The sequence below is a fragment of the Bos mutus genome, chromosome 4 (assembly GCF_027580195.1).
Source record: "Bos mutus isolate GX-2022 chromosome 4, NWIPB_WYAK_1.1, whole genome shotgun sequence".
In the NCBI taxonomy this organism is placed as follows: Eukaryota; Metazoa; Chordata; class Mammalia; order Artiodactyla; family Bovidae; genus Bos; species Bos mutus.
The window spans coordinates 53,927,071-55,056,982 of NC_091620.1; the positions used below are offsets into that span (position 1 = coordinate 53,927,071).

General features: G+C 41.0%; 4 protein-coding genes and 1 pseudogene across 11 annotated transcripts; 2 read left to right on the plus strand and 3 right to left on the minus strand.

Annotated features, from left to right (window-relative positions):
• Nucleotides 1–64,938: 64,938 nt before the first annotated feature.
• Nucleotides 64,939–65,952, minus strand: NEUROD6 (neuronal differentiation 6). Its single transcript, XM_005889129.2, has one exon. It carries the CDS (start codon nt 65,950–65,952, stop codon nt 64,939–64,941), a length of 1,014 nt encoding a protein of 337 aa, XP_005889191.1.
• A 144,016-nt stretch (nt 65,953–209,968) lies between these two features.
• On the plus strand, nt 209,969–346,622 carry ITPRID1 (ITPR interacting domain containing 1). 2 transcript variants are annotated; one of them, XM_070369501.1, is made up of 15 exons: nt 209,969–210,110; nt 229,010–229,055; nt 242,418–242,578; nt 243,854–243,902; nt 244,225–244,268; nt 258,754–258,805; nt 261,453–261,539; nt 263,524–263,726; nt 267,515–268,089; nt 273,351–273,408; nt 324,378–324,460; nt 325,056–326,351; nt 331,154–331,281; nt 332,268–332,379; nt 332,850–346,622. In XM_070369501.1, exons 3-15 carry the CDS (start codon nt 242,419–242,421, stop codon nt 333,147–333,149), a joined length of 3,147 nt encoding a protein of 1,048 aa, XP_070225602.1. In that variant the 5' UTR covers nt 209,969–210,110; nt 229,010–229,055; nt 242,418; the 3' UTR covers nt 333,150–346,622. The 2 variants fall into 2 exon arrangements, with proteins under 2 accessions (XP_070225602.1, XP_005889194.2); XM_005889132.2 differs by having other exon boundaries at nt 332,847–346,621.
• Nucleotides 346,623–376,324: 29,702 nt separating this feature from the next.
• Nucleotides 376,325–388,953, plus strand: PPP1R17 (protein phosphatase 1 regulatory subunit 17). Of its 2 annotated transcripts, XM_005889127.3 has the most exons (4): nt 376,325–376,406; nt 380,072–380,224; nt 381,527–381,679; nt 388,874–388,953. In XM_005889127.3, the coding sequence occupies exons 1-4, from the start codon at nt 376,325–376,327 to the stop codon at nt 388,951–388,953; spliced, it is 468 nt and encodes a 155-aa protein (XP_005889189.2). The 2 variants fall into 2 exon arrangements, with proteins under 2 accessions (XP_005889189.2, XP_005889190.1); XM_005889128.1 differs by lacking the exon at nt 380,072–380,224.
• Nucleotides 388,954–431,973: 43,020 nt separating this feature from the next.
• PDE1C (phosphodiesterase 1C) lies at nt 431,974–971,655 on the minus strand. Of its 6 annotated transcripts, none has more exons than XM_005889124.3 (19): nt 971,050–971,655; nt 887,617–887,667; nt 849,692–849,863; nt 562,702–562,815; nt 560,681–560,863; nt 559,627–559,693; nt 553,812–553,928; nt 550,321–550,461; nt 539,993–540,093; nt 536,993–537,121; nt 526,886–526,987; nt 526,228–526,348; nt 516,430–516,511; nt 514,310–514,430; nt 511,368–511,543; nt 501,531–501,761; nt 495,254–495,331; nt 454,246–454,314; nt 431,974–434,596 (listed from the first exon to the last, which is right to left on the minus strand). In XM_005889124.3, the coding sequence occupies exons 1-19, from the start codon at nt 971,132–971,134 to the stop codon at nt 434,427–434,429; spliced, it is 2,310 nt and encodes a 769-aa protein (XP_005889186.2). In that variant the 5' UTR covers nt 971,135–971,655; the 3' UTR covers nt 431,974–434,426. The 6 variants fall into 6 exon arrangements, with proteins under 6 accessions (XP_005889186.2, XP_070225603.1, XP_070225606.1 ...); XM_070369502.1 differs by lacking the exon at nt 431,974–434,596 and adding an exon at nt 444,276–446,356; XM_070369505.1 differs by lacking the exons at nt 431,974–434,596; nt 849,692–849,863; nt 887,617–887,667; nt 971,050–971,655 and adding exons at nt 444,276–446,356; nt 746,316–746,342; nt 766,343–766,445; nt 767,052–767,428.
• Nucleotides 971,656–1,005,487: 33,832 nt separating this feature from the next.
• On the minus strand, nt 1,005,488–1,063,189 carry LOC102268023 (sodium/potassium-transporting ATPase subunit beta-3 pseudogene; annotated as a pseudogene).
• Between the last annotated feature and the right edge of the window lie 66,723 nt (nt 1,063,190–1,129,912).

Genomic DNA, 1,129,912 nt, shown 5'->3' on the forward strand with positions numbered 1-1,129,912 from the left:
CTCAGTCATGTCCGACTCTTTGCGACCCCATGGACTGTAGCCTACCAGGCTCCTCTGTCCATGGGATTTTCCAGGCAAGAATACTGGAGTGGGTTGCCATTTCCTTCTCCAGGGGATCTTCCCAACCCAAGGATTGAACCCGAGTCTCCTGCATTGCAGGCAGATGCTTTACCCTCTGAGCCACCAGGGAAAGATCCCATGTATATACTGCTACATTCAATGCCCCTAACCCTGCAGCAGGCCACCACCAACCCATGCCTCCAGTGGGGACTTCTGGACACTCACAGGCAAGTCTGGGTCAGTCTCTTGTGGCGTCACTGCTCCTTTCTCCTGGGTCCTGGTGCACAAGGTTCTGTTTGTACCCTCTAAGAGTCTATTTCCCAGTCCTGTGTAAGTTCTGGCAGCTCTGTGGTGGGGTTAATGGCAACCTCCTTCAAGAGGGCTTATGCCATACCCAAGTTTGCTGCACTCAGAGCCCCTGCCCTGTGGCAGTCCACTGCTGACCCGTACCTCACAGGAGACCTCAAACACAGTTCTGTCTCAGTCTCTGTGGGGTCCCGGGGTCCTGGTGTGCACAAGGTTTGTCTGAGCCCTCTGAGCATCTCTGGCAGGAATGGGGTTTGATTCTAAATGTGAATTTGCCCCTCTTACCATCTTGCTGGGGATTCTCCTTTGCACTTGGACGTGGGGTATCTCCTCACAGCCACTCTAGTGCCTACCATCTTACTGGGGTTTCTCTGATCTTGGACGTGGGGGATCTCCTCTCAGTCACTGGCCGCTCCAGCACCACAATTGTGATTGCTGGGAGAAATAGCAATAACCTCAGATATGCAGATGACATCACCCTTAGGGCACAAACTAAAGAAGAGCTAAAAAGCCTCTTGAAGAAAGTGAAAGAAGAGAGTGGAAAAGTTGGCTTAAAGCTCAACATCCAGAAAACTAAGATCATGGCATCCAGTCCCATCACTTCATGGCAAATAGATGGGGAAACAGTGGAAACAATGACCAACTTTATTTTCTTGGGCTCCAAAATCACTGCAGATGGTGACTACAGCCATGAAATTAAAAGACTCTTACTCCTTGGAAGAAAAGTTATGACCAACCTAGACAGCATATTAAAAAGCACAGACATTACTTTGCCAACAAAGTTCCATCTAGTCAAAGCTATGGTTTTTCCAGTAGTCATGTATGGATGCGAGAGTTGAACCATAAGGAAAGCTGAGCACTGAAGAACTGATGCTTTTGAACTGTGGTGTTGGAGAAGACTCTTGAGAGTCCCTTGGACTGCAAGGAGATCCAATCAGTCCATTCTAAAGGAAATCAGTCCTGAATATTCATTGGAAGGACTAATGTTGAAGGTGAAACTCCAATACTTTGGCCACCTCATGCTAAGAGCTGACTCATTGGAAAAGCCCCTGATGCTGGGAAAGATTGAGGGCAGGAGGAGAAGGGGATGACAGAGGATGAGATGGTTGGATGAAATCACCAGCTCAATGGACATGAGTTTGTGTAAACTTTGGGAGCTGGTGACAGACAGGGAGGCCTGGTATGCTGCAGTCCATAAGGTTGCAAAAAGTCGGACATGACTGAGTGACTGAACTGAACTGACTTGTCATATCAAAAGATGTTGGAGACTCTGTACTAGTCAGCATAGGCTAGGGTAAGTGATAACAAACAACTTTAAAATGTTAACAGCTTACAGCCACCAATTTTATTTCTGGATCAAGTCCTCCAGAAAGATCATCCTGAATCCATGAAGGCCTCTGATCATCACAATCACCCGGGCTGACAGGCTGATAGCGCAGCCATCATCTCTGATTACAGAAGCAGAGGGAAGAGTAGAGCTGTGCAGGGTGTCCCACTGGCCATTAAAGCCTGGTTCAGAAGTGACAATCATTATTTCCTTTCATTCACTAGAACTAGTCATATGCCACCACAAGATTTGCAAACCTAGTATGGGCTGAGAAGGAGAGAACTGGAAATATTGGTAAATGGCACTAATGATTGCCACAGATGTTCCTGTACAATAAGGTTGTCAATTTTTAGTATTTGTTGTTTGTGAAAATACATAATGATAAAAAGTTGCTATGCATTTGAGTAACACTTTAAAATTAATTTGTATTACATTAATCTTATTAATATCTAAGGAAATGTAGTAAGACCGAGACACTTTTATCTAAGAGTTAGGCTAGGAACAAATAGCATTAATACCAAGATTATTTCTAGGGAGAGAATTCTCTTTGGGAAAAGAGCCTGATATATATGTGGGGGCAATGGTGGGAATGTGGAGGTCAGGAGAATAGGTTGGCGTGAGAAGTTTGGAGTTCTGGGAGGCAATACAAGAGGATGAAAAGAAGGAGGGATGTAGGAAAGAAGGCAGAGGTGGAGGGGTAGGCTAGCAAATGGGGAAATGGATTTGTTCCCTGGAGCGACTCTTTCCCTTGGACCTTCACCCACTCATCCACAAATTTCAATAGTTTAATAAACTCAGAAATGCATTCTGTGAGGGAATTTTGGTTGCGAACGTTGAAGAAAGAAGTTTCATGCTGGATTGAAGCCTTAAACATCTTAGACAGTTAGGATGCAGAAGAGGACTAGAGAATGCAACCTGCTCAGAAGTTTGTAGAAGTCTTAGAGAGAGCTCTAGGTGGCCTGGCCAATTTTACTTCTTGAAGTTTCCTGGCTGACATTTTTGTTAGCTAATACTATTAAAGTTAATTGATACTATTTTTAAATGCACTAATCCACTTGCACCTTGATTTATTCATTTAATAATATGTGTTGCGTACAAACAAGATAATGAATAACATCATAAACAAGGTTCCTGTTACCCATAGAGATTACTGTCATTCAGGAGTGGCAGAAATTAAACAAATATGTATGGAAATAAACCTATTTATTCAGTCTAAGACAATGGTTATAGATACATGGAATCCATATGGATTATAGGGTCTGTGAGTTGAGAGCAATAGTACTAGGAGTTCAGGCTATTCTTTAACATGGAAAGAACTAAGTATAATTACAGCAAATTTAAATACTCCTCTTCTCTGAAAGTGTGCAGAGATTTCTTAATTTTTAATGCCATAAGTGATCCATGCTAGAAAGTTAGCAGAGATATTAGAGAGAATTTACATTGAGGAACTACAGAAAATATCTTAATTAGAATCAGAAGGAAGGGGAGACTCGAAAAATCATAAAATTGATTAGAGAGTTAATTAGATGAATATCTACCATTAAAAGTATCATAACCCAGATAGCATAGACTTTGAAGAACATATTGCTTCACAATCATATATCTATTCTAGGTCAAATGAAAGAACAAAAGCTTCCTAAGTAATTTTCAGAAACTAACACAATATTGATATTGAAACCTGATAAGATAAACTGAACAGGAAAACTAAAGAATGAGTGCACTTCAATGTCAATGAAATCAATTATAAGAGACTTCCCAAATGGCTCAGTGATAAAGAATTCACTTGCCAATGCAGGAGATACAGTTAGATCTCTGGGTCGGGAAGATCACTTGGAAGGGGAAATGGCAACCCATTCCAGTATTCTTGCTTGGGAAATCTCATGGACAGAAGAGCCTGACAGGCTACAGTCTATGGGGTCTCAAAGAGTCGGACACAACTGAGCACACACGCACACAAGCATCTATACACTTGTTCTTAGCCAAAAGGTCAAGAAGTGATCACGCAAGCAATTATAAATAAAATATTTCCAAACTAAGTAGAGCAATCCATCAGAGTAATAATAGAGTATGCTGCTGCTGCTGCTGCTGCTAAGTCGCTTCAGTCGTGTCTGACTCTGTGCGACCCCACAGACGGCAACCCACCAGGCTCCCCCATCCCTGGGATTCTCCAGGCAAGAACACTGGAGTGGGTTGCCATTTCCTTCTCCAATGTATGAAAGTGAAAAGTGAAAGTGAAGTCACTCAGTCGTGTCCAACCCTCAGCGACCCCATGGACTGTGGCCCACCAGGCTCCTCCGTCCATGGGATTTTCCAGGCAAGAGTACTGGATAGTAAGGCTTTATTCCAGAAAGAATAGCTTAGGTTAGAATATTTATTAATTCCCTTAATCAACAGATCAGAACATAAAAAAAAATCATCACCATAGATGCTTTATGTCAGCATTTAAAAATATTCAGCGTCACTGATCAAAAAATTCTTAGGAAAATTAGAAATAGTGGCAAGCTTCTTTTACCTCATTAAGAATATTTAAAATCAACAATAAGACAAAAATTCTTATTTCTAGGTTGGGGCAAGTGTAACTGCAGTTTTTGCATTGTGAAATTTGCCATTTGATATTGGAGTACATTCTTAATAAATATGACTGTTATACATAATTTTAATGTGCATTTCTTGTTTTATATATATATTTGCTAATGATTTATTACTTGCTATTTAATTTATATTTATTTTAGACTCTAGAAATGATGTTAGACAAAAAGCAAATTCAAGCAATCTTTTTGTTTGAGTTCAAAATGGGTTGTAAAGCAGCAGAGACAACTTGCAACATCAGCAACGCATTTGGCCCAGGAACTGCTAACAAACATACAGGGCAGTGGTGGTTCAAGAAGTTTTACAAAGGAGATGAGAGCCTCGAAGAGGAGTTCAGTGGCTGGGCATAGGAAGTCAACAAGGACTAATTGAGAGCAGTCATCGAAGCTGATCTTCTTACAGTTACATGAGAAGCTGCTAAAGAACTCAATGTTGACCCGTCTATGATCGTTCAGCATTTGAAGCAAATTGGAAAGGTGAAAAAGCTTGATAAGTGGGTGCCTCATGAGCTAGCCAAAAAAAAAAAAAATTGTTGTTTTGAAGTGTCATCTTATTCTACACAACAAGAATGAGCCATTTCTTCATTGGATTATGACATGCAATGAAAAGTAGATTTTATATGACAACTTGCAATGACCAACTCAGTGGCTGGACTGAGAAGCTCCAAAGCCAAACTTGCCCCCCAAAAGGTCATGGTCACTGTTTAGGGGTCCACTACAGCTCTCTGAATCTTGGAGAAACCATTACATCTGAGAAGTATGCTCAGCAAATCAGTGAGATGCACCGAAAACCGTAATGTCTGCACCCAGCACTGGTCAACAGAAAGGGCCCAGTTCTTTCCCAGAACAATGCCCAACCACACTTTGCACAACCAAAGCTTTGAAAGTTGAAGGAGCTGGGCTACAAAGTTCTGCCTCATCCATCCATTCACCTGACCTATTGCCAACCTACTACAATTTCTTCAAGCATCTCAACAACTTTTTGCAGGGAAAATGCTTCCACAACCAGCAGGATTCAGAAAATGTTTTCTAAGAGTTCACTGAATCCCGAAGCACAGATCGTTATGCTACAGGAATAAACCAACTTATTTCTCATTGGCAAAAATGTGTTGATTGTAATAGTTCCTATTTTTACTAATAAAGATGTGTTTGAGCCTGTTATAACAACTTAAAATTCACAGTCTGAAACCACAATTACTTTTGCATCAACCTAACTATAGAATCCCAGGGACGGGGGAGCCTGGTGGGCTGCCGTCTCTGGATCGCACAGAGTCGGACACGACTGAAGTGACTTAGCAGCAGCAGCAACTATTATCTAACACTTTAGGGCAAGTGTAATCAATCAGTAGATATGAAATAGAAATAAGATTATTATAAGGGAGGATATAGAATACTCCTTATTTGTAGATAATGTGAACTTCTACCATGAGAATTAATGAGATCATTCTGAACCAACATATTTAAATAATACAACAAGTGAAGAAAATATCATACTAACTTTTCTCTGAACCATCAATTTTCAGTAGAATATACATGGGGAAAATGGCCATGTTTAAAATAGTGGACTTGCAAATTACCTAGGAAAAACACGAAGAAAATATTTAAGACTTTTGTGGGGAAAATTATCTGAATTGAGTCTACTTCTCTGAGGTATAAGAAGGATTTCTTGAAACAGTCAGGGAAACCTGAATGTTAAAGACAGAAAAATCTCTCAAAACAAAGTGTGAGTTTACTGCAACATCAAATGAAACTTGCTATGAAATTTAGGGGAGTGGTATCTGGGTAGAACCAATAAAATTATTTTTAAGAAAGCGTAGAGGAATTAATAAGTGCTAGCTGTCAATAGCATTTCTGGGTTAAGCATTTTTATATATTACTTGATCCTCACAAAATTTTAAGTCTAAACTTAGGCTCATAGAGGTTAAATAATTTTCAAAGGGTTACACAGCTGAGTGGAATTGGGACTCCAACACAGTTCTGATGGCCTTATTCCAGAAGCTGAGATTTTTAATACCCATGTTATATATTGTAAGAGCAACAGCCATTTAAGTTTTTTGTGTTATGAATCATGTCTAGCCTATTTGAGGAAGAAGCAGTTTCTACTAAATAGTGTTACTCACATTCCATTTACAGATTATTCAAAAAGGGATATTCAAAGTCTTTCTTTACCTACACTTAAAATAGCAGTCTTATGGAAAGCTGTTCATGATATATGTTTAAATGAAAAAAAAAAACCCCTCAAACCCCAAAACACATTGCAGTGAAGAATGATCCACTTTAGCACAAAATATCCTTTTATATATACATATATATATATATATATATATAGAGAGAGAGAGAGAGAGAGAGAGAGAGAGAGAGAAAGAGAGATCAAACCAGTCAATATTAAGGGAAATGAACCCTGAATAATCACTGGAAGGACTGATGCTGAAACTCCAGTATTTTGGTCATCTGATGCAAATAGCAAGTTCATTGGAAAAGTCCCTGAAGCTGCAAAAGATTGAGGACAGAAGGAGAAGAGGGCATCAGAGAATGAGATGGCTGGATGGCATCACCGAAGTAACAGACATGAACTCGGGCAAACTGGGAAGTGGTGAGCGACAGGGAGGCTGGGACTGCTGCAGTCCATGGGGTTGCAAAGGTCGGACATGACTGGGCCACTGAACAACAACAACAACCAAATGTATATATTCCTTTTATATAAATGACACGATATTATTATCCTAAAACATTAACAAAGACTAACTCAGAATAAGTTTTCTTCTTTTTGTCTGTATTTTTTATAGTCAGTTCTTTAAAAAGTTGTAACATTTCCCAAAACAAAACAAATAAACACCCACCACCCACAAACCCCAGCTTTTTTAAATGGAAGAATTCAGGGAACTAAATTCATTCACTAATCCAGATTCACAATGATCAATAGTCAGCATTTTTTACCTTCAGTCTAAAAATAGTAGTATTAATAGAGTTATTCTGGGGGTTTTATTTGTGAAAACTGTCAAGTCCAATTAGCTTGATCTTTACCCATTACCTAAGTGTAAGGTGAAAATAAATAACAATTTTAGTATGGTAATCAGGTGAAATTATACTGTGTGTTTATTTTATAAATGGGTCTCATCATTTTCCAAGGCAGTTATCACAAATCCTGGGTTTTGTGCTAACATCAGAATGTGGTCCTGTGATCCCTGGTTTCCGAGCCCCTCCCTTTTCCCCTTTGCAGTGCCTGCTGGCTGCTGCACCCAGGGACATTGGATCGCTCCACTAATAAGCAGCATCCCTCTCACAGTCATGTTCTGCTTGGTTGTCTGCGGATGTCCAATGACTCTTGTTCTCACCCTGCCATTCTACATGTTAACATGTATCTTAGCAAGACCTTAAATACTGACTTTCTAGCAGCCGCATTTCAGCTTGCACTCAGTGCTTCCTTTTTGTTTGTTAGATATAAAACCGAGCAAATGGGACTGAGGGACTCTGGCACAGCTCCAAATCAGAGTGAAACGCATCCCGAATTGGCCCTTTGCCCAAAGGTATAATTTTCAGCTGTGAGTTGCCGTTAATTTTGAAAATCATTTTTGTAGCTTCAGATTTTTCAGAGGAGTAGAAGCATTGTGTCTGCTCTCCAGGCAACCAACACTCAAAAACCAAACCAAAATCACAGTGTTTTGCCTTCTCTGCATCAGATAAGAAAGACTTCTTTAGCTGAAGGATTCAACAGCATTCAAGAGTAAATTACATAAGTATCTTGTGCTTGCCAGCCATACACACCTCAGTAATGTGCACATTTCTTTAGGTTATTTCATCTTTAAACAGATCATTCTTTTAAGTTTGATACCTGAGGTATTTTAAAACTGTATTTCTTGCCTTTATACACAGTAAAATTACTTAACATCAGTTTCAGTTATGTTAGTGTAAATAACAAATTATTCTGTGATTAAGGATAATAATTGACAATGCATGTATATAATAAACATGAATGCCAGTGTGTATAAAATAGCTACAATATGCTAATACTATAGAGCATAGGGACTTGCCAAACAGCAAGTTGATATTTATTTCTTTTGTTCTATGGATAATATCTTCTAACATGTCTTAAACTCCATCAGGCATGAATTTGTTGTCCTACTCAATGGAGATCTTTCTTTCTTTGAAAAGATCATGACTGTAAGAACTTGAAGAATTTTTGTAGCTGCCATTTTGCTTTTTGTATCTGTTAGAAGTAAGATGTGTTATTTTTCTATTTTAACAAGTGCAGCTTACAAAGTGCAGGTTTAAAAAAAATCTATTGAATGACATCACCTGATCTTCTGTATCTTTTACCTCCCAAATTGAAAACTAAATGCACAAAAAATAAAAAGAATTGTATGCTATTCCTTATCATTAGTTCTGTGACAAATATAAACCACCGTCTTTGGAATCAGACACGCCTGATTTTCTAATACTCCAGTAAAAGAATTAAACCTGTGCAGAAGATATCAGTCACTGCCAACAATCTGACTCTTATTCTCTTTTTGAAACAAGTTTCAATTTCCTTAACTAAAACCATAAGGAATTATGCCTTTTTTTAAGACTGTTGTGAGGAATCAGGAGATAATATGTGAATAGATTTAGCACAGGGCCTGACAAAATTTAAGAGTTTTATTACTCTGTGTGTGTGTGTAGATGTGTTGTTTTAGATTATGAAATGACTTTAAGTGTATTATATAAAATAAAAAATAAAAGTAGAAAAAAAGATCAACATTACTACACCATCCAGTTTTTTGCTGGCCTTTTTCCTACCATTGTTTTTGTAGCTGAAGTAATACTCACTATAAAATTTTAGATTCTGCCTTAATTCAATGTACTTTATAACACCAACATTTTCTCATGTTATTACAAGCTCCTCATAAACATCAGTTTTAGTGTCTGCATAGTATTCCATCATGTTGGTTGTTAACATTTTCCTATCACCAGATAGGTTATTTCCGATGCCTTGTATTGTGAATAGTGCCATGATAAACACCTTTGCTTCTAACTTTTGTATTTCAGATTATTCCTTCAGTATAGATTGTATTTATCTGTACTTTGATCCATGTTTCTACCTTTTCTGTCTTCATGTGATTAGTTTTTCTATGATTCCATTTTGTCTCTTTTATTAGCTCAGTAAGGCTTCCCTGGTGTCTCAGTGATAAAGAATCTGCCTGTCAATGCAGGGGACACCAGAGATGTAGGTTGGATCCCTGGGTTGAGAAGATTCCCTGGAGAAGAAAATGGCAACCCACTCCAGTAATCTTGCCTGGGAAATCCCATGGACAGCAGAGCCTGGAGGGCTACAGTCTATGGGGTCGTGAAGGAGTCAGACAGACTTAGCAACTAAACAACAAAAAATAGTACTCTGAATTGGCCTGCAGTAAAACTCTGCAAAGGATTGGATGGTATAAACCCAACCCACCACTGCTACTCCTACTGCTACTTCTCTTCCTCCTTCTTCTTTTTAAATATCCATTTTTAATTGAAAAGTGTTCCATGTGTGTTCAGTAAAAAGCATTTAATCAACATGAAAAGTTCAAAGACACACCTCAAAACCCACTACCCAGAAATCACGTGTTAATATTTGAACGTCACTCAGAATTTCTCTAAGGACACACAGAATAATGAGTAGAAATAATTTTATAGCATTTTTGTTATCTAGCCATGTAAGTATTGTATATTATATAAGTATATCATTATATGACAATATAAATGTTGTAATATAAATATTATCAGATTTTTAAAAAGTGTAAACAATTAATTTCAGCAATTTGAAATTAAACTGGTGTGTGCTCTGAAAAACTCTGACATATGTTCCTAGGTCCTTCTCATATGCGCTTTCCATCTCAGCCTAGGGAGTATGGACATAATTGTGGATGCCCTGTTTCATGCTGCTCTGAATTCTTGGATATACATAAATAGTTCCTTATTATTATAGATAATCTGAGTATATTTTCCATAACCTAAGAGCATGGGAAATGAACCTAACTTACTATACCTATTTGTCTTTGTTAAACCCTATCTAGCCACTTTTGTGTAGTTTTCTTAAACAAGAAGTAGTCATTCATGATTTATCAGTTCAGTTCAGTTCAGTTGAGTCGCTCAGTCGTGTCCGACTCTTTGCGACCCCATGAATCGCAGCACGCCAGGCCACCCTGTCCGTCACCAACTCCTGGAGTTCACTCAAACTCACGTCCATCAAGTTGGTGATGCCATCCAGCCATCTCATCCTCTGTTGTCCCCTTCTCCTCCTGCCCCCAATCCCTCCCAGCATCAGGGTCTTTTCCAATGAATCAACTCTTTGCATGAGGTGGCCAAAGTACTGGAGTTTCAGCTTTAGCATCACTCCTTCCAAATAACACCCAGGGCTGATCTCCTTTAGAATGGACTGGTTGGATCTCCTTGCAGTCCAGGGGACTCTCAAGAGTCTTCTCCAACACCACAGTTCAAAAGCAGCAATTCTTCGGCGCTCAACTTTCTTCACAGTCCAACTCTCACATCCATACTTGACCACTGGAAAAACCATAGCCTTGACTAGACGGACCTTTGTAGGCAATGTAATTAATGTCTCTGCTTTTCAATATGCTATCTAGGTTGGTTATAACTTTTCTCCAAGGAGTAAGTGTCTTTTAATTTCATGGCTGCAATCACCATCTGTAGTGATTTTGGAGCCCCCCAAAATAAAGTCTGACACTGTTTCCACTGTTTCCCCATCTATTTCCCATGAAGTGATGGCACCAGATGCCATGATCTTCGTCTTCTGAATATTGAGCTTTAAGCCAACTTTTTCACTCTCTTGGAAAGGCAATGGCACCCCACTCCAGTACTCTTGCCTGGAAAATCCAATGGACAGAGGAGTCTGGTAGGGGGCAGTCCATGGGGTCGCAAAGAGTCGGACACGACTGAGCGACTTCACTTTTCACTCTCCTCTTTCACTTTCATCAAGAGGATTTTTAGTTCCTCTTCACTTTCTGCCATAAGGGTGGTGTCATCTGCATATCTGAGGTTATTGATATTTCTCTTGGCAATCTTGATTCCAGCTTATGCTTCTTCCAGCCCAGCATTTCTCATGATGTACTCTACATAGAAGTTAAATAAGCAGGGTGACAATATACAGCCTAGACGTTCTCCTTTTCCTATTTGGAACCAGTCTGTTGTTCCATGTCCAGTTCTAACTGTTGCTTCCTGACCTGCATATAGGTTTCTCAAGAGGCAGGTCAGGTGGTCTGGTATTCCCATCTCTTGAAGAATTTTCCACAGTTTATTGTGATCCACACAGTCAAAGGCTTTGGCATAGTCAATAAAGCAGAAATAGATACTTTTCTGGAACTCTCTTGCTTTTTCCATGATCCAGCGGATGCTGGCAATTTGATCTCTGGTTCCTCTGCCTTTTCTACAACCAGCTTTAACATCTGGAAGTTCATGGTTCACGTATTGCTGAAGCCTGGCTTGGAGAATTTTGAGCATTACTTTACTAGCGTTTGAGCTTTCACTTTCCACTTTCATGCATTGGAGAAGGAAATGGCAACCCACTCCAGTGTTCTTGACTGGAGAATCCCATGGACGCAGAAGCCTGGTAGGCTGCAGTCCATGGGGTCCCACAGAGTCGGACACAACTGAAGCGACTTAGCAACAGCAGCAGGAGAAGGCAATGGCACCCCACTCCAGTACTCTTGCCTGGAAAATCCATGGACAGAGAAGCCTGGTAGGCGGCAGTCCATGGGGTCGCTAAGAGTCGGACACGACGGAGCAACTTCACTTTCACTTTTTACTTTCATGCATTGGAGAAGGAAAGGGCAACCCATTCCAGTATTCTTGCCTGGAGAATCCCAGGGACAGAGGAGCCTAATAGGCTGTCGTCTATGGGGTCGCACAGAGTCGGACACGACTGAAGTGACTTAGCAGCAGCAGCAGCAGAGATGAGTGCAATTGTGCGGTAGTTTAGCATTCTTTGGCATTGCCTTTCACATATACTGAATTTATATTTATTACAAGGTGTTTAAGAAAACTTCTTAAAAATTGTGAAGATAGTTTTATCTGGAACTAAAAGTGATAGTTATAGTAAAGGGGAAATGATAAAAATATTCCCCATTAGATTAAGAAACAATAATATTATCTATTGTCATCATTATTTTTTAAACATTCTGAAGGTTCAAGCAAATGTCACAATACAAAAAATAAAGTAAGCAGTAAAAATATTGGAATATAAAAGAAATTATTAAAAATATTAGTAGTTGATATGATTATATAGCTACAAATATAAGAATATCAGTTATGAAATTATTAACAAAGCTAAAAGATTTATTAAATTAGCAAAGTACACAAACACATACAAAATCAAAGCTTTCCCATTTCCTAGCTATAACCAGCAAAGATTGAAATGAAAGAATAAGATTTTATTCATAATGAGTGTAGAAAATATAAACTACTTGGGAATATATTTAATAAGAAAAAATCTACATAAATAGAAATATAGTAGAGTCATATCATATGCCTGTTAATCATACATGAATTTTAAATTGAACTTATTCCATGCTACACATACTTCATTTTTTTAAGTTATGTCTGTTTCATGCAAGTTCTATACTGGGTGTTCAACTCTTAAGAAACAGCAATCTGTTTCAATATTGGAGGAAAAGCTGACTATGTTGAATTTATTGTAAGATGTTGCATCTATATACTGGTTTTCAGGGATCAATTTAAAGGCTTTTCAAGGATAATTTTGGACTATAATCAGTTGTCACCTTGAGTGCTGGTTTTGGAAACCAACCCTTGTGTACGAGGAGTCGCCACTGTGGTATGCACGTTTTCTGAAGGAGGTAAAGTAAGACCAGAATAAATGGAGTTTGAGGTTAGAATAGTATTAAACATTTGGTTATCTAATATCAAAATAAAATGTGCAGAAAAATCAAAAGAATCAGCAAACTGTCAAACTATGCTCCCTCCCCCAACTCATTCCTGGAGGTCAAATGCTTAGAACTGCTAGACATCTGCCTTTGTTTGATGCTTTTCTTCCTGGCTTAGTTAGAGAATCTCCATTACTAAGGAAACATGGCTGCCTGCAGACTTTCAAACCATTACATACCTCCATAAATAAAACTTCAGGTAGTAAACGTGAAGCATGCTCAATTTCCTTGAACTAGTTATGTCTATGAGAATAGTAGAAGCTAGGTCTGGGTTCCATAATGGCTGCTAATGTGTGGATGTGTTAATGTATGAGTTATGAGATCACAAAAGTGTAAAGGCTCACACAATTGGAAAACTCCTAGGATGAAGTGTTGAAGAAAGTCAAAGTTCTCCTGAGACACAGCTCCACTGCACTGTTCTGCCCCCCTTTGTGGGATATTCATGTATTATACTGGGAGAGGGGTGCTACCTGATTCCCTCTGTCTTACTGACTCATTGGAAAAGACCCTGATGCTGGGAAAGACTGAAGGCAGGAGAAGGGACAATAGAGGATGAGATGGTTGAATGGCATTACCAACTTGATGGACATGAGTTTGAACAAGCTCCAGGAGCTGGTGACGGACAGGAAAGCCTGGCATGCTGCAGTCAATGGGGTTGCAAAGAGTCGGACATGGCTGAATGACTGAACTGAACTGAACCTCTCCCATGAGTATAACCAAAGCCCCTGAAATTTATCAATCAGCTGAATTAGCCTGGGGAGGGTACCATAGCAGGCAAAAATGCAGTGACTATGACCCGAAACAATGTAATTCAAATGCTGATCTTTCCCAGATGAATACTGACGTATAATGCAATTACAATCAGAGTCCCAACTGCATTTTCTATTTCCTTGTTTCTGGACCTGGACAAGCTGGTTCAAAATATATGACAATTGTCAAGAGAATTTTAAAGAACTAGTGGGAAGCATTTACTCTATCAGCCATAAATAGACACTAAAAATACTGCAATAAAAATCCTGTGGTTCTGAAATAGAAATAGTTAATAAGTTGTAAAAACATAATGGTAAAGACCTAATTGCAATCATTCAACAACAAATAATTTATTGTACATGTACTAAGTGCCAGAGGCTATGGCTGTGAACAATATACAGACACTTGCCCCCATTATAAACTGAATATTCCCAAAGTCTGAGAAATGTCAGGGAGAATAAAAGGTGCTATGAAACATAGAACTGAGTGATGGATCCTAGTTGGGATCCAAGGGAAACTTTCCTGAAACTGAAATTCTGCTGAGTCTTGAAGTCATTAAAATTAGCTAGGTTAGCAGGGCTGTGGCAGGAGGATATGGCTTGGAGGAAAGTATCCCATGTGGGAGCAGTCTGGCATGTCTCAACATAGGGAAAGCTTGTGACTGGCATGGAAGAGGGTATCAAAAATGAGTTTAAGAGCAGATCATGCATAAGACTTCCCTGGCTGTCCAAGGGTTAAGACTTCACCTTCCAATCCAGGGAGTACAGATTCTATCCCTGGTTAGGGAATTAGATCTCACAAGCTTTGCGGCCAAAAAACCAAACCATAAGATAGAAGCAATATTGCAATAAAAACTTTTAAAAAATGGTCCACATTAAAAACAAACACTCAAACAAAGAATCTAAAAAACAGATCATACAGAGCCAGGGAGAGGTTGAAAAAACTTCTAATTTTACCTTAAGAACAATGGAAAATCCTTGAAGGTTTTATATAAATTTCTTTGTCTTTCAACTCAAGCTGCTATATATATTTCAATGCAATATTGATTGGTAAATAATATCTGTGTATCTCTGATACAGAATAATACTTAAATATAAATATCAATATCAGTAAATATTGCTTATCAAGTAGAAATGAACTAGTATCTTTATTATCAATGAAAAACATCCGTTTTCTTTGATTTTTTTTTCTTTTTTTGAGCTAGCTCTTGGGCTATAGTTTGCTGATTTGATTTTAGTTTTGTAGCAAATGTATTGGTATTTAGCTTCATCTTTGAGCAACCAGAATTTATAAGTGTTTATAACATGCCTTCAAAAATAAAAGAACACGACTATGCTTTTATTTACCTTCTAATTGCATTCTCCCAATTATTTTAATAACCTAGAGTTCTAGTTTCAGTTTATTTTGACATGGTATCTTTGACATTAAGTTTCTTTTCTATATTTTTAAATAATTTTTTGTTGTGGACCAGTTTTTAAAACTCTTTATTGAGTTTACTACAATAATAGTTATTGCTACTGTTTATGTTTTGGCTTTTTTGGCCACAAGGCATATATATGGGATCTTAGCTCCCTGACCAAGGTCTTAACCACTGAACCAGCAGGGAAATCCCTAAGGTTCTTTTCTAAATAACAGCATTAAACTTCACAATTCCATTAACTGCAATTGTTTAGGCTTAGGAGAAGGCAATGGCACCCCACTCCAGCATTCTTGCCTGGAAAATCCCATGGACGGAGGAGCCTGGTGGGCCGCAGTCCATGGGGTTGCTAAGAGTCCGACATGACTGAGCGACTTCATTTTCACTTTTCACTTTCATGCACTGGAGAAGGAAATGGCAACCCACTCCAGTATTCTTGCCTGGAGAGTCCCAGGGATGGGGAAGCCTGGTGGGCTGCGGTCTATGGGGTCACACAGAGTCGGACACGACTGAAGCGACTTAGCAGCAGCAGCAGCAGTATTAAATAGTTTAGTAGTTACAATGCCCGTCTTTGTATCTTTCTTTTTCCCTCTCTTGAGCTCTGCAGTCATTTTTGTTGTTGCTGTTGTCGGAGTGATTGAATATATTATTTTCCTTAAAACTTGATGTTTTTTCCAGAAAATGAACATAGGTGGTACATATTCAATCTTTAAATGTCCACAAATGTCATACTTTTCCTCTTGTTTGAACAACACCCTGTCTGAGTACAGAATTCTAGCAGAAAACTCCTGTTTCCCTATAACTCTGTGAACATTTCTTCATCATCTAGTATTTAGTCCAGTGCTCTTCTGGTTCACTTGTCATTTATCTTTGGTATTTGGAAATGTCATTATGATATGACTAATGTGTGGTTTCAATATTCCTGTCCAGGACCTTTTAGATCTGGTGACTCAAGTCTTTTTCCATCTTTCTATTTTTGAATTTGTTTCCCCTCTGTGTACTCAAATTCAGCTTTCTAGAACTCCACTTACAAGGATTGTATAGGATCCAGTGTGTAGTTAAAGGCTTTGGAGATGCCACTCCTGTGGGTCTTCCATGGCCATGTCTGTGTTTTCTGGCCTGGATCTGCCCTGGTTATCCAAGGTTGGTCACTTGACCCCAGCTGGACCAATCAACATCTTTCTCTAGGACTTTTCTTTTCAACTGGAATGAAGGGGAGTATGTTAGTTCTCCTGAGTAGTAAGAGAAGCAAACTGTACAGTTTTTGGCTTGTAACTGAACTACTTTCTGCCATGAGGAACATCCCTATTTGCAGTGAGAAAGAGTGAAGTTCCAAGAAAAGAGGAAAACAGATGGTGGTATTTGGAAACCTGGTTCCTGATGTTTCACTTTTAAGAAGGGTGTCATTGATTTTAAATGACCAAACTGGAACCAAGTAGAGGGACCAAGAGAAAGGAGGCAAGGAAACAAGTTGAGAGGATATATTAATAGTTCCCATGAGAGGTGATTATAACCTTTTTTTGAGTCTTTATTTATAGGGATGAATTGAAAAATGTAACTGGGAGTTATAGTTCATAGACCTGTTCACAGGTTAGATGTGAGAGTGAAAAGAAAGGTGGGGAGCTAGAATGTGCTAAGCTTTCTTGTTGTGTGCTTGACAGATACAGGGATGAAGTAGACACACACGCAACAACCAGATATAAAAAAGTACATACTGTATGATTCAGGTTACATAAGCACAGTGCTAAGCAATACTAATCTATGGTGTCTGAAACCAATTTGGTAGATTGAGGGTAGCAAGATGGGCCATGAAGTGGCTTTGGAGGCCACTGGTGATGTTCTGTTTCTTAACCTAGATGCTGGTTAAACACGAGTGTTTATTTTATGAAAAACAGTATTGAACGGTATGATAAGGACATGTTTCTGTATGAACTTATTACTGCAGCAAAAATGTTAAAAGTAAGGGTAAGGGAGATTGGGGGTGAAGAGGATGATTACTATTTGAAATATTCTGAATGTGAGATATCTGTGGGACAGTGGTTCTCAAAGTGTGGTTCCCAGGGCAATGGCAGCCTCACGTAGGAACTTGCTAGGAAAGCAAATCCTTGGGCTTAATATCAGTTGTATTAGGAGTCAAATCTGCTGGTGGCAGTGTGAGAAATCTGTGTTTGAACAAGCTTCCGGGTGATTCTAACATACACTAACACTTGAGAAAGGATACTCTAGGATATCCAGATGGATCTGTTAGGCACATAGTTAATTAAGTATGAGTCTGAAGTTAAGTAGAAAATGGTTTGGGCTAGTGGTATAGTTTTGCCATTGCATCATTTTTTGATTTTATATTGGAGTATAATTGATTAAAAATGTTGTGTTAGTTTCAAGTGTACAGCAGAGTGATGCAGTTATACATATATATATATATATATCTTTTAAGCGATCCTTAAAGTCATGAGAATAGATGAATTTCCTCAAGGACAATACATACATTAAAAAAAGAGAGAGAGAGAAAGAATCATAGGGAACTGAGGAATTTTAGGGGTAAATAGGAAAATAAGATACTGCTTGAAATGACAGCATATACATGCAAATAGTATTCAGCTTTAAAAGACAATGGAAATAAACATTCACATGGAAAGATTTTTGTGATGTATTTTAAGTGAAAGAAAATTGACAATAAAAGGGCTCAAAACTTACATCCCATTGGCATACATTGATTATCTTTGGAGTGTGCAATTAAAACTCTTTTTATTTTCTTCATTTTGCCTATCCTTTCTAATTTTTCCTAATGTGATGATGTCTTGCCTTTTGTAAATAAGGAAAAACAGACAATAAAATTGTTTTCAAAAGAGAAAAGATATCTTGTACACATGGAACTAGATAAAACAGACATGAAGAAAATGCAATTTTAAGACTTGAGAAGTCTATATGAAGATGAAAATCACAATTGCAAAACTGTAATACAGGCAGAGAATTGGGTGCTTCAGAAAATTGAATTACATAGATGAGTTCAGTAAATTCTTTTGGAATGCAGAAGAAAAGAATATGGAGGAGAATGTAATGGGAATAGAGTTAAGATATATAAAGTATGGACCCAAGAGAGAGCTATGCCCCTGCGTCCATTTCCGTTTCTTCCAACAGTTTTCTACACAGTAGCTTGCTGCTAAGTCGATTCAGTCGTGTCCGACTCTGTGCGACCCCAGAGACGGCAGCCCACCAGGCTCCCCTGTCCCTGGGATTCTCCAGGCAAGAACACTGGAGTGGGTTGCCATTTCCTTCTCCAATGCATGAAAGTGAAAAGTGAAAGTGAAGTCACTCAGTCGTGTCTGACCCTCAGCAACCCCATGTTCTCCATCTCCTTGTACTGCTACTGCTGCTGCTGCTGCTGCTAAGTCCCTTCAGTCGTGTCCGACACAGTAGCTTAGAATGATCTATTTATAGTATAAATCAGACTGAAATCCCCTCAGAGTCTTTCCATTGCATTTCAAATGAAATACAAGATTTTCCACTGGCTACAGAACTGTCCCGGAGAAGGCAATGGCACCCCACTCCAGTACTCTTGCCTGGAAAATCCCATGGATGGAGGAGCCTGGTAGGCTACAGTCCATGGGGTCGCTAAGAGTCGGACACGACTGAGTGACTTCGCTTTCACTTTTCACTTTCATGCATTGGAGGAGGAAATGGCAACCCACTCCAGTATTCTTGCCTGGAGAATCCCAGGGATGGGGGAGCCTGGTGGGCTGCTGTCTATGGGGTCGCACAGAGTCGGACACGACTGAAGCGACTTAGCAGCAGCAGCACAGAACTGTCCACTCTCCTCTTTAGCCATCTTCTATCTTCATGCTCCCAACACTCCAGCTACACTGACCATCTTTCTGTTCTATTGAGACCAAGTTCTTTCTCATCTCAGGGCCTTTGGGAATGCTGCTGCCCTCACTAGAAATATTCTCATTTTCATTCATTCTTCAGGTCATAGCTTAAATTAAATTTCCTAAGTGGGCTTCCTATGCTCTACTTTTCCATGAAAGTGTTAGTCACTTTGTCATGTCTAACTCTTTGCAACCTCATAGACTGTAGCCTGCTAGTCAACTCCATTCATTAAATTCTCCAGGCACTAATACTGGAGTGGGTAGCCATTCCATTCTCCAGGGCATCTTCCTAAACCAGGGATTGAACCCAAGTCTCCTACATTGCAGGCAGATTCTTTACCATCTGAGCCACCAGGGAAGCCCCATCTGTCATAGTACATAGTTATATTATTTCTACATCTTCCAGTATAGGATAAACTTAGTGAGAGCAGGATCCACGTCTAATTTATTCACCTTTGTTAGGCTGCTCATAACAGGGTCTCTAACACACAGTAGGTGCTCAATAAATATTTGTTAATAAAGGTCCATATAGCTTTGAGCTATGGTTTTTCCGGTAGTCATGTATAGATGTGAGAGTTAAGTATGAGTCTGAAGTTAAGTAGAAAATGAGCACCAATGAATTGATGTTTTTGAACTGTGGTACTGGAGAAGACTCTTGAGAGGCCCTTGGACAGCAAGATCAAACCAATCAATCCTAAAGGAAATCAACTCTGAATATTCATTGGAAGGACTGATGCTGAAGCTGAAGGTCGAATCCTTTGGCCACATGATGTGAAGAGCTGACTCATTGGAAAAGACTGATGCTGTGAAAGATTGAGAGCAAGAGAAGAGGGTACAGAGAATGAGATGGCTGGATGGCATCACAGACTCAATGGACATGAGTTTGAGAAAACTCAGGAAGATAGTGAAGGACAGGGAAGCTTGGGATGCTGCAGTCCATGGGGGCCTCAAAGTGTTTAACATGACTGACTGAACAAAGCATCAACAAACTGATGGTTGCATATGTTCTGCTATTGGTGTGCTTTCAGGCTGTTTAAAAGAGAAGTTTGAAAACGCATTCCCTCGCATCCATGTTTATGCTGTCATCTTACACAGACATTGCAAGTTGTGAGTATTTAACTGCAGTTCCATCTATAATATAAACTGATTTCTAGAAGTAAGCTAACTAAATCTTAGAAGCTATGTTGTCCATTTGGAGTTTCCATGTGAGGTGTCCAGATGGCCTGGAAGAATGAAAATGGCTTCAAAATCTGCCTAGTATAATCTCAGTGAGTAGTTTATGCATCAATAGACTCTAGTTCAATAAATGGTAGGGGCAATCTTTTGATTATGTTGTTTTCATTCTGTCATCTAAAGTAGTATTGCACAAATTGTAGGTGTCTTATACACGCTATGATTTAATTGTAAGTCAATAACTGTGTTTTCTTGTACAATGATAGCTTAGTATTTCTTAATATAGTGGTCATTTCCTATTGCCAAATGGAACTCCCTTTCCTACCAAACTGATTAACTCCCAAAATAGGAAGATCTAACTCCTTGTTGTAAACAGTAATTGAAATCATGATGCTTCCAAATATTTCTAGCAATGTTATGTGTTTAGTTTCTTTTCTTCTCATAAAATTTGTGTTAATTATCTATTGCTGTATACCAAATTACCCCCAAGTTTAACAGCTTAAAATAACAAATTTGTACCATATCATAGTTTCTATAGGTCAGGAAGCCAGAGCAGCTCAGCTAGTCCTCTGGATCAGAGTCTCTCACAAGGCTGTGGTCATCTCAAAACCTGATTTAGGGAAGATTCCTATTCTGGGTTTACTCGTGGCTATTGGCAGATCTCAGATTCTCCGAGGGCTGTTGGCTGAAGACATTATTCCTTGCCACTGGGCCTCTCCATAGAGCGGCTGACAACCTGGCAGCTGGCTGTTCCCAGAGGGAGAGCAACGGGAGAAAAGAGAGAGAAACAAGTGATAGTGAGTCAAAAGTCTCTATGTTCTCTAACCTCAGAAGTGATCTGCCATCACTTCTGCCCTATTCTGTTCATTAGAAGTAAGTCACTAGGTCCAGCCTACACCCAAGGGGAAAGGAACACACAGGTGCAGGTACCAGGAGGCAGGGACATTTGGAGCTTTCTCAGGAGTTGCCTAGAACAGCATTTTCTCTTATTACTTAATACCTGAAATTGTGTCTTATTTTCTTACGGAAAATTGTAAGAGTATAGCATAACGTGTCTTATTTTCTTATGGGAAATTGAAAGATATAATAAACAATCATATATCCAGAACCTAACTTTAACAATTATTAACATTTTGTCATACTCGCTTCATTAATTTTCTTGTTTCTAATTAAGTACTTTTTGTTAGTTATGGTCATCATGACATTTCACCTAGAAAAACTTCAATAGTCATCAATGAAAAAGGGGTCCATGTTCCTATGTAATTTTTGACAAAATCATCAATAGTTCTCTACTGTAATACTCAGCCCATTTTCAAATTTCCCAAAATGTCTTTTATAGCTGTTTTGTCTAAATTAAGTTTCTGTGACCCTCACTTGTCTTTGAACTGAGAAGATCTTTGGCCTATAGCTCTGTATTAACTTGTTTTCCTATGCAAAATTATTGTTATACATCTGTGTCTCAACAAGAAACACAATTTGAAAGAATTCAAGTAGAACATAATTCAAGGATTCCTAGGTATGCCATTTATAGATTTTAATCAAACTCCTCTGAATTACACACATACTATGAGATGTAGATATTTCTGACCCCAATCACTTTCAGGGTAGCAGGAGAGTGCTTTTTTATTTCCCAAATTACATGCTGTTACTTTAGTTATTTCTGTGTTTTAGTCACATGAATTATTATTACTTAAAAAGTGTTAGACATATGAAATTATTACCAAATTCACACTAATATATTAAAGTTGAAAAATATATGATCATCTCAATAAAAAGAGGAAAAAAATGTGAAAAATGAAAGTTGCTCAGTTGTGTCTGACTCTTTGCAATGCCATGGACTGTAGCCCACCAGGCTCCTCTGTCTATGGGATTTCCCAGGCAATAATACCAGAGTGGGTTGCCATTTCCCTTCTCCAGGGGATCTTTCTGATCCAGGGACTGAACCTGGGTCTTCTGCATTGCAGACAGATTCTTTACCACCTGAGCCACCAGGGAAGCCCCAAAAGCAATGGCATTAATAAACTCAATACCATTTTATTATTAAAAACCCAGGTAGGCAGGAAAATCTTTAGAAACCTATGAAGAATATCTACCCCAAATCTGAGCCAACATTGTTCTTTATAGGAAAACTTTACAAGAGTTCCCTCAACAGCAGGAAAAGACAAGACTGTCCATTCTAGTGGTTTTTTTTTTTTTTTCAGCTTGTTTTGGAAATTCTAGTTGGTGGACTAGAATCCACAGGGAATAAAAATTAAGTCATAAAAATTAGAAAAGAAGAAACAGAACTATCACTGTTTGTGGACAGTAGGACTGTTTCTAGAAAACACAAAATAATCTACAAATTATTAGAAATTATAAGAAAATCTATTAAAGTGTTTGTATTTAAGATCAATACATGAAAATAATAAATGCCAGCCACAGTTTAAAAATGCAAATAAAAATAAATAAATATTATCTTTTTACCTCAGTTTAGGCAAAACATCTTTTTGACTTTTTTAGATGAAGCATAAAAATAGTGTCAATATTAAAATGTAAAATTAATTCATAAACACTATTAGGAAAGTGAAAGGCAAGTCACAAATTCAAACATGCTGCTGCTGCTGCTAAGTCACTTCAGTCCTGACTCTGTGCAACCCCAAAGACGGCAGACCACCAGGCTCCTCTGTCCCTGGGATTCTCCAGGCAAGAACACTGGAGTGGGTTGCCATTTCCTTCTCCAATGCATGCATGCATGCTAAGTTGCTTCAGTCATGTCCAACTCTGTGCAACCCTATGGACAGTAGCCCACCAGGCTCCTCTGTCCACAGGATTCTCCAGGCAAGAATACTGGAGTGGGTTGCCATTTCCTTCTCCAAGTCAAAGATATATAACATTTAATTAGTAATGTTATATATGTGCATATATTTCTATAAATCATTGAGAAAAATGAAACAAAAGACATAAAAACATGTGTTTTAATTTTATCTTTGACAAAGATTTTAGAAATTAATAGATAATATTCCTGTTGCTTCAAACCTTACTTTGACCCATATTATTTCTCAATTTATTAGAAAACACATGAAACTTTGTAACACATCTTGAATCTCTAGATGGTTTGGAAGTAACTTTTTTTAACTGTGGTAAAATATACATGCCACAACATTTACCATTTTCAGTTCAGTTCAGTTCAGTCTCTGAGTCGTGTCCGACTCTTTGCCACCCCATGAATTGCAGCACTCCAGGCCTCCCTGTCCATCACCAACTCTCAGAATTCACCCAGCCTCACGTCCATCGAGTCAGTGATGCCATCCAGCCATCTCATCCTCTGTCGTCCCCTTCTCCTCCTGCCCCCAATCCCTCCCAGCATCAGAGTCTTTTCCAATGAGTCAACTCTTCTCATGAGGTGGCCAAAGTACTGGAGTTTCAGCTTTAGCATCATTCCTTCCAAAGAAATCCCAGGGCTGATCTCCTTCAGAATGGACTGGTAGGATCTCCTTGCAGTCCAAGGGACTCTCAAGAGTCTTCTCCAACACCACAGTTCAAAAGCATCAATTCTTCCGTGCTCAGCCTTCTTCACAGTCCAACTCTCACATCCATACATGACCACAGGAAAAACCATAGCCTTGACTAGACGAACCTTTGTTGGCAAAGTAATGTCTCTGCTTTTGAATATGCTATCTAGGTTGGTCATAACTTTCCTTCCAAGGAGTAAGCGTCTTTTAATTTCATGGCTGCAGTCACCATCTGCAGTGATTTTGGAGCCCCCCAAAATAAAGTCTGACACTGTTTTCACTGTTTCCCGATCTATTTCCCATGAAGTGATGGTACCAGATGCCATGATCTTCATTTTCTGAATGTTGAGCTTTAAGCCAACTTTTTCACTCTCCACTTTCACTTTCATCAAGACGCTTTTTAGTTCCTCTTCACTTTCTGCCATAAGGGTTGTGTCATCTGCATATCTGAGGTTATTGAGATTTCTCCCAGCAATCTTGATTCCAGCTTGTGTTTTTCCAGCCCAGCATTTCTCATGATGTACTCTGCATAGAAGTTAAATAAGCAGGGTGACAATATACAGCTTTGATGTACTCCTTTTCCTGTTTGGAACCAGTCTGTTGTTCCATGTCCAGTTCTAACTGTTGCTTCCTGACCTGCATACAAATTTCTCAAGAGACAGATCAAGTGGTCTGGTATTCCCATCTCTTTCAGAATTTTCCACAGTTTGTTGTGATCCACACAGTCAAGGCTTTGGCATAGTCAATAAAGCAGAAATAGATGTTTTTCTGGAACTCTCTTGTTTTTTTCCATGATCCAGCGGATGTTGGCAATTTGATCTCCGGTTCCTCTGCTTTTCCTAAAACCAGCTTGAACATCAGGAAATTCACGGTTCACGTATTGCTGAAGCCTGGCTTGGAGAATTTTGAGCATTACTTTACTAGTGTGTGAGATGAGTGCAATTGTGCGGTAGTTTGAGCACTCTTTGGCATTGCCTTTCTTTGGGATTGGAATGAAAACTGACCTTTTCCAGTCCTGTGGCCACTGCTGAGTTTTCCAAATTTGCTGGCATATTGAGTGAAGCACTTTCACAGCATCATCTTTCAGGATTTGGAATAGCTCCACTGGAATTCCGTCACCTCCACTAGCTTTGTTCGTAGTGATGCTTTCTAAGGCCCACTTGACTTCACATTCCAGGATGTCTGGCTCTAGGTCAGTGATCACACCATCGTGATTATCTGGGTTGTGAAGATTTTTTTGTACAGTTCTTCTGTGTATTCTTTCCATCTCTTCTTAATATCTTCTGCTTCTGTTAGGTCCACACCATTTCTGTCCTTTATCGAGCCCTTCTTTGCATGAAATGTTCCTTTGGTATCTCTGATTTTCTTGAAGAGATCCCTAGTCTTTCCCATTCTGTTGTTTTCCTCCATTTCTTTGCATTGATCGCTGAAGGCTTTCTTATCTCTTCTTGCTATTCTTTGGAACTCTGCATTCAGATGTTTATATCTTTCCTTTTCTCCTTTGCTTTTCACTTCTCTTCTTTTCACAGCTATTTGTAAGGCCTCCCCAGACAGCCATTTTGCTTTTTTGCATTTCTTTTCCATGGGGATGGTCTTGATCCCTGTCTCCTGTACAATGTCACGAACCTCATTCCATAGTTCATCAGGCACTCTATCTATCAGATCTAGTCCCTTAAATCTATTTCTCACTTCCACTGTATAATCATAAGGGATTTGATTTAGGTCATACCTGAATTGTCTAGTGGTTTTCCCTACTTTCTTCAATTTCAGTCTGAATTTGGCAATAAGGAGTTCATGGTCTGAGCCACAGTCAGCTCCTGGTCTTGTTTTTGCTGACTGTATAGAGCTTCTCCATCTTTGGCTGAAAAGAATGTAATCAGTCTGATTCAGTGTTGACCATCTGGTGATGTCCATGTGTAGAGTCTTCTCTTGTGTTGTTGGAAGAGGGTGTTTGTTATGACCATTGCATTTTCTTGGCGTTATGACTAGTGCATTTTCTTGGCAAAACTCTATTAGTCTTTGCCCTGCTTCATTCCATATTCCAAGGCCAAATTTGCCTGTTACTCCAGGTGTTTCTTGACTTCCTACTTTTGCATTCCAGTCCCCTATAATGAAAAGGACATCTTTTTTGGGTGTTAGTTCTAAAAGGTCTTGTAGGTCTTCATAGAACCATTCAACTTCAGCTTCTTCAGCATTACTGGTTGGGGCATAGACTTGGATTACTGTGATATTGAATGGTTTGCCTTGAAAACGAACAGAGATCATTCTGTCATTTTTGAGATTGCATCCAAGTACTGCAGTTCAGACTCCTTTGTTGACCATGATTGCTACTCCCTTTCTTCTAAGGGATTCCTGCCCACAGTAGTAAAGTGTATTAATTCAGTGCCACTGAGAACTATAGCCATTATCTCTATTTCTAAAACTTTTTCATCATGCCAAACAGTAACTCTGTGTCCATTAAGCAGTAATTTCCCATTCTCCCTCTCTTCCTGCCCTTGACAACCCCTACTCCACTTTCTATCTTTATGAATTTGTCTATTCCAGATACCTCATATTAGTGGAATCATATATTTGTCCTTTTGTGCCATGTTGTAGCATATATCAGAATTTCACTCCTTTTTATGGCTGAGTAATATTCCATTGTAGGTATATACCACACTGCATTTATTTATTCATCTGTTGGTGGACATTCAGGTTGTTTCCACTTTTTGACTATTTCAAATAATGCTGCTATGAGATCTGGTGTACAAGCACCTAAGCCCCTGCTTGCAATTCTTTTGGGTATATACCTAGGAATGGAATTGGTGGGTCTTAAGATAATTTTATATTTAACTACTTGAGGATCCACCAAACTGTTTTCCACAGAGCCTACACGTTCCCACCAGCAATGCATTACAGTTCTAGTTGGGAGTATCTTTATGTGTTACCCTATCTTATTTTTAAACACACAAACAAAAAAAAAATGCAAAGATTAATTTTCACCTAGAGGTGAAAAGCAATAGTTAAATAGCAAAGCTATGAGACATTAAAACCTGAAATTTGTGAATTTCCTCTTGTTTGGCGGACTTTTCAGGAATCCGCAAGTGTTGTTGGCACAAGCTTCTTTGTCAGTAGGTAATGTGAAAATTGAATTTGTTGTTGGTGATAAAGTTCACGTCTGCTTTCTTTGGGGGGACATTGATTTGGGAATATAGTTTACTGTAACCTGGTAATTTCAGTAATGCAAATGCAACAAAATGTTACTTAAAAACAAAACATAAATTCAATCGGGGGTGGCAAGGCAATTAAGGGGAGCTCTCTCCATTCGGTTGTCCTTCTGGGGCATTATGGCAGCTGCAGCCAATATTGAACAGGGAGCTGCAGCTGTTTACAGATGCATTAGGAAGGAGAGATTTTGGAACTCGGTTGCAGAATTTCTCCTGTGCAAAAGAAAGGCCAAAATTGTAGGAGAGGGAGGATATCTAGGGATATAAGTAAATTTAATTTTCAGCAAGAGCTCGGGGTGCTAACCCTGAGTCTTATAGTTGTAATGAATCAAAACTTCGGTTTTGAGTGATCACAAGAAAGTTTACTAGGTTCAAAACAATCCAATCATGCATTTATCCCCCAGTGTATCCATTACTCTTACACAGTCCCAGAAAAGCATACCAAAGTATCTTTCATTTAGAATATTAATATGGTTCCTTTATGCTAAACAACTCTTAGCCTTCCAGTCTTGCATAAGTTGCAAGGCTATCCATTTATACCACAATAAATTCAGTGATTATAGACAGGTACTAAAGCATCATCTTCTGATATTTGATTATCATTAACATAGTAATCTTTTGATAATACAAAGATTTTTGTTGAAAACAGTGTAACTTCAGAATGGAATCATGGGAGCATTTGTAAACCCATGGCTCTTGGTTGTGACTTGTGACTGGGTGCTTAACAGGTGGTCTGCCACTTGGCCTTGTGACTCTGGTGACATCATCTCTTTGCCGAGATGCTGAAGCTGACTGAACACACACCCAGAACAGGAGCTACTTCTGTAATTTAGCAAATTATATTTATCATCTCATCTGGCTATATCCAGTTGCCCAGGAATATGACTTTTGGTCATTATTCTTCACCATATATGTGGTTGTCATGTAAAAAAGCCAAACAAAACAGTCACAAAATCAATTTGTTTCCAGGGAAGAAAGGGGGCTTAAAGGCATGGAGAAGGACCCTAATCCCTTTGGGAAAAAAGCAGAAAGGTCAATTTGGTTTATTAAAGAGCTGATCTTTTTAGGTTCAGGATATAATACACTTCCTTTAATGCCATCTAATAGGAAATCAGAAACAGTCCAAAAGCATACTATTCCCTGAGGAAGAGTCAACACAAAATTAGTACCATCAGGCCAACTCCAGCGCCTTCTGCAGCCTTAAGCACAGAATCCTGCAATGCAAATGTCATTTTAACTCCTTGAAATCAAATTTAAGGCCTGGTGTATAGAGGTGTTCTGGTAGGCGCATATATATAATAAAGTAAGGGCACGTAAAGTGTACTTTAGAAGGGTCTGGCAGATTTTTGATAAAGCTTAAAAAACACAGATACATGTATTTTTCCTATAAACAACACACTAATGAACATACCCTAATTGGTATTTACTATTGCCCAGCACTCATAAAGGTAGGTTACCTGAGAAGATTCCTCAAAGGATAAAGAGTTGGGGTTCCAAATTAGGGTCCCAGGACCAACGTGAGCCAAAAGGGGGCTTACCTAAGGTAGGACACCTGGTCAGAAGTGTGGTTCATGAGGGCAGGCACTCATCAGGGAAGTCTGTGGTTAGAATCAAACCTCAAGGGCACAGAAAGAAAGGGCAATGATTCGAATTGGATGATAAAGTGTTGGTGAAGAGTAACAGTGCTTGTGGCCTCTGTGGCTGGTGCCTGCTGTTCAGTAAGAAAGGTACAATGGCTTCAAGGCTCCATGAGTGTGTGCCAATGGGGGTGGGTACAGATACGTGCAACATGAAGTTCTTCTATTCCGAGAACTCCAGTGTAGCTGGGCTGACTTGATCCCCTGTGAAGCAACCAGCTGCTGCTAAGTCGCTTCAGTCGTGTCCGACTCTGTGCGACCCCATAGATGGCAGCCCACCAGGCTCCCCCATCCCTGGGATTCTCTAGGCAAGAACACTGGAGTGGGTTGCCATTTCCTTCTCCAACCAGAGAATGGTTCAAAATAGCAAATGATGAAGGACTAAGTATCAGGTTGCTGACTGTGTGATATTCAGAGGGGACAGTCAGGGGAAGCTTCACAGAGAAGGGAGCTCAAGCAGGTTTCAATAAGCTTAGGGGAAGGGAGACAGATTGGGGGCATCCCATGCAAAGTGATGGCATGTGCAAAGGTCCTGAGGTTGAAGGAACATGGCAGCTGCATGGATCATGGGCAATTAGCCCATAACAAACATAGCCCTGCACAGACCACAGGAATCTGGCCCCAGTGGAGCAAATGGTACACTGTGAGAACCAAGGGTAACTCCGTCTGAGTGGAGAAGCTTGAGGACCAGTGAAGGTTAGGATGAGGTAGGAAACAGAGAGCCCTGAAAGCAGCATGAAAAGAATGGAAATAGGAAAAGAGGGAGAAGAAAGAGACAGAGCCCGAGGAAACCACATGGCAGCCAGCTGATGAAGTGATTGAGCCACAGTGCCCAGTTTAGAACCTAGAAATGGGACAAGGGAGGAACATGCTACATGTTGGGACATTTTATAAGGAAAATCAACAGGTTTTGTATTTTGTACATAAAGTTTGTACAAAAACTTTGTACATAAAGTTTAAAGAAGAGAAGAATTGAGGAAAAGTCCAGAATTTCAAGTCTGAGTGAAAGGAAGGTTGGAGAAAGGAAACTTTCCATGTGAATTTGGTTTTTAGAAAACTGACAATCCATGTAATATTGGGCATATTGATGTTAAAGTAACATCTGAACATCTGAGTAGAAGTCCAGTAAGCAGCTAGAGCGATGGGAATAAAGCTAAGATAAAACGTAGGACAGGAAATACAATTTGATCATATGCAAAGTAATTCTCAGTGAGTTGTATGTTCATATATTACGATCCTAAGAGGAACTATTTTCTGTATTCCACATGGAGTATGAATTTATGTCCTGGAATTAACTGAGTACAGTTTTCCCTTTATTAGCAGAAGCAGTAAAATAAAGCAGTCTTCTTGGTACCAGAAGGGAGAGCAGACAAGTCTGCATACAATCTAGAAATCTAATATTTCAAACTTAGGTCAGCAGTTTAAGTGTTCAGATGCTTTAACCATTGTTTGAAGGTAAAATGAAACCCATCAGAATGGTCATCATTTTAAAGCTTCTACTGGAAAACTCAACATAACAAGCCGGAAGTAATTTTTTCCCACTGAAGCCCAGCATCTTGGTCTGAGTATCACTTCCTTACAGAATAGAACTACTTTCATGGAAACAGGTTGCTTTGTTTCCTTAGTGTGATGTTCTCTTCAGAGAAATCTGCTGTTTAGTGTATACAGGTTGATTTGGTAGAATGATATTTGTGTGCAGTGTTATGTAAATAGAGTTATAGCCCGTCTTTCTGATAGTAAAATAGGCTATAGTTAGGATGCATGTGTATGTAATGATGGTGTGTGTGTGGGTGTGGGTGTGCATATATGTGTGTGTGTATGGGCACATGTGCATACTGAGAGCAGGGGGTATAGAGATGTGTAAGCAAGTCTGTGTTAAAGTTCTGGATGTAAAGAAAGTCGCCAATTCACAAAGGACTTTGATTACCTCTATCCATTATACACACACAGTGAGTGAGCGTGCTACTCACCATCTGTCATCTATTTCATTTGCATCACCAGCACCTGGCCTGTTTATCTGCTACATTCGTTTCTTTGCTGAATTCTTACACTGCTTTAATAAAATACAAAAATGTTATTGTTAAAAACCAATTAATTTACAATCCTCTACAGAGATAGTATTACTTATAATTCAATTTGGCTTCTAATGATCTGCTTTCTTGCAAAATGACTTAATTCTTGTGTCAAAGATTAGTTATTAGATATTACCCTGCCGTACAAGTCATGTACTGCTGAGGTAGGCAAAGCAGCTTGGAATGTCCCTGGCCATTAATCAGAAATCTGAAACATGTTCTTGTTTAACTCCTTCAAGAACCTGGCTGTAAGCATCATGCCTTTAACTATTCCCCTGACCAAATGCTGAGACAGTGTGCTTCCTACATTAGGTTAGGTCTGGTACATGGAGATCTGGAATTTCCAGGGAAAGGGTTTGGTCATTAAGAACTTGAATAAACATGCATAACTTAAAATTCTCTCCAGTTTCATGTATCCACATACATTTTTTATTTGTCCATTTCTTACCGTTTCCTTTTCTCTCCAGCCATGTTATGAGTGAGATATGAAAAGATTTCCTCCTCTCCTAAACCCAGACTTTGAAGTGACTGTGGTTAGATCTCTCACACAATGATGATGCTGGGTGTCATTTTCCTTATTATTACAGTGTTAGCCACACTCATCATGCAGGCCAACCTGCTCACACAGTGGCAGTCTGGCAGCTCTCAGCCACCTTGTCCACACATTTCAAGAATGGAATCACTAAGCATATGGCTATCGCCAGCACATTCTAGAAACATCAGCTTGGCCCAGGAGTATCTGAGAGAAAATTTATTCTTGCAGATTTAAAATCCTTACATGCCTTCAAAAAATTTTTTTTGGTATAACATTCTCAAGCTGCCCATACCTTTACTTTTTTAATCTAGAACTTGGTGTAGAAACTATTTCCTCTCGATTTAATTTCGATTGTATTAATAACACATGGCAAGTGATATATCATATTTTGTATTTTATTTTCCATAGGTACAGAATTTTACATTTAAATTTATGGCTATATAGGACTTCCCTGGCGGTCCATTGGTCAAGATTTCACATTCCAGTGCAGGGGGTGCAGGTTCGATCCCTGGTCAGGGAGCTAGGATCCCACATGCCTTGCAGCCAAAAAAAAGAAGCAAAACATAAAACAGAAGCAATACTGTAACAAATTCAATACAGACTTTAAAAATGGTCCACATCAAAAAAAATCTTTAAAGAAACTATTAAAAAATTAAAAAAATAAGATTATGGCTATAAAAGCTAGTCTGTCCTGAGAAAAATAATGAATTGCTATGCAAAAATGAAACCACAAAAATAGTCATTGGAGATTAGTAATAACTGAATAAGGATACTTCTCAAATCTTGAAATAACTCGATTTGCTGAAGCTGAAGAGAATTCAGTAGTACAGACTGAAAGGAGATATCATTTTGATGTGAAAAGGGGGAAAAATCTTTTTTTGCTATGTCAATTAGCTAAAAAGCCAGCATTCTACATTTACAAAAATCTATTTTTTCAGTGATGCATTTGTTCTGCTGATACATTTTTAGCTCCACGAGACACACTTGCCTCTAGCTCTGGAACACGTGCACACATGAAAACTACAGGGGGCTTCAGAGGTAGTGACAGTTTAGTGTGACTTCTTCTCTGGATGGAACCACATTCAAAGCATGAGGTGCTCATTATTTCACAAAAGCAGAGAAACCAGCTTTGCGATCCAGACAGACAAAACTTGAACAGCTGTCTTACAAGACGCATCTTCTTTTTTGTACATTTATAATATCAAGGGAACTATGCCTAGCTCCACACACTTCGTCTTATATAACAGGCTTTCTATAAAACGATCAGACTCATTGGTAAATTCCAGAAGATCATCTGATTTCAGTTGTATAGCTCATCCTGAACACTACTCTCTGGATACTCAGTCCATTTAGGTGTTATTTTAACAAGCTAGTCCTGTTTATTTATACACATGTTTTACACTCTTCTGCTATTAAAACTAAACGTGAAAGATGGTATTTAATATGAGTTTGTCCTCAAACCTGGAAGAAGTAAAAATTGGATTTGAAGGGGGCAAAGGGAGAAAACTACAGGAATAAAAATGGACAAATGGTCCTCAAATCTGTTCCCTGGAGACTTTGGCTCAGACTGATATGCTTTAAAAACTTCTTTAGGAATAACAAACACTTCAAGTCCCTGAACCGTTGCTTTATGTGCAAAGTAGGGATGGGAACCAAATGCCAAAATATGTCCCCCCGAAGGAAAATTCCCAAATAACCGTACCCTTCAAAGTTTATTCTTCAGATTCAGACAATACATCATCAGCCTCAGAAACAGGAGCTGAGCCAAGCAAGCTGCAATCTAATATGGAAATATGTCCTGGCCATGGTACTGTGTCATTCTTCTGAATGGGATCACCTGCACCCATCTCTCCTAGGAGAAAATTTCAAACAGAGTTAGCTCCTTAAACCTTCTAATTAAAATGAGAAATCCCCAGGCTTCCATGACTCAGCCTCAGAAAAAGATTATTAGGAATTTAATAGGGAAAATATAGCAGCTCAGACCATCTGTGACCCAATGCTCTGTGAGAATTTAAAGAAAACTGGAGGGAGGCCGCGCACACTCCAATGCACGCTCGAGGAGTACTTTGTAGGAGCTGCAATAAATCAACATAGTTAGAGTACAGCCTTTTTCAGATTTAATTACTGTTACATAATTATTAGCAAAGCATTCTCCTCTGAAACTGTAAAACTCATTACATCAAAAATCCCCAAGCTCCTGATGGAATTTATGAACTAGTTACTTTCTTTCTAGCTCTGGGAAAATAGTGGAAGAGAGTCCAGATTTGTCTCCAGCTTTTTAGAGGCAGAGGAAGATTTTTTCCCTGTTTTGTGTCATTTTAATAGGTTTCTGAATTAATTTTCTATGAATCGTTCTTAGACATCTATCGTATGTTCTTACCTAAATACCTGTTTAAATGAGCTTCATTCAATGGGAAAGGGTACTGAGGAAGAAAATTTCATAGTATATGGACAAGGAGCTGACCGATTTTCAAAAGAGTGAAAGAGAAATACTTTTTAAGTATCTGATTTTTTTTCTTTTGATGATTCATGAAGAGTCAGAAAAATCACAACAAGTCATGAGACTTGTGTTGGAAAGTCCAGTGTCAACATGAAAATGATCTATAGGCAATGGTTCACTGGCTTTGGCTGGGCTTCTCTTCCCAATACCACGTATAGGGGGCATTACACCGAGAGATTGAAATCGGCAGTGGTGGGGTATTCACAATACAAAACCGGCAAATGATACCATCTAGGCATATTCCCTGCAGAGTCTGCTGTTAAACACTTACTAGTACAGTACTGTTACTGTGTTCACCAATGACACAAGTGTAAATGCCATCTCTGTTGTCTACACTACTCTATCTGGGATAAATTTCTCTCACTGAACACTGTTTTGATCAGTCAACAAAAATAGGTTTATTTAAAGTCTGACTTGGGTAGGATGTTTGAGAAGCAGGAATACTGTAAATGGGATTCCTTTGAAAGACAGGTAAATACCCTGACCTGTGGCTAATTAGCTTCTTATTCTAAAGCATTACTGAGCTTAAGATGGGGACATTCCTTCCAATGTGGGTCAGGCAGCCTCCCTGGATTCTTAGCTCCTTACCTGCAGAGAACTGCAGCTGCTAGAAAACACTTTGCTCTTACTCCTACACTCAGAACATCCAGCCAGATGTTTTCTGTTGTATTTGTAGGCTCTCCTGGGATTAGCTCTCATCAGAGTGAGAGGAAGATAAAGGCAGCTGAGGCTTAACCAGTCAGCTGCCTTGGACCTGCTCCCTCTGTTGCCACATTTCTGCTTCTGACTCTTTGCCAGCCCTGGGACAACCTTTGTTTCTCCCTGGCGACTTCCTAAGCCCTACTTCCAGCAGGATCTCCCTCCATTCCTGCTTCTCATAACTGACTTGTGGCCAATACCAAATGACTCCCTGCCCCGAACATGTCCTGTGCTCTTCCCCGCTATTTCTTTCCTAACGGAAGAGATGGTGACTGACACCGCTTAGACATTGTTTTGTTTTGATGTTCAGTGTGTACGTTGTACACTTCAGATCATCTATTGATTTTTTTTCCCTAGCAATCTGCTTTAACTGATAAGAGTTCTCACTGCTTACTTTTTTTTATAGTAGCCTGCTATGTCTTTTTAAATGTATAAAAATGATAGCTTTACAAATCTTTTGGAGAGTAACGTACTACCAATTTTCTTCTGTTTTCAGCATTTCTTCTATGATCTCTGGATACAGTTCTTCTGTTTGCTAAATATTGTGTCTCTTTCAGGCTGGAGATTTTCTTGGATGTTTGGTGATTCTTTGTGGTCTGCTCATATTATAGATGAGGATCTAATGTAAATGATGTTATTAGAAAGAGTTATTTCCTCCACTCGGTGGAAACTTCCTATCTCCCCCTGAATTTGTGTTCTGATTTGGAAAGCTTTGCTTCTGCTGGCTGGATGGAAGAAGAGGATGTGGCAGGGCTGGTCAAGCTTTTTTTTCAGGTCTATAGGTGATTTTTCTTGTAGGTTATGAAGACCATTTTCTTAGTGACCATATGCTTATTAAAATGTTCCATGCTTCTAGAGCCCCATACCAATCGCTAGGTGTCTCTAGTCAGAATTCTGAAGCGAGAGAAGACTCCAGAATTTAATCCATAGCCAAATGCCATATCCAGAAGCACTAAAGGATAGAACTGCCCTAACACTTTTATCGTCACTTAATTCACTAACTAGCCAGTCTCTCTTGCCTTCCTTTTAGCCTCTGCTACTTCTGGGTTTGGAATTACTAGAGTTTCTGTTGGGAAACCCACCTGGACACAGACAATTCTCTTTTATTTGAAATGGTTGTAGGTTTTTCAATTCTATTTTCCCTTTAGAGACAATTTTCTCTGTTCTGATCTGTTGGTACTATACCGCCTAGCTTTTGAGTGCCCTGTGTACTTCATTCTTGAACTTATTCCTACAGTTCAGTGGAATTTGGGGAAAGAGTGGTCAAGCGAACTTGAAATCAGCCTTCTTGAACTAGAAGTCTCCCTCAGATCTTTTTTAAAGTGCTTATTTCTGGCTCAGTTTTAACTATACCTGTAACTTCACAAAACAGAATTTAACTGTAGCGCTGTCTGCACTTGTGACTGGTGGCTTGCACACATGTGTTTAATGAAATAACATTAATCACATAAAATACTAGGGGTCTGTATTTTAATTAGGATACACAACTATGGACCTGCCCATCTGTTCCACATTTCCTGACTCATCATTGAGGAAAATGCTGCTTTTCAATCCAAGCCTATCATGAGGTACAAGGCATATTAAGAACTACCCAATTCTTATCTCTTCTTTGTGTCTGAATATGGTTTAAATTACATCTATTAATTTCTTTTGTATTTTAGTAGGAAAATGTTATTAAAAAACCCACGAAAGCTTATGGTGCTAATAGTCTTTTTAAGAAATTTTTGTGCAATGAACATCACATGTTATTCTCTAGACAGTCATTGAGTCTATAGTTGAAAAATACTGAGCCTTTTGCTTAATGCCAGCATTTATTGTTTCTTTTTCTAAAACATCATTATTGTTGTGGGCCCAAAGCTAATTTTTCAAGGAAAGGAATGTGTTTTAAAGATAAAGAGGAGAAATGCTAATATTTTCCTACTATAAGTTGCTAATTTGCAGTAGAGTTGCATTACAGTAGAAAATTCTTAAATATATATTTGTGAATATCAGTTACAGTACCTGGAATTTTATATTATCATCACATGGTGAATCTGTTTTATTGCCATGACAATTAACCACTTAAGATTTATTCTGTCTTTGTAATTCTTTTCTATATTTTTTCAGATGTATGAAGTTGCTTGGTGTAAATCTAGAATTCAAACATATGATGGAGAGAATAAATGCTGTGCTTTAAATTGGTCAGCATAGCAATGCGGAGAAATCCTAGAGGGTTACAGATGATATCAATCACTTGCTACACTCATGACTAATTTAATCTCCTCCTTACCATGTTCTCCCATCAGCCTAACACCACATGACCTGTCAAAGTCTCTGCCACAGTGTGACTGGGCCAGAGATGAAACAATTTGTTCAGCCAAACCTATTTGGCTAATATCTGATTTGGTTTTTACAATAACTCATCCTGCCTTGTTTGAAATGAATTTTATCACGGACTATAAGAAAGTGTTTGATTAACAAGATACAGGTGACATGAATTCAGCACTTATTCTGGGTCAGAATACAGCATTTTACAAGTATCACCTCATTTAATACTCACATCAATACCATTAGGCAGGTTCTATTGTTGGGTTAAATGTCCAAGCAAGAAAACTGAGGGTCAGAGAGTGTAAGTCATCTGCCCAAGTCACACATATGATATACAAGGGAAACAGGATTTGCATTTACATGGGGCGAATCTACAGGCCATGTTCTTATAACCTCTTGCTTTCTAAAAAAAAGTTAGTTAATATACAGTCCTACAATTATAAACAAAAACTATCTATATGTAAAAATAATAAATGGCCCTAAAAAGTAAATGGATTGTATCTGATTAACTGAAGGATTTGTATACTTAAGGGCTTCCCTGGTGGCTCAGTAGTAAAGGACCTGCTTGCCAGTGCAGGAGATGCAGTTTCGATCCGTGGGTTGGAAAGATTCCCCGGAGAAGGAAATGGCAACCCACTCCAGTACTCTTGCCTGAGAAATTCCATGGACAGAGGAGCCTGGTGGGCTATAATCCTTGGGGTCGCAAAAAGTCAGACACTACAGTGACTGAGTATGCACACATGCAAGTATTGTTGTTCAGTCGCTCAGTGGTGTCTGACTCTTTGCAACCCCATGGACTGCAGTACCCCAGGCTTCCCTGTCCATCACTAACTCCCGGAGCTTCCTCAAATTCATGTCCATCAAGTCAGTGATGCCATCCAACCATCTCATCCTCTGTCGTCCCCCTCTCCTCCTGCCTTCTATCTTTCCCAGCATCAGGGTCTTTTCCAATGAGTTGGCTGTTTGCATCAGGTAGCCAAAGTATTGGAGCTTCAGCTTCACCATCAGTCATTTCAATGAATATTCAGGATTGATTTCCTTTAGGATGGACCGGTTTGATCTGCTTGCGGTCCAAGGGACTCTCAAGAGTCTTCTCCAACACCACAGTTCAAAAGCATCAATTCTTCAATGCTCAACCTTCTTTATGGTACAACTCTCACAACCATACATGATACTGGAAAAACCATAGCTTAGACTAGATGGACCTTTGTTGGCAAAGTAATGTCTCTGCTTTTTAATATGCTGTCTAGGTTTGTCATAGCTTTTCTTCCAAGGAGCAAGCATCTTTTAATTTCATGGCTGCAGTCACCATCTGCAGTGATTTTGGAGCCCAAGAAAATAAAGTCTTTCACTGTTTCCATTGTTTCCCCATCAATTTGCCGGGAAGTGATGCAACTGGATGCCATGATCTTAGTTTTTTGAATGTTGAGTTTTTAAGCCATTTTTTTCACTCTCCTCTGTCACCTTCATCAAGAGCCTCTTTAGTTTCTCTTCACTTTCTGCCATAAGGGTGGTGTCATCTGCATATCTGAGATTATTGATATCTCTCCTGGCAATCTTCATTCCAGTTTATGCTTCATTCAGCCTGGCATTTCGCATGATGTACTTTGCATATAAGTTATATAAGCAGGGTGAGAATATATAGTCTTAACATAATCCTTTCCCAATTTGAAACCAGTCCATTTTTCCATATCTGGTTCTAACTGTTGCTTCTTGACCTGCATACAGGTTTCTTAGGAAGCAGGTAAAGGTGGTCTGGGATTCCCATCTCTTGGAGAATTTTCCACAGCTTGTTGTGATCCACAGAGTCAAAGGCTTTGGTGTAGTCAATGAAGCAGAAGTAAATGTTTTTCTGTAATTCTTTTGCTTTTTCTATGGTTCAGTGGATGTTGGCAGTTTGATCTCTGGCTCCTCTGCCTTTTAAAAACCCAGCTTAAACATTTGGAAGTTCTTGGTTCACATACTGTTAAAGCCTAACTTGAAGAATTCTGAGCACTACTTTGCTAGTGCATGAAATGAGTGCAATTGTATGGTAGTTTGAACATTCTTTGGCATTGGAAATGGCAACCCACTCCAGTATTCTTGCCTGGAAAATCCCATGGATGTAGGAGCCTGGTTGGCTACTGTCCATGGGGTCGTAAAGAGTTGGACATGACTGAGTGACTTCACTTCACTTTCTTTGGGATTGGAATGAAAACTGACCTTTTCCAGTCCTGTGGCCACTGCTGAGTTTTCCAAATTTGCTGGCATATTGAGTGCAGCACTTTAATGGCATTGTCTTTTAGGATTTGAAATAGCTCAACTGGAATTCCATCACCTCCACTAGCTTTGTTCATAGTGATGCTTCCTAAGGCCCACTCAACTTTGGACTCCAGGATGTCTGGATCTAGGTGAGTGATCATACCATTGTGGTTATCTGGGTCATTAAGATCTCTTTTGTAGAGTTCTGTGTATTCTTGCCACCTCTTTTTATATCTGCTGCTTCTGTTAGGTCCCTACCATTTCTGTCCTTTATTGTGCCCATTTTTGCATGGAATGTTCCCTTGGTATCTCTGATTTTCTTGAAGAGATCTCTAGTCTTTCCCATTCTATTTTTTTTCCCTATTTATTTGCACTGATGACTTAGGAAAGCTTTCTATCTCTCCTTGCTATTCTTTGGAACACACAAGTATACCTGGATATTTTATTGAACTGATTCAGCTCATGTATGGACTTGAAAGAAAACAAAGCACATTTCTATTAAATTATCTGTTAGCCAAATATTTTCTTAGTTTATACTGACTTTCCCCTTCTATTAGTCAGAATTATTTTGACTTTTACTCAATGTTCATACCTTCTAATCTGATTTAAAGAATATCTTCTCTATCCCTTTAAATTCTCTGCTTGTCACTGACTTTCTGGATTTAATCCTACCTGCAAGGCTGAAGACTGCCCACCTTTGCTGATTTGTTCTATCCCTGAACCCAGAGGCAGGCCTAAGTTTGTAGAACCTGGAGTTTATATGATGGGGGTGAGGGTGGGGAAGAGGATTTTTAACATAAAGACTGCAAAATAAAAAATACAAAATTAGGGCCAAAATAAGTGTTTACTTATTGTGGAGAAAAGAAATCACAGCACATTACATATTTTTTTTTAAAAGCTGGAAAATACTACAAACATTAAAAAATCCAAAAAATATGCACACATACAATATTTTTAATAGTTAACTGGAATTCATGCTAAGTTGCTTCATAATGTCTGACTCTGCGACCCTATGAACTGTAACTTGCCAGGCTCCTCTGTCCATGGGTTCTCCAGGTAAGAATACTGGAGTGGGTTGCCATGCTGTCTTCCATGGGATCTTCCCGACCCAGGGATTGAACCTGCATCTTTTATGTCTCCTCCATTGGCAGGTGGGTTCCTTATCGCCAGCGTCACCTGGGAAGGTTGACAACGTAAAACTCCTTTTCCCCCTACAATTTTTTTTGCTCCATATTCACTGACCAATCCTTCATATAACAACAATTTAGTAATACAATTTTTAATAGAGTAGAAAGCTAAGCCAGTTTTTCCTCTACCATAATTGATCACAATATCACTTTTGTTTAATGGTCCATTGTTTTTATCCAAATTGTATGTGTGTGTGCTTACAAATAAATTCAGTTATTAGCAAGAAAGATACATTTCACATATATTTAAATCAGGATTTTGTAACTTCACACTTATTTTATTCAACATTTCAAAATAGCTTTACAAATGGCAGTAAAAATGATCTTCTTTTTAGCTCTATCTATATTATTGCATCAAAAATGGGGTTCATTTATACTTGAATATGCTGCCTTATCGGAGAAGGCAATGGCACCCCACTCCAGCACTCTTGCCTGGAAAATCCCATGGACGGAGGAGCCTGGTAGGCTGTAGTCCATGGGGTCGCTAAGAGTCGGACACGACTGAGTGACTTCACTTTCACTTTTCACTTTCATGCATTGGAGAAGGAAATGGCAACCCACTACAGTGTTCTTGCCTGGAGAATCCCAGGGACGGGGGAGCCTGGTGGGCTTCCGTCTATGGGGTCGCACAGAGTTGGACACGACTGTAGTGACTTAGCAGCAGCAGCATGCTGCCTTATCAGAAGCCTTCTTGATAGAAGAGAGCTCCATTTGGCCAGATCTGGATGAGGCTGAAAGATCCACTTACGATTATACAGATCTGATAATTGGAAGGATTTCCCACTACCAGCTTCCAGCTTCTTGTTTTCCCCCATTAGCACAATGCCCGGTGCTATGGGACACGCTCTATTGTGACACAAGCTTCCCTGGTGGCTCAGTGGTCAAGAACCTACCTGCAATGCAGGAGATGGGTTCGACTTCTGGGTCGGGAAGATCCCCTGCAAGAAGGCATAACAACCCACTTCAGTAGTCTTGCCTTCCATAGTATTGCTCAAAAAGTCCTGATAAAATCTAAGCTTCATGGTTTTAGTAAAGTAATGGTAAAATCTTGCTTTAAGGATGAGACAAGTACTACTTGTATATTTCTAACTGTGTACCATAATATTATTTGTGCTTTATGATTTTAAGAATATTTTGTGACTTTTAAGAATATAGTTCTATTGACTATGCCAAAGCCTTTAACTGTGTGGATCACAATAAACTGTGGAAAATTCTGAAAGAGATGGGAATACCAGACCACCTCACCTGCCTCTTGATAAACCTATATGCAGGTCAGGAAGCAACAGTTAGAACTGGAAATGGAACAACAGACTGGTTCCAAATAGGAAAAGGAGTACGTCAAGGCTGTATATTGTCACCCTGCTTATTTAACTTCTATGCAGAGTACATCATGAGAAACACTGGGCTGGAAGAAGCACAAGCTGGAATCAAGATTGTGGGGAGAAATATCAATAACCTCAGATATGCAGAGGATACCACCCTTATGTCAGAAAGTGAAGAGGAACCAAAAAGCTTCTTGATGAAAGTGAAAGAGGAGAGTGAAACAGTTGGCTTAAAGCATCTGGTCCTATCACTTCATGGGAAATAGATGGAGAAACAGTGGAAACAGTGTCAGACTTTATTTTTTGGGGACTCCAAAATCACTGCAGATGGTGATTGCAGCCATGAAATTAAAAGACACTTACTCCTTGGAAGGAAAGTTATGACCAACCTAGATAGCATATCAAGAAACAGAGACATTATTTTGCCAACAAAGGTCTATCTAGTCAAGGCTATGGTTTTTCCAGTGGTCATGTATGGATGTGAGAGTTGGATTGTGAAGAAAGCTGAGCGCCGAAGAATTGCTGCTTTTGAACTGTGGTGTTGGATAAGACTCTTGAGAGTCCCTTGGACTGCAAGGAGATCCAACCAGTCCATTCTAAAGGAGAGTTCAGTCCTGGGTGTTCTTTGGAAGGACTGATGCTTAAGCTGAAACTCCAGTGTTTTGGCCACCTCATGCGAAGAGTTGACTCATTGGAAAAGACTCTGATGCTGGGAGAGATTGGGGGCAGGACGAGAAGGGGACAACAGAGGATGAGATGGCTGGATGGCATCACCGACTCCATGGACGTGCGTCTGAGTGAACTCCAGGAGTTGGTGATGGACAGGGAGGCCTGGTGTGCTGCAATTCATGGGGTCGCAAAGAGTTGGACACAACTGAGCAACTGAACTGAAGTGAGGCATTAGACATGTACTAGAAATGATTTAAAATATTTAAGAGGATGTGCATAAGCTGTATGCAAATACTACACCATTTTATCTAAGTGTGTTGAGCATCCATGGATTTTAGTATCTGCAGGGATCTTAGAACCAATCACTTGTATATACTGAGGGATGACTGTATACCTATGTAAAGGCATAAGCTCACAGCACTCATTACAGCACTCGTTACAGTGTCTGGCGTACAGCAGGTACTCAATAAATGTTTAACTGGATCCATTTATGTTGTATGCAGAAAGTACCCATGTGTTTACCAAATGCTAATCCTGCCCTAGAAGATTAGAATGATTAAGTTGTGTTTAGTATCAGTTGGAAATGCTAATCTCCTGGTTTCTGAATATCAAGCATCCGGGTCACCATGTGGACCCAGACATAGAGACAGTCAAAAACGGCACCCCACCATGTGAATAGAAGACAATATTTTTTTGTGTATTGTTTTCTCCAGGAGACCTCAGAAGAAGAAAAACATCTTTTTAATATCTTTTTATATGTTTAGAAAAAGCAGGCAGTGCCCCTTTAAGAAATTACTTATGTCAGAAGGTTGGTCAGAGGTCAGGCTATAAAACTACAAGATGAGTGTGAAGTATTCCAGAGTGAGCTTTCCCGGTTGGTTGTTAACGGAAGGAAAGACTCAGCTTCAAAGGGTGGAAAGCTAGGCAGGAAAATAATGAGGTGGAGGAAAATTACTCCCTTCTGATTGGAAAAGCATCATTAGCAGGGAGTCACACTGAGGAGCCTAGTGGGGCTCTGATCGCTCCCTTCCAGTTTCTCCTGAGCAATGTGGGGCAGAACACCACGTGGACCTGAGAGCTGAACAAAATGCCAAGCCCACTGCCTCTTTTCGCAGAGAGATAGGGGCCCTGTGTTTTGATAGAGAGCACTGAAGAGCAAATACTAGAAAGAGACGATCAAAGGTGCAGGTTCCATCATCTGCAGGGAATGCTGGCCTGATTGTCCTGAAGCCTGGATGTTCAGGACAGCCTATTAGAATTTAAAACTGTGGAGCCTCAACTCCTTCTGTCCAAGTCTGGACACAGAAGGAGACAGAATCGGGGTTTAGATTAAGAGGGGACCAACGGCAGGTTCTTGATAACAGTTGACAAGTAGGGAAAAGCTATCCAATGGTTTACATGATTATATTCCTAATATAATTGTCCTAATTCTATCATTCTCTAAGTGTTATATAACACAAATAACAGTGCTTAGAATTTTAAATAACTGTATGATAGAAATTCACCGTCCGGCTTAATGTTACTGTTTCTCTTTTCCCAAAGACAATGATTTTTTTCATCTAAGAATGAATTCTTTTTGCTAATATTGCAGATTCTAGCTGTGTGAGTACCTGACCACACCAGCCCAGGGTGGCCTTACTCAGTGAGGTATATGGTTTGCTCCATCTCTCGGGAGTGGCATGAGGACTGTATTGCTTATTAGTCTCAACCATGGTGACAAGGCAGCCGTCAGATGAGCAGCAGAGTATGCTTCTGCCTGCCCGAGCCCCGAGACTGTGTTCTAGTTTGTCAGGTCATCTTTTCCAGGAGCTGTGGCAGTATTTGTTGCATTTTTCCTGTCCCACAGGCCGGGGTGAGAGAGGTTGGGACCTGGGACCCTTGGCTGAAGTGCTCGCACCTAGACAAATGTCTCCTCAAGCAACAAAATACGAAGAAACCATGCATGCATACGCACACAGTCACCTCAGTGGTGTTCGACTCTTTGGGACCCAATGGGCTGTAGCTTACCAGGCTTGCTGTTGATGGGATTCTCCAGACAAGAATACTGGAGTGGGTTGCCATGTCTTCCTCCAGGGGATCTTCCTGACCCAGGGATCAACCCCACATCTCCTATGTCTCCTGCATTGTAAGCGGATTCTTTACTATTGTGGAAGGACCAGGGCACTGGTTTTTACTTTCGTGTGTATTTTACTTATTTATTATTCTAATTGGAGCATAATTACAGTATTGTGATAGTTTTCTGCCGTAGATCAACGTGAACCAGGCATGGGTATACACGTGTCCCCTCGCTCCTGAAGCCCCCTGCCTTCTCTCTCCCCACCGATCCCTCTAGTTGTTCTTGAGCACCAGCTTTTGGTTCCCTGTGTCATTCATCAAACTCCCACTGGCTACCTATTTTGCATATGGTAACGTATATGTCTCTAGGCTGCTTTCTCAAATCATTCAACCCTCTCCTTCCCCTACTGTGTCCAAAAGTCTGTTCTTTGTGTCTGTATCTCCTTTGCTGCCCTGCATGTAGGGTCATTGGTACCATTTTTCTAGATTCCTTATGTATGCATTAATATACAATATTTGTCTTTCTCTTTCTGATTTACTTCACTCTGTATAATAGGCTCTAAATTCATCCACCTCATTAGAACTGACTCAAATGCATTCCTTTTTATAGCTGAGAAGGAAATGGCAACCCACTCTGGTATTCTTGCTGGCAGAATTCCTTGGGTAGAGGAGCCTGACAGGCTACAGTTCATGGGATTGCAGAGTCTGACATGATTGAGTGACTAACACACACATTCCACTGTGTATATGTACCACAACTTCCTTACACATTCATCTGTCGATGGACATCTAGGTTGCTCCATGTCCTAGCTATTGTAAATGGTGCTGCAATGAACACTGGGGTACATGTGTCTTTGGAACTGGGTTTTGAAAGACTTGAGTCTAAGTTAAACTCTGTCAGTGCTAACTGAGTTTTGGTGCATCACCTAACTTCTCTGCTTTTCCATATCCAAGACTAGCAATTACATCTATTTCCTGCAGTGTCAGAAAGTTCATTGTGATAATCCACGTAAAATAATACTCAAAGGTATTGTTCAGATGAAAGACATCACTATTAGAACAAGCTTTGAAATAAGCTCTTGGGTAGAGTTTAGTTCCTGTTTCCCTAGCTGTTAACAGTTATCAATGTTGTGTTTGTAGTTTTCTGCCCTGATCTTTATAGAATATTTCTTTTCTAGTTTCTCTACTTTTTCCTAGTTTAGGATCAAACCCCAGAAGTCTTCTACAGAGACGTGCACCTTTACATTGGTTTGAGAATAGAAACCCTTTAGAAACCCTTTGGGGTCGTTACCTCACATAACCTTGGTCCCCTTTCTGGTGAGACAATATGAATGAGAGCCAAAGTGTATTGCCTTTTTGCATTCTCAGCTCCCGTCTTCCGCCACCTCCATCACCCACCCCTCCTGTAAATAACAGAAGCAAAAAGGTGCAATTGCCAAATATAAAGTTAAGAAATCTTTGTCACTATTTTTTTTTTTTCTGAATCATAGGTTTCCCTCATTTAAACTTTTAAAAGTGGCAGTAGAACAAATTTGGCAAGTCTTAGAGAGTGAAATGGAGTGACTAAAGCAGAGACTTCACCATGATGGATGAAGGGATCCATTCCAGGATAAATTCTGGGAGAAAAGCGATTGATTTGTCTGGTCTGTTCAACCAGCCTTCATGCTGGGAATGATGAAGGAAGAAAAACAGTTACCTACACAAAGTACTCCGAGGGGGTCTGTGGAGACCCAAGTTCCCAAGATAACGAAACACTAAAGGAAAATACAGATGAAAGACATATTCCCTACTCTTTAGGCTGTTTGCTCTCTTTTAGGCTTGAGACATGCAGTACAATTACGATGTTTATTTCTCACTGAGGATGATGCAAGTTGTATATCTCATTCATTAGTGAACTTGAACTCCTTTTAATAGAGGCATGAACTCTAGTTATGAAACCCAGATGACATATCATTCTGGTAGAATCATGAAGAAGAAGGTTTAAACTCTGAATTCTTTTATGTCAACTTTCTTTAATAAATCAAATAGGTGTGTGTGTGTGTGTGTGTGTGTGTGTGTTTTCTCCTCCTTGTCCTTCATCCTCTGAGGAAAAACAGCAAAAAGAAGAAGAAAGCTGAGAAACAAGAAAAGCAGGTGAGCCTTGTTTAGCATTGGAGATTGTATGCTTTTGGTTTTTCTCCATCACTAAATCTCTTAGTAATAATAAGCCTACATATTTTAAAATATATTTGTCTAATATGATACAGATAAGAAATAAATCAAACCTTTAATTCTACAGTTTGAAAGTCAAAGCTTCATTGCTTAGTTCAAATGCCCCCTGATTAGACATGCTGGGCTCTTCTGTAAATGATTCAATAGAGTGACCAGAAACCTAAGATTGAAGCCATATGGAAACTTACTGTGCATATTAAACTGCGCATAGCAATGTTAACAGCATCTTGATTTGTGGCTGCAAGTAATAAATGAATTATATTAATTTTGTAGCTGCAAGCTAATTTCTCCAGAATTACTTTTTAATAACCAAGCATCATGTTCACTGGTAAGATTTAAATACATTTAGGAACAAATTTGTAGACTTTTAAGTAATGTTAGATTATCATTTTGAAAGCTTAAGAGTTCATTTACTATTTCCCTTAATACCAAATTTTTAGAGAGAAAACAATTTTGCTCAAGTTGGATAACTGGGTTGATAAGGAATCGCTGTGTTACTGGTCAGTACCAGTTAGTCTCCTGGTCCGGCCAGGTGGGAACTAAGTTGTTGCAAGTGTTTCGTCCCCTGTTTATAGGTGACTTGTCTTTATCATATTGCTCACCATTTTCCTCTCCTCTGCTGGATTGATGCTAATCATACTTTCATGTCAGTGCACAGCTTTGACAGTCATGGTTCGTTGTCTTATCCAAGGCTGTTCGGTTTGGTGTGGAGAGCTTGGGGTCTGGAGGCAGACCCCCTTGGATCCAATTCACCCCATCACTCCTCAACTGTGGGAACCTGGTTAGTTTTTGTATTTCAGTTTCCTGAGGGATCTGATAACAGTATATGCCCCCCAGGTTGTTGGGAGGATTAAATGAGAAAACACAAGACAAGTGCCCAGATGAGACCTGCCTCAAAGAAGCGTCATTAATTGAGCTACTGTAATTCTCTGGGGGAGAATGAGGTTCATGTGGAGACTGTGAGGCTACCTGTCAGAGAGACCTGGGTTGAATTCCAGGTCCATTATTTATCGCTTGGACAAGTTGCTTCATTGCTCTGAACCTTAATTTTTGGCTGAAAAAATGAGATTGGCTGAAAAAATGAGATTTTCATAATAAACTAATCTCCTTGCATTGTTGGGAGGAATATATAAAATGAACTGTAAAGAAGTATCACATAGTGCTGGTCCTGTAGTAGTTTCAATAAACATTCATTAATATTCATTTCCCTTCTCTTCTGTGGGAAGTAGCGTCATCTCTATTATTTGGGCTAGATGGTGGGGTCACAGCTAAGTCAGATGGCCTAATTCCTCATTGTGTTACTAGGCTCCATAGCAAAGGGAACTTCTGACAATAGGCAATAGTGGTAAGAAAAATCTATATTCACAAATAATACAAAAAATGTTTATATACGACTTTAAAAATGTTTTGTTTTGGCTACAGATTTTTCTTCCTAATTATATTTGGTAGCAGATGATATTACAGTTATCTGGCTTTCCCAGCATAACACAGACTGGCAATGAAAGGAGGAGATAGAAAAGAGAAATACTAGCTAGTACTTAAAAAAAAAAGTACTATGGGTAATCTGCCTGTGAGTAATTGAAATTGTATCATCTAAATGTTCAGCTACTTCACAAATAATAATACTATTATTTATTGAGCACTCACTATGTGTCAGTCAGGCTGAGTAATTTACATACAATATCTAATTGCTGCTGCTGCTGCTAAGTCGCTTCAGTCGTGTCTGACTCTGTGCGACCCCATGGACTGCAGCCCACCAGGCTCCCCATCCCTGGGATTCTCCAGGCAAGAACACTGGAGTGGGTTGCCATTTCCTTCTCCAATGCATGAAAGTGAAAAGTGAAAGTGAAGTTGCTCAGTCGTGCCCTACTCTTCGCGACCCCATGGTCTGCAGCCTACCAGGCTCCTCCGTCCATGGGATTTTCCAGGCAAGAGTACTGGAGTGGGTTGCCATTGCCTTCTCCACAATATCTAATTAAATTTTCCCCTAAGTGCTACCAAACAATTGTTATGGTTCTCACAATTGCAAATAAAAATAAGATAATTGCAAATAAGGATTAGAGAGGTTTTAAAAAAAATACTCCTGTCACTTCCTAAACTGATTGTCCAGCTTAAGTGATAGAATGGTGTAAGTGGTCAGTTTCAGCCTCTCCTTGTTACCATCAGATTTCATGACACAGAACTTTACAATAAAGAACTTATAAAAAATTAGGAACCATGTTTTAATTTTCCCGTAAGGTCCTTATTAATCCTATCCAGAAATCAGAGGCCTGTTTTGGTACAGTTATGCTACGGGTCCTACAGCAGTTTTGAGAGGAATCTGGGATAATAACGCCAAAGGCAAACAGAGAACTTGTCCTGTGGCATGCTTAGCACTGGAGGGGGCTGTGCTTAAAGAAACATCATCAATGCTCTAGTCTTACTCCTGTTTTCTTTTCAGAACCCACACTCTGGGTTTAGGTCTATTCATACCCCTAAGTCTAGAGCTGCAGCTCAGATACTTCTCCTGAGCTCCAGGCTTTTTTTTTTTCCTGCCACGCTGTATGGCATGTGGGATCTTGGTTGCCTGACCAGGGATCGAACCCACATCCCCTGCATTGTAAGTGAGGAGTCTTAGCTACTGGACCACCGGGAAAGTTTCCTGAACTCCAGACTTAAAGAGCTGCCATCGAACCGTCTAAACATAACTGAACCGTGACTGTCCACAAGGCATTTAGTCTCAACAAGTTAAAAACTGAGAGCTTTCTTATCCCAACCTGCCTGATCCAAGTCACAGATGTGTAACCATTTTTTCTCAGTTTCCGGGTCCAGGAAATATGTACTATGATTTCTCTCTATTCATCTCCCTTTAGGTCTCTTCCTTCCTTTCTATCCCATCGTTGTCTTTTATTAGAACTATTTTCTGGTTGGTTTCTGAGTTCCGGTTGTGCCTCTCACTTTGTAACCACAGCAATAAAATGTAAATTTGCTGATGTACGCCTCTGTGTAAGATCCTTCAGCAGACTTCCCCTGCAGACCTGCAAGGCTTTCCATGGTGCGGCCTTGGCTAATCTAGGCTCACCTCAAATCGATGCTATTCCAGACACCCTCTTCAAGCTGACTTGCAACCTGAAAGAGATTTGCACTTCCCCTCTCCAGGTGAACATTTCCACCTGATACTCCTGTCTGTTAGAGTCTTGCGGCAGTGGCCGGGGCGGGGGGAGGGGGGTTCCCAATAAGTAACATCCACTTCCCCTTCAAATCCAACTGCTTAATAAGATAAGAAATAAGGCAGATGGAAGCCAAAGATCAATTCTATAATTGAGAAAGTTAAGGTCAGAAAATGTTGCTCAGAGTGTGAGCTAAATGAGCTTGCTAACTCAACCCTAGAAAGGGACAGGCTGTTCCTAATAATCACAGAAGACCTTGGGCCACTGCAGGCGGCCCTGACAGTTCCTTAACTGGAAACTCTTGGGAACACACGAGAGCAGGCTGCCTGGAAAGAAGGAGGAGCTAAGCCAAGAACATCCAACGTTCTTTTCCAATATCTTCCAATCAGATTAAGACCGTTCTTTTCCGGAGAGAGGGTTTAGGAGGTTAACGATAGGCCAAGGATGTCATACCTCCTTCTGGATGGAAATGTAACAAGAGAAGAAGCATTACTACCTAACACCTTCTCACATCGGTCCACCTATGAAATAAATGTCTCTAACTCACCACAGCCCAGCTCAAGTGTCTCCTCTGGAAAACTCATCCTGCTCCCTGCATAGCTCTGCCACAGAGGCAGACTGGATTATGCCTCCGTTTGTGTCCACTCTACTAAAGCTTTTCATTTACTAATTTACACTCATCTAAATGTCTGTCTTCGACTTGGACTCCTTGATCTGTTCTTGGAGAGTGGTGGAGTCTTTTTCATTTCTATGTTTTCCACATCTAATACAGTATCTGAAAACTAGCAGTTGAGTAACAGATATTGTTGAGTGAACAGGTGTCCTTTTGGCCTTGATTAGTCGGGATCCAAGAGAGCAAGGACACAGCTAGCCTGCTCACCGCATGCTCACCCTTTTCGTGGCCCCTCTTAGTAGCACGTGGTGCAAGGTGGCACAGCCTCTTACCTGGGTGAAGGACACACAGGCATCCTCACCACACCGGAAACTCCATGAGATCAGGGAGCTGGTCTCGTCGTGTCCCTGTATCCTCACTGCCCAGAGCAACGAAGAGCTCATCAGAGCAGGGACACAGTCAGTAATTGTTGAAGAAACAACTCCTCTCATTGAATCCTTCATTTTTCTCCCCCTTTTGGTACAGAGAAAGGTGAAGGCCAACACCCACTATATTGTTTTTTTTTTCTTTTTTAAAGTAGCTGGCCTAGTACCTAGTAAATTCCATGATCCTCATGGAATTACTATATCCTAGTAAACAGTGCTGATATAAAAATCCCCTTTAATAAGTAAATCCCACTTATACTTTTGAAATATTGTACTTTTCTAAGCATTCACTGAATGCTTATGAGTCTTTCAGTTATCAAACTGCAACTGTGACTCAGTTTCCTTTTATATTCAGAATGTTTCCAACCATGCAAAGTAGTTTAGTTGGCAAAATGGGGGACTGTGTTATGATGGTGTTATAATTACTAAATCGTCATCTAATGCTGGAAGCATCATCAGTTAGAGTAGAATCTTAACAATGTTGTAAATGACACACCCTTGAAAGGTTCCAATATTAGAAGTAATTTTTCACAGACATTCCCTTAAGAAGCCAACAGCATTGATTTGTTGAATTAAAGAAAACCACTATAATATTGTAAAGTAATTAGCCTCCAATTAAATAAACAAATTAATTTTTTTAAAAAGAAAATGAAACCTCCAAGAATTCATAAATATGTCTTTTTAAAAGGCTATTACACAAGTGTTGCTCTAGTGTTTTGTAAGGAAGCTTGGCAGTACTTCTATTCCTCTCTCCATTGGCATTGAGTCACATACTAATTGAAATCTATGTCTACAGAGTCCTGAATATACAGCAGGGAAGGTGAGATTCTGGTACAGTTTCCTTTTTTTAACTACAATTCCAGTTTTCTGCTGGTGCTGGTCAGTCTACATTCCCGTCTAGATCCTATTTGATGTGACATGGGACCCCCTTGTGTGGTTACTCAGTAGGAATTTGCAATCTCCAGATGCAGTAAATAATAAAATTTTAAAAGTTGGTTGGGGAGATAGCTCTTTTATTTTCCAAGTCCACGAGACAGTCTTGGAGAATATGCACAAAGACCAGTTTATCCATTATGTGGATGTGTGCTAAGCTGCTCAGTCACATCCAACTTTTTGCAACCCTATGGACTGTAGCCCCCCAGGCTCCTCTGTCCGTGGGATTCTCCTAGCAAGAATACCAGAGTGGGTTGCCATTTCCTCCTGCAGGGGATCTTCCCAAATTGGGGATCGAACCCCCATCTCCTGCATTGCATGTGGATTCTTTACCCCCTGAGCCACCAGGAAAGCCCTATCCATTGGGATAAGCCCACAGTCTTTTAAGATACTGCCATGAGGAAATCTGTATTTAATGCAAGTCTGTATTTATACACAAAAGAGGAGGGACAGTCTCAGGTCAGGATCCATGTGGATGTCCTCTGTTATCTCGGGTTATGTCTTAATATAAACACACAAAATACTCCTTCATGACTAATTTTACTTCCATTATATTTGAGAAGAAATAAATACAGAACGTTCAGCAAGGGGGATTTAAGAGTGCATGTATTTCAGAAGTGTACTAGGAAGAATGCCAAAATAGTTGGGTACCATTGCTAATGACTTATCTCAGGTCTTCTACGTGTTTATCCAACTTTTTGCCTAGAGTGCTGACTGCTCGAAAGTTGGAAAGAAAAACGACCTTTGTGTCTCAGCAGATCACACAGCTGTGATATTCCTGACCAACACTGCTGTACAAAGGCTGAGACTCATGTTGGAACTGCACTTGCTTTCTTCTTTAACACAAACACTAATGTTCAGTTGCTCTTTGTGACCCCACGGACTACAGCACTCCAGGCTTCCCCGTCCTCCACTATCTCCCAGAGTTTGCTCAAGTTCATGTCCATTGCGTTGGTGCTACTACTTACCCACTTCATCCTCAGCCACTCTCTTCTCCTTTTGTCCCCAGTCTTTCTCAGCATCAGGGTCTTTTCCAAGGAGTCGGCACTGCACATCAGGTGGCCAAAGTATTGGAGCTTCAGCATCAGTCCTGCCAATCAATATTCAGGGTTGATATCCTTTAGGATTGACTGGTTTGATCTCCTTGCTGTCCAGGGGACTCTCAAGAGTCTTCTCCAGCACCACAGTTCAAAAGCATCAATTCTTCCAATTCATCAATCAATTGCCAAACACTAATGGGCACCCAGTATTCTTCCTCTTCTTAGTTCTTTTCTATAGTCTGTTTCCAACTATCTTTCTGAGAGTTGAAAAGACATTTCAGCTTTTCTTTCACTCATCTTTACCTGACATTCGATGTCATAAAATACATTGTACTCTATGTGTGAGAGTGTGTGTGTATATGAAACAAAGTTTCAGATGAACTAGTACTTACTTTTACTATATGCAAGGGACTCCATTTTTTATTTTATTAACAATATATTGATTAAGTTCACTATACTAAATTTGTATCACAATGTGCAACCTCAGTCAAACTTGTACTTAGAAAAATATTCATACTGTTCAGATTTAGCAGGAGTTAATACGTTTTGGAAAGGTCAGTTTTCATTCCAATCCCAAAGAAAGGCAATGCCAAAGAATGCTCAAACTACCGCACAATTGCACTCATCTTACACGCTAGTAAAGTAATGCTCAAAATTCTCCAAGCCAGGCTTCGGCAATACGTGAACCGTGAACTTCCAGATGTTCAAGCTGGTTGAAGAAAAGGCAGAGGAACCAGAGATCAAATTGCCAACATCTGCTGGATCATGGAAAAAGCAAGAGAGTTCCAGAAAAACATCTATTTCTGCTTTATTGACTATGCCAAAGCCTTTGTCTGTGTAGATCACAATAAACTGTGGAAAATTCTCAAAGAGATGGGAATACCAGACCACCTAACCGGCCTCTTGAGAAACCTATATGCAGGTCAAGAAGCAACAGTTAGAACTGGACATGGAACAACAGACTGGTTCCAAATAGGAAAAGGAGTACATCAAGGCTGTATATTGTCACCCTGCTTATTTAACATCTATGCAGAGTACATCATGAGAAACACTGGGCTGGAAGAAGCACAAGCTGGAATCAAGATTGCTGGGAGAAATCTCAATAACCTCAGATATGCAGATGACACAATCCTTATGGCAGAAAGTGAAGAGGAACTAAAAAGCCTCTTGATGAAAGTGAAAGAGGAGAGTGAGAAAGTTGGCTTAAAACTCAACATTCAGAGAATGAAGATCATGGCATCCGGTCCCATCACTTCATGGCAAATAGATGGGGAAACAGTGGAAACAGTGTCAGACTTTATTTTTCTGGGCTCCAAAATCACTGCGGATGGTGACTGCAGCCATGAAATTAAAAGATACTTACTCTTGGAAGGAAAGTTATGACCAACCTAGATAGCATATTCAAAAGCAGAGACATTACTTTGCCAACAAAGGTCCGTCTAGTCAAGGCTATGGTTTTTCCAGTGGTCGTGTATGGATGTGAGAGTTGGACTGTGAAGAAAACTGAGCGCCGAAGAATTGATGCTTTTGAACTGTAGTGTTGGAGAAGACTCTTGAGAGTCCCTTGGACTGCAAGGAGATCCAACCAGTCCATTCTAAAGGATATCAGTCCTGGGTGTTCATTGGAAGGACTGATTCTGCAGCTGAAACTCCAATACTTTGGCCACCTCATGCGAAGAGCTGACTCATTGGAAAAGACTCTGATGCTGGGAGGGATTGGGGGCAGGAGGAGAAGGGGATGACAGAGAATGAGATGGCTGGATGGCATCACCTTTTCGATGGACACGAGTTTGAATGAACTCCTGGAGTTGGTGATGGACAGGAAGGCCTGGCGTGCTGTGATTCATGGGGTTGCAAAGAGTCAGACACGACTGAGTGACTGAACTGAACTGAATGTTTTGGGGGGCTTCCATGGTGGCTTACACAGTAAAGAATATGCCTGCAATGCGGGAGACCCGGGTTTGATCCTGGGGTCAGGGAGATCCCCTGGAGAAGGAAATGGGAAACCACTCCAGAATTCTTGCCTGGAGAAACCCATGGACAGAAAAGCCTGGTGGGCTATAGTCCATGGGGTCACAAAGAGTCACAAACATACCATACCAATGTCTCTGGTATTGACATTCCAGGGACGTATGTGGACCAGGTGATGAAGTAGCAAAGGATTTAGTAAGCAGAGGTGGAACCTGAGAACTGACGTTCCAAAAAATGATCTCTGGGTGATTTTGATGCTTAGCAAAACTTGAGAATCCTGACCTCCAAATCTAGGACTTGATTGGATTCTTGTAGGCAATTCTGATGAGTCCTTTAAACTTTTTCTTTTTTGGTTCCTGCTTTATACTCCAATGTAAATTCTCTGAACTTATTTGAGTCTTCCTCCCCTTCCTGATATTAAAAAGATTCTTCAACCTCTCTTCTTCAGAGTTCTCATTGCAGTACTACCTTTTTCAAACTTTGGAGAGAAACAAGGTATAAAAATATGCTTATACCATACTTGTAATAGAAATAATAGCAGTTTCATCAGCTGCTTGCTTAATTTGAATCAGGAAGTGGGCTAAGCACTTTTCATAAAGATTGCATTTTATCTTCAAAACCCTATGACATATGTGTTATTCTCACTTTAAAGGTGAAAAATCTGAATCTTACATGGTTGCTCAGTGTCAGTTGTTGGATATGAAGGTTTTGTGCTGTTTTGCCTTTGAACTGAGGTTACTCTGAAATAAAACAAGAGCTTATAGCACTAATTACAATCAATGAATCAAGAACTTAATGACTGCATGCCCCATAGAGGCACAAGGAGGATTAAAACATTGCCCCTGCTCACATAGAGTGTACAATCTAGTCAAATCTCTAACTTAAATAGCAAGGCACGTTTACATGTGTATGTATGGCTGAATCCCTTTGCTGTTCACATAAGACTATCACAACATTGTTAACCAGTTATATCCCAATACAAAATAAAAAGTTAAAAAATAGCAATGTATGACCTAAATGAGATTTTGATTATAACACGATGTCTAGACAGTGAACATTTAGTTGACAACTATGTGATCCAAACAATAGAGCTGTGACTTCAGAGCAGCATGACGTCACTGCACACTAGAGAGAACTGGGAAGCTTCATGTAGGTGGCCTTGAAGGACACGTGAGTTTGAAATGATAAAGAATAGAAATGAGAGCGTCTCAACAGCTGGAGGATCAACATACAGTAAACATGTTCAACCAGGGATGTACACCTGTAGGGACTTCCCAGGTTGTCCTAGTGGTAAAGAACCTGCCTGCCAATGCAGGAGGTGGGTTCGATCACTGGGTCGGGAAGATCCCCTGGAGGAGGGCATGGCACCCCACTCCACTCTTCTTGCCTGAGAATCCCATTGACAGAGGAGCCTGGCAGCTACAGTCCATGATGTCACAAAGAGTCGGATACAACTGGGGCAACTTAGCATGCAAGCATGTGTGTCTGTAGAGTTCAGTTCAGTTCAGTTCAGTCGCTCATTCGTGTCCAACTCTTTGTGACCCCATGAATCGCAGCACGCCAGGCCTCCCTGTCCATCACCAACTCCCGGAGTTCACTCAGACTCATGTCCATTGAGTCAGTGATGCCATCCAGCCATCTCATCCTCTGTTGTGCCCTTCTCCTCCTGCTCCCAATCTCTCCCAGCATCAGGGTCTTTTCCAGTGAGTCAACTCTTTGCATGAGGTGGCCAAAGTATTAGAGTTTCAGCTTCAGCATCATTCCTTCCAGTGAACACCCAGGACTGATCTCCTTTAGGATGGACTGGTTGGATCACCTTGCAGTCCAAGGCACTCTCAAGAGTCTTCTCCAACACCACAGTTCAAAAGCATCAATTCTTCAGCGCTCAGCTTTCTTCACAGTGCAACTCTTTCATCCATACATGACCACTGGAAAAACCATAGCCTTGACTAGACGGACCTTTGTTTGCAAAGTAATATCTGTGCTTTTGAATATGCTATCTAGGTTGGTCATAACTTTCCTTCCAAGGAGTAAGCGTCTTTTAATTTCATGGCTGGAATCACCATCTGCAGTGATTTCTGAGCTCCCCCCAAAAAAGTCTGACACTGTTTCCACTGTTTCCCCATCTATCTGCCATAAAGTAATGGAACCAGATGTAGAGTAGAGGTTGTCTAATCTTGCTCCTCAAAGATATCTCAGGAGCTAGGGCAGAGATGGGGAGTGTCTTGGTTCTTGACTCTCCACACCTATCTTTACCAAGGTCAGAAACATTTTCATGTGTATACTAGCTCCTAAGAAATCATCTGAAAATAAAGGGTACTGATGCTTAAAAAAAAAAAGTGGGTGAAAACCATTTATATAATGAAACAGGATATCAGGTTGGAAAAGAGGACATGAAACCTTAGGTGCTCAACTAAGGGGCAAAAATCTGAGAACTGGCTTTGTCCACTTATGTCTATGGTCTCTGAGCCCATGGATGAGTGATATGACTTGGCTGATTCTGTTTCCAATAAAATAAGAATCATAAGGATTATTATCTCATGATAAAATTCCCAGGATTAAATAAGATGAATACATGAAACGCTCTTTATAAATTCTAACTCCTATATGAGGTCAGCAGTTGATTTAACTTTCAATATGGAGAATTTAGACAAATTAAAAATTTTTATCATTCATCAGATAGAAAATGAGAACTATGAAAGATGTTACTCTAAGGGATTTGAGTGTTAGAGTAGTTTGGGAAGATTAAGCTGACCTTGGGAAACTGGCTGGAAGGAGGAAGGGTGGAGTAGGGGTGTTTAGCTTGGTGGTGGTTATTTAGTCGCTAAGTCATGTTCAACTCTTGTGACCCCATGGACTGTAGCCCGCCAAGTTCCTCTGTCCATGGGAATTTCCCAGCAGGAAAACTGGAGTGAGTTGCCATTTCCTTCTCCAGGGGATCTTTTTGGACCCAAGGATCAAATCCAGGTCTCTCGAATTGCATGCATATTCTTTACAGACTGAGCCACCAGGAAGTAATTAGTTTGGAGATTGGTAAATTAGTCTAGATGTGAAGGGATAAGGGGAGTCAACAGAACCTGAAGACTAACTTCAAAGGGCAATGGCCAGAAAAAGAAGGAAATATAAGAAATATTTAATTTTTTTTTTTTTTTACAAAATGTTTTTCACATTTGTGCTCATTTAAACAAAGAAGGCTCAGAGACTTTATTCACAGGAAACTTCAGTAATGTTCTGAATAAGGCTGGTAGGAGCGGGTAGTGTTTTGGAGGGGGAGTGTTTAGGCGTAGTGTTTCATTATAGACTGTTTTAGAAGACAATGGGATATTCAAGTGAAGATATTTGGTGGGCTTAAGTGCAGATCTCGTAGTTTTCATATAGATGGGACAGGAGGAGAAGTGGGGTCTGCAAGGCAAGGAAGAGGTGCAAAGGGCCGAGGAAAGGTAAGGGGAGGATGGGCTTGTGAAGCACACAGAAGGATAGTTAATAAAGTGAGAGGAAACCCACAATAGCTTGGGAGGGCGGGAGCAGCCAGAGAGACAGCAATGAGAATAAGGATTGGATGAAAAGCATTGAATATCAGTAAACCGTTTTTTCGTTATGAACCTTATTTTATCAGAAACTAAGAATCTGCAATATCATGCGTGTTGCTTGCCCAGGGGTGCAAAGCTAATGGAAGTAACTGAGAAAGTTGGGCCCTCAGCCTTAACACCCTTGGGTGATCCTCTGTATTCCCCACCTGGCCCCCAGGGCCTTGTATAATGAGAGCTCTAGTCAACTTTTCCAATTTGATGATATCTGAATTCTTTTTGTCAGTGGTTTTTATACACTCCCCACCCTGCCCCCCTTCCTTTTTCTTATTTATTTATTTACCCATCTGTCTAAACCCTCTCTGGTCCAGGATGTCCACCTCCTTCCTTGGCCCGCAGTGCCCAACCAGCACGTGGAGCCACATCCTTTTGTCCCAGCCCTTCACCTCCCAGAGGCGCCACAGGGGCACGGCGCTTGCCCCAGGGCTGGTTCACTGGCTGCTAAGCCCGCGGCAGCTTCTTGTTGGCTGGGGCACAGTTCTTTCTTTGAAACATTAATATGCTTTGTTAAAAGGATTTTTTAGGGGTAAATACTAAAATACATGGAGCCTCAGGTGGTAGAGATGAAAGAAGGGCTACAGCAGATTAAAGAGAGAAGGTGCTAGAGAAGGTGAGACATTCTGGAGACAAATACTTATTGAAGAACTTTGGCTAGGAAGGAAAGAGGGGAAAAGTCTAGGTGGGGGCTTTACAAAGATGAAGGGTCTTTTGTTGCTGCTTTGGTTTGATTTCTCTTGGAAAGAAAGCCTTATATACACAGTGCTTCCCACGTGGCTCAGTGGTAAAGAGCCATTGGTCTGCCAATGTAGGAGAGGCAAGAGATGCAGGTTCAATCCTTGGGTCAGGAAGATCCCACGGAGGAGGGCATGGCAACCCACTCCTCTATTCTTGCCTATACAATTACACAGATAGAGGAGGCTGGTGGGCTATAGTCTGTGGGGTCACAGAGTCAAACATGATTGAGCACACCTCATATACATAGCTGGGTTTCTGCCTAGGTTAGAGCATCATGTTAATATACTTTAGTATAAGAGTACAGGGCATAGACCCTCCCCTTCCTATGCTCCTGGTATACAGCTACTCACAGGAAGAACTTGAACCTTGTCCTATTTGGGGTTTCCACTGAAGCCTGATTAATAAATAGGGTTCCTGTTGGAAAGGGACGGAGAAGGCAATGGCACCCCATTCCAGTACTCTTGCCTGGAAAATCCCATGGATGGAGGAGCCTGGCGGGCTGCAGTCCATGGGGTCACTAAGAGTCGGACACGACTGAGCGACTTCACTTTCACTTTTCACTTGCATGCATTGGAGAAGGAAATGGCAACCCACTCCAGTGTTCTTGCCTGGAGAATCCCAGGGACGGGAGAGCCTGGTGGGCTGCCGTCTATGGGGTCGCGCAGAGTCGGACACGACTGAAGCGACTTAGCAGCAGCAGCAGTTGGAAAGGGAGGATACCCCACACATATGGAATGGCTCAGATGCATTGAAGACAACTCAGTATCAGTGCCAAGGGGAGACAAGCTTTGAAAAAACAAGAGGCCATGTTTGAATCTACCCAGACCCATCTCCCTGTGTGCCTGAGTGCCTTGGGACCAAGAGAGCTGGGTCATTAAAGCAAGAGACCCTTATCAGGAACTCAAGAGCTTTGCCCTCTCTTCAAAATATGAACATATTTTTTTGGTATAAGCCAGAGACCCACATAGAGGTGAGAGAGAAGGAAAGCAGTTTTAAGGGAGATCACAAACACTCAGAAGACATTTGATGGGGGTCAAAGGTGTGTCGGTGACACCAGGTGGGCTACACAGTATAACTTCGGCCACATAATGCTTCATTGGAGGTGGCACTGGCACAGGCAACCTGTGCATGGGGGCATGCCTGAGAAAAGGCATCGGTAGCGCCAGGAATGGTAGATGAAATCCTCTCCTTTCATGCTTTCAAAATCCAGACAGCAAGAGACTGGAGGTCTTGCATTTCACAAGGAGAGAGGAGGAGGACTGGACTTAAGAACAAATCTGCTTAGAATCTATAAGCTGGGGAAGCCAAAGAAACTATTTGGTAGCATGAATGTATGTAGTCAAAGAGGAAAGAGATAGTAGAAACAGAAAAAAAAAATACTTAGGAAAAGTATAAGATCTGAGAGAGGAGAAGAAGGAACTGGTGAACAGCAGAGGTAAAGACGTTGGTCTTGGAAAGAGGCAAGCAAACCATACAGCCGGAAAGGGATGGGGCTCACTGTACTAAGCCTCTTATCTGGCAGGCTAAACTCTTGTGAGTAAGGCAGGTAATGCCATGGGTGGCATGCAAGTATTATGTTGGAGGCCAGGAGCAGTGCAGTGTGGGGATATAAAGGTCAGTGTGATTCAAGACAGTCCCTCAAGGGATACTAATGAAGGATGGATGTACTGCATCAGTGGTCCAGTGGAGGTTTGATATGCAGTGTATCTCATTAACACACAGATGGAAGACATGTCCTGAAATGTTTCCCTTCCAAACCATCATGAGGATTTTTGAAACAGCTGAAAATTATAATGAATACCTATGATGTGCAAGGCAAACTGCTGAGGAGGTCCTCAAAGTGTAAAAGGTGAGGTTCAAACCTTGAGGCTTCAGAATTTAGAGGAGACGCATGGCAGAGATTGATAGATACTAGACGCCTAACCAATATCCATTTTCTCCTTTTTGTTTGTCTTATTCACAGGACCTGAATTCATTCCAGGTGGCACTATGTTCTGATGAAAAGAATGTATTTTGCAGTTTCTCTTGAATCTCGAAGTGGTCAGTGAAATATAAGTAGAGTCATTGGGGGCCTGCTTTCACAAATATTCTCTAAAGTGATCTGATCAGGTAGGCGGCATATCCTTTTGCCACCCTCTTTTCTGCTTCTTAATTGGAATGAGGATGCAATGACTAAACTCCAGCAGCCATCTTGGGCCATGAGGTGAACTTGAGAATGAAAGCCCCATACTAAGTTTAGTGGAGTAGAAAGGGAGATGGAGCCTAAGCTTCTGGTGCCTTTGAACAGCCATACAGGTCCTATGTTACCTACTGCTTCTCTTATATGAGTGAGAAACGCATCTTTACTTTGTTGCTGCTGCTGCTGCTACTAAGTTGCTTCAGTCGTGTCCAACTCTGTGCGACCCCATAGATGGCAGCCCACCAGACTCCCCCACCCTTGGGATTCTCTAGGCAAGAATACTGGAGTGGGTTGCCATTTCCTTCTCCAATGCATGAAAGTGAAAAGTCAAAGTGAAGTCGCTCAGTTGTGTTGGATCTTAGCGACCCCATGGATTGCAGCCTACCAGGCTCCTCCGTCCATGGGATTTTTCAGGCAAGAGTACTTTGTTAAGACCACTTATATAGATGTATGTATATATATAATATATATATATATATAATCCTGTTGAAGGAGAAAAGACAAACTTTTGAGAAGTTAAATATGGGAGTCACATAATACTCAAAAGAAGAGATGCTTAATCAATTTGAAAGACAGTAAAGACCTCTCATCCTGGGAGGTAAGGAAAGTATGAGGTCAGGAATTGGGCAAGGAGCTAAGGTATTCTGACCTTAAACCTCCTGGGCGCTGTGTACTATCTCACTGCGGTTGCAATAACAGGTGAGCAGTGAAGTAGCATTTTGACCCAAATCTGTTTCCAAGCCTTCCTGATCCTAAACTGCAGTCTCTGTTCTATGCTATTTCCTCTTCCATTGGAGTGATACCATAAAAGTATCACTTAAACGGATTCTGCAGGGCTTTGAATCTGTGATTTGGTGTATGAATGAACAAATCAAATGATTTCTTGGGGTTGCAGTCAACAGGGAACAGAGACAGCCCTATTAAGGAAGAGAACTGATACTCTGCCCTTGGTGAGTGTAAAGGGGGCAACTGGGTGATTCCAGGAGTCATCTGAAATCTGAAGGATGATTAAGTCACAGGAATCAGTCCCACACACCCTGCTCACACACAGCACAGTATCCTGGATTCCACCAGTCCACTGAAGGAGAGAGCACACATCAGATTTGTGCATCCCAATTACGGAAGAAATTTCATTATCTCTGGGGTCTTTGCCTACAGTCCCACTCTTGCTTGAATTTCATGCGAAGAAAGCTCTCAGATGAGACGCTTTTTCTGAATGTTTGCTTCTTCCCCAGACATTCAGCCAGCTGCTTTTCTTCGTAGCTTTCCCACATTGCCAGAAGGGAGACAAGAGAACGCATCTCCTGTTGCAGCCTCTACTTCCAACATGAGTTTGTGACCGTGGAAACACTATACAGCTTTCAAAGGTTTTCTGGACCAACCAGACACTGAGAAGGCGCAGGGCGGGTCACCTTGGAGAGAGCAAGGGTAGGGGGAGAGACCGCACCTATTCCGCTAAAGGCTAAACAGAACTGCCTGTTTTAAAAATTAAACACAACAGATTCTTCTAGTTTCAGATGCTTCCTCACTTTCGTGCTCTTTGCTCAGACACGGTGAGCAATGATCAGAGTCAGCGTCTGGGGGACCTTAACGAGGCCAGGCAGCCCAGGACACAGTCCCAGGGAAGGGCAGGTGTGCGAGGATGCGAGGAAGCAACGGCCAGTCACTCCTGCGTCCGCGACACACAGGGGACAGGCGGCTGGCTCTCTACCTAAGGCAAACTTCTCTCTGTCCCTAAGGGGGCACTCGGCTTCCCCTTTCCCGACTCCTTTGCCCCTGCCTTCGAGGGGTTTGAAGGGGCAAGTGCTTTCATCACCCGTCCAGTCCCGCGCCAGCGACTACTGGCACCCTTGCCCGTGGGAGCGCAGCGGCCATACGCGCCGCGGGACGGGGAGTTTAAGGCAGGGGAGCTTGGAGACCAGGGAAGCTGCGTCTCTCGAACTTGGCTCAAGAAACCCCGCCAGCCGTGGAGCGGCAGGACGAAGCAGGTCTTTAGCCGAACTTGGGCAAACTGGAGCGGTCGCCGCCGCGCGTGCCCCGCTGCACAGGTGAAGTGGGGAACCCTTTTCCCACCTTTCGGGGCCTCATCGCCAAGAGGTCGCCTCCTCCCGGTTCGGGGCAGGGTCTGGCGGGCCCGCCCCCGACGATGGTGAAGTCTCTTCCGCGGCCACACGGTACGAGAGCCGCGGCCCCAGGCCCGAGGGCGCCCACTGCGGGCCGCACCCGGGCAGTGCAGCCCGTGTCCCTGCGCGCCGGTGACCGCAGGTGAAGGAAAGCCGCCTTCACTCCTCGCCGCGCCTCCCGCGAGGCGCCGTCGGGCCTTCAGGGCACAAAAGAGGGCAGCGTGGGCGCAGCCGTGGGCCGCGGACCCCTGCCCCGGCCCAACCAGCCCCGCGCGGTCCTGCCACCCCGGGACCCATTTCTAGTGGCCTCACCAGCCTTCGCAGCTGTCCCCATCTTGCTCTCGGGAGGCAACCTGAGTACAGGAGCATCTGGAGTGAGGTCACTGCCACCTTGGTTTTTATTTTGGAAGGGGCTTAGTTGTGCTTAAGAGGGCGAGCTGCTTTGCGTTTTTCCAGTAGGGTTTAAACTTACACTCACACAGAATTTAGCCTCTAATCGGCCAGACTTATTTAAAAGGCACAGAGGAAAACCTTCCAGTTTTAACATCCACTCTGGTGTTTGCTGGAAATTTGCCACCAAATTTCGGCTCGAGCTGAAGGTTACCAGGATTTATCATTGTTTCCCCAGGATGTTTAACCCTCATGGGCACCTCTTCTTTCATTTAAGTTACTTAAAAAACAATCATGTAAGCACTTTGGCCATTTTGTTTAAGAAATTTGTTTTATCTCGTCTGATTTTGAAATCCAGAAATATTTCTGAAATGGGGAGGAGGGAAGGTTGGAGACAGAAAGCAGCTGTGTACCAGGAAATAATAAGTATCATGCAAAAATATCACAGTTAATAGATGTCCTTTAGGAGTGGAAATATCTATTTAATTGCTTTAAAAATGTGGGTGGAAAAACACAATTATACATTGTGATAACAAACCTGTACAGATAATTTCTGAACAATACAAAACAAGTGCTGAAAATTTTTTGTTTAGGATTGAAATAATTGTTCCAAATTATGACACCACCTACCCAAATATCACGTTGCCCCATCTGCAAATCCTTGAAGAGGAATAGTTACCAATCCAATGCATTTAGACTCGTTCTTAATAAAAAGAAAATTGCATAGCTTTTTATACTGTTGTACATCCTCAAATGCATCTTCCAATATCATTGTCAGCTTAGTGTTATTCTCGATTTTTTAAATGTTTGATTTTTCAGAGATACATAATATATAAATTCCTAATAATTATAAACACATTTTATTCATTTGATTTTAATAACATGCATTTTCATAATTACTTACTGTACAACTGAAATAGACATTGAATTATGCTGTGTGCATGTCTTTATTCAACAGTATATTCTTAGACACCTTGCTCAAACAAATTAAATGAATTTAAAAGAAAATAAAACATGAAAAATAAATCCTTCCAGTAGAAACAAAATCACAGTGCTTTACAGAACAAAAGGAAAGGAAAAGAAGTTCTCATAGGAAAAGAGATTTATTATTACATAGAAAATTCTCACAATAGTTGAAACACACTCCAGAAACTAGTAAACACCTTAGATAGAGTTGTGCCAATTATTCAGCCCACAAGCATCTGCTTTGTCTTAATTAGACGGGGGAGGTGAATGACCACTGTTTATTTTCATTTTCCTCATTAATTATGAAAAACTGCATTTAATTCATCTTGCATGGTGAGAGATTGGCTGCGCAGATGTAAGTCGTAAGGGAAGTGGCTGTCGGTGGGCAACCTGAACATGGCACCCTGCCCAAGGGGACCCCTGGGTGGCACTGCACAGTAATGCATGCCATAATTGTAATTTTTGCCATAGTCCAAGGTTTCTTCTTGCTTCAGGGAAAATATCCCATTATAGTTAATTGGGGGAGGACTTAAGGGACCTTCAAACTGAGGGCTGGCACACTCAGGGGAAGTGCTTTCATAGAAGGATTCATACGCACTGCAATAATTGTAGGGTTTCATGGACTTGGAATTATCAAGAGTTCCATGCCCTGGGGGAGTGGTGAGCTCAGGGCTGTGGTAGGGTGGGTAGAAGGTAGAGTAGGGTGACCTTGTGTGGTGTGCAGCCTCCCCGCCCTGACCCACCAGGAAACTCCTGGCATTGAGCTGCAAGCAGCCTGCCACCAAGTTTGTAGTTGGCTGGGAAAGACCTTTGCATAAGTTTTGGACGAACGTGAGCAGATCAGGTCTCTTGCCGATTCTCAGAATTTCAGAAAGTGCCCAGATGTAGTTTTTGGCCAGTCGTAAAGTTTCTATTTTGGACAGTTTTTGGGTTTTAGAATAGCAGGGAACCACTTTTCTCAAATTGTCCAGGGCGTCATTGAGGCCATGCATCCTGTTCCTCTCCCGCGCGTTAGCTTCCTGTCTCCTGAACTTGACCCTCTCCAGTCGGAGCTTGGTCGTCTTTTTTTTCCTAAGACCCCTCCTTCTGGGCAACCCGTTTTCATCTTCCTCTTCCCTGTCTTCCTCCTCTTCTTCTTTCTCAGTCTCTTCTCCAGGGGCCCTTTTGATGCTCTTTCCTCGAAGGACAATCTGTTTGGAAAAGCTTTCTGGTTTCTTAATTTGCTTCTGGTCCTCGCATTCTCTAGAAAACTTTCTGCACATCTGGGATTCTGGCATTACAACAGACTCATCAAACGGTAGTGTTAACATGGTTCTCTAACCTTAAATTACCTGAAAAAATGCCAGCACAATATTTAAAGTGTTTTCATTTTTAAAGTTTATACACGTAAAACATATTCAATGACTTAATCATAAGAATACGAAAACATAAGAAAAAACTGATTCCAGGACTATTTTTTTATATTAAATAAAAATTTTGAGTTTGTGCAGCCTACCAGTTATAAAAAAATTGACACATGCAATAGGATTATTGTATACAGGCAAACTATCAAAAGAAAATAAAACATAAAGTATTTATTGTAATACCACCACTACCTCCGTTTCTCTTTGATTTTAAACTGATTTTTAATACACAAAAAGGACTGTGGAATTCAATCAAATGCAAAACATGATATAGCAATGCAGAATTTCATTAATTCCAATTCCCCTGAGTGCAAAATGAGAAGAGTCACCAGTTTTTAAAAGAAAAAATGCTGCTTCTCCATTAGCTGACAAATTTGTGGAGATTTTTTTTTAGGAAGAAAATAAGCCTTAACTTTATTTACTGTATTATACAGCAGTGAATTTAGGTAGTAGCTGTAGAAATACACAAATTTAAAGAGAAGATTAATCAGAGCCAATTTAGAAAACTGCTTTCTTTCTGATCAGTACAGAAATATGTAAAAGAGCACTATTTTCCAAACCTTTACCAAAAAAAAAAAAAAAAAAAGGGGAGAGGATTAGGCTAATTTGGGATAAACTCTATAAATAAATTTTCAAAATCACTGGCATTATTTTAAGTCAAAGAAAATAGTGAGACTCCTTTTCTATTTAAAATTTTTCTCAATGTAATTGTTTACTGCTATTCAAATCATCCTGACAAAAAACACTCTCATAGTGTTTTTGTTCTACGAACCACAGAAGTCTCCCTCTAGCTAATATCTGACAGGAACGGTCCAAGGATTCTGACTGCAATTGTGCACGTGTATTCAGAATCCTGAATGAAAGGGAAAAATAATTTGTGTTTCAAATGCAATTTGGCTTTTGTTTGGTGAAGCAGCAAGTATTTTCATCCAAAGTCTTCAAACAAATAGGCATGATAAAACAGAGACTTTTTAATTTAACAATCTCTAGCTCCCTCAACACACACACACACACACACACACACAAACTCTTAGTAATGTCCACATACTTGCAGTTACATAATAGCAGTGAAAGTATGTGATAATTACATCATAAGAATGAAATATGATAAGAAGTTATAGATGACAAAGAGCATATAAATACTATAAGACAGTGACACTGTATCTTTAAATACTTGCATGCAAAGCCAGCATCAATTGAAGTATATCTTTATTTATATTACCTTAGGTTTTAATTTCATTCAATAATCAGTTTTCATTTTGGATCTTCCAAATCTTTTCAGGCTGAGTGTCGCATCGTCTCCTGGAGTCTCTAGATCTGTGTGTATCTGCACTATCTCATTGATCTCTAAAAAGTGACATTGATGCCAACTGCCAGAGCTGGTACCCATGCCATCTGCTAGTGACGTCACAGGGCAGAGAGAACCATGTGATCCTCTCTCTTGGGACCTTCATTCTGCACTGATCATCTGGCATCCCTGTAAGTGGGTACCAGCATTCATGCATCAACACAGAAGGTTAGACTGATAGGAAAAAAATCTGCACCAGCCTTTCACATACAGTAGGTGCGTTTCTCCTCGAGCTGCTTCGGCTTCACCGGCAATCTGTAGAAATAGCTGTGTTAGTGTTCAGTTTCACCCTGCCAACGGTACAACTATTAGGGAGTCGTTAATATTCCATTCATTTACAAGATGGGCTTTTGTGTGAGCGAGAGAGGTTTTTTTGTTGTTGTTGTTGTTGTTATTGTTGATGTTTTGTAAAGATCACCATCCCGTTTGTGCACCTGGGTACCCAGGGGAAAAAAAGGCAGTGAAAAGGAGCTGAAATCAGGAAAATGGTCTTGAGATGCTTAACCAAACTAAGATTTGTGTAAGCGAACGGGGATCAACAAAGGTCTTCTGATTTCCTTGTTTTGTTTCATGGCATGAAACTTATGGGTGTGTGTCTGTGTGTTCTCTTATTAACATGTAAGACTTCTGTGCTTCTTAAGAATTTGGAATAAAAGAACAGTTTCTCCATCTGGGGTCTGTGAAAGACATGCTCAGATGCTCCCCTTTCTACACTTGCTGGTATCTTTCAACAACTTTTCAGAGAGATTCTTTGTGTATCTGTATAAAATGCACAGACAACTGCAAGCCCACTGTGAAAAGATTTCAAACTATATTCTCATGCCCTCTTCCCAAAGTCACAACTTTACTCTCTTGTCCCTGTCTTTACAGCCTTCACTGACCTGTTCCTCATTTCATTTCATAAACAATAAACATAAAAATGATCACTTAGGTTTTTATCTTTCTCTCCCTGACATTCTGATGAGTATTTTAATCAAAGGTTAGCTTTCCTATTTTTAGAGCTTTCAGATTTTTTTCCCTTTCTCCTAAAAATCATCCCTTCACATTTTTTCCCCTGTAGATCAAAATCAATTTAAATATCTTCTCATCTTTATACCAGTGTCCAGTTATTTTTCTCTGTCAGATTTATTTCATATTTATCTTTTTCCTCCCACTTTTCCCTTTTGGTTTCTTAACAAAAGCAGGGCAGAAACAGTTAAGCAAGGCTGGCAAAGCCTTGTGGATAAAATGAACTGTGAAGCCAGAGGCAATCCTCACCTTCTTCTTTTCTCTACTCCCCTGCCACCATCACCTTCAACCCCTGAAATAAGAGGACATTTTATTTCAGGATTGCCTGTCACTAAAGTTAAAAGTGCATTTAAAAAAAAAATAAAAGTTTAAAAATAGACAAATACAACCTTTGTTGTTTGACAACTGAGTAATCTCTTTCTATAAAGTGAGACAGTATGCTTTTGGTATTAAAGTAATCCCTGGCAGAGTCGTAACTGTTGAATCTGTGTTAGCATTCCCCTTATAAATCCCAGTTTTGAAAGGTTTAAAATTCTGCTGCTTTAGTGCATTTTAGTTCCAAATTGGCATCGGGGGCCTCAAGCTAAATGCAGCTTTTCTCCTGTCATACCCCACTCATTTCCGTCTCCTCTCAAAGTTACCTGACTTTTCTTGGACTGTTTTAGAAAAATTTGGAAGAAGTTGACAAAAAGAAGAATCATGCTAAGTAAAGGAGGGTTATTTTTTTCTCTCAATGGTTTGGTTTAAAAATGCAAATTTAAAATAAAAATAAGGCTATACACACGTAACTTAAAATAGGTGGGTAGGTTGGCCTAGCCCATGTTTTCTTTTTTTTTTTTTTAAATAATCCGATATGCCAAAGGCATTTCAAAATGTCTTGTTTAAGGGGATAGCCCTGGTAATGGGTGCCTTGAGTCTATTTCCTATAGCTTGTGGTTCAGAAACTACATATACTTTTTATATCAGCACAGAGAGTTTCTATAGGAAGACCAGGTGCAGGTTTTGTTTGTTCTCAAATCTAGTTTACTTTTCAAATGTGAAGGAGCGTAAGTGTCGGAATCAGAAGCCACAGAGCAGCCAGCCTTGTCATGAATGTTGCATGTTGCACTGTGTTCTGAAGTTGCAAAGTCTCCAGAAGCCGCACTGTATTACAGGCATCACAGGCGTGAAAACCAAAATCCAAGGGCAGATAATATGACGTGTTGGTAGAAAATTATCACCGGTGTAGCTCATCCCAGGGATAGATTTTATATTTTATCTTTGCGATGTGCAGACAAATGAGAAACAGCTTTTCCATGAAAACATTTGGGGCTGTTCTATTTCTGCCTTTGAACATGAAATAAAATCCTTTGGTGGTGGTAGTGATGTGCTGGGGTGGGGGAATAGAATCTGTGTTGAGGTTTTCTGAATATTAATCTATTGTTTGATAGTCTTAGTTTTTTTTCCCCAAAAAAGAGGAAACAAAAAGTTGTTATGTCAAGATTTAGCAAGGATTCAGTATGTTTGTACAATAATCTTTCAAATGAAATTTCATTATGCATTTTCTACTATAGTTAAGATATGCAAATGTCTGTGCTGTTAATATGCATTCATAACATACACCATAACGGCTGTTCTACTCTCTGCTAAGAAAGCATGTTAACACTAATACTCTAAACAGAAATACATTCTGAGTTATAGACACATACTCAGAGTGTGGGGCATGTATCATCCCCATTTCTATAACCTATTTTCTCATTTTACGGCAATCGCTGCACACCAAAGTTTACACCTATAACTCAATTTGTTATTAATTGAACTGATATGATCTTTGCTTCTGGGGCCGTGACATTTTATAATAGATTTTTTAAAGTGCCCAATGTCTGTCTGTCTGCCTCTGTCTTGCTTTCAGTGGGTGAATGTTCATATTTCACTTATAAAAATGACCCAGGGGAAATTTAGATAAAATTTGACTCAGTTGCAAGGCAACAGAGACTGAAGGTCTAAATTAAGTCTCAAGTGTTATTATTTTTAGGTCATTCAGTTGGTACCTGTGTCTTAGCAAATGGGAATTCTGTTGACTTTCCTTTTCACAATCCCCTCATTACTTAAGAGATCAGTTTGGAACATGACAAGCATTTTCCTTAGCTCTCCAAGGGTATAAGGCAGTAGAATGGAGACCTGCTCAGGATTAGGCAACAAAACCTCAGGACTGGAGTTTTTTTCCTCACAAGTAGGGTACTTCCTGAGATAGATATTGGACAATTTTCTCTATTGCCTTCTCTTTCTGTCTTTTCTTTTTTTTTTTAAGCGCTTCAGGGCAGCCTGGAAGCCTGTGAGCCTGCCAGTGTTAATCCCTAGAGTTTTAACTCTGTGATCCCCATTGCCTTGAAAGAGTTTTATGGCTGTGGCAGAGCATCCCCCACTTTGGAAAACAGCCCTTGGGATTTAAATAAAGGTATTTAAATTATAAGACAAAAACACAAAACAGTCTTATTTCCCTTGAAGCTTTAGAGGGCTTAAAATATAACTTAAATGAAGATGTCTTAATAGTTTGTCTACATGTATATACGCGAGGATGACTTAGAATACAGATACTCTGGAAATAAAGCAACATTTGGATTGTTTTTTAGATTTCTTTCAGAGTGAAGACTAGATTGAATGGTACAGTTATTATGCAATAAAATACATTGTTGTTTATGCCACTCACAAAGCACTACAATATACAGTCTTTGATTTTAGCCTTTGCGCAGAACAACGCTGCAGTCCTTTCTAGAAATACATTTCTTATTTTTCTTCCATGAAGCATACTCTTTATTTTGATCACAAAATTGCATTTATTAAATTCTTTTAATAATTTGTTATCAAATAAGGTCACCTAAATCTGCCAAGGAAAACTTCTACCAGCATGAGAAAACCAGTGTCACTAGACTGAGTTATTAAATTTCCAGCCATTACTAAAGAAATGATGTTTTATTAACTTCTGTGATCTTATTGTAAGAAAATGTCATTTTCTTTAGTTTTTATAATATTAAGAATGATTTATGGCCCCCAATTACTATTTTTTATGTTACTGAATTCAAAATTTTTGCCATATCCCACTAATATGTATTGTAATCATTACTTACAAACATAGAACACAGAAGTGCAATGTGTCTTCTTCCTGTTGTATGAATCTATTTTGTAAGATTGCAGTGGGTACTTTATAAAGAGATTTTTATTTTTTGCAAAAGTATAAGCAAACTGCATCTTGAAAATCAAGTTTTATGTTAGTTGCTTATATGATGATATGTAGGCTCTCTTCACACAGGGGATTCCTGGATGGGTTTCAAGAGGTTCTCGAGCCTCCTAAGATTGTGTACAAATTTGGAATATACATACATATGTACATTTTTCTAAAGAAAGGCTCTCTCTCAGATTTTAAAAAGTTGAGAATCACAACTAGAATTTTGTGGGCCTACTAACCTTGCTTTAAGCCTGATCCTGCTGTTTAATAGCTATATGTCACTCACTCATTCATTTATTCATCCATTCAACAAAGGTTAACTGAATATTTATTCCAGAGTAATTCTTGACTCCTCTTTTTCACACTCTAGAAACCAAAGGTCTGCAAATTTTCTCAGTACTGTCTTAAAATTATATCCAGAATCTAACCACTTTCTGGCGATCCCACTACTACTTCCAAACTGCCTTCATCTCTCCCTTGGCCTAAACGACACCTGTGCTCTCACTCTTGACACCTTATATTCTATACACAGTCGTCAATCCAGCATCTTGAGGCATCTGGTTAAAATATGAATTCGATTGTATTTGTCTGTGCTCAGAAATTTTCATGGCTTCCCCTCTCCCCCACTTGAAGCCAAATCTTTAGAGGGGCCCAGAGGCTTCCTCTGGCCTTTGCAGTCTCACCTTCTACCACTCTCACCTTCATTCATCCAGCTCCAGCTGCACTGGCCCTCGGCTCTTTCTCACACTCTCCGGCATGTTCCTACCTCAAGAACATTGCCCTTACTCCTACCTGAATCTCCTTCCATGGTTTATTCTCACATTCTTCCAGTCTCTGCCCAAATGCTCCTGTCAGAGAGGTCCCCTTTGACCACCCTGGTGTATACTGTACCCTTACCCCCATCCATCCCTCTCTATCTACCTCCCACCAGTTTTGCTTTTCTCAATAGGGATTATCACTTGCTAACATAATACATTGACTTATTTATTGTGTGTATTAATCTACAGTTCTAGCACCTGCTCATGAAAGGCCTTAAGTACATACTTGAATGAAGATAGTTGTTCCAGGCACTGAGTTAGTGGTGGCTATTCAGTGGAGTGTAGAATAGCCAAGGCAAAGTTGTTGAAGAGGTTACAGTCTAAACAGGGGACAGACAATAAACAGGTAAATACAGAATTGTGAAATTTACATGTTAGTGGCTACAGTGAATCATGGGAAGATCTACTGGATGACATGGGAACCTTTTTCTGATTCATCTTTTATGCTGAGCCATAAAGGAAGAGCAGCAGAGATAAGAGCACATGTGAAAGGTCTCGTGTTCTCTGAGGACCAGAAGGGTCAGAGCCCAGTCGTAGTGAGGATCAGCTCGTATGAGACTGGATAGTGGTGAAGTAGATGTTTTTCTAGAAAAAAATCTACTTCTGCTTTATTGATTATGATAAAGGCTTTGACTGTGTAGATCACAACAAACTGTGGAAAATTCTTCAAGAGATGGGAATACCAGTCCACCTTACCTGCCTCCTGAGAAATCTGTATGCAGGTCAGGAAGCAACAGTTAGAACCAGAAGTGGAACAACAGACTGGTTCCAAATTGGGAAAGGAGTACGTCAAGGCTGTATATTGTCACCCTGCTTATTTAACTTATATGCAAAGTACATCATGCAAAATGCTGGGCTGGATGAAGCACAAGCTGGAATCAAGATCGCCGGGAGAAATATGAATAACCTCAGATATGCAGATGACACCACCCTTATGGCAGAAAGTGAAAAGGAACTGAAGAGCCTCTTGATGAAGGTGAAAGAGGAGAGTGAAAAAACTGGCTTAAAACTAAGAGTTCAGAAAACTAAGATCATGGCATTTGGTCCCATCACTTCATGGCAAATAGATAGGGAAACAGTGGAAATAGTGAGAGACTTTATTTTTGGAGCTCAAAATCACTGCAGATGGTGACTGTAGCCATAAAATTAAAAGATGCTTACTCCTTGGAAGAAAAGCTATGACCAACCTGGACAGCATATTAAAAAGCAGAGAGATTACTTTACCAACAAAGGTCTGTCTAGTCACAGCTTTGGTTTTTCCAGTAGTCATGTGTGGATGTGAGAGTCGGACTCTAAAGAAAGCTGTGCACCAAAGATTGATGCTTTTAAACTGTGGTGTTGGAGAAGACTCTTGAGAGTCCCTTGAACTGCAAGGAGATCAAGCAAGTCTATCCTAAAGGAAATCAGTCCTGAATATTCATTGGAAGGACTGATGCTAAAGCTGAAACTCTAATACTTTGGCCACCTGATGTAAAGAATTGACTCATTGGAAAAGACCCTGATGCTCGGAAAGATTGAAGGCATGAGGAGACAGGGATGACAAAGGATGAGATGGTTGGATGGCATCACTGACTCAATGGACATGAGTTTGAGCAAGCTCCAGGAGTTGGTGATGGACAGGGAAGCCTGGCGTGCTGCAGTCCATGGGGTTGCAAAGAATAGGACACGACTGACTGACTGAATTGAACTGATTGGTGAAGAATTTGAAATTTCTTTCAAAGGAGGACATTGGAGTGTTTACAGCAATTTAAGATTTGAAAAGATCATTCTGGCTGCTATGGGGAGAGGAGTTGAAGAGAGAAAAAGCAGAAAGAGGGAGAGGATTTACAAAGGCTATGAAAGTGGACAGAACAAAAGGGTGGTCTAGATTAGAGAGGTGATAATGGAAATGGAGGTGGCTTAGACAGTAAAAAATCTGCCTATAATGCAGAAGACCCAGGTTCTGTCTCTAGGTTGGGAAGATCCCCTGGAGAGGGCGATGGGTACCCACTCCAGTGTTCTTACCTGGAGAATTCCATGGACAGAGCCTGGAGGGCTACAGTCCATGGGGTCAAAAAGAGCTGGACATGACTGAGTGACACACACACAGACACACACACACACACGCACACACAATGGAAATGGAGAGAAGAAGTTTGGAACTATAATTTGGAGATACAATCAACAGAACTTACTGATGGATGGGCATAGATAGATGTGGGGAAATTTCTCAACCTCTGGTCCTGGTGATAATGAACAGAAATCTTTCATACACAATCTGCCAAGAACCAGCCTAAATGCTTCATTTAAAGTTAACATTTGAACAATTTAGGGGTGGGAGGTAGAGGTGCTAATCTTCCTCACAGTCAAAAACGCATGTATAACTTATATTTGGCCCTCCACACACACAATTCCTTCATATCCATGGTTCTGCTTCCTTGGATTCAGTCAACAGTGGATTGTGTAGTACTAAAGTCTTTGCTATTGAAAAAACTTATAAGTGTACCCATACAATTCCAACTGTGTTGTTCAAGAGTCAACTGTCTCATGGAATCTTTGCAATAAGGTAGATATGACTATCTCCATCATAGACTCTATGGAACTGTGGTTCAAAGAACTCATTTTTTTAGGTGCTCAGTTTTTAGGTGAGAGAATCATGATTAGGACCTAAGTTGGTCTGAAACCAAATCTTGATTTCTTAACAACTCAGACTTTACTGCTTAGAGAATTAAGTGATCAAATAACAAATTATCTAGCACTGTTTCTAGTACAAAATAAATCCTGACTAAATAATGAATATTAGAAGAAGTAGAAAAACTTAGCAGTGAATCCATCCATGAATGAAGAATTATCCAATTAATATATCAGGTGACTTAAGCTTTTTTATTCTAGATATTTGGTTTTTGGACCCATGTATATAGACAGGTAGGTCAGTAGACTGCCGTGTATGACATAATCCTCTAACAATGATTGTCATCATCATGACAGTGAGCTTCTGTTAGTCTAGAAGAATCGAAGATTGAATTGTTTATTCTTTCATTATTTTTCATTCCTTCAACAAAACACTTACTTTCCTGTGTTACCACTCTAGATGTTATGAGGAAAAGTAAAGATAAATAACAGAGAGCCCCACCTCTCAAGGAAGTTAGAGTTGAACTAGCACATACAACATGTCCATGGTATTCCAATGAAAAGTCGTGTGAGCCTACTATGAGAAGAGTTCGTTGGTAGGGAGTGAAGAAAGGATCTGAGTAGAGTTTGCGAGTATGTGGAGAGTTATTGTTTTCACTGGAAGTATAATAGAGATGGAAAAGCATACATGAGAATAAGTACACAGCTCAATTAATGTTGACAAACTGAACACCCCTGTGTAATAAGATCTTGATCAAGAAATAGAACATTACCAGAAGCCTCCTTCCTACCCTTTCCAGCTACTGGCCACTTTTCCCTGAGAGAGAGAACTCTCCTGAATTCTAACACCATTGCTTGGTTTTGCTCAGTTTTGTACATTATATAAATGGTATCATTCATGATATACTTTTGAGGGGTCTGATTTCTTTATCTTAGCATTTTTGTTTGTGCAGTTTATCCATGTTGTTGTGCATAACTGTAGAATATTCACTCTCATTGCTGTATGCTGCTGCTGCTAAGTCACTTCAGTCATGTCCGACTCTGTGCGACCCCACAGACGGCAGCCCACCAGGCTCCCCTGTCCCTGGGACTCTCCAGGCAAGAACACTGTGTAGTACTCAGTTATATGACTGTAGCATAATTTGTTTCTCCACTCTGTTGTTGACAGGAGTTGGGATAATTTCCAGTTTGGGGCTATTATAAGTAGTGTTACTCTAGTACAAATAATTTATTAAACATATATATATATATATATATATAGTAGGTGTAGTCCATTCCTAGATATAAGATCAACAGAAATGCATATGCATACATGTATTCTGCATGTGTAATTTTAAGAGAAGTTTGGAATAGGACATTTAGAAAGAGTCAATCTTTACTGCTTGCCTGCATGATAGTCACACACTTTCTAAGATCATTAGGGCTTTCCTGGCAGCTCGAAGTTTTTCAGTCTGTTACCAATCTACAAGTATTTATTGAATGATACCTTCAAAACAAGCCTTTGTGATGCTGGAGAAAGACAGTTGAAGACACAATCCCTTCCCTCAATGACTCAAGTCAAGAGTCCTGTTGAGGAATAGAAATTAACAAACTTAAAGCAGTGAGATACACAAGGGGCAGACTATGGGATAGCTGCTGCTGCTGCTAAGTCGCTTCAGTCGTGTCCGACTCTGCGGCCCCATAGACGGCAGCCCACCAGGCTCCCCCGTCCCTGGGAGTCTCCAGGCAAGGATACATCGTATAGAGTATCAAACAAATGAATATCTGCTTTGTTTATGTAATATCCTTTAGGAACATAGTGCAAATTTATAATTTTGCAAAATGTTTACCAAGAATATTTCAGAATAGCCGCACTTAAAGAGTACTTTAGTTGATTTTAAGTTTTAAAACATGATGGCTAAATTATTTACTGAAGTTTGATTATGTTATATTAATACTTTGTTAGTCACCCAGTCGTGTCTGACCCTTTGTAAACCCATGGACTATATCCCGCCTGGCTCCTCTGTCCATGGAATTCTGCCAGTAAGAATACTCAGATGGGTAGCCATTCCCTTCTCCAGGGGATCTTCCTGACCCAGGGATTGAACCCATGGCAGTAAAGAATCTGCCTGCAACGCATGAGACCTGAGTTCGAACCCTGGGTTGGGAAGATCCCCTGGAGAAGGGAATCACTACCTACTCTAGTATTCTTGCCTGGAGAATTCCGTGGACAGAGGAGCCTGGAGGGTTACAGTTGTTCATGGCATGGCAAAGAGTCAGACACAATTGAGCAACTAGCACTTTATACATAAGCAGATCAGTATGTGGTATCTGGAACCAGAACCCCTGGTTCTGCCTCTTTCTTGCTAGTTGACTCTGAGTAAGGTCCTATGCTTTAGCTTGTTGCATCAAATAGGGAGGGATAAATATATTTTTGTCTTATAGGTTGTTGGATGTACATGGCTATTATATTAGCTAGGCCTTGCATTATTATTTGATGGATTATTTTAAAATAAAAATGGAGGGGAGGTTAAAAATAAGGCATTCTTTGAGAAGGAAAGGCTCATGTCTCTGGCACTGTCCTCTGGTTAGCCTAGTATTTGGGGTATAGAAGGAGAGCACGTATTATGTTGTCAATGAAACCAATTATTTTGAAAATATTATATCCTTCTATTTACAAATTTTGCTCCTTGGACCAGGAAATACAGTGGAATGTTAAAGTTAAAATAACATCTGAGGGAAGCTTGAGCCAGGCTACAGATATTTAAGGAACTTGCACTCTCCTGTGAACACTCCACTTCTTTCTTGTAGAAACAGGGCTTTGCCCTTTGTCTCCACCTACTTTTGAATTTCTTAGTGGCTTTGATGGAAGGAACACACTGCACACCAGAAGATAAACAGACGGAAAGCATTTTTAGTCCTAGAATTTACATGCTTGCATTAGATGCAAGCCCATTAGATGACTCTGAAACTAAAGCATTAGGTTGAAAGGCTAACTTTGTTCATGACGTGGATTCAAACTCACACAGGCACGATCCGGTCACTCCCCAGGGACCACTCTCATGTGTCCTGAGATCCGCCATGTGCAGGTAGATCTTATAACTCCTAGATCACACTAAAAAAAATTACCATTTACTACCTATAGCAATAAAATAAGCAGCAAACTAATTCTGCACAAAATGAAAAAGCCCAAATCATTATTTGTCGTTTTGTATTTTAGACTTCTGGTTGGTTTGCTCTGTTTGGCTGGCAGATCTCATCTAATTACAATATATTTTTCATTTGTGTTTTAAAATAGCAATCCAAACCCACTGTTATTATAACATATGTGGTAAGTTGTTGTTCCTGGGGTGGTAATAAATTCGTGGCGATCCATTCACATCCTCATGGGTTGGAATTAATCTTTCTCCTCTGATTTCCCACTACACTTTGTGCTTCTATTATTGTGCTTAGCATAATTTACTTTGTAGTGGAGCTATTTGGGAATGCATCTGTCTCCCCAGCTAGATCATGAGGACAAAAATTATCTTGAATTTTTGTCTGTCTCACTATGTTCTGTAGTCTCTATGTCACACAGCCCACTGATTTGTACTTTGTATGGACACAGTCAATATTGATAGTGGAATCAAGTCGATCACTTGCACACTTGGCTGCAGAACACCGGAGAGCAATGAGGCCCATCTGTCAATCAAAGCTATGATCTTTGCTTCATTAACACCAGGGCTAAGCAACGAGGTAATATGTTAGTGACAAAGAGTTTCATGCCCCACATACCACACGTTAGATGGTAAATTATATAATTCCTTAAGCAGCAGATATCTTTTGCTAAGCAAGAGGCTCTGAGGTGGCAATACCGATCCATGATTTTATTTGGTCTGTGTAAAGACTTGGACCCAAGTATCTCCTTCCTGGCTTTTTTTTTAATCCCCAAAGGCTGCTCCAGTACTAATTATTTTTTTCAAAAGCTAGAGTAACTGTTTCACTAAGCTGTTTGCTGTTCATTTTGGCCATCAGTACTGGTACAAGATCCAGTCTAAGACTGTGGCACATGGCTTTGATTTCTTTAATTGGCCAGTGTTATTTTCTGCAGGAACTATATCATTAGTCTTTTGACTCAAAGATTAAGCATTCATTCTCCAGGCTGGATTTTCTACCATTCACAGGAGATAAGTTTGGCTTTTTAGTGGCAATGATAACTTTCTGTATGCTAGCTCTACTTTTCTTCTGTTACATTTTTGGGAGATGTTGACATAAAAAAGAATGGAAGGGACTGTCCTCCGTCATGCTCCATCTGGCCCTGCTGGTTACTTGGCTGCTGAGGCAGCGCATACATTTGGTGGACTGATAAGGAATGGGAAATCCACGATATTAATAATGATCCTCTTCTCTGAAGCAGAAATCCTTCCAGTTTAGCATGTCTCTTACAAACAATCCATGTCGGGAGGGGGCTGAGAGAGACTCAGTGGAGAAAATGAAATAGAAATGACTACATTATGCATTTGGAATTAAAAACCAAACAGAACACTTGAAGATGGCACGTTCTTAACAGCTATAATTATTGAATGTCTAGTGATAAACCAATAGAACATGGTGCCCATTCTAAAGAGGCTCTTGATATTTAGGGGCACTTAGACTCATGTAGACATATTCCTATAAAGTAGCTGGGTAAGAATCATTTATAAAACTCCATAGAAGTCTGTCTCTTTTAGGTTGGAAGAGACCCTAGACGTTTTGGTAGTGATAGCAGTAAAAACAGAATAGCCCATTGGAAATTTGGATGAAATTAACATGCTTCCCTGGAAGAATTATGATTTTTCTACAATAGGAAAGAGCAGATTGAAAAAGAAATTCTGAAATGTAGCTCAGAAGGTCTTTGAGTACTTGATTTTTAACTATTCCTCAGGAGACTGAAAAACTCATTTTTACTTCCCATGGGAATTCTGCTGCTACTGCTGCTGCTAAGTCACTTCAGTCATGTCCAACTCTGTGTGACCCCATAGACAGCAGCCCACCAGGCTCCCCCGTCTCTGGGATTCTCCAGGCAAGAACACTGGAGTGGGTTGCCATTTCCTTCTCCAGTGCATGAAAGTGAAAAGTCAAAGTGAAGTCGCTCAGTCAAATCCGACTCGTAGCGACCCCATGGACTGCAGCCTACCAGGCTCCTCTGTCCATGGGATTTTCCAGGCAGGAGTATTAGAGTGGGGTGCCATTGCCTTCTCCCATGGGAATTCTAGTCATAACTAAATAGAAAGTGAGAATTATATGGATGAAGTGGTGTGGTCTTTAATTCAGAAATTCTGGGCAGCATGGAATTATGACTTTTGTGGGCCCTAGGCACCTTGCTTTTTTAGGCCCTGTCCACCAATAAAAAAATAATGCAAATTATCAAAATTATATTTGGTGACTGTGTTGCTATATAAGAAGTATAATCCAAGGTAGTTTATATTATTATTATATAATAATATGTTATTTATATGCTTATATATGGAATAGGCTTCCCTGATAGCTCAGCTGGTAAAGAATCCCCCTGCAATACAGAAGACCCTGGTTCTATTCTTGGGTCAGGAAGTTCCCCCGGAGAAGGGATAGGCTACTCACTCCAGTATTTTTGGGCTTCCCTGGTGGCTCAGATGGTAAAGAATCTGCCTGCAGTGTGGGAGATCTGGGTTCGATCCCTGGGTTGGGAAGATCTCCTGGAGGAGGGCATGGCAACCCACTCCAATATTCTTGCCTGGAGAATCCCCATGGACAGAGGAGCCTGACAGGCTACAGTCCATGGGGTCTTAAAGAGTCAGGCATGACTGAGTGACTAAGCATAGAATAGCACAACACATACAGAAAAAAAAGATATATATATATATATGTTTATAATTTTTATTCTTGTGTACTGTGCCTAATGGATGAATCTACCTACCACCTGTCATTGGAGGTAGAGCCTGGCCAATAGTACTTTTAGACCTCCACGTGGTTGAGAATCTCTGTGCTTTGGGAGTTACCCCCTAACCTACAAGGACCTTGGAATACCTTTTAGAAGTGTCTGCCTCTTTTATTTCCTTCATCTTCCAGTTTTCATAAGCCACCCACTCTCCATATGAAATACACCTGGTTGGGGGACATGGCAGAATGGGTATACTACTAAGATTGCCAGATTTAGCAAATAAAAATGCAGGATGCCTAGTTGAATTGGAATTTCAGACAAATTTATGTGTGGGAAAAACTTATACTAAAAAGTATTTATTGTCTCTCTGAAATTCAAATTTAACTAGGTATCCTGTGTTTTACCTGGCAACTCTCTATACTTCTTTTATTCTTGGAACCCAAGTTGCTTTTTCCTTATAGGCTACACTTTCTGATTAATATGCTATGCAGTTTTACAGTGTTTCCCAATGAATACTCTGTAGACTGTTAATGGGACTCACAAAGAAAAGAACTGCATGGTCTAAGGTATTTTTTTTTTCTTGAATTCTTCCATATAACAAAGCTCATTATAACTTTCCAAGAGCAGGAGGTAGAAACATGTCCCAAATTTGTTAAACTACCGTGAGTGACTTCCTTTCTCTTGGAGTATCTTGCAAGGCTGAAACTTCTGATGGAATACATACAGTATCCTGCCAAGGGCCAATGTGCTTTTATTTATGATGAGTCCAATGGATATTTTGAACCTGCCTCACTGATCTACTTTTCTTTCTCTTTTTTCTCTTATTGGCTTTTGTGATGACTAGTACGTTGCAGGGTGAAATCCAGCTTTCTCTTTTATCTCAAGTGTTTTATAGTCTCCCTTTGTGACTGGGGTAAGGTTTAGGTACAGCTGGATTTCACAGTGTAGGGTCTGTGGAATCAAGGATTTTACCTTTAAAAAAAAATGTTTTATTTTATTGAATATAGTTGATTTACAATGTTGTGTTACTTTCTGCTATACAGTGGGGTGATTCAGTTATACATATATACATTCTTTTTCATATTCTTTTCCATTGTGGTCTATTATGGAAAACTGAATATACAGTAGGACCTTGTTGTTTGTCCATTTTATAATAGTTTTTATCTGCTAATCTCAAACTCCCAATCCATCCCTCCTCTCCTCGTCCTTGGCAACCACAAGTCTGTTCCCTATGTCTGTGGGTCTGTTTCTGTTTTTTCTGTTTTGTAGATGTGTTCATCTGTGTCATATTTTAGATTTCACATACAAGTGATGTCATATGGTGTTTCTTTTTCTGACAATTTAGTATGATGATATTTAGGTTCATCTGTGTTGCTGCTAATGGCATTATTTCATTCTTTTTTATGGCTGAGTAGTATGCCATTGTATATATGTAGCATGTCTTCTTTATTGTGGATTTTATCTTATTATTGAGTAAAGGGCACCTGAGGCAGGTGTACAGGGCCAGCTACATAATTAGTGGGGCTGAGAATAAACTGAGGATGCAGGGACCCTAGTTCAGAGATTATTAAGACTTTCAAGATGGCAACATGTAGATCACTAACCAACTATCAAATCCTTCTATGTACAGTGTCCTTCTGAGTGAGTGCCCACACAGGTGGCACACTCACGAAGTCAGCCTTGCAGGAGCACCATCCTCAGTGCCAAGACACTGAGAGTCTTTACCCAGGGAACTCCAGAAAGAGTTTTCAAAGCTTAATAATCAAAACTATCTTCATAGTTACTAAGACATCATAAGCAGGTGCAATATAACTAGATTAGGCCCCAGAAGATTTAGAATTTTGATATTTTATTCTTTGTGGATTTTTGCATTGATTTTTAATTTTAAAAACATTGTATTAAAATGTTATTTATATTGATTTTGATGCTGTCTTAGTCTGCTCAGGCTGCTATCACAAAGAAACCTAGACTGGGTAGCTTAAACAACAGAAATTTACTTCTCATAGTTCTGGAAGCTGTAAGTCCAAGATCAATGTGCCAATTTGGTTTCTAGTGAAGGAGGACTCTCTTCCCAGTCTGCAGATGGCCACCTCTCACTGTGTCCTCACACGACCTTTCTTTGGAGCACAAACTGGAGGAGCGAAGGAGACACAGAGAGAGAGAGCTCTTCTTCATCTCATAATGCCACTAATACTATCATGAGGGACACAACCTCATGACCTAATCTCACTCTATTTACATCCCAAAGGCCCTGTCTCCAAAAACCATCACACTGAGAGTCAGGGCTTCAGTTACAAATTTTTTGGAGTGTAGATATTTATTTAGTTTATAATAGAAATGTGTGAAAGTGTTAGTTGTTCAGTTGTGTCCATCTCTTTGCAACCCCATGGATTGTAGCCCACCAGGCTCCTCTGTCCATGAAATTCTCCAGGCAAGAATTTTGGAGTGGGTAGCCATTCCCTTCGCCAGGGGATCTTCCTGACCCAATGCTTGAACCTGGGTCTCCTGCATTGCAGGTGGAATCTACCATCTGAGCCACCAAGGAAGCCCCCACTTTATAATAGGCACCCTCCTAAATTTTGTTCTGGGGTGAATGCTTATTCACATGCCCCTAACCCTAGCCTAGCAAATGGTGACGAAAAATTATGATCTATTTTGTTTACTTTAAAACATAGTTTAAAAAGGGAAACATTTTCTTCCTTTATTTCTGTTTTACAAGTCAAACACAGAGCTACATATATCTTACATAGATCCATACACACACCCCAATGAATAAATATGATTTCATGGAAATAGTTGGCACAAAAATCTAGAATCATCCTTATAAGAATGCTTGAAATGGAAATGAAAAATATTAGACTAAACTATTTGTGATTAGAATTATACTTATTTCATATGAGTTTTTTTTTTTAAGAACAGCAAATCCTAAAAAATAATTGTGGGCAAACATATTTTATCTGCTAATTTATCTGCTATATTGTTTTATTTTCTCCATATGAAAGCAGTTACTTGGTTAATCATAACATCTGAATAATGCAAAAGAGGCTGTTCTTATTTAACAAATCACAGCTTTAGTTATTTTCTTAAGTTTCTGGACCACTGTTGATTTATTTATTTATTCTTTTTTTTTTTTTTTGAATTTTTGCTTACTTGTAGTGGCCATCTGTTTCCGAGTGCCAAGAGTCATCTCTGTATATTTTGGCAAAATGCTCTTCTTTTCTTTGGCAGACGAGCCCTGTTCAGTCCACATGCTTTCAGTGGTCCTAAATTCACCTCCGGAGATAGGTTAGATCCAGGGCCCAATTCTGGCCAGTCAACAAATTCTGTTCCCTGAATCAAGTACATGCTTGGGGATCGGTATTTGCCCCAAGTGAAAGTCAGCTCCAGGCTTCTGATAAAACTATTGGAAAAAGACACTTTTTTTTTTTTTTTTAAACCACTGAAGCCGCAGAGCTGGACGAATGTCAGTCTGGAGCTGCTAGTGCCATCCTGACCACTCCTGAGGGGAAACTGATAAAAGAAGAGGCACACAAGAGAGAGGCCAAGACATGGTGAGGATCCCTAATGGCATTTTTTGAACCCCTGGATCAAGCCATATCTGAAGCCAGCTACCTCAGACTTTTAGTGTGGTAACAATAAATTTAAAAAGTCTGGGATGGACTGGGAGTTTGGGGTTGGTAGACGCAAACTATTATACTTAGAATGGATAAATAACAAGCTTCTAATGTGTAGCACAGGGAACTATATTCAATATCCTATAATAAACTATAAAGGAAAAGAATATATATATGTATATATATGTGCATGTATGTGTATGTATCACTGAGTCACTTTTGCTTTAAAGCAGAGATCGACACATTGAAAATCAACTCTACTTTAATAAAAAACGTAAAAAGAAATCTGGTTTAAGTTTCTGTCATTTACCACCAATAATACTGAAATTTTAGTGCACAAAAATTTCAGAATTGGAGATGTGATGATTATATTGCAAAAGTGGCCTTTTAGAAATACCAGAGTCAGTCTGAAGGCTCATTAATTGATATCTTCCTCAGACTGTGTTAGATGCATGGACTGCTATGTTTTCACAAAGAATTGTAAGTACCTGCTTACCTGTCTGTCTCTTCTTTTGGACTGTGTGAGTTCCTTTGTGGTATTTGTTTGTTTGCTTGCTTTTTGGCTGCATGGCATGTGGGATCTTAGTTTCCTGATCAGAACTGAACCGTATCCCCTGCAGTGGAAGCGTGAAATCTTAACCATTGGACCACCATGAAAGTCTGTGATAGCCCCTCCGGAAACTGTTTTTGGGCTCAAGGGCTTTCATTTGAGGCTTACTGCTAGGCTCTATTGGGTGCTTTATTCCATTATCCAACTGTCACTACAATCCTATACTAAAGTATCTGTGCCTTTTCAAAAAATTGTATTCTTGTGCCTGGCTTATAGTGCTGTGTGTCAGGGGTCAACTACGTAACTTGGAGTTTTCTGAACTTAATTCTCTTTAGAATGCAGATTAAAATTCAAAACAACCGAATCATTTCTTTAGAATGGAGGTGAATAAACTTTTCTCTCAAAGGCCAGATGGTAAAAATTTATAAAGGCTTTGCGGGTTATGGGGTCTCTTTTACTGTTGTAATATGAAAGCAGCCTTATACAATATATAAACAAATGAGCATGACTGTGTTCCAACAAAGTTCTATTTACAGAATTTGAATTTCATACAGTTTTCACATTATAAAATATTAATTTTTCTCTTCATATTTTTCAACTATTGAAAAAGGCAAAACCATTCTTAACTCTTGGCCTGTACAAAAACAGGTGGTGGACTGAATTTTGCCTATAGGCAGAAATTTGCATGGTTTAAAACTTAGACCAACACTTTCTAATAGAAACATAATGTGAGCCACACATGTCACTTAAAATTTTCTGGTACCCATAGATTAAAAAAGGCATTAAGAAACAAGTGAAACTGATTTTAACAAGCTATTTGAATTCTTCCAATATAACCAAACTATTACCATTTCAATTTGTATTATTCAATATATAAATTCATTAATGAGGGGCTTTGCATTCTTTATTTTTGTGTTGTTCGATATTTGATGTATATTTTACATTATAGCACTTTCCCATTAGTATGCTAAGTTTTTACCAGGAATACTTGATCTGTATTTAGATTTCATAAAATTTACAGCTAAAAAGTACTTTTACATACGCAAGTTGTTAGAAAACATTCTTAAAAGTTTTCTCATATTTGAAAACTTTAAAATTTAAGTTAATTAACTTTAAATTAAAATTTAAACATGTGCAATCTAGTTTCCCAATTACTCCAGTCATGTTTTAAGGATTCTGTAGATATTATATTGAACAGCACAGACTAAGTACAACAAGAGTTTTGTTTTTTTTTTTTGATGAGAGTATTTTCACTGGCATGGTTTAGAATTGCTAGTAAAATGGAGATTATATAAAGCAGATTGAATATGTCAGTGTTTTAAACCTTTAAAAATTATCTACCAGGACTTCCCTGGTGGTTCAGTGGTTGAGACTTTGCCTTCCAATGCAGGTGGCATGGGTTCGATCCCTGGTCAGGGAGCTAAGATCCCACATGCCTCTCAGCCAAAAAAACAAAACATAAAACAGAAGCAACATTATAACAAATTCAATAAAGACTTTAAAAATTGTCTACACAAAAAATAAAAAATAATTCTCTGCAGACAATGTATCCCCTCTCGCCTATACTCAGGCTTGGAATGTAGTGACCAAGTAAGAGAAAAATATGAGAGATTGCCAAAGAGGTATCTAGCTGTGGATCATGTATGGCCTGGCAAGCCTTGGTGAGGATTTTAGACTTTCTCTTAAGTGTGACAGGCAGTCACTGGAGGGCCTTGAGCTGCTGTCGGAGAACAACATTTGTAAGAGAGCAGAAGCATGGTGGTGAAAGTGTTAGTCACTCCGTGGTGTCCAACTCTTTGTGATCCCATATACTGTAGCTCACCTATAGAGAATTCTATCCATGGAATTCTCCAGGAAAGAATACTGGAGTGGGTTGCCATTCCCTTCTCCAGGGGATCTTCCGAACCCAGGGATTGAGCCTGGATCTCCCGCATTGTAACAGCAGATTCTTAACCATTTGAGCCACCAGGGAAGCCCTTGGCAACCCACTCCAGTATTCTTGCCTGGAGAATGCCATGGACAGAGGAGCTTGGCAGGCTATAGTCCACAAGGCCATGAAAAGTAAGACACACTGAAGCGACTTAGCATGCATGCATGTATGGTGGAGGAGGTCTTGAGGCAAAAGCGGTGTGGGGTGAGAGACATGGTGGATGCGGAGCTGTGATGGTGGGAAAGGGAGTGGGGTACCTGAGATTCTAAATTGAAGGAGGCAGTCACCCTTCAGGTCATGTGAGCACTGGGGTCCAATCCTAGGGGTGGGCATCCCCTTACATTTTGGCCCTATGATGGCTTGGATATAGGAAGTGAGGGAGGTCACCAGATTTTGAATCTATTTTAAAGGAAGGGATCACAGAATCTACTGCAAATTGGATATGAAATGTGAGAACAATAGGGGACTGGAGATGACACCACATTTTTGATTTTCAGTGTAAGTCTGGCCAGCCCCCAGGGTAGCTTGCACTGCTCTTCCTGCTCCATTGTCAAGTTTACCAGAGCACAGACTTTTGAAAACAGGAATTTCAACTAAACACATTTTGAAATTACATAGCCTCAATCTCCTTCATTGTAACAAAGATCACACTGTACATAAAGCTGGACGGTTTATGGTTCCACTTCATCATGAACCAACACAGAGCTGGCTTGTCCTTAATACCACTTATAAAAAGTCTCAGGGTACCATGGCTGCATGAACCTGTTTTCACCCCATTGAATACAAGGCTGCTCTGACCCATCACCCCGTCAAATGGCGCCTCAGCCCATCCCCCCTGCTCTAGGTCTGTAATGGAAATGCACACTTGTTCTTATCCCCCTTGCCCCCACCACCATCTCCACCCCTCTTAGATTCCATTTTACAACACACAAAGCAAGATAGCCTTTGTTAAAAAGTTTAATGTGCTTAATTAGTTGAATTGGTTGGGCTAATTAGAATACCAATTAGAACTGGCAGGGCTATCGTTAATTTGAAAGTGCTGTGGTCTAGTGTTAATCGCTATTAAACCTTATAGTTTGTGAAAGATAGAGGATGAATTCACAAAATACTATTTGAAATGTTAGAGGTCGGTGGTCAGAAGGAGCCTGCCAGTCAGTGAGGATTCCAGGGAGGCAAAACCCACAGAGAAGTGCAGTTGCTGAAGACTTGGGCCCTGCATGGGGCATAAGTGCTTCCCTTTTCAGAAAAAATGTTAAAAGCCTGCAGTGTGTTTTACTAAAATAGCCAAAGCGTTTAATTCACCTAATGGACTAGTGATCTGGAATGATTCTTTTAAAAAATCAGTTTAAGTTAGCAAGGCACACAAAAAAGTTTCTGCTCTTAGCAGAGCTGTGTGTCCCTTTTGGGTTGTAACTTTCTAAATATAAAGATCAGCCCTCACCATGAAACCTCTTTTGTTTCTGATCACTGTCTGAATAGGAAATTAAATCACAAAAACAAAAAATCAAAGCCTTAGTACAAAAGAAAAGCCATGTTTGGACTGTAGTCTTGCATGAGTCTGTATTTTCATGTCTCATTTGGAGATGGCTAAATGGATAAGCAAATCTTAATTTATGTCTTCCGACAAGTTTAAAAATCACTCCTCGTTTTCTCAACAAGCAAATATGGAATGGACAATTATAGCTATTCCTGCCGTACATTTTCTGAGATACAACTTGATTTTCCCTCTATTCCAGTGATAAAGACAGAAGGTATTGCCATCCATTATCGTTGCTGGTATCCTCTCAATATATCTGTGATACATTTCCAGAAAATAAACCATGCAGTTTATAGAAACAAATAGAAAGATATATTTCATCATATGTATTATGGCACTGTTAGGAAACAAGGAATCTTTTTAAATGGTGAATTGCTCTACAAAGGATATAAAAACATTCAACTCAATAGCTACCTCAAATCTTGGAGGTATATGGAGAATAAATTTAAAGCACACAGACCAACAAATACATGAGTGACTGAGTGCCTACCAGTTTAGTATTTGTGTATAAAAATTTGTAGGTGAAGAAAAAGTTTATAACCAAGAATTTGCTCTCAGTGTGTCTTAGGATCTCTGGTGACATCTGTATAGATACTATAAAGTACCATCTAGTTAAGTTCCAGGGGAGCTTATGAAGACCCATTTCACCTTGGTCAAATGCCCTTGTATTACAGCCATTGTGCTCGATGCTTGCCCTAGGAACAGGAGAGTATTGTTGAAAAAGACCTGGGTAGGGTATACCAGGAAAGACTGTATAACTGACAGCAAAACGCACAAACAACAGCAACAAAAACTGATAATGGATCAAAGCAGACTTGTTGCCTTTCACCATGGATTCACACCACATTAAGTCTGCCTCACCAGGAACTGAGTGACTTCACTTTCACTCTTCACTTTCATGCATTGGAGAAGGAAATGGCAACCCACTCCAGTGTTCTTGCCTGGAGAATCCCAGGGATGGGGGAGGCTGGTGGGCTGCCGTCTATGGGGTCGCACAGAGTCGGACACGACTGAAGCGACTCAGCAGCAGCAGCAGTAGCAGTCACCACTAATATTTTTTACGTTTTTTTAACTTCTTTATTGAATTTGCTACAATATTGCTTCTGTTCCATGTTTTGGCTTTGGTGCCACGAGGCATGTGAGATCCTAACTCCCCAAAACAGGGACCCAGCTTGCACTCTCTGCACTGGAAGGTGAGGTCTTAACCACTGGACAGCCAGGGAAGTCCCTGCATTTGTTTTTAATCCAACTCACCAGCTCCAATTCTTTAGGACTACTAGTCATATGTTAGCTTTAGGTTATGGTTGAAAATAACATTCAAGCTACTTGTTTAGTCTTGTTTTGAATATCTATGTGAAAAATAAGTGAGTCTGGGGAGGTAAAATGCCAAAGAGTTAAGTACCAGAGGTTTTTGTTTAAGCACTGAGAAAGGGAGAAACCAAGGCAAGGGAAGTGCAAGTAAAAGTTTGAACTGGGGACTGTACCGATCCACGGCTCATTTTTGTTTTCTTTTGTCTTATTTGACTACATTTCAAGATACTTATTTCTTTGCATATGTTTTGGAGCGGCTTTTTAACCTTGTAGGCAAATCTCTTGATGAATGTTTTCTATAAAGTAAAAGCAAAAGTCATTTACTCATGTCTGACTCTTTGTGACCCCATGGACTGTAGCCTGCCAGACTCCTCTGTCATGGAATTTTCTAGGCCAGAGTACTGGAGTGGGTAGACATTCCCTTCCCCAGGGGATCTTCCCAACCCAGGAATGGAACCTAGGTCTCCTGCATTTCAGCTGGACTCTTTATCATCTGAGCCACCAGGGAAGCCCATCAAACCATAAATGGCTTCCTTAATTCATCCGTGCAGTGATTTAACAAGCATTTATTTTTTACTGTATATCAGGTAGTGTGCCAGGCTGTAAGATACAAATATAAGATAGCTATGTCTAAAAAAGGGATTGGTCTAAGAAGTGAGGTGAAGATATAAGAGAGAGAATACTGCCTGTCAAGCACTGTGTTGGGGCAAGGGCCAAGTGTGTTGGAGGACAAAAGATAAGTTTGCCTGTGGGCAGTTGGGGAGGTGAAGTCTGAGGGAGTTTTGAAGGGCAAGTAGGGCCACTGTGGGATGGCTGTCCCCTGGAATGTGCCAGGCAGAGGCCCTGGCTTAGGGTTTGTGGTCAGGGAGGCATCTGATGTTATTTGAACATGGAAAATATAATGCAAAAAAAAAGATGAGTAAAAGTACAACTCTAATGTAATGTGCGTGTATATTTCCTCTCTAGAATCTCTCTAGTTCACAAGGACAAGAGTTGACCCTCAACATTACTAATTGTGTTGTTTAGAAAGTTATCTAATAAATTAACAAAGCTCAGGGGTAATTTTCCTCTACCAAAAAATGGGTAGAATTGAGCTAAAGTGACATATTTTCAGAAATTTCTTTTGAAAGTAAAAGTCACTCAGTCGTGTCCAGCTCTTTGTGACCCCATGGACTATATGGTCCATGGAATTCTCCAGGCCAGAATACTGGAGTGGGTAGCCTCTCCCTTCTCCAGGGGATCTTCCCAACCCAGGGATCAAACCCAGGTCTCTCGCACATTGTGGGCAGATTCTTTACCAGCTGAGCCACAAGCGAAGCCCAAGAATACTGGAGTGGGTAGCCTTTCCCTTCTCCAGGGGATCTTCCTAACCCAGGGATCACACCAGGGTCTTCTGCATTGCAGATGGATTCTTTACCAACTGAGCTATCAGGGAAATTTCTTTTAGCTTCTGTAAAAGGTAGACGACACCAAGGAAAGTATATACAATTCATTTCAGTGTTAGAATGTATGTTAAGAAAACAAATGAAATAATTTTTATCCCCCTTTTGGTTTGACTTGAGGCTAAATGTACCACTTATTACTAAAGGAACTTCCTAGCTGGGTCAGTGGTAAAGAACCCGCCTGTCAATGAAAGCTACACAGGTTCTATCCCTGGGTCAGGAAGATCCCCTGGAGGAGGAAATGGCAACCCACTTCAGTGTTCTTGCCCAGAAAATCCCATGGACAGAGGAGCCTGGCAGGCTGCAGTCCATGGGGTCACAAGAGAGTCGAACATGACTTAGCGACTGAAAACAACAACAGAATCCTAAAGAAGGCATTCTCACCAAGTCAGGCTCTCCCCAATCGCGATGTGCATCCTTACCCTGAAAATAGGTTTAGTGAAGTCAGATCAATGAAGATGCTGTTTATCATTCGTCCTGATTCCCCAACTTTCCTGGACACTTTTTAGCAGATCCCTCATTTTACTATGGGTGCTTAATGTCTATTATTTGAAGAATGTGCGTCTGCATGTCTGTGAGCATGTTTATAGTTTATTTGCCCCATGTCATCTTGCAGAAATGGATTCACTCAGTCAACTAGCTAGGAGAGCTTTGAGCTCAGCTATCAGCTGGAGGAACAAAGAAACTGCAATCAGAGCCCCCTGAAGGGAAGGTAGTGTAGCCTGCAGTCCCCTGAGGGGCTTCATCAGCACTAGAGAACTGTTTTGACAGAACCACTGAATTGGGTGCAGGAGTCAGATTCCTGGGACATCAAACCAGGACAGATTTCCCGTTCACCCACAAACAACATAGACCCCTCTGCCTTTGGGGAATAGGAGGAGCCCGGTCTGAGGGGCGTGCTGACTTCCAGGGTTGGTTGGAATAACTTGCTGTAGGCAAAAGGGCAAGGAACATTGAGTAGCAGAAATGGAAGCAAATAATTTACTGTTTTTTTTTAAATTGTGAACCCTGATGTCTGGCCCCAGATATTTGAGCATATTCTCCATTCTTCTAACAAAAGAAACACACATGCTTATTCCACCCTTTTCCGCCTCATCTGGCAGCCGCTTTCTGGTCCAGCAGACACTAACATCTAATGAGTCAAACTTCTCATTTTCAGACTAATCAGTCGGCTGCACTAATTGCAAATGCAAATATGCAAATTTATATTAATTAATTACTCTGCTAATTAGTTCTGCGGTCTTTTTTGGGTAATAAATCATTGTGCAGTGGAAGGGAAACAAGTCCTGTCCCATTTCGCTCCACATAAAAATTTAATGTACTCATGGCAAAATATATATAAAAAAAAGACACCATGAGTTGATCACTGTGCTTCCAGTGATGAGTCCCCTCCAGAAAAGGTGCAATTGTGAGAGGGCTTTCACATCTTCAGCAAATGCCATCACTAAGGTGCCTGTTAGCAATTTAATTATCACATTATGAGCTTCAGAAAAAGCCAGTTCGCTGTGCTGCAGGCTGTGACATGGAGCTCGGCAGTTCACCCACTTTGCAGCAAAACACTTATAAATAAAATGAGAAAATAGAGATGGAATCACATTTCTTTGCTGAGAAACTATAGCTTGGAATCCAACATTTTCAGCGTTTGTGTTTTTATTGTCGTTGGTTTAAGCCAAAGTTACCACCTTGTTTTCCATGCCCTTGAATGAAAAGTTTTCTTTCAGGTGTAGAGACTCAGTGAAGGACTGTGTGGTGGGGAATGGGGTTCAGGACAAGCTCCTGGAAAGGAAACCATCTTTCACAGTACTTAGGAGGTATATTGTGTCCACTCAGACTTAATTATTTAGTAAATCTTGCTGGTGACCTACAATGTTTCCAACTATACATCTTAGGGGATAGTGTGATATGTAAGTGACATATGAGAAACAGTCTTTCCCAAATAGCCTGTGAATTCTTTGAGGATAAGAAGCTGTGTCGGATTTATCTCCCTGTTCTTTGCTCAGATAGAACATTCAGTAAGTATTTGCTGAATGACTGAATGAATGAATGGCTGCAGCCTTCAAGAACCTCAAGTCTATTGAAGGTGATAATAACTGTTATTCATGTGCAGCCTTGCCTTTGTTGTTAGGTAAGTGCCAAGCGAAACTCACTGATTAGGAAATGAGAGGAGCAGCCATGGAGGTTGAGATTTAAATCCTCATATATTAAATGTCCCTTTATTTCCTTCTTCTCAACCAGAAATTTCTATTTTGATTCCCCATGCTCTTTCTTCTCTATTGTGCCTTCTCCACATGGGATTGCTCTATTTTATTTGAACAATAAAAAGGGAATTCCTGTCATTACAGCTGGGCAATTGGCATTGGAAGCCTGGCTCACCCATTACTGGTTTTGTAATCTTGGGCAAGCCATTTAACCTCATGGAGTCAGTTTCTTTACCTTTGAAAATGAAAGTGGTGGGTTCCTCATCCGCTTTATAGTCAGGAGGCTCAGCACCCAGTCCTCACCCCCTCAGTTGTTCTCTATGTGACTTTACTTTTTATTATCTGTAAAAATTATTTACTTTTAATATTTTTGAAAAAATTTAAGATGTAGGACACACATATGTGATACAGAATTCAAAAAGTGTAGTCTTTTTCCTTGACCCGTAGCCTCTCTGTCCCTTCCCCAGGGGCAACAACTAATTCCTGTGTGTCCTTCCAGATGTCATCACCTGTGTGTATTTCCCCACACACAAGTGAATGAATGATAACATACCATGATCAGCGTCTGCATCTTACTCATAACCTATAAGCTGGATGCTTTCCGTTGTATAAGAGTATGGAAATTTACTTGTATTAGCCACCAATTGATGCACATTTCAGTTTCCAATTTTCGACTACTATAGATAAGGCTGCAATTAATATTCTTGTACATACAACACATTGGCCATATGGAGGTACATCTGCAGGGTGATACTTCAAAATAGAACTGCTGGATCAAAGGATACATGCTTCTCAAAATCTCAGTTCCTCAGTTTTCTTATCGACAAAGTGGAGAAGACTGTGCTCCTTTTCTCAGACACAGTTGTGAGAAAGAACTGAGATACTTAACGGAAAGACCTTAGTATTGTTATTTGTTATTCTTATTCTCAACATCAACATTATTAGTTTTGCTTTCACCACCTCATGGCTTTATTTTGAGGGCAAAGGAGACCATAGCTGTGAAAGTATTGTGTGTATATAGAGCTATGCCAATGTTAGTCCTATGTTGTCATCAATAGGAACCTGTTTTGCTTTTCCTACCGTGTTTTTGCAGGTTTTTGTGCCATGGTGGCCTCTTGTACTAAGGCTTCACATTGCTTCAGTTCATAGAAATATTTTGTGAGTGCTTTTGAAGGTTTTTCTAAAGCCTCAGATATTTCTGTACATGTAACATGCTTAACAAAAATAAGACTAATACTAACTTCATTCCCCGAAATTAGTCACATGCCTTAGGTGCAGAACAAGAAAAAGTTGAAAACACGAGTGATGGGAAATGAGAATGCAAACCAAGGAATTAAATGAGGGAGACAGGAAGTGAAGAAAAGAACCAGGAATGGAGAAAAGGGAATAGGAAGGAACCTGGGTAGATATCAGTTGGATTGCAGGGCACCAAAGGGGAAGGTGTAACCAAAGTCCAGGACCCAGAGATTTGCCAGCAGAGGAGATGGTTGAATGGATGATCTGAGCATTTGATTAGCCTAGAGCACGCACAAAATCCTCACTGCCCTTCTGGATCATACTGCCATTGTTTGCCGAGCAGTGCGCCTCCTTCCTGCCTCTTCTTTCCACTCCATCCACGAGTTGATTCCAGGGCTTCTACTTTATCCCTTCCTCTTCTGTCCTTGAACTTTCACCACTGTGTTCAATCTCTTCCCAAAGTTTCACTGTCCACTAGTAGGTGACTGTCTAGCTGGCACCTTAGTGCCGTGTTTTAAGTCACCAACAGAGCACTGAAAAGTCATCCTTAAATGATTTGTTCATTTCCAGTACAACTTACCTGCAATCAATCTCATCCTCTCTCTGAAATGCCTTTTTCTTCTTATTATATTTCCATGGATGTTAATCCACTGTAAATAACTTATGTCTTCGCATATGCCCCGTCAGCAAGGACAGCATTGTGCAGTAGTCTGTACATAACAACTGCTTATCCATTGACGATGGGTGAATCCCAAGTGTTTCCCATGCTTGTGACAGCCGCTATCTTCCCCAGCGCAGCTCACTTCTCTTATTTTCTGTTTTGAAATGAACACAATTTGGAGATTACTTTCTCAAAGATGAGACAGTCTTTTGAATGTTTCATGGCGTGTGCTGGATGATTAACAATTCTTCAGCAGAAGCCTTCAATCTGCTGGTCTCAGAACAGCCTTGGGAAAGGCCAGTTGAGCCACTTACCAAGTGTGTTTACATGGATGGGAGAATTCAAACCCTTCCATTCTGCAGGGCATATAGCTGTGCTCTACAGGGCCCACAGGGGAGAGCTGGGCTAATTATTTATTTTATGTGAGAGCTTGAGTGCACTATCTTAGAACATAATTAGACTGATAAAAATGAATTGTGATGCAGATTTTAAGAATATGAAAGGATATGGCTCAAGTCTGGAGAACTGAACCTTCGAAATCCCATCTGAAAAAAATATTATTAATAAATGCTCTATGAAGGTGAAATGGAGAAAAGCATAAATATGTTTCTTCAGGTAATTAAATTAAAAACCCTATGCCCCATACTAGATGTATTTTGTATTTGTCGGGCTTTTTAGAAAAAAGAAAATTTTTTCAATAGATTGTTTTTCTCTAACCCCTGTTTTACATAAGAAATTATTCAGTTTTGTTTTTTGTTTTCGGTCTCACATTATTTTTTAACAATCAGCTGTAGTTAAAGAATGATACTAATAAAGTGGGATTGAATATTTCATGTCCCCAGATGATCAAATGACTTATTGTTAGAAACTTTGTCCTCTGTATGCCTGCACTGTAGCTGGCTCCTCTGAAAATACATGCCACTGGATATGAGAAGACATACATTAGGTTTCCAGGAAAAGGAATTTAAAATCTTTATTTCTTTAAAACTATTATTTTATATTCATAGTTTGTTGACCCCATGGACGGCAGCACGCCAGGCCTCCCTGTCCATCACCAACTCCTGGAGTTCACTCAAACTCATGTCCATTGAGTCGGTGATGCCATCCAACCACCCCCTCCTCTGTTGTCCCCTTCTCCTCCTATATTCAATCTTTCCCAGTATCAGGGTCTTTTCTAATGAATTTAGCATGAAGAAAAAAAAAATCACCCTTAATCTTACAATCCAAAGATGATCACTGTAAATATTTAGAGTATAACCCTTCCTGACTTTTATGTATAGCTACATCTAGAACTGTTAGTGTCTATATACATTCATACTTCTCCACAGATACATCTCTGACATTACTGGGGTTTGCACTGATGCTGCAACTGGACCATTTGCTTAAGGCTCATTCTGATCGGTTAGAATCAGTACTCTCAGATCAGATCAGTCACTCAGTCGTGTCCGACTCTTTGTGACCCCATGAATCGCAGCACGCCAGGCCTCCCTGTCCATCACGAATTCCCGGAGTTCACTCAGACTCACGTCCATCAAGTCAGTGATGCCATCCAGCCATCTCATCCTCTGTCGTCCCCTTCTCCTCCTGCCCCCAATCCCTCCCAGCATCAGAGTCTTTTCCAATGAGTCAACTCTTCGCATGAGGTGGCCAAAGTACTGGAGTTTCAGCTTTAGCATCATTCCTTCCAAAGAAATCCCAGGGCTGATCTCCTTCAGAATGGACTGGTTGGATCTCCTTGCAGTCCAAGGGACTCTCAAGAATCTTCTCCAATACCACAGTTCAAAAGCATCAATTCTTTGGCGCTCAGCCTTCTTCACAGTCCAACTCTCACATCCATACATGACCACTGGAAAAACCATAGCCTTGACTAGACGGACCTTTGTTGGCAAAGTAATGTCTCTGCTTTTGAATATGCTATCTAGGTTGGTCATAACTTTCCTTCCAAGGAGTAAGCGTCTTTTAATTTCATGGCTGCAGTCACCATCTGTAGTGATTTTGGAGCCCCCAAAAATAAAGTCTCTCACTGTTTCCACTGTTTCCCCATCTATTTCCCATGAAGTGGTGAGACCGGATGCCATGATCTTAGTTTTCTGAATGTTGAGCTTTAAGCCAACTTTTTCACTCTCCACTTTGACTTTCATCAAGAGGCTTTTGAGGTCCTCTTCACTTTCTGCCATAAGGGTGGTGTCATCTGCATATCTGAGGTTATTGATATTTATTGATAAATACTTTGAGTGTCGCCTGGTATCTGTCTAACAAAAGTGGAGTCCACCTCTCCATGCTAGGGCATGTGTGTGTATTTGCCACTTATTAGTGTCAGTTTTTCAAAACATACAGTATTATTTTTATGACTTCAGAGCACTTAGTTGTGGGCATGGCTATGCCATGATTTATTGCAACTAGTCCCATGTTATGGGATATTTTGGATTGTTTTCAATTCAATCTTTTTATATTTATATGCCATACTATTTTGTGTCAATCCTCCCTTTCCCTTTGTTATCTTTGCTGCTTACACTTCTTTCCAGTAGTGGTTTGGGATTTCTACACTTCTTATTCTCAGATAGTCATTATCTTTTTATTGAAAAGATTTGAATCAATCTTTATTGGCATTGAGGTTTCAGTTTCTGCCAATTTCCCCAGCTCCACTTTCCTGTGAGAGCAGATATCAATATTTCTGCTTTTATTGTCTCCTCCCATCTTCCTATTCTCAGTTGACTTTAAATAATTTGGGGCTTTTAAATTCATTTTTCAAAATACAATTTGTATCTCTTCTTTCAAGAATTATTTTTGACATTTGCATTGTTTATAATCATATTAGCAATTGTTCAGCTGTTAACTTTACTGCCTTAATTGCTCACTGCCATTTCTTTTAAACAACATTTTACGTGTACTTAAATTCATTATTTTGTTACCTCTCTCGGTGAACTGAAATACTTTTTTGAGGACATTTTCCAGAAAAAGCATTGGGTGATAAACATATTTTGCCCTTGCTAATCAGGAGAAAAAGTCTTTTTCTTGTCTCCAAATATAAATGGCATGCAATTTATTTCTGTTATTCTTAAAATTTCTTTACACATTCCCCTCAATTATTTTCTGGCTTTGATTTCTAATCTGGTTTATTACCTTTTATACACACACACACACATATATATATACACACACATATATAAATGTATATAAAATGCAGATATATGGTTTTCTTTGTCTTTCAAATGGAAAACGATCACTAGAGTTTGTGAGTTTGTGTATGTGTATTTACCTTCCTTCACTACCTTGTGTACTGTACCAGTGAACTCCAGTTTCAGCTAGCTTTTTTTTTTTTCACAGGAATCTTTCTATTGTTATGTCAGTCTTAAATAATTAAGTCTCCTGCATGTTTCTATTTTCTGTATTCTCCCATCATACTCATACTACAGCTTGTGGCTCAGTCATCTATGTTACTTATCTTTCCACTTATTGCTTGTTCTATTTATCGTCTTGCACTGAGTTCTCTGAGTGAAGCTCTAGTGTTGTAACTCACAGATTCTGTTTTCTGCACTCTCTATTCTGCTCTTCACCACTTCACTTGTACTTTACATTTGAAAATCCTGTTTTTTATCTGAAATATGGAAGCAAATTTTTATTTCTTTGCTAAGATGCACCTCTGAAAGATACTGAATTTGCAACAGTATATATTGTCATGTATGCTTAATACACAGCTTCAAATATAGAGATTTTTTAAGTTTCTTGTCATGAACGTATAGCATTTGGGGGATTTGACTCTGCTGCTTCTATTGGTCTGGCGAATCTTTGCATACGTCTGGTGAATCTTCACCTTTGGGAGTAGGAGCAGAGATAGATGTTTGTTTAAGTATTATGACGGTTTCTTTGGTGATTTTATAGATCCCTGTTCACATGTATTTTAGTTTCAGACAAAAAAAAAAAAAAAAAGCTTATATTTTCTGCAGTTTTATTTTAACAGATAAAGGTTCCAGATGCTTAAGAAGAAAGAAGAAAGAGTAGGAAATACAGCCAGAAGCAATTCTGCATTTTGGAGCCCACGACTTTCTTCCCTTGTCCGTTAATACCTGGACTGCCATGTGTTGTCCAGGCTGCAGAATTACATCCATGTTGGTCCCATTCAGACTTTCTGAAGCCACTGGGAGGGGCTATCTTTTCACCCTTTGGAGGCTGCTGTGTCATTCACTCTCCTAGAGATCCTGGTTACTCCATATTGGAGGCAGAAGACAGATTCCTAAGCCATCATGGTTTCATATGTGTCATTTACTGCTACTCCAGATTGGCTTAGCCCTCCAACTAGTCAAGCATAAGCTAAGACAGAGGCATGTGGCCTGTAAGCTGTCCTGCTTCGTGACATCATTCATAAAACTGAGATTTGTTCCCATAGCTTACCCTTTATCCCAGCCCTGTTCTTGTCAATCTGGGGGTGTTTGTGAGGATCTGCTGATAATTCACCTTCTTCATAGGAAAGTGCATCATTTTACAGCCAGAAATTGCAGCCTGGTATCTCAGGCTGTATCTCATTTCTCAGTCTGGACCTCATTGGCATTATGTCTGGCATGTATTCTGTGACATTCTTGGCCTGCAGCTGACAGATCTTCACCTATTTTTATTTTCAGGGTATTTGCATAGTTGGAGTAGTTTTCAAAATTATTGAACCACTATAAGGACATTGAGAACTATGACAGATTCCACCCAGCAACCTTGTTGGTCTTCGGGACACAGGACTATCTGAATGAGCAATTCATCAATCACTGTGATCTACCATCTCTAAGATGTGACCCCCAAATTCAGGCTTTGAATTTTTTCCTTGATATTTGGCTTCATAAAACTATAGCTGCCACCTATGGATCCTGAAGATCAAAAAACATTTTCCCCAAAGTCTGAAGATCTTTCAGGCAAAGGTACATTTTAATGTAGTTGGATTGATCCTGACCCTTGGGACTCTCTCTGGAGTGTTTGTAGAAGACCTGAAATAACAGTTTGCTTACAATTTCCTTTCAAGTTGCTTTCCTCTCACTTTCACCTCCCTTCTTAAGGCACAAGCTGAGCTTCACAGTTCATAATATTTAGAATATTTTTATTTAAAGTTTAGAATATTTATTTAAAGGCAGTTGTGCTTCCTGCTTTTTCTGGAGAGATGGGATCAATATGTTACTGGATTCCCAAATTTTATTCACATTATGGTGGTAGCCCAGTCTGCAGGGAGCCAGTCTAATAAGGGGCATTGTCCCCCTGTTGTTTAAAAACGGTTTCCTCCACAAACCTTTTAACTTGCAAGTTTGCAACCATTAATTCTTAAGGGTTTTGACAAATCTCCCCAGTTAAATATTAAATAATAAATATGGTCCTGTTGGTAACAGGGCTTTGTGAAGTCTGTTTGAAGTGTCCTTTAAAATATTAAATTCAAATAAATGATTGAATCAGAACAAAGGATATATCTTAAGACAAATTCAGCCAAGTCTCTTTAACCTTTGAGTGTTCAACATAGATTAGAAAGCTAGGGCAGCACATGCTTTCATAGCAAATTGAAATGGGATTTTTGAAGCAGGTCTTGCAAATACAGGTAACCCATACCTAGGTTTGATCTGCCTTTGCCATTTTGGGGGAGAGATTTTGCTGCCTATTGTTTGATAAGAATGTGAGTTTTTTCTTTTTCTTTAAACACTTACATTCAAAGAAGAAAATCCTTGAAAACACTAGCTTTGGGGGCTATGTTTATTCCTTGTCAATGTCTTCCATATGAAATCTGTTCTGCTTATAATATCTACCACAGTTGGAGCCCTGAAAAAAAATCTGTTTCGTATCTGCCCTTTGCACTTAGCTTATTTTGTTTTACACTTCCCCCCGCGTTATCTGCCTGTAATCAGTCTTGCTTACATGCATGCAGTCCTCAGGGAAGAAGACTTAGGAAGATTGCTCTGCATTTAGGGGGATCCTGGATGCCTGACACTTCTGCTGTACCTTATGTATGTAAGGAGTAGGTAAAGGAGAAGGGTGTGGCTTCACCAACTGGGATAAAAAGATAAGTAAAGCCAAATTCCATCTCCTTCTTATTCCCCTATCCTGTCCCAGGCTGGTTTGGCACCCAGCGTCTCTATTCTCAGGTTTGTGCTCTGCCACAGGGTCTCTGTCTGCTCTATCTGCTTCCTCATCACTGAGCAACCTCCCATAGCTCCTGATTGAATCTGCCCAGAACAGTGACTGCATATACCCAAGTTTCCAAGTGACACAGTTGGCACAGGGCACACCCAATAAGGAAACCATGTTAAAATAGGATGTAGAACAGTCTGCTTGGCTTCATGGGGGCTGAAGGGTGTGTCCTTGTCAGACAGACACCCACCAAACATCTCTGGAATGAACACTTGTAGGCTGCAAGGGCTTTAGGAAGGAGCAGGAATAAAACTCCTGCTTCTCAAATTGCTACAGTGTAGGAGGCCTGTGGGCATCTGTGCCCAGCCTGGTGAGAAGATGCTCCAACACAAGGAAGTCTGATAATCTGCTCCCGTTTTGATGTAGACTTTGCCCCCTGCTCTCCTACCCTTATTGATGCTTCATCTAGGGACAGGGGTTTCCCTTACTTCAGAAATTGATGACTAAAGTAATTAGCCAATACAGGAAAGATTGGAAATTATCCACATCAATAAAGGGAGGGTTAAGATCCAGAGAGAAATCTCCTTTGGAAACCTGGGATAAGATGCTCATCTTTCCTCTACAGGAAAGAGAAGTGTCATCTTTGGGGCAGCTCCGTGGTGTGGAACCACCTTTGATGGTTTGAAGCCAGTGTGTAACCTGCTAAGCTGAATTTCTCCCAAGAATCCCCATGCAGACTCAGACCTCACACCTCTTTTCTGAATGGTGTCAGGTTATTCAAAGGCCCAGATTTCGGTGGCTGTATGTCCATCTTGTTCACGCCACTAGGGGTCCTCCTTGGTTTGCTCTGGACAGAGCCAAAGCCAGTTTTTAATATAGAAACCACCAGCAGGAAACTTTGATTTGAATTGTCTGCTGGTTTTAGGCTGTGTGGTTTCAGGCGAGATACTCAGCGCCCCTGAACCTCTGATTTCTCATTTTTAAAATGGGATGGTCGAGAGATTTCATTTTTTGAGGACCTACTATGTGCCAGATACTGCTTTTGTTTTAGTTGGAATTACTCCAAAAACTAAGTCCAAGATAAGCACTTGGATATAGCCGCTTATCTGGGAAGCATGGATCACTGGAAGCAGGAGTGAGGGTCAGAGGGTGTATGACAAGGAAAAGCCAATACACGGGTATGTTATGGAGGGGTTGCTGAGGACCTCAAGGTCCTGATTCCAATGGGACCTTGTCAGAAGGGTTCAGAGTATGCTCCCAGACGTGTCTAGAAATGTCTGGAAAGGTTGCCTCATTTCCCCACTGGCTCCCATCCCATGTGGGTTGAGGATTGTCTCTGAGGGTGATATGCTCTCCCACAGAGCAGAGAAGGCTCTGAGACAGAAGGTGGAGACACATGGTGCCACTTAACAGTGGTGAGTCTGAAGTCAGGCGAGCTGCCTCTAAATCAGACAGAAGCCAAAAGATGTCGTACAGGAACCTGGCCTATAGTGTTCAGTGACATACATATGTGTGGCTAGCCAATCCATTTGGCACTTGCAAGGGTCTAATAGTGCTCTATTATATATATGTATATACATACACATACATATATATTATACATATATCATTATTATAGTATAAATTTTCATTATTATGATTGTGCCTGATGCAGGGGAGGATTTAACAAACAGAGCTCAGCTGCTTGTTGGAACAAGGAGACTACGTCCTATAAGAAAGCACAGTCCCCTCCCCTGGGGACCACTGTGCTTTAGGGGAGGAGGGAGTGTTAGAAAGAAAGGGACTGCCCACCAATTAATCTTTTGGGAGCCATTCAGCTATTCCTATAGCTGCTAAGACCATCCTCAGTGGGAGCTTGTTAAATGAATGAATGTAACCATGGGATTTCTCTTTGCTGACCTGAGTAGTTGCAGGATCCTGGGTATTTTTGAGATAATCAGTTGAAACACCAGTTGGCTCAAAAGTTTTACCATCGTGTAAAATATCCATGGAATGTGCCTGGCGCTGCATTTGTGTACATGTGGATATTAGAGATTTTTAGTGTAATTATTACTACATTCCACAAAATGATACATTTTCAAATCTATATAAATAAATCTGTTAAATATAATCTGTGTTAAACAAATATTCATTGGAAGGACTCATGCTGAAGCTGAAACTCCAATACTTTGGCCACCTGATGCAAGAACTGACTCTTGGAAAAAGACTCTGATGCTAGAAAAGGTTGAAGGCAGGAGGAGAAAGGGGGTGACAGAGGATTGGATGGTTGGATGACATCACCGACTCGATAGACATGAGCAAGCTCCTGTAGTTGGTCTTGGACAGGGAAGCCTGGCGCGCTGTAGTCCTTGGGGTCGCAAAGTGTTGGACACGACTGAGTGACTGAACTTAAATAAATAGTAATTTGATAACACACCTGTCAAAAAATTTTTTTTCAGTTTTTTATCTAGGGGAATATGTTATGGGTCCATCAGCAGAGCAAAGTTTTAAGTTGGTGGCTGGCATAGCTTCATTGTAGTGAATAATGACCAATGTGTTTATTCATTAGGGCATGACTATACCTAGACTAGGAGAAGGCAATGGGACCCCACTCCAGTACTCTTACCTGGAAAATTCAATGGACAGAGGAGCCTGGTAGGCTGCAGTCCAAGGGGTCATGAAGAGTCGGACCTGACTGAGCGACTTCACTTTCACTTTTCACTTTCATGCACTGGAGAAGGAAATGGCAACCCACTCCAGTGTTCTTGTCTGGAGAATCCCAGGGACAGGGGAGCCTGGTGGGCTTCCATCTATGGGGTCGCACAGAGTCGGACACGACTGAAGCGACTTAGCAGCAGCAGCAGCATACCTAGACTGCGCACATTTATACTTCTACTTGTTTTATTTAGTCACTAAGTCATGCCCGACTGTTTTTTGACCCTATGGACTGTAGTCCTCCAAGCTCCTCTGTCCATGGGATTTCCCAGGCAAGAACACTGGAATGGGTTGCCATTTCCTTCTCCAGGGGACCTTCCCAACCCAGAGATCAAAGCTGCGTCTCCCGCATGGGCAGGTGAATTCTTTACCACTGAGCCACCAGGGAAGCCATATTTCTACTTAGGATTAGCTGTACTCCAATTTATCTGTGATGAACTGCTTGAAATTTTTAGTGTAATTTCCCAGGGAGTTTACCAAAGTCTGATCATTTGCCATCTCTTGTTTAGCTTACTTCTTTCGGAGCTTGCAAACAGCAAAAGATATTTTTAGTGAAAGTCTTGACAGCCTGTAAGCCAAAATGTCCTCAGAGCCTCTACCTCGGTTCAAGCCACTCTCAGCTGTCAAATTATCATAACCTTTGCTGTACCAGTGTCTGTCTCTCAGCTTCCGGTCCTGTTTCTGTTTCAATCCAAATCCCTCCTGCCCCCAAAGGGATCCTTACAAATGGCAGATCTTGTCGTATATGTCATTCCTTTGTTTGAAATCTTTCAGTAGCTCCTTATTTTTCAGAACAAGGTGAAAACTTTGACCCTCCATGAGAGTGCTTCCCCTCCTTTTCAGTCCACTCCAGTCCCTGCACGTTTCTGTAATTGCAGACTACAGCAGCTGAGACACCGCACTCCAGGTCTGTGTCTTAGCTGGAAATGTTCCCTCTGCCCTGACCTGCCTCAGCACCTCTGCCTGGTCCCCCCTCCATATTCATCTCTGCTCAGTGGTTTTGAATGTGCTCGCCTGAACCACAAATGAAATAAAAGAAGCCTACTTCTTTCTAAAAAGGTGATTTGGTCAAGCTCTACCGGGGCACAGAGAGGTGGGAGAAAGTTCTAGGCACAGGAGGATAAAGAAGTGATATAATTCCCAACTCTTCCTAAAGTGTGTTCACTATGTGTTTATATATTTATTTTTTAAACTGACTTCTAGGAGCACCAGACCTGTGCAAACATTTAAACATATAAAAATTTGAAAGTTTAAGCAAATGCTATGGATGTGATTCTTGGGTTTTCACCATTTTAAATTATCTGATACCCTTTGTTATAGAGAATGAAATTTGATTGGCTATCTATAATGGATGTGTTTGTGCTCTAGTAAACTAACTGACACAGGTGTTGAATCCTTGCTATTCAATACAATAAGACTTGACAGGTTTTGGGTTGTTGTGTTTTCATTTTCATTCGTTTCTATGGAAGCAACCTAGATGTCAATCAGCAGATGAATGGATAAGAAAGCTATGGTACATATACACAATGGAGTATTACTCAGCCATTAAAAAGAAAACATTTGAATCAGTTCTAATGAGGTGGATGAAACTGGAGCCTATTATACAGAGTGAAGTAAGCCAGAAGGAAAAACACCAATACAATATAATAATGCATATATATGGAATTTAGAAAGATGGTAACAATAACCCTGTGTACGAGACAGCAAAAGAGACACTGATGTATAGAACAGTCTTATGGACTCTATGGGAGAGGGAGAGGGTGGGAAGATTTGGGAGAATGGCATTGAAACATGTAAAATATCATGTATGAAACGAGATGCCAGTCCAGGTTGGATGCACGATACTGGATGCTTGGGGCTAGTGCACTGGGACGACCCAGAGGGATGGTATGGGGAGGGAGGAGGGAGGAGGGTTCAGGATGGGGAACACATGTATACCTGTGGCGGATTCATTTTGATATTTGGCAAAACTAATACAATTATGTAAAGTTTAAAAATAAAATAAAATTTAAAAAAAGACCTAATGAAAAAAAAAAAGAAAAGAAAAAAAAAAAGACTTGACATATTTTTTTCAGGGTACGGCGGAAAATGCACCTGATTTTGGTTGAATGAGGTATCCTAAAGCTAAGCTCTTATAATTTCATAGGTTTAGTCCAGCCCCCTGCGAGAGGGCAGACAGACCCCTTTCTGTAGCTGGGCAGCCAGGCACGGCTCCCCAAGATTAAAAAAAAATAATAATAATTTCATAGGTTTAAAAAATCAACAAGTCTACAATTTGCCATCCAAAAAGTGCCTTTTCTCACCAAAGAAGTGAAATTATCCTAGTTCATCCAAAGGTTAAAAAGGACTATGGTTATTAAAATAACTTGCTTACTATATTTGCCTTATATGAGAAATTGAAGACTTTTTAAGACCCCCCCTTTTTAAAAAAATGTATAATTTATGCTACCAGTTGCAGATTTAATTTACATTGTGGTGGCTTAAAACAGAAAATCTTGTATTAAGGTTTATTGTTAGTAAGTTGCTTTCCAGAGAGGTAGCCAACCCATGTGGAAGTAGCCTTTATTTAGCGATCATGTTTAAACAGTCTCCTCTTCATCAGTATAATAATAATATCAAATATGTATTGACTCATTCATTCACAAATTCATTTAATCATATTTCAAAATGTTTACTGAACAGTTATTATTTTTTTACGCCAGGCATGCTGTGATAATGAACTTCTCAGAGGCCATATGATGAGTTGATTATCTACCCTCCATGAGAAGTGCTTTGTTCAGACTATCCTAATGCTCGAGATACCAGGCAGAAGTAATTTTTATAGATGACATTTGGAATAGAATGACTGAGAAGGGCCAGTTCTAAAGTGAAGCATTCACCTCAGTTTTAAGAGGTGCATCATCATCAGTGATGAACAAAATCTGCACCCCCCTCCCATTTTTTTAAAATTTATTTTTGTCTGTGCTTTGTCTTTGTTGCTGAGCACAGGCTACCCTCTAGTTGCGGCTTTCAGGCTCTAGAATATGGGCTCCATGTTGTGGCACACAAGCTTTGTTGCCCTGTGGCATGAATCTTCCCTTGACCAGGTGGAACCCATGTCCCCTGAATCAGCAGGTGGATTCTTAACCACAGGTGGTGGGGTGGGGATGTTTACTCGTTCAGTCATGCCCGACTCTTTGTAACCCTCATGGACTGTAGCTGCCCAGGCTTCTCCATCCATGGAATTCTTCAAGCAAGAATACTGGAGTGGGTCACCATTTCCTTCTCCATTTTACTGCTAGACCACCAGTGAGTCCTCAAATTTTTATTTCTTAAGTTTTACACCAAAATATTTATCTTAATTGTTGTTTTTTGGTTACTGAGTCATGTCTGACTCTGTGACCTCATGGACTGTAGCCTGGCAGGCTCCTCTGTCTATGGGATTTCCCAGGCAAGAATACTGGAGTGGGTTGCCATTTCCTTCTCCAGGGGATCTTCCTGACCCAGGGGTTGCACCCACATCTCCCACATTGGCAGGCGGATTCTTTACCAGTGACCCACCAGGGAAGCCCTTATCTTGATTACTTAAGAGTTTAGTTGGTGTTGTTGGTTTGTGTGTTTGGTGCTGCCTTAAGCTTTACACCCACATCTAATGCCTTATGGGACTTCCCAGGCGGCTTTCCAGATGGAAAAAAGATAAAAACATGATAAGTAACACAGAGGTCTCTGTCTTATTTGTCCCCAGACTTTCCTGCCTATGTATTTTACACCCACATCTGTTGCCTCATGAGGCTTCCCAGGTGACTCAGTGTTTGGAGACTTTGCTCTTCCTCTTTATCCTAAATCCGATCCTTGGAAAGAATATATATTAGGCAACTCCTTAGGAGTATAAATGAAAATCACCCTTCTATCTTGTCACTGACACGTTAAGTCTAGGATCCGAGGCCAGGTCGATCCCAAGTGGTAGAAATGGTAGAATCAGAACTTTTGAGGTAGTAGCTCTCACATTCATATTTTCCATATAAAGTATAAAGAACTTTTTCTTCCATGAGGAGACAAGGACATAGCTTTGTATTTCCTTCAAAATACAGCTAATTTTAATGGACAAGAACAAAGAAATTTAGAGCTAATGGTGAACATCTGTCTATGATTAACCCCACTTGCACTTAGAGATTAGACAATTGCACTATTTTCAAATTATAATGTTATCTTCAAGTGAAACTAGCCATTCTGGGATCTTGGTCTCAAAAAAAAAAAAAAAGAAAAATAAAATGCTAGTAGTCAGTTTTAAATTGCCAGGGTTTTGAAAGATATTTCTTTATAACTATAATGTTTATATTTTTTAATATTTGGGTTTGTGATATTTGTCCCCTTAAAGGAATTAAATAAAATAGTTCATTTTGTTCCCCATTTTCTAACTAAGAGAATATTTAAGACAATCCAAGTGTACATGATTTAATGAGTCTAAATACATAGTATTTTATAGACAATAAAATGACCTGTTTTTCAATAATAGAAACTCTATATCCTGCAGCCCTTAACATACAACATTGGTAAACTCAGAAAACTTTAACACAGAAATCCAAGCTCAGCCCTTACCTCAAGATTGAAACCCATTTAAATTCCAAGAATAAGTAGCTGACAGAGATAATTTTCACAGATTAACATTTTTCACCTGGGTTTTATATTTCTGGAAGAAATATACACTGCATTGGTTATGCATTGATCAAACTTTTATTGTGCCAGCTGTACTTCATAGACCTGAAAAAGTGATTCAAGCAAAACAAAAGAGAACATAAAAGCACAACTATAATGGTTTTAAATCCCAAAGAGGCAATTACAAGTTTGATTCCAGTGATGCAGCTGGACTCCATTGGAAAATGAAACACCTTATCCATATTAAGTAGTTATGAAGGCTAGGGCTCGGGATGTAAATAATAAATTTGCACTGCAGTCGTATTTGTAAAGTACATCCCTTTTAATAAGTGGAAAGAATATGGTAATAAATTTCACACTAATTCATGTGCAAAAGAGAATTTTACAGAGTTCAAATGTGTTAAGGCAGGTAAAAAAACTGAGGTACGAAATAACTAATTATTGGGATAAAAGAAATGAAAAAAGATTATAATCATGTGCACAGGATTGGATTGTAACTCTTTAACCACTTGGAGCTGGGTTCAGCCTAATGCAGCTTTTTGTATGCATGATGTTTCTCTGCCTCTTTTCAAAAGAAAAATGAAAGTAAATGGGGCATTCTGCTGCTTCCCAAATTAATTCATAAAAACCTAGGACAAGATACTTCTAGAACTAATTATTGCATAGCTTAGAATATCTTTCTCTTCCTCAATTTTTAGATATCAGGATAAGAAGAGTGAAGTATTTATACAGAATTCCATTCAGCATTAAGCAAGCTGGCTGGGGCTCATCCAAGCTCCCCTCTGAGTGCTCCAAAAATGTTCATTAATTCTTTAATCTGCCAAACATTAATGTCTATTACAAATCAGGTGCTAGGGATGTAAAGATCAGAAGGCACTGCACCAAATCTCAATGTCCCACAGGTTAGTGGAAGAAATAGATGGGCAAATGGATATTCCCAGAATAAACTATTGCTAAAGTAGGAAAATTCATTGTTGGGTTGCAGAGTGAAAGACTACTTACCTCTTTGTCTTAGGGAAAGAATTTCAGGCAAAGGTTCAATAGAAGAGTGAAATTTGAGTGGTTTAAAACCAAGGTTTAAAAAGTCTTTGCTCCAAATCTTTCAAATTACTGAGGGTTACCCAGCCTTACCCCATTTTTCCTCAATGGGCCATTCACAAAATTCGATCCCCATTCTTACCAAGGAGAGTCTGATGATTAACCATAGAGTAAAAGATAAAATTGGATTCTTTCCTCATATTAAGCATAAAGATGGATTTAAAGATTAAATGCAAGAAGCCAAATGTTAAACATTTAGAAGAAAATATAGGATGATGTTTTAGGAAGTTGGAGTAGGGAAAAAAAATCTTAATCAATCCTCCCCAAAAAATGCAAGACCAGATGGAAAAGAGAGATAATTTTAACAACATTAAAATTGAAATTTTCTTTTCATCAAAAGGCAAAAAAAAAAAAAAAAAATTCTAAGAAGACAACCCACAGACTAGAGAGAGATTTCTAACTTGTATAACCAAGATAGCATTAGCATTCTGAATGTATTACATCTACAAAACAATAAGGAGAAAATTAAAAAGTAGAAAAATGAGTAAAGAAATGAAAGAATAGAGAAACACAGGAAAAGATGCTCAAATTCTTCTGTGATCGCGACAAATGTAAACAAAAACTTACATTTTATACATGTCAAACTGACAAAAGTTAAAAAAAAAACTGATGGTACAAACTATTGGCAAGGAAATGGGGTTAGAGATACTCTCGTATGCTGCTGGTGGGATTGTCAACTGGTATAACTACTTTTTAAAAAACAAAACAGCAAAATCTAGTAAGGATGAAGATGTACATACTTTAGAGACCAGCAATTTACTTCTCAGTGAACATTGCAGAGAAACTTCATATAAACACACACACACACATACAGCGTATGTCTGAGAGGGACACATTTTGTCTACAAAGGAGCCGAAATGTCCATTAAAAGGAGACTTGATAAATAAAATGTGGCATGCTTATATAATGAAATACTACATGGCAGTGAAAATTAATTAACATGCAAGATATTGAAAGAAAAAGGGAAGTAGTAAAAATGAAAAGAGAAGTGAACCGTGAATATAAAAGAGAAGCTAAACTGGGACAACCCTTGGTTTTCATGATAGAAGATCTTAAGGTGGGGAATGGAGTTTGAATGTCTACCTAGGACAGGAGATGGGCTACATACAGCACCTGCAGGACAGGAAAGAAAGACCAGAGCTCTACATATGAAGTTTCTAGCATCAAAATCTTCATCATCTGGAAAGTCTCCATACACTAGTCTGGTGAAGGGGCAAAAAAGTTTGCTTTGGGAGAGAAGGAAGATATCCATAAAGATTTGAGATCCTATGCCTGCACCACAGCAGTGAAGAGTCCCAAGTGTACCAAAAGCATGGTGAGGAAACTCCACATGGAGTAATCAACATAAGAGCTATCCTCAAGAACTATGAGTTAACAGAATTTAACCAGCCTTCACAATAATGAAACTCAGCTTCAAATCAGCTAAATACTGATATTTAGAAGCAAAATAAATTATATCTGGAAGAAAATAACATCACTCTGAGCCTTGGTTTTTTTTTTTTTTATGCACAATGTCCAGCATTTAATAAAAATTATCAAGCTTATTAGAAAACAAGAATAAAGAATGAAAAACTAAGAGAAAAAAAGAAACAAGCTTATAAGTAATCCTGATATTGGAGTAATTATGTGCAGACTTTTAAGTAAGTAATAAATTCAAGAAAATATATAGATGAAGAATTTCACCAAGCAATTGTGTGCACACATGCACACACACAATCATACGGGAATTCTACAGTTTAACAACAGTAACTTAAATTATGAAATAGATAAGCTCAATAGATTAGATACAGCTAAAGAAAAGATTAATGAACTGAAAATTAGGTCAACAGAAAATATCCACCCTAAAACACAGGGAGAAAAATAGATGAAAATCACTGGGAAAAAAGCCCCAACAACATTAAAAAAAAAATAGGAGGCAAAATGGGTGCTTGAGGTGAGACACTGTCAGACTGTTTGGGAATTGCTTATCCAAGCTGCCCATTAAGTCAGAGATGGGCCTGGAGCATGTGGCACAAGATACACAAAGCCTATACTATAAAATACAATGGTACTATTATACTCCAATTAAAATATTATGAGAATTATCCAAGTAGATTGAAAAGCAACAACCATATGCTACTTACAAGAGAAACAACTTTAAAATAGTGATGCTGAAAGTAGAAATAAATGGATGAAAAAAGATATATTCTAGTGCAAACTTTCATAAAAAAATAAAAGGAGCAACCCATTTAGAAAGATGAGGTAATTCTGTATTTTTATAGATTCAAAGCAAAAGTGATAGAAATAAAGTTAATCAGGGAAGAATGAAGTTAAGCTAGTAATTGAATAATCTCAACATATTCATGTAGAGAGTATTCACTGTGATGAATTAGAGGCAAATGTCCCTGAGGTGTGAATCTAGCAGTGCCACATGGCTCCCACCTTGCCTGTAACAGTACCTGGAATTCTGCACGTTGAGATATGTTTCTTAAAGACATTTTAGTCTTGGTGCTGTGTGGATAGCTAGAAACAGAACCTCCTGAGTGAGACTATCATGGGGGTAGGGCTGGGAAGGAAAGAGAACCCAGGGAAGGGGTCACGATAGATTGATTTTATTATTTCTTTATGTTTGCCCTGCTGTTTTGGAGAAGGCAATGGCACCCCACTCCAGTACTCTTGCCTGGAAAATCCCATGGATGGAGGAGCCTGGTAGGCTGCAGTCCATGGGGTCGTGAAGAGTCGGACACAACTAAACGACTTCACTTTCACTTTTCCCTTTCATGCATTGGAGAAGGAAATGGCAACCCACTGCAGTGTTCTTGCCTGGAGAATCCCAGGGACGGGGGAGCCTGGTGGGAGGCCGTCTATGGGGTCTCACAGAATCGGACACGACTGAAGCGACTTAGCAGCAGCAGCAGCCCTGCTGTTTAAACCTAGAATCTGCGTAGCCAGCTATTTTTCCCTCTACATCTATGACAAACATTTGTACATGCTTTGTCATTTTTAGTTTCTTACAAACTCAGATACAGTCCTGCACTTACCTGTTTGCTTCCGAACATCCAGTGGAATGACTGTTCACTACTGTCTTACTTAGAATCATTTGGGTCTTAGAATTAAAATGTACAATGTTTCCTCTTCATAAGGCAGCATCAAACAATGACACCTAATTTCCTATGGCTGTGTCCTTTGCTGCTAATTGTCTTGTAAAGCTGAAATAAACATTTCTGATAGGATTGTACACCATTACTGTGTTAAAGTACATACAGCAAGTATGCATGCATTGTGTTAATGCAGATCTTTGGGATTTTTTCAAACTTGAAAAATGCCAGTTACCTTTAAAAAGTTTTTCTTAGCCTGAAGCCTTTTTACCTGTCCCATATAACATGATGGAGACTGATCTATAAAAATCAAAAGTTATTAATAGATGCCATAAGCTTGAGGCAGAATAAATTATGTTATCATGTCCTTTTCCTTGGATATTCAGTTGAAAGGAACATCGTGGCTTTAAACATAGGCAAGAGGGAGTCTTGCATCTTGAATCCAGTGCATGGGGACCCTGTCAGAGTGGCATTACCCATGGGAAGAATTTTGTCTACCTGTGAGGGGCTTTGTTCTTGGAGTGCAGAACACTAGAGCATAAATCTTGACTTTGTAATATACCTGCTGACAGTTGTTAGGCAAGGCATCTGATTTTCTGAGGCTATTTTATTCATGCATAATATGGAGGATGATTTCCATCCCAAACAATTGTTGACTGGCTAAGAAAACTCATGTAAAACCCAGTACAAGCAGAGAAGTTGAAATCCAGAAGTCATTACCATTCAGAGACTTACCAGGAGGGTCTGTGCAGAGGCCTCCCAGGAGGAATTTACACCAAGACGGCAGAGATGTTAAGGGTAGTTTCGAGATTATTGTCCAAGGGGTGATTCTGGCTAAGTGTAGCATCCATCACATGGGCTGTACTGTAGTGGATGAGCCCAAGCCTCATGACTTCTGCCTAAATCTCAAGAGGAGCAGTGCAATAAGAACAAGTCAAAAGTGGAACCGAGGGCATTAGGATGCTGCAAGAAGTCAGCACTGTGTTGCAGCCTGTGTGTCATATGTGGTACAAGCAGTTTCAGGCCGCTGTTCACACGTGGGCTGAGTGACGGCACAGATCACGGGCGTGATCACAAGCTGGGGGAGGCTTGGGGATGCCTCAATTAAGGAGCTTTGAACCCGGTCACAGCAGACATCCCACTGCTGCTTGAGCAGGATAGAAACAAGTTTGACTCATGCATTGACTCACCAGAAGGACCCATCCTCGGAACCAGTATGGAGGTATATGAGGCAGTGCTCAAGTTTCCACTAAGAAATAGGGAAGGGTGGAGCCAAAGAAAAATGTGCTCTTTCCAGGCTGGGCTGGCTGTGCCGCCCAGGTTATCTTCCCATCCTGGGTGATACCCCATGGAGCTCTGCATTCCAGATATCAAGTTCTAGTTCCTCTCTGGTTGCTTGCCATCATTTTTTTTTTTCCTTTTCTGTGTTTGTCTATGTATCATTTACATCATTCTTAGGATATGATTAACCACACATCATTTCTTTGGACATATTATTAGTTGGATTTTGCCCAACCTTTGTAGTATTAATATATAGAATGTGGAATATGGCTTTTATACGTTCACACCTTTTTCTCTCCTATTCCTCAGACTTGTTCCTTTAACCCCTCTCTCTGGGTATTTTTGGCTCTCTCTTAATACTTTCATTTTCCTATAGCTTTTAGCACCCACTCTTTGTGAATGCATGTTTTAACATCTATTATTTGCTCTTATAAAGATGCTTTTGCAGATCTAACAGCATCCACACAAGCAGACTTCTGTCCTCTGCTGAGGAAGATTTGAAAATTATTCTCTTATATATATTTTACATTATGTTTACCAAAGTGCTTTTTAAAGATTTTCGCTTTTAATGAGATTTTTGTTAGTTAAAATGTTGAACATATTTTAAAAATTTATTTCATTTTAACTGAAGGATAATTGCTTTCAGGAACATATTTAAAAAAAAAAAACCAATCCTTGGCATTTTTAATACTAAATGATTTTGTTGGAGAACCAAAGGAATGAAATGCACCCATCAAACTGAGATGGCATTTTAAGACCAAAAATAAGGCAGGAAGCTCCATATAATCAATGGATCAGTTTATTATACAGTAACTTACTCCCCGGGAGAGAGCTGAATCTGGTGGACAACAATCCAGAAGCTGAATTCTGCAATACCAAGGGGCCATTAGGACACATTTATATTTAACCTAGGGCATGGAAATAGGAACTTGGAAATGAGATATTCTTTCTAACTCAGGATTTATGGAGTGGATAACTAGTTTTGTGGCTAGTGGCAATATGTCAGGGAAGATTTTCATCATTGTTTTGGGACCAACAGAGTGTAGGGGATGCCTGATCCTAATGATCATTAAACAACATCTATTAACTACAAAGCCCTTGACTATACAGTGTACAGTATAGTGACCCTGGGTAGGGTCCACAGAAGGACAGGAGAAAGTTTAAGGGCCCAATATGGTGTTAGTTGGGCTTCCCTGGTGTCTCAGCAGTAAAGAATCTGCCTGCAATGTAGAAGATACAGGAGACGTGGATTTGATCGCTGGGTTGGGAAGATCCCCTGGAGAAGGGCATGGCTCCCTACTCCAGTATTCTTGCCTGGAGAAGCCCACGGACAGAGGAGCCTAGTGGGCTTCAGTCCATAGGTTTGCAAAGAGTCGGACTTGACTGAAGCGACTGAGCACACATGGCCTGCCTCTTTGCAGTCCCTTGGACTATAGCCTGCCAGGTTCCTCCATCCATGGGGTTTTCCAGGCAAGAATTGGAATGGTTTGCCATTTCCCTCTCAAGAGGATCTTCCCAACCCAGGGATCAAACCTGGTTCTCCCACATGGCAGGCAGACCCTTTACTTTTTGAACCATCAGGGAAGCCCAACAGATGACTTCAACAGTGTCTTTACCAGGAAAGTGAAATTTGGTGTATCTGTAATAACAATCAAAAGGAACATATTTAGAAAACTGGAAACTCTTGTTTTCAAATCCAGAATGAGATTGGGCATACATTATATTTCAAAATTAGTAGCTTTTTATTTATTAAAAATTTATAAAATAACATGAATAAAGAATGAGAGAAAGGTAGCAAGAAGAAGGAAGAAAGGGAGGGAAGGAGGTTGGGACGGACTATCGTGTATAAGTAAACACTTTTATTTGAAATCACATCACTTTCATAATCTTTCTCAAAGGAATTTACAAGCACAAGTTGCAACATGGAAACATTCTAAAAGTCATGTAAACAGCTCCATGACTATGCCTTACGAATTCAGTAGCCATTCTTTTTGAATAGTTATTATGTGTCATGCGGGGATGCTTAGTTGCTCAGTCATATCCAAGTCTTTGCGACCGCATGGACTGTAGTCTGCCACGCTCCTCTGTCCATGGGATTCTCCAGGCAAGAATACTGGAGTGGGTGGCCATTCCCTTCTCTAGGAGTTATCATGTGCCAGGGCACTGTATTTGGCTCTAGAAAGTGAAACATTTGACTTCCATTTCTGTATTTTCAAATGTAACTCTAAAACAACATTTACATTGGGCAGTCCTATAAGAAAGAAATGTCTTTTCAAACAAGATAACAGATGCTTCTGCCTCAAGGATTTGTGCTGAGTTATTTTTCTAAATGAGGGAAGGTTTTGTGATTCTTTACTCTATCTTGTGGCATTGTGGCCAAAGGAAATGGTTTGGGCAAGAGAGTTTTGTTGCAGAGCAGAGGTGTGGTTGTTGGCCATGAAACACAATGAAACAACAAAACAGAGTAGAACAATACAAAACAATCGTTTGAGCTCATAACTTCATTCATTGTCTTATGTCTAGGTGAGTGACTCCACCATTGTGGTTATCTGGGTCATTAGGAACTTCTTTGTATAGTTCTTCTGTGTATTCTTGCCACCTCTTCTTAACCTCTTCGGTTTCTTTTAAGTTCTTACTGCTTCTGTCTTTTATCATGCTCATCCTTGCATGAAATGTTCTCTTGATATCTCCGATTTTGTTGAAGAGATCTTGTCTTTCCAATTCTATCATTGTCCTCTATTTCTTCGTATTGTTCATTTAAGAAGGCCTTCTTATCTCTCCTTGCTATTTTGTGGAACTCTGCATTCAGTTCGGTGTGGGTATATCTTTCCCGTTCTCCCTTGCCTTTCGCTTCTCCTCTTTCCTCAGCTATTTGTAAACCCTCCTCAGATAATCACTTTGCCTGCTTGCATTTCTTTTTCTTGAGGATGGTTTTGTTCACTGCCTCCTGTGCAATGTTATGAACCTCTGTCCATAGTTCTTCAGGCACTGTGCCTATCAGATCTAATCCCTTGAATTCACTCATCTTCTCCACTGTATAATCATAGGGATTTGATTTAGGTCATACCTGAATGGCCTAGTGATTTTCCCTACTTTCTTCAATTTAAGCCTGAATCTGGCAATAAGCAGCTCATGATCTGAGACTCAGTCAGCTCCAGGTCTTGTTTTTACTGACTGTATAAATTTTTCCATCTTTGGCTCCAAGGAACTTAATCAATCTGATTTTGTTATTGACCATCGGGTGATGTCCCTGTGTAGAGTTATCTCTTGGGTTGTTGGAAAAGGGTGTTTGCTATGACCAATGTGTTCTCTTGACAAACCTCTCTCAGCCTTTGCCCTGCTTCATTTTGTACTGCAAAGCCAAATTTGCCCATTTTTCCAGGTATCTTTTGATTTCCTACTTTTGCATTCCAATCCCCTCTGATAAAAATAACATCTTTTGGGGGTGTTAACTCTAGAAGCTGTTGTAGCTCTTCATAGAACTGATCTACTTCAGCTTCTTTGGCATCAGTGGCAAGGGCATAGACTTGGATTACTGTGGTGTTGAATGGTTTGCCTTGGAAATGAACCGAGATCATTCTGTCATTTTTGAGATTGCACCCAGAGGGCTACTCCATTTCTTCTAATGGATTCTTGCCCATAGTAGTAGATACAATGGTCATCTGAATTAAATTTGCCATTCCCATCTATTTTACTTCACTGATTCCTAAGATGTCACTGTTCAGTCTTGCCATCTCCTGCTTGACCATGTCCAATTTACCTTGATTCTTGGACCTAACATTACAGGTTCCTATGCAATATTGTTCTTTATAGCATCAGACTTTACTTTCATCACCAGACACATCCACAAAAGCATCATCTCTGCTTCAGCCCAGCTACTTCTTTCTTTCTGGAGCATTTCATAATTGCCCTCTGCTCTTCCCCGGGGCAGGGGGCGGTGGCTCATCTTCAAGCGTCGTATCTTTTTGCCTTTTCACACTGCCCATGGGGTTCTCCAGGAAAGAATATTACGATTTCCTACTCCAGTGGACCACAGTTTGTCAGAACGCTTCACTATGACCTATCCGTCTTAGGTGGTCCTGCATGCCATGGCTCGTAGCTTCATTGAGTTATGCAGACCCCTTCTCCATGACAAGGAGTGATCCAAGAAGGGGTGAAATTAGATAGTACACACAAAAATAGCAGCCCACATTTGTGGACTAGACACTACTCTAAGCACTTTACATATTATCTTATCAATACCAATCACAGGAGGTAAGTGCTATTTTTGTCCCTTAGCAGATGAGGAAATGGAGGCACAGGTAGGCTAGTAAGTATCAGAGCTGAAATTTGTTTCCCAAGTCTGCATTCTTAAACACTCTTTTTATTTGGAGCATCAACTTGAACACAATAAACTCCTACTTAAAGTGAACTAGAAATATTATTATTATTCCTTAGGTTTCTTTCATTCTAAAGTTTTATGTCTTCTCAAGGTGTCTTTCGAAATTCTTACAAAACCAGAATGAGTGACGTCAAAAGTCAGTTTGTGCTTGCAGTGCATTTAGGAGTACATCGAAACACAAATCAGGACTTCCCTGGTGGTTCGGTGGCTAAGACTCCATGCCCCCAGTGCCGGGGCCTGGGTTTGATCCCTGGTCAGGGAACTAGATTCCACATGCAAGAGTTCATATGCCACAGCTAAAATCTCCCACATGCTGCAAATAAGACCTGGCACAGACAAAATAAATAAACATTAAAAATAAAAAATAGGTCATATACATAAGTATAAAGTTCACCCATAATAAAATTATTGTGAAATTACTACCTCCTGATTATGATATAGTGATTGAATGGTACTGATGAGGGAAACATTTTTTTTTTCCTTCCTCTTGAAAGTTAAAGATATTTATTTACTTATTTGTTTGTTCATTTATAATCAGAATGGGCATTTTTGTTCAGATTTCTGATATTTAATTGAGGAGTCAGAAGAGTATTACCATTAATGTAGTAATCAAAATCTTTAAAAACAAATTTCCCATTGTCAGACAACCAAATTAACTGGCATAAATGTTTGACAAATTGTAAAACAGTTGATTAAATCAGTTGCCAAATAGAACTCCATTCAGATAATAACTTAATGTTCAACACATTTTAGCACAGATTACATGAAAAGTCTTTATTTAGAAAAAGCTGAGGTCAAGATTGTTGTCCTACTTTTATTTTCTCAAAGACAATGTGATAATAATAATTTGACTATCTTTGGTATGAATAATTTCTGGGTTCAGTTCCCTAGAAACTGTGTTTATTTCTGCCAGCAAAGGATATAATTCCATAGTGGAAAAGGAAAATAGGTTACAGATTTTTTTTTAAAGATGCCTTATGTTGCAGGTGATGACGACAAAAGCCAACTGATATTTACAAGGCTATACAGCAAATACAGGGTCAGAATCCAGGACTCCTGCCTTGCTGGCTCTTGTTCTTCCTATAACAATAAATTGCCTCATTGTTTTTTGAAGATAATTAAGGAATTAAATCCATAATTCCTTGGACATATACTACAGTAGAGACACTCTATGGCCAGATAGGTGCTAGAGGTGCTTCATTCCCAAAGTAGGGGCAAGCCTGGAAAAAGCAAAGTGTTGGACTCCTCCTTCTGCCTGTTATCAGTGGTCTGGCCCTGGTGCTATGGGGTGCCTCACCTCTCAGGCTCAGTCACCACCTTCCCCTGCTATATGAACTGCCACAATGGCAATCTTCTCTTAAAGCGGTCCTGATTCAATTCATGCTAAGTAGCAGCATTGAAAATGAAAGTACCATTTTTTCCCCTCTTTTCCAAGAACTGTTATTTTGTGCTTGCTAAAGCTTTTAGAAAATGTTGAATATTAATATGAAGATGAACATTTTGGTCTTCTTGATTTCAAGGCACTAATGAAGTATGTGCTGTCTCCCCCTAGGCCTTTACTAATAATCCAAAATGGGACTCAATCACAGAACTTTTTCTGCAGAATTTGGACTCTGTTGATACCCTACATTTGTATACCCCATGGCTATTCCCATAAGCTGTGGTCAACTGGTAGGAATGAGCAGAGAGAAGATCATTTGCCATTCACACTCTCGAATTTTTCTGTGTATGGAAGGTGTTCTCCACTATCCCATATTTATTTATGAATTTATTTGATTTTTTTAAACCAAGATTGAATATTTTCATCATTTCCAAGATGATTATATGCTTTTCCTTTTTTGTCTATTATTACAATGAATTACATTAATTTCAAAATGTTAAATTGTTCCTAAGTTTCTGGCTGAACTATTTCTTGGCTGTGGTATATATACTTATATATTTTTTTTTAACATTTTATTTAGTTTTTTTGGTAACTACATTAGCAAGTGATATTTACCTTCAATTTTGTGGCACCCTATTTTAAAACTATCCTTTAAGTATCAGCGTTTTGCTAACTTACATCATTTGAGAAATTTCCATCTCTTGCTATGCTCTGGAATTGTATAAAATTTATCTGATTTTTTTTTTAACAGGGCCTGCATTTCTGCCTATAAAACCATCTGGGCTAAGTAAGTTTTGAAATATATTTTCAATTTTGTTCATAGTTATTAATATATTGAAATTTTCTTCCTCTTCAGTTAGATTTTGGTAATTCATACTTTCTTAGAAAATAATTCATTTTATCTGTATTTTCAAATTAAGTTTCCAAGAGTTACAGCTAGTATTCACTTATATTTGTCACATTCTCATTTATATTCTATAATTCTAAATGTCACATATTTGTTTTTTTCTTTCTTATCATTACCCCCTTTAGAATTGCCTATTTCACTGGTCTTTTCAAAGAATCAATTGTTTTGTTCATTTATTAATTCTATGAAACTTATTTTTTATGTTATTCAAGTACAGATTTTAAAAAGCTATTATGTTTCTATAAAATATTTCTCTATTGATTTCAATTTTTCCCATATTTCAATATACTTTTATTTCTTACTTTTATTTATTGTATCACTATGTAACATTTATGTTTTATCAGTATAATAAATGAAGTGAAGTCGCTTGGTCGTGTCCGACTCTGCGATCCCATGGACTGTAATCTACCAGGCTTCTCTGTCCATGGGATTTTCCAGGCAAGAGTACTGGAGTGGGTTGCCATTTCCTTCTGCAGGGGATCTTCCTGACCCAGGGATCAAACCCAGGTCTCCTGCATTGCAGGCAGACGCTTTACCCTCTGAGCCATCAGGGAAGCCCAAGACCCTCTTTATTCAGACCTTTTCCCTTTATCTGTGTTGTCTTATATTAACATAGGAATATGTTCTTTTGTGTTAATACTATTGCTTGTTCTCACACAATGTATTACTTTAAGACTTTTTCTGTCTAGCGCTGTAACCATGAGTAACATGAGTAGCCTGAGTAATATGCTAACAATGGGTAGCATTACGAAAGCTATCTGGATGAACACAATGCAGCTCTAACACAGCTGGGATTCTGTTAGTAAACTAGAGAGGGAAAGTTGATATTGGATAGGTAGTTACAGTCTTTCCACATTCTTATTTTAGGGTCTCTTCCTAGGTTAGTTGAAATATATCACCAAATAAGATTTTTTAAATAATACATTTTTTTATTTGAAAGTATATTTCCACGCTTTTATTTGTGAAAACTCAGGTTTGCCTTGGATCATAAACTTTCCCACTAAAAATCCTGTATTTATTTATTAAAGCTTTATTGAGATACATTTTACATACCATAAATCCACCCATTTAAAGTGAATAGTATAGTGATTTTTAGCTTATTGGTGGATTTATGCACCCATCACTACAATCTATTTTAGAACATGGTCATGAACCTAACTAAGAAAACTCCATTCACACTAGCAGTCACACCTCATTCCCCTCTCTTCCTGGCCCCAGGTAACCACAAATCTATCTACCTCAATGGATTTTCCTATTCTAGACATTTCCTATAAATGGAATCTTACAATACATGGGCTTGTGTCACTGATTTTTTTCACCTAGTGAAATGCTTTCAAGCTTTGTCCATGTTGCAGCTTGTATAAGTACTTGATTCCATTTGTTGCTGAATAATATTCCCTTTTTTGGATATACCACATTTTGTTTATTCCATACAATTACCATACTGTTGATGGATATTTGAATTGTGTCCACTTTGGGGCTATTATGAATTATGCTGCTATGAACCTTAATGTCTAAGTTTTGTTTGAATGTATGTTTTCATTTCTGTTGAGTGTAAAACCAGGAGTAGAATTATTGGCTATTAGGGTAACTCTATGTGTAACTTTTTGAGAAACTGTCAAACTTTAGACAGAGTGCCTGCGCCATTTCACATGCCCACCAGCAGAATATGAGAGTTTCAATTCCTTCACATCCTTGTCAATACTTTATATTGCCTGATTTTTTAAAAATCATAGCAATTAAACAGGTATGAGGAATATCGTTGCAGTTTTATGTTATATTTCCTTAATGACTGATAGTGTTGAGTATCTTTTTAAGTGTTTATTTGGCATTTGTATCTCTTCTTTGGAGAAATGTCTATTTAGAGACTTTGCCCACATTTAATTGATTGTTAAGTTGTATGCGTGGGGCTTCCCTGGTGGCTCAGATGGTAAAGCGTCTGCCTGCAGTGCGGGAGACCCGGGTTCGATCCCTGGATTGGGAAGATCCCCTGGAGAAGGAAATGGCAACCCACTCCAGTACTCTTGCCTAGAAAATTCCATGGACGGAGGAGCCTGGTAGGCTACAGTCCATGGGGTCACAAAGAGTCGGACACGACTGAACGACTTCACTTTGAGTTGTATGAGAGGTATATATGTATATTGGATACAAATCTCTTGTTAGATACATAATTTGTGGGTATTTTATCCTATTCTATTGTCTTTTCAATTTCTTGATGGTGTCATTTGACGCACAAAAATTTATAATTTTGATGAAGTTTATATTGTCTTTTTGTTCTGTCACTTAAGCATTTGGTATTGTAACAAGAAAACTGTTGTCTAGCCCAAGGCAACAAAGATTTGATTCTGTTTTACTTTTGTAGTTTTAGCCCTTACATTGAGGTCTATAATCCATTTTGAGTTAATCTTTGTGTATGGTATTAGGGAGGGGTCCAAATTCATTCTTTTGCATGGGGATAGTCCATTGTCTTAGCACCATTTGTTGAAAAAACTATTTTTTTCCCAATTGCATTATCTTGGCACATTTGTTGAAGATCAGTTGACCATAAGAGGGTTCATTTCTGAATTCTGTATTTCATCATTATGGAATATGTCTATTTGTCTATTGTTGCTGTGGCTGCTGCTGCTGCTGAGTCGCTTCAGTCGTGTCCGACTCTGTGCAACCCCAGAGACGGCAGCCCACCAGGCTCTCCCGTCCCTGGGATTCTCTAGGCAAGAACACTGGAGTGGGTTGCCATTTCCTTCTCCAGTGCATGAAAGTGAAAAGTGAAAGTGAAGTCGCTCAGTAGTGTCCGACTCTTAGCAACCCCATGGATTGCAGCCCACCAGGCTCCTCCATCCATGGGATTTTCCAGGCAAGAGTACTGGAGTGGGGTGCCATCGCCTTCTCCGTGTCTATTGTTACCATTATCATATTATCTCAATTTCTAGAGTTTTATAATAGATTTTGAAATCAGTAAATATGAGTCCTTCAACTTTCTCTTTTTCAAAATTGCTATTCTTAGATTTGTTCTTGCTGAAGTCTCTAACTTAAGTGCTTTATTTTGAGGGATGTTTCGTAGAAGGCAATGCACCACCCTCAGCTCTTTCTCTGCCTTGCAGTTTTCTGGGATTTTCAGCACCCATGGATATGGGGAGATTGAGACAGGGAAGGGATCAGGAAGCCATCTTTCAGCTGTCTTCTGGAGTACTTCAAGAAGTACAGTAGATGAATGGATGTTTCATCCTTCCACAGATGTAGGTCCCACATTTCCAAGTCAGGAAACAGATTGATGGGGAGATACTTTTTTTTTTTTATCATGATATCATAAAATCTCATTTACTAAAGTTGAGTAGGTTCCTCTCATTATTCCATCTGTATCACTGAGGCTGATGTTTAGCCAGCACCCTCCACTATGACCATTAAAGTTGTTTGTGGCCAGCATCTGTGATGTATGGATGGGAAATACTTTTTAATAAGACCCTGCTTATCACTATGTCAATTCCACTGGATACCAAGATGTGATTCCTTTTTAGGTTAAGCTTTGCTGGTGTCATGACTTTTCACTAAAGTTGGACTTGGAGTTGTAAGCCAGGTGCCACTTTGCTTTCCAAGTCTCCATGGGGTGGGATATGAAATTCATGGCATAGCTGCAGTTTTTCACTGAAACTGAGTAACTTCATTTAATAATCATTTTGATTTTCCTTCTGTGTAACTTTTCCCTGAGAGGAGGTTAGGCTCTTTGGGACATGAATTCATTGTTTCAAATCATTAAGGTTCCAGTTAGTGCTCTGCAACTATAATTAATTAAACTATACTCAACTTTCCTAAAAATTAAATTTCCTGTATCCCAAGTGAATGTAAAGTTCACACTAAATAGAACAAGACAAAAATACACCAAAACTTGGGTCTTTCTAAAGTCTCACTTCACTTTTTTTTTTTTGCCTATCAATCTGTCTTGATGGAGGTAGCTTGTGAGTGGGGATATGATGAAGCTGACATTTCATTTCCGCTTTTGTATCTTACAGATTTCTTCTATTTTTGCTAATCTAAATGTCTTATCTGGTAATAATATCTGAGAAGAGGGTGACAGACAGTAAAAAGGAATAAGTATTCTTTATTTTAATTAAAATGCTAACATAAGGCATGATCATTGAGTGATTGCATTACAAAGCAGCTACTTGTTCTGCCATAGTTAAGTGTGATTTGATGTGTCCATTATGAGTCTCTATTCTCAGGGGTTTATATCTTGGCCAAAATAGTCCCTCCAGGCTGCAACTTGGCAGACATCTTAGCCTAATTATAGTCATTTTCCTTCTTGGATTAAGAAAATGGAATTATTACAGTGCCTTAAGCCTACCCACCAGTGTTTTCAAAGGTCTGTATTTATATTCATGTAAATTGTGGGCTCTTGATCATTTCAAATAAAAAGGCAACTTATCAAGAACCAAAGGACTTCTATAGTACCTGTGAGCAACTTGATTCAGGCATTTCATGGAGAGGGACTCATCCTTGCTCAAGCAGTTGCAGCAAAGAGTCAGGTCATCACTGCATTAACAGTGAGGTATGTGTGGATGTCAAGGAGGCCAGGGCTGTGGGTTTTGCTGCCTTCACCAAACAGGTGGGGTGCATCTCTTGTTCCCAAGTCATGGGGCTTCAGCCACCGTCACATTCCTCCCTCAACTTTCAGCTGTTCCCCTAGAATTGTCCTACCACACATCTGAGCTCTGTTTTCCTCACTCATCTTTACCCATCAACAGGGTGGACAAAATCCAAGGGGTTTAGAGGCAATTAGAGCATCTCTAGTGTAATAGAAGAATTCCTCAGTCAGTGATCTTCTCTGAAGTGTCTCTTGTATTGTTCTCTTGGAGACCTTGTGGTGAGGTTAGTGGCTTTACCAGGCTGCAAAGAACCAGGAACTGACTTGTTTGCTTCCCCAAAATACAAGTGTATTACTTTTGCGGGAATCATTTGAAACATAGACTACTGTGAATAGTACTAAAATTTTCATCGTATCTTAGGTGCAATAAGTGAGGTTTGACTTAAAATTCTCCATCTTACCTTTTATATCCCCTGTTTGACATTCTTATAACTTGAGGCATGTCATATCCTCTTTCCAGTGTAAATATTGTAGGTGGTAGATAGAATGGTTTTGCAACACTTAGATAGCTTCCCTGACGAAAAGCATGATCTGTAATTTGCAAACTTTTGCAAAAAAAACCAATGAGGTGTCTGCAGTTTACAGCTTGGAATTCCCTGGGTTCTTGCTTGTAAATCTATCTAGATATATGCCATGAATATGTAATATGCAAACCCATGCTGAATGTAGCACTGCACAATATAAATAGGCTACACAGGCTTTTTGAAAAAGCAACAGGAGTTGGTAAAAAAAAAATTTCTACACTATGCAGACCATTAAAGAGACTGTGGAATCAAAATGTTAAAGATGCTGGAAAGAAAATTTTGCTGAGTCAGTTCCTTCTAAGAGGCTGGCGTGAATGAGTCACGTTGTGTGGAGGGAGAAGACACTCAGGCATACCCAGAGCTGTCAAGGATTTCGTTTACCTTAGGAGGTCTGGTATTTGTGTGAGTGTCATGAGCAAATAAAACATGTCAATGGTACATAAAAATGAAGCCTACAGCAATTAAAAACTAAAAACGTTTTGAATAGTAGAACTGAATACATTTTAATTGAACATAATTCTATGGAAGACTATTAAATTACCACCTTGGAACAGAAGCACAAACAATGTGATAATGAGCTATGGAACCAAAATTTAGAATAGATAAACTGAAAAAATTACAGGTACCCTAGTGTAGGAAACGCACAGTGCTGATGATATGAAAATATGAATTATTTATATCTTCTTTAAATGTAGAATGTAAATTTGCTTGGAATTAATTTCTGTTGGGAAATCACTGCACAGTAAACATAGCTGTCTCTTAGGTTAATATTTTTTTCCTCCAAAATATTATTATTGTATTATTATTGTGGTTATAATAATAATTGTTGTTATATGAGGAAGAAATAAGATGAAAAAATACTCCAGATTGAAAACTGCCAGATTATACTTACACTGGGAAACCACATCTTTTATTTGTAGGCAACATGTAATGTTACAAAGTAATGTTTTCCATATTTTTCAACAAAGGATAGCCAAACTGGTGTTATGGGCTTAATTGTGCAATCAAAATTCTGTGCCAAAGCCCTAACCTGAAGCATGAGTGTATTTAGAGAATGGGTCCTTGGGAAGTAAGTAAAGTTAAATGAGGACATGAGATGCAGGCTTCATCGAATAGGACTTGTGTCCTTACAAGAAGAAGAAGAGGCATATTACTTTCTCTGTATCTGTGAGTATAGAGGAAAGGCCATGTAAAGACACAGCAAGAAGGTGGCCAGTTGCAAACCAGGAAGAATGCGTTTGCCAGCAGTGGAACTGGCCTGCACCTGGATCTTACACTTCTAGCCTTCGGAAATCTGAGAAATAAATTTCTATTGTTTAAGCTGCCCAGTCTATGGTGCTATTTTATGCAACCTGGACAGACTATGACTGAATAGAGTTTACTTTTGAATTTAAATTTAAAGACATTTTTATATTTATTCATGTTCTGTCTCAGTGGTAAAGAATCTGACTGCCAATGCAGGAGACATAAGAGACAAGGGTTAGATCCCTGGGTCAGGAAGATTCCCTGGAGGAGGAAATGGCAACCCACTCCAGTATTCTTGCCTGGAAAATCCCATGGACAGAGAAGCCTGGCAGGCTACAATCCATGGCATCACAAAGGTGGGACACGACTGACCACGTGCATGCTTGTGCATGCACGTGCGCGTGTGTGCACACACACACACCTGCTAAAGACCATAAAGACTTTTGTGCTTTCAACCCTCTGAACTGTGTGCACGTGAATATCTGTGTGTACTTTTCCTTGATTACCTCTGTTTATTGATTCATTGAATGCATATTTTTGTCTCTTCAGAACTGGAAAAAAAGATCTGTCTGAGGCTTGAGGGTTTGAGAAGGTCCACATTTAGCCAGCACCTACCAATAAAAATATATCTTTTTAAAATATATAATAATAGATAAAAATATATCTTAAAATTTTTTCTAGTAGCCATTTTAAAATAAGGAAAAGATGGAATTGATTTTGATAATATATTCTTTTTTAATGCAAGGTAGTCAATATAATTTCAACATGAAGTCAATATAAACATTGTTGAGATATTTTACATTCTTTTATCCTGTTAAACTTTCAAACTCTGGTTTGAAAATTTTACATTTTCAGCACATCTTAATTCAGGTTAACCACATTTTGGCTACTAATAACCACATCTTAGCTAGCGGCTAGCATATTGGACAGTGCAAGTTTAGACTGGTTTAAATTATTTTCTTATGCAAAAGCAACATGGGATAAGTCTACCATATCTATAAGAGAATATTTGAGAGATCAGCCAACAAATTCTTAAATCTTCTTAAATAGATACTCTCAAACTATCTAATGTAATCTATGACTAAAAGGGAAAAGAAAATAATAGTATTTATCTCATAGAGTTACTGTGAGGATTTCATAAATTAATACATATGCAGTATTTAGAATAAAGTTTTTCATCTCGTAAGCACTCCGTAAGTGTTTGCTCTTTTTATTATAGATAGTTCCTGGGAATCAGGTACCACATTTCATACTTCTATTACTCTCTTGGCACTCAGCCCTGTACCAAATGCATCATAATCGTTTTAATAAATTGTTAATTAACTGATTCCCGGCTTCTTAATAGACTCTGATACCTGATGGTTATGGTAGTTCTGAGTGATGTGGGCAAATCTTGCAGCGCTGTGTGGAGTGAAGCACACCAGTGCACCAGGCACCCTGGGTCCAACTGCTGAGTCTATCAGTTTTTAGCTATAATACCCTGGGCAAGTTATCAGTACAACTCCCCGAGTGAAGTTTTCTCATTTGTGTAATGGGCATATTTTAGCACAATGTCTGGCACCTGGTAAGAACTTCATAAATGTTAGCTATTATTATTCTCCTGTCATATCTTCCTGAGGTCATGGGGTCTGTGTCTGTGGATATGGAATTAGGACAGAAGGTTGGTTCACAGAAATTCTGGCTTCTGGGATGGGGAAGGGAAGGCATAGACATGAGACCCCTCCCCGGTTTGTGGCTTTGAGTCCCGGATCTCTGTCTTAACTAACATCTGCCTCCTTGCCTACCCTTCCCAGAGAGCCTTCAAGTAACACTGTAGAGTTCAGACCTGTTTTTGCATGTTGCAGCCAAGGATGGACACGACTGAGCGACTTCACTTTCACTTTTCACTTTCATGCATTGGAGTAGGAAATGGCAACCCATTCCAGTGTTCTTGCCTGGAGTATCCCAGGGACGGAGGAACCTAGTAGGCTGGCATCTATGGGGTCACACAAAGTTAGACATGACTGACGCGACTTAGTAGCAACAGCAGCAACAGCAGCCAAGGATGGTCATAGAATCCCTCAGTGTCCAAGCTAAACAGCATCTTAGCTGCTGCACACCCCACCCCATTTCACAGGTGAGGAGACTGAATCCAGAAAATGACAGCAATCAGTTTGGTCAAATCACACAGGTAATTCCTAGTAGAACTAGGACCAAGACCCAGATCTTCCAGCTCTCTATACACTGATCTTTGCTAAACCTTGGCATTTCTGAATTGGGGTCAGAAGGCCTTTGTAAACTTTACCAAAGTAGCCATACCACACAACATATGTAAATCACATGTGGGGAGAAGTAGAAAACAGGAGGGGAAGGATCAGAAGGAATGAATTTGATTAATTAATATAAATATGTAGTAATGCTTTTTCTTATACTTCCATTCAAGGCACTGAGAGCCAAACACTCCCTCAGTATACAGGAGAATATGCGGGGGGTTTATCAGTAGCGAGGGGTTCACTGTCACTAAGAGCTGTATGGTGTCTGACCAGGCAGCCTCTCTGAACCTCCCCAGTGTCCAACTCCTCCCATCTCCTCTCAGCTTTACCTGGACCTTCTTCCACAAGGACCTCTTCTTTCCTCCATGCTCAACTTCTCAACATTCTTCCAACTCAACAACCTCTTATCCATGCCATGTCTTTGCACCTAACTTTCCCTCTGCTTGGAACAGCCTTACCACTCCCCTCTCCTGCCACCCAACTGCTCTCTTCACCTTCTCTTGGTAGAACATGAACTCGGATGCCAGCTCCTCCCTGAATTCTGAATGCTCTGAGCTCCTCCAGCATCTCGTTTTGACTTGTCATGTTATCATAAGATGTGTGTTATGTCTCTCTTCTCTGCCAACAGTGGGCTCCTTCTGGCCAGGGACTTGTCTTACTTCCATATCCCCATCTCCTAACACATGGCCTGGCACATAATAAATGCTTATGCAGACTGGTTTGATAAACGAGTTAACAACCTTGCCCACATCTGACCGCCATTCCTACCGTTATAGCTCCAGAGCATTTTCCCTTCTGTGTTTAGAGTCTGGAGCTCAATTAGGTTTTCAAATGTAAATTCCATCTTTTAATTATGAACTGTAGAAAAATATATGTGTGAATGTCAGTGTATTTTTAACCTTGGATGCCTGCATTCTTTCTACCTTTGCCTGTTTTGGAAATCATTGCCTTCCTTGTGATCACACCTCTCTCCCAGTAAATGGACATGAAAGTGAAGACGTGAATATTTTTATCTGACATTATTTTGGAGCATTGCTTTCCTGTTTGCTGCTGTTTCCTTTTCATGGACCATTAGCAGCTCCAAAGGCAATATCCTTTCACTGTCACACTATGCCATGGGGGGCCATTTCAACAACTTCAGACTAGGGCATTAAGTGCAATTCTGGATGAGAGTCAGCACATAACCAAATAAAAATAATAAAGGGAAGGCTTGTAGGAGCCATTTGGAACGCTGTCCCGTGCTGAATTCATTTGCAGCCTTGCAGAAACCTACCCATCACCAGTGATCAGCACCGAGCCCGATCGTACCTTATTTAATTGTAAAGTATTTCATATCCTCAGAAACAGCCCTGCTAATTTGCTTTTCCTTTTTTGGAGATTGTCTTAGTGGAATGCTGAGATTCTAATCAGTGGGAGAAGAAGAAAACACAGGTTTTGATTTCAGCAAGCAAAAAAAAAAAGCACTTCTTAGTAGCTTTTCTTTCCCCCTTAAAGTGAGCATTTAGGAGGCATCTTTGGAAATTTGTCTGAAATAGGTGCTTAATGCAGGAGAGAAGGAGGCAGAAAAGTGAAGTGAATTAACCTCAAGTGCCTAATCCAGCACAAGCCACTGCCACCTCCAGTCTCCACATGTTTCAGAAAGGAACTGGGGAAAACCAAGCATGGGAAGTCATCTCCCAGTCAGTAACTCTGATGTTCAACCAACTGAGAATCCATTGAGTCAAGGGAAAATCTTAAGACTTGTATGGTCAGGGAAGACTAGCCTCACTTTCCTGACATCACCTCCACTGGGGAAGGTAGGTTGATATTGATTCCCAGATATTCATCACTAAAAATTCTGACTTAGTCAACCTGGGGTAAGCAATGTGAATCCATACTATCAGGCAAGTTAGAAAACTCTGCCTTTATTTATTTATTTATCTATCCATTCTCTAAATTTTAAATTCCAATTGACAACCAAATTTGCACAAGGTAACTATGGGGATAGAGCAGAAATAAGCATGGAATCTGCCCTCCAGGAGTTTAGAGTCTAGAAGAGCTTGTGGTACTTCCAGAAAGCTGGCAATTCCTCCTTTTGTGTTCTGCTTTTCTACAATTTGGTCCTGCAGGTGAATCAGCACTAGTGGTCAATTCAATTATCATCTAGTCAAGAAACTCTCATGCAGTGTTTGTGCAAGATACTACACCATTCCTGGGGCCTGAAATGGTCATATCTCAGAGCCAGCCCTTCAGTTCAGCCTTCCTGAGGACAGAGATGTCCCATGAGTCTGCAGAAAAAGATAACACAGTTATGAAAATCACAGCTGGACTTCCCTGGTGGTCCAGTGGTTAAGAATCCGCCTGCTAATGCAGGGGACACCGGTTGGATCCCTGGGCCAGGAAGATCACATACGCCGTGGGGGATCTAAGCCCATGCGCTCAAACTACTGAGCTTGTGCACACTAGAGCTGGTGCTCGGCAATAAGAGAAGCCACATCAAAGAGAGGCCCATGAATTGCAACTAGAGTAGTCCACACTCACTGTAACTAGAGAAAGCCTGCGTGCAGCAATGAAGACTTAGCGCAGCCAAAAATTAATTAAATCATAGCTGACATTTATTATGTGCTTATTATTAGCTGAGCTTGGTAACTTTCCTCTAGGGTCCTTTCGTTAAGCACTTTGTTTACTTTGTTCATTGTTATATCCCCAGCTTTCAGGACAGGTCCTGGCACCTGATAACTGTTCAATAAATAGCTTCCCTAATGGCTCAGATGGTAAAGAATCTGCCTGCAATGCAGAAGATCTGGGTTCAATTCCTGGGTCAGGAAGATTCCCTGGAGAAGGGAATGGAAACCTATTCCAGTATTCTTGACTGAAGAATTCCATGGACAGAGGAGCCTAGGGGGCTATAGTCTAAGGGGTTGCAAAGAGTTGGACATGACTGAGTGACTAATACACATTATTCTGCATTCCCTGGTGGCTCAGATGATAAAGCGTCTGTCTACAATGTAGGAGACCCTGGGTTCGATCCCTGGGTCGGGAAGATTCCCTGGAGAAGGAAATGGCAACCCACTGTAGTACTCTTTCCTAGAAAATCCCATGGTCTGAGGAGCCTGGTCCATGGGGTTGCAAAAAGTTGGATACACATTATTAGTTTATCTAATTTTTAAGACAGATATCTGAGCTACATATCAAATACTCTAGATACTCTAAAAATCTGGGAGGGAGTCCACAGAATCAGTATTTTTATCAAGCTCTTTGTGAGATTCTTAGATTGGGGAAGTAGAAATTCAGGACCAATGGATATTTCAATCCCCCAGGTGGCATGGTAGTTCAATGTTTTTTCACTTCTATTTGAAGACAAGGATTCATCTCTTATGGTGCCCCCTATCATAATCCATACCAAAGTCTAATTACTTCAATTATTGAAAAGTTTTTCCTCATGACTAACTGAATGTTATCTTTGTTTCACTTTTACCCACTGTCCATATTTCCTCTCTAGGAAAAGGACTATGCCCACAACATTCAGCTGTCGATCATGGGGCATAATAAAGATTTAAGGTCATACTATGATTGAGAGACAAGGGCAGTGTTGAATCCATGGCCTGATCCCATATGAGAGGCTTAGGAAACGACACTGTGCTCTGTGCTTAGGTAGAACATGGACACAAGTCCCATAAACTTAGATTTGAAACTTGACTCTTTAACATACTAGTCCAACCAATGACCTTACTTAGATTCTCTGAACTTCAGTTATACCATGGGTGACATGGGAATAACAAAATATCATATCATTGTGAGAATAAAATATGATAGCTAACAATGACAAAGATAATTCCTACATATAACAAAATAATACAAATATAAAAATTGTGCTTCATCTCTTGGATGTGCCTATTATGTGCTAGACAGTTTTCCTCTAAGCTCCTATGAACCGTTTTGTTTTGTTCATTCCTGTATCCCCTGTACCTAGGACAGTGTTGGACACATAGTAACTACTTGATAAATATTTGTCAAATAAATGAACCCATTATTACAGGTTCAATCTTACCTAACCTTCAAAGCAGCTCTCTGAGCTAAATGTTATCAGTAACCCTATTATGTGCTTTCCTGGTGGCTCCGTAGTAAAGAATCCACCTCCAATGCAGAAGATACAAGAGACGTAGGTTTGATCTCTGGGTCAGGAAGATCCCCTGGAGAAGGAAATGGCAACCCACTCCAGTATTCTTGCCTGGAGAATCCTATGGACAGAAGAGCCTAGCGGGCTATATAGTCCACGGGGTTGGAAACAACTTAGTGGCTGAGCACACATGCAACCACCATATTTTACACATGAGAAAACTGAAACTTCATAAGATTAAGTTACTTGCTCAACCAGGAGGTGAAGGAATAGTGGTCCAACCCTAGACATGTTCCTTGTGCCACCTACCAACTAGCTGTTTCAAGTTTTTGCCATTTATTGATTGTTAATAAATATAGCTCTAGATCTGTATCCTTATGTGTCACGATATTTGCTGGAAAGAGACTGTGTTCACCTGGCTGTGATATGTGATCTCAGTCCTGTCATGACTCCATCCTGTGGATGAATGTGCATGGGAGGCTAGGAGCACTGGCTCAGGGTAGCATTCCTTTTGTCCTGCAGCTGGTGGCCTCGCTGCCTGCTTTGTGAAAGACCATGCTTTACCCAGAGTCTTTGGTTGTCTTTTCCTCCCACTGAATAGTCACTGGGAAAAGCGAGAACTCTAAAACTGCTGGACTGAAAATGAAATATGCAATGGCTTCGGGCTACATTTTCCCTTTGCTGGGAAGCACCACCATGATAATTGTTTCTACAAAAGGAAACTACAACTCTGGCAAAAAAAAAAAAAAATTCAAACCCTCTGTTTGCTTGAACCCATCATAAACCATTGCTGGTAATTATAGAAGCTGATTGTGAGACAGTTTAGTTTAACTTAATTGGCAATTTTTTTCAAGCTGCAACACAATAAAAATAGTGAAGAACAAGTCAGGTTCTAGAGATGGAACATTTAGCTTTGGTGAAATGTCAAAGATCTGCACAGGCTGCCAAAGGTGTGGGAATATAACTCTCTGCTGTCAGCTATGTTATTTAAATCTTTGTTCCTCGGGTTTTACATTCCATTTGCTGAGTGCAGAGACTAATGTGGGCTTTTATCCTGTTGTGGCTAAACAGGTCTTTGAATGGCTATGGGAAGAATTGTGCCCTGTAAACCAATTTAGAAACTTGAGACTCCTGTGTCTGGAAGAGATGGCTTATGCAAGACCAACTAGGAATGTCCCATTAAAATTTAAGTAGAGTGGCCTTTTTTGAGGGTTCATTTTGCTTGATTAAAAGAATGGTTAAATCTTTACCTCTTTTTCCATCACTAAGGATAGTCTCATCTTTGTCTCCCTTCCCTTGGTCTTCTCCTCCAGCATTATGTTCATCATATCATCTCATTTTGTTGTCATCACCATCGTCATCATCATCAGGTTGTCTTAATATAATAGTGATAACAGCTACCCACTAGCTATGATCACTTCCACAGGCCGAACGCAAGGCCAAGTCCTTTCTGTAGATCATCTTGTTTAGTCTTCACAACAACAATTTAAAAAGCCATCCATTAGAATGTGATAGAGCTTAGACTCACACTCACGCCTGTCTGGTACTAGGGTATGTGCTTTTTATCCACAATGTTATTCTGTTGATTTTAGAATTTTGTGTAAATCTAGGCTCCCATCTCTGGAAGCTCAGCCCAGTTCTATAGAAAAGGCAGGAAATAGAGCAAAACCCCAGGGCCACCATTCAGGGATGCTTGAAATTGGTTTTATTACCAATAGAGCTGCTGCACTTGTATGTCAGCAAATTTGGAAAACTCAGCAATGGCCTCAGGACTGGAAAAAGTCAGGTTTTTTTTTTTCTTTTTTCAAATCCCAAAGAAGGAAAGTGCCAAAGAGTATACAAACTATCATACAATTGTGCTCATTTCACATACAGATAAGATTCTGCTCAAAATCCTTCAAGTCAGGCTTCAGCAGGACCTGAACCAAGAACTTGCAGATATACAAGCTGGATATAGAAAAGGCAGAGGAATCAGAGATCAAATTGTCAACATTCACTGGATCATTGAGAAATCAAGGGAATTCCAGTAAAACACCTACTTTTGCTTCATTGAAAGGCTATGTGAAAGCCTTTGACTATGTGGATCACAACAAACCGTGAATAATTCTTAAAGAGATGGGAATAATAAACTGCCTTTCCTGTATCCTGAGAAACCTATATGTGGCTTAAGAAGCAACAGTTTGAGTCTTATATGGAACAACTGACTGACAAAATTGGAAAAGGAATATGACAAGGCTGTATGTTGTCACCCTATTTATTTAACTTCTGTGCAGAGTACATCATGCGAAATGCCAGTCTGGATGAATCACAAACTGGACTCAAGATTTCCAGGAGAAATAATAACTTCAGATATGCAAATGATACCATGCTAATGGCAGAAAGTGAAGAGGAGCTAAAGAGCCTTTTGATGAAGGTGAAAGAAGAGAATGAAAAAGCTGTCTTAAAACCCAACATTCAAAAAACTAAGATCATGGCATCTGGTTCCATCACTTCCTAGCAAATAGAAGGGGAAAAAGTGGAAACAGTGATAGACTTTATTTTCTTGGGCTCAAATATCACTGTGAACAGTGACTGCAATGAAATTAAGAGACATTTGCTCCTTGGAAGGAAAGCTATGACAAACCTAGACAATGTATTAAAAAGCAGAGACATCACTTTGCTGACTAAGTTCCATATAGTCAAAGTTATGTTTTTTCTAGCAGTCATGTACAGATGTGAGAACGGGTCCATAAAGAAGGCTGAGCACCGAAGAATTGATGCTTTTGAACTGTGGTGCTGGAGAAGACTCTTGAGAGTCCCTTGGACTGCAAGGAGATCAATGCAATCAATCCTAAAGGAAATCAATCCTGAATAGTCATTGGAAGGACTGATGCTAAAGCTGAAGTCCAATATTTTGGCCACCTGATGCAAAGAGCTGGCTCATTAGAAAAGACCCCGATGCTGGGAAATATTGAGGGCAGGAGAAGAAGGGGGCAACAGATGAGATGGTTGGATGGTATCATCAACTCAATGGACTTGAGTCTGAGCAAACTGGGAGATAGTGAAGGACAGGGAAGCCTGGCATGCTGCAGTCCATGGGGTTGCAAAGAGTTGGATAGGACTTAATGACTGAATGGCAAAAAACAACAGAACTGGATCTATCATGTCCGAGATGAACCCTGGGGTTCTGTGTCCCTTCCAGGTGGCAGTCTTCCCTGAGAAATAACCCTACCCCAACAGCTCCTCCTCCAGGGTTTGGGGAGTTCATTTCTTTCCCTGACCCAGCCTGTAAAGTCCCCACTAGGCTTGGAGCTCTTCTCTGAACGTCACCTTCTATCTGTGGCTAAAGAAACTCCTCTCTGCTCTTATCAGTCCCCTTCCTCTAGGGACTGAATGACCGATCCTTGACCATGGAGTGCACAGTGAGGCTAGGTCCTAAGATGCTTTTGTAACTTTCTTTTAAGTGAAAATCTTAGTGATGGTGATGATTGTGGTGATTTACTTAGTGCTATTTGCCGGTACTATTCTAAGTGCTTTTATGTGTACTAACGGTCCTCACAGTACCCTAGGAGGTAAGTTTATTGTTTTCCCCATTTTCCAGATGAAGAAATAAGGTAGAGAACAGTTTATGGCTTACCTAAGCCAGAAGGACACCAAAAGTCTATAAGCTTAGTTGCGCTGCTATGCTGTGATGTCAAAATAGTGTTATAAATGATTTAAGGAGCCAAACTTTTAAATTGCTTCAGAGAAACACAGCAGCTTCCAGGTAAATTGATTTATGAAAAAATACTTTGGCTTCCAACATTTTAACCTATAGATTAAAAACAAAAAAAAAATTACTTATACAGCTAAAGTCTAGTTTGATTCCATTCTCCTTCTTACTCTTCATAGATTCATTGGTAGTGTGTATCTTCTCATTCATGTTTACATGTTTACCACGTGGTGTGTGAGCCCATGGGCTTCCCAGGTGAAGTGAAAGTCACTCACATGTCCGACTCTTTGCGACCCCACGGACTATACAGTCCATGGAATTCTCCAGGCCAGAACACTGGAGTGGGTAGCTTTTCCCTTCTCCAGGGGATCGTCCCAATCCAGGGATCGAAGCCAGGTCTCCCGCATTGCAGGTGGATTCTTTACCAGCTGAACCACAACGGAAGCCCAAGAACACTGGAGTGGGTAGCCTATCCCTTCTCCAGCGGTTCTTCCTGACCTAGGAATCGAACTGGGGTCTCCTGCATTGCAGGTGAATTCTTTACCAACTGAGATATCAGGGAAGCCTCATGTTTATCACATTTAAAAGAATTCAGTGCTTTTTTGACTTAGAAAATGTCACTTTAAATGCAGATACAGGCTTAGATTCATTATTTTAAAAATAAATCTATCCCCATTCCATTAGACTATTATGTATGAATAAAATTTCTTTTCTGTGTAAGAGTAAGTAGAGTCTCATTTCTTATATCCTCAGAATTGAAATTACAAGTAAATTTGGATGTGCAGTTGTAGAGCGATGAGAGATTACCTGTTCTAGAAAGCCTGGGTTCTGAGCTATAACAGGGATTAATCCTGAGTAATACCCTTTGATTTCATGACTCCCTAACCTTGTTTTTACCCATCTTCTGAAAATGTGTTGAATAGTGTATTTACTATTTAAGTTAATAGTGCTGAAAGTCAGTGTCTTACATACAGGGGTTTCAAATTCAAATGGACACTGAGGTAATTAAAAAACAAGTGAAGTGGAATTGCATTTTCTTTAAAACACCTTGGGGTAGCTTTTAGTTTTACAAAGAAAGATAATTTTTCATTAAATATGTAGCCCATTGTTTATCATTTTTGATGAAGATCCTCTTCTTTTAGCAGAGAAATAGTATAATGATAAATGGCATATATTGTGTGGCCGTAGGTCGTGGAGACAGGAGGAAATGGTGAGGACGATGGTGGGGTTCAATTTTCACAATGTGAGAATCGAACCCAAGGTTCCCAGGTCTTGTGAATTTGCAAGAGAAACCATGAGCCTGTTTTCTTATGTTGAAATATCCTACATTTTATTTATTTAAACAATTTTTTAAATTAATTTTTATTGGAGTGCAGTTACTTTACAATATTGTGTTAGTCTCTACTGTACAATAAAGTGAATCAGCTATACATACATAACCCCTCCCTTTTGGCTTTGCTTCCTATTTAGGTCACCACAGAGCACTGAGTAGAGTTCCCTGTGCTCTGCAGTTGGTTCCCATGAGTTATCTGTTTTGTGCATGGTCTCAATAGTGTGTGTGTGTCAATCCCCGTCTCCCAATTCATCCCACCACTTTCCCCCTTAGTGTTCTTACATTTGTTCTCTACATCGTGTCTCTATTTTTGCCTTGCAAATAAGGTCATCTATATCATTTTTCTAGATTCTACTATATGCATTAAGATATGATACTTGTTTTTCTGACTTACTTCACTCTGTATGACAGTCTCCACGTCCATCCGCATCTCTGCCAGGGACCCGGTTTTGTTTCTTTTTGTGGCTGAGTAATAGCCCACTGTAAATATGTACCACATCTTGTTTATCCATTCCTCTGTTGGTGGATGGGAAGTCCTACCTTTTAAAATAGATCTTTTAAGAAGTAGTTTACAGAACAAATGAGACATGAATGCCAACCAGATCCAGGAGGATCACAAACAGTTTGCAATTGCTGCTTAGAAAAAAAATAACCCGGAAAGTTAAGGGAAAGCAGTTTCAGTGAGATGTCTGATATGAAGACTAGCTCTTTCCTGGATTGAATTGTTATCCCTAAAGGTAATGTGAGCTGCTCAGTGAGTGTGTAGACAGTAGGGTATCAGAAATCTATTTGATTGAATGAGACATGATAAAAAATACATAACATTTTTGTGATGGAATGTTGAGAGTTGAAGGCCTGTGCTTGGAACAAGTGGGGAAGAAAGCAGCCTGGAAGCCACCATACCAGGTGGCAAAGGGCACCTTGGTTCCATCACTGAGGACTGAGTGGGGCTCCCAGATAAAACATCAGGGCACAAGATGGGATGATACAGTCTAGCTGAAGCGTACTAAGTCTCTGTGAGGCAGAGACCAGTCAAGACAAACTCCTTTTAAAGGTGACTTTTCTAAAATCAGCAAGTGTTACACAAGGCATTTTTGTTTAGGATAGTTCATATAAAAGGTTGGCTTTAAAAAAATCAGTGTTTCAAGGCTTTTTTGCCTTGCGCCATCTCCCTAGCAATTGCTATTCTCACCTTCCCTGTCAGTGATGCATCCCACTTTTCCATTCTTCCTAAAGAAGTATATGAGAAGACTCCTTAAACTCATGATGGCCTCACCATTCTGGGTCCTGGCCCACAAAGCTCATTTTGGCCAATCACCTGTGTGTGCTTGTAGACGGAAAAGGAGCGAACAGCCTGCACTCACAGTTAGTCAGTTCATAGTACCACATGAATTTGTTTGAGTTTTTCTTTTAGCAAGGACTTTCCCCATGTGAGAAAAAGAAATTTGTATTCACACTGCTTTGTCGAGTTTTCAAATGTGTTTTAGGGGGATACAATTCAAACACTAAAATAATCCATTTCATGCATATTAATTGATTTTTACATGAAAACAATTCCCATTTGCATGAGAGCTTTGGCAAGTTTTGAGTCTGGGGAAGATATTATAAACAGTAGTGGGGAAAAATAAAACCAAACATTGCACTATGTTGGCAAGAGCTTAGGGAAACAAGTGCGCTTATACTAGTCTTCTTGGTGTCAGTGGCAGTAAGTCCATGGATCCTCCTGGCTCCTGGCTGGCTCCTATCACTCTCTATCCAGAGCCTCAAGTTTGTGGTTCCTTGGATTTGAATCCTGAGCATTTTCTGCTCTCCAGTGACTCTTTCTTTAAATGAATTAATTCTATCCTGTGGATTTAAAAAACTTTGTGTTGCTGTCTCTCAAATTTGCTTCTTCAGGCCAGATCACTCCCTTGATTTCCACCTCATTAACATTCCCCTTTGATGTCCCAGGGACACAGAGCACTCATCTCCAAATGATTTAGATAAAAAAACATTTATTGGCTCACATAGCACATTGAAACAAAAGTAGGTGGCCACAGTCGGATTAATCCAGAAGCTGTGGATTTTGTCTGCACCTCTCTTGTCTCTCCTCTCCCTCACCAGGCTAGTTTTGTCTTTCAGCTGGCAGTGAGCTGGCTTCTGCAGTTTTAGACCTTGGGTCCTCACTTTGCAATGTCCAAAAGAAGAGTGAAGGATGCTTCCTGGATCCACTCATAAGAATGAGAAAGCTTCTCTCTCGAAAATCCCCAGAAGGGCCTTTTTTGAGTTTTCTTGTTTCAAACTGGAATATGCCCATTCCTATACCTGTCCTTCCAGGACAGTTCCTATGGAGAGATTGGTTTAGCCAACAGGGTTCACAAAGGGCCTGATTTGTGAATCCTTGAAGTTTCTAGGGATTTCATACAGAGGACAAGCCCAGAGAGTGAATCTTACGGGCACCCATTTGCAGGTATAAATAGGTAGGACATTCAGATGCTGTCTGTTAGTTATATTGCTTGTTAAGTGGAGTGTGTGCAGATATGTCTGCTGTATTGATAATTACTGTGAGTCTGGAGACCTTGCCATTTTTGTTCATTACTATACCCCCATTTCTTAGCCCAGTGGTTCTCCAATTTAGCAGACATCAGAATGACCAAGATGATTTATTGAAACAAAGATTGCTGAGCCACTTCCAGAGTCTTTGATTCAGTAGGCCATACATGAACCTGAGAATTTGTAGTTCTAACAAGTTTCCAGATGATCCTTCTTAAATTAGCCAAGGTCCAAAGGACCCAGTATATGTGAAGAAAGGAATTTATGCAATCAGTTAGTCGACAAATACTTAGAGGGTGTGCTGGGGTCAAGTGCAGCACCCAAGTCAGATACCATCCTGGCCCTCAGGAAGGAACATTCAAGTGAGGGAGAAAAAAGTAGAGAACAATCAGTGTATTCGAAGTGGGAAAGTAAAAAAAGAGGAAGAGAGACTACACAGGTGTGAACAGGGATCTTAAAACCACAAGGATGTGAGGCACCCAGGAAAGAGCAAAAGCTGGGAGCCCTGGTACCTCTGGGCCTGACAGGGCAGGGAAGGGAGCTGTCACAGAAACAGAGGCCACTCTAGACCTGGGAGAAGGGCAGCCTGACAGGAACTGTAGTCTCAGGTACAGGACCCCAGAGATGGCTACACTGAAGCCCTGCAGGAATGGGTGATGGGGCAGAGAGTCTCCCCCTTTTTCCTCCCTATCCTTCAGTCTCCTCAGTAATTCCCATGTAAGATTTCCAGATAAAATATAGGACACCCAGCTAAATTTGAATTACAGATAAAAAATGAATTTCTTTTTAGTATAAGTGCAATGGTAGGAGGTGTTTCTATTATTATTCTTTGTTATCTGAAATTCTAATTGGGTGTGCTGTGTTGTTATTGTTGTTATTAAATCCGGCTACCCTATCTCCATGGGAAAACTTAACTAGAAGTCAGAAAGCAGGGGTAGTGAGGGTTTTCAGTCCATTAAATTTTCAGGGCATGGAGCCAGGACTTGACAGGGGATCTGGAGTTAAAGGAGAGATTCTGAAAAATCGGAAGATGATCACATGTTTGCCTGATCTTGCAGAGAGAGAACTGATGATGTAGGAGAGATGGAACACATCTGTGAGAAGGCTTAGAGAGGATCATGGACTTGTTATCCATAGTGACTAAACTAAAGGCAGTATATGTGGGCACAGAATCTTAACAATGGCTAACAAGCTCTGCAGGATTGCCCCCATCCCTCCTATCATTTTCTCTTCATCTTATACTACTTTCCCCCTACCAATCCTGCTCCAAAACTATTGGCCTCCTTACCATTTTTTAATATAGTTTGATAAGAGGAATGTTAAAAGAAAATTACTCTGGATGCTCACTTGGAGTTACCTGGACAACAAATTAATTGGAGCTCTCCTGGACTTCCCTGATGGCTCAGCAGTTAAAGAATTGGCCTGCAATAGAGGAGATGCAGGAGACATGGGTTCAGTCCCTGGCTGGAGAAGATCCCCTGGAGAAGGAAATGGCAACCAACCCAGTATCCTTGCCTGAAAAATCCCATGGACAGAGGAGCCTGGCGGGCTACAGTCCAACAGGTTACAAAGAGTCAGACACAACTGAGCACGGAAGTTCCTGGGCAGGAGAATCTGTCCCAACACTTGCTTCACATGGAATAAGGGCTCCCTTCCTCTGGCAGGAGGGGGTAAAATTTCTCCTGGAATCCAAGATGCCCAGATATTTTCAACAAACACTGGGCACTTCAAATTCCAGCTGTCTCACTCCAAGTGCTATTTCTTGTCCCACTGAGAAGGTCAGTCTCAAAGGTTGGAGAAATGGGATCAGAGGGAATCATATGAGGATAGGTTTTGGAGAATGGGTTGATAGGGTTTACTGATGGATTAGATTTGGTAGTTCAAGGAGAGAGGAGCCCAGGGTAACACTCACTGTGAATGGTGGGGATGGACTTTCCAGTTACTGGGCTGGGAAAGGCTTCTGGAAAAGCAGGTTGGGATGGGTTAGGAGGAAAATCAAGAGTTTGGGCTTGTGTTTGAATATCTGTTATACATCTAAGTGCAATTGTCATGTGAGCACTTAAATATACTAGGTTCAATTTTTAGGGAAAGGTCATGGTGGAGATATAAATTTGGGTGTTTTATATTGTTTTCAAAACCAAGGGACTGTTTTAATTCATATAGGGAAATACATATTAGTAGTGAAAAGAAGGGAGAGTCAGAGAGAGGTCCTATGACTCTCCAGCATTTGGAGGTCAATCAGAAGAGAAAAAGAAACAAATGGATTGAGAAGGAATAGTCAATGAAGAAGGAAAATACAAACAGAAGCATGTAAAATCTTGACTATATAGAGAAAAAAGTGAGAATGCAGAGTTATTATTAATTTCAGAGGGAAAATGGCAATATGTGCATCTTAAAGATAATCACACTTTTTATTAAGTAATTCAACTTATAAAAATAGTCTATAAAATTCTAAAAACCATGAAACAAGATTTATGCACTAGAGATTTTCAGTGAAGCATTATTTTATAATAGCCAAAAATTATGTAGAACATAAATGTCCAAAAATAAGACATTAGTTAAACAGATTGTGATAGAGCCATACAATTGAAACTTATGCATCCATTAAATTATGTTTACGAAGAGATTTTAATGAGCTGAAAAAATGCTTGTAAGATTATATAATGTTGAGTGAAAAAATAGCATACAAAATTTTATGTATAAAATCATCTCTATTATTTAATCATACACGTTGCTGTTCATTCACTAAGTCGTGTTCAACTCTTGTGACCCCATGGACTGCACCCCCAGCTTCCCTGTCCTTCACTATCTCCTGGAATTTGCTCACACTCATGTCCATTGAGTCAATGATGCCATCCAACCATCTTATCTCCTGTTGCCCCCTTCTCCTCCTGCCCTTAATCTTTCCTAGCATAAGGGTCTTTTCCAATGAGTCAGCCTTTTGCATCAAGTGGCCAAAGTATTGGAGTTTCACCTTCAGCATCAGTCCTTTTAATGAATATTTAGGACTGATTTCCTTTAGGATTCAGTGATTTGATCTCCTTGCTGTCCAAGGGATGTGCAAGAGTCTCCTCCAGTACCATAGCTCAAAAGCATCAGTTCTTCAGCACTCAGCCTTCTTTATGGTCCAACTCTCAAATCCATACATGACTACTGGAAAAACCATAACTTTGATTATGTGCACCTTTGTCGGCAAACCGATGTCTCTGCTTTTTAATAGCTGTCTAGGTTTGTCATAGCTTTTCTTCCAAGGGGCAAGCATCTTTTAATTTCATGGCTGCAGTCACCATCTGCAGTGATTTTGGAGCCCGACAAAGTAAAATCTGTCACTGTTTCCACTTTTCCCCATCTATTTGCCATGAAGTAACCTTTCATAGCTGAGAAGGCAATGGCACCCCACTCCAGTACTCTTGCCTGGAAAATCCCATGGATGGAGGAGCCTGGTAGGCTGCAGTCCATGGGGTCGCTAAGAGTCAGACATGACTGAGCGACTTCACTTTCACTTTTCACTTTCATGCATTAGAGAAGGAAATGGCAACCCACTCCAGTATTCTTGCCTGGAGAATTCCAGGGACGAGGGGGCCTGATGGGCTGCCGTCTATGGGATCACACAGAGTTGGACACAACTGAAGTGACTTAGCAGCAGCAGCAGCAGCAACCTTTCATAGAAGACTCTTGAGAGTTCCTTGGACTGCAAGGAGATCCAACCAGTCCATTCTAAAGATCAGTCTTGGGTGTTCATTGGAAGGACTGATGCTAAAGCTGAAACTCCAATACTTTGGCCACCTCATGCGAAGAGTTGACTCATTGGGAAAGACCCTGATGCTGGGAGGGATTGGGGGCAGGAGGAGAAGGGGACGACAGAGGATGAGATGGCTGGATGGCATCACCAACTTGATGGACATGAGTCTGAGTAAACTCCAGGAGTTGGTGATGGACAGGGAGGCCTGGCGTGGTGCGATTCATGGGATCACAAAGAGTCAGACACAACTGAGCAACTGGACTGACTGAACTGAACCATTCATACTCATTGAAAAGTGCTGGAAAGAAATATGTTAACATGTTAATATAACCCGTAGATTATAGTATTATGAATAGTTCTTATATTTTTCTTGGTTTTTAAAATTTTCCCCTTATCATTATGTATTTCCTCTATAAGCAGAAAACACTGGAAAAAAATATTTTTTCAATTGAGTTGAAATCTCTCACTCTTATGAAATCAACTAGTTCTTATTGTTCCAGGTGAGCAAATCTAACTTCTTTTATCTGTGACAGCCTTCAGATATTTGAAGAGAGCTGCCAGCTAAGAGTTTTAGCTTTACCTGTTATTCCACATCCTTCCTCCTTTCAGATTCCCAAGGAAAAAAATCATCTGTATGTCTTTCATAGTTCTTAATAGAGAGGCTTCTGCACTATGCATCATTTGTTCTGTGATTAGCCTTTCTAAACTTCAGTTTTCTCACATGCAAAATGGGAATAAATTGTTGGGAGGGCTACACTTAGCGGAATACTGTACGTAAGTGACTTTTATAATCTAAATACCATAAATATTTGAAAGAGTAGATGCTCATGAGAGGATTACCAGTGAGAATGGAAAAAAAGAGGGAAAAGAGGTGACCTGAACATCCCCAGCTCTGTCTCTAATTACACCAATAATCCTGCTGCTGCTGCTGCTGCTGCTAAGTCGCTTCAGTCATGTCTAACTCTGTGCAACCCAATAGACGGCAGCCTACCAGGCTCCGCCGTCCCTGGGATTCTCCAGGCAAGAACACTGGAGCGGATTGCCATTTCCTTCTCCAATGCATGAAAGTGAAAAGCGAAAGTGAAGTCGCTTCAGTCGTGTCCGACTCTTAGCGACCCCATGGACTGCAGCCTACCAGGCTCCTCCTGGTCAGCCACAAAGACTCTCCTTCATCAAAGGAATTATAACAGCTTCCTGTACTGTCTACCAGAGTAGTTAGGAAGAAGTGAGGTGAAAAATATAAACACCATTGACATGTGAAAAAGCACAGTGTATGTTCAGAAATGTATTATTTCTACACTGGGATATTCTTCCTCACCCCGCACCCCCCATGCCCTCACGTGATGGCACCCACTGGGGACTTGTGATGCTCTCATGGGTTGATATCACATCAAAGCAGACTTGATCCTTCTCCAATGAGCCCTAACTCCCTAATCCAGTCTCCAAATCAACAGATTACCAACATCAAGATCTTAGTGTGTGTTAGTCACTCAGTCATGTTTGACTCTTTGCAACCTCATGGACCCACCAGGCTCCTCTGTCCATGGAATTCTCCAGGCAAGAATGTTGGAGTGGGTAGCCATTTCCTTCTCCAGGGGATCTTCCTGACCCAGGGATCAAACCTAGGTCTCCAACATTGCAGGCAGAATCTTTACCGTCTGAGCCAGCAGGGAAGCCCTAAGATCTTAGTCATGAGGCTAATTCTTGTCCTCTCTCAACCCATCCAATTCCTAGGTGCTCTTTAAGATTCTGATTAGCTTCCAACTCATCCTTGAAGCTAGGCAGACATGAGTTCATATAATTACTTTCACATTTACTTGCCAAATGACTCTAAACATATTACTAAATTTTCTGAGACTTAATTTCTTCAGATACAAAGTAAGCCTAAAAATTGACACTTGCTATGGTTCTGTGGATTAAGTGATTAACACATTAGAAGTTCCTAACATAGAATTTGTTACACAGGAGGAAATTAATAAATCTTAGTTTTCTTCTTTCTTCTTCCTCTCTTTTCCTTCTTCTTCCTATTTTCCACAGGAATCTCTCTATTTCTGAGAATTACTCTTGCTATTATCTTCTGCCTGAAATGCTTTCCCCTAATTCTCTGAAAGCTCAAGTTCTATTCATTCTAAATGATACTCAGGCCATGAAATTTCACTTGAAACACCTCCCTGAAGTGTTTCTTCTTCTATTGCACACTTAGAGAACTTATTTATTCCTCCCTTTTGGAACTCATTAATTTCTAATTTACCATTTGGATTTATTATTTCTTTTTACTGCCTAAAATTAAATTTCTTGAGAGCAGAAGTGATCTATAGTACAGTGAATCTGTAAGGGCTTGTAATCTACTGCTGTGTCTTCACTTTAAGTATGAAGAAACTGAGGCTCGGTGATGTGAACTAGTACTCCAGTGTCTTATGTTGTAGTTGGAGGCAGAGCCAGGACTGGGGTTGGATTTTCTGATTACACTTACTATTGGTTCATACTGCTGGAACTGAATGAATTGCCGCGTGCTTTTTTCCCTCGAACTCGTCCCAGGGCTCTCCTTATAACAGAAACCATTAGGGCAGCGATCTGGGACTTGAACTAAGAGCGCCAAGAGTGTTGAGTACGTATTGGTGCTGGGTTGTGAAGTCTTCCTTAGGTCGTTTCGTTACTGTAGATCACTAAACTATTGGTCGTATCCTACCCCTACCCTCTCCTTTGTCAGTTTCTTACTTTCACCTTAAGTTATGATTCAGCCATTCGGGCAAGAAGGTATAATTGTCCTATAATCTATCCAAGAGATAAAAATTGTCCCCCATTCCCACTTCAAGACTTAAGGACAAAACAGTTATCCAATTTGGTGAAGTGAATGGTAAGCTGACTACTTTTGGTGGGAAGCTAGGTTTTTGATCAAATGTCTTTTCCTGAGTTTTCTATTAAATATTTTCCTCTTGGTTCTATTTTCCGCTTGAGCTGGGTGTTCCATTTTCCTCAACTGATGACTTGCAGTGTTTTCTCTATTTCCATAAAAGGGATTTTCCCCAAATCTGAAGCCAAAAATCTCTTCTGCGTAATGTTGGTCTACCAGACATCTTATTGATTGTTTGCAGGTTAGGGCCCAAGTACCATTGCAGTTTTATTTTCAATCTGAGTTTTCTGTCTTCCTTAGAAGGGTTCTCTAATTAATTGGCATGTAAATGAGGCATCAGAGCTATGGGTTCATCAAGGACTTCACATAGTTCTCAAAGACTTTCTCATCTCATTTTTGAGGCAATTTGCATACTTTCACTCATAGTTCTCCCTACATTTTTCTTTGAAGAAAGCTCTTATGCCCGTGGGTGCTCTGTGTATACAACTCCCTTGACCTAACACTTGTGCTTTACTTTCCCCTGAGCAATGACATTGCCTTAGGCAAAAATGACACATTTCCATCACTGATGAGCCTCCTAAAAGACTCAGAGTGTCTTGGGTACTGGCTTAAATTTATCTAGATCTGGGTTTGTACATCCTGCTATCTTTATAGATTCCATGCACAAATTAAAGGAAAAATGCATTCCTCCATGTGAAAAGAAATAGTAACCCTTCATAAATAAAGTTTCTTTCTTTTTGCTTTGCTAATTAAGTTTAGATGAGTTTGGTAAATGATGGGTATTTTTTTCTTCTTCGCCCTTACTACTCAAATGGCCTGAAACAATGATGTCTTCATGAAAGGTAAGTTGCTCTGCCTCTTGATCTGCATTCTGAAATCATTCCATTGTTTCAGAAGAAGGGAAATGCTAGCCTGTTTCTGAAACTGAGTTTGGTACTTACTGATCATCACATCTCATAAAGCAAAAAGCAGGTCTCTTTGAATGCTAAAATGTCCATCATGTCCTTCATCCATTTTTTATTAAAAAAGAAAATATACATTCAATGACATTACATGTCAGACATTCTGCTGGATTCTAATAAAAGACAGTCTGCCTCTAAGAGCCTGGTGGCTTAGCATCAGCACTCTGGTATATAGAAGAGGATGAAGTAAGCCAAGAATTAGGAGAGTGGATTATGGTTCTGGGTTAGTCATTTGTGACCTTGGACATGTCACAAGTGAGGAAATGGGGTTCAAATTGTAATTCCCTGTTTCATCAATTTAAGATGCCATTGGACGTAAGATGAACCTTGTATTATGTACCACTAAGATAAAATAAAAACTGCTTAACAAACTCTGATAAAATACTCTTATCCAACTGGAATTTTTATTTGATATACTAAAGTAGCTCATATATTTTTCTCTATTTGGTATGCTGCTGCTGCTGCTAAATCGCTTCAGTCGTGTCCGACTCTGTGCGACCCCAAAGACGGCAGCCCACGAGGCTCCCCCGTCCCTGGGATTCTCCAGGCAAGAACACTGGAGTGGGTTGCCATTTCCTTCTCCAATGCATGAAAGTGAAAAGTGAAAGTGAAGTCGCTTAGTCATGTCCGACTCTTCTCGACCCCATGGACTATAGCCCACCAGGCCCTCCGTCCATGGGATTTTCCAGGCAAGAGTACCGGAGTCGGGTGCCATTGCCTTCTCTTTATTTAGGTATACTATGCAGAAAAATTCAAGCAAAATAAAACTTGAGAGTTGGAGTCTTCCGAGTCAGTTTTCACTCAGTGTTGTTGGTGTTCATGCTTTTCCATCAGCATCATTTTCTGTACCATCAAGAACACTGGTGACGTGCATTTCTTTGAAAGAGCATGCCACTTTTGGTTGCTGTCTTTGTCTTCATAATTTACTGATATCCATTCTGCAAGTTTTGACATTGAAAGTTTTTTGGCCTTACCAGAATGTGTCAGCTGGTGGTTTTCAGGCAACTACTAGAACTTGCAGTCTTCCATCAAATGGCTTTGTTCTCTACCCTTTCAAGTCAGGCCGCCCCCCCGCCCCCCACCCCGGGGTCTTCCTGTCTGGTGTCATTCAAGCCAGTAGAACAAGACTTAATTCAGTCCAAAAGCAAAGGAAAGCTTGTTCTTTTATTTTTAAAATTTAATTCTTTTTGACTGTGCTGGGTCTTCATTGCTGCATGCACTTTTCTCTAGTTTCAGGGAGCGGGGGCTACACTCTAGTTGTAGGGCGCAGACTTCTCGTTGCTGTGGCCTCTCTTGCTGCAGAGCACAGGCTGTTAGAACCATCAGGCTTCAATAATCGCAGCTCCCAGGCTGTAGAGCACAGGCTCATTAGTTGTGGCCCACAGGCTTAGTTCCCCTGCACAGCATGTGGGGTCCTCCCAGACCAGGGATCGAATCCATGTTTCCTGCATTGGCAGATGTGTTCTTTACCACTGAGCCACCAGGGAAGCCTGGAAAGCTATTCTGTGATCAGAGAATGGAGAGGTATATGCTCAGGCTCTAGAGCACAAGCTCTTCCACTCTCCCAACACCTATGGGAGGGGAGCATTAAGGGTCTTTGTCAGCAGAGGAGAGGGTGGAGGTCTCACAGTGGGGAAGCGGGGCGGGGCAAGGTTCAGCTGTGTTGCTCAGGCTCAGATTGCAGTGCCAGGAGTATCTTTGCACATGGCCTGCCACCACCATCTTGAGTTGAATGTCCTGCTCAGTGCTTCTGCACAGGGTCCCGGAGCTGAAGTGTCAGTGCAACGGTTTTACGCTGGAACTCTAATCTGACATTGCAAGGCCTCTGCACGTGGCACCCTATGAGCAAGTGGAACTACACCAAGCACAAAGGAAAGGAGAAAAATTGTCCGACTTTATTATCCAGATTCTAGTTTTATTTCTTGGGAATTATTATGAGCTTTGCCGGTCACACCAGGCTTCCCTGGTAGCTCAGACAGTAAAGAATCTGCCTGCAGTGTTGGAGACCCAGGTTTGATCCCTGGGTCAGGAAGATCCCCTGGATAAGGGAATGACTACCCACCCCAGTACTCTTGCCTGGAGAATCCCATGGACAGAGGAGCCTGGCGGGCTATAGTCCATGGGGTCACAAAGAGTCAGATACAACTAAGTGACTAACATTTGTCAGTCACAAATCCTTCTCTCATGTCCTGCTCCTCATTCAAGAGAGGCGCTGAGGGGTGATGGTCCATCTGTAATTACTTCCTGCTGAGTTTGGGCATCATCATAACCTCAGCCAGCAAGGAGCAGAGCTTCTTCTCAGCTGCCTTTAAATGTATATGGTTCAGGCCTCAGCCCTAATTGTTTGCATCCCTGAGTAACCACAATCAGCCTAACCTTTAGGAGACAAAGGATGCCAGACAGTTTAAGGTACATAGCCCAAACATTAGCAAGAGAACAATGGTCACGTGTCAAATTTTCCTAACAATGAAGGTATCTAGGTCTTTTGTCTATAGGCAAAAGCGTGCCCTTATGTCAAGGTTCAGTACCAACACGGTGGCCTGAATATTCCTGGTCATACATTGGCTTTTCAGAAGAGAAGCTTCAGGTCAGATAGATGTTCACATGAGTAGTCAAGGAGGGTGTTGCCCCAGGTTGTCTCTCCAGAGTTTGAGGCTTGGGGCCCTTATTGCTAGAGTGTGTCGTATCCATGGAGTGATTCCCTGCAACTTCAGGACAGGATGGATGGTTACGATCACCAAGTGGGGTCCATTCCACTTCAAAAAGAGTGATCTTCCAGGCTGCTGGTTTTCCAGGTTTTTAGGTTCACCCAGTCTCTTGGTTGGAAGTGGCCAAGGGCCAGGTGGGTGAGTGTGGGCAGCAGCTGGTTACCATATTCCATGAGAGCATTCATGGTTTCTCCTATCTGAAGGGCATACTCAAGTTGTTCTATTCCAAGGGAGATAAAGTGTGTCTTCTCTCAGACTTGGAGAATGGGTCTATCATACCTGAGTTCAAATGCACATAACTTTACCTTATCCCCTGAGGCCAATCATATAGGAAGCAGGGCAATCAGAAGCAACTCAACCCAATGTTCTTCAGTTTCCTGACACAGCTTGACTAAGGCCCGTTTCCAGGTCTGATGGGATCTCTCTACTTTTCCCCAAAAGCTTTGGGAAAAGCTTTGTTTTGGTACAAGGCACGAAAGAGCCAGAGCAGTATCATGGCTAATTCCCTTCCCCAGTCTACTCTGCAGAGTTGGTACCAATCTTTGAACTCTCAAATAAGACATTACTAAAGTAGTGGCTTTCAAACTTCCAAACATTTTTTAGTTATTCATGGTAAGAAATATGTTTTGCATTAGTTTTAACTGAATATTTCATAAAACTCTACTCACCCTTCCTGTTGATCTCATTATATTTTATTCTTTTCTACCATATTTCATTAGAAAAAAGCAGTGTGATCTACTAACATGATTTCATTATCCACAATGAGTCATGACTCACAGTGGGAAATTCACTAGTGTAGTCTGCTTTCACTCAGAGGAAAGGGAGTGGGTGATATTAGGAACAAAGTTGAAAAAGGGTATCTCTGGTCTTCAGTTAGGTCGGGATTACCTATCCTCAGTGTAAACACTTGGCTGACCTGTAGACAAGAGCCCATAGATAGTAGAGTGATGCTACTCTCCTCTCTCTTAAGGACATGGAAGATTCATTCTGTGGGGAAAAAGAAATGAGGAAAAGGAACAGCAGCAACAGCCACAATTTGCACACAGATTACATCATTGATTTGGTATAAAAACAAACTATTTGTTTGCACAACAATCATGACAAAGTATTTTTACAACAGAACAAAAAATTAAAGTAAAAATATTTACCACATTTTCTTTCACATGGGCTTTATATGAAGAAGATTTTGAGAGGATTTAAGAAAGGACCAGATTGCTTTCCTTAACAAAAAAGATGGTCACTGTCTAAGTCCATTTGGGCTGCTATAACGAAATACCACAGCCTGAGTGGCTTATAAACAATGGAAATTTGTTTCTGACAGTTTTGGAAGCTAGAAGTCCAAGACCAAGGTGCCAGTGTGGTTGGGTGAGGGTCTCTACAAGGTTGCAGACTTCCTGTTGTGTACTCACCACTGAAAGGAATGAGGGAGTTCTGTGGGGTCTCTTTTATAAGGTTACTAATCCCATTCATGAGGACTCCATGCTTACGACCTAGTATCCTCCCAAAGCGCCCCCCCCCCAACACCATTATATTAGGCAGTAGGATTCCAATATGTGTATTATGGGGGATGCAAACATTCAGACCACAGCAGACAGAGAATAAAATAAACAGAAAAGAGACCATAGGACCGATGAGAGAAAGGAGAGGAGAAAGAGTTGAGAGTGGAAGTTTAAGAAAGAAAGCAGGCTGGGAAACTTGCCATGCAGTTAAGAAGGTTTTTTCATAAAATTTGGATGTATCAAATATAAGCCCTCCCTTCACTTACTACCCAATTCTAAGAACACCTTTAGAAGGATCTGTTTAGTCACTAAGTCGTGTCTGACTCTTGTGACCCCATGGACTGTAGCCTGCCAGGCTCCTCTGTCCATGGGATTTTCCAGGCAAGAATACTGGAGTGGATTGCCATTTCCTTCTCGAGGGGATCTTCCTGACCCAGGAATAGAAACCGGGTCTCCTGCATTGCAGGCAGATTCTTTCCCGACTAAGCTATGAGGCAAGCCCTTAAAAAAGGGTTATATTACCCTTTAAAGCTTTTGTAGACATCGTGTGTTTGTGTGTGTGTGTGTGTGTGTGTGTGTGTGTGTCAGAGTATGTGTATTTTGTGTGTGATGAGATGAGCCTGAAGGCCACAGGGGGCCAGTTTAATTTGGATTGCAGCAGTAAACTGAAACAACAGTGAAAACTGATAAGTTGAATCTTTACTGACGGAGCAGTTGAGGAAGAATGAGTGTTATTTGCACTCGTAAATATTTGCTTGCAAGACAGTAGATGTTTCCGTATGAACATTTTCTCAGCAAGATCCCAGTGGTCCTTGTATGTTTAAAATTTTCCCATGGCTTTGGAACTTTCTGAAGTCAGTTGGCTTCTGAGATCTATCAGTGGTCTACAGAGTCTGATCCCACCTGGTTCAAAGTCTTAAAGAGAAACATGATTTTTTTCATTTTCATGAAACGGAAAGAAACCTGTAGAATATTTCCACATAGGAGGATACTTCCCACTCTATAAAAGTAAGTTCTCACAGGACCTCAATAGACTAGGAAAACCTAGCATTAGAAGGGAGGCTGAAGCATCATTTCAATGACTTGTGGGGGAAAATTCCACAACACACCATGAAGCTGAGCCAACCTACGTTTCCTAACATAGAAAACCTGGGTATACTCAGATGTTAAGATTGTTGAGAACTTTCACATCATTGAAGTTAAAGTTATCAAAAGAAAAATATTTACTGAACTTCCCTTGAACTTGAGGGTTTGATAAAACCTGTAACCCCTGCATTCTAAGGAGCCCCTTAACTTTCCTTGGCAGAAAAACTATACCAAATGAAGTGGCATAATAACAGTGTGATTATAGTGTTATTATAACAGTGTAATAACAGTGTGTCTCTTGATGAAAGTAAGAGGAGAGTGAAAAAGTTGGCTTAAAGCTCAACATTCAGAAAATGAAGATCATGGCATACGGTCCCATCACTTCATGGGAAATCGATGGGGAAACAGTGGAAACAGTGTCAGACTTTATTTTGGGGGGCTCCAAAATCACTGCAGATGGTGACTGCAGCCATGAAATTAAAAGACGCTTACTCCTTGGAAGGAAAGTTATGACCAACCTAGATAGCATATTAAAAAGCAGAGACATTACTTTGCAAACAAAGGTCTGTCAAGGCCATGGTTTTTCCAGTGGTCATGTATGGATGTGAGAGTTGGACTGTGAAGAAAGCCAAGCGCCGAAGAATTGATGCTTTTGAACTGTGGTGTTGGAGAAGACTCTTGAGAGTCCCTTGGACTGCAAGGAGATCCAACCAGTCCATTCTGAAGGAGATCAGTCCTGGGTGTTCTTTGGAGGGAATGATGCTAAAGCTGAAACTCCAGTACTTTGGCCACCTAATGCGAAGAGTTGACTCATTGGAAAAGACTCTGATGCTGGGAGGGATTGGGGGCAGGAGGAGAAGGGGACGACAGAAGATGAAATGGCTGGATGGCATCACTGACTCGATGGACGTGAGTCTGAGTGAACTCCGGGAGTTGGTGATGGACAGGGAGGCCTGGCATGCTGCGATTCATGGGGTCGCAAAGAGTCAGACGTGACTGAGTGACTGAACTGAACTGAACTGAACAGTGTTCCTAGAGCAGTCTCCTTAGAAGTAAGGTTTTATGAGTCATGAAGAACTAAGAAGATGACCCACCTCCACCTCCCCAGAGACAACAGATGAATTTCCACTATGCTCTTGGACATTCCAGTGCTCTTCTATCTCTAAAACCACTCTGCCACTACTTTCAAGAGTTCAGGTCTCCTCTGTGTCCTGTTTCTAGTCTCGGTTTCATCTTTGCAAAACGAAGGACTCAGCCAGCTCCAGTTGTTTTCCCCTTGGTTTTCACGTCCCCACCCCTGCCATGCTCCTGTGGCATGCGGGGATCAGCTCCCACTTGTCCCCACTGGCAGCTCTTTCCAGCTCTGCATTTGGTAACATTAGATTGGTAGCTTGGAATCAGTCATAGCAGGAGCATTTACATCATAGAAATTGGCAAATACAATATGAGAGTGCTTTTATTCCTGGAAAGCCAATTGTTAAATATTTATCAGTACACCACTACATGTCTCTCGAACTCAGTTCTAACGTACAGCCTGATGGATACAGCTATTTGAATTTATCACGGTCATCTCAAACTCTGCTGGCCAAAACTAAAACATGAGTCTCAGATGTCTTGCCCCTCTCTTTCTCTGTCCCTTGTCTCTTTTGAGAAAGGAGCTACATATTTTTCAGTCAGCTATGTATAAAATCTTGGTATTGTCTTTGTTTTATCTCTCTACACACACTGAGGGTACGCAGTCTTAATGGTTGTTCCTTTGAAGTTGCTCGTAAAACCACCATTTCCCCCGATTTCCTTTGCCAAACTTCGTCATGTCATACCTGAATTTATGCAAGAAACTCCCAGCTTTCTTTTTTTACTTCTGTCTCTCCCAAGCTTGTAAACAGCAAAAAAAAAAAAAAAAAAAAAAGAATCTTAAATCCTATCTTCACCCCCAACAAAAATTTCATGGCTCTAAATTTCTGATCATATTTCATGTCTAACACCCTCTGCCTGGTTTATAAAACTCCTGTCAGTCTGGCACTATGTCAGCCTCTCACTTTTTTTTTCCTACTCTATCCTATCCCTCTGTCACAATGACTCTTCCTGTCATGTCACATAAGCCTCATTTCCCAAGCTGTTCTCTCAAGGACTCAGGACACCCTTGCCTGCAGCTGTAGGAGAGAAGTCAAGGCTGTAACAGCTGCTGGTGCAGCAGCAGATGAACCTCCCTGACTTCACCTTACATTGGACTGCTCTGAGTCTGCTCATGTTCCACTCCCATGGGCTTCTCTCTTTCTCCATCCAGCTTAACTCCACAGGCTGTCATTGCCTTGTTATTCTGACTTCTTTGGGAATGTTAACGTGATTCTGAACTGTTTTCAGTGATTCTATTGGCCCTGCTGAGAAGAGAACCCTAGAAGATGCGGGCTAGGCTCTGCATATGCTCTGTTCATATTCTAACAATCCCACAGCTGAGAGTCCTGGGCCCTAAACCATGTGCATGGAGAGAACAGGCAAGATTATTTACTCCTATTGCCCTCTCTCTTCATTCATTTATTTGATAAAGTTTAATGAGCATATATGTGTCAGGCACCACGATGGGTAAGAGAGATGCAAAGCTGAAAAGGTATAATCACAGTTGTCCAGGACAGGAGTTGGCAAATTATGACCTATGGAGCAAGTCCAGCTCACTGTCTGCTTCTGTACAACCTGTGAGCTAAGGATTGTTTTCATGTATTTAAAGAGTTGGAAAAAACAAAAGAAGAAAATATAAAATTTAGATTTCAGTGTTGATAAGTAAAGTTTTATTGGAACACAGCCATTCCCATTTTTAAGGTACTGTCTATGGCTGCTTTTCCACTACAACAGGAGAGCTGAGTGGTTATGGCAGAGACTAATGGCCCACAAAGCTTAAAATATTTACTATCTTGCCCTTTAAAGAAAAAGTTTGCTAACTTCTGTTCCAAGATTTCAACAGTGAGTGAGATACATATGCAGACAGTTAATTACAATATACTTAGGTGACTAATTTTGTGGCAGTAAAGATAAGAGGCATTAGTTGGAGGGGATAAAGCTCTTCCTAGAAAATGTGTCTAAAAGGTATGAAATAATATGTTAGGTAAAGAGGTGTTCAACATCCAGTAAATATGGGGAATGAAATGATTATATGTGTTTAAAAAATCTAACTTCAGAGTAAGAGATGGATAATGGGGGTGTGAGAGTGAAATCTTTAGAAAGAAGATGAATGATGCATTACAGGGATGCCTTATGGGAATGAAACAATTCTTCTCAATTAATGTAGAAGTTGGTTTAACCTTTCCAACATCCTAAACCACAGGTCATGTCAGAAAATAAGAACATTCTTCTTAGTTCACATTAGCCTTCCATTTCCAAAAGTTTATCAGATTAAAATAAAAGGGCATTAATTCATTTTAGATAAGTTATCAAAACTAGTAGATGTGCTCATTTCTCAGAATTCTAACCTATCACCATCCTTCATGCTCTTAATTTCTGACCTTACTTCCTATTTCAGAGAAAGTAGAAACAATCAAAATAGAATCTTCACCTTTCTCACTCCTACTCACCTATCTCCATTAGTGCCTGTATTATCTACCTCTCCTGATGCTTCTGCTCATGCTTTCAACTCAAGCTAACTACTCTGTAGCCTTGATTCCTTCCCTCTATTCCCTGCTCCAGTAGTCATCCCACTACCCTCTGTAATATCTTTATCATCACCTCCCACTCGCTCCTGGATCATCCTCATTGGCATATAAATGTGCCTTGAGTTCTACCACATCCAAAAGAATTCTCTCTTGAACTCACATCCCTTCTGAGCTACCCTATGGGCATTGAGCTGCTAACTTTTTCAACAAAACATCTTAAAAGAGTTGTCTCTACTCAATCCAATTTCTCACCTCTTGTTTTTTTTTTTTTTTTCCTCTTGAATTTATATAAATCAGACTTCTGCCAACACCACTCCACCAAACTGCTCATGTCAACCTCACCAGTAACTTCCTCATTGCTAAATCCAATGGTCTGTTCTCCATTCTTACTGTACTTGTTCTAGTAATAGCTTTTGACACAACTACTCTCTCTTCCTGGAGATACTTTCTTCACTTTACCTCTAGGACACACTACTCTCTTGCCTTTCCTCCCACCTCACTGGCCAATTCTAATTTCCTTGCTGGTTCTTTCACATCTCTTCATTCTTTTAATAATGTAACACTTAATTCTGGAAATTCTTTCTTTTCTGTCTACACTCTGGCTCTTACTGATGTATTCTGGCACGGTGGCTATAAATACCAATCATATGTTTATGAATCTCAAATTTACATATCAACTGTAGATCCTTTCTCTTTTAGACTTTATAAAACCAATTTTCTATTTAACTTCTCTACTTAGATGTCTAAGACACAACTCAAACAATGTGTCCAAAACCAAACCTTTAACCCCAAACCCCTAAGCTGCAACTGGCTCTCCTGAGAGCTTTACACATCCTAGTAAGCTATGACTCCCTCCTTCCATTTACTCAAGACATGAACCTTGGCATCTGAAACTGTCTCCTTTAATATTCTATATTCCTCATCCAACAAGCCTGTAACCCAACACTGGAAAAATACTTCTGGAGGACATGAAATATATTTAACAAAATAGATTTATACCAAGTTCATGAATGGTAGGACTCAATATCCACTTTTAAACAATTATCCTAGGGAAAATTTCAGTGTGTCTATGAGAAGATACATGTAAGAATGTCCATTGAAGCATTGACTATAACAGTAAAAAATCTAAGAAATACCCAAATGATCGACAGAACAAACAAATTATGATTTAACTATGCAATGAAATCATTGTATATCTATATGGGTAACTTTCAAAACCATATTGAAGTAGCAGAATTACATCTTTTTGTAAATTTAAGCATATTTATATACATACATATAAATATCATATATATTTGATACTTATATATGTATATATATATTTATGTATATATGTATGTGTACATGCTAAGTCACTTCAGTCATGTCCAACTCCGTGATCCTGTGGACTGAATCCTGCCAAGCTCCTCTGTCCATGGGATTCTCCAGGCAAGAATACTGGAGTGGGTTGCCATTTCCTTCTCCAGTATATATGTATACACACATATATATATCATATGTGAATGATAAATACCAAATTCAAGATAGTGGCTGTTTTTGAGAAGGAAGGAAAATAGATTTGAGGATGAGTATCCAAGAGATTTCACCTGTACCGAAATATTTTCTCTCTTTTAAATAAGAGTTATGAGGCAAGCATGGCAATTATTACAACAATTATTAAAACTAATTCTATGTTCACAAATTCACATTATTTCTAATTTTTAATATATTTGAAATATTTTTAAGTAAAAAAAAGCGATTTAGCTCTTTACTTGAAGTTGTTCATAGTCAACAGTTTAGAGGTGGAGGGTGACATACCTGCAACGAATTTGTATTTGGAAACTTCTGGATGGCTTGAGCAGAGAATCTGTCAATGTAGCTTTAAAATGCAGATATTTATCATAAAGTCACACAAAGGAAACATTTATTGGAATCAAAGTGCAGAAAATCAAAGTACAGCCAGAACTCCTGGAAACTGGAACTGCGACCTGGAAAGTGGACAGGAGCCTGGGCTACTTTCTATAGAGGCAGCAGGATTGCACTTGTGTGCACTCTCTGATTTTCTCTGGGTGTGTGCTTTAGTCTCTGCTCTCTACTTCCTCTTGATTCCTGTGATTCATCTGTAAGACGCAACACGAAATTGCCCTTCTATCACTGCTAGTCTCATTTGTAATTCTGTTCAGATTTTAAAAGAGCATAAAAATTCATACAGGCAATTTCAAAACAGGCAACACAGGTCTTCCATCCTTGGCTGACATCATCGACTCAATGGACATGAGTCTGAACAAACTCCAGGAGATAGTGAAGGACAGGGAAGCCTGGTGTGCTGCAGTCCATGGGGTCGCAAAGAGTCAGACGCGACTGAACAACAGCAAGTCCGGTAGAAGTCACTTCCCACGCTTAATCTCTTGTTCAATCTTAGTGTCTATTCCAATGTAAACAGCAGCCCAGGACTGTTTTCTTGAGTAAAGGATTTGGGAAGTATTACTTAGTACTCTTAACACTACTACTACCACCACCACTAATCCCATTTGCTTCATAGAGCAACCCTACAAGATAATACTGTCATTCCCATTTTACAGATGAGGAAGAAGCTAAGTAATTTACTCAAGGTCATACTGTACATGGTAAAGCTAGGATTCAAAGGCAGTCTGAGCATAGCTGGCAAAAGTGAGTGACATTTCTTGTTCTTTATTTCAGCCAGAGCAAAGCTCTGGGTGTTTCAACCACGTATTCCAACTCCCAGGGTGGGAATGGGGGCTCCCCATCAGTCCAGAGTTGTTGGGGTGGGAAGTTGTGTGGGGGAGTTGTTCAGTGGGGGTGGGGGTGGGAGGTAGTTGTCAATACCAATAGTTAAAATATTGAATATACATACATGCTATTTAATCCCTTCACTTTATTTGATCTTTTTAACTTGATGTCATGTACATCTTCTGCAATTACATCTCTAATAATAAAACTTTCGAAATATTTTTTCTAATTTTTCTTTAAATAGTACTGCCTACACAGAGCAGGAAAAAGATTCAAGTGAATAAAAAAGACATAGATTTCTCCTGACTTCTATCCTTAGTCCCCTAGTTTACTTCCTATTAGGCAACCTCTTTGCCATTTGCTTATATATCCTTCTAGAGAACAAAGAAACTATTGTAAATTGGTTGTGCACGCCCCAGCCATTATGTCTTTTATCTTCGTCCCATGGGGGTGGGGTGCTTAAGGCATTAGAATCTGCCAGGGTATGGAATAAAGATGCTTTCTGAACTCACACCTTACTCTTGCTCCCGCTGTTCTGTCCTCTCTCTGATTTTCCACAATCGTGGGTTCCTCCATGAACGACCAGAGTAAATGTGCCCTGCTCTGGGACCACCTCCCTTCCCACCTGCCTCCTGCTCTGACGCTCCGGGAAGAACCCATTGTCTCCTTGGAGAGCAGTCTGAGAGCACTGCACACACCAGTACTCTAGCCTGTTTCCAACAGAGTCATTGTTGGAATGCTTGCCCTCCTCCGTCCCTGCTCCCTGTAAATCCCTTGATGGCAGAAACCCTTCATTACAACTCTCTGTGACTTTACATAGAAGAGTGCTTATCACATAGTAGGGGCTCTGAACATTTTTGATAAATAAAAGAAGACACAGGCAAGACCTTCCCACTGGTGAGTTGAATCTAATTGAGATGTGATTGAATCCCAGGAGCAAATCCTGGTTGGGCTCCTTCTCAAAAAACTGAATTCCTCACTGCCGCTCTCCAGAGGGGTCTGCTCATCGGGGCTCAGTGTGTGGTCTAGAGTCATGTGCACTGACATATTGCAACGCCGTATTTTAATGATGCCTTAGGTAGGAGGCAGCGCTGTCACATACGAAATGGCTAGAGAAAGAGACGGCTCTTCCTATTCCCATTTTGAAAGTTATCAGATATGTTGGAGGAAGATGCAAATATCAAATTCCTTTCAGACACACAGACATGGGCAGAGACACATACGCACACGGAAACGCTCTGTCTTAGCTAAATATAACCCTTTGTAGCGACAGTATCTCAATAATTTTCAAGTGAAAAGATAAGGAAGGGGAGCCAAGTCTTTCATAATGAATGCAAGCCTATAGCTTTTAAGCAGGGCTAACATATGGGCCACTGATGTGAATGTGAATGCAAATTAGATATTTTTGATTGCTTGAAATAAAGTCAGCAGAATCAAAGCCTCACACAGCAAATGGTGCAGCTTTAACTGCGTCGGTGCCAGGTTGAACACAAGAGCTCTTAACACATCCTCACGAAAAAAAGGTTTTCAGACTGACATTTTGGATTGAGGCCTATCTAGGTAGGACAAAGATAGGGCCTGCCCCTTCCCTTTATTGCCATTCTGGTTCTTTTATAACAGAGTCTTTCATTTTTATTGCATATAAATAAAGATCATTTACTTTGACCTCTGACCTTTACAATTTATTATTAGTCATCCAAAATCTTGAGATAGTAAGGAGCCTTTTTTTTTTTTTTTTTTTTTTGGCCACACTATGCAGTATGTAGGATCTTAAGTTACCCAGCCAGGCATTGAACCCACACCCCCTGCAGTGGAAGCATGGAGTCTTAACCACTGAACCGCCAGGGAGGTCCCAGAGATCATTTTCACTTTGGACAGATAAAGTCACAGTCACCATGGAAGGCCCTGTACTGGAGATCCAGAAGAAGAACATAGTCACTCAGCTCAAGGAGACTGCTGAATTTTGGAGACGTGAGATCCAAAACCTCCCTCTGGAGCAGTATGTGATGTTTGCTTTGTGAAGGTGAGCTAGAATGCTATAGGAGCACAGGTGTGGGACATCTCCTCTGGTTGTGTGTGTGTGTGTGTGTGTGTGTGTGTATGAGAGAGAGAGAGAGAGAGAGAGAGAGTGGTTCATGGAAGACTTGCTGGAGGAGTGATCCATGATCTAAGCCTTAAAGGGTAGAGTAACCAGGCAGTCAGAGGAAAAGGGACAAGCCTACGCAGAGGTACAGGGGTGAGAGGGAGGTTAATGCAGTGAGGCGCAGAGCTCTTTAGGGGCAGAGCAGGAGAGGGCAGTGGGTGAGCACACAGGGTAAGCAGAGACACCCCTGCTCCCAGTCTGATACCCAGACACCTGATGTGGTTCCGAGAGCTGAAAGTACAAGAACAAAGCCAAGAGAAAGCCTTTATAATGAGAGGCTTTGCCCCCTCAAAAGAATGAAGTGCCTGCCAACTAGGCTGGACCATTCAGAGGATTCTTGCCCAGACTCAGGCAAGTTAAACATGAGAATCAGAGCTTACCAGTGGCCCCTGGACCCCTGTCCTTTATTCTCAGGCTTGAATCCCAGCCTCCATAGCTTACCATTTGTAGGGACTTCCACTATCAAATCAGCTCAATATTTCTGTCCTTTCTAATAATACAGAATTTTCCCCACCATTTCCCTACTCTTAAGCACACAGTTCCTCAACCTCACTGCTGTTGACATTTTGGACTGATACTTCTTTGCTGTGGAGGCCTCTCCTCCATGTTGTAGAATGCTTATCAGCATCACTGACCTTGACAGACTAGAAGCCAGTGGCACCCTCCACATACACCAGGTGTCAAAAATCTATTTAGATATTGTCAGATGTCCCCTTGGAGTTTGGGGTGGGGGCAAAACCATTCCTATTGGAGAACGCTTGTGGGAGAAAATATAAAATATGTTTTATATACAAAATGTGTCAGTTCCTGACACACAGCTGCTAAAACCTTATAATTTCCCAAGTGATAAGAACATGAGGAGTCTTCTAATATCTCTTGTTCTAATGTTTGCCTTTGACCTCAGCCCTGACGTGAACTCTTAAAAACATTTGTGAATTCCTAAATGATAAAAGTGCTAGGGGTGTCTTTTGTTCTACTGAGGCTCTGGATGGGCTCCTGGATGGGGACTGGTCACCAGGAAGACCAAGCCATGGTTAGATTAGAATTTTCATGCCCACTCCTCAACCTCCAGAGAGGTACGAGGGGTCGGAATTGGAATTAGTCATTTATCATGCCTGATAAGGCATAGAAATCCTCAAATAAAGGAATTCTGAGAATTTCCAGGTGGGTTGAACACATCCACATCAGTGGGTCATACAACCCAAACTCAACAGGACAGAGCTCCTGTGCTTGGGACCCTCCCAGACCTCACATCATATCTTTAATAAACTCGTAAAAGTAAGTACTTCCCTGAATTCCATGAGCCACTCTAGTTAACTGAACTTGAGGAGGCAGTTGATAGAAGCTCTGATGTATAGCCAGTCAATCAAAGGTTTAGATGATAACCTGAGCTGTGGCTGGCATCTGAAGTGAGGTGGGGTAAGGCAGTCTTGTGGGGCTGTTACCCACAAGGTACTGAGCCCTTACCTCTAAGATCTGATACTAGTTGCCTGTATGAAGTGCTAAGTCACTTTAGTCATGTCCAATACTCTGCAACCCTATGGACTGTGGCCCACCAGGCTCCTCTGTCCGTGGGGATTCTCCAGACAAGAATACTGGAGTCAGTTGCCATTTCCTTCTCCAGGGGATCTTCCCAACCTACAGATTGAACCCAGGTCTCTCGCATTGCAGGTGGATTTTTTACCAGCTGAGCCACCAGTCAAGGCCAGGGTAATTATGATGATCTGCTCTAGACCTTCTCTACCAGGCCTATCTTAGTTCATGAACTGCGAATAAGCACAACAAAGTATCCATAAATCAGCCTTTCACTATCATTGATGTCACCATCATCATTACCATTAATATTGTTAATTTTATTATAATGATCAGTTTTTTCATAATATCCCTTTCTTGCTTCAAGGCAATTATTATTAATGTAAGTTTGGTGAGGTCTTTGCCTTGAGATGGTAGGAGAAGTTGTAGCTTTCTATCTCATTAACCTGAATATTCTAAGTCCATGTTCCCTCAAGTGACGGTGGCAATGACATGACATTGTTGCTGCTATTTCTCTGTCGACTTATTGTATCACATGCTGTAGGTATGTTGAAAGCCCAGGCTCCTCACCCATGGATCACTCCATGACCTTTCAGTCCAGTTCAGTCACTCAGTCATGTCTGACTCTGCGACCCCACAACTGCAGCACGCCAGGCCTCCCCATCCATCACCAACTCTGAGTTTACCCAAATTCGTGTCCACTGAGTTGGTGATGCTATCCCACCGTCTCATCCTCTGTCATCCCCTTCTCCTCTCCTCTTCAATCTTCCCTAGCATCAGGGTCTTTTCCAATGAGTCAATTCTTCGCATCAGTTGGCCAAAGTATTGGAGTTTCAGTTTCAACATCAGTCCTTCCAATGAATATTCAGGACTGATTTCCTTTAGGATGGACTGGTTGGATCTCCTTGCAGTCCAAGGGCTCTCAAAAGTCTCTCCCACACCACAGTTCAAAAGCATCAATTCTTCGGTGCTCATCTTTCTTTATAGTCCAACTCTCACATCCATACATGACCACTGGAAAAACCACAGCCTTGACTAGACAGACATTTGTTGACAAAGTAATGTCTCTGCTTTTTAATATGCTGTCTAGGTTGGTCATAACTTTCCAAAGAGTAAGCATCTTTTAATTTCATGGCTGTAGTCACCATCTGCAGTGATTTTGGAGCCCCCAAAAATAAAGTCTGTCACTGTTTCCACTGTTTCCCCAACTATTTGCCATGAAGTGATAGGACCAGATGCCATGATCTTAGTTTTCTGAATGCTGAGCTTTAAGCCAACTTTTTCACTCTCCTCTTTCACTTTCATCAAGAGGCTCTTTAGTTCTTCTTCTCATTCTGCCATAAGGGTGGTGTCATCTGCATATCTGAGGTTATTGATATTTCTCCCAGCAATCTTGATTCCAGCTTGCACTTCATCCAGCCCAGCGTTTTTCATGAGGTACTCTGCATATAAGTTATGACCTTTGGTGAACATCATTTCATCCTGTTCCTTGTGCTCACTGAGCACCATTTGTTGTCCTTGATTGTACTTGTGTGCCCTGTTCCTTCCCCAGTTTTTTTTTTCCTTGTGGGAAAAGAATCCATTTGGAGGGAAGAGTGACCTCCTATTTGGAATCTGAGTTAGAAAATGATTCCCTGTTGTTTTGCACGATGGAAATTTCAAGTAACATCTCCTTGGAAACAGTGGCAACTGACAGCCCAGTTAATCACTTATTGCTAAGTATCAAGTAATGAAATTATTTTGGTTTATTTTTTCTTGATTTTGAACTCAGTATCGTGTTCTAAAGAGTTGAAGAAACTTTCTAGAAATCTGACATCTGAAAAAGCAGATGATATCCTAATTTTCTACAAGGTTGCTCTTTGAATTGTAGAACATTCTAAACAATAGGATGAAAAGTGCCTAAGTTAAGGGTTTATTATAGGTACTAAGTGACAGTAAGTATCATGTTATCTCCAGTGGAACTGATATGGGAGGTTCAAAATGATGTGTTAGAAGAGCGCTCAACTAAGACTTAGAAAACAGATTTTGTATACAGGTGTTTCTGTTTATTCATTGAGTCATTTTAACCCCTCTTCTCCTCTCATTCATGTTGACTTGAACCTCGACTATTCAAGTGAGATTATTTATATAAAAATTCCTGAAATTTATAGGGTATGATCCATATACAGTATAGAATATTATTGTATGTAGTTATCCAAAAGGAAGGCAGCACACGTGTAGTTCTCAACTTACTTTCTTAGCTTCCTAGATAATATAGAAAATTAGAAGTTAACTTTAACTCATGTGGACAGGTAGGTGAAGTAGAAAACAAGCTCATGGGGAAATGGAAAGGAATCATCCTCGAGCAGATGAATAATGATAGAGGAAGGCAGTTGGCAGTGTGCTGTGTTATGTTCCCAGGCCTTACTGATTCTGGCATAATCACCTTGAAGATTTCCAAAAATTTTAGAGCAAACACCTAAATATATGACAAAAATGCAAAGGTATTTGAGGAATGTGACAGTATAACTTCAAAGTTAACTTAGCAAATTTTTAAAAAGTGGAGTCTATTCATTTATAATTAACATGCTAAAGTTTTAAAATACCCTCAGAAATATAAAACTTATAGGTGAGGAAACCAACCCAGAATTTGCTCAAGGATTTGAAGTGAAGTTGCTGAGATACTCTTTAATGCTGGGGTTTTGGGTCATTTTGAATTGCTAAGTGATAGAACGAATGCCAAGTGACATATGGAATAAACTAGTCCAATCAGTTCATGACCAACATGGTAAATTTGACTTTCAAGATGATAACCAACTTCTCCAAGGTCACACCCTTAAATCTTTGCAGTCCTATCTGGTCAACATTAGCTATACACTGATATTGGAAACTTGAAATGTGACTAGAGAAACTTAAAAAAAAATGAGTATTAAATTTTATTTTATTTGAGTTTCCCCTCACTTCTTGGCAAATAGATAGGGAAACAATGGTACCAGTGACAGACTTGATTTTCCTGGGCTCCAAAATCACTGCAAATGGTGACTGCAGCCGTGAAATTAAAAGATGCTTGCTCCTTCAAAGAAAAGCTATGACCAAACTAGACAACATATTAAAAAGCAGAGATGTTACTTTGCCGACAAAGGTCTGTCTAGTCAAAGCTATGGTTTTCCCAGTAGTGCTGTGTGGATGTGAGAGTTGGACCATAAAGAAAGCTGAGTGCTGAAGAATTGATGCTTTTGAACTGTGGTGTTGGAGAAGACTCTTGAGAGTCCCTTGGACTGTGAGGAGATCAGTTAATCCTAAAGGAGATCAACCCTGAATAATCATTGGAAGGACTGATGCTGAAGCTGAAGCTCCAATACTTTGGTCACCTGATATGAAGAGCCTACTCATTTAGAAAAGATCCTGATGCTGCGTAAGATTGAAGTCAGGAGGAGAAGGGGATGACAGAGGATGAGATGGTTGGATGGCATCACCATCTCAATGGACATGAGTCTGAGCAAACTCCAGTAGATGGTAAAGGACAGGGAAGCCTGGCATGCTGCAGTCCATGGAGTTCTGAAGAGTCAGACACAACTGAGCAACCGAACAACAACAATATTTGGTTCAGTTATTGGAAAATTTTAATTTAATTTAATTAGCATACTGACAGAATGCTCAAAAGAGTGCTGCAGGGTGAAATGAACTTTACTTACTTACTTTAAATGAGTAACTTTAGACAATATCTCAAAGCTGTATGAAGAAATGGATATAGCAATAAAAGTAAAACATGGGCAAATTATAGAATCTAGTATTATTTTAACAATGGTTTGTAACTCCACTTATTGTTTCTTATGTGATATAAGAGATCAGTGCATTTAAAATAATTATTAGTTTATGTTTTAGGACACACAATCTATAAAGTTGTAATTTTGGATCAAAAAAGACCGGGATGGGTCTGTAAAGAAGCAGCGTTTTATATGTTATTGGAGTTAAGTTCACATAAATTCAAATTAGAGAGTTATAACTTTAGAATATTAACTGTAGTATTCATGGTAACAACAAAGAAAATAGATATAAAATATACAAAAAAGGAGATGAAAAATAAATGTTTACTTTACTCCAGAAAGTCAACCATACACAAAAAAGATGATATGCAGGAATTGAGGGACAGAAAAGCTATGAGGCATTTAGAAAACAAACAGCAAAGTGACAGAAATCTCGAAGAAAAGCTATTTCATTACATTTATTTCAAATGTAAATGGATTAAACTGTCTAATCAAAAAATAATAATCCAACTAAATTCTATCTAGAAGAGTACAAGAAACAAAAATAGATTGAATCTGAGCACATGGAAAAAAATTTCTAAGCAAATAGTAATCAAAAGAGCAATGTGACTATACTGATGTCAGATAAAGTAGACGTTAAATAAAAAGGTTACAAGAGACAAAGAAGACATTGTGTATTAATAAAAGGGTCACACCTCCCAGAATATTGGAAATAAAAGCAAAAATAAACAAATGGGACCTAATTAACCTTAAAAGCTTCTGCACATCAAAGGAAACTATCAGCAAGGTGAAAAGACAGCCTTCAGAATGGGAGAAAATAATAGCAAATGAAACAACTGACAAACAACTAATCTCAAAAATATACAAGCAACTCCTACAGCTCAACTCCAGAAAAATAAATGACCCAATCAAAAAATGGACCAAAGAACTAAATAGACATTTCTCCAAAGAAGACATACAGATGGCTAACAAACACATGAAAAGATGCTCAACATCACTCATTATCAGAGAAATGCAAATCAAGACCACTGTGAGGTACCATTTCACACCAGTCAGAATGGCTGTGATCCAAAAGTCTACAAATAATAAATGTTGGAGAGGGTGTGGAGAAAAGGGAACCCTCTTACACTGTTGGTGGGAATGCAAACTAGTACAGCCACTATGGAGAACAGTGTGGAGATTCCTTAAAAAACTGAAAATAGAACTGCCTTATGATCCAGCAATCCCACTGCTGGGCATACACACTGAGGAAACCAGAAGGGAAAGAGACACGTGTACCCCAATGTTCATCACAGCACTGTTTATAATAGCTAGGACATGGAAGCAACCTAGATGCCCATCAGCAGATGAATGGATAAGAAAGCTATGGTACATATACACAATGGAGTATTACTCAGCCATTAAAAAGAATTCATTTGAATCAGTTCTAATGAGATGGATGAAACTGGAGCCTATTATACAGAGTGAAGTAAGCCAGAAGGAAAAACACCAATACAGTATACTAACGATATATATGGAATTTAGAAAGATGATAACAATAACCCTGTGTACGAGACAGCAAAAGAGACACTGATGTATGGAACAGTCTTATGGACTCTGTGGGAGAGGGAGAGGTGGGAAGATTTGGGAGAATGGCATTGAAACATGTAAAATATCATGTATGAAACGAGATGCCAGTCCAGGTTCGATGCGATACTGGATGCCTGGGGCTGGTGCACTGGGACGACCCAGAGGGATGGTATGGGGGAGGGAGGAGGAGGAGGGTTCAGGATGGGGAGCACATGTATACCTGTGATGGATTCATTTTGATATTTGGCAAAACTAATACAATTATGTAAAGTTTAAAAATAAAATAAAATTAAAAAAAATAAATAAATAAAAGGGTCAATAGAGTTAGAAGATATACCAGTTCTAACCATTTGTGTACCTAATAAAAGACCATCAAAATACATGAAGCAAAAATTTACAGAATTAAAGGGAAAAATACAGGCCTACAGTAATAGTTGTAAATTTCGATATTCATTCTCAATAATGCTAGAATAACCAGATAGAAGATAAGTAAGGAAATGGTGGATATATACAACATAATAAACCGACTAGATCTACTAACAGATACATATGGAACATTCTGCCCAGTGCCATAATACACTCAATTCTTCTTGGTCTTCGTCTGGTTCATGCCTTGGCTTTTGATGCTAAATGTTATCATGTGGGGTTCTTGCAACCTAACTTCATGGCCACATAGAGTTTTAACTCTGACCATGTAAGTCTATTCTCCCTCTCATTCCTGCTGGGATGGGACAGATTCCAGTATTTTGTCTATGGATATTGTTGGGTCACCTGCCTTGGGGCAAAGCATGAAGTTGCAGTCATTTTCTCACTCCCCTTGCTTGAGAAATTCAGTGTGATAGGGAGAAAAGACAGCCAGCATCATCGTCCAAAAGAGAGATGAGCTTAGCAGAACTGACACTGAGTTCACGTTAGCCACTGCATGCAGTGTCACCACCACTGTGCCCAGATTTCTCCTCTTGCACTAATTCTGAAGTAGTTTTGGTTAATTTTAGGCTCCCAAGCCAAAGAGGTAAGAGTGGAGAGGATGAGCAGTTTTGTTATGAGACTGCTCTGTTAGAACGAGGCAAATTCAACAGCCCCTCTGTGATGGTATTCTATCTATAGCTTGATTCTCTGCCTCCCAGAGATGTAGGTTGGTAAGCTAATTCCTCACTGAATTCTGCCAGACTAGCAGCAGGACAGATTATCAAAGTCTTCAGAGTGTCCCTTTAGCAGTCCTGTTGGCCCATCTTGTTCACTGGTGGTGTGAGCAAAGCGGGCTGTGTGCGTGCTCCGTTGCTTCAGTTGTGCTTGATTCTTGGCAACCCAGTGGACTGTAGTCTGCCCTGCTCCTCCTGCCATGTGGTTCTCCAGGCAAGAATACTGGAGGGGTTTGCCATGCCCTCCTCCACGGGATCTTCCCGACCCTAGTGTCAAATGCACATTTCCTGCATTCAGGTAGATTCTTTACCCACTGAGCTACCTGGGAAGCCCCAAAGAGGGCTACTTTTCCATTAATCAGTAAGAACTACAAACTGTAATTATATATCCTTTGTCCCAGATATTCCTGTTTCAGAATTTGTACTTTAGAAAATTATTGGACAAGAGTATGAAAGGGCAACTGGGTAACTATAAGGATGCTGATGGCAGATTTGGTCATAAAAGTAAAGGGTCATAAAAGAGAGGGAGGAAGGGAAGGATGGAAGAAGGAAAGAGACAGAGAGAAAAAAAAACTTTAATGTCTCATAGTACAGAATTGGTTAAATAAACCATGATCCATCTAGAAATAAAATACTCTAATACTGGGAAACTTTTAAAAAACATTAAATGTAGTTACTAGCCTGGAAAATGTTCTCCTTATATTATTAAGTTAGAAAAAGCAGGTTACCAAACATTTTCCTTTTAAGGATATGCACTAAATGTTAACAGTGGTTATTTGTGGGTAGTGTAATTTCAGGTGACTTTTAAAATTTATTTTTGTTTATATGCTTTTTTTGAAGTCATCTACAAAAACATGCATTACTTCTGTAGTTAAAAATTACAGTGAAGGATAAAAGTAACTAGTCGAGTAACTGAAGCCCCCAGCCATTCTGAGCTCCTTGCCTTTTGTGAGAAGTAGCAAGCACCACTGGGACCTAGACACATCTTCCTATCTTTGAAACAGTGGTCTCTCCTGGAGTCAGTATGAGCAGAGAACTCTGGATGAGACCCTCATACTTGCCAGACATCACCTCATGTAAACCTTGGCTTTGGCGATCCTGAAACCACAGCCAGAAGCCCCACTTGGGGGCCAGCTCCATGCCCCAGAGGTGAGCCACCTTCCATTTCACTGAAGCTTCAGAGGACAATTAAGGAAATTCAATGGTTCCTCAGCTCTTCAGACCTGTTTCTGATCTCAGGAAGAGAGGCTGCAATTACCTCTCAGTCCACTAATGTCCAGTCCCCAGGCACCCTGACAAACGATGCCTCGCAGGGGCAGCTGGGGGCACTTTCAGATGCCTCATCCCAAATGGGATCAGGATCTTTGTGGGTGGTGCCTAGGAATCTATGTTTTAAACAAGCCACTCAAATGCCGCTTTGCACACTGAAAGCTGGAAGGCAGTTGCCCACAAGCCCACCCTTTTTGTTCCCTTAGAAACTCATGCCAATAGAGCTCATTTCTCCTTTCTCTCTATGCAAGGTGGTGGAGTGCGTGGGGATTCAGAGAAGTTGAATCTCACAACAACTTTCTGAATTTCTTCATTCATTGTCTGACACTGGTGGTAAATGAAAAAGTCAGGGCTACCACTCTCAGGATGATGCAAACAGAGGGGATGCTGGCATCTAAGTAGGTAGTTATTGAGCATGTGATGGGAGAGTGGTTAGAGGTCAGAAGCACAGAAAACAAGATGTGACAAGGTGTAGAATATTCAGAACTGGTAGAAAATCTGTGCTTAGAGCAGCAGAGGCAGGGAAACAAGAGGCTGTAGAGTTAGTCAATGAGAGATACATTGAGCCCGTTGAACAGCTGAGACAACAGAGGAATTTGGGGCAAAAGTTATTTGCTTTGGTAACATAGGCAATTTGGGTTAAACATAACTCTTTTCTTCTCAGGTTAAAATACTGGCTGGGGTTCCTACCACCTTTTTAGATTGCTTTGTGTAGTCCTATAACTCCAGAAAAAAGAGAAATTGTACCACATTAGATCCTAATTATTTTAATATCATGGATCCCTTTGAGAATCTAATGGTATATACATATATGTGTCCACACACACACTCTTGAAAAATTGCAAGTGGTTTATTGACCCCTTTCTGAAGCACTTCTGCAATTTATGAGATAAAAACTCCTAACCTCCAGTAAAAGACAGAAAGAGGCAGGAAGGGTTAGAGAGCACCGAGCTGAAATCTAAGAAAACATTGTCAAGAACGTTTTCCTCATCACCGGGAGAAAATGCCTTGCTGAAGGGCAGGAGGAAAACAGCAAGATGAGTAGGCTGTGTGACGCGCTGCCAGCAAAACATCCCAAGTGATGACAGCTGACGTGCTCACAGTATTTTAGGATCTCTCCACCACTCGCACATTTGTTCCTTAGATACACTGACAAAGGCCCATAGTACAGATGATTGACTCTCTTCCCATTGAGGCTTTGCTACTGAGGCATAACAGTATCAAAGTCATGGTCCTGGGAAACACAAGCTATTGGTGCAATGAACACTACACTGTGTATATTAATAAAATTCTTCAGTGCCTTTCCCACAGGATTTGGGAACCTTCTTCTTTGCCTCTTGGTAGCACAGCTTCCTCTGCAGTGTCTCTCTCCTAGACATTGCCTCGATGCCACCAACAGTGTTTGCCCAGCCAGGCCTCTGCTGTTAGGGCCTTGATCTGTTAAATATGATAAACTTACTCTCAATAAGATGGCTGTTCATAGTGTCATGAGTGGCGCTGTTGAAATGACAGCTAAATTGAAGCTTCATTTTCAAGGCCTCAACTAGGAATGCAACAATACAAACGATGAAGATAATTTGGCTCCATGGCCCTAAGATCACTGAGCTTATCTCGGATACTGCCATTCTTGACATATAATCTGAAGTCAAGTTAAAAAGTGCTTCAGTTCAGTTCAGTCGCTCAGTCGTGTCCGACTCTGCAACCCCATAGACTGCAGCACGCCAGGCCTCCCTGTCCATCACCAACTCCCGAAGCCTACTTAAACTCATGTCTGTTGAGTTGGTGATGCCATCCAACCATTTCATCCTCTGTTGTCCGCTTCTCCTCCCGTCTTCAATCTTTCCCAGCATCAGGGTATTTTCCAATGAGTCAGTTCTTCGTATCAGATGGCTAAATTATTGGAGTTTCAGCTTCAACATCAGTCCTTCCAATGAATATTCAGGACTGATTTCCTTTAGGATGGATTGGTTGGATCTCCTTGCAATCCCAGGGACTCTTACAAGTCTTCTCCAAAACCACAGTTCAAAAGCATCAATTCTTCAGCACTCAACTTTCTTTGTGACAGAAAAGCTCTCACATCCATACATGACTACTGGAAAAACTAAAGCTTTGACTAGATAGACTTTTGTTGGCAAACTAACGTCTCTGCTTTTTAATATGTTGTCTAGCTTGGTCATAGCTTTACTTCCAAGAAGCAAGTGTCTTTTAATTTCATGGCTGTAGTCACCATCTGCAGTGATTTTGGACCCCCCAAAATAAAGTCTGTCAGTGTTTCCACTGTTTCCCCATCTATTTGCCATGAAATAATAGCACTAACTGCCATGATCTTAGTTTTCTGAAAGTTGAGTTTTAAACCAACTTTTTCACTCTCCTCTTTCACTTTCATCAAGAGGCTCTTTAGTCCTTCTTCACTTTCTGCCATAAGTGTGGTGTCATCTGCATACCTGAGTTTATTGATATTTCTCCTGGCAATCTTGATTCCAGCTTGTGCTTCATCAGTCTGGCATTTCACATGAGGTACTCTGCATATAAGTTAAATAAGCAGGGTGACAATATACAGCCTTGACATACTCATTCCCAATTTGGAACCAGTTGGTTGTTCCATATCCAGTTCTAACTGATGCTTCTTGACCTGCATACAGATTTCTCAGGAGACATGTCAGGTGGTCTGGTATCCCCAACTCTTAAAGAATTTTCCACAGTTTGTTGTGATCCACACAATCAAAGGCTTTGGCATAGTCAATAAACCAGAAGCACATACTTTTCTGGAACTCTATCACTTTTTTGATGATGCAACAGATGTTGGCAATTTGATCTCTGGTTCCTCTGCCTTTTCTAAATCCAGCTTGAACATCTGGAAGTTCACAGTTCATGTACTGTTGAAGCCTGGCTTGGAGAATTTTGAGTATTACTTTGCTAGCATGTAAGATGAGGGCAATTGTGCAGTAGTTTGAGCATTCTTTGGCATTGCCTTTCTTTGGGATTGAAATGAAAACTGACCATTACCAGTCCTGTGGCCACTGCCGAGTTTTCCAAATTTGCTGGCATATTGAGTGTAGCACTTTTACAACATCATCTTTAAGGATTTGAATTAACTCAACTGGAATTCCGTCACCTCCACTAGCTTTGTTCATGGTGATGCTTCCTAAGGACCACTTGACTTTGCATTCCAGGATGTCTGGCTCTAGGTGAGTAATCACCATTGTGGTTATCTGGGCCATGAAGATCTTTTCTATATTGTTCTGTATATTCTTGCCACCTCTTCTTAATATCTTCTGCTTCTGTTAGGTCCATATCATTTCTGTCCTTTATTGTGCCCATCTTTGCATGAAATGTTCCCTTGGTGTCTCTAATTTTTTTGAAGAGATCTCTAGTCTTTCCCATTCTATTGTTTTCCTCTATTTCTTTGCAATGATCACTGAGAAAGGCTTTCTTAGCTCTCCTTGCTATTCTTTGGAACTCTGCATTCAAATGGAAATATCTTTCCTTTTCTCCTTTGCCTTTTACTTCTCTTCTTTTCTCAGCTGTTTGTAAGGCCTCATCAGACAACCATTTTGCCTTTTTGCATTTGTTTTTCTTAGAGATGGTCTTGATCACTGCCTCCTGTACAATGTCACAAACCTCTGTCCATAGTTTTTCAGGCACTCTGTCTATCAGATCTAATCCCTTGAATCTATTTGTCACTTCCACTGTATAATCCTAAGGGATTTGATTTAGATCATACCTGAATGGTCTAGTGGTTTTCCCTACTTCCTTCAATTTAAGCCTGAATTTGGCAATAAGGAGTTCATGATCTGAGCCACAGTCAGCTCCAAGTCTTGTTCTTGCTGACTCTATAGAGCTTCTCCATCTTTGGCTGCAAAGAATGTAATCAGTCTGATTTCTGTATTGACCATCTGGTGATGTCCATGTGTAGAGTCTTCTCTTGTGTTGTTGAAAGAGGTTGTTTGCTATGACCAGTGACAAAGTGCTTAGACCATCTCTAAGAATATTTGCTCTGTGGAACTTGTCCTTTTAAAATGTTCCACAAATGGGACCTCAGTTGGCAAGTTTCCTCATCTCGGTGATAGGAGTCCTGGAAGAGACCTTTAGAGAATCTATTTATAACCTTCTGTTTCATATCTTACAAGGTATAGATTATTATTATTTCTGCTTAACAGATGAAGCAAGAGAGTCATCTATAGTGGAAAGAGTAGAGTTTGGTACCATAGAGTTCTGGATTCAGTGGATCTGAACCTCAACATCCTTAACTATAAAATGGGGATAAAATCTATGATATCCTACATTATTATAAAAATTAATCAGCTACTTTATTGAGAGTACCTAGAATTGATGCTTTTGAACTGTGGTGTTGGAGAAGACTCTTGAGAGTCCCTTGGACTGCAAGGAGATACAACCAGTCCATTCTAAAGGAGATCAGTCCTGGGTGTTCTTTGGAAGGACTGATGCTAAAGCTGAAACTCCAATACGAAGAGTTGACTCCTCATGTGAAGAGTTGACTCATTGGAGAAGACTCTGATGCTGGGAGGGATTGGGGGCAGGAGGAGAAGGGGGCGACAGAGGATGAGATGATTGGATGGCATCACCGACTCAATGGACATGAGTTTGGGTGAACTCCGGGAGTTGGTGATGGACAGGGAGGCCTGGCATGCTGCAATTCATGGGGTCGCAAAGAGTCGGACATGACTGAGCAACTGAACTGAACTGAACTGAACATCAAGTGAGGTAGACAGTAGGTGCTCAAAAAACTGTTTCTTCTTTTAACCAATTGGACCAAAGTCACTCTTGTGGAAAATGGCAGAGCCAGGTGTTCTGATGGCAAATCCAGTTATCAGTCCATGCATGCTTTCTTGCCCTGACTACTTCTGTCTCTCAAAGCCAGTGTGGAAAGAGCTTCACATTCCCATCTGGAGACTTGGAGATTCACCTTCATGACAAAGATTTCTGCAGAATTAATTCACAGCATTGCTAAGGTGGGGTGGCGGAGGATGTGAGTGATTTTTTTTTATAGTGTTACAATAATTTATCATCTTCTCTCCAGCAGCCGTACTCTGGCTGGCAGCTCTAAAAACCCTACAGTCCACGAGAGAGCAGTGAACAGAAATATTTTCAAGAGCAGATGGGACGTACCTTCAAAACGCAGGATTGTCCCACTGAAACTGGGACATCTGGCAACCCTAAAAAAGCCCAAACTAGATGAAATAAAAATTATGAGATGGAGAAGCAGAAAAATATGTCTTTGCATTGATTAGCAGGGAATGTAATTAATCTCCTTCAACTCCCTTTTCAGTCCTGTGGTGTAAAACAAGAAGAAATCGCAGTCTTACTGTGTTCCCCTGTGACAATTCTTGCGTGATAATTTCAAAGTAGTATGAGTTTTAAAACTTCATAGTAATGCCTCCCCTTCTATTGTTCAGAACTGTTCGGGGGGTGATAAAATTCATGCCCAATCTTCCTCAATACAATACTTTTCTTATTAGCCTGGCCAACGTGGGGTGAGGGGGAGGGTGGAGAATGTTTGGCTGACTAGTATCAGGCCAACTTTTAGTTTATTAGGAAATTACACAAACAAATCTTTCTCTGTTAGGAGGCTTTATTCTGGGTTTTTCTCTTTGTGGGATACAGAGGCAAGAAGGGCAGAGCTGGCCAGCCCCATGGAAAGCGGGAAGATTTTCAGCTGTCCTTCTCCACTGTACTTCCCTCCTCCTTATTAGTTTTGGCTTTTTAGCATCTACGTTATTTTGGCCACATACTTCTTACCAAACCTGTTTTCCATTTAAACTCAGCACCATTGGGCTGGACACCAGTGTTACTGTGTGACTGTGCACCTTTGTCTCCTTTTCCTGCCCTGGTTTGTTGGTGTTCAGTCGTGTCTGACTTTGCGATCCCATGAACTGCAGCATGCCAGGCTTCCCTGTCCTTCACTATCTCCCGGAGCTTGCTCAAACTCTCGTCCGTTGACTCGGTGAAGCCATCCAGCCGTCTCATCCTCTGTCGACCCCTTCTCCTCCTGCCCTCAGTCTTTCCCAGCATCAGGCTTGGGTCCGGCCCAATGCCTGAAACACTATAGGTACTGAAAAGTAAAATCATAGCCCTTGGTCTCTTTTAAACATTCTTATCATCCTCACCACCTTTTGTCTTGTGATTTAATTTATCCAGTCAGTTATCCAGTCATATCTAAATTTTGCAGAATGCCCTGTGAAAGTCAGTAAAGCTTAGTGGTAAAGACTGAGGACTCTGGTCCCAAGGTAAAACTCAGTTTTGCCACATGCTTACTGTATGATATTTGCCTAGTCAGTTAATATATTTGCCTCAGTCTCTTCATCTATAAATGGAACTAATGATAGCATTTATCTCACAGGTTATTTGAAGGTTATTTGAATATGCATACATGTGTGTGCACACGTTCACATGCACAAATTTACTCCTGGTAACACAGTAAGCACTGTGTAATGACAGGCGTTATCAGTATTTATTGCTATTTTATTAATTCAATGTCTGGAGAAGGAAATGGCAATCCACTCCAGTATTCTCGCCTGGAGAATCCAATGGACAGAGAAGCCTGGCAGGCTACAGTCTGTGGGGTCACAAAGAGTGGACCCAACTGAGCAGCTAACACTTATTAATATAACTATTATAATATTATTATGTATCAATATCTAGGCACTAGGGATACAAAGAGCTCTTTAAGGAGTTCACAGTCTAGTGGGGAAATAGGCATGTAAAGATAATACATAAAGATAAGTCTTTCTAAGTGTTTTGAGAGCCCAGCTTTCTCTAGCCAGGAGAAGCTGAAAAGGCATTTTACATGTATGCTTCATGCTGCTCGGTCTTGATAGAGGGTTGGGGTTCTGCAGGTTGATGAGAGGGAAGGGCATTTGAGGAAGGGTTTGCAGATTTAAACAGTCTCAAAATGGCAAGTTACGTTTGGAAACTGGGGAGGTGTAGTGTACCCAGAGTGCAGGCCACTTCCAGGGAAGGAGTGTAGGGGAGGGTGGGGAAGGGGGAAAGAAAGAGCTGAGTCACACTTGGAAGTTCAGTCCTTTTCTTACAAGCTTTTGGAAATTGGAGAGTAATCCACTTAACTGTCTACTCTAGGAAGATCACAGTGGTGCAAGGTGCAGAGAATTCCAGAGCGAGGGGTAATTACGGGGGAGAGTCAGTCAATAGTCTATTGTGAGTGTGAACTCAGATCTTTGCGAGGAATCTAAGACAGAGAGGGTGTGGGGAGAGAGATTAAGAGGCCAGAAATGCAAGACTTGACAGGGCATGGGGACAGATTTGTTGTAGGAAGAAAGGGTGAGGGAAAGATTGAGGATGATTGATCCTTGGTTCTTAGCCTGAGCGTCAGGATCAATGGTGACTATAGGAGTGAAGACTGAAAATAGAGGAGGAGGGATTTGCAGTGCCTCTGGCGTAAGTGTAGAGACAACAGGGAAGGAACTGAAGGGACAAGTCTGGGGCTCTGAAGAGAGACCTAAACTGGGGTAAAGGTCTAGGGGATTCCTCAAGCCTGTAGATAGTGCTTGAATCTGTAAGAGTAGCTGAGAATACCCAGGGGAGGGTGTCTGCCATAGTTGGATGAGAGTCAGAGATCTCCTGCAGGGATTCAAACCTGAGTAATTATGGTAAAGTTGGGAGGTATCAGTGACAAGGAGTATTTTACTTGTTTGCTCTCTGCCTTGTCCACAAGAATGTCAGTTTCTTGAGAATAACGTCTTTGTGTTCTGCAACAAAGGCATGGCATACGTGCCACTAGAATTGTGTGGTGTAAATATAAACTGGGGTGTTTGGGGGGAATATTACCAGCAAAAAGGGGATGAGTGTACATGATCCTCCATGGTTTTATTATTCCAGAGAAGGTACCCAGGTAAGGAACACCGTTAAAATAGCTCTGGTAGAGAGAAAGCTTCTTCTGCCCTGACGTTATACATATTTAATGGTGGAGAGAGGGCGACCAGATGACAACAGAAAACTGCTGTTAAAGTGTCCTCATTAGAAAAGTGGAACCTCAGAGCCCTGTGACTGTTGGCTTTGGTCCCTGTCCCAGTGAATTAACCCTCCTTGCTGGACCATTGAAGGAGCAGAGGGGAGCCTCTAGGGCCAAGCTATCTTCTCTCCTCTCTCGGGCATCCCAACATCTACAGCAGTGCTGAGCACCTAGGAAGTGGTCAGAAACAGTCACTAAATAAATGATGCACTCCATGAGTTTGAGCAAACTCCTGTAGATAGGGAAGGCAGGGAAGCCTGGTGTGTTGCAGTCCGTGGGCAAAGAGTCAGACATGACTTAAAGCAACTGAACGGCAACAAAAGTGTCTAACAGTGCTAGGTACACAGCAGGTGCTCAAGGAATGAGCTTTCTTCTATCCTCCAGGTGTTTACAGGTGCATGTGTGCATGCTCAGTCACTCGGTGGACTCTTTGCAACCTCATGGACTGTAGCCTGCTAGGCTCTTCTGTCCATGGGATTTTCCAGGCAAGAATACTGGAGTGGTTGCCATTTCCTCCCCCAGGAGATGTTCCCCAACCAGAGATTGAACCTGTGTCTTCTGCATCTCCTGCATTGCAGGCAGATGCTTACAGGACTGTGCTGATTTCTAACTTACTTCTGCATGCCCTCTTCTCTGTTCATACATTCTTTGTGGGGCTTGCTTCTCCTTAGAAGCCCTAAATATCCTGGGGGTATTTCCTTTTTTTTTCTTCTGTCTCATTTACTGGACCTGTACTCCCATTGTTTGATCACTTTCATTTTTACTGGATGTAACACTTAAAAAAATCTATTAATAATAAGATAGGGACAGTGGCTGCTATTTTTCTGTAAGGAAACTGAGGTTCTCAGGTTAATGCCTTGCCCAAGGTTAGAGAGATGGCGAGTTGTAATGTGGAAATGTCCAAAGTTTTTGCCCAAAGCTCTGCAGTTGCCTTGTAAAAGAAGTATGTGATACTCCTCGCAGCTGTCCTTCAGCAGATCTTTGGGAGAAGATGATGAAATGATCATCACATTGCCCCTCCAGAAAAGACAACCAATATAAGCTACCTAGAATGGATGATGGAAATGAGTGGAAAGAGTTCTCTTAGTCAAGAGAGCTGGGTCTCAGGGTCAGCTCTAATGCTTGGCATATGTGTGAGCTTAGGCAAATCTCTGCACCCCTCTGGGCCTCAGTTTTAACTTCTGCAAAATGGGAGTAATAATTCCTGCCATTTATACTTTATAGAATTGTTGACAGAATCAACAATTTCATAATGAATATGCAAAGCAAATGCAAATGCAAACATAGAGTCATAATGTGAGTGAAAAAGCGTAGAGGATTTTAAAGTCGTCCACAGTATCAGGGGGTCTCTCTTTTTCATTATAAAAATGGCCAGTAATGAAGAGTGCTCTTTAGGGTCCCTAAAGATTGAATCACAGTATCAATTATATATTAATTTAGATGCTAAATTATTTTCTTCTAAAAAGCATTGTGCATGTTTGAACTGTGCTTTATAAACTTTCTTTTAATCAGCCAGACTAAATTTCTTATAGTTCATTCTGGCAGAAATAATTCATTGTCACTGCCATCACTTCAATAAACAGTGTTCTAAGGGCTTAAAACACCCCCAAGGATAGAACTGATATTTGCCAAGGGATCTTTTGGTCCATGAATCTCACCACTTTGCTCCTCATGTAGTTATATGAATGAGGAGAAGGCCCTGGATCTTGGATCTGGGACATCTGAACTGACTCCTGCCAAGTGGCAGGGACAATTTTAGTGCTGCTAAGAATCTGACTGCTGTTTCCGCCTACTCCCGCCTTCCTCCTTCCTCCTGTCCTTGAGACGCAGATGCTGCCTGCCTTCTGCTCTCTCCTTTACCAGTTTCTTGTATTTCCATTTCTCCTTGCACCCGTTTTCCTCTCTCCAGATTCTCACTTATCACTGTGTTTCCCTCCCCATCCCCCATGTGCATGCGTGCTAAGTCGCTTCAGTCATATCCAACTCTTTGTGACCCCAGGGACTGTAGCCCCCCAGGCTCCTCTCTCCATGGGATTCTCCAGGCAAGAATACTGGAGTGAGTTGCGATGCCCTCCTCCAGGGGATCTTCCCAACCCAGGGATCGAACCCATGTCTCTTATGTCTCCTGCAATAGTAGGCAGGTTCTTTACCACTAGTGCCACCTGGGAAGCCCCCCTGCCATCCCCCATGCACAGTTCTATATTGCTTGGTTTTTCCAACAAGTCTTTATTATGTCTTTCCTTATTCCAGTGAGCATGTTCGGACACAGCCTGGAGGTGACAGGGGTGATTTTGTTCTTCCCTTGAAGCCTCAAAATGCCAATGATGACATTCTCTCCATATGTGACCAGCATCCTTACTTTCTTTTTCTTATTTTCCCTGGATTGCTGTACTCTTCCATTAACTGGACTCCTGTCTCCAGTTCTGTCCATTCCTGTCTACCAAATCACCCCACTGCATTCAGAGTGAACCTTCCAAATATTAAATCTGACCGTGTCACTTCTAGAATCCCCTCTAACTCCAGATAAAACCTACATACCAAGGTCATGTATCATTTATCAACTTCATTCAAGGTCATGTATCCCCTGTCTCCTCCTTACTGCTGGGAACTTACTCATTTCCAGTTACATAAGTGGCACATACTTAATGTTAATCTCTGTTGGCATTGTTAGTGAGTGAATGAATGAGTGGATGAATGAATGGTAGATGCTCAGCATAGGAAGTAGTATAGTGCAGTAGAAAGGCTAGACCTGTGTTCAGGTCTCAGTCATTTGTTCACATAGATTAATCGCTATGAATTAATCTATGATAGTAAATAATAGCAAACATTATGCCTTCCTCAGGGCCTTGGCTAGGGGGACGTGAATAAGGAATTCCCTTTGGATGCCAAATTTAAGGGGACATCAAAAAATTCAAGAATCAAGAAAATATTATTTTAATATAATATTTTTAAAAATCAAAATTAATGCAAGAAATCCATGATGAATGCGATTTCAGAGTTTAATAAAACGGTATCTACTCTGCACTTACATTACTCACCTCACTCTCTTCATCTTGCCCTTCTTACAGGGTTACCATGAGGACTCAGTGCAGGGTGTTAACAGCCACCTGTCTAGTGGCTGGTCTTTCAGTCTGACTTCAGTTTTCTCTAAAACTGAAGTGATGCCCTGAGTGTGGTTCGCAGGCCAGTGTTAATCAATAAACTGTTGTTAGTCTATAAGGAGATAAGTGCAGAATTGAAAGTGTTTGTTTACTTGGATAGTAATTGGACAAAGTGATTTTATGTTCAATCCACTTACAAATTTGGGCATTTATTTCACATATCTTCTGGGTTTTTAATTTTCTTTTTTAGCAATTCATTTTTATTGTAGTTAACAAAAGTTTTGGTGAACAATGGTTTGGAAATAATTTTACACCACCGTTAATTTAAGAAACACTGACCTTAAGTCTGAGGCAGCTCAAAACGTCTGTGTTTTTCTAGAATTGGCTTATTTGCTCCTAACAAGATACACCGCACCGTGGATGGATGTGGTCTAGGAGATGCTAACTCCAGGGGCCCCAGTTATCAGTGTAGTCTGTGCAAATGGCGCCCCCTGCTGTTCTGAGTGTTGCAGCTCTGTGTGGGTCCCACTCCTGGTGCCAGAATCACTCCTTTCAAATTGTATTTCATTTCCCCTTCTTATTCCTTGCTTACTGCTTACTGCTGCATTCATCTGGGCAGTGTATCCATCTACCTATTCATTCATTCAATAAATACTTATGAGCTCTTACTATGAATGTGAAAATGTTAGTCACTCAGCTGTGTCCAACTCTTTGTGACCCTATGGATTATAGCCTGCCAGGCTCCTCTGTTCATGGGAATCTCCAGACAAGAATGCTGGAGTGGGGTGGGTCACATTTACAGATACTGAGAATATGGTGATGAAAGAATCAGTTGTGTTACCTACTTTAGCTTATTGTCTAGAACACAGACCAGATGAACAATTACACAAATAAATATATCAGTTACAAGCTGGTGATGTATCACAGAAACTAAACCAAGTGCTCTGATGAATTAAAGAGCAAGGCTTACTTAAACAGGGTGTTGAGCGAAGCCCTTTCTGAGGATGGGAACTTGAATTATGACAAGGTCTTAACCATGCAAATGGCAAGGAAGAAACATTTATAGGAAGGAGGAATGCAATGCATTAAATACAGAGGAGGGAAAAAGCCCACTGTGCTCCAGGACCTGAAAGAAGAGCAGTGTGATTAGAGAAAGGGACATGAGGTGAGGCTGGGAGGTGGCATGCCACATCACGTAGCATCTGCTGGCCATGTGAGCGGTTCACTCTCCACTCTAAGTGCAATGGAAGTCTGTCCCCAGGTTTACAACTTGTGCCCCATGTTTGAATTGTGTATTACTTGGAGTATTAAGTGTGATTAACACAAATTGATTCAATCTGGTTTGTTTTTTGTTGTTTAGTCACTCACTCATGTCTGACTCTTTGTGACCCCATGGACTATAGCCTACCAGGCTCCTCTGTCATTGGGATTTCCCAGGCAGAAATACTGGAGTGGGTTGCCATTTCCTATCCAGGGGATCTTCCTGATCCAGGAATTGAACCCACGTTGCCTGCACTGCAGGCAGATTCTTTTACTGTTGAGCCATTGGGGAACCCTTGACAAGCCTCCATTAGCTTCTGTAGGAAACATTCTTTTTCATTGGTGCAGGGCACTTCCACCACCACCCTCTGTGACTGCTCTTTCCTATACTGTTGCTTATTCTTGTACAGATTCTGACCTTGGGGAAGCAGGCATAATCTGCTTGGACTCAGGGACTGGTCAAGGGAAGAATGTGTGGTGAAAGCCAAACTCATCAGGTTACCTTTCTGAGGTTTATTCTATATAGAAAGTGAAGCCGTTCAGTCGTGTCCAACTCTTTGTGACCCCATGGACTGTAGCCTACCAGGCTTCTCAGTCCGTGGGATTTTCCAGGCAAGAATACTGGAGTGGGTTGCCATTTCCTTCTCCAGGGGATCTTCCCGACCCAGGGATCGAACCTGGGTCTCTCGCATTGTAGGCAGACACTTTACCGTCTGAGCTACCAGGGAAGCCACCTGGCTATATAGAACCACCAGGAAATAGTGTGTGTCTCTTTTGTTGAACTCCAACTGCCTGTGTCTACATTCTTCACCTCAAGGTGGAAACTTGTGTGCATTGAAGTGAATGGGGTCAAAAGAGGAAGAGTGGTGAACTTCCCTGGTGGTCCAGTGGTTAAGACCTCACACTTCCAGTGCAATAGGTGTGAGTTCCATCCTTGGTTGGAGAACGGAAATCCCATGATGCAGTCAAAAACGAAAACAAACAGGCAGACTGATACAAAGGATAGATGAACAGAAAATTGAAACAGTATCTGCCACAGGTCCCAGTCTCTGACCTTTTATGCTGCCCTGGTTCCTTCAATACCCTGCTGCTGCTAAGTCGCTTCAGTCGTGTCCGACTCTGTGCGACCCCATAGACGGAAGCCCACCAGGCTTCCCTGTCCCTGGGATTCTCCAGGCAAGAACACTGGAGTGGGTTGCCATTTCCTTCTCCAATGCATGAAAGTGAAAAGTGAAAGTGAAGTCGCTCAGTCGTGTCCGACTCCTAGCAACCCCATGGACTGCAGCCTCCAGGCTTCTCCATGCATGGGATTTTCCAGGCAAGAGTAGTGGAGTGGGGTGCCATTGCCTTCTCCATACCCTAGAAACCTTCTAATAAACCCTTTCTACTTATTGTTTTGCCTAAGCTTGTTTAAATACAGTTTCTATGACCTTTAACTAAAAAGACATTACAACTGCAGCCTCCCCGACTCTTCACAACCTCCAGGGTGCATCCGTTGCCACACTCCCACCTTGCCTAGGACTTCATCTCCCTTCACGTAGTTTAAATACAGTGAGGGAAAGTCCATGTTTCCCAAGGTGGGTTTGTCAGAAACTTCCTATCATTGGAAAACTGAATTTGACCATTTCTCAGTTTTTGGAGGTGTCATTTATCATAGAAGCAGTTAGAGAATAGCAAGATCGCAAGTGAATATTCTCCATAGCTTCTCTGAGTCTCTAGTTTGGACATACACAAAATGTATCCTCTTGGATATGCATGCATGCACACACAGATGCACACACAGACACAAAGCCGTACATGCTGGAGTGCATTCTTATGGATGTTCAGGGTATTTTCAGTTGTTGCTTTTATGATCAAATAAAAGGAATATCATTTTCCTCAACATTCTATAAATGAAAGGCCTTTTCTTGGGCTCTGGGTCAGTTTTGAGTTCTTCAGAACCATCTGGAGCACGATTTTCTCTCTTCTTAACAATTTCTTTGTGCTGTTTTTCTTTAAGCTCAACTGTAGTAAGGGGAAAAAAAAACCTCTAAAACCAAGCCAAAAATCGGTGTGAATCCTGACAGCAGGCTCCAAAATGCCAAGTGGGAGAGAAAGAAATGGAAACACTGACTTTTTCCAAAGCCATATAACAATTCATCCTTCAGCAGATATCCATGTGGTCCTAATGTGTCTAAGCTTTCAGAGGCTGGCCTGGGCCAGCAGGCGCAGTTTGTCTTGGTGGCTGCTTGTTGTCACATGCCCATCGATCCATCTCTTTGTCCCACACTGAATCTGGTGACCTTTAGGATATGCTGCAAATCCAGATGTTCAATCTGGCTTAGAAACCCCCAGAGGACTAACTACTGGTATGTCACAGAGGTGCAGGTAGATATTTTAAACTGCAGAGGATAAGTTAACAAGGAAGGTGGGCATGTAGAAGTCTTGCAATGAATAATCTACTGCTGGAAATTGGATTTTTCTGTGGCTTGCTCCACTTTGAAGAATAAATTCTGCTGTTAATCTTAGATTCATACTATATTGCTTACACAGGTGGTGTCATGACTATGAATGTACCCATTTTGAGAAAATTCTCAACTCCAAGACACATTAAGTGTACACTTGTTCTTTGAATTTAAAAATAACTCTATTAATATATTTTTCTGTTGAATGATTCAGATAAACATCCACCTCTCTCACTTCCTTTAAGATAGATTATTTGTGACTACTTATACACATTTAGGGAAAAGTTTTATTTTGAATAACATGGAAGATATATGCTCTCTGAAACAAAAGTATTAACTTTAAGGTTTAATCACATGGCGTTCCCCTTAATAAGATTTGATGATTATCTTCACCATTTTATGTCTTGGGAGAGTTTGCACTTCATGGGACTCTATGGCTGAATTAAAGATTCTAGTTGGCTATTTGTTGAATGTGATGGATTTTGTGAAAGGCTATTGAAACTGGTCCCTGGGAAATATCCTTGAATTCTCTTTTCCATCTGCGTGCTAGGTGACAATGATGGGATTGGAGAACCCTAGACTTGGAGCCAGAAACCTCATTTCAGATTAGCCTCTGATGATGACCATTCACATTGCCCTTTGGCAAGTCATTTACTTCTTGGAGCTTCCCATTCTTGATTTGTAAAATGGGAGTAATACCTTCCCAGACTCTCTATGTTGTCATGGGATTTAGATGAAATTATGGCATCTGGTCCCATCACTTCATGGGAAATAGATGGAGAAACAGTGGAAACAGTGTCAGACTTTATTTTGGGGGGCTCCAAAATCACTGCAGGTGGTGACTGCAGCCATGAAATTAAAAGACGCTTACTCCTTGGAAGGAAAGTTATGACCAACCTAGATAGCATATTCAAAAGCAGAGACGTTACTTTGCAAACAAAGGTCCATCTAGTCAAGGCTATGGTTTTTCCTGTGGTCATGTATGGATGTGAGAGTTGGACTGTGAAGAAAGCTGAGCGCCGAAGAATTGATGCTTTTGAACTGTGGTATTGGAGAAGACTCTTGAGAGTCCCTTGGACTGCAAGGAGATCCAACCAGTCCATTCTGAAGGAGATCAGTCCTGGGTGTTCTTTGGAAGGAATGATGCTAAAGCTGAAACTCCAGTACTTTGGCCACCTCATGCAAAGAATTGACTTGTTGGAAAAGACCCTGATACTGGGAGGGATTGGGGGCAGGAGGAGAAGGGGATGACGGAGGATGAGATGGCTGGATGGCATACTGACGCGATGGACATGAGTTTGAGTGAACTCCGGGAGTTGGTGATGGACAGGGAGGCCTGGCATGGTGCGATTCATGGGGTCACAAAAAGTCGGACATGACTGAGCGACTGAACTGAACTGAACTGAACTAATACATGTGAGAACACTTCCTGATCTATAAAAACATCACACAAGCGTTAATTATTATATCGACTTTGTCCATAAAATAATGATGTTCCCTCTGCTTGGAGTGCTCTGCCCCTGCATCTTCACAAGATGTATTGTATCAGATTCCAGCCAAAAGCAGAATTCATCCCAAATGTTTTGGCTGAGAGACTATTCTGTGGGTTGGATTGAGGGGACAGATAGGAAAGGTGGGAAACTTAGACAGTATCCTTAGACTGTAAACAGTAAACAGTTTACAGCAAACAGACTGTAAACAATACCCTCAGACAGCAAACTTGGACTGAGGATTCAGAGGAACTGGGGCTGGGGTGGAAGGACCTGTGTTACTGGAGCCCACCTGGAATTTGAACCAGGGAGGGGCTACTCCATAAGAGCTGCCTTCTGAAGGACCAGTCTCCACCTGTCTGATAAGGCTCAGGCTGTAAGCAAGGCAAGATTTATTTACTCGGTCTCCTTCTGCCCTCCAGTGTCTCATTGGCTAAATCCCCCTGGAAATGAGCTGAGAAGGGAGTCAGAATGGAGAAAAGCAGAAAATGGATGGGGACAAATGGAGAATCCCCAGTTCACGTGGCTTCTTGTTGTACCATTTCCATCCCCTCAGAATGGTTTTCCGTACCATCTAGTCTAAAGCACCTTTCACCAGTCCTTTTCAACTCCATCACCTTGCATTTTCTTTTTAGCACTTACCACCACCAAGAATCATCTCACCACTTATTTGCTTGCTTATTTATTTATTATTGTTTCTCTCCCCTTTTGGAAGGTCCTTCCCATGAAGTGAGAGTCCTTGTTGGTTTTGTTCACTGCTCTACCTCTAGAGCCTGGAGCATAATAAATCTTTGTTTAACCTGTTGAATGAATATGATGGTAGAGTAATTGAGGAAGAGGTAATATGATTAAAGACGCCATCAAAAGAATACCCGGGCTGTAACTCTATCGGCAGAAATATCTTTACTCCTGACCTCTGGCTGAATTTCTAGTCAAACATCCTCACTCCTGCCAGAGGCTGGGGAACGTTAATGAGTGACATTACCTCAAAGACTCTTTGTTCCCTCATTGCTCTTTACACATTGCAACAGAAATAGCTTTTACAGGACAAAGCGGCAGGAAGAACCAAGGCCACTCATTTTCTACTCACATCTGGAAATGGTGACTGTATCATTTCCTCTGCACGTTCCTTATCATTTCAGCAAAAGGGGAGTTCACATTAATGCACAGAAACCCCTGCCAGAGCCCTGGATGCTTCATGGCAATGAGAACAATGCTAGAAACCCCTCACCCTTATATAAACTGCTTTGGAGACTAAGAAGTACTTTAATAGTCATCATCTTTTAATCCTGACACTAATGCCTAAGAGAGGTGCTACCTTCTTGTTTCTTAAATAAGAAAGTTGAAGCTCAAAGAGTTTAGCTGAGTTGAGGCCAAATGGAGCTTGGTCTCAAACTCAGTCCCTTTGGGAACTGTTTCCCCTGTCAATATCACTGAAAAGGAAAAAGATGTCTACATGCAAAACCTGTCGCTGACCAGGGAAATCCATGAGTGACAAATCTGCAATAGTCTTTAGGAACTGGTATGGGTTCATTCATCACAGGATTTCTATTTCCCCCTTAGTGAGCACACTGGAAAGTGAAGGCAAGGGAGAGGATCCTATGCTAAAGATCTTGGATTATTCTTTCTTTTGTATTTGGAAGGGACAGACTCAAGTCCTGGATTACTCAAGTAATTGATTAGGGAACTCGAACAAGTAACAAAGCAAGTAACGTGGATTCTGGACTCAGACTTCAGTGCAATACCTTGCTTTGGAACACATTTGTCTTTTGATTTTAGGTTAAGTCACTTCACTCTGAGTCACAGTTTTCTATTCTCCTAAATGATGGCTTATTTAACATGTCTTCTAGAGTCATTTGAGAATTAACTTGCCCCAAACAACACTGTTAGCAAAGGGTGAAACCAGAATTTGAGCCCAGTCACTGATGCTAGAGTTTTCTCTGTGAGATAATAACACTGAAAATGAGACTGGAAATTCTTCAGTCCTCCTAAATCTCATTTGCCCACTGAGCCGACCACCACTCATTGCTAGAAAAAATGAGTGACGGAGGCAAAAGGCCTTGATGTAGTGAGCTTTTGACCTCTCATAGGTGCTGAGTCTGAGTAGAGAAAGCAGAAGATAGATGCTGAAACAGAGCATCGACCCACATTTGTCTTGATACAAAATTTATCTTGTGTAATCCAGGACTTGAGTGTGTCCCTTCCAAATAAAAAATAAAGAACAATCCAAGATCTTTAGCATAGGATCCTCTCCCTTACCTTCACTTTCCAGTGTGCTCACTAAGAGGGAAATAGAAATCCTGTGGCTTCTTTCGATATAGGCCATGGGGATCCAGATGAAGCCAAGAATGAACAGCTGTCCTTCTGCTCAACAGCAATAAACAGCCACCCACTTTCCCAAGGGAAGTGGCCCTCACCGCTGATGTGAGCATAAACTGCCCAGTCTACCAGGGCTGCATCCCATATGCCAAGAGGGAGTGCTTGCTGCTCAGGAGGGCAAGTGGACTTCACAGTTAATCAAGCAGCCTAGGGGACATTGTAGTTAATCATGTCAGATATTGTGGCATCAGCTCTCTTTGAAACAGAAGGAGGGCAGGGGTCACTAGCAGCACCAGGCAAGAGGAATGGCAGGTAGTGGAATGTTTCAGCTATGAGTTACTGTTTCAAAAAGAAAGGGGGAAAATGCTGGCTGTGATTTTAATGTGGGTCAAGGTTAATGGAAATAGTCATGGAAGTTATTCTTGTGAAGTAAAATCAGCAGAATTGGAGACCTGGATTCACTCTGAGAGAGGGGATCTACTGCCAGAGACACTGAAATTGAAATCGGCTGCCTTGGAAAATAGAGAGCTCCCACTTCCGTTCACATGCCCAGCAGAATCCAGGTGACCATTAGGTGAAGATTTGGAGTGGTTTTAACCACTGAATGGAAAGGAGTGTATTAAAGTGGCTTGGCTGATTTAATGTTATTTAAACTGTGTATGGGCTTCCCAGGTCATGCTAGTGGGAAAGAGCCCACTTGCCAATGCTGCTAGACATAAAAGACATGGGTTTGACCCCTGGGTCAGGAAGATCCTCTGGAGGAGGGCATGGCAACCCACTCCAGTATTCTTGCCTAGAGAATCTCAAGGACAGAGAAGCCTGGTGGGCTATGCTCCATAGGGTTGCACAGAGACAGACATGACTGAAGCGACTTAGCATGCATGCACACAAATTGTGCATGGCTTCTCAGTGAACATGCCCATATAATGATAGCAAGAATTGTATCCCCAGTGCCTTGTGCAGAGAAATTGCTCAAGTAATGAGTGCATAATAATAATTATTATTATATATATTCATACTTTTTCAATCAAGTGCCTGCAATGTACTAGGTGTTATGCTAAGAGATTCACACGTCATTCAGTTCTGTCCCAACCAGTGAGCTGTAGATCAAAAGATTCAAAACCTGTCCCCTTAATGTTGATGCTTGCACACAGTATCTCTCAGTAACTGTTCTCTTTAGGGGCCTAGTTGGTTAGTAATGTTAATCCAACAAGCTGACTCACACAGTATTACTAAGTCCTATTGTTGTCTTCCTAAGGGCCTCTATGGGCTTCCCAGGTGGCACTAGTGGTAAAGAACGTGCCTGCCAATGCAGGAGACACTGGTTCAATCCCTAGGAAGATCCCCTGGAGGAGGGCATGGCCACCCACTGCAGTATTCTTGCCTGGAGAATCCAATGGACAGAGAAGCCTGGTGGGCTACAGTCCATAAGGTTGCAAAGAGTTGGACATGACTGAGCGACTTAGCATGCATGCACAAACAAGAGCAGTGTCTTCAATGTTTTAACACAAATGTTCATATATGAAGTGTTTGAGCACCTTGGAAACCTCATAGAGGTTTGAGGGAGCATGAGAGGGTTGCTAGCTACTCACATGGCTAGCTGATTGTTGGAGATCTGTCCATTTTGAGTAGGGTCTAACTTTGGCCACCTCATGTGAAGAGTTGACTCATTGGAAAAGACTCTGATGCTGGGAGGGATTGGGGGCAGGAGGAAAAGGGGACGACAGAGGATGAGATGGCTGGATGGCATCACTGACTTGATGGACATGAGTCTGAGTGAACTCCGGGAGTTGGTGATGGACAGGGAGGCCTGGCGTGCTGCGATTCATGGGGTCACAAAGAGTCAGACACGACTGAGCGATTGAACTGAACTGAACTGAACCAGGTTCATTGTGTGTGTGTTAGTCACTCAGTCATGTCTGACTCTTTGCAATCCCATGGACTGTAACCCGCCAGGCTCCTCTGTCCATGGAATTCTCCAGGCAAGAATACTGGAGTGGGTAGCCATTCCCTTCTCCAGGAGATCTTCCTGACCCAGGTATCAAACCCGGATCTCCTGGGTTGCAGGCAGATTCTTTACCACATGAGCCACCAGGTTCATTATCATACTTGAAAATGTTTTATAAGCAGTGGATCTTCAGGAAAAAGGATACAGGCACGCTGCTAGGCATTTGAGTAGAATTATTATTTAATACTCTAATGCCATCAAACACATATTATTATTTAAATTCCTGTGGAAAATGAAACCAAAGCTCAGAATGATTAGCCAACTTAACAGAGGCCACATAGCAAGTAGTAGAATCTGGTTTTAAATACAAGTCTTTATATTTCCAGAGCCCCCAAAACTGAAAGGTTTGGGACTAAGTAATTTAGTCCATTACTTCTAAAACTTGCTCTGGATAAAAAATCTGATTCCCATGAGATATTCATGAGGGTATCATGAGATATTCAATAAGGTGGGAAATACTGCTTATTTCACCCTGAATTTGGAGATTCTTGGTGCGCACTAGTTCAGTAGAGATCCTGAGAATTGTTACTATAAGGACTCTGTGCTGAATCTATGTTTCTCGAAGGTATTTGACCACCAAGTCTCTTCCCACCACCATTAGTCATTGTTGTTGCTATTCAGGAGATTGTTCTTTGTTTCCATGTAATATATGTTAACATACCATGGACCTTGGATTGTTAGCTCGTAAAACCACGGTTTATTCTGCTTTGATAAGAAATCAAAGTCAAAGCAATTATTAATACCCAGTGTGTATGTATGTGTGCGTGCATGCATATAAGAACCTGAGAGAGAGAGAGCAAGTACGAGAGCCTGAGCCCTATCACCATGTCTAATTGGGAAGAAGGGAGTAGGTAAATACAGATAAATTCTGATACTTTGGTTCGGTTCAGTTCAGTTTAGTTCAGTCACTCAGTCGTGTCCAACTCTTTGCAACCCTGTGAATCACAGCACACCAGGCCTCCCTGTCCATCACCAACTCCCAGAGTTCACTCAAAAGATACTTCACTTGCTTTTTATTGCAAGTAGGCTCAATCATTGCCCCAACTTTCCTTCTTCACCATTATCATATTAATATTGCAGATGGGAATTTGATGGAAAATAATTTGGGGATTAGCATGTTTTCCTGGGAGTGGCAGGAATTAGAAGGTGTTGGGGGGTGGAGGGGCTTCCCAGGTGGCGCTAGTGGTAAAGAACCCACCTGCAATGCAGGGGACATAAGAGATACGGGTTTGATCCCTGAGTTGAGAAGATCCCCTGGAGGAAGGCATGGCAACCCACTCCAATATTCTTGCCTGCAAAATCCCATGGACAGAGCCTGGCGGGCTACAGTCCATGGGGATGCAAAGAGCAGGACAAGAGTGAAGCAATTTAGCATGCATGCACACATGCTGGGTGGAGTAGGAAAGCAAGGTAAAGGTGAGTTCACTTCCTGGTGTGGACAGATGATGCTATAGTCTTGGATATAAAAGAATGTACCAGCTTCTCTTAGGAAAGCTGGCAAGTAGAATGCTTATATAAGTAGCTGGAATCACCAAGGCCGGGCAAGAACCACAATTCCCCTCCTAGTGGGCCATGACCATCTGTGCCATCTAGAATGCCCTCCCATTTTAGATTGAGAAGTGAAGTCAACAAATGGAATCTGAACAAAAAAAGGGAGGAGCTATCCCTTCACCTTGTCTGAAAATAAATATGAGAATTACTAGATCTCACCTTTCTATAAGGATGGACAATAATAGTAAAACAGAATGGTGACTATGAGAGAAAATAACCTCCGAACAGGGCACTTGGAACATCACTGGAGAAAACAAGAAAAGGATTTCTACAAATCATCCACTCATGATCCCAAATATGTTTGGCACAGAACAAAAAGACATGGTTTCTTGTGAAACATGAACAGACACAGTCATAAAGAGAGAGCAGATTGAGATTAAAAGGTAGGTGTGTGGAATTAAAATGGACTTAAGTGAGATAATAAAGATTTCAAGGAATCTTAAAATATAATAGCAGCATTAAAGTTTGCATTGAAAGAAAGTAGAACTGATATGTGAAAAAATTATCAGTGATGTGAATGACACATTTGTAATTTTTTTCAAGAATACAGAGGCAATATGCAAAAAAGAGAATAATGTTGAAAGAAATGATTATAAACCCTAAGGACAAATATGGATGGCCAATTCGCAAATAAGTATTATTTCTGAATGAAAGCTTAGAAAAAGTAGAAAAGACATAAAATGATAATAATAGAACATTTTCAAAGAAATAATACATATATCTAGACATTTGGATAAAAACAAATGACTAGGATAAAGATAAAAATCAATTATGATCCAAATAAGAAAAACAGATTTCCTGCAAAGAAACAAACATTAGTTTAGCTCAGTTTCTCATTTATAACCTAAAATGTCAGTACACAATAAAGCTTTGTTTTTTTCTCTCTCAATGAACAGTGTTTAGACCCAAGAATTTCAGACTCGGACAACTGTGAGAAGGCAAATAGCAGCATATTTTCTGATAAATGGAAACTCATACAAGATACCAATGACATACCTACTTTACCTGATAAAATGATTTATAGATCCATCCCAATTAGCCAGGAAGTAAAGCAAACTTCAGAGCTCAAGAAAAAAGTCACAATATAAAAGGAGTGACTGAATACTTCCTGGCTTAGTTACACTGTTCTTTGTCAGAACAAATGCATAAATACTATACATATTATACACATTTATTTTTTTTATCAGTCATTCATTTTTATTTTACAAATAATGTCTTTTTTAAAATAATATCATTAAAAAAATAAATACTGAGTTAGTTTTAACCCCCTTGCTTCTCCTCCTCCTTAGAGGTAATTCTTTGGGAAACACACAAGTCTCCCTGACATCAGCAGATGGGTGTTTGAACCCATGTCTTTTCTTGAGTTCCCATTGGTCTCTGCTGAGATGCAGATTGTTTTAAGGGAGCTCCTGCTATGTCCAGGCTCCCTAGTGTGCCTCTAGTCCCATGATCCACGAACTCAGGAGTCTAGATTCATTCTTTCCAGTTTCTTGAACCCTAGTTCCTCTGCAAGTCTGCATTTATTTTATTTTATTTTATTTTTTTGAGGGCTTTTTTAAAATTTTATTTTATTTTTAAGCTTTACAATATTGTATTGGTTTTGCCAAATATCAAAATGAATCTGCCACGGGTATACGTGTGTTTCCCATCCTGAACCCTCCTCCCTCCTCCCTCCCCATACCATCCCTCTGGGTTGTCCCTGTGCACCAGCCCCAAGCATCCAGTATCGTGCATCAAACCTGGACTGGTGACTCATTTCATATATGATGTTATACATATTTCAATGCCATTCTCCCAAATCATCCCACCCTCTCCCTCTCCCACAGAGTCCAAAAGACTGTTCTATACATCAGTGTCTCTTTTGCTGTCTCGTATACAGGGTTATTGTTACCATCTTTCTAAATTCCATATATATGTGTTAGTATACTGTATTGGTGTTTTTCTTTCTGGCTTACTTTTCACTCTGTATAATAGGCTCCAGTTTCATCCACCTCATTAGAACTGATTCAAATGTATTCTTTTTAATGACTGAGTAATACTCCATTGTGTATATGTACCACAGCTTTCTTATCCATTCATCTGCTGATGGACATCTAGGTTGCTTCCATGTCCTGGCTATTATAAACAGTGCTGCGATGAACATTGGGGTACACATGTCTCTTTCAATTCTGGTTTCCTCAGTGTGTATGCCCAGCACTGGGATTGCTATCAATTTTGTACCTATATTTTTTTTTATAATTTTTTATATTTTTTCTCTCTCTTTCTTTCTCTTCTTCTTTTATATAACATTGTATATATACACATTTAAATGAGATACTATAGAAGCTCAATCGATCTTAAAAGACTTAAAGTACCACTGAAGTTTACATTGGAAAAAAGTAGAACTGACATATAAAAAAAATTATCTACTGTAGATATACAATTTAATATTTTATATATACATAAAATAAGCAAGGTTATAGATGATGTGAATAATATCATTAATAAGATGACTTTATATGTATATATATAGTCTCACATTTACATTCATACAAAACTGAGAATCTAAAATTTCAGTGCCCATAAAACATGTATGCAAATCAATATATATGAGCTAATTCATATGAACAGTATCAAAAATTCCAAACAAGCAATAGTACAGACCTCAAAGTCTTGATCTCTGGCCTAATGCAATAATACTAGAATTTAATAACAAAATATGGATTTATGAAAGCATCAGCAAATTAACAACATTTCCAAATAAACCAGGTTGAATTTTTGGATTTTGGCTTCCATCTAAAGTGCTAAATTTGGAAAACTCAGCAGTGGCCACAGAACTGGAAAAGGTCAGTTTTCATTCCAATCCCAAAGAAGGGCAATGCCAAAGAATGCTCAAACTACTTCACAATTGCACTATCTCACACACGAGCAAAGTAATGCTGAAAACTCTCCAAGCCAGGCTTCAACAGTACATGAACTGTGAACTTCCAGATGTTCAAGCTGGATTTAGAAAAGGCAGAGGAACCAGAGATCAAATTGCCAACATCCGCTGGATCATTGAAAAAGTGAGAGAGTTCCAGAAAAACATCTACTTCTGCTTAATTGACTATGCCAAAGCCTTTGATTGTGTGGATCACAACAAACTGTGGAAAATTCTTCAAGAGATGGGAATACCAGACCGCCTTACAAGCTTCCTGAGAAATCTGTATGCAGATCAAGAAGCAACAGTCAGAAATGGACATGGAACAACAGACTGGTTCCAAATTGGGAATGAGTATGTCAAGGCTGTATCTTGTCACCCTGCTTATTTAACTTATATGCAGAGTACATCATGTGAAATGCCGGGCTGGATAAAGCACAAGCTGGAATCAAAATTGCTGGGAGAAATATCAATAACGTTGGATATGCAGATGACACCACACTTATGGCAGAAAGCGAAGAACTAAAGAGCCTCTTGATGAAAGTGAAAGAGGAGAGTGACAAAGATGGCTTAAAACTTAACATTCAGAAAACTAAGGTCATGGCAGCTAGTCCCATTACTTCATGGCAAATCAATGGGGAAACTGTGAGAAACTTTATTTTAGGGGCTCCAAAATCACTGCAGATGGTGACTGCAGCCATGTAATTAAAAGATGCTTGCTCCTTGGAAGAAAAGCTATGACCAACCGAGACAGCATATTAAAAAGCAGACGCATTACTTTGCCAACAGAGATCTGTCTAGTCAAAGCTATGGTTTTTCCAGTAGTCATGTATGGATGTAAGATCTGGACTATAAAGAGAGCTGAGCGCTGAAGAATTGATGCTTTTGAACTGTGGTTTTGGAGGAGACTCTTCAGAGTCCCTTGGACTGCAAGATCAAACCAGTCAATCCTAAAGGAAATAAGTCCTTAATATTTATTGGAAGGACTGATGTTGAAGCTGAAACTCCAATAATTTGGCCACCTGATGTGAAGAACTGACTCATTGGAAAAGACCTGATGGTGGGAAAGACTGAAGGCAGGAGAAGGGGCCGACAGAGGATGAGATGGTTGGATGGCATCACCAACTCAATGGATATGAGTTTGAGCAAGCTCCCGGAGTTGGTGATGGACAGGGAAGCCTGTTGTGCTGCAGTCCATGGGATCACAAAGAGTTGGACATGGCTAAGTAACTCAACTGAACTGAACTGAAAGTGCTAAATGTTGGAAATCTTTGGAAGATGTATGTTGTTGCTTGTTTCAGTCTCAGATTTGGATAGATGTTAAATAAGATGTCACATTACCAGCTTAAGGAAAGGTCAGTTATTTAAAGCAGATTGGACTTTTTTATTAATCGCTTTTATTACCAAATGGTACCTCACCCTTCAGATCAAATTGCTTTTGTAGGAAATGTAAACTATTTTACAAAGTGGAGGGGAAATTTGACTCCAAACAAGCCTAAGCTGTCCTATAAAGGCTGAGATAAGCAGAAAATATTCACTAAGTTGGGTATGTGCTCAGTCACCTGCCCCCACCTCTTATGAACATTTCTTTCCTGCCCTTTGAGGGCAAGCCTTCAATAATAAGAGAAATACATACCATCAAGCTCTTTTGTTCCCCTTCCTTGGCCTGCCTTTAGCAAGCTTATCTGAATTATTTATTTTTTGCTTAAGTTGAAAAACCAGTCCCATGATGACTGTAGAATCTTCCCAGAAGTTCAGGCCTTGATTCCTGGCTCTTCTCCAAGCCCTGCACAGTGGAGATGCCTGCCATGCGGGTCACTGACGGTACCACTGAGGACCCTTTGGCTGTGCTCAGACCCAGTGGGTTGGGTTGATTTTGCTTTCTTTCATAGCTCAGATGTTCATCAGCTTTGTGCTGTGGTCTTAGTGTGTTGCTCCATAGCTCAGAAGCCTAAAGGGAAAAATTCCACAGAGTTTTTCAAAACAGAAAGATGTATTTGACTTTTTTTTTTTTTATAGCTTTTAAAAAAAATTTTATTCAATTGTAGGCTAATTACTTTATTTTGCCATACATTGACATGAATCAGCCATGGGTGTACATGTGTTGTTTCCCATCCTGAAGCCCCCTCCCACCTCCCTCCCCATCCCATCCCTCTGGGTCATCCCAGTGCACCAGACCTGAGCACCCTGTCTCATGCATTGAACCTGGACTGGCGGTCTGCTTCACATATGATAATATACATGTTTCAATGCTATTTTCTTAGATCATCCCACCCTCGCCTTCTCCCACAGAGTCCAAAAGACTGTTCTATACATCTGTATCTCGTTTGCTGTCTTGCATATAGGGTCATTGTTACCATCTAAGAAAGATATATTTGACTCTTAAGCTGCTCTTGAGCACGATGCTACATCCCTACTCTAGAAAGTTTTAGAGATTTGGCTTTGTTGAACCATAGTGCTCAGTGATTCATATAGTAAATTGGGTTTGAATTATAGTGTGGGTCTTATTTCTGGTCCCCTATGCTGGGACTTGGTTAGGTAGGTGCTGGGCCTCCTAAAACAGGAAGTGGAAAACACAATTTTTGCCCATGACTGGCTCTAATTGCTCATATTTTGAACTTATCTTTTAACAGAGACTAAGGAAGATAGCAAACATCTAGTAAATGTTTACTGAATATGTTGGATCCCAAGAACAAGGTGTATCATGACAATGCTTACTAGATTTTTCTAGAACTTTCTTTGTTTTAAATATGCTGTATCATTATGCATAGAGGTATAATTTTGTTTTGATTATTGATTGAAGAGATATGGCTCCTTTGATCTGGGCTTCAGATAGTTAAAGGAAGATAAGCTGTGGACCTGTGTGAAGCAACACATTTTAAACACTTAGCATATCAAGGAAAGTCTTTCAGCTCTGGAGTGATAAAGATCCAGGTTTGCACTCCACCTTCACCATGCACAACTTGTTTGGTCATGGGAAACACTGATATAAAACTAGGTGATGTATTGTGGTAGGGAGAGTTGATGTTCCCACGGCCACAGTCATAGGAAAAATATGGAGGGTGGAGAGGGAGAGTACTATGAGGTCAGAGCTCCTGGGACTGAAGGTGAGAAACCTTCACTTCCTAATACCGCACACATTCATAGTGCCTCCAACTCTGTGCCTCCAGCTCTATTTCCATGAAAAGGGTCAGGTTGCCAACACCTGTGTTCCTAAAACAACCAGAAGGGAGAAGAAAATCCAGAAATCCCTCTATACCTTTTAGCAAGGAGGTTTACTGCCACTCCTGCTCTGTCAACAGACCCAGGAGGATATTTGCAGAGTAGTTTGCATTTCTTAAGTTGTAAAGAAATATTTCCCTCAGCACCACTGTTCTGTGCAAAGGTTGTGAATTCATTCCAGTTTGGTAGGAGCAGGAAAGAAGAGAAAGAAAACCTGTTGCATATGGGAAAACCTTTCACAAGTAAAATTCTATGATAATGAAAGCCTTAGAACAGCCTCTTTATTTAATTGGGTTAACATTTTTCCTTTCTCTGGTAGAAGCACAAGACATTCTATCACAGGCAGAGCTTCTCCGTATCTCACTGTGATAGAATAACAGCTTCATAGCTGAATTCCACCTGTACCATTCTCTCACCACAACGTTTGGCCAGTGGCCTAAAATACTTGGCTGCAGAAGTGGGAAATGAGACTGTGAGTAACTGGTGTGATTAACTCACCTCTAAACTCAGGGTAAATGAAAATCCCTTTGGTGAGAGTAAGGGGTAGAGGTTGTAATAGTTACAGCACTTGTTTTCAGCCCTGAAGAAAAAATTAGCAAATTGACTTGAGTCCAGTGACCAGGGATTCATCAGTAATTGAAAAATAAAGGACCAGATCCACTTACATGCAGTCAGATCATGTTCAGAATTTAGAGATACCCTAAGCTGGTCAGATGGCAAAGAATCTGCCTGCAATGCAGGAGACCTGGGTTCAATCCCTGAGTCGGGAAGATCCCCTGGAGAAGGGAATGGCTACCCACTCTAGTATTCTTGCATGGTGAATCCCATGGACAGAGGAGCCTGGCCAGTTACAGTCCATGCAGTGGCAAAGAGTTGGATACAGTTAAGAGATTAACACATGCTGGGAACTACAGGAGTCTGATATGGCTGGAGAGTGAAGTGGCTTCTCTGTTCGAATGACTTACTTATATCTATACGCCTTATAAGCTGGTCTGTAGCACACATAGGTCTTTTTTCCACAGTAAACTCCACAGACAAGTGCTAAGCTATCAATACAACACATTTGGACTATTTTAAAGCAAATGAATATTTATTAACTATTTTGTATCTCAAAGCCATTCTAGAGTCAAGTAGGTATAGTATTAATATCCACAGGTATGAATGTAGCTTCAGAGGCTCTTCTGTCTGATGGGGATTCCCTTATTCTCTCCTACTATTTAAACTCCTAAGGACATAAGGAAGGATATATACTTCAGCTCTTTCCTACAGGTTCATATCACCAACTGAGATGCCCACTACTTCCAAGGGAATGTGGACTCAGAAGGAAAAAACAGAAAGATAGCTAAAGAGCAAACCACATTGAAAGGGAGAGAACAACTTGAAGAGCCTATACTGGATAAAGGAATATTAATCAGCCAGAGAAAATCTTTAAATGACTTCATATATGGCAAGGCACCACCTTCATCAAATTATTAAAGTTAACACTACCAGTAGTGGGACTAATTGACTTCATATGACTTGATTTAATGCACTGAGTAGAACATAGAATCACTTTAGTGTTATTTTTGCAAAATGCATAGCCTGAATCTAATCATGGGGAAACATTAGACAAACCAAGATTGAGGAATATTCTGCAAGATAATGCTTCAAAATGTTGCTGACATTATATTCAAAATATTTAGGAGTGTTCCAGAATAAAAGAGAATAAAAAAACAATATAACTGAATGCAGCTCATGATCCATCTTTTGTTAGCTCTGTCTTTCGTTATAGAAGACACTATGGGGAACAAAATGGGTGAGTTCTGAATAAGGTCTATAAATTCAATAATAATATTTTATCAATGTTAATTTCCTGATTTTGAACACTGGCATATTAGTATCTAGGAGCTTCCTAGACACTAGTGGCACAGTGGTAAAGAGCCCACCTGCCAATGCAGGATATGTGAGAGATGCAGGTTCAATCCCTGGGTAGGAAAGATGCTCTGGAGTAGGAAATGGAAACCTGCTCCAGTATTCTTGTCTGGAAAACCCCATGGACAGAGGAGCCTAGCAAGCTATAATCCATGGGTTTGCAAGGAGTTGACTGAGTGACTGAGCACACACACACACATAGTAGTATTTAGTAGACTGCTCTTGCTTTTAGACATTAAGCACTGAAATCTTCAGGGATAAAGAGGTATCATTTCTATAATTTACTCTTAGATGATTCAGACCTATATATCTGTATCTGCATAAAGATTATCTATACCTGTAGATAGATAGAAATACACACACACACACATACATACAGGGGCTTCCCAAGTAGCTCAGCTGGTAAAGAATCCACCTGCAATGCAAGAGACCCCGGTTTGATTCCTGGGTTGGGAAGATCCCCTAGAGAAGGGATAAGCTACCCACTCCAGTATTCTTGCCTGGAGAATCTCCATGGACAGAGGAGCCTGGCGAGCTACAGTCCATGAGGTTGCCAAGAGTTGGACACAACTGAGTGACGAACCACAGCACAGCATACACACACACACACACACACACACACACACACACACACACACATAGGGAGAGAGACAGAAGGAGAACACAGCAAGTATGGTAAAATGTTAAGAATAAGGAATTGAAGAGTGAGTGACATGTATACATCATTTGTACTATTTTTGTAAGTTTTCTCTAAGAATGGAATTATATCAAAATTAAAAGTTTAAAAATATGACTCCCACACAAATTTCCTGTCCCTTTCCTTGCTTATATTTCTCTTTTAAACTTATTATCATCTGACATTTGTTTGATCATTTGCTTGTCTATCTCCCTCCACTGTAATATAAATTCAATGAGACATGTTTTATCTGAGCTGTATTACCAGCATGGAGAATAATACCTGACATATAATAAGTGTCAATGCAACAAATAAATGGATAATAACTACTCAATAAGTATTCTCAAGAGACGATATTTACTTTCAGCCTTTTTGTGTAATAGCTACAACCTGGAACAAGAATTCATAAAGAACTTTTGAAAGTACAAATGTTAAATATATTGCAGTTGCATTATAGTGATATCTAAGAACCTGAAAGAAAAAAAGAAAGTCCTGAAAGCCTCTGAGCAGAAAAAGATCACCTACAGAAGAATGATAATCAGAGAGACATCAGATTTCTCAATAGCAATCCTGGATGCAAGTATATAATGGGATGCAATTTCAGAAGATTGAAGGGAAAAAATATTGAATCTAGAATTTTAAATCCAGCTAAATTTTCACTTAAATTTGAATATTAAAAAAGATAGTCTCGGAAATATAAGGAATATCAGAACTAATAGCTATACAGAGAAACCATAAAAGAGAAATTTACATTATTTATAATAGTATAAAGAGAAATCATAAAAATTGAAGTACTAGCCATGAATCAATTTCAAACCATCAACCAACATCACACAAACTAAAAAGAAATCTGCAATGACTTAAAAGAAATCTTATGATTTTAAATATATAATCAATAAATAAGATAAAACAAAATTTCTAATATAGAAGGTGGATATAAAATAAAGAAGTTAGCACTTAAAAATGAGGAAGGAGGAAATAATAAAGATTTGAGCAGAAATAAATGGAATAGAGAACGAAAGAGCAATACAGAAGATAATAAAATCAAAACTTGTATCTTTGCAAAGATTTATAAACTTAAGCCATGACTAATCAAGAAAATTTAAAATGTTTATCTATAAAATATTTTGGAAAGTTAAGATATAACTATGGACAAAATAGAAAGCTTGTAAAGTTTAAAATAATATCATGAACAACTATAGGCAACAATTTGAAAAACTTGAGCCAAATGTATGAATTTCTATAAATATACTAAATATCAAAATTGGCACAAGAAGAAATAGAAAACACGAATAAATCATATCATCAAAATAACAATCTAAGGTCTTCTGCCTACTTTCACCAACAGAAAGCCCCAGGCCCAGGTGGCTCTAAATGAGTTCTATTCATTTAAAAAAAAAAATTTTTTTTTAATTTTCTTGAGACTAGTATATTTGTAATTTTAAATCTAGATAGAATAAGAAATGGAAATTGTACAGACATTTCACTTAAAAACATAGATTAAAGAAGTCAAATTAGATATTAGCTGATGCTTCTCAGGTGACTTAGTGGTAAAGAATTCTCCTGCCAATGGAGGAGGCGTGGGTTTGACCCCTGGGTGGGGAGGATCCCCGGAAGAAGGAAATGGCAACCCACTGTAGTAGTCTTGCCTGGAAAATTCTATGGACAAAGGAGCTTGGTGGGCTATGATCCATGGGATTGCAAAAATGTCTGAAAAAACTTAGTGACTAAAAACAACAATGGAATACTTAGTGTCTTTAAAAGATGACACATTACTTCAATGAGGATTTATCTCAGGAAAGTGGTACATAAAAGGAACACTTAAAAATGAGTAGAAAACTAAGACTAGAAGATAGTCTCCTTACCTTGATAAAGTGTGCATATTAAAGATATCCAGAAAACATCACTTGAATCAGAAACATATAAATTTGATCCTTTTAATGAAGGGAATAAGACAAGGGTATGCCCTCTATCACTACTTCTGTATTGTTTAAAATACCGCTAGATGTTCTATCCAATATAATAATAAAAAAAGTACAAGATGGAGAAGAAAGAAAAGGTATGAAGATAGAAATTAAGGGGGCAACATAGGTATTGCTGTGAATTATATGATCATCTGCATAGAAGGCTTAACAGAATTTTCAAAATACGGTAACAAATAAGAGAGTTCAGCAAAATTGTCAAACACAAACTTATCATTCTTCTATATTTGTATTAGTCAGAGTTTTTCAGAGAACTAGAGCCCACAGGGTGTGTATATGTGACTGTGTCTGTAGATATCTCTCAACAGATAGATATATGCAAAGACATATACATGATACAGAGACAGATATAGACATACACACATACAGAGATAAAGACAGAGACAGAGAAGGATTTGATATACTAAATAAATGGCACCACAAACAGGGGTAAGGAGCAGTGAGTTGACTGAGGATTGTTTAGTGGATAGTATTCCAAAAACTGGCTCATAATACACATAAAATAAGTTTAGGTCCACACTTTATATCATATCTAAAGTGAACTCCAAAGATATAAATGACCTATATATAAAAGGTAAAGCTATAGAATGAATGGGAGAAAACATGCTAATTTTAAAAATCATTAGGTTGGAAGTACTTCTTAAATAAGGACCCCAAATCACAAACCATAAGGCAGATGTTGGATTTGACAACATCAAAATTAAAGACCTCTGTTTAGTGAACTGCTCTATAGATTATGTTAACATATGGGTGGCAGATTAGGGGGAACATATTGCAACTTCAAAAACCAACAAGGGATTAATCTAGAAAATACAAGGGACTCTAATGAATCAACCAGAAAAAAAAAGTGAACACGATAGAAAATAGGCAAAGGTTATGACTATACAATGCTATTAGTGAAAGTGTGGTAAGAGAAGCAAAAATTTAAAAATTCAGACACACTGCTTTATACTCATCTTGGTGAAAATCAGGTAACATCCAGAGTTAGCAAGCGCTTGGGTAATGAGATCTCTCCTGAACCACTGGTGGAAATGCAGACAATAATGCACCCTTCTCGAGAGCAATGTGTCAGAACTAGGTAATATTAGGAATGCATAAACTCACTATGGTAGGCAAAGGCCTGACTGATCTGTGGAAATGAATACGTACTGCAATGCCATAAGGAAAAAGCAAACAGAAAAGCAACTAGATTATTCAGTTCTGCTGTGGCATAAAATTCCCTTTGTCACTCTAAGGTGGGCCATTGATGTTACTGTTTCCCACCAACCCTACATTCCCACCCAAAACATTGAAGAAGGTAGCCCAAGATTTTGCTCTGGCGTGACCTTCACTTTTTGAAGCTAACTAAGATCTCTAAACTCTGGAGGTGTCCCCTTGAATTAAAAAGAGACCCCTGGGAGCTATGGTCATTGAAAACACCATAAATTCTTGATCTTAAATATATCATTTACACAAAAGCAAAGTAAAATATAAGCTTAGCCATGTCTGAATCGTCATTCTCACCAATCCTGACTCTGGACCAACCTTGGTGACTTTGACTAGATGACCTGATCTTAAAATCTCACTACTAGGTATGTAGTCCTGATAAACTCATATACAGCATTATGCAATACTAGTCATGAAAGTGGAGAAGAAAATGGCAACCCACTCCAGTATTCTTGCCTGGAGAATCCCAGGGACAGAGGAGCCTGGTGGGCTGCCGTCTATGGGGTCGCACAGAGTCAGACACGACTGAAGCGACTTAGCAGCAGCAGCAGCAGCAGTCGTGAAAGACATGAACAAGAATGCACATTATTTAAATGTAGGTGATTGGGTAGCACTAGAGCTCAGTTGAGGTTTTATCAATGGTAGAATGAATAAGCAAAATAAATTGAGTTGAGTCTTGTATGATGAATAAGAACTATATAGGCAAAGAAGTAGGGGAAATTTATGACAAAAGAGGAAGCAGGATCTGCACAGGCATGATGTACGGAAAAATCTTTTGAGCACTTCAAACAAGGTGGCTGAGAAAATTCAGAAAAGAAATGTTCAAGCATAAACAGGTAGTGTTGGTGGAGACAGAGAAGAAAGGAAAAATCTGAGAGCAAATTAGGAAGAATTGAAAAGGCTTGATTGTGCTGAGAATGAAGATGATATATGCCTGCTGCTGCTGCTGCTAAGTTGCTTCAGTCGTGTCCGACTCTGTGCGACCCCATAGACGGCAGCCTGCTAGGCTGCCCCGTCCCTGGGATTCTCCAGGCAAGAACACTGGAGTGGGTTGCCATTTCCTTCTCCAATGCATGAAAGTGAAAATCGAGAGGGAAGTCGCTCAGTCATGTCCGACTCTTCACGACCCCATGGACTGCAGCCTACCAGGCTCCTCTGTCCATGGGATTTTCCAGGCAAGAGTACTGGAGTTGGGTGCCATTGCCTTCTCCAGATATATGCCTATACACCTTAAATAACTCCCATGTTTCTGACTTGGACTCTGAGTAAATGGTTATATCATTTATTGAGATCAGAAATACAGAGGATTATTTTCTGGGGTTGGAGAAGGCAGTGGCACCCCACTCCAGAACTCTTGCCTGGAAAAATCCCATGGATGAAGGAGCCTGGAAGGCTGCAGTCCATGGGGTTGCTGAGGGTCGGACACGACTGAGCGACTTCACTTTCACTTTTCACTTTTATGCATTGGAGAAGGAAATGGCAACCCACTCCTGTGTTCTTGCCTGGAGAATCCCAGGGACAGGGGAGCCTGGCAGGCTGCCATCTGTGGGATCACACGGAGTCGGACACAACTGAAGTGACTTAGCAGCAGCAGCATTTTCTGGGGTTAACAAGTGCAAGGCTATGAACAAAGTTAAGTTATTGGCTCAATTGTACAGCATTTTCAAGTCTACTGGATAAGAAAGTCACATAGACAAGTGATATTATAATCATGTACACAAGATGCATTAAAGGCATTCAAAAGAGATATGAAATTCTAAGATGCTAGAGGGAGAGGGAGTCCAAGTAGAGGCAGGAGACAGAACCTAGGAAAGCCAGGTGAGTACAAGAGAGGTCAAAGCCAAGGTGGAAGGAAACAGCCAGTTTTATGAAGTGATGTACCGGTCAGGACATTGGAGGTGGCTAAGGGAACATGGACATTGTGCCATCCAAAATCACTTGAGAACTCTGGAAAATTTTCAGGAGTTCCTGGAGACCATCCAAGTACACATTACTAACTGTGGACAGCTCCCTTCAAAGGAAATGTCCTCAAGCAGTGATACTGCAAAAGGGTACTCAGACTTGGAGATAGAAGCCAGCATTGTGGTTCGGGTCATGTGACGTTGGACAAAGCAAGTCACCTTTCTGAGTGTTAGCTTCTTATATATTAAACGTCAGTCAGTCAGTTCAGTTCAGTTGCTCAGTCGTATCCGACTCTTTGCAACCCCATGGACTGCAGCACGCAAGGCCTCCCTGTCCAACACCAACTCCCAGAGTTTACTCAAACTCGTGTCCATTGAGTCGGTGATACCATCCAACCATCTCATCCTCTGTCGTCCCCTTCTCTTCCCGCCTTCAATCTTTCCCAGCATCGGGGTCTTTTTCAATGAGTCAGTTCTTTGCATCAGGTGGCCAAAGTATTGGCATTTCAGCTTCAGCATCAGTCCTTCCAATGAATATTAAGGACTGATTTCCTTTAGGATGGACTGGTTGGATATCCTTGCAGTCCAAGGGACTAAACGTAGAAGGAGAAAACAAACAAACAAACAAACAATAAAAAAACAACAAGTTTCCTGCCCTGGGTAAGGGCAAGTCTACAGAAACAAAGTAAAATTAATGTATGTGAAAGCACTTAATGAATCTGTAAGGCTAATACTAATGGAGCATATTATAATCACTAATGTGAATTCACCAAGGAAGAAATGTTGTCAACAGAATGTGCTTGCTAGTTTACGGATTTGCCAGTCTGTGGGAACAGGGAAATGTCAAGGACTGAGGTCTGACCTAGGGATAAAATTACCAATTCATTCCACCTTCCTTTCAGGGTTCTTATGACAATTAACTTGCCAAGTTTCAACCGCAAGACCATATGTTTGTTAGATCAGGTGGGGAAATGTGGTTTATCCTGATTGTTTGTATTAACATTATTAGTGCAATGCTTCATTTATTATGCTGATCCAAATTCAATCTGTCAGGAGTTTTCTCAGGACACAAAAGTATAAAAATACGTAAGTGCAAGTGATTTTTAGGCTAGGAAAACTGAACACCTCTTCCCCAGCAGATCTTGTGGGCAATCAACTTGGACCTTACACAGAGTTGTACTCATGCTGATCATAGTCCCAATCCTTTCTAAAGCCTTGAAGATCCTTCCAAAGTGTCAGAGGAAAATTCCCATGTGCTAATGACAGCTTTAATATTTAACAAATTTTAATAATTCTAATTATTTGGAAGTTGGTATTTCAGTGTTCTAATTCAAGCTAAGTCATTTAACCAACCAAACCACTCATTTTGTGAGAATACAGAGTAACTAAATATATGTTGAACTCTTCCCTTCAATGTTTCCCTCTCACAATTACAAATGATAAGCTGAGTTCAGACACTAAAGTGTAGAATCGTTATAAGTAGCCAGATTCACAATTATTGTTTTCTAAGTCATAAGTCAGCCCACCAGGTGAGAATTCCTTTTTCTTCAGCCTTATCTTGCCCCTTTGCTATCCCACACTCTGCCTTTCAGCCATACAGACAACTTGCAGTTCCCCAAATGTATCACCCAGTTCAATAATTGTGTGCCTTTGTTTATGCATTCTCTAAGCCTAGCTCAATCTTTATTCATCAGGAAAGCTCTTAATCATGCTTCAAAACTCATGGCAGGCATTATGTCCCTGGTGAAGGGAAGCCTTCTCAAGTTCCCATTAGATGGTACATCCCCTCTACCTCTCTGCCCTCAGTATTCCTCCATGGGAACCACTGACTGTGGCCCTCCAAAGGCAGCAAGCTCCATTGGAGAGGGAAGAGTGATTTATCTTCACATTTCCTTTTCCCAGCCCATGGTCTGGCACAAAGTAGATCTCCAAAAATCTTGTGGGGCCAAGGAATGCAGGAAGTCTCCTCTAGTCTGGTTCATTTGTCTGAAGGAGTTTCACTGTCTAAGTTCCCTGTTTCAAATTCTTCCTGATATAAAAGATCAGGAAAACAAGTCCCCCCCGCCCCCCCCGCCTTAGGACAAATGGGCATGGATTATGAAAATGTTATGCAAGATTAAGCAAATGCTACTGACTTTCCTGCAGGAACTGTCCACCTATACAACTTTCAGATAGTTCGGCAGTTGAGCTTTTGTTACTAGTGGATGGTGCTGGTGGACAGGACTGTGACAATTGGTTTCTTTAGGGAATAAACTTTTCTTGTTCCCTCAGCTCTACTCCAGCTGAAGGAGGTAAGACTGTTTGTCAGAATCTTTCCTTTGTGCCATAGCAACCTGAATGCTCTCCCTGATCTCTGAGAGAAGAGACACAGGAAATCAGCTTGCTTTCTCTCTCTTCCTATCTGTAATAATCTTTTCACTGAAACTAAGCTAACAGGCTTGAGTTGAATGAAGGTGAAATTGAGGGGACTGCAGCTGTTAGAAACAAAATGACGTTAAATGTCATTGGTGATGAGGAGATTGAAAAGTTCACCAAGGAACAGACAGAAAAAGGAGAATTAATTCTCCATGAAAAAAGTGAAAGGTGAAAGTTGCTCAGTCGTGTCTGACTCCTTGTATGTATGTATAGTCCATGGAATTCTCCAGGCCAGAATACTGGAGTGGGTAGCCTTTCCCTTCCCTAGGGAATCTTCCCAACCCAGGGATCGAACCCAGGACTCCCACATTGCAGGCAGATTCTTTACCAGCTGAGCCACCAGGTAAGCCCAAGAATACTGGAGTGGGTAGCCTATCCCTTCTCCAGTGGATCGTCCTGACCCAGGAATCAAACCGGGGTCTCCTGAATTGCAGGCGGATTCTTTACCAAGCCATGGATGGAAGCAAATCAAAATGAGAATCTGGAGTTGCAGCTGAGAATGACAAAAAAAAATGTGGTCATGAGCAGTAGCTAATTCCAGGAAAGGAGAGAGGTGTGTGTGTGTGTGTGTTTGGGGGCGGGGGGTAGAGGGGTGGGTTGTTGGGGAGAAAGAGTGAGAGAGAGAAAGAGAGAGAAACTCCAGGAGGTAAAAACTGCTTATAAGTACGATGCTCCATTTCTGATTTCCAGATGGTGATATTTTTGTGTAAGGATGTCATTCAGAAGAATATTCAGAATGCTATAATCAGAATGATATTTTAGTACCTCAACTTTAAGTTGCTAATTAATGAGACATACTAAATACTAATGAAATTATTTTAATAAGACAATAGAACATATTTACATGTATATATATATTTATATATCAGCATATAAATACAATTACTTTACATATATATACCCCCCCACACACACACACACACACACACATACACATGTATGTGTGCCTTCTGTTTGCCCTCCTTTCCGATTGTTGGATAGAGGTGTCCACTCTGTTGGATAATGAGAGAAAAGCATATACATGGTAGACAGAAACACAGTCCTCATCCCAAAGTTGTCAATGTATTACCTTACGGATCAAAAGAGACTTTGTAGATATGAATAAATTAAGGATCTAGAGGTGGGGAGATTATCTGGGTGGGCCCAACCGGACTGTAAACTCCCTTATCCGAGAGAGGGCAGAGTGTCAGAGTCAGGATAGGAGAGGTGATGACATGAATAGAATGTCAGTATCAGGGAGAGATTGGAAGATGCTGTGCTGAAGCTGGAGAAAGGAGCCAGGACTGGAAGAATGTGGGTAACCTCTACAAACTGGAAAAGGCAGGAAATGGATTCTTCTCATGAGCCCTCAGAAAGGAACACAAACTTGCTAACCCTTTAATTTAGCCCAGCGAGGCCCATTTTGGATTTCTGACCTGTAGAATTTTAAGACATTATAATTTGCGCTGTCTTAAGCTACTAAACTTGTAGTACTTTGTTGCAGCTCGATAGAAAACTCAAACAAATGATAATAGGCTCTTGTAGATGAACTTGATGTTTCAAGGGATCTGTGTCAGTGGGAAATAGGAGTAGGAAAACTGGAGAATGATGCTGATTTAAGAGATGGCAGAACTACTGATGTTGGAAGGGTCTCAGGGTTTGACTTCAAAATGTGCAAGTGACTTGTCCTTTTTCATCATTCTTCCTTAATCTCAGGTCCAAGGAAACAACAATGTAATCAGAATGACACACATATAGCAATATCCTTGCTTTATCACATAGAGTATTTTCTGCATATTGCAGAAAGTTTTTCAAGAATAATTTCAGTAGGGCCTTAATGAAATAATTATCCTCATATTAAATCCTTCCATAGTTTAACCACTCTAATTTGTTCAAACCTTTGTAAATTTTCAAGGACAAATTTAACTACAAATAATAAATTATTTAAAACCTACAGTGAAAAGGCTTTCTGAACCAATTCCCACTGAGCAGACATTTCCTGAATCTCAATCTTCTATCATCTTCCAGAAGATGCAAAAGAAGAAGTTGGGCAAGTAACATAATTTCCCTGGAGTTCTTATTTTGTGAAATTATGCCTAATTCATTGAGATGGGTAGAGAATGTTGAATCTTAGATCTGGAAGGAACCCCAGAGATGGAAGTAGCCCAGATTCCTCATTGTACATATGAGAAAACTGAATCAGTTACTTCAGTTACTTGCCCAAGATTTCCCATTGCATTGTCCTCTGCCTATGCCCCTAAATGAACAACATTCCAGGCTTTGTACTGGACAGTAGCAATACAGAAGTGACAAATTTTGTTTGTCCTTAAGAATTGTATAATCTAGGAAGGAAGACAGACAAATAAATACATAATATTTTGTAAACAGAATGATAGAAATAAGCATCAAGAATTGGTTAGATCGAAGGAAGGGCACATAGACCAGATAGGCATCACTCATCATGGATATTCATTGATTTTAAAATAAAGGCTTTTATTGGCTTGTTTTTATTTTACAAAAGCAATTGGTCCTTGGTCGGTTTTTTTTAAAATACTATCAATAAAATGAAGAAAGTAAAAATTGTCCATAATCATATCATCCAGAGAGAACTACTTTTTTTTTTAATTGGAGAATAATTGCTTTAAAATGCTATAGAGGTCTCTGCTGTACCTCAACACGAATCAGTCATAATTATATATATATGTATCCCCTCCCTCGGAGAAGGCAATGGCACCCCACTCCAGTACTCTTGCCTGGAAAATCCCATGGATGGAGGAGCCTGGTGGGCTGCAGTCCATGGGGTCGCTAAGAGTCGGACACGACTGAGCGATTTCACTTTCACTTTCACTTTCACTTTCCTGCATTGGAGGAGGAAATGGCAACCCACTCCAGTGTTCTTGCCTGGAGAATCCCAGGGATGGGGGAGCCTGGTGGGCTGCTGTCTATGAAGTTGCACAGAGTCGGACACGACTGAAGCGACTTAGCAGCAGCAGCATCCCCTCCCTCTTGAGCCTCCCTTTCCCTGCCATGCCACCTCTCTGTGTTGTCACAGAGTACCAAGCTGGGCATCCTGTGTTATACAGCAGCTTCCCGCTAGCAGAGATAACTACTCTTAGCATTGTCTTATCAGATCAGATCAGATCAGATCAGACGCTGTTAGATCTACATAGATATATCCACACAACCATGCAATATGTACATATTTCTAGTTTGTCTCTCTCAACATATGTATAATTTTAATAGATATATATGCATCCTTCTGCTATTTGTCACTTATTTCAAAATCACTGAACATGAGGGTTAAAATAAATATACTGAGTACCATCTTGTCCAACTGCAAATAAATAATTTTTATAAATTTTTAAATAATTTAAGATATACAGAAAAATGCAAAGATTACTATTACTAAAGAATTCACCATATCCTCTTTGCTCTATTATTAACATCTTACATTAATAAGGTAATTTATTACAATTAATAAATCAATATAGATTCATCATTATTAATTACAGTCCCTACCTTTGTTTCCTTATTTTACCTAATATTCTCTGTGCCATTATCCCATCCAAGATACCACATTACATTTAGTTTTCATATCTTCTGTGTCTCCTCTTCACTGTTAGGATTTCTGACTTTCTTGTTTTTGATGACGTTGACATTTTTGAAGAATATTTATCAAATATTTTGTAGAATGTCAACTCTGTTGAAATTTGTCTCGTGTTTTTCTTATAATCAGGCTGGAGTTATGGGTGTGAGGGAGGAAGGTCACAGAGTTAAAGTAGCATTCTCATCACATTGCATCAAGGGCACAAACAGTTAATATTAACATGCTACTGCTATGTCACTTCAGTCGTGTCCGACTCTGTGCGACCCCATAGACAGCAGCCCACCAGGCTTCGCCGTCCCTGGGGTTCTCCAGGCAGGAACACTGGAGTGGGTCGCCATTTCCTTCTCCAATGCGTGAAAGTGAAGTCGCTCAATCGTGTCCGACTCTTAGCGACCCCATGGACTACAGCCTACCAGGCTCCTCCATCCATGGGATTTGCCAGGCAAGAGTCCTGGAGTGGGGTGCCATTGCCTTCTCTGAATATCGACATGACATGACTGCTTATGTCCTTTTGATGACATGACTTGATCACCTGGTTCACGTATTGTTTTTCAGGTTTCTTTTCTGTAAAGTTACTCCCTCTCACCTTACTATACTTTATTATTTGGAAGAAAGTCACTATGTTAATCCCATATCCAAGGAGTAAAAGTTAGATGGTGCAGTAGCCAAATAAATTATTTGGAGTTCTGCATGGGAGATTTGTCTATTCTCCCAGAATTATTTATTTAAGTAATCACTCTTCTGTATCAGTATGGATTCATGGACATTTATTTTAAATTTGGGATTATTATTCAATACTGTTTTATTTATTGTGTGCTCTTATTGATGAATACGAGCTTTTCCAGCTGGCTTTTGTTATCTCTTTGACATATTACAGCATTGTGTGTGTGTTTAGCACTCCCTTACTTTAAGATGTTAAAAGTTTATCATTTATAGTCCAGCCATCTCTCAAGCTGCATTGGTTTCTTTCACAGAAGAATATTAGAAACCAAGTTCTGGGTAATGTGCATATGCAAGTTTATTACTATTGGGTGTTTTGTTTCTAGACCCTCTCATCTGACAGAGGAAATATATATGTGTATGCTAACTCATCCGTATAAACATAGCTATAAATATTTCCATATGTAACCATCTGTATGTATGTTAAGCTAATTGTGAGTTAATACTGATGTCCTCAACTCTAATCCATTACCACCTGGATTCTTCTAGCCTCTTCCCCTTGTTTATTTGTAAATTTCCCCTCCAACTGTGAGAAACCTGGCTCCCACATTGTTTGTTTCTTTTCCCTTTTATTTTCACTTAGCCAAGCTAAAGAGTCATCCCTTTTATTGATCTTTTCAAATAACCAGTTTTTTGGTTTCATGGATTTTTCTCTATTGTTTTCTTATTTTTAAGTTTTATTGATTTATTGCTTTTATTTTTATTATTGTATTTCCTTCTGCTTCCTTTAAGCTTATATTGCATAGGTTATAGGCTTTAGATCTTCATTATTTTCTAAAATATGCATTTAATACTATAAATTTCCTTTTAAGCACTGGTTTTGATACATCTTACAAATTTTTATAATTGTGATAGGTTTTATTTTCATTTAGTTCAAAATATTTTTAAACTTAAGATTTCTCATTTAACTCGTGTTATTTAGTCTGCAAATATTTTGAGATTTGATAGTTATATTTTCTGTTACTGATGTCTAGTTTGATTCTACTGCAACATGAAAACATAGCTTTGTGATTTCTAGTTTTATAAATTTATTAATGTACATTTTATGGCCCAGAATGCAATCAACTTTGTTGAATGTTCTTTGTGAGCTTGAGAAGAATGTTTATTCTCCTATAGTTGAATGAAATTTTTATGCATTAAGTTGGCTAATAGTTGGTTAATAGTATAAGTATCTTCACTGATTCTCTACCTGTTTTGTGTATCAGGTACTGAAAGAGGGGTGGTTAAGTCTCCAGTTACAATAGTGGGAATGCCTGTTTCTCCTTTCAGTTATATTAGTGTTCATTTCAAGTGTGTCTATACTCTTGTGTTAAGTGTATACATTGCCCAGTCCACGAACATACTCCTCACTGCTTAACAGGCCAATAAATAAGAGATAAGTTGTTGGGGCAAAAGAATAATGATTTTATTCGAGAAAGCAGCAGGCAGAGAAGGTGGTAGACTATTGAACCATCCCACCTGGGTTAGAAGTCCAGCTTCTTTTATACTAAAGGTGTGGCTGGTTATCTCAGACCTCTTGGTGCTGGCCAGACTCTGGAGGAGATGTGATAACTGTTCTTGCAGTTGTCGACATACATCTGATCATAACATCCCTGTAAAGCTTCAAAAAAATGAATGTTATTTTCCGTTCTGCAACTTATCATCTTTATATATATATGTGAAAAGAGTTATACAATGTGGTAGACCTGGGTTCGATCCCTGGATTGGGAAGATCCCCTGGAGGAGGGCATGGCAACCCACTCCACTGTTCTTGCCTGCGGAATCCCCATGGACAGAGGAACCTAGCAGGCTACAGTCCATAGGGTCGCAAAAAGTCAGACACGACTGAGCAACTAAGCACATACATGCCTTTAAATGTCAAGCCTGGAAGACAGAGCTTTGAGAAAGTGTTGCTATAGGCAACACTAGTTTACTGTTTGATGAAAGAAAGGTGCAGAGCCAGTATGACTAAGCACAGGCAACAGAGCACAAAGGATAGAACTAAAGGAATAGATCCAATATGGAGTCAGATTTGTCTTCTGTTACACATACACATTTAGAATTGTTGTGTCTTCTGGAGAATTTGGCTTCCCCAGTGGCTCAATGGTAAAGCATCCACCTGCAATGCAAGAGATGCAGGTTCAATCCCTGGGTCGGGAAGATCCCTTGGAGGAAGAAATGGCAACCCACTCCAGTATTATTGCCTGGAAAATCCCATGGACAGAGGAGTCCAGTGGGCTACAGTCTGTGGGGGTCACAAAGAGTCGGACACAACTGAGAACGCACACGACCAACAACAACCAACTGGAGAATTTGTACCTTTATCGTCACATAATGCCAAATTTAATCCCTGCTAATCTTCCTTTTCTAAAGTCAGCTTTGTTTGTAATGAATGTAACTAATCCAGTTTTCTTTTGATTATTATGGTGTATCTTTCTCCATCCCTTTTACTTTTAATCTATTTGAGTGTTTGTATTTAAAAAGGATTTTTAATAAACATCAAATTTGGAGTTTTTTTAACCTTTTTTTTAACCCACTCTGACAATCTCTGTCTTTTAATTACTGTATTTCAAGCAATCACATTTAAAGTGATTATTGATATAGTTGGAATAATGTCTCCATGTTATGCCTACTGTGTTTGCAATCATTTTCTATTGTATTTGTGATTTGTTTCTTTTTCCTCCTCTGTTTTTTTTTTTTGTTTGTTTTGGTTTTACTGTCAACTTCTATGACTCTATTCTCTTTTCTCTCTTAGCATGCCCTGAATACTTATTTGAAAACGTACTGCGTGGTTTCCGTAGAGTTTCTACTACTCATTTTTAACTAATCTAAATTAAATGTATTCTTCATTTTTGTTATAACATTTTTTATTTCTAGACTTTCCTTTATATTTTTCTTAGTTTCCCTTTCTCTGCTTATATTAACCATCTTTTCTTGCATGGTGTATACTTTTTCCATTAAACCTTTAACATACTAATCTTAGTTAAGTTACATTTCTCATCTGATAATGCTAACATCTGTGTCATAGTTGAGTTTGGATCTGATCATTGTTTTACCTCTTTATACAGTGTTTTTTCTTGCTTTTAAATTTTTGTTGTTGAAAGTCTCACATGTTGAATCAGGTAATAAGAACTGTAGCAAATGGCCTTTATTATAAGAATTTATGCTAATCTGACCAGAGATTGGTCTATATTAAATGTCAGCCATGGCTATGGATGCCAGAGGCTTTCAAATTCCTCTAGTGTCCTGGTTTTTATCTCCCATCTTAACTTTGGTTTTCCCCAAGTACTCCTCAGAAAGAGAGAGAAAGAGAAGAGAAGGAAAAAGAGATTATAGATCTTTCAGCTGTAATCCAGTACTATTATATCAGAACTCTGCTGGTGTGTGAGTAGAATGTGGGAAAGGGAATGCATTCTGCAATCTTTTGATTAGATCTCAGTGTTTTAGTGGGCCTCTAAAACACTGAGGCTGAGACTCAGTGGTTGGGGTTGAGACTTTCACAAATGTTTCTCCAGTTATATAGCTTCTTCCCTCCTGCCCTATTGTCATACCTGGAAGAAGCATTCCCGATGTATTTCCTTGAAGTACTGACCCCAATGGACCATGCTTTTTCTTAAATGAGACAAGAAATCTAAAGTGGTCTGTAATAGGAGGAATGTTCTTCCACAACTGGGGTAAGGTTCTTGCAAAACATTTTCTCTTGGAAAACAGACCTTTGTTATGGAGAAGGATCTGGTCATATTAATATTTCACAATGATTACTCTTGCCCTATGTCTCCTAGAGCCATGAGAGTCTCTTTCTTACATCTTCATTGTGAGGACCTATTGGGTTTCCTGAAAGTAAAGCTCACAAAAATGGGAGAGATTCTCTGGACTTCATTCTTGAAAGATCTTAGATGCTGCCCAAGTGTGCTATATTCACTCTGTTCATGGTGTGGAATAGTAGAGCTTTTTACTTACTAACTCTATGTGGTTTTCTGATGTAAATGGTAGCTGTAATTGCGTTGATTCTTCTTGAATCACTGAGGATCCATTTGGATTAAAACGGCTTGGAGCCATTAGCATAGGCAATACTGAGTAGTTTCTCGGTTAGCAGATCCATGAAAGGGAAATGACAATGGACAGTCTAGGAAGTACACGTTGGTAATATAGTACCTATTCAGTAATGCCAAAATTGTTAAGTACCCACGACAGTGTATAGAGAAGATGATATTAGGTATTTTGTTTCCTAATCAAGGAGCTTCCCATGTGGTGCTAATAGTAAAGAGCCCATCTGCCAATGCAAGAGACATAAGAGATGCAGGTTTGATCCCTGGGTCGGGAAGATCCCCTGGAGGAGGGGAAGGCAGCCCACTCCAGTATTCTTGCCTGGAGAATTCCACACACAGAGAAGCCTGGCAGGCCCCAGTACATAAGATCGCCTAGAGGTGGACACGACTGAAGCAACTTCACATGAACACACTTCCAATCAAAAGTGTGGTAGATAAAGGGGAAAAGTCAGTGCCCACTTCCTCTACTACTGTCAAGGAATCTTGTTCAGTTTATCAGACATTTACTGAGTAGTTATTTCCTATGAACAAAGTAACTGGGAATACTTTCCAGCTGCCTGGACTGTTCTAGATAACGTACCCTGAATATCATTCATTTGCATTCTGAGAACATTTTGTACCTCAATTACAGCAATGAGCAGTTCACAATATATGCTACAGTTTTGAGTCATGGCTAGTGGTCCCATTTCAGGATTAAAGATTAGAGAACTGCCTCCTTTTTGTTACTTTTCTATATGGTCAGATTTAACATAATCATTGTTAAAAAGCAATTTCAGTTCCTTATTGACTTTTAGCTACTCTGTAGAGTGTGTAATCTAAGACATAAGAATGTATATTTTCCCCCATGGGGATCAGTAAAGAGAGGTAGTAAAGAAAGTTTTTTGTTGCCAGTAATAATGCAGCCCATAAACTTTTAAAATATATCTTGAATTGCTCTGCTTCTAAAAAACTTTATTCACCTAGCCTCTGTTATCTTGGTTATTTTACATGGTATTATAATTTTTGTTTATGACTCTATTTCCATCCTAAAAAAGAGTCCCTTAATTCAAGGAGAATATCTCATTTTTGTATCTATAGTACCTAGAAGAATGCCAGCCCAGAAATCCTGTGCAATAAATACTCATTGAGATGAAATTAAAATGAGTAAGATTCTAGTTCAATTTGAAATTCAGCCTCGATTTCATGATTGAGCTCTAGACCTATGTATCCAAATTGCCTGCACAGTTATTACTATTAGAATCATCATTATAAATACAGGCTCAATGCATCTAATGACAATGTATTCAGTTTATAGGCCATTTTTAAGGCATTATTGCTGTGAACCCTACAACATTTCTGTAAGGGGAGCATCTGTAAAATAAGTATCTACTTTTTACTGATGAGAATATTCAGATTCAGAAATTAAGACCTGCCCAATGTCTCATAGGTAGTAAATACAGGAGCCAGAGCTGAGCTAAGCACCTGTGACTCCTAAGCACCTGTGTCCTAAGCAATTTATGTCTTTATGTCTTTCCTTTGTCCTACAGAGTTTTTTCAGTCTAATGCTCTTGAAATTTGGGACTGAACAGTTCTTTGTAATGGAGGGAGTGCTCTGTGTATTACAACATGCACAACACTATCCTTGGCCTCTGCCCATGAAACAGTATCCTTCATCCCACTGTGACAACCACAGATGTCTTCAGACATTGTCAAAGGTCCCCTCAGGGGCAAAATCAGTTCCATTTGAGAATCAGAGGTCTAATAGCAGGCACATGATGGTAGGTGTTCCGTGACAAGCACAAGCAAAACAAAAATAATATAGGGGAGTCCCATTCCAGGCAGAGGCAGCATTTGATTTGGATCTTTACTGTAGAAAGACTGAATTGAGTAGGGTTTGTTGTGATAAGAATGAATACCAATATTTGTGCACATGCTTGATGCAACAAATCTAACTCAAAGGGTTAAATTACAGTATAAGCATAATTAGAGATCTCAATACGTAAAATGCCATCTTAATGTCCATCTACTGGAAATTAAGAGTTATTTGGAACATGGAGCTATTTGGGGTCAGTTAATCTCATGATATGCATTTAGCATCTCAATTTATCATATTATCTACTAAAGATTATAGGAAAGAATTACCTCTCATTTATTTTTGTAGCTTATTAACCTATAAATCATCCTAATCATCATTTAATTGAAGGGTACATGGAGCTTGTATTTTCTAGTACGTTTCTGGCTCATTGGGAATATTCCAAAAATATTGAGCCTGAGTGTCTTTGCATCAATGTAAAAGGAAGGAAAGCCTACCTTTAGCTCTCATTTGTGTTTAGCTAGGGCTCTTGGACCTGCTGAGAAACTCTCGCAACACACATGATAACCAGTTCTCTGACTTAGCTTGCTGGACACAGAATAACTGGGCTAAATCTACTTCCCCTTTATTTAAAATAATTGGAAAACCAAGAAAGATTCTGACAACTCTGAAAAATAATATGCTCTCTTTTTCTGAACTAACCATTTGGAAAGTATATAAGAGCAACTTTTATTTGAGTTCTTAGAATGTTATATATAATTGTTAATCATATGGATTTGGAAGTCAGATAGGTCTAACTTTGCCTGACTCCTGGGTCTATCCATTACGACTTATGTGACTGGGGACAAGTTGTTTAATATCTGTGAACCTCAGTTTACTCATCTATGAAGTAGAAATAATAATAACTTACACCAAGTAAGAAAATGTACAACCTTTAGTGTGGGATTTGGCACAAGTCAATAATAAAGGAGAGCTATCATTATCATCATCTTATTTTTGTCAACATGGTTATGTACAGAATTCCTATATGGGAAGGACTCAGCTGAAATGAGAGTGGGTATATCTTTGAACTTGTGCTGACATAATCCTTTTTACAGGATCAGAAACACTCAATTAGTCTTAGTAAAGAATGTGGGTCTGATGAAATTCTAGGGAGGCTGAAGCTCTATCTCCCTATCAGGCTGTGTCTCTGAGGTTTTTAATGATCAGAGACATTATCACTTATCACTAACATGTTCTCTGTAAGAGACATTTTCACAGGATATAAGTGGAAAAAGTAAAAGTGGGAACATTCCCAAAGAGCTGGAAACATACTAGAAAACACAAGCTCTGCATACAGTTCAACAATCAATATATCTTTTAATGTTTAGTAATAGAGGGTGAGTATTTGTGAGTAGAAGAGCAATGTCAAGAAGCACCAATTAGGAAAAAAGATGCACTAACCAGAAACAATGATTCTGAAATGCTGCCCTTTGGGACTCACTACATCACAGTTGCTTTGGAGAACTTAAAAAGGCAGATTTTCTCATCCCATCCCAGACCTACTGACTAAAATCTCTGGCACTAGAGACTTCCATGCACATTCAGGTTTGAGAACCCTTGAATCAAAAGTCTCAAATCTCTGTCATGTCTCCCTTTAATATTCAATAGTTCAAACCCATTAGACGTTTCAGCAATACAACTGACTCTAATCTAGACTTATCAAGCCACCTGATGATTATAATTGGGCTTCTCATGTAGATCGAAGGTTTCAGTTCTCCAGAGCTTACACTTCTGGTGTTGACACTCTTGATTCTTCCCTTCAACTTGCTCTGCTTCTCGGTTTGGACCTCCTCTCACTCTGCACTCCTTCCTGTAGTGAACTCACCTGTCACTTTGGCTTCAATTAGAAGCTATTTTGTGACTGAAGACGCATGTGAACCCAGACTTCATTACTGAACACTAGACTCATGTAGTTCAAACTGCATACTGATACTTTTCTTTGGTGTTTCCACAGGAACCCCAAACTACATTTGCAAAACAAAACACACTAGATCCACTTATAAACGTATACCTCCTTCTGTAATCCCTGGTCACTACATGAAATGATACTGACCAGTTGACCAAGTTGGAAATCTGAGAAAAATCTTTGACCACTGTCTTTCCTCACTTTGTAGATCAGTTAATAAGACCTGCTGATTTTTTTTTTCTCCCACGTGGTTCTAAAGTAACTCATGTCTTTATCTCTAACTCTGGGCCACAGCTGTGGTCATTAATATTCTCACCTGGTCCCCAGCCTCATGTCTTCAGTCATGTTCCTTCCACTCATTCCATTCTCCATATTAAAACAGGAGGAACTTTTTATAATATAAATCTGATCGTGTCACTTCTCCACTACTCTCAGAATTAAGTGCAAACCTCTTCAGTTCAGTCACTCAGTCGTGTCCGATTCTTTGTGACCCCATGAATCGCAGCACGCCAAGCCTCCCTGTCCATCACCAACTCCCGGAGTTCACTCAGACTCACATCCATCGAGTCATTGATGCCATCCAGCCATCTCATCCTCTGTCATCCCCTTTTCCTCCTGACCCCAATCCCTCCCAGCATCAGAGTCTTTTCCAATGAGTCAACTCTTCACATTAGGTGGCCAAAGTACTGGAGTTTCAGCTTTAGCATCAGTCCTTCCAATGAACACCCAGGACTGATCTCCTTTAGGATGGACTGGTTGGATCTCCTTGCAGTTCAAGGGACTCTCAAGAGACTTCTCCAACACCACAGTTCAAAAGCATCAATTCTTCGGCACTCAGCTTTCTTCACAGTCCAACTCTCACATCCATACGTGACCACAGGAAAAACCATAGCCTTGACTAGACAGACCTTTGTAGGCAAAGTAATGTCTCTGCTTTTCAGTATGCTATCTAGGTTGGTCATAACTTTTCTTCCAAGGAGTAAGCGTCTTTTAATTTCATGGCTGCAATCACCATCTGCAGTGATTTTGGAGCCCCAAAAAATAAAGTCTGACACTGTTTCCACTGTTTCCCCATCTATTTCCCATGAACTGATGGGACCAGATGCCATGATCTTCAAGAGTGCAAAATCCTTGATGATTTGGTTACTCCTTTCCTCATCCATATCACTTGACATTGACTCTATATGTTATTCAGTTGTTGTTGTTGTTCAGTCACTAAGTTATGTCCAATTCTTTATGACCCCATGGACTGCAGTAGCCATACTTGCTGCTGCTGCTGCTAAGTCGCTTCAGTCATGTCCAACTCTGTGCAACCCCACAGATGGCAGCCCACCAGGCTCCGCCATCCCTGGAATTCTCCAGGCAAGAACACTTAGACTTTTGCAATTCTTCAATGATACTATTTTCTCTCTTGCCCCCAGACCGTTGCATATGCTGTTCCCTTTCCCTGGATCACCCTCTATCTCCCCTCCCAATGCAGAGTATAGGGGCTTGCATTTATTTTCTGACACCCTTAAGAGGACTACTCCAGACAAATGGGACTATAAATAAACTCATTTAGTTGGAAAGACATTAAACCTGTATCTCTTCTTTTAGCCTATTTTCCCAGGATGACATATCAATGGTAGAAGAATTTAAGTAAGAAATTCCTGACACATTCATTCTAGTGTCTAATATACCAAAAAATCATTTTGTGATATTGTCAAATGACGTGGTTTTCTGGGTCTCACTTCCCCTATCCCTGCCATTGTGTTACAGGATTTCCAAAGAGATCAAAATTATGAGAATGATATATTTATTGAAAATACACAAAATTCATGACATTAACTTTGTCAATCTCATTTTTTACCCTACCCTCATCTCCCTACTAATTGGAACATCCCCTTTAGCTTATTTCCTTTCTGCTTCACCTCTTTTACTGACTTGTATTCTCCCCTAGAATCAAGCTTAGACCCTATATTTTCCAGGATGGTTTTTTCCAAACCATCAATGATGAGCTGAGGGTTCTAACTATGAAATCCCATAGAGCCCTATACTTTTACCCCTCTAAACTTAGTAACTCAATTGTCATTTTGATTTACTTTATTGCCTACTTCCTTAGACAGTGAGCTAATTCAGCTTTAACTATTTCTTTATTACTAAGGAAGATATTATTCTGCATGCTGGGAAACAGAACTGGAAGGAAAGTGTTCATTTGGAAAGCTGTTCTTAGAGTAGCAGTGCACTGGCTATCAATTTCCCACTGTTTCACATATTTTAATATAGTCTATGATATCTTCTCTTGTGTTGTTGGAAGAGGGTGTTTGCTATGACCAGTACATTCTCTTGGCAAAACTCTATTAGCCTTTGCCCTGCTTCATTCTGTACTCCAAGGCCATATTTGCCTGTTACTCCAGTTGTTTCTTGACTTCCTACTTTTGCATTCCAGTCCCCTATAATGAAAAGGACATCTTTTGGGGATGTTAGTTCTAAAAGGTCTTGTAGGTCTTCATAGAACCATTCAACTTCAGCTTTTTCAGCATTCCTGGTTGGGGCATAGGCTTGAATTACCATGATATTGAATGGTTTGCCTTGGAAACGAACAGAGATCATTCTGTCGTTTTTGAGATTGCATCCAAGTACTACATTTCAGACTCTTTTGTTGACCATGATGGCTACTCCATTTCTTCTAAGGGATTCCTGCCCACAGTAGTAGATACAATGGTCATCTGAGTTAAACTGACCCATTCCAGTCCATTTTAGTTTGCTGATTCCTAGAATGTCAACGTTCACTCTTGCTATCTCCTGTTTGACCACTTACAAATTGCAAAGAAATAGAGGAAAACAACAAAATGGAAAGACTAGAGATCTCTTCAGGAAATTAGAGATACCAAAGGAACATTTTATGCAAAGATGGGCTTGATAAGGACAGAAATGGTATGGACCTAAAAGAAGCAAAGGATATTAAGAAGAGTTGGCAAGAATACACAGGAGAACTGTACAAAAAAGAGCTTCACGACCAAGATAATCATGATGGTGTGATCACTCACCTAGAGCCAGACATCCTGGAATGTGAAGTCAAGTGGGCCTTAGAAAGTATCACTATGAACAAAGCTAGTGGAGGTGATGGAATTCCAGTTGAGCTATTCCAAATCCTGAAAGCTGATGCTGTGAAAGTGCTACACTCAATATGCCAGCAAATTTGGAAAACTCAGCAGTGGCCACAGGACTGGAAAAGGTCAGCTTTCATTCCAATCCCAAAGAAAAGCAATGCCAAAGAGTGCTCAAACTACCGCACAATTGCACTCATCTCACACGCTAGTAAAGTAATGCTCAAAATTCTCCAAGCTGGGCTTCAGCAATATGTGAACCGTGAACTTCCAGATGTTCAGGCTGGTTTTAGAAAAGGCAGAGGAACCAGAGATCAAATTGCCAACATTCGCTGGATCATTGAAAAAGCAAGAGAGTTCCAGAAAAACATCTATTTCTGCTTTATTGACTATGCCAAAGCCTTTGACTGTGTGGATCACAATAAACTGTGGAAAATTCTGAAAGAGATGGGAATACCAGACCACCTGACCTGCCTCTTGAGAAACCTGTATGCAGGTCAGGAAGCAACAGTTAGAACTGGACATGAAACAATAGACTGGTTCCAAATAGGAAAAGGAGTACGTCAAGGCTGTATATTGTCACCCTGCTTATTTAACTTATATGCAGAGTACATCATGAGAAATGCTGGCCTGGAAGAAGCACAAGCTGGAATCAAGATTGCCAGGAGAAATATCAGTCACCTCAGATATGCAGATGACACCACCCTTATGGCAGAAAGTGAAGAGGAACTCAAAAGCCTCTTGATGAAAGTGAAAGAGGAGAGTGAAAAAGTTGGCTTAAAGCTCAACAATCAGAAAACTAAGATCATGGCATCTGGTCCCATTACTTCATGGGAAATAGATGAGGAAACAGTGGAAACAGAGTCAGACTTTATTTTTTTGGGCTCCAAAATCACTGCAGATGGTGATTGCAGCCATGAAATTAAAAGATGCTTACTCCTTGGAAGGAAAGTTACGACCAACCTAGATAGCATATTCAAAAGCAGAGACATTACTTTGCCAACAAAGGTCGGTCTAGTCAAGGCTATGGTTTTTCCAGTGGTCATGTATGGGTGTGAGAGTTGGACTGTGAAGAAAGCTGAGCACCGAAGAATTGATGCTTTTGAACTGTGGTGTTGGAGAAGACTTGAGAGTCCCTTGGACTGCAAGGAGATCCAACCAGTCCATCCTAAAGGAGATCAGTCCTGGGTGTTCATTGGAAGGACTGATGCTAAAGCTGAAACTCCAATACTTTGGCCACTTCATGTGAAGAGTTGACTCATTGGAAAAGACCCTGATGCTGGGAGGGATTAGGGGTAGGAGGAGAAGGGGACAACAGAGGATGAGATGGCTGGATGGCATCACCAACTCGATGGACATGAGTTTGAGTGAACTCCGGGAGTTGGTGATGGACAGGGAGCCCTGGCGTGCTACGATCATGGGGTCACAAAGAGTCGGACACGACTGAGCAACTGAACTGAACTGAACTGAAATGATGATATCTTATTTAAATATCAATAACCTCCGATATGCAGATGACACCACCCTTATGACAGAAAGAGAAGAGGAACTAAAGAGCCTCTTGATGAAAGTGAAAGAGGAGAGTGAAAAAGCTGGCTTAAAACTCAACATTCAAAAAATTAAGATCATGGCATCCAGTCCCATCACTTCATGACAAATAGATGGGGAAATATTGGAAACAGTGACATACTTCATTTTCTTGGGTTCCAAAATTCATGCAGAAGACGCTTTAAAAAATTCAGTGATGCACACATAATTTTTCTGAATTAACTGTGCCTCTGAAAAGGAATTGATTTTCCCAGGACCATTTTAGTAGCAGCTTGGTTAAGATCCAGTCCTAGCCTCCTAATTTATAATGCAGATTTCAACGCATTGTGTACGGCAACCTCCCAATAAGTTATCTACATAAACAATATATATATAGCTAATGGCTAACTAAAATATGAGTAATTGATGGTTTCTTGGGATGCAATTACATGTCTACTTTTATTTAAAAATCATTTATATTAAAATGAGAACTTAAAATATGGACTTCATTTTCCAAGTGTAGTTCTGGATATGATAGTTCAGTTACAGTATGCCTTGCGAGTTAGCCTTTGTCAAAGACTAAGTTTCTGGTCTTCTTAGGGTTAAATGGGTTGTGGATGCCCACAGGAGGAAAAGGAGGCTGTGGTGGTATCTCAGGTCTCTAGAGACTCCTGGGCTTATGAGAGTAAAGATCTCAGATGCTGGTGGTGGAGAGGTGAGAGAACCTGAAGAGACAAGGGTTTCTCCTAGGGTAGGTTTCAGACCAGTTTATAGGGCTGTTCAGATTCTACTCATTGACACTAGGAGCTCTGCAGAGGAGCCTCACTAGCTGTCATAGAGAGAGAGGGAAGACTCGATGAGGCCCTGTCACCTTACTCCCCTTGAAGGTAACCTCAGCACTTTCCTTTAACATATTGGGGCTCCTGTTTGTTTGAAATTAAATGTAATTATAAATGCACATGGTCTTTTCCATCACTTAAAACTCTGCTAATGCAGCTTTTCAAAATGAAGAAAATTTGCTGGCAGGCATGACTCAAGGATAGAATCATTTTTAGGGAATGCTTTTAGCATTATGTCCTTCATAAGAATGCATGCTGAATGTGACTGTGAAATTTAAGTTTTTAAAATGAGGCTAGTAATGTGCTTATTTACCTTTCAATAATGAAATTGTCTGATCTTTCAACTAAAGTACTTCATAGATACTGAAATACCATGGAGGATAAGACTGTTAGCCCTTAGAATTTGGTCCTCTTCCTTATGGGTTTGGGAGTATGTGTATATATTTATGTTCTGTTTACTCTGAAAATTTCCAGTAGAAGTTCTTGAGAATTGAACCTCTCCACCCAGAATATCAAGTTCCCCTGTCCTCATTTCCAATGATGGTTTGCAATGCAAATCATCAGGTTGTTAACACTCAGTACCATAACCATGGTAACCAAATGAAGACAAGTTTGCTTTACTTCCTCAGTGAAGTGCTTTCCAGTCCTATATTCAGACTTGATGTCACTGCCAGCAGGTCAGAGGGTATTAAAGGGACAGCAAGAGGATTCATAGAAATAAAAACGCAGCAGGAACCATTGTATCTATTCCCCACACACTCTTTTGAGTCCAGGACATCTTACTAATAACTTCTTCTTTTCCTCACTAGTACTTTTTTGCTGCTTTCTTTCCTTAGAGGGGAGACTAAAGAGAATCACTATATATCTTTATCCCTACCTTGATCATGGATCTTGGCAACTAGACTGTCCTGGCTTTCTATGACTACTTTTAAATAGGCACAAATATAAACCTAGCTCACAGTCCTGTGGTCACAAAGACTATTTAGTGTTAGAAGCTGTGATGCTCAAGGAGCCAGGAAAGCATCCAAAACCTCTCCAAACACTTTTTGAGAATGACTACAGCAAGTTAACTCCAAGGGCCACTTCTCTGCTGAGACTCCTTTCTTCTGGTATAGTAACTTTCATAATTTATTTGTTTCCAGCCTGTGGGGGAGGGGATATTAGTTCTCTGTTCTCATTTTCTCTCAGTAGGAATTAAAGGGCAGCTGTGGCATGTTCTGAAACTTTTTTTTTTTTTTACCTGCAGCTGTGTGACTGGGTAATTCCTGGGAAGAAAGACTATTAGCAATAAGGTAAGCAATCTAATTGCCATGGTTTCTGGCCTGGATGATTTCTGCATCCCTGTGACTTCCTGGGTGACTGCCATTAACACACAAAGGTCTAAAACACAGGGGATGGGAATGCTCTAGGCTCAAAATTGTTACCTTATTCTCCTGTATCATGAATATTGTTTCAAGCAATGTTCATAAGATGAGATACAGAAATTCTATTTCCTTCCTTTGGTATCTGTTGTCTGCATCTTGGATCTCTTGATTCTTTTTTTCCTTACTATCTGAAGGAAATTTAATACATTAGGATAAAGCCAAAAGCCTTTGGCTTTTATCTAATCCGTGAATTTAGTGAATATGAAAACTGAGCCTAATGTGCTCTGGCCATGTGACCTTTTTTGGTATGGGTGGAAACTGCTGTAGAAGTGAAAACTTCTTTTGCAAGAGTAGAGAAAGTTGATTCAGGGATAGGCTTGCCAGACACCCTGTAACGCTTGAATTTTAAATAAATAGCAATTTGTTTTGGTGTGAATATGTCCTAAATAATGCAGGATCCATTCTTATGCTAAACGTTATTTATTTTTAATCTGAAATTTAAATGTAACAAAACACCTTATATAATTAGTTGCTAAGCCAGACTATTTGATTTAGGGATGAAAACTGAAGACTTAAAAGGACAAGAAAAAAGTATTCATTTTTCTTACCACAAACCTTTTGCTCTAAAGTTTCGTTGAAAGATCACCTAATTATCATTTTCTTGCTATATATACTATATTAGGAAATGATTTACTATTGGGATTCAAACCTTAATAGGAAGAAGGAATAGTCAAAAATAATCATAATGAGGCAGGTATTCTCACTATAATGAATTCTATCTGAGAATCTAATTTGGTAATTCATTCTCCTTTTAGTTTTCATTTTTCTTGAATATTAGTAAGATTTATGACCTTTATGGAGAAGGCAATGGCACCCCACTCCAGTACTCTTGCCTAGAAAATCCCATGAATGGAGGAACCTGGTAGGCTGCAGTCCATGGGGTTGCTAAGAGTCGGACACGACTGAGCGACTTCACTTTCACTTTTCACTTTCATGCATTGGACAAGGAAATGGCAACCCACTCCAGTGTTCTTGCCTGGAGAATCCCAGGGACGGCAGAGCCTGGTGGGCTGCCATCTATGGGGTCGCACAGAGTCGGACACGACTGAAGTGACTTAGCAGCAGCAGCAGCAACAGCATGACTTTTATGTTTTTAGTCATTCATAGATTTTCTGTTTCTGAACTGCCTGATTATTATACTGCTTCTATTTCCATGTATATATGTTTTGATTTCTAATTGCATGCCATACGTTAATGTTATGAAAACTTTTAATGTCACATATACTGCAAGTATTTTTACATTTTGTAAACATTTTGACATGTCTACTATGTTTGATAGAGTAAACTTTAGATTTTTATCTGGTCAAATCCATCATGATTTCCCTTCATTGCCTTTGGTGTCATTTCTCTCTAGACTTTTACCACCGTAAGATTAGGAGAATGTTCACCAATAATTTATTCTAGGACTCTTTTTATTTCAGTTTTCAAATTAAATCCTTAATGCTATTGAAATTTATTTTGATGACTTGTTTAGGACTGTATTTTTCTTTTATTCATTGCTTTTTAGTTAATATTTAATTTAGAAACAATTGTATATTGACATACAATTGTAGAAAATAATACAAAGCCTTCCTGCCTTAATGCAGAATCTTTTTAACAATGAATACATAACTTATTTCTGCATGTACACATTTTATCCAGGAAGATTTTGTCTTCCAAACATAGTCAATGGGTACAAAGTTGTAATATCATGATCATTTCTTAAGTCCATTTATAATGAATAGGATCTACTCCCTTTGCTACATTCCCTGAGATTCTATGGTTATGATCACGGTGGAAAAGCAAGAATGACGATGATCTCTCTGATATCAGAAGAGTAAAGAATACTGCTAGAATTTGCCTCAGTAAATAGTCTGGAAGGAAAGGGAATTTAGACATAGGAGCTGGGTTAAATCTTGATGTCTTCATTACCAGCTCATTTATGTAATTAAGATCTTTACCATCATGATAGTTTTCTAATGAAATATGAAATATGCAGTATGATGCAACTTTTATTGTATAACAATGTATTTTTAAATTTGAGATGTATGCACCTGAGGATCTTATAGCAAACTGTGGGACTTGTCATTTTGCAAAGGTATTAAGAAAGGCAGGGCTTCCCTGGTGGCTCAGTGGTTAAGTATCCACGGCCAATGCAGGAGACATGGGTTTAATCCCTGGTCCAGGAAGATCCCACATACCACGGAGCAACTAAGCCCATGTGCCACAACTATTGCACCTGTGTCAATAGCCCACAACTACAGAGCTCATGCTCCACAACTGCTGAAGCCCACATGCCCAAGAGCCCAAACTCTACAACAAGAAAAGCTACCACAATAAGTCTGTGCACAGCAACTGGAGAGTAGCCTCCACTCACCACAGCTAGAGAAAAGCCCATGCAGCATTGAAGACAAATCACAGCCAGGAATAGATAAAATTATACACATATAAAAAAGGTAGATGGAAGGAAAGTGTGATAGAGCCCAACTAAAACTACTCTTCAGAGAAATAAACATCTGCATTGGTCAGAGATCTCCAGAGAAATGAAATAGAAGATAGAGAGACAGAGAGATAGACAGACAGACAGATACAGACATAGATACATGTAGAGACAGAAATATCTATATCTGCATCTATCTATCTATCTACCAAGACATTTGTTATAAGGAATTGGCTCACACAATAACGGAACCCAAGAAGTTCCATGATCTGTTGTCTGCCAGTTGGAGATCCAGGAAAACTGGTGGTGAGGTTCCAACCAGAGTCAGAAGCTTGTGCTGTAAGAGTGCCAATGGTGTCGATCCCAGCTCCAGAGCAGGAGTAGACTCGTGTCCCAACTCAATCAGTCGGGCAGAGAGAAGGAATTTTTCCTTTACCTTTTCTATTCAGGCCCTCCGCAGATTGACTGATACTCATCCACAGTGGGGAGAACAATCTGCATTTCTCAGTCTACTGAGTCCAACGCTAATAGTCTCTTTTGGAAACACCCTCACGGACACACCTAAAATAATAATTAGCTGGATATTTGGGTATCTTGTGGCCCAGTGAAGACAACACATAAAATTAATCATCACAGCAACAGATAAGACAACACAAGATTTCAGTAAGTTAACATTGAAGAACATCTGTTTAATTGTTGCAAAGGCACAAGGTAATTGCCCTTTGGTAAAATTTATGCTATTATTGTTTACATGTATTTTAAACCACTTGTCTGGAATGCTTGCCTACCCATTATCCCATCTTCAAGAGCCAGAATTCATATTTTCGCTTCAAAGAAGCCTTTTCTTATGCCCCTAAATGAACATCTTCCTCTTTTAATTTTTGTGAACAGCTGTATTGTACTTCTTTTAAAATGCATTTTCTGCTTCATGATATTTAGTTAATAAATACTATTTCTTATACTATAAGCTCCTCAAAATTTCTTTGTACACAGTGGGTAGTATAATATTAAATTGAATTAGTGGATGTCATCATTGAATTTAACTTACAGTTCATTTATATCGTGTGCTTCCATGAGCGACTACTAGTGTATATACCTTGCCTGAAATGATGGAGACTATAGAGATGAAGAAGGCAGTGGAGACCGAGAAGGCAGTGGCACCCACTCCAGTACTCTTCCCTAAAAATCCCATGGATGGAGGAGCCAGGTAGGCTGCAGTCAATGGGGTCGTGAAGAGTCAGACACGACTGAGCGACTTCACTCTCACTTTTCACTTTCATGCATTGGAGAAGGAAATGGCAACCCACTCCAGTGTTCTTGCCTGGAGAATCATAGGGATAGGGGAACCTGGTGGGCTGCCGTCTATGGGGTCGCACAGAGTCGGACATGACTGAAGTGACTTAGCAACAAAGATGAGCAAGTCACAATTCCCATGATTTTGAGCAAAGACAGAGCCCAGGGTCAGAAATATTAATTCGTTCAATAAGTGGTTATTGCTTATCACCTATTATGCATGCTCTAGACTAAGTATCATGGATACGAAAATGAGTACGTCATGGTCTTTGTTTCCCAGAAGTCCATTTATCTGAGTGGGAAAGGCAGAAATGTACATAAACTGCTTAAAAGGAGTATGAAGAGTGCTAAAGTTGGTGTGAGCTTCAGAAGCAGGCTGGATTGGGAGTGGAGAGCGATATGAGAAAAAGCTCTACACAATAAGTTCTGCTTGAGCTCAGTGAGATGGTATCCATTAAAGAGAAGGGGCAGAAATGTAGAAGGATTTGCACCCAGAGGGACCGGAGACAAGGACACATTTGAGAACAGCAAGTAATTCTGTGCAACCAGAATATAACGCACATGAAGGAACCTAGATTGCAATGTTGTTGGGATGGAAGACCCAAGGTAGAGCACAGATGCCCTACATCCTTTCATTCTCCTTCCCTAGGATGAAGCAAAGAAAATGTTGAGAAGACAAGAATAGAAATGATGACAAAAGAGGGAATCACTGAGAAATAAAGAGCTCTTTGAAGTTGAAAGGGGATTGGCACAGACAGAGCTAGCTGTAGGTGAATGATTTGATCCAACTTTACCAGCCTCAAAGTCATTTCAGGTTTCTGGGAAGCTGTGTATATGATTCTTGAAACAATAATCTTTTAATTATTTTCCCCAACAAAAGAGGAAAACTCCAAGTCCAAGAGAACTGACTTTGGGTTCCAACTTGGGCACAACTGCCTTGTCTTTAAATCCAGCTTGCTCCTAAATGGCAGGAGTGAACACCCTTCACATATTTCATGGTGGGAGGAAACCACCCACAGAACAAGTCATCCACAGACTGCTTGTTCCTCCCAACAGAGTGTTGACAGAACACTCTATTCCCCAGGCTCTGCCTCTACTTCACTGAATCATTTGAAATCTTTACAAGTGTTTGTGGGACTTTAATACTTGGATAGGGAGGAAGAGCAGAAGGGCATTCCTGGCTTGGGTTTGTTGTTTGAGTTTTTGAGTGGTCTTCCAAACTTATGAGTAATAGGAACAATGTTTTATTCTTCTCACTTTTATAGTTTTGATGAATATAGCTTTAAAATATTTTTAAAATGTGAGCTCCACTGGTCAAATATCAGTCTATGCGGAGGCTAGAAACTGAGTAATCAACTTAGGAAATTATCTCATCTCATCCAATTCTCTCATATTATGCAAGAACAAACTAGTTTCCAAGAAAACTTGAAACTACATGTCCAATATCATACACAAATTAACTATCTGTGGATTAATTATAATTTTTATTTTCCTGGTGATGAATTAATATCTTTCATCTGCTTGTTAGCTGTTGGAACGCTCATAAGAGAACATTAAAAAAGGTATCTACTCATAGTTTTGGCCAAAATGGCAGAAAGGGGCATCAAATGATGACAGAAAATTCTGCTTCAAAATGGTTGTTATATGTTTGTATGTGTGTATGTGTGTGTATGTTGAAGTAGGAAATGGCAACTCACTCCAGTATTCTTGCCTGGAAAACCCCTGGACGGAGGAGCCTGGTGGGCTACCGTCCATAGGGTCACAAAAGAGTCAGACACGACTATCATGCATGCACATGTACATATGTGTGTGCATGAATATACATATTAAACTTTATCGCTTTTAAAATTCAGATCCATAATGCACTATTGTCTGATTATGTATGCCTATTTCTGGTAAGTTGTTTAACTGTTAAACCATTCTTAATGCTTTCATAACCAGATTTTCTTTGATATTGTCAGTGCCTTGTTGGCAGTCATTCATTCAACAAACATACATTGCGTATCTTTTTCACATAATTTTGATTTGAGAGATAAGATCTCTGTCCTGAAGAAAAACTCAGGGTGGTTAAACTGATGTGTAAGCAGACTTATAAAACAATGTAAAAGCTTTAACAGTATTTACACTATGGAATTAACAAGTAGCTATCAAGGCTACACTCATATAGGGAGAGCATATAGATGGAGAGGATAAGAGGTAGCTGAGGACTGAGGTAAATCCCACTCAAAATGTAGAGGCTGGAAAGGAGAAAACCAGCAAAAGAGTTTGAAAAAAGCTTTGAGTAAGATAGGTAATCCGGGAAATTGTGGTTCAAAAAAACAAAAGAAAAGATTGCTTCCATTAAGAGGAAGTGAAGTGAAGTCAGTCAGTAGTGTCCAACTCTTTGTGACCCTATGGACTGTAGCCTACCAGGCTCCTCAGTCCATGGGATTTTCCAGGTAAGAGTACTGGCGTGGGTTGCCATTTCCTTCTCCAGGGGATCTTCCCGACCCAGGGATTGAATCTGGGTCTCCCGCATTATAGGCAGATGCTTTACCATCTGAGCTACCAGGGAAGCCCAATTAAGCCCAATTAAGAGGAAGGGGTCCACCCCACTCCAATACTCTTGCCTGGAAAATCCCATGGATGGAGGAGCCTGGTAGGCTGCAGTCCATGGGGTCGCAAAGAGTCGGACACGACTGAGTGACTTCACTTTGACTTTTCAGTTTCATGCATTGGAGAAGGAAATGGCAACCCACTCCAGTATTCTTGCCTGGAGAGTTCCAGGGATGGGGGAGCCTGGTGGGCTTCCGTCTACGGGGTCGCACAGAGTCGGACACGACTGAAGCGACTTAGCAGCATCAGCAGCAGCAAGAAGAAGGGGTCAACTATAACAAGTGCTGCTGAAAATTCCAAAAGGATAAGAACCGATAGTTGACCATTATTAAGCTGATTTGAGTGCATTATAAAGAGAATGGGAGGTGTGGATGGGGATCATTCCCTATGCTCCAAGCAAAACTACAAGTTTTGTTTCACATCAGGTTGATAGCAGTGAAAGTGGTTGGTCTGATATATAAGGACTCCTTTGCCTGTCTGTCTGCTCTCTTAATTTTAGTGGCTTGATGTGAGATGTGAAAGGAACAGAGAAATTAAGGAAGACTCACAAGTTCCTGGCCTGAGCAACTACTTGAATAGTGGTACCATTTACTGAGATGAACACTGTAATAGAGGCAGATATGTGGGAGGGTCATGTAGAAGTCAAAGAAAGAATGAAGAATTCAGTGTGGTACATAATAAGTTAAAGATGCCTATAAGTTTGAGTGGCGATTTGTGTGGTGATGTCAAGTAACTGGGATACCCTATTCTGCATCTCAAGAATCTTATTCCGAACCTATGGACCTGAAATCTGCACTGGGGACTCAATACCAGTTTTCCCTGGTAGCTCAGTGGTAAAGAATATGCCTGCCAATGCAGAAGACTCAGTTTTGATCCCTGAGTCAGGAAGATCTCATGAAGTTAAAAAATGACAACACACTCCAGTATGCTTGCCTGGCAAGTTACCTACCAAGGGGTCACAGAAGAGTGAGAGGACCTAGCGACTAAACAACAACAACAGTGATCAGAACACCAGGGATCTGAAAAGAGAGAAGGATCTCTCCAGCACAAAAGACAACATAATTCAGAATGAGAATTCACTTTGGGTAAGTCAGAATAGGCAAGACCTAGGTTCCAAGTGGTCCTGGGGACACTGGGTTAACCTAGGGGAGTCAGCAGAGGCCAATGCCATAACTTCTACCCTGTCAGTCCACTGGACTATTTGAGCCTGCCACTTAATCTGTGGGGCTTCCTGGGTGGCTCGGCAGTAAAGAATCTGCCTGCAATGCAAAATGCACAGATTCCATCCCTGGATAGGGAACACCCCCTGGAGGAGGAAATGGCAACCTACTCCAGTATTCTTGCCGGGGAAATCCCATGGACAGAGGAGCCTGGCAGATTACAGTCCATAGCGTCTCAAAGCGCTGGACACGACTGAAGCAAATAAGCGCATCATGCTTTATCTGTGTCCTTTTCCAAGAGACTGCCCTGGGGGGTCAAGCCAGTGGATGAAGCCAAAGCAAGGTCATTCAAGCATCAGAGAATACATTTCCAGAAGCAGATTTGTTTACTAACTGGGAAGGCATCCACTAAAACAGAGGGAACAAAAGAATTTTTCTTTACAAACCAGTCCCTGACCTCTGCTTTTAGCAAGAGTTCCCACTTTCCTTGGCAAGCTTTTTCCTATTCTAAGGCCAAGTACAATTGAGCTGGCAGGGAGCATATCCTCACTGGCTGTGCAAGGCTGGTGTCTGAGGTCACACATGTCATCGTCGAAAGGAAACTGGGGGACGTATGTATAAAGCAGCAGCTTGATCTAAAGTTTTGATGATTTTTACAGTATCAGGTTTGAAAAAGTAGTCAATAGGTGAAAATTCCACTTTATAGGACAGAAGCAGCAATTTGAGGTCAGATCTGCTTACCACCTCCTGGTCCCACTACAAAGCAAAATCTTTTTGCTATACAGAAACTGACTTTCCGCTAGGTTAATTAAGGAGCAAGACTACTTGGGGAATCTTACTCTTTTGTCATATATTATTCTTTTCTTCAAATCCTGATCCTTTACTGAGTCTGATATTTCATGAATGTTGTTGAGCATGATTTTGGGGGTTTCCTCCTTGTGAGATTTTGCAGTGTCAAAGTTGATGCTTTTTTTTATAATTCACACATACAAAATGCAATTGCCAGAGAGAACTTTTTTACTCAAAAGTTAAATAACTACCATTAAATGTAGTTTCTAAATTTTATTTTGTCATATTATGGGTTCTAGTGTATGAAATAATTCTATAGTTTAGAAATATAATCACCTCTGTATTCTGTCTTATGTTATCACTGAAATTTTTATAAACCTTTATTTGCTCCCAGAAGACATTTCTAAAATTAACTTTCCAAAATTAGCTGGCTAAAGGCCCACCATTAATATAGATATTAACTGTCCACCCTCTGCTTTTATTTTTAATTAATTGAGATTTCTTTTTTTTTAATTGAGATTTCTTAATAATTGCTTTTTAAACATAAAGTTAGCAGTCATCCCAAATAATAATTTGCTGTAATTTATTATTGCAACAATAATTGTATATTTATACAAGTGAGCAACAGAATTTTAGTATATAAAGCATGTAAGAAAACTCTTATTTCCAATTGCTTATAGAATGCTCACCTGTAATTAAATAAAAATATTCAAATGTTTATAATAATCTGAACAACTTGACTTGTTAAAACACTGATTAGGAACGATTGTCTCCGTGTCATATTATCAGTGATTGTGCAGAAGTTTAGGAGTTTAAGACATGATGCTTGAAGTAGGTATTTGACTATTCAGTCATTTCTTTAAACCTGAAGAATAAACTAACACAATTGCAGATAGATGCTTGGAAAGAATTTAGTCAAGTTTAATGGTTTTGTACTCTAGTTTTGTTACTTTAACTTTTTTAATGTTTTGTTTTGTATTAGGGTATAGCCAATTAGTAATGTTGTGATAATTTCAGGTGAACAGCGCAGGGGTTCAGCCATACATATACGTGTATCCATTCTCCCCTAAACTCCCTCCTTTCAGGCTGCCACATAACGTTGAGCAGAGGTCCATATGCTATACAGTAGATCTCTGTTGGTTATCCATTTTAAATATAGCAGTGTGTACATGTCCATCCCAAACTCCCTAACTATCCCTTTCCCCATCCTTCCTCATCCCCAGCAACCATAAGTTCATCCTCTAAGTCTATGAATCTTTTTCTGTTTTGTAAGGAATATAATATGTTTCATTTATTTTTTGATTCCACATATAAAGAATGTCATGCTATGTTTCTCCTTCTCTATCTGACTGTCTTCACTCAGTATGACACAGAGTGAAAGTCCATTCATGTTGCTGCTAATGACATTGTTTCATTCTTTTTAAGGGCTGAGTAATAGTCCATTGTATACACATACCATATCTTCTTTATCCATTCCTCTGTCAATGGACATTTTGGCTGCTTTTATGCCTTGGCTATTGTAAACAGTGCTGCAATGAACATTAGGGTGCAAATTTACTTTTGGATCATGTTTTTTTACAGACATATGCCCAGGAGTGGGATTACAGGGTCATATCGTAGCTTTATTTTTAGTTTATTAAGGAACTTCCATACTGTTCTTCATAGTGGCTGTACCAATTTACATTCCCATCAAAAAGTGTAAAAGGATTCCCTTCTCTTCACACCCTCTCTAGCATTTATTGTTTGTGGAATTTTTTTTATGATAGCCATTCTGGCTGGTGTGAGGCTATATCTCATTGTAGTTTTGATTTGCATTTCTCTAATAATTGACAATGCCAAACGTCTTTTCATGTGCCCATTCACCATCTGTATGTCTTATTTGGAGAAATGTCTATTTAGATGTTCTGCCCACTTTTTTGAGTGGGTTGTTTGTTTTGATGCTGTTACAAACAGCGTCATGAGCTGTTTGTAAATTTTGGAGACTAATCCCTTATCAGTCAGGGCTTCCCAGGCAGCGTTAGTGGTAAAGAACCTGCCTGCAAATGCAGGAGACATAAGCAACACGGGTCCTATCCCTGGGCGGGCAAGATCCCCTGGAGAAGGCAATGGCAACCCATTCCAGTATTCTTGCCTGGAGAATCCCATGGACAGGAGCCTGGCAGGCTACAGTCCATAGAGTCACAAAGAGTCGGACACGACTGAAGCGACTTAGCAGAGCACAGCGCAACACCCTTATTGGTCACATCATTTGCGAGTATTTTCTCCAAACCTGTGGGCTGTGTTTTTGTTTCGTTTATCGTTTCCTTTGCTGTGCAAAAGCTTTTGAGTTTAAGTAGGTCCTATTTGTTTATTTTTGTTTTTATTTCCATTATTCTGGGACACAGATTGAAAAAGATACTGCTGTGATTTATGTCAGAAAGTGTTCTACCTATGTTTTTATCCAAGAGTTCTATAGTCTCCAGTCTCACATTTAGGGCTTTACTCCATTTTGAGCTTATTTTTGTGTATGGAGTTAAAGAATGATCTAATTGCATGTTTTTTACATGTAGCTGTGCAGTTTTCCCAGCACCATTTGTGGAAGAGACCGTCTTTCCAACAGTGTGTAGTCTTGCCTGCTTTGTCATATATTAATTGACCAGAGGTGCATGGGCTTATTTCTGGGTGTTCTATCTTGTTCCCTTAATCTATGTTTCTATTTTTGTGCCAGAACTATACTGTTTTGATGACAGTAAGTTTATAGAAAAGTCTGAAGTCAGGGAGCCTGATTCCTCCAGTTCTGTTTTTCTTTCTTGAGATTGTGTTGGCTATTCAGGGTCTTTTGTGTCTCTCTACAAATTTTGAGATTTTTTTTTTTTTTTGGTTCTAGTTCTGTGAAAAATGCCATTGGTAATTTGATAGGGATTGCATTGAATCTGTAGATTGCCTTGGGTAGGATAGTCATTTTGACAATATTGATTCTTCTAATCCACAAACATGGTATATCTTTCCATCTGTTTATGTCTTCATTGATTTCTTTCATCAGCGTCTTATAGTTCTCAGAGTACAAGTCTTTTGCCACCTTAGGTAGGTTTATTCTTAGGTATTTTATTCTTTTTGAGGTAATGGTAAATGGGATTATTCTTGAATTTCACTTTCTGATCTTTTGTTGTTAGGATATAGAAATACAACAGGTTTCTGTGTATTAATTTTATAACTTGCAACTTTACCAAATTCATTGATGAGTTCTAGCAGTTTTCTGGTAGCATTTTTAGGATCTTCCATATGTGATATCTTATAATCTACAAACAGTGACAGTTTAACTTCTTCTTTTCCAATTTGGATTCCTTTTACTTCTTTTTCTTCTCTGATTGCTGCACTTGCTATTTTAATTTTGTACATATTTATTTAGCACCTACTATCTGCTGATAATTCAAATACTGACAACCAGCTAGTAAAAGAGGCCCTTATTCTCAATGTGCTAATAGTCTGGGGATTTTAAACAATTTACACAACTGCCCTAGGCTTCTGTCTCCTTTCTTACGATAGGAGATATTAATAAAGGTCACAATGATGTTAATAAAAGCCAAATGAAATGATGGGGGCAGACTATGTTTCTTATATCATGTGCATAATATATTTATTAATATCCCAATTGTCTCAACCATCCTTTAGGGCAGATAAGCATGAATCTGCATGCTCAGTTGTGTCTGACTCTTTGCAGCCCTATGGACTGTAGCCCACCAGGCTCCTCTGTCCATGGGATTCTGTATAGAACAGTCTTTTGGACTCTGTGGGAGAGGGAGAGGGTGGGATGATTTGGGAGAATGGCATTGAAACGTGTATAATATCATATATGAAATGAATTGCCAGTCCAGGTTCGATGCAGGATACTGGTTGCTTGGGGCTGGTGCACTGAGACAACCCAGAAGGATGATGGTACAGGGAGGGAGGAGGGAGGGGGTTCAGGATGGGGAACACATGTATACCTGTGGCAGATTCATGTTGATGTATGGCAAAACCAATACAATATTGTAAAGTAATTAACCTCCAATTAAAATAAATAAATTTATACTTAAAAAACAAAACAAAAGAATAATGGAGTGGGTTGCCATGCCCTCCTCCAGAGGATCTTCATGACCTAGGGATTGAACCTGTGTCTCCTGCATTGTAGGCAGATTCTTAACCACTTCAGCCATCAGGGAAGCCTCATACACAGTTTAATAGGTATGGGAGCATGTTTGGAGTACAGAACCTGGGTTTGAATCCTGTTTGTTGTGTGACTTTGGGTATGCAATTTAACCCCACTGCTCTTAAATTTACTACAAAATTGTGACAATTAGATTACTTCTTTCATTGACAATTAAATTAAATAACAGATTATAGAATTCAGCATAGAATCTAGCACATAATAAATATTCTGCTGAGGTTAAAGGTTATTAAAATTCAGTACAATTTACCCCCAATTAAAAATAAGGGAATGCAGAGAAATTATACAATTTGTACAAGGCCACACAATAAGTTGCAGAGATGAGATTCAGCCAGGTTGATCTATTGCCAACACCCTCCTCATTTTTTACATTTTGGGTCTCTAAACATATCATTATAGATGTAACTATTGGGCAGATTTGTAGGATACTTATTATGTTAATCAATGCTTTTAAATTTTCTCCTTGATTGGGGGCACTCTCCAGTCCAGTTTCTTTGCTTCTCATCCACTTTCAAGACCACTAGATTGAATCTTCCAGAGTGTGGATGTGGCCGGATAAAGGGTGAGGCCGTTACTCTCTGGCCTCCAGCTGTGTCTCCATTGAAAAAGAAACAGTTCTTGCACTGAGGCAGGGAACTTGCTTGGATATGAGCCAGGCTCCCAGAAATTGTGAAGCTGGATCCATTCATTGGATTGTGAGCCCTCTGGTCCTCTCCGTCTTACTGAACCAAGCCTGGAAGCTGAACTCATTGTGTCTCATTTGTTTGTGTGTGTGTGTTTTTAATTAGCATGAATTACTCTCTTATGATGGAGGAGAAGTCACAACGAGGCCAGGAAAAGAGCAGAAGAGACATCCTGAAGTCCACCAAGCGGGCATGGGCTCCCCTGGATGAGCAGCTGCCCCCTGGCTCTGAGGAGGAAGGCCACAGTCTCACCAACCCCCTGCTGGGTGAGAACAGGCCATCAGGGTTATTTGAAACCAACCTATTATGAGTGGTGAGGGATGTGGAGCTTTGGGCTGGGGGCAAATGATTTTGGAACAAGGACTTGACTGTTAAGATGCCAGTGTTGCTGGTATGATAACCAAAAACTTATGAAATAGGCACATCTGACTTCACCTACAGACACTTAAAATACAAACCTTCTTAATAGAAACAGACCAACTAAAGAATGAACTCGGCTCCCTTTCCACTCCAATGTCCCCTCATTCTAAGTCCCCTAGGACCCCAAAACTGTGGAGCTCATGCCAGAGATATGAGACTTCTTGCAGGACATCAAACATCTTATTGAAAGGCTCTTATTTGCAGAGCCTTGCACAGGGTGTTGCTACTAATTTTAATCATTTAAAGAGTAGTAAATAAGGAAACTTTTGTCCTTTCACTATGATTTCTTATTTGCTTGTTCATGATGTTACTGTTTGATGGCTTTTCTTCCTTGCCACCACCAATTTATTCTATCCCTTCACAGTAACTCAGTTGAAGACTAAGCATCTCCCATGTCACCTTGGCCTTTTTGGTTCACCAGACACCTTGTGAGGGAGTAATTCATGTATCTTACTGCTTCTTAGGATAAAGTCAGAGAAAATAAGCCCAGAGTAACCTGTAACCAACTGGAAAGGAAACAAATGTTTACAGGAAAAACTGCCTTTATAGCCTTTCCTTTTTGCCTCTTGACTCGTTGGTTGAGCCAGTGACAAAGATCCACCTTAAAAGATTGATGCTTTTATAACACAGGGTGCCTTTGGCAATTCTGGGACTGAAGTGCAATTTGCCCCTGGAATGAATGCAAATTTACTTTCTAACCTGGCAGAGAACTCCTTGCAAATAAACATCACTGGCTAGCTGCCTTAGGTAAATGTGATTCAGTAAGGAGAGGCTCCACGTGATTCATATTCAACAAGAGAAAGGCAAAAATCTTCCATGCTTTTTCAGCCTTTGTATCACACCAGGTAATTTAAAAATTATTCTAACATCTCTTGCTCTTTTATTCCTTTTCACGTTTTCTTTCTCTTTAAGTTATAGTCTTTTGGCAAGTTTATACTTTATTCTCAGGAAAAGCCAATTATGGAAAACAGGAAGTTTTGCCTTGGGGGAAAAATGACTCTGCTTATAGAAACATGTAATTAAATACTAGGAAATGGACCTATTGGGTAGTGGCTAACTAATGGGCTGATATCTCTTCACCTGGTTATGTTTTGACTGACTGGTCTGTTTCTCATTTGTAGAAGATTCCAAACAAGAAATTATTCAGCAGTGGCTGGACTCTGGATTCTTGTAAGTGTTTCTTTATGCCCTTGCACATCCTTCTTGCAAAGATCCATGAAAACATGTGGGTAACCCTCCTGGGACAAGGTGTGACATGTAGGAATTTTCATTTTAACTGGGTGTTTGAAGGACTAATCTTTTATTGCAAATGTTATATATCCACTTAAAAGTACAAAATAGAATAATACTATTTCAGTTCCTAGCTGTTCACTGATTTCCTAAAGTCCTCTTGTCATAAAGCTTAGCTCTTCATTTACTCTGGTCTGTTTAATTAAAAATTAATTTAGCATAATTTTGTTGTTTGACTCACAATACTTTTGTTTCTTTATAGTGTCTCTGTTAATGAAAACTTTCAGCCAGTCGTCGACCACATTGGTAAGACAAGAGAACCCAAAAGCAGTTATGCTTTGTGGACCTGAGTAGGAGATGTATTAAAATGTTTGTTTGACTAAATCTTTTTAAAATGAGAATTATCAGAGATTCCTAGAAATGAAACAGATCTCAGAAACCATTCAGCTCAATCATTTTGTGTAATATGTAAGACAAGTTCAGAAAGGATAGGTGTTATCAAGCAGCAGATCAGGGACTGGGAACCAGAACTCTTGCCCATATCGTTAGCTCAGACTCTTAACAGAAAACTAGCTGGGTCTGTAAAGATATTTTGCAAGGATGTGATTATGGAAATGAAACTGTTTAATATTTCCTTACACTGTATTGTATTTTTATTTCTAAATCTAGTTTCTACCCTTCAGTCTTAAAATTATATCTTCTCTTTCTAATGATGCATTTGTTCTCAAAAAGAATGAATGACTGAATTCTATAGCAAACAGAGTATATATCAAGTATGTATTTCCGAGGCAGAAAGTGTGGCACACTTGTTACATTGAGATTTGATAGAACATTATAAGAAGACAAAGAAATTTATCTACAGGTCTCACAGTTTCCATCTTCACTAAATCAAATATAATATTTCCTAGAATGTAAGACTCCTCAATTGTAAAATGCACCCACATTTTAAGTACCACTCAGATAAGAAAACAAAACAACCATCCATGTCGATTATAACTAGGCATTATAATAGGCCACACTGACTACCGACACATCCTGATTTCATAGTTGTTAAAATGTGAAAAAAAGTGTGTTTTAAAATTGATGAAATGCCCTAAATAACATATGTAAAAATGACATAAAACAAGAATTTAATGACTAGAGGGAAAATTATTATTCTAATTGTTACTTACTTGGCTGGTTTTAGTTATTTCACTTTCTTCACTGCCATTTAAATTAAGATTGACCATTTGCTACAAGACAGTTTAAATTTAAGAATTTTTACTTTAAAATCTAGGTATATCATTAAAATTTCCTCCTTCACCAAGCTTATTTTTTTTAAATATGAAAGTTTCATGATGCCAAAATCTCTAAAGATGCTTGCCAATAAGTTGAATTTAAGAACCTTTGTTATTGATAGTTCATTCTCAAGAAAAGACAAGAAGTTAAGAAATATAGCCAGCATTTCAGATCCGTCTGATATTTCATCTTTCCCAGTTTATAGTGAGAGGTCTGGCAACCAGTTCTGGGGTTGTCAGTAAATGTATTAGAAACTTCATTTCCCAGGAATTAAGACAAATCATGGACCTTCCTCCTCTGAATCAAGTCAATTAAATAAAGGCATGAGGTGAAGATCTGGAGGAAGGAAGGGGTAACAAAATGACTCTGAGATCAGACACACACAGTTTCTATTTCGCAGGGTCTTTATCTTTAGTAAGGTTTTTAATAATAATGGAATAGCTTCTTACAAGTTTAATTGAGCCTTCACTTTTACAAGGCCCTTCCTCATCTATCATATTTTAAGCTCAATAGCCTAGCAAGGCTGGTGTTCATCTATGTTTCACAGGTGAAGAATCTGAGTGGTCAAGTGCCACAATTTTTAGTCACAGCTGGTTAGAGGTGGGCAGAGGAGCCTGCAGGCAGGCATCCTCTCAGCCCCTCTGGGTGCTGGTTTTACCACAATGAGCTCAAGGCATCCCAAGTCCAGGGAAGCCAAACCCTGCACTAGGAAGTGGAAACTACAACAGTAGTAGCAGAAACTGGAGACCTGAAGGTCATGAGGAGTGTTTCAGAGAGAAAACTATGGTGAAACCAAAAGGAACTGAAGTAGAGAAAGGAAAGGAGTCTCTGCTGGAGGGAATATCGTGAAAAAACTCCCACAATCCCACTATGATATAGAGTGGTGTGTTCATTCTTAGGGCAGCCATAAATAATCACCACAGACTTGGTGGCTATGACAAGGCTGTATATTGTCACCCTGCTTATTTAACTTTTATGCAGAGTACATCATGAGAAATGCTGGGCTGGAAGAAACACAAGCTGGAATCAAGATTGCTGGGAGAAATATCAATAACCTCAGATATGCAGATGACACCACCCTTAAGGCAGAAAGTGAAGAGGAACTAAAGAGCCTCTTGATAAAAGTGAAAGAGGAGAGTGAAAAAGTTGGCTTAAAGCTCAACATTCAGAAAACTAAGATCATGGCATCTGGTCCCATCACTTCATGGGAAATAGATGGGGAAACAGTGGAAGCAGTGTCAGACTTTATTTTTTGGGGCTCCCAAATCACTGCAGATGGTGACTGCAGCCATGAAATTAAAAGACATTTACTCCTTGGAAGGAAAGTTATGACCAACCTAAATAGCATATTCAAAAGCAGAGACATTACTTTGCCAACAAAGGTCCATCTAGTCAAGGCTATGGTTTTTCCAGTGGTCATGTATGGATGTGAGAGTTGCACTGTGAAGAAAGCTGAGCGCCGAAGAATTGACGCTTTTTGAACTGTGGTGTTGGAGAAGACTCTTGAGAGTCCCTTGGACTGCAAGGAGATCCAACCAGTCCATTCTAAAGATCAGTCCTAGGTGTTGATTGGAAGGACTGATGCTGAAGCTGAAACTCCAGTACTTTGGCCACCTCATGTGAAGAGTTGACTCATTGGAAAAGACCCTGATGCTGGGAGGGATTGGGGGGCAGGAGGGGAAGGGGACGACAGAGGATGAGATGGCTGGATGGCATCACCAACTCGATGGACATGAATTTGGATAAATTCTGGAAGTTGGTGATGGACAGGGAGGCCTGGCATGCTGCAATTCATGGGGTCACAAACAGTTGGACACAACTGAGCAAGTGACTGAACTGCACTGGTGCTTAAAAACAGAAATTCATTCTCTCACAGTTGTGAAGGCTGAAGGTCTGAACCAAGTGTCAGCAAGGTTATTCTCTCTCTGAAGGCTCTGTGGAAGAGGCCTGCCTGGTCTCTTTCTCATGGCTCCCATCAACCCTGGCATCCCTTTCATCCTTGCATCCTCCGCCTCTGTCTTCACATGGCTGACTTTCCCCACTGAGTCTTCTTCTCTTCTCTTAAGGACACCAGTCATTGGATTTAGGGTTTAAGTCTCACCTTTACCCAGTATGACCTCATCTTTACTAGTTATATCTGCAGAGACCCTGTTTCCAGATAAAGGATATATTTTGAAGTGAAATTTCAAATTCTGAAGTGACATTTCAAATACTGAAGTGAAATTTGGGTGGATACTATTCAACCAACTACAAGTAGAAATCATTCTGCTGTTTGCTTCTCTCAGTGATAATTCTGAGGCTTTCTTCATTAAAGTAGCAACAACATCCAAGTGCCTACTCATCTTTCACGTGACCCTGTACCTCTCATGGAAAGCATTCTAGTGGGCCTCAGATAAAATGAAGAGGTGGAATAAGGTTTCAGTGGCTCTGTTGCTGATTTCCTCCTCTGTTTTGAGATGGCCAAGGTCAGGTCTTGGCTTCTTATGGTGATTCTTTGGCTTTCATGATGCTCTGTGTCTCCCTAAATTCTAATTTTTGTTCAGCTGGAATCTGGTTGGCCCATCTTTTTCACCACCGTTATGCTAGGTAAGGCCCCTTAACCCTTGGCAGTTCAGTGTCTTCAGTAAAACTCAGAGGAGAAAGAAATTAATACGTGTCAAGGGCACACAGGCTAGGTACCCTATATGCATATTATCTCATTTACCAGAACCATCTTCTGAGGCAGATATCATCATTATTAACTTTTGCAAAGAGGTAAATAAAGCTCAGGAAGGTTAAGTAACTTGCTCAAAGTAACCAGTCAGGAGGAAAGTGAGTTGAGATTTGAACATTGGTCTGTCTGACTCTGCAGCCACGTGGCCTCTCTAGACTACAGTATGAATTACTGTCCATGTTATGCATGGATGCCCCTGGGAGCATCCTGGGAGGAAAGCTCTGCATCAGCATCCCTGCTGGAAAAGTCAAAGCATTAGCAGAGTGGGTCAGCTTCCTGGCAACCACTTCCCCTCCCAGCTCTTCTGACTCTTGTACCAGCTTTCAGGGCCACAGCTCAGTTCTCTTGAACTTAAAATTTCTAAAGTGAGACAATGCTAATTTTTAAATGTCAATCAAGTATCTGTAGAAATACAAAATGGCCACATCCGGATCTTAAAATTAAAAACAAAAAAGATGCATCAGAGAATTTTCTGGCAAGTCATAAGTCATTCTACCTTAACTCTAGAAATTTTAAATTTTAAGAAACTAAGCTCTTAGAAAATTGACATGACTAAGAAATGAATGCTTAATAGTTGGAAAATTCTGTTTTTTTTCCTGAGGCTCACTAGGTTTCTGATCTCTATAGATATCAGTCTCAAAAGTTATAATAATTCTGAGTATTATGAGTAATAATTATCATATATCGAGTGCTTATTGCATATTTGAAAACTATTATGATGTACTCCTCAAACAAGGTGATTGATTAATTTCATTAAATACTGAAGAAACAGAGACTCAGTGTTGAGAGATTTTCCCAAAACCACATAAAGCCAAAGAGGTGGAAACGTGATTTGAACTCAAGTCTGTTTGATTTCAAAGTTTATTCTTTTCTTACCAGAAACCAGTATACCACATACCGGTGTAAATCTGTGGCTGTTAATTTTCTCCCTAGACTTTCCTTATTTCTGTGAGCCAAGTTTGGATAGCAAAAAGGGACACTTCCTAAATTTAGAATTTTTTTATACTGATAAAACCTTATTTCATTTATACTTGAGGTGCATAAATATTTTTAAATTGTTAACTAAAAAACATATAGAGGAAGATATAAAAAGATATTCTGAAATTAATCTATAAATAACTCCTATAACTCAAATTTGCCTCAGGTTTCTCCAGCCTGTGGGTAAACATTACATTACAATGAAATTAGTCCACCAATTCTGAGAGATTATTGCCTCTATCTTGGTGTCACAGGGTCTATTGTAAAGTATCCCCTGTAAATATTAGTATTTCTGGGAGCCAACAGAAGATGCCTCACATTCTTTTATGAAAGAATTGACTTCCACTGTCACTGGTTCTACTCTAACAGAGTTTCCTGGGTGTCAACATATGGACAGTTCATGTCTCATCACTTCCTGAGTGTCCATTCTTCTTGTGTTCCTCTGGTGCTCCAATTCTTACAGAATTTATGGAGACACTCTTTTCTATTATACTGCATGTGTGGATCTAGGTAGCATCACTAATGTTCTGGGTCACGCAAAACTCATGATGGGAATCAACTTTCAGCTTCTTCCTGCAACCCATATCTCTCTTTGAGTCTTAGACTTAGTCTGGAGACTAGAGAACAAATATGCTATCAACTCCATCTCCACACCCATAAGTACACAAAACTTCTGACAGATTCCGTTTTATTCCATTCTCCAGTTATTTAACAAATATGCATAGACTGCCTCGTACAAACTGGATACTCCATTAATATTGGAGATACTGAAGAAAAAAGATGCAGTGGAGATAGACACAATAAAAAAAAATAAATATATAATATGCCAGGAGTATAGACAGTGAGGTTAAATGTCTCAGATAAAGTGCCTTTGAGCAGCTACCTGAATTTGCTTATTTGTAGGATGAACTGTTCCAGGCACATGAGACAGAATGTGCAAAGGCCCTGGGATGTGGATGTGCTCTCTGCATTTTAAGAATAGCAAGGAGGCCTAAATAGTTGCAGCTAAGTGAGCAAGGAATACAGCAAAGAGATATGAGTTAAAGAACTATTCAGAGGTCACATAATTTAGGGCTATATCCCGGTAAAAATCTTTCTTTTACTCAAAGGGAAAATGTTTTATACAAAAACATTTGTATAATGTTTTATACAAAGTAGTGGCATAGCCTTGGTTCTTTTTAACAGGACAGCTGTAGTGGCTACTTGGAAAATAAATTCTGTTGGAGAAAAGGTGGAACCAGGGAGCCCCCTTAGGAGGCTAAGGAAATAACTTATGGAAAAGAAGATGAGGGCATAGACCAGGGCAATAGCAAATGCTGCAGAGAGTAGTGTTAGATTCTGGATATATTTGGAATATAGGTAGGGGAGGATATGCTTGTGGATATAGAATATAAAAGAGAGAAAGAAAAGCCAAGGATAATCGCAGTGAATTTTGCCCAAGCATTTGGGCAGGGTGCATGATCATTTATTGGAATGGGAAGAACATAGAAGAATCAGGCTTGAGATAAAAGATGCAATTTTAGGCATGCTATGATTCAAATACCTAATAGAAACCTAAAGAGATACTAATAAATAGGGATTAGTTAGTGTTAGTCGCTCAGTCGTGTCCAACTCTGCGACCCCATGGACTGCAGCCCACCAGGCTCCTCTGTCCATGAGATTTTCCAGGCAAGGATACTGGAATGGGTTGAGATTTCCTTCTCCAGGGGATCTTCCCAACCCAGGGATTGAACCCAGGTCTCCTGCACTGCAGGCAGATCCTTTACCAACTGAGCTACAAGGGAAGCCCCAAATAGGGATATATTAGTACAAATTGAAAATACCAATCTCGAGTTCAGGGAGAAAGTCCAAGAATTAATAGATAACTGTTTGGGTCTAGATGGCATATAGATGATGATAACCCAGAAGTTCAAATAAGGTCACCAGGCAAGTGCATAGAGACAGAGAAGAAGCCTGAGAGATACAGAAAAACCAGCAAGGGAGGAAGAGGAGGAGAAGGTCATGAAGTAAAATGAGGAAAAGGAGAAAAGTGTCTGGAAGATGAGTAAAGTTAAGGTGTCAAGGAGGGGATGATCAACACTGTCAACTGTCATTAACGGGTTATATATGATGAGAAATGAGAATTGTTTGACAATTAGGTCACTGATGACCTTGAAAAGAGCTATTTCAGAGGAATAGTTGGAGAGAAAGGCCAGTTATATGACCTTCAAGTGAGAAATCGGAGTAGAGGAAGTGGAGACAGAAAAGTATTTGGAGGAGTGATGAGGCAAAAGGGAGCAGTGACTAAAAAGATAGCTGGAGGAGAGGTAGAGACAAAAGATGTTCTTTTTCTGGGGATGAGAGCTATTACACCAGGTGTATTGGCTGATGGGAATGATCCGGTGACCAAGAGGTCCTGAGGTGCTTGTGACACTTTCCCTGGCTTCCCAGAGCCATCAGCAGAGCCTGGATCTCCCTCTAGGGCCTTGTCTCTTGAGGCTTTGAGAGAGATTTTGAAGTCTCTTTCAAGTCTCTTCAAAGTCTCAAGAGACTTTGAAGTTTCTTTCATTGAAACATTGCTTACCCAGGTTCACTTACTGATAGAAATCATTTGGGATGCTCCTTTTATGAAAATTACCTTTAGGCCCTTGCTCCTTCTTTCCATATGAATATCAAGAGTTACCAAAAGTTGGACATCTGCCCATACTACTTATATCCCAAGTCTTCGCAAGGCATGGTTTTGTACTTTCTGCCCTGTCTTCTGACAAACATTAGGGCATATTAGCGGAGTGGTCCCACAGTCTCCTTTTTACGTATCTTCAGGGAACCTCTGATCAGGACACATGGATAACTTACAGGAAAGAGCCCCATGGGCATCCTTCAGTTTCCTTCTCTTTTTCCTTTCTAAGAACCACCATCAATGGGTGCAGACTAACTCCTCTTGGTCACCAACTTCACGGGCAAACAAGTCAGATTCTTGGCTTGGGCTCCATAAGGATCCATAGACCTTCCTTTAACCACAGACACAGTAGGACATTCAGAGCCTCTTTGGGGTCACTGGTAGTGCTACAGGGATCATGGTCATGGATGTTAAGGGTCCTCTTCTTAGGCTGCTGACTCACCCTTATTCCCAGATTCCACTGTAAAACTGTATAAGAAAGCTTGGAAGGAGGAGCTGATGTGTGGCAAACCCAGGGCCACACAGAGTACAAATCTGACATCAGCTCTGTCTGCCTGTGGAGCACACCATCCTGATGCTACCTGGGCAGACATGTACACCAAAAGCATGAGCTGACATGCAGTTTTATATATCATATTCTTATTTAATAACACATCCACACATAACTGAGAGTGAAAAAAGTAGAGCCAACTTCAACAGCACGAGACAGGTTCTGTCAACGTTCTGCTCTGTGCCATAGATTACATGATAGGTGCTTAATTCATTTGCCATTTTTACTATTTAGACATTTCTTCACTGTTTTTCAGAGAGGTCCCTGAAGAGTAAACCTATCCCTTTCCAGAGGAATTTTTTTAATAATAAGAACTTGCTAAATCAAGTTCTAAATTTGTGACCCATATTATAGGAATAGGTTAAAGTAAATCCAGTGTAACATAATAGATGTTCCCTTTGAAAACATTGTTAGAAAATGTGTTAGAGATGAACATATTGAAAAATAATGCTTTTCAAATGAAAGCATTCTAAGCAGAGAATTGTGCAAGGTGAAGGATGCAAAGATGTAGAATATATGACTCCTGCTCTCAAGTATGTTACTCTGACTTTTCAGGGCCATTACAGTATGAATATAACCTATACCAATTTTCTACAAGACTGTCTAGTCTTATCTCCTCTCATTACATCCCTAGTCCATTCTCTTTCTTCATCCAGTTTTTCCTGTCTTAAAGTCTTTCTTGTTCTGTTTACCTCTCCTTCTTCTTTTGAGATGTTACCCAAGTGCCATGTCCTCTGTAAGGCCCTTCCTGACATCTGCCCTAAGAGACTCAAATTGCCTTCTGAACACCAGTCACATCCATCATAGTTTCTATGCTTATGACACTTGGTCTGTACTGCCTCAAATTAGTAAGATATGATCCATCTTATTAACAAAATTGTAAAGATCACTGAGGCAAGAATCATCTCTAACACAGCTGATTTCCCTAAACCTAGTCAACATAAAGATATCTTAGTAAAAACTGGTCCATAATAAAGATGATTTATTCAGATTGGGAAATCTCCAAAGAAAAGGTGAGACTTGAGCTAGTCAATCAAAGAGGAGTATAGTTTTGAAAAAATAAAGAGACAAAGCATGATAATGTCATTTCCTGGAACCAATAGGAGCTTGAACAAAGGCATAGAAGCAGAAGTAAACTGAATTTGTGCAGGAAAGCATGCAGAAGATGGTACAACTAGAGAGAAGGTCTCATGCTAGGAGCAAAGGGAGATATTTTTCTGTCAAATAAGGTGTGATCAGTTTATAAATGCCTTAAAATCCAGAAAGAGAGTATCACCTTTTCATAGCACAGACATGGCAAAGAAATATCATCTCAGGCTCCAGGGAAAGGATGGGTGGTGCACAGCCGGGGTCTGTGTTGAGTAGAATTGTGAAGCCATATCTTTGTTCACCTGAATAGAGGGTCATGAATAATAACTAATAACCCCACTGGTGTTGCACTGGGGAGCTGAAGCAGGTGTCTCACATTTGCCATCTTTATTGTCATGAGTTAGGAATGGTTTCTGAGAAGAGAAAGGACAGGTTCCAGTGTTCATCCTGGCAATGGGAAGAGGGCACATGCTTTGGGAAGAAGCTGATCTCAGGCTTGGGCTGGGTGTCAGCAGAGGAATAGAGAGGAAGAATCCACAGCACCTGTAAAATAAACAACTATCTGGTTGAACAGAAGCAAAGCATCACAATTAGCTTTAAAGTTCTGAGCATGAGGGTCAGGGAGAATGCCAGAGTCTCTTCTTTGTAAGAATATAGCTTAATAAATTGCCAGCCGAGGCAAACAAACCCTTTTAACTGCCTCTACTATCTTGGTCATGCAGGAGTTAAATATACAGAAAGCCGCAGAATGCTATTATTTTAGAGCCCTGTGAAAATGTAATTTGATTAGTCTATTGGACGATATTCCAAAGAACCAAATGTCTTCCATGAATCAGTTAGAGATGCTTAGGAAAACCAAAATAAAAAATGCTTTCCAAGCCAATAAAGGTGCTAATTAGTGCCTTCTGCATATCTCACTACATCTTCTCCAGTAATACATTTTGCAGGGTTAAGTGCAGTGTCTGCTGCTTCAGATGGCAGAAGTCCACCTAACAGTAGGGAGGATGGCTGGAGACTCAAGTATCTGAAAGGGAATCAGAACTGGCATTTTAACCCATGCAATGAGACGTATTCAGTAGAGCAGGGAAATTTTTTTCTCACTTTAATTTTCCTTCAGATCAGCCCTTAGGAATCTCAAAAATAGGAGGACCTTAATTTTTTCTTTGTTGCCTCCATGCCTTTAGAGAGTAAAATTTGGTTTTAAAAATCTAACAAGAGTACTATCTTGGAAGGATAAAGAAATGGAGAAAATACAGAACCAAACACCCAGAGAAGAAGCCAGTGTGGAACTGAGGAGGCCTAGCAGTAAAAAGGGCTTCCCAGGTGGCACTAGTAGTAAAGAACCCGCCTACCAACGCAGGAGACAAGAGACGGACGTTCAAGCCCTGGTTCAGGAAGGTCCTCTGGAGGAGGGCATGGCAACCCACTCCAGTATTCTTGCCCCCAGTATTCATGGAGAATCCCATGGACAGTGAAGCCTGGTGGGCTACAATCCATAAGGTTGCAAAGTGCTGGGCACAACTGAAGGGACTTGGCATTTCCTCTGCAGGAGGAAATGGCAACCCACTCCAGTATTCTTCCCTAGAGAATCCCTTGGACAGAGGGGCCTGGCGGGCTGCAGTCCATGGGGTCACAAGAGTCAGACAGAACTCAGCAATTAAACCAGCACCAGCAGCAGGCTTATGTGGTGAACACAGGCCCATCTGTAATAGCCCCACTTCTTCTACCTGCAGAAGCTTGGGGAACAGTTTGTTTGTAACAGGAGCAGTTTGTTTGTCCCATGATGACATTCCCTGGGTGTCAAATTCGTGCTCTGATTAGAGGTCCCAGACTCCAATGCTTCCAGAAGCCAGTCAGGTGAGTGCTAATGAACCAGGCAGACTAGGAGAGACTGCAGAGAACTGCAGAGCGTGTCGCCTAACAGAGGCTGCCCTGAAGAGAACTGCGCTGGATCTTCTGGGTCTTAATGAAAATCCCAATGCTCCTGAGAACTAGACTACCAGCTTCTGGCTAATTATTGAAAACAGGCAAAATTGCAAGGGGCTGACCCTAACAAGCCTGTCTTCAGGTTCCAGGAAATTTACTTTATACATCAACGAAGTGGAAAACAAAAACAAAACTAAAACCAAAAAGCCGTCAGGCAGGCATAGAATAATAGTCTCACGCTGTCCTGTGCAAGTTTCACCTGTGTGGGTCCAAGCACTGGGAAGGCCAGCTGCTGCTTCCACAGTCACCACAGGAGGTAAACGCGTAACAACACTGAAAATGCCCCTTGGTCTCCTAGGACACCGGGAGCCCTGATGCAACATGGAAATGAAACCAGTGAAGCTGCTTAATTTCTGATCATTGTATTGTAATTTTAAAAATCAGGCTTATCTAGTGAGTTTAAATCTGAGCTTGGTAGCAGAGAAGTCTACGCATCTGAATATATTGGATAGAGATTGACATTTGTGTCATTTTAAACAAGATCAAGACGAAAGAGGATGATGAGTCTAACAAAAGCTGTAAAAGCTGTATCTGAACATTAGTGAGAGTGGGGTTCGGGTAAGGAGAGTCAAACATCTCGCCCAGCCCCTAATCATCAGCAATGTCTGGGCCTTAAAGGGAGCCATAAAGTGGAAGGAGAGAAAGCCTTTCCTCTGCTGATGCTATAACTGTGTAAGGCTTTCATTTGTGTGTCATCAAACCATAAGACTCCCCCACTGTGAACTAGCAGGTCCACTTGGCACATTCCCTAGAAAATATGTTATCTTTAGGGGCTCCTTTTCCCCTGTGGGGCTGCCCTGGGTTTCCTGGCAACCAGGTCAGTCCTGAAGCTGGACAGCAAGAGCTGCGGTGTGTGATCCATGGAACATGACCACTAAATCTGTGTGGACACTAGAATCCCATGAGGAAGCCCTGGGTGTAGGGACGTGGTAGTTTCTGGATGACTTAGATTTTCTATGGGGCTACGGCTTTTGAAAACCCAACAAGGCTGTGCTAATTCTTTTCATCAATATCTGAAACGGGTCATTTCCTCTCTGACAGTTTGAGCAATTTTCCGTGACCACAATGTCAGCCCCCTGGTCTGGATGTACACGCTCATTCACAAGTTCCAGGAAATCCAGCTCAATAGCCAACAACCAGAAAAGACTGATGTAGTGGCAAGAGTGGTGACACTGGCAGAATATGAAGCCAGATATTCTAGAACTCTAGAATATTGTATGTGAGAAATGCTGCTCAGAAACTCCAAAATTCTCTGGATAAGCACAAATGGAGGCTGACTTTGTAAGATACATGCAAAGCAATAGATGAAAGGGGGGAGAGAAATAGAAAAAAAATAACTGCTTAAAATGATAAATATTTATTTTAACCTTTCATTTTGGACAACCTATTATTGAATTCATCAAGTCATTACAACATGACTGCCAAAAATTGTACCGTGCTTGCGTCTATAACATGATTAATAAAGCAGCAAATAGGCTTTCTTTCCATGTGACAACTTCAATCAATTGGCATTGGTTTTATGATTTGAGCAGCTCTGAGGCTGAATTCAGCGAGCAAGAGTCCAGCATGGATTAGTACTGCCTTCCAGGTGGCTCTATCAGGACTTCCCTGATAGCTCTGTTGGTAAAGAATCCACCTGCAAGGAAGATCCACTGGAGAAGGGATAGGCTACCCACTCCAGTATTCTTGGGCTTCCCCTGTGGCTCAGCTGGTAAAGAATCCGCCTGCAATGTGGGAGACCTGGGTTCAATCCCTGGGTTGGGAAGATCCCCTGGAGAAGGGAAAGGCTACCCACTCCAGTATTCTTGCCTACAGAATCCCATGGACAGAGGAGCCTGGGGGGCTACATTCCACAGGGTCACAAAGATTCAGACAGAACTGAAGTGACTTAGCACGCACACAACACCGAAATGAGAGATTTGAACAGATGATGTTTTTCAAACTGTGGATCTTGGAGGTGACTCACAGGGTAAAAGAAGAGCTAAGTGGTATTCCACTTTGTCCAGAACAACACTCCTTTTACATAATTTAATTACTGGAAATTTGTAAAAGAATTCCTTTGCTAAAACTCATATTTTTAAAACTATAGATATAACAGGCAAAAAAGACTGGAATTTGGACTCTATGTTCATTTCTAATTTGGTTCATAAGTTTGAGTCAGATAAGAAATGTCACGTATTTATTATAATAATGGTCATTCACCTTGAAAGCGCAGATGTCTGCTACAGGGTTATCTCACAAAACAGGTTCTGAGTACTGCATCAGCCCCTGAATAGGCCTCTCTGGCATCTGACATGTAACTCTTCTATTCTGTCCTCAGCACCACTAACCAGGCAAATGGACTTTCAGCATCATCTTTCTCACATGTACTTGTTTGCTGAAAAACTTTTTGTGGTTTCCCATGTCCTGACACATACATGTAAACTCTTCTTTCTGACTTTCAGGTCAGCTACAAGACAGTCTGTTGACAGTGCAGTGTCTTGAAACAATAGCAACAAACAAAAATAAATGGTTGCTCCTACTGACCATGGGAAATTCACTTACTCTGAGCCTCAGTTTGCTTCTCTGTTAAGTGGGGATGAATGATACTTATTTCATGGATAAATTTTGTGCATGTAACATGCTTAGTACATTGCTTCACACAAAGATAATGTTAAATAAATAGTAACTTATTATTGTTATAATGAGCTTCCCAGGTGGCTCAGTGGTAAAGAATCCACCTGCCAATGCAAGAGATGCAGGAGACAAGGGTTCTATTCTTTGGAGTAGGAAATGGCAACCCACTGCAGTATTCTTGCCTCAAAATTCCATGGACAGAGAAGCCTGGTAGGCTGCAGTCCTTGGGGTCACAAAAAAGAGTCAGACACGACTAAGCATGCACCCACTTGTTATCGCTATAATACATAATAAAGGTAATGATAAATTCCTGGATCTGCTATTTTTGACTGTGTGATCATGGGCTCATTACTCAACTTTCCGTGAGTCTCAATTTCCTTATCTGAAAGATAAGAATAGATGCTAAATCATAAGACTGTTGTAAGGATTAGGTGGTACAGATTACTGGAAGATACTCCAGGTATGCTGGGTCCTTCATGTATCGTCTGTCCTTACTCCTCAATCTTATGTACCAGGAGAGAATATCCCAAAATGTCCTGTGATCTAATCAGCTTAGCCCTATCACTATGTTTGACATTGCTATAGACCCTCTTCTTTCATGACAATACCTCTTCCGTTTATCAAATTATTTCCATTCTTAAAAATCCAAGACAGGTACTTCTTCCTCCATGAAACCTTTGCTGACTACTTCATTCACCACTGACTTCCCTCTTCACTGAGCAACTACCCCATTTCCTCAAGGACTTATCACACAATTTAGCCATTAATTACATTCTGTCTTGTTCGGTACAGACGCCTTGTATCTCATGTTGATAACAATCTTGGATATGGAAATCAATCCCATGTTGGTTCATTTGAGGGTGAGAAAAGTATTCCATGAGAAAACAAGGAAATTAAGCTCATCTCCTCTTTTTTGTTGCAGTTCCTTTTCCTGAAAAAGGAATGGTTCAAATGACTGTGAAAGACTACATGAGGTAGGTGGCAGGATGGCTGTTTCACTCCAGGGTTGTACTGACACATCTTTCATAAGCGACATGGAAGTGAGGAGGTCTCTTAGTAATGCCATGGGTCTTGGCATCTTGGCACTGGTTCAGCCAGAGTGCCTAGACTATTTTCACCAGCCTTGAGAAAAATAGAGGTTCTTTAATTGTCCTAAAGGAGTGAGCAAAATAAATCAGTAAATGCTGACTTAGGGGGGAATTTAATGAAAATATATTCCTAAATGGTATTCTACTAAAATTCAGCTATTCATGAGAACCTATTCATAAAATAGTTACATTCATATTTTCATATTGCCAATGTGATTGATTATCATGCTATTGCTGCTGCTGCTAAGTCGCTTCAGTCATGTCCGACTCTGTGCGACCCCATAGACGGCAGCCCACCAGGCTCCCCCATCCCTGGGATTCTCCAGGCAAGAACACTGGAGTGGGTTGCCATTTCTTTTAACTAGACAGTATTACATATAATTTCCAGTGCTAGGTAGAAAGCACTGGAAATTTGAGTTTCCTAATATGAGGATAGACTAGGTCTCAAAATGGTCCCAACAGCAGCAGCAATATCACCTGTGAACTTAATAGAATACCAAGTCACTTCAGCACACTGCATCAGAAAATCTGGACCTAAGGGTCAGAAATCAATGTTTTTGTAAGCCTTTCAAATATTCTGAAGCACACTGTTTAAGAACCACTGGAGTGGACCATGTGCATTGGAGGACTGGGAACTCTGCCTCCTCCATTCTAGTCACTCTTGCATTTTCCAGATCATTCAAACTAGTAGAAAACCAAATATTCAATACTGTATTCTTCCAACTTGTATCAATTCACACCTAAAGTGCTACTTGGGCATAATTTTTCCCTCTTAGAAGATTGTATGTTTTTGCTACTCACAGAACCATATAGAAATAGGGACCACAGAAATTCTTCAGGCAACTCCTTTTGTGGAAGAGGAAAATGAGAGTCAAGGCCAAGGACTCACCCATGCTCTTCCAGCTTCCTTAGAACTGTGACTATATGTGGCTTCCCCTGGATCCAAGTCCAGGCCAATGACTGGGTAGCTCTGCTGAACATTACAAAATAAGGTATGAATCTCAAACACAGAGTGAAACAAAAATTGTGGCAGGGCTAGGACACACTGAGAGGAGGCAGGAAGTGAAAGGTATCTTCTGTCTGTCTTCCAAGAAAAGTGAAAGTGTTAGTCGCTCAGTCGTGTCCATCTCTTTATACCCCATGGACTGCAGCTCACCAGGCTCCTCTGTCCATGGGATTCTCCAGGCAAGAATACTGGAGTAAGAAGCCATTCTCTTCTCCAGGGGATCTTCCCCATCCAAGGATCAAACCCACATCTCCTGCATTGCAGGCGGATTATATACTGTCTGAGCCCATGCATTGGAGAAGGAAACGGCAACCCACTTCAGTGTTCTTGCCTGGAGAATCCCAGGTACAGAGGAGCCTGGTGGGCTGGCGTCTATGGGGTCGCACAGAGTCGGACATGACTGAAGTGACTTAGTAGCAGCAGCAGAGCCACCAGGGAAGCCCCTCCAAGGCTCCCAGAAAGCTCAATCATCTATTAAAACAGAATCTTTATTTTTCAGAAATGTGCACTTTCTCAGCCTTAGGCAGAGAAGCAATTGAACAAAGATAGGTAGTGCCCAGCTATTCTTACCAAACATGGACAGGACTAAGGCAAATTCAGGAGCCCATGTAAGATAATTTGGTCGCCTTGGGATAATTGATATCAACATTGTATTCTTCAATAAATTATAATTTTTTGCCAACTTCTATTATATTTGATGAAACTAGATGAGTTATAGTATATCTAAGCTATATAAAAGTGAACTGTAACAGTTCTATTCTGTTTGGAAACACTTTCAAGTGACTTGTACTGCCTATTAGGATAGAGAGACACACATTTTCGCTTTTACTATAGTAAAGGGGACCCCAGGTGGCTCAATGGTAAAGAATCCACCTGCCAATGAAGGAGACACAGGTTCAATCCCTGGGTCAGGAAGATCCCTTGGAGGAGGAAATGGCAACCTACTCCAGTATTCTTGCCTGGAGAATCCCATGGACAGGGTACAGTCTATGGGGTCTCAAAAGAGTCGGAAACAACTAAGCAAACTGAGCACACACACAGAATAAAGGAGTTCGCTAGAGTTGCACATGGATGACAGCACCTGGGGAATGTTAACTATGCAATATGAAATCCTCCACCATTAAGGGAAGATGCTTCAGTGACCTCTGAAAGAGATGCTTACCGTACCTCTTTCATCCCATAATCTTAACTTCTTCCTGAAAGTTAGTGCCTTGCAAAGCTGTTTTCCTGAAAGGTTCCCCAGTGATTTGCCATCTGTCAAAAGTGAGACATTCTGTCACCTTTGTAATGAGCACTAGCGGGCACCTAACACCTAAATTCTCACACCTTCTGTAACACAACGCTCTTAAAGAGGGGAGCAATTCCTCCGCTGCCTGCAGTCTCTTCTTCGAAGATGTGGCCATTATGAGATGATGAGAAATGAAGAGGAAATGCAAGTGTTTGCTCTGGAAGGGAAAGAGTCACAGTGACCTCCCAGGGGACTCTCTAAATCAACACACTCATCAGTGGTATTTCCCCCAACTGCAGATCTCTGCATCAGTTTTCAGAAACTCCCACTCTCTCCAGAGGGACCAGTTTCAACTCTTGCCATTCTGCTGCCAGTATACCACAAAGGTATGTGATTTCCAGGCACTTTTTACCCAGAGAAATCGTTTTGTGCAACAGTGGGTTTCATGAAATTACAAACAGGCACTTGAGAAATACTTGTTGAATGAATCGGTGAGAGAATGAATATAGGATTTCCAAACTCCGACCTGCAAGAACCATGTGAAAGTCAGTGAAGTTGCACTAAATATCTATCATTGGGGAAATGGCCAGATGAACTATTGGCTCACCCATTTTATGGAATTCCACATAGTGATAAAAGAAATAGACAGAGACAATTTTACTAACTTATAATGATCTTTAAGTAATATTTTAAGAGGAAAAAAATCAAGATGCAGAAAGATACATAGCATAAGTTACTGTTTATAAAGCCAACAAATGAAAACTATAAAGCATATATGTAACTATATAAAAAAAAATGCCTAGGAGGATACACAAAAATTCAGTAGGAAGGGAGTCAGGATTGGAAGGGGTAATAACCAAGGGGAGAGAGACCCTTATGTAAGATATTATAATTCATAACAAGGTGAATGTATTTTATGTTTTTCTTACATGGGTAAATATAGATAAAAAGTTAATGATGTAGAAAATATTTTTTAATGACAAATCAATCAATACTTATATTCTTGGCCATGAGAATGTGAGCCACTAGAAAACAAGATTATGTTATTTTTGTTCTTTTTTGTCCCCTGGGTGCCTAGCTGAGACGCATGACAGACATTCAATGAATATTTGTATAAATGAGTAAGATAAAAATTTGTAGATGAAGTCAATAAATAAAAAATTAAATCTTTCATTCAAACTTTAGATTTTTTTGTAGGAGTTTTTTCTCCCTCAAATTTTTTTCTATAATATCAAATGATTGGCACCCCCAGTTCACCAGTTCTTTCCAATAATTAAAAGATCCAGCCTGAGCCATGTAAGCCCCACAGTAGTAGTTCTTGGCTTGTCTTTTCTTCCTTGGTAGAATCAGGAGGCAAAGCACAAGATCTCTATGTCACATAAGAAAGTGTGAACTTGATGTTGGAACGTGATGCTGGGTGGCCTGCCAACTGAGACTAGAGGTGGCTATTGTTGAATGTGTGGATGGCTAAATAAATGAATTGTAGTTAATCCAATTTAAATGCTGGCATCATGAAAGTAAAATTATCCAAGCTATCTCAGATAAGCTCCCTAGACTTGCATGTAAAGGTAAACAGAAGCTTTTAAAGATGAACCTAAGAAAACCTGATGAAAAGTTCTGGTTCCCACGGAGTCCATGAGTTTTAAAGAGTCACTAGCATAGTCACTAAAAAGTTCAGTGATTAGAAAGTGAGGTGGTATATATAAATATAATTTCCAGATAACTGAAGGGCATCATTTTAAGTGCCAACACTGAATAGAACAACTTGAAAAAAATACTTCTTTTCAGCCAAGTCCAAAAAAATACAGAACATATTTTAACCCCACCTAGGGACTTAAACTCATTGTTTGTGATCAGACTTGCAGTGTCCATTTAGTGATATCCTCAACAAATTTGTGTGACTAGGGATGCCCCTGACTGATACTCTTTTTAATTATTTTAATATTTAATAATTTAAATATTCTTTTAAAATATCTCTCTTTTAAAATATTCTACTGTTTTCAGGATTTTTTTTCCTTCTGTTTCATATTGACATCATCTACCATTTTTTGTGGGTATCACTCCACTGCTTCTGGTTTTTGTCCCACAATCTCCTTGCTCCATCTAATTGAACATTTCCATGTTGTGAAATGGAAACCTGTTAAGTAAATTCATTGTAAAGTACAGACAAGCAGTCCCTGAGTGCGGGTAACGGACTATCCTTTGAGGAAGTATATACGAGCTCTAGTAAATACACCATCTGTTTTTGTCTATTCAGATTCCTCCTTTACTAAATATCTGGAAGATTGAGTGGGTGAAGTGACTAGGGAAAAAATGACTTTTGGTTAAATGAACTGTTACTGGATAAAGATATTCATATTTTCACTGCAGCATTCCGGAATGGCTGGAATTTTGGGAAAAAGATCCAGTGGAGATTCTCTTGGATCTGGGGTTTGGTGCTGATGAACCAGACATCTGCACTCGAATCCCAGCCAGATTCCTGGGTTGTGGCTCAGCAGCCAGAGGAATCAACATCCGTGTTTTTCTTGAAGCTCAAAAGCAGCGAATGGACACTGAGAACCCTAACTTGTACAGTAAGTGAGGACCACTTGGCATCAGAATCTCAGCAGTGGCTATGAGAAGTCAGATGAACCACAGTACTAGGAGGGATGGGCCAGGAGATCTATGCAGTAGCAATCAACTCCCAGAGCTCAGTGGCTTCAGACAGAAACAGGCTTATGTCTTGATAACTCTCTGTGTTCACTGTGGATTGGTATATACATGAGGGGGAAGATGGGCTTCCCTGATGGCTAAGATGGTAAAGAATCTGCCTGCAATGCAGGAGCCTCAGTTTCAGTCCCTGGGTCAGGAAGATCCCTGGAAAAGGAAATGGCTACCCACTCCAGTATTCTTGCCTGGAGAATCCCATGGACAGATGAGCCTGGCTGGCTACATCCATGAGGAGGAAGAGAGATCTGTTCCATGATGTTTTCCTTATCCATGGACTTGACTCCACTGTGTGGAACATACTGGCTGGCAGTAACAGGGAAAAGGTAGAAATAGAGAACCACTTGTTGTTGTTCAGTTGGTAAGTTGCATCCAACTCTTTGTGACCCTATGGACTGCAGCACACCAGGCACTAGGCCTTAAAGCCTCCTGCTCAGAACTTATACATATCAAGTGTGTTCAGATTTATTGTCCAAAATAAATCATGTGGCCACACTTAACTCCAAAAGGGTGACGATGTGCAATCCTACTACATGCAGAGAAGATAATACTATACTGGTAAATAGCACTAATACATACTGTAGCCACATACCCAGAGGTCAGAGAACCCAGAATTTGGCAAACTTATCATGGGTCACTAAGTGAAACCTTAATTTTCTCATTTATGAGGCTTGGAACACTCTTATCCACCATAAGCTGTGATTGGTAATTATGCATATGTCATATCTCAGATTTGTGGATTAACTAGACTTCCTTGGTGACTCAGATGGTAAAGAATCTGCCTGCAATTCAGGAGACCCGGGTTCAATCCCGTTGCTGAGAAGATCCCCTGGAGAAGGGGATGGCTACCCACTCCAGTATTCTTGCCTAGAGAATTCCATGGACAGAGGAGCCTGGAAGGCTACAGTCTATGGAATCTCAAAGAGTAGGACATGACTGAGTGATTAATGCATACTTAAATCTTATAGTTATCATGCATGCTACAATTTTTTTCCAGCTGGTGGTCAGTGAAATATTACTGTCTAGGACACAACTGAGCTTATTCTTGGGGTATGTGTACTGTACTCAAACAATTCGGGAGAAAGATGGCTTGCAGTTAAACAAGTTTATTTACTGCAAGATTTGTTTAATATGCTGAGTTGTACTCTCAGTTCCCTGGAGGGAGTGCAGTGCAGTGTTTTCAAAATCATTTCCATATAGAACCTCTCTTAGAGGAGCCTTGAAGAATATCTCCTCCATGGAATAGTTCACAGAATTCTGGACTGGGAACCTGCCAAATTTCTATTAACGAAATAAACTCTTCTAAATAAATTCACTGAAAGAAAAGTCAAGAGAAATGAAGTGTTTCTCTCAAATAGACATCTGGAACAGACGTTTTGCTTAGGTTTTTCATCTCAGTTTCTGTCTCCTCTGTTTTCACATGGGTGAAATGGGTGTCCAAAATCTCAGCAATAACATTTTTTAAAAAGAGTACGCAAAACTGCAGGTGTTGCAAACTAATGGTTCTTTACCTTTAGAAGAAATTAATATCATCCTTTGTTGTCTCCTTCTCCAAGCTGCACAGAGATGCAAAATTCTTGATCTATTCTTGATTTGGGGAGAATAGCAACACTTACCGATATTTGAGGACTGTTTGAGCTGATCTGTGAAGTAAACATTTCACAGATGAAATTGACACATGGATCATAGGGAAACGAGAAGTCAGCCCCCGATCCTGTAACTGCTGGCCCCCTCTTATTTCCACCGCTTAGCCCTGTGCTAACAGTGCATGGTCACTATTCTCACTCAACACTTACTAATACACTTTCAACTCAAGAAAGCTGAGAAGGTCAAACGCAAAATAAGCAATAATAAAATTAGTTGGTTGTCCCAAAGACAGAATGGAAAAGTATGTCTCATTCAAAGTCAGTACAAAAAGTTCAAACTTGAAGGGGTGAGAACTGGTTCATTGTTCAGTGTTCCCCAAAGCAAAACAAACAAACAAACAAAAATCCTCATCCGACACTTCACGCTGTTATGTTCTCTGAATTACCTGAACCCATTAAAATTGACAGGCTTTGTCTAAGTATTAAAATCTTCTATAGAATGGATGCTAACACAATCATAAAAATGGAATGATGATTCAATCATGTTCTTAAGCTTACAACTAAATTTAAGTGGGAAGTATAACCAGAATGTTTCTGAAAACATCTGGAACCCAAGAGTTTCTCTAGGCCTCAACAGAATATCATCGTCCTCCATAAGAAGCCCATCACATTGAACTAGAGGGATGAATAGTCAGTATCTCCATTTTCAAGTGAAGGACACAAATAGGCACAATGATTGCCTAATGGAGACGTCTGTACCATTGCTATGATGGTGCAAACAGAATACGGAACAGTTTCTACACCAATGGGGCCCTTGATCACTGCTGATCTATGCAACCCTGCATGTACCATTGGTGTTGAGAGAAGGTTCTGTAATTTAAAAGAGTGTTCCATTTCCATTACTGTGGTTTTATTATCTGGAGATACAAAAATATTTTTTACAATGTTTTTTCTAAATAGTCCCCAGATAGCCCTTGTTGCATTAGATCTCTCTCATACTAATCAAGCCAGTTCTTGCATATCGCCTGGATGAGTGAGGACAGATCATCCAGGAAGACTTAGAAGTTGAGGAGCTGGCTTGCTTGGAAAGGTAAATGGATTTTCACCTTAACGACTATCTTCTGTTAGAAGACTAAGGACAATATACTCCCTTTCTGAGCTGAGCACATTTGTAATTTTAGCTGATATCTATTTAGCATTGTGCTTTTCCCAACAGATGTGAGAGATACATAAGACTGGTACTGTTACTTCATTCTCCAGATAAGAAACTGGCCATTTACTATGTGCCAGGCACAGGGCTAAACACCATGAATCTATTAATTCATTTACTTTGTGGTCATACTTCCAGATATTGGCTGATCTGGAATTTGGATCCAGGCCTTCTGACTCCGTATGTCATGACGCCTCCACACTCTCAAGTGAAGGGTGTAGAATTCAGTGGTCCCCAGTCTTTTTGACACCAGGAACCAGTTTTGTGGAAGACAGTTTTTCCGCATACCAAGGCAGGGGAGGGGGATGGTTTCAGGATGATTCAAGCACATTATACTTATTGTGCACTTTATTTCTATTATTAATACATTAGCTCCACCTCAGATCATCAGACATTAGATCCCAGAAGTTGGGGACCCCCGATGTAGCTGGAGATGATGGAGGTAATAATGGTGATGATAGGGACTGTCTCAAGCTATGGAAGAATCTTCAAGCTTACTTCATATGAAGGAAATGAGTTTACTCTGCCATTTACTTAAACACATGAGATTAATCTCAAGATTCATCCTTGTCTGTAGTTTTTATAGTTTAACACATAGGAAGTATTTGAATCTATATAGTTATGTATATTCTACTAAATATAAAAAGTATTCGCTTTCCCTATAACACAGTGATACTTTGTTATATAGGGGAATCTTGTCCACAGTAACCAGTGATATATATATTAAGGGAAAACTTGAGTTTCAGAAATGTAAACTCCTTCCCATCTTGAAAATCAAGTGTGTTCAATCTCTTCAGTTTTTACTACATTAATGCAGTTTCACTGAAACTAAATATTGTGTGTTTCTTGAATTATTCAGGTCGTTTCCGACAGCTAGAAATACTGGATCACGTGGCCAGCACTTTCTCGTCTTTGCTGAACGATGTTAACATCCTGCAGAACAAAGCTGAAGAGGAAGATGAAGGGAAAAGTGTGCAAAGAACCTCAGTGAGTCAAGCCAAAGAACATCGAAGAAGAATAGGTGAACTTTTTAGGAAAGGCTCAAAGCAGACCATTAGAAAGGATTATAATCTGGGAGCATCAGAGTCACTGAAGACAACAGACAAATTTTCTATCACCTCTACAGACACAAGGGAGCATGGAGCACAGGTATCAGCTGTGACAAAGAAATATGTCCAAAGTCATTGGTCTCCTTCGGCAGAGCATTGGTCTCCTCAAGCCTGTGACAGCTTGACACCTCATCATCCTCCCCAAGCTCTTCTGAGCAAACAGGGGCCTCAGTCATCCATGCTGACCAAGCAGGCTCCTCCTTCCTGTGTGGCTGAGGGGTCAGTCAAGGACAGAACTCGAAAGGAGAATTCAATTCAGACTAATAAATTCAAGAGCTTGTCCCGTCTTTCAGGCAAAGCACCGGACTCCTTCGAAATGGAAGAGGTCAGTGTGTTCACGTCTAAGTGAGGGAACTTTCACCACGGCATCTTTCGCCTTCCAGCCCTCATGTAACCCTTTCATCTTTCAGCCCTCAGCAATACATGCTATCATTCCAAACTTCTATTTGGTCTAAGGTCCTTCTTGTTGCTTCAGTCAGAACTCAACCAGCATGAAACCAGCCTTTGCTTTCTCTTATTTCTTTTCCTTTTCTTGCTCACAGTTGAATTCACTGGTTATTTTTGACTTTACTTTTCCTCAGTGTCTTATTATGTGTCTCAGTATGTTTTTGTCTGCTCTCTAACTTTCCATGTTTCACCTTCTTTGAAGGTCAGTTCAAGTACTTCCCACTCAGTGAAGCTTGCCCACCAATCCTCCTCTGTGTTCTATAGCCTTGGCAGGGAGAGCCTGTTACACTAAATTTTCTGTGTGTGTGTGTGTGTGTGTGTGTGTGTGTGTGTGTGTGTGTGTGTGTGTGCATGTGTGTGGGTATTGATGACATCTCCCCTGTTGGACTAAAATCTCCTTCAGGACCAGGTTTTATTCTCAAGAGAATATGTCTTAAAAATACTTCCTCTGCAATGCCTACTGCAGAGCCTTGGACAAAAGAAGTAGGGACTTGGGTTTAATAGTATTTTGTTTGCTTGCTTTGGGATTTAATACTGACATAGCTTGACCCCCATTTCACACATGCCCTTTGCCTCTTCATCCCATATTCATTCACGCATGTGAATTTTCATCATTTAGATGGCCTACCCAACTGTACTTCTAAGTCTTTTTACAAATAGATACACATTTTCACTCACTTCTCTGATCTTTAATAATTACAAAGATAGTAGAGAAGAGCAAGTCTTTCCCCCCTTTCCATGTAAATTGTTTGGAAGTAGGGTAGAATATTTATATGCCAGTCCTAAGGTCAAGCCAGCTTTCTTCAAGCCCTCTGAGTGTGAGACACTCTAAATGTAAACCCATTACGCATGACGCTCCGGGGCACAGACTCTGCCCTCAAGGCAGCCACAGTGCCCCCAGGGATGGACACAGAAACCAACAACACGGTAGGGGTGAAGACAGCTCTGTCACCAAAGCTACAAGTTTGAACCAGCCATGGGGCAGAGACAACCAAGGAAACTGTAGGATGTTGAAACTTGACAATAACTTTAAAAGAAGACTGAGTTAGGTGAATGAATATGCCTATTGGTAGGTCTCTCCATCCCACAAAGAGATAGAAATTGCCTCAGTTTATAACTGTTAATGATGCTAGTATCTATCTATATTTTTGTATGCATACATCTTATGTCAAAAATTATTTTAAGAACCTTACAATATTAATCTCATTTTAAAACAGTAGCAGAGAGACTTCCCTGGTGACCCAGTGGTTAAGACATCACCTTCCAATGCGGGAAATATGGGTTTGATCCCTGGTTGGGGAGCTAAGATCCCATATGCCTCATGGCCAAAAACCAACACATAAAACAGAAGTAATATGATAACAAATTCAATAAAGATTTTTAAAATGGCCTGTATCAAAACATCTTAAAAAAAACACATAGCATAAAAATGAATACAAATTATAAACGGAGGAAAAAACAGAGCTTTGGTCAAATACCCTAATTTGAGTATAAACTGAGATGGCTCTAAAAAAGAGTATATTGTTTTATTCCATCTTGCAAAACTTATTTAACTACCAAGCTAATAGTTAAATTACTATAAAGAAAATCAAGACAGTCTGCAAGTCGTTAGTCTGCTGCCTATTTCGTAGGATCTAAACGGGAAATTTCGCCAAACTCTAGCCTCTTGACAAGCCCCATTAGACTCTACTGTCCCCCTCCTAAGTTTCTTCTGCTTCAGACTAGGTTGACTTAGAAAGAAACAAAATTCACTGTATGTCATCTAGTGTGAGAGTACAGGCAGAAATGAATACCATCATAGTCAATGTAAAGAATTAAGAAAAGAATGTTAGTCCCTGCAGGACATACTTTCAAATATTCATTTATGACAATTATGACAATTACTCAAGGAAAAGATATATATATAGATACAGATATAGATATAAGTATATATAGGTATGGGAAGGGAGAACACACTAGGGCACTAACAAAAGCCTAAATTAAAAAAAAAGCTCACACATATTTTTTGGTACATAGTGAGAACTTGGCAAACATTTGTAGAAGAGTAAAATTAATATTAGAAGTATTTGGTAATATTAATTTAGTCTATGAGTGGCTTCTGTATAAAGACAGAATGTCCTGTTGAACTTTGAAGCCAACTTTGTTTTTTAAATTTCTTTAATATTTACCCAGATTTGTGTAAAAGGGTGTATGTATATGTAAAGCAGAGAGATCCTTCAAAATGATATTAAAAAACTCACTATTTGAATTTTGTTTTCTTAAAAAATATATTTAAAATACTACATCTTCATCACACAGGCTGGGAAAAAAATATTTGTTTCACTCAATACCAATATATCATTAAATGAGGCTTGGGTAGATTGTAGCTTAAACAGGAGCTAATGCCAGATTTAATAGTAATTTTTAATGGCAAATTTTAAAAATCTAATTATGAAAAATGTGTGCAAAATTGGCAGATTTTCATGGCATTTAAAACATGAGCCAATGTACTTAAATATCTACCTATCAGAATTTCAACTCTGATTAGCCAAATTGCCTCCAGATCAATCTTTGATGTTTTCATTAAAGTACTACTAGAGACTGAATATGGCAATATTTGGCCAATTCTCAAAATTATGATTCCAACAAAGTTGTACGTAGATAATTTTAATGCAAAAATCAACATATTTTTGTGTTTAGTTTTACCTAAACTAAGTTTGTTCCTTTCTTTTTTAATTCCCAAATATATGAAGAGAATTTAATACTTATGAAACTTCTATAATTGTAGACTCTCTTAGGGTGCTTCTTTGTATCTGCAATATAACGTCTTTAACCTTCCCTCTTGCTTATATACAAGGATCCTTCTCTCTGGAACTCATGTGAGAATGTTACCCATATTATTAAATAATGCCAGTCAACATCTTATTTGGATGGGAAATGTTCCCAAAGTAATCATCATTTCTTGTTTTATTTTTTAAATTTATTAGTAAGTTTGGCCCAGGTGGAATGACCCAGGAATATACCTGGTTTCCACTTGAAGTTATTGGGACTTTTTTTGTTATTGTTCTTTTATTTAATAGATGAATAGATACTTTACTTTGCACTAAGTGGATTTTTCTCCAGGGTAATGCTCACAGCAAAACATTTTCTTATACTGAAAAATGTACATGGTATACACTGGTTTGAATTACAAAACCAATTAAAATAGTGTTAAGAACTATATCTACTCAATTACAAGTGTAAAGTAACTTCTCTGAAAAAAAGATATGAAAGATTAAAACATAAGGAATAAATATTTCTTCTTACATTGCTGAGCCATTTTCTCATGTCCTGTTTATTCATGGGTTAAAGGTAATTTTTGGCCATGTGTACCCCAATGTTTAAAATGTTCATATCATTTGATTCAGCCCTCGATATTCATAAATCAATCCCATATAAATAATATGAAATGTAGAAATAGATTTCAGAGAAGGTGATGGCACCCCACTCCAGTACTCTTGCCTGGAAAATTCCATGAATGGAGGAGCCGGGTGGGCTGCAGTCCATGGGGTTGCTAAGGGTCGGACACGACTGAGCAACTTCACTTTCACTTTTCACTTTCATGCATTGGAGAAGGAAATGGAATTCCTTCTCCAGTGTTCTTGCCTGGAGAATCCCAGGGATGGCAGAGCCTGGTGGGCTGCCATCTATGGGGTCGCACAGAGTCAGACACGACTGAAGTGACTTAGCAGCAGAAATAGATTTTAACTGCTAAGTCATGTTGAACTGTTTTTCGACCCCATGGATTGTCCCCTGCCAGTCTCCTCTGTCCATGGAATTTTCCAGGCAAGAATACTGGAGTGTGTTGCTATTTCCTTCTCCAAGGGATCTTCCAGACCCAGGGATTGAACCCATGGCTTTTTTGTCTGTGCATTAGCAGGTAGATTAGATTTAGGTACAAGGATACTTATCTCAGCAGCATTTCTGTTTTCAAAATCCAGAAAACATTCCCTCATTAAGAGAAACATTAAGTAAATCAATGTACCTCAAAATATAGCCTATTGTGTACTCATTAAAGGTGGTATTTTCAAAGAAATTTTACAATATGAGGGGAAAAGGTCCTTCCAAATTTTGAATGAAAAAATTTGAGTACATTACTCTATCCAGAACAAATGTATTAAAAGAAAGCCTGCAAAGACACACTCCAAAATAGTAACACTAACCATTTTTTTTACCTTCTTTGACTTTTTATATTTATCAAGTTTCAGTAGTGAGCTGTTATTATTTTTAAAGAAATAATTATGATTTAGTTTTAGCAATGATTTATTCTCATTAAAGAGTAGTATTCATTAATTTCTAAAAAGAATTTTTAAAATAAATTCAACCCTGTTAATTTGGAAATCAGATTTTCTTTTAGCTTTCTAAGATTTACATAGCAACTGAGTTATGAATTTCCTAAATTGCTCTCCACAAATTTACCAAGTTGTAAATAAATCCCTTAGAGAGCTAAAATTAAATATGGGAAATAACTTGCTTTCTCCAAATATAGTTAATGCTCTTTAGGAGCAAAAAAAAAGCTTCCTAGGTTAATAGTAATAATATTATGTAAGTTTAGTTCAAATGTCACATCTCCAGGCAGGGTCTCTATTCCTCCCACCCAGACATAATCTTTCCCTCCCCCTCCCCCTTCTTTTTTCTTTTGAATAAAGCTTTAAATTTTTATTGACATAAGAGACTTGATTGAATGGAGTAATGGATTCTGTAGCTGTCAATATGAAAACATTGTAAACATGCAAGTGCTCTCCAAATTGATTTGAACATTTATCCTAATCCCCATTATTTATTTCTTTTATAACCTTTGGCCAAGCATGAAGGACCTTATTTTCCTGGCCAGGGATGGAACCCACACCTCCTGCAGTGGAAGTGCTGCATCTTAACCGCTGGACCACCTAGGAGGCCCCTCTTTCCCTCATCTTATCTCCCTTAGTTCTTTGAATCTTTGATATGAGTGCCTTGTACATGTCACTTGCCTGCAGCAGCCTGTTAGCTTTTTGAAGTTAGATATTATGTTTAATCCTCTTAGTAGGAGCCAGTCGATATTTATTATATGTTGATTAAACAAATTAAGTGAATTTATTATGAAAGCATTTCTAATAAGATTGATATATTTTGGTGTCTCAGGTCCAGAGCTTTGAAGAAGAGACCAGCAATCCTGTCGACATGACTTCAGAAACTGTAGGTAAGACTTCATCAAGGTGTACAATTTCATCTTTCAGAAAGAAAATGTAATGAACTAGTACTCAACTTTCTTAATATGTAGAGCTTATATAGGAGCTTATTTAGGAGATGCGATACCTACTATTACTACTACTTGTACCTACTACTATTAAACGCCTACTAGCAATGCATATGTACATGTAAATTTCAAAATAATTACTACAGAAATGTTCAATATTCCTGGGGCTGATATAGTTTGTGTCCTATCTAACAAAAACACTATATGACCTGAATAGGCTAGTGGAATGGATTTCACACAGAACTGGGACTGAGTGAATACGTTCTTACTCCTACTGACAGTTGCTTGCTGTTGCACAAGTCATACCAATTTCACTTCAGTTCATTTCAGTTGCTCAGTCGTATCTGACTCTTTGCAACCCCGTGAATCGCAGCACGCCAGTCCTCCCTGTCCATCGCCAACTCCCAGAGTTCACCCAAACTCACGTCCATTGAGTCAGTGATGTCATCCAGCCATCTCATCCTCTGTCGTCTCCTTCTCCTCTTGCCCCCAATCCCTCCCAGCATCAGGGTCTTTTCCAATGAGTCAACTCTTAGTGGACCTTAGTTTTTCCATCTGTGATAAAGAAAGAAGTGTAGATAATTTTTAAGTTCTCTGCTGGCACTTATAATCTAAATTAAGTGATTCTATAAATGTCATATTAAACTCTCAATGGAAACAAGTTGCCTAGATGTAACTTTCCAAGTCATCTCTTGGATTGATGTTATATCATCCCAGACAACAGAGAAGGAAGTCTTTCTCTACTGCTGGGTCTTATGCTGCCATTCAGCCATCACTATGATTCAGCATTTCCATGATCCTATAACAGAACTAAAAGTAGACAGGGTTTAGTGAAGCAAAATAAAGCAGATGAAGCTCGTGTGTTTCCTGGAAGAAAATATGCAAATTTTAAATTTAATTTAGTGTGGTGTCAAACACATCTTTTTCATTACAAAGTGTATGTATGGGCCTCATTTTGCTAAATGCTGTTTAGAAATTATGCATTAGTAATTATAGGGTCCTGCTGATTACATAAATTGTTATCCTGCTCTTCGAAGTAATTACCACCTAACCTACATTGAGGTTTATAAGACAGAAATAAGCATCTGTTTTCCATCTAATTGAATGATTCTCAGTGAAGCTGGAGGTCCCCTTGCTGATAAGAACTGCCTTCCTTGACATTCAATTAAGAGGTCTGCTGATATCATGTAAGTCACCTCAGTCATTCTGAAAAATGATTCAGAAAGTTACGCAAAAGTGCTAATCTACATTTAATCTCAGATTCAGAGAGCAAATTATGATGGGTGAAGGTTAACCTAATGGAGAAAATATGAATTCTAGTAAAGCAAATGTGATTTTATTACTTTCAAAACCAGTGTTGTTAACCCAAGAAAAATAGGACTGAGAAGAAATAAGTAAAACTAGCTTGATTAATGGGGAAAGAGGAAACTATTACTTTGATATATATATATATATATGAATGGATTATATGTACATAAATTGCATATGCGCATATTATATATATATTTGCACATATGAAATAATGAACATCGACACAAAGTTCAAAAGATGACTTTACACAAAAGATGAAGGCACATGGACTGTTTGACCAACAGGATGTGGAAGAAGTGGTGCTGTGCCTCTTCCAAGCATATCCTTTAATCCATCCGACTGACTCCTGGCTCTTGAGATACCTGCTCTTGGAACATTTCTTCTGAGAACCTGATCCTCATACTGTGTGAAAAGTGCAACACATGGGTGTGCCACATGTGTGACCACTTTGAATGAGTATCCCTGTGAATACACCATCCTTGTTACCCAGTCCAGTCAGACTTTCAAATGACTCCAGCCCAGATGCTATCTGACTGGAGCTGCCTGAGACAATCCAAGCAACAAATGCATAGCTGAGCTGAATCAGCCCATTGAACCGTGAAAGTAATAATAAATTTTAGTTTTAAGCCACATGTGTGAAAGTGAAAGTGTTTGTCCCTCAGTTGTGACCAACTCTTTGTGACCCCTTGGATTGTAGCTCACCAGGCTCCTCTGTCCATGGAATTCCCCAGGCAAGAATTCCCCAGGAAAGGTTGCCATTTCCTTCTCCAGGGGGTCTTCCTGACCCAGGGACTGAACCTGGGGGTCCCGCATTGCAGGCAGATTCTTTACTGTCTGAGCCAACAGGGAAGCAACAATAAGTTATAGTTTTAAGCCACACTGCTGCTGCTGCTGCTGTCGCTTCAGTCGTGTCCGACTCTGTGTGACCCCAGAGACAGCAGCCCCCCAGGCTTCCTCGTCCCTGGGATTCTCCAGGCAAGAACACTGGAGTGGGTTGCCATTTCCTTCACCAATGAATGAAAGTGAAAAGTGAAAGTGAAGTCAGTCAGTCATTCCAGACTCTTAGTGACCCCATGGACTGCAGGCTACCAGGCTCCTCTGTCCATGGATTTTCCAGGCAAGATTAAGCCACACAGATACACACAAATAGACAAAGGCGTGTAACGAACTCTTCAAATACCTTTAACACTTAGTTTTAAGATATTTTATACTTCATCTACTCATGTACAATGCTCTGAACACTAGCATAAAAAGTGTATTTAACATTTCCCTAAAAAAGTGAGCAAAATTTCTTCTGATGAAAGGTTAGGACCCAAGCCTGCAAATGCACCATCCTCCCTTTATCATTGAAAAATTATCACTGGAATGACAAAGAATATAAATATAAGAAGGAAACAAATAACTGTGTGATTAGAAAATTGAGAACAAAATCAATCATTCATATTCTAGAATCCTTGAAGAGTTTGTTTGAGATATATTGTGAGTGAAGTTGCAGACGAATCTATAATAGGAGCTCACCTAGATTTTAAAGAGTTAAGTGTACATGTTATGGTCATAATTTTCAAAAGAATCTAAGTTAACTCTCAAATTAGGCAAAGTATACCTTTCATGTCACTTTTTAATGTCAGCAAACACAAAAATTACCACAATATCTAGTAGTTCACAATTACAGGCTATTTCAAGAAACACCCACAAATGAAAGAATGACTACAAAGAATCATTAAGGATCCTCAGAGATGAATATCCTCAGTGAGATGCATGAAGACACTGCTTCTATGTACGCGAACAACCTCTAGTAAGTAACCATTCCTTTCAGGTAAAATACACAGTGTCTGATTCTGTTTTTAATAATGACTAAGAGATCAAATTGCCAACATCCGCTGGATCATGGAAAAAGCAAGAGAGTTCCAGAAAAACATCTATTTCTGCTTTATGGACTATGCCAAAGCCTTTGACTGTGTGGATCACAATAAACTGTGGAAAATTCTGAAAGAGATGGGAATACCAGACCTCCTGACCTGCCTCTTGAGAAACCTATATGCAGGTCAGGAAGCAACAATTAGAACTGGACATGGAACAACAGACTGGTTCCAAATAGGAAAAGGAGTACGTCAAGGCTGTATATTGTCACCTTGCTTATTTAACTTCTATTCAGAGTACATCATGAGAAACACTGGGCTGGAGGAAGCACAAGCTGGAATCAAGATTGCCCAGAGAAATATCAATAACCTCAAATATGCAGATGACACCACCCTTATGGCAGAAAGTGAAGAGGAACTCAAAAGCCTCTTGATGAAAGTGAAAGAGGAGAGTGAAAAAGTTGGCTTAAAGCTCAACATTCAGAAAAGTAAGATCATGGCATCTGGTCCCATCACTTCATGGGAAATAGATGGGGAAACAGTGGAAACAGTGTAGACTTTTTTTTTCTTGGGCTCCAAAATCATTGCAGATGGTGATTGCAGCCATGAAATTAAAAGACATTTACTCCTTGAAAGGAAAGTTATGACCAACCTAGATAGCATATTCAAAAACAGAGATATTACTTTGCCAACAAAGGTCTATCTAGTCAAGGCTATGGTTTTTCCTGTGGTCATGTATGGATGTGAGAGTTGGACTGTGAAGAAAGCTGAGTGCTGAAGAATTGGTGCTTTTGAACTGTGGTGTTGGAGAAGACTCTTGAGGAGTCCCTTGGACTTCAAGGAGATCCAACCAGTCCATCCTGAGGGAGATCAGTCCTGGGTGTTCACTGGAAGGACTGATGCTGAAGCTGAAACTCCAGTACTTTGGCCACCTGACGTGAAGAGTTGACTCATTGGAAAAGATCCTGATGCTGGGAGGGATTGGGGGCAGGAGGAGAAGGGGACGACAGAGGATGAGATGGCTGGATGGCATCACCGACTTGATGGACATGAGTTTCAGTGAACTCCGGGAGTTGGTGATGGACAGGGAGGCCTGGCGTGCTGTGATTCATGGGGTCGCAAAGAGTCGGACACGACTGAATGACTGAACTGAATGAACTGAAGTAACCCCCAATGGCCAACCCTCCCACAGATAACTCTGAATTCTCAACAAAGCAACCTAAAGTCACTAGAGAGTGACCAAAAGCAGGCAGACTGTGCAGAAAGCTTCAACACTTGGGATAAAAGAATGCCACTGAGTGAATGTCCTGTTTTGTTTTAGGTCACTTAGTATAAAGCAAGAGCTAATTTACACCACTCTAAAAATTTTTATAGAAATTATCAGTCTTACTAGCTAGAAAAATCAGAAGACAGAGTTTAGGGCAATAACAAAAGCTGGAAAGTGAGGGGAGAAATCCCAGAAAAGAGAGAGTCTAGAGGACAATCTTCAGAGTCCAAGTATGAAATCTACTCACATTGCTAGTCAAACTAAACATGCGTGAGGAAGCCTTTAAGAACCTCAGCTAAAGCTAAAAGAGTGAAATGACATTTCCAATTGGACTTTGATTCTAGCCAGTTTTCCTGACTGCTAAAACATCATATCATTTACAATGTCTGGGTACAGTAAAAAAATTACTGGAAAATAGAAGAAAAAAATAAGAAAATATGACTTAGGCTGAAGAAATAGGCAATTAATGGAGATAAACTGTGAGAAAACCAAGATGTTGGAATCAGCAGAAGAAGTATCTTAAAGAGCTTATTCTAATCATGCTGAAGGATGGAAAGAAAAAATATGCTCACAATTAATGAAATGAGAAAATCTAAAAAGCAAAATACAAATTATAATAAAAATGAAATGGAAATCCTGTAAGTGAAAATCTATATTTTCTGAAACACAAAACTTACTGCATGGGCTTAACAGCTGATGAGCTTTATTTTAAATGAGAAAATAAAGACTTGGGAACTTGATTCCAATAGAAAGTATCCAATAAACTGAAGAACAGGAGAAAAAAGACATTAAAAATCACATGAAAAAAATTATCTGAGTCTTAGGAGCCTGTGGGACAACATCAAAAGTTCAAATATACATGAAATTGCAGTCAGAGAAGGAGAGAATGGAGAGAACTGGGCAGGAATAAAATCTAAAGAAGTAATTATGGAAAATTTCCCAAATTCATTCAAAGATTCACATTTACAGACTCAAGAAACTCAGCAATTCCCATGTATGAAAAGTACACAGAAAACTATACTTAGTGTCAAAATTATAATGAGAAAATATTCAAACAGGGACATAAAAATTACATGGTGTATATAGGGAATAAAATTTGAGTGAATGAAAACTTTTCATTAGAAATGATGGAGACCAGCAGGCAGTAACTGTCAACCAGATTCTGTATGCAGCAAAAATGTCCTTCAGGAAGGAAAATAAAGATAAAAGAAATTTTAGAAAAAAGAAAGCTAACATTATCAGCATAACTGTACTGTAAACAATGCTAAAGGAAGCGCTTCAGACTAATGATAGACAGTGAACTGTGATGTTTATACCAAACACCAACATAATACCTATGACAATTTTAGCTTGGAGTATGGGGAGGCTGGTAAATGGATCAATACAGCTCAGAGTTTTTACATCTTATGTGAAATAGTAAGGTATTAAATTTAAGTACACTGTGAGGCTATAAAACAACCATTTAAAATATAGTTAAAGCAAAATGCTAATAGAAAAATTAAAATATAATTCAAAAAATACAATGAAGACAGTAGGTGACAGATTGAATACTAGAAAAAAATAGCTGAATAAAAAGTAGAAGACATGTGTGAGAAATTGTTTAAGAATAAAGTGGAAAAATGGAATGGATATAATAAACAAAATGTCAAGGAAGACAGATCCAAGGAGTGTATTATATAGACGTAACAGGTGGTTAGAACTGGACTCGCCCCATCTTAGTTTTTACTGAGGTCCTAAAAAAGATAGCTATTAGATACAAAGTCAGTATGTGACAAATTTGTACCTGCAACTTTTCTAAGGAAATTGTAGGGCCCAGTTACACAGCTCGTGAACCCATCGTGTATTTTAAGAGGAGCCAAGTCACAGAGAGAAGACTGCTGAAGATATTTCACTGGGGAGCAGTAAGGCCCTGCTCTGTGTCCCTCCATCATTTGGAGGAGGACTGGAGATGCTACTCTGAGTACCAAGCAGCAAGAGACCCCTGAAGGAGACCACTCACAGAGCACTTCCATTAAATTTAAGGTAGACAGTCACAGTGTGATGGGTACTGTCCTGGGTATTTCACGTGTATTACATCTTTTAATTCTCAAAATAACCACTGAGTTGGGCATTATTACTACTTCTAATTATTAGACGAAGAAACTGTAAGACAGAAATGTTAAGTATCTTTCCATAGCCCCATAGTAAAAAGGGGTTCCAGGTTTCAAATTCAGGTCAGCTAGTACCAGAATCTGTACTCTTAAATACTGTACCATACAACTTTGAAATGACCCCTCTGCGGTTGGAGGACACATGGTTGGTGCATGAGAGTAATAACAACAGGCTATAAAATGGATTGTGACTCGAGGCTGAAAGCTGCTCAAGAACCAGTCAAGAAGACAAGAGAAGAGTTGACCAGAATATTTCCTCAGTTTCAACATGAACAATTTTTCATTAAAATCAAGATATATTTTATAATTGATGGCAGGTCATAATTTAATTGGCAGATGGCTCTTTTTCTTTTTGAGGAGTATACAAATAATAGAAGTCTTAAAATTAATACCGTTTGGTGGCAATGGGTATAGAGAAAAGTAAGTGCCACCGGACCACACTACAGACTGCAGTGAATCATGTCTACACAGCCATAACAGTGTAAACGCTGTGGATTCGTTTTCAGCTTTGAGAATCAACAAATAGGCAAACACGAAGGCTTAATTCTGGCACTGTTGGAAATATCAAACTGAACATTTTGAAGGTAGAATTATATCTGTTGGGAAGTGGTCAATGAAAAGTCTGAAGACAAGGTGGAGGAAAGAATACGGACTTTCCTCCAAAAAGAAAACAGATGGCACCTAACCTAGGTGACTGAGAAGTGGTTTCTATAAACATATGAGCAAGCTTAAAACCAACAATGAATGGTGCCAAATTCTAGGTTTAGAAATTTTAGGGAGAAATTACCACTATCAGGACTACAAGGGCAGGGGAAGGAGTAGTGACTAAAACCTAGGACGAAGAGTTACACAGAAAGCTGTGGCTTTTTTTAGAGGGAGGTAACCAAACTATGGGTGACCCAGGAGGGAGGCAGGAGGAAAAATAAACACTCCAAACTCCTTCCCTTGCCGTTCTCCCATCTCCAGGGCCAAACTCAAGATGATACCAGATATCAAGGAAGCTCGTTGATTCAGTCCATATGGGACCCATAGAGTAGGGTGGAAAAGAAAAGATACTAGATCTGGGGAAGCAAATAGAAAACATTAAGCACAGTGCACCAATGTCTTTACCTTAAATAGAAATCTGGCAAGATACTGAATAAAGCTGATAGACTGAGCAAGGAAAGTTTAGATAGCTGATAGGCAGATAGATACATACATACATATGTAAGGACAAAGGGAGTGGAGTAGCAGTGTAAATTAGCTAAACTTTATTGTTTATAGTGGAATCAGAAGGACTTGGATTCATATTCTACCTATTTCCCTGCTTAAAATGGCTAACCTAAAGCAAGTCAGTCAAACTCCATGCTTCAATTTCCTTAAAAGCAAACTAATAGCAATATAATTTATAGAGGTGTCATGAAGATCAAATGAGTTAATCCATGTGAGGGAATTAGAATATGTGAAGCACTCAACAATAAGTTATTGAAAATGAGTCAAAAATAGAGATGAAGTATATTATTTAGAAAGAAACTGTATAACAAGACGAATCACACATAGAAAGTGTTAAAAGCAATTAAACTTTGGGGAATTTCATTACATGGTTCTTGGTACCATCTGATTTTTTTTAATGTGTAAGTCATGTATGTGCGCTTAGTTGATCAGCTGTGTCTGACTCTTTGTGACCCCATGGATTGCAGCCCGCTAGGTTCCTCTGGTCCATGGCGATTCTCCAGGCAAGAATACTGAATGAGTTGCCATGCCTTCCTCCAGGGGATCTTCCCAACACAGGGGTCAAACACAGGTCTCCCACATTGCAGGCAGACTCTTTACCATCTGAGCCACCAGGGAAGCCCAAGAATACTGGAATGGGTAGCCTATCCCTTCTCCAGGGGATCTTTCCAACCTAGGAATCAAACTGGCGTCTCCTGCATTACAGGTGCATTCTTTATCAGTTGAACTACCAGGGAAGCCAATGTGTAAGTCATTCTTTGATTTAAATAAGCCAAGTACACAAATGAAATGAGAACACCTAAATATCACAGTGCAATGTGTGAAGTACAAAGATAAGCTGGGGAAGGGTTTATCCACAGATTCTCAGACAGAAAAATACAGATTGCTTACAAAGTAAAAAATTTCTGTGACATTAGCACACTAAATGATAGATAGTAATAAACTACTGTACATTTAATTTAGAAGCTGAACAATGTGAACCTATTTTTTATACCCATTTATATGTTTTCTATACGCAAGGGCAACATAAAGTCATTTTCAAAGGAGGGCTTCCCTTCTAGGACAATGTTCTAACTGATTAAGATGTTACTCAAAACAATATACTCTAGAATAATTCACATAGAGTATGGAAAAAATGAACTCAAAACCAACTAAACATACCAAGTTAATTATTGTTAAATTTTTGGAAAGACAAAAATTACTAAGTAACTTGGGATAAAAATAAAATCTACAATAATGTTTAGCTTAAATCCTATTTTGATTACAACAAACTACTGGGAAAGGTTGAAAATAGGATAAAAAAGAAATAAAGACAAATGCTATCAAGGTTATAATATTAAAATCTAATAAAGTATACTTAAAGGTAAGAAAGAATTAAAAAGAGGACTTTAAAAACTAACCAAAATTATAAACCTCATTTAAGATTTAACAGTAATGAATCATTACATATCAAATAATTAACATATAATATATAAAGACTGATTTTATGAATTTGTGAGAAGTCCCTACAAATCAATTAGAACAATAAAATCATAGATTAATAAGGGAAGGAAATAAATAGGACATTAAGGGCAGAAATATACAAGCTCCATTAAAATGGTAAAACATGATCAATGTCTTTTATAACTAAAGAAATACAAATTTAATCAATAATGATAACATATGTTTTTTACCTGTCATATTAGCAAATCTTAATATTTGAAGATTTGTTGGGTTTCTCAGGTAGCTCATTTGTAAAGAATCTGCCTGCCAACGCAGGAGATGCGAGTACTATCCCTGAGCCAAGAAAATCCCCTGGAGAAGGAAATGGCGATCCACTCCAGTATTCTTGCCTGGAGAATCCCATAGACACGGGCTACAGTGCATGGAGTTGCAAAAGAGTTGGATATGACTTAGCAACTAAACAAAACAACAACAAATATTTACCAATGCCTAATGATAGTAAAAATTTAAAACAAACACTCAATGTTGGTTGAAAGTTAAATTGTCATTACTTAGAGTATAATCTGTTCATGTTGCAGTTTTAAATGTATGTAACTTTCGGTGATGGACAGGGAGGCCTGGCATGCTGCAATTCATGGGGTCGCAAAGAGTCGGACACGACTGAGCGACTGAACTGAACTGAACTTTCATGTGACTATTATAGTTCTGAAGCTTGACCTACCAATAGACTCAAATATACACACAAGGATTTTTACTATAAAACTGTTTATAAGAACAAACAACTAGAGGCAGCCTAAGTGCGGGAAATACGTTTGCGTTAAATAATTATCGTACATCCTTATGTTAAAATCTGTTCAGATAGTGTTTTATTTAATGAGGCATGTGTTTATGTGTTGATACAGAGAAGTCTCTGAGATATACAGTTGTTAAAGGAGGGGGGAAGATATGTGCAAAGAGTCTGTATAAATACTTCTTTGGATTAAGACAATGTCTATTTCTATTGAGGGAGCAGAGCATGTGCGGGATGCTTCTGGAAGAATGTGTGAGGGACTACTAATGGCCTTACCAGAAGGAAAACTAACATGTTTTACATTAACTGGCATCTTTTATTATGTTACCATGTGCATATGTTATTTTCATAACACTACTTAGCAAAAGAACTCTGCCACACTATAGGAAATTGACACAATAAAAATGGGAGATTTTGTTTTAACAAAAATTATATATATTAAGGTGTACAGCATGATAATTTGATGCACATGTACATGTGAAATAATTCCTATAGTCAAGCTAATTAACATATCATCTCTTCATGTAATTAACTTTGTGTGGATGTGTGTGTACTAAATGAACCTGAAATCTCTTTTAGCAAATTTCTGATATTCAATATAGTATTATTGATGATAGTCATCAGGCTGTACCTTAGATCTCTAGACTTACTCCTCCAGCACAATTGCAGTTTTGTACATTTTGAGCAACATCTCCACTCAAATTGAGAGATTTTAATATTCTCATCTTTTAAGATCAAGCATGAAACAAAATATGATGAAAATATATTAACATAATTTTATAATAAGCACTTAATAGCAAAATATTTAATTAAATATTCTTTGCCAATGTTCTTGGAATATTTATTAAGCTATCTGACAAATAGTTATATATTTGTTAGATATCTACAGGGGCTTCTCTTGTAGCTCAGTCGGTAAAGAGCCTGCCTGAAATGCAAGAGACCTGGGTTTGATTCCTGGGTCGGGAAGGTCCTCTGGAGAAAGAAGTGGCAACCCACTTCAGCATTCTTGCCTGGAGAATCCCATGAACAGAGGAGCCTGGCACACTACAGTCCATGGAGTCGAGGGGTCGGACACAGCCTAGTGACTAAACCACCACCAGCATCTATAAATCATATGCCAAGATTATTTCATTGATATCGTATATACACACATACTCACAAATAATGTATAGACCACTGCCATAGATATAAGTGCAGTAATGTTTGATTCAATAATAAAAGTATAAGTGACACTTTTCTCCTCCAAACAAACAAAATTCCAGATCCAAGACTTGGGGACTGAGTCCTCCATCTTAAAGAAAAGTACAGAAAATGAAAAGTTAAAACTATAAATTCACATCATTTGAATAATAATGGAGAACATTTCATATAAAATTGGAGAATTGGAACAAAAGCACTGATCTGAAGCTAATTCATAGTACTAATTGCTTTCACAATCAAACAAGAAAAAGCTAAAAGTAAGCATTTGTCTCAAGATATAATCATACAAACAATAAGGTAAACATAATTAGAGATTAATGGACAGGTAGAAATAAGTAATGTGAGAAGCAGAGAACAAATGATTTGACAAGTGAAATCCAAGCACTAGTTTTATTTTTTTTGGAGGGGGGAAGAAAAAAGCAACACCGTCAAAAAAAAAAAAAAAAGAGAATAATGCATACAAACAAAATTAAATAATCAAAGTAAAATTAGAGGAAAGACACATGATCACTGATAAATAAACTGTGTAATATGCAAACCCTTTTCTAAATTATGAAGATACACAAGTACTACTAGTGAGACTAAAACCACAGATAATTAACAAGGATGATATTTTAAGAAAAAATATATTTATATCATTAAATTTTATACTAGTATTATTTACCAATATTTATGAATACGTATATATATATATATATATGCTATGCTAAGTCACTTCAGTCGTGTCCGACTCTGTGTAACCCCATAGATGGCAGCCCACCAGGCTCCCCCGTCCCTGGGATTCTCCAGGCAAGAACACTGGAGTGGGTCGCCACTTCCTTCTCCAATGCATGAAAGTGAAAAGTGAAAGTGAAGTCGCTCAGTCGTGTCCTACTCTTCGAGACCCCATGGACTGCAGCCCACCAGGCTCCTCCGTCCATGGGATTTTCCAGGCAAGAGTACTGGAGTGGGGTGCCATTGCCTTCTCCGATATATATCTGTATATATATATATAAGATCCCCTGGAGAAGGGAATGGCTACCCACTCTAGTATTCTTGCCTGGAAAATTTCATGGACAAAGGAGCCTGGTGGCCTATAGCCCATGGGGACGCAAAGAGATGGACATGACAGAGCAATTAACACTTTCACTTTTCATATATAAAATTAACAAAATAACCTAGCTACATAAATAATACATAGAGAGAAACAAAAAAATTAAGTTTATCAAAAAGTATCTCTGAGAATGCCCATGAACTGCAATGCTATAAAAAAATTATGTGACCAGACTCAATTTTCTGCAATTCAGATAATGCAAACATTTATAAATCTTTCCAGTTCCTTACAGATATTTTAAAAACCTGATATCAAAATATGACTAAAATAATTCACAAAATTGATAAATTTCACCTGTGAATATATATGCAAAATATTTTAATAACATAGTGATGACTTAAGTTCAATAAAATATAAAAGAATACCAATCCTTGAACAATTCTCTTTCATTCTGAGATTTCTGTAGTGTTTCAGCAGTTGAAAAACTAATATAGCTTATCATTGACTGCTATAATAAATTATGAAAATAAATGTTAGAACTTGATGAAAAAAATGTGTTATGTTCATAAAATATTTCACTCTATCAACATAAATTTCAGATAGATAAAATTTAAGATAGACAGTTAAATGTAAAAAAAGAAAAGCAAATTATAAAAGTCCAGTGGTTAGGGCTCTGAGCTTCCATTGCAAGAGACACAGCTCTGACCTCTGGTTGGAGAACTAAGATCCCATATGCCTCATAACACTGCCAATAAATAAATAAATACATTTTGAAAAAATAAAAGGGTTACAAATAAATGTAGATGAATATTTATATCATTTGAAATAGAGAATGATTTTAAAAGCTTTACTTAATGGGATACTGGGATTAACATATGTACACTGTGTTCAATTGCTCCAGTCATGTCCGACTCTTTGTGACCCCATGGACTGCAGCTTGTCAGGCCCCTCTGTCCATCGGATTTTCCAGGCAAGAATATTGGAGTAGGTTGCCATGCCCTCCTTCAGGGGATTTTCCCGACCCAGGAATAGAATTTGCATCTCCTGCATTGCAGAAGGGTTCTTTACCACTGAGTCACGGGGGAAGCCCATATATACACCACTCTGTTTAAAACAGATAACTAGTGAGAACCTATTGTTTAACACAGGGAACTCTGCTTAATGTGTGCTGACCTAAATGGAAAGGAAATCTAAAAAAGGGTGGATATATGTATACATATAACTAATTCATTTTTTTGTACAGCAGAAACTAACAGTGTAAAGCAACTATACGCCAATAAAAATTTTAAATTAATTAATTAGAAAAATTTTTAAGTTTTACTTAAAATACAAGAACAATTAAATTAATAATTTTTTCTACCCAAAATGAAAACCTATATGTGAAAAAAACATAATAAAGAATAAAAAGGTAAATGACAAGCTGGGAGTATATTTTCATCATAAAGAAAAAAGATTGTGATTTTTTACTATATAAGTATTATACATATCAAACATCCAACAAGAATAATAATATCTTTCCATAAATTTAAAGATGGACCGTCGTCAGTAATGTCACTTAGAGCATATTCCATTAACAGTTTCAAAAAAATTAATAATCTCAAAATATACAGGGAAGAAAATAACAAAATATAAAAGTAATTAATTATTAAATGTCAGAGCAAAGAAATAAAAACTCTTTGCAAGGGAAGGGAAGTTTCTTAACCTAACGTTATCTGTGAAATCTTGGTAGCAAATATCAATCCTAACAAAGAAACCTTAGAAGAATTTCACTAAACCAGGAACAAAATCTGTTAACATTGCTTTTATTCAACATTGAACTAAAAGTCAAAGCAGAATGACAACACTATGAAGTAAGTAGTGTATAAACTTAAAAACTCTTCACATTTGCAGGCAAGATGACTGTCTATATAGAAATCTCAAGGGACTACATAGATGTATTTAGAATAATAAGATTTATCAAGCTTATTGAATTCTAGAGCAAAATGCAAAAATCAGTATTATTTCCATGCATCAGCAATAACCAAAGGAGATCATTAAAGAAAACAAAAAGAATTTCTTTCATAATTTTGACAAAAACAATAAACCTATAAAAGTGCCTTGGAATATATCTAAATGAAGACTCAGAATATTTATTAACAATTATACTTTATTACCATATTTCACAATAAAGACATAAATAAAAACAGAGTTATGTTCATGAATGGGAAAATTCAATGTCATAAATTAACTCTTTACCAATTAATCTAGAAATGCAACACAGCTTCAATAAAATTTCTGAGAGGGTTTTTGTAGGTAGGACTTACAAAATTGTTCTAAAGTTCATATGTACTAGTAAAGGGCAAAGAAAAGCTAAGATAATTATGAGGATCATGGAGGATGAAATTGCCCTCCTAGAAATCAAGAGATTTATTACATAGGGCTTCCCTGATAGCTCAGTTGGTAAAGAATCTGCCTGCAATGCAGGAGACCCCGGTTCAATTCCTGGGTCAGGAAATCCCCTGGAGAAGGAATAGGCTACCCACTCCAGTATTCTTGGGCTTCCCTTGTGGCTCAGCTGGTGAAGAATCCGCCCACAATGAGGGAGATCTGCGTTCGATCCCTGGGTTGGGAAGATTCCTTGGCTAAGGGAAAGGCTACCCACTCCAATATTCTGGCCTGGAGAATTCCATGGACTGTATAGTCCATGGGGTCGCAAAGGGTCCGAATCGACTGAGCGACTTTCACTTTCACAATTGTAATTGTCTCTGTGCCATTGCTAAAATAGAATGAATGACCAACAAAACAGATCAGAAACAGATCCGACCCCTATATACATGGAAATAATAAGTCAGAGAGAGCATTTCAAAATCAGTGGAGAAAGGATGAACTGAATTGACCATTCATATGGAAAAGATAGAAAATTAAACCCTTGGCTTGCCTTGGCTTGCCTCATACACAAAAATAAATCCGAAGTAGAACAAAGGTCTAAATGTGAAAGACAAAGCTTTGGTACTTACAGAAGAACTTACAGAAGAAAATACAGAGGGTTACATTTATGACCTCACAATAAGAAACAATTTCCTAAACAGGACACTCAAAAAGTATATACTATAGCACCCTATAAATAGAAATATTGATAACTGCTTCCTTATAATTACTAATATTGGTTCACCAAAGATAGCATAACCAAAGTTCAAAGACCAGTCATGAAGTAGAAGATATTTGCAATTTATATACAACAAAATATTCATTCCCAGATTTAATAATGTCTAAAAGTCAATAAGAAAAAGGCAAATGACTAAACAAAAATGGACAAAGCATATAAATATATATTCACAGAAAAGTTGGCCAATAAAGAAGAAAATATGCTTCATCCCACTATAATCAGGAGTAGATAAATTTTTAGATCCAAAATATTGGTAAATTTTTTAGATTTTGATACTACCAAATGTTGGTAAGCCTGTAGAGAAAGGGGAGGACATACTGCCAGTGAGATTATGAATTGGTACAACCATTTTGCAAAGCAGTTTTCAAAGCAGTTTAGCAAAATCTAGTAAGGTTTAAGATACAGAGTCTCTGATTCATCCATTTCATTTTTAGTAGATGCCCTAGAGTGATCTTCATATATATGCAGAAGAATGAAGGTATAAGAATATTTTTTTTGCAACACAAATAATGAGAAACTGAAAACAACATAAGGGCAATCAAATCAATAACAAGAATGTTAAAGGTAATATAGTCATATAGTACAATAATACACAGCAGTGATAATAAACTAGTTATCCACATGGGATAATATCCCAACTATAAGGTGGATGCAAACAAATCCCAATTGGGTGTATAAATACATAAACAATACAGTGGCCTTAGTAACATTTGTTATGTATTAGTGCATTTAAAGTAAAAGCATACAATTACACAAGGAAAAATATAAACACTGAACTGAGGATTTTGGTTAACTCACAAGCAAGGAAGGACTGAGGACATGGAATCAGGACAAGATAAACCCAGGGCTTCCACTTTATCAGCGGTGTTTCCTTTAAAAGAAAAATCTGGAGTATGAATAACTATGGCAAAATGTTTCACTTTAATAGAGCTGATGGATGGTTACAAGGAATAGACATTTGCTGTGTTATTTTTTTAACCCCTCATGTTTGAAATATTTCCCAATGTGAGAAAATTTAACAAAAACCAAAGATGGGATTTCCTTGGTGGCACAATGGACAAGAATCTGCCTGCCAATCAGGGGACACAGGTTCAGGCCCTGGGCTGGGAAGATTCCACATACCACGGAGCAACTAAGCCCATGCACTACAAGTACTGAGCCTGAGTGCTGCAACTACTGAAGCCCAAGAGCCTAGAGCCTGTGCTCTGCAAAAGAGAAGCCACCACCATGAGAAGTCCACACATCGCCATGAAGAGTAGCCAGTTTGCCGCAACTACAGAAAGCCCAAGCAGAGCAGCAAAGACTCAGCGCAGCCAAAAAAAAAAAAATTAATTAATTAATTTTTAAAAAACCTAAAGGTGTCATTAGGAATTTTATTAGACAATATAATGTAAATAAAGCCATTTTCAACCTCAGTAGTAATTTAAGAAATATAAATTTAAATTACACTAAAATAGACATGTATGGATGTGAAAGTTGGACAATAAAGAAAGCTGAGTGCCGAAGAATGGTGCTTTTGAACTGTGGTGTTGGAGAAGACTCTTGAGAGTCCCTTGGACTGCAAGGAGATCCAACCAGTCCATCCTAAAGGAGATCAGTCCTGGGTGTTCTCTGGAAGGAATGATGCTGAAGCTGAAACTCCAATACTTTGGCCACCTGACGCGAAGAGTTGACTCTTTGGAAAAGACCCTGATGCTGGGAGGGACTGGGGACAGGAGGAGAAGGGGATGACAGAGGATGAGATGGCTGGATGGCATCACCGACTAGATGGACATGAGTTTGAGTGAACTCCGGGAGATGGTGATGGACAGTGAGGCCTGGCATGCTGTGATTCAGGGGTCGCGAAGGGTCAGACACGACTGAGAGACTGAACTGAATTGAAAATAGACAAATGAGTTACTAAATTGATGGAGGTATAAGAAATCATGATGATCTATTATTGGCAAGAATACTCATTGTTTTCTGAAGTCAATAAAACAATACATATCAGAAATATTGCAAATGGTTTACCTTCTAAGCTGTGTGTACCCTCTAGACTGCCATCCTAAAACAAGAGATGTGAAAAATTAGAACTAGCCTAGATATCCATCATAGAAGATAGTTTAAATAAATAATTCTGGGTGTCATGCAGTGATAAATTAGAATACAACTGGTATTTTATACCACAGTGGTTACAGACTTAGAGTTAGGAGACAAAAACAAATGTGTTAGTCACTCAGTTGTATCCATTTCTTGGTGACCCCATGGACTGTAGCCTGCCAGGCTCCTCTGTCCATGGCATTCATCAGAGAAGAATATGGAGTGGGTAGCCATTCCCTTCTCCAGGGGATCTTCCCAACCCAGGTCTCGCATATTGTAGGCAGATTGCATGTTCCTACAGGAAAGTGAAAGAGGAGAATGAAAAAGCTGGCTTAAAACTCAACATTCAGAAAACTAAGATCATGGTATCCAGTCCCATCATTTCATGCTAAATAGATGGAGAAACAATAGAAAGATTTTATTTTTGGGGGCTCCAAAATCACTGCAGATGGTGACTGCAGCCATGAAATTAAAAGACGCTTGCTCCTTGGAAGAAAAGCTATGACCAACCTAGACAGCATATTAAAAAGCAGAGACATTACTTTGCTGACAAAGATCCATTTAGTCAAAGCTAAGGTTTTTCCAGTAGTCATGTACGGATGTGAGATTTGGACCATAAAGAAAGCTGAGCACTGAAAAATCAATGCTTTTGAACTGTGGTGTTGGAGAAGACTCTTGAGAGAGTCCCTTGGACTGCAATGAGATCCAACCAGTCCATCCTAAAGGAAATCAGTCCTGAATATTCACTGAATGGACTGATGCTGAAGTCCAATACTTTGGCCACCTGATGCGAAGAACCAACTGATTGGAAAAGACCCTGATGCTGGGAAAGATCGAAGGTGGGAGGAGAAGGGGATGACAGAGGATGAGATGGTTAGATGGCATCACTGACTCAATGGACATGAGTTTGAGTAGGCTCCAGGAGTTGGTGATGGACAGGGAAGCCTGGCATGCTGCAGTCCATGGGGTCACAAGAGTCGGACATGACTGAGTGACTGCATTGAACTGAACTGAACAAGAAAGTATCTCAATTTGCTTATATAAAATTATGTGTTTAATCCATAAAATATACATAAAAATTACATATGAGATAAACTGCAGGTGATAGTTTGGTGACTATCTCATGGTGATGAGTTTCAGGTAATTTTTTTTTCTGTACCATTTTTACCTTTGATATCATACAAATTTAAATGCTTTAAGCAAGTTTCTAACCCTTAGCCCTCTGACAACAACAGCAACAAAAAATAAATCTATTGATCCATCAAGATACAGAGAGAGGGAGACATCACAGTATCAACAGTGGCAATCTCTAGATGATAGAATTACATATGGCTTTTCCTTATTTTGCTTATCCATATTTTCTAATTTGACTATGCAGAATGATTATTCAACAAACATAACCCCAAATGTTAATGTTTACAACTTAAATATATTTGGGGACTTAGTGAAAACTAAATTATTAATGTTTTGCTAGGAGAATTTTTGCTCCAAAGCAGATTTGGAAAAGGTAACTTTCATATCCTATATCCTGATTGGTCTTCTTTCTCATCAGTTACCACCAAACTAGAATCTGTCTATTCTCTCTCAGGTTTTCCCTTCCCTCTGGTCACCTCTTTTCCTTTTCTCTTTCTCTCCCTCTTCCCTTCCCCTTTTTCTCTCTCTTCCTCTTCCTGTGTTATTTCTAAGAGGCTAAAATTCTAATTTAGAAATCAGCAAAAATGGCTCATTTCCTTCATTAGGCAAAAATTCCACAGTCCCTGCTATCTTCCTCTTTTGTTTTTTCCTCTACCTATAACCACTTCCCTTTGTTGTTATTGCCCTTGATGAATGACACCTCCACCCTGAAGAATGGGGACGAAACTGTAACCACTTGCCCTCTTGTGCTAAACTGTGTTCTTCTTAGGACTAGGAATTTTGTCCTATTTACCTAGTATTCCCAAGCCTAGCACAGTGCCTGACCTACTGGGGAATCCCATACATACATGTTGCCTCCCCACAATGCCTCCCTCCTCTTTACCATCCAGGCTTCTCTTCTTTGAGCCAAAAGAGTTCCCAATTCTAATTCACGGAGACTTGATATTGCAGCAGTGCAATATGGGCAGAGTATAATGACTTATAAGGTAATACATCATAATGTAATACATCTTAAAATGTAATACATGGTATTTTTAATGATTTCACTTGCATGGATTTCAATATTTTATATGAATATATCCAATTTGTACATTCTTTTTAAATGTATGAATTGCTCTTTCAATCTTTTCATGTTGCATTTAGTACTAAGTAATGTAGACAATTTACTTTGCTTTTGTACACATTGCAGCAACATGTCTCAGAAAGCTGGTTTACCTGAATATATGTGGAATCAGTTGCCGAAATTTATATTCCAGTCAATTGCAATTACTATTAAGAAGCAGTTAATTACTTGTTAATTAACAATTACATCAACACACAGATTTGCGTATCCCAGTCAGTTTGAATTACATTCAGATTAGATCAGATCAGTCGCTCAGTCTTGTCCGACTCTTTGCGACCCCATGAATTGCAGCACACCAGGCCTCCCTGTTCATCACCAACTCCCGGAGTTCACTCAGACTCACATCCATCGAGTCAGTGATGCCATCCAGCCATCTCATCCTCTGTCGTCCCCTTCTCCTCTTGCCCCCAATCCCTCCCAGCATCAGAGTCTCTTCCAGTGAGTCAACTCATACTTTGGCATGAGGTGGCCAAAGTACTGGAGTTTCAGCTTTAGCATCATTCCTTCCAAAGAAATCCCAGGGCTGATCTCCTTCAGAATGGACTGGTTGGATCTCCTTGCAGTCCAAAGGACTCTCAAGAGTCTTCTCCAACACCACAGTTCAAAAGCATCAATTCTTCAGCACTCAGCCTTCTTCACAGTCCAACTCTCACATCCATACATGACCACAGGAAAAACCATAGCCTTGACTAGATGGACCTTTGTTGGCAAAGTAATGTCTCTGCTTTTGAATATGCTATCTAGACTGGTCATAACTTTCCTTTCAAGGAATAAGCGTCTTTTAATTTCATGGCTGCAGTCACCATCTGTAGTGATTTTGGAGCCCAGAAAAATAAAGTCTGACACTGTTTCCACTGTTTCCCCATCTATTTCCCATGAAGTGGTGGGACCAGATGCCAAGATCTTCATTTTCTGAATGTTGAGCTTTAAGCCAACTTTTTCACTCTCCTCTTTCATTTTCATTAAGAGGCTCTTTAGTTCTTCACTTTCTGCCATAAGGGTGGTGTCATCTGAATGTCTGAGGTTATTGATATTTCTCCAAGAAATCTTGATTCCAGCTTGTGCTTCCTCCAGCCCAGCGTTTTCTCATGATGTACTCTGCATATAAGTTAAATAAGCAGGGTGACAATATACAGCCTTGACAAACTCCTTTTTCTATTTGGAACCAGTCTGTTGTTCCATGTCCAGTTCTCATTGTTGCTTCCTGACTTGCATACAAATTTCTCAAGAGGCAGATCAGGTGGTCTGGTATTCCTATCTCTTTCAGAATTTTCCACAGTTTATTGTGATCCACACAGTCAAAGGCTTTGGCATAGTCAATAATGCAGAAATAGATGCTTTTCTGGAACTCTCTTGCTTTTTCCGTGATCCAGAGGATGTTGGCAATTTGATCTCTGGTTCCTCTGCCTTTTCTAAAACCAGCTTGAACATCAGGGAGTTCACGGTTCACATATTGCTGAAGCCTGGCTTGAAGAATTTTGAGCATTACTTTACTAGTGTGTGAGATGAGCGCAATTGTGTGTGTGAATTACATTACTTAATGCAATTATCACATTATTCTTTCCTCTTAAAAAATCATTTTATTTACTTACTTATTTATATTTGGCTGTACTGGTCTTTGTTGCTGTGTGAACTTTTCTCTAGTTGCGGTGTGTGGGCTTCTTGTTGCAGTGGCTTCTCTTGTTGCAGAGTATGGACTCTAGGGCACATGGGCTTCAGCATTTGCAGCTCCCAATTCTAGAGCACATGCTCAACAATTGTGTCACGTGAACTTAGTTGCCCCAAGGCACGTGGGATCTTCCTGGCCCAGAGATCAAACCCGCGTCTCCTGCATTGGCAGGTGGATTCTTTACCACTGAGCCACCAGAGAAGCCCCTATTCTTTCCTCTTTAGAGATAAGATGTCAAGAAATTAAGTAAGTTGACTAAGCTTACACAGTTGGGAAGGACCAAAAGTCAAGGCAAGATCTTTTTAATTCAAATCTACTCCTCCTTCCATACTAAATTCATTCAACAAATATTCAGTGAATACTTATCCATACAAGAACCTGCTCTAGGTGCTGGGGATACAAATGGAACCCAAAGAAAACTTAGTCTCATAGAGCTTTCAAGATTTAGGAAACCAATTAATTATTAAAATACAATTGTGACAAGTGTCAAAAGCAAAAAAACAAAAAAATGAATCGAAAGCTACTCACGTCCCAGCAACAGCCAAGCACAGATCAGAGTGTGTTGATAAAGCATCATTTTAACTTCTTGGCAACATTTCAGTGCTAACTCTGTGTCAGGCACACTTCTGGGGACTTTCCATCAATTAATTCATGGACTCCTCCCTTGGAGGTGGATTCTATCATTATCATTCCCATTACACAGATGAGTTAACTGATATAGAGAGACTGTGTGGCTGCCCACGACCACACATCTCAGAGCCCCTGACTGTTTCTTGTTTCTCGTTGCCTTCTAAATTGCCTTTGACAGAATCCCTGTGATGATAAGCTTAAGAGCTTATCATGCCTTAAATCCTAGTTCAGAAAGTCTACTCAAACAGCGTTGCTCAAGATAAAACTTAGATCATGACACTTGGAAGATACTGATTTCTATGATAACCTCCTATATGAGAACCAACTTTGGCATCCATAGTTTCATACCTGGATTATTATCACTGGCTTCCCTAATGCTGTGATTTGCTAACTTGAAGATAAAAATAGACCCTGTTGGCCCTGAGAAGAGGAGCTGGAGTGCCCACCTCTTTTGTTGTTTGCTTGGCTAGGTGGTGTTATTTTTTATTTTTATTTTTTTTTTGAGGGCGGGGGGAGATCAGTGCACAGGGAAGAGGATATCCAGAATGAAGGGATCAGATTGCTGGCGACTGCCTGTTCACAAGACAGATTAGGATCAGGACACTGGTGCAGCACGAGTCTCCGTGGCTCTGTCCCTTGGCTCAGTCGCCTGGCCTCAATTTGAGTCCAATTGCTTAATTTTCTGCACACCCCATGAAAGCCAATTCCCATGCTGCTCTGTGTCTTCTTTATATTTCTCCATAATGCCGTCTCTGGCTGTTTAACTGCGGCAGGCTTTATGATAAGGGTTACCGTTTGGTTTTTTCTTCTTTGGCAGTAGGCAAAGACTTAATTTTAAGAGGCATACTCAAACTCAAACAGCCCTAAACGACTTACACAGAAAGCAGGGTGTTTTCTAGGCTTGTTTTTGAAATATTACTATTTTTATTAGGCAATTTTATCATTGTTATAAATAAGTAATTGTACTGGGGAGAAGGGATAATCCTTATTTAATTAAATTCATCTATACTCCCAGGTTGGCAGCAACAAGACATATGTGAGACTAATACCCACAGCCTGCCTCTTTGCATGTGCAATTAAAAATTCACTCTACAGTAACACTGCCAGTTTCGTGTTGCTTTTGGCATTTACAAATTCTTTTATTTTGTGACTTTTTTTTTTACCATACACATATGCTGGAGCAGATGTTGCTTATTTGTTGTTTATTCAAATCTGTAGGCTCTGGCAGCTAACTCCATTGTTCTGTAATGAAGCTTTATTCACTGTCCTGTATTAGGACCCAGCGCCTGCAACAAGAGGCTGCGTTCGCTCCCAGTAGGACACCACAGTTATTGCCCTTGTAGTTGGCTGTTTATAGTCGAAAGCTTGCAATGGGGAGAAAAATCAACAACAACAAAGGGCTGGGTGGTTACATTCGGGGTGAATGGAAAGGAACGGAACAGGCGGGAAGGTCACCCTGCATTACTCTGCTCTGTAGTTCTGCCTGGTGGCCTCGGCCTGGCATACAGGCTCAGCTGTTGTGGGGATTTGGGGTCTGAGCCTGGGAAACATTCCCTCCCTGCTCTTTCTCTTCTTTTTCTTTCTTTTCGTCTCTCTAGCTGTTTAGTTCGTTCACAAGCAGGGTGTCTAGTGCATCTTCCCACCCGCTACTCCACCCCCCCTTCTTCCCAGTGCATACACAGATTCATTAACAGCCACACTTAGTCCAGCACAAAACTCTTTCTTCCATATATCACACCCTCGTCACATCTTTCCTCATCCACATACTGTTTCTGGCTGCCTGTGTCTTGGGGTAGCCACACTTCATAAAGTCGAGAATGTCAGGTCCACATTGACCAAAATAAAGACCTGCTGATCCCTAGAGCTCCAATGCCAATTTGGAGACGTTCGCCTTCTGGAAAACCCCTGTCTTGGCCAGGAGGCAATCAATCAGAGATGTAACCACCTCCATCTGGCACATTATGACATGGAACCTTACTATTAACACATTTGTGATTCATCTTGTCCCAACGAGTGGTGCCAGGGATCAAACCACATCCTCCCTCCCCGTGGCAGCTGGGAGCACTCTAGCTTCCCAGCATGCAGAGTTAACACATTGGCTCCTGTGATATCGCAAGTAACAATTCTTTTAATTATCACACCTTCCCTCCCCCTCCCCACCTACTCCACAGACATTTTGGCACCATGGGGATATTTTGCAGCCGGCAATCAGTACTTTTCTTAATTGACTGAGTATGTTCCGATAGCATGGAAGCTGTTATTATCCACTATCATACGAAAGGGGCAGTTGCTTGATGCTAAGTTCTGTAGCTATAACCCTACATTTGTTTGGGAGCTTTTACTTCCATAAGGATGCTCTAGTGTTCATTCATGCTTCTGTAAGGATGCTCTAGTGTTCGTTAAAAAAAAATTCATTTCTCCTAATTGTCCATACATTCATATGTCCTTAGGATTGAATTCAAGGTCTTTCCCATTCTGGCCTCAGTCCATCTTGACAGTCTCAACTCCTTTCCCACAGCCCAGATTGCATATATTGGGGTTTCTCTGCATCCCCTAGCATTCCCCACTTTTACATCTTTGTAGCTGCATTGCTTGCTTTTCACAGAATTCACTTCCAATTTTCTTTTCTACCTGCAAAAGTCATCCACACTTCAAGGTCTTAGTTCTATTATTGCCTCTTCTATCATCTCTTCTAAGAACCGTATTCCCTGGAGTACTCCTTCTTTAGTGCTCCCATAAATTTTGATATGCCTTTACCATAGGCCTGAACATAGTTTGCCTTGAATTGTAATTAGTTGGTGCAAAACGTATGTCCCTAACTAAACTTCTATTTATTTTAAGCATTCTTTGCCTACATCTCTGTAGCCATGTCTTGACTAGGGCTTGATATCACATCTGTGGAGTGGTTAGCATTGGAAATAAGATTAAGGAATGAGGATAAACCTGTATTGAGTATTCTATGTGCTGAACATCACACACAGCACTTCACATTCTTAACTCACCCTTAAAACTACTATCAGAATAAGTGGATTTTACTCCCATTTTACAGATGAGGGAACTGAGGCTTAGAGAAGATAAGTAATTGGATCAAGATAACCTAACTATTGAATGGCTGAACTAGGATTCACAGATCTATCTGATTCAAAAACTTTTATTCCTGCCAAAACATTCCTCTATTTCCCTAGCAAAATCTTTAATGTTATGTTAGAATAAAGATACAACCATAATATTAAAATGTAGATAGAATTAGATTTATAATTCATGAAAGCACCCTCTCCTTCTAAGGAAATATTAAAATCAAAGTATATTAATATGATTGACATGATCCACACCAAAATAGAGCAGGGGCAAACCAAAGTTTATGAATTAAGCAGAGGTTGAGTTTATTTAAATCCAGGCTTAATAATAATAATAATTAGTAGTAGTATCATTATATAAAACATCACAGAACTATGCTAGATGAAAATAAACAAGAGTATGCTCTTTGATACCCCTTTTAAAACTTAATTTTTTGTTTAGCAAAACAAATGATACATTTTGGGGTGTTTTCAGAGGATAGCGTGTCTCATATGTGAAACCAGCAATCATTTATTTTAGCCTGCTGCTGCTGCTGCTAAGTCGCTTTAGTCGTGTCCGACTCTGTGCGATCCCATAGATGGCAGCCCACCAGGCTCCCCCGTTCCTGGGATTCTCCAGGCAAGAACACTGGAGTGGGTTGTCATTTCCTTCTCCAATGCATGAAAGTGAAAAGTCAAAGTGAAGTCTCTCAGTCATGTCCGACTCTTAGTGACCCCATGGACTGCAGCCTACCAGGCTCTTCCGTCCATGGGATTTTCCAGGCAAGAGTACTGGAGTGGGGTGCCATTGCATGAGGTTGTTTTGAAAGAGAATTATAAAATTGATCTTTCACAGGCCTTTTTTTTTGAGCCTGGAGAGGTGATTATGGAAGGAATGGAGGGTGTAGCTAAGAGTAAATAAGGGAACAGAAAGAGGATACATTTCAGATTTTTTAAAAATCACATGATTTATGCCCTATTCTTGGGCTTCCTGGGTGACTCAGTGAGTAAAGAATCCACCTACAATGCAAGAGACATAAGAGACGTGGGTTTGATTCTCTGGGTCAGGAAGATCTCCTGGAGGAGGAAATGGCCACCAACTCCAGTATTCTTTCCTGGAGAATCCCATGGACACAGGAGCCTGACAGGCTACAGTCTATAGGGTAGCAAAGAGATGGACACAACTGAAGCAACTGAGTACACGTGTATCCATGCCCTATTTGCCCCAGCTCAACCTCACCACTTTCCCCCACTCCTTTCAAGGTCCCTTTAATTACTGACCAAGTGCTAGTATAAAACCATACAAGGTGAATATTGCATTAAGAAACTAGGCCATTAATAAGGGAGTTTGTGTTTTGCCAGAAGTCCAAGGTGAAATGAAATCAATGTGAAGATCAAAGGGTTGGAGGAGTGCATGGGGAAAAGCTTAGCTTCCCACCTTCTTTTCAGGAATCTTTTGGGAGGAAGATCCCAGTTCCTGTCTTGTGTAGCAAACATTTGCCTGTATGATAAGCACAAGGCTCCAGAAAAGTTTGAGGAAATGAAAAGGAAACTGGTGCTAGAAGAGGCTTTGAATATTAGGGTTTTTCCTCTCATATCTGATCTTTTTTTTAATTACTTTTTTTATTGAAGGATAATTGCTTTACAGAATTTTGCTGTTTTCTGTCAAACTTCAACATGAATCAGCCATGCTGCTGCTACTGCTGCTAAGTTCCTTCAGTCGTGTCCGACTCTGTGCAACCCCATAGATGCCCTCCTACCAGGCTCCCATAGATGGCAGCCCACCAGGCTCCCCCGTTCCTGGGATTCTCCAGGGACAAGAACACTGGAGTGGGTTGCCATTTCCTTCTCCAATGCATGAAAGTGAAAAGTCAAAGTGAAGTTGCTCAGTCGTGTCCGACTCTTAGTGACCCCATGGACTGCAGCCTACCAGGCTCCTCCATCCATGGGATTTTCTAAGGCAAGAGTACTGGAGTGGGGTGCCATTGCCTTCTAGGTATACATATATCCCCTCCCTTTTGAAACTCCCTCCCATTTCCCTCCCCATCCCACTCTAGGTTGATACAGAGCTCCTGTTTGAGTTTCCTGAGCCATACAGCAAATTCCCATCGGCTATCTATTTATTTTGAGTGTTCACCCCACTTTGGAAAGAGAGTTGGCATTTTCCCCTCTTAGTCTTCCCTGGGAAAGTTGAAGCCAGAGGTGAGACTGGTTCTTCTCCCTGGGAAGAGAGGTTAGAGCGTGGCTCCAAGCCAGAGCAGCTGAGAATTTGATTGGTTTCTTCTGCTGCCAACTCTAGTCTGCTCTGATGCCCACACAGACTTCAGCGATGATATCTGACATGGTCTATTTCCTTCAGCATGTGCAATTTGCCCACCTGCATGGCAATCACACAAGTTTAACCTTGGTTATGGTCTGATGCATTAACCGATAAGATTTAGTTAAAGTTTATTTTTAAAAAGATAACATGTTACAAATTTATAAATATTCTACTTTCATTAAATGACTTTCTTTTAAAAATGTACAGAGTCTACAAATTCAGAGCTCTGTTTCAATAACTACTGTTCCTATTGTATTAATAGATAATATTATTAGTGTAAATTCTTGCCTCCTGAACAACATGACTATTTCAAAAACCAATGTTTGCTCTTTGCTAGCTGCAAAGTGACGAAATTATGATTCCTAGCTGTCCAAAAGCCCTAGCATGCGTACCCTGGTAATCTAGTGGGGGACCTGACACTTATTTGAAACTCAGAAAGTATTTATTTAATGGGTAAGTGAGACAACAAAGATTTCTCAAGAGGGCTGTATGTCTGCCTATGAAAAAAAGAAAAAACTAAGCCCCTTTGTAAATGTCTTCATAGTGCAATGACATGACAAATAGAGTAAACAGAGAAACTCATGATGGCCAAGCTCTAAAGGCTTAAATAAAACCAAGCCCACTTAAATAAAATTTTGCAAAGATAAGGCAGTGCAGTACCATGGATTTCTGTTGACCTGACTTGATAATGATAAAAAGCTTTGAATATAGAAGAATAAAAAAATGGTTGCCCATCAGACTATTATTTTCAAATATTAATATCAAATAACATATCAGCTGGGGATTTAATCTGAAAAATTATAAATTTACATGGAGATAGCAAATGAAAGAATGAACCAAAATATTTTTGGCAAAGTATATCTTTTTCTGTTTATTTTCCTTTGTATGTATTACAACTCTTCCTACACTTTCCAATACCTTAATATATTTTTTCACAAAATAAAATTTTACATCAGATAAACTAACAAATCTAATAAGTTCAGTTTACTCTTGGCAGCTACCTGATGGTAATTTCTATCCTTGGTTTCCTCTGGATAGAATGATTTCTAAGCTTGCTATCAAACTGTCATCCTTGGGGATTTTCCTTGCCCTTTTTTTTTTCCCCTACATCTTTGATTATCCTTTTCCTAGAGCTCATTTCTTTCTTTGGGTACCCCCTTTTCTCAGAGAACCTCCTCTAGTGATTTCATTAGATAAAAAAATGTTTAATCAGGAAACAAAGCTCTATTCTCAGTGTGTCTTTCTAATCAACTAGACGGTGCCCCCTAAAATCTGATGCACAGTGATCACTTTAGGATGTCTTAGTGTCACCAACTCTTCATGTTTTTTCACTTCAGCTTGAAGGGCCTCCACTAGTTTTTCTCATAGGGCAGGTATGCTAGTGATGTTGTTGTTCAGTCGCTCAATTGTGTCTGACTCTGCAACTCCATGGACTGCAGCACGCCAGGCTTCCCTGCCCTTCACCATCTCCCGAGTTTGCTCAAACTCATGTCCATTGAGTCAGTGATGCCATCCAACCATCTCATCCTCTGTCGTTCCCTTCACTTCCTGCCTTCAATCTTTCCCAGCATCAGGATCTTTTCCAATGAGTCAACTCTTCACATCAGGGGTCCAAAGTATTGGTTTCATCTTCAGCATCAATGAATATTCGGGATTGATTTCCTTTAGGGTTGACTGATTTGATCTTCTTGCAGTCTAAGCGACTCTCAGGAGTCTTCTCTAGCACCACAATTCAAAAGCATCAGTTCTTTAGCATGCAGCCTTCTTTATGGTCAAGCTCTCAAATCCACACATGACTGCTGGAAAAACCATAGCTTTGACTATGCAGACCTTCGTTGGCAAAGTAATGTCTCTGGTTTTTAATATGCTGTTTAGGTTTGTCATAAGCTTTCCTTCCACGGAGCAACCGTCTTTTAATTTCATTGTTGCAGTGACTGTCCACAGTGATTTTGGAGTCCAAGAAAAATAAAATCTGTCACTGCTTCTACTTTTTCCTCTTCTATTTGCCACTAAGTGATGGGATCAGATACTGTGATCTTAGTTTTTTTTAATATTGAGTTTTAAGCCATATGTACAGTCTTCCAGATCCATAGGAATATATTGGAGGTTTTCAACATCTTCTATGGATATTAGTCAGCTTCATGTTTGCCCCAAGTGGAATCACCATCTCAGGTAACTGCAATGTTAAACAATTCTCGTTGGTTGTTTTTGACAAACACCCTGATAATGTGACTTTTCCTCACTTAAGGATGTGTGAGTAAGATCAAATAAAAACAACTTTACTGAATGGGGCTCTCCCAGAGAGCTGCCAGCCAGGTCAACTAATGACAATTCTCTAGGAATGGGGCTTTTCTGGGAACTTCACACTTTTTATGCTTCCTCTAGTAACTACTAAGGCTTCTGGTTTTCACAGCTATTGTTGCTGGTTTTCAAGGCTAATACAGAACTGGGGGAAAATGATGAGATTAGGGTAAGTTAAAATGCCATAAAATTCACTATTCTTATTTATATCCAGGTTTTTTTTCCCTTGAATAAATGCTTCTTAAGCTGTTACAAAATTTCTAGAGTTCGGAAAAAGTTAATTTTGAAAAATTTTGCCAGTGTTCTTGTGCTTTTATATAGAAATGGGGTTTGAGAGGCTATTTTTCCATCACTCCAGAAGTACTTCTCTTTATGTCTTTGTGATAAAACAAGTTTATTTACTATAGTTTTAGCAAGATATTTGTAAAGAAAAAAAATTTTATGTATTCGTTCTACCATTTTAGTCCAGGGTCTACATTTGTTGAATTATTCTGTAACAGTGGATTGAAACATTTCTACTAGTAGAATATCAGGTAGTAAGATACACCAGAAGGAAAGATATTCTTGGTTAAGGCCATCCTTCTTTTAAATCCCCATATGATCAGCAGTCTGTTTTGTTTCAGTCTAAAGCCAGATTCAGTGGTTATGTTTATATTTATGTTGTATATGCAACAGCATTCTGGACTTTCCTGAATTTGAGACAGCTTCTCAACAATGCAGATATCATTTTGAACTCTTTATTGCTTTTAGTGCAGTATAATGACATTAAGTTACATTTGAGTTATTCTTGCCATTGATAAGAGCTTCAGATTTGTCTAGTCCATAAGTTTTTCCTTACTGTTACCAGTACAATAGCTTAAGCAGTCAGGCTTATACACATTTTTTCAGATGCTAAATTATTGTGGATTTAAGTGACTTGCTACAAACCAACCAACTAGTATGCACCAAGGTTAGAAGTTGAATTCAGGTCATCTATATTAAGATTTAGAGACCTCTTCACTATACCATCCAATGTCCTTGACTCCAGGTATCATGGCCTTTCAGATTGTTATTTAGTCCAAACCATCCAGTGCTTAAAATACCTATGTAATCTCCAATATTTTCTTAAGCACCTAAAGTAAGGAGGATGGAGAAGTCATTTCATCAATATTTCCAATAAAATTATGCTTTATAAAGGAAGATTAGAGCTAGTGATCTTTGTTTTTCATGGAGAGCAGGGTGTGGAAGAAAAGAGAGATTCAACTTTAGCTCATTTTTTTTTTTTAAAAACCTGCATGCAGGTTTGCAGATTTATACTTTTTCTAGTAATTTAACAAATATTTATTCAACACCTATTATGTGTCCAGAGCTTTAAATAATACAAAGTCTCCACAAAAGGAAGAAATGACATACAATTAATAGGTGTATACATCTTATCTTATAAATAGAACAATTTTCTGTTTTGTCCAATACTGTATGCCCAGATCCTTAGGACATACCCAGATCCTGATATATAATGTGTTCAATAAACATTTATATAATTAATTAACCAATAAGCTAATCTTAAAGGTTATAAAAAATAAAATGGAGTAATAGAGTATAGGGTGTTCTGGCACATTACATTAGGTGGTTAGGAAAGATTCTCTGAAGACAGGGGATTGGACATGCTTGTCATCTGATTTTAGAACAATCATTGCTCATTTTTTTAAAAAACCTACTTCAGAAACAAACACTGAGAAAACTCTTGACTCAGAAATTCCATTTATCCCTTCTCCTGCATTGCAGGTGGATTCTTTATCTCTGAACCACCGGGGAAGCCCCCTTCAGATCACAAGGAACCCTGGAATGCCATTTCTTATCCCCCAGAGTAGAATGCCAGGACCTCACTTCAGGTCCACTGCTAATGTTTTGTATCACCATCAGCCAAGGGATTAAACAGATATTTCTTTTTAAATATAAGCTGTAGGCTTGAGAGTGCTCCTTAGTTTAAGTTAATTTTTATTGATTTCCTTAAGAAGCATTAGAGTGACTTCCAGAAAGTATATATTGTTTGGCAAAACTCTAGAAATTACCATAATCCAGAATTTAGTTCTTAGAAAATAAAGTGATACAGATTCATATGTTGCCAATATGTTCTCCTTTCTTCTTTGGACATGGGTGTAAGACTGATTGGTGAAATACCAAAGATTTAATACGTGTGCTTTCACGGGAAAAGCATGAACATGAGATCAGGTCACACTGTTTGTGTAATCTATGGAAAGTTATTTATGGTCCACAAACCCCAGTGTTTCCATTTTATGATGGGCTGATGAGATCTAACCACGCTGGGCAGTTGTAAGGGTCAGAAACAATATGTACAGGACATCACGAACAGTAGTGGCACACAATAAATAGCGGCTATTAGTACTGTTATTACTATGGATTCATCTTGAAAGTCATTTGTAAATCCTCTTCTGTCATTTCTATGGACAAAGATATGTAGACATGCTAAGTGACTATCAAGAGACAGTCTTTAGTTAGTACTCTCTTAAGCAAAATGAGACATTAACTGATTAAAACAAATGGAAGTCTTCCCTTTGATTTTTATAAGCAAAGTATGTGTAATTACATAGACTTTCATTTTCAGATATGATCCAGATTATTACTCGTAATATACTAAGTTACTAATTAAGGAATAATACAAGCCGTGCATTAGAGTTTACTGAGAATTCTAATTCAGTTTTCTATAAAGGGGCCTAGCTGCTACACAGTGCTTTGACAGTATTACAAGATACCTACTGTACATACAAACATGGAAATTATTATAATTCTTACAATTTTCACAAATTATGGTTTGTTATCAATGTATGTTGGTTGAGACGGTAAAGAATCTGCTTGCAAAGCAATAGATATGTAGTTCAGTCCCTGGGTCAGAAAGATCCCTGGAGAAGGGCATAGCAACCCACTTCAGCATTATTGCCTGAAAATTCAAGGATAGAGGAGCCTGATGGGCTAGTATATGGAGTTGCAAAGAGTAGAACACAACTGAGCGACTAACACTATCAATATATTGTTAATAGTAACAGTATCTTGAACTGATCAGGATTTTCAGTTGTGACTCTTTCTTGATTTTGTAAAGTAAATTATTGTCAATTTACTTTTTTTGTTTATACTATTTATGATTAGCCCTTAATATCCTGCTGCTGCTGCTGCTAAGTTGCTTCAGTCGTGTCTGACTCTGTGCGAACCCAGAGACGGCAGCCCACCAGGCTCCCCCATCCCTGAGATTCTCCAGGCAAGAACACTGGAGTGGGTTGCCATTTCCTTCTCCAATGCATGAAAGTGAAAAGTGAAAGTGAAGTCGCCGAGTCGTGTCCGACTCTTCGCGACCCCATGGACTTCAGCCTACCATGGTCCTCCGTCCATGGTATTTTCCAGGCAAGAGTACTGGAGTGGGGTGCCATTGCCTTCTCTAGCTTAATATCCTCGGAAAATCCCATGGATGGAGGAGCCTGGTAGGCTGCAGTCCATGGGGTCGCTAAGATTCAGGCACGACTGAGGGACTTCACTTTCACTTTTCACTTTCATGCATTGGAGAAGGAAATGGCAACCCACTCCAGTGTTCTTGCCTGGAGAATCCCAGGGACGGGGGAGCCTGGTGGGCTGCCGTCTATGAGGTCGCACAGAATCGGACACGACTGAAGCGACTTAGCAGCAGCAGCAGCAGCTTAATATCCTAGTGATGAATACTTATAAATTTGGCCTATTGCCTTCAATAATTAGATTTTTAACATTAGGTGCTAACATTTGTTCATGAATCATTCCTACCATTTATCTTAGATTAGGTTCCCCAGGAAGAATCTTTGTAAAAGATTTGTCTTAGACTGATTTATTAGGAAGTATTCCCTGAAAAAACAGTAGAGGGGTGTGAAGTAGGACTGGCAACAGAATAAGGTAATTCACTTTTTAACACACTCTTCCACACACTGATAAAGATCTAATTTTTTTCATCATCTCTGATTCCACAGGCACTATCTGTTATTTTAGCTTTGAAAAGAGCTATGACCTTAAATCACAGAGTAGATTCCCTAGATATCTGGGAGAGTAGTTTTCATGTTTTTCTTTTTCTTTTTTTTTCTGGTTTCCTCTGTGCCCAAAGCAAGAAACAGCATGAGAATCAGTACAAGTGAATGAGACAAAACCCACAAGTCCAAAAAGGTTTCTCAAATGCGTATGTTGGCAGTGTAAAAACATTAGCTTGTCTTTTAAACAACTGTCAGAATCCCAAACCTTTCCTGCCTATTTTTTGCCTTTCCAAATCTGAGTACTTCATTAATAAAAAAGAATGATTTTAATCTTGGTAGTTTGCATATACGGTGTGTCTGTCCTGGTCACATTCCAATCTAGATAATTGTATCTTCTCTTCCTCAAACCCCCTGTTGCTTATATTCCAAGTGGCATTCTTCTTTCCTTTTTAACCAAGGGCTTCCAGGCATCACCCTGAGATGGTAAACAGCTGGAGGGAGCTACCCCAGAGATAGCTGCACATCAGCGGCAGTTGTGCTCATCCCAGTATAATTTATCTATCAACTTGTTCAATTTTTAAATTCCTTGGCATGCTTCAGGGAGAAAAGCCTAGAGAAGGGAAAGTCCTATTGTTATTCCTATAACCTCAGTAGATTTGGAGCACTGTTCTAATTAAAATGGAGACAACACCAGCAATTAAAAAGTGATAGGCCTGTGCAGAGAGGATGATTAATATGGAGTTTTTCAATATCAAGTATTTCTTTGATAACCTATAATGAAATTAGCCTCAAGTTTTAGATGTCAAGGTATCATACCTCAGTGCAACATTAAGCATTTCTAAGTTACACAAGAGGGGTGTTGAGATATATATAACCAAATACCTTTAGTAATTTACTTAAAATCTATATCAGCATAAAATCAAAAGTATCTTGACTTTTGTGAATAACACTGCACTGTAGGTGGAAAGAACAGAGTTCAGACCAATTATTTCAGAGGAAACATATCCTGATTGGTCTCCTCCATTAACAGTCACTCTTTAGACAAGTCCCTTACCTTTCACATCATTCAATGTGCCATTTCTAAAGAAAAAATATCACTATATTCTCTTGTAATTTTCTGGTTTATGTTTTTGCCTCATTCCTGCTCTCACAGTACTTTAGGGACAGTGCTTTACCTAAAATAAATTCAATAAATTTGACTGACAAAGTGAACATTAAGTATCTGAATTTCAGATGAGAATATTTGACTTCAGAAGAAAGGCACTTAAACATACTTCTAACATAAGTCATGACTTCCCTTTCACTTTTCACTTTCATGCATTGGAGAAGGAAATGGCGACCCACTCCAGTGTTCTTGCCTGGAGAATCCCAGGAAAGGGGGAGCCTGGTGGGCTGCCGTCTATGGGGTCGCACAGAGTCGGACACGACTGAAGCGACTTAGCAGCAGCAGCAGCAGCTTAATATCCTAGTGATGAATACTTATAAATTTGGCCTATTGCCTTCAATAATTAGATTTTTAACATTAGGTGCTAACATTTGTTCATGAATCATTCCTACCATTTATCTTAGATTAGGTTCCCCAGGAAGAATCTTTGTAAAAGATTTGTCTTAGACTGATTTATTAGGAAGTATTCCCTGAAAAAACAGTAGAGGGGGTGTGAAGTAGGACTGGCAACAGAATAAGGTAATTCACTTTTTAACACACTCTTCCACACACTGATAAAGATCTAATTTTTTTCATCATCTCTGATTCCACAGGCACTATCTGTTATTTTAGCTTTGAAAAGAGCTATGACCTTAAATCACAGAGTAGATTCCCTAGATATCTGGGAGAGTAGTTTTCATGTTTTTCTTTTTTTTTTTTTCTGGTTTCCTCTGTGCCCAAAGCAAGAAACAGCATGAGAATCAGTACAAGTGAATGAGACAAAACCCACAAGTCCAAAAAGGTTTCTCAAATGTGTATGTTGGCAGTGTAAAAACATTAGCTTGTCTTTTAAACAACTGTCAGAATCCCAAACCTTTCCTGCCTATTTTTTGCCTTTCCAAATCTGAGTACTTCATTAATAAAAAAGAATGATTTTAATCTTGGTAGTTTGCATATACGGTGTGTCTGTCCTGGTCACATTCCAATCTAGATAATTGTATCTTCTCTTCCTCAAACCCCCTGTTGCTTATATTCCAAGTGGCATTCTTCTTTCCTTTTTAACCAAGGGCTTCCAGGCATCACCCTGAGATGGTAAACAGCTGGAGGGAGCTACTCCAGAGATAGCTGCACATCAGCGGCAGTTGTGCTCATCCCAGTATAATTTATCTATCAACTTGTTCAATTTTTAAATTCCTTGGCATGCTTCAGGGAGAAAAGCCTAGAGAAGGGAAAGTCCTATTGTTATTCCTATAACCTCAGTAGATTTGGAGCACTGTTCTAATTAAAATGGAGACAACACCAGCAATTAAAAAGTGATAGGCCTGTGCAGAGAGGATGATTAATATGGAGTTTTTCAATATCAAGTATTTCTTTGATAACCTATAATGAAATTAGCCTCAAGTTTTAGATGTCAAGGTATCATACCTCAGTGCAACATTAAGCATTTCTAAGTTACACAAGAGGGGTGTTGAGATATATATAACCAAATACCTTTAGTAATTTACTTAAAATCTATATCAGCATAAAATCAAAAGTATCTTGACTTTTGTGAATAACACTGCACTGTAGGTGGAAAGAACAGAGTTCAGACCAATTATTTCAGAGGAAACATATCCTGATTGGTCTCCTCCATTAACAGTCACTCTTTAGACAAGTCCCTTACCTTTCACATCATTCAATGTGCCATTTCTAAAGAAAAAATATCACTATATTCTCTTGTAATTTTCTGGTTTATGTTTTTGCCTCATTCCTGCTCTCACAGTACTTTAGGGACAGTGCTTTACCTAAAATAAATTCAATAAATTTGACTGACAAAGTGAACATTAAGTATCTGAATTTCAGATGAGAATATTTGACTTCAGAAGAAAGGCACTTAAACATACTTCTAACATAAGTCATGACTTCCCTTTCACTTTTCACTTTCATGCATTGGAGAAGGAAATGGCGACCCACTCCAGTGTTCTTGCCTGGAGAATCCCAGGGACGGCGGAGCCTGGTGGGCTGCCGTCTATGGGGTCGCACAGAGTCGGACACGACTGAAGTGCCTTAGCAGCAGCAGCAGCAACACAAGTCACTTCAGGAAAAGAAAATAAATTCCCTCTTTTATTTGTATGATAACAAGGGAAGGGCTTCCCAGGTATCTCAGTGGTAAAGAATCCACCTGCTAATGCAGGAGACACTAGAAACTTGGGTTCAATCTCTGGATCAGGAAGATCCCCTGGAGGAGGAAATGGCAACCCACTCCAGCATTCTTGCCTGGAAAACCCCTCGGACAGAGGAGCCTAGCAACCCATGGGGTCACAAAGAGTTAGATACAGCTTAGCAACTGAGCACATACATGTGCAAGGGAAATGACAGGGGAAAGCAGTTTCAGATCATTATTCATTGATACTAGAGAAATTGTACATGCTCTTCAGACATTCCCTGGGATACTAAGGAAGGCTAGAGAAGACAGAAGCCAACTGGTTCACAAATGCTTAGGATTCACATGCCTTTTTGGTACTCATTAGTGTTATGAGAGCAAAGACTTTGATGTCTGAATCCAGATCAAAGGTATAACCATGTCTCCAAACTTAAGAACTTTTCAGTTTTGTGTGTATCTCTCCAGTCACCACCTAGTTTGCCCCTCTTCCCAATATAACCAAATCCCATAACAAATAATTAGGGTTGTCTATAGGAAAATGGAAAGAGGGCAAGTTTACATTATTCTTTGGGAGATTCCGCTCATGTCCTTTGCTTTTAATAAACAACACTGCTAAAGGCATGTGGGTTTTGCTAACTCTTGGTACACAAGTTTCACAAATGTTTATTTGTTGATCCATAGCCTAATTTCAAGACAAAATGCCTCTGCAGAGTCCTTCCTTTTCCTTGGAGAAGGTAGAGATGATGTCAGAAAAGGCTTTGAGCCAAGAAAATAAAAGGCAGTCAAAAACGCCAAGGCAGATTTCAGGAACTTCCCTTCCTTAATTTGCTTACAATGTAGAACTCCATAATTAAAGTTGAATATAAAGACTTGCCAGCAATTATTTCTAATCTGTGAATGAGGAAACCAAGACTCATAAAAGTCAAGTAACTTGGTCAAGTTCACCCAGCTGGCAAGTGTTGGCTAACCCTAACCCAGATCTCTGTGACTCCAAATGGAGTGCCCTGACCAAATTCTGTGTGGCAAATAACTTATTGGATGTAACTTTATTGCAAAATGAGTTTTGCTGATGCAGATTGAATTTTATTAGAAGCCAAAGCAGATAAAATGTTTTATCACATGTGTCATGATGGAGGGTTTGATGCAAAGCATTTCAATATTCATGCTGTTAGACCTGATTACTCACTATCTTGTAGTATGTCTGAGAGAGGAAATCCTCTCTGCTCTTCTCCCTGTTCACTTCCATCTTCTTATAATTTCTAAAATATATACCCTCATTATCTTTAATATGGATATATTATTAACCATAAATATCTTTAAAAATAGATTTAGTCCTCCTCCTCTTCTTTGTCTATAAATACATGCAGGTTATCTTCTTCACGTCTAGGTAGGCTTTAGTGGAACATATTGAGCCAATATGCACACTCAGATATTTAGGGGTGGGCATAGGTTTCTAGTTAGTTCAGGCAATCAAATTGTTGTCACTATAAAATGGAAGGCTTACTGACTACATTTCTAGCCCACCCCTCATACTTTACATATACGGCGAGAAAGGCCCACAAGGTTAGTGACTCATTTCGAAGCCAGTGATGATTAGTGACAAATCCAGACCCAAGACTCTTCTAAATCAATTCTGAGTATTTTATGATTAACCATGTGCAACATGTTCCCCAATTATTCTTTTTTTAAATGATATCTGTAAAGGTAAATTTAAGCAGGTAATAGAATTTGATGGTAGGAAAAATGTCTGATTCTTTTCAATCCCCAGAATTTACCTTATGTGCCCAGTACAGAGCAAACATTCATGTTGCCGGGAAAACCAATGATCAAGTAGTTTTTTAAACAAAGCAACCTCTTCTTCAAACAGTTAAAAATTTGAGTAAGCTTTCCTTAGAATTTTTTTTTAATATTTTCTTTATAAAGTTATTTTTATAAATGCTTAATTGAAAATAAAATGGTTTCACCTTAAATTCAAACATGATATATATTTCAGATTAAGCTACACTGGATGTATTAAGAAGGTTCTTTAATTACATATACTTGGTGATGATAAAAAAATCTTGAGTAAACTTTGTTAAGACTTCTTTATGGCAAAATTTGTAATTTTTCCAATGTTAAAAGGAACCCAAGTTTATTCTAAAATCAAAGAACAAACAGAAGTTCAAGTGGGTTGCAAACTTGGCAAAAACATGTACTACCAAGAAAAAAAGAATTCAGCCTCAAAATCTGTTACTGCTGTATGTATCTTCTGGTTTTTCTTTTGTAAAAACAAAGGCCAGGAAAAAAAGAATCATAACATCACACAAAGCAATGGAAGTTACTTTGTGTAACAAAAGACATTAAAATTGCTTGCTTGAAATTAAGCCAGTTGTATAATTCCTTTCAAAAAGTCGATTTGAAATAGGCCATCTTGTGACCAGGCTTCCCAGATGGTGCAGTGGTAAAGAATCTGCCAGCCAATACAGGGTTCGATCCCTAGGTGGGGAAGATCCCACGGAGGAGGAAATGGTAACCCACTCCAGTATTCTTGCCTAGAATATCCAGTGACAGGCGAGCCTGGCATGGGGTTGCATGGAGTTGCAAAGAGCTGGACACTGAGCGTGCACACACACAGCTTATGACCACAATCATGCCTTAGGTTTGGGTGTTGTAACCTTATTCTGAGCAATATGATTAACAATATTCCAATTACAGTCACTAATCTGGTGCTACTAGGTAGAAATAAGATTTTCTAATATACTTGTGTTTGCATTTTACTATTTATAGATCCGTGATTATCTTTCTCCTTTGTTATCATGTCTTCCTTTGCTATCATGAATATCACAAAGATACCTATGACAGCTTCATTTGATTTTTTCCTCCCTGTAATAGGTATTCAGAATTTCTCTTCTGAATAGTTTTTAGATTTGAATCCAAATAGTTTACTCGTGTCGGTGAAATCATGCTTTAAGGGAAAAGACAGTGTTACTGAAACCCCAGATAAAGGGACTTAGTTTCAAAAGTGTCCAAAGGCTCTTGTGAGAAGGACATTTTTACTTTGTAAGGGCTACTGACATCATCAGAGTTCATTCTCAGAACATGAGACTGTGAACTTCTGCAGAGGAGAGATACAATGTTATTTACATGGTATCCCCTAAATCTAGAACACTGCCTACCTCACATTAAGCACTCAATAGATATTTCTGGAATGAATGAATAAATACATCAAGCTATTTTTTTTTCCTAGACAGTGGCTAGTCATCAGCTTTAAGATTACTTTATTTCATTGCTTAGGAGGCGTGCCTTGTGAATTATGTGTTCCTAAAACATATGTTGAAAAAGATGTTCTAGTGTATTTTTTTTCTAGTGTATTTTTATTGTTATTAAATTAAAAAGCACTTTAGTAATTTTTCTTTACCATCTATTTTACCCATAATCTGTGCCTTGTCCACTAAACAAGTTCCTCACAGGCTGGACTGTGTCTTTCAACTCTCTTCATTCCACCAGTGCCTGGCACAGAGTAGCAAATTAGTAATATAGTTGTTAAATAAATGAATGGGAATATATAAAATAATTTTATCAGACTTTAAAATGACTTAGAAGTAATAAAAAATAATATTGATAGGGCAAAAATAAGAAGGTAATATGAAATACATTCTTTAGACAAACATCAAAATGAACAGGACAGAGAGGTGAAAGAGATTAAATATGACAGATAGGGAGGTTAGTGCCCAGTCCTCTGTCGATCTTTTCTCCAAACTAGGGTGGGTTCAGGTCCCTAAAAACCCTAATCCCCTTTCTATTAAAAGGAAACTGATTAGGATTAAAATAAAAAGATACAATGCTACGTGTTTTATACTAGATTTGCAAAATATTTTTAATTGTCTGGTTGATTGTACAGGATGTTACACTCGGACAAAAAGGCAATAGCATATTCAAAAGAGTTTAACTGAAGACATCTTTGAAAAAAAACTATTTGCTGAGGTGAGCTGAATTCAGGGCACCTATAAGATATGGGGAAGCACCCCTAGGCTAGCAAGAGCAGAAAGCCATGACCACTCCTAGGTCTGAAAATACAGTGGGAAAGAATCATGTTGCTGGAGCCTGGTAAAAGTCGAAGCCTTGGAAGAAAAACATCTTACCTGGAGATTTCATCATAAAGCAGTGCAGCTATTTTCAAATGGGTCCCTGAAGGAGGTTGTGGTAGATAGGTACTCAATATTCTTTCTCCTGCTCTTCAGTCTCTACTGGTGCCTCCCACTCAACGAGCACAAGTGAAAACCTGGAGTGCGTGCATGGGTGCTCAGTCACTTCAGTGATGTCCAACTCTTTGCAACCCCATGAACTGTAGCCCACCAGGCTCCTCTGTCCATAGGATTCTCCAGGCAAGAATACTGGAGTGGGTTACCATGCCCTTCTCCAGGGAATCTTTCCTAACCCAGGGATCAAACCTGCAACTCCTGCATTGCAGTAGGATACTTTACCCACTGAATCACCTGGGAAGCCCCAACCTGGAGTTTAGAAAGGGCAAAATAACTGGAATAGTGACAATAAAAGCCAGGGAGGGCAAGTAGAGGGTGGCCAACACACAACTGGCTTCCCTGAGAGTTTCCCCCTTGTCTCCAGCACAGCCACAGGTCCTCCATCTGTCCCCTAGAATGCAGTTAGACAAAAATCATAACTCTGATTCTTGATGAAAATTTTAGTTCTCCAGCTTGGTAAACCCAAACTTTTTTTCCGTTCTCATCCTGGATTATTACTTTTTCAAAAATTATATTTTTAACAAATAGTTTTTCCTTATAAGTGTAAGAAAATTAGACCTAATTTGGATTGTTGTTCAGTTGCTAAATTGTGTCCAACTCTTTGCGACCCCATGGACCCTAGTCCACCAGGCTTCTCTGTCCATGGAATTCTCCAGGCAAAAATACTGGAGTGGGTAGCCATTCTCTTCTCCAGCAGATCTTTCCAGCCCGGGGATCAAACCTGTGTCTCCTGCATTTACCATCTGAGCTAGGGAAGCCCAAAACACACTATATGCCTTTGAATTATGGGAATGGATTGCTGTTTCCTTCTCCAGGGGATCTTCCCTACCCAGGAATCGAACCCAGGTCCCCACCCCTACATTGCAGGCAGATTCTTTACCATCTGAGCCACCAGAGAAACCTTTATGAATTACAAGAAGGCAAAAACAAATCTAAGAAATTATAGTCCAACTGGCAAAAGAATAATCATTGAAAATTAATCATACTAATGATACTAACAAATATTGAGTGCCAGGCACTAGGCTAAGTATTTTACATTATCTCCTTAAATCCCCATTTATGTTTCTGAGAAAGCTATATATGATGCAGGTCAAAAGCAGGTCAGCTTAAATGTGAAATTATGTTCTTTATTAATACAACAATAGAATAGCAAATAGATTGTAACTTATGTTCCAATTCTCATTGATTAGTATTAGCCTTTAATAATGTTGAACTGATAAATATTCTGAGGCTGAATCCAAGCTCATCAGAAAAGAATAGCATGGAATATTAGTGATGCTTACTTTCTAAATAAAAGAGAGAAAGATTTGTATCAAGTACACCATGTGTGTATTACATCAATCACAATTATAAAATTAGATAACATAAAATTATAAACAATAAGACCAAGTGAATATTTTATGAAGTAGCTATAGATATAATAAATGAATCCAAGAAAGAAAAGATTCAAAGGTCATTAAAAAATTAACCACATTTAAAATAAAGAATCACAGAAAAGTTTAAAGAAAAATGAATCAGCAAAAATAGGCCAAAAAGTACACTAATGCAAACCAAAAGAAAATGGAAATTCCAACATTATTATTATTAGAGTAGAATTCAAGTAGAAAAAAGTATATACTAAAACTAATGAAATAAGGCCAAAGCTATGATGAGAGGCAGAAACTTAATCTTTCTTTAGAGACTACAGAATGAAAATAAATTATTTATTTGACTGATGACATTAGAAAATAAGTAAGAAAAAGAAAGTATTTCCATTAATTCAAGAAGTAGGAATTTTAAAATGTCAGTAACTATTGTAGACATTAAAAGGTGTCAAAGAATTTCATCTTTTAAGATGCTCCATGATTAGTGGTTTTATGGCTGAGCACTTTTAAAAGTTTAAGGAAGTGATACCACTTAAACTTTCTAAGCTGATTAGAAAGCATAGAAAGAAAAAGAAAAAAGAGAAACCTATCTGGTTATTCTTTATACGAGTGGCACAATTATGATACCAAAATCTGAAAAAGAAATTCATGTGCTTACAAACACACACATGAACAAACAAACTCACACACACAAATTATAAAGAATTTTTGATAAAGAAAAATTCACAGTACATTATGTGAAAAGAAGCAAAATATATACTGTCTATGTTATGATTATTACTTTATAAAACATATATATACATTTGAATTGTGGTGTTGGAGAAGACTCTTGAGAGTCCCTTGAACCTCAAGGAGATCCAACTAGTCCATCCTAAAGGAAATCAGTCCTGACTATTCATTGGAAGGACTGATGCTGAAGCTGAAACTCCAATACTTTGGCAACCTGATGTGAAGAACTAACTCATTGGAAAAGATCCTGATGCTGTGAAAGATCGAAGGCAGGAGGAGAGGGGGGATGACAGAGGATGAGATGGTTGGATGGCATCACCAAATCAATGGACATGAGTTCGAGCAAGTTCCAAGAGTTGGTGATGGACAGCGAAGCCTGCCATGCTACATTCCATGGGATCGCAAAGAGTCAGACACGACTGAGTGACTGAACTGAACTGATACATGTGCACAAACAAAATGTAATGGATTGAAATAGATACATATTACTTCCCTGAATGGTTAGATTAAATGTAATTTTTATTTTCTTTTGTATGCTTTTTCATTTTTCAAATTTTTTTACTATTATGTATTACTTTTATAATGTTTCTATAATGGTATTAAGCCAAAAGATTATAGAGAAACAGCTCTGTTTATTGACAGCTCTTTTAATGATAAAGGAAGGTTATTCTGACTAAAGAACAAAGGAGAAATTGCTCAACATGGAGCAACAAACAAAAAAACAGAAAAAAAAAAAAAAGGAGGAAGAGAGGGAGAGGGAGTGGAGAAGGGGGAAAGGCAAAAGGAAAAGGAAGGATTCCCAGGTAGTAAGAAAGAGATTAAAACAAAAATGTCAGCAGGGCGCTAATGGAAGTTACCAAATCCTTAGGTACTGGGGTGGCCAAAGTGTGGGTTTTTCCCTAACGCTTTATGGAAAACCCCTAACAAATGTTTTGGCCAACCCAATATAAATCTTCATACGATAAAACTCCTCTGCCTCCAGCCTTCTGGCATCAGATCAGATCAGATCAGTCACTCAGTCGTGTCCGACTCTTTGCGACCCCATGAATCACAGCACGCCAGGCCTCCCTGTCCATCACCAACTCCCGGAGTTCACTCAGACTCATGTCCACTGAGTCAGTGATGCCATCCAGCCATCTCATCCTCTGTCATCCCATTCTCCTCTTGTCCCCAATCCCTCCCAGCATCAGAGTCTTTTCCAATGAGTCAGCTCTTTGCATGAGGTGGCCAAAGACTGGAGTTTCAGCTTTAGCATCATTCCTTCCAAAGAAATCCCAGGGTTGATCTCCTTTGGAATGGACTGGTTGGATCTCCTTGCAGTCCAAGGGACTCTCAAGAGTCTTATCCAATACCGCAGTTCAAAAGCATCAATTCTTCAGCGCTCAGCCTTCTTCACAGTCCAACTCTCACATCCATACATGACCACAGGAAAAACCATAGCCTTGACTAGATGAACCTTTGTTGGCAAAGTAATGTCTCTGCTTTTGAATATGCTATCTAGGTTGGTCATAACTTTCTTTCCAAGAAGTAAGAGTCTTTTAATTTCATGGCTGCAATCACCATCTGCAGTGATTTTGGAGCCCAGAAATAAAGTCTGACACTGTTTCCACTGTTTCCCCATCTATTTCCCATAAAGTGATGGGACCGAATGCCATGATCTTCGTTTTCTGAATGTTGAGCTTCAAGCCAACTTTTTCACTCTCCACTTTCACTTTCATCAAGAGGCTTTTGAGTTCCTCTTCACTTTCTGCCATAAGGGTGGTGTCATCTGCATATCTGAGGTTATTGATATTTCTCCTGGCAATCTTGATTCCAGCTTGCGTTTCTTCCAGTCCAGCGTTTCTCATGATGTACTCTGCATAAAAGTTAAATAAACAGGGTGACAATATACAGCCTTGACATACTCCCTTTCCTATTTGGAACCAGTCTGTTGTTCCATGTCCAGTTCTAACTGTTGCTTCCTGACCTGTATACAAATTTCTAAAGAGGCAGATCAGGTGGTCTGGTATTCCCATCTCTTTCAGACTTTTCCACAGTTTATTGTGATCCACACAGTCAAAGGCTTTGGCATAGTCAATAAAGCAGAAATAGATGTTTTTCTGGAACTCTCTTGCTTTTTCCATGATCCAGCGGATGTTGGCAATTTGATCTCTGGTTCCTCTGCCTTTTCTAAAACCAGCTTGAACATCAGGAAGTTCACGGTTCACATATTGCTGAAGCCTGGCTTGGAGAATTTTGGCATTACTTTACTTCCTTTAATTTTTAATTAATTAATAATTAATAATAAATTAATTAATTAACTTTTAATTAATTTAATTTATTTAATTTACATTACTTTACTTCCTTCTGGCATAGAAGGAAGAATTAAATCACCTCAAGTATATCTGCCACAATCACAAATATTCTCAGCCTTTGTTCATTCTATACTCTAGTCAAGATAAATATAAGCTCTGTGAAAGTGTTAGTCACTCAGTCATGTCCAACTGTTTGTGACCCCATGTACTGTAAGCCCACCAGGCTCCTCTATCAATGGGATTTTCCTGTCAAGAATACTGGAGTGGGTTGCCATTTCCTTCTCCAGGGGATCTTCCCAATCCAGGGATTGAACCTGGGTCTCTTGTATTACCATCTGAGCTGTACTTTTGTTGGTGTGTCTTTGGAGTTTCTAGAGCAGTGTAGGATCCTGCAAGATCCAGTGAACATTCGTTAAATAGAAGAATGGAGCCTGCAAGTGAGCATCCTCAGGCTCTGTCTCATGGCCTGTTCTCATCAGAATGTTAACACAGACTTGGCCTACAGCAGGAGTGTGTTTCAAACCCATAGATATCACAGAGCTTTCAGAATGCAGGTCAAAATCATCCTTGACAGGATGGGACCGTGGTCCCAGATTAGCTAGGTCAAATTTTGTAAGAATACAAGGGACTAATCTCAGTACAACTCAACGTTGCAAACTCAGCCTCTGACTAGACTAACCTTAGGCTGTGTGTGTAGAAATGAAATATTGAGAGGAGGGAAAGACAGTCTTGCTCAGCTCTGTACTGGTCAGACCATGTCTCAATCACTGAGTCTAGTTCTGGGTGCCCAGTTTTATAGCAAATATTTTTAAGTAAGTGCTTATTAAGAAGTACAAAACACAAATGGCCTGGAGACTCTGCCCTCTGAGGGCTGATTTAAGGGGGTCTGAGGAGATTAATAGGTGATGGACAGGGAGGCCTGGAGTGCTGCAGTTCATGGGGTCGCAAAGAGTCAGACACAACTGAGCAACTGAACTGAGCTGAGGAGATTAAAGGTGAGGAGAAAAGCCTGTACATGAGAGCTGCCTTGAGGAAAATGGGTCAAACACTTTCAGTATAACTCCATGGAGTGAACTATGACCAACAAATGGAAAGTGCTAAAGTAGATTTGGCTCAATATAAAGAGGTATTTTCTATAAGGTATGATACACTCTGACTATACAGGAGTAGGTCTCTGTCACCACAAGTGGGCGAGCACCAGCTAGATGACCATCTATAAGAAATATTCTGGAAGGGACTCTTGCACTGAATGGTAGGTGGCACCAAGAAGGCTTCCAACCTGGGGGACCAACTGGCCCATAGAGAGGTTTTGTTTGTTCTACAAGTGAATTTTTATAAATGCCTTTGGGTGACAAACACTCTGGAGCCCAAACCATCCATCCACACTGCTCGCTATTGTCTTGAATCTTGCTGCTTCACATACTTTTGTGAACTGCTCAGCTTCCACGGGCATTTGAGTTTGCATAATCTGAAAGGCACAGTCCAGTTTGAAGATAATTTGCCTCTGAGATGTGACTTCACAATGGAGCTGTCACGGAATTTTCTACCATTGTACAATGGAAGAGAAAAGACTTGACAAAGAGATAGGTAAAGTAGAATAGATCCGTGAAGGTGGGAACCCCAAGCAGCCTAAGGTTGAACCATTTCTTTTGCTCTACACAACAAAGTGTACATCACACCTCGAAAGCGAACGTGAAACTGAAAGTCACTCAGTCGTGTCCAGCTCTTTGTGACCCCATGGACTGAATTCTCCAGGCCAGAATACTGGAGTGCGTAGCCTTTCCCTTCTCCAGGGGATCATACCAACCCAGGGATCAAACCCAGGTCTTCCGCACTGCAGGCAGATTCTTTACTACTGAGCCACCTTAAAGACTCCTTAACACTTCTTAACACTCCTTAAACACTCCTTTCTCTCCCATCCCTTATTTATGTTTCAATTCCATAGGCTTCTTTCTTCCTGAGCCTCTAGGATTCAGAGTTTTTATCAGTAATTCAGCTCAGAAAAGCAGCCCCTTCTTGTTGACTTGAACTTCCCCGTGGCACTAGTGGTAAAGAACTCCTCTACCAGGGCAAGAGACATAAGAGACACAGGTTCCCTCCTTGGATCTGGACCATCTCCTGGAAGAAGGCATGGCAACCCACTCCAGTACTCTTGCCTGGAGAATCCCATGGACAGAGGAGCCTAGAGGGCTACAGTCCATAGTGTTGCAAAGAGTTGGATGCGACTTAGCAAGCACTCGTGTTGACTTATCTGCTTAAGCCATTCAGACACTCTTGTCAAACCCTGACTCTTCTGTGCTGTGGTTGATGTAATGCTGCCACCTGGTGATTATTTGGACAAAGTGCCTGAGGCATCAGTCTCTCAGGCAGAAATGTTTCACACTCCTGAGTTGGTGAAGCAATCTTGCCTGGGCAGATTCTAGCTAATTGGAAGGGTAAAATCTTAACTCTGCGAGGACAGTTCTGTGCTGAAAAAGATAATTTCTAATAAATATTAATAATGGAGCTTATTAATGATATTTAATGAAGACATTAGTAATGATTTAGCCAACTCATTGAAAAAGACCCTGATGCTGGGAAAGATTGAAGGCAAAAGGAGAAGGGGGCAACAGAGGATGAAATCATTAGATAGCATCACTGACTCAGTGAGCAAACTCCAGGAGATAGTGGAGGACAGGGAAGCCTGGTGTGCTGCAGTCCATGGGGTCAAAGAGTCGGACACAATTTAATGACTGAACAACAGGAATGATTGAGTTGTGATAGAGAATATAATATCAAGATATGTCCTGCAGTAAAACTGTGCATATAATTGCATCATCTTTTCCATGTCCATAAATTCTTCATGTGTATATTACTGGAGAGTATCCTCTTTGCAACCCCAAAAGCAACATTATCAACAAATTTACTTTTTTCCCCATGAGGAAACAGAGAGAGTAAGTGACATACCCAAGACCACACTGCTAGTAAGTAAGAGAGTCAGAATCTTAACCCAGTAGATCTGGATCCAGGTTTTCTAGAGGACTCAGTTATGGAGGCAAATTAGATCTTTGTACATTGTAAAGAATTCAAGCCCCTCCCCACCCCCACCCCCAGCACTATGGGACTGGCAGAGTGGGAGAATCAGCAGTCTAAGGGCATGACAAACCCACTATGGGGTTGGTGGTGGTTTGAAACAGGATCCGCCCAGTAGGAGAGGATTTGAATAACAATAAGGGGGAAAGGAGGTAGGGGTAAGGGATAAGGAATAAGTAAGTCAAGGTCCCAGTCTAGTGGAGTAAGGAAGAGCTATGACTCCCTGGGCTTATTAAGTGCACAGGGAAAATCCTATTGGAGATGATGAGGCTTCTAAAGTTCCACCTGTCTTGGCCTCAGTAGTTTCAGGAACTGGGTTGATGGCCTGCGGGTGCAGGCACTAATTCCATTACTCTTGCCAGACAGTAATGGAATATATTGTCTTCTAAGTCATGCCCTCCCTCATATTACATACTAGGTGTAAGGGTGGGGGGAGTGCTAAATGATATACATTTGTCTTTGTCTGTTTGCTTAATCATCCATTATAGCCATCCTGGACTAGGCAATTTCTCATTCTTTGTATCATGTAATTCCTACCACTCTAAGAGAATATTCAGAATTCACAAACCCAGTTTTGAGATGTTTATCATCAAGTTGCCAAAAAAGGGTGGGTTATAGGCAGGTAGATTTTTAGTTTCCTGAAGAAACTAAACTGTTAGTAAATTGAACCACATTTTCTTGGTGACTTGCTCAAAATGATTCAGATGCATGTATTTGACCTCTAAAATACAAGATAAATAAAGTTCTACTCTAGATAGAGGGGGCTTTCCTGGTGGCTCAGAGAGTAAAAAATCTGCCTGCAATACAAGAGACACAGGTTTGATCCCTGAGTCGGGAAGATCCCCTAGAGAAGGGAATGTCAGCCCCCTCCAGTATTCTTACCCGGAGAATTCCATGGACAGGGGAGCCTGGTGTGCTACGATCCAAGGGGTCACAGAGAGTTGGATGTGACTGAGCAACTAATACACACATTGGAGAGAATTATGCCCAATTCCACCATCAAAGAGAAGTTCTAATTCACTTAAATCAGTTTCAGGGGTTATTTTTGCTTATTATAGGTGTTTGTGATTTACACAAGTACAGTTAACTAAACCTAACAGTTATATAAATATATCCCTTTTAAAGGAAATTACTCTCTACTTTTTAGGGACCTTTCATGTTTGCGGGCTTTTATTTTCATTTTGACCAGATTGTCTTGAACCTACAAGCATGTAGATGGATGGGCTCTAACCTATAATTCTGTTCTAGTGCTCTAATATATCATTTCACCCAAGAGTTATGAGAAAGGGAAAGAATGGCAACAATTTTATATGGAGCTTATATTCTAGAATAGCTATTGCTTAGGCATTATCTTGGAGAAGGCAATGGCACCCCACTCCAGTACTCTTGCCTGGAAAATCCCATGGATGGAAGAGCCTGGAAGGCTGCAGTCCATGGGGTCGCTGAGAGTCAGACATGACTGAGCGACTTCACTTTCACTTTTCACTTTCATGCATTGGAGAAGGAAATGGCAACCCACTCCAGTGTTCTTGCCTGGAGAATCCCAGGGACGGGGGAGCCTGGTGGTCTGGAGTCTATGTGGTGGCACAGAGTCAGACACGACTGAAGTGACTTAGCAGGCATTATCTGGAAAGTTTAAAGAATAGTGATGTACCAGGAGTCCTTCACAGGCTGTGGCACAAATCTTGAGCCAAAACAAACATATAGCAAAAGTGAAAAATTGCAGACTCTGTTTTGGCCATTCTTCAGCAAGTTTCAACTATCCTGTTGAATATCTTTGGGTCTCCCAATGTTTATATAGCATGGTGGAAGGGAGATGTAACATTCAGTCCTTTGCAATATATATACACAAATATACAAATTTGGGTGTTTTTTTTCTTGTCAGTGGGGCATTTAAGGCTGCATTTCCTTCTGGGTTTTCTTCCCCTTAGTAAAGATGCATCTCACAATCAGATTGCTATTTAGTTTTAAGAGATGTTAGTTCCTCTTCCTTTGTTTCATGCTTTACTCCTTGTAACAGGAAACCAGTGACCCAGTTTTACATGGACCCTCTGATAATTGAGGGGAAAATTCTTGAAATTCCCTCGTTCCTTTATACTTCACACAGTGGACATCTCTTGAGGCTCTATGGTGTGTCAGGCACAGAGAGGATTTGACCTCAGTCTGGGTGCCTGTCTGTCTCACCTTACTCACCGGAGGTCTCTTTATTCCTTTCTGCAGGAGCCATGGTGAACAGAGCAAACAGCTGCCAATCTGACAGCAGCGGGTTCCTGGAGGAGCCACTGGAGCCACCACCCCTGCAGGTAGAGGGCCCCTTGAGAGTTGAAATAGGAACAGAAGGACTGATAAGATTAAAGTGTGTTACCACAGTTGAAAAGAGCAACCAATGCTTAGAAGACATGTGACAGGCACCCAAGGGACAGGGGAGAGTGGAGTCACGGTGGGCAAGTGCAGAAAGCTCAGTGCTCCTTTCCTTTTTATTTTCTTTCGATTTTTCTGAAGAAAGTAACTGAGCCTCATTGAAAGGTCCCAGGTAAAGGGCTTCCCAGGTGGCCCAGCAGTCAACCTGCCAATGCAGGAGACACAAGTTTGATCCCTGGGTTGGGAAGATCCCCTGGAGAAGGGAATGGCAACCCACTCCAGTATTCTTGCCTAGAGAATCCCATGGATGGAGGGGCTTGGTGGGCTACAGTCCTTGGGATCGCAAAGATTCAGACACGACTGAGCAATTAAACAGCAACAAAGTAGTAAACTCACATAAACCTGATTTTGTAATCCTTGTCTCATGATTCTTAAGTCAATGATAATGGGGAAAAAATGTAAAATGAACTATTTCTTAAACCTAGTGCCTCTCCCTCATTTCTGACCCATTTGCCTTTATTCCCATTTCTCCCACAGATACACCCCTTGTCAAGCAGCCCAAGTCCTGCCGAGAATGGATATGAAACGCCAAGGGCTCAGAGCCATAGCTTAGAGTCTTGTCAGCAAGAGTCAGATGAGTCTGATTCCAAGAGTATAGTGAGCACATCTTTTTCAAGTCAAGACTGGAGTGTCTTGGAAGAGAAAGCCTCAGCCTCTATGGTGGAAAAAGAGTCTCAGTCAGAGGGCATGGGGTCGACCCCAGAGCTGTGGACCCAAGATCTGGCCCTTGATAAGAGCATCCCTGGGGTAGAACTCCCAAGGAGAGGTGGCCAGCTACGGCAACACCCACCCGTGCCCCAAATTGAATACGAGGCCACTACAGGCACAGTTACCTTCAAATACAGTAGCTCTATGGGTGTTACAATGACACACATCACAGATGCAAAGGATGGGCTTCTGTGGCCTGAGCAAGCTGGGGAAGTATATGTGCACAACCACCCCTGTGAGTCTGTGAGATCACCCGGAACTGATCCTGCTCCAGACAAGTCCCCTCATGATGACTCAGAGGCCCCAAGAGGAACAGAAGGCAGTAAACTCTGTCCTTCCATCAACAATGCCTTACTGATGCAAAACAGTATCTTGCAGCATGTCCCCAAGCCCAGGGAAGCCACATCCAATACAAGGGACCTTGTTCAAACTTCTGGAATGTCCATTCTCCATCTAGATAAGGTGGCTGGAGATAGTCCCCAAGGGAGAGCAGTGTGTAGAGCTTTGGGTCAAATATCACCTAGGGAAGAATCTGAGATGGGAGACCTTCCTCCAGATACTAACTTACATGCTGCTAGCTCCATGTCTGTGACAAGCCAGCTGTCCTCCAAACTGGCATCACCTGCTCAGAATGCTGTGGTCTTGGGAACAGATTCTAAAGGAGTGATTTTAGAATGCACTGTGTGTGACCCTATTACTGCAGCAGAACCAGGACTGGGGTCAGAAGCAAGACAGTTCAATGATGTTTCTGTTCAGACTGACACATGGGAGGCTCCACCCTGGCACTGCTGTTCAGCTCCAGGTAAAAAGGCCCCACCCCTCACCAAATCTGTCTCTTTAGACACAGGTTTCCCTAGGAACTACCCAGGGGCCACCTGCCAAGCTGTGCCCACCCACTGCTGTATCTGCTGTCATCACCACCGCCACTGCACCGCGGAGAGGCAAAGCCCCAACTCTGTGTCTCCAACTTGTTGGCATTGCTTATGCTTACATAATCATCTGGAAGCCCAGCTCATGAAGCCTTTGAAAGTCCTTCAGGACACCACAGTGAGGGAGCTGTATTCTGTAAGTATTTGCCTCCACAAAGTGGGGCAGCAGACGCAGCAACAATACATACCTCAGGGAGGATACTCAGCCTCCCTTTCTGAATGTGAGCTCTCAGGATATACCTTTCCATTGCAAATCATGAGCAGTAGCTGTAGAGTGCTTTATCGTTTATAATATACTCTCGCAAATGTCTTTTTTTTTAAAGGTAGCCATTGACTTAGTTCTTAAATGCTCTGATTTAACACCTATAGAAATTTATTTGATATTGTCTTAAGCAGCAGGCACTGTCAATAATTTTTATTTATTTACTTATTTTTATTTATTTATGTTTGGCCATGTGGCTTGTGGGATTTTAGTTCTTGATCAGGGATAGAACCTCAGTCCCTTGCAGTGGAAGCATGGAGCTCTAACCATTGCACAACCAGGGAATTCCCATAGATTTCTTCTTATTTGATATTTCCAATCACCTCATGAAGGAAGGAAAGCAAATTTTATTATTAACCCCCATTTTACACTGGGATATAAAACAGTACATTCACAGGTAAGGTTCTAAGCATTCGTGCATCTGAATCTCCTCTTCAGTTCAGTTTAACTGAACATTCTCATATTCACTTACCTGTATAATTGTGAGGAAGACGTGTCATCTCTCTGAGCTTAGTCCCCTTCTTATAAAATAGGGAGATTACTTATGTCACTGACACAGGATTGTTTTAGGATTAAATGAGAGAAAGCTTGTAAGGCACGCAGCACAGTCAGACACTCAGTGCCTGGCACATAAAAAGCCCTAAAAAATGCTAGTTGTGTGTGGTTGTCAAGTTTTGTTATTTTTTATTGTTCAGGTCTTGAATTATAGAGCTTCTCATGTCAAATAGAGGAACTTTTGGTCTACTTTTGCTAAGTTTGTTTAAAAGTGGACATGAAGATTACTGAGACCTGAAGGAGCCTCAGCCCTGTTCAGTCCCTGATAAATCAACAGGCATTTAGCAAGTCCTTCCAATGACTTCAGCAGTTCTCAAGGTCAGAAATAATCTGGGCTGTCAAGGTTAGCCACTGATTTAAAAAAGTATGAGTACGACACATGAAACTTTTTTCCCACAGGTGGGAAAAAAGACAGCACATGTAATGTAGGACTACAGCTGTTCAGAGGAGAATGGAAGGCAACTACAGTTTACTGAGTTCCTGCTATTTGGTGCCTTCTATGTTACCTTCCCATTCTTTTAATTCCACAAATAGTTACTGAGTGCTATGCTAAGCATTTTATTTATGCCACGTCAAATAACCCTCATTTTCATCCATACCATAAATTTTTATTGATTCCCTAGTATGTGTCAAGTCTTCCCTCTGTTACAGATGAGAAAGTAAGAACTGAGAGAGTTTAAGTAATTTTTCAACTTCCCCCAACTACTGAGTACTAAGTCCAGATTCAAATTCAGACTTAGCTGACACCAAATTCTTGGATAATATATTCCAAAGATGTGTCCAACTTCAAGATATGTCCATCTGTGTAAGTGAAATAGTAGCATAAGAAAGTGATTGTTTGAAAGATACAGCAAATTACATGGTCCTTCAACACAGAAAAATCTGTATAAATGTAATATAAACATAGAAAGTGATTATATAAAAGATAAAATAACTTACTACATTTTTTTCGGATTGTAAAACTCTCAGGTATTTGTAATATTTTAAAATGAGTCATTAGCGAGGGCTGAACTAGTAAAAGAAGGTGTGAAGGTCAGTTCTGGGTATAATATTATTCTAAAGCTCAGTGGGAGCAAAGAACTAAGGCTAGTGTATAGCTGGGGTCCTTTGGAGTAAAAAGACCAAGGTTCAAATTCTGAAGAAGAGTAGGAGTCATTGTCATTGTCATCATCAATGTTAATGAGAGACTGTAAATGCTGTACAGCAGTGGTTTTCAATTGGAAATAATTTGCCTCCAGCCCTGGTGCCATTTGGCAATAATTGGAGACATATTTGGTAGTCATAACTAGGGTAGGTGCTACTTGAATTTTGTGGGTGGAGGTCAGGGATGATGCTAAACATCCTGCAATACATAAGTCAGCGCCTTAAAACAGAGACCCATCTGACCTAAAATGTCAACAATGTCAAAGTTTAAAAACTTAGCTCTAAAGGAATAAACTGGACCATATAGTTCATGTAGGAAAATGTTAGAGATGAAAGATGGCTGGAGAAGGTGATATTTTAAGAGGCTATAAGGGAAAAATATTAAATCCTACAGTTAGATACTCCAGTTTCCATGGTAAAAACCAGATTGTTGATCTAACATATATTGAAAAAATATTTTTTCTAATTTACATTTTAAGATGTTTTATAGGAATATATAAATTAAATCATATTTGGCTTTATATTTTGTTTCCAATAATAAAGCATGAAAATCAAATCTGTGTTTAAGACTTCAGAACAAAGGCACAGATAGAACGTGCTTTTGTGGGTTACCTATCATTAAATCTTATAAAGATGTGAATTAGTCACAATAATCTGTTAATTCAATAAATTTTTTTCAGACAAGAAAATTAGACATATACAGAATAAGAACTGTGGATATTAGAAGATTCATCTACAATGTTTATGATTTAGATTTAAAGAAAAAAGTCATATGAATTTTTAAAAGTATTATGAGCCAATTTTTAAAAGTAATATGAGCCATTGGAAGGACTGATGCTGAAGCTGAAGCTGAAGCTCCAATACTTTGGCCACCTAATGCAAAGAGCCTCACTGGCAAAGACCCTGTTGCTGGGAAAAATTGAGAGCAAGGGGCGAAGGGAGCAGCATAGGATGAGATAGTTGGATGGTATCACCGATTCAATGGACGTGAGTTTGAGCAAATTCCAGGAGATGGTAAAGGACAGAGACTCCTGGCATGCTGCCGTCCATGGGGTTGAAAAGAGCTGGACATGACTGAGCAACTGAACAATGAGCCAATCAAACGTTAAGGGTCAATATTGTTGCTCTTACTGTTGAAGTTAAAGTTTGTTTTAAGGCCCAGCCTGGGTCAGAGATTGGGGCTTCCCTGGTGGCTCAGATGGTAAAGAATCTGCCTATAATTCAGAAAACTCAGGTTTGATACCTGGATCAGGAAGATTTCCTGGAGAAGGGAATGCAACCCACTCTGGTATTCTTGCCACTCTAATATTCTTGCCTAAAGAATTCCACGGCCATGGGGTTGCAAAGAGTCAGACGTAACTAACACTTTCACTTTTGGGGGAATCAGAGAGTAGATACTGCATTGTATTTGAATTAAAACCTAGTCTTTATGTTGGAAAAAAAGAGTTCAAAACAGTCTCCTTTTTTTTTCCCTTCTTGCCTAAAGAAAAGTGAAAGTGTTAGTTGTTCTGTTCTGACTCTCTGTCCTTCGAATTACCCAGGTAAGAATACTGGAGTGGGTAGCCATTCTCTTCTCCAGGGGATCTTCCCTACCCAGAGATCAAACCCAGGGCTCCCATATGACTGGCAAATTCTTTACCATCTGAGCCACCTAAGGGTTCCTTTTTGTCTGAAACTATTTTTTTGTCTGTTGTAGAGTGGAAATGCAGTTTCAGTGTTCCCAAATGACCAGGAGATGGCAGCATTTCAGAATCTTCCACATCATTCCCTTCACAGGGAGCACTTAACACCATCAATTATTCCTAAACCTCAGCCCCCATGCCTTCCAATCACAAAGGTGATTGGATATCTAGGTGAAGCATAAAATTCTTTTATAATGTTCAGCCTACTTGAGCACCATAGTTACATTGCCCTGGCCTCACTGTTTCTAGAACTCAGTCACCTTGTAAGAATTCACTGCCTGATCGGATCACTCCTAGGGGACAAATAACTTCATGCGACCAGCTACACTGTAGCTGACAAATCGACTGGGCTTGGTGGCTGCAAGAGGACATTCATATAGGGAAACCAAGGCAACAGCCTTGTCATATAGAGTGTAAGGTTTAAACAGTGATTCACATCAGGAACGATGAGGGGCAAAATTGGAAGGACATACAGTTCAATTCTAGATTCCAGTCCATGGAGGATGGGATGCCTAGTCTATGCCTGCCTCACTGTGAATGAGCTTGTGAACTGGTGGGGCTGATTCTGCAGATTTCAACCACCAGACACCGTGGTTAAGCAGCTGTCATTTAGTCGCTAAGTTGTGTCCAGATTTTTTGCAACCTCACGGACTGTAGCCCTTCAGGTTCCTCTACCTGGATTTCCCAGGCATAAATACTAGAGTGGGTTGCCATTTCCTTCTCCAGGAGATACTCCCAACCCAGGAATCAAACCCTCATATCCTGCATTGACAAGAGGATTCTTTACCCATGAGCCACTAGGAAAGCCCGTAGTTAAGCAGAGCTAAGACTAGTAAAAAATATTCTAAGCAGACTCTCTAATCAAGCACATATCATCCAGTAGATGTGTTCAATATCACTGAGATTCAGAGTGAGGCAGGACTCGGCACCAAAGTAAAACAAGATTATACAAGACTCAGCTTTTCTAAACACAAGCCTGCATTATGGGGCCCTACCTCTCTGATCCTGTCTACATCCTTACACCCTATATTACCTAGGTTTCCAGACTGACTTCTTGTCCCTGGAACATAATGTCTCCAAGGGCCATCCAATAGTCACTGCTCTCTTGTCCCAGCCACATATGTCTCTGACTGAAAAAGCCGAAGTCTAGGCTTTTCCTGTTCTCTCTCCAGCACATTAGCAGCAGGGCTGCATTGCACACAAGAAAGCCCAGGTGGGAAGGCAGGTGCCACTGCAGTGAACTCTTGCAGTGACTCAGAAAGCCCTTGCTTCCCAGCTCTTTCTAATTGTTCGCAGTGCACAGTCCATGAGATGGAAACAATGAAGACTGTGTGCCAGAGTTTCCGGGAGCATTTAGAAGAAATTGAGCAGCACCTCAGAGGACAACAGGCACTCCTTTCCAGGGACATGACAGAGGAGGAAAGGTAATTATCTAAGAGAGCCATAAAAGTAAGTACCAGCCCACATACCTGGAGCAAGGAAAGGTAATCAGGGCAGGACAGATGTGCAGCAGGGAGCAGGGCTAATGAGAAACTGGCCAATTTTTCCTTGCTTTCCTGTTCCAGGTCTTACTTTCTCAGTGGGAGTCTGTGAGAGCCATTTACTGGATAGCAACACTTACTTTTCAAGGCCAGGGCTCCTTGAGGTCAGAAAATAGGCAGCCACTGGGAAGAGGGGCTAGCCAGCAGGGTATCTTTAACCATCATGAATGGAGCTCTCACAAAAGCAATATTGGCGGTTTTTAGAGTTTTGAAAATCTGCACTATTTTCACATAGATGAAAAGTATATGTCCCAAAAGTAGATTAGGCATTGCCTGGGGCTGGGGATAGGAATAGGGATTAACTTATAGCGGGGCATGAGGCTTCTTACTGGTGAAATGTAAGTGTTCCAAAATTGAATGATGGTGATAGTTACACACTTGGCAGATTTACTAGAAATCATTGAATTATTTTCTTAAAATAGGTAAACTTTATGGTACATAGACCAGGAGTCACTAGCAGTAAAGAACCCACCTGCCAATGCAAGAGACATAAGAGATGCAGAATCGGTCCCTGGTCTGGAAGATCCCCTGGAGGAGGGCATGGCAACCCACTCTAGTATTTTTGCCTGGAAAATCCATGGACAAAGGAGCCTGGAGGGCTACAGTACATAGGGTCACAAAGAGTCAGACACAACTGAAGCAACTTAGCACACACATATATGGTACATTAATGATTCTGCAAAGAGTTGTTTAAAAAAGAAAGAAAATTTGCCCTAACAATAAACCCATGCCTGCAATTGAGACGAATAAAGATGGTGACTCTCTTTTAAGATGTGTCAAAGGTGTGACCTACATTTTGAGAGGGACCATGGAAAACTATACGTGGAGGTGATTGTGAAATATGGTTATTTTCTACTATTTACCCACAGGGAGGAGGCTGAGCAATTGCAGACATTACGGCAAGCCCTGCGGCAGGAGGTGGAAGAGCTGGAGTTTCAACTGGGAGACCGGGCTCAGCAAATCCGAGAAGGGATGCTACTGGTACAGGCCATGGGGTGTGGGGTTTACTAGATCCCACCCACTGTAGCAGGGGTAAATTAGATGATAAACCTGATTGTACAGCCATTCCAGATTCTAAGATTAGATGCCAACACCTTGATTTTAAGTACAAAGAAATTGAAGCCCAGAGAAGCACGTTGCCTTGCTCAGGGCCACACAGCTGGCTGGTGGTGATTCCGGACCAGAACTCAGGTCAGCTAACCTCCATGCCAATCTTTTCCTCTGCCCTGTAAGCAATATATAAGTATCAGTGGCCCATTTCCCAAATGAGAATAGGAAACCGCTTTTGACCTCATGTGGGCTAAGTCATTGCCGAAATCTGTTGCCATCACGCCGAACCCACCCTAGAGAATTCACCAAACGTCAACGCGTTTCCCACCAGCCTGAGTTAGCTACTTCATGTAAATATGGGAAGTGGTCCACACATTTTGTTCTTGTTTTCTTTTTAGCAGCTTGAGCTTCTCACAGGGGAACCACCTGAAAACGACACAAATCTACATCAATATAACTGGACAGGAGAAAAGAGTGGCCGGACTCCAGGTGCTAAGATCCACTCTGCCATGCATCCTGGGGCTGCCCTTCCTCCTGGTGATGGCCAGCAGCCTCCCTGCTCAGGGACCCATTTAACTGCCTTTACTCCACCCATCTTGGGAAGCAGTACTGGGATGTCTCCTCCATCGTGGGCAGAATTAGATCCAGGCCCTCCATCAAATTGTCCTGTTGGAGAAGAGGATACAGATGTCTTCCTTTAGGTCAGAGCAGGTTTGATGACCTTCCTACAAAATGTAAAAGCACATGCTAGCCAGAGCAAGCATATCTAAATTTTCCCTAAGGAGAAATACCTATCAACCCTTCATCGGCTGCTGTTTTTTGAATATTCTACTCTATGGTTAAACCTGGGAGGAATATGTTAATATTCATTTGATATAGGATAAGTGAGCACCTACTGTGTGCCTGGCATAGAGTGCAGTAGCCAAGATATATAGATATAGATATACCTCAAGGGGCATGTGGTGTCCTGTCTTTGCCCTGCTGAGTATGCTGGGGAAGACAGAATGTAAACATATACATAGGTATGAATTTGAAACTGTGAACGTGCTTTGAAGGAAATATAGTAACAGGGTTTCATGAAAGAGAGTGTACCAGGGAGTCTGAGTTAACCTCCGCATATCAGGAGGGTTTGCTTGAACGAGTGAGAATGGAAAGAGGAAAGAAGATCCAGGTCTCAGAGGTACCAGCCTGTCCTAAAGCCTTGAGTCAGTCAGCAAGCCAGACTTACTGAGGAGGCTCCCACCAGGTGTCAGGACCCCCTCTTGTGCTGGAGACAGAGCTGTGAACAAGAAACAATTTCTACTCACAAAGAATTGGAAGAGAAGTGAGAAGCAGCAACCACACCAACAAACAAGTAAATAAGATAGTGTCAGGTCTGCGCCATGGTGAAGACTCTGTGGCGAAATTGTAGAAGATGATGTGAGATGAGTAATGTGCCTTGTACACCAGAGCAGTCGGCCTGGATCAGGGGAAACTGTATGGGCGAGACCTGAATGTGAAATCCTGGGGAAAGAACGTTTAAAGCAGAAGGAATGGAAAGTTTAAAGGCTCCGTGACACAAACTGCCTTCATTGTGGAGTGAAGGAGTGACAGGGGAGTGGAGGGAGGGGAAGTCTGAGAGGTGGCCTTCAGGATGACTGTAGGCTGGCGTCTGAGAGCCCGAGTTTTTTCCAAGTGTGATGGAAGGCCACGGTGGGTTTTAAGAAGGGTTGTCATATGATCTGACTTACATTTGCCGTTCACCCTAACAGCCTTGTGGAGAAGGCACCATTGGAGACTCACCACTGGGCAGAGTTCCCAGTTAGAATTGAGCTCCCAGTTAGAAGGCAGCTGGTGTCACCCTCAAAGGGGAGAAGCAAAGCTGTCACGTGTCTTCCATCCAGCTGGGGAGGCTGGTGAGCCCCCCACCCCCGCCACCCCAGGGAAATGCAGGGAGCTGTGTAGAGCAATTGAGTACACTGGCCGTCTCTAATGCGGCCGGACATTGCAAGGAGGGAAATGCATGAAGAATGGAATCGCCAGAAAAAAACTTCATGGAAAAGTAGCCCCTTGAGGGAAGTTCATAATTTATATAAGATGGGCGAGTGCAAGGACACTAGGAAGTTATTTCACTGGAAACTATTTATTACTAGAACCTAACTCATAGTCCATTTCCATTCTTCATCCCCCTTGTGTTTTGAAAACCCTTTGGCTTTAGTGAAGCCCTTCTCCCCTTCTGGCCACCCTGCAGTTTCCTCTGTTGACTATACTTCCTCAGAGTGTGGACATCCCCCTTGCATCCTCAGTTGTCTTCTTTGTCTCCCTCCATATTTCGTCTTTCTCAATATACACACTCACTCTAGAGACCCAGGCCCCAGCTCTCTCCAGAATTCCTCTCCAGCATTGTCTACTCTCCACAAGATTGTTTCATCTGGGAGAACTGTCTCCGTGTCTTACTCAGTATCAATCTTTTTATTTCTGTGTGATACACAGCATCCCATGCCAAGAGCTTATATGACAATCTCTTATTCTCAAAAGCAGCCCACAGCAAAACTGCTCATTAGACATAGAAAAATACTTTTTCTGAGAATCTATATTGAAGCTAAAAAAGTTCTATTTGGGAGTTTGGAGTATTGACAAAGCTCAGACGTGTTTTTTGACCTGAGTTGCTTCCACATGAAACAGGTGGAAATGATATTTGATGGTTGTGAGTTTATACAATCAAATTGCATAAAAGGGACCAACCCTGTAAGTTGCCATATAAAAATAGAAGTCTTTTACCTGTAACAAGACAGACTTCCCCTCTTTGGAGCCTCTCAGTGCTAAGGGAAGCATTCCCCATGTGAATGAGGAGGAGGCTAAGATACGGTGAGAATGATCTATACACGTACACACCGAGTCCTGCACTGTATTACTAATCAGAAACACCTGCACACTGGGATTAAGGGTTCAAGCTCTAAATTTAAATCGAGAAGCTTAAATCCAGTTCCACTATCAATGTTGGATAAATTGCTTACCCCCAGTGCCTTCATCTGTACATTATTAGAGTTAATGCACATTTAGTCCTTTAGAGCAAGCCTGCAATGTTGTTCCCATATGAGTCCATGCAGAGTACAGCTCAGTATGATTACTATGCTGATGAGGAGGAGAACAAGAGTAGAAGAGATTTTTGAATATCTACTTACGTGCACGGTACCGGGCCAAGCACTTTATATGCATTACCACCTATCTTATCACCTAGAGGCAAGAATTACTACACACACACATACATGTGCACACACATACTCAAAAAAAAAACCATGAATTGTCTAAGTTCTGACAACTGTAAGGAATTGAGTTGACTCTCTGATTCCCTGTTTTGCCAGTGGTTCACCATTATGGCTCTACCAAGCCATAGGGCTTGTGTGGAGCCTACAGGTGTGTCCACATCAACCAAGTAGCCCTGCTTCTGTCTGTGATATTTATTTAGCTTTAGCAGAGATTTTCCTTTAAAAAAACAATCTCATTCTGTATAAAAGTTTGAAAACACGGCACTATGTTAATGGCATATGACTCTTGTAGTCAAACATAGGTTCTGAGTTGCTTTCTTACAAAGTGATGACTTCCTCCACAAAGACTCCTTGGGAACCTACCATCCTAGCAACTCTTAGCTTACTATGACTTGTCCCATTGCCAAGAATAATGCCAAGAGTTCCTTTGTAGTCCCTGGATGATTTTCTGGGAAATATCATTGTTCTGTCTTCAAGTTCCAAGATCCTTCATTCTCTTTTTTAATGAAGTTAAACCTATCCATGTTAACTTTATTCAGGGAAATCCAGGCCACATATTTGAAATCAGAAATCATTGCAGTAAATATTTGTGCAAAGTTAAAACATAGAAAATCTTTTAATTATAAAACACAACTCAGGGTTGGAATGATTCCATTTCAATGAAAAAGAAGAAAAAAATAAAAAAACCACACTGCCTGCTCATTTTCAAATTTAGAAATTGGCAAGGGAACAATTTAACTTCTTTTATATGGAAGGACAGGGGTCCTTTCCTGTATTAATTTTCTTCCATCTAGATTCCATTTCAATATTCGAAGCCAAAGATTTGAATAGAGAAAACTGAGTTAGAAACAATAATTGGAAAACCAGATCACGTATTTTTCTTTGTTTTGTTCTGCATGAGTGAAGACCCAGGTTTTCCAATGAAGACAAAAAATAAAACATTGAAGGTTGCTCTGAACCTCAGCACATTCATATGCTATGTAGATTTGTATAAGGAAATCTTCCTTTCAGTCCACAGAAAAGCATGCTTACAAAATTCCATTAGATTTTGCTTAACAGATATTCTTTTATATGTGCATTTTTGTCTGCAGGGCCAGGAGTTACCTTATCTTCAAAAATAATTTTCCTAAAATGGAAAAAATAAAATCAGAAGACTTCCTAATGACTTGAAAACCTAGTCTACCTATTTGTTTGTTGAGAAATGATTTCTGATGTATAATACAGATCATAAAATAGGACATTTGTACAGAGATTAAAGGGTAAAAGTTTTCTGTGTGGGAGGAGAGAAGTTTGAAATGTTTTGTTGTAAATTGATGTGTTGCATATCTAATTTCAGATTTGAATGCAAACAGCAAAAAACAGTCACAATTTGCAAAGATCATAGGTTATTTGAAATGATGTCAAATTGTCTTTCTTGCAAATGAGAGAAGGTGAACAGAAGCCAAAATATTGGTGGCATCTTTCTCTAACCCAAAACTCAGGCTCTACTAGTCTAATTTTCCAACGTTAATAAACCAATAGTTTAGTATGAGATGCTCCCTTTCTAAGTCAACAGAATTTTGTAAAGAAAGAAACTTGCACATCAAGAATGATTTCTAATCATTAGAATCAATTTGAAGACTTTTCCCTTTTGAGTACTTTAAGAGCTCAGTGCTGTCCTGTGCTGGTAACCCTCTAGCCCTCAAGCCAGTCCTTCTCTATTCATTCACCAGGAGAATGAAAGAAAAGAAATACTTCCTAAATGCACCCACAGTTTCTTCATTATCATTCCCATTACCATTCAATAATTGCTTATTTGCTAATGACAATGTACCAGAGCCACAGGACATCTCTATTTTTCTTTTTTAAAGCAAATATTTCAGGGTATTTAAAATTATATAATTTCTAACAATAAATATAATAGGCATAATAAGTCTTTACTCATAGAAAAAAAGTTAAATGTTTCTACTTTGGACGGTCTATATTCTTCTATGGAGACCGGGTGGGCATTTGTCAAATATATTTCTCTGTTGCATTTTTTATAAATAAAATAAAATTTACTTTTTTGTATTATCTATTGACACAGTTTTTTGAACTGTTGAAAACTGTTAAATCTCATGAACTTCCCTTTGCTTTAATGAGTACATAACCATGATGCATTACAGAGGAAAGTTCCCTGCCCTGTTCAACTCTCATTCTTGCCCAGTTTTTCATTTATCTATTCTTTACAGTCTCAGCCTCTGGCAATCCCTTTACCGCTTCTTCCATCCATAGTGGAGGCTCCAAGTGGTAGAGTAGGATATTTGTCTGACACTTGGTCACTTTATGTGTATGCTCTTATATTTTCTTAACTCTTTACTATCTGTTTAATCTGAATGACTGTAGAGTGATGCATCATACATTTGCCTTCTGAAAACTCTTAATTAAAATAAGCATGCTCTTTGAAATTTAGAAAGGTAATGGTTTTCCTTTCTTGTGGTTGAGTGGTCTGCTTTCTGAAAAAACTGTAGCTTTCAAGAATATTTTATGCATCCTTTTGTAAAACATTCAAGTCATTTAAAATTACAGCAAGAACTTCTAACCCAATCTTACTCACTCTTGTATCTTTCACACCTGATAACAGTATCTTGCTCATAGTCACTTCTTTATAAATTCTTATTGAAATAAATTAAGGAGAACTGGTTTGCTTTGTAAACAAGGTTTAGGGGTTTCTCTTCATTTATGCTCAAGGTGAGACTTACTTATACATGTATTTATATAAAGTCATAGGCCACTGCAGGAATTCCCTGGTGGCTCAAAGGATAAAGCATCTGCCTGCCATGCGGGAGACCAGGGTTCGATCCCTGGGTTGGGAAGATCCCCTGGAGAAGGAAATGGCAACCCATTCCAGTATTCTTGCCTGGAGAATCCCATGGACAGAGGAGCCTGGCCGGCTACAGTCCACCGGGTTGCAAAGAGTCGGAACATGACTGAGCGAGTTCACTTCACTTATAGGCCACTACATCATGTAACACTCTCTTTATAAGGACACACATTATAGACTGAATTGCGTCCCCTAGAATTCATTATCTTAGAGCCCTAACCCCCAAAGTGACTGTATTTGGAGATGGAGGTGTTAAGGAGGTAATTAAGGTTAAATGTAGTGGTCCCATAAGGGTGGGACCCAATCCGTGTGCTCATGGAAAAGGCCATGCATGTGAAAACGCAGAGAAAAAGGAAGCCACTTACAAGTCAGGAAGAGAGTCCTCACCAGAAACCAACACTGGGAGCTTGGACTTCTAGTCTTCAGAACTCAGAAAAAAATAAATGAAATGCCTGTTGTTTAAGCCACCCAGTATTTTGTTATGGCAGCCCAAGCAGACTAGTACAGATTTTGGTGCCAGGAAGTGGGGTGCTGCTATAACAAATAAAATGTGGGAGTGACATTGGAACTGGGTGGTGAGTAGAGGCTGGAAGAGTTTTGAAGTACACGTTTTCTTCAAAGCAAGCTTTCTCGTTTTTGCAATATGGATAGACTGAGACTTTCCCGAATCTTTACGTCTGATTCCTTTTTGCTTAACAGTCCTGTCAATTTATCTCCTTCCTCTTGTGTTTTATTACAAGCAGTAAGGAGAAAGCAGGATGTACCTTCAACACTTGGCTTAGAAACCTCAGCTAAATATCCAATTTCATTGCTCAGATGCTCTACTTTGCACTAAACACAAGAACTCAATTTAGCCAAGTTCTTTGCCATTTTATAACGAGGGTCAAATTTTCTCCAGTTTCCAATAGCATACTCCTCATTCCTGTCTGAGGCCTGAGACCCCACCAGAATTGTTTTAATGTTCATACTTCTACCAGCAGTCTGCTCATGATGATGATATATATATATATGTATATATATGTATATGTGTGCTCAGTCATTTCAGTCGTGTCCGACTCTCTGTGACCCCGTGGACCATGGCCCTCCAGGCTCCTCTGTCCATGAGATTCTTCAGGCAAGAATACTGAAGTGGGTTGCCATTTCCTTCTCCAGTGATAAAGTATGAAGTGAGTGAAGTGAAGTCACTCAGCCGTGTCTGACTCTGCGACCCCATAGACTGCAGCTCACCAGGCTCCCCTGTCCGTGGGATTTTCCAGGCAAGAGCACTGGAGTGGGTTGCCATTGCCTTCTTCAGATATGTGTGTGTGTGTGTGTGTATTCTCTAAGACAACAGAAGCTTTCTCTCCAGCTCTCCTCTTTTCTTCCCAAGCCCTCACCAGAATTGACTTTAACATGTTTCTACCAATGGTCCCTTCAAGGAAATAGAACCTTTTTCTAACATGCTCCTAAAAAGAACTATGCTGCTCAAAGTCATGTTCCCTTTCTCAGGGCAACCTGCATCTAATGACTGGTTGATATGAAGGAATGTAAGCCAAGACCCCTCACCTCAACTTAGGACAACTCTCAAGAATCATTCTGGCTTCCAAGCTCACCTTGGAGTTGCTTGAGACTTTTGTTGTAACTATAGCCAAAATCCTTCCTTTGTCCAATCCTGCTTTCTTATCTCACAGATGTTAATTACAAGAGTGTCTAAGTCCCTTCAGTTGTGTCCAACTCTTTGCAACTCTATGGACCATAGCCTGCTGGCTTCTCTGTCCATGGGATTCTCCAGGCAAAAATACTGGAGTGGGTTGCCCTGCCCTCCTCCAGAGATCTTCCCAACCTGGGGATCAAACCTGCGTCTCTTACATCTCCTGCATTGGCAGGCGGGTTGTTTACCACTAGTGCTACCAGGAAACCCAATTACAAGAGTACTCTTAATAAATTCTAAATCTCCATTTCAGAGACTGCTTCCTTGGAAACCTAATCTATGAAGCCATTTTAGTTTGAGTTTTCTCAGAATTAGGTCCTGAAACAAGGATACAAATTCAAATAGTTTGCTTGAGAAGTCATCCCTAAAAACATTACTAAGGCAAGTGGGGAAGTAGGAGAGGCAGTGAATGAAAATCAATAATGTATGCATTGTCAAGCAAGTTCACAAAGAGTGGGCAAACAGAACTTAATTTCACTAGTGAAATCTGGGACCTCAGTGCTTCAGAGTTATCCTGTTCAAGGGATATGGAAGCTGGGGTATTTATTCCTCAACTCTCATCAGTCATTGGTTGAAAACTGCCCCTCGAGCATTAATTCCCCAGTATTATCAGATAGCTCTATGTAGAGGAAGAATTAGATCCATCAATCAATGTTCTGTGTGAACTGGAAGTTGGAAATTTGATCAGAGTAAAAAATAAGTGTTTAGAGGTATATATACTCTATAACTAAAAAATTAAAAGTTACCCAAATATACCAACAAACCATTGCACACTGTATTCATGTTTTTACCTGTTGTAGTCGACTGCACAGATTTCTCTACCCTTTGGGATATACCTTTGAATATTCAAGTCAAACATAACCTCCTCTCAACAGTATGCCTGGTTCTTTCTTTTTACTTGAATAGAGATGATTACCTCCTCCTTTGTGTCACAGAGTCCCTTCTATGGACTTCATCCTTAATTCCAATGTTAACGTGACATTTAATTGCTCACATTTCCACTTTACCTTGGACTTCAGAGTAAGTTTCTTGATGGGAGAGCTGAGTCTTGATCTTCCTGAAATCACTTGTACTGAGCACTGTATCTTAAACATAGTAGGAATGTTTGGTGAAAAAAAAAATTTGAAATACCAGACTAGTCTCAGAACTAAATTCCTGAGTGCTGTTTCCACTGGTCATGAAAATATGCTTTGACAGTATTTTTCTTTCAACATTTAAAAAAATGTCATTCCACTGGTGTTCTGTTGCTGTTATTGTTTTTGTTTTTTGCCTGCATGGTTTCTGATGAGAAAATCTGCCATCATTTGAGTCACTGCTTCTTTTTTTAATGTATTGTTTTTCTATGGCCTTTTCAAGATTTCTTGCTTTGTTTTGGTTTTACCCTTTGATTATGATGAGTAAGAGCATGTTTTCTTTGAGTTTATTCTATTTGAAGTTTGCTGAATTTCGTATATCTGCAAATAAATGTCCTTTACCAAATTTGGAAAATTTTCAGCCATTATTTCTTCAAATATGTTTCTGCACAAATTTTTTCTCCTCTTCTTCCAGGACTATAATCATAATGTATAAGAACTTATGATATTGTCCCACAGGTCTTTGAGAGTCTGTTCATTTTTTATCAAACTTTTTTTTCTTCTGTGTTTTCCAGATTGGATAATTTTTATTGACTGACCTTCAAGCTTATTGGCCCTTTTTTTTTCTCACCTCCATTCTGGTTTTGAGGTCTCTAGTGGACATTCTAGTTCTGTTATTGTATCTATCAATTCAAAAGTTTCCACTTGGTTCTTTGGCACATCTTCTATTTCTCTGCTGAAAATATCTATCTTTTCATTCATTTTGAGAATGTTCACCCTTAATGCATGAATAATCATTATGAGATGTGGTTTTAAATATTGGACAATTCCTACATCTAGGTCATTTTAGAGTTTGCATTTGTTGATTACTTCTTCCCTTGCAGGTTATTTACATCTTCCTGGTTCTTTGTATGTTGAGTGACTTTGGATTGTATCCTGGATAATTTATTATGTTTTGAGACTGACTGTGGGATCTGTTGAAATTTTCTGAGGAGTGTTAATTTCTTTGTTTTGTGTTTTCTTTAGTAGGCTGTTAACCTAGTTAGGCTCAGACTACAATCCTGACCTACCCTCGGGTTGTGGCTCTATTGTCAATTTAGTTTTCGTAGTTGTTCTGTACTATCTGGCCTACCTGTACATGCATCACCCAGGATTCAGTCCAGGACTGGATGGTGGTCTACACTGTAGTTCAGTCTCAAAGTCTTTTCTATGTTGCTTATGATCAAGTTCTACATGTGCATGACTCATGATGAGCCCAATACTTTATACTCAGATTTAAAGGATTCCTTTCTCCAGTTACCTCCTCTTTGTAAATCCCCCCACATTCTCTGACTCCTATTGACTCCTTTGCATGGCTCTGCCTAGAAAACCATGGTTTTAGCATTCCTGTACTGTAATGAACTTACTGAAACTGGATTTGTGCGTGTGCTCAGTTGCTAAGTCATATCCAACTCTTTGTGACCCCATGGACTATATCCCGCCAGTCTCTGTCCACGGGATTTCCCAGGCAGGCATACTGAGTGGGCTGACATTTCCTCCTCCAAGGAATCTTCCCAACCCAGGGCTGGAATGAGCATCTCCTACATTACCACTGAGCCACCTGGAAAGCCTGAAACTGAGTCTACCTCAGGGCAAAGTAACAAGAGAAAGGAGCTTGCAGAACCCCTGCTGCTGTAGCTGCTACCCATGATGCCGCTTCCACCGCTGCTGCAATTTCCACTGTCATAGGAATGCCACTTTATTACTGAAGTGGAGCTAAGAGAAGTAAAAGATCTTTCTTCCCCAGGGTCCCCATTCCCAGCCCTCTGTCCCATGAAAGAGGACTTTTCGTGCAGCTTTTTCTGTTAACACTCATAGAGTCTCAAGATTCAGGGGGTCCTAGAATCTATGCCTGGAAATACGGGAGGAGAGAAGAAGCAGGAAGTCATCTTCTTAACTGTTACTCTTTGAGGCTTTTGTTCTCCTCCTTAGTTAACTTGTCATTATATACTTTTCAGAGTCCTCAGATAGTTGATTTGTGTATTCTGTCCAGGATTTTAGTTGTAATCAGTGGGAGAGGGTACATGCATTTACCCCCATGTTATCCAGAACTGAAATTTTTCAACCTAATTGTTTTTTATATTATTATAGTAAAAAATGCTAACATTTGCTTACCATGTGCAAAATAGTGTGCTAAGCTTTTTATGTACATGATTTACATATGGAAAAACAACAAACATTTATGATAAACATCACTATCCCCATTTTGAAGATGAGGAAATAGAGACTTAACAGGGGTTAAGTGAATCCCTCAGTGTCACACAAGTGGAAAATCCGGTATGATCCTTGACTGGTCTGACTGCAGAGTCACTCTGAATCATTCTGCGACATAGTCATGAGTGGGGACAGAGCCGCAGATGCTCTGATTACACGTGAGGGCCAGGAAGCGGTCTTCTCTGAGACCTATGTTTTCCTAGCTTTCAGCATTGATTAGGTCAAGTTGAAAGATGTACTTATACACAAGGCAGGTTGAGATTTAATATTGCTTTGTGTTGGTTATTGGGCAGGTGTTTGTTTAAAGGAAGTGGAAACAGGTGTGTGGGCCCTGATTCAATTACATGATGGAGAGGAACACGCTGATCCATGGCCCTTTTCAAGGAGAGATGCTGATTGTGCTAATTAATCATTTGTCTGTCAGAACAAAATAGAACATAATAGAAAATGATGTTCCAGCTACCATAGGTATGGAATACAGACTCATGTGTCTGTCTCTCCAGCAACCAGATGCAACTGTTTACGATGACAGCAATTAAGATGCAGTACCTGAGTCCTCCTGTATTACCATGTCTGAGATGATGTGAAGGAAAGGTGTTTAATAAACTCTTGCCAATAACATAGAACATCATCCAACAGGAATTGTCTCTCAAAGGAGATTTTCTCTTCAAAGAGATTAATTGAGTCCTTTTAGATCATAATGACATCCAAAGGATATAGTTGAATGGGATGTTTTTCCATTCTGTGTCTTGAAACACTCAATTTACCTTACCTAACCAAGACTTATATGCTCATAATGGAGCATAATAATATTTAATTCTCTTCTTGAAATTATCCACTTACCATCCAATAGCCAGAGTAGTCTTTTAAAAACATAAATCAGATGGATTGCTTCGTTGTGTAATAATTTCCAATGGCTTTTCATATATTTTTAGTTATATCCCTAACTTCTTACCAAGATCTACAAAACTCTACACAACCCAGCCCTACATACCTCTATGACCTCATTTCATACTACTCTCTGCCTCTATCACTGTGATCCAACTTCATGAATCTTTTTGCTAATTCCTGAACACGCCAAGGTCATTCTCATTTCAAGGATATTTCCCTTGCTGTTCCCTCTTTGCATTTGCTAGTCCACTTTCCCTAGATGTTCATATGGCTGGCACCCTCTCCTTTAAATCTCTGTTCAAATGCAAGCTCTTCAGAAAGTCTTCTCATGACAACTCTATCCAAAACAGCTTCTTCCTATACTCATCTCTGTATATTCTCTATCCACTTACCTTTATTTTCTTCTTGGCTTTTGTTATCTGGATTTTTATTACTTTATTTGTTTATTTATTTAGTGGCTATTTCTCTTATTAGAATGTAGCTTTGTGAGGAAGAGACTTGTCTGGCATCTTTCCATGTCCTATCTCCAGGCCTAAAACACTTCCTGGCAAGTTATCAGTTCATAAAATAATTTTATGAGTGAATAGACAAGAGAATTAATTAGATAATTAGCTAAATCAATATACCAACACTAATAAACTTTAGATAAACAAAGATGAGATGTAATCTAATCCATCAAGAAATTTTTGATTTGGGGAGGAAAACACAGACAGCTAATAACCTGCCTATGTTATTTATTTATCTATTTTTCAAAAATTCCCTATGAACATCAGAGTTTCTGGGCCTGGGATCATCATTTGTACCAGACAGTAGGGAAACTGAGGAAAAAATATCAGGACAACATAGCAAGTCTTTAATAAAATAAATGCAACACTGTTAATGTAACAGTGTTCTTCCTCTTATTTCAGGGCTATATCTCCTTTTAAATTAGAGGAATTGCCTCTTGGTATGGACAATCACAAACCTAACTCCAAATCATATCATCCACCTCAAAGATTCTCCTCCACTCCAGGCCCCTGCTTGCTTCACCAGCACATGGAATTATTACCTTATTGTAAAGCTACTTCCTCCCAAGCACCTGCTTTGAATCAGAATTTAGTATGGACAGTTTTCCTTTACTTTTGAACCCCATGCCTATATGAGATCTTCAGATTAGGGTAAATCATCTAGGTCAGTGATTCTCATATCTGAAGTCCTATTAAAATAATCTAGAATGTTAAAAAAGTTGCCATTGCCTACAGAAAGGGCTAAGTTGGGACTATTGGGGTGAGGAAAATGTCCTACATCTCATAGTGATGAACTATGACCAAATGTATTTGTGAAAATTCATAGATTTGCACACCATACAAGGGTGACTTTACTGTACATAAATTATATCTTAACAAGCTTCCACTAAAAAGCAATCAGTGTCCTTCAAAAGGGCTTCCCAGGAGGCGCTAGTGGTAAAGAACCCACCTGCAGTGCAGGAGACATAATGAGATGCGGGTTCAATCCTTGAATCTGAAAGATCCCCTGGAGGAGGGCCTGGCACCCCACTCCAGCATTCTTGCCTGAAGAATCCCATGGACAGAGGAGAATGGCGGGCTTCAGTCCATAGGGTCACAAAGAGTTGGAGCACACATGCATGCAGTGTCTTTCCAAAGAACCAAATCAGGTCTGTATACCAAACTTGATTTTCTCCTAGTGCAATCAAATATATCCATACAAACTAGTCTTAAGTTTGTGTGAATTATGTAATTTTTCAAATGATTATAGAAAAAAGACATAATCCATTCAAATATATAATGAAAATTTGTTGAACTCATTAAAGAGGGAACTAGTAAGATAACAGAGTTTATATAAACAATAACATGAGAAATGTTTTGTTTATGTAATGAGTGTATGACAAATGCTTGATAAAAATTTCTACTGTAAATAAATACCTTCAGTTCAGTTGCTCAGTCGTGTCTGACTCTTTGCGACCCCATGAATTGCAGCACACCAGGCCTCCCTGTCCATCACCAACTCCCAGAGTTCACTCAAACTCACGTCCATCGAGTCTGTGATGCCATCCAGCCATCTCATCCTCTGTCGTCCCCTTTTCCTCCTGCCCCCAATCCCTCCCAGCATCAGAGTCTTTTCCAATGAGTCAACTCTTCACATGAGGTGGCCAAAGTTCTGGAGTTTCAGCTTTAGCATCATTCCTTCCAAAGAACACCCAGGACTGATCTTCTTTAGAATGGACTGGTTGGATCTCCTTGCAGTCCAAGGGACTCTCAAGAGTCTTCTCCAACACCACAGTTCAAAAGCATCAATTCTTCGGTGCTCAGCTTTCTTCAAATGTCTTACAGTGCAATAAATCCTGTTTTGAGGGGTGGTTTTCTATATTGGATAAATATTATTTGCAATTGTTATTGAATATAACATCATTTGTATTTTATCATATTTTGACAAACACATCTAACTGTAGGGAGTTCTTGAATCCCAGTGGCCCTAATTAAAGTCCAACAAGTGTTCTTCTGCTCAATATTCAGATGATCTTCATATGGGTTGAGTGAGCAGCACCCTAGCATGACAAAGAAGGTCCTAAAAACTACAAACAAGGCTCACCCTATCCAACTGTTTTGAGCTTCCCAGGTAACACAGTGGTAAAGAATCCACCTGCCAATACAGGAGACTCAAGAGGTAAGGGTTCGATCCCTGGGTCAGGAAGATCCCCTGGAGTAGGAAATGGCAACCCAGTCCAGTATTCTTGCCTGGAAAATGCCAGGGTCAGAGAAGCCAGGCAGGATACAATCTATAGGGTCTCAAAAGAGTCAGACGTGACTGATCCCACATGCACTTATCCAAGGGTTTATTTTTTTCCCCTAAACTTTAGGTTTTTGTCCCTAGATACAGTAGTGGAGGTGGTAGGCAAGGATTCTCATCTGAACCTGTTCTAATTTGCCTGAATCCTCCACAGGGGTAAGTTATTTGTCAGATTTTTCACTTCACCTGCTCACTCACTGTGGGACAGCTGATTTGTTTACATCAAATGAAAGGGCTTCTTGAGTGGGAGTGTGTGCCATTTAGAATAGACAGTGAACAGGTAAACAAATAAGCAGAAACAATGAAATTTCAAATAATAAGTATCACCATGTAATCAATAAAACAAACAATATGAAAATGAAGTACCGATACATGGTGTAACAAGGATAAACCTCAAAAAAAAAAAAAAAAGGATAAACCTCAAAAACATCACACTAAGTGTCAGTCACTCAGTCGTGTTCGACTCTTTGTGACCTCATGGACTATAGCCCACCACGCTCCTCTGTCCATGGAATTCTCCAGGCAAGAACATTGGAGTGGGTTGCTATTTCCTTCTCCAGGGGATCTTTCTGACCCAGGGATCGAACCCGGGTCTCCCTCATTTCAGGCAGACTCTTTATCAACTGAGCCACCAGGGAAGACCCTAAGTGAAAGAAGCCAGACACAAAAGACTATATATTTTATTCTGTATTTTATTCTCGTGCATATAAATTGTCCAGAATTATTGAATCTATAGACACAGAATGTAGATTAGTGGTTGTCTAGAGCTGGAGAGGGAGAAGGCAATGGCAGCCCACTCCAGTACTCTTGCCTGGAAAATGCCATGGACGGAGGAGCCTGGTAGGCTGCAGTCCATGGGGTTGCTAAGAGTTGGACACGACTGAGCGACTTCACTTTCACTTTTCACTTTCATGCACTGGAGAAGGAAATGGCAACCCACTCCAGTGTTCTTGCCTGGAGAATCCCAGGGACGGGGGAGCCTGGTGGGTGGCTGTCTATGGGGTTGCACAGAGTTGGACACGACTGAAGCGACTTAGCAGAAGCAGCAGCAGCAGCAGAGCTGGAGAAAGAGATGTGGAAATGAAAGTGGCTGCTAATGAGTATAAGATTTCTTTTGGGGGTGATGAAAATATTCTGAAATTAGATTATGTATGCATGCATGCTCAGTCACTCAGTTGTGTCCACTCTTTGTGTGCCCATGGACTGTAGCCCGCCAGGCGCCTCTGTCCACTTTCCAGGCAAGAATACTGGAGTGGGTTGCCATTTCCTACTCCAGGGGATCTTCCCCACCCGGGGATTGCAACCTACATCTGCTGCATTGCAGGGGGATTCTTTACCCCTGTGCCACCTGGAAAGCCCCCAGATTATGGTGCACAATTCTATAACTATATTAAATGCCATTAAATTTTTCACTTTAAATGTACATAAATTATATCTCAATGAAGTGTTTAAAAATAACAATGCAAAATCAATAAAAACAAAGCAATCATAAAACACTCGAGGCAGTGTTTCCAAGGAGGCAACAGCAAGAACACTACCTAAGCTGGGGATGAATTTGCCCTATATAAGGAACAGAGTAAGGCTGGAGCAGTCAAAGAGGGAGAAGTAAGTAGGGAACAGGTCAGAAGGGTCTCAAGCCATGGTAGGATCTTTTTGAGATTAATTTCGAGTGAATGGGAAGCCATCGAAGGATTTGAAATAGGATAGTGACCAAATGTAATACACACTAAGAAGATTAGTCTGACTATCTTGTGGGTTATTGACTCATGGGGAGTGAAAGGAAGCAGACAGAGCTGCCAGGACCTATTATAGTAGTTTGGGCAATACTCAGACAAGTCATAGATTCCTTCCCTTTCCTTCCTTTCAGTTCCCTTCCCTTCCTTTCTTTTCTCTGCTCTTTATCATAAACAAACAGCAAGGTGACTTTATATTTAGCAGAACAATTCTCATGAGTTGTCCTAGAAAAGACTACTTAGCCAGAATATTTGACCCACTGTTAACCTTTAGTACTTCAAAAAATTATACATCACTCCACAAGAGAACAATCTATTTATAATGAAAAGTGTAAACTCTTATATAATTAATCCTCATAAAGAAGGTATTATCCCAATTTAGTATCAAAACCTACCTTTCACTCCAAATAGCACTGTCAAAGTAAAACATAGGTCACTTAATTTGTCCATGACAACTCTTTCCACACCAGTTTTCTAGCTCACAGCAGCTAAATGATTTTCCTGCATCACAAACAAACTGCAGCCTTCAGTGCTATATTTGGCAAAGGAACAATAAGGCATCTGTAGAAAACTGTTTGCGTTTGACTCCTCTTCTTGCCTAAGGGGTTATTTCCGTGGAGCAAGCTCAAGTGGGTGGCAAAGAATAGGCAGGCTTTGTGAGACCATTACTCACATAATGAGATCTGAGGTCTGCTATTCAACACAATTTTCAATGGGCACTTTCCCCAGGGCTAAATTGCAGCCTACAGATGTTTTGATTAGCAAATATAATTTAAAAATAAAAGCATACAAAATGCCTCCAGCCCCCATCCTTTCAAATTCGTTCATTTTTCTCCTAGAAGAGGTTTGCTCAGCAGAGTACTGTGCTCAATCTTGGATTGTGTCACTCTCCTCTGGGACTCCTCCAGCCCTCCTCCCATCTCGTGACAGGTCCCAAGGTATCTCTTCACTTGACCCAGTTATTTCTATGTCAGGAGCCAATCCACCTTGAAAGTATGAGTGATCTAATACCTTGTGTTTCAGCCAGCTCCAAGCATTCATATACCACATGCCCACTTCTCCATAAAACTGAGCTACACCCATGCACTGGTGATCTTATCAGTCATTTCAGAGCTTGTTTATCAATTCTAAACCTGCCCCTGCTTCGGTGCAGTTTTCTTCCAGCTTTTCTTCTTTGTGATACTGCGCATCCTCCTGTGAAATTTGTTTTGCTCCTAATCTCTCTAACTGGCAACTCTTGTCTCATAATAGCATAGATTCTAGGAAAGTCAAATTATGCCTTAAAGTAGATAACTTAAGATAAAAGCAGATAACTTAAGAACTTCAGATTCAAGCCCTGCCTACAGCTGCTATGGGATTATCCAACCACCTGTGTTACAAAGTCTCATTGTCCCTCACTGGTCACTTATTGCCCTGTCCCGTGGTGATAGCCTCACGTGTCTTCTGGGTCTCTAATAGTCAGCTAACTGCTGTGCATTCCCCACTCCACACCTCTACCCTCATCTCCAGACTGGGGCACACTGGAATGTCTGACTCTCCTCAACATCATACTCAGGCTGTGGGGAACCCTGGAACCCTATCTCAGACCCTTTCTCCACCAAGATCCACCATGCCAGCACTTCTGATGTGCCCACACCATATAGCCACATGGCCGACACAGAGGTGCTCAACCAGAAGATCACATAGGAAGCATGGTATAAATCCCCTGAGCTCTGGGATTCCCATAGGTCTGTCAGGGAATCCCAGAGATCTCACAGGGCTCTAGTAGCACAGCAGGAACAGGACACAAAACCCACTGAATCTGAAATTATTTTTCCCCTTTTATCTCTTTCCTAGCTTCTCCTACTCCTGACTCTGCAAAGGCTTTTGTGCTTGTGTGGCGAGAATGTTCCTTTTGTCATAACTTACAGTATTTCATGGTCCAAAGATTTGTTCTTGATTTGTGGAGGAAAAAAAAAAAAACAGTTTTGGAATTTTCTAGAAAATTATCTTTTTTCTTTCCTAAAGCCCTGTTTTTATGATTTTTATCTTGATAGCGATGTTACAGTGCTCAAAGCTGAGCTATGACTTCTACATTCTAAACACTATCAGTTCTGCCCTCTCCTGGGTCAAGAATCCTCAAAGTCAGGACCAGGTGTTTATGTCAAAAAAAAAAAAAAAATGTGTGGCAAGAGGGCAGGAGGTAAACTTTACCAAGAATATATTAAATGAGCTTTCAAAAAATTACACAATTGTAGACATGAACATCATTTCATGACTGCATCAGTCATTATAATTGTTTTCCGATACTGGTAATTTCCCATGTTGATACATAGATAGCTTCTCCTGTTTCCTTCTTATTAACAATGAAAAGATATCTTTGAACACAGGCCAGACAGTTTTGATAGATTAAATTAATAAAAGTGGGATACCCAGACCAAAATGTGAACATTTTTAAAGCTTTAGATACATATTACCAAACTATCCCCATTTCAAAATAAACTCACCAGCGATGACCTTTATTACATACTCTTCATAAATCGTTATCATTCAACTCCACCAATCTGTTAAATGAATTTGGTTTGCATTATCTGAATATTAGTGAGATCAAACATATTTACATTCATTTCTGACTCATTTCTTCCTTTATTCTCTTTTTTTTCTTTTTTCATTTCAATTGCTTATTCATATTCTTAGCACATGTTTCGGAATGTGGAAATAAGTGAAGATCACTCAGATGAGAACAAGCAGAGACTATTCATTTCAGAGCTTCCTCTAATGATGGAGTCGGCCAGCAGCACTGTGTTTGGCAGTGGCTCTAGGGCAAGCAGGGGAGTGGGAAAGCTTTGTAGTGAAGTGAGTGGAGGCCTTCGAGAACACTGTGATTGAAAGTTGTTGGCATGGGGAAGCTGGAAATGAGCTAACTAGAAAGGAACTAGTTTGGATGATCGGTTGGGGAGCATAGTTAATTTTTCTGGTTGGTTCTAAGTTGGAACTGGGGTAAAAATTAAGGAAGATGGCAGTAATTATCAACTTAGGGCCATCTGGGGCTGATTGTTGCAGGAACTGTGAGTCAGAATTCCTTTTATTTTTACATATGTTGTTGGTTTGTATATTCAGTCTTTGGGGAGGGGGAAAATATCTCTTTCTCTTTAATATGTAAGAGTTCTTTATAGGATAAGGAGATTCAATCTTTGACATAAATGTTGCACATCAATCATGAGTTTTGAATTTGTTTAAATGAGTTTATATTATATCAATTTTTAAATTTTATATAAACTAATACTTTTCATAACCTCTGCTTCAGTTAGCTAGGAAGATTCTTCACATTCAGATATTATACAATATTCACTGACATGTTCTTTTAATATTTATACTATCTTTTTAAACTTTTAATGTATTTGGAATTTATATTGGTATAAGGTGGGTGGTAGAAAAATAGTTTTTCTCCAAATTAATATGTAGTTGCCTCAATGTCACTTATTAATAAATTCATTTGGTGCCCATCAATAGATTCCCACCAATAGTTTTGGTTTTGATTAAATTATAGTATCAGCCTATGAATTTTTAATTAAATTCTAAGCTTATGAAGTGCCTCACAGAGCTTTAAAGGGTAAGAGTCTAATATGGGGGAAGGGCAGGGAATAAATACCACTGTGGGCAATTTAAAAGAAAATCCAGAACTAATTGTTGTAGGAGTGTGCATCTCATTCACAAAAGCTGTGTTCACATTTTTTTCCCTTTAAACATAAAATGAAATGTACCAATCTTAAATATATCATTCAACAGCTTTTGACAAATGGGTACACCCGTGCAACTCAAGATACTATCAAAATAACGAACATCACATCACTTCAGAAGTTCCCTCATGTTCTTCCCCAGTCAGCCCTGCCCCACCCTACAGAGGCCAGCACTGCTCTGATTTTTTCCCATCATTCATCTGTTTTTCCTGTTATCCTCTACAACATACTTTGAAATACATCAAAAATTAAAAGACAGAGGAATGAGTAGATGGATAGCTATACAATAAGCAAATATAGTAAAGTGTTAATGATTAAAACTGAGTTATAGTTATACATTTATTCCCTGTAAAATACTTGCAACATTTTATGGTTGGACATTTACATAATAAAATGTTAGGGGAAGAAAAGCAAAAACTCAAGGTCTGAAACACTTCTGCAGAAGATCAAGACCAAGGAATACTGATAAATATCCAGAAAAATATAAAAAACTAATCAACAAAAGAATAGAGAACCCCAAACAAGCTCGTAAGTAGCAGAAACTTTACGCATGGAAACAGCATCTTGGATTGGTGGAGGAAGAGCAAACTTTTCAAGAAATAGTACTTGGACAATCAGTTATCCATGTGGAAAAATAAAACAAGATTCGTTCCTGACAGCATAATACCAAATGGATGAAGGACTTAAATGGGAAGGCAAAGCTGTAATAGTTTTAGAGGAGGTGTGAGATGCAGTTGACTGATGCTCAGAAACCATTCCTACTTTCTTCTGATGTATATCCCTGCACTGCAGAAATCTTTAAAAAAAAAAAAAAAAGACATTTCTTAAACTCCCAGTAGCTAAGACCCAGGATACAAATTAGGTCTCATCAAATAGGTGTGCTCACACGAGATTTAGAAGGTGGCAATGAGGCCAAGGCCACCCACCTGCTGCTTTAGGCTGTTTTCTGCTCAAGCAAGACCATGGCAAAGGGAGCAGGCCTCCTGCCCACCTAGTGGAGGGCCAGTTGCAATGGCAGTGGTAGCCAGGCTCTGTCCCAACCTTCAGTCACCAGTTTCAGAGCTGTTGAGATGTGGTTGATTTGGTGGCCATGACAGCTATGTGATTATGACTTCCTCCTACATCATGGATTTCATTTTGATCCTGGATCTAGATTTTATTAGAACTCCCTCTTTTGAACACTTCTCTGTTAAAATACTTGTATTATTGTTGCCTGTATTAAATACCCTATTGCCTTTTTTTTGTGGGAAAGTATTTCTTAAAGATGTACTAAACAAGCCATAAATCAAAGTATTGGGTTGGCCGAAAAGTTCATTTGGATTTTTCCATAAGATGCTATGGAAAGACCTGAACAAACTTTTTGACCAATCCAATAATTCATGTTTAATTTCTGTTCAACAAAAGTCACCGTAAGTAGAGGAAAATATTCACAACAGAGCTGATAGTTTTTGCTACACATATTCTTGGTACAGATTATAATCAAAAATAGATGTTTTAAACTAATATGAATCAATAATAGAAAGGAGGATGGTTAAAAATGCAGAAACAAGAGGAAAGTCTAATTAATATCATGTACAGATTTGAGAGTTGGACCATAAAGAAGGCTGAGCACCCAAGAATTGATGCTTTCAAATTGTGGTGCTGAAGAAGACTCTTGAGATTCCCTTGGACAGCAAGGAGATCAAACCAGTCAATCCTAAAGGAAATCAACTCCGAATATTCACTGGAAGGACTGATGCTGAAGCTGAAGCTCCAATACTTTGGCCATTTGATGTGAAGAGTCAACTCATTGGAAAAGATGCTGGGAAAGATTGAGGGTAGGAGGAAAAGGGGGCGACAGAGGATGAGATGGCTGGATGACATCACCAACTCAATGGAGATGAGTCTGAGCAAACTCTGGGAGATAGTGAAGGACAGGGAAGCCTGGCAGACTGCAGTTCATAGGGTTGCAAATAGCCAGACACAACTTAGTGACTGAACAACAACAACAAAACACTTAAACTATATTTAACCTCCCTGGAAATCAACAAAATCCAAATTAAAACCACAAGATAAAATCTCATCAGATTGGTAAACATTTAAAAAGTGAATAATACAAAATTATATTGTTTAGTCAGTAACTCGTGTCCAGCTCTTTGCAACCCCATAGACTGCAGCACGCCATGCTCCCTGTCCTCCACTATCTCCTCTAGTTTGCTCAGATTCATGTCCACTGAGTTGGATTCTATCTAACCATCACATCCTCTACTGCCCCCTTCTCCTTTTGCCTTCAATCTTTCCTAGCAAGGGTCTTTTCCAATGAGTCAGCTCTTCATGTCAAGTAGCCAAAGTATTGAAGCTTTAGCTTCAACATATTAGGATATGGAAAAAAACAGAATTCTAGAACGCCCCTAATAAGAATATATTTTGCTGCAGCCACTTTGGAAAAGAGTCTGGATTACCTACAATAATTTATCATGGGCACACTGTTGTCCCAGCATCCCATCCAGTTATCACATTCTCTAGTTCTCAATTGCAAAGTGGTTTTTTGTGTCACCCTAGTTTTGCATAGCTTCCCAGGTGGCACAGTGATAAAGAACATGCCTGCCAATGCAGCAGATACAAGAGACGTGGGTTTGATCCTTGGGTCAGGAAGATCTCCTAGAGTAGGAAATGGCAACCCACTTCACTCTTCTTGCCTGGAGAATTCCATGGACAGAGGAGCCTGATGGGCTACAGTCCATGGGGTCACAAAGAGTCAGACACGACTTAGTGACTAAACAACAACAACAAATTTTGCACAACTCTATATATAAATTTGGACACAAATTAAAATGAATAATTTCGTAGAAAAATGCAGACGCAAAATTAATCACAGCAGAGACAGAAAATCTAAACAGGACAACTACTGTAGAAGATAAAGAGAAAATAGTTTTACGGATTCCCAACAAAATAAGCACCAGGACCAGGAAGTTTCAGGGAAATTCTACCAAACTTTTTACAGATAAAATAATACTAGTATAACTTAAACTACTCCAGAGCACAGTAAAAAGAAAGAAAAAACCTTCCAAATTCAGTTTGTAAAAAGAGTAGGGTGTGTGCATGCTGAGTCATATCTGATTCTTGATCCCATGAACTGTAGCCTGCCAGGCTCTTCTGTCCATGGGATTTTCCCATCAAGCATACTGGAGTGGGTTGCCATTATTTCCTTTAGGGGATCTTCCTGACCCAGGGATCGAACCCATGTTTCTTGAGCTTCCTGCATTGGTAGACAGATTCTTTACCACTGAGCTATCTGGGAAGTGTACACTGACACCAAAATTTGAAAAAGATTAACACCAAAAAGAAAACTAGAAAACTATACAACCATTCTCACTTATGATACTAATGGTACTATACAACCATTCTCACTTTTGAACATCAGTGCAAAAATCTTAACCTATTAGCAAATAGAATTTGATGGCACAATGAAAAATCAAATATAGTGAGTGCCCCTAGGAATATAACACTTGTTAATTATTAGAAAGGCTTTAAAATTAATCCAGCATACTAATAAAAATAAAGAAAAAGAGTATATTTTTACCTCTGAAAGAGATATTTGATAAAATTTAGAACCCATCATATTAAAAATACTCAATAATAAAAGAATTAATGATAATAATAAAAGAATTATTAATAATAAAAGAATTAATAAAAAAAAAATAAGTTCTAATGATAAAAATTAATTAATAATAAAAGAATTAATAAAAGAATTAATTAATAAAAGAATTAATTAATAATGTAACCCAAGTTAGTATAGTATAGTACCGTGTGCGTGTGTGTGTGCGCGCTCAGTTGTGTCTGACTCTTTGCAACCTCATGGACTGTAGCCCATCGATCGCCTCTTTCTGTGGAATTGTCCAGGCAAGAATACTGGAATGGGTTGCCATTTAGTACTCCAGGGGATTTTCCCGACCTAGGAATTGAACTCCATGTCCCTTTCATCTCTTGTGTTGACAGGCAGATTCTTTACCACTGTGCCACCTGGAAAGCCAGATACATATTTGGAAAACTTCCAGACTTTTCTTCTAGTCAGGAACAAGAATGCCCACTATCTCCTCAACTATTAAGAATTGTTATCATGCTGTATCATCCAGTACTATTCATAAAGAGAAAACAGACATATAAACTGAGAAGAAAGAAGTAGAACTATCTCTACTTACAGATGAAATAATCATATATCTGAGAAATTCAAAGAATCATGGGAAAACTGCTGAAAACCACAAGAATTTGATAAAATAGCAGCTTTTAAAATCAATATGTAAAAATTATAGCTCTCATATTTATAAACAAAAACTAGCTAGAAACATAGTCGGAAAATTCCCCATTTACAATGGCAAAAAAAGATAAAGTCACAAACCTAGGCACAAACTTAATAAGGAATATTCAAAAGCTACATGAGAAAAACTATAAAACAGTCCTGAAGGACAAAAAATAAGTAAATTTGAGACAAAGATAGCCAGAAGATCCCCGAAAAACAAAAGCAATGAGAGAAGGGAATAGTCCTATTATATATAATAAATCCTCCATAGTTAAATCAGTGTGATACTCGCACTTCAATAGCTGGAACAGACCAATGGAACAGAACAGAAATTGCAGAAATAGACCCAAATGCAAATAGAAATTTAGAATATGATAAAAGTGACATCTTAAGGGTGAAGAGAGGGAGTGAACTTTTAAATAGGTGAGATAACTAGATAGTCATGTAGAAAAGATGAAATTGAATCCATTTCTTTCATGATATACCCATTTCTAAGTGAACTGTATGTTTAAATGTTAGAAAATGAAACCACAAAAATACCAGAAAACATGGACAAATTCCTCTGTAATGTAGAAGTAGAAAAATCTTTTCTATGATATAAATTCCAGATGCAACTGGGGAAAATGATATATTTAATTATATAATTTTTTAAGATTTCTGCACGTCAAAATGAGAAGGAACTGTCTACATAAATAGCAAGCTTCAGGAAAGTGTGTGCAACTTCTATCGTAGACAAAGGCATAACACTAACATAGAAGAGCTACTGAGAAAAGGGTCAGAAGTATGAATGGATTATTCACAGAAAAGAAACGCAGTTGGCTCTTTACTGTATGAAAGAATGTTCAACCTCACCCAAATGAGAGAAATCAGAAGTATATTGAGATATCATTTTGGAAAAACCTATATGTTTGACAACTATTCTGTTATTGGCTATGAGGAAACATTCTCTCAAAACTAACAGTGTGAACAGTGGACAATGGCATATATTTTCACTCTTTAACTATGCCACTTCTAGGAATCTGTTCCCAAATAAGATGTAGAATACTTACATCAATTTCAGAAAGTTCCCTTGTGCCTATTTTAGTTAACTATCTATGCAAGCAGCTACTCTTCTTATTTCTTTCACCATAAATTGCATTTTTCTATTCTTGAATTTCATATAATCATGCAATAAGTATCTGGATTTTTTCATTTAACAAAATGTTTTGAGATTCATTTACACTGTTGTTGTAATAGTTGTGTACTCCTTTTCATTGTAGTATAGCATTCCACTATGTAGGATGCTACAAATTTTTTTCATCATTTTCCTATTGATGGACATTAGAGCTGTTACTGGTTTGAAATTTTTTTCTGTTAGAAAATTCTTGTTTCAGTTTTGGTTTTTAAGTAAATATTTAGAAATGGGATTGTACAAAGGATAGATAGTCATGGAGCCTTACCTCTTACTGGTTGTTCTCATATATGATTTTCAAAGCTCTACTGACCCTCCAAATACACATTTTTGTCTAAGTTGATCCATGAGGTTTTTATTTGACAAAATTAAACTTGATTTTATCATTTATGGGGATTGGAGAATAAAAATTAAAGCAAAGGACAAGGGAAGAGGATGAGTATTTATTAGGGAACTGCTATGAGCCAAGGCACTGTATCAGATACTTTTATGTAGTCATCTCTCTTAGTACTTATTCCAACTGTATAATATGGGTATTACTATCCCTGTTTATAGGTGGGAAAATGAGGTCTCAAGATTAAACTGCCTGTGGTCACCCAGAGTGTCACCAGACATGATACAGATTTAGCCGCAGTTCTGTATGATTTGAAACCATGAGCTTTCTTTTGCAGTATATTATATGCTTGGGACAAGAATATGTGGGGAACACGGAGGAAATCATTTAGACAGTAGTGTTAACCTAGTGGGAAAGGTGAGATAGGATCAGATCAAGTCAGCCTTGATCCGAGATGAAGATGTTCACAATTGACCTTAAAGGCAATTGGTATCATTTCAACTTCCTGGATAGTGATGAGAATGTAAGAAAAAGTCCTTTGGAAGCACTGGCAGAGACAAGGGGCTGGTTGACTTAGCCTCCCCATAGTGTGTATAACCAATCCAAACCCAAATGAACATGCAATCTAGTAATAACCATGCCTTGCTTTGCAAGTGCAACTTTGAGGCAGAGCCTCTAACCTCCCCTTCCAACCACAGTGCACCCTGGGGCTGCTCCTCTATCAGCATGCTAGAGCTGCCAGGCCAGGGTGTCCTGGACAGACAGGAAGCAGGGCCAGACTTCTGCATAGATAGAGGCCCTTGCCAGAGACTGAGGCGCTGACCTTCTCACTGGCAAAAGGCAAGAGAGTTCCCCACTGGGCTTTATGTGTGTGGTAATATGAGGTGTGTAATTTCCTTGAAATCAAGTGCAGAAGTTATAGCCGCTTTTTTCAATACATGCTGGGTTTAAAATTTGCTTTCACATATTCCTAAATGGTGTGTCATTTTTCATGACACTGAAACTAAAGAGGCCAAGTCCTAAAACTTTAAAAGATTTTTTCCATATCCTGAAACCTTAGTCAACACTTTCGTATGCTCACAGAAAGTTAATGAACTTACTTATTAATATTTTTGTAGCATGATTCAAATGTGATAACCCCTCATTTAACTACTTCTTTCTGAGCAACAAAAGCTTTAAACCACATGGCACATACCTTAAAATTCCATGTGCCCTTTGGGAAAATATACGTGCTTGCTCCCTCTGTGTTTAGAAGCCCCCATAAACAATGCAGCGTGTTGCACTGCTATTACCATCTGGTAGCTGACATCAATTCCCTCGCTGGTTTCCTCAAACCAGGCAGCCTCATATGAATGCTTGCAGTAACGTTTGAAAGGTTTTGGTGATGCAGTGGGAATTAGGCTCAGTTCCCTCATTGTGTTGCCTCTAGTGGAAATTTCTCAGAATCTGAACAAGTCTCAGATTTGGAAAACACTAATAGCTTAGCTAGAAGGAAGCAAGCATGGAAAAGGACTATGAATTCATTCTCCACAGGCATGTTCATACCGGAGAGGTAACCAGTGACCAGAGAGCATTTGGGTGCCCTTCATGACCCAGATAATCACTATGGTGTGATCACTCACCTAGAGCCAGACATCCTGGAATGTGAAGACAAGTGGGCCTTAGAAAGCATTAGTACGAACAAAGCTAGTGGAGGTGATGGAATTCCAGTTGAGCTATTGCAAATCCTGAAAGATGATGCTGTGAAAGTGCTGCACTCAATATGCCAGCAAATTTGGAAAACTCAGCAGTGGCCACAGCACTGGAAAAGGTCAGTTTTCATTCCAATCCCAAAGAAAGGCAATGCCAAAGAATGCTCAAACTACCACACAATTGCACTCATCTCACACACTAGTAAAGTAATGCTCAAAATTCTCCAAGCCAGGCTTCAGCAATATGTGAACCGTGAACTTCCAATCTTCAAGCTGGTTTTAGGAAAGGGAGAGGAACCAGAGATCAAATCACCAACATCTGCTGGATCATGGAAAAAGCAAGAGAGTTCCAGAAAAACATCTATTTCTGCTTTATTGACTATGCCAAAGCCTTTCACTCTGTGGATCACAATAAAGTGTGGAAAATTCTGAAAGAGATGGGAATACCAGACCACCTGACCTGCCTCTTGAGAAACCTATATGCAGGTCAGGAAGCAACAGTTAGAACTGGACATGGAACAACAGACTGGTTCCAAATAGGAAAAGGAGTATGTCAAGGCTGTATACTGTCACTCTGCTTATTTAACTTCTATGCAGAGTACATCATGAGAAACGCTGGGCTGGAAGAAGCACAAGCTGGAATCAAGATTGCCAGGAGAAATATCAATCACCTCAGATATGCAGATGACACCACCCTTATGGCAGAAAGTGAAGAGGAACTCAAAAGCCTCTTGATGAAAGTAAAAAGGAGAGTGAAAAAGTTGATTTAAAGCTCAACATTCAGAAAACAAAGATCATGGCATCTGGTCCCTCACCTCATGGGAAATAGATGGGGAAACAGTGGAAACACTGTCAGACTTTATTTTTGGAGGGCTCAAAAATCACTGTAGATGGTGATTGCAGCCATGAAATTAAAAGACACTTACTCCTTGGAAGGAAAGTTATGACCAACCTAAATAGCATATTGAAAAGCAGAGACATTACTTTGCCAACAAAGGTCTGTCTAGTCAAGGCTATGGTTTTTCCAGTGGTCATGTATGGATGTGAGAGTTGGACTGTGAAGAAAGCTGAGCAATGAAGAATTGATGCTTTTGAACTGTGGTGTTGGAGAAGACTCTTGAGAGTCCCTTGGACTGCAAGGAGATTCAACCAGTCCCTTCTAAAGGAGATCAGTCCTGGGTGTTCTTTGGAAGGACTGATGCTAAAGCTGAAACTCCAATACTTTGGCCACCTCATGCGAAGAGTTGACTCATTGGAAAAGACCCTGATGCTGGGAGGGATTGGGGGCAGGAGGAAAAGGGGACAACAGAGGATGAGATGGCTGGATGGCATCACCAACTCGATGGACGTGAGTCTGAGTGAACTCTGGACGTTGGTGATGGACAGGGAGGCCTGGTGTGCTGTGATTCATGGGGTCACAAAGAGTCGGACACGACTGAGCGACTGAACTGAAGTGCCTGAATGACTTAGAGTTGCCTTAGCATATTTTCAGCATGTATCTCATCTTTAGTACAGTGACTTAATCGAGCATCAGAGAAGCCATGATAGAATTAATATTTGAACAAAGCTTTGGATTAGTAACCGAAGAAAAGCCGCATGGCTCTCTTGCTATTCTACTGAGTGGTGATCACCGTTTTAATGTCCAACTTTGAGAGCATGTTACTCAAAAAGAATAAAACACTTGGTTTTTACGAGGAAGCAAAGTATGGGTTGTATCTGTTTGCTTCATTGCTGCAAGAGAATGAAGCATGGGAAGACCACCAATGCAGAGACAACTGGGGACAGTGTCACATGCATTACAGGCAAGATAGAGAAAAGAACTTTGACTGGGGAAGAGAGATGTGGGTTTAAGCCACTCCCTTGCTCCTTAGCAGCTATTCAGCATTGACAAGTGACCTAGATCTCTGATAATCAAGTTTCAAATCTGTAACATAAAATAACACATACCTAGTGGGTTGTGATGAGAATTCATTGGAATATAGTTAGATTGAAATGAGAACTTAATAAAAGGCTGTAGGGCAGGGTGATGATGTCTGTTTGGATCAGAAGAGTGCTCAAGAACAATTAGTGTGATTGTGATTCTCTGGGTTAAAATGGCACTTAAGGTCACTGGGACTGTGCCCTCTTTGGTCAAAATGATGCTCAGAACCTCATGGTTCTGGATCTCAACTGGATAAGACAAACCAGTATAGGCCAGGGCCTGGAGTCTAGAGAGAAAGGCACATAAGTGGGGCAAAACTTGGAACAGAATCAGCTGCAGGAATGAGAGAAAATCAATGTAGAGATGACAGTGAGATAAAAGATGGGGTGTGCATGGAAAACATGGGTATATCACAGATCAAATACCCAGTCAGGTCTTGGAAAGCTGCAGTGTCAGGTCCTGACAGATGATGGGCCCATCCTATGAGATATTTAAGCAGGTCAGCTGACATCAGAGAGTAGGGACACCACTGTCATCTAAAGGCAGTCACCCACATTCCTGGGGAGATGTCATCACTGAGGCCAAAACATCACAATAATTCAAAGTTTCATTTAAAATTTGACAGTCCTTAAAATGATGTTACACTGTCCCTCCTAAAAGAATGTCATTTTTTGTTCTTTTTCAAAAGGGTAGGTAAATAGTTGCTGTAGTCTTACAACCTCCAAAATTCAACTGTTCTTGGCTATCTGCCTGAACCATATTTCATGCAAAGGACTTTGAAATTATAGTGACACTGTATTTTATTCACTATTGTATCTGTTGTACCTAACATTGTGTCAGAAGGAAGGTTCAAAGGAAATTGGAAAACACCTAGAATTAAATGAAAATGAAAATACAACACATCAAACTCTGTAGCATGCTGTTAAAGTAATTCTGAGAGGGGAATTTATATCATTAATACATTTAAAATGAAGAGAGAAATGAAGAAAATCAATAACCTATTTTCCTATTCCAAGAAACCAATAAAAGAAAGACAAAATAAATCCAAATCAGGTAGAAAAAAAGAAAATAATACAGATAAAAGTAGAAGTCAATGAAATTGAAATAACAGAACAACAGAAAAAAAAAAGTCAATGAAACAAATAGCTGACAAAATAGAGAGAAGATCACCAAATCACCAATATCAAGCATGAAACAAGGAATATTACTATGTATCCTACACCCACTTAAAAGATAACAAATAATAACTTCATGCTCAGAATTCAGTAATTTAGAAGAAATGAACCACCAATGCTTCAAAACCAACTATCAAAATTTAACCCACAGAAAACAAGTCATCTGTATAAACCTAGAACCTGTAAATAAATTGCAACTGTAATTTGAAAGCTCTCAAAGGAAATGTCTAGTCCTAGATGGTTTCAATGGAAAATCTTTAAATAAGACTCATGAAATTTAAAATTTTGCTCTGTGAAACTCATGTGAAGAAGATAAAAAGATAAACTACATACTACAAGAATATCTTTTCAAACCACATGTCCAACAAAAGATTAATATCTGGAATATATAAATAATTCTCTAAACAGTAAACATTGGACAATTAGACAATGAGCAAACGGCACATGTAGACACTTCACTGAAGAGGATAAACAGCAAACTAAATACATGAAAAAATGTTCAACATCATTAGCCATAGTTCAGTTCAGTTCAGTTCAATCATTCAGTCGTGTCTGACTCTTTGTGACCCCACGAATCGTAGCACGCCAGGCCTCCCTGTCCATCACCAACTCCCGGAGTTTACTCAAACTCACATCCATCGAGTCGGTGATGCCATCCAGCCATCTCATCCTCTGTCGTCCCTTTCTCCTCCTGCCCCCAATCCCTCCCAGCATCAGGGTCTTTTCCAATGAGTCAACTCTTCGCATGAGGTGGCCAAAGTACTGGAGTTTCAGCTTCAGCATCAGTCCTTTCGATGAACACCCAGGTCTGGTCTCCTTTAGGATGGACTGATTGGATCTCCTTGCAGTCCAAGGGACTCTCAAGAGTCTTCTCCAATACCACAATTCAAAAGCATCAATTCTTCAGCGCTCAGCCTTCTTCACAGTCCAACTCTCACATCCATACATGACCACTGGAAAAACTATAGCCTTGACTGGACGGACCTTTGTTGGCAAAATAATGTCTCTGCTTTTGAATATGCTATCTAAGTTGGTCATAACTTTCCTTCCAAGGAGTAAGCATCTTTTAATTTCATGGCTGCAATCACCATCTGCAGTGATTTTGGAGCCCAAAAAAATAAAGTCTGACACTGTTTCCACTGTTTCCCCATCTACTTCCCATGAGGTGATGGGACCGGATGCCATGATCTTCGTTTTCTGAATGTTGAGCTTTAAGCCAACTTTTTCACTCTCCTCTTTCACTTTCATCAAGAGGCTTTTTAGTTCCTCTTCACTTTCTGCCATAAGGGTGGTGTCATCTGCATATCTGAGGTTATTGATATTTCTCCCGGCAATCTTGACTCCAGCTTGTGCTTCTTCCAGCCCAGCGTTTCTCATGATGTAGTCTGCATAGAAGTTAAATAAGCAGGGTAACAATATACAGCCTTGATGTATTCCTTTTCCTATTTGGAACCAGTCTGTTCCATGTCCAGTTCTAACTGTTGCTTCCTGACCTGCATAGAGGTCTCTCAAGAGACAGGTCAGGTGGTCTGGTATTCCCATCTCTTTCAGAATTTTCCACAGTTTATTGTGATCCACAGAGTGAAAGGCTTTGGCATAGTCAATAAAGCAGAAATAGATGTTTTTCTGGAACTCTCTTACTTTTTCGATGATCCAGCAAATGTTGGCAATTTGATCTCTGGTTCCTCTGCCTTTTCTAAAACCAGCTTGAACATCTGGAAGTGCATAGTTCGTGTATTGCTGAAGCCTGGCTTGGAGAATTTTGAGCATTTACTAGCGTGTGAGATGAGTGCAATTGTGCAGTAGTTTGAGCATTCTTTGGCATTGCCTTCCTTTGGGATTGGAGTGAAAACTGACCTTTTCCAGTCCTGTGGCCACTGCTGAGTTTTCCAAATTTGCTGGCATATTGAGTGCAGCACTTTCACAGCATCATCTTTCAGGATTGAAATAGCTCAACTGGAATTCCATCATCTCCACTAGCTTTGTTTGTAGTGATGCTTCCTAAGGTCCACTTGACTTCGCATTCCAGGATGTCTGGCTCTAGGTGAGTGATCACACCATCATGATTATTTGGGTCGTGAAGATCTTTTTTGTACAGTTCTTCTGTGTATTCTTGCCACTTCTTTGTTATATGTCTGCTTCTGTTAGGTCCATACCATTTCTGTCCTTTATCACGCCCATCTTTGCATGAAATGTTCCCTTGGTATCTCAAATTTTCTTGAAGAGATCTCTAGTCTTTCCCTTCTGTTGTTTTCCTCTATTTCTTTGCACTGATCGCTGAGGAAGGCTTTCTTATCTCTCCTTGCTATTCTTTGGAATTCTGCGTTCAAATGGGAATATCTTTCCTTTTCTCCTTTGCTTTTCGCTTCTCTTCTTTTCACAGCTATTTGTAAGGCCTCCTCAGACAGCCAATATCATTGCACACCTATTATAATGGCTAAAATAAAAACTAGTGTCAACGTCAATTGCTGGTAAAGATGCAGAGAAACCAGATTGCTCAGACATTGCTAGTGGGAATATAAACAGATATAACCACTCTAGAAAATGGCTTGGTGACTTTTTAGAAAATTAAACAATGCATTACCTTGTTCCCATGTGTTCACTGAATTGTGTTCTCATCATACCGAAATCTGTTTTGAGAGGTGATTGGAATAAAAAGTGTTGCACATTTTAAAAAAAATCAGATATTCAATTGCTATACAGAACAATGGTTGCACCCTTTTGCCTTAATCCCAGAGAAATGAAAACTTAGGCTCACACAAAAGCCTGTACATAAATGTACACAGCAGTTTTATTTGTAATAAATGGTAACTGAATTCAGCCCAAATAGCCTTCAACAGGTGAATGGTTAAACAAGCTGGGGTATATGCATACAATAGAATACTCAGCAATAAAAAAATAACATGAACTACTGATAACATGAATAATCTCCAGAGAATTATGCCAAGAGGAAAAAAACTAGTACCAAAGGTTATATACTATATGATTCCATTTATATAACATTCGGGAAATGACAAAATCACAGAAATGGAGAACAGATTAGTGGCTACCAGAGGGCCAGAGATAATATAGTGATGGAACAGAGACCACAGGAGTGGGAAGTAGGGAGAAGGGTGTGGTTATAGAAGAGCGAGAGGGATCTTCCTGGCAGTGGATATATTCAGTACCTCAACTGTGGTTGTAGATACACAAACCTACACAGGTGATAAAATTGTATAAAACTTAATACATACACACAGCTGGAGAAATTGGAATAAGGTAGGTGAATTGTATGGGTATCAATATCTGATTGTGATATTGTGATATAGTCTTACAAAATGTCACCCCTGGGAGAAACTGAGCACAATATAGAAAGGATCTATCTTTCTGTAGCATTTCTTATAATTTCATGTGAAGCTATAATTATCTCAAGTGGATAAATAATATTACCTCTAATTTCAATAAGTACTTACTAAGTATTTGGCAATTTCTAGAAAGTTAAATACAGTTTATATTTTTATTTCAGATGAGAATAAATGATATCAGCATTTTCTTATAGATTATCTCAAATCATCCTCCATTATAAAGAGTTAAAGTTGTATTCAAAGCTTCCCACAGACACTATTTACCAGAAGATATTGATCTAAAACCGTAATTCTCCTCTCTGAGGATTAAAGAGATAACCAAAGTGATCCAGCCAGATCTCTGGGATTAAACACCAGCCTACAAATGTTCAGTGCTCTCTCTCTTTCCCTCTCTTTCTCTTAATTGAAAAGCTGGAGCCCCAACACCCATCAACACGAGCTGCCTTAGATTGCTTTTGGAAGGCAAATATTTCAAGTGCACATTTTATTGGCTATTGACTGAAATAAACTGTCTGAAAATGTCCATCACTGTGACCACTCTTATTCATAAAGATTGAACATTTGTGATTAAAATAAAAATACGTTCATTTAAAGCTATTTACCATTAAGCATTCATCAGAAATGAAGCCAGAAGCCAATTGAGCCGCACATCAGAGGGCTCCTGGATCCACAAATCATGTCACAGATACAATGGCTCCTTGCACTTAAACTGGGAACACTGTAGGCCAAGGGTCCATGACTTCAACACTGCACATATGCGGCTGTTATTTCAAACTCTCCGAGGTCTAGATTTACATTACCATCTGCCATCTCAGTTGCTGTTTACATCTGCCTTAAGGGGGGGTTGGGCATAATCATTTAAAGTATGCATAGAAAGCCCTGGGAAAAAAAATCATCACCACCAACAACCTGAACTTGGGAGAAATAGATGTCTATCCAAAGGGAAATAAAGAATTCATACTCTCTTCTCTCTTTGAAAATATTCCCTTTGAACTTGGGAAATTAAGGGACAAAAGACTGTTTTAAAATTCCTAACATTGTTCAGCTTCACTGAAGACCCCCAGAAATCATCTCAACTTATGCTTTATAGCTAATCTAATGATATATATACGATGGTAAAAATTAAAACTTTTGCTCTACAATAGACTCTGCTAAAAATTGAGAAGACAAGCTATAGATGGAGAAAACATTTGCAAAAATATATTTCTGATACAGAAGGATTAGTATTTAAAACGTATAAAGAATTTTCAAAGCTCAACAGTTAAAAAAAAAATCAAACAACCTAATTAGAAATTGGGTGAAAGACATGAAGACAAATTTCACCAAAGAAACATTAAGATAGCAAACAAGCATATGAAAAGAGGATCAACAGCATTACTCATTAGGGGAATGCAAATAAAATGATGATGAGATAATGTTACACACCTATAAGAATTACTTTTAAAAAAATCAAACACCAAATGCTGACAAGCATGTAGAGGTACTGGATCATTCATAAATGACTGGTGGAAACATGAAATGCTGCAGCCACTCTGGAAAACAGTTTGTCCATTTCTCACAAAATGAAACATGCAATTGCCATATGAGCTAGGAATTGTACTCTTGGGCTTTGTTTCAGATAAATGAACACTTACCAAAGCCTGTACATCTATGTTCATAATAGATTTATTTTTAATAGTCCAGCATTCCCCTGGAGAAGGGAATGGCAACCCACTCCATTATTCTTGCCTGGAGAATTCCTGGGACAGAGGAGCCTGGTGAGCTACAGTCCATGGGGTTACCAAGAGTCAGACACAACTAAGCAACTAACACACACACACAAACACCAGGTAGAATCCTGATATTCTACAACAGGTGAATATGGAATACTACTCAATGATAAAAAGGAATAAATAACTGATGCATGAAATAACTTAGATGAATCCCTAGGAACAATGCTAAGTTAAAAATAAATAAATAAAAAACTCAAAAATTTGCATACAGTATGGTTCTAGCTGCAAAACATTTTTGAAATGACAAAATAATAGAAAGTAGGCTAATGGTTGCCAGGGATAAGGAGTAGGTTAAGGGCAGGAAGAGTGAGGAAGAGAAGGGGAGGGATGGCTAACATGAAGCAGCCTTGGGATGATGAAATTGTTCTGTATCTCAGCTGTACCCATAATAGTACACCAGTTGAGGCATTGTACTATAGTTTTGCAAGATAGTAACACTGAAGGAAATTGATAAAAGGTCACAGATATTTCTGTATTATTTCTTATGACTGCATGTGAACTTACAATTAACTCCAAAAAAGAGTTTAGTTTTAAATAAGAATTGAAAAGATAGGAAGAAAGTATAATTTTTCCACTTAGGTTTGCAGATGAAGATACTGCTAACCCACTGGCCAACAAGGCTGTTGGTAAGAGGATAAAGCAGGCAGTTCAGAACCAAGAACTGCTTTTAGAGACTTTCCCCAGCATCCAGGGGATCTCCTTTCCTAGTCAGGAGCATTACTCTTCGGCAGCCTTCTTCTCTCTCCTAGCTTCCAGTAAGGGCCAAGACAAGCTGGATCAAACAGGGAAGCCTACTGTCTACTGATTCATTACCATGCATGTGAAGAAATTCTCACTCTAGGAGCCAACCTCAGAATGAATTTACTATGGTTCTCGCTCTGTGACTGGGATGCTGGCAAATATCAGAGACATTGACTAGCTCAATACTGGTAGCTAACAGGTAGATGAAGCCAACAAGGGGCTTCTCAGGACCCCGTGCCACATGCATCCTCAGGAAGGAAAGAAAACAACGTGCATGGAAAGCAATCAGACCTCTTCTGTGAGAACCCATTTTTTGGGCCACTTTGGTGGATAGCCTCCTGAGTGCCCTCAGGGATCTCAAGCCCTTCCAGGCTGTGCTGACCCCTATGTGACCTCCCAGACTAAACCCCTGATCCTTCTGTTCCTCCGACCAGCACAGGACCTTCCTAGAGTGAGCTAATGGAAAACATGGACTCTTCCTTTCCATCTGACAGTGCGTCACCCCCCAACACACACTGGCTTAAATGCCCTTTGACCCTAAGCCTTCCCTGGAGTGAGTGTGGATTCCTAACACTAGAACATATGGTTTAGTTCCTTTGAAGGAGCAGATTTGCCCTGCCCTCCACACCCCACCTGTACAGTGAGGGCTGCATTCTTTGTTATGTTCTGTTTCTTTCTAAAACACTCTCATTGGTGAACAGGACTGCAAACTGGTTTACAGCATGGACTCTAGCAGTCAATGCCTAGTTCAAACCCTAGCCTCACCCTGTACTAGCAGTGAGAACATGGGCCCTGGGTTTTGCATCAGTAGGATGGGCATGATGACAGCAACTCAGCATGACAGCAGCAACTTATCTTGCAAGGTTGTTATGAGAGTTAGAGTTGATATGCCTGGAGTGCCTGGCAGTGGGAAGCCTTATGCAAAGCAACTGCTACTATTCTTCTTAAGATGCAACAGTAGGTAGTGAGAGTACTCTGAATTTAAATTCAAATGGATTCCAGGGTGCATGGATTTGGGGGCAAGTCACTTAAACTCTCTGTGGCTAAACGTCCATATTTGTAAAGTCAGGTCAAAACATTCTTATGCATAGGGTTGTTATTGTTGTTGTTGCCTCAGGGGTAAAGAACCTGCCTGCCAATGCAAAAGACATGGGTTCAATCCCTGGGTCAGGAAGATCCCCTGAAGGAGGAAATGGCAACCCACTCTAGTATTCTTGCCTGGATAATCCCATAGACAAAGGAACCTTGCAGGCTACAGTCCATGGGGTCACAAAGAGTTGGACATGACTGAGCATGCACATGCAGGGTTGTTATTGGGATTAAAGGACCTAGCTGGTTTGTCTGGACTTCTTGCACACCAGGTACTCAAAGCACTATTCTGTGCATTGTTTTTGTAATGGACAATTATTACAATTGGGAGCAGTGGCTGTGAGATGAGTCCTCTTTCCCTCTCCATCCCCCTTACCCTGGCGCCTGAGAAACAGAGCATCCCCATGGCAACAGCAGCAGCTGGTCCCTTGATAAGAGGAGCTGGAGACGGGCAGCAGCAGCCACTGCCACTGAGGAGCCGGCCCAGCTTCAGAGAGGAAGCGCTTCCTTCCCATCCCTTGCCTTCTCATCTCAGCACCTGGACTGCCTGGTAAGTGCTTCAGGTCTTTACTCTGAGAACATTTACGGCGAGAAAAGCAAGTTTCCCGTAAGTTACTGTTTTGTGGTTGCTAAGACAAAGAAGGCTGCAGCTGGTGGTACAGGGGGTGTGAGGGATAAGGGTACTTTCTGGAGCAAAACTAAGCCGGGGCTAGATGGGGACCTGGGAAAGTTACCACTTTCAAATCATTTTTCCAAGAGAAGTGGAGTCCTGAGTTCTGTAAAAACAAGAGCCCTCACAAATTAAATTGCGAAGTTTCACAATGAACACAAGTATATCTGTGTATTCACACAACAGTGTGGAGGGGCTTATCTTCCAAAGCTGAGAGTGTCCTAATCAAAAAACCTTTCTATGCCCTACTTTGAGTAACAGTCATTCCTCGAGGAATACTGCAAATTTAGGTCTTCTAAAAGAACAAATTTGATTTTAAAATGTGGTATTTTTGACCTGAATTCAGCCCTCAGGTTAAAAATAGGTTTGACAAAAGATATGAATTTTTATATAACCAGAGGGTACGTTAATCAGATATCACATTGGGCTGTGGACATAACCTTCTAACTTTTCATTCCGTCAAGTAAATCCAAGCCTGACTAATATAGGGAAATTCTTTAGAATATCACATGACTTAGCTAAGTGTCACCTTGCTCCTCAGAATCAGTGTTAGCATGTTCCCAAGGCCTGGAAAAGGGTGTGTTGCAGTTCGTTTTTATCTTTGTCTCTCTTTTTTTTTTGTTTTGCTTTGAAAAATAAAAGTGCATTTTTTAATTAATTAATTTGTATTGGAGTATTGTTGGTTTACAATGTCATGTTAGTTTCTATTGTATAGAGAAATGAGTCAGCAATACATATACATATATCCCCTCCCTTTTTGGACTTCCTTCCCATTCAGGTCGCCACAGTGCATTAAGTAGAGTTTCCTGTGGTGTACAGTATGTTCTACTTTGAATTGTTCTTATCTCATCATAGCTTCAGAAAAGGCCAGAAATGGGACAAGGAAATTATTCCAGTGGTTCGATGTACATTGTAATTACAAGAAGCAGACTAAAAGGGCAAAGAAAACAACTCACATTCTTGAAATGGTAGCATATACTGGGAGCTTGACATACATTGTATTATTACTTTCAATAGCCCTGGAGAAGAGCCACTACCCTGCCCATTTCACAGATGTGGAAACTAAGTTTCCAAGAGGACTTATAACTTTCCCAAGTTCACCCAGCTAGAGAGTGAGACCAAGCATTTGTTTCTACCTCATATTACCTGACAGCACCGAATGCTTATAGTCAGTGAGGGATTTTCTGTCTATGAATTAAACCACATATTCTAACACCCACCTGAGAATCCACTCATTGTTAAGGTCAAAATGCCCAGAGCCTTTTCTGACCTCATACTCAACCGATCTGTTTAGCCACAGAAATAGCATGACTGTCCTCCTGAAATAGGAATCAGCTCTGAGCTAGTGGGCTCCCCAGGTGGCTCAGAAGTAATGAATTCACCTGCCAATGCAGGAGATGCAGGTGTGGGTTTGATCCCTGGGTAGGGAAGATCCCTTGGAAAAGGAAATGGCAACCCACTCCAGCATTCTTGCATGGAGAATCCCATGGACAGAGGAATCTGGCAGACTACAGCCCATGAGGTCACAAGAGTCAGACACAACTGAGCGACTGTTCACACACACCTGAGCTTGTGGAGTTAGGGTCCCTCCAGGCATCCTCGGCTTCTGCAGGCTGCTCTGGCAGCCTGTCCTGCAACCATGCACTTCCTTCCCTGCAACTCAGTTCCCTAGACCTTTCTGTTTCTGTTCTCAAAAGAGAAAGACATCATTGTCATTAATAACCCCTAGGTATTGACATCAGTTAATGTAGCTCCTCTCAATTGCATTTGTATTTACAAGTGTGTCTCTGAGAAGAGCAATGTGAGAATTAGCAAGAGGAATTACAACAGTTTAGTGGTCAGGGTCCTGAAAACCTCCTTAAACCCCTGAAATACCATCACCTGGTCTTTTGCACATGTGTCACCAATCCAACCACATTCTCTCAAACAGCAAGGAAAAAAGTCAGACAGACCCATGCTTTCTTCTCTAATGGGAAAATCCAAAAACCAAAATTTTTTTGTTGTTAAAGTCAACATAAATTCATTCTGTAGCAAAATCTGACATAAAAGATACATGATTTTATGGTTTAGCGTGAATGCTCGCATTTTTGCTGCAGAAGTAGTGCCTGTGATTGTGGCACTTCCTGTGACCCCTCTGGACAGGCTACATAATCATAGTTTCCTGATTTCCACCACACAGGTAGCCCCAGGCTTTTCAGAAGAAGGTGGGAGGGCCGATATTGACAATCACAGTGGCAGTTAGAGTTGTCACTGTGTGAGTATTAAAATTCAGAGACCACACTGAACCAAAAAGTGGAAAAGAATGCTAAAGAATTGCAAATCTTTGACTAGAAAACAGTTTATAAAATGCCCTTAAGGCATCTCTTCAGTCCCTAGCCCACCAGGTGCTTAGGTATGAAAGAAAGAGCTGATGCTTCAGAAAGTTCCCAAGTAACAGGGAGCTGCTGAGGGAGCTGCTGAAAACTTCCCTGGACAGCATGACAAAGGCAACATCCATTTGTCGTGCTTGGTGTGGGGACTGAATTCAAGAGAGGAATGCATGGGCACAGTTAGGAATAGGAAGTAGAAATGTTCCATTTCTTAGTTTGAGAATGAGGCCAGCTCCTGATTTACAGCAGCTCAATTATCTGGAGCACCCCTTCTCACTGAGGGTAGAAAAGCAGAGGGAATAAAGATATGGAGAACATCTTCTATTATGTGCTAAACAGGCACATAAAATGACAATCCTGTCAGGCGATGCTTAACTCCAAATCTCTCTCTCTTCTGTGCATTTGTTCCTTTCTTTGTGTGAAGGTTTTCTGCCAAGAAGATTGTAGTGACATCATCCATAATAAAAGTAGCTTCTAATTCCATGGGCAAAACACATCCCTGCCCAGCACGGGGTAGTTTTGTGATGTAAAATCCCAAATGTGAAAAATCATCTCTCAGACCCCTGCAAACAGAGGCTTACCATCATTCTTTCACTCACACTGATTTAAAATAGTGATGTTTTCCCCCATAGATACTAGGTGCTGTCTTGAGGAGCAATCATGTGTCAGTTTTATGACTAATCACCAGGGAGCCTTGCCTTGTCCAGGGACTTCTGAACTTCACACAGTTCACCCGCCTAGGGCAGCCTCCTCTTTCTCAAGTCCTGTACTGTGAGAGCCAGTTTTCTCAGATGAGGGCTGGCCATCCCATGGTTCAACATCCAGATGAAAATGAGTCAATGATTTTTCGAATTTTCTCAGTTCCTCAGCTGGTCTTCCTTAGCTAGATATCTAGGAAGGTATAGACAATGTTATGTTACAGTGACTGCCATCAATTCAATGCCTACAGCACAGAGCTACTGTTTAATTGTCACAGTAACTCTACAGGATCATTACTATTAAGTCTATTCTACAGATAAGAAAACTGAGGCTAAGAATGGGAGACAGAGAGGAACATACGTCCCCAGGTACCAGTCTGTGGGTGTCCCAGTAGGATGCTGACTTTGGCAAATTCTACCACCGAAGCTGCAGCCTGTAGGGAGAAAGGACAGAAATGATTGTATTGCACTTGGGCTTCATCTATCCTCATGACATCATCATGATTTAGTCACTTCATCAAAGTCGTATAGCTTTTAGTTAAAAGACTGAGATTTAACCTAGATCTATTTGGCTTGAAAGCTCAGATTCAAATTAAATAACCAGTTATTGAGCACATAGGAGCAGCCATATGATCCAAGTGAAAAGACCAGCTTACCATAGATTGGAGAAGAGCAGGTACTCCCGCCAGAGAGGACCTAGAGTAGAAAGTAGGAGGTCTGGGTTCAAGTGATGATTCTGACTCTAAGTATGTAATTAATTGTAAGTCATTTTAAGCTCTTTGAGTCTCCATTTATTTTTCTAGAAAATGAATATTTTAACTAGATCCTGCATGGGGTGACCTTCAGCCCAAAGTCTATGAAAGAGCCCATGAATTTCTGCCCAAAGAGATGAAAGATTGAGTAGGTGCACAGTCCATATCTGATGACTTTGCCTCCAGACCTCAGCCCTAAGTCCCCTTATCCCGAATGACGGTCCCATAGCTTTCTTCTTCATGAAAGCAGGTAGGAACCGGCCTCCCAAGTTAGCAGTGTACTTCCTTATGGTTCCAGGGAATTGGCAGTCTCCATACAAACACTAAAAACAATGGCCCGAATTGATTTCTGCTGAAGTCACTCAGAGCAGTCAGTCTTCTCAGAATGACACTAAAAGCTGGCTCAAGTAATCTGTTAATGGCTCCATCTGCTCCGCAATGATCTCAGCTTGTAGGGGGAGAAGCCCTCTAGCCTTCCCAGAGAACATTGGCTTATTCCTCAGAAGACAACTGAGTTGAACTAATTCTATGAGCTTGAAATGTTAACACAGTTGGTGTGTGTATTCTTCTGCATACCGGTGATCCAAGAATCTCAAGAAAAGAGGACAAACTGGGTCATTTAAATAGTATTTCTCTCCAACCATTATTGCTATGGTAGAACATGAGTAATAAATTATCCAAAAGAAATAGAAGATAGGCAGACTCTAATGAAGATTTCCTATAAATCTCATCTAATGCATTCCTCATTCAGACCTGACATATGTCCATTCGGAATTTCTACTCCTAGTAGACAATGGCTACAACTAATAGCTCTGAAAAGTTCAATGGATTTGCGGTTTAGGAAAGATGGGCAATGGCAGGGGGGCGGGGGAAGAGGAAACAGATTTGCTCTAATGTCAGAAATCTCTAGGGAGAAAATAATAAAGATCTATTTCGAGACCTGGATATTTTCCTACAAGAATTGTAATATGAATAGGGAAGAAGTCTCAGTACTTCATAGTTACAAGCATGTAATGGTAGAAAATCAGAAACCTTGTTCAATGTGGATTCAAAGGAACCACTATTTCAAGTGTCTTGGGGTCACTAGTGGAAGTTTGCAGAAAGAGAGATATATCCAAGCGTGGATATTTAATAAATGTGTGACTGAATAAATTAATTAAATTTTCTGATCCTCAGTTTTCTTACCTGTGAAGTAGGCATAATCCTACTTTGCAGAACTCAACCAAAAAAAAAAAAATAATAATTCAGGCAAGATTTAATTAAGATTTCCTGTAACTCCCAGATAACTCATTTCTAATTCAGATTTTATAAGGGTTCATTCTAAAACTCACACAGTACTTCTGAAAGATGGCAAATATTGAACATTTGATACATGACAATTACTGACAAATCCATGTGTGTGTGTGTGTGTGTGTGTGATTCATTTATTTTGGCTTAAATATTAAGTTTAGAACTTCTAGTAGCTAAGAAGAAAAAGCAGACTTAAAAATAGGATTGAATTGAGAGCATAGCAGTAAATGTTCAGTAAATATACTTATTTAATAAGTGAGTGAATAAGCAGAAGACATACTAATGGTCTTGTTTCTATACTTCTGTGGTGCTGGAGAAGAAATCCACACACCTGCTCTCCTTTGATGATGTCTACTGAGCAAATGCAGCCTCTGGAGCTCTCAGAAGACAGACTGGACAAGCTAGACCCTCGCTGCAGCCACTTAGGTAAATGATACAGTGTGAATGTCTGTGGTGAAAATCAGAAAGGGGGCGTCTCTGCCATTCAGTTTGCAAGCAAGTCAGAGGGAGGTTCCCTGAAACCCGATAGTTTGAGATTTCTGGTGACAGCCAACACCAGATGGACAGGCAAATAGCCCATGGGTCTGTGGGGTCTGTCATGTAAATATTAGCTGAAGCACTGGAGAGAAGTTCATTAGAATTTAAAAGAGAGAAGAGGCATTGTCCTCTTTTTCGGGTCTGTCAGAGTCCCAGGCAGAGCACTTTTGAGGCCATAAATGGAGAGTGGCAGTCTAGCTTGTTTCCAGTATTTCCCGACACACTTACACCCCATGTGCAGTGCCAATAAAATATTTCAAATATCTCTCTTTGCCTATCAAGACAGAATTTTAAATAGCCTTTTTCTGCTTTATTGTCAATCTGTTTCCTTTCCAGAACTGCATAACCTTTGTAATGAAAATACCAGAAACGTTTCTGCCTCTACCCATTTCTAAAAATGAGACACTCAGACTTTTGATGGATGGGTCTTTTGCATATTCATAGCCTTTGTTTATGCCTCGCCTGGTTATGACTCCGCGCCCCCCACCACCTCTCCCTTCTCCCCATTTACTATCAAGATATGTTGTACTCAGGATTTCTCCAAAAATCTGGGAAATGCATTTGAAGTAAAAGTTAAAATTGAAGGAAATGTCTTGCTCTCTGTATGGTGCCATGAGTGGCACCCTGGGGTTGAATGGTGACCCGTGACTGGTCCATAGCCAACCTGTACCTCCAGAGACCCCACAGCTGGGCAGTACCCATTCTGAGCTTTCATTCATTCAGCAAAGGTCTATAGTATGTATAATGTGGGGGGAGATTAACTGTGCTCTGTGGTAATAAAGTTTTGAAATTACATTTTCAGCCAGGCATTGAAATACATAGTCCCTAGAACCTGGTTTTAACCCTGTTGCCATAACCTACCAACAGTGGAATCTTTAGCCTTTTAGCTGGCCTTCTAAACCTGTTTCCTCATTACAAATTATGGCTAAAAATACCTTTCCTTGTGGGCATGATATAAGAACTAAATGAGATAACGTATTTAGAATGGTGAGAGTATTTAACAGCTAGTAAGACAGAGGCATTGACCAATACTAGAAGGTATTGGTCTATTACACACATGAAAATGAGGTGAAATCACCAAGTTGATAAGTAGCACTCGGTAAAGTCCCCCTTTCATCTCCTTTCCTGTGTGCACAGAAACTTAAAATCATACAGGCCAATGCCTTACACACAGTACAATTTAAGTAAGTGTTTATTAAACTGAAATGATTGGATGAAATTATTAAAATCTCCTAGGTAGAAGGAAATATTTATTACTATTGGCTGAAGAATGATGCTATTTCATTTTTGGTTATGCATTATGATCTTTTGATGATGCAGGCATAATGATGTATGGTTACTAAATATGTCTGGTGATACGTTCCTCACACATATTTGTGTATGCTCAGTCACTCCGTTGTGTCCGACTCTTTGCGACCCTATGGATGGACTGCAGCCCTCCAGGCTCCTCTGTCCATGGGATTTCCCAGGCAAGAATACTGGAGTGGGTTGCCATTTCCTCCTCCAGGGGATCTTCCCAACACAGGGATCAAACCCTTGTTGCCTGAGGTATCTGCATTGCACACGGATTCTTTACTGCTGAGCCACCTTGGGTTTTCTAAAACAAAGAGTCATCCAGATATAATGTCCAATAGACCATAAGTAACTTGGAAACAAAGTATGTTTTACTTCTAGTTTTAGTCCTAGCTCAATGTCTGGCATATATAGTAGGAGCTTTATCAACATTCGTTGAATAAATAAATGAATGAATAACACAGGCTATGTCTAGACCCATAAAACTAAAGTGAAAATGTTTGGCACATTTAATCCTCCACGTTTTAAAGAAGCTCACCTGAATGTTTTCATTAAAAAAAGAAAGATAAAGCAAGAAAAGACAGATAAGAGGAAGGGAGGGAGGGAAGAGGGGTTGAAAAGATCCAATTACTCCCTAAATTTCCCCAACTTCATTCATAATTATGGATCTAGCCAGGCAATATCCAGGTGATAGTGAGTTTCCAGAGAAAACAGATAGTTTCATTGTTTTTCAGCTTCTTAGAATCCTAAAAGAAGAGCTCTTTATACAAAATATATTTGAGTTCATTCATTCAAGCATACATTCAACAAATATCTATTCATTGTTATTAAGGAGATAAAACACAAGACACCTGTCATCAAAGAGGGCAGGGAAAACATATGCATAAATAATAACTAGATTATCCTTTAAAGGTGTTACATGAGTAAAAATGCTGTGGATATTTATAAAATGAGAAAGAACATGCAGGACTAGAATTAGTGAGGTAAGATAAAGATGGGGTGGGGTGAGAGGGTTGGGCTTTCCTCTGAGCCTTTGGGAAAGTATTGGGGGTTAGCAATGGCCAGAGTGAGCATTTTTTAAGTATTTGAAATATATCAAAAGTATCAAATGATTTACCATCATCAACAAATTTAATTCTCTCTGTCTTTGTCTCTCTCACACACACATGCGCACACATTGATTTAATATTATCCCCATCTTATAAGTTGAGAGAATATTAAAGTTCCTAAGTATTAAGACTCCCCCCCCACAAAAAAAGAAATTCTTGCCAAGTTCTCAGAACTAACAAGAAACAGAGTCAAAATTTTAACTCATATCAGTCTAACTCCACCTAATCATTGTTTCAACATGCATTTATTGGTGGGAAACACAACTAAGAATAAAATTATCGAAAGGACGTTTAACCTTTAATCTCCAAGAAGGTTCTATCCAGCTCAGGAGATAGATCATTAGGGAATGAAGTGCTAAAACAATGACAGAGGAGCTCAAAGCACAGCCACAGAAACCAAAGCACAGAGGAGTAAGACAGAGCAGAGAAAACACCTTAATGGGCAACAGGGTATCAGATGGAATTAACTGTATACAACGACATCTGATGGACCTGATGCCGAATCCAGACTTCAGAGGCTCTGGTGAGGTAACGCAGGGGAGTGGGGACTGTAAGGTGATGAATAAGAAGATAAGAAGGCCCGGGTTGGGATAAGTAAATAGGAGGATTGTAAAGCCAGAGGGCAGTGTAAAGACCAGTGCTGAAGTGCAAGCCTTAATCACTGGTGTGACTTGACCAGCCATAGAAATGAAAGCTGTGAGGAATAGATAGAACCTTGCTGTAAGACCAAAGAGAGAATAAGGCTCCCTACGGGCCCTTGGGCCTTCCAAAGAGAGTAAGGCTTGAGTAAAGAAAATCCAGGAGGAACATTCTGGCACAGAGAATCTGTTCCCCAATCTGAAATGTAACTTAAACCCACTCTGTGGCTTGCTTAAGTGTATTTTAAAGTTCCTCTTTGCCTTGATTATCCTTCCCATTTGAGTTCCCTTCATTTGGAGTTTTACAAAATTCTACTTTTCCCTTTTATTGCATATATCTGTGCATGCAAAGTCCTCCATAGAAGAGGCCACAATCAATAAATGCTTTTCTTTCTCAGATCAAAAGATTCCTCCCTCCCATCAGATTTAACTGTAAACCAACCAGTCTGTGACTGAACCTTTGCTCATGTCATATTCTTTTTTTTTTTTTTTTTTTGTATCTTGTCAAAATCAGATGATCTTTCAGACCAGTTTATTAAGGATTGTGATCTCAAAAAGAAGCCTATAAAGGGGAAAAATGTACAAGTCACCCTGAATGTTGAGTCAGACCAGAAAAAACCAAGGAGAAAAGACACACCAGCCCTGCATGTTCCGCCTTTCATACCAGGTAATGGACAATGAGGTCAGTTTGCATGTCTGTAAAAGGGAGCTACTGGCTTCTAGACCACATGGATCTTACATTTTTTTCCCCTTAAATAGTTCGATATTTTTCAATCATTGGTACAGTCTCTGTATTTATCTTAGTTACTCTAAGGAGGGTCACTATAACACGTAAATTCTAAAATATGAGTGGATAACAGAATACAAATTTACTTTTCTCTCATCAATGGAAGTTGGGGGAAGTGGAGAGGCAGGCTTTGCTCCAAACAGTCATTCAGGAACTCAAGACAATGGACACCATCAGCACTTGGCTTCTAAAGTCACCATAAGGGGCATCCAGCAGACCCAGGGCAGACAGAATGGAGGGTTGGCAGGCGCACACACTTCCTTCAGTCACTTCCTCACCTGACTGCAAGGGAGGCTGAGAAATGCAGCCCAGGTCTGAGGCAGGAGCAGAGCAAAACAGTCTTGGGAACAGTTAATGAGTCTCTGTAACAACCATGCATGTGACTTGTGACACTCTCTTGTTTCCAAAAGTTTTGTCTTATTTCCTCTACCCCTTCCTTTCAGGCCATTTATTTAATGTCCTCTCTATTCACAACCTACTCTTAGGGAGACAAAAGAAATAGAACTTTTCCTTTCTGGAAAGAAACTTTCCATTTTATAAAACGGAGATAAGAGAAACACATAAGCAGCTGAAATATGCAGTAAGAGATAACATCATAAAGGAGGCCTCAGATAAGGACCCTGGGAGCTCAGTTTGGGCTATGAACTGTAGACTGGTTTTCTAGAGGAGGCTGTTTTTAGAGAGTTTGTGCATAATGGAGAGAACGTTCATGTGTAGAAGAGGGGAGAGGAAGCAGGTGGTGGAAGCAGAGAACTAGTTAAGCCAGTGAGAACTAGTTAAGCTACATAGTAGCACATAGCTTATGGAACAGCAAATGCCCCATCGCTCTAGCAAGGGTAGGCTTCAGCAGCAGACAAAACTCAGCTCAATTCCTCCAGCACATCTTTGCCTCACTTTCTTCAGCAAAGTAACAGTGGTAGTATTAAAAAACCTCATGGTTTTGTGAGGCTAAAATGAAATCAGTCATGTAAAAACCCTTTGTATAAAGCATGTTATCTAGTGTAGCCTCTATAGATATGAATTCTTATGATAAAGAACCTGCTTTTATTAAGATATTTGAAAAGTTGATTATTAGATGTTTGCACATCACCAGATGCATGTGCAAATATGGACACACTGTCCTTGTGTTCTGAGACATATGTGTTTCACCCTGTTTCTCCCTCTGTTCTCCTAACTATGCAGACGTCCTTTCAGAACATTTAATTACAAGATACGATGTCCAAGACATACAACCAAAGGGCAAAATGAGTCCAGTTCTTCATAACACTGACCTGGAACAGAAAAAGCCAAGGAGAAAAGACACACCTGCCCTGCATGTGTCCCCCTTTGCAGCAGGTAAAAGCGCTGGTGCAGGGCATTTGCAAGGGATGATGGGAACAGGTCAAGAGCCTTACCATCTGGAGTGCCACAGGATCAGCCTCTGTCCTGGCCCGGCAGTCTGTGTCTCCCAGGAACATTCACGGGAGGAGTATTTACTGCTGCCTCTCAGGTTTGCCTTCCTTGGCAGTTTCCCTGGGGCTGGCTTGGAGCTGGGTGAGGATCAGAGCATAACTCATGCTTCAGCAGAACTGGTTAGATCCACTGAGTCAATAAAATAGAAATGTCAGTGGGTCCTTGAAAAGAATTTAAATACCCTCCTCCCCAGTCACCCAGGGATCTTGCATCCTATGACTGATGGTTGATTCTCCCAAAACACCTGGATATATTGACCAAATCCTCAAAAGAAGAGAGAGAGAGGGAGAGGGAGGGGGAGAGAGAGAGCTGCAAAAATAATGATAGCTCTGTCTATGTGAGTCAAATCAAACCAAAAAATCTTGCTGAACTATGGGCACAGTCCCACACTATAGGGCAGCCAGTGTGTGAGATATAGTTTTGTCCCTGAGAATTTTAGGTACAAGTTGGGAAATTGGGGAATGAGACGAGTAAGTCATGGTCACAGTATAAGATGGGAGTGTGTGTGTTTGTTTTATACAGATAGTCTGGGGTGGGAGAATGGCAGAGGAGAAAATGCACTAATGTTTATTGAAAGCCTACTAAATGTTAGGCACTGGATTTGGCATGTCTCACGGATTTTCAAAAAATCAACTGAATAACACAATGAAATAGATATCATCTCACTTTACAGATATAGAAATTGAGAGAGGATTTAAGTAACTTAGCTACTCTAAAATCTTTTGTTGATGAAATTGATGGATAGATAGCTGATTGGCTAATTGATGATGGGATGATTAGAAGGACTGATGAATGGATCAAAGTATGCTCATGATCAAACACTGTTATGTGACAGAGCTGGGGCTCCAATCCAGGTTTGTCTCATCTGTGAGCAGTTTTTCATCGTATCATGCTATGGTTTGGACCTATAGCATTACAGCAATCCAGAAGGGACACTTTTGGGAGACGATGAGATTTAGTCATTATTATAAGACTGTGTTTTCCCATGATTTCATCTAATAACAAAATTGAAAGATGGCTCAGAAGACATCATAAAAAGGCAATCAGGGAAGAAGACTGATTTCTGAGAAAAGCCAGGCAAAGAGGCATGAAGCATGAGGAGGCACTTGTCTGGAGAAATGGACCAAGGACCCATCCATAGGCTGTGAATCTGCCTTAGCCATGCTTCTCATAGTTTTCATGCATCCCTACCTGCCCCTTGATCCTCAAATCCATCGCATGTTTTCTCCACGCTCTGCCTTTGTCCACATATAGTCACCTTTTACGACAGCCAGCTCTAGGTCTCTACCAACAGACACCTCCAAGTCCAGAATGAATCTTTTTAATTCTAAACCTTTTTTTTTTTTTAATTCGAGCTGGATGTGCAAATACCAAGACTTTGCCTTCTCTTTTAGTATTGTCCTTATCGTTCTTGTTGCTGTTACTGTAGCTGTTATTTAACTGACTTACATCTAAGACTTTTTGATGAAGTCATTAGAAATGGCCTGGGATTGCCTTATGTTGCTGGTATTGACCTTGATAACTGGTCCAGTCCCTCCTATGTAGCCCCCACTCCGTAAGTATCTGTTGATTTGGTATTCTATTTGGCAATCATGATTCAGCATTTAAAGTTCTCCATTAGGAGACTGTTTTCTGCTCATTCTTTATTGAAGTTAAATTTTATTGAAGTTTTATTGAAGTCCTTTATTTTATTGAAGTCCTTCTAGGGGAAGACTTGGAAGAGGAACAAAACTGTTTATGGGCAGAGAATTACTTTAGTACACAGCATTGAACATGGGTTTTGGAGTCAGAAAGGTGTAGGCTTGATCTCTGGTTCTGCTTCATTCTAGCTTAATGACTTTGGGCAACTAACATAAACTAGAAGAGCCTCCTTTATTTTATCCATCTCTCAAAGAAAAACCATAAAACGCATCTCCCAACATTGTTAAAAAACTTAAATAAAGTGTATAAAGCACCTAGCACACTTCCTGGCTTATTGAAAGTCTTCAGTAAACAATAGTTTGCCTCCGTCCTCTTTTCAACATTATATTCTTTCAGATGTTAAACCATCTCTAAAGGTGAGAATTTTTCTAGCCACAGTGTTTTACCTCTCCGTGGAAAGCTGCTGATTCAAGGAACTTCCTAAAATGTTGAGCTCTATTTCTCCGGCAGTGGAGGCTCCCTACATCCCAAAATCAATATTCTAAGAGAACAAGCTTCCTGGACAAATAAAAAATGTTTATCAAACTGTGCAGAGTACACAAGAGTGTTGGGGGAGGGGTTGCTGTATATTCATAGACTATACACATTATTGAATTCCTTGAATCAGCAAATCTCTGTCTTGCAAGTATTTGCAATTATCATGTTCTATGATTCCAGCTTTTATTAGCATATTAGCTAAAGTACTTTATTTTTGAAGAGCCTTTTAGTATCTAAAGATTTGGCAGTAATCAAAATGTTAGTTAAGCTGATAAGGATAGAGCCTTCAGCAGATGTTTAGAGAGACTCACATTGGTTTTAATAAGGATGTTGAGAGGAATTTGCAGAAAAATGCTCTCCAGAGACATCTCCTCTCATTAGCCCTTGGCAAGGGAAGGCTGGACAAGGATTCACTCTCTCCTTTAAATTTCCAGCTAACTACCTTCATTCCTGGAGGTTAACGAGCTTTTGTGACAGATTCCAACCACCAGACAACTCCTCTGAGCAGTAAGGAGCCATCTTGGGCTTCCTCTCCAGCCCAAGCTTTGCTCTCAGTGTGACCCGAGGTTGCCAGGGCCAAAGAGCTGAGGGGCAGGGAGCATTGGGTTGGGATTGGTTAGATCTGAGTAGCCAAGATCCACTTAAGAATCTTTAGTTGAGATCTGTGGCAAAAGAAACCCTAGAAAGTAATGAATAATTTGGCTGAAAGTCTTAAAGAGAAGCCTCCTAGGTAATTGACCCATGAACTGTGAACACTTGGAGATCAAAGCTCAATATTGTGCTTGTAGAAAGGAGACAGGTGTGTCCTTTGAAACTGATGTCTCTTCTGTCCTGCCGAGAATAGAGCACTCTCTCTGGTGTGGTTGACCAGGAACAGTGGTATATTAGGTCTGACTGCCTTAGATCCACACACATCTGTGATGCAGGTGACCACCTTTGGATGGTGCTCTGGCTGGGATCATAACTGAAGACAGGTTGCTGCAGAGCTAACTGACACTTTAGAGGTCTTGGACTGACAGCTTCAGCCTTAAAAGCACATCACGTTCTGAGAAGTAGCCAAGTTCCCTAAACTTGCCTACAGAAAGAGTGGAAGGGAAAGAGTTAACATTTTCTAAATCCCTACTATATTCCAAGTCTTGTGCTGGATATTAGAATATCCTCTGAGACTCTCATAATTTGGTGGGCATACAGATGTCTTGTCCAGTAATTCCTACAATGTGAAAAATATTTTAACAGAGGTTCATGTAAGGTGTGAAAGTGAAAGTATTAGTCACTCAGTCATGTCTGACTCTTTGTGACCCCATGGACTGTGGCCCACCAGCCTCCTCTGTCCATGGAATTCTCCAGGCAAGGATACTGGAGTGGGTTGCCATTTCCTACTCTGGGGGATATTCCCGACCCAGGGAACGAGCCCAGGTTTCATGCACTGCAGGCAGATTCTTTACCATCTGATCCACCAAGGAAGTCTTCATGGTAAGGTGTGGTTGAAGCCAAAAAGAATGTTTGACTAGATCTTTACTGATGGGATCACCTCCTGTGGTAGGTACAAAGTATGTTTCCTCCAGTTTTACAGATGAATAAACTGAAATTCACACAGGTTGAGTTACCTGCTCCAAACTGAATGAATGGCCACTGAAAGCAAAGTTTTCCAGCTCTAAAGCACATTGCATTGATAACACACCTTAGCTTCTACAGGAAAATGTGAGGATCATGATCAAGTTAAGCCAGTTAAACCAGACTAGTGTTTATCAAAAGTCATTCATCTTTAAATAATCAAAGGTAATAAAATGAAGCATCAAGAGTAAGAACATAGAGATGACATATAAATGCTACTGATTTAAGCCTCATCCTAAGCAACAAGATCCATGAAATCAAGACTGTGACAAGTTACCACATTTTTTTTTCATTCTAAGACATTAAAGTGAATGCTTAACTACACTAATATAAATGTTAGTTCACTTTCCATTTGAAATCATCTCCTGTGTCCCTGTGGAAAGCCTAGCCTACTTTGGGAAGGGCTGACCTCTTCCTTTCCCTGAAATCTCAGTACTTTTTCCCCCTGTCCAGATGCTTGTATAACTTGGTGTCAAGGATACTAAAAATAACCAGAAAGTTGAATTTAGAACATGTAGAGGAACCAGAGGTCAAAATGCCAACATCCAGTGGATCATCAAAAAATCAAGAGAGTTCCAGAAAAAACATCTATTTCTGCTTTATTGGCTATGCCAAACCCTTTGACTGTGTGGATCACAACAATCTGTGAAAAATTCTTAAAGAGATGGGAATACCAGACCACCTGACCTGCTTCCTGAGAAATTTGCATGCAAGTCAAGAAGCAATAGTTAGAACTGGACATGGAACAACAGACTGGTTCCAAATAGGGAAAGGAGTATGTCAAGGCTTATATTGTCACTATGCTTATTTAACTTATATGCAGAGTACATCATGAGAAACGCTGGACTGGATGAAGCAGAGCTAGAGTCAGGATTGGTGGGAGAAATATCAATAACCTCAGGTATGCAGATGACACCACCTTTACGGCAGAAAGCGAAGAACTAAAGAGCCTCTTGATGAAAGTGAAAGAGGAGAATGCAAAAGTTGACTTAAAGCTCAACAGAAAACAAAAATCATGGCCTCTGGTCTCATCACTTCATGGGAAATAGATGGGGAAACAAAGGAAATAGTGAGAGACTTTTATTTTGGGGGCTCCAAAATCACTGCAGATGGTGACTGCAGCCATGAAATTAAAAGACACTTACTCCTTGGAAGGAAAGTTATGACCAACCTAAATAGCATATTGAAAAGCAGAGACATTACTTTGCCAACAAAGGTCTGTCTAGTCAAGGCTATGGTTTTTCCAGTGGTCATGTATGGATGTGAGAGTTGGACTGTGAAGAAAGCTGAGCAATGAAGAATTGATGCTTTTGAACTGTGGTGTTGGAGAAGACTCTTGAGAGTCCCTTGGACTGCAAGGAGATTCAACCAGTCCCTTCTAAAGGAGATCAGTCCTGGGTGTTCTTTGGAAGGACTGATGCTAAAGCTGAAACTCCAATACTTTGGCCACCTGATGCAAAGAGCTGACTCATTTGAAAAGACCCTGATGCTGGGAAAGATTGAAGGCAGGAGAAGGGGACGACAGAGGATGAGATCGTTGGATGGCATCACCAACTCAATGGACATGAGTTTGAGCATGCTCTGGGAGTTGGTGATGGACAGGGAAGCCTGGAGTGCTACAGTTCATGAGGTCGCAAAGAGTCAGACATGACTGAGTGACTGAACTGTCTGTCCACTTTGAATCTACCAAAAATTGGATTAATGTGAAGAAATATCAAGGCAAGAAGGATGGGATACTTGGGAACTCAGCATGGCTAACTCTATGTTCTCTTACCAAGACAGCATACATTCCAAATAAAAATTCAAACTTCTGTGTGGCTGATATAAGAGAAAATATCTCCCACTGTGTTTCATAAGTGATTTATACAAAAGCCTTAGTTTCAACCAGACTCCTGAAATTGTTTTTCTCCTGCAATAAATATCAGCTAATTGGTAAAGAACCCATATAAACAAACTAGCGACTGAATCAAATGAATAGTCATTAAGATCAAAGCACAGTTTTCATTAATTTGCCACTGTTGAATGGAGTCCAGTGTTGTAAAAAGGCCTCTTGTGGTGCACAGCTTTCCTCCCTTAAGTTTAGATCTTTATGTAATGCTTCATGAACGGAAAGGTCTCTAATTATGGAAAGGGGTGGGAGATTGTGCAAGGCAGTGGTGGGAAAACAAAGCTGATAGATGGAGTGAGATGATAGAAAGCATGGAGGACTGGTCTTGGATCACAGCTCCCTTTCCTTTTATTAAAATGATCCCATTTCATAACTCACAGGATGAGCAGAACCACCCAGACCTTGAATGGCCTTTTCTGGGTTGACCAGTCCAGAAAATGGTTCTCAGGCTTCTAAATTCCACAGATCAGTAAACTTTTAAAGCAAGATATTGTGGAGTCTAAAAGAGGGATCACAACTTTGAGCTTTGCCTAGTGAGGATGCTGAAAATACAGCCATCAAATATCCCTAAAACTTCATAAAAGAAAGAATATTTTGATCCCTTAAAGAAGAGAAAGAATTGTTTTAAAATAAGGACAATTTTTTAAACTAGAGCCATAGAGCTGTATGAAAAAATTCACTGCATTTTTCTTATTTTCTCATTTTGCTCTAAACCACATGAACTTTATCAATCTACTAGCACTGACATTCGGAAATGGCATGTTCAGAGTCTCAGTTCAGTATTTTCCCCAGATGTTAGTAAAATATGTGTAGTTTGACTTCGTGAGGTTTACCAGTTCTTTTCTAAGGGAAAATAAACTAGCAAATTGTGCAAGCAAAGGAAACACTAAGTTGCTCACAGGTACAGCACTGGGCTAAGCATTATTTCATACTTCTTATCTAATTGTCACCATAACCCTTAATATAAGTATTAATGCCCTCATTTTATATACAAGAAAATTTCAGTCTGAAAGTGTAACCTGGCCCAGTACAGATTAAGTGAGTGGTAGAATGAGAAATCCAAAGCGGTTAGACTCCCAAATTTGTACGTTTTCCATCCTAACTGCTGCAAGCATAATTGCAGAATGTAGAGAAGGGGGTGAAGGTTGCCTGTGGCTCCCAGGCTGAGCATCTCTTCTAACCAGAGCAGTATTCTCATTGAGCCACAGCTCCTCTGGGAAAGCCAAATAAGGCCACTCAGCGCTCTCTCTCTCTCTCTCTGTTGGCATCTTTAGCAGCTAGCTTTGCAGCCACTAAAACTTTTCGGGGTTGCCATGCTCCTGTGGACTGTCTGTGCTGTAAAGTCATCTACTATTTTAATTAGAGGCACTTAATTGCAGATGTTCTTTGTTTTTCAGGTGTGACACTGCTCAGGGACGAGAGACCCAAAGTGATCGTGGAAGATGATGAAAAAGATGGTGACAAGATAGCTATTTAAAGATATTTCCCCTGAGACCACTTGTAAATAGGTTAGATTGGTTTCCTATGGCAATCTAGCAAAAAATAGGCTTGTGTCTGCTCTCATTTTGTCATAGTCCACCTTTAACATCCAGGCACCTTTTCCCCAGGAGGCACACTATATCAGATCGCTAGTCACCTCTTTGTCTCTTCTTTCTTAGATCTAGTTTCAATCCCACTGCTTGAATTTTCATTTTTCTGATGAAAAGTGGAAAGAAAGCAGACCATCTTAAACTCGGTAGATAATAGGGAAAGCTTTAGTGCTCAGCCCCTGCATCAGTTCATGGAGCAAAGAACATGGATAACAGGGGAACTGTATATTTTTTGGTTTGTGCTGCCGCATGGACTTGACTTCACATCATTCAGCACCAGTTCAAGTGGGGGTTCCCTCGTGCCAATTAGGGAAGAGAATGTTTGGGTTCTAACCCACTGATTGCTTTGGAGAACATAGTCTTTTATCTCTTTTATCCTCTCTCAAGAGTCCAAGTGTCTCTGCTTACATACCTAACTAAGAGCCTTGTAACTGATACCCCTTAGGGTGTAAGTAGTATGTGAGCTGGGAGAGTCAACCTAGGCAACCATGCCTTGGCTGAAAACACCACGCATAGAGAGTGTTCATCTATCTGGAGAGCTTAGCAATATACCCTAGTTATTTTTTAAAACTTAACCATGTTGACCTGAAATTTTGTGTGTTGTGTCACAAATGAACCTTTACTAACGATAGGTAGAATACCAATATTCACGATGAATTTACTTTTTAAAAAGTTAAATAAGATCAATGGGAGGCCATTCCTGTACTTCTGGCAGTCTCACTTGTTTAGACCCCAGTGAGCTTTCATGGGTGAGAGGGGAAGGTGTAGTGCTGGCTAGTAAGCAGGAGTCTATGCATAACCCTGGTGGCAGCCTGCAGTCTGTGGATGCGGTGGAAAGGCTTTCTGCCCAAGGGCCTCATCCTCTGGGTGATGGACATGAGGAAAGATGAAAGGTATTATTCAAAGGTATTAGGGTGGATATTCAAAGAGATGCTGGCTGAAAGCAATCATTTGGAAGCTTTGTTTACACTCTGACTCTGCTGCTGCTGCTAAGTCGCTTCAGTCGTGTCCGACTCTGTGCGACCCCATAGACGGCAGCCCACCAGGCTCCCCTGTCCCTGGGATTCTCCAGGCAAGAACACTGGAGTGGGTTGCCATTTCCTTCTCCAATGCATGAAAGTGAAAAGTGAAAGTGAAGTCGCTCAGTTGTGTCCTACTCTTCGCGACCCCATGGACTGCAGCCTACCAGGCTCCTCCGTCCATGGGATTTTCCAGGCAAGAGTACTGGAGTGGGGTGCCATTGCCTTCTCCAACACTGACTCTATCAGTTTGTTAATCCTTTTGTCTTTCTGTCCTTCTCACAAACATGGAAAAGATGCAGGACCCTGCTAGTAATAAAGATGCTTCTGGTAACAGGATGCATCTCTGTGCACATTTTTCCTAAAATATCCTATTTTTTTCACAGGAAGAAGAGGTTGCAAGAGAGACTTGAGAATTGTCATGTTTGTTTTTAACTCACAGAGGTTTTAAAATGTTTCAACCAACCATTAATATTTAATAATCCAATCAGGAGAATTTACATAAAATCCTAGATTTCCAGATTCTCTTGAAAAAACACCTCAAGATCTGGCCACCTGAGCCTGATTTAGAAGCACAGTGACTGTCAGTGGGTGCTAAGCACCAGTCCTTTTAGGAGAAAATACATTCTCCAGCTCACCATCTGCCCCACCACATGTATTTCTCCCTCTGACTTCACCCTCCAGCCTTCACATTTGAGTCTGGAACCCCTGGTGATGATCCCTACTTTGAGTCCCTAAGGATCTCTCCCTCTTTGATCCCAGTAGTCACTCCACTTTCACAGCTTTGGGAGGAGGGGAATAAAATTGCGGCCAGGATGCCAGTTGAAGCATAAGTGGTGAAACAAGCCACCATAACATCTTTCAAAAGCAACATGCAATTACAGGTATTAGATAAATAGGATTATATCAGCACCAAGGGATTCTTAGTAAGAAAACACAGATGAACTATCATCCTGTCAGCTTCTCTGTACATGCCTGGCATACCTGAAGCCATGCCCACAGGGTGTGCTCAATAAACTCGCAGGTGCTCAGAAAAGCCCTCCTCGTTTCTGACTTCCTGGAATGCTGTGGAAAGTAGACTGGCAATTGTAGAGACAAAGGACTTGAGTTCTTGCCCTGAATGTGCAACATTGAGCAAGACCTTAGAATTCTCTGAGTCTGTCTCTTTATCTTGAAAATGAAGGCAATAATCCCCACTATACCTTCACAGTCTGAGAATTACATAAGGTATTAATAACAACTCTATTCATCTGTAACAGGATAGTTTTAAGATGTATTCAGAATATGGACTGTACCTTTTCTGTTGCCAAATCCCCATTGCCTGGTATTTAAGTCAGTAGCAATTATGTGGACTTTATCACAGCCTCTGAAGAAGTACTTCAAGAGGGAGATCCGGTCCCCTTAACTGAAAGACTAGTCCTCCTCTTTCCAGGAAGATGGTCTTTGTAACACTCCCAGCCTCAAAGAAGCACTCACAGAAATGGTGAGGGACAATGCTAGTCAGAACATCTCAGCAACTCCGGATGTCACTGGGCAATTTGGACTGAAGCCAAGTCTCCCTCACTTCCCTTGATGCACGTGGCCCTTTTCTGAGCAGGTAAATTAGAAGTTTAATGATTACAGTTACATTCGGATTAAAGTTGTTTTCAACACATTTTGAATAACTTCCCTCCAGCTAAATAATTGTCATATTAAGAAAATAGGAGCATTACACGGTAGCCTATTCAGAAAGAAGGCCCAAATTCAAGGCAATCCCAACAGAATTGGTAAATCAGTTGGCCTTTTGTTCACTCTGAAGGCATCTATCCCAAGCCCAGGCTGCCTGAGAGGAGGAGGGACTAGACAGGAAACTCTCAGCTGTCTTTCACAAAACCCACACAGCACTGGTGTCTTCATTTATCCAGATCTTCTTTAAAAGCTGCTTTCTGAGTTCACACAGTTCAGTTCAGTCGCTCAGTCGTGTCCGACTGTTTGCCACCCCGTGGATTGCAGCATGCCAGGCATCCCTGTCCATCACCAACTCCCGAGCTTGCTCAAACTCATGTCCATTGAATCTGTGATGAGTTCACATAGCCAGCTTCTAATGCCTAATTATCACCTGGAAAGGCAGAGGCGGCTGCTGACAAGATGTGGATAGGACCACAAAGGGCTCAAGCAGAGTTTCCTTTTAAACACCGTTAAATGAATTTTCCCTCCCTAGCCTGTGTTGTCCATACTGTTTTCTTAAAACAAGGATACACTGAGATGGCATGTGGCCGTGAGAGTAGGTTGATGGAGCAATTACTTTCCCTAGCTACAGGATGAATGTGTAGACTCTCTGTAATCTAGTGTGAATGAAGCTCCCTTAAAACTTGTAGTTTCTAAGTGTGAGTTACTCAGAAAACTCCCCAAGGCAGTGAATGAATGCACAGGAAACAGATGGACTAAAAATCTCCTCCTCCTGAACACAGGATTGCCTTTGTTTTTTCTTTGGTTTGTCAAATAAATTGCTTTATTCTGAAGAGTCAACCAGGAGTGTAGCTGCCACAGCAAAACATGACATTGGACTTGAAGAGGAATGGAGCGGTGGAAAAATTGCCTGCTTCCCAAGGAAGCAGGGGGAAGGGGCTGGGCATCCACGCCCAGACTTGAGCGTCTCCTTCTGGACAGGGGCGAGAAGACCTCCTGACTTGTGTCTAGGATGGTTTGAAAGTATCATCTCTATAGCAGTTCAGAACATGGTAAGGACCATAATCCCTGACCCAAAAACTCAAGGCAGGAGACTCTCCACAGATATCTGTATTCATAGGGGAAATAATGTAGTATTTGAAATGAGTTATGCCATTGAGAAATCCAAGATACCAACTTGCCTTTCTCAATAAGAGAAGGATAGGTTATTTCCTAACTTGCAGTAGCATGTCCTTCCTCCAAGATAAGATTCCTCATCTTTCAGGAGACTTGTTGAGAAGCAGCAGAAAATGGAAGATAATTGGGCTCAACCAAACCAACATCACTCTTCCAATCTGGTGCCAAATGTGAGCTTTGAGAGTTGAATGAAAAACAGTGAACCACAAATTTTCATGTCCTTGCAATTAAGTGTTAGAACTTCAGAAAAACATGCAAAATGTATTATTTAGTCACTACTTAAATAATGTCCTTAATGAAAAGAAGAGTGTGCTCTGTGCCCTCGTATGTGTTCATTTTCCTCTATCATCCCATTTGATCCTCAAAAGCAATTATAAGAAAACTAAACAACCAAGGAAATTGACATAGAGGAGGAGCCAGGATGGGAATTCAGGCCTCTGTACTCATGTGTGCTGTGGTCCTGGCAGTTGGGTATGGAAGAATGACTGCTGTGTGCAACCTTCTGCAGCTCCTAGCTGCCAGGCACCCAGGGTAGCTCCTACGGGCTTGTCATGGGTCCTGGGATCACCTTAGAAGGAAGTGTCTGAAATGCTCTCTGGTGTAAGTAGAGTCAAGATTGTGCCCCTCCTGAGGTTCTATAACCAGAGTTTTTATACCAAACTGATCCTCAATTATCAGCTTGGGGCTGCTGAACAGCACTAATGATGTACACAAAGTCAGATTAGAAGACAGTAGTTGGAAAGGTGTGTGAAATCGGGGGATAAGGTGGGGAGGATGTGGAGTGGGGGAGAGGCTGAGCCCAGTGGTAGATGTAGGTTCTGGAATCTTAAATATCTGAGTCCTCTTTTCTGTGATTTCTCTAACATCTTACCAGAAAGGCTTCCTTATGGCAGCCTGGCATTGCCTTCCCCCTGAACATTCTGAGGCTCCCAGCTACCTTCAGCAATCAAGAGGATACATGCTAGTGAGAGTCCTGAAATTTAAAACTGATTGCTGGAATTAAAAGATGAACATTAATAACACAAGAATACCTATTTCAGGAAGTTCAAAAAGGAAGACTTCCCACAGTTCTTCTCATGCTGACGAGGTTGTCCTTCACTGCTGAGTGACTGGCACAACTCTTCCTCCCCTGGTCAGCACTATTATAATCTCTTGATGCCAGGGTCTCACATGTGCCAGGAAACACAGATCTTTCCTTGATCCGTTTCCTCCATCCTCTCCCCAGTCACATGTTGCTCTCCCTCCCTATCCTACAGACAGTAGTTGGAAGAAGAATGAATCTCACATTCATTGAAACAAACCATCACACATAGGAAGGGCTTGAGGCATACCAACCAACACCCATTGCTCTAAGGCATCTGCTCAGAAAGAAAACAAGTACCATGGCCTATCCTGCTCTCCCTAAGCCCCTTAATCCCATAGAAAAGTGGCATGCTTCCCAACTGACAAAGAATTAATCTCAAAAATATACAAGCAACTCCTGCAGCTCAGTTACAGAAAAATAAGCGACTCAATAAAAAAATGGGCCAAAGAACTAAACAGACATTTCTCCAAAGAAGACATACAGATGGTTAACAAACACATGAAAAGATGCTCAACATCACTCATTATCAGAGAAATGCAAATAAAAACCACAATGAGGTACCATCTCACGCCAGTCAGAATGGCTGCTATCAAAAAGTCTACAAGCAATAAGTGCTGGAGATGGTGTGGAGAAAAGGGAACCCTCTTACACTGTTGGTGGGAATGCAAACTAGTTCAGCTACTATGGAGAACAGTGCAGAGATTCCTTAAAAAACTGGAAATAGGACTGCCATATGACCCAGCAATCCCACTGCTGGGCATAAACACCAAGGAAACCAGAATTGAAAAAGACACATGTACCCCAATGTTCATCCCAGAACTGTTTACAATACCCAGGACAAGGAAGCAACCTAGCCCAGGACAAGGAAGCAACCTAGATGTTCATCAGCAGACGAATGGATAAGAAAGCTGTGGTACATATACACAATGGAATATTACTCAGCCATCAAAAAGAATGCATTTGAATCAGTTCTAATGAGGTGGATGAAACTGGAGCCTATTATACAGAGTGAAGTAAGTCAGAAAGAAAAACACCAATACAGTGTACTAACGCGTATATGTGGAATTTAGAAAGATGGTAACGATGACCCTATATGTGAGACAGCAAAAGAGACACAGATGTATAGAACAGACGTTTGGACTCTGTGGGAGAAGGTGAAGGTGGGATGATTTGAGAGAATAGCATTGAAATATGTATATTATCATATGTGAAATAGATCGCCAGTCCAGGTTTGACGCATGAGACAGGGTGCTCAGGGCTGGTGCACTGGGATGACCCTGAGGGATGGGATGGGGAGGGAGATGGGAGGGGGTTCAGGGTGGGGAACACATGTACACCCATGGCTGATTCATGTCAATGTATGGCAAAAAAACACCAGAATATTGTAAAGTAATTAGCCTCCAATTAAAATAAATAAATAAAAATAAATAAAAATTTTTTAAAAGAAAAGTGTCATGCTTCCATTATCCAGTGTTTGGGGATGATTTTTTTTTTCTTTTTAAAATTTTATATATTTAGTTTCTTGGTTGTGCTGGATCTTTGTTGCTTTGCGTGGGCTTTCTCCAGTTGAAGCAAGTGGGGGCTACTCTTGGTTGTGGGGTGTGGGCTTCTCATTGCTGTGGCTTCTCTGGTTGCAGGAACAAGACTTTAGAGTAAAGGCTTCAGTAGTTGCAGCACATGGGCTCAGTAGTTGTGGCCATGGGCTTAGTTGCTCCACACCATGTGGAATCTTCCCAGACCCGGGATCGAACCTGTGTAACCTGCATTGCAAGGCAGATTTTTATCCATTGTACCAACTGGGGGGATGCTTTTGTTGAAGGGAAATCATATGGAGAAGGCCAGTACATAGAACAGGTAGAACGTGACGCACTAAGTGGGTAGCGTGTTAGCGGGAAGCCCTATGTTTCTCCCCTCCTTCCTTTCTCTTCCCTATCACTTCCCTTGGTGGTCTTTAAGGAACTCATAGGACTTTGCCAAGCAGGGTCAGAAGCCCTGTAATTAGATAATTAGGGAGGCCAAGCATTCCTTCAGCTGCCTCCAATGTGAAAGCCCTCCATTCACACTCAGCCCCAGGCCTCCCACTTGGAGTGGGATGAGGGTTTTCATTGTGCTGGTAATGTATGGGTTTTAATATACAAGTTTGCAAGCTCCGTCTTTGATATACCCCATGCATTTCTGAATAGGAACAACGTCCCTGGCGACTCCTCAGTCTGAGCAGCGGCCAAATCTGCAGTCGCTCTCCTATAGAGCAAAGCAAAAAGCCAGCAATAAAAAAACTAAATAGCAAATCAACAGGGTGTAGTTCTTGAACAAATGCACATTCATAATTTGTAACTGTGTAGTTATAAATCCCCTCCTAGAGCTTTGCTCTAACGACCCAAAGCAGAAAGGAAGTTTTAATTTTTTTCCCCTCCATTTGGGTATTTGGTGACAGAGCAACGTTCATTTGCCAACAGTACAAATATTTATCCTTTTTACTACTTTAAACCACTGTTTCAGATGTAGTGGAATTACAGAGAATCAATGCTTAACTTTACCAAACCCTGCCTCTCCAGAAAAAAAAAAAAAAAAATTCTATCAGGCACAGGTACTAATTTTAGAGAGAAAAGAGTAGTCTTGGTCTATCCCAAGAGGTTAAAAGAATCCAACAAGAATGCTTGTATGTGCATATGAGTGTATGCATATAAATCTCAACCCAAAATATTTAACCAAAAAGTCAAGTACACAGTAGCTTGTCAAGAGGCAGACCATTCTGGGGTCCTTTTCATTACAATCTCAATCCTGACTGAAAGAAGCAGGAGAAGCCAACAGAAAGAGAATTCTAGAGCAAAGATCCTGTTTCTCATCTACAGATGATAGGATGTCAATAGGGGTCTTTTACCATGATACTCAAATTAGGAAATAATACTCAACTATTTGAAATGGGACTGAACAATAGAACTCCCTGCGATGATGGAATGTTCGTGGTCTGTGCTGTCCAATATGGAAGGCGTGTGTGTGTGTTAAGTCATTTCAGTCATGTCCGGCTCTTTGTGACCCCATGAACTACAGCCCTCCAGGCTCCTCTGTCCATAGGGATTCTCTAGGCAAGAATACTGGAGTGGGTGGGTTGCCATGTCCTCCTCCAGGGGATCTTCCTGACCCAGGATTGGAACTCAGGTCTCTTATGTCTCCTGCACTGGCAGATGGGTTCTTTACCACTAGTACCACCTGGGAAGCCCCTTGTGCCAACTGAGCGCTTGAAATGTGTCTAGTGAAACTGTGGAATACAATGATTAATTTTATTTAATTTTGATGTATTTAAATAGTCACATATGGGTAGTGGCCACAGTATTGGGCAATGCAGGTTTGGAAGTTAAGATATTAGGAGGCTGTGGTTGGAAGTAGAATCAACCATGCAAGCAGTCAGATGGAGGACATGGGGTGAAGACTTTTAAGTTGGAATATATCTTAGCATCCACATGTTGCAAAGAGTTTAGGAACTTCAGGTTAAATGCTAGAGGTTGAATAACCACAGAATGAGATTTCATAGATTTCCAGCAAAGTTTGGGCAAGCTCTAGTTAGGAAACATCATCCCTTATGTGAACACCTGCTGAGATGCTAGACCACACACTATGATAACTGCTTGCTCCTGCTTCATACTAATATCTTCTTCCTTTATGAGCTTATTTTTAAAATCTTCTACCTAGTCCAGTAGATATGCTTCATCTCTGTGAGTTTACCAGCCTGATGCCTGTTTGCTTACCTTCCTCTGGTATCTTCTTCTTTTACTGTGTGCGAACTCATATTTCCTGCGATATAACTGCTTCCTTAGCTACAAACTTGTACCTGAGGAACAAGTTAAACGTAAGCCTAATTTGGTCCCCTCCTGATGATTTGGGCAATTGGAAGGACCTGCCTGGGGAGGTGGGGGTCCTCTGTTCTTGACTTCTGTGAGTTAGCCCACCCCAAGGGACTCTGGGCCTCAAGGAAATCCCCTTATGCAGGAGCTGTGTGCCCCACCCACATGTAATGAGCCACTCTGGAGACCAGTGGGCACACCTGGGAAAGGTCCAGGGAGCGGGAGCAGCAGGTCCATCTATACCTGTTGTTTCCTGTACCTTGTCTTGGCCAGGCTTGATCACGGAGCTCTGTGATCAAGAGAGCTCTACATCAGAGCTCTGGATCAAGAGAGCTCCACATCAAAATCCACATCAGATTTTTGGTTGCCACAAAATGGTCACAGAGTAAGAATTTATACAGGATAATGGGGTGGGAGGGCAGGAGAAAAAAAGATGCAACATAGAGGCTTTTCTCTAGCTTATTCTCATCCATCCACAGCATCCTGGTCTCTCTAGCTGCTCCCATCCGTTCCCAACCTCCAAATACAGAGACACAGATCTACACACCAACCCGGTACCTATCATCAGTCTCTCGCAGGGGTTCTCACCATGTTTGCATTGCTTTCTCAGGTTCTTCTACCTTTTTATTCATTCTGTGGCCTCTTTAGCATCAGGTTTAGAGGAAGAAGCCAGTGTCCCTACTGAATCACCATTTTACTGCTTTTTACTTTTCCAAGCCTAACTGGTTTAGTGAACCACCTGAACCCAAGGGCTACAGAGAGAAATGACTACTTATAATTTCTCCTGCTCTGCCATCTGATGCGCTCTACCTTATCTATGTCCCACTTCTCTGTGTCAAAAGGGACTGGATTGCTTCCATTTCCTGGCATGATAATATACTATAGTTATGCAAAATGTTACCTGTTGGGGGAAACGGGGTAAAGAGTATGTGAAATCTCTCCCATATCACTTCTTACAACTTCACATGAATTCACAGTGATCTTAAAATGAAAGTTTAATATAAAGGACTGAAGATCATCAGGGTCAATATTTTCCCTTTATCTGTTTTTACTGAGTGTATAATGTACACTTCCTATTGCAGGTCAAAATTTTTCTTATAGAAGCAACCTCTGATTTATGGGAGAGAGAAAAAGAGAAATCCTGAAAAGTGAGGGGAAAAACAAATTATGTTTATTCCCACTTCATTAATTTGATGATAGAACCCACGTGGTGAATATTTCACATGGCTTTCACAAAGTTAAAAATAAGACTCCTTGTATTATATTTTATATTATGCTTTTAGAATTAGCAATTGAGAAACAAACAGAAAGCAGCTCCTGATATTGATGCTGAGATGCCCGGCGTTACCTGTGGGTGTGCCCCTTCACCATGATGAGTGATAAGCCTGACTTGTCCAGCTACAAGTGAGTTTCTGTTGGTCTTTTGCTGAAAGGCACTGATAAGCTCTATTATGAGCATTCAGTTATTCTATCACACATGCCTTTCACTTCTCCTTTTAAATAGCTGCACATATTCCATTCAATGAAAGCATCGTGATTCACTTGACCCTAATAATGGACCTTAGCTATTTTTCAGTTTCTCCATAATGATGTGCACTTTGTTACAAAAATATTTCTGATCATTTCCTCAGGTAAGAGGCATAGAAGTAGAATTTCTGAGACAAATAGCGTGCATGTTTTTAAGGTCCTTGATGCATTTTATCTCTTCATTTTATGGAGAAGGAAACTGAGGGACAGAGACAGAAAGTGACTTGTCCAAATGCAAACAGATTCAAGACCTATGTTTCTTGTAAGTGAAGGCTGTAAAAAAATTTTTTTTGAGATTACAACTACAGATGTGTATATAACCAATTGCTTCCTGCGTGGTGAAGTGGTAAAGAAGCCCCTGGCCAATGCAGGAGGCTCAAGAGACATGGGTTCAATCCCTGGATTGGGAAGATCCCCTAGAGAAGGAAATGACAACCCACTCCAGTATTCTTGCCTGGAAAATTCCATGGATAGAAGAGCCTGGTAGGCTGTAGTCCATGGGGTCACAAAGAGTCAGACACAACTGAGCACAACTTAGCACACACACTGAGCCATGCAATCAATCCATTTAACATTTCAGGTCCTGGCATTTTGCCTGGCTCATAACCACTGAAATTGTAGAGACCATCACAGGGGTTAAGTCCTCAGTCGGGCTGATGTTCTCTGGAATGGTCTTGTACTCAGTCTCTCAGGCCATGATGGACAAGAATTTTTGGCACTAATCCTACAGCCAGTGGCCCAGGAGAGCCTGGAGCTGCCACCTGTCCTCTGGGAAAGGAAATAAGCCAGCACTTCTCTGTTGGGTGAATATCTCCTAAGGCATGTGGGGCCACCAACCTCTTTCTCCCATTTGTTAATAAGGGTCATCCTAGGCCAACCAAATAGAGAGATGTGGCATTGCTTTTATCTGGTTCTGTTTTTTAACAGTGTTATTTGGCAGTTATTTCACAATCCATGTCAATTTTCTGTTCTGGTGCTTGGTAATTTATATTAATTCAGGTGCATGTGGACCATCAATTGTTTTCTGAGCTCTGGAGTTTCAGAGATAGAATCAGACACAGTCTCAGGCTTCCCTGAGCTTACACTATCTGGGAGGGAACCACCCCCAAGTACCACACATAATACTGTATGATAATACTGCATAATACTGACCTACTAAGTTCAGTGCTAAATAAATGTCAGTCCCAGAGCCCAGAAGACTTGGGGGGAGGGGGTGCTAAGTGCTGCCAGGAGCATCTTAGATTTCACAGAGAAGGTAAAATTTGGAAAATAGAGAGTATTTCAATCTAACATTTGAAATACTAGGTGTCAGTATTGATTTATTTAATTAATTTATTTGGCTGTGCCAGGTCTTAGCTGCGACGTTGTGAAATCTTCAGTGTTCACTGTAGCACATGAACTCTTAGTTGCAGTATGGGATATCTAGCTCCCTGGCCAGAGATCAAACCCGGGCCCCCTGCATTGGGAGTGTGGAGTTACCTTGAGTTCAGTGGATTTTATTTGTTCATTTAATACTTAGGTGTCCAGATCTAAGGACACCTAAATGAAAACAGAGGATGGACCTAAAAGACTATTCCATCTCCTATGGGGATAAATCTTTCCCATCTAGAGCCTGTGGTTTGTGCTTGTGATCAGGTGGACTTAGCTCAGTGTCAGGCACCACATCACTGCCTTGACATTTGACCTAAGACTTGAGTCTTTACTTCCTTGGCGTCTTGCTTCTTCACTAGGAAAAAAACCCGATAAATACAGACTTTGTTAGGCTTTGGTGAGGATTAAATGTAAAAAACATATGTGGAGACTTCCCTGGTGGTCCAATGGCTGACTGTGATGGCTAAAACTCCACACTCCCAATGCAGAGGGTCCAGGTTTGATCTCTGATCAGGGAACTAGATATCCCATGCGGTAACTAAGTTCATGTGCTACAACAAATTGCAGTTTCCACAATGCTGCAACTAAGACCTGGCACAGCCAAATAAGTAAATAAATAAAAACATATGTGAAGGAAAGACAAAAGTGAATTTTCTGTCTTCATTGCACTGTACAAGTAAGTTTCCAGGGGGCCTTTCTTAGAAATATGACACAGTGACAGGTCTTGTCTGGGGTTACCTTGGATTCAGTGGATTCTATTTGTTCAGTCTCAAAAGATTTGCTCTGGCAGGAATGACAAACTTCATAAAAACTCAACTCCTGATATAGCACAAGGCTGCCCAGAGTAGGCACTTGTTGAGGACCCAACCAGTGAGAGAAAGGGGTATAAGTTTTGTAGTTTTGAAGATTTTCCCTGTTGCAGGATACTTTTTAAACTGAACAATAGTAGTAAATTTAATCTCATAGATGCTGGCAGATTTTGAATCTAAAGCACTCAGTAGGTGACATCCCTCTTTCCGTTGGAGGAGAACTGCTCACAGCAAGAGTGTTGACAGGGCTACCACCCAGATGATTCCCACCCAGATTGTTGACAGGAGGCCAGGTCCATGTTATGCTCAGTCCAGTGAGGAAAAAAGGATCTGGAAAGTGAAGGTTGCTTGGGCTTGGATGTCAGGAGATCATCTCCATGTAATCCAGGATCCACCAGTTTCTGAGTTGTGTTTGACTCTTTGCGATCCCATGGACTATAGCCTGCCAGGCTCCTCTGTCCATGGGATTCTTCAGGCAAGAATACCAGAGTGGGTTGCCATTACCTGATCCAAAGGATCTTCCCAGCCCAGGGATCGAACCTGTGTCTCCCAAGGCTCCTGTGTTGCAGGTGGATTACCACTGAGCCACGGGGCTTCCCTGATGATACACGAGACCTGTTTCTCTGATTGTGTCACCTTTGGGAAACAACGTATTTTAAACTGTCCTCAGGACTTTCTAAATAGAGAGCATCCAAACATAATTTGAGAGTACAAATGCACATCTGGGGAGGGTGTGTGGTACAATGAGGAGCTTTGGAACCAGACTTGTGGGGTATCACTAACCACTCAGTCATTTACTAGCTTTGCCTATGTGGCAAGTTTCTCTAACTCTCTTAGCTTCAGTGTCTTTATCTGTAAAAACAGCTGGGCTATACCATCTTTCCAGGTTGATGTGACAAATAGTTCAGATAATGGATTTAAAGCCTCTGGTTTCCCTAGACATTTACCCAATCTTAGTTCACCTCTTTCCCATCACTTTCCTCTTGGTGTCCGAGACCTTGTTTACATCAGTTAGGTGGTTCACCAACAGATACTGTGCTGCACAAACTCACATGTGTGTGTGCACAAGTGCACATTCAACACACACACACATACACACACACATCATTCTTTCAGCTCAAGCAAAACAATTCAGGATCACTGCTCTCCAATCCCAGCTCTGTTCCCTTCACTCTACTTCCTTTTCAGCCCCTTCACCAGCCAAAGAAACCCCACAAAGGATGGACAGAAAAAGAAAATGACACTGCAGAGGGAGGGAGGAAGCAACATTAATAAAGGAGACCCCCAAATCTCCTGGCAGGTCAGAAAATCTAACTAGACCAGAAAATGGAAGATTAGGGAGAATAAGATGAGAAAACAATATGGAGGCAGACCATGGAGGGCTTTGCAGACCATGTACAGGACGTGGACCTTCATCCCCTCGACCGTCAGCCGTGGAATGGCACTACAGAACAAGATGACACCGTGTGGTTTGTGTTTCACTGCATGCTGGGGGTGGACAGGACATCAGTGCCTAAGGGAGGCAGTTAAGGACATCAGGAACCACAGCTCGCAAGCTAAGCTCACTGGAACCTGTAGGACCTTAAGGATGGAAAGGGAGCCTGAGGACCAATGGGTGGGTTCCTTTAGCTCTTCTCAGAAGTACCATCTAGTCACTGGCTAGAAATCACCTCCTAGGGGCTTCCCTGGTGGCTCAGTGGTAAAGAATCCGCCTGCCAATACAGGAGACATGGGTTTGATTCCTGGGCTAGGAGGATCCCATGTGCCGTAGAGCAAATAATTCTGTGTGCCACACCTACTGAGCTTGTGCTCTAGAGCCTGGGAACCACAACTACTGAGCCATGTGCCACAGCTACTGAAGCCCGTGCACCCTAGAGCCTGTGTTCCACAGCGAGAGAAGCTACTACATTGAGAAAACCTCACACCACAAGTACAGTAGCCCCTGCTCACCACAATTAGAGAAAAGTCCTTGCAGCCACAAAGACCCGCACAGCCAAAAATAAGTAAATACATATTTTGTAATGAAGAAATCACCTCCTAGTACAACCAAGCACAACATTTTGGGGGAGATGGGGAGAGGGAATTACATTTTTCAATAAGCAGCCAAAATATTTCCAGGGGTTCCTTTTTCACAATACTCCAGGCATTGGTCAACCTTCCAACAAGTTAGCCTCTTCCCACTAAGCTGATCTAACCCATGTTATGGCTGAGGGGGGAGAGGAGGTGGGGTGGGGAGTAGAAGGGCATTACTTTCCCTGAGTGACCATTTTGCATTGTTTATTTCACCAGAGCTCCAACCCTCCTCTGGATCAGATAAAGCAGTGTTATCCAGAAAGGACTCGCCCCACTGGAGGAGGAAATGTTGATGAAAAAGGTGCATCCACCCAAAGATTGATTGCCTTGCAGTGAACACACCAGTGCAGATGTTTCCACACCTACCCAGATGTTCCCATTCAGTGTGTGGGGCCAGGAAACAGGGACAGGGGGTGCTGGAGGAGAAACACTGGTATTTTGTTTTCCTAAGACAGCTGCCTGGGAAAGCTCCTCCATCCTGAGTCTTTTCTCCCACTTGATTTTATTCATCTCCTGGTGGTACCAGTTGAATTACAATAAGCAGCCACTTTTAGGCTGTTATGGATGGCCTTAGTTATTTTTAGACACCAGTTCTGATGCTTGACTTATGTGTCAACTTGGATAGGCTAACATGTTCAGTTTTTTGGTCAAACATCAGTCTAGATACACTAGGGGGTAAGTTTTAGATGCCACTCACATTTAAATGTGCAGACTTTGAGTAAAGCATGTGGGTGGGCCTCGTCTAATCAGTGGATGGAGCTGAAAACAAAGACAGAGGCTTCCCAAAGAAGAAATGTGGCTTCAAGACTGCAAAACAGAAACCCTGTCTGAATTCACAGGCTTCCAACCTGCCCTGCAGATTTCAAATTTGCAAAACCCCACAGTTGCATTCCTCAAAACCTCTCTCTCTGTGTCTCTGTGTTATTGGTTCCATTTCTCTGAATAATTCTGATGAATGCACCCATACACACAGAGTTTTTCATTTCCACAGAATGTTTCTGGTCTATTTTAGATTTAATAATCAATACAGCTAAAATCAGAGCCACCCTGGTGGCTGAAACAGTCAAGAGAAGGGTGGGAAGGGAAATAGCAATGGAGAAGGACTAGATCCCAATTCTAGGACAAGTGCTTACTACCTGTGTGGATTTGGGCAATGGTGGCTTGCAGTGCAGGAGACCTGAGTTTGAGCCCTGGGTCCAGAAGATGCCCTGGAGAAGGGAATGGCACTCCAATCCAGTATTCCTGCCCAGAGAATTACATGGACAGAGGGTGGGCTACAATTCACAGGGTTGTAAACAGTCAGGCACAACTGAGTGCCTAGCACAACCACCACAGCTAAAATCAATAATGAAGAACGATAAACCTAAGGGGCACCTTGAGGATTCACTGGCAGATGTTCTTGAATCTGATTCCCAAAAGAGAGTTAGTAGGGCCCTGAGGTCTCATTAATTAGGGGACAGGAGGACAACTGACTTATGTGGATGGACAAAGGGATTCATCTTGATACTGAGGTGAGATTGGAAGATGGTTCAATTGTTTAAGGAAGAGTATCAGGTTCTGAGCTTGGAATTTTCATTTTTAAGGGAAAGCCATTCCACACTTTGATTTGTTCCAAGGAAAGGATAAGAATGACATTCTGCTGATGTCCATTTTCTTCTGTTCCTTAAATTAAGGTGAAAGATTCTATCTCAAAGGATACATAAATATGAAATAAATTGACTTATGATGCCTAATTTGTTACCTCTCACATGGATAGAGACTGAGGGTCCCCTTGAGTTCTCCTAATGACTGCTCTCCAATTACCTGGATCACATCTGAACCCCGTAATTAAAGTAGTGACGCTGGGCAGGGAGCTCTACTCCTGGTTATGGTTTTGGGAAGCTGCTGGCATTTACTGGACAGAGTGGACAGCGGTAGTCACTCTTCTGTGGAGGGGGCAGTGAGAGGACTGTGGTGGGATGACGAGGATGCCTAACTCACAAAACACACTCACACATGGCACCTGTTAAAATATTCACAATTACTCCATAGGCAGAGAGTAGCTGTCGTGATTCCCATTAAACAGATACAGAGATTGAGGTACAGGAATCAAGTGACTTGCCCAAACCCACTGGAATCTAGTCCTTCTCCATTGCTATTTCCCTTCCCACCCTTCTGGAATCCCATGGTACATATGTCTCTCCTTTTAAAATTACTGATGGGGACTTCCCTGGTGGTCCAGTGGTTAAGAATTCTCCTTCCAATGCAGGGGACGTGGGTTCGATCTCTGGTTGGAAAACTAAGATCTCACATGCTGCAGGGCAACTAAGTTTGCACCACAACTAGAAGCCCACACCCCACAACTACTGAGCCCGCGAGCTCCAGGGCCCATGCTCCGCGACTAGAGAAAGACGGAGCGCCACAGCGAAGACCCAGTGCTGAGCCCGCGAGCTCCAGGGCCCATGTTCCGCGACTAGAGAAAGACGGAGCACCACAACGAAGACCCAGTGCAGCCAAAAATACAAAAAAATAAAATAACTGACGAAACACTGGCCACTAAAATGCTTTTACCAAACTTGAAAATTTTTTGGATATAAAAGAATTAATAAAATCTCCATCCACCCCACCCCACCCCCAAGCCCCTGGGAATTGATCGAGACTTTCAAAAGGCATTTACTGTAAAAGTCTTTATTGAACAACAACATATGAGGAAGGTGATATGGGGTTTGATGCTGAATAAGACTCAGCCCCTGCCTTCTAAGAGCTGAATCTTACAGGAGAGCTGAGACATGTGTACAGATCATAAGAACCACAGATATTCTATCTGAAATGTTAGAGGTCACTTCATGTGGTCCCCTCTCTAGTGAGAAAAAGGCCTCAAGACCTTGGCAACCTTTTACAGTGATTTAGTGAAAGAGTCTCTAAGCTCCTATCACAGACTAGCAATGTTAGATTGCTGCTGTTCTCTAACACAGGCAGGTTGCCCAAAAGCCACAGTTCCCAAACTGTGGAGTGCCTTGGGATAGATTTCAAAGGAAATCCAGCAATGCTTGATATCTGTCAGTCTCTGTGCAAAATATGAATTCCAGTAGTTCACAATTTCAACAGTGCACTGAATTTCTTTTGATGATGTCATATCTTTTGGAAGCTGGGTGTTGCTATCCTAAGAAGCCAGCATCATAAAAGATCAATATGAAATAGGAAAGGAGGGTCGTGGCGTCCACAATGATCTCAGGGTTTGAGAAGTTGTGCAGGGCAGGGGCATAAATCCCACTTATAAGTAATGGTGCTTATTTAAGAATAAAACAAAAATATTATAGTTTTCTTCAATTATTATATACATAATTGCTTAATGGCTACCCAGCTGCTAGAACATAATATTTAGTAAGGTGCTTTGATCTAACAAAAAATGGAATAAGAATTTCTTTTGACCTAAGTTTCTGAGAAAAAGCTGCTGAGACAGTGAGAAAGTTTGGGAAATTGTGCAGATTAAAGTCTTTCTAGTCAAAGTGATACCAGCACCTTCCATATCCCCTGGGAGCTTATTAGAAATGCATACTTGATTCGCTTTTGAAAAGCACTGTATTTAAGCATCATAAGGGCAGTACCGTATAAGCAAACAGCCCAGGTCTGCTCTCCTCTCATCAGGCCACACAGTATCCATCGACGCAGTCAGAACTCAGATCCTGCGGCTTTCTAGTCATGGATCTTGGGTAACATTGTGAACTTTGAGCCATGATTTCCTTACTTGCCAAGTGAGAGTGATGGCTGATCCTGACTCTCTGAGGTGAAAAATAAAGGTTAAATGAGACAATGCTTACAATAGAGAATGCCTGGCCCGGAGGAGAACAATAAACTGTCCTTTCTTTCTTCTTCCAGGGTCTGTGGCTCTAGGGCAGACGATTGTCTTCTTTTTCTGCACCTTTGAAAGGTCACAACTGTGGAAGGGAGAAGTGGAATTTCATAGTAGGTCATTGGATTGATGACCACACCTGCCATAATAGCCAAGTAAGTGAAAAACACACACTCTCTTTCCAGGTCTCCAGCCCAGAAGGCTACCTGAAAATACGGGTAGTTTTGCCTTAGGGATTTCACTGTGTCCTACAGAGGGTATACACTGCAGACAGGCCCATGGGCAGAGAACTTGTGGTGGGGTTTTTGTGTATGTGGTAAATTACACATAACAGAGCAATTACCGTCTAAACCACGTTTAACTGTACAGTTCATAGTATTAAATATATTCATATTGTGCAAACATCTATCCCTGGATCTCTTTTCATCTTGTAAAATTGAAACTTTGTAACTAAAAGCTAACTTCCCCTTCCCCTCAGTTCAGTTAATTCACTCAGTCGTGTCGGACTCTTTGCGACCCCATGAATCGCAGCACACCAGGCCTCCCTGTCCATCACCAACTCCCGGAGTTCACTCAGACTCACGTCCATCGAGTCAGTGATGCCATCCAGCCATCTCATCCTCTGTTGTCCCCTTCTCCTCCTGCCCCCAATCCCTCCCAGCATCAGAGTCTTTTCCAATGAGTCAACTCTTCGCATGAGGTGGCCAAAGTACTGGAGTTTCAGCTTTAGCATCATTCCCTCCAAAGAAATCCCAGGGCTGATCTCCTTCAGAATGGACTGGTTGGATCTCCTTGCAGTCCAAGGGACTCTCAAGAGTCTTCTCCAACATCACAGTTCAAAAGTATCAATTCTTCAGTGCTCAGCCTTCTTCACAGTCCAACTCTCACATCCATACATGACCACAGGAAAAACCATAGCCTTGACCAGACAGACCTTTGTTGGCAAAGTAATGTCTCTGCTTTTTAATATGCTATCTAGCTTGGTCATAACTTTCCTTCCAAGGAGTAAGGATTTTAATTTCATGGCTGCAGTCACCATCTGCAGTGATTTTGGAGCCCCCCAAAATAAAGTCTGACACTGTTTCCACTGTTTCCCCATCTATTTCCCATGAAATGATGGGACCGGATGCCAAGATCTTCATTTTCTGAATGTTGAGCTTTAAGCCAACTTTTTCACTCTCCTCTTTCACTTTCATCAAGAGGCTTTTTAGTTCCTCTTCACTTTCTGCCATAAGGGTGGTATCATCTGCATATCTGAGGTTATTGATATTTCTCCTGGCAATCTTGATTCCAGCTTGTGTTGCTTCCAGTCCAGCGTTCCCCTACTCTCTGGCAACTACTGCCTTCTATTTTCTGTCTCAGTGAATTCCAGGACTCCAAGTATTTCATAAAAGTGGAATCACACAGCAGTTGTATTTTTGTGAGTGGCTTATTTCACTCAGCATAGTGCCTTCAAGCTTCATCCATGCTGCATCATATATCAGAATGCTCATCCTTTATTTCAGGCTGAATTATACACATAAACTTTATTTTGGGGGGCTCCAAAATCACTGCAGATGGTGACTGCAGCCATGAAATTAAAATCCTTACTCCTTGGAAGGAAAGTTATGACCAAGCTAGATAGCATATTAAAAAGCAGAGACATTACTTTGCCAACAAAGGTCTGTCTAGTCAAGGCTATGGTTTTTCCAGTGGTCATGTATGGATGTGAGAGTTGGACTGTGAAGAAAGCTGAGTGCCGAAGAATTGATGCTTTTGAACTGTGGTGTTGGAGAAGACTCTTGAGAGTCCCTTGAACTGCAAGGAGATCCAACCAGTCCATCCTAAAGGAGATCAGTCCTGGGTGTTCATCGAAAGGACTGATGCTGAAGCTGAAACTCCAATACCCTGGCCACCTCATGTGAAGAGTTGACTCATTGGAAAAGACCCTGATGCTGGGAGGGATTGGGGGCAGGAGGAGAAGGGGACAACAGAGGATGAGATGGTTGAATGGCATCACCGACTCGATGGACATGAGTTTGGGTAGACTCCGGGAATTGGTGATGGACAGGGAGGCCTGGCGTTTTGCGATTCATGGGGTCGCAAAGAGTCAGACATGACTGAACGAGTGAACTGAACTGAACTGATACTCATATACTACATTTTGTTTATCCATTCACCCATCTATAGGCACTTGGGTTGTTTCCACATTTTAGCTATTTGATTAGTGGTACTATGAGCATGGTGTACAAACACGTCTTCAAGACCCTACTTTTAATTCTTTTAGGTATATATCCAGAAGTGGAATTGCTGGACAGTACGGCAATTCTATTTTTAATATTTTGAGGAACAACCTTGCTGTTGGCTACCACGTTACATTCCTATCAACAGCACAAAAGATGTGGGGTTTGTTTTTTAAACTCTTTAAGTTCTTTTCCGAGAGCAGCACAAATGAATGACCCAGTCTGATAGCTGAGGATGACCCCTAAGACTGGGAGTTCCCCAAGCTGGGACAGCCTGCCTGACTCCTACTGGCTGGCTCCACTGTACACCTAGGGTGGTGCCTGGAAAGGTTAATTTGTCAACTTAAACAAATTGTCTCCAGCCAGCCGGAGAAGGCAATGGCAACCCACTCCAGTACGCTTGCCTGGAAAATCCCACGGACGGAGGAGCCTCGTGGGCTGCCGTCTATGGGGTCACTAGGAGTCGGACACAACAGAGCGACTTCACTTTCACTTTTCACTTTCATGCATTGGAGAAGGAAATGGCAACCCACTCCAGTGTTCTTGCCTGGAGAATCCCAGGGACGGGGGAGCCTCGTGGGCTGCCGTCTATGGGGTCGCACAGAGTCGGACACGACTGAAGCGACATAGCAGCAGCAGCAGCAACAGCCTCCCACCACCTCTAGCCAGAGGGTAGCTTTTCTTCCTACACAGCACCGCCACCTGCTGGAAGAACTCTCACATTGCAGTTTCTGGGCCTTTGATACTCAGCAAACGTTGATTTTGCAATACCGTATTCGGATTTTTGTGATCCTTTAGACAAGACTGAGATTTATTTTCTGCTTTGTCAAGTTTTCTTCTGGGAGATAAAAATGCAATAGAATTAAGATTTTGATTGCACAAAAAATGTGTACAAGAGAAAAAGAACCAGGATAACAATGCAAATGATGAGAATGGTGTGAAAGGACACAGGAGGCCAAGACCAAAGCAGGTCAGCCTCCACGCGTTTTAGAGGTGGTCATTTAATGCAGCTGACATTCTCATCACTAACTATTTGTTCATTATAACAACCCCTCTAACTGTAGACATCGCTGCAGGGAAAAATTAAATGAACCCCACCACCATTAACCTAGTTTGATCTCTTTGTCTTCATGTACAATAAAAACCATTCCTGTTGAAACCTAGAAGTTAGAATTAAGCTTTCCAGTAGCTCAAACTGATCTCCCCTAAATAGTAGCCTAAATTCATTTTCTCACAAATAAAATGTCACCCCTTCTCCAAAGATATGAGAATGTACCACAGGAAGTCTAAAGTCTAAACCTGTATCTCTTTCTTCTGACACAACTATTCTGAAATACTGATTTTGGTCATTATTAATAAGAAGAGCAATGAACAGTTGACTTAAGCCTTGCCTGAATCAAACAACTGTAATGTTGGTTAAATAAGACAATTAAAAGCCTGAAAAACATAGTAGATGCTCCACAGAAATTTGTTTGCTTTCTCAGTGGGCTGGGATTTCTCTCTGCATCCCCATCTCTACCCCATGGCCTCCCTGCCACCACCACGAAAGCCAAGGCCACACTAGATGCCGCAGGTGATGAGGTGGGTCCTAGGGAGTTATCAGTTCACAATTTCTTCCAGCAACTCAGCCAAGCGGGTCAGGAGGAGGAATTGTGTAAGCTGAGAAGGAGTAAGGAAAAGCAAGGATAAACGTAATCCCATTTCAAATAGATTTTGCCTGAAAAGAAACAGGGCCGGGAGAGGAGGCGTTTCTGAAAGGCCACTCTAAGGAGGCTTCCCTGGTGGCTCAGACAGTAAAGAATCTGCCTGCAATGCCAGAGACCCAGGTTCAATCTCTGGGTCAGGAAAATCCCCTGGAGAAGGGAATGGCTACCCACTCCAGTATTCTTGCCTGGAGAATTCCATGGCCAGAGGAGCCTTGCGGTCTACAGCCCATGGGTCACAAAGAATCAGACATGACTGAGCGACTGACACACACACTCTAAGGGGAGTAATTCCCACGGCACCAAGCACTTCAGAAGAGGCCCTTACAGGGCCAGGAAGACATCAAATCCACCGGTCCCTGGGGAGAGGGTGAAGCCAGGGCTTTGGGCTCAGACAGGCCGGGGTTCAGCTGTCGTCAATCCTGTGGCCTCATGCAGGGCACTGGATCCTCTGAGCCTTTGTTTTCTCCTGTGTAGAACAGGGATGGTCATTCCTACTCATGACAAGGTGAGGATATAATGAACTAACATGTGAAAGCCTGTCCCATAGAGACTTTCTTACAGGAAGAGTTCAAAATGTGTTTGTCCCCTTTGGAAAACACCAGGTGTCTCCCCAAACCCTGGTCTCACTCCCGAGCCCCCAAAACATAAATGCATATTTCACCTCACTGCTAACCTCTATGGATGCCCCATCTGCCAGCCTGCCATCCTCAAATCCTTGGCCTCCAAACTCAGTGGCAACTTTCTGCTCATACTGTACAATAATCTATTGACATCTCTTAGGATTCTTTTTCAAAGATTTCCTGTCCACTGATTCCATTGACTAGCAGTCAACAGTAATATACACACACTCACACACACATACACGCACACACACACACAGCAGTTTTTCAGAGGAAATGGTTTCTTGAAGAACTAAATCACTTGTTCAAGGTTATAAAGCTGACAAATTGAGCAGCGGTGAAGACATTCTGATACTGGTGGTGTGCTAGGGAGCCCAGGGCACGTGCAGGAGTCCTGCTGAGCACACCCACAGCACAGGGTGGTTCTTGAGCCCTCTGACCACCCTGTCTCATGTTCTTCTCAAAGAACAGCATTGCTGGTGCTCTCAGATTGTGACCTTGACTTACAGTGACTGCAAGTCTTCACTCAGGTGAGAGTTCAGCCAGCTCAGCCTGACCAGAGGCTGCCCCTAGCTACTGATCCCTGTCCCACCTCACCCCCAGCCTTGGCTCCCCAGCCAACCCAGACCAAGCACAGGGACCAGGGCGTGCAAAGCCTGTGAACCCCCGGACTCTTGGTGTTTTCAGCTGCAGGAGTTTAGGGAGCGTGTATGGGAAGCAAGAAGGCAGAGACCACAGAGGGCACCCGAGCTAGCCTCAGCACTCACTCTGTGTTCTGAAAGCAGTGGGCCCTCACTAGAGGTTCTAAGCAGGGGAAGTGACTGCATTGACTTTGTAAAGAAAAATATCACTCTGTAGTTCTAGCAGCTGTGACTTTGAATTCACCTGTCAGTCTGCCCTTTTATTCCCTAATCCAGGAGACTGTTTTTAGGCGCTTGACAAGTTTGTGATGAACTACAAGTGGTATCCATCTTAGAAAATAGAACTCAATTTCTGATTTGATCTAAAAATAAAAAATTTTCTTCTTTGTTACATGCTGTGGGTTCTCCACCTGGATTGACAGTGCTAAGCTTACCTATAAGTAAAACAAAAGAGTTAGCTGAAATTATGGAATTTTTGAAAAGGGAACAAATGTTAGAGATTTTTCTAAGTTAATGTTTCTCTGTATTAGTATTAAGAACGTCTCACCTCCTAATTTAAATGAGGTATCTCTATGTAAGTGTTAAAGGCAACTATTCTGTGGTGCTCTCAATTATTATTTACTTTAGGTTATGATCATATGGCACGCCACTCCAGTACTCTAGCCTGGAAAATCCCATGGGCAGAGGAGCCTGCTGGGCTACAGTCCATGGGGTCGTGGAGGGTTGGACACAACTGAGCGACTTCACTTTCACTTTTCACTTTCATGCATTGGAGAAGGAAATGGCAACCCACTCCAGTATTCTTGCCTGGAGAATCCCAGGGATGGGGGAGCCTGGTGGGCTGCCATCTACGGGGTCGCACAGAGTCAGACACCACTGAAGTGACTTAGTAGTAGTAGTAGTATGATCATATGAATGGAATTTTGTCTTAAGAAACTTGGAGAGATCAGACATTAGTAACAGTGTACTGGTTTATGAGGTATGAATCGTCTCTATTATTTAGTGATCAATGCTATGAAAGTTGCCTGTTTTAAGTTTGAAGATGAATGGGATCCTTTGCCCAAATCCTCTGAAATGTCAGCTCCCATTCTATGATGATCTGGAGTTTAGAGTTTAGATGTTGGATCAATAGAGAGAATCATGATATTAAACAGGCAGACAAATTCTCAATGAGGCTTGCTGCTGCTGCTGCTCTGCTAAGTCGCTTCAGTCATGTCTGACTCTGTGCGACCCCACAGACAGCAGCCCACCAGGCTCCCTCATCCCTGGGATTCTCCAGGGAAGAACACTGGAGTGGGTTGCCATTTCCTTCTCCAATGCATGAAAGTAAAGTCGCTCAGTCATGTCCGACTCTCAGCAACCCCATGGACTGCAGCCCACCAGGCTCCTCTGTCCATGGGATTTCCCAGGCAAGAGTACTGGAGTGGGTTACCATTGCCTTCTCTGCAATGAGGCTTGACCAGGCAATAAATCATTGTGCAGAAAACTCTCTTTTTGAAAGGACTATTTCATTCACAGTGATTAGGTGAAGACTAATCATCCAATAAGATTTTAACACTTTGTCTTGAGTGTGTTTAGGACATCTTAGTGTTAGGGAAATATATGTATATGTGTGGGCTTACCTGATGGCTCAGGGGGTAAAGAATCCGCCCTCATACAGGAGATGTGGGTTTTGATCCCTGGGTTGGGAAGATCTCCTGGAGGAGGGCATGGAAATCCACTCCAGTATTCTTGCCTGGAGAATCCCATGGACAGAGGAGCCTGGTGGGCTATGGTCCATAGAGACATAAAGAGTCAGACACAACTGAAGTGACTTTTAGCACACACGCATTCATGCATTCATATGTGTGTGTTTTTTCCTCCACATGTGATGATCTTGACCACTGGTCTGTTGTATTATAAGATGTTGTAATATATTAAAGTATTTTTTTACACTAATAAGACAGTCCTCAAAATAAAGTCTGACACTGCTTCCACTGTTTCCCCATCTATTTCCCATGAAGTGATGGGACCGGATGCCATGATCTTTGTTTTCTAAATGTTGAACTTTAAGCCAACTTTTTCACTCTCCACTTTCACTTTCATCAAGAGGCTTTTTAGTTCCTCTTCACTTTCTGCCATAAGGGTGGTGTCACCTCCATATCTGAGGTTATTGATATTTCTCCTGGCAATCTTGATTCCAGCTTGTGCTTCTTCCAGCCCAGCATTTCTCATGATGTACTCTGCATATAAGTTAAAAAAACCAGGGTGATATATACAGCCTTGACGTACTCCTTTTCCTATTTGGAACCAGCCTATTGTTCCATGTCCAGTTCTAACTGTTGCTTCCTGACCTGCATACAGATTTCTCAAGAGGCAGGTGGTCTGGTATTCCTATCTCTTTCAGAATTTTCCACAGTTTATTGTGATCCACATAGTCAAAGGCTTTGGCATAGTCAATAAAGCAGAAATAGATGTTTTTCTGGAACTCTCTTGCTTTTTCCATGATCCAGTGGATGTTGGCACTTTGATCTCTGGTTCCTCTGCCTTTTCTAAAACCAGCTTGAACATCTGGAAGTTCACGGTTCACGTACTGCTGAAGCCTGGCTTGGAGAATTTTGAGCATTACTTTACTAGCATGTGAGATGAGTACAATTGTGCGGTAGTTTGAGCGTTCTTTGGCATTGCCTTTCTTTGGGATTGGAATGAAAACTGACCTTTTCCAGTCCTGTGGCCACTGCTGAGTTTTCCAAATTTGCTGGCACATTGAGTGCAGCACTTTCACAGCATCATCTTTCAGGATTTGGAATAGCTCAACTGGAATTCCATCACCTCCACTAGCTTTGTTCGTAGTGATGCTTTCTAAGGCCCACTTGACTTCACATTCCAGGATGTCTGGCTCTAGGTCAGTGACCATACCATCGTGATTAAAATCACTGCAGATGGTGACTGCAGCCATGAAATTAAAAGACGCTTACTCCTTGGAAGGAAAGTTATGACCAACCTAGACAGCATATTCAAAAGCAGAGACATTACTTTGCCAACAAAGGTCCATCTAGTCAAGGGTATGATTTTTCCTGTGGTCATGTATGGATATGAGAGTTGAACTGTGAAGAAGGCTGAGTGCTGAAGAATTGATGCTTTTGAACTCTGGTGTTGGAGAAGACTCTTGAGAGTCCCTTGGACTGCAAGGAGATCCAACCAGTCCATTCTAAAGGAGATCAGCCCTGGGATTTCTTTGGAGGGAATGATGCTGAAGCTGAAACTCCAGTACTTTGGCCACCTCATGCAAAGAGTTGACTCATTGGAAAACACTCTGATGCTGGGAGGGATTGGGGGCAGGAGGAGAAGGGGATGACAGAGGATGAGATGGCTGGATGGCATCACCGACTCGATGGACGTGAGTCTGAGTGAACTCCAGGAGTTGGTGATGGACAGGGAGGCCTGGCGTGCTGCGATTCATGGGGTTGCTAAGAGTTGGACATGACTGAGCGACTGAACTGAACTGAACTGAAGACAGTCTCACCTTCATATGAGTAAGTTAGACGTTTGGAAAACATTGAAAAAATTAACAGGAAAAATTCATTATAATTTCAACTATATTAAAGGTATTTTTATTATCTACACTAGCATCCACAAAGATTCAGGAGGAATATAAATATCTATATCTATATGTAAATATAGGTGTGTGTATCATAGGCTTTCTTTTGGTAAAGTCTTTCTTTGTAAATAAAACATTATCCAGTCCATGATGGGGAATAAAATAAAATATTACTACCACAAAAATAATTCTTGAAATATTTTTAAAATAAGCAGATTCAGCCATCTAAAGACCAACTGGCTTGTCCTTCTCCTCTACCCCAAAATATGAATACAAAACCTGAAGTACAAGGACAGTGATAACACATATAAGTCATTTTATCACCAACCAGAGTCTGTAAGGGCATCCCTGGTGGTTCAGATGGCAAAGAATCCACCTGCAGTGAGGGAGAACTGGGTTTGATCCCTGGGTTGGGAAGATCCCCTGGAGAAGGAAATGACTATTCACTCCAGTGTTCTGGCCTGGAGAATTCCATGTACTGAATAGTTCATGGGCTAGCAAAGAGTCGGACACAACTGAGCAACTTTAATTTTCAGAGTCTGTAAAATATAAGTAAAGGTTGTATAGTTTGGATCACACAGTTTGCAGAAACTGGAAAGAAAAGTTGCTCATCAGGGTGTGCTAACTTCTAAAGTAAATAGCCCCAAATCTCAGTGGGTTGTTACACTTAAGGATTGATTCGCATGTTGCCACTGTGAAAGTGGGTTGGTAGCCTGGAGAAGGCTTGGTGGGGAGAGGGGATGCTTTTTTATACAGCTTCCACCTCATGGTTCCACCAACCCATAGAGCTTCAGTTCCCTCCTCTGCACCCATTGTATTTAGGGGATGACAAAAATTGTTGAGAATTGAAGAGGAGATTTGACCGCCAGAGCTGCAGGCCACATACATCACCTTCCCCACATTGCTTTGGTCAGAAATCAGTCACCTAATTACAGAGGGCTCTGAGAAAGGAAGTCTAAGCATGTGGCCAGCAGGAAAGGAAACCAATTGGTAAACAGTCAATATCAGCATCCCCTACCAAAACAGGTAAAACCCTAGGATTAAAGCATCGTCATCCAAAAGGAACCAAGCAGGCGCCAGCCCTGGAGTCTCAAAGAGCAGTCCTCAAATGTGATGCGCCAGCCGAGTATCACAAGGACTTTCCAAGGGCATGTGGACATAGAGCACTTTAAGTGACTCGATTTCCAGACTTTTAACTTGATTGTCTCTCCTAAAAGTGAGCTGTCTGAGACTGGATCTGCATGTTCACATGGGTTTCATTTCCACATACCCTGCAAAAGGAAGCATGTCACAGGCAGACCACAAAGCGGCAGTCAGCCAACCAAAGCATTCTGTCTTTTGCTGTGTTACCTGGCTGCCCTGCATGTAAAAAAGCTAGGTAATTGAATGTTAAATTTTACAGCTTCTCTAAAAGAAGTGAAAAGGAAAGGGCTTAGAAATGGACGTTACGTGAGCATATGAGCATACTAGGGATAATAAATAGAAATTAATGGTACTGTAATTAAATGGTAATTGATGTAATCAAACAGTACTGTAAATAGATTATTTCCATATTTTAAATGTCATAGGAATTGTCTTTTTTTATGCTTTAAGGTTAACAATCTTTTAATGTATTAACATTTTTACTTACAAACATATAATTTGCTTAGATAGGGAGAAACAGGTACTGAGGACATGACAAAATACTAGAGACAGGCAAGCAATTAGAAAAAAAGATCAACTCTAGGGGAAAAAATAGGAACTGCCTTCATACTAGTGTCTACATAAACTTGGGAAGGAGAGAGAAAGATCACACGGGATCACAACTAATGTAGACAATAAACATGGGTCACTCTGTCTCAATGGCAGGAACTTCTCCCGAGACCAGATCTCGCGTCCTGGCCTGGCCGGTTTCATGAGTGATGATCTGAAACACAGCCACTGGTCTCTTCTTCTCCTTACATCTCAGACTCTGAAGTTAACTGAAGGAATTAAAAGAACAGAGCTAAGAAACAAGCAGACTGGCATGTGTGCAACGTCAATAGTTTTATTTTTTTTTCATATTTTTATTTATTTTATTTTTTAACTTTACAATATTGTATTGGTTTTTCCATATATCAAAATGAGTCCGCCACATGTATACATGTGTCTTAAAGCACATGTGAAAGTAAAGTGCTTACTACAAGTTCCTTCCATTCACCTTACTTTTTGATTTAGGATTACCTAAGCAAAGTGACTCATTGGAAAAGACTGATGCTGGGAGGGATTGGGGGCAGGAGGAGAAGGGGACGACAGAGGATGAGATGGCTGGATGGCATCATTGACTTGATGGACATGAGTCTGGGTGAACTCCGGGAATTGGTGATGGACAGGGAGGCCTGGCGTGCTGCGATTCATGGGGTCGCAAAGAGTCGGACACGACTGAGCGACTGAACTGAACTGAAGCAAAGTGACCAAAAGGTTGGCACCTATGAGAATTGGAGCCAGGAAAATATCTTTTGCGTATTGTGTTTTATTTAGAGTTCTGTCTTTTTCATGTTTACCAGGATTTCTGCAGTTTGTCTCCCAATATGTCCCCCAATTCTATTTCAGTTTCTCCATAGATTTTTTTTCAGTTTGTTTGTGGATTATTATTATTTTTTAAACAGTAGGACTCCTCAAGAACCTCAGTCCTATGCTCTGGCAGGGTAAACCTATTCAGAAATGAAAGTGGAAGTTGCTCAGTTGTTTCCGACTCTTTGCCATCCCATGGAATCCTCTAGGCCAGAAAAATGGAAAACTGGAATTCTCCGGGCCAGAATATAGGAGTGGGTAGCCTTTCCCTTCTCCCAGGGATCTTCCTAACCCAGGTATCGAACCCAGGTCTCCCATATTGCAGGGGGATTCTTTACCGACTGAGCCACCAGGGAAGCCAAAGAATACTGAAGTGAGTAACCTATCCTTTCTCCAGTGGATCTTCCCAAGCCAGGAATTGAACTGGAGTCTCCTGCATTGCAGGTGGATTCTTAACCATCTGAGCCACCAGGGACAATCCATTCAGAATGAAGCAGCGCTATTAGGAGAAAGAGAGTGGTTTTCTCCACAAACACCTTCCCTTTTATTTCAAATTTTCTTTTATTGTGGTAAAAGTCACATAATACACATCAACTTAAAAATATTCACAACCTGAAAGTTGAGAATTGTGTTTTATTTGGTGGAAATTTTTAGGACTTCAAGCCTGGAAGACAACATCTCAAGTAACCCTGAGAGAACTGCTCTGAAGAGGTAAGGGGAGGGGCCAGGTTATATAGAAGTTCTGCAAGAAGGGCAGGTAGCCTGAACATCAAAAAATCATTGTTAATTAAAGAAAACCAGATATCCCAAGTGAAGATATCCCAGCTTCCTTCCCAAGTGAAGGAAGTTAGCACTTCTCTATGTATGGGAAGGTGCAAGGGTCTGGGCTCACTGAAATCATTCCTGTGATATACAGATCAGCTCTCTGGCCAGTATCCTGTGTTTTCACATCCTGAGCTTCCTTTTCTCAGGGTCCAGCATAGGAGGTGAGTGTAGTCTGATGGCTGCTAGATAACAGGTATTCTTCTCCCTCCTGAGTCCCCGTAAGGCTCACCAGAGGACTGCAATTGCTGTTGACTGTGCCATCCTTATTCACTGATGTGGCAGGAAATATTCCATTTCTTTTACAAAATATGCTATTTTAAGCACTGGACAGTTCAGTGGCACTAAGTACACTCACACTGTTGGGCAACTCTCAAATCTCTCGAATTTTTAAACTTCCTAAACTGAACTCTGTCCCTGTTAAACACTAACTCCCCATTCTGCTTACTGAATTCTCCTGGGTCTTTAATGGTGATAATTTTTAGCTGGATGAATCTTAGAATTTAAAAATTGTTATTGCTTGGGGACCCCATGGATGGTAGCCCTCCAGGCTCCTTTGTCCATGGAATTTCTCAGACAAGAATACTAGAGTGGGTTGCCATCCCTTCTCCAGGGGATCTTCTGGAGCCAGAGATTAAACTTGCATCTTCTTGGCAGGTGGATTCTTCCCCACTGAGCCACCAGGGAAGCCAGGATTTAAAAGAGAACTTGGCAAATAGCTTATGCCTCTAAGAGACACCAGGGGTCAGTGCAGCACAGGAAGTGAGTGGGTCTAGTTAGATTGGATCCACAAATTTATTCCATCAAATTGAATAAAGTGTGCCTAAATCCTTGTGCTACAAATTCATCATGGTTTCAACCTTATTTCTGGAAATGAGCCACTCATGGTGCCCTCTGGGTGGCACACAAATCATTTGACTTCTTAATATTCAAGTTCTTTTCAGATAGGAGATTGTTTACTAAAAACACAGCTGTGTTGTCTGATGCAACCTCACCCAAGGCATTTTTAGCCTATTTTAGGAAATGATGGCATCACCAGCTTGATGAATATGAGTTTGAGCAAGCTCCGGGAGTTGGAGAAGGACAGGGAAGCCTGGTGAGCTGCTGTCCATGGGATTGCAAAGAGTTGGACACAACTGAGTGACTGAACTGAACTGAATTGAATTGAGGAAATGATGAGATCACACCCTCATATTTGTTTTCCCAATCTGGATCAAATGGGACCTCCTTGTTTGGGGGGCAGGATGACTTAGGCAACTGTCCACTTAAAAATTATTCACAACCTAAAAGTTCATAGCTATATATTATTTGGCAGGAATTTTTAGGACTTCAAGCCCTCAGCAGCATCTCAAAAAACCCTGAGAGATCTGCTCCAAAGAGGTGAAATAAGGGAGCCAGAATATACAGAAGTTTTGCAAAAAAAAAAAAAAGGGCAGGTAATCTGAACATCAAAATACTATTGTTAATTAAAGGAAAAACACATACTCAAGGAATTTAGTGCTTTTCTATGTATGGAAAGATGCAAGAGTCTGGGCTCACTGAAATCATTCCTTTGATATACACCTCTGGAGGAGAGCATGGCAACCCACTCCAGTATTCTTACCTGGAAAATCCCCATGGACAGAGGAGCCTGGTGGGCAACAGTCCATAGGGTCACAAAGGGTTGGAAGCAACACACCACAATATGCACCTCAGCTATCTGGGAATGATTTCCTATGTTTTCATGTCCGGAGTTCCTCAGGACTCACTGTAGGGAGTGGCTGCAGTGTGATGGCTGCTAAATGGCAGGTATTCTTTCCTTCCTGAGTTCCCTCAGAGATCACTAGCTCACCATCCATGGTGGCTGCAATCCTTGATGACTGTGATATCCTTTGTTTACTAATATGGTAGGAAATATTTGAGGTCTCAAAGAGGTAGACATGACTGAGCATCTGAGCACAATGGTAGACAAAATTCAATTTCTCACTACCTACTTTTAAGGGCGAGGTTGTAAAGGCTAGAGCTATATTCTTTTCTTCTCTAGGAATTTTAAATCCAAAGATAAAATAGAGACCATATGAATAGTAAAGTAGATTTTTTTTTAAAGGAAAAGTCTTGTTGTTTAGTCACTAAGTCCTGTCCTGTAGCCCGTCAGGCTCCTCCGTCCATGGGATTTTCCAGGCAAGAATACTGGAATGGGTTGCTAGTCCCTTCTGCAGGAGATCTTCCCAACCCAGGGTTCGAACCCAGATCTCCTGCATTGTGGGCATATTCTTTACCACTGAGCCACCAGGGAAGCCCCCTTAGTTCAGTTCACTTTAGTCGCTCAGTCATATCCAACTCTTTGCAACCCCATGGACTGCAGCATGCCAGGCCTCCCTGTCCATCACCGATTCCCAGAGCCTACTCAAACTCATGTCTATCACATCGGTGATGCCATCTCATCCTCTGTCAGCCCTTTATCCTCCCACCCCCAATCCCTCCCAGCATCAGAGTCTTTTCCAATGAATCACTTCTTCGCATCAGGTGGCCAAAATACTGGAGTTTCAGCTTCAGCATCAGTCCTTCCAAAGAACACTCAGGACTGATTTCCTTTAGGATGGACTGGTTGGATTTTCTTGCAGTCCAAGGGACTCTCAAGAGTCTTCTCCAACACCACAGTTCAAAAGCATCAGTTCTTTGGCACTCAGCTTTCTTTATAGTCCAACTCTCACATCCATACATGACTATTGGAAAAACCATAGCCTTGACTACATGGAACTTTGTTGGCAAAGTAATGTCTCTGTTTTTTAATATGCTGTCTAGGTTGGTCATAACTTTTTGTTCAAGGAGTAAGCGTCTTTTAATTTAATGGCTGCAGTCACCATCTGCAGTGATTTTGGAGCCTCCCAAAATAAAGTCTGTCACTGTTTCCACTGTTTCCCCATTTATGTGCCATGAAGTGATGGGACCAGATGCCATGATCTTAGTTTTCTGAATGTTGAGCTTTAAGTCAACTTTTTCACTATCCTCTTTCAATTTCATCAAAAGGCTCTTTAGTTCTTCTTCACTTTCTGCCATAAGGGTGGTGTCATCTCCATATCTGAGGTTACTGATATTTCTCCCAGCAATCTTGATGCCAACTTGTGCTTCATCCAGCCCAGCATTTCTCATAATGTACTCTCCATAGAAGTTAAATAAGCAGGGTGACAATATACAGCCTTGACGTACTCCTTTCCCAATTTGGAACCAGTCTGTTGTTCCATGTCCAGTTCTAACTGTTGCTTCCTGACCTACATACAGATTTCTCAAGAGGCAGGTCAGGTAGTCTGGTATTCCCAACTCTTTCAGAATTTTCCACAGTTTATTGTGATCCACACAGTCAACAAACGGCTTTAGCATAGTCAATAAAGCAGAAGTAGATGTTTTTCTGGAACTCTCTTGCTTTTTAGATGATCCAGTGGATGTTGGTAATTTGATCTCTGGTTCCTCTCTCTGCTTTTTCTAAAAGTTCAGTTCAGTAGCTCCGTCATGTCTGACTCTTTGTGACCCCATGTACTGCAGCACCCCAGGCCTCCCTCTAAAGTTTGGCCCCAGGTAAATAGCAGGAAAAGAACACAGACCCACCCTTCAACAGAAAATTGGATTAAAGATTTACTGGACCATGCAGAAGCCAGCTGGCTGCGGTGAACTGCGCAGAAGCGTGACCTAGAGGAGCTACACCACTTCCGAGGTCAGGGGCAGCAGCTGGGAGGAGCTACCCCACATCCAAGGAGGGTGGCTGCGTGGGCATAGGAGGGCTGAGAGGAGCTACTCCACGTTCAAGGTCAGGAGGGGCGGCCGTGAAGAGATACCCCTCGTCCAGGAAAGGAGCAGTGGCTGTGCTTTGCTGGAGCAGTTGTCAAGAGATATCCCACGTCCAAGGTAAGAGAAACCCAAGTAAGATGGTAGGTGTTGCGAGAGGGCATCAGAGGGCAGACACACTGAAACCATAATCACGAAAACTAGTCAATCTAATCACAGGGACCACAGCCTTGTCTAACTCAGTGAAACTAACCCATGCCCTGTGGGGCCACCCAAGATGGACAGGTCATGGTGGACAGGTCTGACAGAATGTGGTCCACTGGAGAAGGGAATGGCAAACCACTGAGTATTCTTGCCTTGAGAACCCCATGAACAGTATGGAAAGGTAAAATGATAGGACACTGAAAGAGGAATTCCCCAGGTCGGTAGGTGCCCAATATGCTACTGGAGATCAGTGGAGAAATAACTCCAGAAAGAATGAAGGGATGGAGCCAAAACAAAAACAATACCCAGTTGTGGATTTGACTGGTGATAGAAGGAAAATCCGATGCTGTAAAGAGCAATATTGCATAGGAACCTGGAATGTTGGGTCCGTGAATCAAGGCAAATTGAAAGTAGTCAAACTGGAGATGGCAAGAGTGAATATCGACATTCTAGAAATCAGCAAACTAAAATGGACTGAAATGGGTGAATTTAACTCAGATGACCATTATATCTACTACTGTGGGGAGGAATCCCTTAGAAGAAATGGAGTAGCCATTATGTCAACAAAAGAGTCTGAAATGCAGTACTTGGCTGCAATCTCAAAAATGACAGAATGGTCTCTGTTCTTTTCCAAGGCAAACCATTCCATAGCACAGTAATCCAAGTCTATGCTCCAACCAGTAACGCTGAAGAAGCTGAAGTTGAATGGTTCTATGAAGACCTACAAGACCTTTTAGAACTAACACCCAAAAAAGATGTCCTTTTCATTACAGGGGACTGGAATGCAAAAGTAGGAAGTCAAGAAACACCTGGGGTAACAGGCAAAATTGGGCTTGGAATATGGAATGAAGCAGGGCAAAGGCTAATAGAGTTTTGCCAAGAGAACGCACTGGTCATAGCAAACACCCTCTTCCAACAACAGAAGAGAAGACTCTACACATGGACATCACCAGATGGTCAACACCAAAATCAGATTGATTCTATTCTTTGCAGCCAAAGATGGAGAAGCTCTATACAGTCAGCAAAAACAAGACTGGGAGCTGACTGTGGCTCAGATCATGAACTCCTTGTTGCCAAATTCAGACTGAAATTGAAGAAAGTAGGGAAAACCACTAGACCATTCAGGTATGACCTAAATCAAATCCCTTATGATTATACAGTGGAAGTGAGAAATAGATTTAAGGGACTAGATCCGATAGAGTGCCTGATGAATTATGGACAGAGCTTCGTGACGTTGTACAGGAGACAGGGGTCAAGACAACCCCCATGGAAAAGAAATGCAAAAAAGGAAAATGACTGTCTGGGGAGGCCTTACAAATAGCTGTGAAAAGAAGAGAAGTGAAAAGCAAAGAAAGAAAAGAAAGATACAAACATCTGAATGCAGAGATCCAAAGAATAGAAAGGAGAGATAAGAAAGCCTTTCTCAGGGATCAATGCAAAGAAATAGAGGAAAACAACAGAATGGGAAAGACTAGAAATCTCTTCAAGAAAATTAGAGATACCAAGGGAATATTTCATGCAAAGATGGGCTCGATAAAGGACAGAAATGGTATGGATCTAACAGAAGCAGAAGATATTAAGAAGAGGTGGCAAGAATACACAGAAGAACTGTATAAAAAAGATCTTCATGACCAAGATAATCACAATGATGTAATCACTCACCTAGAGCCAGACATCCTGGAATGTGAAGTCAAGTGGGCCTTAGAAAGCATCACTACGAACAAAGCTAGTGGAGATGATGGAATTCCAGTTGAGCTATTTCAAATTCTGAAAGATGATGCTGTGAAAGTGTTGCACTCAATATGCCAGCAAATTTGGAAAACTCAGCAGTGGCCACAGGACTGGAAAAGGTCAGTTTTCATTCCAATCCCAAAGAAGGGCAATGCCAAAGAATGCTCAAACTACCTCACAATTGTACTCATCTCACACGCTAGTAAAGTAATGCTCAAAATTCTCCAAGCCAGGCTTCAGCAATACATGAACTGTGAACTTCCAGATGTTCAAGCTGGTTTTAGAAAAGGCAGAGGAACCAGAGATCAAATTGCCAACATCTGCTGGATCATGGAAAAAGCAAGAGAGTTCCAGAAAAACATTTATTTCTGCTTTATTGACTATGCCAAAGCCTTTGACTATGTGGATCACAATAAACTGTGGAAAATTCTGAAAGAGATGGGAATACCAGACCACCTGACCTGTCTCTTGAGAAACCTATATGCAGGTCAGGAAGCAACAGTTAGAACTGGACATGGAACAACAGACTGGTTCCAAATAGGAAAAGGAGTACATCAAGGCTGTATATTGTCACCCTGTTTATTTAACTTATACACAGAGTACATCATGAGAAACACTGGGCTGAAAGAAGCACGAGCTGGAATCAAGATTGCCAGGAGAAATATCAATAACCTCAGATATGGAGGTGACACCACCCTTATGGCAGAAAGTGAAGAGGAACTAAAAAGCCTCTTGATGAAAGTGAAAGAGGAGAGTGAAAAAGTTTGCTTAAAGCTCAACATTTAGAAATCTAAGATCATGGCATCTGGTCCCATCACTTTATGGGAAATAGATGGGGAAACAGTGCAAACAGTGTCAGACTTTATTTTGGGGGGCTACAAAATCACTGCAATCACTGTGATTGCAGCCATGAAATAAAAGATACTTACTCCTTGGAAGGAAAATTATGACCAACCTAGATAGCATATTAAAAAGCAGAGACACTATTTTGCCAACAAAGGTCTGTCTAGTCAAAGGCTATGGTTTTTCCTGTGGTCATGTATGGATGTGAGAGTTGGACTGTGAAGAAAGCTGAGTGCTGAAGAATTGATGCTTTTGAACTGTGGTGTTGGAGAAGACTCTTGAGAGTCCCTTGAACTGCAAGGAGATCCAACCCGTCCATTCTAAAGGAGACCAGTCCTGGGTGTTCATTGGAAGGACTGATGCTAAAGCTGAAATTCCAGTACTTTGGCCACCTCATGCGAAGAGTTGACTCACTGGAAAAGACTCTGATGCTGGGAGGGATTGGGGGCAGGAGGAGAAGGGGATGACAGAGGATGAGATGGCTGGATGGCATCACTGACTTGATTGACATGAGTTTGAGTGAACTCTGGGAGTTGGTGATGGACAGGGAGGCCTGGCGTGCTGCGTTCATGGGGTGGCAAAGAGTCGGACACGACTAAGTGACTGAACTGAACTGAACTGAAAATTTCATTGCCCTGATGATTAGAGCAAGACCCAGTTTCCCCCTCAGTCAGTCTCTCCCATCAGGAAGCTTCCATAAGCCTCTTATCCTTCTCCATCAGAGGGCAGACAGACTGAAAACCACAATCATGGAAAACTAACCAGTGTAATCACAAGGACCACAGCCTTGTGTAACTCAATGGAATTATGAGCCATGCCCTGTAGCGCCACCCAAGACAGATGGGTCATGTTGGAGAGTTCTGACAAAATGTGGTCCACTGGAGAAGGGAATGGCAAACCACTCCAGTATTCTTGCCTTGAGAACCCCATGAACAGTATGGAAAGGCAGAAAGATAGGACACTGAAAGATGAATTTCCCAGGTCGGTAGGTGCCCAATATGCTACTGGAGATCAGTGGAGAAATAACTCCAGAAAGAATGAAGAGACGGAGCCAAAGCAAAAACAACACCCGGTTGTGGATTTGACTGGTGACAGAAGGAAAATCCGATGCTGTAAAGAGCAATATTGCATAGGAACCTGGAATGTTAGGTCCATGAATCAAGGCAAATTGGAAGTAGTCAAACTGGAAATGGCAAGAGTGAACGTTGACATTTTAGGAATCAGTGAACTAAAGTGGACTGGAATGGTTGAATTTAACTCCGATGACCATTATATCTACTACTGTGGGGAAGAATCCCTTAGAAGAAATGGAGTAGCCATCATAATCAACAAAAGAGTCCGAAATGCAGTTCTTGACTGCAATCTCAAAAACAACAGAATAATCTCTGTTCATTTCCAAGGCAAACCATTCAATATCATGGTAATTCAAGTCTGTGTCCCGACCAGTAACGCTGAATAAGCTGAAGTTGAACGGTTCAAAGAAGACCTGCAAGACCTTCTAGAACTAACACCCCAAAAAGATGTCCTTTTCATTATAGGGGACTAGAATGCAAAAGTAGGAAATCAAGAAACACCTGGACTAACAGGCAAATTTGGCCTTGGAAGCCCCCTAATGACACATTAATCTTAAAATATATATATTCATTTTTCTTAATCAGCTGAGATTTTGACACATAAAGAGATGTCGAATCAGCAGAGCCTTAGGGTGAAGGAAAAACTTGATCTTCATCTGGGGATGATGCATTGATTTTAACAGTTGACTAGAACTGGTTCCAATGGACTAGAACCAGTTACATGGAGCTTTGAGCTGGGAAGGATTTTGAGACCATGTCTGGACTTGATTAGAAAAGTTACACTAATTGCTTAGTGATGTCTGCCATAAGTGAAGAGACAAGGCCTCGCAATGTACGTGTTACCTGTTTATACATTTTCTATCTCCATCCTGCTCTGGTTTGATACCATCTCCAGTCATTACGTTTTTGAATATCTGTTTTATATTAAACATTATGTTGGTTGCTTTAGAGTACACAAATATGAAAAAAAAATGAGATGGTTCCTGCTCTCCCAGAGATGATAATACAGGAAGGAAGAATTAAAATCTATGTAACTTGAAGCAGAATCACTAAAGTTTCGCTAAGAAGTAAAAATAGAGCATTCTGAGGGTTAACCAGGGTAAAGATAGCTTTAGTCAAAGAGATCAGAGCATATGTCCCAGAGGTGAAATTTTCTTCTGGGTCATGAAGAATAACTAAGATTTCCACAGGGAGACTAGATGTAGAAGGAATTCCACGAAAACAGAGTGATGCAAATACAAATGAGAATGGGCCTTGTTCAGTCAGGAAGCTGCTCCGGGGGAAGATGGGAGGAACAAAATAGTTCTGAAGGCAATAGCTGTCACTTCCTGAGGAACTTGCTTGTCTGGAAAAGACACCTTTAATATATTCCCCACACATTTATTCATTAAACAGAATCACCTGATGTTATCTGCAAGCCCTTATGGCTTAGAATCCTTGAATTCAAACACTTTTAGCATTTATTTGACCTGTTTGGGCTGAGTCTGGTTGAAGAGCAGGCAAGGAACTCTGCAAACTTTGTGCAAAAATGTAACCTACGTCTCAATGTATTGATCAGCAATAAGGACAATCAGTCTTCCCACACAGGTTTCTTAGAAGAGTTAAACATATGGTGGTTATTACAGTGCTTGGGACCAAGTGGGTTCTGAAAAAGTATTAATTGATGAGTGAGAGCTATGGTCCTAGAGAAGGAAATGGCAGCCCATTCCAGTGTTCTTGCCTGGAGAATACCATGAACAGAGCCTGGTGGGCTACAGTCCACGGCGTCACGGAGTTGGACATGACTGAACACGAGCACAAGAGTCATGGAACCAGAGCAGTGACTTAGTATCCTTTTGCCCTTGTGTCTTAAAGTTTAGAATCCTCTTCTACCAGGTGAACCATAAGAGATGCAGCTAAAAGAGCAACAATCATAGATGGATTGCTTCCATGATGGCTGCTTGCCAGGCAAGGTGCTTCTATAATAAGCACAGGTCTGCTGACCCTCTCACCCAGGTGCTCAAAACAAAACACTCCATGGAACATCCACAGAGAGTCCAAGTTGAATATTGAAATTATACAAATGAATATAGTAGGCCACAGTTATTGTCACTTATTTCCAAAAAGCAGAGTTTCATGTTTTTTGAATAAAACAAAAGTATAATGATTGCTCACAAATCTCCTAAATTAGTCTTAAAAACAGATCTTACCATCAGCAAAGGCATACTTTGCAGTATCTATGATACTGCAGGTTCTTCTCTTGCCTCACCTGGCTTTGCTGAGGGCACCCCAGGGCTATGCCTGAGACCAAGCCTGGAGCCAAGTCATTCATCCCCAACTCCTATCCCAAAGGCATTTTCACTTTTAACCTAATTTAACAGATTCTCAATAAATCAAGATGTTGGCCCAATAGGATTTTTTTTTAAACTGGAAGTGGATACAGAGAATATAATTGACCAACTGAAGTTGGCTGCCAGTGGGAAAACAAATTCAAATCTTGCCAACGAATAAGTGAACTTCCGTATGTTTTAGGAATGAATTTGGAGAGAAATCCTAGATTTATGAAGTGGTGGTCATCAACCATCTCCATGCTTTTCCTCTGTCCTATGGGGCCTTGGGGGATTGGGAGATTAGGGGATTAATAATTGTAACAATGAGAATGTTAGATGCTGGCCCTATTTCAAAAGCTCCGTGGATGTGCAGGGGCAAGGTGTAACCAGCCTGTGCTAGGAAGAGGTACTGGAAGGTAGAAAGAGAAGAAAATTAGTATTCTCTGAGCACCTGTTAGTCACTGCAGTCACTCCCCTAGCCATATGAGGTTGGTATTATAGCCAGATTGGGCGGAAAAAAACAAAAACAGAACTCCTGGGGCTCGGGGGGAAGGGGGGCAGGGCTTAGAAAATTGAGACACATATTTATTGTTCTTTTCTTACACAGACTGGTCCTGCCTAAGAATTGGATTGTTGTTGTTGTTAACATTATTTGTATTTAATCTGAACATATTTCAAAATTTAAATGGGGGTGTGTGTGAGATCTCACATCTTTACCCACAGTAATTGGTCTAAAGGAAAGGACTTGAGTCTGAAATGAACCAATCCTAATTCTTTCCTAGGATTTTGTTTTGTTTTTTACATAGCATTTCCTTTTTTTCTTAAATTTATTTTTAATTGGAGGATAGGATTGGGTTTTATTAAAGAGAAAAGAATGTCATTTCAAAGCTTTGGTCAGTCAATTTGTGTTTTCAGGAGCACATGTCCTTTGTTTGGCAGAGTGGGTTCATAAGCTTTAAAAATGTCTAGGACTTGTGTGGTGTAGGAAATAAGAGGGATAGCTCTGTATATTCACAGGAGTTTGAAGTTCAAGAGGGGATTACAGTCTTGGCGGCTTCCCAGCTGGTGCTAGTGGTAAAGAACCCATCTGCCAATGCAGGAGAGACACGGGTTTGATCCCTGGGTCCACTGGAAGATCCCCTGGAGTAGGAAAAGGCAACCCACTCCAGTGTTCTTGCTTGGAGAATTCCATGGACAGAGGAGCCTGGTGGGCTACAGTCCCTGGGGTCACAGAGAGTTGGACATGACTGAAGTGACAGCACACAAGGTCTCGGTAGAAGGAAAACCTGGGAAGACAGAGGTGAGTCCCTAAGGAGCACATGGCCAGTGAGGAACCCTCCACAAAGGGAGACCAGCTTTGGTGTTGGTGTTACATTTTCAATTAGTTGCTTCTTCTGTGTCATCATCTTCAACCTCCCAGTAAAGTCTGCTCTATACAGCGGACTTTTGTGGGTAGAACTTGGGAAGAATAAAGACAGTGAATGAGGGAAGTGAAGTGGGGTGAGTAGGAACAGAATGAAGAGCAGTGAGAGCAGGAAGTAAAATGCAGGGAGATTGGTCAGGGCTTCAGAGGAGGTGGGGTATGGGAGTAGAGGTGACCGTAACAGAGAAAAGACAGAGGCCCTTGAACTCCAAGGTGCAGGAACACACAGGAGGGCAGTACCAAGGGCGGGGATGTTGGGTTTCCAACTGAATGTGGAAACATGTACCAAAGAATCAAGAGCACTGTGAGGCAGAAGCTGATGCCTATGGGAATACCTTGGTGGGTAACACATAGTTAAATGATTAACTTCACTGAAATGGAAGAATGTTAGCAACCTATTTGGTCATAGAACTGAAAGGGACATTAATCTTAAACTCAAAAACTTTACTTCTTTTACTGCATTCCACTCTTTCTCCTAGAAGTAATAGCTCATATTTATTGAGTCCTTACTATACCCTCAGCCTTATGTTATGCTGAGGCAGATACTATCATTCTTGCTTTATAGCTAAGGAAACTTAAGTTCAGCAAGAATATAAACATGGTAAAGATTACAGAGCAAACAAAAGACAGGACTGAGATTTAATTACAGATTTTTTTTAACCCCAAAGTCTCAGTTCTTAATGACAAGCCATAGAGTTTAGTCTGATGATATAAATTGAGTTGCTAGATAACACAGATGGTTACCTATGGACTAGCTGCTATTATTACTCATATTCTCAGTGATTTATTGGCTTTCTAGTGTAGGGAGAAGGAGGGTTCTTTTTTTTTTCAAACTATCACCTATACCATCAGGAAGAAAGATGAAAGGGTAAGTTAGACTATTCATTTTGACAAGATATTCAGGACTGAATAGTGCCATGCATAAGGGAAATCTAGCTCTTTTCAAATGAATCCCAAAATCTGCAGAAGAAAAAGATGACTCACAAGAAAGTTCTTTAAAAGTATCTTTTTATTTGCTAAAAGAATATAATCTGGCATATCTATACAATCCATCATGCAAAAAATATGGTAGGCATTTCATAAGCAATGCAGAATTTCAATATCTGTACATTTGCTCAAATAAAAGATAAACAAAGGCTCAAAAGTGACAGCTTGGGATTAAAGAATACAGAAGGAGCCAACTTTCTTCCCCAGGATCATGACTTCCAATGCCAAGAAGCACACAGTTTCAGTACTGCCACTGAAGGTACTGACAGACAGGTGAGGACCATCACGTGTGGGCTGATCCACTGGAGGCCACCACCTCATGGTCAGTTTCACTGTGTGTCTGAATGGCTCTGGGCAGCAAGCACTAATGTATCTGTATACAAACAAGTGGGCTTCCCAGGTGGCTCAGCGGTAAAGAATCTGCCTGCCAATGCAGAAGATGCTGGTTCCATCCCTGGGTTGGGAAGATCCCCTGGAGAAGGAAATGGCAACCCACTCCAGTATTCTTGCCTAGAGAATCCCACAGACAGAGGAGCCTGATAGGCTACAGTCCATGGGGTCACAAAAGAGTCAGACATGACTTAGCAACTAAACAACAATACAGGTAGGAATTATCTATTGAGTTAACCTAATTCAGGTGGATGAGACTCTACCAGCCTCAGGAAGTGTCCTTTTGCTCAGGCACCAAGCAAGGAGCTAAGAATTACAATTGCTTCCTTAAGGGAGTTACAGTGATTTTCCTTTCTGTATACTCATTAAATTTCCCCAAAATACTATCACAAAGCACACTGTAAATACATTGCTCAATAGCATGATGGGCACTAAACTCTGGTGCTAACTCAACCTGCAAAGCTGTGGTTTATTGGAAATAAACGTGGAGAAAGAGAGGAGAAGACGACAAGCCCTTTACAATCAGATCCCAAAGGCTGTGGCTCAGGGCACAGACCTCCCTTTGAGAGGCATCCCAGAGAGTTTTCCTGGCTGTGAGATGCTCATAGCAACCTCCGCTGTGCAATTATGACTCTCCAGGCTCAGCAATAGCGATCTGAACCCAGAAATCCCTAATCTTCATCCCAAAAGGAAGGAGTGGGAGTTGTGAAGCCCACTTTCTAAGTAAGCAAACAGAGGCTTTTCAAGGTTATGCCATATAGACAGGGCCTGCAACTAGCCATATTCAGGACAGGCTTGGAGGTCAGACCTGCCCGACAACAAACCTGAAGTTTTCCACTGCACCAGACTATTTCCAAAGGGATCAAAAGCTATTTCTGACCTTGAAACCCTCCTTACCATTTCTGTGAATTTAGTCCCAAAGTAAAAACTCTAGGGAAACTTACGGAAGGGCTAAAAAATGCCACCATGAAGAAAGGTAAGTTACAGACTTCTATGCTGCCCACAGCTATGAGATCAATTGGGCTCCCAAAGAGACTTAGATATGTGGTCTATTGGGAAGATGACCAGAAATTTTACTTAAAGATACCTCTAACCTTATGGAGAAAAACCAGGAAATAAGGAATTCAAATTAGGTTCAGCATTTTATATTCTCCTGAAGGAGGACCACGAGACTAAACGGCCATCTCCTGGGTGAATGTTACGGCAGGAGACTCTGAGGCACGGCATCCCACTGACTCCTGGCATTGTCTACTGTGAGTGAAGACGAAGGACTGGAGGAAAGCACAGCCAAAATGCATCTCCTCCCAACTCTCTAGTCCCGACAGTGAGGCAATCGTGCATAAGGCTTACAATGAGAAACAAAATAAATCCTTGGGAATTCCCTGGCAGGCCAGTGGTTAGGACTCCACACTTCCACTACCAAGGATCTGGGTTCAATCCCCAGTCAGGGAACTAAGACCCTACAACCCGTGCAGCAAAAAAGGAAAGAATGAAGACAAGGGTCTTTATTTTTCACTTGGACCTGCTTTGTGAAGCCTAAGTTCAGAAGTACCTATGAATACAACTCATCAGTCCTCCTTTCCCTTTAAGATTGCTTCATTCAGAAGTACAACTTTTGGTTGGAACGCATTTACTTTGAAAATTCTGCTTTTTGATGAATTTTAAATATTTGTATTGAAAATCAGAAATGATGTTTTAAACAGTGCATTTCTTAAAAACAATAATTATTATTAAACCGATGTTTTCATTGAGGCAAGTTAATTTCCAGGGATGAAAAAAAGTGTCAGTGGAAGGAATTTCATTTTTTCTGAACAGGTTGTATCCTTTTAACTTTGGTCCAATTTAGACTTTGAAAGATCTATACCGATAAAAGCCACAGGAGACAACTCTTACTGGTTTGCTGCTAGAGGCTGCCCAAATCCTGTGACTGATGGATCTATAACAGAATAGCAAAGGGGAAATTCACATACAGTCTTCACCATGCCTTGGTGGAGTCAACAATGATAGTGCCAGCCTCAAAGGCCTCCAAAGTTCCTGAAGGCATAATTGGCTGTGGCTGGTGAGTGGGCAGAGGCAGCTGAGCAGGCCTCTCCTTCACTCCCTCTTCCCCTTGACCTATTTTCTGTTCCAGTTATGTGAGATGTTCTGAATCTTCTTCATTTTGATCCTCTGATCCAGCATCTTGTACCTTGCAGGATGCTCATCAGGTTTCTTCGGGACCGAAGGTGCATAGGAGCTAGAGGCATAAGCGGGGCGTTTAAAGTGACGCAGAGGAGGCTTGATGACTGGAGCCATGCAAAGGAAGACAGACAGCGGTTAGCCTCGCCAATGACACAGTGTGCCTGAATCCTGTGGGCAACTTCCTGGCCCCTAAACGCGTTTGTTTTCTTTAAAAGCAGGAAACAAACACGGTTGAACTCTCACTAGAAACCTTATTGCAAATACACGAATAAGCACATTCTTACCTTGGCCATTCAATTAAAATAAATAAAGACAATTTCCTAGAGATAGACAGTGATGACGCTAGAATACAAAGATTCTGTGACAATGAATGGATGAATTTAAGGAAGAGAGAGCAGTGGTGTCACTTTGGGAAAGAGTACAGTAAACACAGGTGAGCACGGCCGTGTTGTTAATCAGCACTTACCACTGTATGTAAGCGTCTATGGTTGCAAAGCAGCATGCAATCCTGGAGTGCTAATAAGAAGCACATCACCACTGAGAAAATATTCACAAAGTCCCTATATAAAGGTCTAGTAACCAAAATATAGAAAGAACTTCTTTTTAATTTATTTTTATTTTTTATTTTTAATTATTATTATTTTTTTTTTTACTTTCTTAAACTCAACAAAAGGAAACAAAAAACCCAGTTTAAAAATAAGGGCCTCCCTGGTGGCTCAGTGGTAAAGAATATGCCTGCTTATGCAGGAGACTTGGGCTCGATCACTGATCCAGGAAGATGCCTCATGTCGCAGAACAACAAAGCCCGTACTCCACAACTATTGAGCCCGAGCTCTAGAACCTGGGAGCCGCAACTACTGAAGTCCAAGTGCCCTGGAGTCCATGCTCCACAGCAAAAGAAGCGACCGCAACGCGAAGCTCACGCACCACAAGAGAGCAGCCCCTGCCTTCCACAGCTAGAGAAAAGCCCACACAGTGACAAAAACTGGCACAGCCAAAGATAACACGTATTTTTAACAGTAAATAAATATAAGCAAAAATCTGAACAGACTCCTTGCCAAAGAAGATATACACACAGCCAAAAAGCACAGACAAAGATGCTCAACAATTTTTGCCATTCAGGAATTGCAAATTAAAATAACAATGATATATATACACTACATATCTATTAGGATGTAGTACTGTTGAATGAAAAAAAGCATAGATACATCTAATCTCACAAAAACATATAAATGTGTGCATAGGAAAATCTGGGAGAATGTACATATAAACCATAACAGTGATTATCTCTGAGTAGTACAAACATGGAAATTTTATTTCTTTTTGGTTGTATACATTTTCTATTTTTTCTATGATGATCAAGTTTCAGTGTTCACATTACTAAACTTTTTTTAAAAGAAACATACTACTTTTAAACGGAAACATACTATTAAAAATCTCTTCAATAGAATCAAGTATCAGAGCTATTGAATAAAATCATACACAACAGAAAGTCGGGAAAACTGAGTTTACTCTGAGCTTTAGACCTAGACCTTTCAGAGTACTCATCGCTGAGTATACTTTTCATAGCCTAGAGATTAGTATTCATTCATCAACTTCTTAGAGCACTTTCTGTGTGTCTTGAACAAAAGAGGCAGAAACCTCTGCCCTCGTTGGGCTTTCATTCCAGTGACCCCCTCTGGAACCTGTGACTTGTTTACAGAAGGAAGTGTTCAGTCATAATAAGTGATGATATTACTACAAGCTGCATACTACCCACACCAACTTTGCCTTTAGAATTTAGACTAACACATACTTAAGATCTTCAGCAAATGGGCCTGTAGTGCCATAATAATGTATATACAGAATAGATTATTTTAAAAAGATCTCTGAAAGTTTCATTCTGTTTCTTGGGGTAAACAAGAGATCGCAGCATAAAACCCTCTATGAACAAATATAAAAAGAGTCCTGTTACCCTGGAGAATGGAAAAGAAACAGGTGAGGGCCTTGAATTAAAAGCTGATTGTCCCACACGTCTGGGCTAGCTGATTTACTGCTCTTTAAGTCACAACCCCTCTCCATATTCATTCTATTTTCACTACTCAGCATGAACCCAGCCAAAGTATTATTGGATTTCCCACTTCTCAGCATGAAGAAACATTTACCGTTTGCTAGAATTCTGATTGTCAGAACAGAAACTCTCCTTGCCACTGGAGCTGCTGCAAATAGTCAAACCCGCTGATAGAGATCGGCTCCCCACAGAGACTGTGGAAATACTCATGCCTGCTGTCACCCCCACTCAAAATGTGGGAAAAAAGAAGAATTCATAAGTGCTGTTTGTACACACTGATTGCCTTCCCCCTCTACAGGGGAATGTGATTTGATGACAGGGCAAAACAGCAGCGCCTGGGATGAGCACACCATTTTGATTCTAATGAAGGCCTTTCTTCTGGGGTGATGCTGTGGCCACTTAAGGACTCGTCATCTTTTGGCTATTCCTGAGCTATTTCTGGAAGTGGGGGTTGGTCCTTTCCCTTTCAATGACTGGATGCCTCCCACAGTTGAACCCAAGCAGTAGTGTTACAATCTTCCTCCACTCACCCACCCCAAAACTCTCCCCACTCAGGCAGAGAACCAAATTGGGAACAGAACCCCCTTCCCTTCATGTGCTTGATTATCAGCAATTTGGACCTTTTCCCTCTTGGGGACACAAAGTCTGCTGTTGTCTCCTAGAGCAATTTTCTTGGAGAAAATTACCTCATTAGCTAATGCAGATTTGACAAAGGCAAATATCTGCAGTGAACTTGGGAAAGTCATTCTCTATATTACTGAATACTTTCAAGTGTGCTTGGGAAAAGAAAGGTTCCAGACAAAAACTGATACATCATCCTTTATTTGACAATTACACACAATGTTTGTTTTTCATAGAAGTGATGCTCTTTTAGGAGTTTTAGTCCTCATTTGTTTAAATCTTATTTTTTCATAAACGCAAAGGTGTTTTCATTCTCATTCATTCTTTTTCATTCCTCCCAAAGTGTCTATGACTTTCACCCTTTCCCCTCCCAGCATCAACCTTTTATTCTCTCTGTCTCTAAGACCATTTTGCTCAGTAGCTACCTCCCCCCACTGCCCCCCTTAGGAAACTAACGCAGAGAATTCTTCAGAGAATAGATAGAGATTTATTCATATATTGAATTAATATAGCTGTTGGTTGGATTCAGATGTTGAAATATGAACGAAGTTTTTTGAATTGCTTGTCTGTACTGATTCTCCAAGTACCCTTCAATCAAGTTGTAAATGTGGTCAGCGTTGCTGGGGGAGCAAGGGGTTCCTCAGTCAAAGGAACTGGGTTAAACTAGTATGTTCATGGCAGGACTTCTCCGAGACCTAACTGAAGGTGACGTGGGTTGTGAATCCCTAAGAACACCCAATGGCATGTGGTTTTCTCGATTTCATTAGGCTAAGGAGCCCCCTTTATCAGGAGCATGCCACTCTTTCACAAAGACTGGGTTGTTAATTCATCATTCCTGTTGCTATCATTTCATGTATTCTATTAATTCAGTATGCCCTGTTGTCTGCACAGAGAGCAGGCAGAAAGAATGGTGGCTAGTACTCATCTAATCTAGGTGCAGCCTAATTTCTGTGGTTAAATCAAAATCTGTATTAGAGCTCAACTCTGTGTTTTTGGTCCCGTACAACTGCAGTGTCATCTTTTGGAACCACTGCATTGGTAGCAGCAGCAACTTTGAGAATTTCTGAAACTTTGCTGCAGAGCACTGCCTCCAAAGACAGCAACTTGGTTCATTTTTAGCTTCTGAAAAATTCTAATATTGGTATCTTTTAAAAAAAAGAAAACAGAAGTGTTGAGCATGTGTTTTCTTCTCTTTCAAAGATAATGCCATTACATGATCTTAAAAAAACCTGGACACATTTTGTAATTTCATTTATACACACCACATACACTAAAACTAACAAAGTACAAAATAATCTTTTATTGCCTCTTAAATGCTATTTTACATGGAGAACAAAATCCCATTGCCACACATTCCTTTTCTGAAATCCATGTCTATTGGTATCTATCTGAAATTTGATGCAAAGTCCTTATAAAAATGCACAAAAATCATCCATGAGTTTTGAATTGCCAGGGATTGACATGTTAAAATTCATTCTATGGAGGATGGAATGATGTAAGAACTGAGTCTGTGATTTTTATTTCAGGATCTCTGATGATAAAATTATATATCTGACATACATCATATACTAGGCATGATGCAAAGAATTTAATATGAACCAGCCTTTAATCTTCACTACAGTCCAGAGGGAGGCACTATTATCACCTCCTTTTTGAGTGAGGAAACTGAGGTGTAAAGAGCTTAAGAAAAAGTTTACACACGCATGTTAGAAGTCTTGATTCTGGGTTCACAGCCAAGTGGTCTGAACTCAGACCTCCAATATTTAAAATAACCTGAGACCTAAATTCAGGGTGAGTTTTAGTGACTACCGTAATAAATTAAAACATATCCGAGTATGTATCTGTGATACATAGGATTCCTGAGCACCCTTATTAGTAACCATAATCATATTTCCCCCAAAGCAAAAGCAAATCACACCCCATTAATACAATTTGTGTGGTAACGGCTCAGGAAGGAATTGCATAAAGATCATGGCTAAAAATCTCTTAAATAATAGTTGCTTTTGTCTCTTCCCTCAGCTATGCAGGGTTGGGAGGCTAACAGCTATTCCAGAAGTCTGAGCATGGGAGACAAGCTTTCAAGTTAGGGGAGCCCCACAGTCTTGAATGAAAATTTTAACTTGGTGGTTCTCACCCCTCAACTGCATACGACAACCACCTGGGGAGCTTTTAAAAATCTTGAGTATATATGGAAGCAACCTAAATGTACCTCAACAGAGGAATGGATAAAGAATATGTGGTACATATATACAATGGAATATTACTTAGCCATAAAAAGAAATGAAACTGGGTCATTTGTGGAGACGTGGATGGACCTAGAGAGTGGCATGCAGAGTAGAGTAAGTCAGAAAGAGAAAAACAAACATCACATATTAACACATATATGTGGAATCTAGAAAAATGGTATAGATAACCTTATTTGCAAAACAGAAACAGAGATACAGATGTAGAGATAAATGTATGTGTATCAAAGGGAAAGAAGGGAAGGGAGGAATTGGGAGATTGGGATTGATACATATATACAATTGATTTGTTGTTGTTTAGTCACTCAGTTGTGTCTGACTCTTTTGCAACCCCCATGGACTATAGGCCACCAGGGCCCTCTTTCCATGATAAGAATACTGGAGTGGGTTGCCATTTCTTCCTCCAAGGAGGCTACCTGACCCAAGGATTGAATCCATGTCTCCTGCATAGACTGGCAGATTCTTTACTGCTGAGCCAACAGGGAGACCAAGGTCCATCTAGTCAAAGCTATGGTTTTTCCAGTAGTCATATATGGATGTGAGAGTTGGACTATAAAGAAAGCTGAGTGCCAAAGAACTGATGTTTTTGAACTGCGGTGCTGGAGAAGACTCTTGAGAGTCCCTTAGACTGCAAGGAAATCAAATCAGTTAATCCTAAAGGAAATCAGTCTTGAGTGTTCCTTGAAAGGACTGATGCTGAAGCTGAAACTCCAGTACTTTGGCCACGTGATGCGAAGAACTAACTCATTGGAAAAGACCCCTATGCTGGGAAAGATTGAAGGCGGGAGGAAAAGGGGCCAACAGAGGATGAGATGGTTGGATGGCATCACCAACCTGATGGATATGAGTTTGAGCAAGTTCCAGGAGTTGGTGATAGACAAGGAAGCCTGGTGTGCTGCAGTCCACGGGGTCGTAAAGAGTCAGACATGACTGAGCGACTGAACTGAACTGAATGAGAACATACTGTATAGCACCGGGCACTCTACTTAACACACTGTGGTGACCTGAATGGGAAGGAAATCCAAAAGGGAGGGGATACATGTATGGGTATGGCTGATTCATTTTGCTGTACAGTAGACTAGTGCAACATTGTAAAGAAACTATACTCTGATAAAAATTAATTTGAAAAAGTCCTGGGTACCCCAGACCCACAAAAGCAGAATCTACTGGGGCTGGGTGTTAGGCTGAGGCCTCAGGAGTTAGCTCTTCAGAAAATTTCATGGTGCAGGAGTTTGCAAACTGTTTTAGTCTCACCAATCTTCCCCTCCCGCATCTTCACAAAGCAAACAACACCAACAATATTTTGGACATTGCAAGTGTTCTGTAAACCGTAAACAGCTGGCTAGGGCTCTTGCTATAGTCTGATCACAACAAACTGCCTGTTTGGGAAGGAATCCTTTTTGCAGCATTTAAAGCTACTTGTGTGAAATTACACAAATTTTATTAGAGCACAAGACTTATGATACATTCTGAAGAAAACAATGGTACAACAGAAATGGCAGCAATCAATGATGAAACAGATACACATGCATACTTTCCTGGTTCTTTTGACTCAAGTTTCTTCACAATAACTTTGCACAAATATTGTATTAGTGGTTTATCTCCAGGATATATGTTCTTAGATACCTAAAGAGTGAGCAGTAATTGTCACAACTGCCATAAAATTTGCATTTCTAAGTATAAAGTATTTGGTGAACACTGAGATACAGGGGATACCTAAAAGCCTTGCCATGTATTCTACACTGGTAAGGTTCTCTCTAGTATGGATGATCTGATGGATTGTGAGATGTGATCCCAATTGTGATCAAAATTGTGCTTTTTTTTTTTTCTCTCCTACTGGCATAGGTTTTTCTTCCTGTTGGCTCTATCATGAAGAAAAAGCTCTGAGAAATGAAAAAATAAAAAGGTTCTTTTTGTTGGGAAAAACAACTTTGATGTTATCACTTGAGAACTGTGAGGAAGTCCACATGTAGAAGAGCCAACATTCAGAGTCAGCAATCTTTTCTAAACACATTGAAAACTTGGAAAAGCAAAGAGTAAGACCAAAGAGTATGTTCCTGGGGTCTGACTAAGGGATGAGAGTAACAGTGGGAGATTTGATGTAGAGAGACCTGGTTTTAAAGCCTCCTTTATCTCCCCCAGCTATTTGATTTGGGGCAAACACTTCCCCTCTGGAAGCCTCCCTTTTTCCCTATGAATAACAACATTATACACTGAACAGGGCTCCTTGGAAGGACTCAGCAAGATGTGGCATGTGAAGGATTATCACAGTGTCTGGCACAAAAGAAGGCCTTCAGTGAAGGGCAACTTTTATCATTATTATTATTATCATAGTGACAGTGACTGAATCTGAGGGAACTGCTGGTGGGTAAGGGGAGACTAAACCCAGAGCGAACGGAGCTCCTAAAGGACTCTGGGCCGGGCACTGCCATCCGTGATCTCAGGCTGGTGGAAAGGGGCTGCTCACTCCTCCTGTCCTTCCCAGAGAATCAGCCTGATATCAGTCCTGGCTCCAGATTTGTCTTCCCTCTGGACTCTTTCTAGCTTCCTTTCAGGACATCTTGTCAGAGCATCTACATTCCAAACCTGACTCATGCCAGATTCTGATCGAGGCAACCACACTGGCTTGCCTGGTATGAATTAACTGCATTCTGAAGATGAGCTCGTGGGAACACATACAATTAGCCAAAAGCCTCCTCTCACTGCTAACATCAGCTCCATGGAGCGCAGAATCAAGATGGGTTCATCCCAATTCCAGAGGCAGAAACACATCTTTTAAAACTAGTGGTGTGGCTGAATTGGTTTCCATAGCTGGTCTTTTCCTTAAAGGGAAGGTGGAAGATGTTCATTTGTTTCACCAGAGCAGGAGATTTGGTCCTCGTTCAATACTTAGGCTTCCCAGCAGACAGTTTTGAAAATGAACGTTCACTTTTTGTGAAGCTGGGGCTTTGCTGTTTAAGGAGCCCGGTAGCATGGCCTGTCTTCTGCACCTTTCAGTGTCCTTACATCCCTTCTCGCATTTGTGGTCACCCTCCCCCATCCTTGGAAGGAGGGTCAGATTCCGTTCTGTCTCTGCCCCCATATGACTGGGATGTATAATTTCAGTTTTCCATTATAAAAATACAGAGACAGTAACCCTCACTGCAGAGGCCAGGGTGAGAATGACAAGAAACCAACACGTGAGAGACAGCCAACACAGCACAGACGCAGAGTAGGTGCTCACCCAGCATCAGCTTCCATCCTTTTCCTCAGAGGAAGATCCTACGTTTCAGGAATTATCTGGAAGGTTTGCACTTGTCAGGAAAACTCAGTAACAGCATACTCCCCTGGTTAGAGTAATTCCTTTGTCTCCTCAAGACATGAAAGCAGTAATATGAAGGCCAGGCTCATGGATGTCCTTTCTTTTTGTAGAAATACACTCTTAGAACATGAACCCAACCGGAAAATTACTCTTAAACCATGCACATTAGATGTAGTGTTGTCTAAGGTGAGGGTCTATTCCTAAACTCTTCAAAGTGTAGTTTATATTAAAATTAGAATAATTAAACCCTACATCTATGTCAGAAAAGACTCTGGCTCTCCAAGGACTTTTCCTCAAGAAAATGAGAATACTAACTACTATTTCTATATCTGAAACTCACAAAGCCAGGAGCACAGGAGATAGGAAGCCTGCTGTCGGAGAAGCTAGTCAGAAAAAGCCCAGTTGACACTGCCTGAACCAAACAACCGAACCTGCATTTTTAGATCCCCTGAGAAACACGTGAAATACACAGAGGAAAGATAAACCATCTAGTTGTGTTGCCCTTCATCCAACCTGAAGCTGTTTGCTTCCTCCCACAGTTCTCAACCCTGGATGCCCATCAGATCACCTGGAGAGCTTCAGATTAACCGATTCCTAAGCCCAGCCGCCAAGAGTCTCAGAAGTAATCTGCTGTGCTAAGGTGAAGCCCATGCATCAGTATGTTTGTGATACCCAGTGATTCTAACTCATAGCCAGATTGAGAAACACTTGTCTCAGGGACTTTTATTTTGAGAATAAGTCAGCTTGTACCTAAGTTTTGAGGGCTGCTTGGGGTGGCTAACGGGGGCTTCCCTGATAGCTCAATTGGTAAAGAATCCGCCTGCAATATGGGAGACCTGGGTTAGATTCCTGGGTTGGGAAGATCCCCTGGAGAAGGGAAAGGCTACCCACTCCAGGAATTCTGGCCTGGAGAATTCCATGGACTGTATAGTTCATGGGGTCGCAAAGAGTCGGACACAACTGAGTGACTTTCCCTTTGGCAGTTAACGGGGTCTGGTCATCACATATAAGAGTGGCCAACCCTTGCCCATATGCAGGTCACAAGAATCGAACCCATGAAGATCTACTTTGGGGAGAGGTAATGCAGTATTTGTGAGAGAGGCATGGATTTGGGGTGTCACAGAACTGGGCTAAGCTATTACCAGCTGTGAGATCCTAAGGAGATAATCTGTTTTGGGATTCAGGATTTTTGTTTTCTAGAAAATGGGGGAAATGGTAACTTCTTGGCATGGTTGCAGGGAGACTTTAAAGCAGCTATAACTTAGATAATGTATGTAGGGTACCTTGCAACCTCACAGAGTGCCAGTATGTCCTAGGTGCTTGGTATGTGGCTACCATTATTACATAGCACAGGAGATGAAAGGTCACCATTGGGAGCCTTTAAGTGGTGGCTTCCCCGGTGGATTTCTTATTACAGTATAGAAAAGTCATGTAATTCCCTGCACAAATGGATTTTACTACTTGAAAAACCTCAGCACACAATGAAGAGATTAACTTAATAAATTTATTTGTGAACATTTGGCAGAGAATACACCACTGTGATTCACAAAAGGCTAATTATCCAAAATGGGCATTTGTGGAAAAAAAAATATATATATATATATATATTTTTTTTTTTTCCCATTCAGCTACCTGAGGGAAACACTTTGCTGAAACCTAGTGCCATTTTAAGCAAAGCAGAAACATCCAGCCCATGTTCTAAACTATTTATACGATGTACAAATAAAGAGGTTCATTCAATTGTTTTGGGCAATGCCCAACCATAAGTGTAGAATCCTGGAGCTCCCAGATTCGAAGTGTGGCCTAGATACTCAACCAGGATGGAAGAAGCTTCAGTCTGGAACACTAATCTTGGAATTAGGAAAATGACAGCAAATGACTCTTGAGTCTTAAGACTCTGCATTTATTTTGCTAAGCCATGATAATTCTGAGTCACGTTCACTGGAAGTCATTCTTGGACCACTGTCTCCCTGGTCTTTGGGATTCCTCTTCCTTATGCTTCATTCCATAGATCACTGATCCTCGCTTAAATTTCATGAAGATGAGATAGGGTGTTATACACATTTGCATCCCCAGAACATAACCCCAGTACTGCTAACAGTTGGTGCTGAAAAATATTTAATGATTGAAGAAACTATTTGGCATCACACTCACTAACCTTCATAAAGCTCCCATTTACTACAGAAGTGGTGAATCACTTAAAACACACACCCACTGGCAAAGCTGAGTAAAATCTAGACAGCCTAATATTTATCCTTTGCATCAGCAATGCCTTGATACCTAGATTTGCTGCCCACGTTTGCTCAAAGAAGAATGTCAGCAAGTTCCTTTCCTTTGAAAGTTCAAGTTTGGATCTGAGCGCTTTTGCTTTACACCAATGCTACAATCTCAGTGCATTTCTACAGGTCTTCCCATAGTCTGGAGAGCCCGAGGCACAATTTTCAAGCCCCTCTGACAGCTAGGTGAAAGAGGGGAAGCAATCAGGAAAGGCTGGAAAATAAGATCTTTCCTTATTCCAACAATTGCTAGCTATTAAATGCCCTGCAACTTCATGATTTAATGATTAATGGTTTAATTTAATAAAAATAATATTTAAATTAATAAAAAAGAATAAGAAAGTCCTCCTTCAAGGAGATGATCATTTTTAATTGAGTTCTTTGTTTTCATTTTATTTGCCCTGGAGAGCACGAAGCACTTGAGGCATGCTCTTTCAAAGGAAAGAAATATTTAGGAAGTTAAATATTTCTAAGTTTTTTGCTTGATTTTTTTTTTTTTCATTAGCTTGTGTATTTTTCTACGTGTGCATCTGAAGATGGGGAGTATAAGGCTAAATCTCTGTCCTTTGCTCACACCAACAATGACCTCTGTCAGAAGAAGCCTGACATTTCTTTAGGGTTCTAGAGCTCTGAAATGCTAAATCACCACATAACAAATATGCTTTGCTCTACTCCATAGTAAGAATGGCAACTGGTTTCCCTTAAATGGAGCTCAAGGTAAAAGGCAATTGCAAAGAGACCACTTGGGGGAATCTTCACTTAAAGTTAAGACAATGCAGAGGGATTTCATAGACAGAGCACTCGGTGGGCTACTGTCCATGGGGCTGCAAAGATTCAGACATGACTGAGTGACTAACATTTTCATTTTTCAGGGCCCCTTCACACCCCAAAATTGTGCTTGAAATGGGTACATACATAACTGATCTAATCCCAGGCAGAATATAGGTATGAAAGAAAGACCATTCCAATGTGGACTGACATCAGCTTTTACCCCTGAAAGTGAAACTCTGCTAACTTTGGGCAAGCTGTTTATCTGAGTATGCCTCAGTTTACTAATTTGTGAAATGGACATAATAGTATCTTCCTTAGAGGTTGTTGTGAGGATTAAATGGGATAATATGTGTGAGGAACCTACCACTGTCCCTGATATTTGATAGATGTGCAATACGTATCAAAGTATTTATTGTTAAAAACCTGTATTAAGTAAGATAAGAAATTACCATTTTTGAAGTTCATCACTCAATAACTTACAATACACATAATAGTTTGTTTTTTTAAAAAACCACATAAGCTTCCTAAAATGTCTTCAGACCTCAAGGCTGGTCAGTTCTCTTCTGAAGAATCCTCTGGCTGGACATTTTATCCGTAGTCCCCTAGAACAGGACACATAACAATGTCATTGCAAGCCAGTTGGCATCTCAACACACAAACTCTTTCTACATCAGGCAACAGAGATTAGAAGCAGAGCCGCATCTATTGTCAACACTACCGTGCAAGCCAGCAGCTGCATACACAGGAGCAATCGGCTATCTGCATCCCTGGATGATTATGGTACTGTACCTGTCCATCTAAGGATCACTTCAGGAAAGTGATGTGACCGAGGCTCCCGGGGGCATCTGCTTAGAAGCCAATGACTAGACTCCATCCTTAGCAGTCATGACTGGAAGTGAAGCTCTGGGCCACTCCTCCAGTGAGAGCCAACATTTGCTCAGCTCTCCATCACTTATGGCCCACCCATGGGGCTTGACGGGGTTCATAAACCTCATGGGGTACAGTTGAAGTTGGCACTAGAAAAACTTGGCTACAGGTGCTATTCCTTTACCAAAGAAGAGTCATTTTGCTATAGATGTGCAAGGAATCCAGGTGATGTCCCCAGAGCAGTTTCCTGGTGCTGGCATTTCAGGAGGAAGCTTTCTTAATTTCAGCAACCACACAAGCAGTTCTTTAATGAAGTGGCACCTGGTGGCTTCAGGATTGAAGCACGTGACCGACAAAACTGTCTTGGAAGACAGTCACAGATTTTTCACTTAAGAAATTCTTTAATATACACTATTTGAGCATATAGAAAAGTAGGATTAATAATAAAATGAACACTTATGTACTCTCTAAATACAGTTTAATAAAATCTTAACATCTTGCATGCTGCTGCTAAGTCGTTTCAGTCGTGTCCAACTCTATGCGACCCCATAGACGGCAGCCCACCAGGCTCCCCTGTCCCTGGGATTCTCCAGGCAAGAATACTGGAGTGGGTTGCCATTTCCTTCTCCAATGCATGAAAGTGAAAAGTGAAAGTGAAGTCGCTCAGTCATGCCCGACTCTTAGCGACCCCATGGACTGCAGCCTACCAAGCTCCTCCGCCCATGGGATTTTCCAGGTGAGAGTACTGGAGTGGGGTGCCATTGCCTTCTCCGAACATCTTGAATATTTGTTCAAATATTTGTTTAAAGAGATTAAATAAAAAGGTGGAGTTAAATAACTAATATACCCTTCCATGGGGGCTTCCTTGGTGGCTCAGATGGTAAGGAGTCCACCTACAATGCAGAAGATCCGGGTTCGATCCCTGGGTCAGGAAGATCCCCTGGAGAAGGGAATGGTAACCTATTCCTGTATTCTTGCCTGGATAATTCAATGGACAGAGGAGCCTGGCAGGCTACAGTCCTTTGGGACAGGATTGAGCAACTAACACTTTCACATACCCTTCCATGATGTTTCTCTCCCGTTTCTCAGAAAACTTATCCAGAATTTGATTTTTATTATTCCAGTGCCTATAGTCATTTAGTGATTGCATTTATATGCATCCACAAAATATCTAATTTTTTTGCTAGTTTTAAAAGATAATGTAAATTGTATTAGATGGTATAAATCTTATTGGAACTTCTTTTTCTTGCCCATCATTATGTTGAGCCTTGTCTGTCATAGCAAAAAATGGAAAACCACCATCAAAAGAAAAATGGTTAAATATTCTGTGGCATATTTGTAAAACAGAATGTTGCACAGATGTTAAAATGGACGTTTTTCAAAGAACTAGCCTTACATTTCGCATGGAATTTCTTTTGCCACACATCAGCAAACTTTCTTGGAGTTTTTCTTTAAAATATGCCTCTTAAAGCAGGATAGGGCTTGATTTTGTTTTCTGTATTTTAGTATCAGAGTTTAAGCCATTTGAAATTATTATTAGTGATATTTTAAATTAATTTTTACTGGAGTATAGTTGTTTTACAATGTTGTGTTAGTTTCTGCTGTGCAGAAAAATGAATCTGTCATATATATACGCATATCCACTCCTTTTTGGATTTCCTATCCATTTAGGTCACCACAGAGAATTGAGTAGAGTTCCCTGTGCTATACAGCAGGTTCTCACTAGTTATGGATTTTATACATGGTAGTGTATATATGTCCCAATCTCCTAATTCATCCCACCCCTCCTCCCCCCTTGGTATCCATACATTTTTTTCTCTACTTCTGCTTTGCAAATAAGTTCACTCATATTGTTTTTCTAGATTTTACATATAAGTGATATTAAACGGTATCTGTTTTTCTCTTTCTGATTTACTTCACTCCGTACTACAATCTCTAGGTCCATCCATGTCTCTGCAAATGGCACAGTTTCATTCCTTTTTGTAACTAATATTCCAATATATATATGTACCACATCTTCTTTATCCATTCCTCTGTTAATGGACAATTACTGATATTTTTGGACTTGATTCCACTATCTAATTTTGTTTTGGTTTTGGACTTGATTCTACTATCTAGTTTTAAAATCATTCTTTATTCCTTGCTTCTTTTATTTTCTCTTCTGCCTTCTATTGGAGAAGGCAATGGCACCCCACTCCAGCACTCTTGCCTGGAGAATCCCATGGACGGAGGAGCCTGGTGGGCTACAGTCCATGGGGTCGTATTAAGTAGATACATTTTCTATGTTCCCTTTCTTTGGTGTTTATTTGCTGATTTAGATGCTGTAAGTTATACTTCTATTATTTTATTGATGATCCTTTGTGGATCATCAAAAAAGTTATACAATTACATGCTCTGTCCAAGGACAGATTAGATCTTAGCATTCTGTAACTCCCTCTTAAGTAACTCCTCTATCTTCTACCACTTCTGTTCCCTATTTTAACACCAAAAATGGACATTATGTTTATGGTGACTAGTTACATATACAACTTGCTTTATTTACTTGTATGTTCACCATTAATTCCTGTCTCTTACACTTTGCTTTTGGATTTACTTTTCTTCTTGAAGAATATCTCTTAATACTTCTTTAATGAGGTCTGTGAGTGGTAAATTATGCCATTGTATACCTAAAATGTTTTTACATTGCCTTCATTCATAACTAATAATTTAGTTATTATATAATGCTTGATTTCCCCTAAGCATATGAAAGATATATCTTCATTGTCTTCTGGCATCTACTGTTGCTGTCAGCTGGTTGCAATTTTATTATAGGTAACCTGCTTACAGCTCCCCTGAACATAACCAGCTTCTCACAGCATTTAAGATTTTCTCACACTTGACATAATTTGGAACAATCTCACACAATGCATTTAGGTATGGATTTGGTTTTACCTATGTATGGCAAGTGAGGTGCATTTCTTGTCTAAGAATTTGAGCCTTTAGAGCTGTTTACCCATATTCGATGCTCTTTCATTTTTAAAACTGAGATAAAATTCACATACCATATAATTCATCATTTTAAGTATACAGTTCAGTGCTTTTTATTATGTTCACAAGGTTTTGCAATCATCACCAATACTTAATTATAAAACATTTTGCTGCTGCTGCTGCTAAGTCGCTTCAGTCATGTTCGACTCTGTGCAACCCCATAGACAGCAGCCTACCAGGCTCCTCCGTCCCTGGGATTCTCCAGGCAAGAACACTGGAGTGGGTTTTTTATTCACCAATTAAAAAATCCCATGCCCATGAGAATTCACTCTCCATTATTCTCTCTGCCAGCCTCTAGCAACCACTGGACTTCCCTGGTAGCTCAGACGGTAAAGAATCAGCCTGCAAAGAGGGAGACCTGAGTTCAGTCCCTGGGTTGGGAAGATCCCCTGGAGAAGGGAACAGCTACCCACTCCAGTATTCTTGCCTGGAGAGTTCCATAGACAGAGGAGCCTGGTGGGCTACAGTCCATACGGTTGCAAAGAGTTGGACATGACTGAGCGACTAACACACACACAGCAACCACTAGTCTATGTTCTGTCTCTATCGATTTGTCTATTCTTCCCATGTCACATAAATGGAATCTTACAGTATGTGGCCATTTGTGTCTTCTTTGTATTTCAAAAAAATGGAATCGTACCTTTCACTTAGCAAGTTGTTTTCAAGGTTCATCCAAGATGTAAAATGTATCAACACTTTCTTCCTTTAGCATGTCAAATAATAATTTATTGTATGGATATACCACATTTTGTTAACATATTCATCAGTCAGTGGACATTTAAGTTGTCTCCACTCTTTGGCTATTATGAGTAACATTACTATGAATATTTGTGGACAAGTTTCTGTATGAACATATGTTTTCAGTTCTCTTAGGAACATACTTAGGAGAGAAACTGTTGGGTCTTATGGTTACTCTAAGACTAACATTTTAAGGAATTGTCACCCTAGTTCCCCAAATAGTTGAGTTGCACCATTTTGCATTCCTGGCAGCAATGTATGATGGTACTTTCTCCACGTCATTGTCAACAAGTGTTATTATCCAACTTTTAAACTCTTGCCCTTCTAGGGCAGGTGAAGTGGTATCTCATTGTGGTTTTGATTTGCATTTCTGTAGTGACTGATGATGTTGAGTATCTTTTCACATTCCATTTGTATATCTTGTTTGGAGAAATGTTTCTTCAACTCTTTTGCCCAGTTTTAATTATCCTGTTTATCTTTTTACTGTTGCATTGTAAGAATTCTTTACATATTCTGGATACTAAATCCTTATCAGATATATGGTTTACAAATATTTTCTTTCATTCAGTATATTTTCTTGATAATGTAATGTTTTTAATTTTTTTTCATCTTTTTTTTTCTAATTTTATTTTATTTTTAAACTTTACATAATTGTATTAGTTTTGCCAAATATCAAAATGAATCCACCACAGGTATACATGTGTTCCCCATCCCGAACCCTCCTCCCTCCTCCCTCCCCATACCATCCCTCTGGGCCGTCCCAGTGCACCAGCCCCAAGCATCCAGCATCGTGCATCGAACCTGGACTGGCAACTCGTTTCCTACATGATATTTTACATGTTTCATTGCCATTCTCCCAAATCTTCCCACCCTCTCCCTCTCCCACAGAGTCCATAAGACTGTTCTATACATCAGTGTCTCTTTTGCTGTCTCGTACACCGGGTTATTGTTACCATCTTTCTAAATTCCATATATATGCATTAGTATACTGTATTTATGTTTTTCCTTCTGGCTTACTTCACTCTGTATAATAGGCTCCAGTTTCATCCACTTCATTAGAACTGATTCAAATGTATTCTTTTTAATGGCTGAGTAATACTCCATTGTGTATATGTACCACAGCTTTCTTATCCATTCATCTGCTGATGGACATCTAGGTTGCTTCCATGTCTTGGCTATTATAAACAGTGCTGCGATGAACATTGGGGTACACGTGTCTCTTTCCCTTCTGGTTTCCTCAGTGTGTATGCCCAGCAGTGGGGTTGCTGGATCATAAGGCAGTTCTATATTATCAATTATTCTTTGATTGCTTACATTTTAAGAATCGTATCTAAGAAACCATTGCCTAACTCAAGTTTATAAAGATGTCTTCTTCTAAGAGTTTTATGGTTCAAGCTCTTTTTTAAAATTATGATTCCATCTCTACAATGTGTTTAGCATAAAGTCCTCAGGACTATGTTCCAACATTAATTCTCTTTCCAACTGTATTTTACCTTCAGTTTATTCTATTAACTGTGTTTATTTTTAAAAATGTGAATGCCTTCACGTTTATTTGCTTCTTTAAATCTCATATTTTAGATTGCTTCTTTTGCATATCTCTGTTCTTATTTGGTTTCAACACAATTTTACTTTATTGTTTTTAAAGATTTTTATTCCTCCACTTGGCTCTTTGAGTATCCTAAAACATGATATTTTAAGTTGCTTGACAGCCTGTACCAAGAGCTTGTAAAGATATATTTGCATTGTGGGAGGTAACACATGACATTGGTGAGACTGGAAGGAGAAACAGTGGGCTGATCATTGTTAAAAGTGAGGTAGAGGGTATCTGCTAAAGAAACCATGAACTCTGAGCCCAACACCCAAACTGGGACCACTTTAGATTGCCAAACTAAAGCCAAAGACAAGGTGCCTGAGCCTCTGACTCAGAGGTCTCAGAAACCCAGCAGGCCAGCAATAGGTCCCCATTCAACAGATGGGAACCAGGTCAGCTCTGCCTGTTTTCACAGGGGTCCAGGATGACATTAGAGATCCCACCTGATCCAGGAATATTACGATTTTACAAAGAAGAACAAACACCATCACCACACACTGAAGTTGTTGGGGTTAGAGCTGTTTGCCTCCTAATTACTATAATTCTAACAGCACAATAACCACAAAATAGGGACATGATGAAATGGACTTCCAGAGACTACAGAGCAGGGTCTATTCAATACTAATACTCAATACTAAAAAGCAGTCAGTATAGTCGTATAGCTGTACGTTAGTTTAGTTTATATCAATCCAAACACCAAGATGAGCCTTCTTTAGGGGACGGTTGCTTTCTATCTATTCATAAATTAAACTGGATAATGCTCACTCATACAACAGTGCACCCAGCCTCCTAAGCATTAATGAGCACACAATATATGCTTGTCGTCTGAGTGGGCACTGGGACATAAAGGAATAAGGCTGTCCTCACCCTTGAAAAAGCCACCGATTAATGGTTAAAGGACTAATAAGCAAATCATTATAAATCAGCACTAAGTCTACCTAGATGATTTGGAGAGACTGCAAAAAGAAATTAGCCAGGGAAGAAAAGCCTAAAGAGTGTTACAGGCAGAGTGACAAAGGCAAGAAAGTTCAAGGGCTACTCAGTGGACACTGAGTTTCAGTTGTTGGACGGGGTTGTGGACATGGCAGAGGTTGAAAAAGCAAACAGATATAGATTATACTTAATCTAAGCTGCCACCGATTGTAAAGTGAACTATTATTTCATGTACAACCAAGAAAAAGTGCTGCTAATTCAATTGTAACATGCCAAAGATTGCAAAAGATTCCTATTTCCGAGGAGCTAAAATGCAAGGTACTTTCCTTCTATGAATGGATGAAGTACAGCAATTCCCCAAAGAAGCAACATAAAAGATACATTAATATTAGAAAACAGTTTTTTAAAAGATGAAATAATGCAAACACAATATGGATATAATTTTTCTTATCAAATTAATGAAGTACTAATGTTAGTATTAGCAAGAGCACATTGAAAGGTCAAATACTGCTAAAAGTACAAAATAATACTACCTTTCTGGAAGTCATATTGACAATAATGGGTCAAGAACCTAAATACATACATACTCTTTGAGTCAGTAATTCTACATACAGGAATCTGCCCTAAATCCATACTTGCCGATTCAGAAGAAGATTTATATATCAGAATGTAAAGTTATTAATGATAAAAAAGCAAGTTATATAAATGCCAGATTATTGATGAATACAGTTGGTCCTTTTATCTACAGATGTGCAACCTGCAGATACAGAGGGTTAACTGTAGGTGACTTGAGCATCCATGGATCCTGACATCTGAGTGGGGTCCTGGACCCAATTACCCATGGATACAGTATACAAATAAATTATAGTATCATCATATGAAATGTTAGTCAACCACTTAAATATTTTAAAAATATTTAATAACCTGGGAGAAAGCTTATGATATAATGGTGAACTTTAAAAGGGAGGAAATAAAGCTGAGATTTGAACCCAGGTCTGTCTCTCTCACCAAAGGTTCACACTCCTCCCCTAGCACCATCTGCCTCTCAAAGAAACACTTGTACAGCATGTCCAGATGAACATTAAGGAAGATCACAATTCTGCTCTTTCCATCTGTGAGCAGGAGATTGTAGACCAACTATGAATATGATGTCCATTTTTGGAAGGGCATTACAATGAGGATGACAGAGACAAAGACCTCTGCTAACACAGGGTCAACTGGATACACAAGGGGCCAGATTGTCCCCTTATCAACTGCTAAACTCAACTCATGAAGAAACAGTTCTTTCTGCTGTCTGTGATTACCTAAGATTATGACACAATGCCGTTTACCCACCTGGCAAGGTAAGGCGACTCGTGGAGCTAGTGCTTGGGGCAGGTGAGCCCTGAGAATGCTTCTTTGTGCCTATAAAGAGGAAAAAGAGGATAAGAAAGAATAGGATTGTGGACAGACTTTTCAGACCAGTAAACGCTCATCTGTAACTTTATCAAATGATCTAAAAGTTTGGGTCTGAAAACAACATTTAGAAGAAGGTTGAGTGAGGTTATGGGAACAGGGCATATTCCATGATCCAGAAAAACCAGGAGCACAGCGTTTATCTTTGTGCTTCTGATGGATCTCATTCTCCAGATTGGTCTGTTAAGGACCAACACACCTCTGAGCAGGCATGCACTTTAGGATTATCAGGAGAGCATTCTAAACGTGCAGCTGCCTGAGCGCCACCCCCAGAGATTCTGTGTTCACTGTACTGAGCCGGAGCTCCAGCATCCAGATTTTTAAAGCCTAGCCCAGGTGATGCTAATGTGCATCCAGAGTGGAGAACTGTTGCTACGAAAAGGAAAGTTTTGGATTTAGAAGTAAGGAGTCAGGGGTTTGTCTCTGCTTTGTCCCTCTAGCCTTTACTCCCTATTGGATCTCCAGCAACAGACTTGACTTCTCTGAAGCCTCTTAAGAGCTGTGAAGATGAAGGCTTCATTTGCAAAATGAGGGAAATAACAACTAATCAAAGTGTCCTGGTGAGAAACAAAGGCTAGAGGTGTGTGTGAGTGCTCAGGAATTATGGGAGACCACGCAAATTGAGGTTAGTGGGATCTATGGGTCCCCACAGCTGGTGACAATGTCCCCATTGTGAAAGGGATTAACAGAGGTTCATGTTAACAGCTCAGTGGGCCTTAAGGGAATCAAAAGACAGAGCCCTGGGTGGGGAGCAGGAAGGAGAGAGCAAAACAAATAGAAGGATGAATTATTCTTCAAAAGAATATTTGCATGTGTGTGTGCATTTTTGTGTGTGTATATATATATATAAAACTATATATACACGTACATACACATATATATTATTTTATACATAAAGATACGCACACAAAACTCACATACACATTTATACCTAAATACATACATATTTTATCCATAAATGCAAATATTATTTGATTTTTCATTCCTTTACTTGGCCTTCCAGAAGGGGGCAAAGATGCCTGGAGGCCAGAATCCAGCATCATGGCATATACCTGGAGTCTGAGCTGGCAGAAATGCAGACAGAATTCTTAGGCAGAGGAGAGTCATGATTCAATGTCAAGGTATTTCTTTAACAAGTTTCCTGAACCTATGCAAACTTTCCATAAAGTCTACTTTCCATGCACAGGCCTGGTGTGAGTGGAGGTTGTGTTAGTTTGAGTGAATACAGTCATGGGTAAAGATAACTAGAGAACATACTGACTAATCTTGAAATCAGGGGAAGCAGGAACTTGGGGACAGGGTGAGGAGTAAGATTTCACTACCCTAGGATGCCTGGTAAGATGTGAAGATGTACATGAGGGATGGTGTTTGAGATTGTTTCATTTTAGTCTTAAAGAACAGGGTACTACCCTTGACATTCTGTGTTACAGTTAATTATTATGATTATGATCAGCAGCAGTAGTAGTGTTAACAGTGTTAGTAGTGATAATAGTAAAAATAGAAAACACAACGTTAATCCAAACACTTCAGACCCACAAAAGCTGTTAATTTGCATGAGGTGAGAGACGTGACATCCGGCAGAACTTTAGGTCTTCATTTTTCAGGTTTCATAGATGCCCTGATGTCAGAGTTGGGTGATTTTTTATAAATACGGCTGCTAGGGTCCTTCCTTTCTTGAACTCATTGAAAGGAAACCTCAAGAGAATGGAGCCACTTGTTTGCAGGCCAACAGGTTCTCTAGGTGAGTCTAATGATCATCCATCAAATGGGGTGCTCAAACACGTGAGGTAAATAGATTTACCCAAAGTGGTATGTGGGGTCCAGGGTAGGGCAGCCTCACTGCACAACTCCAGGCAGCACCGCTCACACTGTAGCCTGTGTGACGAATAGTGGAACAGCCCTGATCAAGGGCGCTACCGGGATGCAGATCCACAGCCATTCCTGACCCACCAGGAACAACCTGTGTCCCACTGGACCCGCCTCCACTGTGGGGAAGCCAATGACTCAAAGTGTTGAGACCTCTACTCACGGGATGCTTTACTTGTCTCACTATCCCTGTCAGATAGGGTTTCTCAACAGATGCACAGGGATATTTAGTTATGTCACTCTTCATCGTGAAGGCTGTCCTGTGCAGAGCAGTATGTTTAGGAGAATCCCCAGCTTCTATCGCTGAGTGTGAGCAGCACCTCCCCGTTGTAATAATCAAAAACATCCTCCAGAACCTGACAAATGTCCTCTAGGAACAAAACTGCCCTCAGTGAAGAACCACTGCTTTAGGAGGGGAGGCAGGGTTTAGGGTTTTTTACTCAGAGCTGTGATTCACAATTTGGCCACTTGGTCATTAATAGCGGTCACTGACACATATCAGGCAGCCACCATGTGCCAGGCACCGTATTAGTTATGGACAAGTAAATGTACATTAGTTGTAGTTGTCTTTCCTGACACTAATTCTCTGATGATAAAATGATTCCTCATTTATGGAGTTTTGGAAACAAAGCCTGTGCAAGTAATTTGCACAAAGTTACTGAATGTTGAGGGACAAAATTTAAGCCAAGATCCTTCAGAGTTGAAACGGAGAAAACTTCTCTCCATGTCTCTTGCTATTTCTTAAAAAATCCATTACCCAGGTTTCCTTCAAGTGCTGAATTCCTAAATTTGCCTACATGTGGAGAAGGCAATGGCACCCCACTCCAGTACTCTTGCCTGGAAAATCCCATGGATGGAGGAGCCTGGTGGGCTGCAGTCCATGGGGTCGCTAGGAGTTGGACACTACTGAGCGACTTCACTTTCACTTTTCACTTTCATGCATTGGAGAAGGAAATGGCAACCCACTCCAGTGTTCTTGCCTGGAGAATCCCAGGGACGGGGGAGCCTGGTGGCTGCCATCTATGGGGTCGCACAGAGTCGGACACGACTGAAGTGACTTAGCAGTAGCAAGAACAACCTGGGATCATTATTTTAACAAAAAAGAGAAACAAAACCAGGCTCCCTGGCCTGGCTGAACACTACTGGGTCAGCATTTCTCGGGGGAGCCTGAATGTATCACAAGTGTTCCAGTGATTGTCTGCCCTCCGATAGATGAGGATGAGAGGCTTGTGGAAGCTTGCTGATGGGAAGGACTGGCTGTGGGGAAAACCAGGCCTTGTTCTGGTGGGCATGGCCTGCTCAGTAAATCTTTAATCCAATTTTCTGCTGGTGGGCGGGGCTGTATTTCCACCCTGTAGTTTAGCCTGTGACCATTATATCTACTACTGTGGGCAGGAATCCCTTAGAAGAAGTGGAGTAGCCATCATGTCAACAAAAGAGTCTGAAATGCGGTACTTGGATGCAATCTTAAAAACAACAGAATGATCTCTGTTCATTTCCAAGGCAAACCATTCCAAAGCACAGTAATCCAAACCTATGCCCCAACCAGTAACGCTGAAGAAGCTCAAGTTGAACGGTTCTATGAAGATCTACAAGACCCTTTAGAATTAACACCGAAAAAAGATGTTCTATTCATTATAGGGGACTGGAATGCAAAAGTGGGAAGTCAAGAAACACCTGGGGTAACAGGCAAATTTGGCCTTGGAATATGGAATGAAGCAGGGCAAAGGCTAATAGCGTTTTGCCAAGAGAATGCACTGGTCATAGCAAACACCCTCTTCCAACAACACAAGAGAAGACTCTACACATGGACATCACCAGATGGTCAACACCGAAATCAGATTGATTCTATTCTTTGCAGCCAAAGATGGAGAAGCTCTATACAGTCCGCAAAAACAAGACCGGGAGCTGACTATGGCTCAGATCATGAACTCCTTATTGCCAATTCAGACTTAAATTGAAGAAAGCAGGGAAAAACACTAGACCATTCAGGTATGACCTAACAAATCCCTTATGATTATACAGTGGAAGTGAGAAATAGATTTAAGGGACTACATCTGATAAATAGAGTGCTTGATGAACTATGGATAGAGGTTCATGACATTGTACAGGAGACAGGGGTCAAGACCATCCCCATGAAAAAGAAATGCCAAAAAGTAAAATGGCTGTCTGGGGAGGCCTTACAAATAGTTGTGAAAAGAAGAGAAGCGAAAAGCAAAGGAGAAAAGGAAAGATATAAGCATCTGAATGCAGAGTTCCAAAGAATAGCAAGGAGAGATAAGAAAGCCTTCCTCAGCGATCAATGCAAAGAAATAGAGGAAAACAACAGAAGGGGAAAGACTAGAGATCTATTCAAGAAAATTAGAGATACCAAGGGAAATTTTCATGCAAAGGTGGGCTCAATAAAGGACAGAAATGGTATGGACCTAACAGAAGCAGAAGATATTAAGAAGAGGTGGCAAGAATACACAGAACAACTGTACAAAAAAGATCTTCACAACCAAGATAATCACGATGGTGTGATCACTCACCTAGAGTCAGACATCCTGGGATGTGAAGTCAAGTGGGCCTTAGAAAGCATCACTACGAACAAAGCTAGTGGAGGTGATGGAATTCCTGTTGAGCTATTTCAAATCCTAAAAGATGATGCTGTGAAAGTGTTGCACTCAATATGCCAGCAAATTTGGAAAACTCAGCAGTGGCCACAGGACTGGAAAGGTCAGTTTTCATTCCAATCCCAAAGAAAGGCAATGCCAAAAATGCTCAAACTATCACAATTGCACTCATCTCACACACTACTAAAGTAATGCTCAAAATTCTCCAAGCCAGGCTTCAGCAATACGTGAACTGTGAACTTTCAGATGTTCAAGCTGGTTTTAGAAAAGGCAGAGGAACCAGAGATCAAATTGCCAACATCTGCTGGATCATTGAAAAAGCAAGAGAGTTCCAGAAAAATTATCTATTTCTGCTTTATTGACTATGCCAAAACCTTTGACTGTGTGGATCACCATAAACTGTGGAAAATTCTTCAAGAGATGGGAATACCAGACCACCTGAACTGCCTCTTGAGAAACCTATATGCAGGTCAGGAAGCAACAGTTAGAACTGGACATGGAACAACAGACTGGTTCCAAATAGGAAAAGGAGTATGTCAAGGCTGTATATTGTCACCCTGCTTATTTAACTTCTATGCAGAGTACATCATGAGAAATGCTGGGCTGGAAGAAGCACAAGGGAGAAATATCAATAACCTCAGATATGCAGATGACACCACCTTTATGGCAGAAAGTGAAGAGGAACTAAAAAGCCTCTTGATGAAAGTGAAAGGAGAGTGAAAAAGTTGGCTTAAAGCTCAACATTCAGAAAACTAAGATCATGGCATCTGGCCCCATCACTTCATGGGAAATAGATGGGGAGAGTGGAAACAGTGGCTGACTTTATTTTTTTGGACTCCAAAATCACTGCAGATGGTGACTGCAGCCATGAAATTAAAAGACGCTTCCTCCTTGGAAGGAAAGTTATGACCAACCTAGATAGCATATTCAAAAGCAGAGACATTACTTTGCCAACAAAGGTTTGTCTAGTCAAGGCTATGGTTTTTCCTGTGGTCATGTATGGATGTGAGAGTTGGACTGTGAAGAAACCTGAGTGCCAGAGAATTGACTTTTGAACTGTGGTTTTGGATAAAGCTCTTGAAAGTCCCTTTTACTGCAAGAAGATCCAACCTGTCCATTCTAAAGGAGATCTGTCCTGGGTGTTCATTGGAAGGACTGATGCTAAAGCTGAAACTCCAATACTTTGGCCACCTCATGCGAAGAGTTGACTCATTGGAAAAGACTCTGATGCTGGGAGGGATTGGGGCAGGAGGAGAAGGGGACAACAGAGGATGAGATGTCTGGATGGCATCACCGACTTGATGGACATGAGTTTGAGTGAACTCCAGGAGTTGGTGATGGAGAGGGAGGCCTGGCGTGCTGCTATTCATAGGGTCACAAAGAGTCAGACACGACTAAGCGACTGAACTGAATTGAGGGATAATGGTAGTAATGGTGACCTCCTTTAAAAGGACTTATGCAAAAACACCAGGCCTCCCAGTCCTCCCAGGACTGTGGTAGTCAATGCCCCTGACCCCACAGCAGGCCACTATTGATCCAATATCGATCCACACCTCCACCAGAGACTCCCATGCGTACACAGGCAAGTCTGCCTCAGTCTCTTGTGGGGTCGCTGCTCCTTTCTCCTGGGTCCTGGTGCACACAAGGTTTTCTTTGTGCCCTTCAAGAGTCTCTGCTTCCCCAGGCCTGTGGAAATTCTGTAATCAAATCCTGCTGACCTTCAAAGTCAGATTCCCTAGGGATATTCAGTCCCTTGCTGGATCCCCAGGTTGGGAAGTCTGCTGTGGAGCCTAGAACTTTCACAGCAGCGTGAGAACTTCTTTGGTATAACTGTTCTCCAGTTTGTCAGTCGCCTGCCTGATGACTATAGTGGGGCTAATGACGACCTCCTTCAAGAGGACTTAAGCCACACCCTGCACCTCCCTGGACTGTTGTCGATAGAGCCTCTGTCCATGCAGGAGGCCGATGCTGACTCATGCCTCTGCAGGAGACCCTCAGACGCCCAAAGGCAGGTCTGGCTCAGTCTCTTTTGGGGGTCACTGCTCTCTTCCCTCAGTCCTGATGCACACAAGGTTTTCTTTGTGCCCTCCAAGTGTCACAATATGAAAAGGCAAAAGAACCCGGGATCATTATTTTAACAAAAAGGAGGAAAAAAAACAGATTCCCTGGCCTGGGCAAGCACTACTGAGTCAGCATTTCTGGAGGAGCCTGAATGTGTCACAAGTGTTTCAGCTGATTCTGATGTTTCAGGGAGGCTTGGGAAACCTTGTGTGACAGAAATTCCCTTCTTTTCTTCTAACTGCTGGAAAACATGGCACTGATTTCCACAGATATGCTCATGAGGCTGACTGGTCAAATGTGCTGTGACCTAAATGAGCACTTAAGAGCCAGCAAAGCACCGAATGATGACAAGCTTTCAATGGTGTTAATTATAGCCACATTGCTATTGCCGGGTTATTTCATAGAAGTGCTTGGCATAATTAAAAAATCACCTATTAGGGTACTCCCAAAGTCTGAAGCTTGATGGCTTTTTCTTGGGGCAGTTTTTCATTCTCTTGATGTCTCCTTTGCAGACAGTGAATGAAACAGGAAACCCTGGGGGCCATGGTCAGTGGAAAAGCAGAGCTCCGAGCCCTCTGGCTATTTTCTGTGCATGCCTCATGAAATGCCCAATATATCAGGAAAGGGGAGAAACCATGCACACCTCTCCTAATCATGAATCGTAAACAGGTGGCAGGCAGAGACGTGTAAAATAAACCTGTTGGTGATTTCTCCGGACCATCAGGTGGCCGCATGGACCACTGGGGGTGGTTAGGCTCTGAGTCAGTCTCCCATAGGCTCCCTGTTAATTCAGATTGTGTCCCTGAAATTATTTTCCACCCAGAAGCCCCCAAATTACGTATCACTTTACTCCAAGTTCCATTTGTGGGAATAATATTCACTTACTAAATAATTACTCACTTATGTTTCACTTACTAAAACCCTCCACCCCTTCCTTGCTCCCATTCCCAGGGAAAACATCAGAAACTGAGCTGGGAGACCCACCCACTTCTGGATCAGCTTCCAAACTGTCCACCAACCTTCCAAGCTGGCAGATGCATAGACGTCGCTCTGGGATTTATCGTAGACATCTACCTGGGATGCTGCTCCACAAGTGACTCAGAATTCACTCTGTGGGTGCTTTTCAAACCTGGCTCCAGATTAGGATGGCCTGGGAGTTTTACAGAAAATATGCTGATCCCTGGGCCCTCCTGCTAGGAATGATATTTCAATGATCTCTGGTGGGGCGCTGGGGAGTCTGTTCCACAGCCTTGAGTGAGAAGCAGCACCCCCAGTGAACACCTATGAAGACATTTCTTTCAGCCGTTGGGGGAGGCACTTTCTACTAAGCAATGGGTGTGCTTTGTCTTAATGGATGATATGAATCTTCTAAATGGTTTCTTTTCATTTTCATTTCGGTTTCCAGGAAACTCAGATCCAATTTACGACCTAATGCTGGGAACTGGGGAGGCCCGTTTAGCCTGCATGACTGTCTACTAATGTTCTTTCCCTGGCTAGCTCTCTCTACACAAGCTCGACTTCCTGCCTCTGGTTTTATTCTGCATTCTTCATTTAAAAAAAATGGTTAAATTTATGTGATTTTAGAATTCCGAAATATTTTATAAATGAGGTAAGGAACATAAAAACACAAGTAACTACATCAGTTCTGACAATGTGCTAAATTCCATTTTCCTCATCTATAAAAATTTAAAAACACTGATTTGGGACATAACTGTGAGGACCAAGTGAAAGTACTCAGCAAACTGTGACATGCAATGGAGTGTTTGTCATTAGTTTATATTCAAAAGAAAATGTGCGTGTGTGTGTGTGTGCAGGCAAGTAACGCAGCTAATATGTCCTCTGAGCAAGAGAAGCACTTTAAGGTCATACATTACACTGTCCTTTAGCAAAAGCATGTGAATGTTCAAGAAGTAAACAGCCCAATCAGTCAGCTCGGGGCAGAAATGTCATCACTGCAGCCTGTGTGACTGGAAGTATCTTTTGACAAACAAATAGCTTTCAGATATTTCAAATTAATGTCCTTGGTTGGTTTAGCTAAAGGGCAATGAATCCAATTCATCAGGAGTCTGGAGAAAAGGACAGTGATGGAAGTGACAGCTGAGGCTGCCTGTCTAGGGGCAAAGATACACACCTAAGACTCAGGATGTGAGGTTAGCACTCAATCCAATGATTGGCAGCCTGACCTCAAATAATTTCCCTTCTGCAAAGTAGGATTAGCACAACCAGGTCCAAGCCTGCTGGGAAAGGGTGATTTAAGAGCCCCTGGGACCCAGCATCATCGTTTGTCATATAACAAAGCCACTACAACACAAGGGGTCCCAAGATGAGGTGGATGTTGGGGGATTAAAGTAGGAAAAGTGTCTGTCAGCCCACTCTCTTTCTTTTAGCATATCACAGTGTCTGACTTAGGATACACTCAACCTCTGACAGCCATTGCTGAGAACATCCACCAACATTCTCTCCATGTTCCATTTGGGGTGGGAGGTGGCAGAGATCAACAAGCCAGAATGAATGGTCATCTTCTCTGCAGCCTTGACAAAATGGCCTCAAAAGAAGTCCACGTTCTGCTTAGGCCTGTGGAATCTCTGAAAGTTTGGAGGGCTCCAAACTCACCTCCTGTACTTTCCTAAGAGTTGTTTTCCAATAGTGGATAATTTAGAGCAGCATAGTCGGAATGTCTGATAACACTTCTCCTCCACAATACAACCAGCATGAATACCATGTTTGCTTTTGGGGGACTTGATCTCTGTTCATCACAAAGAACAATGATCAAAAACACAAGAGCTATTCAGCTATCGAATATTATATGCTATTTTGATATAGCTGTTTTAATATTTAACTATGACTTGGGATTGGGCATATGAATAAGCAGTCTGAAATAAAGGTCCATGACCTTTGACCCAGTATTCTAAGAATTTTTTCAATGGAGGTATTCGGAAATGTGACAAAGCCCTAGGTACAAAGAGCCCTGTTGCTGTTATTTACAACTGCAGAAAATAAAAGCATGTAACTTAACTGTCCAACAGCAGAGAGGTAGTTAAGTACACTATGCTACAGCCACAAAATGAAAACTTTCATCACAACTGAAATTACATTAATAAAGAATTTTTTAAAAAGGGGATAATGCTTACAATCCAATGTTAAGGGAATAAATCAATAAAAAATTAAATAAAATACACTGTATGGCCTCAACTGTGTAAACACATATAGCAAAAGACCATGAAGAAATAGAGTAAAGAACTGACAATAATTGTTGCATGGGGTATTACAGTGATTTTATTATACTTCTCTATATTTTTCAACATAAATTTTTTTTTTTGCTTTCAGAAAAAAGAAATAAAAAAGAAATGTGTTTTAATGCATGACAAACACATCTACTTAGGAGGAACACCACAGCCTCTTTAGTCAGAGTAACAACCCAGTGGAGCTACTGCACAGGAACAACATACAGAGGTGGCCCAGACAAGGGTGTAGTGATTGTCTACTACGACCATCACCACTAAGGGGTGCCTCTTAGGGGCTGGTTTGAAGGAGACAGGCTGGACACCATTCATGTATACATGCTCACAAACAGGAGTAATGACTATTCACTAGTCAGACTCCTTATGTTTGTTGCTGGAGAGCAAGAAAATATTGTCAGGTAGCCTTTTAAAGAGAAGGAGAAGGAAAAAAAAATGTTTATAGAGTTCGAAAACTAGCATTGTAGGAGTGTAAAACCATATCATGGTACCCAGAAGAAAATCAAACATATGAAAGCCAGTCTAATTCCTGGAACACTGACATTTCTTATGCCTCCAAGGAGCTTCTGATAGTCCATCCACTCATTTCTCAAAAAGATTATATGAGACGTGATACACCGTGTATATCTTCAGTGTGCAGGCAAAAGCACTTGGGACCTGGGTACTGCGTGGCATTTGGAGGAATACAAAAGAGACAGATGGCTGAGTGAGTCTGGACAGTCCCATATCTGGGACAGAACATGGACAGCAATGAAAAATATTAAAATGAACATACACAGCCTTTGCATTTTTCAAATTCCAATAGAGAGGTTAACTCATTATTTTTATTTGGTAATCAGAACATACAAGTACTTATTCAATACTAGATACTGGGGGAAAATTATACATCGAGGGACTGTCAGCCTTCATCTGTGCAGTAAAGATTTACAATAAACACATAATTTATTGAGAGCAGTTTAGCATATTCTTTTACATGAATCCTTGTGATTTATTTTTGCATTTAGAGATGTAATGCTATGGCGTTTCAATAGTTTCTTTTAGTACAAACGAGCATCATGAGGAACAAAACACTCTTCTTTAGAATGAATGGTCATTCTCTTGCAAATTTCAACCTGCATTTTATCTGCTAGAAACATATTTCACATCACAGAAGTACACTCTATCGCTGTCATAAAACACGAAGTCCATTTCATCATCCTTACTTTTGGAAGGACTTTCTCAGAACATATCCAGAAATGCCTTCCTTATTCCTACAAGGAACTACTTATTCAGCATGATTTGGATTGGGTTCAAGATTTTTATTCTGCTTGCCTCCTTCTTTTGAGTCTTATTAAACATTCCTGATTTTAATCCAGACAACTCCCCCAATATCCAGCCAAACAGTAGCAAAATCTAAGACTGAGGAGATGAGCTGAGTTATCCATTCATACATGGTCAGTGCCCTAATGAAAAAAAGGCCTATAGACCCATGGTGAGGACATAACTTCCTAAGGAGAAAAACTCTGCACAAAAATTGTGCCCTAGACTGAGGGGAGATAGGAAAAGTTGTCTTGTTTAGTCACTCAGTCGTGTCTGACTCTTTCACAACCCCATGGACTGTAGCCTGCCAGGCTCCTCTGTCCATGGGATTCTTCAGGCAAGATTACTGGAGTGGATTGCTATTCCCTTCTCCAGGGGCATCTTCCTGACCCAGAGGTGGAACTTGCATTTCCTGCATTGTATGATTCTTTATCGCTGAGCCACTTTATATTAGCTCAAAGTGAGTCACCTTGGTTTGGGTAATTGATCTCTGATGAGGATTTCCTTTTTCATGCTTCCTTTCCCTAAACTATTCCTTCTTCCCCATCTGCCCCAACCTCATCCTTGGCCCACAACATGTCCTCATGTGGATTACAGTGGAACAAGATAATCTTGTTTTTTCCTTATTTTGTGTTTCCATGTGCTAAAAAGATGCTGCAAGCAGAATGGCTTGCCTGGGCAGAGGCAAAAGAAGGAATTTGCAAAAGGTAGAAAAATGAGAGAAGAAAATAAGAGAAAGGTGAAAGAAAGGGTATGAAAAAGATACAGGGAGGAATCTGGCTGTACGGTGGGCACCAGAGTTGATAAAAACCTAACTGAGCTCTACAAATGAAAACAGCAATTATTTTTAAAAAATTTTTACAGCATATAAAATTGTATAAAAATATCAAAGCAAGAAAAAAAGGAAAATGTGTACAGTTCTATCTCTAGAATCAGTTACTGAACAATACCTATGATTGTAGATTTTTTTTTTACCATAAATCTGTGTATATTGGTATATGACTATATTCTGTACCATCACACATATACCCATTCAAAGACAAGGACAGTAGCATACAAATACCTACTCCAAGATAGATCACCACAGAGAAGCAAAAACTATACAAGAATATGCCTCCAGGGCAATCTATTTAAAAGTTATTCCATAGCCATTGGGTTTCTGTTAGTTCAGAAGCCAGCTCCCATGAAGATACACAGGTGTGGTTCAGGAAACATGACTGAAGCTGACCAGAGCTGACGGCCTCCAAGATGCCACTGATGGGCCTACCACAGCCAGCATTTCATTCCGAGACTGTGAGATCTCCGCAACAGAGACCCTGAGTGAGGGGAAGGGCCCACACACCACCCCCTGCTTCTCCTGGTTCACTGGATATCTACCTAGGCTGGGTTCCAGTTAAGTCAGCCACTGTCTTCCGCTTGAGAACAGAAGCCAGAATAAATGTCAATTCATTTCAAATATGTCTGCCAATATTTTAAAGAAAAAAATGGATGAGGTGGAGGAGCATTAATTAAAATAATCAGGAATTAATAATGTTTAAATTGACATTCATGAATCTTTCAGTCCGGGTTTCCCACTGCACCCAGACTGAAATTGTTCAATGTGAAAACAAGCTATTATTTTTTTTTTTTTTGATGAAACAATTTTAGGTAGGTTTCCTAGAGGAGCACTGAGGCTTTTGCAGATGTCCAATAAAAACATGCAGAAGAATTCTCACTTTTCTAAACCTCCCTGAACCCCAATTCACTTATTAGATAAACCCTGTCTAAGGTTCTATAGGCTTGGTTACCAATTCTAATTCTACTGTCATCTCTGTGCCCACTAGCACTCTTGATGAGAGGAAAACCTTAACAACTGAAATCTGGTCTTGGTGGGTAGTATGTCTTTTGGTTCTCAAAGGGATATTTTATACAAATACAGTGCTGTTCATTACATTTTTTCATTAAGTTCATTTTCTTAAATGATAACGAGGCCTTTAATCGTGGATCACTGTCAATGAATTAAAAATATTGCTTTCCACTTATTCATACAGAGAATCCAATATAATATCATTATTGCAACATTATTTAACATCCAATTTTGCTGTGGCTCAGTACTACGGCGACCATAATATTGGCTGAGCACTGATTCCCCACACTGCACATATACAACCTTCTACTCACTTCAAGAAAGCCTATTTTGTATTTCAAATGTTACAACTTGGATTATAAATAAACCCACTGGTAATGGTGTCATCATCCCTTTTAGAAGAGCATTTTCATATAATCCTGTTTTGGCTTGCTTTTAGGTTTTTCATTTGTTTGCTTTTCTTAAACCCAAAGACCATAAAGAAGTTTTAGTTTTTTTTTTTCCCATGAACTTGGCTCTGATAATTTTCCCTGTACTACTTTCAGTTTCCAGTCCCTTATAAGAAGTTGTGTCACTAGGGTATGTCAGCACACACTTAGAAGATAAGCCTTTAGCAATGCGCCTGACATCTAGAAAACGCTGAGTGAATTTTCAGGCAAATGTGAACTTTGTTTGCACTCACAGGTGGCTAGTGGAATTCAGCTGGACAGTTCGGCATGTGTTTCCTGAAGGCTGCCCGTGTGCCAGGCACTGCGCTGGGCCAGTGCTGCAACTCCTGTCGGGATGTGTGGGGATCATGGAATCAGAATGAAGTTTACTCCCTGAAACCCCCATTATTGGGAAAATAATACTACATACATAGGTTTTAATCTCAGAATCTTCTCTCCTTATGAGAGAAGATTTGGGGCCTTTTTTTCTTTTCTTTTCCTCTTTACTCCATGGGGAATATTATGAAATTATTTCTATCATGAAAGTCTCTGCTCAGAAGTTAAGAATAGAAAAAAATATATTACATATTCTTCCTATTTACCTATCTAAAGAAAAGTGATCCATGACAGAAGTGATATTAAAAAACCAGTATGCTTACTCCTAAAATATGGATTGGTCTCCATAGTTTTATCTGCTCTCTGTCTCACATTCTGTGATAATATTGCTCTCTACTTTTTATTTTTCATACTTATTAGAGGCATCATTTCAGGTGGAGAATATAACGTAATGGTTTTAACTCTGAAAATGGAATGAACGGGTGCACTGCATTGTTTTTTGGCTCTGAGATGTCTAGATATCATTTTATTGTTTAAGCATATCAAGTCCTTAATGTGAACCTGTCCAAAGTCTTGAACAGTTTTTCAAAGCTCCAGGAATGAAATGGACAAAGGAAGAAAATCCACTTGAATTTAATGGGTTAGAAATGAATCTCTTGCCTGCTGCCATAAGCAACTAGGGCTTTAGAAAGGTTGGTGTGAATAAAAGCTGCAACAAAGTCCTGCCTATGGATGGGTCATTATGGCACCAAAACGTACCACATCAACAAAATGTGGCTGTAAAGCTATTTGGTGACATGGGGACCCAAACTCCAGGGGCTAACTCAGGGGCTACATGTCACTTTCCACCCAGGAACACATAGAGCTGGTGGTTTGTCACTGGTTGGAATGTCCCTAGTACTCTCCCCACATACCAATTAATTCTGAACTCAGGTGTGTAAGTCTTTGCTTTTTATGTGACAACAGAGTAAGGTGTCATAATCCATGCAATGGAAAAATGTGCATCCCACATTGCTGCTCAACTTGGAGGGAGCTGTCTGTGTCAAAAGAAGGGAAAAGACCACAGAGAGTGAGCTAGAACTCTGGAAATACTGGTGTTCCAGGCAATACTGTTGGCTTACCAGCTCCAGTATCAATTTATAGCACAGTAATACATTTTTAAATTATAAAAACAGATAATTTTGCTTTTTTACTCAATGTCCCTTCAAAACACTGTTTAAGGATTTAAAAACAAGAGTTACATGGAGCTAATCTTTTATCACACTGAGAGTTCCAAGCAGAGTGATATCTTGAATAAAATTCTCTTCCCACTTTTTTCCAGCTAAATTAATGACTTAAAGCAAATGAAAAACATTTCTGTCTTTATTGGTGCTAGAGAAAATGGCTATATTCCTATTTTATTTTCAAATATTGTTTAGTCTTGTGTGTTAGAGTATAAAAGGAAAGCTGTAGGCATTGTATTTCGACTGGCTGCAAAGCTGTATGTAGAAAAATACAGAATTGAAATGAGGTCAGAGGTTCAAGTTCCAAGGTCAAGAACTGACACGCACTGGTTGTATTTCATGCCTAAGACCATCTCAAACAGCACAGTTTGCAAATCAGTGTCCCGTGCACTGAATGGAGTTCATAGGCGTGTTTTCTTTGGCTAGCACAGTGTTTATACATTTCCGAATTAATTGCCAATATTAAAAAATTTTGGAGAGGGTTTATAGAAAATCTTAGATATCTTGGCCCCTTATTCCTACTTAATCTCTCAGCTGCCAGCCACTGCCCCGGGGGGGCAGCGCACACCCTCCCCATTCCTCACAGCCCCCACTGCCTCTCTGATACCCAGGCCCCTGACTGACTGCCATTTGTCACAATCACTCTGATATTATGGCTTGTTTCACTCATTTACCTGACTTGCCAGGCTTCTGATTTGAATGTGTGATCACTTGACTTACTGTGGTCACTGTTAGGAAAAGAGGAGGAGCAGCAGAAAAACCTGTGTTCTTACCAAGCAAAATGTAAATCTGACCTGAGAACTCTGCTCGAATACCAGTATACCACCGTACTCTGTACCACAGGGTTCTCCAAACCTTTCTGTTGGGGAATGTTTCAGTGAGACAAAAGGCCTTGTAGACTATATATGCAGTCTCCTTCTTTCTGTCTGAATACCAGCATTTTGCCTTCATATTGAGAGGATTTTTTTGAGTGTCTTTGTGCTTTTTTAATGTGGAAATTAAATTTGCAAAGAGGAATACACTTAAGCCTATCATCTAGTTCTCTCTGTTCCTCTCTCTGATCCTCCTCCATCACGAGCATATTCATGGATTTCTCCTTGCTGCTGCTTCTGCTAAGTGGCTTCAGTCGTGTCCGACTCTGTGCGACCCCATAGACGGCAGCCACCAGGCTCCCCCGTCCCTGGGATTCTCCAGGCAAGAACACTGGAGTGGGTTGCCATTTCCTTAGGAAGGCCTCAAAGATTCCTTTGTGAACTACAACCACACTGTAAGGATCAGTTTCATCCAAATCACACCATTTAAATCCACAGAATTACTTGATTTGCACTCCACTGGATCTCATGTGTGACTTGGTTTCAGGGGCTGTATCTTTATTCTCTTTCAGGGCTACATCTAGTATTCTTATTTTTGATTTGTGCTATTAATCATCTCCTACCTTGTGTTTCTAAAGGCTCACTAGAATGAAAAAAAAAAATTACTGAACATATCTCCCTGATACTAATTCCCTTAGTGCTTCCCTGAATAGAAAGAAGAGTGAAGAAGTCAAACCACAGATATTCAAAAGAAGAGAACCAGCCAGGGGTAAAAATTTCAGTAACCACATAGTTATGATACCCAGTGAAAACACTGGCTTTACTACCTGAACAATATGGCCATGAGCTGAAACATTCAGGCTTATATTAACGAATACACATGTAAATTAAGCATCAAATAAAGAAAATCTCCTTTTTTATAAAACAAAAAGAATTTCAAATTACACAAATGGAAAGAAAAGCATGAGAACAATTTCTAAGTCTGAAAGGAAACTGGAGAAAAAAGGGTGCTTCTGACTCAGAAAGTGAGCAACCAGAGACTGAAATTATAGTTTTATCTGTGATGAAGGCCAGCTTGGCTGCATCCACCATCAGTAACCAGTGCAAAAATAACAATATATCAAGAAATACAGTTGCAATTCCTGTGTGGTGGCTTTCTCAGGCCTCTCCCAGCATTTCCAGGATGTCCACTCCCACCAGGCCAGACAGGTGCCTTGAAAGCCAGGGCATTAGCAAAGAATTCTGAGGAAATCCCTTCATGTTTCTGTTTGTACAAAAATCAGAATTGTGTTGGTTGCTTGGGCTGTGCAGGGGAAGGGGTGTTCCCCCAGAGTTCTAAGACCTCAAACCGGCTCCCAGGAAGTCATCTCCTAGAAGGAGATGGCATGAGAGAAGGCCAAGTGCAGGGGGACTTGTTTCTGAAAGTTGTACAACTTCCCCATATATGGGTCTTTGTGGAAGGAGAAGAGAATGAAGAAGCTCAGCTAAAATGATGCAAGACACTGGCAGCCTCTCTTATTGTCTATGAGGTGTGTTTTACTCTTCTGAATCTGAAAAAAAGAAAAAGAAAAAGAAAAGTGTCAATGCTGCCTTTCCCCCCCTGCTCCACCCTTCAGGTCTGAGAAGAAAATCTGAGGGACAAAAAAGGGGGGATCAATTACACATTTCAATACTCGTCATAGACATGTCCTTTGCAACACAACTGTTCTATTCATAAAGGAGAAATCTTAGTGGAGAATTTTAAACACTGGTTACTTTGAAAGCCTTTAATAATACTTGTCTTGAACTAGAGCATCAAATATTTGGTTCATGCAATATGGATATTAAGACACCTTATTTTGCAAGCAGAATGACAATGACTGCCAGATCTGGTTAATTTGCCTCCGGGGTGGGCAGTATTGAAAGAAATCAGGTTCACCTAATCCCAATCATTTCCATAAAGCTATGTTCCTCTATCAGGATCCATAGCTATCTGCAGGAAGATGTTTCACACCTGACTAGAGACTCCCTGAAGGCAGGGAAAATATCTTTTTTATCTTTATAACTCTTCTTATATGTAGTGCAATGCCTGACACAGCGTATGCTTAACAAATGCTTCCCTAAAAGATTCAAAGCAAGATGAGTTCCAACTGAAATTATTGAGCAAATGGATAAATCACCTGAATTCTCTACTGGGCCGAGAGTGAGGTGGTGGAAGAAGACAAAGATTTTAACAGGACTCATTAATGGAAATAAACAATATTGGGTTTTTTTTCACCTGGTCTACTCTGTAACATGCAACCCTCAGTGGACTTGGACAAGATTTCTATAAAGCAAGCAAACAAATATTATTATGGTTGCTTCCCCTAAGTGTTGTGTGCTCTGTAACTCAGCATGCCTCACGGTGAGAGAGGGCTCCTTCCTGTGCAAGGTTCCAGAGGGATAGGAGACTTTAAGAGGATAACATCATTATCTCCAGAAATGTTAGGAGTCATTAAAGGACAAGAAAATTTCCCTTTTAACTTTAAAGACAAAGATGCTCTCCTAAACAAGACTGAGTTGAAATTAGGTACAAACTAGTCTGGAGAGAGGAGAGCGCTTTCTGATCTATTGTAATTATGGTCAATTCTCAGATTTTTCAGGGGCCATTGATCCAGGCCTCCTGTGGTCCTCTTTCTTCATTCTGGTCCTGTGTGTGTTTACTCTCCATTAGCACCTTCACCCACTTGGGAGAAATAACAGAGAAGAGAAAAACTTCTGGCCAACCACTTCACTCCGATTCTTGCAGGACCAGAGAGAGAAGTTGCCAAATGCCTTATGGGAACTTGCCAGTGACAGAAAGAGGAGAAACAAAAGCGGAAATCAAGGATTAGAAATTTTCCAATGTTTCTGATCATTTCTATGAAGTTTGGGCCAAGGGGGAACCGCAAGACAGGACTGACTCCTTAATGCTTGGCCTTGTCATTATCAGTCTGGGGTCATACATAAGGAGACTCCTTTTATTTTTAGATGGTTATTATAGTTCCAATCACCTCAAGAGATGGGCCCAGACCCTCACATATAAAGCTCAATTTTGTTATGACAGTACAAGGTTAGGTTTAACATTTTACTAAATGATTGATTGGTTGGAAAGAAGCTAGAGATAGCTGATATGGATCAGTGTTACACCCAGTAACCTCCAGTTAGCCAAAAAACGAAAATGATGCACTTTCTGTGTCATGCAGTCTGGGTTTGTAGAGGCCCGCTGTCCTGAGTGCTGCATCTCAGAGATGGAAGAGGTCCATCCAGGGTGTCAGTAGAACCCAAAAGCCCTTGAGAGGAGATCTTCCTCCCTTGGTAATCACTGCTTCCAAATGATATGCAGAGTGGCTGGCTATGAATCTCTGCCTCCCCCTCCTCAGCCTTCTGGCCAGGGATTAGGAAAGGAGTTGGTCAAGGAGTAGCAAAAAGGGGTAAATAAAGGTGGCTTGTATGTTTAAGCTGTGCCTTATTCACTGTCACTAAATACAACCAACAGTAAAAGAGGAAGAGGCAGATAACTCTGCGGCTGGGCCTGTGACCTGAGTGACTGTCCCCAGACTTTCCAAATGCATGTTCTCTCTAAATAAGAATCTCTTAGGGCACTCAGCCTCCAGTGTCTATCTATAGGAAGATGTTCCATCCCAGACTGTAGACTCCTTGAGGGCAAGGAAAATACCTTATTTATCTTTATAACTACTCTTTAAAAAAAAGTTTTATTGGAGTATAGTTGATTTATAATTCTGTATTACTTTCAGTTGCACAGAACAGTGAGTTATATATATACCTATAGTCACTATTTTTTCTTAGATTTTTTCCCCCTATAGGTCATTATAGAGTTTTGAGTAGAGTTCCCGTGCTATAGAGTATAACTCCTCTTGAATGTAGTACAATGCCTGACACACAGCATATACTCAGCAAATTACTGTTGTTTCATCAAAAGGCAGAGAATTAAGTATAAGGTGGATGGGACAGACAAAGGTGTAATGATGAGTAGGAAATCTCTCAAATAAAAAGGAAATCATAAATACACTGATTTTATAATATATTCAATAGCAAATTATGATATGTCAAAAATGTGTACTCCCTATGAAGAAATAGCCCATTGTGCATGACACTCTGTGAGACTAAGCTCCCAGAGAAATAGCACCTGCTTTCCAAGCGGCTTTGACATGGCTCGTAAATCTCCTCACTCTACTCTTTCTCTCCTGAGCTTCAAATGTCACAGACTTGCTTTGTTGTGTTTCACTTTTGTGTATTTGTTTTCAATGTAAACTAAAACTGCATAAGCACTTAAAACTAAAACTGGGTAAAACTACAAAGTTAATAAAAATGAGGACCTAAAACCAGAGTGTGAGAAATCACTCTGTATTGATCTGATTTACATGACTATTTTTGTTATAGCTGCTTTGAATTCCATTGATTGTAAATTGAAGTTGGCTTTTTGGAGGCCACAAAAAGTAGTTAAACTCACTCATCTTTTTAAGAGTGATTGATGAGCTGAAATGGAAAATATCTTCACTCAATTTGGGAAAATTCAAGAAAATATCTAAGTAAGTGCCACCTCCTTAACTGCCCCTAGACGAAACTTCTCACATTTCATAGTGATGCAGCCATGCGGATTCTGAAGCCTGAAGTGTGTGGTTGTATGAATTCACAGAAAGGTATTTACTCCGAGGGAATGAACAGTAGAGAATGTTTCCGCAACTTCATTTAAAGAAATAGAAGATGGAGATTTACAACAATGTGGCCCTATTCCTCCCTTCCCAGGCTGCTCCAGAGATAAGTAGAGATGCTACAGAAAATCATTTGGTTTAAAGATAGCTGTTTTAAGAGGCTTAAAGTTCAGATTTGATTTGACTCCAGATATGTGTTTAGCAGTCATACTGTTTATTCCTAGATCACAAGCTGAATATCTACAAGGCAGGCCTCATGGAATCTGGCACTGGGTTTTAAAAACATCTGTAAATACTTTTATTTTTCATTTTTCTTGGGCTTGATTTTTTTATTGCCTGATTCAACTATCACCCAAGCTCAAAAGCAAGCTGACTTGGCTGAGCACAGAACTGGAAATAAACCAGATTTTCAAGTCCCAGGATCCTTCTAGAGCTGCCTCTCCATGGAGTCAACTTTCTACAAAAATAACAAAGTGATACTGTAAGCAATAGAAAGATCTTTAAAAGGCTAAATAGAAAAAAAAAAAAAAACAACCTGCAGAAGAATAAATGTAGTAAAACTAAACCCAATTTGGGAGAATGGCATTGAAACATGTATAATATCATGTATGAAACAAGTTGCCAGTCCAGGTTCGATGCACGATACTGGATGCTTGGGGCTGGTGCACTGGGACGACCCAGAGGGATGGTATGGGGAGGGAGGAGGGAGGAGGGTTCAGGATGGGGAACACATGTATACCTGTGGCAGATTCATTTCAATATTTGGCAAAACTAATACAATATTGTAAAGTTTAAAAATAAAATAAAATTTTAAAAAAAATAAATAAAAAACAAAAACAACAAAAAAATAAAATATCTAGTAGAATTTCTGTGGTGCTTATAAGCAGGTCCTGGTCTGGTTTTGTTTCTTAATAATGAGGAAATACTAAAAACAAACTAACAATGCTTAGAGATAGGCATTGTTTTCAATCTTCTAGGTCGTAAGTGCAAGACAGCTATTTTATTGTTCCTTTCTTTCTTTTTCTTTTTTTTTTTTTGGCTGCAGCATGTGGGATCCTAGTTCCCTGACCAGGGATCAAACCCAAGCCCCCTGCATTGGACATGCAAAGTCTCAACCACTGGACTTCCAGGAAAGTCCCAAGACAGCTATTTTAAATGGTTACCACCAAAACCCCAAAGTATACATGCATGCTTTCTCCTTGCCCCAAATGATAGAGGATATTATTATTCTAAATAATTCTAATGAATTATTCTAAATTAATTTTACTGCATATAATACCAAGGCTATAGCTCTCCTAAGACGGGTAGATGAATGGATGAATGGATGGATGATGGATGGAGAGAATAAACAGATGATAAAGTAAATTTGTAGGAATATAATTTCCTGAAACCTTACCTATGGTATCATTTCCTCATTTCCTAACATTTACCCATTTGATTCAAATATACAGAGTAAGTACAAAGGGCAGTTCTTAGGTTCAACACTTGTGACTTTTCTTTGCCTTTTCTTTTGATCCTTGGCATCTGTGCTATCACTGAGAATAATGATCCTGTTAACTTTTATCCTTTTACCTTGCTGTTTTCTTTCTTCCTTTATATAGCATGGTTCTTCTTTCCAAACTTAAACTATGTGAATAACTGTCTCTTGTTCTTCTGTCCCGTATTGTCTAAGGTATTTTACTGCCATTCTTCTCTGTATTAAGAACCTAGTACTTCAACACTGCTGCTGCTGCTAAGTCACTTCAGTCATGTCCGACTCTGTGTGACCCCACAGACGGCAGCCCACCAGGCTCCCCCATCCCTGGGATTCTCCAGGCAAGAACACTGGAGTGGGCTGCCATTTCCTTCTCCAATGCATGAAAGTGAAAAGTGAAAGTGAAGTCACTCAGTCATGTCCGACTCTTAGTGACCACATGGACTGCAGCCTACCAGGCTCCTCTGTCCATGGGATTTTCCAGGCAAGAATACTGGAGTGGGTTGCCATTGCCTTCTCCAACTTCAACACTAAAGGAAACCAAATACTCAGCTCACCAAGTGCTCCCGGACCTGACCCCGATTAAGAGGTAAGTAAAAGTCAGGCATCAACAGCTCATTTCACTCCTCTGGTCAGGGAAGGGCAGAGTTATCTGCACCCAAGTTTTGTTTCTGATCAGCTTTTGAATCTTCTATTTTTGAAGCCAACAAGAAACCAGAGAATAAGGAAGTCCTTCAGAGAAAGTTAAATGAAGCTGAGATTTTAGGCCTAAAGTATTCTGACTACTTTTCATGTTTTTCCCTATTTTATTAGTTCAGGAAAAAGAAAGATTCAAAATGAATGAAAGGAAAAAAAAAAAACAAACATTTATTCTCATGTTTTCACTGTGGCTCGAGGCTATAGAATAAAAATAGCATATATTGTAGATAACTAATACTTGTGAAATACAGTTATCATCACTTGGAGATCAGGCTGCCCTTTGGTGTAAAACACTAAGAATAAACACAAAAGAGAAAGCTTTGATACTCGCTTGACGTTGCATTTTTAACAGCTCTTCTAGCTTGTGGGTGTCTAGAAAAAAAAACGGCATTAACAATGGAGACAGCTAGTTCCTGGCTTTGGCACATATTTCAAAAGCAGCTGTTTATTTTTTTTTTTGATTTATAATATTAATAGAGTTTCTTTTGACAAATGCATTGTTGCTTGTGTTTCTCCAATCACTTGCAAAGAATCTGACAGAATACAATTTTTCTAGGGGGAAAACAGATAAATATTTATTTCATGAATACTAAAAAGTTATTTTTAATCCTGAACATCAATAAAAGAAAAAAAAAGACAAATCACATTTCCCCAGTAGTTCCAAAATTGTAATCTCTGTCAAACCAGGTTCCTTGAAAAATTCAATGGTACATTAAGAGTGTAACGAAATGTCTAGAAGATAGAGTGAAACAATGAAAGCTTATATACCAATAATTGCTAGGGAAAAGTTGTTTAAAAAGATTAATTTCATCATTAACAGAGAGCACATAATATACTTTTATGTGACATTTCTACTATGTAGTTATTTGGTAAGAGACTGGAATCTAAATGGCTATCTGAAAAACAAGAATGGACTTGAGAAGTTTTCTTTACTATAACACAATTTAATTATTGTAAATGTGCCAATTAACACTGTATTATACATATATACATACACACACATATATTCACATACTATATACATATACACAATCCACATATATGTATATTGTATATACGTGTGTATATATATATATATATATACACACACACAAATTCAGTTGCTGTTTGATACTACAAATGTGAATTTCAACAACATAAAACTTACAGGAGTAAATAATAGTTTAATATCACTTGTTCCTTTATGATCCATCATGAGGATATCTATTATAAATCCTCCTTAAAAAGCACATTCACTGAACCTAAAACTATATTAAAAACACATTGGTTTGAAATGGATGCTTATAACCAAAAGAGCTAACTGTTCTGATTCACTGTGACTCATCTATGCTAGAGCCATGCGGATGTCACAGTTGTTATACTCCCATGCTTTCAAGTGTATCATCCTCAGTAAAAAGGAACAAAGAGATTTTTTTAAAATTTTCACCCCATTTGACCATTTGCAACTCACATACAATGGATTGGTTAATAGTTTTCCCCAAAATCCATCCAAAAAAATTATACTGGGTTTTGACATCACTTCACTCACAAAACTCTTATTCTTGGGTCAACCTATAGCAAGGTTTCTAAAATTAATTAGAAAATGGCACTGAAGTTTATCAATGAAAAATTGTAAGTAACAAAACCTTTCAGGATCTAATTAGGGTATCTTATCTAGATGCATAAAAATAATAAGCATCTAAAAATAATGTTGAAATTCTTTCATTTATGAACTTTTTGTTGTTTTCCTTTGACAGGGACATTGCAGTAGAGGGTTAAGACATTTGGGTTGTCACACAACTTGAGAAAATAATGTATAAAATGTTTTGAAAAAGCACTTATTTCATGTCTCTTTTTTGCTAAACCATAGCATTTACTTACTGTTGATGCTCCATATCTTGATACATACAAATATATTAAGTAAATGGGTCACAAGAGTTTTCATGGACAAATGGCTAAGGGAAATGGGATATTAATCAGAACATGTGTTGTTATGATGATTTATCTTAGTTGGGACCAAGGGCACTCCAGATGTTTGGTCCTATAAACTGATGGAAAATAAGGATCCTAGATTCTCATGTGGAAGGAAATTCCTTCATTAAAGAAACAGAGGAAAGGACAAGATGGCAGAGGGGTATGTGGACATAGAGTACATCTCTCTCCATGGATACATCAGGAATATACCTTCAGACACAGAAGTGCATGCAGAACACCAGCTGAGAGTGGATAGGAGTAACTGACCAGTGGAAAAGAATACATAGACCCACGCAAAACTCAAGATCAAGCCCTGAGTCTTTGGAGTGGGAGCACTGACTCCAAGATTCTAAACTACCAGAGAACTAACCCTAGGGAGTATCAAATAGTGAGAACTCACACAAAGGAAGCCACTTGAATACAAGACCTGGCATCACTCAACCACAAGTAGCACCCTGTGCAGGATGCCTCATCTAAATAACAAACAAAACAAAAATACAAACCCAATCATCAGCAGACAAGATTACCACCTCACTGAGCCTTGCCCATCAGAGGAAAAACAAACAAACAAAAACTCACAAATCTCACCCTACAGCTTACACAAACCACTTACACCAACCTTAGGAGGGAAGAAACCAAAAGGAAGAAAGAATTCAACCTTGAAGCCGGGGAAAAGGAGACCTCAAACACAGTAAGTTAAGAAAAAATAATGAAAATGCAGAGAAATACTATACAAATGAAGGAACAAATTAGAAACTCAGAAGTCCAAATAAATGAAGAGAAAGTAGGCAAACTACCTGAAAAAGAATTCAGAATAATGATAGTAAAGATCATCAAAAACCTTGAAAACAAAGTGGTGAAAATGCAAGAATCAATTAACAAAGACCTAGAAGAATTAAGAATAAACACACAGAGACAAACAACATGATTATTGAAATTAAAAATACTCTAGAAGGAATCAATAGCAGAATATCTGAAGCAGAAGAATGAGTCAGTGAGCTGGAAGATAAAGTAGTGGAAATAACTTCTGAAGAGCAGAATAAAGTAAAAAGAATGAAAAGAACTGAGAATACTCTCAGAGACCTCTTGGGACAATGTCAAACACACCAACATTCGAATTATAGGGGTCCCAGAAAAAAAGAGAAAAAGAAAGGGTATGAGAAAATTTTTGAAGAGATTATAGTCGAAAATTTCCCCAACATAGAAAAGGAAATAATCAAGTCCAAGAGGCACAAAGAGTCCCATAAAGGCTAAACCCAAGGAGAAACATGCCAAGACACATACTAATCAAACTAACAAAGACTAAACACAAAGAATATTAAAAGCAGCAAGGGAGAAGAAACAAGCAACATACCAGGGACCCCATACACTTAACAGCTGATCTTTCAGCAGAAACTCTGCAGGCCAGAAGGGAATGGCAGGATATATTTAAAGTATTGAAAGGGAAAAATCTACAACCAAGATTACTGTACCCAGCGAGGATCTCATTCAAAATTGATGGAGAAATAAAAAGCTTTTCAGACAAGCAAAAGTTAAGAGAATTCAGTACCACCAAACCAGCTTTACAACAAATGTTAAAGGGACTTATATAGTCAAGAAATACAAGAGAAGGAAAAAAGATCTACAAAATCAACCCCCAAACAATTAAGAAAATGGCAATAGGAACATATATATCAATGATTACTTTAAATGTAAATGGATTAAATGCTCCAACCAAAACAGACAGACTGGCTGAATGAATACAAAAACAACACCCACATATATGCTGTCTATAAGAAACCCACTTCAGACCTAAAAACACATATAGACTGAAAGTAAGAGGATGGAAAAATATATTCCATGCAATTGGGAAGCTGGAGTAGCAATCCTCATATTAGACAAAATAGACCTTAAAATAAAGATTACAAGAGATAAGGAAGGACACTACATAATGCTCAAGGGATCAATCCAAGAGGAAGACACAACAATTGTAAATATCTATGCACCCAACACAGGAGCACCTCAGTACATGACAAACACTAACAGACACAAAAGGAGAAAGTGACAGTAACACAATAATAGTAGGAAACTTTAACCCCTCACTCACACCAATGGAAAAATCAAAAAACACAAAATTAATAAGGAAACACAAGTCTTAAATGATACATTAGATGAGATGGATTTCAATGATATCTTCAGGACATTCCATCCAAATGCAGAAGAATACACTTTATTCTCAAGTGAACATGGAACATTCTCCAGGATAGATCACATCTTGGGTCACAAATCAAACCTCAGTAAATTTAAGAAAACTGAAATCATATCAAGCATCTTCTCCAACCAGAACACTGTGAGAGTAGATATCAATCATAAGAAAAACACTGTAAGAAACACAAACACATGGAGACTACACAACACGTTTCTAAATAACCAACAGGTTACTGAAGAAATTAAAAGGGAAATCAAAATTTCTAGAAACAAATGAAAACATGACAACTCAAAACCTGTAGGATGCAGCAAAAGCGGTTCTAAGAAGGAAGTTTATAGCAATAGAATCCTACCTCAAGAAATAAGAAAAACATTGAACAGACAACCTAATTTTATAGCTAAAACAAGTGGAGAAAGAACAACAACAACAAAAGTTAGTAGAAGGAAGAAATCATAAAGATCGGAGCAGAAATAATTGAAAAAGAAATGAAAGAAACAATAACAAAGATTAATAAAACTAAAAGCTGGTTCTTTGAGAAGATAAACAAAGTTGACAGATCTTTAGCCAGCCTCATCAAGGAAAAAAGAGAGAGGAATCAAATCAACAAAATTATAAATGAAAAAGGAGAGGTTACAACAGACAATGCAGAAATACAAAGGATTATAAGAGACTATTAGCTTTAGTCGTGTCCGACTCTGTGCGACCCCAGAGACGGCAGCCCACCAGGCTCCCCCATCCCTGGGATTCTCCAGGCAAGAACACTGGAGTGGGCTGCCATTTCCTTCTTCCAGTGCATGAAAGTGAAAAGTGAAAGTGAATTTTCTCAGTCGTGTCTGACTCCCACCAGGCTCCTCCATCCATGGGATTTTCCAGGCAAGAGTGTTGGAGTGGGGTGCCATTGCCTTCTCCCATTATGAACAACTATACGGCAATAAAATAGATAACCTGGAAGAAATGGACAGATTCTTAGAAAAGTTCAATCTTCTAAGACTAAACCAGGTAGAAATATAAATTATTAACAACCCAGTTACAAGCACTGAAATTTAAGCTGTGATAAAAAATCTCCCAAAAAACAAAAGCCCAGGACCTTCACAGGATGGCTCCACAGGAGAATTCTATCAAAATTTAGAGAACAGCTAATGCCTATCCTAAAACACTTTCAAAAAATTTCAGAGAAAGGAACACTTCCAAACTCATTCTATGAGGCCACCATCACCCTGATACCAAAAGCAGACAAAAACAACACAAAAAAAGAAAACTACAGGCCAATATCACTGAAGAACATAGATGCAAAAATCTTCAACAAAATTTTAGCAAACAGAATTCAGCAACACATCAAAAAGCTCATACACCATGATCAAGTTGGGTTTATTCCAGGAATGCAAGGATTCTTCAGTGTATGCAATCAATGTGATACACCATATTAACAAATTGAAAGATAAAAACCATATGATAATCTCAATAGATGTAGAAAAAGCTTTTGACAAAGTTCAGCACCCATTTATGATTAAAACTCTTCAAAAAATGGGCACAGAAGAAACCTACCTCAACATAGTAAAGGTGAAGTCACTCAGTTGTGTTCGACTTAATGTGACCCCATGGAATGTAGCCTACCAGGCTTCTCCCTCCATGGCATTCTCCAGGCAAGAGTACTGGAGTGGGTTGCCATTTCCTTCTCCAGGGTATCTTCCCGACCCAGGGATCGAACCCAGGTCTCCCACATTCCATGCTTTAATCTCTGAGCCACCAGGGAAGCCCTCATATATGATAAGTCTACAGCAAACATTATTCTCAATCGTGAAAAACTGAAAGCATTCCCCCTAAGATCAGGAACAAGACAAGAGTGTCCACTTTCACCACTATTATGCAACATAGTTTTGGAAGTCCTAGCTATAGTAATCAGAGAAGAAACAGAAATAAAAGGAATCCAGGTTGGAAAAGAAGAAATAAAGCTTTCACTGTTTGCAGATGACATGATACTGCACATAGAAAACCTTAAAGATAGTATCAGAAAATTACTAGAGCTAATCAGTGAATTTAGCAAAGTAGCAGGATACAAAATAATACACAGAAATCACTTGCATTTCTATATACTAACAGAAAAATCAGAAAGAGAAATTAAAGAATCAATCCCATTCACCACTGCAAAAAAAAAGAATTTAATATATAGGAATAAACTTACCTAAAGAGACAAAAGAACTGTATGCAGAAAATTATAAGACACTGATGAAAGAAATCAAAGATGACATAAACAGATGGAGAGATATTCCATGTTCCTGGGTAGGAAGAATCAATATTGTGAAAATGACTATACTACCAAATGCAATCTATAGATTCAATGTGATCCCTATCAAATTACCAATGGCATTTTTCACAGAACTAGAATAAAAAAATTCACAATTCATACGGAAACACGAAAGACCCCAAATAGCCAAAGCAGTCTTGAGAAAGAAGAACGGAGCTAGAGGAATCAACCTTCCTGACTTCAGATTATACGACAATGCTATAGTCAAGATAGTATGGTACTGGCACAAAAACAGAAATATAGATCAATGGAAAAAGATACAAATCCCAGAAATAAACCCATGCACCCCATGGGTACCTTATTTTTGACAAAGAAAGCAAGAATATACAATGGGGCAAAGACAGCCTCTTCAAAAAATGGTGCTGTGAAAACTTGGACAGCTACATGTAAAAGAATGAAACTAGAACACTTACTAATACCATACACAAAGATAAACTCAAATTGGATTAAAGACTTAAATATAAGACCAGAAACTATAACACTCTTAGAGGAACACATAGGCAGAACACTTGACAACATAAATCAAAGCAAGATCCTCTATGACCCACCTCCTAGAGTAATGGAAATAAAAACAAAAGTAAACAAGGGGGACCTGATTAAACTTAAAAGCTTTTGCACAGCAAAGGAAACTATAAGCAAGGTGAAAAGACAGCTCTCAGAATGGGAGAAAATAATAGCAAATGCAACAACTGACAAAGGATTAATTTCCAAAATATACAAGCAGCTCATACAACTCAATGCCATAAAAACAAACAACCTAATCAAAAAGTGGGGAAAAGACCTAAATAGACATTTCTCCAAAGAAGACATACAGATGGCTAACAAACACTTGAAAAGATGCTCAACATTGCTCATTATTAGAGAAATGCAAATCAAAACTACAATGAGATATCACCTCACACTGGTCAGAATAGCCATCATCAAAAAGTCTACAAACAATAAATGCTGGAGAGGGTGTGGAGAAAAGGGAATGCTCTTGCACGGTTGGTGGGGAATGTAAATTGATACAGCCACTATGGAAGACGGTATGGAGATTCCTTAAGAAACAAGAATACAACCACCATATGACCCAGCAATCTCATTCCTAGGCATATACCCTGAGGAAATCAAATTGAAAGACACATGTATCCCATTGTTCATAGCAGCACTAGTTACAATAGCTAGAACATGGAAGCAACCTAGCTGTCCATGGACAGATGAATGGATAAAGAAGGTGTGGTACACATACACAATGGAATATTACTCAGCTATAAAAAGGAATGCATATGGGTCAGTTCTGATGAGGTGGATGAACCTAGAACTTACTATAGAGAGTAAAATGAGTCAGAAAGAGAAAGATAGATATCGTATTCTAAGGCACATATACGGAATCATAGAAAAATGGTACTGAAGAATGTATTTACAGGGTAGCAACGGAGAAACAGACATAGGGAATAGACTTATGTACATGGGGAGAAGGGTTATGGAAAGAGTAAAGGCAATGCCGAAGAATGCTCAAACTACCACACAATTGCACTCATCTCATACACTACTAAAGTAATGCTCTAATTCTCCAAGCCAGGCTCCAGCAATACCTGAACCGTGAACTTCCAGACATTCAAGCTCGTTTTAGAAAAGGCAGAGGAACCAGAGATCAAACTGCCAACATCCGCTGGATCATTGAAAAAGCAAGAGAGTTCCAGAAAAACATCTATTTCTGCTTTATTGACTATGCCAAAGCCTTTGACTGTGTGGATCAGAATACACTGTGGAAAATTCTGAAAGAGATGGGAATACCAGACCACCTGACCTGCCTCTTGCAAAACCTATATGCAGATCAGGAAGCAAGAGTTAGAACTGGACATGGAACAACAGACTGGTTCCAAATAGGAAAAGGAGTACATCAAGGCTGTATATTGTCACCCTGCTTATTTAACTTCTATGCAGAGTACATCACGAGAAATGCTGGGCTGGAAGAAGCACGAGGGAGAAATATCAATAACCTCAGATATGCAGATGACACCACCCTTATGGCAGAAAGTGAAGAGGAACTCAAAAAGCCTTTTGATGAAAGTGAAAGTGGAGAGTGAAAAAGTTGGCTTAAAGCTCAACATTCAGAAAACTAAGATCATGGCATTTGGTCCCATCACTTCATGGGAAATAGATGGGGAAAGAGTGGAAACAGTGTCAGACTTTATTTTGGGGGGGCTCCAGAATCACTACAATCACTGTGATCACAGCCATGAAAGTAAAAACGCTTACTCCTTGGAAGGAAAGTTATGACTAACCTAGACAGCATATTAAAAAGCAGAGACATTACTTTGCCAACAAAGGTCCATCTAGTCAAGGCTATGGTTTTTCCAGTGGTCATGTATGGATGTGAGAGTTGGACTGTGAAGAAAGCTGAGTGCTGAAGAATTGATGCTTTTGAACTGTGGTGTTGGAGAAGATTCTTGAGAGTCCCTTGCACTTCAAGGAGATCCAACCAGTCCATCCTAAAGGAGATCAGTCCTGGGTGTTCATTGGAAGGACTGATGCTGAAGCTGAAACTTCAATACTTTGGCCACCTCATGTGAAGAGTTGACTCATTGGAAAAGACCCTGATGCTGGGAGGGATTGGGGGCAGGAGGAGAAGGGGATGACAGAGGATGAGATGGCTGGATGGCATCACTGACTCGATGGACATGAATTTGAGTAAACTCCGGGAGTTGGTGATGGACAGGGAGGCCTGGCGTGCTGCAGTTCATGGGGTCGCAAAGAGTCAGACACGACTGAGTGACTGAACTAAACTGAACTGAGAAGAAAGAAGTAAAAAAACCCAAAGGATCGGATTAACTACTGGTAGAAACTACCTCACAGCAGTAGTGTTGACTGTAGCAGCATGATCAATGGTGAAGTGTATTGTAAATCATTCATTGTTAAAACCAGTTTAGCACTAGAGTCTCACAGGTTTAATTTTTAAAGTAAATTAGAAAGGATTCAAAGTTATTGTTATAGCACCATCTTGCATATGAGAGAAAAGGACAGGGTACCAGCTAGTGTTCCCAGAACTGTTCATCATCTTTGGCCTATTTTATCCACCAAGGTTCATGACATGGGCATACTCTGGGGAGTATGCAGAGTTTATGATAATATATTAGGCTTATATGATAGGAAAAGAAAATAAGAAAAACAAGTCTGAGGATCTCTGCCTTAAAAACAAAGAAGTTTGATCAAGATCAAGGTCCAGGCAAGCAAAGACAGAAAATTAAGAGTGTGAATCTATCCCAAATATCAACATATCTGATACTGAATGTGAGATCCAAAAGGAGACTAGATGTAAAATACGTGCCATGGAGGCCTCCTCTTGCACTGTTAGGATCTAGGGTACACAAGATCATCTCTATTCACTTTTCTTGGCACACCCATCCCAAAGATAAAGACAAAGTTTCAAGACATTCTACTTGCAAGCTACAATGCATCAGCTAACTTCCCCTATCCCCTACATTCTCAGCTTACCAGGCAACTTTCTGGTATGAATTGACCTCCTGAGTAGCCATTCCTTCAGGAGAAAGAAACCACTGACTGGCCAGTAGATGTGAGCATTCCAGTGTACATGAAGGATATATTTTATAGGAAAATGATAATCAAAACAACACCTTAGGCACAAGTATTCATTTCAGTGTCAACAAGTCTTCTATAGCAGAATCCACCTTTCATTTACTGTCAATATGGAATTTATTTGTCTGACAATGTCAAAAATAAGATATCCATATACATGTGGATTTGGAACTTCTAGTCTCTTCCACTGACCCTTTTATCTATCTGGATGCCAATACTATACTGCCTTGATTATTATAGATTTATAAGTCTTGAAAGCAGGCTTACCTGTTCAGTCTTCCAACTTTTTTCTTCTTTTCCCAAGCTGTTTTGCCTATTCTGAGTACTTTGCATTTAAATATAAATTTTAAAACGAGCTCGTCAATTTCTACCCCAAAAGCCTGCCAGGATTTTAATGGATGGTATGGAATCAATAGATCAATTTAGAAAGAACTTAAATTTCAACTATCTCTGGAAAATACTCAGAAACTAAATAATATACTACTAAATAGCCCTTAGACCAATGTAGAAGTAAAAATTAGAAAATATTTTGAATGAAATGTGAATAAAAATGCAACATATCAAAGTTTGTGGCATTTTACTAAATAAAACAATATTTAGAGGGAATATACAGCATTATGCTTAGTGTTAATCTATAGTCTTTCTATTTGTTTCCTATTTGTCTTATCTATTCTTTGTTATCATTTTTTTTTACCTTCTTTTGGATTAGTTATTCTTACGATTTCATTTTATCTCTTTTGGTTTATTAGTTATATGTCATTATTTTGTTATTTTGGTAATTGTTTTAGAGTTTATGGTAAATGCTCTTAATTTATCTCAATCTACTTTCAAATGATATTGTATCACTTCATGTATAATATCAGAACTTTATAATAGCATATACACTTCTCCTCTCCAGATTTTTATGCTATTTTTGTCATATATTTATTTTATATATACTATAACCCAAAATATATTTTGTTCCAATAGTCAATTATTTAGTCAAGATATTTAAATGATAAGAAAAAATATTGCATATTTATCCATTTAGTTACCATTTTTAGTGCTCCTCAATACTTCAATCCATCAGGCATTAGCCATCCTTCTGCCATTCTTTAACATTTCTTATAGTGTAGGTCTACCAGAAATGAATTCTTTCAGTTTTTGTATCTGAAAGATATTTTTGCTGGGTATAGAATTTTTGATCAAAATTTTTCTCTTAGCCCTTTAAGGATGTTACTCTACTGTCTTCTCATTTGCATTGTTTCTGATGAGATACCTACTGTTATCCTTATCTTTGTTCATCTCTATATATGTATCTTCTTTTCTCCAGCTGTTTCAAAATTTTTTCTATTCATTACTGATTTGGAATAATTTGATTATGATAAGCTTTTGGTATAATTTTCTTCATATTCCTTGTGCTTGTGTTTTATTGTGATTCTTAAGCCAATGGACTTACAGTTTTCATCATTCAGCAAAATTTTAGCCATGACTTTCTCAAATATTCTTTCCTCCTTTCTCTCTTCTTTACTTTAGGACTCCAATTATACAAACATTAGGCTGCTTGAAGGTGCCTTACAAGTCACTGAGGCTCTTTACAATTTCTATGCTTGTTTTCTGTGTTTCATTTCAGATAATTTCTATTGCTAGTTCTCACTACTCTTCTACAATGTCTATTCACACCTTGTGTATTTTTTATTAATCTAATCCAATGTTATTTAGTTAATACCATCCAGTACACTTTTCATATCAGACCTTGTAGTTCTCACCTCTAGACATTTGATTTTATTTTTTTTATATCTTTCATGTCTCCACTCATCTTTCAAACATATGGGCAACAGTTGTAAGAACTACTTTAAAGTTCTCGTCTGCTAATTCTAACATCTGTTTCAGTTCTGGGTTGGTTTCAATTGGTTGTTATTTTCTTCTTTTTATGGATAGTATTTTCTTCCTTCTTTGCATGTCCAGTAATTTTTGATTGGATGTTAGACATTGTGAATTTTAGCTTGTTTGATACTATATATTTTCATACACCCACACATACACACATACTCACAAAACCCTCATTCTGGGATGCAGCTATTTGGAAACACTTTGATTCTCTTATATCTCTATTTTAAGAGATGTATGGCAGAAAAACCAACACAATATTGTAAAGCAATTACCCTTCAATTATAAATAATTTTTTAAAAATATATAAAAATTTTTTAAAAAAGATTTGTTAGGTGAGACTAAAGCAACATTTAGCCTACAAGCAATTATTCCCCTGAGAAATGCTGGGCTGGAGGAACCACAAGCTAGAATCAAGATTGCAGGGATAAATATCAATAACCTCAGATATGCAGATGATACCACCTTTACGGCAGAAAGGGAAGAGGAACTTAAATAGCCTCTTGATGAAAGAGGAGAGTGAAAAAGTTGGCTTAAAGCTCAACATTCAGAAAATTAAGATCATGACATCTGGTCCCATCACTTCATGGGAAATAGATGGGGAAACAGTGGAAACAGTGGCTGACTTTATTTTTCTGGGCTCCAAAATCACTGCAGATGGTGACTGCAGTCATGAAATTAAAAGACGCTTACTCCTTGGAAGGAAAGTTATAACCAACCTGCTGCTGCTGCTGCTGCTAAGTCGCTTCAGTTGTGTCCGACTCTGTGCGACCCCATAGACAGCAGCCCACTAGGCTCCTCTGTCCCTGGGATTATCCAGGCAAGAATACTGGAGTGGGTTGCCATTTCCTTCTCCAATGCATGAAAGTGAAAAGTGAAAGTGAAGTCGCTTAGTCATGCCTGACTCTTAGCGACCCCATGGACTGCAGCCTACCAGGCTCCTCCGTCCATGAGATTTTCAAGGCAAGAGTACTGGAGTGGGTTGCCACTGCCTTCGATAACCAACCCAGACAGCATATTAAAAAGCAGAGACATTACTTTGCCAGCAAAGGTCCATCTAGTCAAGGCTATGGTTTTTCCAGTGATCATGTATGGATGTGAGAGTTGGACTGTGAAAAAAGCTGAGCACCAAAGAATTGATGCTTTTGAACTGTGGTGTTGGAGAAGACTCTTGAGAGTCCCTTGGACTGCAAGGAGATCCAACCAGTCTATCCTAAAGGAGATGAGTCCTGGGTATTCATTGGAAGGACTGATACTGAAACTCCAATACTTTGGCCACTTGATGCGAAGAGCTGACTCATTTGAGACCCTGATGCTGGGAAAGATTGAAGGCAGGAGGAGAAGGGGATGACAGAGGATAAGATGGTTGGATGGCATCACCGACTCAGTGGACATGGTTTGGGTGGACTCCGGGAGTTGGTGCTAGACAGGGAGGCTTGGCGTGCTGCGGTTCACGGGGTCACAAAGAGTCGGACACGACTGAGCGACTGAAATGAACTGAATTATTCCCCAGCTAAGGCAAGACATTTATGAGTATTATAACTAATTCTCTAAATTATGAAGGATTCTAATCTGGCTAGAGAGAATAGGCACTTTTACTGCTCTTTGTGAAGTGTAAAGATCAGGACTGTTTCCTCTAGACCTGTTGAATGGTTCATTTCTGGTCTCAGGTAGTTTCCTCATTGAATGGGCCCATCAGTACTCTGATGAATGCTCTTTAGATTTCTAGAGTTCTATTTCTATACAGCTCTATTCTCTCTGATACTTTATCCTGTTAATCATAGCCACTTTAGCCTCCCTGCATCCTCAGTCAACTCCTCAGCTCAAGGAGTCCCTCAGGTCTGCCTGGAAACCCACTAATTGCAGTAAGCTGAGGCAATTGTAGGGCTCACTTCATTTGCTTCTTGTCTCTTAGACAGACTGTTTTCATTTCATGATGTCCAATATTTCTTAATGTCTTCATCTCCTGAAAACCATTCTTCCACATACATTGTCTTTATTAAAAAATGTTTCAAGTGGAAGGGTAAATCTAATTCTTGGTCATCCTCTTTGGAGAAGCAGATGTCAACTCTTCACAACTATCCAAAATTTAATGAACCAACATCTTTAAGCATTCTACTTCTCAGAACATTCAATAAAGGAAAAATTGGTGCTGTACTGCCCTACTGGGACTTAATAAATAACCCTGCAGGGCCTAATTATAGTCAATCATTTGAGAGACACAAACAGTGGCTGTCTCTTATATCTCTGTTAATGCAGTGGAGTAAAGTTAAGGGCAACTTCATATTTCTGGGCAACTATAAAAATTACAGCTATGCTGTTTCAAACATGACTAAAAACACATCGAAAATAATTCATTCACATAGTACCTTACAAGTCTTCCAAAGATCATGTAAAACTTTAGGCCCTGAGAGAATCTTGGCTCAGAAGCCTAGATCTTTTTATGTTAGTACATTTCTCCCTAAGAATAAACAAGGTATTTGTCAAAGAGCCTTCATTCTTTGAAGTCAGTTAAAAATTAGTGCTGCAGGGTATTAAACAGTACTTCAGCAGCCTGACAGAGATAATTTACAATTGCAATGTGTTCATTATGCCAGTATGTAATTTACCCCTTTCAGCACATGCTCCTTCCCTCTCTGTCTTCCACCGCTCACTGGAGTTGCGGAATAACCAACTGTGGTCTAGTTCCCACTGGGTTTTTTTCTGAACGTATACAATATTGAAACTTCTAAACAGAGTGGGTTTGATCACACTGGGCACTGAATAGTGCTTGGGCACTCCCTTTCAAAAATTAGAGCTGGTTCCCAGGGGTTGTACTAAGGGTAAGGGCATTAAAAATAGTTAAATCGACTCCCCTTGGTCATCGGATGTAGTAAGAGCCATTAAAAAGAAATGTTCAAAGTGTATCTGTTTGTCACTAGATAGTTTCTGAAAATCAATAGATCTAACTGATATACATATCATTTTTAGGAAAACTAACATATATTGAGCATTTACCATATAGACAGCAATGTTCCAGTTGCTTTCCAACCCCTATGAAGAATCTTTATCACCATTCTTATAGATGATAACAACAGAAGCACAGTAAGATTATAATTCATCCAAGGTCATAGGACTACCACTATTGTTGGTACAGGAATCTAGTTCTTTCTGATCTAAATCCATGCTCTAAGCACAATGCAATGCTACATTTACTAACGCTTCTCTCAAACTACATTTCCAACATATTAAATGAGGTGTCTAAACTTTGAGGTATCACTCTAAATTAAATTTTATGTGATTATTCCTATGGTTCAAAATTATAATAAATTCTGAAGTCTATTATAACTCTGTACTAGTCGCTCAGTCATGTCTGACTCTTTTCGACCCCATGGACTGTAGCAAGCCAGGTTCCTCTGTCCATAGAACTCTCCAGGCAAGAATACTGGAGTGGATTGCCATTTCCTTCTCCAGAGGATCTCATAAGAGACTTGTCTCGTGCAGACTTTAAGACAAGTAGCTCTGTGCACCTGCCAGCAAGGATCTCAAAAGCTCACATAGAAGCTTTAACTGGGTTTCAATCGTGTATTCAGTGTAGATGATCGCAACACTGCCTTACTCTCTCAAGGCTGCCTCCTTGGAAAAGTTCCTCATTCAGAAAGAGTAGGCAGGTTGTGCATTCCAGGGACAAAGAGAGAGGAAGAGACACCTCAAATTTCTCCATCCAGCTGGCACTTCATTTTTAAAATAATATTAACTGTCCAAAGTTAAGAAAACTGGTAAGTGGTAGAGGCGAGATTTAACCCAAAATACCTGGCTCCAGAACCCAGGAACTTAACCACTATGCTGTTAGATCTTCCAATAAGAACTGAAAACACCCTAGTAGAGATGCAAAGTGTTTTAATTTTCTCTGTGTGCTTAGTTGCTCAGTCGTGTCTGACTCTTTGCACTGTAGCACATGGACTGTAGCACACTAGGCTCCTCTGTTCATGGGGATTCTCCAGGCAAGAATACTACAGTGAGTTGTCATGCCCTCCTTCAGAGGATCTTCCTAACCCAGGGATTGAACCCAGGTCTCCCGCATTGCAGGCAGACTCTTTACCATCTGAGCCACCACAGAAGCCCTTAATTTTCTATACTGTTTCTTATTTGATCCCATTATATTGTGCTTATTACATAAAAATTTTTTCTGAGGTAGAGAATTTTAATGACCAAAGGACAAGGGGTACATGAAGCTGAACAAATTCTTTTCTACTTCATGCCACCAAGAAATAACTTTACTCCTGATGAGATATTGGGCTAAGATAAGATAGCACAAGTAACTAAAGCATAATGGTCTAATTCCTGATGATATCAAAGCAATGGTAATTACTGATGTCATGTTAGACCATCAACTAAATTAAAACACACAGTTGTTCATGTTCAAACTTACAAGTATAGGGATACACCAGACCCTATTAGAATCAGTGAAGGTTAAAGTTATGGAAGGAAAAAGTATAGACATCAGAAAATGTCCCTTCTTTATTTACTGCCTCCTGTTCATTGCCCTAAGGGATCAAGAATCCTGTTCATTAAATAATCAAGCTTTATACTTTTTCGTACAATAGAACAAAATATCTATTTCATTACTTCTCCCCACCAAAAAGAAGTTTTAATTATTTAAAACATCTGGTGATAATTCAATTAAAAAGGACACAGGTAAAGGGGCCTAATGAAGGTAATAAAATTTAAACTATAATGCTCACATGAATACATCATAACAGTTATTTATAGTACAATACAAAAATGCAACAAGATTTAAGATTCCACATTAAAGATCTGGGAATTGATTTATTCTAGGCTTTTTAGGCTGTAGGAATTCAGATGGGTCAGTCACTGGATACAGGCTGGAGGTGTACAGGTGCTGGGTTTATAACTAACACCATTCTCCTCTACTATACATATTCTGGCTTGTGTTACCTTGACTTGGTGTAATGATGTCTCATACTTGAACAAACCTTACCCATAACAGAATCTGGCTAAGAGGCCATCATTAGGGATTCTATTTCATCTCCCTGTAATTCACATCTTAGTCACAATCAATCAAAGAGGGTATGTATTAAGCAAATGGCTTCCATTTGCATAAATAATATGGCAAAAAAAAAATTGGACATGTGTGTTCCCCAGGTATTATGTGACAAGACACCTGGAGTGAACTATTTGAATGATCTTCAAGGAAAGAACTGATTTCATGCATATGGGTAAAGACAGCACATCACAATGGCTTAGAGATAAAAGCTTAAGGAGATTCTTTTCAACAGATGTATGAGGAGGAGTATCTAAAATTCTTACTCCTCAACCTGATTACCCTGCATTTGTTCTTCTTTGAATAACTAAACTATTTAGCCTCCAATACAATGTCTGCAGGGAGGTACGGTTCAAAGAGTCTGTGTGCTGTGTGTGCTAAATCACTTCAGTCATGTCTAACTCTGTGCGACCCCATGGACTGCAATCCACCAGGCTCCTCTGTCCATGGGAGTCTCCAGGCAAGAATACTGGAGTGGGTTGCCATGCCCTCCTCCAGGGGATCTTCCCAACCCAGGGACTGAACCCGCGTCTCTTACCTCTAATCTGTATTGGCAGGTAGATTCTTTACCACTAGCTCCTGGGACTCTAACAAAAACTACTCCCTAAAATTTCCATTTTTAGTTTAATATCATGTATATGTATAACTAGTAATGAGTCCATGTTATAACTGAAACAGGAGGATTGTATAAAAGGTGAGAATAGTTTTTTCAATCAAATGGTACAAAGGGGTAATTTGGTAATACAAGTTGAACTTTCAGATTTTAGAAAGACTAGAATGCTATTTATGCAAAGCAAAAGCCGTGCTCACGAAGCCCATTACAATGTAGGTTCATTCTAGCTGGTTTGGGATTCTCATTCAAAACTTGCCTTTAAAACATATTCTTGCTGACCAAACTATTATTCTACAGCTACCCACATTCCAGTATGTGGTTCTCCTGACATACTGATAACACTGAACAGATTTCTGTTTTTGTTTTTCACAAAAGCAGTAACTCATTAAAGGTTAAAAAAAAACTGAAAACATGGCACATTTCCCATTTATATTGAATAATTCATTAAGACTTATATTCCATTCCATTCCATTCAACAATCCCAGAATCAACTTTTCAAAAAGCTTAAAATGAAAAATGGCAAGTGGGAAAAGAAAGAGTACAGAATACATTTGTAATAGAGAAAGTATGGTGGAAGGGAAAAGATACAAGAATAATTTATAAATTATTGAAAAAGGGATAATAGTATTCTTTAAATGTAGTGAATGTTTTTTTGGGGGTATAAGACTATATTAACAACTACAATTTCAACTTTATGTGTAATTCTAACAAGCTTGCATTAAATTGCACATTTTATGGAAAAATATAATGGGAATTATGCTCTTACCATCTGTTTTCTTTGAATCATTTCCGACATCGGATTGATCCTTCTTGCCTGTCTTATTTTTACCATCTTTCAAGTCACCTGAAAGTAATAAACATGACAAACAGTATGTATAAAGCCCGGGGAAGTTATAAATGTCTTTAAACCTGTCAAGATAAAAAAAGAAAACAAAGCACTGCATCAATTTCGTCTTGAGGGCTTACACGTCTGAGTGTAAATATCAGGAAATTGGATTAGGTCCTGGAAGTTGGATTATGATCTGGAAATCAAGACTAAAAGTTCATGTTAAACAGGATTGTACTTAAGTCAATGATGTTTATTTTCCAAGGCAGGCAGTTAAGCTTTACTGTTAGGCTGTGGAGTGAGGAAAAACCTGGGTTACTCTAAGTTATATTAATTAATAGCTACTGTTTAACTTCTATGTGCTTTTCCTTAGCTGCACAATGGGGATAATAATGCCTACTTTATAGACATAATATAAGGACAAATGCATTTAAGGTATTGAATGTGCTATCTCGCACTTCACTCAATGACGGCTTTACAGCTCTAAAATAGAGCTGTAAAGTGGCACTTTAATTAATGAGTTTGTTGAAGTGTAATATATAAAAGTTAAAAAACACTATGCACACAAATGTAGAGTGAATGCATGCCAAAAATTTATTTAATTCATTTATGAGGGAACCAGGAAGATAATAAGGAAATGGCTATTTCTGGATGTTTTAGAAATGCATTAAAATAAGATTACTAGGTTAGAGACAAACCTGGTTATGTCCTACAGAGCAAAAAAATTGTTAATTGTTGGGGTTATCATCCCTAACAGTCAAAAATCTACAAGTTCTCACAGAAAGTCACAGTACCTAGGCTTGAGTCAAATAGTAAACGATGAAGCTAAACATAGTCATGTCCTTCTAAAGCAAGGAGTCAGCAAATCATGAGCCAGTCCACGAGCCAGTCTGGCCCGTTACCATTAATGGATGTAAAGTTTTATGTTTTATTGGAACCTAGCCACACCCATTCATTTACATACAGTCTGTAGTTGCTTTTAAGCTGCAGTGGTAGAGCTGAACAGTTACAACAGAGACACACAAAGCCAGGAATATTTACTATCTGGGCCTACACAGAAAATGTTTGCTGTCCAAGATAGTTAAATAATCCTTGGGCAGATTTGTTTGAAAATATGCTTTTCTAGCATTGAAAGGACATGGCAACATTTTTCTCAAACTCTCAAGTTTCAGGTATTTTTCTTACAAAGCATACTGATGGCAGCTTTCTTTCTAGCCTGCATAAAACCAAGAATAGGTCACTACTGAATTACTGGCATTATTTAAGCAAAAAGATCCTAATAATTATTGCATCCAGGAAGAAGGGGGAATAGGGCCTGTGGTGGGAGGGCTACATTTACCCTTTCTACTTTCTTTGTGCCAGGCAGTATGCTAAATGCTTTGCATGCATCATTTCACTCAATTTGTACAGCAATCCCATTATGAAGGTATTATTATTGATAGATAAATTCATCAAAGATTCATTCACTAAGTGATCAATATGCTGAATAATAAGTCACCAAATGATTGAGGATGTCTTCCAAATTTGAATTTTGCCTTGAGTTCACTGCAAGTTCACACACTGGTCGGGCCAACCGTGTTGAGTTGCAATGGACTGCCAGCCTTCTAGTGTTTCACACTCTCCCAGGCCCCATCTCTCCCAAACTTTGCAGAAGTATCTCCCTCTGCAGCAAAACTGTTGCTATTGGCTACTTTAGATTTGGTTTAAACCATTGATCTGACAAATGACCAACTGACCATTTTGCTTAAATATTAAATACATGAATGGATGTGAGACTCATATAAACATCTCAATTTTATAGCTATGGAACTTGAAGCACAAGTAAAGTAATTGACCATAACATACACATATGGATCTGATTTTAGAAGCCAAGTTCTCAAGTACTGTATTTTGCAACTTCCCTAAGAAGTTTAAGTTCTAGATTTCAGACTTCCATTTACTGTTGCCATTTCTAAATGCCTTTGGTCTACTGATTTATAAAGAAATGGTTATGTAAGGCTAATTCAAGATGAATTCAAGGATAATTCAAGATAATTATCTAAGGATAATTCAAGATAATTAGGTTGCAATACATTCTTAAGTAGTTTTGCAATACAAAATAAGTAGTTTTAATGGAATTTGACAAATTCTAAGCTTGGGGGAAGGGGAGCCAACTCTGGCCAGAGTGCGAGCAAGAGTCTGAGTGCAGTACGTGGTTACCACCACCACCAATGGCCAAAATAGATGGATTCCTTTGGCGACCCATGGAACAGTCCAAACACTGGCTTTTCCCTGTTTTAAGGATGCCAGAAATGAACTCAAGGATGATCTTGAGCCTTGCAGTCAAACCAATTCCCTGCAGAAAAATGCTCTTTCTTTCCTCAATGAGCCTTCATACCCCTAAAGCACAATAATTTAAGCTTTCAGGGTTGCCCTGCATTGGAGCTTTACCCACAGTTGCAGCAAAGCCAGGAAGTCAGCAGGAGAGGTTTGGTGTGCTGGATGCTGGCCAGCAGCCCATGGCAGGCTGGCCTGCCTTCTCCTCAGTCAGGGTTGGGGAGGCTGAGAGGGAAAGTGCCTTGATGGAGACCAAAGCTTAGGGGTTCCCAAGATTGCTGATAGGGGCTCAAACTTCTAGAACCCCAATGAGCCAACGTCCTTCAGTTCCATCCTAAAAGTATCTTGGGCAGCCCCAAAGAAGGGTGCCAGGAAAGTGACATATGTTTGTCTTATGATGTTCCTTGAATGGAATCCATTAGGAATTTCCCATGGGTTGAAAATGGACTAACGGCTGATATGAGCTGTTATTCAATAAACATGGGGAAACAAAGCGCCTTTCTGTGCATTACAAATCATTTTAATTAGGCTGCTGCAACCCGGTCCCAAACCACCATCAGCCTTTCTTATTACTGCTCAAAATTGATTTATTTTCCCACCTCTCATTTAATACTTAATTTTTAAGGGAAATGGCAGACCAGTGCTTACTTTGGGAAGTAAACACAGTTGTGAGTCAATCCAGCCTAGTTGAAAATTTGGACTCCTATTTGTGCCTTTCAGGCTCTCCCCCTAATTATCTTCAAAATATTGATAAATTATTGTCACCTCTGCCCTCGCTGGGTATTAATTTATACCAGTCTCATAGAATGTATAACCTCCTGTGTGACCAGCGTATTTGTATTCATTGGTTTCATTTCCTGACCATATAACTATGGCCCAGGGACCAAACCTGACCCCACTGCCTGGTTGAATATGGCCCACGACCTAAGAACAGTTTTTGTATTATTAAATGGTTGATAAAAAAGAGAAGGTTATTTAATGTTATGTGAGAATCTAAATGTTCATAAATAAAGTTTTATTGCAACACAGCCATTCTCATTTGTTTACATGTTATCTGCGGTTGCTTTTGTGCTAAAACAGGTCTCTGTTAAGCAGTTGCAACAGAGACCAAATGGCAGCAACGTATAACATTCACTATCTGATCCTTTATAGAAAGAGTATGCCAACCCCTGGAAGAAGTAGATTATAAACATTTTGTGGACAAGAGTTGAGTCTCAATGTTCTTCTGATTTCCCGCTCTTCCCAACAGTGCTGAACCTCTCAAATGGGGTCATGCTGGCGAAAGAAGATAGAATTTGGATCCACATTATCCTGGAATTTGGCCTAAAATCTCTACTGAATGTTTCCTTGGGCTTAAGCAAGTGATTTAACCTCTCTGAGTCTTAGTTTCCTCATCTACAAAATGGAAATGAGTATGTCTACCTCACACAGTTGTTAGGATTTTTAAATGATTTAATGTGTATAAAATCCCACCTATAATGTCTGGCACATGTTATGCATTCCATAAGTGTTACTGACATAATAATAACTTTTTTTTTTTTTTAGTTAAGGAAAAGGCATTTTAAATCCACATTTCTAATAGGAAAAACGTAGAGAAGAAACACATCTTGCCTTTCTCACAGCCCTTATGTACTCCTCCTTTGGGAAGGAGATGCTTATCTAAAAGGAAGAGTTGAATATGCATGGTTCAGTCCAGCCACCCACTGTCCAGCCCTCAACCCCCTTTGAGATGTGTTTTCCACAAGACACACCCCTTTTCTGTTACTGCAGAAAGAGCCTGCTCCGGTGGAGTGATGGGGCGAGACCTGAGCCCATCTGCTCTGCTGGTGTCTGGTGGGCTAAGCCTAATGTAGGCCATATGTGAGAAGCCCACACTCAGCAGACCAACTCTATGTTTTTCACTTCACAGCTCCACTGGCAGTGGAGCTAAAATTCTGACCACTTTTTGATTCTTGCATCTCTCAGTTGGTTCATTCCTTGGGAGGAAGAAAGGAGTATACTACATTGCTCTCTAGGGCTTTCCAGGTGGCCCAGATGGTAAAGAATCTGCCGGCAATGCAGGAGATCTAGGTTCAATCCCTGAGTCGGGAAGATGCCCTGGAGAAGGAAATGGCAACCCACTCCAGTGTTCTTGCCTGAAGAATCCCATGGACAGAGGAGACTGGCGAGCTGTAGTCCATGAGGTCACAAAGAATTGAACACAACTGAGCATGCATGCACTAAAACTTCATCAGTTCTATTATAAATTCTTATTAAATTGAATATATTTGCCAGACTATGATACTTGAATACAGAGTCAATTAGTTATGAGCAGGCTCCAGAACCTGGCTGCTAACAGGCTGGGCAAGTCAAACAATGGCCTCCCTTGCTTCCTGGGGTGCTCTTGGGGCTTACCTGAAGGAATTTATGCAAAGCTCTTGAGGCATGATATGAGCTATTAGCATTATTTTATGGATTAAAATATTGTTTTCTGATTCTACATGTTAATATGTCAGTTGCAAAAATACTTGGGGAGTGTTACACTAACACTTTCAACATACTTCTCATTTACCTGAGTGGCGTAGTGTCATAGCTAGATCATGCAGAGGAGATCACCTGGATCTACCAGGTAGATAAGACAGTGAATATGTAAAGAGAGAATTTGTTTATTTACTAAAAATCTTTTTTAAAGTATGGTCTTTTTAATTTATTTTTTGGCCGAGCTGTGCAGCTTGCAGGCTTCCCAGGGGGCTCAGTGGTAAAGAATCCACCTGCCAATGCAGGAGACACAGGAGACACAGGTTTAATCCCTGGGTCGGGAAAATCTCCTGGAGGAGGAAATGGTAACCCACTCCAGTATTCTTGCCTGAAAAATTCCCATGGACAGAGGAGCACTGTGGGCTACAGTGTATAGGGTCACAAAGAGTGGGACAGGACTAAACACAAGCACAGCTAACTCACAGTACGGCTTGTAGGATCTTAGTTCCCCGACCAGGGGCCAAACCTGGCCCCCTGCAATAGAAGCATGGAGTCCTAACACTCCTAAACTGCCACAGAATTCCCAGGACAGAACCGAAGACAGCACCTGGTATATAATCAATAAATGCTAGTTGTTTTGTTGTTGTTGTTATCGCTATTATTGTTGAAGGGTCACAAGTGGCCCAGGCTGTGAGCAACTATTATTATGCACATTTTACAGAGACAGTGGAGGGTTAAGTAACCTGGCCAAGACCAGAAAAAGTGAGAGGCATAGCTGTGACTTGAACCCAGGTCTGTTGGACTGCCAAACAGCCTCACCACAAGCTGGCACTTGTCAGCTCCAGTGACTCTGAACTTCCTGCTGTTCCCTTAAACAAGGTAACCAATTCCATGCCCCTGTGCCTTAGCTCCGCTTATTCTCTACGGCTGAGAAGTCCCTGTGTTCCCCCAAATTTCTGCATTTAAAGTCCACGTTAGACACCACCTCTTCTTAAAGTTTTATTTGACATTTACTACATCTGGCAATCCCTAGACTGAACAGATCTTACACAGACATAAGTCCCGGCCCTCCCGGGGGAAGGTACATACAGAAAGCTGCCTTTCCATTCATCCATTCTGACACTAAGCACTCAGAAATTGTACTGGGATTGCTAATACGAATTTCTCCTTTAGAAAGCAGGCATTTGCCAGAGTCTCCAGTACAGCTGGGCAGGGCCCAAAGGTATAAATCTCCCCAGAGACAATGGCCCAAGCAAACTTCTGGCTGCCTTTGATGGGATCCTGATGGGATCCACAGCTCAGAGAGATGTGATCAGCAGCAGCTGGAATGGCCAGGCTGTCCTGCTCTGTGAGCTGTCCTTGCAGGGGCAGTTCTTTGCCAGCGTCCATTCATCATATCATTAACACCCTGAAAAAAGCCTTTCACCGGCACGATTCTACTCACCATTCTGCTGCTTTTCTCCTGATGACTTCTCAGTTTTGGAATTTTTCCCATGAGGGTTGTTGCTTTTATTTGTTCGTGTTCCGTTGACTTGATTCTTAGCTTCCCCAGATGTCTTTTTCTCAGCTTTACCAGATGCACTTTCTTCAGCTTGGCTTTTGGCTTCCATTTCCTTTTGCTTCTCCTCTGCGGCCAGGCGAGCCTTTTCTTCCGCTTCCTTCTTGGCTTTCTCCTCTGCATCCGGGGCAAGTCAGGAAAGGTGGAGAAAAGGTAAGAAGTCATGCCACTAGGAGAATTGTCTCTCTGAACAAAAACAAGAGTTTGCATTGGGAGTTAATGCACTAAAATGACCTAAGGTGTTTACCAAGTGTTTGGAATATAATTTTGATTAATTCAAGTCAGATTGGTACGTATACTCAGGAAACCTATAAAATCAGTTCAATGGTGATGTCACTTCCCAAAACAGTACGTTAGAAGAAGGGGCAGGGAGAAAGTAATAATAAGGATAATAATAATTAATAAACCAATACTGTAACTGGCATTATTAATATTACTATTATCATCAATAAGTTCTCCTGAATGCATCCTCAGTGTCAGGTATTACACTAAGTGCTTCTTAAGGATTACTTCCTCTCATTCTCAACCTTATATGGCATATACTATTATCATAACCCTATTTTTGAAAAGTGGAATCAAGGCTCAGAGACATTACAAAACTCTCCTACAGCCTCACTGAATGTAAAAATTGAAGCTTCATGTACATTTGGAGTTTAAACATAAAAAATTGATTACAAAACAAAAAGACTTGGACAAAAACCACCACTGAAATCATATAGTTTCAGGCTACTGTCTATGAATTTAAAAGTGGGAAGAGAGTAATGAAGCCTCACGGAAAAACATGGTCTCCAAAATGGTATCCAAACCAGATGAGAGGTGGCCTTGAGTATGGCCAGGGATCCTGATCTGTGTCTTCCTCTTTAATGAGAGGATATCAGTCTTATTTACAATTTGGTTGACTGAAAGGGTCTGGCTCTATGTTTAACCAAACACATAGGGTAACTGCCTATCATCAAGGATTCATGAAAAACTTGATACATTCATTCAATTAATATTTATTGAGCAACTACAGTGTCAAACACCATTTTAGGCACTGGGAATAGAGTAGTGAGCAAGAAGACTTAAGGAGTAGAAAAGACAATAATTAAACTAATGAATCACTAAGATAAATTTCAGGTGCTTTACAAAAAAAGGAAACTGGAGTAATATGGTAGAAAACGATCAGCATACGTGAAGGACATAGAGTTACATAAGGAGGTGAAGAAGGAGATTTAACTAAACTTTGAATGATGAATTGTTGACCATGCAAAAATAAAGGGAAAAAGTATTCCAGGCAGAGGAAATAAAAAATGTAAGGTCATAAGATTGGACCAAGGTTGGTATGTTCCAGGGACAGTGAGTTGGCCAGTATGGTTAAATCAACTTAAAAGTGACAGGTGATGTGGTCAAGCGACGAATGACATGTAAGGCTGGAGGCAATGAAATGAAGCTTGGTTGTAGGAAGTAACCTACAGAGACCAATAGAAGATACCTAACAAAGACCAATTCTGCTTTAGGGTCTAGAGACTTCACTGTCCAGCATTCAAATCACTCAAAAGGTCTTTCACCTCCACTCTGAAAGACTAATTGTATTTTTTTTTTCTCTAAATGTGTTACAAATATCCCACACCTCATAACCAAGGGTCCTCTTTATTTCTCCTGGTTAGTCTTGGTCGTGAAAACATCTGGCTTTCATAGATGACAAGAGCGTTTTTAATCTAATGGGCACCAGAGTCATTATCCATGTGACTGTGTTCCCCTTTGTTTCAGCTGCTAAAGCGCACAGAGCTCAGATTTGGTTTCAGGTTCACATGTTCACAGGGCTTTATGGCATTATACTTCGTGCATGTCTATGATCTCTGGCTTCATTTTACTCTTCTTGCCCTTAAATTTGCCTGGCTCAGATGTCCTTAATACATTATGAAGTTTTCATTCATCCTTTCACTGATTCATCCATCCACCCCTTCACTCAACCAAACTAATGCAGTGGCCTCATCTCAGACAAATTAAATCGGACTCTGGAGGGAGAGTGGCAAGAACAGGATATTTTTAATGCTCTCCAGATGATCTAACACACAATCGGGATGACAAGCATTGGTTTAAATTTTAAATGTTTGCAATTCACCGTTTCATGACATTCTACTTCCCCACAGGATGTATTTATAATTTACAATGTAAAGATAAGGAGGGCTTCCCTGGTGGCTCAGTGGTCAAGTATGCACCTGCCAAGGCAGGAGACACGAATTCAATCCCTGGTCTGGGAAAATCCCAAACGCCATGGCGCAGCTAAGCTTGTGCACCACAACCACTGAGGCTGCGCTCCCTAGCCTGGGAGCCGCGACTACTGAGCCCACGCGCCACAGCCAGTGAAGCCCACATGCCTGGAGCCTGTGCTCTGTAGCAAGAAAAGCGACTGCAATAAGTAGCCCACGCACCACAACTAGAGAGCAGCCTATGCAACAATGAAGACCCAGCACAGCCAAAAATAAATAAATAAATAAAATTATTTTTAAAAGGTAAAGAAAAATTTCTTTACAAAATCACATAATTATGTGCATATATGGTAGGTCTTCTGATTTCTACAGAAAGGTGCAACTAGAGAGTAAAAGAATACCCTTGCAGAATAAGACAGGGAAATGGCATCCTCGGTAGGCTCAGGCCCAAAATGGCTCCTCTCATGTTCACCCAGACTTCCTCTCATGCTTCTGTAGTATCCCAAGAACACAGGTCAAATGTCACCTCCATCACTGAACCCCCACTGCTTTGTATAGTGTCTGTCACCTAGCAGATGCTCATGAAGTACTTGATTTCTACATGAAATGTACACAATGGCTTTGATTCACCCTGTCTGCCTATGAACCTGACTTGATTCCATCATCAGCAATCCAGGTCAGTATAAAATACAGAAACTATACACACTCTGAAGTCCAGTCCTGAAAGAATTAGCCATTTGACTGTAGCTGACTGTAGGTAAGAAAAAGAGGACTGTACTTACTGTACAGAGAGGGAAAGTGGGGCAAGGGAGAAGATAATTCGTTTATACTTAGGCATCAGGTAAAATAATGTATAATCCCCTCTGAATCTGTGGCAAACATTAAACATTCAGAATATCTCCAAGTTAAAAGTAATTTTGATAAAAGCTGAAGGTATTAAATTCTGGTTTGCTACAAGAGCACAACATATTATCTGAGCAATAAAAATTCATTTGACAACTGAGTCAGACCAATTTTATATGGAAAATCTAGAAAAAAAAAAAAAACTGGGGGTGGTACATTTCAGAAACAAGTCTGTTTGGGCTTAACCACAGCTGACAATAGGCAATTAATGTTTAACTTAATGGATGGTAGCATAGGAAATAGATGGGGAAACAGTGGAAACACTGTTAGACTATTTTTTGCGGCTCCAAAATCACTGCAGATAGTATCTGCAGCCATGAAATTAAAAGACGCTTACTCCTTGGAAGGAAAGTTATGACCAATCTAGATAGCATATTAAAAAGCAGAGACATTACTTTGCCAACAAAGGTCCATCTAGTCAAGGCTATGGTTTTTCCAGTGGTCATGTATGGATATGAGAGTTGGACCATGAAGAAGGCTGAGTGCCGAAGAATTGATGCTTTTGAACTGTGGTGTTGGAGAAGACTCTTGAGAGTCCCTTGGACTGCAAGGAGATCCAACCAGTCCATTCTAAAGGAGATCAGCCCTGGGTGTTCATTGGAAGGACTGATGCTAAAGCTGAAACTCCAGTACTTTGGCCACTGCATGAGAAGAGTTGACTCATTGGAAAAGACTCTGATGCTGGGAGTGATTGGGGGCGAGAGGAAAAGGGGACGACAGGATGAGATGGCTGGATGGCATCACCGACTCAATGGACATGAGTTTGATTGAACTCCGGGAGATGGTGATGGACAGGGAGGCCTGGTGTGCTGCGATTCATGGGATCGCAGAGTCGGACACGACTGAGCGACTGAACTGAACTGAATTGAACTGAGCTTTTATGACACCATAATCAGATGTGATGCGATTCCTTTCCTTGCAGCAACTGTGTTTCAGTGGATTGTTCTGAAATGGTCTACAACCTTACTCTACTCCCATCTCTCCCTCACATCTCTGAAATGTATGACATTGATGTGATCAGCCATCAGCATTAAGTGCTACTACTCCAAGTAGGTAGACAAAAGCAAGTAAACACATATATAAGAAAAGAAAAAATAAACTACAGGAGATACATCTGTTCCACTGTAATCTGATCCCCTTATATTTTCAGGGTGAAGTATTAATGACATTAAATCTTTCCTACTATGACATAAAGCAGGTGATAGAACAATTAATTTGTATCTGATTACAGGTTCCAGAGATGACATATATGTAAAGAATGAACTTTGGGGGCTTTAGATTTAACATCCTAGGCTTCTAGACTAGTAGAAAGCAAATGCTGTAGTTCAATCTCATTTCCTTCTGCTTTTCAGTTCACACTATGTATGGTGATGTGATCATTATGCTGCTGCTGCTGCTGCTGCTGCTGCGTCGCTTCAGTCGTGTCCGACTCTGTGCGACCCCATAAACGGCAGCCCATCAGGCTCCACCGTCCCTGGGATTCTCCAGGCAAGAACACTGGAGTGGGTTGCCATTTCCTTCTCCAATGTATGAAAGTGAAAAGTGAAAGTGAAGTCGCTCAGTCTTGTCTGACTTAGCGACCCCCCGGACTGCAGCCCACCAGGCTCCTCCGTCCATTATGAGAATGGCCCAAAACAAGGAGCTTAAGAGTTACGGCAGCACAGACCCCTCATGATCCATAAATTATTAATGCATTCCTCCTGAGAGCTAATTCTATCCCACACTGAATGTCTGTGCAGTCTTGGAGAAATACATTGATTTCTTCATTTTACTTGCTTTTCTAAATTATGATACTATAGGCTCTTGCTTAAAAGTGGTATTGGGCTAATTATCTCTTAATATAATTCTCTAAAATGCCTACCTAAACTACCGACAGAGAAAGAAAGAAAGAAAAGGAGAGAAACTAACTTAAAAAAAGACAAACAACATACTAGATTAGTTTTGAATAGTCAACTTTTGATAATATGTAAGTACAACATAAAGGTACTCCTAGCCACTTCAGGACTCAGAAGATGTTTCCATGGTACCTTTCTAAAATTTTTAACCAAAGCGCTTCAGCTGACAGAAAAATTTAGTCAACATTAAAAACTCAGAATGAGGAAAATATGTTAATGATGTGCAAAAATACTAGTAAATCTTAGTGTTAAATAAAAATAACTATTAAGTTGGATATAAAACTTGATGCAATTATTTAAAATAATATTAAAGGATAAGTTAATTATAAGTCTTCTTATGACATGTTGTGTCCGACTCTTTGTGACTCCATGGGCTGCAGCCCTCCAGGCTCCTCTGTTCATGGGATTCTCCAGGCAAGAATACTTAAGTGGGTTGCATTTCCTTCTCCACGGGATCTTCCCAACCCAGGACTGAACTCAGGTCTCCTGTACTACATGCTAGCCATCTGAACCACCAAGGAATTATAAAATAGTCATTTACTTACAATTTACTTATAATCACCTAGGTTGAAAATCTTATATTATTTCAATAAAAACTGAGTGACAATGGAGGAAATTTTTTAAAATTCAATAAACTTCTCAGCATTTGCAAAGGAGTATCATTATATACTATTTCATATTTACATTGACAGAGATATAATTCAATAAAAATATAAAGCTAATCTCTGGGAAAATAAAAATAAGATGTATTTTGAAAGACCATAAACAAAGTTAAAAGACATAGGACAAACTGACTGACTAACTAACTGGATGGAGGTAGGATAGAAATTGCAAGACAGTTTGTCAACTGAAGAATTGCTATCCTTAATATACAAAGAGTTATTATGAATCAATAATAAAAATGTAAACATCCTCAAGAGTAAAATAATGGGAAAAAATATAAAGAAATGGCATTCTCACTACACTTCTACTGAAGGAGAACACCTAGTTTAAAAAAAAAAAACTTTCCAGAAACAAATTTGATAACATATATCAAGAGCTTTAGAATTTTTCACCTACTTTGATAGAGAAATCAAATATTTAGAAATATATTCTAGGTAAATGATAATATGGAGACTCAAGATTTATGAATTTGGATGTTCATAACAATGTTATATACAATAATGAAGAATTGGAAACTAACATACTCAGTAACAGAGGGATGGTTCAACTATGATATTACATACAGTAGCCATATAAATCACACTTTCTAAGAATATTCAGTATAAGAATAAAATCTTCAAAATAGAAACAGAGAAGGAAAATACAATATTACACTATGATCTCAATTTAAGGAAAAAATGTTTACTTATGAATATGTACAAAAGGGAGTGTCCCAGGTGGCTCAGTGGTAAAGAATCTGCCTGCCAACGCAGGAGACACAGGTTCAATCTCCGGGTCAGGAAGATCCTCTGGAGGAGAAAACTGCAACTCACTCCAGTATTCTTGCCTGGAAAGTCCCATGGACAGAGGAGCCTGGCAGGCTACCGCCTGGCAGGGGTCACAAAGGACTGGATAAGACAACAGAGAAGGAGCATGGTGCACAGGAAATCAAATTTTAAAAAATTACATCAGAATTTCAACAATAGTTACATTTTGCTGGAATGAGAGACTTTTATTTTCTTCTTTGTATATTTTGTTTATATTTCAGCATTGTAACCTAGACACCTATTATTCTTACACCAGAAAAACATGTTTAAAAAGTGTCAAATTCTGAATGGAAACTGATCAATATTGATAATACTTGCAAATTGTTATGCCTACATATCTTTGTATGTGAATAATGAGTTTAAGTCCTGAGAGCTGTAAAAAAATATATATTGATTCAATCTTTCCTGACAACTATGTGTTCTGGCCTAGCTAGATAGGTTGATTAAAAAACTAAAGCCTTAGATTTAATTCCATTTCTGATCAATTTAATAACAACATATATTCAAGTGCCCCAATGCAGGGCAGCCTTTGCTGAAATCAGGATTTTCCGGTGAAAAAGAATCACGAACAAAACATTCTTGGATAGTGCAGCACAAACCAATCACCAACAGAAAAACAGATGCAAACTGAATAAGAAAATGTTATAAAATATTAATTATACGCTGCATTTTGACCACCACTTTCTTCACTTTGCATTTAAACTTTCTTTTCCAATTTTTCAAAATAAGAGCTACCACTTATCAGGCAATAACCAGGTGCAGGCTCTGTTCTCATTCTTTACTTATATAATTTCTGTTCTTTGCACCACCTCTGTGGTATCTATTATTATCCCCCAAAGGGAATTTTCTCAAAGAATCTGCCTGGATTTGCCAAAGAGCACAGGGCAAGTAGGGATTCAATTCTCCCATTCCCCAACTAACTTTTGCTTTGATACCTAAACTGTCCTCCTAAAAAAAATACATAAACCCTGGGGGCTGTGCCTTTGTCAATCCCTTTTGCATTGTTCCCCACTTCATGCTCAACCCCAGACATCCTTCAAATCCTAGTTAGACACAAGAAGCCTTCCCAAGCACCTCAACCAGGCTGCTGCTGCTACTGCTGCTAAGTCGCGTCAGTTGTGTCCGACTCTGCTCGACCCCACAGACGGCAGCCCACCAGGCTCCCCTGTCCCTGGGATTCTCCAGGCAAGAACACTGGAGTGGGTTGCCATTTCCTTCTCCAATGCATGAAAGGGAAAAGTGAAAGTGAAGTCGCTCAGTTGTGTCTGACTCTTAGCGACCCCATGGACTGCAGCCCACCAGGCTCCCCCATCCATGGGATTTTCCAGGCAAGAGTACTGGAGTGGGGTGCCATTGAGCTTATCTCTATTAGCATGCCTCACATATTTTAAAACTATTAGTGTTAATTTTGGGCTTCCCTGGTGGTTTAGATGTTAAAGAATCTGCCTGTGCACAGGAGACCTGGGTTCGATCCCTGGGTCAGGAAGATCTCCTGGAGTAGGAAGGGCTACACACTCTAGTATTCTTGCTTGGAGAATCCCAGGGACAGAGGAGCTTGGCAGGGTCTATGGGGTCATGGGGTCACAAAGAGTCAGACACGACAGAGCAACACACACTTTCACTTCTTTTTCAGTGTTTATTTACCTGTCCTTTTTAAAGGACCAATTTTCTTCTAGAAAAGAAACTGTCTAATGCTCTCCCAGGTGATTAGTTTCAGAAGGTAATTTTAGTAAGCCAGATAACTGCAAACAAATTATCTTGAAATACCACTTTCAATTGTGTATTGTCAGGAGTTGAATTTTCAAGTGTAATGAGTGTAATTGATTATAAGAGATTGCTTTCTCAAAATGATGCAGTAGCTGCCATTGCTGGTTGCAAAGCCTGCCAACAGGGAGGATTTCAATGTTTAAAGCATCCTTATAGACTGTGAGAGGCCACACTTAAAATATCGAAGAAGAGCTGGCTTCTTCTCCATAGCTCAGGACGTCCCCAAATGATAAGGGCCCAACTATGCCTTAAAAGAATTGTAAGTATAAACACTTTGCCCCACCTGAACTGAGAAGACACTTGGACAGGACACAATGTTGGCCTTTGAATAACTCCAGCAGTGTGATCTTGTCTCTTCTCTCTCAACACTGGAAGCAGCGCCCCAGATATTTGAGGAACAAGACCTACTCCTACCCTTCTCCCTTGGGCAGAGACACTGGGTATATTAATGTGTGGAATGCTGAGACTGGTGATAAAACTTTGCTTGCCTGTTATAAAAGTCCAGGGCTCAAGGTCAGTGGGTGCTGGTGAGGAGTACAGGCTTCCACTGAACTCCCATTCCTACTTGGAAAGAAATTCTGTGCTAATGCCTCCCTGTCCCCACCCAGGAGACTTCGAGCTTTGAGGACAAGGATGCCTGATATTCACCTCGGTGAATAACACACAGTACAGAGCCTGGCATACAGTAGGCATGCAACAGATGTTGGCAAAAACTGACTGCTGTTGAAGGTGTACCTCCACAAAACCCACTGAGATTAGCCTCCTGGTTCTAGAACTCTAGAATCATCCACTCTAGAATTGTCTCTAGAATCAGGCATCATAGCTTCATGAGACTTACCACAGCTATGTGTTCCTGCTTAGACTACAGTATAAACATGTCATACGTATGAATCATGGAGCACATGCTCGGTAAACACAAACATGCAAATGAATTCTGACTTTCAAAAAACAAAGAGAGTTCAGTCATTTTTTGTTCATAGTACCAAGAGTGATGACTTTTCTTTGAATTTCTGTTTACCTGTGAGTTACCTTCATCTCAGAAGGTCAGCCTGAGTAATAACTGAAGGGAAGTTGAGAACATAAAGTTAAAAATGCATGTAAGGAGATTAAAGCTTTTTGTATCCCAGTGCAATGGCCGAGGTAGATAAAAGGAGTAAAGGCCTGATAAATGTGCCACATCTCATAAAATAAGAATGACAAGATGGCCTAGCAGAAACCAAGAAATAGGTGGTCCTCTGTACAATCTTCCTTTTGAGAAGTATCTGGACATATAGCACTAAGGTCATTCCACCAGGTGGCTTGGAAGTCAACCTCATTCTCTCATGCACTAAGTATTAGATATAATAAAGAGCAAAAGATGGTCTGTCCTAACATTCAACAATTTGAATATATAACCTGAGTTTGTGCTTCATTTTCAACACCTCTAAATCAGGGGTGGCAACATCTTGCTTGGTGAGTGGGTCTGAGTGGTATGAACAAGATTCCCCATCATCTTACCTTTGGGCACCTTGGCCCTCCATCTCTCCCGGTTAATGTGCACCACCTCAGTCCAAGTGGCTTTAAAACTCTTATAGTCAACAGGGATGACAGGGTTGTTGATTGGGGCACTTCCTTCTGAGCCAGAGCTCTTGACACCTGATCGCTTTGCATCTGTTGAACTGATGTTGTTCAAACTGGAGGATGAAAGAAAAAGATACCAAAGAGAGGGTTAGAGTTTGAAAATGTGTGCTGATAAGCAAGCCTAAAAGAAGAGTGGTGAACATGCATCAAGTTACTGTTGTGAAATTCCTGGGGCCTGAGGTTTGTCATTTTTATTTTCAATATGCAACTGCTGGGAAATTCTCCATTTTCAGCAGGAAAAAAGTCAAGGTTTCAGTCTCATGAGTATTGATAGTCCCAAAGGTCCCCATATTTCAAATGTTCTTTTTCCATATGACTAGATTCCCCACACATGAATTCTGTCTTTGACTTCCTGAAATTAACCCATTTAAACTTGACTTCCATTTGGTTCCACAGTTTGCCTACCTTCCTTCCCACTGACCACATTTCCAAGTCACTTAGTCACTTGGTCCTCTTTCTCTCTAGCTCCAACTCCTCCTGTACTCAAGAAACTCTGAGCCCAAGATACCCAAGGCTAGAATAAGGGGACTTCCACTTGTACCTGGGGGAAAGTAGAGAGGCATGGAGACTGTGAGAAGTCAGTCATGCATAAGACTTGTTTTTTAATATAATACCACTGGAGAGGTCTCCTTGGTGGCTCAGTGGTAAAGAATTCACCTGCCAATGCAATAACCATGGGTTTGACCCCTGGTCCTGGAAGATCCTACATGCCTCGGGGCAACTAAGCCTGTGTGCCACAACTATTGAGCCTGTGCTCTGCAGTCTGGGAATGGCAACTACTGAGCCCTGAGTACTAATACTAGTACTAGTACTAGTACCCCGGCAACTACTAAAGCCCAAATGCCCTAGAGCCCGTGCTCTGCAACAAGAGAAGCCATTGCAACAAGAAGCCCATGCACGGCAACAACGAGTAGCCCCTGCTCACTGCAACTAGAGAAAATCCATTCAGCAGCAAAGACCCAAACAGCCAAAAATAAATAAATGAATAAAATTACAAAAATATATTATACCACTTGAAGCTTTAAACAGAGGCAACTTTAGGAAATACAGAAATATATATATATATATATATATATATATATATAAGAAAGTGCCAGCCTTCTGGGAAACTTTACTTTTTTGAAGGTGTACTTATTTTACATTAACTTTTATTGGAATACAGCTGCTTTACAATGTTGTGTTGGTTTCTACTGTACAGCAAAGTGAATCAGCTGTATGTACACATATATCCCCTCTTTTTTGGATTCCCTTCTGATTTAGGTGAACACAGGGCCTAAAGTATCACACATTTCCAGGGAACTACAGTCGTGACTGGCACAAATACAAATCCACTGAAGGACAATCAAGACTAACTAGATAAGCAGAGCAGATCTCAGCCCAGTGCTGGCAGAGTTGTGGGGGTGTGGGACTCAGGCAGGGGGCTTCTGACCTCTTTGTCGACAGCCTTGACTAGGTCCCTTCACCTTAAGCATTCCTGGGTTCCCTCTGTCCTAGTCTTCTTGTCCTTCTTCCTCTCATTGCTCTTCTATTCTTTTTCTTCTTCATTCCATTTCTCTCCTTTATGACAGGGCCCAAGGTTTTGATGGATGAGGAGGAGGGGATAGCAGTACTAGTGGTAATACAAACCATTTAATACTAGTGAACACTGGGTTAGCATTATTGTAGCTGCCATTTCCTCTGTGCTGGACCCTGTTACAAAGGCTTTGAAAGTGAAAGTGAAAGCGAAAGTGAAAGTTCCTCAGCCGTGTCGGAATCTTTTCAACCCCATGACCTATATAGTCCATGGAATTCTCTAAGCAAGAATACTGGAGGGTAGCCTTTCCCTTCTCTAGGGGATCTTCCCAACCAAGGGATTGAACCATGGTCTTCTGCATTGCAGGTGGATTCTTTACCAACTGAGCTATCATATACAGGCTTTACGTAGATTAAATAATTCACTTAATCCTCCCTGCAACCTATGAGTATTATAATCCACATTTTCAAAAATGGGGAAACTGAGGCAACTTGCCTGAGATGGTACAGTTAAGTAGGAATGGAGTCAGGATATTTAACTGGCCATATGACTCCAGAGGCTGTACACTTTGACTCCGTTTAATGGTGTTGATAGAGAAGGAAATGGCAACCCATTCCAGTATTCTTGCCTGGAGAATCCTATGGACAGAGGAGCCAGGCAGGCTATAGTCCACGGGGTCACAAAGAGTCGGACATGACTGAGCGACACACACAACACACAGAATGCGGCGCAAAGTGCCAGACTTCTTAGGCGCCAGCGCTTCATGATGTCGCCACCAAGATTGCCTGTGGGACAGTGTCAGACTCAACTGATGGATGGATGTCAGACGGATGGGTGGAATGATGCTGTGGCAGAAGGTGATTTAACAGTTCAGCTCTTTTTCCCCTCTACTTAATTTTCTTCCTGAACCTAGAAATGAAAGTTTCACTTAAATGATAACTCTGATCCATGGTTCTTTCCTTCTGGAGTATGGGGAACAAGGACTCTCTGGGTACAGCAGGTGAAGTGCAGTGACTGACAATGTTGTGGGCAAAGCCACCAAAAGAGAGAATGGATGGGGTCAGGGTGGGGGCAGTACTGGGAACCTATATATCATGACCCGGACCTTGATCACCCCCTTACAGGCCAGCCTGGAGAATACAGAGTGTACAACTTTGACTCCTCTGAGAAAAAGGAAGAAGCAGACACGTCTCATAAGGAGGAGGTAGGGTGAACATGATTAAGAAGTACCACCCCCATGCCTTCCAGAAGTCTGTCCCCATGCACAGACCACCCTGACCCCCAGCTTTCAAGCTTCAACACTGACCTTGAACGCCTCTGCCCGGTGCCCCCAGTTTGAGAGGGTTCATCAATCAGTGGACTCACGATCTTTTCTGTCATGTCTGTGAGCACAGTAAAGGTGGGCTCCACAATGAAATCAATGAAACCTGGAGAGAAACAGCAAAGTTTCAGAGGAACTACATAGTAACTGGGGCCTTTCCAATGTTCCCATGCAAACTGATGAGTTGTAGCTTTCTTTTAAAATTCATCTACATAGGAGAGCCAAATTAGATTAGGAGAGCTTAGGTTGGTCTTAATCATTTAATATAATCCTGGCTTTGACTATCATATGAGTCAGTTCCATTTCCCTAAATAGCTTTCCTTTAACTTTTTAGTAGACAGTTCAATAAAATGCTTAAAAATGAAAATTCAATGTCTATTATATAAAAAACACTGTGATAAAAGTTGTAACACAACCTGCCTGCCCTTGAAAGTTTACAGAATTCAGTGAGCATAAAAAGGGAAAGGGCCAAAGGAGAAGCCCCAAGAAAAGCCCCTAGGAAGGTAAGGGAACAAGGGTATTTTTCCTCCCACTGTGACAGTTGCAAACAGCATTATGGAGGTTGTGATATTTGAGCTGAGCCCTAAGGCTATTCATTCCAGGTGGAGGGGGTGAAGCAAGGTGACAGGACAGGGAAAAGTACAGGATGTGTCTGGGGAATGACTCGAACTTAGGAATTCTTTTAGAGTCAGAAAGGGAAAGCCTGCGAAGGGTCATGAATCTGTTCAGGGAGGGAGGTTCCAAAGTACCAAGCTAGGGTTAGGGCTTAGATAGGCACTAGAAGCCCCTTAAGATGTTTGGGCAGCATAGTACTAAGACGTTTTCTGCTGTTATTTGGGAGAGTTAATCTGGCAAGATGGATGGGGTGGGAGAAAGCAATGGAGGCTGACACTGGGAAAATCATTTTAGAAGCTTCACTTCACAAAGCTCAAAGACAAAGTAAGGGAGGTGAGATCCAGTGCCATTTTAAGGTGGGCATGTGACGGAGGCATGGATACGTGCACACCAGCAGGTGGTCCTACCTGTAGGTGGAATCTGTCAGAGACTTCCACCAGGAAGGCAGAGAGAACAGAGACAATGGGGGAGAGTGTGACCAGGGAGAAAGATGGTGGACTTCATCTTAGACCTGCTGACTCAAGGTACCAGGGCCACATTTGGATGGAAGAGGGCCAACAGGGCTGGAAACCAAGAGAGGGGTCAGGTCTGGAAATGATACCTTTGAGAGATCACCATGCTGGAGAGACAGTTGATGTTGGGCTGGAGTGATCATCTCAACAACTCAAAAATACCAAAGTATGCTGTGACATGTCAGGAGAAAATACATGATCTGGGACTAATGGTGGTAACTCATTACACAGTGACATGAAAGGTGGAAGGAAACTAAATGCCAATCAAAGGAGATATGGTGTTTGAAAATATACAAATGCTTACTTGACTTTACAATGACCAAGAGAGAAGTGATACTGGCATTTAATACACAGAAGTGAAGGATGAAAAAAATCCTGTAATGAAATTGGCAAGACAAAAGTTGTCCTATACAAGTAGCAAGAGAATTCTGATAATAAAATAATAATAATGCACATATATTACAGTTATTAGCAGTGAAAAAGTATTCTTTACCCAAAAAAGGTGCTAATTTTTTTTTGAAATAAAGGAAGGAAAGAAGGCAGGCAGAAAGGAAAGAGATATTTTAAAAGAGCCATTCCTGGCAGTAAGGTCATCCAGGAAATGGTGCTGTCTTGGAAAGTGGGCTACAGGAAGCATCACTTGAGAAAACTCTTGGTACTGCATGCAGAATGCCAAGACTGAAACAGAATGGGCTTCCCACCACTAATTCTTGTCATTGCCTTAGGACTGAATCCCCTTTTTCTCTTGGCAGGGAATGATGGAGATAGCAGTGTCACTGTCTAATCTTCCCAGGAACCAGTTACATTCCAGGAAGGAGGTTGGGGACAGTGGCTCCATCAACCCAACCAGCCAAAGCCACAAGTACAGCAGCAGAATGGAGCCAGGTTCTAGCCAAAGAATCATGTGGAGCATCTGAGCTTACTTCCAGACACCCGTCTCTAGTTTTTCTCTCCATCAGTGGATTGGCAAACACGTACCTACTTGCGACTGGGCAACCATGGTGGACTTCCGATCACACAAAGGAGAAAAAGGCAGACCCAGCTCTGCTTCTCTATCGCCCTAGAAAAACAGGAGGTCAAAGTAAATTAAGAACAGAAGGCTGAGCCACCCAGATTTTACTTCACAACTTCAACTTCCACCAAGGCCACTGGTCTTTCTTTTCATTACTACAATCACATTATGTAGTAAGTCCTGCACCCTGTTCCTCTGCGTAAAAGACACCAAGAGGCTGAAGCCCTCCAGGGGCCAATCATTCCATCCAACTGCAAAAGTGCCTGCTGTTGTATAGAAAGCCTCATCAGGAAGCAATAGGTCTCCTGAGGAAAATAAGCAAAGCAACGCATCCTGTGGCTGAGAGCCAGCACAGGAGTCAGAATTCTTGTGTGTTCTCCAGTCATCCTACCTGTAGCCTTTCTTGGGCCTGCAGACCCCTCCAGATGTGGACAGTGCCTGAGACACCAATTCTAACTGGACTGATTTGGAATCATTCCCCGAATGCTACCTAAAGGCATACACAACCGGAATTAAGTGCTTCTGGGGCCTTCCCTGCAGGGCTCAGTGATGATGAAAAGTGGAACAAAAAAGTAATGGAGTAAATAATTGCTTCTGTTTATCAAGTTAGACAATAATAAGACATGATTCTATGGCCAACATGTTCTCAATCTCACCAAAAGGCAAGACTATCATAAGCACGTGCTATGGAAAGTCTAATTAAAGATGGAGATGATTTTAAAGAACAGCTCTGAACCAGAGCTCAGTACTTCAGTCACGCATCCAGAGGAAAGGGGAAGTGGGTCACGCTTCTGAGAGTCACAAAGTTGTGTTTATTCAATTCACAAGAAAAGATCTGCTCAGGTTAATGGCTACTGACTTTAGCTTGAACCTGGCCTTGCTCCCACCACCTGTGTGATCATAGTAAGTGTATTTTTCCCTCTCTACATTTCAGTTTTATCACCTATAAAATGTGGGATAATAATCCCTATGTCATCAATACCAATGACAATTACATGAGAAAATGTATACAAATAAATTCAAAGAACAAGTATTATTTCTCAATAGCTATTTCCACTAAGTGAAGATCTGAGAAACATTTATTGAACTTAGTACATCTAACTGTTACACTCTGACTGTAATAAATATCACCAGTTAACTAAAAGTAAATAAAGAGTAATAAGAAGCTAGTTCGACAACCAGGTCTAGTTCAAAAACTGAATGTTTTTTCTTTCTAAGGCATGCTACCACAGAGAAAGGAGCTAACTAACACGCACATTTAAGATCTACTGAAAAGAAGGAAAAGGAATGGGCATCTGAGGAAGCTGAATAGTGGGGCTCACAGTGGGTGCTGGGACATCCAAGGGCCTCAGGAACAATCTTGACATGGCTTAGTTACCTCGGTACCCTTTTCCTGTATTAACAAACCATAGGACACAATGGTCCTTCTGTTTCCAAGTATGCCTTGCTAAGGGCTGCTCTATCGCTCAAATAGCATGATAAAAAGAACTTACTCCAAAGCTATTTCTATTTGGGCAATACGATGAGAAGGAAGAGTATTACAATGTAAATGTAGTTGTGCAGATGGTTCAGTGGGCTAGCTCAGCCAACACAAATAAAACTCACTCTTATCCCCTATGAAGTGGGGATATACACTGTTTTGTTGGTGTATTTTAATGGGGGTGGCTAAAAAGAACACTAAGTGCTTAACTACTAAGATATGCATTAATTTGAATTTTATTACTGAAAAGTCTAAACATCATTAAGCAACTTATCCTACGGACTTGCCCATACCCATATCACTTACATCCTTTGAATTTAAATAACTACTACTCCTAACTTCTATAAACCTATTTGAAGATAGTGATCCCTGAATTCCCTCTGGAGGCAGATACATTTATAAACTCGAAAAAATACACAAAAATTAATACAGAAGAATGTACTTCTACAGGTGAATCTAGCTTGACTAATACAATATTGTATGACTCCATGAATACTGGCCCTTGTGGAATTATTCATTCACTTTCCTCTTTATTAAAGAGGTCAATGTCTTCCAAAAAAAGGGCAAGAGTCTCAGTTGGCACAAAGGATTTTTTTTAGTGAACTCATTTTTTTTTTCAGGACAGTGCACAAAAATATATAACTTTCATTCTTGTGGGAGGGTTAAGATAGCTGACTTAAGCAATCTACATAAGCTATCTACAAAAGGAACACAATGAATGCTTGATTTATGAATAAAAAGGTGAATATGGTTAGAAATACTCAAGTTCCTTTGGCCACTTGGACATCTGTGATAAGCAAGCTGAAGGAGCAATTAGGCAGTTACCTGTTCACAACCTCCCCTTATTTCCTGTTCACATAGCTAGACTACACTTCCCAGAATCTCTGCCAGTTTGTGTTAGACAATAAAACAAGAGGAGAGAGGGTATGTCTCTACCACAGATCTGGCCTACAAAATCTCCTAAGCCTATGTCTTTGTGTCCTTCCTTCTTTTGCTGCCTTGATGTAGATAAGCACCCTGGAAGCCATGCAGATGGTAGAGTCTGGGTCTAAAAGCACTGCTTATTGTAAACCATCTTCCAATCAAGAAATACTTGTTGGTACTTTATATGAGTTGGTGATAAAGTTTTATTTTATGTGTGCTGTTTTACATTTTGGGGGCTTGTTTGTTACAGCAGCTAGCTGTAAGCAGCAAACCAAGCAAGAGAAACAAAGGTTCTTTCTGTATTGGAACTTTACAGGGCAGATTGCATCTCTCAGGGCAAGAGCTTCAAAAGATCATTGGGTGATATCACAAGAGAGTATTTCCCAGTAGAGTGGAGAAAAGGTAATTAACTGGGGAGACAACAAAAGCATCAAGTTGAACAAAATGCAGCAATATATACTCTTCTTTCCCAGGGAAGAAGTTACAAATATGAGGTATGAGCAAATTACTGTAATTCTGGATTTAAGATAAGTATAGTAAAGACATCTTTGCCCTCCCCTCTCAGAAATTATCCTCTCAAAACAGAACAAGAAACAACAGAAACCAACAAATAGCAGGAGAAATCTGTAAACTCAATCAAAACTACGTGAGGAACAACTATCAAATGCTTTGCATATCCAGGAGGGGGTAATGTAAGATACCCAGAGCAAAGACCTATGGCTGCAGAGATCAGATAAAGTTTGAAGAATAGAGGTTTTCAAAATTCACTCAGATAGGAAAAATACCCCACATCCATCATGTGGGAAAACCAGAGAGACAGCAGACACTGATGTAAAGAGCTACTCTGAACCCTATTTAGCTTCAAGAAATAGTAAAGAAGAAAATGCTGAATGAGAAAATATACAAGCATGGCAAGAGTATATGGATAACAGACTGTACCATGAGCTGTCCTACAACTGTTGCCTACTGCTGACTGGGAAGAAGTAAAGGTAACACACACACACACACACACACACACACACACACCATGTCATAGAAACCTCATAATAAATCATGCAGCTTCAGTTCAGTTCAGTTCAGCAGCTCAGTCGTGTCCAACTCTGCGACCCCATGAATCACAGTACGCCAGGCCTCCCTGTCCATCACCATCTCCCAGAGTTCACTCAAACTCACGTCCATCGAGTCGGTGATGCCATCCAGCCATCTCATCCTCTGTTGTCCCCTTTTCCTCCAGCCCCCAATCCCTCCCAGCATCAGAGTCTTTTCCAATGAGTCAACTCTTCGCATGAGGTGGCCAAAGTACTGGAGTTTCACTTTAGCATCATTCCTTCCAAAGAACACCCGGGACTGATCTCCTTTAGGATAGACTGGTTGGATCGCCTTGCAGTCCAAGGAACTCTCAAGAGTCTTCTCCAACACCACAGTTCAAAAGCATCAATTCTTCAGCGCTCAGCCTTCTTCACAATCCAACTCTCACATCCATACATGACTACTGGAAAAACCATAGCCTGGACTAGACGGACCTTTGTTGGCAAAGTAATGTCTCTGGTTTTCAATACGCTATCTAGGTTGGTCATAACTTTTCTTCCAAGGAGTAAGCGTCTTTTAATTTCATGGCTGCAATCACCATCTGCAGTGATTTTGGAGCCACAAATAATAAAGTCTGACACAGTTTCCACTGTTTCCCCATCTATTTGCCATGAAGTGATGGGACCAGATCCCATGATCTTCATGCAGCTTAGAACATTGCTATTCCAGTCTTTCCCTGGCACTTATCTCCTGAAAACTGTTGGTCAAAAAATAATGCATTTCACTCAAAGATGGTAAATAATAATCAAATGAAGGAGAAGGAGAGGAAGGGCAGAGGAAGAGGAGATGGAGGTGGAGGAGGAAGGGAAGGAGGAGGAAGAGGTAGCACTATACCAATACCAGGAGGAAAAAAATAAAACTTACGGAAGATACTTTACGTGGAAAGAAAAAATGGAAAAGGGAACAGAAAAATAAAAATAACAGATAGGGGACATTCATCAGAAAAAAAAACAGTGCCACCAAGTGATGACCAAACATACATACTCCCATGATGGGAAAAAATTCCTGAAATTATTAAGAACCAGGGCTCAGGGAAAGAGGACCTAGCAGAGCTCAGGGAAGACATGGAAAAGAAAAACAGAACCATCACATAAATGAAGAGTGTAGTGGAGGCAGCACAGAGGAGAGTTATTTTAGATAAAACACATTAAGAGACATGGAATTTAGGAATGAAAAAAAAAATACCACTCATCAGAGAGTTACAAGACAATTTAAAGGAAAATAACAGAGAAGAAAAACAAGAGAGGAAACATACAAATAACTGTATTTCCTAAAGAAGGAAGCAAATGGAAAAGGAAATCGTTAAAGTTTTCATCAGTGGAACTTGAATCTGTACAGAAAAGGAACACACTAGGCCCCAAGAAAAACTGTTATAGAGCAATCATTATTGAAATATAGCCTAGTAATGTCACTGGGCTTCAAAGGTAAAGAAAAAATTCTTAGGGCACATAAGCAAAAATATATACCACCTAGACATGAAAATAATTCTAGCATGGCCTCCAACCTCTGCATAGCAACATTCTTAGGTGGAAGACATTTAAACAAAATATAAAAAAGACCTCAGTTCCGTCACTCAGTTGTGTCCAACTCTTTGCAACTCTTGTAAAGAGCACGCCAGTCCTCCCTGTCCAACACCAACACCCCGAGTTTACTCAAAGTCATGTCCATTGAGTCAGTGATGCCATCCAACCATCTCATCCTCTGTCATCCCCTTCTCCTCCTGCCTTCAATCTTTCCCAGCATCAAGGTCTTTCCCAATGAGTCAGTTCTTTGCATCAGGTGGCCAAAGTATTGGAGTTTCAGCTTCAACATCAGTACTTCCAATGAATATTCAGGACTGATTTCTTTTAGGATGGACTGGTTGGATCTCCCTGCAGTCCAAGGGACTCTCAGGAGTCTTCTCCAAACCACAGTTCAAAAGCATCAATCAAAAAAGACCTCAGGGAAAGGAAACTTGATTCAAAAAATTTCTTACCCAAGCAAACTGTGACCCAAGTATAAAAGCAGTAGAAAAACTTGTAAACACACAGAAATGCAGCTTTTAGCACTCCTAGAAGACACCACTCAAGGAACAACTTTGACCAACAAATAGATGAATGAACCAACCATGGCCAAAGTGCCAGCACTGAGTAGAGCCTAGACAAGAACAACTGGAAAAATTATGCTTTTGCCAAACTTGTTTATTTTCCATCTTCCTGGGTCACATTGTTTTTGGTGTATATTTTGGAAACAGCATATAGTACATGAGATAGAATGCTCACTTAGAAAATAGAATTTAGAAATAATACAGCCAACAAACAGTAACAAGGAATTAGTTATGTTATGAAAGAAAAAGGGGAAAAGTGTTGGGAGGTACTGAATAAGCACTAGCTTTCGTGTATGTATAGATGGGGGTGCAAATATACCATTTAAACCTGATACATATAAAGGAATAGAGCTATAGCTAAATGACAAAGGTACAGACTACAAGAATTAAGTTGATACAACTAGCTGTTGGGGAAGAGGCAAGAGGAAGTAGAAGCCTGCTATTTTAATCAATACTATCTAAATAAATAGAGGATATAAAGTTTGCATTACCAAGTTAGCCAATATTAAAACTAAAAACATAATATAAAACTTCCAAGTCATCAGAAGAAATAAATACATAATAAGCAGATGGTACAGCCAATATAGTGAACAATTTAAAAATAAGCCACAAAATAGAAATCATAATGTAAAATATGATAGTACCTAAGAGCAAAGATTCCTGTCATATCAACAGATGTTAATACAGTTAATTTCCAATAATAAAAGAATCTTAGATTGGCTCATAAAAAAACCCTCAATTATAAGCAATGTTTAAAAGACACATCCAAATAAAAGTGTCTCTGAAAGGTTAGGGTAAAAAGTTAAAAGTAAAAGTTTAGAGTAAAAAGACAAGAGTCTGTTCTTAAAATGAGCTGAATTTGAATTCTAGGTAAAAGCATTAGATAAGACAAAGAAGCAGGCTTTATAATGATAGAGGATTCAATAAACTATGAAAATCTAGCAATTATGAATATCTAAGAACCAAATAACACAGAATCAACATTCAGGAAGCAAAAACTATACTACATAGAACCAGAAAATAATAATAGAAACACCTGTCAGCCCACGAAACATCACATTTTAAAAAATAACATATAAAATACCTAAATGACATAATTGATAAGGAGGAAGAATATGCCTGGTGTTTTATACTTTGCAAGTAGAAGATAAACTGACTTTTCAAGAGCCATGACCATTCACAAAAATTGATTTTTTTAGTAGGTGAAAAGCAAATTTCACCTACTAAATAAGGCCCAAACAATGAAAAACTCTCTGATCAAATTTTGATAAGTCACAAATCAATTACAAAAGTAGAAAGCAAAGGAAACTACCACTGGGAAAATCACATAAACAAACACATCCACTTGAAGCCACTCTTAGTAAAGACAAATCAAAACCTAGACTAGAAAATGTTTAATGAAGATGATTGTGAACACACTGCATATCAGAACCTACAAGATTCATGATTAACAAAAAGATAAATCCCTAGCCTTATATTTACTAATATTGAACAGGCAGAATGAAAATAAATGAATTGGACATCCAACTTGGGGAGTTAGCAAAAGAAATGAATTAATAAGAATCAAGCAGAATAAATAAATTAATAAAAATGAAAGCAGTAATTTATATCATAAAATAAAAAAGAAATAATCAAATATTCAAATGATCAGCTAACTTTATACAGAAGAGAAAAGACACTGGTATATGAAATAAACAAAAAATGGGAAAATGACCACAAACAGAGAGGAAATTAAAAGAATTGTAGGTGATGTTTGCAAAATATAAATATATACAGCAATACTTAGGAAATGAATCTCCAGAGTTTCTCAAGATGTATTTACCAAAAAGGCAAACTCACAGTTTCTTAAAGTCAGTATTTTATTGAAAAAGACCTGAGGCAGAGGCTTGGATTTTGTAAAATATGATTATAAAACTGAAGATGTAACTTACTCTTTCAGCAATGCATAGAAGGTCTGGTCTATCAGCATTGAGGCTATGCCGTTATTTTGAAATATAACCCAACATCTAAATGTAATTTTTTCAAAGACTCTACAGTCCCATTGAGATTTCCCATTTGAACTGCCCAATTTAAAATCTATAGTTAAGAGCTAAGGCAACATTTCTCCTACAAGGGTTACTTACTATGGCTTATGGCATCTGGGTTAAAATATTAAGTCAATAAAAATAATTTACTGAATCATAATTGCTAAAAAAATAGTTCCAGTCCAGTGAGCTAACATTCTATTCCCAATTGGCAAGAAATTCAATATGGTTATTTTCATATTGCCTCTGGTACATTTTCTTTCAATTCAAGCTTATGTTTGTGCAAATAAGGTTTCCGTTAGTGGGAAAAATGTCCACGTTTAAGTAATTTCTCATATTCACTTTCTCACAATTAAAAAAGGGACCACTTCAATAACTCAAATTTATGAGTTAACTATGGTTTACCTCTGCTGCTGCTAAGTTGCTTTAGTTGTGCCCGACTCTTAGTGACCCCATGGACTGCAGCCCACCAGGCTCCTCCACCCATGGGATTTTCCAGGCAAGAGTACTGGGGTGGGTTGCCATTGCCTTCTCCATGATTTACCTCTAGCTTCAGATTAAAATTACTAGTTTATAGTGGGTGTATTACAAAAGCAATGATCAAAAAAACATACGATAATGAAAGTGGAGATTAATATTAGAAAAGTAATTTCTGGAAAAGTGGCTCAAAATTAACTGTCAATTAAGAATGAATTTGGAGTCATTCTTGTATATACAACATGGCCACATCTGTACAGTGTTAGTTCCTCTCACCCCTTGGGTTCCCCTTGAGAACCACTCTGTGAGGCCAAGCGTCAACCATGTAAGGAGACAGCCATATGCTGAAAAAGGAACCTGCTGGCATACTCAGAACAGCTTAGCGGGGGCACACACGTGTACATGTGTTGGACAGAATGTTGGACAGAATGTGCACTCATGGGCAGAATGAAGAAAACACTTAATGTGGGAAGGACTCTAAGGAAAAAGGCTGGTCCAACCTTCCTTTAAACCCCCCAATATTCCCCGAAACAAGTCACAGATAAGACCATTGGGAACCAGAGCAGTGATTTCACTAGTCCCAGGCCACAGAGCAGCTGGAATAAGAATTCCAATAGAGGGGCTTCTGAACTTTGCTTAATGTACTCTCTAGTCCCACCTCAACACCAGATATTGTGTGCAGCTTCAGAAGGAAAAGAAACGAACACAGAAATGCCTTCTCTAATTTCTCCATTCAAATGAGAATCCTGAGAGTAATCCTAAGAATAATTTGCTTCCAAAAATCTGAGTAACTGGTGAAAGGGTATATCTCTTGTCAGTTTAGGGGACAGAGTTGAGACTGGTTAATATGTAATGTTTTATGGAACTTCAGAGGTCTCTGAATCTGTACTGTAACCTCTCTCAGTAAATTAACAAGAACTAATGAATTAACCATATGAGCTTGAATTAACTATAGTTCCAGTCCCACAATCTACATGCCATCTTGCCTTGAACCTCAGGACCTCACTTCTCAAAGCAGATACTTTAATGGCAGCTCTTCTTGAGATGAGCTTAGTGCACATTGCCTGGGTTTGAGAAGACAGCAGTCTTGGTGCTAGGTATTCATTTACCGTTTTATTTCTCTACTTCTATGCAGCTTAAAAAAAATTAAAGCAGTGTATCCTCATTAAAGACTCTGATTTTTCTTATAGAAAACACTACCCTATATCTTAGGATATAGTAAGTTTAAATATAATTGGGACAGTAGCTTCAAATAATTTTCTGAACTCAAATTGCTCCAAATGGCTTTGGAATTGGACAACATGGGTTTGTCTGCTAGAAAGGAACAGCCCAGTCAATTGTAACAGAGAAGCAGGTTGTAGTGACTGCCATTTGGTCACCCCATTAGGAAAAAAAGTAAAAGCATACCTCAGATGATATTTTGACAAAAAATCGCCACAAGGAAATGTTTTTCCCCCCAAACAGAAATGCATAGGATAGAAATACCATAACATTCTGAGAATCAGAACGTAGGTGAGAGTCAAACACCATATGACCAGAAGGCCAAAAAATAAAAGCTGTGAACCATCCCTTCAAAAAGAAGATAATTGTAATCACAACAGTCCTGATCACAGTGTTGCTGAAATATAAAAGTCAGGCTATATCCACGGGTGACACCAGTGGGGGGAACAAAGCAACACGGTACCTGTCTGAAGAACTCCTCCAGGAGTGACATGGTCCAGCGATGGTGGAGCTCCCACGCTTTTGCTGGATGGCTGATGTCTGCCGTGTGCAACATCAAGGATAATGCTTTTGGCTTTTCAATTCTGTAAACCCAAAGGATGCAAACGCATAATGACCAAACTCACAAAATCTCACTAAGAGTTTTTTAAATACCACTGTTTAAAAAAAAATCCCTTCCATTCTCCCATCTCAAAGCCCACTGCTGCTGAACTGGGGGGAAATCATCCTCCAACTGGGACATTTATCAGTGTGGTCTCCATGTTTATTGAACTGGACACCTCAAATACTGACTCAAAACCATTTCTGGAATATCTGCCATCACGAAAAAGACAACAAGAATCCAAGAGTCACTCATTGACCTTTATTTGTTGCCTCTGCATTGAAGGGGTCTTTTAAATTCTCACTAGCGCAAATTGTTACTGGCCCTATTATTTATTTTAACCCTGATGAGAAATATCCATGATAGATAATATTCTTACATGCTCTCCTCCAAGCGTCACTACATTATGAGACCATTTAATAAAGTTATATTAAAAGAGATAAACTTTAAAGGTACAGTGACATGGACAAGTAGGAGGTCAAACACCTATAAAAACACATGAGGTTACAGGTTCACTCACGCTTCTGGCTGTTGAAGAGCAGTCTTCATTGCTTTGATTTGCTGAAAATGACAGGACATATCTGTGGCCATCACCATCTCAATTACCAAGGTCCGAAATTCCCTTTCAGAGATACATCACAGAGGAAAAAGGGTGGAAGTAAAAAATAGAAAGTAAAAATTAGTTTATTCTTTTCCAGTTCTAATCAAAATCAGTTAATTAGTTGTGACATTTCAAATCTAACGAGTCTTTTAGGTAGACTTTTATGAGAAATAAAGATTAAAGATGAAGGACATCACTTATTAGGAACATATGTGGAATGCACATCATTGGAAAATTAATTCACAGGAAAAATTTCAATGAAACAAAGTATAGGAAAGCATTCCTTTTTGCACTGAGCTCAAGATTTGAGAAAAAATTAATTTGAAATTAATCCTAGGAGAGTAACTGATAATCCATGGTGCACACGGGATATAGGGATCTTACTTTTTTTAAATAGACATTTTTAGAGCAGCTTTAGGTTTACAGAAAAATTGAGAAGATAGTACAGAGAGCTCTCATACACCCCTTCTCCCCTACAGTTTCCTTCATTACTAACCTCTTACATTAATGCTGTACACGTGTTATAATTGATGACCAATATCTACACTTTGCATTCACTCCAGCCCATGGTTCGCCTGAGGGACCATTCTCATGTTGCACAGTTCTACGGGGTTGGACAAAGCATCCACTCACGTTCCTATCATCAATAGTATAAGAATCGTTTCCATACCCTAAAATCCCATATGCTTTGCCTATGCTTACCTTCTTGGCCTTGAACCCCTGTCAAACACTGATCTTTTTACTGTCTCTAAGAACTTTATTGAAGTAGAATTTGCATAGAATAAACTACTTCCATATAGGCTGCACAGTTCAATACATTTCAGTGTGTTGTGAATAATTTCTCCTACTCCTGTCGCTTTTTTTTAAACCAGTACCTTTCAAAGAGAAGAAGTTTTACATTTTAAAATAATTATTTAAGGTTTCATGCATTTGGGGTCTTCTCTGAGAAATCCCTCACACTGAAAGGACTTTTCCTCTGGAAGTCCTATCATTTTAATCTTTTATTATGTTTAGGACAATGATCAATTTCAAGATAATTTTTGAGTATGATGTGAGGTAAAGGTAAAAGTTTTTTTTATATTGATATCCATTTGCTCCAACACCATTTGTTGAAAATCTTTTCCTTCCCCCATTGAATGCCTCTAGCCAGAAACATACTGGAAGGTTTTGTATAAATCTAGTTTTAACCATCCAGTATTGCCTTGACTGAGACTGCCTTCAGAGACAAAAACATCACAGTCACCTCCTCCTATCAGAGTCTCCAAATTGTAACACATCTTCAAAATTTGTCCAACTTTGTTTACTCTCTAGAGCCCTCAAGTCATTGGAGGTTGTGTTTGTGTCTCTGCATTTTGTTCATTGTTGTTGATGTTCAGTCACTAAGTCATGTCCAACTCTTTCTGACCCCATGTATTGTAGCATGCCAGGCTACCCTGTCCTTCACTATCTTACAGTTTGCTCAGATTCACACCCATTGAATCAGTGATGCTATCTAACCATCTCATCCTCTGACATCCCCTTCTTCTTTTGCCTTCAATCTTTCCCAGCATCAGGGTCTTTTCCTATGAGTTGGCTCTTCCATCAGGTGGCTAAAGTATTGGAGCTTCAGCATCAGTCCTTCCAATGAATATTCAGGGTTGCTTACTTTTAGGATTGACTGATCTGATCTCCTTGCTGTACAAGGGACCCTCAAGAGTCTTCTCAAGCACCACAATTCAAAATCATCAATTCTTCTGCACTCAGCTTTCTTTCTGGTCCAATTCTCACATCTGTTCATGACTATTGAGAAGATCATAGCTTTGACCATACAGACCTTTGTCAGCAAAGTGATGTCTCTGCTGTTTAATACACTCTCTAGGTTTGTCATAGTTTTCCTCCCAAGAAGCAAGCATCTTTTAATTTCATGGCTGCAATCGCCATCTGCAGTAATTTTGGAGCCCAAGAAAATAAAATCTGTCACTGCTTACACTTTTTCCCCTTCTATTTGCAATGAAGTGATAGGCCCAGATGCCATGATCTTCATTTTATGGATGCTGAGTTTTAAGCCAGCTTTTTCAGTCTCCTCTTTTACCTTCATCAAGAGGTTCTTTAGTTTCTCTTTCCTTTCTACCATTAGAGTAGCATCATTTGCATATTTGAAGCTGTTGATATTTCTCTCAGTAATCTTGATTCCAGCTTGTGATTCATCCAGCCCAGCATTTCACATGATGTACTCTCTGCATATAAATTAAATAAGCAGGGTGACAATATACAGCCTTGTCATACTCCTTTCCCAATTTGGAACCAGTCAGTTGTTCCATGTCCAGTTCTAACTGTTGCTTTTTGATCCACATATAGGTTTCTCATGAGACAGGTAAGGTGATCTGGCATTACCATCTCTTGAAGAATTGTACACAGTTTGCTGAGATCCAGATAGTTAAAGTCTTTAGCATAGTCAATGAAACACAAGTAGATGTTTTTCTGGAATTCCCTTGTTTTCACTATGATTCAACAAAGTTGGTAATTTGATTTTGCTTCTGTCTATAGTTAATAGTTATTTGCAGAATTGCTTTATGAGCAGCTGAACTGGCATTCCCAGTGTGGTATTTCATGTTTTTCCACTTTGAAATGCAGTAAATACATGGTAATATATTCACTTATAAAGTCCTTAAAAAGTCCATTGCACTTTTGTATCCAAATAGAATCTACCAGATATTAAATTGCTTTCCTAGAAAGATGTAAAATACTAAACATATGTCATCTTTGGGTTAATGGGCTTTACTGAGAGCCCTAAAAAAGAAGTTAATACTTTATTTATGGGATAATACTATTGTCTTGAAGCAATGTATCTCAATATTAATAAAATATGATGAAATAATATTTTCAAACATTAAATGAACACTAAATCTATGTAACTTAAGAAGTTAGCAACTACAATCTTTTCTTAACTTACAGAATCCCCCAAAACAGGAGTAGCAAAAAGGTATGGCACTATGGGTTATAATTATAAAGACATTTCCACTGAACCAGAAATTCCTATATCTGAGATGCTCCATGACCTAATTCAACTATATTTCACTCTTTTGAGATAATAAAGATTGTGCTACCTCAAACAACTAGAAAAGGAAGAAATGAAGAACCCCAGGTTAGTAGAAGGAAAGAAATCTTAAAAATTAGAGCAGAAATAAATGCAAAAGAAACAAAAGAGACCATAGCAAAATCAACAAAGCCAAAAGCTGGTTCTTTGAAAGGATAAATAAAATTGACAAACCATTAGCCAGACTCATCAAGAAACAAAGGAGAAAAATCAAATCAATAAAATTAGAAATGACAGTGGAGAGATCACAACAGACAATATAGAAATACAAAGGATCATAAGAGACTATTATCAACAATTATATGCCAATAAAATGGACAACGAGGAAGAAATGGACAAATTCTTAGAAAAGTACAACTTTCCAAAACTCGACCAGGAAGAAATAGAAAACCTTAACAGACCCATCACAAGCATGGAAATTGAAACTGTAATCAAAAAATCTTCCAGCAAACAAAAGCCCAGGTCCAGACGGCTTCACAGCTGAATTCTACCAAAATTTAGAGAAGAGCTAACACCTATCCTGCTCAAACTCTTCCAGAAAATTGCAGAGGAAGGTAAACTTCCAACTCATTCTATGAGGCCACCATCACCCTAATACCAAAACCTGACAAAGATCCCACAAAAAAAAAGAAAACTATAGGCCAATATCACTGATGAACACAGATGCAAAAATCCTAAACAAAATTCTAGCAATCAGAATCCAACAACACATTAAAAAGATCATACACCATGACCAAGTGGGCTTTATCCCAGGGATGCAAGGATTCTTCAATATCCGCAAATCAATCAATGTAATACACCACATTAACAAATTGAAAAACAAAAACCATATGATTATCTCAATAGATGCAGAGAAAGCCTTTGACAAAATTCAACACCCATTTATGATAAAAACTCTCCAGAAAGCAGGAATAGAAGGAACATACCTCAACATAATAAAAGCTATATATGACAAACCCACAGCAAACATTATCCTCAATGGTGAAAAATTGAAAGCATTTCCTCTAAAGTCAGGAACAAGACAAGGGTGCCCACTTTCACCATTACTATTCAACATAGTTTTGGAAGTTTTGGCTACAGCAATCAGAGCAGAAAAAGAAATAAAAGGAATCCAAATTGGAAAAGAAGAAGTAAAACTCTCACTCTTTGCAGATGACATGATCCTCTACATAGAAAACCCTAAAGACTCCACCAGAAAATTACTAGAACTAATCAATGATTATAGTAAAGTTGCAGGATATAAAATCAACACACAGAAATCCCTTGCATTCCTATACACTAATAATGAGAAACAGAAAGAGAAATTAAGGAAACAATTCCATTCACCATTGCAACGAAGAGAATAAAATACTTAGGAATATACCTACCTAAAGAAACTAAAGACCTATATATAGAAAACTATAAAACACTGGTGAAAGAAATCAAAGAGGACACTAATAGATGGAGAAATATACCATGTTCATGGATTGGAAGAATCAATATAGTGAAAATGAGTATACTACCCAAAGCAATTTATAGATTCAATGCAATCCTATCAAGCTACCAACAGTATTCTTCAAGCTAGAACAAATAATTTCACAATTTGTATGGAAATACAAAAACCCTCGAATAGCCAAAGCGATCTTGAGAAAGAAAAATGGAACTGGAGGAATCAACCTACCTGACTTCAGGCTCTACTACAAAGCCACAGTTATCAAGACAGTATGGTACTGGCACAAAGACAGAAATATAGATCAATGGAACAAAATAGAAAGCCCAGAGATAAATCCACGCACATATGGACACCTTATCTTTGACAAAGGAGGCAAGAATATACAGTGGATTAAAGACAATCTCTTTAACAAGTGGTGCTGGGAAATCTGGTCAACCACTTGTAAAAGAATGAAACTAGAACACTTTCTAACACCATATACAAAAATAAACTCAAAATGGATTAAAGATCTCAACATAAGACCAGAAACTATAAAACTCCTAGAGGAGAACATAGGCAAAACACTCTCTGACATACATCACAGCAGGATCCTCTATGACCCACCTCCCAGAATATTGGAAATAAAAGCAAAATAAACAAATGGGACCTAATTAAACTTAAAAGCTTCTGCACATCAAAGGAAACTATTAGCAAGGTGAAAAGACAGCCTTCAGAATGGGAGAAAATAATAGCAAATGAAGCAAACCGACAAACAACTAATCTCAAAAATATACAAGCAACTCCTACAGCTCAACTCCAGAAAAATAAATGACCCAATCAAAAAATGGGCCAAAGATCTAAATAGACATTTCTCCAAAGAAGACATACAGATGGCTAACAAACACTTGAAAAGATGTTCAACATCACTCTTTATCAGAGAAATGCAAATCAAAACCACTATGAGGTACCATTTCACACCAGTCAGAATGGCTGCGATCCAAAAAGTCTACAAATAATAAATGCTGGAGAGGGTGTGGAGAAAAGGGAACCCTCTTACACTGTTGGTGGGAATGCAAATTAGTACAGCCACTATGGAGAACAGTGTGGAGATTCCTTAAAAAACTGGAAATAGAACTGCCTTATGATCCAGCAATCCCACTGCTGGGCATACACACTGAGGAAACCAGAAGGGAAAGAGACACGTGTACCCCAATGTTCATCGCAGCACTGTTTATAATAGCCAGGACATGGAAGCAACCTAGATGTCCATCAGCAGATGAATGGATAAGAAAGCTGTGGTACATATACACAATGGAGTATTACTCAGCCATTAAAAAGAATACATTTGAATCAGTTCTAATGAGGTGGATGAAACTGAGACTATTATACAGAGTGAAGTAAGCCAGAAGGAAAAAAACATAAATACAGTATACTAACGCATGTATATGGAATTTAGAAAGATGGTAACGATAACCCTGTGTACGAGACAGCAAAAGAGACACTGATGTATAGAACAGTCTTATGGACTCTGTGGGAGAGGGTGGGAAGATTTGGGAGAATGTCATTGAAACATGTGAAATGTCATGTATGAAACGAGATGCCAGTCCAGGTTCAGTGCACGATGCTGGATGCTTGGGGCTGGTGCGCTGGGAAGGCCCAGGGGGATGGTATGGGGAGGTTGGGAGGGAGGAGGGTTCAGGATGGGGAGCATGTGATTATTTAATAAACTAAAAAAAAAAAAAAAAAAAATTGTGCTGATTTAAAAACAACAAAAATATATAAGGCTAGCACATAAACAGATTTTATTAAATTATATTTTTCAAGTAACTAGTTTAACTTTTTATATACTAAATTTACTTATGTCTTGCCACACCATTCAATTTTACAACTTATTTTGATCAGAGGTAGGATTCAAAGTATTCTCAACTAGTACTTCACAAATACCAACCAATAAGAATGCAGTTCAGTTCAGTTCAGTTGCTCAGTCGTGTCCAACTCTTTGTGACCCCATGGACTACAGCACCCCAGGCCTCCCTGTCCATCACCAACTCCCAGAGTTCACCCAAACTCATGTCCATCTAGTCGGTGATGCCATCCAACCATCTCATCCTCTGTCGTCCATTCTCCTCCCGCCTTCAATCTTTCAGTATCAGGGTCTTTTCAAATGAGTCAGCTCTTTGCATCAGGTGGACAAAGTACTGGGGTTTCAGCTTCAACATCAGTCCTTCCAGTGAACACTGAGGACTGATCTCCTTTAGGATGGACTGGTTGGATCTCCCTGCCGTCCATGGGACTCTCAAGAATCTTCTCCAACACCACAGTTCAAAAGCATCAATTCTTTGGTGCTCAGCTTTCTTTATAGTCCAACTCTCACATCCATACATGACTACTGGAAAAACTATAGCCCTGACTAGACAGAACTTTGTGGGCAAAGTAATGTCTCTGATTTTTAATATGCTGTCTAGGTTGGTCACAACTTTTCTTCCAAGGAGCAAGTGTTTTTTAATTTCATGGCTACAGTCACCATCTGCAGTGATTTTGGAGCCCAAAAAAATAAAGTCTGACACTGTTTCCACTGTTTCCCCATCTATTTGCCATGAAGTGATAGGACTGGATGCCATGATCTTAGTTTCCTGAATGTTGAGCTTTAAGCCAACTTTTTCACTCTCCTCTTTCACTTTCATCAAGAGGCCCTTTAGTTCTTCTTCACTTTATGCCATAAGGGTGGTGTCATCTGCATATCTGAGGTTATTGACATTTCTCCTGGAAATCTTGATTCCAGCTCGTGCTTTATCCAGCCCAGCGTTTCTCATGATGTACTCTGAATATAAGTTAAATAAGCACAGTGACAATATACAGCTTTGACGTACTCCTTTTCCTATTTGGAACCAGGCTGTTGTTCCATGTCCAGTTCTAACTGTTGCTTCTTGACCTACATACAGATTTCTCAAGAGGCAGGTCAGGTGGTCTGGTATTCCCATCTCTTTAAGAATTTTCCACAGTTTGTTTTAATCTACACAGTAAAAGGCTTTGACATAGTCAATAAAGCAGAAATAGATGTTTTTCTGGAACTCTCTTGCTTTTGTGATGATCCAGTGGATATTGGCAATTTGATCTCTGGTTCCTCTGCCTTTTCTAAAACCAGCTTGAACATCTGGAAGTTCACGTTCACATATTGCTGAAGCCTGGCTTGGAGAATTTTGAGTATGACTTTACAGGGCTAATGATAAATAATTAGGATATTTGCATTGGTGGATGTTAGTGTATTCCAGTGTGAACTGATATGTTCCGGTGTGTTGCAATGATTCTGGGTTTAGATATTGCCAAAATCAGCCTCCCTAACATAGCAGTACACTAAACAATGAATGAGGCTCATGATCATAGCAAAGTGGAAGCACAAATAGCATAACTAAATTCTGACAAACATATAGTTAAGTAGAAATAGAAAATCCTTAACAAAACTATAGATAATAGAAGTGGCATATCTGTACTTTGAAAATAGGTTAAGAGGCAATTATGCCCATCCAGCCTTAACTCCCATATGCCCACAAATCCCACAGGCCAGCAGTATCAGCACATTACCTGAAAGCAATTTGACAAAGTTCAACAAGAACTTTAAAACATCAAACATTCTGTGATGCGTTAATTCTACACATAAAAATACATTAAAGAGATATTCATTGTAGGATTCTTCATAATAACCCAAACACACAAATGTACCCATACTCACACATTCAAAACTAATTATGGCACTTCCACAGATGGGATATTATGCAGCCATTTAGTGTAATATTTTCGGAGAAGGCAATGGCACCCCACTCCAGTACTCTTGCCTAGAGAGTCCCATGGATGGAGGAGCCTGGTGGGTTGCAGTCCATGGGGTCGCTAGGAGTCGGACACAACTGAGCGACTTCGCTTTCACTTTTCACTTTCATGCATTGGAGAAGGAAATGGCAACCCACTCCAGTGTTCTTGCCTGGAGAATCTCAGGGACGGGGGAGCCTGGTGGCTGCCGTCTATGGGGTCACACAGAGTTGGACACGACTGAAGTGACTTAGCATAGCATAGTGTAATATTTTAATCTCCATGAGATAGTGGCCATGAGAATATACCACACAGACTTCCAACTACAGGACTTTAATTGGCCATGGGCCTCAGCTACTACATTCTGAAAACTATTGCCGTTTTTGCCCAAGGTCATGTTTCCCTGGGCTGCATCAGGTGACTGAGGGTATCTCTTCCTGGGAGACATGGAACTCCTCTGATGGCTGACTGTGGCTCAAGAACTTCCTGATAGCCTTGCTGAACTTTCTTTAGGATTCATGGAGTTCTAGAATGCACCTACCCAACTTTGCCTCCCTGTTTCCCTCCCTTGGGATAAGAAAAGTAAGGAAGAAAGGAAGGGAGGGTGGGAAGAAAGAAAGAAAGAAAAAAAAAGGTAATCATGTAAGCTCTGGAGCACTTCATTAGACTGTCCTGAGACCAGGAACATACAGGATCTAAACAAGCACAAATCCTTCAAAACCAGGACAGATCTGAATATGTGTAAAGCTGTTCTCTGCCATATTCAAATTTTTCATTATACTTTTACAAACATTTAAATTGGATAGAGGGCTCCTTTTTCTGAAAGCTTTGCATTGATTCACTGAAATGCTCTGCATTTTTAGATGCTTCTTAAATCTACCATTTTCCAATAAAATCCAAGACAAATACTCCTTTAGGTTTTAATGAACTAGAGCTGCATGGAAACTAATAGCCAACTCTTCCTGAATATCAGTTTCCGATTTGTTTGTTCAGAATGGCTTATTTCTCTGAATCCTTGTATAACGACCCAGAGATATTCAATAAACAACAAATTGTTTAATTAAAATACAAGTATTATTTGCACCACAGTAGATTCAGAAGCTTTTAAGCATTTAAATGACTTTTCCTACAAGTTTCGAAACATCTTGACCCTACATTAACAGCTACAATGATCCACAGGCTTGCTATATGTATCACAAAGTGAATTAAGCATTTTAGATGGATTTTAGCATTTATTATTACCCTAACCAAATTATAAGGTAAATGTTATTATAAATTTTCTATAAATTAAATTTTTAAAAGGTGTAATGGGGTTGAGTAGCTTCCTAAATGAGATAGCTAATAAATGATTGTGTATTCAAACTCAGCTCTACCCAAGTAGAGCTTTGACAGAATTCAAAGGTGACAGAATTAAGTACTCATGATTATTTTAAAGTGTCAATTTCCTTAGCAAATTTTGAAAGATTTTTTTAAGAAGTCCAATCAAAAATAAAATGACAAAAATATGTTAAATGAAAAAATTCATTTAAGATCAAAATACTAGTTTCTTAAGGTAACCAATAGCAAATATGTCCAAAGTGCCTACAATATATTTGAATATTTGTGTCAAGAAAAAAAAAGAGAAATAAACAGCAAGAAAAACTTCAGAGTATTATTTTCTTCAAAACAAGCACACTTCATCTCATCTCACCACTCCTTACCTGGCTTCCAAAACTCTCTTGTGGCTCATCCTTACCTCCAGTCATCCTTCGAGAGGTTGATCAAAATATTCATTTCCTCATCCTCCTGTAGAAGGCGATAGGCTGCACTTAAATGGTGATTTTCTAAAACAGACCTATCATTGTACAGAATCGCTGGGTCAGACCTGAACAGAAAGCCAAGAAAAATAATTTGGGATGTTGAACAGCTGAGATTTTTCAGGTAACTCTCCTAAAGATAGAAATACAACATCTTTTTATCCTATTTTAGCAATTAACTTGGCCCCATGTCATTTATATCAATCAAAAAGCTAACACCAACACTACAATTTATCAATTGATGTTTGTATGGTATTGAAATGTCAATATATGGATATTATTTCACATGTGATATCCAACTTGAGAACTCTCTAAAAGTTATTCTATAATAAGATCTCAATTACCTGTAGTGGTAGCAAAGGTGATTTTTTTTTTTTAAATGCAGGTCATGTCAAACTTCCTTATATTTTCTGAAATGATTATTTTTATTTTATTCAATGAGAGAATGTGTTCATTTGTTTTAGTTGTAATTCTCTGAACACATACCACCTGGAAGGTACAGTTTGCAAGTTCTTTTGTTAGTAGCTTGATCTTAAAATTTTGCCATGTGAAAGTCATACATGGGAAGTTGAGAATAAAAAATATAAGGGTTATATGACAATTGTTAGTCGCTTCCTCAAACAGTTGAATGACACCAACATAGGGAGGTATACTATTTTAATACATTTAATTTAATGAAACTTTAGATTATTAGAGCTTGTTCATTTCTCATGAAGGAAACTGAGCCCCAGATATATACACTGAGAGTCTGCAGAGCTCCACAGTGGCTTTCAGGGTTTGAATAAAGGCAATGTATTCTGACACTTCAGCCATTTCCCCTCAAGATAACTTCCAAGTATCATTCACATTCCAAACTTTGGAATGTATGTAGAATACCTTGAAAGTGTTAGGCTCAACAGTCTGCCCATCGAAGAGCAAAGAACCTGGTCACATATTTACTTTCCTAAACAAGGATCTCAGAGGCAAAGATGCTATGGATAAAACTCAGTTAAAGAAGATGAAAGTTTAAATGTCATTCCAAACCAAGCTCAACTGAACCCTCTGGAATTTTCCCACTCCAGTGGAGATAACACAAAACAAGCAAATCCCGAGGAGGTGGAAGATCTAATCTTAACATCCATTGAGTAAGTAAGGCACCAATTGATGTGTATTTTGTGACATTAAGTTATTTTCTAACTACTGTAATTAAGCCATTTTCCTCTGAGTTGTGACTAGTTTTGACATTGCTCTCCAGCCAAGATCCAGGTACAAATGTTCCACCCACCTCTCTTCCTTCAGCAGGTGCTATTCACCACCATCTCTGTCAAGGCTCCACTGGCAGATACCTATTAAACAGAGATGCTCTGTGGAATCCCTGTATTCAAAGGTCTTGCAACAAAGCTACAGAAAGCTGCTCCACAGCAGCTGAGACACTCTATGAGGAGGCAGAAAGCAGAAAATGAAGCATGTGGCTGAAGACCTTTTGTCCACTTCCATTCTATTGAAATGCCCTTCAAAACAAGAGATCGGATGATATTGTCTTCTTTTGTGTGCCCCATAATTAAGTGCTGGCTTCATTAAACACATGTAGAATGACTTAACAAACACAAATATATCTGGAGTGTGCACCTGCCTTTCAATACAGCAAGTATTTTAGCGTTAAACTCAACCCTCTCCACAATATTCTTTCTCTGTGTCTCACTGCCTTTTTCCAGTTCTACCTTCTTTTGATTTCTATGTCAAGATCCAATTAATCCTACTGTCAAGAGTCTCTCCAGTTCTACATCATTGTCGTAAGAGAGGTTAAGTTCTTAGACCAGGAGAAGGCAGATAAGGTTTTACCCTAAACGGAAATGACAATTGACTGTACTGCTTGCCTGGAATTCTGTGCCGAGAGGAATACTAAAGACAAATCTGCAGTTTGGTAAGAAAAAAATTACCAAAATCGATTTGTGATGTCTGTTACAATGAAGAGGTTCTGAGGGAGGCACCCGGACCTATATTTAATATGCCCCACAGAGGTTTGTGTCTACCTGTGAAGCTCCTTACAGAGGGTGCAAAGTGGCCTACAAAGAGACCACCTAGCTCCCAAAGCCGTGTGTCGGGGAGTGACATACCCCCTGAATAGGGCAGAGATGAAATCAGGGAGGATGAGAAAAGCATCAGCAGAATCCCTGAGGTCAGAGGGTAAGATGGCTCTGCTATTGCTAATGTCAAGAGAATTACTTCAATCCTTGCCTGTCCTCCCTGATTTAGCCTACATGGTATCTGCACCTTTAATGTAAATTTTTTCACCTCCTATTAGAAATGGGTACAGTACGCATGGTTAGATGGCATCACCAACTCAATGGACATGAACTTGAGCAAACTCTGGGAGATAGTGGAGGACAGGGAAGCCTGATGTGCTGCAGTCCATGGGGTCACAAAGAGTTGGACATGACTTAGGGACTGAACAACAACAAAGAATATGCATAGCCCATACCTACATAAATAGCTAGCCTTGGACTAGAGAATAGATCTTCCCTGGTGGCTCAGGTGGCAAAGAATCTGCTTGAGACGCAAGAGAAGTGGGTTCGATCCCTGGGTTGGAAAGATCCCTGAAGAAGAGAATGGCAACCCACTCCAGTATTCTTGCCTGGAGAATTCCATGGACAGAGGAGCCTGGTGAGCTACAGTTCACGGGGTCGCAAAGATTTGGACATGATTGAAGTGACTAAGAGAAGTATATCCATATTTAATGTGAATAACATAGGAGAATCAGGAGCAAATGGTTTCTTTAATTCTTAGGTTTTGATTGAAGCTGACCCAGCTGATCTCTTGTTATATAAGTTCATTTTATTTTTTCTTCAGAAACTCAAAATAGAGCCACCATGCAAAAGAAAGGTGGCTGCCCCTCTCTGACTTCCACACTCTATCCCTGACCCCTCTTGCCTCTTTTCCAAACATTTCAACATCCTCACCGGGTCTGAATGTGGAAATTGTTGGTGGTTCCGGTGTGCTCATAGTCATGGATGGCAGCTGAGAAGATTATAGCAAAGATCTCCAGCTCCGTCAGCCAGTTCTGAAAAGGAGATTACAGAGCAATCACATAATCTGCCTGCTTCTCAGACAAAGTCTTCAGCTTGCTGACAACACACCCACATTGCTGCCTATCCACCCTGCAGCTGGCAAGCTGTTGCCAAACACGAGTTTCTGACAGACAGAAATGGTTGGTTTTTTTTTTCCCTTCAGTAAGGAGACTGGGGAATGTGTGATTTGAAAACAGCCTGCCTAGCACGGTTGAGGGAGCTAACTAGTAGGTTTTTTTTCTTTTTTTCAAAGAAGCAAAAATAATGAATGTGAGACTTTAACAGTTCTCATTCCATCCTTTACCAAATTTCAAATAAAGTTCCTGAGTAGACACAGAAAAACAATTTTAAGTTTCAACACAATACCAAAGCTAAGAGTAACAGATAACCTAGTGCTTATCCACTAGAAGATGGATAGTAGATACAGTGGAAAGACAACATTTGGTCTTCTGCCAAATAATGTTTGGTCTCTGGGTTGCAGTCCACCAATCTATGTTTGAAGAAACCTGTCCCCATCCATGTTACCAAAATTGGCTGTAGTTCAGTGGTCTTCAAAGTGTGTTCCCTGTAACAGTAGAGTTAGAATCCTGGAAGATTGTTAGAAATGCAAGCCCTCACCCCAGTCCCACTGGGATCAGAAACTCTGGGTTGCAGCCCACCGATCTGTGTTATACTAAGCCATACAGATAATTATGATGCATGCTGAAGTTTGAGAACCACTGCTCTGTTTGAAGCTCCCTCGACTGACTTCTATTTCAGAGACTCTGGATTCACTGGTGCCTCCCCTCCCTTCTGTAAACCACACTGCCTGATGCCCATAGGATGGAACATTTGTACTGTCAGCTCACCCTTTGGTATCACTGCTTACTTTTGTACTAGTTGAGTTAATGATTACAAGCTTCAGTGTGATTTATCTCAAATGCAATTTTGACAAATTGTACTTATTATTATAATTATATAATAAAATATGACCTAAACCAATAAAATATAAACACAAAAGGTTATGTCCATAGAAGTTCAATGCTTTGCACAGTCACTAAAAGAACTGGTGTCTTAATAGGTATGATCACTGGGAAACAGTAGAAAAAATTATAAAAATTTAGGGAGATTCTGCACTCAGTTTTCTTCATGAAATCTTTAAGTTCCCATTCCTTTGAAGAAATAAAACTAGAAGTCTTAGACAGAGGCAGGGTTAAGGTATTGCAAATATGAGTACCTAAACTGGAGGAATTCAGAAAGCAGCCGGGGACTTCCCTGATGGTCCAGTGGTTAAGACTCCACACTTCATTGCAGGGACATGTGTTTGATCCCTGGTTGGGGAACTAGGACCCCTATGCCCCACAGTGAGGTCAAAAATTTTTTAAATAAGTAAATAATGTAATTGAAATTTAGTTTAAAAACGAAGGCAGCCTGGGTTGTCTATTAGATATCAGTGAATACAACATATTTATTTGATTTGTTAACAAAAATGATTTAAAAGCAAACAGGTTAATTTCTAGTAATTCTCACTAACTTTTTTCCAATTAATTACTAATTTTGGTCTTCACCTAACTACTGAAATCATTGTCTTCTTTGAAGATAATAACTACACTGAACTACCAATTTTGGTGATGTGGATGGGGATAGGTTTCCTCAAACATCAGCAGGCACAAGGGAAAAACAAACAAACTACATATAACCTATGAAGAAAAGACTTCATAGTTAGGGAAGGAATGAGCACAGAAAAAAACTCAGGGAAAAAACTGTATTTTAAAAAATGACTTGTAGCAGAATGCAGCATGAAATGTCAGGAAACATTTTGGCATTCTTGATAATACATCTCAAAAAACCAAACTAACGCACCATGAACAAAAAGACGCAAGGAGAAAAGAGAATAAGGTGAAAAATCAACAAAATTAAATGAAAAAGATTGGCAAATAAAATCTTGACAGTGACAAGAAAACAGTAAAACTATCCTGAAAGCAGCAAGGACATCCTCCTCAGGGTTAACACTTAAGGGAGCTTCCCTTTGTGTTCGCCTGTTTACACAAAGAAACTCACGCAATACACACAACTCCATATAGGTAGGTACTCTTCATCCCCACTTCACAGATGAGAAAACTGAGGCTAGGAGAGGTCCAGTAACTCACCCAAGGTCCCAAGGCTAGTCCTGAGACAAGCCACACACTCCAGAGTTCTTACTTTATATTCTCTAAGTCACTATTCCTTTGGGTCACTGTTTATATGTTTACTCAGTTTTTCATAAAATTGCATAGTTATGAATTTATATTACAAATATTCTTGATATTTTTCATTCACATATATTTTTCTTATTTTGGCAATGTCTTTCTTTTCCTCCCTAACACCCTGTCCCTGCTTATTTATCCTAACTTCCTCCACCTATCTCCCCCCCACCAACATATCTCTTTCTCCAAGCTCATGTCAAGTTAATAATTTAACATTTTAAGATAAGATTATGAATGGGAGACAGTGTACCAGCTGAATCACAGAGCCTCAGTTCAACCAGCAGAACGTGTCTAAATAACTACGCAATCACAGTTCTCACAAATATCAGTGTAACTCCCCTCCTTATCCAAATATACTGACAAAATTATATCTTAAGTATAACTTACTTCTAATAAATCAAAACCAACAACTATTAAATGAACATACAACAAACTATTAAACACATAATGAAGCCTGGACTGAGCAAGGATAGAATCAGGCATTTTCAGAATGAACAAACGTACCAGTGGCAAAAGCTGATTCATTGTAAGTAAGGAAATGATTCCCTTTAGTGGAGCAGGAAAGTGAAAGTGAAAGTGAAGGTCACTTAGTCCTGTCTGACTCTTTGTGACCCCATGGACTATATAGTCCATGGAATTCCCCAGGCCAGAATACTGGAGTGGATAACCTTTCCCTTTTCCAGGGGATCTTCCTGATCCAGGGATCGAATCGGGGTCTCTTGCATTTCAGGCGGATTCTTTACCAGCTGAGCCACAAGGGAAACCCAAGAATACTGGAGTGGGTAGCCTATCCCTTCTCCAGCAGATCTTTCTGACCCAGGAATTGAACCAGGGTCTCCTGCATTGCAGGCAGCTTCTTTACCAACTGAGCTGTGAGAGAAGCCCAGTGGAGCAGGAGTGAGGGTTGATTAGGGCCCTGTGATGACAGGCATTAAAAGCCAGGATGAAGAATACAAATCAGGTCTATTAGGCAGTGAAGTTTACATGCAAAAGATAATATGTTCAGCATGCTATTGAGACAGAGACAGGAAAGCAGAGAGTACAAAGGAAAGAAGTAAGACCTCTACTTTTGGATTGAAAAGTCCTTATAGGATGAACAGATGGTATGGAACTAGAATCCTTACAGCTGATCAGCTCACTGAATGCAGGTGGCCACAAAGAGGTTGCAATCCAAAGGAGGTTGCATTAAAGATGATCCTGGAGGGACAGGGTTGGGAGCGAAGTGGGAAGGGGGGTTTACGATGGAGGGGACACATGTATACCTATGCAAATTCATATTGATGTATGGCAAAAACCATCACAACATTGTGAAGCAATTATTTGCCAATTAAAATAAACAAATAAATTTAAATTAAAAAAAATTTAAAGATCCTGACATTCCTAGCCTGAGTGGTTAAAAAAATGGTGGGTGGCATTAGAGGGTAGCATTATTGGAAACAGAGAGTGGGAAAAGCTATTTTGTGGGAAATATTCATATTTCAATATAGTTTCATATTTCAATATAGCTCAGATTTCCTTGCTTCTTCCAAATTCAATACTGTCAATCCCAAAGGTTTATGACAAACCATAAGAAGTCAGAAATTTAATTCCCACGATAATTGTATTCCAGATTTATCAAACTGTGACAAGGTGTGAGTAATAGACCTTTCCAGAATTTCCGTCTACAAAATATGAGTGTCCCAACTAATTCGACGACAGGGATGCCTCGCCAATGGGTAAAGGTGGATTTTGAATTATGTTGTGTATGACTCAGGAGAGCAAGCCCTGCTTGTTTGTGGGCTGGGAGTGGGGAACAAGTAGCGGGCTGTGAAAACCTGAAGGAAAAGACATGGATAATTTGTCATTGCCAGAGGAGACATTATTAGCAAGTTGTAACTTCAACAGGTGAACGACAGAGTTTCTTTAGTAGTCTGTTTCCATCTATCGGTTTTCTCTTGCTCCCTTAACTGATTACCACCCATGGAAGGCACACACTCCTATGGGTTCGGTAGGTCAGAAGCCATCATCGTGCGGCTGGATTTTCTGGTGAAGATCTCACAGGGCTGAACCAAGGCGTTGGCAGGCTATGTTCCTTTCTGGAAGCTCTGTGGAAAACACATTTCCAGGTGCCTTCAGGGCATTGGCAGAATTCATTTCCTTTCCATGCTTTCCACTTGGCACCTCCATCTTCAAGTCAGCAACAGCTGATGGAGTCCTGCTCACCTTCCTTCTGCCACATTTCTTTTTTTAAAGATTTTTTTTTTTTTTTTTTGATGTGGACTATTTTTAAAGTCTTTATTGAATTTACCACAATACTGCTTCTGTTTCCTTTTGGGTTTTTTTCGGCCATGAGGCATCTGAAATCTTAGCTCCCTGACCAGGGATCAAACCCACACCCCCTGAAGTGGAAAGGGAAGTCTTAACCAATGGTCCATCAGGGAAGTCCCCTGACACACTTCATGAGTTTTAAGGACTCATGTGATTACACTGGGCCCAACTGGAGAATCCAGGATCAACTCCCTATTTTAAGGTCCTCTGATTAGCACCCTTCTGTATGTGCAGAACCCCTTTTGCTATTTAATATAATGTATTAAAAAATGTGACATCAGAGGGCAGAGGTCATGGGGCCCAAAATTATACTGACCATAAACCCTAATAAAATTACTTGGCACTCTTTAACCAGGACGCTGTTTACATGTCCTTAGTGTGTCCCTTATAAATATGATAATGCCATTTATAATCAAAAAAACAAGATACACATTTCTCTTTTCTTAAAAAAAAAAAGCAAAAGAAAAATTAATGGCACCTTGCCTAATAAAAGCAATCAATGGGACAAAGGATAGGCTTGGAGTTTGAAATCTTGTGATCTAACTCAAAAGCAGACTAGAGCTCGGAGTCTGATTCATATCTATTCAATCAACAACTCTTCAGTCTAATTCTGTTCAAGGATTTTCTTAGATGTGAGCAAAATCATGATGAAAAGATTCAAGCCTCACTAGGCATCTAGGCTAAGCAATAATGAGTAATATAAACAGATTACAATGAGTAACACGGTGGATGCTGAAGCCCAGACATCACTTTATCAATGGGATATTTTCATTCCCTATGTGTCTTATAGTTTATAAAACTGAAATGATTTCAACCATTTTCTCCCACTTGGTTTGTAATGAAAGGTTAGAGTCACAATATGCTCTCCATTCATCAGAATGCTTCCTACTGTTTTCGTAAGCTTGCAATGAAAGAAGTTTGTTTTGAGCTGCGTTTCTAAGAGAGAGTGGGCAGGAAGTAGTTTCTATATTTAAGAATTATTCTGAATATGGCCTGAATTGATAATGAAAATGCAATGGCAAATGAGCTCATTCAAGAATAGTATGCAGTACGTCATGATCATTGGCTGCTATGAAATAACATCTATGTTAATCTATGTTAATGATAACTTACATTAGCATAAGTGCTTGGGAGTTTTTCCAGATGGCTAAAAAGACTGCCTATGATTCACCTTTATGTCTCCATAGTACACTGAATGCAGTAGGTGCTAACTACGTATATGTCAAACAGATGATTTCAAAGTATATTTTCATATCCATTTTAATCCTCACCACACGAGCATACTAAGGTATAAGAATGTCAGGGCTTTTTTTTCGCCACCAGCATTGCAGAAGCATGGCTAAATATTAACATTTAAATGCATGAAGTATTTAAATGTTAGAAGTCAGACTGAGACCAAATCCTGGCTCTGCCACTGTATTAGTTTGCTACAGCTGATATATAAAAGCGTCACCAACCAAGCAGTTTAAATAACAGAAATTTATTTTCTCAGAATTATGGAGGCTAGTAGTCCAAGATGAAGGTTTTAGGAGGGTTGGTTTGTGGTGACAGCTCTTTTCCACCTTGCAGAGGACTCCCTTCCCCATGTCCTCACATGCTCTTTCCTCAGGGCATCTACATGTCTGTGTCTTAATCTTTTCTTATAAGGAATGCCCTTCATCTACCTAAATTACCTCTTTAAGTGCCCTATCTCCAAACAGAGTCACATTCCGAGGCACTGGAGATTAGGGAAAGGGGACAAAATTCACCTCATGACAGAGACTTGGCGATAGGACAACATTAACTCAGTGTGTTTCCTCCTATTTGCCCACGGGGTTTGTACCACTTTCTTGTTGATTTATATAATCTGGATCTTAATCCTTGATCTCTATATATGTTCCTCAAGTACTGACTTAATTACAGTGATTTTTTTTTATCCTACAGGTTTTCATTTTCATGTACTCAAAATAATCAATATTTTGTTATATAACTCATATTTTGAGGCTTAAGAAAGGATTTTCTTTTTCAAGGTTATAAACATAACTTCATATTTTCTTCTAATATAATCAAAAATTTATGCTCACATCTTTAATTCATTTGTCTGATATTTGGTGAATGATTTCAAGTAGGATAAAAACCATTGCTTTTTTTTTCCCCCCCAAATGAACCGTCCCCCAAACATTTTCGGAACCAAGTAATTTTCCCTCTACTAGTGTTTTCTATAGATGGGTCCTCACTTTCTCACCTGCAGGTCTGTCCTTGTCATACGTCAGTCCATGTTCCATCCCCAGCAAACCACGGGGACTGATCCTGACAAGGGCACCAATGACTCCCAATGTTGCCAAAGGCAGTGGTAGCTTCTCTGTCCTCATCCCGCTCAACATTTCGGCAAGTTGCACACAAGTCACAGCTCTCCTTTGGAGCTCTTTTCCTTGGCTTCCATAACCTCACACTGTCATGGGTTTTGTCCCAATGATACTGGCTACTCTTTTTCAGTTACTATTGTTGGCTCTAATTCTTTGTCCTCATTTTATTGTTTTTGCACACACCATTTTTGAAATATATATTATAGTTGTAAATGATCTGGATGAACAAGGGCCATATAAAATCTCCAAGGCCGAGTTTCTCAAAAAAATCTCAAGTTACTTTGAATGTTAATTGAGTGGTTAATCAAATGATATCCTCTAAAGGAAACTATCCAAACTAAAATGGTGAAGTAATGAGCTCCATTTTAAACTTTAGACTGCTCCAGGACTCACTTTACAGTGCCTCTGTTTCTCTATTCACACCCTTTCTTCAGACCATGTCATCTGGTTTCATGTCCTTAAATAATATTGATATGCCCCTGAGAGCCTAATCTGCTTGTCCATCCCTGACTCCTCCCCGGAACTCTAGACCTCTTTGGTTTTCTTCCTGCTTAACATCTCCACAATGATATCTCATAAAGATCTTAAATTCAACATGTCTGAATCAAAACTCTTGACTCCCCTTCCCTGAAAGCTTCTCTCATCAACCTTGTTTATCCAACCAAAAATCTAATCTGTCCTCTTGATTCCCTTCCTTAGTATCTGAAATCCTATTATACCATCCAATTCTTTCAAGTCTACCTCAGCAACAGGACATTTGGTCTCTATACCCCAGGAAGGTCCTTTCTCGTCCAAACTACCATCATCTTTCCAGGAGACTTCTGCACACTCTTCCAACATGATGCCTCAAGACCCATTCTTCACAGTAATCCTTTTCTAGCCTTTACCAGATCATCACACTCCCATGGCAAAATGCTTTAACTGGCTCACACTGCACTTAGAATAACACTGAGACCCATTAGCCAAGCCTACAAAGCCAACTTGGTCTGTACGTTACATTCTCATGATTTTTTATTTTATAACTAGAAGTGCGTACAATTGACTCCCTCCAGTCATGAGGAAGTTGACTAATCCTGCACTAATTCCACTGGCATACCTTCCTTCAGCTCTTAGCATGACTCAAGCCTAAAATCACAACTGTCTCAGATTAAATATTACCTCTGGAAAGATGCCTTTCCTATCTCATAAAACTTAATTTACCCTGTGTGGGTCCCCTGTTCTAATCCTCTGCAGAATACTAGCGATATTTTCTTCTTTACTTTTTCATTGGTCTTTTACCTGTAACTTCTTACCAGAATGCAAATTCTCTAAGAGCTACAATGCACCCTCATCCTCTTATAAAGTACGTGGCACATAGGTAAGTGCTCAATCGATATTTGGGTTCAGTTTTTAAAACTTCAATCAATTCCATGGATATATTTGTCTACTTTTGCACACTGTATACATTGCTTTACTATAGCTTTAGCAGATATTTTAACATCTAGTAGAGTAAGAACTACCCCATCACACACACTGTCTTTTTCAAAAGTGTTTTTTCTATGGTTCTTAAATATCTATTTTACGTAAATTTTAGACTCAGCTTATTATTTTGTATGCTAAATCCTTTCAGAATTTTTACTGGTATTGCTCTGAATTTATAAAGATGAGTTTGAGAAAAATTAACATCTGTTTCATATTGAGGCTTTCAATTAAAAACATGGTATATTTCTTCACTTATTTAAACATTATTTTCGTGCCCTTTAATTTCAGTTTCCTTTTCATTAATTTTGAAGTTCTTCATGGGTAATTTGTAGGTTTTTTAAAAACTGTTGGGAATGTATGTTGGGAAACAGTGTATAAGACAGTTACTTTATCCATATCTTACTGAGCCTTTTACTTGATCTAATAATTTATAGGGTTTTGGGTTTATTTTTGACAGATCATCAAATTATTTTCATAGAAAGCTTCTTCAATTTTTGCAGATACCATATGGCACTGATTGAGAATCTCCAGAAAAGTGCTCACTAGCAATATTAATGTTGGATTCCTGTTTTGCTCCTTAATTTCATGGAACCACCATAAACTGATATCTGCTCTAAATTTGGGGCAAAAACCCTTTATCATATTATACAAGGTTCCTATGTAGAGTTTCTAAAATTTTAAAAACACCTTTTTATATACTGTTTTTATAATTGACTTTATAATAAAGAAAACATGAAAACTGCTGAGAGGTTAAGGGAAATCTTACAGAGTTTAAATAAGAACAATTCCTAACTGTTGAGCTTTCTTTATGAGGTAGAGAGAGCATTCATACTTTTGATACTTTATTCCCAACTGTCACAGTACTTCCACAAGACAGAATATTTTTCACAATTTTAGAAATGAGGAAATCTTGACTCAGAGATTCAAGCAATTTATCATAGGTCACAAACCTAATAAGCAATTATGTAAGGATTTATACCCAACTATATCTAGCTCCAGAGCCCACACTCCTCCCACTGTATTCCATATTTAATATGAGATATTAGACCAAGCCTCTCAACATGCCCTAGCAGAAAAGATAACAAATGTGTACTGGGTTTATGGGTTAATTAATAACCACACCCCCTAAATGTCTATCCCAATGTCAATTGTGAAGAAGATTTCAAAGTAAAAAGGCATAAAGATTTACTACAGAGATCTAACTGTCACTAACAGCAGTATCTTTAAAATGAATAGTTTATATTAAGGCAAAGAGGGCAAGAAGTACATGACAAAATTGAGTAGGTTTGTTAAAACAATGAGTTATAGATCAGAGATTCAAAAATATCTAAAGAGCTAAAATGTTGGATCAAAGCAAGAAATTTCCAAATGGTTAGAGGTGAAGCTTGACCTTTAGGTTCGAAAAAATCAAATGCACATAATAAACAAGATGGGAATAACCACAGCCCTTGTAAAAAAGATCTATTGGTTTAAACCAAAAGCAAATTGTGTATAATATGATTCCCGAGTATATTCAATTCAATTTCAGCATGCATGGATATCAATGTGATTGAACACAGCAAGAGATTAATAGTACCACTCTCTATATCTGGAAATGCATATTTAGTTATAGAAATTATATTTAATTTGGCCATAGCCTAGTAAGGATACAAGTTACTACCGGATTTTTTTTTTCATCAAGTCCAGGATGCAGAAAAAGTCACAGGCAATAAGGAATTCCAACACTCTCCATGATTGGGTTAGATAATTATTGGGGAATAGGAAGTCTGTAAAACAATACATTTCTTGTGGGCTCAACCTCACCAGAATAGAAACAGCCTCCAATTAAAAACAAAAGTCACCGTCACATCTTTGTGTAATCTGAGTTCCTATCTGTACTTACTGCTACTCCCGTCTTATAGAGGAGGTAATGCACAGTCTGTGTGACGTCAGCAGCGTGCATCAAATTATGGTAAGGATTTTTGTGCTTGCTGTATCCCACTTCCAGGGCCTCCACAAATGAGACAAGTGCAGAAATGGGGATCTGAAAGAGAGTGGCAAGGTTAATTGGCTAGTGATTTAGTAGCTTTGAGAGACCAAAAAAGTCTAAGGTATTCTAGCTACTTCTTTCTGAAAGCATTAAGAGAGCACACAAGGACACAAGAATTTTTCAAAGTTAATGAAAATCACTGAACAAAGTATTGGATAATTTGAAAATCTAACAGGAAGTCTCTGGTCTGCCCTGCAAATTGTTCTTTGTTCTCCAGTTCAGAGGCCCAGGGTAATGACAGGATCATCTCAAGGACATTGAGGGCAAAAAGGCAGATGTTCACTTAAATCTCAGGCAAAGGTTCAAGTCTTTGTTTGTTAAGAAATAAATGAACAAATACTACGCAGCATCTTATTTACTTGTGGGAAAACATAAAGTACACAACGATTTAAGTTATAAAAAGATTGTAAAACAAATGCAAGCCTTCTGAAAACGGCACCCTTTAGAAGGACTGATGGGTACACTGGACAGTTGAGAAAAAAAACAAACTACAAATGATAGCCTGTTCTATAACAGAAACAAGTTGTGTTCTTGTGTTTATTACTTGGCAACTTATTATTATGCTCAGTCGCTCAGTTGCATCCGACTATTTGCAACCCCATGGACTGTAGTTCATCAAGCTCTTCTGTCCATGGAATTCTCCAAGCCAGAACACTGGAGTGGATTGCCATTTCCTACTCCAGGGGATCTTTCCAACCCAGGGATCGAACCCCTGTCTCTAGCGTCTCCTGCACTGGCAGGCAGATTCTTTACCAGTTGTGCCACCTGGGAAGCCCAACTTACTGGTGCCTTGCAATCTGGAAAAATATTTCCAGTTATCCTAGCTGCTTTCTGTCTCAAATATGGGTAATATACATACCTTCTTTTTCTATTTGGCAGAAAGTGAACAACTGCAAAATGCCTATACAAAATAAGGGGCCTTGGAAAACATTCATTGTATTAGTTTTCTGGATCAATTCCTTGGTTTGGGGTAGATTATCAATTGTAAGATTGGGGGAAAAATAAAGTATGTGTTCCAGGAGACTAGAAATCACATTCATAAGAAAAAAATAAGTGCTTCATGAGAATCCGTATTATGTTCTTCCTTGGGAACATTGCTCCATATTTACTATCTGTGGATTAAAAAAATTTAAATATAGCCTTTCAGATGTGAGAGATTAATTCATTATCTTTTTAAATTGAAGATCCAATGAACTTAGATTCTTTGAGCTGTTCATTGGCGAGCTATGGGCCACTGAAATGCTAGATAAAGGTGTGTGCATGTGTACTGGAGCTTCTTTTGAGGTCTTGAGCATGCACTGGATCTTTAAACAGGCTTCTTTCGAATTTATTTTAATAAATAACAGAAACAAACAAAATTCCCCAAAATAGATAAAACAAAATTTTTGAAAAACAATTTCTTTGTCAAGTCTCCAAGACTCTGAAATTACTAGTCTATTTCATTCAGATTTGTTTTTATTCTTTTCCAATCTATAATATTTCTATTTTAAAAACATAAGCCTTAAAAGCCTGCAATTATGCATCAGTTTGATGATGGGAGTGTCCAATGAGACCAGTTCATGTCCCATTCTCCACTGGCTCAGTCAGTGAAAGATCTGCCTTTTGATCTTATGAAATGAACCACAGTAATAGATCAAGAGAAATATGACTCTCCCCCACCATCCTCTTCCTCAAGCTATCTGAATACTGTTTTGTTGTGTTTTGTTTTCATCTTCCAGCATGTATGCCTGACAAAATAAAACCCAAGACATTAAGCTGACAGGATGAAAACTCCATTCCAGGACAGGGGCCAATAAAATGGGATTGGTCCCGACTCCTAACCCATCATCGCCCTCCTCCTCTTTGATCGTGACCAGTAGCTCCTAAACAAGAAGAGAATGAAATGAGTTTCGGGTGGAGAGAGAGGAAACTTGAAAAAGTGGCCATTTACTCTTTCTCCTTAATATAAGGGACTTTAAAAGCAAATCCAGGATTCCTGGTGGGCATGAGTGGAGCATGAGAGCTCTATACTCCCCTCTAGCAGGTTGTCCATCCAGCCCTTGCCAAGCTGCCTAGCATCCATCTGGAGGTTGTAACATGGCTAGTCCTCCTGCTCACCACCTCTGCTGGTGCCTAGAATTCTTCTGAAATCCTGAAACCTGTCCATGATGTAACTAAGTCTTGCTTCAAAATGTTCCTTACACAGAGGTAAGTGTGAATGATGCCAGTTCTTGAGAACTAGAGTTAGGTGGGGATCGTATAACTTTGGGTAGACCTGATGTTTGACCAGGTATTTTGTAATACACCACTGGAAATTTTGTTGTAAGAAAGCATAAGATTCATAGTTATTGCTCTTATTGAAATCATTGGACTGGCATAGTGAGTTCTATCCCTTCTAGGAAAGCAATGTCTTTTCCCAGATGGGATCGTCACAGAAAGGTAAAGGTCATTGCTCAAGGTCACATAGCTACTGGGTCAGAACTGACATCAGGATCCAGGTGATCTCCTGAATCTCATTCTAGTGTCTGGTCTACCAGACATGGTATTAACCTTTGAGTGTCAAACAGGCTTCTGATGCAAAAGAAATTAAAGACCATTGTCATAAAGTGCTAATAACTATGTAATAAACACACTCCCAAATGTGCAGTCCTTAGGAAAGTGATAAAGAATCATGCTGCCCAGACAAATTGATACTTTATACAGAAAAAGACCTGCTTCTGGAGACTCATTCGTTGATGAGAGAAATGTGAGGGGCATGATACGGCAGTGCCAGCAGATAAAGCTCGGGTTCTCTAGAGAATAGGACCCCACCTCCAGAATCTGTGGAATTAGAAGGCTGAGGAGGTGGAACACTGGAATGGGCTCATGCTCTTAAAGTTGAAGAATTAATTTAAAACATAAATGGCTGGGAAATATCAATGATCTATCATAGATGATAAGTGAGAGTATTTGTGTGAATTTGAGCCAAGTGGCCGAAAGAGAAGTTCATGGAGACAATAAATGCACACTCTATCTCCATTCCTGTCTCCTTGCTGGTGGTGGTCATTAGTACACAGAGTCTGGCTGAAAGGAGAACTGTAGGCAGAGCAGGCAGGTAGGTCTGGTTCAGACTTCCAGCTGTACTTCTAGGAAGACTGGGATCTAAATAGGTGGCTCCAGTCTCTCCCTTGTTGATGAGCTCACCAGGCAAGGGAATAATGAAAGCTCCCCTCAGTGTGGAGTCTGTGGCAGTGGCTTTCTGAACATGTCACCCCAGAGCGGCTTTCAGTCTACATTAGAAGGATTCTCTTGGTCTTAGCCCAAAAGTCCTGCAAGGCTGGACAAATATGTGCAGTTGTTTTGTTTTGTTTTAATTAGACACTGACCTTGAAACGGCTGATCAGATCATAGCGAGTGAGTAACTCATAGAAAATGAATTTCAGTGCATGGTCCCCACTGGCTTCATTGAGGGAAAAGACATCAAAGGACCACTTGTCCACATCCTACAGGTCAGGGCAGAAAGAAAGAATTCATTAGTTGATAACCACTTACACTTATCTCCCTACTTTGGGGTTTGCCTGTAGCCCTAACTTGGTAATTCACAATCTAAGACTCTAATACTGTTTCCCCTCTCAAACTTTTTCCAATATGGCAATCCTACATAGCATTTGCTGATAAAATATGAAATAGCCTTATTAGTAATAACAAGAGCTATAATTTACTGGGTACCTACCTAGGCATTATGATCAATGATAAATACATAACTCATCCTGAAGACAAGTCTGCTGCTGCTAAGTCGCTTCAGTCATGTCCGACTCTGTGCGACCCCAGAGACGGCAGCCCACGAGGCCACCCCATCCCTGGGATTCTCCAGGCAAGAACACTGGAGTGGGTTGCCATTTCCTTCTCCAATGCATGAAAGTGAAAAGTGAAAGTGAGGTCGCTCAGTTGTGTCTGACTCTTTGTGACCCCATGGACTGCAGCCTACCAGGCTCCTCCCCATGGGATTTTCCAGGCAAGCGTACTGGATTGGGGTGCCATTGCCTTCTCCGAAGACAAGTCTAGTGGTAGGTATTATCAGTCATATCTCACAAATAAGAAAACTGAGAAGTTAGCTAATTTCCCTAAGATTCATAGAAGGCAAGTGTTAGGAATACATGTGGGGCAAAAACACAAACACATGTTCAACTGAAGTTTAAACTCAGGCTCTTTCCATTAACCTTCCATTGCAGCTGCTGCTGCTGCTAAGTCACTTCAGTTGTGTCTGACTCTGTGCGACCCCATAGATGGCAGCCCACCAGGCTCCCATCCCTGGGATACTCCAGGCAAGAACAATGGAGTGGGTTGCCATTTCCTTCTCCAGTGCATGAAACTGAAAAGTGAAAGAGAAGTCGCTCAGTCGTGTCTGACTCTGCGACCCCATGGACTGCAGCCTACCAGGCTCCTCCGTCCATGGGCTTTTCTAGGCAACAGTACTGGAGTGTGTTGCCATTGCCTTCTCTGAACCTTCCACTACTTCTGCTGAATTCCAAAATTTTAACTGACTTCACAATAACTTTCCTACCCCTAACCAACCCTGTGATACCATCTACTGACTTCCTCTTAGTCCATTGTGGAGAATGTTAACGCACTTAAAAGTGTTCAGAAACTTGCATGATGAAGAATGCAAAACAATGTGTCACCTCAAGAATCTAATCTGCTAAGCTGAAACCAAGGACAAAGCCTTCATTTCACGGGATGGAAAAATGTTATCACTTCTGAGTCACTGATCTGAGGACTGAGTCCTCAAATCTGTAAGTCACTTTGCTGGAAAATATAAAACTAAGAGCTAAGCTGAACACACTCCTCACACTCTACTCTTAAAGTTCAGAGTTTTATTTGTCCATAAAATGGTAAACACTGTCAAATATGTCTTTGACTTATATATAGCTACTTGTGGATGTTATAAACAAAGGCTGCTTAAGAAATAATTAAAGCAATAGTCATTTGGTTTCTCAGCATATCAAGAGTTTTATTTCAGTGGTTAAGGAAAGTGTACTGCCGTGAGCATGCCAATAAGGATGCATGTGAGACCACACTGAACCTAAGCTAGGTGTCAGATGGTCTCCTGGAAGAGATCTTGGCTTTCAGAAACTGCTGGACCCATTGACTCCCACATCAGCCTTCACTGCATTCCAACATCATCTATCCATCCCAATCCTGTTCCTCTCCAAAGATCCCAGTCATGAAGATCACCCTGAGATCATGAAGGGTCTCTCTCATGGACACCAGGGCACAGGGAAACCAACTGTATATAGGGAAAACCAAACATTCCCAGAAAGGTTTCAAACAGATTGTTTCAATTCACATTTAGTAGTAAACCTCACCTTAGCCTTCAATAATTTCTCCTCCATTATAAAAAGTAAAGAGCCACAAGGGCTAAACATTTTCTGTGCCAGGCACAGTAGGAACTGTTGATACACATTTGCAAACCCTTATAACCCTAAAAACTTTCTCCAGTTTCATAGATGGCCACCCTAGAGAGATGAAATGAAGTGTCTAATGCCAATACCAGGCAATAACTCCACTGATGCCCCAGTGGTAGCATTACTGACAGATGACATTGTAAACTCAGTGAATATGTGCTGTGACCCAAGCCTTAGGCCCTAAATACCCCCAAGAGTGCCTAGGCCACAGACAACGGAGCCATTTAAGATTAATCCAAGACCCAAGGTTCACCTTTAAAGTGAAAGTTGCTCAGTTGTGTCCAACTCTTTGTGACCCCATGAACTATACAGTCCATGGACTTCTCCAGGCCAGAATACTGGAGTGGCCTTTCCCTTCTCCAGGGGATCTTCCCAACAAGGGGTCAAACCCAGGTCTCCTGCAATGCAGGCGGATTCTTTACCAGTTGAGCCACAAGGGAAGTCCAAGAATACTGGAGTGGGTAGCCTATCCCTTCTCCAGCAAATCTTCACAACCTAGCAATCGAACAGGGGTCTCCTGCATTGCAGGCAGATTCTTCACCAACTGAACTATCAAGGAAGCCCTAAGGTTCACCTTGGCTACCAAAATTGGCACTGTCATATGACAGCCATTGTCTAGCTAATAGTCCTAAAGAAAAGTCCACTGACAACTCAGTAGGTAGGAAAACATTTGGACACATCTGACTATTTTTAATCCTCTTCACTTAAATGAATAAAAGAAGAAAAAAAGCTATCACTGGAAATGAAGAGATAATCATAGTAAAAAGTCAAGATTTATTCTGAATATTAGACCTTAGAGAAACAGAAGGATGGATACTGTGAGAAACTGTGAGATGGATAGTCTCTCTAGCCCCTCATTTTTGGGAGACTTTAGCTCATATTCTCAAATTTCAGTGTTCTTTAGAACCACCTGGGGTGCTCAGAAAAAAAATGTTGATTCTTTGGTGGAGGATTCTGAAGAATCCTGGCTTGTGGCCTGGAATATGCATTTTAACAAGCACCTAATTTAACTGCCTTAAACCAATCTTCTCTTCTTAGCAAATTTGGCCCAAGCACTAGTCCTGTGAATTTCCTATTAGTCTAACGTGAAGGGAGCCTGAACCTCCTTATTTCCTCCCACTTTAAACCTGGAGTCTGTCCAGGGTGTCTCTTCCTGAGTCACACAGCATATGCCCTTCTAAAGAACAGCACAATTCTCCATTTCTGATAACCCCACCTTAGAAGATTAGAGATAAAACCACCCAAATTAGAAGCTAGTATTCACTGCATGGAAACAAATAAAAAGAATAAAAGTGCAGCATATTTCAAATTTAGAGATTGGTGGTGGCTAATTATTCTCTTCCTTAAATGTTATTTTGTGCTATGTTCTTACATTAATCACAAAGGTTAAGATGACAGTAGCAGGATGATTATTTTATTAATTGTATTCTCTCAGGCTTTTGGGAAATTTTCTGTAACAGAAGAAAACAATAGCGATTCCATATAAATTGCTGGCAGCGGAGTGAAAAATAACCTTTTTCTAATAACCACTATGTAAAAAAAAAAGAATCTATGTCATCTCTCCAGTTCAACTCCAATCCACTGAAAATAAAACCAGAGTCTAGGGACACAGAAAAATATTACATTGTAAAAAGGTCTTGAACTTCCACGGTAAACAGAGCATACAACCAAGAGAAACAAGAGCTTTAGCCTTCCGCACGTATTAGCAAAGGTGTGGAGAAGGGCAGCAATTCAGAGTTAGTATTCATTCTGAATCATCAAGGTAACTTTCCCCTCCAAAAGACAACATGTGTGCTTCTGAGAATTACTTTTCCCCAAGCATAAAATAACAATTCATGCACATCACAGGTTGTTTCACATTTCTTCAGTCATTCTGTATAGAAAAGAAGCTCCAATTTGTAAGAAATATTTTCATAAATTTCTTAGTACCCATATAACCACCTGTATTTATTTTCACGATAAAGGAAGAAATTAAGGATAAAAGATGCTTTTAACATTCCTAAGACTTTCACTGAAGGTTTCAGATTCAATTATGAAAATCAATGCAACTTCACAGTGGGTGTTATGAAACATCAGATCTTATAAAGTGGTTTCACAGATTAAATAAGAAATGTTGCTGTGAATTATACAATGATTTACTAAGCATTAGAGTTGGGGTTGTAGAGGAGGGAGAGAAAACATGTGTCTTCTTGCTGTATCTTTCCTGAGCACCCTTCCTGTCCTAGATGACTTGACAAGAGACAGAAAATGGTGAACTGAGAATCTGAATACAGAGTTTCCCAAAGTCAGCTAGTGAATGTCCCTGAGACAAGAGAAAGGGAATCAAACTGGCCCTAAAGAGCTCTTTTTTGACATTAAATTGATCTGATTCTGCGAATAGGGAATTTAAATTATCTTCTGAAAATTCTATCAGGGATACACTTTTCAGGTTTCAGAGAAAGATTAAAATATCTTTGTAGTTGCTCTTCAGCCATTAAGTCATGTCTGACTCTCTGCAGCCCCATGGACTATAGTCTGTTAGGCTCCTCTGTTCATGAAATTCCCCAGGCAAGAATACTGGAGTGAGTTGTCATTTCCTTCTCCAGGGGATCTTCCTGGACCAAGGATCAAATCCATGTCTCTTGCATTGGCAGGCGGATTCTTTACCACTGAGTCACCAGGGAAGCCTATTTAATGAGAGTCAGAATGCTGGAACCTCTTTGACTAAGCTGACATGACTCCGTGTGTAGGCACCAGGCAATGTCAACCAGTTCCGTGATCCTGGGCCTTAGCACAGCCCCTAAATTTAAAAGACCAGTGAGCCTGAATCTACACACACATACAAAAATACATCTACACAAGGGCTTCCCTTGTGGCTCAGTTGGTAAAGAATCTGCCTGCAATGAGGGAGACCTGGGTTCGATACCTGGGTTGGGAAGATACTCTGGAGAAGGGAAAGACTACCCACTCCAGTATTCTGGCCTGGAGAATTCCATGGACTATATAGTCCATGGGGTCGCAAAGAGTCGGACATAACTGAGCGACATACACTTTCACTGTCAAGGCCTTTTAGAGATATTCTATACAATTCCAAGAGCTTGTCTGATTGGGAGTCATTCTGTAGGATTTAAACTCTTTAAACTCAAGCATTTTGTGACTTTCCATGGAACTTTCAGGTTTTGTGAGAGTTCTGGGGAAACAGTAGGATACATGAAGAGGACGAGGGTTCTGGAGAACGTACTTTCACACATAAAATGTAACTGAGAGCTATCTATCTGCCTATAACTCTGGTATCAAACCTTAGTTCTGTCTCTGCCTTTTTTTTAGTCTCACTGAGTCTTAGTCTCTTCATCTACAAAATGTACATAGAGTAGGTAAGAAGATAATGGTAGAATTATGGTCACAAAAGTTCCTCCTAATGTTGGACATTTATAACCAGAACAAATTTGATCTCCTATGGCCAAAGTCAGACTGAGTCTCATTATGCTAGATCACTGTACTGATCACCAAACTACTCCAAGAGAGCAGAAAGAAATGAAACTACACAGAATTCCATATTTTTTTTTTAATGGCAGTACAAAGGCTTAAAAATTAGCAATACTGTTACTGAACAGATAAGAAAAGATAATGAAAGAAAAAATTCAGGAATGATTGGGAAAACTATAAATGAACTGTAAATGAAAACTCATTTTCTAACAACAAATTTAACTTTTTATAGGGCAGCATATACATTGTAAGACTTTTTTATTGGTATTACCTTTAATGCTTCAATAACAGCTGGTGGATAGCTCAGTCCAACCATGTTTGATGTCCGTCTATACATTCTGGCAAAGTCAGAAGGAAAAAAAATACAATATTATATCTTACAAAGAAAAATTAGCAGGCCACAAGTATTACACAAGTATTGACAATTAATAAGAAGTCGTATCATCTGATAAACCCAAGGAACCTAAAATTTATTTTACAACCTTTCTCATAGTCATTCAAGGGGCTTAAATGTTCAAATCAAATGAAATTAAAGCAATCCCAAACATGTAAACCATTAGAAACAAATAAACAAAAATTAAGTCTATGTGACCCAAATGAAGTTATTAAAATGGGTCTCCTCTTCGGCTGGAAGTGAATTATAGTGTAGCACAGATAGTATGTAATGTATTATTTTATTCTGAAAAAAGAACTCCTATGGGGGACCCATTTAGGAAAGATTTTTGTTTAGAACTAAAAGATTAAAGAGAACTCAAAAAGAGAACTAAAAGAACTCAAAAACTAAAGAGAAAAATGTCCCAGGTAAACTTTGAGCCAACCACAGCATTTCTAAAACTCTTAATTGTATACTAAGGATTAAAAGAAGAATAAATCAATTTCTGGAATCTATTTCTCGGGATGGGGGCGATTTAATTTCAAAGAGCAAAGTGACTTACAAAATTGGAAAGTGTCATGGGGAACTCAAACCCCTTGACTGAACTTCTCCCTGGATCAATACCCTCACAAAGCATCTTGGACCTCTTTCCAATGTAGACATCATCCATGTATGTCAAATAATGACGATAAGATATGTCTTTTTTTAAAAATCAGAGGCTGAACTCAAACTAAGTCTTAATGTGAACAAAAAGAATTCCAAGCAAAGGCAAAAAGCTTGTGCTAATGATGCTGCAGAGATACGTTTTCCATCTCTTCTTATTCAAGACTGTTTCCACCCAGAATTTTTAGTATTTATAAAAATACGAAACCTACATCAAAGCAAAGTCTTGAGTTATTAGAAACCAGTGTCCCTTTCACTGCTTTGGTTACTGAATGACAGATATCTTTACCTCTCCACAAATATCCCAGCCTGCACTGCATGGACGATGCTCTTGAACCGCGGCTTCTCCTCGCTTCTTCTGAGCATCATCCCCATCTGCCGTGTGAAGGTGGAGGCCAGCCAGTCTCGGACCTCAGAAGGCACTGCATCTGACTGAATGTCACTGAGCTCATCCTCCGTATCCAGGAGTCGCCTGGACCCAAGAAACAGAACCACGACACAGATTAAATCTGAAGTTAGAGCTCCCTGTTCAAAGCAGCTGTTCCTTCTCTCCAACCCACCTGAATACACAGGTGCAAAAAAAACCATAATAAGTGGGCCACAAAAACATCCAGTACTTTTTTGGGCAAGGCTTGTGAAAGCCCAGCATTTGTGTTTCAAGGTGGTTTTCTCTACCAGACTGGATAAAGGAACAAAGGAGTCGGAGAAGGTCAAACAGTCTCCATCTCAGGCTCTGTGGGCCTGATCCACTGCACTCAGGTGTAACCAGTATCGTGATTCCTTGATGATTTGTGGAATTTGACTGGAATCTAAACCTCTCATTTAAAATGCATTCACAAGATTTATTTCATAGATGGCCAAGTGACATTATTTTGTTTGAAAATAATGGCACTTAAAAACTACAGACAACACTGTGGCAGATTTATGTTGATGTATGGCAAAAACCATCACAATATTGTAAAGTAGTTATCCTCCAATTAAAACAAATTAAATTTTAAAAAGTGATAAACAACAATACTGTATTACAAACTTCAAAGCTCTGAAGATCTTAGATCTTAACTGTTCCCACCACAAAAATAAATAATAATTATGTGATGTGATACAGATGTTAGTTAACCCTACAGTGGTAATCTTATGGTAGTAAATAAATAGAACAACACATTGTATACCTTAACTTTTACAATGTTACATGTCAATTACATCTCAATAAAACTAAATTTTAAAAAAGAAAAAAAAAAAAAAAAAGACTTTGCAAAGTATTACCCAAATCACATCAACTCAGTCTTCTGAAGTAATAAACCCAAATGGCAAATACTCATACCCTCTCTAGTTGATACGACATTACAGAAACTTAAATGTCTAAATTTAAGCAAAATTTCATAAATAATTCAGTTCTTTATTTGAGAATAGTGATTTGGCATGTGTGCTTAGCAGACTTTTCAGACCTAATCATGGATTAGGCTAGAACAGAACATAAACAGCAATAAATTACAATACTGTAAAACTTTAAAAGTTGTATTTTATACTTATGTTAAGCCCTACTAAAAATAAGCAGTAAAAACAGGTGTCAATGAGTTTTTTTTTTTCTTTAGATCCTCCAATGAAGGTAAGGGAGAAATATACAACATTTAGTAAAAAAAACAAAAACAACAACAACAAAAAAAACCATGGTATCAAATTTCCTTAAATTAGGAACCAAGCGTATCACCAAAAACTAAACCACACAATTCTTAAAGTACTGGGAAATCCTATCAGATTGAAATTTGGCATAGAAAAGTTAGTCATCAAAAATACTAATGGTGGAGCTTCTCTGAACTAGGTAAAACCAAGAAAAGCCTTTCATATTTACCAATTCAATGTTTTTCAAAGAAAAGCAAATTTTTGTAACTGGAAGTGCTTTGGTACTTATGGATAATTCAAGTGAAAAGAGTCTTCTAAGAAAATCAATAACATATCAAAGGATTGAGGGAGGAATATTGGGTGTTTAAGAAAACAAATGCTTCTTCAACCCTTCAAAACCTTCCGTTTACACATGGACATCATGAACTAAAACTTGAATGCAATTTTTAGGCTGAGATGAATAATATGTAATAATTCCACAAGAACTCCACATTTGATTAGAAATTTAGTAATCCTTTTATAAATGAGGATGTACAGAGGATATGTGATATCCAAATCTACCCCATTTGTGAAAACTAAATCTCAAATCAAACCAATCATTTGAATGTTACCACCTACTTGCCATGTGGGACATTTCAAAAAGTCATATAATAGAAAATTTATCATCGACTTCTTGCCATTTTAGCTCACCTGGTTTCATCAATGTACACAGATTCAAGCACGGAGGCTGCATATTCCAAATTCTTCTTGAGATCTACCACTGAAGCCTCCCCTCTCTCTAACTGTTTGACCAAAGATCGTAACCTGGAGGTGGGGGAAGAGACATGATTCAATTAGAATAGAAGAAACAAAAAATAATCCTACAATTAGAGTGAACAGTTTATAGCCATTAAATGTTTTTATTTATCCCAATATATATGAAAAGAAAATACAAATCTAATGATGAAACCATTATTTCTGAAAGAAGCAAGTTATAAAATAAATTCACACTTTTTTTTTCCCCACTATGAAATCAGGAACAAAAATGTTCTCATCTACCAGGACTGACCTTGCCCCTCAGTTTCTAACTACCTTTCATCTTTCTAACAGTTTCCTAAATTATCAATAATTTTGCTTCTTTTCTGATTTTAATTCTTTTTGGTCCTAATTGGAAAGAGTAAAGCATGACCAGCAACATCACCAAACACTGCTTCAGTTGAAGGTACTTTGTTCAGCTGTGACCATAGAGAACAGCAGTCTCATGGCCCACAGGCGTTCCAAGACAGGCAATGAGACTTAGAGCACCAAAATCACCACAGAGGGCTGCAGAAGGAATACAAGAAGGCAAACTCTTTTACTAGACAGGAAGAATTACTCTGGTGGTGCTGTGGTGGTGGTTTAGTCGCTAAGTCATGTCCGACTCTTGCAACCCCATGGACAGAGAAGCCGGCCAGGCTACAGTCCATGGGATTCTCTAGGCAAGAATACTGGAGTGGGTTGCCATTTCCTTCTCCAAGAATTACTCTAGGAGCAGATAAATACCCTAGTTTTGTTTTTTAAAGGAGTATGGATGATAAACTGAGGTACTGAGGACAAGACCTTTCCCACTGCTCTTCAAGAATTCCCTGGAGTAGGAAATGACAACCCATTCCAGTATTCTTGCCTAGAGAATTCCATGGACAGAGGAGCCTGGTGGGCTACAGTCCATGCAATCCCAAAGAGTCAGACACAACTGAGCATGCACAAGTTCCAGACGGTGTAAGAGAAACAATAAACTCTCCTCTTACTTATATGAACATCATCCCCACAGAGACAGACTTCCTACATATGAGAACAATAAAATGCCAACAGATTATCAAAGACCAGAAACTGGGAACACTGTACATATTGCAGAGATTTGGAGATTGCACAACTCTTCAGGCTGTTTGACAGCCAGCAAACAACGTCACTTTGAGGACAAGATTGAGTTTGAATGTATTTGGACTTCCCAGACGGCACTGGTACTAAAGAATCAGCCCACCAATGCAGGAGACCCAAGAGATGCAGGTTTGATGCCTGGGTCGTGAAGATCCCCTGGAGTAGGAAATGGCAGCCTATGGTTTTTCCGGTAGTAATGTACGGATATGAGAGCTGGACCATAAAGAAGGCTGAGCGCCAAAGAATTGATGTTTTTGAACTGTGGTGCTGGAGAAGATTCTTGAGAGTCCCTTGGACTGCAAAGAGATCAGACCAATCCCAAGGGAAATCAACCCTGTATATTCATTAGAAGGATTGATGATCAAGCTGAAGCTCCAATACTTTGGCCAACTGATGTGAAGAGCTGACTCATTATAAAAGACCCTGATGCTAGGAAAAATTGAAGGAAGGAGAAGGGAACAACAGAGGATGAGATGGTTGGATGGTATCACCAACTCAATGGACGTAAGTTTGAGCAAACTCTGATAGTGAAGGACAAGGAAGCCTGGTGTGCTGTAATTCATGAGGTCAAAAAGAGTCAGACACAACTTGGCGACTAAAGAACAACAACAATGCTTGCTAATTATAACCATCATGTTATATATAGATGTCCAGATTTTATTTATTATATAACTGGAAGTCTGTACTCTTTGACTAACACCCCCCATTTACCACTGCTTATTTTAGAAGGCATTTGTTATCATTATTGCCATTGTTGTTATTCAGTGGCCTTGGTCATCACAGATAACCACAGGAGAGTCATCCTATCAGGATACTTAAGATTATTATCAAGTATCCATTTCCCAAGGCCATTTCCACTTTTTTGACTTCAAAATATTCTCAGGCTTGCATTCATAAAGGCAGGACAGGTCAACTTCTCCACAAGGCATAAACTACTCCCCTCCAGATCTACATGAAAATGATAAACAATCATGAAGGAGGAAAAGCTCGGATCAACCTTATAAAGTAGACAAGAGGGTAAGCCATACAAAAGAAATTTCCAGGAATTTCAGTGATGTAAAATACAAAAGAAATTAGATGGAGGGTAATGGCTAGCTGACTTGTGAATCTCCATCATGCAAAAGGGAAATATGCAAAGGAAATAAGCAGAGGCCTCTGCACTCTTGGAGGTGAGAGTCAGCCTATGGATCCCATTAGCAGCATTAGGAAGTGTTCTGGTTTCCCAGGCAGCCCAAGACAGGGAGCTGGCATGGAAGGGTGTACCAGTCACTCACACACACTGGACAGCCAGCCTGCCAAAGAATGGGGAGACCGCAGAAGCAAGCCCTGAGAACTGTTCCAAATAAGGAATGGAAGCTCTTTAGCAAAAAATGTTCCTGGCTAAGTCTGCCTCTAATTCTGACTCTCACTTCAGAAGCCAAACTACCCAATAGGCTGTGTGGACTCTCCACTGGCAAAGTAAAATGAGGGTAAATGTAAGCTTTCTAAAAACTTTCTCCCTTAATTTAGGGCTTAAAGATTCTACCAGGGTTTGATATGAATTTCAAATAGGACCCATCGCAGTTCTCAAAACCTAAGAGAAGACAAAACACAAAAAATTATGAGGGAACATATAAGATGAATAGAAGTAAGAACCAGATGATTCTCTCTTCCTACAAAAGGACGTCCCTAAGAAACAAACAGAAGCAGCTTTAATCAAATAAGTTTTCCTAGACTGAGGAAAAACCTTTAAAGCAGATGAAAAGGGATCAAATAAAACCAGAAAAAAATCCAACATATTCTGTTGTCATTTTTTATCTCTGAAAATTAAAAAAGAAAACATTAAGAAAAATATATTACTTACAAAGTAACAAAAATTCAAGCTAGCCATAGACTTCCACCATGCCCAATATCAGAAACCAATTTAATAACAATACCAGTTTTGGAGAATAATACAGCAAAATTCAAGATATCTAGATATACCTATGGGTTTCCCTGGTGGCTCAGTGGTAGAGAATTGCCTGCCAACTCAGGAGACACAGGAGACATAGTTTCAATCCCTGGTCTGGGAAGATTCCCTGGAGAAAGAAATGGCAACCTACTCCAGTATTCTTGCCTAGAGAACTCTATGGACAGAAAAGCCTAGTGGGCTACAGTCCATGAGGTCACAAAGAGTTGTCATGACTTAGCGACTAAACACCAACAAATATTTACCTATATTTAGTATAATTGTCATGTATATATGAAGCCAACAAATATATTCTCAGGTGTGGACAAGCTCAAAATTTCATCATTCATATGCTTTTACAGAAAACAAAAACAAATACTCTAAGGCAAACTCTGGGATAGTGACCTTTCAAGGAGGATAGATTTGTGGGTCTCCAATTAAATGGATTCTTGATTTATGACTTAAATGTAACAAAGCCAACCTTGACAAAATGGACAAGTAGTTTAAAAACATTAAAAAGGAGTGGCAGGTGAAATATAATGCTCATTATACAAAGACAACTACACGTGAAAACGACTGACCCTTCTTTTCTAGATAAGTTCCTATTCATAGTATAAATGCTTCCTGTGTCACTTTTATGAACTAAAAATTAATTATAATCAGTCAAAAACAATTGAAATTACTAAGAACACTATATGGAATATCATTTTATATCCATTCTTAATAATTCCCAATCCAGGGAAAGTACAGTATTGGGAGAATTAAGTCATGAAAGTACAGTATTGTGGATCAAGTCGTGAAGAGCTGTACATCAATCTGCAATATGTAGTCCAGGACCCCAGGCCAGACCCGGGGTGGTGCTCCCACTCAGCAGTTCAGATCAGCAGCACTGAAAATCATCTCCCCAGAAAGCCCCAGGCATCATGTCACAACGAGCAGAAAATCAGCAGCATAGGGCTTCAACTAGATGTAGTCACCAGTAGAGCTGGACAGACACTGAACACAGCCACACCTATGTATCCAGCGTAAGCCAACCAGTGTGACCTGCTGGATTACAACCCAGTAATCCAGCCTTACTCAACAGAGAGCTGTAAACAGAAGCAAACCCCTAGACCCAGTGGCTTCTACAAACCCAGAGAAGAAATGACACAAAATAAAGTATCTTCAAAGGGTGGGAGGGAGGTTGGAGGGAGCTTCAAGAGGGAGGGGACATGTGTAAACCTATGGCTGATTCATGCTGATGTATGGCAGAAACCAATACTACCTTGTAAAGCAATTATCTTCCACTTAAAAATAAAACAAGGGTATCTTCAAGATGCCTAAGACTTACTAGAAATTCATATTCACTCCATCTCTCTAGATGAGATGAGTGAAAGGTCCACCAACACTCTGGCAGACATGAAGGCAATCTATGCCAACACACCCATGGTGTTATGGAAAACACCCAGAGACATTCACCTCTTTTTATTCAAGGACAACTAACCAGGAAAAAAAAAAATTCCAAAAAGATTCAGCAATTAAAAAAAAAAGTAGAGAATCATCTTCAAATTGCAGAGAAAGGACTCACTTTTGAAAAGAAAAATTCACTACTGAAAACACACGTAAATTTTAGAGAGCATCTGCTTTGTGTTCAATAAAATTCAAGAAAACAGATCTGAGAAACAAAGGTGAAGGCTGAAATCACAGGTAATAAAAGTGGACATACTGAGAGAAGATGTAGTTAAAAAGAATGAAATCCGACAACAAAAAGACTAAGAATTGAAAAAAAATAGTGACCAACTTTCTATATACCCAGCTCCTATTCGGACTAGGACCTGTCACAGGTGTAAGTTACAGCTTTCCCTGTCCACATAGCTGCTGGCTTCCTGCTTTATGCAGCTGCCACACAAATGGAAAGACCTGGTAGCTCAGTCAGTAAAGAATCTGCCTGCAGTGCAGGAGACCCGGCTTGGATCCCTGAGCCGGGAAGATCCCCTGGAGAAGGAAACAGCAAACACTCCAGTGTTCTTGCCTGGAAAATCCCATGGACAGAGGAGCCTGGCGGGTGACAGTCCAGTGGGTTGCAAGAGTTAGACGTGACTTAGTGACTAAACCATCCACACAAACCCTAGGAAATTCCAGATCCCTATTTTCAAATATTGTTGGGCTTTAGGGGAGCACTCAGGTGGGTGATGCTTCACTGGCCCCACAGTCCGCCCTCTTCTCTAATCCTTTATACTTCTTAGAACATTCTGCCTTGACCCCCACCCCACTCTGCCACCTACAGGCTACCTGTTGGTGAAATTGCTGCTTTGTGAGCAGACTTTCAAATTAGCTCTTTTACCACTAGTCATGAACTGGTCTCAAAAACTGAAAAATGTCTTAAGGTTTCTGGGAATATGGAGGCACCCTTACCTATTTTTCATCATAGTACAGGTTTACCCTAAAGCTCAATCCATCTTAAGAGTTGTCTGAAAACAGCCAAAATCCTTCATACCCATACTACAAACAATTTTTGTGAGACTTGGAGACACTAGTTAAGCAGAAAGGCTCAGGTGCCTTCCTTTTTTTTCCCAGTAAAGTCTGTCTGGATGTTTTTCCATTTAATTCATTTTACCTAAAAGTCCAGTGTTCCCAAGGACAGGTCCCATGGTAAGCTGTAGTACAGCTAGTTTTCTAATACTATTCAAAAGGATTTTTGGTCCAGGAACCTAAAGGAAGGGAGGGAGGGAGGGAGGGAGAAGGGAAATGTAAAGCAATAAGAATAATAAAGTTTCTCTTTTGAGTGAATGTTCATAGTTTCCAGCACCCCATCCATTTCTGTCACTGTGGCTGCCAGATAATAGTTCCATATAGAAGCGCAACACCATTTTAGGAATAGCTCACACTTTCAAACTTTGGCTAGATGCCTTTCTCGTTAAGTGCACGTGTGTGTGTGTGTGTTCACTCATGTCCTACTCTTTGTGAACCCCTGGACTATAGCCTGCTGGGCTCTTCTGTCCATGGGATTTCCCAGGCAAGAATACCAGAATGGATTGCCATTTCCTCCTCCAGGGGAGCTTCCCAACTGAGGGATTGAAGACGCATCTCCTGCATTGGCAGGCAGGTTCTTTACTGCTGAACCATCAGGGAAGCAGCCTTTCTCTTAAGATAGTGTATAATTTCATTGTGGATGAGCCTCTGCCATCTTTACATGAGTCTTCCATTTCTCCACATAAACACTTTGCTTTCTCTAAGCTTCTCTGCTGCAAGGCATATGATGAAACGTTACATCCCTTCGGCTCCCAGTACCCTCAGGTCCAGTGCAAGTCCTGGATGAACACTTGGAGACCATGTCATTATTTGGATTACAGAAAACTTTTGGAAGAGAGACACTAAATGAGGCAAGACCTGCTCACTGTATTTTGGAACGTGGAAGGCAAGTGGAAAAGACAAAGTCTCTTTTCTTTTCCCACAAAGATAATTTCTAGGACCAACAAAGTTGACTTTATTAGGAAGCAACTTTTTGACTCAACTGTATAACTTAGACAAGCACCCTAAAATGGACTTGGCACAATACCCTATCCAAGTGAGGTCTGCAAAACCCTTCAACACTAGGCTTCAAGAGCACATACATTTATTGAGCTTTAAATGCTGCTAGAATGAAATCAGAAAAACACAAGCAAAAATAGACTGGAATAAGAAGCCATGAAACATGCTTTCTTCTATCTGTCCATTCTGTCCAAGGTTATTCTCCCTGAGAATGGATAAGCAGTCCTAAAATGCCAGTGTAGCCTACAAAGGCTGTTGTCTCAGACAGGCTTTGTTTAGTTTGAAAGAATGTCAAAAGGAACTGGATCCTTTACAGCACTTCCCGTCCATGCCCCAGTGAATCATGAGCCCTAAAACTTCATTTGAATAATAAAAAAACCATCATCTCAGTTCATCACATCCATGTATTTGCAAACCAAAGGCGTCTCTGTGTACTTTCCACACACCTGTTTCCTCTATGTCACTCCCATTCCTGCCACTTACCTAAATGCCATAGAAAGCAAACTGAAACAACTCCTCCAAATGGGATTGCAGGCTCATGCTTTAATGTCATCCAATGATACCATTTGAATATTTTTCTGGATATCTGTTTGTTTCCATAATTAACATTGTGGTCCTTGAAACATCCCTTCAGCCTTGTCTGGGTGCTCTCTGAATGCAGGTACTGTGATAGGCTCCAGGAGTACAAAGTGGGAATATGCACTGCCTTCTCTCAACTAGGGAAGACAGACAACTAATCAGAACTCACCCCACAAGTACAGCAAGCGTGATGGCAGCATGAGACAGGGGTGCTAAGAAAGCACACAGGAGAGGAATCGCCAAGTCACAAGGCCCTCTCTAGAGGAGGGGATATCAGAGCTGAATCAAGGCCAGATAGACATCAGCCAGGCCAGCAAGATGGAATGGAGAAACTGGTGGACTGGGAAGATAGTGATACATTCAAGGAATCCCAATGTGGTTGGAACTCAGGGGACAAGAAGAGATAAAACTTTAGAAGACAGTGGAAGTCAGACCCTGGTGGACTTAGCAGACCAAGCTAAAGAAATTTCATTTTCTCCTGGAGACAATGGGGAGCCTTTGGAGAAATTTTAAGTGGGATGGGAGTGGCATGATAAGATTGGCATTTTAGAAAGATCAATCTAGCAGATGAGTAGAAGACCATAGGGACTCAGTGAGTAGGAAAATTATATATATTTTTGTTGTAATTAGGCTTGTCTGGTACCCTGAACATATATGAATATTATCTCTCATGTGACAGCACTCTGCTTAGGGTGTTGCATGACCAAGGTGGCAGTACGGATCATTGCTTCTAATAATTTCTGGGAAATGGCTTGTTTTAGGCATACGGTTTCCTGATTTAGCTGACCTCCAAACCAAAACAAAGAATCGGTTCAGTTCAGTCACTCAGTCGTGTCTAACTCTTTGCGACCCCATGGATTGCAGCATGCCAGGCTTCCCTGTCCATCACCAACTCCTGGAGCTTGCTCAAACTCATGTCCATCGAGTCACCAACAAAAATAAAACTGGCAAAAATAGCCCAGTTATGTAAATTTTACCTACTGTCAATGCCATAAATAAAAAAAATGCTTTTATGGTTCTCAATTACACATACTTGAGGCAGACATACAAAGAGATTTAAGTCAATTATCGGGGTCTAATTATCGTTTCACTGAAGAAAACAAAATTGGTACGTAGGTTCATATCTGTATTTTTTCATGCCTCTCTTATAATCTACTAACTAATAAAAATAATTGTAAGGTTATAGAAGATTTTACATCATATCATTCATAAAACTGACATAATTGAACATATACCAAACACTATACCCAGCTGCAAAATAAAACATTCTCTTCAAGCACACATGTAAAGTCATCAAAACTGACATTATGCTGGGTAACAGCAGAAGCCTCAGCAAGTTGCAGCTAATTGAAATCATACAGATAATGTTCTATGACAACAGTGGAACTCAGCTTGAAATCAGTAGCAAAAAAAAATGTCTAGATATACTCCAAAAGCTTGAAAATCTATGAAGAAACTTCTAAATAATCAAAGATTAAATCAGAATATAATTTTAAACGCTAATAAAAATATGATTCATCAAAACCTGTATTACTCAAGTAAAGTACTACTTAGAGGGAAATGTATAGACCTTATGTGGACATATGAGAAAAGGAAAAAATCTGAAAATAAGTGACTTCACTATCCACCTCAAGAAATTTTAAAAAGAAAAAATAAATTCAAACAAAGTAAAAGCAAAACTTCAGTAGAAACAAACTTAAAAACAGAAATAATCAATAGAAACATCTTTTTTTGATAAAGATAGCAAAAAATAAACACAAAAGCAAAACTTTAGTAGGAAAAAAAACTTAATAACAGGGATAATCAACAAAAGCTATATTTTTGAAATCTTAATTAAAGGCCACACAAGACTGATCAAGAGAAAACAAAAGGCACAAGTAGACAACATCAAAAACAACATCCTACAAATCTGTAATAAAAGGATATCACAAGTACTTTCCTGCAGATACATTTAAAATTTTAGATAAAAAGGGAAAATTACATGAAAATTTATCAAAACTGACAGAAGAAAGGATAAAATATGAATATTTCTATACTTAGCAAAGAAACTGAATCCATAGTTTACTGTTTTCCCACAAACAAAACTACAGTGCTAAATCTCTTTATCAATGAATTCATCTAAACATTCGAAGAGGAACTGACACAGTCTTTCAGAGAAAAGCAAAAGCAGAAACATATTCCAACTCATTTTATGGGGCCAACATACTCTTGATTCCAAAACCAAACAGGGACATCATAGGAAAAGAATTACAAGACAGTTTCTCTTATGAACATAGATGCAAACATCCTAAATGAAATTTTAACAAATTAAATCCAGTGATAGAAAAGAAAGCAAACAGTAAGAATCCAAGCAAACTTACAAGAATCCAAGGTTGATTTAACACTTTAAATCAATGAATAAACGTTATTCACTATTTTAACAGGAATAAGAGAGAAAAATCATATGATCATCATAAAAGACTTAGAGAAAGCATGTAAGTGATAAATATCTCAGCAAAGGAATGAACGTGAATTTCCAATACTGGGTCTTTAAAACAGAAATGATATAGCAAAGAATCATACACAATCCTGAAACATGGAAAACTTTCCTATTGAATTAGCTCTAATACTACTACTTCTCTTCAAGATTGTATGAGAATTTTTCACCAGTTTAATAAGAAAAAAGAATGGATAAAAGATATGAGGACTTGAAAGAAAAAATAAAACTGTCACTACAGATGAAATAATACTTAAGATAGGATACCTAAAATAATTCACAAATAAATTATTAAAATCAAAAGGTGAATTAAGCAAGATAACTAGAAAAACAGCAATAAACAATTAGAACATGGTACTATCTACAAAAGCATCAACATAAAAAGTATCTAAAAACAAATCCTTCAACATATAAAAAAGTACCCTACGAAAACTGTAAGATATTATTGTATGTGTGTACGTGTTCAGTCATTCTTTATGACTCCGTGGATTATAGCCCACAAGGCTCTTCATCCATGGGATTTTCCAGGCAAGAACACTGAAGTGGGTTGCATTTCCTTCTCCAGGGGAAGATATATTGAGAGAAATTTAAATGGCCTAAATAAACATAAGGATAGTATATGTTCATAAATTATAAACTCAATGTTTTAGAAATATGAATTTTGCCTAAATTTACCTATGGAGTCAATGTTATCCCAACAAATTCATCACAGGTCATTTGATGTAAATTGACAGATTGATTTTAAAATTTATTTGGAAATGCAAACAACCAAATATGCCAAATATGGTTTTGATTATAAAGAACAAACCTGAAGGACTTATATTACCAAATATCAAGATTAATTATAAAGCATTTAATCTGGGCCTGTACCCTTGACCACCTCACTATTCTAGCCCTCTCCTCTCAACATCCAGCTGGCATATGTAAGGATTGACACACATGCTTTGATAGTAACATAAATACAACGTAAGGAGGCAAAGAAATCTGCTGCAAGAAAAATTTAAAAACTAAATATAAATACTTTTCTGATTATCCTACTCTATGTGTGATTTTTCTATCCCATTAGCATAGATCCATTCTTCAGATGTCCACTCAAGAAAACACTACAAACTCTCCTGGTCACTGTGGGTTTTCTAATGAATATTTGCATTCCTTTTGCTTTCATGAGGCTATGCCGTGGAGTAGTCCTGCGTATTCTGCCTTCTCCTAGTTACTTTTCAACCAAGTAAATCTCCCTTCAGGATGCATGGGTGTGAGACTGAGTGAGTGAGTATGTGTGCACGCCATGGAATCTGTGAACACCAGGCAAAAAGCACTGCTGGTTGAAGAGAAGCCTCATATTTTCACTTCCAGAAGTATTACGACCCAGGGTTTAAGTCTCAGTCCCTTTAGAGTTGATATCAACTTTATTACTTTGCAGTTCTCGCAGTAACACAACACAGTAATTTAGAAAGGAGTTCTCCCCACTGTCATTTTTGGTCTTCTGAAGAACTGCTGCTGCTGCTGCTAAGTCGCATCAGTCGTGTCCGACTCTGTGCGACCCCATAGACGGCACCCAACAGGCTCCTCCGTCCCTGGGATTCTCCAGGCAAGAATACTGGAGTGGGTTGCCATTTCCTTCTCCATCTAAAGAACTAGTTCCAGTTTATCCCTTACTTGTTTTTACCATCACCCAGCTCACATATTTTTTTAAAAGGAAACAGTGTAAAAAAACCTGCAGTCTGACTCTAGGTTGGCAGAGATTATTGGAAAAGCATGTTAATATATGAACCCACTCTTTTGGTCATTGTTTTTCAGGAAAAAGACATAAAAGAAAAGCTGTGAATAAGCATCATTCAGAATTGACCACAGGCCATGCTGCAGACTGTGGAGGGAAAAGTAGATGAAATACTGCCAGGCTGCCAAAAGGTAAGTTCCAGAAGCCATTTTTCATTTGCAGCTATTCATGTGGAAAGAATTACCATCCCTTTCCTCTGCTGATAAACATTCCACTTCAAAAACATCTGTTTCAATAGACTAAAAAAATGAGAAGAACTAAAAACATCTTTGAATGGTGGTAATGAGAGAAAGAAGATGAGCAGAAATGAGAAGGAAGCTTGCAGGAACATTCAGGAAGATTGGAACAACACAGAGACATGTTCCTCTGCATCTTAAGAGTCAACCCAACTCCATGGCTCCCTCACTTGCCTTTCCTGAATTCAGTCCCTTACTCAATCTGAGTTGCATTGTGTTGGTATGATTATCAGAAAAGCTAAAGCTCACTCACCCAGCAAACTCACAGGAATCTGACCATGCCCAAAACACAGTTTTAGTTAAATGCATCTAAGACTACTTATTCCCTCACTTTTTTCTTGTAATAGTGTAAATGTGTGTGTCTGTTAATCGCTCAGTTATGTCCGACTCTTTGTGACGCCATGGATTGAAGCCTACCAGGCTCTTCTGCCCATGGGATCTCCTAGGCAAGAATACTGGAATGGGTAGCCACTTCCCTCTCCAGAGGATCTTCCTGACCCAGGGATCAAAACTGAGGCTCCTGCATTGAAGGTGGATTCTTTACTGTCTGAGCCACCACGGAAGCCCAATAATAGAAATAGTATCAAGTTAAACATAAAATCTACAAAGAATGGTTAAAGAGATGCTGAATTAGCACAGTTCTCTTCCTTAAAATTAATTTCCAGGAGAATTATAGAAATAAAAAACAAAACTCAAAGAAAACTGTGAGAAACTCCTCAGGTCACTTAAGGACACTGCTTTGAACGTGTGAGGGCCGGGCAGTGTGTGTCCATGCAATAGGACAGAAGGCAGCCCCACCAGACCTGGGAGGAAATGGCAAGAAAGGAAGTGTTAGTCTGCTATTGTTTCCCTCCCCTCCTTGGCCTCCAGATCCGCAGTGGCCATCCCCACACCCCTGGTGACTCAGAACTCTGAAGGTCAAGAGATCCCGGAGAGTTAAATCAGGATTGTGGGCCCAATGATGGCTCCACTAAGTTCCACCTAAGTTTCCAAGATTGCCATAGAAGGAAAAAGAAGATGGAAGGACATGTGTGAGAGGCTGGATTGGAACTCATCACCTAAATATGGTAATAGAACCTATTTACAGAGATAAATATATTTATATATCAGCATATATAAATACAATTGCTTTATATATGTGTTTATACAATTGCTTTTGTACTGTACCATTATACAATTACTTTGTGTGTGTGTATACATATATGTGTGTGTGTGTGTGTGTGTATATATATATATATATATATATATATATATATGCATAAACTTGCCATGGCCCAGAATCCAGTCACATGGCCACATCTTTCCTAAAAAGAAGGTGGGAGATGTAGTCCAGGTGAATGCCCTGGAGGATGAGGAAGCAGGTTGGGTGGAGAGCCAGCCCATCTCCGCCACAGCTAGAAAATAGAGTCCTGTCACCCATGCTTGTCATTCCTTTTAAGCCTTTTGTTTCTACTCTGCTGAGATGATTACATGAAATACTGTATGTTAAAATGACTTGTTAACTTTATAATCCATTGAACTGAGAGACATAATTAGCCTGACTATGAGGTAACCTCCCAGTTATTCTAATAAAACTGAGACTGTTCTCAAGGGAATGATCCTGAATAACAAAAGCCAGTTCCCAAAGGTTAAATACTATATGATTCCATTAATATAAAACTTCTTGAAATGACAGAATTATGACATGAAGGACAGGTTAGCGGTTGCCAGGGTTTAGAGGGAGAGGAATGTAGAATGAAGATGCTTGTAAAAAAGAGTCTTGTCATGATGGCATAATTCTGTGCCTTGAGTGTAATAATGGATGCACAAATCTACACACAGAATAAAATTGCATAAAACTAAACACACGCACAGAGGAGTACAATGAAACTGGGGGACGCTGAAGAAGGTTGGTGTATTGTGCTAATGTTAACATCCTGGTTGTACCATGGTTTTGCAACACGTTGCCACTAGGGAAAACTGCACAAAGGGTGCATGGAAGTCTCTCTGTTACTGTTCCTTGTGTGAATCTACAGTTATCTCCAAATAAAAAGCTTAATTTAAAAAAAGAGACACAGTCCTCCAGCTCATGCAATATTGAGGTGGATATCAATATCAGGTCCAAGGCTGCACTTGAGTTGCCTTTATCCTGCAGGTTTCATAAGGGCCTCCCTGTTCATGTGACACATTTAGGGTCTGTCTCCCAGATCCTCCCCTTTGGCCTCTCCTGTATCGTGGGAGAGAGACATTCACAGGTGAGCTGTTCACCATCTCTGATGGCTTTGGAGAGGACCCAAGGAGGGCTTACCTCCAGGGATGCCTGAAGCTTGGTGAGAAACAGAGACAGACTCAAGATTTCATGCTAGAGGTGTTCAGGAACAACTGAGGAAACTGAGACGCCAGCAAGTGGTCAGCACACAAATAATATGAGGGAGGCAGAACCCCAGGGACTCAACTAAGGGGTCACTGATTCCACCTTTGCTGGCCACAATCCCTTGGGCCCTCTGAAGTGTGGGGCCCTCTCCTTTCTTGCATTTTCTTTCCCTCTTTCAGTTCATCCTCAGAAGCTTGTTTTATTCTGAGGTTAATTTTACTACCCCGAGGGGCCATGAAAGAAAGAAAGAAAGTGAAGTCACTCAGTCGTGTCTGACTCTTTGTGACCCCATGGACTGTAGCCCACTAGGCTCCTCCATCTACTCCTACTCCTACTAGGCAGGAGTACTGGAGTGGGTTGCCATTTCCTTCTCCAGGGGATCTTCCCAACCCAGGGATTGAACCCTGGTCTCCCACATTGCAGGTAGATGAGTTGCCGTCTAAGCCACCAGGGAGTGGCCATGAAGGGCTTGTAAAGGAGGAAGCTCCAAGCCAGGCCTGAGGCTTGATGCAGTAGGGTAAGTTGGCATGTGAAAGAACCTGCGCCTGTGGTGCCTGCATGTGATTATGTTGCACTGTATAGTTGTTTCCAATCAAATAGGAAAACAATTTGCACATTCCTAACTTTTGACATTTGTTTTCAAGCAAATTGCCACTCAATTTCCTGCAAACCATAAATCCCTTTGCAATATTTTGGGAGTAGGGGGCAGGTATGGGCAGGTATGGATCTGTAGTGTTTGTTATTATCATTATTATCATACACTGTCAGTCTGCTCTAGCAAATTCTAATAACTGAATGTGTCCAAAGCAGAAATTTCATTATTTTGCTACACATTATAAGAAGAAAAAGAGCTCAGGAGACTTTTTATTCAGACATTATTATCTCACTCACCAGCACTGCCTCCATGTCTTTGCATATTAAGGCTCGAACTTGTTTTATTTTCCTTTTATTAAAATAGCACCCATCTTCTTGCCTGTCCCTACACCTAACACCCCCCTACACCTAACATTCCCCCACCCCACCCCTGCAGTTAGAAAAAACACAAGCTTGACTAGCTCAGGTAACTGAATAAGGTAAATGCTAATAATACAGGACCCAACTCCCATAAATATTTAGGAACCAAAGTCATCCCCTATTATCTATTTTCTGTCAGAAGCTTCAAGAAGAGTTGATTTACAAAGGAATTAGCAGTAATCATAGCAAATGCCAATGGATCAATATGGATAAAGCACTCTGCTTGCCCCAAGTAAACTATTCCTCACTGTTCATGATGGTAATTTTTATGGTTTAAAAATTTTTCTAATTCTTTGGAGTTTTCCCCTCAGGAGCAGTGTGAGCCTCTACTGAACTAGAACTTCCTCATTTAGCATTTTTAAAGCCTCCTAAATCTCGGCACATACTCTGTAAGATTTTTTTTAACAACACTTGAACCTATGTGGTATCGTAATATGTCCTATTTATTGAATGTAAAAAAAATAAGGACTTTTTTTTCAGAAGAGCTTTAGACTTTGTCTCAGGGACTAGAAAGAAGAAGAAACAGTTCCACTGAATGATTCTCTATTAAAGGAAAAAGAGACACCAAGACACCACGTAACGTTCAATACTTGATATCGACTCTTTAGAAGCATCCGGGAGATCTGCAAAATGTTGAGGAAGGAGGATTGCGTTCAAGCCTATGCTGTCAAATGTTTCTAAAGGAGTTTTCCTTTCTCTCTACCAGGCTACCAACACAAACAACTGGGGCTCAGTGATATCTCTGGCCTGGCATCACAGCAGAGAGGGCACCTGCTCTGTCCACTGCCCAGCAAAGCCTACGGCCACACAGAGTAAGTGTGACCCCTGATTACGAGCCTCCCAGTGGAGTCTGAGAAGCGGCTGAGCTCAGTCCCTCACTGGTGTGAAACGAGAACAACATGAGCATCTTTATCAGAGTTGGGACTGGTCTTCAAATTTACAGTCAAACATAATGAGATTCAGTGAACAGCCCTGGCTACTTCTGTGAGTCCCTTTGGTTCTGGGCTATTTACTCCTGCCCTCCATGGACCAGGGGTGGACGTCTCCCTTCCCTTGTTCTCTTAGTCCCCACACCCTCCCATTTCCCTGAACGCCATTCCAAAGACATCACTGGAATAGGAAGTGACACGCTAAAACTCATGACCTCCGTGATCCACCTACTAGACTTCCCTTACCTAAAACCTTAGTTCCTCCTAGTGTGGGGATTTCTACCACCTGAATTCACTGCATGGAACAGAAAAGAGTATTTTGTGTTGTCATTTCCTGTTTTGTGTCCCCATCCCTGTGGTCACAATAGCCATTCCCACCATGATGAGACCCCAGAGAGCAGTGAAAAGAGGAGTCTGGGTAAAGAAGATTCTGTGAAGCGAGTAGGTCCTGGACCAGGGCTCTGAGAGGGGAGTATCAGTGGGGACAGCGAAAGCTGAGAGCTGAGGCATTCAGCCCAACTTTCTGTTTTAGACTCAGCAAGGAGACGACCTCTGAGGTCACTCCTGGGACACCCTCACATCAACCCAGGACGGCACCATCAGAGTAAAAGCAGCTACTGTATGACTGTTTAGACAGAGGGAAGCTACAGTTCAGATCCCTCAAGTCTCTCTTAGCTCCTGAGCAGGGAGGAGGAGGGTGTAAGGGTCCCCCATGCCTTCAAGCAGGACGAGGGCAGCAGCTGCGAGTGCTGACTGGGAGAGCTACCAGTGGTGCCACCATGACTTAGCACCCCAAGGGCATCCCCCCAAGCCAGGGACTGGGTGGGAGTTACAGCCAGACCTCAGTAGGGCCACAGTGTCACAGGAGCTCAGCAGAGCCAAAAGGGTGGGGAAGGACACAATCAAAGACCTTGGCCAGAGATGTCACCAAGACCTTCAGTGACCAAGTGGACAAGAGACACCAGAGGACAACACAAGAACACATGGACCTGTGCTGCTTGGGACAGCAGTAGGGAGAAGAATAAGGAAATCTGAAAGTCTTAATTATTTAAATTTTTCAAAAAGTGAGTTACCTAAAAAGATTGCTTCAATTATTAAATTGGTTGTAATTTCATAGGTTAGATTATAATTAGTTTCTCTCTTCCACCCTTACCACCCTGTTTTCTCAATCTCACTCTCCCTCTTTCTCTCTTACACACATACACACACACACCATCCCATTACAGACTCCAGACCCAGGACGTGGGGCTTAGGAAGATCAGAAGCCTCAGTTTTACACTGCACATCTCCACTGCCCTGTGAATGAATGGCTAGGCCTGCTACATTCACAGCATTGAGCAACCCCTCAGTGGCATACAGATTACTAAGGCACTCACACCTGGTATGGGAGACAAATGCAAAACAACCAGAACTTGCTATGGCAAATCCAGTGGCAGAAATATAATCAAATATTATTCTAACACAGAGAAGAGGGAAACTACTGATCACGGTAGGACAAGGCTGCAACATGCAGGTGAGATTCAATGGTTTAACAAATACTTCATGGGTTCTCATAGTATTTCTGCTACTAGGCTGACTCCATGCATCTTGAGAATACAGTCTGGTAGGGAAGGCAAACACAGACAGATACATTCCACACAAGAGAGTACGTCTTAAATAGACTGCATCGGGTATCATGGAAGAACCCACAAAGTTTGAACTTATTGGCTTTAACTTTGAAAGAACACCAAGGAAAACAAAGTAGAATACAATCAGTGCCAAAGCGTAATGGACCTTCTACTCCCCACCAAGGAGTAACGAGTTTGTTAAAAGAGATATTACAAGGAGGGGTGGATGTGAGGGGGAAGATACATGATTATTTCCCAGGGATTTCCTGAACTTATTCCCTTCAGATTTGGGAATATAATAGCTTTGTTCCCACTGAGGGAGGAGGGAAATATTAGTCAAATACATTGCTCATGTCTCCCTAGAATATAAACAGAGTATCTGCCAGCCAACAGCCCTTCTCACCTTCCAGAGAAGGTGGAAGAACAATAAACATAAACTTACAGGGAGCAGGGAGGCAGGCAAGGAGGGCACCACCCTCCTTGATGCTGCCACTCAAGACAGCATCTTATGGGCACTGGTAGTTATTGCCTCCGGAGAAAGCAATGGCACCCCACTCCAGTACTCTTGCCTGGAAAATCCCATGGACGGAGGAGCCTGGTGGGCTACAGTCCATGGGGTCACTAAGAGTCGGACACGACTGAGTGACTTCACTTTCACTTTTTACTTTCATGCATTGGAGAAGGAAATGGCAACCCACTCCAGTGTTCTTGCCTGGAGAATCCCAGGGACGGGGGAGCCTGGTGGGCTGCTGTCTATGGGGTTGCACAGAGTTGGACACAACTGAAGTGACTTAGCAGCAGCAGCAGCAGCAGCAGTCATTGTCTCAAACAGAGAAGAATGTAAGGGGAGAAAAGAAAAAAGATGATTTAAAAAATATTAATTTCCTTCACCCCAAAATGTAGTCTGAAGGAACGGAGGGATTTCAAAAATGACAGAAACATGAGTAAATATGGCAGTTCCTATAGTGATTTTTGGCTTTTTAACTCTACCTGAATCTCAACCTATGCATGCTAAGTTGCTTCAGTCAAGTTCGACTCTTGTGACCCTATGGACTGTAGCCCACCAGGCTCCTCTGTTCACGGGATTCTCCAGGCAAGAATGCTGGAGTGGGTTGCCATGCCCTCACCCAAGGGATCTTCCCATGAATCTCAATAGTAAAGAGCAAATGTGGCATACAGTTCAGTTTAGTTCAGTCACTCAGTCGTGTCTGACTCTTTGTGACCCCATGAACCGCAGCACGCCAGGCTTCCTTGTTCATCACCAACTCCCAAAGTCCACCCAAACCCATGTCCATTGTGTCAGTGATGCCATCCAACCATCTCATCCTCCATCCTCCTCCTCTCCTCCTGCCCTCAATCATTCCCAGCACCAGGGTCTTTTCAAATGAGTCAGCTCTTCACATCAGGTAGCCAAAGTATTGGAGTTTCAGCTCCAATATCAGTCCTTCCAATAAATACCCAGGACTGATCTCCTTTAGGATGGCCTGGTTGGATCTCCTTGCAGTCCAAGGGATCCTCAAGAGTCTTTTCCAACACCACAGTTCAAAAGCATCAATTCTTTGGTTCTCAGCTTTCTTTATACTCCAACTCTCATATCCATACATGACCACTGGAAAAACCATAGCCTTGACTAGACGGACCTTTGTTGGCAAAGTAATATCTCTGTTTTTTGAATATGCTGTCTAGGTTGGTCATAACTTTCCTTCCAAGGAGCAGGCATCTGTTAATTTCATGGCTGCAATCACAATCTGTAATGATTTTGGAGCCCAGAAAAATAAAGTCAGCCACTGCTTCTACTGTTTCCCCATCTATTTGCCATGAAGTGATGGGACCAGATGCCATGATCTTCGTTTTCTGAATGTTGAGCTTTAAGCCAACTTTTTCACTCTCCTCTTTCACTTTCATCAAGAGGCTTTTTAGTTCCTCTTCACTTTCTGCCATAAGGGTGGTGTCATCTGCATATCTGAGGTTATTGATATTTCTCCCGGCAACATTGATTGCAGCTTGTACTTCATCCAACCCAGCGTTTCTCATGATTTACTCTGCATATAAGTTAAATAAGCAGGGTGACAACATACAACTCAGTATCAAAAAAAAAACACCTCAATTTTTAACATGGGCAGAAAACTTAATAGATGTTTTTCCAAAGAGGAAAAGCAGATGGGTAACAGGCACATAAAAAGATGCTCAATATCATTAATCACCAGGGCAATGTGAATCAAAACCACAATGAGATGTCTCACATCTGCAAGAATGGCTATCATTAAAGCATATACAAATAACAAATGCTGGTAAGGATGTGGAGAAAAGGGAATCCTCATGTACTGTTGGTGGGAATGTAAGTTGGTGCAGCCACTGTGGAAAACAGAATGGAGGCTTTTAAAAAAAGCAAAAATAGAACTACATATGACTGCAATTGCACTCCGGGGTATATTCACCCCCCAAAAACAAAAACACTAATTCAAAAAGATATAGGCACTACAATGTTCATAGCAGCATTATTTACAATTGCAAAGACTTGGAAGTAACTGAAGTGTCCACCAACAGATGAGTGGATAAAGAAGAGGGATTTTCATACATACAGTGGAATACTACTCAGCCGTAAAAAAAAAAAAAAACACAAGATTTTGCCATTTCCAGCAACATGGATGGTCTTAGAGGGCATCATGCTTGTGACTTAGACAAACGCTGTATGATGTCAAGTATATGTGCATCTAAACTTATAAAGAACTGTAAATATAAGACAGTATAATCAGTCTCACAGATTCAGAGAACAAAACGTTGGCGCAAGTGGTGGTGGCGGGAGAAAATACAGGGGTAGAAGAGTGGAAGGCACAAACGACTCATCATAAAACAGGCTCAAGGATGTTTTATACAACCTGGAGAATACAGCCAATATTTTGTAATAACTGTAAATGGAGAGTAATCTTTAAAATTGTATAAAAAGTTTTTTTTTTTTTTTTTAAAAGAGCAAATGTTGGACAGAAATAAGCTGAGAGTGATTCTCTCTACTGGTCATTTCAAACTGTTTACATATCACTGGGGCAAAACCATAGCATCATTTCATAGATATAAATACAAAAAGTGGTTCACTGGAGAAGGGAATGTCAAACCACTTCAGTATTTCTGCCTTGAGAACCCCATGAAAAGTATGAAAATGCAAAAAGATAGGACACTGAAAGATGAATTTCCCAGGTCAGTAGGTGCCCGATATGCTACTGGAGATGAGTGGAGAAATAACTCCAGAAAGAATGACGAGATGGAGCCAAAGCAAAAACAACACCCAGATGTGGATGTGACTGGTGATGGAAGCAATGTCCGATGCTGTAAAGAGCAATATTGCACAGGAGCCTGGAATGTTAGGTCCATGAATCAAGGCAAATTGGAAGTGATCAAACAGGAGATGGCAAGAGTGAACGTCAACATTTTAGGAATCAGCCAACTAAGATGGACTGGAATGGGTGAATCTAACTCAGATGATCATTATATCTACTACTGTGAGCAAGAATTCCTTAGAGAAGAAATGGAGTAGCCACCATAGTCAACAAAAGAGTCTGAAAAACAGCAGTTGGATTCAATCTCAAAAACGACAGAATGATCTCTGTTCATTTCCAAGGCAAACCATTCAGTATCATGGTAATCCAAGTCTATGCTCCGACCAGTAATGCTAAAGAAGCTGAAGTTGAACGGTTCTGTGAAGACCTACAAGACCTTCTAGAATTAACACCCCTCCAAAAAAAAAAAGATGTCCTTTGCAACATAGGGGATTGGAATGTAAAAGTAGGAAATTAAGAAACACCTGGAGGAACAGGCAAATTTGCCCTTGGAGTACAGAATGAAGCAGGGCAAAGGCTAAAAGAGTTCTGCCAAGAGAATGCACTGGTCATAGCAAACACCCTCTTCCAAAAACACAAGAGAAGACTACACATGGACATCACCAGATGGTCAACACCGAAATCAGATTGATTCTATTCTTTGTAGCCAAAGATGGAGAAGCTCTATACAGTCAGCAAAAACAAGACTGGGAGCTGACTGTGGCTCAGATCGTGAACTCCTTATTGCCAAATTAAGACTTACATTGAAGAAAGTAGGGAAAACCACTAGACCATTCAGGTATGACCTAAATCAAATCCCTAACGATTACACAGTGGAAGTGAGGAATAGATTTAAGGGACTAGATCTGATAGACAGAGTGCCTGATTAACTATGGATGGAGGTTTGTGATGTTGTAAAGGAGACAGGGATCAAGACCATCCCCAAAGAAAAGAAATGAAAAAAAGCAAAATGGCTGTCTGAGGAGGCCTTACAAATAAAGCTAGGTAAAGAAGAGAAGCCAAAGCAAAGGAGAAAAGGAAAGATATAAGTATCTGAATGCAGAGTTCCTAAGAATAGCAAGGAGAGAAAAAAAAGCCTTCCTCAGTGATCAGTGCAAAGAAATAGAGGAAAACAAAAGAATGGGAAAGACTAGAGAGCTCTTTAAAAAATTAGAGATACCAAGGGTACATTTCATGCAAAGATGGGCTCAATAAAGGACAGAAATGGTATGGACCTAACAGAAGCAGAAGATATTAAGAAGAGATGGCAAGAATACACAGAACTGTACAAAAAAGATCTTCACAACCAAGATAATCATGATGGTGTGATCAGTCACCTAGAGCCAGGCATCCTGGAATGTGAAGTCAAGTGGCCCTTACAAAGCATCACTATGAACAAAGCTAGTGGAGGTGATGGAACTCCAATTGAGCTATTTCGAATCCTGAAAATTATGCTGTGAAAGTGCTGCACTCAGTATGCCGCCAAATTTGGAAAACTCAGCAGTGGCCACAGGACTGGAAAAGGTCAGTTTTCATTCCAATCCCTATGAAACTCAATGCCAAAGAATGCTCAAACTACCGCACAATTGCACTCATCTCACACGCTAGTAAAGTAATGCTCAAAATTCTCCAAGCCAGGCTTTAACAATATGTGAACTGTGAAATTCCAGATGTTCAAGCTGGATTTAGAAAAGTCAGAGGAACCAGAGATCAAAATGCCAACACCCGCTGGATCATCGAAAAAGCAAGAGTTCCAGAAAAACATCTCTTTCTGCTTTATTGACTATGCCAAAGCCTTTGACTGTGTGGATCACAATACACTGTGGAAAATTCTGAAAGATGTGGGAATACCAGACCACCTGACCTGCCTCTTGAGAAATCTATATGTAGGATAGGAAACAACAGTTAGAACTGCACATGGAACAACAGACTGGTTCCAAATAGGAAAAGGAGTACGTCAAGGCTGTATATTGCCACCGTGTTTATTTAACTTATATGTAGAGTACATCATGAGAAACCCTGGGCTGGATGAAGCACAAGAGGGAATCAAGATTTCCGGAAGAAATATCAATAACTTCAGATATGCAGATGACACCACCCTTATGGCAGAAAGGGAAGAAAAACTAAAGGTCCTCTTGATGAAAGTGAAAGAGGAGAGTGAAAAAGTTGGCTTAAAGCTCAACATTCAGAAAACGAAGATCATGGCATCTGGTCCCATCACTTCATGGCAAATAGATGGAGAAACAGTGGAAACAGTGGCAGATTCTATTTTGGGGGCCTCAAAATCACTGCAGGTGGTGACTGCAGCATGAAATTAAAAGATGCTTACTTCCTGAAGAAAAGTTATAACCAACCTAGACAGCATATTAAAAAAGCAGAGACATTACTTTGCCAACAAAGGTCCGTCTAGTCAAGGCTATGGCTTTTCCAGTAGTCATGTATGGATGTGAGAGTTGGAGTATAAAGAAAGCTGAGAACCAAAGAATTGATGCTTTTGAACTGTGGTGTTGGAGAAGACTCTTGAGAGTCCCTTGGACTGCAAGGAGATCAAACCTGTCAGTCCTAAAGGAGATCAGTCCTGAATATTCATCGTAAGGACTGATGTTGGAGCTGAAACTCCAATACTTAGGCCACCTGATGTGAAGAGCTGGCTCATTGGAAAAGACCCTGATGCTGGGGAAGATTGAGGGCAGGAGGAGAAGGGGACGACAGAGGATGAGATGGTTCGATGGCATCATTGACTCAGTGGACATGGGTTTGGGTGGACTCTGGGAGTTGGTGATGGACAGGGAGGCCTGGCATGCTGCCGTTCATGGGGTCACAAAGAGTTGGACATGACTGAACGAGTGAACTGAACTGAACTGAATCATCATCTAAGTTAAAAATGTGGTAAAAAACTATGCTGAATTTTTTTGAAATTATTCTCATATATTAAGTGAATATAGTTACTATAAACTAGATACTATGCAAGACACTGTAGAGAACAGAGGAATCTAACATGGACCTTGGTCTCATACAGCTCACAGTCTAATGGTGTGAGTTCACTACAAGATACCAAATGACTTCTTCCATTTAATTTAATAAACATTTGAAGACTGTTAATGTACTGTACATTGTTCTAAACCCAAGGAGACAAAAGCAAACAGGTCACAAATTGACAATGTTCATTTGGTTTCAATAAGAGACAACAACAAATAAGAGACAACATTTCTATTTTCATAGATTAAGTATGATCACTAAAATATATAATGAGGTATCAGTAGACCTAGACTTTGCTATCTTGACTGCCTGGAAAAAAATCGAATTAAGATAAAATGTTATGCCATCTATTTTTTTTTTATTAGAGATGAAAATTTCTATTTGCCTTTTTTTTTTCAAAATTATTCTACCCATGGATGTGTAAAATAACTTCCCTCTACATTTTAAAAGACCCTGATGCTGGGAAAAATAGAAGGCAAGAGGAGAAGGGGACAACAGAGGATGAGATAGTTGGATAGCATCACTGACTCAATGGACATGAGTTTGAGCAAGCTCCAGGAGATGGTAAAGGACAGGGAAACCTGATGTGCTGCAGTCCAAGGGGTCGCAAAGAGTCAGATACGACTGAGCAATTGAACAACAACAACATTTTAGAGCCAGTAAAAAATTTGCCACTTCAACCAGACAGTCACAACTATACAACTTAATGTGGATGAATTCCTTATTTTAAAGCCTTTGTGGTTGATCACAGTGGACATTAGGTACATTATGAATAATAAGTGTGAAAACAAACATTTTACTTTAAGTACATCTTCCTCTTGGGTGTAAATTGAATACAAATTGGGTCACTATCAGTTTCTTTCAAAATCTTCATATCTTTGGAGTCATTATCTAACTATAAGCGTCTCTTCTTTATGTTAAATATTCTCAAGTCATTTCTTCACAAATATCACATTTAACACCTTTAATCATCTCACTCAATCTTACACAAATCTTCCAGTTTCTTCAGGCTCTTTTCAAAGTGCTAGTATCATGAGGTTCTAATTAGTTATTATCTCTCAAATGTCAACTTGTCTTAATAATTCCTAAGAGCATATTAACTTTTTTAAAAATTTTATTTTATTTTTAAACTTTACAATATTGTATTGGTTCTGCCATATATTGAAATGAATCCACCACAGGCATACACATGTTCCCCATCCTGAACCCTCCTCCCTCCCCATACCATCCCTCTGGGTCATCCCAGTGCACCAGCCCCAAGCATCCAGTATCGTGCATCGAACCTGGACTGGAAACTCGTTTCATATATGATATTATACATATTTCAATGCCATTCTCCCAAATCATCTCACCCTCTCCCTCTCCCACAGAGTCCAAAAGACTGTTCTATGCATCAGTGTCTCTTTCGCTGTCTCGTACACCAGGTTATTGTTACCATCTTTCTAAATTCCATATATATGCGTTAGTATACTGTATTGGTGTTTTTCTTTCTGGCTTACTTCACTCTGTATAATAGGCTCCAGTTTCATCCACCTCATTAGAACTGATTCAAACGTATTCTTTTTAATGGCTAATACTCCATTGTGTATATGTACCACTGCTTTCTTATCCATTCATCTGCTGATGGACATCTAGGTTGCTTCCATGTCCTGGCTATTATAAACAGTGCTGTGATGAGCACTGGGGTACACGTGTCTCTTTCCCTTCTGGTTTCCTCAGTGTGTATGCCCAGCAGTGGGATTGCTGGATCATAAGGCAGTTCTATTTCCAGTTTTTTAAGGAATCTCCACACTGTTCTCCATAGTGGCTGTACTAGTTTGCATTCCCACCAACAGTGTAAGAGGGTTCCCTTTTCTCCACATCCTCTCCAGCATTTATTACTTGTAGACTTTTGGATCACAGCCATTCTGACTGGTGTGAAATGGTACCGCATAGTGGTTTTGATTTGCATTTCTCTGATAATGAGTGATGTTGAGCATCTTTTCATGTGTTTGTTAGCCATCTGTATGTCTTCTTTGGAGAAATGTCTATTTAGTTCTTTGGCCCATTTTTTGATTGGGTCATTTATTTTTCTGGAGTTGAGCTGTAGAAGTTGCTTGTATATTTTTGAGATTAGTTGCTTGTCAGTTGCTTCATTTGCTATTATTTTCTCCCATTCTGAAGGCTGTCTTTTCACCTTGCTTATAGTTTCCTTTGTTGTGCAGAAGCTTTTAAGTTTAATTAGGTCCCATTTGTTTATTTTTGCTTTTATTTCCAATATTCTGGGAGGTAGGTCATAGAGGATCCTGCTGTGATGTATGTCGGAGAGTGTTTTGCCTATGTTCTCCTCTAGGAGTTTTATAGTTTCTGGTCTTAACGTTTAGATCTTTAATCCATTTTGAGTTTATTTTTGTGTATGGTGTTAGAAAGTGGTCTAGTTTCATTCTTTTACAAGTGGTTGACCAGTTTTCCCAGCACCACTTGTTAAAGAGATTGTCTTTCATCCATTGTATATTCTTGCCTCCTTTGTCAAAGATAAGGTGTCCATATGTGCATGGATTTATCTCTGGGCTTTCTATTTTGTTCCGTTGATCTCTATTTCTGTCTTTGTGCCAGTACCATACTGTCTTGATGACTGTGGCTTTGTAATAGAGCCTGAAGTCAGGCAGGTTGATTCCTCCAGTTCCATTCTTCTTTCTCAAGATAGCTTTGGCTATTCAAGGTTTTTCTTATTTCCATACAAATTGTGAAATTATTTGTTCTAGCTCTGTGAAGAATACCGTTGGTAGCTTGATAGGGATTGCATTGAATCTATAAATTGCTTTGGGTAGTGTACTCTTTTTCACTATATTGATTCTTCCAATCCATGAACATGGTATATTTCTCCATCTATTAGTGTCCTCTTTGATTTCTTTCACCAGTGTTTTATAGTTTTCTATATATAGGTCTTTAGTTTCTTTAGGTAGATATATTCCTAAGTATTTTATTCTTTCCGTTGCAATGGTGAATGGAATTGTTTCCTTAATTTCTCTTTCTGTTTTCTCATTATTAGTGTATAGGAATGCAAGGGATTTCTGTGTGTTGATTTTATATCCTGCAACTTTACTATAATCATTGATTAGCTCTAGTAATTTTCTGGTGGAGTCTTTAGGGTTTTCTATGTAGAGGATCATGTCATCTGCAAACAGTGAGAGTTTTACTTCTTCTTTTCCAATTTGGATTCCTTTTATTTCTTTTTCTGCTCTGATTGCTGTGGCCAAAACTTCCAAAACTATGTTGAATAGTAATGGTGAAAGTGGGCACCCTTGTCTTGTTCCTGACTTTAGAGGAAATGCTTTCAACTTTTCACCATTGAGGATAATGTTTGCTGTTCCTTCTATTCCTGCTTTCTGGAGAGTTTTTTTTATCATAAATGGATGTTGAATTTTGTCAAAGGCTTTCTCTGCATCTATTGAGATAATCATATGGTTTTTATTTTTCAATTTGTTAATGTGGTGTATTACATTGATTGATTTGCAGATATTGAAGAATCCTTGCATGCCTGGGATAAAGCCCACTTGGTCATGGTGTATGATCTTTTTAATGTGTTGTTGGATTCTGATTGCTAGAATTTTGCTAAGGATTTTTGCATCTATGTTCATCAGTGATATTGGCCTGTAGTTTTCTTTTTTTGTGGGATCTTTGTCAGGTTTTGGTATTAGGGTGATGGTGGCCTCATAGAATGAGTTTGGAAGTTTACCTTCCTCTGCAATTTTTTGGAAGAGTTTGAGCAGGATAGGTGTTAGCTCTTCTCTAAATTTTTGGTAGAATTCAGCTGTGAAGCCGTCTGGACCTGGGCTTTTGTTTGCTGGAAGATTTTTGACTACAGTTTCAATTTCCGTGCTTGTGATGGGTCTGTTAAGATTTTCTATTTCTTCCTGGTTCAGTTTTGGAAAGTTGTATTTTTCTAAGAATTTGTCCATTTCTTCCACGTTGTCCATTTTATTGGCATATAATTGCTGATAGTAGTCTCTTACGATCCTTTGTATTTCTGTGTTGTCTGTTGTGATCTCTCCATTTTCACTTCTAATTTTATTGATTTGATTTTTCTCCCTTTGTTTCTTGATGAGTCTGGCTAATGGTTTGTCAATTTTATTTATCCTTTCAAAGAACCAGCTTTTGGCTTTGTTGATTTTTGCTGTGGTCTCTTTTGTTTCTTTTGCATTTATTTCTGCCCTAATTTTTAAGATTTCTTTCCTTCTACTAACCCTGGGGTTCTTCATTTCTTCCTTTTCTAGTTGCTTTAGGTGTAGAGTTAGGTTATTTATTTGACTTTTTTCTTGTTTCTTGAGGTATGCCTGTATTGCTATGAACTTTCCCCTTAGGACTGCTTTTGCAGTGTCCCACAGGTTTTGGGTTGTTGTGTTTTCATTTTCATTTGTTTCTATGCAAATTTTGATTTCTTTTTTGATTTCTTCTGTTATTTGTTGGTTATTCAGCAGTGTGTTGTTCAGTCTCCATATGTTGGAATTTTTAATAGTTTTTCTCCTGTAATTGAGATCTAATCTTACTGCATTGTGGTCAGAAAAGATGCTTGGAATGATTTCAATTTTTTTTGAATTTACCAAGGCTAGATTTATGGCCCAGGATGTGCTCTATCCTGGAGAAGGTTCCATGTGCACTTGAGAAAAAGGTGAAATTCATTGTTTTGGGATGAAATGTCCTATAGATATCGATTAGGTCTAACTGGTCTATTGTATCATTTAAAGTTCGTGTTTCCTTGTTAATTTTCTGTTTAGTTGATCTATCCATAGGTGTGAGTGGGGTATTAAAGTCTCCCACTATTATTGTGTTATTGTTAATTTCTCCTTTCATACTTGTTAGCATTTGCCTTACATATTGCGGTGCTCCTGTGTTGGGTGCATATATATTTATAAGTGTTATATCTTTTTCTTGGATTGATCCTTTGATCATTATGTAGTGACCGTCTTTGTCTCTTTTCACAGCCTTTGTTTCAAAGTCTATTTTGTCTGATATGAGTATTGCTACTCCTGCTTTCTTTTGGTCCCTATTTGCATGGAAAATCTTTTTCCAGCCCTTCACTTTCAGTCTGTATGTGTCCCCTGTTTTGAGGTGGGTCTCTTGTTAGATAGCATATGTAGGGGTCTTGTTTTTGTCTCCATTCAGCCAGTCTTTGTCTTTTGGTTGGGGCATTCAACCCATTTACGTTTAAGGTAATTATTGATAAGTATGATCCCGTTGCCATTTACTTTATTGTTTTGGGTTCGAATTTATACACCATTTTTGTGTTTCCTGTCTAGAGAATATCCTTTAGTGTTTGTTGGAGAGCTGGTTTGGTGGTGCTGAATTCTCTCAGCTTTTGCTTGTCTGTAAAGCTTTTGAGTTCTCCTTCATATGTGAATGAGATCCTTGCTGGGTACAATAATCTGGGCTGTAGGCTATTTTCTTTCATCACTTTAAGTATGTCTTGCCATTCCCTCCTGGCTTAAAGAGTTTCTATTGAAAGATCAGCTGTTATCCTTATGGGAATTCCCTTGTGTGTTATTTGTTGTTTTTCCCTTGCTGCTTTTAGTATTTGTTCTTTGTGTTTGATCTTTGTTAATTTGATTAATATGTGTCTTGGGGTGTTTTGCCTTGGGTTTATCCTGTTTGGGACTCTCTGGGTTTCTTGGACTTGAGTGATTATTTCCTTCCCCATTTTAGGGAAGTTTTCAACTATTATCTCCTCAAGTATTTTCTCATGGTCTTTCTTTTTTTCTTCTTCTGGGACCCCTATGATTCGAATGTTGTAGCATTTAATATTGTCCTGGAGGTCTCTGAGATTGTCCTCATTTCTTTTAATTCGTTTTTCTTTTTTCCTCTCTGATTCATTTATTTCTACCATTCTATCTTCTAATTCACTATCCTATCTTCTGCCTCTGTTATTCTACTATTTGTTGCCTCCAGAGTGTTTTTGATTTTATTTATTGCATTATTCATTATATATTGACTCTTTTTTATTTCTTCTAGGTCCTTGTTAAACCTTTCTTGCATCTTCTCAATCCTTGTCTCCAGGCTATTTATCTGTGATTCCATCTTGATTTCAAGATTTTGAATCAATTTCACTATCATTATTCGGAATTCTTTATCAGGTAGATTCCCTATCTCTTCCTCTTTGGTTTGGTTTGGTGGGCATTTATCCTGTTCCTTTACCTGCTGGGTATTCCTCTGTCTTTTCATCTTGTTTAAATTGCTGAGTTTGGGGTGTCCTTTCTGTATTCTGGCAGTTTGTGGAGTTCTCTTTATTGTGGCATTTCCTCACTGTGTGTGGGTTTGTACAGGTGGCTTGTCAAGGTTTCTTGGTTAGGGAAGCTTGTGTTGGTGTTCTGGTGGGTGGAGCTGTATTTCTTCTCTCTGGAGTACAATGAAGTGTCTAGTAATGAGTTATGAGATGTCTATGGTTTTGGGGTGACTTTGGGAAGCCTGTATCTTGGAGCTCAGGGCTGTGTTCCTGTGTTGCTGGAGAATTTGCTTGGTATGTCTTGCCCTGGAACTTGTTGGCCTTTGTGTGGTGCTTGGTTTCAGTGTAGGTATGGAGGCATTTGATGAGCTTCTGTCAACTAATGTTCCCTGGAGTTAGGGTTTGGACTTAAGCCTCCTGCTTCCAGTTATCGGTCTTATTTTTACAGTAGTTTCACAACTTCTCCTTCTATACAGAACCACTGATAAAACATCTACGTTAAAGATGAAAAGTTTCTCCACCATGAGGGCCACCCAGAGAGGTTCACAGCATTACATGGAGAAGAGAAGAGGGAGGAGGGAGTTAGAGCTGACCCGAATGAGATGAGGTGGAATCAATAGAGGAGAGAGTGGGCTAGCCAGTAATCACTTCCTTATGTGCACTCCACAATTGGACCACTCAGGATGTTCACGGAATTATACAGAGAAGAAGGAGGAAGGAGACAGAGGTGGCCAGGAGGATAAAAGGGGGAATGAAAAGGAGAGAGACAGATCCAGCCAGTAATCAGTTCCCTAAGTGTTCTCCTCCATCTGGAACACACAGAAATTCACAGAGTTGCATAGAGTAGAGAGGGGTTAGGGAGGAGACACAGGTGACCTGTGAAAAAGGAGAGTCCAAGGAGGGAGAGAGCAGTCAAGCCAGTAATCTCGCTCCCTAGTGAAAAATGGGTACTGAAGATTGGGTTCTTAAAGGTACAAAATTGGTAACAAATACATAAAAGAAAAAATTAAAAATCTAGAGTAGAGTTTGGAATTTCAAAAATACAATGTTAAAGAAAAGAAGAAGGAAAAGAAAGAGAGAAAAAAACAAAGTTGCAAAAATTATAAAGAAAATATAGGTACAAAATTGATAACAAATACCAAAAAGCAAAAGTTAAAAATCTAGAGTAGAGTCTGGAATTTCAAAAATACAATGTTAAAAAAAAGAAGAAAAAGAAAGAGAGGGAAAAAAACAAAACAAAAACAAACCAAATCACAAAAATTATAAAGAAAATATAGGTACAAAATTGATCACAAATACCAAAAAGCAAAAGTTAAAAATCTAGAGTCTGGAATTTCAAAAATACAATGTTAAAAAAAAGAAGAAGAAAAAGAAAGAGAGAAAAAACAAACAAAAACAAACCAAGTCACAAAAATTATAAAGAAAATATAGGTACAAAATTGATAACAAATACCAAAAAGCAAAAGTTAAAAATCTAGAGTAGAGTTTGGAATTTCAAAAATACAATGTTAAAAAAAAAAGAAGAAAAAGAAAGAGAGGAAAAAAACCAAACAAACAAACAAAAACAAACCAAATCGCAAAAATTATAAAGAAAATATAGGTACAAAATTGATCACAAATACCAAAAAGCAAAAGTTAAAAATCTAGAGTCTGGAATTTCAAAAATACAATGTTAAAAAAAAGAAGAAGAAGAAAAAGAAAGAGAGAAAAAAACAAACAAAAACAAATCAAGTCACAAAAATTATAAAGAAAATATAGGTACAAAATTGATAACAAATACCAAAAAGCATAAATTAAAAATCTAGAGTAGAGTTTGGAATTTCAGATATACAATGTTATATAAAAGAAGAAGAGAAAGAAAGAGAGGAGGAAAAAAAGTCACAAAAATTATTTAAAAAAAAATAGGTATAAAATTGACAACAAATACCAAAAAGCTAAAATTAAAAATCTAAAGTAGAGTTTGGAATTTCACAAGTACAATGTTAAAGAAAAGAAGAAAAAAAAACAAGGTCACAAAAATGATAAAAAATATATACATGAAGTTTGCTTTTTTTTTTTTATGAAGTTTGCTTTAAAAAAAATAGTCTTTTTTTTTTTGCAAAGTAATAGTAGGTTATAAAAGTGAAAATTAAAGGAATAATAGAGGACTTAAATTTTTTTTTCAAATAAAAAAAAAAGAATGATCATAAAAATAGTAAAAATATATCTAGGACTTTCTCTGGTTTTGTTTTGGGTATTGTGGGGTCAGTTCATTTTCGGCTAGTTCCTTGGTCCGACTTTTATTTCTCAAGATCTATAGGCCCCTTCCTATGTATTCAGTTCTAACCACAGGGTTTTAATCTATTGCCTGTAGCTTCCAAGGCAGTTCCCCCTGTTATAGCTTCTTCTGTTTGCTGGTCTCTTCAGTGTCTGGTTTATGCCCTGACACAAAGGGGACAGTGGTGGACACCTTTTTTTTTTTTTTAGGCTCACTTGTTCAGTTGCACTGTGGGGAGGGAGGGAGGGATGCTGCAAACAAATAACACTGGCGTGCGCTCGCAGTGCCTCAGCCACACTGGGCCTGCATCCGCTCACGGCGCGTGTAGCCTCCCTGCCCACACTGCTCAGGCTCTAGGTTGCTCTGCCGGGAACCATCCGTGGCCGGCCCTGGGCTGCCTGCACCTCCCAGGTCCAAACCACTCAGGTTCAGGCACTTGGGTAGTCCTCAGAGGCGCAGACTCAGTTGGGCCTGCGTTTTGTGCCCTTCCCAGGTCCGAGCAGCTCAGGTGATGAGGTGTTTGGTGAGCGCGATTGCTGCGACTTATCGCCTCCCCGCCGCTCGGTTATCTAGGTGTACAACTGGCGCACCGTCTCAGGTGGATGTTGACCGTCCAGACCCCCAAGAAGTTTTAGTTAGCAAAGAAGCTGGCTTACAGTTTTATAGATAATGTCTCTCTGGGGCTGCAATTTCCCCCTTCCGGCTCTGGCTTCCTGTCACTGGAGGGGGATAGTCTGCAGCCGGCTTTCTCTGTACAGTCCTTTGTTCCATGCGCGGGCCTGACGGTGTCTTTGGTTAGGGCTGGCTTTTCACGTGGTAGATATCCCACAGTCTGGTTTGCTAGCCCAAATTATTTCGTTCAGATAGCGCTCGGGGTATTCAGGCCAGATTCTTATTCTAAGTGACGCAGCCGGTGCCGCGCCTCCCTGCCCAGCCCCCGCTTGCTAATGGCGGATGCAGGCATCTCCGCTGCTTCTCCGCTGAGGGAGTAACGGTAGGGCTTGTAATCTGCGGGTTTTAATTGTTTATTTATTTTCCCTCCCTGTTATGTTGCCCTCTGTGCTTCCAAGGCTCGGCACAGATTCGGCAGTTAGAAGGTTTCCTGGTGTTTGGAAACCTCTCTCTTTTTAAGACTCCCTTCCCAGGACGGAGATCCGTCCCTCCCTCTTTTGTCTCTTTTTTTTGTCTTATATATTTTTTCCTACCTCCTTTCGAAGACATGGGTTGCTTTTCTGGGTGCCTGATGTCCTCTGCCAGCATTCAGAAGTTGTTTTGTGGAATTTACTCGGCGTTTAAATATTCTTTTGATGAATTTGTAGGGGAGAAAGTGTTCTCCCCATCCTACTCCTCTGCCATCTTAGCTCCTCCCCCTGTATTAACTTCTATATATTACAGTATAAGCTTGGATAATGCTCAATATGTGAATCCTGTCTTTGCTTTCGCTTTAAACATATTAGCTATATGATCCCCTGGAGAAAGGAAAGGCTACCCACTCCAGTATTCTGATCTGGAGAATTCCATGGACTGTATAGTCCATGGGGTCGCAAAGAGTCAGACATGACTGAATGACTTTCACTTTACTTCACTTCACTTTATAGAGTGAAATACACTGTCTTTTGATTGGTATGATAGAGGAAGGTGTATAGATCAGAATCCCTATGTCCTTGGTCAAGTGTACAGTTGAGCCAATGGTATTTGTTTCTGCCAAGTCCGTGGCTGGTGCCATACAGGCTTAGAGAGAAAAGATGCAAGAAACTTCCAGTTGAGTGATGGAGACAAGCATTCACTCATGCACCAACGAGTAAATAAGAGAAGGGACAGTCCAGCAGTCCAGCATGTGGCCTTTGGAGTTTAAAGCCTTCTGTTCTAAAGCCTGGCTTTTCTATTTACTAGTTGTATAACCTTGAACAAAGTTATCCAAATTCCCAATATTTCCATTTCTTCTTTGGTAAAATAGGAATAATAAGAGTATTTACATCATAGGTTAGGTGATACTTACATAAAATAACATGTAGAGAGTTTAGCACAGTGCTTTTAAATCCTCAGTATGTGTACATAAGTGTGTATGCTTGTGTGTGTATACTTTGTGGCAGGCATTCTGCTCGGTATATAAATAACTACATTGCAAGGCAGAATTTTAAGAGAGAGAGAGAGTTAAACTGAGAGCAAGAACAGATTTTGAGAGTAAGCCAACTACCTTCTGGTATGTCAAGAGTGTGTGTATGTGTGTGTTCAAAGATAACCACAGAGGTGAGAAGTTCTGAATCTACGGGTAAAAGCAAGATAAATATTCTTGTCCAAGGAAGTAAAGAGCAAGCAAAGTGGTATCCAAGGCATATTATATGGGAATCCAACCTCACCTGCATTCCTGTGCATAACTGTTCCCTTCCCAAACCATACAGGCCTCTATAGATAGAATTAACTGTGACTCATAACTCATTCTTTACAGAAACTAGCACCAAGAAAAGTCGGCAATCATAAAAGGTATTTAATAAATTAGAACCTGTAAAACTTTATGGGAAGCAGGTGTTTGAGTCCCATTTTATGAAACATGAGCCTAACCAAAAGGGTTATATGAACTATTGCGAGGTTGTTCTGCCCATGAACAATGATGGGAATGTGATCACATGCCCCACAAACTAGACTATGATAAGTCTCCTGTTGTTAGGATAACGCCATTTATACATCTATTTATAATTTTATATCCTCCCTTTCATTTTATTCTTCATTGAAAGTTAATGTATTGCAACTCATTGGCAGGCAATTTGTTTTAGGGTAAAAAAGTAATCTAATAAAAAAACAATAAAATCTGTGAATGTGAAAAAATATCCCCAAGATATAAGCATATTTATTATACATAGCTGGAAAATTCATCTCACATATGAAGGCATTCATAAAGTGAGTTAATGTCTCTGTGCAGAAGTTCATTGAAAATATACTTGACAGAGTCATTTACTTTCAATATCAGAAATCACCAGAGAACAGGTGAAAATTACTCCTGCAAGTAAGAAGTATTTATATACAGCCAAATAACTAGAGCAAAATAAAACCATATGGAATAAAACAGATGAGAGCATGGAATAAAGGGGGGTAGAAAAAACGAAAGATGTAAAACAATAATTTAAAGACAAGGTTAAAAAGAACTCAGTAACCACACGATAATTTAACTCTAGGACACATAATCTTGAGGTTATTTGACAACTCCCAGTAGGTAAATCCCTAAGAAAGTGATATTCAGTCATTTCATACTACTGCTCTTTAGCCTAGAAATTTCTTTAGGATCTTTAAATTTACTTTTTGAGATTATGGATCAAGCTTCCCATGCAAAGATTCAATACCGTTTTCTTTAATTGTTGCTTCTTGATGAAACAGTTCTTCTTTTATCACATCATTAATTTCGATGCCAAGTTTTGAAGGTGATGCTGAGGTTTACTCTCTGAGTGGGCAGTGGAGGGCCACAATGCCCCTGTGCAAAGAGTACATGGGGGTTCTCACTCCAGTATCCTTCCACCACACTCTGGGCATCCACCACCAACAGGGCACATCACACTGTGCTGCAATGGTCAGCTTGTATGCCTCTGTCAGGCTCTGTGTTGTGCAAGACACACAAAGACTGAAAGTCAGGCCCATGAGCTGAAGAAGCAAACAGTCTGACTTTGCAGGATAACCTTATTTAGTCCTCAAAACAAATCTATAAAGTAGCTAATATTATTCCTATTTCACAACGGATAAAAAAAAGGCTTAGTTTGTTTAACTCTACCAAGGTTATACCCCTAGAAAGTGATAACGTCTGACTCCAGAGCCTGTGTTTTTAATCACATCATTCAACAAATAATATAGATTGAATGATTTAACAAATGATTAAACAAATAAACTAAACTAAACACCATGATCATATTCTTATTTAGGTTCTTGAGTTTGAGAAAGGATATTCTTAAATTTTGGTTTGTAGATTTCCCAAGTTACAATCAATAGACCCCAAAGACCATGCCCAGTATTATGAACACTGCCATCCAAGGAAGGAACTGAACCGAAGAAGAGAAATATTAACAGGTAGAGACTGTGTCCTCAAAATGCTGACACAATTAATTATACATTTTAAATCTTAATTTATAAACTGACCAAACTGATGCAAAAAGGCATCTTTTATTCATTTCATTGACTCTGTCAATTAATTGATGTTTTATAAGCTCAGCCAAAATAATGTACTAACATCAAAGTACCACAAGAAACCCCTTCATGGATCACAGCCTTGTCAGGGTGAAGGGACTTTTGTAATAATGAAGCTAGAGTCATAAAGTGGAATCAAGACTTCCAGGAGGAATATTAACAACCTCAGAAATGCAGATGATACCATTCTAATAGCAGAAAGTTAAGAGGAACTGAAGAGCCTCTTGACGAAGGTGAGAGAGGAAAGTGAAAAAGCTGCCTTGAAATTCAACATTAAAAAAACTAAGACTGGTATCTAGTTCCATCACTTCTTGGCAAATATATGGGAAAAAGTGGAGGCATTGACAGATTTTATTTTCTCAGGCTCCAAAATCGCTACATATTGTGACTACAGCCATGAAATTCAAAGACACTTGCTTCTTGGGAAAAAAGCTATGACCAACCTAGACAGTATATTAAAAAGCAAAGACATCACATTGCTGATAAAGGTCCATATAGTCAAAGTAACCCCATGGACTGTAGCCCACCAGGCTCCTCTGTCCATGGGATTTTCCAGGCAAGAGTACTGGAGTGGGTTGCTATTTCCTTCTCCAGGGGATCCTCCTGACCAAGGGATTGAACCTGGGTCTCCCGCATTATAGGCAGATGCTTTACCATCTGAGCCACCAGGGAAGTCACTATAGTTTTTTCGGTAGTCATGTATGGAAGTGACTGTTGGACCATAAACAAGGCTGTGGTGGTTTAGTCGCTAAGTCTTTAAGCCGTGTCCAATTCTTAGGACCTCATGGACTATAGCCCGCCAGGCTCCTCTGTCCATGGGATTTTCCAGGCAAGAATATTGGGGTGGTTTGCCATTTCCTCCTCCAAGGGATCTTCCTGACCCAGGGATCAAACCCAGGTCTCCTGCACTTCGGGTAGATTCTTTACCAACTGAGCTACCAGGACTTCCCCAAGAAGGCTGAGTGCTGAAGAATTTACGCCTTAAAATTGTGGATCTGGAGAAGACTCTTGAGAGTCCCTTGGTCTGAAAGGAGATCAGATCAGTCAATCCTAAAGGAAATCAACCCTGAATGTTCATTGGAAGGACTGATGCTGAAGCCAAAGCTCCAATATTTTGGCCACCTGATGCAAAGAACGACTCATTGGAAAAGATCCTGAAATTGGGAAAGACTGAAGGCAAAAGGAGAAGATGGTGACAGAGAATGAGATGGTTAGAGAGCATCACCAATTCAATGACATGAATTTTAACAATCTCTGGGAGATAGTGGAGGACAGGGAAGCCTGGCATGCTGCAGTCCATGGGGTCACAAAGAGTTGGATACAACTTAGTGACCAAACAATAACAACAAATCACTTTCACCTATGAGCCAGATGCTGCAAAATTTTCACAAATATCTGTTTGTTTGTAACCATCTACACTTTTATGATGCACCTTTTACAGATGGAAAAACTAAAGCTAAGAAAAGGTAAGTAACTTTCCCTCAAGTCAACTAAGACATCCACGTGAAAACTCCAGTGCCCGTATCTCAATCTGATCACTGAAATTCCTTGTTTACTTCTTTTAAAGGCCTGCTATCTATGCTGCCTGAGGAAGCAAATTGGTCTCATTCCTTTGTGTTCTTCCTCAAGACCACCACTCCCTGTCCCTCTATCCAAGATGTCACAGAAGCTTATTTCCTCTGTTGTCTCTGTGCAGGTAGGTGGCGTTAAATTCATTGGGTTAGTTTTCTTTTAATCAAATGTTCAACCCATTAATTTCCACAGAGCAAATGGGTACTCTAGAGAGGTAGGAGTGATGTCAACAGACCAAAAGTTACCTATATAAAGTCATCATAATCAGAAGGAGGATAAAAATCAGCAACAAAATCTATAATTCTGAAACAACAGATAAGGAGAAAGAACTCTAGCGCAAATCTAGTTAATTGTGTGGTCTTGGAGCCACAGTTACTACCAGAAATATTCAGAATATTTTGACTTGGCATACGGACATTCTTCCATTTGGATAAACCAGTATTTCTAAAATGAAATTTACTGGGGCAAATGAAGTACTATTTTTATATCATGGTATACTAAAACATAGATAATAAAAACATAGGCAATAAAAAAACTGAACTTTGAGACAGCAGGATGCATCCAATAGGGCCCTTTTAAAGAAAGACAATAGCTAGCTGGCTAGAAATGATATGGAAAATATATATTTTATTTTTTGCACAAAAAAAAAACATATTTAACAGGTAACCACCGAGGATGATTACATAGATTAGTACTCAAATGTTTGCCAACATAGTTAAACTTGATTTTGATCTTTATGACCCCAAGTAGTTGGCTAGAACAAGTGTTTCATATTTCAACCTGTAGTTTGGTGATCAAAAAACAGTAGGGGTGCCTCCCTGGTGGTTCAGTGGTAAAGAATCCACCTGCCAATGCAGGAGACATGGGTTCAATCCCTGGTCCGAGAAGATCCCACATGCTGCACAGCAGCTAAGCTCATGTGCCACAGCTACTGAGCCTGTGCTCTAGAGCCCGGGAGCTGCACCTACTGAAGCCCACGTGCCCTAGAGCCCGTGCTCCACAAGAGAAGCCACTGCAATGAAAAGCCTTCGGACCACAACTGGCGATGAGCCCCACTCGCCACAACTAGAGAAAAGCCCACTCGGCAACAAAGACCCAGCACAGCCAAAAATAAATAAATAAAATTAATTTAAAAAAGAAAAAACACTAGGGCTCAGAACTCCAAATGTCCTGATTTACCACATAAATTTGAGGACACAAACATCCCAGATCTCAGATTTCTTTTTTGAAAAGGAATGGTGCTAAGGGTTCACTATCATCATCATAATTAAAGGATGCATATATTTGGGGCTTTACCTTATCCCACACTATTTATAACTCATAAACCTATTTTCACTTTCACTTTAGCTCTCTGTGTGGTACACAGTTAAGGAAAACTTTTCAATGAAATTTTGATGCTGATTAAAAGAAAAGCAATCCCCAGGGTACAAGCCAATCCTTTGCAGCAGCTGTGTCCAGCTCCATTTTATAAAGGAATGGGCTGGGGAAAAAAGCACTCGGCATAAATAAGCAGTGGCCAGTTGGGGTCATATAGAAGGAGGGAGGCTAATGGTAACAATTAACATCGTGCCAGAAAGACAAAGACAAAGCCTGGAGTCAGAAGGCCAGGAGTGATGCAACAAGTGCCTTCGAAGAATAGCAGACAAAATACATTGAAATGAATAGGACAAGCAGTGGGCTGACTTGAGGTTGAAAGGCAGCCCAAGTGATCATGTCAAGTCTGGAATTTGTGGTCTGGGGCCAAAACAAGAATAGTCTGTAGTAATTTCAAGAGACGGCATTGGCACCTGTTTTGAAGGACCAAGTGCAAACCAGTGTTCATCCTAACACAGAATTCTCCAATCCCAGCGTCCTAAAACCAGTTCAGCTGTGGCTACTGAACAGGATTTACATGCTAGTTTGCCATCTTCCCTGGTAAAGAATCTGCCCACAATGCAGGAGAGCTGGGCTCGATCCCTGGGTTGGGAAGATCCCCTGGAGAATGGAAAGGCTACCCCACTCCAGTATTCTGGCCTGGAGAATTCCAGGACTTTACAGTCCATGGGGTCACAAAGAGTAGGACATGCCTGAGTGACTTTCTTTTACTTTCACTTTGTCATCTTTGTTTATGAGCACAAAGACAAGAGTTTTTCAAAAAGAACCTCCACAGTCCACTTCATTAATCTCTCAACTTGCCACCTTCTGCCTACATCTCAGGTTGTATGCCAGTTAAATCTACAACAGCTATATTTTTAAACCTCATTATTATCACTGCAATTATCTTCATTCCTTCTTACTGACACTCCATACAATTAGTCTGAATTCAGTCCAAGGTAAAAAAAAGCATATACTAGCTTAAATAAATCCACATAAACATAACTCAGATTGTCTCAAAATCACTCAGATGATTTTTAAGCAGCTCCAATCTGATTTACAGGTGAAATTCAAAGTTGGTTCTATACCAAGTACAAATCAATTACACAAATATCTCCAAAACAATGATAAAAGAAGTCAGAGGCCAAGACCTCAATTAAAGTATAGTCTACTCTAGAGCATGTAGAGATTATTACTGGAAAAGCCTATGATATCAAGATAAATATAATAGTTGAGATTGCTGCTGCTGCTAAGTCACTTCAGTTGTGTCCGACTCTGTGCAACCCCATAGACAGCAGCCTACCAGGCTCCCCCGTCCCTGGGATTCTCCAGGCAAGAACACTGGAGTGGGTTGCATTTCCTTCTCCAATGCATGGAAGTGAAAAGTGAAAGTGAAGTCGCTCAGTCGTGTCCAACTCTTAGCGACCCCATGGACTGCAGCCCACCAGGCTCCTCCATCCATGGGATTTTCCAGGCAAGAGTACTGGAGTGGGGTGCCATTGCCTTCTCTGTAGTTGAGATTACATGTGTAAAAATAAGCATAGGCTGAAATGGAAGCTTCATTACAAGGAGTTCAGGGAAGAATTTAGCAATTCTGTATCCATCTTGACCCATCTACATCTAAATGTCAATACACACCTTGTTTTTTTTGTGTGTGTGTGTGTATTAAATAGGAATACTTGCACTTGCTTGATAATAAGAGAAATCTAGTGAAAGGAAATAGCAGACCAAACATAGTACCTCTCACTTTACCTACAGTCAATCCACTCTAAATGCATTTTTTTCAAGGCAAGGATACACGGGTAAAGCAGACCGATTCCTTTTTTCTCCCATTACCAAATGTCTTCTTCAATCATCACAAAGGTTGAATACTAAGCTACCAAATACATAAAAAGATATTATCTCAATAAACAACTTTGGTACAAGATGTTCATGCTACATAGAGAAATATAACTTCACAGTTACTTCAAGTTTCTTCTTCTGTTATAAATGCTGCCTTTTAGCATCTGTAATCCAAAGATTCCTGTCCATTTGAAAACAGTTTGGAAGACAAGACTCAAGCTGACTTACAAAAAATACAGTCACTATTTCTCTGAAGCTACGAGAGGGTTTGCTCAAGAATAAACCCATTATCACTGAAAAACCACTTATGTGACAATGATATGTCTGTCTGTCTGTTCCCAGATATCTCCATTAATTTACCTCTGTTTACTTAGCCTCACCAAGATGGTGTCCATTCATTCATTCATTCAAATATTCACTCATTCCATTACCCTCTAGAACTAATCCATTTGCTAGCCAAGATGGGACTTAAAGTTCCTGAAGAATCTAATCAAAAGTCATCCACATTCCTGTGTATATACTGACCTTTAGGCTCTGAGCCTCTGTCTTTCAATAAGACCCGACCTTACCCAACGAGGGGCTTCTCTGGTGGCTCAGCTGTTAACGAATCCATCTGCAATGTGGAAGACCTGTGTTCAATCCCTGGGTTGGGAAGATCCCCCAGAGAAGGGAATAGCTACCCACTCCAGTATTCTGAGAATTCCATGGAATTATATAGCCCACGGGGTTGCCAAGAGTTGAACATGACTGAGCAACTTTCACTTCACTTTCACTTTATCCAATGAGAGTTGAGCTTTCCATGTCCCAATCTCTGTCACAACAGCTCAACCCAGAAGCTCCCCAGCAGCCCCAGATCCAGGCTTAGCTTTGCTCTCCAGTGTTTCCAATATTCAAGGTTCTGCTGCTGAGTCACAGTTCTTCCATCTAGGTCTTGGCTGGATATTGCTGTATCTTCCTAAAAATCCCTGCCTCCCTGCTATACCTGCTGCTAAGTTACCTCACCATGAAAACCTACCCTACCTCCAGTTATGATATTGACAAAATTGTCCTAGACAGATGCCACTTATGCATTTTGGGGGATAATGGTACCCACATATTCTTCACATTTCATTGAATCCATGAATTATTCTCTGGGCATGCTTAGCCTTAAAAGTCTATACTAATTTCTCTATGTTTTTGTTTCCTTATCTGTAAAAGGGAAATAATGTTACTATATTCCACAGAAGATATGATGAAGATTTAATTATTTATAATACATTAAATATATATACTTTATAAGTTTTATAAGTATATAAAACTTAGAAACTTACAACAGAGCCTGAAGATAATACATACTTTATAAGTATTAGTATTATGATTACTGTTATTATTGACTTCCTCCAGTAAACTGTAGGATCTCTGAAGATAAAGACTGTCTCTTTCATTCTTAAAACCCTTCAGATCTAAAGGGTAATTTGCATATCTCAGGCAATAAGTGGTTGTCAAGTAAATTTGAATTCTTAAGTACTTTCAAAAGATATCTAGAAATACTATATCTATCATATAGCTGTTGAAAGTATGACCACAGAAATCCAATTGCCTAAACTTCCCTGGTGATCCAGTGGCTAAGGATCCATCTGCCAATTCAGAGGACACAGGTCCAATCTCTTGTCCCAGAAGATTCTACACGCTGCAGGACAACTAAGTCCATGCGCCACAACTACTGAAGCCCGTGAGTCTGGAGCCTGTGCCCCACAACAAAAGAAACCACCGCAATGAGAAGCCCACGTACCGCAGCTAGAGAGCAGCCCCTACTCACCACTGCTAGAGAAAAGCCAGCGCGCAGCAACGAAGACCCAGCACAGCCAAAGATAATTTAAAAAATATACCCAATTGCCTACTTGAGGACATGAAGTCACCAAAATAGCCAAGAATGCAGGGCAGTCTTAAGCCCACACTGCTAGTTCCATACACCATCTTTACACCATACTGTTCTTGTGATAAGAGAACTAATACATTTACTGTGACCTTACATTTTATGTAAATATACTTCCCCTTAGGCAAGGAAAGGGCATAGGGTGGCTTAGACATTGTTCATTCATTCATATATTTATTGTGCAGTCCTGTGTCAGACTTTAAATTAGGTATAAAGAGACTACAGTAAACCAAACAGACTAAAAGCATTGCCTCATTAAACTAACATTTTGGGGGAGAGAGAGTTTACACAAACAAAACATTACTTTATATCAAATTGTGATAAGTGTGACACATAATAGGGGCTTCCCAGGTGGCACAGTGCAAAGAATCTGCCTGCCAATGCAGGAGACGCCAGAGACACAGATTCCATCCCTGGATTGGGAAGATCCTCTGGAGTAGAAAATGGCAACCCACTCCAGTGTTCTTGCCTGGAAGATTCCATGAACAGAGGAGCCCGGCTGGCTACAGTCCACTGGGTCAAAAAAGAGTCAAACACAACTAAGCAACTGAGCACTGGACTGCACTGTGAAGCATAATATTGAGGGGTTGTTCCTTTACATCACCTGTAATGAAAATATCAGCTTACTTCCCATTTTTTCACATCCCTTTCTAGAAGCCACTGGACCAGTTTTCTCCAACACTCGGTCAGTAAAGGGAAATGATTTGATGCTGAGATGGGTGCAATGCTGCTATTTTGCTGCCAATCCCTATGCAGAAAGTATATGCTTTACAACCTACCTAGAAAAAAATCCTAACTACCAGTTATGAACAGAAATGTACGTGGCCCTAGCAAGCTCTAGCAGGTCCAAGCAAGGCAGTTCTCCTGCATGGGAAAGGCTTCACTTCTATCCAGCCACAGGTGAAGCAACTGGCCCAGTCCAGACCCAGGTTCCATCTCAAATACAACCACAAGATAAACAGAGAATCTGTTTGGGTGGGGATAATTCATTTTTACAAAGAAAGGATATACTAGGTTAGATTATTATCTGCTCTAAGACTCCAGGAATGTTTTAAAGAAAAAGAAGATTTTTATAGTTATCAATTTCATTTTAAGGTTTTTGAGGTTTACGACCTTTTACCAGTGCAACAATCACAGATGGGTATTGCTCTTTAAAGCAAATTGTGAGTCAGACCTATGACTCTTTGACCATTATGGTTCATTACACTGTCAAAATCAAGCCTTTGTCAAGTAGTTTTAATTCTCCAGCTCTATGAATAAGTCTGCCAAAGAAATATTTTGCTTAATGACATTAATTGCTTTGATACTAGGTTTGGGTACAAGGCTTTGATACAAGGTTTTTTCATATAGTAACTGAGTGTAAAAACCAAACCTAACAAGAAACACATGAAAAACCATAGAGATCAATCAATAATATTATTTTTCCCTGAATTACTATATTAAACCTACATTAAGGACCTGGCAAGCTATTGATCTACTCGTCATAACTCTGCATTTCTTCCAAATAACCATATTCTTCAGTACAATTCTAATTTTGAATCATGATGTCTGATAATCAACTTGCCTTGCCAAATGACCTGTTAAAAATATCTATACCTCTGCTCTAGGAAAGCCTCTGTTAGAAATGCTATATTGAATAGTTAAATCATTGCCCTGATTTAAACCCTATGGAAATAATAATACGATAGTAAATAATATTGAGTGCTACTCACACTTCATACATCAAAGACTGTCAAAAATATTTAGTATGGAAGGCCTTTCCAATATTAAGCCCCAGAAGATTTACAAGAGGTCAAGGTGATTAGGCCTCCTTAATTAAAATGCAAATTCATCTACTGATTCATTGTATCAAACAGGCCCATGAATAACTATTGATTTTTTTAACATGTTCATTTTCAATTTCCATGACAGATATTAATAAAATATGAATCCGACTCCCCCACCACACCTGTAGTTCCAGTGTCCTGGTCTCAAGTTAAGCACAACACGGACCTTTTCTGTCACACTTTTCTCCCCTTCTGGGTGCAGAGTTTCAGAGCAGAACACCTCATGACAAACAAAATTTGCACCAAACTGCCAACTCTGAAGCAAAGCATTACTTATTTTGGTATATGTCCATACCATGCATGTATGCCCAGGTCAGCTCTGTAAACCCATGAAAACCCAGAGTAAAGACAAGAGAGTTGTTTAGCTGGGTATGTCGCAGAGGGGACGTGGGAGTCCAACTGTCCCTCCAAAGACTGTGAGCCAGTCACTGGAGCCTCCTCATTTCCCCAGGTTTGCAGTCTCTCTGTTCTGCCCCACAAAGGGGCTTGCTTCTTGTTACCTTCTCTTGCTAAAGGCTTTTCTGCTGTGTCCAGCCTGCTAAGACAGTGGCCACTAGCTTTCAACTTTTCAGGTGCTTTCCAGCTCTCAATTTTTTTATTGATATCTCTTTTTTTACATTTATGTCTTCTTCATTGCTTTACTGTCACATGGGAGGATTTTATAAAGGAGCAGATGTGAACCTAAGTATTTAATCTGCTGTATTTTGCCAGAAGCCTCCACTGTACTATACATACTGCTGCTGCTGCTAAGTCACTTTAGTCTGATTCTGTGCGACCCTCTGGACTATAGCCCACCAGGCTCCTCTGTCCATGGAATTCTCCAGGCAAGAATACTGGAGCGGGTTGCCATTCCCTTCTCCAGGGGATCTTCCCAACCCAGGGATTGAACCTGGGTCTCTTGCATTGCAGGCAGATTCTTTACCACTGAGCCACCAGGAAAGCCCAACTATCTAGTATTCCAATTTAAATCTATTTGGCTCAAAATGGTTAACTTTTAAGGTGAAACAGACTAAGAAAAAGTAAAGTGAATGGGATTCCTTTTCTTTTTTCCAGATCTTCTGTTTTCATGAATCAGGTTATATGCAAATAATAATCAGCGGCACTGCTGCTATGAATAAAATACATTAGGCTGGGACTTACAGATAAATCCCAAAGTTAAAATTTGAGTATTTGGATAGCTACTAGTATCTTATTAAGATATTTAAAATAGGAATTAATGCTCAGACAACAAAAATCATTGAGTCATGATTAACATGATTAACTCATACAGCCCTAAATACAATATGGTCAATACGGTGACCAATATGTGAAGTAAAAAGACTGAGGTTGATGGAGTAAAGATTACATGACAAGAGAACATCTGTTTCTTTCACTTGATCTTTTCCATTGCTGAACTTTTCTATTCAATTTTTCAGTTCAAGTATTTTCATTGAACCCTCATCACTTCAATTTCTGCTTGGTATTTTTCTATATATATTTTCTGTCTTTGTTGAATTTCTTTGTTCATGCACTGCTTTCCTGACCTCGCTGAGAAACTTTATTACCATTATTTTGAACCCTCTATTCCATAAATAATGTTGCTCTGGCTCATTATGCTATGTTTCTGGAGATTTAGCTTATTGTTTTATTTGGAACTCATTCCCATTTCTTCATTTTCCTTGACTCTCTGTGTTGGTTTCTGTGCACTAGATAAAACAGTCATCTCTTCCAGTCTTGACTGATTGTGTAGTCTTGTGCAGGAGATAAACCTCGTTAACCCACACAGCCTGAGCCTCTATTCACCTCTCAAACCTTTGCGATCGTCCAAGTGGCTTGCAGTTGTTGAGGGTGTGCCAAGACTCACCACTATCCCAACGTGAGGATTATAGTCAGCACCTAGATGCAGGCTGAGCAGAAGCCAGACCCTCAGGCTGCAGCTAGGACATGACACAGTCAAAGCTCTTTCAGGAAGAAACCCAGAGATGGGTGTTTTCGGCCTCTGCACTGAGCCCAGATGTAGAGCCACAGTGCTATCTGCCCATTTAACAACTGCTTCTTTGTTTGCTAATAGTCCTGTAGGACTCATGAACGCAAGCTCCAGTGATGTTCAGAGTTTGTGATTTGGGGGTCTGTCCTTCTGGCAGAAGATTTAAAAGTTGCGGTGCTAGAAGTATGGTCCAAAAGCTTTGGGAGTTGGGGATTCCCTCTCTATTTCATGTGCTGTGCCAGTAGTGGGGTTTCTGGTGAGAGCATGTCTCAGTCTTTACTACCTGATTTGATGTGGCTATTTTCTCAGTTTCTTGATGTGTAGGAATCACACAACTAGTTTCTGAAATCCTCTTAGAGGGCCTTATTCATGTGTAGTTGTATATTTGGTGCGTGCATGGGAGAAAGGAACTCCAGAAGCCTTCTCTGTCACCATCTTACTCTGGAGTCTGATTTTTGTGAGAAATTATTCTATATTCCTCAATGGAATATAGAATATTCAACAGAATCAATATTGCTTCTATTATTAGTAATTATATTTAACAATTTAATTAACTTTTTTTAATATTTACTTTGTATCAGCCATTATGCAAGGTGTTTGATGTACGTTAACTCATTTAATCCTTATGAGATACCTGTTATTAATCATCTGTTGCATAGGTGAGAAAATTGGAATTAAGAAAGGTTAATAAATAATTTGCCAAAGTTGGACAGATGATAAGTGGTAGAACTACAGACTGAATCCTGTCAGTCTACAAAGTTCCCTTCATTATTATACTAAAATGGAAAATGAAAAGACAGTCTACATTGATAATACTTTAATTTTCTTTAAATACTTTCTTGTAAAATATCCGTGTCTCCTCTAAATACCTCAGCCTCTTACAAATACTTCAGATTATTTTGAGTAGACTCTATTTAACAATCTTAGGAGAATGTTCTGGAAATACCAATGGAATTGAGCTTTTAAAATAAAAACTCTCATTGCCCCAAGCAAGAATGCTTTCTGAAATTAGAGCCAGATTTTGCTTATAATTTAATAGCCATTTTTCTCCATCATTTGCATAGTGATACAGATTTTATAGAGCTTTAATTCTGAATTTATATTCCAAAAGTGTCAATCTGGAGGCTGTAATCCTACTAACTTTTCTGTATGCCTATTTTTCTGAATGCGTATAAATGTTTATTTTCTTTAAGCAGCATATTTCAGAGGTAAAATGCATTTCAAAGGCTTTAATCTAAGCACAGGCTGTCGTAAAACTTCCCTGGCATATCTTTCTCTTACAGTTAACCAAATTACATTTGGGTATTTGAAGCAAATGAGGATATAACAAAGTGATTTGGGTGGACAAAATGTATGAACTGCATCCTGTTTATGGAGCATTTTTACAATTGTATAGGCTGACAGCTATGCTTAGAGAAATAGTTGAAGAAGCAAATAAAATTATTCACTCAGTGGTTTATAAGCAAAAGGGGGAAAGGGATGTTAATCTTCAAGATTAAAGTGTGGAGCCAAAAATGAGTTTTATTTTAAAAAATTCATTACAAAAGTCCTTGAAAGGATATAGTAAAAGACAATGTAATTGGGAAAGCGAGTCCACTATTCCAGAATTGAAAGCCTCTGTCCCTTTTTTTTTTTTTCCTTATCTCTACATAAAGACATTTCTGTCAGCTTGGGTGCATTTTCATCAAATCTGGAGTATACATTTGGGAAGCTATTGTCTAAACATAGACCCAAATGACATATGCTTTACCGACGGGCAGAGACATGTCGGGAGCAGTACTCTGAGCAGCTGATGCTCAAACACAGTAGGGAGATCCAAGCAATGTGCATCAATGAGATCCTCTAAACAGAGAAAATCCACAGGGATTGTAAACCTGAGCCCCCAAAACAATAATTCCAGTGGCAGATGCCCTGAAATGTCCTTCTGGCTTGTGCTGAGCTGCTTCTCACTTGAACCACACAGCAGGATTCATGCACAGTGGCTGCATCTTAGCATCATTTGGAAACTTTTTAAAACCAGGGGTGCCGAGGCCCTGGCCAGACTAGTTAACCTGGAATCTATTGGTGGATGGGAGGAGATGGATGAGGGGGGCCCAAGGTGATTCTAAAGAGCAGCTAGAATTGAGAACCACTGGTTCAGGGTGAGTGGCAGTCAAAATGTAATGGTGGTTAATGATTATCTACTGAGTAACATGGATGAGGCCAACTACTACTCTATAAAAGCATTTTTAGTTTAAAAATTTTTTATTAAGATACAGTTGATGGCAATACTATATGTTTTAAGTATACAACAGAGTGACTCACAATTTTTAGGGTCATACTCCATTTATAGTTATTAAATCCGTGTGTTATATAACATATCCTTGTAGCTTATTCTATATACATTAATTTGTACCTCTTGTCCCCTACCCCTATCTTGCCACTCTCCCCACTGGTAATCACTAGTTTGTTCTCTGTGAGCCTGTTTTTAGTTGAATTCACTAATTTTTTGAAAAAATTTAGATTCCACATATAAGTGATTTCATACAGTATATGTCGTTCTGTCTGAATTATTTCAGCTGTAGCATTGTAGTATAGTCTGAAATCAGGGAGTGTGAGTCCTCCAGCTCTGTTCTTCTTTCTTGAAAGTGGTTTGGCTATTTGGGATATTCTGTGTTTCCATACAAATTTTAAAATTATTTGTTCTAGTTTTATTAAAAATGCCCTTGATATTTTGATAGGAATTGCATTCCATCTGTCAATTACCTTGAGTAGCATGGTCATTTCAACAATGTTAATTCTTCCAATCCATGAACATGGTATATCTTTCTACCTGTTTGAATCATCTTCAATTTAGTATTCTATAAATTTTAAATGGCACACCACCCATGAATAACTGAAATTATTCTGTCAACTATATTTATCTGTGTCTCACAGTATACTTGCAAGAAGCTTAAACACCAAAAAGTTAGAAACTTGCATGAGATTAGAAGTGGGATTTAGTCCCAGCAAAGTCAGGGTGAGGTCTACCAAGTCCAGGGCTTATACCAAGGTACTCTCCAGGAGTAAGTCTAATAGTCTCAACTTTCTAAGGTGAATTTTTAGAGTCCCATTATTAATACTATATAGCTCTGGTTTTAAGTCAATAGAAACCTGAACTAAACGTAAGACCAGAAACTATAAAACTCCTAAAGGAGAACATAGGCAAAACACTCTCTGACATACATCACAGCAGGATCCTCTATGACCCACCTCCCAGAATATTGGAAATAAAAGCAAAAATAAACAAATGGGACCTAATTAACCTTAAAAGCTTCTGCACATCAAAGGAAACTATTAGCAAGGTGAAAAGACAGCCTTCAGAATGGGAGAAAATAATAGCAAATGAAGCAACCGACAAACAACTAATCTCAAAAATATACAAGCAACTCCTACAGCTCAACTCCAGAAAAATAAACGACCCAATCAAAAAATGGGCCAAAGAACTAAATAGACATTTCTCCAAAGAAGACATACAGATGGCTAACAAACACATGAAAAGATGCTCAACATCACTCATTATCAGAGAAATGCAAATCAAAACTACTATGAGGTACCATTTCACACCAGTCAGAATGGCTGCGATCCAAAAGTCTACAAGCAAAAATGCTGGAGAGGGTGTGGAGAAAAGGGAACCCTCTTACACTGTCGGTGGGAATGCAAACTAGTACAGCCACTATGGAGAACAGTGTGGAGATTCCTTAAAAACTGGAAATAGAACTGCCTTATGATCCAGCAATCCCACTGCTGGGCATACACACTGAGGAAACCAGAAGGGAAAGAGACACGTGTACCCCAATGTTCATCGCAGCACTGTTTATAATAGCCAGGACATGGAAGCAACCTAGATGTCCATCAGCAGATGAATGGATAAGAAAGCTGTGGTACATATACACAATGGAGTATTACTCAGCCATTAAAAAGAATACATTTGAATCAGTTCTAATGAGGTGGATGAAACTGGAGCCTATTATACAGAGTGAAGTAAGCCAGAAGGAAAAACATAAATACAGTATACTAACGCATATATATGGAATTTAGAAAGATGGTAACAATAACCTGGTGTACGAGACAGCAAAAGAGACACTGATGTATAGAACAGTCTTATGGACTCTGTAGGAGAGGGAGAGGGTGGGAAGATTTGGGAGAATGACATTGAAACATGTAAAATATAATGTAAGAAATGAGTTTCCAGTCCAGGTTCGATGCACGATACTAGATGCTTGGGGCTAGAGCACTGGGATGACCCAGAGGGATGGTATGGGGAGGGAGGAGGGTTCAGGATGGGGAACACATGTATACCTGTGGTGGATTCATTTTGATATTTGGCAAAACTAATACAATTATGTAAAGTTTAAAAATAAAATAAAATAAAAAAATCCAAGGGTGAGGGTTCTATCTTCTTGGCTAGCAGTATTTATTTGAGGGGTTTCAATAGAAGAGGCTAATACAGGGTCTCCCCCAAGTAATAAAGGCGTCCCTTTAATTTGCCACAAAGATGAATAGAAGGTTACTCTGAAATTTCCCATTCCTCCTGTGCCATCAGCTTTGGAATCCAACCTAAGCAACCAAAAACAACTCACTTGTAGCCTGCAGGCATATGACTGCCACTGACAGATCCCTGCCTTGCAGCATTTCATACAGCTTGATCAACAAATCAATGATAGCCACAGGCACCTGGTTCATGTAAAAAGCCTTTTCATTTCCTCCACTGATCCAGCAGCTGCTCCTTCCTTCTGGGGACCCCACTTTCATACATAAGCAGAGTTCAGAAGGAGAACATTATAGCAGTGTCTACCCGGATGCTTTCCTCATTCAAGGAAATGGGCAGTGCTCCATGCTCTTATTCTGCTGCTGAAACTAACTGGAAAGAACAAGCATTGCACTTTCCCCAGGGGGAAAAGGTTGGTGCTTATGGAGACAATATGTTCCTGCTATGAAAATAATTTTAGGATTCAGAAGAGTGAAGTTCAAACACAGGACCACCAACAAAGAATGAGACTAGTCAGACTTTGTTACAGGGCCTCCTTGGTGGTTCAGTTGGTAAAGAATCCACCTCTTAATGTGGATTCTTATTTTCCGAACGCAGGAAACCTGAGTTCGACCCCTGGCTTGGGAAGATCCTCTGCAGAAGGGAACGGCAACGCACTCCAGTACTCTGGCCTGGAGAATTCCAAGGACTATATAGTCCATGGAGTGGCAAAGAGTCAGACACGACTGAGTGACTTTCACTCAAAGAAACAGCTTTTCACTCAAAAAAAAAAAGGGGGGGGGACCTTTTGCCTTCTAACAGAAATTATCATATTAGAAGAAACAGTTTGAGGATGACACAAATGAATAGCACCCACAGAATGAATTTTACTTTTTCAAGGCACTTGCACATGCGCTGTACCATTTTATGCTTTTCCATCGTATGGGAAGAAAGAAGAGAGTTGTCTGAAGAAGGCTAAGTGCTACCTCTCAGGTCTCTACCAGGAAGCTCCATATACTTATATCCTCTGGTAGCCACAGTGCTAAGATAGCATCACACGTAGAACTCACGGATTGAAAAACTGCTTTTCAGAGCATGAAAAGGGATGTTATATTTGATGTACAACTCTGCCGTTAAGAGTTATATGAATTTCAAAATGATTTAATTTTGTTAAATACACTTACTATAATAAAATATTTTGGGTAAAGAGCTCTAAGCTCCACAGCCTTAGTTCACTAACAATATTTTTATTGATAGGTATAATTCAGATAACAACATAATAATGAATGTCATCTCTATCATTTATTCCAGTGGCACCTTTCTCTGTGTAACATGTGCTGTGTAAAGAGTCTAAGTTCACAGCACAACCTCTTTGAAGTAGAAGATTTGGGATATAATAATCTCCCGCAAATTCAATTAGCACAACCAAGAAAAAATTCACACTAGCTTATGAGTTAATGCCAGCTGGGTATATGGTAAAAGTGACTCACTCAAAAGTGATCTGATTTGCAGTACAAATGAGGAAGAGCATTTTCTTCTTATGCCACCATTCTCTTAAGGGCCATGTGTGACCAGACTTTTTCTAAGAAAAAGTCATTTTTGTTGTTCTCAGATGACTGATAGGCAGGCTTGACTTCCATTCTCTGTAGGATCATAGTGGGTCAGAAGATCATGAAGGTCTGATTCTACAAAAAAAACAGTGTCCTACAAACATTTGATTTCGGGGAGGGGGGGCAGCAGAATAGAAGAAAGTGAGAGATAATGTCTAATTTCATTATAAAAATGCAATGATAATACTGAATTTTTAAACTAAAAATCTTATTTCTTGAACACACATGTAAGAGTTAAAAGGTCAAGTTAATAGATTTGTCTTATGACAAAGGCAACAAAAACTCAAGTGTTTTCTTTAATAAGAGCCAGTGAATAAAGTTATCATTGATACATAGGTCTGTAAATTCTAAAATGTTGAAAGACATTGAAATAATGAAGAGAAAACATCCTTGGTAGGTGGAAAGTAACAAAAAGTTGCACATATTGTCACAAACGCCTTCATTTAGTTGAAATCAATACTTAAACAAAATTTTTGGCAAGCAACCCTGGGCCTTGGGCATTCTCTAATTCCTTAACAAATCAAGTCATTACTCCAAATCTGTCCCAGAACCCAAGTCCACACTTCACTCTATGACAAAACTTCCCTCTTACTGATTTCAGGGCCCCAGTTCACTCTCCTCTGCCTCTTGCTTTTCACATTGAAGTTCATAAAACGACTCTCAGAACAAATAAAAATACAGTAATGCCAAGGTCAGAGAAATTCCACTGATAGGAGAGCACATTCATTGATTCATTTATTTATTTACAACCACCTACACTGTGGCAGGGCCAGTGTTAGGCCTTGGACACAAATATAATGACAAATATGACTTAGTCTCTTGTCTCAAGGTGTTTAAAATCTGGTCAGGGACAAATAAAATGAATTAAAGTGAAGTCACATGTGCTAAGAGCAGTATAGACAAAATGCTGTGGTAGTCCCAAGGACAGGGACTGGGATCCTTGGTACTAAAGCCTAATTGGCTCTGGTAGCTCCTATTTATCAGGGCAGAACACCTCCATGGGACAACTAGTAGGGAAGAAGGACAATTTTACCTGTATGAGTACCTCTGCAATACCCACAACATTTGCATAGGTTGGGGAGTGGTAAGGCCAATAAGGCCTATTTTCACTTCTCACATTTTGATAGAGGGATAAGGATTCACCCCACTTCCTATAGGGGGACATAGGAGAGAACACCTCCCATTTGATATTGGCAACAACCTCTGTTCAGGTTTCAATTACTTCCAATAACCTACTTCTACAGAACTGATGCTTTCCAATTGTGGTGCTGGAGAAGACTCTTGAGAGTCCCTTGTACAGCAAGGAGATCAAACCAGTCAACCCTGAAGAATATCAACCCTGTATATTCATTGGAAGGACAGATGCTGAAACTCCAGTACGTTGGCCACCTGATGCAAAGAGCCAACTCATTGGAAAAGACCCTGATGCTTGGAAAGATTGAAAGCAATTGGAGAAGGGGGTGGTGGAGGATGAGATGGCTAGATAGTGTCACTGATTTAACGGCCAGACCTGAATTTAAACAAACTGCAGGAAACAGTAGAGGACAGAGAAGCCTAGTGTGCTTCAGTCTATGGGGTTGCATAGGGTCAGACATGACTCAGCAACTAAACACAGCTTCCACAGTGACCATGTTCTACAGACCAGAAACTGAGACATGTGGTCTGAAAAGGACCCACTTTTTTCAAATAAAAAACTATGTACATTTGCATAAACAGCTTTAAAGGCCTAAAGACTAAATGACATATAGCTATATACTTGCAAATAACTTTTATTAATTAGAAATGGCTCATAAAGTTCATTGCATGTGTTGGGACAAGTCAACACCTTCAAATTACATTAATGCTAATGCTCCAAACAACTAATTAGAAGGATTGTTTCTCCTAATTCTGACAAAGGTTTAAGATTTCTTTCCTAGAAATTTTAAATAAAAAACAATCAGAAAGGAAACTCAACAATATGCTCTAACAAATCACATATTCATGGCACTCTGATTTCACTCCATCCAAGACAGAACCACTTTACACAGAACTAGCTTTACAAGAAATGTTGAAGGGACTTCTCTAACTGCAAAAGTAAAGACTGTAGCTAGAAACATGAAAAGTATGAAAGGAAAAGGTTCACTGGTAAAGGCAAGTATATATAGGTTAAAAGACAAAAATAATAAAAATCATCTATAGCTACAAAAAGTAGTTAAAGGATACACAACAAAAAAAGATGTAAAATATGATGTCAAAATCAGTAAACACTGGGAAGGGGAGAGGATTAAAAATTCAGGGTTTTAAAATCCATTTGAACCTAACAGATCAGCAACTTAAAATAATCACCTATATAGTGTGAAGAGCCATGCAGTTATACAAACTTCTATGCAATATAGAGATGCTATTTTCTTGCTCAAGTAACTTCCTTCAAAGTAGCTTCTCCTCTTCTTCACTGCTGTTATTGTAATTTTCTGAGTTATCAGCATACTCACATCACTGCCATTTTGGGGAAAGCCAAACTCAAGGTCAACTGAGCTAGGATATAGGAGAAGTCCTGGGGTATTCATCATGGTGATCTAATAGGGAGCTAGATTTAGAGTTTCTTACCACTTAATCCTTCACCACTGTCTCTCCCATGCTAAGCAACAGACAGCAGGGACATTGATCACTGGCTAAAGCGGTGGATGTGGAGCTAGGATCATAGATGCAGGAATTACTGAAAACTAGGAAAGACAGCAATTAGCTGATACCCAGAAGACAAGTCAACAGCAAACATCTCCTAGAGAATGTCCCCTCCACATGAACTGTAGATACAGTATGATAGGGAAAATGGGGATTTTTAAGTACAAAGACAAAAGATACATAAGAACCACCAAATGTTTTAGGAAACCCATGTCAAACTCAATAGAACTAACTAAGAGGAAATGCATCAAAGAGAAGATAAATTTAGAATAAATATATTTACTATTTTCAAGAGATGGAATTTGATATTTATCCATAAGTAGATTAACTAGAGATCATTTAAATTAAAATGTTAAACACTGGAAGAAAACTGAATGAGGGACTAAAAAGTAAATAGTATTCAACTGAATAGAAACGTTGGCAACAGAAAGGAACTCTCCCAGAAGGCAAAGCAAAACAAAACAATAGAGTTTCTAAATAATAAAGAAATGTTAAAAGACATGAAGGATAAAGCAAGATATTTCAATATACGTATAACAGGTGTTCAGAAGGAGAAAAAGACAGAGGAAGACATGAAGGAATTTTAAAGGAAAAAAAATTCCAGAGCTAAATACATAAGTCTCAACTTGAAAGGGCTCAGAAATGCCAAGCAGGATGATGGAACCACACATGGTATACTGCGGTGAAATTTTAGAACATAAAAGGTATCAAAGAAGAGAGTAATACACAATTCAAAAGAGAAGAAACAAACTGCCTGCAAAGGTAGAGACTGACATCAAATTTCTCACTGTCAACCGGGTGCTAAGAAAGGAAGAACTACTCTCTTTGAATACAAACAGGACATTATTTTGAACTGGTATCCTACCAAAATAAAATTCAAAGAGAAAGGCGAAAAAAGATATTTTTCAGACATTCTAGAATTCACAGAATGTATCTCCACAGACCATCTCTTAAAGAATTAATTAAAGATTAGCAAAAGGAATGAACCTAAGAGACAGGAAGATGTGGACCCCAACAAGCAGAGCAGGAGAAGAGGAAATACCTTGCACAAGGGGCACCAGCTCTTCCAGGAAGGGAAGGACAGAGCTCTCACGGCATGACTGTGTTCCTGAGGGTGGGACGCCCAACTCTTCAAAGCAATATCTTTACTCTGGGGAAGTGCTCATCTAAGAATGCACCAGGTAGACCCTGGGCACGATATAGCTGCTCCCATGAGTAGGTATGTTTGTCTGGGAGACTGGACACTGGCTTCTAGGAAGAGAGCTTAGAAATAAAAGTCTGCAAACCACTGTCCTTTTCCCAGGTTTGCATCTGTGCTCTCACGTCCTTCAGATTTTCATCTGTCATGTAGTGAAAACTATGCTGACACCTTTTCAAAGAACTCATCATTAGCCTCTCCAAATGGTGTGCTTTTTGAAACAGCATACTCTCTAATGAAATGGCTGTTAAAGATGAATACAGTGCCCGCCCCTGCCCTTAGTCATGGTTTCACTCTCCACAGTTTCAGTTACCTGAAGCAAATGTGATCTGAAAATATTAAATGGAAGATTCAAGAAATAAGCAATTGATACGTTTTAAATTATGCGTCATCCTGAGCAGTGTGATGAAATCTCACTACATCTCGCTTCATCCAGCCCAGAACACGAATCATCACTTTGTCTGGCATATACTACAAAAAGTGACTAGTAGCCATCTGGGTTATCCGATCAACAATCATAGTATAAAGTGCTCGCGTTCAAGTAACCTTTATTTTCTTTAATAGCAGCCTCACTCCTTGTTCCCAGAATTGAATCAAAGGGTATATCTGCTCTTAAGATCTTGACAGATCCAGAGAGAAGGTACCAAATAATGTATAGTATACACACTTTAATATGTAAATATCAAGGATTTTGTTGCCCTTCCAACATCCTCCTGTCGGTCATCCCTGATTAAAGTCTTTCAGACATTCTGAAAAAAGAGCTTTGGACTAAAGTTGTCAGAGGACCTGGCTTCTGATTTTTATCTCTGGTGGTGGTGTTTTAGTTGCTAAGTTGTATCCAACTCTTGTGACCCCCTGAACTGTAGCCCACCAGGCTCCTCTGTTCATGGCATTTGCTAATCAAGAATACTGGAGTAGGTTGCCATTTCCTTCTCTAGGGGATCTTCCCAACCCAGGAACTGAACTCACATCTCTGGTTTCCTGCAGTCACAGGCAGGTTCTTCACCGCTGAGCCAACAGGGAAGTCTCTAATTTTATCTCTACTGCTCTTTAACCCAATCACCCGGGCTCATCCCTTACCTTTTCACACAGACTTTGTCATTTGTAATCTTACTATGATGTGAGTTTCTCAGGGTTTCTAAGCTGGCCAAATATGATGTATGAAAGTGCTTGAAAACTGTTCAGTTCAGTTCAGCTCATTCGCTCTGTTATGTCTGACTCTGCGACCTCATGGACTGCAGCACACCAGGCCTCCCTGTCCATCACCAACTCCCAAGTTTACTCAAACTCAGGTCTATCACGTCAGTGATGCCATCCAACCATCTCATCCTCTGTCATCCCCTTCCCCTCCCGCCTTCAATCTTTCCCAGCACCAGGGTCTTTTCAAATGAGTCAGTTCTGCACATCACGTGGCCAAAGTATTGGAGTTTCAGCTTCAACATCAGTCCTCCAATGAATATTCAGGACTGATGTCTTTTAGGATGGACTGGTTGGATCTCCATGCAGTCCAAGGGACTCTCAAGAGTCTTCTCCAACACCACAGTTCAAAAGCATCAATTCTTCGGCACTCAGCTTTCTTTATAGTCCAACTCTCACATCCACACATGACTACTGGAAAAATCACAGTTTTGACTAGACAGACCTTTGTGGACAAAGTAATGTCTCTGCTCTTTAATGTGCTGTCTAGGTTTGTCATTGCTTTTCTTCCAAGGAACAAGTGTCTTTTAATTTCATGGCTGCAGTCACCATCTGCAGTGATTTTGGAGCCCCCCAAAATAAAGTCTATCACTGTTTGCATTGTTTCCCCACCTATTTGCCATGAAGTGATGGGACCAGATGCCATGATCTTAGTTTTCTGAATGTTGAGGTTTAAGCCAACATTTCACTCTCTTCTTTCACTTTCATCAAGAGGCTTTTGAGTTCCTCTTCACTTTCTGCCATAAGGGTGGTGTCATCTGCATATCTGAGGTGATTGATATTTCTCCTGGCAATCTTGATTCCAGCTTGTGCTTCTTCCAGCCCAGCATTTCTCATGATGTACTCTGCTTATAAGTTAAATAAGCAGGGTGACAATATACAGCCTTGACGTACTCCTTTCCCAATTTGGAACCAGTCTGTTGTTTCATGTCCAGTTCTAACTGTTGCTTCCTGACCTGCATACAGATTTCTCAGGAGGCAGGTCAGGTAGTCTGGTATTCCCATCTCTTTCAGAAGTATCACAATTTAAGATCAAAATTGTGATCTCATTTGATAAAAATGGTGTGGGTACTTAAAAAAGCAAAGATGTACAAAACACGGAATAATATTTCCAGCTGAGAATCAAAGATCTATCCATGAAATAGATATCTACTCATGTGAATACACAGAAAGGAGGTAGATAACTTTTCTGGGTTTTATTTTCACATTCGCCTCTAAAGACTGTAACTAAACACCTACCTAAAAATAGAGAAAAAAGAAGCCCATGTTTTTCCTTCCAGAGAAGCCAGAGGAAACCACACTAATAAGAGCCCAGTGTGCTACAGATCCAAGTGGAAGAGTCATTCCACAGCTCAAGAGGGAAATAATAAGCTGTATCAAGCATTGTGTTTTGTGTCAGTCTGAATCATGAACCCCTCCAAACTTCTCCAGTAACAGTATCAGCTTCAGGGTTGCTAGCTCCCAACTTATGCCCTTAAACTAGCCTTTTATCATAACCTGCCTGGTGGGCTGCAGTCCATGGGGTCGTGGAGGGTTGGACACAACTGAGCGACTTCACTTTCACTTTTCACTTTCATGCATTGGAGAAGGAAATGGCAACCCACTCCAGTGTTCTTGCCTGGAGAATCCCAGGGATGGCGGAGCTTGGTGGACTGCTGTCTATGGGGTCACACAGAGTCAGACATGACTGAAGCGACTTAGCAGTAACAGCAGCAATCCACTTATGTTACCAGTGTTACCCCAGAAAAAGGTACACTTTTTAAGTTATGACCCTCAATAATTTATGAACCTGGCAGAATGATGTCAAAGCCATTTGAATTCCCAGAAGAAATACACCTTAGAAATGACATGGGTTGAAATTGATCCAAGGGGTATTAAAATGGATGTGTGCTGCCCTTTGTCTCATAGGTAATAAATAATACTGCGCAAGTAAGCAGCAATGCAAAATATTAGAAGGATCTGAGATAGTAACTTGAGATCATTCTTCTTGGAAGCCACTTATTTCTAGACACAAGTGATAGTTACTGTCTAGAGGCAGTAAAAAAAAAAGCAAATCTTACCTGGATTAGATCTATCATGATAGTTGATTGCTATCCTTAGGAAATGTTCAAATGTGAAAAGCAAACACAATCTATATTGTCTTCATTGAAATTTCATCCAGTAGAGCTGATCCTGACATGTAATAACAAAATATTTCTTCATTCACTGAAGAAATTTTTCTAAGTCTAACAATCTTGTTCCTATCACTAAGGTGCTTTTAAAAATAGCTATTTTTGTTAATAATCAAAACTACACATTTTAATGTATACAATTTGATGAATTTATGCATATGATAAACCCATGAAACCATATCTCAATAAAACTGTCACAAAAAAGAAAACATAAAGATACATGTATACAAGAAAAAAAGAGTACTATGTAGGTTATTTTATTATAAAAGCAAGGTGTCCACAAAGCTCAAAAACACAAAAAATGGCCATGATTGGTGCAGAAGGAATAGCTGTAGTAGCTGAGGTGTCCAAGACCAGGTCCATAGTATAAAGCATGCAAACTCCGTGCACTAGGAGTGCTGCCTGGTGAGGGTACCCCTAAAAAAGATCCTGTCCTTTGGCAGTTTAGAAACCTTTGAGCTCCAGGGTAGGATGCACATAGAAGAGCCATAAATGCAAACCAAGTGCTGCTGGACTAGCTCCTTGTGAGGTCACAATTAAAAGCCACATGCCTACAATCGATCTCACAACATCAAAAGTATATAAGCATGAAGTTTAGCTTAGTGAGGGTCAGAAACATGAGGTTTGACCTCTGCCCGTCAGTCACTGCTCACCCAACATCTTGTGGTCAGAAGCCACTTCAGGGAATTTGTTCCAACGGAAGTCTTATTCAACAAAGAGCTATATTGCTTGTTAATTCATTCTGCATTTTTTATGCAGTAGATAAATAAACTGATTTGCCATACCCAGAGCAATATACCTGGAGACGTTAGAGTCATTGTTTTCTGCCAATTTAAAACTAGCATTCCAATCTTCAGGTGAAAGCAAGTCCACCAACAGTAGCCTCATAACATCAATTACCATCAGCATAAACGCCTAAATAATAACTAATTCTTCCAAGGTATTTAACTAATTCTCTCCAGAATTCCTGTGCACACAAGGGTCTTCTTTCCAGAGGCCTGTGATGAGGATTTCCTCTCAAGGAAAGGGAAACTACACATTTCCTTGGAGGATGATCAGAATTTCAGATACTGGGATCAAAACTGTTAGAGGATTTTGTTGAATCCCTACCAGTGAAAGAACAGTAAGTTCAGAAAAACTAGAGTGGAATCTAAGATACCATTTCTTAAAGATACAGATAGTAGGTAAAAAAACAAAGAATCTCAGAATCTCATCAAATGAATATCAAGTAGGACAAAATTCATATTTGGTAAATCCCCCCTCATCTTCACTGGGAGAAGGCAATGGCACCCTACTCCAGTACTCTTGCCTGGAAAATCCCATGGACGGGGGAGCCTGGTAGGCTGCAGTCCATGGGGTCACGAAGAGTCGGACACGACTGAGCGACTTCACTTTCACTTTTCACTTTCATGCATTGGAGAAGGAAATGGCAACCCACTCCAGTGTTCTTGCCTGGAGAATCCCAGGGATGGGGGAGCCTGGTGGGCTGCCGTCTATGGGGTTGCACAGAGTTGGACATGACTGATGCAACTTAGCAGCAGCATCTTCACTAGGGACCTCAACCACAATCATCCAGTGGTCAAGCAGAGCTCTCCAGTGGAAGCTGCCCCTCACTCTCAGCACAGTTCCCCACAGCCCCAGACCAATGGCCTTGCCTCAACTAATAGGCCTCGTTTCCTTGATACCCTGTATTTGAACTTCACTTAGGCCAAACCCTTAGAGAAGGCAATGGCAACCCACTCCAGTATTCTTGCCTGGGAAATCCCATGGACAGAGGAGCCTGCTGGGCTGCAGTCCAAGGGGTTGCAAAGAGTGAGATAGTGAGATACAACTGAGCGACTAAACAAGGCCAAACCCTACTTTTCAAATCACCAAGGCAAGACCCATCAAAAGGCACCCTTTAACACTTTCAAATTCTTTTGAGACTTCCTCATCGTACTCGACTCTTACTGATTTTCTCTTCCTATCACTGTCATGTTCAAGTATTCACCTACATCAAGGTCAACAAGTACATGCACATGATTTACAACGTGGCTAGGAGCTGGTAGAATAACGCCACCCCCCAAAATGTCCACATGCTAAGTCCAAGAACCTGTGAATACATAGCAAAAGAAAGAATCTGCAGACAATGATTAAGGTTATGAACCTTTGAATAGAGAGCATGGCCTGGCTTATCCAGGTGGATCAAATCTAATCAAATGAGCCTTTGAAAACTGAGAACCTTTCCTGGCCACAGTCAGAAAGACAAGATGGAAGAAGAGAAAATCAAAGCATGAGAGATACTCAACCTATTGTTGCTGGCTTTAAAGGTAGGAAATGAGCCACCAGCCAAGAAATGTGGGCAACCTCCAGAAGCTGAGAACCACCCCTGGCCAATGACTGGCAAGAAAATGGTTGTGGAGTTTCAAACCACTAAATTTGTGGTAATTTGTTTCAGTAACAATAAGAAAATTAATATAGTGGTCATTATCTATATTAACAGCTATAATAAATTAGTCTTCTTTAATATTTAGTACAGGTTTTTGTCTGGTTCTCTGTGAATTATTTTCACAATTGACTAGCTTATTATTTTATCATTTTACTGCCTTTAGTTTAAATTAAGATTTGCCATTTATGAATAAATGGATATAGAAATCAACCATCTTATCAAATGGTTAGGAAAAGTTTTTAATGGAAAAATCATAATCCTTCATTCACAAACTATCTACATAGGTACATTCTTTAGCTCCATAAATATTGTACTAAGTTCTAGTAATGCCAAATACAGTTGGTTGCCCAAATATGGAATAATCAAATTTCAGGCTGCAAATGCTTTAAATTTCTTCTAGTAAGACCACCCCAGGGGCCGTATCAACACTGTTTGAAGAGATATGGTGCTAAAGAAATTTAATAAACAGTTTTATTCAGTTACTAAATCTGTTTCAACAACTTACATTCACACTCACTCTCACAAATGGAATTTGCTTAAAAATAAGATCTCTCAAACTGATGACTGATGTTAACATTTTCCAAGGCCCAGATTATCCAAAAATAATCATGTGTTTATTCTTAAAACATTCTTTGTTTATCAAAGTGTTGGTACTCCGAATTCTCCTTTGAACCAGTTGTAATATCTTACTAGTTCCCTCATTAATAAGTGAGTTAAGTAAAATATTTGGCATGTATATTAGTCACGGTTCTCCAGAGGAACAGAGCCAATAGTAGATACACACACACACACACACACACACACACACACACACATAGTATGTTTGGGGTTTTAAATGTTATCATTAGATATTACTATATAAAGACTATATATATAAACTATACACAGTCCACCCCCACCACATATCCATGGTTTCTGCAATTTTTGTTGTTGTTCTGGTTGTTGTTTAGTCACTAAATCATGTCCGGATCTTTGCAACCCAATAGACTATGGCCCACCAGGCTCCTCTATCCATGGGATTTCCAAGGCAAGAATATTGGAGTTGGTGTCATTCCTTTCACTAAGGGATCTTCCCTACCCAGGGACTGAACCCATGATTCCTGCATTGCCAAGTGGATTTTTACTGCTGAGCCACCAGAAAGTTTAGTTATCCATAGTCAAATATGGTCCAAAGGTATTAAACGGAAAACTCCAGAAATAACCCATGAGTTTTAAATTGTGTGCCATCCTGAGTAGCATGATGAAATCTTGAGCCATCCTGCTCCATTCCACCCAGGATATGAATCATACTTTTGTCCACTACCTGCCCACTGTTTTCAGACGCCCAGTCATGTCCTACTCTTTGCATCCCCATGGACTACAGCATGCCCAGGCCTCTCTGTCCCTCACCATCTCCTGAAGTTTGCCCAAGTTCATGTCCATTGCATCGATGATGCCAAACAGCCATTTCATCCTCTGGCGCCCTCTTCTTCTTAGTATAGAAAAAAACATAGTGTATATAGGATTTGGCACTATTCACAGTTTCAGGCATCCACTGGGGGTACTGGAACATATCCTCCACGGATAAGGAGTGACGGACTGTTGCACATACTATATGCATGTGTGCTAAGTTGCTTCAGTCATGTCCAACTCTTTGCGACCCTATGGACTATAACCCGCCAGGCTCCTCTGTCCATGGGGTTCTCCAGGTAAGAATACTGGAGTGGGCTGCCATTGCCTACTCCAGGGGATCTTCCTGACTCAGGGATCGAACCCATGTCTCTCATGTCTCTTGCACTAGCAAACCAGTCCTTTACCACTAGTGCCACCTGGGAAGCCTGCATATACTATATATATATATATATATATATATATATATATATACACACATACATATATATATATGTAATATTTATATAGAGAATAAATAAATATATATATAATACATAAAATCTGTCCATAGATAGAGAGGAGAAAGATTGAGAGACTGATTTTAAGGAATTGGCTCATGTAGACTGTTAAGTCTCAAATCTTCAGGGTAGACCAGCAGGCAAGAGACCAAGAGAAGAGTTAATATATCAGGTTGAAGCTGAAGTAGTCTGTTGGCAGGATTCCCTCTTCTTCCAGGAAGTCAGTATTTTTTCTTTTAAGGCCTTTTAACTGATTGGATGTACTGACTGGATGAGGCTTACCCACAAAATGAAGGGTAATCTGCTTTATTAAAAGTCTACTGATTTAAATATTAATCTCATTTAAGAAAAGTACCTTCACAGAAACATCTAAATAATGTATCTGGGTCCTATGGTCTTGCCAAATTGACATATAAAATTAACCATTATAGCATGTGTCCATGTTATATTTGAAAGAGAGCCATGATTTACCTCTATTAAAAATTTACCTTTAACAACTAGCAGGTCTTTGAGATCAAGTTAGGTGGTGTCTTTATCACTTCCAAAGGCATCAATGCACACTTCCAAAGTCAGCCAGTCCTTCATGGGTCTCCAGTGACCACAAGGGGAATTCCTAATTATTCCCCACTGCTAAATGAGGAACTCCAAATATCATTTGACTGATTTGTGTCAATGATCTTCATATATTTAGGGTCACCAATGATAAATGTTCTCATAGTCCCTGCCCTGAAGTAGCTCATTCACTCTAAGTATTGATTGAATATCTATTGTAATCAAGCCATTTTAGGAGATACACAGGTCTGGAAAATCCCCTGGGTAGGAAATGCTAACCCACTCCAGTATTCCTGCCTGGAAAACTCCATGGACAGAGAAACCTTCTGGGCTACAGTCCCTGGGGTCACAGAGTCAGATATGACTGAGCATCAGATCAGATCAGATAAGTCACTCAGTCGTGTCCGACTCTTTGCGACCCCATGAATAGCAGCACGCCAGGCCTCCCTGTCCCTCACCAACTCCTGGAGTTCACTCAGACTCACGTCCATCGAGTCAGTGATGCCATCCAGCCATCTCATCCTCTGTTATCCCCTTCTCCTCCTGCCCCCAATCCCTCCCAGCATCAGAGTCTTTCCCAATGAGTCAACTCTTCGCATGAGGTGGCCAAAGGTGGCTTTAGCATCATTCCTTCCAAAGAAATCCCATACTTCAAGGAGCTTAAAATATAGTTGCAAAGATAAGACTACAACACATTAGTTCAACACATACTTAAGAAGAGCTCAAGTACACATACTAGGTATATTTACCTGGGGAGATCAGTCTAACTATATTACTGCTGCTAAGTCACTTCAGTCATGTCCGACTCTGTGCGACCCCATAGACAGCAGCCCACCAGGTTCCCCCGTCCCTGGGATTCTCCAGGCAAGAACACTGGAGTGGGTTGCCATTTCCTTCTCCAATGCATGAAAGCAAAAAGTGAAAGGGAAGACACAGTCAGTCGTGTCTGACCTTTAGCATGGACTGCAGTCCACCAGGCTCCTCCGTCCATGGGATTTTCCAGGCAAGAGTACTGGAGTGGGGTGCCATGGCCTTCTCTGAACTATATTACTAGTCGAAAGAAAATGCAGTCAGGAACAGCTGGTGGTGGCAAAACGTGACAGAAAACATTGAGATTTACTTCTATTTTCAGGATTGTGTCAAAGACTAAGAGACTAAATGCTATACTAACCAGATCAGGCACGAGGTCCTGCCCACTGGTACAGCTCCTGAAACACTGCTAGTCCTCAACCATGACTTCTCTCTGGGGCTTTTTATTTTTATTTTTTTAATTTTATTTTATTTTTAAACTTTACATAATTGTATTAGTTTTGCCAAATATCAAAATGAATCCGCCACAGGCATACATGTGTTCCCCAATCTGAACCCTCCTCCCTCCTCCTCCCCATACCATCCCTCTGGGTCGTCCCAGTGCACTAGCCCCAAGCATCCAGGATCGTGCATCGAACCTGGACTGGAAACTCATTTCATACATGATATTTTACATGTTTCAATGCCATTCTCCCAAATCTTCCCACCTCTCCCTCTCCCACAGAGTCCATAAGACTGTTCTATACATCAGTGTCTCTTTTGCTGTCTCGCACACCGGTTATTGTTACCATCTTTCTAAATTCCATATATATGTGTTAGTATACTGTATTGGTGTTTTTCTTTCTGGCTTACTTCACTCTGTATAATAGGCTCCAGTTTCATCCACCTCATTAGAACTGATTCAAATGTATTCTTTTTAATGGCTGAGTAATACTCCATTGTGTATATGTACCACAGCTTTCTTATCCATTCATCTGCTGATGGACATCTAGGTTGCTTCCATGTCCTGGCTATTATAAACAGTGCTGTGATGAGCACTGGGGTACACGTGTCTCTTTCCCTTCTGGTTTCCTCAGTGTGTATGCCCAGCAGTGGGATTGCTGGATCATAAGGCAGTTCTATTTCCAGTTTTTTAAGGAATCTCCACACTGTTCTCCATAGTGGCTGTACTAGTTTGCATTCCCACCAACAGTGTAAGAGAGTTCCCTTTTCTCCACACCCTCTCCAGCATTTATTATTTGTAGACTTTTGGATCGCAGCCATTCTGACTGGTGTGAAATGGTACCTCATAGTAGTTTTGATTTGCATTTCTCTGATAATGAGTGATGTTGAGCATCTTTTCATGTGTTTGTTAACCCAGCTAACCAGGCAACTAGCTGACATCTTTTCAAACACTCACATAAAAATACATTCCAATTTCCCTAGAGTTGTCAGTTTCAGAGACTCATGTGAGAGTTCCTGCCTTATCTATACAGTTATGTGTACTTTAAACCTAACTAATAGGAACTCTCCTATTCGGTAAACATAGATATCTTAGCTGATTGGCAACCAGGAATAGAAGCTGTAAATGATAAACTCTGCACAAGTATAGTTCTGTTTACCTTTACTACAACAGTTCAGATATTGGCTGAAAAAAATATATATCATCTGAAACTTAAAGACAGTTAATTACTTAAAGTGATAGCTGAATTTTATTTTATTAATATCATTTGGAAATGACTCGTTCCTTTACATTTACTTAGCTCCATGAAGGTTGTGAGTCAACTCTTGTGATTTTAAGGATAAAATAAATAAACTGATACTCTGATAACTGATAAACTGATAAAATAACTTCTTGTCATCTTCTCCAGACTTTTTTCCTTCTCCTAACTTTCTTTCCTTACTTTTCCCCCACCTCGATGTTTCAGTATTACTTATACTTTTGAAGGGAAGGGCTAAGCTGTGGCAGGGCAGTGGGGCGGGTGCAGAATTTTTATATTTTGGGTTTTTTTTTTAAAAAAACTATCATCCTAACACCTAGGTACTCTTTCCTGATCATCTAGGAGAGGGACATTTTGTTAAAGTGACAGATCATAGTTTAATAGCAATCATAAATCTGGCAAGTACAACAAGATTCATGACAAGCCACAAATTGGAGCACAGCAAAAAGAGAACCGTCAAAGTCAATACACTCAAATTAGTGCAGTTTCCTGGAAAACACCTAATCTTACAGATGTCTTAACTGTGTAACAAACTGGTTCACCACTCCCAAGTGTATTAGAAATTGCAAGTTTTAAGGGGTGGGCAAAGGCGATAGGTAGACGTGCTGTCCCCAGTGGGTGGTTTTACTGGGCACAAGAAAACCTACAAAAAGCAAACAAAATTGCTCAAACAATAAAATCTGGGGTCTTTTAGAATAAAGAACAATTTCAATAACCCTATCTAGTTTGGTCTTTAAAAATTACTATCATTTTCCTCTACGTTTTCATTTTCTAATGTTTCTGAAATTGAAATCAGTCTTGGAATTGATGTGTTCCTTTAAAATAATAGTGTTTCTTTCCTTTAATGAAACTCAGTAATGATATAGCTCACAATCTAGAGTAGAAGAAATGAAGTTATTAATATTTATAAAAAAGTTGAACTGTGTTCACTGTCCTCTTGATTGAGAACTTTCAACATTTTACAGAAATTTCCACCCCAAATAAACCATTTTTGTCTCTCAATTTGACTTACAATGGTAACCTAGTAACTTAAGTTACTTGGAGTACTTCATTTCCCAAAGATGCCTGATAAATGGCGAGCCCAGAAAAGCAGCCAACTGGTATCACAAACGGTTGCTAGTTTACTTTTTTCCTGACTAACTGGTGTTTGACTTTCCTGTGTCTTCAAAACCCGCTCCAGTCAATTTTGGAAGCTTCATAAGCATGAAAGTATAATTATCCAGCTTTCACATTAAAAAAGGTACATATCATTTTGTTCTCATTTAATAAAGAAAAGATATACTTGTGCAGATAGTATTTCTTGACCATTTCTCCTTCTTCATTTTGGTAACAGTTAACTAACCTAGTCCTTAAGGTATCCTGCTGCTGCTGCTGCTGCTGCTGCTAAGTCGCTTCAGTCGTGTCCGACTCTGTGCGACCCCAGAGACGGAAGCCCACCAGGCTCCCCCGTCCCTGGGATTCTCCAGGCAAGAACACTAGAGTGGGTTGCCATTTCCTTCTCCAATGCATGAAAGTGAAAAGTGAAAGTGAAGTTGCTCAGTCATGTCTGACTCTTAGCGACCCCATGGACTGCAGCCTACGAGGCTCCTCCGTCCATGGGGTTGTCCAGGCAAGAGTATTGGAGTGGGATGCCATTGCCTTCTCCGAAGGTATCCTTCTACAGGTTAAAAAACTGAAATTCCCATTTAAATATTTTTAAATCTCTCTGGCACTATGATCAATCAGCACTGCATGCAAAGACCTCCCAAGGGGTCCAAGAGAGTATTGACATAAAAATAGAGGTCTTTTTAAGGGCTGGCCATTAATTCATATGAAAAATGTGAAACACATTTTCACAGCCCACCCCAATTTTGATAAACTGAAACACATCTGAAGTCTACCTCCATGTCAATAACTGAAGCACACTCTCATAGCTCACCCCAATTTCCCTGACATCCTAAAATAAGCAAAGTAGGAGAGAACTAACTAACCACGTTAGACAAGGGATCTGTTTAGCAGAGAATCTCAATACATGTGCTGTTGTTTAGTCACTAAATCATGTCCAACTCTTGTGACCCCATGGACCATAGCCTGCCAGGCTCCTCTGTCTATGGGATTTTCCCAGGAAAGAATATTGGAGTGGGTTGCCATTTCTTTCTCCAGGGGATCTTTCCAACCCAGGGATTGAACCCAAGTCTCCTGTATTAGCAGGTAGATTCTTTACCACTGAGTCACTAAGGAAGATTTCAGTACATGAGTGAGTTTATATGCACACATATGTTCCTGTATGTTCTATGTAACTTCTTATTAGCACTCCATTCCCTTTCTCTCTCACTCATGAAAAGTATATTTGAAGGAAAGTAAGAGTTACAGGAATAGCCTAAGTCCACTTATTAATTTAAGTGAATCATTCACAAACTTTATTATTAACAACTTATCTGTGACACGCCACAAGATCAATCCACAGTGGACATTACCGAGATACTAATCTCATGTAAATATTACCTATTAAAAAAGAATAAGACTTGAATTTGAAATAGAATTAAAGAAGGTTAGAAATTTCATTATTTTCACCAAAGTACAAAGAATCCTGACTGCATGGTAACTTCCCAGGAGTTTAGCTATTATTCCTATTAATGTAAGAATCATCTGACCCAGAAATTATCCATCAGTAGACTCAAACTAAAGTAGATCCCAAATCTGTCAAGTGATTTGGAACCTACCAACTATAGGTGGTATTTCAGCCACTAGCTCCTCTTTTCAGCCGTCAGTTAAGCTGTCATCGCTCCCCAAGTTCACTCTTTCTCACTGGAGGTTACTATCCTTAGTTATTGGTAGCCAGTAAGCCTGAGCAATGAGGCAAAGAAGAAATGGTGAAATTAACAGCTATTTCACTTGCTACTGCACAATTCTCAGGTTTTCTTACTTACCTCTTCCAGCTAACCACAGGTTGACAGGGCCTTCCTTTATCCAGCATTCCCTGTGTGCTTTCCATGTGATCATCAAAAAACATCATTTGGTTGGATTGATAATAAATATGTATGCTTACTGGTATTAACTGGCAGCTATTTAAAACAACAGATTAAAGTTATTTCAAAATTAACTGATTAACTAATTGCATCTTTGACCAATATGCCTGAAGCTATTCAAGTCTACAAGAACACAGATTTCCAACTGTGCTGATTCAATTAGTAACCACAGTAGATTCTACTCAGAACACAGCTTAATGGACTCCACCATTTATATCCTATTTTCACAGCTAAGGAAATCCACATTCCATTCAGAAGGCAGAGGGGGAGCCCTGGGAGGGAAGGAAGACGCTTTGACTCTTTAGTCTCCAAATAAATAGCAAAAAAAAAAAAAAAATTGCCCCACTGTCTAAGTTTGACATAGACAGATACTCAGCAAAATTACTGAAAGTACAGAAACCAAAACTGGAAATTGGTAACAATCAGAGTAATTGACAACCTTCACTAGGAAGACTCTTAGCTAGATTTCCTCCGTAAACTCAGATATTGTTTTCATTTCAAACCACTCTCCAGAGAAAATACCTATTCATCCTGCCAGGTCCTCTAACACAGGAGTTCCATGTTAAGAGAAATGCATTTTGACACATCAGAATAGCTGTAGAATTTGTTTAGAAAATTCCATTTAAATGGCTCTTGGCAAGCCTCTGTTTAGAGAGTCACAACTCAGAAACTGTTTCATAATCTCTCATGAAACAAAATAGAAAACTGAAAGGAAAAAAAGACAGTAAGTCCTGTTCTTTTAAGTTTGTAAAATGTTAAGAAAAATACAACAAAACAGGATAGAACTAGAGAAATAGAGTATTTTAAAACCATGGTGAATAATATGTTGATGGGAATATTTTAAACTATGATAACTGGAAACTCTGCATTATAAGTTAAACACCACTCTGCTCCTTTCCCAAAGACATCCTCCCATTTGATCGTCTGCTATGATAAGTAAGTGAAACTCATTAACGTGAGGTCTAGAAGGCCCATTTTTTTTCCCAGCAAAAAAATTTTTTTAATTTATTTATTTTAATTGGAGGCTAATTACTTTTAGCCAAGTGGCTGATGATCTCCGAGAGACTCTCACTCCCTCTTCCAGGGCATGGAGTTGTTCCTGGGGGAAGTGGTTTCACAGCCAGACTTCACTTCCCAAGCCCCTGGCACCTAGGGGAGGAAGCCAGGGGACTAATTCTTGAGTGGAAGTGACATGTGTCACTTTAGGGCCAGGAATCCTGAGCATTGCCCTGTCTTCACTCTTCTTCCTGCCTATGAAATGCAGAGGTGTCATAGACTGTGCAACGCACAGAAAGAACCTGCATACCCAAATCACTGACTGGGTAGGTGGTCACCCACTTGACCAGGAACATGAGAGCAAGAAGTCCAGTAACACTGAGGCATCAACAATCTAGCTTTACCCTAACTGATCCAATTTGCTATTTTAGTTTTCTATTATAAACTTTTCATTTTGACATGTCTTTTAATGGGTCCATTGCTCTATAACCAACAATTTGATTCTCTGATCTATTCCTGGCTTTTCTGTCATGTGGATTGCCAAGAATTTGTCCCTCCAGCTTACTGAAATAGTTATCTGTTATTTTCTCCATTCATCTGCAGCAGTTTGGCTCACCACACCACACTACTACTATTCACTGAAAAGTGTTTAAAATAGAGTTGTAGTGAAGTGGATAGATGTACGTTTAAGAGTTGATTCCGGGTAACCAAGGGCAGATTCCCAAGCCTTAGTTTCTTCCTTTGTAAAAGGACAGTAACACATTTTCTCTCTCTTTTGACATTTCATTCTCTTGTCTCAAAATGTGAAGACATAACTTTTCACATAGTCCCAAAGAGTCTCATACATAACTCTCTGCAACTCTGAATCATCACCCCAATAGACCTGGCAATAGTTCTGGTACTACGGAATCCTGTTTTATGTAACAGATACACAGCACACCTGGAAGCAGCTGTGTATGATCTGATGCAGGTTTATGCTGACAATCTTCTCTGGCCCCAATTTGTTTTGTTTTTTTACTTTATTAATATAATTTTATTTTTATTGGAAAATAATTGCTTTACAATGTTGTGTTAATTTCTGCTGTACAACAACATGAATCAACTATATGTATACATATACCCACTCCCTCCTGAACTTCCCACCCATCTAGGTCATCACAGAGCCCTGAGTTCAGCTCCCTATGCTATACAACTAGTGGCTCCCCCTACCTCTTTCTGTTATGTACAATCTGATCTGGCTGCTCATTTATTTGTCAAACTGGTATCTACTCTGCCCATTTCATTAAATCCTTCTTGCTAAATCAGAACACATGCATGGATACCCATTTGAGGTGTTTTCCTCCTCCTTATTCTGGCAGTTAAGAAATCAGGACTAAAGTTTTACTCTCACTGGTAAAACTGCTGCTGCTGCTGCTAAGTCGCTTCAGTCGTGTCTGACTCTGTGCGACCCCAGAGACGGCAGCCCACCAGACTCCCCTGTCCCTGGGGTTCTCCAGGCAAGAACACTGGAGTGGGTTGCCATTTCCTTCTCCAATGCATGAAAGTGAAAAGTGAAAGTGAAGTCGTTCAGTCGTGTCCAACTGTTCGTGACCCCATGGACTGCAGTCTACCAGGCTCCCCTGTCCATGGGATTTTCCAGGCAAGAGTTCTGGAGTGGGGTGCCATTGCCTTCTCCTCTGGTAAAACTACTCACTCTCAAATCAAAACCAAATGCACAAACCATCAAGTAAATATGAGCTAGTCCAACAAAGAAGTCAAAAAACGTGGACTTCAGAAGGCAATTTCCAGAGAATAGGTTCAAAAACAAATTTCCTTGTATTCAAAATGGAGTCGGGCAGTACGAAGTTTATATGGATTATCTTAAAATGGAAAAATCCCTACTGTCAATAAGTAACAGCAGTACTCCAGACTGGACATTTAACCTATGTAAGTACATACCTGGACACTTAAAGACTATTACCAAGTCTAGACGGCATCCGGTGCAACTGTTTCATTTTAAAAGTAAGGAAACTGAGGCCCCAGGAGACTAAGTGACTTGCCCATGGTAACTGAAGGAACACACTGATCTGCCATGTAACAGTCAAGTGACTCCTAGTTACCTGGCTCCATGTCACTCTGGTGTCAGAAGTTCACGTAGAGCTCCTCTTCTGACTGTACAGTCTTCTTTTAGAGGAATACAGACGATCCTGAGAGCTTTGCAGACATAATGATCTGATTCGAGCTGAGTAACCTTGACCCAGTCACTTCTCTTCACTGAGGGTCAGTTTCCCCAGCAGTAAAATGGGATTAATAAGAAGGCTCAAATTGGGGGATGTGATGGGGACCCACGGAGCCTTCTGTCCTGGAACTGAATGTAGCTTCAGTAAGTATCTTTCTTTTGGACTGAACATCCAATCAGACAGTCCCCAACAGTAGAGTAAGCCCCTTCTAATGGATCTATTTCTTTTGTTCATTACTGAGAGATTCTGGTTTTGTGTTTGTTTCTTTAAAAAAGGCTGCAACTCAGACATACATGGAAGTGCCCATACACAAACAAGCAGAAGGGCCCTGCCCAAGGAAAGAGAAGACCCTGATTTCTAATTTCGATGTGAATTTGAAGGCTTAAAGAATGGTCCTCATATGAATTAGTTTAAAAAAAAAGTAAAGTGAGTTGTATCTGACGCTTTGCAACCCTATGGACTGTAAATAGTCCATGGAATTCTCCAGGTCAGAATACTGGAGTGGGTAGCCTTTTCCTTCTTCAGGGGATCTTCCCAACCTAGGAGTCAAACCCAGGTCTCCCACATTGCGAGTAGATTCTTTGGCAGCTGAGCCACAAGGGAAGCCCTTATTGTACTTTTCCAAGTCAAAGGTAAAGATGATCAATTTGACTTGGAGGGCAAGTCATGGAAGATGAAAGATTTTTAAACATTTAATATTTATACTTTTAATGTTTTAATATTTAAAACATGGAGTTCAACGTATGTTCACTGTGTGATCAATAATAGATTTACAAATAAAATGAATTTCCACATGTGTGCATGAACCAGCTTCTCAGGGACAATGTGCTCTTTAAATCTCTCAGTAGGCAGAGACACATTAAGCAAAGTGAAAATTTGTTAAATGGGGTTTGAACGGAAGTGGCTTGTAATTAAGTTTTTCTCCCTCTTACTACAGGGTCAAAGTGTGAAGCACCTCAAACTTGCCCTTTTAGGAATCTTGTCTTGAAAGCTGTTTCTGTGTAACCTACTGATCCACGTCGCCTGCAGCCACCAAGGGAAAAGGACTCAGAATGAGTTAATCAAGCAAAAATTCAAACCAAAATCAAACTTACTTTTTTCTAAGAATCAAGGACCCAACAACCAAACCAAAAGTCCTAACCTTTATCAAAACTGTAAGAGTTTTTCAAAATATCCACAAACAGAAAATTGAAAATCACTCAGTCAATATCATGGGCAGATAAACAATGAAATCAATTTATATTTGTACAGGTTTCTGCCACTGCTGCTGCTGAGTCGCTTCAGTTGTGTCTGACTCTGTGTGACCCCAAAGACGGCAGCCCACCAGGCTCCTGTCCCTGGGATTCTCTAGGCAAGAACACTGGAGTGTGTTGCTATTACCTTCTCCAATGCATGAAAGTGAAAAGTGAAAGTGAAGTCGCTCAGTCATGTCTGACTCTTCTCGACCCCATGGACTGCAGCCTACCAGGCTCCTCCGTCCATGGGATTTCCCAGGCAAGAGTACTGCTATTCTCATATCAACTGGCATGTCCAACTATGAAGAAGCGATTTTTCTCCTGGAGTACAAATATTCTTCCTAATAAGTCTACAAAGAGCTCATAATCTAAACATGCAAATTTTGCCAGAGGCAAAATGGCCCAATATGTGAACTATAAGAAAGAAGTTATAAGAACTGAAGAACTGTAAGAAATAAAAATTGGAAAACTCATTAAAAATCATAAAGAGGTAAAAAATTGCTCTGTATTAAAACCACAGTGCCATTAAAAATAGAAGTTTTAAAGTTTATATGATTTTCCCCAGTCTTACATTTCATTTCATTAACAGCCAAGTCAGTTCACTCCTATAATGGTGACATAAAAAAGTTTTATGCAACCAAATATTTGGCATTTCAAGCATAAGGATAACATTTCAGTTTTCCGTTTGTGCTTCTACTGTGGACATTAGATAACTTGTGACTCAGGCACAAATACAACCTCTTCCTATAAGCCCAGCATCACCCAACTCTGTCATTCAAAAGTATCTATGTGGTCCTTGAAAACAGCTGCAGACAACAGAACCTGGGTAAGCCACCTCTTGTATGGACAGAACAAACTCACTGACGAACTGGGTACCAAGCAAGAGGATGGCAGGGACTGATGCAGCCTCTGGAAGCTGTGCTGTCGTGGGCATGTTGAGATCAGTCCTCTGTAAGGTGTGTGTGTGCTAGAACAGGAGAATTCTTCCCTCTGCCATTAAAGCACTGTTGCTTTTTCTTTTCAAAAAAAATGAGAATCATTGCCCACATAAGTTTTCATGCAGCATTACCTGCACCGGTGTCCCCTTCCTGAGTAGTGAAGCAAACATGTTTTCTCAGCAGTTCACATCCCAGGTGTAGCTCTGGTTACCAGTGGCAGTGGTGGGGGCTGAAGACAGGGCAAGTAGGAAACATCATCTCTTATCAAATCACTGCCCAGAAACAAGGACCTGAAGTGCTTTATAATTTTTTAACAAGTCTCCATTCCTAAGATAAATGACTGAAAATCAGCTGAGTTTCATGAAAAGCACTGTTTCTAGCCACTGCTCTTCAGTTTGCCCTACACGAGATGCTGGATAAACCAGTGAGTTTGCTTTCTACTCACAGAGAATTTCTAAACCTTGGATATACTGCAGTGATGAAATAAGAAGCCTCTTCTGATTTACAAACTGGTTTAAATCTAATGTTGTACAATGTTATCTTATGCAAACATCTGCAGAGTAAATTACCTCGCATCCATGCTACTGCCACGCTATGTGACACAGATAAGAAAGGTTTGATCTCAGTTTCCCCATTTAGGCTCATGCATTTTTTCAGGTCTCATCAATTTATCCTAATATGCCTCCAAAGGACATCAATAATTGCTTCCTTTAAAAATTATAATCATAAATAGACGTGTTTCAGCTTTTGTAAACACTTGCTCAGGCATAGAGGTGCATTTAATATAAATGGCCAAATATTCGTAAGGAACAGTCTGTAAACTGATTTTTTAATAAATTAGGCACTTTAAACACGCAACAGAGAGTGTGAATTATTTATAGAAAGCCTATGACTAATTCTTTTGCAAACTTCCCTTTTGCAATCTGAACATCCAAACCTGATGTATCAGTTTTGTAACTTCCAGACATCATCAGTTCAGTTCAGTTCAGTTCAGTCGCTCAGCCATCATACGTCAAGCATAAGATTGCCTACCACGGCACCTGGCACACAGTGGCATTCAATAAATGTTATGTTTTAAGGCATTTTAAGGAGATCCATAAACTAATCTATATATCATAGTGCATCCAGACACAGTTCATAAAATCCAAGAACAAGTTTATGATTCTGAAACACTTCAGGCATATTAGTTCCCTTTCAGATAGTAGACGACTTCATGGAATTTTTGAATTCCAAAGAAATCTTTGGATTTGGTTAATTAGCAAAGAGGTATTCATCTGGGGAATCAATTTCCAGATCCTTGACTTCTATGTGTAGTTTTCCCAGAACTAATCTTCCTCTAGTTGAGGCTTCCTGCCAAATCTCCTTCCTATTGCCCCTCTCCCCCTGTAGAAACCTCAAGAATGACAAACAAAAAGTCAAGATAGGAGCCCCCAATCCCTAGTTTAATCAAGGCACCATCACCACCTCCATCTATTTTATTAAGTGATACATTGTTAGCTTTACTATTTATATGTAACGTGCTAAGTACTTCAGTTGTGTCCGACTCCATGCGACCCTATGGACTGCAGCCTACCAGGCTCCTCTGTCCATGAGATTCTCCAGGCAAGAATACTGGAGTGGGTTGCCACGCCCTCCTACAGTGGATCTTCCCAACCAGGGATTGAACTCGTGCCTCCTACATTGGCAGGCAGGTTCCTTACCACTAATGCCACCTGGGAAACCTTTATATGTAACAGTTACTTGTAAAAAATTATAATTCACATAGTTTTGATCAATTTTATATTAACAATAATTGTACAGATAACCCAATCTAGAGGGAAACACTAAGACTTAGTCGTAAGAAATTGTAAATAAATAGCTTGATTAATATTCATATTTTTTAGGAAATCATGATAGGTGATCAATAAGAGATATTCAAATGCAATATAATATTCTCTAGGAAGATGGAATGAAAACTAGTTTCCATCTAGTAAAAAAGAACCCATTCCTATTATTTTTTAAAAGATGATATTAGGTATCAAATCATATCAAATATTCTGTTGCAAACACTTTCAGGAGTAATAGAGCTCTATTATTAATGATCAATATTGACAATACACCAGAAATAACATCATTTTCTACTGGCTAATAGTAACAATACAGCAGGAAAATCTGAAGAATACTACGTAAATCAAGTGGTCAAAGCTCAGTTCAGTTCAGTCACTCAGTCATGTCCAACTCTTTTGCCATGGACTGCTGCAAGGCAATGGCACCCTACTCCAGTACTCTTGCCTGGAAAATCCCATGGATGGAGGAGCCTGGTGGGCTGCAGTCCATGGGGTCGCTAGGAGTCGGACACGACGGAGCAACTTTACTTTCACTTTTCACTTTCATGCATTGGAGAAGGAAATGGCAACCCACTCCAGTGTTCTTGCCTGGAGAATCCCAGCGACGGGGAAGCCTGGTGGGCTGCCGTCTATGGGGCTGCACAGAGTAGGACACAACTGAAGTGACTTAGCAGCAGCAGCAGCAGCATGCCAGGCCTCCCTGTCCATCACCAACTCCCAGAGTTTACTCAAACTCATCTCCATTGAGTCGGTGATGCCATCCAACCATCTCATCCTCTGTTATCCCGTTCTCCTCCCATCCTCAATCTTTCCCAGCATCAGGGTCTGTTCAAATGAGTCAGCTCTTCACATCAGGTAGCCAAAGTATTGGAGTTTCAGCTTTAGCATCAGTCCTTCCTATGAATATTCAGGACTGATTTCCTTTAGGATGGACCGGTTGGATCTCCTTGCATTCCAAGGGATTCTCAAGAGTCTTCTCCAACACCACAGTTCAAAAGCATCAATTCTTCGGTGCTCAGCTTTCTTTATAGTCCAACTCCCACATCCATATATGACTACTGGAAAAACCACAGCTTTGACTAGATGGACCTTTGTTAGCAAAGTAATGTCTCTACTTCTTAATATGCTGTCCAGGGATGGGGGGGCCTGGTGGGCTGCCATCTATGGGGTCGCACAGAGTCGGACACAACTGAAGCAACTTAGCAGCTAGGTTGGTCATAACTTTTCTTTCAAGGAGCAAGTGTCTTTTAATTTCTGGCTGCAATCACCATCTGCAGTGATTTTGTGGTCAAAGTTAACAGACCAGAAATGGGACAATGGGCATCCTATGCCTCCTGCCGTGTCCAAGTGAGAAGGATATGACACCACTTCTGGGATATGCTCGTTAAAGACACATGACCCAATTCTAACCATGAAGAAATTTCTGACAAACCCAGATGGAGGGATATTCTACAAAACAATGAGTCCTGACTTTGACTCTTCGGAATGCCATGGTCATGGAAGCTACTGAAAATAAAGTGACCGTTTTGGAGTCATGCAATAGGTGACTGTATCTGGAGGGAAAATTCTAGGCATCAAGACAAATTTAAACACAATTAGACAATAGTATTTCATTAGTTAAACTTCTCAATCTTGCCAATTATACTGAGTGTCTTAGAAAATGTCACTGTCCTTAGGGAATGCACACTGAAGTACATAAAGGTAAGAGAGTGCATATTCTCCAATGGTCCAGGGAAACAAACTGCATGGATAGGGAGGAAGATAGACAGGCAGACTAGATAGATAGATAGATAAATAGATAGGTAGATAGACATAATGAAGAATGAAGTGAAACTGGCAAAATATTAACAGTTAATGAACTGGGGTGACAGATATATAAGAGTTATTTGTACTAGTCTTGCAATTCTCCATGATTTGCAATTATTTCAAAATTAAGTAAATAAAATCTACATGTGAAATGAGAACATGGGAGGAAGTAGATAATTTTCCAAAATCTTATCAGGTGCATTGGTCAAAATGTTGCAAAATGCTGCAAATTCTGGATTGTTTCCTTTCTTTATTCTGTTAGGAACCTTGTCAGTCATATAATTCTTACTCTCCTGAGCTCCTCCTGTTCACACATTCTCCAGCAACAAGATGTGTATGTTCAATTCTATCATCTCCTTTCTTAATTTTGTCTAACAAACTGACACTCTCTGTCTGCCACCCTCTTAAGAGTAAAGGAAGTATCATTTTCTATTCCATAAGCATGAACTGCTTTGCCTAGAGAAGCAACAAATTAATTAAGTTTAAAGTTGAATGATCCACAATTAATCTAGCTGGGTTTAAACTGTCAGCATATGGAAAAAAAAAACAAGCCTTCCACTAGAAAACAAAATGTATCCAAAACTCTTCATTACCATTACATCTCTTTGACCTATGGCCTATACGTGTGATATTTCATATATAATATGCATTATATAAATATATACATACATAGATATGCAACATATATATAGTAAATAAAAATTCAAAGTATATAATTAAATTCAAAATGTATAAAGTTACTCTGTATATAACTGGTAAAATACATGAAGCATAATATTGAAATTTTTCTTTAAAAGGGACATTGTTTTTGTTCAGTCACAAAGTCGTGTCCGACTCTGTGACTCCATGAACTGCAACACACAAGGCTTCCCTGTCCTTCACTATCTCCTGGAGTTTACTCAAATGCATGTGCATTGAGCTGGTGATGCTATCTAACCATCTCATCCTCTGCCATCCCCTTCTCCTTTTGCCTTCAATCTTTCCCGGCATCAGTGTCTTTTCCAGTGAGTCGGCTCTTCATATCCAGTGGCCAAAGTAATGAAGCTTCAGCTTCAGCATCAGTCCTTCCAGTGAAGTGGCTTTAAATTTATATTTCATATTTTTTTCTGTGTGGTCTCAGAATGTATATGATTCACATTCTCCTGTATCCCCCACTCTATTCTTCTGAGTAAAATAGCAAACAATCTCATCTAACAGATAAGAACACTGGCCTAAAATGAGATAAGAGACTTGTACTATACAAAATCATTGTTAGCGAGACTGGTCAATTAGAGTGCGAAATTGGCCCTCCTGGTTGCCCATCTATATAGCTCCATACTGGATCACGCTGGGATTTGCTGAATCTTCCCATTCCCCACGCATAGTCATTTCTACATATACAAGTATGTTGCATAATAAACACGTATACATGAACAAATAAACATGAATATATTAAACATGACATCATTTCACCAAGAATGAAAATCAATAAAAATATTTCCAGAAACTATTTTCCTTCTTTTTACCCTTATCAATAAAAGGAGTTAATGAATATATGAACTGAAGAAACCAGATATTTGAAAAAAAAAAAAAAATCCTGCCTCAGGTTGCTGAGGTAACTCTTAAGGCATCAGTTCAGTTCAGTCGCTCAGTTGTGTCTGACTCTTTGCGACCCCATGAATTGCAGCACGCCAGGCCTCCCTGTCCCTCACCAACTCCCAGAGTTCACCCAGACTCACGTCCATCATGTCAGTGATGCCATCCAGCCATCTCATCCTCTGTCGTCCCCTTCTCCTCCTGGCCCCAATCCCTCCCAGCATCAGAGTCTTTTCCAATGAGTCAACTCTTCGCATGAGGTGGCCAAAGTACTGGAGTTTCAGCTTTAGCATCAGTCCTTCCAAAGAAATCCCAGGGCTGATCTCCTTCAGAATGGACTGGTTGGATCTCCTTGCAGTCCAAGGGACTCTCAAGAGTCTTCTCCAACACCACAGTTCAAAAGCATCAATTCTTCGGCACTCAGCCTTCTTCACAGTCCAACTCTCACATCCATACATGACCACTGGAAAAACCATAGCCTTGACTAGACGAACCTTTGTTGGAAAAGTAATGTCTCTGCTTTTCAATATGCGAACTAGGCTGGACACAACTTTCCTTCCAAGGAGTAAGCGTGTTTTAATTTCATGGCTGCACTCACCATCTGCAGTGATTTTGGAGCCCCCAAAAATAAAGTCTGACACTGTTTACACTGTTTCTCCATCTATTTCCCATGAAGTGATAGGACCGGATGCCATGATCTTAGTTTTCTGAATGTTGAGCTTTAAGCCAACATTTTCACTCTCCACTTTCACTTTCATCAAGAGGCTTTTGAGTTCCTCTTCACTTTCTGCCATAAGGGTGGTGTCATCTGCATATCTGAGGTTATTGATATTTCTCCCGGCAATCTTGACTCCAGCTTGTGTTTCTTCCAGCCCAGCGTTTCTCAAGATGTACTCTGCATAGAAGTTAAATAAGCAGGGTGACAATATACAGCCTTGACATACTCCTTTTCCTATTTGGAACCAGTCTGTTGTTCCATGTCCAGTTCTAACTGTTGCTTCCTGACCTGTATACAGACTTCTCAGGAGGAAGGTCAGGTGGTCCACTATTCCCATCTCTTTCAGAATTTTCCCAGTTTATTGTGATCCACACAGTCAAAGGCTTTGGCATAGTCAATAAAGCAGAAATAGATGTTTTTCTGGAACTCTCTTGCTTTTTCCATGATCCAGTGGATGTTGGCAATTTGATTTCTGGTTCCTCTGCCTTTCTAAAACCAGCTTGAACATCTGGAAGTTCACAGTTCACATATTGCTGAAGCCTAGCTTGGAGAATTTTGAGCATTACTTTACTAGCATGTGAGATGAGTGCAATTGTGCGGTAGTTTGAGCATTCTTTGGCATTGCCTTTCTTTGGGATTGGAATGAAAACTGACCTTTTCCAGTCCTGTGGCCACTGCTGAGTTTTCCAAATTTGCTGGCATATTGAGTGCAGCACTTTCACAGCATCATCTTTCAGGATTTGAAATAGCTCAACTGGAATTCCATCACCTTCACTAGCTTTGTTCGTACTGATGCTTTCTAAGGCCCACTTGACTTCACATTCCAGGCTGTCTGGCTCTAGGTCAGTGATCACACCATCGTGATTATCTGGGTCACCTGGAGTAACAGGCAAATTTGGCCTTGGAATACGGAATGAAGCAGGGCAAAGACTAATAGAATTTTGCCAAGAAAATGCACTGGTCATAGCAAACACCCTCTTCCGAAAACACAAGAGAAGACTCTACACATGGACATCACCAGATGGTCAACACCGAAATCAGATTGATTCTATTCTTTGCAGCCAAAGATGGAGAAGCACTATACAGTCAACAAAAACAAGACCAGGAGCTGACTGTGGCTCAGATCATGAATGCCTTATTACCAAATTCAGACTTAAATTGAAGAAAGTAGGGAAAACCACTAGACCATTCAGGTATGACCTAAATCAAATCCCTTATGATTATACAGTGGAAGTGAGAAATAGATTTAAGGGCCTAGATCGGATAGAGTGCCTAATGAACTATGGAATGAGGTTCGTGACATTGTACAGGAGACAGGGATCAAAACCATCCCCATGGAAAAGAAATGAAAAAAAGCGAAATGGCTGTCTGGGGAGGCCTTACAAATAGCTGTGAAAAGAAGAGAAGCGAAAAGCAAAGGAGAAAAGGAAAGATATAAACATCTGAATGCAGAGTTCCAAAGAATATCAAGAAGAGATAAGAATGCTTTCCTCAGCGATCAATGCAAAGAAATAGAGGAAAACAACAGAATGGGAAAGACTAGAGATCTCCTCAAGAAAATTAGAGATACCAAGGGAACATTTCATGCAAAGATGGGCTCAATAAAGGACCTAACAGAAGCAGAAGATATCAAGAAGAGGTGGCAAGAATACACAGAAGAACTGTAGAAAAAAAAAAAAGATATTAAGGCACAGATGGTTCAAATATCAAGTCTTAGAAACAAAACTTGTAGTGATTAATGTCCATAAAACTAGAATAAATATCAAAGGAAAATTCCTGATATACTGTGTCTATAACACCCAGAGTTTCATAATTAGAACTCAAACTCTTGCTTCTAAATATTCAAAAATCTTCCAGCACTTTTTCATCAAAACAACACAAAATACAGGGGCATTTTTTTTCCCACGGACTTCTCAGGTCTTTTCCTGAAAGCAAACCAATTCTAACTAGAGGAGCCTAAATATTAATAGTATTTTTAAACTGTGTTCTTACTCTTAAAATCTCTTTACTTCAGAAGCACACAAGTACAAACATCTTTCAAAGCAAGTTTAATTTGGCTGGTAAGTGCCAGCAACCTCTGGGAGTCTGCACAGAAAAGTAAGTCCCTTGGTGCTATTTGCAACAGTTGAAAACCAAAGATGTCCAGGTTGAGACAGTTCTTTGAAGAGAGAAAATAAATCCCGCAATGGATAGGTCCCAGGCCACATTTTCCACTCAGAAGTAACTCACTTTTGCTTCAACTGTTATCCCTAAAGGGCTTGAGAGTGGGTGGGACTGGACAGGAGAAGAAGTCAGGAGAGTGGAGGAACAGAATTAGAACTAAAACAATGTGATCGTATTGATACAACTCTCTCACCAGAGAACCAGATAAGGCTCCAGCAGGAAGCAGAAGAAGGTGAAGATGACATGGTTATTTTCAGGGGGCCTGAAGATGCTGACAGTAAAAGAAATGGGCCTGGGAGGTCAGCAAACCCACAGGAGGGTCCCAGACCTGGGAACCAGCTGACCTGGGATTGGTCTTAGCCAAGTGAGTCAGCATACCCACATCCGAGTTTACCACCTAAGGCCCCTCCATCTTCACTCCAGTCAAGACTCACACAGATGGCAGGCAACTGGCTACATAAGAGGTCAGCAGGAATAATTTGAGAACCAAGACTGGCCACAAGCTGAACATGAACACAGTGAGGGACTTTTGCAAAGACAGGTCTATCATCAGGCCTGTGGCTGGGGTGGATCACCTGTCAATTCCCTCATGGAGTTCAGTCCCTTTAAAGCAGGGTCCCCAACCTCTGAGACCTAATGCCTGATGATCTGAGGTGGAGTGATGTAATAAAAATGGAAATAAGGTGTACAATAAATGCAGTGTGCTTGAATCGTCCCACAACCATCTTCCCAACTCCAGTCCATGCAAACACTGTCTTCCACAAAACTGGTCTCTGGTGCCAAAAAGGTTGGGGACTACTACAATAACATCTTGCTTATGGTGCCTTTGGAGTTGCCATTTCCCTTCTGATTTAGAGAAACTTCTGTTAACTTCTTACTACAAAAGCAATGCTTGAGAAAAATCAGAAAATATAAGTAAGAAAAGTAAAAGCCAATTACTCAGTTCAGTTCAGTTTAGTTCAGTTGCTCAGTCGTTGCAATGCCATGAATCACAGCACGCCAGCCTCCCTGTCCATCACCAACTTCCGGAGTTCACTCAGACTCACGTCCATCAAGTCGCTGATGCCATCCAGCCATCTCATCCTCTGTCGTCCCTTTCTCCTCCTGCCCCCAATCCCTCCCAGCATCAGAGTCTTTTCCAATGAGTGAACTCTTCGCATGAGGTGGCCAAAGTAGTGGAGTTTCAGCTTTAGTATCATTCCTTCCAATGAACACTCAGGACTGATCTCCTTTAGAATGGACTGGATGGATCTCCTTGCAGTCCAAGTCACTCTCAAGAGTCTTCTCCAACACCACCGTTCAAAAGCATCAATTCTTCGGCGCTCAGCTTTCTTCACAGTCCAACTCTCACATCCATACATGACCAAGGAGTAAGCGTGTTTTAATTTCATGGCTGCACTCACCATCTGCAGTGATTTTGGAGCCCTCAAAAATAAAGTCTGACACTGTTTACACTGTTTCTCCATCTATTTCCCATGAAGTGATAGGACCAGATGCCATGATCTTTGTTTTCGGAATGTTGAACTTTAAGCCAACTTTTTCACTCATCTTTCACTTTCATCAAGAGGCTTTTTAGTTCCTCAACACTTTCTTCCATAAGGGTGATGTCATCTGCATATCTGAGATTATTGATATGTCTCCCAGCAATCTTGATTCCAGCTTGTGCTTCTTCCAGTCCAGCGTTTCACATAATGTATTCTGCACAGAAGTTAAATAAGCTGTTAATAAGCTGTTAATAAGAAGTTAAATAAGTTAAATAAGTTATACAGCCTTGACGTACTCCTTTTCCTATTTGGAACCAGTCTGTTGTTCCATGTTGAGTTCTAACTGTTGCTTCCTGACTTGCATACAGATTTCTCAAGAGGCAGGTCAGGTGGTCTGGTATTCCCATCTCTTTCAGAATTTTCCACAGTTTATTGTGATCCACACAGTCAAAGGCTTTGGCAGAGTCAATAAAGCAGATACAGATGTTTTTCTGGAACTCTCTTTCTTTTTCGATGATGCAGCGGATGTTGGCAATTTGATGTCTCGTTCTTCTGCCTTTTCTAAAACTAGCTTGAACATCTGGAAGTTCAAGCCAGATCCTCACCATAGTGATAAACATTATTAACCTGAAGATGGACAGCAAGGCCAATAATGAAAACATAAGAATAACTGCCTATATCTCCTGATCAACTCAATTCAGTTCAGTTCAGTTCAGTTGCTCAGTCGTGTCCAACTCTTTGGGACCCCATGAACCACAGCACGCCAGGCTTCCATGTCCATCACCAACTTCTGGAGTTCACTGAAACTCATGTCCATTGAGTCGGTGATGCCATCCAACCATCTCATCCTCTGTTGTTCACTTCTCCTCCTGCCCTCAACTTTTCCCAGCATCAGGATCTTTTCAAATGAGTCAGCACTTCACCTAGGTGGCCAAAGTATTGGAGTTTCAGCTTCAACATCAGTCCTTCCAATGAACACCCAGGACTGATCTCCTTGAGGATGGACTGGTGGATCTCCTTGCAGTCCCAGGGACTCTCAAGAGTCTTCCCCAACATCACTGTTCAAAGCATCAATTCCTCAGCACTCAGCTTTCTTTATAGTCAAATTATCATTACATGACTACTGGAAAAACCATAGCCTTCACTAGACGGATCTTTGTTAGCAAAGTAATGTCTCTGCTTTTGAATATGCTGTCAAGGTTGATCATAACTTTCCCTCCAAGGAGTAAGCATCTTTTAATTTCACGGCTGCAGTCACCATCTGCAGTGATTTTGGAGCCCAGAAAAATAAAGTCAGCCACTGTTTCCCCATCTATTTCCCATGAAGTGATGGGACTGGATGCCATGATCTTTGTTTTCTGAATGTTGAGCTTTAAGCCAACTTTTTCACTCTCCTCTTTCACTTTCATCAAGAAGCTCTTTAGTTCATCATCACTTTCTGCCATAAGGGTGGTATCATCTGCATAGGTTGAGGTTATTGATATTTTTCCTAGCAAGCTTGATTCCACAGTGTCTTCTTCCAGCCCAGTGTTTCTCATTATGTACTCTGCATAGAAGTTAAATAAGCAGGGTGACAATATACAGCTTTGATGTACTCCTTTTCCTATTTGGAGCCAGTCTGTAGTTCCAAGTCCAGTTCTAATTGTTGCTTCCTGACCTGCATATAGGTTTCTCAAGAGGCAGATCAGGTGGTATGGTATTCCCATCTCTTTCAGAATTTTCCACAGTTTATTGTGATCCACACAGTCAAAGGCTTTGGCATAGTAAATAAAGCAGAAATAGATGTGTTTCTGGAACTCATTTGCTTTTTCGATGATCCAGCGGATGTTGGAAATTTGATCTCTGGTTCCTCTGCCTTTTCTAAAGCCAGCTTGAACATCTGCAAGTTCACAGTTCATGTATTGCTGAAGCCTGGCTTGGAGAATTTTGAGCATTACTTTAAAAGGCAATGGCACCCCACTCCAGTACTCTTGCCTGGAAAATCCCATGGGCGGAGGAGCCTGGTAGGCTGCAATCCATGGGGTCGCAAAGAGTCGGACACGACTGAGCGACTTGCCTTTCACTTTTCACTTTCATGCACTGGAGAAGGAAATGGCAACCCACTCCAGTGTTCTTGCCTGGAGAATCCCAGGGACGGGGAAGCCTGGTTGGCCACTGTCTCTGGGGTCGCACAGAGTCAGACATGACTGAAGCGACTTAGCAGTTAGCAGTTACTAGTGTGTGAGATGAGTGCAATTGTGTGGTAGTTTGAGCATTCTTTGGCATTGCCTTCCTTTGGGATTGGAATGAAAACTGACCTTTTCCAGTCCTGTGGCCACTGCTGAGTTTTCCAAATTTGCTGACATATTGAGTGCAGCACTTTCACAACATCATCTTTCAGGATTTGAAATAGCTCAACTGGAATTCCATCACCTCAACTAGCTTTGTTCGTAGTAATGTTTCCTAAGACCTACTTGACTTTGCATTCCACGATGTGGCTCTAGGTCAGTGATCACACCATCATGATTATCTGGGTCGTGAAGATCTTTTTTGTACAGTTCTGTGTATTCTTGCCACCTCTTCTTAATATCTTCTGCTTCTGTTAGGTCCATACCATTTCTGTCCTTTACCTAGCCCATCTTTGCATGAAATGTTCCCTTGGTATCTCTAGTTTTCTTGAAGAGATCTCTAGTCTTTCCCATTCTAATGTTTTCCTCTATTTCTTTGCACTGATCTCTGAGGAAGGCTTTCTTACCTCTCCTTGCTATTGTTTGGAATGCTATGTTCAGATGGGTATATCTTTCCTTTTCTCCTTTGCTTTTCACTTCTCTTCTTTTCACAGCTATTTGTAAGGCCTCCTCAGACAGCAATTTTGCTTTTTTGCATTTCTTTTCCATGGGGATGGTCTTGATCCCTGTCTCCTGTACAATGTCACGAACCTCTGTCCATAGTTCATCAGGCACTCTATCTATCAGATCTAGTCCCTTAAATCTATATCTCACTTCCACTGTACAATCATAAGGGATTTGATTTAGGTCATACCTGAATGGCCTAGTGGTTTTCCCTACTTTCTTCAATTAAGGAGTTCATGATTTGAGCCACAGTCAGCTCCCTGTCTTGTTTTTGCTGACTGTATAGAGCTTCTCCATCTTTGGCTGCAAAGAATAGAATCAATCTGATTTCGGTGTTGACCATCTGGTGATGTCCATGTGTAGAGTCTTCTCTTGTGATGTCCATGTGTAGAGTCTTCTCCTGTGTTGTTGGAAGAGGGTGTTTGCTATGACCAGTGCATTCTCTTGGCAAAACTCTATTAGTCTTTGCCCTGCTTCATTCTGTACTCCAAGGCCAAATGGGCCTGTTACTCCAGGTGTTTCTTGACTTCCTACTTTTGCATTCCAGTCCCCTATAATGAAAAGGACATCTTTTTTGGGTGTTAGTTCTAAAAGGTCTTGTAGGTCTTCATAGAACCGTTCAACTTCAGCTTCTTCAGTGTTACTGGTCAGGGCACAGACTTGGATTACCCTGATATTGAATGGTTTGCCTCGGAAATGAACAGAGATCATTCTGTCGTTTTTGAGACTACACAGAAGTACTGCATTTTGGAATCTTTTGTTGACTATGATGGCTACTCCATTTTTTCTAAGGGATTCCTGCCCACAGTAGTAGATATAATGGTCATCTACGTTAAATTCACCCGTTCTAGTCCATCTTAGTTCGCTGATTCCTAAAATGTCGACGTTCACTCTAGCCATCTGCAAAACTGTGGCGTTTTGTTCTTCGTATATGTTCTGCTCATACTTTGTCGAGTTCATGTTTTAGTCTTGATGCAGTTATCACTAGGGTCCTTAATATAATATATTGTATTATTTATTTTGGATTCCCTGCAATTTTGAGAGTAATCTGCACTGCTGAGAAGACCAAAAGGCATTTTCTAATAAGGATTAAAAGCTGGTGGCAGATGGAGGGAGGAGTAACTAGAAGTTAAATTGGATTGGTTTCCCTACAAGACATAGAAACAAGTGCAGAATACAGTAAACATCAGACAGCATTGACTCATTTTGGCACTGAATCAGACACTAGAGGGTTATAAAAGAATTCTCTATGCACTGACCTTGACATGCAAGAGTTTACACATTGGTTGGGAGGTTGGAAGTTCACATATGAAAATTTCTTAGCATCTACAGAGACAGTAAACACTAAGTTGTGTAACATGACTTCATTCGTGCTGAGTGTTAAAGTATCTAGAGGGCTAAGGTGGTGGGAAAAGATCCCACCAAAATAAATAAGCCTATATTATTTTGGCAAACAAGCCAATACAAACACAGTGACTGTTTTTTAATATAAAGTCAGGATAATATCTTCATGGTGAGCTCCAATAGTCCACTAAACTCTAATTCTATAATTCCTTCAACAGTGAAAACAATCAACAACACTCATGGGAAAATCTCAGGGGCCAGTAGGAAAAGGGACCACAGATAACTATGGAATTGTTTCTCAAAGTTGAAACATGTTGCTAAGACATGGGAAAGTCAAAAGGCATAGGCTGCTGTCTTCCTTGAGTCTTAATTTATTCAACTGTTGTAGACACAAATTTCTTTTCTTTGGTTAAGAATTTATTGCTAAAAAAAAAAAAGAAAAACAGTTATTGTAAACATGTCAATATATACTCAGTATTTGACATTATCCAGCCAGCTTTTATTTTTGGTTTTAGATAGAATAAATTCACACTTTGAATTAAATAACTGACTGATCACAAACATCTCTCAGATTTATCTAGATGTGGAAAAATTTAGTTTCATATTTAAATGGTAAGTAGAGTCCTATATAGATAGAAATCATGAAATTAAATTATTGCTCCAGAAGCATCAGTGGTTAATGATGCTTAATATGAGTTAATACATCCATAATCTTTCATATATAAAAACCAGACACCAGTGAAACCTTTATTGTCAGCCTTTTATGGTAAGAAACAGAAAACTGCAACAGAAGAACATTTCTGACTTTACATGTTTTCACTTTAGGAATACAAAGCTAGTAAAGGTAATAGTCCTTCTATGGTCACATATGGTAAAGGCAGGACTATCTCTAAATTGTTAATGAGTCTTATGTACCCCCAAAATCAACTTTCTTTTACAAAATGAGCATTAATTCAATATTTAATTATAAATAATATCATTTATATAATCTTGTTTTTATTTTCATGGTGAAACTTACTACTTTCCTATAGTTAATAAATATAATTATCAAAATTACAAAAAAAAAAAAAGAATTTATTGCAGTTTCACCTTTCCTCAGAAATGAACATTGCAATGTTGAATAAACAGTGTGTAAAGCTATCAATTTTCACTGACACTTATTAAGTAACTTTGCTCCTACACTGAATTTCTATTGAGTCACTTCCCTCAACCCATCACTATAAACTGATGCCGTGATGAAAATCCTTGAAGGAAAGAGAGGCAAAGACATTTTAAGGCACTCCACTTCCTCCAGGGAGGAAAGCATCCCAAGCATGTAGGGCTGCAGACCACACTTTTCCCCCTCATTTTGATCTGGAAAGATGACTGGGGCAGGGACGGGAAGGGAACGAATCACTATGGAGCCTGGTACTATGCTCACACTTTACAGGATCTCCCTGGCAATGACCTTCTGAGGAAGTTGTTTTACCCCTATTTTACAACTTGAAAACTGAGCCTGGAATGGTTACAGCAGATGGAAGGGGTATACACACAGGCTTGGGATCATAAGTCTACCATTCAGGTACCAGCTCTGCTGCTTACTCCCTGTGTGATCTTGAGTTACTTAATCACATTGAGGCTTAATTTCTTCATCAATAAAATGTCAAGAAAACTTTTTTTTTTCTGCTAGTCAACAGCAGAGCTGATATTCAAATCCTAGTTTAATGTTACCAAGCTTGTGGGTATATGCCTCACATATGCTATAACAAGTCTAAGCCTCACTATGAAAATTATGTACATAGAGCACTCTGAGGGAGTCTACAGTCACTGAGAATTGTGGGTAGAGAACACCAGGAGGGTCTGGGGCCACGAGGAGGATGGTGGGTACAGAGCGCTTCACACAGTGCTTGGCATATAGCAGGAGCACAACAGACGGCAGCCAAGATTATTAGGCTCTCCATGGAGTCTTCCGTTCGTCTCCAGCTCCACTCGGGATTATTCTCCTGCCTTCTCTGCCCTGTTTTATGAGCTGAGACTTCCTCCTTGAGATGCATTACCCAGAGCCCCCTCACTGGCACGCTTCTGGTTGGATAAGACCAAGGGGAGCCACTAACAAAAGGTCAGAGATCAGAAGAGGGGAAGTTGAGGAATCTCCGCCCACTCTATTATTCCACTGAGTTATATTTTCTGGCAACGCCCGTGCCCGTACTCCCAGTTTCCCCCCCAACCCCGTGACTCCGGCTGGTGTATCTCACTGGCTTTCCATGATACCAATTCTTCTTGTGCTATCAGAACCAAGAGTAATAACAGCTTCCTATTGTTACTAGTCTCTGGGAACAACACCACCCTTACCCTGTGCCCACTCTGGCAAGTAAAACCTCTTGAACCATCTGAGTTGGAGTCCACTCCCTGTTAAACCCTTTGTGACAGAGAAACTCAAAATTCATATGCTAGTAACTGAGGGACCCAGGTACCACTCGGATTCATCGTCAGTAGTAATTTATAGGACAGCAAAAGTTTATAAATGACCAAATATTAAATAACCATTCTTAGAAGGGAGAGAAGCATTGTCAGAGTATAACTAGCAATTACTGAAAAAGTCATTTGGTGACTTGATATTGAAAATGTTCTCTGATACATTCTGAAAGCCCTACCCCAATTACCCAAGTTAGTCCAAACTCAGTCCCACACACAGTACCAACTACCATCCAGCTTTCTTTCTATGAAATGTTATGACTCTACTCTGTCAAAAAGGAAGACCAAGACTTTTGATAGAATCTTGACAAAAGGTCCCCAGCTGTAGCCAGCACAGTTTGTCTTGGCTCCTTCTGAAAGCTGTTTATCACAAGCTTCAAGTCCTGGAAACCATCATTATTGAAGTACCATCAGAATCATTTTGCAAACCATCATTTTCAACCATGTTCAGTTAGCACTTGACAGAAGTCACTTCAGCAGGTCTCATTTTTTCCCGACCAATTCCATGTGTAATTGCTAATCAATCCAGGGGGCATGAATAAGCATGTAATTACTCAGTTAAAGAGTAATTACAGGGGCATTTGTTGGTATCCTCCAAGCTCAAGGGATAATGGATGCAATATCCAAAAGAGGCGTACTGTATGTTTTCAAAGACTCAAATTTGTGTTTGCTTCAGTGTTTCCGTTCTGCTGTTTCTGCAAATCTTTTTATAGTTTTTGTTTTGGTGTTCAGCTTTGCTGTGTGAAGCTTCGGCACATTAGATGAAACATTTGAAGTAATGTGCTATAGTGTTTCACAAGACTGTAATCAGTTTTAATGATTTGAAGCAATTTTATAAGTGACCTCACATTATTAGTGAATCATTGCAAATTTCCCATTTTGGAATGGAGCAATGAAACAGTGGTCTTGACAATTGCTGGTCATCAACAAACTTCAAGCTGGCAAGGCAGGCACAGAGTGCGAGCTCTGAGAGCCTGGCACCTTGCCACTTTCAATAATTATATTCTGCCAATCTTAATTCCCAGCTGCAGTGTCAGCTGGACACAGAATTTTTACCAATTTCCTGCCCTACACACTGCACCACACGGCCACACAGCTGCTGAGTTTTGTCCCAGATACTAGGGCATTTGTCCCGGATACTAGGGCATTTGTCCCGGATACTGTGGGTTAAGTGATGCTTATAATATTTCTTCTTATTAGAGACATGTACCATCAAAATATTTCAGAGTCCATGAAGAATAAGGTAGCCTAACTCACACTTCCTCATCATCTGGGCCTCCTTGCATGTACACACTAGTCATCCAGACCTGTTCACCCTTTTTGTCAGGATGTTTCTATATTTACATTCATCTTTCCAGTCGCCAACTTCTAATTAGCTCTTGGATTATTTCCTGGCACATAGCAGGCAAAAAGAAATACTTGATAAATGGGTAGATGAATAAAAGAATGGATGAATGAATGAATGAGACATCCACCTGGATGTTTCAAAATATAGCTCACTTTGCCATCTAATTAATCAAAGCATTGCTCATTGTTCCACACCAAATGTCACAGGCGTCCTGTACCCACCAGACCCTCTCTGGCTTGCACACACTCAGAGAACCCAGCCTGTGGCTCCCCTTGACACCCCTGCTATCAGAGGTGCCCTTCCCACTGCCTCTGCACTCCCCATGCCAGACCCACTGCAATCCGCCACCACTGGAACCACATCTGGCACAAATTAAGTACTCAACAAATGTTCACGATTGTCAGTATGAACATTTTAATCAACGCAATACCCTCATCTGAGTGCTGTATAAGTGACTTAAGATGCACCTTTCCCACATCTTTTTCACAGAAGTCATTTACACACTGGAAATAATAGCAGATAAAGTTAAACAATGTTGCCAAGCTAAAATGTGAGGAGAAAACAGCAAAGTTGGCATGGAGATGTCAACAAAATTATGGAATTTTTTTTTTTTTGGAAGGAAAGTATAGGGCATGAAGTTCATTCAGCCCCTTCCTTTCGAAAGCTAATGAAGCCCAGGTCCATAAACGTGATGATCCCAAGCCAATGTCAGAAAGCTAACTAAAAACAGAGTTTGGGCCAGCTCCCTAAAATGGAAAAGAGGGAAGGGAAGGAAGAATTGATGACAAGCAAGACCAAAGTGAAGTTAGGCTGAATCACCTCATGGCAAAACCAGGAAATGAGAAAGTTACACTTTTAAGGCCAAAGTTCCCCTCCTACCAGGTCTTACGCAGAGCATCCCCTCACTAATGAGTGAACGCAGTTCAGGGTTTGCCAAAGTATGCATAATACACATGCTACGCTCTGTCATGAGCCCTCAAAAGTCACAGTTGTAGTCCCAACCTCCAGTGCTCAGAATGTGACTGTATGTGGAGATAAGGTTTTTAAAGAGGGGCAGGCAGGCCCTTATCCAATCTGACTTGTATCCTTAGAAGAAGAGGACATTAGGACATACAGAGAGATACCAGAGGCACCTTGCACAGAAGGAAGATGTTAAGAAGAAACATTGAAAGGATGGCCATCTGTACTCCAAGGAAAAAGGCCCCGGAGGAAATCAAACTTGCAGGCATCTTGATCTGGGGCTTCCAGGCTCCAGAACTGCGAGAAAATTACTTTCCGTTGTGTAAGCCACCCAGTCTGTGTAGTATTTTGTTGCAGCAGTCTGAGATGGCTAACATACTCTTAGATCCTCCACTTCAAAATACTCCAACATTACAGAACTATGGAGATGAAGAAGAGGGCTGGTTGGATGAACCTACTGGGCCAGCACAAGATTAAAACTGAAATCCCAGCTCCAGCTCCAGCCCCAGCTTCCCCTCCGGCAGGCTGTGTGACTGTACAAATGTCCCTTCCCCTCCCTAGGTCTTGGTGTCATCCTCTGGATATGTGGGGGTGCTGTAGAAAGTGCTAGCCTTTCCTACCTCACACACCTGCTTTAGGGACCAAAGGAAACGACAATGGCAAGAAAGTGCTATAAACATGTGAGGTGTTAGAGTAATTCTTATTGTTATTGTCATGTGCAGGAGAAATCCAGCTGCAAACCCAAGGTCTTAGTTTTAGAATATTTTGAAAAAAGTAATGGGATTGCCTAGTTTCAGATGAGATGGCATAAACTCTACTTTCTGCTCCTTCCCACTAAGTACAAGTAAAAAACCCTATAAATAATACAGCAGGCAATCATAGGAAGACTCCAAATGGCAGAAAGAAGGCAGCTGGCTAGGATCCTCAAGACCTAAGGAATAGCCATGGCTCAATATCTCCTGATCCCCAGCCCAGGGAGGAAGACAGCCCTTGTGGGTGCTAACCCCTCCCATGCAGATGCCAGCAAAGGACTGAGCTGGAGCCTACCAGCACTGAGCAGCCAAAGGAAGCACTCTTGCCTCTGCAGGTCTAGCATCTTCTACTCACCACTGCGACAGAGCCAGGAAGACTCAGGGAAGCATCTTCCACCTTCACGGGCAGCACAAGCAAGTGTTCAGTGAGAGTTCTGCCAGGACTGAGCAGCCCAAGCTCAAGAGAGAGGCTTCTAATCCTGCAGGCTTGGCATCGCCCAGGCCCTAGAGTCTCTTAACATAACATCCAACTGTCCAAGACACAATATTTAAAATTATAGATCATACCAACAATCAGGGCTTCCCTGGTGGCTCAGATGGTAAAGAATCTGCTTGCAATGCAGGAGACCTGGGTTCAGTCTCTGGGTTGGGAAGATCCCCTGGAGAAGGGAGCAACTACCCACTCCAGTATTCTGGCCTGGAGAATTCCATGGACAGAGGAGCCTGGCAGGCTACAGTCCATGGTGTTGCAAAGAGTCGGACACAACTGAGCGACTTTCACACACAACAATCACGAAAGTCATAACTTGTATGAGAAAAGACAACCATGCATGCATGCTCAGTTGCTCAGTCATGTCCAACTCTGCAACGCTATGGACTGTAGCCTGCCAGGCTCCTCTGTCCATGGGATTCTCCAAGCAAGAATACTGGAGTGGGTCACCATTTCCTACTCCAGGGAATCTTCTTGACCCAGCGATCAAACCGCATCAGGTCAAACACTGAGATGGATCCAATGTTAGAATTATCTAACAAGGATTTTAAAATAGTTATCTTATATGATATTATACATTAGAAATGTTTCATTTTTATTTAATAAAGGAATTACAAATGCCTTTAAAACAGTGAAAAATAGGAAATATCACAAAATATAAAAGATACAAAAAATAACCAAATGGAAATTATAGAACTTAAAAATGAATTGCATGTGTGTAGCCTGTAGCCTGCCAGGCTCCTCTGTCCATGGAATTCTCCAGGCAAGAATACTGGAGTGGGTTGCCATTTCCTACTCCAGGGGATCTTCCCAACCCAGGGATCAAACCCGTGTGCCTTGCATTTCCTGCATTGCAGGTGGATTCTTTACCAAGGTGCTACCTGGGAAGCCCCTAAAAACGAATAACTAAAATTAAAAACTCACTGGAAGGGCTCAATAGCAGAATGGATAAGATAAAGGAAAAAAAGTAAGTGAGCTTGAAGATAGAACAATAGAAATAGACACCTGTGAAATGAAAACAAAAGACCTAAGAGTCATAGCATCAGAGTTCCAAAAGGAGAAGAAAAAGAAAGAGGGGAGACAGTCAATGAAAAGAAGAGAAAGAAAGAAAGAAATATTTAATGAAATAATTGCTGAAAACTTCCCAAATTTGGTGAGACAAATCTATAGATTCAAGAAGCAGAGAGAATCCCTAACAGGAAAAACACAAAGAAATCCACACTAAAACACATCATAATTAAACTTCTAAAAACTAATAGCAAAAAACAGTAACACGGTTAATATAAAAAAAGTTAAAATCTGATGATATTATGCACTGAGAAGCCTGTGCATACTGAGAATACTAACAGATTTCTGCTACATAGATAGACAGATATAATTATAATACAATATAGCGAATACAAAGTGTCAGGTATTTATGAGCACTATGACAAATACTGGGCTTCCCCGGTGGCTCAGCTGGTAAAGAATCCACCTGCAATGCAGGAGACCCCAGTTTGATTCCTGGGTCAGGAAGATTTCCTGGAGAATGGATAGGCTACCCACTCCAATATTCTTGGGCTTCCCTAGTGGCTCAGTTGGTAAAGAATCTGCCTGCAATGTGGGAGACCTGGGTTCAATCCCTGGGTTGGGAAAATCCCTTAGAGGAGGGCATGGCAACCCACTCCAGTATTCTTGCCTGGAGAATCCCCATGGACAGAGAAGCCTGGCAGGCTATGGCCCATGGGGTCGCAAAGGGTCAGCCACAACTGAGCAACTAACCATAGCACACGACAAATACTAACTCACTGAATTTGCAATCCTATTAAGTAAATAGTATCATTCTCGTTAACTTGCCCAGGATCACACAGTTAGTAAGTGGCAGAGCCCAGAGTTCAAACTTAGGCAATCTTGCTCTAGAATCTATACTCTTAACAATATGCTTGGAAGTAGTATTATAAGGTCTATATAAACTAGAAAAGGAGACAAAGAATAATGCAGGACTTGGTTCTAGCTCTATTTTGGTTATTTGCTTTTGTTTGATTTCCTTTAAACATATATTAGGGCTGGACGTTATAAGTTATGTGGGCCTGAATATTAATAACTATCATTGTTCAGAACTGATTCTAAATAGAAATTGTACTTAATAAGAACAATATTTTTCTGCCAGAATCATATAGTAAAAGACATCTATGATTTTTTTTACAGCTGCAATAAGCAGGAGGTCTCCTTGGGTTAATGCTTTCATTAAACATCACTGTTAATATCATTTTCCACATACCAACATCATAAATGGTTTTTATTAAAACAGATATACTGTCAAATACAGAAAGCAAATCTCTCCAGTATCCTATTAATTAAAAGGAAGATACAAAAAAAAAAAGAAGAAAGAAATTAGACAGTTAAACAATAAAAACACATTGAACAATGTAAAATCTTTTGTCGCATTTAGAAATGGCACAGATTTCAAGATTAAATTGTCCTTTTCAGGATTCCCAGGCCAGCATTATCTTTTCTTTCTACTACATAACCCATTTCCAGAAATGTGATTTCGTATAAACCAAGAAGGAAAGTGCAGTGCTTTTTTACACTAAACTGCACTCATGTTCACTGTAGATGACAGCACTGTTTATGAATGACATTTATTCTGGGGCTGGAGAGGTCACTTGGACATCCTGGGATATACTAAATGTTCAATAAAGTGTGATGGATAGAAGGGATGAAGGAAGGAAAAGAGAGAGACCCAGACTCTGTACTTACCTCCCTCAAATCTCTTCTCCACCTCACTCCTAGAGTTCTTAAATGAAATACAGAATACTTAAAAAAAAAAATCTGCAGAGAGGGAACTGACTGCAGATGGATATGAAAGATCTTTTGGGGTTGACAGAAATTTTCTAAAACATTGTAGTGACAATTGCACAACTCCATAAATTTACTAAAAAGAATTGTACACTTAGGTGGATTTTACAATACAGAAATCACACATTAATAAAACTCTTTTAAAAAAATCTCCCCATCACCTTCAGAATAAAGCCCAAATTCATAAAAGCATGTAAGAGCCTTAAATGATAAGGCTCCTGATTATCTCACATCATATCTTTTTTACCACACATTCCCCCAACCCTCTGATCTACCACTCTACTTATATTCTGTCTACTGAATAACATATAGTCTTCATAAAATCCAAGGTGTACAGCCTTATGTATCTGCTCATCTTACTCCTTTGCCATTTGCCTTTGAGCCTTCCTCACTGCAGCTGCCTGACAAGCACTGAATGGGGTAAAATACACAGCTCAATCTAATTCTTATTCCGGGAAGCTTTCCTGACCCTCTGGGTAGAAATGGCCACTTCGTCTTGTGTTCCTCCAAAGTATCCAGTAATTCACAGCCTATGAACACTTCTTCCTTGAAGATGACAAAGACATTTACAGTTCTATCAAAATACCCAAGGAGCACCACTTCTTCCCTCCTAAGACCTACAGAGATAATGAGCAAGATGATTGAGGCTACAAAGAAGGTGATCCACTGTGGAAGGGAGCCAAAAGAACAAAGTCTGTATTTTGCTTGCAGGATACAAGTCAAAGCACTATGTTAGCATCAGTGAAAAGAATGTATTAAAAACAATTTTTTTAAAGATCTCTCATATATAGTAGTAAAAACAAACTTGGAAGTCAGAGACCTGAGTTCAAACCCTGCTCCATCACTCACTATTTATATCACAGCACAAATTATTGATACTTAATCTCCCCAAGGAGGACAGTTATGGAGTGTGTTGAAATCTAATTCCCAGTGTAACAGTATTAGGAGTTAGTGCTTAGTTGCTCAGTCATGTCCAGCTCTTTGCGACATCATAAACTGTAGCCCACCAGGATCCTCTGTCCGTGGGATTTTTCAGGTGAGAATACTGGTACGGATTGCCATTTCCTCCTCCAGGGGATCTTCCAAACCGAGGGATTGAACTGACATCTCCTGTGTTTCCTGCATTGCAGGCAGATTCTTTACCCACTGAGCCAGTAGTTCAGTTCAGTCACTCAGTCGTGTCTGACTCTTTGCAATTCCATGGACTGCAGCACACCAGGCTTTTCTTTCTATTACCAACTCCCAGAGTTTACTCAAACTCATGTCCATCGAGTCAATATGCCAACCAACCATCTCATTCTCTGTCGTCCCCTTCTCCTCCTGCCTTCAATCTTTCCCAGCATCAGGGTCTTTTCAAATGAGTCAGTTCTTCACATCAGGTGGCCAAAGTATTGGAGCTTGAGCTTTAGCATAGTCCTTCCAATGAATTTTCAGGACTGATTTCCATTAGGATTGACTGATTTGATCTCCTTGCAGTCCAAGGGACACTCAAGAGTCTTCTCCAACACCACAGTACTGAGCCATCAGGGAAACATAATTATGAGGTAGGGCCACTGAAAAATAAGGGGGTCATGAGGGTGCTCTTACAAAAAGAGGTCAGAGAATGAGTTCACTTTCTCTGCTCTCCACCACGTAAGGCCACGATGAAAAGCTGGCAGACTGCACCCAGGAAGAGGGTTATCAGAACTCAGCAATGCGAGTACCCTCAGACTTCCAGCCTCCAGAACTGTGAGAAATGTTCCATGGTTATAACAGCCTAAATTAAAGCAAGCACATAGCTTTCTCATCTGTAAAATGGAGCTGTACCTACACCTCACAGTTATGCTACTTATAGATGTCATTCCACTTCTACATCCTTATTTAGACTGCTGGATCAATAATTGACATTATCAAAAACAAGATGCATTAAGAACCACATCACTGATTTACACTCTCCTCTATGTTTGGCCCAGGTGTGACTGACCAAAACAGCATCACAACTGAAACTGATGACAGCCAGTCTCACGTCCTACAGCATCTCCATCTGCTTTTAAAACTACACGTCTGTAGAGTTTATTCCAAGAGATGATGTTCACTGTCAGGCCGTGAGCCACCAAGAGAATATGTCAAAGGAACATAACATTTTAGCATGTAAAAAAATAACACAAAACTTGGGAAATAAAAATAATATGTAACTGCATGCTCCCACATAGATGAAAAATTATGGGATCTCTGTTTGCAATCCAGTGTAGGCAAGAGCGGAGAAAGCGGTGGCAACCCACTTCAGTACTCTTGCCTGGAAAATCCCATGGACGGAGGAGCCTGGTAGTCTGCAGTCCAGGGGGTTGCAGAGAGTCGGACACGACTGAGCGACTTCAGTTTGACTTTTCACTTTCATGCATTGGAGAAGGAAATGGCAACCCACTCCAGTGTTCTTGCCTGGAGAATCCCAGGGATGGGGGAGCCTGGTGGGCTGCTGTCTATGGGGTTGCACAGAGTCGGACACGACTGAAGCAACTGAGCAGCAGCAGCAGCAGCAGTAGGCAAGAAGAAATTTATTCATTCAACCCCATGTCAAACATTTGTTGACCAAATGATAAGTGAAAGGACAAAGCACCAGTCCAGGAGGTGGTAACCTATGATCTGTGAGTGGAATGTGTACTACAAAGGAGCATAAGAAGAATGCTGCTACTGCTAAGTCACTGCTGCTGCTGCAGGCTCTGCCCACCAGGCTCTGCCGTCCCTGGGATTCTCCAGGCAAGAACACTGGAGTGGGTTGCCATTTCCTATGCTATTGGGCCCTTAATCCCAGAGTTAATAAAAAAAAGTCAAGGTCAATGATAATTAAATTCATAATAGGTATGTAGAAGGATAAAAGATGAACATATCTTAGCAGACATGGGCTTTCCATTAAATATTCAATATAATTAAGTCATCCTTAATTATTTTTTATCTTTTCCTCTGAAAAAGTGAAAGTGTTAGTCACTCAGTGATGTCTGACTCTTTGCAATGCCAGGCTCCTCTGTCCATGGAATTTTCCAGGCAACAACACTGGAGTGGGTAGCCATTCTCTTCTATAGGAGATCTTCCCAACCAGTGATCAAACCCAGGTCTCCTGCATTGCAGGTAAATTCTTTACCATCTGAGCCACCAGGGTAGATCTTTCCCTCTAGCCACATCCAAACTATCAGCAAGGACTGCAGGGTCTACCTCCACAGTGCTTGTTGAACCAGTGTAGCCCTGCCACCATCTGGTCCATGCCACTACAGTCCCTCATAGGGACAAGTCTGGTAGCCTCCTAACCAATTTCCCTCACACCAGAGTGAAGTTTTGAAAATACATATCAAACTATATGCCCCAGATTAACACTTATCAGAGGCTTTGTACTTAAAACAACAAGCAAATCCTTTCTTATGGACCCATGACCCTCATGTCCTGGCCCCTACCTTCCTCTTTAGCATCATCTACCACCAGTATCACTGACCACACAACAGCCAAGGTGTGCTCCCACCATCAGCAGCATCATCACCTGAGACCTTTTTAGAAAATCAGATTCTCAGACTTCATTTCAGACCTGATGAACCCAAGACTCTGGGTTTGAGGCGCAGAAAGCTAGGTTTCGACAAGTACTCCAATGATTCAGAAAAACAGAATTTGAGAACCACTGCTCTAGATCCATTAGCCGTCTTTCTATTGTTAGAAAATTCCCAAGTTCTTTTCCATCTCAGGGTCTTTGCATCTCCTGTAGCTCTGCCTAGAATGTGCCTGCCCCATACACCACTACCCGATTATCCTTTTCCCATGGGCTTAGTAAAACTGCACCTGTCCCTAGTTGCTCTCTACCATATCACTCTATTTATTTCTATCATAACACTTAGCCCAATCTGATTGTGTCTTATTTGCTTCATGTGCTCACTTTCTGTCTGCACACTAAAACACAGCCTCCTTGAGAGCCAGGCACTTGTCTGTCTAATCAACCACTGGAGCCCCAATGGGTTAAACACAACAGTTCTCAACAGCCACTAAATAAATTAACAAATAAAGCCAACATAAACTCTTAACCTAAAGTTAGAATAGTAACAGTGATGAAGACTCAATCTTGACTTACAACAATTACCCAAATTGCCTGCATATTATGGGGTCAGTCCTTGGGTTAAATCTTTTATGGTATTTTCTCCTTTAATTCTCCCTCAAGTTCAATGAGGTAGAATCATGATCATCCCCACTTTAGAGATGAACACACTGAGATGCAGAGAAGTTAACTGAATTGCCTGAGACTACAGAGCCAGTTCCCGGGTAATGTTAATGGTAAAGAATCTGCCTGCCAGTGCAGGAGACATAAGAGACACGGATTTGATCCCTGGTTTGGGAAGATCCCCGGAGGAGAAAATGGCAACTCATTCCAGTATTCTTGCTGGGAAAAATTCCATGGACAGAGGAGCCTCCAGGGCTCCAGTCTACAGAGTTGCAAAGAGTTGGACACAACTGAAGTGACTTAGCATACACAGAGCCAGTATTTATAGAACCAGGGTTCAAACTCAGTCAGTTCAACTCCAAGTTCATACACATAAACACCATCCTATCCTGCCCAGATATTTTCACCATGGGTTTCAGTTGTCTCTCTGCAGGGATGCCCCAGTAAAGGAGCAGTCTTCACAAGTCAGATCTCCTACAGATGGAAGCTGGGGAGAGAAGTAGCCAGTTCTGCCCATCCAAGCCTCACAAAATTATAATGTTAACTGATGGGTACTTAGAGAATGTACACTTCAGAAGACTCTTAAATTGAGTACAGATGTTTGGAAGATTATTGTCAAATTAGGAAGCATTAAACAGACATTAAGGCAGACCCAATTGGTCTTTTTGGGAAGCTGGGTCAGGATGAAAGAAGTGTGTGCTTGCTAAGTAGGCCACGCTATTCAGAGTGGTCCTCTAACTCTGAAATCAGTGAGGGCAGCTTAGATTGGCCAGAGGATGAGCTACAGTAAGAAGTCTAAAACCCTGGAGCTGAAGGATTGAGCTAAACACTCTCAAATGAGGTGGAAGGAGGGTGGACTGTCCATATTTGCAGGCTTTGCTTTGAGATCTCCATGTGAAAATTACTATAAAGATACAAATAATTACTTCATTACTCCAAGCATAGAACAAGGAGAAATAGAAGCAGCAGGACCAGACACAGGTAAGGTTATTTTGCTACAGGCCAACAGCTATAGAAGATGCTGATCTCTGTCTTCCTGACAGGAGACAGATAGGACCAACCTTCTCAAATCACAAGATCTCAAAATACTCTTCTTATCCTGACAGTAGGGGAGAAATAATATATAAATCACCATGGAGAAATGGAGGCCAACATCAATGTTCTAGCAGAGAGCTCCCTTAGCAAAAAGTAGCCTTCTTCACACTTGCTTAGACTTCAGGATGGTTTCTCCATGACTGTCAGCTCCCCTCTGCTCTTCAAATGATGAGTCTTCCACTCAGATGCTGGCTTCTTTTAACAATTTCATCTAGCATTCTGCTGGTACCCCAGCACCAAGATGGGCAGAATCACTTAATCACAAGGTTTCAGGTCAGTCACAAATAAAAAGTGAGTCAGTAAGGACTGAGGATTAAGATTTCAGGAAGACATTATGTTTTAGAAATAATATTTAATTTTAAGAAATACAGAAATGAAAGCTTTATCCTATGCAGAATGATTTAAATTCTGGCTTCCACCTACTAACAGCTGACTCATCTTGATAAAAGTACTTTGAATTTGCCTAACACCTCCTAAATGATGAATTCCAAAGGCTTTGGCAAATCCTGGGTAGCAGGATTACCAATGTTTTTCTATATTTTATAAGATCTTTGGTTTACTACTCTAGGAAATGAACCATAATCTAGTTTCACCTTCTCAAAGAACAGCATGTTTATACCTATGAGCAACCTGCTTCCTGACTGAACTCAGTGGCTTAAAGTAACACAAATCTTATACTGCAGTTATGGAAGTCAGAAATCTGAAGTGGGTTTTACTTTTATCTAGTTTGTTTCACTTTTTCTATTTCATATCCAGTGTTCCCATTTCATTTAGTTTTTGTTTTCTAATTTCTCCATCTGTTTTTTTTTTTTTTTTGATGCTCTGTCTCAAGCATAGTAGAAAAGATTTTGTATGAATATATATAAACAATATGTATAATACATATATTTTAGAAAACTTACACATTTTGCTTAACTAAAAAATTTATGACATTTTGATTCCACTTGTTTGACTTAGTATGAATAGAATGCTAGATTTCTAATTAAAAATAGATATTCAACAAGCAACAAAGGTCTACTGTACAGCACAGGGAACTATACTCAGTATCTTGTAATAACCTATTGCTGCTGTTTAGTCGCTCAGTTGTGTCCAACTCTTTGCTACCCTGTGGACGGCAGCACCTCAGGCTTCCCTGTCTTCACTATCACCCAGAGTTTGCTCAAACTCATGCCCACTGAGTCAATGATGCCATATAGGTAATAACCTATAGTGGAAAACAATTTCAAAAATAATACATGTGTATAGGTATAACTGAATCATGTTGCTATGCACTTGGAACACTGTAAGTCAACTATACTTCAATAGTATATATATATATTAAGAGAAAAAACTAAAGGGTTTTATTTGGCTAAAAACAAGACATCAGCAGTGTTGAGTTTCTTCTATTTCCTGGCCTTTTTTATCCTCTAGAGACGACTTTCATTGCATGGGTTATGGCCCCTTTCTTCATCTTAAAGCCAGCCAGTGTGACATTTTCAATCCCTCTTGATTTCTGTCGCTCTTGCCTCCCTCGTATGAGTAGCCTTACAACGACACTGGGCTCACCATGATAATCCAGAATAATCTTCCCAGCTCAAGATCCTTAACTTAAACACAACTACAAAGTCCTGTTTGCCACCAAAGGCAATACATTCACAGATTTCAAGGATTAGGATGTGGATAACTTTGGCAGCAGGGTGGGGGTGGGGGTCTTATTCTACCTGCCACTTGATCCTTAAGGCTTTAATTTTTTAAGTCTTTTCTCCTATTCTATAAAACCATTAAATGTCAAAAATACTAAGTTTTCAGATATTTTTGTAACTATACACCACCTTTTTCATATCTAGCAACTCAACCTTATAATAATAAATTATGTTAGACTACAGCCAAGACTATTGCATTATAATATCATCTGTATAAAAATATAGCAAAAAATTTAAATCTTGAGTTCTGTTTTTGTATATTTATATACCTATGGATTTATAGATAGGTGAGATTTGTTAGACAAATATAGCATACCATTTGTCTTTAGTTTATTTCATATATTTTAATTATAAGATCTTTGCTAACAGAAAAATCTTTGCTCAAATGTTCCAACAGATCCATCATTCTGAAGCAAGTTTTCTCTCTGGGTTTTGATCAATGACATTTTACTCAAGCACAAAGACCTCACAAACCACGATCCACAGTTTACCCAACTACATCAAATGACAAAAATTTTTAACACTGATTTAATTTTAAAAGTTATGTCTGCCTTCAAGCACTTTTTCTAGACAGCCATGCCTACTTTCTTAGCTTAAGGAGATGATACTTATATAGCACTACATATAGTTGTATGTGTCAAAACACATAAAAGAAAAGAGGAGATAACAGAGAAAGTGTTAACTGCATATATTTTATCTTTTCATGATATCAAAGCAATTTAGCAAGTGTTATATATAAAAGTTAAATATGAGATAGAAAAGGGGGAGTTTCATATCTTGCAGATGAAACTGATGCCTGGGAACTGGGAACAGAACATTTTCTGAGCACATTTTACATGTGAGACGTTGTTCCAGGAGCTCTACTCAAACCACCAACTTCCCATCTATCATATCACTTGTCAGGGCCTTAAAAATAGCCTATTGTGTTACCTTAATTAACACTCTTCTAAGCTACGCAACACAATTCATTCACTATCTTGTCTGCTGTTCTAACTGAAGTGCAAAATAAAGCATTGTTCTTTCCATGTGAAAATACCCAGTTATGTACAGGTTAAGTATCTCTTCCAAGGACCAAAGGCAATGCAGGGAATGGCTCTCAACTTGTCCCTAAGCAGCCGCCAGTAGGGGCCACTGCTGCTGCTGCTGCTGCTAAGTCGCTTCAGTCGTGTCCGACTCTGTGCGACCCCATAGACAGCAGCCCACAGGCTCCCCCATCCCTGGGATTCTCCAGGCAAGAACACTGGAGTGGGTTGCCACTTCCTTCTCCAATGCATGGAAGTGAAAAGTAAAAGTGAAGTCGCTCAGTCATGTCCAACTCTGTGTGACCCCATAGATGGCAGCCCACCAGGCTCCTCCATCCATGGGATTTTCCAGGCAAGAGTACTGGAGTGGGGTACCATTGCCTTCTCTGAGAGGCCACTGAGGTTCCCGCTTTTCAGACATTTTTTTCAACATGTATATTAATATGAGTTCAAAAGAATGAAAAAGTTCCATGTGATATTCATCTAATTGTCAGATATAAACCAAGAATTTAATGTCAAATTCTGCCAACCTAGGAATCAGGCAAAGGGACTGAGAATTCCCAGGGAATTTGACTTTGTAGGCCAGTGGGAATTGATTACAGAACTTCCACAGAACTGGGGAAACAGACTCTTGGAGGGCACAAACAAAACCTTGTGCACACCTGGAGCCAGGAGAAAGGAACAGTATCCCCACAAGAGACTGAGCCAGACTTGCCTCTGAGTGTCCAGGAGTCTCCCACAGTGCCTGCTGCAGGGTCTGGGACACTGAACACAACAGTGCATGCACCAGTACTTTTGAAGGAGGTTGCCATTACCTTCATTATCCCTATCATAGTTTGGCCTCAGGTCAAACAATAGACCTGTGGCTGTGTCAAACAAACACAGCCCTGCCCATCAACAGAAAATTGGATTAAAGATTTACTGAGCATGGCCCTGCCCATCAGAACAAGACCAGTATCCCCCACAGTCTCTCCCATCAGGAAGCTTCCACAAGCCTCTTATCCTTATCCATCAGAGGGCAGACAGAATGAAAATCATAATCACAGAAAACTAACCAAAATGATCACATGGACCACAGCCTTGTCTAACTCATTGAAACTATGAGCCATGCCATGTAGGGCCACCCAAGACAGATGAATCATAGTGGAGGGTTCTGACAAAACGTGGCCCCTGGAGAAGGGAATGGCAAACAACTTCAGTATTCTTGAATTGAGAATCCGATGAGCAGTATGAAAAGGCAAAAAGATATGAAACTGAAAGATAAACTTCTGAGGTTGGAAGGTGACCAATATGCTACCAGAGAGGAGTGCACAAATAACTCCAGAAAGATTGAAGAGACAAAGCCAAAGTGAAAACAACGGCCAGTTGTGGATGTGACTGGTGAAGGAACTAAAGTCCAATGCTGTAATTAACAATATTGCATAGGAACCTGGAATGTTAGGTCCATGAATCATGGCAAATTGGAAGTGGTCAAACAGGAGATGGTAAGAGTGAACATCGACATTTTAGGAATCAGTGAACTAAAATGGACTGGAATGGGTGAACTTAATTCAGATGAACATTATATCTACTACTGTGGACAAGAATCCCTTAGAAGAAATGGAGTAGCCCTCATAGTCAACAAGAGGCCAAAATGCAGTACTTCGGTGCAATCTCAAAAATAACAGAATGATCTGTTCATTTCCAAGGAAAACCATTCAATATCACAGTAATCCAAATCTATGTCCTAATCACTAATGCCAAAGAAGCTGAAGTTGAACGGTTCTATGAAGACCCACAAGACCTTCTTGAACTAACACCAAAAAAAGATGTCCTTTTCATTACAGGGGACTGGAATACAAAAATAGGAAGTCAAGAGATACCTGGAGTAACAGACAAATTTGGCCTTAGAGTATAAAATGAAGCGGGGCACAGGCTAACAGAGTTTTGCCAAGAGAAAACACTGGTCATAGCAAACACCCTCTTCCAACAACACAAGAGAAGACTCTACACGTGGACATCACCAGATGGTCAATATTGAAATCAGATTGATTATATTCTTTGCAGCCAAAGATGGAGAAGCTCTATACAGTCAGCAAAAAAAAAGACTAGGAGCTGACCGTGGCTCAGATCATGAACTCCTTATTGCCAAATTCAGACTGAAATCGAAGAAAGTAGGGAAAACCACTAGACCATTCAAGTACGACCTAAATCAAATCCCTTACAATTATACAGTGGAAGTGAAAAATAGATTCAAGGGATTAGATTTGACAGAGTGCCTGAAGACCTATGGACAGAGGTTCATGACATTGTCAAGACCATCCCCAAGAAAAAGAAGTGCAAAAAGGCAAAATGGTTGTCTGAGGAGGCCTTACAAATAGCTAAGAAAAGAAGAAGAGAGAAAGGCAAAGGAAAAAAGGAAAGATATACGCATCTGAATGTAGAGTTCCAAAGAACAGCAAGGAGAGATAAGAAAGCCTTCCTAAGTGATCAATGCAAAGAAATAGAGGAAAATAATAGAATGGGAAAGACTCGAGATCTCTTCAAGAAAATTAGAGATACCAAGGGAACATTTCATGCAAAATGGGCACAATAAAGGACAGAAATGGTATGGACCTAACAGAAGCAGAAGATATTAAGAAGAGGTGGCAAGAACACACAGAAGAACTACACAAAAAAGAACTTCATGACCCAGATAACCACGATGGTGAGATCACTCATCTAGAGGCAGACATCCTAGAGAGCGAAGTGAGCCTTAGGAAGCATCACTATGAACAAAGCTAGTGGAGGGGATGGAATTCCAGTTGAGCTATTTTAAATCCCAAAAGATGATAATGTGAAAGTGCTGCACTCAATATGCCAGCAAATTTGGAAAACTCAGCAGGGGCCATGGGACTGGAAAAGGACACTTTTCATTCCAATCCCAAAGAAAGACAATGCCAAAGAATGCTCAAACTACCACACAATTGCACTCATCTCACACACTAGTAAAGTAATGCTCAAAAAATCTCCAAGCTAGGCTTCAACAATACATAAACCAAGAATTTCCAGATGTTCAAGCTGGATTTAGAAAAGGCAGAGGAACCAGAGATTAAATTGCCAACATCCGTTGGATCATCAAAAAAGCAAGAGAGTTCCACAAAAGCATCTACTTCTGCTTTATTGACTACGCCAAAGTCTTTAACTGTGTAGATCACAAGAAGATGTGGAAAATTCTTAAAGAGATGGAATACCAGACCACCTGACCTGGCTCATGAGAAATCTGTATGCAGGTCAAGAAGCAACAGTTAGAACTGGACATGGAACAACAGACTAGTTCCAAATTGGGAAAGGAGTATGTCAAAGCTGTATAATGTCACCTTGCTTATTTAACTTATATGCAGAGTACATCATGCAAAATGCCAGGCTGGATGAAGCACAAACTAATCAAGATTGCTGGGAGATAAATACCAGTAATCTCAGATATGCACATGACACCACCCTTATGGCAGAAAGTGAAGAGGAACTAAAGAGCCTCTTGATGAAAGTGAAAGAGGAGTGTGAAAAACCTGGCTTAAAACTGAACATTCAAAAAAAGAAGATCATGGCATCCGGTCCCACCACTTCATGGCAAATAGATGGGGAAACAATGGAAACAGTGACAGACTTTATTTTGGGGGGCTCCAAAATCACTACAGATGGCGATTGCAGCTATGAAATTAAAAGACGCTTGCTCCTTGGAAGGAAAGTTATGACCAACCTAGACAGCATATTAAAAAGCTGAGACATTACTTTGCCAACAAAGGTCTGTCTAGTCAAAGCTATGGTTTTTCCAGTAGTCATGTATGGATGTGAGACTTGGACCATAAAGAAAGCTGAGCGCCAAAGAATTGATGCTTTAGAACTGTGGTGTTGGAGAAGGCTCCTGAGAGTCCCTTGTACTGCAAGGAGATCAAACCAGTCAATTGTAAAGGAAATCAGTCCTGAAATTTCATTGGCAGGATGGATGCTGAAGCTGAAACTCCAATACTTTGGCCACCTGATATGAAGAACTGACTCATTTGAAAAGATCCTGATGCTGGGAAAGATTGAAGGCAGGAGAAGAGGATGACAGAGGATGAGATGGTTGGATAGCATCACCGACTCAATGGACATGAGTTTGAGCAAGCTCCGGGGGTTGGTGATGGACAGGGAAACTTGGTGTGCTGTAGTCCCAGGGGTCACAAAGAATCGGAGCAACTGAACTGAACTGAACTGCTTTCAGCTGGGCATAACAGTCCACTCTCCATAGCCTATACAAAAGAAGGTGAAAGGACAACGATAAATAAAATTCAGAAAAATAAGAATATTTACTTAAAACCAACAACTGTAACAACTTCCTGTCATTAAAGATATTATTACAGAAGGTTCTAATTTTTTTTATCTTTTTTCTTGCATAGAAGCAAAAACAATGGGCTCCTCTTAGTTCGGAAAATTCTCAGTGACAAGCCAAAACCAATAGCTTTTGAAAGGGGTGTATGAATAACACACACACACAAAATTACTAATTGTTAATTGACATCAAGATCCAACTCACTGTAATAATGGTTGAATTTAGGTGGTGGACATAACGGTGTTCATGAAATTCTTGGAAAAAATTGAAAATCAAAAGTTTGAAATAAAAAGGTAAAATAGAAAAAGAAATAATTCATAAGAAAAATTTTGAAACATTTAAACTTGAGAAATTTGCCTTGAGGCATATTCAGACAAACCAGTTACTTCATCTCTCCATATATAGTCCCATCCCCCTCAAAAATTTTATATAAAATCTACCACATGAGAAAACAGAAATCCACATTGCTTCGTACCTCTCTTGGATGAACAAAATGTGACTGGCATAGAGTTAAATTCCTTAGAGAAACTGCATTTTCCAGATCATGTCATACTGACAAATACTAGAACAACAATTAAAATATCCTAAGCCATCCATTCTTCATGTAACTGTCCTTGTCACACCCTTTAAGTCAGACTACAAATTGCCCCAAGGCTAAGCAATGACAAAACCATTTTCCAATTGCTCCTAGTTATACAGATTCAGAGACGATGAACATTTTAATGCCTGCACACTCCTTGGTAAACTCAAATTTCTCAAAATGACAAATGTCAAAAAGAGTTTCACGAGAAACACCCCAGGCAGTCCAGTGGCTAAGGCTCTGCACTCCCAGTGCAGTGGGTCCAGGTTCAATCCCTGCTCACAGAATTAGATCCCACATTCCACAACTGAGTTCACAAGCTGTAACTAAAGATCCCGCAAGTCTCAATGAAAACTCAATGGAGCCAAATAAATAAATAAAGTCTCATGAAAGCGTCTATGGAAGAGGAAGGAAATAAGACAGGGGTGGGATTGGGGATGAACAATTCAGGTCGATGTAGATACAAAAAGAGCCTTTACTTAAGACCAACTGATAGATGAAGATGCTTTCACAACAGAAAATCTGGTACAAAGGTAAATGCAGTGAAACATGAATTCTCTTTACTATCACAGCTGATAACCCAAAACATTCTGTCATCATCAGAAAGTTAAACAAGTGCTCCTGGAAAAGTGAGACGAGAATCAAAGAGCGCCCTGGTTTACAGGGAAGAACACTGCTACTGCTGCACAGAACTTTCGTGTTCCGAAGTGTGATGCAAATGCCTTTTTATTCCTTTCACTAAACATGAGAGTTACCGTAAACATTAGGAAACCCTGCGATTTATCATTCAACAACTTATATATTTTGCTTGTAAAACCAACTAATCGGGAATAAAAAAGAAACTCTTGGCAAAGGTGCCAAGAACCTCTCTGAGTTACTCCACATGGCAGACTTCATCCTCCACACACCTTGCACCCTGTCTTCTTTCTCTCTCCCACGCCATCTCTCAGGCATAGTACTATCCTTCTACTCCAGCATTTCTTTCCCATTTATGTGTTTCTATTTTTCCTGCTCCTTTCAGACAACCTTCAGCCCCAAGCACGTGACCATCCCAGCTGGCTATAGTAAGTTTTAAGGAAAAATAACACTGGCAGGAATTAGTGACCAAACCATACAGAAAATCATTTTAGAAATTAGTGGCCAAACTACATAGACTACGTCACCAAACTCTACAGGACATTGTAAAGAAAGAATAAGAAGAGTCATGGTTATCTTTGGTAAACAAACCTTCAACAAGCAGATGAATCTCCAGTAAGAGGCCAAACCAACCAAGTGAAGTTGGAGAAGATATTCAGGGCACATGCGTGCGTGCATGCTGTTGTTTCAGTCATATCCTACTCTTTGCAACCCCATGAACTATAACCTGCCAGGTTCCTCTGTCCGTGGGATTTCCCAGGCAAGAATACTTAAGTGGGTTGCAATGCCTTTCTCCAGGGGATCTTCCTGATCCAGGGATCAAACCCTCACCTCCTGCATCTCCTGCATTGCAGGCAATCCAGATTCTTTACTGCTGAGCCACCAGGGAAGCCCCATTCAGGGCATATACAAGGCACTAAAAACCAAGCTACCTGAAACTCTCTGTAAAAATCCTCTTAATTGAAGATTACTAACTTTTGAAAGGAAGTATTTATCTCAGAAAGACCAATGACTTTAAAATAGACAGACGTGGGCCACCACTCAGCTGAGAAAGCTTGGGCAAACCTTTCTGAGCTCTGTTGTTTTATCTGTAATGAGAAGATGATAACACCTAGACCAAAGCAAGAGGAAATAGGAAGGTATCTATAAAAGAACCCATAATATACATTCAGCAAAACAAAAAACAAAAACCACAGGTGGGTTAGTGAACAACAGGCTTTGTGAAATTGCTTTGCATATGTTGTCACTCAACTTTTCAACAGTGTGATCAGATGAAGTTTCAGTCCCTTCCTCCCTTGGAGAGATCAGCGTCATTGTCAACAACAGTGGGTCCCAAATCTGACTTCATGTGTTTGAATTACCTTAAACAATCCTGATGCCAGAGGTTCTTATTTAAGGGGTATAGCCAGAGTGCTAAGGGTCCTAAATCTCCCTGTGCTTAGTCACTCAGTCATGTCCACTCTTTACGACCCCATGGGCCATAGCCTGCCAGGCTCCTCTGTCCATGAGGATTCTCCAGGCAAGAATACTGGAGTGGGTTGCCATGCCCTCCTCCAGGGGATCTTCCCAAGCCAGAGATTGAACCCAGGTATCCCACATTGCAAGTGGATTCTTTACCATCTGAGCCACCAAGGAAGCCCTAAAAGCTCCCTAGGTGATCCCAATGTAAAGCCCAGGTTGAGAATCATTGCTGTAGAAGCACTCCCCTACCCCCACCTCCTGCCTTGCCATACCTCAATACTTTTACTGACATGAGGAAACTGTACTTCTTCCACACAGTTGGACAGTTTCCCTCTTACACTACAGTGGCCTTTATCAATGAATTAATCATTCCTTCATTCATTCACAGGGGCTTCCCTGGTGGCTCAGCTGGTAAAGAATCTGCCTACAATGAGAGAGACCCAGGTTTGATTCCTGGGTTGGGAAGATCCCCTGGAGAAGGGAATGGTGACCCACTTCAGTATTCTTGCCTGGAGAACTCCAAGGACAGAGGAGCCTGGCGGGCTATAGTCCATGGGGTTGCAAAGAGTCAGACATGACTGAGCAACTAATACCTTCAATCATTCACTGGGAATTCAGAGAGAATAAGATACACAGGCATACCTCTGAGATATTGCAAGTTTAGTTATAGATTACTGCAATAAAGCAAATGGTGATCACAGATCAGCATTAATAAATGCAAAAATAATGAAAAAGTATGAAACCTTATGAAAATTACCCAAATGTGACAAAGACACAAAGTGAGCAAATGCTGTTGAAAAAATGGTGCTGACAGACTTGCCCAGCACAGGATTGCCACAAAACTTCAATGTGTGAAAAAAAGAAAATGAAACAAAGACGAAATGGGACGTACAATAAAACGAGGTACGCTTACAGTCATCACTATGGAAATAACTCTAAGTCTAGAGGGTAAATATATGAGTAACCCAACAGTAATAATCTGGAGTGTTTACTCATGCAGTAAACAGATATGTAATTGAATGCCTACTAAGTACATGGCCCGATGCTAGGCCCTAGAGACAGAGCAACGAAAAACCCCAACACACAGCCTGACCTGACAGAGTTTCCAGTCAATTGATAAGAACAATAACCAAGGTACATTGGTTGCTATGGAAAAAGAAAAAAAAAAAAAGAATGACCTCTCAGCAGACTTTGTTTGCCAGAATCATCCTTCCAGGCGGGAGAAACACTAAGCCTCTTGCTGAGAGGCACTCAGGATGCAACACACTGTGAGGGTGGGAGAGGGGGAAGGAAGAGGCGGTCTGGCAAAAGTGAAGGTCAAACTGCACATGCTGTCACCTGCAAAGCCTTGAAAGCCTCTTGCTCACCCACACTGGGCTGGCCAGGGAATTCGGGAAGGTCTGCATGAGGAGTGGAACTCTGCACAGACTCTTTTTATTTTTTTCTTTTCATTTTCAATGGGGTATAGTTGATTCACAATGTTGTTAGTTTCACATGTATAGCAAATTGAATCTGTTATATATATATCCGAGTGGATACACAGATCCACTCTTTTCTACATTCTTTTCCTATGTAGGCCATTACAAAGTATTGGGTAGAGTTCCTTGTGCTACACAGTAGGTCCTTATTAGTTACCTATTTTATATAGTCCTGTGTATGTGTCAATCCCAGTCTTGCAATTTGTCCTTCCTCCCCTTTCCCTCGGTAACCATAAATTTATTTTCTACATCTGCTACTCTTTTGGCTAAGATCAAGTGCAAGGCACTGACTCTCAAAGAAAGGAAAGTGATGCTTAGGTTAGAAAACGGTGTGAAGATTCTTAGGGAAAGAGAAAACAGGGCAACAACTTTGAGGCAGTATCAGCAGCAAACTGCATCCACACCATCCAGCCCTTTCCCTCTCCTTCCCCCTGGTACCATCTCTCAGTTACTCTTCCCTCCCTCTCTTTTGACTGTTTTTCCCCAGCCCTTTATTTTCCTGGTTATGGGTTGTTTTTTGTTTTTGTATTTTTGCCTTATTCCTTGCTTGTTCCTCCTAGCCAGACGTCTGTATCTTTAAGCAACCTACCCGACCTGTACCCTCCACTCTATGCTCTCATCCTGGGTCATCATCCTAGAAGCCCACCAGGATTCAACAGCCCTCACACTTGATTTAATGCTCCACTGTTATTATCTTGAAATTCTTAATCAATTTTGAACAAGGGGTCTCCATGTTTTCATTTTGCACTGAGTTCCACAAATTATGTGGCTGGTCCTGACTGGAAGATTCAGGGATTCACCAGTCTAGATGCAGAGTTCCGGGGAGAAATTCCCAAGGAAGGTCATCTCTGGTGCAATGATCTTTTAAAAATTGATTCTGAATTTTTTTTTGAAAAATGATTCTTAAATCAGTTTGTGGATTCTCTATAACCTTAGTTTATAAAAACATTGAGTGCTGAATTAAATGTTGACATAAACAGATGTGGTCATGAAGAATATAAACTCTTCTTCTCTCTTTCAGAAATTCCAGTAAATCAGCAAGTTGAAAAATGGAAGCCTCAGACAGGAAATTCAGGAAGTTAACAAAACATCATCTCTCAGAGCATCTGGACATTAAACTTCTCAGTCCAGGTTCCTTCTTCAGCTTCTCTGAAAGATGATCCTTACTTCAAAATACTAGAGGAGAAATGTGGGGAAATGATCAAAAAGCAACCCTTAAGGAAAAGCACTGAGAGACTACTGTTGAGAACCACCAGCCCATGAGTGTGTAATTTCTCTTCTAAGGAAGAGACAAGGGCTGAAAGTAGACTACTTGGTCAGTACTGTAACAGTCATGAAATAAAACACATCCTCACAGGGAAGGGAAGGCATGAGTTTCCCACGATTCTCCTTTGTGCCACCAAAGCACTAAATGGTCTTACATCACATCTTTAATATTAAGGCTATTTATATAACCAGATAAATCAAATGTATAATTGAACCCAAAGAAATGGTTTCTTGGAAACTTTAAGAATTCTTCTTATCTCCAAGAGAAAACAGTTTTGAACTTCAATTTACAAAACAAAGCAAAATAAAATTAAATAAACTGAATTCAAGGTGCCTTCCTTTACTGCGTTATTTATCAAACAAGTAGAACAAAACTGGCCAACTCCCCTCACAGTGAGGACTGCTAAGGGCCAAATAAGAAGTTCATTTATATAAAAGCGTTTGTTAAGCTGGGTGAATTAATCACTAATGTAAGTGTTGCTGTGGAGCAGCTCCCTTTCTTCACTGTAACTGACGATGTCCTAGGACATGGTCTTCCTTTCTCAGCTAAGTCTGTCAGCCACTGCCCTCCCCTGCCCCTGCCCCTGCCCCAGCTGCACAGGGGTCTCTCCCTTTACCAGCAGTCCAGCTTTGAAATTAGGGCACCAACACAAGACCCTCAACCTGGCATAAGCAGAGTGTGACCCCAGCCAAGCCCGGACGCAAAGTCCTCCACCAGTGGCTCTCTCTGACCCTTATCATGAACACACTGCCCTGGCTTCCTGAAATGAGGGTTCGTTCTTCTTATTTCAATTTGGATGTTGTTATAGTGTCACGTCTTCCAATAAGTCTTCCCTAATGCATATGTGCAGCAGGCATGCACACACACACACACACACACACTCCTGATGTAATGACATTCCTGCATTCTACCATTCTGCATTCTGCATTCTATGCTGTGCCTCTAACCGGATCATAGCACTTGGTGCAGACACATCATAATAGTTTCCTTCAGATGTCTTTCTCCCCCTCACTAGATTGGGAGCTCCTTGAAGGCAGGGCCTGTGTTTCCTTTCTTTGGGGGATAGGAGATTTAACTTGGCACAGTGCCTGGCAACAGCAGGTATTCAGTAAATGTTTGAAAAGTGGACATGAAGAGGAGTAGGGGAAGGAGGTACAGTGGATTGAATAGTGTTCCGCAAATTCATGTGGCTGTCAGTTACCTAGGGACACATAACAAATAACCGTAAACTCAGTGGTTAAAAACAACAGAAATTTATTCTCTCACAATTCTGAATGCCAGAATTCCAAACTCAAGGTGTTGGCAGGGCTATGCTCTCTCTGCTCTCTTGAGAAGAATCCTTCTTTTTCTCTTCCTAGCTTCTAGTGGTCCCCAACAATCCTTCATGTTCCTTGGCTGTGGCTATGTTATTCCAATCTTTTCCTCCTACTTTACATGCCCTCTTCTCTGTGGGTGCTCTGCCCTTCTTACAAAGATACCAGCCATTGGATTTATGCCATATCCTTCTCCAGGGGAGCTTCCCAATCCAGGGATAAAACCTGCATCTCTTACATCTACCTGTATTGGCAGGCAGGTTCTTTACCACTAGCACCACCTTAGAAGCCCTCAGATTTATGACTTCATGTTAATTTAGTTAATTAAAAATCTGCAAAGACTCTATTTCCAAATAAAGGCACATCCTGAGGCTCCATGTAGATGTGAATTTGGGGAGGACATTACCCAAACCCATTACAGTGATCTTATCTGGAAACACTTATGGACTTCCCTGATGGCTCAGTGGGTAAATAATCCGCCTGCGATGCAGGAGACATGATTTTGATCCATGGATCGTGAAGATCCCCTGGAGGAGAAAATGGCAACCCACTCTAGTATTCTTACCTCAAAAAATCCCATGGACAAAGGCTGGTGTCCTTATAAGAAGATGACAGGACATAGAGTGAGGACTGAGACAGAGATTGGGGACTCTGTCCCCAAACTAAGGAATGTGTGGAGCCACCAGAAACTAGAAACGTTAAGGAAAGACTCTTCCCTAGAGTCATCAGAGGGAACATGGCCCACTAACACCTGATTCTGGACCTCCATCCAACAAAACTGCGAGAGGACAAATTCCTATTGCTTGAAACCAACCATCACGTTTCTGGCAATTTGTTACAGCAGCTGGAACTAACTGAGGGGATAAAAGACTGATAAAGATTAATTGTTGCAAAACTTACTGAGCTTCAATTTTCCAAAAGAAAAAGGAAAGGAAAGAAGGAAGAGAGGAGGGAGGGAGGAAGGAAGAAAGGAAGGAAAGGAGAAAGGGGAAATGCATCTGTTTCAAGACAAAATCCAAACTTATGTAATTTAATCTCAACACTAATTAAATCCAAGGAATGTAAGAGTCAGAATGATTTAAATTTCATTGAATCTGTTCCTTAAACAGCTAAGTAGAAACATTCTTGGATGGACTATTAAGCTACTAGATATTTCCTTTATGTATTTATTCATTCATGTATTTATTTAGTGGAGTTGTGTTTTTTTTTGTTTTTTTTTTTTAAGGGATCTTTAAACTGTTTTATCAGGAAATCCCTGTTACAGGAACAAACAGCTCTGAATACCCTAAGGATTCTCCAGGAGATTAAGAAAAGTGAACAGGATGCAAATGGAATATGTGACTCAAAGCATGTGTGTCCAGAGGCACTTCGAAACCAGGAAGGACAGGGTGGGCCCCCACCCAGCTGAGCTCACCAAGTATCCACCTCATTCCTCCAGAATGTCTCTAAATTAAATCCTTCTTCAATCCCTTCTCAGGAACTGGAAGATACTACAAGATCTGGAACTTCTTGCATTGCCTAAAGAGAAAACCACACCCCAACCTAAAGGAACAAAAGAATGACCTTTGAAATCAAGAAAAGTCTCCTGCCACAATCTCCTTCCTAAAGAAAATCATTTCTGAATGTTCATTAGAAGGACTAATGCTGAAGCTGAAGCTTTAACACTTTGGCCACGTGATGTGAAGAACCAACTCATTAGAAAAGACCCTGATGCTGGGAAAGACTGAAGGCAGGAGGAGAAGGGGATGAAAGAGAAGGGGATGAAAGATGGTTGGATGACATCACTGACTCAATGGACATGAGTTTGAGCAAGTTCTGGGAGATGGTGATGGACAGGGAAGCCTGGTGTGCTGCAGTCCACAGGGGTTGCAAAGAGTTGGACACGACTGAGGGACTGAACGACAACAACAATCTCCTTGGAGGGCTTTGTTCTCTGAGTACCATCTCTGCAAAGTCCCAGGATGAAATGAGGAAAAGGTCTTGGATAATAAAATATCCCCTTCCCTAATAAAACTAACTTATTGAGGCATCATTACAATTTCTCTTCCCTGGAGAACCATGTTATAACTTTGTTAGCATATGAAGTGGAGTTCAAAGAGGTTATTTTACTGGTAGCTTCAGTAGTAAAATCTCTCTGAATGATATCCAATATGGAACTATTTTTCTCAGTACTCCAATGTGAACAGTTCTAAAATGAACTCTCAGTATAAAGCTAGAGTGAGTAGAAAATATATGTATCTGTGCTAGTCAATCCTCTGCTAAGTAAGAAGAGAGAGATGGACCTTCTCTACGTGCCTCCAACGGGGGTGAATTCCATGGCCTGTGCATCTCTCTGGCCCTCCAATCCCTGCTCAGTTTCTACTGGAGGCATCAGCAGAAGATCAGAGAGTGGAAAGAGAAGGAAGTTATGGCCTGTTCTGAGATCACTACTGTTCAGCACTGACAGGTGGGTTCCTTTCATACAGCTCTGAGACGTTTCCAGCCCTGGTTATTTCACCCTCCCCTCCCATCAGGCCCAGGCAGTGACATCTTCCAGTTACTGTCAGTCCCTGGGTGCCTCGCTTTTCCTTCCGGTTCTGTTAACTCTGCTCCCTGTCTGTAAAGAGAACCTTCATTAAACCACCCTGAATTAAACCCTTAGATCTGCCACAGGTTTCCAGCCAGAACTGGGACTGATAAGCAACAATGCCAACATCTCTAAGTCTCTTTTAAATATGTCTGTGTTATTCACATAAATAATCATAACCACATGACTTCACCTTACTGCCCGTCTCTCCATTCTACCTTCACCTGTTGAAATTTTGCCCACGCGTCAAGAATCACCTTTTAACAAATTCTCCCAAATTTTCAAACTGCATAACTTTCTTCCACATTTGGGCCTCTGTGTTTTTTAAAATGGCATTATTCCTGACTTACGATACTTTTCCTCATTCTGCTTTATTTTCGTTTGTATTCAGCTCATATCCTCTTTCTCTAATAACGCCTTAAGATCAGTGACAAAATAGTCCTAATTTATATATCTTCCTCCAACCTAGTAACTAGTTGCATAATAGTATGCTAGACACATACTCAATAAATGTGTGCTGCTGCTGTTATAAGTCTAGCCAGGTAAGTATTTTCAATTATAAGTCACCATAAAACCAAGAACATTTCCATAAACACACATAGCAGGTTTTTAAATGTTACATACATACATTATATCTTCTGTATCTACATATTTGTTGTTGTCCAGTCGCTAAGTCATGTCGGACTCTTTGCAACCGCATGAACTGCAGCACATCAGGGTTCTCTGTCCATCACTATCTCCCTGAGTTTGCTCAAACATATATACATTATATCTTCTATATCTGCATATAGATATCTTCTATATCCTACACTAATAGTTTCTTAATAAACCAATTTTCCTCTTCTGATATATGTACATACAGATAGATGATATAGATACAAATACAAATATAGGGATAGAGATATAAAATAAATTTTCACCTTTGGTCAAGTCATTCTCCAAACACATACACACACACACACACACATATATATATATATATATATTTTTTTTTTTTTAATGTATTTGGTGCACCAGGTCCTAGTTGTGGCATGTAAACTCCTAGTTGCAGCAGCATGTGGGATCTAGTTCCCTGACCAGGGATCAAACCCAGGTCTCCTGCAAAGTCCCCAGACATTTTTAATACATCCTTATACTTCAGTGTCTCTACTAATCTTGAGAAAATTTACTTTCTCCCTTGTTCCCTTTTCCTTTTAATGAGACACCATCATATCTTTGGTCTCTCCGACTATGAGAGCTCCAGAGGTCAGCTGTGTCTTTTTAGCCTTCTGGGCAGGCACTTTCCCCTTGTCCGCTCCATCACTTACTTATGCAATCCCATTCAATTATTTATCCTGTCTGAGCTTTGCTTTCTTCAGCTAAAGAAAATGGAAATCACTTTGCTATTCATTGACTCGATTATTTAGTAACCACTTATTGAGGGTTAGACATTGTGCAGGGCGTAGGAAAGGGGTGGGTCTGAAGCAGCTCCTCCCATATGGAGCCTGCAGTCTGGCGGGGACACAGAGGAACAGAAAGAGTTCTATGGTGTGTCTGGTCTGGGAAGATGATGGGTGTCAGTGTAGGGTCCTGAGGGAGACCACAGGAAGGGGTCTTCCAGTTGGCTCATGGGAAGAGGCCCAGAAGAAGGAGCCACTAAACCAAGTCCCTAATTCTAAGCCAGAGTTAGACAGAAAAACACTGTCAACATCCAGTTGATTTGGGGAATCATGGAAACAATGTCAGTCACAGTGGCGGCAGCAGAAAGATGTTTTCATTAAACGAAATCAGCACAACTTTATTTGAATTCTGTATGTGAAAAGAGAAATTTTCTGCTTTGCTGAGTCTGACTACGGAATTTAATTCAACTTCAAAATTAAGTTATATCTCTGCTGAAGATTCACTCAGAGCAGCAAGATGTAGGAGAAAAATTAATTCAAATTGAAAATTATACTTAAAAGTTCAATACATCATTTTGATCTTACTATGATATTTATTTCATGCTTAAACTACAGGAATTTTCTCATAGTAGGGAGTCTTCTACATGATTTTCACCAGCAACCCCAAGCTGCCTCCAAATAGTAAGTAAGGTTACCAGTTCCTAGAGTCCTTACACACCACCAAGAAAGATGGTGATGGATACTGAGGAAGACAGGTCTATTTTTTAAATAAATTTAACTCTATTAATGCTATGTATATCCAACTTAGAATTTTTCCATTTATCATTTATATATATTTAAACATGTATTACCTACCTAAAATTTATTTGTAAGTCATTTAATTGGAATGTGACATGTACTTTCTTATAGAGATGATATTTAATAGTATTTAGGTTCCCAGGCAAGCCCTCAAAAGTTTATTATACTAATCTGCAAAAACACTGAATTACTATGCTGTACACCAGAAAATAATATAATGTTATAAATCAACTATACTTCAATTTTGTGTGTGTGTTTAGAAGCATTTTTTATTCATACAGATTTTGGGAGAAATGAGAGAAATTCTTAAATTTATGGTAACTTTTATAACATGAAATGATAGTTACAGCTTTGAAGACTATGAGCTCTGGCCTGTTAAAGTAGAGAAAATGGATAAATGGTGAATGGTGGGAAAGGAGAAGAGAGAGACCATTCAAACCACAGAAATGCAGGATTCACAGAACAATTAGGAATGGGAATGGCAACAGGTGATAAATGGGAAAGTGTTACTAGAAGTACAGTGATGTGAAAACATTTTTACAGATACAGTTCAATTTTTGTATTTTGAAAAAAATCTATTACACTATAGCATCTGGTCACCAAACGAAACATCTTCAAGGAGAAAATATTGTAGGGACAATGGTCAAAATTAGAGGCCTTGAGCCCTGAATCTGATGAAGTAAGTAAGGTTAAGGTCTTAGAGGCAAAACTGGAAATGGGTAATGGGTACAGAGTTAAAAAAAAAAAGTCTCCAGGGTTCTTGTCTCGATTCTGACCAGGGTCAGAATCTCAGATTCGTCAGTTACTAACTTTGCAGCCATTGACAAACTATGTTCTCCGTGTCTTTATATCTCCACCTGCAAAATGGCAATGGCTGTAAGGGCTGAGTAAGTAACACATGTAACACGCCTCCGCAACGCCTGGCACAGAGCAGGCGCTCAGTACACACTGGCTCCCTTCCTCCTCTCCCTCTGCCTCTGAACCTGTCACCTGCCCCAGCCTATGGAGAAAATGAGCTCCAATGTAGTATTGTTTAAAAAAAAAAGTGAAATGCATGCATATATGTGTCTGTGTGCATGTATTAGTGCATATGTAACTGTGTGTCTAAAATGAGCAAATACTAAGTATACGGTCCAGTGAATAGTAAGAACTCAGTAACCACTGGGTTGTTTTGTTGTTTTCTTCCTACCCGCCCCCCCCAACTATAAACAATCTACTGAACAGCTTAGTTCCCTTTCCACTGAAACAACCTATAAACTCTTGCTCATAATTCTGCACCTGGACCTCTGTGGTATGAATCAGTATTTCTTCTAACAGTTACAAAGCCATCGTCTTTATGACTGGTAATATGTATAGGGTTACTATTTGGTTGCAGATCTCTGGGTTAGTCTGGAAAGGGGGCAGGGAGGCAGCCTGGCGATATCTATTTCCCTAAGTGTACCTGTAGAGCCTGAACAAGGCTCTGGAGTCAGGGGTGAGTAAAAAGAGAACAAACCATAAAAAGTATCTGTCTCCTAGTGGAGTCCTCAACCACAGACCCGAATCCAGTTGAGAGGAGGAACATGGAGAAAGCCTGGAGGAGTACCTTCACAAAGACATCAAGAGAGTGAGAAAACAGAGAAGAGAAACCCTTCTTATTGTGATTGGAACACATGTGACTTCAGCTCAGTGACACCCAAGGGACCACAGCATTAGGACTATCACAAAGTTGTCACCTTTAGGAGAAACAGAAATATCCATCAGTCCAGGCAAAGCCATTTTCCTACAGGGGACACCAGCCACAGAGACAAAGATGAATGAGGCACTAGGACCTGCTGTTTCCAAGCAACTTGGACATCAGGGAAAAGAGGGTTCACAGAGGAAAACCATGAAATGACTGTGTCGTGATCATACCCCTGGGAACTCCAAAGCAACTGGGGAAGACTTTGCTAGAGAGCAGTGAGGTGGTAACACCTCCTCACTGGCAATACCAGCCAGGAAAATTTGAATTCCCTTGATATGATTCATTTTGCATCACAGGCTGGGGAGGTCTGAGGAGGGATGCAGAGAGAGTGCTAGTGCTAAGTCACTTCAGTCGTGTCCGACTCTGTGCGACCCCATAGACGGCAGCCCACCAGGACTCCCCGTCCCCGGGATTCTCCAGGCAAGAACACTGGAGTGGGTTGCCATTTCCTTCTCCAATGCATGCAAGTGAAAAGTGAAAGTGAAGTCGCTCAGTCGTGTCTGACCCTCAGCGACCCCATGGTCGCTGCAGCCTTCCAGGCTCCTCCATCCATGGGATTTTCCAGGCAAGAGTACTGGAGTGGGGTGCCATTGCCTTCTCCGATGCAAAGAGAAGTGAACATCTAAGGAGGAAGGCCAGCACCTGAAGTCAGGGATGTCTGCAGCCAGGGTCACAGTCACTGGAGAAGTTCAGTCTCAGTGCCTTGAGCAGCAGCAGAATAAAGGGCTATATTATAGCTGTGTCAATAACATAGTTTATAAATATTATGGCACCAATATTAATAAACTTGACTTTTTTAAGCAAACATATTCTGAACCCTTATTGTTCACTGCAACACAAAGATAACAGATAATGATAGCTTGCTAGCTCTTGTCAGGATCCTGAGAGAAAGGCACTGTATAAATATCAATTACAAGCAGCTGAAGTTTTATTGTTTTCCATTATACAGTGGCTTTATATGCACAATGCAAATAAATTTTGATCTCTAATCCTCACACCATACAACCAGTACCTACATAGTGTATTGTCTATAATTCAACTCTGATTAGTTTACACCCACGGCTTTGGGGACATTTCTTATAGTGGCTTTTCTTTTCATCACTCTTCTCCAGTGATGATGCCTTCGGTGTCTTCTATTACTTGTTAATCAAATCAGATCAGATCAGTCACTCAGTCGTGTCCGACTCTGCGACCCCATGAACCACAGCACGCCAGGCCTCCCTGTCCATTGCCAACTCCCGGCGTTCACTGAGACTCACGTCCATCGAGTCGGTGATGCCATCCAGCCATCTCATCCTCTGTCGTCCCCTTCTCCTCTTGCCCCCAATCCCTCCCAGCATCAGAGTCTTCTCCAATGAGTGAACTCTTTGCATGAGGTGGCCAAAGTACTGGAGTTTCAGCTTCAGCATCATTCCTTCCCAAGAAATCCCAGGGCTGATCTCCTTCAGAATAGACTGGTTGGATCTCCTTGCAGTCCAAGGGACTCTCAAGAGTCTTCTCCAACACCACAGTTCAAAAGCATCAATTTTTCAGCACTCAGCCTTCTTCACAGTCCAACTCTCACATCCATCCATGACCACAGGAAAAACCATAGCCTTGACTAGACAAACCTTTGCTGGCAAAGTAATGTCTCTGCTTTTCAATATGTTATCTAGGTTGGTCATAACTTTCCTTCCAAGGAGTAAGTGTCTTTTAATCTCATGGCTGCAGTCACCATCTGTAGTGATTTTGGAGCCCAGAAAAATAAAGTCTGACACTGTTTCCACTGTTTCCCCATCTATCTCCCATGAAGTGATGGGACTGGATGCCATGATCTTCGTTTTCTGAATGTTGAGCTTTAAGCCAACTTTTTCACTCTCCTCTTTCACTTTCATCAAGAGGCTTTTGAGTTCCTCTTCACTTTCTGCCATAAGGGTGGTGTCATCTGCATATCTGAGGTTATTGATATTTCTCCTGGCAATCTTGATTCCAGCTTGTGTTTCTTCCAGTCCAGCGTTTCTCATGATGTACTCTGCATAGAAGTTAAATAAGCAGGGTGACAATATACAGCCTTGACGTACTCCTTTTCCTATTTGGAACCAGTGTGTTGTTCCATGTCCAGCTCTAACTCTTGCTTCCTGACCTGCATACAAATTTCTCAAGAGGCAGATCAGGTGGTCTGGTATTCCCATCTCTCAGAATTTTCCAGTTTATTGTGATCCACACAGTCAAAGGTTTTGGCATAGTCAATAAAGCAGAAATAGATGCTTTTCTGGAACTCTCTTGCTTTTTTCCATGATCCAGCGGATGTTGGCAATTTGATCTCTGGTTCCTCTGCCTTTTCTAAAACCTGCTTGCGCATCAAGAAGTTCACGGTTCACATATTGCTGAAGCCTGGCTTGGAGAATTTTGAGCATTACTTTACTAGCGTGTGAGATGAGTGCAATTGTGCGGTAGTTTGAGCATTCTTTGGCATTGCCTTTCTTTGGGATTGGAAAGAAAACTGACCTTTTCCAGTCCTATGGCCACTGCTGAGTTTTCCGAATTTGCTGGCATATTGAGTGCAGCACTTTCACAGCATCATACTTACTAATACATACTGGTTAATATTTAAGTGGTATCACACTGAGATACTATGAAACAATGTTGTGAATATGACTCAGCTCTATCTGAGACAACAGCTATGACCCTACCTTCTGTCTGTAGTACAACATGATCGTTTCTTATCACTCAATATGAATATTTAACCCACTAAATAATTGCTGTTTTCCAAGCAAATACTTGGGCTGCCCAGGTGGCGCTACTGATAAAGAACCCACCTGCCAATGTTTGAGACATAAGAGACACAGGTTCAATCCCTGGGTCGGGAAGATCCCCTAGAGGAAGGAATGGCAACCCATTCCAGTATTCTTGCCTGGAGAATCCCATGGACAGAGGCATCTGGTGGGCTAGCAGTCAACAGGGTTGCAAAGAGTCAGACACAACTGAAGCAACTTAGCATGCACAAAAAAAAGAATAAATCATGAACCTCCAAGAACAAGAAACTAGAAAGTAGAAATTCCATGATGTTGATGAAACTACTGTTTGGTGTCAGACACCCAAGTCCCCTTTTCCTGTATTTCTTCAGTACCTCAAGTAGCAGCAAGTGCTTCAAGTCAGGAGGAGTCACACACAAAGACAAACAACAGTTGCAAAGTGGTAGAAAAAGCCAAATTCTCTAATGCTCCACCTCTAATTTCATGATATGGCCTTGAGTAAGCCCCCAAATTCCTTCATGATTTAGTTTTCTCATCTAGATGTGTAATTAATATTATCTAAACTTCCTTTGTCATCAAAAACATAAGTATTTTTAACATATTCAAAATCAGAGCATTTCAGAATAGAAAGCTCTACTAGATTTGAGAGTTAATGTGCTTAATGGCACTGAACTTGGAATAAAAAACTGACTTACAGCAGGTTTGATATCTGTGAGCCAGACAGCCTCCTGACCTCTCACTCGGTTTTCTCATCTAATAAGGGCAAATTGGAAAATCCTCCCTGTCCACCCCAAGGCAGCCAAATTCAAATGAGATTACGAAATGTATGTCATTCCTTGAACTAGAGCAGACTATTAAAAAAAAAAAAAAAAAAAGGTGAGTTCTTGATAGCCTCATTCCAGTCGGAGGGAACATAATGACCATCCCCCCTCTCTTTTAGCCATTTAGTTTCACAGGTCCAACAACTGGGCAGTAGGGAACTTCAGGATCCTCAGAAGTTCAAATAACATCTACAAAGGAAGTGAATTCAACCCGAGGCTTATAGCTTTATGCAAATCTGGGAAGAGTAATGATCCTTGTCGGAATCCATTTAGCCATCATTCTTAACTGGTTTGTAACACAACAGCAGCAGAGGTGTTAGCAAATGCTTGTTTACCAATGATTACAGCAAAATTCCTGATCCTACCGGAGATGTAGCAAGAGCTAGCATGTAATGATACGGTCTTCACCAATGGAACAAAAAGCCACATTGTCAGGACTGACTGGACCATGATAATGCTTTCTAGAAACGCTTTCCATCCTGCATCCTAAATAGGACCGTTTCAGAGAGAAGCCCAAATAATCCCAGATGATCTTTACTTGTTTCATGATGCTATTTTGGATATTTTTCCTTATTCAAAAAAAGAAGCTTTTTCTTTTCCTTGAGTGCCCCCTGTAATGCCTGTAATTACTGCACAAGGTTCTCCTAACATTATAGTGAGAAGATAAGGAGAAGGAAGAGAGCCTGCAAGGCCACTCTTGGTTGGAGGTCTATCTTGTAAAATATTTAATGGACAAGATGGTGAGAGAGTTAATCCTTAGGTAGGTTAATAAGGAGTCCAGGGCCCTTGAGGAGGAGAAAGGGACCTGGGGTTCTCAAGGAGGAGAAAAGGACAAAGGGTTTTTTTTCTACATTGCTTTGTCTTAGTCAATAATAATAATGTATCTTGCTCAAGGACATGTTTCTCTTTAACAAGAACCTTCTGATTAATCTTGTTATCTTAAGATGCATATTAGGGGAGTGGGTCTGGTAAGACTTTTCTATTTTTAGTTTTAATCTTGTTAATTTAAGATGTATGTTGTGGGAGTCGGTATGGTAAAAGTATATAAAGCCTTATAAGACTATCTAGGGGGGTACTTTCTGTCCTCCTCCTGATGTCTATGTCAGAAACTTTCTCTGTCCCTTTTTACACTTTAATAAAACTCTGCTACACAAGAGCTCTTGAGTGATCAAGCCTGGTCCCTGGCCCCAAAGCTAAATTTTCTTCTTCGGAGATCACGAATTCAAAACTGTTCACCTTAAGCTATCAATAATCCATTGTGCAATTTTTTAGGACCCAAAATACAAACTTACACACCCATCTGCAGCAGCTCCTTCTCCACCACACCCCCGATGCCCAGAGGCCCACTTCTATTACTATATAGTAGAGAACACTTCTCTAGCATTTTCCCATTTTTCCAACACTGTATGTAAGTCTATTTAATAGTAAACCATTTAAAAAATTATAACAGAATTATCATCTTACATTCCAAATTTTGAACCAAAGGATTTTTCCCCCTTACTCCCTTAGATTCTGGCATTGGAAAAATTGATTGGCTCACAAGCTTTTTGTGAGCAAGAATAGATTTTTCACTCAACTCTTAAATTCCCCAAAGAACCTCAGAGAGTTGTATCTATAGAGAGGGAGTGCTGCTTATAGCTGATAGACCAACTGGTTTCCTATCAAAAAGCACGAAATTCAAGGACCAAAACAAACAAAAAGCATCAGTTCTGAATTGTCACCAGCTTCCGGGCCACACAAACGCCTTGTGCTTATTCATGACTTCTGGTTGGCCCAGGTTCCCTCTGTCTACTTGAGATGCAGGTTGGCAATTCAGAGGGAAGACCCTTGGCAATGGGTATAGGTGCCAGAAAACATAAGTTTATTGGGCAGCCGGCATTACCCCCAGAGACAGATCTGTTCAGCAGGAAGCTCCCACTCTGTACCAGCCTTCAGAACCATCTGCCTCTTTATGCTGCAGGCCACACACACACACACTCTCTTCTGTGCACTGATTGGGTATGAAATGCAAGTCGGAGAGAGAAGCTGGCAACTAAAATGTCTGCCTCACATTTTAGGCAGAGGTTCAAGGAGCACACAATGAAGAACCACCATGATTACTACATGGACTTGTCCCTGCCAGGGAGGAAAAGATTTTCCCACCTGCCTGCCCCACTGCAGCCCCCGTCCCCAGAATGGCATAGTAATTTATAGCCCAAAAGACTTAATAAAGATCATCCTAGATAAGTCCAAAACTAAATTTCAAGGTCACAGATCTACTGTTAAGTCTTGAAATACTCAGAAACTGCCTCTTTTAAAACAGCATTAATAACAGGAGTGAGAGGAGTGTCCTCAGGGTGGATGACCTTTAGTTTCATTGTGTGGTTGGTCAGATCAGCTGATCAGAGAATAGAGGCAGTGAGACTAAGGTTACACAAGACAAACGGATGCAAGTCATGGTCAGGAGACTCAAAGGGCATGCCCTACCAATACTGTGTGTGAGTGCACATGGATACGCTTATGCACACATGTGTGCATGAAAGGACAAAATATATAGCTACTGCATAAATGGATCCCATATCTCCCTATTTGTTGCACGTTTTTAAAGCTAATCTCCAAGATGGGTAAAGCTATTTAAACATTTGAAAATTTCTATGACGATTTTAGGGCTTCCCTGGTGGCTCAGACGGTAAAGAATCCGCCTACAATGTGGGAGACCTGGGTTCGATCCCTAGGTTGGGAAGATCTCCTGGAGGAGGGCATGGCAACCCACTCCAGTATTCTTGCTTGGAGAATCCCATGGACAGAAGAGCCTGGCGGGCTACAGTCCGTGGGGTCGCAGAGTCGGACACGACGGAACAACTAAGCACAGCACAGCACACACAGCATGATGATTTTATAGTCTATTTTAAGAAATAATTTAGAAGCTTAAGAGGCAGTTAAAATAAGAGAAAAAGATCAATAGAAAATTCTAGATGGAAAGGGAGAGGTAGTGGTACCAGAAATCAGAGATAAGAATTGTTAGAACTGAGCACTCAATTTGGCTCTCCAATCAAACAAAAAGAAGCTATGAGAAGTGAAACAACCCTCATGATCTAATAGAAAGGAGTATTATCAATTTATAGGAAGACTGGTCTCTCTAGCACTGCATTTAGGAGAAATTTACTACATGAAAATGCAGAGAATGAATAGATAAATTGACAAATATTAAAGAAACATTCGGAGAAGGCAATGGCACCCCATTCCAGTACTCTTGCCTGGAAAATCCCATGGACGGAGGAGCCTGGTAGGCTGCAGTCCATGGGGTCGTGAAGAGTTAGACATGACTGAGTGACTTCACTTTCACTTTTCACTCTCATGCACTGGAGAAGGAAATAGCAACCCACTCCAGTGTTCTTGCCTGGAGAATCCCAGGGACGGGGGAGCCTGGTGGGCTGCCATCTATGGGGTCACCCAGAGTCAGACACGACTGACGTGACTTAGCAGCAGCAGCAGCAGCAACAAAACATTAAAGAACAACAAACAGTGCTGCATGAAGCAAGACAGCACAAAAGTTTGGGTTTTGCAGGAGATAAACCCGGGTTCAAATTAGTAACTGGATCACTGGTCAAGCTACATAAGCACATGACATTTCTGATTCCCCATCTCTAAAATGGAGGTGATGTTACCCACCTCTTATGGTTGTCATGAGAATTAAGTGAGATAACACAGGCAAAGGGCCTCACATGGTACCTGTCTAGCAAGTGCACAAAATACTGGTTCCATCTCCCATCCCTTGGCCCCACTCACAATGGTTACAACTCAGGTCTCTCTGTGGATGGAAAAAAAAGTCAGAGACCTAATGCCTTTGAAGGTATTCCTCTAAAAGTGTAGATATTACAATGGTCTAAATAAACTGCTAGTCAGATGCAACAACAGAGAACCTGAAGAAATGGTGGCTGGTCTGTCCCTTAGAGTAACAGTGGTCTCGACCACAATCAGGGGCCTGTTGCAGAATTCATTTCCAAACGGTGGGATTAACCATCTTTTTAACTGTCTCACCCAGATAGTGGGCTATCCCACTGCCATACAGAGGGCTGACTATAGGTGTGATAAGAGACAAAGCTAATCCTTTGTCTCCAAGAAAATATACATCATGAACCTGTCAAATGTTTAGATAGGAATGAATTGGGATTCTAAGAACTCTGTATCATAGGTCTCTGGAGCAATAATTTGAACTTGGAATATTTAAAAATAAATGTCAACTACTTTAAAAAATGAAAAAATAAAATAAATCAAATAAAATGCTTGATATGGCTGCTAAGAAATATTTTAACAGTACTACCACCAGATGGGAAAACGGATGTATGCATAGTAGATAGATGACTAAAAACTTAGCAATCCTTTACCATATGTCTGCTCTGTGCTTGGTTGTTACATGTATACTATTTCAATTAATTCCAGCAACAGGAAAGATAATACACTGATTATCATCATTAATTACACTTGTACACATCTAGGTACAACTATAAGCCGCTATCACTGGTTCAGAAAAGAACTGTTACACTAAATTCAAGAAGGCTACATGATCATCATGTATATGGTCCATAATACAACTGAAGGATTGAAGCAGAAAATGACCATTAATAGCAAAATTATGCTAATTTACTCATCATACACACTGCTTTGAGTATAATTAACAATTTGATCAACACACAGCTAGAAGTTCTTTAGCTAAAGGAAGGATTAACTGAAATCCATAGGCAAATTCTGGCCCCTGGCAAGTTTTCTAATATCTGCACATTTTCTCAAATAATGAAAGCAGATCAACAGCACTAGGCCAAAGCAACAGTTTAATTTTAGCAACTCTCTGTCCAAAAGCCAATGCGCCAAGGTTACAGCCACGGTTACTATGCCACCTCCTAATGGCTGTGGTCAGAAACACCACAAATCATTTGCAAGTCAAATGTCAGGGTTCAGTAACAGAGGAACTGATATACTTGGAGCATTTTCAGAAACTCTTTTCCACCCAGAACCATTCTCACCTTCCTAAAGACACAAACATTCATTCACTCAGTATTTATGTTATGATAGCTCACTGCATGCCAGGGGACAGAGTTACATCAGACACAGGCTTGGCCCTGCTGAAACGTACAGATATTCTCAGACCTAACCACAAAATTCAGTGGCACAGTCCTAAGGAAGTAAAGGGCTTAGAATCAAAACACAGACATACTAATACGCAAATATGCTCTTCATAAGGGCACATCACTTGTTCAACGTGCTCAAGTTGCACCTGGGAACGGACTCAATTTTACTGATATACACTCTATTATAAACATATCCTGAGCTTTCCCAATGGCTCAGTGGGTAAAGAATTTGCCTGCAATGCAGAAGACACAGGAGACAGAGGTTCCATCCCTGGGTCAGGAAGATCCCCTGGAGGAGGAAATGGCAAACCCACCCCAGTATTCTTGCCTGGAGAATCTCACGGACAGAGGAGGCTGGCGGGCCACAGTCCAAAGGGTTGCAAAGTGTTGGATACAACTGAGCCACTAAGCACAGCACAACTCCATCCAAATGCCCATCTCAGGGTCTGCACAGCTAGACAGGTGTGGGTTTGGCCAGGGGTCTGTGTCAAACACCCTCAGTAGGGCACAGTAGAACCTGAAAGAAGCACCAGGAATTCCTGTGGTTTTCCAGCTCTTAGAGCCTGCAGCCACTTCATTCTCAGCTCAGGACGAGCCCCATGTGACAAGGATAAATTATTAAACCTATTGATTTCAGGCAATGTCAGGAATGTGGAGGAAAAGGCACTCCCACATTGGATGCAAAAACACCTTAGGGCCCAGGTGACATGACAACATTAAATCATCACAGGGTGTTATACTTTTCCATATATAATTTCAAAATGATTGCAGTGGGACACACCTGTCAGTTTAGGTACAGTAACAACACTCACACTCAGCCAAGAGAGAGACTGATCATGAAACAATTACTCACTGAGCACCAGCTATAGGTCAAGAGCAGTGCTAAGCATGGCTGTGGTTGGGGGAAAAAAAGAAGACCCCAGGTGTAGTGAGAAGACTGGGCACAAGGGCCTCTAGTGTCAAAGCTGTAGGTGCAGAGACAACACGTTAGAGGGGAGAGAACGCGAGAATCAGATGGAGAACCCAGCTCTACCTCTTGCTACTGCATGCCTTTGCCAAGGCGCTTCACTCCCATTTCCTCATCTGTAAAAATGGAGATCACCACACCTACTTCAAGGTCACTGTGAGGACTAAATGGTAGCAATTATGGGTGTTACATCAGTTCATCAGACTGCCATCATCTGAAACTGGCCTTCACCACTCATTCAAGGCATGACCTTTCTGTGCCTCTGGCTTCCTCATCTGTAAAACGAGGATGATAAGAGTCTCTCATAGGGCGGAGGTGAGGATTCAATGAGTCAATTCTTGCAAAAAAAACTTAAATGTCTGGAATGCAGTGAGAGCCTGAAACAATTTGGTTCTTACCACTGCTATACTCCCAGTGCTTTAAGAATGAGTTGCGAGGGAACAGGGGAAGGTTCTGAAGGAAGAGTAGGATTTCTCCAGGGAAGAGAGCCCAGGTGGGGTGGGAAGAGTGGAAATGTAGAAAAGGAAAAAAAGGGGTGGAGGGCAGGAAGTGGTCTGGGAGGCCTGGGGCTCAAGATGGCAGCCCTTGTCTTTCAGTTCCCTGTCATCAGCTGTACTGTCCCACATGGTTCATGAGCCAGTCGTGACCAGTGCCACAGCCTCTCACCAGCTTAGCCACCAGCCAGAGGGCTGGGAATCAGGGCTTTCACTGCAGAGCCAGCGCCCGAGACAAGCCCTGGACATACACAGCCTCATGACACTGTCTCTACACCCAGCCACTTGCCCACAGAGCCATGCTCCCCCCTCCTTAGGTAAGCTGCCCTGGAAGGAGAGTCCTTTCAGGGGTCACTTAGCTTGAGCTCCAGGACTCAGGCTGTTCTTAGGGGTTATGTTTATTTTTTTATATTTTTACATTTACAGAATACTTCACATGATATGATTTTTTTTTAACCTACTGAGTCCCCAAGAAAGAGAACTAATCACTACCAAAAGTAATGAGGTGGAGCTTGATCTCTCCACCTCTCCCCTTACCCCCGTGCGCGCGCACGCGCGCGCGCGCGTGTGTGTGTGTGTGTGTGTGTGTATGCGTGTGTGTGTGTGTGTGTGTGTGTGTGTGTAGTGAGGCAGACATAGAGGAAGACAGAGACAGTGGCAGAGACAGAAAGAAAGTGAACGAAGTATAAAAAGAAAATGTAGAATTGTACATAACACATCGCATCTGTGTGAAAGAATGGATATGACTGTACTGCCAGTACCTGAATAAGAAATCTTGAAGGATACAAAAAAAGTTTACAATGAGTTTTTCTTTGGAGAGTAGGACTGAGAAATCTACAGTGAAAAAGAGACTAACTTTTCATTTAATACACTTTCGTACGTATTAATTTTATATGGTGCATGTGTACTGTTTCAATTTTTTTTTCTATTTTTTATTTTTTTATTTTTTCTAATTTTATTTTATTTTTAAACTTTACATAATTGTATTAGTTTTGCCAAATATCAAAATGAATCCGCCACAGGTATACATGTGTTCCTCATCCTGAACCCTCCTCCCTCCTCCCTCCCCATACCATCCCTCTGGGTCGTCCCAGTGCACTAGCCCCAAGCATCCAGTATCGTGCATCGAACCTGGACTGGCAACTCGTTTCTTACATGATATTTTACATGTTTCAATGCCATTCTCCCAAATCTTCCCACCCTCTCCCTCTCCCACAGAGTCCATAAGACTGTTCTATACATCAGTGTCTCTTTTGCTGTCTCGTACACCGGGTTATTGTTACCATCTTTCTAAATTCCATATATATGCGTTAGTATACTGTATTTATGTTTTTCCTTCTGGCTTACTTCACTCTGTATAAGAGGCTCCAGTTTCATCCACCTCATTAGAACTGATTCAAATGTATTCTTTTTAATGGCTGAGTAATACTCCATTGTGTATATGTACCACAGCTTTCTTATCCATTCATCTGCTGATGGACATCTAGGTTGCTTCCATGTCCTGGCTATTATAAACAGTGCTGCGATGAACATTGGGGTACACGTGTCTCTTTCCCTTCTGGTTTCCAAAAATATACAAGCAACTCCTACAGCTCAACTCCAGAAAAATAAACGACCCAATCAAAAAATGGGCCAAAGAACTAAACAGACATTTCTCCAAAGAAGACATACAGATGGCTAACAAACACATGAAAAGATGCTCAACATCACTCATTATCAGAGAAATGAAAATCAAAACCACTATGAGGTACCATTTCACACCAGTCAGAATGGCTGCGATCCAAAAGTCTACAAATAATAAATGCTGGAGAGGGTGTGGAGAAAAGGGAACCCTCTTACACTGTTGGTGGGAATGCAAACTAGTACAGCCACTATGGAGAACAGTGTGGAGATTCCTTAAAAAACTGGAAATAGAACTGCCTTATGATCCAGCAATCCCACTGCTGGGCATACACACTGTTTCAAATTTTTAAGTGATTTTAATAAGTAAGCAAGAAACCTCACATCAGAAGTTGATCCTAATGCCTAAATAAAAGTATGTTTTCCTGATACATAGCTAAGTGTTATCAGTAAATGATAGCTACCTGTTGCAATATTATTATTACATGTATATAATTTTTGCATAACTAATAAAGTATAATTATTTGTATGATAACTATGTGTCTAGTGATAATTGTGCTCAAGCTCAATTATGTGCATCACATGTCCCCAGTGAGGCTGTGAGCTCCATGGGGATGGCTCCTGTCTGGATTGGCCTTTACTCACATAGCACACGTGGTGTCCCCCACACATGAGATCATCATCACAGACTAGCTGACTGAAGCAACACTCAGGAATAAATGCCCTGCCCACGGCCCCTAGGTGAAAGAGAGAGAGGGAAAAAAAAAGCATCCTTATGCCCATTTTGCAGGTGTGGAAACTAAGGTCCAGCGGAGTTATATGAATAACCAAAAGTCAAACGGCTGGGTGGTGGTGATTTAGTCGCTCAGTCGTGTCTGACTCTTTGCAACCCCATGGACTGTAACCCACCAGGCTCCTCTGTCCATGGGATTCTCCAGGCAAGAATACTGGAGTGGGTTGCCATTTCCTTCTCCAAAACAGTTGGGGGAGGAGCTCAAACAAAATCCAGATCCCCAAGACTTCCAGGCAGAGCTTTCTATCAGCAGTAGTAGGCATATTCAAACACAACAGATTAGACTCAGTGCTGGAGACATACTGAGAACCCTTGAGAACCACAGCTGGGACTACAAGGAAGTGAGCCTTCTAAAAGAAACCGGCAAATGTCATTTCATTGTATACATATGTGTAGTAAGATTTCCCTATGATACAAGCTATATTACTCAGGATTCATTAGATAAAAAGAACCAATGGGATGTATATATATACACACACACAAATATAAAAGGAGATTTATCATGAGGAACTGGCTCATGCAATTATAGACGATCCACTTTTCTCAAGCAGGCAACACTGGAAGGCTAGTGGTATAATTCAGACAAAGTGCAAAGGCCTGAGAACCAGGGAAGCTGATGGTGTAAACTTCAGTCCAAGGGCAGGAGAAAATAAGGCCAAGATGTTCCAGCTTAAGGAGTAGTCGAGAAAAAAGAGGCAAATTTCTTCATTCTCCACCCTTGGTTCTATTCAGGTCCTCAACGGATCGGACGATGCCCATACACACTGGGGACAGCAAGCTATTACTTTGAGTTTACTGGGTCAAGGGCTCACCTCATTTAGAAGCAACCTCACAGAAACACTCAGAAACCATGTTTAATGAGGCTACTGGGTGCACCATGGCCTGTCAAGCTGACATATAAAATGAACCATGACAGTAGTAAAGTCACCTTAGAGGCACACACACATGATGGATTCCAAATAGAAAGGCAGTAACCCATATGGGAAGGAAACATCCCCTTAGGGTCTACAGAGAGCACTTTCTCCTTTCGAGACTGTTTTTCTGAAACCAAAACAGGCTTGTGCTGTGCTGTGCTTAGTCACTCAGTCGTGTCCAACTCTTTGAGACCCCATGGACTGTAGCCTGCCAGGTTCTTCTGTCCATGGTGATTCTCCAGGCAAGAACACTGGAGTGGGTTGCCATGCCCTCCTCCAGGGGATCTTCCCAACCCAGGGATCAAACTCAGGTCTCCCACATTGCAGGCCGATTCTTTATCATCTGAGCCACTAGTGAAGCCCAAAACAGATTTATCTAATTCAAATTTATATTCTCAATGCTTAGAACTTAGAAATTGCTCATACATGTTTGTTAAAAATGTCAAAATGGAATGAAAAATTTTGAATCATTTAGACTCACACAGTGATGACTGCAAGCAATATTCTGAATGTTGAAATTCAGTTTCTTTTCATTTTGCTGATATCTTTTTAGCTAGTTCACCATAAAAGCAATATCTATAAATAAAGCTAACTTGTACTCTGAGGTCCACTAATGTGCTAGACGATCAGCCCTATAGCTTTTCTTGATGTTCATTCAACTTCATTTCTGCAAAGTTTAAGCCAACACATTTGACCAAATGAATCTAATTTGTCAAGGAGCCCAGCCTGCCACAGACAGACTCAGAGATCCAATCTCCAGGTTCTCTCTGGAATGGGAAGGTGCAGACCGCCCGCCCCCCCCGCCCCCCCCACCCCGCCCAGGGCTTCCCAGGTGACACAGTGGTAAAGAATCCACCTACGATGCAGGAGACTCAGGAGACATGGGTTCGATCCGTGTCAGGAAGATCCCCTGGAGAAGGAAATGGCAACCCACTCCAGTATTCTGGCCTGGGAAATGCCATGGACAAAGAAGCCTGGCAAGCTACAGTTCATGGAGTCACAAAAGAGTCAGACACAACTTAGCAACTAAACAACAACAAGAACAAAGCTTGCTTTAACAAGCACAGTCACCAGAATCGGTTCTCTTTCTCAGGGCTTAGTAGGAGGACAGAAGTGATAGGAGGAATTAACCATGGAAACTCTAACTCCCTTCCAGGCACAAAGGTAAAGTCTGTGAACAGGGTGACTGCTTAGATACCTCTTCCAAGTAGACTATGAGACTGTGAACTCCAAAAGTGCATTGATAACAAATCTTATTCTATTTCTACGTAGTACAATCATGCTTGTCCTCAGACGTAACTGTGTGATTCAATATTAAACACTCTCTCTAGGACAATGCTTACTGTCTTGAAGTGTAAGCTCTATCTATCATGGAGGCCAGACTCATTCCTTGCCTAAAGCCAGTAATACATCTTTTGGATAAAGTACACACTTTGGGAGTTAATTAACTTCATTATATTACATTGCCCATTCATTATAACAACATAACTATGACTGGATTCAGCTACTGTAGTTACTCCAACCAACTTCATTTTCAGAGGACACTTTATGCCTCGTGAGGAGGAAAAGAATAGTTGTAGGAGCCATCCATTCATGCCCTCGTGTTTGTTGAGTGCCTGCTATGTGCTATACACAGATCTAGGTGCTGTGGCTACGGAGAAGACAAAACAGAAAAAAAAAAAAAATTTGCTCTTATGGAGTTTACCATTTGTGAGGAAAAACAGATAAAAGCTATTTTCAGGTAATGATTTATTAAGAATCAGGAAGGTTCTTCTGACGCAGTTAAAATTATGGATGACAAGAAAGCAGCATCCATGCAAAGAATTCCCTTGGCACTGAATTTAACATGATTTCTATCCATATTTCCATGGAGCTTTGTGGAAGAAGCATGCTGCTCTGTTTTCCAGAAAGTCACAGCTAAGACGGACTGTGAAAACTTGAATTCAATTCCATGCACCAAAATCTCTAGATCCATAAAGAGATCAGGTCAGACCCTTATGTGTAGTTTAGACATTTGTGGAAAGACCCTGTTGTTTAAATGACTCCCAAGACACATGAAAACAGACAGGAATCATGTAACAAAGTAAACTGTTTTGAATTGTTAAGAATAATATTCTTACCTTGTTAAGAATAATGTCCCTTCCCTAAACTTTACCTGAGCAGGAATTGGTTACAAAGTCCTGAAGAAAACAACCAATGGGTCCACAGATGGAGTGAACCCTGGCTGTACACTGACCACCTGGCATCCCCACCCTCTGTCTTCTGACAATAGCTCACTCTTTCATCCCCCTTCTCAGATCACCCCACTCCCAGCTCCAGGTGGGAAGGCCTCACCCAGACCCACCAGTGGGCACACTGAAGCTGTTCCACTGGAGCTCCAGTTCCACTGGAGCTGGCAGGGAATGGGCATGTAACCCAAGCTTCTCTAGTCCATGTAGGTCCTGGGATTTGTATAAGAGTTCCTACATTTTTTATCCTGATGGACAGAACTTGGAGGTAAGTGAGGCTTTGTTGCAACAGGTATGCCTGGCAAAGAACAGAGCCTCCGAGGAGCAGGATGTGGGGAGATGGAGTGAGACACTGGGCCTAGTTGTCTTCATCATCTGAGCACGTGGATCAAGCCACACCTGAATCCAGTTTGTTCACAGATTCTCAAAATCATTGGTTAATATATTTTTTTTTCTTATTCCAATTTATGATGGATTTTTAAAAAAAATCAGATGCCACTGGATGAGTCTGAAAACATACAACAGGTAAACTTTCCTTAATACCAAATTATTGAGAACTGAACACACTTCTAAATATATCCAAAGAGCCACCTGTTATAAGAGGAAACAAGTCTCTTCTGATTTCCATTTATCAACAGTTCTTTGAATGTGGTCATTTTAAAGAGATCTTGCAAAAATTTGGTTGGTATCTGCAGACATGCTGTGATAGTCAAGCCAGACCTAAATCAGATTTTTCCAGTGCAAAAATAGGAGACAACTTAAAGTATTCATGAAAAAAAAATTCTTTTGAAAGTCACTTCTTAAAATGTCAATACTGCCTTTCTTTGGTGGAATTTTCTTTTTGCAAATAATAATAGGTCTATTGGCGGCTTCCCAAGTGGTGCAGTGGTAACAAATCTACCTGTCAATGTAGGAGATGCAAGGGAGGTAGGTTCGAACCTTAGGTTGGGAAGATCCCCTGGAGAAGGAAATGGCAACCCACATCAGTATTCTCGCCTAAGAAATCCTATGGGCAGAAGAGCCTATTGGGTTACAGTCCAGAGGCTTGCAAAGAGTTGGATACAACTGAGCACACACACACACACACACACACACACACACACACACACACCAGGATTATCACTTTCTTGGTTCCACTCATTCTGACTGAAACCAATCTAGTAGGAAAAGGTATGGAGTTTCACTTATATAATCCACGAATAAACTCACCTAAAAAAGGAGTCCTTAAATTTTTATAGTTAATTCATTTCTACTTCTTTGCCTGAAATGACTCTCCTCTTGTTCTCATGGCTTGTTACATTGGTGAAGCAGTTTCACTTTACAGAAATGGTGCTCTCAGAAGAATTAACATTTTCTTCATGGGCTGATCAATTTAGAAAAATTGCTTTCTCTACCTTAAAATACAAAATCCTCTCCCACACTATGTAAGTCAAAGAGGTGAAGGGTATAAGTAAAAGAAAAGAAATATGTCTACAGTATGTGCTTAGTCGCTCAGTCCTATCTGACTCTTTGCGACCTCATGAACTGTAGCCTGCCAGACTCTTCTGTCCATGCCCTCCTCCAGGGGATCTCCAACCCAGGGATTGAACCCAGGTCTCCTGCATTGCAGGCGGATTCTTTAGTATCTGAGCCACCAGGGAAGCCTGTGTCTATAGTAATGGATGTTTACAGTGGGAATGAACCATGACCTGGGTCCCAGTTCCTTCAGACACCACCAGTAGGTGGGTGTCCTAAATCAGAAACCCTGTGCTCCACCACCAGGCCCATCACTTACAATCTGTGCTGACAGTCCTAGAGTTTGGGACCATTTTCCATGGACAATAAGTGCTCAACATTGGAATATTTCCTTCTATCCAGAGGCACAGCAGGAAACAAAAACATGATGAAATTTCATATGTGAGTAAATTGGTATGGAAGAGATACATGATTGACGTTGGCAATGAGGTACACTTAGGACCAACAGACATCAGGAAGAAGATAATGCTGTGGACCCTAGAGCCCCCAACTATAATCAGAAAAAAGGGGGACTTCTCTGGTGGTCCAATGGCTAAGACTCCGCACTCCCAATGCAGGGGGTCCAGGTTCCATCCCTGGTCGGGAACTAGATCCCACATGCTGCAACTAAAGATCCCACGTGCTGCAACTAAGAGCAGGCACTGCCAAATAAATAAATATATTTTTAAAAACCAAGCAAAAGAGCGGACTAGATGTTCTACCAAAGAAGAATGGCAAATGAGCATGAGGAAAAAGGTTTCAAATCATAAGAAAAAAGGTTTTACCTCATAAGATATTAATAGAAAAACAAATTAAAACCACAATGAGAGATACCACTGCTCATCCATTAGGACAGCTAAAATATAAAAGTCTGACCGCACCAAATGGCTCAAGGACATGGAGCAAGTGGAGCTCTTATACTCTGCAGGCGGGAATGTAAACTGGCACAGATTTGGAAAACAGTTTGGCCATTTCTTTTTATTTTTTTTTAATTAATTTTATTTTATTTTTAAACTTTACATACTTGTAATCAAAATGAATCTGCCACAGGTATACATGTGTTCCCCATCCTGCTTAAAACTTTAAACTTGTGACGACTGTGTGATCTAGTCATTCTACTTTTATGTTTTTACTCTAGACAAGTAGAGAGCCTACGTCCATATAAAAATTTGCCTATATATATTCTTTTTTTTTTTTGCCTATATATATTCTTAATGCCTTTATTTGTAACAGCCCCGAGCTTCAAATAACTCAAATGCCTATCAACTGTGAATGAATAAACTGTGGCACAAAACCCATACAATGGAATAAAATTCCACAACATAAGATTGAACCTCTGATACATGCAATGACATGGATGACTCTCAAAACAGTTATACTAAGAGAAAGAAGCCAGTTTGTAAAAGTACACAGTGTGTAGATCCATACATGCAAAAGTCTAGAAAATGCAAAATAAGCTACAGAGCTAGAAAGTAGATAACTGGCTGCACGGGAAGGGGCTTATGGGTAGAGAACGGCAGGGTGGAGCTGGAAGAAAGCATTAAAAAGGGTTGTGAAGGACTACCCTGGTGGCCGAATGATTAAGAATCTGCCAGCCATTGCAGGGGACATGGGTTCGATCCCTGGTCTGGGAAGATCCACCATGCCACAGGGAAATTAAGCCCATGTGTTGCAACCACTAAGCCCTCATAACCCAACAAAGATCCTGCATGCCTCAGCTAAGACCTGATGCTACCAGAAATCAATTTTTTTTTTAAAGGAGGCATCATGAGCAAAGTTCTGGAGGTGATGGGCACATTCTTTATTGAATGTGGTCATGGTTTCACTGGTGTGTGCATATGTCAAAATTTATTGTGTACAGTTTAACTACATTGCATTACATGTTAATTACACTCAATAAAGCTGATTTTTAAATATGCATTTCACATTCAGACGGCCTCCTGTCTAAAGCTCTGGCTCTATCTTTTTTTAGCTTTGCTACTTTGGACAAGTTATCTCTGAGCCTCACACTGTCCGACTGTAAAAATGGCAGTTTGTAACACTTATTATTTTCCACAGGTATTGCAGATGTCAGCTGATAACCAACCCAGTGAAACATAAGAAATACTCAATAAATTGCAGCTATTATTAATAATAACAATAGTAGCATCACCCATTCTTACTTTTTAACTTCCTGTAAAAGCTAACTTGAAAAACAAGACATATACCTCACAATTTTTAGAACCTAGAAAGCTGAGTCTTTACTTTCTTATTCAGTGTTTCAGATAGTGCTAATGTGAGTTTTGCTAAATCAAAAGGTACACTAGCCGAAAGTCAATTTTCAAATATGAGTTGTGATCCATCCTACCTGGTATAAATGGTTATACAGTGTCAGCAAGATTACACTTTATCATGCATATGTAATCCTACTTCAACTGCAAGTAGCAAAACCACATTTCAAGTTTTAAACACATACACAAATACACACACACGTACACACACATATTTCAAAATGTTCAACCTAAAGGTCTTTTTACACATGTGTAGTATACACATGCATGATGGCTGTCTTCTCCCACAGACCAGGGAATAGGATCGTGGAATTGTGCGAAGGGAAGAAATGGGTCCGGCTAACATCTTCGTAATATGTGAGTGGAAGACCAAGCCTAGAAAGATGTCCCTAAGCACTGCAATAATTTAGTAAAAAGGCAAGCTACACAAGCAGTTTGCTGACAGTTTGGAAAATAAAATAAGGAAAATTTACATGCAACAGGCATTAAATGTCAAGCCACTAAGAAGATAGTTTGAAAGCATTTAAAACCTACACAGTCAACAAAACAAAACGAAAACCCCTGGTGTAATCTGACTGAAAAGATCACATCTTGCACAGCAATGGATCATGTAAAAGTAATGACATTTTAATGCCCACAGATATGGTTTGTTTAGAAGCAAACACCTTCAATAACTTTTATTTAAGAAACTTAATGTTGAATCTTTAAGAAATACATTAATGTTTTTTTTTAACTCTAAGATTATAAAGTATTAATTTTGACCTAGCTGTATTTTCCAAGTTCATAGAAAAATATGGGTCTACAGTCCTGCACAGAAACCTCAATTGTATCTGAAAGCTTGGCTTTCTAGGTGTGTATATGGTTATATATTTATAACTTTCAGAGGCAAAACAGACATTACTGAACAGATACCAAAAACTGAGAAATTAAATGCTTAGTTGACAATATAAATGGTGGTCCTTTTATACCTGTAACATATAATATTGTATATCAACTAAATATGTCAATTAAAAAACTGAAAGAAAAGTTTATAAATGGTAGCCCTTCAGTTTGTAGGTTTTTACAGATATAATAACACCTGTAATAAAAAAGACCGATCACACACAAAAAAATCCTCAATATTATTATCTATTGAGGAAATGTAAATCAAAACCACAATGAGATAACACTTCACCTCCACCAGGATGACAACAATCCAAAAAAGATAACAACAAGTGTTGTTGATGATGTGGAGAAACCGAAACCTACATTTCTTGTCGATGGGAATATAGTATTTTACAGCTGCTTTGGAAAACTATTTGGCAGTTTCTCAAAATGCTAAACATAGACGTACCACGCACTTGTGTAAGCTGTTTCATTTGTGTCCAACTCTGTGCAAACCTATGGACGGCAGCCTACTAGGCTCCTCCGTCCATGAGATTCTCCAGGGAAGAATACTAGAGTGGCCTCCTCCAGGGGATCTTCCCAACCTGGGAATCAAACTCATGTCACTAACATCTACCTGCACTGGCAGGTGGATTCTTTACCACTAGCACCACCTCGGAAGCCCAAAGGTACCACGTGACCCAGCAAATCCACATGTAGGTATATATTCAGCAGCAATGAAAACATAAGAACAGTCCACACAAAAACTTAATAGCAATGTTCACAGTAGCATTATTCACAATAGCCGATCTTTGGAAACAACCCAAATGTCTATTAACTGATGAGTGGCTAAAGTCCGATATATCCATTAGATGGAATATTATTTGACAATAAGAAGGAATAAAATACTGATACATGCTACAACAGGGATGAATCTTGAAAATATTATGCTACCTCAAAGAAGCCAAACACAAAAGACCACAGTGGTGAGCTTGGTCAGCCTGAGCACCGAAGACCTGACCACTGAAGGATCTGCTTTTTCTTTTTCGGCCCCCAGACATCCTAGCCCTTCATGCCCCTTCAGTGAGCATCCATCCCAAGAATACTAAGGGAGGCTATGTGCCAAGCACTGTCCTGGGTAAGGGGGTATAAAGAAGCCAAGAGATTCACTGCCCCCTAAAAAGTCTGGTTGTGCAGGGAGATGAAAAAAATGTAAGCGACATCAGACCCAGAAATTTGGAGATCCTTTAAAATCAAGACCGAAAAAAAAAATACCTACAGATTCTTGGTTTTACAGAGTAAAAACATGTAGAGTAAAACCGCAGTTATATTTTCTGAAAAGTACACCACAGCCCCAACTCCAGGCAATTTGTACAAGGATAAACTGCATTCCAACAAGGCCCAAAAGAGTTCAGCCTGTGTCAGACAAATTTTACACAAATTTCAAATTTTACTTTGGGGAGCAAAGCAAAATCTTCCTGGCAAAGTACATCTCCTACGGTGTCTGTTTTCGTCGAGATTGCCAGGAACATGCAATTCAAAGCCATGTTTTGCATTGCAGTAACTTCTATACCCTCCATCTGGTAAAACTCTTATGACCTGCGTCAGGTGGGGCAGCTATATTTCTCTGCTGCCAAATGCCTTCCTCCAGACAGAAACCAATTTACCCACAGAAGAAAAACTCCACAGAACTGACGTCTGAGGAGGATACAGAAACGAACTCTAGCACGAGTCCTAATCCAACCCTCTGTATTCTTTCCTCACGCGTACTATGATCCAGTTATGCTGTAGCGTCACAGTCCATTTGATCCCACATGAAGCCAGTCATTAAAGGCTGCCCTATATCTGCCCATCTCCTTGAGATTTGCATATGCATCCTCCCAACAGGCCTTCCTCAAGTTTCACCGAAAGGAGCATTTCCCTGAGACTTTGCTGTTTGCACGTGGACCTATTCAGACTCTACAATTCTCTTTGAAACCAAACTTCTGACTGCTTTGCAGATGTTTCCTTATAAACCCCTACTCTGCTGACTTCTTAAGCAAATTATGCTCAGTGAAAGTTCTCAGTTTGGGGCATGTTTTTTCCACAGTAACTGTTTCAGAAAAGAGTTAGAGGACAGCATGAGGAAAACACATCTACCTGTTATAGACACAACTCCTGTTTACCATTTATCAAGCACCTCATCATGGGACAAGATATACAACAGCAGATACCATAGAGATGAATGATAAGCAATACAATATAAAACGTATTCTCTACTTCCCCCATATCTTTTTTACATTTTCAGAGCTTCCAAAATACTTGGCTGAAACATTTTGGGTACCAGTAAAACTTATTTTAACATAGAATTTGAATTTCAGTCATGCCTTACTTGACATTTTCAGTTTACATCATCAACTGACACTTTGTTGATGCCTGTCAACAACACTTAGGAACATAATAGTTTTTCTTAAATTCATAGAATCCTGAATCTAGGAGTGATATTGGTCCTATTTAAGGAAGACTACATTTATACATCCCTCTCTCAGAAAAAGAAAACACAGTTTACTGTTGTTTAAATTTTTTAAGAGGGAATAGTCCATACTCTCTCTTTCAATATGTCCCTAATCTCTCAATATAGCAAGCAGATTTTTTTATTCCTAATGTGTAACTTAAATATATAATCAAGTTAACCCAGGGACCTAGTATTTATTTTTATTCACTCTACCCAAAGGCCGTATTATAGTCTCTGGCACACAGCAGGTGGTAAGCAAATATTTAATGAATACCCACAAGAAGGGCTTTCCTGGTGGCTCAGATGATAATCTGCCTGCAATGCAGGAGACCTGGGTCTAATCCCTGGGTCGGGAAGATCCCCTGGAGAAGGGAATGGTTATCCATTCTAGTATTCTTGCCTGGTGAATCCCATGAAAAGAGGAGCCTGGAGGCTATAGAGTTTCAAAGAGCCATATATAGAGCCATGGAGTTTCAGAGTTAGACACAACTGAGTGAATACACATGCATGCACCCATGAAAGAGAAAAAAATAAACAGAAGGAGACAGAAAAGAAAAGTAGAAGAGAAGAAAAGAAGAGAACAAATAAATACTAAAAAGTATCAAACATTGATACAGCATTTAAGCAATTAACAGTAGGGAAGCAAAGATGTAAAATATACATAAATAACCATAATACAAAGCAGAAAATCTTAAAGGGTCACAAATAAAATATTGGGGAAAATCAGAAGAAAGTTATGTAATTCTAGATAAGAGAAATCAGGAGCAAGTCAATGGAGAAAATAACTGAGGGACCTCGAAGAACAGGCTGATTTCAGACAAGTCATCATAAGGGGAAAAGAAAATCCAAGCAGAAGTCATGAACATGAGAAATCATGGAGTGAAGAGAAATAAAGAGTTTTAAGAGAGTATAGAATATAGAAAGGAGTGCCTTTAGTATCCAGGCTTATAATTATATAGCAGAAATATTACTAATGAGTAGGAGATCACTTGAATGAGTAAGCAACTGAATGAATGAACAAATTAATTATTAGGCCTGGCACTTTAAAATTAGAGTAGGAAATGGCAACCCACTCCACTATTCTTGCCTGAAAAATTCCATGGACAGAGGAGCCTGGTGGGCTACCATCCATGGGGTCACAAAGAGTCAGACACAGCTGTGTAACTGAGTGTGACAGCACTTTAAAGGTAAAAGACAAATGTGAACATGGCTTCTACCATCTATCCACTGGATGGTAGCAAATTACACCTCTATCTCTCTGCAAAGGATCTAGTGGGAAAGCCTCCTTTCATCAAATTGAGTCTACTTGAATTTAAAAAATGAATGTCAAAGCAATCTTGAGAAAAAAGAACAAAGCTGGAGGTATCACACTCCATGACTTGAGACTGTACTACAAAACCACAATAAAAACAGCATAAACAGCATGGTACTGGCACAAAAACAGACACACAGATCAACAAAACAGAACAAGGAGCCCAGAAATAAACCCATACACTTACAGTCAGTTGGTCTACAACACAGGAGGCAAGAATATATAACAGAGAAAAGACAGTCTCTTCCACAAGCAGTGCTGGGAAAACTGGACAACTTCATGTAAAAGAACACAAAAATAAATTCAAAAGTATTAAAGACCTGAATGTAAGACTGGAAAGTATAAAACTCCTAATAGAGAACTTAGGCAGAACACTCTTTGACATGAATCATAACAATATATTTATGATTCTGTCTCCTAAGGCAAAAGAAACAAAAGCAAAAATAAATAAATGGGATCTAATTAAACTTAAAAGCTTTTGCACAGCAAAGGAAACCATCAACAAAATGAAAAGACAATCTACTGAATGGGAGAAAATATTTGTACATGATATAACTGATAAGCGGTTTGTATCCAAAATATACAAACAGCTCATAAAACTCAATACCAAAAAAAAAAAAAAAAAAACCCCAAACAACCCAATTTAAAAATGGGCAGAAGACTTGAATAGACATTTTTCAAAAAAAGACACATATGTGATCAATAGGCACATGAAAAAACGTTTAATATTGTTAAGCATCAGAGAAATGCAAGTAAAAACCACAATGAGTTATCAAGATCTCCTGGAGAAGGAAATGGCAACCCACTCCAGTACTCTTGCCTGGAAAATCCCATGGACAGAGGAGCCTGGTACGCTGCAGTCCATGGGGTCACAAAGAGTCAGACACTGAGTGACTTCATTTTCACTTTCACTTTTTCACTTGTCAGAATGGCTATCATCAAAAAGTCTACAAATAACAAATGCTGGCAAGGATTAGGATAAAAAGGAACTCTAGTATACTATCAGTGGGAATGTAAACTGGTGCAGCTACTATGGAAAACAGGATAGTTTCCTCAAAAAATTCAAAACAGAGCTACTGTATGATCCCATAAGCCCACTACTAGGTATATATCCCCCCCAAAAAATAATAACATCAATTAAAAAAGATGCACACACCCTAGTCTTTATAGCGGCATTATTTACAGTAGAAAAGATATGTATGTAACCTAAGCATCCATCAATTGATGAAAAAATGAAGAAGATGTGATCTATATACACAATGGAATGTTCAGTTCAGTCACTCAGTCATGTCCGACTCTTTGTGACCCCATGAATCGCAACACGCCAGGCCTCCCTGTCCATCACCAACTCCTGGAGTTCACTCAAACTCATGTCCATCGAGTCGGTGATGCCATCCAGCCATCTCATCCTCTGTCGTCCCCTTCTCCTCCTGCCCCCAATCCCTCCCAGCATCAGAGTCTTTTCCAATGAGTCAACTCTTTGCATGAGGTGGCCAAAGTACTGGAGTTTCAGCTTTAGCATCATTCCTTCCAAAGAACACCGAGGACTGATCTCCTTTAGAATGGACTGGTTGGATCTCCTTGCAGTCCAAGGGACTCTCAAGAGTCTTCTCCAACACCACAGTTCAAGAGCATCAATTCTTCGGCACTCGGCTTTCTTCACAGTCCAACTCTCACATCCATACGTGACCACTGGGAAAACCATAGCCTTGACTAGATGGACCTTTGTTGGCAAGGTAATGTCTCTGCTTTTGAATATGCTATCTAGGTTGGTCATAACTTTCCTTCCAAGGAGTAAACATCTTTTAATTTCATGGCTGCAATCACCATCTGCAGTGATTTTGGAGCCCAAAAAACTAAAGTCTAACACTGTTTCCACTCCCCATCTACTTCCCATGAAGTCATGGGACCAGATGCCATGCTCTTCGTTTTCTGAATGTTGAGCTTTAAGCCAACTTTTTCACTCTCCTCTTTCACTTTCATCAAGAGGCTTTTGAGTTCCTCTTCACTTTCTGCCATAAGGGTGGTGTCATCTGCATATCTGAGATTATTGATATTTCTCCCGGCAACCTTGATTCCAGCTTGTGCTTCTTCCAGCCCAGCGTTTCTCATGATGTACCCTGCATAGAAGTTAAATAAGCAGGGTGACAATATACAGCCTGACGTACTCCTTTTTGGAATGTTACTCAGCCATAAAACAGAATGAAATTCTGCTATTTGCAGCAATGCTGATGGACCTAGAGGGTATTATACTTAGTGAAATGTCAAAGAAAGACAAATACTCTGTTATCGCTTATATGTGTAATCTAAAAAATAAAACAACTGTATACAACAAAACAGGCTCACAGATACAGAGAACAAACTAGAGGTTATCAGTGGGGAGAGGAAAGGAGGGAAGGGCCAGATAATGGGATGGAATTAGGAGATACAAACTACTATGCATAAAATAAGTAAGCAGTAAGAATACATTGAACAGAACAGGGAAATGTAGCCACTATTTTATAATCACTTTAAATGCAGTACAATCCATAAAAATATCAAATCATTATGTTCACCTGAAACTAACATAACATTGTAAATCAACTACACTGCAATAAAAAAAGAATGACATACCTTTAACTATTTTACAATGTTTGCATGTTATTTTATTTGAATCCCAAAGATACAGGAATTTAATATGAAATAGATTGTTATTTTCTTGTTACCAGTATAACAATCCAGTGTAAGTTAGCTTTTCATGTCTTTCTTTTTATTTCTGATATTTTCTAACATTTAAAAGTCAACAAAAAAGTCTCTGTTCCTATTTTTCCTCTTGCCTGCTTGTTCCCCACCATTAATTGCACATACACATTAAAGACTGGCCAACCAATGTGTCAACGAGGTACTTCTCCTGCTGGTTTTTATGGCTGAGTTATTTCTATTAAAGAACTAAGAAATAGGACACACTGCTGCACAATTGGTCCTGGCAGAAATGTTAATTCTAGAGTAAGATGGATAAAACAAAATCAATATAAAAGCCGATGAGATTAGTGAAAGCTTTAACATAAGGCTTACAATGGTGGAAATCTCTTCTGACTAGTGATGTTTGTTAAAGATTATATTTGCTAAAAAAAAATCTCAGTCACTATCATTAAGTTCTAATTGAGTTTTCACTCTATAGCTGTCAAGCTTTCTATACAAGGTGATTTTTTTTCATGCCTCAGCTCAAATGAAATTTTAAACATAACCAGAAGAACTTAACCTCTTTTTTACATAGGAGCTTGGACACAAATGTTCATAGCCACTTGCTTGTCATAGTTCCAAATCTGAAGCTACTCAAACACCTTTAGTGAGTGAATGATTAAATAAACCAGTCCATTCATACCGTTAACTACTACTCAGCAACAAAAAGGAAGCATTGTCACGTACAAGAACTTGAGTGAACCTCAAGGAAATTGTGTTGAGTGAAGAAAAAGCCAGTCATAAAAGGGTACATACTGTATGATTCCATTTATATCACTCTCAGGAAATACAATTATAAAGATGAAGAACAGGTCAGTAGTTGCCAGGCGTTCGGGAGGGACAAGAGGAGACGCACATAAATCCAAAGGAGTAACATGAATCTTGTGATTGTGGGGGGTCATTACACAGGGCTATACATGTGACAAAACTGCATACAGCTACACACACATGTGAATGAGTGCATGCATAACTGGTGAAATCAGAAGAAGCTCTATGGATTGCACCAACGTTAATTTCTTAGTTTTGATGTCATGCTCCAGTCATGTAAGACGTTAACACTGAGGGAGGCTGGAGGCTGGAGCCACAGGACTTCCCTGTATATTCCTTCACAACCTCCTATTGATCTATGATTATTTAAAAATCAAAAGTTTTAAAATATATGGTCAATTCATATCAGAATGTGTCATGAGGTTCACTTCCACTGAATTTCAACAAAACTAAACACAGTACTGACTGCCACTTAAGGTACAAAATACACCATCCCTCTGTACCCATGGCAGATTGGCTACAGAAGCCCCTACAGATACCAGACCTGCAGATGTTCAGGTCCTTTATCTGATGTGGTATAGTATACTCGGCCCTCCATACCCTTGGATTCTGCATCTGCAGCATGAATCCATGGTTATTTGAGTCCATGGGATTCAGAATCCATAGATAAACGGCGCTGATTGTAAATGCTTTTCTAAAGAAAGGAAGGGAGGGAGGGAACATAGAGAAGATGTACAACATCCCTAGTAAATCAAAATTGATGAAAACTTGATTTGGGAAACAAGTTACAAAGTTGTCTTAAGTTTTCAATATACAACAGGGATATGACCACCACTTCCTAAGGCAGTTGTGCAAACTAAAGAAACATATATGGCATTTACTAAGCACTTGGGACCTGAAAAGTATTCATTCTCTTCCAATAAACCAAAAAATCATTTTATTCTACTCTCCCTTTTTGCATGACCTTATTTCTTGATAGAATTATTTCTTCTTCCTTCAACAACCATCAGAGACAGCAAAGATTAAACACAAAATCGGAACTCATTTCATCCAGGCACATCTGTTGTAAGTATGTCTAAGTTTAATCACTGAACTACAGAGTCACAGTTCTATGAGCTCTCAGAAGCACAGAATTCCATACACACTTTCAGCTCCATGGCTGAACAGTTGTAGCTCTGTAACAAGAGCCATGCTTTTGAGCTGACTCACTGGAAAAGACCCTGATGCTGGGAAAGATTGAGGGCAGGATGAGAAAGGGGTGACAGAGGATCAGATGGTTGGATGGCATCATTGACTCCATGGACACGAGTTTGAGCAAACTCCAGGAGATCATGAAGGACAGGGAAGCCTGGTGTGTTGCAGTTCATGGGGTCACAAAGAGTTGGACACAACTGAGCAACTGAACAACAACGACAACATGCTTTGAACATTTAACACCCAAGCTCTCTACCTCTGTCTCCTTTCCAAGGTAACTGCAATACCACTTTTCTCAGTGAATATAATCTCCCCCTACCCTTCCCCTACCCCTTTCAGTGGATTATTGTAACATGAGCAGATGGCAAACATAACATGGAAAAGTGATGTCTTCAAGTACTGGCCCAATGAGGGAACCTAGCCAGGGGACTTAACATGGAACAGTTAAGCAGGTCAGGGACCAGCAAACCAAGAAATGGCCCCAGAATCAGCTGATGGAGAAGTGAATATCCCAGAGTCATTGGATCCTTTCTAACCTCAAGGGTCAAAGCAGACAAGACAGAACATGGGCAGCATGCTGAGGATCATCTTCGTGGTGGGTTGCCATCTTTTCAGAAAAGACTTTCCCATCTCTGAAAGTGCCTACTTTTTTATATAAATTTGTATGCCAGACACCTAAAAGATAGTATTAGAGAGAGGTCAAACACAAGGACAGGCTGAAACCCAAGGTCAGAGTCCAGGTGGGAGTGGCGAGGAGATGGAGGTGGGACACAACAGTAGGGATGTGGGGGGAGGGGGGCTCAGCAGAAACCACTGGGCATGAAGACAGGAATTAGGAGCCTGTGTGCATTCAGGGCTTGGCGACATCACTGAGATGGCAGGCTGGTGCTACACTCAGAACATGAGGGGGCGATCCCAGCAGGGCTGGTCGAAACTTCCAAGATGGGACAGACAATCAGAGGAGCCTGGCAGAAGGGAGTGGTACCGGGGAATGGGAACAGCAGCTCCGGGTGAGCAATTCTAACAGCATCAGAACTGGGGCACAGCCATGGGTGAGATCTCCCCAGAGCGGGGACAGGATGGTTAAGGTCGATTATTGGCTGACTCAGACTGGCTTGCCTGTAATTACTCATTCAGCACCCATGTCACAGAGGCAGTTTCCAATCCATACTTACAGCCAAAGGTCACACAGTCAGGGTGTAGGTGCCGCTCCACTGCTCTGCTCACAAGGGAGCACATTTCTCTTTCAGTCTTCATTTGATCAGAACACCTACATAGCCATGACCACCACCAACCAAGCGCTGGCAGTCCATTTCCTTGTAATAACTTCCCAGGAATTCGCACCGCTAATTAGACCCCTCCAACTGACAGCTGGTTACACAAGCTGCTCTCAGAAAACAAAAGCTGCATGTTGAGGTAACCAATACCCCCATATGTGCACACACGCAAGCACACGACAATACAAAGCGGAAACTGTGGTCAGAATGAACCCAGCATGATACGGAACAAAGGCCACCTCCAGCTTACACTCAGCATTCCCACCTTTTCCTTTGCCAAATCCACAGCCTGTGCTATACTTATGTTCACCCACAGAGTAAAGCCAGCCATGGCTTACAGTTCTGGGTGAAATGTTGGCACCCCATCTTCTCTTACCCTTCAATAGCTACCAGAGAAGGGACTCACGGTCCATCTCAGAATATCAAGAATATAACTTGGTCCTCTAAGAACAGCATTCTGCTGGCACAAAAGAATGGCACTTGAATCACTTACTGATCTGGTCATACTAAAGCAACTGTCACCATGACCCACCTATTAGCATGCCCAAATCCAGAACTCTGATAACACCAAATGCTGGAGAGGATGTGGAAAATGGGAATTCTCATTCATTGGAAATGCAAAATGGTCCAACCACTTTGGAAGACAGTTTGGTAAATCCTTACAAAAGTAAACATCTTACAAACTTGCACCTCAGTATTTACCTAAATGAACTGAAACTCATCCATACAAAAACCTACATGCAAATGTTTACAGCAGGTTTATTCATAATTCCCAAAACTTGGAAGCAACAAATGTCCTTCAGTAGGTGAATGGATAAAGAAACTGCTACACCCAGATGATGGAATATCATTCATTGCTAAAGAGAAGTGAGCCATCAACCTGAGCCAAGAAAGGACTTGGAGGAAACTTAAACACATATGAGTAAATGAAAGAAGTAAATCTGAAAAGGCTAAATACTGTAAGATTCCAACTATATGACATTATTGGAGAAGGAAATGGCAACCCACTCCAGAATTCTTGCCTAGGAAATCCCACTGACAGAGGGGCCTGGCAGGCTACAGTCCATGGGGTCACAGAGTCAGACACGACTGAGCAACTAAACAACAATAAACAATATGACATTAGGGAAGACATAAAACTAGGAAGACAATAAAAAGATCAGCGGCTGCCAGAGGTTGGGGAAAGGGGAGGTGAATAGATGGAGAACAGGGGATTTGAGGGTCAGTGAAATTACTCTATACGATGCCATAATGAACAGATACATGTCATTATGCATTTGTCCATAGCGATAGAAAACACAATCCCAAGAGAAACTGCAGACTTTGGATGATGATGGTGTCAGTGTAGGTTCCTTGACTGAGAGTGGGGCTGCTGTCTGTGTGGAAGAGCAGGGGTATATGGAACTCCCTGTCCTTCTTCCCATTCAGTTTTGCTGTGAACCTAAAACTCACTTAAAACAGTAAATCTTATTGATTAAAAACAATCTCAGGGACTGACAAAGCCAAACCAAACCAAAAACCACTGGCATGCAAAATTAGTGGTATATTATGTGTCTGTACTTCTGCATGTGTTTCTGTGTCTACTTATATGAGTGTTTGACTAGATACCAAGTTATAGCATGCAAAAAGAATGCTGTCTTTACCAGTGTAAGAAACTAGACGATTCCAAATATAAAGGTCACAGATGAACACAACTGCTTCAATATTCTTTGCAAAGGCAAAAAAGCCCATCAAAAATGGTAAAGAAGCTAAAGGAAGTAATTTTTATCCATCAAAAATCACAACTCTGATCCTCTATCAAAATGAGTCTCACTGCTAGAAGCTGCATTACAAACTCCTGCAGAAAAACTTGAAAAAGAAATCATCTTTATCTGTTAGGCTAATGTAGTGATGACCATTTTCTCAAATTCTTGTTTTCAAAGCAGCAACAATCTGATACAGTATGTCTTACACTGAAACCATATTAAATCTTCAAAACCAATCAGAAAAAAAGCATAGGCAAGTCTTCTTGGGATTTTGACTTAATCACCTTTAGGGACTAAAGTTGGGATCAGAACTTAAGTATGTCCTTCACAAAGAGGGTGACGCAAAACCAATCGTGGCCAGAGACCGCCTTTTTCCCATTTAACAGCTATAACAGTGTTGTCCGACAGAAAGATACTGCCAATCACATGTGGCATTTTAAACTTCCTAGTTGCTACATTTTTAAAAATAAACAGATGAAATTAATCTAATGGTATATTTTATTTAACTCAATGTACCCAAATGTTTATACTTTAATATATGGCAGCAGCAGCCACATTTCAAGGGATCAACAGCCACTAAGGCTAGTGATTACCATACTGAACAGCACAGATTTTGACTTTCAGTGTAAATCTGAAAGACCCCAAGCTTCCCTCTCTCAAATATTCACTTATTCATTCCAATACACTTATTAAATATCTTCACACATGACACTATTCTTGCTACTAGGATGAAACAGTAATAGACTTCAGTCACTGCTTCAATCTATGAAAACATTAAAAAAGGTTAAGATCTGTATTAATGAGAAAATCAGTTCAACTTCATTATTAATATTAATTTATTTCCAATTCATATTTTTCCCATGTTGTTTGGAAAAGCAAAGACTTTCTCATCTCAAGTTTATCTTTGTGATTCAAAGTGATGTCACACATAGTTCTGTCTTAATAATCTACAGATTTTAAAGATGCACAATAAATCAAGAAATATTATGTGTAATACTATTTGGGGCCTGCATAAAAAATAAAAGTGAATATAAGTGTAGTGAGAGGTAAGAGGAAAGGAAAAGAGGAGAAGAGAGAAAGAGAGGCAAATTTCATAGAAATAAACTCAAGGTATCAAGCATTTGAGAGCAGGATTTTCAAACTTAATGACTTTCACCCTAACAGGTAATGTGATCTGGGTTCTAAAAGACTGTGTAAATGTTATAACAAGGATTTTCAGAGCAATGAACATTAATCACATGCACTGATACATCTGAAAGGATGAGAAAGCAGAGTTTAGCCAGTACATTTGTGCATTTTAAAGACTGTCCCTTAATAAACACATAAAATTGGCCTTCTTAATTCACTGCAGCATAACTCATCCCAGCAAAGAACTGGAAACAACCTAAATGCCTATCATCAGGAAAACAATCCAATTCATTATGATTTTGCCACATTATGGATTTTTTTAAAGAGGTAAACGTTTATGAGCTGACATACGAAACTTTCCAAGATATGACTAAGTAAAAAAAAGCCAGTTGTAGAAAAATACCTATTATATAAAATATGTACACATCTTATGCTGATAAGAGCTATTCTACCTCAGGAAAAGCCTGGGAGAAGGATGGTTGGAGGGACAGAGGGAGAGTTAGCAGAGACTGGACACTTTACATTCTAAGCAATTTTTCATTTTCTATAGAGAATATATTCATATTTTATACAGAATATATTTTTATAGAGAACATATTCATATTTTTTTAGAAAAGAAAAAAGAATTCAAAAACAACAAGTCACCCTCAAATGTGCCTGTCCAAAATTTAATGTATTGGAACCTACCAGATTCATACTTAGTTAGGCGTTTGTGCTCACCTAAGAATAAAGCTTCTCCTACCATATCTGTGCATATGTTTGTACATGTGGATGGATCCACAATACAGAGAAGTACTTCCTCTGAATTGTTTTTTTTTTTAATCAGGTCTCTGCAAATCTTCTCATGTAAAACAACACATCAGTATGCATCTACATATCTGTAAATGAATCAGGATCTTGGTGGTACTATGAAATAAACATAAAACGGAGAAATAAACCAGATACCGAGTTTGATGTGAGATTGCAATGGTGATTCACAGCTCTTCATCATCTTTGACCAACTTTATGATAAACCTGATTAAGAATTTATAATAAACCTGATTAAAAATTTATAAAATAAATGCTAAAGGCCGAAGATGCTATTGTTATTTGCTAATATGGACCTCTTCTCCCGCCATGGGAGGACTACACTCTTCCATCCACAGATGTTGGATTCAGCCATAAGATTTGTTTTATCTTTTATCAGCCATAAGATTTGTTTTATCTTTTATCAAAAGAATGAGTCATGGCATACACTGCAACACAGCAAAAGCTTTAAAGGTAACCGAGTAGTGTCTCTCTTGCATCTGTCCTCACCAGAAGAGGCATGCCCCACATGGCCTTTAAGCTATTTTACAACTCTGTAAATTGTGTATAGTGATAATAATACAAAATAATTCTTGTCTATGGACATGCAAATACATCCTGTCTGGTGGCATACCAGTCAACTTCCCTCTTCCACGTGGAAGAAGTTTTGCCTTCCTTATTTGCTCATTTCTAACCTATTGTTCAGTCACTAAGTCGTGTTCAACTCTGCAACCCCATGAAATGCAGATGCCAGGCTTCCCTGTCCTTCACCATCTCCCTGAGTTTGCTCAAACTCATGTCCATTGAGTTGCTGATGCCATCCAACCATCTCATCCTCTGTTACCCTCTTCTTCTCTTGCCCTCAAACTTTCCCAGCAGCAGGGTCTAACCTATAAATGTGTCTATTCTTTGGATTGACATGTGTACTACTTGTAACTTCTTACCAGGTCCCTCATTAATAATGAGTTAATGAAAATCTTTAACACATTTATTTTACATCTGAATGAGTTCTAGTTGTTTTTTTATTATCTTAACAGTATTTACTATGTGTTAGATGATTTTACTATGCATTTAATCCTCCTAACAACCCCATCTTTTACTGATGACAAAATGGAGACCCAGAGATTAAACAACTTGCATAAAGCCACAGAAAGATTAAGAGCAGAGCTGGAAATCTAAGCTCAAGTCTAGCTGACAGACAGGCAGGCCACCATTCAGAGCACAGAGTGATTCGTGTGGAATTAGAGTATCATGAAATTACAGAAATAACAAGGCTCAGTTCCTGTGTCATAGGAGGGAACTGGGGCCCATCAGTCTAAAGATCTTGTCCGTGTCGCATGGCTTATTTTGGGAAGGGACTAGAACTCAGGACTCCTGACACCCAGCCCAGTGATCTTGGGTCCAAGGAGGAAGTTGAATCTGAGCAGAAGCTTGATGGATAAGTAGAATCAACAGAATTGGCCGGACACAGGAAACAAGGGCAAGGATAAACCTCACCACCACTATCAGAAGGCCCATGGACATGTGCACAGAAGTGGGAGTCAAAGCGGCAAGGAGGCTCTGCATCTACACGGTGTCAGAGGGCACCAAGCACAGAAGCCACAGTTATGCATTAGAACGGCAGCACTGCTTGGGGGCGAAATACCAAGAGGCTGTGAAGCAAGCTCTCTACTTTCCTAGAAGTCAAGGAGATGCAAGGTGTATGACCTTGGGCATGACCTTTCACCATATGAGCTTTCTGCCTCACCTGAGACTGAACAAGATGACATCTACAATTCCGTCTAGGACCAGAGCTACAGCAAGGTCAAAAGAGCAGATAAGATTTAAGATTCCTCTTAAACTGATCGTGGTGGTGTGCTGAGGTATAATCACATGCGTTTAGAAATCCAGGATGCTGTAACTAGGTAGAAAAGCCATGTGCTCTCCTGGAGAAAAGCTGTGTGCTACAGGGCTTCTAGTCAAGGCTATGGTGTTTCCTGTGGTCATGTATGGATGTGAGAGTTGGACTATAAGGAAAGCTGAGCGCTGAAGAATTGATGCTTTTGAACTGTGGTGTTGGAGAAGACTCCTGAGAGTCCCTTGGACTGCAAGGAGATCCAACCAGTCCATCCTAAAGGAAATCAGTCTTGAATATTCATTGGAAGGACCAATGTTGAAGCTGAAACTCCAATACTTTGGCCACCTGATGTGAAGAACTGACTCACTGGAAAAGACCCTGATGCTGGGAAAGATTGAAGGTTGGAGGAGGAGATAAGAGAGGATGAGATGGTTGGATGGCATCACCAACTCAATGGACATGAGTTTGAGTAAACTCTGGGAGTTGGTGATGGACAGGGACCCTGGCATGCTGCAGTCCATGGGGTCGCAAAGAACTGGACACAACTGAGTGACTGAACAACAAGTCCTGGAGAGAATAGGTTGTATCAAGGGGATTCTGAAAGATGAGTGGAAACTCCAGGGCTTAAAGACGAAAGCAGAGAACTTGCAGTCACTCAATTGTTAGGCTCTGTCTCAAACCAGCAGGGACTTCACAACAAGCCTAGACTGCTCTTTTCTGGTTTAATGTGTCACTATCAAGAATTTCTCACACACTCAGTTTCCCCATCTCTCTGCCACCTGGGCATACGCTGCTCCTCACAACTTCAAAGCAAGAATTGAAGTCATAGTAAACCCATCCACTGCCGAGGGGATGTGGAGACAGCCAGGAACGGAACCTTTATTCCCAAAAGGTACATGTGAAATACAAGGTGAATGCAGAAAGATAAGTGATCAGACTGGAGGGTAAAGAGCAGCTCTACCTAGATGGAATGATCAGTCCCAATTCTCTTATCATAGATTAAAATCTACCACCCCACAGTCACATACAGGGTATTATGAAAATGACACACGCACTCACACACACAGTGCCGTCTCAGCCACCTACACACCAACCTACCGAGTCTCACTATTCAAAGCAGGGCCAGAAACCCAGGGTACCAGCAGCATCCATTAGAAATGCAGAGTCTCAGGCCCCACCCCAGACCGACTGGATCAGAGTTTGCATTTTAGCAACACTGACAGATGATCACATTAATGTTTAAGAGGTGCTGCTTGTACTGTACCCAGGAGTGATGCAGCAGCAAAGCTCAAGTATCCAAAGAAGGACTAACCAGCAAAGAGACAGAGATGGAAAAGACCAGGCCATGAACTAGAAAACAGGAGTTCTGTTACCAGCAGAACCCATTCAGAAGGTGACTTCTCAAAACTCATCCTCAACTGAGATCAGCTGACAACTCTAAGACCTTCCCACGGTGAACAGAGGACGGAACCCACAGGCAGGGACAGGCAGAAGGGGAGGGACTGTGTCTCTCCTGATTGCATCCCAGCAGAATCAAATGTCAATTCCCAAAGCTGTCTTAGGATGCAGGATGCACTGAGGTGAATTTGCTTTCTCTTTGTGACTCACCCACAGCTGAATGAGCTTAAAGAAAAGGGAGAAGCAAGCCATGAAATATAGTAAATTACAGCTTAATCTTCCCTACCCTGGAATTCATTCAGTAGCTTTAATGAATGTATAGCCTGGAAGGCAGGGTGAAGGATGCACGTGGAATATGTCAGCAGCCAGCATGCCATCCTGCCCTGTGCATCAGAGAAGCCCTATTCCCTTTGTCATTAAAGGGATGAATGTCCTTCCCTCTGCCCTCTGTCAGTACATTAGCAAAAAAGAAAACAAAAATCTGCTTTTCATTATTGCTGTTATCCACTCTGAAACTCCCAAAGGGCCTATTAGTGTAAGAAGTGGTTCCAAAGACACAGTCATCTCCCATAACTTATGCCTTCATTTCACAACATGTAGGCAGGTGAAGGTCAAAAGCCCTGGGCCTTCATTGTGAAACTCTACCAAGTTTCTTCTCTGTGGGCTACTTCCTTTGACTTGACCCACAGACCTGAGAGGGGCGTTCAAATGACTTGCTTCTAATTCACATTAGAGGGAAAACTCCAACACTCCTAAAAGAATATTGAGTTAGTTAGAAAAGAAATATGGCACCTGGATTTATTAATGCATTCAGGCTGGATCTGAGCATTCAAATATATCCACAAAAGGACTTAGTTTCTGCTCTTACACTCAGCTCCCACCAATCACCATCAGTTCAGTTCAGTTCAGTTGCTCAGTCATGTCCGACTCTTTGTGACCCCATGAATTGCAGCATGCCAGGCCTCCCTGTCCATTACCAATTCCCGGAGTTCACTCAGACTCACATCCATTGAGTCCGTGATGCCATCCAGCCATCTCATCCTCTATCGTCCTTTTCTCCTCCTGCCCCCAATCCCTCCCAGCATCAGAGTCTTTTCCAATGAGTCAACTCTTCACATGAGGTGGCCAAAGTACTGGAGTTTCAGCTTTAGCATCATTCCTTCCAAAGAACACCCAGGACTGATCTCGATCTCCTTTAGAATAGACTGGTTGGATCTCCTTTGCAGTCCAAGGGACTCTCAAGAGTCGCCTCCAACACCACAGTTCTAAAGCATCAATTCTTAGGCGTCAGCTTTCTTCACAGTCCAACTCTCACATCCATACATGACTACTGGAAAAACCATAGCCTTGACTAGATGGACCTTTGTTGGCAAAGTAATGTCTCTGCTCTTGAATATGCTATCTAGGTTGGTCATACTTTCCTTCCAAGGAGTAAGCGTCTTTTAATTTCATGGCTGCAATCACCATCTGCAGTGATTTTGGAGCCCCCCAAAATTAAGTCTGACGCTGTTTCCACTGTTTCCCCATCTACCTCCCATGAAGTGATGGGACCAGAAGCCATGATCTTCGTTTTCTGAATGTTGAGCTTTAAGCCAACTTTTTCACTCTCCTCTTTCACTTTCATCAAGAGGCTTTTTAGTTCCTCTTCACTTTCTGCCATAAGGGTGATGTCACCTGCATATCTGAGGTTATTGATATTTCTCTCGGCAATCTTGATTCTAGCTTCTGCTTCTTCCAGTCCAGCGCTTCTCATGATGTACTCTGCATAGAAGTTAAATAAGCAGGATCACAATATACAGCCTTGATGTACTCCTTTTCCTATTTGGAACCAGTCTGTTGTTCCACGTCCAGTTCTAACTGTTGCTTCTGACCTGCACATAGGTTTCTTAAGAGGCAGGTCAGGTGGTCTGGTATTCCCATGTCTTTCAGAATTTTCCACAGTTTATTGTGATCCACACAGTCAAAGGCTTTGGCATAGTCAATAAAGCAGAAATGGAACTCTCTTGCTTTTCCGATGATCCAACGGATATTGGCAATTTGATCTCTGGTTCCTCTGCCTTTTCTAAAACCAGCTTGAACATCACCATCAGTAATTTTCAAATAATGAGATGCCACCCATCAGTGAATAATAACATCAGTTTACTGGGTCACAGTCAACATTTTGTATGTTAATAGAATATAATAGGAAATATCAGATGTAGTCACTGATAGTATGATAAAACATATTTCAGTGTAAGTGTGTGCATGTGTGTGTCTGTGAGTTGTGTGTACGAGTACGAACACACACGGAGTCACAGGTAAATGTATGTCTCACTGTGGGTCACAGTAAGCAGGAAAGCTACTTGCTGCCTCAGAGCATCTGCAAACGGGGCTCTTTCTGGAAAGAGAAGGGAGGAATCCTGGGAAGGGAACTGGAAAAACCAGTTTCCTCCATAAGCTTCTATAAACAGAGGAAGACATCAAGTCCTCCTTGGCCAGATTGATGGGACTGGGGCTTCTAGATACTCCCCCTCTCTCCCCCATCCCCTCCTCCAATCACAGCTCAATCAGGAGCCACAGTTCATCATAAGTCTCACAAAAAGGAAGAAAAGTTGACTTGTGTTAGCACAGATTTGTGCCTCACACAGAGGTGCCAATCAAGAGCGTGAACTTCCCATAGCAGTAAAAGATAATCCTCAAGAACATGGAGATACTGCTGTCAGCAGAGTTTTCACTAAGGTCTTCATTCTCTACAAAGATTTTTTTCCCTTTTCTGCTCCAGTTATGTTCATGGTAGCCCCCAGCCATGCTCAGCTGCAAATGTCCAAGAAACCTAAACAGAGAAATTAAGAGGCCAAAATCATCCACATCAGAATGACTGTAATCAGCACTGCTGATGAATTTTAATGCAAACACTAATATAATATTGTAAATCAACTATACTTCAATAAAAAACACATAAAAAAGAAAAAAAACAAAAGTCATAACCCCACTTTTGTCACCACATCCCAATGTCACCAGAGTCAGAAAGATAGCACAGCACAGGACTTAAAGCTTGAGGTCAAGAGTCATATCTCATTTGAAACCCAGCCTTTCTATTCTCTACCTTGGAAAAGTTCTATTCTCCATGACCCCATTTTCTCACCCATAAAATAGGGACAATAATAGCACCTACCTTGGAGGTTATGGTTAAAAACTAAATGGGATAAACATGGAAAGCACTCAAACCAGTGCCAGGAATATAATAACTATCATGTATTATTTTTTTAAGCAGTGATGCCTTTATTTTATTATTTTTGACTGCAGAGGGTCTTCATTGAGGTGCTGTGGGCATATGGCAAAGGCATGGAAGATCCTAGTTCTCCAACCAGGGATCAGACTCTGTCCCCTCCATTAGACGTAGTGAGTGAAAGTCACTCAGTCATGTCCGACTCTTGCGACCCCATGGACTGAAGCCCGCAAGGTTCCTTTGTCCATGGGATTCTCCAGGCAAGAATACTAGAGTGGGTTGCCATTTCCTTCTCCAGGGGATCTTCCCAATCCAGGAATCGAACCCATGTCTCCCGCATTGTAGGCAGATTCTTTACCGACTGAGCTAGGAGGGAAGAATGCATTAGAAGGCGGATTATTAATCCCTGGACCACCAGTGAGGACCCACCGTCGAGTATTATTATGACTACTATTATTGCCATCACACTCATTACCATTTCAAATTGAAGTCTGATTTCTCTTCAGCCTACCTTGTCTGTTTTGTTCTGAGACCTATACCACTGGTATCGATTTTAAAGTGTAAGAATAAAAATGTGATATTTTATTATAATTGTTTATGGTAAATGATTTGTACAATGTGGGCCCCAAAAATCAGTCCCCCAGGGAAGTTCCCATTCCCCTGGGAAATGAACACCCTAATTCTTCTCCCTTTAAACGAGTTACCAAAGGTCAGAAAATTCACACACTTGGGAGTTTTTATCTCTGAAGACCCAGGAGTTAGAAATTCCAACTGGATGAGTCCATATGTGTCCTAGGACAGAAGTACATTAGCAGAGGGCTACTTCTGCCTCTGACAGCCACAGACACCAACTGCTGCCAAGGAAACGGGAAAAGCGGCCCACACTGCAGCTCTAACACACCTGGTCAGTTGTGAAATTCGACTTGAATGGAGAGAAATCTCATTTTGACTCCACTTGGTATTCAGCACGAAGCGCAGCCTGACCTCCAAAGGAAATGGCAGAGAGAGGACAACTCAGAGAAAATTCAACCAACACCCAATCCAGGCAACAGAATGGTGTTCTCTGAGTGCCAAGGCGGCCTTACCGACACCTACTACAACAGTTTTTCAAAACAAGGACATCTCCACTCCCACAAAGCTTGCTTCAGAAACGGCCTTACCGACACCTACTACAACAGTTTTTCAAAACAAGGACATCTCCACTCCCACAAAGCTTGCTTCAGAAATGACTTTTCCTCCTGCAAGTAGTGTTCTTTTGTCTGAGAACCATACATGCAGGAAATAAGGACAAAGAGGAGGCATCCAAGACACTAGATCAAACACATCTACTCCTCTACTGCTCAACACGCTCATCGTTATGAGTTTATTAGGGAAACAAAATGCGTAAGAGGGTCTTTCTATGAAGGAGTTTATGGGATGGTTTATGGAGAAAAACAAGAATCCAGTTGACAGCTGTAACATTATGAGTATGGATGAGGCACCTGAGAGGTACAGGTGAGAAACAAGATTCAGAGGGAACTGTAGAACTTAGATGGTTGCATCAGAAAAAATAAAATATTTAAAATCAATGCTGTAAGTTTCATATTAAGAAGTTAGAAAAGTAAACCCCAAGTAATATCAAAATAAGAACAGAAGGCAATGAAATGTAAGACAATCAATAGAAAAAGTTAGATTTTTAAAACATTAATGAGAGTAACACACAAGTAGTGAGACTGATCAAGAAATAATGAGAAAAAGCACAAATTACCAATACCAGAAATGCAAGAAGGAACATGACTGCAGGGTTTTAGAGATATTAAAAAGATGATAAGCAACATTATACCAATGAATATCACAGCACAGGGATGAATGAATTCCTTGACAAATATAACTTATCAAGAATGAGGAAGAAATGGAAATTCTGAACAGCCATATTCCTTTTAAGGCAGTGTTTATCCAAGTGTGGTTCTCCACAATGGCAGGAACAGGTATGCCTGGGGATTTTCTGAAATGTAAATCCTCCAGCCCCACTCCAGGCCTATGGAATCAGAATTTGGGGGCTGCAGTTTCAGCAAGTTGTTTTAACAGGTAAACTGGTGATTCTGATATCGTTTGAGAACTGCTTGAATACCATTGTCTCAAAAGAAACCAAGGCTCAGGACTTCCCTGGCAGTCCAGTGGTTAAGACTCTGTGCTTCCACCGCAGGGGCTGTGGGTTTGATTCCTGGTCAGGAAAGTTTCACATGCTGCACAGTGCAGCCAAAAAAAAAAAAAAAAAAATGAAAGAAAGAAAAAAAAAGTGCAGGCCCATAAGGTTTAGCTAATAAATTTTACCAGACACAGAATAAAGAAAAATGCCAGCCTCTCAAAAACTCTGAGCAAATAGAGAACACTTGACATTATTACTTTTAATTTCTACTCCCTTATGGAAGGTGTAGGAGATTCTTTTTATCTGCCTTTTGATTTTGTTTTGAAGTGACTCCTGGTTTCTTTGGAGGGAGCCATTCTGACAGACCAGAGATCCATAGTGTCCAGGTAGCCACACTGCGTGCCTTTAAGTAGAGAAGTCTTCATGAACTGTCTTCTCCCCTTTGCCTGCAGCCCTTAGAGAAGCAGCTATCCACTTCTCTCTGCAGCAGCTAAGGCTTGAAGCTCACCCACAAGGATACCAACAGCACTGTGACCCTGCCTGACACTCTTGAATCAAACCTCACTCAAGCCAGAGCAGACACTGGGGCTCATATAACAACACTGGGGCTCATATAACGTAACTGGTTAAAATCAATCATTTTATGATCAATCATGCTCATGTTATCCCCTCTAAATAAATACCCATATGACCTTTCCACATCAGCATACATTCATTTATTCATTCTTAAGTCTCAGCTCAGGCATCACCTTCAGCAAGCCTTTACTGAACCCCAAACTTAGCAGAAAACTCCTCCTCTGTACCTCTGCACCTCAATCAAAACACTTAGATTGACATAACCGGCCTGGGTCCCTTTCTCTCCCATTATACTATCGGCTGCTAGAGGACAGAAACTACATCTTGCTCTTTATTTTGGAGTGTCTGACAGTGCCTGACCATCACATAATCAGTACTCAGTAAACATGTAGTGAAATGAGTCTACAAGTGGAATTGAACAAGCCAAAATTTACATCCATAAATAAAATATGCTTAACTTGACTTTACTCAATACTTTTGGTAGTACTCTTTTAAAACCAGACACCTTTAACTCTTCATTCAATCACTCAATAATATAGTTAATGCAAACAACGTGGCTGGCTTCCCATCTGCATAACTGATCTCCCTTTTTAAAAACTCTGGTGGGAGTGTTAGTTTCTGGTAGGTGTCTGCCCACAACCTGTGCACTGTAGGATCTCTTTGAGAAGGAATACAGGGACCAAGAGGGTAGCAGTAAACAGATGACACCTAGAATCTTTGGCTAAAATGGCTGGATTCCTTCTTTTAGACTCTTTCTATAGACCTGTACTTCATCTTCACAGCTTTGTGGATCAGCCTGAAGCAAAAGGCAGCAGCTTCTCCCACGCACTCTACCCATAATTTTCTGGTACCACTCCAACTGTACTCCTCTGTCGCATGAGATCATAAAGAATTCATCTCCTGTACAAGTAGCACAAGTCCTTGAGGGAGGTCAAGTTTTACAGAGTCTGCAAGGTCTCATTCTTAATTATGATGAAGAATGGCATTCTGTGGCCATTAATTTTTATTGGAAAGGAACGTATTATATTAACAGCTAATATTTATTAAGCACCTACTATATACCTAGAACTGGGTCACAAACCATACATACATTGTCGCATTTAATTCTTATCGGCCACCTTATGAGTTAGGTACTATCAGTAGCCCATACCCTGCGAATATTTACTTTTAACTAGCTGAAAAATCACAGAGTTGAGGAGGGGAGGAAATGATACTGAAACGGAGGTCTCTCAGACCTGAAAATCTATGCTCTGAGTGCCAAAACTATACTGCCTTCTTTATAGACCACTGGTATAATTATGCCCCTATAAGGTCCCATAGAAACCAACAGCAGAAGAAAGTCACTGATATCAAGGAGGGGGGAACCAGCCACCTCACCAATCTAAAGATCAAAAGTACCCTTTAAACATGATTCATTTTCCACACAAGAGGCTAATTTAAGGAAATTTTCCTTCTATTCAAAATAATGGTGCTAAATGGAAAGCAATTTCACTTTAACAATGGCTTCATCAGAACCTCACCTGTCAAATCCCCAAATAACGGCTCCCGGAACACATCTCTCCATACAGAGAAACCAGCCGGGAAAAAGCAGATATAAAGCAAACAGGTGAAAGCATGAAGTTAGTGTGATCTCATAAGCATAAACTACAGTCTTCTAATGAAGAGCTGTGCCCTCGGGCCACCACCACCAGCATCACTATCATCCCAATTGTAATTAAAAAGTAACCTCATTCCCAAAAAGGAGCACTAGGACCTCTAACAACCTGGAATGCGAAGTCAAGTGGGCCTTAGGAAACATCACTATGAATAAAGCTAGTGGAGGTGATGGGATTCCAGTTGAGCTATTTCAAATCCTAAAAGATGATGCTGTGAAAATGCTGCACTCAATATGCCAGCAAATTTGGAAAACTCAGCAGTGGCCACAGGACTGAAGAAGGTCAGTTTTTATTCCAATCCCAAAGAAAGGCAATGCCAAAGAGTGCTCAATCTACCGCACAATTGTACTCATCTCACACGCCAGTAAAGTAATACTCAAAATTCTCCAAGTCAGGCTTCAACAGTATGTGAACCATGAACTTCCAGATTTTAAAGCTGAATTTAGAAAAGGCAGAGGAACCACAGATCAAATTGGCAACATCCGTTGGATCATCAAAAAAGCAAGAGAGTTCCAAAAAAACATCTATTTCTGCTTTATTGACTTTGCCAAAGGTTTTATTGGAGTATGCCAAAGCCTTTGACTGTGGACCACAACAAACTGTGGAAAATTCTGAAAGAGACGGGAATACCAGACCACCTGACCTGCCTCTTGAGAAATCTGTATGCAGATCAGGAAGCAACAGTTAGAACCAGACATGGAACGACAGACTGGTTCCAAATAGGAAAAGGAGTACGTCAAGGCTGTGTATTGTCACCCTGCTTATTTAACTTATATGCAGAGTCATGAGAAACGCCAGGCTGGATGAAGCACAAGCTGGAATGAACACTGCCAGGAGAAATACCAATAACCTCAGATACACAGGTGACACCACCCTTATGGCAGAAAGTGAAGAACTAAAGAGCCTCTTGATGAAGGTGAAAGAGGAGAGTAAAAAAGTTGGCTTAAACTCAACATTCAGAAAACTAAGATCATGGCATCTGGTCCCATCACTTCATGGAAAATACATAGGGAAACAGTAGAAACAGTGACAAACTTTATTTTTGGGGGCTCCAAAATCACTGCAGATGGTGACTGAAGCCATGAAATTAAAAGACACTTGCTCCTTGGAAGAAAAGTTATGACCGACTTAGACAGAATATTAAAAAGCAGAGACATTACTTTGCCAACAAAGGTCCGTCTAGTCAGGGCTATGGTTTTTCCAGTGGTCATGTATGGATGTGAGAGTTGGACTATAAAGAAATCTGAGCACCAAAGAATTGATGCTTTTGAACTGTGGTGTTGGCAGAAGCCTCTTGAGAGTCCCTTGGGCTGCAAGGAGATTCAACCAGTCCATCCTAAAGGAAATCAGTCCTGAATATTCATTAGAAGGACTGATGCTGAAGCTGAAACTCCAATACTTTGGCCACCTGATGCAAAGAACTGACTCATTTGAAAAGACCCTGATACTGGGAAAGATTCAAGGCAGGAGGAGAAGGGGATGACAAAGGATGAGATGGTTGGATGGCATCACCAACTCAATGGACAAGAGTTTGAGTAAACTTAGGAGTTGGTGATGGACAGGGAGGCCTGGTGTGTTGCAGTCTGTGGGGTCGCAAAGAGTCAGACACGACTGAGAGACTGAACTGAACTGAACTGATGATCCCTAAAGAACGAGGCTTCTGTTTATCCACCAAACAAGCACTGTCAACACTACTAAAAGGGTTAATTTTCTGTCTTTCTTAATGATGGGTCATCAGTGAGCCATGATAACAAGCAAATATATTACTCTTACTAACAATATCATTGTTGTTTGGTCACTAAGTTGTGTTCGACTCTTTTCAACCCCATGGACTGTAGCCCACCAGGCTCCTCTATCCATCGGATTTCCCAGGCAAAAATACTGGAGTGGGTTGCCATTGCCTCTTCCACAGGATCTTCCTGACTCAGGGATCGAACTCACGTCTCCTGTATCTCCTCCATTAGCAGGCAGATTCTTCACCACTGAGACTAAACAATTAGTGTATTAATGATATGGTATACTACAATTAGTAAAATTATCACAAAATCATGACAACACTGTTTGGAGTTATGGACTTGGCATACCAGCAGAGGTGATCACGCACCTCACAGTCCACACTGCACACATCAGGTTCTTTTCTTGAGCTATTTAATTGCTTTGCTAACTCTAAGAAACCTTTGATTATGATCTAAATGATATAACATAGATTAAGAAACTGATTATTAAAAAGTCAACCCACAAGACCTTCATTTATATTTCTATCAGAGGGCAACGCGACAACACGGGCAACCCTATCCCCTAGTGGCTGAGCACTGAAACTCACAAATTCACAGCAGAAAGGAGGAGCTTGCCCTGTGACTCCAGATAGAGGCATGCTTCTAGAGGTGGTGCACTGGCTCTGGGCTCGTACCAGTTTCAAGGGGCATTTCTGCTGTCTGCTGTACTAAGTAGAAATCTATCCCAATTTATATTGAGGCTCACTTCCAGCTTTCACTGAAATTTCTATGGTAACTTTACCCCCACTTATAAGAGATGGGCCTGGGTTTCTCTGTAAATTTGTATTGTTTCATTGCTTCCAGTGTAACAATATGCAATAAAATCAAAGTATTTCTTTTAAGATCCATGATTTTACACTTTTTAGGTCTAACAGAATACAACAGCATGTAGACTTATGATTTCTGATTTGTTTCAGCGTAGAGTATATACTTTGTTTACATAATCCAAACAATATTATCCCTTCAGGACAATTTCAAAATCTCCTTTAATGCAAGATTTAAAGTACTTCTTGTTCCTTATACAATTTAAATGCATCAAAACACCTGTCAAACTGTATATGTCAGCTACATAAACAATGAAATAGAATTAATAAATCTGCTATACAGACAATGAATCATAGGTCATAATGTTGATAATAATGGCAAAAGACCCTTTATATTTACTAAAACCCAGGAAGTGCACTTACTGTGCTCAACCTTTATCTCATTTAACCCTACAACAACCCTATCAGGTAAGTACTATTGTTATTCCCTCCATACAGATGAAGGAAGTGAGGCTTAGAGCAAGGTTTCTCAACCCTGGCACTGTGGACATTTTGGACCAGATAGTTCTTGGTTATGGTGGGGATGTTCTGTGCATTGTAAGATGTTTAGCAGCATCCTTGGTCTCTATCTGCTAGATGCCAGTGGTATATCCCAATCCCAGATGTGACAACCAGAAAAGTCTCCTGTTGCTGCTAAGTCACTTCAGTCATGTCCGACTCTGTGCGACCCCAAAGACGGCAGCCCACCAGGCTCCCCCGTCCCTGGGATTCTCCAGGCAAGAGTACTGGAGTGGGGTGCCATCGCCTTCTCCAGGCACTGCCAAATGTTCTCTGGGAGCCAAAGCACCTCCACTTTAGAACCACTGGCTTAGAGAAATCAAGGAGTTTATTAAATATCATACACTTAGAAAATAGTAGAGCAGGGATTAGAAGCCTGGCATTCTGACTCTACAGTGCCTGCCATCAGCCAATAAAACAAAGCGCTGTTCACTTTGTGATTTTTTCTTAATATTTATTTATTTGGGTGCATGGGGGTTTAGTGGTGGCATGTGGGATCATCAGTCTTCCCTTGTAGCACGCAGGACCTTTAGTTGCAGCATGTGGGCTCTAGTTCCCCAACCAGGGATAGAACCCAGGTCCCCTGCCCTGGGAGCGAAGGGTCTTAGCCACCGGACCATCAGGGAAGTCCCTCTGTGATAGTTTAAATGACATAAAATTTCCCTCAAAATAGAAAACTAAATGTGAAGATGAACAATGAGTAAGAGTCTTCCTGTGGAAAAACCTTTTATGACCACATTAAACTGGGCCCTTCCAAGTTTGTCTTCCTAACTAAGGCCCATGTCCCAGAGGCTGTCGACCTTGCACAGTGCTCTCCCACCCCACCTATTCCAACGTTCTTTCCAAAAGATGGTCACCAATCACTTGGTTAAGGCTGATTCCACTCTTCAGTAAATAAGACACAGTCCCTGTCCCTAAGGAGCAGGGCCATCTGCTTCCTACCAGCTCCCTTACGTGACCCTGTTCTGTCTCAAAGCACAAGCCCTTTGCACATTGACCATCAAATGCTGTTTTCTCTCTGAGGGATCCCCCAAGCCTTCAATGACTAAGCACTTTCCATGTGCCAAAAACTTCTTATGTGCTTCACATATACGATTTCATTCTGGGCTCCCAAGAACCCCAGGAAGTATTAACATTTCCACTGGACCTATAGGAAATGAAAGCTCTGGTAAGAAGGGAACCTACCCAAGCCTGACGCAAGATTTGTGCCACGACTCATATTTCAGTCTAGAAATGGGTGACTCTAAACCCCCGCTCTTGACCCAACCCTCTGCCCTTCTCTCTTCACGGATGAGCAAAGATTACAGACATGCCTCTTCCAAAGCATGTTCTCAATTTAGTCTACTCCCTCCAGCTTGCTTAGAACTTTTCATGCAGGTTCCCCTTCCCCAAAGTTACAGGAATAAACAATACAGAGCATAGCATGATTCTACTTCTGCAGAGACACAGGGGAAAATTCAGGCCGTGAACTTTTTTCATGAACTTTGAAAAGGCATTATTATATTAAATCAGAGGACAGAAAAATACAAGTTTTCCTTTATCTGATTCTATTTTTGTTATTTACTTTTTATGCATAAAGGGTTATATATTCATGTGTGACTGATTACACTGCTTCAAAGCATTTTAAGTGGTTAAGTACAAAAATAGATAATTTTGAAAAAAACATTACTTGGTGGTAGAGGTGAAGAATTTTTCCCCTTTCCCCTTTAAATCACATTATTTAAATATAGCTTGTTGGGGTTTTTTTAAGCCTTCATTGAATTTTCCTGAGAACTTTAACTTTTGGGCTGAAACCAAATATGAAAATTTTCAAATGTAAAATGTCTTGATGAGAAAATAAAAATTGACAGAGTAGGGAAATGAACTCCAAAAGGCATATTTTTCTGATCCTTTTGACTTTATTCGGTTTTGAACCACTTCATTTGGAAGTGGGGGTGGGTTTCAACAGCTGTAAAAAATTATAAAACTACCAGACCCGGAAGGATGGTACGGGGAGGGAGGTGAGAGGGGGGTTCAGGATGGGGAACACGTGTACGCCCGTGGCGGATTCATGTTGATGTGTGGCAGAACCAATACAATATTGTAAAGTAATTAGCCTCCAATTAAAATAAATAAATTTAAATTAAAAAAAAAATTAGACATTTTGGTATCTCAAAGATCTGCCTTTAAACCCTAGCCCAATCATTTCTCTGCTTTGTGACATCAGTCAAGTTACCTGTTTTCCCTGAGTTCTTCATCTGTGAACCAGAATCACTGTGAAGATTAAATAAGATAATGTGCATGAAGCCCTACCACGTGGTAGACATACAATAAATTTGATCAACAGAGTACCTTTCAGACATACTTATGTTTTTGCCAAAGTTTATCTTTTGACAATTGTCCTTTCAATATCCTTCTCATGATTAGTTCACTCTGTTTAGGTGAAGCTGGAAGTATCTAAATCATGGGTGATCTGGCTTGTGGTCAAAGGACCATCACTACAGGGCCAGACTATGTTAGTGACCTCCATGCTCATCAGCAATGTTGCTCCGCCCCAGTGATTCAGTTATAGGTCACAGAGTGTTTGTCATCACTATACATGTTGGTTGGTGGTCTGAGCTTTTTTGTAGAACACCTCAGCAATTAGAATCAGAGAATAACATTTTTGAGCCAAAAGGAACCATATCAATTCTTATGTTCAAGCTTATCTCTTTTACTGAGAGGACTCTGAGATAAGAGAGGAGTTACTTGCAAAGCTAAACTAGTGACAGAATATAAATCTGATTCTTAATCTTTCATCCATACCAGTGGTTCTCAATCACAGGTGATTTTGTCCCCCAACGAACCTTTAAGGGAGTTTGCTATTGACATCTAGTGAGTAGAGGCCAGGGATGTTACTAAACACCCTACGATGCAAAGGACAGCTGCTACAAAAACACAAACAGCACCAAGATTAGGATACTCTGATCTGCACTACTGGACCCAGAGTCTCCCAACACTCCAAAAGTTGCCTTATAAGCTGACACGGTTGGACACTGGACTTGGCGCCTATTTGGAAGTCCTCACTGATGACTGAATTAATCAAGTCAATCCTTCCTCTTCAGTATTGAGGGCTACTGGGATTAGGAAGGATACAGAAACATGCCTACTCAGGCAAATGAAAGTCTGAGCTTAACTTCTGAAGCACAGTGACATGCCAGCATGAGTGCTGCTGAAATCTTACAGAAGCACTTAGATCTTATTAGGCAATCTAAGAAAATGATTCTCAAAACCATTTTGGCAAAACATCACAGAACCGTCAAATGATGTGTACCACACAGTTATCAAATATTCAGAATAATGCACCACAAACAAATACATTGATGCTGCACTAAACATCTCCCAGACTAATGGCCTGAATGGAGGAGAGAGAGAAATTGAAGCACCGATGTACAGCAAAAACACTCTCAGAGTTTCCACCCAACGCTAGAGTTCCATAGTAAAAGATCTTAAACAGAAAAGCAGATCCAAGGATCTGCAATGACCCAAGCAATTGTGTATTTTTTGGTTCTTGCCCTTGCATGCCATCTGGCTTGCTGACCTCATAGGCCTCCACCCTGGCCAGTGTGAAGGCCAAATAGAGCCTGAATGTGGGAGTATGTGGTGATCTGCAAGTATGAGTCATTCATCAATCTAAGCTTATTTACTCCCAGTTCCACCTGGTAATTCTGGCTTTAATTCTGACCCATGGTAGAAATACATGAAGGATCTCAATCTGATCCACTCATAAAGTCAACCCACATTTAATAAATACCAACCATGTCCAAAGCACCATGCTTTGGGGGATCACAGTCCCTACTCAAAAAAATCACAATGATGTCAAGAAGAATGACAAGCATCCAACTAATTCTTGTACCCAGCACTAAAGTAGTGACTGGGGAAACAAACTCTCTTTTAGGTAGAACGATAGAAAGAAGGCCCCATGGAAAGAAATAGCATTTGAATTAGACCTAGAGGAAAAAGTGGGAATTCAACAGGTAAAAATGAGAACATTCAAAATACTAGAAAAGATTATGAATGAAGAAGGGATGACACAAAACACAAGGCAAATAGGACATCAGCAAAGAGTTGAGATTGATGGGAACTCAAAGTGCATGGGAGGGAATAACGGAGACAAAGTAGGAAAACTGAGATGGAGACAGATGTAGAAATCCTTCAAGTTCTAGATAAGAAAGTAGTCTTTACTAGCTTAAAGGAAGCCAGTGGAGGTTTGTTGCTTTTGTAGTTACCGTTGTTATTTTCTAAACAGATGTGACATCATCAGAGACACTGTGGAAAAAGGAATCAGACATGGGTGAGCAGAATGGAGATGAAATAACCAGAGCAACAAGAGCAGTTAGGAGGCTATTCAAGACTCTGAGACACAGATAATGAGACTGGACCAAGATCATGAGAATGAAAAGAGGGAGGAGGAAAAGCCCACAACTTATTAGAGACCCATTTATCACATTTGGAGGGAGAAAACACAAAGCTAAAGTTGGAAAAACACACACAACAGCAGTCCACATAAAGCAACTCAAGAGATCCTGGATGCGTGGGAGAATGGTAGTGATTCTCAGAACTGAGACGGAAGAGAAAAGAAGACTGGACTTTGTCCAGGTGGTCCTCTTAACTCAAAAAATGGCAACTCAATGCCAAGGTAATTCCTGCTGCTGCTGCTGTTGTTGCTGCTGCTGCTGTTGCTGCTGCTGCTAAGTCACCAGTCGTGTCCGACTCTGTGCGACCCCATAGACAGCAGCCCACCAGGCTCCCCTGTCCCTGGGATTCTCCAGGCAAGAACACTGGAGTGGGTTGCCATTTCCTTCTCCAATTCGTGAGTGAAAGTGAAGTCGCTCAGTCATGTCTGACTCTCAGCGACCCCATAGACTGCAGCCTACCAGGCTCCTCTGTCCATGGGACTTTTCAGGCAAGAGTACTGGAGTGGGGTGCCATTGCCTTCTCCTACTGGTATCTAAATAAACCACCCATGCAACTCTGAAAGTCCACTGGTTAAGAATCCTCCTTGCAAGGCTATGTTCGATCCCTGGTCAGGGAACTAGATCCCACCTGCCTCAGAGCAACTACTGAGCCCTATTACTCCAGAGCCCACAAAGTCCCTGTGCACTGCAATGAAGACCCAGTACAGCCTAAATAGACAGACAGACAGACTACCCAGACTTAGTGCCTGAGCTACTTACTCTACCTCAGCATCCTCTCCTCCCAGGCCAAGTCCCCAGCTCCTGCTAGACAGACTCTTGAATCCAGATCCTGTGCCTGTGCTCGACTAAGCAAGTAAGGGATGAATGAGCAGCAGCTGCCTTATATGGTACAATCGGAGCAAACTACCTATGTGGGCCCTCTGTCACCCTCCACTCTCCCCCGCTGTTTCCCCTGAAATCACAGTACTAATAGACCACTTTCCATGTTAACTGCCTTTGGATTATCCTTTGTGGCTAAGTCTCAGTGTCCATCTATGACCTGTGCTCTCACCACACCACTCTGTTCCTCCCTCTGGCCCACTGTACCTGCCACCATTCACTGTAAAGTCACCCTGACTCCGTTGGCAATCTCAGAACTTAAACTGGACATATTCTCACAGCTGATCACATGGTTCCTACTACTTTGAGAATTGATTAGTCATCACAGATACATATAGGAAAATATTTTTAAAGGGTTTTATCTCTTAGAAGATTCCTTTGCCCCTTGTATTAGACGTCACCACTAATACTTGGGCTCTAAATGTCAATACAACTGAGTAAGTAGTAGTATGCAAGACTACTATCCATAAGCATGCAGAAATATGTGTATTGACATAACCTATCACCCCTTTAACTTTCCCAACAAGTTATTTGGCTGTCCTTTTTTACCGTGAAGGTAAAAGACTATATCCATTGAGTCTATGTCAACAATGCCAAAGAGTTTCAGGATTCACCAATGAGTCCTAATATGTCTGGGATGAAATGGGCGCAGTTCAGCAAAAGATGGACCTGTCAACACAAGAATACAAGAACGTGGAAGGCAGTCTTCCCAAAGCGTGATATCCACTCACCTTCCTGCCCATCCCCACCCACACACACCAATCTATTATTAACAGCAAAGGCGGAGGTTCTGTTGATGACTCATTAAGTATGCTGATTCGTGAAGGCTGACACAGGCAGACCTGACTAGAGGAATCATTTGCTGGATTTAATCAATTATTGGGTTCATCAAATGTGATTACTGAGTCACATAAAAATCCAAGTGAAAGAAGCATTAGACACTTGAGAGAAAAAAATAACTCGTTGTTTTGCCTTGCAGCAGATAGAGGCCATTCTGTTTTCTATGTGTACAAGACACACTTTATCCATTATTTTCACGTGCCTGTATCCTGAGCTGTCTTCTTAATGTCCAGAATATCTTAAAGCCAATTGCCCTTTTGAGAAAAACCTAGACTCAGCAAAACATACATTTTTAAAATAACTGAAGACATGAAGAAAACTAAAAATACTCAACTATCTCATTAGACTTTAATATACTTATACTTCTAAGCACCATGAATGTTAAAAAACACTGTAGGGTCTCTTTGTGATCTAGTGACAGAAGAGTATACAATAATTTAAGTATCTTCTCCAAAGACCTAATCATTCCCAATAACATTCAATATTTACATCTATTATAGCACTTACCATATTTTATTGTAATTTTTTTCACAGTCACACCTAACAATCCCAAGCCTTCCCAGGTGGCATTAGTGGTAAAGAACCCATGCCATACAGGAGATGTGGGTTTAATCCCTGGGTCAGGAAGGTCCCCTGGAGTAGAAAATGGCAACCAACTCCAGTATTCTTGCCTGGACAGAGCATTCCATGGACAGAACAACCTGGAGGGCTACAGTCCATAAGGTAACAGAATTGGACACAACTGAGTGACTGAGCAAGCAGGCATGTCTACAAGCCTGTGAACCTCTTCACAGAGGTTATTTCATGTATATGTTCTTATTTCCAGTGTTTTTTTAAGTATATATCAATAGCAAATATTAAGTAAACTTTTGTTAAAATGGGAGATTATTGCAAAGTACTATGCATGTAACTATCAACCTAATATCAACTAACAAGAAGAGAGACAAGTTTGGCTCAATTGCTCACAGAAATGTCTAGAATTATGAAATATGTACATCAATCAGACAGAGTCAGAACCAGAACTTCCACTAAAAGAGCTAAACAGAGCTAGGATTAATAACAAATTAACAAAAACCTTCACACTAATGAGGGTTTCGCTATCTGGTGACCTTAAAACTGCAACTCCTGGCCATCTTGACCAAAGTATTTCCACTGTTCAGTCATATGAACACAGCACAACAGTCCGCAGAGGCCCTTCAGGTGTGTGGATACCAGTCATATGAACACAGAACAACAGTCAGTGGAGGCCCCTCGGGTGTGTGGATACCAGTCATATGAACACAGCACAACAGTCTGTGGAGGCCCCTCGGGTGTGTGGATACCAGTCATATGAACATAGCACAACAGTCTGTGGAGGTCCCTCGGGTGTGTGGATACCAGTCATATGAACATAGCACAGCAGTCCGTGGAGGCCCCTCGGGTGTGTGGATACCAGTCATATGAACACAGCACAGCAGTCCATGGAGGCCCCTCGGGTGTGTGGATACCAGTCATATGAACACAGAACAACAGTCTGTGGAGGCCCCTCGGGTGTGTGGATACCAGTCATATGAACATAGCACAGCAGTCCGTGGAGGCCCCTCGGGTGTGTGGATACCAGTCATATGAACACAGCACAGCAGTCCATGGAGGCCCCGGGGGTGTACCAGATAACACAGCACAACAGTCTGTGGAGGCCCTCGGGTGTGTGGATACCAGTCATATGAACACAGACAACAGTCTGTGGAGGCCCCTCGGTGTGTGGATACCAGTCATATGAACATACCCTCGGGTGTGTGGATACCAGTCATATGAACATAGCACAACAGTCTGTGGAGGTCCCTCGGGTGTGTGGATACCAGTCATATGAACACAGCACAGCAGTCCATGGAGGCCCCTCAGGTGTGTGGATACGTCTTTCCTTGTAGCACAACAGTCTGCCTGGGTGTGTGGATACCAGTCATATGAACACAGCACAGCAGTCCATGGAGGCCCCTCAGGTGTGTGGATACGTCTTTCCTTGTACCTCTGCCTGGAATCGTGCTGAACAGTCACAGTTCCCCTCACACACTGAAATACGGTGAGTGTGTGTTCTTGTGTGTGTGTGTTGGAAGCTCTTCTAACAGACATCATCCTTTGTAACAGTTTTTTTCTTTAGGAGTAGCCCAGAAATATTAGATTATCTCTAAGTATCTGTATTACTTTATACATGGTCTGGCATGCTTTCTCAAAGATATAAACTTCTCATAGCCAGACCTGACACCCTGAAGCTGTAGCTGTACTGAAAATGACCTGACGAGAATTTCTCAGGGAAGCAGGCTTCCGGTGTCAACCTCTCTAGCTGTCAAATTGCCATTTCACTACTTCAGTAAATCTCTTGAAATGATTGGCCTTCGTGGACAACACCCATTCATAAAGCCAAAAGATGGTTCCCCTTAATTGTGTTGATTTAAAGCTCAATCCAGTAAGGCTTTCCATGCAGAGAGAAGCTTACCTCCTACCTACAGGTGCCCTCGCTAACCCAGTAAAGAGTACTTGTAACATCACTCTTTTGATTGAAATTCTGCTCTTGAAAGAGATGAGTACATTTTCCTTAACACTAAATGTGAGACTCAGTAGAATCACTATCATCAAAATATCCTTCTTGTGGGCTACTAAGATCTGCCTAGCATTTTATGAAAAAGGTAAAGAAAGATGTCTACCTCAGTTGGGTTGTAGTTGGATAATGATGACTTTGCAAGCTAGTGGATTTTTTTTTTCTTATCATTGCTTTTGAAGGTAAATAAATACATGAGTGAAATTAAATTAAACTTAGCAAGAAGACTTTAAACAAAGGTAGATGATTTGTGTACCTTAGGCTGTCTTTCCCCTCTTGTTCAAAGCAAAACTATAAGATTTAAAGCTCTTTAATGTAACATTTGAGTCATTTCATTTTCCTACATGAAGCCACCAACTTGACTCATTATTAACTGAAGCCAAATAACTACACTTAGAATTCAACTGACCAGCTGAATCCACACTAGTATGCCTGTCCCTAACATGAAAAATCCAGTCCATCCTAAAGGAAATCAGTCCTGAATATTCATTGGAAGGACTGATGTTGAAGCTGAAACTCCAATACTTTGGCCACCTGATGTGAAGAACTGACTCATTTGAAAAGACCCTGATGCTGAGAAGGATTGAAGGTGGGAGGAGAAGGGGACAACAGAGGATGAGGTGGTTGAAGGCATCACTGACTCAATGGACATGAGTTTGAGTAAACTCCGGGGGTTGGTGATAAGACAGGGAGGTCTGGCATGCTATAGTCATGGGGTCGTAAAGAGTTGGACATGACTGAGCGACTGAACTGAACTGAACTGAACATGAAAAACATGAATCACAGCTATTCCCAGTCCAAATGAATCAACCAAGAGACAAGCATATATTCAAACATACCAGCATCAGAGACAGGTATCAAGATATGTTTAAAACTGTGTACCATTCATCAAATGAGGTATCCACAGACTCCCAATTTACAGATATCTGGAAAAGGTCTCAAGCAAGATCATTCTGCAAAAGGTTGAAGGTTTGATACATGAAAATAGCCTCAAATTCATTAACACCTTTTCATCAAGAGATATAATCTATGTCCCCTTCTCTCAACTCTGGATGGGTTGTGCAATACCTTAACCAATAAGATACAGCAGAAGTGACACTGAGCCAGTTTCAGGGAGATAGCATCTTCCACTCTTTATCTCTTGGAACACAGGGCCTAAGAAGCCAGCTAAGAGTTCAACTCCCCTGAGATCACCTTGCAGTAGAAGCTCAAGCTCATGGAGACATTTTGGAAGATGAACACCATGTGAAGAGAGAGAAGAAACAAGGAGCACCAAAGCTCCCCAGTGCAAATGAAGACTCAATCTTGTACATGGGTCCTAAATCCCCAGCAGCCCTGGATGACACCAGGTACGTCAGATCCAAGACACCCAGACAAGTCCTTCCTGAATTCCTGACCTACAAAATCACGAGCAAAGTAAAACCTTTGTTCTAATCCATAAGAGTGGTGATAGATTAGCAGACATGGATCTATTTCATATGAGGATAGGTATGTGATTAAAAACAGAAGAGCTCAAACCATGCCTCTATTAATTTGCACTTCACTTCAACAAAGCTATTAAGCTAAAATCAGTCTTTTCTTTACATTGACATCAAAATGCAACAGTGTTCATGTGAGATATGCAAAAATATGCTTTCCTCAAAAGTTGACATAGTAATTTGAAGCCTGACAGGTTTGAGCAGGTCTCCTGTAAAGCTCCCTCTTACCTGTCTATTTATCTCCCCTTAACATAAAATTGAGGCAACACTGAAACATCTTATACCCCTAGTTAACTACATGTAAAAATGATAAATTACCTTTTACTACTGACAACTATTATGCCCTCTAATCTAAGTGATTAATTTACACCATTCTTAGTGGTTCAAATGCAATCACTACCCTGAGCCTGATGAACCTGAACAAGACAAAATTATTGGCCATCTTTATAAGCTTATTAATAGTACAGCACCCCTCTAGGAAACTTTAAAGTTTTAGTTCATTTTCTCTCAATGAGTGTGTACCTCCTCACAAATGATGACACCACTACTTTGGATTACTGACTTTATTTAGAAACCATAGGACATAGGAGCCTCTACGATGAGATGAGACTCTCTAGAAAAGGTCATATTACAGTCATCTTCTGAAGGTAATACTATTTTTAAAAGACTTTTTTTATTTTTATGTATTTCTTTTTGGCTGCACTGGGTCTTCATTGCTGTATGCAGGCTTTCTCTAATTGCAGCAAGTGGGGGCTACCTCTCTGGTTATGGTGCGTGGGCTTAGTTGCTCTGCATGTCCCCTGCACTGGCAAGTGGATTCTTAACCACTGACCCACCAAAGAAGCCCTGAAAGTACCATTGTTGAAACCTACTGGAAGATTTTAATTGCAACAGTAATTTTTTATCTCACGTAACCTGTTTAAAGTCACAATACCAAAGTCAATTAATGAAAACCAGACACTAGCTTTTTAGACTGAGCCGTAGGCTTCTATTGCTTGGCAAATAAAAGACCTAAGAGGCTCTATTTCTATGGAATGTGCTTTCCAAACTCTTCGCAATAAAACAGAGTAATGGAGGGTGATGATAGATGATATTCTACTTTAAATTACCCTTTTTATGGTTAAATCAAAAGACTGCCCTTAAGGAATCTGTATCTATGTTTTGAGCTCAATAGCATTTTGTCAGCAAATCAGCCTAGGAGAATCCAAAACCTGAACATGCATTTGAAGACCTTTCTGTGCTCCCATCCATAAACCTTGACACACTCACCCTCAGCCCAGCCCCACTCTGGTCAAGGTTTAGTAAAATCACTGGATAGTTCAGCAGTAATGAGTTTTTAAGCAACTGGACCCACTCTTATGTGCGGGTATACACTTACTGTGCCACACCAAATGCCTGCAATCAATTTTTAATTGCAGCAACAGTAACAACTAGAAGACAAAGCAGGCAACTCACTGAGAAGGAACCAAGACTCTTTATTACAATGAATGTCCATCATGAGCTTGACTTGTGAAGAACCGTGACACAGAGGAGTCAACCAACCAGCTCCCCTTTCTCAGAGAGACGCTCTTACCTCTGGGACGTTTTCTTATATTTCCTCCTGTGGGAAAAGAAGCATAAACACAGATCAGAAGAGAGTTTGCTGCAGGTGGTAGGTGAGAAAAAGCTTCAGTGGGGATGGACACAGAGGTGATCAACTGTACAAAGTTCTCTCTGTGAGGCCGGTGGATCTCAAAGCCCACTTAAAAGTTCTGTGTTACAGAATGTTGAGCTTGAATGCAGAGAACCACAGTCTTGGCAGTTACACACAGCATCCCCAGAGGATGTTCCGCCCTTTCCCCTCTGAGGGCACTGTAGCATCTTGGTTGAGATCAGACCTTAAAGACAGCAAGAACCAGGTTCAAATCTCAGCCCTTCAGCAGGTTCATGGGGTTGTTGAGGAATAAGTGAGCAGACGCTTGCAAAGCATGTCTTATACCTGGCATATTAAATGGTCAATAACTATTAGCAATTCATACTGTCATTATTGTTACTATTATTCCCATCAGCTTGTAATGAAGTCTCTTTAAAGATTTGCCTTTTAAAATATAAATGTGTAATCATGCAACTAGACCGTAAGATCAGACATAAGGTCTTCACAGAAGGAAGGAGTAAGGGAGAGGACAATGGGAATGTCTAAAAGCAAAAGTGGTGAGAGCAGCATCAGGGACTTGCTACTTACTGGCTCAGCTGTGAGCTCGGTCCCCCAGAAAAACAAGTCCCAGGAAGCACAGTGGCTGGAGGTCTACTCCACCACTCCTATTTACGTTCCTCATTTAGCCAGGGGCAAATCCTTTGGGCATGGGGCTTCTCAATCTATCAGAGGGAGGTTACATCTGCCCTGTCTCTCTTACCTGGGTCATTGTGGCATTCAAGGAGGAAATGGCCATAAAAGTTTATTTTCCAATGTATCCCAATGTTTTTCATGTTTGTGTCAACTTTTGTAGATTTCAAAGACCCTCAAAAGAGTTTTAGAAGACTCTTTACTGGAGGGTACTGGAGGAAAAGAAGTGGTAAGAGAGGAAAATGCACCTCCCAGGAGCATCTCCAGGAAGGGCAACGCTTCCCAGTTGTCCCTGGGTCCACACCAACATTCCCATTACAGTCACTGCACCAGGAAGCCAAGCCACTGATTTGCTAATAGAACTGTAAGTTGCACATGCTTTAAAAAAAAAAAAAAAAGGCACAGACGTGTCAAATTCAGAATCCCTACAACCTATGACACTTTGTTCAAATGAAAACATATATGACGATGTGACATGTTAAATGAAGTAAGCCATGTATGGCACCAAACCCACAGTGTGATCTTGACCTGATATGTACAAAGAAAACACACCAGAGTGATAACCATGAGCCCAGGGTATTGAATCACTACTTTTATTTTTACTTGCATTAATTTTCTATATTTTCTATTTAAATGAGCATTTCTATTTTCAATGAGCATTAAATGAGGTTGCAATTAGAAAAAAATGTATAAAATATTCACACACCTACATACACAGTCACATATACAGATATACATATCTATAGGATGAACACAGAAATATTTCCACGTTTGAATTATAACATATAGGTAGGAAAGAAGATCAACTAACAGTTGACCTAATGAGTTTGGCTTGGGGTTGAGAGTAAACTACCTGTGTTCTGATCTTGGCTGTGCCACTCAGCTCTACAGTGTTGGACCATATATTTGACCCCTCTGAGCTTCAGTTTCTTCATCTGTAAAATGGGAATAATCAGAGCACCTCTCTCAAGACTTTACAGTGAGAAATAAAGATCACCCACCTGAATTTCAGCTCCCCGAAGGCAGATTTTTTATATGCCTCTCCACTGTATCCCTGGAGAAGGCAATGGCACCCCACTCCAGTACTCCTGCCTGGAAAATCCCATGGATGGAGGAGCCTGGTAGGCTGCAGTCCATGGGATCGCTAAGACTTGGACACAACTGAGCAACTTCACTTTGACTTTTCACTTCCATGCATTGGAGAGGGAAATGGCAGCCCACTCCAGTGTTCTTGCCTGGAGAATCCCAGGGATGGGGGAGCCTGGTGGGCTGATGTCTATGGGATTGCACAGAGTCGGACACGACTGAGGCAACTTAGCGGCAGCAGCAGCAGCCACTGTATCCCATCACTTAAAACAATGTTTTGCACTCCCTCCAAAAACTGTGATGAATGTGCACTGACCATCCTAGACACCCCTCTCCAGCAGTGACAGCTCACACTCACCAGGCAGTAACAAGGGCACAGGTTTCATCTACAGGCACAGAGCACAGTGACCCGTGGGTGTGACCCATGCCCTGGAACCTCGTTAGAACTGCTGTCTGACAAACCGAGCTATGAAGTGTTTGGCAAGACTGGAAAATAACCCACTGAAAGTGTGCAAGGACCAAAGGTAAGGGGACACTCAGACCAGATGGATTCCCCTGGTTCCCACCCAGAAACTCAACTAGTTCTATCAACAAAGGGCATCTTCAGAGGCCAGAAGAAGACAACCTTTGCTATTGGCTTCCACAGAACTCTCCCAGCATCTGCAAAGGACCACATACCAACACCACTGAGAACCCTGAGAGCATCAAAATGGACAAAAATAAGAAAAGCTTCCATTTTCAGCAACTACTAGTAACAAACACTTAACATATATCACTGCTGCTGCTGCTGCCAGGCAGAAGGCAAGAACACTGGAGTGGGTTGCCATTTCCTTCTCCAATGCATGAAAGTGAAAAGTGAAAGTGAAGTCGCTCAGTCGTGTCCAACTCTTCGCGACCCCATGAACTGCAGCCTACCAGGCTCCTCTGTCCATGGGATTTTCCAGGCAAGAGTACTGGAGTGGGGTGCCACTGCCTTCTCTGACATGTATCACTAATCCTCATAATAACCCTGCTAAGATCCACTCTCTGAAAGAATGTGAATTCTAAAAAAGGAAATTAAGACATGTTACCAAAAGTGTTACTCTGTTATAACAACCAAGACTGAGACATGGCTCAGGAAGCTTCGGCAAAGAGGTAGTTTTGATGGACTGGGGCAGGGGTGGTGGCGGCGGTGGGGGAGGGTTGGGGTGGACAGAGTTCAACAATGAGAAATATGTAAGAACGTGGGGCAAGCAGGTGAGGAGGGTATGCCCGGTGGCCTCAAACCAGCTCACCTCAGCCAGATTCGAAAGCAGATAGCAGGTTCTAAATCTAAAAAGTGCTCAAAACAAAGCTAATCAAGAAAAGTAATAAAGAAAAAGAGGACACCAGAGAGAAGGCGGCTCACCTCTTACATCACTCTGTGGAAAGGTGATAGGGCTCTGGAATGTGATAAACCTGGTTCAAAACCCAACTTCTCCCTCGCTAACTGAGACTCAGACAAGCTCAACACTAAAGCAAGCTTTAGCCTCCACATCTCTAAAATGGGAAGAATGAGCTCAGAGAATATAGTGTATTGAATTACCCGGCACAGTGCATGCCATGTAAGGGCCATTCTAAAAGGTTTAGGACCCTTTGCCCCTCATTTTCAGTTTCTTGAGCCTAGGGGTCCTGTCATAGGGCTCACTGTATCTATCCCGAGAGTGTGCACATCAACCAGCACATGTTGGCATGCAACAAATGTCTGCTGGCAAAATAAATAAATCATCTGTAGCTGTCACCCACAACTACCAAAATATGGGTTGTGCCTTTGGTAGACCCAAAAAAGAGAGACCAAAAATCTGATTTGCAGTCCAACTCACCTCCCTGACACGCACTCCCCACCATCATCAATGCATTCCTGAACTCACACATTCTTAAGTTCTCCCTTCCCATTTTGTCCCATTTAGACAGACAGCTCCCTCATCAAAAGAGACCCAACCCAAACAGTGTCCTCTTACACTGGAGCTGAAAGGTCACTGCTTAAACACAAGAGAAAATACAGATCTATGGAAATTGCTCTACTCAAGATCCTACTCACTGATCATCTTGACTCAGCAAGATGGTGAGGCCTGAGTCCTATGCTTTCAGCTGAGAGCTGAAAACCTTCCTCCTGAAAACCTTCTAGGGCCTCCCACACTGGATCATCCCTTTTGTGTGTTCCATGGTGACTGAGCTCATCTGTTACACTGATGGCAAGATCGATGGCTTGTCCAGTATCTGCTAATGGTTCTCTCTTGCCTAACGTGGTGCTTAACAAATGACAAGTGCTCAATACACTGATGCTGTGTGAATGAGTGGATTTATCAAGACACTAACCAAAATGTTTTCTTTCTACTCATTTTTATTCTGTTCAGTGATAATTCACTATAAGCAGTGAGGACATCTACCACAGACATGGTTTTCTACACACAGGAGAAATGCAATGAGAGAAGGCCTGTGAGGTGGACAGTGGTGGGATGCTCACAATTGTTGAGCACCTCCTCTGTTCCTTGTCTGTTACCTAAATTAACTCACTTTGACCTCCAACAGACCTTAGGAGATTAACGTCACTTTATAGTTGATGGAAGGGATGCCCAATGGTTCAGCAGGTAAAGAATCTGCCTATAGTGCAGGAGATGCAGGAGATGCAGGTTCAATCCCTGGGTCAGGAAGATCCCCTAGAGAAGGAAATGGTAACTGACTCCAGTATTCATGCCTGGGAAATCCCAGGGACAGAGGAGCCTGGAGGGCTACAGTCCAAAGAGTCACAAAGAGTCAGACATGACAGAGTGACTAAGCATACACACATACTTGATGGAAATGAGGCTCAGAGAGTTTAAGTAACTTGACTAAGGATACAGAATCCTGAACCGATTGAGATAGAAAGCAAACTCTGAAGCCCTCCAAGAAAACTGAGGAAATTAGTCAAAGAAGTCAAAAAATGCCTGGAGGAAACTCAGACACTAGACAAACAAAGCCGACAATAGAAATGTACTGGGCTCTTCCATCCAAATGCAGGAAATGAGCTGGATTAAAAACTGGTTTATTCTTGGCCTTTTGTTTTTAAGAACTTCAACAGAATTTGCCCCGAAAGACAAAGGAAAGGTTTTTAAATGTTTTGTTTTGGTTTCTCAAACTTAAATTTATAATTTTTTGAAAATTAATACATCAGAAGTCCCAAGATTCAGGTAGCTAGACTAAGCTGATTCAGACCACAGAGAATGACCAAGCTGCTGTGCTCTGGAATCTGGGCAGAGTAGGGGATGGAGAGAGCACAGCCCCACACCGAGGCAGAAGGCAGGACGTCTTCATGAGGCCAGACTGAGGAAACTGCATCCATGAAAGTCTGGACCACTTTGCAAGCTCTGTTCCCCAGAATGCACTCTACCTTACTCACATACACACATATATGGCATTGGTCATTTGTTTATTTATTTGTTTAAGCAGAGGCATTATGGCATAGTGCTTGAGATCACTTACCTAAGCTAAATCCCTTCTCCGACTTACTGTGTCCAATAAGCTATGTGACCTTTGGCAACTTACATCACTTTCGCAACCACCAGTCTCCTTATCTGTTAGATTTGGGTAACAGTAATGTGTACTTCACAGGCTGATGTGAGAGATGAATGTAGTAGTGGGTGTAAAACATTCAGCACAGTGCCAGGCATCCAGTAAATGTTCAAGTGCAAGTCAGCTGCTGTATTTATAAGAAGAGTATCACAAAACTAATAATGATTTCATAGGTTTCCAAATTTTGTTTGGAAAAAGAATAGTCTTTCAATGATTAGAAAATTTAAAATAAAAAAAAGTTTAAGATTGCTTTCTAAAGTAGAAAAACTGAACACTCCCAATTCTCCACATTTTAGAACAGCTGGGCCACAAAGAAAGCAAGTGCTAATCTCAGTCCTACTAAGTGGAGAAGGAACTAAATCCTTGCCCAGCTCTCTGTGTTCGCCCATGCCTACGGGAGCCTGCAGGCTGTTCATCCTGACACCCATCCAGCAGTGGTCCCTGTTAGCCTAGCAGATCCACACACTTTCCTCTAATGTCAAAGCTGGATCATTGCTCAGAAAGAAAGGGAAAAGGAAAAAAAAAAAGGAAGAAAAGCTAAGCATTTAGGAACTAGACACTATGATAATCCTTAGAAATATCTAAAATGATCTTTTAAGAAAAAACCCTTTTTATTGATAATTCCCGAAAGGCTAAAGCCCAGTGAGTTGCTTACACAGACTCCCTAAGCATCCTCTAGAAGTTACAACTAAGCACAGAGATATCATGCTATAACTAGAATCAATGGTGGACCACATCCGTTCACCTGCTAGGCAAATTAAAAGACTCCTGGTCTTCACTGAAAAATCAGTATTTGTTTAAGTCTGGAATGTTGCTATGGAACTGTGGATTGCCTGAGAACTATCAAATAGTGTATACATGTTACGTGTACAGGCAGGTGTACAGAACAGGGGAAGTGATGAGCTCCCCTGGAAGCCTTCAGTCCCCTTACGTCCAGCTGAGCACATTCTGACAAGTGGCTACCGAGGCAGGAGCAATACCAAAAATCAAAGAGCACTGACCCCCAATATTTAAAAAGGTTCCTTAAAGCTGTCCATGACTGTGTCATCTAGATCCTTAACTTCTAGAATATTGTAAAAGGTTCCTTAAAGCTGCCCATGACTGTGTCATCTAGATCCTTAACTTCTAGAATATTGTAAAAGGTTCCTTAAAGCTGTCCATGACTGTGTCATCTAGACCCTTAACTTCTAGACCTTGAACTTCATTTTACCTCTCTTGGACCCAGTCAGAGAGAGAAGGGATGAAACTAGGCCAACTTAAGGAGTGGTTCCAGCCACAGTAAACACAGTAAAGTAGAGCCAAAAGCCCAGTAGACTCAGCAAGGAAATAACAAGAAACAAGGAGTGGGGAGAGCAAGGATGCTTTTAAAGAGCTTTGTTTGCTTTTTGGTAGCTAGGAGTTTCCAAAGTACTGGACACACCCACAACCACATGTAAGTTTCACATACTTCAAAGTCAAACAGAGGACCTGGGAATCCTTCCTGATAGCCTGGGTGAGTGAGAGCCAATTAAGCATTGAGGTTAAATCATGAAGTGCCTGGCAGTCTCACTTTTTTAAAGTGAGTATCTCTGAGTAAGAGCCATATGGTTACTGCAATAATGAGGTTTATAAATAGGCTTAATATTCAAACAATCTGGCTTAGGAAAACCAAAACTTGTGCTTAGGCTCCAGGTTGACAGCAAGATACCTCCCAGTTGAACACAAGAAGGTTTTCTGGTCTGGGAAATTTAATACGCAACAACTCCACATGCATGGTGAGAATTCCAGTTCTGCCTGAAATCTTCTCTGGGGTTTCTGGGCAATAATGACTCACACTGCTCCAGATCCCATCAGATTCCATCTCCATCCTTCCTTACTGAGATCACTACTGCTACTGATACACAAACAGCTTTGGAGATTTTGGTTCTCAGGCCTCAGTTCCCTCAAGGGAGAGGAGATTGGGGGACAGACTCAGAAATAAAAAGCACACAGCAAGACTCAGGGAATTAAATACACATTCTCACAAGTTCAGGTCACGTGTGGCTCATTCGTGGGAAAGTGGACTGGGATAAAATGCCACAAATACCCGTGAAAGAAGCAAGGACCTGCGTGATCATCTGATCCTCTGGTTTTGTTTTTTAGTGGCATATGGGGTACAGACTTAGCAGAACTGGATATCCCCAGAAAACTCCACTGAATCTGTCTTAAACTATTTGTACAGACTACATTAGATGTTGCTGAAAATGGAAGGCCCTTGTACATTTCTTCTCATTTCTACCAGTGATTTCATATTACATGATACCCATGTTAAAACCTAGATTTGCAAAGCTATATATTCTAATTGCTTAACGGATTTTCCCATTTTTTATTTTTTAATGTAATTTTATTTTGATCTTCCTTGTTGCTTTATTACTTTGTAAAATTTTATTTATTTATGACCATACCACTCAGCACATGGGACCTTAGTTCCCCAACCAGGGATTGAACTCCCATCCCCTGCAGTGGAAGCACAGAATCCTAACCACTGGACCACCAGGGAAGTCCTCCCATATTTTTAACAAGTAAATACCAATGAGGGGAAAAAAAAAAATATATATATATATATATATACATGTGTGTATATATATATATATATATATATATATATATATATATATATATCAATCTCCTGGCACATTCAAGCAGACTATTTGAGGGGGGAAGGAGAAAAAGATATTAGAGAAAGTGAGTCTTTCTTCTCTTACTCGCTCAAATATTTCTTAACTGATAAGCTATAGGATGAAAAACCATGTGGGCAATGATTCTATTTTCCTGCTCTGTCAAAGATCCAAGGCAGAACAAAAAATAATGAAATGACATAAACTCACTTTCACCTGGAATAACCCAACAATTAGGAAAGATTTGTTTCTGCTTCAATTTTCTAAAGAATTTTTCTGCCAGATTGTCTATTGGGGAAAATTGTCCTATAGATTCATACTCTTTCATTTAGGGCTCTTAGAAAGTTAAGATAATGTTTGGGGACAGCAACTCCCAAAGTATAGAATTCCAGTATGTTTAAACTAGTGATGAGATCAAAGTCAAATGAAGGAAACCTTCAAGAGAGTGGTTTGGGGTTGAGGATGGTGAATCAGAAAACTGAGAGCATATTCATCTGAAACAGATCTGTGCATAAGATACTCAATGTTTAACTCATTTCTGGGAGCAAATGTGTTTCTATCTAGTTCTGGCTTGGTTGTGGCAAAAAGAGAAATCTCTAAAGAGAAGATTTAGTTTAAACTACACGACCCCCAGTGGCTCAGTGGTCAAGAACTCACCTGCAATACAGGAAACAGGAGACATGGGTTTGATCCCTGGGAAGATCCCCTGGAGGAGGGCATGGCAAGCCACTCCAGTATTCTTGCCAGGAAAATCCCATGGACAGAGGAGCCTGGCAGGCTGCAGTCCATGGGGTCGTAAAGAGTCAGACACGGCTGAAGCCACTGAGCATGCACGCGTTGTGCATGCGAGAGTGCACATGCGCACACACACACACACACACACACAGACCCCACAGGAAGTCCCATCTATACCAGCAACAACTCACAGTCACTCCACACAATCCCCAAGGCGCCCACATTCTCACAGGCCTGTGTCTTCATCGCTCCCTGTCCCCAGCCCCATCATTTGCCTGCAGACAGCTGTTGAGACACAAATATCCAAATCTCCTGGTCATGCCTGCTTCTCTCCTGGGCCTGGGTTAAAAATTCAGCACTCAGATTACTGTCTAACAGGCCCCAAAATATGATCCCTCCCAAAAGAAAGCTGAAACCTTCCTCTGAAAAGCATTATTTGTGAGCAGATCAAGCACTGTTTCCCTCTAGCTTAACATCCACTGCTTACAGCTGTGCAGTGAGCCCATCAGTGGCACCAGTGAAAAAATATAGAAAGGCTGTTAGAAAAAGAAAACAGAAAGTAAATGCCACACTTGTAGATGTCCAAACAGTACTTTTTTGCATAAGTGATCTATCCCTCCATTCACATATTTACTTACACTTACAGTGTTCTAAGTACAGTAAAACTGTGTGGGTGGGAATGGGAGAGATTTTTGTGACCTCCTTCCTGGAAGCCTGTCTCCTGCTTAGATAAACATCAATGAGAAAAGCTGAAAACAAAAATATTTCTTAGTATCTGTGACGACACTGCCAGAAGGGAGATAAATCCAAAGGACTGAGACAAAATCTCACTCTGCAGATATAGTCCTGAAACCAGAGGAGGGGTGGGTTTTTAATTGAATTATCCAGAGAGATGCTTGAATTTTCTACTCTATTTTTCCCATGTAGATTTAGCCAGAACAAAAATGTATCTTCTGCCAAATTTAACTTCAGAGGCCAGTCTAATGTTTTTTAAGCCTTTCCTATCTACTCCTGTAGCACTCCTTCCGTCTTCCTCCCACCTTGTTATCATAACCTGCTCCTGGCAGAAAGCAGCTGTTGGTCATTTATAATTTCAGGTGAATGTTAAGTCAATACAACAGCTCCTTGAAAGCAGAAGTCCTTGTTTCCTCCAAAATCTTCTCTCACAATAGAATCATCTAGAGAAGGCTCCTGTCTGGACATACACTCTACAAATTTCAGCAATTTAAACACGGCAAAAGTAAGGTCAATGCTCAAATTACAGGGGAAAAAAGCCCACTCACCTACCAGATGCACTTCTAGAGACCACTCAGAGCTCCGCAGTCAACCGAATGAATAGGTTGAGCATTCCAACTAAATTCTCCTCAGCCACAGTCACCTTCACTGAAACTATTCAGACTCCCAGAAACAACTGCTTTGAACAGTTCTTCCACTTTTTCAACCATGACTAATTTCAGTCAGTGGTTTCATAGGCAGAATGGCAGTTCTAAACATTCATGAGGCGTGATTTACAATGTGCTGTGTGTGCTCAGTCGCTCAGTCGTGTCTAACAATTTGCAACCCCATGGCATATAGCCCGCCAGGCTCCTCAGTTCATGGAATTTTCCAGGCAAGAATACTGGAGTAGATGGCCATTTCCTACTCCAGGGTATCTTCCTGACCCAGGAATCGAACCTGTGTCTCCTGCATTGGCAGGCAGACTCTTTACCACTACACCCCCTGGGAAGCCCTGATTTACAATAATTCACCCTTATATTTCACAAATCAGCTACAAAGGCTGTTGTTCATGAAAATGTTTATAGTTTCTCATAGTAACAGACCAGGCTCCAAGTAACAACCTAGAATCTCTGCTGCTCTGCTCTGCTAAGTCGCTTCAGTCGTGTCTGACTCTATGCGACCCCATAGACGGCAGTCCACCAGGCTTCCCCATCCCTGGGATTCTCCAGGCAAGGACACTGGAATGGGTTGCCATTTCCTTCTCCAATGCATGAAAGTGAAAAGTGAAAGTGAAGTCGCTCAGTCGTGTCCAACTCTTAGCGACCCCATGGACTGCAGCCTACCAGGCTCCGCCATCCATGGGATTTTCCAGGCAAGAGGATAGTATAGTAAATATAAAATATTGGAGGGGGGGTAATTTAAAGACTTGTAAGACCTCTTAGCATATTAAAAAGCAGAGACATTACTTTGCCAACAAAGGTCCATCTAATCAAGGCTATGGTTTTTCCAGTAGTCATGTATGGATGTGAGAGTTGGACTGTGAAGAAGGCTGAGCACCGAAGAATTGATGCTTTTGAACTGTGGTGTTGGAGAAGACTCTTGAGAGTCCCTTGGACTGCAAGGAGATCCAACCTGTCCATTCTAAAGGAGATCAGTCCTGGGTGTCCTTTGGAAGGAAAGATGCTAAAGCGGAAACTCCAGTACTTTGGCTACCTCATGCAAATAGTTGACTCACTGGAAAAGACTCTGATGCTGGGAGGGATTGGGGGCAGGAGGAGAAGGGGACGACAGAGGATGAGATGGCTGGATGGCATCACTGAATCAATGGACATGAGTTTGAGTGAACTCCAGGAGTTGGTGATGGACAGGGAGGCCTGGCGTGCTGTGATTCATGGGGTCGCAGAGAGTCGGACACGACTGAGCGACTGAACTGAACTGAACTGAACTGAAGACCTCTTAGAGCCATCCTCAGACAAGACTCAGAGAAGTAGAGAAAAAAAAAGGGGGGGGGGGATATTAATCTGAATTTGAACTACTAAAACACATCGGGGAGTAGTTTTAATATTAGTAGACTAATATTCCACTGCTAGATTTATTCAGTGTCTCTAAAGTGTAGGAAAAGCCTTGGTTATTTAAGAATTTTGGGTGTTTGGAATCTGGATAAATAGTATTTAATGTTCTTTGGATGTCCAATAGTGACTTTCAGCCAAAATACATCCTCAAGTTGATTTTCATGCTTCTAGTGGCCTCAAGGGAAAGGAAAGCTATATTTTAATTGAACATTGAATACTGGGTCCCTGCAATAGGCCTTTGGAAGGGAGTGGAAAAGAATGGTGGGGGGACCACTTCTGGATGGCTTCCCAGGTGGCACTAATGGTAAAGAACCCACCTGCCAACACAGGAGACATAAGAGACACAGGTTTGATCCCTAGATCAGGAAGATCTGCAGTAAGAAATGGCAACCCATTCCAGTATTCTTGCCTGGAAATTTTCATGGGTAGAGGAGCCTGATAGGCTATAGACCCTGGGGTCACAGAGAGTCGGATACGACTGAAACAAATTAGCAGGCAAAGAGCTGTCAGGAAAAGGGCCATGAATGAGGCCGAGGTGATGTGAAGGGTGAGCACTATCGCAGAACTTTGGGTGCTCCAAGAGTCAGAGGCCCAGTGTGTGTGCCACAAGACACCTTGGGAGCAGCAGCACAAGGCTGCACCCATTGGACAAGCCTATACAACAGGATGGCCTCCTGCAGGGTGTAGGGAGCTCCATCCACCCAGCCAAGCTCCACCAGACCCTTCTGCAGGGGGCAGGCTCCAAGCTCCTAGCCTCACTGCCTGGCTCACGCCCAGCAGTCCCCACAAGGTCCAAGACAAGAGCCTCATTCCATTTGGTTTCCTGAGTCGTGGTCTCTTTCTGCCTTTAAAATAGCAGAAACGACCCCACCTAGCCCCCAGGTTTCTGTCTTTGCTGCAAACCCATGTTGTAATGGACATGACACCATCAGTCAATACAAGGGATCTTAAGCAAAGCCATATAAATGTGCCTCACATTTAATCATTATTTTTCTTAGTCGTCCCTCCAAAAGCTATGAGGTGGGTCATGTGAGCACGTTCCCTCCTTAAGAGGAAACAGGAACCAAGGAAAATGAACCAAAGAAAACTGAAGACAGAAAATGGAGCTAGAAATGAAGAAATCTCTCTGCTTAGGGCTACTTCTCAAAAGACAGAGGCTGTAGAGCCATCAAAATAATAAACACTTGGTTGCAAAATACTGAGTTGTAATTAGCTAGTGCTATGCTGAGTTGCTCAGTTGTGTCTGACTCTTTGCAACTCCATGGACTGTAGCCCACCGGACTCCTCTGTCCTTGGGGATTCTCCAGGCAGGAATACTGGCGTGGGTTGCCATGCCCTTCTCCAGGGGATCTTCCCTACCCAGGGATCGAACCTAGGTCTCCTGCACTGAAGGCGGATTCTTTACAGTCTGAGCCACCAGGGAAGCCCAATTAGCTAGTAAGTTAGCACAACCAAATTATGACAAGCAAGTGACGATGTACTAATATATTGTTTTAGTATTCAAGTATAGAAATTTTCATTCTAAATTTAAGAATCTACTTAACCCTTTTTGATATTCACCTCTTTCTCCCCTTCCATATACATTAAGAACATAATTCAGGGAGATAATCCATCTTTATTAGGAGAAAAAAGATTCAAAAACAGTCCCTCAAACACAAATGTCTTCCTTCTCTAAATCCTAGGACATTGTGTCAATGTCATTTATCCAGCAATTAATTTTTTTTTGTCCATACTTTGTCTTTTTTTTTAACTTTTCACCCCTATAAAGAATTGTCTTGTCTCCTTAACTAGACTATAAGTTTCCCAAAAGCAGGGCTTTTTTTCTAATATTTTCATATCTCTTCTGAAGCTCCTAATATCCAATATATAATAGCAATCCAATAAAAATATGCTGAACTTTCTGACATTTGCAATTAAATGGGAGAGTGGAAGGCCCAATTAATACCCTAAAATATGTAATCTGTGGGAAATACACAACAATTTTTAACATTATTCTTTTGGATTTGCTTTATTAGTGAGATTCAGATGAAGCCCCTCTTCCCTGTTCATCTCTTTGCAAGGCTTTAACTCACAACTATAACTCTCAGACCTTAGGCTCCAGGCCAGAGGTCTCTCCATGTTTTCTAGGCTGTTATTACTAACAGCTGCTTGGACCTTCCAAAGGTGGTCCAAGTTCACCATATCTAAACCCAAATGTATCATTCTGTGCATCCAAGCCCACGCTTCTCTCTGTGGTCTCTAACAAGGCAAAGACACCAAACTCACTAAGACATATGAGGCAAAACAAACTTGGAAGACAACTTCTCTCTCTTTCTTTCTCTCTGCTCTTTTCTAGTGTCAAAGATGCCTCCTATTCTTTCCTCCTTGGTGGTACTACCATCACTGAAGAATCTTCTCCAACTCATCTCCAGGCCTCAAGTCTCTTCTCCAATCTGTTCTCCAGACTTCTTCCAGAATAGCCATCTTAAAATTCAAATCTCCTTTTGTTACCCTCTAGCTTAAAGTCTCTTAACACTGCCTTAGAACTTAAGGAATAAAATGTAAAGTCCTTGAAATTACATGCATCCCAAAAAAAGATTCTCTGAAAGATGAATGGAGAGTGACCGGGAAAACATTTGTATGTGTGTATAATGTGCTCAAATGGCAAACCATTCAATATTCTTGCCTGGAAAATCTCATAGACAAAGTAGCCTGGAGGGCTACGGTCTATAAGGTCGCAAAGAATCCGACACGACTGAAACAGCTTAGCACACACACACAATGTATGCAAATACCTGCCTCCTTAAACTATGAGCATGTATAGTTTTGAATAAACCAAAAATAAATTTTTTAAAAATTCCATGTGTCACTGCCTGGCCCCTGCCTTCCTTTCCAATTTTATCCCTCCCTCCTCCCATCCCTCTGTACCTTGGCACACTGTTACCTCCACTTACTAGCTTTATCTATCCCTCAATATTGTACTTGATGAGCTGCCAGAGGATACCTCACAGTTACCTTTTAAAGAAAAATATCTAAGGTCTTACACAGGGAGGGTAACCCTGTTTCTTGGACAGCTGATGGACCAGGGACCAATGTGGGGGCCCACTGCCTCCAAGGTGAGCTGGGAGATTTCCCTCCAATAGCTCCATGTTGAATGACTGCAACTAGACTCAAACGCACTCTCTCCCTTGGGATTACAGTAAAAGGTGAGCGCAGGGAAAGGCACTGAACTCAGGCTGTATTCCTAGTAAGTAGGCACAGCTTCTCCAGTGGTCCATAAAAACAGCTCAGAATTCTGAACTGATTTATTCTGGACTGACTGGATGACTCCCTGTTTTCCTTATATCACTGCAAAAGGCTAACATGAATGAAAGAAATCTGTGCGTGTTTCCTCCTCGTGACTCCAAGGACTCTGCTCACATTGTCGGCAGCTCACTGCTCACACCTTCTCTGGCCCTCCCAGGAGGAAGTGGCTCCCCGCACATCCCTTTGTAACTACAGTCAACACTTCCAGGTGTTCATCTCTTTAGCTATAGCCTTATAGCTTATCTACTTTGGCATACCCAGAGTTTATCAAAGTAACTGGCACATAATAGATTCTCAGTAAATGTTAAGTGACTAAACTTCTGAACAGCTGCCTGACCATTGATGACCCTATTTTAAAAAAATGTCAGATGAGTAGAAAGAAAATACAGAATGAGAAGGCTTTATTAAATGAGAAATATGAAACCAAAGATCTGGGCATCTTTGCCTACGGATCCCCCCGCTACCCCCTGGCCTACTTTTGATGTATAGTTTGGAAAAGTCACTTAAGTTCTCTGTACCTCAGTGGGGTTTTAGTGAAGACTTTCAGAGACCCCAAACTCAAAGGAGTCTAAGCAGGAACAGAGCCTGATGGATTCATGTAGCTGGGACAGCAGACTGAACCAGATAAACAACTGTAGGAATGGGGAAATGTGGGAGCAGACCCAGGGATTTTCACTCCTTCTTCTCCCCTCTGCTTCTCTGTAAGTGTTGGCCTGTCTCCAATCATTGAAACGTCCTCTCCATGCAGTAAGAAATGAACCCAGCAGCAACCACCAGGAGAACCCAGAAAAAGGCAAAGCAGCACTCTCCCTTGGCCAATAGAGAATCTCAGTGGAGGACTCTACTGCTTGGGTTCTGTGCCACACTTGAGAATGACCACTGTTGGCAGAAAGGCAAAAATTCGATGATTGGCCAATCTGGCATCTTGAGCCCATGGGGACCCGGGAGCAGGGAGTAGGCAAAGGAGTGAGGGGACAGGGTCTACTGCCATAATGGGGGGCGGGGCGGTGGCGGGGGAAGCATGCTGAATAGACAGAAACAATAATTCCAGTCTGTGACCCTAATAACCATACATTTGGGGAAACTTCAGTAACCAAAACAGACCCCCAAAATACTATACCTTCATGAAACTTGTATTTTAGTTGGAAGAAAGAGACAATAAACATAAGAAATCATATCTCCATTTATATTCATAATACTATTTTAGATAATGTGAAAAAAGCGTCAATCATCTTCACAGAGTATTATGTAAGCATAATATTTATTTTATTGACTACCTCATAGTTGGGCAAAACAAACACACAATGGCTTAATTACCATTGTGACAATAAATGCCAAAAAATAAGTGAAACCTGTTCTCTTGCCCTCAATTTAAAAAAAAGAGAGAGAGAGAGCGCCCTTTTGTCATCATATAACAAGACAAACTCTTGGTTGGGACCCAAGGTACAAGTTATGACTCAAACCCAGAGCACCGTGAGGCTCCCCCTCATCACCAGAGGAAGCAAGTGCACTCATCATGTTTTCCCTGACTGGAAGATTCTCTAACAAAACAGCCATTGGGTGGGGCCCTTAACAATTCGACCCACACTCCTACAGAGGAAAGAGCAAGACAACAGCACTTGGGGGACAGCTCAGGAAACAGAAACACTCACACAAAAAGGCTCTTCTCAGAAACACAAGACGACAGCACCCCCCAGACAGATGTAATTAAGAAGGCTCAGGTGTAGAGTGTGTGTTCCCTTCCGGCTTGGAGAGATGTGAGCATGTGTAGGAGAGGGCTATGGGGGCTGCTGAGGAACATCGCCCCCTCCTGGAACCACAGATGGCCTCCACACAGTGGTGGGCAGCACCGCCCTCAAGGGAAGAGGGACTTGTCATAATAAACACCTGGGCTTGCAGGGTTTTGTCATCTCAGCGGTGGTAGATAGTGCTTAAAATTCACTTTTCCAATATTTGATGTACTATTAGTATGCGGAGGATGTTACAAGGTTAGATTAAGAGTTCTTCCTAATTCTTTCCTAGAGAAATACGTCAAACAGTCCTAGCTTTCAAATATGTATTGGTAATTTACTATAGACCCCATAGTATTTGTAGGCACTGGAGATACTTCAGTAACCAAAACAGACCAAAAAAAAAAAAAAGAACTATGTCCTCAGGGAACATATATTTTAGTTGGAGGAAGTAAACATAACAAATAAACATATAGTGTCAAGATAGTGAAACATGCTAAAGAAAAAAGTAGAGTGCAGAAAGGGGGATGTGTGGGGCTTATAATATATAGAGGATCATCCCCTATATTCTCTGCACTGTAGATTCTTGGCAATAATCCTCTTGCTGCTGGTAAAGACCACTCCAGACCAGTGCAGAAAAGAGGAGAGATAAGGGGAGGAAACAAGAGTACCTAGCTAAATGTAAGCCTTGGCCTTCCCAACTTTCCACCTTAGTTTAGATTCCTGTGCCCAACCTGGGCAATGATGTTAATTAAACCCACCACCCATCTAGTTCATGAACTATTGTGTTGATAGTATCATGTGACCTATAAGCTTATAATCTTCGTTTTCAATATTGAAAAGTTTACCTCTGAGTCTTCATGCTTCTTTCATCACATATTGAGTAAGTACCTACTATGTACCAAACCTTGTTCTAGGCACTAGAGGTTACAGCAGTGAGCAAGACACGCACGGTCACCACCCTAAAGAACTTGCATTTTAATTGAGGAGATGAAAAATTCAAAAATTGATTCAATAAGCAAGATACTTAGAAGAAGGAGACAGATGCCAGTGAACAGTCCAGGCAGGAGATGATCAAGTCCTGAACTTAGATGGCTCTCAAATGAGCTGAACCAAATTCCTGACTATCTCTGGTCATGTATAAAGCCCCTACTATAGGGTATCATGATAATAAATTGGTGTAAAAATCCAACTATGGCTATTGAGTCTTTCTAAAATGTGGAAGAGCAGCTTCTTTTCTCTTATTGTTAATGCACTGTGCAGACAGATAGATACACATCTTCCCATCTTCTAATGTTTCTATTTTGTTAACCGCAGAAGTGTTATTCCAAGTTGTGTAAAAAATCATGTGCTTTGGTCTCCAGAATCTTTAGCAACTTATTATAGCACTACTGTTTTGTTTTGAAGTGGTAGTAAGAACCATAACAGTAGTAAAAAAATAATCTCATAACAATAGTAACATGTCCTTTTTCAAATTAGAACATGAAGTTACAGATCTCCTGGGACTGCTGCTGAGCAGGATGTTTCAGCGGGAAGGGTAAAAAGAGAGGGACTCAAAAACACATGCTTGGAAAAGAATCAACCCACACCTTTTATGTTCAAAAGTACAGGGTGCTGGGTAAACATGAGACATGAAAACAAAAATGCAGATACATCACACCCCAACAATCTGGGGAGAGAAGCCTAACTGATGAAACAGAGCAAGTTACGAGACAGTGTGTTCATTCCAAGCTCCAATGACTTGTTCATATAAATTTCCCACCTCAGCCTGGCTGATTTGCCCAAACCCTCTACTCCAACCTGAGTAGCTCTGTTGAGTTGGTTGAAACTGTAAAGCAGCCTAAGAGAAGCAGTTTCTGAGTATGTGCACATGAGTCCCTCCTACTGGGATGGCAAGGAGACCAGCTTGACAACACCTTCACACTGGATATACCAGGGACCCAGACTTTGTGGATGCAACAAACTTTCTGTGTGCTGACCCTCAGTATGATGAGATGGGATGTTCATTACGTAGGACGTGAACTTGTAAACACCTCTGTGAAAGAGGTGCTGCATTGCATGCATCTCAACTGTTGGAAGAGCCTGCCAGCCAAAAAGACAAGATTTCCACATAAGTTTACAGCCTCTGCTTGCAGCAGCCAAACAATCCAAAACTCATGCTACGTGGCATGGTTTCCCATTTAGATCAATGGCAATGAAACTCACTCTATTACTGATGGAAGGGCTCTTACAAAGTGCACTTTAAATAGGGATGCCTTAAAGAAACACCTATCTTACTGCTTTCCTTTAGAAACTCTGAATATCCTGGTTGGAATACAGTCTCCCCCAAGATGAAGATAACTCAGATCAGTGCCTTTCTGATTTGTTTTGGGGTATGTGTGTGTGTGTGTACGTGCATAGGCATACGCGTGTGCTTTCAAAAACATAACTACAGCAAAACAACTACGAACGAGCTGGTTTTCCTAAAACTGCCCTTGGTAGGAACAGAGTATCTGGAGAATATACTTGGAGAAAACCTATTTTTTTTTAATCTGCACTAGATATTTGATGGCAAATATCTGGTGGTTATGGAAGGTATCTTTGGAACCTACCAGGTCAATTGAGAAGCAAGCTGTAACCGTACAGCTGTCACTATAGCTTCCTGACTGGGATAACCAGCAGTTCATTGTTTAAGAAATCTTTTCACAGAAAAAAAAAAACATGTACTTTCAGATCACTTCTCCTCAGCACCCAAGAACAGGCAGAACCCAATGAAGTGAATGAAATTCAGAGATAACTGTCCCTCAGTCCAGCTAGAACTCTGGCCACCATATTGAAAACAAATGACCTATTTCAGTGTTCAGATCTTGCTAGGAAACTCCAATATTGTTTCTGAACCCTACTGTCTCCAAAAACAGCCCTTCCTTCCAGTAACTCTTTTCCTGCTAGAAAGAATCCTAAGAAAATATCTGAAGTTGCAGTAGGCTAGGGAGAGGAAGAGGAAGATTTAACAGCCAGAAAGCATATTGAATTTGAACTGTTGGTAAGTTCTTGGACCACCTGCCAAGGTGTCTGCAAGCATTTTCCAGAGAACAACTCTTCCTTTGATTAAAAATCTGTGATCTGAGTCCCCAAACTTTTCTCCCCTGATCAATTTTAAAAGAAAAAGAAATATTTCCATGAATATTGAGCTATACTGTAAGTGAAATCTAAGGACATCTCGCCTTCCCTAAAGAAAGCATGACTTGGAAACAGCAAGGCATTCTACAGCACTCAGAAAGACACGTCTCATTGTTGAAAGAAAGGCAGCAGTGACTGTAATTAACTAGGAAGCGGTTGTGGAACTTCTCCCGCTGTATTTAAAGGGCCATGTAGGAGTGAGGGTGAGCAGTCGTGACCGGGGCTGTGTAGTTAAAATACAGATGAGAGAGGGAAATGGGGCAAGAGAAGTAAACAGGTTTACTTACAGCCCTCGGAGCCGAAGCCAGATTTTCTCGATCTGTTCGGGTTGCAGGTATTTCAGAGAGTTGCTCTCAAATTCTTCAATCTCCTTGGTGGGCGACTCCATAGCTGCAGGTTATCACACTGGGAGTGAGGCCCGAGTGAGTTTGGGCTGTCCCTCCCGCCTCCTCGCCCAGTCCAGCCCTCTAGCTCCAGCCCGGCGCCGCGCGTCTGCCTCACTTTCTGCGTGCGCTCCCCTTTCTGCGCCCCCGAAATCCTGGCTTAAAGCGGGCCCGGAGAGCCGGCGACCCTGGGCCCAGATGCCCCCCGGAGGCAGCTGCGGGAACCAGCCACGCTCCCGGGCTAGTGCCAAGGGTAGGAATTGTGCTTTTGCTCTAGGGGAAAGCACCTCGGACCAACTCGTATTCTTTTTTTTTTTTTTTTGTCCTCAAACACAAAGCCGCGGGAGCGAACCGTGTGGCAGCTGGATTGGAGGGGAAAGGGAGGACCCAGAAGGGAAGAGAGGCGGCGAGGAGGGAGAAAGTGAGAAGGGGAAAGCGGGGAGAGGGATGAGCCCAGAAGGAGACAGCGCGGGGCCGGTCTGTCTGAGCCTGAGGCCGCACACCCTGGCTGCGCCAGCGCCCCCTGCCCTGGGGCGCCCCGAGGCTCCCCCTCCCGGTCCCTCTCTCCCTGCCCCGCTGCCTTCGCGCCCCTTCTCTGTTTTCTGTCACTTACCAGCAGCTCTGCTGACAAGCGAGAAAACTGACAACTGCGAAGAGTCGTCTGCGAGCGCGCAGGGGCCGGCGTCAGGTCTGGCACCCGCGGGCGCGAAGGGAGGGGCGCGCGGAGCACTGCCGTCTGCGGGGCACAAGCTCGCGGGGCTCCAGCCCCGCACCCGGAGACCCGCGCGCGCCAGGGCGGCCCGCCGCGGCGCAGGGCCCCCAGCCCCGCGTGCCGATGGCTCCCGGAGCCCGCACAAAATGAATAGCACGGCTCCACACTCGGAAATCCCAGGAAACCGAGGTCTGTGTCCTCCCCGGCGGCTGGTGGGGCAAACAGCCAAGGTGAGGTTCCGCGGAGTTCGTGCTTGGAGCTTTCATTCACAGCGCTCACTTCCACGCCTGCCAGAGAGCCGGTTCCATTTTGAAATATTAAAGCAGTTGACAGGGACTAAAGTAACCACACATCACACTTAGAAAGTCTCAATATATTCTTCCTCCCCGCCGCCAAAAAATGGTGTGAAAAAAGGAAAATATAAACAAAAGTAAGGCGGTAGTAGTTTCCACTGACAGACTCTCAAAGGGTCCCTGCAGGGCTGTGCTGGGCAGATGCTGACAGTGGAGAGGAGTTTCAGCTCAGGAGGCTACAACTCAGTATCTGAGTCCCCCGAGGTCATTCACAATGTCAACAAAGTGAATTGCTCAAACAGAATGGGATCAGGTATGCAGTAAGGGGAGAAGGGAAAGAAGGGAAAGTCGCTCAGTCGTGTCTTTTCGACTCTTTTCGACCCTACGGACTCTACAGTCCATGGAATTCTCCAGGCCAGAATACTGGAGAGGGTATCCTTTCCCTTCTCCAGGGGATCGTCCCAACCCAATGATCGAACCCAGGTGTCCTGCATTGCAGACGGATTCTTTACCAGCTGAGCCACAAGGGGAGGCGGGAGGTGGTATTCAAAAAGAGACCAAAGAGAAAAAGAAAGACTCTGACAATTTGATTTCAGCCCTGACGTCACAGACTGGTGGTCAAACTCCCTTCTAAATGCAGCCACCATCACTTCCCAGGGGCCATGTCAAACCTGGGACTCAGGGCTCCTGAGATTCAAGACACAGCTTGCCCCCATAATGGTATTTTCCTCCACTGGCAGTTAATGATTCTTCTAGTTACACTCCCAGTATTCTTTTTCTGTCCATCAGATATTTGCCTGCTTCTCAAAATTAAGATAAATGTAAAGGTGAGAACTAGCTTTTCTCCATTGCTCAAGTAAAATTCCATTCAAGTGGCCTTGATAAAGAAAAATTTAAGAGTGTTTAAATCCTAAATGCTCATCCATTGGGAAGTGGGCATTTATTTTCCAGAAATTAGAGTTAAGAGTGATGAGGATGGCAAGGCTGGCCCCATTCATTCCAGTGGAAAAGGTATCTGCTTCAAGGTGAGATGACAGAACTTTTTGACTGAAAAGGACTCACACACTCACCTACAACAATCTTAAGTCACCTCATTAAACTTGGTCCTTAAGGAGTTTCTGGAAGCACTTACAGTTCCACTGAGTTAAAGGCAAAGGTAGCATTAAGCAGTCAACATATTAATATAAAATTCATTTACCTAAATGAAACCAATTTACTCACCCAATGTCACCAAGCTCAGAACAATGACCTGGTGGAATTGGACATTAAGAGGTTATTTTAATGACTTGTTTGGGGGATACAGAACAGTGTATGATACCCAAATGGAGTTCCCATCAGACTGTATACCTTGGGCAACCTCCTATCATAATATGGAAGCACAGTAATGATAATTGTTGTTGTTGTTAAGTCACTTCAGTCGTGTCCAACTCTGTGCGATCCCATAGACAGCAGCCCACCAGGCTCCCCAGTCCCTGGGATTCTCCAGGTAAGAACACTGGAGTGGGTTGCCATTTCCTTCTCCAATGCATGAAAGTGAAAAGCAAAAGTGAAGTCGCTCAGTCGTGTCCGACTCTTCACGACCCCATGGACTGCAGCCTACCAGGCTCTTCCGTCCGTATATTAGTGAGCATATATTGAAACTTTCTACGGTCCCAACCCTGTTCTAAGGGCTCTACACTCACATAATACCAACAACAATATTATAAAGAAAATGCTATTATTATCTCCATTTTATAGTAGAAAACTGAAGCACAAGGAGGTTATCTAAACCTACCAAGAAGAGAACTGAACTGGAAAAGGCCAGAGTTTGAGTTATGACTCATTACCTTATCCAATACAAAACTGTCCCCTTCACAGGATCCCATTTTCCACATCTTTAAAGAATTTATGCAAAAAGTTTTTTATGTCTTTTTCACCTTTATGATTCTATGAGGTCATCTGGAGAGAACTGGGGAGAAGAAATGCTGAAAAGAAAGATGCATATTGCTGAATACATACTTTAACTACATCATGGTTTCTCCAAGGACTGGCCTAGAAAGAAAGGATAGAAGGGAATTTAAAAGGATGATACTCAATTTCCTGCCATCCACCATATTTATGACTTTTTCTTTGTTACTGGGATGTTAATCAAGTCAGAGAAAAGCAAATTTTGGAAGAAAAAGGAAAGAAATAACCTTTCACTTTTAAATAAGCTAATCAGAGAAGGAGGACCAAAAATAGTCTTTATAAGTTTGTGGAGCATGGTTTTGTTTCATTTTAGAAAAGTTTTAAAAAAGTAAACATGTATGAGAAAGTTAATAAGGACATAACTTTATTTTAGAGCCAAAGTAGTTTTTGGAGCTGGGGAAACCTTAAAGATAATCTAATTTAGATTATCTTCAAATTCTTTAAGCAATAGAATATTTTATTTCAAATTAATACTTATAATGGATTTTAATACATACCTCAGATTTAAAAAGTAAAGAAAGAGCTGCTCTTGTTGAATGGGGAAGTAGAGTAATTAGTTCTCAGGGTCAAAGCCCACCTCTGCCTTTTCCATCTTCCATCTCTGAGTAACCAATGCTCCCACTTCACAGATGAGAAAACTGAGGTCAAAGTACCATAAAACACCTCAGGATTCCTTGCTTCTCATTGAAGGCTCTTTCTAAACCACATCAGAAAGAATTCATCCTCTCTCTGCCTGCAAAATATTACTACTTTTGGATACACTATGTTATTATGTTACTCAGATTTTGTTGTCTCTTCATCTATCACAGACAGGGTATGCTTGCATGCTGTAGCAACACAACATTACAAGCTACAATTTCCACTGGCAACCTTGCTTTGGAGGTCAGTTTCCATGGCAACTTCCTCTCCAAGCTTTTTGAATAAGACCTTTTAGGAAATCTTATATGGTAAAACATCATTAATTAAACATAGATGTGCATATATACATAAATATACATAACATATATATATACATACATATAATTGCCAACTTAATAATTCACCAAATCAACCTACCCAAGGAGGTGAAAGACTTATACTCAAAAAGACACTGATGAAAAAACTAAATATGACACAAACAGATGGAAACATATACTGTGTTCTTGGTTTGGAAGAATCAGTATTATTAAAATGACTATACTACCCAAGGCAATCTACAGACTCAATTCTATCCCTATAAAAATATCAATGGTATTTTTCACAGAACTAGAACAAATAAATTTAAAATTTGTATGGAAACACAAAAGTCCCTGAATAGCCAAAACAGTCTTGAGAAAGAACAGAGCTGGAGGAATCATGCTCCCTGACTTCACACAATCTGACAGTAATCAAAAGCCACAGTAATCAAAACAGTATGGCACTGGCACAAAAGTAGACACAGAGGTCAATGAACAGGATGAAAAGCCCAGAAATAAACCCATGCGCCTGTGGTCAACTGTATAAAGGAGACAAGAATATACAATGGAGAAAAGACAGTCTCTTCAATAAGTAGTGCTGAGAAAACTGGACAGTTACATGTAAAAGAATGAAATTAGAACATTCTCTAATACTATATACAAAAATAAACTCAAAATGAATTAAAGACCTAAATTTAAGACTGAATACTATAAAATTCCTAGAGGAAAACACAGGCAGAACACTCCTTGACATAAATCACAGAATTTGGGGGGGGGGGGAATCTGTCTCCTAAAATAATGGAAACAAAACCAAAAATAAACAAATAGGACCTAAGCAAACTTGAAAGCTTTTGCACAGCAAAGGAAATCATTGACAAAATGAAAAGACAACCAATTGAATGGGAGCAAATACTTGCAAATGATATGACTGACAAGAGATTAATGTCCAACACATATAAACTCAAGATCAAAAAACAAACAACTAGATTTAAAAATGGGCAGAAAGAAAAACTGAAATGACACTTTTCCAAAGAAGAAAGGAAATGTCTAACAGAACATGAAAAGATGTTCAACATCTCTACTCATCAGGTAAACACAATTCAAAACCATGAGATATCACCTCACACCTATCAAAATGGCTATCACCAAAAAGAATAAAGATAACAATTGGTGGGGAGGACATGAAGAAAAGGGGATCTTTGTGCACTGTTTGTGGGAATGTAAATTGATGCACCCTCTGCATAAAACAGTATGAAGATTTCTCAAGAGACTGAAAATAGAACTACCATATTACCCAGCAGTTCCAGGCATGGGTATGCAAAAAAAAGCAAAAACACTAATTCAAAATATATGTGCACCCCAATGATCAATACAGCATTGCTTACCATTATCAAGGTATGAAGCAAACTAAGTGTCCATCAACAAGTGAATATCTAAAGAAGATGTGATAGACACACACAATGGAATACTACTCAGCCATTAAGAGGAACGAAATTTTGTCCTTTGCAGTGATATGGATGGACTTGGAGGACACTGAGCTAAGTGAAGTAAGTCACACAGAGAAAGGCACTGTGTGATATCTCTTATAGGTGGAATCCAAAAAAAATACAACACACTAGTGAATAAAACCAAAAGGAAGTATACTCACAGATACAAACTAATGGTTTGTTGCAAACCACCAGAACAAACTGGTGGTTACCAGGGTAGAGAGGTGGGGCAATAGAGGGGTGGGGTAGAGGGGATGCAAACTACAGGGTGGAAGATAGGTTACAGGGATGTTCTGTACAACGTGGGGAATGTAGCCAATATTTTGTAACAACTGTAAGTGGAGTATAGCCATTAAAACAAACTGTATAAAAATAAAAACAAAAAATAAGATCTTTGGTTCAGGAATTGAAACAGTTCCCCAAATAGACAAAGAATAACTTAACCTAAGTACCAAAAAACCTCTGCATCATCAGCATTAAGGATCACAAGATCAGAGAGAGTGACCTCCCTGTACATGGCAGAGTTCAAGCAGAAGCTGCATGACCATCAGACAAGGGAGTAGGAATCAGGCTTTGCAAACATAACAATGACCCCTCAAGGTCCCTTTCACTGTGACAATGTCACAATTCAGTAATAACCACACTAACCACACCACTACCCTTACTGCTTATTGAGAACAACCATGTGCCAAGCTCCGTGCTAAGCACATCATAGGCTGGCTCACATTCACCCTCAATGAAACACTTGAGGAGAATTCATTATGCCCATTTACAAGCTCCAATACTTTGGCCAACTGATGCGAAGAGCAGACTCTTTGGAAACAACCCCATTGCTGGGAAAGATAAAAGGCATGAGGGGACGACAGAGGACAAGATGGTTGGATGGAATCACCGACTCAAAGGACATGAGTTTGGGTAAACTCTGGGAGTTGGTGATGGACAGGGAGGCCTGGCGTGCTGCAGTCCATGGGGTTGCAAAGAGTCAGACAAGACTGAGCAACTGAACAACAACATTTACAAGTAAAGACAGAGAGGCTCCCAAAAAGTCTGATCATTTTTGCGAAGATGCACTGCTATAGGGGTAAAGCCAGGTTTTAAATCCAGACCAGAGTGCAAAGTTCTTTTCCCTTAGTTATATCTCCTCCCTGCAGACACATAAAAAGACAAAAGATATATAACAGAGAAGGTGGAGCTGCAGCAGCACAGTTGAGGGGTGGGGGGAATCAAGGAGGTTATATAGTAGAGATAACATCTGAACTGGATCCTGAAGGTGGAAGGTGGATGGAGGCAGGTCATTCTAGAAAGAGGGAACTGTAGGGAAAGAGACAGAAGCGTGAGAAAGGGTGGAGTGTCCAGCAATCCACAAACAATTTTATGTAGCTTGACTATAAGTGCATGACTAAGAGAAGCAAGAGAAAGTGCTGGAGGGGTCAGCCAGACCTGTGTGGTCATGGAAGAAGTCTGGGCTCTCTTCTGTGGATGACAGGGAGCCATGGATGTCTCTATGTAGAGGGAAGCACAGTCACATGTGGAGGGTACTTGCTGCCTGAATATTCATCATATACTGAGGTCAACTCAGGGAAGCTGCCACAGTACTATGCAACAACCACTGGGCAAATGATAACCAGGGCTTACCAAGGAGGATCTGGATAAAGAAAACTGGATAGCTGGATAAAGTCAGGAAAAACACAGGATTATCTCCCATGAATACTCATCTTCTAGCTTTGAGAATATGACCAGTTGCTTTGACCTCCATGAGACAAGCACTGCCCTTGATACATTTTTCATGACTTGCCAATGGCATCATCTGGAGTCTGTTGATGGGGAAATTCTGGAGAAGCCTTTAGGACATCACAAGTAGCACCACTGGGCACAGCAGCCCCTCCTTCCCGCCTACACGGATGTGAGCCAGCCCCCAGGACACACTGTCAACACAGGCTCTTCTCTCCCACGGGCTTTTCTTTCTGGCAAGGGGCCTCTTTGGTAATGATCACACTGCTTTCCCCCTTGATTTCTTCTCTTTTTGGCTTCATAATATGGGGCAGACTCTGTACCAGGAACCACCTCCACCATGAAAATAAAAGGTGCAAAAAGAGAAAGTGGACTGATGAAGCTCAGAGGACCGAGTCTCAGCCCCACATGAAATGTGGCTCATCTATCCAGAGTGTGGCCCAGAAAGCCAGGGAGAGGAGATAGGAGGAGAGACAGGATGGAGTCCCAGGGGTCGTCTGATGTAACCTGCATGTGACCCAGTTTTTGCCCCTCCCTCTGGAAGGATCATTCAGTTGCTCTGACAGGAGAAATTCGTGTCACCCCTCTAGTGGAGGTGACACAGGAAGAGGAAAGGACCAGGAGTAGCTTTGAATCACATGTGACCTGGAACAAGACCCTTCTCTTCTCCCGCCAGGGCTGGGTTGGGCTCAGTAACCTCTCAAAACCTGCAGCCTGGTCTGAGCTAACTAAGCTTTTCATGGACCCAAAAAAAGCTGTAGGAAAACCTAGAATCTGGCCCCTGGCTAGATTTGACTATAATAAACAAGGCGGCTAGGTTGGCCAATCGAGTCATCCACCTCCCACGTCTGAACAAAGTGGTCTGAGGGTGACATGTAACTAAAGCAGATCCAGCACTTGGTCCTTTATGGAAAATCTGATGTGGCTTTTGGGAAAAAGAGAGGAAGTCTACTTGTCTTTTCTCTGAGATAACAAGCTAAAAGGCTTGAGATTATCTTGGCCCTGGAGTTATCTTTTTTACCATGTAGAGCGGGTATACCAGAAAAAAAATTACACCAACATAGAGAAAAGCAGACAGAAGAACTAAAAAAATAAAATGTTACAGGATCTTCTGAGCTCCTTGAGCCTGCTATGCCTACCCATGAACTTTTAACTTATATTAACAAAATAAATACCTTCTACCCCATCCCATGTTGTGTTTTTTTCTTTTTTTTCCACTTAAACTAACCTGAATAAGATTTCTGTCACTGATGACTAAAAGAATCCTAGCAAACACAACTCCTCTCTTAGGGGATTGCTGTAAGGAGTTTTAAGAAAACCTGTATGACCAGTATCTTAAACTCTGAAGGCTCTCATGAGACAACAGTCTCTCCCCTATCTCATCTGTCCAACAGCACATGAAAGAAGGGAAGCTGAAAGGAGATTTTATTTTGATAAAGTCTCTGATTTTATATATATATATATATATATTTATTATAAATACATAAAAAATAAATTAAATCTGATTTCTGGTAAATAAATCAAAAATTGTGTTTCAATAACTTTCTGATAATGGCCTGTCAAAGCACTGCCATATTATACACATTAGCCCCTCCAAAAAAACAACCCTAGAATGAGTGAAACACATATTATTGTTATCCCTAGTTTAGAAATGAAGCGGATGAGGTCTGAGAGGTCTCTCAGCTGCCCTCCAGCTGGTCTACCCTCCAGCTAATGGCCGGGAAACGTAACAGCACAAGGCTTCCCTGACTCCTGCCCCCAGTGGCCACCCTGCCTCTCAGAGCATGCTGCCAACCCAGCAGAATTAACTTGGCTGTACTAACAAAATTGAAAATTTTGTTCATGTAAAACTGCTGATGCTGTAGTCAGCCAAATTCTGACCCAAATGCACATACATTGGCTGGTTGTTCTTATATCACCATAAAGGAAATTTGAATATGAAAGCCTCAGTGTTGAAAGGGACCTTAGCGATCCCTTTACCTAAGTTCTACTGAGAGAAAAGTGCAGCCCAGGTAGGTTCCATAACCACACATGGCCTGGAGCTGGATATTGGTAAAGCCGCGACTAGGACACGTGTCCCCTGAACCTGGCCCAGGGCTCTTTTATCTCTGAACTTCTTCCCGGGTCTCAAAAACAGCTCCTGTGGCCACCCAAGGATTTGGCTCAAGGGTTGGTTCACAGATATAAAGAAGGGACGTCTGCTCAACCCATGGGTCATTGGCAAAGGCTTTCCAAAAGAAGAATTTAGAGGAAGAGAACTCCAGGAAAGTGGAAACATGTGTGGTGGCTCAGGTCACAACAAGGAACAAGGAGTGATGGGGGCCAGGGGGACAGGAAAGGGACAATGGAAAAAGACTGGATCTGCAGACAAAGGTGAGCCTGAACCACCACAGGGAAACTCAGTTTGTCTATGTTCTTGCCGATAAGTAATCATTAAAATCTGCTAAGCAGGTGTGTAGTAGAAGCAAAGTAGAATTATGATCTAACAAGTATGATTTATAAAGAAAGATAAAAATAAATCTCAAAAATTGTTTTTGAACAGCCACCAAAGAAGATTTGAAGATTCTTGTCTCTGTACTAGGGAAGGTGGTGGGGCGGGTGGGAGAGGGTGGCAATCTCACAAATAAATGCTGGAAACTTTTAAATTTCATTCACTCATTCATTCAACAAACATTTTCTTAGTGCTTACTCTGTGCCAGGCACTCTGTGATGGCAGATATGCAGAGGTCAATAAAACATCCAGTGCCTACACCATGAAGCAACCGTCTAATTAGGGTACCAGATGCTGGACGGATTATAAAACAATAAATACATCATTATAAATTGTGAAAAGTGCTGAAAAGAAAATAATCAGAAACTGTTTTCTCCAGTATAGAAAACAATGGGAGTGGGACCTATGTATAAATAGGTCAAGAATTTCAACCAGCTAGTGCTCTATAACAAACCACCCTCTAAAATGTAGGGGCTCAAAACAACAGCAAACAAAGCTTTTATCTCTCATGCTTCTGTGGGTTGACCAGGCAGTTCCTCCTCTGGTCTTGTTTAGGGGTCTCTCATGAGGCTACAGTCAGATGGCTATCAGGCCAGAATATCCAATCCAATGTGATTTTACTCACATGTCTGAGGCCTTGGCAAGGATCTCCCTCTCTCTCTCTCTGTCTCTCCCTCTCCCCTCCCCCCTCCTCTTTCTACATGGTCTGTCCATGTGGCTTGCTGAGACTTCTTTAGATGGTAACTACATTGCAAGAGCAAGTGTTCTAAGAGGCAGAAAGTAGAAGCCGCCAGTCATCTTCAAGGCCAGGCCCAGAACTGGCACAGCATCACTTCTGCTGCATTTGGCTGATTAAAGCAACCATGGGGCTCAGCTCTGATTCAAGGGCAATAGAAATAAACTCCACCTTCCAAGGCAGAGGTGGGGTGGAAGTAACACAGATTTTACAGCCATCTTTAGTCCACCTAAGTGGTCAGGGATGGCCTCTGTGAACAGGTGACATCTGAGCCAAGACCTGAAGGAGGAAAAGCAGTCACCCAGGTAATAAGCCCGAGAAAAGCATTTCTGATAAAGAGGGACAGCATAGGCATAGATTCTGAGGCAGAAAGAAGCATTTGATGGGTCAAGGAATTGGAAGGAGGCGACTTGTGACTGGAGGAGGGACCTGGCAAAGGGAAGACTGGCCTGGAATTAGGTGGTGGAAGCAGGTGGGTGGAGCCACAGCAGTCTTGAGGGCAGATTTATGGGCCAGCTTTCTCTTGAAGAGAAATGGGAAATCATTAGGGATTACAAGAGATGTGTGTTTATGAAGGATCACTGGTTGCTATGTGAAGAATGGCTGGAAAGGAGCAAGAATATCCTCTGGCTTAATCAAAGATGCTAAATGATCTCAAGAAGTGACCTGAACTGAGGAGGGACCCCAGACACATGAGCTCCAGTATCCAAAATCCACAGTGATTATCCTGAACTAATTCGTCAGTGATGATGAATTCATTTCCTTATTGGTGGGGTTACTATCTGAACAACAACAACAAAGAGTATGCATAGCCCATACATACAAAAATCGCTAGCATCAGAATAGAGTAGATCTTCCCTGGTGGCTCAGATGGTAAAGAATCTGTCTGCAATTCAGGAGACCTGAGTTCAATCCCTGGGTTGGGAAAATCCCCTGGAGAAGGGAATGGCAACCCACTCCAGTATTCTTGCCTGGAGAATCCCCATGGACAAAGGAGCCTGGCAGGCTACAGTCCATGGGGTCACAAGAGTCAGACACGACTGAGCGACCAAGCACAGGGTTACTACATGATTCACTAGACTACTCTCCTGGACGACAAAAGATCATAAGTGTCTGCCCATTACTGTCCCTCAAGTGCATAACAAACCAACTGATTAATGACAAAATGGGCTCCTCAGAGAAGGACTGTAAAATTTACTTCATTTATGGTCCAAGATGATTCCTGCCATATAAACTATACTCAAAGAGCAAATCTGAGCCATGAAAACAAATGAACCTTCAACTACATCAGAAGCCACTGTGGGATTATCCAGGGAAAGGCAATAAAGCCCAGGTTACATTTTGGTGCATACAATGTTAACTTCTGGTTATTTGGCAGCTTCACCTCCAGAGAAGTTAAGTGTTACTTTCTGTGTGATTCAGCACACAAAGGGAATGAGAGATACTAACTACTCCTGACAGTATTTTTGAAATTGTCCTTGGGGACATTTAAGTGGTCCATTCGAGTCCCTGTGATTCTCAGAAGTGAAAGCATTTTTAAGACCCAGGAGAGTAAAAGAACAACGTCTCCATGAATGCCTTTCACCCACACATTTTTGACAGATTCATGCTCATAAAAAAGACCCTGAAGGCACCTTGATTTGGCCCATAATCTTTCACACGTACAGGCTGTCAGACCAATCACAGGTTGATATATGCTTACATTTCTACTTCCAAAACAGAAACAGACTCCTATAAGCAAGGAGTGGGACTTGATTTATGGAGAAGAACGGAAACTTATGGACACAACTGAAAAGTCATTAGCATGCAAAGCAGATTAGGGAAAAACTCTAAAAGCACTGGGTGCCTCTATTACCACCATGGAAGCAGGTGGACCCTCCAGTGAGGGTTATGTGACTTCCCCACAGCCTGGCTAATGTAAATGAAGCAACAAAACATTACTGTCTTCAGTGGGATTTAGGAAGCACTTGAAAATTTTAACTAAAGCTCTGAAAGAGAAGAGTCCTAAGTCCTTGAAAATACCTCCAATCAAGTCAATTAAGATCCTGTTAGAAGCCACTCTGCTTTCACTATGGGTAAAGCGAACAGAGCCTTCTGAATCAATTAGTCTCTAAATAAGAAAGATTTCATTTACTACTTCCCTTTCCCAACCCAAGCACAAAAGCATCTGTGAAAACCAGTCTCCATCTCACCCATCCATACAGCCCAGCATAAGTGCCTTCTGCATTCTGTGCGGAAGTCCATCTCATCTGTCCTGGAAGTCGGAATTTTAATGATCATAATTTTAGTGTTCATAATAATTTTCCATATGTACTCCAATTCTATAGTATATGATTCAATCCACCAGAAACCAACCATTTCTGCCAGATCAATGCTAAGCAATCCCTAAAGATGTTCCGATTGCCTGAGACCGGGACCACTTCCTATTAATTCATTGCAGGATTTTTCTGTGCCTGTGTTCCAGAGCCAGCTAATAAGAGAGGAAATTTTAACGCATGACCTTTTCAAAAACCTCTCCACCTCCCACAGCAAAGCCAAACTTGGTTAGGGATTTATTGACAGAGGGCTGGTCATTTACAGCTGGTGACCTCCGTAGCTTTATTTGGTAACTGTGGCTTTTAGAAACGTTCTCACCAGAATGAAACTGTGTTTATGTCACAATATTGGCAAGGGAGGCTTGATTATAAATTTTGATTAGAATTTCAGTGACAGCCTACCTCCCACTGTCACTATCTAGCTCTGGAAGTCACGACTAATAAAAATGCATCATTATAAACCATTTAAAACACAAAAGAAAGGGGGAGGGGAGGAAGGGACAAAAACCAATCCTGAGAAAGCTACGGAATATGCCAAGGCAAAAGGACTTGGGAAAATGCTGTGACCGAACTTTTTTTTTTTTTAAGCCAATTAAGCAGGCGCTTACATTTGCGAGCTTATCTGAGTTTGCTCTGCGAAAGTACACGTGAACACATTATTCTGGGCTCCTGGCAGCAGCCGGGCCCACGTCATTTCGTGCCGCGGGACGAGGCCATCCCGCCTGGCACTGGCAAACACTCCGCCACGCGTTTCTTGTTCGTTGGGTCGCCAAGGCGGCCGGAGCCCCGGGCAGGAGGCCCGATTTGTCTCAGCTGCCGAGCACCCCCGCGCCGAATGAATCTACATCCCGTCAGCCGCGCTTTCACCGCCGCAACGGATAGCGCCCCCGAGGCTCCGTGACGTCGCCGGGTGTTTGCAAAGCCGAGGAAAATCCCTCTTCGCACCGCGGGCTCTGACCTCACTCTCCCGCGGAGGAGAGCGTGATGCCCTGCCTTTAATCACCCGTGAAGCGGTACAGGGAGAAGCCCGCGGAGGAGAGGCTGCGCGGAAATCACCCCACCAGGACTACCAGATGTGACTCACGCTTTTCACCTTTGGAGGGAAGTAACATTTTGCAGCAGGATTCCACCCTGGCCTGCCTCCAAGGGACAGAACAGAGAGAGAATACCCTTCCTGTTCTCGGCAGACAAGGAGCGTGCAATGCCGCTGGAAGCAAAGGGCCAACATCAATAATGCATCGGGATCCACGGCTGACATTTTTCAGCTATCTGGGTAATTGAGCAGTTGTCAAAATACAGCTCTGAAAGGCCACGTGTGCACAGAGCCGTCACTGTTCCTGAAAGGGCAGGTTTAATCCTGGATGGTGTCCAGAGGACATATCCAATCCTCCTTTCCCCAGACATAAATACTGCTACCAATAGGACAACCAGTAATAATGATAATGGCTATCCTCTATCATAGGTATGTATGTATGCACTTCCCTGTTTGCAAGTATGATATCCCATGATACCTTCACATTGACACTTGCCCAAGGCCACACTGTAAGAACTGGATTTGAACTGAAGCCTGTCACTGACCTGCCCCACTATGGGGTCTCTCAGACATACCAGTGTTCTGTAAAAGTTGGTAGGTTAACTCTCCGTGCCTGAACAATTAACAGCCCTCTGTCCCAAAGCCTTCTGATGATGGTACTGGGACTCTGAGATTTACTGACCATTTCAACCATGTTTAAGCAGCTGTACAAATAGAAATGAGGAGAGTAGAGAAGAGAGTGTAGCCCAAGGCCACACTTGCAAAGAGTGGCAGTGCGGGCCTAGAAAGGAGCCCACAGCGAGAACACTGGAAGGCACATCTCAGGCACACAATACAGTGTTATTAACTACAGTCACCATGCTGTGCTTTAGATCTCCAGAGCTTATTCATCCTGCAGAGCTGAAACTCTGTACCCTTTGACCAGCATCTCCCCATTTCCCCTGTCCCACCACCCCTGGCAAGTACTGTTCTACTCTCTGCTTTTAGGAGTTGGACTGCTCAGACAGTAAACCTCTTTTTTTTTGACAACTTTTTTTCAATTTTTATTGAAATATAGTTGACTTACAATGTTGTATTAGTTTTAAGTGTACAGCTGAGTGATACAGATAAACATACATTCTTTTTCAGATTATTTCCATTATTGGTTATTACAAGATATTGCGTATAGTTGCCCGTGCTACTACTACTACTACTACTAAGTCGCTTCAGTCGTGTCCGACTCTGTGCGACCCCACAGACGGCAGCCCACCAGGGTCCGCCGTCCCTGGAATTCTCCAGGCAAGAACACTGGAGTGGGTTGCCATTATCTTCTCCAATGCATGAAAGTGAAAAGTGAAAGTGAAGTCGCTCAATTGTGTCTGACTCTTCGCGACCCCATTGACTGCAGCCTACCAGGCTCCTCCGTCCATGGGATTTTCCAGGCAAGAGTACTGGAGTGGGGTGCCATTGCCTTCTCCGTAGGTCCTTATTAGTTATCTATTTTATATACAGTAGTGTCTATATTTTAATCCCAAACTCCTAATTTACTCCTCCCCATCTTTTCCCTTTGATAACCGTAAGTTTGTTTTCTATGTCTGTGAGTCTGTTTCCATTTTGTAAATAAGTTCATTCGTATCATCTTTTTTAGATTTCACAGATAAGTGATATCATACGACATTTGTCTTTCTTGGTCTGATTTATTTCACTTAGTATGACAATCTCTAGGTCCATCCATGTTGCTGCAAACAGCATTATTTCATTCTTTTTATGGCTGAGTAGTATTTCTGTCGATGAATGGATAAAGAATAGTCGATGGACATTAAGGTTGAGTCCATGTCTTGGCTATTATAAATAGTGCTGCTATGAACACTGGGGTGCACATATCTTTTCAAATTATTGTTTTCTCCAGATATATGCCCAGGGGTGGGGTCACTGGATCATATGGTAGTTCTATTTTTAGGTTTTAAAGGAATCCTCATACTGTTCTCTACAGCGGCTGCACTAATTTACATTTCCACCAGCAGTGTAGTAGAGGGATCCTTTTTCTCCACACCCTAGAAGAGTAAATCTTAAGTGTTCTCACCACATACACAAAAAAAGGAACTATGTGAGGCGACAGACATGTTAATTAGCTTGATGGTAATCATTTCACAATGTATACATATATCAAAACATCACTCTGTACACCTTAAATATATACATTTTTTATTGATTGATGATAAATAAATATAAATATAAATAAAGCCTCAATAGTGGCTTGCCTGGTGGCTCAGAGGGTAAAGAGTCTGCCTGCAATGAGGGAGACGCAAGTTTGATCCCTGGGTTGGGAAGATCCCATGGAGAAGGAAATGGCAACCCATTCCAGTATTCTTGCCTGGAGAATCCCCAAGGACAGAGGAGCCTGGCGGGCTACAGTCCATGGGGTCGCAAAGAGTGGGACATAACAGAGCGACTTCGCTTTCACTTTCACCTCAACAAGGCTGGGGATGGTGGAAAGGAGCTTTCAATTCTCATTATGGTAACTCCTTAATCATTTATTTGAGGGTCTAGGGATTAGACCCACAGTCTCTGAAAGCCACAGACTGCCAGGCTGATGCCCCAGACCTCAGGGGAATGTACTACACAGGTTTCACAGGGAGGCATGCTCTCTTCCCAAGAGCTTCAAATGACAAAAAAGGAAAATACAAGCATGCTCAGGAACAGAAGTACAGTTAAGGACTTCTGAAAAAAACACTGCATATCAAAGAAAGAGGAAACTCCTCCATCGTCCACTCCCTTTTCTTGCTTTTGCCTGGCAGCATTTTTCCTTCTCTCCAAGCAGAGAGGAGATCAAGGAAAAATTTCATTTGCTCGATCCATTAAGGCAGAGCAAAGGAGATACCATTTTCTTGCCTTTTAAACTCCACTCATTTCTTTCATCTAATTTTTCTCTTACAAGAAGCAAGAAATCAAAACAATATGTTTTCCTGGAATGATATACGCAAATGAAGACAAAATGATGGGAACTGGGATTAAATGCTGCAGAGCTGAAAATAACGCATGGGGCTAAGTGAGCCAGCAGCCTTATTTATGCTATTTATGACATAAATAGCAGTCATAACAAAGTAATAATACTTCTGCATTTAACTCTTTGGGATGGTCCTTTTCTCAAGCTTTCCAAATCAAAGTGCAGAATTATCCTGAGGGCTGGAGGGGCTCTGCCCTCTGTGATCTGTACTCAACCTAGATTAATGACGCATTCCTAACACCTGTGCTTACACTTTTTGCACTGTCATCCCAGCCTTCTCAGGGCTGGTTTGATCTGCATGGGAACAAGCCTCGAAATTCCAGTGATACCAGGGATGCAAAAGCCAATGACCTTGACATACCACAGGCTTTCCTCTCACCACCCAGGAAGCTCAGCATCAAGACTGGACAAAAAACTATCTTCCACCCTGGAATTAATCATCATTTCAGAGTTTCCATTACAAATCTTTGTTTGGAGAAGCCTAGAAAAGTAGACCAATCATGGGGTGCTGGAAAGATTTTAAACTTTAACAGATAAAGTTTAAAATTTGAAAATTTGATTTAAAAAATTACAGATTCTATTTCTACCTATTTTAATAAAATGTGAATATCATGATTTACATATATTCTTAGGAGGCTCTTTGACCCTCTCAGAGCTCATCCATCCCCCTTTCCCAAAAATCCTGCTTTGGCTTAACAACATGTGTTGTGTATGTGTGTGTGTTTGCTTTTCACAGCACCAAAAGAAAATGTTACTGCCCTCGATCATGCCTGATTCTTTGAGACCCCATGGACTGTAGCCCACCAGGCTCCACTGTCTATGGGATTTTCTAGACAACAGTACTGGAGTGGGCTGCCATTTCATCCTCCAGGGGATCTTCCTGACCCAGGGTTCAAACCTGAATCTCCTGCACTGCAGGCAGCTTCTTTACCTGCTACGCCATCAGGGAAGCCCCAAAAGAAAATGGTATGAACTAAATTGGGAAAAAATTTTAAAAATATATTCAAGTACTTCAAAAAGAAGGAATTGCATTTAATGAACAACAAATATATGCCAAGATCTCTACCAGGCACATGACATGTGCTTTTGCAACTCCTCTTCTCACAGTTGTGTAACAACAAGGAAGGTGTCTTTCACATTCACCTCTCTGTTCCCAGTGCCTGTCACAGTGCTGGTGCTTATCGAACACTTGCTGAGTGAACTCATTATTACTAATTTGTAGATGAGAAAACTGAGCCTCCAAGAGATTAACTTACACGAATCAGACAGAGAATGAATGGTTGAGGTAGAATTTGAACTCGGATCTGCCTGCCCCCTGCCCCCTACACCTTGACGAACATTTGATGCGATCTTCTCTGAGACGAAAGCAAAGACACACACAAGAAATTATATACAATGTTGGGGTGCAGTGCTGTGGGAAACAGGAAAAAGGAAGCGGGGGTGGGGGGGGACTGAGAGTATGAGAGAGGGACAGGTTATAGCCCTGACCAGGGTGACCAGTGTTGGCCTCCCCAGAAGGTGAGATTTGAGCAAAACCTTGAAGGAGGTGAAGGGGTGAGCTGTGCAGAGGAGTAGGCCAAGGCAAGGAAGAGCTAGAGCCAAGCTCCAGCACAGTAGCATGCCTGGTGGGCTCATGGAACAAGGACTGGTGTGGCTAGAATCAGGTCATAGGAGGGAGGGTCCCATAACAAGGGACTGTGGAAAGGACACGTGTCAGTTACTGCAAGGACGTTGGCTTCTACTCAGAATGAGATGGGAATTCGCTGCAAGATTCAGAGCAGGATGGGGCATAATCTAACTTCCATCCTACAAAGATGTGTTTGGCTGCTGGCATGAGGCCAAAGCACGGCAGGGGCCAGGGCAAGAATGGGGAGACCAGGTGGAAGGCCACATCAAGTGATTCAGGCAAAAGATGCCAGTGGCTTGGCCAGGTGGTAGCAGTGGAGATAAAGAGAAGCATATCCCCATATGCAAGAGAAGAATTAAGAATGACTCCAAGCTTTTTGGCCCAAGCAACAAAACTGACATCTGTTTAGGCTCATCCTTCCATTCTAAGGCAAGCCTTAAAAGCCTGCTGTCTTATTCTCAAAGCCTCAAAATCAACCTAGGGAGAAATAATATGATGTTTACAGCTTCCAAAGATGTTTCCTTCTTTCTTTACATAAGAGAGATGTTTCTCCATGTAGCCCTGTGACAAGAGGCAGGAAGAACTTCCTTTAAAAGTGCATGTTTTTCACTTAAGGTTTGGAAAGCAAGCTTTGGAGACTGTTTCCTTTGTCTGACTCCCTACCTTCATGTCTAGGGCTGCATGATCCTCTCCAGGTGGAAGGCTGCAAAATCTTCTCTCCTCCTCTGTTAGACCCCAGGTCAGTAACTGGACACATGCCTGCTGGCCACAAAATGCTGATGCTTTCTGAAACTGGGAATTTTAGGCAGATGCTGACTTCCAGGTGACCTGAATCTGACACCAAGAGTGAGATGCTAGGGCTGTCTCCCCTCACCAGGCATTCCTGGTTAGCCTAGGCTGCCAGGCAAATGTCGAGGCATCGGCTCTGGACACAATCAAAAGTGAATCTGGAGCTCACTTCCGGCTCAGACTGCTCAGCCAAGGAGATAATCCACAGAAAGTGCTGAAGGCTTGGCAGAGGGTAAATCTCCCACTGGCTTCCTTTGAGGGTTTGCTTTTTTTAAATGCTAAAATGGAAAAGCTGAGATGGTAGATAAACTATATTTTTGGAAGGAAAAATTACTGCACATCTAAAGGTGCCTGGCATTGTGCTGAGTGTTTTCTAGAAGCACCATCTTGCTGAATCTACACAGCATCTGGTAAGTCAGCATTACTTTCCCCATTTTTCTGAGAAAAGAAGTTTAGAGAGGTTAAGCAACTTACCCAAAGTGCTCAGCTAGTCAATACAGATGTCCAACTTCAAAGCACAGCTTTCACAGCAACTGCCTCCAGGATAATAGATAGTCTTCATGTGCCTGGGACTGAGTGGGGTCCTGAGATGCTGGGCTTTCAGTTTTAAATGTGGGAAAAGTGAAAGTGTTCATTGCTCAGTCGTGTCCTACTCTTTTGCCAGCCCAGAGACTATATCCCACCAGGGTCCTCTGTCTATGGAACTCTCCAGGCAAGAATACCAGAGTGAGTAGCCATTTTGTTCTACAGGGGATCTTTCCAACCCAGGAATAGAACTTGGGTCTCCTGCTTTGCAGGCATATTCTTTAGCAGGAAAGTCTAGGGCAAACCACAGCCAGAGAGTTACCCTAGCTGCCCCTTTAAATGAAAATATCCACATGTAAAATGCAATAATTTCACAAATACCTAGACAATTCAGTAGATAAAGTCTTTTAAAACATCACTGAGAAAGTTACAAATACACATCTTTATTCAAGGTAATATGGGCTCCTATGGGGTTTATCTTTAAGAAGAGCAGGTTTCTTTCCCACCCAGTTACAAAACGTCTTCTGCAATTATAAGAGTGGAGCCCTTGGTGAGAATATGCTACAGATCATTGATCCCCAGTTTCCTACACATTTTACCAGGATCCATTTCACCAGCTGGCTCCCAAAGCAAGCTTAGTAGTTGTGAGTGTTCTGCAAACCCAGGCCTCTTTTGCATCTGTTTGCTGCAAAATGTCAGCTAGATTTCTTGTTCTGGTCACTATATATCCTTGACTAATTACCCGAGGACTCTGGCCCACTGTCTTGCTAAGGGGACATCAATGAATTTGGCTGTTGGGGACAAGTTTCAGCTGCTTAGATCCTAGAACTTGGAGCATTCTCCAGAACCTGGCTTGCACCATTTGCTGGTACTGCTCACTCATCATTCCACATCTTTCTACTCATTTATTATCCCTAGTTCTTTAAAAGACAGTCTAGCCCTCTATACTAAATAAATTCTTTGAAGGCAAGGACTAGGTTAATTTGTCCTCCAGAACATATACGAAATGTTTAATAAATGCATGCTGAATCATCTTGTTATTTCATTAAGAAGAACAATTTTCATACTCAGACAGCCTGAAGACTGAAAATCTCCTTAGGAAAGAAACCAAACAGCCACAATATTTCTGATGAGGCTGAAGTCAAGACAACCACCAAAGACTGTGTTCCCAGGATGAAAAGAGCTGGAGCCCCTCTATGGGTGCACAAGCAATCCCACCTCCTCATGCGCAATTTCTTCCCTCCAGACAATGGCATCTAAGATGTGTCGCTCCCAGAAGCCATCCTCAGCTGGACTGGCCTGCCCTTAGCTGCTGTGTGTGCAGCTTGGTATGTGTGCAGCTTGGCCAGAATCACACTGGCCTTGACCTGGGTCTGGGAAGTCCAAGCATGACAGAGTGTCTGTTCTCATACAGCCCCCTCTGGCTCTCCAGCACAAGTGTAGCTTTGCTGCATCCTTCCAATATCCCCAGTATGCTGCTTCCGGCAGGGATGGTCCTCATCAACTGAGTCTACAGAATTAGAATGCTGCTTCTGGGGAAGGTTTTCTTTCTGCTTTTTGAACTTTAGAAACTAGATGTATCAGACTGTCCTTGTGCAAATGTGGATATGTCATCCAGACCCTCATCCCAAATAAGACCTAAACAAACCAGGCTGTAAGCGAAGAGCCTACAGAAGAACACAGTCCAAGGCCCCTCATGCTCGACCCCTCTCCAGTCTCAACAGGTGCTAATCCATAGCCTATCCCATGCTTAGGCCAATATTCCCCATCTTATTATGTTGCACAGAATTATAAACTGGCATCATAATAATGGCCTTTGAGCCTGGATGGGGGTGTAGTTTGGGAGAGAATGGATACATGTATGTGTATGACTGAGTCCCTTTGCTGTTTACCTGAAACTACCACAATATTGTTAGTCGGTTATACCCCAGTACAAAATATTTTGGTGTTAAAAAAATAAAAATTAAAATGGCCTTTGGTCAAATAAATTATAGAAAGGCTGGATTACAGGATATGAAGAGGGTATCTTTACTGGAGGACATTTGAGAGCCTTATCATGGTATGGGGTATTATGAACCTCCAAAATGGAGTGTAGTATGCAGTGTTTCCCAGACTTAATAGATCATGGGAATCCTCATCACCTCTTTCTTTGGTGGTTCATCTTAAGGCATTGCTGCTCTTCCAGCATAACCTTGGGAATTCAGCTCTAGCCTCATGAACTCATTTAATCACAGAGCAGGTGAGGGACTTCACCCAAAGCTAGAGGGAAGAAAGCATTAATGGTTTTGGAAGATGTTCTTTAAAGCCCTCATCAAAGAGATATATTGGGCGAGTTTAGACAACAGAGTGTTAAACAGAAAATGTATTTTAAAATCTCAAAAACAAATCTTTTAATCCTCAGTTATAGCCACACTGAGCATCAAATACTGTCGAGAGAATAAACCACTCATTCCCCCTGACATCTTATCACATCTCATCATGGTGGAATGAGCACAGGCTTGGGAATTAGATAAGCCTATTTTCAAATCTTGACTCTGCTCCTATTTACTTCTCGAAATCTGACTTATAGGATTGTTATGAGAATTCAGTAAGATAATAAACAGTATCACATAATAAAAAATAATTAATATGACTTAAAATTATTTTTTATGATATGGAAAACATCCCACAATGTCTTAATGCAAATAACATATGTTCTATCTATACAGAAGATGGTTCTATACCAAGTTCTGGTATATGTCCTGGTACAGGAAAATCTGTGTTAGTCAAGGTTCCCCAGAGAAATAGAACAAATTGGAGATATGTATATAGGTAGATGGGCTTCTTAGATGCCTTGCCAATGCAGGAGATGCACGTTTGGTCCCTGGGTTGGGAAGATCCCCTGGAGAAGGAACTGGCATCCCACTCCAGCATTCTTGCCTGGAAAACACATGGACAGAGAAGCCTGGTGGGCTACAGTCCCTGGGGTCACAAAAGAGACATGACTTAGAGACTAAATAACAACAACAAATATAGGTAGATAGAGACAGAGAGATTTATTACAAGACATTGGCTTATGCAAATTGGAATCTGAGAAGTCGCAAGATCTACAGTTGGTAAACTGGAGACCCAGGAGTACCAGTGATATAAAATTCAATCTAAAGGCCAGCAGTCTTGAGCACCAAGAAAAGCAGATGTTTCTGTTTCACTTTAAAGACCAAAGAGCCCAGTGTCTCAGATCATGCCATCAGACAAGAGGAGTTCCCTCTTACTCAGCCTTTTTATTCTATTCAGGTCTTCCATTGATTGGATGAGCCCCCAACACACACACACACACACACACACACACACACACACGTTACAGAGAACAATCTACTTTACTCACTCTATCCATTTAAATGCTAATCTCATCTACAAAGTCTCACAAGCACACCCTGAATAATATTTGGTCAAAAGTCTGGGCTCCTGAGAGCTCAATCAAGATGACACATAAACTTAACCATCACAAAATCTAAATAAAGCTATAAAATTAACCAGGTTGAGTAAATCTGGGATTTGGGGCAGTCAGAACACCACAGTGCCAAGCAGCAAGTTGGAATGCCAAATGACAACCCAATTCCAGTGCCAAGATGCCTGAATAATAGAAGAAATCCCTTAATAAATCTAGCTAGAATGAACAATTTAATAATTTTGTCTGCTGCCGAGACTGACCCCAAAGATCAACCAATTGTGCCTCCAACTTCAATGCCAGCCCTTGGAGAATCGTAAATGAAAGAGAAAATGCTCCAAGCTAACAAACGAGCATGCCCTACTGACAGCAATTTTTTTTTTAAATCATGTAGCCCAATCCTGTTGGTGCATATTGAAAGAATAAAGCAGTGAAGCACCCCAGCAAACTTTGGCCAGCCCTGAAAAAGTGAACAGCAAAGCAAGCAACTGAGACTGCTGCTGGGAAATGGGTGGGTACAGAAGAACAGTTGCCAGGAGCACTAAAGCCTCAGCTAGTGAGACTCCAACTAAGACCATATTCTGCTGGGATCTTAGTAGGGCAGCAGACAAAATTACTAAATTGTTCATTCTAGCTAGATTTATTTCTTCCCTTATTCAGGCATCTTGGCCCTGGAGTTGGGTTGTCATTTGGCATTCCCACTTGCTGCTTGGCACTGTGGCGTTCTGACTGCCCCAAATCCCAGATTTACTGGGATCTTCTGGGATCTACACTTCATTTTTCTAGTAGGAATCCAAGTCACAAGGTAACCTGACATGAAAGGAAAGAGTAACTAACAATTGCTGAGCACTGATGTTCCAGGCACCGTGCCAAGCCAAGACACTGACCCACACCATTCTTACCATCACTCAGGCTTAGAGATGAGAGAACTGACTTCTGAAGTTAAGTGACTTGCTCAAGGTTATATGACATTGGAGAGCCTTTCTCCTTATGGACAATAAGAATTATATAAAAGTATTTGCCCCTTCATTAAAGATGCCACGAAACTCAACTTCAAATGATCTGAATATAATCCCTGCATATGGATTTAATTTCAATTTTTCTTACATTCTTATAAGCCACATCAAATTCTCTATAAATCAAAGTAGAAGGAGGATGGTTAGAAAACCGAATATATAAGGACATCTGGGACAATGATCCAGATTTATCTGATTCTAAAGATTTTACTCCTTTTACTGCATTAAGTTGGAGAGGATTGTTCAATTAGGTTTTTGTTTTGTTGTTCTGTCCCACTTATGCACCCATCAGGACTTTCTTTTTTTTTTTTAATTTAAATTTATTTATTTTAATTAGAGGCTAATTACTTTACAATATCGTATTGGTTTTGCCATACATCAACATGAATCCACCACAGATGTACACGTGTTCCCCATCCTGAACTCCCCTCTCACCTCCCTCCCTGTACCATCCCTCTGGGTCATCCCAGTGCACCAGCCCCAAGCTTCCTGTATCATGCATCGAACCTGGACTGGCGATTCGTTTCTTATACCATCAGGACTTTCTAGGGTGATTCTAGATCTGTATATCTTAAGCTTGCAACAGACCTTTGAGTAATTTTCTCTAAGATCATTCCCATTTTATCTCTTGCATTGAACAAGCGCAGAGCTCTTTTTTTTTTTTGCCTTTGACTGTGCCCAGTCTTAGTTGTTAGGGTTCCCTAACCAGGGATGAAACCTGGACTCCCTGCATTGGGAGCAGAGTCTTGACCACTGGACCACCAGGGAAGTCTCATGGAGCACTTTTTCTGAACAAGTCAGTCCCCTATTCTTAAAATTAAAAACATCTGTTTACTTCCATAAACAAATGTGGAACTCAAAAGATGTTCACTGCCACAGTGTTAGGGGAAAGGATAGTGATGTCTGCCACTTGTACCGATGGACCTATGCGCAGGGCAGGAACAGAGATGCAGAAGCAGAGAACGGACTTGGAGACACAGTGGGGGAAGGAGAGGGTGGGACGAATTGAGGGAGTAGCCCTGTCACATATACGTGCCATGTGTAAAGCAGATAGCGAGTGGGAAACTGTTGTATAACACGGGGAGCTCAGCCTGGTGCTCTGTGATGACCTAGATGGGTGGGATGGGGGTGGGAAGGCTCAAGAGGGAGCGAATATATGCACACATATGGCTAATTCACGTTGCTCTACAGCAGAAACTAATACAATACTGTAAAGCAATTATATTCCAATTTCTAAAAAAATAATTGTGTGTGGTAGGCATAATATGGATTGATGAATGATAGAGATAATGGATAATGGATAATGATAGAGATAATAGGATAAATGCACAGATCTGTGGAAATCAAATATAGTAATTGTTAATTGTATACTCAAGGTGATAGATATACGATGTTCTCTATACAATTCTATCACCTAAAGTACATATTTGAAAATTTGCACTAAAACTATGAGGGATTCACAGAGAAAAACGGCATGATGGAGGGTACCAGGGGTTGGGGGAGAGTTTCAGTTTGACATGATGAAAAATCAGATGCAGGTGAAAATCAATCTGGAGAGAAACGGCAGTGATGGTTGCCCAACGATGTGAATACACTTAATGCCACTGAATTGTACACTCGTAAAGAGTTCAAATGGTAAACTCTATGTACACTTTATCACAATATAATTAAGTAAATGTTGTAGGGGTGAATTATTCTGAAAAATTGGTGGAGCAACAAAATGGTTCTTAACAATACACAGAAAGGAGAGAACAATAAAAGCAATTTGTAAGTATCTTTATGTAAACATGAAAAACAAAGTAAAACGTATTAAACATCTCCCCCTCATGAAAAAATAAGTTTAACCTATGAACCTATGTGCAGGGCAGGAATAAGTCTTTATTTAAGACTTAAGTCTTTTTACAAAAGAAAGATATTCACAGATTCTTTGGTTCAATGAAAGAAAGTAACGAAAGGGAGAAAATGTCATCTTCAGCCTTGTAGAGAACTCTAGACTGAATCAGAAATCTGGTTTTGCTTCTAAAAACTTATACTCAATATCTGTGTGCTATTTTGCAAAACACCATGTTCATGCGTGTTTCACCTCCGCTGTGTTACTGTTGTCATCTGGAAGAAAAATGGTGGATTGAGTCGTACCTCAAGTCCTTCTCGATTTTAACAGTTCATAAGTTGCGTCATTTGCGTATTTTGTACAAGATTTTATACATTACATAATTAAATAAATACTAAATTAGTTGACTAACAAAGACCAAAAAATGTCTGCTGGATCCCTTTGATTTACAAAATCCATCCTGAGCTCCTGAGCATGGCAAATAAGGCCCTGTAAGCCTGCTGCTTCAGCTCCTCATCTCCCCATCTTTTATAAGCTACAGTCATGGTCTCTTCTTGAGTGTACCACCCACTGTGCCTTTGAGTATGTTCTTTCCACTGGCTAGAGGTACTCACTCTGCTTCCCCTTCCCTTACATCCAGCCACAACTGGGGCACGTCCCCCCACTTTACCCTGACTCTTCCTTTAACCCAATTCAACTATCACCTCTTCAGTGAGGTCTCCTGGGATCTTTACCTTCTCATGCCCACAGCCTTCATCATCCTCACCACTGACATAAAAGCAGCAGTTGTTCTCAGGACTTCCCACTGCAGGGGAAGTGAGGAATTAAGATCCTACATGCTGCACAGCATGGCCAAAAAAAAGAGGAAATGGAAAAAGCATACGTTCTACTTTCTGCATCTTTATTTTCTTTTTTGTTTCTGTTTGTTGTCTGTCTGATTCAGTTTTTAATTGATATATAATTGACATACAACACTCTACTGGTTTTAGGTGTACAACATAATAATTTCATATTTACATGTATATATTGTGAGATGATGAAAGAAGGAAGACAGGGAGGAAAAAAGAGAGGAAGGCAGGCAACATTTCTGGATGTCCCATCAAACTTCAGGCTGTTTTCCTATGACATTCCTAAAGAAGAATTTCTTATTTGAGGAAATAGGTGGTATAAACTCAGCTATGTTTGATAGGAAAGTACATAGTTCTGATCCCTCCCATTAGTCATCCAATGTCATAAATTAAATTCTTGCCTGGTGGCATATTAATTTACTTTCTCTTAAATTACACACTCTTGCCGTATGCTTTGAGCTGCCAATCTCTACTAAATTAAGGAGAATGCAAAGACGATGTTTACTTGAACTTTTCAGAAAGCCACATGAATACTTCAGTTTTGCCAAAAGCAGTCTACAGAGTTAGACATTGACCTTCTCCTTTCATCTAGACTGATCCATTCATGACTTACCTGCTTCCCAAAATAAGAAAAGTGAGCTCCAAATACCAAACATCATGTGAAACAACGCCTGAGATGACCACACACACACACACACACACGCACGCACATATGCAGAAGCATGTACAAAGATACACACACATTTGCTTTCTTGCTCCTGACTTTCTCTTTGCTGAGCAGTCTAGTCCCAATATCTGGTCCGGGACCAGGCCTGATGTTCTTATGTTCTCCCCGGCACTTGAATAAACAAGCTGAAGAAAAAGAAAGAAGTGGACAAATATGCACTTAAGAACTGACTGCTCTGCTCACCTTGTTCTAACTAATGGAATTTCCACGTAGCACAATAGACAGGATCAACTAAATGTTTTGTTCACACTCAATGGCACTTCTCACACTGGGATCCCTGGCTAAATACAGGATCATGGTGCTGGAAATTAAGAAACATGACCTAGATCCGAATCCTTTTGCTCCCTGAATGTGTTTTTTTCCCTGTTACTTTTTAAAATGTTCTTGTAAAAACTATCACAAAAAGGAGGTCAACGTGCCTCTCAAACATCTGGGTGTGACATCAACCTTCAAAGTTATTCTTATAATGAATTCTCCACACAGGGAATTACTTGAGAGTTATGCTAAAAATGTGATGTGAGTATTCTCAGATACCCAAGATACATTTCTTGTTCAAGGACAATTGAAAATTGGTTGGGCACTTCAATTTCTGGATTCTTCTAAACAATAACCTATCATTTCAGGAATTCTTAAAGCACTAAAAGTAATTAGAAAAGGAATTTATTTACATCACATTTATTCACTCAGACCACATTTATCGAGCATTTCCTGGGGATACACCTAACAGATCATGGGTCCTCGGAGGTCTCCTGGAAATAGAGGCCCCCTTTTCACCATCATCCAGTGGCCTACTGGAGAGTCCGCTAGTTTCTGAGCTTGACAAACTGGGGTTCAAATCTTTATTCTGCCACTTAGTGACCATGCCCTTGGGCAGGCTATTCAACCTTCCTGAATCTCAGTTTCATCCTCCATAACATAAGTGTAATAATACTATTCTCAAAGGATTGTTACAAGAATGAAATATAAAGCCCACATATAGCACCTGGCATGGTGCCAACGTCAGTCGATGTCAATTCCTTTCCTTCCTTCTTTTCCTATATGGCAGGAGGCAACTGTTCAGGAAAAAATTGCACTCATTCCTGAGTGACAACTGCTTGTACAGCATGGCATGCTGCCAAAAGGAAGACTGGGGGCAAAGAGTGACATTTGAGGTGACTATTTAGCTGTCAGGTTTTTGGTGTAACCTCCTGAAGACTGCTGCCAGAAGCACCTGCCAGATACCTGCTGCCAAAGGCAGGCCATGGAGAAGCTGGTTCATTATGGCCATTTTGCTTCCTGCACATGTATTCCTGAAGACCTCTCAGCCTTCCCTTGGCCTCAGTGGGATTACTTCACACAGAGAAGTCAGGATTGAGGGGTTTCTCCAGGTGACTGAGGAGCACACGACAAGCCACATAAAACCATATCTTATTTAATAAAGAAAAACATTTCTGGGACTTCCCTGGTAGTCCAGTGGCTAAGACTTCAAGCTCCCAATGCAGGAGGCCTGGGTTCGATCTCTGGTCACGGAACTAGCTCACACGTGCCACAACTGCAGAACATGAGCGCCACAACTAAGACCGGGCAGAGACAAATAAATAAATAATTTTTAAAGAAAGAAGGAAGTTTCTGCCCAGGCCAGCTAGACTCAGCAGCCATTTCCAAGTAACAGAGTTGAGTAGGCTAAAAGCACAGGTCTAGGGGATGCTGCTTAAATAAAATCAACCAAGTTCAGGGTTTTATAATCTCCCCTCTCCCCTCTCCATGCCCCGCTAGAGTAAATACTGGACACAAAGAATGTGGAGGAGGGACCAGAGAGTGACAGAGAGTTGGAAGATCATTGGAAGCCAAAAGGGAAGGGCTACAGACAAAGTCTGGCTAGGCTACCAGTGCAGAGAACACCGCAAAGTGCTTATATACCTCTAAAAGCAAAGTGAGCTGATTCACCCTGCAGAACCCTGAGAATATCTGAGACTAGTGAGGTCAAGTTCAGGGATGAGGTTGAAGCTGAGGATATAGGCCTTAGCCTTCTTCTTATCACAGGATGCTGGCAGCCAGACAGACATCTCCCACATACTCCTGCCCAGTTGGGAGACTGGAAAATACTTGAGAATAGAAGAGCTTCAGAGAAAATACCACTAGGTACTAAGATGTGATTCCAAAAAAAAAGACAATCAGCTAGAAACCTGCCCAGTTACCCTACAGTAAAGCCTAATAGTTGACAAGCCTAATCCCATAGAGAGGGCTTGCTATATCGGCTTTTAGTGCTCTTAAATATGAATGGATAGACAAAGATTGTCATATATTTAAGAAAATCCTTCAACATGACATGAATCAAAACAAAAGAAAGCTACAGTAAAGAAGTTGCAATATGATGCAGGAAAGAGAAGAAACTTCTGAAGATAAATAATAACTAATATCTGCAGAGTTATGAAGAAATATTGCAGACAAGATACAAGAAGAGGATGCTACTCAAATAAAAAGAAAGGGAAACAAGAAAGCTATAAAATATTTTAAATACATTAGACAAATCAGATTCAACACAAAGGATAGAAGATAAGGTTGGCAAAATCTAATACAAAGTAAAATAAAGGACAAATACATGGAAACTCCTAGAAAAGCTTTTTAAATGAGAAGACAATGCAGAATATCAAATATTTGACTGAGCAGAGTCCTGGATAAAGAGCAAACAGAAGGGAAAAAATTAGGAATAATACCACCCATTTCCCCGAACTGGACACAATTAAAATTCAATCAAAGCTCATCTATGTTGAAGAATTCTTCCACAGAGTAGAGCAAAGAAGGGGAAAAAATGCATAAGTAGAAATATGCATTGAGAAAATTAGAGGATCAATCCAGAAGAATGTGAAAGCTCAAAGAGTTTGCACAGGCCATGATGCAGAAGAAAATTATAGAAATACAAAACATACAGCTCCAATACTTTTCTAAGGGTTGACTGAGTACTTACTATGTTCCCAGTACCATGACAAACATCAACATTTGGCTCTAAACCCATATCAACTTGCTCCTTTCTTGCTCTAATAAGCATTTGGATGCACAGCATAAATGATCACAGTTTATAAAATCTGGCCACTTTTTTTTTTTCTGTATCCCACATTGTCAAATATCAACCCAGGTCCTCTCTTGGCCTGGTCCAGGCCCACAGAGCCAGGCCCACCGGCTGTGCCAGAGCTTGGAGATTTTAAATGGAATCTGAGTCACCCAGTGCAGTATTCAGACGACCACATGCTTCTGTTCCAATGTTTGTGCCTTCTCTTCAATTCAGCCTTCCCCTTGGCACACACATACTCTAATTCATCTGGTCCTCACTCCAGGACTTTACATAAAATAAGGCCCTTGGGCCAAAGAAACACACAGGGAACTGGCCACGAATACTGTAGAAGCAGAGGATTGAGGGAGATGGAAGTTCAGCTTTGGGATACATTTATCAAGTTCCCACCCTTCTCCAAGCACAGTGCGAGTCAGTGGGGTGCAGAATTTAATAAAATGCATTAATATTTATGTATAAGAATTCTCCTCATACTGCTGTTTATGATTGCAAAAATCAAAAGCAAAAAGTTGGAGACAACCTGAATAGCTGAAAATTCAGAAGACGTTATCCAGACTCTAATAATCACAGAGGGATGGGTTTATATACAAGGATAGATGTTTATTGCCATGCGAGGGGGAAGATCACAAAATAGTGTATACCCTTGATTCCACTTTTGCTTTTTAATAAAAGTACAGACAGCGCATCTAATAGGTCTCAATGAGGGTTTCTCAGCCTTGCATCTATTGACGTTTTGAACCAGATAATTTGTTGTGGGGCTGTCCTGTGTGTTATACAACTTTTAACAGTATCCCTGGATTTTACCCACTAGGTGCCAATAGCTACTCCCAAGTTGTGACAACCTAAAATGTGTTGAGACATGTGCCAACTGCACCTGAGTAGAAAAACTGTCCCCAGCTGAGAACCACTGCCCTCAATAAAGAAGCCTAGAAGGGCACAGGTCGATTTTGGTATTTACCAGTCAGCAAGTCTTCCCCATGGCTGTCTCTGCTTGGTGAGGCAACAGGTGATTTGTCTTTTCTTCACTACAGAGTAAGGCTGTCCTCTGAGGCATCTTCAGATTGTTATAGCTTAAACATGTGTTTCTTAAGGAGTTGTTAATGTTTTTTAAAATACCAGGTATTCAAGTTGAAATAAACAACTCGACTCGGTTAGTAAAGTTTGTTGATAAACCCAAAATGAAATATACCAATTCTGTGCTTGGATCTTGAATGTCCATACTTAGATATACCTGGAACAGAGATGAGTTTTAATTCAGGAACAAAATCGAATTTTAGAGATGGAAGGGACCTCTGTGACCCTCTAGTCCCCCACTGGCCTCTCATCTCCCCGACCTCAACCCTGCCCACTCTGCTCCAGCCCACATACCATCCTCTTCGCAGTTCCTCAACCAACTCCCTCCTCCAGCCCTCTGCCCTGGACCTTCCCCTGGCCTGAAGTTCCTTCCCACAGGCCTGCCTGACTCACTCCCTCACCTCGCTCAGGTCTCTGCTCAAAGCCACCTTCTCAGGGAAGCCAAGACTGATGCTGTATCCTCTCCCATGACTCCAGCACTCTCCACCCACTCCTTTCCCTGTTTTTGATTTTTTGACATTTTTTTCCCCACAGCCCTTCTCCACATGACATACCCTACGTTTTATTTATTTATTACCGGCTAAAGAATGTGAGCTAAAAATGACCGGGGACTTGTGTCTGTTGTGTTCTCTGCTATATGCCCAGTGCCTAGAACAGCGCCTGGCACATGCCAACATACCTGAATATCAGGCATGCAAATTTACCAGCAAGGGTACACATGTTCCTCCCAATACAGTCATCTATGACACAAATTAGCTTTCTTGAGGCCACAGAGGGTGGGTTCTGGCTGGGGAAGTGTGTGTGCATTCTCACCCATGAGCTCCATGAAGTACTGAGTCACAGCACTTGCATGATCTGTTTAGCTCTCCTGGCCCGGCAGAGAGGGAGTGGCAGAGAGCTGACCACTGCCTTCTGCAGGGCTTCACTTTCAAGACGGATGTGAGGACTTTCAGGACAGAGGGACGGATGGCCAAACAGAATCACTAGACCATCACATGGAAGGACAGTAACAGGTTTAGGTCATGCATAAAGTGAGGGAAGTATATTTTACAAGTGCAAGATAAGAACACGTTTGGGTCTGAGATGAGGTGTGCCACACCCAGGTCAAGAGGAATCAATGAAGGATCATGAAACAAAACTGACATGACAGCCTGCCACCAGCCAGTGTTACAGTAGGTTCTCTTACTATCCTTCAGAGTAAGGCTATGGATAAGTAAGTGTAAGGGAGAAGGCAATGGCACCCTACTCCAGTACTCTTGCCTGGCAAATCCCATGGACAGAGGAGCCTGGTAGGCTGAAGTCCATGGGGTCGCTGAGGGTCAGACACGACTGAGCAACTTCACTTTCACTTTTCACTTTCATGCACTGGAGAAGGAAATGGCAACCCACTCCAGTGTTCTTGCCTGGAGAATCCCAGGGACGGGGGAGCCTGGTGGGCTGCTGTCTATGGGGTCACCAGGGTCGGACACAACTGAAGTGACTTAGCAGCAGCAGCAGCAGCAGCAAGTAAGTGAAAATGTTACTCGATCAATCATGTCCAACTCTTTGTGACCCTATGGACTGTCACCCACCAGGTTCCTCTGGCTGTGGGATTCTCCAGGCAAGAATCCCGGAGTGAGTAGCCATTCCCTTCTCCAGGGGATCTTCCTGACCCAGGGACTGAACCCAGGTCTCCAACATTACAGGCAGATTCTTTGCCGTCTGCGTCTCCAGGGAAGCCCCAAAGATGAGGAGACTGAGGCTTTAAAAAGTCACTCACCCACATTACAACACACAAGTGATAGAGCCAGGGGTGTATGTCTTCAAAGCTCGTGAGCCTTCTTCAGAACATCTATTATCAAAAGTTTATGCTCAGTTGCGTCAGACTCTTTCGACCACATAAACTGTAGCCTAACAGGCTTCTCTTTCCCTGGAATTATCCAGACAAGAATATTGGGGTGGGCTGCCATTTCCTTCCCCAGGGAATCTGCCCGATCCAGGGACTGAACCCTCATCTCATGTCTCCTACATCAGCAGGCAGTTTCTTTATCACTAGCACCACCTGGGAAGCCCAAGAACAGTGCCTAACACATAGTAAGATACATCAGTTCAGTTCAGTTGCTCAGTCGTGTGTGACTCTTTGCGACCCCATGAACCACAGCATGCCAGGCCTTCCTGTCCATCACCAACTACCGGAGTTTACTCAAACTCATGTCCATTGAGTCAGTGATGCCATCCAACCATCTCATCCTCTGTTGACCCTTCTCCTCCTGCCCTCAATCTTCCCCAGCATCAGGGTCTTTTCCAATGAGTCAGTTCTTCACATCAGGTGGCCAAAGTACTGGAGTTTCAGCTTCAACATCAGTCCTTCCAATGAACACCCAGGACTGATCTCCTTTAGGATGGACTAGTTGGATTTCCTTGCAGTCCAAGGGACTCTCAAGAGTCTTCTCCAACACCACAGTTCAAAAGCATCAATTCTTCAGTGCTCAGCTTTCTTTATAGTCCAACTCTCACATCCATACATGACTACTGGAAAAACCATAGCCTTGACTAGATGGATCTTTGTTGGCAAAGTAATGTCTCTGCTTTTTAATATGCTGTCTAGGTTGGTCATAACTTTTCTACAAATGAGTAAGCATCTTTTAATTTCATGGCTGCAATCACCATCTGCAGTGATTTTGGAGCCCCCCAAAATAAAGTCTCTCACTGTTTCCACTGTTTCCCCAAGTATTTGTCATGAAGTGATGGGACTGGATGCCATGATCTTAGTTTTCTGAATGTTGAGCTTTAAGCCAATGTTTTCACTCTCCTCTTTCACTTTCATCAAGAGGCTCTTTAGTTCTTCTTCACTTTCTGCCATAAGGGTGGTGTCATCTGCATATCTGAGGTTATTGATATTTCTCCCTGCAATCTTGATTCCAGCTTGTGCTTCCTCGAGCCCAGAGTTTCTCATGATGTACTCTTCATATAAGTTAAATAAGCAGGGTGACAATATACCTCCTTGACGTACTCCTTTTCCTATTTGGAACCAGTCTGTTGCCCCATGTCTAGTTCTAACTGTTGCTTCCTGACCTGCATACAGGTTTCTCAAGAGGCAGGTCAGTAAGATACATAATTCAGCATTATTTTCATTATATAGTTCTTATGCTGCTCATGAAAAAAGAAACATGATAATTAAGGAAGAATGTATCTTTCCTTTGAATGACCAAAAGAAGGCTATAGCTACACATGTGTCTCACCAGGTCCCACTTCCCTGATCCTTTCTGTCATTACCCCTTCCCTCCCCACCCCTTCCCTCTCTCTCTGCCTACGCTATGCTATGCTAAGTCACTTCAGTCGTGTCCGACTCTGTGTGACCCCAGAGACGGTAGCCTACCAGGCTCGTCCTTGGGATTTTCCAGGCAAGAGTACTGGAGTGGGGTGCCATTGCCTTCTCTGCCTAACTTAAAGTGAAATACCAACCTCACACAGCGTAATGATGATGCTGGTGAATTACTGGCCCTCAAGACGGTGCCGCTGCCACCTGGCAGCCTTTCAGGGCCTGCCATCTGATTAAGCCTCATAGATGGCTGGTATTTTCCAAACGATTGCATTTAAAACCTCAGAAACAGGTGGGGAAAGTAACAACTTAGCATATTAGAAGACAACTTTAACTGCCTGAGAGGAAACTAAAAAAAAAAAAAAAAAACTCCTTAAGCTCCCCAGAGAAATCTCAAAAACTCCAGAGCACCTCCAAGCATAGCTGCACATTGCCAGTAGTAAAACATCTCACGTTGAACACCCTCTCATTAAGTGAACAAAGCTGGAGGGTGCTATTGAGATGCAGAGGGAAGCAGTGAGCTGACACAAATTAAACTCAGAGCAGGGCTTTTCACATACACTACAGCAAGACAAAGGGTTTGCAACCAGATGGCAAAACCAGGCTTCTGAGAATGAGCAGTTTGATCCTTCTCTGTCCCATAGTAAGCTCAAGAGCACTCTCCAGATGAGGCTCAAAAGGACAAAATCTCTTAGAAGTCTGGGAAAATGTAAGCCAATATAATCAGAAAGTTCAAAATTACATATGACCAGTTCCGAGTCATGATGGAGAAAGATTGAGGGCAGGAGGAGAAGGGGATGACAGAGGATGAGATGGTTGGATGGCATCACCAACTCGATGGGCATGGGTTTGGGTAGACTCCAGGAGCTGGTAATGGACAGGGAGGCCTGGCGTGCTGTGGTTCATAGGGTCGAAAAGAGTTGGACACAACTGAGCGACTGAACTGAACTGAACTGAACTGAGTTCCGAGTCTATTTTCAAGCTTGGAGCAGAGAGGCAGGTGTGACATGACAATAAGATGTTTCTGAGACACCAAAGATGGTACATGTGATTACAGATCCTGAAATCTTATAACGATTACCCCATTCACAGCATTTTTTTTTCTAATTTTATTTTATTTTTAAACTTTACATAATTGTATTAGTTTTGCCAAATATCAAAATGAATCCGCCACAGGTATACATGTGTTCCCCATCCTGAACCCTCCTCCCTCCTCCCTCCCCATACCATCCCTCTGGGTCATCCCAGTGCACTAGCCCCAAGCATCCAGTATCGTGCATCGAACCTGGACTGGCATCTCGTTTCATACATGATATTTTACATGTTTCAATGCCATTCTCCCAAATCTTCCCACCCTCTCCCTCTCCCACAGAGTCCATAAGATTGTTCTATACATCAGTGTCTCTTTTGCTGTCTCCTACACAGGGTTATTGTTACCATCTTTCTAAATTCCATATATATGCGTTAGTATACTGTATTTATGTTTTTCCTTCTGGCTTACTTCACTCTGTATAATAGGCTCCAGTTTCATCCACCTCATTAGAACTGATTCAAATGAATTCTTTTTAATGGCTGAGTAATACTCCATTGTGTATATGTACCACAGCTTTCTTATCCATTCATCTGCTGATGGACATCTAGGTTGCTTCCATGTCCTGGCTATTATAAACAGTGCTGCGATGAACATTGGAGTACACGTGTCTCTTTCCCTTCTGGTTTCCTCAGTGTGTATGCCCAGCAGTGGGATTGCTGGATCATAAGGCAGTTCTATTTCCAGTTTTTAAGGAATCTCACACTGTTCTCCATAGTGGCTGTACTAGTTTGCATTCCCACCAACAGTGTAAGAGGGTTCCCTTTTCTCCACACCCTCTCCAGCATTTATTATTTGTAGACTTTTGGATCGCAGCCATTCTGACTGGTGTGAAATGGTACCTCATAGTGGTTTTGATTTGCATTTCTCTGATAATGAGTGATGTTGAGCATCTTTTCATGTGTTTGTTAGCCATCTGTATGTCTTCTTTGGAGAAATGTCTATTTAGTTCTTTGGCCCATTTTTTGATTGGGTCAGCTGGAGTTGAGCTGTAGGAGTTGCTTGTATATTTCTGAGATTAGTTGTTTGTCAGTTGCTTCATTTGCTATTATTTTCTCCCATTCTGAAGGCTGTCTTTTCACCTTGCTAATAGTTTCCTTTGATGTGCAGAACTTTTAAGGTTAATTAGGTCCCATTTGTTTATTTTTTGCTTTTATTTCCAATATTCTGGGAGGTGGGTCATAGAGAATCCTGCTGTGATGTATGTCGGAGAGTGTTTTGCCTATGTTCTCCTCTAGGAGTTTTATAGTTTCTGGTCTTACGTTTAGATCTTTAATCCATTTTGAGTTTATTTTTGTGTATGGTGTTAGAAAGTGGTCTAGTTTCATTCTTTTACAAGTGGTTGACCAGATTTCCCAGCACCACTTGTTAAAGAGATTGTCTTTAATCCATTGTATATTCTTGCCTCCTTTGTCAAAGATAAGGTGTCCATATTTGCGTGGATTTATCTCTGGGCTTTCTATTTTGTTCCATTGATCAATATTTCTGTCTTTGTGCCAGTACCATACTGTCTTGATAACTGTGGCTTTGTAGTAGAGCCTGAAGTCAGGTAGGTTGATTCCTCCAGTTCCATTCTTCTTTCTCAAGATCGCTTTTTGTATTTTAAAGACACAAAAATATATGAGTGTGGGGTGTCGGTTATCTCTTAACTTGTTGGAACCACTCTCTCGTCACGGGAAGTAGTACAGGGATTAGAGGTGAAGCGAGGTAGCAGGCAAGGTGAGCTGAGTCACAGCCTGAGATTGTAGAACCACAGTCAGGAGATGGGTTCTTATGCAGCCACAGAAGTAGTAGGAGCCACAGCTCACCAAATCAAAATCAGTTTGGGAAACTAAGATTCAGGCCAGGAGACCTTTAGATCACAATCAGGCAGCAATCAGAATCGCAGGGGGAGGGTCAGAGCTAAGCAGACAGGATGAGAACAAGAACAGCTCAAAATGAGGGATGTGTACTACCACTCTTTAAAGGCTGGGATCTCACCCTTATGGGTCAGCATATGAATGGCACAGGGGCAGAAAGGTAGACAGAACAAGACTCAGTAATAAACCCCTATGAATTATCTGCCTATGTCAGCAAATTTGGAAAACTCAGCAGTGGCCACAGGACTGGAAAAGGTCAGTTTTCATTGCAATCCCAAAGAAAGGCAATGCCAAGAATGCTCAAACTGCCACACAATTGCACTCATCTCACACGCTAGTAAAGTAATGCTCAAAATTCTCCAAGCCAGGCTTCAGCAATATGTGAACCGTGAAATTCCTGATGTTCAAGCTGGTTTTAGAAAAGGGAGAGGAACCAGAGATCAAATTGCCAACATCCGCTGGATCACGGAAAAAGCAAGAGAGTTCCAGAAAAGCATCTATTTCTGCTTTATTGACTATGCCAAAGCCTTTGACTGCGTGGATCACAATAAACTGTGGAAAATTCTGAAAGAGATGGGAATACCAGACCACCTGATCTGCCTCTTGAGAAATCTGTATGCAGGTCAGGAAGCAACAGTTAGAACTGGACATGGAACAACAGACTGGTTCCAAATAGGAAAAGGAGTTCGTCAAGGCTGTATATTGTTACCCTGTTTATTTAACTTATATGCAGAGTACATCATGAGAAACGCTGCACTGGAAGAAACACAAACTGGAATCAAGATTGCCGGGAGAAATATCAATAACCTCAGATATGCAGATGACACCACCCTTATGGCAGAAAGTGAAGAGGAACTCAAAAGCCTCTTGATGAAAGTGAAAGTGGAGAGTGAAAAAGTTGGCTTAAAGCTCAACATTCAGAAAACGAAGATCATGGCATCTGATCCCACCACTTCATGGGAAATAGATGGGGAAACAGTGGAAACAGTGTCAGACTTTATTTTTCTGGGCTCCAGAATCACTACAGATGGTGACTGCCGTCATGAAATTAAAAGACGCTTACTCCTTGGAAGGAAAGTTATGACCAACCTAGACAGCATATTCAAAAGCAGAGACATTACTTTGCCAACAAAGGTCCATCTAGTCAAGGCTATGGTTTTTCCTGTGGTCATGTATGGATGTGAGAGTTGGACTGTGAAGAAGGCTGAGTGCCGAAGAATTGATGCTTTTGAACTGTGGTGTTGGAGAAGACTCTTGAGAGTCCCTTGGACAGCAAGGAGATCCAACCAGTCCATTCTGAAGGAGATCAGCCCTGGGATTTCTTTGGAAGGAATGATGCTAAAGCTGAAACTCCAGTACTTTGGCCACCTCATGTGAAGAGTTGACTCATTGGAAAAGACTCTGATGCTGGGAGGGATTGGGGGCGGGAGGAGAAGGGGACGACAGAGGATGAGATGGCTGGATGGCATCACTGACTCGATGGACGTGAGTCTGGGTGAACTCCGGGAGTTGGTGATGGACAGGGAGGCCTGGCGTGCTGCGATTCATGGGGTCGCAAAGAGTCAGACACGACTGAGCAACTGATCTGATCTGATGTTAAAAGAAAATACTGATGAAAAATGAATAAAGCTGGTTTTCCTTGATGTTCTCCAAACCTCATCTTGGTAACTTCTTCCAACACTGCTTGAACTCATTCATGGCTAAAATATTATCCTTCAATCATGAAACCATGGTCTCTGTTCCCAAAAGATGAGTTATCAAAAACAAAAACCTTCTAAATATCCTGGGGATAATAGGTGAATCTCTGTTTTAAAAAGAATGTGTGTCCCTTAAGGTGGCTATGAGGCCTCTCATGGATTCTCCCACAATTTCAGGTTCTCACCCTAGACTGCTGGAGAGCCCCCCTACTCAGCCTTCCTCACTCCAAAATAGTGTTTTCTATGCCTTCTTCCACTTCCTTAGCTTATTTTAATTGTCCTCTTCTGCTCTCTCCTCCTCCTCATGCTTCTTCCTCCTTTTCCTCCTCCTCCTCTTTTCACATTCTTTCCTTCTAAAGCTTATGTATAAATGACATACCCTTATCCCTTGTGGCTCAGCTGGTAAAGAATCCACCTGCAATGCAGGAGACCTGGGTTCAATCCCTGGGTTGGGAAGATCCCTTGGAGAAGGGAAAGGCTACTCACTCCAGTACTCTGGCCTGGAGAATTCCATGGACTATACAGTCCATGGGATCACAAAGAGTAGGACACAACTGAGAGACTTTCACTTTCACTTTATAAATGTTTTACAATTCCAACATATTTCATTGACTCAGCCATCTTTTACCAACCAATTAAAAAACCTTCTTTATTACAGGTAAAATTCATATATACTTGGGCCCATTTCTGGACTTTGTACTCTGTTTTCTTCATTTTTGTCTACACTTGAATCTCTACACAAGCATTTTAATCATTATAGCTTTATATCCATATTTCTAATAGTGGAAATCTTCCTCCATTACTACTGTGTTCTAAGAATAATTATCCTCTCTTCTACTTATTTATAAGCTTGAACTTAGAAATGCATATAGCCAATGTTACACTTAAAAATATGTTAAGAAGGTAGGCCTCATGTGTTCTTATCATAATTTTTAAAAATAATAAGAAAAAGGAAAAAATGGATATTACCTTCTAAAGTCAATTTATCTAATAATGTAATGAATTTCTAGTACTGAACTATCCTTGCATTTCTGGCCTACACTTTACTTGGTCATGATACTACTAGAATTTGATAATGTTCCTAGAATTTTTGGCATCTATATTCAGCAGTGTGATTGGCCAGTAGTTGCCTCTGCAATATAATTTCAAAGAAAAATCATAACCACAATTTGCAAAGTTGGTTCACTGTAAGTCTCCCCATTTCTAAACTCTGTGAAGCTTAATAGTCCTATTGAGGAAAAATATGCCAATGAGTCTAGGCAATCTGCCAAATATTAGGTCAACCAGTGTGATAACTTAATCTTTGTAAGACACAATAATAAACACAAAATATTTTACCAAATTTCCACAATTTTTTGCTTTCTTATCTTCTTCCTTGTTCCTATCTCTCTGGGGAGAAAAAGGATGAAACCTGCACAGGCAGATTCAGAAGACAACAAGCATCAGAAGAAAGAACTACACCCTAGAATGCTTTGCACAATGGAAAGAAATGTGACTAAAAGTCCATCATCAAAAGCTGCACGTGACTGGGGGACCAAGACGGCGGGGACCAACTGGCATGGGGAAAAGAGGCTGCTCAAGTAAAAGTGTAAGAAAGTTTCAGGAGACTGAGGCTAGAAAAAGACAGAATGAAATAGAGAATAATCTGAAAAATATTGAATCACTCTCATTGTACACCTGAAACTAATATAATATTGTAAATTAAATATATACTTCAATTAAAAATAAATAAAAAGAGAGAGAATGAGGGTTTTTTCTCCTTAGACCAAGTCTTTAAAATCCCTAAAACATTACAGAAGTGTAAGTCAAGAGAGTTTTGTCCTTAAATGTGACATTTTCCTGGGCCGGAACTACAGGGTGCTTTGAAACTTCAGGGGATGTTTTAGAGGCATCAGCTCAGTCAGTGCATCCCCTTTTTATCCCAGCATCTATGTCTGCTATGGGGTGCCCCTATGATACTCGGTTTGTAGGGGATTTCGGCATACTTTTCCTCTTCCCAACTCAAAGCTGTACCCATCTCATTACCAAAGGACACTCCTAACGTGCTCAGCAGACCCCAGAAGATAATACACCTGCTATTCTCAGGGGATGGGAGGATCGTGTCCTTGCTGCTTCTGATTAAAGCTGATGCGTCATAATAACGAAGAAGCAGGCAGGGGTTTGTCAGATTTATTCCAAGTAAACACCTTAATGACTTCCCCAAATGGCAGGGGGCTGCTCATAATGGGCACATACATATGTAAAACAGCAAAAGAGAAGGTGCCAGAATTTTCCTGCCACCTGTACCTCTTTCTCCTGATTCCACCACCTGGGGTGAGAGGGATGATAAGCTGTTGGAAACATACAAGGTGCAGTAACCTTGGAAAGCTGGGAGTTGAAGGAGCAGTGAGCTGGAGATTGAGAGGAAGCCAGAACAAGAGAGGTGGATCTGACAGCCCTTTCAGTCCACAGTCCCTGTTAGGTGATGTGGGTCCTCTTTGGCTATTGTTCTAGACTATAAAACTACAGAATTACAAAACTTGCACCCCTTATAGCTACAGAGTTCTTCCCAGAGCTTCAGTCACATCTCTGGACAAGTTTATAAACAGCACCCTACAGCCCATTTCACAGCAATAAACTAAACGTTAAAATGGAGTGCTGGCACTGCTCATCTCACTTGACTTCCTGGACCATATGGGAAAGGGTATTCTTATTTGCAAGTTATTACTCAGCAGTGCAAGTGAAAACCTCTACTTCTCTGCTCCTGGGAGAAGACAGATGTAAAATGTAGAAATCAAAATCCTTACTTGGTATGCATCAGAGGGAAAACAGCCTTGAAATTTCTCATTTCCTCGACATGCTCAACTTTTCTTTCTATCCAACCCTTCAGAGAGATTTTGTTTTAAAGGTTAAGAGAAAAATAATGATCTCAAGCTGTTTATCTGGCTAGGCTTTCCAAACTATTTGACCAAGAGTTACCTGACCAAACTCTGCTAACAATAATAACTATAAGAAACCCATCTCCCATGTACGTGGAACTTCATAGTTTGTATGATGATTTCATGTACATGATTCCTCTTGGGTCTCAGAGTCTAAGGGTACAGGTATATTATGTTCTTTTATACATAGTAATAAAACTGAGGCCCATAACAGTTGTGTGTGCTAAGTCACTTCCATGTGTCCCACTCTTTGCAACCCTGTGAACTCTATAGCCCACCAGGCTCCTCTGTCCAAGGGATTCTCCAGGCAAGACAACTGGAGTGGGTTGCCATGCCCTCCTCCAGGGGATCTTCCAGACATAGGATCAAACCCAGGTCTCCCACATCTCCTGCCAATTCTTTACTACTAGTGCCATTTGAGAGACTTGCTAAAAATTATTATCAGATTTATAAAAGCAACATAAAACTTCTAACTCCAGCAGAGTACTTCTTCACCTCTTTGTATCTTAAGTATTTGAAATTTATTATAATAGTTGGTCAGTTCACCACACAAGTGAGAACACACATGGCACAAATACATGTATTTGTACCAGGATCTTTAGTGATGCCCCCTCCTTCACTGCTGATATTGGTCATCTGTCTTCTCTGTTATTCGCCTGATCAGACTGGCTAGGTCTATTTCTTGTCATAGGTTGTGGCCAGGAAAGTTCAAAATGTACTGCTCCCCTTTTCTCCCCTAAATGAGCAAAGAAATTCTGGAATAGTCTGAGTTATTGAAAAATTAAATTGGTACCAGAAGGCGATGGCACCCCACTCCAGTACCCTTGTCTGGAGAATCCCATGGATGGAGGAGCCTGGTGGGCTGCACTCCATGGGGTCGCGAAGAGTGGACACGACTGAGCGACTTCCCTTTCCCTTTTCACTTTCATGCATTGGAGAAGGAAATGGCAACCCACTCCAGTGTTCTTGCCTGGAGAATCCCAGGGACGGGGGAGCCTGGTGGGCTGCTGTCTATGGGGTCACACAGGGTCGGACACGACTGAAGTGACTTAGCAGCAGCAGCATGCTTTGAATTTGGGGGGCAAGAAGTTGTGAACTCATTAGCTGAAAGAACAAAAGCTATTCTTCCATTCTCCACTCAAGAGGAAGCTGGATTCTGTGGCTTGAAAGGCTGGGTTCTGTTACCCTCAGGGAAAAGTTAACAAGACAGTAATTTAGGAAAGACTGACCAGGGGAGGACAGGATGGACACTGGGGCAACAAGAGAAAGACAGACTTGTCCTTTCCCTAAGGGTTGGATTCCCAGAGCCCAGGAAGTCATGTGAATGTGTTTGGGGAAGTGAGGGATATGGAGAAGGAAGTGGGGAGTTGCACAGCATCACATGGTCAATGGGAAGGGATCCTGGGAGAATCCTCACATGCAAGCCTAGAAACAGAGCCTGACATACATGAAGAACCAGGTGTCAACTGGAGCATGTAGGAGCAGATAGGAGGATACTAATACTGGTGACTACTGTGGACTGAAGGACAGGTCCTTCCTCCATTTCAGAAGGCACATATAACTGCTGAGGTCCTCGCATGATTCAGTAGAAAAGAGAGCCCCAATAAAAAGAGACATTAGATTCTTCCCCAACCATAGTTAGCAGGGCTTAAAGCCAGGTTTTATTTCATTTAAAAAAATAAAAATAAAACATGACAGTACTCATACCTTGAGGTCATAAAGAATTTTGCAGTTGCCCTATATTCTTTGTGATACTATGGTGATATGGCTGATTCTGATCCAACCCAGAATTTCTTCTATAAGGACTCCTCCAGAATGGGGAGTAGCACCAATGCTAAGTCAAATAATGTGTGAGAGGGTCCATGGGGACAGAGGAGCTGAAAAACACCAACCTTAATGGCAAACTGAAAGTCAGATTTTATTTTCTCCTTTACCCTCCATCACTGAATCCTTGCCTTTCACAATAACCATGGATATACTTGGACATCCTTTGGATGAAACTGTTTATACTAAAAATTCTATGTCTACAAAAAGCTGAAGAAGATTCTCAGGAAACTGGAAGAAATGAAGGGAGACTGCAAACACTCAAGCTCCGAAGCCAAAACTGTCAGCTGGAAACATACGGAGTGACATTGAAAAGCCCCAGGTTAAGCCCAAGTCTTAAATGCAAGTCTAAGCTCGCCTCACTTAAGGCTCCTACTGGGAGCTGACAGAGGAATCTCAGAAAAGCAACAGCTTCAGAGTAAAGGCTCCAGTTTTCATAACAGCCTAAAACTGACTCTCGTCAGTAAGTCTGTCTGACTTTCTTCAGCTAGGACATTGGTTCTTTTATACCTTTGAACCCAAATTGCCCTTCTTGGGTCTCCAGGCTGTCAGCATTTGTATTAGAACCATAACACTGACACTCTAGGGTCACTGGCACGGCAACTGCAGGTCTGGGGGCTTGTCAGCCTCCATAATCATCTGAACCAACTTCTTCTAATCAACCTCTTTCTATCTATACATACATCCTATTGGTTCTATATCTGCAGTGAACCCTAATTAATAAAGAGATTAATGTTGAAGACCAACTTAAGAGCTCTACAGAATGCAAAGAAAGTATAGTCAACCCTCCATATCCTCAGGTTTCACATCCTTTAGTTGAATCTCACAGATATGGAGGATTCTCTGTATTCATTATACTATGCCGTTTTATATCCGGGACTTGAGCATCTGTTGGATTTTGGTATCCACAGGCACTCTGGAAACCAATCCCCTCTGGACACTGAGGGATCACTATACTTTAACATAATAGTAGCTCCTAATGAAAGAGCAGATCTAATGAAACAAGAAGAATCAGACAAAACAGAAGAAAACTTTCCTGGGTCGATCTGCAAATGCTATGATTGAATACCAGGAAAACTCAAAAGAAGACCAACAAGAACTCTGAAAAAAAAATATATATATATATATAGTATTTTAAATGTCCTATATATAACTATAATCAGGACAATACAATACGGAAGGTGTGTTAGTTGCTCAGTTGTGTCCAACTCTTTATGATCCCATGGACTGTAATCCGCCAGTCTCCTTTGCCCATGGAGTTCTCCAGGCAAGAATACTGGAGTGGGTTGTCATTTCCTACTCCAATGGAAGATGGGGGTCTTCTAATAGCAACAGTAAATGCAATATATCTAGAAATAAGCATAATAAGAACTACATCCAAAAAATGATAAAGCCTTCTTGAAGAACATAAAAAATAAAGAAAAGCATTAAGAAATTTGGCTTTGTAAGAATTGTTACATGTCAGTACCCCATATAAAATTAAAAGTAAACAATATATGACCAAGAAATTGTAAGATGTTAATGACACAAAACTGGAGTATTGTCTTAATTTTTATAATTCACTGAGATAAATATGTATTATAAGAAACACATATAAAAAAGAAATTTAAATAATCTATAAAATTACAATAATGTTTGTCATCATTGTTTTAAAATGGAAATGAAACAATAATAATGTTTTTCTGCCTCAAATTGGTGTCGATTTTCTTTAAATGATCTTAGCCTAAATGGTAGAATATGGACAATCTCATAAAATATAGCTACAGTATCAACTGGTATGATACTTCTGGGAACAATTTGGCAATGACCTAAAATCAGTGTATTAGGAGGAGAAGGCAATGGCACCCCACTCCGGTACTCCTGCCTGGAGAATCCCATGGACGGAGGAGTCTGGTAGGCTGCAGTCCATGGGGTCGTGAAGAGTCGGACACGACTGAGCGACTCCCTTTCACTTTTCACTTTCATGCCTTGGAGAAGGAAATGGCAACCCACTCTAGTGTTCTTGCCTGGAGAATCCCTCGGATGGGGGAGCCTGGTGGGCTGCCGTCTATGGGGTGTCACAGAGTCAGACATGACTGAAGTGACTTAGCAGCAGCAGTAGTACAGGAAAGGCTCTTTGCTAGAATAATTCTACATCTAGAAATTCATTGTAAGTAAGTAATTAGAAGGAGGTGGGAAGGAGTGTTAATCACAATATTACACATTATGATTAAAACTTAGAAACAACTTAAATGACCAACAACTGGGAACTTGCTTCTAAAACTTTATAATTTATATAATCATTAAAAGTGATGTTGCAGATAGGTTTTTGCCACACGGAGCTTTTTGACATAAAGCCATTTTTCTTCCCTCTTCTCTGCCCCATCTCCTCACCCTTTAAAAAAAGAGTTGACATAGAATACCACTATTAAAACTGAGTTTAATCCCTCAGTTGCACTGGAGTTAAAAAAAAAATGGTTGAGACCACTGGACTGAAGATACACATCTACTGATATGGAAAGACACCCCTGATATATGACTCATGCAAAGAAAAATTATAATTTGCTTCGTAATTATAATTTATAATAAAATTTAATTACAAATTATAAATTGTTTTTGAGAAACACATATGCACACAATAAAAATATATAAAAGATACTGCAAATGATTATATCTGACTATTAAAATTACATTTTCAATTTTTGCTTAATATTTTTATACAAACTTTAATATACTAATATATACATATTTGCTTACTAATTTCAGTATATTAAAGAACATGTGACATAATACTTTTGCAACAAGAAAACAAATTATTTTTAATTTGTTAAAATATAATAATAGCTCTCAAGTTCCTTTTTTATCCAAGTGTTACAACAGTAGTGCTTTGTCAAAAGGAAAAAACACTTAAACTCACTCTTGCTTCTCCAATTGCCTTGCTGTTAAATAGCTTTCCTCCAGTTCAAAGTATTTTGCATTTACTCTCTCAAGTCACTCCACATTAACTTGAAATAACACAAAAATCATCTTGTAATAGTATAACTTCTTTATTGCTTTCATTCAAAGACCCTAAATTGTTTTAATGCGCTTATATTTTTTTCTTCTTCTCCTGAGTTAAGACAGAAATAATCTTCCCAATGACTTTGTTATCTCAGTTCAGGATTAAAATAGAGCACACACTGTTCCAATATAATTAAGCTTAAAGTTCTTTTATATGGAACTTTATGAAGTTACAGAATTATAAAACTGTGATTCTGACCTTCCAAACTTTTTCTTCACTGTTACCTGGAGACAACGTACCTCAGACAATAATAATGAAAATGTATTTCTAATATACAAGTCCAATAACCAAGCTGACCATTCACTTGGATTAAATAGTTTTACCAACGATTTCTCTTTCTGGTTCTTATTTGTTCTTATTTTCAGAAAATAGTGTTAACATGTGCAATTAGGAAAGGCAGAGCCTACCAGGAACAGTTTCTCATTCACATTCACAACAATGTGAATTTCTGTCTCTCTCAATACAGAAGCTACCTATCTATCTACCTTCCAAAGGAAAAATATCACAGTATTTTTCCTGAAAGAAATGCGAACTAGCAATTCTCTATTACAAAGTAGAGAAGCTAAGTACACAAGACAAGGTAAATACGTCGCAAATTTGGTCAAGATATGAATATTCGCAAAGGATTTCCTGCTCTCCTCTTCTCTCTTCCCTTCTTTCTCTCTCTCTCTCTCCCTTCCCCACTGTATTCTGGGGAAGAGTTCCTAAGTAGGAGTTTGGATACTCAAGTATTACTGTCCTATTAAAGCTATTATTCATATCTGTAATTTCAGCTTAGTGAATTTCCCTCATTAGACCCCCTTTCCCTCAAGTGCAAAATGATCACAGTCCCTTACTTTCATAACTACTTATGGTCAAGCTCCGCCAGCCCTGCAGCATTTACCGTCAACCTAACCAACAGAAATCAGACTCCCTGTGCCCCTCTCACCTCCTTGACCACCTCAGGTGCAGGAGATAAAGAAGTCCTTAAATGGCATCACTGTGAATATTGTACTGAAGAAAACGAGAGAAGCAAGACTGAAAAATGAAAGCCTCTCTCCCCTTACAGCCTCCCAGCTGGGCAAGTGATGTAAAAAGTACAAGAGAACCTCCTGAGCTCATCTCTGCCCAGCCCCCACTATACTAAGGGTGGTAATAAGTGCCACTATTATTGCAACTTTTGTTGGCATCTTGTATTCCGATTCCTGTTTCATGTTCTTGGTTTCTTCAAGTTGAGAGGGTCAGGATAAATCTGTGTGACTCAAGACTGCCACATTCCACCACCAGATGCTGGAATTTTCCCACAGATTATGGACCTCTTTGTAGGGACAGATTATGGTTTCTCTGCATGGATCTGCACACAAGCCTTCCCCCTGGTGTCCGAGGAGTTTTACTTGTCCTTCAAAAAATGAAGTATCTCCTTTCAAACGCTCCCTGAACCCTTTACACTCATTCTCAAAGTGAGAGCCCCTGGCACACACCCTGTTTAGAGCACTTCATCATGCTGGATGGCACTGATTGCTTTGACTCTTTGACTCCACCTGTCTTAACATAAGGTATGTACATAATCACCTCTGTATCACCCTAATCTGGCCCAGGTTCAAATTCATGGTAGATTCTCAGCAGGGGGAATAATTTATTGGCTAGATGATTGGTTTATTGGATGGATGAACTAAAATTTTGAAATCCTTTAATGCTTAGAAAGAAGCAAATGCTGTCATCTGTACATCAGAGCTGAGCACTGGACTTTCATTAATGAATGAGTGACCTTAGGAGCCCCAAAGAAGCCACCACATTAGAGTCAATAAGTCTATTTAAAGCTAAGTCATTCCCTCTCTGCCTTAGAATAATTTACTTGAATTGGATTTCAAACTGATCTGATAATATTGATGATAAGACACCTCTCTGGGTCTATCTTCTCTTTCTTCTGACTTCCAGTGCCCTAGTTCAGCTTCTCCTTGTCTCACTAGACCACAGACATTACCTTCTTGTCTCCACTCACTCAACAGCGCTTTATTTAGCACTGCTAGACCGTGTTCCAGACAGTGGGAACACTGCAGTGAACAAGACAGACATGGACTCTAACTTCGTGAAGTTCATGGTAGGGACAGACAGACAAAGAAGATTCGGTGAATTTGAAGATAAATGTCATCATCTATCTTCTAGATTATGACTATATGCATGTCATAATCTGGAGAACAAGGAAAACAGTTTTTGCAATAAGTTAAAACAGGTCAAGGACTTGTGGGAAATTTCCAAAGGTCTATCGTAGTTTGATGTGACTGTGTGTTCAGTTGCTCAGTCATGTCCAACTCTTGGCAACCCTACGGGACTGTGGTCTGCCAGGCTCCTCTGTCCGTGGAGTTCTCCAGGCAAAAATGCTGGTGTGGATTGCTATTTCTTCCTCCAGGACATCTTTCTGACCCCCCTGGGGTCAGAATAAATAAAAATAAATTAATTAAACTAAAATAAATAAATAAATAAATAAAAAGGTCTATCATAAAGGTAACGATAGAGTCCCAGAAGGAGTGCTATGCTTAGTCGCTTCAATTGTGTCCGACTCTTTGAGAACTCTGGACTGTAGCCCACTAGGCTCCTCTGTCCATGGGAGTCTCCAGGCAAGCATACTGGAGTGGGCTGCTATGCCCTCCTCCAGAGGATCTTCCCAACCCAGGAATCGAACCCATATCTCCAGCGTCTCCTGCATTGCAGGCAGGCTCTTCACTCACTGAGCCACCTGGGAAGCCCAGAAAGAGAAGAGAAAAAAATTGGGCCAGAAAAAATAATAGACAAAGATGGCCAAAACCTCCCAAATTTAGTAAATAATATACGTACAAACATATATATATACAGATTCAGAAAGAGTGTATTCAAGAAAACCACATTATCTAGCACATAATACTAAGTGTTAAAACAAACAAAACAAACAAACAAACAAAAAAAAACAAATGATAAAGACTTGAGACAGATAATAGCAGCAAAGGTAAGCCAGAGAGGAAACTGAACATTGAACCCTAGGATACCCCTGAAATGGAGAGGTCAAGAAAAGGATGAAGAGCTGGTAAAAAAGACTAAGGAAAAATGGCCAATGAGTTGTTTTTTAAAAAACCAAGAGAATATAGTGGTCACATTAGTGAAGAGAAAAAGTGTTTTAAGAAAAAGGAATTGGTATATACACTGTGGATACTACATATAAAGTAGATAACTAATGAGAACCTACTATATAGCTCAGAGAACTCTACTCAGCGCTCTCTGATGACCTAAATGGGAAGGAAATCCAAAAAAAGAGGAGATATATGTATACGTACAGCTGATTCACTCTGCTGTACAGTAGAAACTAACATACCACTGCAAAGCAACTATACTTCAATAAAAAATAATTTAAATACTTTTTTAAAAAGAAGAAGGAATTTATTAATTATGTAGCATGTAGTGGCATGGATTAAATGAGATGAAGGCAAAGAAGCTGCAATCAGATTTGGCAACATGGGAACCAGCAGGAACCTAGATGAGAGCAGTCCCGAAGACAGGGTAGAGAAAAAAGTACAACAGGAAGAGGGTGAAGAAAGGAAGGAAGGCAAAGAAGAGGGTCAAAGACTTCCATCCTTCACTCTGATAACAGAGAATTTCTAAACTGCAAAACTCATTATGCCTTGCTCTTAAGTTAAAACCATTCAGCAACCTGAATACAGGAATCCAAAATCTTCCCCAAAAGAGTGTACAGACTCTTAGACCCTTAGTTTACAGACTAAGGGTCTTAAGGGTTACTTCCCAACATGCCAACCTAGAAGGAAGACTAAAGCATCAAGGGAAATGTGATACAATAGAGAAAAGCACGGTGCCAGAACTCCTCTCATAGCAAGTCCTCTGAGAGGTTGTTCAAAAAACTCTTTTGGGGTAGTGATGGTGAGAAGTTAGACCTCTCAAGGTAAATTCTGAAGGAAGCACAGAGAGCCCTCTATGGTCAACCCTGCTAACTTAACCCTAATTTATTTATCCGTTTTTGCTTCCTCTGCCCCGAGATGTGTCGAGCACATAGCAAACGCCCAGTAAATATTTGTTGAAAGAATAAATTGATTCAAAGTGCTCTGTGTTACTGCTCTCTTGATATTCTCTCTCATTAAAGGACTCTTTCTAATAAAGAAAAAAAAAGATTATTTGCTTACAAAGAGAGACAGACCAAACCAAGCATGTATCAATAACAGTTGGCCAAAGTTGCTGAAATGCTGATCCATGTTGAGGAGGTGTCAGATCAGTTCTTTGTTCCCAGGATAAATCCATACTGCATCACTCACAATATATACAAATATCAAGTCATTATGTCATACACCTGAAATGTAATATTATATGTCACTTATATTTGAATTTTAAAAATCTCTAATGCATTGTAGTTAAACAGAGGAAGTGTCTAAACCAAACAGAATCTAAGATGTCTGTCTCCTTTTCCAAAAAGTTATCTTCATGTGAAAAGACACGCAGAGTTCACTTGTTTAATTGGAAATAGTTTGGTGTTGTTTATTTAGCACTCGTTAATAGAACAAGGACAAGCAATGCTGAAGAAGCTGAAGCTGAACGGTTCTATGAAGATCTACAAGACCTTCTAGAACTAACACGCAAAAAAGATGCCTTTTTCCTTTTCATTATAGGGGACTGGAATGCAAAAGTAGGAAGTCAAGAAACACCTGGAGTAACAGGCAAATTCGGCCTTGGAGTACAGAATGAAGCAGGGCAAAGGCTAATAGAGTTTGACCAAGAGAACACACTGGTCATAGCTAACACTCTCTTCCAACAACACAAGAGAAGACTCTACACATGGACATCGCCAGGTGGTCAACACCGAAATCAGATTGATTCTATTCTTTGCAACCAAACATGGAGAAGCTCTATACAGTCAGCAAAAACAAGACCAGGAGCCGACTGTGGTTCAGATCATGAACTCCTTATTGCCAAATTCAGACTGAAATTAAAGAAAGTAGGGAAAACCACTAGACCATCCAGGTATGACCTAAATCAAATCCCTAATGATTATACAGTGGAAGTGAAAAATAAATTTAAGGGACTAGATCTGACAGACAGAGTGCCTGATGAACTATGGACAGAGCTTTGTGACACTGTACAGGAGACAGGGGTCAAGACAACCCCCATGGAAAAGAAATGCAAAAAAGCAAAATGGCTGTCTGAGGAGGCCTTACAAATAGCTGTGAAAAGAAGAGAAGCCAAAGCAAAGGAGTAAAGGAAAGATATAAGCATTTGAATGCAGAGTTCCAAAGAATAGCAAGGAGAGATAAGAAAGCCTTCCTCAGCGATCAGTGCAAAGAAATAGAGGAAAACAATAGAATGGGAAAGACTTGAGATTTCTTCAAGAAAATTAGAGATACCAAGGGAACATTTCATGCAAAGATGGCCTCAATAAAGGACAGAAATGGTATGGACCTAACAGAAGCAGAAGATATTAAGAAGAGGTGGCAAGAATACACAGAAGAACTGTACAAAAAAGATCTTCATGACCCAGATAATCACGATGGTGTGATCACTCACCTAGAGCCAGACATCCTGGAATGTGAAGTCAAGTGGGCCTTAGGAAGCATCACTATGAACAAAGCTAGTTGAGGCGATGGAATTCCAGTTGAGCTATTTCAAATCCTGGAAGATGATGCTGTGAAAATGCTGCACTCAATATGCAAGCCAATTTGGAAAACTCAGCAGTGGCCACAGGACTGGAAAAGGTCAGTTTTCATTCCAATCCCAAAGAAAGGCAATGCCAAAGAATGCTCAAACTACCACACAATTGCACTCATCTCACACACTAGTAAAGTAATGCTCAAAATTCTCCAAGCCAGGCTTCAGCAATACGTGAACCGTGAACTTTCAGATGTTCAAGCTGGTTTTAGAAAAGGCAGAGGAACCAGAGATCAAATTTCCAACATCTGCTGGATCATCAAAAAAGCAAGAGAGTTCCAGAAAAATATCTATTTCTGCTTTATTGACTATGCCAAAGCCTTTAACTGTGTGGATCACAATAAACTGTGGAAAATTCTGAAAGAGATGGGAATACCAGACTACCTGACCTGCTTCTTGAGAAATCTATATGCAGGTCAGGAAGCAACAGTTAGAACTGGACATGAACTACAGACTGGTTCCAAATAGGAAAAGGAGTACGTCAAGGAGGTATATTGTCACCCTGCTTATTTAACTTCTATGCAGAGTACATCATAAGAAACGCTGGGCTGGAGGAAGCACAAGCTGGAATCAAGATTGCAGGGAGAAATATCAATAACCTCAGATATGCAGATGACACCACCCTTATGGCAGAAAGTGAAGAAGAACTAAAGAGCCTCTTGATGGAAATGAAAGAGGAGAGTGAAAACATTGACTTAAAGCTCAACATTCAGAAAACTAAGATCATGGCATCCAGTCCCATCACTTCATGGGAAATAGATGGGGAAACAGTGGAAACAGTGGCAGACTTTGTTTTAGGGGGCTCCAAAATCACTGAAGATGGTGACTGCAGCCATGAAATTAAAAGACGCTTACTCGTTGGAAGAAAAGTTATGACCAACCTAGACAGCATATTAAAAAGCAGGGACATCACTTCGCCAACAAAGATCCATCTAATCAAGACTATGGTTTTTCCAGTAGTCATGTATGGATGTGTGAGTTGGACTATAAAGAAAGCTGGGAGCCAATGAATTGATGCTTTTGAACTGTGGTGTTGGAAAAGACTCTTGAGAGTCCCTTGGACAGCAAGGAGACCCAACCAGTTCATCCTAAAGGAAATCAGTCCTGAATATTCATTGGAAGGACTGATGCTGAAGTTGAAACTCCAATACTTTGGTACCTGATGTAAAGAGCTGACTCTTTTGAAAAGACCCTGATGCTGGGAAAGATTGAAGGTGGGAGGAGAAGGGGACAACAGAGGATGAGATGGGTGGATGGCATCACCAACTTGATTGGCATGAATTTGAGTAAAACTCTGAGAGTTGGTGATGGACAGGGAGGCCTGGCCTGCTGAAGTCAATGGGGTTGCAAAGAGTCGGACACAACTGAGCAACTAAACTGAATTGAACTGAATAGAAAAAGGAGGAAGCGATTACACCTGGGAGGCTTTTTGAAATTCAGTAGTTATAAAGCATTTCATTTTCTTTATGGTGTTCACCCCCACTCAGAGAGTCATGTATTCATTTATTCATCCATTCATTCATCCATTTTATTCCTGTTTATAGTAATCCAGGATGGGGCTTGAGAATATCGGTGTTTTTAGAGTAAGTGTCTGGTTCAATAAAGATCTTGCAAGATATCAAACACATTATGTATTGTGAAGGGAAGTTTGCTTCCAGAAACCAGCTTTCATGCTTCAAGCAAAGATGCACAGCAAGCAATCCACAGCACTCTAAAAATAGACCAAGATTCACCTCCAGCCCCAGCACTTTCCATCTTCAACTGTCCATTAGGAAAAAAGTTTGCATCACCTGGTTCTTCAAGGGCTGTACAACTGTAGCACCCTTAGAACCCACGCTCCATTTTCTGGACAACAGAATCAAACTAATCCCTGTCACATGCTTTGCTTGGGTATCACCATGATTAAAAAGCAATGTGGAGACTGCCTGGAAAAAAGTTGATTAGCAACCACAGTTAAAGAAAGGTCCTAAAACTAAATATCAATAAGTGAGGGATGGCTTCATCGCCAGCTGTTATATCTCCTTTGTCCACTGGATAAGAAACAGAAGGGGAGGTGACAAAGGCTGCTCAGCATCAGATTAACTAATGAAAAGATCCAATAACCACTTTCCACTTCAATATTTGTTATCCAGTTCACTAGACCAATTATTCAAGTTTTGTCTACATCAGTTGAAAGACTGTTTCCTCTTTGGAAACAATATTAATAGAGAACACAGAGAAGAAAGACATCTCAGTCCATTCAATTCACCATTTTCTACTCCTCCCCTCCACTTTCTTTGACACCATCCCAGCATGTTAATAGAAATAGCTACTTACGGTAAATAAGAGACTTGCATTAATCTGTAAGTGTTTACATCTCTGACTGAAGAAGGAAATTCTATTATAGTCTATGTACCTTTATATAAGGTACCTGTCATGTCAAGATCCTCAAGCTCTTTCATGATTATTTCTGAAGGGAGTCCCTTTATTTTGTATTTTGCAACTTCCTATGAGAGTTTAGCATGGCCACGTGTCAATTATCTCTGGCAAAGGGGAAAGGTTACAAGGTATAGAAAAGAACAAAGGTAGCCAAAGATACGATTAGCACCAAATTTTGAATCAGAAGTTCAGTGTTCAAATTCTAGTTTTATGACCTTTTGAAACACTTGTTTTGTGTGTATATGTATTCAGTGTGAGTTTTATTAACCCAAATTCAAGTAAGAATTAAATAAAATTTAAAAAAACATTAGCTGCAACTAATGTATGTTACACAGTGGTAATTTAGTCTCTTGTGTAGCAGTAACATATTATTATTATAATATAGGATAATTTAACAATATAATATTATCCCATTGTATATGATAATACAATAACTTATAGGAATATTAAATGAAATTGAAAATGTGAATGGGACATGCCTATATAATGTACTGTTAGGCCAGCAGATAGTTAAATCAACAGATGGTCCAAACTTCTTATTTGAACTAATGTTTTCCCACCAAACCTCCACCCAAGACACTTGAAAAGCTGTAATTTTTAACTATTTGAACTTAATATACTCTCTTTTTCCCATCTTCTGGCTGATGCAAATATTAGCAGCAAGGGAATGCAGAGTACTAGGCAGACCAAGACAGAGGAGAAAATAGTAAGATCAGAGACTATCACTCCCCAAATACCCAATAATTGAGGTTTGTAGGAATGACTGAGTATGAAAAAAATTAAATACTAATTAATTAAAACTTATACTACAAATTTAGGCACACTGAAAATCATTAATTCTAATTCACATGGATCAGCTGACAAAAAGTTTATGGTAAGAACTTCTAAATGTTGACCCATAAGTCATGTTTGTTTTTTCCCCAACCAATACATTCATCAAAATATTAAGTCTGTACATAAACATTGGTAATCCCAAGTCTCTTCTTTCAGAATTTTAAAACTGGAAAGGTCTGGAGGACAAGCTACCGCAGAGGTGTCCAGAAGAACCCTCTGCAATGGTGGAAGTGTTAATATAATTGGCACTGTTTAATGTGGCTACTGAGCACTTGAAACGTGCCTAGCACAACGGAGGAATTGAATGTCTAACTTTATTGAACTGCAATTAATTTTGATGTAAATAATCATCTCAAGAAATAATCCCAGGGTTGGCTCACCAGAAGCCATTTGGCCATGCTTCAGGGACAGATTCCTGTATACTGGTGGGAATTCAAGCAGAGGAAGTAGTCATTTTTTAGATATGCTTTAAAGAAATTCCTTCAAACTCTAAGATTCTATACTAAAGAGTGAACCAAATGACTAATTTAGAGGAGAGGAAGAAATATCTACATTTTAATCAATCTGGCAATGACTATCCTCATATCCACAACACCCTTGTTTGTTGAACCTGCAGAAGTTTGACATATTCAGATGCTCTTCCTTCTTAACAGTATTCTTTTTTTTTTTCAGGTAAGGGAGGCTAGACCAGCATTTGCCTCCAGATGGATCCTAACTGGTCTAACCAGTTACAGTGTCCCAGGAGTGGATCATGATTGGCCTAAACCAATTTATGGTGAACCACGATTTAGATACAAATCTGCATTGTAATTCTAATCAATGAGATGCTGAGTAGTCAACTAGGATAGGAAAAACAGGGATGTGCTATTTTTGAAAATGGTTTCCTCATCTTAAGAAAGACTAGAAGAGAAAATTCATCTTCCTTTGGGACTGTCATCTATGAATATGATCCCTGGAATTCAGCAGCCATATGACTGTGAGGAGAGTTTCTCTGAGGACTTAACACATCCTGCTGAGGACAACAGAGTAGAAAAATGGAAAGAACTTGGACTTCTGATGACCATGTTGAGCCTCTGAAACAACCAGTCCTGGAGTAGTCCTACTACTATTCTTCTATTTATGTGAAATAACATAAATATTCTTTTGATTCTTTTGGTCACCTTGGGATGGATTTTCTGTAATTTTCACCAAAAGCAATCTGATGCAGCTGCCATCTAGTAAATACCAGGCAGGCACATAACAGGAATCTCATCATTTAATCCTTGCAACAACTATCCAAAAAAATTTCAGTAACTCCACTTTGCACCTGAGAAATCTGGGGCTCAAGACACATACAGTTGCAAACTTTATTATAAATGGCAGTGTCAAGATTGAAACTCAAGTGCCATATGATCCTACAGTCTCCCTCCTGGGCATATATATGGACAAAACTCTCATTCAAAAATATTCATGTACCCTAATGTTCATTGCAGCACTATTTACTGTAGCCAAGACGTGGAAATAACCTATACATCCATAACAGATGAATGGATAAAGAAGAAATAAGATGTGGTGTGTATATATATGTGTGTGTGTGTGTGTGTATACATATGTGTGTGTGTGCGCGCGCGCGCAATGGAATACTACTCAGCCATAAAAAAGAACAAAATAATGCCATTTGCAGCAACATGGATGGACCTAGAGAATACCACACTAAGTGAAGTAAGTCTGAAAGAGAAAGACAAATACCATATGATAACACTTACATGCGAAATCCAAAATATGACACAAATGAATTTATCTGTGAAACAGCAACAGCCTCACAGATACAGAGAACAGACGTGTGGTTGCCAAAGGGGGAAATGGGCAGGGGAGGGCTGGATTGGGAATTTGGGATTAGCAGATGCAAACCATTTTATATAGGATAGATTAAAAAAATACTGTCCTACTGTATACCACAAGGAACTATATTCAACATATGTGATAAATCATAATGGAAAAGAATAAGAAATAGAATACATATATATGTATAGCTGAATCACTTCACCATACAGCATAAATTAACACAATACTATAAATCAACTATACTTCAATAAAGCAAATTAAAAAAAAACGATTGAAATTCAGGTGATGCCAAAACTCACACACCTCTCTTCCAACTCCTGCCTCTCAAAATTATATGTCCCACTAAGCAGCTGACTTAGAAGGTAAGTCTTAAAGTGGCCTGGTTCCTGCACTCAGCTGTATTACTTTTCACATCATCTGTAGATTCTCGCATGTAGAATAAAGTGATCCATCTAGATGATCTCACCCAACTATGATTATAAATGGAAAACAATTAGAGCTGTGACTCATTTCAATTTTTATTTCAAAAGCATTCCCTTCACACTTTTCCTGACAGCTGAGAAAGTGGGCTTTGAAGCAAGAAATGCCACCTCCCATCAGACATTCTGAGATTCCTCTCTGACATCGCTGATGCTCTTAGCTAGCTGGGGCAGGGTCGGGGGAGGTCACTGTGGCTGTTACAGTGGCCAAATACACCCTCCCGCCCACTTCCCTCACCAACCAACAGAACACCTCAGCACCTTGGCCTGCCACAAAGAACGGGAGCATTTCTGAAAAGCTTAGGCACCTCGCCACTGCACCCAAGAGTGAGGATGTGCATTCAGGAATAATGGAGGCAGCGATGAGTCAAGCAGCATTTTTGCAATCTTTAAGCCAATTCCAAGGTGTGCTACTTCATACAAAGATTATATGCTAATAGGTTCAGTTGCTTGCTTTGTTTTGATTTCTCAGGATGGACTCTCTCTTACCTGTGGGATAAAAATTTGCAAGGCTCTTCATTTAGCTGTCAGAGAGATAGCTTTTGAGGCCATGATTTATGTCTATCATTGAGGCACCAATTTATTTAGGGCTTTGAAAGCATTTAAGAGGGGAACCATAAAGAATAAGATGCTCCAGATAAAATTAAGTAGATATTCTCCCTTTCATGGAGCTTAATTCCATCTGCTTTGAGCTGGCCTTAGTGAGTGGTGTCGAGTGAAAAAGTATATGGAAAGGACAAAATATGGGATTCCCTTGTGGCTCAGACGCTAAAGAGTCTGCAATGCGGGAGACCTGAGTTCAATGCCTCAGTCGGGAAGATCCCCTGGAAAAGAAAATGGCAACCCACTCCAGTATTCTTGCCTGGAAAATCCCATGGATGGAGGACCCCTGGACTGTAGTCCATGGGGTCGCAAAGAGTTGGACACGACTGAGTGACTTCACCTTTCAAGGAGAAAATGGTAACATTACAGTAGAGAAATTTAGCAAGCCCTACCTTAAACAAGTGATCAAGTTTACTATAATGAAGTATACCATGTGACTATCAATTTACCTTCTGATATGATGTTATGAAGAGAGAACTTTACCTCTGTGGTCTTCCTCCCAAGACCCCAGACTAATCATAAGAAAAATATCAAATAAACTCACATTGAGGGACATTCTACACAATATCTGACCAGTACTCCTCAAAACTGTCAAGGTTCATCCAAAACAAAGAAAGACTAAGAAACTATTACTGACGAGATGTGATATGAAGGAGACACAAAATACAAATGCAATGTGGTACCCTGCTGGGACTCTCAACAGAAAAAGGACGTTGGTGGAAAATCTGGTCCAATCCAAATAAAGCTTGGAAGTGAGCTAATAACATATTTCTGTTAGTTTCTTAGTTCTGACAAAAGTTCTCCAGAAATATAAGATGTTAACATTAGGCGAAACTGGGTTGAGGGCTACACGGAGACACTCTATCATCTTTGCAGTTTTTCTGTAAATCTATAACTATTCCCAAACAAAAGGTTTATTTAACACCCCACACCAAAAAAAAAGAAAGAAAGAAACTGGAGTGGCTGCCCTCTTTTCTATTATTACCTACCCAAGAACACACACGTATCCATTCCTAACTCTGTGTGCACCTACACGTCTAGCAACTGGCTTCTGGCTGAGCATGAAAGTAGGTTAAAAGGATGTAAAGGGAATAGGAAAAATTAGATGATAAGGAGGAAAAATCTACAGAGAAGAAAGGGGGGAGGAGAAGTGGGGAGAAGAAGGTATAAAGATGATGGCACTAAAGGTTTTAAGCTGGTCAGGAGCAAGAAAGCAAAATGAAGTATCAGTGCTACCCATGTAGCACATGGTCCTCACAGGTGTCAATTCACTGCCATCTTATATGTTGAGGGCATTTTGGTCAGAAATGTCAAAGGGTGCAGGAATGATGAGACACACCTCTCTAGCAGGGAGGTGCAAGTGACTAGCCAGAGGCTCACCAATTCCAGCTCCTTTTCCAGGGCTTACACAGAAACTGCATTTCCAGAAACTGCAAGTCCTTGCAGTTCTTACATTAAGACTCAGTTCTGGCCAGTGGCATGTAGATGGGAATAACGTGTGCTACTTCCCAGTCTAGCATCTGTAACATCTCACACCATTCACCATTCTCTCTCCTTCTCTCCTGCTCTCTAGAAGCTAAGGCCTCTTAGATGACAAAGCCACATTACAGAAGATGCCCAGATTCCTGAGTTTCTTCTTGGAAGTGGGCAGACTGAAGAGATGTTCAAGCTGCATAGGATGGTGGCCAAATGAGAAATAAGGCCTCACTGTGTTAAGCCACTGAGCTTTGAAGCTTGTCTTGTTTGCTAGAGCAGCCAGTCTATCCTAATACAGAATGTATATACGAATGACCCTGATAACTAAAACATTCTAGGGCAGTGCCAAGTGTGGAAAGGGGAGAGGATAGCATTCGTCTGTGGCATCAAAGGATGATAGTTAATAGTCTTGCAGAGTTGGGAACTGAATATCCCAGGTGGATAAATCTAGGAGAGCTACCAAAACAACATAGCAGGGCACGGTCAACAGTCAGGACTGGAATATGGTTCACTTTAGCTGGAACACCATAGGGAAGAATGGAAGTCCTAGGAAATAAGCCAGTGAAAGAGAGTTCATAGCAAGTCCTAAGTAATGCTTTAAAGAGAGATCTTAGGGGCTTAGGGCTTGCAAGCAAGGGTGTGATGGGAGCAAATTTACAGGATCATTCTGATCCAACATGCAGGAGGAGCTGTGTGTGAAAGAAGGCAGGCAGGAAACCCCGTGAGAAGACTCCTTCAGTAGTCCAATGGGGATGGCCTGAACCAGGGAATATGAAAAGGGAAGAGTCCTGAGAGATATTCCAGAGTTGACATCCCATCGGCTGGCAGGAGTTATTCAGCTGTGCCAGACACAGGATCATTGACAGTGATTTATATAACTTAGAAGCACCTCTTTAGCCTCTCTTTTTACCATCCCCATGTGCTAGGCTAAATTCCTCCCATCTAGGGACTACCCTATATTTTGCAGCTGTCAAAGACCAACAGTTCTCAGAAAAAGAGATTAAATAGGTTTAACTTGTTACTCAACAAGTAGTTCCCATCTTCCTTTATCCACAGTCCAAGACTCACAATTTAAACGGTAAAAGGCACTTTTTCTCTTTCTTTTTTTATGTCTTACTTTTATCATTTCTCTTTTTCTAGTAAATTCAGATCAACAAATATTTATTGTCTATTCAAAGCAACTGTGCAAAGTGTTAGGGATATACATTTAAATAAGAAAGTGCCTGAAATTAAGTATCTCATAAGTAAGGGGTCAGAAATTCCGACATATGTATAGCAACTTTAATACAAAGTACAATGTCATGTGTGACCCTGGACTACAGGACCTCAAATAGGACACTCATTCTGCCCAGGCAGGATGGAAAGGCAGTGGGGATATCTGACCTGGAAGGAGACAGATACACAGAATACTGCTGAGCTGAGAGATGGGGAGGAGCGTTCTGGGCCATGACCAAAAATATGTCATGGTAAAGGGCTTGCCAAGATTGGGGACAGTAAAGAGTCTAGAATATTGGTCAGGACTTTTGGCAGAAACTGAATTCAAACTGACTTAAGAGAGACAGAGAGACATTAGAGTGGCTCATAAAACCAAGCTTTATCTAGCTTCCAGTGGATCCAGGGTCTCAAGTGATGACTCTGTGCCCACCTCTCTGTGTTCCTCTCTTCTGTGTCAGCTTCGTACCCAGGTAGCCTTATCACCATGGCAGCAACGCAGCCCCTGGAAGGATCAGACACACCCTACCAGCTCCCAGTAATTCCTACAAAACCACAGGTTGGTTCTGATTAGCCCATCTCCAGTCAATCCCCATAGTTGGAGGAATCCTATACTTCTGCCAGTCAGGCATAGGAGATGGCCAACCCAGGAGACTGAAGGTGGGGTCAGCCTCACCCAAGCCAGGTGGGCAGAAGGTAGAGGAACAGAGCTTCCCTAGAGGGAATGAGGCTGGTGTTCTCACAGAAGAAACAGCACATTCTGGGTAGGAAACAAATGTCACTGCAATCGGTATGGCTGAAGAAAAATACAGGGGGGAGGGTTGGCAGGAGTGGTGATGTGGGAGGGTGGGGGAAGAAGAAGGATGAAACAAGGACTTTATCACGGATCATTTTTATGCAAAGGAACATGGATTTCATTCTCCAGGCTACCATTTCTCAACAGTTTTCTCCCACAACATAAATGATAGATGACACCGTCTTGCAGCCATATCTGGGGTTTATTCACAATTTTTCCATGCATTAGCTTTCATTCCACTCTTATTCTCCCATGCTAGACAGAATGATACAGTAAACCTTGTTCTAATTGGTTTTTAAAGAGTAAAACAAAAAGAGAATAAATTATTCACAGACTTCTGCTCTCTAATTATTAGTAGTAACAAATTACTTTGATTCAACAATGTTTCCCAGTGCCTCAGATGAGCACAGATGTTGTAGGCAGTGGGGAGCCACTGAAGATTTTTAAATGTGGGATGGGTCAGATGAGGTGATTCTAAAAGCAAAGAGGCCAGTTGGGAGGCTATTATGGTAGAAAGGTGAGGGGTGCCAAGGACACGAGCCAAACTAATAGCTGGAGAGGATGGAAAAGGAGAAACTAATTATAGAGGTATTGTATAGGATGTAACTACTTATTGAATGGAGAGCAGCAACAGAGGACGCATCAGTTTCACTGACAGCTTCCATCTCATCCATTCTCGCCCCTCTGCCCCTTCAACTTCACTTGCCTCCCAACTATAACATACACAAAGAAAAAAGCAAATGATAGGGAGTAGACATGGCGATTCCAATCGATAACAAGCTCTTCCTGTCAGGCTCAAAAAAGCGTTTCTTTATAACTGCTTACTAACTGTACTTTAAAATATAGTAAAATTGTAATTTGCAATAATAATTATTGGTGATTTCATGTGATTATTAATGATTGTGTGGGCACTGTTAATAATACCTATAATTACAGTTGCTAATTATTACAGAATTAGTATTACTAACACCACTCTGATACTCTTGCTTGGAAAATCCCATGGACGGAGGAGTCTGTTAGGCTGCAATCCATGGGGTCGCTAAGAGTCGGACATGACTGAGCGACTTCACTTTCACTTTTCACTTGCATGCATTGGAGAAGGAAATGCCAACCCACTCCAGTATTCTTGCCTGGAGAATCCCAGGGACCGGTGGGCTGCTGTCTATGGGGTGGCACAGAGTCGGACACAACTGAAGTGACTTAGCAATAGTAATTACTAACAACTCAAAACGATGCTTCATGTTTTATAGCACTTTACCACCTATACACTTTCATTTATCTCTATTTATTTCATTTTAGCAATAATTCAGAAACAAGTATTATTTTTTAATTTATTTATTTATTTTAATTAGAGGCTAATTACTTTACAATATTGTAGTGGTTTTTGCCATACATTGACATGAATCAGCCACGAGTGTACATGTGTTCCCCATCCTGAACCCCCTTCCCACCTCCCTCCCCATCCCATCCCTGTGGGTCATCCCAGTGCACCAACCCTGAGCACCCTGTCTCATGCATTGAATCTGGACTGGTGATCTATTTCACATATGATAATATACATGTTTCAATGCTATTCTCTCAAATCATCCCACCCTCACCCTCTCCCACAGAGTCCAGAAGACTGTTCTTTACATCTGTGTCTCCTTTGCTGTCTCGCATAAAGGGTCATTGTTACCATCTTTCTAAATTCCATATATATGCATTAATATACTGTATTGGTGTTTTTCTTTCTGACTTACTTCACTCTGTATAATAGGCTCCAGAGAAACAAGTTTTATTGATCTAATTTTCACCAGCTTAGCAGAATGACAATAGATAAGCAGCAGGGGCAGGGTTTAAACTCCAGATTTATGACTCCTAGGACCGTGATTTTTCCTCTTGGTTCTGGTCCTCATTACTAGCAGTAACAATTAATAATTAAAAAAAAAAAAAAAGTTCTCAGTCTGAGAACTGCATCAACATTTAGCTTTAGATTTTAAGCTACTTACATTTTCCCAAAAAGAAAATTTAAATCAGGAGGAATGCAGTATAGGTAGTTTGGGGAAAGTAGAAGCTAATACTCAGCCCTAAGGGCAGAAGGCATATGGCTGCCAGGTGGTTTGGTCTTAAGGATCCAACAAGAATCCTGTCTCAAAGTTACTCCATCACTAGAGCACCACAAGACTATTCCCAAAACTATCTGCCTGTATTTCTGTTACAGCCCTAATCCAGAATGCCCCAGAAAACGTGCTTTAAAGAGTATGTGTTTTCTATTGCCCCCTAGGGGATCAGGATGATATTTCAGGATACCTGAACAGAGCTCAGGCTAAGTTAAAAAACCCTGCGGCTTCCAGATAAGGCAGAGTGAAGTTAATAACATTTTTTAAGTCCGTTATACTTCCTAATAACATGCCCCAAACCCTCTGACCACTACACTTTCGTGAAAGTTGATGCCTCTTACTGAAATTTGCTCTTTCTTAACAAAACCTAACCTTAAAAATAGCCACATAGCTTGCCTTAAAGGCTCAAAGGACAGTGTTCCAAAAAGCTTTGCTGAACCCCCTGCTGGTGCAATGATTCTCTCCTCCAACTCCAGAATTCCCAGAGCATTTTGCACCTTCGTGCAGCCTACTCTAGAGCACACACTGTGACTCACACATCTCTACTTACACCGATGCTGCCAATAGAAACATAAACCAACCCACATGCCTAATTTTCCAATAGCCACATTTTAGTAACTAAAAAGGAAGTAGGTGAATTAACAATATATTTTATTTAACGAATATATCCATTAAATATATATAAAAATATTATTTTAATGTAATCAATATTAAAATTATCAATTATTTTACTTTTTTATATATATCAAATCTTAGAAATTAGTGTATAGTTTACTCTTGGGGTTTTCCTGGTGGCTCAGATGGTAAAGAATCTGCCTGCAATGCAGGAGACCCCAGTTCAATCCCTGGGTTGAGAAGATCCCCTGGAGAAGGGAATGGCATCCCACTCCAGTATTCTTGCCTGGAGAATTCCATGGACAGAGGAGCCCAGCAGGCTACAGTCCATGGAGTCGCAGAGTCAGACACGACTGAGTGACCAACATTTTCACTTTTCACTTTACTCTTACAGCATATTTCAATTGGGAAGCTAACTTTTCACTGGAAAACTTGATTGTATTTAGATTTCATACAATGTATAGTTTAAAATGCAGATTAACACACTCAAGTTGTTCCAGACATAATTCTCAATGGAAAACATGAAGAGTTTCCCAATAACTCAGTTATTGAACAATCTCTTTTGTCAAGCTTACATTTAAATTCATTAAAATTAAATACGGTGTGGCTCCTCAGTGGCACTAGCCACATGTAGGAAACGGCCACCACATTGGACAGCACAGCATCTGTTGTCGTTTAGTTGCTAAGTCATGCCTGATTCTTTGGTGACCTCATGAACTCCAGCCCGCCAGGCTCCTCTGTCCATGAGATTTCCTAGGCAAGAATACTGGAATGGGTTGTCATTTCCTTCTCCAGGGGATCTTCTTGACCCAGAGATGGAACCTGCATCTCCTATGTTGAAGGCAGTTATTATGAATTAAAGAATAACTGCCCAGGATCAAATAAAAATAAATTTTTAAAGGTGGAAAGGTCTCATTCATAAAGTCCTTTGTACTACTAGATTACAAACTCATCAATAGCTTACTGGGTTTTATTCCTCACTGTATGCCCAGCATTCAGGTCACTGCCCTACACATAGTAGTCACTCCATAAATGTCTGTTGAGGAAACGAATGAATGAATGGTTCCCCTTCGTGTCACCCACGGTATCAAGCAGAACACTCTGCAAGTATGACAATAATTTTACCTCTTATTTACATAATGTTACTCAGTTTACTATGCTCATCAGCTATTCATCTTCACAAATACCCACTGAGAAAGATACTGTGTTCACTTCTCAGATGGAAAACAAAATTAAAACAAAATTCAGAGAGCTTAGTCTCTGTGTATAAGGTCACTTAGTAAAGGGCAGAGCCAGATTTTGAACCTAGATTTTCTGACACTCAATTAAACCTCCTTCAAACTGACAGCTGCTCTTTAATGATCAACAAATGTTATAGAATTGAATTCACTGCAGAGAGCACAAAGTACAGTACAGGCAGAAAAGTTTTCTCCCCATGCCTGTATCAATAGATAATATGAATATCAAAATTACATAGATCCTGTGTGTCAATTAGGGGAAGATATGGTTGCTTCATAAGAGTTAAGCCACAGCATTTTAAGACCAAAGAGATTACAGTTAATACCTGTTTGATAAGAAAATGCCAAGTGAAAGGATTAGAGCAGTGCTGAGAGAAGAATATCAAAGTCACTGACAGCCAGAACACCTCTTAGAACACACTGTTCATCTGAGTTGTCCCACACATCTGCCTAGGCTATGAAAATCTAACCCAAGTAAATGATCCTAAATCCACAACAACTTAACACAAAGATGTCCCTCATAGCACTGAGTACATTAAATTTGCAAAACACTAGAAAAACTTCAAATATCAACAATGGTTTCCTAAATTATGGTACCACCACTAAGTAACAACATTTCAAAGTTTTTGATGCTCATGAAAGTTTAAACATGGAAAAATGTTGGGTAGGTTATAATGTTAATCTTAGAACATGACACTGTGTGATTAAAGAAGTTAAACATATTCATAGAAGAAATCAAATTTTAACAATTTGAAAAGAAAGAAAAATGAATAGCATTTTCCTCTTTTCCCTTTTCTATGAGCATAGATCACAGAAACATTAAAGAAAAAAAAAAAAAACTTCTTTTAAACAAACAGGCAAACACAGCTCAATTCCCCCTTGCCCACTTGCCTACCATGGATAATGAAGCTTAAGTAAAGGAAAAGCTTCTTCTACTTTTTGTTTGGAACATGGGCTTCCATTTGGAATCAAGGAGATAATCCTTTTCTCTGAGTTGTCGGTCTAAGCTATTGGGTGGGTCAAGAACTTTGAAAGGATGTGACAACTGCTGGGCCACAGTCTAACTTGATGCCCAAGGTCATGTAGCTCTGCAGAACTGAGTCCAAGCCACAGATACACTCAATTGTCACAGCAGAGCTGCTCACATTCCCAAAGTACTCTGGCTGGCTGCCAGCAGACCCACCTCCCACCGGACCACATCATTGTGGGGCTGCCTTGTACACCTTGGGAGGTGGATGATCACCTGTATCCTCAGTGATTAAGAGACTGGAACAGGAAATGCCCTTGCAGCAAGCCAGAAGCTGGCAAAGACCACGCCCAATCCCTACAAGGCTTCCCTCTGGCCTTGTCTATGAAATAGACCATCCATCTTCTAAGTTTGATAGGGTTTCCCCAGGAGGAGCAATGGCTAAAATGCAGAAGGATCCTCGCCAAGGTGATCAAATCTCACATCCTGCGGATGGGCATCCAGAGGGACGGGCAGAACCATTCAGATTCAACTGAAAGGTTAAGCTTAGTACAGTGATTAATCACTTGGATTCTGGAGACAGAACTGAGATTCAAAATCCAACTCTACCACTTGAGAGCTAAGTGATCTTGGACAAGTTATTTAACTACATTTCAGTATTACCATCTGTAAAATGAACAATACTGGTAGTAGTACCTATCTCAAAAGATTATCATAAGGATTAAAAGAACACTTAGAATAGGGCCAAGTCCTTAGTGAGAACCATGAAAGGTCAAGGTTTCCTTCATTTGCAGTATTGGTTAATCATCTCCTAGTATCAGTGGACAAACATCTGTACTTTATCAAGCACTGTGCTGAGCTTTACAGACTGTACTGTATTTAATCCTCACCATAGCCACGAAGTATAACTGTGATCATTTCCATTCTACACATGAGGAAACTAATGTTGGGGCTGGGGGTTAGGGTTGGGATTAAGTAGTTTGCCTGTGTGACATATGCCAGAGGCCCCAGTGAACCCAGGTCTCTTGGGATCCAAAAACAAAGGGCCTTCCCAGGTGAGGCTCAGATGTAGAGTAAATGTATTTTAGAGAAATCAGTATGTCTGTATCATACTTACCCGTTAAGGTTTATTTACTCTGTTAAGTGTTCTCTCTTTGGTGTGGGTTCTGCTCTACTCTATGTACATCATTCACACAAGATTTTATCTTCCTTCTCCTCTCCTCTCCTCTCCTCTTCTCTTCTCCTTCTCCTCTCCTCTTCAACTCCTCCCCACAGGAACAACTTCTGACTCTAGTCTCTGTGCTCCTGTTTCCAGATAGGGTTAGGGAGTGGGGTGGAAAGCACACAGGCTTTGGGGCCAAAGGTTTAATTTTGGCTCTGCTCCTTCTCAGTTGTGTGCCCCTGGGCAAGTGATTTGATTCCTCTGAATCTCACTTTGCTTGTATGGGCTTCCCTGGTGGTTCAGACAGTAAAGAGTCCACCTGCAATGCAGGAGACTTGGGTTGGATCTCTGGGTTGGGAAGATCCCCTGGAGGAGGGAATGGCAACCCACTGCAGCATTCTTGCCTGGAGAATCCCTTGGACAGAGGAGCCTGGAAGGCTACAGCCCATGGGGTCACATAGAGTCGGACATGACTGAACAACTAACACACAATTTGCTTGTATGTAAGAGAGAGATGATATTGACATCTACCAGGAGCCGATCAAAAAGTGACTGTACTACTCCTGTGAGTACTATGTCATCAAAAGACACAAAAGTCATCAGTAGTGGCCCTGTATGACTTCAATGAAAGGACAAGGCATCTTGAAAAAAATAGTAATAATGGTCAATTCAAAGTTGTTAGATAAGAGCACCATCCCACTCAATCTAAGGATTGGAATTGCTGGAAGAAGTCCCACTGAAAGGGGGACCCAGGGCTCCTCTTCTGGTGCAGTTCATTAAGAGTCAAGGAGTCTGAACCTCACTTTGCTTGTATGGGCTTGCCTGGTGGCTCAGACAGTAGAGTCAGCCTGCAATGCAAGAGAGCCAGTGTTTCCATTTCTAGTTGCCCACCCTTAGGGATACAGTTTAAAATATGGGAATTTCTAGGTGCATGAGAATTTTTACCAAAGCATTCCTGTAAAGAATGAGAAACTTTGAGACAACCTAAACATCCAACATATATTCATACACACACGCATGTGCATGCACATATGTGGCAAATTAGGAAAATGCTTAAAATATTCAGTGAAAAAAATTAGGATATGAAACTGTATCCACACTATAATTATGATGATAAGAAGAAGGCTTAGTTATAAAGACTTCAGGAAGAATGCCAAAATGACAGCAGGGATTGTATTCAGGTTTTTTTTTTTTTTTACCCTTCATCAAATGTTCAACAAGGTAAGTATATTCTTTTTATGACAAAACTTCATCCTACAAAAGACGAATAAAGGACTGGTAACTAAGACAAGGTCCCACAGTGAGTTTACTCAGAAGGTGGTGAAAACACGTCAGCCACTGAAACCATAGCAAAAGTAGTCAGTGCCCAGCAGCCTTCTGAAAACTTCCACCCATCACATTCCCCAGAGAAAACACACATGTCGCCTGCATTCTGTTAAACTGGCTTTTGGAGAAACACAACATAAGGGACATTTGGTGACACTTCAGTTATCTAAAATGGCACGGACATATGGCATCTCAAGGGGTGGGAGGGCTCCTTCAGTGATGATTCCAGAACTCCAGACATCCGCCCCAGATACTATAATACTAAATACTATAAAGATAAGGGGCAAAGTCTACCTGGCAACCATGGTCAGGAAAGGCCCTGATGCTCATTAGAAAAATGGTGCCCTGTGGAAGCAGCATACGCCAAGGCAACGTGGACGTAGGAGAAGGCTGAAGGCAGAGGGGGCCGAAGGAGAGCCCGCCGTGCAGGCAGCACAGTGGTCCCCAGGCCTGCAGCACTCCACAGAACCAAAGACGCTTTCAAACCACACAGCTCTCCAGGTCCCACCCCAGGGGTGCTAGTTTAATCAGCCATGAGTATACTGTGCGGCTTGGATAAAGAACCACTGAAATAGAAAGTAGATCATAAATCTGAAGAGAACAGAGATTACTAAGTGCAGTAAAAGACAAAGTTTTCAACTGGGAGACAATGAATCTACAGCACACAGGGAATTCATCTGTGGCTGCTCCTGACGCCACGGATGTCGTTCATTAGAAAGGGGAAATCATTTTAGAATTTGTCTGGTTTACTTTAACTTAGATCTCTCTCACACACACATACACCCACCCCTCAAAAAGTTGAGCTTGAGTCAAATAACTGAATTCTCGGTATTAAAGGACACATCTAGTGATTGATAATTTATAATTTAAACTACAATTAATTGAGATTTGGGACTACATTAAATGTTTTTTTATCTTTTTTTAAATGACTGTAGACACACAATAAGTTGCAAAAACAGTGCAGAGTGTTCCCATGTACCCGTCACCCAGCTTCCACTAATGATAACATCTTACACAACCATAGTGTGTTATCAAAGTCAGGAAGCTGACGTGGACACAGTACAGTTACCCAAACTACAACCTTACTCAGATTTCACTAGTTGTTATGCTAAGTGTTTTTCCATACACTTTTCTTATTTCATCCTCCCATCTCTACTGTTTCCATTTTGCAGAAAGAAAACTGAGGCCAAGAGAAGTCGAGTAACCTTCCCAAGGAGGTAAGTGACAGAATTGGGAGAGAAACGCAGTTTTGCCTGATTCTAAATCCCAGTTCTAAGCCATTTGCCTCTACCAGGCCCCTGTACCAGGTTCATGGCCACCATGGTTCACTTGCCAGAGACAGAGCTCTGGCAAGACTGCAGGGGGATGCTGGTGACAAGCTCACAGAAGAGGCCTATGGATAGCAAGCATATGAGCTTACAGCCAGGAGAGCAGTGAGTCTTAAGCTTTCCAGTTCTCCGGCCCAGCAGCTAAAGTTGCATTTTCAGGCTGAGCTATGTACTACAGGAGGCAGGGACAGGCAGGGAATGAAGCCCAAGCAGGCCAGTTGGTGATGCAGTAAGAGTCAACCCCAGGCGTGAGGAAACGGCAGGAAATGGAGAGTAGGCTGATGCTGGCACTTCACTGGGAAGTAGGCAAGAAGCAGGAGCCCAGCTGAAAGCAAATCCACACCAGCAATAAAACCAGAGAACCCAGACCCACTCCATGCTAGACCAGGGAGGCAGTGTGGTCTAGCGGTTATATGTGGGTTCTGGAGCCAGAACGTATGGCTCTGAATCCCACCCAGACCTACCAACTGGTGGGATGACCTTCAGCAAGTTAACTTCTTTACATCTCAGTTTCTTCATCTGTAAAACTAAAGCAATAAAAATTATAAAATCTCCCAGGGTTGTTGGGAAAATTGAATAGACAGCATGTAAAGCAGTGGAAAACTGCTTGGCACAAAAATCTTCAGTCAGGTTAGCTACTGTTATTACACACAATGGGACTAGACAAGAATTAAGAGGAAAATGATAGAAACTTAAGAGAGGGCGAGGTGCCTCAAAAGTGCCTGGTGTCAGAGTGGCTTTTCAGCACTAAAGGACACACCTGAGGGACAACCAGATAACGTGAACATCTTCACACAACACAGGGCCTACAGCGAACTGCACATTACCTACTGCTATAGAGCACTTGCTGATAGCAGACACAGTAACACTGCTTGACAAGCACGGCCCCCTTGACTTCTCACATGTACCCCTGGAAGAAACAATTTAATTCCTTTAAACAGATGAGGAAATTGAGGCTCAGCTTAATTGCCTGCTCAAGGTCACAGAGCAGATGAGGGATGGAGCTGGGATTAAAATCGGAGCTCAGGCATTCCCACTATACCCATCAGTGATAAGATGCAGGCAACTCTTCGGACCATGGGGTTTGAAATAGATATCAGACTCTGGGCTACAAAAGCTGAAAGCAAGGAGCAGCACAACATGGCAGAAAGAGGGGGAGAGAAAAGACCTGGAGACTAGTTAGAAGTCCAGACAATACATTCAAACTCCTTTCTATGGCTAAGTAACGCCTCCCCCAACACACTCTATGTCACTGTCAGTTCAGTTCAGACGATAACTCATGTCCGACTCTTTGCGACCTGTGGACTGCAGCATGTCCATCGAGTCAGTGATGCCATCCAACCGTCTCATCCTCTGTCATCCCCTTCTCCTCCTGCCTTCAGTCTTTCCCAGGATCAAGGTCTTTTCCAATGAGTCAGTTCTTCACATCAGGTGGCCAAAGTATTGGAGCTTCAGCTTCAGCATCAGTCCTTCCAATGAACACCCAGGACTGATTTCCTTTAGGATGGACTGGTTGGATCTCCTTGGTGTCCAAGGGACTCTCAAGAGTCTTCTCCAACGCCACAGTTTAAAAGCATAAATTCTTTGGCACTCAGCTTTCTTTATGGTCCAACTCTCACATCCATACATGACTACTGGAAAAACCATAGATTTGACTAGATGGACCTTTGTCGGCAAAGAAATGTTTCTGCTTTTTAATATACTGTCTAGGTTGGTCACAGCTTTTCTTCCAAGGAGCAAGCATCTTTTAATTTCATGGCTGCAGTCACCATCTGCAGTGATTTTGAAGCCCAAGAAAATAAAGTCTGTCATTGTTTCCATTGTTTCCCCATCTATTTGCCATGAAGTGTAAAACTTGGCTTAAAACTCAACATCCAAAAAACTAAGATCATGGCATTTGGTCCTCTCACTTCATGGAAAATTGATGGGAAAACAATGCCACTCTCACCACGCTGCAATTTCTTATAATTCCAGTGGCACCAACAGATTCAGGTCAAAATACAGCCTTCCATCAGATGAAAGGACCCCATGGAATCCCTACTGGCAGGACAGGGGATAAGAGCTTGGATTTGCTGATACACTTCTTTACATTCCAAGTCAAACTTATTTCTGCCTATTAGGGTTGATGCATTTAGACTAAAGGACTGCCCATACCAACCCCCTTTGTGTCCTTTCTCTCACAAACAGCCCCCCTGGGGTCCAGGTAGGATGAAGATATAATGGCTCATACAACATTAGATGGAAGAAAAATCCAGAGTCCATATTGATACTACAATACAGAAAAGGAGCAAGAGAAGGAGGAACGGGAAACTCTTATTTATCATCAAATGCCATTTAATAAATAGAGAATAATAGAGTCAGATATTATCATTGATTCAGGCAAGAAACATCAAGTGATGCTAAAACCATTGCATAAAGGTTTTTTAAGAAAGAGATCATTGCACTTCCCTGGTGGTGCACTGGATAAGAATCCACCTGCCAATGCAGGGGACATGGGTTCCACCCCTGGTCGACCCCTGATCCGGGAAGACTCCACATGCCACAGAGCAATTAAGCTCATGCACCGCAAGTACTGAGCTCTCCCTCTAGAGTCCACATGCTGCACCTACTGAAGCGCACAAGCCTAGAGCCTGTGCTCTACAACAAGAGAAGCCACGCAATGAGAAGCCCATGCACCACAACAGAGTCGCCCCTTCTTGCTGCAACTAGAGAAAGCCCTCACACAGCAGCAAAGACCCAGAGCAACCAAAAAGTAATTAATTAATTGATAAAATAAAGCGATCATCTACATCATCTCAAAGTTATCTCCTCACAGATAACTTATTACCTACAAAGGGCAGACTGGCACCTTTACTGTGGACATGTTGGGGCAAACAATGAAATAATCCAAGTTAACATCACCAGTAATGGGACAATTGACAATCCTCTTCCTATTGCTGCACCAGGGGCACAACATCTACGTCACTTATGTAGTAGTCCTGTCACCATGAATAACCCGAATCATATCACAAGGCAACGATCAGACAATCCCAAATGGAGGAACACTCTGCAGTGCAAAACACACGAGCCATTTGCTTCAAGATGTCAATGCCATGAAAGACAAAGACTAGAAAACGGCTTCAAATTAAATGAAACTCAAGAGTCATGACAATCAACGTAACGTGCTTCAGGAAAGTGTTCTAGATGAGAAAAATGACTGCCATAAAAGACATTATTGGAACATTTGGTGAAATCTGAATGTGAGCTGTATATCAGAAAATAGTATTATATCAAAGTTAAGCTTCCTGAATTTGGTAATTACACTGTGTAAGTAAATGGTCTCATTCTTAAGTAATACAAGCTGAGGAAGAAAGGCCACAATGTCTACACATTAGGGTTAAAAGATTCAGAAAAAACAAAGGTAAATAGATGATAGACTGATTAGATAGCAAGCAAGCAAGTGACTCTAGGTGGAAAATAGACAGCTGTTCATTTTCCTATTTTTAAAACTTCTCTGAAGGTTTAAAAATTATCAAAAATCATTTTTGAAAAACAATATATTTAATAGGTACCTACCAGTTGGCTTAGAGCTAGACACAAAAGCCCAATTCAGTGCTACCCATGGAAACCTAACGACAAAAAAAACTCAACCCTGACATGGCCAGACATGGTCAAAGATAATAATTAGCAGAACAGTGAAGAAACACAAAATTTAATAAATGTAGTTCAGCTCCCTTCATATATCCCTTTTCTAATTCTCAATCTGGATCATTTTCAAACAATGAAACTGATGAACAGATCAAGGTTTTGGATCCATAATCCAAGTTTGCTATTTGATTCATATCTTCCTATTTCTAACTTTGTAGAGTGTGCACGAGTTACACTCTTGGACAGTTTTCAGTGTGCCTGCCTTCAAACATTTGACCCCATCACCTGAGCTGGAATCATTACCTCTTCCAAAGGAAGACAAGCATGCTGCAGCTCTTGTTCAAATAACCATCCTTCCCCAACCAAGCTGGCCTCTGGAGTCTAATTCATCTTAGCAAATTCACCTCTAGCTGTACTTAACAGTAATCAATAAATGGGAACAGCTAGACTACAGTTTTGGGGATGTCTAATCAATAACCATTAGCTACTACTGCATTTACAAGTAATAGAAAAAACTGGTCCCTGTTCATACCCATGAGGGAAAACATATTTTCAAAAGTTTCTTCTCCAGGTTTTCCATGCCCTTTCTCCATAGGTGTTTAAATCCCATGTTGTTTTCCAGCTCCATTATTCCAGCCCCATTATTCCGCCTCTGCTGCAGGCCAGGAAACATTAGTTTTGATGTGCTATGTAAAGAGGACCAAGGCATGAAAATATAAATCCTAACATTGTAATTTAATCAGAAAAAAATGCTGTTTTCTTTATGCTTCCCCAAAGATCTCCAAAGCCTCCAAAGATCTCTGCCTGGAATAAAACTGAACCTTCTTCTGATGGTAAACAATGCCCTGCCATATTTGGCCTCAGCTTTACGTTTCCAGGCTGGCCTGTTTCATGGTTACACCAAGTGCCATTCAACACAGTCACTGATCCCTGCAAAGTCCAGAAGCTGGGACTATGTACGGGTTCAGTTCACCTCGTGTGGTTCTAGCACTAGGCATGGGATACGACTGCAGAATATGCACTGAACACTTGAATGGGAAGAGAGCATCTATTACGAGAAAGAGTCAACAAGAAGGAAACCTTCCCCCTCCTGCTAGCAAGGGCAGAAACCCTGTCCTAAGGCTGAAAATGGGAACAAAAATTTCTACTGAGTAAAACATACAGTCACATTATTGTGAAGTTCATAATGTAAGCCAAGGTTCCCCCACTCCGAAGACAGGGACCAATCACCAATCAAGGGATATCCAGACATGCATTACTTCAGGGCACAGTTTCAAAGGGTTTTGCTTTGTTTTTACTTAGGGAACTTTAATTTTACCACAGAAAAATTAGGTAAAGTCATTCATCATTGAAAGTTTGTAAGACATAACATATGGTGCTTCTGAGGTAGTTCCCAGGGTAGGGGCCCATATCAGTTAGGTCAATCTGTCTCTTTACCTCATCCGCCAACAAGACTTAGCCCAAGGCCTGGTCCCAGGGAAGAGGGGGGTTATAACGTAAGAGATGCAGGGAGCCAGAGGCCCAGTTTTCATACTTGGGGGGGTTATAGGGAGAAGGGAAACCAAGGCAGACAAGGTAGGGGTGAGACTTCATCTTCTCTTTCTAGAGGAACATCCACCCATTAAGCAGAAGTTCCACATTTGTGGCCAGTAAAGTCAGGTAGAGGAAGACTGGATTTTAGTTTCCCATATTGTCTCTTGGGTTCTATGTGGTTTGGACAGGCCCCAGAGGTCCCCACAAGCTCCTGAGGCCGAACCTCAGAAGTTACCTGAAATAATGACTGGAAAGTTAGCTCATGAGGTTGACATGGGGCCCAAGTAGCCAAGGACTAAACGCCAGACCATCTGACCCTGAAGCATCTGAGTATCATGACCAGACCTCAATGGGATACAAAGCGCTGCCAGAAACAGAGGCCTTCCTTCATTTAGAGAGAACTTCAGGGACTCCCTGCACACTTCAGGTCTCTGTGTGACCTATGACAGAAGTTCCTGTTGCTCATCGGGAAGCATGGGAGGCTGACCCAGACTGCACGTGGGCAGAGCAATGGAGACGGAGGCTCCAGGAGGATCCCAGCCCCTCCCCCACCAAACAGTTCTGAAGATACCTCTCCCCACCACTCCTCTCAGTGGGATTATCCTAGGATGACTGACTTACACTTTGCTAAATGTGCTTCCAAAGGTTATTCTGATTTAGGCATAGACTGAGAGGTTGAGAACACCCAGATGAGCACCATTTGTGTCAATGAAAACCTGGCTTCCCAATAGCCTGATGAGAAAGTGTCTGGCTTGAAAAAGGATGTGCTCTCAAGCGGAAGTTAGCCCTGGAAACTGGTCCACTGGCTGGCAAACCATCTATACAATGTCCAACATTCTTCAGCATCTCCTTGTACAAATGATACAATTATATTTGAGGTATAATTTTAAATGCTCCCTTCTTATGCTGTAGTTTCTTTAGTTAATCTCAATGTTTTAACAAAGTTCCTAGTGAGCAATAAAAACACAAAACACTAGAAAAAAATTGTGGCCTGCCCCACATTCATCTCACTACTAGAGCCCATGGGGAAGATATAAAATCAAGTAGAGAAACTGGCCCAGGATTTCTAGGCCAGTAGCCTGGAAGCTGTGTCCACAGCACAGAGCGGGCAGTGGTGGGCCAGTTGAGGATCAGAGCATAGTGGGAGACTGCATCAGCCAGGGCCCTCGAGGAAGCAAGTACCAAGGAAGGATTAGATATGCAAAGAACTTATCAGGGGGAAACATTTGAAAGAGAAAATGGGCAGCCAGCCAGAGAGGTAGGGAAAGGCGAGATGCAGATCTGACTCCCAGTGAAGTAGAGAAGGAGATAGGCTGGGTGGCAGCCTCTTAGATCACAGTGCAATTCTAAAGAAAGCTCACGGAGGTCACTGGGGAGCTCTCAAGCAGATGCCCCTATCAGAGGAGACCCAAGTCTCCCAAGAATGGTCACCCTTAGGACCCCAGGCACTCTCAGTCATTGGCTGAAAGTGCCCTTGAGAAACACAGACGGAACCATCACAGGGACAAATATCCTCCTGCAGAAGCCAGGGCCATGGGTGAAGCATGTTCCCAGTGGTCAGAGATGGGAAAGGTGCATTCATAAGGCCACCACACAGACAAACTCCCACTTTCCCAAAATACCAATGGAAAGACTAGGGAGAATGCAGATGGAAGTGTCTACATAATATATGCTTTGTCAATTTCCAACACTGAAAAAATTGTCTATAAAAACTCGCTTATAAAGAAAAGCCTAAATATCAATATTTCCCCTGTGGGAAGCCAAAGTTACAACAGAAACTCTGCTGAGTTAAAAAAAAAAATCAGAATTCATCCTTTCTTTTTTCCCCTTTACAGACTTGAGCAGGAGTCTACTGCTTAGGATTAGTGAAGACTAGAGAAGAAAAATGTCAACTCCCAGGAGGCAGCACAAGTCACAGAAGTTAGGGTCCCCGAAGTTCCCAGTGGGTGACCAACATATGGTTATAGAGAAAGACATGTGAGCAGACTTCCTATGAGCTAATTGGGAATTGTAACCCATGACTCATCCCAGGGTGGGGTCCAAAGCTACAGGGGATGCTACCCCATGCCACACTGTATCATCAGCCAGATTGCACATTTCCTGAAAGTAATCAAGTCAGAAACTGGCTTCTTGGCCACAGCCCCTGGTGGAAAAATGACTGCCAAAAGCCAAAATGAGGATGAGTTCAAAAATGTAATTCTGCAATGAAAGCATAATCCATTAAATGGGATCTGACAAGAACTTAATCTCATCTGCGGCCAAGGGTGTTGGCTCAATGTAATTCTGCTCTCTGGAACATATTCTCAATAAGCTATGTATAGAATCAGAAACACTTTTGCCAGAACCCAGATAAGTCCATTCAACGTGGGAACAGAAGCTCATCAAACCCCCAGTGATTCTCCAGGGAGTGAACATGCTCTTCTTCCAAATGCAAAATTCCCAAAACCTGGCAACTCTGCCTGTGTTGAGTCACATAATTCAAGGTAAGCACTAATAACTGAAATGGCCAATGCACTGGTTGGCTTCAGAATTTCCACTACTGCCCACAAAGGCAAGACCAGTGGCTGGTCTTGCTCACAAAGTACCTACTAGGCTCATATTCCCAGCCTGCGGCTCACTGCAGAGCCCAGTCACAGAAGAAGGGGTCAAGGTGTGGAGGATCAATCCACTCCTAAAGAGGGTTTTGAAACCTGGGAGAGAGAAGGAATTAGGGTCTGTCTTATTCATCATTTACTTAATACCAGCTATAGGGCCCAAGGCCATTATGTTGTTATTTCACTGTTTCATTTGTAAAATAAGGCAACTGAGAATCAAAATCATAACTCAAATCACACAGTTTAGAAGACAGTGTGCAAATTCGTGCCTGTGGTATTCCAAAGCCCATGACTCACTCCTCAGAGGGTGGTCCTTGGACCATCACATTACTTGGGAGCTTGTTAAATTCACAGGCTACAACCCAGATCTAATGAATGTGGATCTGCATTTAATAGGATCCCTCAAGGAATTTGGACACAAAGTTTGCCTTAAAGGGCTCCTACCCAAGAAGAATAAGTGGATTAAAAATATAAATTTGGACTAGAAAAAGGATTTAGTGCAATAGAACAGGGTCTCATAGGATAAGCCTCACTACATATCTAAATTGCACATCCAAATTAGTAGAGCCAATCATGCCATCTTTATTTCACCACGAGCAAACCCAGGAGCAGGAAAGTCAAGGTGGCATGGTGATAGTGGAACACACTGGAGAGGGTAAGGCTTTGGAACCAGGCAGACTGGACTGAAATTCCCAGCTCTGCCTCCTGCTGGATGGCTCTGGGTAAGCTGACTGACCTCTCTAGGACTCAGTTTCGTGACCTGTACAACTGGGATAGCGCTACTTATCTTGTTTGTATTTGAGAAGATTAAATGAGCAAACAAATGGACGGTTCCTAGACACAGTCGATGTCAATAAACATGGGTTTCCTTGACTTTCAGTACAATCTGGACCAGGTCCCACCTTGGCAAACGTGCACACTAGAAGCTGGGGAGAAAAGGAAGCTCAGCAGCCAGCTCTTTCCTGTTCTCTTGGGTCCTCTAGTGGTAATTCCTGAGGTTCCTGTCACTAATCAGACTGGCTGGAGCAGTCTGTCTTCCTTAAGCTCCAGTTTCAGCATATTCTCTCATCTCTTTTAAGAAAACCCTGAGTAGAACAAGGTTCAAAGGAACAAGAGGTGAGGAACAAGGAAGACAGGCATCTGAGGTACAGTTCCCAGGAGTGTCTACTTCCCAAACAATGAAGTCTTTTTATTTAGTTATGGTTCCTGCTTTCTTCTTTTCATAAGTCTCAGTCTTAAAAGCAGACTTTTCATGCCAGAGGCTTCATGAGCTTTCAGAGCCCACAGTGTCTGCACCTGGAGCCACAAAACCCAAGTCTGATATAATTCACATTGTGTGTATCACTCAAAGGCGTGGAGGAGCAGGAGACGGCCGCCAACCATTGCCTGCAGGTGTGTCCCGAGCTGCTGCCTGGGGAGGATGCCCCCACCTACCACATACACTCATTACAGAGGCTGATGGAAGAGGTGTCCTTGGGACAGAGCATCTCCTGTAGGAGGAAGCAGCTGAGTGTCAGGGTCCCAACGAGGGTCCCTTGGTCTGATTCCCACAGGAACAACTCCAGCACTGATAAACAGGCGTTTCCTTGCCCAGGGAGAAAAAAAAATGACCATATTTTGTGGCCCCAAATATCCAAATGCCCTCCATGTATAAAGAAGGAGAAAGAGAAGACAGCAAGCTAAGTTACCCCTTACCCCATGTTGCTCAGTAGTAACGCTCCTGCAGGGAAGCTATGAGGGCAGATGATGCCAACTCATGAGAATCACATGCTCCTCCACAGTAAACACAACTCTGCAGAACTGCAAAGGGCAGGATGTTCACAGTCACATGCCTGGATCCCTTAACTGGGTGTGGGGTTGTGTATAAATGTGTCCAAAGCACACACACACACATACACACAAGGCATGGTGACTGAGAGGCTCTGAATTTCAGAGTCAGAAAAAAGAACCCAACACCTCAATCTCAGCAAAGGAATGACTACACTTAAGTTATCTTAGGGTTGAGAGCACTGATCACAGATGCACCCCTGAAGTTTAGGAGTATAACACACCAGTCTTCCTAGATTTCCCAGACTCACTAACATTGGAGTCAGCAATTCTCACATTTTTTCACTCCTGGAGTAAATGGTGAGGTAGGGGAACACACAGGGATATATTCCTATCAGCATTATTTACAATCCAGCTATCACTCACTCCTTCTCTGAACTCTAAAGGCGTACAGAAAACAAGCAGCATTATTACAAGGGCAACCTTGATCCTGCTCAAATTTATTTCTCGATAAGCAAGCTGTTTCCATCTTTGGCTTATAATAATTTATCTGCACCAAATCTCACAACTGACATGACTACCACAGTTAAGGACTACTACATTAGAGAATACTTACCCTCTAACATGGCTGTTGGAATCAACTATCTTCCTTGAAAGAAAGGATGGTTCCAGGATAGCACAGAGTTGCATTAAGGAGACCAATAAATGAATAACAAATGCCAATACCTTTCTGGCTCCCACTGCTGTACAACTGGCATATCTACACCTGCTGTGTAAATAAGCCTACCCACCAAAAGCACTACACCAAACACTACACCAACCACACCAAAGCACTACAAGGAACCAGAAGTAAATCTTGATCTTAACAAACGTATAACTTATCTCTTTCTGGAACTGAGACCTTGGCACATAATATAACTAGTGGATCAAAAGAAGTTCATGGCCAGTTTCATGGCCAGTACAGTTTCTCTATTAAAGAGCACAGAAGGGATGCAAAGAGAAGGGATGATGGTAATGGAGTTGGGTTAGCAAATAAGATGTTCTCTTCATGAGAGCAACTCTTCAGCCATTCATTGAAGAAGACCATGAACCTGGTTTGGGGTGGAAGGCATAGCTACCAGAAGACAGAATACACAGGGGCTGACTGCACCAGAGATGCTTGGAGACGGGAACACACAGACCACGAGAGCCATTCACCCTCCCCTCTTCCCTCACAGTCACTTGCAGAGAATTGCAGGTTCATTCTCTCTACTTGAGTGGGTTTTATTTTATTTAAACCTCACAATGCAGTAACCAAACCTTTATGAGGAATAAGAAAAGCATTTGCCTTGCAATTCTGGTCCCGCCACTGCATCAGTCACGTTATATAAAGAAATCCAACCCCCTATTCATCACTCCTTTTCAGAACTCATCTATAATTCAGTCCACACTAAGAACCTTCGCACAATGAAATGGCTTTTACTGGGCGATTACACACATCACCTGCATGCAAAGGAGAGCACAGTTTTCAGATGTATTTCCTGGACTCCAAATCTTGTCTGATTTGTCTATGAGGGAAGAAAAGGGAAGTTCATGCATTCTACTAGCCATGTGGAGGGTATGAGAGTCTTAGACAATGCAGAGAAAAATGAAAGCAGTAAAATTAGGTTAACAAGGGAAGCGGGGAGGGAGGCAGGCTAGCAAAATCATTAAATCTTCATTTCTGATACCAGTACGACCATGTATTCCAAAAGTGAGTTGAAAAGACCCACTGAGGGAAAAAAATCACTTCTATACCACACCCATACTCAGACTGATTGTTATTTAATACAAATACAATTATGACGAAAGTGGAATACCATATGAAAAGAAAACACAAGAGACTTTTGAGAGAAGAGGCAAAACCAAATGATGAATAAGAACAGAGTCAACAGCCATCTGGGAAACCACACAAGAAGATCCCCCACTTCCTTTCAGGAGCCCGCAGCCCTCACATCTCTCACAACCAGAACTCTTCCCCCAGCAAGGGACGCTAAAGGCACCCGGCTGAATTCATCCCCACCACGTGCTTTTTCTCTGTGTGCTTATCTCCATGCTGCAACCTCCTCTGAAGCAAAAGACTCATTAATCCCATTCAAATTGCCAATATCAGTAAATTCTTTGCCTCAGCATTTAGATGCCAATACCAATTAAGTATCAACAGCAACTTAACTACTGATACAGTCCTCACTACATTCAGGAAATCCAGCCACAAGTCCAGTGAGCACTAATTCCAACACTTCTTCATCAATTCTAAGTAAGTGCAAAGAAATGAGGTAATTTTCGGGCCACGCTGACGATGCGTCCAACTGGACTGAAATCAATGCACACTCAAACAAGAAGGAACAAACTGAGCTGCAATCCACCAAACCTGAAGGACGTTTTCACCAAGGCTTCTGGGCTGTCGAGCTGAGGCAATTCATCAGCAAGGATTTCCTCAGGTGGCCGGGGGTCATGGACAATTGTAGGCCGTGGCTTCTCCTTGACATTCCCGGTGAGCCCATCGATGAGGGAGTTCCACAGACAGTTCTGCGACTTAGACCCTGAAGCATGAGGGGGAAAAATAAAAGGATGCAGGTGAGTTACCAACCAACTCCATGTCCTGCCTTGCCCAACTCAGGATTTTCAAAAGCAGAGCAGTAACACTGACATATTTTTCATGATCTGCACCAACATCAGAGGGCTCCAAAAGATTTTAACTTATGGAGTAACCAGGATTTTTTAAATTTATATACAAAAATAGGTTCATACTCGTGAGTATCTTAACAGACAGCTAAGTATTACGAATATATATTCTGTTTCATTTCAGTGGTAATCAACTCTAACTCCTGACAGTTGTCAGTATTCACTGACATGTTTATTCAGCAATTGGAAGTATACACAGGACTACCGTTTTAGAGAACAGTAGGATGTTCAGACGTCTTCTCAGGTGGCACTAATGGTAAAGAACCCGCCTGCCAATGCAGGAGACGTAACAGGTGCAGGCTCAGTCCCTGGGTCGGGAAGATCCTCTGGAGAAGAGCATGGCAACCCACTCCAGTGTTCTTGTCTGGAGAATCCCATGGACAGAGGAGCCTACAGTCCATGGGGTCACAAAGAGTTGAACACGACTGGAGCAACTTAGCATGCATGCACGCAGGATGTTCAGACACAAGTCTCCCCATGAATTTATCTTGCCCAAGACCCAAGTTTCAAACCTCTAGTCTATGGAGACAGGCACCCCAAAGAGAGCCAGAACCCACTATAGGCAGGTTCATTCTTCTGGAAGCTCAAGACTCAAGGAAAATGACACTGAACGTTAATCAATATCCTACCCTAGAAACACTCCAAACATACGAGATGAACATTCAAGGCAGACATGAAGTAGGTACAGTGCCACAAATTACGGTCCGATCAGCCAGGCAGTCGAGGTCAATATCAACAATGATAAGTTATACGGATATCAGGTACCCTTGATATGACGGATTGAAAGTGGCACTTTACCCCACAATATAGAACCCCAAGTATTAAGCATATTTCTAGCTTCCGTAGGCTGTTCTGTAAGACACCTGTGTTACATGCATACCCCAGACACGCTCTGTTCTGGAAAACCAGATCACATCCCTGAGCCACCCTGCCTTGGCCTCCTCCCTCCCTCGTCTCCCCCCACCCCAATTCTCCAAGAAGAGTCCCCTTCCCCGGGGTATGCTTTTCAGAAACAAACTAACCAAACCAGAGTCCACAGCATGACAGTTCCAGTACCAAGTTTCCAAGTCCTAAGCCACTACCCACCCGCCCCGATGACCCAAGACAGGTAGCAGACAGCTAGGGACAGTCCCTATGCCCCAGAGCCCACGGACATTATTCAGACTAGCCAATCCTAAGCCTGCTCACCCGGCAGAACCAGTCCTTACTGCAGAAACCACACAAAGACTCCTGCCCAGCGTCCCTTCCTCCCTCTGCCTCACACCAACCCCAGTGCTTCCAGCACAGCCTCTGTGGTATAACATGTACTCCTTCTTGGGGGATCTGTGAAGATCAACAAACTATCTTTTCAATGGCAGTCATCCTCTGGCCTTGTCATACCTAAATAATCATAAAGCCTATTAAAACAATCTAGTTATAGGGAAAACATTAGGCAAATCTCAACTGAGAGACATTCAGCGAAACATCTGACCAGTATTCCTCAAAACTAGTAAGCTTATCAAAAAACAGGGAAAGTCTGAAAACCTGGAACCACCTAGAAGAACCTAAGAAGATCTGATAACTAAATGTGGTATCCTGACCGGCTCCTGAAACTCAGAAAGGATATTAGGAAAAACTAAGGAAATTTCAATCAAGCATGTACATTAGTTAATAATAATGTATTATCAATTTTGGTTCATTAATTGTGACAAATATACCATACTCATATAAGAGCTTAAAAATAGGGGAAACTGAAAGGGGATATATGGGAACTCTTTGTACCATCTTTGCAAATTCTCTATAAATCTAAAAATATTATAAAATTAAAATTTATAAAAATATAAATAAATATTTAAAATAAATAATAAAAATCGTTATTAGTTTAAAAGTCTATGAGCAAGTCATTTTTTTAGAGACTGAGGGCATGACTATTATCATTAACCAATTACCATTGGGCAATGCTGGTTACACTCCTCTCAGAGGAAAGAAAACCTTTATCTTTGCTTAGATATAATGTCAGGTCTCCAAGTCATGCACCCATGGAACTGTGTCCATGCAGAGGGAGTCGGCTTTTCCTACCCCATCCATGCAGAAGAAGGACATTTTTGTAATTCATGCAAAGACTCATTATGAGGAAGTGTGCGTGGAGGAATAAGGAGCAGTTTCAGCTAAAGTAAAATGCATGTGATGGGTGGGGTAGAGAATAGATCTGTATGCTCACAGGAACGTCTCCCTGACCAGCCATCCACAGCCCTCAACATAAGAAATCACCACAGTTTACTGTGCCTGAAGGCTGTCTCTGCAGTTAAGAGCAAAAGAACTTTACACATGGAAGGGAGCATCTCACAAGGATTCCTGAACCTTCACCAAGGACACACATGAATCCAAAAACAATCTTTTTTAAAACTTTTTTTTTAATGTATTAATTTTTGGCTGTGCTGGGTCTTCATTGCTGGGCTTTCTTCTAGTTGCGGTGAGTCGGGGGCTACTCTCTACTGGTGGTATGCAGGCTTCTCACTGCAATGACTTCTCTTGTTGCGGAGCACGGGCTCTAGGGCACGTGGGCTCAGTAGTTGCAGCTCCTTGGCTCTAGAACACAGGCTAAATAGTTGTGGCCCATGGGCTTAGCTGCTCCATGGTATCTGGGATCTTCCTGGACCTGGGATCGAACCCATGAATCCTGAATTGGTAGGCAGACTCTTAATCACTGAACCACCAGAGAAGTCCTGCAAACAACTCTGTTAATGGCCATGGTCACAGCTGACCTCTTGGGGGGTGTCCCACAACCAAACTGCTTCTGTGTCAATCGGGAGAAAAGTAAAGCACATTAAGGGCAGGAAACAGAACCCTCAAACTCCTGAAATACATGACAGCTTTTCCTAAAAGCTGCTTAAAAGTCCTCAACACATATCTTAAGAAGATCTGGACCTATTAATGCAGGTCTGGTCCTATGTTAACAAAGTTCTGGTTCTAGGAGAGAGATAAAAAGCAGCAGCCTGTTTTCTTAAATTTGACCTAACTGAAGCCTTACAATAAACTCCCCACCCATTCCCTGCATTCTTTCATTTATTCATTCAATATGTATGTGCGTGCTCAGTGGCTTAGTCATGGTCTGACTCTTTGTGACCCTATGGACTGTAGCCCACCTGGAATTTTCCAGGCAAGAATACTGGAGTGGGTTGCCACTTCCTCCTCCAGGGGATCTTCTCAGCCCAGAAAGCAAATCCACATCTCCTGCATTGGCAGGCAGACTCTTCACCACTGTACCACATGGGAAGCCCATTCATTCAATAGACACATTTTGATTTCCCTCAATATGCCAGGTTCCACTCTGGGCTCTAGAAATAGAAAAATGAATGAGACTGGTTCCCTTGGGATGAATCAGCCCATATGCAATTACAATAAATAGGCAGATTCCTAGATGTGAGATGTATAAATACCTACTTATTACATTCTTAGGTCTTCGGTTGTTTGCAGACAAATGCTTTCCTAAATGTTATAGGTATGCTCATCACATTAATATAAAGGTGTTCCCCCTATCCAAAAAACACCACCTATAAAGTACTAGGAATTGGTATTTTAATAAATCTTCCAATCATCTTGTGAAAGGCATAACTACATGGCATAGTTTCCTCATGCTAAAATTATTAATTCTTAAGTGCATAGTTATAACACATGAAAATTTTATAACTTATTTTGGCATTTCCTCATTTTTTAATATTCTGGGAAACTTAAATGGAAGTGGCCTGTTTCTCTTGACCTTTGAGAGTCCAGAGAACAATTACTCTCTTGGGATAGTCTTTGATTTCTTTTTTGTTTTGTTTTGGTTTTTAACTTAAAAAGGCAGAGTGGATAGTTTTTGCTCAAAAAAAAAGAAAAAAATGTTGGGATCCAGCAATTCAGAGGACATTACAGTTGGGAAGTGTGCAAGAGTCTAGAATTGGATGATCAGCCAAAACACAAACTGGCCGTGAGAAAATGAGGGATTTGGAAAAGCTTACTGATAATGAAGGAGAAATGGGTGAATTTAAGAGATGTAGAATCAGTAGGATTTGGTAATTGGGTGTAGAGGATGAAGAAGAGGGAAGTAGCAAGATGAACTGAGGTTTCTGCTTAAGCAGCAAGGTAGACTGTGATGCCATTAGAAAATGCTGAAGGTGGAGCAGTTCATGGGCCTAGAGTTGAATCGTGTTCTGCAAAGTTGCATTTCAAGATAGAAAATATAAGCAAAGATCTCCTCCATATTCATGAAGAGGAAGCACACAGATGATGACTATGTGATTCAAATAAGAATACTCTTATTTCAGCAAGTACTTCTATCGTGACTGAGATAAGAAAATTTTCATAGCATGACAACATAGGGGGAAAAATTACCCTTCTCACTGAACCCAAACAATAATTTAAAAAACTAAAATAATAATAAACGTTTTAGAGAAGGGCAATACCAAGCCCCAGCCCTGTCCTGGAGTGTTCCAGCCATTATCTGACTTGATAAAAGCTGTAATTTAAGTAGAACTTGGGCTCCATCCACAAGGATCTAATTATAACAGCTCATTAGTGTCTTATCATCTATAACCTGGCCCTACAGCACAAACCCAAGGGAGATCCAGGAAGCTGGCATAACGTAAAGCATTATGAGGAGAATTTTGCTATTATCTGTTTTAATCTCTTTCTGACGGTAAATTTTTGACAACAGTCTACTTTAGGTGAACAACACAGCACAAAATTGGAAGGCTTCAAAACAGTGGCTATGCCTGGGGCACGACTCTACTGATAACACGCCAACCATCCACAGAAGGGGATGTATTAATATTTTTGTGACGCCAACACTCCAGGGAAGTGTGGAGCACTCAGAGCTCTGTCAGATGCTTCAAGACATATGGAAACTTTTATTACACCAGCCTTGCCCTCAAAAAACTTTGGAGAGGCAGAAAAATGCAAGGCAGCCTCTGACTGCTTCAGACTAGAGCCAGGCTTTTGAAAAATGAATTGGTTTTCCCCTACCCCTCCCCAATAAAGATGGTCGAGAGAAATGGTTCAAGACTTTGAAATGGACAAAAAAGTTCGGTGGGCATCCCATCTAGTTCCTTTTTGAACTCCACGAGAAGGGGAGAGAACTTCTCCTCTGATTCTCCACAAATGTGAGCAGAGCCATCTCCAGGGACACTGGAATGGTCTGCTCTGGCAAAATGAAAAATAAAAACTCCCCTGCTCTAATTTATTTTCAGTTGACTTTGAAAGCATGAAAATTCCTTCTGACTAAGTAGAAGCAAAAACATGGAAACAGAGTCACACAGGTCTCTCTCAATAATATAAAAAACCCCATGAGGGAAATCATAGATAAAATAAGCCTTCAGGGTACCAAAAATACTGTGGCTCAGGTGTAGGAGATGAGCAACTCCATTCAGCCCACTCCATCTCATCTGCTTCTGCTCACTCCACTCCCCTCCCCTCCCCGTTCCAGCTTTCGTCTCTCCTTTGACTTGTTCCTGACTCTTATCCAATGCCTATAACCTCCTCCTTTCCTGTTATACCCCCTCCACCCGTGCCATAAATCTTCTTTCTTCACAAAGACAACTTTTTGTGTACCCTATGAACACTTCAGATCTCTTATAAACCTTCCAGAATCACAAAGTCAGCATCCACACCATTGAGCTTATCAGAAGAACAAGTGCTCAGATCCAGACGTAACCAACATTTGTTCAGTAATTGCTGTGTTCTGAGCATTGTCATGATGCCTTCACCAGCACTATTTCATTTAATCATCAAATCAACCCACAGGATGTATTACTGAAACATTACTGAACACTAAGACATTAAGACTCCAAGACAGCAAATCACCTAGATCACAGAGAAGACACAAATTGCTTTGATCCAAAACCCTCATTCTCCTAATCCAGGGCTCAGAGTGGTACACCACACTGTATTTTATTTGTGAGTCAATAAACACACACATAGTGTAGATCCAGCAAAATGCTCTGCATTTTTTACTATGAAAAAGATATCCCCTTACATAAGGATAAAGATACATCCCATCTGACACTAGAGAGAACCTTCTGCATGTTTGCTTCCCTGGTGGCTCAGACAGTAAAGAATCTGCCTGCAATGCAGGAGACCCAGTTTCGATCCTTGGATTGGGAAGATCCTCAAGTAAGGAAGATCCCCTGGAGGAGGGCATGGCAACCCACTCCAGTATTCTTGCCTGGAGAATCCCATGGGCAGAGGAGCCTGGTGGGCTACAGTCCATGCGGTCGCAAAGAGATGGATACAACTGGGTGATTTTCACTACCTCACTTTAAAGGAGGTTCAGGCTGCAGGGAGACATGAATAATGCAAGATGAGTCTAATGGGTTAAGAAAAGACAAGAAGGCAAGAAAGTGAGAAGACTCTAAATCCAAAATAACTACAGATTCATTTCAAAGTGTGTCTAATGATGGCAGCTTGATAAACTGCTGGCAGGAGGAGCCCAAGGTGATGTGGTAATCCCATTTAAATCTGACAAGTGACTTATCAACTTGGTTCCTAATAAAAAAAAATACACAAGCAGTATGCTGGCAGAAGGCTGAGAAGTTAGAGTCCTACAAAAAGAGAGAGAGAGAGAGAGATTTAATTCTCCAGAAAGGTGGTGAAAGAAAAAAAAACCTTGAAAACCTTCAACAGTTCTCAAAATATCTGTGACATGGCATTTGTAGACATTCTCTCCTTTTGGGAGTATAAGGCTCCTAAAATTCCCAGGGAGTAGAAAAAGTGGGGCTGGAGTACAGAGGTCTGGAATGAAGCTAATAAAGCCCAGTTGCTCACTAAAATAAAATGCTACTGATGCTGTGGAAGGCAAAGGATTAATAATGTTTTGAATACCTTTAAATCAGTTACACAGGTTCTGCTCTATTATTTTCAATATACTAAGTCTTGGTGTTATAAACATTTCACAAATTCTATCTACTGTAATTTCAAAGAGATTGGAAAATTTAATTCTATTTCAGATATCATACACACTGAGGTTGGGGGGGTGGGCAGCAGCAAAATATAATAATACGACTTGATCTGTGATGACATATTCTAAATTCTCAAATATGTGAGGATTTATTTCTGAGTTATCATATTAAATTAACCTTTTTTAACAACCAAATCACATTATTTTACTTATTTTAACTTTATATCTATCTGATAGTGCAAGACCTCCTCCTTTATTTCGGCTTCTCAAGTTCAAAAAGAGACATGTCTATAGAATTTTCTGTTGTAGTTTTATTATAAATTTTCTTTTATAAGCTAGTTGTCTGGGCGATTGTTGCAAGAAATAAAATATTTAATGGTAATGACTTTACCATCTATGGAGATGATAATGTGTTTTTTCTTCTCTCTCTTTCTCTCTACCTCTCTGTCTCCCTCTCATCTATGGATGTGTTAAATTAGTAGCAAAATAAGAGAAGGAAAAAAAAAAAGCCCTATTTTCCAGATGGAATCAAGTTTCCTCTAGGGAACTTTGTGGTGAAAATATCTTGATATGACAGAAGTTGGTTGGAGGAGGGAGAAACAACAAAGAAAGAGTTAAATTATTCTTCATTCAAAATGAACAGAATTTAGAGAAGGGCAAGAACAAAAGAGAGGGGGAAAAGAAGAGGAGAGAGAGAAGGCAGAGCAATACAGCTGCAATCATATTTTGCAAAAATAAGTGAAGAACTTTCAAAGAACCTAGAAGTCTGACATCCATGCTTATGTTAAGTGAAATGGCAACCCACTCCAGTGTTCTTGTCTGGAGAATCCCAGGGACAGGGGAGCCTGGTGGGCTGCCGTCTATGGGGTCGCACAGAGTTGGACACGACTGAAGCAACTTAGCAGCAGCAGCATGTGGAACTGCAGTGTAACCGCCACTCTGTAAGAGTAAATATCTCACACACAGGTTGCTTTGCAAAAATGATATTGGGGAGAGAATTCAAAAACTGTCTTTTGTTGTCTGGAAAAGAGTAAGTCGACATCCGCAAGACAGAAAGTGTAGGAAAAAATTCAACAGACAGGAAAAGATAGTCAGAGATAATAAGAAGAAATGTAGAGAAACCCCTGAAAAATCCACTGATTGAATTTTAGAGATTGAAACAGATGTGGGGTGAGGATTTGAGATAACCATGTATTGGTCTTAAAAGTCGTGTCTATACGACATCTGAAATATACTCTAAAATGTTTCTTAATACTTAAGCCACCTTGCATTATTCAAATAATGCATTCTACTTGGTCATATTGTATTGTTATTGTACTATACTTAAGAGATTTGCATTACTAGAATTCTATTTAAGACTTTTTTGCATATTATATACATAAAGGAAATTAGCCACTAATTCTCTTACGTAGTCATTATCATGGGAATAATCTATTCCCTGATATCTGAATAAAACTGCCTATAAAACTCTTTGGATCCAAAGTATCTCTAGCAAAGTCATCATTTTACAAACTTTTGAATGTCTTTTTTTGTTATAGCTGCACTGAGAATATTTATTTCTTCAGAAGTCAATATATCCCTTTAGAAACTGCCATTTTGTAGAAATATTCAATTCAGTTAGCATGGATTCCCATGACATTTTGTATCTTAATCTTCACCTATACAATAATAATAAGAGGATAAGATGGTTGAATGGCATCATTGACTCAATGGACATGAGTTTGAGCAAGCTCTAGAAGTTGGTGATGGACAGGGACGCCCGGCATGCTGCAGTGCATGGGGTTGCAAAGAGTCAGACACAACTGAGCAGCTGAACTAACTGATATACTAATAGTTTTGAGTATTTCTTCACTTATTTATTTTCTTTTCTGTTCACCTTCCAGAAATGTTTTTTCCAATATGGTAGTCATTATTCATATGTGGTGACTAAATTTAGATCAATTAAAATTGAATAAAATTACATTCAGTTCAGTTCAGTCAGTCAATCATGTCCGACTCTTTGCGACCCCATGGACTGCAGCACGCCAGGCTTCTCTGTCCATCACCAATTCCCGAAGCTTGCTCAAACGCGTGTCCATTGAGTCGGTTATGCCATCCAACCATCTTATCCTCTGTCATCCCCTTCTCCTGCCTTCAAACTTTCCCAGCATCAGAGTCTTTTCAAAAGAGTCAGCTCTTCACATCAGGTGGCCTAAGTGTTGGAGTTTCAGCTTCAGTATCAGTCCTTCCAATGAATATTCAGGACTTATTTCCTTTAGGATGGACTACTTTGGCCTCCTTGCAGTCCAAGGGACTCTCAAGAGTCTTCTCCAACACCACAGTTCAAAAGCATCGAGGCGCTCAGTTTTCTTTATAGTCCGACTCTCACATCCATACATGACTACTGGAATAACCATAACTTTGACTAGATGGACCTTTGTTGCTTTTTAATATGCTGTCTAGGTCAGTCATAGCTTTTCTTCCAAGGAGCAAGCATCTTTTATGGCTGCAGTCACCATCTGCAGTGATTTTGGAGCCCCCAAAAATAAAGTCTCTCACTGTTTCCATTGTTTCCCCATCTATTTGCCATGAAGTGATGGGACCAGATGCCATGATCTTAGTTTTCTGAATGTTGAGCTTTAAGCCAGATTTTTCACTTTCCTCTTTCACTTTGATCAAGAGGCTCTTTAGTTCTTCTTCACTTTCTGCCATAAGGGTGGTGTCATCTGCATGTCTGAGATTATTGATACTTCTCCCAGCAGTCTTGATTTCAGCTTGTGCTTCATCCAGTCCAGCATTTCTCATGATGTACTCTGCATATAAGTTAAATAAGCAGGGTGACAATATACAATCTTGATGTACTCCTTTCCCGATTTGGAACCAGTGTGTTGTTCCATGTCCAGTTCTGACTGTTGCTTCTTGATCTATATACAGATTTCTAGGGATTAGATCTGATAGACAGAGTGCCTGAAGAACTATAGACAGAGGTTCGTGACATTGTACAGGAGGCAGTGATCAAGACCATCCCCAAGAAAAAGAAATGCAAAAAGGCAAAATGGTTGTAGACGAGGCCTTACAAATAGCAGTGAAAAGAAGAGAAGTGAAAAGGAAAGATATACCCATTTGAATGCAGAGTTCCAAAGGACAGCAAGGAGAGATAAGAAAGCCTTCCTCAGTGATCAAAGATTTCTTTCCTCTGTATCAAAGAAATAGAGGAAAACAACAGAATGGAAAAGACTAGAAATCTCTTCAAGAAAATTAGAGATACCAAGGAACATTTCATGCAAAGATGGGCACAATGAAGGACAGAAATGGTATGGATCTAACAGAAGCAGAAGACATTAAGAAGAGGTGGCAAGAGTACACAGAAAACTAAACAAAAAAGATCTTTATGACCCAGATAATCACGATCGTGTGATCACTCATCTAAAGCCAGACATTCTGGAATGCAAAGTCAAGTGGATCTTAGGAAGCATCACTATGAACAAAGCTAGTGGAGATGATGGAATCCAGTTGAACTATTTCAAATCCTAAAAGATGATGCTGTGAAGGTGCTGCACTCAGTATGCCAGCAAATTTGGAAAACTTAGCAGTGGCCACAGAACTGAAAAGCCAGTTTTCATTCCAATCCCAAAGACAGACAATGCCAAGGAATGCTTAAAATTATATTCAGTATCTTATAATAACCTACAGTAGAAAAGAATCTGAAAAAAGTATATATATAAGTGTAGATGATTTACAATGTTGTGTTAATTTCAGGTGTCCAGCATAGTGATTCAGATATACCTGAATCACTGAAACTAACACAACACTGTAAATTAACTATCAGTTCAGTTCAGTCACTCAGTCGTGTCCGACTCTTTGCGACCCCAAGAATCGCAGCACGCCAGGCCTCCCTGTCCATCACCAACTCCCAGAGTTCACTCAGACTCACATCCATCGAGTCAGTGATGCCATCCAGCCATCTCATCCTCTGTCGTCCCCTTCTCCTCCCGCCCCCAATCCCTCCCAGCATCAGAGTCTTTTCCCAATGAGTCAACTCTTCGCATGAGGTGGCCAAAGTACTGGAGTTTCAGCTTCAGCATCATTCCTTCCAAAGAAATCCCAGGGCTGATCTCCTTTAGAATGGACTGGTTGGATCTCCTTGCAGTCCAAGGGACTCTCAAGAGTCTTCTCCAACACCACAGTTCAGAAGCATCAATTCTTCGGCACTCAGCCTTCTTCACAGTCCAACTCTCACATCCATACATGACCACAGGAAAAACCATAGCCTTGACTAGACGAACCTTTGTTGGCAAAGTAACATCTCTGCTTTTGAATATGCTATCTAGGTTGGTCATAACTTTCCTTCCAAGGAGTAAGCATCTTTTAATTTCATGGCTGCAGTCACCATCTGCAGTGATTTTGGAGCCCCCACAAATCAAGTCTGCCACTGTTTCCACTGTTTCCCCATCTATTTCCCATGAAGTGATGGGACTGGATGCCATGATCTTCGTTTTCTGAATGTTGAGCTTTAAGCCAACTTTTTCACTCTCCACTTACTTCAGTTAAAAATCTAAATTTAACAAAATTAATTCACTTCCTCAGTTGCACCAGTCACACCTCAGATGCATAACAGACACATGTGACTCGTAGCTACTGCATTGGATAGTGCCAATATAAAACTTTCTATCATCACAGGCTTTCTGTGAGTGCCAGAATGGGGAGTGCCATTCTCAAGGTTACTTTTGTTGCCTTAAGGAGCTGGCTCATGAATCAATACATTCTACTGCTTTTCTCATTTCTAACTCATTTGTTTTTGCTTTTAGGTTTATATTTTCATTCCCTCTACTTTGAGTAAGTTTATATTCCTCTTTTTTCCCTAATTTTTTTTTTCAGCAGAGTATTTGTGTCTATAGCTTTGGTACAAGTCACCAGTTTTGGCATGCCAACTTCCAATTGACTGTCCTTTCTAAGAAGACTGCAATGAAATTTTTTATTTTCTTTTTTGACCCAGAAGTTGACTGTTTCTGGAAACGTATTTCAAATGGTTAAAGTATTTTGGTTGTTGTCATGTAAGCTTCTCAGCTTTTCTTCTTTCTTCCATTTTCTTTTTTGCTTTGTTCCTTTTTTTCTTTCCTTAATTGATTTTTTCTGTTTACTTTCTAGATTTTATAACAATATAGTCAGAGATTATGCTCTATGTAATCAAATCTTGCTTTAGGTTATTTACTGATGTGCATCAGTCATCCAACACAGGGTAACTTTTGTAACTATTTCATGGGCACTTTATTTAAAGAAAAGATTCACTCTATGTGCAGAAAAAAAGATATACAGCTATCACATCTGCATTGTGGACTACAACTTTTATCAATAGAAAATGACTCAGCTCTTTATTCTGCTTTTCATAAAATTCAACACTGCCATAGCTATCTCCTTTTTCCTTGTGCTTGCCTGAAACATTCTTGCTTATCATTTTTTTGTTTTAGTTTTGCCTTTTGAAATAATGCTGTTGTTCAATTGCCCAGTCATGTCCTACTCTTCGTGATTCCATAGACTGCAGCACTTCAGACCTCCCTGTTCCTCACCATCTCTCAGAGTTTGCCCAAGTTCATGTCCATTCCATTGGTGATGCCATCTAGCCATTTCATCCTCTGAGGCCCTCTTCTCCTTCTGCCCTCAATCTTTCCCACCATCAGGGTCTTTTCCAATGAGTTGGCTGTTTGCAGCAGGTGGCCAAAATATTGGAGCTTCAGCTTCAGCATCAGTCCTTCCAATGAGTATTCAGGGTTGATTTCTTTTAAAATTGACTGGTTTGATCTCCCTGCTGTCCAAGGGACTCTCAAGAATCTTCTACAGCACCACAGTTCAAAGGCATCGATTCTTCAGTACTCTGCTTTCTTTAAGGTCCAGGTCTCACAACTGTACATGACCACTGGAAAGACCATAGCCTTGACTATACGGACCTTTGTCAGCAAAGTGATGTCTTTATTTATTGAAATAATACATAGTTGTAATAATTGGAAAACTATGATAGTTATCTTTAAATTTTAAAATATACATTCTTATATATTCTTTTTCTCTTATTATCTTACTGTCAACATCAATAACAACCCAGTTGCTATTACTCCTGCCTGTATGAAATTATTAAATTAGCCTTCCTGGCCATTGAACTCATTCTCTGTCATGGCCCACACTCTGTCTGTGGAGTGTGTTTCTCTCTGAATAAATCCACTTCTTACCTATCACTTTGTCTCTCACGGAATTCTTTCTATAATGAGACATCAAGAACCTGAGCTTTATTAGGTTCTGAAACCCAGGTCTGTGATCTTAGTAATAATCCTCCCACTTATTAGCCTATGACATTACTCAGCCCATGAAAGCTAACTGTGCCACATTTTGAGGCCACTGCACTCACCCTCTGCAATGGCCCACACTCTGTCTGTGAAATGTACTTCTCTGTGACTAAATCCACTTCTTACCTATCAACAACAACAACAAAAAGGTAGCCTTCCAATTCTTCTATTCTCTTTCACTGATGTTATACGAATTTTTATAGTTTGTTTCTAAATTGATATTTTAATATTAAGAAGTTCCACTGCTAAGAACTCTGTTGAACATTACGTGTTGCCTTCCAACTTTGTTTATCCTTAACTTTGGACTTAGGATACACTGACCTGGTTTTGGTGCTCACAGTTCTTTAACATAATAATTTATCATCTAGAGCAGCACTGTCCAACACAGAGAAGCCATGTGTATAATTTTAAATTTTCTGGTAGCTATATTTATTAAAGTCAAACAGGTAAAATTAACTCAATAAATTATATTCTTTAAGTCAGTAAATCCAAAATATTATATTTAAACAAGTAATCTATATAAAATGATTAATGGGATTCTTACATTATTCCTTTTTTCTTTAAAACCCAATGTGTATTTTATGCTTACAGATCTCAGAATTAGCCACATTTCAAGTGCTCAACAGTTATATTTTATGAAACAGGACAGCTCTACAGAATTTACTTTGATTCATGTTTCAGTTGGCTTAAGTACATCCTCAAATAACTCTTTTCAGGAATGACATGTTGGTTAACGAGATACACATGAACAACAGCTTAGGTACAGATTTACTGAATTTTACATTAAACTTGGAACAATTTCTCAATTATCTTCTACTATTTATATGCTGTAAAAGGGAATTAGGAACCAAGCTGATAGTGGTTGCTTTTCCTTTGCAGGCAGACATTTTTCTTTATCTTTGTATCTCAAAAAATTTGCTAGTATATATGTAATTGTGGATTATGTTCATTGATTTTTAAATTTTTTTCTGGAACACAAGCCCTTTCAATATGCAGACTCAAACCTTACTTTTTTCTGTTCAGGCAAGCTGGCTTCAACTTTATCTTTGATTACTTCTTCTGTACCAATTGAGTGGCTTCAGTCTCAAAATATCTATGATTCATTAATTTGTGTAGGTTGTTTCTCTCTCTGACCTCCTACTACTATCTTTTCTCATTTTCAGTTCATCCCTTTCATCTGTAGTCTGCTGCTGCTAAGTCACTTCAGTCGTGTCTGACTCCATGAGACCCCATAGACAGCAGCAGCCCACCAGGCTCCCCCGTCCCTGGGATTCTCCAGGCAAGAACACTGGAGTGGGCTGCCACTTCCTTCTCCAATGCATGAAAGTGAAAAGTGAAAGTGAAGTCATTCAGTCACATCCGACTCTTCGAGACCCCATGGACTGCAGCCTACCAGGCTCCTCCGTCCATGGGATTTTCCAGGCAAGAGTACTGGAGTGGGGTGCCATTGCCTTCTCCTGTAGTCTAACACACCGTTTCTCAAGTTTGTCTTCCAATCACTGATGAAAATCTTTCCAGGGTCATTTCTATAATTCAGCATAGAAGATTTTAATTCCTATGTTTCATATTTACTTTCTTTGCATTGTTACTTTTGCATCTCAACTAAAAATCAGCCTGCTCTTCTTCTTAACAGCTTTCTGCTCCTATCATAGGGACTGTGTCTTTTTGCCTCTTCTGGAGAATGCAAAATAGCGTTTACATTTTTTCTTTTAGTTTCTATATTAAATCATTTTTCAGAAGTCTACTTTTTCCCTAAGTCTTTAGGATGATGCTTAATTTCCCTAGTTCTTCATAATTTGGTTGGGGGGGTGACCGTAGTTTAACCATTCTGGAATGCAAAAAGGTGATATAGAACTTGTTTCCTAAAAGGCAAGGCACGTAGGTCACTCTAGGTTTCATTCACTAATCTACCTGGGCTGCCCGGTGGCTCAACAGGTAAAGAATCCACCTGCAATGTGGGAGACCTGGGTTCAATCCCTGGATTGGAAAGATCCCCCGAGAAGGAAATGGCTACCCACTCCAGTATTCTGGCCTGGAGAACTCCATGGACTGTATAGTCCATGGGGTCACAAAGAGTCGGACACGACTGAGTGACTTTCAATTATCTGGGCTGCCACATAAACTCAGCCGAAAGAACCAAGAGTTAAGACTGACATTCATATGCAAACAGCTAGTTTTCACAAAAGTAATACATAACCCAAGCCTAAAGAGAACAGTAAGAACAGTGCCCAACCTGCTTCAAAGCAAAGCCTTGCATTTGTCTTTACCCAGTTGATGGGCACAGCTCCTACATAATTTTCAAAGTCTATTTAGAAATTCATCTGGTGCAGTGGATCACTATAGAGTGAGACCATCAATTCCAAGAGGAAATGTCTCGATTATTCTTTGCCACACATCAAAAGGATGAGCCTGTTCAGCAGAGTAATGATGTAGACAAGATTAAAAGAAGACTGTTTTCAAGAACTTTGACAGCATGCATTTAGTATGCTAATTAAAAGAGAAACTTTATCTATTAAGAGTGAAGTCTACTTGACAAACACTTTGTTAATGGTTAGGGTAACTTGGAAGTTTGAGAATTAGAAGAGAGTATTTTTTAAAATTTTTCTATAATTTAGACTACCACTAATTCAGACACCACCACCACCACCCCATAATTGAGTAAAATTTTTCAATGCATAACTACCTTGAAGTATGCTAATGTCTGCAAAGCATGCAAAAATCCAAGTCTTACCATCTGCTGGGTGATTCATTTGTAAATCTGCCTAGTATTCCTTTGGGAAGTTCCAGGATTGATTTTTTAATCTCATTATAAAAACCTGGTGGGAATGAATTCAGTCACTTTCAACACGTACGAAAGTATTCTGAGCACTCGGAACAATGTGCCACGTTCATCCTTGTTGTCTGTTTACTCACTAAGTCCCGTCTGACTCTTTGCTACATGTTTAAATAGTATGTATACTGTGATCAAAAATATGAATATGTGAAGTAATTGCTTGGAGATCTGGAGTTTTAATTGAGAGTTCCAGAAAAACAAGCATATTTATTAGTCACAGAGAAGAACTTCTCATTTTGGCCCAAACTAGCCATTGCTGGTAATAAAGTAAGAACAATGCATTGTCTGGCTCCTTTAGGGAAAGAACAGTGATCCACTCATGTTTACACTCCTGCACTCAAAATGTCCTTCAAGATTAACTTTTTTTTATCTCCTCCTTAGATATCTGCTTCTGAGGCTGTAAAACTGTATTTAAAATATGAATGAATCTCTCATCAATCTTTTCTTCCATGTGTTTTAATTGTATCATGTAAGAGTTTTCAGCTTCTCACCCAATTGGCATCACATCTTGACCTCTCTTCTTATCCTGCCCTGTATTAGGGAACCTAGCTTCATAAAATTACTGACTTGGAACCTAAGTAATTCTTTCACAAGTTCCAAGAACTGCAGCTGCGAATATGAGAATTTCAACAGAGTCTCCAGGACTGTACAGTTGCAGGAGGAGTTGTTCATAGCTGAGTTTGCAGGATGATGTCCTTGGAATTGCACATTTCACAGTCCTATAGGCCATAGGTGTCCAGCCTGGGCTTCAACCCAAGACTTAGCCAGGGCCTAAAGACACTATGGCAGGAACCACTGCACTGTCAAAGGAGGGGAGCAGACACAGTCCTTGGCACACAGTAGGTGCTCCATAAATATTTGTTGAAAAAGAAGGCATCACAGGAAGTTGTGACTGGAAAATCATGGGAGTCCTGTAAGTTAAAATGCATCTGACTTCTTTCTAGTGAGGTAACTGACTTTGCATCCCTAAGAGCTGTCCAGGCAATGAGTGGGATTTCTCCCCTTGTTTGGAATTGTTACAGATCCAGAACATTCCCATTCACTCTGCTTTCAGTCAAACTGAACAAATATTTATTGAACATTTATTATACACTGTCTGGCAAGGCATAGTTTCTGCCTTCAAATGACCCAAATCTAGTAGAGAGAGAGTCAATAAAAAGCTATTTATAGGGACTTCCGTAGTGGTCCAGTGATGAAGACTCCATGCTTCCAATGCAGGGGCCCTGGGTTCTATCCCTGGTCAACAAACTAAATCCCATATGCTACAGCTAAGACCTGGCACAAATAAATAAATAGATAAAATAGTTATTTATAATATAGATAATATATTATACTAATATAGTAGCAAGTAATAACTGTATAAAGTATATAGATAACAAACAAATGAGGGAGTGACAATTTTGTCTTGAGGTTCAGACCAGGGTTTATAATAAAGGTGCCTCTGACCAGTTTTTGTTGTTTTTTTCACCTTTTTTTTTCAGTTGGAGCATAATTGTTTTACAATGTTGTGTTAGTGTCTGCTGTACAACAAAATGAATCAGCTATATGTATACATATATCCCCTCCCTCTAGAGCCTCCCTCCCATCCCTAATCCCACCCCTCTAGGTCATCACAGAGTTGCTTTTTAAAATTTATTTATTTTTTAATGGAAGGATACTTGCTTTATAGAATTTTGTTGTTTCCTGTCAAACCTCAATGTGAATCAGCCATAGGTATACGTATATCCCCTACCTTTTGAACCTCCCTCCCATCTCCCACCCCATCCCACCCCTCTAGGTTGATTCAGAGCCCCTATTTGAGTTTCCTGAGCCATACAGCAAATTCCCATTGGCTATCTATTTTACATATGGTAATGTAAGTTTCCATGTTACTCTTTCCACCCTCTCCTCCCCTCTCCCCATCTCCATAAGTCTATTCTCTGTGTCTGTTTCTCCACTGCTGCCCTATAAATAAATTCTTCAGTACCATTTTTCTAGATTCCATACATGTGTGTTAGAATACGATATTTATCTTTCTCACTTCACTCTCTGTAATAGGTTCTAGATTCATCCACTTCATCAGAACACATCAAATGTGTTCCTTTTATGGCTGAGGAATATTCCATTGTGTATATTTACCACAACTTCTTTATCCATTCATCTGTCGATGGACACTAGGTTGCTTCCATGTTCTAGCTATTGTAAATAGTGCTGCAATGAACAATCGTATACATGTGTCTTTTTCAATTTTGGTTTCCTCAGAGTATATGCCTAGGAGTTGGATTGCTGGGTCATACGGTGGTTTTATTCCTAGTTTTTTAAGGAGTTTCCATACCGTCTTTCATAGTGGCTGTATCAATTTACATTCCCACCAACAGCTCAAGAGTGTTCCCTTTTCTCCACACCCTCTCCAGCATTTATTGTTTGTACATTTTTTGATGATGGCCATTCTGACTAGTGTGAGGTGATATCTCATTGTAGTTTTGATTTGCATTTCTCTAATAATGAGAGATGTTGAGCATCTTTTCATGTGTTTGTTAGCCATCTGTGTGTCTTCTTTGGAGAAATGTCTGTTTAGGTCTTTTCCCCACTTTTTGATTGGGTTGTTTGCTCTTCTGGTATTGAGTTGTATGAGCTGCTTGTATATTTTGGAAATTAATCCTTTGTCAGTTATTTCATTTGCTATTATTTTCTCCCATTCTGAGGGCTGTCTTTTCACCTTGCTTATAGTTTCCTTTGCTGTGCAATAGCTTTTAAACTTAATCAGGTCACACTTGTTTACTTTTGTTTTTATTGCCGTTACTCTAGGATGTAGGTCATAGAGGATCTTGCTTTGACTTATGTCATCAAGTGTTCTGCCTATGTTTTCCTCTAAGAGTTTATAGTTTCTGGTCTTACATTTAGGTCTTTAATCCATTTTGAATTTATCTTTGTGTATGGTGTTAGGAAGTGTTCTAATTTCATTCTTTTACATATAGCTATCCAGTTTTCCCAGCACCATTTATTGAAGAGGCTGTCTTTGCCCCATTGTATATTCTTGCCTCCTTTGCCAAAAATAAGGTACCCATAGGTGCATGGGTTTATTTCTGGGCTTTCTATCTTGTTCCACTGGTCTATATTTCTGTTTTTGTGCCAGTACCATACTGTCTTGATAACTGTAGCTTTGTAGTATAACCTGAAGTCAGGAAGTTTGATTCCTCCAGCTCCATTCTTTTTTCTCAAGACAGCTTTGGCTATTCAGGGTCTTTTGTGTTTCCATATGAATTGTGAAATTTTTTGTTCCAGTTCTGTGAAAAATGTCACTGGTAATTTGATAGGGATCACATTGAATCTGTAGATTGCATTTGGTAGTATAGTCATTTTCACAATATTGATTCTTCCTCCCCAGGAACATGGAATATCTCTCCATCTGTTTATGTCATCTTTGATTTCTTTCATTGGTGTCTTATAATTATCTGTGTGCAGTTCTTTTGTCTCCTTGCTGCTGCTGCTGCTGCTGCTGCTGCTGCTGCTGCTGCTGCTGCTGCGTCACTTCAGTCGTGTCCAACTCTGTGCGACCCCATAGACGGCAGCCCACCAGGCTTCCCCATTCCTGGGATTCTCCAGGCAAGAACACTGGAGTGGATTGCCATTTCCTTCTCCAATGCACAAAAGTGAAAAGTGAAAGGGAAGTCACTCAGTCATGTCTAACTCTTAGCAACCCCATGGACTGCATCCTACCAGGCTTCTCCGTCCATGGCATTTTCCAGGCAAGAGTACTGGAGTGGGTTGCCATTGCCTTCTCCGTTTGTCTCCTTAGGTAAGTTTATTCCTAGATATACAATTCTTTTCATTGCAGTGGTGGATGTTGACACAGATGCAGAACACTGTCATCACCACCAGTATCCCTCATGCTGCCCATTTATAGCCTCACCCACTTCCACCCCACCACACTCCGTCTTTAACTCTCGGCAACCACTAATCTGTTCTCTGTTTATAATTTTGTCATTTCAAGAAAGCTGTACACGTGGAATTTATAACTTTGGGGGTTGGCTTTTTCGCTCAGCATCATCCTCTGGAGATTCATCCAGGTTGTTACATGTACCAATAGTTTGTTCTTTTTCTTGCTGAATAGTATTCCATGATATGAAAGTACCACATTCTGTTTAATCAACCACTGGATAAACACATCTGAGTTGTTTCCAACTTGACATTATTAACGATAGAACTTTTATAAATATTCATGTACAGGGTTTTTAAATTGTAGTAAATGCACATAACATAAACGTTACCATCTTAATCACGTTTAAGTATACAGTTCAGTGGCGTGAAGTACATCCACATTGTTGCAAACCATCACCAGAAACCATCTCCAGAATTCTTTACATCTTGCAGAACTGAAGCTGTGTACCCATTAAACAGTATTCTCCCCTCTCTGAGTCCCTGGCATCCATGACTCCACTTTGTATCTCTATGACTTTGACTACTCTAGATACCTCATACAACTAGAATCACACAGCATTTATCTTTTTGTGATTGGATCATTTCGTTTAACATAAAGTCCTCAGGGTTCATTCATGTCACAGCATATGTCAGAATTTCCCTCCCTTTCATGAATGAATAATAATTCCACTGGATGTACTTACAATATTTTGTTTACCTATTCATCCATTAAAAAAACTAAAATCATAGCATCCGGTCACATCACTTCATGGCAAATAGATGGAGAAACAATGGAAACAGTGAGAGACTTTATTTTCTTGGGCTCATAAATCACTGCAGATGGTGACTGCAGCCATGAAATTACAAGATGCTTGCTCCTTGGAAGAAAAGCTATGACCATCCTACACAGCCTATTAAAAAGTAGAGACATTACTTTGCCAACAAAGTTCTGTCTAGTCAAAGCTATGTCATGTACAGATGTGAGAGCTGGACTATAAAGAAAGCCGAGCACCGAAGAATTGATGCTCTTGAACTGTGGTGTTGGAGAAGACTCTTGAGAGTCCCTTGGACTGCAGAGAGATCAAAGCAGTCAATCCTAAAGGAAATCAGTCCTGAATATTCATTGGAAGACTGATGCTGAAGCTCCAAAACTTTGGCCACCTGATGTGAAGAATGGACTCACTGGAAAAGACCCTGATGCTGGGAAAGATTGAAGGTAGGAGGATAAGGGGACAACAGAGGATGAGATGGATGGATGATATCACCGACTCTATGGACCTGAGTTTGAGCAAGCTCTGGGAGTTGGTGATGGACAGGGAAGCCTGGCGTGCTGCAGTCCATGAGGTTGCAAAGAATCGGACATGACTGAACGACTGAACTGACTGACTCATCCATTAACAGACATTTGGGTTGCTTCTACCTCTTGGTTATTCTGAATAATGCTGCTATGAACAAGAGAGTCCAAATATCTGTTCAAGTCCTTGTTTTCAATTCTTCTGGGTATATATCCAGAAGTGGAATTGCCTGGATCATATGGTAATTCTATTTTTAATATTTTGAGAGTCCACCAAAGTGCTTTCCACAGTGACTACACCATCTTATATTTCCATTACCATTGCACAAGTGTTTTAATTTCTCCACATTGTCGCCAACTCTTGTATCTTTTTTTTTCTTTTTCCTTTATACTTGCCATTCTAATAGAAGTAAGATCACATATACAGATTGTGTTTCCACAATATTTATGTGAATATTAACATATTTATGTGAATAATTATGTGAATTTTATGTGAATATTTATGTGAAATTAACCTTCATTTCTCTGGGGTAAATTCCAAGGAGTGTAATTGCTGGATCACATGGTAGTTGTATATTAGTTTTTTTAAGTAACAGTCAGACTTTTTCAGAATAGTTGTACCACCAGCAATATATGAATGATGTAGTTTCTCTGCCAAATTTCTCATCAAATCCTCACCAGGATTTGATGCGGTCACTGTTTTTATTTTAGCCATTCTGCTAGGTGTATAATGGCATTCTCACTGTGGTTTTAATTTGCATTTCCCTAATGGCTAATGGTTCACATATTGCTGAAGCCTGGAGAATTTTGAGCATTACTTTACTAGCGTGTGAGATGAGTGCTATTGTGCAGTAGTTTGAGCATTCTTTGGCATTGCCTTTCTTTGGGATTGGAATGAAAACTGGCAGAGGAACCAGAGATCAAATTGCCAACATCCGCTGGATCATGGAAAAAGCAAGAGAGTTCCAGAAAAACATCTATTTCTGCTTTATTGACTATGCCAAAACCTTTGACTGTGTGGATCACAATAAACTGTGGAAAATTCTGAAAGAGATGGGAATACCAGACCACCTGATCTGCCTCTTGAGAAATTTGTATGCAGGTCAGGAAGCAACAGTTAGAACTGGACATGGAACAATAGACTGGTTCCAAATAGGAAAAGGAGTACGCCAAGGCTGTATATTGTCACCCTGCTTATTTAATGAATATGCAGAGTACATCATGAGAAACGCTGGACTGGATGAAGCACAAGCTGGAATCAAGATTGCCAGGAGAAATATCAATAACCTCAGATATGCAGATGACACCACCCTTATGGCAGAAAGTGAAGAGGAACTCAAAAGCCTCTTGATGAAAGTGAAAGTGGAGAGTGAAAAAGTTGGCTTAAAGCTCAACATTCAGAAAATGAAGATCATGGCATCCGGTCCCATCACTTCATGGGAAATAGATGGGGAAACAGTGGAAACAGTGTCAGACTTTATTTTGGGGGGCTCCAAAATCACTGCAGATGGTGACTGCAGCCATGAAATTAAAAGACGCTTACTCCTTGGAAGGAAAGTTATGACCAACCTAGATAGCATATTCAAAAGCAGAGACATTACTTTGCCAACAAAGGTTCATCTAGTCAAGGCTATGGTTTTTCCTGTGGTCATGTATGGATGTGAGAGTTGGACTGTGAAGAAGGCTGAGCACTGAAGAATTGATGCTTTTGAACTGTGGTGTTGGAGAAGACTCTTGAGAGTCCTTGGACTGCAAGGAGATCCAACCAGTCCATTCTAAAGGAGATCAGCCCTGGGATTTCTTTGGAGGGAATGATGCTGAAGCTGAAACTCCAGGACTTTGGCCACCTCATGCGAAGAGTTGACTCATTGGAAAAGACTCTGATGCTGGGAGGGATTGGGGGCAGGAGGAGAAGGGGATGACAGAGGCTGAGATGGCTGGATGGCATCACTGATTCGATGGACATGAGTCTGGGTGAACTCCAGGAGTTGGTGATGGACAGGGAGGCCTGGCGTGCTTCGATTCATGGGGTCGGAAAGTCGGACACAACTGGGCAACTGAACTGAACTGAACTGAATGGCTAATGGGGCTTCCCTGGTGACTCAGATGGTGAAGAATCTACCTGCAGTGCAGGAGACTAGGATTCGATCCCTGGGTCAGGAAGACCCCCTGGAGAAGGGAATGGCAATTCACTCCAGTATTCTTGCCTGGAGAATCCCATGGACTTGCATGGAGAATCCCTCCTCCCAGAGGAGCCGGGTGAGCTACAGTCCATTCTGTCGCAAAGAGTAGGACATGAGTAAACAACTAAGCATGCACACATGCATACAATGGCTAATGATGTTGAATATTATTTCAAGTGCTTATTTGCCATCTGTATATCTTCTTTGGTAAATATGTTTCTTCATATCTTTTGGTCATACTCTAAAGGGACTGTTTACTTTTTTACTTTTGAGTTTTGAGAATTGTAGATATCAGAACTCTTGGATAGTAGCATCATTTGCAAATCTTTTCTGACTGTAGCTTATCCTTTCAATTTTTTAACAGTATTTGACATAAGAAAGGTTTTATGTTGAGGAAGTCCAACTTATTCATTTTTTCCTGTTACAGGCAATGTTTTTGATAACAAGTCTTTCTTTTCTAGCCCTACACTCCAAATATTTTTTCTTGTTTTTTTCTGTTTATAGAACTACCTTTTACATTGAAGCCTATTTTTGTTTTTAAGTTTTGAAACATAGGTTGAAGTTTGAATTTTTGCCTATGAATGACCAAATAGTCCAGTCCCCAAAACTCCAGCACCATTTGACTATATTATCTCTACATAATTACTTTTTAACTTTTGTCAAAAACCATTTGGGCATATTTGTATGGATCTACTTCTGGCTTCTCTATTGTGTTCCACTGATCTATAACTCTCTCCTTTCACCAGTACCACCAAGTCTTTATTTCTACAGCTATGTGCATGCTCAGTCACTTCAGTCATGTCTGACTCTTTGTGACCCTCTGGACTGTAGCCCACCAGGCTTCTCTGTCCACGGGATGCTCCAGGCAAGAATACTGGAATGGTTGCTGTGCCCTCCCCCAGGGGTCTTCCTGACCCAGGGATCAAATTTGCTTCTCTTTCGTCTCCTGCATTGGCAGGCAGGTTCTTTACCACTAGCACCACCTGGGAAGCCCTCCTATAGCTACACATTCTTTTAAAATCAAATACACTGATTCTTTGCACCTTGTTCCTTTTTTTAAGTTATGTTAACTGTTGTAGTTCCCTTGAGCTCTGAGGAAGAGAGGCAGATTTGTTATTGCTGGGAGACGGTGAGCACTCCGGCTCCTCATGTGATTTCCAGTAGCATCTGATAAGGATGGTGTCTGTATCATTTGTCATTTATGATGTGCTGGTTCAAACTTTGTGACATCAATCACTTCAACAGGGAAGAAGAAGGATGTTTCATTACCAACTGGAAGTGGAACTCCATGTTCCCCATTTGTTCTCCACTGATACCATGGTGGGGAAGGGGCCTCATTATTGGCCAGATCTCTACTTGGTCTTCTCTGAAACCACCATAGTGAGTGCGTTAGGGCACTGATAGTCATGTGAGGCTAGACATTCAGTTCACCACTCCCAGCCACTGTTGGCAGCAGTAAGGATGAGGCCCAGTTTTTTCTGCACTGTTTGGCTGGAGTAGAGCATCTAGCTAGCATCTAAAAGTTTTCTACCTTACTAGACTGTCCCTTCCCTGGTCCTTTGGATAGAGACAGCAGGGTTGGGGGGGGGGGTGCTTTTACTGTCTGGGTCTTTGGCATTTCCAGGTTTATGACTTCTCCACCTCCAAGTATGAGATGTATAAGGCAAAAAGAAAACCCAGAAAACTCACCACTGTGTCATTTCCCAGGTCCCAATATCTCTAGCTGGTTTGGCTTCTTCTGTTTATCTTTCTCTTTTGGCTTTTGTTTGTTTTATATAAAATGACCAGAGTTTTCCATTATACTTAGCTTCAGTTGTATTTCTTCTTGTAGTAACAAGAAAAATTATGTCTACTCCATCTTCCCAGAAGCACACCTGAAGGCTTTTAAGGAGCGGAATGACATAGTCAGCTATGTCATTCCAAAAGCTATGCTTTTGGAAGATTCTTCTGGCAGGGAAGAGAACGGACTTCACAGAGGAAAATGGAGGCTCAGTGAAATCTATTAGGTAGGAGAAAACAAGGGGCTAAAATAAAGTTGTGGCAATGAGAATGGGGTGAAAGGATCTGAAGGAAAGAGAATTCAGGAGATGGATTCAGTAAATGTAATGACTGGTGAGGAAGAAGGGAGATACACATATGATTTCTAGGTTTTTGGTTGATGTTACTAATGAGCAAAATGGCACCAATTCAGTTAGGAAACATAGGAGTAGGAACGTGTATAAAGATGATGAGTCCAGTTTGGGAACTGCTGCGTTTGAAGTCTCTGTTTTCCTCTAACTTTGGTTCATAAGTAAGTTTGGCACCTTCTTTTCATCTTATTTTATGTCCTTCAACTAGAAAATCAGAGAATGGGAAGCTGCCCGTTTTCTTAAAAATGAACTAGCTCTCCAAAGAAGATATACAAACAGCCAAAGAGCATATGAAAAGGTGCTTAACACTATTAGTAATTCTTGGACTGCTAGAAGATCAAACCAGTCAATCCTAAAGGAAATGAGTCCTGAGTATTCATCAGAAAGACTGATGCTGAAGCTGAAGCTCCAAAACTTTGACCACCTGATATGAAGAACTGACTCATTGGAAAAGACCCTGATGCTGGGAAAGACTGAAGGCAAGAGGAGAGGGGGACGACAGAGGATGAGATGGTTTGATGGCATACCAACTCGATGGACATGAGTTTGAGAAAGCCCTGGGAGTTGGTGATGGACAGGGAGGGCTGGCGTGCTGCAGTCTATGGGGTCGCAAAGAGTCTGACACAACTGAGCGACTGAACTGAACTGAAATGGAAATCAAAATACAATATGATACAACTTCATATTGTACGAAGTTGTTCATATTATAAACATACTAGGTTTAAAATTTTAAAGAATAACCATAACAAAGTGTAGGGGAAGATTTAGAAAAACTAGAACACTCATATTTTGTTGATAGGAATAAAATTGTCTAGCCACTTTGAAAAAGATCTGAGCAGTTTCTCAAAATGTTTAAATTATTGTTACCGTAGAATCCAACAACTCCACTCCTGGGTATATATCCAAGCTGAATAAAAACATACAACCAAACAAAAACTTAAACACGAATATTCACAGCAACAATATTCACAGTGGAATCAACTCAAATGAAAAGACATAGAAAATATCCATACTGTGGAATATCATTCAGCAATTTAAAGAAATGATATTCTGATACATGCTACAACATGGATGAATCTTGAAACATTATGCTAAGTCAAAAATGCCAATCACAGAGTCGGACACGACTGAAGCGACTTAGCAGCAGCAGCTGTCAGGCAGAAGATTTCTTTTAGGTGTGACAAAAGATTTCTAAAATTAGATTATGATGATGATTGCAAAACTCCACAAATACACTAAAAGCCACTAAATTGTACACTTTTAGCAGGTACACCTTATGGTATATGAACTATATCCCAACAAAACTGCTTTTTAAAAAAATCCCAATATTCTTTTTAATTTTTAGCTATTAAACATCACTTCATGGGAAATAGATGGGGAAACAGTGGAAACAGTGTCAGACTTTATTTTGGGGGGCTCCAAAATCACTGCAGATGGTGACTGCAGCCATGAAATTAAAAGACGCTTACTCCTTGGAAGGAAAGTTATGACCAATCTAGATAGCATATTCAAAAGCAGAGACATTACTTTGCCAACAAAGGTCCGTCTAGTCAAGGCTATGGTTTTTCCTGTGGTCATGTATGGATGTGAGAGTTGGACTGTGAAGAAAGCTGAGCGCCGAAGAATTGATGCGTTTGAACTGTGGTGTTGGAGAAGACTCTTGAGAGTCCCCTGGACTGCAAGGAGATCCAACCAGTCCATTCTAAAGGAGATCAGCCCTGGGATTTCTTTGGAGGGAATGATGCTGAAGCTGAAACTCCAGGACTTTGGCCACCTCATGCGAAGAGTTGACTCATTGGAAAAGACTCTGATGCTGGGAGGGATTGGGGGCAGGAGGAGAAGGGGACGACAGAGGATGAGATGGCTGGATGGCATCACTGACTCGATGGACGTGGGTCTGAGTGAACTCCAGGAGTTGGTGATGGACAGGGAGGCCTGGCGTACTGTGTGCGGTTCATGGGGCCACAAAGAGTCGGACACGACTGAGCAACTGAACTGAACTGAAAAGAATTGTGAGTCATCACTTTTTTCTGTATTCATTCTTGTTTCTGGGTTCAATTGTCTTCTTCCTGCAATGTATCCTTTAACAGTTCTCTAAGTAAGAATATGCGTGTGCTGTGCTTAGTCCCTCAGTCATGTCTGACTCTGTGACTCCATGGGCTACAGCCCACCAGGTACCTCTTTCCATGGGGATTCTTCAAGTAAGAATACTGGAGTAGGTTGCCATGCCCTCCTCCAGGGATCTTCCCAACCTAGGGGATCGAACCCAGATCTCCTGCATTGTAGGCAGATTTCTTTACCATATGAGCCACCAGGGAAGCCCAAGAAAGGATATATGTATAATGAACTCTCTTGGAATTTCTTTGCCTGAAAAATGTCTTTATTTTGGCTTCACTCTTGAGTAATGTTTCTTTCAGTACAGAATTCCAGATTGACAAAGTTCTTTTCCTTCATCATTTCACAAATATTCAATTTGTCTTCGGACTTCTAATTATGCTACTGAGAAGTATGCATATTAGAAGTCTATTGGAAGATGCATTATTGGAAGTCTATTGGAAGGTGCATTATTAGGATAATATATATCTGAGTAACAGAGACTCAAAATTCCAAAATTTCAAACAATACTGAAGTTTATGTTCAGCTGTATAAAATCTGGAGTTAAGCATTTCAGGGCTGATACATTATCTCTGTTTCACAAAATCTTCTGGGTGTGATCATGATTCCTATGGCCCATGGTGGCAGCTAGAGCTCTAGGTAACCTATTTGTGTTCCAGGCAGGATGGTGGAGAAAGGATAAATAAGAAAATGAATAAAGGGAGCACAAGAGCCTTATGAAAGTTTCCAGAAATCTACGCCAACAGTTCTGCTTACACTTCACTGACCAGAATTAGTTACATCATCATACTAAGCTTCAAGAGAATCTGAAGAAAGCACTCTATTTGGAGGCACGAAGACATAGGCCCCACTAATAATCAAGGTTCTTTTAATACAAAAGAACTAAACTTATAGTCTCAGACACAGTAGCTTCCAAAAGCAAGCATCCCAACAGGCCCCAAGTGGACTTTGTAAGTCACACGGCGACATATCCACCACAGTTACAGGCCACCCATATTCAAGGGGAGGGGGCATGGGTTTCACATCTCAGTGGGAGGCTTGTCAACATCACACTATAAGAACAGCATGTGTGATGGTAGACAGAGCTGCAGATATTTTTGGAAAACATGATCTGCCATATGTTTTAAGAATCCAAGTTCAGGCAGAAGTCTCACCCTAACTTCTCAACCTGCACAGACCAAGGCCTTAACTCCCCTCCCCAGATAGATGTTAAAACACATGTTACTAGATTCCACGGAATTAACAGCACCACCCCCACGGAGCATAACTGCAGACTCAGCAGGCATGTTTACAGCCTGCTGTACTGATATTAAATTCCTCTTTCATTTCTACCACCTGCAAGGTTCCCTTTCTTTACTGCAAGTTTAACTATTGGTTTAAAGACATTTTTAAAAAATATTCTACTCAGCACTTCTACACGCTTATAAAAATTAAAGGATTTTTGAGTTTTCTTAGTCCACCTCTTACTGGAATCAGAAACTTTATCCTAATTTTATTCAAAGGACTATACATTGAAAGGGAAGAGGAGGAGATGTTTGGCATACAAAAGCCAACCCATGTCTTCCCTGCCCTCTTCAGGATCACATTATATACACACACAAAGCTCTGATCAGATATTTCAAGTGGCAAGGGGTTAAATATCTGTTAGTATCTCAGCAGGTTGGACCACTATTCCCACTAAAGAAGAAGCAACTGACCTACATGTAGAAAAAGAAATAAACTGAAAGTAGAGGAGAGATGATGAAGGCAAGGGTGTCAATAGATACCAAAGCAACTAATATAATGGTCATGCTGCTCCACACGAGAGACCAGGAGGAGCGTCTTTTTATTCCTAAAAGAGAAGTGGAAATAAAGGGTAAAGAGTGGAGGAAGGTGGATAGAGGAGGATCAACAGACAGTCAGCTAGCAGCTGCATAGGCAACATGGTCTTTTAAAAAAATCACTGGCTGTGGGATGGATGGAAGAATTGTTGAGAACAGAACTATGACATTAATTGTCTGCATGCAATTGCATATTGTGATCTCTCTTTTCCTCAACTTCAGTTAAGTTCTGCTTTGACCAGGAGCCTCTGGTTACTCGGAAAGAAGAGAGGAAGAAGGGGCTTTGGCCTGCTTCTGGGTGTATGTCAGTGCAGATATGAAAAAGCCAGAGGCATATAGAGGAACACAATCAAGAGAAGTAGGAAATAAGAGTCAGAAGAACAGTCATCCCAGGTATTCATGGGATACTGGGGTCTGCTCTGAACCTCAAAAGGGCATACAACAGTGATCTAAACATATTTACCTAGATCTCAATGGGTTTCCCTGGAAGCTCAGACAGTAAAGAATCTGCTCACAATGCAGGAGACCTGGGTTTGATACCTAAGAAGGGAAGATCCCATGGAGAAGGGAATAGCTACCCACTCCAGTATTTTTGCCTGGAGAATTCCATGAGCAGAGGAGCCTGGCAGGCAACAGTCCATGGGGCTGCAAAGAGTCAGACATGACTAAGCGACTAACACTTCACCTAGACCTCAAAAGATCAAGAACCTCCAGCTAACACCTGTGTTACATATCGTCCACAAGCTCCTAGACAGCTACTTGCAGTACCATCGACCATTCACTGGTGGACCAATGGCTAACATACTGGGGATCAAGTGATATAGTAGACATATTCAAAGACTTGATCAAACACATTCAAAACAAGAAAAGCAGAGTGAGTTTCAATTCCCGCAAACACGTAACAGTCCAGTCCCTCATTTTGACCATAATATCAACCTTTTCTAAGACAAGGTAAGTTATCTTTCTTTTAACATGTACTTTGTACTGGGGTGTAGCCAATTAACAATGTTGTGATGGTTTCAGGTAGACATGAAGGGACTCTGCCAAGGCAAAGGGAGTTTTCCATCACAGGATGGATTCCTTTGGAGTGTTCATGACCCCTTTAACAGGGATGTGATAAAGAGGATGAGTTTTATGGGAGATGGTGAACTTTGGACTGGATCATTTGCAAGTTCTAGTCTAACCTGAAATTTTTCATATCTAAGATAATGGGTTGATATATCTGTTTACTGAATCAAGCACATTTACTTGGCTGATAATGACTATATTTGATGAAAGGGATGGAGAAAGAGGGCAAGTCAGAGCAGTGGGACCCTTGTGGTCAGACAGAGAAATCTTGGATGAACACTAGTGAGGGAATAACTTCCTGTGTTTTGTTTTGTTTTTTTATTTTTCTTTTTTTTTTTTTGATCATGCCTGAAATTTTATTTTTATATATATAAATTTATTTATTTTAATTGGAGGTTAATTACTTTACAATATTGTATCGGTCTTGCCATATATCAACTTGAATCTGCCACAGGTATACACGTGTTCCCCATCCCGAACCCCCTCCCACCTCCCTCCCTGTACCATCCCTCTGGGTCATCCCAGTGCACCAGCCCCAAGCATCCAGTATCATGCACTGAACCTGGACTGGTGATTCGTTTCATATATGATATTATACATGTTTCAATGCCATTCTCCCTAATCATTCCACCCTCTCCCTCTCCCACAGAGTCCAAAAGACTGTTCTATACATCTGTGTCTCTTTTGCTGTCTCGCATACAGGGTTATCGTTACCATCTTTGTGTTTTGTTTTGATCTTTTTCATTCTTTTTCTTTTTTGGCTGTGTGAGGTCATCATTGCTGGGAGCAGGCTTTCTCTAGTTGCAGTGAACAGGAACTACTCTTCGCTGGGATTCATGGGCTTATGGCAGCAGCTTCTCCTGTTGCAGAGCACAGGCCCAGTAGGTGCAGCATGTGGACTCAGCAGTTGCGATGCACAGGGCCTAGTTGCCCCTCAGCATGTGGGATCTTCCCAGAGCAAGGACTGAACCCTTGTCCCCAACACTGGCAGGCAGATTCTCAACCACAGACCACCAGGGAAGCACCTGTCCCCCTCTGCAGTTCTGAAGCACAAATACGTCATGACCAAAACTAGACCATAACGGTACAGGTCACAGTGTGGAGGGTGATTTGAAGCTACAAGAAAGAAGCTAAGGGCCAGCCTAGCAGTTCTTCCAACGACCTTGTTGTGGAAGAGGAAAGGCCAGAGCCAGGTGGGAGATGACCTTAGAAAAGAGAAGATTAGATTCAAGAGGTGATGCAGAGCAGTGCCAGTCGCAGAGGTGGATTAGGGGGACTTTTAGATCGTCTTTCCATAATCTCCATCAGTCCCCACAAACTCCACCAATAAAAATTAAATAACAATATACTATCCTTTGACAAGAACAATTAACATCTGTTCTGTCTTATGTCTGTATGTAATTACATATTGTTGTTGTTGCTGTTGTTCAGTCGCTAAGTCGTGTCCGACTCTGGGATCCCAAGGACTGCAGCACGCCAGGCCTCCTGGTCCTTCACTATCTCTTGGCTTACTCAAATTCATGCCCATGGAGTCACTGATGCTATCTAGCCATCTCATCCTCTGCCGCCCCCTTCTCCTTTTGGGGCAATTGAAAACTATAAATTGTATTGTTCTATAATACAGAAACTAAATAGAACCATTGTACTGCTCTGCATGCTGGCTTCTGCCTCTGCCACCTCCACCACAACACAGTCCTTCCAACTACAGCAGTGGTTCTCAATTTTGGTGTGCATCAGAATCACGACTAGAGTTTGTTAAAACACAGACTGCTGAGACCCACCCCAAAAAGTTTCTGATTCGGCAGATCTGGTGAGGGGTTCAAATACTCATATTTTTAACAAGTTCCCTGAGACCCCACTTTGAAGACCACTGAGCTGGATTGCTGCCCTCTTACCCTCTAAAGCTGCCATTGCTGAAGATAACTTTCTGTGGGAGCAACTGAGAAATGAAGATGTTCAGTCTGTGAACACTGTTGAGGTGGGACCTAGCGCTCCACATGGGATCTGAACATTTTGGAAACAGTTACAGTTGTTTAAGACAAGCCAGGAAATCACATCCTCTTCCTACACTGTCCTGGGCCCTTTTTATGGCTGTAGACCATCCACAGAACACACTGCTGACAACACTGAATGCCCAGCCAACAGCCACAGCTCACAACCACTTGTGACAGTTCTCAGGCCTTTCTCCCACCCATTTTATCCTATCCTTGCTCTCATCATCCTGGTTGTGTAACCCATCCACTGTCAACTCAAGCTCCCAATGCCTGCAACAAACCCTCCTCACCATGACCATCAATTTATAAATGATCTCTAAATAGACTCAAGCACTTTATGGGACATTATCTGAATTTGCCCTGGGCTCCACAATGGACATCATCATGTAATAAGCACTAGGCTTATCCAGCACCCAGCTTAGCTGTACACCCCTGTCTGCCCATGCCCATCTCTGCCCAGGAAAGGGGACCATTCACCCAATCAAACACCCAGTACAAAAATACCAGGCGACTTCTCTTTGCTTTATCATCCATCCACAGAAACTACTCCAGTTCCTTTGTAGAATAATCTATTTTCAACACTATCTGGATGATTACCTCCCAAAGCAAGAGAGGCCACATTTGTAGGCATTACTAATTAGGCTCCATTTTCTTATTGAGTTGGACACCACTATTTTCTTTTCAACCATTGCTAATCTCAGGGGAGAAATGATTCTCCCTCAGCTAGGGAAGTAATCAAAACTCCAGAATGGAGCTGCTCAGCTACACAAGCTCTGGGGCCAACCCCTCCCTCCTCACAGTCTCTTCCAATGCCACATGCTCCGTCACCAAAAAGTGCTCTGTCCACTGCACTGGCCTCTGTTCCTGCAGGAGACATGGACACCAAAATCTGGGCTTTTCCTGCCACACTGTGGCCATGTCTGAACACTACACATGGCCTTTACTCCTTGAAAAGTGGTATTGTGTTTGTTTTTTTTTTTTTTTTTTTGAAGGACTGGAAGTTACCTTCCTTACCTGTTAACCCCCATGCACTCCCCAAGCCTCAAGGATTGCCTGCCTCCTCCAGGAGGGCTCCCCTGAATCCACCCACACCCCCAGTCAGATGAGGTCTCCAGCATCAGGCTCCCATAGCTTCTGTACCAACCTCCAGGATTTCCCTCCACACACTCCATTGGAGCCCCTTACTTCTCCAATTCCCTGATTAGCTCTTTAATGGCAGAGATCTTGCTTTCATCAGAATTTGTGTCCTTAGCATATAGTACAGGGCCAGGCCCATGATGATGTTCAGTAACTATTTGAATGAGTAACTAAATGAATGACCAAGTGAGCAATTAAATGAAGCAATCCCTTTGTCCCCTCCCTTTCTTTACACACTGAGGAAACACTTTCAGGTATCTGGGGAAAACAATGCCTAAATCTGCTATCAATCAATCGTTTTCCTCACAGTAAGAATGAACCCTCTGTGTTTCCACTCCCAAGGGGATTTGTATATCAGGTTTTTCCCTTATTTTAGGTGATTCCTGATACAAGTAAGCTGGGGGAAGGGGATGGTGGAGGAAAAGTCTTCCCACCCCAGATGAAACCAATTGTAGTCGAGGTCACAGCCACATGGATCTCTGAAGCCTGCCCTGTGGTAAAGCTTTAGCACCTCCACCATTGAGCTGGAAGAGCCCCCAAGTCCCAGAACCAGCAAACTCTAACCCCTTAGACCAAGGAGGAAGTAATGTGCACTGGGAATAGCCAAGATTTGGAATTGGAAGACCTAGAATTCTAGCGGTGAGCAATTCTCTATCTTTCCTCCCAGCCTCGTTGTTCTCATTTGTAACAATGGAGACACTGCGTGGCTAATGTTAGCCCTGCCTGTCAGAGAGCTTCAAGTGCAGTACTCACCCCAACCATTGCAGAGAGAGGGGTGGTCCCCACACACAGGGGCTCCAGCCCCAGGATAGCTAGCCTCGTGGTGAGAGCCATTCTAAACCATCTGTTGACTCATAGCCAATGTACTTTGGGTTCAAGCAGTGCCTGAAAGTCAGGGTCACTCTCAACTCCTCATTTTCCTGGACACCCTCATCTTTCTGCAGGTTTCTGAGGGGAAGATGATATTCCCTACTTCCTTTGAATCCCACTCCCCACTCCTTCCTGCTCCTTTCCCCCTACCCCCAGGGGGATGACTTCCTTGTTGCTCACTGTACCCATTGTTGTTAGACAGATGCTCTGATTATGGTCAGGTTAATCCAAAGCCACTGCTAAGCCTAAAATGATGAGGACAGGGATGGCAAAGGGACTGACAGGATCCAGAGTTTCGGAGGACTCACCTCCTGGCACCCCACCACCTCATGGCACAGCAAGTGTCTCCAGTCTAAGTCTTATAGGAAGTAAGCTTAACCCATGGGTTTTGGAATCAACTTCTTTGAGGAAAGCATGGTGTTCTGGGTGGTGGTATCAGTCACACAGAGAAGAAACCCAAGCACTGGGCTATACTGTGGAAGTGATCCTGGTTCATAACTGGACTAGAGAGAGCCTGCAAGACTGGTAAATGAGATGGCCAAGGTAGGATAGGAAGCCAGCCCTTGGAAAAGCCAGATGTCTTCATGAGTCTATACTCTGTTTACCTCCAGTTCTCCTTTAGGATTCCTTACTATAATCATCAGAATTCATCTCCATTACAATAAGGGGAAACCAAGAAAAGTATATAGATTCAACAGGGGCAAAATCTACAAAGAAACGAACATGTTGCAGAGGCATCAGGGATCTGAATGTAAGAACCCCAAAGGGAATGAAAACCTTGGGACTACTAAGGAAGCCAGTGTGCCAGCCTCTTCTCCCCTCTGCAGGTATTTTCTGCTGAACAGGGTCCAGTTTTCACAAGCCTACCTGCCTGTGTTCTTTCTCCTAATTCTGTGCTGGGCCGTGGGCACTGGCAGGGCTTTCATGTGTCCTGTGAGGTGTGAACATTAGAGAACGCTACTGTGCTTCACCTTCTAGTCTCAAAAGGAAAGTCTACTATTCAAACCCTTCCAGTCTTCCCAAACTGAACACTTCAAAAGAGGCCATTTTCAATGTGGTGAAGTGAGGTGAATGACAATCAGACAATGCTACATTGAGGATTTTTTTTTCCTTCCTAAAAGTCACCTATTTTTTTCTCCTCTAGGACTTTCTACAGAAAGATTTAGTAGATAACGTGCTATCTGACTTTTTCCCAGGACATAGGACTGTCAGGAGATTTTTTTTTCTTTTCAGAATTAGCCCAACTTAACTGATTTGCCACTATCTACTTTTTTCCTGTATCGATAGTATTTTTCCTCATCTCTTCACTCAGCTCCTTACAAATAAGCTTTCAAGTGACACACCATCCCTCCAACCCAGTGTCACAATTTAGAAAATGTGGAAGCCATTTACAAAAGGAGGAACCCTCTTCTCTCTGTGAAAGGCCCAACTGCTGCAGGTTTCATTCTGGCCTCATGGTTAAAGGGCTCCATCCCCTTTCTAACCTCGTGAGGAGCATCAGAAGAGCAGGAACTCCCGAGGGATGCAGCCTGCACTGCGTGGTCACATTACTGCTCCAGCTTATTCATTTGCCGACTACTGCTCAGGAGATGCAGAAATAAAGGGACTAAAAGCATATTCATCACCCTCACTGAGCTGTGGGATGACATACTTACTTTGGAAATAATGATTCCAAGTAGGAGAGCAGTGAAAAACAGGGCCTGTGAGAAGCAACTTTTATTACACAGTTTCTAAAATGTGAGCACTTAATGCTCTTTCATTACCATATATTATTACAGTTCTATAAAAATCATTTTTAGGAATCAATCCCAAATTTTTGAAGCTCCCCACCCCCTGCCACAAAAGAGCTAGAAGGCAGAGTTTAGAAGAAGTCTTAACAAAAGAGAAACGATACTTTTGCACCTTTAGGTTTTAAGACTTACTATGGTAGAATCCACACTCAAGACTGGGTCAACCTTTGTGAACAATGCTGTAACTCAGAATCTGTGTAACCCCTCTCAAAGCATCATTTCAAAAGATGGCAACTTTTTTATAAAGGAGAGAAGGTAGGTATGAATTTCCTATTTTTCAGATGGGAAAGCTAAGGCACAGGAAGTATCAGTTAAATTACTTTAAGTGAAAGCCAGCAAGCAGTGATAGTGCTGGAACAAAAATCCATCTATTCTGATTCACAGTTCTGCTATTTCTCCACTGGATGCTCCACCCATTTGGGGAGCATCTCCCCTCAACCCTACTCAATCTCCCTTGGTATTTCCACTCCAAGGAATCTGGGTTTTCATCCAAGGGAATGCATTAGCTTGCTGTGTAATTTGCTGATCACTCTGGCACAGAAAACACCATGAGGCTTTTGACTCTTGCTCATCCATTGGGATCAAGAGCTGGAGACAGGAGTCAAGTGAAATTCATGGGGAGCTCCCAGGCCCTTACAAATATTCCAGTGCCAAAGGAGAAGCAGTCATGGATTGCATCTGAGTTTCAAAATGTCAATGAACTGAGGCAAAGCCAGTAGAGCAAGGCCTTGAGTCCACATTGGGAGGTGATGATGCTTCTACACTTCTATGGACCTGGACAGCTACAAGCACTTCACAGACTCTTCTGTACTCATTCTTCAGAAATGAGTCTCACCCCACGGCAGGACACTCAGGGGATCCTCCAGTGCAGTGCTTCTCAAATTCAAACGTGCATAGGAATCTGGGGATTTGCTGAAATATAGGTTCTGATTCAGGAGGTCTAGGGGAGCCTTGGACCCTGTATTTCTGAAAAAGTCATCAGATGATGTCAGTTCTGCTGCTCCCAGGACCACACTTAGCATAGCAAAGGCCTAGAGCACAATTTGATAAGCCGCAATTCCAAAGATTGAAAAGGCAATAGCAATGAATAACTCACTGGTGATAGGGCTCAAGTGGAGTATCAGCCCACTGAATATACCTCCTATATTACTCTTTTATGGGCAGTGTTTCCCTGACACCTGGCAGGGTGAACCACACAGGCAAAAAGCCACTGAAGGAGCCCAGGAGAGGAATGAAGCAAGATTTACTCACGGGAGAAGCGGGCAAGTGGCCTGGCAGTCTTATCTCCGGCTTCATTTGCAACTGGAAAAAAAAAAAAAACAGAAGATGCAGTTAAGTACAAGGCATGTGTGTCTACAGAAAATGCCAACCTACAGCTAATCCTCAGGATGATTCACTATTAAGCTGTGTTTGAAAGTCATTGTAAGAGGATAAAAGCAACTTCACTCCCTCTCTATATTTCCAGTGCCGCTCTCACTGCCTAAATGAAGCCAAATGTCTTCATCATTTTGATTAAAACAGTGAATTAAGCTGGCAACCTAAACAGTACCTAGTTTACTGGGCTTAGGGGAGTTAACTGGCCTGCAGGCAGAGTAAGAGGTGTGCACGCCTGGCTTCCAAGCCAGTGCACATCCTTCTGCTTCAGGCTGCCTCTCAGTGGGATGTCCTTCAACACACAAATGCACCCCAACTACCTGACATCAGTCTGATTTTTCTGATCCATGGGGCAAATTAAGGCAAGGATTTCAGAAAAAAAACAGTAAGGTTGGTTTTTGTTAAGAAGGATATTTAAATTTAGAAGCTAACAAATAAGAGGATCGAGAAAATTGTTCAGAAAGCTTCTCTAGAAGCTTTACTATCCCCTATACTGATGAACCAGAGAAGGCAATGGCACCCCACTCCAGTACTCTTGCCTGGAAAATCCCATGGACGGCAGAGCCTGGTAAGCTGCAGAGCTCTTAGCCTGGGGTCGCTAAGAGTCCGACAGGACTGAGCAGCTTCCCTTTCACTTTTCACTTTGACGCATTGGAGAAGGAAATGGCAACCCATTCCAGTGTTCTTGCTTGGAGAATCCCAGGGACGGGGGAGCCTGGCGGGCTGCCATCTATGGGGTCACACAGAGTCAGACACGACTGAAGCGACTTAGCGCAGCATACTGATGAACAAGCTTCCCAGGTGGTACTAGTGGTAAAGAATTCACCTGCCAATGCAGGAAATGCAGGAGACACAGGTTCAATCCCTGGGTCAGGAAGATCCCTTGGAGGAAGGCATGGCAATCTTTATCCCATGGACAGAGGAGCCTGGCAGGCTATAGTACATAGGATCACAAAGAGTTGGACATGACTGAAGCAACTTAGCATGGACACATACTGATGAACACCATCGTCACAAATAAAAAAAGGTTAAACTGAAACACAAGTTTCATTCACTTTAAATATCACTTTCAATGCCCATAAAGACTATAACCCTGGGTGTTTTGTAAGTATGTATGATCAACTTGAATGAACACCCAAAGCAATCAAATGGAAAAAACTTGTTCAATATGTTTAGGAAAGAACATCCAATACATAGGCAGAATAAAGGAAATTGCTAATGTAATCATTAAAATCATTCTCATCTATGAGAATTTGCAGTGCAGGATGCAAGAAATAGCTACTTCACAAATGTATTACATCATTTTGCAAAGAATGGAAGGAGTCAAAAAATTCCTTTCACCCTTTCAAAAAGGTGAAATTTTTTTTAATTTACCATAATTTATTAAATTAATGGATTCGATTTCAGCTACTTTATATTTCTGTCATTTCCATGGACCATTGTCTCCACTCTGTATATATTATAAACAAGACATTGTACAAAATGACCAGCAGGGGGAGGTGACATTGCATCCTGCTTCCACTATCTCACACTCTAGCATTTTGAAAAGAAATAGAGAGACAAACGGAGACAGAAAGAAAGGGAGGGCAAGAGAAAGTAGTAAGACCTAGTTAGCTATAGACATGAGTTTCCCCAGCTTGAGTTCAAATCACTTCCTCTTTGGACACTATAGATCTCTAAAGAAAGAGAGCAAGGTTATACTCCAACATATTTGCTGCAGAAAGTGATGGGCCACTTTTAAAGTAGGATCATGAAGACCACTGCCATCATTGAGAACACCGGCCACCATTACAACATTCAGCTTAGAGAGCACATGTCTTCCCCGAGGGACAGAGACGGAGTAGGCACACACCATCACAATTTCACAGGCATCGCTGGCTGCATCCTCACCCCCAGGCTTTTCCTCCCCTCCCTGCCACCCTATCCAAGAGTGGGAATTGCTGACCCAGATCCAAGTCACGCTAGGAGAGGCAGGAAATAAGATCTAGGCCAGTGACATGCCAGGAGAGTTGTCTTCACCCAGAAGAAATCTGAACCCTGCTCCCAGCATTACTTTCTTAAATGCAGACCCAATACCACAAGGTCTCTATGATGCCCCAACACCTGCAAGATACAACCAGGTCTACCTGGCCAAGTACTGAACAGCTGGCCCCTCCTATTCTCAGCTCACTGTACCTCCCAGTACTGCCTTCAGAACCCAGCCACAGGCTATACGTGGACAAATCTCAAACACTCTCTGTCCTCTTTGCTACAGCTCCTTTGCCCCTCCTCCCAGACAGCCCTCCCCACTGCTTCCCTCCTGTTCATCTTTTAAGATTCAACCGGAGCCATTCATTTCTTCATGTTAAAGTCTGTATTTAATTTGTTACAATATTGTTTTGTGTTTTTGGCTTTTCAGCCCAGAGGCATATGGAATCTTAGCTGCTGACCAGGGATTGAACTTACATCCTGACTCCCTGCATTGGAAGGCAAAGTCTTAAACCACTGGACTGCCAGGGAAGTCCCAGAGCCATTCATTTCTGAAAAGTTCCCCTGACTCCAGCACAGCTTCTGCCTTCCATAGACCTCTGCCCCTGCCTCACTACCCTCCCAGGCCAGTGGTTCTCACACTTCAGCAGACACTAGAACCACCAGGAAGGTCTGTTGAAACAGATAGCAGGGTTGGTTAAAATGCAGATTCTGACACAGCTGACCTGGAATAGGGCCCAAGAATTTGCATTTCTAACAAGTTTCCAGGTGATATGGAGAACACTCTTCTGGGGACCATATTTTGAGAACTGCTCTAAACTATAAATTACTTTAGTGAAGACAAGGATGATCACTTTTCATCTTTGTGTTTCCAATCGTTCAGTGACTGGCATGCAGAATACTGCGTTCAGTCAATGTTTTTAGAACTGAATGAAGTAGTTCATTGATAACTGAAATTGATACCAAGTGCCACGCATGGCTCAGTAGATGGAGCCCTCAGTGCCAGAGGGCTATAAAAAGCCCCAGATGTGTTTTGCTTGGCCCCTACAACGTATTTAATTTTTAAACAATTTATTGTCTGCATTTAAAAATCAAGAGGTTTCAAACATAAATGCAGGTTATCGGCTTCTCTCAGGAACTGAAAACTGTCCAGACTTACTGGCCAGCCATGGATTGCCCCTGAGATGCCTCCTATGGGCAGGTCCAGCTCCTGCATGTTTGGGAGGCACCTTTTTGCTGACTGGCATTTGGGCTTTCTATACTCGACATGAGTCCAGAAGGCAAGTGAAAACAGGACCTCTTAAAGGGCTTAAAAATCTACAGGGCAGCAATGGATATGCAGCCATAGAGAACAAACTTTAGGACACAGTGGGGGAGGGCAAACATGGGGTGATTTGAGTAGTAGCACTGAAATATATACATTACCATATGTAACATAGATAACCAGTGGAAATTTGCTGTATGAAATTTTGGAACCCAAAGCTGATGCTCTGTGACAACCTAGAGGGGTGGGGTGGGAAGGGAGGTGGGGAGAGGTTTAAGAGGGCGGGGACATATGTATACCTATGACTGATTCATGCTGATGTATGGCAGAAACTATCAGAGTATTGCAAAGTAATTATCCTCCAATTAAAAACAAATTTTTTTTTAAAATGAAACTAAGACTCAACCAAGACCAACACAACAATGAGTGGTTGTGGCCAAGCTTGCTAAGCCCCTCTGTTTCCAGCCCACAAACCGATCCAAGACATTCAACAGCCCTCCAGCACAATGCTGGCCAGCTTAGACACACAAGGGGGCCTTTCTACACTGTTGTTTGCTTTCTATTTCAAAAAAAATCCAGCAAGCTTCAATAATGAAGTAGATGTTCCATTTATCAGATGCAATTAAAGTTTGAATTTGGCAAGAGCTCATAAAAACGATTATGAGATTTAAGGGAAGTTCTTATGTAGATTTACCAAAAGTCATGCTGGGTATAACACACAGACCAGTATGTATCATTAATGCCACTGATGTCGAATTGTATGTCTAGGCTGCGTGTATATTCAGCCACAGAGAAACAGAAAGGAGGTGTACCAGGTATATTAACAGTTATTTCTTCCATGTGCTGGCGTTTGGGGAGATTATCAGCCGTTTTTATGCTTTGCTACTTAAACCCAACAGTTGGATAAGCACACGCCATACTTACAATCAGAAAAATATGTTTTTATTAAAGGGGTATAAAACAATTAACTACTATATATGATTTGGGTCATTATATATGTATGTATATTTACATATATTTGTATATATTATATATGTATGTATATGAAATGTATTTCAGATACATGTCAGAGCAGTCTTGGATCACAAATCAGGGGACTTTCCATCTTTGGAGTCCCATGGGACTCCCTGTAAGACTCAAGAAATGAATCACCCTCCCACCCCCTCCAGGGGGCTCCACACTTTCTAAGTCAGTGGTTTGCAGCTCTGGTCGCATGTCAGAATCACTAGAGAACTTTTTAAAAACCCTGATGCCCAGATTCAGTGGGTGGGATCAGAGGGTGGGCCTCAGTGGGTGGGACCCAAGCCTCCATACTTTCCCAGTTCCCAGATGATTCCAATGAGTAGCTGAGGCTGAGAAGCACTAATAAATGGTGTAACTTCAGACACCTTTATCAAAACAACATTCCTGGAGGGAGGTGTGGCTCAGCTTCCTTCAAAAATAATTACCCCTATTCAGTTCGTCTTTGCAGAATGCTATTGTTTTGTCATAATAATCCTGAAAGAGACATGCCTCTGCTTTAAAAAAAAAATTCAACAGTTAAGACTGCAAACATAGCTATGGAGATCAATTAGTAGGCAACTCGTCACACTGTGAAGGGTTCTTTATAAAAGGATACACCTCATGTCGCCCCTAACCTCCAATAGATGTGCACTGAGTGCCCCCGGGAGCTCAGCACCAGGCTGGACCCTGGGAGGATGACCACAGTTGATTTCACTCAACTTTGACACATAAGCAAGTTAGGGAGGTAAACCATGCCTCTCAATCGGGGTTTATCCAGGTGTATTCAGCTAGGGAACTGACTTGATGACAGTGATGATGGTGGAGGTGGTGCTACGAAACAGATGCTGTGTCCCATCCCAAACCCACTCAACTAGAGTCTTGCAAGGGAAGACAAGGTTCAAGAACTTAACTGCCTCAAAAGCTATTTAATGTTTGAGAAGCAGCATTCCAAATGAAGTGTGTCCCCGGTATGTTTGCTTTATGTTTCTGCACCCCCACCCCCAACTAGAAAACTGGCCAGAAACAAATCTTAAAGTAAGGATTCTCCAAGGAGACCAGCTTTGAGGGTGAGAGGGGCAGGTGAGACAGCACCGTGAGAAAGATATTTCAGAGCAATGAGCAGCCCAATCCCAGCTGAGCCACTAACATTTCAGGCCATCAGAATGCGGGGGAGGTGGGCAGGGAGGGTGGTCCAAACAGGCACGGTGGTGCATGGGCAGGTGTGCACTGCTTTGTAACCAAAACGAGCACCCAAAACACGGCCATTCTTGTTTTGAAAACCTGGCACCTGGCACCCAGAGCATAAATGCAGCTGGGGTGCTGGGTGCCAGGGCAAACACACAATGAGAGAGCAGCTCCACAGAAGAGCCTTGCTTCCTGCAAGGAAATCCACCCAACATGCTGACTGGCTGCTGCTCAGCCATGAGCTCTGGGGCTCATCAGGAATCCTCTCCAGGTGAGGTCCTTTGGGAAGTCTTCAGGCTAGAAAACCATGCATAAGAGACTTCAGAGAAGAGAGTGTTAGAATGAGGTTCCAGGCCCCCTCCTAGTTTCTGCAGAAGGTACAGCTTGGAATTACTTACAGATGCTTGGCTTCATCTTACCTTGCCTTCTACTTGTAAAGACCTAAGCAAGGAAAACTGGATGGAACACTGGGGAGAAAGAGACTTGGTCCAAGGTCACTAACTCTCTTCTTTAGCTGTCATCTTCTAATTAAGGTATTCCACGACCACCTTATTAAGATCACAGCTCCCAACTTCCCTTCCTTCTCTGCTTCATCCCCTTTCCCCACACAACCCCTCCTGGAAGCACTTCTCACCTTCTTACATGCTCTGTTCTCTATTCACTGGGTTTACTGCATTTTCCTCCCACCACATTGTAATTCCCCACACAAGCACAGATCCTCTGCCAATGAAAACAAAAACAAAAACAAGAACTACCATATCTCTAGTGCCTAAATGCCTGACACACAATATTTATTGAGTCAATGATCAGCCTCCTACCATGCAGACTGCACTAGAGGCCAAGAATTGGAAGCAGACCAGAAGGACACGAACATCTACCAAACATTTAAGTGTTCTATAAGTATCTGTCCTTCAGGAATACTTACCAAGCATTGACTAAATCACAGATAAAGCCCTGAACAGCCTGTCATGGTCCCTTACACACTGAGTAAGACTGTCATTCCCATTTGATAGACAGGACGCAGGAACTCAGAAAGGTCAGGAAACTTTTCCAAGACCACAAATTTGTGTGTCCGAATTCCAAACCAAGGTATGCCTGGCTCAGAAGCCCAGGGCCTTTCCCTTTAGCCTCTCTGCCTTCCAAGAAATGTAAGCAGATAAGATCTGTGCTCCAGAGAGGGCTACCCCTAGAGAAAAGTCAGGCCAAAGTCTGACCCTGTACCTCATGCCCCAGGGAGAGCCATGCAGCAGCCTACAGGGAAGGGGGATGTCACCTGCCTGGGATCTCATCCCTGGCACAAGACCAGGAGACTGTCAGTAGAGAGGGGCCCTTTTGTGAGATGGGCAGTCCCGGGGCCAGAACTCACAATAGCAGGATCCAGAAGAGGAAGAACCTAGTTATAAAAAGAAGAGTTTCATTGCCACATTCATGCAAGAACGCCAGCTAGCCAGTGTCTCCATAACCTGATCAAAACTTTCCTACTTAGAAAACAGTAACAGGGGACTAGAAATAAGAACCAAATTCATCTTAGCATGAAAACAGTACAGCTCATAAAAACAGCTCCTAGGAGGCAAGACTTGATTCTCTTCAAGAGAAGAAACTGACATTCCAAGAGATCGAGTGGTTTGTCCAAGATCAGACTTAAGTCCAGACATCAGAACTGGAAATGTCATCCAATTCTTCCACCTCCAATTCCAGCATTCTTGGAGAAGGGAATGTACTCCACCTCTTTAGCTCCCTCGGAGTCATTTGTCAGAAGTAAAAGTAAAGGCTTTCATTTCCTTTGCCCTCCTTGGGTTTGATGGATATTGATGCTTGCCAACCCCAGGATACATTTTAAATAAAAACATATACAACTCTGATTGGCAACGGCTGAGCAGAGTACAGTGTTAGAAAGACTTCTGATGCTGAGTCTGAGTGTAGCCAGATATGTCTGTAACACATTACCAAGCCTGTCGTGGGCGGGACAGGAGACTGAAGGGGGCAGGAAGGATGAGTGTGCAGGGAAATCTCTGCCAGGTTCTGCGTGCTCAGTCCCTCAGTCGCGTCCAATTCTTGATGCAGCCCACTTGTCCCTCTGTCCACGGGATTTTCCCAGCAAGAAAAATGGAGTGGTATGCCATTTCCTTCTCCAGGGGCTCTTTGCCAGGTTGGATAGGCCATAAAAGAATTAGCCAAAAAGTGGATAATTCAAAAAGATCACTGAATTAAATACTTCTATAAAATATATTGTCCAATTTGCTTAAAATGAGAGCTGCTGTATAACTAAGGAACACACTAAGCGCTACTCTTTCATCACCTAATTTTATCCTCATGGCAACTCTGTGAGGCCATCACGTGATTTCCCTATTTTCCAGATGCAGAAACTGGAGTCTTTGAGAACTTGAGAAAATTCCTTGTGATGAAACAACTACAGCAGACCTGGAAATGGAATCCAATACATTATTCCAGAGCCAGTGCTCTTAACTCATGTGCTGCCCATCACACTTTTAACATCCGAGTATCAGTACTGTTTGATGAGCCTTTTGCCAAGAAACCCAGACCTGGCAGGAGAACTCCTCGTCTTGCCTCCACTTAGCCTCAGGTCAGAAGCGCCGCAGAGGAAGGCTCTCTGTTCTCCAGTTCTGTAAACAGAACCAAGCTCTGCAATCCAGCTGGACATGTGCCCTAGTGACAAAAAAGGTATCACCACCCCCCTCAGCCTGCTCCCTTCTCCACTTCTTTATTCAGAAATGCTTGGCACTGCCTCATTATACCTTTTGGGCCAATTTGGCTGTCAAATGGACTCTGAATCAAGCTCTAACACAAAAGAAAATAAAACCAATTTGTAGTGATGACTCATCAGGGTTGATGATGTGAGTGGCAGAGATGGTGTACCTTACAGACCCTTCTCTCCTGGAGTAACGGGCAAATCCTTGCAGAAGGCAAGGCTTGTGGGCCAGAGGTCAAATTGGCTCACTAGCTCACTCAGCCCAGAGTGTGAGGAAACACACACACAGAGAGAATCAAGGAAGCCCTTGCCCACTGAGAAGATATCTTGGGAAACAGACTGTCTCTACTTTTTCAAAAATTAATTTGAAGGAATTCGGGTCATATGAAAAGGCTCACGTAATATATTTCTTTCTTCCCTAGTGCTGATTTTGTACACTTATGTATCTATATTCAATGTCATTCTACAAATTATATTTCATTTCTATTTTGCTCTGTACACCCATCCTTTATGGAACAAACTAGGATATTAATAGAGGTGAAATTTTTCTTTTCAATCACGTCCTGGCTCCCTTTCCTGGCCTCTCTTTCCAAGTTGCCAGGTTTCAGACTAACTTTACATGGCTTCCAGTTACTCAAACAATCTACTAACCTCCACTGAGCACTCCCAGAGTCCTCCCTGCCACTCCCTGCCTCCACATGTCTTGCTGGACTCAATGATAAATACAACTAGTCCTTGAGTAGTCCCCTGAGACCAGAAGCCTGGCACTGAGCTTCCTGACACAGATTATTAGAGTCATTGCAATATGAATGTATCATGGTATTGGTATTTCTGCAAAAACCACCTGGCCAAGCTACCAGGTCCTGACCTCAGGAAACCTGAGGTCAAGCTGGGAAAACATAATATTAATATACAACATGATCTAAACTCTGTGCTCAGTCACTCAGTTGTGTCCAACTCTTTGCAACCCTATGGACTGTAGCCCTCCAGGCTCCTCTGTTCATGGGATTCTCCAGGCAAGAATATTGGAGCGGGTTGCCATTTCTTCCTCCAGGGGATCTTCCAATGCAGGGATCCAGCCCAAGTCTCCCAAGTCTCCTGCATTGGCAGGTGGATTCTTTACCACTAGCACCACCTAGGAAGCCTGACCTAAACTCTGCTGAATGTCAAATGAAGAGTCCTTGTTTACAGAAGGGAGAGGCTGGGGTGGCCTGGAATAAGGAGTACAGAGGCTTCTAGGAGACCTGGGACAGGTGAGAGCCAGGGAGGTGGAAAGGATGATAGGAGAGGGAAGAAATATTGTGCATTCTAGGACCAGGGGGCAGACTGAGACTGACCAACTATATCCCAAATCTCTCCCTTTCTCAAGCAAGAAATGCTTTTTATTGAGGGAGGCAGTAGTAAAAAGTAGAGAAAGATGCTCTTTCCTATCTTGATAAATTATAAAATGCCTCTCACTGCAACTCGGCCTTCTCTCCCATTCTCCTCTACAAACATGTTGCATCTGCAGATAGACATGTGAATTTATCCAAGAGCAGATATGTCTGCATATTCAGGTGCCAGGTATACAGGTCCAGGGTCAGCAGTCACTCCAAAGCCCTCCACCCAAAGTGGGCCAGATTGCTTCCTGACAGTGACAGCCTGTGGGCTCTGCTTGGCCCTCCTGGATGATGCCCTGGTGACCACCACAGACCTCAGGCACACAACAGGGGTGACACCTGAGTGACCAAAGCAGTACCCACACAGGGCCCCCCTACTATTCTGGCCTCATTAAAATGCCCCCTAATTGAGCAAACCAGGCCCAGAACAACGACAAGCAGTTAAGGAGATCAATAGTGAACAAGATTGAAATCCAACATCAAGCCAGCTGTTCAAACTCTTAACTAATTAAGCTCAATTCAAATAAGGAAAAGGAGATGAATACAGAGAAGAAGGAAAACACTACAGTGTATTAAGCCCTATTTCATGCCAGGCTGGCAAGAACTTTACACCAATACCTTTTTTTGGACTCATAATTTTTATTAAACGTTCACACCATCTCATGAGGTAAGTATTATGATTCCTATTTTCAGATAAGGAAACTGAGGCTTAGGAAAGTTAGTAACTGGCCCCAATCAGGTCTGATAAGCTGAAACTGAACCTCGTTCTGTGAGCTCTTTTTTTTCAACAGTTCACACGACTGAAACTGGTCCCACTCCACACATCCTGCTGAGACTCCCTGTCATGTCCCAAACAGGGCCTGTCCAGCTCATGCCTGGACTGTGCCTAGGAATGGGAGCTCAGCCCCTGGAGATAGGCCCCTTCACCTCTAATTAGTTCTGCAACCTCCAGTTCAGTCCAGTCGCTCAGTCGTGTCCAACTCTTTGTGATCCCATGAATTGCAGCACGCCAGGCCTCCCTGTCCATCATCAACTCCTGGAGTTCACCCAAACCCTTGTCCATCGAATCGGTGATGCCATCCAGCCACCTCATCCTCTGTCATATCCTTTTCCTCCTGTCCCCAGTCCCTCCCAGCATCAGAGTCTTTTCCAATGAGTCAACTCTTCGCATGAGGTGGCCAAAGTACTGGAGTTTCAGCTTTAGCATCATTCCTTCCAAAAAACACCCAGGACTGATCTCCTTTAGAATGGACTGGTTGGATCTCCTTGCAGTCCAAGGGACTCTCAAGAGTCTTCTCCAACACCACACACAGTTCAAAAGCATCAATTCTTCGGGGCTCAGCCTTCGTCACAGTCCAACTCTCACATCCATACACGACCACTGGAAAAAATCATAGCCTTGACTAGACAGACTTTGTTGGCAAAGTAATGTCTCTGCTTTTGAATATGCTATCTAGGTTGGTCATAACTTTCCCTCCAAGGAGTAAGCATCTTTTAATTCCATGGCTGCAATCACCATCTGCAGTGATTTTGGAGCCCAAAAAAATAAAGTCTGACAGTCTTTCCACTGTTTCCCCATCTATTTGCCATGAAGTGATGGGACCAGATGCCATGATCTTAGTTTTCTGAATGTTAAGCTTTTTCATGATGGTGGAATCATTCTGAAGGTCTTCCTTCTGCCCTCATAAGAACAGGCCTGATTTCTATTCCTTCTCAGGGTTTTCCAACATTTGATGACAACGATCATGGCCTCGGCCCCGTGAGCCCTCTTTTCTCCTGATGGACAAGCCCCATTCCCCCCTCATTTGACAAAAATATCCCAAGGCCTTGACCCCCAAAAGTAAAGTCACTTAAATCATTGACAAAAGAAAAGACAGCCTCGGCAACCCACTGGTGAACATGCATTCCACAGTGATCTCCAGGCGAAGCCCGATCTCCACCTTCTCAGACAAGGTTCTCCTCTCGCTTGGCTCTCAGGAGACACACAGGGCACCTGGGAAACTTCTCATTGTACATTCAGGAGCCATGCAAAGAGGCTGAATTTTACAGCAGGCTGCAATCTGAAGCAGTGTTTCTCAGACTTCCCCGTGCACAAAAACCCTTGGTGGATCTTGTGAAACTGCAGCTTCTGTTTCGGTCGGTTTGGGGTGGGGCCCGGGATTCTGCATTGCAAACAGGTTCTCAGGTGGTGCCAGTGGGCTGGTCTAGAAGCCACACTCTGAGCAGCGAGCTGTTAAAGAACATAACCCTCCTAAAAAGGAACAGCTAAGCACACTTTCTGAGAGCTCACTGGAAAGACCCTGTGTGGTTTAAAAGTGCACACTGTTGAACTCAGTGTCCAGTCCCCTTGGTTTCTTCCAGTCATGCTGTTAAAAAGAACAGCTACCAGTATGACTCTGAAACCCACTTGAGGACAGAGACCGAGAGGGTGTGCATGCGAGAAGTAGGGTCCAAGCAGAGAGGGTGAGTTTCTCTCTGCTTGGACCACAGGTATTAAATAGAACAGATGACCTAGAAAGTATTAAATAGAACTAGCGGGCATCTGAGTTCCTTGCCCAAAGGAATGATGTCTTGTGCTAGTTTTTTTTCTTCTGGTTATCTTTTTTTTTTACATTTAAGATTATGTATTTATTTACTTATTATTGAAGTGTAGTTGACTTACAGCATTGTGTTAGTTTCAGATGTACTGCAAAGTGATTCAGTTATATATATGTATATATAAAATATGTATTTCAGATTCTCCACAGGTATTAAATAGGACAGATGACCTAGAAGATCACTGTCTGCCCTAGCCAAGCCACCAGCAGGGCACAAAGGCTCAGACAAACAAGGAGGTCCTCAGACTTGGGGCACAGGTCAACCACGCAGCCACGACTACCAGAGCTACTCCCTAAGCACCTCAGAGTGCACAGGTGCACACACACAGACACACACACACACAGACACACACACACCCAATACGTGGCTTGGACATGCAGTGCCATCGCTGATATGTCCAGCACCATAAATCACTGCATCATTACCAGCTGCCTGCAGGCTGAACAGATCAAATGCCTCCAATAAATAAAACTAGCACACAAGAACATACTATAGAGCACAGGAAACTACACTCAACAATTTGTAATAACCTATAAGAGAAAAGACTCTGAAATATATATTTTATATAAACATATATATAACTGAATCACTTTGCAGTACATCTGAAACTAACACAATGCTGTAAGTCAATTACACTTCAATAATAAGTAAATAAATACATAATCTTAAATGTAAAAAAAAAAAAAGAAAGATAACCAGAAGTAAAAAGCTAGCACAAGATACCATTCCTTTGGGCAAGGAACTCGGATGCCCGCTAGAATGAGCTTCTCACAGCAGAGCCCACATTTCATACAATTTCCCTCCAGCCCAGAACAGGGCCAGCACATAGGCTGCTAAGTGAGGGGCTGGTAAATGAGTGGAGGAAGCCAGGACTGGCAGTGAAGTCACAGAGGCCCCTGGATGGACAAAGGCCAAGTAGCCAGGGACCCTCCTCCTCCGTGACACCTAAGAGCTTTGCTAGCAACCAGTTAAAGGTTTACTCTTAATCTAGCAATTTATATTTACTTTCTAAAATGAATGCAAGTTTAGGAACCACTGGGGGCCACAGATTGGAGGCAAATGTATTCTGCTTGGCAAGCAGTGTTTAAAAGTAAATGATCTGAATTCCCTTGGGAGCAGTTCACCACAGTGACATGAATTGCTACTGCTCACCTCAGGTCCGCTTCCCTCCAGCTGCCTACCTGAGACATGGGTATGCGCTAGGACTTTCAAACCCAGCATGGCAAAGCAAAATGTTCCTTCCCAAAATCTGCTCTCTCCCACTCTCAGTCAATGGCGCCACTCCCCACTACCTTCCTCCCTCCAGGGCAGAAATGGTCTCCTTCCTTCCCATTGCCCTTCCATCAACAAATCCTTACCTCCAAAATACACCCTAACTCATAGCTCCTCTCCTAAAACTGTGGTCTGAGCATCCAGAGACCCTCACCTGGATGACCCTAACACATTCCCAGGGTCTCCTGCTCCGCCTGGCAGCCAACCCATAGACCATACTGCCTCCCCGCTTAGAACCCTCAATGCTTCTCACTGTGTGCAAATCGCTGCCTACAAACCCTCCCTGATCTGACCTCATCTCCTCCCATCTGCTGGCCGACAGCTCTTGCTACCCTGGCCACCTTTCTCTCTCTCAAACTCACTGAACACATTCCCAAGCCTTTTCACTTCCTTTTCCTGTTTGGAAGGTAATAAGGTTTCTTATTAACAGTAGCAGCAACCCCTGCAGACCCCTTCACGGGCCTTCCAGGTGCCAGTCTAAGCACATATGAGTGCTAACTCAGTCAATCCTCTGAACCACCTTGGGAGGTTGGGCTATGGTTACCCCACTTTACAGATGGGGTAACTGAGGCACAGAGAGGTCAGGTGACCTGCCCACACCATAGCGCTGGTAAACAGTAGAGCTGGATTCATAACTAGGCGGTCTAGTTCCAAGGTCTTTCTCTATAAATCTCATCTCCTTCACAGCAGCCTCCTCATTTTCCAGGTCTCAACCCAAATGGCGTGTCCTAGAGGCCTTCCCTGATCACCACCCTCTCATCTCAAGTACCTCTCAGGACTATCTGGAATGAACACATCTCTCCATCACAAAACCTAAAACAAGAGGATACAAACTTTCTGAAAGCAGCTCCCAGCAATCTTATTCTCTGTACCCCAGAACGCAGAAGAACCCTTCAACAATCCCTGCACAAGGTCCCCCTCAACAAATATGAACCAACCTACTGGCCTATAGAGAGGACTGCTGACCTCAAAATTACTCAAACAATGCTCAGAGGGAAAACTAAACCCACGGGAGGATAAAAAAGATGACATTTGAAGTAGACAACTCACCCATGATCCTCCACCTGATTCGTATGATCCTTTATAATGTTTTCTTGACTTCTTGGACCTTTGCATATGAATCAAATGTTTTTCTATCACAGACATGATCTTATGCTAGTTTTAAAAATCAATCCAATTGTTGAGTTTGTGGCCAATTACCTGTCTAGCACTTCTGGGTTACCTTGGTGGATTTCTCCATTCCAAGGCTCTAATTGGTTAGTGGTTCAGCTGGTAAAGAATCCATGTGCAATGCAGGAGACCCCAGTCCAATTCCTGGGTCAGGGAGATCCCCTAGAGAAGGGAACGGCTACCTGCTCCAGTATTCTGACCTGGAGAATTCCATGGACTATATATAGCCCATGGGGTCAAAAAGAGTCAGACACGACTGAGCAACTTTCACTTAGGAAATGTATCTTAAAAGAAAAATTATAGTCATGTTCAGACCACTATTGATATTACTAGATGAGATGCCCCTCACCCAACCAGTTATTAATTCCTGCTCTGTGTCCATAAATATACATTTTCCTCTATTATTCAAGTTCAATCAGAGCAACAAACAAAATTTCAACTAAGGATGAAATCTCCCACAATTATGGGATGGACTTATGTAGTTAACATCAGGATATGGTCATTTAAATCTAAAGGCTCCTCTATACTGGAAACCATCTCATCCTCTGTCATCTGAGATGGTTTCCAGTATAGAGGAGGCTTTAGATTTAAATGACCATATGACAGAGGATGAGACAGTTGGATGGCATTACCAACTCGATGGGACATGAATTTGAGCAAGCTCCAGGAGCTGGTGATGAACAGGGAAGCCTAGTGTGCTATAGTCCATGGGGTCGCAAAGAGTTGGACACGACTGAGCAACTGAACTGAACTGATACTGGAAACAAATCATATCAAGGATAATCAGGGTTTTCCTGGTGGCTCAGACAGTAGAAAAAAAATCTGCCTGCAATGCGAGAGGCCCAGGTTTGATCCCTAGGTCAGGAAGATCCCTGGAGAAGGGAATGGCAACCCACTCCAGTATTCTTGCCTGGAGAATTCCACGGACAGTCTTGCAGGCTACCACCCATGGAGTCACAGAGTCGGACACGACTGAGTGACTGTTGCTTTTCATTATCTTGTTTATGTACCTGCCTGCATCCCGAAGTCATCTGAGCTTTCAATCCTCCGTCTTGTCCCATTTTCTAAATATAATCTGTGGTCTCCCCACAGCCTGATCTCCAGGAGAGAGTCCATGCCTGACTGCTGAGGCCGCAGCCATCCTTCCACATCCTTGCCTACCAGCCATCCTGAGCCCTCTACCCACGGGGTCCACTCTGGGCACTTGCCTATTGATGCCTTTATTCACACTCTTCTCTTGACTTTCATGTCCTTCCCCATCAAAGCTGTATATTGTTATTTATATACAATATAAATATTGTATATACATTTATATACTTATTTAACTTACATGCAGAGTACATCAAGATTGAGAAACTCTGGGATGACACTGGCAAAAGAAGCACTAAAAAGCTGATGAAAATCAAGATTGCAGGGAAAATATCAATAAAATCATGGCTCAGAGATGCAGATGAAACAGCACCCTTTCTTTTGGCAGAAAGCAAATGGTGATTGCAGCTATGAACTAAAAAGCCTCTTGATGAAAATGAAAGAGGAGTCTAATCAAGGCCAGGTTTTCCAGTGGTCATGTATGGATGAAAAAGCTGGTGCCGAAGAATTGATTGTGGTGTTGGAAACTCAACATTCAGAAAACTAAAATCATGGCATCCAGTCCCATCACTTCATGGCAAATAGATGGGGAAACAGCAGAAAGACTGTCAGACTTTCTTTTTTGGGGCTCCAAAATCACTGCTTCTCCAAGTAAGAATACTGGAGTGGGTTGCCATGCCCTCCTCCAGGGGATCTTCCCAACCCAAGGATCAAACCATGTGTACTACATGTAACCTGCACTGGCAGGCAGGTTCTTCACCACTAGCACCACCTGGGAAGCCCATGCTAAAATGGGTGAGCTACCCAGCACCATCTCATCATGAGATGAGATGCCCAATAAAAGCCAGACGATGGTATTCGTATTATTTCCTTTGGGTTTATTTTTCCAATAACGTGTGTTCTATGAAAGTAGGAACACTGTCTTAATTCCCTCTCTATCCTCGCTGCTTAGCATGTACATAGCATGTCTGCTGCAGACATGACTGGAGTCAGATGCTCTGGGATCTTAGGAAGTCAAAACCTCACTGTGGTCCTTTCGTTTTACCATTAACAAGATCTCAACCATTGTCTGCTCACAAAAAATGTGGGAGGACCCCACCTGCAGGAGGCAAATGGGTGAACTGGTGTCTTTATCATTTAAAAAAAACTATTAAAATTCTGGAGTCAGATGCATCTGGGATCTTAGGAAGTCAAAAAACTAAGAGGACACATTCAAATCATGTGGTCCTTTTCTGGAATGCACATTGCAAATCTTTTTTTTTTTTTCCACTTACAGCATTTTTTAGCACTTTATTTATTTTTTTTTATTTGATTTTACCATTAACAAGGGGAGAAACTGAGAGATGGACAAAACTATGTGCTCAGCACCTTTAATCTTATGTTAGAAAACTGACTCTTTTTGCTTTCTGACACAAAAAAATCTGGGGAGGACCACTGTATGTGTCCCCTGTTTTGAGGTGGGTCTCTTGTAGACAACATATGTAGGGTCCCTTCAGGGAGGAGGCAGAGAAGGACAAGCTGTTTAGATGTTTTGGGTTGACTTTAAACCATTTTTGGGACCTGGGCACTGGGCAAATAATCTGGGCTGTAGGTTATTTTCTTTCAATTTTAAGTATCATTTAAGAAAAAACTATTAAAATATACCATAATCTATGGATGAACCAGAAAGACAGGAAGCATTATCCATTTCTCAAAGAGTGCCAGTCCCCATCTGGCGGTTCCTGGTTGGATTTGTTCAATTTGTACAGCCTCCCCACTAAGAGGACACATTCCAACTAAATCATGTTAAGGGGAGGTGAGGCGGCCTCGGCGCTTCTGGAATGCACATTGCAAATCTTCAGGGGACATTCCTGATGCTTTCTTCTCTTTGTTTCCCTTTGTAGTTTTCACATAAGCGCATCTTTTTCTTCCAAGCACAACCATGGTCGCATCCCCTGGGGCATCTCCTGACTACCTGGAGGACCACAGCATCTTTCATTTTCTCTCTCACAGCTTCTTCTGCTAATGAGCTTGGAGTCTGATTGCTAAGGACTGTGATGAGTGCTGTGACAGAAAAGTCCAGGGTACTCCCATACAGAGTGAGGTTGCAGTGGTAGGGGTGTGTATCCTTGACTGGGGAGAACAGCGCTGTCTGAGGAAATTGAATTGAAGCTCAGAATGAGATTTGAAAAAACACTGCCTTGGAGCTTCCAACATCCTGTCAGCTGGCCCTTGCACAGAGCCCGACAGACATGAACCGCGTCTGAAAGGCCAGGGACGTGCAGTCAATGGAGACAGTTTTTTCTACTCACTTTGGGCAACTGTGTGTGAGCAAAGCTGTACGAGGACAGCGACTTTCATGTGCTTGCAGACTCTGATGTCCACTGTAGCTTATCACTCACAACAAAGGGCAGCAACAGAGCTCTGCATTTAGACTTCCAGGGCCTGGTCTGAATTCCAGTCTCTCTCTGCCTGGCCCTGACTCCCTTATTCAGCCTCTCTGAGTCTGAGCTGGTTCTCCAAGAAAATGGCTTTTAAATAACAGAAAACCTGTCCTTCCTTCTTCACACTGTTGTTTCAAGAAAGGGCTCGATGAGCAACCTTATAAGTAAACACTGTAACCTATGAAGTGAAGAAGACATCAGCATAATTTGTGGTCACACTGAAATTTTATATCTCAACTAACACAAATCTTTTACAACCCTAGACAAACACTGTGACCTCTTTATTTATCCCCAGGTGCTACATTTGAGTCTATCCCAAATTGATATGCTGAAGCCCTAATGTGATGATATTTGGAGGTGAGGGCTTTGGGAGGCAATTGGGTCATGAGGGTAGAGCCCCCATAATGGGATTAGTCCTTATAAAAACATAGCTGTCTACCAGCAAGGAATTGGGCCCTCACTAAGAACTGGGCCTGATGGTGTTTTGATCTTGGACTTTCCAGCCTCCACAACTGTGAGAAACAAACACTTATGGTTGAAGCCACTCAGTTTATGATCTTTTGGTTACAGAAGCCCAACTGGACTAAAATGCCAGAGTTTGCATTTAAGATAACCTAGTAGCAGATATGATTTGTACAATAAAGAGAAATGCACTCAGGTAGGAAGATGAAGTGGACTGCGATGCAATTTCAGATGAGGTGATCAAGTGGAGCTCTGATGAGGACCTCTGAGCAGACACCCACCTGAAGTGGGGATATCCAGAGAAAAGCATGGCAGGCTGAGGGGGCAGCTAGTGCAAAGGCTCTGAGGCGGGACATGATGGAGTGGCGAGAAGGCACATTGCAGGGCCCAGCACAAAATAAGCCCACACTAAACAGGAGCTACTGTGATTCAGATTAGCATTCTCACTGCTGCCAAAATAGCCAGCTTCCACTCGTGGATACGTCAAAGCTAAGGAAGCCCAATACATCACGACACTTAACTAGTTCGAATCTTTCCAAATCACAACATCCAATCAGAACTCCTCTCTGGGGGCTCCTTTAATGCTGCTACAAAAAGCAGCCACACATGGGCAGAGGCCATGAAGAATTAGTACTTACACAGGAGGGTGGAAAACTCACTCTGTTTCATCCTTTGGTTTTGTTGTTGTTGTTGTTGTTTTTATTTTTTGATATGGACCATTTTTAAAGTCTTCGTCGAATCTATTACAATATTGCCTCTGTTTATATTCTGGTTTTTTGGTTGTGAGACATGCAGGATCTTAGCTCCCCAACCAGGGATCAAACTCATACCCGCCGCCACCGCCCCCCCACCCCGCCAACCCCGTGGGGGCTGCTGCTGCTGCTGCTAAGTCGCTTCAGTTGTGTCCAACTCTGTGTGACCCCATAGACAGCAGCTCACCAGACTCCCCTGTCCCTGGGATTCTCCAGGCAAGAACACTGGAGTGGATTGCCATTTCCTTCTCCAATGCATGAAAGTGAAAAATGAAAGTGAAGTCGCTCAGTCATGTCTGACCCTTAGTGACCCTATGGACTGCAGCCTACCAGGCTCCTCTGTCCATGGGAGTTTCTAGGCAAGATTACTGGGGTGGGGTGCCATCGCCTTCTCTGTAATTAGATCCTACTGCCTCCATATTTGCCTTCTACCTCTCCCCAAACACACACACCTCCTGAGGAAAGGAGGTCTCCCCTGGCAACGGATCATACAGTCACTCAGCTCACGTTTGCTGAGCCCCTAGTGGGTGCTCAGCTCTGGGCGGGGCTTGGAAAAGGGAACTGCAGTAAGGTGAGATTTTTTGCTCTTGAGGAGCTCAGTATTTGGTCAGGGGTCGGGGGGTGGGGGGTGGGGGCTGGAGGAAAAAATGGTGAAAATAATAATAGCCCAGTTGAAGAAGCACCAAGGAGGTCCTCAGTACAAAGTGCTGGGAGCACAGTGGAGGGAATATCCTCAGGGAAGCCCACCCTTTGTACCTCACTCAGACTATGAGGTCCCCTCATCGTATGTTCTTACTGTACCCACTTCCTTTCCTTTCTTTCTTTCATGGCATTTATGAAATCTGTAATGGATTCAGGATTTGCAGAAGTAATGCCCGTCTCCCCTGATAGACTGTGGGTTCCATGAGGCAGGAGACCTTGTCTATCTTGTTCACATTTATATTCTCACAGCTGGCATGGGACAGGGATATTAGCCTCTAAGACAGCTCCCAATGAGCCTCACCTCCTAATGCTCACACCCTCATGTGCCTTGTTCTCGCAGAGTCGGTACTAACCCACTGACCAATGTGACCAATAAAATACTGGGAAAGGGATGGTGTGTGGCTTCCAAGTCCTCGTCATAGAAAAACTGCTACTCACCCCTTGGACAGCCTTTCTAGGGAAACCAAGCAGCCCTGTGGGGAGGTTCACATGATGAAGAACTGAGGCTTCCCACCAAAGCCAGCACCAACTTGGCAGTCATACAAGCGGCCACACTGAAGCAGATCCTCCAGTCCTCATCAAGACTTCAGATGAATGCAGCAACCTCATGAAAGAGCCTGAGCTAAAACCCACCTAGCCAATCTGATTCTTGACCCACAGAACTATGTGAGATGATATGTGTTCATGGTTGCTTTCAGCTACTAAGCTGCAGGACCATTTGTTACTCAGCAACAGATAACTGATACAGGAAAGGACTAGAGAACCTTCAGAGAATAGGCTTTTGAAGAACAAGGAGGATTTCACCATGCCCAGAAGAGACACACACTATATTTCCTGCAGAGACAAAAAGAAAAAAGTAAGGAAAGGCATGGAGATTTTGTGTTTGGGAAATGGGAGAGCATCTCAGATGATGGGAGTGCAAGCATCTCAGGAATGATAGTGAAAAGGGAGGTTAAGGCTGGGGCCTGACAATCGTTGAATATTATTCTAAAAGGTCTGAACTCTTTAGAGGCAGAAATAACAATTACTTTGTTGCCCTTGTTCAGTCATCTCTGTCTCTTGCTAAGTCATCTCTGTCTCTTTGCGATCCCATTGACTGCAGCATGCTAGGTTTCTCTGTCCTTCACTATCTCTCAGAATTTGCTCAGACTCATGTCTATTGGGTCAGTGATGCCATCCAACCATCTCCTCCTCTGTTGCCTCCTTCTCCTCATGTCCTTAATCTTTCCCAGCATCAGGGCCTTTTCCAGTGAGTCAGCTCTTCGCATCAGGTGGCCAAAGTATTGGAGTTTTAGCTTCAGCATCAGTCCTTCCAATGAACATTCAGGGTTGATTTCCTTTAGGACTGACTGGTTTGATCTCCTTGCTGTACAATGGCCTCTCAAGAGTCTATTCCAGTACCATAGTTCAAAAACATCAGCTCTTCTGTGCTCAGCCTTTTGTAAGTAATTACTTACATGTTACAAATGAAGCAACTGAAGTTCAGAAAGATTAAGGAATTTGTCCAAATGTACCTGCCTTCCTTTTGCATACTGGCATGGATGACAACAGGGCTAGCTCTCTTCCTTTTCTCAAAAAGACACTAATTCTATCATGGGAGCTATACTCTCATGACCTCTCAAAGGCCCCACCTCCAAATCCTATCACATCCACTGATGCATGTGAATTCGTGGGGAGCAGGGACAAAAGTGGCAATCCTGAAACTCCAATGCAGGAGAAACTAACACCAGAGGCGGTGCTCTTTCCAACACCTCTGTGTTGGGAGAGCTCCCTGACTCCAGCCATGGCAGCCTCCACCCCAGGTCCCCTGCCTCAGGGGGTGACCAGTGCTTCTGCCCTGCCTGCCAGGAGGAGGAGGACTAGGTATGAACAGCCTGTGTGTCTCTGCTCACCCCATCCACAGGGAGGGTTCTCCAGGGTGTCCCCAAGCCAGGCAAGAATTCTCACAGCCCATTTCGCTCTTCCTTTCTAGCCCTGGGTCTCCTGAGCCTTCCCACTGCCTTGCAACCATGACACCACTCTATACCCTAGATAATCACCCTGCCACTGGGGGCTCTCCCTCCCTCCTGCAGGGCAAACCGAAGCAACATTCCAAGGCATCTTGGAATGAACTCCCAAGACAGAACCAGAAGCTGAGGCAAACTGAGAGAATGTGATTCCAACTCCCAAACCCACCTTGGAAACACTAAGTTACCACCTGCTGCTCTTTTTTTTGGAGAGTGCGGCCTTTCTCCCAGGAAGATTATTCCTGGAAAAACAAAAGATAAATTTATATTTCCAGAGCAACCACTCTGTATGAGCCCAGGACTTTGTACACAATTCTATCCTCACCACTACCCTATGAGGCAGACATCATATCCCCTTTTTCCAGATAAGCAAAATTCCAAAGAGACTGAGGAACTTACCCAAGGGCACAGACAGCTGAGGTGTACAGCTGGCCAGGCTGTGTACTGCACAACTCTAGGGAACACAAGCCACATCCCAGTCTGTAGATTTATACATCTGTCATGAAAATTTTTCAGCAGAAAGTGACTTCAGATGTGGTATCTTTCTCCAGTTTGTACAAGGGTACATAGGAGCCAGCAATGGTTCTACAAGATAACCACCACCCTGCCAGTATGTGGGGATTTGACCTTATGTATGTCTGACTCCATGGCCCTTGCTCTTTCCCCTGTATGTGTATACCTTCCTTGGGATAACTCCAAGCATTGTCAAAGGTTCTTCATAGTTCAATAGGCAGAAATGGGATAACAGACTTCTAGACAATCTCAGATGGAAAAGATGTTGGCAATCAATAATTTACCTCAAAACTTTCCCTCTGCATTGAAAGAATACAAGGTTCAGAGAGGGGAACTTCCCTGGTGGGCCAGTGGATAAGAAGCCACCTGCCAACGCAGGGGACACGGGTTCCATCCCTGGTCCAAGAAGATTCCACACGCCACAGGGCAATTAAGCCCATGCAGCACAACTATTGAGCCCATGGGCTCTAGAGTACGTGCTCTGCAATAAGAGAAAGCACCACAGTGAGAAGGCTGAGCACCACAACTAGAGAATAAGCCCCGCTTGCCCCAACTAAGGAAAAGCCCACGTGCAGCCAAAAATAACTAAATAAACAGGCCCAGAGAGGGGAAGCGAGCTGCCCAAGATCACACAGCTGGGTGTGGCACAGCTGGGACTTGCATCTTTTATAACTAAAGGCAGGTCCAGTCCTGATATAAAGTACAACCACAGATGATCAGAACTAGATTACCTAGGAGAGAGTATCCATTTTCTGCATCAGAATCACTTTTTCAGTTGTAGGTGGAGGCAGCAAGTGAGGGGTTTTAGGGAGAATCCCCTCGCAAACAACTCTCTGAAGTCCAAGCTTAAGGATAAAGGAGGTTGGGGGAAAGGGGGAGCTGGAAGGGCCACACCTCCGAAGCCTCTGCAGGAGAGGCAAGAAGTATGTCCCTCTGTAGGCCTGTCAGGTCCTGGGAGGGAAACGGTTGCTAAGTGGAGGCTTCTAGGCCGTCCCTAGTGGCTGTCAGGGCAGTCGGCGTCCACCTTGAAGGGAGGACTCAGACTCGGCACAGGCCTCCCTGGGAGACCCTGAAAATTATCCCCAAGCAGCAACTCAATCCTGTCTGGGCTCCAGCCAGGGTGACAGGAGCCAAGGGAGAAAGAACACAGGGAGGAAATCCGAGCACTTAATTTGCTATTCCGTGGAAGATGCCAATTAAAACGCTTCACCCTCCTGAAGCCGCTTTCGGCCCTGCTCCTGTTGGCGCCTCATTAACAGCCCCTTCCAGACGCCTAAGAGTCACCCAGCTTCCTTCCCAGACAACGGAGCCCAGACATCCCCACAGTAGGCTAAAAGGCACAATGGCCTTAAAGACCTCTAGAAACACCAAGCCTCCCAGGACACTGAAGCTTAGAGGAGCAGGTTGACCTGCTCAAAATCACTCAACTGGTCCTTCCTGGCTCAAGAGCAGTCATGAGATGACATTTTAGACATCACTGAACATGATCACACACACTTTCCGTGAGCCTGGTCCATCCATTTTCTGCTTGAATCCCTGACACTGACCCTGTGCACAGCTGGTTAGGAACCAGGCAGGAGGAAGATCCAGGACTGCAGATTCCCAGGTTCCACACCCTGCACATAGCCTGGGAGAGAAAAGACTGGTGAGTTACCTGCAAATTGGTGCTGGAAGAAGCTTTTATGTATAACTACTAGAAGAAGGGTCTAGTGACCACTAACAGTTCTCTCTGTATAGCTGTCTTCCAGTTTAGCCCTCTTTCATTACACTTGACAGTCCAATTTCTATAAATGAGGAAAACCAGCTTCTCTCTTCACAGGAGCAAAGTAAATCTTAAAGCCAGCAGATGGAAATAACTATTTAAAAGAGAAACACATGGAAAAAGTATGGGAAATTTTAATATTTTCTTGTTACTAACATGAACATTCACACAGGTGAAATAATACTAAAAAAAAAACACCAGAGACAATAGCAGTTAGTAAACTGGAAAGCAAAAATGTACTTTTTATGATACAGCTTAAACAAATTATGCTTATCACAGAAGTGTAAGAATAATATTAGAGGATCTACTAATCTTATGATTTTGCATACTAAGAAATTATAGAAGAAAACAAAAACATCATATCCATAGATGTAGGAAAAGTCTTTGAAAAAAATCAGAGAATACTTATTCATGAATGAAAAAACACAATAAACAAGGTTCTACTATACAACACAAGAAACTATATTCAATATTCTGAGATAAACCAAAATGAAAAAAGAATGTAAAATAAGAATGCATATATGTATAATTAAGTCACTTTGTTGTACAGCAGAAATTAACACAACACTATAAATCAACTATACTTTTCTTTTTCAAAGAATAAAAGAGCATACACCAAAAAAAAAACCAAGACAAAAAGGATGATCCAGCAATTCCACTCTGAGGTATATAACCCAAAGAACTGAAAGCCAGGATTCAGAGGGATATTTGTATACCAATGTTCACAGTAGCATTATTTACAATTGACAAAAAATGGAAATAACCCAAATGTCCATCAACAGACAAATGAATAAACAAAATGCAGTACATCCATATAGGAACATTTTTCACTCATAAAAAGGAATGGAATTCTGATACCTGCTACAAAATGTGCATACCTTGAAAGCATTATGCTAAGTAATATAAGCCAGGCAGAGAAAGACAAATGTTGTATGACTCTACTTATACCAGATACCTAGAATGGGCAAATCCACAGAGATGGAAAGCAGAACAGATGTTACCAGGGAGTGGGGGGAGTAGGGATTGGGGAGTTATTATATAATGGGTACAATTTCTGCATGGGATGATGAAAGAGTTCTGGAAATAAATGATGGTGATGCTTGTACAACATTGGGAATGTACTTAATGCCACTAAGTTATAAACTTAAAAATGGTTAAAATGGTAAATTTTATATTATTTTACCACAATTTTTAAAAACCCTATAGTAGGAAAAGAAACACACAATTAAAAACTGGGCAAAAACACAGTCACTGCACCAAAAAGAATATACAATAGGCTTAAAAAGCACATAAAAAGATGATCAACGTGATTAGCCATTAGAGAAGTACAAATTAAAACCATAATAAGATATCACTACACACTTCTGAGGACAAATAAGATGGCTAAAGTAAAAATTGACAATATGAAGTGCTAGTGAAGATTCAGAATGACTGGAACTCTCAAACATGGTGCAAATGCAAAATGGTAGAGTCACCCTGGAAAATACCCTGGCACTTTTTTACAAAGTTACACATACACTTAGGTATCTACCTAAATGAAAATTTAGGTCACACAAAAACCTGTATACAAATGTTTGTGGCAGCTCTATTCATAATCATCAAAAACCAAAAACAACCCAAATGCCCTTCAGAGAGTAAACGGACAAACAGACTGTGGTACATTCATACAATGGGATACTATTCAGCCACACAAAAGGAGCAAGCTTCTGATATCTGCAACTTGGATGAATCTCACAGGCCCCCATGAAAGAAGCCAGTCTCAAAGGTTATAACTGTAAGATTCCAATCATGTACTGGATGCTTGGGGCTGGTGCACTGGGATGACCCAGAGGGATGGTATGGGGAGGGAGCGGGGAGGGGGGTTCTGGTTGGGGAACACGTGTACACCCATGGTGGATTCATGTTGATGAATACAATACAATATTGTAAAGTAATTAACCTCCAATTAAAATAAATAAATTTATATTAAAAAAAAAGATTCCAATCATGTATCATTCTTGAAAAGAAGAAAATTATAGTGGCAGAGATTAGTGATTGCCAGAGGTTAAAAGTAGAGAGAGGGTCTAAGTACAAAAGAATAGCATGAGGGAGTTTTGGGGGGTTGATAAAACTGTTCTATAAACTCACTGGTGGTGATTATACAAATCTAAGCATAGGTTAATACACCAGAAAAAATGTTACATTAATTTAAAAAATAAAATTCAAAACAAAACAAAAATCAGCAAACTAACAATAAAAGGATACTTCCTTAATCTCATAAAGAAAATCTATCAGAAAACTACAGCAAACATTCTTCTTAGTGGTGAAAAATGAGAAAAATTTCTTTGAAAATCAGGAATGAAATAAGGATACCCACTATCACCACTTCTGCTCAACTAGGAGTCCTAACCAGCAGAGGTTACAATTGTTTTACCTAGGAAATACAAGAGAATTCAGAGACAAATAACTGAATTAACAAAAGAGTTAAACAAAGTTGCTGAATTTAAGGTTAATAATAAGAATCTATACATATTTGCTTTCTTTATGCCAGCAATGTACAATTAGGAAGTGTAATTTTTCAAATGATTTTCATTACAACAGCAATAAAATTTACAAAGTGCCAAGAAATAAATCTAGCTGAACCATCAAGATCACTACAGAGAAAATTACAAAGCTTTATTAAAAGATATTAAAGAAAGCTAGACCTTTGCCATATTCATGAAGAGGAAGACTCAACAGCATAAAGATGTCAATTCTCTCCAAATAAAAGTATACATTTTAACTGAGTAAGTATTTGCAAAGCATTCAGTACAGTGGCTGGCACATACTACGTGACAAATAACTGTTGTTGAAGAAATAAATCAAAATTTCAACAAAGTTTTTCATGGAACTTGACAAGCTTGTTCTAAAAATTTTTAAGGCAGTAAAATGGTCTAAAAATAGCCAAAGCAATCTTGAAGAACAGAGGTGGGAAGGATAATTCTCATTCTATTAGACATTAGCATTTAATTATGAAGCCATTAAGAATGTTTTCATTAGCCTCAGAGTAGACACACAGACTAATGGAACATGATAAGGAGTCCTGGAATATTTGCTATATATGAAAACTTGATATATAACAGAAAAGGCATTATAAATTCATGGATGCTGGAACTGTTCATTACCCTTAACTGGAGAAGAAATAAAGTCCTGATTCACACCATGTACAACTCTCAACTCAAGGCAGAATAAAGACCTATATGCAAAAAGCAAAACTTTTAAAATAAAGTATAATTAACGTATCCTCGGGATAGGAAAGGATTTCTTAAGCAACAGACTATTATTCAGCCACTAAAAAATAAAATCTTGCCATTTGTGACAATATGGATGGATCCAGAGTTTATTTTGCTGAGTTAAATGATTCAGACAAAGAAAGACAAATACCATATGATTTTTGTATTTGTGGAATCAAAAACACAAAACAAATGTAAGGCTGCCAGAAGCGAAAGAGGTCAGGAATGGTAGAAATTATGTGAAAGGGATTAAGAGTTACAGACCTCCAGTTACAAAATAAATAAGCCATGGGGATGTAATATACAGCATAAGAAATATGGTCTACACTTTCTAACACCATACACAAAAATAAACTCAAAATGGATTAAAGATCTAAACATAAGACCAGAAACTATAAAACTCCTAGAGGAGAACATAGGCAAAACACTCTCGGACATACATCACAGCAGGATCCTCTATGACCCACCTCCCAGAATATTGGAAATAAAAGCAAAAATAAACAAATGGGACCTAATTAACCTTAAAAGCTTCTGCACATCAAAGGAAACTATTAGCAAGGTGAAAAGACAGCCTTCAGAATGGGAGAAAATAATAGCAAATGAAGCAACCGACAAACAACTAATCTCAAAAATATACAAGCAACTCCTACAGCTCAACTCCAGAAAAATAAACGACCCAATCAAAAAAGGGGCCAAAGAACTAAATAGACATTTCTCCAAAGAAGACATACAGATGGCTAACAAACACATGAAAAGATGCTCAACATCACTCATTATCAGAGAAATGAAAATCAAAACCACTATGAGGTACCATTTCACACCAGTCAGAATGGCTGCGATCCAAAAGTCTACAAATAATAAATGCTGGAGAGGGTGTGGAGAAAAGGGAACCTCTTACACTGTTGGTGGGAATGCAAACTAGTACAGCCACTATGGAGAACAGTGTGGAGATTCCTTAAAAAACTGGAAGTAGAACTGCCTTATGATCCAGCAATCCCACTGCTGGGCATACACACTGAGGAAACCAGAAGGGAAAGAGACACATGTACCCCAATGTTCATCGCAGCACTGTTTATAATAGCCAGGACATGGAAGCAACCTAGATGTCCACCAGCAGATGAATGGATAAGAAAGCTGTGGTACATATACACAATGGAGTATTACTCAGCCATTAAAAAGAATACATTTGAATCAGTTCTAATGAGGTGGATGAAACTGGAGCCTATTATACAGAGTGAAGTAAGCCAGAAGGAAAAACACCAATACAGTATACTAACGCATATATATGGAATTTAGAAAGATGGTAACAATAACCCGGTGTACGAGACAGCAAAAGAGACACTGATGTATAGAACAGTCTTATGGACTCTGTGGGAGAGGGAGAGGGTGGGAAGATTTGGGAGAATGGCATTGAAACATGTAAAATATCATGTAAGAAACGAGTTTCCAGTCCAGGTTCGATGCGCGATACTGGATGCTTGGGGCTAGTGCACTGGGACGACCCAGAGGGATGGTATGGGGAGGGAGGAGGGAGGAGGGAGGAGGGTTCAGGATGGGGAACACATGTATACCTGTGGTGGATTCATTTTGATATTTGGCAAAACTAATACAATTATGTAAAGTTTAAAAATAAAATTAAATTAAAAAAAAAAAGAAATTAAAAAAAAAAAGAAATGTGGTCTATAATGTAGTAATTTTGTTCAGGAACAGATGGTTACTAGACTTATTGTGGTGATCATTTCATAATGAATGCAAATGTCAAATCCCTATGTAGAACACCTGAAGAGAACATAATACTATATGTCAACTATATTTCAATTGAAAAAAAAAAAACAAAACTGAGTCAGCACGTATAAAAATTATGTTGAGAAATTTTCCTACCAAGAAGATCCAAGATATGGGGCAATCACTGGAAGAGAATCCAATGCACACAGGATTTGTTTCTTTCTTTTTAAGGCAGACACTACTAAAGCATGCTTGTGTGCTGGTGAGAATGACCCAGTAGAAAAAGAAAAATTGATGAAGAAATGGAGGACAATAATCATGAGCAAAGATCCTGCGAAGGTGAGAAGACATAAGGTCTACCTACACAGGTGGGATATTGGCCTCAGACCCAGCCCATGTAGCACATGGGGAGAAACAGGAAGTGTAGGATATAAATGCAGACTATATGAGCACAGACGAAGGAAGGATTCAAGACATGGCAATGGGAGCATCCGGAAGTTCTCTTCAGCTGCTTCTCTCAGGGAAATAAGTAGCAATGTCATCAGCAGAGAAAGAAGAGGAAACAGGATGAAAATTTTGAGGAGAGAGGAGAGTATATCAAACATAGTCTCCCAAGAGATTTCTCTGGTGGTCCGGTGGTTAAGAATCTGCCTTTCAATGCAGGCGATGTGGGTTCAGCCCCTGGTCGGGGAACTGATATCCCACAGACCAAAGGGCAACTAAGCCCATGCACCGCAACTAAAGATCCACAACAAAGACCCAGCACAGCGAAAATAAAAAATAAAACAGTTGTCTCTCAAAGTAGGAGAGGGTATTAAGATTTACCAGGAAGAACAAGGGTCCGATACGGGATTCATGGTCATGAATTTTTTATTGAGGTATAACTGTATAATATTATATAAGTTTCAGGTATACAACTGAGTGATTTGCAATTTTTAAAAGTCATATTCCACTTGAAGTGATTATCAGATATTGGCTACATTTCCTGTGCCATCCTTATAGTTTATTATGCACACTGTAGTTTGTGTTATATTTCCTAATCTCCTACTCCTAACCCCTGCCTCATCCCTCTCCTCACTGGTAAACAACTAGCGTATTCCCTATATCCATAAGTCTATTTCATTTTCTTAATGCTTACTAGTTTATTTTTTAGATTCCATATATAAGTGACATAATACAGTATCTGTCATTCTCTGTCTGACCTTTTACTGAGCATAATATACCCTCCAAGTCCATCTCAAGGTCATCAATTTTTAAATGAGACAGTAAGCCTAGTGATGTTTTTCTCAGCCACATTTCAGCTGTCAGAGAGTAGACAGAGAGTTGGTGGCTTACCTGGCTATGGGGTTTGTGCCAGGCAAATCAAACAGAGAGTAAGCAGAAATGGTATGCACAGGAGCAATTGTGATGGTGGCACATGGAAACGAGATGGGTAAGAAGGGAACTGATGACCTGACAGTGAAAACAAAGTAGGTCCGACAGTTTGGAGTTGCCATGAGGTTGAATAATTGTTGTAGGTGGGCTTTAGAAGGAATGACAAGGAAGGAAAGGGTCCATCAGCAAGTGGGATATTGTTAATGAGATTATGGAGGGAGTGGTTGGAGAATACAATGATTGGTAACTACCCATATTGCATATTGCCTATTGAGTGCAGCACTTTCCACAGCATCATCTTTCAGGATCTGAATAGCTCAACTGAATTCTATCACTGCTGGGAGCCAGTGAGGAACTCCGCCATGACAAAGGTCATGAGGAAGGAGGCTCGCATACGCAAAGGCGGATCGAGCTTCAGGAGTCCCCTGAATTCTTGCCCTCACCTCTAATGAAAAATAAGCTTTTCTTCTTAAAATGATCCTTGGCTGAATTAAATCACCTAAGCTTTTGCATATGATAAGTTTGCATGGAAGAAAGCCTGGCTTGCTGCAATTCTTCCCTGGATCCACTTTGGGTGGCCATTACCCGTCGCTTCTTTCTCTTACCTCTGGCTGAATTATTCAGCTTCTTTTCTCCACTGAATTTCCTCACTGAGCTATCCTTATTCCATTACTCTTTATATCCTTAAGTAAAGTTTAATTAAGCAGTTGTTTCCTGATCCTCGCCGACGCCGTCCCCGCTTCGAATTCCCTGGATCCACCGGGGCTAGACCCCGGCCGGGGACAATTAGGAGGAGGGAGAGTGAGGCTTGTGTGGACCACATGGGCATGAAAACACTCTTGCACAATTAACACATGAATGAAGTACTTTTTTAGGGAGATGGTTCCAAGACAGTTTTTCACAAATTAACACTGTAAAAGGCAGCTCCACACACAGGCAGTACCAGTCTTCCTGGGTTGATAAGCACAGACTATTTACAAGCCAGGGAGAACAGGGAACACTCGGATTAGTCTTTTGAGCCTTAAAGATCAGCAGCTTGGCATGATGTTTCTGAGTGGGAGGAAGTTGATGACATTAATTTAAAACAGAATGTGGAAACTGTCTGTGGTTTTCAATGAGTCACACTTTCCTTGACCACCTGTCATGGGAACTGGCTCTGGGTGGACTCAACATGATTCAAACTGCACATTAAAAACAGCAAAATAAAGTCTTCTACCATCACACAGATCAGCAGAAAAGTCAGGTCTTCAAGAACATTGTGGTTGGGGCAAGAGTTGGTGACAGTGGGGCCTGGAAAAGTCCTTCTAACAATTGACAGCTGAAGGTAAGAGGCAGCAGCCTGGGTTCAAACCTGCCTGGAAGTCATTCCTCCAAGCTTCAGTTCCCCTGTATGATGTCTACATTTGACAGCAGTTGTGAAGAGAAAACTCTATTGGGCTTTTAGGACTCAATCAGTGCTAATTTCCCTTATCACCTTCTTTCCCAGAAAGAAACACTAAAATCTGGGACATACAGACGTGAGTAAAAGGACAAGGAAATACGAGTATTTCTCATAGGGAAGCACACTTAACCACTAGAGTTTCTGAACTGGCAGTAGAATGAAGCACGTCTCAAAAGCCTTCAAGATGACGATTTATGTGTCAGTGGGTTTCCAAGGAGATAGATTTTACAAAAGCTACTATGAGACTCACTTCCTTACAAAACCAAGATAATATAACGCTCCTGCTCTTCAGGAGCTTTTTCTACATTCTGACAAATGATGGAAATGTAGGAGGAAGAGGCCTAGCATCAGGATACAAAGACTGCACCCCCACACCTGATTTGTGGAATTAATGAATGAACGCTATGATTTTCTTCATGCAGAGAAAGACGGATGTGTAAAAGTGGCCACATGTGGCCCCAGGCAGGAGCACAGAGGCAACGGGGACAAGAAGTAGTGGTTGATAATGAAAGAGAAGGCAAGAGCCCAGATTCATTCTTAAATCTTTCAGTGCACTCAAACACCATGCAGCCATACAGCCAGAATCATATGTGGAAGCTGGCCTCCCAAGCACACTCAATATTCCAAAACCTATTGCCCTGTCCTGGCCAGTCCTGTATTGAAGCAGCATTCTGACAGCAGGTGTCTGTGAGTCCTAACATTGAACACTGAAAATAGAATTGACTTTAGTTCTTTTTCCTTACTGGGTGTTCACTATTTCCATCTAATCACGGCTCCCTCAGTCTGGGGCACTGTTTCCCAATGCAGTTCTATGGAATACCAACACCATAAGACAGGCCATGTGGGAAGGGTGCCTTCCCACCAAACAGACCTAAACTAAAGACTTGGACTCTGCAAAAGCAAGGAGCCTCTGCCTTCTTTCATCCCACAAATAAACAGTAAGAATGCAAAGATTCTTTGAAAGATGCTAGCTTCGAAAGAGGAACAGACAAGGTGTGGTAGGACTTCAGAAGAGGGGAAAGTTGACAATTTTGCTGAACCGAGAATATTCTTAGAAGGAGGCACTGTGAAGACCAGCTCCGTTTTAAGGCTCCTCTTTGATTGTCACATGAGTAACTAGGGCCACTAACCAACCTCACTGTGAGAACAGGTACTTTATACCTGTTCCTTAAAACTACCGTTTTTTTCCCCATAAATCCATGGATTGAGAAATACCACATGAATTATAAGACTGTGTGGGTTAGTGTTATTAGTGGGAATAAAACAAATATTTCTCAGTGTGTCATCATCCTACCTCTTGGAATCACACAAGAAAATAAAATGCACATTCTCAGGCCCACCCAGACTTTCTGGATCAGAATTAAGGGGACAGTGTCCTGGGAATCTGCATTGTAAGCAATCTTCCCCCACATGATTCTGATTCATGATTATTTATGTCCGAAAACTATTGAACCTGAGATTTCCAGAACTATTAAGAGTTCACAATACAACAGTATAAATCAACTATAGTTCAATTTTTTTAAAAAATCATTAAAAAAAGAGTTCACAAAGGATTTTGAGGCAAGACAAGACTTTAAGAAACCAAGAACAGAAACTGATAGCACCGAATTCACAGTGACAAGAAAGGAAGCCTAAGAAAGGAAGGCGTCAGTTACACACTGGAACATCAACACCGTTCAGGAAACTGCCTTGACAACAGCCAGGATTCTTACAGTCCCACCAGCAGGGATGCCTCCAGGCGGGAGCAAGGACGCTCAGCTGGTCACAACTTGACAAGAGGAGCATTAAAAGCATACATTTTTCAATGGAAACTCTAATCTCACCAAGCACACTTCCAAAGGTCACTCGGCTTTGCACATAAACTGTCAAACTGAGGGCTTCCCCGGTGGCTCAGAAGGTAAAGAATCTGCCTGCGATGTGGAAGATCCAGGTTCGATCCCTGAGTCAGGAAGATCCCCTGGAGAAGGAAATGGCTACCCACTCCAGTATCCTTGCCTGGAAAATCCCATGGCCAGCTACAGTCCATGGGGTCGCAAAGAGTCAGACATGACTGAGCAAACAACACCTTCAACCTCTTTGAGCAAAGACTCCTGTTGGAGCAGCACCGGGTGTTCTGTCCGTGTCGGCTCACAGGACCCTGGGAAAGCCCTGCAAGGCAGGCCCTCTTCCCTCATGCTGTGGGATGGAGTCAAGCTTGCACAACCAGTGGGTGGCAAGGCAGGAGCCAGCCAAGGCTGGAGGGGACCCAAAGGCCACACACTCTCCCTTGCCAAGTGTGCTGCCCAGGAGAAAAAGCACTGGCCACAACACAAGACTTCTCATGCCCTTGGAAGTTAAATTTCTCCTTGTAAATAAAGCAACAGGTGGGAGTTGTGGTAACTCTGTCCTGGCATTGCCACCCAGTCAGGCCCAAGCTAAAAGACAGACAGCCCCTCTCCTGGCTTATCTTTAGCTGAAACAACAAAACCTCTAAGATCCCTTCCAATCCTGAAATACTTTGCATTTATAAAATAATTATGCATTATAATAAGCTCCTTGGTTGTGCAAAGCTAATCCTAAGTCTATTTGTGAAGAAAGCAGAATTCATTTCTGTGAGCTCTGTTGCCTAAAGCCATTTTCTGTCCTTCATCCAGCCAGGCCCATTCCACTCCCCCCTTGTACCCCCACCTCCTCCCAACCCTGCCCTGCTCTCTGCTCACAGCCAATGAGAGCCCACTGAGCATTGTGTGCTCCTGTGTTCTCTTCTAAGTGCATCAGACATAGACTCAGATTCATGATGAAAGAAGGGCTTTGCCTCCTGAGAGGCGGGTCAGAGGTGAGAGCAGGGGATGGGGTATATACCCCAAGGTCAACTATCACTAGATAATGCCAAGAACACCTGGGTGTTCAGAACTCCTGCAGGAAATACAACCCTAATTTGCTGTTGGCCATACTATTCAATCCCTGGGTCAGGAAGATCCCATGAGTAGGAAATGGCAACCCACCCCAGTACTCTTGCCTGGAAAATTCCACGGACAGAGGACTCTGACAGGCTGCAGTCTGTGGGGTGGCAAAGAGTTGGACCCAACTGAGTACACACATTCCATGTTTATGTATTTGGAATCTTCTTAGAACTCAGTGAAGCTGCTGCGACTAAGTCATGTCAGTCATGTCCGACTCTGGGCGACCCCATAGATGGCAGCCCACCAGGCTCCCGTCCCTGGGATTCTCCAGGCAAGAACAATGGAGTGGGTTGCCATTTCCTTCTCCAATGCATCAAAGTGAAAAGTGAAAGGGAAGTCACTCAGTCGTGTCTGACTCTGCGACTCCAGGGACTGCAGCCTACCAGGCTCCCGTCCCTGGGATTTTCCAGGCAAGAGTACTGGAGTGGGTCGCCAGTGCCTAGAACTCAGAGAAGCAGCACTTGGCAAAAGTGAGCCAGTGGTACAGGAACATGGAAATACATAACTTCTAGGAAGTCCTCTAATTGACGAATTCAAGAAATATCTATTACAAGAGGCAGGGAGGCATGTTTGTGCAGAACAAGGGCTCTGGAGTCCAAGAGATGAGCGGTCAAGGCCTGGCTGTCCTAATTACCAGCTGTGTGACCTTAGGCGGGTTAATGTCTCAAAGCTTCATCTCCCTCAGGTGTAAATGAGTTTCCTGACAGTGTCTCCCTCTAAAGACTGTTACGAAAACAAAATGAGATAACTCATGTTAACAACGTATTGTCACAATGCAATGTCACACAGCACTTAAGAGGTCAAGAAATGATGGCTCTAATTTTTATCCAATACAGTGGGTGCCTCTCTGTGCCAAGCACAATACTGTGTTGAGGCTGGGGGTATAAAACACAGTGCCCCACCTTCAAGAGGCACTCAGTGGGAGAGACAGAGAAACAGATAATGATAACCTTAGAGGTTCAGTAATGGAAGTACGGAAGTTAGTGTTGTGTGGAGATCTAGGAGGAGGGCACTAACCTCCCTGAGAAAGTCAAGGAAGCCTCCACAAAAGAGGCGACGCTTGAACCTATAAAGGAGAAGTAGGAGTTAATAGATGAAAAAAGAGTTCGGCATGTGCAAAGGCCAAGAAGGGTGTATGAGTGTGGCATGATTGGGAATGACTAGCAGGGGACAAAGATGAGGGCTTGGGAGCCAAGGGCCTTGTTGGCCAAGCTCAGGATTTTTTATTTATATCCTGTCTCTCCAAACAATGTCAGCTGTATGGTAGTAGAGAGGGTGACCAAGGAGATGCGACAGTGGAAATGGAGAGGAGAGAATGGATTTCACAGACATTTCCAAAGATGAATTGCCTCAACTCAATAAATAACTGAATATACTATATGGGTATGTTCACGGGCTGGCTGTTAGTTGAAGTAAGACACGTTGCCATGTAGAACAGGTTTGGGTGGCCCAGGTGAGGGTTTAAAAGATTCTTAGTTGGACTTCCCTGGTGGTCCAGTGGCTCGGAATCTGCTTGCCGATGCAGGGGACCTGTGTTCAATGCCTGGCCCAGAAGACTCCACATGCCGAGGGGCAACTAATCCCATGTGCTACAACTACTGAGCCCACACACCTACAGTCCATGCTCTGCAAACCAGAGAAGTCTCCGCAATGAGATGCCCATGAAGGAGTGCTACGTCGCTTCAGTCATGTCCAACTCTTTGCGACCCCATGGACTGTAGCCTGCCAGGCTCCTCTATCTATGGGATTCTCCAGGCAACAATACTGGCATGGGTTGCCATACCCTCCTCCAAGGGATCTTTCTGACCTAGGGATTGAACCCCATGCACCACAATTAAAGAGTAGTCCCCCACCCCACAACTAGAGAAAGCCCACCCACAGCAACAAAGAACCAGTGCAGCCAAAAATAAATAAATAAAAACTTTCAAAAGATACTTAGTTAACATAGTATATGTTGCTTTTGAGGTCCCAGGAGGATGTATAAACAGAATCAAATAACAATGGGACATATGAGTCTGTGGTTTGATATAGACAATGAGGGGCTCTATACAGAAACTATTGCAATGGGTAAGGTTCTCAAGGAAAAGAATTTAGTACTGAAGGGAAGACCAAATCTTCTTCAAATCAATACCATAGTCATTGAATACCCAGAGTGTGACAATCAATGGAACAGAAATACGTACAAACCAGAATCTGGCCTTAAACAAGCTTAAAATCCAGCAGGGGAGTCAAGAGATAAACGTATGGAGAATGAAAACAGCATGCAAAATTGAAACAACAGCTTGACTCAGCCCCAGAAGGGATTTCCCAGGACCTAGAAGAAAGTCTGCCCAGTGAACTACATAGACACACTGCCAGATGACATGACAGAATGACAGGAGACCTCCAGAGGAGGTAAGCTCAGCAGAGACCCAGACGGACAGCTGAGATTTACTACAGAAAAATACAACCTCTGCAAATAACCACTACCACCTCTCATCAAACAGACGTGCCAGGACGACCCACTGCTGTAGCAAATACTCTCTGACCCAGATGCTGCAGCATCATTAACTTCTAATCACACCAATGGGCAGAACTGCACCAACTCTTGGAGAACAAAACACCTGGAGAGAAAGACACTGAAAAGCTTCCTTTTGTTTTCGTGCGTTGCACATGTGTGACGAACAGGCAGGAGATGTGCTGGGTGGGAGCAGCAGCAAAGTTCTCTATGGTAGAGAAGAGAAGAATCTTCGGTCCTCAAATGTAGGAAAGGCTGTCATGCAGAAGAGGGACTGGACGCAAGTCCTAAGGTGGGTGGAAACACTTGGGAGTTAAACATTCCTTGAAACATTGTAAAGAACGTATCCAGTAGTCAAAGATATCTGGAAGAAAGCCGGCAGCCCTGGGGGATAACAAGTTCCCTTTCACCACTGGTTGTCCCAGCAGGGTCTGGACAACCTCTTATCAGGGATGCTATGGAGCGGATTTCAATATGGCACAGAAAATCCTTTCTAAGATACTAAGGTTCTATAGTTCTTAGGCAAAGAATCTAGATTATTTCACTGAAGGTGGTGCTTCTAAATGCTTCAAAATATGGCTGCGAGAATCACCAATGGGTCTTTCCTTATAGCAGGTAAATGCAGGCCCTCAGAAGCAAGCATTTAACTGCACATTAGAGGATCTGATCAATAATAAAATCCTAGCCTTACTTGGTGGAGAAGGCAATGGCACCCGACTCCAGTACTCTTGCCTGGACAATCCCATGGATGGAGGAGCCTGGTAGGCTGCAGTCCATGGGGTCGCTAAGAGTCAGACATGACTGAGCAACGTCACTTTCACTTTTCACTTTCATGCATTGGAGAAGGAAATGGCAACCCACTCCAGTGTTCTTGCCTGGAGAATCCCAGGGTCGGGGGAGCCTGGTGGGCTGTCGTCTATGGGGTCACACAGAGTCGGACACAACTGAAGTGACTTAGCATAGCATAGCATAGCATAGCCTTACTTGGACCATGGGAAATGGTACTCATGCTATAAGCAAGGGTGTCCCCTCAGTGGTTCCACGGGATGTTGGGGAAAAGGAGAGAGGCCCCTTAAACACCCACCTAATACAAAGGCTGTTGACAGGTGTGGGAAGAGGACAAAAGATGCCCCAGACCAGTTTCTGGAAGCTGATCTTAAAGGGCCATCCAACCACACTGGTGATTATTTTTGTCAATTCTACTTTGGACTAATCTAAAACTTTTTAAGAAATAAGTGCCTTTCACAACCTCTATCTCATGTATCCACTCAACAGCTCATGAGATGATTTCAATTTTGCACATTAAAAAAAAAAATCAAGGCACAAAAATAAGTCAATCATTGTCTCTTAAGTATAGTGTAGTCACACCTTCTGTGGGGGTGAGGTTCTAAAGTTAGCTCAGAAGACAAAAATCAAATGTGCTCAAGGATTGCCTTTGAAAATCCCTTAAATCAACTGAAAAGTAAAGTCTCATTGGTCGACTTATACAATTCTAAACAGTGCCCGAAATAAATGCATGCAGTAATAGTCAAGTCAAATATAAAGAATATACATGCAAACTATAAATTTGGAGAATTTCAAATTACATAAGAGAAGAAATGAGGGTACACAGTTTTTATAAATCAAGCATACATATGACACTACTCCACCATCCACCCTGGGTATCAAATTCTATAGCTTTGTATCACGACAGATGACCCCCCCCCCAGGTCATCTGTCCTGGCAGAAGCTGAATAATGACTCAACAGTTCCCATTTACTGGGCATCTCCTGACTGCTAAGCTCTGCTTTGAGCACTTTACTGAATCTTCTCTACCACCTAACTATGGGGCAGATGCTGCTACTATCCTCACTTTACAGCTGACACATTTGAGGCTGAAAAGAAGCAGTGGCCCTGGGTCACACACATAGCCAGTAAGTAGCTGAGGTGGAGCCAAAGTTCTGTCTGACTCAAAAACACGGGCTCGAAGGAGTGATCCTCAAACCAGGTGTGTACCAGTATTACCTGGGGAGCAAGACGTCAAAACTGGGGTTTCCTAGGTCCACCTCAGACCAATGGACTCAGAATCCTGGCTCCCTTCCCACTGGATTCTGATGTGGACAAACCACTGACCACATTTTGAGAAAACCCTGCTGTAGGCTCTAACTTCCTGCTTAATACTCTTTCTACTAAACCACACGCCCGTGCTATCTGCCTGGTGCTGTGAGGGCTATTAATAAAATGCTGGATGATGCTGACTGATAATACTATACCCACATCCTCTTACCATGCATCTCAGAGGCAACGTGCCCCGAGTCCTTCCACAAGCACATCCAGCCGCCTGGGGTCTGTTTTAATGACTCAGGGCAGAATAAAGCCTCTGAAGCTGTGAGAACTTTTCCTGCATGAAATCTGTTTCATGGTTAATCCAAATAAGCTTTTCACTTAAAAAAAAAAAATACCTCAAAGGCTGATTACAAGTTCGAGTTTCGCTGCAACACACCGCAAAGGCATTCGATCGCAGACTCGCATTTCTGAATGGAAGCCTTCCACTCCTTTTGATTGAAAAGCCACATGATCCAGTGCCAGATGGTGACATTTGTACAAGTCAAGCTGGATTAAGTCAAGGGCTTTAGTGAAGCATGATGCAGATCAAGAAAATGATGGGGATTATACATGCACACGCACACACACACACAGCTCATGCTAAATTCTTCCAGCTGTGACAGCAGAGTTCCCATCAGCCTATTTCTCTCCCAGCCTCTGCAGGCCCCAGCCTCTCACAGCTGCATGTTTCTCCGCATCCACCCTCCTGTAGCCAGCATGTCCACAGACGGGCAGACCTAGGTCTAAGGCAGACAACCCAGTCTAAGGCCCCAAAGGCCCTCCTCCAACCCACCTCTGCCTGCACATTTGAAGCTGGGTTGGCCCACTCTAAGACAGCACAAGCAGCCTGAAGCTTCAGCTCAGGGAAAGGCACCATGATTCACCCAGTTTCCCAGACCAGGCACCTAGTCATCCAACATCCTTCACTCCTTTTCCCTCAACTTCCATGGAATCCATCACCAACTCCCATCAGCTCTACTTGTAGTCTGTCTGCCTCTCTGCATCACCACCCCCCTTCCAGGTGGACCCTAGTTTCTTGTTCTGGCCGCCATGCTCCCCCAGGACTACCATAACAGTCTCCCAACTGCTCTCTGGCCTCAAGATTCTTCCAAGTCTTAAGGACTGCTGTCTTTTCAGCACCTAAGGATTGCTCTTTCCAGCACCTAAGGATTGCTCTTCCAGCACCTAAGGATTGCTCTTTCCAGCACTGCACAGAGGAGGTACCTGCTCAGAGGAGGGAAATATGCACACTAAGCCATCAATTCTCTTGTAGTTCAGTTGATAAAGAATCTGCCTGCAATGCATGAGACCTATGTTCAATTCCTGGGTCAGAAAGATCCCCTGCAGAAGGAAATGGCAACCCATGCCAGTATTTTTGTCTGGAGAATCCCGTGGACAGAGGAGCCTGATAAGCTACAGTCCATGGGGTCGAAAGAGTCAGACACGACTTAAGAGACTAAACCACCACCACCAATTAAAATATTCATAGCCTCTTGCCCGTGCCCCACTCTCCATTCTCTACTCCACTTCCCTTAAACTTTCACAGCTTCCTCTTGCTGTTAAAACTAAGTACAAAGCTTACAAAGTTGGTCATAGTCATTTCTCTAAGTATGTCATTTGTCACTTCCCTCATCCCACTCTACAGTCCAACCAAAGTGAAATTCTTTTAGCTGAGGTCTCATCTGACTGACTGTATCAATCAGATTTCAACCCCAGGTTGTAAAGAAACCCAGCTGAAGGCTAACGTGTCCAGGGAGGACTCCATTTTGTATTTATTATACTCAAGGATTATGAGTAGTTTAGGTAAATTCCAATTATTCAGGGGTGATGATCTAATCATGTGATATACAGACCACCTGCATCCCCTCCTTTCTCCTACTCTTAGTAAACTGCTCTCTTGTTTCAAAATTATAGCTAATATAAACAGATAATAAGCAATGTGTACCGAGCACATTTGCCAACTGGTTCTTCATTTGCTCATCAGTAACTTTACTGAGCATCTACTAGGTCCTGCCACTCACTGTGCACTATCCCAATAGTAAAAGGCAATCTGCGAAACAGGAAGTGTCCCTTCACTCGTGGAACAAACAACCTAGTTGGAAAATAGGCTTTAAACAAGTTATACAATTAATTTTTTGATGATGATTTGGTAAAGTACTATTAAGAAAAACCAGGTGCAAGGAGAGCATACAACGAGCCAGTCTGGAGGGAAAAAGAAACAAGAAGACTTCTTTGGGAAACTGATGTGTGAGCTGAGCCCTGAAAAATAAGCAGGAATTAAATCCATGGTGAGGACCAGCAGGGAAGAAGCATTCCAGGCAGAGGGAAGAGCATTTGTAAAGCTCCACGTGGAAGGAAGATGAATGTGAGGAGGTCAGCGAGGCTGCAGCACAGAGGATGTGAGAGGACTCGAATGCGGCGGGCAGGGTGAGAGCCATCAGGCCCTGCAGGCCAGTGCTGCTCAAACTATTTCCAATGAATCCCAGACTGATGAAAATGGATTACTAAACAATTTAAAGACATAGAAAACATAAGCCTAAATATTTTTACTCATCATATTTAACAGACAAAAAATGATTCTGCCAGTTACTATAAAAGCTTCTAAATACTTGCTGTCAACGTGTGTTCCTTCTCAGGGCTTACTGATAAGCAGGCAATTGTCCACAGGCCACACTTTAAGAGGCACAGTAGATGGGAAGCCATGAAAGAGCTCTAAGCATGGGTGAAGTAAATCCAGAATCGTGTTTCAGAGATCACTCTGGTTGGAGTGTGAAGAATGTCTTTGGGGCAGGAGGGGCAATTGGGGCTCTTTCAGGCATCTTGGTGAGAGATGATATTCCTTAGAGGCAATGATATTTAACACTTGTAATAACTTACGAGGTAGTCATCAACATTCATTATTAAGTGAGGTTTAAGGTCATCTCCAGAAGTAGATTCACATTTCCCCAAACCTGGTAAATCCAGGCTCTCTGAAGCTTTATTTAAATGTAGTCCTTAGGGCTACCTTATTGGTGACCTTATAACAAAATCTTTATTGCTGCTTCTGTAAATAGCCTTTCTGTGCCATCTACAGCCTACTGGCCTTTACTGAAACCCCTCAGTGATCCATCAGCATTACCCAGTCTTCCAGAGAACACAGCCTCCATTCTTCATGCAAATGCCTTGCAAAGAAGGAAACCCCAGAGGGAGAAAGAGAATCTGAGTATAATGGGCTGTGCTTTTCACTATTTTCTCATCTCTCTTAAGCTGATGGATTTCCAAAAGGTCCTGACGACTTTTAAAAGGAGATGATTGAGTTTATGACACTGAGGAAGGAAAAGGTTGGGGGGGTGGGGGCGGGGCAAGAGGCAGCCCAACTCAGGAGCAAAGGACTCTGCCTTTTTAGATGGAGGCCCCTGAGACCCGCCTCCATCATACAACTGCTGCTAGACCCAGTGCGCATCGCTCAGCCTCTCAAAGCCTTGGTTTCCTTATCCACAGCGTGGAGCCAAAGATCTCTGCTCTGGCTCATTCAAGGATCTCGTGTAGAGATGGTTACATTCAAACAAACATTTCTGTGGCACAAGCAATGTGACAGGCATTGAGCTGAACACTGAGTTTACAGACATAGGGCGACAATGTGCAAATAATAAAGCACGATGCTGCAGGGTGAATGCCCTACAGACACACACACACTCTGCCGTCCACTCCGAGGTCAGGAGGACAGCGGGTCAGGGAATGCCTCTTGAATGAGGCAGTGGTTGATCTTTGAAAGCAGGGAAAGGAATTTCCCAAGCAGACAAGCCTAAGAACACTATCCTGTGAGAGAGATCAGAATGATGCATCTGGAAACCATAGGAAGCTCACTACCAATAAAAATATATGAAAAAGGGGAAAGGAAATAAGATTGGACAAGGACAGGGGGATCACCAAGGGCCTTGTGCACCAATGAAGCAATGAGATGAAACCATACAGAGTCTGAGGATCTGGGCTGGACCAAACGCCACATTTGAATGCGGGTCATTTTTGTCGTTACTGTTATAGCTGAAACAGAACCAAAAAGTGATTGTGTACACATGATACTCCTTCATGGATACCTCTAGAAACAACAGTGAGACTCTGAGGGGGCTGGAAGTCCTATGCTATACAGGTGAGGACAAAAGCAAGTGACATGTGACTTGCTAATGTGATTTCACTTGTGCTGCCAGATCCAGGAAACTTGGGTTCTCTGTTCATTCATGAGAAGGTTAAAAAAAAAAAAAAAAAACAACTTTTCTCTATTCAGCCCAGAGAGAACAAGGAAAAACTGCTCGCCCTTCCTCCCAACTTTACAAGTAGCCAGTGGCTTCCTGGTGGTTCAGTGATAAAGAATCTGCCTGCCAATAAAGGAGACATGGATTCAATCCCTGGTCCAGGAAGATACCACGTTCTGCAAAGCAATTAAGCTCATGTGCCACAAATATTAAGCCGGTGCTCTGGAGCCCAGGAACCACAAGAGAAGCCACCGCCGTGAGAGGCCCAGACGTCATAACTAGGGAGTAGCCTCTGCTCACAGCAACTAAAGAAAAGCCCGTGCAGCGCTGAAGACCCAGGACAGACAAAAATAAAGATAATTATATTTGTAAAATGTAGCCATAAAGCCCAAAAGCTTCCTTCAGTGATATCACCAAATTCCCAAAGAAAGCAATAAATGTTATTTTTTTAGGCCGATGAGGAAGAGAGAAAGATTCTGACTTTTTTTCTCTACTGTTCCTCAGGGACAGTACCTACTTAGGGAAATACACTCAGAGTAGGTGAATGTGTGTGTGTGTGTGTGTGCGTGCGCGTGCACATGTGAACGTTTATGCATGTCTAAGTGCCTGTACATGCATATGTGTGCACGTTCATAGGTGAGCCAGGGTAAGGCAGAGGACATCTCAGAGCCCCCTATAGGATGTCCACTTCTAGAAAGGACTGCCCTGGAAAGGGGTCCGTATGCGTGTGTGTGTGTGTGTGTGTGTGTGTGTGTAAGAGTGCACTCAGTCGCTCAGTAGTGTTCAACTCTGAGACTCCATGGAAGCCCGCCAGACTCCTCCATCCATGGGACTTCCCAAGCAAGAATACTGGAATGGGTTGCCATTTCCTTCTCCAGAGAGTTCTCCAGGGGATCTTCCTGACCCAGGGATTGAACCCACATCTCCTACATTGGCAAGCAGATTCTTTACTTCAGAGCCACCAGGGAAGTCCTTATCACTGCGTAGCAGGGCTGAAATTAATCAGTCCATCCATCCATCCCTCCACCACTCTGTTCTACAAACATGTACCAAGCATAGTTTATGCATCAAACTTTGCGCAGCTGTTGAGGTGACCAGGCACACAGTTCCTGACCTCCAGAAGCTCACACCAGAGCCTCTCAATCAGAGTATAATAACCAGGGAGGCTCAATGAAGACTTGTTTACACTTTAATGATGCATCAGAAACCAGCTCCCTAAATTCAAATCCCAGCTCCCTCATTTACCAGGTGATCATGGGCAAATTTTGTGATTTCTCTGTACCTCAGTGTCATCTATGAAAGAGGTACATAATGGTGGCACCTACTTTAAAGTGTTGGTATGAAGATTAAAATGAGTTAATATTTATAAAATGCTCAGTACAGTCTTAGCAACATAGTCATTCTATGAGAGTTATTATTATTGTTGTTGTGATCACTATTATTACTATAATCAATTCTCAAGTAATCATGAAATGGGTGAGGTGTTGGCTGTCTCTTGGGCAACAGGACCCACAATGCTCTCAAGTTCACTTTCAGCTCAATTGCCCAAACCCAGTATAGGCTACCGGTGAGGCTAGAGCCCCAGCAGGGAGGCTGCCCCTAGCCCCACCAGACACCAGAAAAGCTCTGCCTGGCACTCTCTAACTCTGGCCACATTCCATTTCTGGAAGCAGAACCAAATGCCCTCATTGCATCCTGACAATGCAGCTGCAAGAAACAGACAGAGACCAGCCCTAAACGGGGCTGTTCTGTAGCCAAGGAGATGGGTTCAGTAGATTATATACTATATCCATCCCATCTACACACTCCGCCTGCTGGGTAACCTCCAAGGAGCTGGAAGGACAGACTCAAAGACACCAGGCCCCTCTGCGAAGTTTCCAGAGGCAGCAGATGAAGGAATAAGTGTCCCAAAGGTAAAGGACAAATGCCTCTGAATTTAATTTTGCTTTTTGCCTTCCACCAGCTGGAGATCTTGGGCAAGTTCCCTAAGCTCTTACAATCAGTGTGCCCTCATCTATATAATGGGGATTAAAAAAAAACTTCTCAGAATTAAATCATCCTAACACAAGGCCCAGCAAAGCAGAGACACTCCAAATGCCTGTACTGAATGAAGTCTGTATTGCATCTGGTATCGAATCAGCCCCGGCCTGTGAACCTGCCGATGTAAAACACAGAAGCCGGACGATGACTCTCTCACCAACACCTCTTCGCTTCTTACCTGTGAGAGCTGGGCCCCTGGCCCAAGGCATGACAAGGATGACTGGGGTGCAGACGGACAAGGGCGAGGTCACGCCCCTGGGGAATTCTCAGTTAACAAGCTTTGTGTGCCCAGCACACCCTGTGCCAGCCAAGGGAATTCAAGATTTCAGGGTCCCTGAGGAATCATCATTTAAAAAAAAAAAATAGCCAAGCCAGTAAATGCAAGAGACTCAACTGAGGGACTGGCTCATACATGGACGCTCCAGGAAACCCAATGGGCAAGGCAGCCAACTCCCTGAGACTTTATTCTAGCCAAGCATGCAGGCTTCTGTGATTATTTTATACAAGCCAAAATATCCTTCCTCATAGCCTTAAAAAAGAATTCTTCAAAAGCTTCAGCTCCTTCCTAAGGCAGCTCTTGCTCTCAAAAGGACTGCTAGACGCAAGTCACCGCCCCTCCCAGAGCCTGAGTCCACTCACCTGTGAACTGAAAACAACTGGATGTCCCTCTCAGAGAAACTATGGGACTGAAGGAAGTGACACAGTCATCGTGCCCAGCATGAGGGGCCTCAGCAGGCCCCCACCTCACTCCATAGGTGGGATCTCAATGGATCATCACACAAGGTAGGCAATCAGCACAAACTTACCAAAAAGGACATTTTGACAGTCCTGATTTTTAAACATTTCATACGGTGTGTGTTTCCCAACTCCCCAGACTCAGAAATGTCACCAGCACTTTTATCCTGCCAAAAAGATTTGATAAACTCCTGTCCCATAATCTAAACAAGGAGGAAGACAGGGCTGGTAAAAGGCAGCACTGAGAGCCCAGTTGGAGAACTCCCGTCTCCAGGCTTCTTGTTCATTTTCTCCCCCTTCATCAGCACATCCTTGAATTCCCCCCATGCCCTGGCACAAGCAGGCATAACGGAACAAGTACTCCAAAAGTACAGGACAAATATGGATGAGTCTCTGTTCCAGACAGGATACTGCCTTGGAGTCAGGACCAGTGCATCCAATTTTGGCTCCACCTCCTAGCAGCTGGGGGACCTTGGGCAAGTTTCCAAACCTCTGTGTGTCCTCTTAGGAAAGATGAGGCCTTCCTGGGACTTGAATCTTTTCGTTATGTGGATCATTTTTTAATGATCTTGATTAAATTTTTTAATCTTTACTGAATCTATCACAATATTGCTTCAGTTTCATGTTCTGGTCTTTTGGCCGCAAAGTACGTGGGATCTTAGCTCCCCAACCACAGACTGAACTGTGTGCCCTGCATTGGAAGGTGAAGTTTCATCCACTGGACTGCCAGAGAAGTTCCAGGACTTGAGTCTTTCTATGACTTAAAAGCTCACGGTTTCTCATTACCATGGGCTGAAGTTTTAAAATGCAAAACAAATACACAAGCAGAAACACTACTCTCCAGGAAGGATTTTACACATCCTCTCATCCATTCCCAGGGACACCATGCACAAACATCCTCACATTTCTACCCTGGGATATCACAACGGTAGCCGAAGTGGACCCAATTAATCCAGAGAAAGAGAACACGGTCAATAGAGGCCACCTGTCCCCTCAACAAGCTCCTCCCGCCTCCAAGCAGAAGATGAATCCATGTATTCAGCAGGCTGACTTCCGCTCCACACATCTGTCAGAGTCACTGCATAAACAAACCCTCAGCATGTCCTTTCTTTCACCCAGTCATGGACGAGCGCCCAGAAAGTCTCTGGTCCCACCTAAACACTGGGCTGTTCCCCAAGAACTGTGATTAGACCCTGAGGACTGGGCCTAAAAAGTCTCCTGAGAGCTGCTACGTGGATCTTTCTGTGTCCAGGCTCACTGGTGACGGTCATCTCTCCAGAGGAGACTTCAGTGGTTAGGACTTTGGCTTCAAGTTCCTGACCCCAAGCAGGAAGTCTATGAAAACCACAGTCAAGGTTATGGAGGGAGGCAACGATGGGAAGGGCAGTAACTGAGTTTAATACGTGCTCAATTGCTCAGTCATGTCCGACTCTTTGTGACTCCGTGGGCTGTAGCCCACCAGGCTCTTCTGTCCATGGAATTTTCCAGGCGAGAATACTGGAGTGGGCTGCCATTTCCTACTCCAGAGTTTAATATAGTCCAACCAAAAGTAAATGAACTATCCAGTCAGCAGTGGAGATCTGGGGAAGACTGGCTCCACCCCTCACTAGCTACATGACCTTGGAAAAGTCTTACAATCTTTCTGGACCTCAATGCTCCCATGTGCAAAATGGGGGTATGTAATTATCCCTACTTTTCAGGCCTGCTGTAAGCATCATGGGATGATGTACAAGAAAAATATCTGGCACAGAGAAGGTCCCAATGAAACATGCATCACTTTCCCTTCTAACCTTATACACCCCTGTCCTCTGTTTCATGGGTTGAGTGGCCAGTATGTGGAGGGCATGGACTATGGACTGTTTTCTCTGTGGACAGAGCTCATCTTCCTCACCCGTGGGGGACTGAGAGAAGCTCAAAATTCCCATAACTGCACCATGAGTTTGCTGTTGGGCCCTAGGATCAGAAGCCAGTAATTAAGTCAACTTTGATTTTTACACTGAACCTGCCAGTAAGTGCCCAATCGTATGACCAAAAAAAAAGATCGAAATAAGAAAAGCTAGACACGTCCAAGGTCAGGGGCGGCAGCCGAGAGTACCAGCTGCGACGGCGCAAGAGCGGCAGAGAGGAGCCACCCCATGTCCGAGGTCAGAGGCGGTGGCCGAGAGGAGCTACCCCACGTCCGAGGTCAGAGGCAGTGGCCGAGAGGAGCTACCCCACGTCCAAGGAGCAGTGGCTGCATGGGCGCAGGAGGGCCGAGAGGAGCTACTCCACGTTCAAAGTCAGGAGGGGGGACTGTGAGAAGATACCCCTCCTCCAAGGTAAGGAGCAGATCTGAAGAGATACCCAACATCCAAGGTAAGAGAAACCCAAGTAAGACGGTAGGTATTGCAAGAGGCATCGGAGGGCAGACATACAAACCATAATCACAGAAAACTAGCCAATCTACTCACACGGACCACAGCCTTATCTAACTCAATGAAACTAAGCCATGCCATGTGGGGCCACCTAAGACGGCAGGTCATGGTGGAGAGGTCTGACAGAACGTGGTCCACTGGAGAAGGGAATGGCAAACCACTTCAGTATTCTTGCCTTGAGAACCCCATGAACAGTATGAAAAGCCAAAATGATAGGATACTGAAAGAGCAACTCCCCAGGTCGGTAGGTGCCCAATATGCTACTGGAGATCAGTGGAGAAATAACTCCAGAAAGAATGAAGGGATGGAGCCAAAGAAAAAAAAAATACCCAGTTGTGGATGTGACTGGTGATAGAAGCAAGGTCTGATGCTGTAAAGAGCAATATTGCATAGGAACCTGGAATGTTAGGTCCATAAATCAAGGCAAATTGGAAGTGGTCAAACAGGAGATGGCAAGAGTGAACGTCGACATTCTAGGAATCAGCGAACTAAAATGGACTGGAATGGGTGAATTTAACTCAGATGACCATTATATCTACTACTGTGGGCAGGAATCCCTTAGAAGAAATGGAGTAGCCATCATGGTCAACAAAAGAGTCCAAAACGCAGTACTTGGAAGCAATCTCAAAAACGACAGAATGATCTCTGTTCATTTCCAAGGCAAACCATTCAATATCACAGTAATCCAAGTCTGTGCCCCAACCAGGAACACTGAAGAAGCTAAAGTTGAACGGTTCTATGAAGACCTACAAGACCTTTTAGAACTAACACCCAAAAAAGATGTCCTTTTCCTTTTCATTATAGGGGAATGGAATGCAAAAGTAGGAAGTCAAGAAACACCTGGGGTAACAGGCAAATTTGGCCTTGGAATACGGAATGAAGCAGGGCAAAGGCTAACAGAGTTTTGCCAAGAGAACACACTGGTCATAGCAAACACCCTCTTCCAACAACACAAGAGAAGACTCTACACATGGACATCACCAGATGGTCAACACTGAAATCAGACTGATTATATTCTTTGCAGCCAAAGATGGAGAAGCTCTACACAGTCAGCAAAAACAAGACCAGGAGCTGACTGTGGCTCAGATCATGAACTCCTTATTGCCAAATTCAGACTTAAATTGAAGAAAGTAGGGAAAACCACTAGACCATTCAGGTATGACCTAAATCAAATTCCTTATGATTATACAGTGGAAGTGAGAAACAGATTTAAAGGACTAGATCTGATAGATAAGAGTGCCTGATGAACTATGGAATGAGGTTCGCGACAATGTACAGGAGACAGGGATCAAGACCATCCCCATGGAAAAGAAATGAAAAAAAGCAAAATGGCTGTCTGGGGAGGCCTTACAAATAGCTGTGAAAAGAAGAGAAGCAAAAAGCAAAGGAGAAAAAGAAAGATATAAGCATCTGAATGCAGAGTTCCAAAGAATAGCAAGGAGAGATAAGAAAGCCTTCCTCAGCAATCAACGCAAAGAAATAGAGGAAAACAACAAAATAGGAAAGGCTAGAGATCTCTTCAAGAAAATTAGAGATACCAAGGGAACATTTCATGCAAAGATGGGCTCAATAAAGGACAGAAATTGTATGGACCTAACAGAAGCAGAAGATATTAAGAAGAGGTGGCAAGAATACACAGAAGAATTGTACAAAAAAGATCTTCATGACCCAGATAATCACAATGGTGTGATCACTCACCTAGAGCCAGACATCCTGGAATGTGAAGTCAAATGGACCTTAGAAAGCATCACTACGAACAAAGCTAGTGGAGGTGATGGAATTCCAGTTGAGCTATTTCAAATGCTGAAAGATGATGCTGTGAAAGTGTTGCACTCAATATGCCAGCAAATTTGGAAAACTCAGCAGTGGCCACAGGACTGGAAAAGGTCAGTTTTCATTCCAATTCCAAAGAAAGGCAATGCCAAAGAATGCTCAAACTACCACACAATTGCACTCATCTCACACGCTAGTAAAGTAATTCTCAAAATCCTCCAAGCCAGGCTTCAGCAATACGTGAACCGTGAACTTCCTGATGTTCAAGCTGGTTTTAGAAAAGGCAGAGTAGCCAGAGATCAAATTGCCAACATCCACTGGATCATGGAAAAAGCAAGAGAGTTTCAGAAAAACATCTATTTCTGCTTTATTGACTATGCCAAAGCTTTTGACTGTGTGGATCACAATAAACTGTGGAAAATTCTGAAAGAGATGGGAATATCAGACCACCTGACCTGCCTCTTGAGAAGCCTATATGCAGGTCAGGAAGCAACAGTTAGAATTGGACATGGAACAACAGACTGCTTCCAAATAGGAAAAGGAGTACGTCAAGGCTGTATATCGTCACCCTGCTTATTAAACTTATATGCAGAGTACATCATGAGAAATGCTGGGCTGGAAGAAGCACAAGCTGGAATAAAGATTGCTGGGAAAAATATCAATAACCTCAGATATGCAGATGACACCACCCTTATGGCAGAAAATGAAGAGGAACTAAAAAGCCTCTTGATGAAAGTGAAAGAGGAGAGTGAAAAAGTTGGCTTAAAGTTCAACATTCAGAAAACAAAGATCATGGCATCTTGTCTCATCACTTCATGGAAAATAGATGGGGAAACAGTGGAAACAGTGTCAGACTTTATTTCTGGGGGCTCCAAAATCACTGCAGATGGTGACTGCAGCCATGAAATTAAGACGCTTACTCCTTGGAAGGAAAGTTATGACCAACCTAGATAACATATTGAAAAGCAGAGACATTACTTTGCCAACAAAGATCCGTCTAGTCAAGGCTATGGTTTTTCCAGTGGTCATGTATGGATGTGAGAGTTGGACTGTGAAGAAAGCTAAGTGCCAAAGAATTGATGCTTCTGAACTGTGGTGTTGGAGAAGACTCCTGAGAGTCCCTTGGATTGCAAGGAGATCCAACCAGTCCATTCTAAAGGAGATCAGCCCTGGGATTTCTTTGGAAGGACTGATGCTAAAGCTGAAACTCCAATATTTTGGCCACCTCATGCAAAGAGTTGACTCATTGCAAAAGACTCTGATGCTGGGAGGGATTGGGAGCAGGAGAAGAAGGGGACGACAGAGGATGAGATGGCTGGATGGCATCACCGACTTAATAGACGTGAGTCTGAGTGAACTGCGGGAGTTGGTGATGGACAGGGAGGCCTGGCGTGCTGCAGTTCATGGGGTCACAAAGAGTCGGTCATGACTAAGCGACTGAACTGAACTGAACTGAACTGAGACAGATGTTTTGGTGTTTCATGTTTTGAAATCATTCATTCCTTTGGCATCAGTTCAATATCATACTTTGTAGATTTTCCTTTGAATATGCCACTAGTCCTAAAGGATTGTCCTTAAGTCGGAAAAAGAAAACCCGTGATGGACTAAAATTATCCTGTGCCTTCCATTCTGAACACCAAAATACTTATAAAAACGACGTTTTTATGTGTTGGCGGTACTGACCTCCAACATAGGAGTTTCACGCCTGGGGCTACTCTGAGTTTTCAGATGTGCTACCCAGTGACTGGTGAGAAAACAGCTGCCAAAGACCAAGCAGAATTGCCCAATTTGGACATATAGATGGGAATACTTTTTTTTGTTGTTGTTGTTTTTTGGGTTTTTTTTGGGGGGGGAATACATTTTTGTTTTTGTTTTGTGGGGGTGGGGGATACGTTTTAAATCTAAACTAGACTACATATACATAGCTGATAAGTTATGTGTCAAGATATTTTTTGACATTCATTTGTTTTTCTGTAACCCCACCTCCACCTCACACCCAATACCAAGCAAGTAACTAGGTTGCTAAGTCTGTGGCCCCATCTCGTCTTTTATAAAATTCTAAACTCAGTGAAAAAATGATGCAGATGGGTGAGTAGCTAGTCCAAGAGGATGGCACAGAGAGTGCTATGCAACTTTGAAGGTTTTGAAGCAGTAAAGGGAGACAATCCCCAGATAGTAAGAGGTTCTGTCTGGGGATGGGGTCCCATGGGGAGTAGTGGTCCACACCCTGCCATGCAGTTGTGAGAGGACCTCACAGGGGTGACTGCAAGAGGCCCCCAGCACAGCACCACCCCTGGCCAAAGATTCCTGGTGTGTTGAATATGGTGAAGAATTAGCCAGTCAAGCCACTAACCAGGGTGGGACCTGCAGGGAACCAGGCATCTCCATGGTCCCAGTGTGAACCAGTGATGCTCTCACTCCTAGGACCAGGGAAGGGGGGTCCCAGTAATGACTCTCTGAACTTCTTGCCAACCAACTGGGATAGAAGCTTTGGATAAAGCTCAAATTAACTTTTAGGATGATAACATGTCTTGCACACCTACATGTATGTGTGAAAATGTCTACCCAAAGGCTCTCCTTGTCCCTTAAGGCCTCAATCCCCTCTTTTCTTCCTGGATTCTTTAGTCCTCAGGCACAAACATCATTTTATTCACAAATCTGTAAAATTATGTTTCTTGATTTTACCACCTCTGAGTTATGATTAAAGAATTAAGATGTCAAATGGAATTCCTACTGCAGAGTCCAGCTTCCACTTTTCATCAGGCATGGTTGGGAGGATATCAGCATCATCTTGAAAGTTTTTTAAATGCACACCTATTCATCCCCACCACCCGCAACATTCTTAGTACCCCAGGTCTCAGGGGGCAGGGAAGGTGGGAAAAGCATAATGTATTACTTTTAACTATTGAGAAATTTTGCAAAAAGTTGCAAACAATGATACAAGGAACACACACAAACACTTTACACAGATTCACCTACTGTTAATATTTTACCTCATTTGCTTTCCTCTATCTCCCCCTGTCTCTCCATACTCATAGTTCATACATATTTAATTTGCATATGGGTGTGGTTGTTACTATGAATATGTATATAAATTTATTTTTATTACATACATTATGGCCTTTTATTCCTAAATACTTAAAGGTGTATTTCCTTAGAATAGGAGTAACCACAATACAGTTTTCACTGACAGTGCTTTTATCTAAGTAACCATCCATATTCTGCATTTCCCAGGCTTTCCAGGTGGCGCTAGTGGTAAAGAATCCATCTGCAGTACAGGAGACCCGAATTCTATTCCTGGGTTGGGAAGATCCCCTAGAGGAGGGCATGGCAACCCACTCTAGTATTCTTGCCTGGAGAATCGGAGGAGCCTGGTGGGCTATGGCCCATAGGGTCACAAACAATTGAACACATCTGAAGCCACTTAGCACACAAGTCATAGCCTATCCATAAAAGGACTGAGTCTAGGGTCAGGAATTGCATTCAGCTGTCATACTTCCTTAGACTTCTTGAATCTGGAACATTTCCAATAGCCTTTGCATATCTTTTACAACAATGTCATTTTTGAAGACTACAGCCCCACCCATGCACACTTGTTCTGGATTATAAGAGAATGTTCCTCCTTTTGCGTGTTTGACGTTTCCTCGTGATTCGACTGAGGTCTGCATTCTTGGCCAGAACATGGCATAAGCATTTCCCTCACAGAGTCTCATAGCTGGAGGCAAATGATATCCATCTGTCTTTCAGAAGTCATTTTAATCTTGGTCACTTGACCAGAGGGGGTATCAGATATTTTTATCAATATTGCTATTCTTTTATTTCCTCCCTTGCAAGATGCTTTAGGATGATGCAAGTATCCTGCCCTTCATCAAAATCCCACCCAACCCCTAGATACATATCCACTGATGATTCTTGCCTGATCCAATCTTTGCTGTGATGTTTGCGAAATGATGATTAAATGCTCCCACTTTCCAAAAAGAGTCTCTAAGTTACCACTATACTCCAGGAAATGGAACCACTAGGTAGAGAACCCCAAAACACTAGGTTTTGATGATTTAATGTGCAAATTACAGAGATCATAAGAGAGAACGTTTGAAAGACCGGAAGCCAACATGGATCAAGCACCCGCTGTTTTCAAGTTATTTATATACATCATGTCAATGACTCTATGAGGGAGGTGTTTCTATTCTTTCACAGATTAACACCCTGAGGCTCAGAAGGACTGGCTAATATGCCTAGAGTTAACCAGCTCCCAAGTGACTACAGTGAGATTTTAATGGAGGTCCACCTGACTCAAAGTCCATGCCTTTGACATACTACTACTTTCATGGCTAGTATATGATTCATGATTCCCTCCAATATAGACCCAAACTGTTAGATCTTATCACACTGTGTCCACTGGGGTGGGAAACCTCAGGCAGGAACATTCTATGCCACCTGGGACTTTGGCTGGGTGCAGCCTGCACCCAATGCTCAAGAAATGGATAATAAATGGCACCAGGAATTATTCAAGTGGGTCCATTGGATTCAGTGCCCACACTGATCTTGTCCTTTTTCCTAACTGTCCTAACACTGATGAACCAAAGTGTTCCAGACCTCACAGTCTCTGATCCTGCCTAGAAGTATTTTGAACTTCTCCCTCTCTTTTCAAGCAGGCTTTTCCAAAATGCCCAGATGCTGTTTTGTTCCTCCAGCCTCATACTACAATGCCCCCTATTGTTCTTTAATCCAAATTACATTTCCCTTTGGAATCCAGGCTGACACTGCTAAGAAACAAGGGCAACAGTCCAGTTTGTAATAAAACTCATTCAGATATACAAAATTAAGAATAGTAATAAATGCTGGACACCTGAAGCTAGTATAATCTTATGTTGATTACGCCTCAATAAAAATCTTTTGAGAAGAAATATTTTTTGAAAAGAGTATTAATGGGTTTAAACTATTAACAAGACAGAAAAGGAAATATTTTTTTGAAAAGAGTATTAATGGGTTTAAACTATTAACAAGACAGAAAAGACACTCAGAGAAGGCAAAATTAGCAAGAAAGAAGTAAAAGAGAATGGAATTCATTTCACCAGCACTTTGAGCTGTTTCACTATACTTCAGGCCAGATACCTGCTGCATATGTGTTGTGTGTGTGTGTGTGTGGCCTGCCAGCCTCCTCTGTGTATGGAATTTTCCAGGTAACAATACTGGAGTGGGTAGCCATTCTCTTCTCCAGGGAATCTTTCCAATCCAGGGATCAAATCTGGGTTTCCTGCATTGCAGGCAGATTTTTTACTGTCTGAGCCACCAGGGAAGCCCCCACTTACATTCTTACTAACGGACTATTGAGTAAATCTAGGCAGGGCACACACTCAAGCCCTCTCAACTGATGAGGTCTGATGAAGGCAGCCCCATCCTTCCACTCTAGGAGTGGTCACCTGATTTAAGCCTGGCCCATCAGCGAATCCAACAGTCCCCCAGAAACAACAACTCGTTCAGGGATGAGCACATGATCCAATCCAGGCTAACAAACTATATAATGGGACTTTATGTGGCAATAACAGGGGAGAAGATGGATGTTCTTTCTTTTTTGTCTTAAGGATGAGGTAACTAGAAGAGTTTTCCTCAGAGTGAACTCAACACACATAAGTGTAGAGTCAAGAGCTGGAAAGTGAGGCACAGAGACAAAATCTGAGGACATAATTTGAATCACTGAATCCAGCTATGCCTAAAGCCAGGTTACTATTTGGTATTTTTGACTCAATGTGTAATACTTTTCCCATTAAAGTCAGTTGATTTGAGTCACTTACAACCAAAGGGGGGCTTCCCAGGTGGTGCTAGTGGTAAAGAAATCGCCAGCCAATGCAGGAGATGTAAGAGATGCAAATTCAATCCCTGGGTCAGGAAGATTCCCTGGAGGAAGGCACAGCAACCCGTTCTGGTATTCTTGCCTGGAGAATCCATGGACAGAGGAGACTGGCAGGCTACAGTCCATAGGGTCACAAAGAGTCGGACACAACTGAAGTGACTTAGCACACACACACACAACCAAAGAAATCCCGACTGACATAGATGGATACACATCCAGATAACTGGGCTTAAAGGACTTTATCTAAGGGCAGAGGGAGAGCTGGGGTGTGTTCGGTTTGGGACATGCTGAGCGGGATGTGTCTAGGGGACATGAGGGTGGAGATGTCCAGTGGGCAGCAGGGAGTGGAATTCAGAAGGTTGAAAGAGATCTTGGGGCTGGGCAGAGAGCTCTGGGAGTCTCTGGCACACAGCCTGGCATGGATGGGAACACTTAGCAGGTGCGGCGAAAAGAAGATGGGCTGAGACCCAAACCAGCGGCACCACCAGGTATGGAACAAGGAAAAAAGAGGAGCCAGGTAGAAGAGGACATCCATCAGGCACTGCAGCCAGGGAAGGCTTCTGGGAGAAGAGGGAGCCAAAGGGACTTTCCCCTCAAACTGCAGAAAAATCCCCCCTCTCTATTTCTGTATCTCTCTCTCTCCCCCTAACACCCCAGCAAATGACACTCCTGACCACCTGGAGTCTCCTCTCACAACCCTGGCAGGGACGGATATAATGTCACAGTGAAGAAATCAGTGCTTTTTCTCCTGGCCACTGCCTCCTTTCTCCACCCAGCAGGGGCCACCCACAGACAGCCTTCTCTTTAAGGAGCACTCGGTGCTTTACCGGCATTATTATTTCTAATCATCACAGCACTCCCAGGAATTCAGGGTTATTCCACACTTTACACAAGTGGAAATAGAGGCTCAAGAGGCTCAGTGGGGATGACTGATGATGATGACCAGGGTGTGCCTGTCAGTAGAGAAAGAAGCCATGCTCCGGGGATGCGGCAGGCACAGCAGAAGGGGTCACAAGGAGCTGGGGGAGCAGCAGGTCCCGTGGTGCTGCCAACCCAGCCACACCAGAGCCCCACCTGTGCACATTCTTTCCAGACCCAGCCCTGAGCTCCTGAGGGTAAGACCCGATGTCAGGAATTTAAGTTCAGTTCAGTATGGACGTTTCTGAAGGATTCATTCCTACATTTCCCCAAAAGGCTTAGGAGACTGCCTTGCTGAGCATGGACTGGGTCGGGAGCTGGGGTAGTGGAGACAGACCTGGGAGTAAACCCTGCCCCCTTCACACACTGACCCCATGGCTATGGGCAAATCACCAAGCTCTCCAGTCTTCCTCCCCTGACTCGAAAATGAGACGAATGACACCTCTCTGTTTGGAATGAGAGAAGGACTAACAGTATCTAAAGCACAGCACTCAGAGGATACAAGAAATGCTACAGTTAAAAATAAAAAGAAGATGCTCTGCATTGACTAATTTCTACCTTGCCTTGTTCTAAACAGAGTTAAGGCAGCTGGCACATGATAAATATTTGTTGACTGGGTAAATGTGAAAGACAGACTAATGAGCCTGCTCCCCACAGAGAGGCTCAGGGAACAAATGAGGAAAAATTGCCTACAGCGAAATTCATTAGGTTGTTTTTAATATCAATGACGTGAATGCCAGCCTTTGCCTAGGAAGGGCAGAAATGAGTCTAGTGTTTAAATGCAGTCAGGATACTAGGTAACATTTCAAGTAACATGCAGCTTTTCAGTAATTAACATCATTGAACTAGACCTCTGGTCACCCATCCTCAAACTCGTGAGTAGGAAAGGATTCCTGGACGTTGGTCGGGGAGGCGGCAAGAGAGGACACAGAAGCAGCCAGCAGCCCTGATGATGAATCCTGACTTGGCTAGAACCTCTCAAATCTTGTGAATCCTTTCCCCACGAGGCCTGAAAAAGGCAGTGAGTTATGAAGCACGAGTCAGCTGAAAGCGCTGAACGCACGCTGTCATGACAGCCATGACAAGTGCAGTATAGAGGCCTCCAGAAAAACGACTGTTAAACAGGTGTTCAGCACAGCGTTGCTTATAGTTAAAACACTGGAATGTTTTATGAGGAAGACTGCGTTCAACCGGGGCTCATCACACATTACCGTGACACAATCACCTGGAAGTCACGTTAAACTGCAAATTCCAAGCCAGCAGGCCTGGCTGTGGGCGAGGTTCCACATTTCTAACAAGCTTCCTAATGAGACAACACTGCTGACCCACAAACCACACTCTGAGTAGCAAGGCCCTGCTGACAGGATAATAAATGCATACACGAATAATTTGCACCTTCGAAAATGATGATACCAATCTTCATATAATCGTATAGAAAGGCATTTAGGATGGATTGTAAGGCAACAGAAGGAGGTCATCCAATTAAAAACATTTCAAAGCAGAGCACAAACAGTATACACAGAAAAATTCTATTCTATATTCAAATTTTACATGTAAAAAAATCTAAAATAATACACGGCAAAATCTAACAGTATATATCTCCAGATGGGGGGCTTTAGAGTGATCTGAATTAACTTGTCTTTTTGTGCAACTGTATTTTCTAAATTTTTTTATAATAATCAAGTAGTGGAGGGGACATATGTATACCTGTGGCTGATCTGTGTTGACATATGGCAGGGTCAACACAATATTGTAGAGCAGTTGTCATCCAATAATTGTATTTTCTTCTATTACTTCTCAAAAAAAATGAGTTTAAAAAAATAAACTCACTGAAGAAATATCTTAAAAAAAATAATAAGTTGCATTTGAGTTGAGGGAGGAAGGGAAGGGAGGGAAGGGAAGGAGGGACAGAGGGAGGAAGATAGAAAGGAAAGAAGAAAGAAGGAAAGAAAGAAAGGAAGAGATAAAGGAAGCACAGAAAGAAGGAAGAAAAGAGGGAGAGAGACAGAGGAAGAAGAAATCTTGCAAGAGGTTCTGAGGCCCAGGAGAAGGCTTTCTCACCGATTTTCAGGCAAGAACATATATACTGGCACAATCAAGAAAGGAAAGAGATGAAAAACTTCTCGGGAACTCAAGCTAATTTCAAATGTGCCCAAGCCACCCATCAAGATTCTCCAAAAAGCCTTTAGAAAATAAGATTGGTTTCCCAGGGCCTGACTTGAGGAAAGAACTTTATACATGAAATCTCAAAACTCCACAAATAAGGGGCTGGTTAGGAACAGTGGCCAGAGTGCCACCTAGCCTCAAGTCGTGAGGCACCCCTAGCCTGGATGCCATGACCCATGAGATCCTATTCAACAATCTTCTGGCATGTGGGGGTGCACAGTGCAGGGGGTACCAGCTTCAGAGCAGGTGAGATCCAGATCAAATACACCTTTGCACTTGGCAGAAGTCCCTTAACCTCCCTCTGTCTCCATTTCCTCCATTTCCTCCTGTCTCCATGAATACAACAGAGGTGCAAGCAAGGCTCAGGTGAACTATTCAGTGAGATGACCTTTGAAAAGTCCCTTCTACAATGCCAACCCTCTGGGCAATCTAAACAACTTAGGGCAGTGCCTATGGAAGGAATTCTTTTTTAACCTAAGAATACTGTTGTGCTAAACTGGGCAAGCATTCCTTCCTTTGAATGAATGTGTAGAAGGATAAAATGCTATGAAATTCTAGAGTAGATAAAGAAGAGGTACCATTTTTAAAGAAATATGTATGAGAAAAAAAGTTTAAAAATAAGAATTTTTTACTCAGGAACATGATCATTGCTGAAATAGGAATCATGCTATGAAATGAGTACTTTTCATCAGAAAGAAATCCATGACCTTGGAGGAAGTTACGGTATCAGATTAGTTGCATATGTGTGCGCATGCTCAGTTGCTTCAGTCGTGTCCAACCCTTTGGGACCCTATGGCCTGTAGCCTACCAGGTTCCTCTGTCCATGGGATTCTCCAGACAAGAATATTGGAATGGGTTGCCATGCCCTCCTCCAGGGAATCTTCCCAACTCAGGGATCGAATCTGCATCTGCTCCTACATTGGCAGGCATATTCTTTACTGCTGAGCCACCAGGGAAGCCCATCATATTAGTTAGTTGAACTTAAATAAATTACTTGGGAACTTTTGGAAAATTAACAGTCCCACAAGAACTTATGGACAAATAGGCAAAACAGGAAGAAACCGGCACACTTGTCTCAGGTTTTGCACCATCCTTTTCTGACTTGACAACAGGGCCTCTGGCTTAGCATGATGATAAATGGGAAAATGCTTGCAAAGGAAGTGAATGCCAGTCAGAGGAGCAGCCTCCTGGGGTCTTTCTAGCTCCACCTTGGAGAACACCTGGGGAGGCATCTGGAAGGGCTCTTTGTTGCAAACAAAGGATGAAGTGATGAAGGGAAGAATCTAAGGACATAAACTGGGCCTCCTTGCTGGTGAACTTTCGGGATACTGAAGACCTGCTATTTCCTTCACTGGTTTAGTTGCAACAAGTACCTATAAATCACCTCCACTTTGTCTCACCTGTTCACCCCAGTAGCATCTCAGCCTGGGAGGGACCTTGCCTGAGAAGGGAAGATGCTCATTAGCTTGGGTGAGTAGATTGGGGAGTGTATCCATGGAGCATCCTGAGACTTAGCCAGATCTCCCTGCCCTTTGTGATCAGCCAGGAGGACGGAGATGAGCCAGATGTGTCCAAAAGAGCAGCAGACCAGGAGTGATAAGAAGGCATGTAGAGCAAGGTGAGACCCAATAAGACTCATAACCCAGCTTGACTGACCTGTGCTGGGGAATGCAGCCAGACTAAGAAGTGACTAAATTCTCACACATCCAGCACAAAGATTCCAAACACCCCATCAGACCAGACAGAGAAGGAAATGGCAACCCACTCCAGTATTCTTGCCTGGAGAATCCCAGGGACAGAGGAGCCTGGTAGGCTGCTGTCTATGGGGTCGCACAGAGTCAGACACGACTGAAGCGACTTAGCAGCAGCAGCAGCATAAACCAGACCATACCAATAGATGCCCACCTGTTTCACACAGAAATTTCAGAAAATAAGTTACTTCACATTGAACCAACGAGGATGTGATTCCATTTATAAGTAAATTCTGAAAATTCTAAACACTTATTTGCACAAATCAATAGAGCCCCAAGATCAAAGTGTATTGCCTGCAGTGAGATTTATTGCATAGCAAAAACCTTGACATTTCAACCAGCAAACTATTCAGAGTTAGGTTGCCTGTGTCAGATACTCTTGGCTGTCTAAGAGTATCTCCCTTTAAAGACTAGCCAACAGAATCCTGACTATATTTGAGTGCAATGGACCCAGTTCATGGAATGACTCATGACTGGTCTCATGATTGGTCTAAGTGAACAAAGACAACCCCCTTCTACTAAGCCAGTGATGGGTCTAAGAATGTGCATATGACCCAGTTCTAGCAAAAGAGATAAAAGGGGATAACTGCTGAGGCAGCCTTCATATTAAGTGATGAGCTGGAAAGCAAAAGCTGCTAATTGAAAAGCTATTCTAGGGACTTCCCTGGTGGTTCAGTAGCTAAGACTCCAAGCTCCCAATGCAGGGGGCCAGGATTTTATCCCTGGTCAGGGAACAAGATACCACATACCCCAACAAGAGGACCCTGCATGCCCCTACTAAAGATCCCACATGCTGCACCTAACACCTGGTTCAGCCAAATAAATAAATACCTAAAATAAAATAATCTATTCTAATTGGGTATATATGTCAAATATAACAATGTAAAAGAATACATTTGGTAAAAGAAGTCAGGTCCATGCTATAATTTAAGTGTTTATTAAACATTTATCATATGCTAAGTTAACCCTTTAATATTAGATATAGAATAATTAATCAGCAACCTCTGCAGCATCAGCCTCAAGATGGAGATGGGGGGTGTCAGGTTATTCAATAGGAAATGCCTTCACACCTGGCAATGGAGACATCTACTTCAGCCTGGAGCTACCCAGGGAGTGACTCTTCCAGCACAGCATTCAAATAGTTGCAAAAAGAACAGTAGTTGCAGTAGCAGCAATGACAGACATAGGGCAAAGAGTGCCCAGTCAGAGGCTGATAATGTAGAACCTGCCATATTTCCTACCAGGAAAGTAGGCAGCCAGTATTTTGCAAAATAAATTAGAGGAAAACAAAAGCCATCCATTAAAAAAAATTAATTGATAAAATCATGTGCTTTGCGTGTATGTGTGCATGCTCAGTCATTCAGTTATGCCCAACTCTTTGTGACCCTAAGGAGCCTCTGTCTATGGGGTTTTGCCGACAAGGACACTGGAGTGGGTTGCCTTTTCCTCCTTCATGGGATCTTCCCAACCCAGGGAGTAAACTCACGTTTCCTGTGTCTCCCGTACTGGCAGGCAGATTCTTTTCCATTGAGCCACCTGGGGATTCCCCCTGTGCTTTGATTCAAGTATAAACATAAACCAAGAACTTCCTGGAATTCCAATACTTGTGAAAGTATGCTGCGGCTACAGAAAAGGAGGACATTATCCCACAACTATTTCCTCAGCTACAGTAAACAGAGTAAACCAAGAAAATCCACTGGGTCCTCACATTTGTTTGACAGTAAGACAGAATTCACTTTAGGATTCAGTTGACTGGAAAGCATAGTGATGATCAAAGCAGGACCTGCGGCTACAGAAAAGGAGGACATTATCCCACAACTATTTCCTCAGCTACAGTAGACACAGAGTGAGAACTGGAACTCAAGGTCCAAAATCCACTGGGTCCTCACATTTGTTTGACAGTAAGACAGAATTCACTTTAGGATTCAGTTGACTGGAAAGCATAGTGATGATCAAAGCAGGACATCCTTGAGAATCAGAGGGGAAGTTTGAATTTTGCCTTCAAAGGCTAGTACAACCAATCTGTGGAGGCACTGCCGCCAAAGCAGTGTCTGTAGTCAGCATCAAGCCGAATGATTTGTTAACAAAATCAGTTGTGTAGATACCATCACTGTGGTGGCACAGAAATCAAATATGATAGATGCCACAAATCTAAAAACACTGATTCCTAGTATCACCATTTCACTGGGTTCCTGAGAATAATGTACTCAGAAAATCAACTCCTGCTTTCCTCATTTCCAGAGATCTCGAAACATGACCTGAGCACTATTCTCACTATAGAAGAGGGGAATGGAGGGTTGCATAGTGATGAACGTACATCAAAGAACAATAGGAAGGCTTAAGGTTAAATCTTAAGAGGGTTTTAGAATACAAGATACTTAAAAACATCTAGCACAATGTCTCAAATATTTTTAGCAGTAAACCTTTTATTCAAATCAAATTTTACACAGAACCCCAATATGGATATAATGGTATATGCTTATAATAATTTTATTTAGAAGCCGAAACTTTTATATTTACTGTAAAGTAGGCAAACAAAATCAACTAGACGCTATTTCATTTTGATGTGAAACTTTCAAACTGGGAGTTGAGAAAGATGGTTGCGTGTTATGTCTGGTTTAGCATCTGATGTATTTCTCTGTCATGTATTGGTTATACAGGTTCAAAAAAAAGAGATTAGTATTTATAAGTAGAAACAAACTGGAGGAGCTCTGCTATTCACACTGTAATCTCAAATAAGTTGAAATAATAGAAAAAGCTTCATTCCAAGTTCCACTAGAAAAACAACTACTCTTGCAACATAAATTAACATGTTTACAATTGCTAATATGTTCAAGAAAATTGGTATATTTGGGTAAAAACATCCAGCAAATTCACTGACATAATGACATGATACATAATCATGTTCACTTAGTGAGACCCTATAATTGTTGACAAACAACCATCAAGTTGGGAAACCTTAATTATGAACTGCAAGATAGCCAATTTGTGAAAATGAAACATATTTTCACTTACTTGGGGCATAAACGGCTATTATGAAAGTAGAAAATTGTATTATAATAATACTGCTCGTAATATCAACAATAGCTAGATTTATTGATCACGTTGTTTTTGTACCATGAAGTTCTAACCCTATATATTCATTACCACTTTAATTTTCACTGTAACCCTAAGAAATAGATACTATTACTAGCCCCCTTTTACAGCAACAAACATTAAGCCAAAAACAAGAAATTAAATACTAGAACTGACAAAAACAAGTATAAACCAGACTTAAACGAACATGTGTCTTTTCCTATCTAGACATTCATTGGTATCTACCTACTACTCAAAAAACAAGGTAAAGAAAAAGCTTAAACATCTCAAACATATCATCTTCACTCTTCTGTTAACACAGATGAGAAAAGACAAAACAAGAGCAAAAAGACATTAAATGATAGAACTGGGGTTAAATGGAACCTCAGGATCTAGTGTGCCTCTCTGGTAGTTCAGACAGTAAAGAATCCACCTGCAACGCAGGAGACCCAGATTCGATCCCTGGGTCAGGAAGATCCCTTGGAGAAGGGAATGGCTACACACTTCAGTATTCTTTGGAGAAGGAAATGGCAAAACACTCCAGTATCCTTACCTGGGGAATTCCATGGACAGAGGAGCCTGGTGGGCTGCAGTCCATGGGGTCACAAAGAGTTAGACATGACTGAGTTGACTAACACCCGTATTCTTGCCTGGAGAATTCCACGGACAGAGTAGCCTGAAAGGCTACCGTCCATAGGTAATAAAGAGTCGGACACAACTGAATGGCTAACACAGGATCTAGGAGGAGGGTCAGGTAGCTACAGGAAAGGCAGCTATTTTGAGAGAAGTGTGATGGTTAGGAGTTGGGGCCCCAGAGCCAGAAAGCCTGGATTTCTACCTGGGCTCGCCGACTTGTAAGCTCTGAGATTTTAAGCAAATTGTTTGACATTTCTGCGGGAATAAAACTAATAAATAACAACTATCTCACAAGGTCGTTGTGTGGATTAAATGAGCTACTATATATGAAGCCTTAACATGGTTCCTGGTCCACAAGAATCACTCAACAATACCAGTTACCATTATCACCTCCACAGGAGAAAGAAAGAGCTGGAAAATAAGGCTTTGGTTAGCACAAAAAGTTAAGAAGACAGAAGCCAAAATCCTGGTTTCTATAAAGCAACTATGCACTATTCTGCTCCTAGATACATTAAAAAAAAAAAAAATACCACTACACTCCACATCACTTAAAAATTGCATCTGTGCCAGGTTTTCCCACAATGAGCAACATATGACACTACTCAGATTTAAATAGCTATCTTTTTTAGGTGGGAGGGAGGTTCAGGATGGGGGACACATGTACACCCATGGCTGATTCATGTGAATGTATGGCAAAAACCACCACAGTATTGTAAAGTAATTAGCCTCCAATTAAAATAAATAAATTTTAAAAATAAATAGCTATCTTTTTAAATTTTCTAGAAACCTCACTTTTACAAAGTCTTCAAAAATTACCAAGAGGCATTTTAAAAGTTTTGCACTAGTCTTAGAAAATCAGCTATGACACTTCTGGCCCCAAACAGTAGAAAGTTATATTTTCATAATCTCTTCAGTGGAATAGGTTTTTTTAAATAGGAACCAAAAATAGAAAAAAAAAAAAGTTGGGTTTTGTTTTTTTGAGGCTGACTTTTTTTTTCCGCTGTGCTGGGATAGGGTTGTGGCATGCAGGTTTAGTTGCCCCATGGCCCGTGGGATCTTAGTTCCCCAACTAGGGATCAAACTCACATCCCCAGCATTGGAATCCGGATTCTCAACCACTAGACCACCAGGGAAGTCCCTGATTGGTTTATTTTTAAATTTAAACTCTGAGCATCGAGCAAGGTTAAAAGGCATATTTACAAACAGTGAAATTTACATCAAATATTATCAAAGTTTAATAGCCTTAATAAATAAAAAGTTTACATAAATTAGAGAATTCTCCAATAGAAAAACAGGTATGCTATCTATATCAGGAATATAGATGTGATTTATATAAGAAATAAGATGAGAAATTAAAATCAAATTCACTAATAAATAAACAGTAGAGTTATATGCCATTTTTGACCTACCAAATAACAACTTTTTTAAAGGTTGAGAGCCAATATAAAGGTCAACAGGGAAAGTCATACTTATGTGTGGCTCAGCTGATAAAGAATCTGCCTGCAATGCAGGAGACCTGGGTTAAATCCCTGGGTTAGGAAGATTCCCTGGAGAAGGGAAAGGCTACCCACTCCAGTATTCTGGCCTGGAGAATTCCATGGACTGTATAGTCCATGGGGTCGAAAAGAGTCGGACACAACTGTGTGACTTTCACTTTCAACACTAGAGAAGGATAATGTATATTTCAAATGCTTCAAAAATATTAAACACTTTCAACTCAACTTTACTTCTTAGAATTTATCCTAAGGCAAAAATGCTTTATAAAGATGTAAAAATGAGTGGTAGTCACTGAGTGAGCAAGAAAGCAGAAAGAACTTAAATGTCAAACAATAGAGGTCAGCTAAATAAATCAAGGGATCTTAAAAAACTCGGCTGATGAAGACTATTGATAAGAAATGACATTAATTATACATTGTCAGGTAAGAGGAAAAAAGTAAACAACAATACAATAATGGACCCATATTTGAAAAAACAATAATGAATTGTTCATATGGGTTAAAACTATAGCAGAAAAACAAAAATTTCTCAAAATGTTAACAGTAATTCTCATGCATGTTGATATTACAGGTAGGATTTTGTGTTTTCTTTGCCAATCTTTATTTTATAAATTTTTCTGCAATCAACATGTACAACTTACATAAAAATTGTTATAGTAATAACATGCTGAAAATCGTTAAGCATTTTTCTCCTTTCCAAGAACATTAATATACTAGTTCTTTTTCTCCTTATCATGGAAGAAAGCACCATGGATTCCCATTAATGGAAAAAGATGTGGCTTGCCAGCACCCTGAGGGACACTTTCAGTGGGATGATTACAGCTGCTATGACAACAAGGGGAGGATGTGATGTCACATAATGATCCAGTGACTGCAACATCCTTGTCCCAATGCAGCGCTCTCACTGCCAGCTGGAAATCCAGCAGAGACCTCATTAAGAGCATCTGTTCAGTAATTACTACAAGTTTCCCCTCATCATGCATCCAACTCTGAAGACAGCCCTACCACAGAACTCCCAACTCCAGATTCACAGACAGGCCAATCTCCCCCTTCTGTAGAGCTCAGACTGTCAGCCACCAGAGATCCTGGGTCGAGTGTTGGCACAGTCAGTAAAGGCGACTTCAGTGAACAGGGACCAGGAGGGAAGAAGCAGTCAGAGAACTTTTCATTGAAGCAGACATAAAGTCTCAAGGTGTTTAACTAAGGGACCTTATTCTGCATCTCCCTAGAATATTTAAATATTGTCATTACCATTAGAAAAACCTATATCTCTAACCCACAGAAAGGAAGAGCAAATAGCAGTGATTACACAGCAAGCCAGATAATCAAGTGTAATATGAAAAGGCGTAATGAATTCTTCCACAATAAATATGAAATCCCAAGACCCTGTTCACACAGTGCCTTGCACAGAGTAGCAGCAAACTGCTACAATGGAAAGAGCTAGACAGACCGGGTTTCAAGTCCCAGCCCTATTACTTAATCTCCCAAGCCTCAGTTTCTTCATCTGTAAACTGAGAATGCATGCTCAATCACTGCACTCGTTTCCAACTCTGTGACCCTATGCGACCCTATAGCCCACCAGGCTTCTCTGTCCATGCAATTCTCCAGGCAAGAATACTGGAATGGCTTGCCCTGCCCTCCTCCAGGGGATCTTCCCAACCCAGGGATCAAACTCACATCTCCTACGACTCCTACATTGTTGACAGATTCTTTACCGTTGAGCCACCAGGAAAGCCCAAACTGAGAATAATAATTAGTAAGAGTTGTTGAAATATATGATGACCTAAATGGGAAGGAAATCCAAAAAAGGCAGGATATACATATACATATATAAATGGCTGATTCACTTTGCTGTACAGTAGAAACTAACATAATGTAAAGCAACCACACTCCAATAAAAATTAATTTAAAAAATAAAAACATAAAAAAAAACAAAATCTTTTCTGGATTTTGGCAGTCCACGGGGTGCCAAAAGAAGATTAAATTGTGAAAGCATTCAGGCTTTAAAAAGCAGGAAATCCCACCATTTGTAACAATGTAGATGAACTTGCCTGAGTGTGTGGTCCAGTCTAGAAAAAAGAGGCTGAGGCAGGATGGGAGTGAAATGAGGAGATGCTGATCAAAGGGTATAAAATTCAGTTGTAAGATGAATAAGTTTAAAGATCTAATGTACATCATGTTAACTACAGTTTGTAATGAAGTATTATTTATTTGATTTTTTAAAAATCCTATAATCATTTGGTATTTACAAATGGATTGACCTTTAAATTTGGAAAAGTAATTAAGTAGTTTCATAATATGTATTTATATGTGAGATCAGCTGGTTTTGCCATTTAAAATTATCAGACTAAAAATTTTAAAACAAAAATAAATAAATAAATAAAAATAAAAACAAAATCTTTTCTTGGATTTTGGGGGGGGGAAAGAAGATTAAATATAAAGCTCTGGCCTTGACTGGTAACCAAAAAAGTCAAAAATGTTTCAGAAAACTAAATGGGATCCTCTCTCTTGACTGAACCAATGTGCTCAAGGGCCTCTGCTAACCCTGCTACCCACTCACTGTGTGCACGCATGCTCAGTTGCTAATTACAAGCACATATTATGTTGTTCTTACACATGCATTTTTGCCTACAGTTTTCCCAAGAATTCTCCTCTGCTCATCCCATCCTGAACTTCATCCAGTTCAGTGATTCCCAAACAAAGCCACACATCAGAGTTACTTAGACAGCTTTCTGAAAATGCACATCCCAGGCCCCACTCCATTACTATAGAATCAGAATCTCCAAAGCATGGGGCCCAGAAATCTTTGACAAGCCCCTCATTTGGTTTACATGCAGCCAGTCCTGCCCCTGTAACATCTGAAAACCAGGTAGCTAATTCCTACTTCTATAAAGCTTGGTTTAAGGACTCTGCTACATTGCTGGTGGGATTGTAAAATGGTGCAACTGGAAAACAGTTTGGCAGTTCCTCAAAAGTTAAATATTAACTTATCATACAACCCAGAAATTCCGCTCGTAGAAATCTACCCAAGAAAATGATGACAGGGGGCTTCCCTGGTGGCTCCGTGGTAAAGAATCCACCTGCTAACGCAGGAGACATGGGTTTGATCCTTAATCCGGGAAGATCCCTCATACCACGGAGCAACTAAGCCCGTGCACCACAACTATTGAGCCCATGCTCTAGAGCCTGGGAGCCGAAGCTACTGAAGCCGGCGTGCTCTAGAGCCTGTGCTTCACAAGAGAAGCCACCGCGATGAGAAGCCCATGCACCACCTCCAGAGAGTAGCTCCCTGCTCTCTGCAACCAGAGAGCCTGCAGAGCAACAAAGACCCAGAGCAGCCAAAAATAAATTACGTTTTTTAAATAATAATATTTATAAAAAATAAAATGTCCCAAATGGACTGGCACACTTAAAAAAAGAAGAAGACTCTACACTTCCAACACAGGGGATGGGGGTCCAATCCCTTGTCAGGGCGCTAAGACCCCACTGCAGACAAAAGATTTTAATTTTTTAATTTTTAAAAAATAAAACTGAATGAATCAAAGGGAAGGGGAGGGAAAAGGAGGACAAGATAAGACAGGCACCTAACCAATGTTTGTAAGAGAGTTAAGGAAGGAAGGAGTGGCTTTCTTTTGAAATACACTCTAAGGAACATTCTAATCCTAAAACCTTCAGATCCAGTTGTCTCCCCCATTCAAGGTCATAAACCCTCTCATCTGGGAGGCTAAGAGGAGATGCTGGATGTCCCAAAAGTGCTTTGAATTTTTACCAAAGGCCTGTCCCCGTATAAGAAGGCCCTTCCTCTGACATCTCCCATGCCTGGCTGCCTCACACACAACCATGTTAGCTTCAGATTCCCAGGGCAAGTGTCTGTTTCCTCAGACTTTTGGACTCAGTGGGAGAAGGTGAGGGTGGGATGATTTGAGAGAATAGCATTGAAACAAGTACATTACGATATGTAAAATAGATGGCCAGTTCGAAGCCAGTGCTCTGGGACAACCCAGAGGGATGGGGTGGGGAAGGGAGGAGGGCGAGGGGTTCAGGATGTGGGGGGACACATGTATACCTGTGGCATGCTTTCATATTGATGTATGGCAAAAACCAACACAATATTATAAAGTAATTATCTTCCAATTAAAATAAATTAATTACTTTTTTTTAAGTGTTTCATCATCAAAAAATGGGAAATTAAACGAGCTAGTGCCTTCAAAGCCCTTAGAACAGTGTCTGGCAAATAGCAAATGTTCAATTACACACAGAGAGAGAATAAGTGTATGTGGGTGTGTATGTTTATATATAAAATACGTTTGTGTATAACTGGTGAGGCAGCATTGCCCAAACAGGCCATGTTGTGAGATGCTCCAATAAGATTCACCTGGCTTGTGTCCAGATTGTATCCAGATTGGAGAAGTCAACACAGGGCCAAAGAGGGCCTAGGCACTAAGAGAGGGAAAGAGCTGAGTAATTTTAAATGTTCATGCACACCAATAAGTTTTAAAATGCAGATAAATCAACATGGATGATCCCATTTAGATAAAAAAAAAAAAAACTGCTATAGAATACCATGCAAATTTAATATAAAGAAAATATGGAAGCAGATTCACCTAAATATTAACAGAGGTCATCTCTGAATAATGAGTTTTTCTTTCCTGAGTTCCCAAAATGAATACGGATCATTTTTATGGGCAAATGAAATTAATTATCCTATCTTCATTTTGTTTAAAAAAAAATGAATTAAGTAACTAGGAAAATGAAGAAAACCTTCAGCCCCTAAGGACAATCTGCCTCTCTGACAGCCTGGAAGTTTGTCTGGTTTGTTCCAAAGTCAGAAGGACTACTCGGAAGGGTATAGGAAGGCTCAGATACAGAGGAGGAATGGCATATGTATGGCAGTGGCCCGCTATGACACAACAGTAGCTCCAGTCAACAAACACTCACACACTGATTTGCCCCAGAATAAACAGCCTGTGCTTTTGTGAACACAAATCTGATTGTGTCACTTCTGCTTAAAACTATTAGTTGCCTTCCACTGCTTTTGGGAAAAAGATCAAACGCTTCAGGTGGCCCACAAGAACCTCTGCCCACCTCTCGGGCCTCTTCTTAACCTCTATTCCTCCTCTACTCCATCTGCATGCTTCCCCACCTCCTTCTTCCACCCGCCTCATCAGGGGAGTCCATCCCCAGGGTAGGCTCTACCCCAACACCCCAGACTAGGCTCCATGCCATTTTCAGGCACATGCACAGCACCCAGGCCATTCCATCAAAGCACAGCTATACCACTAACATCTGTGGGCTCCACTGGGCCCACAGTTTGACTCACATTATATCCCTAATTCCTTACACAATAGCTGGCATGTGGAGGGCACCTAATAAAGGCCAACCTTTGAATGATTACCATTCACGGGCAGGCAGGGACATGGTAAGCCCAGGGAAGAGCAAAGACCAACCACAAAAGGCCTGTGAGCCTTACTAGGGAATGTAGGTTTCATCCTGCAAACGATGGGAGCTACCAGACAGTTTTAAACTGGAGGGCAGCAGGATTAGCTGCGTGTTCCAACTGCTAGATTCTAGCTACCATGTTGAGAGGAGTTTAGAATGGAGACAAACTGGGGAGATAAGGGCAACCACTTGGAAACACTGCAATAGATTAAGTGAGAGGAGAGAAGGGTCTGATCTAAGGTAGAGGAGATGAAGGGGAAAATATGAATTGGAAAGAGTCTGGAGAAGGAAATCTACAGGACCTGATAACTAATTAGCTGTGGGGACACAGGAAAAGAAAGCTAAGATGGTTCCCAGATTTCTGCTTCAGATGCCAGAGCTTTCCAAAATGCAGAAATTGGATTTGGGTCATTGTTCTAACTTTGACTTCTTGAAGCCCCAGCTTGTCCACCTGTAAAAAGAAGCTGTTCATAGTTTCCCTGCAGGGTTACTGGTAGACTCAAATGAGCTGATGTTTGGGAAAGTGCTTCACAGATTGTAAAACATTATTATTATTATTATCATCATCTTCATCATCATTAGGGCAACTGATTACAAAACAACTGCATAATCCCAGAAAACAGCCTTCTTGGAATAGTCACCAAGACCAGGCTTACGGTCTTACACAACTGGCCTGATTTCTGTATCTTTTAACCTGCATTCCCTGTCTTAAACAGTTAGCCTCATGAATGACCTGATGAGGAAAGAAAAAGGCATCTTGTTGAAAAGCTGAGTTCCCCGGGGCCCAGAAGACGGCTGGGATCTGGTCCCAGTCAGAGTCCTGCTGGTTCCCTCTTTAAGACATGCTGGATTCCCCTTCAATACTTACTGACATGACAAATTTCAAAAATCTAAAGGAACTTCCAATGGTTAAAGAAAATGAGTCACTAAACACAATGAGCCTTTCTTGGAAATTGTAAGCTAATGACTTTAAAATAGAAATCCATCCACTTTCCCACTCGCTGCCTAAATCCCACGTGTTGATTTGGGATACTTGGGCCCAGGAGTCAGAGTAAATCAAAACCAGCTCCCTCTGGGGACCTTTCAGAGAGATAAAGTTTCCAAAGGGCTGGAGGGTTCTCATACCTTGTATCACAGTGAACATCTAACCCAGTCAAAATGCCTTCAGGTATGGCATGAGCCAAGGAAGGAGAATAGAGAAGGGAAAGGAATTAAGGTTTATAAGAACCTGGAATGGTCACATTACTGGGCCAGCAATTTACAAACTGCATAATCAAATATAGATACTATTATTCCTGCTTTACAAGATTCAGAAAAGTGAACAGTGTGGCCAAATCTCTCTTCCCTGGTGAACATCAGAGTTCAGCAATTCAACTTCTGGTTTGTGCAGAAATAAAGAAGGAATATTCTTTCCACCTTATACAACACAATAATTATTTGAGATGACCTCCAATAGTCAAGATATCTGATGAATAAAATATGTAATTCAGCAAATCCAGCATAGCACTTCAATACCCCCAAAAAAAATTCTAATTAAAAAAAAAAAGGAAAGACACTGAACCTGAGCGCTAAAGACCGGCATTGAAATCCTCACCAGTAACTGCTCTACCTATAACCTTATTTATAAAAGCTGAATCAGAGAAACTTAAAGGCCCCTTCTTAAAGGCTAGACAAATGCCTGTGGTTAGTAGTGATGCAAGTCCAGCAGAGCTGATCCTTCTCTTTCTTCTCCAAGCCCCAGGAATCACACCTGACCCACTCTACACCGTTATCAAGAAGAGAAAAAGCACCGTTGTCTGGAGAATCAGAGAGAAAAGTCAGGAACCAGCTAATCAATTAAAATTATTTCTTTTCTGAGAAGCAAACATTGGCAGCAGTGTCTGAGGACCAATACTCACGGAGTCTTGAGTAATTTGGACCTTTGTCCACAAGACAAGTAAAAACCAACTTCCAGCAGCTCTGCTTCCAAGTTCCCCCACAGGGACCCTGGGGAAAGGCCTGGTTCTCAGGCCAAGCCCCCACCACACTCTGGAGCCTGCCCGCCAACAGCACAGGAAGTGCCAGCCACTTTCCCCAGAGCAGCTGGCACCAATTACCCAAACCCAGCTGGAAACACTCAGCTGGGATGAGGCGGGCGCTCCAGATGCCCGGCCTGATCGGAAATCCTACACTCAAACAAAGGCAGCCTTGCAGCCGCGCCAGCACACAACACAGTGGCTGGTCAGGGGCTGGGGGAGGCAGCCAGAGGGCAGGCTGGGGACCTCCAGCCAGGGAAGCAGCTGTGGGTCTGGGAGACTTGCCTGTTCCCTGATTTCAGAGCCTCTCCATTATCACAACCAACAGCTACCAATTACTGGGCATCCAGAGCGTGCTGAGTTCATCTGGTCCTCATTCTACTGAACTCCCCCAATAACACAACAAAGAAGGAACTGCTATCCACATTTACACATGAGGGACCCAAGGCTCACAAAGACGAATGATCTTTCCCACCATCACAGAGACAGAAGTGCCAGGACTGGGTCAAGAGCCCAGGTCTTCTGCATCACTTTCCTTCCTGCAAGACATCCTGGCCTTGGAAAGTAAACTACATAAAAACGGCCTGGCAAAGAGAGGCTCACTTTGCAAAGCCATCACAGGTGACACACTGAGTCCTAAAAGATGGTCAGCTGGTGAAGAAGATGGGAACATCTGTAGGTCCACCATGGATGTGAGAACACCTGTACAGTACTGGGACTCCAACACCCAAGAACACACACAAGTCAATGCCTCTTGGCAGGAAATGGCAATGTTGAACCACAGAAAGCAGAAGATCAAGGCCATCCTTATGGCCCTTCAAGGAACAGCATAAATAGGTGCTGATCAAGAAGGTCTCAGAGATAGTCATTACTATCCTCATGTTAGTTATATATTATGGAAATGTATTATTATTACTATATGTAGTAGTACAGGCTTCCCCAGTAGCTCAGTGGTAAAGAATCCACCTGCAATGCAGGAGACACAGGAGACATGGGCTCAATCCCTGGGCCAGGAAGATCCCCTGAAGAAGGCATGGCAACCCACTCCAGTATGCTTGTCAGGAAAATCCCACGGACAGAGGAGTCTGGTGGGCTACAGTCCATAGGATCACAAAGACTCAGACACAACTGAAGCGACTGAGCAGCAGCAGAGCAGTATATAGTAATGAATATTATAATAATTATATGGAAATAACATCATAACAAACATTTATATAGAATTTACTATGTACCAGGTGTTGTTCAGAGTGCTTAATGTACATTAACCCATTAATCTTGCAACACCCTAGGAGACGAGTAACATAACTATGTCCATTTACAGAATGGTTAAATAACTTGTCCAAGATCACAACAATCACATAGCTAATAAACTGTGAAGCCAAAATTCAAACCAAGGTAGTCAAGCTCCATAATCCATACTCTTAACCTCTACACACACTGCCTCTCAACTACAACAAACATTTATTAAGCAGGATCCATGCTAGGTCCTTCCACTACTATTATCTATCATCACATTTATTGTTCATTACAAACAAATGTAGTAACATGAATTGAAGCCACAAAGGTTTCATATCACAAAAGAAAGGAGCTAACTTTGCAGGCAAGCAGCAACACTTGGAAATCTCCGTGCACACCCCCATTTCTCATTGGAATTTGACATCACAGAGATGAAAAGTCTGGAAGGCCCAAGCAGCTAACATTGACTTACCCTTGGTAAGAGCTCAATAGTTATCAGACTTCACTGTGAGTACAGTGAATTATCATACAAAGTTGGATACACAAAATCTAGTCTACTTACTTTAATAATAATTTCAACTCTTTGCTAGTCTTACATTTACTTGCCTCTGTGATGCTCTGAACTCTACAAATTTCTTTCACTAGAAGTCTGAAAGTGCCTCCCTTAGCCATACCCCTGCACTTTCCAGCTTCGGGAGAGCTACAATGGCCTTCAGGCCTGAAAGCTCACCACCTTTCTGGAGTGGCTGGAACCACAGAGAATTCTGTACCCAACCAGTTCACTTACAGATGGAGAAACTACCTCCCACGTTAAGTGACTTTCCCAGGATTAAAGAGCAAGTTAGGAAGAACCTAACCAGAACTTTCAGTTCTGAGTCGGGTATGTGTTTCCCACTAACACTGTGCATGTTTTCCCCTGTGGTTCCCCTGGCCCTTCTACAGTGCTTAACTCAGTGCTATATTCAGCAAATGTTTATTATCTCTCAAAAAAAACAGTGCTATAGGCTATGTCCCCTCAAAATTCATATTCAAAATTCATAACCCCCACTGTAATGGTATTAGGTGGTGGGGCCTTTGGCAGGTAATTTGGTCATGAGGGTGGAGCCTTATAAATTGGATTAGTGCCCTTATAAAAGAGACCCCAGAGAGCTCCCTCACCCCTTGTGCCATGTGAGGACACAGTAAGAAAACAGCCCCCTATGAACCAGGAAGCAGGTCCTCACCAGACACCAAATATGCTGGTGTCTTCTCAGCCTCCAGAGCTGAGAGAAATACATTTCTGTTAAGCCACCCAACCTATGGTATTCTGTTCTGGTATCCAGAATAAGATAATGCCTAGGAGCTCTGCTTGCATGATCTCATTTAATTGCCCAGTCCAGCAAGGCAGATACTATTTATTATGTCCATTTCACAGTTGAGGACACTGAACTTTAGCCATTTGATGCCACCTCTCCAAGATCATGACAAAAACATGAGGTTCAGAATCTGAACCCCCAGTGTCTAACTCCAGAGGTTGTTATATTCTGAACTCTATTAGGTCCCATTTTACCATCCTGGTCCCCTTTCCCAAGTCAAGTTCAGAAGCTCATTCCTGCAGTGATGTTCCCCCCACTACCCACAACGTCCCCATGACCCCAGGTGGACTGTGCCCATTGCTCTGCTAAGTCCATGGAGGCTTGGTAGACATGCCTGGGGCACTGGGTAGCCCCGGGAGGTGCACCAGTCCATGGGAGGGCAGGAGGTACCCAGTACCCACTCTGTTCTTGTTCCCATCTGGCGTCAGGGGCCAAGATGTGGGCCTCCTGGTGGCCATTCCCAGGCCAGCACACAGCAGTACTGACTCACCCCTAAGTCTGCCCTAGACACACTTACTAACCCTCAGGATCACACCACTAACCCTCACCCACTCGCAGCCAGAGCCAGTTCTAGTCACAGTATAATCTCTAGGGGAGGGAAGGGTTGCTGAGCAAGCACACAGTGTGACAGCAGGCACTACGCATGGAACTTCACTCCCCTGGCCGGGTCCACCCAGGAGGAAGGTTCACCCCAGCCCCATTTACTCTGAGAAGGAAATTGAGGCTCAGCGAAGCTAACTGACTTGCTTGGCCAGCACAGTACGTCTTCGTGTGACTCCAACGCCCAGGGTTTCCTGCTACAAACACCCCTTCTCAGACAACACACATCCCTAACACCATGCGCTCCAGTTGCTGGCTGCCAGTAAGACCCCAAGGTGAGAGCCTCATTTCTCACACTTTCTTTGTTGAAGTGCAAGCACCGTGCAGAGGGACACACAAGCTCTAATCAGTATTGTCTTCCCTTATAACAAGAAGCTGTCTAATGACATTGCAGGGTTAACAAACAACTTTTTCACATGTAACTTCACTTGATCCTCACCACAGCCCGGTAACTAAGGATCACACTCTGCATCTTACACATGAAGGACTGTGGCTCAGATGCAGAAGGGGAATCAGGGGCGGAGGTGAGAGTCAGAGCAGAAACTGCAGTCCCAGTGTGCATGAGCCCTCAGTCCAAATGCCCCCTTCACCTGGCTCTGTTTGAATCTTTCCCAGGGACTTGAGGAGGAGGAGGAGAGAATTAGGGCAACGGGTGCTGGGAGGCGGTGGCAGGACAGTTTGCCTTGGATATTAATTCAGTTCCTTGCAACCCACCAGCACCCCCAACAAGCCAGACAAACTAACGGGCAGACGAGACACAGAACACTGAGATCAGTCTGCGACCCTGTGCACCAAGGCCAGGAGCCTCTATGCCCGGGCTGGAAAGGGGCCACACCCCCAGTTCATGCAGCCCAAAATCCCAGCCTCGGCCACCCACAGAGCCCCGCCCACCCAGAACCCCTGTGAAAGACGTACCCGCCAGCAGACCTCCCCACTTAGTTGGGGTTCCCAGCAAACAGCAGTCCCACGTGGGACAGGGAACCCTCACACCCTGCCCCTTGGGCCTCTGACTGCTGTCTAGGGGCCCCTTGTTTTTCCTCCTCTGGGACAACCCCGCAGAGAGAAACACAGGGGCAAGGGAGCCTGAGGCAGTTGCTATAGGCAATGCATCCCTCTGTTAGCAACACCTTACAGGCCTAGAATTTTCCACACCACCACCAGGTTCATTTGTGGAGGAAGCAGCTTCTTGTCCACACACCCCACCAACTTCACATCCTCCTGGCCCATAGCTTCACCCGCTTCCTTCTGACACCGTAGAGGTCATCACCTTGAGGAGAAGAGAAAATGAGGGCCCCCCTTAAGACCCATTTTCTCATCCGGAAACTGAGAGGTGAGGAGCACCAAGAGGGATCAAGAGAGTCCCCCTCAGGTAGTTAAAAGAAAAAAGTGCTTTTGCTTTCTGCAGACATACTTCACCTTGGAAGGAAAAGTGTGTGTTTTGGGCAGCCTCATGGAGAAAGTAAGAATCTGCAAATCCACTTAATACAAACCCAAACAGATATCCAAACCCCAGGGGACAAAGAAAGTTCTTCTGGAAAATAGTAATAGAGCAACTCTCCCCATAACTGTTCATTTCATATTCAAATACTAGTTCATAAACAGAGTCAAATTACACTTGAACTTCTACACATGGGCTTCAATTAATGTTAATTGTTATAATTATTGGCTACAATCGTAACTGGGGCTTCTCAGGTGGCTCAGTGGTAAAGAATCCGCCTGCCAATGCAGGAGATGCAGTTAGATTCCTGGGTCAGGAAGATGCCCTGAAGAAAGAAATGGCAACCCACTGCAGTATTCTTACCTGGGAAATCCCATGGACAGAAGAGCCTGGCAGGCTACAGTCCATGGGGTCACAAAGAGTCAGACACAATTTAGTGACTAAATAACAACAATCCTAACTACAATGGTTTCCTAGGAATGCAACCCTCAAATCACGAAGGCTCTACGACAGTCAGCGCTTTCTGGATGTGGCACGTGTTGAAGCTCACGGTCTTGTTTTCAAGACCTCTTGACCACAGGGATCGAACCCAAGTCTCCTGCGTCTCCAGCACTGCAGGCAGAATCTTTACCAATTTGAGCCATCACGGAAGCCCCTCCTAACCCAGAAATGTCCACTTAACAGAGAGAAGTTCCCGTCAGGAGCCCTCCAAGGAAACTTGATTCTTGACCTTGCCATGGTGGGGGCTCACACACCCCTCTTCTGCAGAATCCCAAGAACCCTGTTGGCCTCATAAGCCAGGGGTAACAATCTCTTGAATCTGAGAGAAAATCTCTTGAATCGCCAGGACCGTAACATAAATTCCTTTAGTAAAGTTCTTTGACCTGGAAATTCTGCATAATTAACAGACTGGAAAAGAAGGTGATTCCTGATGACAGAATGTCGGACACCTGAGAAAAAAAGTGATCTGGGCTCTGGAATTTCTTCAGGATTCTTCCCTCACATAGTTAGAGGGGGACTGTCCACCTATTCCACCCTGCTGGAACCATAGGACAAGCCGGAGACCATGGGTGTGGGCTACAAGATATCTGTACATCCACAAACCAAGTCCTAAATGCCACAGGTCGATGTTGCAGGAATATGAAGCCCCCTGCTTAGAAGAAAATGTCACATAACATACAGGACAGACAGCACTTGCAAATACACACAGAGACGCACATACAAGGTGTGTACATAATGCGTATTATTGGTACATATTAATTATCACATGATTAATATATAGTTATTACATAATATATTGTACAATTAATACATAGTAGCTATAATTATATATTATGTACATTTGATACATTGATTATATGTATAATTCACATGTATTACATACATTAAGAGTACAGCTGCCTCTTGAACAACTAGGGTTAGTTGAAAATTTGTGTCATAACTAATCCTATATGTGATTCTTCCAAAGCCCCAATTCCACATCCTCAGATTCAACCAGCTGCAGATTGTGTATACTGTAGTATTTACTATAGAAAAAAAATTCTTGTATAAGTGGACCTGCGCAATTCAAACCCACATTGTTTAAGAGTCAACTGTGCTTGAAAATTAAAAATAAATGATGAAACATCCCCAGAGGAAAAACATACAGGCAAAGGCCATAAAATGTAAAGAAGTGAAATAACATGTGGAAGTAAGATACTACCTTCCACCTCCCAAACAAACAACTCTTCAAAAATTATCAGTACTCAAGAGAGTGTGTGAACACCTGATACATGGCTGGTGGGAGTGTGAGTTGGTATTTCCAGAGGGTTTTTAATAATATGCTTTAAAATCCCTAAAAATACACATAGTCTTAGACCACGCAATTGTACTTCTAGAAATTTATTCTCAAAAGTGTAAATGGATGTGCTCAAAGATTTAGTCTTTTTCCTTTGTCAATTATGATAAAAAGTAAAAGCAACCTAAATAGCCAAAAGTAAAAGTTTTTTAAATAAAAACAAATAAGAGTATGAAACAAAGCTACTATGATATTAAGTACCATTACCAAACATTATGATTGCTGTTAAAAAATTGTATATATAAAAAAGTACTGGAAGTACATACAACAAATATTAATAATGTTTAGCAGTGGGTGGTAAAATTACAAGTGTTTTTTTTTACTTTTTGATTATCTGTATTTGCTACAATGTCTATATTGGCCTAAAACTTCTAACATGTATCTGGAAGCATTTAAAAGCTTTTATTTTGTAAAATGTTATGTATGAAGACATCATATCACCTCAAGAGTATGAATTCCTTGAATCCTAGGTTCTAGGTCTGATTTATCTTCATCAACTCCCCATGATATTAGCTTAGGGTATTGAATAATTATAATTACCATTTATTGAGTGTTTGCCATGTGGTAGGCATTCTATTAAATTGTGTTTTTTAATACCATAAAATTCAATAAAAATTTGTTGAAGGAGGGAGGGAAGGAGGAGGGCAGATGGAAAGGAGTGAATGAATAAATGCCCAAAGATGTGAAACAAGCTGGCAGCTCTCTCACCAGGAAGTGACCTGCTCACTTTTGAGGTCCCATCTGACCAGCAGACCACACCAACGTGCTAGACCATTTCCTCTAGTGAGAACAGGAGCAGAAAGGGAGTAGGTGTTAGGCCGGGACAGCCACACTATAAACTTGAGTTTTAGAAGCCACAGTTTTTGAAAGATTTCACAGGGAACTGCCAGGTAAAACTTAAAAATCATTTTTGGGAGCTTTCTAACTAGATTCACAAAAACTAGTATTAACACAACCTTTCGATTAATCACTTTGGACCTCGGCAACCTTTAATTCATTCCTACAAAAACTCCCAAGCACTCACTATTAGAGGACGAAAAATAAAATTAGGCACAATCTCATTCTTAAGGAACCTGCAGTGCAAGAGGACAAGGAATAGTTGCTGAAATACTGGTTCAAGGCTAGGTGTGAGCCCTCACACAGGACTAGGAGGCCAAGATGAGTGCAGAAGGAGGAGCTCTTTCTCATGGGGAAGAAAAGCAGAGGAGGAGGTAAGTGAGAGTTGGAATAGACAAGATTTCTCAATGCAGAGTTGGGGAAATGGCATTCCTGACTGAGGGAACAGCCTGAGCAAAGGCTCTGAGGGGTGGGATGGGGGCCAGGGCAAGCCATCATGAGTGTATGGAAGAAACAGATCTGCCATGACAACTGAGGCAAGAAGGGCAAGTTCAAGCCAGAATGGAGAAACTTGAGAAGCAGGTAAAGGCATTCAGACTGAATTCTGGTAGTAATATGTCCAGCCCATGCCCCCCAAATCTTGGGCCACTCCATTAGAAGAAGCAAAGTGGCCCAGATCCCCTCCAATAGCCTTTTCTTGCCCCTGACAAATTTCTGCTACACTTCCAAAAAGCACCTTAATATACCCCTCACTTTCAAAGGCTCCAAGGAGAAGCTGAGATTTATAGCCACACTGCCCTGAGCACACACAGAAGTAAAAAAGCTGAAGCAGCTCCTTGACACCTAGCTGTGCCCTGCTGGTCTCCAATCTCTGACATCCTGGAGAGGAAGCCTCCCTGGCTTAGCCCATCTCCTGGGAAAATGAGGAGATAATCCTTGGACCAGTTGATTCAAAACAGTACAGCATGGAACCGGTAGTAAAAGCACCAAGAACTGATCTTAAATTCAGCTTCTGGAGAGTCAGCCCTGTGGTCCTGCTTCCTCTAAGGACCATGGAGACACCTCCAGGCCCCTCTTAGTGAAAGGTTTGGGAAAGGAGCCGCTGGGAATCCAGAGGACATGAGACAGATGTTTCTCAAATGTTTTAGTAGCATAATACATCCCACCCGCCCTGCCTTCTTCTGACTCTAAATGTGTCTCTTTTTCTGCCTTATTTTCCCTGTCTTCCTTCCTACCTCCTTCCTCTCTCTCTCTCTCCTTGTGTTCCTTTCTCTCATTTCAACTTTTGTGAAACCTGCTCTTCAATCTCTTTCTCTGAATCTATCTCTACGTGTCTGTCCCTCAGAGTCAGCTCATTCTGTTTCTATCATCTCTTTCTCCGCATCTTTGACATTCTATCGGCCTCTCTGACTTCATATTTCTGAACTGGTGTCTAGGTGTGTCTACTAATGTACCTGTCCGGATGTCTCTTGTCATTCGGTCTCTCCTATCTGTGCGTCTTTCTGTGTCTCTGTCTTACTGTCTGTCGTGCACGTCTTTGTGTCGCTCTCTCTCCCCGTACCTCTCCATCTCTCTGCCTCCATCCCTCCTTTCCCGGCTTGCGTTACTAAAATCGCAGCGAGGAAATGGAGCCGTTCAGAAAGGTGTGACCCTAAAAACCAGCTTAAGCGGGATGCCGGCTTAGAGCGGCGGGAGGGGCACCGCGAGGACAGCCCCGGTGACGGCCGAGCCACACACGCGACTTTCCGGCACTGTCGCCGCTCCCCGGGTCTCCCGCTTGGCGAGCGCCTCGCGACCCAGCCCCACTCCGACCACCCACCTCCCTGGCTCGGAAGGAGCCTCGCCACCCGCCGGAAAGCCGGAAGTAGGGCAGAGGGCGGAAAGTTCTCACCGATGGTGAAGCTGTAGCCATCGATGCTGAAAGTGGCGCTCCGGCATTTTTTGAAGCCCTCTTTCCTGTTGCTGGCGTCCGTCATGGTTCAGCCGGCGGCGTCCCGAGGTCCCCAGCGGAGGGGCGCGCACCCCGGCGCCGGCGCCCCGCTTTCAGCCGCGTCCCCCACCCGGGCGCGCGGCGCGCTGTCCCCGCCGGTCCGCGGCTCGCTGAGAGCGGAGCGCGCCGGCTGCTGGCACCGCGAGCGCGAAGTCGACTAACACACTAGGCGCACGGCGGAGCCAGCGAGCCTCGCAAATGCCCCATCTCCAGTGCCAGGTTCCAGCTACCACGAGAGGAGTGCAAACAAAGGGAGTCGACGCGCACCCGCGCGCGTGGATGCGGGCTGGTGGGTGGGTGGGTACCGAGGTCCCTGTCTTTGCCACCTTCTCCCTGGAAGCCAGCGCGCTCCAGGCACGTCTGTTTTCTTTCTCAGTTTCGCCTTCCCCTCTCTGGAGGTTGGTGGGGTTTGGGGACTCAAGGGAATGGCTAAGATTTGGCGTCGTGCTTCTTTTGGATGTTTTCTCTGGCAGGCAAGAGAGCTCCCAAAAAACACATCAACAGATGGAAAAGCAAACATCCAAGCCGGTCAGATGCTGCCAAAGTTTGCTCCAAACAAGGAAGTCGGGGAAATCGCCACGCCCACTTCCTCCCTGCAGCTGTCCCCTGAACTAGCCTGGGACCCCGATAAAATTACTTCTCGGCATTCCCGGGCCAGGAGATAATTATCAAAGTAACCCATATTGGTGGCTAAGCGCTTTCATGCAGAGGTTCTAAGATGCGCAAGTTCTAGTCTATTCCAAACGAACTGTCCGAGCTCTTTCCAATTTGGTTTTGTCAAATAGACTTGGCAAAGTGTGTTGCCAAATAGAGATTCCTGGGACTTGTGGAGGTGGTAGAGATTTAACCACCCCTACGGCTAACCCCTCTTGTCACAGAAGAGGAAACTGAGGTGGACAGGGGCTGGACTAAGGTCCTACAGCTAAAAAGTGGCCATGTCTGGATAGAGGAGCTTGACTTTATAATACCAAATCAATTACTGATCCTTCCAGTACCTGAAATGACTGAGCCAGGCAAGGTTTATATGAGGGACATCATTCCCTCCAATCAGCAAGCAGTGCTAAGGATTTACAGTTGTAGTGTTCTTTGTCAGGGGCTGGGGAGTTCACATTAATGAGACCAGAGTTGAGTCCCTTGGCGGAGTCCACCCAGTGTAACACATGGAATGACAGTGTTATGCTCAGGTTATTAAAGAACTAGTTAAGTCAACCTTATTTGTTGTGATGGAATTTAACACACTTACCAAGCACTTGTCAATATTAATGAGTCAATCAGGTATATCCCTAGTTGTTTCTGAGTTTAGAGAACAGTGGTCATAAGTCTTCAGACTCGAACGAAAATTAGAACTCTTCTCTCAATATTCCACATGCAATTTTAGGGGAACCATAAACCTCTCAAGCCCCATGGAAATCAGATTAATATCTCAGGACCTGAATCTTCCTCAATTTACCATATATTTTGAGAGAAATGAGGGTTTTTTTTTTAATGTCAAATAGAGTTGGAACTTCAATTATAAATTCTCTATGGTAAGACCTAGAACCACATTGATAGTTTGCTGAGATCAATGGCAAGATTGATTGAGCCAGATGAGACAGAATTCATGTCACACAGAATGGCACATCCTCGCTTGGTAGTAGAGCATGCGTCAAACCCTGAGGCGCTCCTTGAGACTGGAACTGGTTACAGTGTAAAAGCATGAAGAAAGCTCTAGGGATAGACAGACCTGAGTCTGAAATCTGGCTCCACCACTTACCAAATATATGACCTTGAGCAAGATACTAGACCTCCCTGAGTCTTGCTTTCCTGATCTTACAATGAGGATTAAGCGAGAGGAAATGGGTGAAACTTAGGCATACTGTGGACATTTAGTTTTTGCAATTACCAGGTGACTCCCAAGTTTCATTATGTAGACACTGGAGAAAATTCTTCGTAGCAATAATATATTTTTGCTATTGTTATCATTAATTTTATAGAGAAAAAAATTTATCTGTAAAATGTTTATATATAATATATATGACTACATACTATATTATATATAGTTTATTATATATACTATATATAATATTACATATAATAGCATATACTATATATAATGCATTTTAATATAGTAACCCCCAAAAGTTTCTTATCATTCTCATTTCCCTGTATTTTTCCCACCTTCCCAAACATTTAGCAAAATCACATGTCTTCTGTGTCACTGGAAGTTCTGGAATGAGGTTCCTGAAAACCCTGAGTTATAGTCTCCTACGGTAAGTTATCAAGAAAAAAAAATCCTAATGGGATGGAAAATTTTCCCTGAGTGAGTGAAATTAAAACTTGGTATTTAATCACTCTTAGCAGAAAAGCTTTTTGAAATATAATCTATAAAAATAATAACAATGTGATCATTTATCTGTCCCCTAAGACTGGTAAAAATAACTTGCGTGAACAATTAGAACTGGTTTTAAATTGCTTCTCCCCAGAATTGTTCTCTCTCTCCCTGGTTTTAGAAACTGCACACCTACAGAACCACTGACTGTGCTGCTTCAAGTGCAAAGACTTAAAAGCAACCTTCTCAGTGTGGGGCTCTTACTCTACACTAAGTGAAGTGGAATACTAACATTCCATAAGCCAAGAAAGAAGGAGTTCAACACCAAGATCAACAGAAGCATTGCTTTGTTCTTTCAGGAATGCTCCTTTAAGAATGCCTGTGAAATAAGAAAACTATACCAAGATACCCAAGTAGGTGGGTGAATCCCATGCCCTTATTTTTAGAGCAGGGGTCAGCAAACACCTGCAGGTCAGATCCAGTCTGTTCACCTGTTTTTGTAGACTCTTCAAGCTAAAAAAGTGATTGAGTGAGTGAAAAATTCAAAAATTTCCCATTCAAAAGAAGAACATGTAACACATTAAAACTACATGAAATTCAAAGTTCAGTGTCCACAAATACAGCTGGTAGCTCAGCTGGTAAAGAATCCACCTGCAATGCAGGAGACCCTGGTTCAAAGAGCCTGGTCAGGAAGATCCTCTGGAGAAGAGATAGGCTACCCACTCCAGTATTCTTGGGCTCCCCTGGTGGCTCAGCTGGCAAAGAATCCACCTGCAACGAGGCAGACTTGGGTTCAGTCGCTGGGTTGGGAAGATCCCCTGGAGAAGGGAACGGCTACCCATTCCAGTATTCTGGTCTGGAGAATTCCATGGACTGTATAGTCCATGGGGTCGCAAAGAGTCAGACACGACTGAGCAAGAGGTCAGCAAACACCTGCAGGTCAGATCCAGTCTGTTCACCTGTTTTTGTAGAATCTTCAAGCTAAAAAAGTGATTGAGTGAGTGAAAAATTCAAAAATTTCCCATTCAAAAGAAGAACATGTAACACGTTAAAACTACATGAAATTCAAATTTCAGTGTCCACAAATAAAGTTTTATTGGAACATAGCTACACTCATCTGTTTACATATTGCGCGTGGCTGCTTTTAAACCGATAGGTGGAGTTGAGTAGCTGTGCCCAAGACTGTATGGACTACAAACCCCAAAATATTTGCTATGTCCCTTTAGAGAAAATGGTTGCTGATTCCTAGATTATCGTAAATATCTTTCACCTATCTAGGCTTAGATAACTTCTGATTCTATTATATTTATTATAAAATAAGTAAATACTATTATATTTGCTATAAAATGACTTATTTACTAAAAAATAAGTTTGATTTATAAAATAAATCACTGATCTGTTTTTAATTACTGGAATAGATTCTAACAAGGAAGGTACAGCAACAAATGTTTGATGAAAGAAGGAAGGAAAGAAACAATATACATAAGAGTTTGATCCAGTTATTAGCAAGATTAATTAGGTTAAAATTAATTTCTCCCAAGATAATGCATGAATCTGGTTTCATCCCAAGAAAGTAGAAAAGGATGAATTTAGTACTTAAATCAGTTCATAACTCATGGATCAGATAATGTCCTTCAAAATATAACAACTATACATGGTAAAATAAAAATCTGGCAGGAAACTCATCTGACTCAGGTGCTAATGTCATGTCCCTTGATACTCCCTGTGTAGGGGCTGGTAACTGTTTCCAGGTAAGAGAAAGAGTGTTAACAGCTAACACTGTTAAACTAGTGCTCATTGGTTTCTAAACATCTAGAAAAAGATGAGGCTATATGTAGCATGTGTTATCAAAAAGTCAGTTTTCTAAGAAAATAACTTTTTGTCATACCAAAGAGAAGACAACTCCCCAGCACTTCATTTGGAATTCTCCAGTCGCCCAAGAATTATAAAACCAAATTACCTCAATAAAAGCACTGTTTATAGCCCTCATGGACATCCTCAGCTGTGTGACAACTACTCTAAATTGGGGGGGAGGACCCCGTTGCAGTCACATCATCACAGAAATGCTATAGGCAATGAAGTTTCTGAACTGTAGCCCTGCTCTTCTGGCTGAAATTGGTACAATCCAGATAAGACTAATGAGTGTCTTTGCTTGGAGTAGGAATTGTGAGAGGTGAAGAGAAAGTTACAGGAAATTCCAGGCCCAGTTTCAGCCTGAATCTAAAAAGCATCTCCTCGCAAATTCTATGAGATGCTCTAGTACCTTACACTACATTCCCTCTTTGTGAGTGAGCTAGCAGATGGGAGTTTCTGTTGCTTGCCATCTTGAATCCTAGCTAATCCATCAAACACAGTCCCTTCAAGGAGAGATGTAGAGAAGAAAAAATAAATAAACAGAGAAAGAGTGGAATGACACTAACATTACCGAGTGCCAACTATGTGATAGGCATTGCTGCTAACCAGGAAATGGTCCCCACCTTTGAGGACTTTATAGGAAGAGAAAGTCCCGAACAGTCTATGGAACCAGGGCTCGGAACAAAACAGCGGTCTCAGAAAGTCTACGTTTATGGAAGCAAACTCCTCTCCAGCTCTCCTAACACCCTTTTCTGCTTCAGTTTGCTTCCACCTTATTGCTTCCCTAAAGCCTATTCTTGTTTCTCGTATTAATTAGGCCCAGGGAAGGCAATGACTATTTAAATAAACAGAATAAAAAGCAAAGTACCTACACACCTGAGGGTCAGAAAAATTTCCCAGAAAGATGCCTTGAAGGCCTGATGCAGATTGGTAGTGGTGATGGTTTAGTTGTTAAGTCGTGTCCAACTCTTTGCAACCCCCTGGACAGTAACCTGCCAGGCTCCTCTAACCATGGGACTTCCCAGGCAAGAATACTGGAGTGGGTTGCCATTTTCTGCTCCAGGGGACCTTCCCCATCCAGGAATTGAACCCTGAGTCTCCTGCATTGCAGGTGGATTCTTTACCAGTGAGCCACCAGAGAAGCCCCTGATGGAGATTACAGAATTTTATTTGCACAATGAGACAGTTTTTCTTTGTGATAGAGATGGCCTCCATCTATTTGTCAACGTTTTTTCTAAGTTTCCATACCATTAGTGCATTTGTGACGGAGAAGGCACTGGCACCCCACTCCAGTACTCTTGCCTGGAAAATCCCATGGATGGAGGAGCCTGGTAGGCTGCAGTCCATGGGGTCTCGAAGAGTCGGATACGACTGAGCGACTTCACTTTCACTTTTCACTTTCATGCATTGGAGAAGGAAATGGCAACCCACTCCAGTGTTCTTGCCTGGAGAGTCCCAGGGACAGGGGAGCCTGGCGGGCTGCCGTCTATGGGGTCGCACAGAGTCGGACACGACTGAAGCGACTTAGCAGAAGCAGCAGCAGTGCATTTGTGAAAATGACTTTTCCTACACCTGCCTTCAGTGTCTCAAAAAAATCCTTCCATGTTCCAAAAAATACTAGCTGAGCAACTCCCAGATCAATGCTTTCCCCATAATATCAGGAGCAAATTAGAGTAAATTCTTTCTTTTTGGCTCTAAGGATTTAGGGAGAATTTTCTGATAGCCTTTTGCAGTTAGGAGATTTGGAGAACTGGAGACACTCTGCAGTGGAGGAGCAGAGACCAAATGAGAGCCTCGAATTTCTTTTTTGTAACCCGGATTATCAAACCTGGACTGTTCTTCCTCCTCAGTCCACCTGGTTTGCCTAGACACCTTCTCCTCATCCTTGAAGTCTCCACTGATGTCCCAGGTCCTCCAGAAAGGATTTCCTGCCTGCCTCTTCTGGAGGGAAGAAGACACTCCACTTTAAGCCTCCCCTGGGCCCCACCCCATGTCTCTATCCTGGAACCACTGCACTGCACTCACACTGCTTGTGTGCAAGCTGGTCACCCCAAGAGGATATGAGCTGCCGGTAGCAGGGTAGGTCTTCTGTCTCAGCCCAAGCACAGAGTAGGCTGAAACATGTGATCAGTTAAGCAGTGGACACGGATGTAACACACAACGCTGCACAGCCAGGAGGTGACGTGATGGGGGCAGAAGAGTCATTCTTAGTCATTCCCTCTCTTCATTCATCCTCTAGCTTCCTCTGTGATGAGCTTAAGAGCCAACTCATGATAAACGTGTTAACAACATTTATAACAGAACAAAAAGCTTCTCTGTTTGCTAGCTGTGTGACCTTGAGCAAGTAGCTTAGCCTCTATGAGTCTCAACTTTTATCTTCTGTAAAATGGAGACATAGTAACTATCTTACAGGGGATACGTGAGTTGTACTGAGATAATTTCTATTACAGACTTGCCCTCAACCTGACTCATAGTAAACTCTCAATATATGGTTGTGTTTTCTTCTTTCAATTTGGCCAAGCCATGTGGCTTGCAGGATCTTAATTCCCCAGCGAGGACTGAATCGACATCTTTGGCAGTGAAGACATGGAGTCCTAACCACTGGACCACTGGGGAATTCCCATCAATACATGTCATGTTATTTTAAACATCATCATCATCACTAGGACTCTAGGCCCCTTTTGTGTGTATTTCCTGCATAGAGTCCTTGAGATAAGCCATACCCAGAGGCAAGAAGAACAGACCCAGGGCTCATTCACCATGGGCCCAAGGCTCTGGAGCATCAGTCATCCCTTAAGCAATGAAGCAAGCAATGGTTCTGAGCCTCCATCTCTCAGCTGAGAGCAGACACCCACAGGCTTCCTGAGAGCTGGAGTCTGGAGCTTGGAGAGGGCCTGGCTCAGCAAGAACCCTCAGGAAATGCTCTGGCGCTCTCCCACCCGCCACCACCCCCATTCCCCTCCCCATCCCACAGCACTGTTGTCACTTAGGCGTCACTGCAGTTAGTGGACATGTGGCCTTCATCTTCTCAGCCTCCTGGCGTGTTTAACTCTGTGAACCATGGTGGCAATATTTAGGATGTCCTTTGTTCCCTGGGCATCCAGAGTACAACCTGCTCCTGGTTTTCCCTGCAGCTTTCTTGGCCAGTTCCTTCACTGCTGTCATTGACCAGGGAAGCTCTTATGCAAGAACCTCTTCTCGCTCTCTTCCCTCTCCACGGAGCAATCCTCTTCACTTTGATAGCTCTGTTAATGACTCTCAAGTATCTAGTTCCAGCCCAGATCACTTCCCCAAGCAGCAGGGCCGTGTGTGTGTGTGTGCACCAAGTCACTTCAGTCATGTCCAACTCTTTGTGACCCTATGGACTGTAGCCCGCCAGGCTCCTCTGTCCATGGGATTCTCCAGGCAAGGATACTGGAGTAGGTGGCTGCACTCTCCTCCAGGGGATTTTCCCAACCCAGGTCTTACATATACCTGCATTGGCAGGTGGGATTTTTACCACTAGCAACAACAACTGGGAAGCCTGCGAACATTCTGCAAGGATTGTTATAATAATCAAATAAGCTTATATGATGACGTTTCACATAATACTTGACATCGAGACATTTCTTGATGTTAGATATTGTCCTAATATTTATTTAATATGTTTTCTCCCAACTCCAAGTAATAGGAAAAAGCCCTGACTTGGGTGGTTTAAATTATAAGAAGATTTATTATTAAGTGCCACATAAATTATCAATTCAGCTGTTCAATGAGGATGCAGAGGCCAGGTGCTTTGGAACATTGTCTACGTGCATGTGCTAAGTTGCTTCAGTCAAGTCCAACTCTTTGTGACTCCACGGACTGTAGCCCACCAGGCTCCTCTGTCCATGGGATTCTCCAGGCAAGGATACTGGAGTGGGTTGCCATGCCCTTCTCCAGGGGAATCTTCCCAACCCAGAGATCGAATCTGCATTTTGTAAGATGCTTTTATAGGAGATGAGCACTCTCAGGAAGGGAGTGGGAAAGTTTGACAGAGAAGGGAAAGTAGCAGTAAAGACAAGCTAGTCCTGTGGGCAACAGCAGCTTCATCCTCCACAGGGCACCAGGAGCCAGGGTAGGCACGTGCCTCAACTGTCAACCAGGAGAGGGAAAGTTCAGGGTGGCTCTCAGAATGCACCAGTTTCCAGGTGTCTGCAGGAGATTGGTTCCAGGACCCCGCCTTCAGATGCTTCAGCATCCTTAGATGCTCAAGGGTCACATAAAATGTATAGTGTTTGATTATACCTTGCATACATCCTCCCATAGACTTTAAATCATCTCTAGATTACTTATAATAGGAATTATACTAATTATTATACTAATAATAGGAATTCTCCAGGCAAGAATAGTGGAGTGGGTAGTCATTCCCTTCTCTAGGTCTTCCTGACCCAGGGATTGAACCCTGGGTCACCCGCATTATGGGTGATTCTTTACCATCTAAGCCACCAGGGAAGCCCCATTGCTTATTATAATACAATATGAATGCTATATAAATAGTTGCTTGAGCATGGCAAATTCAAGTTCTCCTTTTTAGGAACTTTCTGGAATTTTTTTTCAAATATTTTTCATATGCTATTAGCCAAATCCACAGATGCAGAACCCATGGAAACAGAAGTCAGACTGTGTTCTTGACTTGTTGAAAAGACAGAAGAGCAAGATCCAGTGGCCAGATGAAGCTCCCAGGCAAAGAAATGCCAGTGTAGCAGTTGAGAGTGGTGAGAGCATGGGACAGAGACAGGGCCTTGACAGAATCTGCTACATTGCTCAAATCAGATTTGCTTTTTATAAAGAAGATTCTAACTCCAGTAAGTCCCCTACGTATTAACCTTCAAGTTGCAAACTTTCAAAGATGTGAACATGTGTTCCATCAAAATCAGGAAAGAGTGAAATTGCAGCTTGCCCTCTGTCTCCTAGTCTGACAATATTTCAGCTCTACCATCTCCCACCTCCTCTCCCTCTCCAGCCAATAACTCTTCTTGCCTGTTCACTTGATGCCAGCCCCTGTATGCCAACTGTTTTACTGTACTATTGTACTGTAAGATTTAAAACCTGTTCTTTGTTTTTGTGTTTTTTTATGTATTATTTGTATGAAAAGTATTATAAACCTATTATAGTACAGCGATCAATGCAAAGAAAGAGAGGAAAACAACAGAATGGGAAAGACTAGAGATCTCTTCAAGAAAATTAGAGATACCAAGGGAACATTTCATGCAAAGATGGCCTCAATAAAGGACGGAAATGGTATGGACCTAACAGAAGCAGAAGATATTAAGAAGAGGTGGCAAGAATACACAGAAGAACTGTACAAAAAAAGATCTTCATGATCCAGATAATCACGATGGTGTGATCACTCACCTAGAGCCAGACATCCTGGAATGTGAAGTCAAGTGGGCCTTAGAAACCATCATTATGAACAAAGCTAGTGGAGGTGATGGAATTCCGGTTGAGCTATTTCAAATCCTGGAAGATGATGCTGTGAAAGTGCTGCACTCAATATGCCAGCAAATTTGGAAAACTCAGCAGTGGCCACAGGACTGGAAAAACTCAGTTTTCATTCCAATTCCAAAGAAAGGCAATACCAAAGAATGCTCAAACTACCACACAATTGCACTCATCTCACATGCTAGTAAAGTAATGCTCAAAATTCTCCAAGCCAGGCTTCAGCAATACGTGAACCGTGAACTTCCAGATGTTCAAGCTGGTTTTAGAAAAGGCAGAGGAACCAGAGATCAAATTGCCAACATCCTCTGGATCATGGAAAAAGCAAGAGCGTTCCAGAAAAACATCTATGTCTGCTTTATTGACTATGCCAAAGCCTTTGACTGTGTGGATCACAATACATTGTGGAAAATTCTGAAAGAGATGGGAATACCAGACCACCTGACCTGCCTCTTGAGAAATCCGTATGCAGGTCAGGAAGCAACAGTTAGAACTGGACATGGAACAACAGACTGGTTCCAAATAGGAAAAGGAGTACGTCAAGGCTGTATATTGTAACCCTGCTTATTTAACTTATATGCAGAGTACATCATGAGAAACGCTGGGCTGGAGGAAGCACAAGCTGGAATAAAGATTGCTGGGAGAAATATCAATAATCTCAGATAAGCAGATGACACCACCCTTATGGCAGAATGTGAAGAGGAACTAAAAAGCCTCTTGATGAAAGTGAAAGAGGAGACTGAAAAAGTTGGCTTAAAGCTCAACATTCAGAAAACTGAGATCATGGCATCTGGTCCCATCACTTCATGGGAAATAGATGGAGAAACAGTGGAAACAGTGGCTGACTTTATTTTTCTGGGTTCCAAAATCACTGCAGATGATGACTGCAGCCATGAAATTAAAAGACGCTTACTCCTTGGAAGGAAAGTTATGACCAACCTAGATAGCAAATTCAAAAGCAGAGACATTACTTTGCCAACAAAGGTCTGTCTAGTCAAGGCTATGATTTTTCCAGTGGTCATATATGGATGTGAGAGTTGGACTGTGAAGAAAGCTGAGCATCGAAGAATTGATGCTTTTGAACTGTGGTGTTGTTGAAGACTCTTGAGAGTCCCTTGGACTGCAAGGAGATCCAACCAGTCCATCCTAAAGGAGATCAGTCCTGGGTGTTCATTGGAAGGACTGATGCTGAAGCTGAAACTCCTATACCCTGGCCACCTCATGCGAAGAGTTCACTCATTGGAAAAGACCCTTATGCTGGGAGGGATTGAGGGCAGGAGGATAAGGGGATGACAAGGATGAGATAGCTGGATGGCATCACCGACTCAGTGGACATGAGTTTGGGTAAACTCCAGGAGTTGGTGATGGACAGGGAGGCCTGGTTTGCTGTGGTTCATGGGGTCACAAAGAGTTGGACACGACTGAGTGACTGAACTGAACTGAACTATATAGCCAATTGTGTTGGTTGGGCACCTAGGCTAACTTTGTTGAACTTACAAACAAACTGGACTTACGAACAAATTGGACTTAAAAACGTGCTCTCGGAACAGAACCCATTCATATCTAGGGGACTTCCTGTCAGTTGCAAAGAACAGAGTGGGCATCGGATGTTTCATTTTCCATGCACACTTTGACAAGTAGAGTGTACATGTGATGGGCAAGAGGACTGTGATGGCTAATTTTATGTCAGTTTGGCCAGACCATGGTACCCAGCTCGGTGGTCAAATATTCTGGATGTTTCACAGAATGTTTGTGAATATTTGCAGGGGAGGAGGGTGAGATCAATATTTAAGTCAGTCAACTTTGTGGAAAGCTGATTACCTTCTATAATGTAGATGAGCCTTGTCCAATCAGTTGAAGATCTTACTACAGAAAAGACTGACCTCCCCCTAGAAAGAAGGAATTCTACCAACAGTCTTTGCACTCAAACTGCAACTCTTCCCTAGGTCTCCAGTCTGTTACCCTACCTTGCAAATTTTGGACTTGCCAAGCTTCTACAATCACATGAGCCAACTCCTTAAAATAAACCATTCTCTTGCTGCAAAGATAGATAGATAGGTAGAGAGATGGAAGACAGATAAATCCTGCTGGTTGTGTTTCTTTGTCTAATACAAAGGCAATAAGAAAGAATTTGGAGAAGATGGGGAATGGATACTCGTGACCATCAAGTAGTTCTCCCAGGAATCCGAGAACCTGCAGGGATCATATTCTACCCCTTAAGAAAGGTCTGAATGCCAAAGGCAATTTGAGAAAGGTAGCCTGAGCTCAAGAAGCCCTCGACACAATGAGTCTGTGAGGAGATCTCTTTCTCTCCGCGGATCTGACTGTGCTTCTTGGCCCAAGCAACCTCAGGGCACTTGATGACTCCTGAAGACCCCTCTGGGCCACCTCTGTTTCCTCATCTGCCTTTAGATTCACACACTTTTCCCCATGGTGAAACAGAATAGTCTTGAATTCACATTCATGCTTTGTTTCAGAACCCTCTCCCTGCTAGGTTTGGAAAGGAACATTAGCCTTGGCCAGCACCTTTCTCCTCTCCAACTTCCTGCAGCCATTGGCTCTTCTCCCTGGGGAGACCTTGAACCTGAGTCAGAAGCCTTGGGTGACAATACAGGGGCTGTCACATATGTGACCTCAGGCAAGTGGTTTAATTGCCCTCTCACTTTCTTCTCCTATAAAATGGGTATCAACCTGCCTCCCTTGCAGGGCCCTATAAATCCACAAGTTACAAGTGAAAGTGCTTTCAAAAAGACCTTTGAAAGTAGTGTGTGCTAAGTCACTTCAGTCGTGTCCAACTCTGTAGCCCACCAGGTTCCTCTGTCCACGGGATTCTCCAGGCAAGAATACTGGAGTGGGTTGCCATGTCCTCCTCCAGGGTATCTTCCTGACCCAGGGATCGAACCTGCATCTCCTGTGTCTCCTGCATTGACAGGTGGATTCCTTACCACTGAGCCACCTGGGAAGCCCCTTTGAAAGTTAGGGACCATGTTTATTCACTGGTTTGGCACCTTGCACGATGTCAGACTTGTAAATTACCATTAGAAGTTATTGAATGAATGAATGAACAAATTAATAGTGCACAATGCACAGTGGTCACAGGACTGAGTAAACCTCCAAAAGTACAGTGTTTGCCAAAGAAAAAAAGTCAGATTAGAGCCAGTGATTCCTCTGCCTACAGCACAGCCTTTCAGTACTCCTCTTTAGACTAAAACTTTGGTCTACTTTAATAAGCTGGCATTGAACTGAATAAGGTTTCCAGAAATCATAGCAGGTATTTAAGCTCAGTTTAAATCTGACTTCCATTAACTTGCCCACACCCTCAAAGGCATAATACTTTACTAGCAGTCACTATCATTATGCCTTGTTATCCACAGTGGCTACTATTAACAACTCCCTGCTGTTTCACATGCCAGCCTCATAAACATGAAGCTCCATTGTTCCCCAAGATGGCATGAACATGACTGAGGACAACATGGAAGGGGCCTCTGGACTCCAGAACTCTGAGATATTCTCCTGATCAGAGCACCAAGGGCATAGGGAATGGAACTCAAAGGCACCATGGCAGTCCCTCAGGCTGACCTTCCATATCTCTGCAGGAAAAAAGTCACAGATGTCTTGGGGAATGGTGTGTATGAGCCATGGTTTCTTCTGGCTGCAACTGTCTCTGACCTTTATCTAGCACGCCATCATATTACTCAGTCCCTTCGGGTCATCCAAGCATGCCTCACACTAGTACCCAGTACTCAGTAAAAGTGAGGCACAGATGCTTCAATCCTGTTCACGGCAGTGAGTCTCAACAACAACAGCACGCTGAATCACCAGTGTGATCACAAGCTGATCACAGAGACATCAGGGCTCACCAAAACAGATTCTGATTCACTGGTCTTGAATGGGGATGGAAGGCTAAGAATTGGTATTTTTTAAAGCTCCCCAGATGATTCCAGGGAGAAGCCAGGGATGAGAACCACTGCCAGTTGGCAGCATTTATCCCAAACACTCCTAATCTGTTTCCAATCTGCTGCCATCACAACGTTCCTATCTGGCTCCTGACCCGAGGCTGTGTCTTCCTTGCAAACCCTACCATGTGCCATTGGCAATGTATCTGGCTTTCCTGCTTGACTCCTGACTTTCTCTCAAGGGCTTTTCTTAGACATACCCTATCGACTCTTCTCAGTTCAGACTTCCTTGAGAGGACTCTTAACATTCTGTGCTTCATGAGGACCAACAGGAAAAAAAAAAACAACTAATATTTATTAAACATATTTATGACCCAAATCCTGTATTAGTTTGTATGGCTGATTTCTGTAACAAATATCCAAATTCTCAGTGGCCAGACACCACAATAAAGGTATATTTCTTGCTTGTTACAGAGCCCAAAATGCAGGAGGCAGACCACTGCAGATTACCGCGTGGCAGTTTTAATAAACAAGAGAACTTTTTTACCAGGCTTGTCTTGGGCAGCCACAAGATGAGTAAGTCTTCACACACACACGCCAAATCTTAAAAGTTTATATAGAGGATTTAACTGGGTTCAGTCACACTGTCATCCAGACAATCTCAATACTATATTCTATCTTAAAGCTGTATCCTTGGAGAAGCTTCTGAAAATAGGGGATGCAAGTGGCCAAGGGCAGAGGAGGAGGTGGGGAGCCTCCAGTTGGCTGAATCCAGCTCACAGGTCAACCAGCAGTCACATCTCCTCAATGACCGCCCCCCTACACACACTGTAAGAGGCAGAAAGAAACACATATTCCTTCTTCCTACATTCCACTAGCCGGAATTAGTCATATGGCCCCATCCAACTGCAAGAGGGGCTCTGGGAAATGAAATTAGGAAAGAGAAGAGGGTTTGAGGGACTTCCCTGGTGGCCCAGTAGCTAAGACTTCATGCTCCCAATGCAGAGGGCCCTGTGTTCGATCCCTGGTCAGGAAATTAGATCCCACATGCCACAGCTAAAGATTCTGCATGCTGCAATGAAGATCAAAGATCCTGCATACCTCAACTAAGACCTAGCACAGCCAAATAAATAACTAAATATTGCAAAAAAAAAAAAAAGAGGGTTTGGGGAATTAAGATCCATTTTAAACACTCCCCTCTTCACTATTTTAACCAAATTTTCAATTTACCAGGAGCTTTGGTCTGAAGTAAAAAAAAGCATCTAAGCTCACAGCCATGATACAAATTAAAGTTTTGCCTTAGTAAGAACCCCTCTTTTTCATGTGGCCTGACACTGGTATTATCACTTACAGAAGTTTTGAGAGTATAAACAATTTTAATAGTACGCTGTTACATGGGTGAGAATGGATACAGGTATATGCGTGGCTGGGTCCCTTCACTGTTCACCTGAAACCATCACAACATTGTTAATTAGCTACATCCCATTACAAAATAAAAAGTTAAAAAAAAAATAGCACGTTATAGCTCTGGCGTTAGAAAGCAGCCAAAAGGATAATTCATGTACTAGTTGAAAATTGCACCATCTTATGACATATGACTTTTTCCTTTCTGTAACTAGAAAACATAAGTATCTAGAAGTACAATAACATCAGTTATTGGTTATGAGGCGGGGGCATAACAAAGAAATTTGGTGAGTAATCTTCAGTAGGCCAGCAAAATTTGCACATCAAAGGCGCTCGAGGAGGCTCTGAGGAATAGGGGTTATTATAAATACAGAGCAGCCAAGGTTACAGCTTGCACAGCTGTAGGTCCCAGATGGATAGCTGTTGAGGGCAGAGTCGGTAGCGCCCGCACCTGCGTGTGGGGAAGGGAACGTGGTTTCTTCGGGGTCTAACAGAGTGGCCTTTGGGATCTAATGGCCACCGCGTGCCAGGCTCCAGGCTAAGCATTCTACCCACACATCTACTTTCCAGCCCTCCAATGACACAGAATGGAATTATGGCGTTAGATTCAGTTACAAGATCTTTCCTACTGTGATTCTGAAATCCCCGGAGAAGGTAGCTCCTCTCAGAGGCAACCCTGGCAACAGAATCATCAAGAGCACCAAGAACCCTGGAACCAAAGAGAACAGACAGGCAGCTCCAACGGAGATTTCTGACACCAGACTGGATCCAACTATTTGTTGGAATGACTTTTAATAGAGAGATTCTCCCCCATCTGTTGTTCACTGCTAAATTCATCCAGGACTTTGTTCCAGCTTAGTGATTCACTTTCAACAGGACAGCAAATACATCCCTTATCACCAGCAAACACACACCCACACAGATATACACAGCTAGCCACACACACACACACACACACACACACCACACACACTTTGTGTCCTGGATGTGGCCTCTGCTGATGATGATAATGATAAGGATGCTGATGTTTTGGAGAAAATGTCACAGAAAAACACAGTTAGTAAGAGTAAAGATAAACTATATTTAGGGAAAAAGAGCAAACTATCTAAGATACAATGTGGTCACAACCATGTAAAAAATGCACTTCAGAAAGACAGAGAGGAAACACACCAAAGTTGTAATAATGTCTATAGTGTAATGCTGGAGTTACAGGTTACTTGGTTTTCCAGAAGCAGCAAGTTCAGGCTTATCCTCCTACCCAGGAACCTTGGTGGAATTTAGTTTCTTCTTTAATGTGTCCTCCAAATTTTTTACTCTGCCCATAATTTGAGGGAGAAAAAGAAAAGCATTTTAAAAGTCAATTATTAAGAATTCCCTGGAAGTTGAATGGTTAGGACTTGGCAATTTCACTGAGGTGGCCTGGGTTCAATCCCTGGTCAGGAAGCTAGGATCCTACAGGCTGTGTGGTGCAGCCAAAAACATTATTACATAAAAAAATAAAAAGGAATAAAACAAATAAAAAGTCAGTTGTTAATATAAACATGGGTTTCAAAATTATTCCTGTATTTTTCATGTTTAATCATTTTTATGATTTAAAAAATATATTAAATTATCATGAGCCATATCAATAACCCATCTGTAGACTGTAAGCTTCATGAGGGCTATGCCTGTTTTATTCACTGATATATTCCAAATACCTAGAGCAATCCTGGTGCTGAGTAGGCAGTTAATAAATACTTGTTGAATGAGCACTTGAATATTCTGGTTCTGACAGAAGACATATGGAAATTAACACATCAGGCTTCTAAATCAAGGATGTGCTCGAACCAGCCTCCATGAATCAGGATAAATGGTGCATTTTTAACCACCAATTGGTAAAGAAAACTTCATACTCATAGTCTAAAAATTCCTGGGCTCCTCTTCTCAAAGGAGATTCCATTCTTCCAACATAACAGGACCTAAAAGAAAAGTCCTGCTACCACAGCATCAGTAATGTGACACATTATTTACTGATACTTTAAAAAACTATTATGCGTGTTTGCCATGCAAGGCAAGATGGCACCAAAAGAAACAGACTGCAGACTTGGGTGGTGGCAATTCTAAACTATGATCTTGAATTATGAAAACCTCCATGGGTGGGGAAAGCACGAAGTCTCTACACTGACAAGAAGACTGAAATCTCAGAGTTACAAGCAGATTTTGCCAGATGTTGATTTCACTGCTGCCCAAAAACTCTGCCAGAGAATCAGACAGTCTGTATTATCATGATAAAAGAAAGCAGTTATAGTTGGCAGCAGGTGGGAGTACTAACGAATTAACGATTTAATACTGAGATGCTTTTGTCAGGTATTTAAGTTACCAAAAGGTATTTTTTTCATTGTGATAAATTCCCTTTCACATTTGGCAACTGAATTTTTAACAAAATGCCTCTCACGCCAACAAAGGGCATTTGAGAGAATGGAAGCTATTGGGTTTCCACTTTCCAAATGAGTTGCCTCTTGACTTAATTATTCTCCCTGTGATTTTGAAGATATCCCTACAAACCGTGAAGCATTGTCATCGACACGCAGCCTGCATTCAGCAAACGGTTATGGGATTGACTCAAAAATGTGTGACAACTGAAGCAACTCACAAAGAAAATTGAACTGCTGAAGTATGCTGGAAATCAGGACCACATTTTGGAAATAATAAGAACTGGAAAAGGGTAAAAACAAGGTGTTAATTCAGTAATTAAATTGAAAGAAGAGTCAATAGATCCTCATTTTCAACTCCTGTTCCTCGAGGTTCAACCACTGGGACAGACTTTTCCACCTACAGAAAGAATCTCAGCCCTCACGACTGTGCCCGTTTCACACATTAAGAAACTGAGGCCAGCTGCAGCAAGGTGGACACGTCTAAATGGGGACCAATCTGAATTCTCCCCAAGTCTCCAACACCCTCACCAGGTTGCCTGTCTTCATTATCTCAAAGGGTGGAAATTTCCAGACACTCCCACCCTTTGGCCCTTCTACTTACTCTTACTTTTTCAACCTCTCCCTTTTTTTATTAAATTCAAAGAAATAAATAAGCAGAGAGGAGACAAGTGCTAGTTAGAGACCACAGGCAGGCTTCCTTTCCCATCTCCCACCTAGAATACAGAACTGTGCCCTTGAATGGTCCCGAGGTTTCTGTCCCTGCAAGAGGAGCCTTAGCTGCCTCCCCAGCCTGTCCCCAAGCACATCCCCCAAGTGTCTTATGTGGTCCTGGTTCCCATCCACAAAATGGGTCAGTTTCCTCACCCCCATGTCCCCTACCCCCTCACTGACCACCTTCAGCTTCTTGCCGCACAAGGGGAAGTGGGAAAGCCCCAAGTGTCATGAAGATGACTCATCTAAAGTCAGCAGCCCCTTAAAGGACTGCAGACCTGCCTCCCTGAAACCCAGATAGACCCTGCGAACCACTTAACAGAGACTCTCTTGGGAAGATGGGCGGGAGATTCAGCTGGCTTGAAGGAGTAGCCTGGAGAAAGGAAGGGGAGAAAATGCCAACAATACCCAGAGGCCGAACATTCAAGCTCCACGAGCTACTTGCTAGACTCTGGCTCATCGTCCAGCCTTCCGGCGGCTCACTGTCTAGGTGCACCAACCCACAAGTGAACAAATGATCACTGAACAGGATTCATAGACAGAGGGAAGTTCAGGACATGGGGGGAGGCCAGCATGGGGCTGTTAGTCCAGCCCACAATTTCCTGGAGGAGATAACATCACCACTAGTCTCTTTTTTGAGATGAGTGATAGAAACATGTGAGCAAAAATGATAAGGTTTTGGCTTTTTTAAAAAAACAACATTGGTGTCATTTTCACCCTAAATATATTCATTTTCATCCTACTTCGCTCGTGTTAAAAACATCACAGTGAACAGCACAAGTTCCAAACCTGACCTGCTAAGGTCAAATCCTGGTGCTTCTCTTAGCTGTCTGCCCTTGGGCTGTGCCTCAGTTTCCTTCAATGACAGCTGTGAGGACTAAATGGCTTAACACTTGAAAGGTGCTTAGAGCTGTGTTTAGCACATAGTAGCCACACAACAAATATCAGCTTCTGCTATTGGGTCATTACTTTATTTTCACACCTTATGCATTTCAGTGACTTTTTGTCCAGTAACTTGTGAAGGGTAGGAAGTCATAGGAAAAGCAACAGTCAGAGAGGAAAACAGGTTGTCCTCACAACTAATCAGCACAGTTCTGGCACCAGAACTTCTGACGGTCCATGTTATTTCCAGCACTTCACAACACTTGATAAAATTGTTTTAAAACCCTGAACTCTGATGCATGAAAACAGGGCACTCAAAACCGGTGCCTGGGATGACCTAGAGGGATGGGATGGGGAGGTAGGCAGGAGGGGGGTTTGGGATGGGGAACCTGTGACTAATTCATGTCAGTGAATGGCAAAAAACACCACAATATTGTAAAGTAATTAGGCTCCAATTAAAATAAATAAATTAATTTTAAAAAATAAATAAAAAGAACCCCCCCCAAAAAATGCAAAAAATAAATAAATAAAACCCTGAACTCTTAATGCAACATTGTAAATCAACAATACTTCGATAATTTTTTTAAAAGACTCTAAACTCTTAGATGAAAGTTCCTTTAAAAGTCTCAATTTTAATCCCACTACTAGGCATATACTCTGAAGAAACCAAAATTGAAAAAGACACATGTACGCCAATGTTCGTTGCAGCACTATTTATAATAGCTAAAACATGGAAGCAAGCTAGATGTCCATTGACAGATGAATGGATAAAGAAGCTGTGGTACATATATACAGTGGAATATTACTCAGCCATAAAAAGGAACGCATTTGAGTCAGTTCTAATGAGGTGGATGAACACTTCACTCTATTATACAGAGTGAAGTAAGTCAGAAAGAAAAACCAAATACCATACATTAACGCATATATGTGGCATCTGGAAACACGGTATTGATGAACCTATTTCCAGGGCGGCAGTGGAGACACAGACATAGAGAACCGACTTATGGACACGGTGGGTGCTGGGCTCTACTGGAAGGAGCGGGTGGGGTGTATTTAGAAAGTAACATGGAAACATATACATTACCATACATAAAATAAATAACCAATAGGATTTGCTGTGTGACTCAGGGAACTCAAATCAGGGATCTGTAACAACCTAGAGGGGTGGGATGGGGAGGGAGGTTCAAGAGGGAGGGGACATAGGTAGACCCTGATGCTGGGAGGGATTGGGGGCAGGAGGAGAAGCGGACGGCAGAGGATGAGATGGCTGGATGGCATCACCGACTCGATGGACGTGAGTCTCAGTGAGCTCCGGGAGTTGGTGATGGACAGGGAGGCCTGGCACGCTTCGATTCACGGTGTTGCACAGAGTCGGACACGACTGAGCGACTGATCTGATCTGATAGCTGATTCATGTTGATGTTTGGCAGAAATGAATACAATATTGTAGAGCAACTATCCTTCAATTAAAAATAAACAAAAAAAATGTAAAAGCCTTCATTTTCACATAAACAAGGAGGGGAATGGCCCTAGAAGACAATGGAACTGACAATTCAACAGATTGGAGGACCTTACCCCTAGGGTTAATTTGGGAATACTTAAAATTCAAAAGAACGTCTTTCTGAGTGTGATAAAAATCCCTCCAAAGTCTCATGGGGTTTCTATGTCCAACATAATCCAAACTGCCACAACCCACAGTACAAGAAAGCTCCCTTTGGAAAACGTGGGCTCCCCCTACCTGGGCGCTGCCAACACAATGTGCTTAGCACCAGCACAGCTGGAGGGCGCCTGTGTGCTGGTGGGGCTCCCAGCACCTTCTGGGGTGACACTCCCCCTGCACCCCACCGGTCTCTTCTCACCAGGAGGAAAGCACGCCCCACTTGTCTGGCAGAAGTGACCAGGGCGAAGGACATCAAGCACAGAAGCAGGAGCAAAGGCTAGAAATCATGAAGGGACTAGCCACGAGGTCATTAAAATGAACCACATTTGCTGGATACTTTCCCACTGAGAGAGACAGCATGGCATCCTATATCATCGCCTTCTGGTGGCCAAGATACCTGCAGGAAATGCTGCATTGATGCTTTGGTAAATGCTCGGGAAACTCCCGAGAGACTGGTGGCTGGTTCGGTGCAAACGGCTCGGGTCTAAGGTTCAGAAGAGCTGGATTCAAACCCTAACTTCTCCATGGCTGGAAAAAGCATTAGTGCTCTGAGTCCCGATTTTTTTCCTCATTTCACTGAAACTGATAGTACTGGTCACTTCTGTGTTCCCTTAAACTGTTGCAAGAGCAGAGGAAAGGAGAGCCATTTGGAGGATTTTGCACCCAGTCAGTTGCACACAGCAAGTGGGGCTTACCTTGCTCTCCTGCATCTTCAAGTTTCTCCACGGTTTCCCTGGGGCTGTGGTGCTCTTCTTCCACGGCTCCTGTCTCTATTTGCAAAGAAAAGAAACATTCCCGGTCAGGCACCTGAAGGTAAGCAGAGGAACCCATCCTCGGGGATGTCTCTGGGGTCCAGTGCAACTGACTAGTTCCTCTGCCTCCGTTTTTGACTTTGGCTCTTCCTGCACTCCCATGCCCAGCTCCCTCCTGGCTGACCTGGGACCCTCCTCTGCACCCTAAGCAACTGGTGCTTTGTTACAGACCCTTTTTATCTTCTCACTCTCCAGGTGACATCGTCTGCCCCCTTGGGTGCTGTTGACTCCCATCTCTCCAGCCAGTGCATGAAGGGACTGAGCCATCTGAGCAATGGGCAAACCAACCCTGGAAAGGAACCGGTTGGAAAAACGAGAGGAGCTTCCTCCAGACCCTCGCAATGATCCCCACAAATCGTTCTGCAGAAGGCAAATATTCCTGCATCTGGCGAGTGTTGGTCCAGAGGAAGCAGGAATGGAAACACAGGACAAACTTCACTATAGAATGTTACTTGTATGTGCCACAATTTGGTGAGTAGTTATGATGACTTCCATTTTTCAAATGGAAAAATGAACTCCAAGAGGTTGAATAATATGCTCATGGAGCTCATAAGAGGCAAAGTCAGGATTTGAACACAGGTCTTCAACTGGGGTCTAGCATACTTTGCTCCTTCCCACAGCCACCCCACTGGGTATGACGGCCACAAAGTTAAGTCCTTCTAAAGTGAAAATAGTCCTACAGAAATTTTTCTTAAGATGGTGTTTAATTGCATGTATTTTATGACTGGAAAAGGTCAGTTTTCATTCCAATCCCAAAGAAAGGCAATGCCAAAGAATGCTCAAACTACTGCACAATTGCACTCATCTCACATGCTAGTAAAGTAATGCTCAAAATTCTCCAAGCCAGGCTTCAGCAATACGTGAACCGTGAACTTCCTGATGTTCAAGCTGGTTTTAGAAAAGGCAGAGGAACCAGAGACCAAATTGCCAACATCCTCTGGATCATGGAAAAAGCAAGAGAGTTCCAGAAAAACATCGACTTCTGCTTTATTGATTATGCCAAAGCCTTTGACTGTGTGGATCACAATAAACTGTGGGAAATTCTGAAAGAGATGGGAATACCAGACCACCTGACCTGCCTCTTGAGAAATCCGTATGCAGGTCAGGAAGCAACAGTTAGAACTGGGCATGGAACAACAGACTGGTTCCAAATAGGAAAAGGAGTACGTTAAGGCTGTATATTGTAACCCTGCTTATTAAACTTATATGCAGAGTACATCATGAGAAACGCTGGATTGGAAGAAGCACAAGCTGGAATCAAGATTGCCAGGAGAAATATCAATAAACTCAGATATGTAGATGACACCAGTCTTATGGCAGAAAGTGAAGAGGAACTAAAAAGCCTCTTGATGAAAGTGAAAGTGGAGAGTGAAAAAGTTGGCTTAAAGCTTAACATTCAGAAAACAAAGATCATGGCATCCGGTCCCATCACTTCATGGCAAATAGATGGGGAAACAGTGGAAACAGTGTCAGACTTTATTTTTGGGGGCTCCAAAATCACTGCAGATGGTGACTGCAGCCATGAAATTAAAAGATGCTTACTCCTTGGAAGGAAAGTTATGACCAAGCTAGATAGCATATTCAAAAGCAGAGACATTACTTTGCCAACAAAGGTCCATCTAGTCAAGGCTATGGTTTTTCCTGTGATCATGTATGGATGTGAGAGTCGGACTGTGAAGAAGGCTGAGCGCCGAAGAATTGATGCTTTTGAACTGTGGTGTTGGAGAAGACTCTTTTGAGTTCCTTGGACTGCAAGGAGATCCAACTAGTCCATTCTGAAGGAGATCAGCCCTGGGATTTCTTTGGAAGGAATGATGCTGAAGCTGAAACTCCAGTACTTTGGCCACCTCATGCGAAGAGTTGACTCATTGGAAAAGACTCTGATGCTGGGAGGGATTGGGGGCAGGAGGAGAAGGGGACGACAGAGGATGAGATGGCTGGATGGCATCACTGACTCGATGGACGTGAGTCTGAGTGAACTGAGGGAGTTGGTGATGGACAGGGAGGCCTGGAGTGCTGCGATTCATGGTGTCACAAAGAGCCGGACACAACTGAGCTACTGAACTGAACTGAACTATGATTACAAAGTATTTTCTCTGTTTTGTATAGTTTTTATACCCCCTGAGCATAGATAAATAAATTATACATTTTATTGTTCCAAAATCCAAATGAACAGAGCCGGTAAAAGATCATCCCGAACGCCATGGCCTTGGACACAGAGCAAAGTGTCCTTGTCCACAACTCATACAACTTGTGATTTTAAGTCAATTCAATAACTGGTAATCTTCCAAACAGTTAATCTTCAACCTGCTAATTGGCAGATTATTGACAGACCCTCGTCTGTAGTGACACTCAGTAAAATTCACAAATTTGGGGTTTCATTGAGACTATCCAAAGTATTGTAGATTTTGAGAATGACAATTGCTGGTGTATTGTGAATTTCAAGTATTATGTATGTCACAAATATCAAATTTTTTGTAAGAATAGAATGGGGTTTTATTGTCCAATGCATTTTCAGACCAGTCTGCTACTTTTTTCTAGTCCTCTTTGTTAATGGATTTGCTTTCTTCATGGAAGAGAAGAAAAAGGTGGTGTTGAAGGCAGTATGCAAGTACTGTTCTAGAAATATTGTCACACTTGTACGTGCCTGCTTTCCTAGGTCATACACACACAAACACATACGGTAGATATTTCATCCAAATGTTATTTTCACGTGTCTTTGTCAATTTAAATATATTTAAGGAGAATCCTACCATACCTATAACAATTTCTGGGAGAAAGAAACTTTGAGTACAGAAGCATTTCCTAAGCACCAACTAAGCCACCAGGGCTCTGCCTCATACTGTCACCCCAGAGCTCGATCACTGACACCCACATCACCATCCAGGGGGGTGCCATAACCCCATTTACAGAAGAGGAAAGTGAAGCTCAAAATAAAAGGTGTGCCACAGGTCCTAGACCACTCACTGCAAAGTGAGATTCCTCATTCAAACCAGATCTGTCTTGCTTAGAGGCTATAAATGGAATGGGGGGAAGACAAGGAATACATTTCAAACAGTCCTGATTCTTCGTCTACAGCAGTCCTCATCTTCTTGGTCTGATCTACTCCTATCAGTTGAAGAACACTTGTTCAGTAACAAGAGAACAAAAACCTCAAAGAGAATTATGTCAACCTCTATCACTGTGCAAGTCCTAAAATAGGCAAATAAATACCCTTCCCTTCTTTGGGGAAGCTGCTTTTCTTTTAGCAAAATCACGGGGCAGAACTGTGCTTTATTAGCTTGGTGTTCATCTGCCAGAAGACAACACAGGTGAGTTCCGAAAGGAAAAATAATTCAGAAAAGACAGTGACAATGGATGTGAGAACAGGAAGAATCAAGGGTCGCCATCTCTCAGACATTGTATTGATAATACTACTTTTGGATGCTATGGAAATGTCACCGCATCATGTTAATTTCTCCAGAACGCATAAAATTGATGTCCCAGAGCTACAGACCATTCCTGACTTCCTGCTTTCTCTTCAAGTACTTCCTTCAATAATTAAAATCTATTATATTCCTAAAGCAAACCACTTAGTAACACCTCAGCAGACATCAGGGAAGAGAGAAATGGAATTTTGATAGTAGGTCTCCTACTAAATTGAAATGAAATCAGCTTAATGCTAATTATTTTTCACATTCAGTTTCTATATTTACCAAATGGCCTAACTTTTGAAGTACCAGCTGAATTAACCATTAACTTTCCCTAGCTATCAACACTCAACTAACCCTTCAAGCCCTATTTCACCCCCCATCAGCTGTTTAAATTCCCTTACTCCAGCCCAATCACTCCCTTCTCTACTTCTATGTGTACTTTTGCTCATATAATTAGCATTTAATATATATATTTAATCAGAGAAGGCAATGGCAACCCACTCCAGTACTCTTGCCTGGAAAATCCCATGGACAGAGGAGCCTGGTAGGCTGCAGTCCATGGGGTCGCTAAGAGTCGGGCACGACTGAGCGACTTCACTTTCACTTTTCACTTTCATGCATTGGAGAAGGAAATGGCAACCCACTCCAGTGTTCTTGCTGGAGAATCCCAGGGACAGAGGAGCCTAGTGGGCTGCCGTCTATGGGGTCGCACAGAGTCAGATACGACTGAAGCGACTTAGCAGCAGCATATATATTTAATGCATTAAGTGTGTATCATACATGTGCCAGGCAATGATAGGAATCGAAAACAAAATGATTACTAATAATAGCTGAATTCACTGAATGCATACTAAGAGCAGATATTGTCCTAAGTGCTTTTGTGTATTGAAATTATTTAGACCTTGCAAATATGACCAATTCTACAGATGAAGCAAACTGATTCACTTAATAACTTACTCAGGATGACTCAGATTGTAAGTGATGGAACCAGAATTTAGACCCAGACAGCCTGGCTCTACAGCCCTGGAAATTAATCACTACAACTGCCTCTCCAAGTTCACATTTCAGGGCCTCAGAATTGAAAGACCCACATGGAATCAGAAGATGACACAGAAGTGTCATATGATTGAACATATCAAGGAAGGAGGACCAATACAGACTGGGAAAGTGTAGGAGGAATGTGTCAGGAAGGGCCAGAGGGCAGTGATATTCCAAGCATTTTTAATAGTTTAGTAACTGACACTACACCTAGATCTAAATTTCTCCCAGGGCTGAGTAGAGTTGTGTGCCATGCTAAAGTGCTTCAGTCATGTCCGACTCTTTGTGACCCCCTGGACTACAGCCCGCCAGGCTCCTCTGTCCATGGCATTCTCCAAGCAAGAATACTAGAGTGGGTAGCCATGTCCTCCTCCAGGAGATCTTCCCAAGCCGGGATTGAACCCACATCTCTTACATCTCCTGCACTGACAGGCAGGTTCTTTACCACTAGCGCCACCTGGAAAGCCCACAGTTGTGTGATATCCTAAAAAATAATTTTGCCTGGGCACATAAGGAGTGGTAAACCAGTCCTCCAGGGCAGAAATGGCTACAGTGGAAAGGGCAGTGGGGACCACTGATCTGTATTTGCAGATTTCCTTTGCCAATTTCTATGGGGTGAATACTCTCACCATAGCAGATTTCAAGCTACCAACCAGACATCACTGAACTCATTTGGGATGAGATGGGTACTTTGGATGTCAAGTGCCGATTTGCGCTGGCACCAGCACACCCACTGTGTGAGTACCAGAAGCTGAGGGAGCCAAGAGTTCAGTGGGTACGGAAATACCACCCCTGAGGGAGAGAGGCTGAGGGCACTTAGGAGGGAGGGAACACCTGCTCGATCTCTAGAAGGCTGCAGCAGCCAGGACGGTACAGAAGTATTAAGGCCCCCACAGTAAACCAGGGGACAGGGATATAAACCACAGAACAAGGCAAGGAGCCCAGAGGAAAATAGTAGCACCAGAAGAGAGACTCAAGTTGAACACTAAGCCCAGTCAGAAGAGGAAACACCTGAGTTCAGGTAGGCACAGCCTTCAGGCAACATCCAACCAGGTCTTGAAGTCAAAGCACAAAATCCAGAGTGCCTTCTCTGCCAGCTCCCCTTCTAACACATCCAAGTTCCTCCCAGTGCCTCCTTGAGGCTCTCAGAGAAGGACCCCGTGTTGACCTCCACTGCAAGGCTTCCCACAGCACACTGTAATTATCCATGTAGATGCCTCCCACTCGGCTGGGAGCCCCTGCAGGCAAATAGCATATGATGTTGGCAAATTGATAGGCCAAATCTGGCCCACCACCTGCTTTTATAGGGTAGAGAAGCCAAGAATGGTATTCACATCTTTAAATGGATGGGAGAAAAAAATCAAAAGAAAAATAATATAATACATGTAAATTATGTGAAATGCCAATTCAGTATCCATAAACAAAGTTTTATTGTAACACAGCCATGTCCTTCATTAACGTATTTCACACTACCATATGGCCCATAAAACCTAAAATGCTTACTCTCTGGTCCTTCACAGAAAAGTTTGCCAACTCTCAGCATGCCATGAGAAAGGAAACATTGAATCGATGCTTGATTAATGATTATCTGACCCTAGATGCATCCCCAGCCATTTTTTTAATCTCATAACTATCCAGACTTTCCTAGTTGGAGGACTCTGCTCACCCAGCAACCAGCTTTGTTTTCCAGCTTCCCCAAGCACTCTGCTACTAGTGAGAACCCAAATGAATCTTCCCAGATCAGTTGGTTCCAATCTGTCTGTATAAGGATTTCCAAATATGTACTTCTGTGGAATTTGACTAGGAGTTCTATTTTCCAAAAAATATATATATATATTCCACAACTAAATTAGCTTAATAAATGTTGAGCTACAAACCGGTGCTGTGACAACCTAGAGGGGTGGCATGGAGTGGAAGGTGGGAGGGAGGTTCAAGAGGGAGGAGACATGTGTATATACCTGTGGCTGATTCATATTGACATATGGCAGAAACCAGTGTAACAGAGTAAAGCAGTTATCCCCCCAAGTGGCGTTAGTGGTAAAGAATTCTCCTGCCAATACAGGAGACATGAGGCATGGGTTTGATCCCTGGGTTGGGAAGATCTCCTGCAGAAGGAAACGGCAACCATGAAATATACCATGGAAATGAAAATTCCATTGTCCATATACCATGGACAGAGAAGCCTGGTGGGCTACATACAGTTCACAAGGTCGCAAAGAGTCAAACACGGATAAGCACACATACTCCCAAAAATAAATATAAAAATAAATAAATGTTGAGCTAAACATGCTTCTTCAGCACAGAATTCCACACAGCCTTTAATATACTGATGTCCCCTGTGAAACTCCAAGCAACATTTCCCAAACATTTGCTCTTTGAAATCTTTTTGTTGGCAACTGTTACTCAGAGTCCACTCTGGGAATCCAATTCTAAAGGAAGTAGAGATCTGACAAATATATTGTCATCAAGGCCACATGGAGAGCTCATTGTTTTTTATGGTATATCCCTAGAAACTGACACACTTCTGTTTTTAATATTTATTTATTTACTGCCACACTGGATCTTAGTCACAGCACACAGGATCTCTGATATTCAATCAATTGCAGCATGTGGGATCTTTATTTGCAGCACGCAAACTCTTAGTTGTGGCATGGGGGATCTAGTTCCCTGACCAGGGATCCAACCTGAGCCCCCTGCATGGGCAGCACAGTCTTAGCCACTCCACCACCAGGAAAGTCCTGCAAACTCACTGTCCCAACCCAAGTTATTTGGCTTAGCCATGACCACCACTCCCTGTCCTTGGCTGTGGGTAGCATAAACTACGTGGCAGCCACAGCCCGCATCACCCTGAAGAGAGGTCACTGCTCCACTGCCCCAAGATCCTGCCACGATTGTCACCTGCAATGCTAACTCCCTCCACTTATGTTAGAAGGTGCTAATATCACCTTCTCGGCAAGTCAGTTCACTTCAGTCACACAGTCGTGTCCAACTCTTTGCAACCCCATGGACTGCAGCATGCCAGGCTTCCCTGTCCATCACCAACTCCTGGAGCTTACTCAAACTCATGTTCGTTGAGTCAGTGATGCCATCCAACCATCTCATCCTCTGTCATCCCCTTCTCCCGCCTTCAATCTTTCCCAGCATCAGGGTCTTTTCAAATAAGTCAGTTCTTCACATCAGGTGGCCAAAGTATTGGAGTTTCCGCTTCAGCATCAGTCTTTCCAATGAATATTCAGGACCTGATTTCTTTTAGGATGGACTGGTTGGATCTCCTTGCAGTCCCAGGGACTCTCAAGAGTCTTCTCCAATACCACAGTTCAAAAGCATAAATTCTTTTGTGTATGGTGTTAGAAAGTGTTCTAGTTTCATTCTTTTACAAGTGGTTGACCAGTTTTCCCAGCACCACTTGTTAAAGAGATTGTCTTTTCTCCATTGTATATTCTTGCCTCCTTTGTCAAAGATAAGGTGTCCATAGGTGTATGGATTGATCTCTGGGCTTTCTATTTTGTTCCATTGATCTATATTTCTGTCTTTGTGCCAGTACCATACTGTCTTGATGACTCTGGCTTTGTAGTAGAGCCTGAAGTCAGGCAGGTTGATTCCTGCAGTTCCATTCTTCTTTCTCAAGAACGCTTTGCCTATTTGAGTTTTTTTTAATTTCCATATAAATTTTAAAATTATTTGTTCTAGCTCTGTGAAAAATACCATTGGTAGTTTGATAGGGATTGCATTGAATCTATAGATTGCTTTGGATAGTATACTCATTTTCATTATATTGATTCTTCCAATCCATGAACACGGTATATTTCTCCATCTATTAGTGTCCTCTTTGATTTCTTTCACCAGTGTTTTATAGTTTTCTATATATAGGTTTTTAGTTTCTTTAGGTAGATATATTCCTAAGTATTTTATTCTTTTCATTGCAATGGTGAATGGAATTGTTTCCTTAATTTCTCTTTCTATTTTCTCATTATTAGTGTATAGGAATGCAAGACACAAAAATAAACTCAAAATGGATTAAAGATCTAAATGTACGACCAGAAACTATAAAACTCCTAGAGGAGAACATAGGCAAAACACTCTCCAACATAAATCACTGCAGGATCCTCTATGACCCACCTCCCAGAATATTGGAAATAAAAGCAAAAGTAAACAAATGGGACCTATAAAATTAAAAGCTTCTGCACAACAAAGGAAACTCTAAGCAAGGTGAGAAGACAGCCTTCAGAATGGGAGAAAATAATAGCAAATGAAGCAACTGACAAATAATTAATCTCAAAAATACACAAGCAATTCATGCAGCTCAATTCCAGAAAAATAAATGACCCAATCAAAAACTGGGCCAAAGAACTAAACAGACATTTCTCCAAAGAAGACATAGAGATGGCTAACAAACACATGAAAAGATGCTCAACATCACTCATTACCAGGGAAATGCAAATCAAAACCACAATGAGGTACCATTTCACGCCAGTCAGAATGGCTGCTATCCAAAAGTCTACAAGAAATAAATCCTGGAGAGGGTGTGGAGAAAAGGAACCCTGTTACACTGTTGGTGGGAATGCAAACTAGTAAAGCCACTATGGAGAAGAGTGTGGAGATTCCTTAAAAAAAAAAACTGGAAATAGAACTGCCTTATGATCCAGCAATCCCACCGCTGGGCATACACACCAAGGAAACCAGAATTGAAAGAGACACGTGTACTCCAATGTTCATCACAGCACTGTCTATAATAGCCAGGACATGGAAGCAACCTAGATGTCCATCAGCAGATGAATGGATAAGAAAGCTGTGGTGCATATACACAATGGAGTATTACTCAGCCATTGAAAAGAATACATTTGAATCAGTTCTAATGAGGTGGATGAAACTGGAGCCTATTATACAGAGTGAAGTAAGCCAGAAATAAAAATACCAATACAGTATACTAACGCATATATATGGAATTTAGAAAGATGGTAACGCTAACCCTGTATGCGAGACAGCAAAAGAGACTCAGATGTACAGAACAGTGTCTTGGATTCTGTGGGAGAGGGAGAGGGTGGGATGATTTGAGAGAATGGTATTGAAACATGTATAATATCATATATGAAACCAATCGCCAGTCCAGGTTCAATGCATGATACAGGATGCTTGGGGCTGGTGCACTGGGATGACCCAGAAGGATGGTATGGGGAGAATGGTGGGAGGGGGATTCAGGATGGGGAACACATGTACACCCGTAGCAGATTCATGTTGTTGTATGGCAAAACCAATACAATAATTGTAAGGTAATTAGCCTCCAATTAAAATAAATAAATTTATATTAAAAAAATAAAAAATAAAGGCTTGTTATAGAATGAACACACACACACAAAAAAAACATAAATTCTTCAGTGCTCAGCTTTCTTTATAGTCTAACTCTCACATGCATACATGATTACTGGAAAAACCATAGCTTTGACTAGATGGACCTTTGTTGGCAAAGTAATGTCTCTACTTTTTAATATGCTGTCTAGGTTGGTCATAACTCTTCGTCCAAGGAGCAAGCATCTTTTAATTTCATGGCTGCAATCACCATCTGCAGTGATTTTGGAACCCAAAAAAATAAAGTCTGTCACTGTTTCCATTCTCGGCAAGGCTACCCTATATAAAATTACAATCTCTCCCCACCCAAGATTCTGGGTTTTTCCTTAACCTAACTATTTTTCCCCTAACACTTATTTCCTTCTAACAAGTTATGTAATTTACTTCTTTACTGTGTAAGTTCCATGAAGCAGAGGCTTTTTATCTGTCCCCAGTGTGTTCCAAGCACCTAGAGGAGTGCCTGACATATCACAGATACTCAATAACTATTTGTTGAAGGACTAACTGAGTGAATAAATGGTTATAGCCTCTGATTCCCCCTCTGATTTTGTACCCACGATCTAGGAAATAACAAGGGAGGGGCCAGATTGTGCAATGGTAAGATTTGCTTTCACTCTGAGATGGTGAAACATTACAAGGTTTTGACTACAGGAGGGAGATAATCTGACAGCATCTTTAGCCCAAGATGCTGGGAAGTGAATCCAGTAATTCAGATAAGAGATGATGGTGGCTTAGATCAGGAAGGAGTGGAAGTGATGAGAAGTGGTGAGAGTCTATTATAACTTAAAGGAACAGGCAGCTGAATTTGTTGTCAAGGAAGATGTAGTGTAAGGCGGGGTGGGGGAAGAGTTAAGGATAACTCCAAAATTTTTGGCCTAAGCAACTGGAAAGATAGAATTGCCAAAAACAGAGGTGAAAAAAAAAAAAACTGCAGGTGAAGTAAGTTTGGAGGAAGCAAGGGCAGGCTCCTACTGTACTCAGAATAAACCCAAATGCATAACCACAGCCTCCAGGTCCCTGCATGATCTGGCTTCTACCCGCCTGTCCAACTTCATCTCACGCCAACCACACCCCCGTCTTCCATCTTTCACAGTGCTCCAGGCACACCAGCCTCCTCACCGCCTTGAAGAAGCCAAGCTGTCTGCCACTTGAGGATCTCTTTGTACGCTGTTCTCTCTGCCTAAAACACAACCCCACTCTCCATCACAACCCACCTTCCTGCTTTAACCTTTCAGGTCTCAACTCACATGTCCCCTCCTCAGGTGGGAACTCTTGCCTGACTTCCCAATCAAGAGTTTATTTCCTCTGCAGCACCTACACATCTGTCCATCTTTTTTTTTTTTTTTTTTTAACCTAGATGGTGATTGCAGCCATGAAATTAAAAGACGCTTACTCCTTGGAAGGAAAGTTATGACCAACCTAGACAGCATACAGTGGAGAATGAAAAAAGTTGGCTTAAAGCTCAACATTCAGAAAATGAAGATCATGGCATCTGGTCCCATCACTTCATGGGAAATAGATGGGGAAACAGTGGAAACAGTGTCAGACTTTATTTTTCTGGGCTCCAAAATCACCACAGATGGTGACTGCAGTCATGAAATTAAAAGACGCTTACTCCTTGGAAGGAAAGTTATGACCAACCTAGATAGAATATTCAAAAGCAGAGACATTACTTTGCAAACAAAGGTTCGTCTAGTCAAGGCTATGGTTTTTCCTGTGGTCGTGTATGGATGTGAGAGTTGGACTGTGAAGAAGGCTGAGCGCCGAAGAATTGATGCTTTTGAACTGTGGTGTTGGAGAAGACTCTTGAGAGTCCCTTGGACTGCAAGGAGATCCAACCAGTCCATTCTGAAGGAGATCAGCCCTGGGTGTTCTTTGGAAGGAATGATGCTAAAGCTGAAACTCCAATACTTTGGCCACCTCATGCGAAGAGTTGACTCATTGGAAAAGACTCTGATGCTGGGAGGGATTGGGGGCAAGAGGAGAAGGGGACGACAGAGGATGAGATGGCTGGATGGCATCACTGACTCAATGGATGTGAGTCTGAGTGAACTCCGGAAGTTGGTGATGGACAGGGAGGCCTGGCGTGCTGCGATTCATGGGGTCGCAAAGAGTCGGACATGACTGAGCGACTGATCTGATCTGATCTGAGACAGCATATTAAAAAGCAGCGACATTACTTTGCCAACAAAGGTCCGTCTAGTCAAGGCTATGGTTTTTCCAGTGGTCATGTATGGATGCTAGAGTTGCACTATAAAGAAAGCTGAGCACCGAAGAATTGATGCTTTTGAACTGTGGTGTTGGAGAAGATTCTTGAGAGTCCCTTGGACTGCAAGGAGATCCAACCAGTCCATCCTAAAGGAGATCAGTCCTGGGTGTTCATTGGAAGGTCTGATGTTGAAGCTGAAACTCCAATACTTTGGCCACCTCATGAGAAGAGTTGACTCATTGGAGAAGACCCTGATGCTAGGAAATATGGAGGGCAGGAGGAGAAGGGGATGACAGAGGATGAGATGGTTGGATGTAATCACCAACTCGATGGACATGGATTTGGGTGAACTCTGGGAGTTGGTGATGAACAGGCAGGCCCAGCGTGCTGCGGTTCATGGGGTTGCAAAGAGTTGGACACAACTGAGTGACTGAACTGAACACTTTTATTTTCCTTTATTCCTCCTCACATACAGAACTTTTCCACACACTAAATTTCTTGCAGCTATAAAGTCATTTGATATCGATCAGGTACCATTTTATCCCCTAAAACTTTGCTGGCATCAAAATATGACAGTTAACCAGTGTTAAATCTATAAAATATTTACATAGCACAGCACGTTCAAGCTTTAGACACTTGGCAATTAAACCACATAAAAACTGGACAAGACCCCCAACCTACATGTTCAGAATCAGGTGTTCACAGTCCCTATCTGGTGTCTGTACATGGTTCAAAAGGCAGCAGAGGCAACAGGCAGTTACTTAGAAAGACATGGACCACTATTATCTGGAAGTACATTATGTTATCCCAGTGTCATGTACCACTCCATGTTTCTCCAAGGTGGTCTCATAATTCTGGAATGGCAAGTCCTGCTGATACAAAATGAAGACAGACAACACAACGTTTACTCTGTGGAGACATCCTAACTCCTACTATGCATGTGTGGTGATCTTGAATGCAACTCATCCTAAAAACTTGTCACGGTCATTCTGGGTTTTTAGGTTGGGTTATCCATCAATCTTGCACTCAACCATTACTTCTTCTACGTCACCATCACTACCAAAGCTGAGCTGGACGGCAACTAGTGGCTGCAGGTAGCTCCCATACAGTTTTTTTTCCATAATATGGAAAATATTTTAAATCTATCATTCCTTTGGGAGAATAAGTGGATAGAACTCCAGTGCTTTCACTCTTTCCAATACAGTCTATCCTTGGTTCTCCTTGAGGCTTTAATCCAATTTTTCTGTTCGTTTTCACAAGAATACAAGGGTTTCTTGCTTGGTAGCCATACGTGGGATCATCCACACCACTGCATGCTTCAAGTAAGGCAAGAGGAAACTGACACGCAGTGTATTCTAGACCCTTCTGCTCAAAAATTTCCGCTGGTACAATCTGTGAGATTCTTCTGTTCTTCTAAGCCATATGGCTTTAGAAATTTCTTAAGGTCATCAATGTACCCTTGATAGGATTCTGAATCAGACAGGCTGAATGAAAAGTCCAACACCGACAATGGTTTTGGAAAAACCATTTCAGTCTTGGACTAGGAACCTGGTCACAATATTTTGGAACCTCATTGTTCAGAGTCTGAAGCATGGCCCACATTGTGAATGAAAAGAGTGCAGCCAGGAACCCATAAAAGACTAGGCAGAAGAGCAAGATCAAACCTCAGCTCTTGGCGGTGCACCCCAGGAACTCTCCGGTGGTCCGGTTGTAGATAAACAGCTTCCACTCCGCCAGGCTCTGGTTGACGTCCTCATGGTGTGTGTGCCGACTGCTAGGGGAGCGGCGGCCGCGGGGTTGGAAGCGGCGAGGAGCGTGGAGGCGCGTTGCGGCTCGAGCGGCGCTGCCCGGCGACCGGAACGGAATACTCGCTGCAACGAGAGCTCAAGCTGTCGGCGCTGCGCCGCGCCGGGCCGCCGCTCCGATGGTGGGAGCCTGACGTCTCCCGTCTTCTTTCTTTATTTAATTTGACTACATCTTGTCTTCTCCACCAGCTTATGAGGTCCACGGCAGCAAGGACATGACTGTCTTTGGTCACAACTGCATACCAAGTGCCTGGCATATAATAAGAACTCAGTAAATGTTTATCAACTGGTTGGTTTGAAAAATAGTGTCCCTGTCTGGAGGGATCTAAGCTAAGCAGGCATTTGTCACTGAGGAAAATATAAAAAGCAAATGTTGCCAGGTGATTGAAAGAGAAGAATCATTCATTCATCACCTTCATTTCAGTTCAGTCGATCAGTCGTGTCCGACTCTTTGCAACCCCATGAACCGCAGCACGCCAGGCCTCCCTGTCCATCACCAACTCCCGGAATTCACCCAAACCCATGTCCATCGAGTCAGTGATGCCATCCAACCATCTCATCCTCTGTCGTCCCCTTCTCCTCCTGCCCTCCATATTTCCCAGCATCAGGGTCTTTTCCAATGAGTCAACTCTTCTCATGAGGTGGCCAAAGTATTGGAGTTTCAGCTTCAACATCAGACCTTCCAGTGAACCCCCAGGACTGATCTCCTTTAGGATGGACTGGTTGGATCTCCTTGCAGTCCAAGGGACTCTCAAGAGTCTTCTCCAACATCACAGTTCAAAAGCATCAATTCTTGGGTGCTCAGCTTTCTTTATAGTGCAACTCTAGCATCCATACATGACCACTGGAAAAACCATAGCCTTGACTAGATGGACCTTTATTGGCAAAGTAATGTCTCTGCTTTTTAATATGCTGTCTAGGTTGGTCATAACTTTCCTTCCAAGGAGTAAGCGTCTTTTAATTTCATGGCTGCAATCACCATCTGCAGTGATTTTGGAACCCAGAAAAATAAAGTCAGCCACTGTTCCCACTGTTTCCCCATCTATTTGCCATGAAGTGATGGGACCAGATGCCATGATCTTCGTTTTCTGAATGTTGAGCTTTAAGCCAACTTTTTCACTCTTCTCTTTCACTTTCATCAAGAGGCTTTTTAGTTCCTCTTCACTTTCTGCCATAAGGGTGGTGACATCTGCATATCTGAGGTTATTGATATTTCTCCCGGCAATCTTGATTCTAGCTTCCTTCATCACCTTAGCCACTATTTACTGAGCATCTACCATTGATGGAATAAGCCCTTTGTACTCTTCAAGAGAAACCACAGTCGTGTTCCCTCTCAGTGCTGATGAGCTTTTAATCCAGTATGGCTGACCCCAAGGTGCCCTGAGCCTCCTGCTCTCTGCTTTGACCACTTTATATAGGGTAACTGGTACTTCACAGGTACAGCAGCATTTAAATTAACTTGCCTGGTGTTTTAATTTAGAAAGTTTGGTGGGGAGCATATTCTGATAATAATGCTAATACATTATGGCTGACTAAATGTGGGACACTGGTGAGAAAAATAATTACCATCCACACTTCTATTACCCAGGGAAAATTAGCGGGCCCTCCCTCCCCCTCAAGTCTTCACTGTTTCTTTTTTTCCTTTATTGTCAGTATTACTCAAAAGGCTCACAAGAGCACATGTCCAGAATTACTGGATAAAGTAGGATATTTGGGTGGGAAATTTTTGGATTGGTGAGAAAAATGATATTAGAGAAAGAATAATGAAAAAGCTGTGGGGGACACAAATTGCTTATTTATTAGAGATACACACGGACATTCTATGAGTCCAGAAAAAAATGAAGGAGAAGAATGGCAAAAAGTTTACAATTGGTGCAGTTTTATGTCAGGTACATGAGCGTTCAATATAATATTCTCTTTATTTTTTAGTATGTTTGAAGTTTGAATTTTTCCATAATAAACATTTTTTTTCAAGTCTATTGTAGTAATCTGGGAAAACCTAGACATGGGTGGTAGCGGAGAAAATAGAAAAGAAAAGAAAAGATTGATTAATTCAATACATTTGACTTTGATAACAGATTTGATGCAACAATTTCAGCTGAGGGAAGAAGCATAACTGACTCATTTCTATAGCCTTGGAAATAGAACAATGTCATTAAAGAGAATCTGTCTATAGATTCCTGAACTTTAAACAATGTACCTCATTGGCCTGTATGTATGGAAATTAATAAACTATGTAAGTTAAAAAAAAAAGAAGGGTATTTGGGGGATTCTAATTATTCAGATATGTGCTAGGAAAAGAGGGAACTAAAGTCCTCCTTACTCGTAACTGATGGGAATTAATTGGGAATGAATTGAAGATAGAGTATTAAAAGCTTCAGAGTTTGGACTTGCTTCCAGTTCACTTGCTCAAATCAGTTTCTACGCCTTACCTCTGTCTCCCCATCAGAAATGCCAATGAGCCTTCAGTACCTCACACTATAGCAATTCAGCAAATACTGCCCTGAAATCAAGAGTAAATGTAGTACCTCCCAGAACAATGAAACAGATTCACAAGCCATATTTGGTCATCTTTCCCATAAGATGGGAAACTGTTTGAAATACGAATCATCCCATACAGGACACCTACTCTGAACTAGCTACAGTGCTGGACACTTTCCATAACTTACTGAATCTTCACAATGGCCCTAGAGGCAAGAAGTGGCTTCACACGGCAGAGGAAGACATTGAAGCTCAGCCAGGTAAGTGAATGTCCAGGGTCCCACTTGACAAGTGCCTGGATCAAGCTAGAATTCATCTGTCTCTGGCTCCAAGGCCTTGTTGAGCTATACTGATAGACTTTGCCTTGACTGTGAACCGTGGGGATACAAGGAGGACTTTCCCTGTGTTGGATTTAAAACTGCTCATGAACCCACAGTGCTGAGTACAGACTATCTAAAGGGAACTAGGGAAAACATCAAATTAATTGAGATCATCACAGGGTGAGATTCCTACTTAATAGACTAACCACACTGGGGACCCGGCCTCAATACAGCCAGAATTGCAAACCACTGTCTTGTCTCATTCAGGGAATGCATTTGGACGTCTAGCTCCCTGCTACCACCTTTGATGACAGTGTGTTCAATAATCCACACTTGGGTAAGGGACTGGGCCACTGAGAGATGGGTGAGGCCCTTTTGGGAGCCCCAGGTCATGTCATGTTCCACTTTGACCTCAGTTCCAGAGGGAGAGGTCAGAGGCTGGATATGGGAACAGGATAGACCCCACAAACACACAAGCTTGTTTTGCCCCCAGAAGTGCACTGTGTTCCCTAGAAATGCTATGGGTGGGAGGGAAGTGAGGGCCAAAGAGTCAGGAGCTGCATCTGCTGACTAAGGGGAGTTTTCCAACTAAAACAATTAAGCAAGGACATGGGTGCCCTGAGAAGATTTTCCTATTTCCCGTCTTGCTGGGACCTCAGGCTTCCTTCGGCTTACACACTTTGCCTCCTCTTTGAACACTGAGTGAGGTATGTTGCTTTCCTTTCCAATGCAGGACAGGTGACCTCAGGTTTAGTGAGAGCCTCATCACGTGAAATACTCAGAAGAGGCTGGATGAACACCTGACGGGGACAGCAGGGACTTGGTTCAGATCTGACACGGGGTATTCATTCAACCTCTCGTGTTCAAATGCACCAACTGTTGAGCTGAACTAGTGCACGAAGCAGGCCTGATCCCTTCGTGGAATTGACAGGTCAGGGGAGAAGACAGGCATGAGAACAAAGGCAGAAAGAAACATGTAATTACCAACTGTGGTGGTGCCATGAGTCCAAGAAGAGGGGGTATGAAGAATAACAACATGAGAATAAAGAACTTCAAGGAGGGTTCAACTTGTGTTTTAAACAGTTCATTGAGCCACTTGGAGGCCATTTGGAAGCCATCTCATGGACCTTGGGGAAGGGTGCTATGCCTTGAACCAGGTGCTGGTGGTAGAAGTAGGGTAAAGCGATCCTACTGGATGTTTTGTTGTTTTTTTTTTTTTTGCCACATATTCAGATAAAAGAATGCTGTGTAGAAATGAAAGTGGATAAACATGAGATTCACATGGATGAATCTCACAAAATAACAAAGAAAAGTGAAACAAAATGCAACTTGCAGTGGGATCTTAGTTCCCAGACCAGGGATTAAACCGGTGGCCCCTGCAGTGGCAGTGTAGAGTCCTAATCACTGGACCACCACGGAAGTCCCTGGATGCATATTTTGGACACAGAATTGCCAGGACTTGGTGGGACTGGAGAGGTGAGGGCTGGGAGGAAAGGTGAGGAAATGGAGATGACACCCAAGTTTGGGACTGGCTAAGAGCATCTGAAACTGTATGTTTAGAATACTGTAAGATTTCCAGGTGATGGGGCTTCAAAATGCACACTAATAGGCAAGAAGTGGGGCCAGCTATCTCTTGGAGAAACACAGAGCCACCAGGGACTAGAGGCCTTGCTACCTAAAATACCTTTCTGCTGTTGGGGCTGAAAGGAGAAGCAAGTGAGGTTTTACCCAGGTGACCCAACCTCCTTTCTGTTCTCCCCCTTCCAGGATCCCAGGATTCCTACACTACCTCCAGCCAGTACGTCATTTGGGAGATAAACATAAAACAGTTCTACAATCAGTAAGAAAAACATAGACGACCCAATAGAAAATGGGCAAGAGATGTGAACAGGCTTTTCACAATAAAAGGATATCCAAGTTGCCAATAAACATGTGAAAAGGTGCTCAACTGCATTAGTTATTAGAGAAACACAGAATAAAACTATGATGAACCTACCCACCAAACAGCTAAGATGAAAAAAGCTAATGATACCAGTTGCTGGCAAAGATCCAGAGCAGCAAACTCTCTTCTAAATTATGAATGGGAATTTAAATTGACACAACTACTTTGGAAAAAGTGTTTGACAGCATCTACTAAAGCTGAATATATATATACCTCACAACCCAGCAATCCACTCCTGTGCATTCATCCAATGATATATATGTGTATTTGTGTCAGAAGATACATATGAGGATGTTTTGAGGGGCACTATTCATAACAAAAACTGGGGGAAATTCAGGTGTACATCCACAAGAGAATGGACTAGTTGTAACATATTCAGATAAAAGAATGCTGTGTAGAAATCAAAGTGGCTAACCAACACTGCATGTAAGAGCATGGATGAATCTCACAAAATAAACGTTGAAAAGTGAAAAAAAATGCAAAATTTTCTATGGTTCAACTTACATGAAGTTCAAAAACTGGCAAAACTGGTGATAAAAGCCAGGAGAGTAGAAGCCTTTGGAGAGGGGGTGATGTGGTTAAGACCAGATATGAGGATGTTTCTCTGATGCTGGTAATGTTCTTTTTCTTAATCTGGGTGTCTGCTACATGGGCGAGTCCATTTCATTAAAACCATTAACCTGTGCCTTGTGGTTTGTCTACATTGAAACTTATTTATGCTATACATCAATAACATATACTCTAAAAACATCTTTTGGGAGAGTGTTTGCCTATGGCAGGCCGGGGCAATACAGCTACAATAAATAACCAAAAGCATAGTCGAGGATAACCAAGGTCATAGCCGATCAGTGCCAAGCACCAACTTAAAAGAATGAGCGTGAAAAATACTATTAATAGATTGTAAAACCCCTTTAAAATGTTTATTTTCTGAGCCTTGAGGTACTGTTATCACAGCATTTGGCTGCCAACTTAGGTTTTGTCTATATGATTTGGTTGTATTTTGGAAGTTTACAAAGGCATTGTTGCATCCTTTCCAAGGCAGGCTTTTGTACACGTATACATGTACACACCCATCTACCCACAAGGATATATACTGTACACAATGTAGCTTGTGACTAGAAAACAATGAGAATGATTCCCATAACCACCCACAAAATGAGTCTGACTATTTTATCATCACACCTGCTCTATGTGTGCATGCTCCCTGCCACTGACTGCTCATTAAAGAAATCCAAAAATGATTTGAGAAGCTGGCCTGGTCATCAAAAAACTGTGCTATGAAATGAAAAAAAAACACATTCTCTGGGGCCCACAATTTATCTATGTGCCCCTGGCCAAGTGATTCAACCTCTTAGACTCTGTTTTGGCTCATATAAAATGGAGGAAATTCTACATAAATTGTGAGACTGGAGCAAGAATTAAAGAAAACAATTTACAGGAAAGTGCCTGCTATGTATTAAGCCCTTAACAAATGTTAGACAGCTGCAGTAACCTAGCAGATAGTTTATCTTGCAATTCTACTCATTTAAAAGTAAATACATTAATAGTCTCTATTTTTTTCCACAGTTGAGTGAGAACAAAAGTTCAGGTCTTTTGAACTTGCTTTATAGACATTTTCAGAAAATGTTTAAAAATATGCCAACCCTGTCATTTCAGAAAGAAAAGCAGACACATACAGAGAAGAAGAGCATTGGAACCTTAAATTTGAAGTCATAGAACCGACACCATTTCAGGTGCACACACTAACACTAAAAATAAACTGAACCACCAGTTAATGATCCAATGAAAAGAAGGCCCAGAATAAAAACCATAAAAGTAAATTTATTCTAATTTCGTAATTTAATCAGATTTATTTCAGTAAAACTAAACTACCTCCAGTGACAATAAATAATTACTAAGAGAAAAATAACTTCAACTGCAACCGTCTAAATACAAATCCTTCATTTGGGGCTAACTAAATATATATTATGTCTTTAATTGTTTTTTCCTGACCTATATTTTTTTAACATAATTCCACTAACATTTTGACCACATTTGTGATTAGAAAATGAACTTACTTTACCTGAATACCAGGATATTAACTAAAGTGTGGGACATTTGTATAAAGGACATTAAAAATATAACCATAAAAGTTCCATTTCTAAATATTGAATGGACTACCTACAAGGATGCTGAAGTCACCCTGAACAACCAAATAGGAAGACAACAGTGAGCTAGAGTAGGGGGATGTGAAGCAAGTGCAAGGGCCCTGGGGTAAGTGAGAATATGTCACTTTGAGGAACAGAAAAAAGTTCATTAAGAATGGAGAACCAAGTACCATGGGGAAGGTAATGGAGAAGAATGCAAGGCTATTTTTATGAAGACTTTGGATCACATGCTAATGAGTTTATTTTTTATCCACGGGGAAGCTATTAGAGGATTTTAAGTAGAGAGAACTGCAATCAGATTTGTGTTTTTGAAAGATCACTCTGATAAATAAACTATGATACATCAGATAATGAAGTATTGGTGGTGGTGGTTTAATTGCTAAGTTGTGTCCGACTCTTGGCAACCCCATGGACTGTAGCCCGCCAGGCTCCTCTGTCCATAGAATTCTCCAGGCAAGAATACTGGACTGGGCTACTATTCCCATCTCCAGGAGATCTTCCCAACCCTGGGACTGGACTTGGGTCTCCTGCATTGAAGGTGGATTCTTTATGAACTGAGCCACCAGGGAAGTCCAATGAAGTATTATTCCGTGCTAAAAAGAAATGAGCAGTCAAGCCATGAAAAGATATGGAGGAAAATTAAAGGCATATTTCTAAGGAAAAGAAACCAATTTGAAAAAGCTACATACCGTATGATTCCAACTATACTGACATTCTGGAAAAGGCAAAACTATGGAGACAGTAAAAAGGAAAGATCAGTAGTTACCATGGGTTAGAGGAGAAAAAGGAACGAACAGGCAGAGCACAGGGGCTATTTCAGGCAGTGAAACTACTTTGTGTGCTGCTGTGATGGTGAACACATGTCATAGATTTGTCCAAACCCACAGAATATACAAGAGTGAAGCCTACGGGTAAACTGTGGACTTCGGCAAGAATGTGTCAACATAGGTTCATCAGTTCTAACAAATGCACTCCTATGGGGCTGAACGTTGAGAGTGTAGGAGGCTGGCTGTGTGGGAGAGCAAGGGGAACTCTCTGTACTTTAGGTTCTATTTTGCTGTGAACCGAAGACTACTAAAAAGAAAATTAAGTCTATTTTTTTAAATCACTCTAGAGTACTATGTGGAGGATGGATGGGACAGGGACAACCCTGGAGAAAGGCAGCCCAGACAAGAGACTGTTGTTGCCCCTCACTAAGACAGGGAGCAGAAAACAGGAGTGAGTTTAGGGATTGGGGGACGGGCACAGTGAGTTTAGTTGTAGAGTCAGGGGAAGCGTGTAAAGTCTCAGTTTCCCAGAGCTGAAAGGCATCCATGCCTAATACTTTTTCCATTATAAGAATTAAGCCCCAAATAAAGGCCCCCAGTGTGCACCCCTGCAGCTCTGTAAACACACACATCGCAGCCAAGGCCAGCTCAAGCCATGCAGATGGTGGCTGGGCTCATGGACTCCAGAGCCAAACTCCCTGGTTTGAATCTCAGCTCTGCTACTTACCAGCTTGGACAGTTTATTTAACCTTTGTACTTCAGTCTCCTTACCTATGGGATAGTAGTACCTACCTCCTACGGTTGCTGTAGATTGAGATAGTACAAAATAGCAAGGAAAGTGATGAATTCATTAACGGCCTATGAGCCCTTGCTATCAATACAATGCCTATGCCATACTTTGAATAAAGTTTAGCTCATGTACCCACTCATCCATTCCATTGCTCATCATAACAGTAAGTATTGATGGAGTCCCCACTACTGGTACTCAAAGAGAAATCATATCCTAATTCTACTCCCAAGAAGATTAGACTAACAGAGATTAAGACTTGCAAACTATATTTCAATCCCAATTTGAAGAATGACTTGAATTCATAAATGACAGCAAATGTTATAAGAATGTATACATCACCACAAAAAAAAATTTTCAAATACTTTTAAAGTTCAAAGCCATGTATTTATCTTCCTTCATATTTATAGTTCTTCCTTTTTATATGGCTGTCTTTAAATGATATCTGTACTTAATGTATATGTATTGGGCTTGTGACTCAGTAAAGAATCCACCTGCAATGCAGGAGACCTGGGTTCTGTCCTGGGTTGGGAAGATCCCTTGGAGAAGGGAAAGGCTACCCACTCCAGTATTCTGGCCTGGAGAGTTCCATGGACTGCATAGTCCATGGGGTCACAGAGTCAAACGTGACTGCACAACTTTCAGTTCACTTCACTTCAATATATATATTATGTGTGTGCACATACAAATATATCTAAGTACTTCCCCTGGATTTGCTTTTAAAAAGCAAAGTATTTGAAGAATAAAAGACAGTGCTAGAGAACCAGGCATTATACAAAACCAACTGTATACCCTGCCACATGAGCCATGGTAGGGTGCAAAGGTTAAGAGCACAGAATCTGTAACAAGACTTTCTGAGTTTAAATCCCAGCTCTCCCACTTGCTAGTTATATCACCCTCTATGGATGAGACCTCTTTATGCCTCAGTTTCCCCTTCTGTAAAATGGGAATATAATAGTACCTCATACAATTGTTATGTGGCTGAAATGAATTAATAAACATGAAGCACTTAACAGTAAGAACTCTGAAAGTATGTTATTATCATGCAGAAATGTTACACGTGCTTATTTATTTGTAAGCCCAACTTAGCGTTCAAGTAACTCTGGAATATGCATCACTAACAAAGGGAAACACTAGATTTTACAAGCAATGAGTTGGTATAGGCACTTCTCATCAAGTAAGCACTGTTCAGTTCAGTTCAGTTCAGTCGCTCAGTCATGTCCAACTCTTTGCGACTCCATGAATTGCAGCACACCAGGCCTCCCTGTGCATCACCAACTCCCGGAGTTCACTCAAACTCACGTCCATCGAGTAGGCATTAGGCCACCTTAACTGCAAGGTGTTGCCAGTCTCTAGTTCACAGCTTGAACCTGCCACCAGAGGGCGCCAACAATGGGTTTCTGACAAAGCTGTGCAAAAATGAAGGCAAGGAAAGGCAGAAACAGGTAGATTAACATTAAACTGACTTCCGGGCCTACTTCAGTCCCTCTGAGGCAGGATACTTTGTTTATATTTAAAAGTCCAGTTTCAGCCTCAAGAACCTTCTGGTTTAAATGACTGATGTTGGTTTGAGTTTTAAGCTACATAGCCCACACCTTTTTCTGAGTCACATTGCCATTCGACTTTCAAGACTTACTTCCTCTTAGATGGTGAGCTGGGCTCACAAACCTCCAGCGATGGCCCAGCCCATTCCCGACGGAGTTAGTGTGTTCCTGTTGTGCCTCCAGTGCACACGAAGATATTCTGATTGAATCACTGTCCATATTATTCCATATTACTCAGGTATATGTAAAAATATCTTTAAGTGTGCATGCTAAGTCACTTTAGTTATGTCTGACCCTTTGTGACCTCATGGACTATAACCCACCAGGCTCTTCTGTCCATGGGATTCTCCAGGCAAGAATACTGCAGTGGGTTGCCATGCCCTCCTCCAGGAAGTGTGCGTCTTACTTGTACCTAATAATTGCATGTTCTGGTGAGTCACTTTTTAAATCTACACCTTCACTGTAACACTGTAGTTCTCCATTTATAGCCTGCTTCGTAAAAAATTATTTTTGTCATTTCCCAGTCTCTATTTTTAATTAATCCATTTAAAACCTACTTCAAAAAAAAAAAAAAATAGATGCATTCTTATATTTAAATTGTATTCAATTGTACATAGCAGTATTTTAATCTTTTTGGCAGCTGTAGTAACATTTTAGATCCATTTGTTATCTTTTATTATCCACACAGCATCATTTGCCATTTTTAAAAGTTAACTACTATTCAATCACACACTGAATTACTTGCATTGTTCAGGAAATCATTGGAGGAAATTGTAACTGTTAAACACCTGAACAGAACAGAGACTTGGATGTTATAGTTGCACAAAACGTGTTCTAGTTCACTCTCTGTGAGATTTCAAGTTTTTATGGGTTTTGAGGCCGATAGTATCCGGCCCCATTTCCTCTCTGGCTTGTCTCCCACTTCGCTCTTCCCTGTTCTTCCTACCCCGGCCTCCGCATCAGCCTTTGAATATCCTAGCCCAGCCATCGTCTTGAAACTTGAGCACTAGCTGGAGGCTCTCCCTTTTTTGCTCTTTCCCCGGATATTACTTCCTTACCTCAAATAGCTCCCTTCACTGAGTTCTCCCCTGATCACCCTCTATGATATGAAACATCATCAGTGTCCTTCACCCCCAACCCCCGCTATTTTTTTCCCATGGCATCTGTCACTTCTATCTTACGGTGTTATTTTCTTCACTTTTTATGTATTGTCTGTCTCCCCTTCCTGGAATGTAAGCTCCACAAGAGCAAGGATTTTTGTTTGCTTTGCCCTTTTTAAGTATCCATGGCACCTAGAACAGAGACTGGCATATAATGGATGTTAAGTAAATATCTTTTAACTAGCTGAAAGATATTAATAATACAAGATTTTCCTGAGTAAAAGATGTCTCTTTACCATTTATACTATGAGCATCGCACCTATTATCATGTCTGCAGTTTTAGCTAAAACTGAGATGGCCACTAATCATTAATTTCAAGTGGTGCTTAGATTTTTGGGGGAAAAAAAAACAAACAAACTAGAGCTTCAGCCTCAAACCATTCCCCTTCTAGCATAATCACAAGGTCAGATCTTCTAGGGAAAAAACCTCATACAGGGTCAGAGGATTCCATGATCGCTAAAATTTTCTTGTGGTGTTTTCTCCCTCCATGTGGAGAGTGACACTTTCAGTCTATGACTCTTCTCCATCATCTCTAAGCCCCTCCCTGAGCCTCTCCACCAGGCATGTCGCACTGCATGTCTGCAGTGAGGAGGAGGCCAGGCAAAGGCTGCAAAGTTCTGTTCATCTAAAAACCACGTTCATTTTCTCTGTATATGTCTATAATACAATCAAGATTAATCGGTCCCTCAATTCCCCCAAAACAAGTAAAAAATTGGTGATTGCCTTTCACCACAACCCCAATTTCTCCTCTAAAGAGAGTAATGAAAAGAATCAGATGTCACACAAAGTATGGACCACAAAACCAATGAGTTTTTGATTCAATGGGCTTCATTAAAATTAAAAATGTTTTGCTATTCAAAAGACGGTATTAGAAAATGAAAAGATAAGTCACCATCCAGGAGAAAATATTTACAAATCATATAACTAGATCAACTTGTATCCAGAACATTTTTTTAAGTCTTACAATTCAATAATAAGGGCCAACAATTCAATTTTAAAACAAATGGGCAAAAGATTTAAACAGATACTTCACCAAAGAAAACATACGGATAGCAAGTAAACACATAAAAAGATGTTCAGTATTATTGATCATTGTGAAAATGCAAATCAAAACCATGATGAGAAACCATAACAAATCCTCCAGCAGAAAGGCTATAATCAAAAAGACAGATAATAAGTGTTGGGGGGGATATGAAGAAACCCTCAGACGTTGCTAGTAGAAATGTAAAAAGGAAAAGCTTTAAGCTTTAATATTGCTGATGGCCCTTTTCCCTGCTTTTTGAACAAAGGGCCAGGCATTTGCATTTTGCACTAGAGGTACAAATAAAGAAGCCGTAATAAAGAGGAATGAAGTAATGACCTATACAGCAACAGGCATGAACCTCACAACCATTCTGCTTGATGAAACAAGCAGACACCAAAGACCACAGATCGCATGATTCTATTTATATAATAGTTCTAGGGAATCAAACGGCAAAACTATAGATTCAGACAGCAGATCTGTGTTTATCTGGGGCTGGAGGATGGGAGCAGAGATTGAGTGTGAAAGGCCCAAGGGAACATTCAGGGTAATGGAAGAACTCTAAAATGGGATTGTGGAGCTGGGTTAAATGTGTTTAAAGACTAAGACTCACTGGACTCTACACTTACGATGGGTAAATTTTAAGGTATTCAAATTGTATCTCAATAACGTTGCTTAAAAAAAGAATCTGAAGTCCTTGCTCCTATTGCCCACAACTGACCCACACATCTCATAAGGCAGCCTGGCCAGGCCCGCAGACGCAGCTGCAGTGTAGGGACTCCTCAGTCCAAAGCCAAGGAAACAGGATTCGTCCCAAGGCTGAGAACACCTGGGCAACTGAAGATCCACACACACACACCCACCACCACCGCCATCTGCAAAGAGATGGGACAGTACTGCCAATACCTGGGTAGTACATGGTACTGAATTTTCTTAAGGAATCAAGAAAGAGTAGAACTCTATTGGCCAGTCTGTCTTTATGGAACCTGTGTTTTCTGTGATTCTGGAATAAGAAAGAATCAAGAACAATCTTATTGTGCTAGACAGAACCCTAAGATGGCCCCCATGAATCCCTACCCACTGTGGTCATTCCCTGTATAATTGCTTTCCCATCAGAGTGGGCAGGATCTGTGATTTGCATCTAGCCAATAGAATATGCAGCCTTGAAATTAAGAGACGCTTGCTCCTTAGAAGGAAGGCCATGTCAAACCTAGACAGTGTATTTGAAAGCAGAGACATCACTTTGCTGACAAAGGTCCGTATAGTCAAAGCTATAATTTTTCCAGTAGTCATGTATGGATGTGAGATTTGGACCATAAAGAAGGCTGAACACTGAAGAATTGATGCTTTCGAATTGTGTTGCTAGAGAATACTCTTGAGAGTCCCTTTAGACCACAAGGAAATCAAACCAGTCAATCCTAAAGGAAATCAGCCCTGAATGTTCATTGGTAGGACTGATGCTGAAGCTCCAATAATTTGGCCACCTGATGCGAAGAACTGACTCATTAGAAAAGACCCTGATGCTGGGAAAGATTGAGGGCAAGAGAAGAAGGGGATGACAGAGGATGAGATGATGATTGGATGGCATCACTAACTCAATGGACATGAATTTGAGCAAACTCTGGGAGATAATAAAGGGCAGAGGAGCCTGGCATGCTGCAGTCCATGGGGTCGCAGAGTCAGACATGACTTAGCAACTGAACAACAACAGAATATGGCAAAGAAAAAGAAATTGTGCAGATATAATTAAGGTTTCAAATCAGTTGATTTTTAGTTCATCAAAAGGGAGATCATCAAGTGTGGGATTGACTAAATCAGGTGAGAGCCCTCCCTGAGGTCAGAAATTCCCCTTGCTGGCTTAATGAAGTAAGCCCCCATGTTAAGGAAACCCACATGGCAGGGAGTTGTGGGTGGCTTCTAAGATCTGAAGGCAGCCTGCAGCTGAAAGTCAGTAAAAAGTTGGAGCCCTCAGCTAGAGGGCTGTAAGGAAGTGAGTGAAAGTTACTCAGTCATGTCTGACTCTTTGTGACCAGTCCATGGAATTCTCCAGGCCAGAATACTGGAGTGGGTAGCCTTTCCCTTCTCCAGGGGATCTTCCAAACCCAAGGATCAAACCCAGATCTCCCGCATTGCAGGCAAATTCTTTACCAGCTAAGCCACAAGGGAAGCCCAACAATACTGGAGTGGGTAGCCTATCCCTTCTCCAGCGGATCTTCCTGACCCAGGAACTGAACTGGGGAAGGAAATCAATTCAGCTAATAACCTGGGGAAGCTTAGAAGCAGATTCTTCTCCAAATGAGAATGCAGTCCAGCCAACACCCTAACTGCAGCCCAACAAGAGCCTCAGCAGAGAACACAGCTAAACTATACTAACCTCCTGACCCACTGAAACTGGGAGATAATAAATGTATCTTGTGTTCAATAGCTATGTTTACAGTAATTCATTAAACAACAAGAGAAAAATATACTCTTGCCCACACAGAAGAAGCATCCTTAACTTTGTCCGACTCCAAGACAGTTACATCTCATCAGGGCATCTGAGAGTAGACTATTAAGTGTGGCAACTGAGTTTGCATAAGTACGTGCTTAGTCGCTTAGTCATGTCTGACTCTTTGTGACCCCATGGACTGTATGTAGCCCGCCAGGCTCGTCTGTGCATGGGATTTCCCAGACAAGAATATTCGAGTGGGTAGCCATTTCCTTCTCCAGATGATCTTCCCGACCCAGGGATCAAACCCTTGTCTCCTGTCTCCTGAATTGCTGGCAGATTCTTTACTGACTGAGCCATTGGGATGCTGTGGAAAACCAGAGAACTAAACGTGGTAGCCCAGCTGGTAAAGAATCTGCCTGCAATGCAGGAGACCCGGATTCAATTCCTGATTCGGGAAGATCCCCTGGAGAAGGGTTGGACTACCCACTCCAGTACTCTTGGGTTTCCCTAGTAGCCCAGATGCTAAAGAATCTGCCTGAAATGCGGAAGACCTGAGTTCAATCCCTGGGTTGAGAAGATCCCCTGGGGGACGATATGGCAGCCCACTCCAGTATTCTTGCCTGGAGAATCCCCATGGACAGAAGAGCCTGGCAGGCTACAGTCCATGGGGTCACAAACAGCCAGACAGACTGAGTGACTAAGCACAGCACAGCACACACGACTTTATGGGAGAAATGGGGCTGGATCGGAAATCAATTTTATCCCATTAACATCAGAATGGGTGACTGCTATAGCTTAAAATGAGAAGGTATGTGGAAGGGCCTACAGCAATACCTGGCGCATGATAGATGTTCCATGTTACTTTCTGGGCTTCTCAGTGGCTCAGTGATAAAGAATCTGCCTGCTAATGCAGGAGATGCAGGTGGGACCCGTGGGTCGGGAAGATCCCCTGGAACAGGAAATGGCAACACACTCCAGTATTCTGACCTGGGAAATCCCATGGACAGAGGAGCCTGGCAGGCTACATACAATCCATGGGGTTGCAAAACAGACATGATTTATCGACTAAATAACAAGTGCTACCTTACTCTTAACCCATGTGAAGACTCTTCTTTTCTGCTTAACCCAAAATGTCAGTGTGCATCTTAACAGTGATCTTCTAGAGACAAAAGGCCCAGCTTCATTTTCTTATCTAGGGTATCAGGACTCCTTAACAGGCCAGCAAAGGATGTATTTTTATTTTTTTTTATTTATTTATTTTTTTTTTGTAGGATGGTTTTCTTTTAAAAATTTAGGAAAAAAAATAAATAAATAAATAAAATGGATAAAGTATCTACAAAAAAAAAAGGACGTATTTTTAAAAAGTGATCCTGAAGCTATTACAGAGCCACAATATTTGCACCACCCAATGGCTCTGGCATATGCAGGTGGGCTCACTCATACTGCCCACTCCTACATTAAAGAACAATAAATGACAAGAGCTGCCAGTTGCAGCTTAAATGTATGACAAAGAAGGATCCTACATTCTTTTCTCCCACACAACCCAAGCTGTGAATGACAGCTCCTGGAAGAAGCTGTTCTAACAAAGGACCACCAGGGGGCGTCATACCATTTAAAAAAAAAAACAACAATGAACGGGCTCATCAGCTGGCTCACTTCAAATTCATTATCAAATGTCAAGGACCCTTTATGAGTCCCTCCACAGAGGTAGCCCTCAAGGTGACCTGTGGTTTTGGGAGTTCTCTAGATAAGGCATAAAGTTCAGATTGGACCAATTGTTATTCAATTCAGTTTAGTTCATGTCTATTGAACCCCAAGGTGCTCTAGGCCCTGGGTTGTGGCTGGACACTCGTGCCCTTGCTCTTAAGGAACTCTGGACAGTGAGGCAGACCATGGCACACACAAGACAAGTGTGCTTGACCCATAAAGACACAGATGACACAGATAAGTGAGGAGGTTGGGGGAAGGCCAGGACCGCAGGTGCCAGGGAAGAGACCCGAAATTCAATTCACCCAGAGATGTGTGGGCTAAAGTTAACTTCTGTACTCTCTGGAGAACAATTTTCTAAGAACACTTTGAGCAGAGAATTTTCAAAACTAGCCTTTATAACATCTATTATGGAATGCATCTGTCAATTACAGCTGTCTCCTCTATTCACTAAAGTAGATCCAAAAAAGTTCTGTTTAGAATATTCTATGAGGTCTATTGTACAGCATGGGGCACTGTCCTCAATATTTTGTAATAGCCTATAATGGAAAATAATAATCTGAACAAGAACATATATGTGTATAACTGAATCATTTTGTTGTACACTTAAAACTAACACAATGCTGTAAATTATACTTCGATTTTTAAAAATACTTCCCTTTTAACAAAAAAATTTACTTTAAAAATCTTTTTTAAAAAAGAACACTCTGCATGCAAGTAAGTTAAGTTTCTTTACTCTGTGAACAATAATACGGTCCTTACTTTGTATTCCTACCCCGATACGTTACAATCATGTGATAGCTAACCAAGTCCTGCCTGTGGCATCACCTCGTATTGTCTTTTCTGTACATATCCCAAAGTAGACAAAATAATATAGATATAAATAATATAATGGACCCTCATGTACCCACTGACCAGCCCCAACTACCCTCAATCCACCAATTTTGTCCTTTATCCACCTCCATCCAGTTCACCACCTACAGTATCATTCTGAAACAAACCCCAGATATCAAATCATTTCACCTTACATACCTCAATATGTGTCTCTAAAACACAAAAGTTCTCTTTTAATGTAACCACAGCATCATCACCAAACCTAAACCAAATGAAGAACAATTTCTCAATATCATTAAACATTCAGTGTTCTAATATCCAAGCTCCCCAAAATTAGTCAAATGGTTGGGGGTTTCTTTTCAGTTTGTTAGAATCAGGGTCCAACTAAAGTCTGCACATGGCACTTGACTGATACGTGTCTAAACCTCTTTTAGTCTATAGGTATCACCTCCATTCTTTATTTTTCATTTAATTAATTTGTCAAGCGTATTTGTTGTCTTTTAGATCAACTTAACTAAAAGTCACTTAAACTTCTTATGTTAGAGGATCTGAAACTTGGAGGAGTCTATGAAATGATCTTATGGAAGAAGATATTTTTCTCTTTCTCACATTGGTCTTGTTTTAGAAATGTCCATTTTGGAGCTGATATAGGGACAGCCATATCTACACTCCCAGTATGTCCTATTCAGTATCATGACATCAATACAGTCTCCTCTGATCCTACAAGTCAGATGTTGTCTCCTTCAAAGTCAATAGTGGATCTCAAAGGGCCACAAGTACTGAGAGAGTGCCCCAGTGCAGGGAGCAAGGCGCAACAGTGCAGGGCTCTTGGACATACTCATTCCTTTGACATTCACCTGTCCTGCTTCCTCTGTGAAAGTGTTAGTCACTCAGTCCTGTCCAACTTTTTGCAACCACATGGACTGTAGCCCACCAGGCTCCTCTGTCCACAGGGTTCTCCGGGCAAGAATACTGGAATGGGTTGCCATTCCCTTCTCCAGGGGATCTTCCCGATCCAGGGATCGAACCTGTGTCTCTACATGGTTTTAATTCTCACTGATTAGGATGACATCTACACCTCTTAGAAAAGACCTAATTACCAAATAATTTCAGAAGAATAAAATACACCAGATCCCAGGCCACCCCCTTGAGCTTTGATGAATGTAAACATTTGGCCAATGAAGATAAACTTGGAGAATTCTCCTTCTCACTTCACTAATGACATTGTCAGAATGCTGTTATCTAGTTGACTCCCAGAGATGTCTGAATTTTTCTGACCTTGATGAGGTTGTACAAATCTTTGCAGGGCAAGAGTCTATACCCCATGGGTTCAGAATGGCCACATCACGTGTCCCAAAGTCCTGCCCAGGAATCGAGAGATCTGGAATTCTCTGTCGTTGCCACTCAACCCACAAGAGACCCTTTCCCATGTGTACCGATCATCCTCCCCAAGCCAGCCTTCCAGACTACTACGGTTTTTCAATGAGATGCAGTACGAAAGAAGAAACACACTTGTTATCCCAGGGCTAGAAGATTTCTACAAGGTCTAAGGGTTCACACAACTCTTTAGGACTTTCTTTATATTTTTTTAATATTTTATTTATTTATTTATTTGGCTGTGCTGGGTCTTAGTTGCAGCATGTGGGATCTAGTTCCCTGACAAGGATCGAAAACCCAGGGCCCCTGCATTGGGAGTGTGGAGTCTTAGCCACTGGACCACCAGGGAAGTTTCTAGGGCTTTCTTTTTAATTCTAAATCTTTTTACAAAGTTTTTTTCAGGCTCTCCCAACCCCCTGAGGCTTTTGTAGCCTTCAAAATGTAGCGTGTAACTGACCACAGTTCCTTCACCTACAAAGAAGCTCAGAAAGCCAGAGATGACTCTATAGAGTGAAGGGCAGCCAGAGTGTGAGAGGCAGTCACCACCATTCAAATGGCACTTACAGTTAAAAGGGAAGCTTTGAATTTTTGATCAAGTAAAGAGTCTAGAATTTTTTTGGCTGGGCAGGAATGAGCCTTCAAGGTTTGGGGGTCACCAGGTGCCGCCCACCCAAAGTTGCCAGAGTCTGTATAAAAGTACATCTCGCCCAGTTACACTTGAACTTCAGATAAAACAAGCAATTTTTTTACGTTCCATCCCACGTCATCCTAAGTAAGCTTTACTTAGCCTCTTGTTTTTTTTTCTTTTTACCTGTTTAAAACTTATTTATTTACCCAATTTGGCTTTTGTTGGTCTTGGTTGCATCTTTGAAAGAAAGGTGGATGAGGTTAATCCTTCCCCAGGATGGAAAAGGTCAGTTTGCATTGCAATCGCAAAGAAAGACAATGCCAAAGAATGCTCAAACTACTGCACAATTGCACTCATCTCACACACCAGTAAAGTCATTCTCAAAATTCTCCAAGCCAGGCTTCAGCAATATGTGAACCGTGAACTTCCTGATGTTCAAGCTGGTTTTAGAAAAGGCAGAGGAACCAGAGATCAAATTGCCAACATCCTCTGGATCATGGAAAAAGCAAGAGAGTTCCAGAAAAACATCTATGTCTGCTTTATTGACTATGCCAAAGCCTTTGACTATGTGGATCACAATAAACTGTGGAAAATTCTGAAAGAGATGGGAATACCAGACCACCTGACCTGCCTCTTGAGAAACCTATATGCAGGTCAGGAAGCAACAGTCAGAACTGGACATGGAACAACAGACTGGTTCCAAATAGGAAAAGGAGTACGTCAAGGCTGTATATTGTCACCCTGCTTATTTAATGAATATGCAGAGTACATCATGAGAAATGCTGGACTAGAAGAAACACAAGCTGGAATCAAGATTGCCAGGAGAAATATCAATAACCTCAGATATGCAGATGACACCACCCTAATGGCAGAAAGTGAAGAGGAACTCAAAAGCCTCTTGATGAAAGTGAAAGTGGAGAGTGAAAAAGTTGGCTTAAAGCTCAACATTCAGAAAACAAAGATCATGGCATCCGGTCCCATCACTTCATGAGAAATAGATGGGGAAACAGTGGAAACGGTGTCAGACTTTATTTTTCTGGGCTCCAAAATCACTGCAGATGATGATTGCAGCCATGAAATTAAAAGACACTTACTCCTTGGAAGGAAAGTTATGACCAACCTAGATAGCATATTCAAAAGCAGAGACATTACTTTGCCAACAAAGGTTCGTCTAGTCAAGGCTATGGTTTTTCCTGTGGTCATGTATGGATGTGAGAGTTGGACTGTGAAGAAGGCTGAGCACTGAAGAATTGATGCTTTTGAACTGTGGTGTTGGAGAAGACTCTTGAGAGTCCCTTGGACTGCAAGGAGATCCAACCAGTCCATTCTGAAGGAGATCAGCCCTGGGGAATGATGCTAAAGCTGAAACTCCAATACTTTGGCCACCTCATGCGAAGAGTTGACTCATTGGAAAAGATTCTGATGCTGGGAGGGATTGGGGGCAGGAGGAGAAGGGGATGACAGAGGATGAGATGGCTGGATGGCATCACTGACTCGATGGATGTGAGTCTGAGTGAATTGCTGGAGTTGGTGATGGACAGGGAGGCCTGGCGTGCTGCGATTCATGGGGTCGCAAAGAGTTGGACACGACTGAGCAACTGAACTGAACTGAACTGAACTGAAATGAAGGCAAGATTGCTGGGGTCATCTCAGTCTTGAAGCCAGTCAAGCCTCCCTTATTCCTCACCACAGACTTAATATAAACAGCACACAGCCCCAGCAAGGAGGGGTAGCCAGGCTGCAAACAGGCACTGCAGCCCCTCGCTAGGTGAAAGGATTTCTACTGAAACAAAGGAAGGCATCATGGCACTCACTTCTCAGATGTCACAATTCTCTTCCCTTTCCTACTAGGTGAATCCACGTCACCCTTTCTCATCCCCTGCTTCTGCTTCTCTACCAAATCCAGTCAACTCTTCACCATTTTTCAACACCCAGCAAGTGCCATGATAAACAGCATGACCTGTCTTGGCTCTCCTGGCCTCTCCACACCTGGGTGAATGAATTCTCCCTCATCTGAGTTCCCTTAGCAGTTTGTTCCTATCGCTAAGATATCACCGAATGTGCTGTATTTATGTACAGTTATTTCTTTATTCTCTGCTTCCCAAGGAGACCATGAACTCTCCGGAAACAGGGACCTTATATATCTTTGCAGCTCCTGGTTTATCTGGCCACAGGGATGGAATGTTGGAGCCGATGCTCACCTAGGCTCTAGCCAACCCTCACACTTTAGAACTACAGGAAATCCAAGGTATTCACAGCCAAGACACTGGTCAACTGGCTAAGACCCCATAATGTCTCCTTGGAAAATTTAGGGTTCCCAAAGCACTGGGATGGCAAAGAAAGGAAAACTTCTGGCTTTTGTTAATTACAATCACCTTCCCTTGATGACATTAGGAGATAAATAAAACCTTGAGGACTGGGAGCTGTTAAAGGCAGACATAAGGGCCCCTGAGTGAGGGAGGGTGGCAGAGAGCTCTGAGTGGACTAAGTCAGCATTTGCTGGAGCCTCCTAAGCCCATGTCCCTTTGTAAAAACATAAAAACAGGATCATTTTTTTTTAGGCTTCCTAGGTCACTCAGTGGGAAAAGAATCTGCCTGCAATGCAGGAGACACAGGAGACGCAGGTTTGATCCCTGGGTCAGGAAGATCCCCTGGAGTAGGCAATGGCAACCCACTCCAGTATTCTTGCCTGGAAAATTCCATGGACAGAGGAGCCTGGAGGGCTACAGTCCACGGGGCTGCAAAGAGTCGGGACATGACTGAAGCGACTGAGCACACACCTAAGCACATGGCCCTCTGTACAAGCATAAAGACAGATCACGTCCCCTTTTCAAAAATGCTCCCGCAGCCATTCCCCTGGTGTAGGACCCCCTCATGGGCCCAGGGAAGAATCACTGCTGTCCCTACTGCAGCCATCTTCTTCGCTACCTTTCTGCCCACCAATCAATCCAGAAATGAAATGAAAAGAATGAGACAGTGACCCCAGGATATTCAACAGCTGAGCAGTGGAAACTGCCCCCGGGGTGGTCCAAGAGTCACAGTGTGCAAGGCTGAGTCTCTGGGAAGGAGCTCAGCAGCCTGGTTGCCTCCTTCCCTGCTCCCACCCCTCCCATCAAATGCAGGGTTGATGCCTCCCTGTTTTCCAAGCACTTTGTTCATGTCACTATTGTAAGCACAGTGCACTGAGGTTTAGTTTGCCTATGATACTCGCCTTAGATTAACATGTGCTTTCTGTTAGCTATTTTTAATAGTCTATGGGCCCCATCACTGCCTCTTTGGTACACCAGTTGAGAAGGACTATTTTGATGAATCTTTTTGTAGTTGCGTTGCCATTGAGAAGCATTTCATCCTTGCTCTCTGGTCCTCAAATGTTTCAACTCACCAATAATAATAGGTAAAATGTATTAAACCCTACTGGGTGGGGTCAAGCCCCAGTCCAGGTACCTGACAGGTATGATTTCACTTAATTTTCACAGCAACACTATGATGTAGGTTACTATTATTATCCTTATTTTAGAGATGAGGAAATTGAGGCACGGGGAGGTTCAGTAACTTGTCCAGCATCATTAGTAAATGGAGGAGCTGGGATTCAGGTCCAGTCAATCCAGTTTCAAAAATGTGTGTTTTCCAACACTATACTTTGCTACCTCTCTCCAAGCAAACCAAATAACAGAGGAAGAAAAGCTGAAAACAGAACATGAGTTTCCTCTTCAGCTTTGTCTCCATGGCCCACAGGCTGCAACTATAATTTCTGATGCAAAGGAGTCCACAAAGAAAGAGAATCCCCTCCTCCGGTCTCTACAGAGAAAGAATATTTCTGGGAGGGAAAGCAATATGTAAAGTCACACCACTGATAACCACCTACATTTGGGAGAGTAAGGGGTTTGCACAAGGACTGAAAGAAAGCAAGTTTGTGCAAGTTACTTCAGCAGCATTGTGTTCTAAAGCCAAGCTGGGAGTCCTGCCAACTGAGCACATTTATTCTCTTTGACATCTGCCCCCTCATCCCCTCTGCCACCTCCCTGTTCAGGCAGGTGCAGAGATGATCAGGCCTCCTCACCAGTTTTCCTATCCCCTCCAATCCATGCTCCTCGCAGCAGAAGCCAGGGAGACACGCCAATCTCAAATGCAAATATGACATGTCACTGGCCTTCTTAAAATGTCAGTGGCTCCCCATGGCCCACAGTGTGAAGTTCCTGCTCTGGTTTGCCTCCCCATTAGCTCCAGCTCCAGCCCAGAGAACTTGCAGTTCCACGAGAAGAAGACAGTGATTCCCCACTGTGGCTGGTCTCCCCACTGTACCGTCAGCCCTGATTGTCTCTGAATCTCCACTGTCAATCATAGGCCTGAGCTAGCGCAGAGTATCAGTACAGTTAAGAGGCTGTTCCAAGCAGCCAGCCTCAGAGGGTCTCCTTTGTGCTCAGGTAGGGACTGGAGCACATTCCTCTGCCAGTCAGACCTTGGGACTGCAGCCATACAGGGCAAGACCTTCAGGCAGGTAGGATAGAGAGCCCAAGTCCAGACAAGAGGACACAGCTTAGGACAGCCCAGGTGGAGATCCCTTGAGCCAAGGACGAAAAGATCAGGGGCACCGACCAAGACAGTCATTTGGGCTACAGGCCAAAGGAAACAGAGAGGGCAACTAGGCTTTCAGTAATGAAGAAAACAGAAACAACCTCAGAGACGAGAGAGCTGCTCTCAGCCACAGCGTGCGTGCTAAAGTCACCTCAGTCATGTCCAACTCCTTGTCAGATTCTACGGACTGTAGCCCATCAGGCTCCTCTGTCCATGGGATTCCCCAGGCAAGGATACTGGAGTGTGTTGCCATGCCCTCTTCCAGGGGATCTTCCCAACCCAGGGATTGAACCCACGTTTCTTACATCTCCTGCATTGGAGGTGGGTTCTTTACCACTAGCGCCGCCTGGGAAGCCCTCTCAGCCACAGCAAAGTCCCTAAATCCCTGTTTGAGGACAGTTCCTGAAGCCAGCCCAGCCAGTCGGCAAGGTTATCTGCCATAATTAGGGCTGGCAAATAGACAGCCTACCACTCAGGATTCCTGAAACAAAAGAAGTTATGCCTTGGGATAAAAATAAATAAAACACTTGCCCGTGAACCGCAGGAAATTCTCTGTTACTTGAATGGCCAACCTCGCCGATTGTCAGTTCCCAGCGACGTTGACATAAAGCAGCCCCAGATTCCACCCGCACAAGAGTTGCTGAGAATATCTAAAAATAAGCCCGATGGTGGACTTGTATCTCACTGATTTTCCTGAGGGTTTCTCTCTGACCATGTTCAGTGCAAACACAGCTGATGAACTGCTGCTGCCTGAGAGCTTTAATTGAGCTGTTGACGGACAGTTGCATAATTTGGAAGCCAAGAAATTCCTGCAGCTGTTATTAGCGAGTGCCCTGTCTGGTTTCCAGTAATAAGTTCATCAAATTCAGTGTACATTTAAGACCAGAAATCTGAAGCTATAAAAGGAATTTAGCACTGGTCCTTGAGTAGGACTCCCTATGCCACCGCTGCCCCCAGGAAGTGCCCAGCCAGCACCTAGGGCTCCACTGGGGGTGTGAGCAGTGGTGAGAGCCCAGCCTCTCCTCAGGGCACACAGGTCCATCCCCTGTTGTCTACTCAAGATCAAGGCTCCTGCCATGGCCGTCCCTCTCTTTACTGGATCATTCTCATCAGCACACAAATCTGTTATATCTTCCATCATAAAAGAAAATGCTCTCTCACTTGACTGCATGCTCTTCCAGATACTGTTCCCATTCTCTGTCCATTTTGTATCTAATAAACCCCCTCAAAGGACGTGTCTGTAATTACTGCCTCCACTCCTCTGTTCCCAGCCTCTCTTGAGCCTGCCCTAATTGGGCTTTCACCCCCACCACTCCACTGGTGCGGCTCCTGTCAAGCTCGACAACGACTCTGTGTTCCCAAGCCAATGGTTAACCTCAGGTGTCACCCTATTGCGCTTCCACAGCCTGTGATATGTTTGATCACCACCCCCTTATGGAAACGCACCTCACTGACTTCCAGACACCATGCTCCTGGTTTTCCTCCCACCTCACTGGCCGTTCCTTCCAAGCCTCCTTTGAGGGTTGTCCCTATCCCTTCTGATCTTCAACTTTGGGGAGCCCCAGGGCTCAGGTCTTCTCCATTTATTCTCACTCCCCAGGGGACTTGTCCACATACACGCCACCCAGGCCCCATTTCACACCTCCAGTTCCAGTCTCTCCCCTGAACAGCTTCCTGGCCACCTCCATTGGATGTCTCCTAGTCTTCTCAAGTGTAGCATGTCCAGAGCAGGACTGTCTTCCCCTCTAACCCTTCTCCTTCCCCATCTTCTTCACATCTGGTGGACAGGATCCAGCAACTCCATTTTTCCAGTTGCTCACACCAAAGGTGTTAGAGTCACCCTCAACTCTACTCTTTCCTAATCCACGTCCACTCTGTCTTCAAAGTACATGCAGAGTGTGACTACTCCTTAGCACCCCACCAGTTCTTCTCTAGTTCAAGACACCACTCTGTCTGGCCTGCATTATTGCAATAGCTTCAAAGAGCTCCCCACCACCCCACCCCTTGGACTGCAAGGAGATCAAGCCAATCAGTCCTAAAGGAAATCAACCCTAAATATTCATTGGACGGACTGATGTTGAAGCTGAAGCTCTGATATTTTGGCCACCTGATTTGAAGAACTGAATCATTGGAAAAGACCCTGATGCTGGGAAAGATTGAGGGCAGGGAGAGAAGTGGGCAACGGTAGATGAGATGGTTGGATGGCATCATTGACTCAATGGACGTGAACTTGAAAACTCCAGGAGATAGTGGAGGATCAGGAAGCCTAGCATGCAGTAGTCTGTGGTGTCACAAAGAGTCGGTCTTGACTGAGCAACTGAACAACACCAACCCCAGCCCACCAGCCTATTCTCCAGCCAGAGATCATTTATCAGGGCACCCTGGTAAAACTGACGGCTCAGCTGCTCAACTGCCTGCCCTCCCTGGCCTTCCATCTCAGACCCAGTATCCTCACCGTGGCTCAGCCAAGGTCTGTGTCCACTTGCCCAAACTTCTTCTCCAACCTCACACCCCACCATCCTACTGGCCTCCTTCACTCCAGCCTCCTAGCCTCCTGATGGTTTTCTGAACACCCAAACGTGCTTACACCTCCAGCCTCCCCAGTTATTCTTTCTTCAGCCTGGAAAGTACTCTCCTCTAATATCCACATGATTCTCTCAATCACTGATGCCTCTTTTCAAGTCTCCTAGTCAGAGAGGCTTTCCCTGACCTCTTTATCTAAAATAGTTCCTACCCTTCTGTCTTTCTGCCCTGCTTAGCCTGCCTTACGCATTATCCCTTAAGAGTGTCTATGTATTTATGTATTTGTTCATTATTTGTCTGCCCCCCACCACATATATTCACTATATCAGCTCCTCGAGAAGAGAAACCTTATTTGGTCTCCTGCTATATCCCTGGAGCCTGGAACAGTGCTGGCTTGTATGCATACCTGTTAAGTCACTCAGTCATGTCTGACTCTTGCAACCCCATGGATTGTAACCCACCAGGTTCCTCTGTCCATGGAATTCTCCAGGCAAGAATACTGGACTGGGTTGCCATTTCCTTCTCCAGGGGATCTTCCCAACCTGGGGACTGAACCCGCATCTCTTATGTCTCCTGCGTTGGCAGGTGGGTTATTTACTACTACTGTTAACCTGGGAAGCCTGTTGGCAAGTAGACAACCCTTTAATCTTCACTGAGTGCCACCACAGGTCAAATACTGATCTGAGTGCTTTACATAAATGAATCCATTTAATCCTCCAAAGAGATGACAGGGTAAGCAATATAATTATCATTCCCATTTCATGAAGAAAGTGAAGCACAGAGAAGTGATCAAAATCACACAGTTAGCAGATGGCAGAAGCAGGATTCAAATCCAGACAGCCTGGCCCCAGCACCTGCTCTCCAACCACCACACTGAACCTCCCTCAAGAAGCTCAGTGTGTACACTGGAGGAATTCTGTGGCTCCATGCTGCCCAGACTTACACTCCAGCACTCTGGCTCTGGCCTTGGCCCAGCCCTGCTCGCAGGCTCTGCCCTGCACACAGCTGAGCCCCATTCTGGCAGCTTCGCCTCTGTCTTGTGTGCCTGCTCAGTTGTGTCCAGCTCTCTGTGGCCCTGTGGACTGCAACCCACCGAGCTCCTCTGTCCATGGGATTCTCCAGGCAAGAATACTATAAGGGGTTGCCATTTCCTGCTTCAGGGTCTTCCTGACCCAGGGATCAAACCCATATCTCCTGCATCTCCTACATTAGCAGGCAGATTATCACTAGTGCCACCTGGGAAGATTAACTTTCACTTTCACCTCTGTCTTACTCTTTGGCAAAAGAACCCTAAGCCTCTGTCCTGGTTCACCTGCCCAGAATCCCTATCTCCAGAACTGGGTCCTTTGACAGCCCTCCACAGAGACAAGAAGGCTTCTAGTTCTGCACAGGCCAACAGGCCTTCGGGTACTGACCATCTAGCTATCTGAACAGAGCCCACCCTGGGGGCACCATGCCACACTGCAGCCAGCTCACCCCTCAGAACGTGGCTGGAGCCCAGTAGTAACTGCATCCAAAACTGGCCCACAGGGAGAAGCCTGCCCACAAACTCCTTCCAGCTGACCTCACCAGTCACTGGTCTATGGTCACTAACCATCCCTAAGTCACATGCAATGTGCCAGGCACTGTGGACAGCACGTCCCATATATTACCTTATGTAATCCTGTTAATTGGGTGGGTAGTCTCAAACCCACTTTACAAATCTATAATGTTTAAAAACTTGCCAAAGGTCTGACTCCAGTGCCTGTGCTGACCTTACTCCTCCTCACCATCATCAGGCAGACCTCTCCCAGCCTGTGGACATGGCCGCTGATGCCTCATGCATCTCAAAGACAACAGCAGGTAGGAAATTCTGAAACATATTGTCCTGACTGTCTGAGTGTTACATTCAAACACACACATATACACACACACACACACTCACATACTCTCTCTCTTTCATAGAGTCCTGAGGCAAGGCCTCAGCCAGTGGATGTCATTGTTCAAAATTAACAGACAGCTGCATTGGGGCATCTCAGGACTATCCCCATTTACATTTAATAATAACAATCAAGTTATTATCTTTGACACTAATTGCAGGAATTTGAACAGATAATCATAGCTCGAGACACGAGCTTCTCTTTGCTTACTAAAAATCACAGGGGACTTGCTGCTGACAGAGGCCTGAGTCATTCCATATCCTGCCAGGGCTCCCAGCAGTCAGCAACAATCACAAGACCCTCAGAAGGCATTTCCTGAATACCTACTGCATACGAGGTAGCAAAGTCCAGTGGAGAGAGCTCTGAGCTGACTACTCAAAGGCCCAGGACCCCAGCTCTGCCACTTGCTTGCTGTGTTACCTTGGATAAGTCACTCTGTGTCTCTGGGCCTTGATGAAAAGATAGATGGAACCAACTGGCTTCTAATGAAATCTCTTCTACATCTGGCTTTCTATGGAGAGGCAAAGAGGCTTCAGATCATACACAGTAGAGGCCAACGGAAAATTTCTTTGGGGGAGTCTGCTGTCCATGGAAAAGACCAGGAAGGACTGCTCTGTGTTAGAGATGGTTGGCCTTTTGAGTGTGAAATGCTAATATACTAAAATAACTATCAGAATGATGGGCAGATGCCTGTATGCACTCGTTCACTCATTCATTCATTCAGGACAGGAGGGTCAACCTAACCTTCACTCGGGTTCTGGCTCTAGAAAAGGTTCTCAGTTTGGAGTCAGCCACTCTTGGGTTGGAATCCCAGCTCCAGCACTCAAAATTGGTATAACCTTTGGCAGATTCGTTAACCTCTCTGAACCTCAGTTTCTGCATCTTTAAAATGAAATAATCATTTCCATTGCCTCCATCACCCAGTCTCCAGAAGACTGAGAATAGATCTGTGTGAGCACACTTAGATCAAAGGGAGTAAAAGTTTGCTACCTCCCCACCTTAATTCACTAAATAGGTCTTTAATATCCCACACTCATCATCAGTATACTTGGGACTCCACATCTATTTTACAGGTTTTTATTGAGCGTCACTTTGCTCCAGGTGTTATGCTAATTCTCAGGATCACAAGTGAATAAATCCACGTGGTTTCCAGCCACATTAAGCTTCAAATCTTCGGGGTGGGTAGGGGAGAAATGGATATGACAATAGCATCTAGAATCGAGAGTATTTTCAGAAGCTTCATCCTAGCACGGAGCAAACAGGTACTTATGAACATTATTTGATAAAGTTTGATATTATCAGAATATTATTTGATAAAGAATTAATTACCAAGATAAGGAAAATCATGAGTGCCATAGGAACACATAGAGGGGAAACCAAAATCAGATATGGCAGGTCACAAAGGCTTCCTTGGGGAAAGAAACATTTCTGAGAAAGAAAATTCCAAGCAGAGGGAAAAGCAATGCAAATCCTGGAGTAAAGACACAGAGCTCAGCCTGTCAGAGAACTGAGAGTAGGGCAGTGACTGCTGCTCAGAGGTCACCAGCACCAAGGAAAGAGACAAATCTACCTAAGTCCACAGGGACTAGATCTTAAAAGACATTATGGACTCAATTAAGAAGGGCAGATTTTCCTGAGGGCAGTAGAAAGCCTTTAAGGGCTTTTAAAAAGCGGAGATGTCATTAGATATTTATTTTAGAGCTATGCTTCTCAAGTCCCGATGTACTTGTGTATTATCTGAGAGGGGGGGGAGTTATAAATGCAAATTCTGATTCAGCAGATATGGGGTGGGGCCTAGGATTCTACATTTCTAGAGAGCTCTTGGGTGATGCTAATAATGGTGCTGGTCGGTGGACCACACTCTGAGTACCAAGGGTTTAGAGTAGTCACTCCAGCTAATTCTGATAAATGGATTGGAAGAGAGCAAGACCAAGGAGACAGGAACACCAACTGGATAAGTGACAGTGAGGAAACGAGCTGAGGAAGTGACAAAGGGGACAGAAATAGATGAGTAGAGATGGAATATTACAAGATTTGTTGGGGAGAAGAAGGCAAGAATGGTGTTTCAGCTCCTGGCTTAGGCACCTGAGTGAATCAGGGTAGCATTCACCAAGACAGGGGCCCAGAGGAGAAGCCAAGTCTGGGAGGGAAGATGATTTTATCTTTGTACATACTGTTCTTTCGAGGTTCCTCTAAAAATTCTAAGTAGAGATATCAAAGTAAGCAGTTGGATATATAGATACATAGTTCAGAAAGAGTTCTAGATCAAGACTTCCTTGGCAGTCCAGTGGTTAAGACTCTGCCTTCCAGTGCAAGGGGTGAGGGTTTGATCCCTGGTCAGGGAACTAAGGCCCCACATGCTGCAGGCTATGGTCAAAAATCAAAAACAAATAAATAAACTTTTTCTTTAAAAAGTTGTAAAAATAAAAAATTCTAGATCACACACATATAACTGGGAGCCATCAGCATGTATATATTTTTCTCTTCTCTGAAATACCAAAGAGACTAGAGCTATAATTTCCTTCCTTCTGGCAGCTTCTGAAATACTTCCAATGTGATGGGTCAGGGAGCTTATAGCTCCATGGCACTCCCCTTCTTAGGCTTGCCTATTGCTCCTTCAAGGGTCCCCACAAGCAAATATGGTTGGGATCTGCTGGTGAGAATGGGCTTCCCATGTGGTGCTAGTGGTAAAAAAAAAAAAAAAAAAAACTGCCTGCCAATGCAGGAGACCTAAGAGGCCAATGAAGGAGATGTAGGAGACTTGGGTTCGATCCCTCGGTCAGGAAGACCCTCTGGAGTAGGAAATGGAAGAGAAGACTGGCAGGCTACAGTCACTGGTGTGGCAAAGACTTAGCCATGACTGAGAGAGAAAACAGTGCTCCCTCTCACATACTTATGGGAAGGTCATCCTGGGACTTTATTTCCGCCCACTGAAATCCACACTGAATCTCCTTCATATAATATTTTAGAAAAGAAAATGAGAGAAGATTACAAAGGGTGTCTGGCATAATGCCTTCCAGAGAGTGGAGAGAGGGAGCTAGGTTGTAGTCACGTGCAGTACTTTGCCCAGGAGAACCAGCAAGAACTCAGCAGGGCTTAAATCCCAGAAGGTCAAATAAGCCCCAGATAGGAGCAGGCATGAGAAATAAGAAATACAGGAGGAAACCCCACATATACAGTCAACTAATATTTTACAAGGGATCTAAGAACACTCAATGAGGAAAAAAAAAATTAGTCTCTTCAACAAATGGTGTAGGGAAACTGGATAACCACACGCAGAAACATTAAATTGGACCCTTATCTCACACCACTCACAAAAGTTAACTTGAAATGAATTAAAGACTTAAACCTAAGATGGGATACCATACAATCCTGAAGGAAAACATAGGGGAAAAGCTTCTTGACAGTGGTCTTGGCAACGATTTTTGCATATGGGACTGGACTGACAAAAACTGGGACCCATTTCAGAGACTGAGGTGACCATGTAGCTCTGACTGTGGGATCTCGGAAAGATGCTATTTCACATTTCCCTGCCTTTACTGACTCAGCTCACTCCACCCTTTCCTTCACCTCGCCACCCTTTCCTTTCAAAGCCCAGCTCAGGGACTCCCCTGGTGGTAGAGTGGATAAGAATCTGCCTGCCAGTGCAGGGCACATGAGCCAGCAATGAAGACCCAGCACAACCAAAAACAAAATAAACATATAAATAAATAAAGTACAAGAAAAAGCATAGTAACAGTCCTAAAAAAACAAAACAAACAAAAAAAAAACAGCTCAAGTCAGCATGTGCCAGAAGACTTCCCATGCCTTCGTGTCCCCATTTACCCTGTATAGATGACCCACATATCCTGCACATCGATTTATTGTGTATAACTGCCTCCTTCAATAGACTGAGTTTCATATGGTTATTGCACTAGAGTGATATCAAGATAACATTCAAATGTAATAGCCAAACTCTTCTGCTGAGTGAATAGACTGACTTCCATCTTCAGCAATATGATAGACTTGGAAGTCGACTCCTGGCATAAGACACCTAAAATGCTACTAAAACTTTTTTTAACATCTCTTCATTTACATGTCTAGGCTGGTGTGAGAATGAAAGAAATGCTCAGAGGTTAGGAACAATGAGAAACCATAAATCCAGAGAGATAAGCAAGTACTGAAATCAGCATGCTCTCTAGAGAAATCTGTCAGTCCCTATTGGCTTAGAGACCGATTTTAACGGTCCTCGTGAGCATAACAGGACAGGAAATAAAGTCTGGAACCAAAAACGGGTGGAATACTAATTAGAGTTCTCACCAAAAACCTGGACCTCCAAAAAAGCACCATCCTTAATGGTATGAGCTAGATTTTAAAAATAAACAAATAAATAAACCTTTCCCACACTATGGGTAGACAGTGGAGATCTTGAGTGTTTTGACCCTGACTCAGGCTAAAGTATGAAAAAAAGAAGCGGGACGGGAATCTCCCTAAGATTTCTTCATCACAAGGTTTTACTCATATGGATTCAGAGCTGGAATCTACACTACCTGTAGGGAAGAAATTCCCAAGTCAAACATCAGTTTAACGTGACCCCAGGTTGACCAGAAAACTCCAAGCAGAATGAAAACAACAACAAAAATACCATGCCAAACACACTATATTCAAACTACAAATCATTAAATATAGAGAGAAAAATCTAAAAAAGCAAAAAAAATTAAAAAGCTGATTATCTGTGGTCAGACAACCATTAGATTAACAGGTGACTTCTCTCCTAACAATGGAAGTTAAAAATGATGGGATTGCATGGCATGTGTGAATCTCAGGCTGATGTAGGCCCACTAGGTGATCTGCATACTCACCTCTCTTTCATGTGGCATAAACCCTCTCCTAGAAAAGAGCAGGGAAGCACACTTTTAGAGCCATCTCTTGTCTCTTACTCTGTGAGTTCTGTTTTCCTTTTTCTCCAATATTATTTCATTCAGCACAAAAGGAAACCTAATAAATGTCAGTAATAATTCCTAACATGGATGTCATAGCTTCAGAGTAAAGCCTCAATTAATCCAATCACATTTTACTCTAAGTTAGGGTGGAAAAAAGCATGATATTGAAAGTAAAGAAACATTGTTCTGGCACCACCATTTACTAGCTTTATGACTTTGTATAAGTAACTTCTCTCTGAGCCCTCATTGTTAAAAAATAGATTTCAATGTGGAAAAAAGGTCTGCAATCCCTTAAAGGAGTGAAAGATCCATTTATACTTCTATCTATGCCCTTAGCTTGCATTTGGCTCTTTATATATATATTTATATAAATGTTTCTAATTTTATTTATTACTTTTGACTGTGCTGGGTCTTCACTGCTGCATGGGCTTTTCTCCAGTTGCGGAGAGTGGGGACTACTCTCTAGCTGTGGTGCACAGGCTTTTCATTGCAGGGTCTTGCCCGCTGCAGAGCACAGGTGTGCAGGCTCAGTAGTTCCCACACAGGCTCAGTAGTGGTGAGCACCAGTACTGAGCATGAGCCCCTAAGTCAGACAGCCTACATTCACGTCCTAACTCTCCCATATATTTGCCATCCTTAAACCAGGCTGAATAACCTTGAACAGTCAGTTCTCTCTGGGCATTAGGTTTCTAATCTGTAAAATGGAGGCGATCACACCTTTCTTAAAGCATGTTTACAAGGATTAAACAAGATCACATTTGTAAAACACTAGCATAGTGCCTGATGTTTAGTAGGTAGCCAATAACTGTTCCTTCTTTCTCCCATCTCCATTTTTCCCCTCAGTGGGAAGTAAGAGGTGGGCAAGCAGAAAGACCAACCAATCAGAAGAAAATGAAGCTGAGAAGAGTCCACAATGGCTTTACCTTGTATGAATTAAAAGAAAGAAATGAAAGCTTTCCCCTTGAAGTCCAACTTACACACTTTTTTCTCCCCATCCACCTCCATTCCTGACCTTGGAGGTGTCCAGAGACACCATTGCTGGTCTCTGAGAGCAGGCTTTCTAGGAAGACCCCAGTCAGCTCCCTAGAGTTGGGCCCATTTCTCCTTGACTCTTGTCTTGAAGTCCTAGCCACATCATTATTTTTGTGACGAGTATTTTTTTCTTTAGTTGTTTTAAGGGGAAAGTTTGGTTGAATTAACCTGATCCACCATATTCTTGGAAATAGAACTTAGATGCTTCTAATTTTTCACTCTCATAAATAAATTGTATTAAAAATTATATTAACTCCATATTTATGTATATGCATGATTGAAAGGGGGCTTCCCTGATGGCTCAGCTGGTAAAGAATCCATCTGCAATGCAGAAGATCTGGGTTTGATCTCTGAGTTGGGAAGATCCCCTGGAGGGGAGCATGGCAACCCACTCCAGTATTCTTGCCTGGAGAATCCTCATGGACAGAGGAGCCTGGTGGGCTATAGTACATGGGGTCGTCAATAGTCAGACACGACTGAGCAACTAACACTTTCACTTTCATGACTGAATCCTTAGAATAATAGCTTTGTTGCTATTGTTCAGTCACTCAGAATAATAGTATAATAACCAAATCATTCCCTAATCTTAAAGCACATAAGAGATTGCCACTCTTCCCTTCAGTAATTCCTGTGCCTTTCCTAATACCTGAGCACCCCTTTCAAAAGCCTCTCACCACTGGGTCTTAGGACAATGTTCACATCTCACTACCCAAATATCCCTCAGTGTGTCCTTACACATGTAAAAATAATTATAAAAACTACTATAAATAACTTTATGGCAACAAATTAGGCAAGTTAGTTGAAGTGAACAAATTCCCCAAAAGATTCAATTTACTGAAATTGACTCAGCAGAAAGAGCAAATCTCAATAAACATGTAGAAGTATCTAAAATATTTTACAGATTTCTTCTCCTTCTGATGTATCTACTATGTTTGAGGCTCTATAGATCTAAAGAATATTCTGTGGTCTATCATTTAATTGTTTTCATTGTTTAATTTACAAATCTATGACATAAAATGAAAATATTGGCCTTTATTTCAATTATAAATTAAGGCCAGTTTCCTAGGATGGATCAGCCATCCTATTCAGTAATTATCTCCTGAATAATTCCAGGAAACATGCTTGCTTCAGCCACTAGAAGCCTGAAACAGCATTTTTAAAAATCACAGACCTGGCATTCAAATAATTTAAAAATATAACCATATGAATTTGGAAATCTCTTCAGAATTCCAGCCAAGTATTAGGCCAAAATTTGTGGCAACACTCAAATCATATACTTTCTCTTCTTGTTGCCAAGAAATCTTAACACCCCTTTTTATGTCTTCCCCTAACCACATTTTATGATATATTTTCCCTATATCACAAACAGTTCAATATTTATAATAAATATATACCTGTTACCTTTTGCTTAAGAAGGATAGGAAAAAATGCAGGTCACTAATGACATAGAAATGACATCATACAGAGCTGTTATTGTACAAGGCTGTTTGTGGAAAATTTCGTTGTTGAGAAATAAGTATACAAAAGGGGCTTCCCCTATGGCTTAGCAGTAAAGAATCTGCCTGCAATGCAAAAGCCCCAGGAGACACAACTTTGATCCCTGGGGTTGGGAAGACCCCCTGGAGGAAGGCATGGAAACTCACTTGGGTATTCTTGCCTAGAGAATCCTGTGGACAGAGAAGCCTGGCAGGCTACAGTCTATAGGGTCGCAAAAAGTCAGACATGACTGAAGCGACTTGGCACTCACACACACAAGTATACAAAAAGTTTCTGAGTTGCCTGACCCTCCACTGGGAACCCTAGGGGTTAGTAATTAAGGTGCATGGTCTGATAGTGATGGAAAGGTTGTAGAAAACTATGAAATGACTCTCTGGTTAAACATTTCTTCAAATAGTAAGGGATTATCTGGAAAGAACTTCACAGAGGAAACTGTTAAAAGGGCTAAAAAATGAAGACTGCAGAACAAGCATGATAGGGATCTCCAACTATTTGATGGGCTGCTCCAAGGCAAAGGCGATCAACTGAGCTGTAACTATTCATTTCTTCAACAAGTATTTGAATGTATACTATGTGCCAGTATACTGTTGTTGTTCAGTCGCTAAGTCATGTCTGACTCTTTGCAACCCCAGGGGCTGCAGCATGCTAGGCTCCCCAGTTCTCCACTATCCCCTGGAGTTTGCTCAAATTCATGTCCATTTAACCATGGACATGAATCATCCAACCATCTCATCCTCTGCCACCTGCTTCTCCTTTTGCCTTCAGTCTTTCCCAGCATCAGGGTCTTCTCCAGTAAGTCAACTCTTCACATCAGGTGGCCAAAGTATTGGAGTTTCAGCTTCAGCAGCAGTCCTTCTAATGAACATTCAGGACTGATTTCCTTTAGGATGGACTGATTTGATAACCTTGCAGTTCAAGGGACTCTCAAGAGTCTTCTCCAACAGCACAATTCAAAGGCATGACTTTCTATTCTAAACTATACTAGATGCCAATAATACAAGAATGGGGAGAAACAGGCACCAAGAAGGAAAAGACATGTGAAACACATCACCTTGCCACGTCATAAGAACAGCAATCGAGCAACATAGGACGGAGCACACTATGAGAGTGCTGGTTGCTCAGTCGTGTCTGACTCTCTGCAACCCCATGGACTGTAGCCCACCAGGCTCCTATGCCCATGGAATTCTGGATTCAGAATACTGGAGTGGGTAGCCATTCCCTTCTCCAGGGGATCTTCCAAAACCAGGGATTGAACTCAGGCCTCCCACACTGCAGGCAGATTCTTTACCATCAGAGCCACCAGGGAAGCCCCACTGTGAGAGTAAATGTGCTATGAAAAATCAGGGACATCTTCTTAGAAAAGGTGACTCTTCAGTTGAGTTTACAGAGAGAATCGAAGCTGCCTAGAAAGATGAAGCATCAAGGAACCACAGGCAAAGACAGGAGCAGAGGCGCAGAGAATGAAAAGGGTGGGATGTATGGGGATATTTGTGATTCCATCTGCTCAGGTGCCAAGTGAGTGTGAAAGATGGTTGTAGAGGAGGTGAACAAGGGCACAGAGGCCAGTCAGGATGGACTTAAATCCCTACCGGCAAATGAGGAAGGGAAATTATATATATGTATATAGAGACTCTTGCCTGGACAATCCCATGGATGGAGGAGCCTGGTAGGCTGCAGTCCATGGGATCGCTAAGAGTTGGACACGACTGAACATCTTCACTTTCACTTTTCCCTTTCCTGCATTGGAGAAGGAAATGGCAACCCACTCCAGTGTTCTTTCCTGGAGAATCCCAGGGACGGGGGAGCCTGGTGGGCTGCTGTCTATGGGGTCACACAGAGTCGGACATGACTGAAGTGACTTAGCAGCAGCAGGGAGACCTTATATGCTTAAAATAAACTCATTGAGGAAATTCCCCAGTGGGTTAATGGTTAAGATCCTGTGCTTTCACAGCCAAGGGCCCAGGTTCAATGCCTGGTCAGGTGACTAAAATGCAACAACCTGTGCAGTGCAGCCAAATAATAAAAATAAAAAATAAATTCATTGATGTAGAATGTTCCCCTCTCTGAGGACATAGCATCCTGTGTATATCTCTAAATTCACAGCATATTATAATTGTCTCCCCAACAAGAGTGTGAGCTCTCCACAGAAAAAGACTCTCTCTTGTTCAGGTTTATAACACGGTACCTGGCACAGAGGTGTCTGTCACAGAGAATGATTTTGTAATTGCATGAACGGAGAATGAAGCAACGCCTGAGTTCTAATCCCAAATCTGCCTCTTACTCAAGACATGATTTTAACAAATCAGTCTCCTTCTCTAACTCTGAATTTCCTCATCCACTTTTCCTAACTGTATCCCAGGGAAAGATGCTCTATGCAAAATAACAAAAAAGAGAGTGGAGAATTCTGAGAAATCTTCAGGCTAGATTCTGCTCTTAAAAGCAAAATGCACGTTTCCAGAACAAACCAATAGGGACTTCTCTGGTGGTCCAGTGATTAAGATTTTGCCTTCCAATCTAGGGCATGCCAGTTCAATCCCTGGTTAGGGAGCTGAGATCCCACATGCCTCTCAGTCAAAAAACGTAAAACAGGACAAATATTGCAACAAATTCAACAAAAATTTTAAAAATGGTCCACATTAAAAAAAAAACTTGAAAAAAAAAAGTCCAGCAGTGAGGAAATCAGTTTGACTTTGTCTTCCCAGCAGTTCTCACGTGCATTTGGCCATGAAAACTTTTCTCATGGAGTTAGTGGTGCTGGGAAAAGCTAAACAAGAAAGACATTCAAGGCTCTTCCCTGCTCTGATGATTTATAGTTTTGTCCCAGAATAGCTCCAGGTGAAGTTGAAAAATACTCAAGCTAGACAGTAGAAATGAAATCACAAATGTTAAGACTGAGCTCATGAACATATTTTAAATAGTGCTTGTATTTATAGGGCCCTAATATAGAAAGTCCCCTTCCACATACCTTCTATGGGCACTGCTGAGCAAGCTCCCACTGTCACACAAACCTTCCAAGCCAAAGTCATCCAGATGACCTGTGCTCTTCACCATGACTTTGAGAATCCACCTTCACTTTGCCTAAGCAGTTCTTGAGTAAAATGCATCCATTTTCCATCCAAGCTCCCAGCTGGCATCAGCTTCCATTTTGCTTACCCTTGGCAAATTGCCATGGACTAGACCTAACTGACACACCATTACCTACACTAGTGACCTCCAAAGTGGTGTCTTTTAAGATTCATTTATTTATTTATTGGCTGTGGTGGGTCTTCACTGCACCAGGTGGTCTTTCTCTAGTGGCAGCAAGCAAGGGCTACTGTCTAGCTGCAGTGTACAGGCTTCTCACTGCAGTGGTTTCTCTTGTGGTGGAGCATAGACTCTAGGCACTCAGGCTTCAGTAGTTGCAGCAAGTGGGTTCTAGAGTGCTGGCTCAGCACTTGTGGAGCACAGGATTAGCTGCTCCGAGGCATGTGGGATCTTCCCAGACCAGGGATCAAACCCATGTCCCCGCCTTGCAAGGCAGACTCTCAACCACTGCACCACCAAAAGACCACCCAAGTGTCTTGACTGTATATGCAAACCAGCAAAAACATTTTTATATGTACTCCCAATACATTTATTTCTAAACTGTGGGTGTGTTCTGCTGTTGTAATATAACTATAGAACTCACAGAAATGTAAATCAGATGAGGAAACAGAAGTAAAAATTCTAGTGTTTTCACATGGCCCCCTACAGGTTGCCTTAGATTCCTCTGCTGTGCATAAGCCCCACTTTCTGTACTCCCCCTCAGGTTACCAGCCTAAAGGAGGAAGATGTAGAGCCCACCTCAGGCTTCTGAGCTGAGCAGATAAGGGGAGCTTCTCACTTCTGAGAGAGGTGACTAGCCTTTGTGGGGAGATCCTGTAGCATTTCAACAGGGTGTGGCACAATATGGGCTTTAGCTTGAATTGGCCCTGCTTTCAAATTCTGACTGTAGCTCTTTGCTGGCATGTGACTTTGAGCACATACTATTAAATAATAATAATAGTAATAGTACCTCTCACTTATTAAGGATTTACTAGGTATCAGGCAGTCCACTAAGCACTTCGATGCTTATTATCTATTTATCCTTATGTCTGTCACGCAGTAAAGATATTATCATCTCTGTTTAATAACTCAGGAAGCCAAGGCACTAAATGGATATGTCATTTGCCTAAAATGAGACCCACATCTGCCTGACTCCACACTCCTAACTCCTGACACCACTCTCTACTGCCTTCCACACTCACCCTCTCTGAGCCTCTGTTGTTGTAAATTCAAAATGGAGAGAATCAGGATTTATACAGTGTGAACATGGCACTTGGGTTCAAAAATGTTAGCAGTTATTGCTGAACTCTCCAGGTGCCAAGGTGAGTCATCAGGATAAGAGTATAAAGAAAGTTAATCACGTCAGGCCTTGTCTGACAAAAGAACGTGCTAGAGAGGGAGTTGCAGTGAGCCCCAGTAAGGGCAAGAATGTGTGGGCATGTGCCCTGCCCTGCCCTATCCCTGTGGCTGGCAGACAAACTTGAATAGGAGGTAGAAACCCAGGACCTTCCCAGCTTCATGACGCCTGGCTTTAAGATCATCAGTTACTTCTATTCTGACTCCACGGTCACCACACGAACTTCTGAAAGCCTTTCAGTTTACCATGGAAAGAGTTCACTGAGCATGAATGCTTTATATAAGGCAACAAAATTACTAAACTGACATCTTTTAAACTCCAAGATGTGGGGAAACACCTGGATCCCATGTTTTCTGAACAGCTGGATTTTGCAAAATCATTTAGTCTCACCTCTCTCCACTATACACTTTCATTTCCCAAAATTTCTGATGTTCCTTTGCTCTTTTCTGAGTTCTAAACTATGGCACTTAAATCTCTTGCCTCACCACTTTCCCTCTTTTGAATTAATCAATATTGGTTTCCAGAGGTGTATTGACCCTCCAAAAGAAGAAGCCATATTACAAATATAAACTAGTCCTAAAATCACTCATAACTAATCATTAAAGGTGACTTGAGGCATGGAATGGAGAAGGAAATGGCAATCCACTCCAGTACTCTTACCTGGAAAATCCCATGGACGGAGGAACCTGGTGGGCTACAGTCCACGGGGTGGTGAAAAGTCAGACATTACTGAGTGACTTTACTTCCACTTTTCACTTTTATGCATTGGAGAAGGAAATGGCAACCCACTCCAGTATTCTTGCCTGGAGAATCCGAGGGATTCTGGGATCCCAGAGGATCCTGGTGGGCTGCCATCTTTGGGGTCGCACAGAGTCAGACATGACTGAAGTGACTTAGCAGCAGCAGCAGAGGCATGGAAACATAAAGGTTTCAACAATTACACTCTTGTCCTCTCTAAATATGCAGAAATATTGGCTCAGTTTGCTTCTCTCGGTTGACCGTTGATTCAATTTGCAATCAGCGTGAAAGCCCTCCATGATTCAGTCTGACTCCATTCAATAAACACTTTTTATACCCCTACACTTTGACAGAGAGCCCTCTAAATCACATTTTATGCTGACAGATTCATCAATCCATGCAATAACATTCTTATTTAGTACCAGTCACAGTGTTAGGTACTGGGGGTGAGGGATAGGGCTACAAAAGGACAAATGCCCTTTTTTCCTTTTTTTTTTAATTTTAAGGGTAACAAGTTTAAGGGAAAATGAAATTACAGTAATAATCCAAACCTTACTCATACTACCACCCCCAACACAAAAATTGTCGCTAGTCCATCAAATCTTCCATATACACATTTGTATTAGCCCAGTGACTAAGCAGCTGGGCTGGAGAGTGAATGGCTGGAGAGTGAATGGCTGGGTCTGGATCCTGTCTCCTCCAGCTAGGAAAATGGACCTGAGACCTTTAACAAGTTCTCTTGCTTCTCTATGCTTCCCTTTTCTCGTGGATAAGATGGGAATCACAGTGGTGGTCCATACCTCATAGAATTGTTATACAGGTAAAGCATTTGGAAAGTGCCTGCCACATAGCATGAATAAATGGAGGCTGCTCATTACGGCATCTAACTAGAGTTTAAATTTTCAGTAGTTGTTATTTACTTGTCCACTGGCATTGATAACTCCACATATTCTTTGTGCCGATGTGCTCCATATACAGGGCTTCCCAGGTGGCTCAGTGGTAAAGAATCTGCCTGCCAATACAGGAGACACAGGAGACATGGGTTCAATCCCTGGGTCAGGAGGATCCCTGCAAGAGGAAATGGCAGCCCACTCCAGTATTCTTGCCTGAAGAATGCCATGGACAGAGGAGCCTGGTGGGCTATAGTCCATGAAGTCACGAAGAGCTGGACACAACTGAGCACACACACTCCAATTATAAGGGGGTAGAGGTGCTTCCTGGAGCTGTTTGGTTTTACTTGACTGAAACAGAGAAGCAGGGAGACACCCGCTTCCAGTATAAACCCTGCACAGGGTGATATAGAGGGACTGGGCAGAAGGAAGGAGCCAGAATGGTATAAACTTCTTCATTTCTGCTTGTCCCTTTGCCCCTCTTACTGATACAGGCTCCCTCCATATCACCTGTGTTAACAACTGATGCACAACTTGTACTATATATGGCACCCCACTCCAGTACTCTTGCCTGGAGAATCCCATGGATGGAGAAGCCTGGTAGGCTGCAGGCCATGGGGTCGCTAAGAGTCAGACACGACTGAGCGACTTCACTTTCACTTTTCACGCATTAGAGAAGGAAACGGCAACCCACTCCAGTGTTCTTGCCTGGAGAATCCCAGGGACGGGGGAGCCTGGTGGCTGCCGTCTATGGGATTGCACAGAGTCGGACACGAATGAAGCGACTTAGCAGCAGCAGCAATCATATGCAAACTTTACAGAGAGGGGTATATATGAGTATGTGTCTATGAGAGATGAAAGGGTTTGTTCTCTTAAAAATGAGATCATGCTATGTAAGCATCTTGCTTCTCTCATTTAAAATACTTCAGCTGGTACTTCCCTGCTGGTCCAATGGTTAAGAATCCACCTGCCAATACACAGGACACAGGTCCAATCCCTGATCTGGGAAGATCCCACCTGCCAGGGAGCAACTAAAACCGTGCACCACAATAAGAGAAGCCACCACAATAAGAAGCCTGTGCACTGCACCTGCCCTAACTGGAGAAAGCCCATCTGCAGCTATTAAGACCCAGTGCTGCTGCTGCTCCTGCTAAGGGATTTTCCAGGCAAGAGTACTGGAGTGGGTTGCCATTGCCTTCTCCGAAGACCCAGTACAGCCATAAATAAATATATAATAATTTAAAAGAAAAAATAAAATTCACCTCTGCTGAAGGTGGCTTCTTTCTAAGTTTGTGCTTACAATTTTTTGATGGAGTATTTATTTCAGCAAGACTCTGGGAGCCCTGTGGGACTTGGGTTGAGGATACATCTCTCTGGCATGTATCAGATTTTCTTTGCATAGAACCCAGGAACTACCCACCCAAATCTACTTTATTTTGTAAGTTATTGTATATTATACAAATATATATATTTGTATGTTATATATATTGGGTATATTTTACAATACCCCAGAGCATACAGGGAATGTGAATCAAGAACTCAAACACAAGTAACAGCAAACCTGCAGAGATAAAGGCTAAAAGGGGGCTTTTCCTTTTCTCCACTCACACCTAAAATTAAATAAATAGCATACCATTATTTTTTTCTTATTGTTGGTCTTTTAGCACATTCCCACAAGGGCCTTAACTTTATGTAAGTGTTTCAGTTCCAGTCCTCTAGTTAACTCAGGTCTGAGCCCCTATCTCCTGTCCCCCAGAGAGGTTAAACCCTGGTTACTGAGATCTGCAGCCCCATCTCACTTCTTTGGCCTCCAAGAAGTTCCCTGAATTTCCTGCAAACTCTCAGCTCTGCATTTAAAAAGATGTGTTTATTAATTATTCTAGGAATTTATAAGAAGAGGTTTTCAGGATACCTATTTCATTATAAAGAAGGGATGGAACTCAGAAGCATATTGGTATAGCTGTGTACCCATGAGATGCACACCCATTCCCCATGCATTAGATCAATGAGTCATCATGCTTATGGAATGCAGAATACTTTTTAAAGTGCCTTTCACCCCCCTTATATTCTTTGGTAAACTCAACAATCCTATAAGCTAGATGTTACAGGTATGATTATCTTCATTTTACAGAAAAGAAAGAGATTTCCAGAGAAGCTGCGTGTCTTATGCCACAGAGGCCAAAAAGCAACTGGAAGTGAAATCATCACCCACTGTCTTTCGTCTGCACCATCAGGCTGCTATCACAGCAACACCCTGAGATTTAGTCCCTGGTCTCACCTATGGACTTTTCCTCCACACTTCCTGAGCTCTAACCATGAACCAGACCCAGGGTCAGGAACTGAGATTTAAAAACCAAAGAGAAGAAAAGGAAGTCTTTCCTAGGAGCTCCTAGGTTGGGAGGAGAAAATAAATAAAATCTTCAAGTATTCTACACTCAGGTACAACTTGTAGAAAGAACAGCAAGGAAATGAACATAAAATTCTCCCAGATGCCACTGAGGACCTCTATTTTTGGTGGAGGTTCAGAAATATGATGAAGAAAACACTGCTATTCTAAGCTGGCTGCAGATTTCCTCCTGTTCAGCAAAACATATTGATGTTTATAATAAAACCCCTCCATATGCAAAAAAAAAGGGAATCCAGAGAATCCAATTACATGAAATGCTTAAGGTGCATTATTGCAAGGTTAATGAAAAGCAGTATTTTTCAGAAGGGTTTCCAGTTACTGTATAATGCCCATGCGTGTGGGACTGTGGGGATGCTCCTTGAAGCTGCACAGTTTTCCTGGCTAAGATGGGGAGGCAGGGAAACACAGCTCCAGTTAAAACCCTGCACAGGTGGGGACAAGAAGGGAAAAGCCAGGATCGCACAGGGCTGAAGCTCTGTGCCTGACCAGCCTGGTAAGGCAGGCTGGTGCCTGCTTCCCCCTAGAAGACAGACAGTGTCCTAAGACAGAGGACATTTCTTGGCTCAGACAGGGAGTCAGGAGCACTTTACATTAAACTGAGGAAGTTCCACGTGATCAGAGAGGAGTCACTTCCATACTTCACCATACTCTCTCATCCCTACAAGTGACGGGAATTTAAAATCCAGCAGGGCAGAGGCGAAGGAAAATTGTCCATTGTGTTATATCTGAATTTCATCATCCCAGGGCACTATTATTGCTAGGTTTTATTATATTTACTTGTGAAAAATAAGCTCCAGCATATCAACACAAGAAGAAATGAGACTAAGAGAACTAGAAAACTCTCCATAACAGGTGAGATGAATTCTGAGGAGTAGGAAGATGATAGATATTAGGTAGGAAAGAGAAAAGAGCAAAGCAAAAGAGGTATGTCAAGAGATGGTGCAAAGAAGAGTTTAATGTATGGTATTAAGCAGTTTGCTGTGCTGAGCTCAATGTTAGCCATCTCCTCTGTCCCTAAGACTTCTATAAACAGTTACACCCACAATCCTGGGTGGATGGTACTTTGGGGAATGATAGAATCAGAGGGCTACCCCCATGAGGCTGTGGGGTGGTGATGAGCAAGCAAAAACATACAGAGGAAAGAAACGGACAACTTCACAGAATCTAGAAACTGGAAACTTGGAGTGACTACAAAGATTGTGCCCAGTGCATTAATTGGTAGAGAGTTCTGAGCCCACCCTTCTTATAAATAAAATTCAAAGAGGCATAAAAGACTACTCAGCCCTAAATAAATACATCTTGAAAATCTGAATGGAATAGAAATTTGTAGGAAAATATGATTTGCCTGAAGATGTCACAGAAGAAACCAAAAATCTAACTGGTCCAGTTGCTGGAGAGAAAGAAAAGAAGTTATCGAAAAAACTGCCCCTCAAAAAAGCACCAGGTCCATAGTGTCCAGCGGAACTATACAAACTTCCAAACAGCAGGTAATTTCAGTGTTACTTGAACTCGTCTCGGGGGTGGGGGTGTGGGGAGCTTTCCAGATGGCCCTAGTGGTAAAGAACCTGCCTGTCAATGCAGGAGACATAGGAAATGCGGGTTCAGTCCCTGAGTTGAGAAGATTCCCCTGGAAGAGGCTATGGCAACCCATTCCAGTATTCTTGTTTGGAGAATTCCATGGACAGAGGAGCCTGGTGAGCTGTAGCTCAGAGCTGCAAAGAGTCAGACACCACTGAAGTGATCTACCACACATGCAGAGTTTAGAAAGAAAGAGAAACCTAAGTTATTTTTATAAAAAGTATTACACTGATATCAAAATCTAATAAATATTTCACATATATTAAAAACTAAAGACAAATGTCACTTAAGAATACCAATGCAAAAATCCTAAATACAATATTAACCAACAGAACACAGTAGCACATTAAAATAACAATATGTTATTTCCAAGTAAAGTTGATTCTATGAAGGGCAGAAATTGTTCAATATTAGGAAATTTATTGATTATTCATATCTGTTGATTTAAAGAGAAAAGTCTTGCTCATTCCTTGAATAAATGTAAAGACATGTTCATAAAAAGGACAATTCAGCAACATTGAGATGTTAGTTTCCTCCTAGGTTAACAGATAAATCTCTTAATCCAAACAAAAATATCAACAAATTGAGTTTTATCTCTAATTCATTCTTAACTAGGCAAATTGATTCTAATATTCATATGGAAAATAAAACAGCCAGAAAATCTCTGAGGAAGGAAAGCAATGAGCAGGCCCTACTATTACTAAAGCGAAAGGCACTCAGTCGTGTCTGACTCTTTGTGACCCCTTGGACCATACAGTCCATTGAATTCTCCAGGCCAGCATACCGGAGTAGGTAGCTCTTCCCTTCTCCAAGGGATCTTCCCAAAGCCGCAATAATTAGAACACTGTGGTTCTGGCACAGAACAGCAGGTGGACTATGCTGCTTTTCCTCCAATGGCCATTACCCACACTTCATCTCCCACCTTCTCTGCCACGCTGCTGTTTTCTCCATGTATCCATTGATGTTTGCCCTCTAGCTTCCTGTGGGTTCAGCCAAGCGGAGGCCCTGGCTGGAGATCAGAGGGTGAGAGGAGAAGGTCAGACGGTTCCCTCCAGATCCCTCACTGCTTTTCAGGCAGTGGCTCTGATGCCTCCTACACAGAAATCTGGCAGGATTCTCTGCTCTCCTTTCTCCCTCAGGCATAGGAGCACAATGGTTTTCCACCATCGCTAGTCTGGGTGCTTTCTCATCCCTAGCAGGTTCCTTGAGCCTTGACCAAACTTCCATGAAACTCCCTTCATTTGAACCATCAGAGTGGAATTCTATTTCCTTCCAGGAACTTGACTGATACATAGATAATGAAATGGAATAGACAATCCAGAAAGATTCAAATGTATATAGGAAGTCAGTGTATAATAAAGTTAGCATCTCGAATCAATGGAATTATGATAGACATTTTAATAAATACTGTTGAGATAAACAGAGAGCCACCTGGAAAAATATTAGGGTAAATCTTTACCTGACATGGTACACCAGAATAAACTTCAAATGTAATTAAATGGGAACAAAATAAAACCACAAAATCATAACTGTAGTATAGTCATACAACGGAATATTACTCAGCTAAAGAAGTGAATTGTTGGGACTTCCCTGGTGATCCAGTGGTTAAGAATCCACCTGCCAATGCAGGGGACACAGGTTCAATCCCTGGTCTGGGAAGATCTCTCAGATCATGGAGCAACTAAGCCCGTGCACCACAATTGCTGAACCTGCACTCTAGAGCTACTGCTCCGCAGCAAGAGGAGCCACCACAGTGAGGAACCTGTGCACCACGGCGAAGAGCAGTCCTGGCTCACCACAACTAGAGAAAGCCCGTGAGCAGCACCAAAGACCCAGTGCAGTAAAAAAAAAAAAAAAAACAGTTAATTAAATTAAATTTTTAAAAAGAAATGAATTTTTGATACAACCAACAGAGATGAATCTCAAAAACATGTGGAATGATATAAGGTTTACAGAAAATAATTTGTGCTGTATGATATTCCACTTATAGAACATTCTAGAAGACATAAAAATGAATGCAGAATGGTGAAAAATCAGAACAGTGAGTCAGAAGGGTGAATCTGTGGGTGGGAACAGGGTGGAGATTGTGAAGGGGCATGAGGGGACTTTCTGGGATGATGCTATTGTTTTCTACCTTGCTAGAGGTTTAGGTTACATCCTTAATATTTTCATACTTTGTCATATATAGATTTTACATCAAAACAAAAAAGGGTCAACAAATATCAAACTCTAGTTTGTGGTATGCATGTGGATTTACTTAAGAAAGAGTGTACTTATATCTGCAAAATAATTTTAAATGCAAAAGTAAGATAAATGAAGGGATGAATAGAGGGATAGATAAATAGATACATGATAAAGCAAGTACAGTAAATGTAAATGGTAGTATCTAGGTGGTGGGTATAGGAGTGTTTGCTATAAAATTCTTTCAATTTTGCTCTGTTTTAAGTTTTTTAAAATACTAGAAGAAAAAATTCTGACACTATTATGACATGGATAAACCTTAAAAATACTATACAAAGAGAACTAAGCCAGTCACAAAAGGACAAATACCATGTGATTCTACTTATATACGGTACCTAAAGTAGTCACTTTATAAAGCAAATTCTCAAGCCTCTCCTTTCCGGCAGATTAAACCTCAGCCTTCACAAAAAAGGAAAGACAGATGAATCTGAATGTAGAAAGTAAAATAGTGGTTGCCAGGGGATGACTGGGGTGGTAATGGTGAGATATTAAATGTTTCTCAGTGGGAACAGAGCTTTAGTTTGACAAAATGAAAAAAGTCCTGTGGATGGATAGTGATAATGGCAAAACAACAACGTGAAGATAATGCCACTGACTAAACTACTCTGAAAAATTCTTAAAATGGTGAATTTTATGTTATGCATATTTTACCAAAATAGCAAAAATAATTTTTTAAAATAAAACTACTAGGAAAAAATGGGAAAATTCCTTGATAGACTTGGATAAGATTAGAGAAGGCCTTTATCTTTAAAACTGTGACTCAGAATCCAGAGATGTTTATCACAGAATTGTTGATAATAAATAAAACTGGAAACAACTCCAAAATCCATTGATTTGAGAGTGAGAGATAAACTATACTATACACAGAAGAGCATCCATTAAAAACAATGATGTATAACTATACCGATATTTAAAATGCTCATAAAATATTACTGAGTAGAAAGCATTATATCATAAAATAGCAAGTATAAAATGATATCTTTTATATAAAATACATGTGTGTGTGTGTGTGTGCACCTAAAGAGATACTTGAAAGGATAGTCAACAAAATGTTAAGGTCGTTATCTTGGGCTGTTTGTTAATGCTTTATTCTTTGCACTGTTCTACACTGACATTTTTTCAACAAGCTTGTATTATGTTTATAAAAATAATAAAGCCATTTTCCACTCATACTAAAATACTAAAAGAAGTAGGTATCTACTACCATATGTTTTCCTTGATCCCTCCTAGCTATAAAGATTCATTAATGCCATGTATGCCCAAATGACCAGCAAGGACTGTGTGTGTGTGTGTGTGTACACACCAAGTTAACCCTCAGGAAAGATGGACTCACTGACACTTGAGCTCCCAAGTCTCTCCTTCATAAAGGTTACAAGTCAGATTTCATGAAAGGAGGAGAGGTGAATCTGAATGGCTTAAAGCTAAACCTCCATCAGTCTGCACCTTATAAAAGTTCCCGTGACAGCATTACTCACAGATTCCAAAAGCGCTGTCATACGAACAGCATAGTATGTTCAGTATGTCGCACAAACAGGTGAAGATGCTGTGCTCTGGAAAACCGTCAGATGACCCCAAAGTGCCTTTAGTAAAGACAATAATACTAGTGATAAAAAAAAGCTTGTAAGAAGAGTAAATAAATGTGGTTGGGCACATAATGAACATGCAGGTATTTGTTAAGTTATTGAATAAATCAGATCCAAAAGAAAAGTGTTTTATGAAATGTAAAAGTGGGAAAAATGATATTCTAAACTAATAGAATTGAGATTTTGAGATAGGTGTAACTTGAGATTTTGAGATAGGTGTAACAAAGTAACAAAATAAATATTAAAATATTTTTTCTAGTCCTTTCAAAGTTTGTATATTCAAGTAAGCCATTAAAAAAAATTTTTTTTTGAGGAAACTTCTCAAAGGGGAAAAAGAGGACTCACCTTGTACCGGGGGTTATTTCATTTTGAGACAGCTAGAAAAGCAATGTGGGGTGCAGGCAGTGATCAGCGGCCCCTAATTATCTGACACTCTCATCCTCTCCCTGCTTCCTGACCCAGTAGAGCCCAGATCTCAGGACATATTAAGTGAAAGGCTGGAGGCTGGAGAGGATTCCTCCTCCCCGGGGAGCCCAGAATTAGTATGGCTATGGAAAAAGTGACAGAGTGGAAAAAGCAGAAACTCTTACTGGCTGGCTTACAGACTAGTCATCGCCAAGGTCACAGAGTGAATGAAAATCCCTTCAGCAGCCTTTCCCCCAGAGTGGGGCAGGGTCTGGTTCTCAGGGAAACGACATGTCCCTCGAGCAGGTATAGAAGACTGGATTCACCAGATTCTTACTCCTTGTTCATACAAGGGCAGAAGTTCCTTGGCATATCTTGAATATTACTCATTGCAAGCAATGAAAAATTACTCCCAATTACTTTCATGCTGATTTTAAAAGCCTTTAATATAATTAGACATGACATAATTGGAGCAGTTGGAAGAACGGGACAGGTGAAAAATGTAGGAATACAGGACTTCCTTGGTGGTCTAGTGGTTAAAAATCCACTTGCCAATGCAAGGGACAAGAGTTTGATTCCTGGTCAGGAAGCTTTCACATACTGCAGGGCAACTGGGCCTGTGTGTCACAACTACTGTGCCTGGATGTAGAGCTCTCGAGCCGCAGCTACTGAAGTCTGCACCCTAGAACCCATCCTCCCCTACAAGAGAAGCCATTGCAAGAAGAAGCCCAAGCACCAAAACCAGAGAGTACCCCTGCTCAATGCAACTAGGGAAAGTCCACACATAGCAACAAAGACCCAGAGCAGCAAAAAATATATAAATAAATAAACTAAAACTATGGGGGAAAAAAAGAACAGAGGAATAAACTTTCTCAATAGGGTGTTAACTAGCCACTCAGAAAGCAGACTAAAAATACACACACACACACACACACACACACACACACACAAACTACTGTCTAGATTGAGCAATTTGAGTAAGTTACAGACAATATAACACCAAGGATGACGTATGTGTGCGATCTTTGTCCTTAACCCCAGAAGTGGCAGTCTAGGGCCTCTAACATATGAGAGGACAGAGTTAGAGGCAAACAGTGGTAAAGGGATTATTAGCCCACCACAGTGGTATGATATTTACTTTAAACTGAAAACATCTGATCAACAGCAACAGCAAGAAACACTTTCAAAACTTAAGCAGAGTGTCCAGAAAATACAGCTGCCGTTGACAACCCCCTTCTCCCCAAGGGAGTTTCAAAATTGAGGAAAGAATGAGCCTTAGCACTAGGAAGTCCACAGTTTCAGCTGTCCCTTAGCATGGAAAAGTTCAATAAAACCTTTCAGATTTTCTTTCCCACTGAAGCCCTAAACAGCCTCTCTTTTTGTCAAGTTGGTATATAAATCTTTACTTCTAGCTATTCAGCAAGTTACTCATTATTAAGTACTCCCTCGGGTGAATATAAATAAACCTTGTCTTTTCTCCTCTTAAGCTACTGTCAGTTAATTTGCAGGCTCCTGACTATAAATCTAAGTGGGTAGAAGAAATCTTTTCCTCCCAAAGGCAATAACCTTATCAGGAGTCACAGAAGACGTAGATGGAAACCAAGTAGCAGGCAATAAAGTTCACCAAGACAGGGAATTCCCTGACAGTCCAGTGTTAGGAGTCAGTGCTTTCACTTTCAGGGCCAGGGTTTGGTCCTTGGTCAGGAATTGCTGCTGCTGCTGCTGCTAAGTCGCTTCAGTCATGTCTGACTCTGTGCAACCCCATAGACGGTAGCCCACCAGGCTCCTCTGTCCCTGGGATTCTCCAGGCAAGATTACTGGAGCGGGTTGCCATTTCCTTCTCCAATGCATGCATGCATGCTAAGTCACTTCAGTCGTCTCCAAGCCTGTGTGACCCTATGGACAGCAGCCCACGAGGCTCCTCTGTCCACAGGATTCTCTAGGTAAGAATACTGGAGCGGGTTGCCATTTCCTTCTCCAATGCATGCACACATGCTAAGTCACTTCAGTCGTGTCCAAGCCTGTGCAGTCCTATGGACAGCAGCCCACCAGGCTCCTCTGTCCACAGGATTCTCTAGGTAAGAATACTGGAATGGGTTGCCATTTCCTTCTCCAACTAAGATCCCACAAGTCACCAGGCATAGCCAAAAACAAACAACCAAACAAATTCAGCAAGACAGTGTTTCAAGACCATCATCTGACAAATACTGGTTGCAGTCTGAAACCAATTCTTGCAGGATACATCTTTTCCAAATGTTAAAACAGCAGTACAAAAAAAGGGGTGAGGAGATAACAACTGAAAATTGAAAAAGCCCCAACAATTTTAATACACAAATTATTAACCAAAAATTACCCTAATCAATAATGTCAAAGTCTCTCTCCATCCAGAGAAATTTCTGACAAAAGCTAGGAGCCTCAGACAACCTATTTCTGATGATTACACAATAGACAGGTAGCTGTGGAAGGTTTTTTTTTTGTTTATCTGGTTATTGGTTTATTCTGAGCAGGTCAGGAAGCAACAGTTAGAACTGGATATGGAACAAAAGACTGGTTCCAAATATTGTCACCCTGCTTATTTAACTCCTATGCAGAGTACATCATGAGAAACGCTGGGCTGGAAGAAGCACAAGCTGGAATCAAGATTGCTGGGAGAAATATCAGTAACCTCAGATATGCAGATGACACCACCCTTATGGCAGAAAGTGAGGAGGAACTAAAAAGCCTCTTGATCAAAGTGAAAGAGGAGAGTGAAAAAGTTGGCTTAAAGCTCAACATTCAGAAAACGAAGATCATGGCATCTGGTCCCATCACTTCATGGGAAATAGATGGGGAAATAGTGTCAGACTTTATTTTGGGGGGCTCCAAAATCACTGCAGATGGTGACTGCAGCCACGAAATTAAAAGATGCTTACTCCTTGAAAGGAAAGTTATGACCAACCTAGATAGCATATTCAAAAGCAGAGACATTACTTTGCCAACAAAGGTCCATCTAGTCAAGGCTATGGTTTTTCCTGTGGTCATGTATGGATGTGAGAGTTGGACTGTGAAGAAAGATGAGCGCTGAAGAATTGATGCTTTTGAACTGTGGTGTTGGAGAAGACTCTTGAGAGTCCCTTGGACTGCAAGGAGATCCAACCAGTCCATCCTAAAGGAGATCAGTCCTAGGTGTTCGTTGGAAGAACTGATGCTGAAGCTGAAACTCCAATACTTTGGCCACCTCATATGAAGAGTTGACTCATTGGAAAAGACTCTGATGCTGGGAGAGATTGGGGGCAGGAGGAGAAGGAGACGACAGAGGATGAGATGGTTGGATGGCCTCTCTGACTTGATGGACATGAGTTTGGGTAAACTCCGGGAGTTGGTGATGGACAGGGAGGCCTGGCATGCTGTGATTCATGGGGTCGCAAAGAGTTGGACACGACTGAGCAACTGAACTGAACTGAACTGAGATAACCTTTTATTAAAAGTGAATCAACCTCATCCTTACTTTCTACCAGTGAGTGGGGTCACAAAGTTCTAACAAACAAGCCTACAAACACCATGCTTAATATAAGCCAGATCCCGCCTCAGGTTTTGATACCATATCTTCACAACAGTATCATAAGACAAGAGTTAGGAAACTAACACCATCCTCAGTGAGACAAATCTCAGGACCTCAGAGCTTTTAATGTAGATAAGGGGAAACATCTGGCCTTACTGGCCTGACTCTCCCAAGTCTAACTTTCCCCTTAAAATTTTTGGCTTTAAGTATCACCACAGTAATATCCAAGGTGACTGTTTCTTCCTTAATCTGATATCTCCCTCCCAGAACCAATGTACCTTCCTTGGTTTCCCTGAGTATAGGTCAGAGAATACAAAGCTTTCAAAGAGTATTACTAAATATTAGTAAACTGAAGGACTGGAAAATGGGAAATAAACCCACTTAAGACAAGTAGTATAGAGAAACAGATAAGAATCCCAGAATTCAACTATTTAGGTTTAAATTCTGGCCGTCATTTTTTAGCTGTGTGACTTGACCTCTCTGTGCCTTGATATCTTCATCTGTAAAATGATAACTAAATGACCCATTCCACCATCTTGTAAAATAACATCTGGTACATAGCACACAAATATATATTCAGTTTGGCTTATAAAGGAAAGGTTTTAGTTTGCAGCACAGCTACTTTTCTCCCAGATTCACAAGTTCTGTGCTGTTCTACCCAATACCTGGAGAAATCCAATCTATTCCAAGCAAGGGCTACCCAGACTCACAGGTAAACGCAACTCATCTCATTTTTAAAGATGATAAAACTCAGCCTTATCTGCAATTTCAACTATCTAAACTCACCACACTTCAAAGATTCAAGTTCTTTTTTTTTAAGAGCAAAGGATAGAAATTGAATAACTTTGTGTAAGTATCCTTAGGTGATATAACACTCGGAATGTCATCTTTAATTTGAAATTTTCTTTATGAAAGAAAGGAATGGAAAAAAAGAATCTCATTTTCTTTATGAAAGGAAGGAATGGAAAAAAAGAAACTCATTCAATCAAAAAGTTAAAGCTAATAGTATTCCCAGGATGTATTCATCAAGTCTAGAACAGAAATTAATTCAATGAAAATTCCTAGAAATTAGCTTTCAGGAATTATGCAATATACAAATCTACTGTTCATATCACCAGAGGTATGATGAAAAATATGTGAATATTATTCCATAGGCATATATAGTTGTAATTTAACTGATATCACACACATATATAATCTAACATTGAATCATTTCAGAAACAATTCATGTTTCATCCAATGTAACTGTGATAGACTATAAGATCATATAAAAAAATTTGGATCCTACACATTAGAAAATATTAAGCCTCCAGATGCTTGAATAATACCTTACATTTGTATAGTACTTACAGTTTACAAGTTGATTTTATCTCCATAGTTTCCTTTGAGCTTCATGGCATAGGAGATGGCACTACAACTCTATTTGTACTCATTTTAAAAGAGCAGATAGCACAGGTTTAGGAAATAGAGGTCTCCTGCCCTAGGAGGCGGAGAAGGCGATGGCACCCCACTCCAGTACTCTTGCCTGGAGAATCCCATGGATGGAGGAGCCTGGTAGGCTGCAGTCCATGGGGTCACGAAGAGTCGGACATGACTGAGCAACTTCCTTTTCACTTTTCACTTTCACGCGTTGGAGAAGGAAATGGCAACCCACTCCAGTGTTCTTGCCTGGAGAATCCCAGGGACAGGAGAACCTGGTGGACTGCCATCTGTGGGGTCGCACAGAGTCAGACATGCCTGAAGCAAGTTAGCAGCAGCAGCAGCAGCCCTAGGAGGCAAAGCTGAGCAAGACCTAGGTACCCTGACTCCAAATCTGGTTCTCTTTCCACTAACACCACAAAAATATCCTATAAATGGAAAAACTAACACATTTTATAATGATAAATCCATGCAAGGGCAATGTGCATGTGTATTCTTTTAATTTTTGTTTTAAAAAGCTGTTTGAGTGAAATAATAACAAATAAAAGCCATAAACTCAAGAAAATTCTCAAGGGAACAAGGATACATATATCCTGGCCTCTCATGAGTCAAAGTGTGAGTCAATTCCTTGCTCCACTTTTTCTCTTTAGAGGAACTAATATTGCCCACTAAATCTAATGAGTCCTTCTTGAAAACTCAATGGACAATAGCAATGAGCATCACAACCTTGCTTGGGATGAAAGTGAGGATTTATGTATGAGACCAAAAGACCAGCTGATGTATTTAGTAACCTTTCTAGTGTGATTTTTTTTTTTTATTACATGTACCAACTAAGGACTTTTCCTCCCACTTACACAAAAACAGGACCTACCCTATGAAACGGATCTTTGAATATCTTAAACCCAAAACTGAAAAGTTTTACAACTCCCTTCAGTTTCAGCTGAAAAGTTTTAGAGATCTTGTTCAGGTATAGCACTCAGTACTTCTACATACACTGTGTCTGGTTAGGTTTTCTAGCCACCTAGTGAGAAATGTCTTGGTATCATCTCTATGTCACAGATAATAAAACTGAGGCACAAGGAGAGTATCCTGCCCACGATCACAATGAAAACAGGTGATGGAGATTCAGACCCACCACCAACTCCAAATCTCATGTGCTCTCTTCACCTCTCTCTTTACCCTTAAAATGTCCTCCTCCAACCACACACCCCACGTCCCTTCAGCAGACACAGGTTTCCTTTTTCACACATGGATAAGTCCTGGACAAGCAGGAATCTCCTGTCCTTCTCCCCGTTCCCCTGGGAGAAAGGTACACCTCCTTTCCAAAACAACAAGGACGATGTCTCCCCGCGGTGCAGACGCCAGTGCAAAGACGGGGAAAGGGACCCTTAGCGGGTTAACTGCCTTGCCAGCTACTGTTTAAACGCCTGTGAAAGATGATCCTTCTGAAATAAATCCTTATTGAAATGAGTCAGAAATGAGTCTTAACTTGTGAAAGTTAATGGGCAATTTTTATGGGCAAGAGATTCTGGGCAAGTTATGAGCAAGAGAACAAAAAAGCCGAAATCCTGTTGAGAGACAGAGCTTTCTCTTCTCCCTTTGAAGTTAAAAAGGGCAGCTTTAGGTCTCCACGGAGCGGCTCCCCGCGGTCCTTACAGAAAGAAAGAAACTTACCCGCAGCGCTGGGGCTTCGAGACAGCTGAGACTGAGGCATACTCTCGTCACTGTTCAGCACCGGGGACAGCTCCGGACTCGCCAACTTCGCGCGCCCCTCCGGGCTTGGCGCTACCCGCTGAGCCTCCCAGGCTGCCGGCCGGGTGGCCGCCTCTCCACGCCCGGGTCCAAGCCTCCCGGTCTTGTGCAGCGCGAAACGGTCTTCGCGAGCAGCGGGGTCAGCCGGAGGCGCCTCGGGCTGGGGTGGCGGCGACGAGCCCAACTGCACCACAGCGTTGCGGGACCGGGACCGCGCCAGCGCTGAGGAGACGGAACCCATCTCAGGGGGCCGGGCTGGGCCCAGATGAGCGGCCAAGACTCCCGGTGGGACCCACACCCCTTGCCTGCCAAAGGTTTACTCTCTTCTCGCGCCGGGGCACCTCCAGCCTCTGCTCCGCCTCTGACTCCGCGGGTGGCAGTCCCTCCTCAGCGCGGGAGAGAAGGAGGAGGCAGCAGGGAGGGCTGCGTACCCACCCCAGGTGGACTGAGGAGGACCCAGGCGGTGTCTGCGCCTGTCTGATGATCCAGGGTGGATGACGACAGTTGGAGGGGTCCGTGTGCAGAGGTTGCCCCGAGACTTTACTGGGGATTGGAGGGGAGAAAGGAGAGTGGCATTAAAGGAGGCAGACTTTCTTCCTCTACTTTCTGTACTTTGGTCACCTGGGGCCAAAGGACTGGCACCTTCTTCCCGCTCCTGTCGACACTTCTGGGCTGCCACTGTCCCTGGGGAGGATGAAAGGTTTAGCCAAGGCAGAGGAGGAGCCTACATTTGTTTTCTTCTCTTCTCTTCTTAGGGCTAACACCACTACTCTTCCAGGCTGTGCTTTCCTGCAAAGCCAGGCTTGGCTCCTGGCTGTCCCTGAGGAAGGCGTGGCAATCCCCTTCCCAGCATTCCTCCTCCCCATGCCCTCATCCTGGAGGGGGACTGAGGCCAGAGAGGGAAGCCATGGTGTAAGGGGAAGCAACTCTGCTGGTTCTCCTCAGGAAAGCGGGGAGGCAGTCACCAGCCAATCCGCAGGGTTTCCATGAAGGGAACCCAGAGCAATCAGGGACCCTATTAATGGGCCTGCCCTGCTGGCCCCCTCCCTTTTCTGACTGCAGTGGAAAGGTGGTGACACCTAACTTGGATCCAGAAGCAGGAAGAGCAACCTGGGATTAAGTTTCAACTAAAGAGCCTCTTGATGAGGGTGAAAGATGAGAATGAAAAAGGCAGCTTAAAAATCAACATTAAAGAAAAACTAATTAAAATAAATTAATTACTTTTTAAAAAACTCAAATCATGGCATCTGGTCCCATCACTTCATGGGTAAAAGGTGGAAGCAGTGACAGATTTCCTCTTCTTGGGCTCTAAAATCACTGTGGATGATGACTACAGCTGTGAAATTAGAAGATAATTGCTTCTTGGCAGGAAAGCTATGACACATCTGGTCAGTGTGTTAAAAAGTAAAGACATCACTTTGTTGACAACGGTCTGTATAGTCAAGGCTATGGTCTTTCCAGTAGTCATGTACAGATGTGACAGCTGGACCATAAAAAAGGCAGAATGCCAAAGAATTGATGCTTTCAAATTGTGGTGCTGGAGAAGACTCTTGAGAGTTCCCTGGACAACAAGGAGATCAATCCAGTCAATCCTAAAGGAGATGAATCCTGAATATTGACTGGAAGGACTGATGCTGAAACTGAAGTTCCAATACTTTGGCTGCTGCTGCTGCTACTGCTGCTAAGTCGCTTCAGTCGTGTCCGACTCTGTGCGACCCCATAGACGGCAGCCCACCAGGCTCCCCCATCCCTGGGATTCTCCAGGCAAGAACACTGGAGTGGGTTGCCATTTCCTTCTCCAATGCAGGAAAGTGAAAAGTGAAAGGGAAGTTGCTCAGTCGTGTCTGACTCTGCGACCCCATGGACTGCAGCCCACCAGGCTCTTCCGTCCATGGGATTTTCCAGGCAAGAGTACTGGAGTGGGATGCCATTGCCTTCTCCAAATACTTTGGCTACCTGATACAAATAGCTGACTCATCGGAAAAGACCCTGATGCTGGGAAAGATTGAAGGCAGAAGGAGAAGAGGGTGACAGAAGATGTGATGTTTGGATGGCATCACCAATTCAATGGACATGAACTTGGGCAAAATCTGGGAGATGATGAAGAACAGGGAAGCCTGACGTGCCGCACTCCATGGAGTCACAAAGAGTTAAACATGACTTGGTAATCGAACAACAATACTTCTGAATGGAATGGTAAAGAGCCACCCTAAGTTCTCAGCCACCCCCTCAACCCCGCCGCTGCCTGCCATACTGGCTGACCCACGCCTTTCCCCAGAACACACACACACCCTCTCCAAGAGGGAGACATAGCTCAACTAAGAGTTTGACTGTTGATGCTGCTGTTGATAATCAGATTCTCCCCAGTTCTCCTCCAAGTGGGAAGTGGTAAGCCTGGAAAATTTAAAACAATCTTGTCTTTTAAAAAAGGACCACATATGGTGAGCTAGAGCTTGGTTAAAGAGGGAGTTGTTAGAGAATATGCCAGCTGTAGGTGATCTCATTCTCAAACCCTTGCCTTTCCTTTTTCAGGCCACTGACCTCTTCAATCAAGGGCAGGAGTGCTCCCATCCAGCCAGACTTCCACCAGTGGGTGCTCAGCAGAGTGCACATTGAAGGGCCTTGGAAAAATCTGACTCACCCCTCAGCATCCTTCGAGGATGTCACAAATTGATTGACCTTGGATCCTGGGAGTTTTACCACTGACAGTGTTGAATATTACCTGAAAGAGTGATGATGGAGAAATCCCCCATCCTTTCATGTCCTGGAAAACAGCTTACAACCAAAAAATCACCCTTTCCCAGATGACTTAGCTAACACTCAAGAATGTCCCTTTGCTTACTTATGACAAGGGTAAACAGTAACCCTACAAATTCCCATTCTTTGCTTCATAAATGATTAGCTGAACTGTTTCATCTCCACTGATCAATCAAACCAAATGCTTGTTAAACAAACTGTGGTTAAGCTCCTCTCCTTCTTCCAGGGCTCTGCACTGTGGCCCAGTCTCAGCCTGAACCAGCATACAGCCCCTCCTGAGAACTGAATTGGACATTCAAATTTGAATTTCATACAATTTTCACTTGTCACAAAATATTATTCTTGTATAAGAATATCAAAAAATATTCTTGATTTTTCCCCAACCATTAAAAAAAAGTAAAAATCATTCTTAGCTCTAGGAACAAAAACAGTAGCAGACTAGATCTGATCAGTGAACTATCACTTGCCAACCCCTGCTCTGGAAATCCTGATGAAAAACTTTATTGTAGGGAGGAAGAAAGTCTCCCTGGTAAAATTTTAGGATCTGTGTGATTGGGAAAGCAAAGTAAATTTACCATTGCTGAGATTTGTTTGGGGATAAGATATTAAATTTATTTTCAAATTTCAAATACCATTTTTAAAGGGCTTGAGATTTTTTTTCCTTCAAAAGAAGCATGGGTTCCCATAGGTTACAAAACACTCCTCACCACATTCACCAATGTGGCCACTACTAAAAAAAAAAATATATATATAGTATCTTATACTATATTCTTGTATTGGCATGGATATGAAAAAAAATTAGAACTCTGTGCACTGTTGATAACAATATAAAATGGCCCAGCTGCTATGGAAAATACTGTAGTAGTTTCTCAAAAAGTTAAACATAGAATTATCATATGATCCAGCAATACCAATTCTGGATATGTACTCAAAAGAATTGAAAACAGACTCTCAGGAAGATTTCCCTATGCCCAGCAGCATTATTCACAATAGCCAAAAGTCCAACCCAAATGTCCATCAATAGATGAATGGATAAAGAAAATGTGCTAAACACATTCAGTGAGATATTATTCGGTCTTGAAAAAGAAGGAAATTCTGTCACATGCTATCATATGGATGAACCTTTAGGACATTTGCTGAATGAAACAAGTCAGTCACAAAAGACAAATACTGTATAATTTCACTTTTATGAAGTACCTAGAGTTGTCAAGCTATCAGAAACAGAAAGTAGAATGGTAATTACTAGGAGCTGGGGGGAAAAAGAGATGGGGAGTTCTTTAATGGGTGTGCTGCTGCTGCTGCTAAGTCGTTTCAGTCGTGTCCGACTCTGTGCGACCCCATAGACAGCAGCCCACCAGGCTTCCCCATCTGTGGGATTCTCCAGGCAAGAACCCTGGAGTGGGTTGCCATTTCCTTCTCCAATGCATGAAAGTGAAAAGTGAAAGTGAATTCGCTCAGTCGTATCCAACTCTTAGCGACCCAATGGACTGCTGCCCACCAGGCTCCTCTATCCATAGGATTTTCCAGGCAAGAGTACTGGAGTGGGGTGCCATTGCCTTTTCCATTAACGTTTTGCAAGAAGAAAAAGTTATGGAGATTTGTTGTACAACAATGCAAATTTATGTAATACCACTGACTTGTACACTTGTAAATTATTATGATGGTAAATTTTATGCTATTTGTATTCAACCACAATTTTTTAATCCAGTTATTTAAAAGATTCCCTAAAGCAACACAGAATGAACCTGTGCTGCCTCTAGGTGATAAAATTATATCTGAAGATACCTATTGTGCTCCCACCAATCTTCTCTTTTCCAAGCCAACTGTTGGCTTTATCAGTTCATCCCCATATGACAGGCTGCTCTGGCCCTTTGTTCTCCTTCATTGTGCTTCTTTTAATACTCTCCAGTTGTTGTTTAAAGTTGAATTCCCTTAAAGTTGGATTCCAAGACAGAAGACCATGATCCAGGGGTGGTCTAATCAGGAAAGAATGAGTATCTTGAAAGTGTTCCTCCCTATAATCCAGCAGACCCTGGCTTCCATCCATTTGCTTAGAGAATGTCATCTACAAAAACCCCAGGGCTGTTTTGTGGACGCTACTTTCCGCATATGTTTCTATGTTACTTAATTTCATGTTTTGCCTCAGCTGTGTTAAATTAAACTGAACCACTTCAAAGAAGCAAAGAATGGGGGGAAAAAAATTAGATTTCTTGGTCTAAGTAAAAAAAAAAAAAAGACCAAATTTGAAAGTCACATAAATCTCCCTTCCCAGTTTTTTCAACTGTTCTTCTCATGATAAATTTCAACAACTAAGCTTTCTTAGATGAAGACCGAGACAAAAATATCACACACGTGACAAATCAGTCTGGTTGAGTGTGCCTGCATTTGACTGGTAGTGGCTGCCTGCGGCACTGTGCTCAGCAGAACCTGAAGCCATGTGAAGGCAAAGCAGGGAAGACGCAGGGATCTGTCCAAGACAGAAGCAGGAAGAGAGAGGCAAGCATGCCACTGATTTCCCAGCAAGGCCCCGTGGGTTTTATTGTGGGTGAATTTCTGCCAAAGGTCCTGTGATTGAAATCTAAAGGCTATTAGCAAGAGTGCTTCAGTTGCTCTTAACTGTCATTACACTATAGCAGGAAATAAAGCTAGGAAAGGAAACCTAATATCTGTAATTCCCTCAGACTTTAAAAGACATCTGCTCGTATTGGGCTGATTATTCTGTTTTGTCCCTTCCCACCCAGTTTTGAGCAAGTGTCTGAAACAAAAACAACAAACATAATTCATGATGTTGTTTTTAATTATAGAGAATATAAAACATATGTATGTAAAAATATTCTTTCAATTGTATATGAAATTTGTATGTGGGTTGTGTGTATGTGTGTATCAACCTATGCTCACTAAGGTAGAAAGACATATACATTATCAGTTCACTTGCTTAGTCATGTCCCACTCTGCGACCCCAGAGACTACAGTACACCAGGTTTCCCTGTCCATCACCAACTCCTGGAGCTTGCTCAAACTCATGTCCATAGAGTCGGTGATGCTATCCAACCATCTCATCCTCTGTCGTTCCCTTCTCCTCCCACCTTCAATCTTTCCCAGCATCAGGGTCTTTTCAAATGAGACACTTCTTTGCATCAAGTGGCCAAAGTATTGGAATTTCAGCTTCAACATCAGTCCTTCCAGTGAATATTCAGGACTGATTTCCTTTAGGATGAACTGGTTGGATCTCCTTGCAGTCCAAGGGACTCTCAAGAGAGTCTTCTCCAAGTTCAAAAGCATCAATTCTTCAGTGTTCAGCTTTCTTTATAGTCCACCTCTCACATCTACACATGAACACTGGAAAAACCATAGCCTTGACTAGATAGACCTTTGTTGGCAATGTCTCTGCTTTTTAATATGCTGTCTAGCTTGGTCATACCTTTACTTCCAAGTAGCAAGCGTCTTTTAATTTCATGGCTAGTCACCATCTGCAGTGATTTTGGAGCCCCCAAAAATAAAGTCTCTCACTGTTTCCATTGTTTCCCCATCTATTTGCCATGAAGTGATGGGACCAGATGCCATGATCTTAGTTTTCTGAATGTTGAGTTTTAAGCCAACTTTTTCACTCTACTCTTTTTTTTTTCATTTTATTTTATTTTTAAACTTTACAATATTGTATTGGTTTTGCCAAATATCAAAATGAATCTGCCACAGGTATACATGTGTTCCCCATCCTGAACTCTCCTCCCTCCTCCCTCCCCATACCATCCCTCTGGGTTGTCCCAGTGCACCAGCCCCAAGCATGCAGTATCGTGCATCGAACCTGGACTGGCGACTCGTTTCATATATGATATTATACGTATTTCAATGCCATTCTCCCAAATCATTCCACCCTCTCCCTCTCCCACAGAGTCCAAAAGACTGTTCTATTCATCAGTGTCTCTTTTGCTGTCTCGTACACAGGGTTATTGTTACCATCTTTCTAAATTCCATATATATGCGTTAGTATACTGTATTGGTGTTTTTCTTTCTGGCTTACTTCACTCTGTATAATAGGCTCCAGTTTCATCCACCTCATTAGAACTGATTCAAATGTATTCTTTCACTTTCATCAAGAGGCTCTTTAGTTCTTCTTCACTTTCTGCCATAAGGGTGGTGTCACCTGTGTATCTGAGATTATTGATATTTCTCCCAGCAATCTTGATTCCAGCTTGTGCTTCATCCAGCCTGGCATTTCACATGATGTACTCTGCATGTAAGTTAAATAAGCAGGGTGGCAATATACAGCCTTGATGTACCCCTTTCCTGATTTGGAACCAGTCTGTTGTTCCATGTCCAGTTCTAACTGTTGCTTCCTGACCTGCACACAGATTTCTCAGGAGGAAGGTCAGGTGGTCTGCTATTCCCATCTCTTGAAGAATTTTCCACACTTTGTTGTGATCCACACAGTCAAAGGCTTTGGTATAATTAATAAAACAGAAGTAGATGTTTTTCTGGAGAAGGCAATGGCAACCCACTCCAGTACTCTTGCCTGGAAAATCCCATGGACAGAGGAGCCTGGTAGGCTGCAGCCCATGGGGTCACTAAGAGTCAGACACGACTGAGTGGCTTCACTTTCACTTTTCACTTTCATGTATTGGAGAAGGAAATGGCAACCCATTCCAGTGTTCTTGCCTGAAAAATCCCAGAGATGGGGGAGCCTGGTGGGCTGCTGTCTGTGGGCTTGCACAGAGTCGGACACAACTGAAGTTACTTAGCAGCAGATGTTTTTCTGGAACTCTCTTGCTTTTTCGATGATCCATTGGATGTTGGCAACTTGATCTCTGATTCCTCTGCCTTTTCTAAATCCAGCTTGAGTATCTGGAAGTTCACGGTTCATGTACTGTTGAAGCCTAGCTTGGAGAATTTTGAGCATTACTTTGCTAGCATGTGAGATGAGTGCAATTGTACAGTAGTTTGAACATTCTTTGGCATTCCCTTTCTTTGAGATTGGAATGAAAACTGACCTTTCCCAGTCCTGTGGTCACTGCTGAGTTTTCCAAATTTAGTAGCATATTGAGTGTAGCACTTTCACAGCATCATCTTTTAGGATTTGAAATAGCTTTGCTGGAATTCCATTACCTACACTAGCTTTGTTCATAGTGATGCTTCGTAAGGCCCACTTGACTTCACATTCTAGGATGTCTGGCTCTAGGTGAGTGATCACACCATCATATACATTATACCATATACCATATACAAGGACATATAAAATCACAGCAGAAATACATAGGAAAAGGAATCGCAATATCTTCTGTATTGCCAGCTGTTATATTTAAACACACTCAGTGTATTTTTATGTTAAGAGGCAAACAATGGTCCCTGAGCCAAATCTGGTCTGTTGCCTGTTTTTATACAGTCTTGAGCTAAGAATATTTTTTACAAAGATCCTTAGTTAGGAAACGGTTTTTACAATTGTCCTCCTGTCAAGACAATATTCTCAAAGCTTACCGATCAAAATGATAAATCCATGAGATTTCTTTACTTTCTCTTTTTGAAAATTTAAGTTCTGCCATTTTTTTTAAGTGAAATCTTTGAGTCACTGTTGCTTCTACTCTCGCAAACCAGAAAATTGGAAGAAAAAAACAAAAAAAAACCTCTATAAAAATTAGACTAAGCTAAGATATACCAGCTTCCCAAAACCAGTCTGTTGACTTTTTTTTAGAAGCACATTCTTGAATATTGAATGCCATCAGCCAATTAGCAATTGTTCTGCCCCTCTGTCCCAACCCTACTTTCCTACCTGGAGCCCTGCTTCTCCCTCCTGATTGTTCTTAGGGCTGCTCCCCTCCTCTGTCCTTCTGGAGCTCACAAATTCCACTGGGCTCACTGAGGTTTATCAATGGCAGTCACCACTTTTACATCATTCTATAGGCCAGAGCAACTCGCACAGCCAAACCCAAGTCAAGAAGGCAGGGAATGGTCTTTTAATACAGTATTCATATAAAGCAACAAATAATGACGTTATGGGGGAAGAGAAGGCAGGGAAGTAGGCCCAACCCAAAGGGAGGACTAAAGAACTGGGACCAAAGACAATCTACTCACAGCATCTGTTTCTGCCTCTGAACACTGGTGTAAAAGCATAAGCAAGCTCATGTCTCCTGTCCTGCAGCTCCAGCCTCGAGGCTCCTCAAACTCATTAGTAAAACAGAGCATAGTAGCAAACTGAGTTTGGGAATAGACAGATTTGGGTTTGTTACCTAGTTCTCATCATGTATACCACTGAAACCTTGGGCAAGTTACTTAACCTTTCTCTGACCCTCATTGGTTTCATCTGTAGAAGAGAGATAATAATTGTCTTCTTTATATGTAAATCATGACATGTTTTACCAATTAGGGTATGACAGGAAGGAGGAAGCACCCCCAAACTGGACAATATAAGTGATAAACAAAAGGTCTCCTATGGCTGATTCATGTTGAGGTTTGACAGAAAACAACAAAACTCTGTAAAGAAATTATCTTTCAATAAAATAAATATTTTTTTTTTAAAAAGGGTCTCATCTACAAAGGTGTGGGTAGAGTATAGAAAAACCAAGAAGAGGGAATGGTTAGGCAGACCAATGGTTAGAACTCTGCACTTCCACCGCAGGAGGCACAGGTTCAATCCCCAGGAGGGGCACTAAGATCCTGCATGCAATGCAGTGAGGCCAAAAAAAGAAAAACCAAAAAGGGAGAGCATAGTATCCCAGGATCAGCAAAGGCAGGAGACAGACCACTCAGAGGCCTGAGAGTCAGGGGAGGGAACAGCTACTCAACCCCAGAGCTGCAGTCAATCTGGACTGAGTCTGAGGAGAATACCCCCACCTCCTCCTCTTCCTTCACCCTCCCTCCTACCAACGTCTCCCACTGATCAAACCTAATGGGAAGCCAGAAGACAAAAGCCTGTTGATGCAGTGAAGACAGGACAGCCTCCTAAACTAGGCTTGGCCACTTTAATAAAAATACAGGAGCCCAGATATGTTTAAATTTCAAATAAACAAGAAATACCTTTCTACTACAAGTATGTCCCAAATATTGCATAAGACATACTTATACTCAAAAACTGTTTACTAAACTTCAGATTCAAATTTAACTAGGCCTCCTGTATTTCATTTACATCCCAGGGTACAGCACAGGATAAAGAAGAGTGATGATGCCAAGTCCAGCTGCTTTGACCGCTGAATGGGTCACTGCAGCCTTATCACTCACCTTGCCTGGTCCAAGGATTGGCAACTTCATCATGTCCAGTTCTGGTGACTATGAGATCCTTTACTGAGATGGCTGGAGGCTGTAAGCTGACAAGGGATCACTACGAGAGCTGAGACCAGGAGAGGGCCACCTACACCTACATGCTGGGCTGCCATGGCTTTGGTGCGTGGCCAGATGGCTCAGATAGAACCACCAACTCCCTGAGCAGCTTCCACAACCAGCGTGGAGGCTGTGGACAACTACTTCTGCAAAGTGCACCACTTCCAGTACACTTGTGCATGCACCAAGGCACTGAGCCTCGTGGTTCATAGTCATGGCAGCCACGTGACAAGCGTGCAGTTCACGCACGATGACTTGCACCTGCTCACGCTGGGCACACCTGGGCGGCAAGGGCACCAGCAGCTTCCAGTAGGGGATGCTGAGCGCTAGAGGCCAGGCGTCTGCCACACCCTCTCGAACCCCCTCGATGTCCCCAGTTTCCTCTCTGGAAATCAAACCACTGCAGGGTGGCCCCGCCCTCCCCAAGTCCCTGGAGAGTTCGAACACACACACACACACACACACACACACACACACACACACACACACACACACACACACACACTGTGTGTGTTCGGTGTACATACATAGTACAGACCAATGGTTGGGCCAGGCAGCCCCAGCCTGGGCCCTGACTCTAGTCGTCTGCTGAGTGAGGATAAACCAAAATCTCAAAAAAAAAAAAGTGGAGGTGGTTGGGTGGGCGGGGTGTGGGCGGAGGCGCTAGGCTAGTGCAAAATAAACAGTGCTCCTGTGGCTTTTGTTGCTAATCCTATTCTACCAGTTCCCTTTTCTCCTTGTTGGTTCTGAGTTTCTCAGGGCAGCCTTTGTTTTTGTCAGTAGTAACTAGTGAAAAACACCAGGCATGGCCATGAAAAAGAAATGCCCTCCCACCTGCTTATGAGAGAAACCTCCCCAGGACAGGCCTCTCTTCCAGCTGCAGAAAGGCAAGCAGGATTCTCACAAAGTGGCCCTTGCTGGTGGCTTTTCTAACAAGAAAAGCTTGTTAGAAGCTTGTTAAAACTTTCACCTCTTAAAATCTGTAATTCTACTTTCACTTCTTGAAATACGATCTTTCTTAATAATGTATTGCCTGTGTAATGATACTGAAGTTGATATCTTTATTTTCTAGAAGGTACAAATATTTAAAAATTTTCCTTAAGCCAGGAAAAGGTTGATGGTACTTTCCTTGTCTCCCACATGCACAAGTTAAAATCAAACTGATGCCTCTGGCTGGATGTTTCTACTTAAAAAGTTTTCACATCTGTATTAAGATTAATGTTAATTATAGTCTCACTGTGAAAATTAAATGGGCTAATCCCTGAGAAGTAGTTAACAATTACACATGATGAACTCACTCCAGACTAGCTATCAAAATTCTGAACTAAAATTTGTGTACCGGTCCATTAGAACAGAAACTCATAAAGTGGAACAAACAAAAGTAGGAGGGACATTACACACGGCCAGTATGGGGCAGGCCTAGGACCCAGCCCCGGAGGAGAGAAAAGCAAGACTGAGGAGCCTGGTCCCCAGTGCCTGTCTGGGAGTCTCCATCAAGAGAATGAAAAGCCCAGCAGGAAGGCAAAAATGGTGACCAAGAAGCTATAAGAAGCTGATATACACAAGGGCAAGCCAGCAGACCACACCTGACAATAGGAAGTTGGGGGTCGTCTCTTCTAAAATAATTTATTCGATCATAAGTTATATTATAAACTAAAACTAATTTTTAACATTCTTCAGTGTTTTTGCATCTGTTAGCTTGTATTATTATTTTACCTTTTTTGGAATATTTTAAGGAATTTCAAACAAAGTCATCTAATTAATGATTCTTCAGTCAGTGTGCTTAATAACAATAATAATCATAGAGAGTCCCCCTTAAGCACTTCCTGTGAGCTGGGGGATTTGGTAAATGCAGCACTTAGCTGATTGTTCAGGGCAGGGCTTCTGATAATGTCCTAGATTCAAAGCCCAGCTCCACAATTAACAGCTGTGTGATGTTGGGAGATGATCTCACATCTCCATTTTTTCAGGTTCTTCTTCAGTGAAATGGGTGAAGATAGTAAGAAATTTGACATTGAACTCTCTCTACAAAATTCTGGCCATAGTAAATATCAACACCTGTTAGCATGTCACTTTATCATCATGTCATCATTATAACACAGCAAGGGTCAAGCTTGGATTAATCCCATTTTATGGACAAGGAAATGGTTCAGGGGGATTAATCTACCTGTCCAAGTTTATGAAGGTTCAAATCTAGGTCTTTCTGACTCAGACCCACGCATGTTCTTAACCACTGTGCTATGTCAGACTCCCACCATTTATCAAATCTGCAGCATTTTGAAAGTGACAGAGGTGGTTTAGATCTGTGTGCGTTTGCTTTGTCTATTTTTTAACATTTGAAGAACTTTTTTGCCAGTTTGGCTAACAGGCTGTTTATTCAGAATAGAAGTAGGGTCTAGCAGACGATGAAGCCATGGCTGGACAACCAAAGAACAAGTCACCAGCTCTGTTGTATGAGGAGAGGGCTGCGTCCCAACCCCCAGGGAGGTACCCAGGGGCAGCCTAACCAAAACAGGAGGTCAAAGCAGGAGAAACAGCAATGCCCACCTGAGACCAGGGCATTTCCACTTCCTCTGGTCCCCGCAGTAACAATTAAATACAGGTGTAATTACCCAGCAACACGGAAACTGTGAGACAGAAATGTTAAATGACTTACCCTTTAGGTAAACGCTGTAGCAGGACTTGTACTAGAGCTTAAGATGTGGGGCATGGAGGAAAAGAAAGAAGGTGCAGATAGCACAACAGAGCACACTGCAGAGGGGACTGAGATGGCTGCAGGTGGAGCACTGCGTCTACACTAGTGAGCTGTGGGGAGCTCCAGGAGACTTGTCTAGGCTGAAGGGACCCCAGCCAAGCAGGACACACCCAGGTCCAACTGAGCTGGAGCTGCCTCTGGGCTCTTCCTCCAAGCAACAGGCTGCTGCTCCAGTCAGCAAATGCCATTCTCCACAGAAGGCAGGAGCGTGGATGGAGGTAAACGAAGGAGAGAGAGCTCTGTGGGGACCAGACCCCAGCGCACTGCCTAGCAACCAGAGCAAAGCCTACATGACCCCAGATCACGACCTCAATTCTGCAGCTGCCTCGGGCTGCAACTTGGAAACCCCAACTCTGCACTCTAGGTGAGGACAGTGAAGCATCTGACTTCATCTAGCCCGTAAACAAAGTGGGGGGAAAAAACTTGGGTTCTGTGTCAGCTGCGAGTATCAGGAAAACCTGACCAACAGCGGCTTGCTTAACCACAACCTTGTGGAACCGGGAGACTGGACGCTTGTCAGTGGGGGAGCTTTGCTTTCCAGACCCGTGCCCAGCTCTCAGGCACGTGGGCATCCGTCCTCCTGCCCTGTGTTTCCACGTGGCCCGAGTGAGTGAGCTTAGTGGGATAGCCCTACACTGTCAGAATCCAGCTAACCCTTCCGGGCCCTGCCTTATCTCCTTGGCCTGCCGCCTCAAGGCTTTATTGACTGCCCGGGAATGGCCAGCATTGTGCTGCTGCCACTAAGTCGCTTCAGTCGTGTCTGTGCAACCCCATAGGCGGCAGCCAACAGGTTCCCCCGTCCCTGGGATCCTCCAGGCAAGAACACTGGAGTGGGTTGCCATTTCTTTCTCCAATGCATGAAAGTGAAAAATGAAAGTGAAGTCATTCAGTCGTGTCCGACTCTTCAAGACCCCATGGACTGCAGCCTACCGGGCTCCTCCGTCCATGGGATTTTCCAGGCAAGAGTACTGGAGTGGCGTGCCAGTGCCTTCTCCGAGCATTGTACTAGGTCCTGGCAACTGTGGACCAAGCAAGTTTTCTCTACTCTTGAGGGAAAAAAAAAAAACAAATCCTGTTTCACCTGGGGCTTCCTTGTAATTGCAACTCTGTGTTCCTGCTTCATTCTGTAACAAAGTTTCAACCAAGAACAGGCTGTGTCAGTGGCTGCAACTGCCTCATCTCCCATCACATTTTAAGAATTTTTTTTAGTTTACAAAGAGTGTAGAAAAGTAAAACAAAAGAAACCCACAAATGTATTTATTTATCTCACCTAAGACAATTTCTGGAGATAGGTAGTTCCAAGGTTGTTCTGCTTTTGGCCTTCTTCTCAGCATCACAAGATGGCTGCCAAAGCTCCAAGCATTGCATCCTCACATAATAACGGTCCAAGCAGGAAGAAAGAGGGCTAGTGGGAAAGGCCTTTCTCTTAGTACAGACCTCTCTTTTACTAGAGAAAAAACTTGTCCCTAGAAATCACATAGCAAATGTCCCCTGCTGTATCCCACTGGCCAGAACCAGGTCATATGCCCAGTTCCTTAAACCACTAAGGAAGTGAAATGAGATCCCATGATTAGCTTAAGCCAATCCTGATTCCTCACCTGGGGCTGGGAAATTGTGTCCCAGACAACATGGGGCTTTTCTGTATGGCACAGGGAGCTCAGCTTGGTGCTCTGTGATGAGCTAGTGGGGTGGGAGGGAGGTACAACAGGGAGGTGCTATATACACATAGCTGATTCAATTTGTTGTACAGCAGAAACTAACGCAACATCGTAAAGCAACTATACCTCAGTTAGCAAAAAGAAAAGGAAAACACAGGCTTCTTTTAACAAGATTAGGCAAGCAGCAGTGGCTCTACCTCCTACTCCCAACCTACCCGGTACCCTTCCCAAGAACTTGGTCCTTGATTAATCAAACCCAAGTTCTTCTTAATGAATAGGGAGGCACTTTGTGTGAGAACCTGTGTCTGCTAATTATACCACAGAAGTTCTTCCCACGAACATTACTCATAGCACCCAGGCTCCGCTATCCTCACATCCAAAGACTTGGCAATTTTGATACATCCTAAAACAGACCAGTTCCTCAACAAATGGACTGGTCATAGATATTTCACTGAAGAGTCCTCAGAAGCAGACACAGAGGAGTGGAGAACTTCAGTGCACAGCCCTTCACCCCAACAATTCTCCCTGGAAACACCCCTCCAGACCTACTTCTGGTATCTCACCACGTCCCGTCTTTGCCCTTCCTTCACACATCCTCTGTAGAAATTGCCCTGAGCAGTCTCTTACCTCCAGCCTACTTTATCCACTCAAAGGCCCAATAGCCATTCTTGGGTTTGTAACCAAATAGTATTCCTCAAGCAAAGCATTTAAAATTGTTCAGTATTAAAGATGTTGATATTGGAGAAGGAAATGGCAACCCACTCCATTGTTCTTGCCTGGAGAATCCCAGGAATGGGGGAGCCTGGTGGGCTACGGTCTATGGGGTCGCACAGAGTTGGACACGACTGGAGCAACTTAGCATAGATGTTGATAAGTAGAATGAAAGGAGAGCAAGGGATAATGGGTGGAGAGTAAGCTGAGTAATTTCTGATAGGTAATATGGTAAGGAGAGTGTTGATTCTCATATCTTCAGGCACGTGTTTGTTTTTTAGGTCACCTAAGAGTAGCTATCTTCTGTGATTAAATTCCTGTCTTTGTAAGATTATATATATATATACACACCCCAGATAGCAAGTCAAAGTCAGTTCTAGTTGTCATACCTTATTTTCATTAACCCTAATTTCATGTTCAAACTTTTTCTATACAAGCGTGTGTGTGTTAAATATAAAGATTAGTCAAATGGACCCAGTTCCCCAAATCTCTCAAGACCTTGCTATGATGAAACTAACTTTACAGGCGTCTGTCTCACACAGCCAGCCAATTACTGGAATCCCTGAAGAATCTCAATGGCACCTGAGGATTTGCATGTTTCCTTTCCATCTGGTGAGATTCAGGCAGAACAGGCAGGGCATAAAGTAAATGAGGTGCTCAAAGATCCATTGACTCTAGTCAGCCATGAGCTGAGGCTGACAGCTCATGGAGGGGTGCACTTGCTACCTTACTGAAGATAGAAACCAAAGTTGAACAGAATCACTCGGGCCATTGACTGAGAAGTTTTCTTCTTCTTTGTTTTGGCTGCACCACCTGGCATGTGGGATCTTCCCCACAGGGATCCAGCCCCTGCCCCCTAATTTGGGAGCTTAGAGTCTTAACCACTGGACTGTTCTTTTTTTATTTTTTATTTTTAATTAAAAAAAAAAACTTTTATTTTTAAGATGACTTCCCCTTTGTCCAAATGGCAATTCAGAAAAAAGGGCCAGAAGTCAATCTTGCTGAAATTAGAATCACTGATCTTTCTTTGAGACTTCCCTGGTGGCTCAGACGGTAAAGCATCTTCCTACAATGTGGGAGACCCGGGTTCGATCTCTGGGTTGGGAAGATCCCCTGAAGAAGGAAATGGCAACCCACTCCAGTCTTCTTGCCTGGAAAATCCCATGAACGGAGGAGCGTACAGTCCACGGGGCCACAAAGAGTCGGACACGACTAAACGACTTCACTTTCACTTTCACTTTGTTTGGAGAGTGATTTGGTGAGTATGCGTCTCAGCATGCTCCTTCACCTGAGATGTAGGATAAGGTCTATAAGATGGAGAAAGTTCCAATTTCATATTGAAAAAGTACAATAGGAACTGCAAAGAATTGATTTAATTCACTTCATTATCAATTGTCTAATTCTGTATCTTCAAATATTTTAAGGCAATAACTTTTTAATGCAGTGGTTTAGAACTTGAGAGTGTTTGTGGAAGTTCCATTTACTGGTAATTTTCCTTCTGCTATTATTTTTTACTGTCAACTTCTAGAATTTATGCTGCCCTTAAAAATTTCAAGGCAGTGCCTTTTGAAAGTGTAGTGTGGGTTGAAAGTATTTCATGAACAGTTCCATTTAAAACATTGTAAGAAAGTCATTTTTTGTGTGTGTGTTTTCTATTGGAGTACAGTTGCTTTACAATACTGTGTCAACTTCTGCTGTACAGAAAGGAAATCAGCTATAAGTAAACATATATCTCCATTTTGTTTTGCTTTGTTTTGGATTTTCTTCCCATTTAGGTCACCACAGAGCACCAAGTAGTTCCCCGTGCCATATAGTAGGTCCTCACTAGTTATCTATTTTATACATAGTCGTGTATATATGTCAATTCCAACCTCTCGGTTCATCCCATCCCCCATCCCCTGAGAATTTCTCAAACAGTGAATCTGGATGCCCTCTAGGCAAGCTGCTCTCATCCAACAATTGTGTAACTGTGAGTGGTGATGGGGCTTTCCTTGCAATGCAATGGACATTTCCACTGTTGACAATTCTGAGTAGAGGAGCCCTCAAAGGAGATGGAAGAAGAATATTCAGAGAAGGAGTAGGATCAGGAGAGACCTGGACAGGCAACCAGAAGAAGGCAGATGTTGGTCAACAATGCGACCACCGGGGAGAGGTCCAATAAGAACATGATTCAGTACACCCATATGTTCTGGAAACTGCCCTTGGCAGAGTGTGTCCGTGGAAAGATGGAAGCAGAAGTCATATTATCTGGCTATAAAATGAAGCGGGGATACAGAATTTTAAAGATCGGTTGTGGTTTTATCTTTTGAAGGAATAGGGTTCTATTATGAAATTAGAAAGGGGAGAAGCATTAGAAGACAAAGTGTAGTGTAGGCTAAGTCATCTCCCAGAGAAAATCAACTATACTGTCATGTAGAAAGAGCCCTGGATTTGGAGGGCTCTAAAAACTTAGATTCAAATCTTGGTTACAAGATTGGGGGCTTGTTTTCCAATCTCTTTAGACCTTAGTAAAATGGAGCTAGTAATACTTCAAAGTAACATTCAATGACATAATCTTAATTAAAAAAAAAAAAGTAGAAAGCCCACCATATACTCTCTGCCCAGTGTGTGTTATTGTAAGCCTCAGAGAGAGAGCAGCTACTACCCTAGGTAATCAGGTCAATGATCTTGACAAATTCCCATTGCATTCCTCCAGGTTTTTATTTCATTTTGTTTTTATTAATGTATGCTGGCTGAGTGGGGTTTCAGAAGCAAAAAGTAAGAGCACATTGTCCAAATGCTTCAAACTCTTTGTTAGTAAGAATCTGTTTCAGGATCTGTTTCTAAATAAGGACCTGGGAGATGATCCTGCCTTGCTTTGTTTTGATTTACCTTACTGAACAGCAAGGCCCAAAAAGGAGATCCCAGAGCAGACCCTAGAAACCAGGACCCCTGAAATCGGTCCACTGCCCTTTCCACCTCATAAAATAGACCCTGTGTGAACAGCTTCTTTGTATCACCAAGGAAACAAAGCAACAAAGAACCAAAGCAGTTTGGAGTAGAACTGATCCAAATCCCACGCCTCCTGAACTAACCTGCCTCCTATCACCCTCCCCCAAAACCCCCACTCCCACCTAGCACCCAAAGGAAGAATTAACTACTTGAAATAGACCATTTTAGGTTTCTTTTTTGTCCTAAAGAGGGGGAAACGACTGCACTTTCTCTCCTCTAGACAGCATCCTAATTTGTCTCCACTTAGCCACAGAGCTCAGGACAAGAATCTTTGAAATTAATGATGCTTTTCTGAGAGTAATTGCTTCTGCTCTAATCACATGCTAGTTCTTGCTGCCCACGGGGCTCAGCATTAAGATTGCCTAAAGGAATCAGCAAATTGCCCGAAATGCACTGCTCTCAAGCTTCCAGATTGCTTAATACATGATGATGAGTCACCCTAAGCCAGGTAGTCACCTCACTCACATCCCTTATAATGTGGGCTTGCAGGTCAATACGCTCCCTGGAGCACGGACATATGTATACCTATGGCTGATTCATGTTGATGTTTGGCAGAAACCAACAAAATTCTGTAAAGCCATTATCCTTCACTCAAAAAATAAATAAATTTTAAAAAATATGCTCCCTGGGAGGCAAATCAAAATATGGGGCTGAGAAAACTAGGGGCTTGGATTTTTTTAAAAAACTGTCCTGTATTTCTTTTACTGATAGTAACATTCACAAAACTTACAATTAGCCATTTTAAAGTATACAGTTCAGTGGCATTTTATTTACAAAATTGTGCAAACATCAATTCTCTCTAGTTTCAAAACATTTCATCACCCCATAAAAAAAAAAACACCCTGTACCCATAAAGCAGTCCCTCCCCATTCTCCCCTACCTCCATCTCTGGTAGCCTCTAATCTGCTTTCTGTCTCTATAGGTTTTCCCAAATCTATGGATTTGTCTATTCTGGATATATCATATAAAAGAAATCATGCCTTACATGCCTGGCATCGTTTCATGTTTTGAAAACACGTGTTTTCAAGGTTCATCCACACTATAGCAGGTATCAGTACTTCATTCCTTTTCATGGCTGAATAATATTCCATTGTACAGATAATTTTCTGTTCATCTATTGATGGACATGTGGGTTGTTTCCACCTTTTGGTTATCGTGGCTAATGTTGCTCTGAGCATTTTTGTTTAATCTCTGTGGATCCCAACAGTTTTTGATATGCCTCTTAGCTCCTTCAGCTCATTGAGATCACTTGACTAGAACAACTTTACCAGAAACCCCCACCAAGAAGAAATAAGATATTCTTAAGAAGAAAGGGATGTTCTTTTGGTCATTTTATTTTCGCTTGCTACATGATGTTATAGAACAGTCTTTTGGACTCTGGGAGAGGGAGAGGGTGGGATGATTTGGGAGAATGGCATTGAAACATGTATAATATCATATATGAAATGAGTCACCAGTCCAGGTTCGATGTACGATACTGGATGCTTGGGGCTGGTGCACTGGGACGACCCGGGGAGATGGTATGGGGAGGGAGGAGGGTGGAGGGTTCAGGATGGGAAACGCATGTATACCTGTGGCAGATTCATTTTGATGTATGGCAAAACCAATACAATATTGTAAAGTTAAAAAATAAAATAAAATAAAAAAAAAGAAAATGCTTAGCATGGTATTAGAAGAACATCATATTCCAAACAGACTCAATAGTACCCCTATTCCTAGATATTGTTGGCATATAATATCATATGAACACCTGTAAATTGGCTGACATAATGTAACTTTGGGTTCAATGATTTTTGCATATTTTCCTAACTGCCTTGTTTAGCTAGATAAAGGTAAAGTCTCTGTGCATTCAACGGAGTCAGATGTGACCAGAAAATGTGATTAGTCTCACAGATTCTGGATCAATAAGGAGCAAGAGATGGGGAAACACTGAGACCCGCTGCTCACAGACAATCTTTATCAACAGGGTTGGACTATAACCCTCAAATCTCCCTAAAAATTTGGCCCCTGAATATGGCCAAATCCAGCCTAAGTATTCACAAATGTGTATAAAATACCTTAAAATACAAAAGTAATGTTAAGTAATGAAGGAGCAATCAATTTAAGCCAGGGAAAGACAATACAGATTGTTAAGTCATATATTCTGTCTGAGGATCATTTTTTTCCCAAGTTCATAATTTATAGTACAAATTGAGTATCACATGATGAGTTAACATTAGCTTCTCTCGGCACTGGAACTTAGATGAGGTACAATTTAAACCTGTTTATGCTGCTTTCATAGCTGGAGGTTTTTTAAACCTTAACTTGAAGGAAGATAAGACCATCAAAGCAAGGGAATATTTTTTTTAATACCCTTGAAATGGAATTGGGCATCAGTTTTTGGACCTGCCGTGATTTCAACCTTGCAAAAGGTGGAAATTCCACAGGCTGTATCCTTCAACATAGGCAGCTCTCCCTCTCAAGGATCATTTTAAAGCTAGTTCAGTATATTCTTAAACTCTAAATATCTCAAAACAAAATGTTTACCTCTAAATGAACTTGTTTTAGCCACACCAACATGTCTGTATCTGAATGTCAAGATGTCTTCATAAACAGGTCAAAAACTACATTTCCATTTGTGCAAGGAAGAAATCCAAATGCAGAACTCACAGATTTCTCAAATAGTTACTACTATTACACAGCTTTAACAAATGGTCCTTTTATCATGCTAAGTTAATTCTTTCTAGATATAAGTTGTGCTGTAAAGCTTATCAGACTAAAATAAAGTTGTCATTTGAAAACTTTTTAAAGGTACTGTAGAGTATACCAGTTCTGCACATGCACACACACACAAACTTAAAGAAATTTGCTAGCTTCAATTTTAACCTCTTATTATATGAGTCTAAAACTCTTGCCCGATGGCTGGAGCAGTGAAGAATCCGCCTGCAATGCAGGAGACACAGGAGACGCAGGTTCGATCCCTGGGTTGGGAAGATCCCCTGGAGAAGGAAATGGCAACCCACTCTGGTATTCTTGCCTGGAAAATCCCGTGGGCTACAGTCCATGGGGTTGCAAAAGAGTCAGATATGACTTAACGATTCAACCCAAACTCTAAATGTGATTGAAATCTGTTTGATCCATAGTTTTGATTTTCAACTCACAGAATTCAGATCAGGATGTATTTTCTCCCTTTTGAAAGACTGGGCAGAATGAAGCTTCCTAGGGTTTCTCCACTTAAGCAAATCCCCTCCTCTCTTTCTGACCTGAATTATTCAAGTTGAATGTACACTCAGTCTGTATAAAATGTTCAGTCCTCTCTTCAGCTGTGTAGGCAGTGTGGGGTCTCACTTAGGAAAATGTGGTAAACTGCCAGTTTGTGAATAACAAAATCCTCAGTGAGCTTTGCCCCACCATTGTTTTTACTTTGGATAATTCTTCAATAATATCCTAATGAAACAATTAAGGTTTATTTACCAGTACTTTTTTCTTGACATTCTCCAATTGTTGAAATTATTTTTCAGATAAAATCTGATAGTTAAAAAATCATTTTCCCAAGAGACTTGCTACTTCAGAATACAAAAAGCAATGCATATTTAATATGAATGAATTAATAAGACAGAAAGAAACAAAGAAAAGGGAGAGTGCTTATGCATTTGGAGATATTCATAACAAAGTCATCTATTTCCTATATGAAAAGGCAAACTAATGTGTCAGACTGGATACATTCTAATGGATTTTGATAGTCTTTATTTTGGGGAAATCCATAAAATAAAATTAAAGAGGGAAAAATGAAGGGTAGAAACTAAAAAATATAATGTAAAGGAATAATATGGAAGAGTATATTAAAATGCATCTCAAAGAACTAGGCAACTCTGTACATCTTCCAACTTCAATCTGCAGCTCACTAAGACAGTCAGACTTTGCTCATCAGTTTGATGGTAAGTTTACAGCAAGTAGCTCTATTGCTGTACATAACTTTGGAATTTTAAGATTTAGAACTTCAAGTAAGTGTGAGTAGTTATCACATGTTTTAAGAAGTGGTGGTTTAAAAGTTATGATGTTTTCCCAGTAGAACTGAAGGCAATTCAGAAAACTGCATTTACTTATAATTACGTCACCACTGATTTTTCTAACTCATATGAGAAGAGAAATGGGTCTTTGGCCATTTTTAGCTAAATAAAGTTCAGTTCAAATTAAGCAAAACAGTTAAACTGGTTTATTTGACCCTGAAAGTCAACATTCAAGGTATCTCAGGATTCCCTAATGTTCATTCAAAATAAAGCCCTAATTATTCAAATATTCATAATATTATTATTACATGTAAACTAGTACATGTACATGCCTCTTGAGAACCCTGTATGCAGGTCAGGAAGCAACAGTTAGAACTGGACATGAAACAACAGATTACAAAATGTTGAGGTCATTCTGACTTTGTTTCCTGGGAGGGGATTCCTTTTCCAAATAGGAAAAGGAGGACGTCAAAGCTGTATATTGTCACCCTGCTTATTTAACTTATATACAGAGTACATCATGAGAAACGCTGGGCTGGAGGAAGCACACACTGGAATCAAGATTGCTGGGAGAAATATCAATAGCCTCAGATATGCAGATGACACCACCCTTATGGCAGAAAGTGAAGAAGAACTAAAGAGCCTCTTGATGAAAGTGAAAGAGGAGAGTGAAAAAGTTGGCTTAAAGCTCAACATTCAGAAAACTAAGATCATGGCATCTGGTCCCATCACTTCATGGCAAATAGATGGGGAAACAGTAGCAACAGTGAGAGATTTTATTTTTGGGGCTCCAAAATCACTGCAGATGGTGATTGCAGCCATGAAATTAAAAGATGCTTGCTCCTTGGAAGAAAAGCTATGACCAAGCTAGACAGCATATTCAAAAGCAAAGACATTATTTTGCCAACAAAGGTCCATCTAGTCAAGGCTATGGTTTTTCCAGTAGTCATGTGTAGATGTGAGAGTTGGACTATAAAGAAAGCTGAGCGCCAAAGAATTGATGCTTTTGAACTGTGATGTTGGAGAAGACTCTTGAGAGTCCTTTGGACTACAAGGAGATCCAACCAGTCCATCCTAAAGGAAATCAGTCCTGAATATTCATTGGAAGGACTAATGTTGAAGCTGAAACTCCAATTCTTTGGCCACCTGATACGAAGAGCTGACTGATTGGAAAAGACCCTGATGCTGGGAAAGATTGAAGGCAAGAGGAGAAGGGGATGACAGAAGAAGAGCTGGTTGGATGGCATCACCGACTCAATGGACATGAGTTTCAGTAAACTCCAGGAGTTGGTGACGGACAGGGAGGCCTGGCGAGCTGCAGTCCATGGGGTAGCAAAGAGTCAGATATGACTGAGCGACTGGATTGAACTGAATTGAAACTAATACATAATGTGTTTTAATAGGAAGTTATCTTTAACAATCTCAGAAATATGTGTAAAGTCTGAATTATCATGAGAGGATTATGTTACATAAGGAAATTATATAATTATGTACAATTATATTATATGACTGTGGTCTCAAAGTACCATAAGAACAAAGGTAAAGGTTACTTGTCACAACAAGGCAAAATAATACAGACATTTCTCATTCAAGACAATTAAATTAAAAACAAAACAAATATTCCTCTATCCCTATCCTAAAACCATAAAGAAGTGTTCCAAGGTTTAATTTTTTTTTTTTTTTGGCCTTGCCACATGGTTTGTGGGATCTTAGTTTCCCAGCCAGGGATTGAACCTGAGTCACAGCAGTGAAAGCACCGAGTCCTAATCACTGGACTACCAGGGAATTCCCTGTTCCAAGGTTTAAAACAGAGATCTGATGCTTTAATATTCATCCTTTTTTTTAAAACTGAGTTCCAAATCCAAAGAAAATTTTAATTCAAAGTATAACATGGTAACAACAAAAAAAGAACTACAACATAAAAAGAAAATGATATCCAGTATATCGGTATAGACCATAAAACCACTACTATGGGAACTTTTTGAGATGCCTTGAGCCCCTGTAATTTCCCCATATGTGTTACTTTAGCTGCTGATTAGCAGGAAAACTTTTACAACAAAAAAGACCTGTAGGGAGGTTATTTTGTGCCCAGTTAAGACCCTCATCAGAAAACACCTCTTCTTGGGAGTTCCCTGGTGGTGCAATGGCTAAGACTCCAGGCTTCCAGAGGCCGTAGGTTTGATCCTGATCAGGGAACTAGATCCCACATGCCACAGCTAAGAGTTCACGTTTTAGCTAAAGGTTCTGCATGCTGCAACTAAGACCTTGTGCGGCCAAATAATTAATTTTTCTTAAGTATTAAAAAAAAAAGTGGCTTAGATTGTTTAAAAAAGAAGGAAAGTGTCTCTTCTTTCCACAGAGAGTACAGCAGTAAAGCAAAGAAAGATTATGGAGGTTGAGCACAGGCACCAGGCAAAGCATCAGATGGAGAGCATGCTTCTCAGAGAAGCAAGAGGAGCCCCTCCCAGGAAACAAAGTCAGAATGACCTCAGCATTTTGTAAAACATATGGGAGAAAACAGCCCTCAGTAGAAGTCAACAGATGAAAATCGTTAAGAAACGCGAACTTCTTGCAAACGACTGCAAAAGTAGAGTCAGAGGCCTTGATCTAAAGATAACATCTACTGGGATTAACCCCAACAGAATGAGAAAAACATGGGACAGATGGAAGACCGGTGACAGATTCAGGATACAGAAAAGTTGACTTGAGCAAGATTATTCCTGTGGTTTGTTGGACAAGAGTTCTAAATTGATTAGCATCCTGCCAGCAGCAAAACAACAATAAACTAGTCAGGCCTCCCTTCTCTTGCTCTCGAATCCTCCACACTGTCCCTCGGCTTTCAGATTTGACATATATATATATATATGTATGTATACGTATGTATATACATATACATATATATATATACACACACACACATACGTATTTGTATATGTGTGTGTGTGTTTTGACTGGGAGTGGTTTCAAGAAATAGTTGATGTCCTTGCTCCCGGGTTACCCCAGCCTTCTTACTGCCATGCACAGCCCCTCCCTCCCACAAACAAACACATCACCTGTCTGCAGCCTCTGTAGCCTCGGAGGACTAGGAAGAGGGGGCAGGTATTGATGACAGGACGGTGCTCAAGTCTGGCGCCTCTGCCCCTCATGAGGACCCAGGGAGATCTGGCTATCTCTTGACCTCAAGCTTCTAGCAGGAACCTGAATCTTTCCTTATTCTGGAAAGGATAAGACTCAACACCTCCTGAGCACCTACCACAGGCCAAGTCCTGTACATTATTGTCTCATGGTGATGCTCCAAACAGCTCTATGTTTTTCACAGTATCTCCCAATGTCATGTATTGAATACATATACATATACACATATATATGAAAACAGATGTGAGAGTTGGACTGTGAAGAAGGCTGAGCACCAAAGAATTGATGCTTTTGAACTGTGGTGTTGAGAAGACTCTTGAGAGTCCCTTGGACTGCAAGGAGATCCAACTCAGTCCATTCTGAAGGAGATCAGCCCTGGGATTTCTTTGGAAAGAATGATGCTAAAGCTGAAACTCCAGTACTTTGACCACCTCATGCAAAGAGTTGACTCATTGGAAAAGACTCTGATGCTGGGAGGGATTGGAGGCAAGAGGAGAAGGGGACGACAGAGGATGAGATGCCTGGACGGCATTACTGACTCAATGGACGTGAGTCTGAGTGAACTCTGGGAGTTGGTGATGGACAGGGAGGCCTGGCGTGCTGCGATTCATGGGGTCACAAAGAGTCGGACATGACTGAGCGACTGATCTGATCTGATCTGATGAAAACAGTCCTGGAAAGTAACTTGCTCCATCTCAAACGACTAGGAGTTGACACAGCTAAGACTCAAACCAAGCATTTGTTGCTATTGTTGTTTTTAGTCGCTAAATTGTGTCCAACTCTCTGTGCGACGCCATGGTCTGTAGCCCACCAGGTTCCTCTGTCCATGGGATTTCCCCAGCCAGAATATGGGAGTGGGTTGCCATTTCCTTCTCTAGGGGATCTTGCCAACCCAGGGACCAAACCCTCATCTCCTGCCTTGGCAGACAAGTTCTGCCACCAAGGAAGCCCCTTCAAACCAAGCATGGTTAATTCCAAAACCTCACACCCTTTCCTCCTAACACCTGACAAGAGGCCAGTGCCTCTTCACCTCAGCATATTTCCCTTAGATCAAGACTCAAGTTGACATTCTTGGGAACTTCAGAAAGCCCCAGTCTTCCCAGAGACAAGGGTGAAATAAACCAGACCATTTGCCAGGATATCTTCTACTAATACAAACATAGTACCCAAACCGTGCCTACAGGTAAACCACTCCCTCACACTCATCCACTTAACACAAAGCCTTCTGTTTGCTGGGCCAGCTATTTTTCTGCTTTGGGTTTATACGAGGAGGGATTGATGTAGAAAAAGCCAGAGCAGAAGCCTACTCCTGTTACTTCCCTCCAGAGGAACACTTTCCAGGGCTTGGAATTAAAGGTATTCAGTACCCATTAAGAGGAGTGACTTTGCCTACAGGAGGAGCAAGCTTTAAAGAGTCCAGGTGATGTATGTGGCAGTGTTTTCCAGCCTGGGGAGTGTGTTGCACTAAATAAGTGGATAATTTTAGTAAGCACACCTGCAGATGATTTCCCCAAAGAGTCTCTGGAGAAGACTCCTTCCCTCTCAGGGCAACATGATCTAGACTTCTTTCATCTCCTGGAAAACTGGATCCCATATAAAACCCTTCGCCCCACTCAAGAAGCCCTTAGCGACAATCGCCTTGTTCTCCTGTTTCACCCCTGGGCAACAATCCCACTGATTCTTAGGCATTTAATGATAATTCTTAGGCATTTAATAGTAATGTGTCTCCATTGCTCCCAGCCCTGAGAAATGCATCAAGGAAACTGGCAAGGTCTAGATGCCTTCAAAGAACCTCCAGGGATGGAGTTGCATTTTTCTGACTATTAAATGAGACAACAAACGGAGATGCTAGCATTGTTTCTGAAACACGGAGGCGCATGGTCAATGTTGATTTTTGTTTTCCCGTCACAGTCTTCAAATATCTTTATGAGAATTGAGCTGTTGATTTCTCAGAGCTTCCTTGAATCCAATTTGGAATGAGACAGAATAAAAACATGTAAATAAGTACAGGAATCTTCTGAGCAGAAAGAGGCAGGCAGGGACTTCCCTGGTGGTCCAGTGTTAAGATTCCATGCTTCTACCACAGGGAGCGAGGATTAGATCCTTGGTCAGGAAACTAAGATCTCACATGCCACACTGTCAAAATGTTTTAAAAAAAAAGAAAGAAAGAAAGGGGCAGGCAGTATCAGTCTCATCTTTACTTGAGGAAATCACAACCAGTGAGGCCACGGAGCAGCACAATGGGGAAGGGCACAGCTGAGGAGCCCAGGTTGCAATTCTAACCCTGTCATATCAAAGCCCAGACTTTGGGCATGAACTCTCTGCCTCAGTTTGCTCATGTGTAAAAGCGGGTGTGACGGCTAGTTTCGAGTGTCAACTTGACCAGACTATAGTGCCTGGCTATTTTGTTAATATTTATTTGTATTCATTTATTTGGCTGCACCAGATCTCAGTTGCAGCATGCAGGATCTTTAGTTGCAGCACGCAAACTCTTAACTTGCATATGTGGGAATCCAGCTCCATGGCCAGGGTTCGAACCCAGGCCCCCTACATTGGAAGTAAGGCAGAGGCTCAGCCACTGGACCACCAGGGAAATCACTCAGCTCTTTAATCAAACTCTAATCTAGGTGTTGCTGTGACGATATTGTGTAGATATGTTTAACAGCTGCAATCCATTGACTTTAAATGAGGGCGATTACTCTCAATATTGTGAGTGGTGTTGTTCAGTTGCTCAGTTGTGTCCAACTCTTTGTGACCCATGGACTGCAGCACACCAGGCTTCCCAGTCCTTCACCATCTGCAGGAGCATGGTCAAACTCATGTCCATTGAGTCAGTGATGCCATCTAAACATCTCATCTTCTGTCTTCCGCTTCTCCTCCTGCCCTCCATCTTTCCCAGCATTAGGATCTTTTCTAATGAGTTGGCTCTTCGATCAGGTGGCCAAAGTATTGGAGCTTCAGCTTCAGCATCAGTCCTTCCAAGGAATATTCAGGGTTGATTTCCTTTAGGATTGACTGGTTGGATCTCCTTGCAGTCCAAGGGACTCTCAAGAGTCTTCTCCAACACCACAGTTCAAAAGCATCAATTCTTTGGTGCTCAGTCTTCTTTCGGAGAAGGCAATGGCACCCCACTCCAGTACTCTTGCCTGGAAAATCCCGTGGATGGAGGAGCCTGGTGGGCTGCAGTCCATGCAGTCACGAAGAGTCGGACACTTTTAGGGGAAGCACACTGATTGAAACTGCCCACCTGGCGAAGCACCATAGTAACCATTTGCATGAGTTGTTTTATGACAGGAGATCCTGATAAGGAATACAGAACTAATAAGCCACCACCAACCGGAAGAGTTTGGGAAAGGTCAAAAGGAGACACCACGTGTCCGTCCACTTCCCAGAATCTCTCTCACTAGCATCCATCTTGGCTGAGCCATGCGTGCACCACCAGGAAAGACTCTGAATTAGAATAATTGGCCAAAGACCACCCAGAATCTAATCCCATCACCATAAAACCCGAGACTGCGAGCCACGTGGCAGAGCAGTTCTCCTGGGTTCCCTTACCCTATTGCTCTCCACCTGGGTGCCCTTTCCCAATAAAATCTCTTGCTTTGTCAGCACCTGTGTCTCCTCAGACAATTCATTTCCGAGTGTTAGACAAGAGCCCAGTTTTGGGCCCTGGAAGGGGTTCGCCTTCCTGCAACAAATGGCGATTCTGGCGGGGACTCTTCTTTGCTGAGACTGACATCCTGACCACTCGAGGTACTCAGGGGCCAGCTTGCCTGCCAATGGACCAGATCCAGCGGCCACAACTGGGACCCTTTTGTCGGTCTCCTCCTGACGTGGACAACTGGCCAGAGTGCCCCAACCGGGTAAGGAACAAGAGACTTTATTGACCTCTCTCCCCTTCCCTCTCTCTTTCCTCTCCTTAACCCTTCCTATCCTTCCCCGTTTTTCTAGTCCCCCGGTCCTGGACGCAGGAATCTGGTCGAAAGGCCCTCAGCCTGAGCTGAGGGTTAGAGACTGATCACCTCCTCTTGGCAGAGAACTCGATTTCTGGTTCTGGTCTGGTCTGATTTTTGGTAGGGCCGAGTTCCAGTCCTCCCTTCTCTGGAAGCCCAGGGAAAAGTCCCATAACGCCTGGGTATCTGTAGGTGGCAGGAGATGTCTGTAAGGCCACCCCTTTCGCCTTCCTCTCCCGCCTCCTCCCCCTTCTTCTTTCAACTGGGCTTCCTTTCCACCCTTAAATCTTTGAAGACCTGAGATATGTTAGTACTTGGATCTGAAGTTCTGTGTTTCTATAGGAGGTTTTCTGAGAGACCGTATTCTTGTATTTAAGGGAGTGTCTGATGAGGACTGCCAGGTTTATATGCGTGTGTTTTAACTCTGTGTTCTGTGTTGTGATTTTTGATGGCCATTTTGTTTTGTCTGGCCACCATTTGGTTTAGACCTGCCGCCATTTTGTTAGAACTTGATTTTCTTTCCCTGTGTCTTGAGACCAGGGCTCTCAGGAACACTTATTTAGACCATCTCTAACTCCTGAGACTGAGGGAAAAGGGGAAAAAGACTTTAAAATTTTTATTTATTTCAACTGTTTTTTTATAAACTAGTAAATTTTATATTGTAATATCTAATTCATGACTAAACTTAGAAAATGAAGCTAGATCTTGCACTGTGTCTGTCTAAATATGTCTTGGTATGTCTTTGTCTCTGGGTAATATTTTTGAGGTTAATTTGTAAATGAGCTCTATTTAACTGGCTTAAAAAAGGTAAGTGTTTACAAATCAAATAATTCTAAATTAAACAATAAATTCCAGGTTCATGTGAATTGGGAAATATTCAGTATTAAATACCTAATATTAATGTTTGTTGACCTATCTAATATAGAAATATAGACATGTCTTAGAGTAATTAACATTAAGTAGAATATTTTCATTGTACCTAGGTTTAATATAAGTTAAATATTATATCTGTTACAAGTTTGTCCACAAGGAAATTACCTTGAGTGAAGAAACTTCTAAAAAAATGTAAATGAGCTTTATATAAACTCTATTAAGAATAATTATTCTTTAGAAATATCTGTCTAAAACAGTCTCCAGATTGGCATAACTTAAATTTCTAAGGGTTGTGCTAAGTGTTGGAAGTCTATTGAATAATTAGGTCATTTCCAAATAAAATAAGATTTTGAAACATTTACTACTAAACACTAATTTCCTTTTACAGAGAAACTAAAGAGATTTGGGACTATAAATGAATAATGTTTGGTGCCATCCTAAAATGTTCTAAGAAAGCAAGGGTTTTAGAAATTATCACTGGTATTTATGCTCACCAATCTATAAAATGCTAATATAAAAGTTAGTTCTTGGTTGCTAAATGAAAGTAGGAAGTGTGTTTTCAGTATAAAAAAAGAAAGAAAGAAAAAGGTGTGAAAAATACTGAAGAGTTATGCATGATCAGGATTTTCTAAAGTTGGATTACAATTAGTCAGATAAATGGATTTTGTTAGAAATGACACAGCCATAAGAAAACTGGTTAGAACCTTGGAAACAGGTTAGGACATTTTTGTGTCTTTGCCTAGAGTTGAGAAGATAACATTGCCCAGTGTTCACCTCCCTTTCTTGGAAAGAGTATCATAACTTTCTTTGGGGAACCAGCTCTCTTCTACTCTGACATGATGTGATTAGATGATCTCTATTCCCAGCCCCAGGATTGGAACTTGTGACTCAGGCATTGTTTAATCAATGGAAACTGCTTCTCCCTAACTATAGCTGTGGGTTTACAAACGTGTATTTGCTGCAAATTGGTTTAATAAAAATGAGTTTGGGGATTTCGGTGGGCCCCACCAGGAAGAACTGAGTTTTCCTCTCAACTTGTATCAGCGAATATGTGTGTCTGGAGCCTGAAGCTAACAGAGAAAAGGCAAAACCAAGACTCAAAGATCCCAATGACATCCTTTCAGTCGCTAAATCAGATCACACTTGAAGCCAGATCTACTCCCAGGCTTTTCAGTTACCTGAACCAATAAAAGATGCTTACTTCTTGGAAGGAAAGTTATGACCAACCTAGACAGTGTATTAAAAAGCAGAGACATTACTTTGCCAACAAAGGTCTGTTTAGTCAAGGCTATGGTTTTCTCAGTGGTCATGTATGGATGTAAGAGTTGGTCTATAAAGAAAGCTGAGCACAGAAGAACCGATGCTTTTGAACTGTGGTGTTGGAGAAGACTCTTGAGAGTCCCTTGGACTGCGAGGAGATCCAACCAGTCCATCCTAAAGGAGATCAGTCCTGAGTGTTCATTGGAAGGACTGATGTTGAAGCTGAAACTCCAATACTTTGGCCACCTCATGCGAAGAGCTGACTCATTTGAAAAGACCCTGGTGCTGGGAAAGATTGAGGGCAGGAGGAGAAGGAGATGACAGAGGATGAGATGGTTGAATGGCATCACTGACTCAATGGATGTGGGTTTGGGTAGACTCTGGGAGTTGGTGATGGACAGGGTGGCTTGGCATGCTGCGGTTCATGGGGTCACAAAGAGTTGGACAAGACTGAGCGACTGAACTGAATTGAACCAATAAACCAATACATTTCTCTTAAAAAAAAAAGAGAAAAGAAAAGAAAACTGGTTAGAGTCAATTAGGTCCAAGATGGCGGAGCTGACTTTCACTAGACCTTGAGCCTTGGTATTTAGGCCTATTGTGCCATATCAACAAGCTAAATGATACACCCATCAACATTGACTAAATCTGACCAAATGTTCTAAACTCTTTTAATTGATCTTTTTGATAAAACTTCCTAAATAGAATTCTTTTGAAGTTCTTTTGACCTCTAGCTAACTTTGGGGTGCTTCAGAGGGCCCCTGAAACATCCCAAAGAGAAATATTAAACTGTGTTTATTTGGGTAGTTAAATTATATGAAAAAGATTATCAAATGAGTAATAAATCCACTTATGTTATAATGTATGGTAAAATTACTAATACAGATATCCTAGAAATTATATGGAGTTCTTAACATTCTGATATGTCCTGGTATTCTAATAGAAAACCTGATGACTTCACAAAAGTTAACAGAAGGACTGAATGAACCAGCGAATGTGGTTATAACTTTTATGGTTTCTATCTGAAAAATTACGGGTTTTCAGGGAGTAGGGAAAACCTTCCTCTCAAACGAATTATGACAATACTTTGGTAAAATTAAACGTTATAAACAAAACAATTATATTTTCTCTCTATCTGACTCCTCCAAAAATTGGAAATTCTTAGGTTTCCAGTATCAAATGAGTTAGGAAAGTTATCTCAAGGGTACAAAAATCTTGAGAAATTTTTGAGACCTTAAAAGGGAAGAATTCACCTAGATTTGTTAGGCAAAATCTGTGATAAGCCTTTGGTGTGTGTTTCCCAGCCCTGTTTTATTTTAAAAGTTCAGTCTGAGACTCTATAAATGTTTCAGCAAAATAAAATTCTATAATCAATTATGGTTATATAAATCATCAGACCAAAATTAGTGAGAACAGACCTATTTTGCAAACAAACTAGCCTTAATTTGGTTATATTTGATAAAAATGAGGGTAACTCTAGGGAGAAAAAGATATTTCAAAAAATATTCAATCCCAGTTTGTTAATGGAGGTCTGCATCTAGTAAGACTCATCTCTTAGATAGTTATTTGCTGTTATGTGATATTAATGTAAAATTTAATTAAATTCTTAAAGAACACCCTAAGTTTGTTTCTGAAGTTTGTCTCAGTAATCTATCTTTGGATGAAGATCAGATGCCTCATGACCTGCAACCAGGACTGGAAAAAGACATAATTTAAGGGACTGTCTCCAACCTGGATGGAAGGACTTTTTTTACCAGGTACTGTTAACTAGCTCATGCACAATGAAACTGAAGGGAAATTAACTCTTAGATTAATTCCCACTTCCAAAGGCCCCTACAGTGGGTTGGTCTATAGAGAAGACAGCTGACCTGATCTCACCTTAAAATGATGCTCAAGCAGGAGAAACTACATTACACCAGGATGAGAAGACAATGACATCAGAGGTAGACAGCTTGCCCAACATGCTGGACCTAATTCATATGATCATTTATGTTTTCTTGACTTCTTAGACCTTTGCATATAAATCAAATGCTTTTCTATCATAGGCCTGATTCTATGCTAGTTTTAGAAATCAATTCAATTGTTGGGTTTGTGGCCAATTACCTATGTCTAGTTCTGGGTTACCTTGTTAAATTTCTCTACTACAAGACTCTAACTGGTTGGCCCTGAGAAATTTACTTAAAAAAAAATTATAGTCATATTCAGGTTACTGTGATATTACTAGATGGGATCCCCTCACCAGGCCAATTAATAATGCCTGCTCTGACTCTGGCCATAAATTTGAGCTTTTTTCTATTACTCAAGCTTAATCAGAGCAACAAGAAAAGTTTCAGCAAAGGAGGAAAAATCTCCCACAATTATGGGATGGATTTATATAGATAACACCAGGCTGTGGTAATTTAGGTTTAAAGTTTCCTCTGTGTTGGAAACAATTAAATCATACTAAGGACAATCAGTCTAGTAACACTAGAAAACGGGGCTATGTGCCTTACAGACGGTGCCAATATGTAATTTCCCTGGAAGATAACGATTCTACAGAGCAGACTAAGTCAGATGACCTGAGATATACGGGGCTACATCTAATGGAAGCTCTTAAGTCTTATTTGTGACTTTACTAATACTGCTGGCTATGTTATTTGTATTTCACCTGTTCTACAAAATTACTGTTTCTTACATCATCAAATGTGTATCTGAGGCCTCTAATAGAATAATATATAGTCCCATATGAGATCAATGATGGTAACAGTGTAACTCTAGATATGGGAAGAAGCAAAAAGAGGGAATATTTTCCTGGACCAAGAGGCTAGCAAGACAGGTGGTCCAGAGAATTTTGGATACTGTTTTATGGTCTAGTCCAGTAACAGCACATTGAGTGGCCTGTCAACAAAATCTTTGCCAAACCTGAGAATGGACATTCTCAGCACCATGGGATAAAATGGTCATGAAATGCCCCCCTCAAAATCATGGTCAAGTTTATGAGCAAAAAGGGGCTCTGCCAACTGAAGACTGACAATTACCATCTACATCTACAAAGATTAAATCATGGCCGCTGCAGCTGCTGACTTTCAACGCCCCTGAAAGGAGTTCAGGGTGAAAATCAGGAATGAGGCACTCTGTGCTCTGGGAAAAACTGGCAGAACAGGCCTTCAGATAGTTAGATCTTTTCAGGAGAAGATTTTACAAGTCCCAATTCTTGCATCTTCTCATACCTAGAGAAAACTGACATCATTAATGGTGAAATCCGCTTTGGCTATTAGAGTAGCTACGGGTTCCAATATCCTAGGAAATAACTAGGTGATGTTATGGGTGTACTTTCAGATTAGACCTTGTATTGCTAAACACTTGAGTTTTCTGAATCGTGTCAGGCTTGGATGCCACCATTCTCAAAACAGTGTCTGCTGGAAGCTAGTAACTGCGACCTTACTTTTTATAAAACTAGGCAACTGGCTACCTGTCTCCCTGAAGTGCCAGGTCCAGACTGGGTTTCAGGCCTATTCTTATAAAAAGAAATGAGATTTATTTTGTCTACTAAATTCCAGTTATCACTCCTCCAACTACTTCTAATTGGGTCTGTTACACTAAAATGGCAGACCAAGGGATTGAGATTTTGTAATCAACAGATCAGATCAGATCAGTTGCTCAGTCGTGTCTGACTCTTTGCGACCCCATAAATCGCAGCACCCCAGGCCTCCCTGTCCATCACCAACTCCCAGAGTTCACTCAGACTCATGTCCATCAAGTCAGTGATGCCATCCAGCCATCTCATCCTCTGTCGTCCCCTTCTCCTCTTGCCCTCAATCCCTCTCAGCATCAGAGTCTTTTCCAATGAGTCAACTCTTCACATGAGGTGGCCAAAGTACTGGAGTTTCAGCTTTAGCATCATTCTTTCCAAAGAAACCCCAGGGCTGATCTCCTTCAGAATGTACTGGTTGGATCTCCTTGCAGTCCAAGGGACTCTCAAGAGTCTTCTCCAACACCACAGTTCAAAAGCATCAATTCTTCGGCACTCAGCCTTCTTCACAGTCCAACTCTCACATCCATACATGGCCACAGGAAAAACCATAGCCTTAACTAGACGAACCTTTGTTGGCAAAGTAATGTCTCTGCTTTTGAATATGCAATCTAGGTTGGTCATAACTTTCCTTCCAAGGAGTAAGCGTCTTTTAATTTCATGGCTGCAGTCACCATCTGTAGTGATGTTGGAGCCCAGAAAAATAAAGTCTGACACTGTTTCCACTATTTCCCCATCTATTTCCCATGAAGTGATGGGATCGGATGCCATGATCTTCGTTTTCTGAATGTTGAGCTTTAAGCCAACTTTTTCACTCTCCACTTTCACTTTCATCAAGAGGCTTTTTAGTTCCTCTTCACTTAGACTCAGATCTAGAACTTGGAACTCAGAAATACTTCCAATTCAGTGTCTATACTCCAAGCTGAGGCAGTCCTGTGCTCCATTTTGACAGGAAGTTATCACAGTCATAGTTGCCTAGTTCCCTAAATTAAAACTGAGTAGAACTCTGTGGGGCTCTGGAGTAGAGATCTGTTCTGTGTTGTTCATTTCTTGTCTGTGGGATATAGGCTTCATTCAGCCTCCTTGACCTTCCCTGAGTTCCAAATGGTGGATTCAAACTGATGCTAATCAGGGAAGGGAGGGGATACAGAAACAGAAGAAACAATCAAAGGCTGGTACAGCCTCCAGACAGAGCCCTGGTTCCGACTCAAAGAAATATGCATAACAATGTCTTTGAGCCCCCGCCCAGGTGGAGGATTGAACTCCAGACTGAACACAAGATTCCTGGAGCACAGCTCTGTTGCCTCACCACCAACCAATCAAAAAGGGTCACAAACCCTGCAACCCTCACCCCAAATGTTGTCTTCTGTTTCTGGGGACCAGAGATGACCATCCTGTTAGGTCTCCTGTTTGGCCCTTGTCTATTTCGTCTCTGAGAGGGGCCAACAGTTTCAAACTAAATTGCTGTTACTACAAGGGTGGAAGCTGGTTTCAGATGTGGAACACCCCAACTTAGATCAGGTAGAGAGAGACTTCTGCTCTGCTAGGCAGGCCTACACCCATGCACAGCAGGAAGAAGTTACAGAAGGAAGAGACCCCCGCCCCAATTCCCAAGAAGTATCTTGAGTATGAAGTCTCTCGGGGGGAGTTGTTAGGGGAAGCACACTGATTGAAACTGCCCACCCTGGCCAGGCACCATAGTAACCATTCGCATGAGTTGTTTTATGACAGGAGATCCTGATAAGGAATATAGAACTAGAAGAGTTTGGGAAAGGTGGAAAGGAGACACCGCATGTCTGTCCACTTCCCAGAATCCCTCTCGTTAGCATCCATCTTGGCTGAGCGATGTGTGCACCACCAGGAAAGACTCTGAGTCAGAATGATTGTCCAAAGACCACCCAGAATCTAATCCCATCACCATAAAACCTGAGACTGTGAGCCACATGGCAGAGCAGTTCTCCTGGGTTCCCTTACCCTATTGCTCTCCACCTGGGTGCCCTTTCCCAATAAAATCTCTTGTTTTGTCAGCACATGTGCCTCCTCAGACAATTCATTTCTGAGTGTTAGACAAGAGCCCAGTTTTGGGCCCTGGAAGGGGTCCGCCTTCCTGCAATAACACGACTGAGGGACTTCACTTTCACTTTTCACTTTCATGCTTTGAAGAAGGAAATGGCAACCCACTCCAGTGTTCTTGCCTGGAGAATCCCACAGATGGGGAAGCCTGGTGGGCTCCCATCTATGGGGTCACACAGAGTCGGACACAACTGAAGCGACTTAGCAGCAGCAGTCTTCTTTATGGTCCGTCTCATCCAATTAGGTGAACAACTTTATAAACCAAAACTGAGGTTTCTCAGAGGAAGAAAGCCTATTGATCTGCCCTACAGACTTCAGATTGGCCAGTGCTCACAGCTGTGTAAGCCAGTTACTTGAGATCAATAGATGATGGATAGATAATAGATCTGTAAAGATAGAGACAGAGAGGCAGAGACCTCATCTGGCTTAGTTTCTCTGGATAACCCTGAGTGATTCAGGGGACAATAATACATCCCCTTTCATTGTGCCATTGCAAGGATTAGCATGCTTAGAACAATGCCTGACACAAAGAAAAAAAAACACACCAAATTCACCTACTCGAGATCACTTGACTGTGGCTGTGAGCTAGGGGCAGGAGGTGTTTATACCACACCCTCTGTATGCTCTGCCAGTGCCCCAAAGAACCACTCGAATGAGAAGGTGAGTGTATATTTTCCTAATTCCTAGCCACCCACTCTCTCAGTCAGTTCACAGAATGGCTGGGTCCCCCTGCTGGAGTGATGGAGAGCCAACTAGAATCTGCATCCCTTTCTTCCCTAAGGGCTTCAGGATTACTAATGGTGACTTAAAAAATAGTCACAACCTAAAAGTTGAAAGGGTTATGTTTTATTCAGTTGGAATTTTTAGGACTTCAAGCCCTGGAGACAGCATCCCAAGTAACCCTGAGAGAACTGCTCCAAGGAGGAGAGGGTCATCTCCAAGCACCAGCCACTAGGCCAGCAGGAGGCCAGGCTCCACTGGGTGAGGTCCTCACCTCCCAACAGGTCATCATTTGCTTCCTCAGATAAAGCATGGGTGGAACAGAAGAAACAGGGTGTCCGTGGGGGGCTCATTTATGGTTCCCATCATGATGGAAAATTCCTGAAGCTTCTTCAATCTCCACCTGCAGTGATGTGCACACCCAATCTGGATGTGGGAGGAAACCTGGACCAAATTGTACCCCCTGAGCATTTCACTTCTTCCCCAGCCTCTTCTCACCCTCTGGAAGGCACAGCCAGCCTCTCCCCTGACTCAATGCTCTCCACTAATTAAATGTCACACTTCCAGCTACAATCACTAAGAGATGCTCTCCAGGTACTTGAGCAGAGGGACAAATAAGGTTCCTCCTATTTCTTACTACCCCTGGGAGGCGGTGATGGTGAGGCTGGCTAAAACCAATGACAAATAACAGGGTTGCTATGAAGAAGTGTTAATGGGGCCCATGGCCCAAGAAGTTGCAATTAGGAGACAATTGTAAAGGGGTAAATAGATTCCTTCCTAGGGATCAGGGGAAGCGAGTGAGCCCATGACCCATGTATCTATGATTTATCCCACCCCATGGTCATGATCTTCTACTCGAGTATACTTCTCTATTTTATAGAAAATATAATGATCAATTATTTTGTAGGCATTCTGAAAGATGCCACAGTTTTTTCCTGGAAAGTGGTAGGGTATAGACTCAAAAATCAACCAGGATCCTGTTTTAGCTCTTCCCTGAATTATTTGACTCAAATCTCTTGAATTGTTTTGCAGATATGAAAACCCCCCACCAAATGGAAGATGTTAACTACTTGATGACCATGAGCATATGAGCCCACGCCTCCTGGAGCCTAAGGACTAATAAAGTTAACTCCTGTGACACCGCCCTATTCCCTCATCTTCAGCCAATCAGAGAATTTTGTATGATCTGATCACTACCCTGCAACACTCACCCCATCACCAAACTTTTAAAAATGCTTTGCTGAAAGTTCAGGACTTTTTAGGATATGAGCCACCCATCTTCTTGCACAGCCTTGCAATAAAAGTTTCTCTGCTCAAAACAAAAAAAGTCAACCAGGATGTTATCAGCTGGTGTCCAATGACAATGAATAAGGATCCAGAATCGATCCTCATATCAATACAGAAAGTTGGCCAAGTTAAAGCATTTCACATCTGTGAACCCCCTGCATCTTCAGAATATCTGTGTAGGATGGGAAAGGCAAGAGGTCCTGCCCCAGTCTTAAAGACGAAGAAACCAAGAGCCAAAGTGGATAAAAGGCTTGCCTGAGCTTACTCAGTCAAGTAAATGACAGAGCTCCTACCCCTGACTGCGATTCCTCTCCATGTGGTTTCTACTCTGACAGTTGTCAGGTTCACTCTCATTGAAACAAAAGAAAAAGAAGAGGCAGTGAGGAGAACAGGAAGCACAATAGCTTTAAAAGTGTAGCCACAGTATCCAAAATCACTAGATTCCCAAGTCATGGGAGGGTGGAATGGGGTGGGCGAGGGGACGGAGGTTCAAGAGGGAGGGGATATATGTATACCTGTGGCTGATTCATGTTGATGTATGGCAGAAACCAACACAATATGGTAAAGCAATTATCCTCCAAAAAAAATTTTTTTAAAGAAGTCATGGGAAAATTCGCAGATGTGGGAACATGCCTCCAACTTCCAATGGCTACCAACACACAACAGATTCCAAACACACCACAGTTGGTGGTGATGGGGTGGCAGTTGCCAGTGGGGGGGAAAGGAGCATGCTTGGGCTTTGCAGATGTTGTTATGGTACACATGCGGGTTGGAAAAGAATTTCCAGACATGAGGCAGAATAAAATTTATTAGAGTGTGAGATGCTGTTAGAACAGCAGACCAGCTCAAGGGAGAGTGGAACACTTTTGCAGGCTAGTAGACAGTGTGTATAGCCTCAAGAGAGAAAAATCCTACTCAAATGGTGGTGATCTTGGCAAGGCAGCAGTGAGCAGTGGCATGAAATTAGATCTTAATTCCCTGCCCAGGAACTGAACCTGGGTAGCCTGGATGAAAACCAGGAATCCTAACCACCAAACCAGCAAGGGCTAGATGCTAGAAGCTAATTTTCCCTGGATCCTTGTCCCCAGTGAAAAATGCACTTATCACGGAGGCAGAAAACTGTAAATGCAGGTACAGAGTTTATCAGTACAGACATGCCACAACAACAAGTGGGAGAGCACAGAGAAACGGTTTGTTTAGCTGAGATAGAAGCAAGGCAGAGATGCACACCCAGAGAAAGGGTGTGGGCGTCCCCCTAGTGAGGAGGAGCACAGTGAAGAGGCAGTTAAGTCATTTATATAGGTCAGTTCTTCTGGGTCTTTGTCTTCCTTCCAAACCATTTATCTGGTTTGAAGTGATGGCTTCTGGGAGGAGCTAGACTTATTGTGGCCTGGAGTTATCCCCCAACTTTTGACTCCAAGAAGTCTTTCTGAGACCTCTGAAATCCCTCCCTTCAAACTGGCTTTGTATGTAGCACTTCTCTTACAAATCCATCAGATAAGCCTGAATGGGTCTAACCTACAACCTCCAAGAGATCCCTCATCCTCCTTGTAAACTAGAGAACATAAACAGATCCTTCAGAGAACAGAATGCCGTAACACTACCCAGGACTCCATTCGGAGCCAGGTTCAATTTTCAGCAGCACCTGTATTCCAGATTCCCATCCCCACCACAAGCAGAATCCATCCTTCCCTCTCCATGTGCTGCAAAAGCTAACCTATTCACCACACTGGATCATGGCTAGGGAGATCTGGCTCCCAGGCAGGCAGTGAGCTTCCAGAGGGCAGGCACAAAGTAGGTGTTGAATAAATGACTGTATTGTTCATGATAAACAGGAACATTTTGAAATCTCCTTGTCTCTTTATTTTACTTCCTCTGCTAACCTTAAAGGTAATTGCTCTGTAAGTTCAGCCATTTTCCCAGTAGTAATGCCCATTTTCTCAAACTTGTCTTAAAAGATAGCTTCTTACTCTATTGACATCATTTAATTCAACAAATCACATGAACACTTGTGCCTAGGCACTGAGCTTTGTGATAGAAGAATACGAAGATGAAAAGGGTTCAATTCTTGGGGGCAATGTTGTGGACTAAGTGACAGCTTGAATTGTTGAAATGGAATTTCTGTGTCAGAAAACATAAAAATAAGTTGGTCCACAGTCTCTTTAAATAGTAGTAATAACTACTGCCATTTATTGAGCACTTACTATCTGATTGAAAACTATACTGGATGCATTGTATATATTATTTTAGTTTTTACAACTCTGAGAGGTGGCTATTTTTTCCCAGTGAAGAAATGAGAGGATTGAAATCGGAGACATTAAGTAGACACCTAAACTCACACAACTAACAACTGATTGATTGGAACCAGAGCTCAGGGTGAGTCTGATTCTAGAGCCTGCATTTTTATCCATGTTACATACTTAGAGACAGTTTTTTTTTACACCACCTCATGGAGAAAAGATGAAGGAAAAGATTCCTCCTTTTCAAAAATAAGTGTAAAATACTATTGATTCAACCCTTTACCTGCCCTTGTGGTGTGATCCCAAAGTAAGTATAGCAGAATGGAAGACCAGACTTGATTTGAAATGCACAATCTGGAAGAAATGAAGTTGCCTTGGCTTCAGCAACTAGTAGCCTGGTCCACAGTGTCCTCTGGTGGCCAGCTCATGTCATTATTTTTCTTCTAAGGTTCAGGAATGAAATGTTCAACAACCTAAGATTCAGACAGGTTCAACCTTGGATAAAGCAGAAGCAGAATTTTCCAGCCATTCTTTGTTCCAGTCTCCTGCCAAATGACCTCACACTCCTATGACTGGAGTAGGCACACCATGGATTTGAGCATCAGGCTGACCGGAGATCAAGTGCCAGCTGTTAGCAGTGAATGGTACTCATGGGTGCTGGGACCATGCTGGGGCTCCCCAACTTTCTTCCTGTTACCAGCCAAAGCCTAAATTCATCACTGCTCCAAGGGTCAGTAGACCATCCAGCCAAACTCTTAAGATAGTCAATCACCTAATCACCATTAATCCTTGCTTTCTACATCTCACTGACTATTTAGGTATGGATTTTTTTTTTTCAGAATATGTGTAACTTTTATCTTCACAAAAGGAAAAACTCAATCTTGACAACACAACATCTCTGTAGAAATATTCTGAGAATATTTCTCTGTAGAAATTATTCTGAGTCCCATGCCCTGGACGCTGTCAATGTGATGGGTTTATGCCCATGATCTCTAACAATTAGAGATTGTTAGTCTCTAAGTGGTATCCGACTCTTCTTGCGACCCCATGGACTGTAGCCTGCCAGGTTCCTCTGTTTATGGAATTTCTCAGCAAAGAATATTGGAGTGGGTTGCAATTTCTTCCTCCAGAGGATCTTCTTGACCCAGGGATCAAACCCAGATCTCCCATATTACAAGTAGATTCTTTACCATCTGAGCCACCAGGGAGGCCCCATATGCCCATGATTAGGTTATGTTAAATGGCACAGTTGACCTTAAGACTGGGAGGTTATCTCTGTGGCATGACTTAATCAGACAAGCTTTTTAAACTCAGAAAGTTTAAAGTCTGGTTGGTTGCAAATTTGAAACACAAGGATTTGTCATGTTTTTCTGGCTTGAAGATGGAGAAGTCACCTGGAAAGGAAAAGTAGGAAGCCTCCCAGAACTCAAAGCCCCCAGCTGACAGCCAGCAAGGGGTAGGGACCTCATAAATGAATTTTGCCAACAAGCAGGGAGCTTGGAAGACCACCCCAGACTCCATCCAGATGAGGATGGCAGCCATGAAGACACCTTGATCTCAATCCAGTGAGACGCTAAGCAGAAAACCAAATAAATGGGGAAACAATGGAAAGAGTAAAAGACTTTATATTTTGGGGCTCCCAAATCACTACGGATGGTGACAGCAGCCATGAAATTAAAAGACACTTTCTCCTTGGAAGAAAAGCTGTGACCAACCTGCTGCTGCTGCTGCTGCTAAGTCGCTTCAGTCGTGTCCGACTCTGTGCGACCCCATGGACTGCAGCCTACCAGGCTTCTCCGTCCATGGGATTCTCCAGGCAAGAACACTGGAGTGGGTTGCCATTTCCTTCTCCAATGCATGAAAGTGGAAAGTGAAAGTGAAGTCACTCAGTCGTGTCTGACTCTTAGCGACCCCATGGACTGCAGCCTACCAGGCTCCTCCATCCATGGGATTTTCCGGGCAACAGTACTGGAGTAGGGTGCCATTGCCTTCTCCCTAGACAGCATATTAAAAAGCAGAGATGTTACTTTGCCAACAAATTTCTGTCTAGTCAAAGCTATGGTTTTTCCAGTAGTGTGGATGTGAGAGTTGGATTATAAGGAAAGCTGAGCACTGAAGAATTGATGCTTTTGAACTGTGGTGTTGGAGAAGACTCTTGTGAGGTCTTGGACTGCAAGGAGATCAAACCAGTCAATCCCAAAGAAAATCAGTCCTGAATATTCACTGGAAGGACTGATGTTGAAGCTGAAGCTGCAATATTGTGGCCACTTGATACGAAGAACTGACTCATTAGAAAAGACCCTGATGCTGGGAAAGATTGAATGCAGGAGGAGAAGGGGACAATAGAGGATGAGCTGATTGGATGGCATCACTGACTCAATGGACATGAGTTTGAGCAAGCTCCAGGAGTTGGTGATGGACAGGGAAGCCTGGTGTGCTGCAGTCCATGGGGTTGCAAAAGAGTTGGACACAACTGAGTGACTGAACTGAAGCAGAAAACCAGCCACTCTGTGCCCAGACTTCCAACCTGCAGAAACAATTATGTAATATATAACATAGATGAATTAATAAATATATCATGTATATCAGCAATCCCCAACTGTTTTGGCATCAGGGATTGGTTTTGTGGAAGACAATTTTTTCACAACAGAGGTGGTGAGGGTTGGGAGGATGGGATGGTTTCAGGATGATTCAAACACATTACATTTATCATGCACTTTATTTCTATTATTATTACATTGTGATATATAACAAAATAATTATACAACTCACCACAGTGCAAATCAGCGGGAGCCCTGAGCTTGTTTTCCTTCAACTAGGCAGTCCCATCTTGGTGTGATGGGAGACAGTGACACCCGAAGTGCATTGCTTCTGTCCCGACTACTCCATAATGTCTTTCTGGTTGCTGTTATGCTCCAACTTGGAGGCATGTATTTCCTCATCCACAACTGCTACACCACCAGTCTTCACCACTGGTTTGTATTTGGGTCCCTTTCGTTCATTCGTTTCTACTTTTGTATCAAATAATTAATTCATTGATAATAATAAATACATCATTTGCAGAAACTCAAGAACAATATTCTTGAACACCCCTAATGTAACTGAAAGTGGGGTCTGGCTGCTCCTCACTCAAAAGTCAATAAAGAGGCCAGCTTGATAGAAAAGTTTGCTTTATTTTGTATGCCAGCAACCAAGGGTGGAGTTGGGAGGGCAGACGCCTGTCCAAAGGCCGACTACCCTCTCAACCCAGTGACAATCAGGAGGAAAGAGCTTTTACAGACAGAGAAAGGGAGCTACATGCAGAAACAGCAGAGGCAGCTCTGACAGTCATCTTGAAATTGGTCACAGGTGGTCTGACTAGCATGATCTTGATTAAGTTCAGTTACTCTTCAGTTCCAGGGTTGGTTTGTTTTCATTTCTTGAGGCCAGTTCTTGGAATTGTGGCAGCTTTGACAGCTTGTGTCATGGCTACAGTCTGTTCATCATGAAGTTAACTTCTCCCCCATGAGGGGTTTCGGTATCTCTAAGACAGCTTAGAGGATACAGCTCACAATATTATCAATAGCCCTTGAGAAAAACTGCACAGCATATAGGATCTTAATTCCCTGACCAGGGACCAAACCTGTGCCCCCTGCAATAGAAACATGGTGCCTTAGCCACTGAACCACCAGCAAAGTCCCTAGATCTCACTGTTTTTAATTAATTTCTCTTAAAAAATATTTTTGAGCTCTTTACTTAAGACTTGGAATTCTAAGGGGCCCCAGTGCATTTCCAAGGCAGAGACAGAGGGGGGATCTGGTTTTGCTAAATTTGGCTTAAATTGAAAAAAAAAAAAAGTTGTTATATGGTCTCAACAATCCCTTTGCAAATGATAGACTGAACTATTCAGCTCCCTAGAACAAGGTATTTTTTAGTAGAATTTTACATTAATATAGAATATTTTTTAAAATCCTAATAGGTTAAAACAAATCAAACAACCATTCTACACAGATAAAACCTTCACAAAGGTCAAATGAGGTAATCCAGAGATAAAACTAAATTATGTAGATTTTCAATGAAGTCACTAGTCATGTAACATAAATTATTTACACACTTGCAAGCACTTTAAGAAATGTGCTCCAAGGAGCATTAACCTTTGTTTTTGTATGTGTATGCCATTTTGAAGACTTGCATATTTTATTTTTCAGGAAACTTAACATTTTAAATAGTCTGTTCTCTACCAAATGGTCACGCTTTGGTATTATTCATATAGGATTGCTTATCCTAAAGAGTTGACATTTCCCAGGAGGAACTTTGACTGTGCTTTAGAAGTTTCATATAAATTAAAATCTTCATCAAATGTCAATATGGAGGGATGTAACACAGGATGAAACATAGACAGTCAAGTTATCTCTGTATATTTAGAAACTGCTCCTTCAAGACAGTCACACCAGGGAGGGGGGTTCAGGATGGGGAACACGTGTACACCCGTGGCTGATTCATGGCGATGTACAGCAAAACCACTATAATATTGTAAAGTAATTAGCCTCCAATTAAAATGAATAAATTTAAAATAAATAAGTAAATACATTAAAAAGAAAAAAAAAGATATTCACACCGGAAAGCTTAGTCTGTGTTTAATATTCAGGAGTATGAATTTGGCTCATCAGAAGCCTTGGCAAGACCTTACTATTTCAAAGTTATTAAGAACTACCTCTAGGGCAAGTCCATATTTACTGAGTTATGATAAATTTATTATAATGAAGGAAAACAAGTGTAGCCAGCTATCTTTAAAAATGCCCCAATCACTGTTTCTCAATATACAAAGACTAGAACTACTCATATATACATTTATCATACAACAAATCCCATCTCTGTCCCCTGAAATTCCTGTAATTTTATTCATTAGAAGATTTAAAAAAAAAAAAAAAAGACTTAAAGAGCACTTTACAGCAGCATTCAGCTTTCCTATGAAATTCTCAGGGTCTTAAATATTATGTACACTTCTGGTTTTTTTTTTCCTTTTCTTTTAGTAAGCTAGACACTAGCTTCAGTTTGTGGATCTGGAGGAAAAACTACCCACTCAAAACTGTTCTAGAAATTGTCTTTTGCAGAATAGCAGGTAGCTGAGTTAAAAATAGGAGGGTAATTTCCCTGTTTTCCAAAATTTAAGTCTTTTTTTTTTTTTTTTTTCCCCTTGTACATCAGCCTCAGTCACCACTTCTGAGTGAAGATGGACAGAGGCTCTGGCCTCTGCTCCTCTGGCTTCCCAACAGCTGCTTTATCATTGCTGCAGCCAGGCCTGAATGCATGTGTATCGATGAGGACCTCCCCCAAATGGCCTTTAGAGGCAATGCCTCAGCGTATTTTCTGTCTTTTCCAGTGCATGTGTGCTAAATCACTTCAGTCGTGTCTGACTCCGTGCGAACCTATGACTGTAGCCTACCAGGCTCCTCTGTCTATGGGATTCTTCAAGCAAGAATACTGGAGCGGGTTGCCATGCCCTCCTCCAGGGGATCTTGCCGACCCAGGGATCAAACCTGCACTTCTTATGTCTCTTGGATTGGCAGGAAATAGGAAATCCTGAACCTCCTGTGTCTCCCTGAAAACCAGGAAATCAACCTCCCCTGTGAAAGGTGCCCTCCCCACACCCAGAGGTAGAAGGACACCCCTTTATCCCCAGAGTTGGGAATTCAGAGCCAAGATGCCTCTGGAAACACCTTATTCCTTCTTTAAATTTACCACCTTAGGCCTAATCTCTCTTTAGATTCTTCACTAATTAAGCACCTAAAATCTAAGTTTTGTTCTGTGTACACCTCACAAATTTATTGTATCTGTCTCTAAAAAGTGTAACAGCTGCCTGATTTGGACACCTCTTGGGTCCTATTCTTACAGGACCTCCTTACGCATGAATTAAATTTTGTTTCTACTTCTCCCATTAATCTGGCTGTGTCAATATTATTAGTTCAGCCACAGCCCTCCAGAGGTGGAGAAGGCGGACCTTCCCCTCCACAACAGTGCCTAAGTCAAGTTTGGGGAGTATGGGAAGGGCACAGCACTCCCATGCCCTCACATCCTCTTCCCATCCCACCAGTATACAGACAAGTAACCCATTTTTTTCCCACACCATTTCTCTCACCTATTATGAAAACAGTCAAAAATCTGGAGGGAGAGCTTGAAAGCTCTCCTAATCTCCTTGTTCAAGGTTTTATTTAACTGAATCTCCAGCAAACCCTCTAATCTTGTTTAATCTTTCTGGTGATTGGCCTCCACCCTGTAGTTAGCCCCTTGAGCCCCTTATTAGCACCCACTCCAGTATTCTTGCCTGGAGAATCCCAGGGATGGGGGAGCCTGGTGGGCTGCCGTCTATGGGGTTGCACAGAGTTGGACACGACTGAAGCGACTTAGCAGCAGCAGCAGGGACTCCTCCAAAAGGGCTTGTTAGGAAAACAGAAGATTCTTTTCCATCACTCAGGAAAGCCCAAGTGTTTTAGGTTATCTGTGCCAGGAACAAGAGACAAAACCAAACCTATGTGTTTATCATGCTGCAGTATTTCATAAGCTCTTTTGGAATCCATGGGTTTATGATGTTTCTACCGTAATTAACACACACACACACACACACACAAACCAAGGGGTTCTGACATCCTCCACATCCACAACCTAGTAGATAGATTACCTTTCTTCTAAGTGAGGAATCAAAGCAGAGGTGACATGCCTGAGGACACAGAGGCAGGAAGTGGCATGAGTGAACCTAAACCCAGTTCTCTGATTCTTTTTCGGCTGGACTTGTCCTCTCCTATTTTGCCTTTCTTCACTTTGAAATGGGAGAACGGACACTTTCTGAGTTCTCGTGACGCATCTGCCGTCTCAACCGTGACTATTTGACACAGTCTTTCCAAAGACAAAATCAGAGGGATTTAGATAGTTTCCTAAGGACACAGGTGCTAACTAGTGCTTGCAGAATATGAATCATGGTGAGTCCCAAATATTATGGGGGTTGAGGTTACCTGTATAAATGTCGTCCAAATAAATGTTCCAGCAAAGAGAATGTAGCCCAACCTAAACCTCAGAATTTCTCAATCTGATCTCCCAATGTCAGGGAAAATCATGTTTCCAATCATCTGGACCTATAGTTTCACATAAGGTAATAAAACATAACAAAGTTAATACCGAATGCTTCTTCTCAAAAGTGTCCTCACTTAATTTGTTACACCTTAAGAGATAATTCATAGTGTGGCTGTTCATTTTAAAGATATGTTTCCTCTAAAAGGAAAGAAAATGTCTTTATTAAAAGTCTGTGAGTGGTGGTCTATTGTTGGTTGAGAAGAAATGACACTCTTTGTCTGAGGTTAACAATAATGGAAATAGATAATATAAGTGATCTGTGACCATGCATTCAGAGGTGAAAGCTTGTGACCAAGCTTTCAGAGGTGAAACAAAAAAGACTTCCTTATTTTTATTTTTTAAGACTTTCTTTTAAAAAAGTGTGTACTATAATGATTGCCATAATTATGCCCTAACTTTTAAGGTCATCTTGCTTACCAAAAAATATTTAGGAAACAAGCTACTGTATAGTTCTCAGTTCTCTAGAGAAAGCATAAGTTTTGATGTTTCTGATACAGTAAGTCACTGGAATTCATAGAAAAATATTTTGAGATATAATTTCATGTGTTGAAAAACATAGGTTTAGTGGACTGTAGCACTTGAGTATATTTTGAATTATGAAGATATTTTATATTTTGAAATAATACAAGAACAATCATATTCTTTTTTTATTAGAAATAAAAGCCAATCAAACCAGAATGCAGAAATTATGCTGACTTGATTTGGTTGTTAGAAAAGTTGTTTCCTTTTTCACATTGTGGCACTTTAAACAACACACTATCCTATCTATTAATTACCTTTATTAGTCTGCTTTTGTTTAGTTGCTAAGTCGTTTCTGACTCTTTGCCACCCCATGGACTGTAGCCCACCAGGCTCCTCTGTCTAACGGATTCTCCAGGCAAGAATAATAGTGGGTTTACATTTCCTTCTCCAGGGGATCTTCCAGGGATGGAACCTGATTATCCTGTGTTGCAGGTGGATTCTTTACCACTGAGCCACCAGGGAAGCCCCTATTAGTTTGCTAGGGCTGCCGTATGAATAAAACAGATGGGGTCGGTTAAACAACAGTAATTTATTTCTCATAGTTCTGGTGTCCACAAGATCAAGAAGTCAAGAAGTTTGGTTTCTTCTTGTGACCACCTTTCTTTTTGTACTTGCATATATCTGGGTCCTTAATTTCATTTTCTTAGAAGGTTACACTGGATTAGGCCAACCATGTGATCCCATTTTACCTTAATTTCCTCAGTAAAAGCTCTAACTCCAAATACAGTCACAGTCTGAAGTTCTGGAGGTTTGAATTTAACAGGATTTTCTTTTTTAATCCTTTTTTTTCAGCCTGCTGCATGGCATGCAGGATCTTAGCTCCCCAACCACGGACTGAACCCATGCCCTCTGAAGTGGAAACATGGAATTTTAACCATTGGATCACCAGGGAAGTCTCTAACAAAGGATTTTAAAAGGACACAATTCAACCATAACACTCTCTTTGCAGCTTTGTATTTTTTAATTTATCTTTAAAATAGTTTCGTTCTATACCATTGCTACTTAAATGTTTTGTTTAATAATTTACAGGCATATGCTTTTTTTTTCTTTTCTGCAAAGTGCTCAAAATGGTTAGAATGAGTCCAAATAGTTCTTTGACCTCTAAAAAAGCAAACATTATAACAACTCTATGTTTCAGTGCATACATATAGACCATTTTCCTTCATCCATTTCTCCTGCCCATAATGAAAACAGTAGAATATAGAGGGAAAAATGAAAGAGTAAAATTATATAGGAAAAGATGAAGTGTAAGAAATATTAAACTGCACGGGACCACTCACATATTATTTCTAAGGAGACTGGACCCTGACCTCCCACCAAGGGGAACTGGAAAGGCCTTCTATTCAGAGGGTGTTCTTGGGGGTTTCTGAAGGATTGTATGCCCTGCCCTCAGACCTAATAAGTCTTACACATAGTTTGCCAACTATCCTCCAACATAAAGTTGTTATACTCAAACATACTGCCAGAGAGAACAATTTCAAACCTACAAACCTGTTTGGCTGGGTGAAAAACCACACATTGTCTAAATAGCACACTGTCCACTCACGCGTGTGTAACAGAACTGCCCAACAGGTACACCACTTGTGAAGGTGTGCTGCGATGTTGCCTCCCCCACAAGGATGTATATAAAAATCATCATTCATGCCTCTCCTAACAACAACAACAAAAGTCTTCTGCAGAGATATAAATATCTGGTAGAGAGACTGGAGCAGTGTGCTGGTTGCATATTGGAAGTCCTGAAAAAGGGTGAAAACGCAGACAGTGAAGGTGCAATAAGAGAGAGAAGGAGAAAACCTTAAGGCCATAACCTGGAGAACAGGACCATGAAAGAGAGAAATTTGGGAAAAGAGTTAGTAAAAGCCTTTAAGAAGAGACAGCAGAGACAACCAGTTAGGCTGGTACCTGGGAGGTGAAGTTTAGTGATATGAGCTGAAAAGTTTCCACGCCATTTAGCAGCAAGTGGCTCATTAGTGTCCCTGGTGAGGGTGGATGAGTGGGCGTAATAGTAACAAAATCTGGGTTCGCAGTGAGTGAAGGAATAGGAGGTGGAGAAGGCTGAGTGCTTATAATCCTCTATAGAGGAACTTAGCTGTGAAGGGAAGAAGGGAGAATGATGACTGGGGACAATATTGAGCAAAGGGAAGTGAGAGAATACTGCTTCTTTCATGATCTGAACCCTTACAACAGACAGTTACATACTCAGTTAAAATCTACCTCCACGTTTTGGTTTGTTTGTTTTTACAAAAAAGGTACACTTTCTTTTCATTAATTTGTTCTCACAACAGTGCTGTTGAAGTCAGGGTATGATCCCTACTCCATAGATGAAGAAGCTACTTGCCTTCAGTTCAGTTCAGTTGCTCAGTAGTATCTGACTCTTTGCAACCCCATGAATTGCAGCACACCAGGCCTCCCTGTCCATCACCAATTCCTGGAGTTCACTCAGACTCACGTCCATTGAGTTAGTGATGCCATCCAGCCATCTCATCCTCTGTCGTCCCCTTCTCCTCCTGCCCACAATCCCTCCCAGCATCAGAGTCTTTTCCAATGAGTCAACTCTTCACATGAGGTGGCCAAAGTACTGGAGTTTCAGCTTTAGCATCATTCTTTCCAAAGAAATCCCAGGGCTGATCTCCTTCAGAATGGACTGGTTGGATCTCCTTGCAGTCCAAGGGACTCTCAAGTCTTCTCCAACACCACAGTTCAAAAGCATCAATTCTTTGGCGCTCAGCTTTCTTCACAGTCCAACTCTCACATCCATACATGACCACTGGAAAAACCATAGCCTTGACTAGACAGACATTTGTTGGCAAAGTAATGTCTCTGCTTTTGAATATGCTATCTAGGTTGGTCATAACTTTCCTTCCAAGGAGTAAGCGTCTTGTAATTTCATGGCTGCAGTCACCATCTGTAGTGATTTTGGAGCCCAGAAAAATAAAGTCTGACACTGTTTCCACTGTTTCCCCATCTATTTCCCATGAAGTGGTGGGACCAGATGCCATGATCTTCGTTTTCTGAATATTGAGCTTTAAGCCAACTTTTTCACTCTCCACTTTCACTTTCATCAAGAGGCTTTTCAGTTCCTCTTCACTTTCTGCCATAAGGGTGGTGTCATCTGCATATCTGAGGTTATTGATATTTCTCCCTGCAATCTTGATTCCAGCTTGTGCTTCTTCCAGCCCAGCGTTTCTCATGATGTACTCTGTATATAAGTTAAATAAGGAGGGTGACAATATACAGCCTTGATGTACTCCTTTTCTTATTTGGAACTGGTCTGTTGTTCCATGTCCAGTTCTAACTGTTGCTTCCTGACCTGCATACAGGTTTCTCAAGAGGCAGATCAGGTGGTCTGGTATTCCCATCTCTTTCAGAATTTTCCACAGTTTATTGTGATCCACACAGTCAAAGGCTTTGGCATAGTCAATAAAGCAGAAATAGATGTTTTTCTGGAACTCTCTTGCTTTTTCCATGATCCAGCGGATGTTGGCAATTTGATCTCTGGTTCCTCTGCCTTTTCTAAAACCAGCTTGAACATCAGGAAGTTCATGGTTCACGTATTGCTGAAGCCTGGCTTGGAGAACTTTGAGCATTACTTTACTAGCGTGTGAGATGAGTGCAATTGTGCGGTAGTTTGAGCAACAAGTGGTAAAAAGCAGAGCAGCGCTTTGCCTCAGGGCTTCTGGCCCAAGGCTATGATCTTCCACAGAACTGTAGCTGCCTGAGGAGTATACGCAGTAATCTTCATGCCAGTGATTTGTGAGAGGCTCCCCATGGACTCCCACCTCTCCGGTTTGACATCGGTGTGTTTGCTTTGGAGTCTGACACCAGTGCTTTCACAGCCATCCTGTCCTTTCAACTAGTAAAGCACAGGGAGGCACTCACATTCAGCCCAAGCTTGTAATAACTTGTACTTACTTCTGGTGGGCCATCACTCTTTCTTAATCACAGCATCCCACTTTATTCCAAGTAGCAATATGTCCAACTCAAAAACAAGCACTCCCAGACATCTTTTCAGCTGAGGGTAACCAAAGAGATATAATCTGAAGTTGGTTGTATATTCTAGTTGTTCCTTGAAAACCACATTAACGCCTGCACAGCAGCTGTGCACGCTTTGGGCTTCCCCTGCTCCCCATCCCTGTACCACTTCTCTCGTTTTCCACGTGCCTTCTGTTTGGAACAGGTATTTGGATAACTGGGCAAGTTGATGAAGGAAGCCAGTGCTAAGGATGTTAGGGTAATGAGTGAACTAGATCAGGTCAGTTGTGAAACCAAGAAGCCACCAGACCAGCCCTCTGGCAGGTCACCTCTAGAGTTTTTGTTTTTGTTTTTCACAAAGAATACTGTTTCACCAACTGCAATTTCTGGCCAAACACAATTTCTATGCAGTAACACAGTCATTCCAAACTTTCAGTGCTCCCTAGAAGTACTATTTCTGCCCTCTTCACTACTCTTTGTCTTTCTTTTCTCTCATGTACAAAGAATACTGTAGGTGGCCGCTTCCCCTTCTCACTACCCCCCCATCACCCCAGAGTCGACTGCCCACACCTCCCTGTCCCATCACTTACAGCGATCGCTGCGGTCCTCTTAGCCAGAGCCCCTTCCCCCGAGATGTTGGTCTCAGCAGCATGAAGCACTCTTGCTCACCCCACCTGTGGGAATCTTCCCCCCCTCAGGTCTGTCCTAGGTCCAGGTTGGCCTCCTTCCTTTCCGCTTCTTCTCGGTAGGCTCCTCCTCCTTAAGTGTCAGCGGCTTTGGGCCCAAGGAAGGAAGGAGACCAGGAGCTCAAACCAGCAGCCACGATCCAACTAACTCAACACACTCAGAGAGGGGAAAGTCGGGGAGACCGTGGGGGGCAAAAGGGCTCTGTCCTCTAGAAGAGCCAAGGCCCACACGCACAGGGATGTGCAGAAGGGAGGACTGGGATTCACCAGGAAGCAGGGTGCAGGGGACCGCTTTCCCTCCACCAAGTCTCAGCACCGGCTTCTTCCAGCGTCTTGGGTGGAAGCTGCCCCACGTGAGGCCTTGTGCAGGACGCAGGCGTGGAACAGCCGAGGGCGGGGCCTAGCCGGGCGGGGCAGGAGCGAGACCTGCGTCAGACTTAGCACGTGCGGCCCACATGGTATATAAAGGTGGGAGCCCTCAGAACCCGTAGTATAGGCAGCCTTGAAGGCAAGTTCACAGCAGTTCCAGTCGTGTGTGCCACCACAGAGGCTCATAGAGGCAGACGCTGAGCTAAAGAAGGGAGGCTTATAGAGGCAGTACCTCCAGACCTTTCTTCTATGTGCCGGTCATGGCCCAGAAGCCTCACCTGGGTCCCTGGGACCAGAATCCTGCCTATAATCCACTCTCCATTCCTGGGGCAGGTGAGGAATCTGAATCCCCAAGGAGGTTCAGTGGGATTAGGGACCCTCCCTGTAAATCAAAGCCTGAAGGTTTTCTAACACCTTTGTCCATTACTTCCCTTCACCCTGTGTTCACACGAAAGAGACTGGCAGCCCATGGAGCAGTGATTGTGGTTCAGGTTAAGAGAAAATATGCGAATTCTAGCTTTGTGCCAGTTATTCTGCTCAATAGTAGAAATGGGTTCTCTCATTTGACATCAACCCATGAGCTCGGTATTGTTGCTGCCCTTGCTCCCCAAATGAGGGAACCTAGGCTCTCAGTCTGGAGAAGGCAATGGCACCCCACTCCAGTACTCCTGCCTGGAAAATCCCATGGATGGAGGAGTCTGGTAGGCTGCAGTCCATGGGGTCGAGAAGAGTCGGACACGACTGAGCGACTTCACTTTCACTTTCATGCATTGGAGAAGGAAATGGCAACCCAATCCAGTGTTCTTGCCTGGAGAATCCCAGGGACGGGGGAGCCTGGTGAGCTGCCGTCTATGGGGTCACACAGAGTCGGACACGACTGAAGTGACTTAGTAGCAGCAGAAGCAGCAGGCTCTCAGTCAGAGATTGGCTCAGGCTCACAGAGTAATCCAGCCAAAGTCTCCTTGGGTTGTGAGACCAGTCTGGTTGGACGAGGTACCTTACAGGTCCTAGTCTCTATACTTGTTTTGATGAGGCCTAAACATTCTAAGGGGACTCAGAGGTAAAGAATCTGCCAATGCAGGATACTTGGATTCCATCCCTGGGTGGGGAAGATCCCCTGGAGAAGGAAATGGCAACCCACTCCAGTATTCTTGCCTGGGAAATCCCATGGACAGAGGAGCATGGCTGGCTACAGGTCCTGGGGTCGCAAGAGGCAGACATGACTTAGCAAATAAACAACAACAAACATTCTAAAAGCTATTATGTGAGGTCAGAAAAGTATCTTGGAGGAAGAAGGACAAACAAGACTTGAAAATGTCTGGAAGTTAGACATCTAGGATTTCATTCAGTGCATGGGGGAAAGGGGCTGTGGGCAGCCAGGAGGATCCATGGGGTGATTCTCCCAAGTATCCTGCTGTGGATAAAGCCTGTTGTGTATATAGTGTAACTTTTCCAAGTAGAAAACCAAGTGTGATGAGGAGAGCTTTTGAATTCGTCAGTCACCATTCCCAGATGAATAGTAGTCAGTCTGAGAAAGAGAACCTTGAGCCAGCTTATGGCTGGTGACCTACAGTTCCTCACTGTGTCTCTACCTGGCAGGTGTTGGACTAGCACCTCCACCATGAGCCACTTCCTTCAAGAAACCTTACTGTACATAAACCATTGGGTTTGTTTCTCTGGAGATTCTTTTTTTTTTTTTCCTCTGGAGATTCTCTAATGACTACAGATGTTGAAATGCTGTTTTGAAATGCTGCAGAGACAAGAATTGTGTGAGGAAAAGTCTCTTGAGTACAGAATACAGACTGGAGGGAAGTTTGTGAGAGGAAGAATGTATCTTAAACATTCTGAGAATTCACAGACTGAGTTGCTGTATACCTCTGGTTTTCCCATACCCTTAAGATTTACATTATTTTATTTGTCCTTTAGAGTTGTGGTTTGGGAGAATTAAAAGTGTAAGTGCTGGAAATAGAAATAAGATTTATAATGAGTTTTTCTTAATTGTAACATGGCTCAGATTTTAGTGAGGAAAGACTGATAGGATTTATTGTCCTATGAGGGCTTCCCAGGTGGTCCTAGTGGTAAAGAAGCCACCTGCCAGTGCAGGAGGCGTAAGAGACAGTGGGTTACATCCCTGGGTGGGGAAGATTCCCTGGAGAAGGGCGTGGCAACCCACTATAGTATTCTTGCCTGGAGAATCCCATGGATAAAGGAGCCTGTCCAGCTGCAGTCCACAGGGCTGCAAAGTCGGACACGATGAAGTGACTTAGGATGGATGGATGGTCCTATGAAACCTGGAATTCAGGGATGAAGCCACTTGTGGTTGGCAGATAGAGATGAGATCCCCTACAGGGTTTCCGTTCCTGTATGTTTTAGCTTTCTGATCACATGGCTGTCTAGTATTGGGGATCAGTTTTCCCTGTAACTTCACTGTGAATGATCTGAGAAAAGCTTGCATTGTATTAGTTTTTTTTTTTTTAACTCTTTTGGGATTAAGTGACTTCCATGCATTTTACATATCCAGAATGTCTTAACACCTTTTGAATATTAAGACATGGAGTACACAGTCCTACAGAATTGAAAGAGATGGCTGATTTATCGGATATGTTGTTGTTTTGTTTTCACCACATCAGGGAACATGGAATCTTAGTTTCCCAACCAGGGATTGAACCAGTGCTCTCAGCAGTGAAAGAGCAGAGTCCTAACCACTGGACTGCCAGGGAATTCCCTGAATTATGTTCTTCTGTATGGGTTGATTTTAGTAAATATTTAACTTCTTTGCCTCAGTTTTGTCTTATGTATAATAAGCTGAATTAGGATTTCTGACATGGGCCATCTCCCCATTTCTCTACACTCCCACCTGTCAACAACCATTCTATTTCTGCAATTCCACTTTTTCTGTATCTTTACAAAAGTGATCATACAACATTTACTTTTTTCTGTCCAACTGATTTTTCTTAGAAAAATGTCTCAAGCTTTCTAGGTCCTTGTGTTGGCGGGACTTCCTTTTAAAGATGATTAGGTTTTGATAGCAGGGAAAGGAGGGAAAGGGAAGTTACCTTATGGGGAATGACCCATCTATGCCTAGGTCCTTATTGGACCACGGACATCTTAATGAGGTGATACAGTGAGAAACTAGATGATGAGGTGCTTTATGCCATCCTAGGGAATGTGGTCACTGTCCCTCATTATCTGATAGCCCATGATGTGCCATTCAACTACTGTAACTGGAGTGAGGATCACAGATTGTTCAGAGGTTGTTCTGGAAGCAAAACGGATTGTAGACCTGTGAGAGGCATGGGAGATGGGTTAAGAAAGTCGTTAGGAGTTACTCATGTAACAACTAGGGGAGGACTTTATGTCCTTTGCTTTGGTAGCTTTGGTAGAAGACTAGGCGGGAGGCCGGTGGTGGGTGTGAGCAGCTGTGGCTGTGCAGTGTGTACTGGCTGAATGTTGTGACTGGTGGCAGGAGACAGGATGGCTAACTATCCCCTTCTCTTTCTAGGTTTCACAAGTGGAAGTCTGTATTTTCCAGTGGTGCTCAATGAGCATCCTACCTTCCTCATCCCTCAGTCCCTGTTACCCACTACTCTTGACCAAAGATCCATGGTCCCAATGTTTTATAACATGGCACAGTTCCAACAATATGGTGGCTGCTGGAAAGAAATGAAAACAAAAGACACGCAAACAGAAGCTGAACCTCAGCAGGCTGAAAATTTGGATAAAAAGCAAGATGTGAACTCAGAAGGCAACAGCCATGACATGCGAGTGGTGACCAGTATCCCTGAGAATGTGGCTGAAGAGGAAGAGGTAGAGAGCAGTGGCCACCCTGAGGGAGATATTCTCTCACCTACCTGGTTGGCTCAGGTCAACAAAGTAGATGAGGGCACCAGGGTGACGTGGGTCAGTGCCATGATGCACAGCCCGAGTCATCATCAGAAAGCAGTGCAGGACCGTGGTGGAATTATCGGGACCTCATTGAACCTGATGATGATGATGATTTTGATTCTGAGAGTTATGACGAGTTCACTCCCCACTCTCAATGTCCCCTGTCCCCCTGCCAAATGAAGTAGGTGAGGGCATACAGCTTAGGGAATATCTATCCCCAGCAAACATCCTCCAGAGGTGACACTCACATCCTCCGTTAAGTGTCATACCGCCCCTCATGCCACCCTGTACAGAGAGGATAAGGGTATCCAGGGGGAAATGAGAGGAGGAGCAGAGCAGGTGGAGAATGGGTACCAGGATGAGGATGAATACGTAGGTGAGTTACCCAGTGACTGTGAGCGACGCAGTTCCTCCCCTACCTGGTTGACCCTGGTCAACAGAGTAGATGAGGCCATCCAAGGGGACATGGTTCAGTGCTGTGATAAGCAGAACGAGCCATCATCAGAAAGCAGTGAAGGACCATGGTGGGAGTATGGGGATCTCATTGAATTTGATGATGATGATGATTCTGGTAGTTACGAGGAGTGTTTTTATTCCCATATACTGTTCCCTGCCTCCCTGCAAAATGAAGGAAGTGAGGACATGCAATTGGAGAGACCCCCAGCAAATGCCATCCAGAAGTGATGATCATATCCTCCATAAGGGGTGTCAGTATTCCTCCCCTCCTCCTACTCTGCATAGACTGGATGTGGGCATCCAATGGGAAATGAGAGGCAGCAGAGCCAGTGGAGAGTGGGTACCAGGATGAAGATGAGTATGAATATGAAAGTGCAGTAGAGAATAACTGAGGGGCATGGTTCCTCCCCTGCCTGGTTGACCTAGTCCAACAAAGTGGGTGAAGGCATCCAGTGTGACATGAGATATGCAGCAAAGCAGACCAAGTGTAGGAACCAGGATAAACAGGATTATGAAGGTGAGGAAGAGAACAGTAACTATGAGGGACAGGGTTCCTCCCCTACCTGGTTGGCCCAGGTCAACAAAGTGGATGAGGGCATCCAGTGCGACATGAGCTGCTACAAAGCCCAGGTAGAGAAATCTCCCCAGCAGATGCCTTCCAGGGGTGAAGAGACGGCATCAGACAGCAAAACCAGGGGATCATGGAAAAAACAGTTACAAACAGGAAACTGAGCGTGGATAAAGATGAAGTGATCTTAAATGATGAGATTGAGGAGGCATATCATGAAAACTTGAAAAGGTGTGCAAAAGTTAAAAAGACTGTGAAAGGCAGGAAGCTGAAAGACATGAACAGCTTCTCAAATGCTAAGACAGCCTATCTGTTGAAGAAAACTACTGTCTTGACCGTTGTGCTTCTTGAGGATTCAGAAGACTCTGAGCTGGAAGAGGAGGGTGACATGGATGAGGTAGGATGCCTCCTTGAAGAAGTGAGTCCACAGGGCCCTCTGACATCTTCTACAGGAAGGTCTTATCACAAGGCTGGAAGGATAATCAGGATGCCACCTAAGAGCCCTGTCCCTTCCCGACTTGTAGTCTGGCCCACCAGAAATAAGTGCAAGTTTTTACAAGTCTGTGGTCAATGTGAGTGTGTCCCTGTTATTACGACAGGATGGCTGTGAAAGCACTGGTGTCAGGCTCCAAAGCAAACCCACCATGGCCAAGTCGGAGGGACTGCAGTCCAGGAGAGCCTCTCACAAATCACTGGAGTGTAAGTGACTAATGGATTCATATACTATTTGGTTGTCTGTGGTGGTTCCCTACCAGGTGAATCAATAGCATTCCACTTTGAAAGTGTGTTGTCACTTAAAGTATAGTGTGCTGTGTGCTAAGTCACTTCAGTCGTGTCTAACTCTTTGCCACCATATGTACTATAGCCCACCAGGCTCCTCTGTCCATAGGATTCTCCAAGGCAAGCACACTGGAGTGGGTTGCTGAAATTCCATTCTGCAGGGGATCTTCCCAACCCAGGGATCGAAGCTGTGTCTCTTACATCTCCTGCATTAACAGGCAGATTATTTAACACTCGTGCCACCTGGAAAGCCCTATTAACTATACTGCCCATATTCAAAGGATCTGCAAAAAGAGGTCTTAAGTTAGAATTCCTGCATTCAGGGGAAATGCAGTGTAATCTGAAACATTAGTAGATGATAAAGATCTGGGTGGTGGTGGTAAGGAGAGTTTGGCATAGTTGAGAACATCAATCTAGCAGGACTGCTGAGAAAGGGTGGTCCATATGGAGGCAGAGAATTGGAACAGACAGGATCTGTGGTTTGGAGGTGAAAGGAGAAAGTCTGGAGTGGGGATGAAGACAGCAGCCTGAGCTCAAATGGACAGCCAGAGCAGAACTGTTTTAGATCATCCTCCCAGAGGGGAGAATTGTGAGGAATTGAGCAAGAGGCTAAGAATAGGGTAAAGGAGTGTTTTTTTCACTTAGATTTTTATCCTGTAGGCAATAAGCGACTAATTCGATTGAGTAGAGAAATGAAGCGAATGTGCTGTAGGAATTTCAACCAGCATATAAAGTATTTTATAGGAGAAATTAGAATGGAGAGTGCTTATATGGCTGAAAAGCAGTTTTATTCAACAGAACCAAGTGGTGAGGGTTCTGATTCACACAGGAGTAAAAAATACGTGCAAGGACTAACAAAACTGAACCTTTAAAAAAAGACAGGAGTTTGAAGTTGGCAAGAGTTGATTTGCTTTGCTGTGTGGGTTGTAGGTAGGAGTGTAAAATGGTGAGACTGAGGGACTGGACTGCAGACCACCCACACCCGGTTGAAGCGTGAGTTTGGAGCACCCTAGGACTGGCAGGGGCACAGCTGACAGGAGTGGGGAGGGAGCACCCTAAGGGGAACTTTGGGAGATGATTACATCTGGGGTGCAAAGAATGACCAAAGCAGGTAAGTGAAGAATGGGATACATAATGGTCCCAGGGAAGTTTTAAGTTCCTGACTTAGTCCTAAAACCTTTAGACTGAAGAAATGTGTAAGCCTACCCCTTCTACCTAAAGGTTGGGATATTGTCACAACTTAACTCCTGATCGTTAACATGACTTTCTGATTCATGCTTAGTGATTTGGAAGAGATTTTTAAGAACAGGATGAGTTTATCAGCAAATTGTTTGCTTTTGGTATGTTTAGTCCTTTTTTAGTCCAGATAAGCTTCAAAATAACCATCTTAAAAGAGGCTGAAGGTGGTCCCTTTGAGGTGATGGGGAATGAGGGAAAGAGGCTGGGAACCACTATATTAATTGTGTGCATGAAGGATCTTTGTACAATGTCTTTAAGGCAGCAGCACCCCTTCTTAACAAACACCATCTCACGCTGCTGCAGAGGATAGTGTGCACACAGCTCCACCTGGTCCAGACCCACCCTGCGTGGCCCTTAACACCACTGATTATGAGGACCGGCTGAGGTGAAACCCAAGGGACCACCCCCCAATGCATCCTTTGTCCCCCATGGCATTTCTACATGGAATATCCTTTCTGTTACAGGATTACTGAAGCATAGACTCTGTAAGCAGCTACAGTCCAGAAGACCAATGCCCTTGCAGGCAGAAGCCCTGGAGTCAAGGCACTGCTCTGCCTCTTACCCCAGACACTGACAAACAATTGCAAGGTGGCTTCCTCATCTATTACCTAGAGATCATGGCCTGACTTTAACAGCATGGTGTGAGAATGTATTAAAAGTGAACTCATTTGTAAATGGTGGTCTGTAACTTGTGTGTATTGAGGGTGTTACTTGAAACCCTTCCACACTCACACTGCATGACTTTGACTTCTTTCCCCAGTGGCATCCAGATCTTTGGTTGGTCCGTGGACCAGAAGTTCCCTGGCATGTTCATTGCCTGGGACTTCTGGTATACAGTTTTCTGGCTTAGTCTCATCTTCCTGAGATGAGTGTGTAAGCTCTACAGCAAAAAAACAACAACAACAAACACTGGAATTCACCTGTTTGAGAACACAGCATTGTCTGGCTTTCTCATGGGTTGGAGATCCTAATGTCATCATAAGTGACCTTCTGAAGAGCTAGATAGACAACAGAAAAAAGTGGAAATAACTGTCCTAGAAGAGCTAGCTGAACATGAAAACAAAGTAGCTGTTCTTAGAGCAGTTACTAGTGTTTACACAGAGATGATCTGTGAGCTCCAAGTTCTGATTCTAGGTCACAAAATCAGATCCTAGGATCACAAAATTTTCTGCTAGAGACAAAGCATAAAATCAAACAAGTTTCCTGATATAATAAATATAACATGCTAAGTTAAAATAGCCACTATCATGTTTATGATCTCATACATGCCATTTCAATCTGCAGAAAACTACAACAAACCAAAATTAAAAGGGTCTTTTTAGTTTTTAGGTGGCTCAGGGCTTCCCTTGTGGCTCAGCTGGTAGAGTCGGACACAACTACTGAGTGATTTTCACGTTCACATGGTGGCTCAGACCCTGGAGGAGGGCACGACAACCCACTCCAGTGTTCCTGGAGAATCCCATGGACTGGCAGGCTACAGGATAGGATCACAAAGAGTTGGATGTGACAGGAGCAACTTTTGTTTTGTAACTAAAGGTTAATAAAATATGCCCAGTAGTCAGATTCTATATAAATATACTGATACTATATTTCTATACCACATCATGCTGGGATGTAGAACTTAAATTCACCAAAATAACAACTAACTTGATTTTTTATTTTTGGGAGAAAGCAAAAGGTTGCAGGGAAAATTGGAGGGAAGAAGTTTTAACCTAATCATGGTTCCAATCTGTCATTACAATTGTGTGTGATTTACCTACCCTAACTTCCATGACACTGAGAGGCTCATGGGGGTAGGGTGTGAGTAATCTATTCTAATGAGGGAGGGGGTGTGCAGGGGGGAGGAAGCAAAGCCAGAGGGAAGAGCCTTTTGTAGAGGAAGGAGGTGGGGGTGATCTGTCCCAGAGGCCCCCCACCAGCACGACCCACAGCTCTGGATTCAGTATCCTCCCTAAGGGCCAGTCCTGCCCTCTGAGGGCTGTGGGGCTGCCGTCGGCTGCTCAGCTCCCTGATCACCCACTCTGCCCTTTACTGACCTCTCGGGACTTGGGATGTGGGACTCCTGCTAGACAGGCAGCACTCAGCAAAGAACTACTGCTAGGACATCCCTGGTGGTCAAGTGGTTAAGAACCCACGTGCCAATGCAGGGGACGTGGGTTGGATCCCTGGCCTGGGAGGACCCCACATGTTGCACGGTGAATATGCCCATGCACTGCAACAGAGAACCTGAGCATTGCAACTCACACCCAGCACATCTATTTTTTTAAAAACTGCTAGAGAAACAGAAGACTGATTGTGAGCCAACTTTTCCTTCTACCAACAGAGCTCTCAGACCCCAGGGTTTTAAGGATACAGATCATGCCTGTACTCCCAATTTCTACTTTTCATTGCTCTGCTGGGATATCCAGAAATGGCTTCTGGATGCCAAACTACAAAAGCAGCACCAACAACTGCTCATTTTCATTTTTTAAAAAAATTTTCTAAATTTAAAAAATTGAGATGTAATTGACATGTAACATTGTATTACTTTTAGGTGTGACAATGTTTAGTTTCAAGTACTGACACATTCCAGGCTATGCAACATGTAGCCTGAGACATAAGGATGCAACCCCCTTCTTATAGTAGTTGGAAAAGGAGGCAGGACCACTGAGTATCTCAGGTCTTCAATGTCTCTACAGAGAAATTTTACTGAGAGGGCATGGGCACTGTAACTAATTTAAAATTCTGTCTTGACTTCAACAGCTTGGAAATGAGCAAGTCCTCAAATTGCTGTACACAGTCATTTCAGAGATGATTAATTTTCTGATCTTTTTCTCATTCCAGCTTAATTTTCTGAATTTTGTTCAGTGAAAATGTCTTTCCTGGCATTAGGAAGCCATAGTAAACATTAAAATGTTAAATCATTTAGCAGTCAAATATGTTGATTATCCCAAAATGAATACAGGAAGATCTCCAAAATAGTTTAAAAAAAACGAAAAGCAGTGTACAGGACAGTGTGTTCCATATGCTTGTATTTGTGTGTACAGGAAAAAACAGATTGTGTGTGTTTACACATTTATATAAACAGACATGCATATACGGGAACTGCATATCTCTGGAAGAATACCTGAGGGAGGGAGTTTTATTTTCACTTAACATTTATTTATATGCAAATACATTACCTCAAACAATGTTCAGTGTTTTTTAATTACAGGAAAAAAAGAACCAAAACGAAGTTAATGTCACTTTCCTGACATCTGTGTCCCAGGCTAATATAACTCTAAGCCAAAGGTAACCTAGTACTTAGCATATTGCTCCCCCCACACACTTTTTTTTCTATTAGGAGCTCATTTCTGCTATAGAGTTATATATATAGGCTGTATTTTTGTTTTGAAATTTCAATGTTACTTCTCTGTTTCAGGAGTTATTAAATTTCTACTCTACCTCTAACCAACTTGCTATTTCCTCTTACCAAAGAACAAGTACATTAAATTTCCAGGTGATATGGAATGTTCAATGTTCAACTTAACATTACTCCCTGCAGAAGTAACCAGTCAACAATTATCACGCCAGGCACAGTGCTAAGTAAGTACCAGAAGGGAGAACTGAGAGGATAAGGGTACTCTTAATGAAATCTAGAAAAGCTACAGTTAAAACTGCTCTTAGAAACCCCCATGTAACTCTTGACAAAGGTAACTTCATCTTGGGATCCACAAAATGGAGGCCTCCTCAGTGACCCAGCTCATGTCACAAACCAAAACCTGTCAGCCTGCACTAACCAGAAATACCTCGCTGTCGAGGAAACCAAGAATAAATACCCCTGGCACGATCCTCCAACTTAGCTTTAGTTTATCTTACTCTAGATAAGAGGACCTGCTAGCCTTAAATCCCTGACCTCCTCAGTCAGTTTAGTCACTCAGTCCTGTCTGACTCTTTGCGACCCCATGGACCGCAGCACGCCAGGCCTCCCTGTCATCACCAACTCCCAGAATTTACCCAAACTCATGTCCATCGAGTCGGTGATGCCACCCAGCCATCTCATCCTATCATCCCCTTCTCCTCCTGCCCTCAATCCTTCGTAACATCAGGGTCTTTTCCAAATGAGTCAGCTCTCCGCATCAGGACTGTGCATGACAAAGAACTTAGCTGCCTTGAGCAGTTTTTTAAAAAACAGGATCTTTTTCTAAAATATTATTATTTGTCTGGCTGCACTGGGTCTCCACTGCTCAGGTGGGTTTTCTCTAGTTATCAGCAAGCAGGGGTTACTACTCTCTCATTGCAGTGACTCCTCTGGTCATGCAGCATGGGTTGTAGGGCACGCAGGCTTCAGTAGCTGTGGCATGGGCTTAGTTGCTCTGCTGCATGTGGGATCTTCCTGGACCAAGCACTGAATTCATGTATATCCCCGGCACTGGCAGGAGGATCCTTAACCACTGGACCACCAGGGAAGTCCCTGTCTTTCACTTTAAATGCAGCAAATACTATTCTCTCCACTAATGTATAAAAGATCTATATACCCAGTCTTATCTCTATAATTAAGTCTCTGCTTCAGTCACATCTGCCTTAAAAAGCTACACCTAAGGCAGTGAGTCAGGCTTTGGTGAGGAACACAACTACCTGGAGAATTTACGAACTTGGTAAAATGCAAAGGCCAAAGGCCCTGTCCTATTTCAGTAAGCCTGGGCCTGTGTCCTATAGTAGCTCTCCAAGTCATTCTGACTTGTCATACCAGTTTTGAAACCGAAGTCTAAGGCAAACTGACCTAAGTCACCAATGCCAGCATAGCTTCAGCCTTTTCTGCTAAGGCCCCACCTTCACTACAGAGCCCAGCATATACTGCCCGGCCACCACAGAAATGAAAACACCTGTATAAAAACAGCCATTCACCAGCAGAGTGCCAAAGTGAAAATCCTTTCACATCATTTCAGCTTAAAATCACCTCTTTTACTCTGCCAGAATCTTCAATCACATTTTCTCCCCAATTTTTACCCCTCTAGATCCAATCAATATTCCTTGCCCATGCACTAAATTCTGAGGGATTTTAGAGAGCCAAATAAATAGAGTTCTTATTATATATAACAGTGGTTCTTACCCACTGCGATTGTTTTGCCCTCAGGGGATATTTGGAGCCATTTCCCTGGGAGGAGCAGAGAAGGATACTACTGGCATCTAATGGAGCCTACAATGCACAGGACCGCGCATGCTGCTAAGAATTATCCAGACAAAAATGTCAGTAGCACTGAGGTTAAGAAACCCTTATTTACAACAGTATCCATTCTAAAAGAATTGCAATGTAAGACAAAAGTATAAGCAGATGGGAGTCAGACCATCGGTATTACAGCTAAAGACTAGATTAAGAGACATACTTCATCTGTAGGCAAGTGGACTTCCCGTCACTGAAACCCAGAAGTAAAACCAATCTGCTTGCCACAGACTAGATAACTGGAGGCCTCCCTTTGTGAGGTCACATTTCTCTAGAACTCGTAGCATGTTGGAATTAAGAACATGTGCTCCCTTCGGGCTACGAACTCCCAGGAGCAAACAAATGAGCATGACCAACCACCTAGCTCCTGCCGGATATCAAGTAAAAGGGTAGAAAGAGGATGGCATTACTTCATTTATGTTCCCTCCAAAGGGAAAAATAATAGGATGGAAAGTATTGCCTCCTCTCCTTCCAACAAGGGTTGCAAGTAGTGGAATGGAATAACAGACTCCTAAGAACCTACTGTTAAATCTATGCAAAGTTTGCAAGCCAGCTATTAAACCCACGGCAGCTTGAAACCAGCCAAGCAGGAGTGTTTACACCATGAAAGTGAAAAAAACACACAAATCAGTGCTTTGTTTTTTGGAAAGTAAAGTTAGGTCCTTTTACCATTTGGAAACACTGAAACTGAAGATGGATTCAAGATTGAAATGAAACAAAATATAATAAAGCACTAAAAAAAAAAAAAAAAAAAAATATATATATATATATATAAATCATATGGTTCTAATCATAGATAAAAACCATTAAGGACAAGGCCAACACAAAAATTATTCAAAAAAAGTACCAAGAGGCAAACTACAAACTGGGGAAGTTACTGTAAAATGCATTAGGAGTAACCTATTAAGAATTCTTACAGATTAGTAAGAACAGTATCCCAATGGCAAAAACCTCATATAACTCACAAAATACAAATG

Coding starts and splice junctions, on each gene's coding strand:
- PPP1R17 (XM_005889127.3), top strand. CDS start 376,325: ATGATGTCTACTGAGCAAATGCAGCCTCTGGAGCTCTCAGAAGACAGA. Junction 376,407..380,071: donor CCCTCGCTGCAGCCACTTAG/GTAAATGATACA, acceptor TGTCAAAATCAG/ATGATCTTTCAGACCAGTTT. Junction 381,680..388,873: donor TGTGTCCCCCTTTGCAGCAG/GTAAAAGCGCTG, acceptor TTTGTTTTTCAG/GTGTGACACTGCTCAGGGAC.
- ITPRID1 (XM_005889132.2), top strand. CDS start 242,419: ATGAATTACTCTCTTATGATGGAGGAGAAGTCACAACGAGGCCAGGAA. Junction 243,903..244,224: donor TGGCTGGACTCTGGATTCTT/GTAAGTGTTTCT, acceptor GTTTCTTTATAG/TGTCTCTGTTAATGAAAACT. Junction 273,409..324,377: donor CATGACTTCAGAAACTGTAG/GTAAGACTTCAT, acceptor TCCTTTCTGCAG/GAGCCATGGTGAACAGAGCA.
- NEUROD6 (XM_005889129.2), bottom strand. CDS start 65,952: ATGTTAACACTACCGTTTGATGAGTCTGTTGTAATGCCAGAATCCCAG.
- PDE1C (XM_005889124.3), bottom strand. CDS start 971,134: ATGACGGACGCCAGCAACAGGAAAGAGGGCTTCAAAAAATGCCGGAGC. Junction 514,431..516,429: donor GGTTGCCCAGTCGCAAGTAG/GTACGTGTTTGC, acceptor GTTTCTCTCCAG/GTTTCATTGATTTCATTGTG. Junction 434,597..454,245: donor GAGTCGCCTTACCTTGCCAG/GTGGGTAAACGG, acceptor GCATGGCTCCAG/TCATCAAGCCTCCTCTGCGT.